The 1,153,433-nt window shown below is 35.7% G+C and overlaps 9 protein-coding genes, 1 long non-coding RNA gene and 2 other non-coding genes across 28 annotated transcripts; 6 read left to right on the forward strand and 6 right to left on the reverse strand.

Moving 5' to 3' along the window:
• Positions 1-493: 493 nt before the first annotated feature.
• On the forward strand, positions 494-131,409 carry LOC137253243 (putative uncharacterized protein DDB_G0286901). Of its 5 annotated transcripts, none has more exons than XM_067789814.1 (4): positions 494-516; positions 109,269-110,052; positions 123,906-124,061; positions 129,278-131,409. In XM_067789814.1, the coding sequence occupies exons 2-4, from the start codon at positions 109,473-109,475 to the stop codon at positions 129,778-129,780; spliced, it is 1,239 nt and encodes a 412-aa protein (XP_067645915.1). In that variant the 5' UTR covers positions 494-516; positions 109,269-109,472; the 3' UTR covers positions 129,781-131,409. The 5 variants fall into 5 exon arrangements, with proteins under 5 accessions (XP_067645915.1, XP_067645916.1, XP_067645913.1 ...); XM_067789815.1 differs by lacking the exon at positions 494-516 and adding an exon at positions 12,655-12,874; XM_067789812.1 differs by lacking the exon at positions 494-516 and adding an exon at positions 48,164-48,186.
• A 7,190-nt stretch (positions 131,410-138,599) lies between these two features.
• Positions 138,600-138,718, forward strand: LOC137234079 (U5 spliceosomal RNA). The gene has a single exon (XR_010947682.1). It is a non-coding gene; the product is annotated as a U5 spliceosomal RNA (small nuclear RNA).
• A 29-nt stretch (positions 138,719-138,747) lies between these two features.
• On the reverse strand, positions 138,748-146,857 carry Tdh (L-threonine dehydrogenase). Its single transcript, XM_067792290.1, has 6 exons — positions 146,487-146,857; positions 142,362-142,611; positions 141,314-141,440; positions 140,987-141,134; positions 139,748-139,853; positions 138,748-139,660 (listed from the first exon to the last, which is right to left on the reverse strand). Exons 1-6 carry the CDS (start codon positions 146,632-146,634, stop codon positions 139,336-139,338), a joined length of 1,104 nt encoding a protein of 367 aa, XP_067648391.1. The 5' UTR covers positions 146,635-146,857; the 3' UTR covers positions 138,748-139,335.
• Positions 146,858-170,519: 23,662 nt separating this feature from the next.
• atk (artichoke) lies at positions 170,520-176,020 on the forward strand. Its single transcript, XM_067787333.1, has 4 exons — positions 170,520-170,770; positions 170,844-173,343; positions 173,425-173,548; positions 173,755-176,020. The coding sequence occupies exons 1-4, from the start codon at positions 170,520-170,522 to the stop codon at positions 175,926-175,928; spliced, it is 5,049 nt and encodes a 1,682-aa protein (XP_067643434.1). The 3' UTR covers positions 175,929-176,020.
• Positions 176,021-182,584: 6,564 nt separating this feature from the next.
• LOC137233939 (uncharacterized) lies at positions 182,585-186,300 on the reverse strand. The gene is made up of 2 exons (XR_010947615.1): positions 186,062-186,300; positions 182,585-183,077 (listed from the first exon to the last, which is right to left on the reverse strand). It is a non-coding gene; the product is annotated as an uncharacterized lncRNA (long non-coding RNA).
• On the reverse strand, positions 183,368-183,454 carry LOC137234103 (small nucleolar RNA Me18S-Um1356). The gene has a single exon (XR_010947694.1). It is a non-coding gene; the product is annotated as a small nucleolar RNA Me18S-Um1356 (small nucleolar RNA).
• Positions 186,301-194,797: 8,497 nt separating the features above from the next.
• LOC137253343 (uncharacterized) lies at positions 194,798-201,631 on the forward strand. 2 transcript variants are annotated; one of them, XM_067790093.1, is made up of 8 exons: positions 194,798-194,901; positions 194,960-195,505; positions 197,404-197,507; positions 197,577-197,648; positions 199,011-199,647; positions 199,706-200,333; positions 200,514-200,718; positions 201,014-201,631. In XM_067790093.1, exons 2-8 carry the CDS (start codon positions 195,415-195,417, stop codon positions 201,362-201,364), a joined length of 2,088 nt encoding a protein of 695 aa, XP_067646194.1. In that variant the 5' UTR covers positions 194,798-194,901; positions 194,960-195,414; the 3' UTR covers positions 201,365-201,631. The 2 variants fall into 2 exon arrangements, with proteins under 2 accessions (XP_067646194.1, XP_067646193.1); XM_067790092.1 differs by lacking the exons at positions 194,798-194,901; positions 194,960-195,505 and adding an exon at positions 195,549-195,682.
• Positions 201,440-253,007, reverse strand: LOC137253342 (uncharacterized). Of its 4 annotated transcripts, XM_067790089.1 has the most exons (13): positions 252,063-253,007; positions 225,050-225,187; positions 218,265-224,980; positions 217,867-218,201; positions 217,720-217,795; positions 215,990-216,455; positions 208,265-208,325; positions 207,484-207,707; positions 206,881-207,422; positions 205,436-205,592; positions 205,174-205,377; positions 204,772-205,118; positions 201,440-203,078 (listed from the first exon to the last, which is right to left on the reverse strand). In XM_067790089.1, the coding sequence occupies exons 1-13, from the start codon at positions 252,727-252,729 to the stop codon at positions 202,899-202,901; spliced, it is 10,113 nt and encodes a 3,370-aa protein (XP_067646190.1). In that variant the 5' UTR covers positions 252,730-253,007; the 3' UTR covers positions 201,440-202,898. The 4 variants fall into 4 exon arrangements, with proteins under 4 accessions (XP_067646190.1, XP_067646192.1, XP_067646189.1 ...); XM_067790091.1 differs by lacking the exon at positions 225,050-225,187; XM_067790088.1 differs by having other exon boundaries at positions 218,265-225,187.
• Positions 253,008-254,258: 1,251 nt separating this feature from the next.
• Sf3a2 (splicing factor 3a subunit 2) lies at positions 254,259-255,397 on the forward strand. The gene is made up of 2 exons (XM_067757312.1): positions 254,259-254,488; positions 254,556-255,397. The coding sequence occupies exons 1-2, from the start codon at positions 254,389-254,391 to the stop codon at positions 255,257-255,259; spliced, it is 804 nt and encodes a 267-aa protein (XP_067613413.1). The 5' UTR covers positions 254,259-254,388; the 3' UTR covers positions 255,260-255,397.
• An 8,435-nt stretch (positions 255,398-263,832) lies between these two features.
• Sap130 (Sin3A-associated protein 130) lies at positions 263,833-284,761 on the forward strand. Its single transcript, XM_067791296.1, has 10 exons — positions 263,833-264,054; positions 264,189-264,418; positions 273,581-274,549; positions 274,845-275,528; positions 279,346-281,216; positions 281,600-281,796; positions 281,958-282,378; positions 282,455-282,625; positions 282,692-282,796; positions 283,865-284,761. Exons 2-10 carry the CDS (start codon positions 264,235-264,237, stop codon positions 284,012-284,014), a joined length of 4,752 nt encoding a protein of 1,583 aa, XP_067647397.1. The 5' UTR covers positions 263,833-264,054; positions 264,189-264,234; the 3' UTR covers positions 284,015-284,761.
• Positions 284,762-289,168: 4,407 nt separating this feature from the next.
• Ten-m (teneurin transmembrane protein Ten-m) lies at positions 289,169-961,116 on the reverse strand. Of its 9 annotated transcripts, none has more exons than XM_067757094.1 (12): positions 960,639-961,116; positions 955,432-956,423; positions 488,538-488,723; positions 314,793-315,068; positions 314,281-314,673; positions 307,246-311,301; positions 304,606-304,889; positions 303,812-304,223; positions 303,151-303,696; positions 302,883-303,090; positions 301,930-301,956; positions 289,169-300,196 (listed from the first exon to the last, which is right to left on the reverse strand). In XM_067757094.1, the coding sequence occupies exons 2-12, from the start codon at positions 955,787-955,789 to the stop codon at positions 294,589-294,591; spliced, it is 12,354 nt and encodes a 4,117-aa protein (XP_067613195.1). In that variant the 5' UTR covers positions 955,790-956,423; positions 960,639-961,116; the 3' UTR covers positions 289,169-294,588. The 9 variants fall into 9 exon arrangements, with proteins under 9 accessions (XP_067613195.1, XP_067613194.1, XP_067613189.1 ...); XM_067757093.1 differs by having other exon boundaries at positions 960,438-961,116; XM_067757088.1 differs by having other exon boundaries at positions 960,247-961,116.
• Positions 506,809-508,194, reverse strand: LOC137252677 (uncharacterized). Its single transcript, XM_067788724.1, has one exon. It carries the CDS (start codon positions 508,132-508,134, stop codon positions 506,809-506,811), a length of 1,326 nt encoding a protein of 441 aa, XP_067644825.1. The 5' UTR covers positions 508,135-508,194.
• Positions 961,117-1,153,433: the final 192,317 nt, after the last annotated feature.

Genomic DNA, 1,153,433 nt, shown 5'->3' on the forward strand with positions numbered 1-1,153,433 from the left:
CCCGTAGCTGTATCCCTTCCTCGTCGCGCTTCCGCCCTCAAATAGGAAGAAAGACATTTGTGCCGCAATTGGTATTCGTGTATGGTCGAGGATAGTGGGTAATTCTATACGACAGCATGACACGCTTTATACACGTCCAAAATACGCGTTTTGTATCCAAGATCGCGAATCCGAAAACGGAGGTCAACAATTTTAGGTATGTCAAGAGATATTTGCAAAAGAAATTGAAAATTTGCATGTGGTTGTTTTAATTTTGATGATTTTGTTTAAAACACGTTTTCTCGATATTTTTGTACACGTCTTAACATTTTCATGCTTTCGTATATAAATACCGGATACTGAAAAATGGCAATTCAGTTGATCGAACAAATCCTGTCAATGTGTGTTAAAAGTCGCGAGCCGTCTCGCCATATTGAGATTCGGTCTATGTTGCAGCAAAACATTCGGTAATTAATGCAAAAACCAAGGTGTTCGACACAATACTAGACAAGACACTACACCTACAATGAGTCGGCAGTTAAGTACCCATTTCTTTGAAATTTCCATAACGCGTCTAAAACAATTACCAATTCATGTAGGTCACGGTAAAAGACATTATTTATGCACGGTTTAACAGTGAAATGTCTAAATCTTTCACCGTGAAAGGTTTTGTTTTTATTTTATGTTTATTGTTCACATTTACTACGCGTTAAATATTTAGTTTTGTTTTAGTACCATTGCGTAGTTAAACTAAGAACGGAGTTGTATAGTGATCTCATTTGACTACCTGCTACTGCTCATAGATGGGCAGTATAAAACTTTGAGAAAGATTTATTTTTTAAACAGCAAAACAAGTTGTGATACTCAACATTTTTTTTTCAGAAATCTTAAAAAATTCCCATACCCAACCAGCGTTTTTTGAAAATTGTGATTATAAATATTCAAATATCATACCCGCAGATGATTAAAATCTGTGAAATTAAAACGTATATTGTATTCGAAAATTAATGTATCGTCAGGAGAAAAGTGTACCCTAAATGTGATTATTCATGAACAATCATCCGGTATACAAATACGACTACAACATCCAACATCAGCCATGACAGTCAACATTTTAAAATATGATACGATTGAAAGCACTTGAAGAAGATCAAGTAAAAATAACAATTTTATCACGTTTCATATCACACTTTCATTATTTTTTTTATGTTTTTGATGATCGTATTTAATGGGGATCTTGAAACCGTGTCTAGGTATGTCAAGAGAAATTCACTTACCAACTTTCGTAGGGTCCAACCATTATGTATTTTATGAGAAGCCGAATGTGGAGAAAAGGTTGGGGCATATTATTCGGTTACGAGAAGTATTTAAGTTATTTATTGCCTTAAACAATATATTTTGTATAAATAAAAAAAAATTATATATTTTTTCTTAACTTCATGTCTGGAAAAATATGTGTATATGACAAAATTAAAATTTTCAATGAAAAGTAAAATTTTAACATGTATAAAATTTATAATGCAGTCAATAAGGATAGTCAGAAAGGATCAAAAAATTATTAAAAATGTGATTGAAACTTCATTCAGTTTTTGATCATCGAATGTAAACAAATTTGATTATTCTCTTTGTTGATTTTTGTGAAATATTAAAAGTTAATCATCAAACGTCTTCAAAAATGATTCCAAAAAGGGGAATGAAAATTTCTTTCAGTTTTTTATTATATTCATATTTCATTATTTCTTTTGTTCAGTTGTGTGGTAACTCATTATTTATTCAAAAAGAGTAATTAAACTGTATTGATATGTAGCAAAATTCAAAATTTGAGCACTTAAATATTGTGTGTGTAGTTGTATATACACCTAATAATATGCAAAATAATATAATATGTTTTCTTTACTTACAAAAAATTTATTTTTAATTTTCATAAAATTAAAAGAAGAGATTTCATAAATTAAGCAACAGAAAGAAACGGTGCAGCAAAAAAAAGCCAAATATTACCAAAAATATTGACTAAAACTCTTTGCGCCAAAAATTTGTTTTAAAATTTTAAAAAATTTCCGAATTACAAGTAATAATTATTTATTTATTTATTTTTTTTTTTTTCAAATTTAATGAGCTTTACACCGCTTATAGAGAAGTGAGATAGAAATTTAGGAAAAATCAAACAGATTAGAATATTGTTAAACAAGATCAGAAAAACCTGTAAAATTTTGAAATTTAAAATGTTTAAAAAACACTGACAAAAAATTAACCCCAAAAAATTCAAAATTCCGATGAATTTTTTTAAAAACACGCACGAAAAAATCCATACAAGAATTTGAGCGCAAACCACCTTCTGAAGTACACATCTCAAGAACTATGTCAAAACCGATTATTTCTCTATTTTATATTGAAATCTGAAAAAAAAATAAACACAATGAAACGGAGAAACGAATTTAAAAAATAATAGTTCGAGCCTCAATTAGGTAGGTACCGTATGGACATCATATTAGTTTGAAATCATTTAACTTACGAACTTCATGCATCACGCACATAGAAAACTATTTTCACTTAGCAACACGAAATAAAACATTGTTCTTTCAAAAATTCATCCTTTTTGGGTTGCTTTGGAATGCAAAATATTAACGATACCTAACTTCACGGGTAAACAACAAATTTTCTAAGCGCTTTGGAAGCATATCAGTTACCTGTGTTTATGAATTTTAGGTATGTACCATTACTATTTATGTACATTGTATATATTGCGTTGTTGAAAAAAATTTTAGTCCTGTCTCCAGCCAAACATTTATAATAAGCATTTACTACCATTTTTAGTCCGCAATGTGTTTGGGATTAGTTACTGGCTATAAACCGTTTCATCCTTTCCTTTAGTTATTAGTCTAATCATCAAAAATTCTACCTTTCCAAATCTCAAATTTAATATATGCAGTTAGAGAGGGATTTAGACGCAGGATAAGCTTAAGGAAGGTAGCACATGAAAATCTGCTTACTGTAAAAATACCTTGAATTGGATTAGTTTAATTGAAAATAGCTTATATTATTCCCCGTGTTAAAGGATACAACTATTTGTCGCATTTGCTTAGACTTTAAGAAAAAATTTGTAGTGTTTAAAAATTTCGGGTGGTTAAGGCATGTGCAAGGCGTTTGACAAAACTACACCGTAAATTTTCTTCAAAATTTGTCATCCAAAGAACCACTACTTTTAAGAACTTTTGTCCTGAATACTCCAATGGTCAACGCGAGTTATGTACAATGAATAAATAAATATGACAATGTTAATATGTTAATAACATGACTTATATATGTACAATGTTCAATGTATGTTAACAGAGATATCAATGAAAGCGAGGTATGTTAATAGCATAATCTTGACATGTTATTGTTTCGTTCCCATAATTTCACTGTTATGTTAATACGTTTCTTTATATGAGCCGCTTATTTTGAAAGTGGCATAAGTCATTTCATGTCGTTTAGGTTCAGTGATAATTTGTTTGTATCTCTCCCCGCCTCCAGTTTGTTAGAGTCCAATATCCAAAAGATGCAATTCTTATTATTATTTTATAATTGTAGAACCATCTATATATGCATTCGTTCAAAAATAACAATGCGTTTAAGACCACGAGTTGGAAATGACTTATGCCACTTTCAAAATAAACGGCTCATATGTTATGAATGAATGAAAGTTGGGGAGAACGTAAAACAACAATGTAATGAATTTTTGTATATTGGTGAATTTTGGTAAATCAGTTTTAATAACAACAAATTATGATGCTTGTTAACTGTATAATCATACGATGTACATTTTTGTAGGTAATAAACAATTTACTTTAATATAATAAATTAGTTTTGAAGCTGATCTCTTGGAATAAAGACTTGTTTAAAATCTCGCAGTTTTTATTATTTAATTGGCGCAGTCGTCGTGTTTTAAACAAAGCGTTGCTAACAAAGGCATTAAAAATATACAAATATTTTAGTGCTGCAGATACAACGTAAAACGTTTAAGAAAAGAACCTATCATTATTAAAAACAAAATCATCAACATTTAAATTCTTCTGAAAATTGAGTGAAACTTCACTAGTTATTATTTATAAAAAAACAAAAAAAAACTTTAAAAATGAAAAACGAAGCCGGTAACTCTAGCTCGGCTATCGAACAATGCCTAGTCGTTTTGACACGACTTTTAAGCCAAACGAATGACCTAAATACAACAAGCTTGAGAAGAAAAATAGAAAGAGACGTTAAATATTTGCAGCCGTTCACTGGCGACCCAAAATATTGCCATCTTTTATTAATGGGGTGGACAGGATTCTTCTGGACTATGCTTCGGAACAAGAATTAGCATAAAAAATCATATTCGACCTTAAGATTCAAGGATCCGCAAAAAATTACATTCAAATAACCCACCACCAATTGGAAACTATGCAAAGAAAAATTAAAAGAACACTTCAAATCTACAAAAGACCAAATTAAGATCACGGACGAAATTTCATCACTTCGAGTGAGTAGCGTTGGAGATTTATGTGTTAAAGTTAAGTATATTATTGATGATATAAGAGGATATTGTACTTTAAGTGAAAAAGGTTTAGTTATGAGGGAAATATTTCCTGGAATGCTGATCCAAAGAATAAAACAATTAGTCACTGGTACTTTAACATATGCCATAAGAAATATTTTTTCCCTAAATGAGGCGGAAAAAGTGATAAACGATTTTATAGGTATGGATGATAATAATTTAAATATTATCTTTTAATTAAAAATAACAACAAAAATACCAATAATTTTTCTTACAATAACTCAAATAATGGTAGAAGATTCAATCAATTTCAAGGTAAATTTCACCAACAAATTCAGCAAAAGTTTTCAGATAGTCAATATCCGTTTAATAATGCAAATTCAAATCGGCTTAACTCAAGCAAATTTAGAAATCAAAATTTCACTTATGACGGTAATTTAAGTAATCAAAGGTCAGCTGTTGACCAAAGAAATGATTTTGGTTATAATCAGAACAATGGCCGTTTTCCAAACCAGATGAATAACCAATGGCGAAATGCGGGTAGTATAATAGGCAACATAATAATAACCAAAATACAAATAGAACAGAGCAAACAAGAAATTCAAATATACCAATGGATGTTGACACAATGAGTCAAACTGTAGATGAAAGAGCGAATGATGCCGAGGACATTTTTTTTTAAATTAGTCTGGGATTTAACAAAAATTTATATTGAATTAACATTGTTTAATAAAAAATTTATTGCTTTAGTTGACACTGGATCAATTTTAAGTATTTTAAGGAAATGCAGTTTTGAAAAATTTAACTTACCCACATTATCAAAAGAAAACACAACTTTAAGAACAATAAATGGAATGGTCAGTAAGCCAAATACAATGGTAATTACACGAAGTCCTGCGGAGTTTAATGCCCCACAAAGTAGTAGAATGAAATGGGTAATGTTGGATTTTGAAAAACCATTTGATATGATTTTGGGCATGGATTGGATTAGCAAAAATGTTCAAACATTTGATATTTCAAATTTACAATTGAAATTGAGCAATGACTTAATCCTTCCATTTGTTACAAAAACTTTGATAGAGCAGGTAGATATCTTGGAGGTCAATGACAAGGAAAATAAACAATTAGGCCATTTGAATAGTCAAGAAAGAGCTATCATAAACAAACTTTTGAAAAAATTTGAGAAGTTAATCTATAAAGAAGGTGATATTTTAACAGACACTGATTCTGTTGTACATGAAATAAAAACAGTAACTAACCAGCAAATTAATTCTAGAATATATAGATTGCCACCAAAATATGAAGAAGAGGTTAGAAAACAAATATTTGAAATGGAAAAACAAGGAATAATAAGGCAAAGTAAAAGCAAATACAGTTCGCCAATTATTGTAGTACCTAAAGACAAGGATAATTCAGGGATACAAAAGTACAGGATAGTTGTAGATTATAGAAGGCTTAACCAACTTACCGTCGATGATAAATATCCTTTGCCAAATATCGAAGGCATTTTAGAAAAATTGGGTTAAGCTCAATATTTTAGCACCTTAGATTTGGCAAAGGGCTATCAGCAAATACTGATGGCTGAAAATGACATCGAAAAAACAGCTTTCGTTACACTTGCAGGGTTATATGAATATGCTCGGATGCCTTTTGGGCTTAAGAATGCACCTGCAACCTTTCAAAGGTTGATAAATTAAATTCTTAGAGAGTATATCAATAAAATCTGTGTAGTTTATCTAGACCATATTCTTATTTTTTCAACTTCTTTGGAGGAACATGCTAATAGCTTAGAGAAAATTTTTTCCAAACTTCAAGAGCACAATTTAAAAATACAGCCGGACAAATGTTGTTTCATGCAAAAAGAGACTCCGTTCCTTGGTCATATTTTAACAGCTGAAGGCATTAAACCAAACCCTTTTAAAATTGACGTAATTAGAAAAGTAGATATTCCAAAAACAGAAAAACAGCTAAAAGGATTTCTCGTTATTACTGGTTATTACCGAAAGTTTATAAAAAACTATTCAAAGATTGCTTGCCCTGTGATAAAGTATCTTAAAAAGAATTGCAATATAAATATTCATGACCCAGAATACATAAGTAGCTTTGAAAATTTGAAAGCTTTAATTTCTTCCCACCCTATTTTAAAATATCCGAAATATGACAAAGAATTCACAATAACAACAGATGCTAGTGATTATGCAATAGGTGCTGTATTGTCACAACAAGGACATCCTGTTTGCTACATATCAAGAACTCTAAACAATCACGAGCAAAATTATAGCACAACAGATAAAGAATTTCTATCAATTATTTATGCCGTGACTTATTTAAGACCTTATATTTATGGAAAAAAATTCAAAATTGTAACAGATCATTGTCCCATTAAATACTTAAATACCAAATATAAAGGAAAATAATGTTCACCGCGCCATCAAAGATGTTTGCTGAAATTACAAGAGTTTAAATATGAAATAGACTAATGGCAGGGAAAATAAAGTGGCAGACTTTTTAAGTCGTTTGGAAAATTCCCCTAAAATTAATGAGGAAAATGATAATGAGTCTAATTTTGAAATATCAGACACTATACACTCGGCGGAAGAGGAGATATTAGATCACATTGACATAAAGGAAGAAATAGTAAACAAATACAAAATCCAAATTATATCAACTTTTAGTCCGGTAAATGAAATTAAAAATATTCATAATAGAAAAATAATTAAAATAAATCCATTAGACGAAGAAAACAAAATAAAAAACATTTTAGCAAATAATGTAAAGCGGGGTCGAATAGGGATATTTTCTGAAGTATTAAATTCCAATTATAATAAAATACAACTAATAATAATATCAATGTTTTCTCACGATAACAAAATAAGTTTGTAAAATGTACAAAAAGGGCAATAGAAATTGAAAAAGAAGAAGATCTTCATAAACAAATATCATTGTATCATAACAATGAATCTATGCATAGTGGTATAAATGAAACATATAATAATTTAAAAGACAAAATTTTCTTCCCAAAATTTAAAGAACAAATTCAACTTATAATAGGCAATTGTCAAAAATGCCAGGAAATTAAATACAGTAGAAAACCAATTAAACCAATTTTTCGTTTTACAGAAACCCCTACCGAAAAAAATCAAATTCTTCATATTGATATATTCCATTTTAAAAGATTATCCTTTCTCAATTTCATTGATAAATTAACTAAATTTGCTACAGCTTATGACATAATAGATCGAAATTGGAGATCAAAAAAGAAAATTATAATTGAACAATTTGCTAAATTTGGGAAACCAACGAAATTGGTAATGGATAATGAATTAAGAGCTGAGCAGTTAATCGAATACTTTAATAAAGAAAACATAGAAGTGCATTTGACTACTCCGAATAGTCATAACGGAAACGCAGATATCGAGAGACTCCACTCGACCCTGTTGGAAAAACTAACAGGTATCGACGATCCGGAACTCCGACTGAAATGAGGATTCAACTGGCGATAGGTAACTATAATGATCGTCATCACTCTACAATTAAAGCTTCACCCAGATTTGCACTTTTTAATATTGATCCAAAACTTTTGTATAACAATATAAATGAAGTAAAACTACGAACTATTGAGAAAAGAAATAAATGTAGAGAAAATTATAAAGAAAGAAGAGACTTAGGCGCAATAAAAAACTATAAGCGGGTACGACATAAAGATGAGCCTTGCTATAGAATTACCCCATTGGACATTGTTCATTTATCAAATATAAAACGACCTTTGAAATCATCACATAGGTATAATTTTAGAAAAATATCTAATAATAATTGCAAAGCCGATGATGGCAATTTAAGCGTAATAGCATTAGCAGGCGATTTTAACACTCATTAAAAACTTTCATATATAAACCATTTTCAGAAAAATATAAGAATAGCTACAAATATAACAGTAAGAACATATGTTAATTTTAGTTGTAAAAACTATGCTTAAGCATACAAAAAAAATATATATATGTATATAAGAAATTAAAGAAACCTACAGAATTCCTATATGTTAATATGTCTATATAACAAGCAATCTGTAAAACGTTAAATATGAAAATATGAAAAAAAAACAACTACCAATAAGTAGAATCCATGAGAATTCTTAAAGCAGCGCGAGGAGAGTTATGTACAATGAATAAATAAATATGACAATGTTAATATGTTAATAACATGACTTATATATGTACAATGTTCAATGTATGTTAACAGAGATATCAATGAAAACGAGGTATGTTAATAACATAATCTTGACATGTTATTGTTTCGTTCCCATAATTTCACTGTTATGTTAATACGTTTCTTTATATATTAATGAATGAATGAAAGTTAGGGAGAACGTAAAACAACAATGTAATGAATTTTTGGTTTGCTGGGTAGAGCTTTTATGGTCGTTTTAATAAGTGTACTTTGTTGTTTTTGTATTCTTTGACGCGTTTCGACGCTTACTGCGTCATCATCAGAAAGCTGTTTTTATTTGAAAATATATCAAATATATAAACATTAACTACTTTATCCAACAATAAACATGAAATTTTTATCTTGACAATTGTTACTTACATTGATTGTTTAACTAATTGTAATATCACAGTTTAAAAACACACATACATATTTACATATTATCAAGTAGCACTGATTAGCGCTTGTTTCTTTGCTCTTTGTACAGCTGCGGTATAGATGTTGCTTATATTGTTAGCGTCCTCTTTGAAATTCATAACCTGGTGTATTTTTTGTTGTATTCTTAAGCTCTCCAAAGTTAGACGTGTTTTTTCTCTTTTTTTTATGTCTAATATTTGTGCATGGTCAAAATCCGCTGTATGGTTACTCTTTGTAAGGTGCTGTGCGAGAGCCGTTGTCATCTTCTTATTTTTCGCATCTGTTCTGTGTTCATTTAGCCGTATACCCAGTTGTCGTTTTGTTGTGCCTATATAGTATTGATCACATTTTTCACCCACTTTGCCATTACATTTTATTTGATATATTACATTGTTCTGTTGCTCTTTTTCCACCGGATCCTTTGTTTTTGTAAAAATATTTCTTAGAGTGAAGTTTGGCTTGTGTGCATAGTTCACATTTTTAATTTGCATTATTTTATGCAGATTTTGGTTGTCCGTTAAACCCGGGATAAATGTTACTCCGATGTATTTTTGGTGAATTTCATCGGATTTTTGTGTTTCCTTTTTATCTTCGCGAATTTTATTTGTTACATTTTCTATTAATTTGTCAATAAGCTTGTGTGGATAGCTGTTGTTGTAGAAAATTTTTTTAATATTGATTTTCTAATTAGGTTCTTCGCTGTGTTTAACTTTTGTTTCCACGGATGGTTCGAATGGTAATTAATTATTCTCCCCGATGCAATGGTTTTCGTGTACCATTTCGTTGTACATTTTCTATTTTTATGGATTACTTTTAGGTCTAGGAAGGCTATTTCATTTTCTTGTCTATTTCCATTGTGAATTTTATTTTAGTATGCTGTACGTTCAATATTTTCAAGATGTCTTCCGCGTCCTTTTTCTTTATAATTGCGAATATATCATCTACATACTTTTATATGTATCTGATATATATGTCATTGGTTTTAAGTTCAGCTATGCTGTCGTCAAGTATTTTGTCAAGAACTATGTCAGCTATGGTTGGCGATAGGGGATTGCCCATGGGCATGCCTTATATTTGCTGATAAAAATTCGAGTTGTACATAAAATAATTATTTTCTCTTAGACAAAACTCGAGTATAGTCTGGAAACGTTTCTTTGAAATTTTTGTGTGTTTTTCCAACTCTGGCCACTTTTTCATTATTGTTTGTATTGCTAAATGTATTGGGATGTACGTAAATAATGAAACTACATCAAAAGATATTAGAATTTCGTCATCTTCTATATGGATATTTTTGAGAATTTCAGTTTCCCTTTTTGCTGAAGTGTAAAAACTATGGAATTACACCACCACATCTACGCGGCAAAACAAAGGCAACACTACATTGTTTCAAGCTTGACACTACACGTCGCCAATTTGATAAAATAGAGGAATGTTTTCTACAAAAAATTTTAAAATTGGAAATAAAAGAAACAAATGTAACCATAAAAATAATAGAAAAAGTTTTGAAACGCATCAAAGACACACTAATAGCGGTACTCGGAGAAGAAGATTACAGTAATATCGTAGAGACGCGAGATCAATTTATAAAACACATCGGCACTGACATGGAAAAACTCATCAAAAAAAGCTTCAAAGGCAAATATTTAGCAACATTTAAAAGTTTGTGATCCGATTCAATGAAGACTGGTTCATTAATACTACGAAAATCGAAATACCGCAAGAATATCGTTGGATACTATCGCTAGGCTACAAATTCTCACTACCGGTTTCAAACAAAAATGTCTCACCATTGCAAGTTATCGCGGAACTGGAACAAGGAGTACAAAAAATCGAAGATGACAGAACTAAGGACAGTGTAAGAAGCCACATCGCAATGAAGATAAATAATTACCAGAGTAGGCGCAACAATAACGCAAAAGATAAACTTTTGCTAAAAACTTTTGAGAACACAAAAGAGTTCATATCTAAATACAAAGATGAGATAGTTTTAACTCAGGCTGACAAAGGAAACAAGACAGTTTTGATGTACAAAAATATTTATGAGGAAAAAATGAAAAAATTGTTAGATGACCGTAATGTATACAAAAAGATACAGAAAGATCCCACACAACAGCTTATGAGAAAGAACAACCTAATTATAAATGAAATGTTTAAGCAAAACGAAATCGAGCTAAAACAGAAATTTCAATTATCTAGTGTTGCAGCCATCGCTCCTAGAATATACGGTCTTCCAAAAATACATAAGAAAAACATGCCCTTAAGGCCAATTGTATCGTCGATAAAAGTACCATGCTATAACTTATCTAAGCATATTGGAGTTGTACTGAAGAATATAATATCTGAAGAATATAATATAAAGAATTCATTTCAATTAAAAGAAAATCTCAAAAATATCCATATAGAAGATGACGAAATTCTAATATTTTTTGATGTAGCTTCATTATTTACGAACATCCCAATACATTTACCAATACAAACAATAATGAAAAAGTGGCCAGAGTTGGAAAAACACACAAAAATTTCAAAGAAACGTTTCCAGACTATACTCGAGTTTTTTCTAAGAGAAAATAATTATTTTATGTACAACTCGAATTTTTATCAGCAAATATACGGCATGCCCATGGGCAATCCCCTATCGCCAACCATAGCTGACATAGTTCTTGACAAAATACTTGACGACAGCATAGCTGAACTTAAAACCAATGACATATATATCAGATACATAAAAAAGTATGTAGATGATATATTCGCAATTATAAAGAAAAAGGACACGGAAGACATCTTGAAAATATTGAACGCACAGCATACTAAAATAAAATTCACAATGGAAATAGAACAAGAAAATGAAATAGCCTTCCTAGACCTAAAAGTAATCCATAAAAATAGAAAATGTACAACGAAATGGTACACGAAAACCATTGCATCGGGGAGAATAATTAATTACCATTTGAACCATCCGTGGAAACAAAAGTTAAACACAGCGAAGAACCTAATTAGAAAATCAATATTACTCACTGACCACGATTTTATGCCAGAAAACAAACAAAAGATTAAAAAAATGTTGTACAACAACAGCTATCCACACAAGCTTATTGACAAATTAATAGAAAATGTAACAAATAAAATTCGCGAAGATAAAAAGGAAACACAAAAATCCGATGAAATTCACCAAAAATACATCGGAGTAACATTTATCCCGGGTTTAACGGACAACCAAAATCTGCATAAAATAATGCAAATTAAAAATGTGAACTATGCACACAAGCCAAACTTCACTCTAAGAAATATTTTTACAAAAACAAAGGATCCGGTGGAAAAAGAGCAACAGAACAATGTAGTATATCAAATAAAATGTAATGGCAAAGTGGGTGAAAAATGTGATCAATACTATATAGGCACAATAAAACGACAACTGGGTATACGGCTAAATGAACACAGAACAGATGCGAAAAATAAGAAGATGACAACGGCTCTCGCACAGCACCTTACAAAGAGTAACCATACAGTGGATTTTGACCATGCACAAATATTAGACATAGAAAAAAGAGAAAAAACACGTCTAACTTTGGAGAGCTTAAGAATACAACAAAAAATACACCAGGTTATGAATTTCAAAGAGGACGCTAACAATATAAGCAACATCTATACCGCAGTTGTACAAAGAGCAAAGAAACAAGCGCAAATCAGTGCTACTTGATAATATGTAAATATGTATGTGTGTTTTTAAACTGTGATATTACAATTAGTTAAACAATCAATGTAAGTAACAATTGTCAAGATAAAATTTTCATGTTTATTGTTGGATAAAGTAGTTAATGTTTACATATTTGATATATTTTCAAATAAAAACAGCTTTCTGATGATGACGCAGTAAGCGTCGAAACGCGTCAAAGAATACAAAAACAACAAAGTACACTTATTAAAACGACCACAAAAGCTCTACCCAGCAAACCATATAGTTTCAAATTGGTCTAAATAAAAATAGTAAAAGTAATGAATTTTTGTATATTGGAGAATTGTGGTAAATCAGTTTTAATAACAACAAATTAGTACGTAAGTGAATATATTAGAGTAAGCAGATGGCAATGGAACTAAGCAGTTAAATGGTGTGATGCTTGTTAACTGTATAATCATACGATGTACATTTTTGTAGGTAACAAACAATTTACTTTAATATAATAAATTAGTTTTGAAGCTGATCTCATGGAATAAAGACTTGTTTAAAATCTCGCAGTTAACCCTTTTATTGATTTAATTCGCGTGTGTTCATATCAAAGCCTATGTATCCTCACCCTATATCAAAATGCGTGAAAAAGTGCAGTGGCAGAAATTACAAATTTTTTCGAATACTTTTGTCACGCTGTGAACATTGCCTTGCGGTGACGTCAAAAGTGTCAGGAAGACTATATTTGCTGTAAATTTTAAGAGGAACCCTGGAATCTTTTCTTTCCAGCCATGATCTGCACACATGGCTACAGACGTAAAGAGTTTGATATATATCTATTTTATTAATCCAACGGATATGTACTATTAACAACAGGTGCTGCCGCGAACTTTATGGCCTATCCGAGAAGTCCTTCGACACACACGAAGGAAATTAAAAGTTTTACTCAGATATAGTGCAGGGAATAAAAATCCATGTACATTTTCTATATTATGTCCTGCGAATTGATCAAAATGCTCTGGCCACGTGGACGTTCATATCGACCTCCATCTGAAGAGTGGCTTGGTTTCCTGGGGGTCCCAACCACGTATTGTAAGCGTAATGTTTTTTTGATAAAACTTATTAAAAACTTACATTGTGTTTACTTTGCATGCTGGGATATTTATAGAAAGGAAGTTTTTTTCTCACTCAACCCATTTAACCTTGAGTAAATGTTTGGTTAGGAGTGCCCAATTAAAATTTCAATACCCTTAATGATGAAAAATATAAAATATTTATACAGCTTTTTAACATGACATTTCTATAGACATTTCTTTATACTCAGTTGAGCAGAGCTCACAGGGTATATTAAGTTTGATTGGATAACGGTTGGTTGTACATATATAAAGGAATCGAGATAGATATAGACTTCCATATATCAAAATAATCAGGATCGAAAAAAAATTTGATTAAGCCATGTCCGTCCGTCCGTCCGTCCGCCCGTTAACACAATAACTTGAGTAAATTTTGAGGTATCTTGATGAAATTTGGTACGTAGGTTCCTGAGCACTCATCTCAGATCGCTATTTAAAATGAACGATATCGGACTATAACCACGCCCACTTTTTCGATATCGAAAATTTCGAAAAACCGAAAAAGTGCGATAATTCATTACAAAAGACAGATAAAGCGACGAAACTTGGTAGATGAGTTGAATTTATGACGCAAAATAGAAAATTAGTAAAATTTTGGACAATGGGCGTGGCACCGCCCACTTTTAAAAGAAGGTAATTTAAAAATTTTGCAAGCTGTAATTTGACAGTCGTTGAAGATATCATGATGAAATTTGGCAGGAACGTTACTCTTATTATTATATGTACGCTTAATAAAAATTAGCAAAATCGGAGAAGGACCACGCCCACTTTTAAAAAAAATTTTTTTAAAAGTAAAATTTTAACAAAAAATTTTATATCTTTACAGTATATAAGTAAATTATGTCAACATTCAACTCCAGTAATGATATGGTGCAACAAAATACAAAAATAAAAGAAAATTTAAAAATGGGCGTGGGGCTCCGCCCTTTTTCATTTAATTTGTCTAGGATACTTTTAACGCCATAAGTCGAACAAAAATTAACCAATCCTTTTGAAATTTGGTAGGGGCAAAGATTTTATGGCATTAACTGTTTTCTGTGAAAATGGACGAAATCGGTTGATGTCACGCCCAGTTTTTATACACAGTCGTCCGTCTGTCCTTCCGCATGGCCGTTAACACGATAACTTGAGCAAAAATCGATATATCTTTACTAAACTCAGTTCACGTACTTATCTGAACTCACTTTATCTTGGTTTGAAAAATGAACGAAATCCGACTATGACCACGCCCACTTTTTCGATATCGAAAATTACGAAAAATGAAAAAAATGCCATAATTCTATACCAAATACGAAAAAAGGGATGAAATATGGTAAGGTAATTGGATTGTTTTATTGACGCGAAATATAACTTTAGAAAAAACTTTATAAAATGGTTGTAACACCTACCATATTAAGTAGAAGAAAATGAAAAAGTTCTGCAGGGCGAAATAAAAAACCCTTAAAATCTTGGCAGGTATTACATATATAAATAAATTAACGGTATCCAACAGATGATGTTCTGGGTCACCCTGGTCCACATTTTGGCCGATATCTGGAAAACGCCTTCACATATACAACTACCACCACTCCCTTTTAAAACTCTCATTAATATCTTTAATTTGATACCCATATCGTACAAACTCATTCTAGAGTCACCCCTGGTCCACCTTTATGGCGATATTTCGAAAAGGCGAACACCTATAGAACGAAGGCCCACTCCCTTTTAAAAATATTCATTAACACCTTTCATTTGATACCCATATCGTACAAACAAAGTCTAGAGTCACCCCTGGTCCAGAAAGGCCTACTCCCTCTTAAAATACTCATTAACTCCTTTCGTTTGATACCCATATTGCACAAACGAATTCTAGAGTCACCCCTGGCCCACCTTTATGGCGATATCTCGAAACGGCGTCCACCTATGGAACTAAGGATTACTCCCTTTTAAAATACTCATTAACACCTTTCATTTGATACCCATATCGTACAAACGCATTCTAGAGTCACACCTGGTCCATCTTTATGGCGATATCTCGAAAAGGCGTCCACCTATAGAACTAAGGCCCACTCCCTCTTAAAATACTCATTAACTCCTTTCTTTTGATACCCATATTGCACAAACGAATTCTAGAGTCACCCCTGGTCCACCTTTATGGCGATATCTCGAAAAGGGGTCCACCTATAGAACTAAGCCCCACGCCCATTTAAAATAATCATTGACACCTTTCATTTGATACCCATATCATACAAACAAATTCTAAAGTCACCCCTGGTCCACCTTTATGGCGATGTCTCGAAAAGGCGAACACCTATAAAACGAAGGCCCACTCCCTTTTAAAAATACTCATTAACACCTTTCATTTGATACCCATATCGTACAAACAAAGTCTAGAGTCGCCCCTGGTCCACCTTTATGGCGATATCTCGAAAAGGGGTCCACCTATAGAACTAAGCCCACGCCCTTTTAAAATAATCATTGACACCTTTCATTTGATACCCATATCATACAAACAAATTCTAAAGTCACCCCTAGTCCACCTTTATGGCGATATCTCGAAAAGGCGAACACCTATAAAACGAAGGCCTACTCCCTTTTAAAAATACTCATAAACACCTTTCAGTTGATACCCATATCGTACAAACAAAGTCTAGAGTCACCCCTGGTCCACCTTTATTGCGATACCTCGAAAATGCGTCCACCTATAGAACTAAGGCCCACTCCCTCTTAAAATACTCATTAACTCCTTTCGTTTGATACCCATATTGCACAAAAGAATTCTAGAGTCACCCCTGGTCCACCTTTTTGGCGATATCTCGAAACGGCGTCCACCTATGGAACTAAGGATTACTCCCTTTTAAAATGCTCATTAACACCTTTCATTTGATACCCATATCGTACAAACGCATTCTACAGTCAACCCTGATCCACCTTTATGGCTATATCCCTAAATGGCGTCCACCTATAGAACTATGGCCCACTCCCTCATAAAATACTCTTTAGTGCCTTTCGTTTGATACACATGTCATACAAACACGTTCCAGGGTTTCCCCCGGTTCATTTTCCTACATGGTTATTTTCCCTTATGTTGTCACCATAGCTCTCAACTGAGTATGTAATGTTCGGTTACACCCGAACTTAACCTTCCTTACTTGTTTTATATTAGCTTTTTATCTTTATGAAAAAACAAAGCGTGTACTTAATTAGTTCCAACTGTTTCCAAACTGATAATATGTTCTCTCGTATACGGTCATATGACCAGAGTTCAGAGCAATGCAATAAATTTTGAGTAACAACGCTGCTCGAACTTAAACGGGATGACATAAACAAGATTTTGTTCAAAGTGTTAATAAGGCCTTAATTTGTAATAGATTTAAGCATTTTTTTATTATCGTAAAATTAATGTATTTTAGATGGTGTATATTGGAACGATTTTCCGTCATCACTTGTCAAATTTGGTTTTGAGACAAACCGGTTTCGGCGTTGTGCCATCATCAGTGTCGATTTTCGTTCTGGTCTGTTGTTGTCATTTGTCCTGTATTTATAGTTCGTAGGTATATGAACAGGTATTGTCAAATTGATGCTTGTGTATATTTAGTTATGTGTATGTGCTATGTGTTCGTTCAGAACCGAGGGTGGTTTACTAATCGATTTGTGTGGCTGAATGGGGTAGGTATTAATGGAATGTTTCGACCGCATTAAGACAGAGGTCGATCAGGAACTACAACAAAAATACAGCAGGCATGCTTAACGAACGAAACGATATCATTTCGTTACGATAATCAACGTTAATAAACGAAACGAAGTCATTTCGTTTCGTTTATTAACGTTAAGAACGACAAATTAACGTTAATTTGACGATCTTAACGTTAATAAACGAAACGAAGTGACTTCGCTTCGTTTATTAGCGTTGATTATCGTAACGAAATGATATCGTTTCGTTCGTTAAGCATGCCTGAAATACAGGTCGCTGAACCGAAAATTGGACAAGCTGGCAGGACGACGAGAGGGTAACCAAAACCAAAACACTCACCAATTTCATGACAAGTTCGTTAACCTCACAACAGTGGCCATTACCAAGGAAGAGGCACAACTTCTCGAAAAGGGCCTGAAGCACAATATCATGGACCAGAATACAGTAAGAAAAACGGAGCAAGCGATTGTAGATGCGGAGATCGCAATATCATTGATACCCCAGGAAGAAGAGGAGCACGCAAGACACATGTGCAGGGAAATCATAAAAAAGGAGGTGAAAGCACAGGAAGGACTAAAACCGAATACAGAGGAGAAAACAATAAAGAATCTACGGCATAAACTAAGGAAAAACAATATTGTCACAACGAAAGCGGACAAAGGAAACACCACTGTGCTAATCGAAAAAGAGCAATATATATCCAAAACCAAGGATCTCATAGAGGAAATGAAATGTCGTAGAATGAGAGAGGATCCCACAGATGAATACCAAAAACAAATCAAAGTTGCTATAAAAATTGCAGTAGTAGATTCTAATATGGCACATAGATTGGTCCAAATGAACCCTTCGGCTCCTCCACTGGTTGCGCTACCAAAAATCCACAAGCCGGACACGCCAATGAGGCCCATCATTAATTTTAAATCGGCACCATGTTACAAACTGTCCAAATATTTAAAAACGATATTGATAGATACTCTGGAGCTAAGGAACAAATATGCAATAGCTAACACAACAGAACTAATAGAGAGACTCGAGACCGTAGAGCTAACAAGAAACAGCAAATTGGTATCTTTTGACATAAAAGATGTATACCCATCTACACCACTATCGGAGACTTTGGACATAGTTAGCTCAACAATAGTTCATAACACAAAAAACAAAGTGAAAAGTATGCAAATCACAAATACGCTAAGAACCACTTTACGTCAAAACTATTTTAAATTCAACAATAAAATATATAGACAAACAAACGGTCTTGGAATGGGAAGCCCCACATCAGCAATTCTTATGGAAGTGTTCATGCAAAATCTGGAAGAAAAGTACATACAGGAGCTGAAGTCCAAATTAGGCGTGTCATTTTATGCTAGATACGTGGATGACATAATATGCGTTTTAACTACTAATAACGAAGAGCTCGTACTGGAGTACCTCAACAAACAGCACGGCAATATAAAATTTACAATGGAAACTGAAAAAGACGGAGGAATCAACTATCTAGACCTCACGATAAATATTGATAAAGAAGCCAAAAGATTTAACTATGACATATATAGAAAGTCAACGGCCACCGACACAATAATACACAATACCTCAAATCACCCTCAACATCATAAAAATGCAGCATTAAGGCACTTGGTACATAGACTTGAAAGAACACCTCTTACACAAGAGGCATATAAGAGAGAACTTGAGGTCATATATAATATCGCTGCAAACAACGGATATAAAAAAGCACTAGCAGATAAGCTCATAAGGACAAATGGAGAACCAAAAAGAAATAATGAAAAGGAAAATAATAGCTGGACGACTATGACATATACTGGAAAAGCAACATATAAATTGGCAAACTTCTTTAAAAAATACAACATTAACACAGCATTCAAAACATCAAACAATCTAGGGCGAAAACTAAGAACTAACATTAACTCAGAGGATCCGTTTAGCAGCCACGGCGTATACAAGCTTACCTGCGGATGCCAGTATAGTTACATAGGACAAACAGGACGGCAAATAAGAACGAGGTTCAGAGAATATATTAGAGATTACAACCAAAAAATACGGAATCCAAACATTATACCCGGGAATGTTCCCCAGCAAACATCAATAAAACAGTCAGGGTTCTTCACATACAAGAAAAGGGCCGACGTCTCAACGTACTCGAAAATATGGAAATCTACAAACAGAAAACATTCGACGGTAGAATAATAAACGAACAGATAAACACAATTTCTGACACAATATTCGAGCCTTTAAAACTTGTTTACAGGAAACAACTTAATCACACAGGTACAACAGACAAACACACAACAACAAATAAACACAAAACAATTAACACACCAAAACAAAAAACCGACAAAGAAGGTCAAACGACTAAAACCACAGATTTCTACCTACCCCATTCAGCCACACAAATCGATTAGTAAACCACCCTCGGTTCTGAACGAACACACAGCACATACACATAACTAAATATACACAAGCATCAATTTGACAATACCTGCTCATATACCTACGAACTATAAATACAGGACAAATGACACCAACAGATCAGAACGAAAATCGACACTGATGATGGCACAACGCCGAAACCGGTTTGTCTCAAAACCAAATTTGACAAGGGATGACGGAAAATCGTTCCAATATACATCATTTATCCACCTTGTCGGAAAATCAACCAAACAAGATTTTAGATGGCTTCTATAGGAATGTTGAAAATGAGTTACATCGCTTCAAATAGAAACACCTCGTTACTCTAGACATTTTGATGTTTTTACAAGAGAATGTGGGGTTCCACGTTTTTTAAGCGTAATGTTTTTTTGAGAAAAATTATTAAAAACTTACATTGTGTTTACTTTGCGTGCTGGGATATTTATAGAAAGGAAGTTTTTTTTCTCACTATACCCATTTAACCTTGAGTAAATGTTTGGTTAGGAGTGCCCAATTAAAATTTCAATACCCTTAATGATGAAAAATATAAAATATTTATACAGCTTTTTAACATGACATTTCTATAGAAATTTCTTTTTATATTAGCTTCATATCTTTATGAAAAAACAAAGCGTGTACTTAATTAGTTCCAACTATTTCCAAACTGATAATATGTTTTCTCGTATACGGCCATATGACCAGAGTTCGGAGCAGTGCAATAAATTTTGAGTAACAACGCTGCTCGAACTTAAACGGGATGACATAATCAAGATTTTCTTCAAAGTGTTAATAAGGCCTTAATTTGTAATAGATTTAAGCATCTTTTTTATATTCGTAAAATTAATGTATTTTAGATGGCTTCCATAAGAATTTTGAAAATGAGTTACATCGCTTCAAATAAAAACACCTCGTTACTGTAGACTTTTTGATGTTTTTACGAGAGAATGTGGGGTTCCAACCACGTATTTTAAGCGTAATGTTTTCTTGAGAAAACTTATTAAAAACTTGCATTGCGTTTACCTTGCTTGCTGGGATATTTATAGAATGGTAGTTTTTTTTCTCACTCAACCCATTTAACCTTGAGTAAATTTTTGGTTAGAAGTGCCCAATTAAAATTTCAATACCCTTAATGATGAAAAATATAAAATATTTAACAGCTTTTTAACATGACATTTCTATAGAAATTTCTTTTATATTAGCTCTATATCTTTATGAAAAAACAAAGCGTGTACTTAATTAGTTCCAACTGTTTCCAAACTGATAATATGTTCTCTCGTATGCGGCCATATGACCAGAGTTCAGAGCAGTGCAATAAATTTTGAGTAACAGCGCTGCTCGAAATTAAACGGGATGACATAATCAAGATTTTGTTCAAAGTGTTAATAAGCCCTTAATGTGTAATAGATTTAAGCAACTTTTTTATATTCGTAAAATTAATGTATTTTAGATGGCTTCTATAGGAATTTTGAAAATGAGTTACATCGCTTCAAATAAAAACACCTCATTACTGTAGACTTTTTGATGTTTTTGCAAGAGAATGTGGGGTCCCAACCACGTATTGTTTGCGTAATGTTTTTTGAAAAAACTTATTAAAAACTTACATTGCGTTTACTTTGCTTGCTGGGATATTTATAGAAAGGTAGTTTTTTTTCTCACTCAACCCATTTAACCTTGAGTAAATTTTTGGTTAGAAGTGCCCAATTAAAATTTCAATACCCTTAATAATGAAAAATATAAAATATTTAACAGCTTTTTAAAATGACATTTCTATAGAAATTTCTTTTATATTAGCTTTATATCTTTATGAAAAAAACAAAGCGTGTACTTAATTAGTTTCAACTGTTTCCAAACTGATAATATGTTCTCTCGTATACGGCCATATGACCAGAGTTCAGAGCAGTGCAATAAATTTTGAGTAACAACGCTGCTCGAAATTAAACGGGATGACATAATCAAGATTTTGTTCAAAGTGTTAATAAGCCCTTAATGTGTAATAGATTTAAGCATCTTTTTATACTCAGTTGAGCAGAGCTCACAGAGTATATTAAGTTTGATTGGATAACGGTTGGTTGCACATATATAAATGAATCGAGATAGATATAGACTTCCATATATCAAAATAATCAGGATCGAAAAAAAATTTGATTGAGCCATGTCCGTCCGTCCTTTAACACGATAACTTGAATAAATTTTAAGGTATCTTGATGAAATTTGGTATGTAGGTTCCTGAGCACTCATCTCAGATCGCTATTTAAAATGAACGATATCGGACTATAACCACGCCCACTTTTTCGATATCGAAAATTTCGAAAAACCGAAAAAGTGCGATAATTCATTACCAAAGACAGATAAAGCGCCGAAACTTGGTAGATGAGTTGAACTTATGACGCAGAATAGAAAATTAGTAAAATTTTGGACAAACGGTGTAGCACCGCCCACTTTTAAAAGAAGGTAATTTAAAAGTTTTGCAAGCTGTAATTTGGCAGTCGTTAAAGATATCATGATGAAATTTGGCAGGAACGTTACTCCTATTACTATATATATGGTTGATAAAAATTAGCAAAATCGGAGAAGGACCACGCTCACTTTAAAAAAAAAATTTTTTTTAAATAAAATTTTAACAAAAAATTTAATATCTTTACAATATATAAGTAAATTATGTCAACATTCAACTCCAGTAATTATATGGTGCAACAAAATACAAAAATAAAAGAAAATTTCAAAATGGGCGTGGGTCCGCCCTTTTTCCTTTAATTTGTCTAGGATACTTTTAACGCCATAAGTCGAACAAAAATTAACCAATCCTTTTGAAATTTGGTAGGGATATAGATTTTATGGCGTTAACTGTTTTCTATGAAAATGGGCGAAACCGGTTGATGCCACGCCCAGTTTTTATACACAGTCGTCCGTCTGTCCTTCCGCATGGCCGTTAACACGATAACTAGAGCAAATATCAACATATCTTTACTGAACTTAGTTCACGTACTTATCTGAACGCACTTTATCTTGGTATAAAAAATGAACGAAATCCGACTATGACCACGCCCACTTTTTCGATATCGAAAATTACGAAAAATGAAAAAAATTCCATAATTCTATACCAAATACGAAAAAAGGGATAAAACATGGTAATTGGATTGGTTTATTGAAGCGAAATATAACTTTAGAAAAAACTTTGTAAAATGGTTGTGACACCTACCATATTAAGTAGAAGAAAATGAAAAAGTTCTGCAGGGCCAAATAAAAAACCCTTGATATCTTGGCAGGTATTACATATATAAATAAATTAGCGGTATCCAACAGATGATGTTCTGGGTCACCCTGGTCCACATTTTTGTCGATATCTGGAAAACGCCTTCACATATACAACTACCACCACTCCCCTTTAAAACTCTCATTAATACCTTTAATTTGATACCCATATCGTACAAACACATTCTAGAGTCACCCCTGGTCCACCTTTATGGCGATATTTCGAAACGGCGTCCACCTATAGAACTAAGGCCCACTCCCTTTTAAAATACTCATTAACACCATTCGTTTTATGCCCATATTGTACAAACAAATTCTAGGGTCACCCCTGGTCCACCTTTGTGGCGATATCTCGAAACGGCGTCCACCTATGGAACTAAGGATTACTCCCTTTTAAAATACTCATTAACACCTTTCTTTTGATACTCATATCGCACAAACGCATTCTAGAGTCAACCCTGATCCACCTTTATGGCTATATCCCTAAATGGCGTCCACCTATAGAACTATGGCCCATTCCGTCATAAAATACTCTTTACTGCCTTTCATTTGATACACATATCATACAAACACATTCCAGGGTTTCCCTCGGTTCATTTTCCTACATGGTTATTTTCCCTTATGTTGTCACCATAGCTCTCAACTGAGTATGTAATATTCGGTTACACCAGAACTTAACCTTCCTTACTTGTTTATATTCGTAAAATTAGTGTATTTTAGATGGCTTCTATAGGAATTTTGAAAATGAGTTACATCGCTTCAAATAAAAACACCTCGTTACTGTAGACTTTTTGATGTTTTTACGAGAGAATGTGGGGTTCCAACCACGTATTTCAAGCGTAACGTTTTTTTGAGAAAACTTATTAAAAACTTACATTGTGTTTACTTTGCTTGCCGGGATATTTATAGAAAGGAAGTTTTTTTCTCACTCAACCCATTTAACCTTGAGTAAATGTTCGGTTAGGAGTGTCCAATTAAAATTTCAATACCCTTAATGATGAAAAATATAAAATATTTATACAGTTTTTTAATATGATATTTCTATAGAAATTTCTTTTTATATTAGCTTTATATCTTTAAGATTTCAATACCCTTAATGATGAAAAATATAAAATATGTATACAGGTTTTTAATATGACATTTCCATAGAAATTTCTTTTTCCATTAGCTTTATATCTTTATGAAAAGAACAAAGCGTGTACTTAATTAGTTTCAACTGTTTCCAAACTGATAATATGTTCTCTCGTATAAGAACATATGACCACGGTTCGGAGCAGTGCAATAAATTTTGAGTAACAACTAGTGTTGGGAACTATCGAATGAAAACTATCGAGTTATTCGATAGTTCACTAATTCTCATTCATTCGATAGTCATTTGAAATTAGTTCATTACTATTTTTTCGAATTACTAGTTTTAGGCATGAATGATTCGTTCACTACTATTTTTTCGAGTTACTAGTTTTATGTATGAATGATTCGTTCATTACTATTTTATCGAACTACTAGTTTTTGGTATGAATGTTTCGCTCATTACTATTTCTTCGAATGGTTCGTTCTATTTAAACTTTTGCTGTGCATATACCAGTGTTAAAAAGATATTAAAATAAATTTAACATACGTCAACCTAATCGACAAACGTTTTAAGCGTGGTAATTATTAAATATTTTTAACTGAGGAAGTAATTTTAACGATTTAATTTGTGCAGATATTTCTAATGCGGCCTGGATTGAAGAGATCTTCCGTTTGCGAGTTTTTTACCAAAAATGGCACTGAAGTTAAATGCCATATATGCAAAAAAATTTTTAAATTTTCTGGCAACACATCAAATTTAAATGACCATCTACGCCGTAAGCATCCGTCTTCCTCAGAACATAGGAATCTAACTTCAGGAGAAATTGCGCCAGTAATTTCAGAAGAGGAACGTAGTTCCACTTCTCTTTCGTCAACTACTGCAGGGGGTGCAGCGCGCAGTTCTTTAACAGTACCTACCGAAGACATTTCCAATAGTGGATGTTTGAGAAGGACTGTTCAAACAAAATTATTTGTTACCAGCACACGTTCTGAGCTCTCAGAGCAAAAAAAAATAATATTGATGAACCCCTTTTAAAGATGATTACAAAAGACTTGCAGTGCTTTCCATCGTTGACAATGTAGGATTTGTAGAATATACAAAAAAGCTTCAGCCATTATATTCCTTGCCAAACAGAAAAGTTTTATCAAATACAATGCTACCTTTAAATACAATTAAGTAAGAAAGGAACTGCATGACTTGCTCAACATTGTAACACATATTTTAGTTACAACTGATATGTGGACTTCTGATAGTCAAAAATCTTTTTTGTCAGTTACTAGTCATTTCGTTCGGGATAACAAAATGATTTCTGCAGTTTTATCAACAAAGGAAATCTTAGGAAATCATACCTCCCAAAATATAGCTACAGAATTGAAGTTAATATTTGATGAGTGGTCCGTTTTTGACAAAATAATTACTGTAGTAAGTGATAACGGGGCTAATATTAAAAAGGCTATATTTGAAATGTTACAGAAGCACCACCACCCATGTGTAGCGCACACATTAAATTTATGTGTAATTGATGCCATCAAAGCTGTTCCACAAGTTACTGTGCTCATAACCAAGTGTCGTGCCATAGTCACTTACTTTAACCATAGTTCTCAAGCGACGGAAAAATTAAAAAATATGCAAAAGCAAATGGGCGTTACTGAACTGAGGTAAAAACAAGATGTCCCTACCCGGTGGAATTCCACCCTTATAATGATGGAGCGCATATGCTTGGTAAAAGAACCACTCTCTGCCATAATAACTTCTTTACCAAATGCTCCTGATTTCCTCAGTTCATCAGAATGGGAAACATTGTTGGACTACACTAATCTTTTCAAGCCCGTAGAGGCCATGACAACCGAATTGTCAGGAGAAAATTATCCCACGATGTCACTAAGAGTGCCCCTAATCAGAGGTCTTCAATACGCAGTACGAAATCGCAAAATGAAAACTGTAGAGGGAGAAAGTTTGAAGAGCAGATTGTTAGAGATAGTTTGGAGACGATTAGGGCAGTTGGAGTCTGACAAAATGTGCGCCAAATCAACATTCCTAGATCCTAGGTTTAAAAAAATTGCGTTCGGTAATAAAATTAATGCAAATAATGCAACAAAATGGCTAGTGGAAGAAGTAACTTCCCTAGTACGGCAACAAAACACAAGTGTGAAGCAAAAACAACTTCTCAAAACGCGCCCAATGTCAATGCAAATATTCAGTTGGAGCAATATCTAAGGCAAAATTTTGTTGATCGCTCAAATAATCCCCTAGACTATTGGAATCGTAGCCAGTCAACATTTCCGGAACTATATATGCTTTCGAAAAAATATTTACATATGTATACCCGCAACATCGGTTCAGTCAGAACGAGTTTTCTCGAAAGCAGGGCAAATTAACGACAGGAGAAACCGACTTAAAGGAGATAAACTAGATATGATAATATTTTTGAACAGCAATTTAAACATTGAAGGTATTTTTCATGTCAACTCGATGTACATACTTGTATTATTACTTTACAATCAATTTTTTTAGGGGTTTAATAACACAATCAGTTGCCATCTCTGCGGCGAAAATTTAATATAGACCCTCATGCACTATCCGATTTTGGCTAGAACAACTATAGCGACTTTTAGTATTTAAGTGCTTGAAATATTTGTTTTATGTTTCTTTTATAAATGAAATTTAATGTGCAATTTTTATATTAATTAAACGTGACCTGAATTTTGAAAAAAAAAAAAAACAGTAGCTTATGTATAAGTTAAGGCAATCAATAATGCCTCTGAAACAGATTTGAATAATACAGATAAAAATCTATTTTAAGTAACCTTATTTCCTGTTGTTGTTGTTGTAGAGGCATAAAATCTCCCCACAGGTTTGGGGGAGACCAAAAAACTCAGTGGGTTGCGAACCAAGGTCATTTGCATATCATTCATGCGCTTTGCATAACATGTAACAAAGGCATTTAAATTGAATATTTTCATTATTTACTTGAAGCAAAATTTACACCATTTTAATCTTATTTAACGTTTTTGTTACGTTCCAATGTAGCGTGATCCAGATACGGATAGAAATTTAACATACAAATGCAGCAACAAATTGATCCATATGGCATATGGTTCTCTAGCCGTATCTGGATCACGTTTCATTGGAACACGACGTTCTTGTCTTATATAGGTTTGTTCTTTAGCTACCCCGAGGGGTAACTAAAACAATCCAGAAATTGTTCTTTTGACTTCTGGCAAGCTAAAGAACAAATCAAATGAATGAATGAATGAATGAAAAAATTCGTTCGATAGTTAAAATTATTCAGTAACTAACTATCGATAGTTGAATTCATTCGATAGTTCCCAACACTAGTAACAACACTGCTCGAACTTAAGCGGAATGACATAATCAAGATTTTGTTCAAAGTATTAATAAGCCATTAATGTGTAATAGATTTAAGCAACTTTTATATATTCGTAAAATTAATGTATTTTAGATGGCTTCTATAGGAATTTTGAAAATGAGATACATCGCTTCAAATAAAAACACCTCATTACTCTAGACTTTTTGATGTTTTTGCAAGAGAATGTGGGGTCCCAACCACGTATTGTCAGCGTAATGTTTTTTGAAAAAACTTTTTAAAACTTACATTGCGTTTACTTTGCTTGCTGGGATATTTATAGAAAGGTAGTTTTTTTCTCACTCAACCCATTTAATCTTGAGTAAATTTTTTGTTAGAAGTGCCTAATTAAAATTTCAATGCCCTTAATGATGAAAAATATAAAATATTTATACAGCTTTTTAATATGACATTTCTATAGAAATTTCTTTTTATATTAGCTTTATATCTTTATGAAAAGAACAAAGCGTGTACTTAATTAGTTTCAACTGTTTCCAAACTGATAATATGTTCTCTCGTATATGACCATATGACCACGGTTCGGAGCAGTGCAATAAATTTTGAGTAACAACACTGCTCGAACTTAAGCGGGATGACATAATCAAGATTTTGTTCAAAGTATTAATAAGCCATTAATGTGTAATAGGTTTAAGCATCTTTTTTATATTCGTAAAATTAATGTATTTTAGATGGCTTCTATAGGAATTTTGAAAATGTGTTACATCGCTTCAAATAAAAACATCTCGTTACTTTAGACTTTTTAATGTTTTTACAAGAGATTGTGGGGTCCCAACCACGTATTGTAAACGTAATGTTTTTTGAGAAAATTCATTAAAAACTTACACTACGTTTACTTTGCTTGTTGGGATATTTATAGAAAGGTAGTTTTTTCTCACTCAACCCATTTAACCTTGAGTAAATTTTTGGTTAGAAGTGCCTAATTAAAATTTCAATGCCCTTAATGATGAAAGATATAAAATATTTATACAGCTTTTTAATATGACATTTCTATAGAAATTTCTTTTTATATTAGCTTTATATCTTTATGAAAAGAACAAAGCTTGTACTTAATTAGTTTCAACTGTTTCCAAACTGATAATATGTTCTCTCGTATAAGACCATATGACCACGGTTCGGAGCAGTGCAATAAATTTTGAGTAACAACAATGCTCGAACTTAAACGGGATGACATAATCAAGATTTTGTTCAAAGTGTTAATAAGGCCTTAATTTGTAATTGATTTAAGCATCTTTTTATATTCGTAAAATTAATGTATTTTAGATGGCTTCTATAGGAATTTTGAAAATGAGTTACATCGCTTCAAATAAAAACACCTCGTTACTGTAGCCTTTTTGATGTTTTTGCAAGAGAATGTGGGGTTCCAACCACGTATTGTAAACGTAATATTTTTATGAGAAAACTTATTAAAAACTTACATTGCGTTTACTTTGCTTGCTGGGATATTTATAGAAAGGTAGTTTTTTTTTCTCACTCAACCCATTTAACCTTGATTAAGTTTTTGGTTAGAAGTGCCCAATTAAAATTTCCATGCCCTTAATGATGAAAAATATAAAATATTTATACAGCTTTTTAATATGACATTTCTATAGAAATTTCTTTTTCGCCCCTCGGGTGTATTTCTGTCATGAAAAGCTCTCAGCGAAAACTCATCTGCCTTGCAGACGCCGTGCGGAATCGGCATAAAACATGTGGGTACCGTCCGGCCAATTTGTAGGGAAAATCAAGAGGAGCAAGACGTAAATTGGAAGAGGAGCTCGGCCTTAGATCACTTCGGAGGTTATCGCGCCTTACATTTCTTTTTATACTCAGTTGAGCAGATCTCACAGAGTATATTAACTTTGATTGGATAACGGTTGGTTGTACAGGTATAAAGGAATCGAGATAGATATAGACTTCCATATATCAAAATCAACAGTATCGAAAAAAAATTATATTGAGCCATGTCCGTCCGCCGTCCGTCCGTCCGTCTGTCCGTTAACACGATAACTTGAGTAAATTTTGAGGTATCTTGATGAAATTTGGTATGTTGGTTCCTGGGCACTCATCTCAGATCGCTATTTAAAATGAACGATATCGGACTATAACCACGCCCACTTTTTCGATATCGAAAATTTCGAAAAACCGAAAAAGTGATAATTCATTACCAAAGACAGATAAAGCGAAGAAACTTGGTAGATGAGTTGAACTTATGACGCAGAATATAAAATTAGTAAAATTTTGGACAATGGGCGTGGCACCGCCCACTTTTAAAAGAAGATAATTTAGCAGTTTTGCAAGTTGTAATTTGGCAGTCGTTGAAGATATCATGATGAAATTTGGCAGGAACGTTACTCTTATTACTGTATTGTAACGAAGCTTTTTCTGCTGGGGTATACTCGCCGTGTCCAAGGTTCGTTTACAATGAATTTGTATTTCGGGGCGCCTTGCAAATCGTTTCCATATAAATTCACTTTATTGGTAAATTCCCTAAACTATAATATAAAATGTATAAAATGTGTATCTATAATTCATTTAATTTCATTGCTTGCTTTATAATTCGTGATGGGCTAGCGGTCCCTCGTGTCCCGTTAGGAACGTTCTGTTAGGGCGCCGTACTGGTCGCCGTCTAGGTATGTGTGAATGTGTCTCGGTGACGCCTTGCGCCGGCGTGTTCCTATTATGGTTAGTGGCAGTGCTAAGCCTGCTGCGGCCAGCGTCGTATGCCTGCGTATCTCAGCTGCGGCCAACGTCGTATGTACGCGTAGTTCTGCTGCTGCCAACGTCGTGCGTATTCGTGGTTCTGCCAGCGTCGTATTTATGCGTGACTCTGCTGTGGCCAACGTCGTATACTTGCGTAGCTCTGCTGCGGCCAACGTCGTATGTAAGCGTGACTCTGCTGCGGCCAACGCCGTGTGTGTGCGTAACTCTGCTGGCGTCGTGTGTATGCGTGACTCTGCCGCCGAGGCTTATGGCGATGGCGCGCGGGCTCGTGACGTTGTGGGCCTTCGCTTAGCGGGGAACGAGCGTAGTTTGAGGCGTTGTAGAGCGGTCAAAACCTGCTTACCCACAATCCTCAACCCACGGCTCTCTCCTATGACGGGAACTGTCCTGCGATGGTCAAAACCGATACGCCTTTCAGATGCCCTTCAATTGCTGCTCAGGTGACAGTCGCAACTTTGCGCCCCGTTAGGTGAGATCCGTTAGCCTCGGTACAGTCACGTTGTTGCGTTTCACCTCGACTCACTCCTACTGCGGCTGCCGACGTACTTCTGCCGCGGATGACCTTGGCTGAGCGCGGGATCACGATGCTGTGGAGGACGTTTGCTTACGAGGGAGCAAGCGTGATCTAAAGCGTTGTAGAGCGGTCAAAACCTGCTTACCCACAATCTTCAGTCCACGACTTTCTCCTATGAAACGCACTGGCTTGCAATGGTCAAAACCGATATGCCTTCCAGAGCGCTCCAATAGTAGCTCCGGTCGCGACCACAACCGCGTGCTAACTGCTTGCTGTCTTCTCGTGTTGCCCTTTTTATAGCCGATGCTCTTGATGTTGCTAGCATAGTTGGTTGCGTTGCCATGGTTACGGTGTTGCTGTGGCGTGTTGCGGCAACTTGTTGCGCTAGTGATGTTTCTGACACTTGTTTGTGTCCCGTGTTGTGTTGGCAATGTTGCTAATCGTGTTTTTATGATGTTTCAGAGACTTGTTTGTGCCTGGTGTTGTCTGTAGTACTGCTCCTGTGTTATGGGGTGGTGGTTTTGTGTGGGCCAAATTAATGGATTATATTTGGTCCTCACAGTATGTCTGCCTAATAAAAATTAGCAAAATCGAAGAACGAACACGCCCACTTTTTAAAAAAAATTTTTTTTTAAATCAAATTTTAAAAGAAAAATTAATATCTGTATAGTATATAAGTAAATTATGTCAACATTCAACTCCAGTAATGATATGGTACAACAAAATACAAAAATAAAAGAAAACTTCAAAATGGGCGTGGCTCCGCCCTTTTCAATTTAATTTGTCTAGGATACTTTTAATGCCATAAGTCGAACAAAAATTTACCAATCCTTGTGAAATTTGGTGGAGGCTTAGAATCTAGGACGATAACTGTTTTCTGTGGAAAAGGGCGAAATCGGTTGAAGTCGCGCCCAGTTTTTATACACAGTCGACAGTCTGTCCTTCCGCTCTGCCGTTAACACGATAACTTGAGCAAAAATCGATATATCTTTACTAAACTCAGTTCACGTACTTATCTGAACTCACTTTGTATTGGTGTAAAAAATGGCCGAAATCCGACTATGACCACGTTCACTTTTTGGATATCGAAAATTACGAAAAATGAAAAAAATGCCATAATTATATGCCAAATACGAAAAAAGGGATGAAACATGGTAATTGTATTGGTCTACTGACGCAAAATATAACTTTAGAAAAAAACTTGATAAAATGGGTGTGACACCTACCATATTAAGTAGAAGAAAATGAAAAAGTTTTGCAGGGCGAAATCAAAAGCCCTTGGAATCTTGAAAGAAATACTGTTCGTGGTATTACATATATAAATAAATTAGCGGTACCCGACAGATGATGTTCTGGATCACCCTGGTCCACATTTTGGTCGATATCTCGAAAACGCATTCACATATACAACTAAGGGCGACTACCTTTTAAAACCCTCATTAATACCTTAAATTTGATACCCATATCGTACAAACACATTCTAGAGGCACCCCTGGTCCACCTTTATGGCGATATCTCGAAAAGGCGTCCACCTATAGAACTAAGGCCCACGCCCTTTTAAAATACTCATTAACACCTTTCATTTGATACTCATATCGTACAAACAAATTCTAGAGTCACCCCTGGTCCACCTTTATGGCGATATCTCGAAAAGGCGTCCACCTATAGAACTAAGGCCCACGCCCTTTTAAAATACTCATTAACACCTTTCATTTGATACCCATATCGTACAAACAAATTCTAGAGTCACCCCTGGTCCACCTTTATGGCGATATCTCGAAAAGGCGTCCACCTATAGAACTAAGGCCCACGACCTTTTAAAATACTCATTAACACCTTTCATTTGATACCCATATCCTACAAACAAATTCTAGAGTCAGGCCTGGTCCACCTTTTTGGCGATATCCCTAAATGGCGTCCATCTATAGAACTATGGCCCACTTCCTCTTAAAATACTCTTTAATACCTTCCATTTTATACACATGTCATACAAACACATTCCAGGGTTACCCTAGGTTCTTTTTACAACATGGTGATTTTCCCTTACTTTGTCTCCACAGCTCTCAACTGAGTATGTAATGTTCGGTTACACCCGAACTTAGCCTTCCTTACTTGTTTATTCTAATTTTTGGTTAGAAGTGCCTAATTAAAATTTCAATGCCCTTAATGATGAAAAATACAAAATATTTATACACCTTTTTAAAATGACATTTCTATAGCAATTTCTTTTTATATTAGCTTTATATTTTTATACTCAGTTGAGCAGAGCTCACAGAGTATATTAAGTTTGATTGGATAACGGTTGGTTGTACATATATAAAGGAATCGAGATAGATATAGACTTCCATATATCAAAAAAATCAGGATCGAAAAAAAATTTGATTGAGCCATGTCCGTCCGTCCGTCCGTCCGTTAACACGATAACTTGAGTAAATTTTGAGGTATCTTGATGAAATTTGGTATGTAGGTTCCTGAGCACTCATCTCAGATCGCTATTTAAAATGAACGATATCGGACTATAACCACGCCCACTTTTTCGATATCGAAAATTTCGAAAAACCGAAAAAATGCGATAATTCATTGCCAAAGGCGGTTAAAGCGATGAAACTTGGTAGATGGGTTGACGTTATGACGCAGAATAGAAAACTAGTAAGATTTTGGACAATGGGCGTGGCACCGCCCACTTTTACAAGAAGGTAATTTAAAAGTTTTGCAAGCTGTAATTTGGCAGTCGTTGAAGATATCATGATGAAATTTGGCAGGAACGTTACTACTATTACTATATATGTGCTAAATAAAAATTAGCAAAATTGGATGAAGAACACGCCACTTTTTAAAAAAAAAATTTTTTTAATTCAAATTTTAACAAAAAAGTTAATATCTTTACTGTATATAAGTAAATTAAGTCAAAATTCAACTCCAGTAATGATATGATGCAACAAAATCCAAAAATAAAAGAACATTTCAAAATGGGCGTGGCTCCGCCCATTTTCATTTAGTTTGTCTAGAATACTTTTAACGCCATAAGTCGAACAAAAATTTACCAATCCTTCTCAAATTTGGTAGGAGCATAGATTCTGTGACGGTAACTGTCCTCTGTGAAAATGGGCGAAATCGGTGGAAGCCACGCCCAGTTTTTATACACAGTCCACCGTCTGTCCTTCCGCTCGGCCGTTAACACAATAACTTGAGCAAAAACCGATATATCTTTACTAAACTTAGCCCACGTACTTATCTGAACTCACTTTATCTAGGTATAAAAAATGGTCGAAATCCGACCATAACCACGCCCACTTTTTCGATGTCGAAAATTACGAAAAATGAAAAAAATGCCATAATTCTATACCAACTACGAAAAAAGGGATGAAACATGGTAACTGGATTAGTTTATTGACGCAAAATATAACTTTTGAAAAAACTTTGTAAAATGGGTGTGACACCTACCATATTAATTAGAAGAAAATGAAAGTTCTACAAGGCGAAATCAACAGCCCTTGGAATCTTGGCAGGAATACTGTTAGTGGTATTGCATATATAAATAAATTAGCAGTACCCGACAGATGATTTTCTGGATCACCTGGTCCACATTTTGGTCGATATCGCGAGAACGCCTTCACATATACATCTAAGGGCCACTCGCTTTTAAAACCCTCATTAATACTTTTAATTTGATATCCATATCATACAAACACATTCTAGAATCACCCTGGCCCACCCTAATGGCGATATCTCGAAAAGGCGTCCACCTATAGACCTAATGCCCACTCCCTTTTAATATGCTCAGTAACACCTTTCGTTTGATACCCATATCGTACAAACATTCTAGAGTCACCCCTGGCCCACCCTAATGGCGATATCTCGAAAAGGCGACCACCTATATACCTAATGTCCACTCCCTCTTAAAATGCTCAGTAACACCTTTCGTTTGATACCCATATCGTACAAACATTCTAGAGTCACCCCTGGCCCACCCTAATGGCGATATCTCGAAAAGGCGTCCACCTATAGACCTAATGCCCACTCCCTCTTAAAATCTTTAGTAACACCTTTCGTTTGATACCCATATCGTACAAACATTCTAGAGTCATTCCTGGCCCACCCTAATGGCGATATCTCGAAAAGGCGTCCACATATAGACCTAATGCCCACTCCCTCTTAAAATGCTCAGTAACACGTTTCGTTTGATACCCATATCGTACAAACATTCTAGAGTCACCCTTGGTCCACCTTTATGGCGATATCTCGAAAAGGCGTCCACCTATAGAGCTAATGCCCACTCCCTCTTAAAATGCTCAGTAACACCTTTCGTTTGATACCCATATCGTACAAACATTCTAGAGTCACCCCTGGCCCACCCTAATGGCGATATCTCGAAAAGGCGTCCACCTATAGACCTAATGCCCACTCCCTCTTAATATGCTCAGTAACACCTTTCGTTTGATACCCATATCGTACAAACATTCTAGAGTCACCCCTGGCCCACCCTAATGGCGATATCTCGAAAAGGCGACCACCTATATACCTAATGTCCACTCCCTCTTAAAATGCTCAGTAACACCTTTCGTTTGATACCCATATCGTACAAACATTCTAGAGTCACCCCTGGCCCACCCTAATGGCGATATCTCGAAAAGGCGTCCACCTATAGACCTAATGCCCACTCCCTCTTAAAATTCTCAGTAACACCTTTCGTTTGATACCCATATCGTACAAACATTCTGGAGTCACCCCTGGCCCACCCTAATGGCGATATCTCGAAAAGGCGTCCACCTATAGACCTAATGCCCACTCCCTCTTAAAATGCTCAGTAACACCTTTCGTTTGATATCCATATCGTACAAACATTCTAGAGTCACCCTTGGTCCACCTTTATGGCGATATCTCGAAAAGGCGTCCACCTATAGAACTAAGGATTACTCCCTTTTAAAATACTCATTACCACCTTTCATTTGATACCCATATCGTACAAAAACATTCTAGAGTCACCCCTGGCCCACCCTAATGGCGATATCTCGAAAAGGCGTCCACCTATAGACCTAATGCCCACTCCCTCTTAAAATGCTCAGTAACACCTTTCGTTTGATACCCATATCTTACAAACATTCTAGAGTCACCCCTGGCCCACCCTAATGGCGGTATCTCGAAAAGGCGTCCTCCTATAGACATAATGCCCACTCCCTCTTAAAATAATCAGTAACACCTTTCGTTTGATACCCATATCGTACAAACCCATTCTAGAGTCACCCCTGGCCCACCCTAATGACGATACCTCGAAAAGGCGTCCACCTATAGACCTCATGCCCACTTCCTCTTAAAATGCTCAGTAGCACCTTTCCTTTGATACCCATATCGTACAAACATTCTAGAGTCACCCTTGGTCCACCTTTATGGCGATATCTCGAAAAGGCGTCCACCTATAGAACTAAGGATTACTCCCTTTTAAAATACTCATTACCATCTTTCATTTGATACCCATATCATACAAACACATTCTAGAGTCACCCCTGGCCCACCCTAATGGCGACATTTCGAAAAGGCGTGCACCTATAGACCTAATGCCCACTCCCTCTTAAAATGCTCAGTAACACCTTTCATTTGATTCCCATATCGTACAACTAGAGACACCCCTGGTCCACCTTTATGGCGATATCTCGAAACGGCGTCCACCTATGGAACTAAGGATCACTGCTTTTCAAAATACTCATTAACAGCTTTCATTTGATACCCATATCGTACAAACATATTCTAGAGTCACCCCTGGTCCACCTTTATGGCGATTTCTCGAAAAGGCGTTCACCTATAGAACTAAAGCCCATTCCCTTTTAAAATACTCATTATCACCTTTCATTTGATACCCATATCGTACAAACACATTCTAGAGTCAGCCCTGGTCCACCTTTATGGCGATATCCCTAAATGGCGTCCATCCATAGAACTATGGCCTACTCTCTCTTAAAATACTCTTTAATACCTTCCATTTGATACACATGTCATACAACCACATTCCAGGGTTACCCCAGGTTCATTTTCCTACATGGTGATTTTCCTTATTTTGTCTCCATAGCTCTCAACTGAGTATGTAATGTTCGGTTACACCCGAACTTAGCCTTCCTTACTTGTTATTTTTTATTTTATTTTATTTTATTTTATTTTATTTTTATTTTTACTTAGATTTAAGTCGACGCAGACACAATGCGGTCGACTACTAAAAATAATATCATTCAATAACAAAATATTTGTAAATTTAAATGCTAACATTAGGATTAAATACATAAGAACTTTAAAAATTAAATTCAACTCTAAACAAAAAGAGGAGTCTACCTCACCGATGATGAGCTTGTGCAGAAACGTTACCCCAAATAATATTTTTCGGTTTTCCAAAGTTGGCAAGCAGCCTATTTTTGTATGGTGGTAGATGAAGGTTAGGATCCCAGTTAAGGCCACGGAGTGCGAAAATTTAAAAGTTGTTTCTGAACCGACTCAATTCGATGTATATAATTTTGGTATCGCGGGCACCAGACACACGAGTAGTACTCAAGTATTGGCCATACTAAAGATGTGAAAAGGAGCTTAGTGAGATACGGGTCATCAAACTTTTTGGCCCAACGTTTCACAAATCCAAATACCCCTGTTGCTTTGTTCACAATTGATGAAATATGCATATTGAAACACAGTTTCGGATCAAAGAGAACTCCCAAATCACTTACAACAGATATACGTATAAGATGCCAAAATTGGCTTCACACGATGAGATGTCATCAGCTTGCATTTAGAACAGTTTAAATATAGTAAATTCGCTGTACACTAGCATTGAAAAGAGTCCAAGTCGGCCTGTAAGAGATGGAAAGAGGATATCTCAGAGGGCAGGTATGCATAGCAAAGTTTAAATTCATCCGCATACATAAAAGTACGGGAATGTAAGATAATTTTTGATAAATCATTTATGAACAGGGTAAAAAGTAATGGACCATGACTACCTTGAGGAAACCCAGACGTTACGTTAAGCTTCTTTGAAAGACAATTTTTAAACAAAACTTGCTGAGTCCTGTTGGCGAGACAACTTTCAAGCCAGAGAATTAAATGCTTCGGAAACCCAAGAAAATCAAGTTTAAAAATTAGAAGTTCATGATTGGCAGAGTCAAAGGCTTTACTGAAGTCGGTGTAAATCACATCAATTTGCCTTTTGTTTAAAAATCCGTCCATTACTAAAGAGGTAAACTCTTGCAAGTTGGTAGTGGCTGATCTTCGAGGTACAAAAACATGCTGGCTAGACGATAGAAAAGAGCTACACATGGGCTGAAATTGACGAGTAATAATTCGTTCGAATATTTTAGGGATAGCTGAGAGCTTCGTTATGCCCCTATAGTTCTCAATATTAGATCTACTTTGCAATGACTCCTTCCAAATTAATGGCAAAGATTCCATGGATAGCGTAAATAATTTAGTAATCTGCTCTGATAGATTCACGGCACAGTAGTTAAGCACACAGCCAAGAACACCATCAAGCCCCACAGAAAAAACTGGTTTCAAATCCAAAAGAGTTTGAAGAACAGTATTGTTATCAATGACAGGATTTAGTATGCAATTAAAACTTTCTAATTTATACGGATTTTGACCAGTTTAAGATGATTTAGATGAATACGTCGATTTAAAGTAATCTGCAAATAAATTCGCGATATCATAATCGGAATTAGCATTTTTACAACCAAAAGTGAGGGCAGCAGAAAATCCAGAAACTTTTCTATTAGAGTTAACAAAACTACAAAATTTTTTCGGATTACTAAAAAACTGAAGTTTACAACTGGTTAAATAATTTTTGTAGCAAATTTGATTAAGACAGTGAAAGTTGGAGCGAGCAACTAGATACTTTGAAAGGTCAGCTGGTATTCCTGATCTCTTAAAACGTTTATAAAGCCTAGATTTGATGTTATTAAATCTCACAAGTTGTTTACGAGAACCAAGGTGGCCTGTTTGGCCCTACACAAACGCATCTGAGGGGAACACAGCTTTCGGAGAAGCAATTAAGAGTAACGTAAAATAGGGAAATTGCTGATTCTAGGTCATAACACGCATACAAGTCTGACCAATCATGGTTAGCAATCAATTCATTTAGTTTAAAGAAGTTGGTTGCTGCCCTAAATAATTTAGATACATCAGACACAGTAGGAGGTAGAACAATATCAAGAGCAATTTCAATCGTAGGGTGTGGGGGATCTTCAGAAAGAGATAATGGAGAAACACGATTAAGATTGATACCCACAGAGTCATCAACAAATACCAAATCAAGGCATTTTATTCTTACAATTTAACCCATCGTTGATCTGTACTGGAGATGTATCCAATAGAGAGTTGAAAAATTCATGTTGAATGTTTGGGGTAAAAAGTTTGAGCCACTTATGTTTATCCAGTTCACCGAGGGCAAATTAAAATCACCAAGAACTACTATACTATCTTTATCTCGTAACTGAGAGTAAACATTACGAATAGCTAAGTTATGGTAAGAGTAAATAAGCAAATCCGAACGAGGCGGTATATAAATGAAAAATATTAAACATTTTTTCTATTTAAATATTATTTATTCAACAATGAATTCACAGACTGAAAATTGAAAAAAAAACTGAAAACTGAAACTCAAAATATCTTTTTATACATTTTTCTATTACAATTTTTCAACAAATGCTATCTTTGGTTATTCCAAAAATTATTTAAGTATTTTGTTAGAATATCTTACAAAGCATTTATTTAAAATAATTAATTTATATTTATTAAAGTAAACGTTGCTTTACTTCTCCCCCTTCATAAAGTCGATACGACCTCGCTTCGATAAATACTCAAATAATTTTTAAAATTAAACACTAAACATGCGTATAATCAATATTGCGTATGTAATTCATTTATAAATTTTCATATTTCAAGTAAAATACTATTTTAACGAATTTACTGCAAATCCTCTTATTTGCAACCTTCTACTAAGTTCGAATTACTAAACTGTTGAATAAATAACTCCAATATTATTTAATAATGCAAAATGGCCTTTATTCACGTACATTTCAAAATAACACTTCTATTGCTCGATAGATAGCGTGCTTAATCGAGACTGACTCTCGCGCCTCTACTGTTGGTGCTTCTATACTCTGTGATTTCCTCGTTGCATCTTCTAGGCACTTCCAAAATTTACTTAGTTACTGCCATATAATTATAACTAGAGATGCACGCGTATAGCTTCTCATATGCGCGTGTATTTGTGAGCGACACTTCCACAATTACAATTTCATACTTTTGGGAGCATCTAAGATAAGATATCTGTATGTGTTCGTGCATCTCTTCTTCGCTGCGTGTACGTACATATGTGTAGACATAATGATGGATTCGTTTATGTAGATACATAATGATTGATTTATTGATGTGCATACAAGTCACTCTTAGCATCGGCTTAGAGATGACAGTACCCCTTAGTGTTGCTAATATTCCTAACACTGCCCTCCACCTAAGTCTGATCGTCCCGATCAAACAAATCTCTCGATCTAACCGCTGCTAGCCGCTCCAAATGAACCACCCTTCTATTTCGTGGTTTCCTAATTATTTGTATGCTGTAGATTACATCACTGATCCTCTTCAAAACTCTGCACGGGCCCTCCCAACTGCACCGATATTTGGATGGAACACCTTTCCTGCAGTGAGGGTTGTATAGCAGTACCAAATCTCCCTCCCGGAAACCTTCCGAATTATTTTCCTTGTCGTACCTGTGTTTCATCTTACTACTCATTGTCCTGGATCATTCCCTCGCATTCTGTTGTTTGGCCAATGAACTACGTCGTAGAGCTTGCGCTTGACGGATTGGCTTCGCATAATCAGTATCGTTCCCACGTTTCACAACAGTAGTGCGCCCGGCTTGAAACTACCCTCGCATTCTTTCTGGGAAATTCGTTCCTTCGTTTTTGTGCGTCCATTAAGGTTTGTCAATGCCAGTGTTTCTTTCGCAGGTACTTTGGATTTCGCTTTATTTGCCCCATTCGCTCAATCAACCTTTACCTTTGACTTTCGTGGTCTTTGTCGAGTCTTCTCCAACAGTACCCGATTACTGCTGAACCATTTCTCCAAACTAAAGTTAAGTGGCATATCCTGGTTCTTATAGCGCATAATCTTTCTCCGCATATCGATCCTGATGTCATGGTCAACTAAGAAGTCCACTCCCAATATGACTTCATTAAAAATCTCCGCCACAATGAATTTATGTAGAACCATGACCTTTCCAATTAATACCTCACATACCACTTCTCCTTGGACTTAGTTATACTCGCCAGTGACCGTACGTAACCTTGCTCCAGTTAACGGGTTTACTCTGCTGTTGACCAAGTCAGATCGAATCAAGGAATGAGATGCGCCCGTATCTACAGTCAGTACACGTTCTTTGCCATCCACATTCCCTCTGACGGTAAGACTGCTCGATTTTCTACCAATTTGCGACACAGATATCACACGACATTCAATAGCTGGATCTAGCTCTCGATCTCTACACCTTGCTCGCTCTTGTACATCCCCTCCAGCTTTGTTATTAAGACCACTCATGCTGTTGCAACCACTAGGATCAAGATGGCAATGACGTGCAATGTGACCGGGCTTCCCGCATTTGATAACTCTCTCACTCCGCTTTTACCATCCCTTCAGCGCCTCCAGTATTGCCTCTACCCACTCTGGCCTTTCTACTCCCACACGGCGTGCTTTGAAAACTGGCTTACACAGAAGCGACGCTCTTTCCTGAATCAGAGCTTGTGAAACCGTTTCTGCGAATGTTGGCTTTGTTTCGACGATCCGTATGCCATTTATAAAGCTCTGAATCTTTTCCCTTTCAGTGTATTCCACAGGTGCGTCCGCGTTTGCAAGATGAGCCAATATTTCAATGTCTGAAGCAAACTAATGCAAAGTCTCGTTAGATTTTTGGTAGCGGTTTTGCAATTCTATTCGGTAGATTTGTTTCCTGTGTTCGCTTCCGTAACGTCGTTCTATAGCAGCCATCAATGCGTCATAACTGTTCCGTTCGTACTCTGGAATAGTCTGTAAGATTTCGCAGCTGGTCCTTTCAATGCTACGAACAGTGCAGCGACTTTATCTTCAGCATTCCAGTTGTTCACTGTTGCGGTCTTCTCAAATTGCTTAAAGGCCTGGAATGGAACAGAACCGTCAAAAGATGGAGTTTTTACCTTCGGATTGCTTGCTGAAACAGCTGGGTTATTAAGTTGCAACTCCTGTATACGACCTCTCAAAGCATCCACCTCGGCCTCGATTTTTTCCACAAACTGCGTTATTTTCTCGTCCATACGCGCTTCAAGTTTTGATGATATATGGGCCTCTTGCGCTTCGAGTTGTACTTTTATGCGTGTCTCTTGTTCTTTCAGTTGTGCTTCCATCTTTGATGTAATCTGTGTCGACATTTCTGAAATACGCGTTTCTTGTGCTTCAATCTTCGATGTTATACGTGTCTCCTGCGATTCTAGTTGAGATGCCATATTGTTTTATATTCTTCCAGTTGAGTTTCCATCTTGGATGTTATACGTGTCTCCTGTGATTCCATATATGTCTTCGGTTCTGCCAGTTGTGATGCAATATCTGTCTTTTGCGATTCCAGTTGGGATGACACTCTTGATGTTTGAGCAGATATTGCAGCCAAAATCGTGTTCAAGTCTGTGCTCGTAACTGTCTGCGATGATTCGTTTTTCTCTTCAATTTTTGTTGTTGTCTCGTCGACATCAAGATGAAAGACGTACTCTTCCACGTTAATTCCTTCTGCTTCCATTGCCTCTCGTAGTCGTGCCTGAAGTTCGAGTTTAATGCCGCTTGTATTCAATCCACGGCTCTCCAACTCCTTCTTCAGTTGCTGGATCTTCAATTCACTGAACTTTGCCATGTCCAAGTTGTATTCAAAATCTTCGGAATTTATTGAAAAATTCCTCTTCTGACACCAATTGTAACGAATTTACTGCAAAGCCTCTTATTTGAAACCTTCTGCTAAGTTCGAATCACTAAACTGTTGAATAAATAACTCCAATATTTAAAAATGCAAAATGGCCGTTATTCACGTACTTTTCAAAATAACACTTCTATTGGTTGACAGATAGCGTGTTTAATCGAAACTGACTCTAGCGCCTCGACTGTTGGTGCTTTTATACTCTGTGATTTCCTCGTTGCATCTTCTAGGCGCTTCCAAAATTTACTTAGTTACTGCCATATAATTATAACTACAGATGCACGTGTATAGCTTCTCATATGCGCGTGTATTTGTGAGCGACACTTCCACAATTACAATTTCATACTTTTGGGAGCATCTAAGACAAGATATCTGTATGTGTTCGTGCATCTCTTCTTCGCTGCGTGTACGTACATATGTGTAGACATAATGATTGATTCGTTTATGTAGATAAATAATGATTGATTTATGGATGTGCATACAAGTCACTCTTAGCATCGGCTTAGAGATGACAGTACCCCTTAGTGTTGCTAATATTCCTAACACTGCCCTCCACCTAAGTCTGATCGTCCCGATCAAACAAATCTCTCGATCTAACCGCTGCTAGCCGCTCCAAATGAACCACCCTTCTATTTCGTGGTTTCCTAATTATTTGTATGCTATAGATTACATCACTGATCCTCTTCAAAACTCTGTACGGGCCTTCCCAACTGCACCGATATTTGGATGGAACACCTTTCCGGCAGTGAGGGTTGTATAGCAGTACCAAATCTCCCTCCCGGAAACCTTCCGAATTATTTTCCTTGTCATACCTGTGTTTCATCTTACTACTCATTGTCCTGGATCATTCCCTCGCACTCTGTTGTTTGGCCAATGAACTACGTCGTAGAGCTTGCGCTTGACGGATTGGCTTCGCATAATCAGTATCGTTCCCACGTTTCACAACAGTAGTGCGCCCGGCTTGAAACTACCCTCGCATTCTTTCTGGGAAATTCGTTCCTTCGTTTTTGTGCGTCCATTAAGGTTTGTCAAAGCCAGTGTTTCTCTCGCAGGTACTTTTGATTTCGCTTTATTTGCCCCATTCGATCCATCAACCTTTAACTTTGACTTTCGTGGTCTTTGTCGAGTCTTCTCCAACAGTACCCGATTACTGCTGAACCATTCCTCCAAACTAAAGTTAAGTGGTATATCCTGGTTCTTATAGCGCATAATCTTTCTCCGCATATCGATCCTGATGTCATGGTCAACTAAGAAGTCCACTCCCAATATGACTTCATTAAAAATCTCCGCCACAATGATTTTATGTAGAACCATGACCTTTCCAATTAATACCTCACATACCACTTCTCCTTGGACTTAGTTATACTCGCCAGTGACCGTACGCAACCGTGCTCCAGTTAACGGGTTTACTCTGCTGTTGACCAAGTCAGATCGAATCAAGGAATGAGATGCGCCCGTATCTACAGTCAGTACACGTTCTTTGCCATCTACATTCCCTCTGACGGTAAGACTGCTCGATTTTCTACCAATTTGCGACACAGATATCACACGACATTCAATAGCTGGATCTAGCTCTCGATCTCTACACCTTGCTCGCTCTTGTACATCCCCTCCAGCTTTGTTATTAAGACCACTCATGCTGTTGCAACCACTAGGATCAAGATGGCAATGACGTGCAATGTGACAGGGCTTCCCGCATTTGATAACTCCCTCACTCCGCTTTTACCATCCTTTAAGCGTCTCCAGTATTGCGTCTACCCACTCTGGCCTTTCTACTCCCACACGGCGTGCTTTGAAAACTGGCTTACACAGAAGCGACGCTCTTTCCTGAATCAGAGCTTGTGAAACCGTTTCTGCGAATGTTGGCTTTGTTTCGGCGATCCCTATGCCATTTATAAAGCTCTGAATCTTTTCCCTTTCAGTGTATTCCACAGGTGCGTCAGCGTTTGCAAGATGAGCCAATCTTTCAATGTCTGAAGCAAACTCCTGCAAAGTCTCGTTAGATTTTTGGTAGCGGTTTTGCAATTCTATTTGGTAGATTTGTTTCCTGTGTTCGCTTCCGTAACGTCGTTCTACAGCAGCCATCAATGCGTCATAACCGTTCCGTTCGTACTCTGGAATAGTCTGTAATATTTCGCAGCTGGTCCTTTCAATGCTACGAACAGTGCAGCGACTTTATCTTCAGCATTCCAGTTGTTCACTGTTGCGGTCTTCTCAAATTGCTTAAAGGCCTGGAAAGGAACAGAACCGTCAAAAGATGGAGTTTTTACCTACGGATTGCTTGCTGAATTAGCTGGGTGATTAAGTTGCAACTCCTGTATACGACCTCTCAAAGCATCCACCTCGGCCTCGATTTTTTCCACAAACTGCGTTATTTTCTCGTCCATACGCTCTTCAAGTTTTGATGATATATGGGCCTCTTGCGCTTCGAGTTGTACTTTTATGCGTGTCTCTTGTTCTTTCAGTTGTGCTTCCATCTTTGATGTAATCTGTGTCGACCTTTCTGAAATACGCGTTTCTTGTGCTTCAATCTTCGATGTTATGTGTGTCTCCTGCGATTCTAGTTGAGATGCCATATTGTTTTATATTCTTCCAGTTGAGTTTCCATCTTGGATGTTATACGTGTCTCCTGTGATTCCATATATGTCTTCGGTTCTGCCAGTTGTGATGCAATATCTGTCTTTTGCGATTCCAGTTGGGATGACACTCTTGATGTTTGAGCAGATATTGCAGCCAAAATCGTGTTCAAGTCTGTGCTCATAACTGTCTGCGATGCTTCGTTTTTCTCTTCAATTTTTGTTGTTGTCTCGTCGACATCAAGATGAAAGACGTACTCTTCCACGTTAATTCCTTCTGCTTCCATTGCCTCTCGTAGTCGTGCCTGAAGTTCGAGTTTAATGCCGCTTGTATTCAATCCACGGCTCTCCAACTCCTTCTTCAGTTGCTGGATCTTCAATTCACTGAACTTTGCCATGTCCAAGTTGTATTCAAAATCTTCGGAATTTATTCAAAAATTCCTCTTCTGACACCAATTGTAACGAATTTACTGCAAAGCCTCTTATTTGAAACCTTCTGCTAAGTTCGAATCACTAAACTGTTGAATAAATAACTCCAATATTTAATAATGCAAAATGGCCGTTATTCACGTACTTTTCAAAATAACACTTCTATTGGTTGACAGATAGCGTGTTTAATCGAAACTGACTCTCGCGCCTCTACTGTTGGTGCTTTTATACTCTGTGATTTCCTCATTGCATCTTCTAGGCGCTTCCAGAATTGACTTAGTTACTGTCATATAATTATAACTACAGATGCACGTGTATAGCTTCTCATATGCACGTGTATTTGTGAGCGACACTTCCCCAATTACAATTGAATACTTTTGGGAGCATCTCAGATAAGATATCTGCATGTGTTCGTGCATCTCTTCTCCGCTGCGTGTACGAACATATGTGTAGACATAATGATTGATTCGTTTATGTAGATACATAATTGACTTATCTCGTTTGGTTGATTTTCCGACAGGGTGGATAAATGATGTATATTGGAACGATTTTCCGTCATCCCTTGTCAAATTTGGTTTTGAGACAAACCGGTTTCGGCGTTGTGCCATCATCAGTGTCGATTTTCGTTCTGATCTGTTGTTGTCATTTGTCCTGTATTTATAGTTCGTAGGTATATGAGCAGGTATTGTCAAATTGATGCTTGTGTATATTTAGTTATGTGTATGTGCTGTGTGTTCGTTCAGAACCGAGGGTGGTTTACTAATCGATTTGTGTGGCTGACTGGGGTAGGTAGAAATCTGTGATTTTAGTCGTTTGACCTTCTTTTTCGGTTTTTTGTTTTGGTGTGTTAATTGTTTTGTGTTTATTTGTTGTTGTGCGTTTGTCTGTTGTACCTGTGTGATTAAGTTGTTTCCTGTAAACAATTTTTAAAGGCTCGAATATTGTGTCAGAAATGGTGTTTATCTGTTCGTTTATTATTCTACCGTCAAATGTTTTCTGTTTGTAGATTTCCATGTTTTCGAGTACGTTGAGACGTCGGCCGGTTTGTCTCGCCGAAACCGGTTTGTCTCAAAACCAAATTTGACAAGGGATGACGGAAAATCGTTCCAATATACATCATAGATACATAATGATTGATTCATGGATGTGCATACAAGTCACTCTTAGCATCGGCTTAGAGATGACAGTAGCCCTTAGTGTTGCTAATATTCGTATATCTATCAACGAATATTATCTTTATGAATTTTTTTTCCATTAATTAAAACTATTGTTCCTAGATCTTTTTGTACAACATTTTGTTCATATACCTTATTCAATTTATTACCGAAACGTTTATTTCTACGTACAAAAACCACTTCTCCTTCTTTAAAACTACTTCTGATTTTGCTTGACATTTTTGAAGCAATACCCTGTGCTGAACTTAGTAAAGATTTTATAGAACTTAAAAACTCTTTTGAAAATGAATTAATTACATCAATAGGTTTCAATTGTATTACAGAATGAATTGTGTTATTATAATGGTATGTTGCTAAAAGAACTAAATCAGTTATATCAGTAATATTTTTTCTATTTTTAAACACCTAGCTATTTCGATTATTTTAGAATATAGCCGTTGTATTTGTCCATTACTCTTAATATGAAGAGGTGGTATGAAAAATTTATCTATATCAAAGTGATTTTTCAACATGTTACTTATTGTATTTGATTGAAACGACTTTTCATTATCAGAAACAATAAGTTTAGTTTTCTTAAAATGATTTAATAATACAAATAATGCAGGTTTTATTTCTATTATCGATCTAGATGAGATAGGTACTACTTGAACGAATTTCGGAAATTTATCAATACAATTTAAATAATGTTGTTTATCAATTGAAAATATATCAATGTGTAAAATTTCTCCAGAATATTCGGGAATTGGAGTTTTTCCTTTTTCAGGTTTTGCAGGATGCCTATTATATTTATTTTCTAAACATATTCGACAATTTTTTGTTATTGTTTTAAGTGTGTTTTTTATATCCGGGAAGTAATATTCTTCTATCAACTGCTTATAATTTTCCTGTAAAGGATGATATGCCCTATTATGTTCTATCGTTGCAGTTTCTATTTGATCAGCTTTATTTGTTAAATCTATTACTAATTTCTCAGAACGAATAAATTTTGTGCCTGGAAATTTCGATAAAAGAATTGCCTGAATCAACAAACTCCATTAACAACATCTGTATTAACACAATGCCGAAGTGCTTGCAGGAGATATTCAGCTGTTTTGAAATTAATGGTATGTCTTGTAAAATTTTTGAAAATAGTTTTCGAAGATTAGCTGTTATGATTAGAGGTGAAAAGAATAAGTTGATTTTTAAATTGATTAATTGAATTTTTTATTGATTTTATATCTGAATAGGAAATTTCACTATGAACTGTTTGATTACTTATAGAATTTTCAAAACTATGAATATACTGTCGAGAAAGAGCATCAGCAACCTTATTTTCTCCACCAGGTTTATAAAAGACTTTGGGAGCATACGAATTTATAAAAGCCATCCATCTTTTAATGTTTGAATTCGGATTTTTGTCAGAAATTGCAAATGTAAGTGGTTGATGGTCAGTATAAATATGAATATCTTTTATAAAGTACAAATAATGGCGCAGCTTTCGAATTACCCAAAAAATTGCAGGCAGCTCACGTTCATTTGTGGTTAATTTTCTTCAGCTCTTGAGAGAGTTCTAGATATCATTGTAATAGGTCTACCATTTTGGGATAATACGGCTCCTAAGGCAACTGAAGAAGCATCTGTTGTAATTTCAAATGGCTTTGAATAATCGGGATGCTGGAGTAGTACATTTTCAGAAGTCAAAATTGATTTTAATTTTTCAAAAGATTTTCTTGCTTCATCATCCAAAGATATTTTCACATATTTAGATTGTTTTATATGACCATTGTCACCTCTCAAATATTTAGTTAGGGGTTTAGATATATGAGCATAATCTTTTATGAATCGTCGATAATAACCCGAAAGATCTAAAAATTACCGTAAAGATCTAAGTGACTTAGGTTCTTTATAATTCACAATCGCATCACTTTTATCAATACATCTACGTATGCCTTTTCCTGAAATAGTAAATCCTAAAAACTCTACCTCAGACTTAAAGAATTTTGATTTTTCAAGCGATACATGCATGCCTGCCTTTTCTATTTTTTTTAGAATAAAATCAACATGCGAGCGTTCATCATATGAAAATATGATAATATCATAATAGACATTACAGATTTTACCAATGCTGCCACGTAAAATATGATCAATGGCTCTCTGAAATATGCTTTGAGCATTTTTTAGTCCGAAAGGCAATCGACAAAATTCATATTTGCCATTGTTAATACTGAATGCAGTTTTATGTCTGTCTTTTTCCGCAAGAGAAATTTGATGGAACCCAGATTTGAGATCCAAAGTAGTGAACAAGTTTGACTGTCCTAAATTTGCTAAAATTACAGAAATATCTGGAATAGAATACCTATCTGAAGTAATATGTTCATTGATCTTTCGAAAATCAATTTCCATTCTTAATTTTTCATTGCCTTTATCGTCTAATCCTTTTTTAGTAATCACATGTACCGGTGAGTTATACGCAGAATATGATTTTCGAATTATACCATCAATAATCAGAGATTCTATTTCCCCATTTATGAGCCTTGCTGCAGATATGGGATAAGGATAGCTTCTAGAAAAAATTAGCTTATCAATGGTTGTATCTATTGTAGCCTCAACAATAGTATTGTAACGAATTTGCTTGCAAATCCTCTTATTTGCAATCCTCTGCTAAGTTCGAATCACTAAACTGTTGAATAAATAACTCCAATTTGTAATAATGCAAAATGGCCTTTATTAAAGTACTTCACAATAACAAACTGTGCAACGAATAGCTTGCTTAATAACCACACTGATTGATAGCTCAATGAAACTCTACTATTCAAAATAACACTGCTATTGCTCGCTAGATATCGTCTTAATCAAACTGCTTGACAACTCAAATCAAACTGAATTACTTCTTACTCGCCTGCCCCGCTTTTATAGTTTACGGTGCATACTTCTAGGCTCTTCGATTTCCAGAACGTACTAGTTAATTTCGGCTACAAAATCGCCAGCCACAACTACGTGCACAAATTATTGCTCTCTCTTGTGACAACTCAGATAAGATATATGGATGTGTTTGTGCATTGCCGCTCCCCTGCTCGTATACGTACATATGTGTAGACGCAATTATTTATTCGTTTATTTAGATACATAATGATTGAATTATTGATGTGAATGTTTGTAGTTTGCAGTCTCTCGCGCATATATAGGCGTATATGTAAATGCATCTGTGTGTGACATCTTTCGGCTGCCTTATATATGTGTATACATGATTTGATTATTGACGTAAATTCTGCTTATCGTGGCCTTAGCATCGCCTTAGTGATGGTATAACTTAGCGATGCTAATTTCCGTGACACTGCTCTCCACCTATGTCTGATCGTCCCGGTCAGACAAATCTCTCGATCTAAACGCTGCTAATCTCTCCAAATGAACCACTTTCATTTTGGTTCGTGGTTTGGTAGTGGTTTGTATGCGGTACACTACATCGTTGATCCGTTTTACAACTTTGTATGGGCCTTCCCAGTTACACTGCAATTTCGGGGACAAACCTTTTTTTCGTTGTGGGTTGTATAGCAGCACCAAATCTCCTTCCTGAAACCCTTCCGAATTAATTGCTTTATCATACCTCGCTTTCATCTTGTCACTCATAATCTTTGCTCGTTGCCTTACCAGATCGTGTATCTCTCTCAGCTCTTCTTCCAAGACACCAGTGGATTTCTTGACATTCCTCTCCGCATCGGCATCTATCCCATACTTCAAATCAGCTGGCAGTCGAAGGTCATTGCCAAAAATTACCTTTGCGGGAGTTTGGCCCGTTGTGTCATGTACTGCCGATCGGTAGGCCATCAAGAATAATGATATGTGTGTATCCCAGTCCTTATGGTACTTGTCTACTACTTTCCTTAAATGCTCCTCCAATGTTCTATTGAAGCGTTCCACCATACCATCGGACTGAGGATGCAATGCAGTTGTCCGTGTTTTTCGAATGCCCAACTTCTTGCACATTTCTTGGAACACAGCTGATTCAAAATTCCTGCCTTGGTCAGAATGTAACTCCATTGGTACACCATACCTTGCAACCCATTCGTTTTTAACCACTTCTGCTACTGTTTCTGCTTCTTGGTTTGGGATTGGGTATACCTCTGGCCATTTACTGAAATAATCCATAACCACCAGTACGTATTTGTTTCCGCGGTTGCTAGTAGGAAATGGACCTGCGACATCCATGGCGATCCTTTCAAATGGTGCACCTGAAATATACTGCTTCATCTGGCCATGACTTCGGGTTTTGGGCCCTTTCGCTCTGTTGCATACCTCGCAGTTGGCAATCCACTCGGTGACCGACTGACGGCAACCAACCCAATAGAATCTCTGCTTAATTTTTTCGAGTGTCTTCGTGATTCCAAGATGACCTCCACTTGGACCATTGTGCACCTCGCTGAGCACGTCAGGAATCCTCTTCCTGGGAACAACTATCAGTTTCTTCTTGCATTGACCATCCTCACTCTCCCATACTCGATGCAAGCAACCGGATATCAATTCTAAACTATTCCATTGTGCCCAATATGACTTCGCAATGGGACTCTCTGCTGACATCTCCTCTCTGTTTGGTCTTCCGTTTCTTTCGAGCCCTTGCATAACATGTGACAGATCTGTATCTTCTAGCTGACACTTTCTTAGTTGTTCCTTGTCCCATTCATCCGTACACGTTATATTCATTAGCCGGACATCTATAATGTCTTCTTTAGCCTCGGCCTTTGAGCAGTGCTTGCATTCCAGACTAAATGGTCTTCGTGACATTGCATCAGCATTGCCATGGGTACTACCTTTTCGATGCTCAATGGAAAAGTCATAGCTTTGTAGTCGCTCGATCCACCGTGCCAATTGTCCTTCCGGATTACGGAACTGCAGAAGCCATTTCAACGCTGCGTGATCTGTCCTGGCACGGAATCGCTGGCCGTAGAGGTATTTGTGAAAATGTTTAATGCACTCTACCAATGCCAACAGCTCTCTCCGTGTAACGCAATAGTTCCTCTCTGGTTTTCCAATTGAGAGACTGTAATATGCAACTACCTTCTCTTGTCCATCGACCAGTTGTGATAAAACGCCTCCTATAGCATATCCGCTCGCATCTGTATTTAGAATAAACGTTGCTCCTGGAATCGGGTATGCCAACATTGGGGCAGTGCACAACCGCTCTTTCAATGTTTGGAAAGCTACTTCTTGGTCCTTCCATTCAAAAGCTTTATTTTTCCTTGTTAGCTCGTGGAGACTATGGGCTGCGCTGGCAAAATTTGGTACAAATCGGCGGTAATATGTGCACAACCCAAGGAAACTTCTCAATTCATGCAGATTCTGTGGTCTTGGCCAATCCTTTACTGCTTCTATCTTTTCATTCGCTGTACAGACACCTTCTGTCGTTACCTTGTGGCCCAAATAATTTACTTCCTTTTTAAACAGCGTACACTTTTTGGGACTTAACTTCAGACCAGCGCCAGCTATTCTCTGGAAAACTTCCTCCAAGTTTTTAAGATGTTCATCAAAACTCTTGCCCAATACGATGATGTCGTCCAGGTACACTAAGCATGTTTTCCAATGCAGTCCTTTCAGTACCTGGTCCATGAGTCTCTCAAAAGTAGCTGGTGCATTACAAAGCCCAAAAGGCATCACTGTAAATTGCCAAAGACCATCACCGACACTGTAGGCTGTTTTCTCTTTATCTTCCTCCTTCACCTCAACTTGCCAGTAGCCGCTTTTCAAGTCCAGTGTGGAAAACCATTTCGTACCAGATAGCGAGTCCAGAGTGTCGTCAATTCTTGGTAACGGGTAGCTATCCTTTTTCGTAACGTCATTCAACTTTCGGTAGTCCACGCAAAACCTCATTTTTCCATCCTTCTTCTTTACAAGTACTACCGGTGAGCTCCATGGACTAGCTGATGGTTCGATGACGCCGCTGTCACTCATTTCTTGTATGATTTGACTCACAACTTCCCGCTTCGCCAGTGGAACACTACGTGGAGCTTGACGGATCGGCCTCGCATCTCCAGTGTCAATTTGATATTTCACAACATTGGTGCGGCCTGGTTTGGAACCATCCTGGTCAAATAGGTTCGCGTATTTTATGAGCAGTTGTTTTGCCTTACTCTGATAGGCTTCGTCTAGCCCATGCGTCCATGCCGTGATATCATTTGAAAGATCAGTATTACTAGATGAAACGTATTCCTGGAGCTGTTCACAGTTAATAACTACTTCGGCCTCTTGGCATCTTCCCAAAACAGCTCTTTTGGTCAAATTGAATGGTGACTTGAACTCATTGAGTACTCATACCGGAATACGTCCATCTTGTTTTGTCATAGCCAGGGTTTTTCCTACAAGTATGTTCAGTGCTGATTTATTTGCTGCTTCGACAACCCACAATTTGTTTGTCCCACAATCTCCATCTACCTTTGCCCAGATGACTGCTTCTGATTTTGGTGGTATTTGCTGACTCTCTTCCACCAGCACTCGTTTACTGCTGTAGCCTCTCTCGTAGCCGAAATTAAGTGGCACATCCATGTTCTTATATCGCATCGTCTTGCTTTGCATATCGATCTTGATGCCTTGGTTGATTAAGAAGTCTACTCCAATTATGATTTCATCAACAATACCTGCCACTATAAAATTGTGAAGTACCGTGACGTTCCCAATTGCTACTTCACATTCTACTTCTCCAATTACCTGGGTGTCCTCTCCCGTGGCTGTACGTAATTTTGCTCCAAGCAATGGTCTTATCTTCTTGTTGACTAAATCTGATCGAATGATGGAATGGGATGCACCCGTATCTACAGTCAGTAAACGTTCCTTTCCATCCACATGTCCTCCGACAGTAAGATTGCTTGACCTTCTTCCAATTTGCGAGATAGAGATTATGGGGCATTCAATTGAGGGAGCCAGCTGTCGCCCCTTGCGGCTGACTCGCTTTAGTTTAACGATTGAGTGGATTTGGAGATTTGCTCGTCTCCTTCAGCTCTGCGTTTACGGCCACCCACATTGTTGGAACTATTGGAATTGCTACTGCAATGACGTGCAATGTGACCTGGGTTACCACACTTGAAACATTTCATAACTCCGGCATTTTTCTGTTGTGATCCCTTCAGAGCTTCCAAAATTGTATCCACCCACTCCGGCCTTTCTACTTCCACACGATGAGCTTTGTATGCTGGTTTACTCAATAATGACGCTGTTTCCTGAGTCAATGCATGGGATACCGTTTCAGAAAATGTTTGCTTTGGGTTCGCGTATGTGGCTCGCTTCGTTTCGACGTCCCGTATGCCATTTATAAAGCTCTGAATCTTCACTCTTTCCGTGTATTCCACGGGTGCATCCGCATTTGCAAGATGAGCCAATCTTTCAATGTCCGAAGCAAACTCCTGCAAAGTCTCGTTAGCTTTTTGGTAGCGGTTTTGCAATTCTATTTGAAATATCTGTTTCCTGTGTTCGCTTCCGTATCGCCGTTCTACAGCAGCCATCAATGCGTCATAACTGTTCCGTTCGTACTCTGGAATAGTCTGTAAGATTTCCGCGGCAGGCCCTTTCAGTGCCACGAACAGAGCTGCAACTTTATCTTCAGCATTCCATTGGTTCACTGCTGCGGTCTTCTCAAACTGTAGCTTAAAGACCTGAAAAGGAACAGAACCGTCAAAGGATGGTGTCTTTACCTTTGGATTGCTAGTTGAAACTGCTGGGCGATTTAGTTACAACTGCTCGATACGTCCTCTCAAAGCATCCACCTCGGCCCCGATTTTTTCTTCAAACTGTAAAATTTTTGTATCTTGCGCCTCCAACTTCGAGGAAATACGTCCTTCTTGCTCTTCCAGTTGAGCAGAGATCTGCGATGATATCTGTGCTGAAATTTGAGCCGACATTTCGGATATCCGTGCCTCTTGTGCTTCCATCTTCGATGTAATCTGTGTCGACATTTCTGACATACGCGTTTCTTGTGCTTCAATCTTCGATGTTATTCGTGTCTCTTGGGATTCCATCTGTGATGACATATAAGTTTTCTGTTCTTCTAGTTGAGATGACATATACGTTTTCTGTTCTTCTAGTTGTGATGACATGTTGGTGGATATTTGTGATGACATTTCTGTTATACGTGCCTCTTGCGCTTCCATCTTGGATGTTACTGTCGATGTTTGAGCAGTTATTGCAGTCAATATCATGTTCAAGTCTGTGCTGGTAATTGTCTGCGATGTTTCGTTTTTCTCTTCAATTTTTGTTGTTGTCTCGTCCCCATCAGGATAAAAGACATACTCGTCCACATCAATTCCTTCTGCTTCCATTGCCTCTCGTAGCCGTGCCTGAAGTTCAAGTTTAACGCCGCTTGTATTCAATCCACGGCTCTCCAACTCCTTCTTTAGTTGCTGGATCTTCAATTCACTGAACTTTGCCATGTCCTTGTTTTCCTCTGGAATTTATTCAACAATTCCTTTTCTGACACCAATTGTAACGAATTTGCTTGCAAATCCTCTTATTTGCAATCCTCTGCTAAGTTCGAATCACTAAACTGTTGAATAAATAACTCCAATTTGTAATAATGCAAAATGGCCTTTATTAAAGTACTTCACAATAACAAACTGTGCAACGAATAGCTTGCTTAATAACCACACTGATTGATAGCTCAATGAAACTCTACTATTCAAAATAACACTGCTATTGCTCGCTAGATATCGTCTTAATCAAACTGCTTGACAACTCAAATCAAACTGAATTACTTCTTACTCGCCTGCCCCGCTTTTATAGTTTACGCTGCATACTTCTAGGCTCTTCGATTTCCAGAACGTACTAGTTAATTTCGGCTACAAAATCGCCAGCCACAACTAGGTGCACAAATTATTGCTCTCACTTGTGACAACTCAGATAAGATATATGGATGTGTTTCTGCATTGCCGCTCCCCTGCTCGTATACGTACATATGTGTAGACGCAATTATTTATTCGTTTATGTAGATACATAATGATTGAATTATTGATGTGAATGTTTGTAGTTTACAGTCTCTCGCGCATATATAGGCGTATATGTAAATGCATCTGTGTGTGACATCTTTCGGCTGCCTTATATATGTGTATACATGATTTGATTATTGACGTAAATTCTGCTTATCGTGGCCTTAGCATCGCCTTAGTGATGGTATAACTTAGCGATGCTAATTTCCGTGACAGTATTATAAAGTAAGGCTCTATTAGGTTGAGCAAATACATCAAAATTTTGTTGAATTAATTCACTAATTTTGATAGACAACATTCAAAATTACTAATTTTCTCCTTTGCTGACTTGTGATAGAGAAACTCTTCCTTGATATTTATTTGAGCTTCAATTTCACTCAAAAAATCATAGCCAATAATTGCATCAAAGCTATTAAGCTTTGATAAAATATAAAATGTTGTAATCTTTCCTAATAAATTAATCCTACATTTTTCTGAAATATTATTTAATCCATTTATAGATTTTATTTTGAAAGGTGAATCAACTTTTCTTATGTCTTTTAAAAAGTCAAATGGTTTTATATAATTTTTTGATATTCCGGTATCAATAAGAGTTTTTATAACTTGTCCATTCGGAAGTGTTCTATTAATGAATGGCAAGTTCACTTTTATCCTAAAAGATTAACCTCTTCAAAAGATTCATCTTAATAATTTTTAGGCTCTTTTTCTGAATAATATGAACTATTTTCTATGGCATTAACCCTTTGAATTTTGTGAAAATGAGATTGAGTAGAACTATTGACATCTTGTGCTCTTTTTGGATTATTATACCCAGCTGAGCAGAGCTCACAGAGTATATTAACTTTGTTCGCATAACGGTAATCCGTAACGACATAAACTAATCGAGATAGATATAAACTTCTATATATCAAAATGATCTGGGTGAAAAAAGAAATTCATTTAGCCATGTCCGTCCGTCTGTCGGTCCGTCTGCAAACACGATAACTTGAGTAAATTTTGAGGTATCTTGATGAAATTTGGTATGCAGGTTAATGGGCGCTCGCTTTTTAAAATGAACTAAATCGGACTACAACCACGCCCACTTTTTCGATATCGAAAATTTCGAAAACAGAAAAAGTGCGATAATTCATTACCAAAGAAGGATAAAGTGATGAAACTTGGAAGGTGTGTTGACCTTGTGACGCAAAATAGAAAATTAGAAAAATTTTGGACAATATGCGTGCCATCGCCCACTTTTAAAAGAAGGTAATTTAAAAGTTTTGCAAGCTGTAATTTGGCAGTCGTTGAAGATATCGTGATGAAATTTGGTAGGCACGTTACTCCTATTACTATATGTGTGCTAAATAAAAATTAGCGAAATCGGATGACGAACACGCCCACTTTTAAAAAAATTGTTTTTAAGTCAAATTTTAACAAAAAATTTAATATCTTTACAGTATAAAAGTAAATTATGTCAACATTCAACTCCAGTAATGATATAGTGCAACAAAATACAAAGATAATAGAAAATTTCAAAATGAGCGTAACTCCGCCCTTTTTCATTTAATTCGTCTAGAATACTTTTAATGCCATAAGTCGAACCAAAATTTACCAATCCTTGTGAAATTTGGTAGGGACATAGATTTTATGACGGTAGCTGTTTTCTGTGAAAATGGGCGAAATCGGTTGAAGCCACGCCCAGTTTTTATACACAGTCGACCGTATGTCCTTCCGCTCGACCGTTAACACGATAACTTGCGCAAAAAACGATATATCTTAACTAAACTTAGTTTACGTACTTATCTGAAGTCACTTTATCTTGGTATAGAATATGGCCGAAATCCAACTTTGACACGCCCACTTTTCCGATATCGAAAATTACGAAAAATGAAAAAAATGCCATAGTTCTGTACCAAATATGAAAAAAGAGATGAAACATGGTAATTGGATTGGTTTTTTGACGCAAAATATAACTTTAGAAAAAACTTTGTAAAATGGGTGTGACACCTACCATATTAAGTAGAAGAAAATGAAAAAGTTCTGCAGAGCGAAATCAAAAGCCCTTGGAATCTTGGCAGGAATACTGTTCGTGGTATGAGATATATAAATAAATTAGCGGTACCCGACAGAAGATGTTCTGGGTCACCCTGGTCCACATTTGGTCGATATCTTACATATACAACTAAGGGCTACTCCCTTTTAAACCCTCATTAGTACTTTTAATTTGATACCCATATCGTACAAACATATTCTAGAGTCACCCCTGGTCCACCCTTATTGCGATATCTCGAAAAGGTGTCCACCTATAGAACTAAGGCCCACTACGTTTTAAATAAGCATTAACACCTTTCATTTGATACACATGTCATACAAACACATTCCAGCGTTACCCTAGATTCATTTTGATAAATGGTGATTTTCCCTTATTTTGTCTCCAAAGCTCTCAGCTGAGTATGTACTATTTGGTTACACCCGAACTTAGCCTTCCTTACTTGTTTTTAATTGAGCTTGTAACAGCATATGTATTTGCAAAGTCATACCTTTGCCTGTTATGTTGCAATTCTTGAGCTGTAGCAAGTGCTGTGGGTAAATCAGTTGGATTTACAGAAAACAATGTGTCACAAAGTGGACGCTTTAAACCCGATACAAAAGTTCTAAGAGCACTTTCTCTAGCTCTTTGATTAAAAGCATTTGTTAAAGTTTCATTACCGCTATATGTCATAATATTTTTATTTATATTAACGTTAATTGTTTATCAACGGCGTCATAATACTGAGTAATGGCTTGATTCCCTTGTCTCAGTGTATTTAATTAATTTTCTAAAATATGTAATGGTCTTTTGTCAGCATAAAGCTGATCTAATCTCAATATTATTGCCTTGAAATTAAGTGGAGTACTAAAACAACTCAAATTTTCATTTGCAAAAGCCGTTATTTTATTGCGAACCTTCATTATAATAATTAATTGCAAACTTTGCCGCTTCCCTCCATGAAGGGTAATCAACAATACTTCCCTTAAATTCAGGCAATGATTTAACTAGACTTAAATAACTATGAGTATTCTTAACTCCTGGAACTATAGATACTGGAGAATGTATTTCCACTCTCGAGGGACTTATCCTTTGAAAAGCTAAGGACAATTCATTTATCTGATTTTCTAATTCAACTTTAGCTGTTTCTACTGCAGCTTCTACTAAGTTCAGAACAGCACCACGGTCAAACATGTTTGAATAAGAAAAGCAAAAAAAAAATCGAATATGTTATTATAGAATTCTTAAATTAAACTAGATGATATTAAATGAATTTAAATTATAGCAAATAAAATTCTAATAAATTAAATTACATTTCATTAAATACTTAACAATTTGACATCTATGAAGGTTTAGTGGTTGGAAATTGATTGTTGTTATTTTCTTTAAATCTCTTCTTAATTTGCTGAAGTTGATTGATGGTTTAATATTTCCCAATGAATACTGTTGTTTGTTGATATATATGCTTATTGCAATCTTATTGCTTTCTCCAAATTTATCTGTTACTTTATGACAGTTTTACCGAAAATTATGTATTAACAAAATTGTCTTGCTACATACAAAATATCTTGACCAGAATAAATATAATTTTAATTTTTTAGAATAGTTCTTCAATATAAAAAAAAAACAAAATCAAGTTCGTTTCTTGAGTCTAAATTATTTACTCACAATTTTTTACAACTTTTTATTATGTTCAATTTTTCTCACAGTTTTCTTTGATTGTCATTTATTTGTTCACAAAACACTTTTTATTTACCTTGAAACTGCTTCCACAGAATTTTATGACACTGAGTCTTGTTATTTATTTATCCAGAAAATTCTTTTTATTTGTTTTCACTTGAATGAGCTTAGCACAACATGTATATATGTATGTATGTATTTTTTTTTTTATTTCATTCACTTAATTGCTATTTCTTATACAATTGTTCTTAAACAAACTTCTAAATTTTAGTCTTTAATCCATTATAAAGGTTTTTTATTTTCGTTAGTAAGTTTTAAATTATAATCCTTTTCGGATATATATTCACTTTTTCAAGATTTATTTCCAAAATTTATCCTTTCCTCAGAATTTTTAATTTTTAAATTTTTTATATATTATCTTTTTATAAGGATTAGTCCACTTATCACTATTAATATACGGTATCCTATTATAAGGATATTTTTGAGCAAATGTATCCTGTAATAAGGATATTATTTTTTTGTTGTTGGGCGCCAATGAAAAACATTAAAATTTTTCTATTTAAATACTATTTATTTAACAATGAATTCACAGATTGAAAATTGAAAAAAAAATCTGAAAACTGAAACTCAAAATATCTTTTTATACATTTTTCTATTACAATTTTTCAAAAAATGCTATCTTTGGTTATTCCAAAAATTATTTAAGTACTTTTTTAGAATATATTACAAAGTATTTATTTAAAATTATTAATTACTATTTATTAAACTAAACATTGCTTAACTTATATGAAACTCCAAATGAAGAAACTATAACTATTTAATTAGAGTTTCACTGCTAAAAATTCTATTTCAGATGAGTTGTCTGGCGTCAACAACTCCGGTGAAAAGCGTGAGCCCACAGCAATGAGGACACCTCCACCTCTAGACGTACGATTACGCCGATGAACCACATAATTGTTTGAGAAAAGCTCAGAATTTAAGTTATCAGGTTTTAACTATGTTTCAGAAAAGGCTACAACTTGCGCTGAGAAAGCAAAACTATTAAGAAAAACCGCGTTAAATTTATATCGTAAACCACGAACGTTTTGGAAGTGGATATTTAGAAAAACTGAGTCAAAGTCAATTATGGTGCTAACCCTGCGGTATCGGTCAGCCCATTTTTGGGCTTTGTGCTGCTGTGGGCATATAAGTGATCTTTTTTTGTACAATTGAACCACAGAGTGTTCCGACCAAAAAGATAAATCAAGTACTTTGTCAAAATGCAGGTGAGGTACTGTTATTTTAAAAGAAGAAAACTCCCTTTCATATTTAAAGTTAAATTTAAAAATGTCAACGTTAACACTACTAATTATATTAAGTTTAGAATAAATATAATTTCGAAAATCATTACCAGTCAACGAAGCATGCAGTCGTGATACAAATATGGCCCTACGAGGGGGCACGGCAGTCACTTCCCTAGGATGAAAAGAACAAAGCGGGTATTTAATTAGTTTAACCGTTTCCAAACTGATAAGATGTTCTCCGGGATGACATAATCAAGATTTTTTTCAAAGTGTTAATAAGACCATAATTTGTAATAGATTTAAGTATCTTTCTTATATTCGTAAAATTAATGTGTTTTAGATGGCTTCTATAGGAATTTTGAAAATGAGTTACGCCGCTTCAAATAAAAACACCTTGTTACTGTAGACTTTTTGATGTTTTTACAAGAGAATGTGGGGTCCCAATCACGTATAGTAAGCGTAATGATTTTTTGAGAAAACTTATTAAAAACTTATATTGCGTTTACTTTGCTTGCTGGGATATTTATAGAAAGGAAGTTTTTTTTTCTCACTCAACCCATTTAACCTTGAGTAAATTTTTGGTTAGAAGTGCCTAATTAAAATTTCAATGCCCTTAATGATGAAAAATATAAAATATTTATACAGCTTTTTAACATGACATTTCTATAGAAATTTCTTTTTATATTAGCTTTATATATTTATGAAAAGAACAAAGCGTGTTCTTAATGAGTTTCAACTGTTTTCAAACTGTCAATATGTTCTCTCGTATACGGCCATATGACCACGGTTCGGAGCAGTGCAATAAATTTTGGGTAACAACACTTCTCGATCTAAGCGGGATGACATAATCAAGATTTTGTTCAAAGTGTTAATAAGGCCTTAATATGTAATAGATTTAAGCATCTTTTTTATATTCTTAAAATTAATGTACTTTATATGGCTTCTACAGGAATTTTGAAAATGGGTTACATCGCTTCAAATGAAAACACCTCGTTACTTTAGAGTTTTTGATGTTTTTGCAAGAGAATGCGGGGTCCCAACCACGTATTGTAAACGTAATGTTTTTTTAGAAAATTCATTAAAAACTTACATTACGTTTGCTTTGCTTGCTGGGATATTTATAGAAAGGTAGTTTTTTTTTCTCACTCAACCCATATAACCTAGAGTAAATTTTTGGTTAGAAGTGCCTAATTAAAATTTCAATGCCCTTAACGACGAAAAATATAAAATATTTATACAGCTTTTTAAAATGACATTTCTATAGAAATTTCTTTTTATATTATCTTTATATCTTTATGAAAAGAACAAAGCGTGTACTTAATTAGTTTCAACTGTTTCCAAACTGATAATATGTTCTCTCGTATGCGGCCATATAACCAGGGTTCGGAGCAGTGCAATAAATTTTGAGTAACAACACTTCTCGATCTAAGCGGGATGACATAATCAAGATTTTGTTCAAAGTGTTAATAAGACCTTAATTTGTAATAGATTAATTTATTTATTTATAAGTATTGTTTCAAATTATTTAGCATATTTTTATTTAGATTTACTTTAATGCATTCTTCTTGTTTATTTATTTTGGTTTTGCATTCCCCACATCTAAAATGTTCATTGTTGCACGCGGCAACAACAATAAAGCTAATTGCGCCAAATTGTTGTTGACATGTTGTTGGGTGCGGAAATTCGGTGTAAACAAAGGCGACACGCTACAAAGTCGTAAATTTTAGTAGGCATACGAAACGGGCCTACAAGAGGAGAGAAATGCTTAATTTTCTTTTAGTGCAAATTACCTACGTCATTCGTTTGCATCCGGCACTCTTTGGCACGTCTAGGAAGCTCGATCAGTTCCTCTAGCCACTTTGCTACTTTCTAGCCGGTGTTCCCCATTGTAATTTCTTTTGGCATGTTTTTTTTTCAACTATTCTTATTTTTCTTAAGTGAATGTGGAAATTTCGCAATGTGGATTTGTAATTGAACTTAAAATTGCACCATCACTCTGTGGTATTTAGAACAGGTGGGGTATAAATTAAAATATGATACATTCTTTTTAAATACAAAGGTTAATTGCATTGAATTGAAAAACAATGGGGGGGTCGCGGTTTGAGATTAAAAATGTCAATGTTAACACTATTAGTTATATTAAGTTTAGAATAAATATAATTTCGAACATCATTACCAGTCAACGAAGCATGCAGTCATGATACAAATATGGCCCTACGAGGGGGCATGGCAGTCACTTCCCTAGGATGAAAAGAACAAAACGTGTACTTAATTAGTTTAACCGTTTCCAAACTGATAAGATGTTCTCCGGGATGACATAATCAAGATTTTTTTCAAAGAGTTAATTAGACCATAATTTGTAATAGATTTAAACATCTTTCTTATATTCGTAAAATTAATGTATTTTAGATGGCTTCTATAGGAATTTTGAAAATGAGTTACGCCGCTTCAAATAAAAACACCTTGTTACTGTAGACTTTTTGATGTTTTTACAAGAGAATGTGGGGTCCCAATCACGTATTTTAAGCGTAATGATTTTTTGAGAAAACTTATTAAAAACTTATATTGCGTTTACTTTGCTTGCTGGGATATTTATAGAAAGGAAGTTTTTTTTCTCACTCAACCCATTTAACCTTGAGTAAATTTTTGGTTGGAAGTGCCTAATTAAAATTTCAATGCCCTTAATGATGAAAAATATAAAATATTTATAAAGCTTTTTAACATGATATTTCTATCGAAATTTCTTTTTATATTAGCTTTATATCTTTATGAAAAGAACAAAGCGTGTACTTAATTAGTTTCAACTGTTTCCAAACTGATATGTTCTCTCGTATATAACCATATGACCACGGTTCGGAGCAGTGCAATAAATTTTGAGTAACAACACTGCTCGAACTTAAGCGGGATAACATAATCAAGATTTTGTTCAAAGTGTTAATAACACGTTAATTTGTAATAGATTAATTTATTTATTTATAAGCATTATTTCAAATTGTTTAGCATATTTTTATTTAGATTTACTTTAATGCATTCTTCTTATTTATTTATTTTGGTTTTGCATTCCTAACATCTAAAATGTTCATTGTTGCACACGGCAACAACAAGAAAGCTAATTGCGCCAAATTGTTGTTGACATGTTGTTGGGTGCGGAAATTCGGTGTAAACAAAGGCGACACGCTACAAAGTCGTAAATTTTAGTAGGCATACAAAACGGGCCTACGAGAGGAGAGAAATGCTTAATTTTTTTAGTGCAAATTACCTACGTCACTCATTTGCATCCGGCACTCTTTGGCACGTCTAGGAAGCTCGATCAGTTCCTCTAGCCACTTTGCTACTTTCTAGCCGGTGTTCCCCATTGTAATTTCTTTTGGCATGTTTTTTTTCAACTATTCTTATTTTTCTTAAGTGAATGTGGAAATTTCGCAATGTGGATTTGTAATTGAACTTAAAATTGCACCATCACTCTGTGGTATTTAGAACAGGTGGGGTATAAATTAAAATATGATACATTCTTTTTAAATGCAAAGGTTAATTGCATTGAATTGAAAAACAATGGGGGGTCGCGGGTTGGGATTAAAAATGTCAATGTTAACACTATTAGTTATATTAAGTTTAGAATAAATATAATTTCGAACATCATTACCAGTCAACGAAGCATGCAGTCATGATACAAATATGGCCCTACGAGGGGGCATGGCAGTCACTTCCCTAGGATGAAAAGAACAAAACGTGTACTTAATTAGTTTAACCGTTTCCAAACTGATAAGATGTTCTCCGGGATGACATAATCAAGATTTTTTTCAAAGAGTTAATTAGACCATAATTTGTAATAGATTTAAGCATCTTTCTTATATTCGTAAAATTAATGTATTTTAGATGGCTTCTATAGGAATTTTGAAAATGAGTTACGCCACTTCAAATAAAAACACCTTGTTACTGTAGACTTTTTGATGTTTTTACAAGAGAATGTGGGGTCCCAATCACGTATAGTAAGCGTAATGATTTTTTGAGAAAACTTATTAAAAACTTATATTGCGTTTACTTTGCTTGCTGGGATATTTATAGAAAGGAAGTTTTTTTTTTTCACTCAACCCATTTAACCTTGAGTAATTTTTTGGTTAGAAGTGCCTAATTAAAATTTCAATGCCCTTAATGATGAAAAATATAAAATATTTATACAGCTTTTTAACATGACATTTCTATAGAAATTTCTTTTTATATTAGCTTTATATATTTATGAAAAGAACAAAGCGTGTTCTTAATGAGTTACAACTGTTTTCAAACTGTCAATATGTTCTCTCGTATACGGCCATATGACCACGGTTCGGAGCAGTGCAATAAATTTTGGGTAACAACACTTCTCGATCTAAGCGGGATGACATAATCAAGATTTTGTTCAAAGTGTTAATAAGGCCTTAATATGTAATAGATTTAAGCATCTTTTTTATATTCTTAAAATTAATGTACTTTATATGGCTTCTACAGGAATTTTGAAAATGGGTTACATCGCTTCAAATGAAAACACCTCGTTACTTTAGAGTTTTTGATGTTTTTGCAAGAGAATGCGGGGTCCCAACCACGTATTGTAAACGTAATGTTTTTTTAGAAAATTCATTAAAAACTTACATTACGTTTGCTTTGCTTGCTGGGATATTTATAGAAAGGTAGTTTTTTTTTCTCACTCAACCCATATAACCTAGAGTAAATTTTTGGTTAGAAGTGCCTAATTAAAATTTCAATGCCCTTAACGACGAAAAATATAAAATATTTATACAGCTTTTTAAAATGACATTTCTATAGAAATTTCTTTTTATATTATCTTTATATCTTTATGAAAAGAACAAAGCGTGTACTTAATTAGTTTCAACTGTTTCCAAACTGATAATATGTTCTCTCGTATGCGGCCATATAACCAGGGTTCGGAGCAGTGCAATAAATTTTGAGTAACAACACTTCTCGATCTAAGCGGGATGACATAATCAAGATTTTGTTCAAAGTGTTAATAAGACCTTAATTTGTAATAGATTAATTTATTTATTTATAAGTATTGTTTCAAATTATTTAGCATATTTTTATTTAGATTTACTTTAATGCATTCTTCTTGTTTATTTATTTTGGTTTTGCATTCCCCACATCTAAAATGTTCATTGTTGCACGCGGCAACAACAATAAAGCTAATTGCGCCAAATTGTTGTTGACATGTTGTTGGGTGCGGAAATTCGGTGTAAACAAAGGCGACACGCTACAAAGTCGTAAATTTTAGTAGGCATACGAAACGGGCCTACAAGAGGAGAGAAATGCTTAATTTTCTTTTAGTGCAAATTACCTACGTCATTCGTTTGCATCCGGCACTCTTTGGCACGTCTAGGAAGCTCGATCAGTTCCTCTAGCCACTTTGCTACTTTCTAGCCGGTGTTCCCCATTGTAATTTCTTTTGGCATGTTTTTTTTTCAACTATTCTTATTTTTCTTAAGTGAATGTGGAAATTTCGCAATGTGGATTTGTAATTGAACTTAAAATTGCACCATCACTCTGTGGTATTTAGAACAGGTGGGGTATAAATTAAAATATGATACATTCTTTTTAAATACAAAGGTTAATTGCATTGAATTGAAAAACAATGGGGGGGTCGCGGTTTGAGATTAAAAATGTCAATGTTAACACTATTAGTTATATTAAGTTTAGAATAAATATAATTTCGAACATCATTACCAGTCAACGAAGCATGCAGTCATGATACAAATATGGCCCTACGAGGGGGCATGGCAGTCACTTCCCTAGGATGAAAAGAACAAAACGTGTACTTAATTAGTTTAACCGTTTCCAAACTGATAAGATGTTCTCCGGGATGACATAATCAAGATTTTTTTCAAAGAGTTAATTAGACCATAATTTGTAATAGATTTAAACATCTTTCTTATATTCGTAAAATTAATGTATTTTAGATGGCTTCTATAGGAATTTTGAAAATGAGTTACGCCGCTTCAAATAAAAACACCTTGTTACTGTAGACTTTTTGATGTTTTTACAAGAGAATGTGGGGTCCCAATCACGTATTTTAAGCGTAATGATTTTTTGAGAAAACTTATTAAAAACTTATATTGCGTTTACTTTGCTTGCTGGGATATTTATAGAAAGGAAGTTTTTTTTCTCACTCAACCCATTTAACCTTGAGTAAATTTTTGGTTGGAAGTGCCTAATTAAAATTTCAATGCCCTTAATGATGAAAAATATAAAATATTTATAAAGCTTTTTAACATGATATTTCTATCGAAATTTCTTTTTATATTAGCTTTATATCTTTATGAAAAGAACAAAGCGTGTACTTAATTAGTTTCAACTGTTTCCAAACTGATATGTTCTCTCGTATATAACCATATGACCACGGTTCGGAGCAGTGCAATAAATTTTGAGTAACAACACTGCTCGAACTTAAGCGGGATAACATAATCAAGATTTTGTTCAAAGTGTTAATAACACGTTAATTTGTAATAGATTAATTTATTTATTTATAAGCATTATTTCAAATTGTTTAGCATATTTTTATTTAGATTTACTTTAATGCATTCTTCTTATTTATTTATTTTGGTTTTGCATTCCTAACATCTAAAATGTTCATTGTTGCACACGGCAACAACAAGAAAGCTAATTGCGCCAAATTGTTGTTGACATGTTGTTGGGTGCGGAAATTCGGTGTAAACAAAGGCGACACGCTACAAAGTCGTAAATTTTAGTAGGCATACAAAACGGGCCTACGAGAGGAGAGAAATGCTTAATTTTTTTAGTGCAAATTACCTACGTCACTCATTTGCATCCGGCACTCTTTGGCACGTCTAGGAAGCTCGATCAGTTCCTCTAGCCACTTTGCTACTTTCTAGCCGGTGTTCCCCATTGTAATTTCTTTTGGCATGTTTTTTTTCAACTATTCTTATTTTTCTTAAGTGAATGTGGAAATTTCGCAATGTGGATTTGTAATTGAACTTAAAATTGCACCATCACTCTGTGGTATTTAGAACAGGTGGGGTATAAATTAAAATATGATACATTCTTTTTAAATGCAAAGGTTAATTGCATTGAATTGAAAAACAATGGGGGGTCGCGGGTTGGGATTAAAAATGTCAATGTTAACACTATTAGTTATATTAAGTTTAGAATAAATATAATTTCGAACATCATTACCAGTCAACGAAGCATGCAGTCATGATACAAATATGGCCCTACGAGGGGGCATGGCAGTCACTTCCCTAGGATGAAAAGAACAAAACGTGTACTTAATTAGTTTAACCGTTTCCAAACTGATAAGATGTTCTCCGGGATGACATAATCAAGATTTTTTTCAAAGAGTTAATTAGACCATAATTTGTAATAGATTTAAGCATCTTTCTTATATTCGTAAAATTAATGTATTTTAGATGGCTTCTATAGGAATTTTGAAAATGAGTTACGCCACTTCAAATAAAAACACCTTGTTACTGTAGACTTTTTGATGTTTTTACAAGAGAATGTGGGGTCCCAATCACGTATAGTAAGCGTAATGATTTTTTGAGAAAACTTATTAAAAACTTATATTGCGTTTACTTTGCTTGCTGGGATATTTATAGAAAGGAAGTTTTTTTTTCTCACTCAACCCATTTAACCTTGAGTAATTTTTTGGTTAGAAGTGCCTAATTAAAATTTCAATGCCCTTAATGATGAAAAATATAAAATATTTATACAGCTTTTTAACATGACATTTCTATAGAAATTTCTTTTTATATTAGCTTTATATATTTATGAAAAGAACAAAGCGTGTTCTTAATGAGTTTCAACTGTTTTCAAACTGTCAATATGTTCTCTCGTATACGGCCATATGACCACGGTTCGGAGCAGTGCAATAAATTTTGGGTAACAACACTTCTCGATCTAAGCGGGATGACATAATCAAGATTTTGTTCAAAGTGTTAATAAGGCCTTAATATGTAATAGATTTAAGCATCTTTTTTATATTCTTAAAATTAATGTACTTTATATGGCTTCTACAGGAATTTTGAAAATGGGTTACATCGCTTCAAATGAAAACACCTCGTTACTTTAGAGTTTTTGATGTTTTTGCAAGAGAATGCGGGGTCCCAACCACGTATTGTAAACGTAATGTTTTTTTAGAAAATTCATTAAAAACTTACATTACGTTTGCTTTGCTTGCTGGGATATTTATAGAAAGGTAGTTTTTTTTTCTCACTCAACCCATATAACCTAGAGTAAATTTTTGGTTAGAAGTGCCTAATTAAAATTTCAATGCCCTTAACGACGAAAAATATAAAATATTTATACAGCTTTTTAAAATGACATTTCTATAGAAATTTCTTTTTATATTATCTTTATATCTTTATGAAAAGAACAAAGCGTGTACTTAATTAGTTTCAACTGTTTCCAAACTGATAATATGTTCTCTCGTATGCGGCCATATAACCAGGGTTCGGAGCAGTGCAATAAATTTTGAGTAACAACACTTCTCGATCTAAGCGGGATGACATAATCAAGATTTTGTTCAAAGTGTTAATAAGACCTTAATTTGTAATAGATTAATTTATTTATTTATAAGTATTGTTTCAAATTATTTAGCATATTTTTATTTAGATTTACTTTAATACATTCTTCTTGTTTATTTATTTTGGTTTTGCATTCCCCACATCTAAAATGTTCATTGTTGCACGCGGCAACAACAATAAAGCTAATTGCGCCAAATTGTTGTTGACATGTTGTTGGGTGCGGAAATTCGGTGTAAACAAAGGCGACACGCTACAAAGTCGTAAATTTTAGTAGGCATACGAAACGGGCCTACAAGAGGAGAGAAATGCTTAATTTTCTTTTAGTGCAAATTACCTACGTCATTCGTTTGCATCCGGCACTCTTTGGCACGTCTAGGAAGCTCGATCAGTTCCTCTAGCCACTTTGCTACTTTCTAGCCGGTGTTCCCCATTGTAATTTCTTTTGGCATGTTTTTTTTCAACTATTCTTATTTTTCTTAAGTGAATGTGGAAATTTCGCAATGTGGATTTGTAATTGAACTTAAAATTGCACCATCACTCTGTGGTATTTAGAACAGGTGGGGTATAAATTAAAATATGATACATTCTTTTTAAATGCAAAGGTTAATTGCATTGAATTGAAAAACAATGGGGGGGTCGCGGTTTGAGATTAAAAATGTCAATGTTAACACTATTAGTTATATTAAGTTTAGAATAAATATAATTTCGAACATCATTACCAGTCAACGAAGCATGCAGTCATGATACAAATATGGCCCTACGAGGGGGCATGGCAGTCACTTCCCTAGGATGAAAAGAACAAAACGTGTACTTAATTAGTTTAACCGTTTCCAAACTGATAAGATGTTCTCCGGGATGACATAATCAAGATTTTTTTCAAAGAGTTAATTAGACCATAATTTGTAATAGATTTAAACATCTTTCTTATATTCGTAAAATTAATGTATTTTAGATGGCTTCTATAGGAATTTTGAAAATGAGTTACGCCGCTTCAAATAAAAACACCTTGTTACTGTAGACTTTTTGATGTTTTTACAAGAGAATGTGGGGTCCCAATCACGTATTTTAAGCGTAATGATTTTTTGAGAAAACTTATTAAAAACTTATATTGCGTTTACTTTGCTTGCTGGGATATTTATAGAAAGGAAGTTTTTTTTCTCACTCAACCCATTTAACCTTGAGTAAATTTTTGGTTGGAAGTGCCTAATTAAAATTTCAATGCCCTTAATGATGAAAAATATAAAATATTTATAAAGCTTTTTAACATGATATTTCTATCGAAATTTCTTTTTATATTAGCTTTATATCTTTATGAAAAGAACAAAGCGTGTACTTAATTAGTTTCAACTGTTTCCAAACTGATATGTTCTCTCGTATATAACCATATGACCACGGTTCGGAGCAGTGCAATAAATTTTGAGTAACAACACTGCTCGAACTTAAGCGGGATAACATAATCAAGATTTTGTTCAAAGTGTTAATAACACGTTAATTTGTAATAGATTAATTTATTTATTTATAAGCATTATTTCAAATTGTTTAGCATATTTTTATTTAGATTTACTTTAATGCATTCTTCTTATTTATTTATTTTGGTTTTGCATTCCTAACATCTAAAATGTTCATTGTTGCACACGGCAACAACAAGAAAGCTAATTGCGCCAAATTGTTGTTGACATGTTGTTGGGTGCGGAAATTCGGTGTAAACAAAGGCGACACGCTACAAAGTCGTAAATTTTAGTAGGCATACAAAACGGGCCTACGAGAGGAGAGAAATGCTTAATTTTTTAGTGCAAATTACCTACGTCACTCATTTGCATCCGGCACTCTTTGGCACGTCTAGGAAGCTCGATCAGTTCCTCTAGCCACTTTGCTACTTTCTAGCCGGTGTTCCCCATTGTAATTTCTTTTGGCATGTTTTTTTTCAACTATTCTTATTTTTCTTAAGTGAATGTGGAAATTTCGCAATGTGGATTTGTAATTGAACTTAAAATTGCACCATCACTCTGTGGTATTTAGAACAGGTGGGGTATAAATTAAAATATGATACATTCTTTTTAAATGCAAAGGTTAATTGCATTGAATTGAAAAACAATGGGGGGTCGCGGGTTGGGATTAAAAATGTCAATGTTAACACTATTAGTTATATTAAGTTTAGAATAAATATAATTTCGAACATCATTACCAGTCAACGAAGCATGCAGTCATGATACAAATATGGCCCTACGAGGGGGCATGGCAGTCACTTCCCTAGGATGAAAAGAACAAAACGTGTACTTAATTAGTTTAACCGTTTCCAAACTGAAAAGATGTTCTCCGGGATGACATAATCAAGATTTTTTTCAAAGAGTTAATTAGACCATAATTTGTAATAGATTTAAGCATCTTTCTTATATTCGTAAAATTAATGTATTTTAGATGGCTTCTATAGGAATTTTGAAAATGAGTTACGCCACTTCAAATAAAAACACCTTGTTACTGTAGACTTTTTGATGTTTTTACAAGAGAATGTGGGGTCCCAATCACGTATTTTAAGCGTAATGATTTTTTGAGAAAACTTATTAAAAACTTATATTGCGTTTACTTTGCTTGCTGGGATATTTATAGAAAGGAAGTTTTTTTTCTCACTCAACCCATTTAACCTTGAGTAAATTTTTGGTTGGAAGTGCCTAATTAAAATTTCAATGCCCTTAATGATGAAAAATATAAAATATTTATAAAGCTTTTTAACATGATATTTCTATCGAAATTTCTTTTTATATTAGCTTTATATCTTTATGAAAAGAACAAAGCGTGTACTTAATTAGTTTCAACTGTTTCCAAACTGATATGTTCTCTCGTATATGACCATATGACCACGGTTCGGAGCAGTGCAATAAATTTTGAGTAACAACACTGCTCGAACTTAAGCGGGATAACATAATCAAGATTTTGTTCAAAGTGTTAATAACACGTTAATTTGTAATAGATTAATTTATTTATTTATAAGCATTATTTCAAATTGTTTAGCATATTTTTATTTAGATTTACTTTAATGCATTCTTCTTATTTATTTATTTTGGTTTTGCATTCCTAACATCTAAATTGTTCATTGTTGCACACGGCAACAACAAGAAAGCTAATTGCGCCAAATTGTTGTTGACATGTTGTTGGGTGCGGAAATTCGGTGTAAACAAAGGCGACACGCTACAAAGTCGTAAATTTTAGTAGGCATACAAAACGGGCCTACGAGAGGAGAGAAATGCTTAATTTTTTTAGTGCAAATTACCAACGTCACTCATTTGCATCCGGCACTCTTTGGCACGTCTAGGAAGCTCGATCAGTTCCTCTAGCCACTTTGCCACTTTCTAGTCGGTGTTCCCCATTGTAATTCCTTTTGGCATGTTTTTTTTCAACTATTCTTATTTTTCTTAAGTGAATGTGGAAATTTTGCAATGTGGATTTGTAATTGAACTTAAAATTGCACCATCACTCTGTGGTATTTAGAACAGGTGGGGTATAAATTAAAATATGATACGTTCTTTTTAAATGCAAATGTTAATTGCATTGAATTGAAAAACAATGGGGGGTCGCGGGTTGGGATGGGGTGTGAAAAATTCTATTTAATCCAGATTCTTGTCTACAACTACAAGATCATTAAAAACATGCACTTATTACCCGAAGATACATACGATCACATAATTGCATTGTATTGTATTGCATTTATTTCAATATATATCAGTACAATTGGCGGCCACCGTGGTGTGATGGTAGCGTGCTCCGCCTCCTGTCACACCGTATGCCCTGGGTTCAACTCCTGGACAAAGCAACATCAAAATTGTAGAAATAAGGTTTTTCAATTAGAAGAAAATTTTTCTAAGCGGGGTCGCCCCTCGGCAGTGACTGGAAAGCGCTCCGAGTGTATTTCTGCCATGAAAAGCTCTCAGTGAAAACTCATCTGCCTTGCAGATGCCGTTCGGGGTCGGCATAAAACATGTAGGTCCCGTCCGACCAATTTGTAGGGAAAATCAAGAGGAGCACGACGCAAATTGGAAAAGAAGCTCGGCCTTAGATCTCTTCGGAGGTTATCGCGCCTTACATTTATTTATTTTTTATCAGTACAATAAGATTCTTAAATTTTTTGTTGCACAACAGCATTCATAAACAAATTCACATAAAAATAAAGCTTGCGATTTATAAAAATTAAAAAGTAAGAGTTCGAGTTAAAATAATGAATAGAAACAAGTGAGGGTTTGAACAAAAAGAGATAGCTGGCCATTCTTCTATGTTCCTGGAGTAATACTACTGAAATGTGCATAAAGCGTTTGTTTAAAGTTGCTTTTGTTTAACTTACGGAATGGAGTTCCAAAGACGAATAGTGTTGACGAAAAAAAGTCTTGCTGATGTTACCGAGTTAAATTGTGGTACAATTGTGGTACAATTAAGTCACTTAGACGAGCTAGTAAAAACTAATTATTTATTTAAAGATTGAAAATATTGTAATTAACGTATTAATAAAATATGTTCCCAGTTTTTGTTCCTAAGATACGTCATTTCCGCATGTTTGGATTCATTTGATTTAGACCAGCAGTTAACGCTTTAATTTATTGCTAAGGCTAGAGTATTCAGAAAAGGCGCTCCCAGGAAGCTCTGTCTTGCGCCACTTATCGGCGAAAACTTTCAGATGAGGTGATCCACCGTTTCCTCCTGTTCATCCTCTCTACAACTAATGCACTAACAACGCTAAGGCGCTCAAAACCTTTCCGCATGCCTACCAATATATAAGGAAGTTAGTACTTTTACAAGTTTGGAAGTTGTATCTCTACTAAGGGTGTCAACGTTGCGGGATCTTTTAAGATCCTATTCATGGCACATTTGCTTAGATGTCTGAAAACCCGGTGTTAGTAGCCATCTTTCGTCGGCAGTAGACACGTACTGTAAGTGTGCCCTTTTAGTATTAGCGGCAAGGGGCATACCTAAGAGCTTTTTTTATCAGAAAGTATCTACCTGTTTATACCCTGCTTAGCGAGTTCATTTGCAATGCAGTTCCCCTCGATGTCCCTGTGCCACGGGAACAAGGTAAGGTGTACGCGGTTTTTCTGGCTCATCTCTTGAAATGATTGGCGATAGTTTAGTGTTAGTTCAAAACTAAATTAGTGAGAGCCTAGGGATTTGAATGCAGCCTGGCTGTCGCTAAAGATAAAGATCTCGTTGCCGGTATTGTGTGTTCCTATCCTAACCCTAGCTTCTATGATGGCTGATACTTCTGCCTGGAAGGTAGTATTGTGATCGGGTACTCTGAAAGAGAGTTGGAGGTGTTGATTCCTTGCATTGGCTCCTTTTTCAACCCTACCGTTTAGGTTAAAACCATAGGCAAGCCACTTATCAAATTTTTTCAAATCATTACTACTTGGAATATTTAGCATAAAGTTGCTTTCCCAAACGAATATGGTGACACAGCGATCTGTATTTATTTAGTATGCTATAGTGTATTCTGGTTTAATTGTTCCAATTGAACAAATCTCTTAATCGCAAGGCTGACATTGCCGCTGCTCGATACCAAGATAGATCCAATGGTACGTTGTTGTTGTTGTATTTACGATAAAGGCACTCTCCGAAGTTTCTGGGGAATGTATTCTATATTGATGGTTCTTTTCCGAATAGAGATCCGGTATGTTCCGGTTTCCGGTAACAAAGCACCATCAAGGTGCCGCCCGACCAACTCGGGAACGATTAACATGACCACATTAAACTATGGCATATCACCCCACCCCCTAGTTCCTTAAGGAACTTGGGGTCGCCAGAGCCTCACCAGCTAGATATGTGTATGATACATTCATATTTGTAACAGGAATCACCTCGCGTAGGTGAGGTTGACAATTGGGTGGCGGAAGCTCTGCAGCTAGAAAGCTTTATATTGCACTTATCAATCCCTTGAATATCATCTGAAGAGCTTCGCTAGGCGTTGTTTTTCGAGTTCCACTTATGATGATTCTTCAGTATTTTTATTATATCCCGAGATCTTCTGGAAACAAAATATGTCAGCTTTTCAAGGCCAGGTACTTAGCAAACACTGGATCTCAATGTCGTTTTCGAAAAATTACACTGATGATGCGGCAAGTCCGAAACCGGTTTTTCTCCAAACCAAATTTGACAAGGAATGGCGGAAAATCGTTGTAATATACATCAAGTAATTATAGTGCATTTGATTTTATAAAATATACACAATTTTAATCGACATTCAAAATAGTTTAGGGGTTTGACTTACAAGAAAGATCTTTAAGTTCCAATCTTAGTTCGTTCGGCTACCTTTCATTGTACCAGAAAGTAAAATTAGCGCAACACAAAGTAATGAAACTCCATATGAAACCCGCCTGATTTGATTTTAAAATCATAATGCAACTCTAACTACCAGAGCTTTGTAGCAGGTACTGAGAGACAAAAATTCTTAGACGACATTAAAGAACTATGTTCGCTAGTTTGGCTGAATTTGATGCTTTCGCACCGAACTTCCTTTCGCTAGAATGACTGCTAGGTAAGGCTTTAGCCCATGATGTGTTTTGTCCTGATAGTCGGCTAACTTCATTTTTAGAGGATTTAAATGGAATTAAGAAGACAAGGATTAGTGCAATTAACGAAGTGTGAAAAAATGGTTGTATACTAGAAAAATGTGGGTGCGATTTGGAAGCTTAAACGTTGGTGAAGAAAAGCCATGCTATAAAATAAAAAAATAAATGTAAGGCGCGATAACCTCCGAAGAGATCTAAAGCCGAGCTTCTCTTCCAATTTGCGTCGTGCTCTTCTTGATTTTCTCTACAAATTGGCCAGACGGGGCCTACAGGTTTTATGCCGACTCCGAGCGGTATCTGCAAGCAGATGAGTTTTCACTGACAGCTTTTCATGACAGAAATACGCTCGGAGCACTTGCCAAACACTGCCGTGGGGCGACCCCGCTTAGAAAAATTTTCTTCTAATTGAAAAACCTTATTTCTAAAATTTTGATGTTGCTTTGCCCGGGGTGTGAACCCATGGCGTACGGTGTGGTAGGCGGAGAACGCTACCATCACACCACGGTGGTCGTACTAGTGCTATAAATTAATTGTAGTCCTTGAAATTGTACCTACTTAATGCTGCAGCGTGGAAATTTTGTAGAAATTTTTGCCGACACAAATTTGTAATTTAAAATAAAGAACCAATTTTGAAATAAAAGGAAGTTTGTGCGGACATATTTAACGTTCTTATATAATTTAATTGGCGTTAACGCCCGCAAATCAATTAAACTCAACTTCAGACAATTTTAATCCTGTCGGCCGCGGTGTTGATGCACGTGACTTAAATTGCTTACGTTCGATATTTTTCTTCAGCAAAACAGCTGAGAAGTAATTTTTGTAAACCGGAAAATACGATTTAAGTGGAGAGGTGCGAAAGGAAAAGTAGGAAAAAGTAATACAAGCCAAGCTCCTTGGTAAAAAAAAGATATATGCAAAATCTCATGGTTGTCGCTGTGTTGTGGCAAGTTTGTTGTATTTGGTTTTTGGCGTCATTTGTGTGCAACTGTACCCGCAAATATACTGTTTAAATCCTGTCTGGGTGCATATATGCCATTCACAGCAGCGTCCTATGGCAGGTGGATATTCTGGGGCGCCAGCGTGACGGTCTTACAAAAAGATAGTATATTTGGTTCAAGTAACTTCCCAGCCAGCATTTTTTTTAATTTTTGATCAAAAAATATTCAAATATCATACCCTCAGATGATTAAAAACGTTCAAATTAAAAAGTATTTTCTATTCGTAAATTAATGTATCGTCGGGAGAAAAATGTACCATAAATATGATTATTCTTGAATAATCATTTTCGATTCATGTTTCGAAACGCTTTTTGTTCATATTTGATGTCATTGTAAAATTGAACTTTAATTGTTTTAGAGTAATAGTACCTGGGCGACCGAGCGTTGCTCGGCAATCTTCGAATATGCCGCATAACTTACTTTGTTCTACATGTCATCATTAATCAAACTCTACTTTTTTTATATGCACATATATTACTATATATTTTTACTTACCAATATTTGATTTCCTTAAAAATAGATTTCAAAAACATATCAAACACTAACCGCAAAATGAACTGGAATGAAAAATTTGAAATGGGTAATTCCAGCCTATAGTATAAGGGATTATTATGGCAATTAGTGAAATCGATAACTAAGTTATTTAGGTCGAGTATCTTCATGCGCCGAATTATTAATTTCAAAAATTTTTTAGTTATACACTATAAATGTCTCACAATTTTATTACATTCCAAAACCTTGTAAATTTAACGAATGACAACTATCAGTTTTGACAACTATCAGTTAGTTTAATTAAATGTCAGCTTACTTCCCTAAGCGCCATCTGTTGGTAAATAGTTAAATGGTTAGATGTCGTTTTCAAGTTGAACATACATATGCCTCTAGTGTTCAACGGTAGAAAATTACCTTGGTGAGATATCTTTGTGCTATGATGAGAAATCTTTCTAATATTAAACGGTGAGAAATTGCAATTATTCATTTCATATTTGCCAAAAATATGCATTTAAATATATTTTGCTAGAATTTGCCACGGTGCCTTGATATTGCATTTCAATTTTATTAGCGTGTATGAAATTTAGAAAATTAAGTCCAATCATGTGTAAGAGTTTTTAACGAAGATTGTTAGCTTTAATGTTCTCCTTTAAAGCTTTAATAGAATATGAGTAAGTAGAGTACTATTTCGTCTAACTACCCCAACCCTAAATGGTAACCCTACTCAAAAATGTCCCTATTGTAATGCGGAGTGAAATACCTTTCGTTTGATACCCATATCGGCATTTCTAATGTAATTTTTTTTTTTAATTTCGAATAGCTGCCAACCCTAAATGGCAACCCCACTCAAAAATGTCCCTATTGTAATGCGGAGTGAAATACCTTTCGTTTGATACCCATATCCGCATATCTCGTGCAATTTTTTTTTAATTTCCAGTAGGTGGCAACCCTAAATGGCAACCCCACTCAAAAATGTCCCTATTGTAATACGGAGTGAAATACCTCATGCAATTTTTTTTTTAATTTCGAATAGGTGGCAACCCTAAATTGCAACCCTACTCAAAAATGTCCCTATTGTAATACGGAGTGAAATGCCTTTCGTTTGATACCCATATCGGCATTTCTAATGCAATTTTTTTTTTAATTTCGAATAGGTGCCAACCCTAAATGGCAACCCCACTCAAAAATGCCCCTATTGTAATGCGGAGTGAAATACCTTTCGTTTGATACCCATATCGGCATATCTCATGCAATTTTTTTTTTATTTCGAATAGGTGGGAACCTTGTGAAACATTCTGAGTGGCAACACCTAGGTAGAAAGTCTTAGAAGGTGATACATTATCTCTGTGCGAAATTTCATTTAAATCGGTTGAGCTGTTCCCCAGTTCGTTCGGCTATACAAACAAACAATAATTGCTCGTTTAAAGTTATATAAGATTTGACTGCTTTTACAGTCATTTTCTGATCATATTCGTGAACATATTTCAATCGTTTTGGTTGAGATTTTTTAATCATTTTTGAATACGATTATCATGATTTATTCTTCATATCTCATACAAAATAAGATGCTACATGATAATCGTATTTCATCATGAGAAGAAAGCATGCATGCAAAGATAGTCGGAAAAGATTCAGAATGCTGATTGAAAAATGATTATTAATTTTTGATCACCTAAAGTAAACACATTTGATTCGGATATGATTCCAAAATGTGATTGAAAAGCAATATTCAGTTTTTGATCATCAAAAGTATTCATATGTGATTATTTCTTTTGTTCAATAATCTGATAACTCATTATTTAGTCAGAAAGAATAATAAAATTATACTTATACTAGCAGACCCGGCAGACGTTGTTCTGCCCTAAATTTGGCCTATCTGCATACATTTTAATAAACTTTTTCCGTCTAACTCTGCCCTACCCCTCTACACTTTTCCTTTATCTTTTTATTCACTCCTCCCTCCGTCTTTTTCGCTTCATCTCCATCTTCATCTCATTCTATCTCTTTCTCAGTCTCCTTCTCTATTTGTTCTTCTCTCAAGTTTTTCTCCTTCTTCTGCATCTCTTATTGCCAGTCCCAGAGGGTGGTATGTATTTTGTTCCAGTCCCATTCCGAGTCTCAGTCCCAGTCCCACTCCGAGTCTCAGTCTCAGTCCCAGTCCTAGTCCTAATCCCAGTCCCAATCCGTCTCTGGTATACTTCCCGGAAAAAAGCATCGTAAATACTAATATAGGCAAATTTATATACGAAATTGCAGGCAAATCGAATAGGACGTATGTAAATAGGAATATGGGTATTATTAATTCTTGTCTTTATTTCGGCTTCGCATGCATATTTATCAGTTTTGCCAGGTTGATGCGACTAAATCGAATATCACAATGAACTTTAGAGCTCTCGGCAACAGCTTTCATTTGATATCCATAATATACACACATTTTAGGGGTATCCAGGTCCATGTTTTGGCCTATATCTCGAGACCGTAGTCACCCAAAACTTAAAACTTACTCTGTATTAAAGCACACATCAACAGCTTCAATTTGATACCCATAATGTAAAAACACATTCTACGTGTATCCGGGTCCACGTTTTGAGCTATATCTCGAGACCTTAGCTTCCCAGTTGTATGAGAATTATCCTGTACTATAGCACTCATCAACAGCTTTCATTTGATATCCATATTGTATAAACACATTCTAGGGGTACCCGGGTCCACGTTTTGGGCTATATCTCGAGACTCTAGCCTCCCAGTTGTATGAAAATTATCCTGTACTATAGCACTCATCAACAGCTTTCATTTGATATTCATATTGTGCAAACACATTCTAGGGGTACCCGGGTCCACGTTTTGATCTCAAGACCCTAGACGCGTAGCGGAAAAAAGGTAGACGTTGGCCGATTCTCAGACCTACCTAATATGCTCACAAAATTTCATGATAATCGGTTCAGCCGTTTCGGAGGAGTTCAGCCTCTAAAACCGTGACAGAAGAATTTTATATATTAGATGTAGACTTTCTGAATGGTGAGTACGTAAATACTTTTAGTTTTTTTTTTTTATTAGGCACACTGGAACAAGCCGGCATTGTTTACACATTTTGCAAATCATTTCTCTTGAGTAGAATGTCATAATTTTAAGAAAATGTCACATGCAATTGAGATACGTCTAAATCTTGTTAAGGGGTTTGCAAAAGTTATAAATAGAAATTTTATAGAGAAATTGGCCACCAACAGAGACAGCACAGTTAAATAAATTTATTAAATTTTTTTTTGTAAAAAACCCGACCACCCTGATTGCGAGAACCACAATAGCTGGACCATTTTTTTAACGATAACAGAAACAAAAACAAATAATTATGTTAACAACATACGTAATACATCGTAAATTTTCCAACCGTTTCGCAAATAAAATATGGTTAAAAAAGTATGTAAGATTTCCTCCACAACAGTGAACCAAAACTATAATATAGCATTTTTAGGTCATATAAAACTTTTCAAGTCAAACGAACCTTTTTTCAAATGAAATAAAACTTTTTTCAAATCAAATGAAACTTTTTACAAATCAAATGAAATTTTGTTCATTTAAACCTTGTTTTATACTTAAGAACGATTGTGCTATAAAAATTGTACTATGGTAGCTTCATATATCGATTGCTGAGTGAAATATCGTCCTCTCTCTGCAGCAGATTCCGAAATAGTCTAGGTATCTCAGGAAACTTTTGAAAACCAGCCCATTTCTGATTTTGTTTGAAGAACACCTTTACCCATTTATTCAAAAATTCCAAAATCCGGTGCCATGGTGCACAGGTCGATCAAGCGGGAAAAGCGTGGGTTCAAGCGCGGGGCTCTAAAGTGTCGAAGAGTGTGTGTGGGTCTTACAACCTTAGACTAACAATGTTGCTTCTATCATTAAAAAGAGAGGACTGTATACTCATGACGGGTATTCTGACTGGACACTGCCTTCTGGCGTCACATGCCTTTTAATTAGGCTGGGTCAGTGATAGCAGATGTAGGAAGTGCGGGTTGGAGGAGGAAACAATCAAGCACTTTTTGTGCTTGCCAGGTTAAGACCCCAGCTATTAGGAGTGATACAGCTGTCATATATAGAAGCAGCAAGTGGCTTAAGTACTAGAAAGCTTCTAGTATTTACGCACTCATTCAGTCTATCTGAGGTGCTCATGAACCGGCCAGTTCAACCTAATCTAACCCACCGCCGTGGCAAAGAACGTTACCCAGAAACGGAAAATTTTTACCCATACATGCAAAACTTTCTTTTCGGCTTTCCCGTATTTTTCATCTATACGTTCATACAATCATACACTCATACATTTACACGGCCACCGCTCCGACAAACCAACAGCTACACAGATACATTTGGTTCGTGCCTTTACCGCAATGTTGCTAATACACTAAGTGATGCACAAGTGATTTTTTACTTCCGCTGCAACATTGTGTTCAGTGCCAACATTGCGGCTAAGGCACAACACACATAGGCACAGAGACAGCAGAGACAGGCTGTCGTTACACCCTTGAATCTGAGTCAAAGTCCTAGAAAGTAAAAATTTTTTTTATTTTCAGTAACTGAAATTTCTTTATTCCATGTACTGATTCTATAACGTGAACCTCTGGAATACATTATTTTCTATTTACATGTTCATTTAATGCTTTTAATTTGAACATGTCCCACGAGTGACACTTATATTTTGAAGTTTAGCAAAGAATCTTATTAGAAAAATGAATAGCTTTTACGAAATTCGGTTTCTCAAATGTTCGTTTATCTAAAGGTATTTAAATAAAACAAGCTACTTTCATATATTCGCAGAGATTTTCTAATATATAACTTCATTAATGGATTGCATATATCTTTTGTCCCACCCGTGACAGCTATAAAACTTATTATAATTTGCATATATACAAAGATATTGTGACTTTTTTGCATAACAGACTCAGCGTCCGAATATTAAAAGTGGAGATAAAAAAGGTCCGCCACAACAGCGCACCTTGCTGTGGTAAGGCTGCCATTACTTCCCGTGAAGGCTCCGTTCAAATACAGCCGAAAATACCGCCTGCCTTCAAATCATCCAGTAGGCACGGTCCGCATGACACCCTGGATTAGGAGATTGACGGTTCTTGGCCACCAACATCCCACCGGGCGCTATGGAGTTCGGCTAAGCCCTCACACCATCGGTATAGGTGCCTGATATAGTGAGGGAGTGAAGTTTCGTTAAGAGTAGCAAATTTATTCATTGTAACCAAGAAATTCACTACCGATATCCTTTTCTGAAACTTGTATGGATTCTGCGAATTATATCAGGATCCCTATCTGGTCTACATTGAATCTAAAAGCATTATTTCAAACATCTTTTCAAACGATTTATTGAGTTTTGGTGAACTGCTAGGCTAGTAGGCTCAGCTATGTATTTCAACCAAAAACAAATTGCTTAGCTACGGTATGGTTATCACTAAGGCGTTTTTCTATGGCATCAATAACAGAATACATTGATTTCCAGTAGGTTGATTGCATCAGCTGTTTTAGACGGACTTTGCCAGGGCCATACAGTACTTATTCCGCAATTTTCTTTTTATCTCATGTTCTATTCGTTAAAAAGGAAACCTTAAAGCTAAGAATAAAGTTTGATCTCACAACCTAAGGCATTTCCATATCTCATTGGATACAATAAAAAATATTTTTTTTAAATCGCAATTATAAACATTTATTTAAAGATAACACAAAAAAGAAGTATGACCATTTCTACTGATGATTGGAATATCACCATATCTCAGCTGCTGTTTCGAAAAAGCTCTATTTTAGAATAATTTCTATATGCTTTGACGTGAGCTGCAAAGTGTATGAAAAAAGTTCTGAAATGCGGCGTTCAGACGAGTTAGGGTGATTTTCCACTCAGTAGTCGATTTATACCAACACCCTGCAATTAACGCTCTCGAAGCGCTCCATTAACAAAGTTTAGAACGTCAATTTGAGATACATCTGTAAAAACACTCGGGAAATGTGAGGTCCCACAACGATGATGATATGATGCCACAGCGCAAAGTTTTCCATCTACAACTGCCGGTGTCCCAACATCTTCATTGCAAATATCAGCTTTATCATGACCAGCGCAAATCGCTTCTGGTGTTAGAGTCATTTTATGTCTCATATAATGCTGCTCACACTCATCACGTTGAAATGAAGTCAGGAGAGCAGATTTGAGTATTTTCGAAGTCCTCCCCTTTTTTGCAGTTGTCCAACCCCATCCACTAACTCGTATTTCTGTGCGCGTGTACAATGAGCAACTGCAAAATCTTATTATTTGTTCCACTTTAAACAATCCACACACTTTCAGCACAGCAATATTCATAAATTTTGTATAGGGATTAAACAAGGAATGACGAATTACACTCTCCACATCGTAAACATGTCCTTCATTTATATGATTTAAATTCGTTACACCTGCTACAACAGTCAACAAGTCCTCCTCTAACACACAACTTGCAGCTGTAAGTACATTTTGCGTCGTGACTATTGAACCAACGCAACGATTTTTGTTGTTATAAAATATTGCTACTAAATAAGGACTTCTCTCTATGTCCCATTTCTTGCCACCTACTACGCGATATTCCGAATTAGTATGAGTCAAAATGTAGCCAAATATAACAAACAAGAGCGCTAAACAATTGCGTGGATTCATTTTTTTAGTTTAAGACTACTTCCACAGATTTTTAAGTATAGAGTACACCGAGATCGAGTTTGTGGACGCTATTTATACATAATTGGGTCAGGTGACTGAAAAACAAGCAGAAACGTTTCCTTCTAAATTCCAGGAATGTGAACAATAAAAACACTTCTTTCTACATTTGAATTAAAGCTTTTTATAGAATAGAAAATTTTTATACCCAGCTGTACTTGCACACAGGGTATTATAACTTTGATTGGATAGCGGTTGGTTGTACAGGTATAAAGGAATCGAGATAGATATAGATATATCCAAATCATCAGTATCGAAAAAAAATTTGATTGAGCAATGTCCGTCCGTCCGTCTGTCCGATCGTCCGTCTGTACGTTAACATGATAACTTGAATAAATATTGAGATATCTTCACCAAATTTGGTACACGAGCTTATCTGGACCCAGAATAGATTGGTACTGAAAATGCGCGAAATAAGATGATAACCACACCCACTTTTTATATATATAACATTTTGGAAAACAAAAAATAGTACACCTAGAATGTTGAAATTAAACGTGTGGACTAATATTGAGGCTCTTGATAAACATTTTTTTTAAATGGGCGTGGCACCGCCCACTTGTGATAAAATCAATTTTACAAATATTATTAATCATAAATCAAAAATCGTTAGACCTATCGTAACAAAATTCGGCAGAGAGGTTGCCTTTACTATAAGGAATTCTTTGATGAAAAATTAACGAAATCGGTTAAGGACCACGCCCACTTTTATATAAAAGATTTTTAAAAGGGTCGTGGGAGGAATAAAATAAGCTAAGTCTTTGCAATGGTATTTCATTTCCCAAGTGGACTCATAACAATAAATAGGAATAACTTCAAGTTTTAAAAAATGGGCGTGCCACCGCCCCATTTTATGACTAAGCAATTTTCTATGTTTCTGGAGCCATAACTGGAAGAAAAATTAGTTCGGAATAGAACCATATGTATATTTATTATTGCGCAGCCTTGTAACACTATTAAGCACGCAAAACAAGCAACAACAGCATTTTAAGTGTACAGCTGGGTATGTAATGTTCGGTTTCACCCGAACTTAGACTTCCTTACTTGTTATTTTTTTCACTCAACCCATTTAACCTTGAGCAAATCCTAATTAAAATGTCAATGCCTTTAATGATGAAAAATACAAAATATTTATACAGCTTTTTAAAATGACATTTCTATAGAAATTTCTTATTATAGTAGCTTTATGTTTTTATGAAAAAAAAAACAAAGGATACACTTAAGTAGTTTCAACTGTATACTGTCTCTCTTATACGGCCACATAACCAGAGTTCGGAGCAATGCAATAAATTTTGAGTAACAACACAGCGCGATGACATAATCAAGATCTTGTTCAAAGCGTCAATGAGATCTTTCTTATGTTCGACAAATTAATGTGTTTAAGACGGCTTCTATAGGAATTTTGAAAATGAGTGACAGCAAGTATATACCGATTCTGATATATTTCGTATGCGGCGAAGTAAGATTCTTAGCGCAGGACCTATAAAATTCCCGCTCTAGTTACGTTTTTCTTGCATTATATCAACGTACAAGAATCCTGGTATCAAGGACCGTCAGTTGTCAAGACAGTTTATCCCATTTCACTTCCAACTGTAGAGCAAGCCAGCAGCTGGCAACACATCGTCTAAGATTCGTCAAAAGAAATAGCAACACTATTGCTCTTAATGCCTTCAACATTAATATAACGCATGGACTTAATCCAAAAGTCCTTGGAGTAAGGGAACGGTCCTCGTTCCACTTGACCTGTCGAAAATTCGACGTGACTATGCATCTTCAAGGCCTCAATACTTAAAAATGTTCAGCGAAGTATAGATAAGTCGTCGTTTTAAATAAAGAATAATTATGCAAGGCTTGCCGAGGTCATTTCCCAGCAGAAATAGTCACCTTAATCTTCCACGCCAATAACTGCGCGATGGGCACTGAAAATTCCTTGTGCATAGTTCCGGCACTATATGAACTACATATATTTATTTCAAATTCGTTTAATAAACTGAACACTTTCCGCTGGTTCCATTCCGAGTGTTTTCTGAGCCTACCGTTAGATAACATGCTGATAGTTGAATGTTGAATGATGTGCCCGCTGAGAAGAATTTAAAACTGCTGCAAAAATATTAAACACCGCTAACTTGTGGTAAACTCCTTATATTTCAAAGTCGAAGTCTGAACAAAAAGGGTAATGGTAAATATGTTCTTACATCTTTCTTAGAGAGTAAAATTCAACAAACGATGTAACCCTTCAGTGATTTGTACTGCCGATGAGGAAGTAGCAGGACGATATGATAAGTAATGTTTAACTGGCGGTGGATAAGATAGAGAAGGATATACGTGCCGTCTCTTTCTCACGAATCACAACAGATTCCTCTTTCGACGATTGCTAGCGATGAGAGCTTCAAGTCAATGTATCAGGTACGAAATTGCCCGCAGCTATTTCCTTCCTCGTCGCGCTTCCGCCCCCAAATAGGAAGAAAATAAATTTGTTTCCGCAATTGGTATTCGTGTATGGTCGAGAAAAGTGGGTAATTAGAAATTAACGGAGGTCAACTTTAAGTCTGTCAAGATATATTTGCAAAAGAAATTGAAAATTTTCATGTGATTGTTGTAATTTTGATGATTTTGTTTACCAACAAAAAAATTGTGAACATACGTGTTTTGCGCGTATAAAGGTTTGGTCTCCAAACCGGTGTTGGACCCACCCATGGTAATTTTCAATAAGCGCGGCCGAAGGTCGCCAATGCAGAAAGGTGTTCTGCGCAAAAATACTATAGATCCCACCCCCAGTTTCGGAGCACTCCGGGATCATTTTTCGAGTTTTCATTAATAAAAATTGTCTTCTCAATATTTCTGGGCATCTTTTAACAGTGTCATGCTTTCGTATAGAATTCCCGGATACTGAAAAATGATAGAACAAATCCTGTCTATGAGTGTTAAAGGTCGCGAGCGGTCTCGTCATATTGTGCTTTAGTCTTCGTTGTAGCGAAACTTTCGGTAATTAATGCAAAAACCAAGGTGTTCGACACAACACTAGACAAGACACTACTCCTACAATGAGTCGGCAGTTAAGTACCCATTTCTTTGAAATTTCCACAACGCGTTTAAAACAATTACCAATTCGCGTAGGTCACGGTAAAGGACACTATTTATGCACGGTTTAACAGTGAAATGTCTAAATGTTTCACCGTGAAAGGTTTTGTTTTTATTTTATGTTTATGTTCACATTTACTACGCTGTCCGCGTTAAATATTTAGTTTTGTTTTAGTACCATTGCGTAGTTAAACTAAGAACGGAGTTGTATAGTGATCTCATTTGACTACCTGCTACTGCTCATAGATGGGCAGTATAAAACTTTGAGAAAGATTTATTTTTTAAACAGCAAAACAAACAAACAAAAATTCCATACCCAGCCAGCATTTTTAGAAAATTTTGATTAAAATATATTCAAATATCATACCCTCAGATGATTAAAATAGTTAAATTTAAAATCAGGTACATATATTCTATTCGAAAATTAATGTATCGTCGGGAGAAAAGTGTACCCTAAATATGATTATTCTTGAATAACTATTAATGATTCATATTTCGAAACGATTTTTATTCATATTTTATATCATTGAAAAATTGCACTTAAATTGTTATATTTTATTGTTTTTCACAGTACATTTCTGATCATATTCGTGAACATTTTTCAATCGTTTTGGTTCAGATTTTTGAACCATTTTTGAATACAATTATCATGATCTTATTTCATCAGGGAAAAAAATCATGCGGAAGTCAGCTATTTAAACGCAGGTAATTCGCAATAAAACTTGACCGATATACAATTACGACTACAACATCCAACATCAGCCATGACAGTCAACATTTTAAAATATGATACGATTGAAAGCACTTGAAGAAGATCAAGTAAAAATAACAATTTGATCACGGGATCACGTGTTTTCGATGATCGTATTTAATGGGGATGTTGAAGCCGTGTCTAGGCATGTCAAAATAAATTCACTTACCAACTTTCGTAGGGTCCAACCATTATGTATTTTATGAGAAGCCGAATGTGGAGAAATGGTTGGGGACATATGTATTATTCGGTTACGAGAAGCATTTAAGTTATTTATTGTCTTAAAGAATATCTTTTGTATAAATAAAAAAAAATTACATATGTACATATATATTTTTTCTGAACTTCATGATTGGAAAAATATGTGTATATGAAAAAATTTAAAATTTCAATAAAAAGTAAAATTTTAACAGGTAATAAATTTATTATTCAGTCAATAAAGATAGTCAGAAAAGCTCAAAAAGCTGAATCAAAAATGATTAAAAATATGATTGAGAAACTATATTCAGTTTTTAGTCATCAAAGGTAAACAAATTTGATTATTCCATTTGTACATTTTTTTTGAAATATTAAAATTTAATCATCAAACGTTTTCAAAAATGATTCGAAAAAGGAGAATGAAAATTTTTTTCAGTTTTTGACATATATGTAATACTCCTTTATTGCTACAAAAAGCTAGGTACATTCCCAAACATCAGAGTGCCGATATATTGCTGTTTAAACGTTTTTGTCACACTTATGCTGCTACAATCACAAAAATTTTATAGGCTGTCTTGTTTTGATCTCGAATTCAAAACACATTACGAGCGAGCATTCACTATTAGCAATATAGGGGTATTACATATAAGGTTTTTGATCATATTCATATTTGATTATTTCTTTTGTTCAGTTGAATGGTAACTCATTTTTTATTCAAAAAGAGTAATTAATTGTATTGATATGTAGGAAAATTCAAAATTTAAGCACTTAAATGTTGTGTGGGTACATACAACTACACGTAATAATATGCAAAATAATATATATATATTTTTTTTTTTACTTTCAAAAAATTTATTTTTAATTTTCATAAAATTAAAAGAAGAGACTTTAAAAATAAAGCAACAGAAAGAAACGGTGCAGCAAAAAAAAATTGCCAAATACATATTACCAAAAATATCGAATAAAACTTTGCGCTCAAAATTTGTTTAAAATAAAAAAAATTGGAATTGCAAATAATAATTTTTTTTTTTTTTTTTGAGATTTAATGAGCTTTACACCGCGTATACGGAAGTAGAAGTCAGTGAGATAGAAATTTACGAAAAATTAAATAGCTTAGAATATTGTTAAATAAGATCAGAAAAACCTATAAAAATTTTGAAATTGAAAATGCTTAGAAAACACTGAAAAAAGTGATACATATGTTAACTGAAAAAAAAGCCCAAAAATTTCAAAATTCCCATGATTTTTTTAATCACATACGAAAAAATCCATACAAGAATTTGAGCGCAAACCACCTTCTGAAGTACACATCTCGGGAACTATGTCAAACCCGATTATTTCTCCATTTTATATTGAAATCTGATGGAAAATTGTAAATAAACACTGAAAGATAGGACAATGAAACAGAGAAAAAAATTTAAAATATAATAGTTCTAGCTTCAATAAGTTAGGTACCGTATGGACATCATATTAGTTGGAAATCATTTAACTTACGAAACTCATACATCACGCCCATAGAAAACTATTTTCACTTAGCAACACGAAATAAAAACATTGTTCTTTCAAAAATTCATCCTTTTTGGGTTGGAATGTAACGATACTTAACTTCGCTAGTAAACAACAAATTTTCTAGCTGCTTTGGAAGCATATCAGTTACCTGTGTTTATGAATTGTAGGTATGTACCATTTTTATTTATGTATATTGTATACATTGCGCTGTTGAAAAAAATTGTGTGTCCAGCCAAACATTTATACTAAGCATTTACTGCTATTTTTAGTCCGCAATGTGTTTGGGATTAGTTACGGGCTATAAACCGTTTCATCCTTTCCTCTAGTTCTTAGTCGAATCGTTCAAAAATTCTACCTTTCCAAATCTCAAACTTAATATATGCAGTTAAAGAGAAACTCAAACGCAGGATAAGCTTAAGGAAGGTAGCACATGAAAATCCGCTTACTGTAAAAATATCTTGAGTTGGATTAGTTTAATTCAAAATAGCTTATATTATTCCTCGTGTTAAAGGATACAACTATTTGTCGCACTTTCTTAGACTTTAAGAAAAAATGTGCAAAGCGTTTGACAAAACTACACTGTAAATTTTCTTCAAAATTTGTCATCCAAAGATCCACTACTTCTAAGAACTTTTGTCCTGAATACTCCAATGATCAACGCGTGTGGCCATATCAAAGCCTATGTATCCTCACCCAATATCAAAATGCGTGAAAAAGTGCAGTGGCAGGAATTATAACTTTTTTCGAATACTTTTTTCACGCTGTGAACATTGATAAAAGTGTTAGGAAGAATATATTTGCTGCCAATTTTAAGAGGAACCCTGGAATCTAATCTTTCCAGCCATGATCTGGACACATTACTACAGACGCAAAGAGTTTTATATATATCTATTTTATAAATCCAACGGATATTTTCTATTAACAACAGGTGCTGCCGCGGACTTTATGGCCCATCCGAGAAGTCCTTCGACACAAACGAAGGAAATTAAAAGCTTCAATCCGATATAGAGCAGGAAATCAAAATCCATGTACATTTTCTATATCATATCATGCGAATTGATCAAAATGCTCTGGCCACGTAGGCGTTCATATCGGTCTTCCAAATGGAGTCAGTTATCGCTACAAAATTTATAGAGCGCCGTGGACTGCCTGATCGGTCTGGGCAAGAAGGTTAATCGTTCCCGAAATGGTGGGGCTAGGATTTTAATGGTGCTTGTTACCGGGACGTAATGGACCTATATCCGACAAAGGACCATCAACATCGACCTAACATCGTTAATACAGCAACAACAAAAATACAACATCAAACACATTTTTTTTTATGAATATTTTAAGCGGAAAGTACCCTTATTGCTTTATATGTATGTATGAAAACATTTATTTGAAGCAATTTTTAATTCTATAATTTATTTAATAATTTGGGAAAAAAAAATTTTTTTTTTTTTTGAAAAAAAGAAATCTCTTAAAAACTACTCACCCTAATATAGGGAAACTATGGTGACAGCATATTTTTGAGGTGGGCCCTGAATTTACATTTTATTCAAGGTCATTGAAGAATCAAGTATGACCTTGACCGTATCCTAAATTTTATAATGGGGCTGACAATTTTTACTGAACTTAATTTACTAAGAAGCTTAAATTCCGGTTCAGCCTAACAACCAAATACGATTTTTCTTGAGAAAAATTTGACAAACTACTTATTTGTTAACGATCTGAAAATTGTAGTTAAAAATTTTGAGAATTCCGCCACTTAAATAGACTCTAGGAATAATAAAACTCATTACCCAGGCAGCATTTTTTGAAAATTTTGATAAAAAAATATTCAAATATCATACCCCAAGATGATTAAAAACGTTCAAATTTAAAAGCATTTTCTGTTCGAAAATTAACGTATCGTCGGGAGAAAAATGTACCATAAATGTGATTATTCTTGAATAATCATTTATGATTCATATTTCGAAACACTTTTTATTCATCTTTTTATCATACTTGATATTACTGCAAGATTGTACTTTACTTCTTTTGGAATAACATTTGATTACTTTTCACAGTCATTTTTTGATCACATTTAAGAACAAATTTCAATCATATTATATGATAGTTTGGAATCATTTGTGAATAAGATTGTGATTCATTTTTCCATCATATTTAATACATAACTAAATACTATATAAAGATCATATTTCATCAGGGGGTGAAAGCATCTGGAAGCTCGGAAGTAAGCTTTTTGAACCGCAGGTAGTAATTAACTTGACCGTTGTACACACACACGACTACAACATCCAACATCATCTTAGATCATGGTAACGACGTCGCTTTAAAAATCACGATTTTACTATGTCTCACATCATTCTTTAAATATAGCTTGATGTTTTTGACAATCATAGCTCATGGAGGATGTTGAAGCCGGGTCCAGGCGTGTCGATCAAGCTTAACTTACCAGCGGTTAAACAGCTTACAACTTCCGTACATCGGTTGCATCCAGTATGTCTTTTCTGGGAAGCCGCATCTAGAGAAATGCTAGAAGACATCTTAGGTTAGCAGCAGCACTTATATTACTTTTAGTCTTGAATATGTGTTGTATATTTGTAATTTTTTTGGATTTTATGATTGAAAAATTGTGAGCTAATGAAGAAAAATCAAATTTTCAATGAGAAGTATAGTTTTAACAAGTAAAAAATTCATCATTTATTCAAGAAAGGTAGTCTGCAAATATTAAGAAAATTGATTGAAAAATGATTTTAAATTTTTGATCACCGAAGTTAAAGAAATTAAATTCAAAAATGATTCCAAATTGTGATTGAAAAATTGTTCTCAGTTATTGATCATCAAAAGCAAACAAGTTTTATTATTCTCTATGTTCGTTTTTATAAAATCTTAAAATTTATTCATCAAAGTTATTCGAAAATTATTTCAAAAAGTGATCGAAAAATGATTTTCAGTTTTTGATCATTAAAAGTAATCTTATTTTATTATTTAGTTTGTTCAACTGTATGAAAACTCAGTATTTATTCGCAAGGAGTAGTCAAATTGTATTGATATGAAGGAAAGTTCAAACATTTTTCATCTAAATGCTGTGTGGGTAAAAACTCGATACCGCTTTATTTGTATTAAATAATATCAAATATGTATATTTCTATGCTTCTTTGTGAAAGTTTGTATAGTGAAACTTAAATTTGTTGCAAGAAAATTTTCTCACACAAATTTTATACAAAAAAGGAAATTTCCCCTTTTACTACTTGCATCACCCCCACTGTGTTTTATTTCATTTATTGTAATTAATTTTCCGTTTAAATTTCGCACTAACGACATTTTTTTCCAAAGCGGAAGGATATCCCGCATTTTCCTAGAGCGGAAGGATATCCCGCGTTGCGCTTCCTTTTGAAACAAAAAAAGGACGTTCTTGCAGTTCGTTGATAATGCAACATAGTTTGAATACTTTTAAATAATATCTGCAAGACTTGTTCTTTCCTTTGTATCTGCCAGACATTTTTGATAAAATCAGTCTATTTACAATGTTGCCTAATTCTAATTGTCGTGTGTGTCACATTGTTTCGTCATTTTTGTTGTAATGCGATTTACTTGGGGCACATGCATTCAGGGCCGCATTAACAAGTAGGCAGAATAGGCAGTTGCCTGGGGCCCACGAAAAATTTAAAAGACTTCTAAAATTCTCTTACAAACATAAAATTCTAGAGAGTGAAAGAAAAATATAATCAGAACTGAAAATACTTTTTACTCAAATACGACGACCGACGAACTAGCCAGTGTTCCTAAAAAGGACATTTCCGACTCATTTGACAAATTATGTTAGCGTGCAATGAAGTGTATCGAAGTGAAAGGAGAGTATATTGAATAATAAAAAAGAATTATCTCAAAATGTACACTGTTTCTTTTTATTTTGAAAAATTTCGTTTATTTTTGGAACAGGTGTAGAAGACTTAAACTCTATTTGGACTGCTATGCGTTCAGTGAGTAACTCTTTGCAAAGTGAAAAAGCAGATTTGCACGGCTCCTTAGAAGAGAGTTTAGTTTCATTCCGTGGAAAGTTCAATGATTTCGAGGAAAAAACAAAACAATTATTATCTGGTGTAGGTTTTACAGAAATCGTAAAACGTACGCGTCGTAGAAAAAAACAACCTAATGACGGAAATGCTCCAGAAGTAGAATTTTCGTCTCGCGATGAGGTTAGGTTTCCTCGAAATCATCGACAATCTTCAGAGTGAAAGTATATGGAAGTTTCAGAGAGATTTGCATTTCTCATCAACTTTTCTCCAAGTAATAGAGACCTCCACGAAGCTGTAAATAACTTAGTTGTTTTTTATTGTAGGGACTTGGAAGAATTTTTCATTGAAATGAAACAATTCCAAAGTCAAGTGAACTCCAGATACACTGATGCACAAAAAACTCATAATCATTTGCATAAGATTCTAATGGAAGATCAATTAGCCGATGTATTTCCTAATACAGAAATAGCTCTGCGGATTTTTTTAACATTAATGATCACCTTTTCGCAATTAAAAAGAACCAAAACTGCTCAAAAGAGCTACAACGCGACAAGAGCGACTGGAGATGTTAGGTATACTTTGCATTGAGTCAGATTTATTGAACAAAATCGATATTGATCATATAATTGATGAATTTGCCGAAAACAAATGTAGAAAACGACATGTTTAAAATGTAGATAGTAATTTTATTGATATTATTACATAGTGACAATGAAATTTTTATGAAAGATATAAGTTTGAATTTTTTAATCGAAAAAAGAAGGGAATGGACGTGAAAAAGGGCCCCCAAATTGATGGCTGCCTAGGGCCCCGTTGAAGGTTAATCCGGCCCTGTATGCATTAACCTTCTGTTTCTTTTGTTCATTTTTTTTTTTTTCAAACATTAAACGATTATAATATGCGTATTGATAGAGGCTAATTGACACTAAAAGATAAAACAAATCCTATATTCATGCTGCTTGTTGCAGTTTTGTTTGTTGTTGTTGCGGTGTTGTCCTTCCTTTGCCATTCATTAAAAAATCGAACCGGGTACGTTTTGTCTCTTATACAAACAACAGGTTCTTATGCAATGTTGTTGTTGTTTGTTGTTACATTTGTCGTTATCTACAATTAATTTTTAATATTAAAGTAATTTTAGCCAGTAAGGTAATTCGCGTAAATGTATGCAATGTATATTTTTTTATTGAATTATATGAATCAACTCCACTCAATTTAGGGATCTCAGCCGTTTCTTTCACCTTCTGCAGAAAAATATATTGAAAAATGTATGCTTATCTTAGAATAGGCAAAGAAGCCGTTCTGAACTAGACGACGGAGCCTCCACAGCACAGCCTTTAATACCAACTTTCCAACGAAAAGAGCGCATTACTTCGAAGAGAATGCTTTATTGTCAACTTGCCCTAAAATGAACACCCCTCGCATTTGAGGTGAAATCACAGCCCTCGCGAATCTCCCACTAGTGGCTGATACCAAGGACAGGAGTTGGGACCTGCATACAAGTATCTATGGCACAGTATATACAGATTACAACTGGTCGAGTAATATACCACTAATGGATTGGACAGCCATGGTATTTTAGTCGCCTTTTACGACTGGTACACCTACCGTGGGCATAGTCTAAACCTCTCACCCGCAGTGGGAAGTGATAGCATATGTTGGACGTACGTGTTAGAGGAGAAAAGGTAGTGCTGTTTTTGTTGTTGTTGTAGCGATAAGGCCACTCCCCGAAGGCCTTGGGGAGTGTTATCGATGTTGATGGTCCTTTGCCGGATGCAAACCCGGTACGTTCCGGTAACAATCACCTACTACTACTAGCCCGGCCATCTCGGGAACGATTTGGTATGACCACATGAAACATTCTAGGCCATTCCGCCCTCCCACCTCCTACATCCATCAGCAATGCTGGGTCGCCAGATCCTAGGCTGTTAAAAGAACAGGATACGCCACGGATAGGTGAAGTCGACAATTGGGTTGGCGAAGCTATATATCGCGCTGGCGACCCCTTGAGAGGGTTGCGCTACACAACCCCTTTAATAAATTTGGTATTTTAGTCGCCTCTTACGACAGGCATATTCGGGGCGGGTATACTCTAAGCCACCTAACCCGCTGGGGTGAAGAGGTTGTGCTCGTGCCCTGTGCTACCCAAGCTAAAACTCCAGCTGCACAGGTCCAGGTATCTAGAAACATCAAGTCGCATAGATACTACATGGAAAGCTTCTAGTATTTTCCAAGGGGACAGTTTTATTTTTTATTTATGCCCCTATTACCGTTTACAACTTAACTCTGGTTGGGTTGAAATTTCGCAATTTGGTATTACAGATTACAACTCAACCTGTCAAAAAAAATGTCGGTTGAGTTGTCTAGTCTAACAACTTTTTATGGCATTACCGTTTACAACCTTGTGTTGGTGTAGTTGTCAAAGACGTCAAAATCTTACAACTGATTACTAGCAGTTGTCTCATACAATTTTGGTTGTTTTGAAAAAATGCAACGTTTTAGAAGACGGTTCACCACCTAATTTTTAACAAACATTTTCAAAGTTGGTATCAAAAGACGCGTTTCGACCTCCGATTTAAGAATCCGAAAACAAAAATTAAAAATTTAATTTTGGTCATATCATTTCGGTTCAAATTTCATATGGTTGTATTTTGCCAGATTTTTTGTACACACTAATGCAGAAAGGCGTTGGACCCACCCAGGGTTATTTTTTCAAATCGCGGCCAAATGCCGCCAACACAAAAATATCTTCTGTGCAAAAAAACTGTGGATCTGGCCTCATATTTCGGACCCTCACGTGCCATTTTGTGGGTTTTTGTAAATATTTTGCGACAGAAATAAAATTTTTAATTTCCGCTTTTGAATTCTAAAAACGGAGATCGAAACGCATCTTTTGATACCATCTTTGATAAGAGTTAGATGGTGCACGGGCTCATAAAACGTTACAAAAAAAAATTTTAAGCCGGTAGTTAAACCTTTTTTAATCATACAATAATCAACAATTTTGTGCACATTTATAGAAAAAAAACCTTTAAGCGAAGAATAACATTGAATAACTTTTTGACTTTATGGAGCGACATTCCGAAGTTCTACGAAGCTGGCCGCAGTTCGGATGCAGCCAAAATAGGTGAAATTATGCGAACGTGAGTCCCATTGATACTAATCACTACTCCTGGGCATCCTGTTTTAGAGTAAAATACAATTTTTGCTGCTTGGGTTTTAATCCACTTCGCACAAATATGCTCCTCAATAATATTTTAAACCAGTCCAACACCAAAATCATTTCCACAGCATTTTTGATAGCTGCCATCAGCAAGGAATCTGAGTATGGCGCATAATTTTAAAATAGGGGTACAGCCTTCCCTCGAAAGCGTTTGCAGAAATGGTCAATAATTTTGTTTAGTAATGAGCAATATGCTTCATTTCGAATCTGCAAAATAACTTCATTTGAAGCTCACTTGTCGCTTAAACATTTTCTTAGTTGGTGCTAGGTAGCTACAAGGGATTGGAATGATCACGCGAATGTTTTTTTACGTATTCGCGACATGTTAATCAACAACATTTCCGCCATTATAAAATAGATTTCATATCATATAATATCGTGTAATAACAAAATCACTTTTGCAAATAGAGTTGGGTCGTTTCGTTCTGAACTTGTTCAATTGACCGGGTCTCTCAACTGAACAAGTGAACTAGATCTTCGATTTCGGTTCTATTTGTTCTTTTAGTTCATTTGATCTTTTGTTCATTTGTTCTTTTAGTTCGTTTTATCTAATACGAATGTCGATGATGCCACTTACACTAGAGATATGTGTGGTCATCTTTGTGTGTGGCACTGCTACAACAATATATGTATGGACTATTTATGAAAAACATCTTTTGTAGGAAACTAATTATATTTATTAAACTTGAAAAGTTCATATTTACAATTTGTGTCTGTACTCTTTCAATTTCCTGGATCTTCCGAAATTTGTAACTTTTTTTGAAGTTAGTTATACATATATATATTGTAACGAATGTTAGCAGCACTGAGCGATGCTATCGTCTCTAAGCCGATGCTAAGCAGTGACGTGAATGCACATCAATAATTCATTCATTATGTATCTACATAAACGAAACAATAACTGCGTCTACATATATGTACCATGTACGTATACGAGCAGCGGAGAGTCAATGCACAAACACATGTATATATCTGAGATACTCCTATAAGTATGCAATGAGAAAAACTTTAAAATTGTGCAATTGTAGTTACAGCTGAGAAGTTTGAGAGCTGCTGGACTAGTAGATTCTGGAAGCGCCTAGAAGATGCGAAGGTTGAAATCAAAGAGTATAAAAGCCGACAATTGTAGAGGCGCTGGAATTCAGTTTGATTTGAGATTCGATTAAGACGATATCTAGCGAGCAATAGCAGTATTATTTTGAAAGTCAGTTTCACTTAAGCTATCAGCTTGGTTATTAAGCCAGCTAATTGCAAAATATAAGTGTTATTGTGAAGTACTTTAATAAAGGCCATTTTTCCATTATTCAATATTGGAGTTATTTATTCAACAGTTTAGTGATACGAACTTAGCTAAAAGGCAAATAAGAGAATTTGCAAGCAAATTCGTTACAATTGGTGTCAGAAGAGGAATTGTTGAATAAATCCCAGAGGACAACAAGGACATGGCAAAGTTCAGTGAATTGAAGATCCAGCAACTAAAGAAGGAGTTGGAGAGCCATGGATTGAATACAAGCGGCGTTAAACTTGAACTTCAGGCACGGCTACGAGAGGCAATGGAAGCAGAAGCAATTGATGTGGAAGAGTATGACTTTCATCTTGATGGCGAGGAAATAACAAAAATGGAAGAAACACCGCAGACAATGGCGAACACAGACCTGAACATGATATTGGCTGCAATATCGGCACAAATGTCCGAAATGTCATCACAAATATCTACTAACATGTCATCACAATTGGAATCGCAGGACACACGCATTACATCGAAGATTGAAGCACTAGAAACGCGTATGTCAGAAATGTCGACACAGATTACATCCAATATGGCATCCCAACTGGAATCGCAGGAGACACGCATAACATCCAAGATGGAAGAACAAGAGGAGCGCTTATCATTGCAGGTGGCACAAATGTCTTCACAGTTAGAAGCACAGGAAGCAAGGGTAACATCAAAGCTGGAAGCGCAGGATGCAAAAATCGCTCAATTTCAGGCAGAAGTAGATGATTTGAAGGGTTGTATGGAGTAGTTACAATTAAATCGTCCAGCTGTTTCAGCGAGTAATCCAAAGGTAAAAACACCATCCTTTGACGGGTCTGTTCCTTTCCAGGTCTTTAAGCCACAGTTTGAGAAGACCGCAACAGTGAACTACTGGAATGCTGAAGATAAAGTTGCTGCACTCTTCGTAGCATTGAAAGGACCAGCTGCCGAAATCTTACAGACTATTCCAGAGTACGAACGGAACAGCTATGAAGCACTGATGGCCGCTGTTGAGAGACTCATGGACCAGGTGCTGAAAGGAATACATTGGAAAACATGCTTGGTGTACCTGGACGACATCATCGCATTGGGCAAGAATTTTGGTAAACATCTTAAGAACTTGGAGGAAGTTTTCCAGAGAATAGCTGGCGCTGGTCTGAAGTTAAGCCCCAAAAAGTGTACGCTGTTTAAAAAGGAAGTAAATTATTTGAGCCACAAGGTAACGACAGAAGGTGTCTGTACAGCGAATGAAAAGATAGAGGCAGTAAAGGATTGGCCAAGACCACAGAATCTGCATGAATTGAGAAGTTTCCTTGGGCTGTGCACATATTACCGCCGATTTGTACCAAATTTTGCCAGCGTAGCCCATAGTCTCCACGAGCTAACAAGAAAAAATAAAGCTTTTGAATGGAAGAAGGAGCAAGAAGTAGCTTTCCAAACATTAAAAGAGCGGTTGTGCACTGCCCCAATGTTGGGATACCCGATTCCAGGAGCAACGTTTATTCTAGATACAGATGCGAGCGGATATGCTATAGGAGGCGTTTTATCACAATTGGTCGATGGACAAGAGAAGGTAGTTGCATATTACAGCCATTCAATTGGAAAACCAGAGAGGAACTATTGCGTTACACGGAGAGAGCTGTTGGCATTGGTAGAGTGCATTAAACATTTTCACAAATACCTCTACGGCCAGCGATTCCGTGTCAGGACAGATCACGCAGCGTTGAAATGGCTTCTGCAGTTCCGTAATCCAGAAGGACAATTGGCACGGTGGATCGAGCGACTACAAAGCTATGACTTTTCCATTGAGCATCGAAAAGGTAGTACCCATGGAAATGCTGATGCAATGTCACGAAGACCATGTAGTCTGGAATGCAAGCACTGCTCAAAGGCCGAGGCTAAAGAAGACATTATAGATTTCCGGCTAATGACTATAACGTGTACGGATGAATGGGACATGGAACAACTAAGAAAGTGTCAGCTAGAATATACAGATCTGTCACATGTTATGCAAGGGCTCGAACGAAACGAAAGACCAAGCAGAGAGGAGATGTCAGCAGAGAGTCCCATTGCGAAGTCATATTGGGCACAGTGGAACAGTTTAGAATTGATATCCGGTTGCTTGCATCGAGTATGGGAGAGTGAGGATGGTCAATGCAAGAAGAAACTGATAGTTGTTCCCAGGAAGAGGATTCCTGACGTGCTCAGCGAGCTGCACAATGGTCCAAGTGGAGGTCATCTTGGAATCACGAAGACACTCGAGAAAATTAAGCAGAGATTCTATTGGGTTGGTTGCCGTCAGTCGGTCACCGAGTGGATTTCCAAGTGCGAGGTATGCAACAGAGCGAAAGGGCCCAAAACCCGAAGTCATGGCCAGATGAAGCAGTATATTTCAGGTGCACCATTTGAAAGGATCGCCATGGATGTCGCAGGTCCATTTCGTACTAGCAACCGCAGAAACAAATACGTACTGGTGGTTATGGATTATTTCAGGAAATGGCCAGATGTATACCCAATCCCAAATCAAGAAGCAGAAACAGTAGCAGAAGTGGTTAAGAACGAATTGGTTGCAAGGTATGGTGTACCAATGGAGTTACATTCTGACCAAGGCAGGAATTTCGAATCAGCTGTGTTCCAGGAAATGTGTAAATCATTGGGCATTCGAAAAACACGAACAACTGCATTGCATCCTCAATCCGATGGTATGGGAGAACGGTTCAATAGAACATTGGAGGAGCACTTAAGGAAAGTAGTAGACAAATACCATAAAGAGTGTGATACCCGCATACCATTATTCTTGATGGCTTACCGATCAGCAGTGCATGAGACAACGGGCCAAACCCCTTCAAAAGTAATTTTTGGCAATGACCTTAGACTGCCAGCTGATTTGAAGTTTGGGATAGATGCCAATGCGGAGAGAAATGGCAAGAAATCCACTAGTGATTTGGAAGTAGAGCTAAGAGAAATACATGATCTGACAAGGCAACGAACAAAGATTATGAGTGACAAGATGAAAGCCAGATACGATAAAGCAATTAATTCAGAAGGTTTTCAGGAAGGAGATTTGGTGCTGTTATACAACCCACAACGTAAAAAAGGTTTGTCCCCGAAATTGCAGTGTAATTGGGAAGGCCCATACAAAGTTGTAAAACGGATCAACGATGTAGTGTACCGCATACAAGCCATCCGTAAACCACGAACCAAAATGAAAGTGGTCCATTTGGAAAGGCTAGCAGCGTTTAGATCGAGAGATTTGTCTGATCGGGACGATCAGACTTAGGTGGAGGGCAGTGTTACGAATGTTAGCAGCACTGAGCGATGCTATCGTCTCTAAGCCGATGCTAAGCAGTGACGTGAATGCACATCAATAATTCAATTATTATGTATCTACATAAACGAAACAATAACTGCGTCTACATATTTGTACCACGTACGTATACGAGCAGCGAAGAGTCAATGCACAAACACATGTATATATCTGAGATACTACTATAAGTATGCAATGAGAAAAACTATAAAATTGTGTAATTGTAGTTACAGCTGAGAAGTTTGAGAGCTGCTGGACTAGTAGATTCTGGAAGCGCCTAGAAGATGCGAAGGTTGAAATCAAAGAGCATAAAAGGCGACAATTGTAGAGGCGCTGGAATTCAGTTAGATTTGAGTTTCGATTAAGACGATATCTAGCGAGCAATAGCAGTATTATTTTGAAAGTCAGTTTCACTTAAGCTATCAGTTTGGTTATTAAGCCAGCTAATTGCAAAATATAAGTGTTATTGTGAAGTACTTTAATAAAGGCCATTTTTCCATTATTCAATATTGGAGTTATTTATTCAACAGTCTAGTGATACGAACTTAGCAAAAAGGCAAATAAGAGAATTTGCAAGCAAATTTGTTACAATATTAACTTATTTATTCATAACACATTTAAATATACCTACACAAAGCATTGCTGCATACACACCCCCACCTATACTAGTTGCCTTTTTCGCTGGTGCGAGAAGCAGTGAACAAATTTGCTTGAAAAAAAAAAGAACAGATGAACAAAAAGAATAACTGGTTCGTTCATCAGAAAAAGAACGAAAGATTCGAATCTCTGAAATGAACGAAAAAGCGCAACTCTATTTTCAAATGCTTAAATTTTCGCCACAAATTGATCAGCTGTTTATTTAGCTGTCAAATCATCACTTTCTTAGGTTGGCAGCAACAATTCAACTTCAACTGAAATAAGTTGTAATTCGTAATACCAAACAGGAGTTGAGTTGTCTGAAAGTTGAGTTGTTTTAATTACAACCAACTAAGTTGAGTTGTATACCGTAATAGGGGCATTAAACAATGATTAGGTGTTCAGTGGAGGGAGGAAAAGTAAACTTAGCTGCCTAAATGTATGCAATCGTTTTCATCTACACCTAAAAACCATTCATTGATTTTAATTCGGTACGTCTTGCGATTCACCATTCACCATTCACATGCAATGCTTTTTACCAGAAGGTGGCGCGACTGCTTCCTTTCCGTTTCCTGTAACTAACATTCCATTCTTCCGGTAAATGAGTGTAGTAAAGAGACTGAAGTTCAAATAATAATACAATTTGTGCTATTAAAATAAATGTAAAACATAGCACGCCGATTTCAAATGAGAAGTAAGGAGAATTTAAAATGTATTCACTTTTCGTTGTTTATGATTTTGATTTATATATTTATATATAATTAATTTCCTTAATGCAACCCTGTGTTAGCCACCCTCTTTGTGTTGACAATTCGCCACCAACTGGAGCCGAATCAATTCAGTCAAATTTCAAAAGTCGTCGCGAGTGGTTGGTTTTCTCAGCAGTAAACTTGTTTTGAAATACCTGGTGTTTAGAAATAAGAAAGAAAACGTTGAAAAGGTAAGCGAAACGTGTGTGAAAAAACCGTGGAGGGGAGTCTTCCGCGTCTATAAGCGCATGCATTTGCCGGCCGCCTCACGTAACCGTTTTTTTTTTTTGTGTACGACTTCTCGTTTGTTTTGTGCGTTTGTGAATATGGTTGTGTATGAATGTATGTGCATGTGTTCTGTGTACTAAGCATACGATTGCATAAAGGAGACGGCAAAAAGTAAATAAATGTTGGTTATCTTTTGTTCCCGTTCCAACTGGTATTGAGCGTTGTCGGGTTTGTCTTATTGATTTTATTAATTTTTAACGACTGCCGCCAACTTATGAAACCATTTAATAATATAATTTAAGAAAGTTTCTGCCAGTGCTGGACTGGCTGGACGTATAGACAATCCAGTTGAGTGTATCTATGGATGTGTAAGTAGGTACCCTTCTCATTGATTGTGGAAGGAGCGAGGGTTGAAAATAAAGGCGGTTAAGTATGGAACAGTGATGCCAGAGGTAGGGAAAACTAAAATAATTAACGGATTGGGGGTTTAAAACGACATCCTTTCGATTTGTTTGATATATCATAAAGCCTTCCGCGATTTACAACCAGATTGACTGAATTTCTGTATGTGTGCGTGTCGGGTATTTGACGTTTGCCCCGCGACTATCAAAAAAAGCCATCAATCAACATTTGCATCATAGATTAGATTGATACGAATCTTTTGTTTACGCTCTCTTATTTTCGCTCTCACGAGGGATTTATCTTCTAGTTGATGCTGGCAACAATCACAGATAAATCCCTCGCGCCAGCTGAAGCGGGTGCCAGAACAAAAAATGTGCCAGCCAAAACGAAAAACGTGCCAAAAATTTTGGTAAACTTTAGTTTGACCTACAACTGTAGAATAGCGTTCAAAAATTATGGGAAAAAGGATAAAAATACTTGTTTTAATGTAAATATTATTATTTCGAAGGCGGAGGGTAAATATTATTTCCCGATCAAAAGTTATCGCTAAAACAGGTTTTGTAAATATGAAGTCCCGATACAACCAGTCCATTTTGATCACAGAACCTGGAAAGTCAGACATGTAGGATAGGTCCTACCATTGAGTGATGTTAACTATTATATCATAGGTCGGATTTACTGAAATTTCAAAAGAATATATGGTTTTCACTGTGAGTTAAATGCGCTACAATATTTGACTAATTACTTTAATCAAAATGTAAATTTTACTTAGATTTGTTTATATTTGACTCCAACAAGTAGTATTATTGTAAAATGAGTTTAAAGAAATGAATATTTTACGACTATCATTTTTTTAAATGATTGAAACTATAATCGCCAAAATGTATGTCAAAAATCCCCATATTCAGATATATTAATTTTTGTTTGGAGTGGCATCACTGACAAATGTTATAAAAAATGTGCATTTTGACAGCGCTCTCTCGAAACAAAGAGTTGCAAATCCATTCATCTATGATTTGCATTGAGAAACCGTAGCGTTCGGACTAGTGATGGACGATATGGCGATTTTGAGCTATCAGTGAAAATAGATATGGCTATTTTTGAATATCGGCTATTTTTTATAGCTATAGCGATCGTTTTATTTCAACAAGCGATTCCATACAGAAGAGCGATTTTGAGCTATCAGTGAATATAGGTATGGCTATTTTTTAACGCTATGGTTATTTTTTACAGCTATGGCGATCGCTTTAATTTATCTTTAGTAAGCGAATCTGCAATTATTTGTATACTTGTATATAAAAAATGAATGTTTAAGGCATTTTACCAGAGTAGATTGAATGTTATACATTAATTTATACTAAATTAAATTTTATTAGAATATATGAACCAAAATTGGAATAAAAAGAAAAAAGTATGTACCTTTAATTGTAAACTAATGTAATGTGAAATTCTAATTTTCTGAGATGTTATGATATATATTATTAACTGGCTGACGACAATATGTTCAGACTCGTATTACACTCAATGAGATGAAACTAGCTGAAATAAATGTATATGCATCTTTGTTTTATAAATTTTGTTAATTGAAAATGCTTTGATTTTTAAATGTAAGATGAATCAACCCGAAATAAATCTGTATATGTAACACCATAAAAACATGATTTATTTACTATATTATACTACACCGATGTATTCAGAAATACTCCGTATGAATTTATTCTGAAAGTTGTATTTGGCTGCATAAATTTGTACAGTAAAGTGAATCAATTTTTAATTTACCCAAACCACGTGGCTGCTTTTCTAGCCCACTTCACAATGTCGTCGTTCTAGTTGTTGCAAAAGTTTGCTTTGTTCCGTTCGCTGTTTCGGAAAGTAAAGCACACAGATGAGCAATGATGAACGATATCTCACTATCGATGATTGCATCGCTGCTATTAGTATTAGAATTTCATGCTGAAGGAAAATCGCCAATCGCTATTGGCGATATTCTGCCAGAGGTGATTGTCATTCAAAAGAATCGAATGAAGGAAAATAGCCAATCACTGATATATTTGGATTGCAATAGCTATAGCTATTAGCGATTTGTCAATAGCGGCGATGCAATCACCAATAGCGAAATATCGAGCCATCACTAGTTCGGACGTGAATATGTCTTCATCGGATGATGACTCTTTTTTACTTGCAACTACAGCAGTTTTATTAAATAATAAAAAAATTAATAAAAATTTTATTAAATAATAATAAAGGCTTTACATTCCATAAAGCTGCTAAACATTGATAATTTTCAATAAATTGTAATATGAATTGCTGTTCTTCCGCGCACTTGTTCATTTTGAATGTCGACACAAACTAAATACAACACTGCGTTTTGTCAATCACACCCCGCGACTATCAAATAAGCTAGCGTCAAATGAAAAAATCAAAAATTTTTAGATTTTCATCAACGTGTAGCCGACAACAAATACTTGTGTCACGAAGCCACCCGACTGCACTAACACACACAAAATTCAGTCAATCTGGTTGTAAATCGCGGAAGGCTTTCAAATGTATGCTCCATTTTAGGTCTCGAAATATACGTTTCACCGCCGACCAGTGAGTTGAATTTTAGTTCGCGTTGAATCGCCTCACGTCGTTGACTGCAAAGGCGATATCGGGGCGAGTGCCTTATGCTAAATATAGCAAACAACCCATAGCTTCTTGTACGGGATGCGATTAAGATCTTTGAGTGAGTCTGTGTTGGATCCAAGATTTTTAGATAGCTTAGCATTCGGATCGCTTGGCGTAGATATTGGCTTATAGTTATCCATATGAAAACGCTCGAGTATTTCATTGATATAATTCGACTGATCTAATTCTATAAAATCTTTTGTTTGATTTATTCGAATACCTAAACAATGCGTAGCTGATCCCATGTCTTTCATCTTAAAACATGTACTAAGTGCTGATTTCAAATTGACTAGCACCGTCGGATCACTCCAAAATAATATATCGTCCACATATATTGCTAACATGAGATTTAGCTCTGTATTAAAAAATACACATGGGTCAAGTTTCGACTGAATCAATCCGAACGACTTTAAAGCTGTAATTAGATTATGGTTCCACTGCCTACCAGCCTGTTTCAAACCATACATGGCTCTATTCGACTTGCCCACTTTACTAGAACCATCACTAAAACCTTCTGGTTGCTGGATATATATTTCTTCTTCTAAATCTCCTTGAAGAATTGCGGATACATCGTCCATTTGATCGATTTTCATTCCTCTTTTTGCAGCTAACGCAATTACAAAACGAATTGTCGTGTAACGAACGACGGGGGAAAATGTTTCTTGGTAATCTATCTTTCGCAACAAATCGAGCTTTGTAACGCAATATATCTCCGTTGTCATCGCGCTTAGTTTGGAATACCCATTTGCCTTTTATGGCTTTTAGACTTTAGGTAGCTCAGTTAAAGTCCACGTATTGTTCATTGGTTAGTTTCATTATCTATACCGACTTCTGATAAACTGCTTACTGTATTATCAATTGGATGCGTGTCAACAAAAGTTTCTAATGTGTCATCCCTCCCTGAGACAGAACAACCTTTCGCATCAAAGACATCAAAAGGCAGATATTGAACACAAGGTGGTCTTAAAAACCAAATAGATAACGTTTTCGAGCAGTGTGAGTCAAAGTTCAGATTTGCATAGGTTACTCAATCGTTTTACAAGACGGTCAACCACCTAATTTGTATCAATAGCTGTGTTTTTTCTCATCTATATACGTTTACGCTTAAACTTTATATGGACTGCTAAGCGACAAACTTTAAATACACATCTGAAATTGCTACGTATAAAATTAGTACTACTAAATTTCAATACGCATTATACTCAAATGTAACTGAAATATGTGTCTATGTTTCACCCTCTGCACTAATTTTAAGCTGGAGACATTGGTGCTTTATCGGTAACCGTATCGGTTACCTTATAACAGCTGATTCGACCAATCTTATGAGAATCAATGCAATCGATTATTGGTGCCGCTAATAGGGCCCATACATTACACCAGCTTGCATGCACAATCATGTGATTGCACAATCATGAATGAAGCATATACGATGCCATCTTGATTGTACAATTATCATTTGTTTAGAGGCATTCAGCGTGTTAAGTTGTGGATTTTGGTTAATAGATATGGATGACGATGTTATTTGTGCAGCAATTATTATTGCTATTGTCTTTAAAAAAATAAATAAATCAATAAAAATAATTTAAAAAAATAAAATGGTATAAATCTAAAAATTCACTCCAAAACTGTTTTTCTTTTTCCATGTTTATTATGCGTTGTTGATGTTCTCTCAAAATATTTAAGTCGACTGTGCTAATCTCAACACCCACGACGCCATTCTGAGTGCACAATCATAAAAATATCAAACCCGTTTTGATTTAGCACAATCGTCTGGCACAATCACACCACTGGCCCACACACGGTCAATTAGCTGGCGCAATCACATGATTGTGCATGCAAGCTGGTGTAATGTATGGGCCCTATAAGGTCGTAGCCGTATCGTAGCCAACCAATTGGGTTTTGGTTTACCGTCGTAACGATAAACAGCTGATTACGTTAGGGATACGGATACAGCGATACGACATACGGCACCAATGACTCCAGCTTTATGTATTCTATGCGCGTCCACTATTTATCACAACTAATTTAGCTATATGTTATACACAGAAATATAACAGAGGGTTGTGTCTCCTCTTTTCGGTACACCCTGTTGCTGTAGCTAGATGTTAAACCACAGTCGCTAGATGGGTCTCTTAAGCGCAAACGAAACGTATACGCGTGTAAAAAAAAGACGGCTAATAATTATCAAAGTTGGTATCAAAATACGCGTTTGGGTAGACTATACATTATACATAAAACACCACCCGCCCACAGGAGGCTTATAGTTTGATCACAGTTTAATATTAAAGTTACCAAAAAAGGGAAGAAAACGCAGTGAATTGAGCAAAAGTGGTGCTACCAGACTTCAAAATATGTATAAATAAAAACCGACTCGATCTATTTTAATTGCGCCTTTTTTTATTCCAGATTTTCTATTTTTTTTCTTTTTGTGAAATAAACGTAATTTATTTAAAAAACGCGATTTTTAATTACAAATTTTCTATTTTTTATGAAACAAACTTAATTTTGGGCAAAATTTTATGTTTTTTTGCTGATTAATTTCTGAATATTGACTTTTAAATAGTGGTTTCTGAATTTTGGCTTTCTGAAAAAAGGTGCTGATTAATGTTTTCTGAAAAAATGTGTTTCGGAATTTTTGTTTTCTGAATTTATGGGGGAACCATCAGAACGGGACATTAAAAAATTATCTGGCATCACTGTCGTCAGCACCTTCTGCGTTGAAGCTCACAGCAGCGCTGACATTAATTAATTACAAAATTAACCAAAAAGTAACAACGACATAACTGTACATATATCTACAAACGTGCAAAGAGTGAGCAAAAAACAAGAACGAAAGTAAACGACCAAAAATAAATGAGTTGGTTGTTGTTTATTGCATACGTATTTTGTGCTATGTATATTTACTTTGCTGCAATTAATTGTTAATATGATTGCATTTAAATTTCTTTTTTCTATAGAATAATTTAGCGTCCTCAAATCGTGCCGTTACTGTACATACACACACACCAAAACACTGCACCGGTACAGTGCTACATTGTGTACAAAGTAAATCAAGCGGATTTGAAGGGAAACGAATATCTTTAACAAATTTTTGGAAATTTTCCATCAATTTCGCTGCGCCTTTGTTCGCTCTACTTAAAAATTTTGCGGGAAAATCGAAAATGGTGCTAACGAACTTTGAATGGTGGGCACATGGTGGCGCTGCTGCTGACCCTAATGGATTGCCGGTCAATTCACAAAATGTCGATATGTTCAATCCGGGAATGGTACAACAGAGATTGAATACAGCAACGGGTCCAACGAGCGTATCGCATATTTCCTCAAATGGTTATTATGGATTTTCCTATGTGAATGCTGCCCATGAGCCAGCAAATAATAACGATGATCAAAATATAATAAATCTAAATAATAATAATAACAACATTAGTAATAATAATAACAATACATTTGTGCCAAATGGAAATGATGTCAATGGCATGGACGTAGGCGTCGCAGTTGATGGAGCTGCTGCGGCATTATTCAGTAGCGACGTGAATACTACAAAACGCTGTAAGAAACGCTATTTTGTTAGCGATGATGATTATGCCAAATGTGAGTTACTAAATGGATGTGATAGTGGTGGTGGTGGTGGTGTTGCCGGTATGGGTACGGACGACGTCGCAGTAGCCGGTATTGACATGTGCGCAGCTGCTAAACGCTGCCGCTTCGACGATGATTATTCTGCCGCACAGTTTTGTAATGGTATGTCATTTCATTCACGAAAATTATATATATATATACATATATACATATTTAGAATTTGTATAGCGTGCTTTGCACACAGAATATACTAACTTTGATTGGATAACGGTTGGTTGTACAGGTATAAAAGAATCGAGATAGATATATACTTCCATATAACAAAATCATCAGTATCGAAAAAAAATTTGATTGAGCCATGTCCGTCCGTCCGTCGGTCTGTCCTTTAACTCTTTCAGCGAAAAACACAAAAAACCTGATTATTTAGTATATAATACACCTAGAATGCTAAAATTTGACATGGGGACTGAATAAAATCAATTTTACAAATATTAATCATAAATCCTTAAATCTACCGTTACAAAATTCGGCAGAGAGGTTGTCTTTACTATAAGGAATGCTTTGAAGAAAAATTAACGAAATCGGTTAAGGACCACGGCCACTTTTATATAAAAGATTTTTAAAAGGGTCGTAGACGAATAAAATAAGCTATATCTTTGCAAAAAACAGCTTTATAATAATGGTATTTCATTTCCCAAGTGGATTTATAACAATAAATAGGAAAACTTAAAATTTAAAATAATGGGCGTGGCACCGCCCCTTTTATGACTAAGAAATTTTCTATGTGTACACTTTTATATAAAACATTTTTAAAAGCGTCGTAGACGAAAATAATAAGCTATATCTTACCGAAAAAGGGCTTTGTATTAATAGAATTTAACTTTCTAAATTGAATTATAACATTAAGTTGGAAACCACTGAAATTTGAAAAAATGGGTGTGGCACCGCCTTAGAACCCAACCTGCCGAACTTAGAACCTTTACTTGGTTTATTTTAAAAGTAAAATTTCTTGTGTAATAGTTATTGATTACTTTATTCATGAGTCATTAGTAACTTCTATACGCAGTTGAATTAAACCCTGACTGGGCTATTTACTGCTACCCTACCTGTTGCTGTTGTTGTAGCAGTGCTTCGTAGGCTACTATACAATCCAGCAGTTGATAACAGCACAAATCACGGATTCACTGAGTGATATTGTCGCAGCTAATTGTTCTGATGTAATAAAAGCTGTGAATTAATTGGATATTACGATTATGAGTATACTTAAACCCAAGTACGGATAGAAATCAAGTTGCTCCTCAAAAAACGCGCGATATACCAGCTCTATCGAATGATATTTTGGCTGTCAAAATTTTGAAAACCAGTTGGAGCTAAAATTATCCAATTCATATTTAGGGTCATAAGAAAAATTTTTACATGTGACGAGAATATTCCAAATCGCTCGTATAGCCCCACTAAGAGCTATTTTACGCATTCAACCATTCACAAAAAGTATGTTCTTCAAGATTTCTTAAACCAAAGAAATTCTGTTCAACAGCTGGGTATATGATGTTCAGTCTCACCTTAACCTAGAGTCCTTTACTACTTTCTTATCACTTAAGGTATTTTATATCATACTAGCTATACCCGGCGTACGTTGTAACGCCCGAGATCGAATGAATGTTACGTTATTTTTTCTGTTTTGTTTGTTGATAATTTAGTTTATTGTTCTGTAAATTGAATTGAATTTTATACGCATATTTGGTGTAATTTTCGTGTAAAACATGTAATGCATGTGGATACACAATATTTTTGGTTTTTCCGTTCGGTGCAAAGAAACAAATTTTTTGGCGTTCCAACTCTAGAGCAAGCAACATATAGCTGGCCATGAGAAAAGCACGGACTCTCTAAATTTAATTCTGCAACAGTAAGCGATTGTCCTTTTGCTTCGTTGATTGTAATTGTAAGCGCTTAAAAATGAATGGCAAATCTGTAGGAATAATTACGGATCCCATTATGAGCACATCTTCACCTTTGCTTTTTCCGCTGATGATTGTGGCTTCTATTACATTCGGCATTTATTTCTTGACGCAAAGTCTGGATCCATTGCACAATTTTGGTGGGTCTAAATTCCGAAGAAGCATGATTGGTGAACCAATTTTCAAAGTTAATATATGCGCAGGCATTCCAAGTGGTTCTAAAGAGTTTAGAAATTCAAGTGGATAATTCACAATTTGATCTTCATCTGTAACTGTGTCGATCGATTTATATTTCGTCACTTCACCAGGAATTTGGTTTTGAATGCGATCATTGATTTTGTTTACATGATCATTTTTGGGAGCTAAGATTGCTCGTTCGCATAGCCAAAAAAAAAAAATTAATTTAAAATTCTTAATCGTGAAATATGAAAAACCCTCGTCTTGATCGTAGGAACCTATACCCAAAATTTGGTGATGATTAAAGTGTGGGAAATACGTTTCCATAGGGACACACACACAGAAATTGATTTTTATAGAAGATGTAGATAGACTGAAGCTATACAAATTTTTTTAACGGCGGCATATTACTGAACGTCCAAAAGGAATAACAGCCAAACTCAACAATGCAGTCAAACTTTAGGTGTTAAAATAATCTAAGTACGGCAGCCATAATTCTGAAAAATCCCATTAGTAGGGAAGGTGCCACGCCCTTTTTCCCCAATTCCACATTTTACTGGAGGTATTAGGACTTAACGTCATATAGCTCCTTACCAATTTACATTATCCTAACATTACTATATCCAGAGATATGCAGTATAATATATTCCATTTGTATGGGAGGTGCCACGCCCTCTTTTTCCCAATTCCACATTTTCTTGGTGGTGTTAGGGATTGACCTCATATAACTCCTTACTGAATTTCAATGTTCTGGTATGTATACCCTCATAGTTATGTAGTACCAAAGATTCCATATGTATGGGAGGTGCCACGCCTCTTTTATATATCGAAATTATTTTCAGCCTAAAACCTTCGTGTTGATTGAGGGAACCTATAGCCAAAATTGGTGATGATTGAAGTGTGGGAAATACGTTTCCATAGGTAACACACAGCCACACATAATTTGATTTTTATATAGATTTTGTGCACTGTTTGTACATAAGTTGGTGTGTTGTATTTTGTCTATTGGACTGCCGGCGTGTGTTTACATTACATGTCCATGTGTGTATGCATGTTAATATAGTCCAGCGCGGGGTTTTGGGAGCGTGTTGTCGTAGGGGACAGTTTGTTTATTTTGGTAATCAATCTTGAGGTCAAGAATAATGTGTATACAACATACATACATATGAACACAAGATGATGAGTGTGTAGTGACTTATGTCCGTATGCATTTTCATTCCCACGTTTATTGGATCATTCAGTGCTTAACTTAATTTTTGTGCTTTCACTTGTCCATTAACAATTAACCCTTGAATAAATAACATACACAGTTTGAACAGGGGCAACGGAAAGTCGTTCCAATAGCCATCAACCAACTTGTCGAAAATCAACAAAACAAAATAAATCTTGTTTTTATTCGTAAAACTAAGAAAATAATCACAAAAAAACATACATTAACCTTTGCTTAGCCAAAAAAATTATTCATGGAAAATTACCAACACTACGTATGCACTTATGTATGTAGATATATAGTGTGTACGTGAGCATAAATTTAAATCTTACTCAATTTTGTAGGTGTTAGTTACAACACATAAAAATACATGCACATTTATGTATGTACATTAGGGTGGTCCCTTCACCACAAGAAATACGCTAGTTAAAATCAATTAATCGGCTTTTTTGGACTGGAATTAATAAACATCCGGTAAAGCTGATCGTATTATGGTTAATTGAACAGAAAACAAAATTTATTTGTAGAAGAGAAACTTTTAGTCTCAAGTTAATAATATTCTGTAAATATGACAGATTCTCAATCAACAAGATTTTTCTGTAAAAATAACTCATTTCATTGATCATTTTAATATTATGCTAGTGGATTAGCTAATTTCTCACGCTCACGGTGTCACAGAAATATCTGTCATATCAATAGCCTTGTGATCTGGATACAGTCAATTCAGAATCCACAATTTGTGCCAAATTGACAAAAAATTCGTCTGAATTGACCCCTCCGTCATTCAGTTGATTTTACTGCTATTTGTATATAAATTAAACAAACAAATTTTTCTGGTCTTATCTCCTCAAACGGTGTCCAGCAGACATTTGATTTGTAAGGTAGACGATCAGAAAAGCATTCGCGAAACTGTTGAATATTATAGCACTCTCGATAAAAGGGGGACTTTGTTCCGATATTGAGGAAGAGATTAGAATTCTAATCGAATTCGAAAGTCGAGTTTTAATTGATATCTAATGTGAATTTCAAACTGATGCGTAATTAAATTAAACTAAATTTTTTTAAATCATTTCAATTTTAATTTTTTATTTCAAATAATTTTAATGGATTATACGCTTATACACTTAATATAAATATAAATCAAAGGCTTCTTATAATAATTCAAACCAAATTTTCGCTGTCATTCCTTCAGTATTTAGATTTGAGGCATGGATGAGGACACGTTTTTATCATAATGCCAGTCAAATAGCACACTTTCCCTATTTAACTTTTTTTTTGATCACTTTCACTTGCTTATTTTAATTATCACGTCGATAACTGTGACCTTGTTTTCGATTGGGGACGCATTGCAATCACAAGATTTCTCTAACGTTAGAAACTGTGTTTTCTGGGTAAAAGAAAGGTCAAAAATAGCACTGGTAAATTTTGGGTCGCATTGGAACATGTTAAAGCGTTTCGTACAGGGGCCGAAGTTCAGAATACTCGATGAAGATTTAGTATATTGGAATCTTAAAGTAGGTAAAGAGCTTCATTTTGTCAAAAGTACTGTCTCGATATTGCTTTTTGATGGCTACTGACAACTTTTTGTATTTCATCCGTGCATCGTAACTGCTATAACTTTTATTACAATAATCGCTTTTAAAATTTATTTTTCACTCAAAAAACAACAGTTACCTTTCGAGTTTTGTGCGCGCTCGAAAAATTACGATTTTTTTTCGTTTTTCTTTTATTTCGCTGAAAAATATCAATTATTTTAGAGATTTTTATTTGGCTCAGAAAAAAGCCATTTTTAGATATTTTTCTTTTTTCTCAAATAATAAAAAATATTTATAATACTAAAATATCTTTGATTTATGTCTGGTTTTTCAGTGCGAGTTCAAACTTTAGTCAAAGTTCACTAAGATTTAACCTTGCCGCTTTGTTCGATAACAAAAAATTTTGCTGTCATCTCAGCTTAAGCGGCCGAAGTGGCGGGGTTAAACTCTAGTCAACTTTAACTAGAGTTTAAACTCGCACTGAAAACACCAGCCTTAGAGATAATTTCCTTTTTGACTGTATTTCCTCATTACTATGCATTCTGGAAGAATTAAAAATTTTCGAACCACAAGTTCCGAAATTTCATAGTTTTGATTTAAAAAATCTACACAGCCTAATGTGAATACTACGTTATGTTACGCCAGCGTTTATGTAACAACGCTGAAAAATAAACCCGAAAAAGGTTTCGAAATTTTATGCATTTTCACGCCACGCTACAATTCATTGATTAGGAAAAAGCACACCCAGCAAACCATAAACTATCACTGTATAAATGTTAATCTATCCATCTAAATGGAGGAACTAATTTCCGTCATTCTTTGCTGATTTGGAAACAAAACTATTTTTGTGTTGTGTCATCTTGCGTCTGATTCTTTCGTTTTGATCGTGTTTTTTCGGCACATTTTAGGTAATTGAGAAATTAAAGTGGGTTAACTAGAAATTTTCAATTTAATTTCACCTTGGAAATGTAATTCTGCCATTTCTTACGTTTTGTTGTTAAAAATAGTTTTAATTAGAAATGCAATGAGCTTACCAAATTTTATGAGTTGATGACACATATATATTAAACGGCAAAATCAGCTTATTAAATGGGGGGTGATGTAACATTTCAAGGTCTTTCAAATATTTGCAATTCATTTAGAATTGATGCAAATGTAAAATATTATAATAAATATAAACAATTTTGTTTGGTTATTTTTGCTGACCAGTTTGGCAGTAGGTATGACTATTTACCAGTGAAAATACATACATATTGCATCAAATATCAAATACAATTGCAAATTAAGAATTCCACAAGAGAAGCAAAACAAGTTTTCATAGTCTTAATTTCTGTGCTTGGAGTCCATTGCGGGTGCGAATTCAAACGTTAAAGTTCAGCTCAGCTTCCCACTTTGCTCGCGAACGTAACATTTTATGGCTCACCTAAGTTCAAGGCCCGGTTTTTCAGTGCGAGTTTAAACTCCAGTTAATGCTGACTAGAGTTTAACCCTACCACTTCGGGCGTTTAAGCCGATAAGTCACATACGAATGAGGCGCATGTTAAAACTTTCAAATGACTCAGAGGCCAGTGTAACTGTAGAATTAATTTAGATAAAGCGAAAGTACTAATGTTTAATTGTTGCGTTCACGATAAGTTACTGATCAGTGACTGGACCTTGTATACCTACCAGTGAGCTGCAATTATTCATCTTTAAGGTTATTAGTGGGCTAATCAAAAAATGAGTATTAGTGCGTATGCAACAAAGAACATCAAGCACTTATATCCACTAACATACATTTACATAGTCATGCTTCGTAAAATGAATAACCGCTCATAAGCCACGAAGCAGTTCAGTACTCAATTGTCTTATTGAGTAAGAAAGTCAATTATACGAAAATACTAATTGGAATAAGTAAGACTAACAGTGCAATAAAATGAATAAAGTCATATCAGTCTTCTGACGCTAGCATCACAACGATGTACACGAAACTAAACTGAATACAGCGCCAAAGTGAAACCGATGATAAACGAAGTATACAGTGTATTACACCCGAAATCAACGTGCTACTGAGTTAAAGCGACTATGACATCAGTTTATACTCAACAATGTCATATATGTATGAGACATATGTGTTATACTATGTTCAAACAGAAAAATAAATTGAGGAAATTTCGATTTGAATTGAGTGCTGTTCATACAACTCGATTTAGCTTGCACAATAGTAATTTGATAGCTGGTTGGCTCATCGCTACAGCAAGAACATACCTTTGTTCAGACTGTCAAAATGAACACGCACATTATTAGGCGAATGAAATGGAATGAAAACATAAAACTTTGAAATTTTTGTGTGTTGTAAGAAAATATGTTCAATGTTTTGGTTTCATTTTGATTTTGCCATCTTCTTTTGACAATCCCTACTCCAGTGAATTGAAAGACATAAAATCAGCTGATGAGATGAGCCAACCATATAGTTCAGCCATGCGTAACTGACGTTTAAGTATACTCAATAAAAACACTTTACAATGTTGCATTTGCAGTTTGAAACAATTTATTACGCAATTTTTTTTTAAATTGGCAATTTATTATTACAATTTATTATATGACAAATTGCGTAATAAATTGCCCAAATAGTATAAATTGCCAATTTGGTGTGTGTTTGAACCTAGTATTACGCGGCACTCGTATGTATTTTCTATTTTATGTGCTAATCACTCATAGTATTTGTCTGTACTTGACTAAGTACACATTTAGACACAATTTTTTGGCTCATTACTAAGTGCACTAATTTTATTAATACTCAAAGCAGATCTCTGATACCTACCTACTTTTGTGTATGTACATATATTTCTGCTTTGGTGCCTCCCCTCTTAAATAGTTTGGTTAAAATTAATTTTGTATTTTTTTTTTTTTCTTATTTTTTCGCTTATCGGTAGAGCTAGCGTTCATCGAGAGTACTTCGTTGACATTATAAAAGCAAAGGGAGGCACGACATTAAAAATGATAAGATAATTTACTGTTTTCCTACAATGTTCAAATTAACAGTACCTATTTTTTTTTCACTTAGTCAGCTTATGAGCTGTGTTATCAATTTATAATTTTTTTTTGAAAAGTCAATAGGGATTGGAATTCATACACATAAAAAAATGTAAGGCGCGATAACCTCCGAAGAGATTTTAGGCCGAGCTTCTTTCATATATATGTATATGTTTGTTTAATTAAACAAATTTATTCAGAAAAAAAATAAGAAAAAGCATCACCATTAGCCTTAATTATATACATATTTGAATATTTGCTTATCTGATACTGTTTTCACACAGAAACTTAATGATCTCATTTCACCTTCTAATGAAATCGTAAATTTTTTGCTTTCACACAGAAGTAACTGCTCGATTAGTATGAAGGATGAGACATACAATCATGGCGGAACGATACAAGGTGGGAGCATGGTGACATACATACAAACAAAAAAAATTCCATGTACTTGCAAATTCGATGGACAAATGTCAAAATCGTACTGCGCCGGTAGTTGATGTATCAAATCAAATAAAAAAGGTTATAATCAGCTGTTCGATGCGGCCACCTTGTATCGTTCCGCCATGCAGACAATGACATTTGCTTTGAAAACTAAGAAGCGGAAACGGAAGTGGAACGCTGCCAACAGAGTTGCATTGTGCTTTTGACTTCATTAGGCATTCGATTAGCTACTAATGAAATAATAATAGATTCGAATTTTGTAGGGAAGATTGAGCTCAATAAGCGTCTTAATGTAGAAAACTGCCTTTATTATTCAATAAGCCGTCTGTGTGAAAACAGTATGATGCTTTATCAAAAACGACGTAGATACAATTTGGGAGCTCTATTATATACTTATATCTGTGGCTTCCCGATATAACCGCAGAAGTTACTTTTTTCTAAATTGAGTCAGTGCGCAATTCGATACCTGTAAATGTTAACCTTTCCATTAAACATCAATTCACACTGTAATATCAAACACCCAACTCATAATGTCGCAATTTCTCAACAAAACAACTGCATTTTTCTCGGCATAACCGAAAACTCAACGTTTTCCCGGTATAACATTTTTTTTAATACTTCCACTTTTACAACAATGATATTAAAGAAGTTCAGAATAACCGCTCATAAGCCACGAAGCAGTTCAGTACTCAATTGTCTTATTGAGTAAGAAAGTCAATTATACGAAAACACTAATTGGAATAAGTAAGACTAACAGTGCAATAAAATGAATAAAGTCATATCAGTCTTCTGACGCTAGCATCACAACGATGTACACGAAACTAAACTGAATACAGCGCCAAAGTGAAACCGATGATAAACGAAGTATACAGTGTATTACACCCGAAATCAACGTGCTACTGAGTTAAAGCGACTATGACATCAGTTTATACTCAACAATGTCATATATGTATGAGACATATGTGTTATACTATGTTCAAACAGAAAAATAAATTGAGGAAATTTCGATTTGAATTGGGTGCTGTTCATACAACTCGATTTAGCTTGCAGAATAGTAATTTGATAGCTGGTTGGCTCATCGCTACAGCAAGAACATACCTTTGTTCAGACTTTCAAAATGAACACGCACATTATTAGGCGGATGAAATGGAATGAAAACATAAAACTTTGAAATTTTTGTGTTTTGTAAGAAAATATGTTCAATGTTTTGGTTTCATTTTGATTTTGCCATCTTCTTTTGACAATCCCTACTCCAGTGAATTGAAAGACATAAAATCAGCTGATGAGATGAGCCAACCATATAGTTCAGCCATGCGTAACTGACGTTTAAGTATACTCAAAAAACACACTTTACAATGTTGCATTTGCAGTTTGAAACAATTTATTACGCAATTTTTTTTTAAATTGGCAATTTATTATTACAATTTATTATATGACAAAATGCGTAATAAATTGCCCAAATAGTATAAATTGCCAATTTGGTGTGTGTTTGAACCTAGTATTACGCGGCACTCGTATGTATTTTCTATTTTATGTGCTAATCACTCATAGTATTTGTCTGTACTTGACTAAGTACACATTTAGACACAATATTTTGGCTCATTACTAAGTGCACTAATTTTATTAGTACTCAAAGCAGATCTCTGATACCTACCTACTTTTGTGTATGTACATATATTTCTGCTTTGGTGCCTCCCCTCTTAAATAGTTTGGTTAAAATTAATTTTGTATTTTTTTTTTCTTATTTTTTCGATTATCGGTAGAGCTAGCGTTCATCGAGAGTACTTCGTTGACATTATGAAAGCAAAGGGAGGCACGACATTAAAAATGATAAGATAATTTACTGTTTTCCTACAATGTTCAAATTAACAGTACCTATTTTTTTTTTTCACTTAGTCAGCTTATGAGCTGTGTTATCAATTTATAAATTTTTTTAGAAAAGTCAATCAATAGGGATTGGAATTCATATACATAAAAAAATGTAAGGCGCGATAACCTCCGAAGAGATTTTAGGCCGAGCTTCTTTCATATATATGTATATGTTTGTTTAATTAAACAAATTTATTCAGAAAAAAAATAAGAAAAAGCATCACCATTAGCCTTAATTATATACATATTTGAATATTTGCTTATCTGATACTGTTTTCACACAGAAACTTAATGATCTCATTTCACCTGATAATGAAATCGTAAATTTTTTGCTTTCACACAGAAGTAACTGCTCGATTAGTATGAAGGATGAGATAGACAATCATGGCGGATCGATACAAGGTGGGAGCATGGTGAGATACCTACAAACAAAAAAAATTCCATGTACTTGCAAATTCGATGGACAAATGTCAAAATCGTACTGCGCCGGTAGTTGATGTATCAAATCAAATAAAAAAGGTTATAATCAGCTGTTCGATGCGGCCACCTTGTATCGTTCCGCCATGCAGACAATGACATTTGCTTTGAAAACTAAGAAGCGGAAACGGAAGCGGAACGCTGCCAACAGAGTTGCATTGTGCTTTTGTCTTCATTAGGTATTCGATTAGCTACTAATGAAATAATAATAGATTCGAATTTTGTAGGGAAGATTGAGCTCAATAAGCGTCTTAATGTAGAAAACTGCCTTTATTATTCAATAAGCCGTCTGTGTGAAAACAGTATGATGCTTTATCAAAAACGACGTAGATACAATTTGGGAGCTCTATTATATACTTATATCTGTGGCTTCCCGATATAACCGCAGAAGTTACTTTTTTCTAAATTGAGTCAGTGCGCAATTCGATACCTGTAAATGTTAACCTTTCCATTAAACATCAATTCACACTGTAATATCAAACACCCAACTCATAATGTCGCAATTTCTCAACAAAACAACTGCATTTTTCTCGGCATAACCGAAAACTCAACGTTTTCCCGGTATAACATTTTTTTTTAATACTTCCACTTTTACAACAATGATATTAAAGAAGTTCAGAGTTGTGTGCATTTGTATAGGAAACGTATCCCATAGCAAAAAAAAGCTACGGATGGTGAGCAACTTTTAATTTTGAAATTTTTTCACATTTAGTTTTGTATTGGCAGATACAAATCTGATTTTCAATGTTGAAAAAATAAACTATGGACTTTGATGTTTCGTATTTGCAATGGCGAAGGAAATGCATAGGCGTGTGTTTTGTTAGTGTATTGTAAAAAATATACTACAAAAGTTTGCACTGCAGTGATGCTAGACCGTTTGCAAAAGCTTCGCCTGCTGCAGAAACTGCAGAAACAGAAAAGCTATAATTTGCACTGGGAACCCCTTGAATCATTTAGGTAGATATTTAAAATATCTGTCGAATCGGTCCAATGGTTCAAATAGCTTTTGGTCATTCGAAAACTCTCAAATAATGAGAATTTTTTTTACAAAAACTAACATATCGGTATATTTTTTTTACCTTGTTTATAAAACAAACACCAATCTTATATTAAAACATTTTTTTTTTTGTTAATTTGTTTAAAGCAAAACACGCGCTTATATCGCACTTCGTGCTTTGCATCAAAGTCACAATTTCATAATTAGAACTTTCGATTTATGATACCCACTTTACTTTGCACCCTAAGCGCCGCTCCCACAAACAGATTGTCACAATGCAATTGAAGAATTGATAGCGTGCAGCTAAGTCAATATTTTATCTCGCAATATGACATTGAATTTGTTTTTAGTTTTTGCATATTTGTAAAAAAACAAAATATTACTACATTTTCTATTTACATACATACGTCCATATATATACACATATGCACATAATAGTTGCCTACCTCAATTGGTCAGTCATTAATTAAGCATTTACCGTACATTTATAATGCGACCAGTATTTATGAGTACAAAAGCACTATTTGTAAACGTTGCACTATGGGCCACGTGACTTGGTTTGCGGAGAAAAAAGTTAAAATACGGAAATCAATAAAACGAAATATGTATTTGATATAGAATAGCAGCAAAAGTTATAAACACATTATTACTTTATTTTCTTTTATTTCAGTCCCTTAGTTTTAGAAAAAAACTTCAATGAATACTTTAACTCTAGTTTTTTTATAGCTTTCGGAATTTGTTTAATTATGCAATTGGCCCTTTCAGCGAATACAAATGTTGAGTGATATATTTCTGAATGCACCGTTGAGTATTTTTGACCCACTCAACGGTTTGAGTTTGAAGTCAAATTACTGAGCATAAGTTTTCCATAAAAGTTTTCCTTAAATTTTAAGGACTATTATTTGCCTCAGCTTGACGTTCAAAAGTCCTATTATGGAAATATTATTTGATCGACTTATCCTTGAAAAGCAATTCTCAGTAAATATTGGAAATCGTTGATATTGCAGCCGAGATCAATGTCGATTCGGGCAAAAGAGCTGTTCAACATGCAAATAAAGTCAATACATACAAAGCGCTTAGCATTAGACGATAACGTAGATATACATAGGTGGGTGGTAAAAAAAAAAAAAAAAAACTGTAAGGCGCGATAACCTCCGAAAATATTTTAGGCCGAGCTACTCTTCAAATTGCGTTGTGCTCCTTTTTTTAATTTTTCCTCCAAATTGGCGGGGACCTATTTGTTTTGTGCCGACTCCGAATGGCATCTGCAAGGCAGAGGAGTTTTCATTAAGAGCTTTTCATGGCAGAAATACACTCGGTGTGCTTGCCAAACACTGTCGAGGGGCGACGGAGTTTAGAAAAAGTGTCTTATTGAAAAAACTTGTTTCTAAAATTTTTTATGTTGCTTTGCCCAGGATCTTCGGTGTGGTAGGTGGCGCACGCTACCATCACAGAACGGCGGCGGTGGTTTAAACATCAATTTTATTGCCAAGTTGCATCCAAGTTTCCTCTTTATTGTCACGACAGATACATACGAGTATACGCAAAACTAGTAACATCAAGCACGTACAATTTATTGGTTAAGCTCTATCAACTTTTGTCTACGATTGCAGATTTTGTCCCATCGTTCACTGCGTTGCGTTGACGTCAGCCGTTGTTGTTTACGGAGCCGTTAACACGAATAAAAAAACTTGTACTTCTATAAAAAAAGCAGTCAAATATTTTTATTTCAGTCGGTTTTTTTTTATATTTTATTTTGCATTTATTTATATACATTTGGGTCATGCAGCTCTTCTCGCTGATGCCGTCACATCAGTTGACGTGAGCAGAGCATCGCAAGGGCATTGTGCAAACTGAGTAAAAGAAAAATTGGTTTGTAGAATAATGCTCGTTTTTTTATTGTAATGTATTAGGGTGTTTTGACTTATTTGTTGATGTTTTACAGATTTGATGGATAACGCGATATTAAAAAACTCCTGTAAAAAAAATCTGTTGTACAAACATTAAGATTTAATCAATTTGTGTTTTTCGAACATTTTGTAAAAAGTACAAAAATGTATTTTTTAAGTTAAAAAATATTAATTATACTCTTTATGCCGACAGGCTGTATGGAGGTTCCATGAGTAAGTGAACCTTGGTGCGGAGATAATTTTTCTTATAAAACTGGAGCAAATAAGATATCAAGATTAAAATTTCATAAATATTCGGTTCTCATCACAATTTCGTTTAAAATTTGTGTGTTTAATTGCAATCAAACCCCACCAAAACTAAAAACCTGTTGTTCCACCCTAATATATAACAATAGTTATCTAAAATAAGTTCGTTTTAATTTGCAGATTTCTTTTCCCTACCCTCTACACAAATTGGCACTCAAGCTTGTCTTATGGATACAGAGGATACAATGCTGCAGCAACAACAACAACACCAACAACAGGTAGATACCAATATGGGCGCCGCAAATATCAACAATCAAACAACAACAACTAATACAAGTAATTTACACTTTTTTACAACACAATTGCAGGCTGAGCAACAACTGCAACAACACGTAATGAATGCACAAAATTATCAACAACAAAATGAAATACAAACACCTTCAACTGTTGTTTATCAGCAACAACATAATTATCAAGGTCATTTGCATCGCTCCAATCGGGATGTTAGTCGTTGCTTACTGTCGCATATGATTTAAATATAAATTTAAACAAAAACTATGATTAGCACAATTTATACCCAAGAGAAATTCGAGTTATCAAACAAAGTTTTAAGCAAATGTTAAAAAAAAACAGCCAAGCGCAGAATTTGAATGTATGTGCATATACAAATAGTATAAGGTTACTAAGTATTTAAAATATAAGAATTTTTTTTACTTAAAAAAATGTTGACAGTTACGAAGTATTAATTTCGAAATATTTTTATTTTTGTTGTAACAAAAACCATATAAAAAGCAATTAAAGCAACTCTGAGTACCTTTGCCTTTAGCATGAATATTAAACAAATTTTATTATTTAAATTTTTTTATTTAACTTATATTATTTAAAGAATTAGTAATGACCAAACCACCTCAGATACAATACATAGATGCAATACCTGGACTCATGCATATGTTTTTGATTTATTTGCAATATTTATGTTTTAGTACATGCCGCTGTACATATTTTATATGTAAACTGGTAAATGTAATGTACTTAACGTAATTAAAATTAAATGGTCTTTGTAATTGAAGCGTAAAGCTTACAGAGCAAGACTAAGAAGCTTTTTTGAGCAAACGTAGAGTCTTATGTATTTATTCATTTGTAAAACATTTGTATGTTAGAGTGGTTAAATTTGTATGTAGCAATTCGATATTTTCGTATCAATACGGATTCTGCACAAAATGCTAAGAACTAAAGTATACTTATGTATAGCTCTAAATCCAAGCTTACTTGATACCCTCTTGTAGAACAACAAGTATAACAAAAAAAGGTTGGTAATATTCTGTTTATCCTTTCCTTTAAGAGTTTTACAATGAGAAATCAAAAACTCCAATGCGTTTTAAGTAAAATTATTATTTAACGCTTTATATTTCCAATTACCGTTATTCAAGCAAAAAAAAAATTGTTGCCCATATGAGAGGAAAAAAAAATCTGAAACTCTTTAATGTGCATTAGACTGGGTCGAAAAAAAAGTTGCTAATGCCCACCCCTAAATTTAAGGATTATGTTGAGAGGGTTTCGGAATTTTTTTTTTTTTTTGATCCTTCGAAATACAGCCGAAAAGGTTTTTTCGTTGTAAATTGGTACTTTCATTTGGTAAGAAAAAAAAAAAAAGGGGGGGGGGGTGCAACTTTGTTAGCTGACCTAATCATGTGAAAACGACTTCGTAGCTTAAAAGGACATTAAACGGAAATGTGAAAATTCTCAAGGTTAAAATAATTACATATCAATTTTAAAAATCGGACGTCAAATAACCAAGTTACAACTTAAAACCCTTTTCGGCTGTATTTCGAAGGATCAAAAAAAATTATAAAAAAAAATTTTCCGAAACCCTCTCAACATAATCCTTAAATTTAGGGGCGGACATTAGCAATTTTTTTTTGTATGGGAACCAACCCAGTCTAATGTGCATACATTTTTATGCATATAAAAATGTACATATTCATAGCTTGACGGTAATATTGTCACAACTTTATATACTATCTGCATGCAGCTGTTGCACTGCTAATTGGATTTCCTTGTGTCAATACGTTATATGTATATGGGTATTAGGGCGAGCCAAAAATAATTGGTTTTTCTAAATAAAATTTTTTATAATATAACAATGCCGATACATTTACGCGACTGTTTTGGGTTCATATATGTACGGCCAATGAAACAGAAATATACTTTGAAATAGCGAAAATAAAGGAAGTGTCTGAGAAGCGCGAACTTTTCAAAACTAAGTTCAAATAGCTTGAACCCCTCGTATTTTTACATGGAGAGAGCGTAGCGGAGTAATCCTTTCTAAGGCAAAATGTCGTGCTATGAAAATACGTTTGTATGTAGTACTTTACATATTTTTGAAACCTTTTTCGGGAGTTATACCGAAAGAAATGAAAGTAAAATCAACAAATCAGAATTGTTGTTCTTGAATTAAGAGACGTTCAGTAAAATTTATCGCATTATGGTTAATTCAACCGCGCTTTTTATCACGAAAACAATTTTGTTTAGTCATTTCAACAGAAGAAAAACTGTTTGTCTCAAAGTCACAATATTCTGTAAAAATGATAGATTCTCAATCTCACACAGAAGAGAAACTTACGTTCGCTACTTTGTTCTTGTGACTATCTTGCCAGAGAAATCTTTGTCATATCATCAGTTACTGTTATTGTAAAGTTGACGGAAAAATCTTATTTTGACAGTAGATGGCGTGTCACGCCATTCTGGGTTGATTGAAAGCCTGGAATAAGCAACATCAAAATCTTTAGAAAAAAATTTTTTTGAATTAGAAAAAAATCCTCAGCAGATCGCCCCCGCAAATATTGGTATATATTTTTTAGGCTTACATTGGATGAACTAATTTTTTGTTGATTTGAATCAACAATATATTTTGGTTGATTTTACCCATAAGGAACATACACATACGTTAGAGAAAACTTGTGTTCTTTTTACTAAAGAGGTCGCATTTTTAATTCATCATGTTTAGGAGTGTTTAAATTCCAAGAACATACAACGAAATAATTGTATAGTCCCATAGCTAAGCTTTGGATTCAGGGTAATATAGGAATAAAAAGTTATTGCTTTCAACATTAAGAAATGTGAATCAATGTAAACAAATGAAATTAACAAAAATATTATAAAAAATACAAATAACTATTGTATTATATATTATATTGTATCATGTATTATACAATGAACCTACTTACGTTCGCATTACTATATGAAAATAATGAGCAATATTTTTATTTAATTAAATTAAACTTAAACTACCGAAACTTAGCCAAATGAAAATTATATATGGAAATGTAGTAATTGAATATTAAAATAAAAGAAATTACAAATAAAGCATTTCAATGAAACCAATTAAGTTGCCAATGCATAATTATAAAGTTTTTATTAACGCATTTATTTTCAGAAGTTTATTATAATTTATATTTTTTTCCTGAAATTTGTCAAGAATAGGTGATTTCGATTTCGAATTTGCTTGCGACTACAAATGACTAACATAACGATTGTGGTGCGTTTTGCATTGAAATGGGCGCAATGCGCTTAGAAATCGCTGGTGATTATTCCAAAGTATAGCTCATAGCCTGCGTCAATTCGATGTACACGTATGAAGGAGAGTGACAGTTAAACTCGCTATATACCCAGGGTAATTGGGAATGGATATATCATTTCTTTGAATCAACTTTCAGTACAGCTTACTTGTTTCGTTTTTTATTAAAATATTGTTATCAGTTGATTTTGTTATAGCATCACTCTTATATGATATGGTTTTTTTTTTTTTTTTTTGTGAATCAGCTTGCTTTATATCGCTCTATCTTGCATATTCTACGAAGCACTGAAGTTCACCGTCAAACTCACTGGACCTTATCGGTGCCATCCATCCATCATTCGTTAATTTGGTGGTGGATATAATAATTCGATCAGCATAACGAAAGTTCAAAAGTACAATATGTATATTAAAAGTGCTGACATGAGGAAAATAATATTAGTTTGGAAATCCCACTGCGTAGGCAATTGAAAAGTAAAGTGCTCTCTCGTCAAACCCATATCATGCTCTATATGTCTTTCATCTGCAATATGGTTAAAATTGTGTACGTTCGCGAAATAAGATAGAATGACCTTGGAGTATTTGAGCGAAAAACTCTTTTTAAAAAAACTACCGTAACGCCAGGGGCTTAGATACAAAAATGCCAATCATGAGCTGATATAAAGACAGTACAGCTGATTGAAGCACAACAACTTGATGAGGTAGCACGTGTTATAAGTAAATAAAAAGCTCTTCTTCCAATGTATTTCTATCTACAACCGGATATGCTCAGGGGTGGCTTTCCATAATTCGATAGTCGACGCTCGTTAGCTCGATACTTTAATTCGATAGCGAACGCTCGACGACACAGTTTTGGTTTACGTATTTCAATTTGAGTACATTTTTCTCGTGTATCAAAAAGTGTTTCGAAAGTATATTGGAATCATCAAACTAATTTCAATAGGAAAAAGCGTTTGTTTGCTGACTCTTTAGCTTAAAATTATTCCTCAAATAATCGCAAAAGCATTAAAAACTCTAGCATACGAACAGATTGTATGGAACGTTCGATACGACGCGACAAGATTTTGTGTTACGGAACGCATAAACGATCATTTGATACTCGTTTTTGTTCGATATCGAATTACGGAGAGCCACCCCAGAACTTCACTAAGGTGAAAAATACAGGGGTGGCTTTCCGTAATTCGATAGTCGACACTCGTTGATTCGATACTTCAAGTCGATATCGAACGCTCGATGATGCCATTTTAGTTCCCGTATTTTGGTATGACCTCTTTCGTTTGCAGATTTTAAAGGGTGTTTAGAAAGTTTTTGGAGCTACCAAAATATTTTCATTTATAAATACCGTTTGTTTTTTAATATCTAAAGAAAAAACCATTCCCTAAATAATCACCAAAGCATAAAATTATACCTTTCAAAAAGGCAATTCGACAGCTAATTCGGTATCGAACAGTTTGTATTGAACATTCGATACGACGCGTCGACAATTTGTGTTAAGGAAAGCGAAAACGATTATCTTATACTCGTTCTTGATCGATATCGAATTACGGAAAGCCACCCCAGGTGGAGAAGAAAGAATTGGTTTACTTCTGATAATGAAACTCGCGTAGGCGGTTAAGCGCCAATTAAAGATGATATAAAATGCATGCTCGGTTTTGCACAATTTATCTCTTCCTTAAAGTCAAAACCGGTCACAATCATTAGGTTAAGCTTGTATATCTCTTTATTTCTAGAGTGCCATTCAAAATAGTTCTTCGAAAATTCGACTTTTAATCATATTCTTATCCACGAATTGGCATAATTTGTTACCGTTGTTGTTTTGTTGGCTCGCTGTGCATTTAAAAAAAAAAAAAACATTCACATATATTTAACAGCTTTAAACTAAGCATTAAAACACATCCGATTTATTGTCATTTTAAACTTAAATTGCAAACGCAATTCGCCTTCATTACGATTTATTATATTTCTACTTTTCTTACAGCAAAGATGTGTGGTGAACAAACCCTAGAAAACGAGGCCAAACACATAGGCAGCATTTTAAACGCATATGAAAACAATAACAAAAACAACGACAATACCGTTAATAATCATAACAACAAAAAAGTTTATAACAATCAAGTTTCTAAGTATACAACAATCAACACAACAAAATGTACACTAATAAGTTGTGGGAGTACTCAGAACGAGAGAATCCACATAACAGACAGTGACAATGGATTTGGGAGAAGTAAACAGGTCGGAAGGCTGGTTGATAGCAATCTCAATGAAAATACATATCATTTGAATCAAACCCAGTTATACCCTGCATTCGTTTTAAATAATCAAGAAACTTCGCGTAATCATGCAGCTCCACTCACTCGCACTGAAGATGGCAATGAAGAGATCGCGGGCGTAGCAACATTGTATGCCAAAACACATGGCGGCTCGTTCTATCAATTCATAGCATCCTATACTGGTAATCAACAATACATTGAGGATATATGAATGAGATATCGAGTAGCAGAAATCTTGTTTTGTGCAGCGCGAGTTGGCAAGAAATCAATATATGTACATATGAATTTACTAGTTTGTAAAAATGATTTCTACAGTACACAAATTGCTTTAAAACTAATAGTTATTAAGTATAAAACACTGTGCAGCACTAGACTGGGTATTGGACCCAACCACTTTTTTGTAGAGATTGTTCCATAAGCACAAAAGCAATTTTCCTCTTTTTTAAATTAAGCTTTCAAAGCATAGGGATTGACTCTCGAAGTTCGGCATTGGATTCATCCTGTTAGGTATATTTTTTTTAGATTTTTTTGTGTATGATAAGTAAAAAAAAATGTTGGCATAGTCTACCTGCTCTTGCTTGAAATATATATCTTTTTTTCTCAAAACCTCGAATATGACAATATTAAAAATACATTGCATATTTCAAGGGGACATATTTACATTTTCATTCTTTCTGGTCTTTCATGTTCTTTATTCAAAGACTTTATCTAACATCAAATGATTTAAAATGTTCTTTTCGACAACACGAAATTCATAGCAGAAATACTTATCTGCGAATGATTTCACCTAACACAGCCGTCATTTAAGTACATTCTTTTATTTTCTATGAATTCCGTTACAACACTATATACAAACAATCTCAAAAACATTTTCGAAAAAATTCGAAACTTCGAGAAGATTTTATTTAAAGTGAAATACATTTTTTTGATTATACAATTTTGTAGTCCAATAAATTTTAGTCTAACACATTCGTATTGATTTTTTAAAAGTTTTTTCTGTATGGGGTTTCAGAACTTCATTGAAGTTTTTTTTAACTATTGAAAATAGAAAAAAGAAGAATTTAATTTACGAAATTTAAAGAAGTTGAATGTATGTGTTGTTCCTTCTAAGTTGTGTCATTTCACCGACAGATCCTGATTTTGTTGCACATTTACACTGTGTTAAAGCCGGTCCCAGAAAATGTTTCTTATATTTTCTTTGAATGACTACAAGCTTTAAAAAATATAACTATAATCTCGTTACTAATAAGAATGCCTCATCGAAATGTTGACAAATCAATAATGATCATCGCAATCAATAAAAACTTATAATAGATGAAGCACAATACCGACGAACTTTGCCCAGCAGAGCTTGTGGACTATCACCTTTATTGTGTTTCACATAAAAGTTTGATTTTAAAATCTGAAATTATTGAATAAGATTTAATTTTTAGAGATACGTAAATATCGCACACCTAGATCAAAAGAGAGGTAACTCAAAAATCTGAAATCTTTAAGTTATGAGAATCACCGGGCTTCCCAATTCAATACATACCGAACTATATACTCAATTTGATACTACCTCCACTAAGCAGCTAGGGAAAGGCTTTGTAAAAAATTAAAACTGCTTTGGCGCATATGGGAAGGCTGTCAGTTTTTCACTTTTTCTTAGCATTGCGATTTTTTTAGTTGATCGCTGTTTTGTTTTAGGTGTGTGATCAATGAAAATACAAAATGTAGAACATTCTAACAAAAAATGAATTGAAACATTTTATTTTTAGATATTAATAAAAATATTGAAACATGTGTAATTGAAAAAATTAAATTGAGGAAATATAAATGAAATGTTCCTAACAGTAAATTTGATCCATTGTTATTAAAAGAGTGTTTGAAGACCGATACCTGCGGCTTCAACTTTAACAACATACATATATAGTTAGAACTTAAAAATTTTAATGAAAGCTATTATAAATAATACTTCGACGAGAAGCAGTGGCGTATCCAGGGGGGATTGGGGGGGCAGATCCCTCCTTCGTCTCTCAACTTCTTATTTTACTTCGTAATTTATATTAAAATTACCAATTTTCCTTCTGATTTAGCAAAAAAATACAAGAGAAAATCAAAATCTCTATACAAGTACATACGTGGGGAGGTAATATTAATGTTCAATTTTGTCATGGAGTATACAGTAGTCATGAAATTCCATATCGTGGGTCCCGAAGACTATTTCAGTTCGTTGTTTGCGTCGAAGACTAGCTCAGTTCGCTTATTTGCGTCGAAGACTATCTCAGTTCGTTTTGATTTATGAAAAACTGACACCTTTCGCTTGTTTGCTAATTTTGTATTTTTTTGTTTAATTTTACTTATTTTTGTATTATTTTACTTTATTTTTTGTCTAGTTTATCTTATTTTATTTATTTTTAATTATAAAATTTATAAAAAAAAAACCTAAGTAATTAACACAAAAATAAATAAAATAAAATAATACAAAAATAAGTAAAATTAAACTAAATAATACAAAATTAGCAAACAAGCAAAAGGTGTTAGTTTTTAAAAACAAAACGAACTGAGATAGTCTTCGACGCAATTTGAACTGAGATAATCTTCCCTGGAAGCAACGGTATAATTACTTCAACAATTTTAAAATATTTAAATCAAAAGTGCACATGATTTTAGCAAAAACAGATTATTGTATGTAAATACTGGTAATGAATTAAGATACGTGATTTTTGATACATAGCGATACCTCACTTTTCAAAAGTTACCAAGTACATCTAAAAAAAAATAAAAATGTAAGGCGCGATAAACTCCGAAGAGATCTAAGGCCGAGCTTTTCTTCCAATTTGCGTCGTGCTCCTCTTGATTTTCCCTACAAATGGGCCGGACAGGACCTACATGTTTTATGCCGACTCCAAACGGCATCTGCAACGCAGATGAGTTTTCACTGAGTGCTTTTCATGGCAGAAATACACCCGGAGCGCTTGCCAAACACTGCCGAGGGGCGACCCCGCTTAGAAAAATTTTCTTGTAATTGAAAAACCTTATTTCTAAAATGTTGATGTTGCTTTGCCCGGGGTGTGAACCCAGGGCATACGGTGTGGTAGGCGGAGCACGCTACCATCACACCACGGTGGCCGCCAAGTACGTCTGGTATCCTGATATTTTGAAATACAACCCTGTAGCTGCTGTCAAATCTTGAAAAATTCAAATGTGATGTTTTCAGTTATTGCATGTTAATAGAGCTGCTCATTAAAATAAGCAAAACGTGTGAAAGTGAGAAAAATAATTAAAAAGGGATATTAGAAAGTTTTTTAATCGGGGCAAAAGCCCATCTGAAAGTGAACCTGATCCAAAAAAGAGTGTGAAGACTTAAACTGAAAATAGGTCGCAGCATTGCAGTGAAGCAGAGAGCACAGATGCCAATTGTGAACGTTGTGAACCCTCAACAAGCAGGCAAGCAACTAAAAATGATGTCAGTGAGTTTGCTGTTGAACATTGTTATCTGTCGACTATGGAAAAATTGGAAGTATTGGACAATTTATGGACTCCCGATCATCGAACAGTGTTCCCAATTTTGGAAAAGCATGCCCAACGTGGCTTAAAGTTTCAGTTCAACTGGTTAAATCAATATCGTTGGCTGGCTTACTCAGGAGTGGAAAAAGGTGTTTTCTGCAAAATATGTGTGGCTTTTGCAAAGTCTGATGGTAGCCACGGCAGTAAGTACGGACAGTTTGTTGTATCAAAATTTGATAATTGGAAAAAAGCCCAGGAGCTAAGTGGAGTTAATATACTAAACGTAAAATACTAAATGTCAGGTGACATTAGGCGTTTAAAGAGCATGAAAAAATACCACCAAAATGCAATAATCGATGCAAATTTATTCAGAGTCAAATCCTTCCAATTCTATTATGAACAAAATCGAATTGTCTAGAAAACAACAAATAATGGAAAATCGGCTCAGGATAATACCCATGATAGAGGCCATAATTTGCTTAGGGCGGGCAGAAGTGCCTTTAAGAGGTCATCGTGACAGTGGCGACATAAATGTAACATCCGCGACCGAGAACAAAGGTGACTTTGGAGTTGTAATAAGCTTGCTAAATCATAAATTTATTATTTCCATAATTTAATAAAGGGAACTTTAAAATGATGTTGGCTTACAGAGCCTTAGGAGATGAAGCGCTTCGAAAAGTTTTAGATAATCCAATAGGAAATGTTAAATATACATCTAGTAATATACAAAACGAAATAATTAAACACTTTTGCACGTTTCTGAAGAAGCCCTTAAAAAAAATGGCGAAAAATAAATTTTTTCACCAAAACACTCCTCAAAACCCGAAAAATATTTTCTTTTTCAAAAAACTGTTATCGCCAATGTTTTTAGCGGAGAATTTTGAGTCGGACAGGGTATACATGAAAATTTTAAAATCAAATGAAAATTGTTTAAGTAGGTCATGAAAAAAACCTTAAAAATAAAAAAAAAAGTCAAAAAACTCAAATTTTGCAGGCTCGAAAATTATTTTTTTGGGTATGCTTAGTGGAACTTTTGTTTCCTGAGCCCAAAACCTATCGAAAAATCGATGGCGCGATATAGGTTAATAAATCGACCCAGCTTAGTGCACATAAAAGCATACCTACTCCCACAAGCGGTTAGATGTTAGAAATTCGCATTCACTTATTGCGCTCCAACGCTACAAGCTTCATTTTTTTCTGAATCTAATTTTTTTGATAGTCGTAGTAATACAATTTTAAAATTTAAGGTTTCGATCTGTGTCCGATATGTTGATGAAGATGATGATGGAGAAATCAGATTAAGAGAAGATTTCTTGCGTTTTGTTGAAGCAAAATCCCTCCGTGGAAAGGATTTAGCAATGCTCATTCTAAACACCCTTAAAGAATGCAATATTGATTGACAATATCTTATATGGCGCAAAGAATATGTCAGGTCAATTCAGCGGTGATCAAAAATTTGTTCAGGAGTGTCCTTTTGCTTGTTATGTGCATTGCTCAGCACATGTGCTTAATTTAGCAATATCAAAAGCCAGCGTAATACCACCAATAAGACATACTTTAGGCATCGTGGAAAAGTTGTACGCATTTTTTAATACGCCAAAGAGAAATTCATCTATTTTAAATTGCATAGAAGGCGCAGATATAGCACCAAGCGTCAAAAGCCTTAAGCGATTAAGCGTTACTAGATGGACTTCAAAATATAAGGCTGTAGCTGACTTAATTTCATTATTTCCATTTGTACATGCGGCATTGTCTGACATAAGTGAATGGGACGATGCATCCTCAACTGACGCAATAATATACCAACGATGTATGGACTTCGAACTATTCATATAATAGGGGAAATGTTCTCCTACATTCAGCCTTTATGTAATAAACTTCAACAAATAAACATAGATTTGGCATGTGTTGTAGATTTGGCAGATGCCTTAGTGGCAGAGCTACAACGTATTCGCTCCGACGAGTATCACTTTAAAAACTTGTTAATAAATTGTGAAAAGTGTGCAAATGACATTGGAATAGAAATCAAAAAGAAACGATTAAAATCTAACGAAGTTCCGCAAGATCTAGCTATAATCAGCTCAAGGTATCGGTCTTTTACCCATTTATTGACCATATAATAATGGAAATTGATACTTGATTCAATGAACATAAAACAATCTTCAAGGGATTTGCTTCAATTTTTTCGGCTAACCGTACTGATGTTAATGACGCGAACTTATTGAAACTAGGTCAGTTCTATGAGCCGTATATTGAAAGTAAAAATATTGTAGCAGAAACCAAAATATGGAGGGCGTTTTTAAAGCGACAAAATCTTTCACCGCAAACTGCGCTGGACGCACTTCAAAGCTGTGACAAAACGTCATTTAATAACTTGTTTCAATTGCTTAAAATTTTTGCAACACCCACCGTTTCCACTTCCACATCAGAGCGTACATTTTCAACCCTTAAAAAAGATTAAAGACTTATCTTCGCAATTCTACTGGACAGGTATTTGAAATATCACTACATTGCTTTATATAGATAAATATTTTAGCTTTTTTCATTTCCATGTAAGGAGCGGCTGAATGGTTTGACAATGTTGGCGATTCATCGCGATATACCAATAACACCGCAAGAAATTATTGAGAGATTTAGTGTTAAGAAGCGAAGACTAAATTTCGTTTTATAACAAACATAATTATAGTTTTAAATAAAGCTTTTCAATTTAATTGAAATAAATGAATAATAACGCAATTTAATTGAAATAATGCAAGTATTTCCCTTGAAGTAAACGATTTTGCATAGGTATATGCATGTATATATATGTATATGAAGGTAAGTATTGCTTATTTATAAATAAATACGCACAGATGGTAAATCTAGTTACAGTCTGTCTTAATTTTTATTTAACTTAAAATAAATTAATGCTCATCACCCCCTTTGCAAAATCCTGGATACGCCACTGACGAGAAGTGAGATGTTTTTTAGCATTTGCAACGCTCCGAGAGAAAAGACCACTAACTCAAAAAATTTCAACTTTATTTTAATAATAAAATGAATGAAAATTTGTCACAAATGAAAGTTCGTTCTAGAAATTAGTAAAAACCGGAGATCGATAAAGTATTTTGAGTTATGAGCAGTCAAAGTCGACAGTAATTGTGCCGCATACGGTCGATCATGCGAAATCTTACCTACACTACCAAATATACTTGCTCGCCATGTAGAATCAACAGCATTCGAGTTAGGGGCCTTTTCTCGCAGAGCGTCACATATGCCGTGCTTATCTGTCATACCAGTTATCACCCTACAAAAAATTTGGTCACAAAACCTAATCACGCCCATGCAAATGTGACTATGAATATAACCTATGACCGTAAAATGACTAGTCAAATGACGTGGAATGACGAGAGAGGTTTTGCAGGGCAGTCTAACGTTTCATTCGAAGCATTATATTTCGGTGTTAAGTGTCGTATATATTGAACGAATCTCGTAATGCGATATCACATTGTTAAAATATTTCTATTTGACAACAGCAGATGGCGCTATGCAACTTCCGTTTGAGTGTACGTACTAGCTTCCTCTTTGTATTTCATATATTCAGCTGCTTGATGCTTGATATAACTTGCTGTTGTTTTGCGCAAGCTTATGTGGCGCCAATAAAAAAATATCAACATTCATATAAAGAATTGAGGCAAACCATTGGTTGCAAGTAATATCAGATGTTTAACCTTCCAATAACATACTCAAAAGAGGTTCTTAAATTGCTTTCTACCTCTGCCAGACTTTGGAAAACAGGTTCCAACTCTAGGTGGGCTACTGTCGACCGATTTGACATTGCACCTCATGTATGACTGGTCACTGAGAGCGTCAGCATTGTTAATCCTGCGAATGCTGAAATGGTTATTTTCTCCAGGCGTTGCAAAACACTATATTTCAAAGCGCCGCTCTTAAATGAGGTGAGGCTTTTGCCGAAGTAAACTAAACATGTCTACAACTTCTCTCAGCGCGTTTGAAACAGATGTGTGTAAAATGTTGGGTCTAAGACCCACCTTATTCTACGACACCGAAAGAAACAGCACAGTCTGTAGGAGGCCAAGAGAAAAGTACTTTACTCAACACACTCGAAGGCATTGAAAGTTATGCTCATCTCGAGAGATCTGTCTCAAAAACTCCAGGGAAGTCGTAGTAGAGTTGGTTAAATGCAGTTCTGCCCTACATCACAAAAAAAATTGGTTCGCATCGACACATCGTCGGTTCCAACAAAAACTATCACTTTAAAGTCACATGAAAAACTATGCTATCAACATTGACTTATATTGGGAAGTACTTCAAAAGCTCACACTGACGGTGGCTGACTGGTCAACCGAACATATTCCGTGGACAGTTTAGAAGAGTTTTCGAGTATGGAGCTTTGATAAGACTTCTAGTCTTTAAATACAGACATACTGGTAGCCACTTATTCATCTTCTCTCACCCGAAAACTCTCACAAAAAGCACCATGCGCACTGAATGACTTGTACGAAAATTAATTCTGTAGACTCCGAAGATGCAAATATTAGAAACAACCCTAGTACACGTAAGTATGTATTTATGTTTGACCATGGCCATGGCGGAACTATACAAGGTGGCTGCATGGTGACAGCTGATTTGTACTTTTTTAATATGATTTTATACATCAACTTTCGGCGTAGTACGGTTTTCACATTAGTCCATCGAATTTACAAAAACAAAGCACATGGAAGTTTTATTTATGTTTGTAGGTATGCCACATTGGTTCCGAAATGCACATGCCTTAATATTAGCAACCCTGCTTGCTGCTCTTGATCTGAAATAAGTTGTGATTCACAAACGGTTTACGAATACTTTCACACTTAAAGCTGAAGTCATTGGTGCCGCTTGTCGTATCGCTGTAGTCGTATCTCTAAAGCTGGAGTCATTGGTGCCGTATGTCGTATCGCTGTATCCGTATCCCTAACGAAATCAGCTGTTTATCGTTACGACGGTAAACCAAAACCCAATTGGTTGGCTACGATACTATTACGACTTTAGCGGCACCAATAATCGATTGCATTGATTCTCATAAGGTTGGTCGAATCAGCTGTTAAAAGGTTACCGATACGGTTACCGATAAAGCACCAATGTCTCCAGCTTAACGTAATCAGCTGTTTATCGTTATGACGGTAAATCAAAAACCAATTGGTTGGCTACGATACGGTTACGACCTTAAGCTGCAGACATTGGTGATTTATCGGTAACCGTATCGGTAACCTTATAACAGCTGATTCGACCAACCTTACGAGAAGCAATGCAATCGATTATTGGTGCCGCTAAGGTCGTAACCGTATCATAGCCAACCAATTGGTTTTTGGTTTACCGTCGTAACGATAAACAGCTGATTACGTTAGGGATACGACAAACGGCACCAATAATTGATTGCATGGATTCCCATAAGGTTTGTCGAATCAGCTGTTATAAGGTTACCGATACGGTTACCGATACGGTTACCGATAAAGCACCAATGTCTGCAGCTTAAGGTGACTTGCTCTGCTGACACGATCACTCTAGCTTCTCTTCAGTTGTCGAATAAATCTTTCGCCTTTTACTAAAGATTTCCGTGGAGAGGAGCACTGTAATGAGTCTACATCAATTTTTGAAAGGTGCGCTACCATGTGGAAGTGAGCCAATTAGTAACACATTTAAGAAATTTTTTAAGCTGATTCGCCTGTTAACAAGTAAAGTTATACGGTTTATTATACAAACATATATGTGACCTGGAATCATGAAACGACCCTATTGTGCGAAAATACCGTTCTTCTCTTTTTAAGTGATTCTTATAGGAAATTTAACGCTCTTTCCAGTGGAACAAATCGCAGTTTTCTATCTTTCTTAGTTTTTTCACAAATCGCATTTAAATCCAAATCGGACCACAAATACAATTTTTTTTGAAATATTTCGATCCGTGCGCCAACTATCGGATTTTTTTCTTATTATTGCATTATTATCGGGTTCTGAACTATATTTTAAGTTTCAAGCTTGTAGCTTATCGGGAATTCGTTCGCAACGGCCAGCCGCTGAGTCAAGCTAAACAAAAACTTTAAACGCGGTTTCCTCGAAAACTTGTTTTCGCACAATAGGGTCGATTCATGATTCCAGCTCACATATAATACTTATTTACCTACATTTTAATTTATAAAAATTGCAGAATGTAAAATTTTTTAAAAGTATAAATTCATCATTTCAAGGAAAATTAAAAAAAAAAAACAATTGTTGCAAAAAAAAAATTCAGAAATTGTTATGTCCCCGAAGCGCGTGCTGCTGCTGCATTTTCCACATTAATATAGTTCTCCTGTACATCTTTCACCATAAATTCCACCAAATTATCTAAATCATATTTGTGTTGCCAACCCCAATCACGACGTGCCTCAGAATCGTCAAAGATTTGTGGCCAAGAATCGGCGATCGCTTGCCGCCCATCCGGTTTGTAGGTGACATGCAAATTTGGAACATAACGACTTAATTTACCCACCAACTCCTCGGGTGTGAAGGACATGGCAGTGACGTTATAAACGCGACGTTTCAAACGTTCCGATGGCGTGCGCATAAATTCGAGTAAGGCGCTATAATTTATAAATTAAATAATTTTTATTAACAACACATTTATAATATTTGTTTGTTTGTATGTTGTTTGTTGTATGTTTATTTACCGTAAACAATCTTCTATGTACATCATGGGAAGTCGTGTATTTGGCTGTAAATAGCAGGTGTACTTGCCGCTACGTAAAGCTTCATGGAAAATTGCTACCGCGTAGTCTTAAAGAAAGAAAGACAGTAATTAATTATTACTGTTAGATTTGTTTTTAAATAAAAGAAAATAAAATAAATTGAAATCAAAGTAAGTGATTAAATTAAAAATATGTAAAAAGTTTAAAAAAAAAATAGATCAAATAAAAAAGAGCGAAATAAAAAAAATAAAAATTATACGAAAAGAAGTGTAATGAAACAAAATTAAAAAAAAAAAAAACAAAAAAATTCAATTAAACAATAAATAATATATAAACAAAATAAAGTTAATTAAGTTAGTATATGTAAATTAAATAAAAATGGAAAGTGAATTTTATAACGAAAAAAATTTTTATTTGTTTGATATTGCATTTTTTTTTTTATATTAGTTCATTTTATTTTACTTTGCTTCGTTTTATTTAAATTGATTTCCTCTTGGTTTTTTTTTCAATTTTTTCATATTTTATTCCATAATTCATTTTAAGTTTGCGCGAGAGCTTGAAAATGGGATAAAACTGATATTAGCCAATAAAGCAAATACAACACAATAGCCCAATGTTTTGGCGATTGTGATATCAGCAGTTTGACCGCGGTTCGATCCCCGGTGAAACCTGTTGAAATAAATAAAAACATTACGGAATTGTCTGACGATGATGACGCGGCGGTTTTCGAAATGGTACCATGTACCAATGCAATATGCCAGTAAATGTTTCCTTCTTTTCAGTTGAATAACAATTATTATTTACCGGTGTTAAGTTCATTAATACTTAAAAAATCTTAAGTAAAATTTAACACGCCATTAAACATACAAACATATAATTTTAAGTTTTATGATTAATTTTTTTTCCAAAAGATTATGAGCTAAATATTTATACAAACTTTTAATTTCTAAAAAGGAAAGATTAGGCAATAAAGTCAGCGGGCGTTATTTCACTGCAGCACAAACAACATGTTATATAATTCCTTAAATTTTGCATGCAATCAAGTATTCATCGAATAGAATCATTTCTGATAATATTAAGTGCGAGTAGTTTATGACTCTGTTATTAGTATGTAGTTTGAAAGGTATTAGCTCTCATACTGTAAAATAATAATAACCGCCTTTTACTCAAAAAAAAAAACAAAAACAGCGTCTGCATAACTTTTTTTCCTTTTGCACTCACCAGTTGTACCACCACCCGGTGGATCGCTTGAGATCACACCAGGAAAGCGCAGACATCTAAAGTCCAAACCGAATTTGTGGAAATAATACTCGCCCATAAGCTCAGCATGTACCTTGGATACGCCATAAATAGTGCGGGGACGTTGAATCTGCAAAACAACGGAAAAATGAAGTTAAACAAGAAACGGAAATTGAATAGAAAGCAAACATATTTAAAAGGCCATTAAGATTTAACACACTAGTTATATAAATTAATTAGACTTAAGAAAATAATAATTATACATAAAGAGCTACCTAAATACGTATGTAGGTAGGTGTGTGTACTTACTGTCACATTTGGTGTAGGATTGCGTGGACTATCTGGGCCGAAGGCGCCAATTGTGCTCGGAACGAAAATTCGTAAATTATACTGTTTGGCAAGTTCGATGACATTATGTACGCCTTCGACGTTGACGCTGAAAAATGTGTTGGTAAAAAAATAAATTGTATTTGTAAATACAAACATAAGTTGCTACATATATACACCAGCGAGTAAAAAAATAGCAGCACCTATTATCTGCAAGTTTTATCAATTATTTTCTTTTTCAATTTATTTTTGTCAATTATAAAATTAATTATATGGTCAAAACTATGTAAATCAATTTTGAAAACTATTTCGAAACAATTTTAATGTCGACAGTTTTTAAAAATCTAAATAAATATATAAAATAAATGCAAGGCGCGATAACCTCCGAATATAATTCAGGCTTGCATCGTGCTTTTAGTTTTTCCTACAAACTAGCGGGATGGAACAGATGTGTTTTCACTGAGAAACTTTTCATGCCAAATCACTGCGGAGGAGTTCTACAGCTTAGAAACACTTTTTTCTAAAAAAAAATTATTTAAATTAACTTAGTTAGAAATTGGCTAAATTTGTTTACAGATCGGCTATCCAACCGGGCTTCTGATAAAACGGCAACACTCTGGTCATTTTTGGGAATATAGCAAATAAACCTTTTACAGAAATGTATTTACATACGCATGTATGGGTGTATGCATTTGTAAATAAATTAAATTGCCAATAACACGCGATCTCTTGTACACTTATTTGATAATAATTTTGCGTGACTTAGTGAAAGTCTTCCTAAATTTTGATAAAAGCAACTTGCGCAAGAATTATGCTTAATTTTATTTCGATATTTTTTATTAGTTTATTTAATTTCATATTATTTTTTATTTTTTTGTTTTATTTTATTTTATTCTACATTATTTTATTTTACTTTAGTTCACTTTATTTTACATTATGTGATTTTATTTTAGTTTATTTAATTTAGTTTATTTTTTAATGTTATTTTATTTTATTCTGTTATATTCCTGTTTTTATTTTTCACACTTACCGCACTGCTAATGGCACATTTTGTTCACCGATCGCACTCAGCAAAGCCGAGAAGTGTATTAACCAGTCAATGCGATGATCGACTACAATTTTCTGTAATCCTTTGAAATCTAGAATATCAGCAAATATATAAGGACCACTTTGTGCCACATCTTGACTGGGTTTTACAATATCAGAGAGCAGCACACTATCATCACCGTACTGTGAACGTAAGACTTTAGCGCATTCGATGCCGAGTTGGCCAAGACCACCTGCAGATGAAAAATGTAAAAGTAAACTAAGGTTATTTATAGAAGTTTTAGTAAACCCGTTAAAATTCGTTTCTAAAAAATCGATGTCAATGTTGGAAATCCCTATATGCGTGTTGGTTCGAAAACGCTCAAATTTTGTTTATAAACGCCAATTCAGGACCCTTTATTTCACTTCAAAATATATTGAGTTAATGTTGAAATGTTGTTCTAGGAAAGTGCTTTTCAAAAATTATTAGGCAGTGTACTCTTTAACTAATTTTGATAGAACATTTTCGAATTGAGACAAGTTTCTCTTTCATTTAGCCGTTGACTGTAAAAGTCTAGATCAGCGGTCGACTGCTAATACGCGTTCAAAAATAACGGGAGAGGTGTCAAAAGACGCGCATTGACCTCGACAACAATAATCTGAAGTTAAATATGAAAAATTGTATCTCTGTCTGGAGATATTTGCAGTTGAAATTGGAAATTTTCACGTGGTTGTTGTAATGTTGTTGCGCACTGAAAAAAATTGTGTATGCAAAGGGATTTTGAACGGATTTAAAATTGATCCCACCCCATTGGTGAACCGCCCAGGGTACTTTTTTACCTATGTAAGAAGGTGTTCTGATCAAAAATACTACGGATCCCACCCCCGCTTTTGGAGAGACTAGGGGTCATTTTGTAGCTTTTCGCTATCTTCCGCCTTCGGACTATATATACTGATGTCAATACGCGTTCTTTGACACCACTCACGACATTTTTGGACGCGTATTAGCAGCCGACCCCTGTTCTAGAATTTTACCCCGTTGACTTATACACTTACATAGGACAGCTAACGAGCTTAACAACCTCTTTCTGTTTGGCGAACTATACGCTTAACGAAAGATACATGCGTTGGTGATATCGTCTGCTCATGCTTCTCTTAAGCTTACGTTTTTGTTTATCGTATAGCTTTCAGTTATTCGTCAACTAGACGGATGAAATGTCAAGTTTGTTTTCTTCCTTTGTTTCAGATACTTTGTTTTGGCTTTCACAGCAGCTATTTACAGAGGATGCCGAAATAACGTAAGAGTCGGCTGTCTTCGTTTTGGACTCGTTATGGTCACAGGTAATGAGGCTGTTAGTGAGTGATGCTAAGTGAATTTTAACAGATAATTGTTAAGTTTATTCTCAATAATAGTTATTAAGTTTATTCTCTAAGATCCCCCACGTTAGATACCATCGGCCAAACTGACCCTCGTAAGAAATATGTTTACTATATGTTGGAACTACTGATGGTTAGTCGTCTGAACCTATCAGATGCAGAATGAGCTTGGAAATTTTTTTTATCGGACAGAGCTTGCCAGTAGGTTTAGATAGATATCTTGTCGAGTTTGACAAAGATTTGTGTTTACGCACCAGCGATGAGGTTGCCGTTTTAAAGGTTTTAATCCACCAGTAAACTGACTGATCTCGACATTGTAGTCTTTCATTGGCATTCACGTGTATTGAGATATAGCACAAAATCGAGTGCGATCCGAATCCAAATTGACGATCTTGCGCAACTTCCGTTCATCTTGACGGTAGATCTGGTATATCTTCTAAGTAGAGCACTAGTGTCGGAGCGATAACGACTAGCCCAAAATGTAACCTGGCGAAATATTTATAGCCTGACACTCTAAGATCTTTTACCTACGTCCGTTGACGGGATCAAATAGCCACTACAACCGGTTCTATGTTTCGGAATAACTCGGTGTATATTTTCAACCAAGAGCTGTTATTTCTAATTACTCACGTTTATTTCACTCGGGGTCTCGCTAAAAAATTGAAATACTCGGCCATAAGAAGAATATTCGGCCATAATCAACAATCAGGCTTGTTGTTAATTATATAACAGATATAGCAGTTGTTGTTCACATTTGTTGTAAAGAAAATATTCAACTGTTATTTTTTATTGTTTCATAGAACAATTAAAAAATCAATTATATTAATTTCAATTGTAAATAGTTTAATTGCAAATAATTAGATTTCAAAGTTTATAAAACCATAGATCGTAAAAGTATCAAAAATTTGTTATAAAAACGCTTTTAAATAATTCTTTTTTTGAGTTTTTAATTCCACTCCAAAAATAACATTAATTTTTGGTGCATATGAAAATTAAAGCAAATCCTGAAATATAACTGTTATTTTCAAAACGAAATTAAAATTCGAAAAATAACTATTAATTTCGTTTCCTCCTTAAAGATCGTTTGGAAATCATTTTGTGATATTTTCGGTACAGTTTTCGAAGTTTCTTGGGTATTATCTCGATATAGTTTTTGGATACAAATGGGGGCAACTCCGGAACCATTTCTGGATAGTTTTCGATATCATTTCGGAATTATTTCGGGTTCACTTGGATTATTTTCTGGATAATTTCGGGACCATCCGCCGCTAGTTTACGAATAGTTTTCGTGATTGATATCCCCCGGTCCTGTCGAGAATGCATTTTTGGAATCATTCCTAATTTTTTATACTCAGCGTGCATACATGAATTTTACAAATATTATTAATCATAAATCAAAAACCGTTAAACCTATCGTAACAAGATTCGGCAGAGAGGTTGCCTTTACTATAAGGAATTCTTTGAAGAAAAATGAACGAAATCGGTTAAGGACCACGCCCACTTTTATATACACAATTTTTAAAAGGGTCGTGGACGAATAAAATAAGCTATATCTTTGCAAAAAAGAACTTTATATGAATGGTATTTCATTTCCCAAGTGGATTTATAACAGTAAATAGGAAAAGCTTTAAATTTGAAAAATGGGCGTGGCACCGCCCCTTGTATGACTAAGCAATTTTCTATGTTTTGGGAGCCATAACTCGAAGAAAAATAAACGGATAGTAATAAAATTGGGTATACAGATTTTTCCCATAGCAGGAAATATTTCTAGAAAAAATGGACGAGATCAGTTAAAGATCACGCCCACTTGTATATAAAAGATTTTTAAAAGTGTGAAAACAATAAGCCTTACCTTAGCGAGAAAATGCTTTGTATCAATAGAATTTTACTTTCTAAATTGAATTATAACATTAATTTGGAAAACACTAAAATTTTTGAAAATGGACGTGGCACCGCCCCTTTTATGACTAAGAAATTTTCTATGTTTCGGGAGCCATAACTCGATTTCATTAACATAAATAAATAAAAAAAAAAAAAATTTAAGGCGCGATAACCTCCGAAGAGATCTAAGGCCGAGCTTCTCTTCCAATTTGCGTCGTGCTCCTCTTGATTTTTCCCTACAAATTGGCCGGACGGGACCTACATGTTTTATGCCGACTCCGAACGGCATCTGCAAGGCAGATGAGTTTTCACTGAGAGCTTTTCATGGCAGAAATACAATCGGAGCGCTTGCCAGACACTGCCGAGGGGCGACCCCGCTTAGAAAAATTTTCTTCTAATTGAAAAATCTTATTTCTAAAATTTTGATGTTGCTTTGCCCGGGAGTTGAACCCAGGGCATACGGTGTGATAGGCGGAGCACGCTACCATCACACCATAACATTTCGCTCTGAAATTGTGTACACATATTTTCCTTATAGTAAAAATGGACGGGATCGGTTAAAGCCCACGGCAACTTAGATATTAAACAAGTTTAAAAGGTCGTAGACTAGAATAATAAGATATATCTTAGCAAAAAATAGTTTTGAATCAATGATATTTCACTTATCAAGTTTTATTGTAAGAGGAAATGGAGAGACACTTTTTTTAAACGGCCGGTGCCACGTGTTATGTAGAAAAGTAATTTATATGAATTGAAATGTGCAATTGAAGCTCACGCTGAGTACATAATGTTCAGTTACACCCGAACTTAGACACCTTTACTTGTTTTTTTTTTTTAATATCATAACATGCCATCTGCCATGCCTACCTACCTGTAATTAAAACCTTCGGTGGTCGACTCTTATCGCCGCTATTATGTTGACAGCGTTTAATCAATGCTTGACATCTAATTGGTGTCAAACACCCTGTATTGCAGACAACTTTAGTTTGCGCCAAAGTTGTAATGCACTTTCTTAACATTTTCTTTAGTACGAAAATATTCGCAAACACAATTAACTTAAAAGTTATATAAAACACTTAATTCTTACAATAGCTTGAATTAAATTCACTCTAAATAGTTTAAGCTTATTATTTAAAAAAAATTTCACTTGCTAAATATATTTATTTAAATTTTCCAATACATTTTATTTTGCTCTTATTTCTCGACTTTCTCAGACCAATACAGCGCGATGTCCTCTTAACAACTGACATATATTCATGAATCCACACACCAATTGACCATTGCCTTGTGGTTATGGATGTGCTTAGAAAATTTTCAATTAGAACAAGTAAGGAAGGCTAAGTTCGGGTGTAACCGAACATTACATACTCAGCTGAGAGCTTTGGAGACAAAATAAAGGAAAAGTAAGAAAATGTAGGAAAATGAACCTAGGGTAGCCCTGGAATGTGTTTCTTTGAAATGGGTATCAAATGGAAGGTATTAGAGAGTATTTTAAAAGGGAGTGTGCCATAGTTCTATAGGTGGACGCCATTTCGGGATATCGCCATTAAGGTGGACCAGGGGTGACTCTAGAATGTGTTTGTACGATATGGGTATCAAATGAAAGGTGGTAATGAGTATTTTAAAAGGGAGTGATCCTTAGTTCTATAGGTGGACGCTTTTTCGAGATATCGACAAAAATGTGGACCAGGGTGACCCAGAACATCATCTGTTGGGTACCGCTAATTTATTTATATATGTAATACCACGAACAGTATTCCCGCCATGATTCCAAGGGCTTTTGATTTCCCACTGCAGAATTTTTTCATTTTCTTCTACTTAATATGGTAGGTGTCACACCCATTTTACAAAGTTTTTTCTAAAGTTATGTACATTTTGCATCAAAAAACTAATCCAGCCATCATTTTTCATCCCTTTTTTCGTATTCGGTATAGAATTATGGAATTTGTTTCATTTTTCGAAATTTTCGATATCGAAAAAGTGGGCGTGGTGATAGTGCCATTTCGTTCATTCTAAATAGAGATCTGAGATGAGTGTCCAGGAACCTACATACCAAATTTCATTAAGATACCTCAAAATTTACTCAAGTTATCGTGTTCACGGACAGACAGACGGACGGACGGACATGGCTAAATGAATTTCTTTTTTCGCCCAGATCATTTTGAGATATAGAAGTATATATCTATCTCGATTAGTTTATGCCGTTCGGGGTACCGTTATGCGAACAAAGTTAATATACTCTGTGAGCTCTGCTCAGCTGAGTATAAAAATCATAAATAAATAAATAAATTCTGCGTTTTGTCACTGCCTTTGCATAAACCTTTATGCACTTGAATGTGTACATATATTTAAATTAAAAAGGAAGATCTTTGCATAAATAGCAAGTTGTGTAGATGCAACAATCGTTATTACGTATATAGATCTCTGCCCAAAATTTACTATACAAAACTGTATTTACAGTGGCGGCTAAATAATTATGAGTACGGCAATAGGTTAGGTTGAGCAGGCGTACATGTTAACTCCCACAAATCCACTCTCTAGCATTTATGACCACAATAATTTCTTCAGTTTTCCACAGAAGATTAACATATGGCCACCTATCGAGTTATCCACTTCGCTTACATCTATTTTGAAGCCTTTTCTGGCCATCTCCTCAGCGATATTCATACCTAACAGGCCTCTCTTGAGATTTCCATTTTATCACTTTTGGTTACAATGCAAGTAGAGATTGGTATTCGGGTTTCTCTAATTATAGTATCCTGTGTCAGTTTGGCCGCTCTTTACTCTCCTTGGAAAACGCTCAACGGCTCAGTAAGGTTACCTAACTTGATGATACTTAAAATATAGCCGCAGTTCGCTTTTCTATTGTCTATTGTAACTACCAGTGGCACTATGAAGTTCTTTGCGGGTTTTACATTCAAATCGGTATATCTAAGTATCTACTCACTATTCGTCGTGTCCGCTGATCCACTTATTCCTACGAACATTTAAAAATTAGCTCTTGAGGGTATCCTACTTCTCAATTAGGAAGTGGCGATTATCAGCAGCAGGGTCAGCAGTCATTATTTGGTTGTATGTAATTTCTTCTCGAAATGGAGAACAAGTTTTATCCACAGTATATGTGGTTTGAACCAAATAAGTCTTTAGACTAACATTCAACGATCTTATCACAATTCATCAGGCAATAAGAAATTAAAACAAACACTTCAGTTAAACACTCACATAAATATTAAGAAACAAAACTACTTTATAAATTAATTTAAGATTTTTTCTGAGTGTCAAATATGTAGTACAGTCCTGCTTCAAACTATATATTTGTCATCAAAATCCCGCTGAAAATCTAACACACTGCTCATATTTTGTTGGAGCAGTGGCAATTTTTCTACAATCTTATATGCTCGCGCTGGTTGGAGTGGTAAGCGAGCTTGACGGACGCGGTAAGACGCTGGCTGATGAGCTGCTTGTTGCAATGTCGCTGTCTTTTACCAAATGTGCTAATGATCGCAATCCACTGAAACCTCAAGTCCGGATGCCTCTTCAATTAATTCTCCAGTGGCACTTATGTATAGTTCATTGTAGGGCCCTCCCCCAGTTTACATTTCGACAAGTTGTTGTCTGAAAGCATTTTCTTTGCCTGGTATCTTGATCCGCGAAAGCCTCTTTATATATACCTACTTCCATATCTTGGCGTTTTAAATTGGTGTCTCGCTTTGAAAGATCCTCCGATTATCTTTTGTACGTCGATCTGACAATACTTTGTGCGGAATTTGAAAATAAATTTTTTGCAAAGTTCTGGTGTTTTCACCATGAAGTGTGCCATAATGTTCTTTTGGTTGGGATTCAGTTTGTTAAAAATTTGTTCTAATATAATAATAATCTAATATCGAATCACCATTCACAAAGCACGTTCACCATAGCCCTCATGGTAGCCAAGGGGGAAATTCGAAATTTTTACGCCAACAAATCTCAGCAAAAGTGGAAGAGCACTCCAGGCTGTGCAATTTAAAGAGCTATCTGGCCAGACAACATTGAAAGGAGGACAAGGAATCTACTGGGTAGATCTAGGACCGACATCCATAAACTTATAGCGGTCTGCATTGGTCATTGGGCAAAATGGATATTTTGCACAATGACCACTGTAGAAGCTGTAAAGACGTAACTGCAAGAGAGACTGGGAGAGAAGAGAGAGGGAGCTAAAACACGTTTAAGAAGGTAATTTTTGGAAAATCTGGGAATATTATCGCAAATATGGGTTCCAAATATACTTTGTTTTATAAACACCTCGGGTTGGCTTTTTTCTCCTAGAAAGTTTTATGTGTAAAATATAGTTTTCTAGAAAACCAAGAAATAGATATAATTATTTGGTTTTCAAGAAAAAACACATATATTTGCAAATCATCTAAAAGCTACTGGCTTATCTAACTGTCATCGTACACAAGTATATCCAATTTTTGTTCAGTATGAGATCCAATAAAAAATATTCGTACATTCGTAAATTCAATTCAAAGCTTTAAAACATTTTTATGAAAGGCTGGGGGATCGTCAGCCTACAATTTAAATTTATTGAATTAATTGTGAAATTTAGAGGACATTGACGTTTATTGACATAAGCAGTATATCTTCACAATGATCATCAGAACAAACGTTTGACGTAGTTGCTTCAAGTCACAGGTTCGAAAAACACTGAGGGCACATTAGTGGATCTGACATTCTTCGGAGAAAGCATTTATATGTATATGTATATATCTATGTATGCTCATAACTGTACCTACACTCAAAAAAAAATACTTATCTAAAATGAGAAAAAATATTCTCCAAACAAGCTTTACTTAAATTGAGGAAAATTTCAAGGTAGCTTGAGTAGGAATTTATTATCCAAATTTATATATATTTCTTCTGTACGTGTGTTTGTGACCACCTCATAAACGTACTGATTTTGATGAAATTTTGTGTGTGTGTTCAAGGGAATTTGGGGATGCTTAAGACTCACAATTTGGTCCGGGAAGTAGACCAGGGACCGACCGGAAATTCGGTACAAGGGCGCCTTTTTTGGCCAAGATAGTATTTTCGAAACTTTTCCGCGAAGTGGACCAGGGGTAGATCTCTTCTAAAAAATATAATTTTTGGTGCGATTTGCATGAAATTTGTGACGGGACGACCTTATTATATGAGAACCTTTTCTTTTCGGGAAGTGGACCAGGGGTCCACCTGTTCGAAAACATCTTATTTATGGTGCGATTTCTTTAAATTGATTATTTAGGCAGTTATATCTTATATATTTTTAAAATAATATAAAATCTGTTGTTAACTTTATAACTCAAGATGGAATGAAACCAGGGGCGGAAACTGTTATTCCTTTTATAATATAATTCCTTGCAAAACTATTAATTTTGGACTTTTAATATATTTGTATCAAGATAAAAATTATTTTCGGATTTTTTTACCTGAGTTCGGTAGAACTAGTTAAACTCGGACTTTTAAAAATAAAAGTCCAGAAATTAAAGTTAAATCCGGATTGTTTAATTCGGATCAGCCGTTTCTTTGTTATCAAGTCGAACTTTTATTTTGATCTTAAAAAATAAAAGTCCGGATTTAACTTTTATTTCCGGACTTTTGGTTTTAAAAGCCCGAGTTTAACTAGTTCTATCGGACTCAAAAAATAAAAATACAGATTTTACTTTCATATGTGGGCTTTTATGGAAAAAGTTCGAAAAATAAAAAAGGATGCATTATTCGACATGATATTGCTATAGGGATACCTGGGAACTAAAACATTTTCATCTAGAAAAATTTTCTACCAGGACTTTTTCGACTCCGAAAAAAAAAATATTATTAGTTTCCGTCCCTGGATGAAACAATTCTAAAAATTATAGCTGTGTTGGTTTCGTATAGTTCCGTAGGCTCCTTTTGAGAGAGAGAGGGTATTAGACTCCACATACATCCTAGCATTTTTTTACATGCATAAAGGCATTCTTCACGCTTTGCTCCACGTTGAGTTTCCACGACAACTTACTGTCTAGAATGATTTCTAGATAATTGGAACAAGGTTTCTCCTGCAGGTTCACACCTTCTAGATTAGGCCCAGACCATTTCGGGACCTCATACCTCCTGGTAAACAAGGCCATATTCATCTTTAGTGATAAGATATTTTCATTACAGAAAAAAACTTTGTTTCCTTTTAGCCCACCCTAACCTACCTATACATATTGTTTTAGTAAATATCAACTGTAATGTTTCATTATTAGCATTACTTTGTATATGTACATACCCCCGTGCGAGGTTCGTCCATGACACATATCTGCATATACATACATACATACATATATTTGGTATCCCAATTACCGTGCAGCTCCCGTTCTAATGTTGCGATCAGCATTTCCCGGTTTTTATTTTATTGGTTTTATTTTTAATTCCTTTGGCAACTAAACCAACTACATACATATGTACATATATGTGAGTGTGATTACGTATACGTGTTAATTTCCAGGCGAATGAAAGTGAAACTGTTTTTGAGTTAGTATTCCAATTACCAGTCACTAAATTATTTGGCTGTAAATACACTCACAATATTTTTGTATATACATCCATATGTAGGTATACTTTGTTATGTACATTGTTGGTAGTTGGTACGAACTGGAAGTTTTAACTTTTATTTTCTTTTGAAAATGTTAAATTTTCATGGATGAGAGCACAGTTACTACCATTCAAAGTCGTACGCATTAAAATATTTGACTCGCATGAAGGTACTAAATACTTGCACCTTGGAGCCAAAAACGTATTAATTAATACGTGAGGTAATGGATAATACCAAAATATTATGTACAACCTTGTTGTTGCTTGTAGGGAATTATGAATATTAATTAAATTAAGGTATTTTGCTTAGCTCCGTATAAGGATCATAATCCGAATAATGATCACTCAAATTGCAATTCCAGCCCTCAGACTATCTTTTACTAGGATTGATATCACCACATTGTAGTATCATGATGGCAGATGGGTAAGTACTTAGAAGCGATATCTTCTATAGGGTTTTCAATTCGATAACTCGCTTCTACTTCAAGTATAAATGGTTACAATTCAATAGGAAAGTGTGCCAACGGGCTTCAATGTTGGAAAACATGTGTATTGCTGCTCAGCAAACCAAACTCGAACCACCCATAACCTAGACACGACCAAGTGCCGAGCATTCATAAACCCTATTAGACAAAGCCCCAACAAGAATCCAAACCAAACCTGAACAATATTTTTAAAAACTGCTTTCACCTATTTAACACATACATACATACCTAGTTCTATTATAGAAAATTAGTTTCAACCGTGTCTTGTATTATGGTATTCCGATTTGTCCTTGTATTCATAATGTATATTATTAGGTTTTATCGGGTTTCCTGAAAGTTTTCGGCACGGTGTTTTGTCGTGTTTATAAAAGCCGAAAGTATGAAGCTGTAGGATTGGGATAGTTAGGTGAGAGGAAGTGAAGAAAGAAATGGAATATGTAGAAGGAAAAAAAGGGGGGAAAACGAAGTACAGACAAAAGAAGAGAAAAAGGAAAATTAATAGGAAAATGACCCTTGAAGATGTTATTTGTGGCATTTCGGTGATCAAGTCGTCATTGAAATGGATGTAGATGGGTTCTGTTCTTTTTTGTATAAAAATATTGCAGCAGTTGCGTATCCAATCTTATTAATTTTTAATAAATCTCTCAGCAATGCAGACTTCATAAACGCTGGGAAAATAAAGTCTTTTACCCCGATATTCAAGAGTGGTAATAAAAGCAATATTGCTAACTACCGTCCTATTTCTAAACTTTCCACTGTCTCGAAATTGTTTGAAATTGTAGTTAAGGGTAAAATATTCTTCGCAGTAGAGACCTTGATTTCACCTATTCAGCATGGTTTCATGCCTGGCAGATCAACTGTAACTAATCTAGCAGTATTTTGTGAATTCTGTATTTCTTCATTTAATAGGAGCGCACAAGTTGGTACTATCTATACCGATTTTATTATAAGCTTTTATTTATTTTCACTTGGCTGTTGTCTGTAATCAAATCTTGCAAGTTGAATTTGATACACTTCCCGGTGTCCGATTGAGCTGAAATTTTGCACACATGTATAATTCCGATGACAATGCAATATTACTTTGCGAGAATTCGACAAATTAATCGATAACAGAGTTATCGGTAAAGATTTGTATTCACAATGGAATAAAAGCCTAAGTCCTCAAGAACGCAGGTAACTTCGCTTTGTTTGTGTATGCAACAAACGTATAAGTTAGGCTGTTATCGATAAATGTTGCATAATTTTTGTTGCATACTTTTCTGCGCACTTGATTTTGTTTTACAGATTTTTGGCCATGGAACAGAGCAGAGATCTGCTAAACTGAACGCGACATAGGCAAAGTCACAATAAAATATGATTTTAACTTAGTTAACACTAGAATAGAAGAACTTGACTGTTCAAAGCATTGTGAATGAAACTAAGTGTGATATCTTATGTGTCAACTGCCTGACAGGATGTTCAATATGGCTACTTTTTAGCGTTTTGACAGGGTGTTCAATATGGCGGCTCATATCTTCAGCGGGTGATAGAAGGGATACAAAACGACAGCGATAGTTAATTACAAATCAGGTGTTCCAATTACTTTGGAATTTTGATGTCTGTGCAGAAGATATCACACTTAGTTTCATTCACAATGGTTCAAAGTTGTCTTCGAAGAAACTTTGTAATGTTGATGCATTAAAAGAAATGGGTAGGATGAGAAACGTTACAAATAACTAAGTAAAGGTTACGTAACTAATTTAAACAATATTTTACTCTACTAAAATTAAAAAAAAATCATATTTAAATTAAATTTAAGAAAAATCCTTTTCTAAGAACAAGCTTCTATTACTTGTTAATAAAACGAACTAAAAAGTAAAAAATTAAATTAAAGAAAAAAAAACTTAAAAATAAGCTCTTATTATTGGTTAATAAAATTAACTAAAAAGTAAAAAATAAATTGACTGTAAACAAATATAACACTTTATAAGTTCATTGTAACCTTTAGCGATAATTAGGCTTCTTCGTCTGCGACAAAAAAATTCCATATTGTACATAATTATATATTTTTAACATTAAAACTTTACACCTAAATTATTTAATCTTACAGTTTATATCACAGTCCTAATTGTTCTAATGAAAGCGTGTTACATTGTGATAGCAAGAAAAGGAGGTCCTTAATGTTCTTAATTATACAATCAAAATTTACACCAGAACCCCAAGGGAGTGTACTGGGACCCTTATTATTTGTTATCTTTATTAATGACATACGTCATTGTTTCAGTTATGCTGAATTCTTATTGTATGCTGATGACTTGAAGATTTTTGCATCAATCACGACTCAATCTGAGTCCACTGTGCTCCAAGCTGATTTTGATAACGTAATGGACTGGTGTAGACAGAATCGCCTGCTTTTAAATATAAGTAAATGTTTTAGTATTACCTTTGCTAAAACTTGAAATGTTCTTCCTGTTTCTTATCATATTGGGGACTCCACGCTGACGGTTGTTGATGAAATACCAAATCTTGATGTAGTATTTGATGCGATGTTTCTATTTCACAGTCAGATTAATTATGTCATTGCGAAGTCTTATTCCACACTCGCGTTCATTCGCCCTTTCAGTATGGATTTTAGTGATCCTTATACTTTAAAACTTTTTTTTACAACCCTAGTGCGGTCTAAACTAGAATATGCTGTTTTCATTTTGAAGCCGTACCATGCCTGCCATAGAGACCGACTTGAGCGTATTCAAAAAATATTTTTTGCGATTTGACCTCCGGTCTTTGCGTTTTCACTATCCTGTTCCCAACATACAGTTCTAGGTGTCTTTTAATTAACCTGAAATCTTTAGTGAGTAGAATATCAATGCTATCATTGACATTTTTATATTATATTATCAATGGGACGGTTGACTCGCCATATCTTTTAGAACGTATACGGTTCAATGTGCCATCGTGAACCCTTCGATGTCACGATTTTTTCTGGTTAGATAGATTTAGAACGACTTATGCTTCTAATTCTCCAACTGCTAGGGCAATGAGGGAGTTTAATTTACTGTATTCTATAGATATTGATTTTTCATTAAATAAATTTAGGTTTAAAATGCTATTGAATGAAATAATTTGAATATTTAATATTTATTAGTTAAGATACATTTGTAAATAGTCTGTAAGGAGGTTCTGATTGTCCTATACTATAATATGAATAAATAAATAAAAGGATGGGGTATAACCCGTTCCACTTTTCCTGTCTACTTTCCTCTCCTTCCTTCCCTTCCTCTTCTTTTTTACTAGTATTCTTCCTTTTCCCCTACTTCTTTCTCTCCCTCTCGTCTCCCTAATCCCACTTCTATTCCTTTATTTATGCGATATCTATAGTCAGTTTTAGATAGCCGCTCCGAAATTTTGTATAGATAGTTCTTGGCAACAACTACTTTTTCAAAATCTATATATAATTGTACCTACAGATCACATGAACCTATAGTGAAAAGTTCATCAACATCGGTTGATCGGCTGCCCATAATGAACAGTAGTTAAATCTTTTCGGAGCACATGACTTCCCCTGTGGGATATCCAAGCTCAGCTGATTCTTCATCATCAAAGGTCTCAAGGATATACTTTTGACACTGGAAATCATCTAAAATGCACTCACTCTTATAAACACCCCTAAACTTAAAAAAGAGGGAACTTCCTTCGGCAGTGGTTGGTGCCATGAAAAGCTTCTCGGCAACAAGTCATCTTCCCCAACAAATTCTTTGTTTTATTATATTCTGCTCTAATTTTCTTTACTGCAATAAGTTCGTATCTGCTTTGAGATGGGGAGGGATGATGAAGATTTTTGGAATGTGATTCTTGTTCATCGTAGTCTGACTTGTTTTTGTTGTTGAAGCGATAAAGACACTCCCCGAAGGTTTTGGGGGTGGTATCGATGTTGATGGTCCTTTTCCGGATGGAGATCCGGTACGTTCCGGTAACAAAACACCATTATCGAACAAGGCCGACCATCTCGGGAACGATTTACCCGCTTGGGTACGAGTGTCACTAGTTGGATTTGAGTGATGTATTTAAAACCACAAAGCTAAAAGACCTGTTCTGGAAAATACGTAGCACAGTATGTGTATACCATTCTTCAAAGTCAAAGAGAACAAGTAAAACTAAGCGCAGTCCTCTCCTTTGAAATAACTTTCATTTTCTGTGTATCATTTCCATCACCAAGCTTAGCAAATAAAATAAATACACATACTTAGGTACATTGTCTGCATTTAGTGAATAAACATGTGCGTGCGCGTGTGCGTGCATGATAGCTTAACTAAAGAGGTAAATTATTTAAAGATTCACCTTCCTCATACAACATAAAGTTAAACTTACCTTAATGCAGTCTAATATGTAGTTTAATGGCAAATCATAAAATTTTGTTGTGTAAAATGCAGACTTTAGGTCGTCACACTTGAAGGCGTGTGTGCATACGGCCCACATGGAGGGCACAATCAGCCCATACGCGCATGCGTACCTACACACTGATCTAACACAACATTGGAAGCACGAGACAAGTCGATTTTTTTTTCTTTTTGTATTTTAGCTTATTTTTAAAGTTGTTTAGATTTATGTTAATTTTTGAAAATTGCTGCAATTTTGGAAATACGCGAGGTTGTAGCGCCAAGACCACAATAGCCATTATTTACCATTTCTTAATAATTCCACTCTTTCCGAAACTCAAACATGCTAAAACTTTTTGAGTGTTAGCCACTGAAGTGTGTCCATAATGCGCATACAAACACTTAACAAGCGTCTACGAAGATGAACGACTCATTTGTGATTTACTTAGTTTATTTACGGATTTCGTAAAGGCGGGAAGCTAAAAAATACAACAAAAAACTTTAAACACCGCTTAACTACTCTACACTCGCAAATGTTTGTAACAAAAATAAAACTCAAACAAATTCTTGCAATAATGGAAAGCAACGTTGGGCTGCTCTGCAAAAAAAAAAAAATTGGGGAAAACGGCTGCAGAAGCTACCAACACTCATTTTCTTGGGCAATAACTGCGAAGAATTTGAAATCCGTGGAACAGTTGTAGCGCGTACCTCAAACGTTACGGTTTGGAATTTTTCGGAATTGAATTTCCTTAAGAGTAAATTTAAAAAAATATAATCTGCAATATCGCTTACACTGCCGTTTAAAAAGGATATTTAAAGTGTACAAAAAGAATTTGTTGTAAAAAATATTTTCTATACTGAATTTAAATATTAAAAAAAAAAAACCCAAATAAAATTACAAACAAATACGTTTTGTATTGAAAGTAAAAAACAAATGAGTGGGCTGTAAAATTTATGCAATCATATTAACTTATACATATGTACATACATACATACTTAAGTGCTTATGGATTTCTGTTTGTGTTAATTTGTTTTTGCTTTCGCCGTTTTAGCCCAATTATTTGCAAATTGTGAGTTTACTAGAGAATAAATATTTATGCCACACAAAAAAATCTTTGTTAGTAAGATCCGCATAATTCATAAAAGTGTGTCAAAATATATTTAAAATTGGTTTACAGATTTAAATTTACTAATAAAAAATATTAATAATAAAAATATTAAATAAAATAATAAAAGATAATCAATAAAGCAATGCTGGTGTTTAAAATTATTTAGTATAATATTTCCGTGAAAGAACAAATATAACAAAAAATTTTAAACTTGTTTCTTCGAATTTCGAAATTTACAAGAAAGCAAAATTTTTTGGATCTTTAGAAGACTGCTTGTTTCTCAGTAAAAAAGTAAGTTTAAGAAGCTGAGTGCATATCGACTTTTGAGTGGGGAATCAGCTCATCTCGTTAACGTCATATCTCAGTAAAAGTTTCGAAAACTTTCGAAATAAATCAGAATTTGTTTGAAGAATGCCACATTTCAACATACATTCCATACGTTTTCAGTCGAAAAAGAGAAGGTATGAAAAAAGCTCCGGAATGGGACGTTTTGCAAATAACAGTCGAAATAGGGTGATTTTAAACTGAGATAACCATATAAAGTAAATCATTGTTAGCCCGTAACACACACGTTTAGACAAACGTTGTTTATTCGAAGTGTTGTTTATATCGATGTTTCACATTTAAAAAAATTTTACTCTGACCGCTCGTCATTTCGCGCATCCTCTTCTTCTGCCTCTCCATCCCGCTGTTCTTCTCCTCTTTTCTACTTTCTCTCTATGCCCCTTCCTCTTTTCCTCCTTCTCGACTGCCTATTCCATTTCCTCTTCCTCTACATCTTCTCCGTGGCGTAGACAGGGGGGGGGGGGGGTCGATCCTCCTAATCCTCCCCCTCCCCCCCCCCCCCTGTGAAATTGAAAATATAATTTTTGAACATTTTACTTACACATATTCATGTATGCATTCATTTCTCGAAATGCCATTAATCTTCTTGCAGTATTAAATCATTTATATCACTCTAAAATTAGAAAGAAAAAATCTTTTCATGATAGTTATGAATTTGTGTCACAATGCCACCCGACTACACTAATACACACAAAGTTCAGCCAACCTCGTTGCGCGTCTTCGAATCGCATTCATGAACGAAGGAAAAGAGTATGGCTGAAGTTTAAAATATTGTAGTTTTCCATAGGAAAACATAAACTGTGACTACTATAATCAGCTGACTCGGTCGACTATGTAAAAAATTTCTCGCTTCAAGCCCCGTCCATAAACGGGTTTTCATATAGATGCTTTTTACACAATCTTATGCATTATGAGTAGATTGTACGTATTTTTATGGAGAACGGTAAATTGAGCGACATTGTCGCCATCTGACATGAAAAAGTAACCAACCTGCAACTTTTGTTGCAAGCAAAGCATAAGAAGAAGTAGTAAGCCACTAGAATGGTAGTTAGAGTTTGCGTTACCATGCACAAATTGAATTTCAATAGGGAAACAGTAGAAGATGTTAAATTCAAATTTGCAGCACCGTAATGTATCCCTATTTTTTGTCAGTTTTTATACAATATAGTAAGTGATTCTCAGGATTATAAAAAGAACCAATAAAAATAACTTGAAAGTAAAAAAAAATTGTCAAATTAAATTCCCCCATCACAAAAAGCTATCTATGCAACTGCATCTTCTTCAACCTCTTCTCGTTCTCTGTCAGTGCTACTCTTTCGTATGTAAGTACATGGAATATATATAAAAAATATGAGAAACTGGCAAAAATAGTTACGGGACCTTATCGAGTTTATCTTTTTCCAACTACCGGGCGGGATTCATAAAAGAGCTAGCCTGAATAAGGGACTATGCCTGTTCGCATTATCAAAACTACATGACCAAATTTGAACCAGCTACGAAAATTTCGTAAAGATAAAATGAGGACTTTGAGAGCCTCAAAAGGACAAACATAACTTTAAAGAACGTTCTAAAGGAGGCACTATGAGATTATTTCTTCCGTTCATTGGGAATTGTCTCTTTATAAAAGAAGTCAATACTAATACCTTCTAGGTCGACGCTGGCTCACCCCTTTGCATAACAACACCTTCCTTCATTCAATTTCCTCGGATGCACGCCGTTAGACCAATGAGATGGGCGTTTAATCTGCAACCGAATTTTTATCGCGATTACTGATATCCTGTAAAGAGCGTCTTAGACTCAGTCCTTTGTAAAAGAGAGCTATGCTTGAGTCCGCCACGTAAAATTCCCTTTCTTTGGAAAGCCTCGGAGAACTCACCCATTTAGGACGATGATTGAAGAGCATATACCAGAAATATAAAACCTATTATAACGGACGATGCCGCTGCTATGGATGACATAAGGTAATAAAGCAATGTGGCACTGCACCATCTACTGTAGTTGGGTGTTCAATTTTTGGTGGAAAATGGGCTATGCCGGCGAAAGCTTCGTTGACTCTTGTGATCTCTATCCCCGAAATGATATCAAAACCCTCTTAAGCTACTTCAGCGCAAGGTTGGGCCGAAAAGAAATATTTGGTCATGCGGTCGGAAAATTTAGCCTCCAATAAGAAACATCGCCCATAAAGGAGGAGCGTGCCTTCAAATATGGTAATATGTTGATTGAAAACAAATCAACCAAGCTATATACAGGGCTGTCTTCAAATCAAATAACGTACGACAAAATTTATCACGTGTTCCAGACAGCACTTCACACAGATCAACGCTGCTTTCAGGGACAGAGGATGGAAAGATGCCTAGTAGGGAGAAATAAACGAGCTTGAGATGCCGACTGAAAAAAATAAGTTTACAGAAAACCTTACCAAAAAATCCAGCGAACGATATTCAGTTTCAAGACCGTGGCGAACGCCTGTACTGATATTTTTGTAGACCTGGTAGCCAACGTATAGAGCGTACTTATGTTATGGAGAAAATAGTTCTTGTCTTTGCTAAATACCGAGAAGAAGGTGAACCTGAAATAACAACGAAAGTAAAATACGTTCCACTACCTGACTTATACAAAATTTGAATATATCACGGCCCATAAACATTAAAGGGTAGGGAAAATCAAATTAGCCGCTAATCTCTATAAGGCCCTGGTATGTTTACTATAGATCAGATAGCCAAATTCGGCAGGAGGATTTAACGCTTCTATTTAAACTCAGATTTCCAAAACGAAAATGAGTTGGCTGTAGCCTTCTTCGCCAGAATTAAACTTCGATGCATTGATTATACGGATAAAGCTCTGAAAGGATATTCAAGTTCTTATCGACCCATCAGCGTGCAAGTTCTTTAAGTGAATTCATGCTACAGATTATTAGAGTAGTAAAGATTAGATTATTAGAGTAGTAAAGATTTCCTTTCGAATGAGAAATTTGTTTCCTTTGATCGGATAGACTGACCGAGCGGGTCGGTAATTGATCTCAGAGATGAGAAGTGAGAGCCCACTGGGGAATTCAAACGATGGCTGTTGCGTGAACAGCTTTTTGGTGTGATCTCTCTATGGGCTTACATACCTTTTTACAAGTGTATGTCTGTGGTACATATGTGTGTATGTATATATCCCATTTATTCTTCAAAAAGGTTTACTTAAATATTATTTTTATTAAAATCACTTAATGACCTCGTTGCTGATTACAACAGCACTTTCTATAAAATTTGTCGGATTTGTGTGCTCATATTAGCTATATTGCATATAATGCATACATATACCTACCTATACATACTTAAAAATCTGATGAATATTGGACAGGTGTGTTCAAAATATTCATATACCCATATAGGAACAAAATATGCGATCAGTTCGCGTCTAACATTTTATAAAGCTTTGCAGATACTTATGTACACACATCTGTACATACCTTGATGTAAACAAATATGGAGGAAGCTTAACTGATTGTGAAAGAGTTGGAAAATAATAATAAAAAATCCAGCAAGGAAAAACAAAACAATTATTAACGCAACAGCAACAGCAAAACGCCAACAAGCAACACGGTGCGCCTGCGCAATAATCAGAAAAAAGAATCAAAACAGAAGTATGTAGCTATAAGCTAGCGTAAACTTAAAAAAGCAAAGGAAAAACAACGTGCAGTCGCGCATCGAAATTGTTAACTGTTTTAGTTTTCCAAGATTTTGTAATAATTTTTTGAACGTTTCCATTTAAACACTTGCGCCCCTACCCACCTAACTGTGAGGTTTGTTGCGTTTTCAGCGTCTTTTGTGGGTGTAATATGTACTTAGCAGCCAAAGTACCGCCAATAACAGACAAACACTTGATTTGGTGGCGGTGAGCTTAGAGGTGTGATTCACATGCAAGAGGAAAAACGGCTATGTACATGGAAACATAAATTCATGCTCATGTGCGGACATATATATATCCACATACTTATGCACTACAGCTATTACATTTAACGAACCTTGAAATTATTGTCGTCATAATCGCATAATTTCATTTGGCTCAAAGTTTCTCCACTAATTTAAAGGGTTCTTTTATAGGTATACAAGAAAAATGCGCGAAACACATATTGTAGGTACCCGGGGCCAATTCTGTCTAGAAGTTATTTCATCGCAGAAATTCTTCCATTACGTCTGTCCCTCTCTCCATCTCACTTGCCTTCTTCCTTTGCATCTCACCCTGACGCTACCACATCCACGCTCATTCACATTCGCAGCCTGAGTCTTGTTTTGACCATTTCCACTCCCCCACATACATTGCTATACAAATATCATTAATTTCAGCCAAATGGATTCGAATTTATGCCAAAATGAAATTTATATTTCCTGGGACTTGGAACGGACCACTTTTACAAAATCTCATACATGTACACAAAGAGACGTTGCTTGAAATCCTCCGACCACTGATGAGCCATGCGTTCTCAGTATGACCGCGGCATTAAAAAACACTAATTTGAAAAAGTTGGTGCTCAGAGCTGATACGAGAATATGTCTTCACGACGCCTGAACATGTCCTACACACTAGAGCACTAGACTGGGCAGAAAAAACAAAAAATGTTTGTAAAAGTCCGCCTCAATTTTTTTTTATACTCAGTTGAGCAGAGCTCACAGAGTATATTAACTTTGATTGGATAACGGTTGGTTGTACAGGTATAAAGAAATCGAGATGGATATAGACTTCCATATATCAAAATCATCAGTATCGAAAAAAAATTCGATTGAGCCATGTCCGTCCGTCTGCCCGTTAACACGATAACTTGAGTAAATTTTGAGGTATCTTGATGAAATTTGGTATGTAGGTTCCTGGGCACTCATCTCAGATCGCCATTTAAAAGGAACGATATCGGACAATAACCACGCCCACTTTTTCGATATCGAAAATTTCGAAAAATCGAAAAAATGCGATAATTCATTACCAAATACGGATTAAGCGATGAAACTTGGTAGGTGAGTTGAACTTATGACGCAGAATAGAAAATTAGTAAAATTTTGGACAATGGGCGTGGCACCGCCCACTTTTAAAAGAAGGTAATTTAGAATTTTTGCAAGCTGTAATTTGGCAGTCGTTGAAGATATCATGATGAAATTTGGCAGGAACGTTACTCTTATTACTATATGTCTGCTTAATAAAAATTAGCAAAATCGGAGAACGACCACGCCCACTTTTTAAAAAAAATTTTGTTTAATTCAAATTTTAAAAGAAAAGTAAATATCTTTACAGTATATAAGTAAATTATGTCAACATTCAACTCCAGTAATGATATGTTGCAACAAAATACAAAAATAAAAGAAAATTTCAAAATGGGCGTGTTTTCTGTGAAAAAGGGCGAAATTGGTTGAAGCCACGCCCAGTTTTTATACACAGTCGACCGTCTGTCCTTCCGCTCGGCCGTTAACACGATAACTTGAGCAAAAATCGATATATCTTTACTAAACTCAGTTCACGTACTTATCCGAACTCACTTTGTATTGGTGTAAAAAATGGCCGAAATCCGACAATGACCACGCCCACTTTTTTGATATCGAAAATTACGAAAAATGAAAAAAATGCCATAATTATATACCAAATACGAAAAAAGGGATGAAACATGGTAATTGTATTGGTCTATTGACGCAAAATATAACTTTAGAAAAAAACTTGGTAAAATGGGTGTGACCACTACCATATTAAGTAGAAGAAAATGAAAAAGTTTTGCAGGGCGAAATCAAAAGCCCTTGGAATCTTGGAAGGAATACTGTTCGTGGTATTACATATATAAATAAATTAGCGGTACCCGACAGATGATGTTCTGGATCACCCTGGTCCACATTTTGGTCGATATCTCGAAAACGCCTTCACATATACAACTAAGGGCCACTCCCTTTTAAAACCCTCATTAATACCTTTAATTTGATACCCATATCGTACAAACACATTCTAGAGTCACCCCTGGTCCACGTTTATAGCGATATCTCGAAAAGGCGTCCACCTATAGAACTAAGGCCCACTCCCTTTTAAAATACTCATTAACACCTTTCATTTGATACCCATAGAGTACAAACAAATTCTAGAGTCACCCCTGGTCCACCTTTATGGCGATATCTCGAAAAGGCGTCCACATATAGAACTAAGGCCCACGCCCTCTTAAAATACTCATTAACACCTTTCATTTGATACTATATAGTACAAACAAATTCTAGAGTCACCCCTGGTCCATCTTTATGGCGATATCTCGAAAAGGCGTCCATCTATAGAACTTAGGCCCACGCCCTTTTAAAATACTCATTAATACCTTTCATTTGATACCCATATCGTACAAAATAAATTCTAGAGTCACCCCTGGTCCACCTTTATGGCGATATCTCGAAAAGGCGTCCGTCCACCTATAGAACTTAGGCCCACTCCCTTTTAAAATTATCATTAACACATTTCATTTGATACCCATATCGTACAAACAAATTCTAGAGTCAGGCCTGGTCCACCTTTATGGCGATATCCCTAAATGGCGTCCATCTATAGAACTATGGCCCACTTCCTCTTAAAATACTCTTTAATACCTTCCATTTGATACACATGTCATACAAACACATTCCAGGGTTACCCTAGGTTCTTTTTACAACATGGTGATTTCCCTTACTTTGTCTCCACAGGTCTCAACTGAGTATGTAATGTTCGGTTACACCCGAACTTAGCCTTCCTTACTTGTTTTTTTTTTTTTTTTTTTGATTTGAATACAGGCGAACTTTTTCTTTGTTCTAATAAGTTATTTTATATAAGATGTTTAAATTTGATATGTCATAATTTTTGTCTTGAAGGTATCTATAATACCTTCTAATGTCCTTTTGAGCTGTAAAGTTGTTTTCAGATAGTTTTTTCTGCTATGCCAGTTGTGGTCCCTTAAAGTAGGACTTTCTTTTCACCGAACTATGAAAAAAAGAGCCCGTGAAAATTACTGCAGACCGCTAAAGGACACTAAGAGGAACTATAGACATTCTTTAGGGAAAAATAATTACACAACAATTTTAAAACTGGGATGTCAAATAACCAAGTTACAACAAACAAAATTTTTCGGCTGAATTTGCAAGGATAAAATAATTTTTTTTTTTATTTTCCGGAATCCTCTCAAAATAAGCTTCAAATTTATTGGCGGACTTTTGCAATTTTTGTATTTCATATGGGGACCAACCCAGTCGTTAGAGCACTTTTGGGTTGCTTGATCTCAAGTCCTCTTTGATTACCGAATTAAAAATATTGTACAAATATTGACCAATGTTCCACCGGTCCAATTGTAGTTACATACATGTTTGAAACGCATAAAAACTTCATTCTACTTCGACATTGCGCTTTATAGATGCACAGAAGGAATGTCAACGTTTCCTCAACCCCTAGAAGTGTACAGCTACTACATGAGATACTGTATTACAAAGACACCCGCTCCCTAATAATGTCTGTAAATAAGCTCCCCATTATTCCAATCCTTCCTTATAGTTTGTATCGTAGATGGTCATATTACATACTTAGTCCGTTTAATGGGTACGCCTTTTCTCTACTTTCTAAACCTAGTACACCCTGAAATGAAGGTCGTTGGCACTAGTGCTAAATATTTTATCCGGTGGTAAATCAGTAACCCATCAAGCGCATCCAGCAAAAGTTGGTACATTAAAAAGTACTGATGGAACCGTCTTTTCGTTTGCCTTGCGAAACAAACTCTTCCTTGGCATAGGAGAGGCTTTAGTACAACAACAGCTCAGCTATGAATCCAACGTTGCATATGTACCCGGTAGATATTATTCGGAGGGCGATCGCTGTCCAGGCAGTTAATAGGCTTCGAAACGCGGGATAAAGAGAAATAGACAATGTGCACTCCAGCATTCTAAAATATGTTCGTCTACATTCCTAGCAAGGTGGATGCCAATATGGACTATAGAGAGCCACTAACATTTTGGGTTAACAACATCTTACGTTAGATGTCGGGTTTTGTTGGTGCCGCGCAGTGGAACTTGTAGGGTTTATCAAGATCCATATCTCAATGGTGATTGCTGTGTTGATAATCCACTGCCCGATGGGAATACTTTTAGTTGCATGAACGATGGCGAAATGGAAGCATCTAGTCACTTCAAGCTTAACAGAACAGGTTTTGCAGGGTCAAGGGAAAATTCGAGAGCCGATGTTTGCCGTACCCGGATGCATATCGTTGCTATGCAGTAATTCACTTAATGATTAGAAAGCAGTATCGTCGTTAGCTTTCTTGGCATCACAACGGTCCAAGTGGGAGCAACGGCCATTCAACCTAATCTAACTTCTAAATGGTCTGCGACAGATCTTTTGCAAAAAACTCGGTGCCGCTTCGAAATCTAACACCTTATTCCTAAAAACATCTGTTTTTTTCAAACTTGCCGTCTTTATTGTTGTCAATGGTATGAGTGGTTCAAGTAAACACAGTTTTTGGTACGGCTGCGCTTTTGGAATGTGCCAGGAAATCCATAGCGAAACGTTTCATATTTTTGCAGTCATACCACAACAATTGCAATCATGAATACATCGACTCCCTCCCCCCTATATCCGACCCACCAATATTTATATACATATGTACAAACATATAAGTATATGTGCATATCTACATAAGTTTGTAACTTTTGCAAGATCTGGAGCACATTTCCCGATTTTATTAGTTTTCTGTCATTACTTTTTTTGTCAACATATCTGTGAGTTTGTCTCTACCGTTTTATTTTGGCTTTCTTCATTTTATAAAGCAACAAATTATGCCAATTAATTCGGTTTTAATTATGATCTTAACATTAAGGCGGTTCAAAATTTTGTACATTTGATATTCGCAACGTTGCTATAGCAAATATATATAAACTTTGATCATGAACAACATTTTTATACCCAGCGTGCTTTGCACACAGAGTATACTAACTTTGATTGGATAACGGTTGGTTGTACATGTATAAAGGAATCGAGATAGATATAGACTTCCATATATCAAAATCATCAGTATCGAAAAAAAATTTGATTGTGCCATGTCCGTCCGTATGTCCGTTAACACGATAACTTGAGTAAATATTGAGATATCTTCACCAAATTTGGTACACGAGCTTATGGACCCAGAATAGATTGGTATTGAAAATTAGCGAAATCGGATGATAACCACGCCCACTTTTTATATATATAACATTTTGGAAAACACAAAAATGAATATTGAATATTGAAATTTGACGTGTGGACTGATATTGACTCTAGATAAAAATTTGAAAAAAAAAATTTTAAATGGGCGTGGCACCGCCCACTTGTGATAAAATCAATTTTACAAATATTATTAATCATAAATCAAAAATCGTTAACCATATCGTAACAAAATTCGGCAGAGAGGCTGCCTTTACTATAAGAAATGCTTTGAAGAAAAATTAATGAAATCGGTTAAGGACCACGCCCACTTTTATATAAAAGATTTTTAAAAGGGTCGTGGACGAATAAAATCAGCTATATCTTGGCAAAAAAAGAGCTTTATGTGAATGGTATTTCATTTCCCAAGTGGATTTATAACAATAAATAGGAAAAACTTCAAATTTAAAAAAAATTGGCGTGGCACCGCCCCTTTTATGACTAAGCAATTTTCTATGTTTCGGGAGCCATAACTCGAAGAAAAATTAACGGATCGTAATAAAATTGGGTACACAAATTTTCCCTATAGCATAAATATTTATAGGAAAAATGGACGAAATCGGTTAAAGACCACGCCCACTTTTATATAAAAGATTTTTAAAAGAGTCGTAGACTAGAATAATAAGCTATAACTTAGCAAAAAATGATATTTCACTTGTTATGTAGAAAAGTAATTTATCTGAATTGAAGTGTACAATTGAAGCTCACGCTGAGTATATAATGTTCGGTTACACCCGAACTTAGACACCTTTACTTGTTTATTTTGAATCTTTCCTTTTCACCTTAGGGGCGTTCTAATTGTTTTGCAAACGGTGCACGTATTTCAGTCAAGGCAAAGATTACACGAATTGTAAAGCCTCAATAGCAAATGTTATGCTCAAATCGTTGTATATTTTCGTGCAACGAAATGTAGGAAATGAAAATTCAACCCTGCTTCAAAGGTAATCTCTAAATCCTCTCATTTCCTTTACAAAGAAATTTAGCAATTGTTTTTCGCGATTCTTTGTGGTATTTTGTTATTTTATATGCAAATACCGCGACGCTGCACCTTGCAAGACGCCCCCAACATGTGGTCCCCAGAGCTTTGCCTGCGAAAGAAACAGAATTTTACACGGTTAGGTGGACACTTGGGTCGGAGAAGCTATAAATTGCGCTGGTAACCCCTTAAAAGGTTGCACTACACAACCTCTTGAATTATTTAGGTATTTCAGCTCCTCTTACGACAGGCATATCAGGCGCCTAACCTAAAAAGGTCTAACCTTCCTAGCCCGATGCGGGGAAAATCTACCTCCTGCAACCTTCCTATTAAACTATCCATGAATATGTTAATGGCACCCTCAACAGTATGTATAGTCCTAAGTGAACATGTTGCTAGACATGCAATAACCAGCGAGGGTAATATATAAATGATGTGGCCACTTTCTCCAACTATCCAAATGCCAGTTTCCCATTCGCAAAACTGCTCACTACTCCTTGGTACTCAGATGCAGACAAGAGTGTCGCAAATGCCATGCTCAGAGCTCCAGAGATTTCAAAACAGACTTTAAAGCGGCTCTTCCTAAATTCGGACCCACAACTCAACATAGTCTTTCTTTAATTTGTTTGCCGGGGATCGTTACACACTCGAAGGTCGATGGGCTTTAAATTCTGCTGGAGTGGATTAACTATAAAGTCTTATGGAGCGTACAGGAGTTTCTGGTAATCGCACAATCAAATTCAATTTGACGTCATTCTAAAGAAGACCAAAATGTTGTCTAATTAACTGAGGTACTTACGCAGGAAGAGTATTGGGGAACAATTACTCATGTCGTTTCTACTGTGCGCTTTTTTAACACCCCGGGTTAAGCCAAATGAATCGGAACCCTTTTTTTCGTGGTTTTCTTACAACTAAAGGATGTTATATCTTTGAAGTTTATCAGAAATTTTAACTCAATTGTATGGATCAGGTAGAAAGGAATGACCTAGCAAAACAAATTGTATATGTTCATAGGCATCAGGAATCCAAAAAACGAATAATACATGTCCCTATCCATTTTAGCTTAAAAGTACGACCTTTTGTTATGTGCCATAAACTGAAGAAGGCTCTACAATATCGTATCCACTTAACCGTTACCCAGCTTCAAAAAGAGCAGGCAGAGTCCTGGCTCACGTGCTCATAGATTGCATGTGCATTACATTTGAAGTTTTGGATTCGACAGTACTCAATGACTTCATGGCTATAAACGTAGTATCGATGGTTGCGTAGTTTATTTCAATTTGGTGTGTAAAGCGCCAAGCACATATTTTCTTATTTTCTACAGAATAGATCTCTGAGTACACTGGTCAACATAAAAGGTTCTACGCTCTTTTTTAATTTTTCCTACAAATTGGCGGGACGGGACCAACTTGTTTTATGCCGACTCCGAACAGCATCTGCGAGGCAGATGAGTTTTCACTCAGAGCTTTTCATGGCAGAAATACACTCGGAGTGTTTGCCAAACATTGCCGAGGGGCGACCCCGCTCAGAAAAATTTTCTTCTAATTGAAAAACCTTATTTCTAAAATTTTGATGTTGCTTTACCCGGGGTGTGAACCCAGGACATTCGGTGTGGTAGGCGAAGCACGCTACCATCACACCACGGTGGCCGCCGGTGGAGTTTTTATTATAGTAGTTATTTTTGGATTCCATCAACTTGTAATGTTTTTCTCTGTGGGGGCTATCTCTAGTTTTTTAATTAATTTTGATTACGTCGGCATATTTTTTAAATGTTATTCTTTACTTATTATACCCACATTGAAGATATGATATAATACTGATATCCTTTTTCCATCCACAGCATGTGACTGCTTGATCTTTTAACCCATGAAGCGCCGGCGCAGCATCAAAATTCCCTGGGCCGTTAGTATTCCGTCATATACCCAAAATGTCCATAACAAATACAAACATCCGAGACTCTGCTCAACTCTAGTCTTCGTAATGCGCTACACACTACTGCTGTGGCTAATCATAGCCACGATGATATTACGGGAAGGTGTACAAGCGGAGGGATGTCCACCATCAGAGGCCATACTGCCATGTCGTTGTTCGCTGCGTGGCAAAGAAATACAAATATGGTAAGAAACAATAATCCTCTCTCGTAGCTGCTTTGATCCTTGCTCGAATTTTATTGTCTTTTTCTTCTACCAGGTGTTCGCACAGTAATTTGCCACAAATAATGGACAGCATTAAAGCGCTTGAGCGCAACATCAAAGGACCAATCGACGAGCTGGTGCTGGAGAATAACCAATTACCAGCTTTACCTGGTCGCTTCTTTGGCACTTTGCAGATTGTTCGTCTCATGTTGCGCTACAATAGCATCGAACGAGTCTCTAATGGCTGGCTGAATGAGTTGGAGAATCGTTTAGTTGAAGTTTATATAGTGGAGCCGCAATTGCGCAGCATACCAGTGGAGAGTTTGAATGGCATGATCAACATGATCGCGATCACTATACAATCCGATGAGTTGAAACATCTACCAGACTTCTCAGGCCTACTAAGTCTTACATATTTGAGTGTGCAAAGCAAATCTCTAACTGAGCTACAACCACATTGGTTCCGTCATTTGCCTAAATTACAAAATGTCCATATTAATGGTGGTCCGAACTTGATACGTCTGGAGTCGGACACTTTTGATGGCCTCATATCATTGAAGAATATCGATCTTAGTCGTAATGCGATCAATTGGATACATTTACGCGCGCTAATGCGTTTACCGAATTTGGTAAATCTTAAGATGTCGTACAATGATATTAGCGATGTTGGTATGGTGGGCAGGATTGTTAAAGATTTGGAAAATCTCAAAAAACTACGTTTGGATCATAACATCATAAATATTGTGGAAGATGGCTCCTTTGTTGATCTACCGCACTTATCGGAGCTACATCTGAATGATAATCGCATTACCGAACTGCAATATGGCGCATTCCTGCGCACACCAATGTTAAGGACCCTCTACCTGCATAACAATCATATACGACGGATACATCCCGAATCATTTATGCAGGCCTCGGGTAGCGGCATCGAGATAGTTTACGCTTACAACAACGAAATCGAGCAAATAGGTGAGCTACGGTCTTTACTTGACGCTTTACCGGCTTTGAAGTTTCTCGATATGAGTAATAATTACTTGACGCATGTGCCCTTCGGCGCATTACGCGGTCACGGTACGCTCGAGCAGCTGCATTTAAATAATAATTTACTGCGCTCGATAGAACGCGATGCCCTAATGGCGATGCCTGCATTGCGTGAGCTACGAATGCGCAACAATAGTTTAACGCACGAATTGCCTATGCCATTCTGGAATCTACCCGGTCTTAAAGGTTTGGATTTGGCGCTTAACAACTTCCGCATGGTTGACTCATATTTGTTGGCTGGATTGCCTTTTTTGCGTCGCCTCGATCTGAGTGAGAATGGCTTGATGAAATTGGATCCGACTGCCTTTATACACAATCCCATGTTGGAGACTTTAAATATTTCCTACAATGAATTGGCCACAATACATTCAGCGACTTTACGTAATATGAATCGTCTTTTCGAGGTTGATGCGAGCTATAATCTACTCACTGATATCATACCCGGTCTGCCAAAAATTGTCGAACGTATATCGATGCGCGGTAACGCTATTTCCACGCTGCCTTTTTCCTTCGGAAAATCATTAAATCTTCCCAATTTGCGCATGCTCGATCTGAGCGCCAATCATTTGGAACAGCTGCCCAAGTATGGCTTTCAAGGTGTACCGCAACTACGCGTACTGAGTTTGGCTAATAATAGATTGCGCTCGTTGGACGACACCGCGTTCATCGGCGCAACGCGCCTTGAGCTTTTGCATCTGCAGGATAATGGTTTGACGCACATTGACGAACGCGCCTTCTTACCACTTGCCGATCTACGTAACCTCAATTTGCAGGGAAATAAACTGAACGCTATTACGGACAATCTGTTTTCGAATAATTCACGTTTGGAGCAATTAGATCTATCACGAAATCTCATACGCACCATAGCGCCAGCCGCATTCGAATCTCAACGTTCCTTAGAGTATCTAGATTTGTCAAGTAATGCCTTGTCCGACATCTCGGTGAGTCTCTCGAATTTAGCGAACTTACATGAGATCGATTTGAGTTACAATAAGATTACACACGTACATGCAGACGTTGTGTCCTCGTGGCGCAATGTGGTTGAAATACGTTTAGCCAATAATCTTATAGTCGAGCTGAAACATGGCACCTTCCGCAACTTACCGAAGTTGCAGTATCTGGACTTATCCAGCAATGAGATCAGTGCGGTTGAACCTGGAGCACTTAAGCACCTGCCGGAGCTGCAGGAATTTGTTTTGGCAGACAATAAACTGGTGGAGTTGAAAGACCATGTTTTCGAAGATCTACCAAACCTACTCGCTTCGCACTTTCAATACAACACATTGCGGTATTTATCACCAGACAGCTTCTTCAACTCACCCTCCATGGTGTTCTTAAATTTATCGAATAATAATTTTCATAATATGGAAAATATAGGCCTACGCGCAATGCGGAACTTAGAAGTTTTAGATTTGTCGACGAACGATGTCCGCATGGTGAATACAATGCCTTTAAGGTCCTTGAACTGGTTGGTAGAGCTAAAAATGGATAATAATCGAATATGTAAAATTCAGGTGAGTATCGTGGGGAATAAGTAGGCATTAGCCCTCCTCTCAATGGGCAGAATGTATCTAATTTTTTTTTTTCTACTTAAGGGCGGTCCTTTTGAAACAATGCCACGTCTACGTGTGCTCTCCATGCGTAACAATCACCTACGTACAATCCGGGAAGCAACATTCCGAAATTTACGTGGCAACATAGCTATTCTTGATGTGGATGGTAAGATCGAATTGTGAGGTATAACGAAGAGATATTCCGCGATCCCTTTTAAGCTTTACTTTGAGGACAATTCGGTTCGATTTGTGATTGTCTTCATACCAAAATAAAGAAGAGATCACGGAAAATCATTCGCAATCGAAATCAAACATCCTACTTCTGCCCTTCGATATACCCAAAAATTACATTTAAATTTCTTTAATCCCCAGGCAACCCTATCAACTGCTCTTGCGAAATGCAATGGCTTTCCGTATGGCTACAGGAAACCAATTATCCCTACCCCGGACCAAAATGTCAAGATGGACGACTACTGCGCGCCTCACGCATCGACAGAAGTCTCTGCGCCAACTTTGATGATACCAACCAACGCACGGGAATTTCTACGGGTGGAGCTAACTTCAATAACGACAACGCCAACCATTTACCGCTATTAAATGATCATGGAGACATCTTCCAACGAGAGCTGCGAGAGGAGTTCAGTGATGAGTGTGTTGAGGTTTATGACACACCAACTGGCGAACGACCACTGGCCGGTGAAAGCGAATACTTTTACGATCAATATGTCGACTACACACCCTCCAATGAGACGAGCGCGTATGTAAGCACAGATGCGCCGAATACAGCGCACGCGAGCACTGCAAGTAATTCAATACTAAACGCACCACATAAAACACCGCTAAGCTCAGACGTTGATTTGAATAAGACGATATTGAATACGAACTACTTCAAACGGCCGCCACCACCAACGCAATCCAGTTCGCCATTCACAATCTTTGGTTACCCACTGCCATCGTTGAACTTGAGCCGCTTTTTCGGCATTGGACAGCGCGCACGCAAAGATCGTGGCGAAAATACAAACACCACTAAACAAACCACTGAAAGTGGACTTGATGCAATGCCGGCCACGCACCGCATGCATACACCGCACGGAAAGGTGCGCATGTATCAACCGAATAGCGCAGAGTTCGAAAAATATCTGAGTCAATCTGATTCGCAGTATCATGATGCTTCGGCGCGTAGCCGTAAAACAACCACAGTGGCAGCAAGTGTCGACTCGAGCTCCGATGAGACAATGAATAGTGAAACGCCGAGTAGCGTTTTCAAAACAGCGTTTCGCGAGCCGACAAGCGTAGAGCGCGGTGGATTTCGTCCTATAGTGCCGGAGCATGTGGGAGGTTTCATACCAATGCCTGATCCCTCAAAACGGCGTGGTGTTGTGGAACCCATACCAACTCCCACGAAGTATATCACGCAACAAGCGGAACGTAATTATATACCGCTAGTAGCCGTTCATGCTGACAGTAACCCCAAACAACTAACGCAACAATCAAATTTAGGCGATTCGCCAATCGAAGCGCCCACAACAGCAGAGCCAGAGAGCGAGGAGTTTGAAACACAGACTTATTATGTAACTGAAAATCCTGCAGAATTTACGATAACCCCGAGCCCTCTGACGCCACCATATGAAACAACAACACCAACAAACGCTAAAGTTAGTATAAGAACGTCGAGCCCAAATAGCATTCATACTTCACCACAAGCTGCGGCAACATTAGCAACTGCGCCAACGAATGCTTTGTCTACCACAACTACAACAACATCGGCGCCGACAACAACGCGCACAAAATCTGCTTCTCAAGCGCCGGCATTTAGTATGCGCGATAGCGATGAGTTTGATAGCGCCGGTTTCTATGATGATTTGGAAGCGCAATCCGTCGGTATGCTTAAGCCGCCTCCGCTCATACAAACTACCACAGCAGAGACCATTTTACTTATACCACCACCAGAGGAGCATGTCGAACAAATCAAGCGTCAATCTTGGTTAACAAAAGCACCAACCACAACGGAAGTGTCAACGGCAATCGATCACATCGAAAATAGCGCTGAGCATCCAACTACACCCGTAACATCTGCAAATGGCCCACAAAGGCAACCGCGGCCTTCAGGTGGGCGTTCTATTATAACAAAAGTTTACACACCACAAATTCAAAATCAATATTTACCCACAGCGGAGGAATATCATCGCACAACGCCACATAATGACCGCGCTTTTGTGGGTTCAGACGGTGCAGCAGATCAATTGGCACTACAGCACCAACAACAGTTTGAATATAATGCACTTGATGCAGCGGACGCCGAATCAGTAGATACAGCAGCGTCTGAATATCAACAAGCGGAACGCGTGGATCGTAAGGATGGCATGGATTGGTATTATGAGAGTTTTAAGAAACCACGTCTTGTAGCGCCGGCAGGCAGTAGTTTGCGTAGTGAGACGCATTTTATGGGGCATGTTGGAAGCGATGGTATGAAAGTGAGACGTGTGGTATGTGTGGAACTTATGTTCGCTTTGCTGCTGCTTTTTGGCGTACAGATATTGTATTGAAATGTTCTTCTGTTGTTGTGTTCCGTTCTTTTTTTTTACTATTCCTAAAAAAATAATCACGATCTCCCTTCTAAGTTTTACTCTGTACTTGGTTTTTCTACCTCCCCGCCGATTCCAATGAAAGAAGTCTTCGAAAGCTTTTTCACCAATCGCTGACGTTCTTGAATCGAAACCATACCAGGAGGGGACCCTTATTACAGCGAAACTAAAGATTTACTTATCAGAGTTATACCCCGCTCGGCTACAAGAACTCATCTAATACGCACAAAAGAGAATATTTCGAAATAGCTTTGTAAAATTATAGTTTTGAACATTCTTTGGAGAGAACGTTTTCGAAATGGCCTTTCAAAAAGTGTTTAGCTAAGTTTGTTTGGAGGCCAGAGATTTTCCGAAATTTCCTTGAAAACCATGTTCAGACTCCAAATCCAATGTTGAATGAAATGAAAATTATAAATTGGAAATTACATTTAACAAAAGAGAAATTTGTTCGGAGAAAGAAATTTTTCACAAATATATAACAAAACTGGTTTGAGAGTCAAGGTGGTTCACTGATGGCGGTGGGTTTACTGACAAATGCTTTTGAAACAAGTTTCTGTTTGGGATATACATGCATGCGCTGAAATTCACTTTTGAGTGAAATTGAGTATTGAGAATGCATAATTCGAGATCGAGATGCAAAAAAATTTTATTTAAAAGTTGTTTGTAACTAAAAATTTTGAAATTTCTTTGCTAGGAAAACTTTTAAACTTTCGTGCACACACATCGATAGTTGTTCAGGACGAAAACAAACTACGAAATCCGCTTTCATAAAGTGTTAGCATACAATTTCGAAACTCCCCAAAAAAAAAATATCACAAAACTTCTAAAAAACTTTTTGAATGTAGCGAAAACTATCTTCGGAATTGTGCTGCAAAAAATATTTATGATCAACGGTTATTCGAAACAAACGCAAACTTAGAAACTCGCTTGCAAAAGGTGTTAACATACCATAACTTTATACAAATTCATACATTTTCATTGATGTATGACTCAAAATGTGGTAACTATGGAAACATATTGAAGTTTACTTATTCACACATATTCAGATTCTCCAGTAAGTAAAACGTGAATATATCTTTATTAAGAATTTGAGGACATACAGCGTACACTTTTTTTGTCGGCAGGCTGATACAGTCTAATGCACATAGGCATGCTCACTTACGTACTTACCTGCATACATATGTACTAGGGCTGGGACTATCCGCATATTCGAATATCGGGATATCCGTATGGATAAAATCCGGACGGCATGGATATCCGGTTAAAATTCGTTTGAGAAACTATTCGGATATCCGGATTTATGCAGATCCGGTTAATAACCGTATTTTTGTATATCCAGTGAAAGCAACAAACTGATGTACATATGTTTATTTAACGTTAATAACAACAAAAAACAAAAAAATGTTTTGATGTTTGTAAACATGATTCAATCACAAGAGATTTGCTCGACAGACACATTTTTTGACAATTGTGGCCATTTTGCTCCCAAATCGAATTGACACCGTTAACTGCGTTGTTTCTTTGCGAATTTTCGAAATGAACATAGGTAATTTTATGAAAAGAGAGGACACCAAGAAATCGTGCACTTACGTAAAGCGCCAAATACACGACACAAACATTTCCGCGAACATTCCCGTTATGCCATGTTTCTGCGACCTTTTCTGTCGTGTATGGTGGTGTTTGCCAGTTCGCGCAAATGTTCGCCAATAATCAAAATATTTTAATTTTTGGCGAAAATTTGCGCGAACTGTTCGTGCGTGTATGGCGAAATAGCTCATAATCATAGTAATTTCTGACCGGAACAGACATACGCGGAAAAGTAAAATGGACAATAAAAAATTTCTGAGTGAATTTATTGAAATGTATAAATCTTTGCCATCATTGTGGCAAGTAAAAAGCAAAGATTATTGTAATAGAATTAAAAAGAATAATGATTATGCGACTTTAATCGCAGCACAATTGTTGTCCGTATTCATCGCTGTCTGAAAGAGAACTAATGTTCGGCCAAAAGTTCGTATGGTGTATGGCCAAAGCTGCAAGATTGCGGAATGTTCGCGGAAATGTTCGTGTCGTGTATTTGGCGCTTAAACCTATGAATATACGAAACCTAAACCAATTTGATTCACGTAAAAATGTCATTAGTAAATAATGGAGATGTCATAACGAAATGTACTCATTGTGCATGTTAACTTATTCAGGTAAAAGTCTAGAACAGGAGTCTACTGCTAATACGCGTCCAAAGATGTCAAGAAAGGTGACCTCGACAACAATAATCCGAATGCGGAAAAGAAAATTTGTATCTCTGTCCGGAGATATTTGCAGTTGAAGTTGGCAATTTTCATGCAATTTTTGTATTGTTTTTGTGCACTGAAAAAGATATTGTGTACAAAGGGATTTTGCATGCATTTAATTTTGATCCCACCTCATTGGTGGACCGCCCAGGGTTATTTTTTATAAGCTCGGCTGAAGGCCGCCAACGCAACCCAGGGCCTTTTGTCGGTTTTTCGTCAATATCTTATCAGCGAGCTAAAATTTTTATTTCCGCCTTCGAATTATTGTTATCGAGGTCAATACGCGTCTTTTGACACTTCTCTCGATATTTTTGGGTGCGTATTAAAAGTCGACCACCGTGGTGTGATGGTAGCGTGCTCCGCCTATCACACCGTATGCCCTGGGTTCAACTCCCGGGCAAAGCAACATCAAAATTTTAGAAATAAGATTTTTCAATTAGAAGAAAATTTTTCTAAGCGGGGTCGCCCCTCGGCAGTGTCTGGCAAGCGCTCCGATTGTATTTCTGCCATGAAAAGCTCTCAGTGAAAACTCATCTGCTTTGCAGATGCCGTTCGGAGTCGGCATAAAACATGTAGGTCCCGTCCGGCCAATTTGTAGGGAAAAATCAAGAGGAGCACGACGCAAATTGGAAGAGAAGCTCGGCCTTAGATCTCTTCGGAGGTTATCGCGCCTTACATTTATTTTTTATTTATTAAAAGTCGACCTTCTGTTCTATTAATTCCGTATGTTCGGAACATTCGTCTCCATTTAAGAATTTGGGGAATCGGTTTATATTTGGAATATTTTGTATATACTTATTTGATATATTCGGATCTCGTGAGGTAGTATCAAATGAACGTATTCCGAATATTCTAAATTAACGGTTTATCCGGAACGCTTCCATGAATACTTAACGGAAAAGAGCTGTCCGAAATTTCAAAATAAAAAGGTGAATACTCCCTGTGTAGCAGGACCGCACAAAAGCTTAACTCTTCTGTCAAAGTGAAGGTAGGAATATAAAGTTCTAAGACAATAAGCCATTTTCTTTTATTTTTGTTTTTGTCAGTTCATTGCGGCTGCTGTGTAGCGTAACACCCCATCGGCTGCCTGTTCAAAATCGTGCTTTCTCAAAATATTTTTCAAAAATTTCCCAATTCAGGATTTGCACAAAACCGCCCTATATTAGAGTTAGATTGAAGAACGCTTAATCTCAGAATGCTTTTCATTAACTCCCTCTTATGACAAAATGCATTGAACTTATGCTCATGTAAGGAGTTTTTGAAACAAATTTTGAGAATAACCTGAAAGAATGACCAAACCAACATAACTATATCAATTCACGAAATATTTGGTAGAAAATTAATCATTTCCTTAAAAACTAATATACTACCAAAGATACTTTTCTACTACAATTTTCACTGAAGGGGATTGAATTATTCCCCGTTTTCCTTACTTCTTAAAAACAACCCGTCCAGATTTTTCAATTTGGGAGTGTCAAAGATCTGTCATCATTGGAGAACAAACCTCTAGTAATTGAATCATGTATCTGCATATGAATTGAACGAAGTAAACATGGAAAAATTATTCACAAAATATGTTTGTAGATTATTAAATGAACGTCAAAAATAATAAAAGGATGATAAAAAATTTTAAGGATTACCTTTATATAAATGAACAAAAAATAGAAGGCAATTTTTCCTTTAATAGACATAGTCTTGTTGAATTTTGACTAATTTAACAATAGCTCTTGTAAAAGAACTTTGGGACTTAAAACTATAAAGTGAAGCGCAATCTTTAAATTTAAGGCAAACCATGTACTTGGGATTACCTAATTGATTATTTAAAATTTAAACACGCGCTCTACCTTTATAATTTTAAATCCCAAAATGTTTTTACAAGAGCTATTGTTAAAGTTTTTTAGTCAAAATTCAACAAGACTATATCTGTATTAAAGGAAAAATTGCCTTCTTTTTTTTTTTGTCCATTTATATAAAGGTAATCCTTAAAAATTTTTTATCATCTTTTTATTTTCATTTTTTTAGTACTGGCTACAAAAAGGCAATTACAACTTTAATTAGTAATTTAAGTAATTCCTAAGTGAAAATTCTTATCTTTATTTATTTGTTCAAAATAGCAAAATTTAAGAGAATTGGAATTTTCGCTGACAACACTGACGAAAACAACAGAATTCCACCTCGCATCATAACTAGAGAATTGCACCTCGCCTGTCAGCTACTTAATTTGCACAGCTGAAAATTGTGGAGAAATTCGCATACGCCTGAAATTCCAAAAGACTCGTGATGAAAGACGCGTACGCCTAAAGGTATGCAAGGACGGGCATTGAGTTGGGCCTTCAACGGGGTGGAATTCTACAACGCCTGCAACACTCAAGAGGCTAGCCATGAAGGTATGGCCTAATCTTCTAAATAGTTCGACTTGTGCGTTACGTAGCTCACATTTTTTGATCAAACACTGCACTGTCACCGAGTTTTAAACTACATTTCAGATTTCAAGTCTCTCGATATCCAGGAAGTTATGTAGTTAAAAATCGATTGCAAGATTCCCAATTTAAAACTAGTTTTCTCAATATATCGATCCATGCGCCACCTAGCGGAATTTTTTTGATAAAATATTGCATTGTCACCGGGTTCTGACTTACGGCCCAAGCTTTATGTCTCTAGCTCATCGGGAAGTTACTCGAAAATCGATCGCAAGATTCCCCCCGTTTTTAAAGGAATTGCATTTAGCTTGACTAGCGCGCCACCTAGCGGAACTTTGTTTTCTATAAGTTGTATTGTCACAGGCCTCTAACCAAGTGCCAAGTTTCAAGTCTCTAGGTAACCTGGATTGAAAGATTCCCAAATTAAAACTTTTTCTTACTGTCTCCATCCGCGTTCCATCTAGCGAATTTTTCTTTGATCAAATGTTGCATTGTGACCGGGTTCTAACCCACGGCCCAAGTTGGAAGTCTCTAGCTAACCGGCAAGTTGCTCAAAAATCGATCGCAAGATTCCCTGCGTTTTTTCAGGGATTTTCAGAGACTTTCGTTTATCTCGTTCGTCTGCCGCGGCATTTTGTTTTCCACGAATTGTAGTGCCATCGACTCGCAAACTATGTGCTAAGTTTCAAGTCTCTGGATCACCGAGAAGTTAGTTAAAAGTCGATCGCAAAATTTCCATTTTAAAATAAATTTTCTGTATTTCAAGATCCGTGCGCCACATAGCGGATTTTTTTTCACTTGCATTGTAATGCCCCCAGATCTGAACTATGTTCTGAGTATCAAGTGTCTAGCTCAACGGGAAGTTACCGAAAAAGACTTCCCTGGGTCAAAAATTCGTATGAAAATGAGCGGTGTTGTCACTTTATGCAAACGTGTTTTTTGGAAAGAGAATTTAATAATTAATTAAATACAGTCGGAAAAATAAACACAAATACCCCATGAAAATGTGTAGAAGACATTTATAAACATCTCGCCCAAAAAAAAAGTAGCGACTAACCAGTTTACATCGAGTAAATGCCTTTAAAATAACGAGTCAACTTTTTCCAATTTAATTTTTGATATTGTAAAAGGCCGGAATACATATTAAATAAGTATAAATAGATTAAATATTTATAATCAGCACTTTTACATAATTATTTCGAATTATTTCCACAATTTTTCAAACTTTAATTAGGCGTTTTTGCATAAAATTAGAAACGGTCAAAAATTAGCGCACAAAAGTTTACTAGGTAACTATGTCTAGTGAGAGAGCGATCAGCTGACACGTTCTTACGGAAAAAATCAAAATTGTTTTGATTTCTACGTTCCGGGCTACGTACGTACGGGCGTTGCACGTCGGTGAGTTTTCGTTTACATTGCACACTCATAAGATAGGTCGTGTCAGCTGACACGTTTTTTCTACGTACGTTCGTGGGTAACTGCCGCATAATAAAAAAGCTACAATGTTACAAACCGTGATTGAATCATGATGCAGATACTCAACTTTTATATTCCAGTATCCGGACATGCGGATATCCGGATTTTCCGTTTATCAATCCGGATATCCGTATAGCCGGATCTTTTGCTTAGCTATCCGGTTTTTCGAATTTGCGGTTTATCCGGATAGTTGCAAAATCTGAATACAGTTCACAGCCCTAATATGTACTCATGTATGCAATTTACAGAGTTGTTGCTTTATATTGAAATGTATACCTTGTTCGATTATGTTATGATTAAGTACGTATAAACAGTTTATAGAAATTTTAATTATAGATCAAATTTAATGTAGGCAAATAAATAATAAATCAATAAAATAAATTAACAAAATACTTACGCATTTCTCTTTTAAATTAAGAAATCGAATAAATTTTTAAAATTAAATTCATCTTTTTTATTTAATTCATTTAAAATTTCATTTTCTTAAACATATCATAATAGCTTCATTTCATTTCGCTGTTCTATATAAACTAAACTTCCCTTTTATTCAATTTGAAATTCATTTTGAAATCTTGACTATCATTGCATCCTTACTTCAGTCCAATCATATACATACATGCACATAAGTATTCACATACCTACATAAATGTGTACATACATCTGTACGCTCAACTTTTTAGTATACCTAAAATTTAAACATTTAACATTTATGAACAATACTTTTTTTTCTTAATTAACAACAAAAATACAAAGAATAAACTAAAAGCTTAGATTTAAGATTTAGTAGTAGCATTTTGACTGTTTGTCGATTTTGGGTCTTCACTCCATGAATGATTTACAACTGGCCTTCCATTGATTGTTGCGGCATTTGCTCAGCGTTCTTCGCTTGTAAGCTAAATGTTGGCTATTCGTTCAAGTTGTGACTGCAAATGAAAGAATACGAAAAATATTGTTATAATCAGTAAGCCCTTTTTATAATTTTATTGCGTCAAATTTAGTTACTTAAAATATTTATTAACTTTCTAAAGCACAACTTATATCGTTTTCCCAGCGCGATTTTTGAACAAATTTTCTAAAGATTATTTTATAATTTAAGTTTTTTTTTGCAGATTTTTCAAATGTTACTTAGATTTGCTAAAATTCGAAAAAGAATTGAAAAGTACTAAAACCGAAACAAGTTGTTTTTATGGAAAGTTAAACAAATCTGTTGAGTAAATGTTAATCAGATGGTAGTGCATGTTATGAAAATTTCAGCATTTTCGCTCAGTTTTGGGTATGAAATTGTCATCACAACATAATTGAATCAGCTTCTTAATTTGCATAGCGATACTTGAATGTAAATTTTAATAGTTTTTCTGATTTTCATACACATACATACATTTGCGATCAAAAAAATAGCAGTATTCTTATTTTTGTTTTTTTTAACTTCTGTAAGTAAAATAAAACTGCAGCTAATAATTAACTTTACATTTTTTGGCATACGTCTAGAAATTCTAAAAGTGCACAAATCAGATTCGTTGCATATTTCAAGTGGCATATTTTCTCGAAAGCAGCAAAAACAAAAATTGATTATTTCCAAAGTAGGTACCTACCCCTACTACATATGTACCTACATGGACTATTTTCCATAAAAAAAATTCTTTAATTATTCAAATATGTCGATTTAACTAACTTGAAATTTTTTCTTTAAAGCTGATACATTTTATACAGAAATAAAATCAAGTATAAATTAAAGTAAAAAATATACCCGATGTTATTTAAGAAAGGTTCCTTACTTTTGAACCATGACTGTTTTATAGTTCTCAAAAGACAGTCTGCGTAAAGTGATGAAAAAAATTGCCTATGTGACCTGGTCTATGAAAAGGTGGCTTATGACTAAAAAAAACAGCTGTTTCTCGCAATTTCTTTTTTGAGTCATAAACCACCTTTTCATAGACCGGGTCACATATAAATAATGAACTGTACGCTGTAGAGGGGCGAAACTTGCGTATTGTACCTAATAAATGCAAAAATGAAGGCTTGCTGCTGACTTTTTTTGTGCCTTAAACGAAACGGTAAATATTTGGCGCTATATTTTGTTAGATTTTTAACATCTCTATGAAATCGTTGGCCCTACAAACTTTAAGAAAAATAATTTTTAGTTCCTCATACAGTTTCTGTTCCTGCAAACTAAGACCCTCTACCGCCCATATGCGCTTTGAAATTTACAAAAAAAAAAAAAATATATATATATCAAAATTCAACTGTACTTTGTAGATGCTTCAAAATTGCCTTTTGTTATACATACACAAATCATGTTTTATTTAGGCTATTAGCATGCGGTTTTGCACCGCAATGCACCCAAAACGAAACGGTAAATATTTTGGGGTAAAATGTATCGTATATTTTATGCCAGATGTCTAGCAATACCTCGCTAAAACCTGTACTCGACTTCAATCTGTAGCTTTTTTGTAATGCGCCTACGAAACTATGGACAAAAATGCCAAAAATCGTTGAAACATCTTCTGCTCAAAAGAAAACGTCCTCATATACACTTTTTTCTAACATCTAACGTATGTATGTAAATATCAACTCGTTACGATTTTGTTGCATGAATAAAACCGATATTAAGCCTATTTTCATTGCCACAACTATAAACATACAAACATCTTTCTGCTTAAAAAGGATCCTAAAATTTAAGTAAGATACGTACATATGTATCTATCAATTCTCTGCAATCAATTCTTCAAGGTTCGATTCAATCAGTTCAATTCTGTTACAATAGTTTTGAGTGTAAAGCGCACAAGCATAATTTCTCTTGATTTAATAAAAGCATACATATGTGACCCGGCCTATGAAAATGTGGCTTATAACTCAAAAAAGAAATTGCGAGAAACACTTGTTAAAGATAAAAACTATCGAAACCAGAAAAAAAAGTGGAAAAATTTGTTTCGAGTCATAAGCCACCTTTTCATAGGCCGGGTCACATATATGCAAATATCTACCTGCAAAGTAAAGGTAGCCTTAAACAGTTAAGCTATCTTTGTGTCGCAGACTGTACCAGGTACAGTGTACCTATAATTTTAAAAAGTAATACTAGACGAGCAAAATTGTGTTGGAAATGTTACTGTTGACTTCTAATACATCAATTTTGAACTTGAATAAATTTCATAGCATTTAATTGTATACAAAAGTGTAATATGTACATAGTATTTGTGTAGAGAATTGTGATGGAAACGAACGATGAAAAAATGCAAGAAGAATTTTTCTCTTAATTTCGACGCTTTATTAGTCTCTTTGAAGGAAAAAAAAATTGTGAAACGCCCTAATGTACATAGATCGTTACTATAGCAAGCAAATATACCGATTTTAATTAAAGTGAGATGCGACCCTCTTTATACTGACCCAACGAAATTTTTGTGTGTATGTATACCTAGTCTGCTTACATAAAATTGGTATGTACCTATCAGGATAGCAGGGTTGAATAACTTTCATTATGCGTATACAGCCATCTTTAAATTACATATGTACATATATATATATGTATACATAAAATCGAAATTAATTGAAAGATACAGCAATTTAAATACATATAGACCTACATATGTACACATATGTATATATGCCTTTATCAATTTCTTTGTTATGTATCCACAAACGAGCATCGGCTAGCAGCTGTACCAAGCAAGGCCCGGCAGAAAAACGGGGTTAGAATAAAAAAAAAAAAAAAACGCTAGTGTTATGCTAATGATGCGCTGTGACGCCCTTTTGTTCTTCATATAGTTTTCAATATTCCCGTTAAACTTTCCTGCTTTTTTGTCTTACAACATATCATAGGTATTCTACTAAACTTAAATTACAAACACCTATAGAGCCTTTAAAATTAAGTTATTAATTAATCATTATTATTAAACTATTTTGTACTCACCTTATAACCAAGTAATTACTTAAAGCTGCCACGCTGCAGCAACTCATTTGCAATTTATTTCAGTAATAATAAAACTGAAAAATATATGACTTAATTATTTACTTTTCCATTTATTGCTAACCGAAAGTTGCACGTCTGCACTGTGCTATGGCTGACTAATGAAAGAATTTGTCTACCGAAAATAAATGCACAGGAAGACATGACTCAAAAATTCACCATGCTTTTTTACTGTGGTAAACTTTTTTTGTATAATGCAACCCTGCAATTTGAATGCTGTAATCATAGCGGAATGATACAAGGTGGCAGCATGGTGACATACCTACAAACATAAATAAAAATTCCATGTACTTTGTTTTTGTAAATTCGATGGACAAATGTCAAAGTCGTACGACACCGTAAGTTGATGTATCAAGCAGGCATGCTTAACCAACGAAACGATATCATTTCGTTACGATAATCAACGTTAATAAACGAAACGAACTCATTTCGTTTCGTTTATTAACGTTAAGATCGTCAAATTAACGAAATGATTTCGTTTCGTTTTCTGCCATATCAAAACGAAATCAAATCGTTTATGTTGATTATTAATTTCAAACTATGCTGGCAAAGCTGATTGATGGCGGAGTCATTAAAGGTGAAAGCATTAGCCAAGCTGATTGCAACTTTTCTCTTGAATTTTGACAGTACGAACATTTCTCAGAGTATTTTTGACATTACCACCAACGAATTACACAAACAAATTACATAGAGTTTGTGTGTGTATGTGCGCTCGTTGTTGCCACCTTACGGCTTCACCATGGCTGTAGTATTGCCAGCACAATTCAAACATAAAGTATCACGTTTTTGTTAACGTTTTTAACGTTAACGAAAGCTTTTCGTTTCGGTTAAAAACGAGATACAATTTATTTTGATAATTTCTTTATCGATAATATTTCGAAGTGTTTCAACGGAAACGGTGGAAATTTTTTGATAAACGATTAGCTTAACGTTAAGGTGCATCCCTGGTATCAAGTCAAATAAAAAAAGGGTATAATCAGCTGTTCCATGCTGCCACCTTGTATCGTTGCGCCATGGCTGTAATGGAGCTCTGAAAATGTTAAGGCACTGCTAGCAAGCACTTTGAACTGCAAAAGGCCAATTAATGGTGACTTACAACCATAAAACCATAACCAGATAAAACAGCTGATGGAACCTACCTTATGGAAATCAATGTAATCGATTATTGGTGCAATAACATAACGCTAACGCCATAACCATACCATAGCCAACCAATTGATTTTTTGTTTCTTGCCATATCCATAACCTAAAAATATTTGAGTTCGTGAATTTATTAACCTTTAGTAGATTTTATTCATTGTTTTGGATACGTTATGACTAAGAGACTAATTTTTTGTGGAATATGTTTGTAATTTTTTGCGTTTTCATCATTTTTATGAAAATGTCAGCTGTTTAAGGTTATGGCACTATTAATCGATACAATGGAGATCGTTATGGATACGGTTACGACTATGGCGTTAGGGTTAAGGAAGTTTAATTAGGCCTTAAGCTGTGTTTTTTTTACATCTATAGTCGTTTACGCTTAAACTTTATATGGACTGCTGAGCGTCAAACTATAAATGCACTTCTGAAATTGCTGCGCATAAAATTAGTACTAATAAATTTCAATACGCATTCTACTCAGATGTAACTGAAATATGTGTCCATGTTTCACCTCAACATTCTATGTATCACCTCTAAATATGACGTGTATCCACTAAATATGACGTGTATCCACACGCTTCCCAAGGCAGTCGGTTCTATGTACCGGAGCGACTCGGGATTTTTCCCGACCAAGGACTGTCATTTCGGTGTGACCCCGTCTAATTTGTTTCGTCCCTCCCACAAATTGTCATCCTCCGAGCAGCTCCTTGCAGCAGGACTGCTCCATATTTTCTTACTCCGGGAAGGCATCGAATCCAATCCGGGTCCGTCTCCTGACCCCGGTCCTGAGAAATGGTTTTGCTGCATCTGCCGGAAAAGAATCTTTTTAGGACGGTCATACTCTGTTCAGTGTGTCTCGTGCAAGGGACGGTTGCATCGGACAGGTTGTTCTGGGCTTGATCCCAAAACCCGACGTCCACGTAACTTTTATAAATCTTTTGTTGCTCCTTGCTGTTCACGCCCAAGGGCGTCCCGTGGTCTACGTCTAAGCGCCCCCCCCCCCCCTTACCTTCCAGCAGCCCCGCTGCTCAGCAAGCCACAACAAGTACCCGCTGCTGCTCGCGCCCCACGGCGCCAACAACTCAAACAGCTGCTACCACTCATAACTACAATCTTCGTTGTAGAGTCGGAAGCAATGCTGAGCATCAGCCCCTGCCCCCGTCTTCTCCCCCCTCTTTTCCGGCAGCAATCGTGTAGGTCAGGGAAAGAGACTCTTAGTCCCTACCTCCGTTTGCACCGTTTGCCAGCACATAATATATATGTTTGCGACATCCGCCCAATGCATCTCCTGCCTTGGGTGGTGCCACTTCCCTAGATGTTCTGGTCTCCGCGACGGCAACCCCCCGACGGGTTTCATCGCGCCATGTTGCCAGGCCGCAAACCCAAATCATCCGGGTACCCCAATGCTTGCCCAAGGACGCCCAGTCCTAGGGCCACAACAGCAATTGCGTCCTGGCCTTCCCCAACCCAGGCGTAGTCACCCGTCACTTACCCCAAGAGTGGCGACGTCTCCCCTTATGCACTTCAGAATTCTGCAGTTAAACTGTAATGGACTAACTGGGAAGATTACGGAGATAGTCGATTTCATGAAGCGGTACAACATCCGCATTGCTGCGATTCAAGAGACTAAACTCACAGCAAGATCTGCATTGCAGACCTGCTCTGGGTATAACGTCCACAGGAAAGACCGCGAAAGCGGAAATGGAGGCGGTCTCGCGTTTATCATACACCACTCTGTGCAATATTATATATTTGATCCTGGCATCGACCGCAGGGACAATACCTTAGAACGTCAAGGCCTATCTGTCCGGTCAGGTGATGGAAACCTAGAAATCATCAACATCTACATCCCTCCTGCCACCTGTTGCCCCAGTGGATACCGCCCTAATATCAGGGCCTTACTCACTGGCAACAATCGCATTATCTTAGGCGATTTCAATGCCCATCATGATCTATGGCATTCAAACTTGCGGGCGGAGAGTAGGGGTGAGATGTTGGCGGATCAAATAGAAGAAACGACGTTCTGCACAATAAACGGAGACGCCCCCACACGTATGGTAGGAAGCTGTCACAGCTCGTCAGATATCTCAATCGTGAGCGCAGAACTCGTAAACTGCGTCAACTGGCAGCCGATGGTAACATTGGCATCCGACCACTTGCCCATACTTATTTCGCTTGAGGGTAACGCCGACTTCATCGTCACTGAAAAACGCACTTTCATAAACTTCAAAAAAGGAAAGTGGGAAAAATATAAATCCTTTACAGACAGCCGCCTAGCTGCCTTCCCTATCCCGACTGATGCCCGCCAAGGGGAGCGTGCCTTCCGTAAGGTCATTAAATCCGCCTGGGCACATTTCATTCACGCTGGGAGAATTCCCGAAATCCGGCCCCACTTCCCGGCGGAGGCCGCAAACTTAGCGAGAGAACGTGACCTTATAAGACAGCTTGACCCAGGCGACCCCCAAAAAAGGGATATAAACCAACGCATCAGATTGCTTGTAGATGAACACAAGCGGGCGAAATGGGAGGAGCACCTAAGAGGTTGTAACCTCTCTACCGGTGTGGGTAAACTTTGGTCCACCGTAAAGTCCCTATCGAATCCGACTAAGCACAAAGACAAAGTTTCCATCGCCTTTGGCGACAAAGTGCTGTCGGACGCGAAAAAATGCGCGAGCGCTTTCTGCCGACAATATATAATGCATCCTACGGTCGACAAAGATAGACGGAGAGCCAATAGACGCGCACATAAACACAAATACAGCGCGTTACCAATCACCATCACCGCTAAAGAGGTTGAGGACGCCATTGGTCGCGCTAAACCATCCAAAGCAGTGGGCCCAGACGGCACAGCCATGCCGATGCTTAAAAACCTAGGGAAAGAGGGATTCAAATATTTAGCACATGTCTTCAATCTGTCTCTTTCCACCTTTGTCATACCTGAGAAATGGAAAATGGCCAAGGTGGTCCCGCTACTAAAGCCTGGGAAACCAACTAACATAGGTGAGTCGTATCGTCCGATATCTCTCCTATCGCCAGTAGCAAAGACGCTTGAAGCCATTCTGCTCCCTTATTTCCAAGCAAATTTGCAGCTAGCCCCTCATCAGCATGGCTTCAGAAAACTCCATAGCACTACCACCGCGCTGAATGCCATTAGCACCCAGATAAATTGAGGTTTAAATCAATACCCCCACCATAGAACAGTACTCGTAGCGCTAGACCTATCAAAGGCTTTTGATACGGTCAACCATGGCTCGTTACTGCAAGACCTGGAAGGGTGTACCCTTCCCCCATGTCTTAAAAGGTGGACCGCAAATTATCTGGGTGGTCGGCAGGCATCGATGCAATTTAGAAACGAAACATCAAAACCAAGGAGAATTAAACAGGGGGTGCCGCAGAGTGGTGTCCTATCCCCACTTTTGTTTAATTTCTACATATCTAAGCTACCTTCACCTTCAGTCACAATCGTTTCCTACGCCGATGACTGCACAATAATGGCCACAGGCCCAGGCCCAAAGATCGATGCGCTATGCAATAAAATAAACGGCTACCTCTCTGATCTCTCCAGTTTTTTCGCCTCGCGAAAGCTGGCATTATCACCGACTAAATCTTCCGCGACCTTATTTACAACATGGACGCCCCAAATGTCGACCATTTTGAACATCCACGTCGATGGCACTACGCTACCGACTGTCCGACACCCCAAAATCTTGGGTGTGACGTTTGATCAGGATCTACATTTTGGTGAGCACGCAGCCGCAATTGTTCCGAGAATTCAGAGCCGTAACAAAATCATCAAATCCCTCGCTGGCAGTACTTGGGGAAAAGATAAAGATTGTTTCGTCCCTCCCACAAATTGTCATCCTCCCAGCAGCTCCTTGCAGCAGGACTGCTACATATTCTCTTACTCCGGGAAGGTATCGAACCCAATCCGGGTCCGCCTCCTGACCCCGGTCCTGAGAAATGGTTTTGCTGCATTTGCCAGAAAAGAATCTTTTTAGGACGGTCATACTCTGTTCAGTGTGTCTCGTGCAAGGGATGGTTGCATCGGACAGGTTGTTCTGGGCTTGATCCCAAAACCCGACGTCCACGTAACTTTTATAAATCTTTTGTGGCTCCTTGCTGCTCACGCCCAAGGGCGTCCCGTAGTCTACGCCTTAGCGTATCCCCACTACCTTCCAGCAGCTTCGCTGCTCAGCAAGCCACAACAAGTACCCGCTGCTGCTCGCGCCCCACGGCGCCAACAACTCAAACAGCTGATACCACTCATAACTACTACCTTCGGAGTAGAGCTGGTAACAATGCTGAGCATCAGCCCCTGCCCCCGTCTTCTTCTCCCCCCCTCTTTTCTGGCAGCAATCGTGCAGGTCAGGGAAACAGACTCTTAGTCCCTGCCTCCGTTTGCACCGTCTGCCAGCACAGAATATATAGGTTTGCGACATCCGCTCAATGCAGCTCCTGCCTTGGGTGGTGCCACTTTCCTAGATGTTCTGGTCTTCGCGACGGCAACCCCTCGACGGGTTTCATCGCGCCATGTTGCCAGATCGCAAACCCAAATCATCCGGGTACCCCAATGCTTGCCCAAGGGCGCCCAGTCCCAAGGCCACAACAGCAATTGCGTCCTGGCCTTCCACAACCTAGGCGTAGTCACCCCTCACTTACCCCTAGAGTGGCGGCGTCACCCCTCATGCACCTCAGAATTCTGCAGTTCAACTGTAATGGACTAACTGGGAAGATTACGGAGATAGTCGATTTCATGAAGCGGCACAACATCCGCATTGCTGCGATTCAAGAGACTAAACTCACAGCAAGATCTGCATTGCAGACCTGCTCTGGTTATAATGTCCACAGGAAAGACCGCGAGAGCGGAAATGGAGGCGGCCTCGCGTTTATTATACACCACTCTGTGCAATATCATATATTTGATCCTGGCATCGACCGCAGTGACAATGTCTTAGAACGTCAAGGCCTATCTGTCCGGTCAGGCGATGCAAATCTAGAAATCATCAACATCTACATCCCTCCTGCCACCTGTTGCCCCAGTGGATACCGCCCTAATATCGAGGCCTTACTCACTGGCAACAATCGCATTATCTTAGGCGATTTCAATGCCCATCACGACCTATGGCATTCAGACTTGCGGGCGGACAGTAGGGGTGAGATGTTGGCGGATCAAATAGACGAAACGACGTTCTGCACAATAAACGGGGACGCCCCCACACGTATGGTAGGAAGTTGTCATAGCTCGCCAGATATCTCAATCGTGAGCGCAGAACTCGTAAACTACGTCAACTGGCAGCCGATGGTAACATTGGCATCCGACCACCTGCCCATACTTATTTCGTTCGAGCGTACCGCCGACTTCATTGTCACCGAAAAACGCACTTTCATAAACTTCAAAAAAGGAAAGTGGGAAGAATATAAATCTGCAACAGACAGCAGCTTTGCTGCCCTCCCTATCCCGACTGATGCCCGCCAAGGGGAGCGTGCCTTCCGTAAGGTCATTGAATCCGCCTCGGCACATTTCATTCCCGCCGGGAGAATTCCCGAAATCCGGCCCCACTTCCCGGCGGAGGCCGCGAGCTTAGCGAGGGAACGCGACCTTATAAGACAGCTTGATCCAGGCGACCCCCAAATAAGGGATATAAACCAACGCATCAGATTGCTTGTGGACGAACACAAGCGGGCGAAATGGGAAGAGCACCTAAGAGGTTGTAACCTCTCTACCGGTGTAGGTAAACTTTGGTCCACCGTAAAGTCCCTATCGAATCCGACTAAGCACAAAGACAAAGTTTCCATCGCCTTTGGCGATAAGGTGCTGTCGGATTCGAAAAAATGCGCGAGCGCTTTCTGCCGACAATATATAATGCATCCTACGGTCGACAAAAATAGACGGAGAGCCAATAGACACGCACATAAACACAAACTCAGTGCGTCACCAATTACCATCACCGCTAGAGAGGTTGAGGACGCCATTGGTCGCGCTAAACCATCCAAAGCAGTGGGCCCAGACGGCATAGCCATGCCGATGCTTAAAAACCTAGGGAAAGAGGGTTTCAAATATTTAGCGCATGTCTTCAACCTGTCTCTTTCCACCTTTGTCATACCCGAGAAATGGAAAATGGCCAAGGTGGTCCCGCTACTAAAGCCTGGGAAACCAGCTAACGTAGGTGAGTCATATCGTCCGATATCTCTCCTATCGCCAGTGGCAAAGACGCTTGAAGCCATTTTGCTCCCTTATTTCCAAGCACATTTGCAGCTAGCCCCTCATCAGCATGGCTTCAGAAAACTCCATAGCACTACCTCCGCGCTAAATGTCATTAGCACCCAGATAAATTGCGGTTTGAATCAATATCCCCACCATAGAACAGTACTCGTAGCGTTAGACCTATCAAAAGCTTTTGATACGGTCAACCATGGCTCGTTACTGCAAGACCTGGAAGGGTCTACCCTTCCCCCATGTCTTAAAATGTGGATCGCAAATTAACTGGGTGGTCGGCAGGCATCGGTGCAATTCAGAAACGAAACATCAAAACAAAGGAGAATTAAACAAGGGGTGCCACAGGGTGATGTCCTATCCCCGCTTTTGTTTAATTTCTACATATCTAAGCTACCTTCACCACCGGAAGGAGTCACAATCGTTTCCTACGCCGATGACTGCACAATAATGGCCACAGGCCCAGGCCCAAAGATCGATGAGCTATGCAATAAAATAAACGGCTATCTCCCTGATCTTTCCAGTTTTTTCGCCTCGCGAAACCTGGCATTGTCACCGACTAAATCTTCCGCGACCTTATTTACAACATGGACGCCCCAAATGTCGACCATATTGAACATCCACGTCGATGGCACTACGCTACCGACTGTCCTACACCCCAAAATCTTGGGTGTGACGTTTGATCAGGATCTACATTTTGGTGCGCACGCAACCGCAATTGTTCCAAGAATTCAGAGCCGTAATAAAATCCTCAAATCCCTTGCTGGCAGTACCTCCCCTTTTAAGACTAAGCAATTTTCTGTGTTTCGGGAGCCATAACTTGAAGAAAAATTAACGGATCGTAATAAAATTGGGTACACAAATTTTCCCTATAGCAGGAAATATTTCTAGAAAAAATGGACGAGATCGGTTAAAGGCCACGGCAACTTTCATAGATATAAAACAAGTTTAAACGGGTCGCAGGCTAGAATAATAAGATATAACTTAGCAAAAAATAGTTTTGAATCAATATTTCACTTATCAAGTTTTATTGTAAGAGGAAATGGGGAGACATTTTTTTTAAACGAGTGGTGCCACGTGTTATGTAGAAAAGTAATTTATCTGAACTGAAATGTACAATTAAAGTTCACGCTGAGTATATAATGTTCGGTTACACCCTAACTTAGACACCTTTACTTGTTTCTTTTATGCTTAGTTTTTGCCAACTACATAAATAGAAAAGAGCCAAACTCATATTCCATCAACACACAAACGATACCGAAATAACCACTACTCTTGCTCTACTTTAGCAGCGTGACGTCAAAACGCCAATTTAACTGAGATGGTAGGTGAGCGAGGAAATAGAAACAAGTTTATTGTTGATGAGTAATCTCATGATTCATGGGTTCGAATCGCGGTTTAGTGGGGCCCAAGGATTTAACGAACTGTAAATATTTTTTTATTAAAATTTATGTTATTTTATTTAAGCATTCCAATTTTTACAGCGAAACAGTAAGCCTTTAAACCAAAAATGGGGGAGGGACCTCATTTTATCCTTCCTCTCTTTCTAGCCATAGTACACGAACTAGCTTCGTATCAAGAAAAAGTTTGTTTAGCAACCGAATATATTTAATCGATAACAAAAAGCGAAATCGCAATATAAATTCAATTAAATATTTTTGTTTATTATTAAAAAGGAGGCAACCCAAATACACAAAAAAATAAAACCATGATGGAATAAAACCAAAAGGAAGTAAAAACTCAAAAATTACGTTAAAATTTAAATAAAAAATTCAGAAAAATTTGTTTACTTTCATTCGGCCTTTTACATGTAAATTTTTTCGCTTGCAAAAAAAAATAAAATAAAATAAAATTAGACGCAAAAATTCATTATAAATTTACACAAAAAATACATATTTAAAATATTACCAAATTTTAACTCAATGTTTTAAAGAAAGTAATGGCTAAGAAGGGAGGAGTGCAACAGCTACAGGCCGACATACAAACCGATGAAGATTTTGAAAAATTTCTCGAGCGTCCCGGTTTGCTAGGTATGGCCAAATGATAAATCTTTAAGACGATGCCAGAGAAGATCGCAGGTGTAATTTCACAGATGATTGCGGGTTTACGGGGAGGCGGTAGCACCTTATTTCGAAGCCAAGTTTGCCGGAAGGCCTTAACAACTGGAGGTCTACAAAATGCGAAACTTAAAGGAAGATACCTAAAAAGTAGTTGTGAAAATAATACCTTTTCTATAACAATATTCGTCACATAAAAGTTGACAAATGAATTAAGGGATTATCGATGTATATATGTCGTTTATAGTCTAACGATACAGGGCCGAAAATCGTGCTATGCATAGATGGGTCTTTAGCTGCATGTTTCCTGTGGTAGTCCTGTTTCAAGCGTGGGTCTGTTTAGAGATAGAAGGGTAGTGCGATTCGAAAAATGTCATTAAAGATGAAAACCAGACTTCAGAAAACACTAACTTTCGTGGTGACCCTATATTTGATGCCTGCAAAACCTTTGTCTTTGGACCAAGTGCCGCCTCCAAGCTTTAGTGCTTAAGAGAAAGATAAAAAATAAAAAAATGTAAGGCGCGATAACCTCCGAAGAGATCTAAGGCCGAGCTTCTCGTCCAATTTGCGTCGTGCTCCTCTTGATTTTCCCTACATATTGGCCGGACGGGCCTACATGTTTTATGCCGACTCCGAACGGCATCTGCAAGGCAGATGAGTTTTCACTGAGAGCTTTTCATTGGCAGAAATACACTCGGAGCGCTTGCCAAACACTGCGGAGGGGCGACCCCGCTTAGAAAAATGTTCTCCCAATTAAAAACCCTTATTTCTAAAATTTTGATGTTGCTTTGCCCGGGGTGTGAACCCAGGGCATACGGTGTGGTAGGCGGAGCACGCTACCATCACACCACGGTGGCCGCCTAAGAGAAAGATAGGCTGTCGAAAAAATTATTCCTGCGCTCTATTAGGAAACTAGTCTTTAAACTGATTTCGGAGTTGATAAGAAAAGTTCTAACTCGACAAAGATTGGGTTCTTTAAGTAATAGAAACCGCTATCAAAAGATAATAAGAGTGTTATCCAAAAAATATATGGTCCTTTTCGCTTTAAAAAGCTTGATCATGTTTGTGAGAGCGGAAAGACTGTGGCCCAAAATGTAGTTCTGCCGACAGCCGGAGAATCAATAGAGGGGATGAACTGAACTCTATCCGGCGGGCGGAAGTGAGGACGTAACTTTTCAAGTAAGTAAGCAAGTTCGTAAACCGTCACTTAAGACTAGAACGGCTCCTCATGGAACTTGGAGGTGGGGAGGGAGGGATGGCCTGAAGGTTTAATGTGGCCATATAAATCGTTCTCGAGATGGTCGGGCTAGCACCTTAATTGTGCTGTGTTACCGGAGGCTACCGGATCTGTATCCGGCAAAGGACCATCACATCGATAACACTCCCCAAAGCCTTCGGGGACCAACCTTATCGCTACAACAACAACAACAACTAGAACGGGAATGCGACTGATCGAGGTCATAGAAAGGTTTGGCATCGTAGGGAGTATCTAATGCTTTTAAAAAGTTGAAAATAGCGCGATATCTACGTCCTCACTGCTGGAGGGAAGGATGTCGACATTTATCACTTTCTTTTGAATATTTCGCTGACATCAGTAGCGGAAATGCTGTTGGCGTTAAGCATCAGCCTGCTGATAGCACCCGTGCAGTGAATACCTTATTGCTGGTTATCTGATTTTATGCCGCAGTTAAGTCAAGGGTCTGCCATATGAAATTGTGGATTTTGTAGCTAAAAGTTGATTACCGGTCGAGCGAGTTTAGTGCTGCAAAGCCGTATGTCGTAGGGCGATCTTGTGATACAACTTTTCTACCGCATCCATCTCTGAATGATACGAAAAATTAACTACACTATTTTCCCATGCACTTCCTAAGTATTGGATATTTACTCGGAATGGTGTGGTCCTTGCCTCGGTATGGTTGGCAGTTTACGTAAAATTAAATTAGAAATAGGCGGCGATAATTTACAGTTAGCAATTGTAAGTGCATACAATACACGATTTGCATAATTTTTACAAAACTTTTAATATATATAAATTTTTTTTCAGTGCAAATCGGATACAATTTCTTATCTTAAGCGTTTCTGCAAGAAGAGTGAGCCCACGTGGATGTTTGTTACGGTAAGTTTATTTAATTAGGATCCCTGCAGACAAAAAGGGAACAGTTGTTGTTGCTGTAGCAGTGCTTCTACAAGTAGGTGGCGCCCGCCGTGGTGTGATGGTAGCGTGCGCCGCCTACCACACCGAAGATCCTGGGTTCACGCCCGGGCAAAGCAACATCAAAATTTTAGAAAAAGGTTTTTCAATTAGAAGAAATTTGTTCTAAGCGGGGTCGCCACTCGGCAGTTTTTGGCAAGCACTCCGAGTGTATTTCTGCTATGAAAAGCTCTCAGTGAAAAATCATCTGCCTTGCAGATGGCGTTCGGAATCACCATAAAACAAGTAGGTCCCGTCCGGCCAATTTGTAGGGAAAAATCAAGATGAGAACGACGCAAATTGGAAGAGGAGCTCGGCCCTAGATCTCTTCGGAGGTTATCGCGCCTTACATTTATGTTTTTTTAAGCTTAGCAATTAGATCAATCTAACTCTCATTATCAAGAAAAAAGATGCATCGTGGACAACACACGGGCCGCCGCTAAGACCTTAGAATGCTGAAGTTGTGCCCAGCATCGTAGGTTTAAACCACTGCATTGACTGTTGAGTGCATCTTCGTCACCACAGCAGCTTTTCCAGATGCTCTTAGAGCTCTCTACTGTTCTTTTTACTTTAACATACATTCTAAGTATAGAATGAAAGTTGGAATAAATAGGTCATCCATTCTCCAAAAGTTCGGTGTTATTAAAGTGTAACACCAATCCAGAAGAACCGAAGCCTAGCTCCCCAAGATCAGTTTGCAAGGTAGTTTCCCTTTTTGAGCCAAAGAATCCACGACTCATCTAACTCAAGAGATATTATTCGTTAGTAAATTTTAGGTTAGTAAACGCAACTTTGGCGGCCATCGTGGTGTGATGGTATCGTGCTCCGCCTACCACACCGAATGCCCTGGGTTCACACCCCGGGCAGAGCAACATCAAAATTTTAGAAATATGGTTTTTCAATTAGAAGAAAATTTTTCTAAGCGGGGTCGCCCCTCGGCAGTGCTTGGCAAGCACTCCGGGTATATTTCTGCCATGAAAAGCTCTCTGTGAAAACTCATCTGCCTTGCAGATGCCGTTCGGAGTCGGCATAAAATAAGTAGGTCCCGTCCCGCCAACTTGTAGGAAAAATTAAAAAGGAGCACGACGCAAATTGGAAGAGAAGCTCGGCTTAAAAACTTTTCCGAGCTTATGGCGCCTCACATGTATTTATTTTTTTTAAACGCAACTTTTATCAGTTTTCTGAAAGTGTTCCTTAGATCCCTTATACACACCACAGAATATTTTAGACACAGCCATTTAATATTCCCTCAAGCCCTTTTATTGTATATCATTATTTTACCCATAGCAAGGCAAGTCCACAAATCTATTATTTGGCTCTAATACGCCAAAACTTATGAAATTAATCGCTCATGAGCTCGAAATGCTCGGCAAACCAAATCGTACCTTTTACGAAATTACCGAACTTCAACCGGAAGAAGAGAGGCGTCGCAAAATCAAACTGGACGCAGAAATGGCAGCAGTGAACAAAGAACAGGCAGCAAAGAAAAAGAAACGCAGCGACTATTTAAATTCCATGACAGACACGATAATCGAAAACATACCCGATATGGGTGTAACAATTTTTGGTCCACAAGTCAATCGAGATATGTACAAGAAAATTCTCGAACCGGCAGATAATATGAAGTTACAATGTAAAGATCGACGCGTTATAAATGTTAGTCGTGCTGATTTTGATACAGTGAACTATGCATGCCCGAATCCGCTACCCGATGATGTGCTCGAACAATTGGATCAAAAAGAATTGATGATGTGTTTCTGGAAAATGCCTGAAGATGATCGTCGCCCCGTACCAGAGGTGCTAAATCATTATGCGCACGAACTAACTAAAGAACGTCATGAAATCGATGATCTTACCGAAGAAGAGATTATACATCCACCAATTATAATGCCAATGGATTTAACAATCGAAATAGAATTACAGGGTAAAAATTTGTAAAGTTTGATTTTCTAAGCTAAATGAGCCATTTCTTATGTTTTTAGAGGGTGAAGAATTAGAAGAGGAGCCTGAACCCGAGCCAGAGCCAGAGCCACAAAAAAAAGTACATTTGAAAAAAGAAGGATCAGCATCGGCAGCTGCCCAACCATCTGCTGCTGAAGCAGCCGAAGGTGAAGAGGATGATGGCGAAGAGGATAGTGAAGGCGAAGAAGGTGGCGAAGGTGCAGCAGATGCAGTTGGTGAAGGTCCGGAAATGCCACCAGTACAAATAGAACCCTTCGAACTCGATTTGGATTTGGATGCCGGTGACGAAGAGGATGGTGACGCAGCAGAAGTAGAGCAACAACAAGCGATTGTCGTACAGAAGCGGTATCGCAAAAAAGTTATACGCATACCACCAATTTGGGTAGCGGGCAATGCACGCACACATGCCGCCCTAATTTATGTCTTCTTCCGCCAACAAACTACCGGTTTCTTGCCACCTGATCCACCACCGGAGCCGCCACATATCATAATGGCATTCGATGCATATAAAAAACGTGACCTATTAAGCGTTGCGGAACGTCTCAAGGATGATGTACCACGTTTTGGTTTCTTCACCAGCGACGATGCTGACGAAGCGAAATTTATTGCAAACTCAGCCGCGAAATATGCAACAATGCCACAAAATCCGTAAGTATTTAATAAACCGGATATACGGGAGTAGAGGAATCCAAAACTTGCGAAAAATTCGCCATTTTCGGACGCGCTGTATCGTGATAAAATATTTAATTTCACACCCACCTCTCGATGCGTAATAGAATTTATACTAAAGTTGTTTTTTATTATATTTTTTACTTCCCCTTACCAAAGCATGGACAAAATTGTATTCAAAGTTAACAAACAAACCTCACATACAATGCTCACCTTAGCCACCTATGGTCCAAGCTATGTAAGTCCGGATGCGGTAATTGGCCATGAAGAAGCTTTGAAATTCTTCCCAGAATCGTATAAGACCCAAGAACAAGAAGCAATGGAACAGGTGGCAAGGGAATCTCAGAAACCGAAAAAGAAGAAGGTAGGCTAGCTGATGTGTTTGACGTATGAAGCAGCAGTACAATTTTTTCTAAGACTGCAGCTTGATTTGCCATACCAGTAAAGTCTTGCCTTCACTGGAGTTTACGCCCAGAGCGTGCGTTGGATGTAAGTATTTTTTGAGACCAAAGGAGCTTTTATTAAGGCTGCTGCAAGGCAAGTGCTCTCAAATTCTATAAACAGCAGAGCTGTACTGGTAATGCAATTCAAGTTTAAGAACTAGACAAATTATATTTTACTTCCTTGGGTATTACCACAATATTTCTCATATCTTATAGAACCGTCATTCTGATAAAACAGAATCAATCTTGGAACCTGTCCCCACAATTACGAGTGGTGAAGATAGTGGCGAAAGCAGACCTGCCACCGCCCCAGATGATATGGACAAAACGAGTGAGCTACCAACAGAATCAGGAGGCGTTGAAGGAGGAGACGTACCAACTGAAGGCGGTGGTGATGCTGTACGAGAACCGGATGAAGTTATTGTAGCGCTTGATGAGGAAGCAGCACATGCGCCAGTTGATCAGGGTGATTCAGCGACAGCCGTAGAAACTGCACAGCGGCCAACACAAGGAGAGACTGTTGTTCCAGCAGAATCGGCTGCAGCAGAAGCAACAATAAGTGAATGAGTTGAAAAACCAAGGCATAGCAAAATGTGCCCGCTCACGAGGATTAAATGTATGAAAACACTTTTGCGTGGATATTTCGATTCGACAATGTTTTTTTATTGTTTTACTAATTTATATTTTATTTTGGAAAATTTTCATGTGTTAAATATTTATTCTTCATATTTAATTTTTTATGATTATACTTCTAATAATTCAAGCAAACGCATACCATAAAACACATACATATTTGTATAAATTAAGCTAAATAATACCTATATACTAACTACGTTATAAATAAATTAATAAATTAATGTATACCAAATGTGATCGCCATTCTTCAATTTCAATATTCTATATTCTAAATAACTTTTTATATAAACTGTGTCCAAGAAAAAAACTAAAATTGTTCTGGTTACCCCAGTAGTAAGTGTTTTTCTTCAACAGCTTAGCTAAGCTTTTGCAGGCATGCACGCAGACTATACCGACTTTCTTCTAATTCTTTAAAACGGATTATGGATAGCTTCATAAGCTGTCATCTCTGACGAAAATTATGAGGAGATAACCCCCTATCTCACTAATAGAATATAAACTTTTAAGGAATAGATACGGGAAGCCACTCTCACAATTGAATCGTTTATTATTAAAAGGGCACGTGTCCGCATTTTCAAATTGTTCAGCGGACACAAAAAACGGACATGATATGAACCACTTTCAAATAAAAAGCAAAATGTCATCGCCTATAAAATAATATAGGGTTAACGGGCATATGTGTTGTTCCAAGAATAAATAGGTTTTGATAAAAACTATACATTATAACCAAAATGTCACTTTTGTCCAAAGGTGGACATGTGTCCTTTTAATAATAAACGATGTAGTGACTAACACGGTATGACTGTAATACATCTAAGTATAAATTAGAACTAATAAGAACTTAAATTGAAGTTTGTATTTACACCTACTTTTGTACAGAAATGGGTTAGATAAAATCCAAACGATATCGGTGCCAGAATATGTTGTTCAGGTTTTCTAAAATATTTGATAATACATCGACGGCTGAGTGGAATATCACCATATCTCAGCTGCCAGGTCGAAAATGCCCTGTCTGAGAATATTTTTCAAAAACACCCTATTTCAGAATTTGTTTCAAAAGCGCCCTACCTCAAAACCAGCTCAGCTCAGCTGGGCGGTTTTAAAACAAATTGTGAGATATAGCGTTCTTTAGCCGAATTTATAGTGTTTTTGAAACAAATTTTGAATTTATGCTTTATTCAAAAGTTTTCTGAGAAAGAGCGTTTGCGGAACGCGACAGTCGAGATAATGTGATATTCCACTCAGCAGTTTACATTCAATTTTGAATCATTATTTTTGATCCTTACCATTCCGATTTCGATACTACTTGGATTCCATAACAATCTTAATAAGCTACATATTACATATATTTACGTATTAAACTTATTTAGAGTATTAGCTATAAATCAGTGTACTTTTAACTACAGAAATATATGTAACTATCTCTTATAGTCTACTCCATTATTACTTGTCGTCTTATAAAATTTTAGTTAAAGTATAAATTTCGGTCAATAGTAATAACACGTAGGAATCCATTTTCATAGCCAAGTGCCAATAGTTTTCTACCAGCAAAGTTTTTGTTAAATTTCAAACTGTTAATACGTGTGCACGGAATTAAATGTAGAGGTGGTCGCCGTTCTGCGCTGATACACTGTTTAAAATTTACCTGTATGTAATGGAGAATTAGAAAAAGTTACAGATTTAAATAATTTTTCACGAAAATCTTTCCTAATGAAAATAGAATTTGAAAAGTTCAAGTGACGAGGATACACTATTCTTAAAGTTCTTATCTGTTATGTTAGGCTAATTATTGAGCACTTTGTTATTTTAGTACAAGTTAAAGTTCACTATTACGGCTCGAAATTTCAGTTCTTCAATATCGTTGTGAACGGCAAGCATGTTATCTTGTCTTTATAGTATACCAAAGTTAATTTCTGAACGCTTTTGACGGTTTTTTTTTTTTATTACTTTGCTACAACTCATAAATTGAATAACCAAGTAGATCCTTACGTCATGTTGATATTTTTGATTTTAAATGTTGTAAAATTTATTACCCCCTAAATAAACCTATTACTCAAGGTTCGATTCGAACTCAAGGTCAGAAAAATATTTTTATTTCTTTTTTTAATGATAATTATTGTTATTTTTAAATTTTTCTAAATTGAAAAATTGTAATAGTAAGTACACATTTTTTTTTAAGCTGGTAAAAAGGAATAGAAGTAGCGCAGCGTGCCTAAAGCGTATTGATGATGAAGGCTTAGCACCCTTCGAAATGGATCTATCTGGCAGGTTGTCTGAAAAAATTTAAAAAGTTTCTACTTACTATTCCAAAAAGAAAAATCAATTTTTCTATTTAGAAAAACTAAAAAATAATAGGGCGACTCATGAAAGCATATAAACTTATAAGGTGTAAAATTATATCCATTTACACACGCTGTTATATGAACGCACCTAGTAATGTTCTTGATAGACTTAATTGTGTATCAACTGTATTATTGGGAAAAAAATTTTTTTGATTGTTATACAAATTAAAAAATGCCAAGATTAAGTGAAATATCAAAACTAAAACGTCTTTACTAAGATATACTTGTAAATGACTTGCTGATGTTGGAGATTTCTGATGAAAATGCCTGCTGTAATGTCTGCAAGGTTGCATTCCTTTGAGTTTACCGCGTTTACACAATGAAATGCGCGCGTAAATTTATACAAATTGTGTAAATGATGTTTCATACAAAATTTCACAGCTCGTTTACGCACTAGATAAATTTATGCGTTTACACACTTTATAAGGTTACATGAGTCCCCCCATAATAATTATCATTAGAAAAAAAAATTTTGTTCTGGCCTTGAGCTCGAATCGAACCTTGAATCATTTATCAATAGGCCGATAAAAACAAAAACAATTGTTAAACCTATTACTATAACCTTAATTGAACTTAACTCCTGATATTATAAAGGTTTTGATGTTTATATATTCCCAAGCACTTCTTATTTTAAAAGGCCTTTACTTATGTATACTTTATTTTTAGTTGAAATTTTTAATGTCTTGCTTAATCGTTAAAATATTCTCACCTAGTCTATAAGGTTTGCAACTATGAACTGCATTGGATAAATAAATCACCTGCACTCAAATTTAGATGATGAAAGAACAGCAAAATTATAAGAGGTTTGCTAGCTGCTAAGCGAGATAAAAAAAAAAAGAATTACATCGCAGACAAAAGACTACGACAGTCGAGAGAGGGTGATATTCTACTCAGCAGTCGAAATACTACTTTTAGTCACATATGAATTCACTTCTTCTGAAAGTAAACTCCTAAACCTAAACCGCTTAAAATGTATAATTTTGTTGTTCAACGAACCTTTTCTATTGGTCCAAAAACTATACCATATTTCTCACTGCAATTTTTCTCATAGTAACTCCAGTCGGCAGGTGCGGACTTCGCATCGAATTGCGGTATATCTGTACCATCTAAACTTTTCATATCCATAATGGCAGCTGCACGATGTCCTTTTAACTCTGACATAATATCTTTTAAATGCATTTCACGTATATCCAATAGCACCAAGTCTCCAGTATCTGTTGCATTGGCCAAAATATGCTGTACTGGATTGTATTGAGTTTGAGTGACAGCGCCATTTAATCTTTCAATTGTTTCATTTTTGAAAGAGATATTGGTTGGACTCACAGCATATATAGCTCGTCCGTCTAGAGCAACATAAATTAGTTAGTTGTATACATATATTTTCTTTTCTTAGCTTACTGTTTGGATAAGAATCTGTAGCTGCTAAGACTACATTTTGCCAAATCGGTGACCATTCCATATCTAATACTTCATTTCTTGCTACTTCATTCTTGAGTAAAATTGGAGTATCCAAAAATTGTAGGTCATAGATAAGTAATAAACGCCTTGCAAGGGTAACGGCAAGCAAACGAACGCCAGAACTATCATAGTGTATGGCCATCGCTGTACGTAGCAGAAAAATTTTAGATTTTATTTTAAAATTATATAACAAATTGTTTACCATTTATGTTTCTTTCGCGCGCATAAAAGAAATTAATTGGCACATAATTTGGTACACCATTTACCATCAAACGATTCAGATTCATTTCGTATGTAACATCCCAATAACTAATACAACCATTTGAATAGCCCGCAAATATTTGTGTATGACCAGAAAACTAATTTAATAAAAACATTTGTAAATAAATACCAAATAAGAAAGTATGTACTCGGTTTATACCGAACATAATGCAAACAGCCAGTGGTGAGTTTTAATAACATTAAAGAAAACCCCACCCCACCTTTTGAGGAGTATTATCGATCTTGATAGCCATTTGTTTGATATCGATCTGATACGCTTCAAAACGCGCACATTCAAGTACTAGTCCGACTATCTTATTCTTAACCAAATAGGAACCGAAGCAAACAGCAAACATGGAAATATTGTTTAATCATATACATACATCCCTATCTTCAATGCCTAACCTCAGTTAGAGTGACCCATAATGCAATACTAAAGGCGATGTCAACAACAAAACCTCACTTTTTCGGCAGCTTTATTTGCCAGTGTATTTCAAAAGTAATAAATTTTGATTGCTTAATTTTTCGTACAAAATCCTTTAAAGAAATTAATTTTATGCTTGTTGTTTTAATGGTGTGTTCAATTTACACTTATTATTAAGAATTCACGAGCTTAACACCGGCTTATAATAATTGAATATTCAATTATTATGTTTTTCTAAGAGAAACTGAAAAGAAAGAAAGAAACATTTACTGGCATATTGCGATGGTGCCATTTCGAAAACCGCCACGAATTCATCATCGGGCAATTTTGTAATGTTATCAAAGGTTTCACCGAGATTCGAACCGAGAATCGCACGATGAAACTGCAGTTGCCTTAACTACTAGGCTATCCTGCTTGTATTTGTTTCCTTGCTTAATTCAGTTTATCTCATTTCTGCATAATTTGTCTATATTCTGTTAGGGAATACAAAGATTCGTTAATATTTTTATCTAAAAAATTCTGGTAGCGGCTTATATAGTTACTATATCTCTAAACGTATAGTAAAATCTACTCCGATCGTAGAAGAATTCAATAGCAGTTATGTATGTTAGACAACCCTCTAAAATATGCATGCCGAACTTGTCAGAATAAGGGAAAACGTCAGCGGGATGAGAACACCTGAATATTCATTTCATCCTGATAGTGATCCACCGTTTCGAAAGTTTTTAAACATCGAAAGCAGAAGATATAAACTTAGCTACTGAATTATGTTTTGAAACCTTTCAAGATCAAAACAAAACCGCTACTGTACAAAATGGATTGTAGAAACACGGACATTTCAAGATGAAACACTAAGCGGCCAAAGTATATTACACTGGACGCGCTAGCACCACTGGCTTTAAAAAAAAAAGTTTTCTTATAAATTGTAATGGTTGTTGTTATTGCTCTACAAACAAATTTACCTCTGACCAACACAGCGTTTTACATTGCGTATCTACCAACGGATGTGAGCTCAAATCCGGATTGAATGGATCCAATGTCAAGAGCCAAACTGGTTCCAAATTTACTGTAATCAACCCGCGTAGCATATCGTGAGCACTTTTATCTGCTGAGGGAGTCTCTTCAGGCGCACCTTCCCTTTCCTCCTCTACTTTAACAGTCAATGGTAAAGCGTACACCTTTATTGTACTCGTTACACTACCCATAGCCACCAGACACAAACGGTTTGCATTGACATCATAACCACCACTAGGTAAAAACGCTAAACAATGTATAGGTCCATCTGGTATATTTATAGCATAGTGAAGATGCATTCTTAAGGGTTTTGATCCATGGGCGGGTATAGCCTTGTACAACCAAAGCAACTTACTATAGGTTTTTGGATTCTTTCTACGTGTATATTCGCGACGTGTGATTACAAGTAAGTACTGCTCTTTAATATTCGAAGGTAATGGCACCCATTGGGCAATTTTTATCGCTTCGCCAAGAAAAATTAGTTGTTCTTCTGAAAAATTAAGATGTATGAGTTATGGTCAGAAAAAAAAAACCAACCATTGCTTATTTACGTTTCTGTGAAAATATTTCAAAACGTTGTATTTGTGACCATTCGATATCTGATTGGGCTTTACCAAAACTTGTCTTTTGATTTACTTTTAGTTTCGGATCATAATGAAACTTCATAGAAAGTTCACATTGCGGCAGATATTGTTCGAAATCAGTGTTTGGGCAAATTTTGAAATTAACTCGGACATCAGTGAAAAGCGGTTGTGTGCTATAATGTTCCGACTTGCTGCATTCAAAGAAATGGTAAAATATAATATTTGACCACCAAAATCGCTCCTTTACTTCAATAGTGTCATAACTCATAAAAAAATGGATTTTTGAGTTAATAACATATAAACGTACTCAACATCATCATACATGTTATATAAAAAAATTGAGCACGTGCTATACAAATTAAAATCTCCCTTTTTATGCGAATGATATGTGAGTTGAAATATTTGAATGGCTCTCCTGAAAAATTTTGTTTTTTTTGAGTTATGACACTGTCGAAGTAAATGAACGATATGTCGCACGTTTTATTGTAAACAGATGTAAATCAAAATTTTCATATTTTGAGATTTTACGATACCCCAAAATAGTCGGCTAGTAAGATTATGATCACATATATAGAATGCTTAAAGTGACAGAAATGATCGCCACAGACATCTTTGAATCTAGTTTTTGTAATGAAACTGTATGAAAAAATAAAACTATGTTTGCGTTTTCCCATAAAAATAAAATTTTGGATTACTTCTGTTTACAATAAAACGTGCGATATACATAAATCAAAATTTGTATACTCACAACTTCGCCCACAAGCGCATTGCGGTATGACTGTAATCAGAATCACGTGGCGGGTATAATACTTTAAATAAAAAAATATGTATAGTTATATGAATCATAAAATGTATTAACAAACAATTTTTTTTAAATTTTTTTAAATTTAATTTATTTGTTTATCAGTCCACAAATTAAACAATCATACAGACCAAATATAGAGACACTTAATTTAAAGATATAATGTACGATATAAATAGCACATGCAATATTTTAAAATAATATATAAACAGTATTTAATTAAACGCTTGACAATTTCAAAATAAAAATTTGAAAGTAAGCAGAAGTTAAAACGTAGTATATGAATTCTTGTAAGTATCTCAAAAAGACCTCACGCAGAGTACTCATGATGAAGCTGTTTCCCGGAAGGGGCACACGAGAATTTATGAAATTGACAACAATAGAGCAAATTAATAGTAGACAAAATTTTAGCAGAATAAATTTGAGTACATACATATAAAAATAATGATCAAGTTTCAATAACTGGTATTTTATATTTGAAATAGAGGGTTGAACAGTATTTTCGCGGTTTAGCGTTCTTTGCTTCATTTCAAGTTACAAATTTAATGTGGTTAAAAGTATTTTTTTAATACTAAAAAACGAGTCACAGGCGTCAAGATTTTTACAGTGTTTATTAAAATACTGGCATAAACAGCGAAGTGGTTCGTGCATTTCATAATTCGATCTGCATGTAGCTACAAAAATTGAAATAAAATGTCTAGATGGCCTAATTGGAACATTAAACTTCATTTCACCAAGCAAAAATGGACTTTTTATTGACCCTGTCATTAGTTTTACAATAAATAAGACGCCAAGCATCTCCCTGCGGCTCTGTAACGTGGGTAACTGTAATAGTTTTAACCGGTTACAGTAGGGGGGAAGATTTTTTGAGGGTCCCATGGTAAGTGTTTTAAAGCAAAAAGCAAAACATGTTTCTGGACGGATTCCAGCTTGTCAGAATGAACCTGATAACGCGGATTTCAAATTATTGAAGGGTATTCCAAAATAGGCCTGACCAACGATATAAAGAGAGTTTTTGTAACGTATGGGTTGTTGTTGTTGTTGTAGCAGTGCTTCTCCCCATCCAATAGGTGCGGCCGATCACAAATTGTCATCAATATCCTCTAACGGGAGTCCAAGGAAACTTGCTGTTTCAACAGGGGTGGACCATAATGAGAGGGGTGTTAGAGGCGTTGGTTCCACATTACAATTAAAGAGATGGTTGGTGTCATGTGGGGACACATTGCAAGCGGGGCATACATTTTGTATGTCGGGGTTGATTCTGGATAGGTAAGAGTTTAACCTGTTACAGTATCCAGAACGAAGTTGAGCAAGAGTGACACGCGTTTCCCTGGGGAGTATGCGTTCCTCTTCCAAAAGTTTTGGGTACTGTTCTTTGAGTACTGGATTCACCGGGCAACTCCCAGGTTTCTGGGTATTCAGCAGGAAGTGTTTTGTTAGCATCTCATTTCTCTCCCTGATGGGGAGTATTCGTGCCTCATTATGTAGATGGTGCTCTGGTGACATAAAAAGACAGCCCGATTCTGAGAGCAGTATTTTGGCAGGCCTGTAGCTTCTTCCAGCGAGTAGTTTTAAGGCCTGGCGACCATATAGGGGACGCGTAGGATGCAATCGGCTGGCCAATTGCTTTGTAAGTAGTAATGAGCGTTTCTTTATCTTTTCCCCAAGTACTACCAGCAAGAGATTTGAGGATTTTATTACGGCTCTGGATTTTCGGTACAATTGCGGCTGCATGCTCACCAAAATGTAGATCCTGATCAAACGTCACACCCAAGATTTTGGGGTGTAGGACAGTCGGCAGCGTAGTGTCATCGACGTGGATGTTCAAAATGGTCGATATTTGGGACGTCCAAGTTGTAAATAAGGTCGCGGATGATTTAGTCGGTGATAATGCCAGGTTTCGCGTGGCGAAAAAACTGGAGAGATCAGGGAGGTAGCCGTTTATTCTGTTGCATAGCTCATCGATCTGTAGGCCCGGGCCTGTGGCCATTATTGTGCAGTCATCAGCGTAAGAAACGATAGTAACTCCGTCCGGTGGCGAAGGTAGTTTTGATATGTAGAAATTAAACAAAAGTGAGGATAGGACACCACCCTGTGGCACCCCTTGTTTAATTCTTCTTGGCTTTGATGTTTCGTTTCTGAATTGCACTGATGCCTGCCGACCACCCAGATAATTTTCGGTCCACCTTTTAAGACATGGGGAAGGGTAGACCCCTGTCTTGCAGTAACGTGACATGGTTGACCGTATCAAAAGCTTTTGATAGGTCTAGCGCAACGAGTACTGTTCTATGGTGGGGTTTCTGATTTAAACCACAATTTACCTGGGTGCCAATGGCATTTAGCGCGAGGGTGGTGCAATGGAGTTTTCTAAAGCCATGCTGATGACAGGCTATCTGCAAATTTGCTTTGAAGTAGGGGAGCAAAATGGCTTCAATCGTCTTGGCTACTGGCGATAGGAGAGATATCGGGCGATATGACTCTCCCATGTTAGCTGGTTTCCTAGGCTTTAGTAGCGGGACCACCTTGGCCATTTTCCATTTTTCGGGAATGACAAAGGTGGAAAGAGACAGGTTGAAGACATGCGCTCAATATTTGAAACCCTCTTTCCCTAGGCTTTTAAGCATCGGCATGGCTATGCCGTCTGGACCAACTGCTTTGGATGGTTTAGCATGACCGATGGCATCCTGGTATGGGTCATTGACTTCTTTAGACCAACGTTTAACGAAACCCAAAGTACCTTTAGCCCTATTCATACAAGATTCAATATGAAATTTAAAATCCAGTTTTGGGTTCATTGTAACGGCAAAATCAATAAAGTTAGTGACTTGCTTGATTAAATAATCGCCAATAGCACAATCATGGGATTGGAAGTAGAAATATACGTCGCCGATAAACGCCGCCGCCGCCGATTTTGGTCGTTTTTCGCACGCCGCCGCCGAATGTCAAAAATATCGGCGCGGCGGCGCGGCGTCCGGCGCGTTACTATATTTTCTACTCGTTTAAGACTGTTTAGGACATTTATTGTTTATGTCGAAAATTGGTCGGATATGGTCGAAAGTGGTATCAACGGATGCGCATCACTGCCAGTTATAAGAAACTAATTGCGAAATTTAACTCTATAACTATTCCAAAGTTATTTAAAATAACAGGCGCTTTCGATGTCAGCTTAACACGGACTTTGCATCACCCAATTCAACAAGTTATTAAAACAAAACACTTAAAGAAATGTTATATAATAAATGTATATGCTCACTTTGCATTTTTGAAAAAATTAATAATGAACAATTAATTCAAATAAAATGACCCAAGGCGAACATGTTTTTAAATTGTCCTCAAGAATAAGCGAAATCAGTGATGCATAATCCTTTAGTAGGTTCTAGGGGCATAAACACTCCTTTGAAATTATTCTTACCTCATACTTAAGTTAAGGATATATATACTTATGAGAACGGTTTGAAAAATCACTAAGTCTTGCATTCAAACATCTGTTGTTTATTTGCGAAACTATACAATAGCGTCTGAAATGTTAATTTTGATTTTCACATTTCATCCTTCAACACCCAAGCCTCCCGGTTTCATATTTCCTAAAGTTGGCGGCCCTATCCAAAACTAGTCCCTTGGAGTGAATCACATTGATTATAGCCTATCAACCAAGTTTAAATATCACCTACACGTTACGGCTCCTTTTACAAATGTGAATACGTAGGCACATATATCTACCAGGTGAGGCTTTGCCCTTCGCAAGAACACTCAAAGTGGTGAAGCAAAAGCTTTCCCAAGACAGTGGAACTAATGACCGTGTGTGATACTACCCTAACGTAGTGGACAGTCGAATTTGTCTGAAAACTGAAGCTACGCGGTCATCCATAATGAGCTCCTATATCGTAAGGCCGGAAAACAGTAGTTAACAACTTTCAACTTAAAATCCGTCGACTTTCATTCTAAATTTGATTTAACGAAGACTATTGAAATCAATGTTGTGAACACAAACGTCTGCAATCTTTGGTCTACATTTTAAAAATTTTATCCAGGGTCCTTGTAAAATTTTAATCATGTAGATGCACCGAGGATTATACGATTTTCACCCATGACGCAATGACATCCACTTAGACTGCTTATGATTTTGAGGACGGCATCCTTGGACGAATAGTCACTCCCTAATGTTTCAAGGTGTTTCTCTTGTGTAGCTCGGCAGCATAGCGCGACAAAAGCATCCGTTAGAAAGTCTTCGGAGCTACACCTAGAGCTTCTAGGAAAGTGACGTCGACGAAGGTATGAGTTCGAAGTCGCAGTCCTATAGCTTCTGTACTGGGATATGGTGTGAGGCTCAGGAGGTGTGGTAGCGACTGGTGGTAGGGATTCCTACTGTTCGCACATCGGGAATTGTAGCTCTTAAAAACAGCCAAAAAAAACTGGAGGCGCCCTGTGCCACGAGAGTCATGAGTATTAATAGACCATTAATAGCAACCCTAAGTCGCCTTTATGCGTGATCGCCAAGGAGCGATAAATGATTTAAAGAAAGTGTGTTCGCGACGATTATTAGGAGTTAACCCTAGGTGAAACTACGCTTTGCACGAGATATACAAGCAAAAGTGTGACTATTTTATGTATCTCTATTTCTTTTCAGCAGACGTAGCAGTACCAATTCGAAAGACCGGGGTTAGGTTCGACGCCTCTCTGGGGCAAGCGAACGAGGGACAATCCCTTCGCAAGGAGCTACTCCTGAAAATTTTTGAACGGTCTGCGAGATTTTGATGCAAAAACCCCGAATCTTTCCGAAATGTCCAACACGTTGATTTCCTTAAATACATATAAACAAAACCTTTCCTAAATATTATTTTTTTAAATAGAAAAATCAAGCTTTTAAAATAAGAACACCGGCGCCGCCGCCGGTATATAATAGAGCCTACGCCGCCGCCGCCGATCAAGTGATCGGCGTAAACCTCTAATTGGAAGGACTTCCTTGTAAAATACATGAACTTACACTTCGGCAGGTTTAGTGACGAGGCGTTGTTTACATTACACCAATCAACTAGATAATTCAGATCAGCCTGAAGAAATGCCCCCTATCCACGGGTAAGCGGATAGGCATTATAAGTTTGACATCATCAGCGTACATCAACGGCTTGCAGTGCTTCAAAACACTTGGAAGGCCGTTAATGAACAGCACTGGGCCAAGGTGCCTTGTGAAACCCCAGAAGATACGTTTATCAACCGAGACCAGCAATTATTGAATATAACTGTTTGTTTTCTGTCCTTTAAATAAGAAGAAACCCCAGAGAGGAACAATGGAGGAAATCCTAACCGATCAAGTTTGAATAAAAGAATGGAATGAGAAATTTTGTCGAAGGCCTTACTAAAATTAGTACATCAACATCACAATTAGTCTTAAAACTGTTGGATACAAAGGGTGTAAACTCAAGCAAGTTGGACACCGTAGACTTAGCCTTGCAAAAGCCATGTTGTGAAAAGTCAACTAATGAAGATACTCTAAAAGCAAGTTGTTTTGTGATAAGCGATTCAAGTAGCTTAGGAATAGTGTTAGCTTAGCTATTCCTCTATAATTTATAACACAAGTTCTACTTCCATTTGTATGCAGTGGTATTATGAATGATTCTTTCCACTTCTTGGGAAATATCCCTTGCTTCAGGGAGGCATTGAACAAACAGGCTAGATCCGATATAAGTATCGAGCAAAAGATTTCAGCACAACTGACGGAATTTGATCCGGACCACCAGAGTAAGAAATTTTTAGCCTTTCCAGGTGCGTTAAAACATCATCAGTACGTATAAATGGGACTACCTTGGAGTTCAGGGGAGACAATTTGAAAGGATAATTCAATGGCGGGTAATCAGAGGAATTCGAATAATTAGATTCGAAGAAATCCGCAACATATTTGCAATTTCGAAGCTATCGTTGGAAATGAGATCATTCAGCTTCATTGTAGAAGGAAACCCTTTTATCTTCTTTTTCGAATTAACGAAGCTGAATAACGACTTGGGATTGTCAAAAATTTGGCTCTTAATCCTACTGATATAGTTCTTGTAACAACTTCTATTTAACGTGTTATACTTGTAACGTACAATTGAGTAGGCGGCATATTTTTTAGATATTAAAATCAGGGTTGCAAGCCGCCTCGAAAATCGAAGCGGTTCAGTTCAGTGGTTCGAATCACTCAGCAAAATTTGAACCGGTTCGCGGCTACCTCTGAACCGCCGAACCGTTATTGAGATCAAATCCATGTATGTATTTATTTATAAAACTTATCAAAACGGTTTGTTGATTTTTATAAAATGTGAGGAACGAAAATGGTAGAATGCATGACTATACCTATAGGGAGTATTTACAACGCATATATTCTGCACATAAGAAAGTAGTCGTATTTTTAAGAGAAGAAAAACTATTCAATTGGCTGCTTTCAATATACATATAAAACATACCTACTAAATTTCAGATGCGAGATTACTACACAAACTAAAAGATATTCATGAAAATATAAATGTCTTCTTTGCTTTTCTTAGGCATTAGGCTTATATGTGTTGATATAAGGTTATGTGAAAAATAATATGGTCTCCCTTTAAAACGGTACTGTTCCCAAATTATGTTCATTTATTAGTTTTTAATAATTCCAATTTGAAATATCGTTCGAACTATAACACAAACTATATATATACATTTCAAAGCTTACACAAAGCTTCCAACAATTAGTCAAATTTTCATCAGTTTTCCAGACTTATTAAAAACTTTTAAACAATTTCTGAGTGTGCAGTTTTGTAGCTTATCTAACTGCTGTAGTGTAATAATGTGCAAGTTTCAAGAGGGTGTTCGCATTTTTTCGATACACCGCATGAACAAAATTTGTTTTTATATGGAAGATATCGGCAACACCCTCGGGGAAATTTTTTTTAAAAATTAACAGTAATTCTCATCTACTTGAAACTTGCACACTATTACACTACAATTGAATGAGCTTCAAGACTGCACATTCAGAAATTTTCTAAAAACTGTTAATAAAAAGTTTCGAAAATTGATAAAAATTTTATTAATTTAACTTTAAAATTTTTATAATTATACATACATATGTATGTGGTTTTTGTTATAGTTCGACCTATGTTATAAATGAAAAAATGTTATAAATGAAAAAGCTCTTTCATATACAATGTTGTTATGCATTTTGTAAATTTGTTTATTTTTTCACAAACAGTAGAGCTATTACTTTCAAAAGTGACAACTCACGGCGTTGCCATCGGAAAAAAATGTATGCAATTTTATCTTTGAGTTGTATTTTCAAGCTAAGTGGTGAATTAAAATGTTAAGTGATTTTTGTTGAAAATTTATTTTGAACTGAACCGAACCGAACCAATTTTTTGGGGTGGTTTTCGGTTCGGTTTTTGGAGTTAAAAAAAAAAAACGGTTCGGTTCAAAGCCCCTAAATAGCGAGTGGTTCGGTTCATGAACCGGTTGGGTCGATCCGGTTTGCAGCTCTGATTAAAATAGATATATGAAAAGTAAGTTCTTAATATTAAAATTTAAATAGCCCACATCTCCATACCGACGTTCCCATGGAAGACTTAATAACTCCAAATTGACACTACTTTAACCGTTAACTTGAATCGTGTTTACAAAGTAAAAAGGTTTTTTTAATGCATACTTATTTTCATTGGTGCTTACCTTTATCAAAGGCACTCAGCGGTTGCAAAGTTTTCTTCTTCTTCCTACTTCCTTCTGCAACATCACTAATTTCGGAAAGTTGAGAAGATTCTACATCCGAATCTATACCTGACGAGCCAATGTCATCGTCATCACTCGCTTCGTCATCAGTTTTAATATCGCAATCCGAAGCGTCTGCTTCAAAATCTGGTGTACCTTCTACGTTTTTATGCTCTTTTAAAATATGGAATCTGGTATGTCTTTCGTCTGGATACACCTTTGTTGAATCCACACAAATCTTGCACAAGTAAACGCCTTTTGGAATGGTTTCCTTAAATTCACAATTTCCTAAATGTGTTTGCATAGTTTGTAGATCCTGTGCAGTAAAATTACAATTCGATGAAGGGCAGTCGATTTTACCCAAAGATTCTAGATCGTTGGTCCATTTCTTTTTAATATGTTCAAAGCCGGGTACAAATTTAACGTACTGTAAATAGGATAATAATTATGTGAAAGACTACACTCCAAATACAAGATCGTTCTCAATTGCAAATGAATATGATACATATGTATGTATATGAAGTGATTACTGGAGTAGGCTAAGAATATAGAATATGAGCATTTTCAGATACATCGGTACCCAAAATATTTTGCATCTTCACTTTCTTAGTGATACAAATTCGTCCAGTGAGTTTGGGCTTATAATACCGACAACGACTTTTGGATCTAACCGGCAAGGAACTGAGTGGATATTAACTATAAACTTTGTTTCAAATCACACCAACCAGCCTAATATCGATTTAAAGGCATGGATGCCTCCTTTTCTTATTTGAGTTATATAATACTTTTATTTCCCATTCAAGCTTATATAACGGGTATGATGTTGCAGATCTTCTAAAGAATTAAAAGTGATATATTTTACAGCTATGCGATAAAGTTAGCGGATGTGAAATAGGCAATACCATGCATTTCGGTGCGTTGGGTCCGAATCCGCTATCAGAATTGACCTAGCGGATGACAGCTCGACCCCAATCTCAATCACTAAAGATTATATTCCTTTATTTTTTTTGAGATTAGTACCGAAACACGAGCCGTTAAAAAATTCGGATAGCGCGCTCGGATTTGTCAGATAAAAACATGGTAATACATGAGAAAAATTATATTTTTTTGTAACTATGATATATGTGACCTGGAATCATGAAACGACCCTATTGTGCGAAAACAAGTTTTCGAGAAAAACGGCTTTAAAGTTTTTGTTTAGCTTGATTCTGTGTAGCGGCTGGCCGTTGTGAACGAATTTTGTAATTAAAATTTAATTAACTTCCCGATAAGCTACAAGCTTGAAACTTGGAATATAGTTCAGAACCCGATGACAATGCATTAATAAAAAAAAAAAACTCCGATAGGTTGCGCATGGATCGAAATATTTCAAAAAAATCGCATTTGTGGTCCGATTTGCCTTTTGGCACCTTTAATATTATATATAACATAAACAGTATGCTTGAAAAGAAAAAAGTTTTACAAGCAAAATGTAAAAAGAACGGAGTCCACGCGTACATTTTAGCTCTTTTAATTTATTTAGAATACAATATATATTATGAAGGGTCCTGATTTGTATTTAGAAAGGCAATATCTATGTTTTGGAAACCAACTTCGAAAAACGGCGAAATTTATTTTTCGCTTACGGCTAGAACTCAACAAAAAGTTAATATCCAAAAATGATTTTATCGTATAGTGCTTGGGATACTTACATGCTTGGCATCCTTGTACGATGATATGGAGAAATTATCCATATGACTACCAATAGCTCTTATAATTTTTTCGGCTCTGAAATAAGGTATACAATTTATTTGAGTTATGAAATACCAATCTAATTAAAAATAAAATAGCTTCCTCACTTTTGCACAGATACTCGTTTCCTTCTACCAACATTATTGAATATTGGTTCCTTTATTGTTTCCGCGTCAGCTTCAACTTTCTCACTTCTCTCAATCGTCATCCGTTGACTACAAAGTCGCATATGAATTGCAATACCTGATTTGGCATAAACCATGTTGCAATAGTCGCATTTCTGACGGTTGTCCGTGGCACCACACAATTCGATGTGTAGTAATGCACCTAAACCCGACTTGTAGGTACGCCGGCACATTCGACAAGTCAATGGATATTTCCCCGCATGTGTTTTTAAGAAAGCCATCATGGCTTTAAGCACTTCATTTCGAGTTTGTACATTCTGAGAAAAATAACAAAGAATAGTTTTAAATAAATTAATTTAACGCCTTTTGTTTGAACTTACTATTGGTGTCATTTCGCCAACAATCCATCCAACGCCATAATGGGTTGCCAAATGCTCTAACCAAAGAGGACGCGTCATTTCTTTTAAGCAAAGACCACATTGTATTAAATTCTTTTTCGAGGTGGAAGCCATCGGTTCTGCAGTGAGTACTTCATCCGTTTCGAGTTGCGCGCGATTAGTTATCAACAATAAGCGTTCATTAAAGTCTTGTTCGGTAAGGCATTTACGTCCACGCTTTTTCCGTACTGCAGTAGATTCTTCATTCGTAGAATTAGTTTCCATCTGATTTGAATCGCCACTTATCTCAGGATCTTTAATTTTTGGTTTACGTCCACGTTTTTTTGGAATTTTTAAAGGCGTTCCCTCTACAGTTTGTGTTGAGTTAAGAGATAAATCTGTAACTTCTGAAAGGTCCACACTCGCGTTTGTTCTGATATCGGCACCATCATTTATGCTAACAACCGTTGTATTCCTCTCTGACATGCCATTACAAACCACGAGAGCGTTTTTATTTGGTAACGGCGTATTCGTAGATTTTGGTTTGCGTCCGCGCTTCTTAGGCACAGCCAGTGGCGGGGTTTGTTCAGTATCGTTGAAAGTTTCATTCTGCGTTTTTGTTCTTTTGGCTAAGGTCACGGCAATATCTCCTAAAGCCTTACGTTTTCTTCCTAACCTTTTAGTACTGCTCTCACTGCTTTGCTCGGTTGTTGCGGTTGATGTTTCAATCTCTTTTAAAAATTCCATACCGGCTGTTTCGCATTCACTTATTAGGGTATCACCATCTAGGGCGGTTGAAAAAGTGGCGAATCTTGCGTTTCTTTCTAGACTTATTTCCATTTCTTGTAGAGATGGCACGACAAGTTCACTTGAATTTTCAACGAATTCCTCCTTAATAACCACTTCCGGTATGGCTTCAATTAACTCAACCTCTTTTGATTTTCGTCTGGGAGTTCTTTTCTCTTCTAGTGATAACGCTGATATATTCTCCTGCATATTCGAAGAACCTGTGTTCTCGTCAATGGCTATTCTCGATTGCCTTCTTCTGAGCCCAATCCTGCTTGGTGATCTAACTTGCTCGATATCTGAAGATGCATTCACCTGCAAATTAGCAGAACCTGTGTTATCGTCTATAGTTATTCTCGATTGCCTTCTTCTGAGCCCAATCCTGCTGGGTGATCTAACTTGCTCGATATCTGATGATACATTCACCTGCAAATTAGCAGAACCTGTGTTTTCGTCAATGGTTATTCTCGATTGCCTTCTTCTGAGCCCAATCCTGCTTGGTGATCTAACTTGCTCGATATCTGAAGATGCATTCACCTGCAAATTAGCAGAACCTGTGTTATCGTCAATGGTTATTCTCGATTGCCTTCTTCTGAGCCCAATCCTGCTTGGTGATCTAACTTGCTCGATATCTGAAGATGCATTCACCTGCAAATTAGCAGAACCTGTGTTATCGTCAATGGTTATTCTCGATTGCCTTCTTCTAAGCCCAACTCTGTTTGGTGTTCTAACTTGCTCGATATGTGGTGACGTATTTTCCTGCAAGATAGCAGAGTCTGCATTTTCGTCAATGGTTATTCTCGATTGCCTTCTTCTGAGCCCTGATCTAGGTTGTTCGATATCTAAGGATGTATTGACCTGCAAATTAGAAGAACCTTTGTTCTCGTCAATGGTTATTCTCGATTGCCTTCTTCTTAGGCCAATCCTGTTTGGTGTTTGAGCTTGCTCGCCATCTGGTGATTTATTCTCCTGCAAGTTAAAAGAACCTATGTTATCGTTCATGGTTAGTCTCGACTGCCTTCTTTTAAGACCAATCCTGTTTGGTGTTCCAACTTCCTCGATATGTGGTGATTTATTCTGCTGCCAATTAGCTGAATCTGTGCTATCGTCAATGGTTATTCTCGATTGCCTTCTTCTGAGCCCAATCCTGTTTGGTGCTATAACTTGCTCGGTGTCTGGCTGATTTCGGTTCACCTTGTGCTCCCGAGTTTCATTACCTTTCTCTTCTTTGTGTTTGTCGAATTCATTTGTCAATTCCTCAGTAATGGCTATATCGGTGCTATTGTTTGTAAGGTCAACTACGAGCATCGGATAAGAACTATCATTTTGAACTACCTTCATAAGTTTATCTGTTTCATTTTTATCAAAGTTTTCTGTAGTTTTTAACCTTAGTTGTGAGCTACTATAATTAGTGTCATAGTTATCGTCATCGTCACCTTCTGGGGATATATCATCGCTTATTTCTATATCATCTTCTGATTTGGGTAAAACTTCCCATCGTTTTTTCAATGGCACACTTCGTCGACTAATTGATGTTCTTCTCGCCTGCGCAAGATTTAATTTTTTAGATGTCACTTGGTCAGAAGTTAGCCAACTTTTTGTGGGGCGGCGCTTGGCCTTTGTATCGTGTGGGCTTTCACGTTCTGCAGTGCTAAAATTTTCTTCGCACGTCTTCGTTTTTTCAGCGCCATTTGTTATTTTGATAAGATGTTGTAGGTTGCTATCAATATTTTGCGTACTTGGAGAGCTATGGTCGAAACCAAGAAAATCTTGTTGCAGATTGTCATCACTTTCATTACTATTTTGAACAGTTTGGTCATTCGTTTTCGAAGTGTTGCCTTCATTACGTTTTTCATTCATCCCTTCATAAGCTATCACATTTCCAATATCACAGTATTTCGCAACTTCGCTAACCTTCGCCCTATTATCTATCTCTGTAGAAACGTTTACAATATTTGCTTTGATGCGTGGCTTACTTTCTATACTTTCAGTATTTGTTATACCCTCTGTGACTAAAATTTGCACACTGTCGCTCGACGATTCATCAACATCTATTATTTTGGTTAGTGTGTCACCCTTTTCGGCTTCCCCAACTGACAGTTCTTGAACCTCTGCTTTATTTTCGATTGGTTGCTTGTACTTAATAACTTTTGTCACTAGATTCTGTATTCCTTTTACGGGTTTTTCGTCAGGAGTAGCCGTGATTTTTGGTATCTTAAAAGGAAGTTTCGCTGGACTTGGCACAGTTTCTTGACTCACTGTCGTTATTGCTTCTACTAAAATATTATTTGTATGTGCTTCCTGTGAATCATAAAACGCTATATCACGTTTCATATCTTCTACAAGCGATTTTCGCTGAGGCTTTTTAGGTGAATGCAAAAGCTCAGATATCTTTGCGGGTTTCTGTTTTGATTCATCGGATTCCAATGAGGGGTCTGTACAAGCAGTAGTTGAGAGTCTGTCTTCTATAGGAAAATCGCAGAGTAATTCTTTGGCGGCAGTAGCAGTTTTCTTATTTTCTACAACTTTATCTCGTTCCATGAACATTGCAGAATTATCTTGTTGTTGTACTTCCTCCACAAAGTTGGGGCTTTCTTTGGTGTTTTCTCTTACAATGTCCTTTTTTTCAACTATTTCATTTCTAGTATTGTGAGCGTCTTCATTTTCCATTTCCAATGCAATCGCTTTCGGAATACCTTTTTGCTCTGTGGCTGCCGTGGCAACTTCTTCACAAACCACTGTATCCTGCACTTTTGCAGGTGTTTTTCTGCGTTTTATTAAATTTATTTTTCCTTTCAAGAGACGCGGTAAGCGTTTTGGTACAGTGTTTCTTATTTCTTCAGTCACAAGCTTTTTTACTTTTTCGTCAGTATTGTTCATTTCTTTAAAATTTACTTGCTTGCTAGATGCTGCGTGTTCAATTAATCTCATCTCACATACGCCTCTGGTTTCAATATCCGCCTCTGTCAAATCATTTTCAGATTCACCCTTATTAACACTAGTTGGTGAAATACATGGTTGTTCAGTTTTGGTATCAATAAAATTGGTACTTTCTTCACATGATGACCGCATAATAATGCTACTGCTGATCTCCGACGGTGAAAACATTTCAACATTGACTATCGATTTCGGTTCTTGAACAACCATCAACGCATTAGTGGCTATGTTTACATTACACTCATCGCGTTGCTCAGACTTATTTACAATCTTTGTTTGGAAACGGTCTGTATTTAATACTTTGTTACTATTACTTTCTGTTTTTATTGGTAATATATTGACATTTTGTTGCGTAGCATCCGCTAGTACACTTGATTCGACTTTGTTTAAATTTTCGAAACTGCCTGTTAAGCTATTTTTCAAATCATTAAAAACCACAGGATCGGATCGGGTTTTCTGAATGTCACTGATGTTAGCTATTTCAATATTCTTGACAATTATGGGACCCACTTTCATTTCAGCTAAGCCGTCAGTTTTTAAAATATCCAGGTTGTTTACATTTTCCATATTATCGAGTTGGGCTTGATGTTGCATCCTGTCTGAGTATTGAATATTCCTGGTAGGCTTGGAAATTTCTTCTGCTTCTTTGGCAACATGTTCGTTGTCGATTTCCAATTTTGGACCTTGTTTTGTAGCATTTACAGCTTTTATAATATTTTCTTCGCTAATCGTTATGATCTTGCCAATCTGTACATCAATAGGAGCCGGCTCAGGTTCAAATATTTCAGTCGATAGTGTTTTAGATGCTACACGTGCACTGTATTTCTCATAAGCTGCTTGCTCATTAATTTCACTCTTTATACAATCTGTACGATCTCTGTTTGGAATACGCAAAGGTGAAAAATTGTTTGAAAATGAAGCATTTAAATTTAGCTCTTCTGGAGAGAGTTCTAATTTTGTTTCTTCCGTAATGGGATGTTTAGCTGTTAGGGAAGCGATGAAATCAACGGCAGAAATGGATGCATCTGACTCGTCACCGCTATCAATTACCGAAACTCCAGATTTACTTTGTCCATAATAATCTGAAGTGTATGAACTTTGTGGATTACGCGGTAAAGGATTTTTAAATTGCACTTCCGTGTCAGACTGTGATCCTGCGTCTGATATTACCTCTAGTTTGGGAAAATTTTGACTTGATACTTTTGACAATGTTAGTTTTATGTCTTTAATATCATCTAGGGGATATTGCATTTCCAGTTTGGTTCGCGGTGGGTTTGTTGCAACTTTTGGCGATGTTGTGAAAGTGTTCTGTACTTGAATTGAAGAACTTGCTTGCGGAATATCATATATTGGTGCTCTAGTGCTCTGAGGCAACGTTTTTATTGAAGCATTTGTATTCTGAGGCAAATTTGTAGAAGTTATGCTCTCACTGAAGGGACTTTGGTGCGAAAGGTAAAATTTTGGTACAGTTGTGTTCTGAGTCAAAAGACTTGGTTGTGAAACCTGATTTATTGGAGCGCCCTCTTTTGGAGTTGAACGATTTTTTTGTGGACTAAAGCTTAATGTAGCAAAACTGTTTATTTTCGGTGGGGGAATTTCTGGAATGTTTTCAGTTTGATCAGTTTTATTGCACGTCAAGCTTTTAGGGACACAGCCGAAGGTAGTTTTGGCATAAAGTGTGCTTAAATTTAGATTTGTCGCCGGACGTACTATCATACTATTCGCAGTCGTACTATTTATAGTCGTTTTAACCAACTCTGCAGATCCATCATTTGGCTTTTGCAAAGTTTTGATATTACGTATCATAACAAATTGTTTAGGTGCATTTGTTTTATTCGCATTTATTGCTTTAACAAGCGCAGCAAGTTGCTGTGTTGACAGTTTCACTTTATTCATTGATAGCACAGTGCGATTATTAATCTTAGTTCCATCTGTTGGAGTAGGGCTCAAATTTAATTTCGAGGTAGATGCAACTGGCGTTTGAGATATTGCATTGCCATCTGTTGGTTTATTGAGTGGTTGCTGTACTTGTGAGGCACTTGATGAAAGTACATTTGTGTTATTGATAGATGTTGTTAAGTCGTCGTTGGGCGTTGCAAGCGAGAGACCTGTGAGATCGATTTTTTCATCTTGTGTCAACACTTTGTTTTCCAATACTATGAGACTTGTTGGATTTTTAGTATTTGAGGGCTGGGATTGTATTGTATCTTTCTGTGACTCTGCCATTTCGCCAATTCTGATCAATGATGTTGGAAAAGGTGTTCTACTAAATGTTGCGATTGTTGGCAAAGGTAAATCTTGTGAATGTGTAACAACGGGGAATGGTTTCTTAAGCGGAGAATATAATGGGAAATCTTTAAATTGTGAGTGTTCAAGTGATTGCTTGGTATTGGTTTCCACCATGGCTGTTTTGCACTCTCCTTTATCGTTTTGCTGTGTTAGGTTGATCATTTGATTCGACTTTGTCACATTTGTTTTTTTGTTACGTTCCTTTCGTACTGATGATTTTTTATTTGCACTTTCCATTGGCAATTTCTCACATTTGATTGTAGCTTTTGGAATTGTTGCCAACGGTAATGGATCTATGTCCCTTAGTTTCTCGAATTTTACCGTAGGGTTTGGTGTTGTGGTAGAAGCTTTTGGCGTTTTGTTTGGCAGTTGAATTGAAGTACCGATGCGTGCAATTAAACGTGCGACCTCGGGGCTGCGTTTACATAGATTTTCCAAAGATCCTTGGTGCTCATAGATTGTTGCCTTTTTCATGTCCGTAGCATTATCCGATTTAACTACGGTAGCTGATCCAGTTGTTGTCGGTGCAGTTGCCTTTGTATCAAAGTCAAGTATGCGTGAAATATCTTGTGGAGTTTTAGCGGGTGATGGCGGCTGCGATTTCTTTCCTTTAGAATTAATTGATATGCCTTCCTCTTCTTCGATTTTATGCTCCAGCAAAGGCATATCTAGACAATTTGATGCAGTTGATTTCGATGTTGCTGCACCTGAGAATTGAAAATTGTGTGTAGCTTCTTGAGCTTGTGCTTCCAGTTGCTGTTTTTTCAAAATCTTACATTGTAACATATATTTAACATTTTCGAAATAATTATTTGGACTTGTATTAAGACACGACGAGGACGCTTCGGCAGGGCTTGTTGTAGTTATTTTTGGTGTAACATATGCTTTCCTAACAGATTTAGTTGTATTGGACTCTGTAAACGGATTGAGAATCATTGATATAGAATAAACCGATAACAAAAATATGTAGAGCTGAGTTTACATATGGGGTATTCCATCCCATTTCGACCAATTTTGAACCCGACCCCTTTAGAATTGGCTGAAAGTTTTTCTTCTTTTTCTAGCTTACGAAAGACGTTTTTCAGAAGTTTTTCAAATTTTTTCATCCAACTCAAAAAAAGTTATGAATTTAAAAAAAAAAAACCGTTTTTGTTTTCAAAATGCTATAACTTTTTCAAAAATTTACCGTTTGGGATCTTTTTTTTTTAAATTTGTTTTTAAATGTACTTTTCGGAAAAAATTCAAAAAAATTGTTAAAGTTTTTTTTGTAATTTTTCAGTTTTTCGAGATTTTTCGAATTTCGCCCTTTTTTTCTCATAAAAAACTTCAATCAATTCTGCAATCATCCCCACTAATCCCGGAGTGGGCCGAGAATTTTTTTTTTGTATTTTTTCCGAAAAGTACATTTAAAAACATATTTAAAAAAAATGATCCCAAACGGTCAATTTTTGAAAAAGTTATAGCATTTTGAAAAAACACCGTTTTTTGAGTTGGAAAACGGTGTTTTTTTTCAAAATGCTATAACTTTTTCAAAAATTGACCGTTTGGGATCATTTTTTTTTAAATGTGTTTTTAAATGTACTTTTCGGAAAAAATACAAAAAAAAATTTAAAGTTTTTTTTTTCAATTGAATAAAAAAAAAAAAATTATCGGCCCACTCCGGGATTAGCGGGGATAATTGCAGAATTGATTGAAGTTTTTTATGAGAAAAAAAAGGCCGAAATTCGAAAAATCTCGAAAAACTGAAAAATTACAAAAAAAAAATGTAAAAATTTTTTTGAATTTTTTCCGAAAAGTACATTTAAAAACAAATTTTTAAAAACAAAAAAGATCCCAAACGGTCAATTTTTGAAAAAGTTATAGCATTTTGAACACAAAAACGGTGTTTTTTTTAAATTCATAACTTTTTTTTTAGTTGGATGAAATAATTTGAAAAACTTCTGAAAAACGTCTTTCGTAAGCTAGAAAAAGAAGAAAAACTTTCAGCCAATTCTAAAGGGGTCGGGTTCAAAATTGGTCGAAATGGGATGGAATACCCCATATACATCCGGACTATTATGCTTCATATGCATTTTCCCATTAACTTCTTGAAAAATTGTAATAGTAGCAACTAGGAATGAAGTATCGAGTAGATACGAGCCGTGATCGAGTCAAACCGATTCTGCTCTATGGGGCGCTGGTCTAGTGGAATGCACTGGACACGGCGAGTACCACCAAAATGTTAGTGTGAGTGAGGAAATTGTGAAAAGCTTTAGCCACAAGATTGGTGGCAAAAAACTGAGGGAGTTATTAAAAACACTATGCCTTACTTAGGTTATTTCTACTCACAAGTCGTCAACGAGAGTTTAAAAATAGGAGAAGTACCGGAAGAATGGAAAATAGCAAAAGTAGTATATTGAAAGAAACAATATTTTTATTAAAGAGCAATCAGGTTTTCGTGACAAACACTCTTGTGAAACAGCTCTTACATGGGTTATTTCTCAGTGGAAAGAAGATATGCGAAGAAAAAAGATTATATTAGTGGTATTCATTGACTTTAAAAGAGCGTTTGAAACTATTGATCGGAACCTGATGGTAAAGAAATTGAAACGAATCGGAATTGAAGGTATTGAGTTGAAGTGGTTCGAAAGCTTCCTAACTAATAGAAAGCAATATACAGTGATTGATGAAGCAATTTCAGATAGCGTGCAGATTAACATAGGACTTCCACAGGGCTCAGTCTTAGCGCCAATTCTGTTCAACGTATACATAAATGATATTGCCTTGTCAATAAAGAACTCCAAAATAAAAATGTTTGCAGATGATGCTCTGTTGACAATAAGTGAAGAAAATATAGGCGTGGCCTTTGAAAAAATGCAGGACTTGAATTCTCTCTACATTTGGTTGTGTAAAAACAAGTTAATGGTAAATGTGGAAAAAACAAATTACATGGTTATATCCACATCAAATAAACTAAATTTAGAACCACATACTTTAAATATAAAAAGCGAAACCATTAGGGAGGTAAAGAAAAGCAAATATCTCGGCGTCATAATTGACAATAAATTAAAATTCTGTGATAATGTTGACTACGTAGTGAGTAAAATCTCAAAGAAAATTGGATTTATGAAAAGAACATGCAAATATTTAAAAAGGAAATATAAAATATTAGTATATAAATCCATCGGCTGTCGGCTACCGTGGTGTGATGGTAGCGTGCTCCGCCTACCACACCGCATGCCCTGAGTTCACACCCCGGGCAAAGTAACATCAAAATTTTAGAAATAAGATTCTTCAATTAGAAGAAAATTTTCCTAAGCGGGGTCGCCCCTCGGCACTGTTCGGCAAGCACTCCGAGTGTATTTCTGCTATGAAAAGTTCTCAGTGAAAACTCATCTGCCTTGCAAATGCCGTAACATAGGTACTTTCGTACAAAGCTGTCGCAACAACTTTTTATATTTTTATATTTGACGCTTGCCTCGCGACTATCAAATAAAAAGCCATCAATCAACATTTGCATTGAGAAACCGTAGCGTTCGGACGTGAATATGTCGTCATCGGATGATGACTTTTTTTTACTTGCAACTACAGCAGTTTTATTAAATAATAAAAAAATTTATAAACATTTTATTAAATAATAATAAAAGCTTTACATTCCATAAAGCTGGTAAACATTGATAAATTTTAATATGAATTGCAGTTCTTCCGCGCACTTGTTCATTTTGAATGTCGACACAAATTAAATACAACACTGCGTTTTGTCAGTCACACCCCGCGACTATCAAATAAGCTAGCGTCAAATGAAAAAATCAAAAATTTTTGATTTTCATCAACGTGTAGCCGACAACAAATACGTGTGTCACGAAGCCACCCGACTGCACTAACACACACAAAATTCAGTCAATCTGGTTGTAAATCGCGGAAGGCTTTTACCACGTTGCCACACAGAAAATGCAAAGCTAGATCTGTACTATAAAGGCTTGAAAATGTTTAATGAGTTACCTGTAGATATTAAAACGTGCAATAATTTGAAGAAATTTAAAAACCTATTATATAATTATTGTAAAACATATATTTAATACGAATTATATAAAATCAAAAGGATTATAGGCCATATGGCTGTCAATAAATAAATAAATAAATAAAAAACGGACGGCGCTGGTCGGTATCAACGGCGCTCTTACAACAAAAACTACATTGGCATTGAATGTCATGCTGAACATCCATCCAGTAGATATCGCGGGAAGGCGGCCGCGGCCCAGTCGTTGGCCAGAGTTCGTGATATGGGCTTTCTGACTTCGGACACTCTAAACTTTTTACCAGGTTTAACTTTATCTATGACAGGACGGACTATTGTATACCGATACCCCAGTCATTTCCCCCAGCGGGTTAGGGGGTCAGTAGGTATGCCTGTCGTAAGAGGCGACTAAAATGCCAGATTCAAGGGGCAGTGTAGTACAACCCTTCAGGTTGCCAGCGCAATATATAGCTTCTCCAAACTCAATTGTCAACCTCACCTGTCCGCGGCGAATCCTGTTTCACTAACATACGAGGCTCTGGCGTACCCAAGCTCCTCATGGAACTTGGGGGTGGGGAGCGAGGGATGGCCTGAAGGTTTAATGAATAAATAAATCGTTCCCGAGATGGTCGGTGCTGTGTTACCGGTGCGTACCGGATCTGTATCCGGCAAAGGACCATCATATCGATAACACTCCCCAAAGCCTTCGGGGAGCAACCTTATCGCTACAACAACAACAACCCCAGTCATTCCCCCGAGAGAGGAATGGGGAAGAGGACTCATCTGGGATCGGTTAACTTGTTCACAGATGGGTCGCAGTTGGACGAAAAGGTTGGGGCGGGATGCAAGCCGCAAGTTTTAGTTGGCTGATCACTGCAGCGTCTTCCAGGCGAAAGTTGCTGCGATTGAGGATGCGGTGAATGAAATGCTATCCAGAATTTAACAAATTTGCATTGGCAACTCTGTGCGTGGCAAGACCATCAATACATATCGTCTGCATAAAATAATTAAATTACTGTGTTTAAAAAACACTATATATTAATAAAACACGAGACAGGCAAGTAGCATTAAATTTTTAGTGCTGTGAATTGTGATATACACTTGAAGCGTCATTTGGCAGTGTATCGCGCTTCCCAAGGTAGTCGGTTCTATGTACCGGAGCGACTCGGGATTTTTCCCGACCAAGGACTGTCATTTCAGTGTGACCCCATTTAATTTGTTTCGTCCCTCCCACAAATTGTCATCCTCCCAGCAGCTCCTTGCAGCAGGACTGCTCCATATTCTCTTACTCCGGGAAGGCATCGAATCCAATCCGGGTCCGTCTCCTGACCCCGGTCCTGAGAAATGGTTTTGCTGCATCTGCCGGAAAAGAATCTTTTTAGGACGGTCATACTCTGTTCAGTGTGTCTCGTGCAAGGGATGGTTGCATCGGACAGGTTGTTCTGGGCTTGATCCCAAAACCCGACGTCCACGTAACTTTTATAAATCTTTTGTGGCTCCTTGCTCGCGCCCCACGGCGCCAACAACTCAAGCAGCTGATACCACTCATAACTACTACCTTCGTAGTAGAGTTGGTAGCAATGCTGAGCATCAGCCCCTGCCCCCGTCTTCTCCCCCCCCCCCCCCCTTTTCCGGCAGCAATCGTGCAGGTCAGGGTATAATGTCCACAGGAAAGACCGCGAGAGCGGAAATGGAGGCGGTCTCGCGTTTATCATACACCACTCTGTGCAATATTATATATTTGATCCTGGCATCGACCGCAGGGACAATGTCTTAGAACGTCAAGGCTTATCTGTCCGGTCAGGCGATGCAAACCTAGAAATCATCAACATCTACATCCCTCCTGCCACCTGTTGCCCCAGTGGATACCACCCTAATATCAGGGCCTTACTCACTGGCAACAATCGCATTATCTTAGGCGATTTCAATGCCCATCATGATCTATGGCATTCCAACTTGCGGGCGGAAAGTAGGGGTGAGATGTTGGCGGATCAAATAGAAGGAACGACGTTCTGCACAATAAACGGAGACACCCCCACACGTATGGTAGGAAGCTGTCACAGCTCGCCAGATATCTCAATCGTGAGCGCAGAACTCGTAAACTGCGTCAACTGGCAGCCGATGGTAACATTGGCATCCGACCACCTGCCCATACTTATTTCGCTTGAGCGTACCGCCGACTTCATCGTCACTGAAAAACGCACTTTCATAAACTTCAAAAAAGGAAACTGGGAAGAATATAAATCCTTTACAGACAACCGCTTTGCTGCCCTCCCTATCCCGACTGATGCCCGCCAAGGGGAGCGTGCCTTCCGTAAGGTCATTAAATCCGCCTCGGCACATTTCATTCCCGCCGGGAGAATTCCCGAAATCCGGCCCACTTCCCGGCGGAGGCCGCAAACTTAGCGAGAGAACGTGACCTTATAAGACAGATTGATCCAGGCGACCCCCAAATAAGGGATATAAACCAACGCATCAGATTGCTTGTGGATGAACACAAGCGGGCGAAATGGGAGGAGCACCTAAGAGGTTGTAACCTCTCTACCGGTGTGGGTAAACTTTGGTCCACCGTAAAGTCCCTATCGAATCCGACGAAGCACAAAGACAAAGTTTCCATCGCCTTTGGCGACAAAGTGCTGTCGGACGCGAAAAAATGCGCGAGCGCTTTCTGCCGACAATATATAATGCATCCTACGGTCGACAAATATAGACGGAGAGCCAATAGACACGCACATAAACACAAATTCAGCGCGTCACCAATCACCATCACCGCTAAAGAGGTTGAGGACGCCATTGGTCGTGCTAAACCATCCAAAGCAGTGGGCCCAGACGGCATAGCCATGCCGATGCTTAAAAGCCTAGGGAAAGAGGGTTTCAAATATTTAGCGCATGTCTTCAACCTGTCTCTTTTCACCTTTGTCATACCTGAGAAATGGAAAATGGTCAAGGTGGTCCCGCTACTAAAGCCTGGGAAACCAGCTAACATAGGTGAGTCATATCGTCCGATATCTCTCCTATCGCCAGTGGCAAAGACGCTTGAAGCCATTTTGCTCCCTTATTTCCAAGCAAATTTGCAGCTAGCCCCTCATCAGCATGGCTTCAGAAAACTCCATAGTACTACCACCGCGCTAAATGCCATTGGCACCCAGATGAATTGCGGTTTAAATCAATACCCCCACCATAGAACAGTACTCGTAGCGCTAGACCTATCAAAAGCTTTTGATACGGTCAACCATGGCTCGTTACTGCAAGACCTGGAAGGGTCTACCCTTCCCCCATGTCTTAAAAGGTGGACCGCAAATTATCTGGGTGGTCGGCAGGCATCGGTGCAATTTAGAAACGAAACATCCAAACCAAGGAGAATTAAACAAGGGGTGCCACAGGGTGGTGTCCCATCCCCACTTTTGTTTAATTTCTACATATCTAAGCTACCTTCACCACCGGAAGGAGTCACAATCGTTTCCTACGCCGATGACTGCACAATAATGGCCACAGGCCCAGGCCCAAAGATCGATGCGCTATGCAATAAAATAAACGGCTACCTCCCTGATCTCTCCAGTTTTTTCGCCTCGCGAAACCTGGCATTATCACCGACTAAATCTTCCGCGACCTTATTTACAACATGGACGTCCCAAATGTCGACCATTTTGAACATCCACGTCGATGGCACTACGCTACCGACTGTCCTACACCCCAAAATCTTGGGTGTGACGTTTGATCAGGATCTACATTTTGGTGAGCACGCAGCCGCAATTGTTCCGAGAATTCAGAGCCGTAACAAAATCCTCAAATCCCTCGCTGGCAGTACTTGGGGAAAAGATAAAGAAACGCTCATGACTACATACAAAGCAATTAGCCAGCCGATTACGTGCTACGCGTCACCCATATGGTCGCCAAGCCTAAAAATCACCCACTGGAATAAACTACAGGCCTGCCAAAATACTGCTCTCAGAATCGCCACGGGCTGTCTTCTTATGTCCCTAGAACACCATCTGCATAATGAGGCGAGAATACTTCCCATCATGGAGAGAAATGAGATGCTGACCAAACAGTTCCTGTTGAATACCCAGAAACCTGGGCATCCCAACAGACATCTGATTGATGAACCAGCACCGCCTAGGGGCTTAAGGAGTCATCTCCGTAAGCATTTTGAGGAAATACGGCACCTGAGAACCCAGCCGTATGAAGTGAAAAAACACAAGCAGGTCCTTGGTGAACTCCATAAACAGGCGTCGGACCTTTATGCCGGGAATTGCCTGGTGAATCCAGTACTTAACGAAAATTATCGCGGAAGAGGAACGCATACTCCCCAGGGAAACGCGTGTCACTCTTGCTCAACTTCGTTCTGGATACTGTAACAGGTTAAACTCTTACCTATCCAGAATCAACCCCGACATACAAAATGTATGCCCCGCTTGCAATGTATCCCCACATGACACCAACCATCTCTTCAATTGTAATGTGGAACCAACGCCTCTAACACCCCTTTCCTTATGGTCCACCCCTGTTGAAACGGCAAGTTTCCTTGGACTCCCGTTAGAGGATATTGATGACAATTCGTGATCGGTCGCGGCTATTAGGTAGGGCGAGCATTGCTACAACAACAACAACAACAACCAGGTGTATCGAGAAATCCAAATTTTCTTTCAATTTGCATTCGCCACGTCCAATTGTTGTTATGCCTTACACTGCTCTTCCTGCTGCCCCGAAACGTCGCTTGAGCAAAGGTTCTCCCACACCGAAGATTCCGAAAATTGATGAGGGTACAGTTGTCACCCTAACAGCTGTATATAATACACTGAAGGAAGTACAGTCGAAGGTACACCAACAGACTGATCAGTTACGAGTATTAATCGAGAGTGTCTCTCAGAGAATTTAAAACATCTTCGTGTACATGTAAGTGACAGTTCTGATTGTTCGCTCTGCCCCGACCTCCTAAATAATGCATTTGTTTGTCGCGTCTCCCAGTCTTGTGTTAGTACTAGTACCCCCGCCTATACTTCCTCTGTCGTGACCGTGTGTCGAATCTTTGAGTTTAAAACTGTGTCGGAATATGATGTGGCTAGATGCATTTACAATATAAAATCGAATGCAATTGGTGAGGACAACATACCAATTAAGTTCGTGAAATTGATTGCACCTTACATTTTGCCAACCCTCACCCATATCCTGAATCACAGTATCACAACTTCATGCTTCCCTGATGGGTGGAAAGTGGCCACTGTTCGATCCATCGCCAAAACTAAGTCTGCATGTTGCCTGCTCTCTCAAAGGTCTTCGAGATATTGCTGTTCGAACAAATACTTGACCATATTAAAAAGTTTGCCCTCTTGTCCCCATATCCGTCAGGCTTCAGAGCTAGGCACAGTTGTTCCACGGCTATACTAAAAATGTTAGATGACATTAGGGGATCCTTCGACAAAAATCAACTGACTTTACTATGCTTACTTGACTTTTCAAAAGCGTTTGACTCGGTGAATTATGACTTGCTTTGTATGAAGCTAAACAACTACTTTGGTTTTAAGGATTCCGCAACGCGTCTCATGCGGAGCTATCTGACGGGTAGATCCCAGCGTGTCAAAATGGGCTCCGAAGCGTCTAGTCTAAAACCGTTACTCACTGGGGTACCGCAAGGATCTATTTTGGGGCCGCTACTATTCAGTATTTTTATTAACGATATTTTCTTTGTATGCCAGCATGTACACATGCATGCTTATGCTGACGATATACAGCTATATCTATCCGGGAAGCATGAGGACATAGGGGATATATGCTCGAGGTTGAATAGGGACCTAACATCCATTTCTGACTGGGCGACGAAAAATGAGCTATGCCTAAATAGTGATAAATCGTATGTGCTGCCCATAGCTAAAAAGCGAATAGATTTTCAAAATATACCACCTGTGTACATTGCCGACAAAAGCCTAAAACTAGTACCCAAAGTAACCATTCTTGGTTTCATTATCAATACTACTTTGACTTGCAACGACCATGTGAACTCTGTTGTTAGTAAGGTGTATTATGTTCTGAGGAACCTGAGAATGTCTGCAACCTTTACCCCCGCTAACATTAGAAGAAAGCTTGCCATATAATTAATTATGCCGATAATTTGCTACTCTGAGCTAGTGTACAGCAAGTTAAGTTCCCAGTCTGCACACAAAATTGATGTAGCATTCAACCATCTCACCCGTTATGTGTTCGGATTAAGTAAGTTTGACCACATATCTGGTTGGAGATCGCGTTTGTTGGGCTGTGAAATTTCTAATTACCTGAAAGCCAGAAACTGTATTTTTCTCTATCGACTTATTAGTTATAAAGAGCCAAGCTACTTATATGATAAGTTAGTTTTCCCCAGATCTGCCCGAATCAACGATTTAATAGTGCCAACTTATAACTATTTAACTTCGGCGCTGCTATTCTTTGTCAATGCTATTCGTACATGGAACTCTATTCCAGCACCTATTCGAAGTAGTCTTAATAAAAGTAACTTTATAAATATTATTTATATTTTTTTCAGTTAACGTAAATATGTATATCTGAGTTTTCGCTATCTACAATTACTAGTCAATGTGAATGAGCTTTGCCACTATGTTATTCTCAAAGTGTAATAATTTATTTATTTATTTATTTATATATTAACTATAGATGCTAGTTTTAAATACAATTTTCCTATTAAATTTTTTATTTATAAATTTGAGTTTGTTATTAAGTTTGACATAGTTCGACTTATTTTATTATTTTTATTATTATAAGAGTTATTCATCTTGGTTGTACTATAAAAGATCCTAGATCTTATTGTACTAATATCTTGTCAATAAATACATACATACATACATACATACTACTCTGACGGACAAGCGGCTATCAAGGCGATGAGTTCAGCTACAGTGCGATCGGGGGTGGTCTGGGAGTGCCTGACCTGTTGTTGTTGTTGTTATAGAAATGCTCGCCCCACCTAATAGCCGCGACCGATCACATATTGTCATCAATAGCCGTGTTTTTTAACACGCGTATATCCGTTTACGCTTAAACTTTATATTGACTGCTAGTCGACAAACTATAAATACACCTCTGAAATTGCTGCGCATAAATTTTGTCCTACTAAATTTAAATACGCATTATACTCAGATGTAACTGAAATATGTGTCTTTGTTTCACCCTCTACACTAATTCTATGTATTCTATGTGTGTCCACAATTCATCGCAACTGATTCAGCTATATGTTATACCCTATGGCCATCAGAGCGTTGCGTCTCCGCTTTTCGGTACACCCTGTTGCTGTAGCTAGTTGTTTAACCACAGCCGCTAGATGGGTCTCCTAAGCATTATCTAAGCGAAGATAGACGTTTTTTAACACGCGCAAACGAAACGTATACGCGCGTGTTAAAAAACACGGCTAATATCCTCTAACGGGAGTCCAAGGAAACTTGCCGTTTCAACAGGGGTGGACCATAAGGAAAGGGGTGTTAGAGGCGTTGGTTCCACATTACAATTGAAGAGATGGTTGGTGTCATGTGGGGACACATTGCAAGCGGGGCATACATTTTGTATGTCGGGGTTGATTCTGGATAGGTAAGAGTTTAACCTGTTACAGTATCCAGAACGAAGTTGAGCAAGAGTGACACGCGTTTCTCTGGGGAGTATGCGTTCCTCTTCCGCAAGTTTTGGATAATTTTCGTTAAGTACTGGATTCACCGGGCAATTCCCGGCATAAAGGTCCGACGCCTGTTTATGGAGTTCACCAAGGACCTGCTTGTGTTTTTTTACTTCATACTGCTGGGTTCTCAGGTGCCGTATTTCCTCAAAATGCTTACGGAGATGACTCCTTAAGCCCCTAGGCGGTGCTGGTTCATCAATCAGATGTCTGTTGGGATGCCCAGGTTTCTGGGTATTCAACAGGAACTGTTTGGTCAGCATCTCATTTCTCTCTCTGATGGGGAGTATTCTCGCCTCATTATGCAGATGGTGTTCTAGGGACATAAGAAGACAGCCCGTGGCGATTCTGAGAGCAGTATTTTGGCAGGCCTGTAGTTTCTTCCAGTGGGTGATTTTTAGGCTTGGCGACCATATGGGGGAGCAACCTTATCGCTACAACAACAACAACAAGATGGCTGTAGGGATTTCGGGATTCCACTAACCACCTGTGGTTTGCTCCTGCGTAGATGTCCCTAGATTCAGCTCAGCAAATGTTGGGCGGACACCACCTCTCGCACGGTAGCAAGATCTTTTTGTCCAGACGCGGATGGCAGGTCTGCCGACAGAATTGGGTTTATTAAGGCTCACCTATCAATGGTCATTGGGGTTTTGACGTGGCACTGCCCCATGGGTATCCATACGGTACGTCTCAATATACTGGAAACCCCATCCTGCTGTTGCTGTATTTAGGATGATGAGGTGGAATCATCGAATCACTTTATGCTTGATTGCCCAGCTTTTTCCAGAGCTAGGCGAAAGCTTCGGTCGCGACTCACTGGAATCTCCGGAGGATTTATCCAAGATTATCATTCGGAACTTTATCGTTGCTACGCAAATATTCTCTAAGTAACTATAGCTATGTCACCGTTATTTTATTGTATGTGGCATCACAAAGGACATTCAGTACCTAAATGAAATATTAATCGATAAATTTGAAAGAAGTAAATGTAATATACTAATCGGGGATTTTAATATAAACATGAACTACATATCAACATATAGTACAAAATTAAATGAGATATTTTCTGTGATGGGTATGACCCAAAAAGTAGAATTTAATACTCGAATTACAGATGCAAGTGCATCTAAAATTGATTTATTATATCCAAATGCAGATGAAATTCAGTGCAATAATTTGCCTGCATACAAAATTTCAGATCATGAAACAATAATGTTTAATATTAAAACGTCTAAATCATACCAGATGAGAATGACCAAGAAAATCACAGCTTGGGATAAATATAATAGTTAGTTAGTTAGTTATTTTATTTATTACAGTCTTTAGACTTAGATTAAATCTATGAGATCACATTTATACATTGTACAGTCTTTGGATTTTGCATAATTAATTTTGAGTTATAAAATGTATTTCTTTTTTACCTAATAGGTACTCCTTTACAATATTCGTACCTCTTGAACACTTTCATATTTTTACAATCTTTTAAGTCCCTAGGAAGTTCATTGTATTCTCTTAATCCCTCAAAATATATACTCTTTTTATCAAATTCGGATTTTACAATTGGCAAGTGGAAATTATTTTTGTTTCTTGTGTTATAGTTATGGACATCGTTGTTGTATTTTACACGATCATTTAGATAATTTGGTAGGTTTCCTAATTTCATGTTGTGTATGAATTTCAAAGTATAATATAACACAAGCTGTTTTGCACTAAGCCAGTTCAAGCTGTTTAGTAGCTCTTGTATGGGAGTATCAAAACGCTTCTTTAAAATAAATCGCATCACCGTATTTTGTTTTCTCTGCAACGTATTTATCCTTGAATCAGCTATTGTAAATAGAATCGTTGGGCAACATATAAAATGAGGTTCAACGATAGACTTATAAACCATTGTTTTATAGTATCGGCTTATGTGCTTGCACGTCCGTATCATAAAACCTATCTTCTTTGAAACTTTCCCCTCTACATATTTAGGATGCTCATCAAACTTTAATCTTTAATCTATTATAACTCCTAAGTATTTTATTTGGTTTATTCTTTCTAATGGGATATTTGCTATTTTTAGGGTTACATTGTCAACTCCCGAGTGTATTTTACTCATAACCATCCATTTTGTTTTCTCAATATTATTTTTGAGCTTGTTTCGACATAGCCATTTGTATACAGAGTCTATATCCGCTTGTATTTTTGATATGGCCTCAGTTACGGATGGACAGCTTATCGTCAACAGTGCATCATCTGCGAATAGTCTTATTTTACAGTGACCCAAACAAGTTTTAATATCATTTATGTATATTATTGTCACGGATATTAGCATCACTAAATTATCCCATCACTAAGGTGATGCGAAGGCCATGCCAAGCAGTATTTACGTTAATAATTAAATCAAGTATACACATATATAAGGCAGCCCAGAGAGATGTCACACACAGATGCATTTACTTATATGCCTATGTGCGCAAACTACAAACATTCACATCAATAATTCAATCTTTATGTATCTACATAAACGAATAAATAATTGCGTCTACACAGATGTACGTATACGAGCAGCGGAGCGGCAATGCACAAACACGTGCATATATCTTATCTGAGTTGTCACAAGAGAGAGCAATAATTTGTGCACGTAGTTGTGGCTGGCGATTTTGTAGCCGAAACAACTAGTAAGTTCTGGAAATCGAAGAGCCTAGAAGTATGCAGCGTAAACTATAAAAGCGGGGCAAGCGAGTAAGAAGTATTCAGTTTTGATTTGAGTTGTCAAGCAGTTTGATTAAGACGATATCTAGCGAGCAATAGCAGTGTTATTTTGAATAGTAGAGTTTCATTGAGCTATCAATCAGTGTGGTTATTAAGCAAGCTATTCGTTGCACAGTTTGTTATTGTGAAGTACTTTAATAAAGGCCATTTTGCATTATTACAAATTGGAGTTATTTATTCAACAGTTTAGTGATTCGAACTTAGCAGAGGATTGCAAATAAGAGGATTTACAAGCAAATTCGTTACAATTGGTGTCAGAAGAGGAATTGTTGAATAAATTCCAAAGGACAACAAGGACATGGCAAAGTTCGGTGAATTGAAGATCCAGCAACTAAAGAAGGAGTTGGACTTCAGGCACGGCTACGAGAGGCAATGGAAGCAGAAGGAATTGATGTGGAAGAGCATGTCTTTCATCTTGATAGCGAGGAGACAACAAAAATTGAAGAGAAAAACGAAACATCGCAGACGGTTACCAGTACAGACTTGAACATGATTTTAGCTGCAATATCTGCTCAAACATCGACAGTGTCATCTCAACTGGCAGAACAGCAAACATATATGGAATCGCAGGAGAACCGAATAACATCGAAGATTGAAGCACAGGAAACAAAAATTTCTTCACAACTTGAAGAACAGAAGACGTATATGGTATCCCAACTGGAGTCGCAGGAAACCCGTATAACATCCAAGATGGAAACGCTGGAAGAACAGAAGACATATATGGCATCCCAACTGGAATCGCAGGAGACACGCATAACATCAAAGATGGAAGAACAAGAAGAGCGCTTATCATTACAGGTGGCACAAATGTCTTCACAGTTAGAAGCACAGGAAGCAAGGGTAACATCAAAGCTGGAAGCGCAGGATGCAAAAATCGCTCAATTTCAGGCAGAAGTCGATGATTTAAAGGGTCGTATGGAGCAGTTACAATTAAACCGTCCAGCAGTTTCAGCGAGTAATCCAAAGGTAAAAACACCATCCTTTGACGGTTCTGTTCCTTTCCAGGTCTTTAAGCTACAGTTTGAGAAGACCGCAGCAGTGAACAACTGGAATGTGGAAGATAAAGTTACCGCGCTCTTCGTAGCATTGAAAGGACCAGCTGCCGAAATCTTACAGACTATTCCAGAGTACGAACGGAACAGTTATGACGCATTGATGGCTGCTGTAGAACGACGTTATGGAAGCGAGCATAGAAAACAGATATTCCAAATTGAGTTGCAAAACCGCTACCAAAAAGCAAATGAGACATTGCAGGAGTTGGCTTCAGATGTTGAAAGGTTGGCTCATCTCGCAAATGCGGACGCACCCGTGGAATACACCGAGAGGGTAAAAATCCAGAGTTTTATAAATGGCATACGAGACGTGGAAACGAAGCGAGCTACATACGCGAACCCAAAACTGACATTTGCTGAAACGGTATCACATGCATTGACTCAGGAAACTGCCTCCCTATTAAGTAAACCAGCATATAAGGCTCATCGTGTAGAAATAGAAAGGCCAGAACGGGTAGACACAATTTTGGAAGCACTGAAGGGATCACAACAGAAAAATGCCGGAGTTATTAAATGTTTCAAGTGCGGCAACCCAGGTCATATTGCACGACATTGCAGCACCGGTCCCAATAGCTCCAACAATGTGGGTGGCCGTAAACGCAGAGCTGAAGGAGATGAGCAAATCTCCAAGTCCACTCAATCGTTAAACTAAAGCGAGTCAGCCGCAAGGGGCGACAGCTGGCTCCCTCAATTGAATGCCCCATAATCTCTATCTCACAAATTGGAAGAAGGTCAAACAATCTTACTGTCGGAGGACATGTGGATGGAAAGGAACGTTTACTGACTGTAGATACGGGTGCATCTCATTCCATCATTCGAGCGGATTTAGTCAACAAGAAGATAACACCATTGCATGGAGCAAGATTGCGTACAGCCACTGGAGAAGACAGCACGGTTCTAGGAGAAGTATCATGTGAAGTCGCAATTGGGAACGTCACGGTAGTACACAATTTTATAGTGGCAGAGATTGTTGATGAAATCATAATTGGAGTGGACTTCTTAATCGACCAGGGCATCAAGATCGACATGCAAAGCAAGACGATGCGATATAAGAACATGGATGTACCACTTAATTTCGGCTACGAGAGAGGCTACAGCAGTAAACGAGTGCTGGTGGAAGAGAGTCAGCGAGTACCACCAAAATCCGAAGCAGTCATCTGGGCAAAGGTTGATGGAGATTGTGGGACAAACAAATTGTGGGTTGTCGAAGCAGCAAACAAATCAGCACTGAACATACTTGTAGGAAAAACCCTGGCTATGACAAAACAAGATAGACGTGTTCCAGTAAGAGTACTCAATGAGTTCAATTCACCACTCAAACTGACTAAAGGAGCTATTTTGGGAAGATGCCAAGAGGCTGAAGTAGTTATTAACTGTGAACAGCTCCAGGAACACGTTTCAGGTAGTAATACTAATCTTTCAAATGACATCACGGCATGGACGCAGGGGCTAAAGGAAGCATATCAGAGTAAGGCAAAACAACTGCTCCTAAAGTACGCGAACATATTTGACCAGGATGTTTCTAAACCAGGCCGCACCAACGTTGTGAAACATCAATTGACACTGGAGATGCGAGGCCGATTCGTCAAGCTCCACGTAGTGTTCCACTGGCGAAGCGGCAAGTTGTGAGTCAAATTATACAAGAAATGAGCGACAGCGGCGTCATCGAACCATCACCTAGTCCCTGGAGCTCACCGGTAGTACTTGTAAAGAAGAAGGATGGAAAAATGAGGTTTTGCGTGGACTACCGGAAGTTGAATGACGTTACGAAAAAGGATAGCTACCCATTGCCAAGAATTGACGACACTCTGGACTCGCTCTCTGGTACGAAATGGTTTTCCACACTGGACTTGAAAAGCGTCTACTGGCAGGTAAAGGAGGAAGACAAAGAGAAAACAGCCTTCAGCGTCGGAGATGGTCTTTGGCAATTTACAGTAATGCCCTTTGGACTATGTAATGCACCAGCTACTTTCGAGAGACTCATGGATCAGGTATTGAAAGGACTACATTGGAAAATATGCTTGGTGTACCTGGACGACATCATCGTATTGGGCAAGAATTTCGATGAACATCTTAAGAACTTGGAGGAAGTTTTCCAAAGAATAGCTGGCGCTGGTCTGAAGTTAAGTCCCAAAAAGTGTGCGCTGTTTAAAAAGGAAGTAAATTATTTGGGTCACAAGGTAACGACAGAGGGCATCTGCACTGCGAACGAAAAGATAGAGGCTGTAAAGGATTGGCCAAGACCACAGAACCTACATGAATTAAGAAGTTTCCTTGGGCTGTGCACATATTACCGCCGATTTGTACAAAATTTTTCCAGCGTAGCCCATAGCCTCCATGAGCTTACAAGAAAAAATAAAGCTTTTGAATGGAAGAAGGAGCAAGAAGTGGCTTTCCAAACATTGAAGGAGCGTTTGTGCACTGCCCCAATGTTAGCATATCCGATTCCAGGAGCAACATTTATTCTAGATACAGATGCGAGTGGATATGCTATAGGAGGCGTTTTATCATAACTGGTCGATGGACAGGAGAAGGTAGTTGCATATTACAGCCGTTCGATTGGAAACCCAGAGAGGAACTACTGCGTTACGCGGAGAGAGCTGTTGGCATTGGTAGAGTGCGTTAAACTTTTTCACAAATACCTCTACGGCCAGCGATTCCGTGTCAGGACAGATCACGCAGCTTTAAAATGGCTACTGCAGTTCCGTAATCCGGAAGGACAATTGGCACGGTGGATCGAGCGACTACAAATCTATGACTTTTCCATTGAGCATCGAAAAGGTAGTACCCATGGAAATGCCGATGCAATGTCACGAAGACCATGTAGTTTGGAATGCAAGCACTGTTCAAAAGCCGAGGCTAAAGAAGGCATTATAGATGTCCGGCTAATGACTATTACATGTACAGATGAATGGGACAAGGAACAGCTAAGAAAGTGCCAGCTAGAAGATGCAGATCTGTCACGTGTTATGCAAGGGCTCGAACGAAATGAAAGACCAAACAGAGAAGAGATGTCAGCAGAGAGTCCCATTGCGAAGTCATATTGGGCACAGTGGAACAGTTTGGAATTGATATCCGGTTGCCTTCATCGAGTATGGGAGAGTGAGGATGGTAAATACAAGAATAAACTGATAGTTGTTCCCAGAAAAAGGATTCCTGATGTGCTCAGCGAGCTGCATAATGGTCCAAGCGGAGGTCATCTTGGAATCACGAAGACGCTCGAGAAGATTAAACAGAGATTCTATTGGGTTGGTTGCCGTCAGTCGGTTACTGAGTGGATTGCGAACTGCGAGGTTTGCAGCAGAGCGAAAGGGCCCAGAACACGAAGTCATGGCCAGATGAAGCAATATAACTCAGGTGCGCCATTTGAAAGGATCGCTATGGATGTCGCCGGTCCATTTCCTACTAGCAACGTCGGAAACAAATATGTACTGGTAGTTATGGATTATTTCAGCAAATGGCCAGAGGTATACCCAATCCCAAATCAAGAAGCGGAAACGGTAGCAGAAGTTTTTATAAACAATTGGGTTGCAAGGTATGGTGTACCAATGGAGTTACATTCTGACCAAGGCAGGAATTTCGAATCAGCTGTGTTCCAGGAAATGTGTAAGTCATTGGGCATTCGAAAAACACGGACAACTGCATTGCATCCTCAATCCGATGGTATGGTAGAACGATTCAATAGAACATTGGAGGAGCACTTAAGGAAAGTAGTGGACAAGTACCATAAAGAATGGGATACCCGCATACCATTATTCTTGATGGCTTACCGATCAGCAGTGCATGAGACAACGGGCCAAACCCCTGCAAAAGTAATTTTTGGCAATGACCTTAGACTGCCAGCTGATTTGAAGTTTGGGATAGATGCCAATGCGGAGAGAAATGTCAGGAAATACACTAGTGATTTGGAAGAAGAGCTAAGAGAAATACATGATCTGATAAGGCAACGAACAAAGATTATGAGTGACAAGATGAAAGCCAGATATGATAAAGCAATTAATTCAGAAGGTTTTCAGGAAGGAGATATGGTGCTGTTATACAACCCACAACGTAAAAAAGGTTTGTCCCCGAAATTGCAGTGTAATTGGGAAGGCCCATACAAAGTTGTAAAACGGATCAACGATGTAGTGTACCGCATACAAACCATCGGTAAACCACGAACCAAAATGAAGGTGGTCCATTTGGAAAGGCTAGCAACGTTTAGATCGAGAGATTTGTCTGATCGGGACGATCACACTTAGGTGGAGGGCAGTGTCACGGATATTAGCATCACTAAATTATCCCATCACTAAGGCGATGCTAAGGCCATGCCAAGCAGTATTTACGTTAATAATTAAATCAAGTATACACATATATAAGGCAGCCCAGAGAGATGTCACACACAGATGCATTTACTTATATGCCTATGTGCGCAAACTACAAACATTCACATCAATAATTCAATCTTTATGTATCTACATAAACGAATAAATAATTGCGTCTACACAGATGTACGTATACGAGCAGCGGAGCGGCAATGCACAAACACGTGCATATATCTTATCTGAGTTGTCACAAGAGAGAGCAATAATTTGTGCACGTAGTTGTGGCTGGCGATTTTGTAGCCGAAACAACTAGTAAGTTCTGGAAATCGAAGAGCCTAGAAGTATGCAGCGTAAACTATAAAAGCGGGGCAAGCGAGTAAGAAGTATTCAGTTTTGACTTGAGTTGTCAAGCAGTTTGATTAAGACGATATCTAGCGAGCAATAGCAGTTTTATTTTGAATAGTAGAGTTTCATTGAGCTATCAATCAGTGTGGTTATTAAGCAAGCTATTCGTTGCACAGTTTGTTATTGTGAAGTACTTTAATAAAGGCCATTTTGCATTATTACAAATTGGAGTTATTTATTCAACAGTTTAGTGATTCGAACTTAGCAGAGGATTGCAAATAAGAGGATTTACAAGCAAATTCGTTACATTATGAACAGAATCGCGGCTAGTACTGATCCCTGTGGTAAACCTATTTCAACTTCTATTTCAGGAGATGTCACGTTCCTAATTAAAGTTCTCTGTTTTCTTCCTGTAAGGTAGCTTCTGAACCACTTTAAAGCTGTATTTCGGGCGCCGATGTTATATAATTTCCTGAACATCATATCTCTATCAATAGTTTCAAAAGCTCTTTTAAGGTCAAGAAAAACTGTGACTGTTACTAGTTTGCAAGACATTCCTTCTTTCCACTCTGCTAACGCCATGTTCAGTGCAGTTTCACAGGAGTGTTTCGATCTAAACCCTGATTGCTCGCTAATAATAATTTCATATTTATTTATTATTTTTATTTATTTTTTTTTTTTTTTATTTACATATTCTAGCAGCTGTTCTTTCAAATTTTCTCTATTATTTTTTCATCGCTAGGTAACGTATTTATTGGCCGTATTTCTTCTGGTTTTACTGTTCCTTTAACTTTTTCAACTGGTATAATTGTCGACGTTTTCCAGCATGCTGGAAAAACACCACTATTAAAGCTTTCATTAACTATGCTAGTATAATAGTATCCTAAGTATACCATACTATCTTTAATGGCACCTTCTGTTAATAGTTTTCTTCCACCATATTTTTTTGTAATGTCGCCGCTGTACGCAAGAACTGATCAACACTTACATTTTTAAGTTCAAATAAATTTCTATTTATGTCTGCCTCAGCTTCAACTGGCATAATGGTTTCAATACTACTACGTATTATTCTTATACTTTCAATAAAAAACTTATTTAATTGTCTTGCAATTTCATAATCTTCCTCAAAATAAGTGTTGTTTATAAAAACTTGTTTTATTTGAGAATTCTCGTTGTTCATATTTACAGCATCCTTTAGACATTTATTTCCACATCAGCCTTTGATTGTTACTGTTGATTGTGATTTTATTCTCCATGTATTTCTTCTTTTTAAACTTGATTACTCTTTTGTAGCGTCGTTTTATATAATTGTAATTCTCCCATGAGTTTGATATCTTTGCCAACTTGTAAAGTTCAAATTTTTGCTTGTTCAGTTCTGTAAGTTCACGATCGTACCACTTATTCATTATTTTGATTTGAACTTGCTTTTCAAATATTATCGTATCCATTACGTCTTCCAAAATGTTATTTATGACTATAACTTTTTCATCGACGTCACAGTTTGTAAGTTCGGCCAGATTATAATTCCTAAGATGATTTAATAAATTTTCCCCCGTATAGTTGTCCCAGCATAAGCGGTTATCATACACTCTCATTTTGTAGTTTTTTTGTACAGGCAGTTTGATACAAATTGTTTCATGATCTGATATTCTCTGATTCTCTAAGTTTTGTATTTCGATAACCGCTATTGCTATAGAGAAGGTCTATTTTGGTTTGTGATGATTCGGTTATTCTTGTATTAAAATTGATTAACTGTCTCATTGACATTGATGTGAATGTTTGGCTTAGCTAGTTTGAGTAAGTTGACCTTACATTCATGTTTATATTGAAATCACCAATAATGACATTGTTTCCATTTTCATTAAAATATTCGTCCAGCATTTCACCCATGTATCTAATGTACTCAGCATCGCTTGTATTCGGTGAATGGTATACTACACCAATTTGCCACTTAATTGTGCTTCTCGTTGTTTTCAGCACAACACACCACATATTATTGTTTATATTACTGTTGTATATTACTTTGAAGGTAATCAATTTATGAATATATATCAATACACCACCTGTGTGTCGGCTGTGTGAATCACACCTTGCATGGTTATAACCAACAATATTAAGCTCTGAATCACTGATATTCTCTGTGGTATGAGTCTCTGTACAAAAAACTAAATTTGGAGCTTCTTCTTCTATCATTCTTTCAACTTCTTCCTTATTGGCTGTGATACTGTTTATATTAAGGTATATGCACTTTATTTTATTTTTCAACTTTCGCTGCCTAATGTTATCTTTTAGATTGATGGCCTCATAATTTTTTAATTGCTAATACCCGAGCTTACTTTTTCTTTTTTGCAATTTGTTCACATAGCAAGGACATTCGTTCTGCAGCAAGTATCTTTGAAAAGTCCTCTTTATCAGCTTGTATTATAACGTCAAAAACTATTGTATTGCCTCGTTTTCTTTCTATTTTCTTCACAACTTTTAATGCACTTTCGCTTATGTGAGCGTTTTATTTTTTTATTCTCTCAATCAACTCAGCATTATCAACTTGAATATTTACACCTTTCAAGATTAAGCTTGGGCGAATCATGTTTGGCACCTTAATTTCGTAATCTTTTCCAATATTATTTTCAATCGCTGTTTTTATTCTTTCACGTTCAACATTATTTTCACTGTGAATTACCATTACACCGTTGCTTTTTGATGCGATATTCGAGATTTTTAAATTTTTAGGATCTACTTTGCTGTTTAAATCTTGTTTAGTTTTTTCCACTGATAATAGTGAAACCTTAATAAGCATCCTGAGATCATGTAACTTCAACATAAATGAAAACCTACTAATTGATGAGAAAGTCGAATTAGTTAACAACATAATAATGCAAGCTATGGAGAGTTTAACGTATGAAAAAGAAGTTAATATCAAGCTAATGAATAAATGGTACGACAGAGAATTGGCGTAAATGAATAAATGCAAATATAATAATTATAAGCTTGCGATACAAACAGGTGATTGGAACGAATATAAAAATATAAATCGTATCTACAAAAAGCTAGTTAAAATAAAGAAAGTTAAATATATGGAAAATAAAGTCGAAATGAATGAAAATAACGCCAAAGAAATGTGGAAACATCTCAAGCAAGCGGTTTGCTTAACGAGAGATAACGAAGGGATTAAAAAGGCGATAATAGATGGTATTATGGTAGAAAATGAGTTGGAAAATGGTCTAAATAGGTTCTTTATAAATAGCGTAATAGAACTTAATAGCATCATAGAACCTTGCCATGTAGCACTAAGTGATGTACAAGTCAATTCTAGATTAAAGTTTGCCAAAATAACAACAGATGAAGTTATTAATATTCTGAAAGAGTTCAAATATAAAATAGGCGGCAGAAAACTTGTATCTGATGGAGTACTTAAAGACTGTATATCGTATACAGGATATTTCTACGCACAAATAATCAATAACAGCCTAGAAGAGGGTGTTGTACCAGAAAAGTGGAAAACGTCAACGGTGATACCAGTGGAAAAAGTTAAAAAGACAGTAAAACCTGAAGAACTTAGACCCATAAACACCCTGCCTAGTGATTGTAAAATACTTGAAGCTTATGTTAAGAACCAGTTAATGAAATACCTTGAAGATAATAATATACTAGCCTACCAACAGTCAGGCTTTAGAAAGAAACATTCATGTGAGACAGCTCTTAATTTGGTGATACATGACTGGAAAGAAGAGTTAAATAATAAAAAAAGTGGTTGTTTCAGTCTTCCTTGACCTCAAACGAGCATTTGAAACAGTGGATTGGGAGATCTTAGTTAAAAAAATCCGACGTATAGGTATAACTGGTATAGAACTTGACTGGTTTCGCAGCTATTTGAAGCAGAGGAGACAGAAAACGGTTATAAATACCGTGATGTCTGATGAATTGGAAGTACCCATAGGGTTACCACAAGGCTCAGTTTTGGCACCGATAATGGCTTAAACAATATTATGTTTGAAAATTCTGTTATAGAATATGTTGACACGGCAAGAAATCTTGGCATAGTTTTTAACAAAACATTGTCCTGGAGAGACCATATCTTTAGAACCGTAGTAAAAGTGTACGGTATGCTCCGTACACTGTGGTTGACACAGTATTTCACTCCGCTACATATTCGACTACTTTTATCCAAAGCGTACTTAATACCTACGCTCCTCTACGGCTGTGAGATTTTTTCTAACTGTGACGCTGTGAGTAAAAAGAAGCTTAATGTTGCCTACAATAACATTGCTAGATACGTTTACGGGCTGAATAGACTTGATCACGTTTCCTGTTATTCTGCAAAGTTGCTAGACATTTCTTTTGACAATCTTTTAAAGTTTAGAACACTTATTACCTTGCATAAGATAATCTACACGAAGGAGCCTTATTACCTATAGTGAAGGCTTCAATTTCTTCATTCTACGAGGACAATGGTTCTTGCACATGTTAAGCACCGTATGCTAATTTCTGAACGCCAATTCTTCGTTACTTCGATCCGTCTTTGGAACTCCCTTCCAGCCAGAATAAGACAAATAAGTAATGCACTGCATTTCAAAAAAGAATTAATCTTGTTCTTTAATTGACTCACCTCTCCTTCTTCAACTGACTCTCTTTACTGATGTTCTATCCGTTTTTCTTGCCACCTCCTATTTCCTCAAAGGATAGAACCTAATATTATTACTGTACTACCTACCCTTGCAATGTCCCCTCTATTATTATTTCTGTTCTGTGTCCCTAGGCTAAGCTCTTTAAAATTTATTGTAACCATTAAGTCTTATTTTACAAATTATCTATTGTTTATCTAAGTTATTGAACCATTTTTTTGAATTTTCGCCATTGTTCTGACTAGCACTATAAAATAATTTTGTCAAATTGTTGTGTTAGGAAAAATTTAATAAAATACAAATACAAATACTGTTCTTAATTTATATTAATGATATAGTTAACGCTATTGAAGGTTGTGAAATTAAACTCTTCGCTGATGATGCATTAATAATGATTAGTGAGAATAATATTAATTCAGCACTTTCTAAAATACAACATGAACTGAATAACCTGTATAAATGGTTGTGCGGAAATAGACTGAAACTTAATATAAATAAAACGAAATTTATGATAATAACAAGGAGGAACGTTAATGAGGATATAATTGGTTTAAAAATAAATGACGAAAGCATACAAAAAGTTGACAGTATAAAATATTTGGGAATTATAATTGATAACAAACTCAAGTTTGAAGAACATATAAACTACACAGTCCAGAAAGTTGCAAAAAAAAATTCGGGTTATGCAGAGAACATCCAAATATATTCAAAAAAAAGTACAAAATAATTATATATAAATCCATTATAGAACCGCACTTTGTATACTGCCCATCTATTCTATTCATTGTGTCAGACAAAGAAGTAGATAAACTTCAAAAGATGCAAAACAGATGTATGAGATTTATTCTTAAAAATCCTAGAGATACTCGTACGGCTGATATGCTGAGAAGTTTGAACTGGTTAAGTGTAAAGCAAAAGATTTTTTTTCACGCTATGAAGTTTATATTTAATATTAAAAGTGAAAATGTACCTGAATATCTAAGTAAAAACGTAGTATTAGTTAAGCAAACACATAACATTAATACAAGGAATAAACATAATTTCAAACTGCCTTTATTCAGAACTGAAATAGATCAGCAAAATATTTTTTATCCTTTATAAAAAGTTTCAATGAACTGCCTATAGATATAAAAAGTTGTAATGAAATCGTAGCTTTTAAAGCAAAACTTTACGAATATTGTAAAACCTTAGCAATAAGACAGTAAATTGTAATCTAATTTAATTTATGAATTAGGCTTTTTTGCCGTAATAAATAAATGAAATGAAATGAAAATGTTGTCCAAGTGATCTTTCCCTATCAGGGCAGCTACCACCTAACCTAACCCACAAATTGTCTTGCTCCCAGCAGATCCTTGCTCCGGGAAGGTATCGAACCCAACCCGGGGCCAGTACCTGATCCCGGTTTAGACAAATGGTTTTCCTGTGTGTGCCGGAAAAGAACCTTTTTAGGACGGTCCCACTCTTGTCAGTGTGTCACGTGGAATGGTTACATCACACGGAGTGTTCTGGTCTGGATCTCAAAACCGTCTTCCCCGGAACTTTTACAATAAGTGATTGATAGAGCATGATATTCGTTTGCCATGCGAGGACTTGACTGTTGTTGTTGTGGCGATAAGGTTGCTCCCCGAAGGCTTTGGGGAGTGTTATCGATGTGATGGTCCTTTGCCGGATACAGATCCGGTACGCTCCGGTAACACAGCATCATTAAGGTGCTAGCCCGACCATCTCGGGAACGATTTATGTGGCCACATTAAACCTTCACGCCATCCCATCGCTCCCCAACCCCAAGTTCCATGAGGAGCTTAGGGTCGCCAGAGCCTCGTCTGTTAGTAAAACAGGAGTCGCCGAGGATAGGTGAGGTTGACAATTGGGTTTGAAGAAGCTATATATTGGCCTGGCAACCTGAAGGGTTGCGCTACACAGCCCCTTGCATCTGGTATTTTATTCGCCTCTTACGACAGGCATACCTACCGAGGGTATATTCTGACCCCCTAACCCGCTGGGGTCGAGGACTTTACTCTTCAAGGCCGATTCGCTGCTCGATTTTAAAGCTGGTGTTGTTGTTTGTGTTATTGCTGGTTGCCGAATAAACGAAATATTTTACTATTTCGAAATTATGGCTGCCAACAGTGGCGTGGTTGGCATGGCGCAAGTGCACTGACTCTTAGCTTGATGACAGCAGGTGATTCATTTTGTCCTCATTCTGTTCTAGACTTCCTAATGTTTGTATTTGATAAACATTTTTCTTGTTTTTAAATAACAAGAGTACATACATAATACATACATATGTACATAAATATGAAATAAACACAACGGTGGCTTTATATACAAGGTGATGCAGAATTAATCACAGCACCACTCCAGACATCGTTCTTTGGAGTTAGTTAAAGTTACTGCTTCATGTTAATCAGTCTCACACAGTCCATATTCTTAAGGAGAAATGTAGCAGGAAGCACCTTAACGAATCATCATAGATTCCCATTATTCCTTTAAGCCAAAGAAAATTAAGAAAACACGGAGTCAGCATAGTACGCTAACATGCTATTTACTCCTTGAAACAATAACCGACATTGACATTTAATTTTGATTCCCAAACAGGTGCTGGACATACCCATAGTACTTTTTCTAAGCGCGACCGAACGCAGCCAATGCAGAAAACGATTTTGTAAGACAGTTCGATTTGGGTTTCGGAGGGTTGGATATTTGTCCACAAATTTCATATAACTAATTTTTATTATTGTATACAATGAAAATTGCCGGAAGAATAGCGTCGACAAAAGGAAATTGAAAGCAAATTCAACTGCAAATAAGATTTATTTAAAAAAAAAAATGCATTTTATTAAAAAGGGTTGATGCTCGTTACGAACCCACGAATAAGCGAATAACATTCGTTAACGCTATCACCTCAGCCATGTAAGCTTGGAGTGCTGTGCAATAAAAAGTACAATATATCACACATTTGATACATAACCTTAAAAACAAAATACTAAGTCGAATGATGAAGGTTCCTACATGCATATTTATTTATATATATTTGGATTTTTTTAATACTTTTATTTACCTGTATTATTTGATTTTGTTTGTGTAACAATTTCTGTCATAGTTGGTGTGTATTCGAAATCAAGCGGTTTTAGACTTATATTTTTCACAGATTCCGTTCTATTTTCTAAGGAATCAGTTTCCACAGCACTGTAGCTATTAATGGTTTTTGTTGTTCCTATGTGAGCTGCAACGGATTGCACCTTGGGTGATGCCGTTGATAGTAGTGGTGTCGTGGTTTTTGTTTCTTTTGTATTTGATTCCAATTTAGGTTTGATAATTCCATCACCTTTTGTATATGGCCTATTTGCAGATAAATTTTTAGAATGATTGGATTGCTTCTTTTTCCTTTTATCTTCGGCCAATGTTTTTAACTTTTGCCTTCCAATTGCTTCAGCTAATTTACGATCCAGACCAGCCTGTTGTAATTTCTTCGGATCAATTACCATAAATTTACGTATAAGGCGTTTAGGATTGTTGGCATTATGAATATGATCCGCAATATTATTAAGCTTAGGATCAGTAGGTAGGGTGGGTAAGTTGGTATGAGTGGAACTATCACTTTCATTGGAAATGGTAGAAGCAGCTCCTGTCTCGCCAATTATCTTCGGAAATTGTGTTGCATTTTCCATGATGTACTCTTCTCTAAACGGTTTGGCTTTAGGCTCAATGGATTCATTACCACTCATTTTTGTTTCTAGAATCTTTCACACTACTTTTTCACAAAATATTAACATTGCATCAGCATGATACAAATAAATACCATCAAATTTTTTTTTCACTTCTGGAAACTAAAAATTCCACACTATATAGGCGCAGCTAAATGTGTATATAATCAGATGCCTTTCCTTTACGAAAAACTTTAACATGCACAACTAATAGAATATTTGTAAAACTCTTTATCGTAAAGTTTTTAAGATAATTAATACAACTTTTGCGAATTACACGATTAAACTATTAATTGCGAACCTCGTTGCGTATTTTTTGTGAATAATTACAGACGTGTAACTGAAAAGAAACACATGAAACACAGCACAGGGCGGTGAACAGAAGTGTAGACGATGGCTTCTCAGCACAAGTCACCTACGTTCAGATGCGTTTCTAAGCAGAGATATAAAGGTTTAGAGCACAAACAACAACGGAGAGAAATGTAGGGCCATCAACTTCCAAGTGTCAATATATGCAGACAGCTGCTGGGTGCAGCTCTGTCTTATATGCAAATACAGAGTCATCTTCGTCAAAACGAAGAATATATCATACAAATCAGCCGTTCGATAGATAATTTATTGAGGATTGCACTGCGACCATTGATCTATTGTGCCCTCACCTCCTTCACAGCACCTCATCCAAGCCGATTTCCTAAATGAACCCGAGTAGTTCTCTCGGCTTAAGAGGTTTAATGTGGGCATGCTCTGGCCATGGTGAGCCCATAAACTTAGCCCTTCGTCTTGAGATTGCGTCACATTCCAGGAGGATATAGTCCGCCGTCTCCTGATCCATCACAAAATCGGCATGTGTTATTCGATAGTATGTCCAGTTTCTGCATGTGAAATTCCAAATGTCCGATATGCCCGAACCGATGCCTTGTTAATTTTTTTACGGCAAAATTTATGGTGACTTATTACCATAAAACCATAATCAGATAAAACAGCTGATCGAACCTACCTTATGGAAATCAATGTAATCGATTAATGATGCCTTACCATAACCCTAACACCATAACTATATCACCATGGGGGCCAATTCACGTTCTGTGAAGTGATAAAATGAAAACGAATTTTCATACATTTGAAACAACTTTTGTATGAGTTTTTTTCATTTTATCACTTCACCGAACGTGAATTGCGCCCCATACCATAGCCAACCAATTGGTTTTTGGTTTCTCGCCATATCTATAACCTAAAAATATTTGAGTTGGTGAGTTTAATAACTTTTTGTAGATTTTATTCATAGTTTTGGATACGTTATGACTAAGAGACTTATTTTTTGTGGAATCTGTTTGTAATTTTTTACGTTTTCTTCATTTTTATGAAATTTTCACGATTTTTACGTTAAGGCACAATTAATCGATGACATTGGAGATGGTTATGGATATGGGTATGGTTGCGACTATAGCGTTAGGGTTAAGAAAGTTTAATTAGCCCTTTACTGTTTCGATTTTAGACTTCACCACCCTGTGTGTGTTGCAATTTTTATTCACTCTGACAAGTCATTATTTTGTAATACAAGACAAGAATGGTTCAACATTTTGCTCGTGCTTTCTACGAAATTTCGTTTTCGTAAATAAAGTTTAAGGAATTTAAAACAAATTATAATAGCTTTGAACTTCACTTACATATATAAATAAAATGGATTTCCAAAATAGGGCCGGCGGTAAGACCGGCACTGGCGGTGTCGCCTCTTGGTCGGAAACCAACCGCGATCGCAAGGAGCGGCTTCGCCTCTTAGGTATGTTTGTTTCCCTTCTATCGCAGGATTTCATTGTAAATCAAATATCACTTATTATTTTGCATAGCTCTTGAGACAATCGATTTAAATAAGGATCCATATTTTATGAAAAATCACTTGGGATCTTATGAGTGTAAACTTTGTCTAACCCTACATAACAATGAAGGCAGCTATTTGGCTCATACACAAGGTAAGAAGCATCAAGAGAACTTGGCAAGGCGTGCGGCCAAGGAAGCTAAAGAGGCACCATCAATGCTTGCTCCAGAGAAACCTCGAGTTGAACCAAAAAAATTTGTGAAAATAGGTCGGCCTGGCTATCGAGTGACCAAACAACGTGATCCTAGTAATGGACAACAGTCGCTACTTTTTCAAATTGATTATCCAGAAATTAGTGAGGGCATTATAACACGACATCGTTTCATGTCTGCTTATGAACAAAAAATAGAACCACCTGATCGTAAATGGCAATATTTACTCTTTGCTGCCGAACCTTATGAAACGATTGCATTTAAGGTGCCATCGCGTGAAGTAGAAAAGACAGAAGGAAAGTTTTGGACACATTGGAATCGTGATACAAAACAATTTTTCTTACAATTTGCATTTAAATTCGAGCCCAAAATTATACCACCACCTCCACCACAATTACATCGCGCACTTGGTCCACCCGGTGGTTTCCCTATGCCTGGGCCACCACGACCACATCACATGTTTAGCGGTGTACCACCACCACCACCTATGGGTGTGTTGCCTGTTCCACCGCCACCTATGTGAGAAGAGGATGTAACTGCCGTTGGCAGTAGGGATAGGTATCTGAGTTCTGCAAAAGTTATAGTAAACAAAACTTGTTTATAACGAATTATGCAATCCTTTATTTTCAAATAAAAAATAGTATGTACTTTAAAGACGTAATTCACTGAACCATTTGAAGGAAGCGGCTATTCGTTCGGAAATTACGGACGAATAATTTTTTTTAATTCCTACAAAAATATTTGTTGTTGAAAATTCCAAAGTTGTAAAAAAGTTGATCATCAATGCATAAAAAAACTATAAAATACATTGTAAAAATTCGTGGCCGGCAGGACGCCGTTGAACCCGCTATGTCTGGATGATAGGCAAAGGTTTCAGCACCGGACTAGTAGTATATTATAATGTTCGGTAATAGTCTAGTTGAGGGGTCGACTGCTAATACGCTACCAAAAATATCGAGAGAGATGTCAAACGACGCGTCTTGTCATCAGTATTAATAATCCGAAGGCGGAAAATAAAAATATTAACTCATTCAAAAGATATTAACGAAAAACCGAAACAGACCCGCTGGTACCTCCGAAACCGGGGGGGTTCCATAGTAATTTTGCGCAGAACACCTTTCTGAGTTGGCGGCCTTCGGCCGCGCTTATAAAAAATAACCCTGGGCTACGCCATGCCAAGTCCGGGTGTGTGGTATAACCGTGCCTACCGCCACGGTGATGCACAATTTTTTGTTGGGTACAAACACAACAGCAACCACATGAAAATCGCCAACGTCAACTGCAAATATCTCCGGTAATAGTCTAGTTGAGGGGTCGACTACTAATACGCTACCAAAGTGAGAGACGTGTCAAAAGACGCGTATTAATCCCGAGAACAATAATCCGAAGGCGGAAAAGAAAAATGTTATCTCTGTCCGGAGATATTTGCAGTTGAAATTGGTGATTTTCATGTGGTTGTTGTTGTGTTTGTACCCACCAAAAAAATTGTGCATACCGTGGCGGTAGCCGTTTGACACCTCTCTCGATATTTTTGGTAGCGTATTAGCAGTCGACCCCTCAACTAGACTATTACCGTCGAGCCCCCAACTAGACTAATACCTAATGTTCTAACGTGTTCATATGTAAACGTTCCCGAGATGATGAGATTGAATAGTACTAGTCACCGGCATAGTTAGCAAAATCTTGATCATTGTAAACTTTACCAAGTAGCATTGTGAATGATGATAAAGTGTGATCTCTTCTGCATAAACGTCAAAATTCCAAAGTGATTGGATCACCTGTTTCGTATTTGACTATCGCTGTCTCATTCTGTATCTCTTTCTATCACCCGCTGAAGATAGGCGCCGCCATATTGAACAGGCTGTCAAAACGCTGAAAAGTAGCCATATTGAACAGCCTGTCTGGGATTCAAGGGGTTGTGTAGCGCAATATATAGCTTCTCCAACCCAATTGTCAACCTCACCTTCGAGCGGCGAATCCCGATTCACTAACAGACGACCCCAAGCTCCTCATGGAACTTGGTGGTGGGGAGGGAGGGATGGCCTGAAGGTTCAATGTGGCCATATAAATCGTTCCCGAGATGGTCGGGCCAGCACCTTAATGGTGCTGTGTTACCGGAGCGTATCGGATCTGTATCCGACAAAGGACCATCACATCGATAACACTCCCCAAAGCATTGTAAATTTTACCAAGTAGCGCAGCTAACAGCTCATCGGTGAAAATTCGCACATTCACACGCACAGTTCTCGAATCAGTTTCAAAAAAAAAATTTAGATTATTTAATTAAAATTTTAAAGTGAGATAATCCTTATAAATTTATGTATACAGAATATATATGTCGTTTTTGTTGTTATTAAAACAATAGTTTTATTTATATTAAAGCTTTTATCATTTTTTTTTTTTAACTTTGAAAAAACTCCGAACACCATTCCTTCATTATATGACATTCGACTGCCTAGTCCACTGCCTTCCACTCTATTCGCAACATAACCTCTACTTAAGCTGCCAAACTATATAGTAAACAATGCCCCAAAGCCTTCGGGGAGTAACCTAATCGCTACCATAGTGTACAAGTACAAGTGTGTTGACTTATCTGTCAAGCATTCTGACAGGCACTCGCTGGATTCGGAATGACAGCGAATTCAAAATGGATACCATTACCGAGTGCGCCGAATGATTGAAAAATTGAAAAAGTCGATACGATTGGTAGTCAAAAATGTTGTCGTTGAGACCAAAAATGCGACTCTAGACCTGAGATTTCCATCAGGTGAGCGAGGCTGTTTGTATTTTTGACGTTTATCGCTTAGTGAACACACTTGGTATAGGTACACTATGATCGCTACAACAACAACAACAGGCTGTCAGGCAGTTGACAGATAAGATATCATCATTCACAATGCCAAGTAGCGCAACTAACAGCTGATCGCTCAAAATTAGCACACATACACAAACATCACTAATGGCCATATTACGGACATCTTAGGGAAATTTAAGTTAAATTTTTAAACAGACATAAAATGTTATAACTGAGGAATATATAGCAGGGATGCACCTTAACGTTAAGCTAATCGTTTATCAAAAAATTTCCACCGTTTCCGTTGAAACACTTCGAAATACTATCGATAAAGAAATTATCAAGATAAATTGTATCTCGTTTTTAACCGAAACGAAAAGCTTTCGTTAACGTTAAAAACTTTAACAAAAACGTGATACTTTATGTTTGAATTGTGCTGGCAATGCTATAGCCATGGTGAAGCCGTAAGGTGGTAACAACGAGCGCACATACACACACAAACTCCATATAATTTGTTTGTGTAATTCGTTGGTGGTAATGTCAAAAACACTCTGAGAAATGTTCGTACTGTCAAAATTCATGAGAAAAGTTGCAATCAGCTTGGCTATTGCTTTCACCTTTAATGACTCCGCCATCAATCAGCTTTGCCAGCATAGTTTGAAATTAATAATGAACATAAACGATTTGATTCCGTTTTGATATGGCAGAAAACGAAACGAAATCATTTCGTTAATTTGACGTTTTTAACGTTAATAAACGAAACGAAATGACTTTGTTTCGTTTATTAACGTTAATTATCGTAACGAAATGATATCGGTTCGTTGGTTAAGCATGCCTGATATATAGCATCTAGGACAACTTAATTGCAGTAATTGAAAGAAAAGGTTTGCTTGTACTCAAGTATTTAATTATTTTTTCTAAATTTATTTGTAATATTGATACAATGATTGAATGTATATTGATCCAATGCAACTCTGCTCTTCCTACTGTTCTTCATTCCACTCCATTCGAGTGCCTTTTTTCGCCGAATTTGAGTGCCTTCCACTCTATTCTCAACATAACCTCTACTTAAGCTGCCAAACTATATAGTAAACAATGATCTTGGTCATTGTAAACTTTACCAAGTAGCATTGTGAATGATGACAAAGTGTGATCTCTTCTGCATAAACGTCAAAATTCCAAAGTGATTGGATAACCTGTTTCGTATTTGACTATCGCTGTCTCATTCTGTATCTCTTTCTATCACCCGCTGAAGATAGGCGCCGCCATATTGAACAGGCTGTCAAAACGCTGAAAAGTAGCCATATTGAACAGCCTGTCAGGCAGTTGACATAAGATAAAACTTTGTCATCATTCACAATGCCAAGTAGCGCAACTAACAGCTGATCGTTCAAAATTAGCACACACACACAAACATCACTAATGGCCATATTACGGACATCTTAGGGAAATTTAAGTTAAATTTTTAAACAGACATAAAATGTTATAACTGAGGAATATATAGCATCTAGGACAATTTAATTGCAGTAATTGAAAGAAAAGGTTTGCTTGTACTCAAGTATTTAATTATTTTTTCTAAATTTATTTGTAATATTGATACAATGATTGAATGTATATTGATCCAATGCAACTCTGCTCTTCCTACTGTTCTTCATTCCACTCCATTCGAGTGCCTTTTTTCACCGAATTTGAGTGCCTTCCACTCTATTCGCAACATAACCTCAAATTAAGCTGCCAAACTATATAGTAAACAATGATCTTGGTCGTGAAAAACCTCTAGTCGCTCTGGTGCATAAAAGCAGCTGACGTGGGAAGCGTTAAATGAGCTTAACTGATGTCCCAAAAAGCGGAATAAACGCTTCGGCCACTTCAAAATGAAGAAAGCGTCAAAGCGAAGCAAGCCGACCAAAGCGTTGTGTAAATCTGTCTTAAGCTGGAGCAGCGGTGGGCACCACTATATTGACAGTTACCAAATTAAGAATGTGTTAGTAAACACGAACGCGTAGCGAGCACGAAAGCAAAATCAATTATTTGTTTAGTTTGATTTCAATGCTTCAACGGTAAGCATGTGTCACACGCATTATTTGGTACTCTGTTTTAAGCGCGCGTGCCACACTTCCTTACTGTTGGACCATCGAAATCAAACTATAAGAGCTGTCGTTGATTTTGACGAAGTGGCCGTTGTGCTCTCGCTTATCGTATACATATATGGTCGTTTAGCAGGTGCTAAGCTCACGCCCACCCCGGAGCTGGAGTCATTGGTGCCGTATGTCGAATAGCTGTATCCGTATCCCTAACGTAATCAGCTGTTTATCGTTACGACGGTAAACCAAAACCCAATTGGTTGGCTACGATACGGTTACGACTTTAGCGGCACCAATAATCGATTGCATTGATTCTCATAAGGTTGGTCGAATCAGCTGTTAAAAAGTTACCGATACGGTTACCGATAAAGCACCAATGTCTCCAGCTTTATGCCAGATTTACATAAAAAGCTTTGTTGCATTGCTATTGACTCTGCTCGCGTTCCAATGAAGCGTTATCCAGATACGGATAGCGAACAATGTGCTCCACAAATGTTGTTGTTGTTGTTGTTGTTGTTGTAGCGATTAGGTTACTCCCCGAAGGCTTTGGATAGTGTTATCGATGTGATGGTCCTTTGTCGGATACAGATCCGATACGCTCCGGTAACACAGCACCATTAAGGTGCTGGCCCGACCATCTCGGGAACGATTTATATGGCCACATTGAACCTTCAGGCCACCCCTCCCTCCCCACCCCCAAGTTCCATGAGGAGCTTGGGGTCGCCAGAGCCTCGTCTGTTAGTGAAACGGGATTCGCCGCTCGAAGGTGAGGTTGACAATTGGGTTGGAGAAGCTATATATTGCGCTACACAACCCCTTGAATCCCGTGCTCCACAAATCACAGAAGATTGCGCATTTAAACAAAAGATCAGCTGTTTTTTATGTGCAATTCATACGTCATTTTCCTTTAGCTCTTGTTTTTTTTCTCTTTCATTTGCTCAAGCAGCCAACTGTGACGTAGCTGCGCAGAACGAAGCAATTTTGAACTGAATGCGCAATCTTAAGAGGGTGATTTGTGAATGTGATCCATATGGATCGATTTGTTGCATTTGCATATAAAACCTCTGGATCACGCTTCATTGGAACGCAACATATGTAAATCCGGATTTTCGTACCATTGTGAATGATGACAAAGTGTGATCTCTTATCTGTCAACTGCCTGACAGGCTGTTCAATATGGCTACTTTTAAGCGTTTTGACAGGCTGTTCAATATGGCGGCGCCTATCTTCAGCGGGTGATAGAAAGAGATACAGAATGAGACAGCGATAGTCAAATACGAATCAGGTGATCCAATCACTTTGGAATTTTGACGTTTATGCAGAAGAGATCACACTTTGTCATCATTCTCAATGTTTTGCACATCTGGCATTAAAGAAGATTTTCACAAAAAGAGTATTAGTACAATAACATCTAAGATCTTTCATAGTACAACAAATAAAAGCAATGATAAATAGTAATGATAAAAAACAAAACTAATAACAGAAGGTTAAATTATCATATTAAATATACATGCTGCAGTTTTCTGTCAAATTACATACAATTTATATGGGAGTAACCATGGTTCAATTATACAGGTTGATTTTATTTATGTCATTGCATGGTTCTTGTTGTTGTTGTTGTAGCGATAAGGTTGCTCCCCGAAGGCTTGGGGAGTGTTATCGATATGATGGTCCTTTGCCGGATACAGATCCGGTACCACAGCACCATTAAGGTGCTGGCCCGACCATCTCGGGAACGATTTATGTGGCCACCTTAAACCTTCAGGCCATCTCCTCCCTCCCCAACCCCAAGTTCCATAAGGAGCTTAGGGTCGCCAGAGCCTCGTCTGTTAGTGAAACAGGATTCGCCGCGGATAGGTGAGGTTGACAATTGGGTTTGGAGAAACTATATATTGCGCTGGCAACCTGCAGGGTTGCCCTACACAGCCCCTTGAATCTGGTATTTTAGTCGCCTCTTACGACACGCATACCTACCGCGGGTATATCTGACCCCCTAACCCGCTGGGGTCGAAGTAATTGCAGGGTCGAAGGGATTGTCAAAAGGAGATGGCAAACTCAAAATGAACCAACACGTTGGCAACATTTTACTTACACATACAAAAACTGCTAAGTTTTATGTTTCCATTCCATACCATTCGCATCAACACCAATACACAGATTTTGACAATTTGAACAGACATATTTTGTTGCTTTACAGATGAGCCAACCATGTATAGTTGAGCCATGGGAGTAACCTAAATTTACCGGAAAAAAACGTAATGGTTTAAACCGATGCCATACTTGATTGAAGATTGTCGTGCACAAGGGTACGGAAACGGCGCCAATATGAAAGGAGCTTACAACGGAGCACCACGTCACATTCTCGACAAAAACTCGAATGCTGATTACTCGCCTTGTGCAACCCACAGCCTCAATTTATGTGGTGTTGATGCTGCAGAATGTTGTACGGCTGCAATTACTTTCTTGGGAGCTGTACAAAAATGTTTTACTATTTTCAGCAGCACCCCACAACAATGGGACATCCTCAAAAAAAATGTACCGAGCTCTCTTTCAGCTCTCTCGATATTTTTTGACGCGTATTATCAGTACCATGCTGTCGTATAGAACATAGCGGAACGATACAAGGTGGCAGCATGGTAACATACCTACAAACATAAATACAAATTTCATGTACTTTGTTTTTGTAAATTCGATGGACAAATGTCAAAATCGTACTGCGCCGTAATTTGATGTATCAAATCAAATAAAAAAGCTTAAAATCAGCTGTCCCATGCTGCCACCTTGTATCGTTGCGCCATGGTATAGAATTACCGAAGCGATTTGTTCCTGTGATCATAGCTTTATTTTAGTTTGATCATCGAGTAATTTGCTTTGGCAACAACAAAAGTATCGAGTGACGCCTCTTGACAAATATATACTCTTTGGTTTGATTTGAGTTTGTTGTTTTATTTGAGTTTATGGCTTAAGTGCAGAATACATACATTTGTCAAATTAAAAAAATGTATATGAATATCGGTAGTGGTGTTTATGGTGAGTTCAGCCGTATAATTTTTTTCGGAGCAAATAATACCTATAGGGGTAATTCCACGGAAATTTTAAATTTTTTTAAAGCAAAATATCTTTGAAACTATCGAGTCAACCTTGAAAATTGTGATGCCCTTAGATAGGTAATAAAACAAGGTTTTGTTTAATATATAAAACATCTGTATTTAGAAGAAATTGTTATAATAAAATTATGTGTTTATGGGAAAATGATTCCTAACTTATCATAAATCGAATAATAAGTCGAAAAAATGTGTTATTGACAAAATACTTTAATACTATCGTGTTGAATATAATTTCATTACCTTTAATTAGGTATATATATCTTTATATTAGAAGTTATAACTTGATTATTCAGGGGCGAAAAACAAAGAAGGTGTCATATGAGTTCAATTATTTTAATCGGTGTAGGTATATATATAATGTTATTTATGTATGTATAGGTTCATGCATTGTATTAATTAATTGCAAAAATACATAGTGTATAACATTGCTAATTTTGTATTGCTAAAATATACGTCAAAGGTAAACTATTTAAAATTTTGCATTCGTGAACGAGCTGATATTACCTTATAGCTCTTATGTTTATTGTTATTTTAGCCACACACCCGGACTTGGCATGGCGTAGCCCAGGGTTATTTTTTATAAGCGCCGCCGAAGGCCGCCTATGCAGAAAGGTGTTCTACGCAGAATTACTTTGCATGGCGCAGCCGGTGTTGGATCGGCTAACATAACAATAAACATAAGAGTTATAAGGTAATATCAGCTCGTTCACGAATGCAAAAAAGAGCCTTTTCAAATGTTTGGTAAATAAAAACTAGGAAAGTTAAAGATATATATATATATATATCAGACGAAAGGTATTTTTATAAGTTATTTTTCGATTTCTTAATTTTTGAAATCCATCTGCTAGTTTCGGAGATATTTTGATTTGAAAAATTCATAATTTCGCCTTTAGACATGGAATTACCCCCAAACCTTTCATTTGCACCAAAAAAGAAATATACCGTTGGAATCAGCATAAAAATCTCTATACAGACCGATTTTTTATTTTATTTTTTGACAAATGTATGTATTCTGCACTTGTTCTGAGTTTATTAGTGACGGGAAATAAATGCTGCCATAAGCAATCTGCCGCGGTTATTCCTTCTAAGCTGTCGCTGAAATGTACTGTGATATTTCAGTAGCTGTGACAAAATCACAGGTACACGGATATTTACCAACTCTAGTCCACGGCAGACATTTTTTCAAAGTACACACACAGAAAAGTGAGCTAATGCAGACGAGGGAAAAACTAAAAATTTTCCAATTAAAAGTTTAATAATCAGCGAATGTTTATTGACTTATGCAAATACAGTGTGAATTTAATATATTCTGCCACGTTTAAATAAAAGCAAGGTTAGTAGAATACCTACAGAATTGCCCAAAATGTCTAATTTTATGGGTCTAAGAAAATGGTTTTTTATCAACTAATTTGAGAGTGTTGTATGTTGGTGCGTGCAAATAATATATTTTAAATAAATTAATTTCAGAATTTTTATCAATAAGTATACTGCGTTTCTGAATAAAATTAATTCGATGGATGCGAGTGGTGGAACTGGTGGTGGGGGAGCGCCTGGGCCTGGCGGTAATATTGTTGGCGGGGGTGGTGGAGTAGGAAGCGGTGGTGTACCGGGTGCTACTGGCAGCAGTGGTAGCACCAATGTTGGAGCTCTGAACCCCACTATATCGGGGATAGGATCAACACAAACACTAACAGGAGGTGAGTCAGTGCATAGTTGGGAGGTTTTTGGGCAACCAAGAGGCTTACTTATTATACGAATTTGTATTGTAGATATTTTTGGTTATAAATTCGCGTCTCCGTAAAAAGCTCATTTTTGATTTTTTCATATTGCAACAGATATGTATCTAAATTTTTATATTTACATATTTGGTGCGTTTCCTATTTTCTTGTTTGCTTTGTGCTCATTTTCTTTACCAACATTTATATTCCATTCGTTTCTCTCCAACTCCTATTCGTACCCAGCGTTTCAGTGTTGTGTTTGTTGTAATTAAGTTAGAAATGTATTCATAAGCATAACCACACTTCATTGGCAGCTATATCCCATATGAGCTTATAAAGGTAGTATAGGCATATTTTTCGGCCCGATGTTAATCAGGCCTATTCTAAATATTCGCGCGGAATTTTGTTCTCGCGGATTTTTTTATTCCAGCGGAAAAATTCTTCCAATTCTTTTCTCCTAGGGAGAAGAATAATTGGGGAATAGGAATTTCGGTTTGGTAATTGTGCAGTTTAGGGGCCCCACCCTAAAATTGTGCCTTTTTTGTTGAGTGAGGTATCAAAAGACGCGTATTCACGTCTAGATCAAGAATCCGAAGGCGGAAGTTAACTTTTTTTACCCGTTCAAAAGATATTAACGAAAAACCGAAAAAAGACCCGGGGGTACTTCCGAAACCGGGGGTGGGATCCATAGTAATTTTGCGCAGAACACATTTCTGCGTTGGCGGTCTTCGGCCGCACTTATAAAAAATAACCCTGGGCTACGCCTTGTCAAGTCCGGGTGTGTGGTATAACCGTGGCTACCGCCACGGTGATAAGCTGTTTTTTCGGTAATAGTCTAGTTGAGGGGTCGACTGCTAATAGGCTACCAAATGGCGGAAAAGAAATATTTTATCTCTGTCCAGAGATATTTGCAGTTGAAGTTGGCGATTTACATGTGGTTGTTGTTGTGTTTGTACCCACAAAAAAAATTGTGCATCACCGTGGCGGTAGCCACGGTTATACCACACACCCGGACTGGCATGGCGTAGGGTTATTTTTTATAAGCGCGGCCGAAGGCCGCCAACACAGAAAGGTGTTCGGCGCAAAAATAATATGGATCCCACCCCCGGTTTCGGAGGTACCCGCGGGTCTTTTTTCGGTTTTTCGTTAATATCTTTTGAACGAGTTAAAATTTTTATTCTCCGCCTACGGATTATTAATACTGATGTCAAGACGCGTCGTTTGACACCTCTCCATATTTGTGGTAGCGTATTAGCAAGCGACCCCCCAACTAGACCATTACCGTTTTTTCAATTGAAATTTCGTTGCGCATTTCTTATTTTGTTTCAAAAATTGTAAAGTTTAATTATTGTTGCCAATTTGTTTGAAATTAGGAAATAAGGTATAAACAATGCACATTATTGCATTTCATATGGAATTCATTGAAATGAGTAATGAATTGGTGCCACAGCAACATCAACAGAGGAGCATAAGAAGACCGGCGGTATAACACAAATCCGCCGGAGTTGCCTGCATTCATTCTGCAAAGCAATTTTCTGGCGGCCAAGTCGAGTTGAGTTCGCCTTTCGTCATATGCCAAAATCTATTTAAGCCTTCTGTGGATATATGAAAATATGTTGTTTAGACTTTCCGTGTAACCACTAGGCGTATACGCAACTTTCTCGTACTGAATGTACAGATCCAATTGTTTAGACTTCCCGTGTAACCACTAGGCGTATACGCGACTTTCTCGTACTGAATATACAGATCTGACTAAATTAATAAATTTCTATTTATATATATTATTTTATAAAATGTAATTTTTGTTTTGATAGATATTTATCTTTTATTAAGTTTATATTCAACACAATTTCTTTTTGTAATGAAAATTTTTGATAATCACAAAATCAATATTGAATATTAAAAATTGGTAAAACATTTCAAAATTACAAAATTCAAAGTAACTTAAACCCAAAGTTAAATGAAAATAATAATAATCCTATATTACTCCCCCTTCCAGAGAATTAACATTAAATAAATTAAATGTGACTTTCTTTTATGTTCTAATGTTATTGTGATGAGTGTTAGGGTTGTTAGACAACGTTTCAATAATCGCTGGTTTTAACCTGTCAATCGGGATAGTTTTGATTTCATTATCAATTTCTATTTTAAAATACTTCTTGTTTTTTTCAAGTACCTTGTATGGACCTTCATACGGTTGTTGTAAAGAACGCTTATTAATTAAACGAACAAAAACAAATTTACATGTTTGTAAATCTTTCGGAACATAAAAACCAACATTAGAGTTATGATGATTTAAACTCGAATGAACATTTCTAAATTTTTCACGTAATTTACCCAAAATTTCATTTGACGATGGATTTTCAGATGTTGGAACAATAAGTTCACCGGGTAATCGTAAATTTTGTCCAAGAACCATTTCAGCCGGTGTAGTCGAAATATCTTCTTTAAATGTTGATCGCAAGCCCAACAGTATTAGAGGTAGCTCTCCATACCAATCTCTGGTTCCATTTGTAGCCATTAAAGAAGATTTCAATTGCCTATGAAATGGCTCTACCATGCCATTCGCTTGAGGATGATAAGCTGACGTTGTAATTTGATGACTGCCTAATAACTTTGTTAATTCTGTAAACAATTTTGAAGTAAATTGAGCACCCTGATCAGTAGTTATTTCTAGAGGTACACCAAACCGAGATATATATTCACGTAAAAATTTATTTGCAATTGTTTCTGCAGAAATTTCTCTTAGTCCGTATGCTTCTGGCCAACGTGTGAACCTATCGATAATAGTCAAAATATAGCGATGTCCCTTTGAAATAGGTAAAGGTCCTACAATATCTAAATGAATATGTTCGAATCTTTTGTTCGGTATTGAAATTTTACTAACTGGTGATTACATTCTTTGGACCATCTATTACTTTCTTTATTCATGTTTGGCCAAAAATATTTTTTTATAATTAGACGTCGAGTCGCTTTAGTACCTGGATGTACTATTCCATGTAACTTATCAAATACTTTTTTTCGTAAATTATTTGGAACAAACGGTCTAGGATAATCTCCAGATGATTCGCACCATATATTGATATTTAAAACAGGAATTTTAACTAATTTTAAATTTTGAAATGATTGTTGAGATACAAGGTTGTTTAGTTCATCATCTTGTTGTTCCTTTTCTAAAATTTTAAAATTAAGTTCTGAATTTTGAATTGTTTCTATTTCAAATGCCCTAGATAAAGTATCGGCTACCACATTTGCTTGTCCAGTAATATGCTGGATATCACTTGTAAATTGTGCAATAAATTCAAGATGTCTGGTTTGTCGTGGACTACGTTCAGTTTTTGAATTTAGAGCGAAAATTAAAGGCTTGTGGTCAGTAAACACAGTGAATTCTCTTCCTTCTAATAGGTATCGAAAATGTTTAATATTAAGATAAATTGCTAATAGCTCTCTATCAAAAGCACTATATTTCATTTCAGCTGGAGAAAGTTTTTTCGAATAGAATGCGAGAGGCTCAGATTTATTGTTAAAATTTTGTTGTAGAACACCACCGACAGCCGTATTGGATGCATCTACAGTTAAAGTCAATTTTGCATCTTTGCTAAAATGATTTAACAAGATCTTAGATGCAAATTTATCTTTAATGCATTCAAACGCTTTAATAGATTTATCATCCCAAACTAGAATTTTGTCTCTTTTTTTACTTGATTTGTTAATTAAATCATATATAACTCCAGTAAATTCTGCTAATTGTGAAATATATCTATGGTAATAATTAACCATACCAATAAACTTTTGTGTTTGTTTAATGGATTTTGGTAGTTCAAAATCTCGAATAGCTTTTATCCTATCTTCAGATGGACGTATTCCTAGCTCAGAAATACTATGTCCTAGAAAATCAATTCTAGTAACACCAAAAATACATTTATTTGGTTTAACATTCAAACCATATTCAGACAAACGTTCAAAAAGTATACGTAGATCTTTAAAATGTTGCTCTTCACTCTCACTTGCAACTAAAAGATCATCAATGTACGTGAAAACAAAATCTAATTCACCTACAACTTCATTGATGAATCTTTGAAAAGTTTGTGCTGAGTTCCTCAAGCCGAAAGGCATTCGAATGAACTCGAACATACCAAAAGGAGTAGTAATCGCTGTTTTGTAAATATCTTCTTCTGCCATTGGTATTTGGTGATACGCTCTAACAAGATCCAACTTTGAAAATATCTTTTTATTTCTTAGATTCATATTAAAATCTTGAATATGTGGTAAAGGATAGCGATCAGGAACAGTAACAGTATTAAGTCTTCTAAAATCACCACAGGGACGCCAATCATTACTCTCTTTTTTTGGTACTAAATGAAGTGGTGATGCTACAGAGGAATTTGATGGTCTACAAATTCCAGTTTTTACAAGAACATCAAATTCAGTTTTAGCTACCTTAAATTTGATTGGGTCTAAACGTCTGGGTTTTGAGAAAGGAAGATTACCTCCTGTAACTAATCTATGAACTGTGGTATGTTTAACTGGTTTTGAATAATTTGGCTCTTCTATAAGAGAAGGAAATTCTTTCAACAATTTTGTGTATTGATTTTCTACTGAAAACAATTTTGGAAGAGAGATGTTACAATAGTACGAAATTGTGTTAACTGATAAATTTGTTAATGGATCTATTAAACATTTGTTTTTAATATCAATAAGAAGTCCATATTTGCATAAAAAATCTGCACGTATAATTGGTTTTGCTATATAAGCGATAAAAACACAAAAGGAAATTCTCTCCTTAAACCTAAATTAACATTTATAAGTTTTTTTTCCATATGTAAAAATCGTTGAACCATTAGCTGCTGTTAAGATAATATCAGAAGATTTTTTTGTACACGAGAATTTTGAAACTGGAAGCACTGAAATTTCTGCTCCACTATCAATCAAAAAATTTAATTTATTTTCTTTGTCAAATATAAATAAACGACGAGTTGATACTTCTGAAATTCCATTATTCGTCGCTGCAACAACGGAACATTTTAGTTTTTTGGAGTACTATTTTTCACAAACGCACACGGTTCTTCACATCTCCTAGCTTTATTTCCGAATTTGTAGTGATATCTACATAACCAGTTGGGATTATCACGAGATTTTGAACGATATCTAACAGGACTTCTATAACTATTTCTACTTGTTGAACGTGATCTTGAATAATTCTGATTAATTTCTTTCCTAATTTCACTTAATTCCAAAGATAATTTTTAAAATTTTCACAAATTAAAGATGTTGTCTTAACCAAATTAGTAATATAGCATTTTCTCCTTTAGAATTTTGAGAATTGTTTATCAAAGCAACTTCATGTTTACTGATAACTTCCCAAACGTTATCAGCTAATTTGGTTAGATCATTTATGTCATTGGAATTTGAACTTGTTAAAATTACATTCAAGTTTTTGGGTAATTTTCGCATCCAAAGTTTCTTTAAAACTTCTTGGCTAAAATTAGAACCAGAAAGTAGAACTAAAGATCGGTAAAATTCCGAAGGTTTGCTATCACCCATTTCAGAATTGGACAACACTTTATCTAATTTCGCATTCTCACTTATGGAATGCCTTTCAATCAAAATTTGTTTTAATGCAGAATATTTATTTGTTTCTGGTGGATTTTGAATAAAATCTAAAATGGTCATTATGACTTCCTGAGGTAATGCAGTAATAATATACTCATATTTAGTTGTTTCTTGAGTAATTTTTTTGGTATTAAACTGCATTTCAGCATGTATTAACCATGATTCAGGACAATTTGTCCAAAATTGAGGAAGTTTTACTGAAGTAGAAAAAATTTCATTATTGTTTTGATTCGCATACGGATTTATTAGATCATTTTGTGAAGAACCATCTTCTAAATTGATAAGCGAATCGTTAATTTGATGTGTTGATGTAGATGAGTGTCTGTGGTGTGTTGGTGTATGATACATAATAAATTATATTAATTGAAATAAATTCTCAGAAATAGATGTTATTGGTGATAATTAAAAATAATATTTAAGATCTCTGGAAAAGAGCGTTTACAATTTAAAAATTTTTACCAGATAAAAATAAATAAATCTTTATTATTGACCAAAAGAAAAATTAATAGTATGTAAATTTATATGTTTCACTACCACCAATCTTTTACGCAAACCACGTTCATTGTTTGTGTTTCTTTTTCTGTGTTATATGTATTTGCGTTATTTTGATTTAACGCTTGTCAACTACATACAATCCAAGATTCGATAATGACGTTGCAATTGTGTAAAGAGCATTATTGGTAATGTTCTGATGTTTTTATTGCTTTTTTTTACACTTAAATGGCACACAAAAACGGCAAAGTAGTTCCAAAGGAAGTTCACTGCGTTAGGCTAACGTTTCCGTTTTTGTTATACAAGAACTATTTGTATTTCAACTTGTTAGAATTTTATCAGTTATGGTGTCACCATCTTCTCAGCTCTGGTGTGGCAAAATGTGCTCTAGATTTTAATTGAATTGAATGTCCGTTTGTAATATTAGTACTTCTATGTTATCTTTTCAGCTCTGGTGTGGCAAATCGAATTGAACATCCGTCTGTAATATTAGTACTTCTATGTATCTGCAACTGAACTCGACAAAAGGCGGGATCGCCAATTGTGGTTATATGAAAATATGTTGTTTAGGGTTTCCGTGTAACCACTAGGCGTATACGCAACTTTCTCGTACTGAATGTACATATCCAATTGTTTAGACTTCCCGTGTAACCACTAGGCGTATACGCGACTTTCTCGTACTGAATATACAGATCTGACTAAATTAATAAATTTCTATTTATATATATTATTTTATAAAATGTAATTTTTATTTTGATAGATATTTATCTTTTATTAAGTTTATATTCAACACAATTTCTTTTTGTAATGAAAAATTTTGATAATGACAAAATCAATATTGAATATTAAAAATTGGTAAAACATTTCAAAATTACAAAATTCAAAGTAACTTAAACCCAAAGTTAAATGAAAATAATAAGAATCCTACACCTTCTTAAAAAATCCTTGCGCAATTTCTGGATGGCTGCATCAAATATGCGAAGAGCTCTTCCGTTGCTTATGATATATTTTTCGACTTAAAATAAAATTTAAATTTAAATATTTTAGCACAAATTTGTACAAATAAGTGTTCTTTCTTAAAATAACAAATTTCCCTTAACTATTTTGATGCATTCCCTTTAATTTAACTAGTGAAAAAACTCCTATGAAATGGCAGATAAATCTCCCTCTCCATCACATTCATAATGCCTACTTTTCACCCATACCCGGTTTCCGCTTTTTCGAACATTGTTCAGAATAGGAGGAAAGGGAGAAGTGAAAAAACTCACAAGGAATTTTTATTTAAAATACGAGGAATGGGAGAAGGGAAAAAACTCGCAAGGAATTTTCGTTTAGAATTGGGCTGAATATAAAAATACAATTACATGCTAAACACACATACACATACATATGTGCGTATGTATACTAAGCAGTGTTTATAGACAATGAAAGTCGTTTAACTTAATTCCATGCTGATTGCTGAAAGGCAATTTTCTTTTAACAACAGCTTAGAAATTCAAAATGCATGAACAGAATTTGATAAAAATAAATACAGACAGCATTCTGTTTGTGTGTATACGTTTGCAGCTGACAATCGTCGCTCTGCCCACACAAGCAAATGCGCTTCTTAGTTAATTTTCTATGTTGAATAGTGTACATTAGGGCGGGTCAAATTGTATGGAGAAAAATGGGGGGAAAAACTGTATGTGCCTTTTCAACAATAAATTTGACCCACCCTAATATGTATGTATAATCTTCGTTTACACCCAAGCTTGGCTTCTTACTTGTTTAGCTGCAGCTTTGGAAAGATTTCGGTAACACTGCGTACTGTAATATTTTAAGATTTTCTTGGACTACTCTGGAATTATTTCCGCACTGTTTTGAGGACCTTATCACCATTATTATAGAATTTACCATCTGCATTAAATGGTGTTTAACCGTCTAGGCATTGTCGTAACAAAGTACGTCAGTCATTGCTTAGCCATGACTGGCACCAAGTGGAAGCTCCATATGACTTTGTAACGTACAAGGGTGGGACCCTCTCATTTATCTGCTACTGCAGTCAGTCATCCTCCTAATATAAACTGACTTTCAAAATCGTTGCTGCGCTGTTCATATCGGTAATAAATCTTTACTTTAAAGAGGTTGCATCAAAATACTTCAGTCTAATAGTACAATGTAAAAAAAAAAAATGGGAATGCTCCTGGGGTGACAAGCAATGAAAAAGTTTTCGGGAAATAATAGTTTTTGCGCAGGTACCATTTCCGATTTATATTCACAATTTGTCAAAATTTTAAACACCACTTGAGGGACTATTTCGTAATTTCAAACACTATTTTCGAACATTGTTTGAGGTCATATCATATGATGATTTCTATGTAACTTGGCAATGTTCACAAATTTAATCCCGGAAAATATCTCGTATGAAGAATCAAATGACGTGTTTTGTAGTTGTGTAGTATTTGCCTGTCTTGTTTAAAATTCTTTTTAATAAGTTGTGTGGTAATTAACATATTAATAGAATATTTGTTCGTGTTATGTGCTGGTCGATCTACTATCCTCAAACTGTAGATATGCACTTCACAATATGTATGTCTAAATGTATATCCCCATAACCTAAAAATTATCGTGGTGAGAAATATCTATGATTATGTTATCATTGTTGTTTTAGTTCATTTAATTCATTCGCAGAAGCTCATAGCACAGTTAGAACCAATATAGAAAGACCCTATCTCTATCAATAACAACAACAAGCACCGTTACATGCGACCATATCATCATCATTATCAACAACAAACACCGAAACAGCAACAATAGCAACACACAACAAAAACGAAAATTCCAATTCATCCAATAATCCCTATACAAGAAACCATTCATATTCTCATCATTTACAAAATCAACCCATACATTCACCCGTAAATACTACTCTTTTACCCATGAACAATTTGAATGCAAATAATTGTACATATAATCCGGTTCAATATTACAATCAAAGTCAAAATCCTTTACCTATAATTAAAACCGCACATATTCAACCATATTCTTTTAATCCAGTTGCAGCAAAAATTTCACATGTAAAAACAACAATGGATGGAAATTTAGTGAATACAAGTTCTGGTTCTGGTGTCAGCAGTTTACAAATCGGTGGTGGTGGTAGCCTCGGAGGCATCGTTAGTGGTGTTAGCACTATAATGACAAGTAGCATATCAACATCAGGTGCTATTAAAATGACAACAGCTGGTGGTGCTGTGGCCACTTCTATTGGTGGTGCCGGTGGGGGTGGGGCACCCATTGCACTTAATGTGGCACAATCATCAACAGCTATACGTACGATTGGTGCCGGTGGTCAATCGACACAAGTACGTGTTGTTATGCCAACAAATATTATACCGATTAAACAATTCGAAAGTGCAACAGGTGGTGTTGGACGTACACAAATTACTGCTATACCAGCTGGTGTAGCTGGCGCCACATCTCGTACCATATCAAACACATCTATAACCGTCACAAGACCAGCTACACAAAACACATATTTTCCACGTGCTGGTGTAACAGCTACACAAATGACTGCAGTAGGAGGCGGCAGCGTGGGTGTGGGGCAGCGTCTAGTAACACCAATACGTACTGGACCAAATGTTGGTGGTACAATGAGCGCTGGTGCTACTGTTACAGGTCTAGCAACAGCTGGTGGCTTTGTACGTGGTACTTCAGCTACAGTTAGTCGTAATTCCTCGTCACCAGCAACCAGTGTCATCTCACCAGCAACAAGTACTACTTGGATGCAAACAAATACGGGTGGTCAAGTGCAACTTATAAGGGCTATACCACAACAAACACAAAAACGTATAATTTCAGCGCAAGGTATGACTTCAACTACGGGTTCCTATAGTGGTGTAAGCAGTAGCAGCGGCAGTGGCCTAAATTCAGTTAGTGGTACAGTTGTAGCTTCTACTCCACCTACTATTCTACAAACAAGTGGAGGCGTCCAGACACACAATCTACAAACTGTACATGGTGGACCATGTAAGTACAAAACTGGTTTTACTTAAGATATATAGTGGTAATAATGGTGTAGTTGTCGAGTTTCTTATTCAAGTTAAACAAAGATAAAACTAAGCCGAGTTGCAGACTTCAGGGTGTCAGCTCTACGCCATCAGTGTTGGGGGCAAAAATAATACCTTTCAACTTTTTGACTTGTACTAGTATAGTCAGAAGCATACAAGCACAGAAATACAGATATATTTCAAATGCAGAGACATAGTGATTGATATATGTAAAGTGCTTTCCAAATTTCAATTCATTTCTCTTTCTCTTTCAGCTACCATACAAACCGTACCATCGTCTGGCGTGTCTCAACATTCACAATCCCATCAGCAACAAACTTACGTTGCTACATTGGCCACTGTTTTACCACCGCGTCAGCATCAAGCCACCTTAGTGTATTCCTCAAATGTTGCTCCAGCTACTTCACAACCACTTACACAACAACAGCAACAACAACAATATAATCAGACAATTACAACCGGTCAACGCCTTGCCGTTGCTACACAATTATCTGCTGCAGCCGCATCAGCTACTGGCTCAACATCACGACAAATACGTCCAATACCATTACCGAAGTCATTTCCTACTGCTAAGCTAAATACGACCAGTATAAGCATACGTGCACCAAATATAGCATCCACACTACAATCAGTTAGTGCTGCTAGTGGTGGCGGAATTGGTGGTCCAGGCGGTGGACAACTTGGTAGTGGTTCTTTAGTGGCATCAAGCAATTCCACAGCAACAAATTCACCACGTGGCGCTACAATGACAAGTGTAACATCAGGTGCCATTGGTGGCAATATTATACCAACCGCTAATTTGTCTGCCACACGTATAATACAATTGCAACAACAACCAGGTAGCGCTGCACAACCAATTATTGGGCCAACTGGGCGCATATCGGGTAATGTTATGTTCCAACCAATTATTGTGAATACATCGGCTGCTGGTAAGATTGGTAAGTGCGTTTCGTTGATTTTTTTGTAAGTGAAATTAAAGAGGTTTGTACTTATGTAAATACAAGTGTGACTTAGATTACATTTGATAAGTCTTAGCATATACATACATCTGTGAACACCAAAATAGGCGTATCAAAAATTATTAACAAATTTGATTTTGTTTTGTAGTAAATGTATTGTACATATCGTGTTATACGATCCGTGATAGAATTAAATTTTTATAATCGCAATAGCACTGAAACGGTGATTAAAAAAAAAAATATGCGTGATAGCCTCCGAAGAGATCTAAGGCCGAGCTTCTCTTCCAATTTGCGTCGTGCTCCTCTTGATTTTCCCTACAAATTGGCCGGACGTTTTATACCGACTCCGAATGGCATCTGCAAGATGAGTTTTCACTGAAATTGTATTCTAATTGAAAAACCTTATTTCTAAAATTTTGATGTTGCTTTGCCCGGCGTGCGAACCCAGGGCATACGGTGTGGCAGGCGGAGCACGCTACCATCACACCACGGTGGCCGCCAAAATGGTGATTAGGATTGAGGTAACACTTGAAATTTAGGCTGCAAGCACTTATTAGATTCATAATGTATTATCATTTTTATGAATAGCTTGATAGATACATACATACACGATCAATTATCGAAAAAAAAATGACTCAAACGATAAATATGTAACTGTCAAAATATTTGTATATATGAGAATCAGTTATAGATTTAATGAGTACTGGTAGCCACCATTTCACATATTTCCCTAATCCGATAATCCGATAATCAGAGCTATTGCGACTTGAAAAATTGATTTCGATCACGGATCGTATTACAACGATACGATACCCAATTCAAGTTTTTTCTTTCATCAACGGCTGCTAATTTCGTGTTCGCAGCTGTATTTGACTACTTATGCCACAACAACAGACCTTTTGCATTACAGATATTTTAATAAATGACACCTAAAAATTTGTTGTTGTCACAGTTGCTCACAATGCACGTAAAATAGGTCTATGGAGCCGAATCTTGGTGCTTATTAAATAAGTTACCAACAAAAAGGAATAAGTAAATCGATGCAAAAAATCGAAAATTTAAGCTTTGGTGACTGGAAAGCATGTGTTTCCAATCCTGCCCTACTCAAAGACTCACTAAATAAATTAAAAAATTAAATTTGATTGAGTCATGTACGTCCGTCCGTCTGTCCGTTAACACTAAAACTTGAGTAAATATTGAGATATCTTCACCAAATTTGGTACACGAGCTTATCTGGACCCAGAATAGATTGGTATTGAAAATGAGCGAAATCGGATGATAACCACGCCCACTTTATATATGTATAACATTTTGGAAAACACAAACACCTGATTATTTAGTAAATAATACACCTAGAATGTTGTAATTTGACGTGTGGACTGATATTGAGACTCTTGATAAAAATTTGAAAACATTTTTTAAAATGGGCTTATACCCACTTGTGATAAAATCAATTTTACAAATATTATTAATCATAAATCGTACTTAATACCTACGCTCCTCTACGGCTGTGAGATTTTTTCTGTGACACTGTGTGTAAAAAGAAGCTTAATGTTGCCTACAATAACATTGCTAGATACGTTTACGGAATAGACTTGATCACGTTTCCTGTTATTCTGAAAATTTGCTAGACATTTCTTTTGACAACCTTTTAAAGGTTAGAACACTTATTACCTTACATAAGATAATCTACACGAAGGAGCCTTACTACCTATATCGAAGGCTTCAATTTCTTCATTCTACGAGGACAATGGTTCTTGTACATGTTAAACACCGTATGCTAATTTCTGAATGACAATTCTTCGTTACTTCGACCCGTCTTTGGAACACCCTTCCAGCTAGAATAAGACAAATAAGTAATGCAATGCCTTTCAAAAAAGAATTAATCTTGTTTTATAACTGACTCACCTCTCATTCTTCTCTGACTCTCTTTACTGATCTTCTATCCGTCTTTCTTGCCACCTCCTATTTTCGCTAAGGACAGAACCTAATAACTATTACTGGACTACCATTGCAAAGTCTCCTTTATTCTTATTTCTGTTCTGCGTCCCTAGGCTAAGCTCTATAAAATTTATTGTAACCATTATGTCTTTGTTTACAAATTATCTATTGTTCATCTAAGTTTTAGAAATATTTTTGAATTTTCGCTTTTGTTCTCTGTTACTGTTCTGATTAGCACTATAAAATAATTTTGCCAAATTGTTGTTAGGAAAAATTTAATAAAATACAAATACAAAAAAATCAAAAATCGTTAAACCTATCGTAACAAAATTCGGCAGAGAGGTTGCCTTTACTATAAGGAATGCTTTGAAGAAGAACTAACGAAATCGGTTAAGGACCACGCCCACTTTTATATAAACAATTTTTAAAAGGGTTGTGGACGAATAAAATAAGCTATTTCTTTGCAAAAACAGCTTTATATCAATGGTATTTCATTTCCCAAGTGGATTTATAACAATAAATAGATTCCTTCAAATTAAAAAAAAGGGCGTGGCATCGCCCCTTTTATGACTAAGCAATTTTCTATGTTTCGGGAGCCGTAACTCGAAGAAAAATTAACGGATCGTAATAAAATTGGGTAAACAAATTTTCCCTATAGCAGGAAATATTTTTAGAAAAATGGACGAGATCGGTTAAAGACCTCGCCCACTTTTATATAAGGGATTTTTAAAAGGGTCGTAGACTAGAATAATAAGCTATAACTTCGCAAAAAATAGTTTTGAATCAATGATACATCACTTATCAAGTTTTACTGTAAGAGGAAATGGGGAAACATTTCGTTTTTAACGGGCGGTGCCACGTGTTATTTAGAAAAGTAATTTATCTGAAATGAACTGTGCAATTGAAGCTCACGCTGAGTATATAATGTTCGGCTACACCCGAACTTAGACACCTTTACTTGTTAATATTGAAAGCTCTGGAACTGCATCGGATTCTGATCAGCTTTGTAACAGCAGCTCAGCGAAATATGCTGCTAATATTTGGAGGTTGGAAATGACGCGTTTCAAATTCTCTACTCCAACTCTCATACTGACAGAGTATCTCATAGTATCTCATGGTATTATTAAAGCATTAAAGTGATAAAGTGATTCCGATCAATATGCAACTAACGGTCTGAGTCCAGTGCTAATGTATGGAGGGTTGGTTGAAAATCACCCATTTCCAATCCTTCAGTTTTAAATATTGTATATGTGTTTGTTCCCAGGGGAGCCATATTCGGTACGTCTGGAAGCTTTCACAGCTCCGTATCGATATGCAATATGTTGTTCGATCTTGAAAAAAAGGAATGAGAAGAAAAACAAATTTTATCTCTATGGCTCAATAATAAAAAAATAAATGTTTGTTTCAAGACGCAGAAAAAAGTGTAGTACCGTATAGTGTACTGGTTCCAATCTAAACCGAAAAATTTATGAAACATAAAAGAAACATCAGCCAGTTTAAGCGATAAGCGCATGCATTTTTTACTTAGACCGCAATCCAGCTGTTGTCATACGACCTACTACGCTCTGTACTAGCCGTAACGAAATATACACAGATGTATATATGTATTTATTTTACTCAGATAGAGTAGCTGATTCAGCGATAATTGTGATATTTTTTGTTGTTGAAAGCAAATTAGAGTACACAGACTGTCATTGTTTGCACTTTCAATACTTAAACTTTGATTTGTTTTTATTACTGTGACAGCAACAAATGTTAAAGATACAACGCATTTAGAAGTTGTATTGTAAAATAAGTAAATACCAAACAACTACAATTTCGGCAGCACTAAAATATGTATATTTTTGTTTGATAGTGTCTGGCCTACGACAACCGGTTACAATGACCACGAAACCATCTCTGACTATTACGCCATTCGGCTTAGGTAAACTACCAGTTGGCGCTGGTGCTAATGCCACACAAATAGGTGTCAGCTTAGCACAGCAGCAGAGCCTGAATGCCAGCATGCAATCATCGATGGGCGGCAGTAGCAGTTTAAGTGTCGCTACAGGTGGCGCTGGTGGTGGTAGTGGTGGCAATAATTCACCAGCCTTATCTGCATCCACTCCCCCTTCAAGTGTTGCTGTCACAAATTTCTCCACCGCACAACTTGTCAATGTTTCACAAGCAACAGCTGGTCAAATGTTAGCAACACAAAACATCGTATCATCAGCGGCTGGCGGTAGTGGCACCACAGTCCTACCATTAGCAATAACTACACGTGGGGGCGCGGGTGGCAATATACTCACTGGCACTATAACACCATTGAAAAATGCGAATGCTATCACAGTAGGTAAGATGATGGCTGCTGCCAGTGCAGGCAATTTAGAAAGCAACAGCAGTGGTGGAAGTGGCATAAGCAATATTATAACCAGCAATGCCAGTACCGCTACAAACGTTTATATTCATCAAACAGCTACAACGCAACGCATCCATGGCGGTCAAAGCGTAAGCGTGAGTGGGAGTAGTGTACATGTAGCTGCAGCACCGACACCGACAAGCGGCGGTAATTCAACAGTACTAACAACAACGGGTAATGCAGGAAGCGGTATATCAGCTGCAACAAGCGCTTTCTTACCAACAGGTGGTACTATTTATTACGAATCTGTACCCGCCAGTTCAGTGCAAGTTTCTACTGGTGTCCTCTCACTCACCACCACCTCGGTTACCAGCAGCACTTTGCCATCAACACAAAATCAATTGGCCAACACACTTCCTACATCGAACATAGCCATGTCATCGTTACCGTTTGCTGCATCAGCCTCTTCACATGCTGGAAATTCAACAGCCACCTTCACGGTGGTGCCGACGTCAGGTGGCCGTTCAATAGGTCAGCTACAGATACCAGTTTCTAGTACAGCGGGCACACAAATTCAAGCTGTGCCCTTACGTTTTAGTGCGCAGCTGACATCTAGCGCACAGCATGGAGGAAGTGGTGCTGGTTGCATGACCAGCACCTCCAATACACAAATAACAGCTGATACAATTTCGGTATCGCAAACAACACAACAATTACTACAACAAAGTGGCGTAACAAGTGCTACGCAACAATTACTTATACCAGCTTCAGTGGCAGCACATCAAGTAACTAATGTGGCAACTACAACGACACTTACGGGTACTGCACACGCTGGTCAACACGTGGTTATACCATTACAAACTTCAATAAAAGTAGCTGGTGGTAATGCAGGATCATCAGTTTCAAATTTCCTACGCAAACGAGATGCAGATGGTTCACCAATACGTGCAGCAAAAAATCTTGGCCCCACATTACTTTCTATGGCTGGTAGTAGTGTTTGTGGTGGTGCAACAATTATGACAAATACAGCAGGTTCAACAGTGGCCTCTTCTGTTGGCAGCGCATTTAGCATCACTTCTGTTGCTACGTCTTCTTCTTCAGCAGCACTTTCCATGGGCTTAACTCAAACTTCATCATCGTCCAACACACTCACAACAGACGCTTTGGCTAAGAAGGATCGCGCACAAGCAGTAACAAGTGGTAGTGTAGTTATTGGTACTCAACATATGACACGCGGCGACTCGCCAGTCTCATCAGATGGCTCAACAACGGTGTCAGCCAATTCATCACCTGGCGTTGAACAGCAAATACAAGATGGTAATATTATGTTGGTGAACCATATGCCACACGGTACGAATGACGCAACACACTTTAACCCCATCAATGAGGTAAGTAAGCAGTATTGGGTGTAGATCTTGGTCCCAAACGAAGTTAAACTTCAGCGAAATAAATTCAGACGAATTTTGTAATGTAACAATTTACACTCCGTATTATCAAATCAACTACTGAGTAGACTATCTCAAAAGCTTAAAAAATGCTCAATTTTAAATTTTGAAAGAAATTTCTTTCAGATTTGAAAAAGATGTACGTAATGTAACACTGAACGTGGTCTTAGTTTACTTACTTACTTTAGTAGTAAAAAGGGATTTGTGCTATTTTTTGGCTAGTTGTGAAATCCCTATAGGAAGTCGCTTAGGAAGTTTCACTTAAAACAACAAAACGGCAAATGTTTGAATTATTTCTATTATATTATTGTTTATTTATTTTGAAGATGTATGCGCACCACCATGGCAACGTTAATATACACCACAATATGATTATAAGTGGTGGAGGTGGCACTCCAATTAGCTCGCGAAACTCATCGCTGGATCATCATCAGCAATTGCATGCGCCTGTTGTTACAAATGCCGCGCGACTAAATGGCGGTCAACTTGAATGTACGACGCGCAAAAAGTCTAGGCGATCAACGTAAGCATCTTGAAAGTTTAGGGTATTCATGGAATTGCCTGAAAACTGAGGCTCTAACGAGTTGACGTGAATTGTCCTAGAATTTAAACTTTTGTACTCACACAAGAAAAGCTTACTCATAAGCTTTTTTCTCTCTTTTCTATCCGTTTTCTTCTTTATAGCAATGATAGTCAACTTTCGAGTCATAGCCAAGGTTCACTCTCTCTCCCACCTCCGTCAGCTACTGGGATCACGAACGCAACTGCCGTCACTAGCCCTGCTGTTGGCAGCCAATTGAACAATGCTGGCAGCAACAATTGTTATGAATTGACTTCCGCCGCAACTGGCAATAGTAGTGGCATGTTGTTAGCCCCTGTACATGGTTCAATGGCGGCGCCTGGCTCAACTGACAGCAGCTCATTAGCACATCCATATGATGGCAGCAATACAAATGCAGCAAATACTTTAATTATTAATGTCGGTCATAATAACAACAACAACAATCACAAAAATAACAATTTACAAGCACCAGCAGGCAATAAAGAAAATGCTAAACCGGCAGAATTTACGCTGCGACGACCACGAAATTTTTCGCTTCTAAATGTAAGCTGACGACATTATGGTTTATTTATGAATCGCTTTTTAAGATAAATATTTATTTGTCTACAACTTTTCACAGACTTACAAACAAAACTGGAAGACGGCGAATAATCATTTTCTACGCTATTCAGATGTAAAGCCACGCGAGGAGCGCCGACCAACAGTTATTGATTTGGCAAATCAACCAAATGTACTATGTAAAATTAATGGCTGGAAAATTCATCATCTACGTTCTCAAATGGAAGATTTGGTAAGTGTTAACTTGTTTAACATATATATGTGTGTCGGATTAACCATGAATATTTAATCATTTCAGTGTGAGAATGAATCGAATGGCTTTGATCAGTTGAGTAATATGTTAAAACAGATGGAAACGCATGAAAAGAATCCAGAAATTGAGCGTATAAACGAGTTGCTGAAGGTAAAAAGCACACATTTTTTGTTGGCTTATATTTTGTACCGTCGCAGGTGAAGAACCGTTATGATCACATCATTTTAAACGTGTTAGCAAAATTAGAGAAGTTAGCTTGACACTCTTTTGAAATCTGCTTATGTTAAAACACGAAAATAGCGAATTAACAATTGTTGTTGTTGTAGCAGTGCTTCGCCCCACCCAACAAGTGCGACCGATCACAAATTGTCATCATATCCTCTAACGGGAGTCCAAAGAAACTTGCATTTTCAACAGGGGTGGACCATAATGAGAGGGGTGTTGGAGACGTTTGTTCCACATTACAATTAAAGAGATGGTTGGTGTCATGTGAGGACACATTGCAAGCGGGGCATACATTTTGTATGTCAGGGTTGATTCTGGATAGCTATGAGTTTAACCTGTTACAGTATCTAGATCGAAGTTGAGCAGAGTGACTCGTGTTTGAGTACTGGATTCCCGGGCAATTCCTGGCATAAAGGTCCGACGCCTGTTTGTGGAGTTCGCTGAGGACCTGCCATTAGGTGTAAGTGGGAGCAGCCGTATGAGTTGATGGCGCCGTGGGGCGCGAGCAGCAGCGGGTACTTGTGGCATGCTGAGCAGCGGGGCTGCTGGAAGGTAGTGTGGGGGCACTAAGGCGTAGACTACGGGACGCCCTAGGGCGTGAACAGCAAGGAGCCACAAACGATTTATAGAAGTTACGTGGACGTCTGGTGTTGGGATCTAGCCCAGAACAACCTGTCCGATGCAACCATCCCTTACACGAGACACACTGACAAGAGTATGACCGTCCTAAAAAGATTCTTTTCCGGCAGACGCAGCAATACCATTTCTCAGGACCGGGGTCAGGAGACGGCCCCGGATTGGGATCCTGACCATCCCGGAGCAAAAGAATATGGAGCAGTCCCGCTGCAAGGAACTTGGGAGGATGACAATTTTTGGGAGGGACGCAACAAATTAAATTCAAACCCTTAGATACGAAGTTCTTGCATGTAGAAAGGGATTTCATTGGTTAATATTAATTTCCTTTACATTTTGCTTTTCCTTTCGCTTTTGCAGGGTAATATTCAGCGCAGTAAAATTATTGTCGATGGCATTAATGAAGCACAAAATCAAATGATGAAAATTTTTGAGCATAAATCTCATATTGCAGATATAATAAGTCGTTGTGCATCGAAACGCAACTTCAAAAAACGTGAAAAATTTTAAATTTATAACAATTCATTAGCATTTGTAAAAATAATTTTAATATTAATACTTGAATGTATAGATTTAAATGCAATATATTATTTATTAGGTTATATACTATATGCGTAACTGTACATACATACATAAATACAAAAAAAAAAATTGTTTAGCATTTTAAAAAAAAATCTGTGAACAAACATTTTAAATATACTTTTAAGAAAGCTCAATTTCTATTATATACCCCTTAATGATAAAAAACAAAAGAGGTTTATAATTAAAAATTTGTATGGAAATGTCATTTAAAAACGCTTTATAAACGCTTTCTGTTTATATTATTAAGTTTATTAACTTCTACTGCAAATAAGTAGTATTTTCGTAGAAAGGCTGTAATACCATTTTTCGAAGATGCATTAAAAAATGAATGAAAAAATATTTACTCTGTATAAATACCAAAACGTTGTGTAGTCAATTTTACCATTTTCTACAATATTTTTAGAATTGAATTGAGACTAGCTATGCTTTAAATAAAAAAATATTATAAATTTTTTTTAAAAAGAAAACTGAAAAAAAAAAATTTTACTAATTAAGCTGATCACGTCTCATTTATTATGCTGCACACTTTAAAAAATAATTCGCCCACAAAAACCGAGTTATGTATGTCAAAAAAAAATAAAAAAAAATAAAAAAGGCCGCACATATTTGTAAGTTGAAAAGTTTGTAGACTTAAATAAAGGATAACATCTTAATTTAACATTTTCGATCTTTAATGCAACTTCTGGGGTTTAGTATAAAGCACTGATCAATCTAGTGAAATCAGAATGAAGTGGCCGTACTTCCTGTTGGAGAAGGTAATTTATCGTAATGCAGTACATATATACTAAGCCTTACTTTTTCGATGAATCTTAACAGCGTTCATGCCCTATTTATTGATGTATTACATCGCCTGTTTCTAAGTAATGTTGGATGGCAATATGTGAAGCAAATGCAAATAGACCTTACCCTTACCAATCCAAAAACGCAACAGCAAGGCTCGAATGAGATTGCTTTTTTCTGGTAACAATGGAAATCGCTCAACGGACCGATTCAAATTACGATCGAAGAGCATGCCCGGTAGAAGGTAACATGTCCGACTGTTTCGGGTGGTTGCTGCTCCTTGTGAAGGCAAGGCCAACATCATTGCTATTGAGGAGCACGGTGGATGTGGCAAGCCAGAAACGTCATCGCGAAAATGCGACTGAAAAAGATTTTGGATCAATCTATAAGTATATAGCTATATGAATGCGAAACAAGGACTAAACATCTTGCTTGGTTTAAGTGATATAGGGCAATTTAGGCGCTGGGTCATTTGTGTACCAATAAATTGCAATTTTTCTTGAATGATAGAACTGTATGTCAAATTGTGGATGAATCAAGAAGTACCAACTATTTAATGTTAGAAAAAAGTTAAGAACATCCTGCATGATTCAACAGATATGGCATAAGGCGCTGGTTCATTTGTGTACCCATAAATTCCAGATATCTGTCGTAACACTTGAACCACAAATGATGGAACCTTGAACCAAATTGTATCTTAATCTACAAATACGTAGCTATGTAAGGCAACAAAAAAGGTAAGTAAGTCTTGCTTGGTTCAAAATATAATGGGCAATGTAGGTGTTGAGTCGTTTGTGCACAAATAAGCTCCATTTTGGCCTTGAAGGGTGGAAGTTGGAACTTTATATCAAATTGTGAACTAATCTAGAGGTAGGTAGCTATATATTGCAAAAACAAAAACTTTGTCATTTGGCTTGGTTGAACAGTTATACACAAATTTACAGTAGTCATCTGAGTCATTTGCACTTCGAACATCGGCCTAAAAGTATACAATGGTCGTTTTGCAACAAAATTTTACCCACACACCCACATGTATTAGTGAAAATTGTCTGCTTCTGTAGTTCTGCGAACCTGGTAATTCTTCAATGTGATCAACGTAGATCCGAAAAACGCGAATGGAAAAAATAAAGGGGAGAGTAATTTTGGAATTTTGATGGCACTTCTCTTGCTCGGGATCAGGGGATAAAACCGGCTTAAGATCGAAAGTCGTCATATACATAAGTATGTGGATCGAGCCCCTAACGTCACCTACAGTATGTAAGGCAAAGGATGATGGTATAACAAGAGTGACTGGATGCATATTGCTTGGGGCTGCGGATATGCACTCACGTGTGGGCCCAAATGCCATAAGATTCCAATAAACAATTGCATCTACTGAGGAGTTTTTTACGGCTTTGGAACATTTGTTGTAGACAATGGAGATGAGCTTGGAAAACAGTTGAACGAGTTCCTCTCGTAGTGTATGCAACGGTCCACCAATCTCTGGTAGGTTAAGCCCAAGTACTACTTTTGTGGTACTTAACGCTTTGGTTGCGTTGCTAAGCCCTTCTTTATAGCGTCATAATATAAAAATGAAACGCTTGCCTGTTTCTTCGCATTGAAGTGCCTAAAGCGTTTATGTTAAATAGTGGCTACCAAACTCAGCAGAACAAATAGGTTTCGGGATCGGTAAATACGATTTCCAAAATTACCAAACGAGCTACTGACCTCAAAATTGACCACAGCTTGTAGTTGTACCGGTGTGTAGAAGCTGCAAACATTACTGAGAATTTAAAGCGGGCACTCTGAAATACGCATACATAATGCGGCTCCGTCTCCTTACGACTTGGCACACTGCCAGGAAGGTCGGAAGAGTAAAGTTTACTTGCGGTTACACAACACGCCAGATTGCGCTCCTTACCCTCAGACCGCCCAAACTAAAGTCCATTATGGGAAGATTCAGGACTCGGAGGAGATTTAGACCGATCCACACCTGTAAATTTCTCGCTTGAGTTTTTATGCCGACGCCGAACGGCATATTTCGAAACCGAAATGTACTCAAAGTGCTTGCAGAATGAAATTTTCGGACTGGTTACACGCCTGTACAATGATCTTCAAGGGATCAGGAACCCGATGCTCGATCCACGACTTCTACTTACCCGACTTTTGTAGGCAACAAGACTTATAGGGTTCCACGTCGTCAAAGCAGATCTTTTGATCGATGGTCAGGCTTAGCCCACCGCTGGTGATACCATAATTTTAATTGATAGATCCGGTATATGGCGGAAAGCAGGCAGCAGAATTATTTGGAAGGGTATTGTGGAATGATAAAGCGCGTTTGCATCTTCTGCACGCACTCCTTTTAACAAGGAATGTCATAACCAGCCTTGACCGTCTGCTATTTTCAAATCGTTTATTGTGCAAGACCCATCTAAAAATTGAACCTAGAATCTCCACTAAGCAACTTTACGAACTATATATAATAATAATACCACAGATCAAATATATGCCGGCAACGCCGCGGACATTTTTTTCCATTCGCGTTTTTCGCATCTTGATGAATTACCAGGCTCGCAGAACTATTAAGGCAGACAATTTTCACTAATACGTGTGGGTGTGTGTGTCAATTTTGTTGCTTCCTCTAACTCAAAACGAACGTTGCATACTTTTAGGCAGATGTTATATGTTCCAAATGTCCCACATAACTACTTTACATTTAATAAACTCCTATCTATATAGAAACCGATTAATGCACCTAGCGCCTTAACCGTTGATGGTAGAACCTTGAATCAAGTTGTGAATTAATCTACAAGTCGGTGGCTATACAATGCAAGACAAGAGTTCAGAAAATCTTGCTTGGTTAAGGAAATATATTCCCATTTTTGCCTTGAAGGGTTAATGATGGAACAAGAACTTTTTGAGATATACACAAATTGACAGTAGTTATCGATAAACCGATTAACAAACGTAGCGAACAGTTTGAAAGCCGATGAAAATTTATACTGGTGGCTACAAAAAAGTTGCGAGTGTACCTATGTTGGGGCCAAATCGTAAAATCCGTGATCGTATAATTCGACACGTAAAAACATGATTTTCGGATTATGACATACGTGAACATACTACTTCGATCGTAATTTTGAATCGCAACATACGTGACGAGTGATTGAACGTACACGTTACGTTCCACTTTCATTCCAACACAAACTAGCGATCGTATACACACAAATTTCATTGAAAATGTAGATAAGAAAATTCTCAAAATATTTGAATAAAAACAAAATATAATACATTTCAAACTCGTATTACATATTAACAAAGGTCGGATTCAAACAAGCTTAATGGGATTCAAGGGGTTGTGTAGCGCAATATATAGCTTATCCAACCCAATTGTCAACCTCACCTTCGAGCGGCGAATCCCGTTTCACTAACAGACGAGGCTCTGGCGACCCCAAGCTCCTCATGGAACTTGAGGGTGGGGAGGGAGGGATGGCCTGAAGGTTTAATGTGGCCATATAAATCATTCCCGAGATGGTCGGGCCAGCACCTTAATGGTGCTGTGTTACCGGAGCGTATCGGATCTGTGTCCGACAACGGACCATCACATCGATAACACTCCCCGGGGCCTTCGGGGAGTAACCTAATCGCTACAACAACAACAACAACAACAACAACAACAACAACAACAACAACAACAACAACAACAACAACAACAAGCTTAATCCAAGCCAAAAGGAAATATTGGCGGAATTCATGGCGAGACACCCGCTTTGGTATCGGCTTGCTTAAAATTTAACTTCTCCAGAAAGTAACTAAAAGCTTCGTAAGTTAAGTGAAATCTCTTCAAGAAACTGCAAGAATTTTCTGTTACAAAGGAATAATACATAAATGATATGCTTACGCTTTGTTCGATAAGTCCAAAGAGTTATTGCACTCTCTTAACTGCCTTCGGACGATCTTTTCATCGCCTTCGCTATTATTGGAGCTCAAACAAAACAACAAAACTGGATCCGCCGCAGTTATTTACTTTTTTTTATATTTTTGGCAACCAATTTGACAGTTCAAAATCTATTGTGAGCTGAAAATACAATCCAAACTAATGTGGATCGTAAAATTTATTTTGAATTGAAAAGAAATTACGTTCCGTTTGCTATCGTATGTTATAATCCCATTTTGTTTATACGTTTGACGTATCACGTAATTTTCTTTCGTATGGTTGCCGATCCGTGATCGTATGTTACGATTCGAGCCCTGATTTTTCTTTAGTAGTGAAGCTTCATATATTATTTTTACTTACTTCTATTATCAACAAGCATTAAAATAACATTATATTTTTTTGTATCTTTATTTTAATAATATTTTTTTATTTCATATTTAATACAGTTACAAGTACACATTTATTTCGGTCTAACTTTGTTACGTCATTTTGCATTAACTCATGCGTTTTCATTTGAGTTTTACATTTTATATATGTATTTACTTAAAAAAAATATATATATAATAATAATATGTGTGAAAAAGAAAAAAAAGCTAAAACAATGTATGCATTTTTATTTATTGGGGGTTTCTTGAGTTAAAGTTAATTACTTTATTTTTGTTTTAATTTATTTCTTGAAATTTTCCTTGTATCAGTCATAATTTTGGTATGTTTTTTTTGTTTTGCATGGTTTTTGCCTTTTATACTTACCTTAAATATTTTTTGCTTATTTTTTTATTTATTTTTCATTTTGAAATTATTGCAGTTTTTACAGTTTACTTATGTATAATTCTAGTTGTTAATTTTAAATATAACTATACTACATACAAGTTGTTTTGTTTGTTTATTATTTTACATTATACAACACTTTTCAAATATTGGGACTAAACTGTAGCTATTAACTCAATTGCGTGCAGAGGGGTATCGTATACCCAACTCACACTGCGTTGCCAGATTGCGTGGAAAATATATTGCTCAAACTAACACACACAAATGTGTACAATTTAATGTGTCTTTTCTTAAAAAATATATCTTAAGCTTTTCAATGCATCCTTTATTTAGTATATTAAAATTACTAACACAATCTCCAATTACTATGTATGTATTATATATGTATATAGCAGATTTACATATAATTATTTTTTTTACAAAAATCTGCAATATTATGCTGTTTTATTTTTTGTATTAAATAAGTTTGTATTTATGTTTTTACTTATACATACTGTCAACCTGTCGTCCTATTCAAATTTTTTAGTTAGCCTAATCACTTAGCACCTACCAAAGGTTAAGGATATTGAGGTGTATGTCTATTTTACACGGTGTTCTTACAAATTTTATATTTATTTATATGCATTTATTCTAATTTCTTTTTTAATCTAGTATTCCTAATAATTCCTTAATTAGATAACACTAGAGAATGCCATTAATCAATAGTCAATAATAATAATAATTTTTAATTCATACGATTAATGAGAGCTTTAATGTAAATTTACAAATTGTTAATAATTTTATACGCATAATGAAAAAGCTAATGAAGAATAGTTAATTATAATCATAAATCGTTGAGAGTATAATTCTTAGTAGTTGTAATATTGTATAGTTGTAGCTCAAAATGAGTAGAATGACAGAAAAACAAGTGAACGAACATACTTATGTGGAAGGTTAAAGCGAGCTTTTGTGCTTTTCAGTGGATTATGATGATGAATGAGACTTGTTGGTCAAGTAAAACTGCATCAAAAAGCTTCTAGGATATATCCGAAAAGACTATACATGGGAATACATGAGCAAGATCCCATTAAAGCTTCATGCGTTCTAATAAATCATAAAAAATTATTTTAAATCACACACGGGAGAGAAACCTTGCGTATTAATTACTTATTTTGTGCGAAATTGTAAAAAGTAAAAAGTGAAGCTTTCGCAAGCTGCTAGGCTTACAAAGACTTCATTTTATTATTTGGTTTAAGCTCTTTGAAAATACGGTAGAAATCTTTTCATGCACAAATAAGTTAAGACTGATAATCGCAAAAGTTTTGAAAACCAGTGTTCACCATTTTCAAATGTGCTTTTAGTTTTTATGTCAAAGAGCTTTTATGAAAGCTTTTAAAGCAATCAAGACACTCGTAGCTCTGATTTTCAATCCCACTCAACTATATGGCATAGAGTTAGCACGTTAATTTGAAATATTTGAAGTCTCTTGTATACAAATGTTTCACCAAAATAACGCGATTAAAAAGCTTTATACACTACAAAGAAGCTTTAATATAAAATATAAAAAAAATATTGATAGAGAGTAAAATCATGTTCATAGTAAAAAATATATATAATATAATTTTAGAAACATTTATTAATACTAATTTTAAAGTAAAAGTATATCCATTATTTCAAAACAATTTTTTAAGTGTATTAAAAATATAAATGGCATTTCTAATAGTAATATAACTTTTGTTGATTTTTATTTTGTTGTTGGGCCAATATTTTAAATTTATGTGTTGATATTTATTGAGCTTTACGGCCGATTTCAAATTATAAGGCAAAACACTAAGTTTTCATTTTTCCCCTATGCATTTCGGTGCTATTTTCCACCTTCTAAAGCGGCTATAAACAAACTATTCGACCAGAACCTTCGAATTCAGCTTTCAGATGCTTCTTTCGTTCAACTTCAAGTAAAATTTAATGTTGGTGCCTTTAGACATGGCCAAATCTCACCTTATGCTAAACACGTGTATGGAACGTGATAATGGCATCAGTGGCATATTAAACATGGCTCGATTTAATTACCAACCCGAATTTTTCGATTTGATAGTAAATCTTGGTAATCGTGCTGTGTTTGAAGGAGTGTGTAAGCTAATTTATCGCAATGATGAAAAATTTCGCTCTGTCAATGGTCTCATTCTAAGCGATAATAACATTACGACGGTAGCACCACTGACAGTGTTCTCCGGCGTTGATTTTAGTATTTTGGACTTACGAAATAATAAGGCTCCCTGAAGAAGGTGCAAAATAGCATCGAAATGCATAGGAGAAAAAGGAAAACTTAGCGTTTTGGGTTATAATTTGAAATCGGCCGTAAAGCTCAATAAATATCAACACGTAATATAACTTTTTTATAGCAATTTTAAAATTACTCCTATATATATGTACTCGTATATGTAATATAAGTATAAAATTATTAAAAAATTTAAAGCAAAATTAAAGTTTTTTAAAAGTTGACATGCAAATTATTTATTTGTTTTTATTTCTACTGAAAACAGTTAATAACAAATAATGTACGAGTTGAGTGGATTCGGATTCGAGAATAGTTCGTATATCACAAATTTTTTAAAATGCATTTAGTTTTTATGTTAAGTGTAAACGAGATATTTGTGAGTATGCATTGGTTAACTACAAAGATGATTCTGGCATTGCTTACCTCCGAAATTGGATTGCAAATGAATCAATTATATTAGAACCTTGTTGTGGTATAAAATATTCGATATGAGCGAAGGCTTTTAACGAACAAAAAGGTGTGATGATTGTTGTAGGCGCAGCAGAATTTTATAATATTTTTTGAGTTCAATAATTTGAAAAGCAAATTCAAAGATTTGGCCAATATTTTAGTTGATGCAACTGCAATGTAAAACTTTTGTAACTTACGATTTTGCACAGTGTATGAGTAGGAGGTTAAAACAAAATCCATACAAATAAGATCGCGCGAAAAGCGGACACAAGCTTTTACGATTTGTGCAAATGCGCACAATATCGAATTCACATGGGTATTATAACTGAGTGTCACGGTTTGAGTGCCACTGTGCCACTGTAAGTAATAAGTATCTATTACACGGTTTTGACTTCTTCCTTCTTCGTAATAAATCACATACAAAATTCTGTTAAAAAAACGTTTCCTTCATTGCGGCTGAAAAAGTTTTAAATATGCAATTTTCTCTATACAACTTTTAGCTCTGATAATGTGAAAACATAACTAAAAGCAAGCAAAGAAACTATTTAAACCTATAAAAACTTTTTTAGAAAAAACAAACGCTGAGTATTTGAAAAAAAAAAAAAAAAAATATAAACAATGAATAAATCCAGTAATCAAATAAAACAAACAAAGCTTAAGCATATGATTAAAAAATATTATTGATTAAAATTGCCACAAAAAAAAAAAAAAAAAACTTAAGAGCTAAGACAGAAACAAAAATTTAAAAAAATTTTAGAACCAAAAATAAAAAAGGGGAAGTAGAAATATAACATAAAATTTACCAAGATTTAATTAAATTTTAGAAATTGAAAAATTGCATTTAGAAAAAATTTGTGTAACAAATAGGAAAACAGATAAAACTAAAAAGATAAAAAATACGTAAAAATGGAATGGTATAGAAAAAATATTAAATGTGCTCAAAAAATTCTTACATAAGCAATTTAAAAATCCTGATATCAAAAACTTAAAAAGCTTCAATACTAAAAATTTATAAAAAAACACAAAAGATGTAATACGCGAATAAATTATAAAATTTTGCTACTCTATGCCTGCTTTTTTAACATTTTTTTTTAAACTACGTTTCTATTTTTTGCATCAAAAACTATTTTTCTTCCTAATTTTTTCTTAACCCTGCAATTATACAAAAACATCCAGTTACACTAACTTTTTTATGAAATTTTTTTTATGTTCCACCCTCTTTATTCTCTTGTATATTCAATTCTTAATTTGCTATTTCTTTTATAATTTTTTCTTCAACTAATAGCTAAGCGCTTGGATATATGGTTTATATATTTTTTACTTTTTACAAAATTAAGACTTTTCGCCCAATGGCCTTACATAACCTCAAAATAAATGCTTAAAAATGTTCGCTGTTAGATCTTTTACTGTCAATATAAATTTTTTTTAATCTTTCGATTTGCTTTTCATTGCTCTTTCATAACATTTTGCGCTGTTCTTCAAAAAAATAATCCCTTTTAACTGCTTTTGTAATTACTGTTACTTTGCATTAGCTCTTTACGAGCTACATCCGCCTTGAATGCTATTATTGTTTAATGCCTAATAATTTTGTTTTCAAATTTTTACTTCTGCATTTTAAGTTTTTTTTAATTTTTTTCAATTTCGTTGAAAAATATTATATTTATTATTATTTCTCTTCATTTCTAGATTTTTAGCATACTGGCTTTTTCACACAGACATGTTGATATTTTTTGTTTTTTAATTAAACGTACTCGCACACAATTTCAACTTATATCCATTACAAATTTTTCCCTTTTCATAATTAAATTTTCTCTTAGTTATTCATTTTAAATTATTTTAACATCTAATATTATTTGGTTGCTATCGCTAATAATATAAGTCGTTTTCTGCATTTATTTTTATATTTTTGCTGCGATAGTAGTGCTGTTCGTAGTTTTTGTTATTGTAGTAGTATTCATCTTGGTTGTTGTAGTCTTCTTCGTCACTATCTTCCGTTACTTCATTGAGTTCTTGCTCAGCAGTGTACTGCTCTTGCTCGCCATCACTACTATTGTCGATGCTGCTATTGTTGTTGTTGACATTTAGTGCACTTTCAGCTTTTCGTTGGAATTCGTTTTGGGTAGTGGTGGCGATTTTACGTACATTCCGATTCCCAAATATAATATAATCATCAACGATTTTCCCTTCATACTCGTGCACACCATTTCTCAACTGAACACCCTCATTTTTTGCAGCAACAGCAACATCATTAGCATTATTCACTATCGTTACAGTTATCCCTTGTTCACTACTCTCTCTATTCTCATACTCTTGACTGCCGCTCTCGTCGCCTACTCACGCACTCAAATCCATTACTCTCAATTGTTGTCTACGAGCTTTCGCCGCCCGATGCCCATTACCGATCTTTCTTCGCTTGCGCTTCGCATCACGCTGAAACGCTACATTACCGGGATCATCAGCAAGCTGTGGATATTTATGTATACTATGTATATCGATACCGATCCAGCCATCTACATCACCATGTGACACTAACTCCTCTTTTTCCTCTTCAGTCCAATCACCGCGTCCTTGGAAGCCTGCAGCTACGAGCTGCTTCTCCAGTTCCCACGCACGTTCGACGGCGCGCTTATGCGCATGTTTGAGTATGCGGTGTCTTTCTTGTTCAGGATCGACACCATACTTGATGATCACCACAGCATCAGGACCATGTAAACGCAACTCTTTAGCCGCAGTGCCACCATGATCGGTAACTTCGTGTGTTGATATATTGAACATACCACCGAGTCGTCGCAATTCTTCGTTGTCATCGCGCAGTTTGAGTACATTGTCTTTGACAAAGTAGAATACATCTTGGTCATGTATGCTGAAGTGTAAATCGAGGAAGTAGGAATTATTAAAGACGGATGAGACTACATCTTGCACTACGCTATTCGAACCGTCAACTACGCTAACAAGCGCGCGTCCGCCAATGCGTGAGATTAGCACTCCCTCGCCAAACACGCCACGTCGATAGCTGATGCGGGGTAGTAGATTCCGCATCTTTGGCTCCATTTTTAGAAGTGGTTTTGGTACGAAATCGAAATCGCTGAACTTTTCGTTTGTCTTTTCCACGATGCATTCCAGCCCAGAAATAACGCCGAATTCAGGTGCAAGCGTGTTTGATTTGATTGATACTTGTGGTACATATTGCGCTGCTTTAGTATACTTGGAGCTCTGCATATCGCGCAAATCATAGCCGAAGAGTTGTAGCCATGATTCCAAATCGATCATGTAGTTTTGCGGTTTGCTAGGATTAACAGGATCATTATTGTGATAGCGGTAGATGAAGACATCAGTTGGATTTGACATTTCTGTAGCAAGCGTTTCCCATTTTGGTGTCATCCACTGACCAACTGTAGGATCATAATGACGTCCTTCAGTGTAAACTAATCGTGAGTTGGGATCCAGTAGTCCTCCATGAAAATCGATGGGTATAAAGAAATCTGGATTGGTATCTTTGATAATACGTCCAAATGGTGTACGTCTTACGTCCTTAATTATTGTACCATTGAGATCGAAGAACGCAAGCGGTGAGCCATTTTGATCAGTGGCCACGTAATAACGCTGATCGCCATTCTCCACCGCAATTAACATATCACGATCGTCGTAGAAGAAACGCAATGTCTTGCCCAACTTAGGGAAGTGCACGTGTGTGAGAAGCTTCGGCGTCTTCGGGTTAGCGTAGTAGTATTGGGTGACATTGCCCTTACTGTCATGCCAAGCAATCAAACGACTTCGGTCATCATAATAGTACCACGCTTGGAAGCGATCCCTTTCAAAGGCGTGAATGAGTTGGCCGCGATTATTGTAGCGGTACTTTTGCTCGCCATGACGCACCACAAAGCCGCGAGCATCATAATTGTTGAATTCTATTTCACCCACGTGTATGACACGATCGCCTATGTCGTAGCCAAAATTTATTTTCTCGCCTTGATCCACAATACCGACGGTGTTGCCATTCTCATCATATAAATATTTCCAACTATTGGTGCCGGCTACTTCAATTACGTGTCCATCAGCATTGTAATTTATCTTATCGAATGAGGTTGAGCGTCCTAAAGTGGTCTTTAGTGACTTGATACGATTGCGTAGATCGTAATCCAACTCAAGACGGAAAACATCAAAGCTCTTAATATTCATAAGAACGCTCTTCACACGCCCATGTTGATCGTAATCGATTATGGTAAAGAATTGCTTAGCGGAGTCTTGTATGACTGTGCGGTTGAAGGCATTGCGCGTTATCTTCAAATCTTGTACCACTTCCAACTGACCCAAATTCTGACTGTACTTGTAACGCGCAGTAGGTACGTCCTTATCATCGATTGATATTTCAATACCACTCAAACGCGCATTGCCATCGTACGAGTATTTGTAGTGTGCAGAAGCTAGCGAGTTCTTCGAACCGAAGCGCACTTTTTCGTCTTTAAGTATACCCGCGTGATATTTGTATTCACGACGCAGCTCAAAACCAGGTTCTTGTACTTCGACAGATTTGATGAGACTCGTCGTATCTTGGTATGTGTAATGAGTACTAGAGAGACCAGCCAAAATTGTCTCCAAACGTCCTGCGAAATCATGCACAAACGCCACTTTGCCTGATTGATGTGGATGAATCTTGGCCAGTATTTGACCTTCATCGTTGTAGAGAATTTCAAATGGATGACGATTAACAGGCGAGAAGTACTGATATTTGAAAAAGCCAAGAGATGTTTGCAGCGAAAATGAGTGTATGTGACCGCGTGGCGTTGTTAAGCTCTGCAGCGCGCCCGCATCATCGTATTGCAGCAGATAGTCAGAGCGGCGTGGTGTAGTTACTTTCAGAGGTAGCGAGCCGAAGATATCTTTGAAGGCATAAACCATGGATGAGCCATCACCGTACTTAATTTCATTCAATCTTCCATTGCGATCAAAAGTGTACGCCTCCTGCAGCACACCCCATTTCCAGCTAACCAAACGTCCAAAGCGATCGTACTCCAAGTCAACATCCGCATAGTCGCCTGACTGCGGGCGGAAGCTTACAGGCCGTGCAGTACGATCATAAGTCACATTCAACAGCTCCTGTTTGTCATCAACGAGTACAACAACTGATTGTGTATCACGATCATATTCTAGTGTAAGCACATTATCACCATTCACACGTAATTTGCGTCCGACTTGTGACACAGGACGTGGTCCTTTGCCTTGCTTGCCTTGTTGCAGGCGACGTACAAAGTAACGCCACTCGAAACGATTAGCCAAATCACCAGCAATTTCGGTACGCTGCTTAGCTGGTACTGGATAGCTTTCGCCAATGACAGGATTGATTTCAGCCAAGATAGCATAAGGCACCACTTCCATTTGCACGGTGTGGCCCCATGGCGTTAGACTAGTCATTGAACCATCCATTTCAACAGATGTTCTTGACTCGGCGGCGCCATTACGTACCATCACGGTTGAACCCTGTATAAGCATCGATTGCTCCTTTTGCGCATTCTCGGAAATCTTTACTTGTGCACCCTTAACGCTAAGATCGAACACCAAGTCGATGACACGTCCAGTAGGTGTAACAGCTGAGGTGAGACGGCCAAATTCATCATAATTGTAAACATAAGACCGTCCAGTGGAATCAAGTTTGGTCTTTAGCAGTCCAGTGGGTCCGTGATACTCGAAGGTTACATTGTAGTTATCTGGGGTACTCAGTTCGTGCAACATCTTCATGCGTGTCATACGTAAACGACATTTCTGACCTTTAGTATTCTCGATGGAGTTGACCTGTGAAGTGTAGTCACGCAGAAGGAATACTTTATTACCCGCTGCATCGGTGACGGTGCTCAGTTTACCGTTAGATGTGTTGACATTGTAGGTAAACACATAGGTGGTCTCACCAGTTAAAATATTCTTTGTGGAAACGTGTTGACCAAATCGATTGAAAATATAAATTTCTTGCATATCTGGCGCATAGATTTCGTATTCACGCGAAGTGCTCGCTTCAGGTATGCTCGACATAACAGAGCGTATACGATAGTTTGCCTGATCAGCGATATGCACATGGCCATCAGGTGTAACTGATAGTGCAGCGATAGTGTTGAATTTAGCGCTCGTGGCAAGGAAGTGTTCCGCCTCAAAGCAATCACAACCACGTTCCAAACAATTGCATTTCGACTCTGCGCCTGCGAATGGTGCAATACGTCCATCGGTGCCAATAACGCGCACGCGGTTGATACGCTGTGAGTCACTCTCTGCCACATACAGCTCACCCATAGGGCCAAAGGATATCGACTGTGGCATAACAAGTGTTGCATGCGTAGCCAAATCCGAATCATAAACAGTTGAAGTGGTGGCACAATGCAGCGGACGTCCGGATATAACACGCACACGTCCATCAGGTGTCATGCGTAAAATCATGTGATCGTCAATTATGTGAAGCGTGTTATCCAAAGGACTAACTGCCAACTCAGTGGGCCAACGTAAATGCATTTCCTCCAATTTCAATGTGCCTTCACATGGAATGGGTTTCCAGTGTGACTTGTGCATGTGATTACCAATTAGCGTGGTCACAATACCATCGCGATCTACCATACGTATGTTTGTGCCATCGGCAAAGTAGAGTATATTATCGCTAGAGATGGCGATGCCTTTGGGGTAAGCTAATTTTGCATCTTTCGCCAATGCGCCATCACCGCAATGCGCTTCATCGCCTGGAAGACAACGTTCACCCGATCCGACAATGGGTTCCCAGTTTTTATCGGGTTGCGAATAATCATTAGTATCACGTACACGTATAATCTGATGTGATTCTGGATCGGAAATGTACAGCGTGCCATCTAGCGGACTAAGCGCCATGTGATAACGATATGAAACGCGTGTGGCATTCAACTTTACTACAGTGCGTATACTACCGTCAGTCATGATGCGACGTATATAATTGAAGTCGCCTACATATAAACTGCCATCGGGTGAGGAAGCCAAAGCAACTGGCGCTAGTAGACGTTGCTTGTACGCCAAACCTTCACAATCATTGCACTCGAGTGGACGTTGATGACCATCACCCATTGTGGTTAGTATGACGCGTGGTTTGTTCTTCAAGTAAATATTAGAACCATCACCTTTTTGTAGTATACCCTCGTGGAAATTGTAGCGATGATGTATGTCAAGATTCCAACCGCCTACCTCCGAAATGGACATATCGTGGCCAGACAATTTGGTGGTTTGTATATCCCAAATAATATCCTTGCAATCGCTGTATTGATAGCCAACTTTAACAACGGCTGTGGTAACACCATAAACGCGCTGACGATAAATATTCAAGCGATTCCAGGCGTAGGTGAATTTTATACCCGGATCAGCTTCGAAAACGCGCTCAAAGAGTATACCTTCAATAGTTATGCGCAGATGTATGAGATGCAGTGATTCGGGTATGCTTTCGGGTGTCAGCTGTAGTTTTATTGTTGACAAGTAACCGGCAGCGCGCGAAGAATGATATACCAAGTTCAAGCCTGTACCAGGTATCTGCAGTGACTCTTGTATTACTTGCGACTCAGCCAGTATGGCCGAGCGATCAGGACAAGCGCCTTGGAAGCCGTGCTTCCACGAGGCCAACACTACCGGTTTCATAAGATCGTAGTCATGTGAAAAGCAAGTATGCGGTACTGGTACTGGGCTTTTTTCCTCTGACATTGACATAACAACCACTTCAATTATGATCACCTCATTCCAAGGTACTTGTACGATACGTGACTGTGGTCGGAAAGGTGAACGTCCAAATTGGAGTGTTACTGCGCCACCGCCATTGACCATCAAATCGAACCAACCATCATCACGTGTGAGCGTAAAGCCTTCGAGAAGCGTTGTGGTAGAAACGCGTACACCCACCAAACCCATGCCAAGTGAGGTGGCGACGCGACCGCGTATAACGGCCGAACGGCTGAGGGGAAAAAAGAGAGTGAGAAAAATTAGGCTTGAGCGCTAAGTATTGTGAAATATTATACTAGTTTATCAAATACTATTTAAAGAGCGTAAAATTGTTATGTATTAATGTTGACGAAAAATTTAACAAAATTATACTAACAAGCATTGAAAAAATTAAAAAAAAGGTATGAAACAATTGGCGCTAAGGAACGGATATACATTTATATAAATGAACTACTTAAATAAATAATATTAAACTTCGAAATAAACAAAATTAAAAATACACTTAAAAAAATTATAAGAAAAAGTAGACACGCACATAGAAACATAAAAAGACGTAAGGTACACAAATTGAACGAAGTTTGAACGAGCGAAACAGCGAACGAACGATACTTTACAAGGTGTAAATGTTTGAATATTGACGCTTTTGATAACGGTACTTTTAAAATCTATTTTAATATTATTTTTTAACTAAATACCATTTTTTATTAGTAGCAGGGTTGCTATTAACAATTTTTTTTTATTTTTATTGTAAAGGCGCGTAAAATTTTGACTGAAAGCTATGAAGGAAATATTTCAACTCAAAATTAACTAAAGTTGTTGAGCAACGCACAACATAACCTAAAAAATCCTAAAAATATTTACAGTTTAAAATGTTCGGTTAAATTAATGGTTGTTTTGAATTTTATTAGTAGAAATAATTGGAAGCTTAAAAAAATGAGAATACGATTTAGGAAGCAAAACCAAAATGAACTTAAAAAAAATAAACTTTTTAAAGGATAACAACATAAGCTAGACATAAAAGTACTTTTCGAAAAAATGTAATGAAATAGACAACGTAACAGCATAAAACGTAAGACAATATAAAGTAAAATAAAATATTATTAATCAACAAAACAAAATATAGCATTACATAATTGAAAAATAACTAAAGAATACAAAAACCAAGTAATCAAACAAAAATCAACAAAGAAAACGCTACATAGCATACAAAATAACGTAACATAACATAGCGTTACAATAATAAATGCAGATTAAAAAGAAGAAATAAAAGCAATAAAAGACCTAACAAATTCAACCGATGAATTTTTTAATCTTAATACAATTTTTAAAGCTCTTTATCAAAATCTAAAGAAAATGCTCATCTTATTTTTTATGTAAATAAGTATAGACAAGAAAAGTAGTAAATGTACTTATTCCAACTGTATCGCCTTTTTTTCAAGGCGCTTACTCTTTAGTTCGTTTCGATAGTGAATTTGTTCGAATTTGAATTCGAACTAGTGCTCCAAAGAAAGTATTAGCTTTTCGAGTAGAATCAACATATTTTCGAATCGAACTACGGAGTAATGGCCTATGAGCTTTTCCCATAGTTGCATAGAAGAAAACAGTACAATAAGTACGAAATTGCTGGGTAGGAAAATTGAACTTTTTTTAAACTATTTACATGAGTTTGTATTTTTTTTTAGAGCAGGATACTAAGCTAAGGTAATCGGAGAAAAAAAAAAACTTTAATTTTGAATTGGATACATTTTATTTTATTTTAGGAGTATCAAATAAAAGAGATAAAAATTCGAATGAGCGATGAATGGACGTTTCTTTTTAAATAAGTAAACTTTAACAAACACTTGAAAAAATTATAAGAGAAAATCTAAACTAAAGAAATGAGTAAACTTAAAAAGTATTTTAATAAACAATCAACGACTTTCTTTGAAAGTAGTTAGTTATTTTAGTTTGAGCGCTTTTGCTTACCTTGCATTGAAATAATTCCAAAAAATGCTGTTAGTGTTAAATGAATTTCGATATGATTTTTTTTATTACAATTAGTTTGTTTTGATAAATTTGTTTTTTTTTTGTTTTTTGTTTGTTTTTGGAGCAAAGTGAAAGAGCCGAAAGTTATGCATAATTTCAAAACAAATTCATTTTCGAATCGAACAAATCGAGTTTTATATTAGTAAATTTGTTATGTGTACGCATTGGTAATGATGGTAATAAAAGTAGTAGCAGTGATGTTGGTAGTAGTAGTTAGTAGTATTTTTGGTAGTAGTTTTAGGGCGCGCGTGTAAGAGAGAAGAAAAGAGTAGAGAAAATTAGTTGCATTAGCGTTGAATTATTGATTGTATGCTTTGCAAATACATTTCATTTTTTTATGTTTCAAAAGCAAGTCAAAACTAGTCAAGTAGTACTTTTAAAACTAACACTGCGCGCTTGGCGCTACCTTTGCGCGCGTAATCCGCCCTTTAATTTTGGTTGTTTTTTCCTATATTTATATTTAGTTTCCTACTTTCATGACGGCATGTTACTGGTGCAATACAAAGGACATTTAGTGGGATTTATTTACAGTTAAGTGATTTTTGGTGCTCAATTTTTTTCGTTTTGTTTGGGATAATTTTTTTTTGAGGATGGGCATACTAGGACAAGGGCACGTAAACAAAAAATATATATCAAAACGTAAAAACTTAAAAAAGGCAAACTAGTTTTCATTAGGCATTACTGTTTTTTGACTTTTCCTGCAGTAAGATATTCATACATCCACTATACATATAAACACTAAAAACCAATATTTCTGCAAAACAACAATTTTGTTTCTGGTTTTTTAAACAAAAATTCTTGACCGATTGCATATTATTTGAATTTTTTAAATACCATATCCTCTTTTATAAACCTAATTTCCAAACTCAATTGGCAAGCACATTGGAACCAACCTTTCATTGAAAGTTTCCAGTTTCGCATAATTCTGCAAACTACTTTCATCTATTAGGAACTTCATGCGCTCAAAGAACGAGGCTGTGATGGCTGGCGGTTGTTTGCGTAGCAATACGTCGATTGGCTTGGGCGCCGACACGCATAGCTGTGATGTCTTGCAAACATGGCTGGCGCAGCACTCGGGATCCTCACAATCGACGAGACCGTCTGTGCAAATTAAACAAAATTTTAAGATCGAACTAAAAAAAATTGTTTGAGCGCACTTACCTTTGTCATTGTCCTTGCTATCGCCACAGTTCAGTTCGAGCGCTATGCCACAATCCAGTCCATCCCAGCCCTCATAACAACGACACTCCCATTGTCCTTCGCCACTCACACGACACTGTCCATGCGCCGAACAGCCATTTGGACAACCCTCAATCGTGCAATGTTTACCATTCCAACCGGTCACACATAAGCATGTGCCATTCTTACACTGACCATGTTCATTACAACGCGTATCACATAGCTTCGTATTGCAATATTCACCACCCCAATCAAGATCGCAAGCGCAGGCATCACCGACGCAGCGCCCATGTTGACCGCAATCCAAATCACATAATTCCTTCGAACAATCATCACCGCTCCATTTGGGCTCGCAAGTGCATGTTTGTGTATCCAAATCAAATGTACCATGACCAGAACAGTCTGGTAGACATTGCAGAGCATCTTGATCCATTGTAGCGCAATCGGGTCCTTTCCAACCTTTCTTGCAAATGCATGTGCCATCAGCGCAAAAGCCATGTCCTGAGCAACTCGGATGTGGGCAATCAACTGGAAATAGAGAAAACATCAAATATTAATGCGTATTAGATTAAGCTTGTAATTTAAGTTCCGTCGCATGTAGCTTATCTCACACATTTAAAGGGCTTTAATTTTCTTTTATTACCTTCTTCGCAGAATTTCCCCTTATAACCGCGCATGCATTGACACTTGCCACTCACGCAGTGACCGTGTCCATTACAGTCGGCAATCTCGCACTCATCGTGACGCAACGAACATTCTTTACCCTTCCAACCCGGATTACATATACATTCGCCATTAATATATTCACCATGTTGTGAGCACAAAACTGGACATACGCTCTCGCTGCAATCGTCACCACCGAAGCCGGGATTACATTGACAATGCCCCAAGAGACATTGCCCATTACCAGAGCAGCCATTCGGGCAGTTTTGTGTCATATCCTCCGCTATAGCGGCATAGAAGGAAACCTCTTGTGCGTCACCATCATCGTTGTACAGTGAAACAAACCAATGACCCGGTTCCATGTAGCGCGTAACTTCGCGTGTTATCGATAACTGTACATGTGGATGAGCGAGCGCATAAGAGAAAGGGCGAAGGAGCAAGCGAGATCACGCGCAAGATTGATCACGTTACGTATGAAGCAGTAGCGATGAAAAGCCAAATGAATATGTATTGATGTATGTGTTTGGTTTGTGGAACATTTAACGGTATGTGGACAACATTTGTATGTATGAGTTGGTGTATTTAGGATGAGAAACAAGAAAAACACAGAGAGAAACAGATTGGTTAATTTTAAGCATTAGTTGGGTAAGTTAATAACTATGAAGCAATACAATATAAAAATAACCAATACTTATAAGTTCATATACCATAACTTATCACATACCATCTTGAAATACCTATTCATATATTTATAGCACACAAAATAGTACTTACATGTGCTGCACGTGTGGTCCTTGTGCCCGCGGTAAATCCGCTCAACACTTCCTTAAAATGATATTGCGTATGCGTTGGCAAAGCGTTACGTCGCCCATAAACGCCTATCGAAGCACCACGCGGTATGGTATAATCGAATTTTACATAAGCCGGCTCTGATTGATAAAATTGCACATTCCAATAACTATAAGGTTGTATTTCCTTAGTCAACTTTTGACCCAGTGTAATCTGTCCGAAAGTGGTGCCATCTGGTGGGAAACTGCGTGCTGGGAAAGTTCTCGCGCCTATTCCATATTTTTTATTTTTTTTACGTGGTACGCGAGTATGTATGCGAGCGTGATCGAATACGATCGCGTGTGCATCGGATTTAGTGGGAGAGCGAATATATTTGAGCGAAATGTGGTGAACATAAAACGCAATGAGTGATGATATATAACGGCAAATGTGGAGGCGCGATGAATGTTCGAAAATGCATACAGAAAAAACGTGTGCAATACGAAAAAAGAGAAAAAGGAAAAAGCGTTTTTTTGTTTTAGATTTAGATATTTAATATATTGGTACATTTTCTTATAAGAGAATTTTTGATCGAGAATTTACAAGGAAATTTACAAAGATCGAGGATTTTTTGTACCCTGGGCAAGGATTCTGTAAGTGTGAGTTTTGAAATGTAATTTTTTTTTCATACAAAGTATGTATATGAAAGAAAAGTACATATTTCAAAACTCATCTTAAGAGAATCTAGGGCCTGGAATAATTTTTTTTTCAGAATGAGCATGTTTTATATTTAACAATGGAAAGGTGAAATTTTAAATTTTTTTAGTATCATAATATATATCACAATTTTATGAAGAGGTGTGGTTAGTTTTCAAATGTGGATTGAAATTTTTTTGGTAATAACCTGCAGCTTTTACAAAATCATATTATTCAAAAGGCTCCGTTTGGAAAGACATTATGTCCTTTACTCTCATCTTCCCAATTCTTCAAATATTGCTGGCTCTCAACAGCCAGTGCTCAAGAGGACGATTCATTTAAAGTTGAAAGCGAACAGCTACGCTCTAGATCGTGGAAAGATGTTTTGCTGATTTTCGTTGATAGCTAATCCTTTTCATATTTACATTTTTTATTAACACAAATTTTCGTTAATACTCTTACAGATTAAATGGTAATGCATTTTTTAATGGGGTGCTAAAATTTTGTGTCACTTTGCCAATTTCTGAACTTAAGGTGATGAGCATGGTGTTAGTAAATGTATGTACATATGAACATGCTATTAGTTTAATCCTTAACCAACAAAATTTAAATTTAATAGTGGATTAACTCTGTTTTTGGCTCTAATACTTTCGAATTTTGACTTAATTTTTTAATATATCATATCAACAAAACCTGCGAAAAACTCAGTTTCGAAAATACTATTGTCAAGGTCCTTTGCTAATTAAGGTAACGATGTATTTTTATTTTGAATTCTAGAATGATACATTTAAATATACTTAAACTCCAGTTAAAGTTGACTAGAACCCTGCCACTTTGGCCGCTTTAGCTGAGTGGAGCAGCAAAATTTTATGTTATCGAACAAAGTGGCGAGGTTAAAAACTCTAGTCTACTTTAACTGGAGTTTGAACTCGCATTGAAAAACCGGGCATTCGCATTTTAGTAGTATACTCTTGGGCGCCATTTTTAATGAAATCACTTTTTAAAATAAACGACATGGAAAATTGGGAACTTCCGTGATCAAGAAGCCAAATTTTTCCAAACCCCATACAATTTAAAAAAAATTTAAATGCGGGTGTTATTTTTAAACTACGTTCAGTACACTAGAAGATTTGGAACGAGTTTAAACCGTTGAGCGGACTTATCACTTCACCTCCTGCGGTATTGAAGTATTTGTTTCCGTTTGCGTCTTCTCATCATCTGTGGAGTATAGTAAGGGAATATATTGGCAATAATTTGCCTTCATGGATAGACTATATTTTGTTCTTCAGGAAACTGAAATGCTAAATATTTATGCCTTAAATTTGAAGATTGATGCGTTACTTGTCCTGGCGTTGAAGAACTGTTTTTTTGTAATTTTTGTTGCAATTGGGACACTCTTAAGTTGAGAATTAGACCTAAATAGTTATTTGGCTACGTTTTGTTTTATATTAAAAAAAAGATGGGGTATTCACGTTAGCTCGTTATCAGCTACAAAAATATTTTATGTAGAGTATTTTGTTTTTAGAAACTATGTAAAAATATTAAAATATAAGCAGATAACCTTGAGTATCCAAATGTATATACAACAATAAACATATATGCATTGTGTTTAGTAAAGGTTAAAATTGTTGAATGTTATGTGTACTTCACATCACCATTACCTACATACATTATTAGTTTCGGTTCTATGATAGATTTTCATTTACCTACACACTTATATCTAGATAATTATATACATTTGTTTATATAAGCTAAGTAGCGCAATGAAGGGTTAAATCTCTTAAATATATAGTAAATGAACTTTTATGCAGAGTTAGAGAGCGCATAAATTAATAAGGCGGCGATTTTCATTCATTAATTTCTACTCTGTTAGTCTACAACGATGTCAATGATTTAATTAAAAAGTATTAGTAAGTTATTTAAACGACATTAACCATAACAAACAATCACCTTCAAGTATCAGAATAGGCATAACATCTGGACATGCAATTTTGTTGCCATCACCCAAATTAATTTCATTTTCGGCATCAATATTATTATTAGTGACATCAACACCGAGCAAATTAGTAAATGAAGTAGCGGTTGGAGTATCAGATGAAGAATTAGAAACTTCAGCAATGCCACTAACAGTAGCAATATTAGTTGAAATAGTTGTGACGGTTGCAGGTGCAGAAGTGATTGGTAAGAGTGGTGTAGGGATAGAATTCATGATTATGCTGGGCGTACTGGTCGTGGTAGCAGTGGGGTTAAGATAAACGTTATTAAGTGACTCAGGTTCTGTTGGAATTGCTTCAGTAAATTTTAAGAAATCGCCACATTTGCAAGGGCACTCTGGTATGGGTGGTGGTGGTTCTGCTATACAATATGGACTCAATGTAGAGCGCGGTGGCAAGTCTTCTGCACGTGTTGGTTGCTTAATTAGCTGTATATTTGCTGTTTGGTCTTCGGCGCTCTGTACACGTTCGTGTGTTAGCACTTCCTGTAGATCATGAGATTGGCCACCGAGTGGCACGGCAACATGTAGCGTATAAACAGAGTTTTTATCACCTTCGGTCGCTATCGTTACATTAACGAGTATATGTTTGTTTGGTACATCATATCTTTCACTAACAATAGGCGCTTTTAACTGGAAGGGCGGCGCTTTATCAGCGTACCTAGTAGGTGCGTCGTTATATTCGCCATTTTTGAGTATTTCATTTTCAACATTGGTAGGCGCATACTTAGTGGATATGGGAGGTCGGCTTGTGATGTGCGTTTTTTGCTTGCTATATGCCGATTTTGCATTTTCATGAATACCCCCAACGGTCTTGTAAATTTCATCTTCATTGGAGTGTGTATCTTCTAATTTTACAATATCAATGTTGTCCGCATTTAGCTCGCCAGCATTGAGTTGATGATAGTCATTAGTTGCGATATTGAAATTTGTTTTGGTATTTATCTTGTTGTTGGTGGGATGTGCTACAGTGTGGATGTGGCGTTTTGTTGTATTTGGTTTGTATGCTGTATTGCTGTGTAGTGGTATTAAATCGTCATTAAGCATCAGCTCATCTGCAACTCGACTCTCATCAACAGCTGTTGACGCTGTTTTTGTTTGGATTAAAGGGTTTAGTATTTTTATTGTTGTATTTATTTCTTGTACATCGTCAGTTTGCTCATCTATTTCGTCACTGCCATCAACTTTTTTTGAATTTCTTGCTTGAAACTCATTCTCCAGCTTGCTGCTAGTCATTTGTGTCTGGTCTGTTACTGAAGCTGTCACTAGCATTTCAGAATTTGCTAGATCTATGAATATTTGGTCATTTTTAAACAATTTTGTTTCGGTTTTTTCCTCTAGTTCTTCTGCAGCTCCTTCGTATGTTGCTACATTACTTTTTTGCTGTTTGCTTGCTGCGCCTCTCGTCAGCTGCGTGTCACTATCGCCTATAGCTTTTACTGTAACTGACGTATACTCATTTATCTCCATCGTTTGTCGCTCATCAACTGTTGTTGTGGTGCTTGTCTCAACATCATCAACATCAACGCCAGAAACTGGTCCACTAAAACTATTTTGTTGTATTTGACTTCCTTTTAGCTTAATTTGTAGTTCCTTTTCGGTTGTCTGATTTTCATTTGCAGTCATTTCTAGCTCATTTCCCTTCATATTTTGCAGTTCTCTGAACTCAGTGCTTGCTTTTGCTTCAGCATCGTACGTTGCGCGCTGATCTTTCCGCTCATTCATTTCGTATTTATCAATTTTTATAGCACTTGATATACTTGCGGCAGCTAGTGAGGGCGCTTGCGTTACCATAGCCACATACCCGCCGACAACATCATCATAGCTGTCAACTAAATCACGCTCATTATTGTTATCATCGGTTGCAGTTTCGGCGCTATCGTTTTCACTATCATTTAATGCTTCATTTGATATGTCATAATGACGATTTATTTGAAAATCGTTTTCAACATCTACCAAATCAGTTACGGAATAGCGAAGCGTTGTGTCCGTAACATGGTGCGCCTTGTTTTCTGTAATTTTGTGCTTCTTATACTCTATTTTATTGTCATAATTTGTGGTAGCGCTTTTGTCAATTTGTAAGGCGCCTACAATTTCTTGCTTTTCTTCTAGCACTTTTTCAACGTTTTTTTTACCCACTTCATGTTTGCGCTCCAGCAAAGCTGTGGGCTGCTCAATTTTATTACGTTCATCAATAATCATGTCAAGTAACTGTGGCGCCACCGCTGCATCTTCCACCACTTCCGCCGCTAAAACATGCTCAGGTGCGTGTAGTGGGCGCCCCAAATGTTTTCTTAGTTTCTTACCTTGTTTTGTATCGATTTTTAATGATTTGTAGACTTTCATTTTTGTCTCTTTAGCTTGCGTCACCTTTTCACCTGGCAAGGCAGCAGGACTCACTTTAACAACAGTGTCGTTATGCGGCGCGGCTGTGGTCATCGATATCCCATTAATTTTAGATGCCATTTTAAATAGAATTTTCTTATTACTTTCGATAACTTTGTTAACAAGCTCTTCAGCCGAGCTACTAACTTGCCGTAGCGTGTCGTTCTCAACATAATCAGTCATATTATCATAAATGTCAGCCGCATCAACAGTAAGCACTGGGCGCGCCTCCGTTAATGGCATTACAGTTGCTAGGTGTGCTATACGCGCTTTAACTTTTTTTGATGGCGCAGTCTTAGCAGTCTCCATCACACCTGATGTCTTAAAGACTTTCGCTTGCCTAGCGTTTATACTTTCTCTACCATTATTTGTAACATTTGTTACTTCATTGTATTGATCCACAAAATCGTTTGATAAAACTTTCGCAATGGTCGTCAATGACTTATCGCCTACTTTTTTTTGCTGCTGCTGTCCAGACGACTCATTGAACACATCATCATAATCGTACGCCACGTCAGCGTCAGCATATATATCGCGTGTAGACGTGTGCGTTATATCGCCCTCATTAACTACTTTGACGACGACGCTAGCAATTTCTTTGTCATTACTGGAGCTATGATTGCGATTTAATACACCGCTGTCTTTCAAAGTTTCTACAGTGCTACTATAGCTACCTGTTAGCGGCATGTTATTGACATTGTGCTCAAAATTAGAGCTCATGTGGTTATTGCCAAATTTTATGTGCGCTTCGTCCTCGCCGTCGTTTAAATCTATGCTAGGCGCATAAGGTAGCATTGTACTACCACCCTCTGCCGCCGCATAATTGCTTTCAGTTTTGGTATTTGGTATTGACGCGTCAGCTACCTCGCTTGATGAGCGCTGCGTCACATTCACACTTTCCGTACGCGCTGCCATATTTGTTGCCAACACCTCTTTTGGCTCTACTCTAAGAAAACCCTCTACATTGGAACCGCCCAATTTTTCACTTGCTTTGCGTTTTGCTTGAGTTATTAACTCAAAATCGTTCAGCTTTTCCTCTACGCTTTTATTAATTCCCAACTTCGACTTCGCCGCTGACTTTGGTATTATTTTTTCAGCAATTTCAAGGTTTTGCTCAGCGTAATCACTTTTGCCAGCAATTTTACTGTGTTTGTCATCCCAGCCGCCACTATTACTATCCTTTGTATTTCCAATTTCAATGGCTTGCGCTTTCATTTCATCATCATATTGCTCTTGCGTTTTCGTAATTAAGTCGATGCTTTCGAAACTTTCTGGATATGTCATTAAACTTCGCCGATAACGTTTTTTGCGCGTACCATGTTGTTGTCGATAGTGTAATATTTTTTGTAACTTCGATTGTTGTTGTGGGCGGTGATTTAAAACTCGCCACTTACCACTTTTATTCGTCTCCTCTTCCGCCATCTGCATACCAATACCGCTCCACATTTGTTGCTGTACTGTGGTTTTCGTTTGTGCTGCGTCAGTTGCCAGGTGTGTCGCTGCCGTTGCTACTGCGTTTTCCTTTTTTGGTTGCTGCCATTTGTTTGCCTTATGCATGTTCCCCCACCGTTTCCAGTACGGCAATGTGGCGCGTGCATTTGGCATAGGTAGCACTTTATTCCTGATGTCTAAAGATAACGCGATCCGCTTTTACATTTTCAATTATCAAGACACAAATTTATTTGAATTTTCCTAGAGCTTAACAGTTTCTAAATATTTCAGGAATTTCATTCCTTAGGGGAGTTTTAAATTTCTTTTTTGATCATCTAAAATTGTTTTTCTTAACAATTATTGCGTTTTTGTTGTTGTTTTTCTACGTCTGATTGCCGCTTGACACTAATGAATATTTCAATTGCGGTTGCGTCGCTCTTGCCGCATCGAATTACGCAAATTATGTAAATGCTTTTAAGATTCTCTCCTTACATATTTGGCGCTCAATTTAAGTGTAAAATGTGTGTTTTGATGTGATTTTACCAATGCGTGGATGTCGCAGCACTTATGCACAATAAGGCGCGTCACAGAGGGTAAGAAAGTTGTTAAAATCAAGCGCGTCAAGGGAATTACGCCAATAAGTGTATTGGAGAAATCACATTACTAAATATTGATATTTGTTTATTCTGGAGGTACTTGGCACGCCTTCGGGACTAAGCCTAAGCGCAGACTAAGTTAGGATTTTCAAATATCTCTAAATTAAAGAACCCATATCTTAATTGTGGCTGTTTGCTTTTTCATAGAACTTTTTGTTGTTGATGTATTTATTCTTCTTTTAATATAATTAAACTTGGTAAGCTTCATGCAATATATTTTTATTTAATATCAATTTTGGCATTCATTTCAATAATCTTAAGCGCAATTTTATTGCATACTAATAGCTGTGATATAACTGCGGATGTAGGTGCGAAAATTCTAAAGGAAAATCCATATAGAGAATCCATTTTTTTAGGCGACAGCAGAGTGCTCGCTGTAAGATATGGTATCATATATTTTACCAGCGTGAACAATTTCTATAAGTAATCCTAGCTTTCTATCTTTATATTATAGCAACTCTTCTCACTTCCACTCTGTCGTCGGCCTTAGTATCGCAACTCTGGCTGCGAGAAATTAATGGTGCTCTTAGCCATGCGGTTCTCTTCGCTTCGTATCGCAGCTTCAATATGAACGCGCTCTAAAGCACAAATTAGCTAAGTTGCGCTATCAAGCTCCCCTTACCAATAATTAGGTAAAAATTGCAATATATTGTTTGCTACAGCCTATGAAGATGTCACAAGATATTATGCTTATAAGAAACTGCTTGATCACTAAACATCAAAACTTCTTCGTAAGATGTTGAGAATAAGATCAAACTATCGAAAAATAGCAAGAAATCAACGTGAAAGGCGCATGAGCTTCTATGTAGTCCTTAAATATTTCTATGTAGACGATCTCTTTGTTTAATGGTTACATCTTTCGAATTACTATTTTAAATCTGCTAATATATAAAAGTACCATGGTATGTGCTTAGCTACAAAAAGAAAGGTATCAGGATCATATCCTCGTTTAAGTAACAGAAAACATTAAAATGCTTCAGAAAATGTTACTCAAAAGGGTTCACCCACGTCAGTAGGCAATTTTTCGTAATATCTAGTGTATATAGGTGCGTTCGAGGGCTTAGGAAAAAAGCACGCCACTATCTGTCGCTTGACAAAAATAGAATGACACGACAGCGTCATTCGTGTCTCATAAGAACGTGTAAAAAAGATTGGACAAATATCGCCTTGTGGCCACTGTCGTAAATGTAATCAGACATCAATCATTCCCCTACACATTCAAACTCTTTGGAGCTCTGCTCGGGTTGTGCACCTTTGATATAGGCATACTTTTTGGATAGAGTGTGCAAGAATCCCCTAAAAGACAGCCTGATATTCAAAGAGAACTATCTTAAGTCTTGGTGGTAGAACGTGATTACTAAGAGAGCTCATTGCAGCCCTTTCCCAAAACTCCTTAACCCACCTTGAGCCAATTTCAAAAAATGTGCTTATGAAAATAGCGCAGTGAATAGCAGCTTCACTGGCTAGGTCAAGCTCGGAATAGACGATGATTCGTGGCAGGGAAGTAAATAGTTCTCAGGGATAGATCTTATTAACACTTACGTGCCAAATGTGGGTATCCTTTTTTAATCTCCTTTTCATTCTTTATTTATCTTTATTCTTTGTGAACAAAACTTTTACATTTATCTCTAATCCATTAATTCTACGACGACTTATGTAATTACTTTTTAACTTGAGCTCACTAGCCCAATTCAACCAGATACAGTCAATATAAAGCCATTAGAAAATCTCAAAATTTTCAATTAGCATAAAACAATGAATGATCGATTATTTGAAAACTACTAATTTAATTTTCCTTCAGCACTCAATTCGCTAAGCTACGAATAATAGAAGCTATGTAAATAAAATCTTAGCTCAATTTGCCTTCAAAGTTCCATAGTCAGTTTCCGGTCTAGTTAGAAGGTTGAGCTGTAATTGCCGGAGTATACGCATTTCACCAGCTTCTAAACGCGCTTTTTTGGAAACATTTTCAATAATTTATCTTACTTTTGTAGCCTTTGTCGTCGTGGTCTATTTATGGTTAAACAACTTTGTCGAAACTGTCAACAACAGACGACGTTTAAATAAATAAAAAAAAAAGCGAAAAAGAAAAAAAAAACATGAAACGAAGTGCCAAAAAATACCGAAAGTGTGTAAATATTTCTGTTCTTATGGTTTAACAGCGCGTTATCCTTGTACCAGCAAGAATAACGTCGAGACGTCAAACAGCCACACCTAATCAGGTCTGTCGAGCGCTTGTCCGCAATACGCCTTGCCTTAAGGCTAGGCGCCAGACATGTGCGCTCATTACAAGTGACAATCTTATTTATTTGATTTCATGTAAACTTTTGCCTATCCATGGCGCGTACCCGCACCCACGCGTGCAGCGCTTCACTTCCCTACACTTCATTTATTTCATATCACTAATTTTCAGTTTTCAATTCTAAATATCACTAACGTTCGTTAGCAGTGGCGAGACTAAAAAACACGCGCTTCGTAGCAAAACTCATTTAAAAATAATTAAAACTTGAAAATAATTACCTCCATTATTGGCATTTGTCAGTGAAGAGGATAACGATGACGAGGGTGAAGATGCAACAGCGCCTGTCGTACCCATAGCAGCTACAGCTGATGACGCGGATGCCGGCGATTGGTAGGCGGTTGATGATGGTAAAGCGCCACTTACACCAATGCCGCCTCCACCTCCACCAATAATGCCACCATTACCCAGTGCCGAAGCCGAGGCTGCCGCTGCTGCTTGTGCTGCCGATATCGAGGAAAGCGATGAGCTTGCCGTAGAAGCAGTGACCGTGGTGGGTTGTCCGAATTTCGTTAGATCCGTATTAGTACTTTTGGCCGCCGTCACCTCAGATGCCTCGTTGTCGACTAGAATTGTGCGTGGTTCATCCATGGACAAGTGTAATACACCGGATACTGTGTGTGTGAGCGAGACGAAAAAAAAAATTGAGAAATTTTGATTGAAATTATTTTAGTTATTAGCAGTAAGAAACTTAAATAAAAACGCTTCAGATCAAACTTTTTCTTGTACTTACCATATAAAACAATTGAAATCAAGCCAAGTAATGCAAATACCGCTAAACAAATATTGAGCGCACATCGCCAGCGATGCCAGCGCGCCGCTAATCCTTTGCGAAAGTTCATCGGTGTTGAGTAGTGGTGCGCGGGTAGGCCGCTCATAACGCTACGCGGTGGAAGCACGGGTCCCATGCAATTATTCGTGCTGCGCTCGTAACCTTTCAGTGTGTCTTTTGTGGGTGTTGAGCAGGCTGAGCCGCTTTTATAATCGATGGGTGAACCTTTGTTGATATCTGTAAATGAAAAAAGCGAACATATTGTTTAAAAAATGTTTAATGCATATTTTAGAAAATGAGGCCGGCAAAATTCAAGTAAACCCTTTTCTGTACCAAGTAAATTTGGCATTATGCGCCTAAGAGTATGCACACATTTAGTGTTCCGGGGTTAAATTGATATATCCTCCTGCTAATAATATAAGCAGAGAGATACAAGATGACTAAATTACAATAAAATGGTTTATATTTTCACGATTGTCGAGATTTAGTGCATAACGATCTCGTGTTAGTATTCGTCGAAGAACAATTACTACGATAAATTAGAGGTTTTCCCTCTGAAGTTTCATCATTAAATAGTTGGCGCTAAACTGCCTAAGCGATTTTTGCCGTTACGTAAGAAGCATCAAGGGTGGTCAAGCGTCTGGTCGAAGGGTGGCTGGAGGATATTTATTTAATATTACGTGGCTCCATTGGATTGCGAAAATAAGGTATCTGGTCGATATTTGAGTCAAAGTGGATATAAGTTATAGGCTAATAACTAAATTATGTTTTCTGACTACGGAATTCTTTGAAATGCTTTCAGGAAAAAATACTGAAAAATCGACTTAAGCTTCTTTTTAGTTTCCGTTGCCAAATGTGTTTTAATTCTTCACGTAGCTAAATTGTTAGTCAAATGAAACAAAAAACACTTGAATCTCTTATCAAATGTACATTACATTTTGGTATTCATTTTTGAAAAGGATAACAAGTTTTTTAACCCTTACGCTATAACTTTACTTTACGCGATTAATCCAGAATAATTCCAAAACAAAAGAAAACAAAATCAATTTATTCACTTGACCATGAAACACAACATAAAACGCACTGATGGTTGTCTACAAACGAAACTATAAAAAGTTTTAAATAAAAAAAAACTGAATGTAATCAGAAACTCAGCTTTGCAGTGCAAAGCAAAAGGATTGTCAACGCAAAACGAAACTAAACGACAAATGCGGCGGGCAGCCATTAAAATCACACCTAATTTTCCGTTATCGTTTTACACAAACAGCGAGTTACAACCGAAACCAAATAGCCAAATAAGCAAATAAAATGAAAACAAAAAAATATTTAAATATATTCGAATGAATAAAGAACTAAAAGGGATTATAGGCGAGGGCCAAAATAAGAGAAGCAGCAACACTGGCCAACAGTAAAAACCTCGCTGTGCGTGTTAATGTCACAGACAGCAGAAGAAGAAGACGCGGCATTGACATCGGTGAGGTATGTAGCTCCTCATTTGCCTGCGTTGATTGAAGCGCTGGGTGTGAAAAATACAGGACGTGAAAAATACAGGGTGTGAGATAACTGCATGTAAATGTGCTATGTTTGAGACTAGATGACACCGACACTGCGTCATAGAGCGTTCGTCCATTGACGTTCGTTAGCTTTTGCGATTTTCGGTGTGGCATTGCGTCCCTGCTGCTTATCGCTTTTTTGGCTCAAATTTCATTTGTATAAAAGGATTTGTGCCAAAGGATAAACGAACTGACAACGAACATAACCTCACCACAAAAAAGAAAAAAAAAAAACAACACAAAAAGGGCGCATAGAGTTGGACAGACGGCAAAAAAGAAATCAAGTAAGATCTATGTGTGTATGTGTATGCAAAAGAACAAAATTGTATGCAAAAATTTCCCAAATGGAGTTCTCAATGTATATGATTTAACAGACACACAGACATGCATATACGCTACAGAACAAATCAAATGGATTTGCAATCAAATAAAAATCTTCGTGTGGTGATGGCTTAAGTCCAGTGGTGTGATATTGGACAAAAGAAAGCAGCGGCAAAGAAAAAAGTAAAAAAATACAAAGCACAACTGGTAAAACAAACCCTTATTGCGGATAATGTTGAGTAGTAGAAACAATTCATTTGTTAACGCCATGATGATAATTCGATTATGTGACGTGCTGGGTCGTAACACAAAAATATAAAAAAAGTTTATGAAAAAATCACTTCAGGGCAAATGATGAAAAGGACGAATGCACGAGATGGCAAATCAAGCTGGTTTTATACAATGCCATGGATATAACTTGTAAGTGCAAGTGTGGAATGGTGTGGCATGAGCTGTCAACTTTACGAGTATCTACATATATATATATGTAGATGTATCTACATCGTATATAAGCTTACTATTTAAGTGACGTGATATTCTCTTGCTGGTGTGATGATGATTTGACGGCGAGCGCGCGGCGCGTGATGTCTGCTGCTTGAAAGACATAAACAAAAGGCACGCAACGGAAATATGTCTGCGCATCAGACTACTAGGCGTATGAGCGACCAAAGTGAAAATGTAATATCAATAACATTTCAAGTAACTCACACACACACACATATATATATAACTACTAAGTAACATAAAGATATATATATATAGTAATGTAATAGTTTTAATATCACAAATGTCATTGTTGAGGAAATGTAAAGGGGAGCGCTGTGTGAGCAATGCTAACTAAATGCCGCTGTTGTTGTAGTAGTTTGTGTATGTGTAAGAACAATGGAAAAACGCTTGACGTGTGCAAATGCCCTACATAAAATCGTGCGATTAATGCCTAAAGAGATTGGTCTCCGATTGATCTCGTTTGTCTATATTTGGGCATAATTGACTAATTGATCCCCTTTAGTCCCTTTCGTGTACAGTTGGAATTAGTCAGTTTGAAATCTATGTAACCCATTTTAAGAAATATTAAGAAACAGGCAGTAAAATAAAAAAGGTTACAGGTGATTGAATCGAATTATTTAAGAAAAATGCGAAGCCCTATACCGAACCTAAATTACTAGGACTTAACGACTACGCCGGAGTTAGGGTTAAATTTTCGGTGAACATTTTTTGTTCCTTTTTGAAAAGCATGCGAACAACTTACATGAAATATATTTGGTGGCTTGGAAAATCCTTCGATTGTGTTTCTGTCACGAAAAACGCGACTGGACCCTATATGAGTCCTTATTGAACGGAAAAGGGACTAGTCTTCATATGTTCCCGTATGGGTACAAAGGGGATTGATTGATGCTGTCGATCCCTTTCGGGTACAAATGGGTACAATTAGTCTCTTCATAGTACATGCTAAAACAAAAGGGAACAGTTCAGTTCATACAAAGATACAAAGATATCAAAACTGGCATTGGTCGCATACTCCTTTGCGATTAATCCCGAATTCATCCTAGACTAATCGCATTTTTTACAGGGTGGGTAGAGATAGCAGAAGTTGTTGTAAAATAAAAGCATGAACTTAATTAAATGTGGTAAATGAAATGATAATGTGAAAAGAAAATGAGAATGTTTAAAAAAAAAATGTTTAAATTTGTGGTAATTTGTCTGGAACATGTCGAAGGAAAGGATGTGGAATGAATATTGGTAATTTAAAATTAATGCTGAAGCGAAGCATACGGTGAAGAATATGAGAAAAGGGAGTTACAATTTTAGATAGAAAGTAAATTTAAATGAACTATTATAAATCGTATACCATAAATGACCTAAGAACAAACAACACATTAAAAATACAACAAAAAATATATGTACAACTTAAAACAACCTGACAAAAAAATATTAAACCAGATAACAGAACGCCAACTATTTATTCATAACAGAACATAAATTAAGAACATATCATTCTATAAATTAACATAATATTACTTAGCATGGCACAGCACAACTAAACATAGCATAATAGCCACTTGTCGCGTTATCCTTCCAAATTTGTTGGTATTCTACTTTTAAAATGTTTCTCTCCCGTTTTTTCGAAAATACTGTTTTGAGATCCAGCAAAATCGAAAAAACATTTTTCATAAAAGAATTTTACGAATTTGCATGAAACATTGTCCATAAGCACTGATAAGGCCATATAAGATGTCCCGCTTAGTTATCATAGTTACCAACCACGGTTTTCACACAATTTTATGGGTCACTGCAAGATTTAGAAATGTCAAAGTTTGACATTTGCTTTACGTTGAAAATTCGGGTTGTTTAATGAAAAAAATATATATTTGTATATATAAAAGTTGACTATTATAATTCATTTTAGCCTAAAATAATAATCTTTTGTCATATGAGTTTTCTACAAATATCGATAAACTGAAGTAAGGCTTATGATAAAAAAGGGGAAAAACCAAAAAGTGATGACAGGTGTTCACTTTTCTAAAGAAGGAGTGTCTATGTTTTACTCCTCCCACCAACAAACTACGAATAACTCAAAAATCAAGTATTTTTACATGTAAAATCACTTATGCGCATAAAATATAGCATAACTAAATTTATAAATATATGTGCATAAGTATATGTATGTATGTATGCATGTAGGTAAAATGCACTATCACCGCAATAACATGATTTTACATTATATTTTTTTGTAAAGATTTTTACTGTCTGCTGCAGGTTTTTGGCGATTTTACTGCCAATGTCATCGTCTGCGGTTTTACAGAGGACACAAGGCATTATACATACATATATACAAATTTATATATCAATGTATTTGTGTGTATGCGAGATATAAGTATATGCATGTACTAGGGTGAAACAAAATGTATTTTCTTCTTAGATCAGAAGTGAGCTTCTGGATTGATAAAAACGAACTAAATTTTATAATTTATTTAATAATTTGGGAAAAATTTAAACAACGTGACATCAGGACGGACAATTTTGCAGATTAAAATATGCAAAAAGAAGGCAATTGGGAAAGACTTCACAACAGGCATGACGTAGCTGAATGCGTTTACAACCATTTCAACTATCGTAGGGGTGCGAGTTCGACTCCCACTCCCGGGAGAAAAGGCTTTGAAGAGATTTAGAAGGTATAATCGAAACAGCTGTCGCCTTGTCCGTCCTGATGTCACGTTGTTTAAATTTTTCCCAAATTATTAAATAAATTATATAATATAATATAATCTAAGATTAAAATATGCAAAAAGAAGGCAATTGGGAAAGACTTCACAACAGGCATGACGTAGCTGAATGCGTTTACAACCATTTCAACTATCGTAGGGGTGCGAGTTCGACTCCCACTCCCGGGAGAAAAGGCTTTGAAGAGATTTAGAAGGTATAATCGAAACAGCTGTCGCCTTGTCCGTCCTGATGTCACGTTGTTTAAATTTTTTCCAAATTATTAAATAAATTATATAATATAATATAATCTAAGATTAAAATATGCAAAAAGAAGGCAATTGGGAAAGACTTCACAACAGGCATGACGTAGCTGAATGCGTTTACAACCATTTCAACTATCGTAGGGGTGCGAGTTCGACTCCCACTCCCGGGAGAAAAGGCTTTGAAGAGATTTAGAAGGTATAATCGAAACAGCTGTCGCCTTGTCCGTCCTGATGTCACGTTGTTTAAATTTTTCCCAAATTATTAAATAAATTATATAATATAATATAATCTAAGATTAAAATATGCAAAAAGAAGGCAATTGGGAAAGACTTCACAACAGGCATGACGTAGCTGAATGCGTTTACAACCATTTCAACTATCGTAGGGGTGCGAGTTCGACTCCCACTCCCGGGAGAAAAGGCTTTGAAGAGATTTACAAGGTATAATCGAAACAGCTGTCGCCTTGTCCGTCCTGATGTCACGTTGTTTAAATTTTTCCCAAATTATTAAATAAATTATATAATATAATATAATCTAAGATTAAAATATGCAAAAAGAAGGCAATTGGGAAAGACTTCACAACAGGCATGACGTAGCTGAATGCGTTTACAACCATTTCAACTATCGTAGGGGTGCGAGTTCGACTCCCACTCCCGGGAGAAAAGGCTTTGAAGAGATTTACAAGGTATAATCGAAACAGCTGTCGCCTTGTCCGTCCTGATGTCACGTTGTTTAAATTTTTCCCAAATTATTAAATAAATTATAAAATTAAAAAAAATTGCTTCAAATAAATGTTTTCATATATTTAAAAAAAGCAATATGGGCAATCCCCGATTATTAAAAATCATACGAACTAAATTTTATTTTCTACCACCTTATCTCGATTTTTAAAACGTCTTAACAATCTACGCTCAAGACAGGGTGGCGCCAAGAAACGTAATTTGTAATACGGAACGTGAAGGGCTCAGTGAGTGTACATAAACCAAAACAAATTACAGAAATTGAGTTCTATGAAGAAACAACAATGGAAAGAAAAGACAGGGAGAGAAATAAAAATAAAATGGAAGAGAAAAAGGGGATAAGAAGAAGAAAAAGGATCTTCTCCTGGAAAAAGGACTCAAAATAATAGAACTAATGAGGAGAAAAAGAAGTAGAAAAAGAGAAAGAAGAAGAAGAGGAAGAATACGCTGAATATCGGCTATGGGAACGGTCTTCCCTTACAATGAATGTAGTGTTGATATTGCCGACAATGGTTACGCCGGCTTTGCGTAGCAGCCACTCACATTAATATCACTAGCTTTTCATGTTCTTACATTTTTGTTCTTGAAAAACGAACGACCTGTTCTCAAAACAACAACTTTGTTCTTGAACTGACAACCATTTTCTTGAAAAGAGAACGGCTGGTCTTAAAATATGAATAAATGTTCTATTAATGAGCACAATGTTCCTAAATTAAGTACAAGAAAAAAGAAACGGTATAATTTGTGTGTACTACAATGGTAAATACAACATTCTATCAAGCAGTTGTAGTGGCCCAGCTGCTATGATGTTGCGGTTGCGATCGTGGGGCGCAAGTTCGATCACCGTCAAACTCTGAAGTTTTTTAAAACAATTTTTTTATTTTCTATTTTTTAGCTCTTATTTTTCTTTGAGTTCCATTCATATATGCACAGGTAATTCTCAATCTTGTTATGCAATGTTTTAAATATATACTCGTATTCAGATTGCATCATCCAATAAGAATTTCTCAATAAGAGAAATATACGACAAAATGCATATATGCATTTTTTTCTAACCTTTTGGAATTTTAATAATACTTTTTTTTGTTATTAATATTTTTTATTAATGACAAAAAAATTATTTATTAATAAAAAAATTAATAAATGGTACCTTCCCACTCTCACCAATGATCAAGCACGAACCGTTCTTGAATTGAGACCGAAAAATGTTAAATCGACTACAAATCGTTCTGGAAGCGTGAGAACGAAAAATCTTAAAGCTGGAGTCATTGGTGCCGTTTGTCGTATCGCTGTAGTCGTATCCCTAACGTATTCAGCTGTTTATCGTTACAACGGTAAACCAAAACCCAATTGGTTGGCTACGATACGGTTACGACCTTAGCGGCACCAATAATCGATTGCATTGATTCTCATAAGGTTGGTCGAATCAGCTGTTAAAAGGTTACCGATACGGTTACCGATAAAGCACCAATGTCTCCAGCTTAAATCAAACCCAAGTAGTGCTTGAAATGAGCACAGAAGGTTCACACATCAATACCAAAGTGGTCATAAAATACGAACGGTGTGCTTGGAAACACTGTTCTTAAAACAAGCCCATCGGTGACGAGTTAAGAAAACACGTACTTTTGTCAACGAACGTTCTTAATTTTGAGCTTGTTTCGTTCGTTTCAGAACGATTTTTTCTCTGAGTGTATAATATAAAAAATTGCATAAAGGCATTCAGGATTCCTGTCACTCACTGAAGTGGGTGAATGCTCTTATATCACAGCAATTTTGGTTCACACGAGAAAAAAATGACTCGTTGCGTTATACTAATTTACCCCAAATTTTGCTTAACCTTCACCCTAATGCATCCCTTTGCCTACTAATTTTATTCTCTATTGAATGAATGACATATCTTTTTAGTTTTTTACTTTACAAATCAGCAGCCTAGACAAAGTTTTATTGTATTTTCAGCAACTATTCAGACTATTTGCGCAAATACTTTAAGTTGAATACTCCAAAGTAAAAGCAAATGTCCAAAGCGGTTGAATGCGGTACAAGAAAAAGTCATAAACTCAACCTTACATATATGCATCCAATCTGCAAGTGTGAGTGTGACAGCACTTGATAGTTGCAATATTTGTTTGTGTAGCTTATTTGCGCCAAAGGTTTGAAAAAAAAATCATTTTACTTCAAATTTTCAACTCTTAGAAGCAGCCAGACATAAAATTCCAGTTAAGTTTTCATTTAAGTGCACTCACATTTGATTATTTGCGCTTATTGCGTATAGAGTAAATTTGTTTTATTTTACTTGCTAGTAATTTAAAAGAAATCCCTTTATTCTTTCTACAACTCAGTGTTTTCTTTCCATATCTTTTCGCACAATACGAATAGTTTTAGATTTTTTCGCTTTTTCTCCATTTTTGGGACTTTTCAACTGTTTGAAATTTTATTGCCAAAACGTGTTCAAGTTACTTATGCATGCGTGAATAATTAAAATCCTATGGCTTTGGCGCAATGCCACTGCAGTGCTTTAGAGAAAAGCACAATTTATACTATATGCACTAGGCCGGGTCGATTTGTGGGGAGGCAAAAAAATCGCCCATTGCTCTGTGAAAATCATATTCTAGGGATCAAAGTAAGAAACTTTGCCGAAGGAACCATACCTCTAAAACGAATTCTCATGTCCCCCCCTTTGAGTCGTAGGGGCAAATTTTGAAAAATCCCACTTTGAAATGCCTATGTTTTTTCTTTTTGGAGTTTATTTTTCTCTTTAGAAATTTATTTAGTCAGAACATGTAAATGAAAAAAATGAATTTAACTTAGTAATAGAAAAGAAATTAAAAAAAATTATTAGAAATTAGCGTTTTTACAACCCTTTTAAAACCAAGGCATCACTGTGATGCATTTGCATGTCGTAAACATAGTTGTGTGGGTTTTTTATTCAACCGTTTTAAAAAATGAAGGTATCACTGTGACACAATTGCAAATCGTAAAATTCCTTGTGTTGTTTTTTTTAAGCCACCACAAGACACAGCAGGTAGAATTGAAATTGTCCCTACCCAAAAGTTCGACCCAAAGGGGGGGACATCAGAGTTCATTTTAGAGGTATAGTTCCTTCGGCATAGTTTCTTACTTTGATCCCTAGAATACGATTTTCACAAAGCAATGAGCAATTTTTAAATCGACCCGCCCTAATATGCACATTTAAACACTTTTTTCTATTTGCATGTATGTGTATGTGTGTGCTTATGTTTGCTTGTAGTAAAATATATTACCATTTCAGGCTACGCAAGTAAACTGTAAATTTGTAAATTGTTGCATACTTTTTGGAAGCTTTTTAAAGTTCTTACGCTTACTTATGCACTATTTGTGTTTGAATGTAATTTCTGTAAGTATACATGAGTTCATACTTTGCTGCTGAAGGGCACATTTTCACACTTAACAATTTGCACACTGAAAAGGATTTAGGGATTCTACATAGATGACATTTGCTGAAGGCTGGCGCATATACTAAATGAGCGAGAGAAACGAGTGATACATTTTTTCTATTAAGAAAAAATTTATCATAACAATAATAATGATAAAAAATTATTGTTAGGCCTTGAGCTCGATTCGAACCCGCGATCATTTTTTCGATAGTTCGAAGTTATTTTAAGTTTTAATTTTTTCTCAAAATCCAAACATTTTTCTTAAAATTGCTGTAGCGCTTAGCTATGACTATAGTTTTCTTTGGAAATATAAGAAGGCACAGACCTCTGCTGAGTTGTGTGAGTTAGGTGGAGGAATACTTGGTGCTCACAATCAGTATTAGTTAATTTCTAAGAAACTACGTTGTTGATTTGCGATCTATGTATAATATAGCTTAAAAACTCTTCGAAACATTTGTATCTACCAAAAAAATCTCATGGTAAGTCTAGAAGCACGAAAAGAAATTTGCTGCATGGTACTCGTATTAGGCGCGGATTAATTAATAATGAAGTTTAGATTCGAGGAAAGCATGGGAGATGCTTTCAAACTAAAATTAAGTAAAACGCTGAGGTTTGGTGCAGAAAAGCTGGAACCGATAGTTTGATCACAAGTTTTGTTAACCTGGTATCCTTTTCTGATCTGGTAGAGATGGGGACAATAGGCGTACAATATCGAAAAAAGGATTCCTAGAGCCAGCCAGCCCATCAGAAGTTGTCAGCATCAATTATGATGCGCCATATGCAGATGAGATTTCACTGAGAGCTTTTCATGGCAGAAATACACTCGGAGTACTTGCCAAACATTTCCGATGGGTGACCCCCCTTAGAACAATGTTCTTCTAATTGAAAAAGCTTGTTTCTAAAATTTTGATGCTGCTTTGGTTGGGGCTTGAACGCAGGATCTACGATGTGGTAGGCGGAGCAAGCACATGATCACATCACGGCAGCTGCAATAATAACAGGATTGTTGAGCATGATTTTCTTCTAAGAAGAAGAGAGGACTTTACTTTTTAGAACTGCCACGGGATATCTCCTTATGAACATCATCTACATTGTGACGCAACATAAAATGAAATGCTGAACAGAAAGCTTTCGCTGAATTGTCACAAATCCGGGCATCCCAGCAAACGCCTGCTTGATCTAGCATCGTCTCCAAGAGGCACTATGATGAGATCCGGCACCTACCAATTAGAGGATTTTGCAGGGGCTGAAACTGTTATTCCTTTTATAATATAATTCCTTGCAAAACTATTAATTTTCGACTTTAAATATATTTGGATCAAGATAAAAATTATTTTCGGACTTTTATTTTTTGAGTCCGATATAACTAGTTAAACTCGGACTTTTTTATTTTTTTTTATTTCGGATAAGGCGTTTCTTAATTATCAAGCGGGACTTTTATTTTGGTTTTAAAAAATTAAAGTGCGGATTTAACTTTTATTTCCGGACTTTTATTTTTAAAAGCCCGATTTTAACTAGTTCTATCGGGCTCAAAAAATAAAAATACAAATTTTACTTTTATGGAAAAAGTTCAAAAAATAAAAAAAAAGCATGATTCGACATGATATTGCTATTAGGGTACCTGGGAACTCAAACATTTTCACCTAGGACAATTTTTTGACCAGGACTTTTTGACTCCGAAAAAGAAAATAATAATTATTTTCCGTCCCTGCGATTTTGGCGTTGGCTTATTTCCACTTTTATAGCACTTTTTTTTGTGATAAAGTCCCATCACTTTTTTGCATCGACAATGAGCCTGGATAATTCATGTACAGCTGTTGTAAGTGATGTGCGTTTGTATGTGATGTTGTAGTGATGTGCGAGAGTTGAAATTATACACCACAATTCTCGTGTTCCAATGACACATGAACCAGATACGGATAGAGATTTAACATGCAAATGCAACAACAATGTGAACCATATGGATCCAATGACACATTTTTCATGTGTCATTGGAACACGAGGTATATGTGTAATCTCAGTTATATTCATTCAATATACATACATACTTATAGTGGAATGTTACTGTGTATACAATACTCATTGCACTTTACGGACGTATTTAGTTCATGTGTGGATCTTTATGAGTTTTATTTTAGGCAGACACAAACCTTGTTAGTAAAGTCGATTAATAATCATTGAAAATAGTCGATTACAAAATTATCTGGAAATTTGTAATTCTTCCTTGATTTGGTAAACCTCATCTTCCAAGCTAGGTTTTTTGTATAACCAGTGCCGACTAATTCATAATTATCAATAAATATCGGAATTTGTGTGCAAGTTTCGATTGTTTGCGATAGCAAAAATTGATAAAAAAATACTGCTAAAATTGTTTACTTAAGTTTCAACACAAATAATCACAATGTGTCACTGAATAATTTTCTTTAACAGAAAAATGTCCCATAAGTCATTTTGTAATTGCTTTCCTCTTTTGAAATCCTCATTAAGAAACTTCTCACAACGTTCTACACACCAGCTGTAGGCCACAGCTATAAAGCTGAATTGGAAAACACAAAGTATTGACAATAATAAGTAATCAAACTTTCACCACGCACTTTGCCATCACTTTCCACAAATGAGGTCAATAATTTCGTTATTGCTGTTGTCAATTAAAAAAATTTGAAATCGACTGACAGTACCTGACTACGAAAAGCCAATCTTTTTTTTCAACTGTTTCAACAACTTTTATCTTATCCTTATTACAACAAGAGTGTGAAAGTAGCAAAAAGACAAGCAAAAAGTGTATATTATTGCGTTTGCGTGTTTGTGTGTGCGTGAGTAGAGCGAAATTGACAGCTGTCAGAATTTATACAATTAACTGTGGCAATAAGCGAAAAAGAAATTAAAAATTTTAAAAGGAAGAAACAAAATGCTATAACTAGCATATACAGTTACAAATGTTGGAAGGTAATTAAAAACTTCGAACAACGAATAGAAAAGTGAACTGAAAATACAAAACTTTTCAAACTGCAGTTAAGACAAAAACTGGCAAATAATTTTCACGTACTACATTATAAATACTTTCACACATACATACACCACTGGTTGGTACCCGGTACAAATTCGTGTACAATGCCATGTTAGTTGAATTACGCGTTTAGTGTTCAGAAGGGTGGGAGGGGAAGCGCATGCGCAAACTGCTTAGTAGCAGTTAACTTTTTCGACTTAACTTTTATGAAGCACAGCTAACTTCAATTACCCATAAGCGGTGGGCCGAGCAACGAAATGCGAAAGGAAACCAAAATTTGATTTACTACTATATTCACTCAGCAGTATTTGAAGAATTTGAGGCAGAGGCGATTTTCTTCTAGTGAATGAGCATTTTAGTGATACCAAAAAAAAACTTTTCACTTTTCATTTGTGTGCTAAAGTGCGGATAAGGGGTGTATGCATGTGGGCGTAACTTAACAGTTAAATGTTCAATTAGTTCGATAACGAAAAAATTTTAGTTTTTTATTTCTTGTAGGGTTTTGTGCCGAGCAGCCGCCATCATTAATGTTGAAAAGTTTGAACGAAATTTTTGATAGAGCGAAATAGTTAGTTGAGCTTAGTTTGTTAGAACGATTAGGGTCTTTTTGAATGTAACGAGTGGTGTGAGGGGAAGGTTGGGGAAAAGAATTAAAAAAAATTCTAGTTTCAGAAAAGGGTTTCCCTTCTTGAACTTTAAAAATTTGTTCCATTAGAAAACTTGTGTGAAGTAATATCCCAGCGCGAATAGCCGAAATAAAAAGCAGTTCTTCACGAATCAGAGAATTTTAGAGTTAACGACCTGCATGAATTTTAAAATTAATGCTCTCATTGAATTTGACTGCAGCCAAGGGAGTTCTTATATTACAGAAATTGATGCTGTATCTAATCTATCTGAGAGCTCCGTAGAGAGATGGAAAACCAATCGGTATACATCTACATATGTACATGTCATGCGAGCACAGCGACTGAGATTCAACCAAGCAAGCAGTGAATGAGTTTTCGCTTAACTTTTATTATTATTATGGAAAAGCTATCTATCAAAAAGTTAACGATTTCTTATCGAAATGTTATCGAGATATTTCGAAAAGTTGCCGATTTGTTATAAAAAACTTTTCGATTTACTTTGGATAAGAGTTACCAATTTGTTACCAAAAAGTAATTCAAATGCTACCAAAAAATTACATCTACTTTCGAAAAGTTAACGAATAGATACCGGTCAACCTTCTATATAAAATTGATGACACATCTGTAACCAGTCGATAAGAAATCAGTAAGAAGCTGATGACTTATCGATTTGTTATCGGCGTGTTATTGATTTGTTAGCGATGACTAATCGCCTTGTACTCATAAAACTTCAATATAAAATCGATAACACATCTGTTATCTATTGTTTAACAAGCCGATAATCAATAAGAAGCTGATGACTCGGCGATAATAATTCCCTATCGATAATAATAATATTGAAGCTGAACTGTCAAACAAAGTTACACTGCACCATTCTTCACTACTTTAGAATACCTGTGAATGAGGCGGTTGATCAAAAAAAAAAAAATAAAAAATAAGTCGGCAGATCTTGTGCCAGAAAACAGTTCTGGCTTTACCATTATAACCCATCGGAGCCATAACTAAATAGAAACTTTGTGAGTCAGATGGCTTGCAACCAAATTTTGGTATGGCTGGTATTAGCTTACTTAGTTTATAAACACATGTGACGGAATTTGTGTGTATCTTACCCGCCTTCGTTATTATCAGGTAAAACTTGGTTGGTAAAGAAATGTTAGATATAACCATCCGAGTTCTTTGAAACTTAGAATATGGAAATTGGCACTGAAGATGGCACAATGCTGAAAATGGTTAGCCTCTTAAACAAATTCGACAAGGGATAACGGAAAATCGTTCCAATTAACATTCCAAGTGGTACTTACAAATTAAGAAGAGAACGCCTAAGTTGTGAGCTGTTGAACAATCTCTGCATATACATACATACGTTATTGACCCGATTTCAAGTCCCACAAAGATAACAGGCACTTGCTGATGAAGCCACATTCATATGCATACACGTTAGACTGGGTCGATTTGTATGTACGAAAGTTAACCGATATCGCGATAGGATTTGGGCTCAGGAAAAAAAAGTTCCACTACGCATACCCAAAAAATTATTTAAAAAATAATTTTCGAGCCTGCGAAATTTCATTTTATTGACTTTTTTTCGACTTTGATTTTTAAGGTTTTATTCATGACCTGCTAAAAAAATTTTCATATGTGTACCCTGTCCGAACCAAAAATGTCCACTAAAAACGTTGTCGATAACAGTTTAAAACAAAAAAAAAAAATAAGTTATACATGAAAATTTTACAATCAAATGAAAATGTTTTTAGTAGGTCAGGAAAAAAATATTAAAAATCAAAGTCGAAAAAAGTAAAAAAAAATGAAATTTGCAGGCTCGAAAATTATTTTTATGGGTATACGTAGTGGAACTTTTTTTCCTGAGCCCAAATCCTATCGAAAAGTCGATGGCGCGATATCGGTTAATAAATCGACCCAGTCTAATACCGTACATACACAAAAAGTGTGCTTAATTATTACAAGCGAGCAAAGTTAAGGCAAACCAAATTATGATTAAACGCCAATGAGCTGAAGCAGACTCGGAATACATTACATTTAAAAAAAACACACACACACACGCACACAAACAGCGCTCATTATTTGTGAAGAGCGTGCCAATTCGAGCATATATTTGCTCGGTAAAAGTTTCCGCTCACTGTTATTTAATTGCAATTAAGTACATTTAACAAACTCAATCGAACAGCAAAAAACAACAACAACGACATGTATTAAGCTTTGAGTTAAAGATGTTTACCATGTGTTACATCGGGCACTTTGCACACACAGCTGACACTCAGCTAAAGAGAGTAGCGCTAACACTTTTCTTACTTTTCTTACTTTCCTAACGAAATTCTATTAACGCTGCCAACCGAAACGTTATTACTTCTCAACCGGCGCTAATTGATGTGATTTGTGGTTAATTTCAAAGCGATATCTACGATTCGAATTGAATTTGTGTCTGGGCTTGTTTGTGGTGTTTGTGTTTGTGCTTGCACTGGTGCACAGCAAAAGAGAATCGCTGAGTGTTGATGCGCCAAGTGAATCTGTTTTGCAATAACAGCAACAAAAGCAATGTTTATTGAAAACTGCTACTCCTACAATTTAGCACTAATAAATTGTTTAATTGAGCGTTTCGTACAAAATTTTATACGGTGTTTAGACGATTGTGTTGAGAGTGGGGAATTCGATGGTTGGTAGCATATTAATTGAAGGCTGTGTGCCAAGACTTGTAACATTTGATTATCTTTAATTGAGCCTCAGCTACCAAAGGTTAAGTAAAATTAGGTTGATGTGTATTTTGTCGACCGCTTCCGCAACGATTTTTTGACACCCTGAACCTTCAAGTCTGTGAATCGTAATTGCTTCTTATGACAAACATGCCTAAGCCCTTTAACCCGCCGAGAGCAGCCAATTGCTTGAAATGAAGGAACTATAAACTTCTTATGATTGACTAGCATATATGCTGTACACCACGACACTCTAGGTGCTGAAGCGAAACGTAGCAAGAGCATTGCAGTATCCTTCATAAGTTTCTAAACAGATTTTATACCCGCAGACAGTTTTAACACTATCCTTTAAAGTAGGATCGCAATTACCAAGAGAGTACAAATCTGCACGAATGGCTCACAGACGGGCTCCAGCGTGGGGCTTGGAATTCTAATGGCTTTATTTGGCGTTTAATCGTTTAACGGTTACGGCCATCCAACAAGGCACGCCTATTGCTTCTTCATTGGTATAAGTAGCGCTAATTAGTAACACGAAGGGAATCTAAATAGTTTTCCATCTGCTCCTACTAGCAGAGTAGGTGCCGCCCTCTTCCTTTGCTTCCATAGGTGGATTTCATTTTTTATCCGCATAACATGATCTAATCAGCGTGGTAGCTGTATTTTAATTCGCTGGACTATGTTGGTGTCTACTTAAGCTCGTACAACTCATCATTAAATTTTCTTCGATACTCGTCATCGCAAACGCGTGGAGTCCTATACATCTTTCGATGGACTTTTCTCTTGAACACTCACGGAGCCGCCTTATCTTCTGCACCATAAAGCAGGACGGGTAAGATGAGTGACTTGAAGAGCATAATCTTCGTTTGCCGGGAGAGTACTTTCCCTTTTATTTCCCTACTTAGTTTAAAAAACCATTTGTTGGCAAGGGTGATTCTTCGTTGGATTTCTAGATTGAATTTGTTGTTTGCATTAATGCTGTTTCTTAAATAAACAAAACCCTTTAGTATTTCGAAATTATGGCTGCCAGCAGTGGCGTGGTTGCCAAGGCGCAAATGCGTTCACTCTCTGACTCATGAATGCAGGTACTTCGTGATTCAGGATCTGGAGTCTACTGGAACTTTATAGAGATTTATACGTCTTTTAACCTTCAGCATGAATTCTTGGAATGATATGACTGCTGATCCTACAGAGGCTTTGAATATTGATCACTGAGAGCTCGATTTCTTGTTCTACGTTTTAGTATATTTTTACATATTCCGAAATAAACTTTTTATAACATTTGAATATTTTTCCTCAGCACATCAAATAAAATTTCATAAAAACTAGTCTTAGTTTTGTTTTCTCAACTGCTCTTTATCTTTTTAAAATTTTCTTATGCATTTGTTCTTTCTTTTTCAATTTCAAAGAAATTTTAAAATCAAAATAATTACGCTCATTTACTTTCAATAATAAAAGCATTTTAATAATCGCCTAAAAAGACGCATTCATATGGAAAACACTTGAAAACGATTACACTGTGCTTATACGCGACTCCAAAGCGCTTTATAGAAGCACTCATACACACATAATAAACTTGCTGCTTTACAACGCCTGAAGGCGAGCGCGTTGTATCAACGCCTAAAACTATGCAATTGGTATGTGTATAACAGATATGTTCACACTCTAGCAACAACAACAGCGCCTAACAACTTTCATTTAATACATATAAATATCATAAGTCCCGACTAAAGTGTTTTTCATATCCAGTCTTCTGCATCCTCCCGCGCTCCCTTTCAAAACCAGCTAGAGGTTTACGTCGATCACTTTATCGGCGGCGGCGGCGTGGTCGGCGCGCCGGCGTACGCCGGTGTTCTCACTTTAAAAAGCTTAATTTTTCTATTTAAAAAAATTATATTTAGGAAAGGTTTTGTTTGTATGTATTTAACCAAATCAAAGTGTTGGCCATTTCGGTAAGATCCGGGGTAGATCTCGCAGACCGTTCAAACATTTTCAGGAGTAGCTCCTTGCGGAGGGATTGTCCCTCATTCACTTAATCCAGAGAGGCTTCGAACCTAACCCCGGTCTTTGAAATTGGTACTGCTTGTCTGCTGAAAGAAATAGAGATACATAAAATAGTCACACTTTTGTCTGTATATCTCGTGCAAAGCGTAGTTTCACCTAGGGTTAACTCCTAATAATCGTCGCGAACACAATTTCTTTAAATCAGTTGTGGCTCCTTGGCGGTCACGCACAAAGGCGACTTACGGTTGCTATTAATTGTCTATTAATACTCATGACTCTCGCGGCACAGCGGCCTCCCGTTTTTTCAGCTGTAAGAGCTACAATTCCCGATGTGCGAACAGTAGCAATCCCGACCACCAGTCGCTACCACGCCTCCTGACCCTCACACCATATGCCAGCATAGAAGCTATAGGACTGCGACCTCAAACTCATACCTTCGTCGATGTCACTTTCCTAGAAGCTCTAGGCGTAGCTCCGAAGACTTTCCAACGGATGCTTTTGTCGAGCTACGCTTCCGAGCTATACCACAGAAGTACCTTGAAACGTTAGAGAGTGACTATTCGGCCAAGGATGCCCCCTCGAAATCATAAGCAGTCTAAGTGGATATCATTGCGGAATGGGTGAAAATCGTATAATCCTCGGCGCATCTATATAATTCCAGTTTTACAAGGACCCTGGATAAAATTTTTAAAATGCAGACCAAAGTTTTCAGACGTATGTGTTCACAACATTGATTTCAATAGTCTTCGTTAAATCAAAACGATATTTTAGAATGAAAGTCGACCGATTTTAAGTTGAAAGATGTTAACTGTTGTTTTCCGGCCTTATGATATAAGAGATCATTATGGATGACTGCGTAGCTTCAGTTTTCAGACTAGTTGGCTGCCCACTACGTTAGGGTAGTAGCACACATGGTTATTAGTTCGACTGTCATGGGAAAGCTTTTGCTTCAGCACTTTGAGTGTTCTTGCGAAGGACAAAGCGTCACCTGGTAAATATATGTGTCTTCGTATTCACATTTGTAAAAGGAGCCGTAACGTGTAAGTGATATTTAAACTTGGTTGATCAATGTGATTCACTCCAAGGGACTAGTTTTGGCTAGGGCCGCCAACTTTAGGAAATGCCAAACCGTGAGTCTTGGGTGTTGAAGGATGAAGTGTGAAAATCAAAATTAACATTTCAGACTCTAGTATAGTTTCGCAAATAAACAACAGATTTTTGAATGTAAGCCCAAATGATTTTTCAAAACCTTTTCATACGTACTATATCCTCAACTTAAGTATGAGGTAAGAATCATTTCAAAGGTGTGTTTATGCTCCCAGAACCTAACAAAGGATTTTGCATCAGTGATTTCGCTTATCCTCTCAGCCATTCACAATATAAAATTCTTTAAAAAATCGGCACCCTTTTTGGGTAATTTGCTTTTTTTTTTACTAACTTGAGGACAATTTGAAAACATGTTCGCCTTGGGTCATTTTAATTGAATTCATTGTTCATTATTAATTTTTTGAAAAACAAAAATATGCAAAGTGAGCATATAAATTTATTATATAACTTTTCTTTTAGTGTTTTGTTTTAATAACTTGGTGAATTGGGTGATGCAAAGTCCGTGTTAAACTGACATCGAAAACGCCTGTTTTTTTAAATAACTTTTGAACAGTTAGAAAGAGTTAAATTAGTTTCTTATAACTGGCAGTGTTGCGCATCCGATGATACCACTTTAGACCATATCCGACAAATTTTCGACATGAACAATAAATGGCCTAAACAGTCTTAAACGAGAAAATATAGTAACGCGCCGGACGCCGCCGCCGATATTTTAGACATTCGGCGGCGGCGTGCGAAAAACGACCAAAAACGGCGGCGGCGTGCAAAAAACGACCAAAATCGGCGGCGGCGGCGGCGTTTATCGGCGGCGTATATCCCTAATGCCAGCTCAAATTACTTCTTATTCACTCTGTCAGGATTTGATCTTTTGAGTGCGTTTTTATTGTCGATATGTACGCCTCATCTTCCACTTACACTTAACGAAATACTTAAACTGCTGCACAAAAAGAAATTGTTTACACTATACTACAGACATTATGCTGAATGTCTGTTTGAAGCTCGTTGTATATATATATGAATGTGTGCGCATGAGTCTCGCGTACGTTGTTGTTGAATTTAATTGCGATTCGTTGTTCTACGCAAAGCGAGGCTTGTTAAATTCTACTTTTAGTATTTTTTTTTTACAAACCCCGCTGCTTTACTGCGCTCTTCGCCTTGACAAGTACCTAACCAAGGATGCATACTTAAGCAGAAAGTTTTCGAGTTGGTTGGTTGTTTCAAAGCGTAGTAGTTGAAACATTTGGAATTTCACTGCCGATTTTCGCGCTTGATTTTGTGCAGCAAATGCGCGTAAGGATTCTTAATTAAATTAGTATTTTGTTTGTGGAATATCCGAATATAAGCTACTTCTCAGCTACACCTTGTTGCTTACTTACAGCTTAACTGCTTGAAGCTAAATTTCATTTCTCATCGTTTTGTGCGCAATTATTACTACTTTGCGTTTTATATTTTCTGGTTAGATTTTTTTCTTTATAAAGATTTTGCATCATCTTTGGTGTGCTTGAAAATAGTTGGCAATGTATTGAAGTTTACTTAAACAAAAAATTTGATGAAGTTTGCAGCGCACAATGAAAAAGCAATGAAAAAAATTTGTTATTCGCTCTTGTTATGCTCTCAACTTGTGGTATTTAAAGAAAGTTTGTTATGTGGGAAAATTTGCTTTAACACCGCATATGGTTCAGCTGTTTCGAAAATGCAAGGTTGTGGTATGGCGCGGTATATGAAGACTAAGCTTATTTATTAAATTTGGTTATTTTGTTCAGGATGTGTTAAATTTCTTTTGAACTTTATTTCATTAAGCGACTGTTTAATAAGATATAGTTTAGAAGAAAAGCCCCTACTACAACTCAAATCAAATTCGACAGTTTGGTAAGTTTTAGAGCTTTCTAAATTTTTTATTTTAAAGCTATATGAAAATAATGTATTTGAGTAAACAGCTGGAGAGGCGTCTACAGTTTGATAAGTTTCATAGCCTGCTACTATTTTTTTTTAAACTAAATGAACTTAGTTCATTTGAAATTTATCGCATTCAAAGACAGCGCACAGTAACTTAACATACCTTTAGGCTTGAAGCTTTCAAAATTAAGATAACATTAACATCTGAAATACAATTTTTTTTTCGGAAATCGTCATGCTTAAAATTATTGTAAATTATTATAACATACTAGTAGACTTTGAAAGCAAAAACAAAGGTCAGTTTGAAAGGCAGTCGTTAGTTAAGTATATTTCAGAGCAGGACTTCCTGATTTTATTGATTATGATGATAATGAATTTAGCTTGTTTAATATTGCATTCCATGGCGAATAGTCAATAGTTGCCAAGTAAAGCGTAGAGATTTGCATCGGTATTTATTAAAGTTGAATGAGTTAAATTTTTTCGTAAACTGCTACGATCTACCTTTAGGTTCAGTGAATTCAAAATTCAAGTCAGTTTGAGAGGCAGTCGAAAGTTTGAAAAAAACATAAAATTTTGCGCAAAATTTTATGTTTTTTGCTGTCTGATTACTTTCTGAATTTTGACTTCTGAAATTTTACTTCTGAAATTTTACTTCTGAATTTTGAATTCTGAAATTGGACTTCCGAACTTCAAATTCTGAATTTTTTTTTCTGAGTTTTGACTTCTGAATTTTAGCTTTCTGAAAAAAGGGTTCTGACCAATGTTTTCTGAAAAAATGTGTTTCTGAATTTTTGTTTTCTAAATTTATGGGGGGAACCATTCTGGGTCCAGGTAAGCTCGTGTACCAAATTTGGTGAAGATATCTCAATATTTACTCAAGTTATCGTGTTAACGGACAGAAGGACGGACGGACGGATGGACGGACGGGCATCGCTCATTCAAATTTTGTTCGATACTGATGATTTTGATATATGGAAGTCTATATCTATCTTGATTCCTTTATACCTGTACAACCAACCGTTACCCAATCAAAGTGTGCAAAGCACTCTGAGTATAAAAAATTGGTGATTGATTATTTCAAGAGCGCATAGCATAAATGACAGCAGTTTATCCGGCAATAGTGACCTAATATGATGTGACAGCAAATCAACTTACATTTTATGCACCCGCGGCTCACATTTTTATACAAAGTAAACACATTTTGCTAAATAATCTAAAGAGGATCACAGATTTTTAAAATTTATTTCGGTAAAGTAATGAATCTATAAGCAAAATAATATTTCCCCCAAAACTTATCACACAAATACATACACCTCCTAAATAATTGCTGTTGCAAAATTAGCATGAAAAAGTCCACTTAATACTATTTAAGAGTGTTAAACAGTAAATAGCTTGGAGCGTTTGGGGGAAAAACAAGAATTAAATGAAAACGCAATCAAGAGGATAGAGGATTACATAAACAAAACGGCGGCACTCATACAAATACACGTACACACATATGCACACATATAATGTGTAGCTTTTACCCAGTGAGGATTTTTAAGTAAATATGACTCGACGGCGTTCATATAAGGTTGAATAATTCCACTTATGCGTCCTACGTCGCGGCAGAAACTTTTCTACGTCACCTTCATCGACTAAATGTGGTCAGAACCCAATCGACGTAGACAGCTTTTTACTTTCTCTTTTACCATTAGATAAGTGCAAGGAACATTCGTTGTCAATTCGTTTACTGAGTTGTAGCTGTATTTGGGCAAAATTTTTGTTATGAATGTAGACATGTGAGTAATTATAAAGCCCTGTTGGTAACACAGAAGCGCTACTAAAGTGGTCATTGTGCGCATTTGCAAAGTACCCAATTTATTTGTGTTTTGTAAACAATACCTTTAGGAATTTAGGCATGTTGTTAGCTTTGTTGGGGATTGCGAAGCTCAAATGTATAAAATCAAAGATGATATCAAAATTAGCTCTTGAAGTTTTTTGGAATACATACTAAAAACTCTTAAAGTGTTATCCAGCGATGCTGGTAACCTTCCCTTAGAAACAGCGGAAATCGCTCTTGCCAACAAGTGATACTTTGAATTGAAAAGTAAAGACATCTCTCAATGAACAAAAATCACGCCCTGTAAGCCCTTTTATCATAGCTGCCTTGATACTTGGACCGTTCTGGGGGAAAATGGGATGGTCTTTGGAGTGTTCATGGAAAATGTTATCTACAAGATTTATCATCCCGTCCAAGATGACGATGGCGTACATAGCATCATAAGATTGAATGAAACAGCATAAAAGTTTCGCTGGCAAGGTCAAGTTATGCGAATGGATGACGACGCTTCGGCCTTCTAAGTGTTTATTTTGACACCTTAAACAAGGAAAGCCACGTTAGGCTTTTTACGCAACGGTGTATGATGTTTTAAAATATGAGGCAGGAAGGGAGAGAGTGCGTGTGAAAGGTACTGTGAGTGTGACTGAGAGTACGAGTCGGAGTTGTAGTGGGAATAAATGTGGGAGTGACAGTGGTAGTGGTATTGGTATCGCTAATGTTGTTGTTGTTGTTGTAGCGGTAAGGCTGCTCCCCGAAGGCTTTGGGGAGTGTTATCGATGTGATGGTCCTTTGCCGGATACAGATCCGGTACGCACCGGTACAACAGCACCATTAAGGTGCTAACACGACTATCTCGGGAACGGTTTATGTGGCCACATTAAACCTTCAGGCCATTCCCTCCCTCCCCACCCCCAAGTTCCATGAGGAGCTCTTAGTGAAAAATAATCTGCCTTGCAGATGCCGTTCGGAGTCGGCATAAAACATGTAGGTTACATCCGGCCAATTTGTAGGGAAAATCAAGAGGAGCACCACGCAAATTGGAGGAGAGCCTCGGCCTTAGATCTCTTCGCAAGTTATCGCGCCTTACATTTATTTTTTTCGGTGTATTATTTACTACATAATCAGGTTTTTTGTGTTTTCCAAAATGTTATATATATAAAAAGTGGGCGTGGTTAATATCCGATTTCGCTCATTTTCAATACCAATATATTCTGGGTCCAGATAACCTCGTGTACCAAATTTGGTGAAGATATCTTAATATTTATTCAAATTATTGTGTTAACGGATAGACGAATTTTTTTTCGATACTAATGATTTTGATATATGGAAGTCTATATCTATCTCGATTCCTTTATACCTGTACAACCAACCGTTATCCAATCAAAGTTAATATACTTTGTATGCAAAGCACGCTGAGTATAAAAATGGAAAGGGGAAAGAGAATGATATGCAAGGGATGTAGAAACATATTTCAAGTTAGGCAAATCACGTTAGCCTGTAGGCTAGTATTTAAAATAATGTCTTTTTATTGTTCAAGTTACTACTATTTTTATGCTTAAAAATAAGTACTTTCTGCAAAAACAAATGTGTTCTCATCTCTCCTTCTTTTAACGAACCTCATTTAAAAGCGACATAATCAAAGTTTCAAAACTTTATTGAAGACCAAAAAATTTCAAAGCTTTTGTCATTTAAAAAAAAGCCCATAAAGTTTAACAACTCGTCCTTTCACGTAAACGTAAATAATTTAACCCGTATTTAGTGCTTTATACTACATTTTATGTGGTGATTTTTTTCAAAGCAAGTAAGTGGGCGCATAAAAAAAAGCTAAAAATAATAAATGAAAGTTTGTATTACGGCTGTAGGTGCATATGTACTAACAAGCTCCATTTGAACTGAAAAACATGTGCATGTACATGGGCCTTTAACCTTATTACCGTTAAGCTGAAAAATAGTAGGAAATTCAGCAAAGTGCGTAAAGGGGTAGTAGTAAATATATAACTATAATTTCATTGTTGCTGTTTGTTTATAAGTTTGTGCTCTTAAGGCATAAAATTGCTGTGACTAAATTTTCCTTTTGCTTTACTTAGCTTTCATTTGGTAATAAATTTAATTGGTTTAAAGTGTTATGCGCATAATAATTTTACACCCTTAAGGCGTTGCGTTCTTGTGACGTGTGTGTGTGTATGTGTTTGTGCATCCTTGTATTTAACAAAGTGATTATAGTCATTTTATGAGGCTATAAAATTCATATGTGCTCTGCTACATTTTTCAATTAAGCGTTTTTCTTTCTATGCTGGTGTGTCTTTTTGTGTATATATTTTAAAATAGCGCGAATTCTTACTCAACGCTTACAACAGCGAAACAATTTATTGCAGAATAGTTATGCATACTAACTGCTTATCTAGGTTAATAAATTGTTGTTATTGGCACAGAAAGGACCTTAAGATTGTTATAAAGTAATATGCATGCGCACTTATTTATTATCTTTTTAAGCATTTTCGTAAACTGAAAAAAAAAAATGAAATTTCATTGCTTCAAGAAAGTAAAATTGCAGTCTAAATCCATTCGCACTTTGTTGAGGAGGAATCATCAGGAACCCCTATGACATACCAGAAATATCAGTCCTAGGCTGTTAGATTTGAAATCAACGCCATACAAATGGTACGCGTTCACCGAAATTGTGAACCAAAGTTTAATTTTTCAGCAGTTCGTATGGGATTTTAATGCATTTGTCCAGTAGCTTTGAAGTAATTGTGTAAGACTGTTAGGGACGCAATGCTACCTGACTGTTTGACAAAATGTAGAAACGCCTGTAGATTTAACCTCATCGCAAATATGCTCTACTGCAAATTCACGGTTTTTGTCTTAATATATTAGATACCCGCTCCTGTTTCCAATCTATACGTGAGCTCTGTCTATTGGTTAGTATGTGGCTAACCTGTTTTCCAGAGTAATTCGCTAACAATGAGCACTTCGAAGGAGCGCAGGATCCACTGCATTACGTAGTTGAAATATAGGCTTATTTATAAGCTCAGAAATTGTTTAACATATTACCATTACGGTACGACTGGAGAGGGCAGTTAACTATAATAGCAGAGCAGTTCACAATGCGTTGGATTCAGCAATGGTTGAAAGAAAGATTCCTCGGGAGTAGGACCACTACGAAATGAGAATGGTACATCGATTGATTGGGAGCAAGTAGTCCTGCATATTTAGACACTCATAAAAAATGTACTTGCTATGTGACGCCCTGAATGCAAATGTACCTGTGGGCCATTGGTTTATATGAATCCGACTATTAAACTGACCATACAAAAGAGTACAACTGATATAAAGGACTTAAGATAGATTCCTTGGTTTATCCCTCCGAAACTTAAAACAAGATGAAAGCTCCGCTGTCTGACAAAAGCTTGCTTTGATAACAGATGAATCATAACCGTGATAACGGAATATTTAAAAGGACCAAAGATCGATGAAATAAAATATCTTTCGAGTATATAAAAGAAGTTCTTGGAAACCTTGTTACTCATCTGAAAGTTTTTGCTAATATTTTGAGCTGATTCAAAGGGTTCTTAAACGCGATAAAAAGCTTTTTGCATCACAGCTTCCGCAACCGAATTTTCAAGGAGAGTCTTTTACAAATACTTAGCAGCCTTAATAGTGCTTCTTACCGAAACGTACCGGATTTATATCCGGCGTAGGATCATCAAGGGCGGTAGCACTCCGCAAAACCTAAGGGTAATGTCCTTAACGCTACAACAACAACAGCATCCTGTTCATCCTAATACACATTTTCAAGTATTAAAATTTCCACGCCACTACTGTTTGCATGTACATATTCGTCAAGAAAGGGTTTTTTATTCTTTAAGTACTTAAACAGTAAGAACTAAAACCTTTTAAAATACTCAACCCAAATTAAGCTTTTCCTTAATCTAAGGTATTGCTTTTTATTCCAACAACCAAACTTGCTTTAACTTTTTCCACGCTCTCTTAAGTCATTTCCGTCCCTGTTCAAAATTGACATCCGCCCACGCTAATTTGCATTACAACACTTAGAATCCACAACTTAAATACCTACCAACCATTTCATTTTTAAATCAATTGTATGGCAACTCCGTTGTTGCTATAGCAACCACAACAATATTAACCTAACCCTAATAATGCACGCGGCATCAAACTGACAGCCCCACGCTACAACAATTCACGCGCATTACAAAGAAGTTCGATTAAAAGAAGAAGAAGAAGAAAAAAATTAAAAAAGAAATTTGCACGCAAGTCTCAAGATTGATGAAAAGTCATTAAAAAGCACATAAATCAAGTAATTTCGGTAAGGCAACCAAAAAGTTAAATTGGCAAAAGAAATAAAATACAATAAAAAGAAAGAAAAAAAAAACGATTCCACAAGACAAGGGAACGATATAAGATACGCAAACTAAAATATAACTGACTATCTAAATTACTAACTGAAAAAAAATTTGATAGAGGTGCGATGTTGCATAGAAACTTTGTTGTGCTACCTTGCTCTCCTTTTGAATTGCAAAGAAACTTGGGAAATGATTTGCATGCAAATTAATTGCCTGCTGTCTTAGCACTTCTTCCGGTCTTAACAAGAAGAAGTAAGCGACATACAACTACCGTTAGCGCTGGAAGCAAGTGTAAAATAGAATATATATACATCTGTGCGTTACACACAGCTGTTTATCATGTGTGCGAGACAGAGAAAGAGCGCATGAGCAGGCGTTGCTGTTGTGGCAGGGTGTTAAGCCCAATTGTGCAAGCACTTCTTGCTTGGTTTTCGGAGTACGGGGCGTATGGGTATGTAGATATGTGTATAAATAAAGACTGTGGTGAAAAAATTAAGTACGAGAGATAAGTCGTATAAATTATAGCAATTTAATAAGTTCTAAATACATACATCCGCATCCGTACGCCCTAATAAAACAAGCTGGCGTATTTTGTAAAACTTACACAGCCAGCAACTCTACCCCTAAAGGGAATCCAACTAACCTTATAACCTCCAAAAGTACCAACGTAAGATTGCGTACAAAGCTAGAAATAAATGCTGAACTTAGGAAGTTTAATGTTAAGTTTTATTTTTATTTTGGTGCATACCCAAAAACTTTGTGTACATTTCGAAAAGATTTTGTAGCAGCAGTGTCAATGTTTTCTTTTTTGTGAATTTTTTTGAAGTGAAAACGTTTAGACTTTCTTTTGTATGTGCTTATTTACGAATCAATAAATGCTCCCAAAGTAAGCTGCTAAGATTGCCCTTTTAGGTTTCTTTTTCATCTGTGAGGAAAAGAATGCCGCCACTTAAGCATTTTTGAAATAAGGGTTGCCACCATTTTCGAAATGAATTAATTGAACGCATTTCATTCTGGCATGCAAATGCGACCCACTCATTGGATTCTTACACATTTTTTACATTTCCTTACAAAAAGAAAGATCATAATGATTAAATGACGTATCATAATCTTAGCTGTTTTCACAAGTCTTTTATGCCTGGTTTTTCAGTGCAAGTTTAAACTCTAGTTAAAGCTGACGAGAGTTTAACCTTGCCACTTTGTTCAATAACATACAATTTTGCTGCTCATCTCACCTTAAGCGGCCGAAGTGGCATGGTTAAACTCTAGTCAATTATAACTGTAGTTTAAACTCGCACTGAAAACCCCGACCTTAAAGCCAAGTAGACATTTCTACTGAAAACTGGTTTGTATTTTTTCTACACTCAGTTACGTCAGTGCATTATCTTGCGGGGTAGATTAAGCGAAATGCGAATGACGGCCAATACAAATGCTCTCACATGAATCATTAGGAAATACGCGTTTAAGGCCATTGTATATGTAACTAGTAAAAAAATCCTTATACATATTTTTAAGTTAAACAGCAAAGGAATATTTCTGTAAATAAATACATTTTGAAACTCTGTTGGTTAGGATTGCCTATTCATATTTTTAGACGGTGTGGCCACATACTCTTTGCTAACAATGCTCACCAATGTGAAAAGAAGTTACACTTCTATGTCAAGCAGAGTGCACACACACAATCTTCTCTTCATGTGCTAACGACAGTGGCTGAAACGACCGAGAGGGGCTTGGTTACGAAAGAAAAGCAAGCGAATTGGCAATTCCAAAGTGTAAATGAAGAAACAAACCAAATAAGAAAAGTAGAGACGTTGGGGAAGGATGCTTAAAATACCAAGTAAAAGTAAGTACTTAGAGTAGGAAGGAAAGCAAATGAGATTTGTACGAAAAGCATTAAAGCAAGCAAAAAGTATTTAGTTGACCATTCACCCTTAGCAAAAGCTTTGGTAACTATACGTAGTTGCGTACCCAAGCAGTACAGAGAAGAGTAATAGGATGAGGGGTGCACGCATTGGAAAACCCGTAAGATACGCGTGGGCAAAAATTGTTGCCGATTAAAATTGTCGGTCGGACATTAATTTTATGTCGTTGTTGGCTTTAGTATCAAAAAAACAACAATTAACAAACTAAACAACAAACGGGGGAAAAATAAGGACAAAGCAACAACAAGATCAGCCATTTACTTAAGAAAGTTCAATACGAGAAGCAAAGTTTTTGTGTTGCTATGCGACAATTTTCACTTTAACCCCACAGGAGCTAAAAAAAAGTGTGAAAATAGAAGGAGCTTTAAAGTTAAGCACAATTTGAATGTCGAAGAATGAGGGAAGGGAAGCGCGCTGCAGTAGCTATGTCCCTTATATAACAACATAATGAACGAAATCGGATAGCAAACAAAAGTGCTTCATATTCATAATAATGTTAAAGGTGAGTCAAGTAAGAAAAAGTAAGCGCCCTTTGAGCTAAGTTTTTTAGAAAAGATTTTCTCAAGCAGCAATAAACTAAAAGAGTATCTTTTATTATAATTTTATATTGTTGTTTTAATTTTGGCTGCTGTTTATATACGTAAACACTTTTGTGTTTATAGCTTAAGCGTACTCTTGCTTGTATTTGAGTTGATTTGCGTGCCACTTTGGGGTTATTCGGTTCATTAAGACGTAAGCAAAGAAATGTCTCAAGCTTTATTGAAAGCAGTTAATGAGTCGAAATAAAGTGTTGTTAAGATTTACAATAATTCCAGTCGGCTTAATGAAGAAATGTATTATTGAAAGGTAAAATGAATTGATAATGTTGAAAGGGAAGGGGTAGAGCGCAAGTTCGTATTAATGGAGTCATATAAGCTAAGAGGTTGTTCTGCTGTATTTAGGTCTAAAATATATACAAACAGTTATTTAATAGATTTTCTTATGAATATTGGGATCTCATCATTCATACTCTCGCTAATCCTAACAAAGTTTCCATTTTAATGACTCCACAATGCCGTGACCACATAAATGTCCACCAATCGCATTAATTAAATATTCCGTTAATAAATCTTTTTCACTTGACATGAACCATTGTAGAGTTATCTAATATTTCCTTATATCAATATGAGAATCACTAGCTTTAACTTTTATTTTGCTATTGAGCCAGTTTTCGTGCGCTGCCATAGCCGTTGTATATAAAAGGAGAAGTCGCTATTCATTCGCAAATTCTTTTTTTTTTTTTACTGACCAGAAACAAGGAAAAAGAAGAAAGGAAGCAACATTTTTTTATAAAAAATCAAAACAATTATGAAGCTTTTGTACTGAATTTTCCAGACGAATAGGGACCGCCAAAAAAAAAATGCATTAACACATATCGGCAAGCTCTCCCTCTGCCATATGATAGCTGCGCAATTGTTGGGAACCCTGCGCAAGTTGCCATAAAATAGTCGCATGTAGGATCTTAAGAAACGTTTGTAGGATAGGTTAGGTTGAACTGGGCGGTCCATGAGGACCTCACATAGACTGAATGAGTCCATAGTGTTACCAGAAGTTCGTTTTTAATGACCAAACTGAAAAAACCCTATCAAAAACCAAGACATATGTTATAAAATAACTCCGTCCTCTTGGCAAATACTAGAAACTTCCTAGGACTAAAGCAACTTGTTGCTTCTAGATCTTACAGATGTATCACTCCTAAAAGCTGGAGTCTTAGCCTGGGAAGCGCATGGAACGAGCACGAAACGTGCTCGATCCTTTCTTCCTCCAACCCGCACTTCCTACATCTGATATCACTGACCAAACCTAATTTAAAGACATGTGACGCCAGAAGGCAGTGTCCAGTCCTTTCTTGAGTCTACAGTGCTCTCTTTTTAATGGTAGAAGCAACTGTGTTAGTCTAAGATTGTAACGTTTGTAGGGATATGAATAGTCCGTAGTCGAAATCTGATGTTTATTTAACTTTTAGAAACATGATGTATATTGGAACCATTTTCTGTCATCACTTCTTAAATTTTGTTTGGAGACAAACCGGTTTTTTGCGTTGCGCCATCTCAGCTTCATTTTTCGAAAAGAGAATGAAAAAATGAAGAAGATGATGACGCAACGTCATTGGTACGCATATTTTCAGGTAGTACGCATATGTCTGCTTTTAATTGGTTGTTTTTAATAAAATAAATTGAGCTTATTTTAACATTATTTTACAATTACTTATTCTTAATTTTCCAATACGGCACCTTAAAATTTAACTAAGAAAACTGCTTTTAAAGTTATGATTTAAGAATTGATTACCTGAATTTTGCCAACATATTTACAAGAAAGTTTTTTAATTATTAAATAAGGCATCTTACCTAAAACGAGAAGAAAAAAATTGAAATGGTTAGAAAACTTGAATATTTTAAAATTTTATTTTAAGCATGTGGGTGTGAAAGCTGGCATATACATGCGTACACAAATTTTATACCAAAAAATAGTAAAATATAACAGAGAAATTACATGTTTACGTTAAACATGTCTACACATATGCCCAAAGGTGATTTTCACACTTGATTGTCAGTTGCAAAAGTTGTAGCAAATTTAAATTCCAAAAACCACACAACTATCCCTACATGGAGATGTAAATGCATAGACAGGCGGTAACTCTTAATGAATGAAGTAACTGAAAGTTTGATTGTCTTGTATATGGAAGGCATCAATATAATTATCAATATAAGTTTGACTCAAACTTAACGAGCACAAATGCACAAAGACTGTTACAGTGCGAGAAATTGTTTCGTTTTGGGTTTGAAATTTTTTTTAAGCAGAAAATATTTGTTTATAAACAAACACACATAAATAACTAAATGAGAAAAAGTTCTTGGGAAACACAATTTTCGGTTTCCGTAAAAAATAAACGGATACATAAAACCGCACTAATGCGCAAAAAAGTCCGATTTTGGATATTGGGTGAGAGTTTTACGGGCTGTAAATGACAAGGTAAAATTTAAATTTTTTCTTCACACTTCTATCGAAGCTTCCTCGTCTTCGTAAGGGTGTCTAGTATACTCTACTTAATTTCGAATAGCATAGTTAATCCGCATTAAAGTATCATCTGCACAGGCTGTAGGGTACAGACTAAGTTTATGCGTTGTCATGAAAGTGGTAGAATCTGAAGGTACATGTAATGCATGAGCATATTACCCAATGAACAATTGAAATGATATTCTCAAAGGTTTGAAATATGAAAGTTAAATTTATTTTGTAGCATTCTTAATGGATCAGAAAAGAATAATTAGAACAATTTATTTGAGGGTACTACGATACCTCTCTGTTATGGGCATGTTTGAGGTGGAGTCGACAATATATTGTAGTTACTGAATATTTAAACTCGAGATTTCAGAATATTTAGTTGGTATAGATATAGCGAACTTGTAGCAAAGTTTTTTAATTACAACAGTAGAATAGTATATACATACGTCATATTTCCATCTTCAGTGAACGTATGTAGTTATAATGTCCTATATGTATGTATATATAAAAACATATAAACATATGTATATGTGCAAATTTAATTGATAACAAGTAAGGAAGGCTAAGTTCGGGTGTAACCGAACATTACATACTCAGTTGAGAGTTATGGAGACAAAATAAGGGAAAATCACCATGTAGGAAAATGAACCTCGGGTAACCCTGGAATGTGTTTGTATGACATGCGTATCAAATGAAAGGTATTAAAGAGTATTTTAAGAGGGAGTGGGCCATAGTTTTATAGGTGGACACCTTTTCGAGATATCGCCATAAAGGTGGACCAGGGCTGATTCTAGAATTTGTTTGTACGATATGGGTATCAAATGAAAGGTGTTAATGAGTATTTTAAAAGGGCGTGGCCCTTAGTTCTATAGGTGGACGCCTTTTCAAGATATCGCCATAAAGGTGGACCAGGGGTGACTCTGGAATTTGTTTGTACGATATGGGTATCAAATGAAAGGTGTTAATGAGTATTTTAAAAGGGAGTGGGTCTTAGTTCTATAGGTGGACGCCTTTTCGAAATATCGCCATAAGGTGGACCAGGGGTGACTCTGGAATTTATTTGTACGATATGGGTATCAAATGAAAGGTGCTAATAAGTATTTTAAAAGGGAGTGGGCCTTAGTTCTATAGGTGGACGCATTTTCGGGATATCGTTTTAAAGGTGGACCATGCGTTTGTACAATAAGGGTATCAAACGAAAGGTGTTAATGAGTGTTTTAAAAGGGAGTGGGCCTTAGTTCTATGGGTTGACGCCTTTTCGAGATATTGCCATAAAGGTGGACCAGGGGTGACTCTAGAATTTGTTTGTACGATATGGGTATCAAATGAAAGGTGTTAATGAGTATTTTAAAAGGGAGTGGGCCTTAGTTCTATAGGTGAACGCCTTTTCGGGATATCGTTATAAAGGTGGACCAGGGGTGACTCTAGAATTAGTTTGTACGATATGGGTATCAAATGAAAGGTGTTAATGAGTATTTTAAAAGGGAGTGGGCCTTAGTTCTATAGGTGGACGCCTTTTCGAGATATCGCCATAAAGGTGGACCAGGGGTGAATCTAGAATTAATTTGTACGACATGGGTATCAAATCAAAGGTGTTAATGAGTATTTTAAAAGTGGATGGGCCTTAGTTCTATGGGTGGAGGCCTTTTCGAGATATCGCCATAAAGGTGGACCAGGGATGACTCTAGAATTTGTTTGTACGATATGGGTATCAAATGAAAAGTGTTAATGAGTATTTTAAAAGGGAGTGGGCCTTAGTTCTATAGGTGAACGCCTTTTCGAGATATCGCCATAAAGGTGGACCAGGGGTGAATCTAGGATTAATTTGTACGACATGGGTATCAAATCAAAGGTGTTAATGAGTATTTTAAAAGTGGATGGGCCTTAGTTCTATGGGTGGAGGCCTTTTCGAGATATCGACATAAAGGTGGACCAGGGGTGACTCTAGAATTTGTTTATACGATATGGGTATCAAATGAAAAGTGTTAATGAGTATTTTAAAAGTGGATGGGCCTTAGTTCTATGTGTGGAGGCCTTTTCGAGATATCGCCATAAAGGTGGACCAGGGGTGAATCTAGAATTAATTTGTACGACATGGGTATCAAATCAAAGGTGTTAATGAGTATTTTAAAAGTGGATGGGCCTTAGTTCTATGGGTGGAGGCCTTTTCGAGATATCGACATAAAGGTGGACCAGGGGTGACTCTAGAATTTGTTTATACGATATGGGTATCAAATGAAAGGTGTTAATGAGTATTTTAAAAGGGAGTGGGCCTTAGTTCTATAGGTGGACGCCTTTTTGAGATATCGCCATAAAGGTGGACCAGGGGTGACTCTAGAATTTGTTTGTAAGATATGGGTATCAAATGAAAGGTGTTAATGAGTATTTTAAGAGAGCGTGGGCTTTACTTCTATATGTGGACGCCTTTTCCAGATATCGCCATAAAGGAGGACCAGGGGTGACTCTAGAATTTGTTTGTATGATATGAGTATCAAATGAAAGGTGTTAATGAGTATTTTAAGAGGGCATGGGCCTTAGTTCTATATGTGGACGCCTTTTCGAGATATCGCCATAAAGATGGATCAGGGGTGACTCTAGAATTTGTTTGTACGATATGAGTATCAAATGAAAGGTGTTAATGATTATTTTAAAAGGGAGTGGGCCTTAGTTCTATAGGTGGACGCCTTTTCGAGATATCGCCACAAGGGTGGACCAGGGGTGACTCTAGAATTTGTTTGTACGATATGGGTATCAAATGAAAGGTGTTAATGAGTATTTTAAAAGGGCGTGGCCCTTAGTTCTATAGGTGGACGCCATTTCAAGATATCGCCATAAAGGTGGACCAGGGGTGACTCTGGAATTTGTTTGTACGATATGGGTATCAAATGAAAGGTGTTAATGAGTGTTTTAAAAGGGAGTGGGCCTTAGTTCTATGGGTTGACGCCTTTTCGAGATATTGCCATAAAGGTGGACCAGGGGTGACTCTAGAATTTGTTTGTACGATATGGGTATCAAATGAAAGGTGTTAATGAGTATTTTAAAAGGGAGTGGGCCTTAGTTCTATTGGTGAACGCCTTTTCGGGATATCGTTATAAAGGTGGACCAGGGGTGACTCTAGAATTAGTTTGTACGATATGGGTATCAAATGAAAGGTGTTAATGAGTATTTTAAAAGGGAGTGGGCCTTAGTTCTATCGGTGGACAACTTTTCGAGATATCGCCATAAAGGTGGACCAGGGGTGACTTTAGAATTTTTTTACGATATGGGTATCAACTGAAAGGTGTTAACGAGTATTTTAAAAGGGAGTGGGCCTTAATTTTATAGGTGGACGCCTTTTCGGGATATCGTTATAAAGGTGGACCAGGGTTGACTCTAGAATGCGTTTGTACATTATGGGTATCAAACGAAAGGTGATAATGAGTATTTTAAAAGGGAGTGGGCCTTAGTTCTATAGGTGGACGACTTTTCGATATATCGCCATAAAGGTGGACCAGGGGTGGCTCTATAATGTGTTTGTACAATATGGGTGTCAAATTAAAGGTATTAATAAGAATTCTAAAAGGGAGTGGTGGTAGTTGTATAGGTGAAGGCGTTTTCGAGATATCGACCAAAATGTGGACCAGGGTGACCCAGAACATCATCTGTCGGGTACCGCTAATTTATTTATATATGTAATACCACGAACAGTATTCCTGCCATGATTCCAAGGGCTTTTGATTTCGCCCTGCAGAACTTTTTCATTTTCTTTTACTTAATATGGTAGGTGTCACACCTATTTTACAAAGTTTTTTTCTAAAGTTATATTTTGCGTCAATAAGCTAATCCAATTACCATGTTTCAACCCTTTTTTCGTATTTGGTATAGAATTATGGCACTTTTTCCATTTTTCGTAATTTTCGATATCGAAAAAGTGGGCGTGGTCATAGTCAGATTTCGGCCATTTTTTATGCCAATAGAAAGTGAGTTCAGATAATTATGTGAATTGAATTTAGTAAAGATATATCGATTTTTGCTCAAGTTATCGTGTTAATGGCCGAGCGGAAGGACAGACGGTCGACTTTGTATAAAAACTGGGCGTGGCTTCAATCGATTTCGCCCTTATTCACAGAAAACAGTTATCGTCCTAGAATCTAAGCCGCTACCAAATTTCACAAGGATTGGTAAATTTTTGTTCGACATATGGCATTAAATGTATCCTAGACAAATCAAATGAAAAAGGGCGGAGCCACGCCCATTTTGAAATTTTCTTTTATTTTTGTATTTTGTTGCACCATATCATTACTGGAGTTGAATGTTGACATAATTTACTTATATACTGTAAAGATATTAAATTTTTTGTAAAAATTTCACTTTAAAAAAATTTTTTTTTTAAAAGTGGGCGTGGTCGTTCTCCGATTTTGCTAATTTTTGTTAAGCATACATGTAGTAATAGGAGTAACGTTCCTGCCAAATTTCATCATGATATCTTCAACGACTGCCAAATTACAGCTTGCAAAACTTCTAAATTACCTTCTTTTAAAAGTGGGCGGTGCCACGCCCATTGTCCAAAATTTTACTTATTTTCTATTCTGCGTCATAAGTTCAACGCACCTACCAAGTTTCATCGCTTTATCCCTCTTTGGTAATGACATATCGCAATTTTTCGATTTTTCTAAATTTTCGATATCGAAAAAGTGGGCGTGGTTATAGTCCGATATCGTTCATTTTAAATAGCGATCTGAGATGAGCGCCCAGGAATATACATACCAAATTTCGTCAAGATATCTCAAAATTTACTCAAGTTATCGTGTTAACGGACAGACGGACGGACGGACATGGCTTAATCAAATTTTTTTTCGATACTGATGATTTTGATATATGGAAGTCTATATCTATCTCGATTCCTTTATACCTGTACAACCAACCGTTATCCAATCAAAGTTAATATACTCTGTGAGCTCTGCTCAACTGAGTATAAAAATTGCACATATCAAACTAAATGACTTGGCAGCATGTCCCCCAGCATATATTACCAGTAATTTACCAACCTACATCCGTACGCAACGCTATTTACATAGAAAAGCTCATACACTCATACACTCACAAATGTTTTACACTCACATCTATTGTTCATTTTAAATGACGCTTAGGATGGGAGTAAATTTTTATTTAAAAAGTTTGTTCAACATTTTGGTCACATTTACAGTTTTGTTATTTCCGGACGGATAATTCCCGCTTGTCGCACACATACAAATGGGGGGTTTTTTACACAAGCATAGGTTTGTATGTACATTCACATGTGGTACTGAAAAAAGTTCTTTGAATCTCTGTATAAATGCATGTGCGTGTGTATAGCAATGTTTGAAATGTGTGTTTGCACCAGGCATGCTTAACGAACGAAACGATATCATTTCGTTACGATAATCAACGTTAATAAACGAAACGAAGTCATTTCGTTTCGTTTATTAACGTTAAGAACGTCAAATTAACGTTAATTTGACGATCTTAACGTTAATAAACGAAACGAAGTGACTTCGTTTCGTTTATTAGCGTTGATTATCGTAACGAAATGATATCGTTTCGTTCGTTAAGCATGCCTGGTTTGCACTGATTGCATTTCTTTTGTGCCTGAACATTTAAAGTTGATCTTGAAGCGATAACATAAGGGTCACCTTATACATACATATATATGTATCTGTATTTGCTTATTTTTTGTCCTTTCATTGTTGCTGTTTTTATTGAAAAACTTTTGCAGATTCTTTTTTCACGTCATTTTCATTTAATTTAATTTTTATGATTTTTTTCATTACGGTTGTGCGTACGCTAGACAGGATCGACCCCCGTACGAAATAAAAAACGTAGCAAAAGGCCTGCTTTTTTTTAACTTAGTTGTTTGAGATCCTATTTATAAAAGGGTTATACAATAACTTTTGGCATGAGAAGCTCTACATTTCCTTATGTCCTTTTGAGCTTCACAGACGAATTCACGTAGTCTCCCTTTCATAGTTTAATGGAAACTGAAACATACTTTCAGGAGCTTTAACTCGGTTTTGTGTTGCACTTCTTTGAAGACGACTTTAGAGCTGCTAAGGGCATTAAAAGGATTACAAAGGTTCAGGAGATCAAAACCATGGGATGTAGACCTTAAAAATAGAGTTTTTATTACCTATCATTCGGTGGCAAAATCCTGAGCCAGATAAATAATTTTTGCAGCACTAAAAAAAACTTGTTTTCCGAGATCCACCACGAATTATTAAAGATATTTATTTATTTCTCTCTCCTAGTATTTGGGGAGAGAAACAATAAATCTCATAAATAAATCTCACTGTTGAGTAACTTGTTATTTGGGCCATTTCATTTTTTCTGCCTGTCCATAGTCGTCTAGAAATTTCGACCTAAATTTTGGAATTCACAAATATTTTTTTTCTTCTTGTTATCCCTAAGTATAAAAATTTACAGATCATTTGTTTGCTTTTTCGTCGTTTTTTTGATACTGTTCTTCCTAATCGAAAAAAGGTGTTCCAAACAAATAGTCAAATCCTTAAGTTAAAAAAAAATAAATGTAAGGCGCGATAACCTCCGAAGAGATCTAAGGCCGAGCTTCTCTTCCAATTTGCGTCGTGCTCCTCTTGATTTTCCCTACAAATTGGCGGTGTTTTTTGCCGACTCCGAACGGCGTCTGCAAGGCAGATGAGTTTTCACTGAGAGATTTTTCATTGCAGAAATACACCCGGAGCGTTTGCCAAACACTGCCGAGGGGCGACCCCGCTTAGAAAAATTTTCTTCTAATTGAAAAACCTTATTTCTAAAATTTTGATATTGGTTTGCCCGGGGTGCGAACAGGGCATACGGTGTGGTAGGCGGAGCACGCTACCATCACACTACGGTGGCCGCCAGTTATGCACTATTTATAAACACAATAGGTAAATTAAAATTTCTTTATTTTAGTTAAAAAATTAATAATTTTTCCAAAGATGCACATAGGAAAATGAAAGTCTGACAATGCTGACTATGTGATTTCAGGAAAGCGCTTGATTTTTTCTATAGCTTAGATCCTTAAAGTATGCAATTTTTGACAATAAAGCTCTTAAACATACAAAGTAAGACGGAGACCCTGGCAGTATGGTTGCCATATTGCCATTTGCACGCAAACGTTGTAAAGCGACTGTTATTGGATTAAGTATTTAAAGGACTTCGAACAACAGTTTTCATTAAAAAACTCGTCTAACATGAAGCTCAACATAGTAAGTTTTATATCAGATTTTAAATTCACACTTTTAAGTCATCTAAAAACTAAGTACTTCCGTGATTAAATTTCCGCTTTGGACCAAATTCAATTTTAAATACAACACATTCAAAGCAACAACCAAAAATAATAAATATTGCAACCGCCACATTCCTTGCAAATTTGGTTTACGAAACGCATACAAGTTTCTAAAAATTGAAGCGCATTTTTAGGGTTACCATGCATACGAAATTACGCTACGCGTTATGGTTACAATCTTTAAGCTTCAATAACTTTTGAAATGCTCTGCTAGTGTAATACATACTTCTCATTATACATGCATATACTCTAATGTATGATTTCCATCAAAAAATATGTAAATTGAAAATTTTAAATAAATTGTGGCATGTAATACATACAAGTGCATATAAATATGTACCCTTGTATTGCATACTTAAATAAAATCGTCAAATAAGAAAAAAAAAACAACTTTTTAATATTTCTCATTACAGTTGAGTGGCTACTATAGAATGCATTATGCAATTTTAGGGTTATGAAATTGCGAATTTTCACCACAAAAATTTTATAATTGCAACGTTGCCATAATTATCGAATGCATACATACATATATATTTTGTTGTTATTTCAGTAATCATTATGATATATTAAACAATAGTACTTAAATATGCTGCAAATATATATTTGCTATTTAGTACAGATGATGAAAATTTCGTTATCGGGATGCTGTAATGATTTCGAGATCAAAGGTATGCTATATTTGGAAAATTCTATCAAGCTGGCAAATCCAATTTGTTTCTTAAGTGGAGGCACGTTCATCCAAACAGATGATGATTTCTACTAAGTTTATTAGAGACTTGCTTTTACACAGGAACTTAAGTAGAATCGAAAGATACAGTTTTACTACCAGCATCGACCTTGAAACCTCACAAATATCCGGATTATGCCTCAGCAAGTTCATTGCACAACTTGTATATTGCTCGGAAGTCGGAAGACAGATTCAACTTGATAAGATTTACTTGAAAATGCTCCAAGTAAAGCCCAGCTCCATGCTAAAACCTTGAGTAAGTTTGATGCATACTTTTGCACAAGTAGTCAAATTATGGATGTCGGAACCTTCCAGGAATAAACTTTAACACAACTTCACGTAAAATTTTCCAACCCCAGCAAGGTGATAATGTGTCCACTTACATTATCGATTGGGACCAAGGTGAGCGAGCCTTGGTCGCCGGACATATTTGCTTGAATGCACGAGGTTGGGCCAAAAAAGGCAGTTATGTTAGTATAATTTGGCCCATCTATAGTTATTGTAGTTTTTCCAAATGCACTTATATCCTGAAAAATTCAGGATCTTTATCGATTTAACTTTCCTTTCTAGCATCATGTCTGAATTCAAAATACCATCCCTAATAAACATAACCATTGTTGAGCATAAACAGCTCTTTAGCCGCAAAACCGTTTGCTATGTGAAAAATGCGCTTTTAACTGCTACGCCTAAAAGCAGGCACATTATATTCAAATGAAAAGCTTAAATGTCAATTAAGTTGATTGGTTGAAAAATCACGCATAAATAAATATGAGAATTTGAGTTAATTATAGCTTGTTCATATAAAAATTGGACATCTAATTATATGCAAATAAAATGAACTAGTTTGGTCATGAAATGCGCCAAATGAATTTTAAATCGAAAAGCGAAGAGGCTTAAATTTTTTCAAACAATCATTTTCAAAAGACAATCTATAAGCTAATCTTTCAAACATTAAAAGGCATAAGAGTTCAGTTGCATTTGTTTATATATATATATATAAATAAATAAATAAATAAATAAATAAACAGCTTAACAACTAGTTCTATTGTGTAAGTTTCAAGGTAATTATACTCTTTTGTAAACATTTATATAAAAATGTCATTATTTGTTAATTAATGAAATAATAAGTTTATATAATTTTAATTTGTACTAATTTTATATTTTTATAGTAATTTTTTTAATCTGTATATTATATAATTTAAATTGTTATTATCATTTTTATGGTATTGATGTTGAGATTATGAAACAACTTTTTGTATGTATGTCTACAAAGGCTATGAAATTGGGTCAGCAAATATAATTGCAAAATTAGGTAAAATCATATCGACGAAACAAAAAACCATCAACCAAGGTAAATATATTAGTTAGATAAACATAGTAGTTACAGCCCACTGTAGCACTTACCAAAATACGCCATAAATTATACTATCCTAAAGCCTGGTATACACGCCACTCAGAAGTTTGACTACTTCAAGCATTGTAATTCTCAACCGCTTCATAACATTCAGCACTGAAACGTACCAACTTGCTGATTTCCACTTTAACATTCACAGTTTTATTGCAGCTAACAAACCACCACGAGGAAGAGTATCCATCTTCCTTAAACCCCCCAACGTTAGTGCAATCATAAATAGAGCCCCACCATTAGGGAAGATCGCATTCAACACGGCGTCTACAGACCACTACCACAATAAAACAAAGCTTGACGACAACCGTAGCCGACCATTGCCTACTTGATTATTTTGAACGCGGCTGCCGCAACAAAAAATGTAGCAAACAATAGCGAAACGTTTTGAAAAAAATATTAATTGTGTTTAAAAATTGTCCAAAAGAATGATTTTAGCTTTTAAGTACTATCTGTTATTTACTTATATTTTAGTTTCTAATGATAAAGAAGGACGCCACTCACTGCTCCTACCCAAAAATAGAATAATGGCAATCGTGATTGATTGTCGCGCTGCTCTGTTGCGCCGAACATAAAGACCATCATAAGAGCATGTGTAAAAATAATTTGACAGATGTCACTTTGTAGCCGCCGCACATTGGAACGAAATTGAAAATTTGGGACTTAGGACTTTAAATGTACATTTTCGTATTCTGTGATCTTTTTCCATAATTTATTGTTATATAACATTTTTTCGTAAAACCTAATTTAAAAAAGTTATGACACTTTTAGTAACCGGGTTTCATATCGACATACCCTAAAGAGCATATAAGAACACCTAGGTATTTTTTCCAATTTCCAGCAATTTTGGCTTCACTAAAATAATTTTTACTATTCAGACTGGTTAATTGGTAGACGTAGTAAAGCAAGGGTACGGTACACGAATGATGGAAATACCGCTGGACGATTTTTCGTTGACATTAAAACTACCGCCTCTATAACTGGTGTTAGTGAAAATCTCATTCAAAGATTCTCTATAATATATATAAAACACGAAAGTCATGTGGGTGTCCAATAAATGTACAAAAGTTCAACATGTACGCCAGAGAAACCATTCGAGTTTACGTCGAACTATATGAATGGTATTACATGCCTTCAAGTGTAAATACAATTTTAGTACACGGAGCTTCAATAATAGAGCATTTTGGTTCCTTCCTATCGGAAAGTTGTCCGAAGAAGCCGCTGAATCTAGAAATAAAGATTTTAGAGCATATCGTCGAGACCATGCAAGAAAAATTAGCCGCAAAGCCACAAATGAGGACATTTTAAATAATTTGTTAGTTACTTCTGACCCATTCATTTCATCGAGGAGATCGAAATTAACTAGTAAGCATGAGGGAATATCCGAAGAAGTGAAATCTCTACTACTCCTACCGCAAAACCTCGACTATGATACAGAAAACTAAATATTTTAGTTTCTCAATTTTAATTGGGTACGAATATACATACTACATATGAAACGCAACATTTACTTAAAATAATACAATTTTTTTCGTTTTTAGTTTTTTTTTGGTCATATACCTATATGTACATATATTTACATAATTTTTGCTTTTAATTACTCTTTTGGTACTAACGAACAAGCTGGAATAGTAAGCATCATAAAAAAAAAAAAAAAATTAACGAACAAGCTGGAATAGCTAAATTTTTGATTTGAACCTTTTTTGGATTGTTAAATGCAAATTCAATATAAAAAAATTAATATGAATTATCAAATATTTTTGTTTTTAAACCTAACCCAGAATTAAAAAGTGATTCGCAATACTAACATTAAAAAAAAAAAAAAAAACAAAAAAAAAAAACAAAACAAAAAAAAAAAAACAAAACACGCGAACCTTTGCGAACCATGAAACCGAGTACATTGCATAGTATATAACCCTAACTATATAAATAAACTAATGAAGTTTTGAGGAAATCTGAGGAAAATGAGTTAGCGGTAAAAATTTTAATTTAAATTTTTTTATTTGCTATAACTTTTTTGTTTAAGACTTTATGAAAAAACACTCAGATATAAAAACGTCATGTAATGAGACTTAAAATGGATCCCCATCAAAGTTTTTGTGTTATTAACTAATATTTTTTTCATTTCCCTAAGTCCACTGAAAGACAAATCCAGCCCACTGTGCGCTGTCGTGGATGTAATCAGGCCTATTTATGATCTGCTAGTGGTACGCATGCTATTTCTGGACTGCTGTTATCGATTGCCTTACTATTCAACTGCTGTGGCTTGTTAGCTGCATCTTATCCTCTATTCCTTATATCAAATATACAGTACTATTTCTTAGCTGTTGGGAGATATTGCTAGTCTACTATGCGCTACCTCCTATGATCCTTGGTCGTTCTTAGTTACTTAGCTGTTCACGTTATAGTTTCCTCATGCTGAACTGTAGCCAACTGCCTACCATCAAACCCTTAAGTTATTAGCGGATACCGTAAGATTTCGACTACTTATTCCATCCCATAACCCTTGGTACGGAAAATTGTGGGTGTTTGGTCTTAGCACATATGTAAATGTTGTGCTTTTGGTGTAGACGCCGGATCACGGTGTGGAGTCAGATACAAGCTTTTCGCAAATAGACATCAAATATCAACTGCTTTTGACATTTTATTTGAGTAAAAACTTTGTGCATTGCTTAAAGTAGCAAAGCTTTAAGCCTGAAATCTGCGTTACTGCACCGCCTCCAACACTACTAAATATTTGTTATACATAATTATAAGCCCATCAACGTTCGCAATAACTGCAAATTTGCGTAAGTAAATTGAAAATATGCTGAGCAACCAGACAATTGATGAGCTTGATTTAAATGCATCATTTGCATTGTTTTGTGTGGTTACAACAAAGCGAAAAACTGCCAATTACGCCAATAACTGATAGAAACAAAAAGAAAATAAATAAGATACACATACATGCGAACACACATATACAAGGAGGAGGAGCATTTCTGCGATTGACAGTACAAAATGTAATTGCAAATGTAAAATGCATAAACACTTAAGTAACTACATTGTAAATGTAAAACGTGCAACAGCAGCAGAGATTTTTGCATGCAACACAACAATGATGAGCAATATGAGCAACAATAAAAAAGGCAATAAGTGCGTGTTGTATGATAGTCAATTGCATTCATTTGGAGAGGGCAGAAGGCAGCCTGTAAAAATCGGATACTAACGTGTAAGTATACGCATATAAGTGTAAGTGGGTAAGTATTATGTGCGTGGGGTCAGCTGTCACGCGCCTTACTTGCAGCACGCTGGTGGGGAAGTGCAAAGCGTTTGAGTAGCTCCTAAATGTAGTGCAAATTTTCACACGTCGTATGAGATTGTAATTTTTACACACCTCAGCAGAAGCACACACACGTACAACTGCAAAAAACGCTAATAGCAAAAGTGCTGAACTCGGCAGCTACTTTCGACACACACTTGTGACAGTTGAATGGTCACTTTTTTCTTTTGCTGAACTCACGCAAATTTGTAGTACATACTGCGTAAACGCCAAAATGTATGTTAAGCTTTTGATTGTGTTTGCACATGGGTATGGGTGTGTGCGTACGTGCGTGCAACTGTCAGTGTCATTTGCATTGTTAAATTACGTTGCGCTTTTGATGCAATTCAAATGAACAAAAAAATGAGAAATAACAAAAAAATTGCATAAGAGTTACATGAGGCGTGCGCCCGCTTAAGTGACAGTTGTCAGTTATGTCAAAAAATATGCTGCGCGCTTTAATGAAATGAAAATTTTGCGTGACTAATTTGTGTTACAAAAGTTTTACGCGTGTGTGGGATAGTAATTATAGCAACATAAAAAGTAATTTATATTTAAATCAAACAAGTTATAATTGCATTAAATTAATAAGCATTTTATCTGCTTACTTAATCCGTGCAGTTATTATTGTTGCGGCAAGCTGCGTAACTCACTTTTTATATAAGTAACTCGCATTTATCGATTTAATAATGGGGCGGACTTTTTTGCTACGCGCAATAAGAATGGAAACCCTTGTTTTTTATTCTTTTTAATTTATTACAATAACTTTCTAGCAGAATTTGTTATAACAAAAAGAATCGCATGAAATTAATTTTATAAAAATCTTGAAACTATTTTCTCAAAATTATTATTTTTTTTTTTTAATTTTAAAATGTTTGACAAATTTTATAAAATTTTTCAAATAATCAAAATATATTAAATGTTAAAAAATGAATGTTAATAAAGTTCTATACATTTTCATATGTCTTACTCAAAAGATTTAAAAACATAGTCAGATTAGACTAAAACTTCAAAAGTGACATCAGAACTATATGAAAATGCTATATTTCCAAATTTAGAAATTCAAAAATTTTCTGTAAAAATTTTGAAGTTTCAAACATTGCCCAAAATAAATTAATAAAAATAATTTATCAAAACTCAAATTTTCAAACATAAGTTATTTCAACTTCAAAAGATATCTTAATGTTAGTAGATTTTGTTAAAATTTTTTCTACAACCTATATAAACTAACTTAAAACCTTTTAGGAATAAGTAATAGCATAAAAATTGTTTCAAAATCCTAAATAGTTATAAACAAATTTTGAAAATAAAATTTTGAAATTGAAATTATTTATTTATTTTGAAACCGGAATAAACTTCAAATATTAAAAAGGAAAAAGAAAATGAGAAGGAAATGTTTTGTGGTTTGAAAGAAGTTCTTTTAAGCAATTCAAATGTAATTAAAATTTCAAAATGATCAACAAATTTTCAATATACTTAAAAGAAAATTCATAATATTAATTTTATAATAAAAGTTTTTTTCAGTTAAGGAAACTCTTTATCAAAATGTTTAAGGTGTGAAAAATTAAAAAAAAAATTAATATTTTTATTTTTTACGGGTTGTGAATTTTTAAATACCCTTAAAATTAAACAAAAAAAAATCTGATTAAAAGACTCTTGGCGGAACGATACAAGGTGGCAGCATGGTGACATACCTACAACATAAATAAAAAAATCCATGTACTTTGTTTTTGTAAATTCGATGGACAAATGTCAAAATCGTACTGCGCCGGAAGTTGATGTATCAAATCAAATAAAAAAGGTTTATAATCACCTGGCCCATGCTGCCACCTTTTATCGTTTCGCCATGAAAATACTTCAAAAGATTTCCCAAAATTTCAAAATACCACTTTTACAAGTTTCAAGGTTTCGTGTTTGTTTGCATAATTGTTTACCAAATCTTCGAAATTTGTTCGAAAGTTATATATTTTACAATCTTTTAAAAGAATTTAGAAAAGTTTGCTTTAAAATATTATATAATTTGTAAGCACACATGCTTCCTGATTCGTAAATAATCTCTTACTGAACTTTTTCAAAGAAATTTAGGATGCTTTCAACAATTTCTTTATAAAAATGTGTTTTAAATTTAAATATATTAGGGTTTTTAAAAAATGTTTAAAATGCTATTATATTTTTCATGAAAGTTTCAAAATACAATTGTTTTAAACCTCGAAGCGTTATTTAAAAAAATTGTGTTGTTCAAATTTAAAAATTTACAAAAGCGGAAATATTTTTTGTAAAAACTTCAAAATTTCGAAAAAAGCAGTTTGTATTGAAATTTTTTAAAATTAATAATGAGGTTATGAAAATTTTTTCAGTAAAACATATTTTTTTTTTAATCAATATTTTCTTAAAAATAAAAAAAATTTGTTTTCACTGAATAGCTTTTCCCTTTAAAGTTGTTAGCGTAGATTTTAAATATTGTTGAAAATAAATGAAGGTCTTTTTCTTTTCTATATTAAAAAAAAATAAAATAAAGTGAAATAATAAATACATATGTATGTTTAGAAAAAGTTACAAGCGTTATAAAATAACATCAAAATTTATTGTATACGAATTTTAAAATGTTTAAATTAAAATTTTAATAAAATCTCACTTTATCGAATTTTATAAAAAAATTAAAATTTTTTTTTATTAAGATTCAAAATTTTTTATTTTATCAAATTTCGAAATATCGTTAGCTTAATGTGAAAATGTGCTAAGTCACTTTTTTTGAAAAATTTTATTTTAATGCAGTTTTAAAACTGAATTCAAAATACATCGATCACAAGAAAAAAATATTTTAATTTTTAATTTTTACATGCTGTTTGCAATGATGTGTAAATGTGCTAAGACGTCAACTGTTCAAAAAAAAAATTGCTAAGTCAACTAGTCAATAATATCAATCTGAATTACTAGTCATTTCTTTGTGCGCGAATTTTACTTACTTATTTAACCGAAGGCTTGTGTTGGAGAAGCTATATATTGCGCTGGGAACCCCTTGAGAGGGTTGCCTACACAACCCCTTGAAATTGGATTTACCCAATTGAGACATACCTTTGGTGTTTGATAAAATTAAGAACACTACTGATTCGATTTGCTAGATGTATAGTCCTAGTTATAGGTTCATTCATAGCATAATTCGTTTTATTAGTTATTTAGATAAATAATCTATAATGCCGAAGATCACCCAATGGAATATATGGAATGAACAAATTAGATAAATCAGAGCAATTCGTGCTAACGTTTATTACATTATAGGCAAGCATGAGTGAGATTCCAATTGTTCTGTCATGCAAAGCCTGAAGACCAAGCTTTTTGCACCTGCTCGTATATGATGGGGGGCCGTCTGGTCAGTGAAGCATACGTAAAGCAATTTTTGTAAAAAATTTGTGAACTCTCTCAATTTTATAGGAGTTATATTCATAGAAAGGATCCCATATTATTGAGCAATATTCAAGACGACTTCTGATCAAGGATCAACAAATTTTGAAACAGCGAAGTCAATGGTACTAGCAAAAGAGAGTTTGGAGTTAAAAATTACATCAAGTCTTTACTCTCTTGACAACGATTAAGAGATTTAGTATTTAGTTTGTAGATAAAGTATGTGGCAGTTGTCTTTTTGGAATAAGACACAACACAGCATTTGTTTCAATTTAAATATAAATTATTGTCTGCGCACCGCACCATCCGGCAAAAGAGTTCAGATCAGAACCGTTAGAAATAGTTTGACAAATAAATAGTATTTTTGTGAAATATATAGGTTTAGTGTTTTATTTCAATCATTAAAGGTGAGGAGTGATGGGAAAACATATTGAGTAAAAAGTGCTAAGTCAGGAGAAAAAATTTGTTATGAGTGCGGAAATTGTGCTAAGTCATAACATAGCTGCTGGGTTGGCATACATGATTTTTATTTATCTTTTTCAAAGCTTCTACACTCAAAAGAATTGCCATTAAGTTATCGTCATTCACAGTTTTGAAAAAAAAATGGTTATTTCAAAAATTATTCATTTTTTTTCGTCTCCTGTAAAATTCGTAAAAAGTGACTTAGCACATTCACATTAAGCTAACGATATAATTTTTTTTCTAGGTCATGCAAAGAATTTTACAAATATACACGTTGAAGGGTTCTCTGAGATTTAAAACTCAATTTCATTTCGTGCTACGATTTCTAAGTTTGATACGCTTGCTGCCGACACTATAAAATCATAGTAATTTATTATTTACATTTTTTTAAATTTCGCCATTTATTACAAAATACTACGTTATTATATTAAAAGTTCACAAATTATTGTCTTATCGGTGCTGCTGCTGTCATTTTCATTACATTTATTTAAACGTGAATTATCGGTGAGTAAGCACTTTTCGCTATATAATTAACTTATCGTGGCACATCAGAAATTAGCCAGAAAAAAGTGTTAAAAAAAAGTAAATAAATAACAATAATAACACGGAAGGATAATCACGCATACAACCAAATAGCAAAATATGTTGCATCAGTTTCTTCAATGTACATATGTACATAAAATGCACATATTTATTTTTTCCATTTTTTATATACCAGTCGATTTTCAATATTGTGAATATGTCGCGTGTGTTGCATGCCAAATCAGGCATGCATTAAATTCAATTAAATTAACACAGCAAATTTTATTTTATCATTTTTAATTAATTTTTATGACACAAAACAGGGAGTGAAGATGAAACAAAAATTTGTGGTGTTTATTGTTTGATTTTTTTATATTTTTTGTAATGCAGGTCTAGATAGACTACATTGCATAAGTACAAAAAAACGAGTTTATAGCGCAGTGTCGATAAAATTTTAAAAAGCAAGTAAGGAAGGCTAAGTTCGGGTATAACCGAACATTACATACTCAGCTGAGAGCTTTGGAGACAAAATAAGGGAAAATCACCATGTAGGAAAATGAACCTAGGGTAACCCTGGAATGTGTTTGTATGACATTGGTATCAAATGGCCATAAATGTGGACCAGGGGTGACTCTAGAATGTGTTTGTACGATATAGGTATCAAATTAAAGGTATTAATGAGGGTTTAAAAGGGAGTGACCCTTAGTTGTACATGTGAAGGCGTTTTCGAGATATCGACCAAAATGTGGACTAGGGTAACTCAGAACATCATCTGTCGGGTACCGCTAATTTATTTATATATGTAATACCACGAACAGTATTCCTGCCAAGATTCCAAGGGCTTTAGATTGCGCCCTGCAGAGCTTTTTCATTTTTTTCTACTTAATATGGTAGGTGTCACACCCATTTTACAAAGTTTTTTCTAAAGTTATTTTTTGCGTCAATAAACCGATCGAATTACAATGTTTCATCCCCTTTTTCATATTTGGTATAGAATTATGGAATTTTTTTCATTTTTCGTAATTTTCGATATCGAAAAAGTGCGCGTGGTCATAGTCGGATTTCGGCCGTTTTTTATGCCAAGATAAAGTGAGTTCAGATAAGTACGTGAACTAAGTTTAGTAAGGATATATCGATTTTTGCTCAAGTTATCGTGTTAAGGGCCGAGAGGAAGGACAGACGGTCGACTGTGTATAAAAACTGGGCGTGGCTTCAACCGATTTTGCCCATTTTCACAGAAAGCAGTTACCGTCATAGAGTCTATGCCTCTACCAAATTTCAGAAGGATTGGTAAATTTTTGTTCGATCTATGGCATTAAAAGTATTCTAGACAAACTAAATGAAAAAGGGCGGAACCACGCCCATTTTGATATTTTATTTTATTTTTGTATTTTGTTGCACCATATCATTACTGGAGTTGAATGTTGACATAATTTACTTATATACAGTAAAGATATTCAATATTTTGCTAAAATTTGACTTTAAAAAAATTTTTTTTTTGAAAAGTGGGCGTGTTCTTCATTCGATTTTTCTAATTTTTATTTAGCGCATATAAAGTAATAGTAGTAACGTTCCTGCCAAATTTCATCATGTTATCTACAACGACTGCCAAATTACGGCTTGCAAAACTTTCAAATTACCTTCTTTCAAAAGTGGGCGGTGCCACGCCCATTGTCCAAAACTTTACTAGTTTTCTATTCTACGTCATAAGGTCAACCAAGTTTCATCGCCCTATCCGTCTTTGGTAATGAATTATCGCACTTTTTGGATTTTTCGCAATTTTCGATATCGAAAAAGTGGGCGTGGTTTTAGTCCGATTTCGTTCATTTTCAACAGCGATCTGAGATGAGTGCCCAGGAACCTACATACCAAATTTCATCAAGATACCTCAAAATTTACTTAAGTTATCGTGTTTACGGACGGACGGACATGGCTAAATAATTTTTTTTTTTCGCCCAGATCATTTTGATATATAGAAGTCTATATCTATCTCTATTAATTTATGCCATTACGGATTGCCGTTATGCGAACAAAGTTAATATACTCTGTGAACTCTGCTGCTCAGCTGAGTATAAAAAAAGAAATTGTTAAAAAATGCTGGCAGACAATATTTTATGGACAATGATTATAATTGAAATGCTGTTATTTTTGCTTAAGCAGCAAAACTATTGAAAAGATAGGCAGCTGTAGTTATTATTAATATATTTTAATTATTTAATTATTTTTCTAATTAGGATTGGCTTGTCATTATCAACACATGAGGGTAAACGATTAAATATTTTAATTTTTATACTTTTTTCTAGGCTTGTTTTCAATATGATGAACTTTATTACATGGTTTATTTGCTTAAATTAGCTTCACTTGTGTATTTGTATTATTATTACTATTATTAGGCTTCGATGCCTTAGGACCTTAATTTACAGATAATGTGGACTAGGGTTTCATCCTCGAGCTGACAAAAGTTGCAGATTGGTTCGGATTAGACTGGGTCGATTTATTAACCGATATCGCGCCATCGATGTTTCGATAGGATTTGTGCTCAGGAAAAAAAGTTCCCCTTATACAAATATTTTTTGGGTTTTGGGGAGTGTTTTGGTCGAAAAATTGACCCTTTCGCCATTTTTTTTTCGCAGGCTCGAAAATAATTTTTCTTTGGTTATGAGTAATGGAAGTTTTTTTCCTGAGCCCAAATTCTATCGAAAAATCGATGGCGCGATATCGGTTAACTTTCGTCCATACAAATCGACCCAGGTTAGTATCGGATGCATTTAACTAACTTAGGTGTCATCGTAGACTACACTGTCTCGTGCGTTTGGCTGATACTCTCGTTGCTGGAGGTATATAAAATTGTTGGAATGCCTTTGCCCTGGGCATTCAAACCAGCGTTGTCTGAACTGTTACGGTGCCCCTATTGTGTGCTTTTGTGATTCCACAGATGAGCTCTGGGCCATATAATGCTGCTAAAGCACCCTGCCTGGCTACGTAGTCTTCGTGTTTATTACCTTCATGTCCTTGTTGCTCGGGAACCCATTTTAACAAAACATTGTTTTAAGCTCTCAGATAATTTAGAACTCCAGTGGATTCAGCCACTAGAAGTAATTGTGTAGGACTGCAAGGTATGTATACGGTACGGCTGCCAGACATAATGAGGATACTCCTTGAGGATAAGCCTCTTCGTAGACAATCTCTCCCGCAGACTTCTTTTGCATGATTTATGGTTAAAAATTATATGCTAATCTTAATTGTATCGATTTCTTGAATTTCGGCACATAGATGCTAGCACCCGTTTTCCATCATCAAATTTTGATCCATCTGTGAAACAGAACCAGACTCAGATCAGTATATGAATTTCCTGTTTTCCAAAGAGTTCTGTTCACAATGGTCGTATGGACGCAACTATTTTAAAATATACCAATGCTGTAGCGCAACATGCCAAAAATTTAACTTTCCTTAAATTTGAAAAAGAGCAAAAATCACACCGGAAGTAACACGTTGCATTACTACATCATTACAAACTTCAATTACCGCCACCGATACCGTTAAAAGTATGCATCCTTTCGCTATAAAAAACCGCTATTAGCAATTTGATAACATTTTTTATAACATCACAGCTCATTATCTGTAAATTATATATATATAAAATATATACAAAAACCGACAGCAATTTTCGATAATGGGCAAATTTATGGGAGTATAATAAATATTGGCGAGTCGAGAAACAATAAACGACATTACAATGTGGCCAAAAAATAAAATAAAACAACAGCAATAATAGCGCCACCTAAAAAACACATTGAAATTCCAACAACAGCAAACGCTACTTTATACAATATTATGCTTGTCGTCATTTTAACAATTTTACTGGCATGGAAATCGCCTAACGAGAGACCATATCAAACGGCAGCACCAAAAATGTTTTGCGGAAGAAAATGGAAATGTTAGCAAAGCAAGCAGTGTGGAGCGACCGCCGTCGTGTAGTGGTAGCTTGCTCCGCTTACCACACCGAAGGTTCTGGGTTCAAGTCGTGGGCAAAACAAAATTGAAAATTTAGAATAACGTTTTTTCAATTAGAAAAAAGGTTTTTATAAGTAGGGTCGCAGTGCTTTGGCATTTGTGTTATGAAACGTTTCTAAGTGAAAGCTCATGTGCCCTGTATACGACATTCGGAGTCGGAATAAAATGTAGGTCTCGTCCTACAAATTTTTACGAAAAATTTAAAGGAGTAGGACGCAAATGGTTAAGATAAGCTCGGCCTTGATCTCTTCGGAGGTAAATTGCGCTAAGTATTTCATTTTATTTAAGCAGTATAGGAATAGACTTTGTTATGAGCGCAAAATAGACGAACTAACACAAAGATGACGAAAAGGAAGTCTCGTGTAAGGTAAGCGTTGCAGAGACCCCTTTCGGAAGCTGTAAGCGAAAGATGGAAAGCTAAGTTTGTTACATTGATTGGACAGGATTAATGATAACACTTATAGCATTTAAAAAGTGCAAAAGAAAAGAAAAAAAGTAGTGTGCCAAATAATTTTCAGCACGATGGTGACTTCAGTGTTTTTCACTACTCTTCATGAAATTTTGTTAGATTTTTGGTAAAGTTTTTCGGACATTAATTTCTGTACATTTTTATATATCATTTCATATTTATTACTGATACATATCTAACGCTGTCAATATAAAGCTGTAGAGAATTATGCCGAGACAGAAAACAAAAGAAACTCATATTGGACTTCTTAAGTATACCAACAAAGTGCCTAACTGTAAACATTAGTAGCAATAGCACAATACGTACGATTGAACTTGTGAAACAAAGTTCTGCGACAAAATGCACACACACACAAACGTACAACTGAACGATTGGAACAAGCAGGTAGCTGAAATAAACTGAGTCTCTTGCAAGTGAAATTGTGTGTTTTTATTTTTTTTGTTGTCAACAGCTAGGAGCGTTTTGTTCAACAAAACTTTTATAAAGATTCGATACATTCACTCATACGCAGAAACATATCCATACATATTCGAACACTCCTTTATTGGTTCTTTGGCTTGGCTTTTCTAAGTTTATTACTCAATTACAAAACCATCAAAATCTCAAAGATAAATGAAACTGATAAGCGCACAATTTATGTTTGGATTTCGTTTTATTTTGTCATTAGTAACAAAAGTAGGGAAAAGAAGAAAAGAAAAAAAGGAAGGAATTGGTTGAATGAACGCAATAAAAGTGCAAAAGCATAGAAGGTGGTCAGAGTGAGGAAAGAAATCATTCAATAACACATGCCAAAAATAGAAAGCAGTGGCAGAATGCTGGTTTTGTTTAGAGCAAAATTTAATTGTGAATACAAAGAAATATATTTTGTTAAAGTTCTAGAGAATTGCCATTTTGTTCTCTTTGTCCTTTTTGTTGTACAGAAAATTACTTTTGTTACTAAATTTTTTAATTTTACAAATGGCAAGTTAAACGGACCTCAAAGGCCAAATCGCACGGGAAAACAATAATAAAATAAGGTGCTTTGATTAAAAATTAACTTAAGGTTTGCGATGAAAAAGCTTCGTTCCTGTATAACCAGTAGTTTTGCCGCGAAGGATACAATCATTTTAAATACACAGTCTTGAAATTTCACATTCTTACTAAATTTGACAAGAGTATTTTTGTTTAAGCTATCAGAATACTGCAATTTTCTTTCACACATCTCTTTCACACATCTCTTTGTGCTGGTTGGTCATTAAAATGACACCAGGAGTACTAAATAAAATCAGGCCTCTTCATATAGTGAGCTGATTTTTCTGAATTAAAGAGGAGAGACAAAAAGGTCTGTAAACAAAAGACGATATGTATCAACAGTCATTAATCAAAGGAACACAGCAAACAAATTTCAGCTTGAAATTAAAATGGACAAACTTTTTCGCCAAGATGTACTTCTTGGGACTGATAAGTGTTTTTGATGAGTTTTCAGTCACAACGATTTGTATCTGTGACTCTGACTGAATAGTTATATAAAAGCAATATGATCTAAATCACGTTTACCAATAGTTGCCTGCATATACCCAAAAAGAGCTCTCGTAATAACTGAACAATAAGTAGCGACAAAATGAGGCGATGTATTGGTGATTTGTGCCACTATCTATTGCTAACCTATATACTGCTACTTATTTGCAGCCCAAACCACGGATTAATTCGCTTACATAATCAAAGTTCAGTGCTTTTGTAACTCGAGTGTCACGGTCACGGTCGGTTAGTCACTGCAAGTTTTCAACGTTTCCACTGCTGTAATCCTTCAATCGTTTGGATATACACGTGACAGCTTAGTGTGACAAATGCCGTCACAGTGAGTGCCTCAGGATAATTTTTTTACAAGCTGTAGCTATGATTTACTGTAATTTTAAGTCGCTGAAAACCATAGGTGAATCGTGCAGATACCATCACAGCCAGTTAATATCAATTCTCCGAAGCTGTCGCTACGAGTAACTGTTATTTTCCCGCCGTTGGGACACTAACAGAGGTAAGTGATTTTAGGTGAGCTTCCTGCACCTGTGCCTAAGACGGCGTAATGGCTTGACCTACGTATAAGTACAGATCAGGTAGATATGTATTTGTCTTTTATTCTGAGTCGCCAGTGTGGAAGTCTGCTTAAAATACCATGCACTTCAAACTCATCACTGGGTATATAATATTTCGCTTCACCTGAAGCCATTATTTTTACATATTTAATTTTTTGGTTTTTATGATGGCAAAATCCGCTCTGCGTGAAATAATTTTCCATTTACTAAATTAGTTTTAATGCTGCGCGTTTTTTTTGTTTGATGATTGCATCAATATTTTTAATTAAATTTTAGCTAAATGAAAAGCTTTAGATGTGTGTTATTATGATTGAATAGAAACAGAATTTTGCTATAATCACAGTACATTAATATTTCTAAAGCGCAAGCGAAGCACTATAAAGTTGCGCTGTGCATGAAATCGTATAAGTAACGGATATATGAAAAGCTTTTCGCTGTTTTGCTCATTTCCGACAGTTTGAAAAGTGCTTTTGTATTGAATGTGAAAAAAAAAAAATAAATTGTAATCTATCATTTGTGTATTTGATTTGAAAGAGATCTTAATAGCATTTGACACTCCCACTTTATACATACACAGTTAGCTGATAACAGCAATTATATATGTGTTCGTATGAAACACATACATGTATACATATATAGAGACATGAATGAGTCAAGTTGTTTTCTTTACGCTTTAAACGCCTAAAAGCATGCTACACTTATACAAAACTAGGATTTATGCTTTTTTGATTAGTTAGTTGACCAACAGCGGAAATGAAATAAATATTTATACGCATATGTGCTTATGTGTGTGTTTATATGTAGAGCGCGCGAGCCAGCAAAGTAGCTGGTACTGCTACGCAGTTAGAAAAAAAAATGTTGAGCTTATGCTGCATGCGGAAACGGATATTACATTATGTGGTTGCGACATGAAATTGACATTTTACATTTTTGCTATGCCATGCAGTAAAATTATCATAATTTTTTTCTTCGCTAAAGTAATATATTATTTTATGTATCTACCCTTCTTTTTTGTGCCCTCTTTGCTTATTACTATGCTTGTCTAATTAACGACAGCTTTATTTCTATGACTTGTATTTGCTTTTTTTGTTCCCATAAATATTTTTTCTCCATTTGCTGTCATTTATCATTTTCGCTGTCATTATTATCGGAAATTTTACTAACGAATTTATGAAAACACTGTTAAAACAAAAATGAAAAAAAAACCTATTAAAACATGTTAGTGACATACATAAATTTTGCGATCAATCGCATTTGATAAGCTCACAATAAAAATTTTAGTATAGCTGAGAATTTAAATTCAATTTTAACTTTCATATAGTCTGTTGGTTAAATATGACATATTTTCGAATAAACACGATGTATCACTTTAAACGAACGTAAAATGGTTTAAAAATTTTCACAATTTGGAAGTTCGAACGGCATGAGCGAGTACTCTTCAGATCGAGTACGGTAAAGAAGTTAGTCCTCTACACAAGACTGAGAAAGATCGCATATTTCGGCGAAGATAGTGGTATATGCTTGGCTTGGATGCTTAAAATGAAACATGATAGTCTTCTGCGGCAATCTACGATCCAATCCAACCTTCTTCGGGTTCAGTCTTTTAAGCGATAAAAACTATTCAACACTATCCCAAATTCTTGTGGGAGCTTGGTGAATTTATATTTGTCACACCGGACACAATTAATATACACACATATTTTTATAGCCTCGCTCAGCGATCCAACAAGACAACAAGAGTATTTTTGTTTAAACTATCAGAATCCTGCAAAAAATTATGGGCCTACGATCTCGTGTCTATTTTAAGTATAAGCAGAGCTGTTTGAGTGAAATTTTCTTTATATATCGCTGGGCGCTGGTTGGTCATTAAAATGACACCAGGAGTACTAAATAAAATCAGACCTCTTCATATAGTGAGCTGCTTTTTCTGATCTCAGCGATCCAATAACTATTTGTGGGTTTCGATATGCCATGGTTTGGACTGACTATGTGATCTGTAGAGAAGCAAGCTGGATCTTCTATACACTGCCTCGATAGCAAACTTGAGCTAGCCATTGAACGTGGCTTGTTTGGATATATCTGTATGTTGCCTGAGTATAGCAACCGACTGTTACGCGGATGGTGCCGGTTTGAAATCAGCCTGCGTAGAATTTTTTTTTCAATTGGGCATGCATAGGCAAGTCTAGCTAGGCCACGTTGTAGAAAACTTAAATAAACTGAATGTAGATGCTTAGAGTTTCCCTGGAAGTTCCATGACTTCTGATGGAAGAATGAAGCCAGGACCATTCTCAAGCCAGATTCGATTTGCTGGCCAAATTCTTATGATGCCTATTGAAAGAGATGGGGCTTTACTTAATTCTCACGAACTCATGTTACATCTGTCACAATTGAATTTTCACTTGAGCTACAACAGTTACAAAGAAAACACGGAGAAGTTATGTACATTGTACAGAATCTGAGATAGGGGTGATAAAAAAAAAATTATGTTTAAATCTCAATAACCTATCTGTCTAGGACTGCATGCTTAAGAATTATACTTAAAAATCTAAGTTTTATTTTATATCCGTCACCATGATACAAGCCAAAGGTTAAAGAAGTATACATTGGTGTGTGCTTAAATTTCTATGTTTATAATTTAGTACACAATTTCACAAAATATGTAGGCAGTTTGGCGGAAATGCAAAATTGAAAATGTCAGCAAATAATAGACAGGAAATTTAATTGGTTTTGGTAACATGTTGCTAAAAATAGGAAAACCAGCTTCCACATGTAATTAAAATAAACCTAAATAGAGTGGAAGGTACTTAATTTTTACACTCTAAATAATTCTGAATATTTAAGTGGAAACAAGTATTTGGTCCAGCATTGCTGTAAATTCTTTATTAAATACCATCTAAATATAATTCAAAGTAAATATGCTATATTTCCTACATATATACATATGAATGCTCTTCCTTACACTAATAAACCACATAGTATGGGAATTTTTCATGTGAATTATAAATTATTTTTATTCCGTGGAATTCAATTAAGTAAATACCCAGCAGTGGTACGCGTACACAGAAGCTTTTGTATGCGCAAAATTTAATCAAAGAGAGTGAGAATTTCTCAGAATACAACTTTTTTTTAATTTATAGCTAACTTAGTTGAGGTAAATATAGTTTCCTGCAAAGCTTGGATTAATTACATTTTGTTTTCTATGAAGCGCACACCAGATTGAATTCTACTTTTTTTATGTAATGCTATTTTATGCGCATCAAATGACTCAGAGAATCCAAAAGGGGGAGGAAGGAAATGTTACGCGTGTCTTATTTGAATTTGCTTTTAATGTATACGAACCAGACTCGTGCGCATCTTGCGCAACCAATATAAAAGTCTCTTATCAAATATCAACAGAAATCAGCTGTTCTGTCAATCAATTAAAACTTACAGCTTGCGCTGCCATCTGGCGTATGGTAGCATCTGCCGGTAATGTAGAGCAAATATTCTCAATAGTACAAATAGATTTCTTTGTGTGCTCACAATCGTTTATTTTTAACAAATTATTTTAATAAAATATAGCTACACAAAAGCACTACGATCAAAATTGCCCAAAGCTCGCTAATAGCCCGAATTTCCATCGTTACAACCAAAACTTTATTTATAGATTTGGACGGAGAGCGAAAAAGGGACCCGTACATAAAAACAGCAATTAGAAATAATATATATGATTTTTTGGTTCATATATTTGTATGTGTGTAAATTGCGTATATAAAATGAAGATATTTACTTTTGAGAATAGACGTTTCTTAGAAAAACGGAAAATAGTCGAAAAGTTATTCATCTTTTAAGAGAGGAATGAAAAACTAAAAAAATAACTGTTATTTGTCGATAAAGATCAAACATCAAAAACACAGCTGTTATTTTCTAAGTGGAATAAAAACTCAAAAAATAACTGTTTTACGAAGGAAATAAAAGACTCAAATATAACTGTTTTTCCGAACGAAATTAAAAACTATAAAAGTAACTGTAATTTTCCGAGCGAAATGAAAATATCAAAGAAAAGCTGCTATTTTTCGAGAGAAAAAAAAAGTTCTAAAAATTTTTTAATAATATTATCATTTGCTGAGTGAAGCAAAATATTAAAGAATAAGCCATTATCTAACGAAATGAGAAACTCACAAAAACTGTTATTTGCTGAAACAAATGGACATGGTGCCACAATAGCCGTCGGCAGCGTGTCCATGTACTGCCCTGCATATACAGCCGAAGCAACTGCACTGCTAGAGGCGCTACTAAATGTTTCTCAAAATTCGAATATAATATCAAATATATGTCATATTCTATTTCGCCATCAAGACACCATAAAAATAGTGTGGACACCTGGATACGTCGGAATAGCTGGCAACGAACATGCTGATGCAAGAGCTAAAAAAGCCCGGAGAAAACCATTGCACACCTCCACTTATGTCTCCAAAAGCAATCTCAAAGTAGTAGCAAAAAACAGATGGAATCCCATACCTAAATCTCTTGGAACATGTATTAGCATCGCTATAAAAACTTCAACCGTAACAGAATTAAACCTCCATATCCGTCAAACATATCATACCACAAGGTAACAGTTTTAATTCGCCTAAGGATAGGCTACACAGCAACAGCCCATTAAATAAAAAATAATTAAATGTAAGGCGCGATAACCTCCGAAGAGATCTAAGGCCGAGCTTCTCTTCCAATTTGCGTCGTGCTCCTCTTGATTTTCCCTACAAATTGGCCGGACGTTTGGCAAGCGCTCTGAATGTATTTCTGCCATGAAAAGCTCTCAGTAAAAACTCATCTGCAACAACCCATTAACACCTGCTTAATGGCACAATCATGCCTCCATGCATATACTGTAACATTAATGAACTCACAGCAATACATCTACTGGACGAATTTGTGGAACTCAATAAACAAGAGAATCTATTTTTAACACAAATACACCATCGGATCTCCTTAAATCGGCTCGACAGGTGAAAACAACATAAATATCTTATTTGATTTATGTTCATTTTGTAATTTGAGTGTTTAAATCAAGTAACGAGTACTTAGATATTTTCTCACAGCCCATTTTTACTTTAGGTTCAGTTAAATGTAAGTAAAGCCGAATGCCTTGTTTGCCAGTGCCACATTGAACCTTCAGGCCATTCCCTCCCTCCCCACCCCCATGTTCCATGAGGAGCTTGGGGTCGCAGAACCTCGTCTGTTAGTGAAACGGGATTCGCTGCGGATAGGTGAGGTTGACAATTGGGTTTGGAGAAGCTATATATTGCGCTGGCAACCAGAATCTCCTTGAATCTGGTATTTTAGCCGCCTCTTACGACAGGCATACCTACCGCGGGTATATGCTGATCTCCTGACCCACTGGGGGTTATATCATAAATGATTATTCCACTTATAAAATAAAAAGCACTGGCAATCTGTCGCAAGAGGGGACTAAAATACCAAATAGATACAAGGGGTTGTGTAGCGCAACCATTTCAGGTTGCCAGCGCAATATATATGTAACTTCTCCAAAGCTAATTGTCAACCTCACCTATCTGTGGCGAATCCTGTTCCATTAACAGCCAAGGCTCTGGTGACCCCGTACTCCTTATGGATATAGGGGGTGGGAGGGCGTTATGGCGTACAAGGTCGCATGTGGTCAGAGCAAATCGTTCCCGAGATAGTCGGGCTTAGTACCGAAGCGTAAAGGATCTGTATCAGGCTAAGGACCATCAACATCGATAACAATCCCAAGGCCTTCGGGGAGTGTCCTTATCGTTACAACAACAAGAACAACGTTGTTTTTCTTCCATATAAAAAAAATTGTATTTAAAAAACTCAAAAACAAATTATGAATAAGCAGTCCACCTTCAGTACGATCTATTACGTTTAAATTTCGGTCAAGAAAGCTATTTTGCAATGCCTGATATTTTTCTATGCAACAGCTTAATGAACATTAAAGCCTAAATTTAAAAAATTTACCGAAGCTACATTATCTTATCAATCTAAAATGAAAACTTGCACACTCAAAAAGTTTTTTACAACCGAAAACTTTAACAAGTGGAATGCTGAAAAATCTATGAAGCATAACAAAAAAGAGCAAACAAAATATTATAAATAAAAATAAATGTAAGGCGCGATAACCTCCGAAGAGATCTAAGGCCGAGCTTCTCTTCCAATTTGCGTCGTGCTCCTCTTGATTTTTCCCTACAAATTGGCCGACGGGACCTACATGTTTTATGCCGACTCCGAACGGCATCTGCAAGGCAGATGAGTTTTCACTGAGAGCTTTTCATGGCAGAAATACAATCGGAGCGCTTGCCAGACACTGCCGAGGGGCGACCCCGCTTAGAAAAATTTTCTTCTAATTGAAAAATCTTATTTCTAAAATTTTGATGTTGCTTTTCCCGGGAGTTGAACCCAGGGCATACGGTGTGATAGGCGGAGCCCGCTACCATCACACCACGGTGGCCGCCACCACAAAATATTGCCGCCAGCAAATTGAACTGAAGCCAACGTGTAGTATGCAAAAACACAAATGAATATCATTAACAGGCTCGAACCTTTGATACTAATGCTATTTTTTTGTATAGACGAATAAGTGACTATGTGCATGTGAGTGTGTCTCTACTAAAACATACACAGTAGCAACAGAAGCAATAGCAAGCATCAGGCAGACATCATTAACAACTTCCGCATTTGCATTGAATGTAGTAGAGTAGACTCAATCACTGACTGTCTGACCACCTTGTATGTGCTATGGGTAGAAGAGAGGCAACCCCATGAACGTATCAACAAAGCATACAACGCGGCAAATAGTGCTGCTTTTAGCGAGTCTGCTTTAAAGTGCAATAAAAACGAAATATGTGAAATATGTACTTGAGTGTTTTTTGCTGCTTTTCATTTTTCATTGCAGCTGTTGTTGTTTTTATAGTCTACTGTAAATGAGCAAACATTTTCAATATAGCAACTATTGAAGGCCAATAGCACGTGTGGTGGTAGGAGGTATGCATCAAAGGATATATATATATATATTTGTATGTAGTGGGATTGAAACGATAAAAGAGTGTTGCTACAATTTATTACATTACAAATTAATGTTGTCTGTAAGCGATAAATGTACAAGCATAAATACTTGATGGTGTATAATACCGCTATACATTTTATTTCATACTTGCAGCGAATGTGTAGCCATCAGTGTATGTGTGAAGGACTCTGTACAAAAGTTTGTGTGTGCGAATACCATTGCGTGTGTGCGGTATGCTGGTAGAGCGCCCTTAATCCGAAAGCCAAAAGTAATTACATTAAGTAATTGATGAATGCTCAATATGTATGCAAAAATAAAAGCAAATACATATGCAGATACACTATGAGTCAAAAGAAAATATTCAGTTTTTATTATTTCTTTTTTATACTGAGCAAAGTTCTTTTAGAGCTTATTGGAAATCACGGAAAGAGAGCTTCGATGGCAGGTTAGTTCGAATAGGTCTGTCAATAAAGGCCTCAGATAGATTGAATGTGTACATAATGTTACTAGAATTTGTTCGACGACAAAAAGAGAAAAGCTCAAAAAAAGGGTAACAAACTCGGAAAATCCAAGCGAAAAAAATACTTAAATCACTGCTGTTTTTCGATTGAGAAACAAAGTTCAAAAATAACTGTCAATTTTCGAACGAAAAACATAACTCCCCAATTAGCTATTATTTATCGAGCGAAGAAAAACACTAATAAAAACTGTTACTTTGCAAACGAAATATGAAACTGGAAAAAAAGATTAATTTGCGATCATTGTGATAAAATTCCTAAATGAACCGATTCGTAGGCAGAAATAAACGTCATGCCACACAGATTGTTTCCAAGTTCGAAGTGGCGATTGAAGTTTAATGCATGCCAAAAAAGGCTTCTCGCACTAAGTGTAGTTCTGGATTGAGTTCCATATTTTTCAGTACTTGGACTCAAAGATTCTATGTGCTGCACTTTAGGGTTTGAATGGATTGCCAGCGGCTCCATCTTGAAGTAAAAAACACAAGACTCAAATTTCAAACTTTATCAGCAAAAAAAAAAAAACCGGCAACAAGACTAAGTAGGTAGTTTGGTCATATAATACCTTCATAAGCATAACAAATTTCCTTGAAGTTTTCCTGAAATTTTAATAAACTCAAGAATATCGCTCCACAAAATAGTTTCGAAATGCACTGTTGCGTAGGGGCTTTGGTTTCTATGGACAACTATAATTTTTGCAATAGATAGCGGGCTATCGTTAAGAAGAAGTTTGGGACATAAGCGAGAAGCTGTGAGGGAACTGAATTGCCAAATCAAGACGCCTTAAAGACTTTTATTGCAAGAAATGAGCCACTGTCTAAGTAGACTATAGCAGTATATGAGGAATTTGTTTACTTTGCTCTTCCTTATATAGTTTATTTTGCAAAAAAAAAAAAAAAATTTATGAAAAAAATCTCGGATGGTCTATTATTCTAGCCACTAGTGTGTTGTTGATTACACTCACTGAAAATATTCAATTTGAAAAAAAAAAAATTATTTCGAGTATTACGTCTGCGTAGCTGAGTTGAAATGATAAATTTTTTTCCGTGATATTACGACCATTGCGCTGTTTATGGCTTTTCCTCGTTTAGTTTGTTGTTGTTGTCTTGCATAGCGTACCCCCATCATTTTATAACAAATTTTTGCGTAATTCTCAATGTTGGCCACAAAAAAGCGGGCGGCTGAAGTATACTTTACAATGTCTACTTAGCAGCCGCAATATGAAATAAATGTTACGTATACGCCCCGGTATAAAGGCAACGAAGCACACACAGACACGGCTATCGAATTTGGTTAACGCATTTTATGCAAGTGTACGTGTTTGTGCACAATACAATTTCAAGTTTAAAGGCGTTTACTGTGCATGCCGCAGCATATAAATTCATGACATGCGGGTTAGACAAGAAAACAACAACAAAAAAATAATTTAAATACAGCAGCCATATTAGGTAATGTGATGAAAGCGTATATGCCTATAATTGTTGTTGTTATACTTGTCATATTTAGCAGACTAAAATAGCGATTTGTAGACTGAAATGAGCGAGTGTAATAGTTACTACAGATGGCCTTTTGCCTACTGTAATGAATAGCGTAAAGTTTATTGAAAAAGCAGGCAAAGCACCAACAGACAGCCGGTCGTCGACACTATAAATTCCGCTGCTTGCACCCACACACACACAAAAGTATTTGTAGTCATTTATGCATATATACATACAGATTATATATGGCCTATATGCATATAAATATGTAATTTTTGGTATACGTTCATTTTGGTTGCAATTCGTGCACACATACTCTCAAATGTAAAGCAAAATTGTATTCATTCGTGTGCAAATTTAAAAAAGATCATTTCTCCAGTCAAATGCATAGCATAAAGACTAAAAAAGTTAGTTTGTTTTATAGCAATGAATGCGTTTTAGTGGTGTCCATTGCTAATGTGCATTGCGTGTTTTCCTGTATCGTTGCACTCAATTCCTGCTGCAGCTGCTGTGCTGTAACGGTGCTCAAATATATGGTCGTTTACCTTACTAAATTTTCAATTTAAAAAAAAATATCGTTTACTCTACCTTAAAAATATTTGTGGTTTTTAGAAAAATTCTTCGTTAATTAAAAAAAATATTTAAAAAAAATCTCTAAATAAAAAAATATTTTTAGCTTGATAGAAAATTTTAAATGCTTGCTTCTACTTAGCTACTACAGCCAGAAAACAAAACACAGTAAGAATTTTAGTAAAACTTGAAGAAAGTAAATATAAGTACATAAATAAAAGATGAATAAGATATGAAGCAATTATACTATTCCCAATATTTCTTACCGATTTACACAATTTTCTTATATATCAGCATATATTAAAGCATTTTATGAATTCTGAAGCTTCTGGCTCTTGAAATTAGGCAGAAATTGAGAAAATCTGAGCAAAATAATGGTGAAATTTAAAGCTTTTGTCTAAAAAATTTTGGAGGATATGCTAAAAAACCTCTGAAAAATCTGTTGTCTGAGGGACATATGCCATAGTGGTTTGATCGGTTCGGACTAATGTTGAATCAAACACCAAATTAAAGGCGCTCGCCTTATTTCGTCAAGAAGTCTGCAAAATTGAGGGACAAGCTTTCGCTCATACAGATAGACGGACATGACTAATTAACTCAGATCGTCATCCTAATACCTTCGAAATACTAAACATTTATACTTAACAAATAAAGGACATTTATAAAACAATTTATCATGGGGGCATTTGAAGATCTATTCAAATATCATAAACTCAAAATGTAATAAATAAATTTTCTTTCAAGAAAGCTCCACAATATTTTATTTACTATGAAAAGAGTCAAAATAGCTTCTGCTCTAAACAAATTCAATATTGCAACGAATTTACTGCAAATCGTCTTATTTGCAACCTTCTACTACGTTCGTATCGCTAAATTGTTGCTTAAATGAAACTGATTTTCAAAATAATACTGCTATTTCTCGCTAGATAGCGTCTTAAGTCCAACTGATTGTCGCGCCGCTTCTGTTGCTGCCTTTTATAGTGTTTGGTTTCCTCGTTGACATTTCTAGGCGGTTCTGTTCTAGAATCTACTATTTGGTTATCTGCTATAAGTTTCTCAGCTATAACTACAGATGCACAATTTTTTAGCTTCTCTCACATGCGTGTATTTGTGAGCGACACTAACTCAATTATAATTGCATATCTCAGATAATATATCTGCATGTGTTTGTGCGTTGCTTCTCCGGTGCGTGTACGTACATATGTTTAGACATAATGATTGAATTATTCATGTGTATACAGTCACTACTTAGCATCGGCTTAGAGATGACAGTACCCCTTAGTGTTGCTAATATTCGTAACAATATGTTTCATTTATTGCTCTTTAGTCTAAAAAAAAAAGTTTTAAAACATATTTTAATATAAATCTTTGATTCGCATTTTTAATTTAACTCACAAGTCATCAAACAATTATTATTATTTTTTTTTTCAAAATTCAAAATTTATTTTTCTAGTTTTACAAGAATAATAGATGAATCGTATATCAAAACGCATAAGTGTACATACACATTTTTTTGGATTCTAATATAATCATATTCTTCTCTAAAATATCTTCAAGGGAGCAAGTAAAAAAAATATTTGTCAAAGTGTCTTAGCTACTGTTTTGAAAAGTTAAGCCAAGATAAAAAAAATATTTAATTATGCTTAGTAAATTTTTCAATTGTGATAATATTTTTTCAATATTTCTTTCTTAGTTTAAAAAACCAAAAATGTCATTTGTACATATTTTTTGTTAGCCTTATAAACCTCACATTTTAAGTCAAATTGAGCCACTGTATATGAATTCCTGTGTATAGTCGAACTCTCTTTTCAATCTAATTCGCAAAGAATTACGAGGATCATATACAATTTTTTTATAACTTTTCTTTTCTGCCACCTGAAAAATGCACAACATTGATCGCACACTCACAGCGCATATGGTCTATATATGCAATAAGACAGCTTCACAAAGCACTTACTTAATAAAGATATGACCAAGAGAAGCCAACGAACCTTTTAAGAAAGCACTAACCATCAGTAGTGTGAGCTAGATGTTTTTGTACATCAAAGAAGTACGCTTTACTAGGGGTTTTATATCGTCTTTTTCCTTACTAGTATCAGCAAAATTTCCTTTGCATTGCTGCACTGTTTGAAAGAAATTGAGCTTTAAATTCTAGTAAGCGCTCTTTTACAACTCGTTTACAAAAGAGTGCCGCTTGAATGTATGAGCGCTTTTGAATGCATTGCATCTACCATTTACACCGGCAAACATTTTTACGCTCATTTATCATGTCGCCCAGTCTCTTCGTGGTCATTAAACTTTACAGTCTTTTAACTAAAGTACAAACATATTTTTATAAATAGTTATGTGCTTTTTTTGTAAGAGCGTAGGCGTTACTTCAAAAAAGGCCAACAAACTTTTCGCACAAAATGTTGTTGGCTTCAAAAAAAAAAAAAAAAAAAAATACACTGAAAGAAATGGTGCTTGTAAAAACAGCAATCGATTCTGTTGTTCTTGATAACATAGATTCGGTGAAATTGATGGAATTATGGTTAATTCGACCGAGTTCTTCGTCAAGCGAACAAATTAGTTTAGCCATTTCAACAGAAGAGAAATTGTCGCTCTTATGTTAACAAAATTCTGTAAAATTGACAGAGTTCTAATCAATCTAACTGATTTTTTTGTTAACACAACTGATTTCACTGGTCATTTCAACAGCGGTCAACAGTCAATTCATGAGCAAATTTCAAAGAAAATTTTACGCTCACTGCGCTCTCTACTTTGTACATATTGTCACGAAATTACTGCAATCCCCCTTATTTGCAATCTTCTGCTAACGTTCGTATCGCTAAACTATTGAATAAATAATTCCAATATTGAATAATGGAAAAATTGCCTTTATTAAAGTACTTCCCAATAACGCTTATACTTTGCAACTAGCTTGCTTAATAACCTAACTGACTGAAACTGATATATTGCACGACAGATAGCGTGCTTAACTGAAACTGCTTCTAGCGCCTCTACCGCTGGTGCTTTTATACTCTGTGCTTTCCTCGTGGCATCTTCTAGGCGATTCCAGAATTTACTTAGTTACCGCCATATAATTATAACTACAGATGCACGTATATAGCTTCTCATATGCGTGTATTTGAGAGCGACACTTCCCCAATTACAATTGCGTACTTTTGGGAGCATCTCAGATAAGATATCTGCATGTGTTTGTGCATCTCTTCTCTGTTGCGTGTATGTAAATATGTGTAGACATAATGATTTATTCGTTTACGTGCATACAAGTGTAGCAGCTTGCTTCATTGTTGTTGTGGCTTTATTTATTTAGTATCAGATTAGTGATGGGAGTATGACTTAGTGTCACTAATATTCGTCACGATATGTTTGCTTTGTACTATATGTATGCAAATATTTACGTATATATATGGCGGCCGCCGTGGTGTGATGGTAGCGTGCTCCGCCTACCACACCGAAGACCCTGGGTTCACACCCCGGGCAAAGCAACATAAAAATTTTAGAAATAAGGTTTTTCAATTAGAATAATCTTTTCCTAAGCGGGGTCGCCCCTCGGCACTGTTCGGCAAGCACTCCGAGTGTATTTCTGCCATGAAAAGGTCTCAGTGAAAACTCATCTGCCTTGCAAATTCCGTAACATAGGTACTTTCGTACAAAGCTGTCGCAACAACTTTTTATCCCTTTCATGAACATAAAATGGTATATTAACTTTGGGCCGATGTTTGTAACGTAGAGATATATAGAAGACAGACTCACCATTAAGTATACCGAATTGATCAGGGCGACGAACTAAGTTGATATAGCCATGTCCGTCTGTCCGTCCGTCCATCCGTCTATCTGTTTGAACGCAAATTAGTCCCTCAAATTTTAAGATATCTCAATGAAATTTGGCACAAGGATGTATTTTTGTATTATATTAGACATTTGTCGGATCCGGTAGGAGCGGACCACTATAACATATATCTCCCATACAACCGATCGGCCAGATAAGACGGTTTAGGTCATTCCTGCCGCAATCTAGAAAGTATAAACGTGAAACTCGGTGATATATATTCTAATATATCATGGAAGATATCCTGAAAAAATCGCTTTGATCGGAGCTATATATAGTATATATCCCATACAACCGATCGTTCAGATAGAAAGATTTTTGGCCATTTCTCCCTTAATTCAGAAAGTATAAACGTGAAACTCGGTGATATATATTCTAATATATCATGGAAGATATCCTGAAAAAATCACTTTGATCGGAGCTATATATAGTATATATCCCATACAACCGATCGTTCAGATAGAAAGATTTTTGGCAATTTCTCCCTTAATTTCCAATATAAAAACGTTAAACCTGGTGATATTTATTCTAATATATCTTGGAAGATTTCCTGAAAAATCGCTTTGATCGGAGCTATATGTATATAGTATATACCTATCCCATACAACCGATCGTTCAGATAGAAAGATTTTTGGCCATTTCTCCCTTAATTTCCAACATAAAAACGTGAAACTTGGTGATATATATTCTAATATATCATAGAAGATTTTCTGTAAAAATCATTTCGATCGAAGCTATATATAATATATATCCCATACAACCGATCGTTCAGATAAGGGGGTTTTTTGCCATTTTTATACTCAGCTGAGCAGAGCTCACAGAGTATATTAACTTTGATTGGATAACGGTTGGTTGTACAGGTATAAAGGAATCGAGATAGATATAGACTTCCATATATCAAAACCATCAGTATCCAAAAAAAATTCGATTGAGCCATATCCGTCCGTCCGTCCGTCTGTCCGTTAACACGATAACTTGAGTAAATTTTGAGATATCTTGATGAAATTTGGTATGTAGGTTCCTGGGCACTCATCTCAGATCGCTATTTAAAATGAACGATAACAGACAATAACCACGCCCACTTTTTCGATATCGAAAATTTCGAAAAATCGAAAAAGTGCGATAATTCATTACCAAATACGGATTAAGCGATGCAACTTGGTAGGTGAGTTGAACTTATGACGCAGAATAGAAAACTAGTAAAATTTTGGACAATGGGCGTGGCACCGCCCACTTTTAAAAGAAGGTAATTTAGAAGTTTTGCAAGCTGTAATTTGGCAGTCGTTGAAGATATCATGATGAAATTTGGCAGGAACGTTACTCTTATTACTATATGTCTGCATAATAAAATTAGCAAAATCGGAGAACGACCACGCCCACATTAAAAAAAATTTTTTTTAAATTCAAATTTTAAAAGAAAAGTTAATATCTTTACAGTATATAAGTAAATTATGTCAACATTCAACTCCAGTAATGATATGGTGCAACAAAATACAAAAATAAAAGAGAATTTCAAAATGGGCTGGCTCCGCCCTTTTTCATTTAATTTGTTTAGGATACTTTTAATGCCATAAGTCGAACAAAAATCTACCAATCCTTGTGAAAATTGGTAGAGGCTTAGATTCTAGGACGATAAATGTTTTCTATGAAAAAGGGCGAAATCGGTTGAAGCGACGCCCAGTTTTTATACACAGTCGACCGTCTGTCCTTCCGCTCGGCCGTTAACACGATAACTTGAGCAAAAATCGATATATCTTTACTAAACTCAGTTCATGTACTTACCTGAACTCACTTTGTATTGGTGTAAAAAATGGCCGAAATCCGACTATCACCACGCCCACTTTTTCGATATCGAAAATTACGAAAAATGAAAAAAATGCCATAATTATATACCAAATACGAAAAAAGGGATGAAGCATGGTAATTGTATTGGTCTATTGACGCAAAATATAACTTTAGAAAAAAACTTGGTAAAATGGGTGTGACACCTACCATATTAAGTAGAAGAAAATGAAAAAGTTTAGCAGGGCGAAATCAAAAGCCCTTGGAATCTTGGAAGGAATACTGTTCGTGGTATTACATATATAAATAAATTAATTTAAAACCCTCATTAATACCTTTAATTTGATACCCATATCGTACAAACACATTCTAGAGTCACCCCTGGTCCACGTTTATGGCGATATCCCGAAAAGGCGTCCACCCATAGATCTAAGGCCCACTCCCTTTTAAAACACTTATCAACACCTTTCGTTTGATACCCATATTGTACAAACGCATTCTAGAGTCAACCCTGGCCCACTTTTATAACGATATTCCGAAAAGGCGTCCACCTATAGAACTAACACGCACTCCCTTTTAAAATACTCATTAACACTTTTCATTTGATACTCATATCATACAAACAAATTCTAGAGTCACCCCTGGTGCACCTTTATGGCGATATCTCGAAAAGGCGTCCATCTATAGAACTTAGGCCCATGCCCTTTTAAAATACTCATTAATACCTTTCATTTGATGCACATGTCATACAAACACATTTCAGGGTTACCCCAGGTGCATTTTACAACATGGTGATTTTCCCTTACTTTGTCTCCACAGCTCTCAACTGAGTATGTAATGTTCGGTTACACCTGAACTTAGTCTTCCTTACTTGTTTATTTTATATTTATGTTAAAAATCGTTTAGGTGTGTACATCTGTTCACTATATATTTCTTATTTTATACATCCGATTATTTGGAGATTACGAACGGGATAAGATCATTGTTCAGCCCCATTCATGAAAGGTATGAAGTATTCGGCACAGCCGAAGACAGTCCCGTCCTTACTCGTTTGTTAATTTGACTACTAGAATGGTAAATTACGAATCAACGATTTGTGCGCAGTTGATTCAACATCTTTTTGCGATGGATAAAAATTGACAGAAATTTCTGTTGAATTGACCCGTATTTCGGTTGATTTTAACAGTCTTTTTTCTTTCAGTGTATATATATGTACATATACATAAAATATAAATAAAAGCTTTCTACCTACTCCTTTATAATTTGAAGTTACATACATACAGGCATTTTACATGCTTTTAGCAGCGCTTTTTTCCAAACAAATTCCACTCTTTTTCATTTATTAAGCAAAATAAATTACTTATATAATGGAAATTTGTGAATGAGCATCGCGTCGCATTTGCGTGAGTGCGTAAATTTAAACAAGCCCACAACTGCGCTCTGCATAATTATCGAAATACGTACACACATACCGGCACATACGCCAAAGTTGCAAACCATTTCAACAAACTAAAAAAAATTTAAAAAATCAGCGTACCATAAAAAATGTTCACTTTAATCCCTTGAGCTGCAATTTTCATTCACATGCGGCGAGTTGTAAGTTTATTAAGTGTTCTGGTCGTTTGACTTATAAGAGTTGAGTGGCATGTTGACCGCGCCCTTCACTTTTCCGTTTTTTTGCATCCTTTATGTGCTTAATAGTAGTTATAAGCACATGTGTGGCAATAAAAGTTTAGAGTGTTAAAAATAGATGTGTCTTTTAAGCAAAAATCATATTATTTTAAATTTGATTTTCTTCGTAAATTATGCAGTACGATTGCCATTTAGGTAGAATTTCTGTTTATTTAGTAAAAAAAAAACAAATTCAGCTTATTAAACCTGCACAAGTTGTCGCATTCTCGGGCAAAATATGCTGAGTTTATTTAATTTTTAATCACGAAATGGGTTCTATTAGGACCAGATGTAAATAATAATGCATACGTCTGGGTGATGTATATATTTTTTTTGAGTGAATTTTCACATCACTGTAGTTTGAGGCAAACAATGGCAGTCATCTAAACTTTCAAGGCAGTTTTTTTCATTCCTACAATGTATATCATAGGATAAGTTCTCACGACAGTTGAAACTAATACTATGTACAAACACACAACAAATTGGCAATTTATACCATTTGGGCAAATCAATTACGCAATTTATCATATAATAAATTGAAATAATAAACTTCCAATTTAAACAAAATTGCGTAATAAATTGTTTCAAACTGCAAATGCAACCTTGTAAAGTGTGTTTATTGAGTAGATTTAAACGTCAGTTACGCATGGTTCAACCATATGGTTGGCTCATCTCATCAGCTGATTTTATTTTTTTCATTTCACTGGAGTGGAGATTGTCAAAAGAAGAGGGCAAACTCGAAATGAAACCAAAACATTGAACACATTTTCTTAACACATAAAAATTTCAAAATTTTAACACGCACATTTTGACAGTCTGAACAAAGGTAGAGTTGTTGCTGTAGAGACGAGCCAACCAGCTAGCAATTAACTATTGTGTAAGCTAAATTGAGTTGCATTTACCAGCACTCAATTTAAATCGAAATTGCCTCAACTTATTCTGCTGTTTGAAGTATAAGCTATTTGAAGTAGAGGTATAGTATAAGCCCTTAACGACCCGGTTCAGTTTTCAGCCAATACTTATCATCCTCAAAGAACTCAACGATTTGCATGATTTCTCGTATTCTCTAGTCAAAGGTAGCAAAGGTAGTTTCCTATTCAAACTCAAAGTTAAATCCAACAAGAGCGCATCTGTAAATAACGTTGCGTATTTACAAGCAACGAGTTCAAAGAAGTCATATGAAAACAATATATGCATGGCTTTATGCAAAATGTCTGATTTTGACTTTCCCTGAGTTTTACACTTTCGGCTTACATTTTTTGTCAAAAAGATAAGTTTGATCAAGTTTATATTATTCATACCCACATGAGACTAGATTGAGGGGTACATGTTCACCGACATTGGGGTCTGAAGCTTGGCACGAGCCGCTTAATAGACCGCGAATACCTGTCATCTCGGAATTATTATGACTGTTCATACATACATACAACAAAATATGTTTATCATTACACGTCCAACGTTCGCGGGATCTCAGCACCGAAATGAGCGGGATTCATATGTGGCCGATGACAATAATTACGAAATTATAAGAAAAGATTCTCAAGATATCGGAAAATATTCCTAAGAAAAAGATTCTTAAGACGCCTTCAAAGCTGAGCTGTCAAGTAGATCGAACAGAGTAAACAGTTAATTTATTGTAGAAATTTCATTTTTGGTTTGGTGCATTTCATTACACACGAAATTCTTCTACAAGGAATGTGTGTATCGTGTCCGTCGGATTGTAAGCGCATCGCTTTCCTCCGAACTATTCTCTTCCTACTAAAGTAGAACTTGGTCTTTAATCAGTTTAATTGGCTACGAGAGGCATAAATAACTTGCATTGCAGCGAGATTAAGCTCCAACAGATTGATGTTGAATAAAAAATCCCCAGCATGATATCTACGTGAGTTCTACGTAGAAAGCTAATGCGGGAGCTTCTGAGACGAGAAAGATCTAAAGTAATTCCCCCTTTTGACTCATAGACTGTGCTCAATGGTTTTGTTTCCTTAACTGTCACATCAGCGATCTCGGGCTTGCAGATGTGTTGAATTGGTTATTAATCCGAATAATACTTTTTCTGAAATACAGCAAAGGCTTATCGTCTTATGTGTTATTGAGGGATCACATTATTTATCGTATTCAAAATAGCTGCAAATTTTGTAAATTCAAGTGATAACTGTCAAAATTTTGCAGTGAAGCAAATCTGCGAAACTCAGCACAATTTTTATTGGCAAAATGAATGTTAAAAACACGTATTTCGTTTAGTAGTTGATTGAAAAATGGTTGAAGTGGTTGCTGATTACAAACAGCCCTAGGCTAGAGTTAAACAGCTAAGGAACATAATTAAAAACGTAACTGATTACGAAAAATTGTTGGCTGCTGTCTGACGCTGAAGCCTGCTGAGGAGGGCTCATTGAGCCACCCATTTAATTAGCGTTCACTTACTTCGGCATAAGCCACTAATCCGCTTTAGCGTATTTTTCTAGGATTCCCACTTAGCTCACCTGTCGTGATTTTATTTTTCTTGTACATTTTAATTTCCTTTCTTTATGTGATTTTTTTTTTGCTTCCTGAGCGCAAATTCGCTGGCGTTCTATGCGTAAATAAGCATGTCGGAGGTAAATAAAAAAAAAAACAAAGGGGATGCAAGGAAAAAATGCGTGGGGTACTAAATGTAAATTTAATTGAGAAAAGGTAAAGAGGAGGGGGTGGGGGCAAAGCTTAAGTAAAAGGAAAAAAGTTACATAAAATGTAATTGCCAATGTCTAGGTTTTGGATGTGTTAGAGGTAAGTAACTTTTGGCAGGCTGTAAAAGATATTGAGGGCTCAGTTTGTGCTTATGTATATGGGGTATTCCATCCCATTTCGACCAATTTTGAACCCGACCCCTTTAGAATTGGCTGAAAGTTTTTCTTCTTTTTCTAGCTTACGAAAGACGTTTTTCAGAATTTTTTCAAATTTTTTCATCCAACTCAAAAAAAGTTATGTATTTAAAAAAAACACCGTTTTTGTTTTCAAAATGCTATAACTTTTTCAAAAATTTACCGTTTTTTTTTTTAATTGTTTTTAAATGTACTTTTCGGAAAAAATATAAAAAAATTTTTAAAGGTTTTTTTTTCTTAAATTTTTCAGTTTTTCGAGATTTTTCGAATTTTGCCATTTTTTTTTTCTCATAAAAAACTTCAATCAATTCTGCAATCATCCCCACTAATCCCGGAGTGGGCCGATTTTTATATATATATTTTTTTTTATTTAATTGAAAAAAAAGTTGTAAAACATAAATTTTTTTTTATCAATTTTATTTATATAACAAAACAATGTAAGATAATGATATTTAAGTATTCTTTTCTTTATATATGTTACATTATTTTTAGAAAACTTACATGTTTACTGTGTCAGTCATTAATCCTGCTTATTTTAATCGTAGATTACCATAATATATAAAGAAAAGAATACTTAAAAATCATTTTCTTACATTTTTTTTTTGTTATATAAATAAAATTGATAAAAAAAATTTTTTTTTTGAAATTTTTTTTTTCAATTAAAAAAAAAAAAAATATAAAAAAAAAATCGGCCCATTCCGGGATTAGTGGGGAAGATTGCAGTTGATTGAAGTTTTTTATGAGAAAAAAAAAAAAAAAAATGGCGAAATTCGAAAAATCTCGAAAAACTGAAAAATTACAAAAAAAAAACTTTAAAAATTTTTTTTGTATTTTTTCCGAAAAGTACATTTAAAAACAAATTAAAAAAAAAAATAAGCCAAACGGTCAATTTTTGAAAAAGTTATAGCATTTTGAAAACAAAAACGGTGTTTTTTTTTTAATTCATAACTTTTTTTGAGTTGGATGAAAAAATTCTGAAAAACGTCTTTCGTAAGATAGAAAAAGAAGAAAAACTTTCAGCCAATTCTAAAGGGTTCGGGTTCAAAATTGGTCGAAATGGGATGGAATACCCCATATAAATATATACATAAGGACACACTTATAAATACACATACATATTTTTTATGATTTCAGTATAAAGAGCATTGATGAAAACTGAAGCAGACAGAGTAAAAGCTGCGCTGCCACTGACTATCAAACCTAATTGGGTAAGACACAATCCAAGTGTAATACGTTCAGACATATGTATGGGTTTAGAAATCTTCTACAGGAGTGATAAATAGCTTTCAAATAAGTCATTAGGTGCATAAGAAAACATGTGTAGTGGCTGAGAAATGGCAGTTGGTTTGGAAATTTTATAATTAATTTCAAATCAATTTTTTTTACATTTATTCTACGTAGGTAACAAATTGGCGGCCGCCGTGGTGTGGTGGTAGAGTGCCAATGATCCAAGGTTCGTTCCTCGTGCAAAGCAACATAAAAAATTTAGAAACAAGTTTTTTGAATTAGAAACTAGTTTCCATAAGTAGGGTCTCCCCTCATCAGTGATTTGGCAAACACTCCGAGGTTATTTCTGCCATGAAAGGCTTCTCATTGAAAACTCATCTGCCTTGCAGATGCCGTTCGCAGTCGGCGTAAAAAATGTATGTAGGTCGCGTCTCGCCAATTTGTAGAAACATTTAAAAGCAGCATGACGCAAATTCGAAGAGAAGCTCGGCCTAAAGTCTCTTCGAAAGTTAACGCGCTTTGCATTTATTTTAATTTTAATAAATTAAATTTGCATTATGTTGTTGTAGTTATGCATACTCTTTGCGCCTTGCTGATAGTTATACTCAGCGTGCTTTGCACACGGAGTATATTAACTTTTATTGGATAATGGTTGGTTGTATAGGTATAAAGGAATCGAGATAGATATAGACTTCCATATATCAAAACCATCAGTATCGAAAAAAAATTTGATCGAGCTCTGTCCGCCCGTCCGTCCGTTAATACGATAACTTGAGTAAATATTGAGATATCTTCACCAAATTTGGTACACGAGCTTATCTGGACCCAGAATAGATTGGTATTGAAAATCAGCGGAATCGGATGATAACCACGCCCACTTTTTATATATACAACATTTTGTAAAACACAAAAAACCTGATGATTTAGTAAATAATACATCTAGAATGTTGAAATGTGAAAATTTTAAATCGGCATGGCACCGCCCACTTGTGATAACATCAATTTTACAATATTATTAATCATAAATCAAAAACCGTTAAACCCACCATAACAAAATTTGGCAGAAATGTTGCCTTTACTGTAAGGAATGCTTTGAAGAAAAATTAACGAAATCGGTTAAGGACCACGCCCACTTTTATATAAAAGATTTTTAAAAGGGTCGTGGACGAATAAAATAAGCTATATCTTTTCAAAAAAGTGCTTTATGTCAATGGTATTTCATTTCCCAAGTGGATTTATAACAAGAAATAGGAAAAACTTCAAATTTTAAAAATGGACGTGACACCGCCCCTTTCAGACTAAGCAATTTTCTATGTTTCGGGAGCCATAGCTCGAATAAAAATTAACGGATCGTAATGAAATTGTGGACACGTATTTTCCTTATAGCAGATAATATTTCTAGTAAAAATGGACGGGATCGGTTTAAGAGCACGGCAACTTAGATATAAAACAATTTTAAAAGGGTCGTATACTAGAATAATAAGCTATAACACAGCAAAAAATAGCTTTGAATCAATGATATTTCACTTATCAAGTTTTCTTGTAAGAGGAAAGAGGGAGATATTTTTTTTAAAGGGCGGTGCTACGTGTTATGTAGAAAAGTAATTTATCTAAAAATAAATGAACAATTGAAGCTCACGCTGAGTATATAATGTTCGGTTACACCAGAACTTAGACACCTTTACTTCTTTTTAAATTAAAATTAAAAAGTAAGTAAGTGTAAAAGATGCAAATTCGCGAGTATTAAGAGGTTAGCAGCAGTTGTCTGAGATTGTGAATTAGGTTTATATAATATAAAAATAATTTTTTAGTTAAACATTTTTAACTTCTAACATATTAAAGAAAACTTAAAATTACCTTTTTATTGACATATATTATGCATGTAATGCTTTCTGCTAGCTTCGAATCACGTAAGCGTGAACGCACTCACCTCTTACTATTCCCATTCCCATCTTCTCCTATTTTCTGGTTGCTACATTTCTTTCCCACAACCGCATGTTATTTTTCTCTTTTTTTCTATTTCGCTCATTTTTTTCTATTCTTTCCCTCTGTTTTTACCCATAATATCTTTCTTCCTCTATATCCACATCTTTCTCACATCTCAATATGCGGCTAAATGTTCCACTATTTATACTCATCGCTTCGCTTTTCTATCTAAATCGCTCCCCGTCTCTTTTATTTTACTTCTCCGTTTTTTACTCTCGTTTCCTCTCTTACCTTCGTCGTATTTTTTTATTTCTATTTTTCTTTATCTCTTCCTTCTCTCTCTCCACCCCTATTCTTGTCTTGTTCTTCAACGAAGACACATAAATTAGCCTGTGAAAGCTTTTGGGTATGAAAGATGATAGACTAAAGTATCTTTAGCCTTTTAAGTGCAAATTACTGATAATGGGAAGGGGAAGCGAGCCGTGTTCCAAGACTGTGACGAATTGTTTTGTCTAATGCACCCACTAAAGATTATCTCGAGTCATTCTAATGATCGTCATATCTGACATTTGTGGGATGGCAACGAATATTCAATCTGAATCCGTTGGCAACAAGTTGCGACCACACCCTAGTTTTTGGTATTATTCACTCACCACGGTACTACTAGCTCCACGAGGACAATGATGGCAATATCTATTGGCTTCTCCATTTTATTTAATTCCTTCAAGGACTTTTGACTACCACGGTTCCATTCTCCTTCCAAGTGAGGTATTCACGAATCGGTCAGTTCAACCTTACTTAACTTACATAGATATGTATACAGTACAATTCAAAACGCATAATGAAATTGTCTGAATTTAAATTGAAATATCTGATTTTAATTTAAAATATTCTGAACTTGAATGCATCTTCTGTATTTTAAATGAGAGTTAGTAATTTAATTGAAATTTTCTGAATACGATTGTAACTTGAATTGCTATATTCTGAATTTCAATTGGAATATCCGAACATAAGTGGCAAATTTATAAATTTGAAACAATTTTCGAATATGAATTGTAACCTTCTTAATTTGAATTGATTTTGAGTTCTACCCTATTCGAAATTCTTATCTTTGATATTTTTAAGACATCCATCAATATGCGTGATTGCCTCATGCTAATGATAGCCCTGAAGTCTATTTTTCGATGGTATGTGACTTTTAAATAAAAAGATTTGACGTTACAAATATTTCAAAACAAGGAATATTTTACATATATCTTGCAATATACCTTTAGTGACATTTTTGAAAAATTTTCTCCAAATAAACATAAATGTTAATTTCCTTTTACTCAAACCAAAGAAATAGATTGAATCAACAAAATTAATACAGGAAATGAAAAATGATCAAAGCCAATAAAAGTAAACAGTGGAAAGTAGAAATTAATTTTATATCGATTCCTGTTTACTATTACGAAATTTGATATTTTTGGGTGGGTCGTTTTTTCTTAAATTACTTCTTCTTTAAAGATTTCTTATTTCACAACAACCTGCAAACAATAAGTTTTTCCTTTTTTTGTATGAAAAAGTTCGAACCTGCCCTTTCTTCCACCTCTTCAAAACAGAGCTTGCTTCAGTGTATAGTTGCAAATACGATAATTGCAGCATCAATTTTAATCAATTTCATACAATTAAATTTTTATTTTTTTATTTTCATAAAAAACACAAACAAACTTAGTAACTGAAACTACGCAAAACAATAACAAAAATGTTTTTAAAAAAATTCGAAAATTCGCGAAAATTTTACGAAAATGTCAAAATTTGTATTTAGTGTTTTCAGAATTTTTTGAGTATGCAGTTTTGTAGACCAAACAAAGTTCAAGTTATAGGTCTATCCAAATTTTTTTTCTGAAGCTTGCTTCAGATTGTCTTCCATACAAATAATACCAATATAGCTTAAAAAACTAAAAAACACGCGTTTAACCGTACCACCTATGTTCGTGTCACCGCTATTCAGCACAACTCGTTTTGTAGCGAGTTATTTAACCACTACCGCTAATTGCCGCTAGATGGGTCTAACTGTCCTTTGCGCGCCTAGCCTAGAGAGTTACAAACAAGCATACATACAAGTGAAGCTAATATAAGCGTGTTAAAAATATAAGCCCTTGTTATGGAAAATTGTCAAAAATCAATAGGAATTTTGAGAGACATATAACTTATATTTTGCTAGACTAAAATTTATTGGGCTACAAAACTATATACTCGAATTTTTTTTTTTTTGTTAATGAGAGTTTTAAAAGGGAGTGGTGTGAAGGCGTTTTCCAGATATCGACCAAAATGTGGACCAGGGTGACCCAGAACATCATCTGTTGGATACCGCTAATTTATTTATATATGTAATACCTGTCAAGATTTTAAGGGTTTTTTATTTCGCCCTGCAGAACTTTTTCATTTTCTTCTACTTAATATGGTAGGTGTCACAACCATTTTATAAAGTTTTTTCTAAAGTTATAGTTATATTTCGCGTCAATAAAACAATCCAATTACCTTACCATGTTTCATCCCTTTTTTCGTATTTGGTATAGAATTATGGCATTTTTTTAATTTTTCGTAATTTTCGATATCGAAAAAGTGGGCGTGGTCATAGTCGGATTTCGTTCATTTTTCATACCAAGATAAAGTGAGTTCGAGTAAGCACGTGAACTAAGTTCATTAAAGATATGTCGATTTTTGCTCAAGTTATCGTGTTAACGGCCATGCGGAAGGACAGACGGACGACTGTGTATAAAAACTGGGCGTGGCATCAACCGATTTCGCCCATTTTCACAGAGAATAGCTAACGTCATAAAATCTATGCCCCTTCAAAAGGATTGGTTAATTTTTGTTCGACTTATGGCGTTAAAAGTATCCTAGACAAATTAAATGAAAAAGGGCGGAGCCACGCCCATTTTGAAATTTTCTTTTATTTTTGTATTTTGTTGCACCATATCATTATTGGAGTTGAATGTTGACATAATTTACTTATATACTGTAAAGATATTAAATTTTTTGTTAAAATTTTACTTTAAAAAAAATTTTACTTTAAAAAAATTTTTTTTTTAAAAGTGGGCGTGGTCCTTCTCCGATTTTGCTAATTTTTATTAAGCGTACATATAGTAATAGGAGTAACGTTCCTGCCAAATTTCATCATGATATCTTCAACTACTGCCAAATTACAGCTTGCAAAAGTTTAAAATTACCTTCTTTTAAAAGTGGGCGGGGCCACGCCCATTGTCCAAAATTTTACTAATTTTCTATTCTGCGTCATAAGTTCAACTCATCTACCAAGTTTCGTCGCTTTAGCTGTCTTCTGTAATGAATTATCGCACTTTTTCGGTTTTTCGAAATTTTCGATATCGAAAAAGTGGGCGTGGTTATAGTCCGATATCGTTCATTTTAAATAGCGATCTGAGATGAGTGCTCAGGAACCTACATACCAAATTTCATCAAGATAGCTCAAAATTTACTCAAGTTATCGTGTTAACGGACGGACGGACGGACGGACGGACGGACATGGCTCAATCAAACTTTTTTTCGATCCTGATTATTTTGATATATGGAAGTCTATATCTATCTCGATTCCTTTATATATGTACAACCAACCGTTATCCAATCAAACTTAATATACTCTGTGAGCTCTGCTCAACTGAGTATAAAAATTGTAAGCACTTCCTTTATATAAATGGAAAAAAATCAGCGAAAACTGTTTCCTTATATAAATACATATTCTTGCTAAACTTTGATTTTTAAATTTGGACATAGAAATTGTAATACTATTTATGAGAAGTAAAAATACAAAGGTGGAGCGCAACTGATTGACTAATAATATCTCCTTTCCTCCCAACTTTCCAATCCAATTAATGTGCGTTCCACTTTCATATTTTTACTTCTCAGAAATATATTTGCCATTTCTATGTCAAAATTTAAAAATCAAACCATCTCTGAGTTAAAAATCAAAGTTTAGCAAGAATATGTATTTATATAAGCAGACATTTTTCGCTGATTATTGTCCATTTATATAAAGGAAGTGCTTAAAATATTTTTATTTTATTTTTATTTTTTAATAGAAAAATATTTTTCTTTGCTTTCTTGATTTTACACCTTTCAGTTGATCTTTGTCCTCTTATTGAACTATATTCCCGTGAAAGTCAAAGCTTTGAATGGCTTGGTTAACGTGCAATTATTTGAGTTCGTAAGATTTTGATTATAATTGCCCTCGGTGAAGAAGTTTTTTATATTTAAAATTTTTTGAACTTGTTTATTTACCAAGCTACAAGGGTACAAATTTGGTAAATAAGCAAAGAAATTATTTGTCTGAGACATTAAACAGTTAAAGGCGCTGCGTACCTCAAAGTTTATTTCAAAATAGAGCCATGACACGAAACGTGTTAATAGAAGATTAAATGATCCTGTTAAATAATTGTGAAATGAGGGCGATGAAGATACTATTTCATTATTTTTTCTCATAAAGCTATAATATGATCTTCTCTAAGCACTGCAGCAAGTTATATGCTTGATTTTTTCCCGATGGGTAATGCTTTATAATACTTAGACCGCTCGATACAAATAATTTGTTGCTTTTCTGCACCTTTGAAAATAAGCTGAGCTTGCGTGGGCGCTAAAGGGTTAAGCATATGTTTGGTGATAAAAAAGTTTCCTATCAGGTAACTAAAATTAAATACTTACTAACAAAACTTATTTTTTTCTTATTTAAAGGTCATGCGATAACATTCTGAATTATTTTTATTACTTTAGCAATTGCAATAAATTTGCCTATGCGGTTCTAAGCGCTAACACGCAAAGCTTATAAAAATAGAAAAAACACAAAGCTACATGTAGGTATATTACTTGCATCGTAATAAAGATATAAGAAAGCAACTACATACATCCATTAAACATTTTTGTTTATTTTTGGACAGCGTTTTTAAGTAAAAGAAAATGGAAGACTGGGTTTGCGGGCACAGCGAAATGTTGAAGAATGAATATGCTCGGAAGTCACTTAAAGCCTTCCGCGATTTACAACCAGATTGACTGAATTTTGTGTGTGTTAGTGCAGTCGGGTGGCTTCGTGACACACGTATTTGTTGTCGGCTACACGTTGATGAAAATCAAAAATTTTTGATTTTTTCATTTGACGCTAGCTTATTTGATAGTCGCGGGGTGTGATTGACAAAACGCAGTGTTGTATTTAGTTTGTGTCGACATTCAAAATGAACAAGTGCGCGGAAGAACAGCAATTCATATTAAAATTTATTGAAAATTATCAATGTTTAGCAGCTTTATGGAATGTAAAGCTTTTATTATTATTTCATAAAATTTTTATTAATTTTTTTATTGTTTAATAAAACTGCTGTAGTTGCAAGTAAAAAAAGTCATCATCCGATGACGGCATATTCACGTCCGAACGCTACGGTTTCTCAATGCAAGTGTTGATTGATGACCTTTTATTTGATAGTCGCGGGGCAAGCGTCAAATACCCGACACGCACACATACAAAAATTCAGTCAATCTGGTTGCAAATCGCAGAAGGCTTTTAGATGAATGCAAAGAATGGCTCAGTGTTGAATGGCGTTTAATTTGAGCGTACTGGGGAGAGTTGTGGCATGAGAAAATGAGAGTAATATGACATGAGCGTGAAAGCAAAAAACTTATTTAAAACAAGTATATGTTTACGTATTTCGAAAAAGAAAATAATTTTGCATATTTCTTTACCCTCTCCTTGAAACCTTTTTATTGCCATTTGAACTCATATTTGTCACTCAGTCAATGCTGAAACCTGATGACAGCTAAATTTAGAGCACTGTAAAAATTGTTATGGAGTCAGCACCAGATCTAGCGATAGCTACCCAATGCTGAGTGAAAACGGAAACTTGTTATGAAGTCACTTTTGCGTACCGAATACATTTTTTTATTTACCTACCTCAATATAAACCACGCAAGCTGGCGTAAAAGCGTTGCCGGCACGCACGTAAAAGCAAAGCGTAAAAATAGCGCTAATTGTGAAATTATAATAAAATTAAAATACATTAAAATTAACGAGCTGTTTTTTTTAAGAAGAATTAGTTTGGCGAGCAGTTAATATAAAGGAATAAGTTTAGAATAACTAAATGTGGGTATTAATACGTGCAGGTAGCGTGAGAAACCTCAATGAGTGGTTTTGTGTACATGAAAAAGTACTCAGTTTGTGCGTAGGAAGATTCAGCTTGAGATTTTTTAGGCAGCAATGTGTGATATGATTGTGTGTATCGAATGCCTTAGACATTTTTGTTAATCTAACACACACTCGCATGCCTTATGAATACCCTGTACGAAATGCAATAGTCTATTGCTAGGGAAAACATCTTTTTTATGAAGAGATTCGTTTGATATTTGGTATGAGACAGATTTTGGATCGAAACAGAAACAATGGAAAAACAGGAACAACGGCGTGACAAGAGGGACAGGGACGATGGAAAAATATCGACAGCGAGAAGCAGTGTTTGAAGGAGTAAGAGAGCGACCGCGAGAGGGAGAGGCCACTTCGAAAACCAATAGACCTAAAAAAAATATTAAAAAAATTTCTAACAGACGATTTTTTCCCAATCAAGTCGAATGATTTTCATTGAACCCAATAAGTGTCTACTGAGGTCGTGAAAATATGTTTTATATGTGATTTTCAGTACAAAAAGCTTAGCCTTAAAACAATTTCGGGTTGGTAAATTAATATATTGAAATTCGAATAGAGAAAATGGTCTGTTCCGGAGATTTCTGATATCAACACGTCGCCAAATAAAACTGTGGTAGATTTTTAAATAGGAGCTATATGAGGTATAAAAGGAAACTTGCTATAAATCAAGTAGCTCTAACCCAATTATGGTAAAATGGGTACACTGGAGGGGAAATGAAGAGCGATTGGAAGGAAGCGAGTGAGATGAAGATGTGAAAGCAGGAGATGAAGAGATGGGATACCGAACTAGAAATATTGTTGTCATAGTCACAACAATCTCAAGAGGATACTACAGCCTTCAGGTGCGAATGTTCCAGGGGTAAATGTCGTTACTGAAGCTGCTGTATCCTTAACTCTCTCGAATGCTATGGTTAAAACAAGAACAACAAGTTAATTAAGGTTATGCATGCAGATCAGAGTCAGATCAGAGCAAGCGTTCTTACTCTTATTATAATCGCTGTTGATAACCAAGTGCTGTTACACTCGTAAATCTTTCCTCCAAATGATAACAGAATGCAAATATTTATCTAGCTATTGAGAAATTCATAGAGTTAAAGTTGATATCCAAAACCTTTGTTGAATAACCATCCAACTTTGAAAAATTGTATACCTGTAGATTTTAGTTGCAAGATCATTTTCTAGCTACCCTTCAACAGACATGTTTAGTTATCAAAACTTATGTCCAGCGTATACATATGTAGATATGTACATAACGCCAGTTGATAAGAAATCAACAAATAAATAACACGAGTGTTCAGTTTCCAACAGGGTATATATGCACTTCTTACGACTTTATTACGAGGAACTCCAAACCCGACTGGTTCCCGTTATTCAGTTTTCTAATAACCCTTAAACTTACTTTTAATATAACATCTTGAGTTCCTTTGAGATCCATGATTTTGGTCTGGCACACAGCTTCTTCTAGAATCGTAGATTTGTTGAGCCTCAAAATTGTGATAAAATGCAGAATTTCTCGGAGATTCATAAATTGGTTGAATTTCACAGCTGTGACGAGAATTGCGATTGCTATGCAATTCATGGATACGCCGAGTTTCATAGTTGCGTTGTGGTTCACAATTGTGATGCGGTTCGTAACCATGACGAGGTTCATAATTTGAACGCATTTTTAGTGTTAAGATTTTCCACAGAAAGGCACTGGGTACTTTCAAAAACTGCTTGATAGCTAGTTTTCACAAACACATGTTATTATACGTATTAAACTGGAACTAGCTCATAGGGTATACACCAATTTAAGAAAATTAATTGTAAACATAATCTTTGGATTTTTATATATATTTTTAAAACATTTTATATACTTTTTAAATTTTTTTGGAAAGTTTTTTCTTAATTCAATACTTATTCAAACATTCTCTTTCGATTCGTTTCATTTATTACTTTTGTGTTTTTGTATATTTATATTAACAAAATTCTTTTTGCTTCCTTGACGAAATTTTATTTATGTATATATTTTAGAAATCACACTTGCTTTACTCATTTCACATATGTATGCTTCTTTCCGTACTTTCAACGCTCCACTTATTTCCATTCGTAAACTTTTATTTGTGTTTTCCATATTTCTTCGTAGCATTTCTTACTTCTTTTTCAATTCACTTTCAAGATAATGCACTTCTACAAACATTTGCCTACTAAATCACTTCTGATGACACACGCACATACATAGTACACAAACAGAAGCAAACATTCACATACACACACCATAACAAATGTTCAGGAATGTATCTATGAAGTGCTTATCAAACTCAACATATCGCCTACACCATCACCGACCGTCAACTGCACGTGAGTCAACATACAAACGACTGCTTGGCCGTACAAAGCAATACTAACATAGCCAATCTAAAAAAAAGGTCGAACAAGGATATCAACGCGATCAGCTACATAAATACTCGTATGTTCTTGTAAAGGTATGCTGCAGGGTTGGGCGTACTCTGAAGAAAATATTTGAGGGACGAAAAAAAACCATTTTGAACGCTTAAAAAATTATGAGTTATTATGCCTAAATATTTCCCAAATAGTCTCATAATGGGGTCGAACCAATACCGGAATAGTCTTGAAATGATTCCTCAATAAAACCAAACGGATCCTATTATAAATAATTGTGTCGATAAAGTCACGAAACAAGATTAAAAGAATTAGGAAATGATCCCTAATAAACGCTCGAAGTGAATCCGAAATACTCTAAGTAGTTTAGAACCATTGTGTACGAATGGTCAAGAAACAAGGCCAAAGGAGCTTCGTGATGGACTTGAATTGATTCAAAAAAAAAAAAAAAAAAAAAAAAAAAATGAGGGCGATGTGGGCATCGTGTTGATTCCGTTAATTTATAAATAATCCAAATTGGTCCCAAAAAATAGTCTAGAAGTGTTCTGATATATTATAGCTGCAAATACTTTCGAAACAGTTCCGAGACCATAGTTCCTTAACATCATTGAAATTATTCCGAGCTAAGCCCAACTAGTCCCAAAATGAAAAATAACCTCACAGTCCCAAAAATTGTTTTAAACAGACTCCAAAGTAAGTTCTGGTCTAGAAAAAAATTCCTTATATTGTCTCTGAACAATCCCAAACCGGGAGCGAAATCATCTCATAAATTGTCCCGAAGTAATTCTGAAATAAGCCCGATTTAGTTTCGGCATTCATACCGAAATATCCCAAGACACCCCTAGCTTGCTCTGAAAAAGTCCCATTTCAAATATTCCTACTTTCCATAAGGAATTAAAATAACAAAAGTTACTCTTGACTCGAACTTCTTAAACAAAAATTCATAATTTACTTCTTCTAAAAACTACTGCAAAATTTATTAATCACTTAAAATCTGTAAAGTGACGTTAATTTACATGTCTTCATTTCAGCAACATTTGCTGTAAAATTGCCCAACTCTGATCTATGTATAGCAATAGAATAAAAATGAGCGCCGGTATGAGCTGAGCAGATTTAAACGGTTTGTTGTGTTTCGTTGATGGCACACATGCACACGCACACACAAATCACTCAATTGTTTGAAGTGATAGGGAGAAAACAAGTATGGCAATTCCACCTAACAACAACTTTTTCTTAGATTTTATTTTTGAAAGAAATTTTCTTTTCTAAGCCAACATATGTCTACCTGCTTCTCACACTCTACACAGCACAGTGGTTTTTGTATAACTTGTTCAGTGTTGCAAGGGAGAAATATTTTTCCTTTTTTATTTTAATGCCTACTCCATTTACTACTTTTTTGTTCCACTCACTTTATGTTTTGTTACTTTCTTGCTTTGTTTTTCCTTGCACCACTTTGCAACTCATCAACTTCACATTTTGTATTCCATCTAGGAAATGTCGCATTTTCATTACGGAAAAGTGTTAAACCGTGTTGGTATTAATTTGTCGAATTCAATCTTTTGTGCATTGACTACTTTTTTATCCCCCTTTTTTATGCAATGAAGCGGTGATGCTATCAAATGTTATTTTATCTGTTTATTTTTTAGTAATTTTGCATTCGCTTAGTGCGTTTTTTGTATCTTTTGATTTTTGTTTATATCCTTTTGTAACTGTTTTAATTCAACTCTGTTGCCCTAAATCGCACTCAGAACTTGGAACCATGATTAAAATGCAATCTTTTGTTTATTAGAGTTCAGTGAGGTTGAATGATTGGCACGGAAAAAGCGATTTAAATGAAGTATTAATTTCGAGAAGGTGTTGTGGGAAAACTATACTCCTATCAAAAGAAACTTTTCATTCCAACGAACTTTAGGTCCAGACGAGGTAGTTTAAACCTGCGCTCGAAATATTCGTGACCTGCTGCAGAGTGTTTAAATTATACAATGCTCATACATACCCTTGAAATCCTCAAAATGACGGAGCACTTGTAGAAGGATCTTGCGGCTTCCATGGCATCAATGAAAACCTTTTCCTGGAATATATGTGGACAGTTGAAAAAACGGTGGATTGAAAGTCTATTATACTTGCCTTCGTGCCTGGCCACTCAGCAATGGAGAGTAACCAATCGTGTTGAAATCATTCCCTCTAATAGATTCACATACTTTCAGCGATAAATTCAAGGACTGTCTAAAGCAACACACTGGCGCTGGATCACATCTCATTGAGAGGAGAGAAGAGATCATCGAATACTAGAGTTTAAAAACCTGATATATATTTGGCTTTGTCATAGCGACTACAATATTTATTTATTTATTTATTTAGTTAGTCTATGAACAAAAGATTAACAATTAACAATGAAAAATAAAAACTAAAACTAAAAGCCTAGAATATAGTATTTAGAATCTTAGAAAAAACACTTTATGAAAATGAAAAATCAAATTGGATAGAACTCGAGATTAAATTAAATTCAATCAGGGCTCGCACAAGAGGAGCATTACGCGAATAATCAGTTCTACAATTAACGCCATAAAAAGGAAGAAAGCTACGAAGATTACGCTGAGGTATGTTAAAATTAATTTCTTCCAAAAGAAAAGAGCAGTCAATCGCAGCGACGTTATTGGCTTACTGTGTTAGCATCTGTGTTTCACTTGGGATAACGCTTACCAATAACTACAATCTCGAATTCAATCAGAGGTCTTGTCACATCAGATAAATTAACTGCGATACTTTGATTAAATGAATCTGTGATTTGTGCTCCGATCCACAGCTAGATGGAGCGAATTCGCGATTGCCGCTAGATGCCGCTATAATTGAGGGAAGGTGATTTTGCTTAGCCGACTATGTATCCGTAAATAGCGCAGGCCCATCTACCAGCAGATCCCAGTTTTGCTGCAAAAATCGAGGTTTCATATCGCGGCAGCTAAATGTTTTGCTATGACGAGAGCTATGATCGGGTTCAAAACTTACACCACTTACAGTCACCAATCACGCTTTTCTTAAGAAAAAGCTGAAACTGCCAAAACTACTCAAGAAACACGTACACTGACTAAGTATGCAGTTTCTAGACTGCGGGTCGTATTTTTTAATGCTCCAGTGGCTACAAAAGATGTCTATATATTCCAGACACTACTAAGCGAGCTCGCAATGTAATACTTCTCTTTTCTCATAGCCTCTCAATCTGATAGAATGTGATAGTACACTGCCGTAACCAACACGCAACCCTAACGCAATTTTCCGTCCTTAGGCAATTTTCTGCCAATATTGTTTCAGAGTAATCGTTGTACAGAGTTATATGAAAGAGTTTCAAATACTCAATCTAATGAAAGGGAAAATGAGGGTCATATTTAAATGTTTTTTTTTGTTTTTTGTTTTTTGAGGTAAAAATGCAGAACTATGGATATTGAACATTTTCCTTTTTATTCTTCGAAGTCTTTGGAGTTTTATTTTTGGGAACAAAAATTACATGCGTCTTAAGAAAGGCATGTTTTGAAGAAAATTCATGTTGAAAACTTGACTCTAAACCAAAAGCTCTTAGTCGATCTGTCCTCAAATAAAATGGTTTGTCATTTTTAAATGTCTTTTAAGGGTTGAAAAGACCCTCAGTTTTATGTGCTACCAAATGTCATTAAAATGTCACCACAAATTTATTTTAACTCGACAACCGCATTTATCCTCTCAAATTAATTTTATTTAGTAAAAATTTAGAAAATACTCTTTACAATCAACCCCTTAATATTCTCAACAAAATCTAAAAAAAAAAGAGACATCACTCATGCCTCAGGGTTAAGACACCCTTTGATCTATGCAACTAATAGCACGTCAATGTAGCTTAAGAGACAAATTTGCCACAATACCCCAAAATACGGTTATAAATAAAGCCTAATACCACGTATCATACTTTAAGGCGTATACTGCTTAGAAAAAAAGCAAATAAGTCTCCTGCCTAAGTGTACATTTTTCTTGATTTGCATCAACATCATGCAATTTTAAAATGGTTTTTCAAGATTTTTGTTTTCAAACTCATTCAAGTTTCTTTTCACATTTGATAAATCACTTTTTCTTCTGTTTCACATCTACAAAACCCATAAAATTTTTTGTTCTTTGTTTGTTTACTCAACAAGAAAGTAACAATAGCTGAAACGCTGTTTGCTATTTATGTTTCGCCTATATTTATATGAATGTATATATGTATGTAAGTTAACTCGTTTGCTTAAAGACAACCCTCAAATCACTTAATCTCTCAATCCTTTTCAGTGTCATTTTTGCAAGCAATTTAACTCGCACTCTCATTGCTTAGTCAAGTGCTACTTTTTCATTTTATTTCTTTCTTCTTTTGTTTGAGTCTATGCATTTTTTATTTATTTACATTGACGTTTTTGTTAAAAGTATCCGCTTTTCCTTGCCTGTCTTTTATTCGTACTCATTAAACATTTGACCAGCAATGTCATTTGACCGCAAGTTCAAGGCGTGTTCGTTCAAATGTAAAATTAAGAGAGCAAAGAGGTTTTGAATAAAAAATGGAATTTTTTGTAGAAAATGGTTTCTTTTGGCGGTGGATGAGTGGGCGCGGAGAAGCTAGTGGGGACGGTAGGTTGATTGAGGTGTGATAATCAACGTGGATTATTAGGTTGTTTTTCGAGGTGGAAGAATCAGGCATTTTTTAAAGCAGAAATTCACGCAGGAGGCGCCGGGAGCTACTTGGTATACACTGAAAATCGCATGCTCCACTCTCTTCGCGAAAAGTTTGTTCTGCGAATGCAATATATTTAATTAAAAATATTGCACTTTTGGCTTAAAAGCTTTTTGTGATAAAACTGAAGAGGATAATATCACATCTTATATAATTTGATCAGATCAGAGATAATCAAATTAAATGCACTAGATCAGTGGCATACTTAAGCACATACTTTGTATAAAATATAGTCAGATCGGGTCAAAAACTTCTAGCTTAAATGACATCATATCAAATCACATCATATGAAATAATGTACATAAGAGCAGCGAAAGTCATATCACCTTATATAAGTAGATAATGTGTTAATATGAAGTCGTGAATGATCACATGATATCAAGTAATATAACTCGCATGATTTTGAGTTATGCATTCCAGCTGCACACAAAGGTTTGGACAGAAATAAATCAAGAATTGTTGTTTGGTCAAATCACTGCTTCAATTGATAAAGTGTTAACATATCACAACTATGTAGTTCATGTCCTATAACATCATATTATTCTAAATTAGAAAATATCACACTATATAAAGTCAAATAATTTCAGCGATCACGATATTCATATCATATTAGCTTATTTTAGGTTAAAATACATATGATACACATGATTTTACAGAAAATTTGCTAGATTTTAATCAAACCACCTATGTCATAACATCACCCTGATTCATGCTAATGGCAACGCTAAATAATTTTGGAGCTGTTAGTTAGTGAGTAGTTTTTATAAAAAAAATAAAGAATATTATTTAGAAAAAACTGATTGATGACAAACGCAGGTGTGGAATTCTTCTTCTGTGAATTGGTGAAATAAAAAAAAAAAAAGAAAAAATATATTCAAATTTATGATGGTTTTTTTTCAACCCACAGTTTCATAGAAAAGATTCCCCCAGATCAGAGGAGAATATTTTGTACTCCTTGGTACACTCCATTAGCGGTAGGTCGCTTCACCGTCACAAATATACGCGGGTGAAATTCTGGGATATAGCAAACGCTTTAGATAATGTGGTTATGCAAGCAATTACATTGCCCTTAACGAGCCTAGGTTAAAGTAGTCACAACATCACATTCTGTGGTGAATATCAACCAACTGGTACGTCTCATGGAGGTGGAGAGCCATAAGGCTATTACTTATGTGAAAGATATTTGTGTGACTATTGTGTCATCATTATCATTTACCTTGATGGCAACGAAGCTAGCTGTAAATGTGCTCGAATAAGAGAACTCGCTGCTTGGGCAGATGGAACCTATAAGTAGACAACAATAGTTTGTTTGCTTTTGTTGGAATAGTTCTTTAATTCTCAAACTGATTATGAAATTCTGAAATAATTATGCGCACCAGACCATTTGCCCCTTTTCTGTTCGATTTTTTTTTTTATCAATAGACGCATTGATACAATTTGTTTTGTTGGCACTTTTCCCCTAAAAATATTTAAACACAAATTTCTATTTCAAAAAATATTTAAAAAAAAAATTTAATTTTTTTACAAAAAGTTTAATGAATTTAATAAATATTAATTATCGAAAATTGCTTGTGAATGAATTGCTTACATAAAATATTAAACAAAATATAAAAAAAAAAAACTAAACGTCAAATAAATGCTCGCTCTAATATGCAAATTTTGTACCAATACTGCTGCACATATTCATGTCTATGTATGTATGTAAATAGTGTGATTAAACTAACGTACATAAATCACAAATTTAAGTTTATAAAAAAAAATACACACAAAAGTTTACGTATGTGGAGTGTTAAGCCAAAAAGGAAGAGAAAAAACAAAAACAAAACAAAAAAACCTTAAAAATATTTATAAAGCTGAACAGACAATAAATTGACGCAAATTTATGCAGTGAGCCAAACATGAAATGCAAAAACCAAAATATATAAATATGCATATATACATACGTACACAATATTTTATTTAGTGAACAGAAGCACATTTATATAAGTAACAAAATATGTGCTTATATGCATATATTAGTATACACTTACATATATCAAGTTGGACATAGGATGTGAAAACTAATGCAAAATAAAACAAGTAAGGAAGGCTAAGTTCGGGTGTAACCGAACATTGAATACTCAGCTGAGAGCTTTGGAGACAAAATAAGGGAACATCACCATGTTGTAAAATGAACCTAGGGTAACCCTGGAATGTGTTTGTATGACATGGGCATCAAATCGAAGGTATTAAAGATTATTTTAAAAGGGAGTGGGCCATAGTTCTGTAGGTGGACGCCTTTTCGAAATGTCGCCATAAAGGTGGACCAGTGGTGACTCTAGAATGTGTTTGTATTATATGGGTATAAAATTAAAGGTATTAATGCGGGTTTTAAAAGGAAGTGCGCTTAGTTGTATATGTGAAGGCGTTTTCGAGATATCGACCAAAATGTGGACCAGGGTGACCCAGAACATCACCTGTCGGGTACCGCTAATTTATTTATATATGTAATACCACGAAAAGTATTCCTGCTATGATTCCAAGGGCTTTTGATTTCTCCCTGCGGAACTTTTTCCTTTTCTTCTACTTAATATGGTAGGTGTCACTCCCATTTTACAAAGTTTTCCCAAAGTTATATTTTGCGTCATAAAACCAATCCAATCGCCATGTTTCATCCCTTTTTTCGTATTTGGTATAGAAGTATGTCATTTTTTTTTATTTTTCGAAATTTTCGATATCGAAAAAGTGGGCGTGGTCATAATCGGATTTCACCCATTTTTAATACCAAGATAAGGTGAGTTGAGATAGGTACGTGAACTGAGTTTAGTAAAGATATATCGATTTTTGCTCAAGTTATCTTGTTAACGGCCAAGAGGAAGGACAGGCAGTCGACTGTGTATAAAAACTGGACGAAAACAGCTACCAGCGTAGAGGCTGTGCCCTTACCAAATTTCACAAGGATTGGTAAATATTTGTTCGACTTATGGAATTAAAAGTATTCTAGACAAATTAAATGAAAAAGGGCGGATCCACGCCCATTTTTAAATTTTCTTCAATTTTTGTATTTTGTTGCACCATATCATTACTGGAGTTGAATGTTGGCATAATTTACTTATATACTGTAAAGATATTAAATTTTTTTGTTAAAATTTCAGTTTAAAAATTTTTTATTAAAAAGTGGGCGTGTTCGACGTCCGATTTTGCAAATTATTATTTAACACACATATAGTAATAGGAGTAAAGTACCTGCCAAATTTCATCATGATGTCTTCAACGACTGCCATATTACAGCTTGCAAAACTTTTAAATTACCTTCTTTTAAATGTGGGCGGCGCCACGCCCACTGTCAAAAATTTTACTAATTTTCTATTCTGCGTCATAAGGTGAAACCATCTACCTAGTTTCATCGCTTTATCCGTCTTTGGTAATGAATTATCGCACTTTTTCGGTTTTTCGAAATTTTCGATATCGAAAAAGTGGGCGTGGTTTTAGTCCGATTTCGTTCATTTTAAATAGCGATCTGAGATGAGCGCCCAGAAACTTACATACCAAATTTCATTAAGATACTTCAAAATTTACTCAAATTATCGTGTTTACGGACGGACGGACGGACATGGCTAAATGAATTTCTTTTTTCGCCCAGATCATTTTGATATATAAAAGTCTATATCTATCTCGATTAGTTTATGCCGTTACGGATTACCGTTATGCAAACAAAATTAATATACTCTGGGAGATCTGCTCAGCTGAGTATAATTAATGTATTGTTTGCATGCATATGTGCTTATTTGCAAGCAATCGACAATCAACGTGCAATGTGATTCATAAACTTTGCACAGCTTCTAGTCACAAATCCCTTACACCCTGTATTATAAAGCTGGTATACATCTAGAACAATTTGCCCTTTATACGTATGTATGTATGCCTCTTTTTAAGTTATTTGCGAATTTTGCCCATTTTTGGTCCTTTTATTGGAGATTTGCAGGATATGCACAATTTTGCATAAATTTGAGCAATTCGATATAAAATTTGTTCGAAACGTGATCGAGAGCTAAGTGCTGTGACATGGTGATGAGCTGACACAGACAGAAGCACATGTATATACATTCATATTTGGTATAATACAAAAGTGTTGTAAAATAAATGAAACAATAAAGGCAAATATCCTGTATTGGGAATACACACGAACACATGTGTATATTTTTGGGTTACAAAAACATTGGACAACTTGAAACAAAAGAGTCAAAAAGCAAACAATTGCAATCACAACAGCGATAAGCTTTTTCAACTATAAATATATGAGCACCCATGTGTACGTGTGTGTGTGAAGTATGCAAATTTATTGCAAATTGGTGATATGAGATTTATAGAAACTACATTCATTTGCATGTGTATTTTTAAGCCTTTAGCAATAATTGGGCAACACTCACTGCTTGGCAACACCTAATACATTTTTATACTTTATTGAACATAATTTCTCATTAGAGTTTAAATTTTATGAAAACTTGTTAAATAAAGGCAAAATAGCAAAAGGCATTAAGGCGCATTTGGAAAGGAAACGCAGTATAAGAGGGCAAAGATGAAAAGTATAGCTTGGATTAAACATTGTGTTACATTTTTAAAGAAGTGCTGAGAATTACTTAACAGAAGTACGAATATGAAAAATATTTAAAGAATGAGAAACAATTTTCATACTCTAACTAGGTCTGGCCATAGACTTAAACCAAGTATGTATGTGTATTTAAAGCAGGGCGCTTACATCACATATCGCAAAATTCAAAAGGTGAGAAGTTATACTTTAAACCCATAGCGCTTCCATGATTGGCTTAAAACCAAGACGTATTCTATAATCCAGCTAAAACGCATACCTATCACAACTTTTCCTATTCCAGCTACAGCATGTCTTAATGAAGGTGAATATTATATATCATATACAAAAATTACATATCAAATATCATATCATGTGATAACCCACTAAGGATTACATCTGATCAAATCAACCCATTTTATATCAGTTAAAACTAAGAGAGATCTCATCTATATCGTATCTGAATATATAATTCATATTTAAAAAAATAAATGATACTAAAAGCATAGCTCATCATTTAAATTCGTTATTGGGTCAAATGAATCATAGTATATCTCATAATTTTAAATCAGATGATCTTAGTAATTTTATTATTCTTTTGCCGCCATACATCAAGTGACCTCATATCATCAAAACTCGTTTGCATCATCTCAGCTCGTATCCAGTAACTTTATGTCAGACTAATAAAGATCACAACATAGTCAGATCAATCAGGATAACTTAGTGATATATAAGTTTAGGCCAAAATACCTTTTATAGACATTATGTTGCAGAAAATTTTCCAGATCATATCAAATCATCATACATTATATCAGATACAAATTTTTATGATATTAAATTATCTTGAGTCATGATAGTGTCACAATGGAATGCGATCAGGAGAGTTATTTGAGAAATAATATTTGAATGAGAAATTGCATCGCTTTTAAAATTTTTCACCTAAAATCATTCATTTGGGCAGCGTAAAGTTATAATACGATAACTTAATCTATTAAAGACAATTATAACATCGACTTTTTTTATTACATGGTTAAGTTAAAAACTTCAGGAAAGAGCCAGTCTCTCAACTTTAACACCTCAGTTAATTGTTCCCTAATCCAAAAAAGGTCTTTAGAAATAATTAAATTTGGCAGTATCTTCGAGCATATAGAGTTCCTAAATTAAGATATGTTATGCTAGGATTTACCTTGGCAAGGTCAGAGCTAGAAAAGAAAGTCGAATTCTAGACATCTATAGTTATCGCGCTATAGAACGCCAAACTAGAATTTTTAAGACTGACCCGCACACGAATTCAAACACTACCAAATAAAAGTAAACAGGAAGAAAATTCAGAAAAAGTGGAAAGAAATTTTCAGTAAATATTCTGTTTTATGAAGGCCACAGATAGAAGCAATCTTGAACTAAAATTTAAAATTTGCGCTAACGCTTTAAAACTAGGAGTCGTTTACTTAGTTTCTATAGATTTGTAGCACATTTTTGGAAATAGAGATCTGTTTTGTGGTAATTTAGTCTGCAGGCTGTTTATCCTCATCTATAGACTGAATCAGAAGTTATACTATACAGCGCGCATAAAACTTGAGCAGCATTTTAAGAACAACAAAGTTCCAAATGTAGTCGCTAAATATTCTACTGACATTGCTCTCTTATGCATAGTTAACGCCTAAATGTATGCTATTTATTCACGTGTTTTTTTGCATATGCAAATTTTTGCATAATAGTTAAATTTGTAAAAGTTGTTCACTTAAACAATTTGAAGAGTACATGATTTTCGAGGTAAAATGTAAATACATTTATATTTGTATAAAGTCACACACATATAAAATTATTCAAATTTTAGTAGAAATTCACTTATGCACAAGCAAATACATAAACAAAATCAAAAATGCTTTAATACAAATTGAAGATAGTAAGCGTATATTCAACGGGAAGTATTTGCATGTACAAATATTATTTTGATTGTATTTGAGGCATTTTCCAGTTGACGTCAACGTTAATATACACATCCATATAAATATGCTACTGCTGTTGTTGCTACATGGCAACCTGCTGTTGTAGCTGTCGAACTATTGCACTTTTGGACTGTCAAGTTTTTGGACTGTCGAACTATGTACATAAATGATTGCCACTTCGCTTAACTGACGTTGCATTTACTCGTTAACGTATACTATGTAGCAAATTTCCTGATATGTGTGCCTGTCTGTGCTGTTGATCTGTCTGTCTTAGCGTTTAACTCAACCATATGATTGCACTGCCTCTATTACTTTACGGTCTCTTCATGTAATTTTATATGTTTTGCTAACTGCTACGACGTTTGAATACTAGCCTCGCCCAAACATCGTTATCAATTTTGATACATAAATATCTGTATGTATTTACATACACTGGTGTCTATGTACATTTAGTACATGAATATTGCATATGAAATGAAATGCAAATTGCATTAAGTGCTTTCAAATTTTGCTTTAAATACATGTTGCATATTGCAAATGTTGTATTTGCTTTAGCATATATTTAGGAGCTACTAATATTACCTTTATGATGTGATGGCACTGAAGAATAAGGTGCTACTGACTTGACTGTTGTTTTGGAAAAATAAGCATTTAAGCTATTTAAATTGCTCAACTATGATGAAGTTATAGAGTCGGTTATTTGGAAAAAAGGTGTCCAGTAGCCAAATTTTCTGAAAGAGATAACCATCGGCGGTGGGCTGACAAGGCACATCAGGGTAGAGTATTGAAGTACAGTAAAGCAATTAGTTTTCAGCAGCGAAGAATCAATCTTGCCAATAAATGCTACTTTGGACTAGGTAGGAAATTGAAAAGTAAAGTCCTCTCTCGGCGAACGAAAATCATACTCTACAAGTCACTTATCGTTACCGTCCTGCTATATGGGGCAGAAGCATGGACCATGACAACAGCAGATGAAGCGGCTTTGGGAGTGTTCGAGAGAAAAGTTCTTCGAAAGATTTATGGACCTCTACGCGTTGGCGATGGCGAGTACCGAAGAAGAGTTAATGATGAGCTGTGCGAGCTATACGCAGAAATCAACATAGTCCAGCGAATTAAAACGCAGCGGCTGCGCTGGCTAGGCCATGTTATGCGAATTAAAGATTATGCTCCGGCCAAGAAAGTGTTTCTATCGGAACCCGCCTATGGAAGCAGAGGTAGAGGGCGGCCCCCACCCCGTTGGAAGGACCAGGTGGAAAACGATTTAAACTCCCTTGGTGTGACCAATTGACGCCGGTTGGCGGAGCGAAGGAGCGACTGGCGCGTTTTGTTGAACGGCCATAACCGTTTAGACGGTTAAGCGCCTATCAAGTAAGTAAGTAAGTAAAGCAATGAGTGCTGTCAATGATGCCCAAGTCTCGAGTTAAAAACTCAAATACAAAAACAAACTCAAGCGCCTAAAAGTAGACATCACATCAGTATTCTTTACCTTTTTGTAGCACTAAAGGGAGTGTTATTGACCACCATTAAGGTACTAGCTCGACCATCTCGGGCTATTTGTAACAGGATTCGGCTCGGGTAAGTAAGGTTGACAATTGTGTTGGGCAAGCTGTGAAGCTATAACGCTTTGTATTTGGCTTAATAACCCTTTGAATTTATGATCATCGACCGAACAGAAATAGGTACCTAACTAAATAATACTAGATCATAACTTTCTTACACCACACCTGGATAAAATACTCATTTCTTTTTTTTTTATAGATTGAAAACTTTGCCCCTTGATATTGTTACGAATTTCTTGCGAATCCTCTTATTTGCCCTTTTGCTAAGTTCGAATCACTAAACTGTTGAAAAATAACTCCAATATTGAAGAATGGAAAAAATGGCCTTTATTAAAGTAATTCACAATTACACGTATACTTTGCTACTCGCTGGCTTAATAACCAAACTGATTGATAACTCAAATGAAACTCTACTACTACTACTGATTGATATCTCAACTCAAACTGAATTACTTCTTACTCGCCTGCACCGCTTTTATAGTTTACGCTGCATACTTCTAGGCTCTTCGATTTCCAGAAGTTACTAGTTGTTTCGGCTACAAAATCGCCAGCCACAACTACGTGCACAAATTATTGCTCTCTCTTGTGACAACTCAGATAAGATATATGCATGTGTTTGTAGTTTACAGTCTCCCGCACACACATAAGCGTATAAGTAAATTCTCGCTGCCTTGTATGTAAATGTTGCTCGTCGGAATGTGTACATATGTGTAGACGCAATTATTGATTCGTTTATGTAGATACATAATGATTGAATTATTGATGTGAATTCGCTTAGCATCGCCTTAGTGATGGTATAGCTTAGGGATGCTAATATCCGTGACAATATCTTATGCTGGAATCAGACATGAGAATTTTCTAAAATTGCTGGGTGTAGCATAATTTTATTTTTTAAATTTTATTTACTGATCGTTGTGTCACAAAATAGCAGCAGAGTAATCTACCTCTTCTGTCTTTAGCGATCCAAATAAGTTTCTAGAACACAAATAATCTCAAAAGTATGCAATATGTTGTCTATATTCGCCAGAAAAGTGAAAAGAAATTACGTGTGAAAGACATGAATTAGTGTTGCATAATTTTGAGTGTAACTTATATTATTTGAGAGCGTTTTGGCAATGAAGATGCAGCGGAAGCAAAAATTGGTATCTGGTCACAGCATATCTATAAATCTAACACATTTTCAACTTAATTGTGCTAAAGATTGTTTTCAAATCATTTACTGAAAGGGTACATTTCCACTGAAACGGCGATATATAACTAGCGAACTGTGTTATTTAACATTTTATTATAAGAAATTGTTTGTTATACGAAAATTGTATGTGATTGTATGTGACAATCTCCCATACCAAATGATAATAATTATGCGTTAATGCGCAAACGTCTAATTTCCTGCATTACAAAAGACAGCATGGGCAGATGTGTTGCGAATGCAAACTTTGACAGTTAAACAATTGAAATGGTTGGTATGCGTACAACATATCACAAATTTACACATATACTCACGCATTTAATACGCACGTTAATTATAATGATATAAACGCTGGCGCCTGTCATTCAGAAAGCTGCAGCAGCAAAGACAACAGCAAGTGCATGATAAGCAAAAAAAGGTTGCACATCGACAGTGCAAGAGCATTGCTTAGAATGCACATTGACATTTGTTTTGTGGTGCGTACGTGCAACATCAGAAACTTGACAGCAACAACCAACCATAATGGTAATAATTGTTAATGTGTGCGTTGCGATTATTTTAATTCAAATGTAAATGCGTAAACTTGTTGCACACGTACACACAGTTAGTATTTATATGCATTATATATGTAAAAAGGGATGTTAAGGCGTACGTGTTTCAGAATATGCTATGTAGGTATGTAAATACGCATGTGCGAATTCATTATGCAAACTGCGTATATTGTTGCATTTTATAGTTGGTGAGGTTGTTCTTGAATATGCGAGACGTTTGCCATTTCAGTTTAAAAATTTTTTTTTAAAAAGTGGGCGTGTTCGACGTCCGATTTTGCAAATTATTATTTAACACACATATAGTAATAGGAGTAAAGTACCTGCCAAATTTCATCATGATGTCTTCAACGACTGCCATATTACAGCTTGCAAAACTTTTAAATTACCTTCTTTTAAATGTGGGCGGCGCCACGCCCACTGTCAAAAATTTTACTAATTTTCTATTCTGCGTCATAAGGTGAAACCATCTACCTAGTTTCATCGCTTTATCCGTCTTTGGTAATGAATTATCGCACTTTTTCGGTTTTTCGAAATTTTCGATATCGAAAAAGTGGGCGTGGTTTTAGTCCGATTTCGTTCATTTTAAATAGCGATCTGAGATGAGCGCCCAGAAACTTACATACCAAATTTCATTAAGATACTTCAAAATTTACTCAAATTATCGTGTTTACGGACGGACGGACGGACATGGCTAAATGAATTTCTTTTTTCGCCCAGATCATTTTGATATATAAAAGTCTATATCTATCTCGATTAGTTTATGCCGTTACGGATTACCGTTATGCAAACAAAATTAATATACTCTGGGAGATCTGCTCAGCTGAGTATAATTAATGTATTGTTTGCATGCATATGTGCTTATTTGCAAGCAATCGACAATCAACGTGCAATGTGATTCATAAACTTTGCACAGCTTCTAGTCACAAATCCCTTACACCCTGTATTATAAAGCTGGTATACATCTAGAACAATTTGCCCTTTATACGTATGTATGTATGCCTCTTTTTAAGTTATTTGCGAATTTTGCCCATTTTTGGTCCTTTTATTGGAGATTTGCAGGATATGCACAATTTTGCATAAATTTGAGCAATTCGATATAAAATTTGTTCGAAACGTGATCGAGAGCTAAGTGCTGTGACATGGTGATGAGCTGACACAGACAGAAGCACATGTATATACATTCATATTTGGTATAATACAAAAGTGTTGTAAAATAAATGAAACAATAAAGGCAAATATCCTGTATTGGGAATACACACGAACACATGTGTATATTTTTGGGTTACAAAAACATTGGACAACTTGAAACAAAAGAGTCAAAAAGCAAACAATTGCAATCACAACAGCGATAAGCTTTTTCAACTATAAATATATGAGCACCCATGTGTACGTGTGTGTGTGAAGTATGCAAATTTATTGCAAATTGGTGATATGAGATTTATAGAAACTACATTCATTTGCATGTGTATTTTTAAGCCTTTAGCAATAATTGGGCAACACTCACTGCTTGGCAACACCTAATACATTTTTATACTTTATTGAACATAATTTCTCATTAGAGTTTAAATTTTATGAAAACTTGTTAAATAAAGGCAAAATAGCAAAAGGCATTAAGGCGCATTTGGAAAGGAAACGCAGTATAAGAGGGCAAAGATGAAAAGTATAGCTTGGATTAAACATTGTGTTACATTTTTAAAGAAGTGCTGAGAATTACTTAACAGAAGTACGAATATGAAAAATATTTAAAGAATGAGAAACAATTTTCATACTCTAACTAGGTCTGGCCATAGACTTAAACCAAGTATGTATGTGTATTTAAAGCAGGGCGCTTACATCACATATCGCAAAATTCAAAAGGTGAGAAGTTATACTTTAAACCCATAGCGCTTCCATGATTGGCTTAAAACCAAGACGTATTCTATAATCCAGCTAAAACGCATACCTATCACAACTTTTCCTATTCCAGCTACAGCATGTCTTAATGAAGGTGAATATTATATATCATATACAAAAATTACATATCAAATATCATATCATGTGATAACCCACTAAGGATTACATCTGATCAAATCAACCCATTTTATATCAGTTAAAACTAAGAGAGATCTCATCTATATCGTATCTGAATATATAATTCATATTTAAAAAAATAAATGATACTAAAAGCATAGCTCATCATTTAAATTCGTTATTGGGTCAAATGAATCATAGTATATCTCATAATTTTAAATCAGATGATCTTAGTAATTTTATTATTCTTTTGCCGCCATACATCAAGTGACCTCATATCATCAAAACTCGTTTGCATCATCTCAGCTCGTATCCAGTAACTTTATGTCAGACTAATAAAGATCACAACATAGTCAGATCAATCAGGATAACTTAGTGATATATAAGTTTAGGCCAAAATACCTTTTATAGACATTATGTTGCAGAAAATTTTCCAGATCATATCAAATCATCATACATTATATCAGATACAAATTTTTATGATATTAAATTATCTTGAGTCATGATAGTGTCACAATGGAATGCGATCAGGAGAGTTATTTGAGAAATAATATTTGAATGAGAAATTGCATCGCTTTTAAAATTTTTCACCTAAAATCATTCATTTGGGCAGCGTAAAGTTATAATACGATAACTTAATCTATTAAAGACAATTATAACATCGACTTTTTTTATTACATGGTTAAGTTAAAAACTTCAGGAAAGAGCCAGTCTCTCAACTTTAACACCTCAGTTAATTGTTCCCTAATCCAAAAAAGGTCTTTAGAAATAATTAAATTTGGCAGTATCTTCGAGCATATAGAGTTCCTAAATTAAGATATGTTATGCTAGGATTTACCTTGGCAAGGTCAGAGCTAAAAACTAGCCAAACTAGAATTTTTAAGACTGACCCGCACACGAATTCAAACACTACCAAATAAAAGTAAACAGGAAGAAAATTCAGAAAAAGTGGAAAGAAATTTTCAGTAAATATTCTGTTTTATGAAGGCCACAGATAGAAGCAATCTTGAACTAAAATTTAAAATTTGCGCTAACGCTTTAAAACTAGGAGTCGTTTACTTAGTTTCTATAGATTTGTAGCACATTTTTGGAAATAGAGATCTGTTTTGTGGTAATTTAGTCTGCAGGCTGTTTATCCTCATCTATAGACTGAATCAGAAGTTATACTATACAGCGCGCATAAAACTTGAGCAGCATTTTAAGAACAACAAAGTTCCAAATGTAGTCGCTAAATATTCTACTGACATTGCTCTCTTATGCATAGTTAACGCCTAAATGTATGCTATTTATTCACGTGTTTTTTTGCATATGCAAATTTTTGCATAATAGTTAAATTTGTAAAAGTTGTTCACTTAAACAATTTGAAGAGTACATGATTTTCGAGGTAAAATGTAAATACATTTATATTTGTATAAAGTCACACACATATAAAATTATTCAAATTTTAGTAGAAATTCACTTATGCACAAGCAAATACATAAACAAAATCAAAAATGCTTTAATACAAATTGAAGATAGTAAGCGTATATTCAACGGGAAGTATTTGCATGTACAAATATTATTTTGATTGTATTTGAGGCATTTTCCAGTTGACGTCAACGTTAATATACACATCCATATAAATATGCTACTGCTGTTGTTGCTACATGGCAACCTGCTGTTGTAGCTGTCGAACTATTGCACTGATATGTGTGCCTGTCTGTGCTGTTGATCTGTCTGTCTTAGCGTTTAACTCAACCATATGATTGCACTGCCTCTATTACTTTACGGTCTCTTCATGTAATTTTATATGTTTTGCTAACTGCTACGACGTTTGAATACTAGCCTCGCCCAAACATCGTTATCAATTTTGATACATAAATATCTGTATGTATTTACATACACTGGTGTCTATGTACATTTAGTACATGAATATTGCATATGAAATGAAATGCAAATTGCATTAAGTGCTTTCAAATTTTGCTTTAAATACATGTTGCATATTGCAAATGTTGTATTTGCTTTAGCATATATTTAGGAGCTACTAATATTACCTTTATGATGTGATGGCACTGAAGAATAAGGTGCTACTGACTTGACTGTTGTTTTGGAAAAATAAGCATTTAAAGCTATTTAAATTGCTCAACTATGATGAAGTTATAGAGTCGGTTATTTGGAAAAAAGGTGTCCAGTAGCCAAATTTTCTGAAAGAGATAACCATCGGCGGTGGGCTGACAAGGCACATCAGGGTAGAGTATTGAAGTACAGTAAAGCAATTAGTTTTCAGCAGCGAAGAATCAATCTTGCCAATAAATGCTACTTTGGACTAGGTAGGAAATTGAAAAGTAAAGTCCTCTCTCGGCGAACGAAAATCATACTCTACAAGTCACTTATCGTTACCGTCCTGCTATATGGGGCAGAAGCATGGACCATGACAACAGCAGATGAAGCGGCTTTGGGAGTGTTCGAGAGAAAAGTTCTTCGAAAGATTTATGGACCTCTACGCGTTGGCGATGGCGAGTACCGAAGAAGAGTTAATGATGAGCTGTGCGAGCTATACGCAGAAATCAACATAGTCCAGCGAATTAAAACGCAGCGGCTGCGCTGGCTAGGCCATGTTATGCGAATTAAAGATTATGCTCCGGCCAAGAAAGTGTTTCTATCGGAACCCGCCTATGGAAGCAGAGGTAGAGGGCGGCCCCCACCCCGTTGGAAGGACCAGGTGGAAAACGATTTAAACTCCCTTGGTGTGACCAATTGACGCCGGTTGGCGGAGCGAAGGAGCGACTGGCGCGTTTTGTTGAACGGCCATAACCGTTTAGACGGTTAAGCGCCTATCAAGTAAGTAAGTAAGTAAAGCAATGAGTGCTGTCAATGATGCCCAAGTCTCGAGTTAAAAACTCAAATACAAAAACAAACTCAAGCGCCTAAAAGTAGACATCACATCAGTATTCTTTACCTTTTTGTAGCACTAAAGGGAGTGTTATTGACCACCATTAAGGTACTAGCTCGACCATCTCGGGCTATTTGTAACAGGATTCGGCTCGGGTAAGTAAGGTTGACAATTGTGTTGGGCAAGCTGTGAAGCTATAACGCTTTGTATTTGGCTTAATAACCCTTTGAATTTATGATCATCGACCGAACAGAAATAGGTACCTAACTAAATAATACTAGATCATAACTTTCTTACACCACACCTGGATAAAATACTCATTTCTTTTTTTTTTATAGATTGAAAACTTTGCCCCTTGATATTGTTACGAATTTCTTGCGAATCCTCTTATTTGCCCTTTTGCTAAGTTCGAATCACTAAACTGTTGAAAAATAACTCCAATATTGAAGAATGGAAAAAATGGCCTTTATTAAAGTAATTCACAATTACACGTATACTTTGCTACTCGCTGGCTTAATAACCAAACTGATTGATAACTCAAATGAAACTCTACTACTACTACTGATTGATATCTCAACTCAAACTGAATTACTTCTTACTCGCCTGCACCGCTTTTATAGTTTACGCTGCATACTTCTAGGCTCTTCGATTTCCAGAAGTTACTAGTTGTTTCGGCTACAAAATCGCCAGCCACAACTACGTGCACAAATTATTGCTCTCTCTTGTGACAACTCAGATAAGATATATGCATGTGTTTGTAGTTTACAGTCTCCCGCACACACATAAGCGTATAAGTAAATTCTCGCTGCCTTGTATGTAAATGTTGCTCGTCGGAATGTGTACATATGTGTAGACGCAATTATTGATTCGTTTATGTAGATACATAATGATTGAATTATTGATGTGAATTCGCTTAGCATCGCCTTAGTGATGGTATAGCTTAGGGATGCTAATATCCGTGACAATATCTTATGCTGGAATCAGACATGAGAATTTTCTAAAATTGCTGGGTGTAGCATAATTTTATTTTTTAAATTTTATTTACTGATCGTTGTGTCACAAAATAGCAGCAGAGTAATCTACCTCTTCTGTCTTTAGCGATCCAAATAAGTTTCTAGAACACAAATAATCTCAAAAGTATGCAATATGTTGTCTATATTCGCCAGAAAAGTGAAAAGAAATTACGTGTGAAAGACATGAATTAGTGTTGCATAATTTTGAGTGTATTATTTGAGAGCGTTTTGGCAATGAAGATGCAGCGGAAGCAAAAATTGGTATCTGGTCACAGCATATCTATAAATCTAACACATTTTCAACTTAATTGTGCTAAAGATTGTTTTCAAATCATTTACTGAAAGGGTACATTTCCACTGAAACGGCGATATATAACTAGCGAACTGTGTTATTTAACATTTTATTATAAGAAATTGTTTGTTATACGAAAATTGTATGTGATTGTATGTGACAATCTCCCATACCAAATGATAATAATTATGCGTTAATGCGCAAACGTCTAATTTCCTGCATTACAAAAGACAGCATGGGCAGATGTGTTGCGAATGCAAACTTTGACAGTTAAACAATTGAAATGGTTGGTATGCGTACAACATATCACAAATTTACACATATACTCACGCATTTAATACGCACGTTAATTATAATGATATAAACGCTGGCGCCTGTCATTCAGAAAGCTGCAGCAGCAAAGACAACAGCAAGTGCATGATAAGCAAAAAAAGGTTGCACATCGACAGTGCAAGAGCATTGCTTAGAATGCACATTGACATTTGTTTTGTGGTGCGTACGTGCAACATCAGAAACTTGACAGCAACAACCAACCATAATGGTAATAATTGTTAATGTGTGCGTTGCGATTATTTTAATTCAAATGTAAATGCGTAAACTTGTTGCACACGTACACACAGTTAGTATTTATATGCATTATATATGTAAAAAGGGATGTTAAGGCGTACGTGTTTCAGAATATGCTATGTAGGTATGTAAATACGCATGTGCGAATTCATTATGCAAACTGCGTATATTGTTGCATTTTATAGTTGGTGAGGTTGTTCTTGAATATGCGAGACGTTTGCCATTTCATTGCACTAATTTACATAATTTTTTTCTTATTTTGTTACTTGCCACAAACAAAATGGCATGTGCAGACGTGCAAGTTGATTGCGAAATGAGTGTCCAAAGATAAGTTCAATCAAAAAAACGGAATGGGTGGGTGAAGAAAGTGGAAAGAAAAGAGATTCACTTAAGGAGTGCTTGTTCTCAGTAGGAACTTCAAAGCCAACTCAAGTATATCACAATTGAAGCCAGAAATTTTTTATATCAAACTCTATGAATCGAACTTTAGAAACAGTCAATAGTACTGCCAAAATTTTTGTAACGAATAAACCCTCTATTGAAAATTTCGATAATAATGCATTTTATTTGCAACATGTTTAAATTTAGAAATATTGTAGAGTATTCCAAGAGCTAATACAGCGGCCTCCTTTTGGTGATTGCGTGCTCGCCTACCACAACGAAGGTCCTAGCTTTAAGTGTCGAGAAATGCAACTTCAAATAATTTAGAAAACGTTTTTTCTAAGCTTTGTCTCGCCCTATGTTATCACAAAGTTTTCAGAAAAGTGTCGATATGTTATCGAAGGGTTATCGAAAGTATATTGCTTTTCGATAAATAGTCGAAAACATTTCGATAATAAGCAGATAACTTTAAGATAATATATCGACGCCTTTATGATAATAAACCGATAATGTTTTGGTAACAAATCGATCACTTGTAACCCTATGTTTGCAGGTTTGTAAAATTAGTTGACAGGACAAAAACTTTCTAATATGGTAGACCCACAGAGTTGTTTAAAAAATACAGTAAATTTGAATTTCATTCTTTATGCGATTTTTATCTTTTTAAATCTATTCAATGCAGAATTTTTTTTTAAAAAAAAACTTAAATAATGTTGATTTTTGTAGAATTTTTTATGCTCTAGGTTACTTTTAGATACGTTTTTGTGACAAAGAATTTGTTGAAACTTTGAATCCTCTGCCTTTCAAGTTAAATCTTCGTTCAGTTTTGTAGTTAATAGACTTTTGGGCTTATAATTTTTACGAGACAGTTTTTCAGAAAAAAAAAAAACAAACGGTGTTGTTAACTCTCTACCTGCCTACATAAGTATTTAAGTAAACTTTTCGATCAATTTCGTATTTATATGCATTTCTTCCTTTTGAATCATTGAAAGTTATATTAATACAAGTTTTTCAGAAACCAATTTATTTGCTTTTTAACCCTTTCGCGATGATTAACTAGTTAAAACTTTTAACAATTTTGCATCGTGTTTTGCTTTTTACATTAATCCAGATATATGTACTGTTACTTGAGTTTCTGGAAAAATTAATTACTGTATATTTTTAACCCTCCAGCGCCCTGCAAAATAATTTAGGATAAACCTCATGCTCTTGTCATTTAAAATGTATACGCTCTTCGGTTTGTTTGGCCAAATTTTTTTCGACGCGATTTCTAAGTAAAAATTTATAAAAAAATTTCGTGAACTGTATTCGGCCTTAAGCCTCTTTGCAATTATTTATAAGACCATTCAAGCCCTTCACTGGTCAGTGAAATAGTTTAGTATAAGTTTCTAATAATTAAGTGTGATTTGTTGTTAGTTATAAGAAGTTCTAATAATTGTTGCTTGTAGGCTTTTCACAACATCCAACGCTGCTCTCAGGAAAGTTATTTCGAACTATTGTTGGAACTATTTAACCCTATAACAATATATAAAGAACTGTATTAAACGAACTCGGTACGTTTTATTCAATAAGATCATTCTCACGCGGCGCTAATAAATTATAATGCCTAATAAAAAAATTATATGTGACAAAAAAAAAAAAACAATATTAAAATGCTTAGAGAATAATTTCATTTTTATTATATTATAAAACATAGTCAAATAATCTGCAGCAAAAAAACAAAAAAAAAAAAAAAACAAAAACAACCAAACTTCGTTCATCATTTCTATAAAGTTTCTCTATTTATTTGCTTTAGCTGCTAAACGTCAATTTGTTGTATATGTGATAGAAATTTATTTACCTACATATACAAACATACTTGTCAATAAATTACGCAACAAATTGACAAATGTTTTGTACAAGTCAGTACTTTATTGTTGTTGCCTTCCTGGCATGCGTAAATTTGGCATAATTGCACATCTATTAACATAAATTAACAAAAATGTTTGTATGCGTTTAATCAACATTGACGATTCGCATTTGCCTGCTTCAGGTTAAAGAGCGGCAGACAGTCAAATGGTCAGCAAAACGGTAGCTTCTAATATAACAAAAACAAAGACAATATTTGTGCTAGTTGGCATAGCCATATATTTGTGTGTGCGTATGTGTTTGTAGAAATTGGCACATTTATCAATCTATTTAGTGTTCATATTTGCATTTCCAATTGTTTATCGGCGTATTTGCATTGCGAAAGTTTTTTTGTTTGCGTTTGCAATTGTATATAATACATATACACATATATTCTCACATATCTACGTATATACTTCATATTGGTTTGATATTTGGTGTTTATTTTTATAAAAGCCATTGATCATAGGGCATCGCAGCATTTGAGCTTCTCGCTGATTTAGATTATTTTTAACTATAAGGATATAAAATGTTTAGATGCAAATTAAATATTCGCGTATTTATACTGTTATGAATGTATGCGCTTGTGGAAATTAGCTATTTGATTGACATCCGAAAATTATCAGCGCATTTTGGTAATTAGACAGGCAGCACCAAATTAGTTTGAAAAGTTTTTGTTTATTATAAAATTGGGCAAGAGAACTGTTTTTTCTTATTTGTGACTATGCACAAAAACTTTGATAAATAACTGGCTCCTAGTTTTTTGTTATATGTAGCTTTTTAATGGATGTTATTGGTTTGCTCATTTTAATGTATTTATTTTTTGTCGTAATTGTTTTAATTTTAATTAAGTGCTTAAACTATTTTTAAATACTTCATTACTCGGATGCTTACTCGGACTATTTTTTATTTGAATAGATCTTAATTGTTTAGTTTATTTAATAGTTTTGAGATTTTATATTACTTTTATTATTTTAATGTTTGTTACAATCTGGAACTTTTATTTATAATCTGAAATTTTTTAGTTTACTGATGATTTATAACTCTCTAATAGTTTCTAATTATCTAATCATTAATTTCAATTCGTTTTTATTCTTACACTATTTGATCTAATTACTTTGTTATATTAATTCAAAATATTTCATTACTTATTATAAATTGATTAGTTTAAACAAATTAATCGTTTTATTATAACTTGATTAATTTAAACAAATTAATCGTTTTTATTTTACATTGTTTGTAATTAAGTGATTATTTTTAACTATTCAATTGGGTTCAGCAATTGATTCATTTTAAAATTTTAATCATTGATAATTATCTGATTACTGTTTTGATATTTGTTAAAATAATAACATAATGATAATTTTAAAGTTTTTGATGATTTGTAGTTATTTAAATGTTTATATTCCTTAAATTGTTTTAAATTATTTTATTATTACTTTCAGTTCGCCAAAATTTTTTTATTGCTTGATCTAATTGATTTTTTTTATTATACCAAATATCTGATAATTACAGCTTGAATAATTTAAACAATTTGGACGTTTTTAAACGGTTTTATTTAGCTTGACTCTGTGTAGCGGCCGGCCAGCAGGCCAGCCATGAACTAAATAAAATGGCAAATAATATGCAATTAAATAAAATAATTAAAAAAATTTTAGCAATTGTTTTTGTTTTTATCGGTCTATTGATAAATGATTAAAGGTTCGATTCGAGCTCAATGGTTAGCGCAGCATGCCTAAGCGTACAGATGATGAAGGCTTAGCACCCTTCGAAATGGATCTATCTGCGCAGCTATGGCAGGTTGTCTGAAAAATTTTCTACTTACTATTCCAAAAACAAAATACAATTTTTCAAATTTAGAAAATGTAAAAAATAACAATAATTATCATTAGAAAAAAAATTATTGTTCTGGCCTTGAGCTCGAATCGAACTTTGAATCAAACAAATTTTAAGTTAAACGGTTTTATTGAAAACAAATGTGATTCTGATTAAGGTTCAGTTGATCTTACTGCTGATTATCAGTAGAAATTTGACGCGTCCAACGCTTTTATTTAATTGTCTGATCAACGCCCTAGATTGATGAGGAGTGTGATGACTAGTACCTAGGACCAACCTAATTATTTTCTAGCTTTTAGTATTATTATTACTTCATGTAAGTATTGTTTTCAATAAAACCGTTTTACTTAAAAATTGTTTCTAATTATTTTATTAAATCTTTTTACTTATTATTTTATTGCTTCTTATTATTTAAGTCGTTTTGAATATTTGTAATTCTCTGATTATTTTTTTAGTTTCTAATTCATTTTTTAACTTTAATCATTGACAATTATCTGATAGTTTCTGACTACATAAAAAATCATAAAATCACTTATTTTTACTAATGGGTAATTATTGCAGCAAAAAATTGTTATGTTTGAATTAGGTGATCCACAAAATGAGTATAATTTTTAAAACTTATTACCTGTTTCATGTGCATATATAATTATCTTGTTGGATATGAATAACTTACCTAGAATGAGAAGAAAAAATATTTCATTAGACCTGGAAATGTTTTAAATACTTTTGTTGTACAAAATCATATAAATTTAGATGAACTGATGAATGATGTATGCATACGTAAAACTTATACCATTTTGAAGTTTATATAGGCTTTAAGATTTTATTATTTTCGCCAAACCATACCATACTGAATGAAGATTGCGATGCACTTAAATTGATATTTATTGAAATTTGTAATAAATAAATATTTGCTATGAATTTAAAATTAAGAGGTGACATGCTTAAAATTAAACTATTGACTTTAATCAAATATTATCAGCTTGAGATGTCATTAATTTGCTTAGTAAAAGGAACTAGTTTGTAACAGAAAATTTAAGCTTAAATTCTTGCAACGTAAGTAAACAACTGTAAAATTAATTTTCATATTTCTTTGAATCTAAAACATATATATCCACATAGGTATTTATAGGTATTATAACGCATATGCTATTTGATTTGTAGTCACCGAATTGCACTTAATTAAAGCCAACTGGTAAGTGTGCAGATTTTGTTGCATACTTTAAGGCAAAACTTATGAATAATTGCACATACATGTAAATATATTTGAATATTAATAAATGTTTAAGTATAATAATGACATATTTTGTCATTTAAGCTTTATGCACAGAAAATGCAAATTTCTCAAAACAGTATACATGCGTTGGTAAATACTGTATAATTTTAGGCGTATACGCAATTACAAGTTGACTTTAAGATGCCTGAGCCATGCTCAAATGTAAACATCTTCAGGTTTAAGCTAATGTACATTTTGTTATATCTTAACTTCACTTGCGAATGAGCAATTATCAATTTTTGTTAAGTGGGCATTTATGGCTTCATTACATGTCAACTGATTGTGAATGAATGCTTAAATCCTAAAAATTTCAATATATAAAGCTCTTAAATGGAGTACGGTGCGCCTAAAAATATGAAATGTACTAGCGGGGTAGCAATTGTTTGACTACCCAGCTTCAGAATACTGGGAAGCCTGAAATAGTGGTTTTTATATAGCGTTATGACGAAAGTATTAAAAAACTATGCATCTGTATTAGGGCTGACGACTGTTGACAGTTGTTTAGTTTAAACGTAGCTTTAAATTACAGTATTAAAAATTACAATATTAAAATAGCTTTTAATCTGGGAAAACAAAGCTTTCATAAACAATACTATCTGAAAGTATGCTAGTTCAAATAAAAATAATTACTATTCAATAACAAGTGAAGTACTTTAGCTTCAATGTGAGCATGTTTCGCTTTTAATCTCTGTCAAGCCTAGTTTTTTTGCAGACTTTTAGGCGCAAAGTTCAAGCAAGCCAAGCACTGCTCTTGTTTAGTTAGTGAGCAGCCAAAGGAAATACAAATTCCAATCACACTTATAGCAAGTCCAGATCTTAAGCGGGGGTATATACTTAAATACATGAATTTCAGTTTGGCTTACAGCAAAGAAGTTCAAAGCCAATACAAACAATGAAAACTTATTGTAAGCGTAGTCGATGCGGAGATTGTGCAATATATCGGAACATTTTCCAAGCATAGAATTGCAATAAATGCAACAATTAGCAAATAAACAGCATGTATAGCAATAGCAACAACAAACAGCAAATAAACACGTTGCAATATAAGCAGCAGCAATAAACCAGAAATAACTATGATTTTATTACGGCACTCAAGTCCAGGTGACTTGTATATCTGAATACAATAATAAAGGCAAGAAGAGTAAAGAAATTGTCTAGAGAAATTTTTGCATTTATTGTAATAAAGAAATGATCATAAAAGAGTCATTGTAAAGTATATAAGTATGTAAGCATCTTGGTATGCGTGTGACTGAAAAAAGTAATAGGAATTGAAAATACTCACTAAAGATGTAATTAGACCTTTGAGTGCAAAGGAAGCGAGAAGCACTGCAAAGTATACAATGGGACTTTGAAGGGCGTTTTCTTGGATAATCGACATTAGGTGGCAGAAGCTTGCTGTAAAATCAGAGGCGAAAAGCAATTTGCACTTATATTTATGATAGATAATTTTCATAATGCATGCAACACATAAATGCAAATTTGTGATAAACATTGTATAAAATGCTTCCCAGCAAGCACTTCGAGTCATAAATGAGTTGAAAAACAAAGTTTAAGTGAAGCACTTATGCGCAATGCCAGCTGTTCGATAATACGGTACGATGAAGGAGTGTAATTTTATCATTGAAATGATCGCATATTTCTACCCATATTTAATTACTAAATGGATCTCTAATCAAAATAAAGTAACCCCAACCCCACTCTTAGTTTTATCATATAATGTTATCATGAAATTTTGTTTGGTTTCAAGATTACGCCAAAATAATTGGTATCCCTTTTTAAAATGTTTTAGGCCAGCTTGGATGCAACCAAAACATAAGACATATATTACGCATATTTTATTTTTATTTTATATAGCCAAGTGAACATTTCTATTACCTAATAAGCAGTCATGTCGAACATATACACTTACAATATGTACCACCACTGACTCTTAAACGATACCTGAGTAAATATTATAAGAATTTTAACGAATCCATAATAATATATTTTGTGTTCGCTATATAATAATATAATAATATAAGCTCATTATGGGATCTCTTCTGTCGTGCATACGTATACAAAGCTCATGGGTCACAAATGACTCATAAAGGGCATTTTTTCCTTCATATTTTGAGGCTAATTTTTTAAAAAATATTTTGCAAGTATCTGCGCCTATTCAAATCAAAGCGCTCGACAAAAATGTTTGCTGGGTTACTCGATGCTTATGTGCATGTACGAGTTTAACGCCATTTATTAGTGTTAATGTTCAAAGGATTTTGCCCGTTCCACACTAAATATTGGTCATAAAGGTATATTGTTGCATAAGGCAAGTGTGGTTGGTCGAAGTATTTGTGAAGGCTTTCAATGCAAGAAAACAAAAACACACACGCATACAAACTCACACACACATAAACCATTTTAAATAAATGCATATACGCATAATGGTAATATATGTACAGTTGTACGTGTGTTCGCATACAAATTGGCATTTGGCACAATAAGCGATAATAACATTTACAAAATGTGATATGGAATTTGTAGATTTTAGAATTTCAATGCCTCCAAACCAAACAAAAATTTATGTTAGAGAAGAAGTTTGCTTTTATGGCTACCGAGATGCATTGAATTTAGTTTATATTGTAATAATATTTCTTGTTGTTATTGCTTTTTGTGTGCAATTTCTTACACCACCTGACTTCCCATCGGCAAATTTTCAGCAAAATTGCATTTACAACATCTTTCAAGGCGTAAAAGGTTGCATATTCACATGCGCGGTTTCAGGGGGGGGGGAAACTTTTTTTGTATTGACTGTAATGAAGTATATAATACTAATCTACATAGTAATTTCTTATCACAAAACGGATTTTGACTAATTTTTAATTTTTCTTGCTTTTTTACGTTCTAGGGGGGGGGGGGGGGGAGGGGGATTTTTTTTTTAAATATATGTAATAATAACGTAAAAAAGCAAGAAAAATTTAAAATTAGTAAAAATCCGTTGTGTGATAAGAAATTACTATGTAAATTAGTATTATATGTAGATTAGTATTATATACATCACCCCCAGCTCCCAGTGAAAACTCATCTGCCTCGCAGATGCCGTTCGGAGTCGGCATAAAACAAGTATGTCCCGTCCCGCTAATTTATAGGAAACATTTAAAAGGAGCACGACGCAAATTTGAAGAAAAGCTCAGCCTAAAATCTCTTCGGAGGTTATCGCGCCTTGCATTTATTTTTTTATATAATTTCGGTGGAAGTCCACAATGTATTAAGAAATTTCGAGAAGGGAGAGATTGGGGATCCCTGTGAAAATGGCGAACATTGCATGCGATTTTAAAGTAACTTCCCGGAAAACTAGCGGCTCTAACGATATTTCAGAATCATATGTTAATGCACATATAAGAGTTTCGCTAGGTGTCGCGAGGATGTCGATATTTGCAAAAATTGGCTATATTCCTGTATGAGATTTGAAATGGTTTTAGACGTTACGAGGAAAGCATAAGTTAAGTGACGCACAAGTCCAGATGTGCGGAAAATTTGTAATAATTGTTTGACTGGACTTTACTTGAAACACTCGTAAGCCAATATTTCTCCCTAAAAGTGTGCAACATTATTATTAGACTAAGCATGAAGAAGTTTTTGTTCCAAAATGCAATATTAATTTGATTTGATACTTATCTAAACCAACATAACAATTCTGTGCCTGAAAGTATATTTGCATACACAACTTTTCTAGCCTTTTAGTCGAAATATTTATTGAATTGTAATTTCAAACTTTTTTTTTAAGTGGAAATGGTGTAAAAATGACTCACATGATACGGCTTACTTAGTTCTATTCACTCTATTCACAAATGGAATTTAATTTACGAATAAAAGCATTAACAGCATCACAGCCTAAAACTATGCCTAACTCAAAGCAAACATCATACGCATAACATAAAAGTTTTAATTAAATTGTTCAATCAAAATATTTAATGATGACCAATCAACAAAACAAACAAAAACCACACAATAGTTGCGAAACTAAAGTGAGAGCAAATTAGAGAAAATGTTAAAGACTGATACTTAAACACATGCCCACACATATGCACCTACTTTCAAAGTGCATCCTAATTAAAAGTCCAAATTGTGACACACATAACGAGCTAGAAAATATTGCAGCCGCTAAATTGCTCTAAGATCGTAGGTACCTTGCGAAATGCATGTCATCGATTTGGGCATGTATGTGTGTTTGCGCCACACCTTTTGTCCTTCATCGTCAATATATTCATTTGAGTAAAGGGCTTTCTAAAAACTTTGAGTCTACGGATTCACAAACTTGGCCCAGTGATTAAACAAAAATTTAAAGCATACACTGAGGCGAAATAGAATAAGTTTAACTTGGTATATTCATATAAAACGTATGGTGCTAAAAGGTAAGTTTGTGAAAAGCCACGACAAAATGGAATGCAAAGAAATAAGGTTTCACACAAAAAGCTATTTCTAAACTCTAAAATCGTACTCGAAGGGGCTGTAAAAATAAATAAGAGGAAATATGGACTAATCTAATTTCATGAAGGACAGTGTAAATGTGTAAGTAAAGGGCTGAGTGCATGACTGTATGTAAGTGTATATATGTATATGTACGGTTGAAGTTAAAACAACTGTAGCGCTTTTGCTTTATCAGCGGGTAAATAATCTCGAAATACTTGGCCTCAATTTAATGGCCTCGCTGCATTGCTTTACCCACGTCAGCGATGAAGAGAAAGACAGCGACCACAACAGAAAAGCTAGCTTTAATCGCATCAAGGAAAGCAGCAAACAACAACGTAAGCAATAGTGGCCTTCACTTAACTCAGCTACAACTACACATTTTTGCTAGTCAGCTCATGGAAAACTAAGTACATTGAATAAAAAATATGATGTAGTGTTCATGGAAATATAGGAAAGAATATCCATGTGCTTATGGATTGGTACAGGGGATTATAGCAATTCAGCTTGTTTTAAAGTCTCGATTCCATTAAGGTCTGTTTATGGTTATGTTTAAGTTTAAATTTTAGCTTAAGTTGAAGCTAAAGTAAAGTTAATGTTTATTCGTATGTTTAATAATATGTTTAAGTTTAATTTTAAGTTTATTCTAATCTTTATGTTTATGTTTATGTTCATGTTCATGTTCATGTTTATATTTATGTTTATGTTTATGGTTATGTTTATGTTTATGTTTATGTTTATGGTTATGTTTATTTTTATGTTTATGTTTATGTTTACGTTTACGTTTATGTTTATGTTTATGTTTATATTTATGTTTATATTTATATTTATATTTATGTTGATGTTTATATTTATGTTTATGTTTATGTTTATGTTTATGTTTATGCTTATGCTTATATTTAGGTTTATGTTTCTGTTTATGTTTGTGGTCATGTTCATGTTTATGTTTATGTTTACGTTTATGTTTATGTTTATGTTTATGTTTATGTTTATGGTTATGTTTATTTTTAGGTTTAGGTTTATGTTTATGTTTATATTTATGTTTATGTTTATAATAACCCAAATTTTCATCATGAAATTTCGGGACTCAAGATGACCTCTCATACACCACATTCTTTGCATGTGTAGCAAAAAATGAAAGCAGTTAAAAGAGTATCACAAAACTTAATAGGCTTTTGTTCTAGAGAAAATTAAATTTCTGAGCATCGAAATTAATTGCGAGACGATGATAACTACGAGCTACGCAAACACAGACAAGTATAATCCTGAGCTTTAAGGACATTTGCGTTGGGCTGAAGATGAAATCTATTTAACTTCATTTCTGGTTTTGCTTGTTTGGATTTTTATGTCCACATGTAGCAAGAAAGTTATGTCAATATTTTGATTGACAAACATTTCAAAACGGAAACAATGTGAATTACGAGCTCATAAGGGTAAAGACTTTGAAAGCACATGCTGAAGAGTTTTAGTGAAGATATAATAGGCAACTGAAATTTTTGGTTATATTTAAGTAAAGGGTAGCTAAAGGTGCATGTAGCTTTTTCTATATAAGCGCAGAGCTTTAATACTGAGTAAACTTTTCTATTTATATATGAGTGAATAAATGGTTATGCTCGAGAAAATATTCCTACATACTTTAAGGCCCAACAGCGTGAAAGGCAAGGAAGTTAATGCCATTCGAGGCTCTTATGACTTTGAGCTTTTAAACTTGCATAACTAAGGATAAAATGCGCATATGTAGACACGAATATGCAAAGTAAAAGCATGTTACGCTTCATACGCAAAGCTAAATGCTAAATTTAAGCATACTTTTGTGTGTGTGAAAGCCTATATGAACCCTGACTGATGCTTATCACAAATGTGGCTTTTATGCTAAAATTGAGCTGGTGAAAGTCGACAAAGCGGGAGTATAATAAAGGAAGCTTGAAGTGAAGAAAACTGAAACGACTTTTCGGATACACGTAGATAAGTTTTGGGTTGTGGGTCAATTCCTTGAGCAGTACTAAAGATGGCCCCTAAAAGTGTGTTACACGCAGGAGCTACAAATTCTAGTTTCATTCATATTTTACGAATATATTTTTTTAAATGAAATTACTTAGTCCATAGTTAATTTGGATTTTACTTTAGACTAAATTTCAATTCAAAATATATTATTGTATTGAAATTCTTGATAAAATTGGTGAGCATGTTGCCTTTCTTACGTATTTTTTAATTTCATTGCAATAGATAAACTTAACGTGGCTTCCATCTAAGAAAAAGTAATTATAAGTAAGCAAATCCTTTGACTTCACTATTAGTACTTCCGTTTAATCTATGTAATATTTGTATGCAGTTTCAAAACAAAACAAAAAGAAAATCCATATGCACATGAATAAATATATTGAACCTTTTGTGTTTCAGAAATTAATTGGAATAAACACAAACAAGGCATAAAAGCACAGGTGGAGTAATGAATGAGTAATTGCGAAAATATATTCAAGATAACGGCATATTTCCCGTGCTACTGGCATCTACTCTATTATAAATTTTTATTTTAAAATATTTTTTCATTAAAAATATTATTTTTGTTTTGCTCTCAATTATTTATTTAAATGTTGGAGAAATATTAATTTTATATGGAGAGTTTTTTCCATTTACTCTTTATTGAATTTCCTTTTTGATAAAGTTTGTTTTGGAAAAATTTCAGTAAACAAAAATTTGATTTAAATTCATGAGAATAACCAACAAAGCGTAGTATTTTGCCTGTAAAGAGCAGTAGACGAAAACAGCAATAAATAAAATTTTTTTAACAAATGGCAACCCTTTTTTTATAAAATCAAAACTTTGCAGTTCATCTTCAGAGCAATATATTTGGTGTGGTATCACTAAATATTGAACTATAAAAAGAGAAGCGCATTTGATTCAATTCGCAGCCTTTTTTGTAAAAACAATTCTTATGTTCTTAATTTTTGGAAATCGTTCTCACTTGAATAAGTTTGAAAATAAAGGAAACAACAAATTTCTATAAATTCTTTGAAATGGTGGCAGCCCTTTTTCAAAGCAAAAAGGCAATTTATTTAGTACGACAGTAAAAATTCAAAATATATTTTTGAACAGGCTGCAACCTTTTTTATAAAAAAACTCCTAGCCTAGTCTTTTAGCCAATCTCTCCCACTTTATGCGTTACTAGTAACAGGGCTTCTATATAAAACTTTCTAACAAATTTCAAACTTTTTTATTAAATTAGGACTTTGCTACCCATATTCAGGTCAAGTCGTAGATGTTTCATATTCCTCTCATATGATAAATAAATCAAAAAAGATAAAAAGAAAAAAAAACTTAATTAAAATTAAAAAGGTCACTTTTAACACATCAAACTTTGTGCGCTTATTACAAACCCACTTCAAGCTGACTGTCAAATTGAGGTTATGCACACAAACCACCTGTAAAGAATGCAAACATACATATTTACACACATACATACATAGATAATATCGTAAAATAAATAAAGCACTCCGCACACATATAGCCCTTTGAGGTTGCATATTTGGTCAATAAGAATGCTGCCTGTGTGTGTGTGTGTGCTTTAATGCTACTGCTACTGCTGCACACTTTACAGCCTCATCTCTTACCAAACACTTTTCATTCATTTTCATTCAAAAGCGACTACAGATTTTTATATTAAATGCAATTGCGAGTTGTGAGGATTTAATGATATCTTTGGCACTTCTGTAGAGCTCATACACACGTTTGTATAAATATTTGTATAAATGTATGTACATGTGCACGCATATGCACAATAAAACGTAATCAAATAAAAAGGTAAATAAAAATCAATAGTAAGGCAGAGAGAGCAGACCACTGTAAAGCCATTTGGCCGAAACGCAAATACGCATAAAAAAAAGGCGGTGCGAATATATGGAAGTGTGGCTGGCTTGGATGAAAGGCGTGAAGCTGTTGGCAGAGAAAAAATTAAAAACGCATGATGAAATCTTTAAAAGGAAAAAAGTACCTCTGATTTTGTATATTTGTGCATGTAAAAATTTAAGTTGTAGTAGAGCTTAAATTAAATTTAAAAAAAAGTAATTCCTTTTCTCCTCTACTGAGTAAATATGTATATTTGCTCTTTGTGTTTCAACTACATACTTTTCTCTTTCCGTATATAATAAAATATTCAGTTCTAGCGTATTTCGCTTAAATCATACCCAAGCCTACAGGTCCGCCTCCTACGGCAATACAACAATTTCAACATTTGGCAATCAACGCTTCATCCAAAAAGTTCGTTTGTATTATTAAAGTACAACTCTCATACAAAACGCAAGCTTTAGCTGTACAAAATTTTGCAAAAGCACACCTTGTATGAGCTAACTGCTACTCCACACACTGCATACCAACAACTTAAAACACTCCACCACAGTGTGATTTTTTCTTTCATAACAAATTTTTCAGTGCTTAAATCGATAAAAACGATTTATCAAGAATTCGCTCGAAATTCCAGTCATATTTAAGTTATTTTTTTCTGACCAAAGTTCTCCAATGCTTTAAGCTGTCATTTGTCTAAATTGTGTGCTTTTTTGACAAATAAATAATTTTTTCAGAAACTGGGGTTTTGGGCTTTATTTTTTGCAGTTTCCAGTACATTTGTTTAATTCTGCTACCAGCGCTGCAGAAGGAAGATCGGAGCAAAAATTTAAGGCATATTTCTAGGAGTTGGTTCTCCGTAGTGGAATTTCTTGTTGTATGGTAATGGAAAAACACTTTTCCTAAATGTAGAAGAACCCTGCCCATTTGAAAAGATACTTATTTGGGATATGTTACCGTGGATACAGTACTACACGACATTGCAATTAACGCGGCGCCTAAAATCATGCTCAAATTAGCTAACAAGCGACACTGCTAAAATTTTAGAGAAAACAGTATCACCATATTATTTCGTTCGCGATACGTTTGCGTGAACTAATACAGCTGTCTATAATTAACAGACACTTCATACCCTGAAAGGTGGGTAAGGCTGCAGGGCTTGGTCCAGTTGCGAGCTACAGCGTGTATCAAAGAGGATGCCTTGGGAGCCCATGCTAAATATCTGGCGCCTGCACATAGTCGCCAGAACGCAGCGATGCAACGTATGGACTCTGTTAAAGCCTGGAATTTTGACGAATTTGATCCAGAGAGCCAAGTGGAAAGAGACACAGCGAAGTAGTCTTGTTTTTCGTTTTGAGCTATCGAAAATCATTCAGATGCCAGTCAGTTGCAAAATAACAATACGTCTTTTGAATACTTGCCTGCAAAACACTTTGAGTTTCTCCCAATGATTTGTAGCAATTGACAGGATGTCACTGAAAGCTCAAATTTACTCCAGTATTTATGGCAATGCCCATCCTATAATGCAATAAACCTTAAAAAAGCAATTACGTGTTGTGACTACAATCCGACTGAGAAAAATACACAAAATTTATGATTGATATAGAGTTTTAAGAAGACAATTTATATTTTAAATTTCCTTTTATCTTTCATCAATCACATTCCCATAGAGGCGTGCTACATAAAGAAATTCATGTGAAAATAAACTTTAATATGATCCGCATATTTTTAAAGCGAAGCACTCACTATGCCTGATTTGCTTTCACTTCTTTATCGTATCAGCGCTGCTTAATTCATCATTAACCTTTGGTGGTTTTAGCTACCTTTGACTTAACCACAATATGAGCTCGACATAAAAGCACACAACCTTCACGAAGTCAGCGCCTAAAAATCGCCTAGCATCATTTGATTTGGGTATTTCTCAGCTTCAGTTTAATCGCACACGTGCACAGAAATCTCTATTCTATAGCACACATACACACAAAAACTGTATAGAATATCTCTGGGGGACTCAGCATACATTTAACTGATTACATGATTGTATGAGTATTTGTAGATTTGTATGCGTTGCATAGCATTGCAGAGCTGATTTGTATTACGCCTAAAAGTATGTATGTGTGTTGTGTGGTTGATTTTTTGATTTGCAATACACCTGGGATTATCTTCTGCGGCAAACAGCATATCAAATCAGGCAGACTTGGGAAAGCAAAGCTACTTGGCTGCCAAGGAAATAAATTGTTTGTGCGTGCAGTAATTGTAAATTACTTTTACGAGTGTGCGTGTGCTTGTAAACGAATGTGAAGTTAACAAGCGAGTGGGCGCCTGTTAATATACATACATATATACATATATACACACAATTGAAAACGTTGAGTTAAGTAAAGGGTGCCCCGGCAACAAAGTATGTAATGGATATTCGCATGTCAAAGTTAATTGGTTGCATTGGGAAAAGTTGGATTTAACGTTTAAACTAAAGAATTTAAAGCTATAAAATAGAAAATTGTATTGACACTTAAAAGTATGCTAAATCATATAGAATGTGTGGCGTGTGTTACCAATTGGCATTGGGTTGCGGTAACGAATTTTAAATCATGTCTGATGATTGCGGTATTGAAACAAATGTAAAGCAAAGAAAACTCGCTTTTTACAAGATAGAATATAGTAAGTTAGCAAATGGCTTTTGGGACAACATAGCAATAGAGATTTTAGCCTTTTTGCTTGGTCGCATTTTTACTCCCTTTTACCTGTCCCTCTTCAGCTCTCTGCTTCAAGTGTTTGTGCCTTCGTTAATTCAAATAAATTTGAACGTGCTATTTGATGCGCTCATGATTTACGACACACAATTTGTGTATAATTGATGTCTGTGCGCATTATGTGTTTTATGGTTTTGAAGCCTAAAAGTATGCACAAGTTTAAATTTACATAAATCCACCAAAGAGGCATTAGATTTCTTAACAGCGCACTACATACGTATTTGTTGTGCGTGTGCTAAGTTAGGAAATGCTCTTGCTGCTGTTGCTGGCAGGATGCTAGTTTACTGGCCTTGGGAAGTTTCTTTAGAAGTAGGCTTTTTGGCGCTTATTACAAGCCATTAAAATATTTTATTTCATTTGTTGAAATTTAGTGCTGGTTTTATTTTTGTGGTAAGTGTTAGCCCACGATTTATGGCACATAATTTTCATACACAAATTGAAGGTTTTTAAGTGTGGTTTATTGCCTGCAGGCGCCAGGTTGGTATGTAGGTTATATAGATTATGAGCGTGTTTTTAATAGTAAGCCTAGGCTTGTGATACATACCAACGAGATAAGAGGTTGGTAAATGCCTTCAATGCTTATAATAACCGAATATTTTATAACAAAAAAAAAAAAAAAAAAAAAAAAAAAAATGATGGCAGAAATGATTGCACCTAAAGTTGTGCTTTTTATATCGAATAGCTAAATGTATGCAGTGATTATTTGATTGATTTTTGTAATGATTGGCAGTTGTAATGTTTTGAATAGCGTAATTCAGGCAATAAAAAACCTTGTGTGCCTAAAAGTATACAGCGTATTTAAAATATAATTTTCTTGATATACATTTGTTGGAAGGATTATCCAACATCTCTTTGTGAAATGGTGGTTGAAGACAAATTGGTTTCGTTGTTGGGTCATCTTCCGCGTCAAATTTCATTCTGGTCCTTCCAACCGCTGCTATACATCTAAAACGATGTTTGCAGCCGACATTCATTTAAAATGGTCTCATATAGATCTTTAAATTAATGATAAGCAAGGATGTGATACAATTTATGAGTAGCTAAATAGCGATTGGAAGCAAGAATCCCGATTTATATAAGAATTGTTTCAATAAGGGACGATTCGATAAAAATTCTACTTCCTATTAAGTAAATCTATATAAATGTTTGAAAATGTTTTGGGTATCATATAAACAGAAGGAGTTAGTGGAGCGCACTTCAAATCGAAAGAATATTAAGTAAATCGGGAGCTGTTGGTATTCAAATAATACAGACAGCAGCCTAAAGAAAAGAACAGGTTTGATATAAAAAAAAAAAATGGTTTTTAAGTAGTTCTTATTGAAGAGCAAAAATGGTATACCATATTAATAAGAGAAACGAGTGCCAGATTTGGACAGGAATTGGTTTACAGAAACAAGCCAGCATCGAGAAATTGAAAGTGAGAGCCTTTTATTAAATGAAATACCAAGTTGAATATTTTTAATGGATTGGACTACCTTTCATGAAGTTCATAAAGTCGCAGCAATGCTCATATAAGATAGCTTTACAAAAAAAGTGCTTTTTTGTTATGAGCATTACAGTAAAGTCATCAAAAATTTCGAATAACCTTCAATAGTCTCAAAGAAAATTAGTTAATAAACTTTTTAGGTTTATTACTCTCACGAGTTTAAATTTCCAACAGTCGTGATGGCGCATATTTTTAAGTTTGAAGCTTCGGCCAGCACTTCCAAATTCTTAACGCACAAAAGTATGCAACTATTATTTTACACCGAAACTCAGAAATTCAAAATTCGTATGCTTGCTTTGCGCACATCAGGGAATATCGTATCTATGTCGAACCATCGAGTTTAGGAATAGCAACTACCTATCGATACAAAACAATATTCATGAGCAAATTCAAAAATACGCATGTACATATTTTTGGCACATAAATCAAATTTATACATATGCGGAAGCATACTTTCAGGCGCATATATGTGCTTTCTGTTTTTAAAAGTCTAATAGCTATTTGAACCATATTTTATTTATGCTGCTTGCACAGGTATACATGTATTCATATATCATGGATAAAACGTCTAAACACAAACTTTGCTTTTGCCAAAAAACATTACAAATGAAGTGAGAGAAAAAAAAAGAAAACTAGCTTTTAGTGGATAGAGTCTTTCAAATCGAATGGAGTGTGTTAGAATTTTGTATGTGTAAGTGTTGGTAGCGAAGGAAATGGCAAGATAAATTGTATACAAGCTTCATAAGTGCAAACATATATATGTATGTCTCTAAGCACACATACATGTATATATTGCAAACATTGTTATAACTTCAGTTTACCTACCGACCAAACGATTTGACAGCCAGCCACTCACTTATGCCATCATTCACTCTTTTAGTCAAGCAGTCATGCAGTCATTCATTCATTTGTTCACATTCCTTGGCTGGTTCATATTGATTGTGGGCACATTAGATTTGCTGTCTTAATGCTATGTGTATGTGTGTGTGTTTTCGCAAGTGTGTGTATAAATAGAAGGAAATATATGCTTGATGGCAACACTTCAAACCCGTTTCTAGCCATTTTACTTTGGTATGATTTCTGGTACGTGACGGTGCCATCAATGTTACCAACATATTGAAAAGGGTGTCTAAGTACGCGTGTAACCGAACATTATATACCCAGCGTGAGCTTCAATTGTACATTTCATTTCAGATAAATTACTTTTCTACATAACACGTGGCACCGCCCGTTTAAAAGAATTTCTCCCCATTTCCTCTTACAATAAAACTTGATTAGTGAAATATCATTGATTTAAAACTATGTTTTGCTAAGTTACAGTTTATTATTCTAGTCTACGACCTTTTTAAACTTGTTTTATATCTAAGTTGCCGTTGTCTTTAACCGATTTCGTTCATTTTCCTTAGAACTATTTCCTGCCATAGGGAAAATTCGTGTACCCAATTTTATTACGATCCGTTAATTTTTCTTCGAGTTATGGCTCCCGAAACATAGAAAATTGCTTAGTCATAAAGGGGCGGTGCCACGCCCATTTTTTAAATTTGAAGTTTTTCCTCTTTTTTTGTTATAAATCGACTTGGGAAATGAAACACCATTGATATAGCGCCCTTTTTTTGCAGAGATATAGCTTATTTTATTCGTCCACGACCCTTTTTAAAATCTTTTATATAAAAGTGGGCGTGGTCCTTAACCGATTTCGTAAATTTTTCCTCAAATCTTTCCTTATAGTAAAGGCAACCTCTCTGCCGAATTTTGTTACGATAGGTTTACCGATTTTGATGATAGGTTTAACGATGAATGATTAATAATATTTGTAAAATTTATTTTATCATAAGTGGGCGGTGCCACGCCCATTTTGAAAAACTTTTACAAATTTTTATCATAAGTTTCAATATCAGTCCACATGTCAAATTTCACCATTCTAGGTGTATTATTTACTAAATTATCAGGTTTTTGTATTTTCCAAAATTTTATATATATAAAAAGTGGGCGTGGTTATCATCCGATTTCACTCATTTTCAATACCAATCTATTCTGGGTCCAGATAAGCTAGTACACCAAATTTGGTGAAGATATCTCAATATTTATTGAAGTTATCGTGATAACGGACGGACGGACGGACGTACGGATGGACGGACGGGCATCGCTCATTCAAATTTTGTTCGATACTGATGATTTTGATATATGGAAGTCTATATCTATCTCGATTCCTTTATACCTGTACAACCAACCGTTATCCAATCAAAATTAATATACTCTGTGTGCAAAGCACGCTGAGTATAAAAAGCACAACAACAAAGTACAAGCGGTACATGCCACGATTTCGAGATATCAATGCGATGCTACACATTGCCTGATTTAAGTCGGTGGTGTGCAAATGCATAAATACGCGCCCAATTGGCATATATAGACTTTTAGATAAATATTAATGTGTGTGTGTAAGTATGAGAGTGTTTGTGTAATTTTTTGCTGTCTTGCCATTTCCTTCCTTCCTGGTCGCATTTTCTACCTTTCGTGCTACTTTTAGGATTTTTATTTCATTGCTGTTTGGCGTATGTGCCGTTATTCGCATTTATTTACGAGTATGTCAATACATACATACACTCAGACACATGGAGTTACATATGGAAACACCGTTTTTGAAGTGAAGTTTTTGTGTCTTCGTGTATGTTTGTATGTATGGCTGTGGTTGCTATAGAAATGGGCACAAAAAGCGCTGCTTGTTAATTTTTTTCTATGGCAGTTTCTAACTTCGTTTTTGTTGTCTACATACATATATATTTGTGCGTATTCATAATAAATCAACCCCGATTTACTGTTTCTAAAATGTTACCTGCTTTGGTATTTATGGCTTTTCTTCTGTCGCCACCATTTATAATGCGAAATTATTTGCCTTTGATTTTGATGCTGCTTTCGTGCCGATATTTTTATAGCTTTGAGGGATCCAAAAGCTTTTTATTTAAAAAAATTTAAATTGTGCTTGATTCAATAAATTTTAAATATGTATAGCATGAATGCAAATTTCAGTTCAAACTCATCCCATATAGCCTCTTAAGCAGATATCCTCTAAAGCTTTCATGATACTTCTAATCAAATAACCACAATGTTGGGTACAAGAAAAGAAAAGAAGGGTACTCAACAGCGAAAAAACGTACGTAAAAAAGTGTGCTTGTGATTTTGATGAAACGAAGTCTTACGGTAATTTTTTTCTGCAACTGCAGGCTGAAATTTGCAGAAGCATCGGCATATGGCGACCACCGTGGTGTGATGGTAGCGTGCTCCGCCTATCACACCGTATGCCCTGGGTTCAACTCCCGGGCAAAGCAACATCAAAATGTTAGAAATAAGATTTTTCAATTAGAAGAAATTTTTCTAAGCGGGGTCGCCCCTCGGCAGTGTCTGGCAAGCGCTCCGATTGTATTTCTGCCATGAAAAGCTCTCAGTGAAAACTCATCTGCCTTGCAGATGCCGTTCGGAGTCGGCATAAAACATGTAGGTCCCGTCCGGCCAATTTGTAGGGAAAAATCAAGAGGAGCACGACGCAAATTGGAAGAGAAGCTCGGCCTTAGATCTCTTCGGAGGTTATCGCGCCTTACATTTATTTTTTTTTTTTTATTTTTTTATCGGCATATGGTTTGAGTTCTTAATACGTATTACTAATTTACCTAGCAACTTCAAGAACTTAACTACTTATTATACAAAAGGTCCAGAAGAGTTCGGAGCTCTGCATTGGGGGTGCTCTTGCCTCCACTTCTACGGAGGCAATAAAATTTATCCTGCGCCTGCCGCCACTGGACTTAGTAGCGAAAGGAAAATACTTTATCAGGAAAAGACTAATTAGAGAAAACGGCACTTGTAATTATATAGAAAGTGGTCATACTATAATACTGGGAATTGCTCAGAGTGCACTCTCAAACAACTAGAATGGGAAAAAGGTAACGCATATCGTTTGAAATGTGCGATAGATGAGAATAGAGTAATTTTTCGGACAGCCAGGCCGCCCTAATGTGTCGACAGCACAAAGTCGATTACTGAATGCTGCGGATCTCTCAATGAGATAGCCAAGCGCGACCACAGTATCAGCAACTGCTTAGCTCACCTGGGTTGGAAGAGAAACGAATACCCACATCCTTCCCAAAAATGATTCGGTAGGTACATCTAGGAGCTCTGCTACGAGTACGATCGCCCACATCCTGGGCATATTTCAAACTCCCTGCAGCACGAACCCTATAAGCACGGAAAATATCCTGTGGTCAACGTATACTACATGAGAGTCAAGCTAATTTGGCCTTTTTGTGATAATGGAGGCTTTTCTACCCTGAATAGGTCAATCTTATTATCCCTGGATGGAACGCTAGGATGGACACCGAATCTTCTTGCGATTACTGCCACAGCTGCAGAAGTATTGAATAAGAGGAGAGCGTGCAACGTCTTCTGTGACACAGTCCGGCATTAAGTGGGAGGAAGCTCTAAAAAAGAGGGTTGGTTGAATTTATTGACTCCAAGAAGTTGTTCGATTTTAGTCCATTACAATGGGCCCATTGGTAGGCTTAGTATCAGTCTGGGATGCAACTTCTCTGCTCAGTTTAATGAAGAAGCTTTCGTGAATTGCCTAGCATCTTTTTTGCTTGTTATGAAGAAATTATTTGTGTGTGCTTAAGATCTTATTTAAACCAAAATTAAAATTTGTCATATGAGGATAGAAAGTAACGAAAGGTAGACAGAGGCATTGGCAAGAAAAGATAGAAGTTAGTTATTAAGAACTTTGTTTTTTTTTTTTGTGTTTTCTTGGGCTCGACCTTTGGTGTTTTAGTATTTTCTAAAAAATTGTCTTGAATAAAAACTTGGTCAGTTACTTAGATTAGTATTTTACTTCAGCTAAAACTGTTTTTTTTATTATTCTAAAAAAATTTAACAAAGCAAAACACCAAATTTTATTTGATAAAATTAACAGTGCCCCTGAAAAAGACGTGAAAACGTCAAAACACTTAGGAGGAAAAATATTATTCAATTTTAGATGAAATTAGTTTTAAAAGTGTAAGGATAATCAAATGAGTTTTCGTTCGCTGATCAAAAAGCTCTTACCAACAGTGCTGCCAGGTGATGCAAAAAAAAGAAGCTAGATTGGCAAAAAAAAAGGTTAGAAAAGGCTAAATTTAGTAAAAAAAAAGAAGATAAAAAATGGCCAGAAATTTTTTGGTTAATTCATTAAATTTTTTATATTTTAGTTTACACATTTGTAAATAAAAACTTATAAACATAACTTAAGCATAACTTCCTGTTTCAAAACATATCAGGCACATTTTCCTTGACTAGCACATGTAATTACTTTAAATGATTACATATGTGTATATACATAAAAAAATATTACAAACTAATTATTTATATAAAATATTCCTCGTCTGAAGAATCAGAAGAGCTTAAGTCTGGGTATAAAATTTGGCTATTTACCATAGATATGAGATCATCGGTAATTTCAAAGTCATTACAACATTTAGATAAGCGTTTTAACGAGCATCTAATATTAAGCAGCGCATTAAGCATTTTAATTTTTAGTTTGTTCCTTAATTTAGTTTTCAGAATTTTCATGCCACCAAAAATTCTTTCAACTTCCGCGTTACTGAGTGGTAATACTAAAAAACTAAATATTAATTCGACAAGTTCTAAAAAAGGAGGTTCGTTTAATGCATTTTTATGTTCTCGGACTTCCGACCAAAATTCCATGGTGGAGTGTACATTTTTCCATTGTATAGTTATAAGTTTTCGCCACTGCAGCTCTATTAATGCCATTTGACTTGACGAATAACTGTACTTCTCTTTTTCAAAGTAAGAAAATACATATGGCTTTGAAATGTTCAACGAATTTTCAGCAGAAAAAGAGTTAGTCTTTTGTAGAGAACTCATATTATTAGGTATTAGGTGTTCACAGGAACTATTGATTTTATTTTATTTTAGAAATTTTTAAAAATAATTTCGGAGTAAAAAAGGCTAGAAAAAAGTCACGAAGCTAAGCCCAAAATTTCGAGGCTAAAGGCAAAAAAAAAAAGGCTAAATCTAGCCTCGAAAAGGCTAACCTGGCAACACTGCTTACCAACCAAATACAACAAGACAAACGCTCCAATAAAAATTGTTGTCATGGCCTGCTTGTTTTTTTTTTGAGCACGAGTGGTGTTAGAAAAAGTGAAATTTTTGGCACCCCTGGCATCTAACGTAAATTTTGAAAAAACGTGAATAAGAAGAAAAGGAACATGAAAATATACCTCATTGATTGCTTACGCGAATGTATGTTTATATGCCTGTGCTCCATTCTAGAGGCTCTGTTTAGCCTGGGGTAGCCTACTCACGGAAAGTAGATGGGTTGATTAGACTACTAGTTTGCTAGTGAGCAAGACAAGGTTAATATTTGCATGTGTAAAATGAGTTCATTGAGTATGTATGTAACTAATATTATTAGCATCGGCATTCAATAGAAGGTATGGTTAAAACATGAAATAAAAAAGCAGCTCGTAGTAGTGTAGCAAGTCTGTACCTGTAGTTATATCAACACAAAAGTGAAATCCATAAATTTATGTACACATGTGTGCATATCCCTAGCACCAAAAATTGACATTTTTTCAAAGAGAGCTTCTTTGTTTCAGACGCACACACATATACCAACACACCTTAATTCACTTTCCTTACGTTTGTAATTTTAACTTTTTCCTCAGCTACCACATAAAAATGTAGGTACCTACATTGTGGTGTTTTGAATTGCGGTTGGCAATTTTGGCGCAAAACGTAGCGATTTTGTGATTTTCTGATTTGTACAAGTTTGCACATTCGCATAAGCAAAACAAACGTACGCACACATTAGAGAATATGCAACGTGCTGAACAATTTTTTTTTTGGTAGTTGAAGTGACTGTTGCTTTACATGGCGCCATGTCTCCTAATGCGACTTTTGTGTTTGTGTATGTTAGTGTATACAGAGCTAGTAGCTACTGAAAAATGGCGCAGTATGCAAAAAAAAAAAACAAAAAACAACGTAGATTTGCTAGCTGCATAAAGTTCGACATGGTTTGAGTTATATTTTCTTTATTTTGCGCTGTTTTAGCTGCACCACTTTATTTTACCGTTGTCAAATTTTTCTTGCTGTGACATTGTTGCCACATCATGGTCTTAGTTCTGCATCTGCTATTGTGTTGTACTTTAGCTGGTGCTTGTATGTTTATGCAAGCAGTAGTCGCTGAATTTGCTCCCAGCACATTTGTTGTGCTATGGCATGCAGTCAGGTAGAGTTAGTTTGGCATAAAAGCACCTAAAGCGTACACGGCAGAAAAGCACACGTAAGTGTGTGTGCGCGTATATGAACGTACCCAAGTGCTCTATTATTTCTTTATTTTATTCATTCTTTTTTCAATGCCCGCGGTTTTTGTGTAGGTGTTTTTGCATGTGTGACATAAGCCGCGACAATTTAGTCAAATCTTTTGAGGTTTTAGCTGTTGTAGTTAGCGGCATTTTAGGCGCATACACCCATATATATGCATGCAAACGGCCACAGCGACTCATGAGCTTTTCATTAACTTTCAATCGTTAGCAGTTTATTTTCATTTCCACGGAACACCATTTATTTTATGTGTTATTTTTTTCGTAAGTGGTGGTTATGCTGATATGAGCAATAGAAGCTGATGGGCCCATATGTGTTTATGTCAAAAAGTTTTTCTAAAGTTTGTTAAAGACTTTTAGGCGCTTAAGACTTCAGTATTTATAGTTAGCGAAATTAATGGTAATTTATATACAAATACGAATGATGACAGCAACAGTATAGAAATGTAAAGATATAGCCGAGTTTATATATTGGAAAGACTGGGATTTTATCTGACTAGGGAATGTTATATCAATATCAATATCAATATCCGACGAGAAGCAGGGCGAAAACTGTTAACAAAACCAACATCAAAAGGGAAACCAGTCCGTGAACTCCAATACGTATTAGAGTAGGAAGATAAAAACTTGTTGCATATGTCCAGACGCTTATTTATTTATTGCTAGTTTACAGTTTTTTTTATAGAATGAAGAATTTTTGCTACTGATAACTTCTCAGATTTTATTAATCCTCTGACGAAATACATTTTACTAGACTTTCGAAAGCAGAAATTAAATATTTATCCAACATTTTTTTTGTGAAACCATAATAAGAAATTGTATGGCATTTTTTGTCTTATACTGTTTTCACACAGACGGCTTATTGAATAATAAAGGCAGTTTTCTACATTAAGACGCTTATTGAGCTCAATCTTCCCTACAAAATTCGAATCTATAATTATTTCATTAGTAGCTAATCGAATGCCTAATGAAGTCAAAAGCACAATGCAACTCTATTGACAGCCTTCCGCTTCTTAGTTTTTGGTGTGTTCAGGGCTTAAAAATGTCATTTGTCAAAGTAAATGTCATTGTCTGCATGGCGGAACGATACAAGGTGGCCGCATCGAACAGCTGATTATAACCTTTTTTATTTGATTTGATACATCAACTACCGGCGCAGTACGATTTTGACATTTGTCCATCGAATTTACAAGAACAGGGAATTTTTTTTGTTTGTAGGTATGTCACTATGCTGCCACATTGTATAGTTCCGCCATGATTGTCTGTCATATAGCATTGTCATTTTATTCGCTTGACATTTCATCCTTCATACTAATCGAGCAGTTACTTCTGTGTGAAAGCAAAATATTTACGATTTCAGTAGAAGGTGAAATGAGATCATTAAGTTTGTGTGTGAAAACAGTATTAAACAATTTGAAACTAAAGCTCTTTAGTAAAGAGGAAGTTCTAAAGCCAGCAACAACAAAAGTGAAACCAGTCTTTGAAACACATATGAATTCAAACAGGAATATGAAAATATATTGCCTGGTTTTAGGCGCGTACAAACTTTAAGCTAATTATTGTATGCAATATGATTTTTCTGTGAAATCCCGAAATGAAGTTGTATGGACCTCTTAATTATAAGCATTTCAACCCTTAAGTTACTTAACAATGAGAAAGTTCTAACGTCAGGTCCATCGAAATATTTCTTTTCAATTTCCAAAAATATTTCAACTATCTTTCCATATAAAAATTGTGTTTCAATAAAACTAGGTGCATATTGTGTTTTAAAGATTTTCAACGAACATTTTAACCCTTTGTCTATATGAAAAAAGTTTTTAAATCTTTTATGCAACTGAAAACTCGGAAATATTTTGCTACAAATATAATATATATATATATAACTTTTGTCAATAGATTTTATTTCTCTATTCATGCGCTATTCAAGTGCTCTGCATTTTATTTGCTTCAATACCAATTCTCTCACCCCATCACAGTAAGTAGCTTACTACATACCAACAACAACTGCATTGACACTTCATAAATAATCAGAGATGTTATAATTTAGTGCACAGTATGGCAAAAATTACCCGCCAAACAACTTTGCCAAGCAAAATCTATAACGAAAGTTGCTTACCACGCCGCCCGCATTCCTTACCAAATTCAACCAAAATACCAAAGCACAATAAAGCAAATGTAATTTTCACTATTTGTGTGTGACATCTTTTTAAAAGCTTTTCCCTCCTACACTTCCGTCTGGTATTAACACCGCACGGAGTTGCCTACTTTTGGGCGCAATAATACCCTTTTGCGTCAGCGCATTAAATCAGCTACTGGTTTCTACACTACGACCCCAGCTTGATCACTGAGTACTCATGTCGAAGGGCGGGCGCCTGATATACGCCTATTTTTCGGGAAAGCCATTAGAGAATATAGCGTGTATTGTGTGGTTGCAGCAATAACAACAAAATTCAGTAATAATCATAGCAAAATAGAGAGAACAAAAATGCGCAAAATAAGTTGAAAATATCTCAATATTTTATGATTTTTGGTATTATGCTGTGCACTGGAATTGAGGTCAAAAGTTTATTGTCTGGCATTAATGCGCAAAATAATAATGTTGAATTATGTGCGATACGATAGTTAGAGTCTGGCTAAGAAGCTATCTAAGTAAAAGTAGTAGTAGTAAAAGAAAAAAGAAAAAATTCAAGTGACAATAAGAGAAGAGTTCCTTTGTTTGTAGTGCTATATTTAGATGCTTTGATTTTAGTTTTTGTTTGTAAAATAAAGTTCCAGACGTCTAAAGTGCTTTTTGCTTTGCTTGCAACTTGCTATACAACTTCAGGTTTTGTTGTCTACTTTTAGGTGCATATGACATTTACAGTTTGTGGCTTTTTTGGAAACTTTAAGCTCTGACGCAACGATGTAGGATAAAAATATCGTATTTACTTCCTTAATGATGCAAAAGATATATCTAATGTATAACGTATTTAGATGCTGAAATTGAGGTATTTGTGCTTAAGGCAGTTTAAGAAGTCTAATTTGTAATACCTTTAAATTTTTTTTATTTAAGTACATACATAAGTAGATTTATTTAAAATAGCTTTAATATGTAGAGTTTATACTAAAATATATCAAGTCAACTTAGTTATAAAAACAAATCAAAGAAAATTGTATCAGATATCGGCTGTAGTTGTCAGTTTATTAAGCTTTCATAAGCTGTGCCTAAAAATTTAATTAAATTCTCTTAACCGCAAATCAAATAAGCTAAACAAATTTCTGTCCCATGTAGTTATTGATTGTTATAGCAACATCAAAAGCCAGCAGCAAACATCTTCCCTTTACTCTGCAGGTATTAACTGGAATTAAATCATGAAAGTTCATTATTTGCTCTATCCCACTTACAAATACATATAAACACCCATAAGTAGAAGAAAGTCATAAGGTCATTGCTACCTTAACCAGCTAACACATTTCTAAATTTAGGTGCCTGCTTTGAAATTACACTCTTCCCACTTCTCCGCAAACAAATTACTTTGGTTGTCGGACTGTCTCATTTATTTCTTATTATTTTAACACATCATTTCAGTATCACCTAATTTCAAAAACTGTTCTACACTTGACATTCGACTATTTTAGTAATTGTTGCCACAATGGTAGTTGCCATTTTCAATTATAAGGCACTTATATATGTGTATGTGTATAAAATGTACGGCGTCTGTGTAACTACATGAACTCTATTTAATGAAAATTTGCTACGTGTGTTGTCTCAAAATTTATATCTCTGCACAAAATATGCACTCTTTGTGTATGCATGAACAGCTGTATGTAGCGTGTAGGAAATGTATAGTGAATTGCTAAGCATCTTTCGATGTACTGAAGGAGTAGAATGGATACTGTTGGAATTAACCTATAAACTATGAAAGGGCGCTGTAGCAAAATGTGGGAACAATTGACTTAGCAGAGCTTACACAAGTGAAACCAGAAAGGAACTCTCGGCAAAATAAGGCAAAGAAAGGTAAAGAAAAAAAAAAGGTAAAGATTACAAGTCAGAAGCGAAAGCCAAAACCGTAGCCGAAAGCGGGCATTGTCTTACCAATTTACTGTGCAAGTGTTTGCGGATTGTAGTTCTTGATGTATCGGTTTGTTATCGACGGGTTATGAACATATTATCAAATTCTTACTGACGAGTTATCGGTTTATCATAAGTGTGTTATTGAAGAGGTATAGATGAGTTAAAAATTTGTCATATTGCTATTTATAACAAAGGATATGAAAGAGCTACCAATTTTCAATCGAAGAGTTATCGATTTGTTATCGATTAATACTTGAAAATTTTCGATTATTTATAGACGACTTATTGATTTGTATAAAACAAATATTGATAAAAATTCAATAAAAAATCGATGACACATATATAATCTGTCGATAACAAGCGGAAAAGTAACCAATAAAAAGCGGATGAAGCGGCGAAAGCAAGCCAGTAAAAAACTGATAGCTCGAGGATAGTAGTTCGATAATAAGCAGATACTAAAACAATAACTTGTCGGTATCGGATGTTGCCGACACGGAGCCGAGGAAGCTCTTTTCAAAAAGCACGAAAGCATTTGTTTCTGGTAATGTTATCGTGAAGTTTACACGTACTTGGTACTCAAACATTTCTGGGTTATCTTGAAACAAGAGAAAAATATAGCGTTTTCCAAAATTATAACTCACTGTAAATTAGCTTAAAAATATTAGTTTGTAGCTTCTTGACAAATTTTGAATTTTTCAATATCTTGAATAAAAATAAAACCACCAAGAAATGTACATAGTTAATTAACTTGGTCGATTTGAAGTTTATTATGCTAACTAAATTATAATTGGTTAGCTTGAACATAGACTGAATGAGCCCGTAGTGTTACCAGAAGTTTGTTTTAACGACCGAACTGAAAAACCCTATCAAAATCCAGGACCTATGTTATAAAATAACTCCGTCCTTTTGGCAAATACTAGAAGATTCCTAGGACTTAAGCCACTTGCTGCTTCTAGATCTTCTAGATCACTCCTAATAGCTGGAGTCGAGTCGAGTGAAAGTATTTACTCCTTACGGGGCATTTTTATTCACTTACATACACGTATGTGCGCACATAAATAATCTAAAACCATATTTGTTGTTTATTTATCCTTAACAATGTTGATTTATTTCCCCAACTTTTGTGCCTCTGACATCTTTGAACTAATTAAATTTCCAAGAAAATTTTTGGAAAATACAACTCATTTTGTTATAATTAAAATTGTGCTTGTAGAGCTTTTTGAATGTTCATTAAAGCCATGTATTTATGTATCAGTTTTGAGCAGAAAATTTCAAAATTGCGGGTAGATATGCGTATTGCGAAATCATGAGCGCTCTACTCTTCAAGGTTGAAAAGACTTAAGGCTAGAGAAAAAGGACTGCAAAAATTTGTTTTACATTGAAAATCGTGGAAAACTGGCTAAAGTGAAATTTTGAGAAACGTTTTTATTTTTAATGCTTTTCATCAGATGTTAATGCTGAATATTTAAGTGATATTTTTGGCAGTTAAATTTGTTAAAGTTGTTGCTTTTCAAGTTGAAATAAAATTTTAAAACTTGTTTTTGCAAGAGAGTAAAATAACAACAACTGTAAATGCAGTTAGCTTATACCAATTACAAGAAAAATTTCGCAATAGTTAATTAATAAAAATGTGCTACAAAGCTTAAAAGGAATATGAGTGCGTTTCGTTTGCGTCGCCACAAGACTACCATGACGTATGAGTAACATTTTCTGAGGAATGCTTAGTATGCGGAGCAATTCGCATGAATGCAGAAAATAATTTGGTAACATGCTATGCTACCTAACATCAGCTAAATCTAATGCGGGTTAATTTGTAACACACACTTGCTGCTACTTTTAGTATAACTACAACAAAAAATCATTTTACCAAAGCACATAACATACTAACATAACAAATAAAACTCAATTCCAGTAAAGAATAAACGAAAAAATTGCAGCTGTAGACAACAAAGTGTGAATAGACAGGATGTAGATAAGCAACAGAGTTCAAAAGTTAAAGAAAAACAGAAACAAGTAAGTAAATAGATGGCGGCAGGTAACAGCAAACACGCAATGCCAGTCAGCCAATATCATATTCACAATTGTGCGAAGATTTTTAGACCATGATAAGCTTACGTATTTGCGTGGTTAAATAAGATAGGGAGGGCAGAATTTAGTGACAGGTACATGTTATAGCGCTTATCGAATTAGTAGTTTTGATGCCCAGAAGATAAAACTCTGCACACGTATGAAAACAAAAAACAGTAAAGGGGTAACCAAACAGAAGCCATAGTAGATTTCTAGATTCCAGAAGTAGTGAGTTTCCAGGGAAGAAGTGACTTTTGCATGTGGAATTACAGTATAACTGGTACATGCTACTGAATATTGACTCGCTTTTCAATCTCTACGCCGTAGGCGTGAAGGAATATATAAGAGAAAACCAATTAGCGTAAATCCCATTGCTTTGATACTGTTTTTGAAATAAAATAATAAAAAAAAAATGTTTAAGTTAAAAGGTTTTATTGAAAACAATATTTACATTAAGTAATAATAATACTAAAAGCTAGAAAATAATTAGGTAGGTCCTAGGTACTAGTCATTACATTCCTCATCAATCTACGGCATTTATCAGACAATTAAATAGAAGCATTGGGCGCGTGAAATGTCTCAAAATGTGAGGCGTAGCATAACCTTATTAAGATTCAGTTGGTCTTATATAAGACTATCAATAGAAATTTTACCCGTACAAGGCTTTTATTTAATTGTCTGATCAACGCCCTAGAATGATGAGGAGTGCGATGACTAGTACCTAGGACCGTTTAACTTAAACATTTTTTTTTATTATTTTTTTTTCAAGGTTTTAGTCTTTATTTAATTGCTTATTCTCATTCTATTTAGTTAATTTAGTGGCTCATTATTACAAGGACTCTTTCCTAACAATATGCTACAATCTAAGTCCTCAGTACATAATCCTTCCAAAGACTTTACTCGAACTCCAAAATATTTTGATGTCACTTCTACCGGACTGTGTGTAATATTTGTTCTAAATATGAGCCAAATCGGACATCATAGGTCGCGTTCTATTCACGTATGTATTATGTGTTCCAAATGTGGACCAAATTGGACCACAAATATGGGGAAAGGTCAAAATTCTGAAGTCAAAATTCGGGAATCAAAATTCTGGGTCGACAAAATTCTGGAAGTCAAAATTCCGGAATCATGGCATAGCGTAGCCGGTGTTGGATCGGCTAAGGGTTATTTTTTTAAATTGCGGCCGAAGGCGGCCTACGTAGAAGGGTGTACTACGCAGAAGGAGTAGCCACGGTTATACCACACACCCGGACTTGGCATGGCGTAGCCCAGGGTTATTTTTTATAAGCGCAGCCGAAGGCCGCCTATGCAGAAAAGTGTTCTACGCAGAATTACTGTGCATTGCGCAGCCGGTATTGGATCGGCTTTTTCCAAAATATTGACTTCCGTAATATTGATTTCCGTTGTTTCGACTTCCGGAATTATGAATGTAGAATTTCCAAAAAAGCAGAATTTTGACTTCCGGAATTATGAATGCAGAATTTCCAAAAAAGCAGAATTTTGATCCCAACCCGATTTTTTTGAATACCTCGATCCTTGCGCCACCTGGCGGTGATTTTCATATGTCGCTTTCTATTCATGTACGTAATATGTGTTTTAAATATTAGCTTAATCGGACCACAAATATTATTTTTTTGAATATCTCGATTATGATTTTTTTTAAATATTTCGATCCATGCTCCACTTATCGCAGTTTTGTTTCATTTTATTGCATTGTCATCTGGTTCTGAACTATATTCAAAGTTTCAAGCTTGTAGCTTATCGGGAAGTTACTTAAATTTTAATTACAAAATTCGTTCACAACGGCCGTGCGCCCGGCCTGTCAAGTCAAGCTAAATAAAACCGGCTAAAAAAATCGGCACTTGTTCGGAACTGGTTTGATTCCCCCGAAAAGCCTTGTACACTTCAGGACTACGTTCAAAATTATTTAGGAAGCGCTTAGCAGTTAAAACAAGAATTAAGGCAGCATTACTGAAGCATACTCAACTCCAGCTTTTCCAGATTGGATGCTGACATCTATCTCATCTCTCTAAAACTGTACATGCATATTCTTCCTGCTTGATAATTAAACCCCTCAAGCACTACCCAAAACCTATTTTCCATCTAGATCCTGTTCATATTGCGTGCTTCCTTGGTAAACGTTACATGACCATTTTGATGATTTATAAATTTTAAATTTGCTTTAAGCAGAACAGCACTATTGTATTTTCGGCAATGGAATAATCCCTAAATAAAGACCCATCTTCCACGACAAAACAAATTAAAAATAATAATGAAATTAAATCAAAAATCCATATTCCATTTTCATTTAATTCTACCTAAGCTCTACAACAACTGAGCGTGCCAATGCACCGGGATAACATAAATCGCATTAATGACTCATGTTTTAGTGTCAAATAAACGATAAACAAAACACATGAAATGAAGCTAAATACAAGTATTTACATGAAAAAATGTTCATTTACATAAATAGCCGTCAGCATGAAATTTGAATGCTAATTTTGGCATTTGGCAATTTGGTTGTTATTTATTCTCTTTATTTTTTGTGATATTAAGTTTTAAATAAATTGAAATTGTGTACGCTGCGAGTTAAGATTCATTAATACAATAACTGCATTTAGCTGCTGAGCTACATAAATTGCTCATAATAGAGAGAAAAATGTACAAAAGTTAATCATGGAAAAAGTCACTGTTGGCTAAAAATGTTTGTAATAAATACCAGCAAATACATAAATAAATTTATAAAATATTATAATGCGACTAACATTCTAAAAAGGTAGACAAATAAATTGCCAAATGGATTATAAATATATGTAAATATATGTATGATTATGTGCGCTTCTATGTGTCTGCCTGAATGTTTGTTGGTTTATCGTCATATGGATTTAGAAATTTAATTTTAGAATTTAACATGAGCCACCATTTCAGTAGATTGTTTAAATAAAGTGTCTGCCCTTTCTTTGTTTAATATGAAGGGACGCCAGTGCATTTGAAATTTATATATAGAGTAATTCACTTGGGTGTAATAAAATAATGCTCATATTTACCTAACTATAATATTTAATTTTTATAGTTAAATTTAGAATTTGAAATGTGCAATAAATGTTGATTTGAATGATTGTTTTTGCAGTGTGAGGAGGAGGGTGCAAACTGTTTAGCCACATGGTAGTAGAGAGAAAGTGGTTGTTGTTTTGCATTTTTTAGATTTTGTAAAGTTTAGTAATAAAAATAGCAACATCGTTAGAGAGCCATGAAATTTTCGTATTAAATTATACTGTATGAAAAACAAAATATTGAGAGAAACATTACAAGTTGTAGGTCTAGTTGCATATACAATAAATGTATATTCAGGATTTCGGAGACACCCTCAATTTAGGGGCCAAAACCCCTTTTTGATAGATACAAGTACATATTTGTGTATATTGGGCAATAAATTCATTAAAGAAAAACATTTTGTTATCATTAAAAAGAGGACGTTTGTTGGCTTTAAATCAGTCATATGGAGGAGAAATGCTGCGGTCATATTGCTGAATTATAATTTTATGCAATATACATCAGGAACACTTTAAAAAAGATCAATAAAAAAATTTTTGAAAATAAAATAAAATATAAGGCAACATAAAATAATGATAATAAAATACAAAAAAATTTTTAAAATTAAGTAAAATAAAGTAAAAGAAAATGAAATAAAATGAAATAATAAAAAATTAAATAAAGTGAAATAAAAATAAATAAAATTAAATTAAATCAAATCAAGTTAAATAATTTAAAATAAAGTAATTTAAAAATAAATGAAATAAAATATCGGTAAATATACTTAAACAAAATAAAAATTAAATAAAATAGTAAAAAAATAAAATAGTACAAAATAAAATATGAAATTTAGTAATATGAAACAAAATGAAGTGAAATGAGAAAAAAAAACAAAATAAATAAAATAAAATAAAATAAAATAAAATAAGGTATAATAAAAAACAAAAAATAACAAAAAAAAAAAAATAAAAAATTTGTACAATTAAATAAAACAAGACGAAAAAATAAAATGAAATATAAAGTTATAAAATAAAAATATAAATATAATTACTTACTTTAAAATTGTGTTTTCCTAGAAAGCTTCTAGCATTTGCCAAGAAGACGCAGCTATTTTATAACAAACATAGGGCTGGTTTCAGATAGGGTTCAGTCTATGTGAGGTTCTCACGGAGCAGCCACCGCAACCTAATCCAACATTGTGTTTTATTTTACTATTCAGCTGAAAACTTAAAGAAAGATTATCGTTGCCCCTTGGAGACTCCGAGTGATTACTGACCTCAAAACTGACGGTTAGCTCCTATATGAGTAAATAGCTACTTCCTTTCAGAAAAATTCAAAGCTTATATTTTGAGAGTGCTTGATTTACAAACATTAGTAAACCTTAAATGTGTTTGGATACAAGTAGGATTGTCTTTTGCCATACTAACTACTTTAAAAAGCGTGTGCCGCTATGCAGCTGTTGCTCTTTACTATTGGCGGCATTTTGTTTACATACACAGCTTTAACTTGACTCGCTGGCAGCCATGAGTGCGCGTCAAGCTGTAGCGGAATTTGTGGCGCGAAAAAAAAATGATAAAAACAATAACAACAAAAGCCAAAAAAAAAGAAAAGACACGGAAATTACCTAAGGAGTTGATATAAAAGCGGATTTCAGCCACTTTTCACTTGAAAAATAACAATGAAACTCTTTTAGCATAACGCCTATCAGTCGCCATTTTTTTAATTTTATTTTACTGAGAAAGTTTTGTTGTTGCTCCAGATTTTCGCTAACAATAAACGCATGGCAGTGGCGCGCGCATTACACACCTCGAGGAATTTAAAAACTTTTTCGACAGAAACATTTATATTAGAGAAGCAAAAAGTATAACAAACGATTTTGTTGCGTCAGCTGCCTTTTTCTTCTGCTAACGCTTTGGCATACATCTGTGCTCCCTTTTTTTAAACAAATTTTTACCTTAAATCATTTGGCACCATTGCCTTAGCAATGCTATGTACGAGCGCGCCAACCTTACCTCTTTACATATATTATTTTGCAAATGCAAAAGTTTGTTTTGTTTTAGCCATAATTTTGTTTGGTTGCTAAATTTGTCCCCAACTGATAACAAATTTCGTTTGTTGCATAAACAACGTATAGCATGTGGCATGTGGCATATGACGCTGTGCTTGTAAGATAAATAAGTTTTGTGTGGCATGATTGTGATGACGTCGGCAGTGGCGACAGCTCTAATATGTCTGGCATGTGCTTGTGTGTGTGTGTTTTTGCGCGTGTATTTACAAAGGATTTTCCACGCGTTTGAAATGCCGCGCAGGGAGTTGAATGAATTTAATTTTTAATTTGTAGAAATAAAAGTTTTGTGCCTTTTTTTGAGTTAAAAGTTTTATCTTTAGGTTTGGTTTTTTGTAAATGTTGGTGTTGCGATTTTTTGGGCCGGAAGAAGTTCTTGTACTTATACAATCTTGTTACTTATTAACGTGCACAGATATGCTTTGATTTCTAAGAAATCAAAAACTTTAAAGTAATAAAACTTTAATTAAAGCTCTTATCTCAGTTTGTTGCAAAACTTTATTTATATAAGTTCAATTCAAGAAAACCCCAGTTTTAAGGTGTATTAAAAGCAAAATTTTTTCTCAGAAGTAATTTCACTTAGTGTCTCACTGCTTTGGTATTTAACAGGCATGCTTAACGAACGAAACGATATCATTTCGTTACGATAATCAACGTTAATAAACGAAACGAAGTCATTTCGTTTCGTTTATTAACGTTAGAACGCCAAATTAACGGCGAAGTCACTTCGTTTCGTTTATTAACGTTAAGAACGTCAAATTAACGTTAATTTGACGATCTTAACGTTAATAAGTGACTTCGTTTCGTTTATTAGCGTTGATTATCGTAACGAAATGATATCGTTTCGTTCGTTAAGCATGCCTGAGGTTTTCGATGCGCTGGATTCAAATCTGGATGCGGAATTGCTCTATCACGTCAGGATTTTGAGATATCTTAACCTAAATGTGCAAAAAACACCCTTTTTGCCTATTTTTGAGGTTATATATAAACGACAGAGTTTTTTTTCTCTTACGAATGGCGTTGAGTTTGCTCAAATATCTTTTTTTTCGCTAAGATAGAGCAATTTTAAATTTATAAATTTGCTAATTTTCCTATAGCTGAAAAACCGCTGAATTAACGTAGGTGTGATGCAGTAGAACACATACCTCTTACAATAAGTCTTGCGATAATTGCTCTATCTTAGTGAAAAAAAAAAGATATTTGAGCAAACTCAACGCCATTCGTAAGAGAAAGACTTCTTCTTTAAGATGCTATGTGTGCTTTAAAAAAAAAAAAAATCTGTCGTTTATATATAACCTCAAAAATAGGCAAAAACGGTGTTTTTTGCACATTTAGGTTAGGATATCTCAAAATCCTGACGTGATAGAGCATTTCTGCGTCCAGATTTGAATCCAGCGCCTCGAAACCCTTTAGGAAAGTATGGCCTGGTTTATGGTCAAAAAAATCGGTCTCATATTGTCGGCCTGTGTTATTTGTTGCCGATCAGTTTAATTCATATAATTTTTTATTCATAAGAAGCTAGTCTGATCTAATTTACGTGGGGTGCAAATAAAACATAGTTTTTTCCACCTTGCAGCCCAACGTTTCGCTAAGATTTTCTTAGCATCATCTGGGGCGAGACTGTGAATTTTATTTGAGGAAAAGAATAACAAAAACAACATTAGTTATCAATCACCACAATAGGAAAATATTTACATGCACTTTCACTGAAGATGGCGGATAATTACATTAATAAATAAAAACAATTTTAAGAAAAAAATACTTAAAAGAAAACACTGTCGATAACATCATTAGTGGTACACTTGTCATAATCAACTAAAACTATAAACATAAAAGGTATGTGGCGGCTATTTCGTTTGTGGTTTCTTTTTTGTTGATTGTTTTATCCCTTTTTTGCGTAATCCGTAGGTTCTCTAACGTGTATCTGGTTTTTTCCTTTCTCTCTATATCTATTATTTTCGCATTTTTAAAGTCAGCTACATGATTATTTGTTATTGTATGCTGTGGTAATGCTGTACCTTGTCTTTGTTTCCTTATATCAGCTTCGTGTTCTGCTAGTCGAGTGCATCGTTTGGTAGTTCCGATATATATTTTGTTGCATTCTTCTTTGTTATTACCCTTGAATGCTATTTCATATACGACATTACTTTGTTGTTGTTGGTCAATCGCACTTTTTGTTTTAGTAAAGCACGTTGCTAGCGTGCAATTAGATTTGTATGCCAGGCTTATATTAGGATTTTTGATAATGTCATGTGCGAAATTTTCTGAGAGCCTGGGAATGTGTGTGACACTAAAATATTTCTTGGCTTCATTGGATCTATCTTTGGGTTGAGATTGGTTCAGGATACAATTTATTTCTGTTATTTTTTGTTTTAATATATTGTTAGTTAAGTGATCATGGTAATTATTTTTCTTTAGAGTTCTTTTAATTATTTCAATATTTGTGTCATGAAATTTTGGATGACTTAAAGTTAATAGTTTGTGTATAAAATTCTTAGCCGTATTTACTTTATATTTAAATAGCTGTGAGGAAAGATAATTGATTAAGCGCCAAGAAGATGTTGGTTTTGAGTGCCAGTTAAGTAATAATTTGTTGCTGCTTCTATATATTCTGACGTCTAAAAATGGTATATTTCCATATCTTCTAATTCTATGGTAAATTTCAGCCTGTCATGGTGTTTATTGAGTGTGTCTAATATTAGTTTTGCGTCCTTACTTTTAATAATTGCGAATATATCATCCACGTATTTTACTAAAAATTTTATGTGTACATTGTGTAGTTGTTGTAGCTCTAAAAGAGTATTGTTAATAATTTCATCCATCACTATGTCTGTAATAGTTGGGGAGAGGGGATTTCCAATGGGCATACCAAACGTTTGGGTAAAAATTTTGTTATTGCAAACAAAATAGTTATTGTCTTTTAAACAAAACTCTAACATTCTCTGAAATTTTCTTTGGATATATTATTCATATGTTGGATTTTCACCACATCAAACGACACCAACACATCTTCGTCACATATATTTGTGTCAGTCTTTGAAATTTAACTAAATTTGTTTCTGTTTCGGTTTAGATTTCGATTCTGGGTTCGACTCCATTTTTCTAGCTTCAGTTTTTTCTTCAGGAAACATTTTTTTTAGGATATGGAGTTCGGTGGTAAAAACTTGAATTTGTTGACTGTCATATAAAAAGCAAGTAATTAAAATATGATGCCAAATAATGAAAAAATAAATAGATAAATTGTTATGTGCTCATTATTTTTGGCCTTTTTTCTAAACGAAATCTGAGCTCCCTATACACGTTTGCGTATTAAATCAGAAGAATTTTTTGCTTCCTTCACATATCTTTTAAATTTTCATAAATATAATGAACCGCAAACATATCTACCCTTATACGAAATCAAAATTTTAAAGTTAACAAAAAGGCGTACGCGCATAAAGATTTCAAGCATTGCTCTTTGAACATTTCATACAAAGACACTTGAGACAGCTACTACATACCATCATTGGCTTTTGTGAAATGCTTACATGCCATACATTGCATACTTTTAGGTGCTTATTTTGTGTGTATGCGGGTATTTTTTTTCAAAAGCGCAGAACAGCTAAGAAAAAATTACATACGTATTACAGATTTAAAGCTTAACAAATGTTAATCTACAAAGCAAAAGCATGAATGAAAGAGAAGGTGAATGCACGATATGCAAGTGTTTGTATATTTATACTCAGTTGAGCAGAGCTCACAGAGTATATTAAGTTTGATTGGATAACGGTTGGTTGTACATATATAAAGGAATCGAGATAGATATAGACTTCCATATATCAAAATAATCAGGATCGAAAAAAAATTTGATTGAGCCATGTTCGTCCGTCCGTCCGTCCGTTAACACGATAACTTGAGTAAATTTTGAGGTATCTTGATGAAATTTGGTATGTAGATTCCTGAGCACTCATCTCAGATCGCTATTTAAAATGAACGATATCGGACTATAACCACGCCCACTTTTTCGATATCGAAAATTTCGAAAAACCGAAAAAGTGCGATAATTCATTACAAAAGACCGATAAAGCGACGAAACTTGGTAGATGAGTTGAACTTATGACGCAAAATAGAAAATTAGTAAAATTTTGGACAACGGGCGTGGCACCGCCCACTTTTAAAAGAAGGTAATTTAAAGCTGTAATTTGGCAGTCGTTGAAGATATCATGATGAAATTTGGCAGGAACATTACTCTTATTACTATATGTACGCTTAATAAAAATTAGCAAAATCGGAGAAGGACCACGCCCACTTTTAAAAAAAAATTTTTTTTAAAGTAAAATTTTAACAAAAAATTTAATATCTTTACAGTATATAAGTAAATTATGTCAAGATTCAACTCCAGTAATGATATGGTGCAACAAAATACAAAAATAAAAGAAAATTTAAAAATGGGCGTGGCTCCGCCCTTTTTCATTTAATTTGTCTAGGATACTTTTAACGCCATATGTCGAACAAAAATTAACCAATCCTTTTGAAATTTGGTAGGGGCATAGATTTTATGGCGTTAACTGTTTTCTGTGAAAATGGGCGAAATCGGTTGATGTCACGCCCAGTTTTTATACACAGTCGTCCGTCTGTCCTTCCGCATGGCCGTTAACACGATAACTTGAGCAAAAATCGATATATCTTTACTAAACTCAGTTCACGTACTTATCTGAACTCACTTTATCTTAAAATGATTTTTCTCCAATTTCCTTTATTGACTACAAAATAAGTTTGTCAAATAAAAAACACACTGATACACTAACAACATATATTTTTTATTTGGCACAACAAATGCATTTCGGACAGACCTGCTGTCCATCATCAGCGACGCGCTACTAAAACAAAGGAGTCAAGAATATAAACAAAATAGAAAATATTAGCAATATTATATCAATTACAAAACAACGCACATATGTATGTATTAAACTAAAGAAAAAAGAGGGGAATTTATGTTCCCGTTGTCAGCATTCACGAAAAATGACGATAGCTCAACAAAGCACAGCATCGGCACTGCAGAAGAGAGTCTTCATTTAATAAAAGCGGTGCACAACAACAGAAAGTTAGACGCTTACGAATCTCTCTACATCACAAAAACCAAGATTGCCATGAATGCTGACAACGGGAACATAAATTCCCCTCTTTTTTCTTTAGTTTAATACATACATATGTGCGTTGTTTTGTAATTGATATAATATTGCTAATATTTTCTATTTTGTTTATATTCTTGACTCCTTTGTTTTAGTAGCGCGTCGCTGATGATGGACAGCAGGTCTGTCCGAAATGCATTTGTTGTGCCAAATAAAAAATATATGTTGTTAGTGTATCAGTGTGTTTTTTATTTGACAAACTTATTTTGTAGTCAATAAAGGAAATTGGAGAAAAATCATTTTACGTGTTGTCAGACTACAAACCTTAGGTTCGGCTATTTTAATAAATAAATAGTTCTCACACAGTTTATGTAATTATGCAGTCCAAGCAAAAATTGAACCGTTACACTCGCTTGTTAAACAAGAGGGAAAGAATAAAAACTGACATTTTCTTTTTAAAACAATGCAAGTCACTAAAAGTAATACCCAAATTCGCACATATAAAGTGTAGTGTTTCAAATTCCCGTACGAATCGAGTCTTGGCCCAAGCTAAACAAAACTGGATCACGTATGAAATCGAATACCAATATAACCGTCTCGACTCAACGCAGCTTGAATTATACAGTTTACATTTGGAGTTAACAAATTCAATGGACAATATCTCGTTTGCAATTTTCATGGAAAACCAACAAAAATTCTTCGAACAATGCCATAACAGCTTCAAGAAAAAGCGCAATATACAGAATGGCAAATTAAAAAGACTCATCGAGGAACAACTTAGTCAACACCCAAAAGCCCGCCCCGAAATTCGCCCAGTAAAAAACTTCGTAATGAACCTATCTACCGCCATGTTCAACGATGAAGAACTAGATCTATTAAATAGAGGTCTAAATTTTACTCCCCACACAATGTCCGGGAATGTAGAAGATGCCATCGTAGATATTGAATCCGCCATTCAGTTCAAACCGTTAAGTACACAAAAGACAATTCGTGAAACAGCAATGAAAGCAATAACAAATGCTAAACTCAAACATAAAAAACGTCAGAAACCAGAAGTAATCAAGACGATTAAACACTTAAAAGAGAAGGACGTCTACTATATGAAGTCCGATAAAGGTAATAAAGTCGTTATTATGGACAAAAAAGACTACGACCGCCGAATGCATCTCTCTATCGAAGAAGATGGTTTCCACCTTTTAAAACGATCCCCGCTTAATCGTATGGTTAATGACGCCAAATTAATCATCAAAAAAATTTGCGAAGTTTTTAAGACCAATAAATACGCCTTTTTGGTACCAAATCCTAGTGTACCCAAAATGTACGGTTTGCCAAAGGTCCACAAGGAAGGAGAAAAGATGCGGAAAATCGTCTCCAATACATCATCACCGTTGGTTCGCGTCGCAAAATGGTTGGTAAATAAGTTGAGCAAATATGGAAATTTTGAGGGTGCCAGCATAAAAAACACCTTCGAATTTGTTAACAGGACCAAAGATATAGAAATCCATAAAGCGAAATTTTTACATCCTTCGATGTAACAGCATTGTTTCCGAGCATCCCAGTTGATATTGCTATAGACTCTCTTCGAAAACACCTGGAAAACAAACAGGCCAACCCGGATGAAATAAAAGTTTTAATTGAAGCATCCCAGATTTGTATGTCCCACAATTGTTTTGCCTTTAGAGATAAGTTTTATTCTAATGACTTCGGTACCAGCATGGGAAACCCACTGTCACCACTAATTGCAGAAGCATTCATGACCAAATTCGAAAACGATTTGAAAGCAGAAGGTGTCTTACCTCGAATTTGGATCAGATACGTCGACGGTGTGTTTTGCATAATTAAAAAACAAGAACTTCAACACACATTGGACACAATAAACAACAAATACGACAGCATAAAATTCACAGTTGAAGTGGAAGATGAACAAAACTCCATAAATTTCTTAGACTTGAAATGCACAAGAGTGAACAATAAAATTGACTATGCGGTTTATCGAAAACCCACCTCAACTAACCGTTTAATCACAAGTGATTCTTTCTGCCCCTATCAAACCAAAATAGCTGCATTTCATTCATTGGTTTATCGCCTTGTGAATTTACCACTCTCCGTAATCAATTATAAAAACGAGTATACAAAAATTATTGATCTCGCAACTACCAATGGCTTTGACAAGAAACTCATCGATAAACTAATAAAAAAACATTCCAACTTACACTACAAAAACAATTTAACTACTCTCTTCGCTCAAAATAAAGAAATTAAAACAAACAAATTAGCACGCAAGTTACATACGAATATTCACCACCCACTTAAACCATTTCTCTTTAAAATACTCTCTTTTATATACTCTCTTAATCATAGCTTTAATGTTAGTAAGTAAGGCTTTATATATGTATATAAACATTACTTTCAATAAAAAACCTTCTTCTTGGATGAAACCTCAAACGAGTAAGTTCAAATCGGAGTTTTATTAAAAGTTCCAAGTGGATTCAAATCAACCAAATGAAAGTGGCGCAGTCGAAGTGAACCGAAAAGAAATTAAATTTCAAAGGCTTCTTTTTATAAAATAAAGTTACACCTAATTTTAGTTTTTCTTCTAAAAAATATTTCATTAAATAATTAAATTATTAGTGACAACCTATAAAAAAATGAATAAACTGTGTTAAGTGCGGTTATATTCTGTTTATCAGGAAACCTTTAACGAATACAGTTATTTTAACTGTTGTGATGTATTTTTCTTGGACCTAAAAATAAATTCGGACTAAATCAAATAAAAACCTATGCATATCTTCAAATAATTGCATTGGCATTTGTGAATACTTAAGTTAACAAATTTAAAAAATAAAAAACCGAAAAAGTGATATATATACATTATAAGCATACGTAAAAAAAAAAAAAACAAATAAATGTGAGAGACATAAAAACGACAGCAAAATTAATTAGCCGTACATTAAGAAAACAACAAAAAAATTTATAAATATCGTATGATGTGTATAGACATATTTATTTATATATATAAATACGTTTGTACGTTAATAAACAAACGAACAAGCAACAATAAAAAAGCGGTAATGCAAAAATTATGAGAGAAACAGTGATCGTGTGTGTTGCTTTTACATAAAACTTTACCCTGAGGAAATGAGAGCCACAGCATAGTTAAATAGTGCAAGTAAAGAGAAACATAGCTGCATAAATTGCTGTGTAAAAACCAAAATAAAAAAAAACAGAACCAAAAAAAAAAAAAACAAAAAGGACAGCAACAAATAAACGATTAAATGAAAAGTATTCAAATTGCATTCGATAAAAACAGACAATTAGTGGAAATGGAACAACTTCAGTTAAAAATTTCTCAGTTGGAAGCGGTGCTACAACAACAATCTTTAGCCCTCCAACAAGCCGAAGCAGTGCAGCAACAACAACAACAAACTATAGAAATGCAGCAACAACAGAAACAAGCTTATGAAGCACAGCAGGCTCAACAAGCTGTAACAACGCCACAACAACAAACTACAATGCAACAACAACTCCAAGCAAACCAATACCTGGTATTAAGCCCAAAAGATATTCTACAACAATTCCGATATATACGTCCCTTGGATGAGAGTCAGTATGTTGGTTCATTTATTAGGTCAGTAGAAAAAACGTTTGAGTTATGTCAAGGTAATGGCCAGCTGAAAGAGTTTGGACTCCAAATAATTAAAAATGAAAAAATTTTGGGTGATTCTGGCAGAAGTGTACGGGAACTTGGCGAAGATGCTGATTGGGAGCAAGTAAAATTAAATTTAAGGCAATATTTTAGGCCTCGTCATACTTATGGCGAAATATTTAATTATTGCAGAATGGTTAAAGTAGCTTCTCTGAGAGAATTATTTAATATATTTGAAAAGGCAAAATTTGATTTAAATGAGCTGTACGAATTTGATGGCAGGCAATCATCATTATATTCATCAGTGAATATTAATAGGGATTTAGTAGATATATTATTAGAAAAAATCGATGGTCCAGTTAGGGCACACATAACAGCAGATAGCACATTAAGTGAAGTTATTTTAAGATATTCAAATTTAAAACTTTTAGATGATTTTAGATGTATTGACTTTAAACACAGAAAAGAGCCAAACAGATTTAAAATTAACAATAGTAATTACAAAATTAATGCACAAAATGTTAATAATAATAGTAGTCCATCAAATTTTCCAAGAAATAATAATAAAAAAGAAACGCCAAATAATCATGTAGATAATAAAATATCCTCTTATACACCCCAAAGTGGACATTTTAAAAATTATCATCCAAATAATAGCGTTACTCAGTCAAACATAAGGCGTAATACTTCTGCGCAATCGCGGAAAACTTATACCAACAATAGTGAAGTTTTTCCTGATAATATGGTGGAGCCTATGGATATTAGTAATATTGAACAGTCAGTAAATTTTCTCGAGGACTCGGTATCCAACGATTACCGGTAATAACTATTACTATACAAAATGAGCGAATTAATTGCTTAATTGATACCGGTTCCACAACTAGTTTAATAGGACCAAATACATTAAATAATTTTTCAATTGAAAAACTTGAAGAAACCTTATATTTTAGGACTCTAAATGGAATTAATCAAGTAACCGGGAAAATAATTACTCCATTTCCAAAAGAATTTAAATCTTATGGAACAATTTCTTGGAAGGTTGTTGATTTGAAAAATCAAAATTATAATGCTATTATAGGGCAAAATATCTTAATACCTTTTAAAGCAAAGATAGATTTTGAAAACGATTGCATCGAAATTAATAAAAACAAAATATTTTTTCACAAATATCCATTTGATATTGACCATATTTCTACTTTAAATCCAGTTCCTAGCAACGTCATTGGAAAGTTAAACCTGGAACACCTTAGTATGGAAGAACGTAAAAAAATTGAAAAATTATTGTTTGTTTATGAGGATTTATTTTACAAAGAGGGCGAAAGCCTTACAGCTACTCATAACATCCAACATGAAATTATAACTAAAACTAATAACCCTATTTACTCAAAAATTTATCGATATCCTAAAGCCCACGAGCAGGAAATCAATCGACAAATAGACGAAATGCTTCAGCAAAAAATAATAACTCCATCTTTTTCGCCATACAACAGTCCTTTATGGATTGTTCCCAAAAAACCAGATAAAATGGGATCAAAACAATGGCGAGTAGTAATCGACTATAGGAAGTTAAATGAAAATACCATTTCAGATAAATTCCCAATTCCTAATATCGACGGGATATTAGACAAATTGGGTAGGGCTATGTATTTTACCACACTGGACCTTGCCAAAGGTTTCCATCAGATCGTGGTGAAACCAGAAGATCGAAAGAAAACTGCATTTTCAACTCCACATGGGCACTTTGAATTTGTGAGGATGCCGTTTGGCCTCAAGAATGCCCCATCCACCTTTCAGAGGCTTATGAATTCTGTTCTTCAAAAATATATCAACAAAATATGTGTCGTTTATTTAGATGACATCTTGGTTTTCAGTACCTCGTTAGAAGAACACCTAACAAATTTAAAACTAATATTTGAAGCTTTGCGAAAAGCTGGGCTAAAAATACAAATTAATAAATGCCACTTTTTGTCCAAAGAAACGGAATACCTAGGCCATATCCTAACTCCTAAAGGAGTTAAACCAAATTTGAATAAAGTGGATGTGATCCAAAAGTTGAAGTTGCCAACAACTGATAAACAAATAAGATCTTTTCTAGGGATGACGGGATACTACCGTAAATTTATAAAGGATTACGCTAAAGTCGCTTATCCTATGATATATTATTTAAAAAAGGATAGAAAAGTTAATGCCAATGACCCGAATTTTATAACGGCATTTGAAAAACTCAAATCTTTAATAACTGACCATCCTATTTTGCGATACCCGAATTTTAATAAGAGATTTAAACTTACGACAGACGCAAGCAACTTTGCATTAGGGGCTGTATTGTCTCAAGATGGTCACCCTATATGTTTCGCATCCCGAACATTGAACGATCACGAGAAAAATTATGCTACTGTCGAAAAAGAGCTTTTGGCCATTGTTTGGGCCGTTAATTACTTTAGGCCATACTTATACGGCACCGAATTTGATTTACATACTGACCACCAACCACTTAAGTGGTTACAAGCTAAATACAATGGTAAGAACATCAATCCTCGTTTGCAACGGTGGCTCGTACAGCTGGGTGAATACGAAGCCAAGATAGATTATATCCAGGGAAAAGATAATACAATTGCTGATTTTCTTAGTAGAATCAATTCTTTTACAAACGAAATAAATGTCATGGAAAATCAAGATTGTAATATTTCTACTATGGCAACAATACACTCTCAACAAGAGGACTTAAACGACCATTTTCCTATTTTGGACACAGTCGTTAATCGTTTCAAGTCCCAAATCCTTATTGTAGAGCGAAAACTTGTAGAGAAGGTGTCCTTATTAGGTAATCAGAGAGTATATATCGAAAAGAACGATATTCCTGATAGCATATCTGATATTGTTAGAAGACACATTAAGCCTGGTAAGACTGCAATCTATTCAGAAATAGACGAATCACTTTATAATGTAGTGCAAAATATTTTAATAGAACTGTTCCAAAACAGTAATAACATTAAATTTGTAAAATGTTCCTATTTTGCCAAAGATATGAAAAGCGAAGAAGAAACAATAAAACAAGTTTCACTATTTCATACCAAAGAATCTGGACATTCAGGCATAATACCAAACTACCAAGATCTCAAAAGAAAAATTTATTACCCTAACCTTAAATATGTAATTAATAAAGTAGTCAATAATTGTGATATTTGTACTGCAGCAAAGTACGATAGAAATCCCATCAAAAAGAAATTTGCACTCACAGAAACAACATCAGATATTAAAGAAATTGTTCATATAGATACTTATATAAATTCAAAGCATTCATTTCTAATTTTCGTTGACAAATTTTCTAAACATGCTGCAGCATTCTTCTTAGAAGATCGAAATAACCAAACATTAATTGAAAAAATTAGGTTGTATATTTCACTATTCGGCAAAATGCAAAAGATTGTTTGCGACAATGAATTCAATTCTGTAAATGTGAAACAATTTTGTAGGGAAGAAGATATAGACATCCATTTTACAAAACCAAATAGCCATACCGGTAATTCTGATGTAGAGAGATTTAATAGTACATTGACAGAGAGAATAAGAGCTCTAAACGTAGAAAATAAGCTTCCAATTAAAGATCAGGTTAGCAAAGCAATAGAAATATATAACAAAACATACCATTCAACTATAGGAACTAGTCCAAATAATGCCCACAACAATAAAGCAGATAAGGCAATAATAAAGAATAGAGCTCAAACAAAAAAGTATAATAAAATTTCAAGAGCTAATGCAAACAGAGAGGAATATACAGAAACTAGATCTGAAGGGTTTATCAAAAACTATCTTAATGTTAGGCACAAAGAAAAGCCAAAGTTCAGAAAAGCGAAATTGCAAAATGTTCATGAATGCAATATTAAACGTCCTTTAAAATTTACAGATACTAAATAATCGTATAAAATTACTTTAAATCAGCTTTAAAGAAAACTGGATAAATATATTTTGATTTTTATGATGTGCATATTTTGTAGTTATTAAAAATATATATGCATATATATTTTATGTATAATAATATTTATGTAATTAAAAAAAATAATAAATAAATATATTAAATTAAAATTACAGATAATGAACTGTATATATATACAAATATTTTGCAATCATTAGTTTAACTTACACATTAAATTGGTTAATTTTGTTATAAGCTTTAATTAAAGCTAAAATATAAAAACATATATTTTGACACATTTTTACTAAGATTTAAAATCCAAGAGTATTTTAAAAACAAGGAGTGGAGGAGTTACATACGAATATTCACCACCCACTTAAACCATTTCTCTTTAAAATACTCTCTTTTACATACTCTCTTAATCATAGCTTTAATGTTAGTAAGTAAGGCTTTATATATGTATATAAACATTACTTTCAATAAAAAACCTTCTTCTTGGATGAAACCTCAAACGAGTAAGTTCAAATCGGAGTTTTATTAAAAGTTCCAAGTGGATTCAAATCAACCAAATGAAAGTCGCATACCATTTAGTTATTTTCCTGCTATCACCAATAATTTAACGAACATATTTGAAAAGAATGAAATGAAAATCGTATATACAAACAACAACAAATTGAAAAACATTTTGGGCTCCACAAAAGATACTGTCCCAATGCTTGAGCGTAGCGGCATTTACCAAATTAGCTGCCTGGGTTGCGATGCAAAATATGTTGGACAAACTAGAAGGCAAATCTCTGTTCGTTTCAAAGAACACGAAAAGCACGCCAACAATAAACAAATTCATCGGTCTGCAGTAGCAGCGCATATTCACACGACAAATGACGATAGCTCAACAAAGCACAGCATCGGCACTGCAGAAGAGAGTCTTCATTTAATAAAAGCGGTGCACAACAACAGAAAGTTAGACGCTTACGAATTTCTCTACATCACAAAAACCAAGATTGCCATGAATGCTGACAACGGGAACATAAATTCCCCTCTTTTTTCTTTAGTTTAATACATACATATGTGCGTTGTTTTGTAATTGACATAATATTGCTAATATTTTCTATTTTGTTTATATTCTTGACTCCTTTGTTTTAGTAGCGCGTCGCTGATGATGGACAGCAGGTCTGTCCGAAATGCATTTGTTGTGCCAAATAAAAAATATATGTTGTTAGTGTATCAGTGTGTTTTTTATTTGACAAACTTATTTTGTAGTCAATAAAGGAAATTGGAGAAAAATCATTTTACGTGTTGTCAGACTACAAACCTTAGGTTCGGCTATTTTAATAAATAAATAGTTCTCACACAGTTTGTGTCACTTTATCTTGGTATGAAAAATGAACGCAATCCGACTATGACCACGCCCACTTTTTCGATATCGAAAATTACGAAAAATGAAAAAAATGCCATAATTCTATACCAAATACGAAAAAAGGGATGAAATATGGTAAGGTAATTGGATTGTTTTATTGACGCGAAATATAACTTTAGAAAAAACTTTATAAAATGGTTGTGACACCTACCATATTAAGTAGAAGCAAATGAAAAAGTTCTGCAGGGCGAAATAAAAAACCCTTAAAATCTTGGCAGGTATTACATATATAAATAAATTAGCGGTATCCAACAGATGATGTTCTGGGTCACCCTGGTCCACATTTTGGTCGATATCTGGAAAACGCCTCCACATATACAACTACCACCACTCCCTATTAAAATTCTCATTAATACCTTTAATTTGATACCCATATCGTACAAACTCATTCTAGAGTCACCCCTGGTCCAGAAAGGCCCACTCCCTCTTAAAATACTCATTAACTCCTTTCGTTTGATACCCATATTGCACAAACGAGTTCTAGAGTCACCCCTGGCCCACCTTTATGGCGATATCTCGAAGTGGCGTCCACCTATGGAACTAAGGATTACTCCCTTTTAAAATACTCATTAACACCTTTCATTTGATACCCATATCGTACAAACGCATTCTAGAGTCAGACCCGGTCCATCTTTATGGCGATATCTCGAAAAGGCGTCCACCTACAGAACTAAGCCCCACGGTCTTTTAAAATAATCATTAACACCTTTCATTTGATACCCATATCATACAAACAAATTCTAAAGTGACCCCTGGTCCACCTTTATGGCGATATCTCGAAAAGGCGAACACCTATAAAACGAAGGCCCACTCCCTTTTAAAAATATTCATTAACACCTTTCATTTGATACCCATATCGTACAAACGCATTCTAGAGTCAGACCCGGTCCATCTTTATGGCGATATCTCGAAAAGGCGTCCACCTACAGAACTAAGCCCCACGGCCTTTTAAAATAATCATTAACACCTTTCATTTGATACCCATATCATACAAACAAATTCTAAAGTGACCCCTGGTCCACCTTTATGGCGATATCTCGAAACGGCGTCCACCTATAGAACTAAGACCCACTCCCTTTTAAAATACTCATTAACACCTTTCGTTTGATGCCCATATTGTGCAAACAAATTCTAGGGTCACCCCTGGTCCACCTTTATGGCGATATCTCGAAACGGCGTCCACCTATGGAACTAAGGATTACTCCCTTTTAAAATGCTCATTAACACCTTTCATTTGATACCCATATCGTACAAACGCATTCTAGAGTCACCCCTGGTCCATCTTTACGGCGATATCTCGAAAAGGTGTCCATCTATAGAACTTAGGTCCACGCCCTTTTAAAATACTCATTAATACCTTTCATTTGATACCCATATCGTACAAACGCATTCTAGAGTCAACCCTGATCCACCTTTATGGCTATATCCCTAAATGGCGTCCACCTATAGAACTATGGCCCACTCCCTCATAAAATACTCTTTAATGCCTTTCATTTGATACACATGTCATACAAACACATTCCAGGGTTTCCCTCGGTTCATTTTCCTACATGGTTATTTTCCCTTATGTTGTCACCATAGCTCTCAACTGAGTATGTAATGTTCGGTTACACCCGAACTTAACCTTCCTTACTTGTTTTATACTCAGTTGAGCAGAGCTCACAGAGTATATTAAGTTTGATTGCATAACGGTTGGTTGTACAGGTATAAATGAATCGAGATAGATATAGAGTTCCATATATCAAAATCATCAGGATCGAAAAAAAATTTGATTTAGCCATGTTCGTCCGTCCGTCCGTCCGTTAACACGATAACTTGAGTAAATTTAGAGGTATCTTGATGAAATTTGGTATGTATGTTCCAGAGCACTCATCTCAGATCGCTATTTAAAATGAACGATATCGGACTATAACCACGCCCACTTTTTCGATATCGAAAATTTCGAAAAACCGAAAAAGTGCAATAATTCATTACCAAAGATAGATAAAGCGATAAAATTTGGTAGGTGAGTTGAACTTATGACGCAGAATTGAAAATTAGTAAAATTTTGGACAATAGGCGTGGCACCGCCCACTTTTAAAAGAAGGTAATTTAAAATTTTGCAAGCTGTAATTTGGCAGTCGTTGAAGATATCATGATGAAATTTGGCAGAACGTTACTCCTATTACTATATGTACGCTTAATAAAAATTAGCAAAATCGGAGAAGGACCACGTCCACTTTAAAAAAAAAATTTTTTTTAAGTAAAATTTTAACAAAAAATTTAATATCCTTACAGTATATAAGTAAATTATGTCAACATTCAACTCCAGCAATGATATGATGCAACAAAATACAAAAATAAAAGAAAATTTCAAAATGGGCGTGGCTCCGCCCTTTTTCATTTAATTTGTCTAGGATACTTTTAACGCCATAAGTCGAACAAAAATTAACCAATCCTTTTGAAATTTGGTAGGGGCATAGATTTTATGACGTTAACTGTTTTCTGTGAAAATGGGCGGAATCGGTTGATGCCACGCCCAGTTTTTATACACAGTCGTCCGTCTGTCCTTCCGCATGGCCGTTAACACGATAACTTGAGCAAAAATCGACATATCTTTAATGAACGTAGTTCACGTGCTTACTTGAACTCACTTTATCTTGGTATAAAAAATGAACGAAATCCGACTATGACCACGCCCACTTTTTCGATATCGAAAATTACGAAAAATGAAAAAAATGCCATAATTCTATACCAAATACGAAAAAAGGGATGAAACATGGTAATTGGATTGGTTTATTGACGCGAAATATAACTTTGGAAAAAACTTTGTAAAATGGTTGTGACACCTACCATATTAAGTAGAAGAAAATGAAAATGTTCTGCAGGGCGAAATAAAAAACCCTTGAAATCTTTGTAGGTATTACATATATAAATAAATTAGCGGTATCCAACAGATGATGTTCTGGGTCACCCTGGTCCACATTTTGGTCGATATATGGCAAACGCCTTCACATATACAACTACCACCACTCCCTTTTAAAACTCTCATTAATACCTTTAATTTGATACCCATATCGTACAAACACATCCTAGAGTCACCCCTGGTCCACCTTTATGGCGATATTTCGAAACGACGTCCACCTATAGAACTAAGCCCCACGCCCTTTTAAAATACTCATTAACACCTTTCATTTAATACCCATATCGTACAAGCAAAGTCTAGAGTCACCCCTGGTCCACCTTTGTTGCGATACCTCGAAAAGGCGTCCACCTATAAAACTAAGGCACACTCCCTTTTAAAATACTCATTAACACCTTTCGTTTGATACCCATATTGTACAAACGTATGCTAGAGTTACCCCTGGTCCACCTTTATGGCGATATCTCGAAAAGGCGACCACATATACAACTACCACCACTCCCTTTTAAAACCCTCATTAATACCTTTAATTTGATGCCCATATCGTACAAATACATCCTAGAGTCACCCCTGGTCCACATTTATGGCGATATTTCGAAACGGCGTCCACCTATAGACCTAAGGCCCACTGCCTTTTAAAATACTCATTAACATCTTTCGTTTGATACCCATATTGTACAAACGCATTCTAGAGTCACCCCTGGTCCACCTTTATGGCGATATCTCGAAAAAGCGACCACCTATACAACTACCACCACTCCCTTTTAAAACCCTCATTAATACCTTTAATTTGATACCCATATCGTACAAACAAATTCTAGGGTCACCTGGTCCACATTTATGGCGATATCTCGAAACGGCGTCCACCTATGGAATTAAGGATCACTCCCTTTTAAAATACTCATTAGCACCTTTTTTTTTGATACCCATATTGTACAAACAAATTCTAGGGTCATCCCTGGTCCATCTTTATGGCGATATCTCGAAACGGCGTCCACCTATGGAACTAAGGATCACTCCCTTTTAAAACCCTCATTAATACCTTTAATTTGATACCCATATCGTACAAACAAATTCTAGGGTCACCTGGTCCACCTTTATGGCGATATCTCGAAACGGCGTCCACCTATGGAACTAAGGATCACTCCCTTTTAAAATACTCATTAGCACCTTTTTTTTGATACCCATATTGTACAAACATATTCTAGATTCAACCCTGATCCACCTTTATGGCGATATCATTAAATGGCGACCACCTATAGAACTATGGCCTACTCTCTCTTAAAATACTTTTTAATACCTTCCATTTGATACACATGTCATACAAACACATTCCACGGTTTCCCTCGGTTCATTTTCCTACATGGTGATTTTCCCTTATGTTGTCACCATAGCTCTCAACTGAGTATGTAATGTTCGGTTACACCCGAACTTAACCTTCCTTACTTGTTATATTTTGTTTTAAATAGCAGCGCAAAAAATTCAAAGCAATGGAATTATTTTTATATAACTCATCATATTGGATTTCTTTGATGCATAGATACAGTGTGTGTTGAGACTTTGTGGTAGCGTTGCATTGCTATGGTGTTGATGCATGATAAGCTTGGATGTAAGCTTGGAAGTATGCAACATTTGTAAGTTTGTATGTATTTATGTGCGTCAAACCTTAAATTTTCAAAATTAAAGTTTTAAGTTAGAGCTCAAGAAAAATGCTTTATAGCAATATTTATTTATTGAGAAAAATATATTGGTAGAGGTTTCGGTAGAGTAAAACCTCTTCTAAGAAAATCAATTATTTACGCCTAAAAGCATGCAACATTAACGTAGAGTACTTTTAGGAAAGTTACATTTTATGTTAGACCATGTAGTTATCAAACAAATTTTGAATGAAAATTTGGTCTTTAGTAAGGAGAATTGCCAAGCTTGGTAAGGATGACTTCTGTTTTTCCCATTTTAATCATCGCAACCACTTTTTCGTATTTAGATACAAATGTTAGTCCTTCAGACTATTTAGCTTCGCTCGGCTTTTAGTACACTCAAAAAAATTGCTTAGCATCATAATAAAAATTGCAATGCAGCAACATGCATAATATGCATTGCATATAGCATAAATGCAAGCTAAAAAATTCTACTTTGTATTAAAGTTACAAGTAATTTAACCCCATCCCAACCGAATCTTCGTGCCATAATCTTTTTTGTACTATTTGCGTTTTATGCTTTTGTGCTTTTCGCGCCGTTGTTGTAATATGTTAATTAAAAAAATGTCTTTACTGTTAGCAGTCAGCTTTGTTGCTATGTCATTTTTAACGACGACACAAACTTACATACTTACATCATATTGTCGGTTTTTTTCACATAAGCGTAAGCTAAAATGACAGCAGCAGTGCATGCAGAAGCGAACGAAGTCACTCATTGAAAAAGCGCAGCTTAATACTATAGCGTGTTGTTGCTTTTTTGTTTTTTTTTTTTATGTTTGTATATAAAAAATAACATTAAAATTTACACAACCACTGTACTTGCATACATCTGCATGTGGCAAGTACTTGCCGGTAGATTGACTTCCGTCAGGGGAAATGACTACCTGCCATGCATGAATTTCTTATACTTTCACCAACACACAAATGGCACGCAAACTAAAGGATTTCATTACCCAGAATGTGCATGTGTGTGCGTGTATAGGTATGCCAGTAATATATACCTACTTATATTGAGCATTTTGAAGGCTGTCTGCACTGATCCAACTCAAAGCTTGTCTTTCGCTCCTTATGCACTTAGCTTGTTATTGTTACTTTCATTAAATTCTCACTCACTTGTTCTGCTCCTTCATCTCCTTCTACCTATATGTTTTACTCTTTTGCTTATTTCTCAAACCAACTGTCCATATATAAAGCAAATTAAAGATAATGAAAATGCATTCTCCGTCACAAAAGCGCCAAGGTATATATTTTTTTAATACAAATATTTGTATGAATACACACATTCGTGTGTGTACGTGTTTGGGTGTATAAGCATTTACGCATATGTGTAAGTAAATTTAAGCATGCCTAGGTATTTGTTGTATTTGCTTGTTTGCATAATTATGAACTTGAAAAACTGCCATTTACATTCATTCACTACACATGTCATCAGTAACTACACACATGCATACAAACATGCACACCAATTACAAAGTCAGCCACCGCAACGTATGAAGAACATTGAAATTTAGTAATTCTGCATGATCCGCGCCCTTAACGCCGCATACATACAAAAGTTTAAAGGCGTGCATAGCACAAAGCGCAAATGCTTTCACATTTGCTTTGAATAGAGCTGTTTATGCAATGAAGCAGGAAGAAACAATTGAAGGAAGTAGAATAAAGGAAACAGGATAAGAGAAAATGTTGATGAAAAAGTGCGGAAGAGGATAAGCATATATGTATGTATGCATGTATTCAAGTATGTTGTTAATGCAAGGTAAGTTTGCAAATTAAAAAAAAAAAAAAGAATTTTTATGTACGTGTACATGCAGTAATCATAATGCAAGTAATAATAAGTAGTAGATTGCATAATTATTTTAATGAGTTCATACATACGTACACATATACCTACACAGAAATATAGCACATTGCCTAAATATAAATCGCTTAGAATTGTTTTGCAGTTTATGTGATTTCTTTTATTTTGCATACTTTTATCATAGAATTTTAAGGCATATTTTTGAAAAATAATTCCTGAAATTTTTAAAAAAATATTTGACATCTTAAAAAAAAAAAACAAAATCGTTGAAACATAAAAATAAAATCTAAAATTAGTAAAATTATTTTTTTGAATATTTTTAAGCTTTTTTTTTTAAATAACAATAACTTTTTGTGATTTAACATTAGTTTGTTTTCGAAAAGTGTTTTGGATTTTCGTCTATATGAAGGCTGAAAAGTTTTTATCTTTTTTCTCTTAAAATATATAAAAAAAATATCCACTGCCATTTTTTTGCGCTACTGCTACTGCTATTTGGATTTGCCAAGAGGACAGACTTATTTTATAGTATAGGTCTTGGTTTTTGATAGAATTTTTCATTTTGGTCGTTAAGCAAATTTCTGGCACCACTACAACCTCATTCGGACGGGCCAATTTAATCTAACTAAGATGCCATGGTGGCCACCGTGCTCCGCCTACCACACCGAATGCTCTGGGTTCACACCCCGGGCCAAGAAACATCAACATTTTTGAAATAAGATTTTTCAATTAGAAGAACATTTTTCTAAGCGAGGTCGCCCCTCGGCAGTGTTTGGCAAGCACTCCGAGTGCATTTCTGCCATGAAAAGCTCTCAGTGAAAACTCATCTGCCTGCAGATGCCGTTCGGAGTCGGCATAAAATAAGTAGGTCCCGTCCGGCAAATTTGTGGGAAAAATTATAAAGGAGCACGACGCAAATTTGAAGAGAAGCGCGGAGGTTATCGCGCCTTACATTTATTTTTTTATTTTTTAAGATGCCATTACCTCTTCAGAATGTTTTTGGGGTTTAAATATTGACATATAACTCTTATTTGCAGATAGGATTTTAAATCCCGTGCTACCTACAGTGCTCTTTTTAATATCGCATCCTCAAGCACCGTACTTCAGAGGGCCTGAAATTATGAAAGCCACATGTGAATCAGTACGAGGATCTTTTAACGGTCCTGATCCGTTAAATGTCTGAAAATTTGAATCTATAAATGCTCCATATCAAAATATAGGAGCAGAACCTACGATGTTCAATCAGGCCACGGTACTCATAAAGCAATGCCTAATCTCGTTTAGACTATAGCCGGTAGCAGTAAAATATGCTCCTTACAAAAAAGCGCATAACATTAGAGTTTCTTTCTTTAAGCGATGTGCAGGGCTCAGTGTAACTCCGCTTAATGCGCAAGCTATGTTTGTGATCAACAGAGGAATTCATATCATCTTATTCTACTAATTATAAATATTAAGGCATAGATCACTAGAAGGTTTGGATGAAATGCTTTGTAAGTAATGTTCTCTCAAAATAAATCTATCTAAAGAAAGAAAGGCAGGAAACCCGAAGTGCGGGTACGGCGATGAAAACGCGGATGACGCTGAACACATTTTCTTCAATTCTCGCAAAAATGTTCGAGGCTGGTAAATTGAAAAATTTAATTGCTCGATATACCTTGAAAAAATATCTAAATTTATTGCCTTATAAATATGAAAGGGACTGTATACATGTATATTGTCTCACCTTCAGTATGATTATTTTATCTTATTATATTTTTTCCTCGCTCTTATTTATTAAAATTTTTTCATTGAGACAACGAAATGGCTGCTCTTAGTGCAGGAAGTTGGCGCAGTACTTGTGTAGGAATGGCATACAGGATCTAGTCCATGTGTGCTTGTTAAAATATAAATAGCAAAATATTAAAATTGCTCATTGCAAGGCGCATGTTTTCGAGTGCTCTTTTGTTGTTGCATACTCCTTTTTACATCATAACGGTATGTTAAGCACCATTAGCGTAAAGTAAATGATTTGAGATTTTGATGAAAAAAATTTGTATAAATGTCGCCTATCGAAAGGGCGAGCAGAAAGCCAGCGGTGACGATCTCTTGAAGGCGTAGCAAGTTTTTTAAACGCAAACAAATTATCGATGAAATTGTGCTTATTCTTGAAATTGTTCCTATAAAATTGCATTTCTAAGAATACCAAAAATACAGCTGTGCGTAGAAATCCTTCATATGTCAAAAATATTTCTTCACACTCTTTTTGCACACTTTTAGGATTAGAAAATGTATTCACACCTAAAAGTCTACTACATATACAAACAGAAACAATTACAAATGCCCCGAACTTCAGCTTTGTCTGCCTTTAGCCAACAATTTATGTTTGAAACATTTTTTTGCCATTTTATTTCGTTTGCCAAATTTTATTGCACTTGAGCCTTATATTATGCTACACACTCACTGCTGCATGTTATAAAGGTTATACACAAATACATATATAAATGCTTCTATGAATGGAAGCACTGAGACTATCGCGCCGCCAATGTACGTTTGCTTGGTTATTGACCCCAGCGTGTGTGTTGCTTGAGAGCGAAAAAGTCAAGCCTTTTGCAAACAAATTCACATGGCTGAGCGCTGAAATGCAACAAATATTGGCAGCATAAAATAAAATTTCTTGCGAATAATTCTGCTTCGCAGAAAAAATAAATAAATCGCGCATTTTAAAGCTTTGCAAGCAAAAAAAAAAAAAAAAAACAAAAAATGCAACCAAAATCTGCAGCTGCCAAAATTTTGCGTTGCATCAAAAAAAGTATTGCATACTTTATGGCGCGTCCTCTATGCGCAGCGTAAAGCACTTACAAGCATTTGGCATATGTGCTGTTTGCTTATTTATATACATTCATACAAAAGTTCAGCGCTCAAGTTTTCATCAGCCATATCTGCAAGTTTGATTGTACGACGCTTGGCATTTGTAATGCACAATACATCCAATGCAAATAAATATGATTATAACTATACACAAATACATTGGTATGTTCATGCACGTATGCAAAGATATTAACTTACATTTGTAGTTATGTATATATTTATATATATTCATATTTATAACTAGCTACTGCAACAGCTGTGCTTGAGTATTTGCCGATATTGACTTTCAGAAATACAACCCAAATGCCATGGGAAAAGACAAGCTCAAACGCAGGCTGGCCTGTCAGCAGACATGTGGGTAACAATAAGTCGAGACTGCTGCACACAAGGACATATGCACTTCACACATTCATACAAACACGTAAATACTATTCAAATGTAGACGCGCAACGATGCGGGCAACTCAGCCAATTGAAGTTTGTTGAAGCGCATACTGGCATCAATATAGCCAATTTATTACAAATATACAAAAAAAAAAAAACCATAGCTTGACTTAAACTATGTAAATAAATAGGTATTCGCGTATATGTATACACAGGTATATAAATATTTATATGTCTGTATTTGCATGCAGCTTTTCCAGTATTTGCTTTTGCATATTTTTTGCATTGCATATGAAAATATTTGTTTCAGCTCAAGCTTTGTGTGTGCTGAGGCTTACTTGTGAGACTTAAGTGATGTACGCCCTTAAATATGCAATCCATAAAAAGTAGGAACGTTAAAAAAATGTGAGTTTAAATTTAATTGAAAATGCTGTTTGTATTTTTGTTTAAATTGCTGTTTGATTTGGTATGCAATTATATTGCCTATGAAATAATAAAGCTTATTTATATGTAAAGAGCTTTTGAGTAACAAATAAATTGATTAGCTTTACTAAAGTCAACAATATTTGTCAACAATGTTGAGAGAGATCTTTTACAGTAAAAACAATGGAATAGGAGAGCTTTTGAGAGATTTTTGGCAAAGTTATATGCCGTAAGAATGATACAACTATATTCCTTGTCAAATTAAATCATCAGCTGGAAAAGGGCGATCTTTTTATTGAAAAGCTCAATCGTATATTTTATTCAAAGCATAGACCAACATAAGCCAAAACGGGAATTTCGCGTTTCAGAGCTTTTAAAATCAATTTTTTTTTCTTATGAGTTTTTTATTTATTAAGACTACATATCATAGTCTAAGATGACTCAAGACGCGTTTTTACCAGCTTTCGAGCTTTTATAATTAACTAGCTGAACACACGTATTGATATAAAGTCGGCTCAGCGTTTATTTGTAAGACGCTTAATATGGAGATTTTTGTTGTATACGAGCTTTTACACTGATTTTTATAATTTTGGATACTCATGTTTCAAAAGACCCTACTTCAACTAATTTATGTAAATAAAATTGTTTTTCATGCTTTGGAGCTTTCAAAATAAAACTTTTGTCAAAGCAAACAGATTTGTCTACTAAAAAAATAATTGAAATAAAACACTTAATGAGACTTTTCAGACTTCTTATGTGGTGTAAAATAAGCCTTTAAAGGCTTTCAAGATTTTTTACTAGGGTTGTTAATTGCAGCCAACATTAACAAGGAAAAAGCAAACGAATTTCAACGACAAGTATTTTTATTTTTTAACAACTGATAAATGAAAGAATTGAGCTTAAAGAAAGTTTTGTAAAATCCCTTTCAATACCATCAGAAGCTTATTTGAGAATGTATTCTTAAAGCTGTACATTTTTCAATGCTATGTTTTTTTTAAGCTTCGGCGGATTTAAGCTTCTTATAAGCTTTACATCAGAAAAGCAAATAAATTTTGTTTTTTGATACATTTTGTTGTTTCAAGCAACTTATTACTTAAAGTTGAGCTTTTACCAAGCTGCCTCTTCTTTGATTAATTTTACTATTCGAATAACTGGGAAATCTCTGCATAAATCTTATTGAAGTTTTTTCTCTAAGCACAAGAATTTTAGTATTCCTCAACAAGTTCATTAAATCCCTTAAAGCTTGATTTTGATTTGCAACTTGTGTATGAAACTTATATAAGAATTTTTTGGTTTCTTTATTCTTGGGAAAGAAGAACTTACACGCTTAGATTTATTAGCTTCAAATACTATCAAAATTTCGTCAAAAGCTCGCCGTGAAGCTTTCTTCACTCGACTTAGACAATTTAGATGCGTACATTTTTTTTGAGTATCCTCCAAGTGCTACCTTAATTGTGCTTTGAGAAAATTTGAGGAGATTTTAAGCTCGGCCACTTTTTCCCTTTTAGTTTAAGCATACTATATTTATGGAAACTATTTTTTTAATGGCCTTCAGATATATTATTTTTAACAGCTTTCATAAATTTGCATTTTAGCATATCTATCATGTAGAATAAAAACCAAAAATAACAGGCCATATATAGCCTCTGGTCGACCAAAGCTTTTAAGACTTCTATTCTTCAGGGATTGAAAATAAATTTATAATTGCTAATGGAGGCGTGTAAATTTAATTAACAGCTCCAATTTACAACTGATAAATATCTAAAATTCAATATGCCCCTTGAAACCTTCATACTCTTTCATTTAAACTTTTACACAGGATTATTTTCATTAAAGCAGGGAGGCATACTAAAGGGTATTTATAATTGATGGAAGTTTTCCAATCTAAAATGCAATTACAAATAACAGAAAAGTCGAAAAGTATGCAAGCATTAGTATATATGTATTTGTTGTGTGTGTGTGTGGGTGTTAGTGAATGTATTTGCAACAGCAAATGCAAGTTAATTTAATCAATACTAATGATAGCGTAAACATTGCCTTATTCTACAAACCAAAACTACCGTTACTGTAGAAGTTTTAATATGTAGAACGCCTTTAAATATGCTATCTATAATATATGCACACATACATATGCGTTTCTAAGCCTATACATACTTTAGCTTGTGCATATTTGCATACATTTACCTAATTACCATCGAACATATCTAAGCTAATTAATTTACAACGAGGCAAAATGCAAAATTCTCTACATACTTTGCAATGCTTTAGAAAATCACATATTGATACCAATGCATGTATGTATGTATGCGTGTACATTGTAAACATACAGCATTTGTCTATGTATCTGGCGAATCTGTTAAATGGAGATTCAGCAAAATTGAAATGTATAGATAATATATGTAGCTCACAGGCGTGCTAATTTGTATGAGAGTAAGATATAAAAAAAATTTGTTAAAAGTATTCTATCGAAAATGCCAACATGCAAAAAAAAAGGCAGTGTTGCCTAAAACTATGCAGTAGTGATACATTCATAGCTGCATTTGCACATTACCAATGCATGGACATACGTACTGCAAGTGCCGATGAATACATAGATCAATACCAGCTTAAATTGCATGGTTTTGTTTACGGATTGTGTGTGTGTTCGTTGAGTCAATATGCCTACATTTGTATGTATAGATGAGCGCCTAAATGTATGCTTTAACTAGTTTACATTATGTATGTGCGTTACTTTGTGAGAGAAAATCAATATCATCGTCTGATTTGCATGATTAGTTAGGTTCTCTGATTGTTTTCGAGTGAACATTTTTTTTTTTTTGAGCAGGTTTTACTTTATTTTCCTTAAAAGAGTAAATGCTGAATGTGCGCAAAATAAACAACTTGCAGTCGAACTCAAAGGAAAATAAAAAAAATGTTTTGATAATTGCTTAGCTTGAATTTCCATTATGCAGCTAGGAGATAAAGCTAGATTTTTTGCTTATGTAACTGCTGTGAATGCAGCTGAATTTAGTTTTTTTTTGCAGCGTGATTTCATTATGATAAGCACTTTTTGATGTTAAAAAATGTGCGCTCAATTCATCTGAGATGTGCTGAATAGTGCTATATTTTATCATTTGCCAAATTTGTACTTAAAACAATTGAAAAGAGTTTCAAGTAGCTAGCTTTATTGACTTAAATCAACTTAGGACAGCTAAAAGCTAAAATTTAATTACCTAAAGCTGTAAAATGCTCGCTGAATGCAAGTAGCCATTGAAAAATTGTGCTAAATACCCTTATTTTAAACGGATTTAATTTAAAAGCAATCCTTTCTATGGAAAAATGAAAGCAATTTGACGCCCTACCCAAAAAAATTGCACGTAGATCAAATTTAAAGATTTCAACTGAGTTTAGTAAGCTATGTTGAATGGAAACATTTGACAGAAAATGGTACTGAAAACATTTAAACATTATTCAAGCAGTTATACTTGACGTCGATCTATTACATTTAAAGAAAGCGGTTTAAGGAAATACTTTGACTTTTGGGTTAAAAATTGCGCTGAATCGAAAGTTTGTTTAAGCTTTACTAAGTAGAGTGAAATTTGCTTTGAAGCATTCTATACATTTAAAGTGTGCTGAATTACGCTGAGAAGAAATATAGCATATATATATGCCTAGAGGTAACCTTTTTGGTTGACTAAAGTGCCTCTATTTGTATAAAAACCATTTCACTGAAGTTAGAATTTAATTAGAGACGGGATGGCTAATCCAAATCGAGCTGAATTGCGCTGAATAGAAAGTTCTGAACCTTTAGCAGACCAACTTTTTTATAACCAAAGTTCATATTGCGATCTTTTGAGTCATATTCAGCTTGGCTGAGTTGCGCTGAATAGTTTTTAATGGAAGTTACACTCGCAAGAGAGGCAACTTAAAGGAAATGTAAGAATAATTGATTATCTTATCATAAATTTAATCCTTTTTGATGCGTGATCGTTAACCGCTATTGACTTTTTCCGAAATAAAAATTGCTTGAAGTAATTATTATCTATTTTTAAACTTTTTTGAGTTGAGCTTTTTTAGTTCTGTGTTTTATATAAGATCGTCCATCAGTATTTTTTATATTTTGTAGAATATATAACAGCCTTGAGAGCTTTTGAATTTTTTCATTTCATAACTTCGAATTGGTTTTTATAATTTTCGCTTTTACCTTGGTTTCTATCTTTTTACTTTTCCCTACACACATTTTCAACTTTTTCTACAACACTTTTTAATTTGTACAACTTTGATACAAACTATCAAATTGCAATTCCCTGTGGCTATGACCTAATCTTATCTTCTCTTTCTCTTTATCACAATTTTGCTGCTGTGCTGAGCTAGCCTTTTCAGCGCTTTCAACTGCATGTTCGTGCCAAGCTTTTTTGCATTCAATACCTTAAGTTTCACATTCAATTAAATATTTAATTAACACTTTTAATTAAGCACTAGTTTCATCAACTTCGTTGCTACAGACACACACAAGCACTTAAATAGTTCAAGCAATGAACATTGCTGAATAAAAACTATATACATATATAGGAGAGTAATCGAATATGTGCGACGTCAACAATTGTTGCATACTTTCGGGCGCATACGTCGCCTTTTTTTGTCTAACGTATTCTACTTGTAGGTGTGTTGGTACTTACTTAAATTTCCACTTGGAATGTAGACGTTGCCCGATGGGGTGCGCACCAAACACGATGGCTCAAAATCAACGCCCAAATCATTTGGGTTACCAGAGACTAAACGGCCATTATTCATGCGACTCATTGTTGGATTTCTTGGTGGAACATCCGGTGGTGCTGATGGCGTAACTCCTTCAAGGAGATAGCCTGTAAGTATGCAATGAAAAAGAAAAAAGAAGATAAAAGTAAGAAAATTGAAATTAAATGAAAATGAAGTTGGATATACTAAAGCAAAGATGGTGGTGGCTTAATAAGTTTGTGAATTGTAAGAACAGAAATAAAATAATTTGAGGCAAAAAAATGAAAAAAATAACAAATAAAAAATGCAACGCAATTCAGATGCGACTACCAACACAGCTTAAAGGAAGCTCAGTGCTGGAGAGTGCGAGGAACATCAGTAGACAGAACAAGAAAATTGTGGTTGTTAATTTAAAAGTAAAAGCAAACTAAAATTGCACAAGCGAGCGTCAACAATAAAGGAATGACGTAAAGTAAGTACGTCTGGACGTAACGAAGAATTGTAGTAAGTATAAAACGAATAAATTAAAAAAGTTAACATGCTAGTGAGGCGGTAAAGTTTAGTTAAAAATTCAAAATAGTTTTGCAAGATGGCGCCAAGGCGAACAAAAGACTATGGCTTTTATGTAAGTAAGCAGTAGCGCTAGTTAAATACTCAAAAGGCTAACTTTAGCTTATGCATGAATACAGTGTTTATATGTATGTGCTATTGGCTAAATATTGTATGCATGTGTGAGTTAGTGCAATTGTGTTCACATCAATAGTATGTAAACGGCATCTTAATTGCTTAATAATTATGCCGTTGCGCGCTTTTAATGGACACGATAACACATTGGCATGGCTAAGAGTAAAGAAAAGAAAAACTCGCTTTATATTTACACTTATATACATTTATGTGTGTATTTATATACAGGGGCAGCATTTTAAAGTTTGCCGCCTTTGGAAACTCTGCCTATGAGATGGTCTTTTCCATGCTAAACATGAATCGTTTATATTCTTTAAACTTTTTCAAAAAACATTATTTTAAATTAATTTTTTTAACCCAAAAAACAAAAAAAAAAACAAAAAAAAAAAAAAAACAGTTATATTTACAGTTTTAGTTTTTTGCCCAAAAAATAAAGTTAAATTTTATTATTTGCTTTTTATATCCTTTAGTAACAGTTAAATTCGAACATGCCTACTTCAGATCAGAAAGTATCTAATCAAGGATACACGATTGGCAAATCCGACTTTAGAATAATATCTAACAATCTCCTTTAGACATCTAGGAAAAACTTTCCAAAACAAATTGTTTGAGTAGAATTTTCAAAAAAAAAAAAAAAAAAAAACAATTTTGGTAAATTTGGCTTTCGAACTTACTTACCGAATTCCTAAAATTTCTATAAAATCCTGAAGTGATTGCGAAGTTCTTTCGAAATTCGGTAGCCGCGACGAATCATTCAGAGTAATACTAATATCATATATTTCATATTATCTAGCCAAGGAATTTTTTTCTGATTTTGGGAGTTATTGAAACACGAAATTTAAAAAAAAATTTGGTTTTCCATTATATTCGATTTGGAGAAACTTTCTCCTTTAGATTCTTCTAAACATTGTAATAGGTGCTTTAATTATTATCTGGTGAAGACACTTACTTTAGTCGGAAAATATTTTTTTAAAAATCGTTTAATTCTAGACTCGAAAAATGAATTAATTGTGCTAGCGATGTACGATCATGCTGCCACACAGGGCAATTAGGTTTGGATACGATCACAAAAATATAGAAATAATATTCGGTCAGCCTTAAAGTATGCAAGGCTTTTTAACTGTTTAAACCGAAGCTTAAGATCCACAAGCAACACAAACAGATCAACTTAACCAAAGCAATTAATAAATAATAACAATTCTAGTAAACATTATAGGCTGTTCAACTCAGTTTTGCGCTTAAACGCCTTAAAGTAGGCAATGCCACTAAATAGGAAATGCATGCACCAGTACAAGTATTACGCATTTTCACCCCAACGTAAGGTAATGTTTTTCTCTACTTGATTGCAGCTATTTTACCGTAATGTTAGTAATTATAAATAAATTTCCGCATAATATAAGAGAGTAAAGGAGAAAGAAAAAGATAGAGCGATAACTTTGTATGAACATTTATAAAAGTCAACTACAATAAGGCGAGACATGCAGTAAGGCAATTTACATAAAAATACACTCACATCTAGAAAATGGGTGTCGGAGTGTTATTGAGCTCAAGGAAGGTTGACGGGGAAAAAGCACTATAACACACAAGCAGGTATATGCCAGTATTGCACGAAAGTGTTCACTGACCTCAATTTAAAAATTTTTGATTGGCTGCGCTATAAAAGCTTGTTGATTTCATGTTTTTCTAAGTAATGCTTGTTTGTTTCAACATTTCACACTTCAGCTTGAATGAGGTGTTATGCAAAATATTAAAGGAATAGTTGGACGAAGTTAGTAAAAGAATATTGAGGTACTTAAATATGTATGTCAAACACGTAGCTGCACGTGAAATATGACTCACGGGAAATAGGAAATGTGCTTTCCTATCATATCGTAGGTCTTGGGTTCATATCCTGGGACAAGATATATTAAATGTCCCTTCGCACTGGCTAGGTAAGCCCTTCAAGCATAGTTATGCTAAGGTAAACTTCATCCATACTGATAAATCTAATCGAGTCGATATTTTAATAGAATCTATAAAAAAACGATTAATATTGAAGGACATTATAAGATCAGAGAAAATAAAACAATTTAATAAAAATATTGAGATGAAAATCAAAAACAACGAAAAAAACATATTCGAACTTGTGGAGTCTTACAAACTTCGATAATTTTTCGATAATTAATCGATAATTTTTCTATAACCTTTTGACAACAAGATGATAACCTTTCGATATATTTGTATTGACATTTTTTCGTTAAATAATTCACAAGTTTTCGACATTAGATCGACTATTTTTCAATAAAAAATCGTCAACTCATTTGTAATCTTTGTTATCGACAGCAAATAGCCATTATCTCGTCGCATAGATCCTGAGCCAGATAAATAATTTTGCATATAAATGCAGCAACCACGATTTGGGTCATATAAATCCAGATAAAAGTCTGGTTGAATTAGTGAGCAAGGTAATTTGTTAATTTCTTGTCTTTAGTTTGGCAACACTGTTTTTAATAAACCAACTTTTTCAAAAATAGATGTTGCAGCTTGGCCTTTGGCCGCAAATGTTAAATTAATCACAAAAGCGACAACTGCCTATTACAGCTCATGTGCACACAAATATCACGACCTCTCAAGCCACCCAATGATCCAGAGCATTTTCATCAGAATTGATACGGGGTGTGATACTGGATGACGCCTAATTTAAACACTTGATAACAGATCGATAACTCGTCTCTATCTCTTCGATAACGCCCCACCTATAGCACAAATCAGCAATTGATAAAATATTAATGTAAAAACCTGAAATTGATTGCTTCATTTAAAGAAAATAAAAAAACTAATCGTTTTATATTGAAATTCTCGAGAAATCATGTTATATGTTTTTATAACAGACAATATATGTAGCTACTCCTTCAATTTGAATTAAGGAAAAAATTAGTCAAACCACTAATCCTGCTCTCAATTTTATTTAAAACACATATTACAATAATAGCAACTCAAAGCACTTCACCACCGTTTTAATACAACAGCCTACCCAATTGCCCACAATGCTAGGCTGCACTAACCTCCACTCCGTTGCTGTCCCTCCCTTTGAATTGTTTTCATCCGTTTTATCTCCCTTCCTATTATTATTTTATTGCTATTTTTACATTGCCTTACTCTTATTATTATCAGCTGTTTACTCACATTTGCGTCACAATATCTATGCCACATAGCTTCCTAATCCTTCCTTGTCCTTTTCTGCGCTCTGCTAATGATGTCAGTAGGGTTTGGATTACAGACGCGCTGACTAAAAATGTCATTCCGTTTACGCGCAACTGTAATAAAATGCGGTCATAGCTATGCTTATTATTAGGTACTACCGCGTTGCCACAGTAGCTGATTGGTAGTGGTGCATTTGTTGCTGTTTTGGGCATAGTAAAGATTACGCTTTTGTTATTGCTCTATGGCAGAGTAATGCGCAATGTCCTGCGGCTTTGCCTTCCAAAATGAAGATAAGCAGCTTATCGCACCACTATTTGCCTGCAATGCGCACGAACCAGAGTAGAACCGGTGTGCAGTAAAATTGTGCTAAAACTAAAGGGACATGTTGCATGTATAGGTATTTGTTTGTATCAATGTTGGGTTGGTTTACTGCAAGCTTAGTCTATAGGGGAAAACTTGTGCGCTCAAAATTATTTGTCAATTTGACTTTTATATGGAAGTTTAAAGCTTTATATGCATTTTAGTTGGGGCTTAAGTTTTATTTGCTTTGTATAAATAGCTTATTTGAGTATATGTTAGTATTTATTTCATGGTAATTAGATGTTGAAATTTTTTTTATTTTTTTTATTTTTTTTTTTACATGACTGCGAGGAAGAATCATTTGTGGAATATCAGGCCTGTTCTGAATTCCGACTCGGAATGAAAAGCAAAACGACATTGATTTCGACTCGGTTTCTATTTGGTGTTCTCAATTCCGATTGTAAAAAATCGATTCGAAGTCGATTTCGAATCGTTTTCATTCCGAATCGGTAACCAGTTTAATCAGCTGTTTTTGTTTATGGGTTTTGTTTTAAGTATCATAAAATTTTATTTTAATTAAAAAATGCCTGCAGATATGGTTTTTGGATGCGCAGACGCAAGAAGACGTGCTACTGTGCGTGCGAATCGTAAAAATGCGCTGGATCGGAATTCAGAACAGGTCGACTTCATTTCGATCAGCATCGATTTGTTTGCCTATAGATTTCTTGATAGAAGTTTTTAAAGAAAGATTTATTATGCCAATTTAACTCAAATTTAAACAAAAAAATACATACAACTCTTCCAAATAAAATGAAGAATTAAAAAAAAATTATTTGAAAGCAAATATCGCAACATTTGTGTATAATCTGCCAATTAATTTTCATACTGACTGCTCAGAGGCAATACTTTTCAAACCGATAATTTTTGGTCGGAATCGAAATTGAAAACACCAATCCATTTCGATCCCGAAAAAATTGATCGGAAGCGGAATTCAGAACAGGCCTGATTGTTTCTAATTTTTCCTAAAATATTTCTATGGCAACCCTGTCAACAACTTAATTAGAAGGGATCTATATAAAAGGTAGAGTATGTTCTTTAATAATGCCATACTTGTAGTACTCACTCCAAAAATTACTACTCAAAGAACAGAATTTGAGTAACTTTTGTGGACCCGATGATGATACAGCGGTTTCGGCGGTTAGGAAAGCGAATGGATCAATCAGCCAGAGACCTTTACTGATGATGAAGCAAAGGGCTTATCATCGAAATGAGTCTACTTATAACTGAGCCATAACTCGTCTCTGAAGCAATGGTAGGCTAGGTTAGGTTAGGTTGAACTGGGTGGTCAGCAAAGACCCCACATAGACTGAATGTGTCAATAGTATTGCCACAATTTGTTTGACGACCAAACATAAGACGTACCTTATTATTATTATAACTATTTCGTAACCTTTTTTCCCTTTATGACCAGGAACCCAGTATCGATGTATGATCCGGCTTTAGCGAAGTTTTTCCAATGCTTCTATGCATTCCAGGACACTTCTTGACAAAGAATTGTATGAGATTGTTGACTTAATCGTAGCCTGACTTTCAAGATATATATTGACGCGACTACAACTTAAGCACGTGTGACTAACAGGCTCACAAGGTTTCAAGTTGGTCAGAATAAATACTTTTACAGTTGTATGGTATACGGTACCGTCAACGTTATGTTAATCTATTAAATATTACCATTTTCGAATTGACTCTGGAAGTAAATGGCGATGCTCAATAGCGCAGTAGATAATCTGCATAAAAAACCTTGGGCAGCAATGAAAATTTCAGGTATAATAAATAGTAACTTTTAAAAATACTATGTTGTCCTAGTATTTTCCAGAGGGAACAGAGTACTATCCAAGGGAACGAGAATATCTTTTAATATGGGTCCCCGTTCTTGATATTTGTCCGTTATTGATGAGCTAATTTAAACATATCACCACGAGAGAAGAGTCACGTGACTTTATCAACTACGATGGGACTTAAAGAAACCGTCTTCAGATTTTTCACCGATTTTCGGCACCTAAAATCTTGTGGCGGACTAATTGTGGCTATGTTAAGGTGGTGTGGGAACCGCCCAAGAGAGTCTGGTTTAAATCCGTGAGGAAATTGGGGTCTTCAGATCCTTGGCTGCTAAATAAACAGAATTCACTAAGGGAAGATGAGGTTGACAATTGGATTGATTAAGCTGTAAATTACGTGGACAAAAGCTCTCAAAGGTTGCGCCACACAACCTCTGTTGTTGTTGTTGTTGTAGCGATAAGGTTGCTCCCCGAAGGCTTTGGGGAGTGTTATCGATGTGATGGTCCTTTGTCGGATTCAGATCCGGCACGCTCTGGTACCACAGCACCATTAAGATGCTGGCCCGACCATCTCGGGAGCGATTTATGTGGCCACATTAAACCTTCAGGCCATTCCCTCCCTCTCCACCTCCAAGTTCCATGAGGAGCTTGGGGTCGTCAGAGCCTCGTCTGTTAGTGAAACAGGATTCGCCGCGGATAGGTGAGGTTGACAATTGGGTTTGGAGAAGCTATATATTGCGCTGGCAACCTGAAGGGTTGCGCTACACAGCCCTTTGAATCTGGTATTTTAGTCGCCTCGTACGACAGGCATACCTACTGCGGGTATATTCTGATCCCCTAACCCGTTGGGGGACCACACAACCTCTCGTATTGGTTATTAAATAAAATTTAATTATTCTAATTAAGCAGTTTCGTTGTAATATTTTGCAGTACCCCTTAAAGTATGCATCACATCGGCAAAAATAGCGCCTCATGATATATTTTTTACTAAATTTTTTCAAAAAAGCGTTTTTAATTTCTTCATTCCCTTTACATTTCCCGTGAACTAGAAATTATTCAAAAAAGAAATCCCTAAATGATTTAATTACTCTGCAAATTAATTTCGTTGTCAGATTTTGCAATTCAATTATTTTTTTCTTTTTTATTTGACCTATTTTTAGGCGCTTTGTTAAAAAAAGAAGTTACACACCTTTGTTTCTACGCTGCACTCATTTATTATTCCCAAGCAATTTGTTACCACTGACCTTACTTTCACTAATTTGCGCTTATGGCGTTTATAATTTTAGGAGCAGCAAATGACAAGCAATTGTGCGCCTAAAAATCTTCAATGTTTTTAATGAATCAATTAAATTTCTATGTACTTACATACTCCTGGGAAAAATTACGGCAAGCTAGGCAAAATACAATACAAAATTTCCATGAACTAATTGAGCATGTGAAGTGAAAAGTTAGGCTGAAGAATTAAATGAACCAGTGCCACAAATTATGTGACGAAATTTTATTTTAATTTTGTTTGTATGATTAAGAAAAAAACTGCAGGTAAGCAAATTAGGAATTTCGTATTTGTATGTTGAGGATGGAAAATTTAATTTAGTGAGTAATTTTAAATAAAAAAAAGCAGTTTGGCTCATAAAATAAAATTTCATGAGCCCCACTGGTGCACAAATTTAAATTGTTCAAAGAAGGCGCAATGAAAAAGGCAAATAAAAATGTAATAATTTCGAGGAAAATTGAGGGCAAAGCATTTTCAGTTAACAACTGAAGATAGTTCCGTAAATCCGTAGACGCGTCATTTAACGTAATATGCGAGCTATGCAAGAGGAAACGTAGCATATTTTTAGTTGTTGGGCTCACATAACATGGAATTTGTCGTGTGAAGCAAGAGAGAAAAATTTAATTTGTTCATGAATTTTAAAAAACTCCATTAGAAATGGAGATGATGCAGAAGCTGAAATTCAACGAGAAGAGACGTTGAATTTAGAAACCGAAAGTATGTTATGCAAGCAAAAAAAATTGGAAACAGTAATAACAAGTAAGGAAGGCTAAGTTCGGTTGTAACCGAACATTACATACTCAGTTGAGAGCTATGGAGACAAAATAAGGAAAATCACCATGTAGAAAATGAACATAGGGTAACCCTGGAATGTGGTTGTATGACATGTGTATCAAATGGAAGGTATTAAAGAGTTTTTAAGAGAGAGTAGGCCATAGTTCTATGGATGGACGCCATTTAGGGATATCGTCATAAAGGTGGACCAGGGCTGACTCTAGAATTTGTTTGTACGATATGGGTATCAAATGAAAGCTGTTAATGAGTATTTTGAGAAGGAGTAATCCTTAGTTCCATAGGTGGACGCCGTTTCGAGATATCGCCATAAAGGTGGACCAGGGGTGTCCCTAGAATGTGTTTGTACGATATGGGAATCAAATGAAAGGTGTTACTGAGCATTTTAAGAGGGAGTGGGCATTAGGTCTATCGGTGGACGCCTTTTCGAGATATCGCCATTAAGGTGGACCAGGGGTGACTCTAGAATGTGTTTGTACGATATGGGTATCAAATGAAAGGTGGTAATGAGTATTTTAAAAGGGAATGGGCTTTAGTTCTATAGGTGAACGTCTTTTCGAGAAATCGCCATAAAGGTGGACCAGGGGTGACTCTAGAATATGTTTGTACGATATGGGTATCAAATGAAAGCTGTTAATGAGTATTTTGAGAAGGAGTAATCCTTAGTTCCATAGGTGGACGCCGTTTCGAGATATCGCCATAAAGGTGGCCAGGGGTATCCCTAGAATGTGTTTGTACGATATGGGAATCAAATGAAAGGTGTTACTGAGCATTTTAAGAGGGAGTGGGCATTAGGTCTATAGGTGGACGCCTTTTCGAGATATCGCCATTAGGGTGGGCCAGGGGTGACTCTAGAATGTGTTTGTATGATATGGGTATCAAATGAAAGATGGTAATGAGTATTTTAAAAGGGAGTAATCCTTAGTTCTATAGGTGGACGACTTTTCGAGATATCGCCATAAAGGTGGACCAAGGGTGACTCTAGAATGTTTGTACGATATGGGTATCAAACGAAAGGTGTTACTGAGCATTTTAAGAGGGAGTGGGCATTAGGTCTATAGGTGGACGCCTTTTCGATATATCGCCATTAGGGTGGGCCAGGGGTGACTCTAGAATGTTTGTACGATATGGGTATCAAACGAAAAGTGTTACTGAGCATTTTAAGAGGGAGTGGGCATTACGTCTATAGGTGGATGCCTTTTCGAAATGTCGCCATTAGGGTGGGCCAGGGGTGACTCTAGAATGTGTTTGTATGATATGGGTATCAAATGAAAGATGGTAATGAGTATTTTAAAAGGGAGTAATCCTTAGTTCTATAGGTGGACGCCTTTTCGAGATATTGCCATAAAGCTGGACCAAGGGAGACTCTAGAATGTTTGTACGATATGGGTATCAAACGAAAGGTGTTACTGAGCATTTTAAGAGGGAGTGGGCATTAGGTCTATAGGTGGACGCCTTTTCAAGATATCGTCATTAGGGTGGGCCAGGGGTGACTCTAGAATGTGTTTGTACGATATGGGTATCAAACGAAAGGTGTTACTGAGCATTTTAAGAGGGAGTGGGCATTAGGTCTATAGGTAGACGCCTCTCCGAGATATCGCCATTAGGGTGGGCCAGGGGTGATACTAGAATGTGTTTGTACGATATGGGTATCAAACGAAAGGTGTTACTGAGCATTTTAAGAGGGAGTGGGCATTAGGTCTATAGGTGGACGCCTTTTCGAGATATCGCCATTAGGGTGGGCCAGGGGTGACTCTAGAATGTGTTTGTACGATATGGGTATCAAATGAAAGGTGGTAATGAGTATTTTAAAAGGGAGTAATCGTTAGTTCTATAGGTGGACGCCTTTTCGAGATATCGCCATAAAGGTGGACCAAGGGTGACTCTAGAATGTTTGTACGATATGGGTATCAAACGAAAGGTGTTACTGAACGTTTTAAGAGGGAGTGGGCATTAGGTCTATAGGTGGACGCCTTTTCGAGATATCGCCATTAGGGTGGGCCAGGGTGACTCTAGAATGTGTTTGTACGATATGGGTATCAAATGAAGGGTGGAAATGAGCATTTTAAGAGGGAGTGGGCATTAGGTCTATAGGTGGACGCCTTTTCGAGATATCGCCATTAGGGTGGGCCAGGGGTGACTCTAGAATGTTTGTACGATATGGTTATCAAACGAAAGGTGTTACTGAGCATTTTAAGAGGGAGTGGGCATTAGGTGTATAGGTGGACGCCTTTTCGAGATATCGCCATTAGGGTGGGCCAGGGGTGACTCTAGAATGTGTGTACGGTATGGGTATCAAACGAAATGTGTTACTGAGCATTTTAAGAGGGAGTGGTCACTAGGTCTATAGGTGGACGCCTTTTCGAGATATCGCCATTAGGGTGGGCCAGGGGTGACTCTAGAATGTTTGTACGATATGGGTATCAAACGAAAGGTGTTACTGAGCATTTTAAGAGGGAGTGGGAATAAGGTCTATAGGTAGACGCCTTTTCGAGATATCGCCATTAGGGTGGGCCAGGGTGACTCTAGAATGTGTTTGTACGATATGGATATCAAATTAAAGGTATTAATGAGGGTTTTAAAAGCGAGTGGCCCTTAGATGTATATGTGAAGGCGTTCTCGCGATATCGACCAAAATGTGGACAAGGTGATCCAGAAAATCATCTGTCGGTTACTGCTAATTTATTTATATATGCAATACCACTAACAGTATTCCTGCCAAGATTCCAAGGGCTGTTGATTTCGCCTGTCACACCCATTTTACAAAGTTTTTTCAAAAGTTATATTTTGCGTCAATAAACCAATCCAGTTACAATGTTTCATCCCTTTTTTCGTATTTGGTATAGAACTATGGCATTTTTTTCATTTTTCGTAATTTTCGATATCGATAAAGTGGGCGTGGTTATGGTCGGATTTCGGCCATTTTTTATACCAACATAAAGTGAGTTCAGACAAATACGTGGGCTAAGTTTAGTAAAGATATATCGGTTTTTGCTCAAGCTATTGTGTTAACGGCCGAGCGGAAGGACAGACGGGGGACGGTGTATAAAAACTGGGCGTGGCTTCCACAGATTTCGCCCATTTTCACAGAGAACAGTTGCCGTCATAGAATCTATGCCCCTACCAAATTTGAGAAGGATTGGTAAATTTTTGTTCGACTTATGGCATTAAAAGTATTCTAGACAAACTAAATGAAAATGGGCGGATCCATGCCCATTTTGAAATTTTCTTTTATTTTTGTATTTTTTTGCATCATATCATTACTGGAGTTGAATTTTGACTTAATTTACTTAAATACAGTAAAGATATTAAATTTTTTGTTAAAATTTGAATTTAAAAAAATTTTTTTTAAAAAGTGGGCGTGTTCTTCATCCAATTTTGCTAATTTTATTTAGCACATATATAGTAATAGTAGTAACGTTCCTGCCAAATTTCATCATGATATCTTCAACGACTGCCTAATTACAGCTTGCAAAGGTTTTAAATTACCTTCTTGTAAAAGTGGGCGGTGCCACGCCCATTGTCCAAAATCTGACTAATTTTCTTTTCTGCGTCATAACGTCAACCCATCTACCAAGTTTCATCGCTTTAACCGCCTTTGGCAATGAATTATCGCATTTTTTCGGTTTTTCGAAATTTTCGATATCGAAAAAGTGGGCGGTTATATTCCGATATCGTTCATTTTAAATAGCGATCTGAGATGAGTGCCCAGGAATCTACATACCAAATTTCATCAAGATACCTCAAAATTTACTTAAGTCATCGTGTTAACGGACAGACGGACGGACAGACATGGCTCAATCAATTTTTTTTCGATACTAATGATTTTGATATATGGAAGTCTATATCTATCTCGATTCCTTTATACCTGTACAACCAACCGTTATCCAATCAAAGTTAATATACTCTGTGAGCTCTGCTCAACTGAGTATAAAAATAGAAAAACTGTGCGGGAGGAAAGAAACGAAACACAATAAAAGAAAAGAAAAGCCGAAAAAATGATGAGCAAACAAATTTTGTTGCGTCAAATTAGAATCAGCAACAAATAATTTCACAGTTGGTCATAAAGTGATAGCAGACAGTAAACAGCAATAAAAGAAATTCCAGAAGAAAAAAAGCTTATAATACACTTTCAGGCCAACAAATGACGTATCCTGCAGCAAGATAATAAATTTCCAAAAGCATTCACATAGAAAATTCTAAGCTCATTTATGAGCTTAAAAATTTCCTGCCTTGCTGTTGGCAAAATTAAGATTTCATCAAATAAAAAATAAAAGAAGAATAAGAGCATATATATAAATATATATATAAATATATATATATATATACATATATGAATGTAAGTAAATTTGAATGTCAAAAGCAGATGCAAACGTTAGATGAGATCCAGTAAGCAGAAAATCAAGTGAGCTTGGTGGTTGAAGCGGAAGCATAATGAAAGATAAGATTTTACTTTGTTGAGCGAACACTGTGGGGGTATGGTAGGGCTGGCGCAGTAACGCCGAATGCTGTGATAATGAATAGAAAAATGATTATGTGCAAGGCGATAATGAAGTTCTATGTAACGCAATGTGTTAATTCTTGCAAGCTTTTAAGCACTCAAATCTATATATAGCATTATCTGTGTCTGTATGTGTTCGTAGGCTTAGCTGTTCAACTTTCTCTTTGTTCTTCTTAGTGCTTTTCATGCAACCGCATATATACTCGCCAATCAGCTGCTTAATCGCATTTACTGTTACACTTAAGCCGTCGCCGACATTGCACTGCTTGTGGTTGATTACAAAGTACTGTTTGTGCTTTTGGTCAGGCGCAGCGCCTAAAAGATGGTTATTTAAAGTATCCGTTGCTGAAATGTAAGTACTGCAAATGTGTTGGATTGTGGTTGGCTTAGAAAAAATAGTAAAATTAAATTGAAAGTATGAGTTGTAGAAATAAGAGTAAATAATGACGTCGAAGCGTTGAGAGAGGTACTTGTCCCAGTTTCTTTACTGCAGAAGAAGGAAAACAAAAAGCATAAGCTAACGTTTTAACGAAAGTTTAACTTTTGAAACTGGCGAAGTGGAGCAGAGTGAAGGCAGTTGTTAAAAATTATGTATACGTACACATCCATATTTTTATACTCAGTTGAGCAGAGCTCACAGAGTATATTAAGTTTGATTGGATAACGGTTGGTTGTACATATATAAAGGAATCGAGATAGATATAGAGTTCCATATATCAAAATAATCAGGATCGAAAAAAAATTTGATTGAGCCATGTCCGTCCGTTCGTCCGTCCGTTAACACGATAACTTCAATAAATTTTGAGGTATCTTGATGAAATTTCGTATGTAGGTTCCTGAGCACTCATCTCAGATCGCTATTTAAAATGAACGATATCGGACTATAACCACGCCCACTTTTTCGATATCGAAAATTTCGAAAAACCGAAAAAGTGCGATAATTCATTACCAAATACAGATAAAGCGACGAAACTTGGTAAATGAGTTGAATTTATGACGCAGAATAGAAAATTAGTAAAATTTTGGACAATGGGCTTGGCACCGCCCACTTTTAAAAGAAGGTAATTTACAACTTTTGCAAGCTGTAATTTGTCAGTCGTTGAAGATATCATGATGAAATTTGGCAGAGACGTTACTCCTATTACTATATGTACGCTTAATAAAAATTAGCAAAATCGGAGAAGGACCACGCCCACTTTTAAAAAAAAATTTTTTTAAAGTAAAATTTTAACAAAAAATTTAATATCTTTACAGTATATAAGTAAATTATGTCAACGTTCAACTCCAGTAATGATATGGTGCAACAAAATACAAAAATAAAAGAAAATTTAAAAATGGGCGTGGCTCCGCCCTTTTTCATTTAATTTGTCTAGGATACTTTTAACGCCATAAGTCGAGCAAAAATTAACCAATCCTTTTCAAATTTGGTAGGGGCATAGATTTTATGATATTGACTGTTTTCTGTGAAAACGGGCGAAATCGGTTGATGCCACGCCCAGTTTTTATACACAGTCGTTCGTCTGTCCTTCCGCATGGCCGCTAACACGATAACTTGAGCAAAAATCGACATATCTTTAATGAACTTATTTCACGTACTTACTTGAACTCACTTTATCTTGGTATGAAAAATGAACGAAATCCGACAATGACCACGCCCACTTTTTCGATATCGAAAATTACGAAAAATGAAAAAAATGCCATAATTCTATACCAAATAGGAAAAAAGGGATGAAACATGGTAATTGGATTGGTTTATTGACGCGAAATATAACTTTAGAAAAAACTTTATAAAATGGTTGTGACACCTACCATATTAAGTAGAAGAAAATGAAAAAGTTCTGCAGGGCGAAATAAAAAACCCTTAAAATCCGTGGTGTGATGGTAGCGTGCTCCGCCTATCACACCGTATGCCCTGGGTTCAACTCCCGGGCAAACCAACATCAAAATTTTAGAAATAAGATTTTTCAATTAGAAGAAAATTTTTCTAAGCGGGGTCGCCCCTCGGCAGTGTCTGGCAAGCGCTCCGATTGTATTTCTGCCATGAAAAGCTCTCAGTGAAAACTCATCTGCCTTGCAGATGCCGTTCGGAGTCGGCATAAAACATGTAGGTCCCGTCCGGCCAATTTGTAGGGAAAAATCAAGAGGAGCACGACGCAAATTGGAAGAGAAGCTCGGCCTTAGATCTCTTCGGAAGTTATCGCGCCTTACATTTATTTTTTTTTTTTTTTTATCCAACAGATGATGTTCGGGGTCACCCTGGTCCAAATTTTGGTCGATATCTGGAAAACGCCTTCACATATACAACTACCACCACTCCCTTTTAAAACTCTCATTAATGCCTTTCATTTGATACCCATATCGTACAAACATATTCTAAAGTCACCCCTGGTCCACCTTTTTGGCGATATCTCGAAAAGGCAAACACCTATAGAACGAAGGTCCACTCCCTTTTAAAAATACTCATTAACACCTTTCATTTGATACCCATATCGTACAAAGTCTATAGTCACCCCTGGTCCACCTTTATTGCGATACCTCGAAAAGGCGTCCACCTATAGAACTAAGGCCCCCGCCCGGATGGTATCTCCACAAGGTTTGTCAAAAGATACAAAAATCATCTAGCTATGCCGATCTGCAATTTTATTAATGATTGTTTTAGATCAGGTCAGTATAGTGATGAGTTTATTTATTTATTTATTTAAGCCAATTAAAAAAGAATCTTATAGGCTAATTATAAAAGTGTAAAGTAGTTAATAATGTATAATAATATAAATTACCTTACTTATAAAAAGTATTTAAAATACTCAGAAAGCCTTCTTTCGAACAAGAAAAATCTATCTCACAAAATTTAGAAATTCTATTGAACTCAATTAAGGCTCTAGTAATTGGAGCATTCCGCGCATAAAGAGCCCTGAGAACACCAATATGAAAAAACTCAGAAGCACGAAGAGCTCTAGCCGGTATATTAATGAAAATCCTCTCCAAGAGCACAGGGCAATCAACAACCCCACGTAACAAATCGAAAACGAACGACAACGATAAAATTGTCCTCCTGTCCTGCAATGATTTTAAGTTGATCAATAAGCAACGAGCTTTATAAGTCGGGACAGGATCCGAGAAGCGCAGACTGCGTAAGGCAAAGCGTACGAATACTTTTTGGATTCGTTCAATTCCTGCAACATGGCAGGAATAATACGGAGACCAGATGAAACAAGCGTATTCAAGTTTGGATCGCACAAACGCAGAATATAAAAGCTTTAGCGTATACGGGTCACTGAAATCCAAGCTATGACGCCTAACAAAAGCTAGCATGGCATACGACTTAGCAATGCACACATTAATATGACTTGAAAACGAAAACTTCGTGTCAAATATTACACCCAAGTCCTTAATTTCACTAACCCGCAACAGGGGCGAGTTTGATATTTGATACACGGTATCAATCAAGTTGACACGCTTCGAAAAAGTTATTTGAAAGCACTTTTTTAGGTTAAGTGATAACCGATTATTATTACACCAGTTACTAAGTTTATCCAAAGCTTCTTGCAACAATACCGCATCATGAAGGCTATGAATAGGCAAGTATATCTTCAGGTCACCTGCATACAGCAAGAATCTTACTTTAGAGAAGCAAGAGCGAATATCATTAATAAACATGACAAAAAACAGTGGACCCAGGATACTACCTTGTGGAACACCGGAGGAAGCAACGAATGGACGAGACCTAACACCATCAACTACAACCATGCAGCGACGCTTAAATACGTAGGATTCAATCCAACTCAAAAATACTGAGTGAAAGCCCAAACAGGCTCACTTTTTTATCAAAATAACATGGGAAACCCGATCGAATGCCTTGGAAAAGTCAGTATACACAGCGTCGACCTGATATCCTGCCTGAAAAGCTGCATGGCAGTCATCCGAGAAAATAGTCAGATTAGACACAGTTGAACGTCCTGGAAAAAATCCATGCTGCTCAGGACACACAAAATTCTTTACACAGAAACGTAATTTATCTTGGATGATACATTCAAAGAGCTTCGCAATGGTGGACAGTTTTGAAATAGGCCTATAATTAGTAATATCATTTTTATTGCCGCTCTTGAAAATAGGTGTAATGAATGCTACTTTCCACGCATCAATAAAAGTACCTGTAGATAACGAATTATTAAAAATTAACAACAGTGGATAGACTAGGGAATCACATTGTTTAAACAGAATTGCAGAGAACCCATCGATATCGGTAATAGTCGACGTCTTAAGCCGAATAAGCCCATTAAGAACATCTTCCTTAGACAATACTACATTACCGAAGTCAATCGAAGCCTGAATATTAAAAGTAATGTTATCATGATTGACAGAGTCAGAAGTGAAATTGTTCATAAAGTATTCAGCAAAAAGATTTGCAGCATCCTCCGGAGTATCGACAGCTTCTTCAGCAAGAAAAAGAGAGGACGGAATATTCGAAACTGATTTCTTCGAGTTGACAAAGTTCCAAAATGATTTTGGGTTAGATTTAAGATTTTCCTCAAAATTTAAAATATAATTTCTGTGTAAGAATTTATCCAGACACGCGAATTTCTTATCATACTCTTTATACAAGTTGAAAAACGTTGGATTTTGAGTTCTTTTAAATTTACGGAAAAATTTATTTTTCAAATTCCGGAGTTTCATCAAGGCTCTATTATGCCAGGGCACCTTGTACTTCTTTTTGGAAGCCAAGGGAATGACATTTCTACAAATTTGCAGAACAGTAGACTTAAATATCTCAAACCTTTTAGTGGTATCAAGACTGCAAAACAAATTATCCCAATTTATTTCCAGCAAAAGATTGTTCAAGTTCGAAAAATCACATCTCTTAAAATTAAAAGAAAAATTAGAGCTGGTAGTACTCGCTTCGGCAAATTTATAAAACTCAAGATCAAGAACTAATGGAACATGATGCAAATCGGATTTTTTAATAGGAGAAGTACATTCAAAAAGAGAAAAATTTAGATTATTAGATAAAAATATCAAACCCAAAGTACGACCTAGTCTGTTTGAAAAACGATTAATTTGTTTAATATCAATACTTAAAAAACTATCTATTAAATATATTTCACTGGAGCCAATGACCTCACATGCTATTAAAGCCGAGTTTGATAGAGTCTGTGACCATTTAACATTACCCAGATTAAAATCACCCAGCACGCAGAGATGATCACCACCAACTTTGTTCAATGCCAGTGACGTAATATTATCGACATGTGCAGTGTATAAGTCGTAGCTACTATTGGGCGGTATATACGAAGTACAAACAAAAACAGTGTCTGATGAGCCTCGAATGCATACACATAGCTGGTCAAGTAGCGCACTATTATTTTCCAGTATGATTTCAGAAGCATGATGTTTGGAATGTACCGCAATGAGAACTCCACCACCTCGTGCACAACCAGTAAAGTTTGAATTTCTGTCTTTGCGAAAAACATTGTATAACATAGGATCAAAATATTCCTCGCTGAAAAAGTTTTCATTTAGCCACGTCTCAATGAAGACAAAAACATCATATTCTTCATGGCAGCTAAATAGCCGCACCAACTGGGATTTTGTTCTAACACCAGCCATATTCTGCATATATAATCTTAGGTGATTATTTCTTCCATCTAACCCAACCGATTGCCGTCGGACATCGGTTGGTTTTCGTCGTTTTTTGGCTTGAATTTAAATGAGCGCACAACAATATTTGCAGGCCATAGTTCAGACCGCAACAGCATCGCATATGAGTTGGCATTAACGCCTAACTTGAAATTAAGGTGTCTCAAAGAGCTCGGATCCACACCTTTCTTGCTAAGACTACTGCAAATAATGGAGTTTTCTTCCATACCAGTATGTCTAGCAATATATTTTTTTACCTGGTCAGCTGTTGCTGAAGTAGAAAAGGGAGATATATGGAGCCATTTCCTTCTGACAACAGCTCGTAACTCATTACTGGAGCTCGACCCAATAAATAAGGGTTTAATTAATTTCCGAGCGTTTGCATTTTTTGGGTGGCTAGCGTTGATATTTGCCCTGGAATCAGCATTGTTACCAGAACCTTGCAACTGATTTGAATTTAAATCGCTTTGGGAAGAATTCGCTGTACTAGAACCAGAGGACTTATTTTTGCTTTTATTAGACCTCTTTTTTTTACGCACAGTGTTCCAATCACTTTGGTTATCAGCACCTGCAGATGGTTCATCTAAATTAGTTGCACTCATATTGGCTGGAAACACTGGCGCCGCAGTCGGAGTACCAGTAGCGGGAGTAGCAACATGAGGGGACGGCAGCATTTTCTCTTGGCCAGTAGAAGCAGAAGAAGAGGTATAAGAAGAGGAAGTATTAGTAACTACACTAGTTGACAAAGCAGCAACGAAGGCGTATGGCATATTTGTTGTTGGAACAGAAGTATTGACTGCACTGAGTACACCATTACCATCAGACACAATTATTTCCTTTCCACTAACCTTCTCTTTGGCCAAAGGGCCACTAACAATACCACGCACTTCACTGAATTCAGATAGCAAGTGCGACACAATCGATTTATTTTCAGCAAGCATAGAGCGCAATTCAATGATTTCAGTTTGAAGAGTCTCAACTTTATTGCGAAGGCATTCATTATCTTCTCTCACAGCATTAACCACACACAGAATATTAGAATTAAGAGCTTTAACTTCAGCGAGCTCATCGATCAACAACGCAAGAGATTGATTGTCAATGTTTTGGTTGCATTGGCGCTCATTACTTGCTGTATTATTTTTAAGCGGAGACCGAAGAGAACAACGGCGCACAGCTTTACACTCATCGCACAGAAATTGGGTATTTGAACTCAAAAGGTACTCTAAGTCAGTCTGTTGCATACCAACGCAATGTAGGTGGAAAAGCTTATTACAATTAGAGCACTGCACTTTGGCCTGAGCACGTTCCACTTTCGTCCCACAACGGCAAGTCATATTTAATTAAATAAATAGACAAATCCATGCACAACTGAATAGATATAATTACAAAATTGTTTGTTTTTAAAGTTAAAGGTAGGTTCCGTAGTACCTGTACATAAAGCCGGAAGTAAAGAGTTATGTTCAAACTACCGGCCAATAACGAAACTCAACACCATTGATAAAATATTTGAAAGCATACTTCTTGATCGACTTACAACATTTCTAGCACAAAACAATATATATGACAAAAACCAGTTTGGCTTTGTAGAATGCTCCAACGCCATGGCAGCGTGCACAGAGTATATCTACGAAAATATTGATAAAAAGAATTATGTGGCTCTCTTGGCAATTGATTTACCAAAAGCTTTTGACTCAGTAAATATAAAGATAATGGTTCAGAAGTTAGCTGAACTAGGCTTGGAAGGCAAGGAACTGAAGATATTTGAAACCTTTTTAACCAACAGAAAACAGTTGGTACAAATAAATAATACAACGAGTTCCACCTTGGAAATTAAAACAGGCGTACCGCAGGGATCAAAAATAGCGGCAACTCTGTTTATATATATATTAATAATGTACTAAAACTAAATCTAAAGGGTGTTCCCCAGTTTTATGCTGATGATGGAACCTTCATGTACTCTGCAAGTACGTTAGAAGAATTAATCACCAACATTAGGACAGATTTGGATGAGATAAAAAAATGGTTTGACTGTAATTTATTAAAAATTAATTTAGAAAAAACATATTTCATTATTTTTAACAACTTCAAACCCATACCGAGCATTACAGACTTTCCTGGTTTCGCATTTGATAACAAAATTATCACGAGGGTAGACAAGTTGAAATACCTGGGAATATGGTTCGACACGAATTTAAATTGGCACGAGCATATAACTAGATTGAAGCTTAAGTTAATACCGCTAAATTTCGCAATATATAGAAGTAGAAATAATATACCCAGAAAACAATTGTGGCTATTATACGATGCGTACTTTATGTCACGTTTAACGTATTTAATCCCAATCTGTAGCAGATGTGCAGAAAATAAAATAAATGAGTTACAAATACTTCAAAACAAAATAATAAAAAATATCCTGTTACTACCTAGAATAACTCCCACTATCAGGCTTTATGAAAATAGGTTAGACGTTAGAAAATACAGTATTCTACAGACACTGCTCATTGTTTTCAAAATCAAAAACAATTTGATTAAACATAGTCTTGACTTAAATTTCGCAGGAAATCTAAGCTATAACTTTAGAAATACTCTATATATAAAAACTTGTTTTTTCCGTACTCAAAGAAGCACAAATTCAATTCGTAGCTATGGTGCTAGAATGTTTAATAAATTGCCCGACAATGTTAAAACATGTTCCAATTATTTGCATTTCAAGAGGCAAGTTAAAAGCCTCTTGTTACTAGATTATAACTTTAGCCTGTAAAATACAAATATATGTAATTTTTTCTTATATGTTTTTTATAAAAAAAAAAAAAAAACACAGTAAATAAGTATGTTAAAATAATTCGTCGCAGTATATTTAAGTTGGCACAACACACTTGTTAGTAAGTACTAAAATAATTTAAATGTAAACTAGTGTACTTAACGCAGTTGACAGCGTAGGAAGCAAATATGCATACATGTTAAGCTATCTTCTCATACAAAATGTATTTTTTTCGAGAAAACATTGTATTATTTTTAAAATACGCCATCAATAAAGAAAAAAAAAAAAAAAATACTCATTAACACCTTTCGTTTGATACCCATATTGCACAAACGAATTCCAGAGTCACCCCTGGTCCACCTTTATGGCGATATCTCGAAACGGCGTCCACCTATGGAACTAAGGATTACTCCCTTTTAAAATACTCATTAACACCTTTCTTTTGATACCCATATTGTACAAACACATTCTAGAGTCAACCCTGATCCACCTTTATGGCTATATCCCTAAATGGCGTCCACCTATAGAACTATGGCCCACTCCCTCATAAAAAACTCATTAACACCTTTCATTTGATACACATATCGTACAAACAACACATTCCAAGGTTATCCTAGGTTCATTTTCCTACATGGTTATTTTCCCTTATGTTGTCACCATAGCTCTCAACTGAGTATGTAATGTTCGGTTACACCCGAACTTAACCTTCCTTACTTGTTTTTTATAAAATACTTTTATTAAAATATTGCATACTTTTAGACGCATATGATACTCTCACGGCAGCAAATTATAATATCCTTCATATACCATATGCACCAGCCGAAGTACTGTCGGAAAGTTGGGGTTAGGTTTCTCAATGACTTATATACTAAAGCGATAGAAACTCTGCCGAGGTCCGTATGACCACTGAATATCACTGGACTAAAGAGATTGCTATAAATGAATTTTAACAAGAGCATCTCGAATCCGATTATCTTTTTTATCTATTTTAATTTTTCTTCTTCTTTTATTCTAGTCTTCTTTTTTCATTATGCGATTATGACATTTCGTATTCCCCTTTTATCATACCTTTTCCACTTCACTCCCTTACTCAGCATACTTTTGTGGTTGTTTATATTTCTTGTAATTATGAAATTTAATTCATATTTGTGGTACGATGGAATGGCATTTTACATTTCAAATTTTACACTACACGAAATTCGGAATATTTTGGAATTCGCTTTAAGGAATGTTTATTGCATAATTTTAGGGGTTGAAAGTTTGTCATTTGGCCACAAGCATTTATATGGTGAAAGAGGCTGCGAGAAAGAAATTTTTGAGAATTACTATATACAAATAATGTGGTTTTACAAAGTTTTTTACAAGAAAAAGGCTAGGACGGATAGTGGTTTGATAATTTATGTAGGGTTTGCAGCAAGAAGGTTTTGCAGAAGTGCGAGCTGGAAAATATGTTGCATTGTGAATTTGACCTAGCGTTGATATTTGGTGCATACTTTTAGGCTGTCTAATTTTTTTTTCATATATGGCTAATTTCACCCTCTAATTTTGCTGGTCCCAACTCAATTTTCTTTCTAAACTTAAAACCGTTCACATGATTAACTCAACTTTGGCGGCTGTCAGCTGAAGTTCTATGTCAATATTTGATATGCGATACATCAGTGGCAGCAATTGCAAACACAACAACATCATTCATACAGCTAAATGTAGTTGTTGTGGTAGTGCTAACATTTGCGATTTCATTTGCAGTAATGAAAAGCTAATACGCAACACAACATCAAACAATTGTAAATACCAACACAAATACATACGTACATGTACATACATAAACTCATATAAGAATGCATAAATACGCATACATGCGCATGAAAAAATAATAATATTAACATTGAAGTGTGACAACAATAATAATAATAATAATAATTGCGTATGAGCAACAACAATTCTAAATAGTAAATAAACAAATAAATATCTTTGTAGGAAATGAAAAAACGAAGTACAAGTGTAAGTGGAAAGTATACGAAATATAAGAAATCCAAAAACAAAAAATCCATGAAGCACAACGAATTGCAATTTATTGCGCCTGAAAGTCTTTACTCGTTTGTACTCAAGCGTGTGTTTGATATGTCAAAAATGTTTACAGAACCTTTTGACAAAAGCAATCAATGAACGAGGGAGTAAATATTAATTTATATGTAAGTAAGGCAGTATTTCCAACTTGGTAAGAAAATTTTAAAACAGCGGGTGTTTAGGCGGAAACTTCTGTATGGCATAATTTTAGGGGGATTTTTTTATGTGGAGTGACAGCGGGCATGTGAGCTCGCTGTCAAATATTGCCAGCCTTCCAAAGGAGATTTTCTAAATCAACTAAATATTAATGGCGTATTTTAAGGGCGTATTAAAGGTAAATTTTTTGATGAATGAAAACTCACTGTCAACTGTTCTCTCGCAAGAATAAGTGAAATTTGAAAAAAAAAAAAAACAAAAAATCATGATTCGCCGTCTAACTTCAGCGCAATTGTTTGGCTAATGCGAGTTAGGTGGCGGGTTCGAGGGTTGTGTCAGCTTTTTGGCAGTTACTGCTTTATTTTAGGTGATTTTGACACTGAATTTAGGAAAATTAATAACAAAGTTTGGCAATACTGCTGTATAGATATATTTGAGTAGCTAAGCAAAGTGTGCTTAAAAGTAAGCGAATGAGTCACTCAATCAAGCCAGTGAGTTGCAATCATTTTAGCGTACAAGTATTTTAAACAATGTCTATATGTGTGCCTTTGAATGTGCATGTATGTGTGTTGTTGTGCCAATGTTTTGATTGCTGCCTCTATTTGACCATTATTGAGCTACGTTCTCGCTTAGTTGTCCGTTATAGAAATGCATTTAAACTTTACTGGACTAGGTCATATTCATATGTATGCATATATGTATGTTTATATTTGTGTGATCAATAAAGTAGATTGCAAAACTGTTTATTGCTGCTCTTCGTTCAGCATACAAAGTTTAAATAGGACTTTCTGTGTACTTTCTGTCATATGCTTGACGTATGTATTTAGCTACAAGTTGAGTGATTGCACACACTCTAATACTTAGTATGTGGGTGTTGTGAATGTGCATGTAAGCGTTAAGCAGCACTTTAATTGTAAATATTCTATCAAAATTGACAGCGCAAAGTGGTTGGTTGTATGTATGATGCCTGCAAGGCAATATGTGTAATAAGTTAAGCTAACACTTAGTTACTTAGATGTTCTATGTATTCATAATTATATATAAAATATTGAATTCAAAAGCATTTGCGAGTTATATAAAATGGCTTAGCTACTATGCATTTATGGAAAATGAAAATCTTTTCAATTAAAACAGTGAAGACCTTACAAAGAATACGAGTTCGAAGTTATGGGATACTCATTTAATTAACTTCTTTAGAAGAAACTATGCTCGAAATTAGATAAATGTGATCAGAAATTTCGACCAGACCACTGTACGTATGTATATGCACATAAAATATATTATATTATTTTGAGCATTTTTTGAGCTTTATAAAACATTAGCTTGTTTAGACTTCCCGCGTAAGCGTATTTTATATACCAGAGTAACTCGCTAGTTTTTGACTGACAAAGGGCTATTATTAAGATGTAAGTCCGTTTGGCCTGTCAAAAATAGCCATTCTAGTAGCAGCTTCTTTCTTCTGGACTTTTTTGACTCCCTTCTTACGGGTAGCTGACGAACCTTACTTGGAGCCGAGAGACAATTACTGCTACATATAGTTGGGAAATATATATTTTAAACCGTCAAACTCTGGGATATTTTGAGTAAACCCTCAATATATAAACTTCGTCCTTCAATTACGTTTTTAAAACATTTTCAGCTTCTTGCTATTTATTTTCCAAGGGTGTCCTGAGGCCAACTCCAAAGCGCACATCCTGTCCATCAACTTATATTAATGGAAATAATTCTCGTAGCATATTATGAACTATTAGTAACACTGCTGCTAGCAACCCGCACCTAGTTCCTCCTGCCATTCGGTACTTCAAGCCAACAAGGCTGCTTTCTTCAGTGGTGGAGCATCAATTCTTGCTCTCGTACCGCCTTCTTTTATGGCATAAACATTCGTCGTAGTTAAGATTCCAAGTTTCTGGTCGCTCACAACAAGCACGATACCAAAGTTTTGGTCGTTAACACTTCAATAGATATTCACTGCCAAACTATGAAAACTCAGTCACGGACGTTTTGTCGCGCCGTGCTACCGAGCTAACCTAGACCAAGCCACATATCCCCAAGGCACACTCATCCGTTCCGGACCTTCAGACTTACAGCCTCTGAACCGTCGCTTTTAAAAATCCTGCTATAAAATGATAGAGGTAACAAGATGAGAGATATAACTGATTTTATGAAATGAGCAAGGATTTCGCGAGCAGTAAAAGGAACGGTATGAAATTCATTACCTTTTCCATCGTATAGTTAATCACTTGCGACCCTATATCGACGCTGCCACAATATCTAAAACCTCAAGGTATAACTGTCTCGTCAGACTATGCGACGCCAAAATTAAAAATGTCCGCACACCACCTGCAACTGTTGTCCAAGTAGATATCGGCCGAAATAAGTGCATTACTCAGGATTGAAAATTTTATTACCTTTGATGAATTTAACGCTAAATTTGATCTCTAGAACTCCTTTTAACAGTCTAGGGCAGCTTAGAATACCTTACAGAGCAAATGAACATCAACAATTTAGCAATTTATCTTCAAAATTATTCCTCAACTTTTAGTTGAATAACTATTTCTTATTTCCAATAAATCCTCACAGGACCAGTTTTGGTCCAACCTTTCACTGAAATAGCCGAGAATATAGCAAAATATTGAGAAAGAAGCACTGCAAGCTTGAGTTAGAAACAAAAATACGTACATATTTTTTAATTTCCTGAAGTCAATAGTTGAAAAAGTCCTTCTTACTCTTAACCAATTCTCATCAGACCAGTTTTATAAAGCCATTTGTTTATGCGTGTGTTAACATTCATGCATTCATCAATATCCGTGACATTGTAACCAATTGAAATTTGACGTTTTGACCATTTCGAATATTCATATTTTCAATTAATGTTGCGACCATTTGAAGAAGTCATAAGGTTAATTGACATTATGGCCGTTGATCTTATGTCACCCGTCTTTATAATTCCTCATTTGAAGCAAACTCTCAAATTCATATGGTGAATAACAAAAAACTACGCCCACTAGGTATACGCCTAAAATTATGCATGCATTTAATAACAAAATTTTCTGTTCATACATAAACTTAAGCTGCCTTTATTTATCACATGTAAGCTGCTCTTAAGGCTCCATTACTGATACCTAGCATAGACTTGACTTGACTTGCGAACTGTCACTTACAGTTCTGTTAAATGAACAGTGCATGTTACTGATTACTCAAAACTTGCCAACACTTAACTTGACTTAGAAGTCTGTTGAATTTTGATTTTCTATGTAAGTTCTAAGTGACGTTTACATTTTGAGATGCCATTTGTTTGTTTCCAGGTCATTTTGACATTTTGTCATACAAATTGACATTTATTTAAAAGAAAATTTCAAACCTGATTATGATGCCAGATTGTATGCGCTAAGTGAAGTATAATCGTGGCTAAGTTGCCAAGTTTACACCAAGTCAAGTCAAGTCTATGCTAAGTATCAGTAATGGAGCCTTTACACTGACTAAGCTTAAATAAAGTAAGTATGTGATACTTAAAATATTTTCAAATATTACACATTTTACGCTTATGCCATTAACATACACAGCTAAGCTTCTTGCTTGAAAACAAACTGTTGGCGAATAGCAAAAACAAAAACAACAATAATTCTATTAAAAACTGAATTTCATACCACAATAGCCAAAACATTGAAATACCGCAACTAATGCAGTCAACACCACATTAATTCTTGTTTAGCTAACACAAGCTGGGTGAGCTGACTGAGTGGCTGTTTAACTGACCATTGCTGAATTGGAACGAATTGAAATGCCTACTTGTAGGCGTGTACTTAATACAATATGAGTAGTGTTCATACGTATGTGTGTATAACACATATTTATAGTATTATCGATATAAGTACATTCCTATATTTGTGTGTATAAATTCAGTATTAGTTGACATAAGTGTTTATTGTATGCTTGGTTGGTTAGCGCTCATTCGCTATGGGCTGTTGGCTTTGTAGCAAACACTCAGGCGGTCAGGCTGTCTGAGCATACCTTGTGTGGTAATGGCTTAAAAGCTTTATCGCTAAAGAGCGCTGTTTAGAGCTCAATGGATGTGTTGAGTGCGTATATGTATATAACAACGTTTATATACTATATTGTGTAGTTTATTAAATTTTGCGAGTTACACACATAGTACAACAACAATACGCGTAATTGTCCATGAATTTGTGTGCTTGCGCTTTGTTGTTAGCATGTTCTTTGTTTAGTGTAGTTGTTTTTGCTGTTACTGACAATATTTGATTGTACATTTTATGACAGTCAATAGCAGACGCTCAGCTCATACTCATATGCACATGGTACAATGCATTACAGCAACAATAACAAAAGCAATAGGCATACAAGCCGTATTATTTATTACGTGTCGAATGCCAGGCTAAATGTCATTGGTTATTAGCCGCAAAAGTTAAAGCCACAATGCTAGTAATAATTTTGTGCGACTAGTAGGGAGGGGTGTGCTTGTATGTGTGTACACGCTCACACGGGTAAATAAAATAAATGCTTAGTATTAAATATGTAGGCATTTCTGTCAGAATTTGCGCTTTAATGAAGGAAACATCATGAGCACATATGCTTAAGCTCTATTGTACGTACACAGATGTGAAAAATAATAGCACCACTATATAATTTCAAATTTGTGTTTATATTTTACATTTATTGTGGTTATGTCAGCTCTTCCAATAGACAGACACTCACGAGTATGGCAACGAATCCGGTGTCCGCTTCAACTCCGTGGACTTTTTCATCTCCTCTCACTAAGCTCGTAAAAGTTATCCAATATTTAAACCCTTTTTATTTTACCTGCACCCCCTCATGCTGTTAAATATCTGTGAAGCACGCCTGAGACTTTGCTATATTCTACAAACATTAACCGAGGCAATGATAGTCGTCACACCCAAGGCCAAATAACTTCACGGCTCATAGACTAAAGTGCTGGGATTGTCTTGCCTTCCTAGTGGACATATCCCAAGAGGTAGAGAGAATCTTAAAACAAAATATATATGAAAGATGTAAACGAGTCCTTATTATATATATAGCTGGATTGATAATTTTTGAAGTGCATTAAACAACTTCTTAGGGCTACAGGGGCTAAGGCTGTTCGTATATACTTCGGGTGGACCATGGATGTCGTAAGAGGCTACTAAAATATGAATTGTTCTCCCTGCAACTGAACTAGTGCCAGAAGAAACGTAATCGTGTACTCCAAAACTTTCGCAGAGCATTTTGTCACAATAGTGACAACAATAGCCGCAAAAAAAAAACAACAAAAAAACATGCCTTGTTAATTTTTCTTCGAACACTCGGTGAGCTAGTACAAACTGCATGCAACATTGGGGGGGACTGGACGGAGTGTATCATGCCAATAATGAACTAGTTTTACTTTTCAGGCGCTGAAAGAAACAGCATTAAAGTTAACGCTCTTAACGCGAGCCTTCTTATGTCACCGGGGATTAAATTCCTTGAAATTATTTAAGACACTAACTGCAACACAGAGGGCTTTCCGATTGATGCAATCTAATAACCACAATAGTGTTAACCTACTTTCGCGGTGCGTCATACTCACACAGAAAACCATTGAAACGATTGTAGTTCCTAATGCATCTTTTTAAGACCATTAACATGGGTATAAACGAGTAACACTCTAATGTAATTACATTTCTAACGCATGAAATTACCAAAAAGCTGCTTCAGAGGCACATATAAGCCAGTATCTGTGCGTCCGTTGTGATACCACAAAGAGAAGCCATATCTCCTCCTTCTAGGAATATTTTGAGCACCTGATAAAGGTCGTAGAAAGGGAGTTTCCGGAAAGTGTTGTCTGGCGCCTCTTAACGCTGATAACGGCGGCCACTTGCAGATGAGATGAACTACCGTTTCCTCCTTTTCGTCCTTTTTACAACATCTACATCATCGACAATAGGGCGCTTCTAGTCTTTCCCCTGCAAGGTCCTATTTTGGCTAGGTTTGCTTGGAAGTCTAATACCCTGGGGTTACTGGCGATCTATCGTTTGTTTGAAAGTAGATTTATAAAGCCAATAAACTAGATGGACAAACTGGAACAAATTCTTACTTATCTAGCTTTACACTTATTTTGTACTAACACAAAAAGCCACTACATCTAAGTTTGCCCTTTTGATTTGCTGTTCGGTAAACACTAATCTAAAATAAATACTTGCTTTCACTCAGTTAAGCTGCACAACATTTGTAATTTGTAGATACTTCTGTCTAGTCCAGATTTTTGTGCGCCTAAAGTCTGCAATAATAATTTTTACGATGTAATTGGGTTGAAGAAATGCACGTAAATCCAAAAAAATTTCAAAAATGTGTATTCTCATGTGTAGAATTATAGTAAAACTTCTTAGAAGAGCCTTGTAAATGCACTATTTCTCTCGCCAGTGTAAGTTTGTAGATATGCAAGAAACGTCACCGCACCCAAACACGCTAGCATCGACTTCAACAAAATCACACGATGACGCCTTCACAACTATTTAAGCATAACGCTAATGCTTTTGGCGTTTATGCTGCATTAGCATCAAATTTCGAATGTTTCGAATGTCGAATACATGCTGTTGTTATCACCACCAACGCCTTAACCAAAACTTAACTTTTCCATTGCATATTTTGTGGCGTTAGAGGTATTTGGTTGCTTTGTTATTGTTTGTACGTGTAAAACATTGTTTATGGACATTTGCTCGATGTTAAGCTTGCGGCATTGTGATACACGTGTATATAGTATTGTAATATTCATTAGAATTTATTAACAGTAGCAAAACAACAACCGCAGTAACAGTACAATTATACATACACGCATCTAAAACGTGTACATTTTTGTATTTTGGCGATATTGCCAGCCAGCAAAGTAAGCCACAAACATAATAAAGCAGCGAGCAGTGTCAAACTATGCAGTGCGAGAGAACAAAAGGTGAATTAATGAAAACAACAAAAACAGACGCAAATACCAAAAATAAAGCAGCATATAAATAAAAAATATGCAACGATAAAATTATAACAACAAAGCTGCAGGTTAAAAGTGACATACATTTTTAACTACGTTTTCGACTTGTTCTATGATACTATTTATTGTTGTTCATTTAACAAGTTTTTTTTTTCTATTATGCGTTGTGCTTGTTAAATTTTGCTGCACTGCTTGTTAAGCAATGTGAAATGTGTGTGATTTCTTATGTTATTGTTTTTGTTTTACTGTAGCGCAAACATTATTTGACATGCCACACGCGCGCAATAAAGTTTGTTTCACACAACTGCTGGTCAGGTGAGATTTAAGCGCAAAAAAAAACAAATTTAAAATAAACAACAAAAATTGTAACAACAACACTTGTATCGAAAATAAAATAAAAACTGACCAAATAAGTTTAACATTTGCAAGCTGAAAATGTGTGGCTTTTTATAGAGACGTGTATTGAAATAATGACAAACTGCCGCAAAACAACAAACATTTGTGCAAAATTTGTAGTACGTGAGGCTGATGTGTTTATTGTTTTTATACTCAGCTGAGCAGAGCTCACAGAGTATATTAACTTTGTTCGCATAACGGTAAACCGTAACGGCATAAACTAATTGAGATAGATATAGACATCTATATATCAAAATGATCTGGGCGAAAAAAGAAATTCATTTAGCCATGTCCGTCCGTCCGTCCGTCTGTCCGTCCGTCTGTAAACACGATAACTTGCGTAAATTTTGAGGTATATTGATGAAATTTTGGTATGTAGGTTTCTGGGCACTCATCTCATATCGCTATTTAAAATGAAATAAACCGAACTACAACCACGCCCACATTTTCGATATCGAAAATTTCGAAAGACCGAAAAAGGCGATAATTCATAACCAAAGATGGATAAAGCGACGAAGCTTGGCAGGTGCGTTGACCTTATGACGCAAAAGCGAAAACTAGTAACATTTTGGACAATGGGCGTGGCACCGCCCACTTTTAAAAGAAGGTAATTTAAAAGTTTTGCAAGCTGTAATTTGGCGTTGAAGATATCATGATGAAATTTGGCAGGCGCGTTACTACTATTGCTATATGCGTGCTAAATAAAAATCAGCAAAATCGGATGACGAACACGCCCACTATTAAAAAAAAATTTTTTTGTTAACTCAAGTTCTAACAATAGTTTAGTATCTTTACAGTATATAAGTAAATTATGTCAGCATTCAACTCCAGTAATGATATGGTACAAAAAAATACAAAAATAAGAAAAATTTCAAAATGGGCGTGGTTCCGCCCTTTTTCATTTAATTCGTCGAAAATAATTTTAAGGCCACAAGTCGAACAAAAATTTACCAATCCTTGTGAAATTTGGTAGGTGCATAGATTCTATGACGATAACTGTTTTCTGTGATCGTCGGTCATTCCGCTCGGCCGTTAACACGATAACTTGAACAAAAATCGATATATCTTTACTAAACTTAGTTCACGTACTTATCTGAACTCACTTTATCTCGGTATAAAAAATAGCCGAAATCCGACTGTGACCACGCCCACTTTTTCGATATCGAAAATTACGAAAAATGAAAAAAAATCCCATAATTCTATACCAAATATGAAATAAGAGATGAAACATGGTAACTGGATTGGTTTAATGACGCAAAAGATAACTTTAGAAAAAACTTTGTAAAATGGTTGTGACACCTACCATATTAAGTAGAAGAAAATGAAAAAGTTCTGCAGAACGAAATCAAAAACCCTCGGAATCTTGGCAGGAATACTGTTCGTGGTATTACATATGTAAATAAATGAGCGGTACCCGACAGATGATGTTCTGGGTTACCCTGATCCACATTTTTGTCGATATCTCGAAAACGCCATCACATATACAACTAAGGGCCACTCCCTTTTAAGACCCTCATTAATACCTTTAATTTGATACCCATATCGTACAACACACATTATAGAATCACCCCTGGTCCACCTTTATGGCGATATCCCGAAATGGCGTCCATCTGTAGAACTATGGCGCACTAAAATACTCTTTAATACCTTCCATTTGAAACATAAGTCATACAAACACATTCCAGGGTTACCCTAGGTTCATTTTGCTAAATGGTGATTTGCCATTATTTTGTCTCCACAGCTCTCAGCTGAGTATGTAATGTTCGGTTAAACCCGAACTTAGCCTTCCTTACTTGTTGTTGTTAATGTTATTGATGTTGTAGGTTATACCACAACAAATGCTGTGCGGAATCTCAAACAGTTAATAAATAAGAGAAAATAACTAAAGTTAAATAAAGGCAACGGAAATAATAGCAGCTTGTTGAGAATATTAAGTGTAGTTTAAGGCGCAAGCGACAAACGTATTTTTTGATATATGTATTTTAATATAAAATTATGTACACACACATACACACCATACATACATCTTAAACATTCTCTTATATGATTGATATATAGAAAGTTTCACCAAACTTTAGTATTCTCCTTGTCACCACTTTAGTGCGGCCCGCTTTTAGGCGCTAATCAAATTGGATGTAACCGCAATCCGACAATAAACATGCGCATATTCGTGCACCATGCACACACACACACACTTACAAGTTCTTAGCTCACCTCACCTCACCGCATACCAAATCACATTAATGCCACATGCCAGTAAAAGAAATAAGTTTTTTGTTAAAGATGGCATTAAACATACATGCAAACAATGTAAGCTGAGTGTCAAATCGTTGGCGCCTAAAAATAGAAGAGTAAATAAATCAAAGCCATCAACTTTACTAATTCTACTTATGTGTCGTACTTGCTGTAGTCGTAAAATGTTTTTTGTGCTGCTTGAGTTTAGTGGCTTTGTGTGCGAGATTGTTTGCTAAAAAGCTTAATTGAGTTTTGTGGTGTGGTTACTTTTAAAACGCCTAGAAATATGCTATAAAACAACTGTGATTGCATGCTTAAGGAAATTGAGTGTAAGCTGAGATTTAAAAGGCTTTTTGGATTAAAAGTAATTAAATTTTTTTAACTAAAATCTAACAAATGAAACCTCCTTGCAGGAAAGGGAATCTTTTGAAGGTATTTAAATTTTCACACCAAAAGGGGTTTGGACAAAATTTTCTTGGACAAAAACTCCGAATAAATTTGCTTCTAAAAGTTAGTTAAAGGGTTGAAAAGCTCTAGAAATTAATTGGTAGATAATTTTACTGGAGGTACCCTCAGAAAAACCTGTTTACAAAAAAAAAAGCGATTGCAGAGTATAGAAAAGAAAATTTGCCGCCTTGAAGTATGCAATAGCTTTGTATGCTTCCCTTAATTAACATTTTTCCTTAAACGAACATTGGCATGTTTGGTATGTTAGTTAAGAGGATATCTACGGGTGAGTAGTGTATCACCCTATCCCGATTGTAGTCTCAAAAATGAGGTATATCAGCGAACTTTGGAAAAAACTCTATTTTAAAATTTGTTTCAAAAATGCATATCTAATTCGGTGGTTTATTTAAAACACGTGGTTTATTTAAAACACGTGGTTTATGTAAAACACGTTTTGACGATGGATAGGGCTTTTATGAAAACATTTCTTTGGTAGGGCGTTCTTCAAGGGAGTTCTGAGATAGGGAGGATATTATGCGGCGGGGCCTTTTCGAACTTGTAGCCGAAATAGGATGGTTTTACATTCAGCTTATTTATTTAAAACTATGCCATTCAATGTACAAAGTGGCGCAGCAAGGTTAATTAAAAATGTGTTGCATATTTCAAGGGGGAAAATAAAGATTGAACCCTTGGTCTACCTTCGAAATATTATATTATTCATTATTAAACTGCGTGATAGATGGCGCGATAACAAATTAAAGTTAACTCAAAATAATTAATTAAGTTTCTCTAACAATACTCGCGGGCCATGATGCCGACAAAACGATAACAAATATTTAAAATCCAATAATTTCCAGCCAATTTTCGCCTCAAAGTTTTCTTAACTTTGTACGACAATTTATGATACAATCACTAAAAATGAAAGTTTGGATTTGCTAAAACTTTAGCTGTGATTTGCTCATTTCTATATACTGCAAAAAGAAAATAATACGAAAAATATTAAAACAAAATACTTTGCCAATTTATATCTTTACCATAAACTTTTGCTTCAATGACCCAGTTTTCCAGTTATTCCAAATCTCTTATTTATGCCAACTTTCCTTCCATGTCATTTGCGGCGCACATTTGCCATCATAACGAAATATCTTGCAAACTACGCTAACAAGCTGAGTTTTGAAAATTATTCGCCCTGTAAATTTCTTAAAATATAGCAGCAGTTCCACATAAAATAATATGCAATAACAACAAAACACCAGTCAGCTTATGCGTTTTTGTTTTATTTTTTGTCAGGCAACACAAATGTTTTTGAGCATAGAAATAGTTTAGCAAATTATTTTGAAGTTTCATTGAAATGCACATTTGTTTTTGCTTTTTTGTTTTTATAACGGCTGTTGAAAAATAAATGAATTTAGTTTGCATAAAGTTTTCGCTGTGACACAAATGGTGCACAAAACGCAAATTAGTGCGAAAGGAGGAAAAGACAATGACTGATAATTGAAATAAATTCAAAGAAGCAAGTGAAAGTAGAAAATTGGAGTGAGCCTTAAAGTATGCAAAGACGAGCAGTGTTACTTATATATTCCAGTGAAGCTGCTCATTTTAAGGATAATATGCAAGATAAGTCTTTGCTGTTATGTTATTGATACAATAGTTCCCCCTTCTTATTGTATAACACCGAAACTACTTCCCTGGGTCGGCTCATTCCGTTACGCAGCACTGCATGACGTCGGATGCATATTCGAAACGGCCTACCTCAACAAATATTATTATTATTGTTTATTAGGAAAAATATAAAAATATCTAACCTAATTACGTATAGGAGCACAAAGAATGGTGGCCATCGGCTCCGAATTTAAATACTTAAAGACGAAAAACTATATTTTATTCTGCAAATTACATTCTACAAGAAAATTATATATCCTTAAAATATTATCATATGATGGTGTACTTAATAATTTTAGATACTGGTCAGTGATGAAGTGTTTGTTTCTAATACTCTCTAAAGCCAAACAACTGTTGATATTGTGATCGATGGACAAGCTGTTGCCGCAGAAAGGACACCTAGGTGGTGCCATTCCGGTGAGAATGTATTTATGTGTTATTTGGGTATGTCCGATTCTTAGGCGTGTGAAGATGGTTGATTGCAGGCCAGTGATGTTGCTAGGGTAGATAACTTTATTGCGATCCGGGTTGAGGTTGGCATATCTGTGCTCAAAATTTTTCCTTTCTGTAAGACTTTTTTCGTGAGTATGTTGCCGTAACATTTTCTTCAGATCGTTTTTGTCATGAGGTTCGTGTTGAAAGGTTAGCGCTGATTCGAAATATTTCGCTGCGTTATTTGCGTGCTCATTGCCAGGAACCCAGATCAAAGCAACTTTTTGCTTATATTTAATACAAAAGTCCCGGATTCTTGGAATGATAGCTGTACTGTTTCGTATGTTTTTAACTGCGTTCGAGCAAGAAAGGCTGTCAGAGCAAATAACGAATTTTCCTTTTTGATTGATGGCGTGCTCCAAAGCTTTGCAGATTGCAAGAGCTTCAGCAGTAAATTCGGGCGAGTGGGGTGAGAGAACACCTCCTGTTATAATTTCCAAGAGGTAGCTGCGAAGGCAGTGCTTGTTGCTTTGGAACCGTCTGTATAAATAGGTGTAAAATTCCTTTGTTTGTAATTATTGACTAGTTCCAAAAAAAGTTTTCGAAATTCTGTGTTACTAGTGTTGGATTTCTTCAAAGTATGGAGAGTTGTATCTATAGAGGACTCAGTTATCCTCCACTCTGGTTGCGTATTGATTTGATTGCAATTCGATGGTATGATGATATTTTTAAGCTGACAGTGCCTGACGCAGCGTCGAAGCCTGGACTTGAGCCGCAAATTTCTTTTGTGTTTAGAGGCGGTAATCAAGGTCTTGTAAAGCCCAAAGTTAGGAGAATATATAAGTTTTAGGATGAGTTGAATCGTTGTTTCATATATACCTCAACAAATAAATAAAGGTTGGCCTATATATTGGGTTTTAGGAAAATTTCCATTGAAGAACACTCATGTCATATGGAATGCCCACATGCGGATGTTGCATCCCGAGCAGTTCAACACCTACAATCCAAGTGGGAAGGTGAATAACTAAATGCGCTTCAAAGAGATTATAATGTAAGGATTTTACGATATTTAAACCAAATTTATTAATAAGTTAACAATAACACCGCAAGTATTGTTGCATATTCTTAGGCGTTAAAATGTTTTTTTGGTTTTCCGGTTGCTCGAAGATCATTCACCCTTTTCAATAAAAAAGCAACTAAAGGTATGAAAAACATTTTATACATACATATTTTCTTATACCTTTTACTCACAACAATTCTTATTTAAGCATATCTCAAGCGGAAATGCGATAAGATGCACAGACAAAAAATAAGAAAGATTACTTAATGAAAACTATCGTCAAAGGAAAAACAGTCAACAAATTTAAAGGTAGGACATATAAAAAAAAGAGGTAAGTTAAGAAAATGGGATAATATAAGCGGGAATAGCCATTTGCGTTGGTAGCCGCTTTACGGTATTGCTGATTACTTACTGTTATCCCAGCTATGCAAATAAGCACCAAACGCAATACCGTTTAACAACAGTGTTTGCACAGCTTGAGTTTGTATAAGCTATAGTCACGAAGATTTAATCACTACTGATGAATAACAACAAGCAGACACACTCACATATACCAATATGCACGTGCACAATATTTATGAACTTCAAAGAAAATAACAGGTATTTATAAACACAAGAAATTGGTTGCCATATAAATAGATATTTTAATGAAGTTCGGGTGCGTGTAGGTGTATGTGCATTAGGGAGTCGGTCGTTGAACGTAAGGCTTTAAGAAACATGTTTGACGCTTCCGTGTTTCATACAACTCATTTATACGTTAAATAGCTTTTGGAAATGTATGCAGTTGCACAGATTTCTATATATATGCATACTCTAAGAAAAAACATATGTTGATATAAACACTTGTATAAATATATACTATGTACTCTTCATAACTGATAGCTTATGAGCTAACAAACTCTTGCTTTAAGTAACTTTCTGGCAAAGCATTCATCTGTAGCATTATCACCTTAAAGTGCTTTAAATATTTACATACACACATATAAGTATATGCACGAAAAGTTCTTAAAACACGCATCGATTTAAACTTAGCTAAGGGCAAAGAAGTGGAAACATAGAAGGAGATAGCAGTAAGTGTGTAAAATGTGTTGGTGTGAGATATTAAGCAAACATTATAAGCATAAGCTTCTCACTATGGATGTTAACCAGTAGCTGTATTGGTGGTTCAAGTAATATCCCGCTGATAAATATTATATTTTGGTCTCAAAACTGCTCTTATATGCATGTGCGCTGAAGTAACTAACAACGTGGGTTTGTGTGGGTTAAGGTGTTATGGGGATTAAATATTATTAAACTTAAGATTTAAGATGAAATCAAGTTGATGATACTTATTTTGTAATTATTACGCCAACATGAGTATTTGGTTTAATACTTTGTATAAACTTTAGATGAAAATATATGAAATTTCAAGTGATGACAATGTTCAACATTTTCGGTGTAATTTTCGTCGTTGACACTAATCCAACTTAGATAATTTTTGTGATTATTTGCGTGTATGTTCAGAAACAAATTTTTGTTGTTTCTATAGTGTCAAATTTTAATTATTTCAGCACGGAATTTAAAAGTTTATGGAAAACAAAAATAAGGGTACTCCTATAAATATGCAACAGTTTTTTGAATACTTTTCAAATTAAACAATTGTTGTGCTGAAAGTTCTTTTCCACCGCGTTAATTCAAAATTTTGATGTCTTTCAAAAGTCAAAAAAATTTTAACATTGTGTCTTTCTCAGATATCAAAACACACATCCGGATTTTGAAGGCTATGAGACCGAATTTATGCATCTAGGAGCTTTCCAAAACGATTTGAGTGAGTACTAAATGAATGCCTCTGTTTTGTGTTCATTAAGTAATATAACTGAAATTCTCACCAACGTTATAAGTCGAGGACCCGTTCGAATCATACGACCTCTGATCGAAGCCAATTTTTCAATTGACAAAAGCACGTAATTAGCGAATCGGATTAATGGCATAAGTGAACTAATGACCACGTGTACTCGTTAGATCCAAAATGTGTTATCACTTTCATAAAAATCTTGACAGATTCATATTTATCCTTTGAGTGAAACTGGTTTTCGAGCCATTATCGTATAACACGATAGGGGCCAAAGTGAGCGACCGACAAAACTACTTGTTGACAAGTGGCGAAAGCCATCGCTGGCGATTGATTGCAAAAGTAGTGTATACTGAACACTGATGGCTGATCAACAGTTACCTGCTTCTGTACTACCACTCCCAAACCACTTGTTTCAGCCGGACACAGATAGCATATGTTTAGCAGCACCGGCTACTGGCTGCTGCCAACATTTTTATTTTGAGGACTTTTCGCCCCATCGATGTAACACAAGAGTTATTATACTACTTCACACATCGATAAACCACAGCCTCTCCAGCTCTAATTCGCCATCTCTGCTTTTATGCATTTATCCATTAGGAACAAAATTTTCACAATTTTTCTACCGTTGGTTGAAGCTTCTTGCTGTACTCTTGAATTCGAAGCACTTGCTAAGTTTCCCTGCCTGAAAAGTATTTGTATACTTAAGGCTCAGTTCCAGGCGGCAGTTTGAACTGCCCGGTCTGAAAGCGGGTCCAAGCAGAGCTGGAAACTTTTTATTCTTCATTGATTACGACAATTCTTAAATTAATTACAGCAATAATTTTGAAAGACGCCGAACCTTAAAATAAGTTTTATCACAAATATTATTCAATGGCATAACTAAGAATTGCACTGGGTTTGATCGGCAATGTTGAAAAACGTGCAAGGCTTTTTATTCCACTAATATTTCTAGCTTTTTTTCTAGGTATTTCTACCACAAATAAGCATTACTAGGTAAAGAGGATTTAGAAACTTGTTGCCTGCTACTTATCATAACCCTAACATTCTCCTAAGCCTTCAGTTTGTTTATATGTAGCAACAACTATAATATAATATTGCGTTTTGCGTTTATCGATGCTTTACTCATTTCAAAGTGTATGCCGTATGAAGCAACAGGCGTCGGACCTCTATGCCAGAAATTGCCCGGCGAATACAGTATTTAAAGAAAAACTAACAGAGGAGCAACGCACTCTCTCTAGGGAAACGTGCGTCACTCTAGCTCAACTTCGATCTGGGTACTGTAATAGGTTGAACTCTTACCTATCCAAAATCAACCCCGACATACAAAATGTGTGTCCTGCCAGCAATGTGTCTCCACATGACACCAACCATCTCTTCAATTGTAATTAGAGGACATTGATGACTATTTGTGATTGGTCGCACCTATTGGATGCGGCGAAGCACTGCTACAACAACAACAATAACAAACACAACATAATAAAGTATAAAAGTACATAATATTTTGTTTACAATACGAAGTCTATCCTGCAAAAATTGTTGGATTACGTGTTCCATTTTCTTCATGTTGTACTCTAACAATACTCCTTTGCAATGCGTTTGCGGACCACCATCAGCCGATCATTGCTCGTTTTTTAACGACCGTGATCACGACACGATGACGATCGAACAGAGTTGCCAAAAGTAAAAATTGCTTACAAATAACTGACAATAACATTTTACTATGGCAACTCTGATAAAATACAACCGCGCACTGGCTTTATGTATACATACTATAGTATAAGAGAAATATTAGTTTCTTTATTCACGCAAATGCTAAATAACATAAGAATATTCGTAGAATAAAATATAAAAATTGTATTGCCCCTCTTCATTTACTTTCATTTTAAACTAAATTCACTCCGATAATCCTTTCTGACACAATTCCTCTTTAGTACTTTGGCATATGATCCTCTGTGGGTGCTCCATGGAGTACTACAGTGAAAGTAATTTGGAAAGTACTCTCACGTATGTACTCTATGGTAATACTCACAAACAAAGCGAGAGTGGGATCACCTACTCCTCTCCTAGGACATCGCAATGTTAATTGGAGCATATTTTTTGAATGAATACAGATTAGTTTTGAAACACTCCTATACTCCTAAAGGAGTATTCCTTACACTATTTATGGAGTACTTGTGTTTTTTTAAGGGTATTTATATCCAAAATTTAGTAAACGATAACCTCCAGAACACGCCTAAAAGCATGCCATATTTCAATATATTCAAATTGCAAAAGTTCAGTTTTGTTCTAAAACTTTGCGAAGTTTTAATTTAATAGGGCTCCACTACAAATTGTCAGCTTGCAAAAAAATAATTATTTTTCTCCACATATTTTCTAAAAATAATTTTTAATTTTCTAAATTTCGTGCCTAATTTACTGCCAGATTCAACAACTTTTACTCATTCAACTTAGTTGAAATTTTCAGCTCAACTAAAAGTTTTACGCGTCTGTTTTCACTTAAATTAGGTTAATTTATTTTTAGAGCATTATTGTTGTTAGTGTTAGTTGTTATCCTTGCTATACAAATATACATACAAACACTCGACAAATATACAACCACAAGTGTTTACTTGCGAGCACTACTACAAGTGCATTTTCAAATGCATGTATCTGCTGCTCCTCGCATTCCACCTGTCAGACGCTCTTATTTGCCACTTAGGCGTTGCAACTTTACAAGTTTGTATATGCGCGTGATTATGCAACGTTGTTGCAATTATAATGAGCGCACCTAAATGTAGGCAACATAAGTTTGCAATTCGTGTGATTTTTGAAAAGTATGCTTTTATGTGCTTTTTCATTTTTGTGAATTATTCTCGTGATTTCATTTTCGGTATTTTCGCATTCATGAGCATTCACTATTTTTAGATCTCATTACTTCACGAGCATACAAATATTATATTGTGAATTTGTTTTTAACGTTACAATTTTTGTTTTCTTTACATTAATTCAACAATATACATAGGTTTATAATTGTTGTGTTACTTTTTCTCACTTTTCTTGATTATCTTTTGCTCTGTTTCTTTATCTTTTATGTAAATTGAGGTTATGCGCTTGTCTCCATGAGATCGCCTTAAGCGCATTCGCGCCCAAAAGTATATGTTGAAATTCACACGCTTGTGCTTGCCACGCCCACACTCCTAGCTTTTCACCTTTGTATCATGACTGAAATTACTATATATATATGTGCATATAGAAATGTTAATGAGACGGATTTTGCGCTGCTTGAGGGCCAAAATAGAAACAAAAAAATTGTTCTATGCCATAATTGTTTGTGCTCATAAGGTGCATGCGAACTAAAAATTTTCAGGCGCAGATAGAGATAACAGCAATTTGTACGTTAAGTTGTTGGTGCTGTGTAAGTATGGGTTAAACAGCTAGGATCAGCAGAGGTTGAGGTTGTAGCATACACAGTCACAGCTGTTACATGAGCAGTCTCTGAAAAATTCAAGCGATCACACAAACTTCAATCGACTGTCACCAGCCTCCGGTTTACGCCTAGCAAAGTGTCAATTATACTTAACCATCTTTACCGATAAAGAGGGTAAAGTGTACTCATATGTATTTATGTACGTTGTGTGTATGTATGTTAGTTTGTGTCTTAAAGCAGCTTGACATTTTTTTGCTACAAAAAGATACAACAAAGTCCAAAGTAGTAGCTAAACGCAAACCGAAGTAAATGTAAGCATTCCAATACTCAAAGGCACAATGATCATAGCCGTTGTCATGACGGTCATTTTTTCTTTGAGTTTTTTTTTTGTTGTGTTAGCTGTTGTAATACTCACTAAGCTTTTGTGGTTACTTCTAGAGGATAATGGCGCAAGTACAGAAACTATATAAAAGAGAAAATGTGTAAAAAATGATTTGTGCGCATTAGATGTAATGTTCATTATAACTGGTTTGACCGTTGAGTAAAAGTGTGTTTTTTTCCTCCACTGGTTTTTTATTATAACGACCTTTATGCTTGGTTGTACCTAGCCGAGACCTCAATTATGCTTTTCAATTGACTGCGAAGTGAGGTAGAGAATACTTAAAGTGAGGTAAAAAATGCTTAGAATAATGTTTTGAGCTCAGTGAGATTGCAATGAGCAAATTTGAGAATGTTTTTATCCATTTTTGTGTAATTTTCCGCTGAGCTAGAGGTATGAAACCTCCGAAGAAAATTAAATACAAAATCCGATTAAAATGCGTTATAGAGGAATGAAAATCCAACCTTTTTTAACTGAGGGTTAACTGCTCACAATACCACGCAAAAGGCGTAAATAATAATCACTAATGCATGCTTTTGGTCGTACATTCTTCTATCCTTGTGGAGATATACTACATTTCCTAAATTAATCAGTAAAAATGGGTAATTGTCAAATTATAGCTTCGGGTATATCTAAATGACAAATTTTATGAATATATAGAGTTATATAAAAAACAAGTAAGGAAGGCTAAGTTCGGGTGTAACCGGACATTACATACTCAATTGAGAGCTATGGAGACAAAATAAGGAAAATCACCATGTAGGAAAATGAACCTAGGGTAAATCTGGAATGTGGTTGTATGACATGTGTATCAAATGGAAGGTATTAAAAAGTATTTTAAGAGGAAGTGGGCCATAGTTCTATAGATGGACGCCATTTAGGGATATCGCCAAAAAGGTGGACCAGGCCTGACTCTAGAATTTGTTTGTAGGATATGGGTATCAAATGAAAGGTGTTACTGAGCATTTTAAGAGGCAGTGGGCCTTAGGTCTATCGGTGGACGCCTTTTCGAGATATCGCCATTAGGGTGGGCCAGGGGTGACTCTAGAATGTTTGTACGATATGGGTATCAAACGAAAGGTGTTACTGAGTATTTTAAGAGGGAGTGGGCATTAGGTCTGTAGGTGAACGCCTTTTCGAGATATCGCCATTAGGGTGGGCCAGGGGTGACTCTAGAATGTTTGTACGATATGGGTATCAAATGAAAGGTGGTAATGAGTTAAAAGGGAGTAATCCTTAGTTCTATAGGTGGACGCCTTTTCTAGATATCGCCATAAAGGTGGAACAAGGGTGACTCTAGAATGTTTGTATGATATGGGTATCAAACGAAAGGTGTTACTGAGCATTTTAAGAGGGAGTGGGCATTAGGTCTATAGGTGGACGCCTTTTCGATATATCGCCATAAATGTGGACAAGGACAGTAATAAAAATTTTAAAAGGAAGTGGTGGTAGTTGCATATGTGAAGGCGTTTTCGAGATATCGACCAAAATGTGGACCAGGTTGATCCAGAAAATCATCTGTCGTGTACTGCTAATTTATTTATATATGCAATACCGCGAACAGTATTCCTGCCAAGATTTCAAGGGCTGTTGATTTCGCCTTGTATAATTTTTCATTTTGTTCTACTTAATATGGTAGGTGTCACACCCATTTTACAAAGTTTTTTCTAAAGTTATATTTTGCGTCAATAAACCAATCCAATTACCATGTTTCATCCCTTTTTTCGTATTTGGTATAGAATTATGGATTTTTTTTTTTCATTTTTCGTAATTTTCGATATCGATAAAGTGGGCGTGGTTATAGTCAGATTACGGCCATTTTTTATACAAAGATAAGGTGAGTTCAGATAAGTACGTGGACTAAATTTAGTTAAGATATATCGGTATTTGGCCAAGTTATCGTGTTAACGGCCCAGCGGCAGGACAGACTGTGGACTGTGTATAAAAACTGGGCGTGGCTTCCACCGATTTCGCCCGTTTTCACAGAAAACAGTTAGCGTCATAGAGTCTATGCCCCTACCAAATTTAAGAAGGATTGGTAAATTTTTGTTCGACTTATGGCATTAAAAGTATTCTAGACAAACTAAATGAAAATGGGCGGAGCCACGCCCATTTTGAAATTTACTTTTACTTTTGTATTTTGTTTCATCATATAATTACTGGAGTTGAATTTTGACTTAATTTACTTATATACAGTAAAGATATTAAATTTTTTGTTAAAATTTGACTTAAAAATTTTTTTTTTTTAAAAAGTGGGCGTGTTCTTCATTCGATTTCGCTACTTTTTATTTAGCACATATATAGTAACAGTAGTAACGTTCCTGCCAAATTTCATCACGATATCTTCAACGACTGCCAAATTACAGCTTGCAAAACTTTTAAATTACCTTCTTGTAAAAGTGGGCGGTGCCACGCCCATTGTCCAAAATCTTACTAATTTTCTATTCTGCGTCATAACATCAACCCATCTACCAAGTTTCATCGCTTTATCCGCCTTTGGCAATGAATTATCGCATTTTCTCGGTTTTTCGAAATTTTCGATATCGAAAAAGTGGGCGCGGTTATAGTCCGATATCGTTCATTTTAAATAGCGATCTGAGATGAGTGCCCCGGAATCTACATACCAAATTTCATCAAGATACCTCAAAATTTACTCAAGTTATCGTGTTAACGGACAGACGGACGGACGGACGGACGGACGGACGGACGGGCGAACGGACGGACATGGGTCAATCAAATTTTTTTTCGATACTGATGATTTTGATATATGGAAGTCTATATCTATCTCGATTCCTTTATACCTGTACAACCAACCGTTATCCAATCAAAGTTAATATACTCTGTGAGCTCTGCTCAACTGAGTATAATAAGTGAATTAAGGATGAATCTTGCTAAAGGCTGAGAACCTTGAATATATTATCGAAGTAGGTGTCATTGCAATAAGAAAGTGCAAACACTTCCGGCGTTATAGGATTAATCGTGTACGAAGATCACAGTTCAGTTATGAAAGGAAAAGGCGCTGTTCAAAAAAAAAAAAAAAAAATTGTTAATTAACAATCCGACGGAAATGACAGATGAACCAGCGCCGGAATAGGCGGAATCGTAGTAGTAGTGTTGGGGCAACAGCTTTTTAATTGAGGAGGGAAATTTCGAGTCAAACCAGAAGGAAAAGAGAACATGCAGATTTCTTATGGAATCTGTGAATCTATATTCAATTAAATTGAGCTAAGGGTTATAAGCATGCATGGGGAAAGGATGAATATACCACATTATGGCCTCTCAATTTCTAAAACTAAGTTGCACAAGAGCACCAGTAGATTGGAAACTCATGTTGAATGGGTTTTGGGGAAATAAATCATTTTGGTCCATGAAAATATAGTAAAAATCTTTATTTTATGGTCACTTCGTCATTTGACATTTAATTTTTGGTATGGTCTTGAGAAGCTCTTTAAATCATACTAATGACTTTTTGAGCTCTAAAGTCGTTTGAATATAGTTCTCTTTGCTAAACCAATGTTTATAATAATGTTTACAACCATTTCGCTTACTATTACTGCCCTTAAGCCATTTGCCATTCATTGCCGCTAAAAATATAATTAATACTAACCGATGTGATGGAAGTGTTGAATTCCATAGCATACTTCTAGGCGTGAAGTGTGTTTGAGCAAGCGCTTTTTTTGGTCTACATCAGCACTCGTACACAAAGTTGATTGTCTGCCATAGTTATGAGCATAATGCCAAGTGCAAGTATATTGAAGTAGAGGCAACTAAACACATACGCTCACACATACTTAGGAGCTAGTAAACATAAACTTATTGCAAGCATTGTTTGCTCATTGCTTATTAATGATTCATAGGCCAAGTGCAAGCACACTATCACTTAGCCCCTAATTCTAAGCGCGCTTTGTTCATAATATTATATATATATATACTTATATATATATTTCGCTTTGTATTCTAGTGTATGTAGAATGCATGTGTGTGTGTTATGCTGGAGGACTGCAATTGACATAGAAAAAAATTATAAAATCTCTCAGCTTTATGTATTGTTCAGTTGTCGACAGCGCTCATTGAGTGTATTGCTAGTTCTTCTCCTATACCACATGTCGCCCTAACGCCTTTATTTGCGTCTCTACTCTAATTCAAGCTTTTATTGTCTTCCTCTTACCCTGCTTCCTTTGCAAACAATGCTTTCACTGCACCGCAGTTTTCTCAAGCTCTCTTTTTTCGCTAAGTTGCTTTACTCGCACTTTTCTGCTTTATGCCTCATACAAATGCTCACAAGTTGTTTGGTTGCACTTGAAAGTGTTCGATGGCCGTAAATATTTGCTGCTTTTATCCTTTTGTAAGTCTTCTTGACGGCATTTTTTTTCACAACTAAATAGTTAAACTATATAATATATTTTTTTATACTCAGTTGAGCAGAGCTCACAGAGTATATTAAGTTTGATTGGATAACGGTTGGTTGTACAGGTATAAAGGAATCGAGATAGATATAGACTTCCAAATATCAAAATGATCAGGATCGAAAAAAAATTTGATTGAGCCATGTCCGTCCGTCCGTCTGTCCCTTAACACGATAACTTGAGTAAATTTTGAGGTATATTAATGAAATTTAGTATGTAGGTTCCTGAGCACTCATCTCAGATCGCTATTTAAAATGAACGATATCGGACAATAACCACGCCCACTTTTTCGATATCGAAAATTTCGAAAAACCGAAAAAGTGCAATAATTCATTACCAAAGACAGATAAAGCGATGAAACTTTGTAGGTGACTTGAACTTATGACGCAGAATAGAAAATTAGTAAAATTTTCGACAATGGGCGTGGCACCGCCCACTTTTAAAAGAAGGTAATTTAAAACTTTTACAAGCTGTAATTTGGCAGTCGTTGAAGATATCATGATGAAATTCGGCAGTAACGTTACTCCTGTTACTATATGTACGCTTAATAAAAATTAGCAAAATCGGAGAAGGACCACGCCCACTTAAAAAAAAAAATTTTTTTAAAGTAAAATTTTAACAAAAAATTTTATATCTTTACAGTATATAAGTAAATTATGTCAAAATTCAACTCCAGTAATGATATGGTGCAACAAAATACAAAAATAAAAGAAAATTTCAAAATGGGCGTGGCTCCGCCCTTTTCCATTTAATTTGTCTAGGATACTTTTAATGCCATAAGTCGAACAAAAATTTACCAATCCTTTTGAAATTTGGTAGGGGCATAGATTTTATGACGCTAACTGTTTTCTGTGAAAATGGGCGAAATCGGTTGAAGCCACGCCCAGTTTTTATACACAGTCGTCCGTCTGCCCTTCCGCATGGCCGTTAACACGATAACTTGAGCAAAAATCGACATATCTTTACTGCACTTAGTTCACGTACTTATCTGAACTCACTTTATCTTGGTATAAAAAATGAACGAAATCCGACTATGACCACGCCCACTTTTTCGATATCGAAAATTACGAAAAATGAAAAAAATGCGATAATTCTATACCAAATACGAAAAAAGGGATGAAACATGGTAATTGGATAGGTTTATTGACGCGAAATATAACTTTAGAAAAAACCCTGTAAAATGGTTGTGACACCTACCATACCATATTAAGTAGAAGAAAATGAAAAAGTTCTGCAGGGCGAAATAAAAAACCCTTGAAATCTTGGCAGGTATTACATATATAAATAAATCAGCGGTATCCAAAGATGATGTTCTGGGTCACCCTGGTCCACATTTTGGTCGATATCTGGAAAACGCCTTCACATATACAACTACCACCACTCCCTTTTAAAACTCTCATTAATACCTTTAATTTGAAACTAATATCATACAAACAGGCTCTAGAGTCTCCCCTGGTCCACCTTTGTGGCGATATATCGAAAAGGCGTCCACCTATAGAACTAAACCCCACGCCCTTTTAAAATACTCATTAACACCTTTCATTTGATACCCATATCGTACAAACAAAGTCTAGAGTTACCCCTGGTCCACCTTTATTGCGATACCTTGAAAAGGCGTCCACCTATAGGACTAAGGCCCACTCCCTTTTAAAATACTCATTAACACCTTTCGTTTGATACCCATATTGTACAAACTTATTCTAGAGTCACCCCTGGTCCACCTTTATGGCGATATCTCGAAAAGGCGACCACCTATACAACTACCACCACTCCCTTTTAAAACCCTCATTAATACCTTTAATTTGATACCCATATCGTACAAACAAAGTCTAGAGTCACCCCTGGTCCACCTTTATTGCGATACCTCGAAAAGGCGTCCACCTATAGAACTAAGGCCCACTCCCTTTAATAATACTCATTAACGCCTTTCGTTTGATACCCATATCGTACAAACACATTCTAGAGTCACCCTTGGTCCACTTTTATGGCGATATTTCGAAACGGCGTCCACCTATAGAACTAAGGCCCACTCCCTTTTAAAATACTCATTAACACCTTTCGTTTGATACCCATATTGTACAAATAAATTCTAGAGTCACCCGTGGTCCACCTTTATGGCGATGTCTCTAAAAGGCGAACACCTATACAACTACCACCACTCTCTTTTAAAACCCTCATTAATACCTTTAATTTGATACTCATATCGTACAAACAAATTCTAGAGTCAACCCTGATCTACCTTTATGGCGATATCCCTAAATGGCGTCCACCTATAGAACTATGGCCCACTCCCTCATAAAATACTCTTTAATGCCTTTCATTTGATACACATGTCATACAAACACTTCCCAGGGTTTCCCTCGGTTCATTTTCCTACATGGTTATTTTCCTTTATGTTGTCACCATAGCTCTCAACTGAGAATGTAATGTTCGGTTACAACCGAACTTAACTTTCCTTATTTGTTTTATTTTAAATTTATTTTTTCTTTAGTTGTTTGTTATTTACTCACACTTCATCACCCTTTGACTGCATTTTATTGCTTCGAATCTTGAGTCGTTTGCAATGGCAAATCGATGATTTTTAAACGCGTCTCATGTGTATGTGTGTAGCACACATACTTGTATGGATATGCGTTGGAATTTGCTACTCAGTGCGCTTTATTTGAGGTCAAGTGCACTAGTATATGTCTGAGAAATTTTTAAGAGACTACAGGAAGGAAATGTCGAAGCTGGAGGAACTTGAAAAAATCGCATTATTTGTTAATTGCTTGTAAGCATACAGATAATTTTCAAAAGCTTGAAAGATTTAAGGTTAACAAACGACTTGTCAGATAGCTTAAAATTTTTTTGTTTTGAATAGTCATTGGTTTTGAAATTTTCGTTTGTTTCCTTCATAGAATTTGCATGCGGCTTTTGAAATTTGTGAATATATAGCTTTAGCACATTCGCCAAATGGGGATTTGTCACTTCGAAATTGAGTGGCTAATCCCGTAGTCTATACCTCAGAGCAATAAGTGCTTCCGATTTCTCTCTCTGCTCTTTGACCAAATACCCAAAGTAATAAAAATTTTCTTGTAAAAACCTAGTCACCCACCAATTTCTCCAATATATGCATAACGCAGTGTCTTATCAAATTGTTTTATAACGCATTCAATTTAATATAATTTTCCATACGTTTTTACACATTTTATAATTTTTTCTAAAATTTTTCTTCCATTACACTAAGGAGGTTCGTAAAAAATATACCCTTCAAAAAACGCGAGTACTCTATAAATAATGTCAGGAATACTCCTTTGGGAGTATAGGTGTATTCCAAAACTAATCTGTATTCATATAAAAAATGTGCTCCAATTAACATTCCGATGTCCTAGGAGAGGAGTAGGTGATCCGAGTCTCGCTTTGTTTGCGAGTATTCTATAGAGTACATACGTGAGAGTACTTTCCAAAGTACTTTCACTGTAGTACTCCATGGAGCACCCACAGAGGATCATATGCCAACGTACTAAAGAGGAATTGTGTCGGAAAGAATTATCGGAGTGAATTTAATTTAAAATGTTTTATATTTTTTACTACGAATATTCTTATGTTATTAAGCATTTGCGTGAATAAACTAATATTTCTCTATACTATAGTATGTATACATAAAACCAGTGCGCGGTTGCATTTTATCAGAGTTGCCATAGTAAAATTTTATTATCAGTTATTTGTATGCAATATTTTACTTTTGGCAACTCTGTTTGATCGTCATCGTGTAGTGATCACGGTCGTTAAAAAACGAGCAATGATCTGCTGATGGTGGTCCAAAAACGCATTGCAAAGGAGTATTGTTAGAGTACTCCAACACGAAGAAAATGGAACACGTAATCCAACAATTTTTGCAGGGTAGGCATACTCAAGAAGTTTTTCAAGTGCCCGACTTCACGTGCAACTACCGCTTTGTTTGGCACCGAACAAACAAAAAAGCGCACAAAACTTCAAATAAGGGAAAAATCAACTTTTGTATTTACAACTTAATTTTCGTGGCAATAGCGATGTAACAAGGGGGCTAGTTAAGCAGTTATTTCCCTAGCAGTAAAATATGCGGCTGCTGCTACCATGTGAACATCATACAAGTATGGCTTCACAACGTTTTCATTTCTTTCGTTTTTATCACCACAGCATCACTCAGATGCCTTGTTTGCGTATATTTTAACAACACCACCAACGCTTTGGTGCCGGTTTGCTTCTTCGTAAGCGTCATTATTTTTGCTTAGAAGAATACATTTGTTTGTTTGTTTGTTGGCGCTCACTGGCGCAGCTCTTCAACACAACATTTTCGAGAGTAAAAGTTATTTGCATAAGTGCAACCTCAATTGTGCTACATAAACTTATTCTTATGCGTATGCGCATACTCCCATATACAAATACACATACACGTACTCATTGCTTTGCGCCTGCATTTATAATTTGGTTGTTGTCTTCAAGTAGTTTGGTACTTTTTTATATTTCTGCTGAGTTGAGGCGCAATTCTTTATATTTTCTTGGGCAAATAACAACACTTGAGTGGAAAAGAAATGTAGTAATGTTATGTATTGTATGTACTTGCTTGTTACAACTCCCTAGAGAAAAAAGTTTCTTGGTAACATTTACACACAGAGTGGTATATGAAATAATTTAACTTTTTAAGGCAAAGTTTTCTTTTTAAATCTTTTTTTGTAACATTTTTTGCTGGTAAGGTAAGTTTCACTGTTTTTCACTTTTTGCTCCCCAAACGCTGTAAGCTATTGAATATGTGTAAGTTTACAGCGAAGGTGAATGTGTGTATATTTGACTGCTAATTATATGTCCAAATTAGAGAAGTTTTCTTGAAAGTAGTAAATTTTTCGAAACGCATACAAAGTAAGAAAAGTGAAGGAAACTGATATAAAAAGAGATATGAGATAAAAAAAACTTTGAAAGAAATGCAGGGAGTGCGATATTAAAATTTCAAATTATTGAAGTGAACATAAATATTTTCAGATATATGGCAAGGATAGCAAAGTTTAAACTTGGTGTACAGATAAAAGATATGTCAAAAGAAAATATTTTTTACAAATTTAAGACTGAAAAGAAATGAATTATTAACTTCATGTTTTAAATAGCGTAAAATATGGCATGAGTTTGCGAAAAATTCATCCAGTGCTCGGAATTTCGAAAAAATAAAAAATAATTTAATAATACCCTGGAGCAAAATACTCCTAATTTCGACTCCGCAAAGCAGATGAAATTTTTCCAACAAATATTTTGTGGCTGAACTCGCATGAAAATTATTTGACATCGTATTTCAAACATTATATTTTCAAGTAAGGTTGTCATCTAGACCCCCGAACTAGTTTTATTATACATTCTCTTTATATATCCGCTGCTAACTCAATAGTAGCTTGTTCCTCTTCGAAGAAACTTTCACTTGCTTAGGTATTGATACTTAGAATAGTTTTACAAGCACGCCTCTTGTTTATATTTTTTTCAAAATGTAGGGGCAATTTATGTATAATGCAACGACTTATTTTTTCTCTTGCTAAATCAAATTTCTATCACATAAGAGCATTCGTTTACTTCAGTGAGTAGCAGTAAACTTGTATACCTTTATGAAATTTTGAATCATACATAATCTGGCCCTTAATTCAAATGAAAGGCGTTTTGTGTCGAATTTCTTGTAAGGCTGCCACCTAGGGTTGCCGCCAAACCTTATGGTTTTTATTTTTGTATATATCCACTGCGATCTTGAAATTGGGTTGACCCATTTGGATGAAACTTTTTACGTTCTTTCGTTTGTATATTGGAAAAAGATTCCAATATTTCTTGCGAGCTCGGTTTAGAGATAAATCCGTTTCGTTTTTTCGTCATTTTGTCAATACTGTCATTTCATTCTCGTAAAAATACACTGAAGATGGCAACACGTCGGTTTATCTTCAGACCAAATTTGATGATGAATGACTGAAAATCGTTCCAATACACCATTTCATTCTGTCGGAGAGTCAGCAATACAAAATGTATTCACACTTCTCTTATTAAGGATCTCTTACTGAGGATATTTAACAAGGTTGCCACCTATTTCAAACTAAAAAAACTTAAGAGAGGCATGTCAAAATGGGTATCAAACGGAAGGTACTTTATGTGGTATTTCTGTAGACTTTATTTTTAGTAGGTTGGCACATAGTTTCCAAGCAATTCTGTTGTACTTATTCCTTCGGACATTTTGTATTTACTATTTCTGAAATGGCTTGACCTAAGTAGAGAAATTTTTGTTTATAAACAACATACTAAATTCTAAGCGCTCTTATTAGAATGTTGGCAGTTGGTATAACGATATTGCCACCTATTTGAAAGAAGAAATGAAAGGAAATATATCGATAAGGGTATCAAATCTTTTATTGTGTCGGCGGCTATAGTCCACACCAAATATAAATAAAACAATTTGGCATGATTTCGCTTTCCTATACAACTTTCACTCAGCAAAATAAACTTGAACGCGTTCCTCCCACTCTATGCGACATTTTTCAATTTAAACTTAGCAAGGTTGCATTTGCATATGAACACATATGTACAATCACGCAAAAAGTAATCACGTACGAAAAAAAATATATTCAAGGATAAGCCCAAACATAGATTTAACAAGCCTTCATAAACTATTCGTTAAAAAAAAATTTAGTATACATGTGAATTTTTATGGCATCATTAAGTTGTTGTTATTGTTGTTGTTAGGCAAATATTACAGGGTTACATGTATTTTGTATTGTTTTTGTTTTGCATTGTGTTTTTGCATAGAAAATACTTTATGAATTTTAAGCTAACTTGCGGATTTAAAGCTGTGTATAGTAGAAAGGTAATATGTAGGTTGGAAAAGAAATATTTCAGAAAATGTTAATAGAAATCAGCGTCTTAATTAAAACGTTGTTGTTGTCGTTGTAGGCTCGAATGTTTTGGGGAGTGTAGTCGATGTTGATGGTTCTTTTCTGGATATATATCCGGTACATGTCGGTTATAAGCACCATTAAGGTACAAGCCCCACCATTTCGGGGATGATTCAATATAGCCCCATTGAACCTTCTATGTTATGCCGCCTCACACCTTCTAAGTCCATGGCAAACTGGCCATAGGCTGGTCTGCTAAAAAAACAAGATTCGCCACGAGTAGTTGAGGTTGACAATTGGGTTGAACAAGTTATAATGCGCCGGAAACCCTATTGAAAGAGTTGCGCTACACAACCCCTTAAATAATTTGGCTATTTTAGTAGCCTTCAAGCCACAAACTCGCTGGGGTCTTAATTAAAATCATTTTTACCTTTGTCGTCATTATCATAATAACTAACATCGTAATCATTTCAATTTTTGTCATTAATCTCATTGTAAAGTCTCATTTTGTAAGCTGACATATAGTTGCGCACACGAAATAAAAACTTTTATCACATTTCGTCAATTCAATTCTTCTAACAGAGACTATTCAAATCAACCTTAAACGCGAATTCATAGAAAAACCAAAATTTGAGAAAATTGCATAAAAGTTTCGAACTTTTTATATAGATTTTAATGAAATTTTTGGTAATTTTTATAGCCTTATGCGTTTACGTTATGTTAATAATAATGAGCTTAAAAGCAACCGAACATATGATCAGTCGATAAAGAATAACCCCAAGTGTAAGTTGTGTCTCGTTTATATGTATACCTAGTTGCATAACGTAAATTTTAATGACCATGTATCTGAAATGAATGCCCCCTTTTTATACATTTGTGTTTACTTACAGTCCTGAAGATGGCTTCAGACTGAAGCCGAAATATTGACAAATTAAAAAAAACCAATGAAATTTTAAACATTGTGTTTTATTTAACCACGGCCTTTAAGCTCATGATTTTAATGAAATTTTTTGAGTATGCAGTTTTGTAGCTCAATCAATTTTAGTCTCAGAAAGTACAAGCTAAAGGTCTCTCGAAATTTGTGTTGATTTTTAACAATATTTTTTCAGATTCTCTTCCATATGAAAAATAAAGCTATGCGCTCCTCGCATGAAGGAAAATACAAAACACCGCTCGGAAAATAAATTATTAAAAATCAATGTCAATTCATAGAGACTTATTACTTGTACTTTGTGACGCTAAAATTGATAAGCCTACACAGCTGCATATTAAAAAAATATGTTTGAAAACTCTTGATAAAAAGCTCGAAGTTTTCATAACACTTACTCCAATTTTCAAACATTTTCGAAAATGTTTTTAAAATTAGTTTGCATAGCTTCAGTTACAAAATGTATGCAAGTTTTTTCTTCTTATTGAAAGATAAAGTAAGAGTTTAGTGGACGAAATTTGATAACACATTTCTACTGCTATTTTCGTGTTCGCCGATGTAAGCTTTTCTATAAGCTCTTTTCTTTTCTCTCTATATTTTATTCTAGATCCCCTCTATTAACTTGTTTTGAAAACTCAAGCTTCTTATTGCTTTCAATTTAAAAAATCGAAATAGCTTGCCAAAGTTTGTAGTTGTTGTAACTACAATTGATGACTTTTGCTTTCATTTTCACAAAAAGTTCTGCATCCTATTATACTTTTGCGCACTTTTACAGTCATCTCATTCAATTTGGCTTTGGAAAATGTTCGAAAAACTTGTAAGTCAATTTAGTTTGATGGCAGTTATTATAAAGTAACATTCTCGCAATACAGTGACCTTCCCTTAGTTACAAAAATTTTCTAACTAAAAAAAACAAACACAAATACTGCAGGTATTCAAACTTGCGACCTTGCAACGCTAAATGACTTTTTATGCGCCACCCACGTTTGTCAGTATAATCGTACTGTTATTTTCTAAATATTTTGCTTTACTCTGCGTTCATTTACAATATTGCTACATCATTTTATTAAAAGTTAACGCCAAGCATTTTTTTTGCGCAGATTTTCTTACACTCCACAACTCTTGCAACTACATTTTTAATCTTAAGCTTGCCGCTTGCCAACTTATTTTGCTAGACTTAATATTTAGCTCTGCTGACTCTGAGGTTATATCCTTTAGTTACATAAGTAAGTCCCTAGCCAACACTATTCCAAAACCTTACAACTTTTTTGCCTCATCTGACCGCTGTGTGTTGAGCAAATTTTTCATTGTAAAATTATTTGATTTATTTTTTTTCTTTCTATTGCATAGCATAACAGAACACACGCACAATGTTGCTACAAAATATAAACTAAATTTCTTTAGAGAAAAATATACCAAAAATAAATAAAATAAAATGAAAAATATATTTTGCAGGAAATTGAATTCCTTTCTATGCCAAGTCCCAAAAGGGATTTTGCGCTGCCATCATTTACCCAAAAGCATATACCGGAAAAATCATTGAACGCGCACAGCCAGCTGATGCCGAAGTACCTACACTCAGTGAGCTTTTTTGCTACATAGATGTGTCTGCGTGTGTGTGTGTGTGTGTAGGGAAGTGTGGCAGTGTGTAGCACATGTAATAGCCAAAATGTAGTGGCAAGTTATTTTTTGAGGTTTCTGGGTTACTTCAATTAATTTTATTTCAATTTTTTTTTGAGGCATATATTGATTTGCTGTAAGTTTTTGCTTTGGCAAGCAAATACCCAAGATACTTGCTACACAGCAGCTGCTATGGCCAAAAGCACAAATACAATAGTTTAATTTTGTTTTTTGTTAGCTGGTGAAGCGAAAAAATGGCAAACGTCAGCCATAACTAAAAGTTCAAAATTAGAATAGATGTTAAGGGACTACAAATACACACACACGTCAATATATGGAGCAAAAAAATAGCTAGAAGGAAATTACTTCGAAAAATGTTATGTACTTATATATATATATATATATTTCACATAGCAATTTTCAAAACTAATATTGATACAATTTAAACTATTTGATAAATGGTCAAACATTTAAGCAAAGCGCCTAAAATTTGGGTATTTTAAAAATTAATGTGTGTTTGTTCTACGTGGGCGTGCAAACTTCTTAACCGATATTAATGCAAATTTTATGGTGAGCATTGGATAATTTCAATACTGTAATCGGAAACATTCCATCATCAATTTTATATACGGTATACTTTGGTATACTTTTCATATTGTTTCGAAATTTTAATGGTATATTGGCCTTGATTTGATAACACTTCCTGTAACATTTTGGGAAGAGTTTCAGCAAAGTTCCAGGACTATTATTCATTCAGTCATTCATTATTTAATTTATTATTCAAAGACTTAGAGGTTGACAAGTATCATTTGCCGATCATTGCACGCTTTTCATGATTATTTTCGAACTGTCTTTTTAAACATTTGAAATTGTAGATCATTTCGTTATTTTATTGGGATCATTTGGGTTCAGTTATATTTGGGTTAGGTTATGATGAGCAGTAGCCACACCGGCAGGCGAAGCTCACTTGAACAGCATAAAGGTTCGTTGTGATACCACAAAAGATAGTGGCGATAAGCCGCAATCTTTGGCAACCAAACTGTACAAATTGGTTAAAACTTTCAAAAACTAAATCACACTAAAATCAGTGCCCAACTGTCTTTAGTTTTAACTAATTTCGGAAACCTCGATAAGGCTACCTATTACTGATCGTCAACTGATAGATTAATTTTAGTAAGTGCATTATTTTGAGGAGACCACCTGCTATCTACTTCTGGCCAGATGGATTTAGCAGCACTGCAAAGGAAAGCGTCGGGCCAGCGTTTCCTAAGCTGAATAAAGGCCCATCTATAATTGCAACGTGTAACCAACGCATCTAACACCCCTCTCACTTTGGTCCACCCACTGCTATAACAACGGTCGGCCAGGAGAACTCCGTATTCTCTACTTACATCTACATTCGGTTCACTTGTACCCGCTAAGAGGTCTGCATTACAACCGACAGGGATGCTGCTTTAGCTATCTGAGTATATTTTGAGTTCCCTAGCCGTAGTAAAGCTGGACAGCTCTTTATTTGAGGAAATTTCCGCTTGGAAGACGTTGTCGTGTTTGGGCAACTTAAACTTGCGGCTCGTATCGAGCTCCTGACGGAAAATCACTCCCCAACCTTCCATCAACTATCAAATAAAAGTCCCTTTCCCCACTGTTTTGATGCCTGCGTAGCAGGCAGTCTTTTGCACACAATATGCTGTTGTTTTGGATAGAGTCAGAATTGGTAAAAATGGTGTTACGCCCGATGTAAGAAAGCCTGATCAGCAACCGGACCGCATACGGCTTACAAGCAACGTCCGCGGGATGTATGACATTCAATACTAGGGTAGATGTTTTCTTAAGAGCACCGGTGATACGAAACAGCACAATTGATCTGGTGAATACATTCCGACGACGACCCCAGCAAGCTTAGGGGTTAAGAATGTTGCTGAGTTAGGCATGCTTGTCGTAAAGAGACGACTAAAGTCCACAGACCTAGAAGGTTCGACATGATCATATCAAATCTTTCTGAGATGGTCGACCCAGTACCTTAATGCTGTTAATTTCCGGAACTTATCGGATCAGTTTCCTTCAGAGGACTTTCATTGATAACACTCCCCAAATTCTTTTTTATCGCTTCAAAAAGGAAAAGATCACGGTTTTAACTGACACACAGAGCGGTAATTTACATATCCGGCATCACAAGAAGGCGTTCTAATAATTCGTCTGTTTTCAGCACCTCAAATTTGCTTTTGGCGCAACCATTTGCCTTAAGGGATTATTTTACAAGTTTGAAACTTTGTTGGCACTCTGACAACTTTTATTATTTTCTTTAAGAAGTAATGCTTACATCTTTTTGTTTTTACATTACAGCAACGCTTCACGCTTCCACAATTTCTTAAGCCTTAGAATAATGTAATATATTCTACACTGTTATTGGGTTTGACTCTTTACGTAACTCATTTAATTATGCAAGAAAATCGCTAATAATTAAATGCTCCTAACAGACTCTACCAAAATACATGCGATTAGTGGAAAAATATATTCCCAACAGCTGGGTTATATCAAAAAAAACCACCCACCCACCAACTTTTCTCCTTTCATCTAGTCCTTCTTCTTTGCAATAAACTTTTCCATTTCAACTCAACTTGTGTTAATTAAGTTTTATATGGTCGAATTCTCTACTTTTGAATTAACTTTATGTATGTGTATGTCTTTCATAAATATTCATATACATAAATATGTATTTATAGTTGCTTACTTGTGCTGTTTATACACAATTAATATTCGCTCGTACAATTAAATATTCGTTATTGGTGTAAATAAATTTGTTTTGTCACAATTCGCTGTCACTGTCGATGTCGGTCTTTCATTTTGCATTTACCAAATATGTGTTATGCCGCATATACATATATCACAACTACATTTATTACATACTTCACTTAATATTACAAAATAATTTATATAATCAGCAACCCACACAGCATTTAGATGATACATTTTTGAACTTTCCTTCATATCAATACAATTTGATTTCTCCTTGCGAATAAATACTGAGTTTTCATACAGTTGAACAAAATAAATAATAAAATAAGATAACTTTTAATGAGCAAAAACTGAAAATCATTTTTCGATCACTTTTTGAAATCATTTTCGAATAACTTTGATGAATAAATTTTAAGATTTTATAAAAATGAACATAGAGAATAATAAAACTTGTTTGCTTTTGATGATCAATAACTGAGAACAATTTGGAATCATGTTTGAATTTACTTTTTTTACCTTCGGTGATCAAAAATTTAAAATCATTTTTCAATCATCTTTCTTAATCTTTGCAGACTACCTTTCTTGAATAAATGATGAATTTTTTACATGTTAAAACTATACTTCTTATTGAAAATCTGATGTTTCGTCATTAGCTCACATTTTTTCAATCATAAAATCCAAAAAAATTACAAATATACAAAACATATTCAAGACTAAAAGTAATATAATTGCTGCTCCTTATCTAAGATGTCTTCTAGCATTTTTCTAGATGCGGCTTTCCAGAAAAGACATACTGGATGGAACCGATGTACGGAAGTTGTAAGCTGTTTGAACCGCTGGTAAGTTAAGCTTGATTGACACGCCTGGGCCAGGCTTCAACATCCTCCATGAGCTATGATTGTCAAAAACATCAAGTTATATTTAAAGAATGATGTGAGACATAGTAAAATCGTGATTTTTAAAGTGACGTCGTTACCATGATCTAAGATGATGTTGGATGTTGTAGTCGTGTGTGTGTACAACGGTCAAGTTAATTACTACCTGCGGTTCAAAAAGCTTACTTCCGAGCTTCCGGATGCTTTCACCCCCTGATGAAATATGATTTTTAATAGTCTTTAGTTATGTATTAAATATGATGGAAAAAATGAATCACAATCGTATTCACAAATGATTCCAAACCATCATTTAATATGATTGAAAAATGTTCTTAAATGTGATCAAAAAATGACTGTGAAAAGTAATCAAATGTTATTCCAAAAGAAGTAAAGTACAATCTTCCACTAATATCAAGTGTGATAAAAAGATGAATAAAAAGTGTTTAGAAATATGAATCATAAATCATTATTCAAGAATAATCACATTTAAGGTACACTTTTCTCCCGACGAAACATTGATTTTCGAATAAAAAATACTTTTAAATTTGAACGTTTTCAATCATCTGGGGTATGATATTTGAATAATTTTTGATAAAAATTTTCAAAAAATGCTGGCTGGGAAGCGCATATTAATTAATGTAGTTGTGTATGTGAGACTGTTTATGGAAATCCAATTATGTTGGCTTATAACACATTTAATATGTTAACTTTGTTATTGTAAGTATTATCAATAGTTGTGTGTGTGTGTGTGCATGTGATGTTTGTATGAATAAATATTAATTGGAAAACTCAATAAGCGTTTACTTAAATATAGATGTTCAAATTTTGATAGCAAAAGCAGCATTAAATTTTTTTTTGTAATAAGTTGTCAATTTTATAATAATATTTTGTATATGATGAGCAAACGTTTTATGCGTAAATGAGCATGTGTGGCTTATGAGTGTTTATGTATATCTGAGATGTCCCATGTTAACGAGTTGTAGTGCGGCATGGAGTCGCGTTTAGGTGTACTTTATTTTCAAGAATTATGAGCAAGAACTTATTCCGACATTTGTTTTTGTTTTCTATGCCGCAAATTTTGTGTTTTATGTTGGAATCGTATTTGCGTCAAACATATAAATGTCTCATGAAAGTACTGCGACAAAACTTCAAACTGCGGTATATACCAGACTTTCTCAGAGATCGTCATTCTTACGAAGATGCGGATTCCCACTATCAGGAAATGACAATTGATGGTAAGCAAATAGAAACATCGAAATATCCAGGGGTGAGGCTGGACGGTAAGTTGACCTTATCACAGCATGTTCTAGAGTCCTTCGAAAGGGTTACGCGCTCAATACTGAATCCGAGCAGAATAATGACAAGCACAGGAGTTCCAAAGCCACGGCCAAGGAAACCGCTTGCATCAGCCTCGGATTCTATACCCTTACCGATATATCCTCTCGCTGAGGAGAGAAGCGTGTAGATATGCTGTTGTAATGCAGGCGCGAAAAACTGGTAACAACAGTAGAGCAGCAGTAATGCCGGAAATTCGACCAAAGAACTAATTTTCGAACTGAACCCATGGTTGAAGCGACCACACGGAGATATCGACTTCTACCTGTCCCCGTTTTAAGACGAAAGCGGTTTTGAACATTTACAGAATGGAGAAGGTGGTAAACAGGACTGCTGTACTGTGGAAATATATACGACATACGCCACACATACTCCGAATACCAACCCTTCAGCAAGCAGCGAATGGTGTTAGAAGAGACACTTGTCGACCTGAGAAGAGTTGTCAATAAGATGATCTGCCGAAGCGACAAATGGGATACGGTCAGCAGATATGTGAGGCATATATTTCTCTCTAAGCTAGGACATGGTTACATGGCAAATTGGCATGAGAATCGCCTTGGTGTTCACGAAGCGGGCAATTGTACCTTAAGTAATGCTAAATGCAGTGCGAGGGACTTCAAAAGAGTAAAGAATTTCTACACTCTGTGCTGCACAGAGAAGATGTCTGCAAGTCATTTTCTTATTTAATAAGTATAATAATGTCGGATTGATGCAGTTCTGAGCAACTAGGATGTAAGTTCATTGGGAGGTTGAAAAGGCCGCATCTCCAACTAACCCGCACTTATCGCTTTCTTTTTTTGAGATAGTCTGATGCGGCTGTAACTTCAAACTGATCTACAAAACGTGACACATTTTATAGCTGTGAAATGAATGATGTCGTCGAAATGGATGCCGTTATGAGCAGTACGGCGCATCTGTTGTATGAACATTTGCGTTTCGTACAAGCAGCCATGGGTCGATGGTTGGAAAAGACGCGTTGATACATATAATATCGCTGATATGCGTCGAAATGAAAGAGATTCTGCTTTCAAAAGTGTAAGTTCATTAAGAAGTTGGAAAGGATGCGAAGTAAATACGTTAAGATTCATAAAGATAATTCATAGCTCCTGTAAAGATAAATGATGACCTGAAACAAGGAAAGGGCTCCTGGTTTAGTATTAGCTCTTTTGAGTTACTAATAATCATTTCGTAATAGGATGGATTTTACGACCACGGTACGAAGCTAACATTGTCTCCTTTTATTTAGCTTCATTATTTTATATAAAATATGTAATTAAGTTATAATACGCACACATTCGACAGATTCTATTATGCAAGTAGTCGCCTTAAAACTCACTTATTTCCAAACATTTTTCTCGCTGGAATGACCTTTCTCAGAGGGTATGAAACAAAGTGGATAAAGCGCGTAATAATTAAAACAAAAAGTTGGTAGTATTAAGCAAACTCGGCCACAGTATGCGGCCACAACTACTTTTAGAGCGCTTAAAAGCACAGCACAGCTGCTGGGAAATCGCGCGCATACAAACAATCCATCCATAGCTTATCCAGTTTGCAAATCAGAAAATGGAATTCATTTGCATTTTTAAGTGGCCTGCTAAAGTGAAGTGGCAGCAAATGAAACGAGATCGGCTACTTAACCGCTAATCGCATACAAACTTAAGCAATTAATTAAGGACTATTAAAGGAAATCACATTTGTAAAATATAAACGAAAAATAAAAACAAAACGAAAATAGCAAACACAACAATATAAACGAGCGGAAGGACGAAAACAAAAAAACAAGTAAGGAAGGCTAAGTTCAGGTATAACCGAACAATACATACTCAGCTGCCAAATTACAGCTTGCAAAAATTTTAAATTACCTTCTTTTAAAAGTGGGCGGTGCCACGCCCATTGTCCAAAATTTTAATAATTTTCTATTCTGCGTCATAAGGTCAAGCCACCTACCAAGTTGCATAGCTTTATCCGTCTTTGGTAATGAATTATCGCACATTTTCGGTTCTCGAAATTTTTGATATCGAAAAAGTGGGAGTGGATATAGTCCGATTTCGTTCATTTAAAATGAGATGAGTGCCCAGGAACTTACATACCAAATTCCATTAGATACCTCAAAATTTACTCTAGTTATCGTGTTTACGGACAGACGGACGGACATGACTAAATTTATTTCTTTTTTCGCCCGATCATTTTGACATATATAAGTCTATATCTATCTCGAGTGGTTTATGCCGTTACGGGGTACCGTTATGCAAGCAAAATTAATATACTCTGTAGCTCTGCTCAGCCGAGTATAAAAATGCGAAACAAAAAATAGTTGAATAAGTCAACAAGGGGAAAGAAATCAGCCGATAAAGGTAAGTAAGCACATAAAAAAAGGGCAGTTAACAAAAGAGGCGCATATACCAAGCGCAAACATACACACACAAATGAGGGCAAAGGAGTGATCGCGCGTAGCAGAGTAAATGCCAGAACACGCTCACGTATATCTTAAGTCCAAGTAAAGGAAGTGCATAGTGAAGGCAAGACAAATTAAAAATTTTACCTTAATAAAGTGCCACTAGAATAACGTAAGTGGGTAAGTAAAGATTACAAGTACTAAGTGAGTGAGTGAATGAATGGCGGATGGATGGATGAATTGCTGAGTTGAACGGATTGCATTAAAGTGTAGGTCGAAACCAAAAATTGCTTGGTATGAAGTAGTTGGGAAAGCTGCAACTTTGATGGACAAAATGAAATGCTTGGCGATAAGTTGAAAGTAAGCAATATAGAGGGAAGCAAAATCAAATAAACGATAGCCATTTTCATATGCCAAGCATGCATGTGAAAGTACTTAAAGAGTATGAAGTAGTGCCGATAAGTAAGTAGAGCACACAAACCAAAAAGTAGTCGGCGTTTGCAAGATTTACTAGCGTTGGCTTGCAATAAAAAATAGTGCATTTAGCGAAAAAGTGCAGAATAACTACAAATGCATGAGAAACAAGTAAGGAAGTCTAAGTTAGGGTGAAACCGAACATCACATACCCAGCTGTACACTTTAAATGCTATTATTGTTTGTTTTGTGTGCTTAACAGTGTTACAAGGCTGCGCAATAATACATATACATACATATGGTTCTATTCTGAACTAATTTACGTTTAAAAGAAGGCAAAAGGATACGGAGGCTAACACCAATGACCTTGAGCGGGTAATAATGCAGTTTTCCTTCAGATATAGGGATTTCTCTACTGTTTCTTTTAAAACAAAGATATAGCAGAACAATAAAAATACGATTGGTACAAAACTATTTTTCGCCAAGATTTAACTTATTATTTGTGCCTACGACCCTTTTTAAAGTCATTTATATAAAAGTGAGCGTGGTCCTTACCCAATCTTATCCATTTTTACTAGAAATATTTCCTGCTATAAGGAAAATATCTGTACCCAATTTTGTTACGATATGTAAATTTTTCTTCGAGTTATGGCTCCCGAAACATTGAAAATAGCTTAGACGAAAAGGGGCGGTGCCACACCCATTTTCAAAAATTTTAGTGTTTTCCACTTTAATGTTATAATTCAATTTAGAAAGTAAAATTCTATTGATACAAAGTCTTTTTCGTTAAGATATAGCTTATTATTTTCGTTTACGACCCTTTTAAAAATCTTTTATATAAAAGTGGGCGTAGTCCTTAACCGATCTCGTCCACTTTTTCTAGAAATATTTCCTGCTAAAGGGAAAATTTATGACCCAATTTTATTACGATCCGTTAATATTTCTTCGAGTTATGGCTCCCGAAACATAGAAAATTGCTTAGTCACAAAAGGGGCGGTGCCATGCCCATTTTTTAAAATTTGAAATTTTTCCTATTTATTGTTATAACTCCACTTGGGAAATGAGATACCATTGATATAAAGCGCTTTTTTGCAAAAATATAGCTTATTTTATTCGTCCACGACCCTTTTATATAAAAGTGGGCCTGGTCCTTAACCGTTCGTTTTGTTAATTTTTCTTCAAAGCATTCCCTATAGTAAGGGCAACCTCTCTGCCGAATTTTGATACTATAGGTTTAATGATTTTTGAATTATGATTAATAATATTTGTAAATTTGGTTTTGTCACAAGTGGGCGGTGCCACGCCCATTTAAATTTTTTTTTTTCAAATTTTTATCAAGAGTCTCAATATCAGTCCACACGTCAAATGTCAACATTCTAGGTGTATTATTTACTAAAAAATGGGGTTTTTTGTGTTTTCCAAAATGTTATATTTATAAAAAGTAGGCGTGGTTATCATCCCACTTCGCTCATTTTCAATACCGATCTATTCTGGGTGCAGATGAGCTCGTGTACCAAATTTGGTGAAGATATCTCAATATATACTCAAGTTATCGTGTTAACGGATAGACGGACACACGGACGGACGGACACGGCTCAACGAATTTTTTTTCGATACTGGTGATTTTGATATGTGGAAGTCTATATCTATCTCGATTCCTTCATACCTGTACAACCAACCGTTATCCAATCAAAGTTATAATACTCTGTGTACAAATACAGCGGGTATAAAAACAGAAGCGCTACGTATTTTAGACCATAAGTAAGTATATATATATATATATATATATATAAGTATATATGTGAGCGCTGGTCAGCACTTTGCCACAATAAATGTTAAATTGTAAGCACGTCTAGAGCGCGGATTCCGCAAAGTGGTTGCACATGCGAGTGATTTGTAGGAGTCAAGTACCCATAAATTGCAAACTAATTCATAGCGAAAACAACTTTTTTTTGTAGAAATATTCCCTTTCCCGTTATAGGCACAATGGATTAGTTGCCAGCGGTTTGTTGTACTTAAAGATAAAGCATGATTCATGCTATGAAATGAAGTGGCAGTGGTGGGAGTACTTACTACGTACGCATTGAGCGGATATGTAGGAAGTAAGTTATGTATGCAGTGGAGTTCATTAGTGAACTCGTGGGTGTGCGGTAAGTGTAGCATCTAATAGTCCATGTTTAGCTTTTGGAACGGTGGCATGAGGTCAGCGGCCATAACGTCAATTGCGCCTATTTTTATTTAACCATCAATATAGCGATCTAGACAAGAAGCATTCCATCTTGTTCGACCTTATTTTGATGAAAATTCGATTTTGGAATCAAAGCCAGTCTTTGGCGGCTTCCCGAAGGTTTTGAGAAGTACTTCGTTTCAACAAGCAAACTAAATAAAATAACTGTAAGTGTTACCCTGGCATAGCAGAAGATAGTTACTTTCTACTCCTTAGTTAACATTTCGAAGCACTTTCGCCTACTTTTACGAACACAATAAAATTTTCTAGTACACCTTAGCATTTTGAGATAGTGAATGTAATAAAAAGCTTATTATCAAATTTAATACCATTTAGAAGCACTTGAACTTCATTTACACACACAAACGTACGTTCATACTTAGCATGCCTATTAGGGCGGGTCGATTTCAAAATCGCTCATTGCTCTGTGAAAATCGTATTCTAGGGATCAAAATAAGAAAATTTGCCGAACGGACCATACCTCTAAAACGAATTCTGATGTCCCCTCCTTTGGGTCGAACTTTTGGGTAGGGGCAATTTCAATTCTACCTGCTGTGTCTTGTGGTGGCTTAAAAAAACAACACAAGCAATTTGCGATCTGCAATTGTGTCACAGTGATACCTTCATTTTTTAAAACGGTTCAATAAAAAACCCACACAACTATGTTTACGACATGCAAATGCATCACAGTGATGCCTTGGTTTTAAAAGGGGGTTGTAAATACGCTAATTTCTAATAATTTTTTTTAATTTCTTTTCTATTACTAAATTAAATTAATTTTTTCATTTACATATGTTCTGACTAAATAAATTTCTAAAGAGAAAAATAAACTCCAAAAAGAAAAAACATAGGCATTTCAAAGAGGAATTTTTCAAAATTTGCCCCTGCGACCCAAAGGGGGGACATCAGAATTCGTTTTAGAGGTATGGTCCCTTCGGCAAATTTTCTTATTTTGATCCCTAGAATATGATTTTCATAGAGCAATGGGCGATTTTTTTGCCTGCCCACAAATCGATCCGGCCTAATGCCTATATATGTATGTAGTTGATTTAACTTAGCTATTTCACTTGAGTTATATGCCTTGATTGGCAATAAACATAAATCATGTCAAAAGCGTGCTACTTCCTATAAAAAACTACTCTTTATACATCTATGTATTGGCACACCAGTCGCTACATACAAGAGCATGAGCTCTAATCAGATGAGCATAAGTGCGTTCACATGCGTTGTTTGTTATGCCTGTGCCATATGAATATTTTCAAGTGTGTATGTGTATGTCTATAGTATATTGTTGCATTAAGTGCAGAAATAAATTTCATGCTCGTACTATTAAGCATAGTAACATGAAGATACTTATCGCTATGAAAGCGATTATTTTATTAGTTCGTTTAACGTGCAATTCAAAAAAGCGGATCACAGATAGCACGCAAATAGCTGGTTAAATGTTTGACTGGCTAGAGTATAAGAATAATAAAAAGGAGTTTAGTTGGCATATGTGCTAGCGCTGGAACGTCGTTATCGCTACTCCACCATCTAAGTTAAGTGTACGCATACTTGCATATCTTTTTCATCTTCTTCGTAGCTGGCACTTATCGCCACAATGCTTAGCGGCAGAGTATAAAGATGAATAAAGTTGAAATTTTCTTTAACTTCATTTAATCCATTGGAATGCGACAGGAAAATAGCTCGTAAACAAGACGTAGGTAGAAGAATGTATGAGCATGAGAGTGTAGGAGTAGTTATGGAAGACGTACATATTCAGGAATACATTCTCCACTTCTTATGGATCGTAGCTTTATTGGCATAAATAAAATATCTAATTTGGCCTGCTTACAGCCTTAGAATATGTGGATGTTTTCAGGAGAGATTTGCAGATAATTGTGGCAATTGGAGGCATTACTGAGCCCACAAAATAAGCTTTCGCTAAAGAGAAAGTCCGTTCCGGTTCCACATTCGAAGTAAAAATAGGGACACTTATGAGCTTTCATATGCAAATAGAAGCCAGGAGTAGCGATAGATCATCCAAGATGAAATTGCATTTCACACAGATGGGTGAAATAGGCTATTTACGAGACCTGCTCAGAATTCGGGAATATAAGATCTGGAGAGCCTTTCCCAGTACTTATACTCAGCAAAATGAGAATTCTAAGAGGATAGATTTTCTGGGTATACAGATCTTTGCTAGGAGGCAACTTATAACAGTTATGAAAGAAGAGAGATTGTTACGGCTAAAGAAAGATAGCGTTGAGGGAGTCTTAGCTTTGGAGTTATATTGAAACTGGAGTAGTTACAGAGTTTTGATTCCAATACTTATATGTCGGAACTTTTGATGGATGCAGATTTTCAATTCGGATTTCAGTACCGAAGTTTTGTTTACGGTTGTATAATAACTAGAACGCAGGTAGGTTAACGGTCTATGAACATTCTAGAGTTAGGTATGCCGGCCGTAAGTGGCGAATAAAATTTGAAGCCCTGAATTTTCGAGGGGTGAAAAATTGTTTCCTAGACAGATGGACTACGACCGGGTGGTAATAGTACTCTATCGTACCGTATTCATACCTCGGAAGGGACTGCCCATACTAGCAAAACTTCTGCTCTTGTTGTTGTAGCAGTGCTTCGTCGTATCCAATTGGCGCGACCACTCATAAATTATGATGAATATCCTCAAAACGGGAGTCCGATGAAACTAAAAGGAAATCAGAACATGAAAAAATATGGGTCAATAACCAATACGAGTATAGGAACCGAGTGCTTAAAAGTATTACCCCAAGTCGACTATTTTTATAACCAAAACAAATGCTTTGCCTAAACTTACCCTTGAAGGAAAGTTTTTAAAGCAAAGCTCTTCGTGCACTTTTTCGGGTGTAAATTATTTAACCAGGAGCTATGGAATTTGTGCAGATATCATAAGCCGTACCAGCTTTACGGCCTGGAGTTCAATACCAAGTATATGTTGCATGCAACAGTCGATAGCTAAAGAAGATCTAGAGGAGCATTCAATTTGCAGTTGGCTTTGCTTATCATAAATGGCACATGTGTATCTGTCACTGTTGCTTTATTGCATGTTAAATTAGCATGAATGCATGAGACACAAACACACATACAGACGTACAATAAGAGATAATAACTATATCCATGTTGAGTGCAAGTTTAAGCAACAACAAAGGTTGTGCACCAACAACAGTCACACTGAAAATGACAACAATAATAATACATACTACAAACAGACAGCCAAAGCAGAAGCATGATGAAGCAACAACATTATGCGCTGATGCAACAATTGGTAACGAGTGTAAGTGCATTCATTAAAATGCAAAAAACACAGAAATTATACGAAATTCGAAAATTTGCATGTTAAAGAAGAGAGCGCGAGACGGACGTGCAATTGGAATGATAGTTTGCGTTGTAGTATGTAGGTGGTTGCTTAAATGAACGAAAGAAGAATACCAAGCAATCAGGATACGACGTCAGACATGGAGTCACAAGCAGTGGGCGCGCATGTGCAGCACTCTGCAATCAGGCGGCATACAAAAATACTAAATTCAAATAAAGCAAGCGGCAGTAGTACATTATTGTAGATAAGCAACTGCGCGTTGCACACACGCTTGCCACATGCACAATAGTAAAGAAGTTTAGCAGTAAGTAGGGAGCGATTGTGGCATAACCCGAATGCGCAAATGAAGCAACCTCGAAAGCTCATTGCAATTGTAGCAACTGGTTGAAGGTGAACGTGAGGCCAAGTGGTAGGTAATTGCGCTCGTCGTTGCATAGCCCCCACGCAAGATGCAATGTAGTTGCATACACACACACGTACGCGAGTTTCATGCACTTATGTGGCTGCCGTTTTTTTTAGTATTTCTGTGTTTTGTATAAAGTATTGCCAAGCGCACACTTGTGGCATTTGCATGGCAACATAATGCGACTGATTGCAAGTGTATCAGCAAACTATGTACAAAAACAACAATTATCTGCTTAAAGAAAGTTTTTGCGGTCGAAATGTGTGCAATGAATTTTCTTATACTTTTGCTGTATTTAGAAATTGTATACCCTGTAGTGCAGATAAAGCATACCGCTGGAAGCATTCCTCGTGACACCTGCCGACTGGCTATAAAAAATGGCATAATAATTTAGTGGAAACATAAAATGCAATGGGATGGCCGACTCCAAAGAGTAAATCATTAGGGGACAAGGTTGCGGGTTTCTTAAACGAACGCTATCAGAAATTACACGAAATACAATGACCACAACAGTTCCAATTAAAATATGACATCAAGAGAATTGCCAATTGAAAGCTTATGCAATACCACCTCCCCTTTTTGATCCAACGTTTTCCTAATGGGCCATAAACAATATTACCAAGGAGTCAACCAGAGCCGAATCCCCATTGTAAAAACGAAGTGTGACTTACCTCTGGAAAACGGCATCAAGCTGGCATGACTACAAACTAGAAACGGTTTAGCTCTTACTTATATAAATCAAAACGTGCGTACTTTATGTATGCCCTGCATAAATTTTGGCCTAGTAGGCGCTGCAGTTATCTACAGCCTTAACTTGTTTGTCCATGACTCGAAAGTTTCTATCACTAACATTTGCTCTTAAAGGGCATAGGAGGGGTGGAAGTGGGTGTGGGATTGGAGAAGAAGTGGGTGGGGTGGGAGCGAGAGTAGGAGTGGAAATGGAATTATGATTGGGAGTGTACGTAGAAATAGGTGTTGGAGTGGGAGTGGAGGCGAGAGTGGGAGTGGGAGTGGAAGAGTAAGATGGAGAGAAATAAGAACAAAATAAAGAAATAGATAGAGGGAGTGACAGCCTGCCAGGAATTGGAAGGAAAAATATAAAAGGATGGGAAAGGTTGTGATAAGATAAGCACGGAGGACCACATCCTAAATGCGGAAATACATCTTTCTTCCCCCTTATGCCGAGCATAACACACTTTAGCGGGTTACGACAAATTTTCCTGCTCCGTCCGTTTTAAAAGATTTTTGTAATAATACCTTTCAGGTATTTGCATGCTATTCGAACGCACCACTGGTTATATACTGTCCAGGGTCTACATTGACTGCGACTGTCTTATTTATTTTATTTTAATTCGCTTTTTAAAGTGTTTTTGTTGTATGGCTGAAGATACGTACCACCGCCGACGCTGCCGCACATTGACAACCGCCAACACACGTGCTTGCCTTTTGTTGCGGTTTCACTTTGACACGAAGCGGCTGACTGCTTGAATATCGAGTTGCTGAGCTGCGGTATGGCTTGGCTTGCTGTCATTTTGGTGGCATTTGAAGTGGGTGCAATTTATTCGAAGCAGTTCACCTTCAGCTTGCGGCGACAGAAATTGCAATTATAATTTTTTTACAATTAAAGAGGCATATACTATTTGTACATTTATGGACAAGAAATAAACTTACTCATACGCACGCACATAAAAAATAATAAACAATCAACGAAAAATATAAAATAATTTAAAATATTATGCGATCTGTGCAGCGCGTCAGCAAAAAATAAAAATAAAGAAGGGCGAACGTGCAGCACTGCATTGTTGTTGTATGTAGCAGTGGGGGTATTAAAATTAAACAAAGGATATGCGTAAAAATAGGTAAACACTCAAAATAGTAAATATTAAAGAACGATTATGATTGAACATTAGACTTATTAAAAAAAAATTATATTGAGAAAAAACAAGTAAAAGTGTCTAAGTTCGGCGGTAACCGAATATTATATACTCAGCGTGAACTTTAGTTGTACATTTCATTTCAGATAAATTACTTTTCTATATAACACGTGGCACCGCCCGTTTAAAGGAAAAATGTCTCCCCACTTACTCTTACAGTAAAACTTGATAAGTGAAATATCATTGATTCAAAACTATTTTTTGCTAAGTTATAGCTTATTATTCTAGTCTACGACCCTTTTAAACTTGTTATATATCTAAGCTGCTGTGGTCTTTAAAAGATCCCGTCCATTTTTACTAGAAATATTTTCTGCTATAAGGAAAATATGTGTACACAATTTCATTACGTTATGTCGATTTTTCTTCGAGTAATGGCTCGCGAAACATAGAAAATTCCTCAGTCATAAAAGGGGCGGTGCCACACCCATTTTAAAAAATTTTAGTGTTTTCCAATTTAATGTTATAATTCAATTTAGAAAGTAAAATTCTATTACTAATTCTATTACCTGAGCAATATCAAAATCCATTTGGCCAAACTATGATGGAAGGAGGACGAGAAGTCTTCTGAACAAGTCCAAACTGGTAGCAGTCTGCACCGGTCATTGGGCAGTAGGTACGCATGCGGAAAAGATGGGCATTCCGTATAAAAACTACTGCAGAAGCTGCAAAGATCCAGTTGCCAGGGAGGCAGTGTGTAAATGTCCGGCTCTAGCTAGAGCCCGACTAAGGTTCCTTGGAACCCATAGTTCCTATCAGACCTCAGAGGTCTATTTGTGATATCAATCCTGAATATTCTTAATTTTATCTCAACAACTCTGGCTGGTTGTAATACTTTGATCGTAACATTCCGTAGGTTTTAGACGAGTTACATGGAATCAAAACGACTTTAAATAGCTAATTGGGCGACCAGGGTAGCAGCCATTTCACCTATCTACCTACCTACCTACCTACCTTTTAAAAATCTTTTATATAAAAGTGGGCGTGGTCTTTAATCGATCTCGTCAGTTTTTTCTAGAAATATTTCCTGCTATAAGGAATATATGTATGTGTACCCAATTTTGTTATGTTATGTAAATTTTTCTACGAGTTATAGCTCTCGAAACATAGAAAATTGCTTAGTCATAAAAGGGGCGGTGCCACGCCCATTTTTTTTAAATTTGTAGTTTTTCCTATTTATTGTTATAAATCCACTTGGGAAATGAAACACCATTGATATAAAACTTTTTTTCCAAAGATATAGCTTATTTTATTCGTCCACGACCCTTCTTTTATATAAAAATGGGCGTGGTCCTTAACCAATTTCTTTAATTTGCTCCAAAGCATTCCTTATAGTAAAGGCAACCTCTCTGCCGAATTTTGTTGAGATAGGTTTAGCAATTTTTGATTTATGATAATTAATATTTGTAAAATTGTATCACAAGTGAGCGGCAACACGCCCATTTAAAAAAATTTCTCTTAATTTTTATCAAGAGTCAATATAAGTCTACACGTCAAATTTTAACATTCAACGTATATTCTTTACTAAGTTATCAGGTATTTTGTGTTTTCTAAAATGTTATATATATAAAAAGTGGGCGTGGTTATCATCCGATTTCGCTCATTTTTAATACCAATCTATTCTAGGGCCAGATAAGCTCGTGTACCAAACTTGGTGAAGATATCTCAATATCTACTCAAGTTATCGTGTTAACGGACAGACGGACAGACGTACGGACATAGCCTAATCAATTTTTTTCCGATACTGATGATTTTGATATATGGAAGTCTATATCTATCTCGATTCCTTTATACATGTACAACCAACCGTTATCCAATCAAAGACAATATACTCTGTGTGCAAAACACGCTGAGTATAAAAAATCGTTGAGAAGAAAAAAAATTGTGCTCACCCTAGGGCTTAAGCAATATAAATTTGAAATATGAGAAAAAAGTTTTGATTTTCTCTTCTGATTGAAATAAATAGAGCAGAAAAAGTGGGATTATTCTACATAATTTTAAGTACACTAAAATTTTGGAACTGTACGGTAAACTTTCTATTTTTGGGATACGGTCTAATGTAGGTGCCTACAACTTACATCCATTGCTTGCTGTTGGCATTTTACGTGCTTCATTTCGTCATTTCTCTTGTTTATTGTTATTACTGAATTAAGTTGCATATAAAGCCAGCCTACAAACATCACGCATGTTGCATGCAACAATTTTTCATTGATGTTGTTTATTGTTGCACATTTTGTCTTTTGTTTTGTTTTTTTTTTGCCATTTTTACTTTACTACATGTCGTTATAGTTCTCTACTTTACCTTTAAAAGCTCGCCGCAACTCATTATAAATATTCTTTATCTGCTTGCAGACATTCCAAGCGAAAATAAACAAGCAGCTCTACGCGAGTAAATGAAGTTGCATGCTACTAACATTCTACATGGTTGTTGTTATTTTTATTGTTATTTACATGACTGATGTCGTCGCTTATTTACTTTACATATAATAGCTACCGGCAAGACGAGGCGCTTAATTTGGTCACTCTGCGTTGGCGGACGCGCAAATTGGTTTGCATGGCTTGGCTTGGTTTGGCCGTACTATACTCTGTCTCAGGACCTTTTATTAAACAAATAGCAATATTTTTTCTGAAGCTGAAAATTGCTTGCGAAAGTTTTTGTGATCGTTAAGAAGATTCCTATATATTTTGCAATTACCTGACAAATGGAATGGAGTTTCTGTCAAATGCAATGCATTACTCACCTGGAAATAAAGACAGAAGAAAAAGTTTGTTGTAGCTTATTTTGGTTATAACTTTTTTAAAAGTAACACCATATTAAGTAAGATAATACGAATTTCGAAAAAATTTTGAGAAAACTTTACGAATATTTCGAAATTTTGAACAAGGTGGCTGATTGGGCCATATGGCTCTTACTGCATTTGCATGCATGGTTCACCATGTGTGTTGTGCACTTGTAGTTTATAAATAAATTTAAAGCAATAAACATTTACAGGTCATATTTGTAGTCTTTCTTCGAAACCAGCTTCGAACTCCGGGGATATATTCTAAATTTCGTTAATTCAACAATTTTCCACCACCAATAAATTAATACAAGGCCCTCTGCTTTTAAATCACAGTGACTTTTTAGCACATGAAAGCTTTAAAAAATGTTTAAAATGCAAAAAAAAAAAAAAAAATTATAATACTAAAACTTTTTTATATTTTTAATTAATTTTAATTTTATTTTGAGAAAAAATTTTTCGCATGAAAATGTACGACCTTTTTCTTTGAAAATCTTCTTTAATCAATTTTGTTTATGGTATATCTCCAAATTTATTGTTAATTAGCTACTAGAAATTTTAAAACCTTCAATTTCACGCCGACTGAGCAGATCATATAAGGAGATGTGGTTATTGCATGCACTTTTGTGAGTGTGGGAAATTTTCATTTTTATGATGATTACTTAGGATTTTCTTATTAATTTCATTTTATTGTTAAGTTTTTACAATTTTTGTTTACATTAATTTAGCGCTTTGCATTAGTTTGAGAAATAATGCTTTTTATATAATTGAATTACTACTAGTAAATAAGCCTTTGAATCAAACGCACATATATTTGTATACACAGCAGCGACCAGAAAAATAGTATTGGCAATTTTTATCAAATTTCCTCAATTAACATTTTTTTTATCCTCGTTAATTTAAGAAAAAACTCGCATTAATTTTGTAACTGGAACTATGTATACATACCTCAAAAACGTTTCGAACAAATTCAAAAAAATTTGACGAAAATTCTGAGAAACTTTCCATCCTTTTATGTAGTTTTCCGAAATTTCTTTGAGTATGCACTTTTAAAACCCGATCAGTTTAAGTATGTCTCCAAAGTGTTTCAAACTTTCTTCAATATAAACAAGTAAGGAAGTCTAAGTTCGGGTGAAACCGAACATTACATACCCAGCTGTACACTGGAAATGCTGTTGTTGTTTGTTTTGTGTGCTTAATAGTGTTACAAGGCTGCACAATAATACATATACATATGGCTCTATTCTGAACACATTTTTCTTCGAGTTATGGCTCCCGAAACATAGAAAATTGCTTAGTCATAAAACGGGCGGTACCACGCCCATTTTTTAAAATTTGAAGTTTTTCTTATTTATTGTTATAAATCCACTTGGGAAATGAAATACCATTGATATAAAGCTCTTGTTTGCAAAGATATAGCTTATTTTATTCGACCACGTCCCTTTAAAAAATCTTTTATATAAAAGTGGGTGTGATCCTTAACCGATTTCGTAAATTTTTCTTCAGAGTATTCATTATAGTAAAGGCAACCTCTCTGCCAAATTTTTTTTACAATAGGTTTAACGATTTTTGATGTATGATTAATAACATTTGTAAAATTGATTTTATCGCAAGTGGGCGGCGCCACGCCCATTTAAATTTTTTTTTTTTAATTTCTATCAAGATTCGCAATACCAATCCACACGTCTAATATCAACATTCTAGGTGTATTATTTACTAAATAATCAGGTTTTATGTGTTTTCCAAAATGTTATATACATACAAAGTGGGCGTGGTTATCATCCGATTTCGCTCATTTTCAATACCATTATTTTTTCGGTCCAGATATCTCAATATTTACTCAAGTTATCATGTTAACGGACAGACGGACGGACAGACATGGCTTGGGTGCTTTATAAATTGTACATGAATAAAATTTATTGGGCCGAAATACTGTGTACTCAAAAAAATTCAGGGAACTCCAAATAAAAAGTTTGAAATGTTCGTAAAAGATTCACGAATTTTGAATTTTTTTTAAAAACTTTTTTGAGACTGGTGTTTATAAAAAAATAAGTTCTTGGGGCGCTTTATATCCGAGAAGATTAAGGCTGAACTTCTCTTCCAATTTACGTGGTGCTCTTTTTACTTTTCCCTACTAATTTAACTGAGAAGGTTTCCATGGCATAAATACAATCGTAGTGTTTATCAAATCAGTTCTGAGAGGTGACCCCGATTAGAAATTCTTTTTCTAATTGAAAAAATTTTTGGAGTTATACTTCTTTAGGCGCGTTATGAAAAAATTATGTGATTCAAATTTTAAGATACAATATAAAACAAGTAAGGAAGGCTAAGTTCGGGTGCAACCGAACATTACATACTCAGTTGAGAGATATGGAGACAAAATAAGGGAAATCACCATGTAGGAAAATGGACCTAGGGTAACCCTGGAATGTGGTTGTATGACATGTGTATCAAATGGAAGGTATTAAAGAGTATTTTAAGAGAGAGTAGGCCATAGTTCTATTGATGGACGCCATTTAGGGATATCGCCATAAAGGTGGACCAGGGCTGACTCTAGAATTTGTTTGTACGATATGGGTATCAAACGAAAGGTGTTACTGAGCATTTTAAGAGGGAGTGGGCCTTAGGTCTATCGGTGGACGCCTTTTCGAGATATCGCCATTAAGGTGGACTAGGGGTGACTCTAGAATGTGTTTGTACGATATGGGTATCAAATGAAAGGTGGTAATGAGTATTTTAAAAGGGAATGGGCTTTAGTTCTATAGGTGAACGCCTTTTCGAGAAATCGCCATAAAGGTGGACCAGGGGTGACTCTAGAATATGTTTGTACGATATGGGTATCGAATGAAAGCTGTTAATGAGTATTTTGAAAAGGAGTGATCCTTAGTTCCATAGGTCGACGCCGTTTCGAGATATCGCCATATCAAACTAAAGGTGTTACTGAGCATTTTAAGAGGGAGTGGGCATGAGGTCTATAGGTGGACGCCTTTTCGAGATATCGTCACTAGGGTGGGCAGGGGTGACTCTAGAATGTGTTTGTACGATATGGGTATCAAACGAAAGGTGTTACTGAGCATTTTAAGAGGGAGTGGGCATTAGGTCTATAGGTGGACGCCTTTTCGAGAAATCGCCATTAGGGTGGGCCAGGGGTGACTCTAGAATGTTTGTACGATATGGGTATCAAACGAAAGGTGTTACTGAGCATTTTAAGAGGGAGTGGGCATTAGGTCTATAGGTGGACGCCTTTTCGAGATACCGCCATTAGGGTGGGGCAGGGGTGACTCTAGAATGTTTGTACGATATGGGTATCAAACGAAAGGTGTTACTGAGCATTTTAATAGGGAGTGGGCATTAGGTCTATAGGTGGACGCCTTTTCGAGATATCGCTATTAGGGTGGGCCAGGGGTGACTCTAGAATGTTTGAACGATATGGGTATCAAACGAAAGGTGTTACTGAGCATTTTAATAGGGGGTGGGCATTAGGTCTATAGGTGGACGCCTTTTCGAGATATCGCCATTAGGGTGGGCCAGGGGTGACTCTAGAATGTGTTTGTACGATATGGATATCAAATTAAAGGTATTAATGAGGGTTTTAAAAGCGAGTGGCCCTTAGATGTATATGTGAAGGCGTTCTCGGGATATCGACCAAAATGTGGACCAGGTGATCCAGAAAATCATCTGTCGGGTACTGCTAATTTATTTATATATGGAATACCACTAACAGTATTCCTGCCAAGATTCCAAGGGCTGTTGATTTCGCCTTGTAGAACTTTTTCATTTTCTTCTACTTAATATGGTAGGTGTCACACCCATTTTACAAAGTTTTTTCCAAAGTTATATTTTGTGTCAATAAACCAATCCAGTTACAATGTTTCATCCCTTTTTTCGTATTTGGTATAGAATTATGGCATTTTTTTATTTTTCGTAATTTTCGATATCGATAAAGTGGGCGTGGTTATGGTCGGATTTCGGCCATTTTTTATATCGAGATAAAGTAAGTTCAGATAAGTACGTGTGCTAAGTTTAGTAAAGATATATCGATTTTTGCTCAAGTTATTGTGTTAACGGCCGAGCGGAAGGACAGACGGTGGACTGTGTATAAAAACTGGGCGTGGCTTCAACCGATTTCGCCCTTTTTCACGGAAAACAGTTACCGTCCTAGGAGCCAAGCCTCTACCAAATTTCACAAGGATTGGTTAATTTTTGTTCGACTTATGGCATTAAAAGCATCCTAGACAAATTAAATGAAAAAGGGCGGAGCCACGCCCATTTTGAAATTTTCTTTTATTTTTGTGATTTGTTGCACCACATCATTACTGGAGTTGAATGTTGGCATAATTTACTTATATGCTGTAAAGATATTAACTCTTCTTTTAAAATTTGAATTTAAAAAATTTTTTTTTTTAAAAGTGGGCGTAGTCGGTCTCCGATTTTGCTAATTTTTATTAAGCAGACATAAAGTAATAAGGGTAATGTTCCTGCCAAATTTCATCATGATATCTTTAACGACTGCCAAATTACAGCTTGCAAAACTTCTAAATTACCTTCATTTAAAAGTGGGCGGTGCCACGCCCAATGGCCAAAATTTTACTAGTTTTCTATTCTGTGTCATAAGCTCAACTCATCTACCAAGTTTCATCGCTTAATGCGTATTTGGTAATGAATTATCGCACTTTTTTGATTTTTCGAAATTTTCGATATCGAAAAATTGGGCGTGGTTATTGTCCGATATCGTTCATTTTAAATAGCGATCTGAGATGAGTGCTCAGGAACATATATACCAAATTTCATGAAGATACCTCAAAATTTACTCAAGTTATCGTGTTAACGGACAGACGGACGGACGGACGGACGACTGTGTATAAAAACTGGGCGTGGCATCAACCGATTTCGCCCATTTTAACAGAAAGCAGTTAACGTCGTAAAATCTACTCCCCTACCAAATTTCAAGAGGATTGGTTAATTTTTGTTCGACTTATGGCGTTAAAAGTATCCTAGACAAATTAAATGAAAATGGGCGGAGCCACGCCCATTTTGAAATTTTCTTTTATTTTTGTATTTTGTTGCACCATATCATTACTGGAGTTGAATGTTGACAGAATTTACTTATATACTGTAAAGATATTAAATTTTTTGTAAAAATTTTACTTTAAAAAAAAAATTTTTTTAAAAGTGGGCGTGGTCCTTCCCCGATTTTGCTAATTTTTATTAAGCGTACATATAGTAATAGTAGTAACGTTCCTGACAAATTTCATCATGATATCTTCAACGACTGCCAAATTACACCTTGCAAAAGTTTTAAATTACCTTCTTTTAAAAGTGGGCGGTGCCACGCCCATTGTCCAAAATTTTACTAATTTTCTATTCTGCGTCATAAGTTCAACTCATCTACCAAGTTTCGTCGCTTTATCGGTCTTTTGTAATGAATTATCGCACTTTTTCGGTTTTTCGAAATTTTCGATATCGAAAAAGTGGGCGTGGTTATAGTCCGATATCGTTCATTTTAAATAGCGATCTGAGATGAGTGCTCAGGAACCAACATACCAAATTTCATCAAGATACCTCAAAATTTACTCAAGTTATCGTGTTAACGGACGGACGGACGGACGGACGGACATGGCTCAATCAAATTTTTTTTCGATCCTGATTATTTTGATATATGGAAGTCTATATCTATCTCGATTCCTTTATATATGTACAACCAACCGTTATCCAATCAAACTTAATATACTCTGTGAGCTCTGCTCAACTGAGTATAAAAAGGGGCAGTGCCACGTCCATTTTTCAAGATTTAAATTTTGTCTCATTTCTTGTTATATTGACTATTTTTCGCTAAGATTAAACTTATTATTTTTGCCTACGACCCTTTTTAAAGTAATTTATATAAAAGTGGGCGTGGTCTTTAACCAATCTTATCCATTTTTACTAGAAATATTTCCTGCTATTAGGAAAATATGTGTACCCAATTTTGTTAGGATATGTTTATTTTTCTTCGAGATATGGCTCCCGAAAAATTGAAAAGTGCTTAGACCAAAAAGGAGCGATGTCATATCCATTTTCTAAAATTTTAGTGTTTTCCAATTTAATGTAATAATTCAATTTAGAAAGTCAAATGTTATTGATATAAAGCTCTTTTTCGCTAAGATATAGCTTATTATTTTCGTCTACAACCATTTTAAAAATCTTTTATATAAAAGTGGGCGTGGTCCTTAACCGATTTTGTTAATTTTTTTTCAAAGCATTCCTTATAGTAAACGATTTCAGATTTATGATTAATAACCAACCGTTATCCACTCAAAGTTATAATACCCTGTGTACAAGTACAGCTGGGTATAAAAAGTATTTTTAAATTGAGTTCGCCTTAGTTCTCTAGGTGGACGCCTTTTCGAGATATCGCCATAAATGTGGACCAGGGGTGACTCTAAAATGTGTTTGTACGATATGGGTATCAAATTAAAGGAATAAAGGTTTTTAAAAGGGAATGGCCCTTAGTTGTATATGTGAAGGCGTTTTCGAGATATTGACCAAAATGTGGACCAGGGTGACCCAGAACATCATCTGTCGGGTACCGCTAATTTATTTATATATGCAATACCACGAATAGTATTCCTGCCAAGATTCCAAGGGCTTTTGATTTCGCCCTGCAGAAATTTTTCATTTTCTTCTACTTAATATGGTAGGTGTCACACCCATTTTAAAAAGGTTTTTTTCTAAAGTTATATTTTACGTCAATAAACCAATACAATTACCATGTTTCATTCCTTTTTTCGTATTTGGTATATAATTATGGCACTTTTTTCATTTTTCGTAATTTTCGATATCGAAAAAGTGGGCGAGGTCATAGTCGGATTTCGGCCCTTTTTTACAACAATACAAAGTGAGTTCAGATAAGTACGTGAACTGAGTTTAGTAAAGATATATCGATTTTTGCTCAAGTTATCGTGTTAACGGCCGAGCGGAAGGATAGACGGTCGACTGTGTATAAAAACTGGGCGTAGCTTCAACCGATTTCGCCCTTTTTCACAGAAAACAGTTATCGTCCTAGGAGCTAAGCCTCTACCAAATTTCACAAGGATTGGTTAATTTTTGTTCAACTTATGGCATTAAAAGCATCCTATACAAATTAAATGAAAAAGGGCGGAGCCACGCCCATTTTGAAATTTTCTTTTATTTTTGTATTTTGTTGCACCATATCATTACTGGAGTTGAAAGTTGGCGTAATTTACTTATATGCTGTAAAGATATTAACTTTTCTTTTAAAATTTGAATTTAAAAAAAAGTTTTTTTAAAAAGTGAGCGTGGTCGTTCTCCGATTTTGCTAATTTTTATTAAACAGAGATAAAGAAATAAGAGTAATGTGCCTGCCAAATTTCATTATGATATCTTTAACGACTGCCAAATTACAGCTTGCAAAACTTCTAAATTACCTTCATTTAAAAGTGGGCGGTGCCACGCCCAATGTCCAAAATTTTACTAGTTTTCTATTCTGCGTCATAAGCTCAACTCACCCACCAAGTTTCATCGCTTAATGCGTATTTGGTAATGAATTATCGCACTTTTTTGATTTTTCGAAATTTTCGATATCGAAAAATTGGGCGTGGTTATTGTCCGATATCGTTCATTTTAAATAGCGATCTGTGATGAGTATCCAGGAACATACATACCAAATTTCATGAAGATACCTCAAAATTTACTCAAGTTATCGTGTTAACGGACAGACGGACGGACGGACGGACGACTGTGTATAAAAACTGGGCGTGGCATCAACCGATTTCGCCCATTTTCACAGAAAACAGTTATCGTCGTAAAATCTATGCCCCTACCAAAAGGATTGGTTAATTTTTGTTCGACTTATGGCGTTAAAAGTATCCTAGACAAATTAAATGAAAAAGGGCGGAGCCACGCCCATTTTTAAATTTTCTTTTATTTTTGTATTTTGTTGCATCATATCATTACTGGAGTTGAATGTTGACATAATTTACTTATATACTGTAAAGATATTAAATTTTTTGTAAAAATTTTACTTTAAAAAAATTTTTTTTTTAAAAGTGGGCGTGGTCCTTCCCCGATTTTGCTAATTTTTATTAAGCGTACATATAGTAATAGGAGTAACGTTCCTGACAAATTTCATCATGATATCTTCAACGACTGCCAAATTACATCTTGCAAAACTTTTAAATTACCTTCTTTTAAAAGTGGGCGGTGCCACGCCCATTGTCCAAAATTTTACTAATTTTCTATTCTGCGTCATAAGTTCAACTCATCTACCAAGCTTCGTCGCTTTATCGGTTTTTTGTAATGAATTATCGCAATTTTTCGGTTTTTCGAAATTTTCGATATCGAAAAAGTGGGCGTGGTTATAGTCCGATATCGTTCATTTTAAATAGCGATCTGAGATGAGTGCTCAGGAACCTACATACCAAGTTTCATCAAGATACCTCAAAATTTACTCAAGTTATCGTGTTAACGGACGGACGGACGGACGGACGGACGGACGGACATGGCTCAATCAAATTTTTTTTCGATCCTGATTATTTTGATATATGGAAGTCTATATCTATCTCGATTCCTTTATATATGTACAAACAACCGTTATCCAATCAAACTTAATATACTCTGTGAGCTCTGCTCAACTGAGTATAATTAATAGATTGTAACACAAAATTAACAGGTTGAAAATGCAGTTCGTGTGGTTGGTTGTTCGCTGTGAACTGTACGAGTATAATTGCTTTGAGTACGACTTTCACCACATCGCATTATGCGTCACATCTATACGTGTTGAATTTGATCGAATGATGAAAAAGGCAGCATTCACCAGCGTTATTTAACTTCGGAAGTGTATTTATAGGTGTGGATGTATGTATATTCATTTCATATTAGCGTGACTTACATACATACGTGTTGATATTGTAAGTGGTTAAAAATGCATATGTACATCTCTTAAAAAATATTCTTTCGCTGCAAATTTTAAATGTTTCGTTACAATTCTTGAACAAATCCCCCCCCTTAATGTATGTTTTTTTCCTTACCAAACGAAAGTACTTGAAAATTCAAGAAAATGTTGATTTGAAACCATATTACTAACATAATAAACAAAGAAGTTATAGCTCTTTCAATATTTATTGCAACTGTTATTTTACCTGATTCTTATTATACTTAGACCTGAAACTCATGATATTTTTGGAGGAAAAATTGCAGGGGTTGCATTGAAAAGTTAATAAAGATATGCCAAATATCATGAATAGGGAAGTCAAAGTAAATAAGTGAGTCAAACCTGTTGTTTCGTATTTATAATAATAACACTATGCGATAAAACAAACTTTTTTTCTGGGTATTGGACAAACCCACTTTTTCGTAGAGATTGAGGCTTAAGTAAGCAAAGTACTATCTCCGTTTTTCAAACTTAGCCTCCAAACAATAGATATCGGCTGACGAAGTTGAAGTTCGAAATTCTACATTTCGAAATTTTATTTTATTTTTTTGCTAACGCGTTCAGCAAATTAAACAAGTAAAAATGTGGGCGTGGTCCGCTCTTTTCCCTTATTAGAAGGGATGGATTCTTTTTTGAGAAATTTAGTATAACAGCTGTTATACGAGGTGAAAAGTCAGAGTCTGACTGTACTGTACTGACATTAAGCCTCAATCTCTACGAAAAAGTGGGTTTGTTCAATACCCAGAAAAAAAGTTGGTTTTGTCGCATAGTGTTATTATTATAAATACGAAACAACAGGTTTGACTCACTTATTTACTTTGACTTCCCCTATTCATGATATTTGGCATATCTTTATTAACTTTTCAATGCAACCCCTGCAATTTTTCCTCCAAAAATATCATGAGTTTCAGGTCTAAGTATAATAAGAATAAGGTAAAATAACAGTTGCAATAAATATTGAAAGAGCTGTAACTTCTTTGTTTATTAGTTTAGTAATATGGTTTCAAAGCAACATTTTCTTGAATTTTCAAGTACTTTCATTTGGTAAGGAAAAAAACATACATAAGGAGAGGGGGGGGGGGGGGGTAAAATTTTGTTAGCTGACCTAATCAAGTGAAAACGACTTCATAGCTTAAAAGGACATTAAACGGAAATGTGAAGCTTCTCAAGGCCAAAATAATGACATACCAATTTTAAAAATCGGACGTCAAATAACCAAGTTACAACGAAAAAACCTTTTTGGCTGTTTTTCGAAGGATCAAAAAAAATTTAAAACAATTTTTCCGAAACCCTCTCAACATAATCTTCAAATTTAAGGGCGGACATTAATAACTTTTTTCTTCTACCCAGTCTATTGTACACTAAGGAGGTTTTATCTATCTATATACATATGTATATAAAGAAGGGTGCCCATATGTTTGTGTGCAGCTTGTGAACTCCGAAAACAATTTGCCGATTTTTATTGAAATTTGCAGGATAGTTTCACAGCAACCCGGAAAGTGTTACTGTTAAATGGACCAGGGACCACTCTATTCGAACTAATTCTATACACGGTTCAATTTGCCTGAAATTTGCTACGTAAGGTAGAGTGGGTCGATTTGTTTGGACGAAAGTTAACCGATATCGCACCATCGATTTTTCGTTAGGATTTGGGCTCAGGAAAAAAAGTTCCACTACGCATACCCAAAAAAAATAATTTTTGAGCCTGCGAAATTTCATTTTTTACTTTTTTTCGACTTTGATTTTTAAAGTTTTTTTCATGACCAACTAAAAATATTTTTTTTTTTTCAAAAAACTGTTATCGCCAACGTTTTTAGCGGACATTTTTAGTAGGTCATGAAAAAAACTTTAAAAATCAAAGTCGGAAAAAGTCAAAAAAATGAAATTTCGCAGGCTCAAAAATTATTTTTTTGGGTATGCGTTGTGGAACTTTTTTTTTCTGAGCCCAAATCCTATCGAAAAATCGATGGCGCAATATCGTTTAATAAATCGACCCACCCTATTGTAGGTAGCCTTTTGCCTAGATTAGTATTTACGATACTCTTTAATGATGCCAAAAAAGTATAAATTTTCACGACCGTTCATAAGTACACGCACTAATTTTGTTCTTAATTTTTGATGTTACTTTGCCAGGGGTTGAGCCCAGGACCTCCCGTATAGTAGGCGGAGCATTCTACCACCACAACACGCCAGTCGGCGCTTATAAAATGCATTAAAATTATTTCTTAATTATCTAAAATAAGAAAATTAAGAGTTTAATTGACGAAATTTGATAAAAATTGCCAGTGCTGTCTTCGTGTTCGCTGCTTAATATTTGTAAGTAATGTACATTTTCTCTTTAATACATCTTTGATGTAGACTTATTGACAAAAAACAACAAAAAATGTATACGACGATGTAATGATATGTTTTATACTCTTTTCTATCATAGGAAAGTTTGCCTTCCAAAACTCGGTTATCAAACCACCAGTCTTGCCATTCGCAATTAATAATCTTACTAACAAAAAATACTGGATTTAAACGCAACTAGAGAAGCTGTGTACGAAATCGAGTGCTTGATAATTATTATATTACTGTAGACAGGCTATTAAGTTATCAACAAGAGATAGATGACATATTTCGAAAGAAATATCAAATATATTTTCACATAAAGCATCAAACAGCAACAAAAAAATTTAAAATCGTATAAATTATATATTTTATTGGGAAAGATTTGTTAAGTGAAATTAATAGTTTTCTTTATGCGTTTCATATGTTGATAACATTAATAAATTCTTTGTTATGCTAAAATTTAAAGCCGAAAAAAAAATCAAGTTTTCATGCGATTTAGTTGAAAAATTGATATTCAAGAAATGTATAAGCTTCATATTTCATATTTATTCCGTGAAACGTATGCATTTAATGCTGATGTAATACATACACGCACCCAAATACATACATACTAATTTCAATGCATCACACCGTCGCACAGTGGTCTGGATTTGGCTTTCAGTGGACAAAGGGAAATGAAAAAATATTAGTTAATAACACAAAAACTTTGATGAGGATCGATTTTAAGTCTCATTACATGACGTTTTTATATATGAGTATATTTTTATAAAGTCTTAAACAAAAAAGTTATAGGAAATAAAAAAATTTTATGTATGGGAAAAATCACATTTTTACCGTTAACTCATTTTTCTCACATTTCATCAAAACTTGATTAATTTATTTATATAGTTAGGGTTATATAATATGCAATGTACTTGGTTTCGTTGTTCGAAAAGGTTCCCGTTTTTTATTTTTTATTTTTTTTATTATTTTTTTTATTTTAGTATTACGACTCACTTTTTAATTTTGGGTAGAATTTAAAAGCAAAAAAAAAAAATTTTTATTTTGTTTTTTTTTTTGTTGTTTTCTGTTTTTTTTGTTTAATGTTAGTATTGTGAATCAATTTTTGAATTCTGGGTTATATTTAAAAACAAAAATATTTGATAACTCATATTATACATTTAATTTTTTTATATTGAATTTACATTTAACAATCCAAAAAAGGTTCAAATCAAAAATTTAGTTATTCCAGCTTTTTCGTTATTTTTTTTTTTGTTTATATTATGCTTATTATTCCAGCTTGTTCGTTAGTACGAAAAGAGTAATTAAAAGCAAAAATTATTCGATCGGTCAATAGTCTATGAAATCTCCAAATAATCATATAGGTATATGACCAAAAAAAAACTAAAAAAAAAAAAAAACAGTTTTTACTATTTGAAGTAAATGTTGCGTTTCATATGTGGTATGTATATTCGTACCCAATTAAAATTGAGAAACTAAAATATCTAGTTTTCTCTATCATAGTCGAGGTTTTGCGGTAGGGATAGTAGATATTTCACTTCTTCGAATATTTCCTAATGCTTACTAAGTAATTTCGATCTCCTCGATGAAATAAATGGGTCAGAAGTACCTAAAAAATTATTTAAAATATCCTTATTTGTGGCTTTGCGGCTAATTTTTCTTGCATGGTCTCGACGATATGCACTAAAATCCTTATTTTTGGATTCAGCGGCTTCATCGGACAACTTTCCGATAGGAAAGGCATGTAATACCATTCATATGGTTCTACGTAAACTCGAATGGTTTCTCTGATGTACACGTTGAACTTTTGTACATCTATTGGACACCCACATGAAAGTGACCCTAATATTGTAGAGTATCTTTGAATGAGATTTTCACTAGCACCAGTCATATAGGCGGTAGTTTTAATGTCAGCGAAAAATCGTATAGCGGAATTTCCATTATTCGTTGTACCATGCCCTTGCTTTACCATGTCTACCAATAAACCAGTCTGAATAGTAAAAATTATTTTAGTGAGGCCAAAATTGCTGGAAATTGGAAAAAATACCTAGATGTACACCTATGCTCGTTAGGGTATGTCGATATGAAACCCGGTTACTAAAAGTGTCATAACTTTTTTAAATTAGGTTTTACGAAAAAATGTTATATAACAATAAATTATGGAAAAAGATCACACATTACGAAAATGTACATTTAAATCCCTAAGTCCCAAATTTTCAATTTCGTTCCACTGTGCGCCGCATTATACAAATCTTAATTAGACTGCTACAAATGCAACCGCAGCAACTGTCAGCTGTCATGTTTACTGACAACACTTGCGGCGATGAAGTTGCAGCACGCTGTAATGGATTATAGGCATAGGCATATGGTAAGCGCAACACACACATTTGCATTTGAATATTTGGTCAAATCACTTTTAAATGAGGTGATAAAATAGTAATTTTGTTGCTGCAGCACAAAAGTGTTGCCACACACACACATGAAAATAAGTTCAAATATATATACGAATATCTATTACTAATTTGCATTTGTATTTTTTTATATAATTTATTCGCTTGTTTTCTCTCTATTGTCATGCATTATTACACGATTTATTTCATGCTTTTTTGAGTTGTAACTTGTTAGTCTGTTACTAATCAGCTATGCATATAAAATAGTTAATTAATAAAAATTGTTATTTGATATGGCATTTTAGTGAATAGCGGAAAACAAGCAGGCGTTAAAACCTACATTTTTAATTTTTTATATTTTTATTTTATGTGAAATTTCCTTGTAGATATTAACTAAGCTGTAGACAAACAATAGCAAGCTTATTAGCCATACCTCAAAAAGCCCTTAGCTCTGCTTGCATAAGATCTTTACTCGAACTTTCACTGCTTTGACTATGCCTTGTGCCCTATGATTTATTTAGCAGGTGTCCTACATGGGGTACTCATTAAACTGGGTAAATGGTATGATTGGCAAGATAAAGTATAAATTGAAATATTGAGGGATTTAGATACCTGAATTTTATTCGCTTTGTCAGAGAACGGATCAGCTAATGTCTACTAAATTTGTATGCACCAATTTTGTTGCATCAAAAGTGCTACTTTACCAAATAACCTCCTCTTTTAGTCAACTTAGCTAATACCTTTATTTAGTCAATTCAACGGGCGTGAAAATATGTGTCGCGTTTCATCTTTTCAATCACACAAATTGCATTTGCATTTAATATCATCAAATAACTATGCATAAATAAGTTTATTATGCATAATTTAAACATTTGATTTGATAAATAATTATGATTAAATAAATATTGATATTTATGCGGTATTATTTCTAATTGACAATGTATTATAATGATATGCGCCTATATTTTATACTATGCAACGTAAACAAGTTGAAAATGATGCTAATGAATTATTATGTGGGCATTAGGGCGGGTCGATTTAAAAATCACTCATTGCTCTATGAAAGTCGTATTCTAGGGATCAAAATAAGAAACTTTGCCGCAGGAACCATACCTCTAACGAATTCTGATGTCCCCCCCTTTGGGTCGAACTTTTGGGTAGGGGCAATTTCAATTTTACCTGCTGTGTCTTATGGTGGCTTAAAAAAAACAACACAAGAAATTTTACGACATGCAAATGCATCACAGTGATACCTTCATTTTTTAAAACGGTTGAATAAAAAACTCACACAACTATGTTTACGACATGCAAATGCATCACAGTGATGCCTTGGTTTTAAAAGGGGGTTGTAAAAACGCTAATTTCTAATAATTTTTTTTAATTTCTTTTCTATTACTAAATTAAATTCATTTTTTCATTTACATATGTTCTGACTAAATAAATTTCTAAAGAGAAAAATAAACTCCAAAAAGAAAAAAACATAGGCATTTCAAAGTGGGATTTTTCAAAATTTGCCCCTACGACCCAAAGGGGGGACATCAGAATTCCTTTTAGAGGTATGGTTCCTTCGGCAAAGTTTCTTATTTTGATCCCTAGAATATGATTTTCACAGAGCCATGGGCGACTTTTTTGCCTCCCCATAAATCCACAGGGCCTAGTGGGCATGTTATTATTTTTCTATTTAGGTAAAAAAAATCGATTATTTTAAAATATTAGCAGTTAAAATAGTGAAATTTGTGTTATGATATGAGCCTAAGAATATGTGGTGGAGGCTTACTTGGGGCAATATTTTGTCTAAAGTTTTAACATATTTTGCTGGTAGAAGTAGAGGTATGGAAAGAGGCGGAGATGGAGGTAGAGATGAAGACAAGAATATAGATAGATAAAGAAATAAAGTTCAACGTAGAAAAAATTATGAGATATATGTATAGGATTGAAATATTATTAGAAGTGTAAGCATGGTGGAATCATGGCAACAGGGCGACATACATACATTCAAACATAATTAAAAATTCCATGTACTTTGCTTTTTTATTGGATGTACTAATGTAAAACTCGTACTGCAACGAAAGTACAAGTGTCAAATCATATTAAGGAAGTTTCAATCAGCGGATTTCCGGCCTTCCCTTCATTGTTCCGCCATGAAGGGAAAGCATGTTTATAAATAGAGACAGAAATAGAGCTAGATAGTAAGTGAGACGGAGAGAGATATACATACATAGAAACAAATACAGAGCTGAATATGAAAAACGGGTTGGTGTCAAATCATATTAAGAAAGTACCAGTCAGCTGATTTTCGGCCATCACCTGCGTTGTTCCGCCATGGAGGGAAAGTATGTTTACAAATAGAGACAGAAATAGAGGTAGATATTAAGTGAGACGGAGAGAGATATACATACATAGAAACAAATACAGAGCTGGATATGAAAAACGGGTTAGTTATAAAAAATAGTGAAAGAGATATAAATTCTATGCAATATGAAGATGGAGATAGTGAGATAGACATAGGACTAAGTTTAAGTTAGAAGTAGACATAGTTATAATAGAGTTCGAGAGAGAAATAACATAAGAGGGGGAGTATGTTTATAGAAAGACATAAAAATCAAAATAAAGATAAGGGTGTGATAGAGAGATTTAATAATAGAGACAGAAACAAAGATAGAGTGAGAGGTAGAGATGGGGTTAGTTACAATAATGGTGAAGGAGATAGAGACATCGATTAAATGCTAAGATGAACAAAGAAGGCATATAGATAGTGGTAAAGAATAATAAATAAAAATAAAATTTAATTTAGGACTAAATTAATAGATAGATTAGAGGTCGAGATAGAAATATAGGTAGAAGTGGAAGCATGTTAAGGGGCAGAGACAGGAATAGATAAAGAGATTGGGATTAATATAGACATGAATAGGTAAAGAGGAAGAGACAAAGGGAGTGGCTGATGGGGATAGATTTATAAACAGCAACAGAGATAAGGATATAGATTTTATGCAAGATTAGTTAGAACATTATCTAGAAAAATGGAAAGTAGAAAGCACTTTAAATGGTATTGACTCTGTCGGTCTGCTTGTGTAATATTCTTGATGTTAAACTCTGATTAGTCAATTCCTATTAGTTTCTTCTGCTTATATGCAATTCGGTACGGGAAGAATAATTGACAAGTATTACTTTATACATTCGAGTTAAAAAAACAGGAATTGTTCACTTCATGCCGATTTTGAAATGACGTGCAAAATGTCCTTTGTATTGATTTTAAAACTCATTGAAACGGAAGCCAATCCTTATAGGCGTCGAATTAAAGCACAGCGGCTTCAGTGACATGTTTTCTAAAAAGAGTTAGTCATAGCGTGCTTTGTGGCCAGATGGCAAAAATCCTTCCAAAGATTAAGTGAACATTATTGATAATGCTCAGCAAAACAATATCGTGTTTATATCTAGAAAATAATTTTTAAAAAATATGTTTGATTGCCACAAGCATGTATGTATACGTACATACGTCCATTCGCTTCTTTAGATACTTCCACTTTCGCTGGCTCTCACATATATGCTGAAGGCTTAGTCTATTCGATACAAAAGTAGTCTCTCAATATGCTTCGTTACATAAGTAGCAAAGGATACAAATGACAAGCGCATGTAATTGATAAGAAACTTGTGTTTTCGGGGCTTTCCTTAAAGGTCTTAGCAGCAAACGAAAAGATAAAAGCAAAGCAAGCTGTATTATAATGAATGCGAATAAATTGAAGTTGATTTGTTCAAGTTAAATTTTATTTTGGTTAATAATTTATGAATTTGAGTTTTTCGTGCTATTACACTGTTATGCTATTTTAATAAGTTGAGCCTAAACACCACAATTTCGTTTTTTTTCACATTCCCTCTTATAATGACGCCTGTCTGTTCTATTGTCAGTTAGTTATAGCATTTTGACTGCTATTCAAGTATTGGCAATAACTTTTAGGAACAACTTTTGCCTTCGCTTTTATTTGTGCTTAATATTTTTGTAATTTATTTTGTTTATTTTCTTATCACTAAAGATAAATGAGTTCAATGGCAAGCGGTAAAAACGATTGATGAGATTTTGAATGACTTTGGGAAAACGTTAGACAAAACGAGAGAGAGATAGAGAAAGAGATGTAGTAGAAGAGAAAATGACAAGGCTAAAGAAAAACGTTTAAGGTTTATTTTTAGTCAACATTTTCCTGGAACAATAATGGTTGAATGAAAATCAGTTTTAAAGGTTTTTTTGGTCGAAAATTTACTGGAAAATACATAAAGTAGAGAAAAATGTATGTTGCGTTAAACAAATATTTACTTTAATGCTTTTATTTGATTGATGAAATGATAAATGGGCTTTCGAGTTTTTATACTATGACGCTTGTTTGCTCAAGGCAATGGCCAAACTGACGTCACTAGGTTTACAGTACCCCGAAATGGCGCAATTTCTTTGTAAAAAAAAAATAAAAAAATAAAAGCAAAGTTTCGAGTAAATTTAAATATGAAAAGTTAAAGCACTCTCTTGCGATGCCGCTAGCGAATTCGTACAACAGCTTTTCAGCAAAAGTTGGTAGAGAAAGGGTAAGCATACAACGAGCTAAAGGAGAAAATCTTCCTACAAATCCTTCGAAAAGTAATGATGATTAATTATCCGCCCAGCTCCTAAATAATCTATGCTGATGCTCCACAAGCCGCAGCAGTCATTTCAAGAAATAGAAACATCAGTAAACGTTAGTAAAGTTTATCTATTTGCCTAACCAACTTGGTAAGCGCTGCGTTCGTCATACCCCCTTCCAATATACAACCCCAAGACTTTTGTTAATGCTAAGCTTCAATTCAGCTATCACTAAGATTATGCTTATCTTTTTTGGCATTAATTGTGCGCTCCTACTTTTGTTAAATGTGAGTGCGCATGTATGTGTCAGACTTTTTTCCTTTTGTGAGTAAGCTGCCATTGACACAGCATGTAATGTTGAATAGCTTTAGCAGACAAGCTAAACTCATTAATATTATTTTTGTTTATTTTCGATATGGATTTTATTCTGCTAAAAAGGCTGCTGTTGTAGTTTGCCGGAGTAGTAAACCATTTTGAAGTAATGCTTTCGCAGTAACCCTTCACAGTTTGGCGGTTTTTTAAACGGTTTTATTTAGGTTGACTTGACAGGCTGCACGGCTGCAAGGCCGTTGTGAACGAATTTTGTAATTAAAATTTAAGTAACTTCCCGATAAGCTACAAGCTTGGAACTTGGAATAGAGTTCAGAACCCGATGACAATGCAATAATAAGAATGGTCGCTAGGTGGCGCAAGGATCGAGATATTCACAAAAATCGTATTTGTAGTCCGATTTGGCTCATATTTGGAACTCATAATACATACAAGAATAGAAAGCGACCTATGAAAAAAATCACCGCTAGGTGGCGCAAGGATCGAGATATTCACAAAAATCTTATTTGTGATCCGATTTGGCTCATATTTGGAACACATAATACATACAAGAATAGAAGGCCACCTACGAAAAAAATTGCCGCTAGGTGTCGCAAGAATGGAGATATTCACAAAATTCGTATTTGTGGTCCGATTTGGCTCATATTTCGAACACATTATACATACAAGAATAGAAAGCGCCCTATGGAAAAAATCGCAGCTAGGTGGCGCAAGGATCGAGATATTCAAAAAAATCGCAGTTGTGGTCCGATTTGGCTCATATTTGGAACACATAATACATACAAGAATAGAAAGCGACCAATGAAAAAACGCCGCTAGGTGGCGCAAGGATCGATATATTCACAAAAATCGTAGTTGTGATCCGATTTGGCTCATATTTTTAACACATAATACATACAGGAATAGAAAGCGACCTATGGAAAAATCGCCGCTAGGTAGCGCAAGGATCGAGATATTCACAAAAATCGTATTTGTGGTCCGATTTGGCTCATATTTGGAAAACATAATACATACATGAATAGAAATCGACCTATGATGTCCAATTTGGCTCATATTTGGAACAAATATTACATACAGTAGTGTATACGGTAGAAGTGACATCAAAATATTTTGGAGTTGGAGGAGGGACAAGCATACGTGGCGCAGAGTCGAGTAAAGTCTTTGGAAGGATTATGTATTGAGGACTTAGATTGTAACAAATTGTCAGGAAAGAGTCCTTATAATAATGAGTCACTAAATGAACTAAATAAAATGAAATAGGCAATTAAATAAAGACTAAAAACTTGAAAATAAAATAATTAAAAAAAAAAAATGTTTAAGCTAAACGGTTTTATTGAAAAAAATACTTACATGAAATAATAATAATACTAAAAGCTAGAAAATAATTAGGTAGGTCCTAGGTACTAGTCATCACACTCCTCATCAATCTAGGGCGTTGATCAGACAATTAAATAAAATCGTTGGGCGCGTGAAATTTCTAGAAATGTGAGGCGTAGTATAACCTGATTAAGATTCAGTTGGTCTTATATATGACTATCAATAGAAATTTGACGCGACCAACCCTTTTATTTAATTGTCTGATCAATGCGCTAGATTTGTGAGGAGTATGATGACTAGTACCTAGGACCGACCTAATTATTTTCTAGCTTTTAGTATTATTATTATTTCATGTAAGTATTCTTTTCAATAAAACCGTTTAACTTAAACATTTTTTTAAAATTATTTTATTGTATGTCTAAGTGAATTGTTGGTGTATTGCCGTTATTCACATCCTTCGTTAGTATTTATTTAAATTTAATTACTATTTTGCAGTTAGTCAATTAATTTGGTAATTTGTCATTTAATTTCGTTGTCTGTCAGTGTTTTTTTGCTGCAGACGCTGTAGACGGTGTTAATGATGCACTAGAAGTTACATACTTAATAGTGAGCAATAATTAAAGGCAAATGTGTCTGTTATAATTTATTTTGAGCAGCGTAATTATAAGTTTGATGACGAGCTTGAATAATTTTCATGCGGCGATAGACGCTGACATCAGGTTGTTTTAATAAAAAGTTGTATATGATACACAAGATAGTACACGTTTCAACGCTTTTGTCACCTTCATCAGGGCTTCTTTTATATACAAAAAAAAAGTATAACAATTTGCTATAACAAATATACTGAGCGTTGGACTTGTTTTGGTAACAATTTTAGCATTCCTTCTTTAATCCGGTAGGCTTCCTGAGGAAGCTGCATAATAGAAACAAACACAGAGTATTCCCCTTGCGAGGTATAACATCGGGGAAGTCTAAACGAAGGTAGCTTCGTTGTTTCCCACATTCAGTTGCATTTCAATGCTCCAAGAAGGTATGAACAAAATGTTAAATGAGGATAAAAGTGACGTAAAGCTTAAGAGAGTCCCTTTGAATATAAATAAAATCAGTTAGAAAAATCAAAGGAGGCAGTTACCCTTAGTTATACAGATATAATTTTAAATGCTTTGGAGTCTGTGCACTCAGATGTGTCATAATGTGTTTGTGATAATGATATTGATAGTAAAAGAAGCCACACCTGCGGAATAAATACTTTAAGATATCTCTGACCAAAGCCGGCATTTTCGCGCTTTCAAACGATTCATTTCGTGATTGAGTTTGGAACCCCTAAATAACTTAATCACCAATAAATCTAAGATGTGGGCAAGACTGCCTTTCGCTTGTGCGCATTAAATTATAACGATGTGAGTATCTTCATACATGTGCGCAAAGACGAACGGCGGTTATGATCTCTTTGTAGTTTTTTGAAACTTATCTTATTTTTACATTTTTTATCATTGTTTTGGCATGAAGGTGTGCAAAAATAATTTTCTTCCAGCCAACTCGACGAGTCATGTCACGCCGTACATCTGAAAAGTTGCAAATAAAATGAAGTCTGTCTGTCACGACATGTATGAATATCCAGCATACGGCGATGAGGGTTTTGACTATAAAAATAAATCGTCAATTTTTTTAACGTATGAATTAAAGTTGGAAATCCCCGTTCTCCTGTTAATTGCATACATTTTTCGGGTTTGTACCCCCTAAACACTTTTAACCCAAAACAAAGGTAGCAAAAAACTGGTGAAAGTACTGGAAAATACTTCAATCGCCAATATATTAAGAGCACGCCCACTTCATTAAAGTGTCTATAATTATACTCAGTTGAGCAGAGCTCACAGAGTATATTAACTTTGATTGAATAACGGTTGGTTGTACAGGTATAAAGGAATCGAGATAGATATAGACTTCCATATATCAAAATCATCAGTATCGAAAAAAAATTCGATTTAGCCATGTCCGTCCGTCCGCCCGTCTGTCCGTTAACACGATAACTTGAGTAAATTTTGAGGTATCTTGATGAAATTTGGTACGTAGGTTCCTGGGCACTCATCTCAGATCGCTATTTAAAATGAACGATATCGGACAATAACCACGCCCACTTTTTCGATATCGAAAATTTCGAAAAATCGAAAAAGTGCGATAATTCATTACCAAATACGCATTAAGCGATAAAACTTGGTGGGTGAGTTGAGCTTATGACGCAGAATATAAAACTAGTAAAATTTTGGACAATAGGCGTGGCACCGCCCACTTTTAAATGAAGGTAATTTAGAAGTTTTGCAAGCTGTAATTTGGCAGTCGTTGAAGATATCATGATGAAATTTGGCAGGAATGTTACTCTTATTACTTTATGTCTGCTCAATAAAAATTAACAAAATCGGAGAACGACCACGCCCACTTTTTAAAAAAAAATTTTTTTAAATTCAAATTTTAAAAGAAAAGTTAATATCTTTACAGCATATAAGTAAATTATGCCAACATTCAACTCCAGTAATGATATGGTGCAACAAAATACAAAAATAAAAGAAAATTTCAAAATGGTGTGGCTCCGCCCTTTTTCATTTAATTTGTCTAGGATGCTTGTAATGCCATAAGTCGAACAAAAATTCACCAATCCATGTGAAATTTGGTAGAGGCTTAGCCTCTAGGACGGTAACTGTTTTCTGTGAAAAAGGGCGAAATCGGTTGAAGCCACGCCCAGTTTTTATACACAGTCGACCGTCTGTCCTTCCGCTCGGCCGTTAACACGATAGCTTGAGCAAAAATCGATATATCTTTACTAAACTCAGTTCACGTACTTATCTGAACTCACTTTGTATTGTTGTAAAAAAGGGCCGAAATCCGACTATGACCAGGTCCACTTTTTCGATATCGAAAATTACGAAAAATGAAAAAAATGCCATAATTATATACCAAATACGAAAAAATGGATGAAACATGGTAATTGTATTGTTCTATTGACGCAAAATATAACTTTAGAAAAAAAACTTGGAAAAATGGGTGTGATACCTACCATATTAAGTAGAAGAAAATGAAAAAGTTTTGCAGGGCGAAATCAAAAGCCCTTGGAATCTTGGAAGGAATACTGTACGTGGTATTACATATGTAAATAAACTAGCGGTACCCGACAGATGATGTTCTGGATCACACTGGTCCACATTTTGGTAGATATCTCGAAAACGCCTTCACATATACAACTAAGGGCCACTCCCTTTTAAAACCCTCATCAATACCTTTAATTTGATACCCATATCGTACAAACACATTCTAGAGTCACCCCTGGTCCACGTTTATGGCGATATCTCCAAAAGGCGTTCACACATAGAACTAAGGCCCACTCCTTTTTAAAACACTCATTAACACCTTTCATTTGATACCCATATCGTACAAAAAAATTCTAGAGTCACCCCTGGTCCATCTTTATGTCGATATCTCGAAAAGGCGTCCACCTATAGAACTAAGGCCCACGCCTTTTTAAAATACTCATTCACACCTTTCATTTGATACCCATATCGTACAAAAAAATTCTAGAGTCACCCCTGGCCCACCTTTATGGCGATATCTCGAAAAGGCATCCACCTATAGAACTAAGGCCCACACCCTTTTAAAATACTAATTAGCACCTTTCAATTGATACCCATATTGCACAAACGCATTTTAGAGTCACCCCTGGTCCACGTTTATGGCGATATCCCGAAAAGGCGTCCACCCATAGAACTAAGGCCCACTCCCTTTTAAAATACTCATTAACACCTTTCATTTGATATCCATATAGTACAAACAAATTCTAGAGTCACCCCTGGTCCACGTTTATGGCGATATCTCGAAAAGGCGTCCACATATAGAACTAAGGCCCACGCCCTCTTAAAATACTCATTAACACCTTTCATTTGATACTCATATCGTACAAACAAATTCTAGAGTCACTCCTGGTCCATCTTTATGGCGATATCTCGAAAAGGCGTCCACATATAGAACTAAGGCCCACGCCCTCTTAAAATACTCATTAACACCTTTCATTTGATACCCATATCGTACAAAATAAATTCTAGAGTCACCCCTGGTCCACCTTTATGGCGATATCTCGAAAAGACGTCCACCTATAGAACTTAGGCCCACTCCCTTTTAAAATTATCATTGACACATTTCATTTGATACCCATATCGTACAAACAAATTCTCGAGTCAGGCCTGGTCCACCTTTATGGCGATATCCCTAAATGGCGTCCATCTATAGGTCTATGGCCAACTTCCTCTTAAAATACTCTTTAATACCTTCCATTTGATACACATGTCATACAAACAAATTCCAGGGTTACCCTAGGTTCCTTTTACAACATGGTGATTTCCCTTAATTTGTCTCCACAGCTCTCAACTGAGTATATAATGTTCGGTTACACCCGAGCTTAGCCTTCCTTACTTGTTTTGTAGAACATTTTGTTTTCATTACATATTTTAGAGTATACTTTCTGTTTATTATAAATTGCAATTTTATGTTTTTTATTTCTCTCTTAAAATGCTGCATCTAATACATTCGAATATCCCCATTCCACTGATTAATTTATTATTTACCATAATTTTTTATTATCTCACTTTAGTATCACTAATACGATTTCTGATGCTAATTCTACATATTTAAAAGCTGTTGAAACTCGCTTGTGTACGCCGAACAAATTGCGCGTGCGTGCCTTACATACACATATACTCACAAGTCTGAACATGTGTGGGTAGTAGTTTATTGCTAATTTATTATTAATGAGCCAAATAGAAGGGAACGATAACGCCATGTGTAAACTTTGTTCACTCGAGCCAATACACACATTATAACACTAATCATTGTAGTAACCAATTTTCGTAAAAAAAAAATCGAAAGCAGCTACTCAGCTTCATTTCAGCAGAGCAACTACTCACATTTTTGGTTTCTTTTGAAGCATACGAATACGGCTTCAGTTTCACGAACTTCTTTCTACTTGAGTTTATCTTCGCATTCATGCCCTTTTTCACCTTCGACCTTCTTTCAATTTATATTGGTTTTCATTGCATTGCACAGTGGTCGATTTGTATACATTAACAGAAAAAAATTTTGACAGAAAAAAATTTCCTTTCCTCTAACGAAAAGTATTGTCATATCTATATATGATTTGCCGGCAATAATTAATGGATTTACCCTTAGAATGAATAAAGGAAAAACTTATAAACATATCCGTATAAACCAAGTAAAAAAAGGTTCAGTAAAAGTGGGATAGGATAACTCATTGAAATCTTATATGAGAGTTATATGGGAAGATCAGTTTTTACTGAACTTTTCTTTGTGTGCTTCTTTTTCAAGAATATGACTGTAAATTTTTAATTTTTTCACTCTTAAAATAAATACGTTTTTCATTGCCGGTCTTTTATAGCTATATCATAGAGAAAAATATGAGCGAAAAAGATAGATAAAAAAAGGTTTACTAAAGAACTTTACAAATAATTTATTGTTTTCTAATTAACTTAAAAATAATTAAGCCTTTGAGTTAAGTGTTCATTTCGAAATAGTTTTGATTCTAAAAACGTTTCAAAATAATCTAAATATTTCACACCAAATTTCAATTTTGAAAACTATAGTATCTCACAAAAAGCTTCAAATGAAAAAATTATAATTTTTTTTAAATTAATAAAAAAAATTATTAAATCTTCATAAAAAAGCTAAAGTGAAAAACTTAAACTATTTCCTTGGTGTTCACCAACAACTGAAATACTTAAAAATGTATACAAAAAATATGTTTTTAAACTTAAAAAAAAACTTAAAATTTCAAAAGATTATTTTTATTAATAAGCAAAAACAAACAAATTGTTGCAAATGCAAATGAAATGCTCGAAAAAAATTTACAAATTAAAAAATATTTCGCAATTATTAATTTAAAAAAATAAGATATTTCATAATGTTCTTGAAATAAGTAAATAATTTGCATTTTAAAATTTCAAAAGTACTTTAAAAAAATTTGTTTAAAAAGTTTAAAATTTTTAAAATTTATTTTATGATAGTAAAACAAAAAAATCTCTCTGATAATCATTCTACATATAGTTCACCCTTAAAGGACATAAATCTAAAAGACGAGATTAACAATTTCAATTTAACATTCTTCGACAGAATACAATGCAATGGCCAACCGAAATTTCCAAGAAGAATTTGTTTATGAAAAAAAAATTTGTTTTTGGTTTATTTAGTTTTTAAAATTATCGGAATTTCGCAAAAATCGATTGAAGACCTATAAGTTATGAAAAGGGAAAGTGTATGAAGAAGAAAGATATGATTTTGTTTAAAACTTGAAAATAACATTTTTTTCACTGAGCAAATTTTTATTTCCTCTCTCAACAACATTTTAACAGTTTGGGGATATCTAATTTAGTTGGGGAGATAAACACTTCTAGAAAATCTTAAAAAATAATTTTTGAATTTAATTAACTAATAAAAATTAATAAAAATATTTTTTTATTTTTTCCGATTTTTGAAAAGAAAAAGAACGAATGAAAGACTGATTGGTTATGAATATGAAGAAGAAAGATGACAAATAATTGTTTTTATTGGGTTCGTATAAATTTTTGCATAAATTTAAAAAAATACAAATTTATCCATTGTCCCAAAAAAGCTTTTTTTACTTACAAAATATTTTAACGGTTTCTAGATTAGTTCGGATAAAAAGAAACGATTAAATATATAAAATCTAGATAGAAGACAGTCACCTTGTAGCAGTGCAGGGGCTTATGCCGATCGCATTCGATACTAATTGGTTAGATGGGAGCGGCGCAACCGCGCTCACCTGACAGATGTGGTCGAATGCTATCGGTAACCAGGAACTGTCACCTCCTAATCTAGGGTGTCATGCGTCACCGTGCCCATTCGACTGGTTTGCAGCCAGGAGGTCCACAACACCGGCTGTATTATAACGGCGCCTCCCCAACACCGGGCCACCTTGGGGAGTAATCATGGCCTTACCGCGCCAAGGGGCTCTGCCGCGGTGGACCAACCCAGTTCCCCAAATAAATAATTTGACAACTACGCATGCCACGTCAAGCATGTTGTCGTACGACAAAAAATGAAGAAAAACAAAAACCAAAACCAAAACAACAACAAAAAACCAAACAACAGCAGCAACGAAACAAAGAAAACGGGCTCCAAGAAGAGCAGCGGGCAAAGCAGTAGCAGGCCACGCAAGTACTCCAGGCAATTCCTGGAGAGCCTCTCGAGAGAGGAGGCAATGCTCTTCTTAGAACATATGAGGGATGACGAATCTCCCTCCACCAGCGCTGGAGTGCGCAGAGAACCGGCTCTTAAACCCGCGAACCCAAAGGGCAACACAGATACCCAAGGAAAGCAACGCGGGCCAGAAGAGCATAATAAGCAAAAGGCGACAAAACCCGCGATCTCCAGAGGCATCTCGGCCACTGGTGAGCAGCGCGGGCAAATCAAGGAAGGGGAGCAGGAGGGACAGGCGTCGAGCAATAAACCCGCGAACCATGGAGGGCCCAGTACCACCACAGAGCATCGCGGGCCTCCCGAGGAAAGAGGTACAGCAACCAAACGTAGCTCCGACGGTACCTCTACACATACGAGAGAAGGTGGCAACAACCATCCTAGCAGGCCCTCTAGAGAGCCGATTAAGCATGGGCGATCACCGTCGAAGCATGATTCTGGAAGCAGCTCACAAGGCAGCTGCGATATGACCCAGAAAGGGAACGACACCAGGCGAAACCGGGAAGAGTGGAGGCCCAACAGAAGGCATAACAGAGGCAGGCAACCTGCACTACCACCACCGGGCAAACCAGGATCGCTTACGGACAAATGGCGCCTGGGACTAAGTGGGTCAGGTATAAAATGGTATCGCCGATACCTTGAGGAGGGCCTGTCGCACAGGGAGGCAAGAGCCAGGGCAGACGAGCACAGGCATAAACCAGCCAACGAGCAGAGATCAGCGACCGCCGAACGGAGTAATAGAGGCGAAAGTAGAGCATAGCCAGCGGCAGCTGGCCAGCATACACCCGGTCCCGCCGAAAAGCGTAGGATCGGGCAGATCACACCGGATGAAACTCCCAGCTCAAAAAGACAACGGGCCCATGCTCCGCAGAATACAGCAACCATGCGCCGGGAGAATTTGGCCAGGGCGACCGGGTTACCCGCTGAGACAGCACCAAGGCAGCAGAGCTACTCGGACGCCCTCAGGGGTATCCGAGTGGCTGTGCTGCCCAGGAACTACCCAGTGGATGCCCTCAGCCAAGAGGACCTGACGATTCTCCAGGAACAGATAATGGAGGGAGTGTTCAGGGGGTGTGGGCATGCCCTAATATTTTGCGGGGTGTATTTGAGAGCAGGGCTCCTCCTCGTAGACTGCGAGGACGAGAGAACAGCGAAGTGGCTCGAAGAGGTAGTACCAACACTCGAGGGGTGGACAGGGCCACCATTATGTACGAGGCGCGGGGATGATATACCGCCCACACATAATGTGACAATGTTCCTCCCCAGGAGTGCGGAACGCCCAAAAGAATTTGTGATCCGGCTCCTCGCGAACAAAAACGAGGGCCTCAAAATGCAAAGGTGGCGCATCATAAACTGCAGCGCGGAAGAAACGGGCCTACGTCTCGACGTGGGCATTGACGAGGAATCTTACTAGCTCACTCGTAGGAATGGTTTCAAGCTGCATTACAGATACGGCTTGATCCAAGTGAGACCTTGGAGGCAACCAGGCAACAGTGAGCGGCCGGAAGAAAGGGCGGAGGCAGAGGGCGTCGACAAACACGAGACGTCGGACGAGGACATGTCGGACGCAAGCACCGACACCATCCGAGCGTGTGAGTCCACAAATCCTCCCACCGCAGCAAGGGGAAGCGATGCAATCGCACAGCCAAGGGATGATGAAATCCCTACCACACAGGAGCTCATCGAGGGCTTGAACCTCCAGGAGCTGGCACTAAACAAGCAGGACGACGGCGAGATCGGGTTGTCGGATTACGACGATCCGATGAGGCCGGCCGGGCCAAAATGACCGGCATAAGTATCCAGGTAGCCCAGATCAATCTCCATCACGCTATTGCAGCCTCGGCTGTACTGGCGAGGAAGTTTGCCTCGGATGATCTGGGCATTGCCCTCATACAGGAACTTTGGGTATACAAGGGACAGGTGAGGTGCCTTAATGTGAGTAATAGTAAAGTAATTTGGGATCTCTCCCAGGAGAGACCTAGAGCATGTGTAATGCTTAAAACAGATATTAACTATTTTTGCATTACAGAGTTTTTAAGTCGAGATTTGGTGGCGGTGCCAATCGATGCAAAGATCAATGGGGACGACTCCAGCATTGTGCTATCCGCAGCCTATTTCCCGGGGGACGACAACATGGTCCCCCAGATAACGTACAGAAGCTGGTAGCTCACTGCAGAAGAGCGAAACTTCCTCTAATCATAGGAAGCGATGCTAACTCCCACAATACGGAATGGGGCAGCAGTGATACCAACCAAAGGGGTGAGTGTTTGCTAGAATATATAGCCAGCAATGATTTAAGTATATACAACGTCGGGAGTAAACCGACGTTTGTTACGAGAGCTAAGGCAGAAGTCCTTGATATAACACTCGGCAACAACCTAACTGAGAATATGATCGCGAAATGGAGGGTCTCAGAAGAACCCTCCCTTTCGGACCACAGAATCATAAGGTTTGAGCTGGGCGCTGTATCGGGGCAAACCAACCCTAGAAGAAATCCCAGGAAAACAGACTGGGACAGCTACAAAAGTATTATAGAAGCTAACATAGATAGCCTTAAGAGTAAAGGCAGAAGTACCAATTGTACCTTGTTAGAGAGCAGGGCGGAAAGGGCAAATCAAATAATGAGAGATGCCTATAACTCCGGTTGCCGTGTCTCCTTGATTAAAGGTAAGAAGGCAACCCCCTGGTGGTCTTATGACCTGACGTTGCTAAGGAGGAAAGTCAGGAAACTCTTTAACGAGGCAAGGAGAACCGGAAACTGGGAGGAATACACCTAAAATCTAACTAAGTACAATAAGGAGATAAGAAAAGCAAAAAGGGAAAGTTTTAGGAATGTCTGTGAGGGAATTTCCAGCACGCATGCAGCGGCAAGGCTACACAAGGCTCTAGCCAAAGAGCAGAGACAGACAAACCTAGCAATTAGGCTCCCAGACGGTACCTATACCGAAACGGTGGAAGAGCGAGCAAAGGCCTTGCTACAAGCGCATTTTCCTGAGGCCTCCCCGCAAGTACCGGAACCTGTATTCCCCAGAGTTAGACCAACCCCATCGGACTGGCAACTAGCCAACTCCCTCTTTTGTGAGGCCAGAGTCAGATGGGCAGTGGAATATTTTGAGAAATACAAATCTCTGGGGGTGGATGGCATCTACCCGGCGCTAACGCAGCAAGGGACACAGATCATCCCACATCTCGCCAGGATCATGACAGATAGCCTGACACTGGGATATATACCCACGATGTGGAGAAGAGCAAGAGTAGTATTCATACCAAAAGTAGGTAAAAAGGACTATTCACAAGCAAAGTCCTTCAGACCAATAAGTCTAACCTCCTTTGTCTTGAAGGCAATGGAAAAGATAATAGACCAAGAAATCAGGTCGAACGCCCTCAAGAGCTGGTCACTACATTATAGCCAGCATGCCTACAGAGGGGTAGGTCCACGGTCACAGCTCTGTACCAGTTAACATCTGAAATACAGAGGGTGTTCGAAACAGGGGAAACAGTGCTTTGCGCTTTCTTGATATTGAGGGTGCCTTTGACGACACATCTCACGAAAGCGTAAACATAGCACTGCAGAGAAGCGGAGTTCAGGTGCCAATCCAGAAATGGATTGACAATCTACTCCGCACAAGAATCGCTGAAGCTCAAGTAGGCAGCAGCGCATTCAAGGTTATTACAACGAGAGGGTGCCCCCAGGGAGGTGTCCTGTCACCCCTTTTGTGGAACCTAGTAGTGGATGAACTCCTGCAAAAGCTATCAGACAGTGGCATAAGATGCCAAGGATATGCTGACGACATCGTCATAATTGCAAGGGGTAAATTCGAGAGTACGCTCTGTGACATAATACAAAGAGCATTAAACATTACAAGGGATTGGTGCGCCAATGTGGGTCTTAACATCAACCCATTTAAGACAACCATCATCCCCTTCACCAGAAAAAGGGTCCTACCAGCCCTGAGAGCAATAACAATAGATGGCGTGGAACTAGAATATGGAACCACAGTGAAGTACTTGGGGATCACTTTTGACACCAAGCTCTTATGGAAACAACACTTCGACTCCATGAAGACTAGCGCCACGAGGTCCATCATGGTATGCAAACGTCTAGCAGGCAAACCATGGGGCTGTAGCCCACACGTGCTAAGATGGATGTATACCATGATAGTAAAACCTATGATAACATATGGCTCAATAGCCTGGGCATCGAGAACAACTCGGGCGACGACGAGGCAAGCACTGTCAAAACTTCAGCGGCTGGCATGTGTGTGCATCACGGGAGCCATGCGCACATGCCCCACAACAGCGCTGGAAGCTATCCTCGATCTAACCCCGCTGCATATATTGATAGAGCAGTCAGCCAATCGAGCCCTCCTTAATATCGTCAAGGAGGGCTCGGGCAAAGGTAAAGTCATATCGTCCCGGAACATGGAGGAATTGAGAGAGAAGATCCCAATCTCTCAACTCCCGAGGGATATGAGAAAAGATATAAAGTAGAACTGGGAGACAGGGGTACGTGGGAGGAAAACAGAATTGAGAGCATTCAGCAGCTAAACAGTATAATATGGTATATCGATGGCTCGAAGACCCCAGAGGGGATTGGATCTGGAGTCGTTTGACCCAGAGCCAAGATATCTATACCCCTGGGAGCATACCCGAGCATTTTTCAAGCGGAGGTATTCGCCATAAGTCAGTGCGCGGACCTGAACCTTCAGCGGAAATACTCCAATGAGAAAATTGCCATACTCAGTGACAGCCAGGCCGCCCTCAAGGCCATCTCGACATTTGAAATAAAATCAGCACTAGTCCTTGAGTGCGTGGAAAAGCTGAATCAACTAGTAGCACACAATGAACTACTGTTGGCCTGGGTTCCTGGCCACAGGGGAGTCGAGGGAAACGAGCAGGCGGACAGCCTGGCCAGAGAAGCAGCAACGATACGACCTATTGGTCCTGAGCCATTCCTGCCAGTAGGCCCACAGGAAATTAGGGGGCATCTATTAGCAGAAGAAAAGGAAAAGAGGGAAGAACACTGGCGTAATATGCCAGGCCTGAGACAATCTAAGCTACTGTTAGGGGGTTACTGCACAACTCAATACAGGGCATTTATAGGCCTCTCGAAAAATAACCTAAGAATTCTAACAGCTATTCTTACAGGACACTGTAGACTGAACAGCCACATGCAAAAGCTGGGTATAATATCGAACAACACATGCCGATTTTGTGATCGATCAGCGGAGACAGCGGACGATATCCTCCTGAGTGTGATGCAATCTCAAGACGTAGAGCTAAGTTTATGGGCTCACCATGGCCAGATCATTCTCACATCAAATCCCTCAAGCCAGGTGAACTGCTAGAGTTCATCAGAGATGTCGGCTTAGATGAGGTGTTGTGAAGCAGATGAGGGCACAATAGACCAATGGTCGCAGTGCGATCCTCAATTAATTATCTATCTATCTATCTAATCTAGTTTGGAAGTTAATAATTTGCCAGCTAGGTCAAATCACTGTTCACTGTGCTGAAGCGTATTTCCCATATCACTTCAACGCTCGTCTTCTTCTTACATTGGCCACCATCTTCTTTTGCCGGCAATTTGAGTCATTAATATTAATTTTAATAACATTTTTCGATTACTGTTATACGATTTGCTATTACTTATCGACTTGTTTGTTTCCTCATTGTATGTACGTATATGTATATTTGAGAGTGAGGTACCTAAGCGCAATATGTTGGTTGATTTGTTGGTTAGTTGGTGTGTACTTCATTCATTCGTAAGTACCATTGAATTGAAATCCTACATACAGATTTGACTTTTTGTGCTCGTTTTTCATTATTACTTATTATTATTGCGCTTTAACAAAATTGTAATTAACGTCTCATTTTGTTGTTATTGTTAGCGCATAAAAATGTGTTAAGCTTCTGATCCATATTAAAAAAGCATTACCAATATGCTCTTCAGCTCGAGTTTTGAGTTTGAGTTTTTTTTTTTTTGATGAACAATTTTTAGTATTTTATGTTGTGTAAAATTGTATAGCATTTATTTGTATTGCTGCTTTTGCTTTTGTTATTGCTAGTGTGGTGATGACTTTTGTTGCTTTAAGCTTTTGCTTGTTGTTGTGCAGCAATTAGCGTGAAATGGTATTTTAATTGACAGATGTGGTCTGCACAAAACTCGCACGTATTGTGGCAGTTGTAGTTGTGTAGTTTAAGAAAATTTGTTTTTCCTCTTTTTTTTCATAATTTCTTTATGAGCAACTAACTACTTCTACCTATACTAGCGCATGCTTACACAAGCACAAAATTGATTTAAATGCTTGCGTGTGTGCTTCATAAATAAAGATTGGCTGATTGAAATTCTGTTAAGTCAATTTGTAATTTACTTTTATATGAAGTACGTTTTTCCTCCAATTTAACATATTTTTATGGTTTTTGTTTTGCACTTAGCAAATTGCTTAGTTTTTTTTCCTCTAATAACAAATTCTATAACAATTAAGGTCATAGCTTCATAAATATAATTACGTTGTTTGTTTTGTTTTTTTTTATTCCTAAAATACTTTTTGGCCTGCAGCTGCAAGCTGTCTTGAGCATTTCATTCATTTGCTGTCATCACTTAAACATGCATACATAGAACTGCGTATGTAGAGCTATTTTCGGATGCATTTTTGATTAAAGTTTATAATTGTTTGTATTTTTGGTTATTTTGCTACTTTCTGCAGACTTGCCTGCAGTTATTGAAATATTGAATCTATTTGTAAATTTTATGTTTGGCTGTTAAATTGCTTTATTTGTAAATCGAATTTTTTGAGTAATGGTTTTTTTTTTTGGTATATTGCACTAAACAAAGTTCAATTTTCTTAAATGCTTGACTGCAATTTGGTTTGATTTTGAACATATCGATGCTTTTGTGTAAAAGTACTTTGGCGAACATTTTTATTTTAAAATTGCATTTCAATTAGTTTCTAGGCGTTTGTATTTGAATGGTTTTACTGTGAGCTTTAGAATGATAAATGATAGATTTTGAAAAAGCAAAGCGCTAAACCCGATTAGTGTTTTAAAAACAAAAAAATATTTCAAGATTGTGAAAGATTTTTCCGAAAATAGTTTCTGTTAAAAAATTTCACAAAAAATGTTTCCAAAGAAATTGGAAAATTTATTTTTTTAATTTTACTTACTCCTAAATAATTTAAATTTCGTAAGAAAACAGAAACATTCTTGAGTAAAATTTCAAAAATAAATATTAAGAAAACATTTTTTTAGTTCGATTTATCTTAAATTCTTATTAATTCCAAGATACGTTTAAAACTTAAACTTCTCTACGAACTTTTTTTGAAAATTTTCATTTCAACTAACCTCTTTTTGGAGACCACTAAAAAAACTGTTCAGTTATTTATGTTCATATGAAATATTTTTAATATTGTCACGGATATTAGCATCACTAAGGCCATGCTAAGCAGTATTTGCATCAATAATCAAATCATGTATGCACATATATAAGGCAGCCGAGGGATGTCACACATAGATGCATTTACTTATACGCCTATGTGTGTGCGAGAGACTGTAAACTACAAACTCACATACTTCTGAGAGACGCTGAAAGTAGAAAATTGTAAACAAGTAGAAACTATATGAGAACTATAAACACTCGAAATAGTTGGTAAGTTCTGGAAATAGAAGAGCCTGGATGTATGCAGCGTAAACTATAAAAGCGGCACAAGCTAGTAAAAAGTAATTCAGTTTGAGTTGAGCAATCAATCAGTTATTGATTAAGCACGCGATCTGGCGGTCAATAGTAGAGTTTAATTTGAGTTATCAATCAGTTTGGTTATTAAGCCAGCGAGTAGCAAAGTATAAGTGTTATTGTGAAGTACTTTAATAAAGGCCATTTTTCCATTATTCAATATTGGAGTTATTTATTCAACAGTTTAGTGATTCGAGCTTAGCAGAGGATTGCAAATAAGAGGATTTGCAGCAAATTCGTTACAATATATTTTAGACTTAATAAAAACTTTGTGAAAAAGACAAAACAATTTCTACTAGTTTTCAATATTTTCCTAATAAGCTAGCAGATTGTTTCCGCTTTTAGAAATTTTTTACGTCGAATGTTTGGGCATGGTTATCGGCGGATATCATTTACTTTTAATGTTAATCTTTTCTGAGTCTCGTGACCCAAATTTGCCTACGGATATTACCTTATTCTCATGGTATTATACTGCAGACGGACTGCCCAACTAAATTTTGTTTGTGTGTGATTGTCTATATCTATATCGTTTTCCATATTGCGCTACAACACTGCGTATAGATACAGCTGGATATAAAACACAAAAAAACCAACAACGAAAAGAAACTACATCCCATTATAAACCAAAGTGTTTTGCTGACAATGAAAGTAGCTTAATTTAATTCCATGCAGATTGCTGAAAGGCAATTTTCTTTTAACAAAAGCTTAGAAAGGCAAAATGCATGAATAGAATTTGATAAAAATAAATACAGACAGCATTCTGTTTATGTGTATATATTTGCAGCTAACAAGCGTCGGTCTGCCCACATAAGCAAATGCGCTACTTGGTTAATTTTCTATATTGAATTGTGTACATACATACAAGACCAAGACACAATGGTACCATATAGCACGCCACAAAAAAATAATTTAAATAAAAAATTAAATATAATCACCAACACGCAACATAAGATTTGCGTGCGTATGATTTACACATAATAAATATAAAATATGTAGCATACATTTAGGCGTACGAGCGCAAGGAAGATACGATGTTAGTAAATATCATGTTCGTCTTTATTTGGCACTAAATTCCAAGTTTTTTTTTCTTCTTTATTGAACTGTAAATTATTAAAGCACAACACAAATTGAAAACGCCAGGTCTCTCATCAATTCGGTGGTTAACAGACGATGTAGGCAATAATATAAGTCAAAATTGTTAGTAAGTATGTATACGTCTGGAAACGAATTGTCGCTGGTGGGCAGGCAATGAAAAAAGAAGATACCGGCTGAATGATATAAAATGATGGCGCTGATTCGCAAAGGAAGTAAAGGAGACAGTTTAAATTGGTGTTTATTAGTTATGTTGGAAAGTGAAATAATCAATGAAGTGGCGTGGAGGAAATGTAATGCCAGTGAAGAATACCGTCCCTAAAAGAATAAGTAATGCTAGTGTATATAGTAAAATGAGGTATAGATCAATGTAGTCATTCGATTCTGTAGAAGCCAAAGCAACTTAAATTTCTTTCGTATCTTTTGACTTTAGTTATAAATTTCCCGAACAATGCATTTAATTAAAAAAAAATGCACATCTGGTAGACATGTTCTTCTAAGCGATCGAGTGAAACTTTTCCCCATATATATAAAACAATTTTATTTTTATGGAAAGGACACCGCACTAGAAATTTTGTACATGATGCTCCACAATCCTTCTTACAAACATACTACATGGGTCAAAGAGCTTCAGTTATTAATCTCTGCTGCTTTATTGTTTCGTCAAGTAATACGTAAATCCTACATACGCATCAGTAATTTCCCTTCTTGCTACAAACATATTTCCTATAGGGAATTTTAGTAAGCTCTGATAAATAAACGCACGCGTGTCTGATTAGCCATCATCTATTGCGTGTTAAAGAAGGAACTCCTTATGTTATAGATTACTACTAAATGTCGTTTAGAGGGCAAATATACACAGCGCGAAGTCAATGTAATAAAATTGAAAGAAACTAGGACAAAAGAATGCGAGATTTGAAATTGGTCCCTAAATTTTCCTACAACCTCGCATTTACTTTTTAACTAACTTTAAGTTTACTAATGCCTGTTCATTCGCTTAAATATATGATAAAATAGTATGTATATTGAAACAGTTTTCCGTCAATCCTTGCCAAATTTGGGTTGGAGACAACCCGGTTTCGGCGTTGCGCCATAATCAGTGTCATTTTAAAAAACTAAGTCATTATCCTCATCATAATCATATTTCTCCTTCTGCTATATAATTTTCCTCTTACATCTCTGTTTACTTCATTTCCTGTTCATCTTTCTTTTCTATTGCAATTTTCATACTCTCTGCTACTTCATATTTTCTTTAATGTACTAAGTCCGCAATTTTATTTTAATGATTTGGTTTATGTTTTATTTTTGCTTATATAATTCATAAGTTACTTGCACGCTGTAATTCCTCTAACGAGGGCAAAGATCCAAAACACCCATTGTACTGGGATTGTGTTATTTAAAAGATATTGTCACGGATATTAGCATCCCTAAGCTATACCATCACTAAGGCGATGCTAAGCGATGTTCACGTCAATAATCAAATCATGTACACACTATATAAGGCAGCCGAGAGATGTCACACACAGATGCATTTACTTATACGCCTATGTGTGTGCGAGAGACTGTAAACTACAAACTCACATACATCTGAGAGACGCTGAAAAGTAGAAAATTGTAAACAAGTAGAAACTATATGAGAACTATAAACACTCGAAATAGTTGGTAAGTTCTGCAAATAGAAGAGCCTAGATGTATGCAGCGTAAACTATAAAAGCGGCACAAGCGAGTAAAATGGAATTCAGTTTGATTTGAATTGTCCAGCAGCTACGAGTAAGACGATATCTAGCGAGCAATAGCACTATTATTTTGAAAGTCAGTTTCCTTTAAGATATCAGTTTGGTTATTAAGCTATTCGTTGCACAGTTTGAGTGTTATTGTGAAGCATTTTAATAAAGGCCATTTTTCCATTATTCAATATTGGAGTTATTTATTCAACAGTTTAGCGATACGAACTTAGCAAAAGGGGCAAATAAGAGGATTTGCAGCAAATTCGTTACAATTGGTGTTAGAAGAGGAATTGTTGAATAAATTCCGGAGGACAACAAGGACATGGCAAAGTTCACTGAATTGAAGATCCAGCAACTAAAGAAGGAGTTGGAGAGCCGTGGATTGAATACAAGCGGCGTTAAACTTGAACTTCAGGCACGGCTACGAGAGGCAATGGAAGCGGAAGGAATTGATGTGGAAGAGTATGACTTTCATCTTGATGGCGAGGAAGTAACAAAAATTGAAGAGAAAAACGAAACATCGCAGACGGTTACCAGCACAGACTTGAACATGATATTGGCTGCAATATCTGCACAAACATCGACTGTAGCATCAATGTCGTCACAAATGTCATCACAACTGGAAGAGCAGAAGACATATATGGCATCACAACTGGAAGAACAAAAAACGTATATGTCATCTCAACTGGAAGAACAGAAAACGTATATGTCATCTCAACTGGAATCGCAGGAGAACCGTATAACATCGAAGATTGAAGCACAAGAGGCACGAATATCCGAAATGTCGGCACAAATATCAGCGCAGATCTCTGCTCAACTGGAAGAGCAAGAAGGACGTATTTCCTCGAAGTTGGAGGCGCAAGATACAAAAATTTTACAGTTTGAAGAAAAAATCGAGGCCGAGGTGGATGCTTTGAGAGGACGTATCGAGCAGTTGCAACTAAATCGCCCAGCAGTTTCAACGAGTAATCCAAAAGTAAAAACACCTTCCTTTGACGGTTCTGTTCCTTTTCAGGTCTTTAAGCTACAGTTTGAGAAGACCGCAGCAGTGAACCAATGGAATGCTGAAGATAAAGTTGCAGCTCTGTTCGTGGCACTGAAAGGGCCTGCCGCGGAAATCTTACAGACTATCCCAGAGTATGAGCGGAACCACTACGAAACATTGATGAGCGCTTTAGAGAGACGTTACGGAAGCGAACATAGGAAACAGATATTCCAAATTGAGTTGCAACACAGCTACCAAAAAGCAAATGAGACATTGCAGGAGTTTGCTTCAGATATTGAAAGATTGGCTCATCTTGCAAATGCGGACGCACCCGTGGAATACACTGAAAGGGTAAAAATCCAGAGCTTCATAAATGGCATACGAGACGTGGAAACGAAGCGAGCTACATACGCGAACCCAAAACTGACATTTGCTGAAACGGTATCGCATGCTCTGATTCAGGAAACAGCGTCGCTTCTGTGTAAGCCAGTTTTCAAAGCACGCCGTGTGGAAGTAGAAAGGCCAGATTGGGTAGACACAATTTTGGAAGCACTGAAGGGATCTCAACAGACGAATGCCGGAGTTATTAAATGTTTCAAGTGCGGCAACCCAGGTCACATTGCACGTCATTGCGATCTTGGTCCTAATAGTTCCAACAATGTGGGTGGCCGTAAACGCAAAGCTGGCGGAAATGAGCAAGAGCGTGTCGTATGTAAAGAACGGAAACTTGCCCCGGCTGTTGGATGTCCTGTGATATCTGTGTCGCAAATTGGAAGGAAATCAAGCAGTCTTACCGTCAGAGGGAATGTGGATGGTAAAGAGCGTGTACTGACTGTAGATACGGGGGCATCTCATTCCTTGATTCGATCTGATTTGGTCTACAGGAGAGTAAAGTCATTACCTGGAGCAAGGTTGCGTACGGTAACAGGCGAATATAATCAAGTCCAAGGCGAAGTGGTATGTGAGGTATTAATTGGAAAAGTCATGGTTCTACACAAATTCGTTGTGGCGGAGATCGTTGATGAAGTCATATTGGGAGTGGACTTCTTGGTTGACCATGACGTCAGGATCGATATGCGGAGAAAAATTATGCGCTATAAGAACCAGGACATACCACTTAACTTTAGTTTGGAAAAAGGGTTCAGCAGTAATCGGGTACTGGTGGAGAAGACTCGACGAAAGCCACGAAATTCAAAGGTAAAGGTTGATGGAACAAATGGGCCAAACAAATCAAAACCGAAGGTACCTGTGAGAGAAACACTGGCATTAAAAAGCCCTAACGGACGTACTGAAACGAAGAAAGAATGCAAGGGTGGTTTCAAGCCAAGGCACACTACTGTTGTGAAGCGTCGGAACGATACTGATTATGCAAAGGAAATCCGTCCAGCGCAAGCTCTGCGAAGTAGTTCTTCATTGGTCAAGCAACAGAGTGCGAGGGAACGATTCAGGATAATGAGTAGTAAGATGAAACACAGGTACGACAAGGAAAATAATTCGAAAGGTTTCTTGGCGGGAGATTTGGTACTGTTATACAACCCTCACCGGCGGAAAGGTGTTCCATCCAAATTTCGGTGCAGTGGGGAAGGCCCGTACAAGGTTGTGAAGAAGATCAGTGATACTATCTACCGCATACAAAGCATTGAGAAACCACGGAGTAGAAGAGTGGTACATTTGGCGATGCTAGCAGCGTTTAGATCGAGAGATTTGTCTGATCGGGACGATCAGACTTAGGTGGAGGGCAGTGTCACGGATATTAGCATCCCTAAGCTATACCATCACTAAGGCGATGTTAAGCGATGTTCACGTCAATAATCAAATCATGTATACACTATATAAGGCAGCCGAGAGATGTCACACACAGATGCATTTACTTATACGCCTATGTGTGTGCGAGAGACTGTAAACTACAAACTCACATACATCTGAGAGACGCTGAAAAGTAGAAAATTGTAAACAAGTAGAAACTATGTGAGAACTATAAACACTCGAAATAGTTGGTAAGTTCTGGAAATAGAAGAGCCTAGATGTATGCAGCGTAAACTATAAAAGCGGCACAAGCGAGTAAAATGGAATTCAGTTTGATTTGAATTGTCCAGCAGCTACGAGTAAGACGATATCTAGCGAGCAATAGCACTATTATTTTGAAAGTCAGTTTCCTTTAAGATATCAGTTTGGTTATTAAGCTATTCGTTGCACAGTTTGAGTGTTATTGTGAAGCATTTTAATAAAGGCCATTTTTCCATTATTCAATATTGGAGTTATTTATTCAACAGTTTAGCGATACGAACCTAGCAAAAGGGGCAAATAAGAGGATTTGCAGCAAATTCGTTACAATATGTCGAGACCTTAATCCATAAAATGTGGCGAATTGATCTTAAACGGAATGAAAGAAGGACCTGAAGATTCAAACAAATATAGTTATCTACTTTGGTAGTTAGAGCACGGAAGAGGGAGCAGTAGTTAATGTCAGCTAGGAAGTTTTTGGACTACTCTATATAGTTTTCTGGTCTAGTTTACCTTTTAATGATAGACGTTAACTGAAGCCGGCAGTGCTCAGTTTATCATCACTGTAGCTGGTAGCGATTTCAGTAGTTCAAACTTGCTTCCCACTTCGTTTGTAAGTGCTAAAATATGCACACATCTTCAACGCTTTCGCCATTTTACTGGAAAAAAGTAAAGGCTAGCTTCCGTAACTTTCGAGGTTTTATGAGGTATGAAGAAAAAAATTGCATTAATCATTTAACAGATCGCTACTAGGAGAACTTACAGGAGTCATAGCTGAGCTTTGTGCGTAGATGTGCCAAGATGTTAAATAGAAAAGCTAATTTACTAATTGATTTGCTTAAACCTGGAGTAACTTTATTTTTGTAATGCAGGTTTTCGGTATTAAGTTTAGGTAGGTATTGAATTGGAGAAATTGCTGGTATGAAAACTTCAAAATTTTTAATTTTTCACTACCATAGCTCCACTAAGGAAAACTTCTTTAAGCGAGTGTTATTGAAAAAAAACTTGAAATGTGCTGCTTTAAATAATCTTATGAGATATGGTAGCCGAGATTAGCTCGTATTCCACTAAGCAGTCAATATGTTCAACTGAATATTTTACAGTGTACACTTGTTTATTGTATCCGATCTAAACGTTCATTTATATTTATAAGGTAACATATAGATATGCACATATTTCGATATGATAACATATGAGCACTTTTAACATACTCACTTAGCATAAGGTAATCAAATCGATGGCAATACGTACATATGTGTAGTATATGCGAGAAAGAAAAGATGAAAAACAAAAACAGCAGAAAAACCTAATACCAAAAGGAAAACTACAAAAGTTTCAATAAATACATACATAGACAAAAAACTATACATAAATATTTATAAGAGCGCTTTGCCGTACGAGCACAATCGATTGCACAGCATTGGCTGTGAGTACGTAAGCGAAAAGGAAATGCAGCAGCATAAGGCAACAGGAATTATAGTCATGATTAGATTGGCGGTGTAGGAAACGAAATGAATTAATGTGTCAATGTGTGCGTGCGCTTGCTTCAAATAGAACATTTTTCTGCAAATATATAGTACATAAGTATAAATTCCAGCTAAATAACTGCTATTCATTGATAGCAATAATTTTTTGTTGCACACACATCCAGCTATTTATGTACATACAGCATACGAAAGCACATATATATATATCACTATAAACGGATGTACTGCAAGACGTATATGTGTTAGATATTTAATTTGTGTCGTTGTTATAGCAAGGTATTTCACTTTTGTAAAGAGAAAAAGACACAGCCACAAGTAAACGTCTTCGCTTCATTTTTACAGCAAATTGGGTGAGCTTTTTTTGCTGATAATTCCGTTCTGATTATTTTTCATTTAATTTTTGTTGTTGTAGTAGCATAATTCCCCACTCTTCTTCTTCTATTCACTCTAAATTACGTTACTGTGCTTACAACCAACACTTCGTTGGTCTAAATATTAAAGCATACTTGTATGTGTATGTGCGTACTTTAGTGAATTACTGCTACGCTTTTCGTGCGTTACGTATACGCCATGTATGACCAACAGTGCAACGTGAAGGTTAAAAATCGATTTTTATGATTGTATTTCAATTTGTACGCCATAGTCGAGTGAGGGTGAATGAAACATCTTGGCGCATAACTGAAATTTTCGTCATCTTTGTGAAGATTGCTTAGATATATATGAGTTTGTGTATGTATGTGTATTTATATTGGTGCTTGAAAAGCAGGTGAGCTGTAGGACAATAAATGAGCGCTCTAGTAGCTGGAGACAGGAAGTTGCAAAAACCCATTTTAAAAATAAATTGAAAAATTTTGAAGTTAACTAAGTTGCTGATAAACATATTTGAGCATATTAAGTTATTTTAATACGATTTGTGTTCACAAAATTGATTGGTATGTTTAAGAGCTTATGCCTTAAATTGAGTAAGTGTACAATTTATTTGAACATGAGCATATTTTATATTAAATTTGTTTGAGTAGTAAATTCGTGTTTTATGCTGTATTTATTTAAATTAAAAAGACAAAACTGTTAAAACACTGAAAGCTTTATAAACGGCCTCGTAAACTCAAATCTGCGCGTTAAACATAGCAAATTAAAAAAAAAATTTATTTAAAAAAAATATATACCATTTTTTGGTAAATACTAAATCGGTATTTTTCAAGCCACATAAAATTTTGCTTCAATAAATTTTATTTTAGGTTTTTCTTTAAAAGGGATTTTAAACTTAATAAAATCTTAGTACCCACAAAGAAAACAGTTTATTGACTTTAAGATGTTTTGGATGAAGAAGAAAGAATTCATCGACTTAACATAGATATCGATTAACATTTTTCTATAAACAATTTAATCGATTGTTTTCGGCATCATTTTTATTAAATTTATTTTAAACTAATATTTATATCTTTGTTATTGATTAAAGAAACATATACACATGTATTGAATTTGAAAATCGATATACCTATAATGTATACGGGTTTTCTAACGGGTAAAAAAATTAAATTTTTTCAATAACTTAACCGATATTTTCGATAACATTTAAAAAAATTCAATAATGTATTATTAATTTTTTTGTTAATGGTGGCAAAAAGTATATCTATGATTTTAAATAAAATAATAGCAATGATGCAGAAAAAAATTTATGGAATTCAATAAATTATCGAATTAAAAAATATTGAATATATTTTTCCAATAAATTGTTTATCATATAAACATTTAAAAAAATATCGACTAATTTTTATTTTTTAATTAAAATGAAACCAAAAGAATGTCAAAAAAAAAATTTATATAGTGATAAAAAAAAAAAAAAATACCGATCCTCAGAATATTTTAGATAACATATTTTAATAAAATTTTATCTTTTTTAACTTATATCTAATATTCTGTGATGGTAGGAGAAAATTTATATTTTATAATTTTTAAGAAAAAAAAAAACAAAATCAAATCATTTATTTTTTCGTACTCCCCAAACATTGGCTCAGAGGTCAAAAGAAAATGGATTTGAAGGAGTCAAGCAAGCCACAAACACTGTTCTTATGACATTTTTTATACTCAGTGTGATTTGCATGCAGAGCATATTAACATTCGTAACATAACGGTTGGTTGTATAAGTATAAGGGAATCGAGATAGATATAGACTTTCATATATCAAAATCATCAGTACCGAAAAAAATTTGATTAAGCCCTGTCCGTCCATCTGTTAACACGATAACTTGAAAAAATATTGAGACATGTTCACCAAATTCGACATACGGACTTATCTGGACATGAAATGAGATAGTTCAAAAACGAATGCCTAATGAAATTTGGTAGGTGGATTCGTTTTATATTACAAAACATAAATTCCAAAGTGTTTTGGAATATGGGAGGCACGGTTATCTTGTGATAAAATTAACTTTATAAATATTATCAATCATAAATCAAAAACCGTTAAACCTGTGAGAATTTAATTCGGCAGAGAGCTTGCCTTTAGCATAAGGAATGCTTTGAAAAAAAAAAAAAAAATTAAAGAAATCGGTTAAGGACCATGTCCACTTTTATACTTAAGATTTCTAAGGGGGTCGCGGAGGAATAAAATAAGCTTTATCTTTGCAAAAAAGAGCTTTATATTAATGATATTTCTTTTCCCAAGTGAAATTATAACAGGAACTAGGAAAAAATTCAAATTTTTTAAAATGGGCGTGGCACTGCCTCTTTTATGACCAAGCGAAAAATAGTTTTGTATCAATGATACTTCACTTACTAGGTTTTATTGTAAGAGGAAATTGGGAGATTTTTTTTAATGGGCGGTGCCACGCGTTATGTAGAAAAGTAATTTATCTGAAATGAACTGTACAATTGAAGATAACGATGAGTATATAACGTTCGGTTACACCCGAACTTAGACACCCTTACTTGTTGAAAATAATTTCATTTAAATTTTGAATAAAATAAATCTTATTGAATTCATAAAATATGGATAATCTATGAAATTTATCTGCTATGAGTCGTGCTCAACTATCTCACATTAGTCAAATAAAATATAAAAAATGTTCTTAAGATATTTTTATCACCATTACAAACACACATTTGAAAAATATGTATTTCACATTTGGTCCTCATAGTTACAATCAGCAAGAAATTGCCTGAAATCATATTCTATCAAAAGCAGTGTTGCTGTGGAAATATAGTTAACAAAAAATATTTGATTTACTTTTCTTTATTTGATTTCATTATCGACATGTTTGTGTATAAATAGGAAGACATGGTCACTCATTGATTTCACTCAAGTATATCAACTTCCTTGTATGCGCGCATGTATTTTATCTCACACAAGTTATATTTACAAACTATTTCTTTTTTTATCCGATTTCGTGAAACCCACACACAACTACATTGAAAGTTCTATATGTTTTCTGTTAAACTTTTTATTACATTTATATTAATTATTATCTTTATATTAAGTCCCTTTCATGTTTGTCCCCTCATTTCCATACGAATTTTTGACCCACGGAAAAGTCTTTTTCGGTAACTTCCCGTTGAGCTAGACGCTTGATACTTAGAACACGGATCGATATATACAGAAAATTAATTTTAAAATGGAAATTTTTCGATCGACTTTTAACTAACTTCTCAGTGATCCATAGACTTGAAACTTAGCACATAGTTTGCGAATCGATGGCACTACAATTCGTGGAAAACGAAATGCCGCCAGGTGGTAGACGAATCGAGATAAACGAAAATCCCTGAAAAAACGCAGGGAATTTTGCGAACGATTTTTATGTAACTTCCCGGTGAGCTAGAGACTTGAAACTTGGGCCGTGAGTCAGAAACCGGTGACAATCCAATATTTGAAACTTGGGAGTTCGAGACCCGGTGACAATACAATTTACAGAAAACAAAATTCCGCTAGATGGCGTGCTAAGTGAGATAACTGCAAATCCTTGAAAAACGAGGGGAATTTTGCAATCGATTTTTGAGTAACTTTCCGGTGAGCTGGAGACATGAAACTTGAGCCGTAAGTCAGAACCCGGCTACAATGCAATATTTTATCAAAAAAATTCTGCTAGATGGCGCATGGATCGAGATACAAGGAAAATTAATTGTAAAAAGGAGGGGAATTTTGCGATCGATTTTTGAGTAACTTGCAGATGAGCTAGAGACTTGAAACCTGGGCCGTAGGTCAGAACCCGGTAACAATGCAACATTTGATCCAAAAAAAAAAAAAATCGGTAGGTGGCACGCGGATTGAGATAGTAAGAAAACAAATTTTAATTTGGGAATCTTTCAATCCATTTTTAACGAACTTCACGGTTACCTAGAGACTTGAAACTTGGCACTTAGTTAAAGGCCTGGTGACAATACAACTTGTAGAAAACAAAGTTCCGCTAGGTGGAGCGCTAGTCAAGCTAACCGCAAATCCTTTAAAAACGGGGGAATCTTGCGATCGATTTTCGAGTTACTTCCCGATGAGCTAGAGAGATGAGGCTTGGGCCGTAAGTCAGAACCCGTTGACAATGCAATATTTTATCAAAAAAATTTCGCTAGGTTGCGCATGGATCGAGATATTGAGAAAACTAGTTTTAAATTGACAATCTTGCAATCGATTTTTAACTACATAACTTCCTGGATATCTAGAGATTAGAAACCTGAAATATAGTTTAAACTCGGTGACAGTGCAATGTTTGATCAAAAAATTTGAGCTACGTAACGCCCAAGTCGAACTATTTAGAAGATTAGGCCATACCTTCATGGCTAGCCGCCTGAGTGCTGCAGGCGCTGTCGAATTCCACCTCGTTGAAGACCCAACTCAATGCACGTACTTGCATACTTTTAGACGTACGCGACTTTAAATTTTAAATAATCAATTAGTTAATCCCAAGTACATGGTTTGCCTTAAATTGAAAGATTTTGCTCCACCTTTATAGTTTAAAATCCCAAAATTTTTTACAAGAGCTATTGTGAAAGTCTTTTAGTCAAACTTAAACAAGACTATGTCTGTATTAAAAGAAAAATTGCCTTCTATTTTTTGGTCCATTTATATAAAGGCAGTCATTCAAATTTGTTTATCATCTTTTTATTTATGTTTTACTTTACGCTAGTATCCCGCTTTTGTATAGAAAAATTAAAAAAAAAAAAAAACAGCTCATTTTTATCAAAAGCAGGATTTCTTTTTTAGTTTAAACATCGATATATCTGACTGAATCAGTCAACCCTCTCATATGTTCTTGTATATAACATTTATCTGTGAATGGATTTTCATTCATTTCTTGCACCATGGCTTTGTGCTGAACATACATATGCACCCACACATTCATATATTCAAATGTCTATCTATTATATTGCTTATTTGCAAGTATTTTTATAATTTTTATGTAATCCATATATATGTATTAAAAAAATACTCATGTCATATGCAAAAACAGCTCACATAACAACCCTGTAGAAGAAGGCACTGTGTTGCCCAAAACATACAAGTGCACATTTGCTTTACAAAAATAAAAAAAAATAAAAAGTAAAAAATATTTGTCCATTTTATTGAAAATCAACTTGTCAATCGTCTAGGGTTTGTATGTAAATAAGTATGTACGTCAATACTATAAGTGCGCAGTTGGTCAGTTTGAATCAAACCGTAAGCAAGTTGATGCAAGGGAGTTGCTAAAGGAACACAGGGCTACATTTCCAACCAGCCTACATAAGCCATATGTATTCTATCTGTAGTACTTTATGTAGGAATGTATTTTATTATAAGATGGCATATATGTGTATGTCAGATATGCATATGTTTGTATACATGTATAAATCGCTGCTGCTTTCTTGTCATTGTCAACTCCTTCAAAATACCCAATTTCTTTCACACATACACACATGCACATATCTATGAATATACGCATAATCAGGTTTAATATTGAAAAGAATATCTCAAAAGCCGTCCTTCATTTATGTTTGTGCACCCACCCAGTCTATTATCAGCTGCTTTCAATGGCTACATGGCTCACTAGTTATAAGATGGCTTCGTATGTTGAATTAAGTTGCTCTTAATGCTGCGATTTGTTTAAGCATGTGGGTGTGCGGATGTCCCTTTGTTCACAAATGAAATGTGTGTGTGTGGTGCGCATTGCTGGTCCTTTTTGACGGGATTTTGATGGGTCAGCTGCATGAGCTGGACAAATAGTTGAAAGATTACATACATCAAGGTAAGAGTGACGAATAAAGGGATGATATTGTTGGTGCATACTTAGAAAGGCAGACGCCGTTGTCCTGAATTCAAGTGCCGGGGAAAACAGCTTAAAAATCTTTAGAAAAAAGTTCTTTTTTAAAAAGCAAGCAGTTGCTCGGCAGTGGTTTGGCAGACACTCCGAGTGTATTTCTTTAAGAAAAAGGCAGAATTTTGATGCTTTGATTTCGTCGGAGGTATATCGTGCCCTATATTTAATGTGTCGCCCCTTTCAAACATTACATAATTTGAACAAAATGAAAAAAAAATTTTGTAAAATAACTGTTATTTTTTTACTGAAATTAAAAATCAAAAAATAATGATAATATGATAAAAAATAACTGTTGTTTTCTGAAAGATATTAAAACTCGGAAAATAACTTTTATTTTTCGATCAAAATTAAATGCTAAATAAATAATTTTTATTTTTTTGATCAAACAGAAAATGAGAAATTAATTGTTATTTTTCCACCAAAATGAAAAACTCAAAAATAACAGGTAAAAAATAGCTGTTATTTTTCGAACAAAGTAAAATCTAAAAAAAAAAATACTTTCCCAAAAACAGTATATGGAAATAGATGGGAATGAAAAAGCGGATGAGCTGGCTAACCCGGGCCCATTGCTTGAAGCTTATACCGTAGGCGTACCAAACATATTGGACGAGATTAAAAGGCGAGAGCTGCACATGATCGACCAAACAAGAAAGGCTTGTGACATGACGTGTGCAGGTTTTACAATCTTAGACTAAAAATTGTACTATTACCATTGTAAACTCATGATGCGTGTTCTGACTGGACCTTGCCTTCCGACGCCACATGCTTTTAGATAAGGCCTAGTAAGTCAATGCAAATGTAGTAAGTGCGAGTTGAAGGATGAAACTATCGAGCAGATTTTGTGCTAGTGCCCTGCGTTCGCCAGGCTAAGACACCAGCTATTAGGAGCAGCACAGCTATCGGATCCAGAAGCAGCAAGTAGCATAGGTTCCAGAAAGCTTTCATTATTCGCCAAGAGGCTGGAGTTATTTCATAATAAAGTTAACCTTACCTAACCTCGGGCAGCTGTGGAATTTTCTTGGAAGTGCTGAAAATTTTATGAAAATACAAATTTGAATATCTTTTTGATGGATTTTAAGGAGCTTATAGTAATTTCTGCGCTCTTCAAAAAACATTAAGTGTGCAGATGAGGATTTCCGATCGCCTCCTGTTTCAGAATTGATAGCAATTTTCCTCCAAATTCTCCTTATTTTCTCTTATTAAACCTAGCATAAAAGAAAACATGTCTGCTTCATGTCCTACTTAGCTCATTTCCATTGCTTTTGTCTATTTCACCTCATGGCAATGTCACGTTTAGTCAACTGCCCCATCATTTCACACCCGTTTGTTTATATGTGGAAATTATTTCATGTAATCATCTGACTATGACTCCTACGTGTGTGTTGTTGGCATTTCTTTAAACGTAAGAGCACACACACACATACACAAATCTACACATCTCAGCTGCTATAGTGATCGTGCACTACGAGATGAACTCTTTTGTTTATGTACGTGTCAAATTGTTATTCATTCTTTAACACATTAGCCGTGTTTTATAACACGCGTATATCCGTTTACGCTTAAACTTTATATTGACTGCTAAGAGACAAACTATAAATACACCTCTGAAATTGCTGCGCATAAATTTTGTCCTACTAAATTTCAATACGCATTATACTCAGATGTAACTGAAATATGTGTCTTTGTTTCACCCTGTACACTAATTCTATGTATTATATGTGTGTCCACAATTCATCGCAACTGATTCAGCTATATGTTATACCCTATGGCCATCAGAGCGTTGCGTCTCCGCTTTTCGGTACACCCTGTTGCTGTAGCTAGTTGTTTTACCACAGCCGCTAGATGGGTCTCCTAAGCATTATCTAAGCGAAGATAGGCGTTTTTTAACACGCGCAAACGAAACGTATACGCGCGTGTTAAAAAACACGGCTATTGTAATATATATTCTTCATAACCTACACTCGTTACTTATTCCTATTTGTATTAAGTAATCGCCCTTATTCTTACTCTCACATTTTATACTTTCACTCTCATCTCCTACCGTCGCATACTCAGTTAGTTATTTATTTGTCACAAAATGTTAATACAATACAACGCCTGTCTAATTCACTTTTCTTCATTGCCTGCCCCCACGCAGCTTTTCTTCATTCACATGCTTTTTATATTATATGCTTTATTTATCTCAGTAATGTCGTACGTGTCTTTTTTAACGCCCTCAGGGGTATTGTTGGCTAAGTAACATTTAATAATAAAAGACCATTGTAATGGCTATTATCTATAGTCCATGTTGTAATTTACAACGCATTCTTTATACGTGTACATACACATTTATATCTTCAGTTTGTTGTTGCTCCTGTTGTGCTAGCCATTAGTGTTTATGCTTTCGTTTGGCTAGCTATAATGTATGATTATTTTTTTCTTTTCATTTATTTATGTTTCATGTTGTTGCTGAATTTAAAAAAGTTCATCTGTTGCCCTTAGTTTTGTCATAAATATTTTTTATCATTAGCTCATTTTACAATTCCACTTTATCTTGCTTGACCCACAGACTAAACATCTTATTTTTGTTTTATATAAGTTGCTATACAATTTATTTTAAATTAAAATTCTTACCCACATGCTTCATTAAGTTTTTTTAATTGTAGAAAAAATAATTCAGCTTACCTGCAAAAGAAGAGAAATTTGTGAATTACTAGAATTGCATTACTTGAAAGATTAAATTAATATACCCAATACTTTAGAAATACATTTTCATAATGCACAGATAAAATTTTCAGAAAACATATGCGAAATTTTATTTGAGTTGAAATTCAAATATTTTAATATATAAATCAACAAAAATAAATCCTTAAATCTTTTACGCCAGGCAAATATGAGAAGCTTAAAATTAAAATGTTTTTTTTTTTTTTAAGTAAACTGAATCATTTAAGAAGTTGGCAGTTTTTGTCTTCGTATTCGAGAATAAGTCATATGAGTCATGTGCAAATGAAATAAATAGAAGACACGGCACAAGATCACAGTGAGACATACATTTTTTGATTTAGTACGATCAAGATTTTGTTTTCTTAATATTTTTCAACGTCTTTTGTTTTTAAATATGTACTTTGAAAAGATATACAATTTTTTTTAACCTAGCAGTATTATTTGTCTTATTTTCTAGCTTTTATACTTTGTTTTTAAAAATTCTTTCAGAAATATTTGTTCCACATTATAAAATATATAAGGAATCCTTAAAATGTTTGTACTAAATAATAAATATTGTTTTTATGAAATTTATGAAATTATGATGAAATTTTTATTATGGAAATTTTTTAGTTATTTTGATTCTTTTTTTAGCAAATTTGCATTTTTTATCTGTTCACTTTTCATCATAATTTTTTTTTTTCATTTTTTAAATAACTTCTTATAGTACTTGAAAATAGAGCTTACAATTTCTCGAACATGCTCGAGAAGAGATTTCTCACGAATCTCGCCTTCTTGCGAGATTCCCGAATCTCGAATTACTTGTAAGGCTCGCGAGATTCTCGAATCTCGAATTACTCGTAAGGCTCACAAACTTCTCGACATTCAACTTAATCGATTCATTGGCTGTTTTATATACAGCTTACGATTTCTTTTGGAGCACAAGCCAAAATATCCGTAAAACAACAAGGAAAAAACTACGAAATTTATGGAATATTGCCAATGCAGCGACTGAATTGAAGGTCGAGAAGATCGCGAGTATTACGAGTAATTCGAGATTCGAGAATTTCGCGAGCCTTACGAGTAATGCGAGATTCGAGAATCTCGCGAGCCTTACGAGTAATTTGAAATTCGAGATTCTCGCGAGCCTTACGAGTAATTTGAGATTCCAGATTCTCACGAGAAGCCGTGTTCTTGATGAATCGTTGAAAAATAAAATATTGCGAACAAAATTATATGTATAATAAATATGTTTTGAGTCGAATGTCATTGAATCAATATAATCAACAAAAAAGTCACAAGTAAAAAAACAAAGTGTATGAATATTGTCCCTACAGCGATTAAATAAGAATGTCGAGAAGCTCGCGAGATTTACTAGTACTTCGAGATACGAGAATCTCGCGAGAATTTGAGTTCTCGATTTCTCGGGTCTCGAAAATCTTGCTTGTGTTCGAGAAGAAATCGTAAGCTCTACTTGAAAATTTGCATTTGTGAATTTAAAAAATGAATTTTAGAAGTTTTGTTTACTTTTTGAAACTTTATTTCTGGAAATTAAGTGCACTGTTTATTAGTTTTTAAAAACTTGCTTGAAAGTCTTAAACATTTTTAAATCATCCATTTTCCAAAACGTTTTTCTCCCATATTTTTCAAAATTTTTTTTCATGCTTTATTGCTTGGATTTTTCGCAGTATTTGTGATATTGAGATAGTTTAGTAACTGGGTGTTTCAACATTTTTAAATAAATTTTTTTATTCAAATATGCTGCTATGATTGTTGTTGTAGAATACATTTTAAAAATATTTCTATGTTCCTCCTTAAAAATGTATAGACTTTATTTAATTAAAATAAATATTTTTTCTACAGATTATGAAAAGGGTATACAAAAAATTTAAAAAATATTTAGAAATAAATTTTGTGAAATTTTTTTGCTTTAGGAACTTTTTCAGCTTGCTTCTGGAATTATTATGCAGTTTTCATATAAAAATAATACATTTTCATTTAAGCAAAACTTTTTTCTTCTCAAATTGCAAGCATTTTTCTAAATTATGTAGAAAATGTTTGGAAAATTTTTTTATGTGCACATCAAGAATATTTTCTAAAACTTTTGTTGCTTAGGTTTAATAAGAATTTTGTATACAGTTTTCATATTTTTAAGAAAATTGTCACTTAAATTTTTACATCTGAATAACATTTTTCTGTATTTCTTTTCAAGCTTTTTCTATTTGGAATTTATTTGTATGAGCTGATGCTAAGTTGGCTCCAAGAATTTTTCATTTTCATTTTAATTTTGCTCTTCAAATTTTGAATATTAAAATAATTATTTTGTACAGATTTCTTTTATGGTTTTATTTTTTTGGTTTTTTTATTTTTACTTCATTACCTTTCTCCATTTTTGCACCATTTTATTTAAGAATTTTTGTTTTATATACATTAAAATTTGTCTTCCGATATTTTGTTATTTTTAAGTTTTGCCTCAAAAATATTCTCCGTAGTTTAGACTCGCGATTAGAAAATTTTTGATGATACTTTGCCCCGGAGTTGAACACAGGACACTAGGTGTGGAAGGCGGAGCAGGCTGCACCCTGGTATACGTAGTATACATATCGTATATATCCTCTACTTAAAAGGTATTAAAATTTTAAATGTTAAATATTCTAAAATAGCTCAATCTGTCTCACACTGCATTCCATCAGCTGTACTATCAACACGACGCACAGTGTTTCGTGTAGAACAAGCTAGCTGGACAAAATTATTTTATGACATTTTCCGACTCATATGCAGTCATTTATTATAACTACGTCATTTTTTTTCAGCCATATGTTCTTTTTTTTATTTTTTTCCAAATTTTACTTCATATGCATACATTTGCTTATTTCATATACAGTAACTCATGTGAATAAGGGACATATATCCAAAAAAATTTATTTTATTGCACTTAAATTGAATGGACTACAAATCTCAATACTCTAAAAAATTCTAAAAATTCGGGAAAAAAATTAAAATTTTTTATGAAAATTCTTAGAATTTTTCAAACATTTTTTAAATATAATTTAGTTTTTGTTATAGATCGTGACAAATTTTCTTATGGGAAATTAGTTAAAATAAATTTGCGAAAGCGAAAATTGTAAGAATTGTCCAAAAAGGTGTGTCTACTTATTTATGTGTCTACTTTATATGAGTGACTGTACATATGTACATACCTGTTTTGCATTTATTTGAGTATTTATCCTAGCACTACAATTTTTACAAAATTATTTTACAGTACCAATCAGGAATGTAAAAGTGAAATACCATTATATTAATAACAATGTAAATAATTAAATTATGTGAAAATTACTTATTACAAAAACTTAAAAGTAAAGTATCATACAAAGTAGAAAAGACAATAGATTTAAATTAAATAAAACCTGATCCAAAAAAAAGTTATAGGGTAGGTTATCTTTTATAATTATGTTATTATTTGCTATCATCACTTTCATTCGATGAGTCACTTGTGGAATAGTCATGAGCATCAGCAACACTACTGTGAAAGCTTGAAACAACTGGGGTATTTACTGACTCCTCAAGATTATCGGGGGACAGTAAATTTAAGACTTCTGAAGTCAGACATTTAAATTTTTTCTTAGGTATCTCCCTAAAACTGTTAACTAAAGGATCCTATGTTATAAGCAATATATTCATAAGATCACTATTCGTGGCTTCACGCGACTGCTTTTGTGTGTTATCATCCCTGAATGGTCTCAAATCTTTGTTACGGGCTTCCTGTACTTCCTCAGAAAGTTGACCAATAGGTAAAATTGCTGATTTTATAATATCAGTACTATGCACTAAGATTTTATGAACTGTAACAGGCATATTAAACCATGGATAGAGATCTATGTATAGTTTTTTAGTCTCGACCGCAAATTTTTCAAATCTTTGGATATTTATATTGTACCCAGATGCTAATGCGCGAAGGAGAGTGTCGAATCTTTTGATGAGCGTTACATCCAATCCCGTAATCTCAGCACTAGCCTCAGAATTTTCGAAAAATCTACGAGCAGTGTTGCCGTCATTGGTATTGCCGAAACTTGGTTTTGGTTTATCTACTATCAATCCAAGTACACTTTTAAATTTATTCTGAATTTCGTTGGAACGTAGCTTTACCCTCTCTTTATCTGCATCATTCCTAAGCTGCCATTTTTTACTTCGAGGCGATAACTTATGTGAAGCAAGCATTCGAAACATCTTATCCATGCATGGAGAGTAGACAAACCAAAACCAAGATTATCTCGGTTAGGCGTAAAATCCCGTAACTCATTATTCATATCTTTTGGAGTGGCACCACAAATATAATACTTTTGTGCGGAAGAAGTTTCAGTCAAAGCATTGCAAACTTTTCCGTCAACCATTGTTAGAAGCATATTGTGATTTACGGAAACTTCGTATTCTTCGAGCATGTATTTTGTTGGCAACAACGCATTTATCTCCTCTAAAACTTTGTTTGTTTCAAAAACAATAAAATCTTTTGTTTCTTTAGAAAAAATAAATTTAATTGGACGACAATACATGGTAGAAGAAGGCCGAGGATTCTGCCAAACAATGTTACCTTTTTCATCCTGTAATTGAAGAGGAACGAAAGAAAATATAAACAAAAACTCATCAGTGTCAGAACTGCATGTAAACTTTTGCTTATATGTGCTATGGCCAGAGCTTCCATCGCAACCCCACTTGCTGATTAAAGTATACGTCAAGTTTGTAGATAATAAACTAACAAAAACTTCTTGATTTGCTAAAACTAAACGCTCAACAGTTTTATTTAATACGGACTGGACTTTAATTTACGCACGTGCCTCACCCACATCAATTTCATTTGGATAGCATTCTTCCTTAGCTTTTTTTAGACTATAAAATGATGGATAAACCTTATGGCCTGCATTGGTGCTCCACTGCCGAGTCATTTTGTACCCATGAGTCGCCGAATTGCTATCTACGTAGTATGCTAAAGCTTCTACATTGCTCAAGCATCTTGCATCTGGCTCACATGTCATCTTTTTGCCGGATACTTGGGTGGTTTCCTGTGAATTTTTTATAATGTTAGCAACATTTTTGTTGCCGGACATACGCGTTGATACTTCTGCCGTTCTAATGTAACTCACCAGGACTTCTAGATTGCAAGAGGTCATCCACTCGACGCCGTTTGGTTTTTTTCACTGCAGCTAACAAGTCCTTCTTTCGTCTTCCGGGGTCGGGGTTGCCTGAAGAAGTGGTTGGTTGGTCTGATGGCAACTTTGAATCCACCGTTATTGTAAATGTGAAGTCTGGACCCGAAAGCCACTCCGAGTTTTTATTCAATGATTGCTCCTTATGTCTTCCAGAAGTGTTCCACTTTTGATCCAGCTTCGACGAATATGCCGATATTTGTAAGCATAAACTTTTTATCAAATACTCGGCAAAACTCAATAATTCTTTATATCTGCTTTCCTTCGAATGTTGAACCCAAATGTCAAAAAACTCCGTTCTTGGCACGGTTATAACTAAACTGCTTTGTGTTGTTGATTTTCTGACAGGGTGAATAGTTGATGATTGTTGTGCTGCCATCTTAAGTGTCGTTGATCGTTCTGATTTGTTATCAGTTGTGCAGTATTTATATTACATTAAGGTATTGGCGTAGATGCTAGCAAATGGGGTTGTTTTGTGTAGCGTTCCTGTGTGATTATACCTGCATTAGGATTGCTTTGTATGTATCTGTTTTTATGCCTTGGTGACTGGTGCGGTAGGTTGTGGCAGGTTGAAGTCAGTGATCTTCGCCCTTTTTGCCTTTGGTGTGCTCTTGTTGACCTTGCGCGTTTATTTTTGTTTGTTTTATGGCTACGTGTTTGTTCCCTGTACCTGGGAATTGGTTTTGCCGTTTGTAGATCAGCTTTAATGGTTAAAATATCTCGTCGGAGCTGGTACGTACATACATCCTAGTTTATATGTAGAGATAACTAAATCTACAAAAAAAAAAATTAAAAATAGATGTGCAAAGAATTCGCAATGGTTTTTTCTTTCTACTATTAGAGAAGACTTACGACTATAACATATGTAAAATTTAGCCCGGATGTCAGCGGATGTATGCAACTTTTTTGTCCCTAAAGTTAAAAATATAGAGAAAAAATACTTTTTCTTCTTAATAACGGAATGTTAAATATATTGAAAATACTCTAATTGCGAAAAAATTACTATTAAAAAATTTTACTTACCTTCGAGCTTAGAATCCATCAAAAAAATTATATAAAACTGTTCACTTAAAAGAAATATCAAGCTTAATATTCAACAAGAATTTTGCAAATTAATCAATGCATTTTACGGCCACTCCTGCCTTCTTACTTCAATTACTCAATATATATGAGAAAAAATATCAAAAAAAAGCAAAAATCCCGTTATTTTGTTTGTTTTCTTTCATTTCTCATTACACTTTTCTTGGTATAAGAACTTTGTTTTTGTCCAGCTAGCTTGGTCTACAGTGTAGACTCTACACGAAACACTGTGCGACGCCATACAAATCGGCGCCACCACTGCGTATGAGCAACAAAATGCATACAATTTTATTCCGCACTCTATGTATCATTGCTGAATCAATTTTATCAAATGCATTTCGGATCATAGTTTAACAGTTAAGTGATGCATTTAAGAGTAAAATCACAATTTCAAATTTTATTGTTATGGCTTAAAACATAAAAATAAACAAATATAATAAATAAATGTGGTTAACACAGTCACACGCGCTTATACGAGGAGGCGACTGCTGGCGTGTGACTTTTAAAGAAATCGCAAATAGGGGAACATTGAGAAAATATGTGAAAACTTTTGGCTAGTGACAGCGAAGGAAAACGAATAACTTTAAGTGTAGGAAGTGCAATCATGGCGCTGCATATTAAGCGAAGTGCTATAAAATAGTGTGGCGACGGCAATAAGAAATGCATTCAAGCGCTGCTAAAGCAAACATATAAAAAGAAAATGATTTCAATTTTAATGCTATAATAAATAATAAAAAAATCGATTAAAGAACGGAAAGGGGGAGATTTGTTTTAAAAAGTGCCGCTGAGTGAAATTTGGAAGTTTGGTGTGCGATGTTATAAATACTGATTTTGAAAGAGCAAGTGACTCCCGTAAGGAAAATTCGTTAAAATTATGATGATTGCTGAAAAACACAATTTGGTAGTAAAAAGAATAATTTATATAACGACCTTTTAAACTTATACTATGCAAATTTTTATAAAATTTATTCTAATAATTATTATTTGGGATGAGTGTCCCCAAATTTGCGCAAATATGCAAATATGCCAGAACTTACGCTTATAGTTATGCGCACCAATGTGTTTGCTTTCATTGCAAATACTCGATTTATGTCACTTGGCAATCAATTGCTTGACGCATCATTACTTGCAACCAGTAAGTACTTGGCAGCTCCTGTTTTTTTGGCAATTTTTTCTTCATTGTTATTTGCGAGAAAAGTTATGCCAAGTATAGTGTTTGCAAACTATTTTTGATGTCAAAACTTTAAGGATGAGGCGTAGCTCCATTATAAGCTTGGTTTTACTGTGCATGTATTAGTGTAAATAAATGCCGTTCAACATCATTTGCCTAACAGCTCTATTGTCTTATTTTCGGTAAAATTTTCCTTATTATTCTTGGCATGCTGCCGCAATCACTTGAAATATTTGGCGCAGTGACAATTGCATAAGCATCAATGTGAAGTGTTCAAATTGTCATGCAGAAAGTGAAGAACTATCGAAAACAATAGATTTTAAGTTGTAAAAATAAGCACAAAAAGTTTATAAAGAATGTCTCACAATTTTGCTTTTTTCTAAATATATCCTAGTTTGTAGTGTTGAGGAAATAGAAAAAATATTGGGTAACGATTACGACTGACTGCAATGCGGTATTAGAAAAGTACTTTAAAGAGATTTGCGTGCATGGCAAAGTAAATAGTCATAAAATAAATTGTGAGTTTGATGAATTGATAGTCTATGTTATTTGCATTTTTATGCATTTGACCTCATTTATAAGATAACCCAAAAGACTCTCCTTTTCCAGCTTTGAATGAATCGTAGGTGCATCCATGGGTGCTAAACTCAACTTTAAATCACATAATAAAATTTGTGTTGTGCTGAAGGGGCCTTAGCACTTAGGAAGTGCGGGCTAAAGAACTCGATGACACCTAAATATGTTATCCGAGCCTTTTTCACCTCGTTAGTATGACCTACTTTGGAATATGCTTCAATCTTATCAGGAACCCCGGTATCAGGTTCAATGTAATGAATTGAGTTTTGCTCAAATTAAGTACCTATTTATTGCATTGAGGGACTTGTCTTGCAATTCATTACAGATTCTTGCTCCCTATTCTAGCCGTCTGAAACCTATACAAGTACATACTTTAAACAATCGCAGGTTAATGCTTAGTGTTTCATGCATTGCTTAATAAACCAGAGGCATTGTGAGAATTTTTAACTATGAGAATGAATGTTATATTAAAACCGAATCTGTCAACAAACTTTAACTATGGTGCTCAGAGTCGCGTACATCTCGACATTATCAAAACTACAATTCTGTGTTTGCCAATGAAAGGGATCATAGATTGTAAATTTATCATTTCTAACTTGTCAGCACACTTCTACTACGTCGCTCGGAGCTCCGTCCATCCCAATGTCGTTAAAAATATTACTCGGAAACTATGTTAAAAACGTAGTGTCTGAAAGCTTAAACCACTAATTATTTAGACTTTTTTTGTATTTTCAATAACCACCCCTACTACTGAAGCTTATCTTACCATATATATAATTATAGAGTTAAGCCTGTTACCATAAATCAATTCTACCTAATTTTACTAACTCTTCTTCCCACCAGGCTTTTGATTTTTCTGATAACACCACTAGGGATTTAGATGAAATTAGCACTCCACACGCCTGAGTGTGATAAAAAGAGATTTAATAGCATAACTAATAACGCTTTCATAAGCGACAATAAGGGAAACATATCAGAAAATGATTTTATTCGTCTTCTCTGTGAAGAGATATCAAGCCTCTTTTCTTTGGTCTTTTTACATAAAGGAAACTGAATTTTTCGAAGCATGCACCTCCAGCTTTTTTAAATGGTGCGCTTGAGTAGTTTCCAAATTTCAAACATCGACTTCTGTGACTCTTTGTTCTAGTCGTGAACAGAAAAACGTCTGCCCTAACTCTGGTATTATCATGCATGAAGTTGCTTCTTGAAACACGGTGTAGACACTTTTGGTCGAGAGGCAAGGCTACACAACAGACTTTCCGCTTTAATTTCGACCGCCAATACCATGTGTTGGGTAGAGCTGGGTGGATCACTTTCCGGTTCCGAAGGTAACAAATGTTGGCCTTTTGCACATGTTTCTTTTGCTATATGCAGTATAGTTTAAGCGCATTTCATTCCTAATTTCGAAAATTTCAAGTTTAAGCTTCACTAGATTTGAAAACTAAATCTACTCTGTATTTTTAGCTTTTAACTACAGATCAAGATGCGCTTTATGCAAGTTTTTGCTAAAACAAAGCAACAATAGCTTACATATTATTTACTTTGCAACGCCGAAATGTATGTTACAACAGATTTAATCATTTCCTATCGAATTGCACGCAAATCCCTGGAATACTACGCTTACTATGTGAGTGTATGCGCATTGAAAATTCACCAATAATTGCACAAAAAATACAAAAAATTCTACAGTCGAATGGCTTTGCATAAATATTTTAGCGCACATGCATACAAACATAAATACATACAAATGTGTATATGTGTATGTGCTAGTATTATTGTAACCCATTTTGCTGCATTTAATCTGTATTCGATATTTTGCTCACTGTTTGTGCGCGCTCAAAGTCCCTTAGTTATTTCAAAAGTTGTTGTATTGTTTTTGTCTTTTTTCATGAGTACTTATGCACTTGTGATGCTTTCGCATTTGTAGTGCATATTTTTACGCTCATCAAAACTGTTTGAAAATTTATAAAATTTTTTTACAAAATTCATACAACAATTTTTCACTGCATTGCGCGAGTGCACTCAACTTTTTGTAGCATCATCTGCCTTGTGTGTATGTATTGTTTCTATGCTTGTATATGTGTGTGTGAACTTTCGCTGGCACTTTTTTTACTTCCCTGCAAAAAATGCGATTACTCTAGGATGAATCCGGGATTAGTCGCAAAGGAGTATGCGACCAATGCCAATTTTGATCTCTTTGTATGAGTTGAACTGTTCCATATTGTTTGAGCCTATCCTATGAAGAGATTAATTGTATCCAATTATACCCAAAAGGGATCGATAGGACCAAACCTCTTTGTGCCTATATGGGAACACATGAAGTCTAGTCCCTTTTCGGTTCAATAAGGACTCAAATAGGAAACGACCGCTTCTCTCATGGCAGTAAGGGTTTGCCAAGCCACCAAATCTAGTTGATGTAAGTTGTTTGCCCGCTTTTCAAAAAGGAATAAAAAGTATTCTCCAAAATCTTAACCCTAACTCCGGCGTAGTCGTTAAGGCTTAGTAATTTAGGTTCGGTATAGGGCTCCACATTTTTCTCAAGTAATTCGTTTCAATCAATCACCTGTTATCCGTTTTATTTAACCTATTCCATTGCCGTTTTTTTAAATATTTTCAAAAATGGGCTACATAGATTTCAAACTGACTAATTCCAACTGTACCCAAAAGGGACTAATTATGCCCAAATGTAGACAAACGAGATCAATCTGAGACCAATCTCTTTAGGGATAAATCGCACGACTAGTTGCAGGGTTGTTTCTGGGCATTTTAGTACAACAATGCATTTCCGTTGTAAACGTCACCCCACGCCCTTTTTCAATTCCCACAGCAATGCATGCGCATATATTGAAACATTGCATTTGTGAAAGTGCGGTAAGTTTGCATACACTTACAGACATGCGTGTGCTTTTGTGGGTGCTTGTATGATGTGCATCTGTCTATGTAAGTGTGCTCTTCACAACATTTCGTTCTATATTTGCTACATCATCTATCAATTTTTATTATACTCAAGAGGGTATCAATATCGGTGAAGAATTTAGAGTAAATTTTTGTATATGAAAAACAAAAAAATAAAATGACTTAAAATAAACAAAATACAAAATACAAAGCAATAACAATAAAAGAGTGTACAATAATAATGAAGGAGTGTATTGTATCTATATTATATGTGTTGAACTGGAAAATGGAAGGAAGAATGGTTGGTTGGTTTAATGGTAGTTGAATGCTTTGTGGGTTAGTTTCATCGTTGTTAGCTTGTATGGATGGCCAACTAAGAATATGCAAAAAAGTTATAAAAAATGAGAAAAAATATATTTATAATTATTTTAAAATACACACATGTGTTTAATCCATAACTTTAGTACTCTCTAAATTTTTAGCGCATTTTTTGTCAACCACTTTGCGTATTATCTCTCACATATGTAAAGTCTTTTTGCACTATTTATTATTTGTATATTTACGGCTTACATATTTGTGCATAGTTTTCGAATACATTGCGAATTGGAAATAAGTATTGAGCAGCTGCTAGCATTGGCAAAGATTTGCACATATGTATATAGGTATCAAGATCTTTCTGGCCGAAAGTGGATGGCAGGAGATCTGCTGAAATCATTTGGTTCACTAAGGCTCACCTATCAATGGTCATTGGGGTTTTGACAGGGCACTGTCCCATGGGTATCCATGCGGTACGTCTCAATATATTGGAAACTCCATCCTGCTGCAGCTGTATGGAGGATGATGAGGTGGAATCACCAAGTCACTTTATGCTTGACTGCCCAGCTTTTGCCAGAACTAGGCGAAAGTATTTCGGTCGTGACTCACTTTGATCTCCCGAGGAGCTATCCAGGGTTGAGATCGGGATCATTCGGAACTTTATCGTTGCTACCCAACGATTCTCTAACTAGTTATATCTACGTCACCGTTAGTTTAGTTTATTATATGTGGTATCACAACGGACCGTCATGTTGTCCAAGTGAGCTCCCCCTATCAGGGAAGCTACCACCCAACCTAACCTATTGTTTGTGTATTTACAGCTTATACATTTGTACATAGTTTTAGAATACATTGCGAATTGGAAAATAAGTATTGAGCAGCTGCTAGTATGTGCAAAGATTTGCACATACATATGTATATAGGAGCAAAAAATATTGCCTATGGAATACATTCGTATGCAAAATATACGATCTGCTACGCTAGTCTGCTCCCCATATTTTCCATAAATTTATACATTTCCTTCCGGCTCCTAGCTTATTTTCATTGCTCAGCCGGTAAAACACAAATTGTTCATTGTTATTTTAACGCTTTACTAGTAAAAAGTTATTGAGAGTGTACCACAAAAAAACTTGTTTCCGAGAAAAAAATTTACAAAAAAAATTTACTAACTGCTTTAAAACCATTAAATTTTCCAATAAAAAATAAATTTATTGCTAGCACAGAAATGTTCTATTATTTGTTTACATAGACACTCTGCACTCTACAAAAAATTATATTCGCTCCATTCACATGTGAAAAAGTTTGTTTAATACCAACCCAAAAATACTTTGATTTATTGAATGTAGAAAAAACTTGTATGTTTTTCATAAGAACGACTGCATTTATTCGGCTATTTATGCTTTAGGGAAATACTTTATTCTCAATTTACAATTGGATAAGCTATAAATTGCGTTGGCAGCCACTTGAATCCCAAAACAGCTTGCCTAGTGATGATATAAAATGCTCAACAGACTGGCTTAGAAGGCAATCCCGTCTGCCTTTCAAATCATTGTAAATTTCTGAAAAACTAAATTAGATAAGTTCCTTGTGCGATATGTTTTTTGAGTTGACGAAACCTAAATCTGCTACTCCTATTTAGGAAGCGCCTGTCTTGTTAAACTGAAGACTGAGAATTATGTATCATTGCGGAATTATCATTAGCTGCCGTGCATTTTTGAGCTGCACTAGATAGAAAAACCGGAACCATACTTTTACCTTAAGTCGTAATCCTGTCAAAACACTGTGTAACGTAGCAAATGCTACGCCACAATATCTATTTTCTATTTAGCGCCCACCCCTAACATCATATTTTCCATTTACTGCCCACCCCTAGTAGTGTATGTACCGACATACATATATACATACATACCGGCCCAGCAACCATCGCGCAAGCACAAAGCAAGCCAGCGATGGTGAACGCACAATGCTTGGGAATTTTCATTCGTGGCGAGCTGTGCGCGACAATGAGAGCATAATTCCCAACGTGTTCATAGTTACCTATGAATAAAATGATTGGCCGGAATACACCAGGCACACTTCGCCGTAGGTAAGTGAAGTGCGTGTCGGCCGCCACTGGCGGTCGACAAGGGGTGCCCTTTGGGTTAGGAGGGTGCGTTACAAGGTCGGTTCCACCGATGGTACGCCCCCCCCCCCTGCTTATCGGACACCCCGCAGGTTTACCCACATTTCCGGTGAGTAAGGCGGGATTGACACCCCTTATTACTCATCGGAAAGGTAATGCACGAGCAGCCTTCTCGGGTAGGAAGGACACCCGTCCCAACGCCAGTGGCGGGGCGGATTTCCCAACTACCCTGGCAGACTGCTCGAGCCAATATAAATACATTGTAGGGGCTCCCTTTGGGTCGACGGGGGGTAAAGTTACAAGGTTGGCTCTGCCGATGGTACTTCCCCCCAGGCCTATTGGGCAGCCTTACCCACATTCCAGGGACTCCCTTTGGGTCGAGGGGGGGGGGGTAAAGTTACAAGTTCGGTTCTGCCGATAGTATTCCCCCCCCCCGGCCTATTGGGGAACCCTAATATTTTGTTATCATCTCCTCTGAGTAAGACGGGACTCACCCCCCCTATTACTCAGAGGAAGGGTAATGCACGGATAAACGGCTCAGGTAAGAGGGGAACACTTCCCAACGCCTGCGGTGGGACAAACTCCCCTACTACCCTGGCCGAATACCCGAGCCAATATATTGTAGTTAGTTAGCCTCATACTAATAGACACTTCGCCGTAAGTACAACATCATCGCCATCCCGATCCTTGGACATCCCATCCCGAAGTCTAGCCACCACCGTCGTCATAGCTATTTGGTGAGAGCCACCGTTACTCAGTACTCTTTCTTCGGGCGTGATCCTAACTACCGCCGTCATTACTACCGCCGTTAGCACCCCTTAGCGAGAGCCACCGTCGTCTTCACCATCTCAACCACCGCTAAGCTAGCACTCTATCTCCCTCTCTCTGTGGAGAGCCGTCGTCCTTGGATTACACTATATTGTCAGCGACACTACTTAGTGAAAATCTCTCTCTCTCTCTCCTGGATTCAAGGTTGTGGATATTTTAGCCCGTGAGCCGCGTGTGTGTGTGTGTTCGAAATCAAAACACTAATTCACTGTGTATTTATTTAGGTGGGGGAAGTGGGACCTCCATCCGACTCTGGATTGACTTGAGCATACCTCAGCCTTTGACCAAACCCACCTCATAAATGGCGCCCGAGCAGGGACCCGTCTCCTCAGGCGACTGTGCCAAAACCAACGAGAGCACCCACACTGCAGGAGCGGGTTCATCGAACACACAACCAACAATCAATACCAAGATAAGCGAAACCACCACCACCACGCTGAACGTCGACTCTCTAGGGTGGATTTACCTACTGAAGAAGGAGAGGCTAATCGAGGAATGCAAACGCTACCGAATCTACACCGAAGGACATACCGTCGCCGAATTGCGCAACACACTCAGCGCATACGTCAGAGACCAACGCAAGCGTAAGTCGACGGAAAATCTTTTGAGAGAGGTAGAGATGGAGATCGCCGCCGAAGAGGCCAGGCCAGTCACATCTAGCCAAAACACCACGCCGGCCCTCACAACCAAAGCAATATCCCCCCAGCGCGAGCAGAGCGGCATAAGTAATACGGAGGTCATGAATACGGTCTGCCGCTGGGATGTACATTACGCCGGAGGCGACGCATTATACGACTTCTTGGAAAGGATTGAGGAACTGGCAGAATGCTATCTGATTCAGCCAGATCGACTCCTCCCATCTCTTCCAGAGATCCTGCGTGGCAAAGCCCTTCAATGGTTCCGCGTGCGAAAACAACAACTACGAACATGGGCTGACTTCCGCTTTGAAGCCGGAAAATTCTTTTTGCCAAAGCGACACATTAGCCAGCTAGAAGACGCTATCCGCCAGCGAAAACAGACGAGCAGAGAGAAGGCCAAAGACTATATCCTCGCCCTCCAGACGATGATTCGCCAACATCCGACCTTGTGCAAGGAAGATCACCTGGAACGCATCTACGACGGCCTACGGGTGGAATATCGACTTTTTGTGAAGCGGGGCGAATTCCAAACGGTAGAGCAGCTCATGGAGCTCACCGACGAGTACGAACTGCTGCGAAGCGAAGAAGCCAAGCAGAGCCGACTGGTAGCGCATAGCTTAAGCACAGTAGTAATCGAGGAGCTGGAGGAGCGGGATGATCAGCTAACGCACTCACTGTCCACCCTCACTAACCGGTACGACGCAAGGAACACCCGCTGCCGATGCAAGAAACGCGGCCGCCGCCGCTTCCAGTGCACCAACAAGAGACGACTTTTCTGCTCCAGGTGCGGCCGAGACGGAACGCTCTCCAGGGATTGTGCTTGCCACGGAAGGAGATGAACCGATAACACCAACACCACCACCGCCCGTGACGAGAAGAAAGCAAGACGACGGACGTTTCTACGCCCAAGTGTCCATCGAAGGATTAGCATGCCGCGCCCTGATTGACACTGGGGCCACCCTGACGTATATCGATGAGGAGGTCAGGAGTCATTTGGAACGACGAAAGATTCCACCGCTACCCAACCGTCGCAACGTGCAACTCGCCGATCAATCGTGCATCTCGAGCACGCACTCCTACCCAGTCAAGATCAAGTACAATGGCCAAACCACCAGTACACTAGTATCCGTTATTCCTTACTTGGCCGAGAGCGTCATCCTGGGTATGGATTTTATGGCAAAACGGAACGTTACCTTCTCACTGGATGGAAAGCCCCTTTCCCCAGCCGGTCCAACAAAAGGAGACACATACGCCACCCTACATTGCATTAGGGAAATCGAACATCTCAGCAAAGAACAAAAAAGGGAACTCCTCGAGCTCATAGAGACACAGCAAGAGGCATCCGCACACCTGAAAGGGCCGAGTACCGCCGCAGAACACGTCATCACTCTTAGACACAACAAACCGCTAAAACAACGTTACTGCCCGCGCAACCCGGCCATGCAGCAAGTGATTGATGCCGAGGTCGACGAACTACTCGCAAACGGAAGAATAGAACCGTCGAAGAGCGCATACAGCTCGCCCATCGTGTTGGTCAGGAAGAAATAAGGACCCTGGAGGATGTGAATTGACTATCGTCAGCTTAACGCCACCAGCGAGCCTGACGCCTACCCCCTACCTCAGATTGGAGCAACGCTAGACCAACTTCGCGAAGCACAATACATCTCGATCATCGACTTAAAAAATGGTTATTGGCAGATCCCACTAGCCAAGAAATCACGCCCATTCACCGCTTTTACCGTTCCAGGCAGGGGACTCTACCAATGGAAAGTGATGCCGTTCGGCCTCCACTCCGCCCCCGCTACATTCCAACGAGCTTTAGATGCCATCCTAGGCCCCGAGCTACAACCAAAAGTATTCGCCTACCTAGATGACATCATCGTACTCGGCAACACCTTCTCCGAACATATGGCCTACCTACGTGAGGTTTTCAGAAGCACCGAATGCTGATCAACTTCGACAAATGCAGCTTTGCGCAACGAGAGCTAAACTACTTAGGCCACATCGTCAGCCGCGAAGGTATCCACACCGACCCAAAGAAAGTAGCCGCTGTGAAAGAAATGCCGCCACCACAAACCATACGAGAACTACGCCGCTTCCTTGGACTTGCATCATGGTACCGTCGCTTCGTGGAAAACTTTTCAACACTTGCCGCGCCGCTTAATCGCCTCCTCAAAAAGGGCCAGAAATGGGAATGGGGGCAACCACAACAAGATGCATTTGAAACCCTCAAAACTAGACTCACCAGCGCGCCAATTCTTTGCTGCCCTGACTTCGCTAGGCCGTTTGTGCTACAGACCGACGCAAGTGGCGAAGGGCTAGGCATTGTGCTTTTCCAACGCCATACTGACCAGGAAAGGGTAGTAGCGTATGCCAGCCGAAGTCTCACGGAATTAGAAAAACGATATTCCGCTACCGAACAAGAATGCTTGGCTGTACTATGGGGAATACGTAAAATGAGGCCATATTTAGAAGGATACCAATTTACCGTAATCACCGATCACCATTCGCTAAAATGGCTCCACAAGTTGCAGAACCCATCAGGACGACTGGCCAGGTGGGCCCTGGAGCTGCAACAATTTAACTTCACCATAGAATATCGGAAGGGCACCCTCAACGTGGTAGCCGACGCTCTTTCCAGATGCCCGTTATCAGACACAGACACAGGGGTAAGCACACTATTCACCGTCAATACGAACAACAACGACTGGTACAACAAGAGAATGCTGCAGGTACGCAAAAACCCGAAGCAGAACCCTGAATTCCAAGTGATTAACGACCGGCTGTTCCGACACGTAGCACCGAAAAATCCCCTCAGCCGAGCGCCATAGTGGAAGCTTTGCATTCCGACCAACCAGAAGACCGGTATCCTGCAAGAAGTCCACGACGCAGCCACCGCAGGACACCTGGGTATTAAAAAAACCTTGAAACGGGCACAACAAAACTACTACTGGCCAGGCATGTACCGGGACGTAGCCAACTATGTGCGCAGGTGTCTCTCCTGCGCAGCGTATAAGGTAGAACAAAAACGCCCCGCCGGCCTGATGGCCACAATGCAATGCTCACGACCATGGGAGATTGTCACGGCTGACTTTGTGGGGCCACTTCCGCGATCACGACAGGGAAACACATGCTTACTAGTCCTGGTCGACAAATTTTCTAAGTGGGTCGAACTGGTCCCTGTACGCAGCGCCACCACCGCTACCGTCATTAAGGCACTCAGAGAAAGGATAATCTACCACTTCGGATGCCCAGCCATCTTCCTCAGCGATAACGGTAAGCAGTTCGTCGCAAACACCTTGACGACGTTCCTGAAGGACCATAACATCAATCATCGATTTACCGCAGCATACGCCCCGCACGAAAACCCCACCGAACGCGTTAATCGTGTGGTCAAAACAATGATAGCACAGCGTACAAAGCAAGACCATCGGAACTGGGATCAGCAACTACCAGAAATCGCCTTCGCCCTAAATACTGCGCAACACGATCAACGCACACATCCGCCACCGAAATAAACTTTAACCGCAACGTCGTTGGACCAAGAGAAGCGCGATCAAAAGATACGGTACCCGAAGAACCGCCCACGGCACAACCACTCGTTACCGAATTATGGAAGGAAATATCGAAACACCTAGCCACAGCGTCGAAACAACAAAAGAAATACTATGATCTTCGCAGACGACCGTGGAAGCCACAAGTAGGGGACCGGGTGATGAAAAGAGACCACCCCCTCTCATCAGCCGTCGATCACTTTGCACAAAAACTGGCGCCCAAATTCTCGGGCCCGTACACTGTTGCCGGGTTCGTTTCAACGAATACGGTCAAGCTTATGCGAACAGAACAAGGCAATGAACGACAAACTCACGCCCACCTACAAGACTTAAAACCATTCCCCAGTAGTCACTAACCAACATGTAGTCCAGCAATAGCAAAAGTTAACACTCGAAAAATTTATTATAATTTTATCTCTCTCTTCAGTTTCTCCAACCGCAGGGACCATGGCACACGCATCACGGAACACGAAACAAAACACTAATTTGCTGTGTATTTATTTAGGTGGGGAAGTGGGACCTCCATCCGACTCTGGATTGACTTGAGCATACCTCAGCCTTTGACCAAACCCACCCCACACTTCGCCGTAGGTACCATCATCATCGCGATCCCGATCCACGGACATCCCATCCCGAAGCCTAGCCACCCGTTGTCATAGCTATTTGGTGAGAGCCACCGTCATCCAGTACTCTCTCCCTGGGCGTGATCCTAACTACCGCCGTCACTACTACCGCCGTTAGCACCCCTTAGCGAGAGCCACCGTCGTCTCCACCATCTCGGCTACCGCTAGCTAGCACTCTATCTCTCTCTCTGCGGAGAGCCGTCGTCCTTGAATTATAATATAAGCGATACTACTTAGTGAACATCTCTCTCTCTCTCTCTCTCTCTTCTGGATTCAAGGTTGTGGATATTTTAGCCCGAAAGCCGCGTGTGTGTGTGTGTTCGAAATCAAAACACTAATTTACTGTGTATTTATTTAGGTGGGGGAAGTGGGACCTCCATCCGACTCTGGATTGACTTGAGCATACCTCAGCCTTTGACCAAACCCCCACAACCCACCGGACGAGCCAGTGCCCGTAGCGCCATGGAAACCTCCATTCGAGGCAGTACCGTGGCCGCCAAACAAGCCACGCATACTGGACGTAAAGATCTTTTGGGGCCCACCATTGGTAGTCGGCCATCTAAATGCCATAGCGTGCAACGAAACACGCAATCACGAGACAGTACAAGACGAACCAATTCGAGATCCACCCGATAGCACGACGTTAGAACCCAATCAAGACACGTTCGCCGGGCTAATATTACAACGACCAAAAGGCAACCCGCAGAGATGGAGGTTTAAATGGAAGCGAAACCGTTGGGTCACAGCACAAAGAATAGACGAAAACCACGCCACCGTGAAGACGCATGGACAATCCAAGGTGGTACGGTTCGCCAACGTTGAGGAGAAACAGGAGACACCCTAGTTAAATATTTTGCTGTATATAAAATGTTAATGAAATTTTGGAAATGTATATACTTTAAAAGAAAATGAAATGTACATATTATTAAGAAATTATTTTTTTTTCCATCCGACTCTGGATTGACTTGAGCATACCTCAGCCTTTGACCAAACCCACCTCATAACTGCACAGATAATTGTCACGGAATATCCTCTTAAATCGCCATTCAGATACCACATGCAAGAACTTTCATTAAAAAAAAAGCTCGATGCTGTTATCAGAACTTCACTATACATTTAATATATAATAACTCATTAGAGCTAAAGTTCAAATGAAGAACTCAAAAAATGATCATGAAGAAACTGTTAGCGATACATAAATTGAACCTGCACACGCGTTATTAAAAATTATGAAAACTAAACCTAACGAAGCCATAGTGAAAACCAAAAATAAATCTAAATAATATAAGAACAATGAATAGCGATGCAAATGTCTCTCTCAATATGACTAAAGCGCCTCGAGGTTGAGGTATGTACTAGGAACAAAAATGAAGGTAAAAATACTTGCATTATTAAACTATGTATAAAAACAAATGGAGATTTATGTGAAAATACTATTTTTATCTCTTAAGTTTTATCTTTAGTATCTGGGTTTATCATCTGCATACATAAATGCGGTCTAACAAAACAAACTTAAGCTTGGTAAATTACTTTTATGTATGTTCATTTTATCCACCGTTCAATTCCTCCACTCCGTATGCATATTCGATTTTTTTAAGTAAATCTTATTTAAGGGCTATATTTATTTCGCTATTTTTCACTATCGTGTTCTTGGCACTTTTTTGACCTGCCCACTTCATTCTATTTGTATTAGTATGTACATATATAGTTATGTATCTAAGTGTATACAAACATTTTGAAGGCATGGTATATAACCATGTTTACTTCTGCAAAATATTTCTTAGATCCATCAAAATTTTGTAACCATAAATCTGTGAAATAATATCTATAAAAGCAGCAATGTCACAAACTTGCGATATCATCGATCAAATGCCAAAGTGACAATTGCTTGGAAACATCAAATCTGCAAAAAGTTAACAAAAAAAAAAAAAACCGAAAGTAGCAGTGAAGTTTATAAAGTTTGTAGTTTTCACATATTCTAGTCACCATTGAGATCGAAGACTAACCAAAGCAGAATACGTAAAAAACATACCAAATATGTACATAAACCAAAGAGCCAATAGCCACTACTGCAGAGCAACTGAACTCAAACGAAGAAGCTGTGCTATTTGAAGTTTGGAAATTTGAAGTTGCTACGGCAGCAAAAATCTTACTTCCTCTATGACCAAACTACCATACTATAACAATAAATGCTGTAAAATTTTGTAAATGACAATTAATTGCTGGCCATTATTATGATGGACGGTCTAACAATGCGAGAGCATCAAAGTGAGTATGTAGGTTGGAGAAAAGAGCAGTAGAAAGAAAACAAAGGAGTTCAAAGAAAAATGCAGTACAAAAGAATTCTGCTGGGTAGCAGCTGAGCTTCTCATTTTCTACTTCTTCTTTCTCAATGTTGACTATTATTAATTTGTTGTTTGGTAGGTAAATGCTTTGTTATGAGCTTTTTAAACATTTGTAAAAATTATGTACCACAAACAATAACATATGATGCTTTATAATGCTTAGATCTGTGATGAAGTATTTGAGTATGAGAATTAGAGTGCTGGTTCAATGGTCGTTTTGTATAAATGATTTACTTGCCTTATTAGATGTACCTGCTGACATTATAAAGCAGCTGTGAAGAGGTACGCAAATTTAATAACTTAAAAAGTTATGACGCATACAAATCGATGCAATAAGTTTTAAACGAGATAAACCTGTTTAAAAATGTTACTAGGGCAAGACAAAAGTATTAATGGTTATGAGTGAAAAATGTTAGCACAACATTTTGATGCGTTCGTAAAAATATGTTGTAATTTAGAGTGGATGCGTTTGCATAGCTTTATCGGTTTTTAGGTCACCACTACCGTTACTGTAGGAAATTGTCGCAGTATTGAAACTGCTGGCACTTAAGAATTTCCCTCTTAGGATTTAGATGTCATTCATATCATTGCTCACGCTAAGCTGTAATCAACAATGTAAGCGTAGTCACTACACTAGATTGTAGAAACAATGTATGTGGTAGAACTAATATGCAAGCCAAGGAAAGGAAGGAAATTAAAGGAAAAGAAATCAAAGCAAAGCAAAGACAAAAAGTTTATTATACTGTGTTTTAAACACGGTATAGAGGAGTTATTGTTTTTTTTATCGATGTGTTACAAAATTGCTAACGATAATAAAGGCTGTCAATAAGTTACCGATTTATCGGCTTGTTTTTTAAAAAAAATATCGTTTTGTTATCGGAGTATTACCAATTTGCTATCAGCGTGTTATGAATTAGTTATCGATTCCTTATTGAAAAATCAACGATTTATTATCAAAAAGTTATCGATTGGATATCGAAAAGTAATCGATGTGTTATCGAGAAGTTATCGATTTGTTAACAAAGTGTTAACAATTTGTTAATCAAAGTTATCGATGTGTTAACGAAAAGCTATGGATTTGGTTTAAAATATTTTTTGATTTGTTTATCGTTTTGTTTTCGATGTGTTACAAAATTTATAACGATAATAAAGGATGTCGATAAGTTACCGATTTATTGGATTGTTTTTTTTTAATATAGTTTTGTTATCGGAGTATTACCAATTGACGATCAGCGTGTTATAAATTGGTTGATCGAAAAGTAATCGATGAGTTATCGATTTCTTATCGATTTGTTAACAGCGACTCATCAGTTTATTATGAAACAGATCCCGATATAACTGCAATAAAAAATCGATAATAAATCTCTAACCCGTTATAAAAACCTGACAAAAAAAACCACAACTTATCAGTTTCGGTGGTTACCGATAAGAAGCCGACAAAGATCTTTTCAAAAAGCCCAAAATTTTTTGTTTCGCATAAAGTTTATTTAAAAACATTAGCTTGTTAGGCATATAGTACGTTTACACACTGAATTTCATGAACTTGTTTATTATAGAATGCGCAGGCTGCACTTTATCGCAAATATCCTGCATAGAAACATTTGGAAAAGGAATGTGGCAAGTGAGCTCATTTCATTTTCAGTTTCGAGCATGTGCCAAATAAGTAAAGTCGCTTTTACGCTCCACTCAAAAAACAGAATGTTCACACAAACAACCGGTGGAAAATATAGACAGCAAACAGGTATTGGGGATCAACATCCATACAAACATCTATAGGTATGTGCCGATATAGTGCAGTCAGTAAGCTGCACCAGTAAGCTCACCACCAACACTGCCACAGCTATCGAATGGCCCATCAACAAGCCGACAACAATGGCATTTAAAGTCACGCTTAAATATGTAGCAGCTCTATATATACTGTCTCAGTCATTTTACTGACTTTAAGCATGTTATATGTTGGATAGTAAGTGTGAAACTGCTACTTAAAAAACAAAAACAAAACACTTTATTTTTAGCAACTTTGCGCGCTCATATTATTTTCGCGTGCTCGTTTTAAACGAGCGATATAGCAAAAAAAAAACAATAAATAAAACAAGTAAGGAAGGCTAAGTTCAGGTGTAACCGAATATTACATACTCAGCCGAGAGCTTTGCAGACAAAATAAGGGAAAATCACCATTAAGCAAAATTAACCTAGGGTAACCCTGGAATGTGTTTGTATGACATGGGTTTCAAATGAAAGGTATTAAAGAGTATTTTAAAAGGGAGTGGGCCATAGTTCTATAGGTGGACGCTATTTGAGGATATCGCCATAAAGGTGGACCAGGGGTGACTCTAGAATATGTGTTGTACGATATGGGTATCAAATGAAAGATGTTAATGAGTATTTTTAAAAGGGAGTGGGCCTTAGTTCTATAGGTGGACACCTTTTCGAGATATCGCCATAAAGGTGGACCAGAGGTGACACTAGAATGTGTTTGTACGATTCTCTTTTTTCATATTAGTTATAGAATTATGGCATTTTTTCATTTTTCGTAATTTTCGATATAGAAAAAGTGGGCGTGGTCACAGTTGGATTTCGGCACTTTTTTATACCAAAATAAAGTGAGTTCAGATAAATATGTGAACTAAGTTTAGTACAGATAAATCGATTTTTGCTCAAGTTTTCGTGTTAACGGCCGAGCGGAAGGACAGACAGACGACTGTGTATAAAAACTGAGCGTGGCTTCAAGCGATTTCGCCAATTTTCACAGAAAACAGTTATCGTCATAGAATCTATATCCCTACCAAATTTCACAAGGATTGCTAAATTTTTGTTCGACTTATGGCATTAAAAGTAGCCACGCCCATTTTGAAATTTTATTTTATTTTTGTATTCTGTTGCACCATATCATTACTGAAGTTGAATGTTGACATAATTTACTTATATACTGTAAAGAAATTAAATGTTTTGTTAAAATTTGACTTAAAAAAAAAATTTTTTTTAGTGGGCGTGTACGTAATCCGATTTTGCTAATTTTTACTTAGCACACATATAGTAATAGGGGTAACGTTCCTGCCAAATTTCATCATGATATCTGCAACGACTGCCAAATTACAGCTTGCTTTGAAATTACCTTCTTTTAAAGTGGGCAGTGCCAAGCCCATTGTCCACAATTTTACTAATTTTCTATTCTGCGTCATGAGTTCAACCCACCTACCAAGTTTCGTCGCTTTAGCTGTCTTTTGTAATGAATTATCGCACTTTTTCGGGTTTTCGAAATTTTCGATATCGAAAAAGTAGGCGTGGTTATGGTCCGATTTCGTTCAGTTTAAATAGCGATCTGAGATGAGTGCCCAGGAACCTACATACCAAATTTTATCAAGATACCTCAAAATTTACTCCAGACGGCGGACGGACGGACATGGCTAAATGAATTTCTTTTTTCGCCCAGATCATTTTGATATATAGAAGTCTATATCTATCTCGATTAGTTTATGCATTACGGATTACCGTTATGCGAACAAAGTTAATATACTCCGTGAGCTCTGCTCAGCTGAGTATAAAAAGTAGGCAAGCGTTATTTTAAAGTGTTTTTAATGCCTTTTAATGAGCATTAAGAAAATTATACTTATTTTATGTTGACATTTGTGGCGATGCGCGAGTTTATGTTCAAGCGTTAACTTGACACACTAATAAGTAGTAATTAGGTATGTTAAGCGAAATTGCTATGAAGGAGTTAAACCTTTTTTCATCTTTATTGTTTGCAGCTCAACTTCGCGCCTTTGTTTCTGCTTTTTTGCTAAATAACGCTTTAGCGCGTAGTGAAATCGTATTTATTAGTAATATATTACATTGTAGCAAATCGTGTGCTCACATTTATAAAGCGTCTGAATGAATATATTTAAATATAAGCTATTTGTAGGCTTTTAATAGGCTACAAATTTCGGTTTAAGTTGGTTGCTTTGCTCTGGCGTGCAGTCAAATTCTGTGTGGGCAGTAGAAGAAGCTTGGTTAGCATGCTTGGCTGGGCTTAACTTAGCTCTTTACTCATAAATCTTGATCAAGTTGACATTAAAGTTTTTAACTGAATTTAATTATACGAAGAGATAGGTACTCTACATTTCTCCAAGTACGCATATACAATTTACACTTTTTTTAATCTGTTTAAAAACATTTGAAGCACAAGCGCTCTTCAGACTCGTAAAAGAGATTTAACGTTCTTAATTTACGGCAGGGATTTAAAGTCGTCGACTTGAAATTAATTTAGTTGAGCAGTTGCTTAGCAGAAAATTTATTACCGCGATTCTAAGCAAAAAACTCAATACTGATTTACATTTTTTATCAAACCTCTATTCTTACAGTTTGCTATTACTCGAAGGTCGCATAATGCGGCTGAAGTCTGGTAATAAGGGTGGGTATTCGGAAGAATTATATTCTTGGTGTAACGAACTACATCATCCTATTATAATGCTGCAATTTACTTTTGTTTTATAATATTTCAGTTTTTTTATCATCTGATTAAAAATTGGCTAATTACTACGAGTGAGTGAGGCACGGTGATCGTCAAAAAGAGTCTACGAATGCCTCAGCTATTGCTTGTTTGCTAAATTTTCGTCGCCATTCGTTATGTCTACTTTTTATTTTATGAGTTTGAAAGACTTATGAGGAGTGTTGTAATTAATTTCTAGAAAAAACCGCTGCTCCAACCGCCACAGTTTATTTTCGGCGGGTGGGTCTGTGTTGAGTGGGATTGCTCCCTAAGTGCATTCTGCGTTTTTTTATGAAATTCCTTGTTCATGAAACTTTTTTCTTAAAATACGTAATTTGTAACTGGGTTACCCTACCTGCCAAGTAGTTTTTATTAATCACACTTTCTAATACAGACAATAAGCTAAACACCATAAAAAGAATCTAACTGACTAGAAGTTGGTTTCCAGTAAAGAACCGTGTAATGTTATTTATTTGTTTTCTCTGAAAAGGGTAACTGATTTGTATGGGAAGGTCCGAAGAATAGTCGGAGGTGTTTTTTTTTTTTTGAATTGCCTGTCAATTAACTTTTAGTCAACTTATTTCAGTCTCAAAATAAGTTAGCCAATTGTTAATCATCATGGCTATATATGTACGTAACACCTAAAAACAACACCGCTCTCTAACAATATTGTTCTCTAAGCAAAAAAGTGATTTCCATCATTACTTATAGGCAAAGTTAATACCTCAATTAAGAATTAATTATTAAAACTTGAAAAAAAGTCGCTTTAAACCCCGTTTCTAAAGGTGGGTTCGAACCACAGTTACAGTTTGGATAAAGCAAGCCGTGATATTTTTGATGCCGGGTGCCGACAAATAGGGCTGATAAAAGCTGTTGTTAACCTCAATTAAACCTTGACACTATAGCTGTTTATAAAAAATGTACTGCCCATCAAAGTTAAAGAGCCTACCTCGTTGGTGGGTACTTAAACTCGCTCTGAAAAACTGGGCATAAAATGATGGCAGTATAATGGCTGTTCGTAGAAAGAGCTGTGCTAAATTTCTTTATATAGAAGCCATCCTAATTATTACAGAAAATTATTACTTTTGGATACATTTCGTTACCGTAATTTCGACCAAGTAAAATAAATATCTATCTTCAGTTTAAGCCTTTATTTTAAAAGCTATTTAATAATGGGCAGCAGCAAGTACCTCCAAATTTAAGTAGCTTTGCCTACTGTCATCAAAACCAACAACATCATTATTAATATTCCTATCCTCTACGAAATCTGAATTACTAAAAAAGGGTCTTCTGATATCGATCTAACAGCAAATGGCATCTTTATTGTGCACCGCTAATAATAAGAGAAAACTCTGTGCTGGCTAGTAAAATTTAACTATGCTGTGCACTCCAAAGCTTTACCAAGAACGTCGCATAGTTACTACACTAACAATTATTTTTCAATACTGTCTTACAATATAACTAAAAAGCGCGCAAACAACTCGCTTTAACTTATCAGCACTACGCCGATCTAATAAATGCTCCACCCATATAAATTCCCAAATGGAGGAAGAAATCAGCTGAACAATTGTAACGTAGTAAGTCAAAAGAAACAAGTAAAGGTGTCTAAGTTCGGACGTAACCGAACAATATATACTCAGCGTGAGCTTCAATTGCACATTTCATTTCAGATAAATTACTTTTCTACATAACACGTAGCACCCCCAGTTTAAAAAAAATGTCTGCCCACTTCCTCTTACAATAAAACTTGATAAGTGAAATATCATGATTCAAAACTATTTTTGCTGTGTTATAGCTTATTATTCTAGTCTACGACCCTTTTAAACTTGTTTTATATCTATGTTGCTGTGGTCTTTAACCGATCCCGTCTATTTTTACTAGAAATATTTTCTGCTGTATGTGTACACGATTTCATTGCGATATATTAATTTTTCTTCGAGTTATGGCTCCCGAAACATAGAAAATTGCTTAGTCATAAAAAGGGCTGTGCCACGCCCATTTTTTATAATTTAAAGTTTTTCTATATATTGTTATAAATGCACTTGAGAAATGAAATATCATTGATATAAAGCTCTCTTTTGCAAAAATATAGCTTATTTTATTCGTCCACGACCCTTTTAAAAATCTTTAATATAAAAGTGTGCGCTTTCCTTAACCGATTTCGTTAATTTGTCTTTAAAGCATTCCCTCTGCCGAATTTTGTTACGATAGGTTTAACAATTTTTGATTTATGATTAATAATATTTGTAAAATTGATTTTATCACAAGTGGGCGGTGCCACGCCCATTTAAAATTTTTTTTTTAATTTTTATCAAGAGTCTCAATGTCAGTTCACACGTCACATTTCAATATTCTAGGTGCATTATTTACTAAGTTATTAGGTTTTTTGTGTTTTCCAAAATGTTATATATTTAAAAAGTGGGCGTGGTTATCATCCGATTTCGCTCATTTTCAATACCAATCTATTCTGGGTCCGGATAAGCTCATTTACCAAATTTGGTAAAGATATCTCAATATTTACTCAAGTTATCGTGTTAACAGACAGACGGACGGACGGACGGACATGGCTCAATCAAATTTTTTTTTCGATACTGATGATTTTGATATATGGAAGTCTATATCTATTTCGATTCCTTTATACCTGTACAACCAACCGTTAGCCAATCAAAGTTAATATACTCTGTGTGCAAAGCACTCTGAGTATAAAAACTTCAAAACCATTCTGGTCTTTCGCTATTTTGTGCTGCGCATGCGCGCGCGTCTTAATTTCAGCAAAAAACATAAAAGCACAAAGACTGCAATGGCATATCAAATTTAATGAACAATGACATAGAAAATACGTAAGAAAATAATAGATATCAATACTGGCTAGCACTTTTTTACAACTTTTTTTTTTTTAAGTTTCCTAAAAGCGTTCTTAAGTGTTTGCTTTTTTTATTTTCTAACTCAATTTTGTTTTGTGGTCAGCGTTGTTATAGCGCACTCTTGTGTAGTGATATACAATATCGAGCCGTCATGTTTTTTTTGTGAATCCGAGTGGGCAGCTTGCTGCTTTTTATGTCGTGCGTTGGTTGGCTAGCCACTATTCTATAAGATTGTGTGTAAAGTTGTGATATAACTTTTAGAGTTATTATTACTGCTACATATTTACATTATGTTGTGGTTTACACTTCGTGTAAATTGCATTTGGCAGTGCGTTTAAGAAGCGTGAGATTGTAATTTAGAAATCTTAATGTTGGTAAATGCTAGATAGATAGAGAATGTCAAAAGGTTAAGGTGATATAAGTCAGCAGCGATTGCTAAGACATTGCACGGGAATAGTCGTAGGTGTATGAAGTGAACAGACAATTCAGTTCTATCAAAGCAAGTTTTGTTTTATGAATTTAGTCAGAAATGCACCCAGATTTCAGGAAAAAATTGCAGTTTTTCACAGTACAAAAACATGCTTACAAAATTTATTTTGCTTTAATCATAAAAATTTTGTAATCATCTCTTTTGATCCACGGCAGGCTCTTTGCGCTAATACCGCATTCTTAAGTTGTACAGTGTCGTGTTTTAAATATTTCTGTGCCCTGTAATGAAACAAAGAGAGACATTGAGTTGCCCTATGGATGCCAGTGCTCGAGTATCCGATTTGTTTGAGTTATATTTGAATGACAGATTATAGATTCTTCGAAAATAGCCCAACAGCAGTCTCGCCTTACATTTTTGAGCCATCAGTATATATGTTTGTTCCCCTATCACGGTCGAAGCCCTTTTCTATTCCTTGCGCGAGGTGTACTCTACATACAGAGCTCGGATTGGAGGGTGGTAAGATTGCCTGACCTAAGTAAAGCCCAGCAATACTTCCATTTTCCTTTCTAAAGACATCCGTGTAGGTGGAAATTTTCCTATTCCATTGTCTTCTTCCCATAGAGGCTTTTTGCTGCTAAACCATGCGCGAATACAGAGACCACAGGCTAACAATAGCATTCGAGCTCTTTCTTAACTACGCTGGTTACAGCAGATAAAATTTCTAACCACATTAGTTTTTGAATCTTTCCACAAAGTGTCAGAACATACTGTCGGTCTGATGACTATGATGCATACACCATGAAGAATGTACGCCGGCAGTCCTCAGTTTTTTCCGAAGACCCTTTTGCGAGTGTAATACGCCCTCAAAGCTATTTCTTATATCCCAAAAACATTCCCTTTCGAATTATTCGAATTATTTCGAGAATTATTTCAAGGCTTCGAATTAGACGTACGAGCATATCGCACAGTGTCTAAAACATAAGTTTTTGTTTGAAAATAAATAATATATAAAATATTAAAAACTGTGTTTTGTGTTTATGATATTTGACGAGGTCGTATACATTTTACAAATTTGGAAGATGACAAACGTTTGAAGCTATCTAGTTTACTTCGGGAATTACTAATTTTCCGTTGCTAGTGAGGACACACAGACCGCTGTGCGACGTTCAGTCTCGGCACGTTGATGAAGGGCATATTGCTTCCTGGATGTCAGGAAAAGTGGTTTTTACCACCAAACTTGCATTCACTTACACATGTTCTAGTTTATTAAAATTATGAATTTCTTATTAAATTTCAGCTTTAGCATTCAGTTTTTTCTGCTCAACCCCCAACGGCGCTCATTTCAAAGTCTTCTTTTTACCGATAAAATTTACTCAAGCATTTAATTAAATTAAAATCTTTTGCTTCATTTCACTTTTCAAAAGCCAATTAAATTTCGCTTTCAACTATAAATTAAATTTGCAAATTTTTTGCCCCACCATAATAACCAACACATCAATATCAAACTTTGCCCTGCAAGACACTTTTTCAATTAACAGCAAAACAAAAATTTTAACGAACTATTAATATGCAGTAAAAAATAAATAAAACAAAATGAAAATAAAATTAAAGCTAAAAAGTTAAAAAATAAAATAAAATAATTATAACGCTGCATACATTTTTGGCGCAATAACGTCATCAAAACTTTGTTTTCACTATCAGCAAATCCACACAAATGCACATACACACATATGCGCACAAAATTTATGGACATTTTGCACTGTTAGCCCAGCAGCTAGACCACAAATTATTAATTAAAATGCTGCATAATTTTTGTTCAATAACAACTGTAGCCAGTCTGCAAATAATATAAAACCAAAAACTAAAAGGCAAGCAAAATTAAAATTTTTACGCCACATGAATATCGAACTAATAAAAAAAATTGAAAATCAAAAAATTCAGTTAAAAACTAAAACTAAAATAGCTTATACGTCGGCCAGCACTGCTAGCTGGTAACATTAAAAATTTTCAACAGCTGGCAACTCATATAACGGCACACTATCTACCCACCACTTGTTTTAATACTTTTGACCCCACTTAAAGCAACTTAAGTCAGAAATAATTTTGCGGTTTAAAAAAGTTTGTCCAGCACAATCGTTCTTCTTCATTTTCTGCTTCTTTTCATTTTGTATCATAATTTGCATTTTATGCTGCTATCAACTTTAAAATATTTTTGCAGTCAACGTAATCCTGCATTTGCAAACCCAAACAGCAACAGCTGTAGATGAATATGAAAATGTCACTGTACGTGGTTGAGTGTTCGTGCGCATATATATGTATGTGTGTGTGGGTGTGTTAAATAATACAGAAATGAAGTTTTCGCATGGGATTAGTATGTATACGTAAACAGCTTGGGTCTGGCGACAGCGACAGTGACAGCGTTTGCGACAAGCGGAACCGGATGTTTGTATGTGAAAACTGTGACGAAACTCGTACACATATTGTTGAATTTTTTCTGTTCATTTCGTTAGCTACAATATTCTGTGTTTGTATCTGTGTATGTGACTTGCATACAAATTATAATAGCTTTGCTTTCATTCGGTTCAAGTACCGAACAAACACACACATATACAGATATGATATGCTAAGTAAAGGTAGAGAGAGGAGGACGCAAGCTTTTCGTAGACAAGTCTACCACACAGCTGGTGTGACAATACGAAAGATAGATAAGAAGTTTGAAATAAACAAAAATTAAAATTTTTAAAATGGTAATTTAAAAGCATAAAGTTTGAAAATTTTTGAGAGAAAATGATTCACTAAATTTAAAAAAATATTCATTTAAAGGCAGTATCTTTTTTTCACTTATAAGCCATTCAAGTGTAAAAAAGGCCACGCTTTAGCTCCACTGGTGCTTAAAACTGTCATTAACTGGTAATGGTTTGGCGCTAGATACAATATTTTGCATGTAAATGCTACAAAAACCTTTTGAATCTGAAGAACTTGGCTAAATTTTTGAGTCTGATATTTTCATTTGTTTCAAATTATATATAATACAATCTAAGTATTTGTTGTTTTTATTGTAGCGATAAAGCAACTCCCCGAAGGTTTTAGGTAGTATTGTCGCTGTTACCGGATATAGATCTGGTAAGTCGTGGTAACAAGCACCATTAAGGTACTAGGACTACCATCTCGGAAACGATATGACCACATTGAACCTACTAAGCTATAATAAACGAACCGGAAAAAAAATATAAGCTCATTTGCCCATCCGCTTTGTCTAACGAAGCGCAGAATTTCTTTTATATTTGCGGATTCCAGCTCCCAATCAGTCCTATGGCTCATGCTGAAATGAATTTTGACAATAACTTTAATAATAACGCCAACTAAATTTTCCACCAAAAATGGGCGAAATCGGTATTAACCACTCCTTTTTTCTAAACAACGTATATTTCTTCTCAATATAATTTTCTATATTTTCATTATCTTCAAATTTGGCACATTGAATGTCTGTGTAAAGGTTACTCGAACTGCGTGAAAAAAAACGTGAAAAATGGTTGTAGTAGTACCCACATTCAACTGGGAAGTAACCGCAATGGAAATTTTTCGTGTCGTTTCGGGATTATCTCCGGAACATTTAGGAACTGGTTTTATATAATTTGAGTACAATATCAGCAAAATTCAGAAGTATTTACGTATTGTTTTCGGAATGATTTCGAGACCGCTGTTTTTGGAAAAGTCATTTAGAGATTTTTTCAGAATGATTTTCGGGATTATCGGGACTTTATTAGAAATAATCTCTGGGCCACTTAATACGGAACTAATTTGCGACGATTTGCGGTACCGTTTATGGATACTCTAAGTTATCACTTCTGGTGTATATTTTAAACATTTCGTTGGCTTCTCATCGGTAACAACCGATGTTAATCTTTTATTGTCGGGTTATTATCGAGACAGAGTCATTGTCGTTGAGTTATCAGTAATAATTGTTATAGTCATGTTATCCACTGGTTACAGATGTGTCATCGATTCTATATTGGAGTTTTACCGCTATATGTTTTGTAACTAGCCGATGAGTCGTCGTTAACTAATCGATAACAAACTGGTAACGATCTGATAAGAATATCATTACATTTCGATAACTTTTTGATTACAAATTGGTAATATGTACATGGATAAGAAATCGAAAACTTTTTAATAACATATCAAAAACCTTTATATATAACTGATAACTTTTCGATAGTATATCAGTAACTTCTCGATAATTACCCGATACTTTTTTGATGCAAATATCATAACAAAATTCATAACTTTTCGTTGATATTAACTTTTCGATAAAAAATCGATAAGTTTTTGCTCACAACTCGAAAACTTTTTGAGCTTCAATCTACAATATACAATTTCAAGGCTCCTCGTAAATCCTTTATGCTTAAAGTTACCGATTTTTTACTTTACTAAAACGTGAAGCTTGACAAAGGAATTTTCAGTATTTACTTAAAGAAACACTTTATGGACAAAATATTCGCTCTGTTTTGAATTTTCTTGTTTGCAGAGCTGTTTTAATATTATTAAGTTCACTTGCTTACATATTTGTATCCACTTTTCATATGTACATATGTGTAACACACTCGGGCACGTGCAAACATATTACATCTTATGGCACTCCGCATTTTTTGTTGCTCACTCATTTCTCCCATTGTAGCTGCCACATTTTGTGGAAAATTAATTGTGGTTTTTATTGTGTGACATATTGAAATGTGTTTATGCAGCAAATAAGCTTTGTTTGCTTTTCGTTTTTTTTAGTTTGACAGACATTTTAAGTAATTGTCTGAGGAAAAGAGGATTATATCTATATACGTCTGTAGATACGTAAACGCATAGTGAAATTAAAAGTTTTATTTAAACAAATGTGCATCCATAAATATTTACACATATGTATGTAATCAATTGCTTTGCCGGTCTAGTATATTGGGCGTCTTAGAGGAAGCTTTTAGATATTACATACTCACGATGTAAATACAGCCGCGGGAATGAAAGGAGATTCAATGGAAAAGAGGCATATTGTTCATGCTCATCATGCTCATCAATAACACTGAGGGCACATTTGAGTCCTATTCGCGTGTGTGAGTCCTCACAGATCAGACAAAACAACCATACTCATCATGCACTTTGCTTGGGCCCATAAACAAAATACTCAACAAAATGTCTCTTTTAATTTCTCAGGGAGAGAGTATTGCTGGCTTTTTGTGTTACAGAAAGACCGGAGGATGAGAAATAACTGATTACTGAACGATTCTAAAAGGGCCCTGCAATGAAAGTATATACTTTGTGGGCATCTTTTACTAACCAATCAACTTCTGGTACAGAAATGCTGGCAAAAATGTACTCATTGTGTGATTCATTTCGAGAAGCTATATATGTACACGTCTGCCTAAAAACGAAAGAATCTCTTTTGATGAAAAAGCTAGAAATAAGAGGAAACAAACTCATATAATACTCGAATCTAAAGCGTGTCTAATATTTTTCCTACAACTGTATTATATAAAGCATGGGCCACATCATATGCATATTACTCACTTTTATGCTTATTCGTTTTCCAAAACTCAAAGATGCAATATCCAACTATAAAAACAACCAAACAACAAAAACAAAGTAAACACATACAAAGTCAAAAAGTCATTTTAAAAAAATGTGAATATACCAATAGTTATGGAAATAAAATAACACTTCCTTAATTTTAAAATGGAAATTTTTTTATAAATAGAATTTATTTGAAGTATTGAAATCTTGTCATTTCAAAGCTGCTGCCAAAAAAAAGCTAATAAACAGCAATCGTGTGAGGTGATTTTCATTTTTAGCTTGCATCTTCTCCCATGCGCCCTCACCAATAATACCTTACAACTCAATGTGTTTTATCTATTCCCTTCCTGATCGTTGTTTTCTCTAATTTGAGTATATTCTGTTTTTGTTTTTACAGTTGTCAATACAAACGGGAATAAACAGCCTGAAATGAGAAAGTCATCGAAATGTCACCGAAAATTTCTTTATTGACTTAAGGCTGGCTCCCCTCTGTTCTATGCTTAAGTAAAAAAATGTATAATGTCTTTGAATGAAGCACTGCAGCGTTGCTGGGAGAGCCACATTTGCTATGACGCTAAATGCTATTTGACAATTAAAAAGAATTTGTTAATTAGCTGTTTAAGTCAATTATTTGGCGTTTGGTGGCGTTTATGGGGCGACATAAAATATTTTTTTTTTGGCCAAAGATATATTTTTTGTTAATATTTGACAAATAACAAATTTATTTATGTATGGCAATTAGAAAGCGTTAAGTGCTTTAAAAAGTCAAAAAGCATGATATCAAAATTATATTATAAACCAATTTCAATGTTTCCGTTATAAATAGTTTGTCCTAGATAAAAAAAAAATAGTTTTTTGCGCAAATTTTCTTAGTTATTTCTGGAGTTCTTACAATTACTACTTCTTACTTTAAAAAAATTCTTTAAAAATTTTAGCCCAAAAGTTTTTTTTGTGGTACTCTTTTACAAATACATATGAAGCTAAAAGAAAATAAAATTTTGCAATTTTGCAATTTTATTTTTTTCATTTTAATTCTTAAATAATTGATTCCTAAAAAACTCCGTGATATTTTTCAATGTTTTCACATTTTTGTGTGGTCAACAGTTTTTTAAAATGCCCTAACGAATATCTTTTAAAAATATTTTTGTCAATTTTCATATAACATTTTTTCATACTTTTGCAAAAAAGTTTTTCACATTTTTACTTTTTTTAATTGGAAATTTTTTTAACAAAAGTCGTCATAAGATTTTTAAAGACAAACTATTTTGTAAAATTTGTTTACAAATTTTTTTCATATATTTTTAAAAAATATTTTTTTAAAACTTCTATGAAAAACTCTTACCTCTTTTCATCTTTGAAAAAAAAATGCATAAGTTTTTCTAAGCTTATTTCAAAAAAATATATGTATATAAAATTTGTGGAATAAAAAAACCAAGCTTTTTTATTTCTCTTCTTTTTTTCTAAAATTATTTTCAAAATTTTGTTCAAAACTGAAATATATCTCTTATATAAATTGATTAAACAGCTTTTTATTTTACTAACTTTAAAACAATCCTAGAATTTTTTAAGTGCAGTTTTTTCAAAAACATTTCGGAATCATTTCGCTAAATGTTTCAGAAAAATTTATTATTCAAAAATAGCAAATTTAGATTTTTCCAAGCCCTTTTGTGCTTTTAAGCTTGTTTTCAATGTATTTTGACTACTCTTTTCCCGAACTATAATTAAAAAATGTTGTTTAATAATTTTTCTTTCGGTGATTTTTAGATTTTATTTTGCAACTTTTTCGAATAACTTTTGAAAGTTTTTTTTCCATTTATTTTGTCTTGTGTTTTTTTATTTTAGGTCTTTTGGAGTAGTTTTGGAATTTTGTTCGATATTTAAATTCGAAATATGTATACTTTTTAAATTAGTTTTATAGTTTTTCACCTCAAAAACTTATTTTTTCTATTTAAATTTTTAAACCTCGTGTTTGATACTTCCAAAATATTTTTTTTTTTAATTTTAAAGCTCTTATTAATATTACATATATGGGGAACAAAATCTGTCAAAGTATTTTGATTTTGTTTTCGAAAGTTTTTTTCTCTTTCTAAGGTTTTTATAAAGTTTAAATTAAGTTTTTAAAAAATAATTTTTTGTTTCAAATATGTTTTAAGTTTTTTTAGATACAAAGTTCTGGGTATTGCTCTTTTACCTATTTTTTAATAAACTTTTTCTTGCAACTTTATTTGTTTTGAATCTCAAAATCTTTTTGCAGTTTTAGCAAAACTTATTTTTTAATTATTAAAAAATTTTCTTTTTCAAATTTCATTCGTACTGTCCAATTGATGGCACATAATAATGTTTTTCATTTCACAAAATTTTGTCGATTTTATGCAAACTAGCGTGCATAGCATTTTGCACTTATTCGCACTTATTAGCATATTCAACGCATATCACACAAAGTGTCAAAGTGCTTCGGCTGTCAAGCTACTGTAAACTTTAGCAGTGTCAATTTTTTTTGTTAACTCCACCACTTCAGCTCGCCACACTCAAAATCCCTCCCTACACAATAGAAAACAAAAAAAGTTTTGTTTGCATACTTTTAAGCGCTTCAATGACAAAATTCATTCGAATTACTGAGACCATTTAATTTTTCATTTTTAACTTTTTGTTTTTCCAACTCTTTTCACATTTTCCAACTCTTTTCACATTTTGTTTTTGGTTTGGCATTTTTGCAAATGTCAAAGTGACAGCAATACTTTAATCTACTACAAATTAACGGTATTAAAAAGTTTGCACTTTTGTCAACTGCGCACACACAAATTCCAGTGAGTATGGGTGCATGTTTGGGTATGATAAAAATGATTGAATATTTTTCATTCTGACTTTTGAATTTTAACTCTTTGTAGAGTGTTGGAACTTATCCCTGTGGCATTCTTCAAAATTTTCATTACCTGTAACACTGCGTGGCGTAATTCCCAGCAAAGTACTTTTTTCATGCACTGCTCAGCTTAAATTTTCGCTTTCTTACAAGTTTTAATTTGTTATCTTTAGCTTTTGCCTCAAGCTCTTAATTTGCATATTTTTAACTTGTTTTTCTAATCTCTCCATCATCGCTGCGTTCTTTCATTAGTTTTCTTTTACTCTCACCCTGCAATACTTTCTACTTACCAATTGAACGAATTTAGGTGCGCTCTAAGCTATGTGCATAATCCTCTTCACTGTTTTTTGTTTTTACACTTCCACAACTGACTTTTTTGGATTGAAAAACTGAGTTTTACTACGAAAATACTTTCCCGTTAATACTCACTTGTAAGGACTTGTCAAGCCAAAGCGGTTTGCTTGGCTATGATTATGGCATACATTTTTTTATTCATTGCAGTTCTCTGATTTTGTAGTTTTTTCCATTGCACTCTGCACGCCTTATATTTTAATGAGCTTTAACAGTTTTCGTTCAATTTTGTTGTATGCAAAGTTCAGTTCGAACCAAAGCATTAATCACTACCATTCGTGCTTCATGATACCGTTTCACTATTTTTTTCCCTTTCTCAGCTTAAGTGCTTTGCTAAAGTTCGAGTTCAATATTTTGACTACTTTAACTGAACTTTTTTGATTGTTAGTGGAAGCATGTGTTTGTGTTTTTGCATATTTTTTTCAATGTCATTGCGCTTTGCGTCGGATTTTGAAGACCTGCTAAATGTGTTTTGAACTTTGTCGAATTTAGTGTTCATTCTGATTTGCATAAGTCGACTGAATTTTCAGGTTCCTAGAGAGCTTGTGTTTGTATTGAAACTTTTAATTTTTTGTGGGGCCATTAAGTTCCGAGCACGGTTATAAATCTTTTCTAATTTTTGGCGGCCACCGTGGTGTGATGGTAGCGTGCTCCGCCTGCCACACCGTATGCCCTGGGTTCACACCCCGGGCAAAGCAACATCAAAATTTTAGAAATAAGGTTTTTCAATTAAAAGAAAATTTGTCTAAGCGGGGTCGCCCCTCGGCAGTGTTTGGCAAGCGCTCCGGGTGTATTTCTGACATGAAAAGCTCTCAGTGAAAACTCATCTGCCTTGCAGATGCCGTTCGGAGTCGGCATAAAACATGTAGATCTCTTCGGAGATTATTGCGCCTTATATTTATTTTTATTTTTTAATTTTTTAATATATTTGAACGGTTTATGAGAATACAGCTAAGAAAACATAACTTGCATCGAAAGAACTTTAGTCTTAAACAAACTTTTGATTGCGGTGCTCGATAAGCTTAGCATAAGTTGGAGGTAAAGTTTTCTTCTGCAGTCTTCCATTTTAACTTTTTCGCAATTAGATTGTTTTATTAGGCTATGTTATGTTGTGTTATATTATGAGAAGTGTTATGCAATGTTATTGTTATGTTATATTATGTTATGTTACGTTATCTTGTATAACGATTTCTTACGTAATGCTGTCTATATTACAGATTGAAGCAGCTTCTCGTAATCGCACTCTTCTTGCGAAAGACCGCAGTTGAAAACGCAAATATGCAAATTAACAAAACACCCCGTAGGAAAGTTAAAGCATAACTATAAGCGGTATATATAAAACATAAAACAATGTACATATATACCCCTAACAATACAAAAGACTTTTCGCAAAATGTTTTCGTCATTTTCCTCCATTAGCAGCCAAAAATGTTAGCTTTAGGTTATGTAATTTGTTAAACAACGTTTTTATTTTGCACGCTTTTTTTCACACCTTTTGAAACATATCGGAATGAAGGCAGTGTATTTTTTAGCGTTAAATTTATTAACTTCCTGACCCAACTTTTTTGTGTGGGCATCGCATGGCGGAACGATACAAGGTGGCAGCATGGCGACATACCTACAAACATAAATAAAAATTTCATGTACTTTGTTTTTGTAAATTCGATGGACAAATGTCAAAATCGTACTGCGCCGGAAGTTGATGTATCAAATCAAATAAAAAAAGTTTATAATCAGCTGTCCCATGCTGCCACCTTGTATCGTTCCGCCATGGGGCATCGAAGGTATTAATGCAATTCGGATACATACGTTTACACAAAAAAAATTAAAACAGATGATAAAGTTCAGAGTTGAAATGTGTGGCCTTCTTTTATGACTTTGTTAAATTTGGCAAGTAATCCAAAAATATCTATATTTGTACAAATATCAGGTCAACAAACAACCCTGTTAATGATAGCTAATAAACACACCTGGCAATGCCAATTTAGCATTCAAAGCCAATTTAGCATCGAAACAACTGGTGTCATATGTAGACAAAGGAAAATATTTTGCTTCAAAAGTACATATGTATGTATGTACACTCAGAGAAAAAATCGTTCTAAAATGAACGAAACAAGCTCAAAATTAAGAACATTCGTCGACAGAAGTCTGTTAAGTACGATGGGCTTGTTTTAAGAACAATTTTTCCAAGCACACCGTTCGTATTTTATGACCAGTTTGGTATTGATGAGTGAAACTTCTTCTCATTTCAAGCACTGCTTGGGCTTGATTTAAAATTTTTCGTTCTCACGCTTCGAGAACGATTTAACATTTTTTGGTCTCAACTCAAAAACGGTTTGTGCTTGATCATTGGTGGGAGGAAGGTAATTTTTTAATTATTACCCACTTATTTATTTATTTTTTATTAATAAATAATTTTTTTGTTATTAATAAGAAATTATAGCAAAAAAAAAACATTATACTTTTATTAAACGCCAAAAGGTTTGAAAAAAAAACGCATAATATGCATATTTTCATATATTTCTCTTATCGTGAAATTTTTCTTATTTCATGATGAAATCTGAATATATATTTAAAACATTTCATAACAAGTTTGAGAATTACCTTAATGGAACTGAACGAAAAATTAGAGCTAAAAAATAGAATATAAAAAAATTGTTTTAAAAAACTCCAGAATTTGACGGTGATCGAACTCGCGCCACACGATCGCAACCGCAACATCAAAGCCGCTGGGCCACTACAACTGCTTGATAGCTTGTGCCAAATGTTGTATTTAACACTGTAGTGCATACGAATAGTACCGTTTCTTTTTTCTTGAACTTAATTTAAGAACATTGTGCTTAATTTATGAGCATCATTCTCATTAATAGAGCATTTGTCCATATTTTAAGACCAACTGTTCTCTTTTCAAGAACATGGTTGTCAGTTCAAGAACAAGGTTATTGTTTTGAAAACAGGTCGTTCGATTTTCAAGAACAAAAGAGTAAGAACATGAAAAGCTTGAATTGAGTCTGGTGGTGCTGGATTTTAGAACGGCGTTTTTCTATGAGTGTATATACAAAAGAATACATGACCGACAAACTTTGCAACGATGTACATATGTATAAAATATTAATGAAAGAAATAGCTTTATATTGTGGAGGTCGTACAATTTTCGTTTTTCTTATGTTCAGTTATTTTATGTTACGTTAAGTTATGTTATCTGTGATAAGCTATGTTTTGTTATGTCAAGCTATGCTATGTTATGCTTTTTTTATTTGGTATTTGGTTGTGATATGGTTGCGATATTCGTTTTTCTTATGTGCAGTTATGTTATGTTAAGTTATGCTATGTTGCGCTAAGTAACATTTTGTTATGTTATGCTTTCTTGATATGGTATTTGATTGTGATATGTAAGCTAACTTAATAATACTTTTTTTGCTTATTCAATTAATTTACATATATTCTTTCAGTTGCTTTCTATTTCATTCCACATTAATTGGCAATCCCTGCAGATATTTGCGTTCACTTTAGCCGCATGCCACTAAAACGCTTAAAATGCATGACATTGCAACAAATTGTGCTAGTTTTGTGTGCGGTAGCAATAAACATAGTGTTAAAACCAAAGCATAAAAATCAGTTAAGCAAACAAGTAAATAGGAGTAGCCAACATTTGTGGTACTACTAAAAGCAATAAAAGCCCCACGTAAAAACAAGCTTCACCCTCCCTTAGACATTTTTGCAACATCACGTTTGCTATGACGTAAGTTTTAATATTTGATCTGATGAAATTAGTGTTTAAAAAAAGTGTGCATACAAAGCAAATATAAACACCTTTTTGGCTTTCTTCAACACGTCGGTCATTCCATTCATTTTGCTTAAAAAACATTACTATTGCTTTTAACACAGTGAGGTCAACAATGATTTGTTCGAAAAATATTCATAACAATTTATTGTATTTAATTGGAAGCGGTTGCATTTGCAGTGGTACAAACGGGAGAGCGTGTTGCTTTTAGGCAGTTGGAGATATAGTTTCGGTATTGTGCTGAGTTGTTTTATTTTAAAGATCCTAAAAGTTTAAAGGCATGAATCCTTTCAAATGTGCAAATTTTATATGCCCCCTAAAAATATATAAATGTAAGGCGCGATAACCTCCGAAGAGATTTTAGGCTGGGCTTCTCTTCCAATTTGCGTCGTGCTCCTTTCCTACAAATTGGCAGGACGCGGCATACTTGTTTAATGGCGAGTACGAAAGGCATCTGCAAGGCAGATAAGTTTTCACTGAAAAGCTTTTTGTGGCAGAAATACGCTCGGAGTGCTTTCTAAACACTTCCGACGGGCGACCCCGCTTAGAAAAATTTTCTTAAAATTGAAAAAAAATTGTTTCTAAAATTTTGACGTTATTTTGCCCGAAGCCATGATCTTCGGTGTGGTGGGCGGAGCACGCTACCATCACACCAAGGCGGCCGCAAATGTCCCATAGCGCTTAATAAATTTTTTACATGACTCCGAAACTTGTTTGCTTTCAAAACCAAAACCAACTTTTAATTTGTCAGGAACTTTAGCTTGAAAAAAGGTATAAAATAGCCTTGTATTAACATGAGCCCGAGAGTACAAAAATTTATTTATGAAATATTTTCATTATCTTCCTAACACTATGAATATTATTCCGCTTTAACGTACTTTAAGACAATTTGTTAAAAAATATAGCCCATAATCAAGGAAAACGTTTCTTAATTGGTATTTTCTTGTTGTTATATGTAATTTACTGTACATTTTAAAGCACATTCCATGTGAAACAAAAGCTGTTGCTTGCTAAAGTAGGTCATTAAAATTTTGTTATGTAATTAAATTTAATTTCTACAAACACATCTAATTTCTAGTTGTATGAAATTTTAAAAGGAAAATAAAAGGATTTGATGGAAAGAGCCCCGTGCTAACTACATGCCAACAAACTAGCTTCAAATTAAGACAAAACATAATTGACCCTAAACATAAACAAAAATTTATCTAATTCCGTTTCAATTTAATTATGTTTAATTCTATTTTACCTAAATTTAATTTCATTAAATTTTGTATAATAGAATCAAAAGACAGCTTACTAAAATTAAAGCGAAAAATATTTTTCTCGTTTTTTCATATGACTCATTAATCGGAGCTGAAACACTGAGAGGACTTTTGCTACTGCGTAGCAACTCACACTAGCCATTCATTCCTAGCATTAAGAAGCATCAATTGAAAATATCAAATAAAGCCAATTTAACCCTTATCTGCTGTTGTATTTGGATATTTGTAGGAACTTTATTTTTAAATTTCCCTTCTAGTCCAAAGTAATGCTTGTTGGAAACAGGGATTCTCCGTTTTATTTCTAGGCAGCGTTTATTTTAGTAATTCGCAGGGATTCAAAAATAGACGGATGTCATGACAGTTTCGAAATTATATTTAGCATCAATAAAGCTGCTTCCAAGGTACGAATATCCGAAGAGCCTTGGACTTCTTGTCCTTATTCACCTTAACATTCATCTGCATCAGTTAAATCTGATTAAAGAAATAACACGATAGCGAGCTCGATTGTCTGATTCCTTGTTTAAATTCGAATGATTCGTAGAGGTCCTTCTCAACGTTTACAAAAGTGAATGTGGGGATCAACGTCCTTTGGTAAATCCAAACAATCCTTGCAATCCTTGATAAACACTACTTTAAATTTAGATGGTAGTGTCAGTTAGCCTTTTATCCGTATTTAGCTAGGCCAATTTAGCGGTAATCTGCTAAATTTGCGTGATCACATTTCTAATGGATTGAGAAGACTTTACTTCATTTTGGAGGTATGCACTCGTCTACTTGTTCTTATTGTAGCGATAAGGAGACTGGCCAAAGGTGTTTGGGAGTTGTATCAATGTTGGTGGTCCTCTGTCTCCATGCTCCAGAAAATATCACTGTTAAGATACTAGCCTGGCCATTGCGGAAACGATTTGATAAGGGAGATTGACAATTAGGTGGGAGAAGCAATAAATTACGATGGCAAATCCTTTGAAAGGGCTGCGCTACACAACCCCACTTCATACACTCTCGCCATTCAGGCCTCTCGTTTCATTATTTTCGTTTCACATAGGCAGGTTCTTGATGACAGTTTTCTTGAGCCACAGCGTGAACTTTTTCCACTACACAGGAGTGTACTCAGATCTTGGCTGACACAAGGTATAGACCGAATCGATATCTGGATCATATTAAGTGCGCAGATCTAAGGTCGTGTTGCGCTGCCGGTTATCGCTCACGACGTGTCCAACTGTTTCTTATAGCAAGAAGCAGGCAACTTGCTTGAAGTCGAAAAACCGCAATAAATCAAGCGATATTACAACGCGGCAGCAACATGTTTCCACTATAAGACCGAAGGACCGCCAAACCTTCAAAGAATGCTATGTGAGCTGTGATAGATATCGGAAGGCTGGATTTTTCTCCTTGCCTTGTCCCGATCATTGCATTCCTGGTGGTGATAACAATCTCCAATCAGTCAGATTGAACAAAATATTGAAAACAGTATAGCTCTATAAGGCGAAAATGAAAAGTGTGTTAAATCAACCATTAACCCAGTTACCCCCGTATACCGAAAAAAGATAACAGAAAATACGCATCTTTAAAAAAACAAAAACAAAAAATTTAACAATAAAAATAACGCGTAAACATAAAATAATGCTAATGGTTTTTTTCTGTTGCGAGTAAAAACGTGTAATAATATAAGATACGACGGATGAATATAAGACAGGAAACCAAACATCATAAAAGCGAAACCAAAAGTAAAAAAAGTCAGCAAAATAAAAATAGAAAATATGTAAGTGGCTATTATGTGAAGGGTACTCGGAAAACAAATAAAAAGTAAATTAAATAAAAACGAAGAATAGGAAAAAATATTTGATGAGAGAATGACACGGTTGACATGAAACTTACACACACTATGTATGTTATTTACTTACCTGTCACACTGACTGAATGACCGACTGAGTGACCATTATTCAATTACACGCACAAACATTTGTACAAGAGAAGTGATAAGATCGCAGCTGTGAAAGGCTAATCGTAAATGTATTCTTATGTTTGAGCGCGTTAATGTGACAGGGTGTGTGTTTGGCAATCGACTGACATTACACAGAATAACTGTCAATATGACAGGCAAGTCAAATGGTTAAGCGTGGAATGGTGGTGTTGTAGTGCATCGTGGTTGAAGTCTTACGAGTAACTTAGAACCAAATGTTCAAAGTGCGTGAAAATGGGACATTTTAACGGTATTTGTAGGGTGAATATAAACGGCAACACAATGGTCAATTTCGGTTAATATCAACGAAAAGTGCAGTAAATTCTAATATCAAAAAAGCAAACAAAAGTGCTTGGGAAACTTGAAAAGCACCCGCTTTGGTAGTAGCATGTGAGTACTTTCTCCGTCACTCCCGCATATGTTTGCATTGACGGCATGCTTATCTATTTCATGAAGTGTTACCTGGTGAACAAATTAATGATTTTATAGTTGCACCAATGGTCATTTATAATTCCTCCAACTACTTGCTGAACTGCATAATTGTAGGTTTGCGTAAGCGGCATTTTAACAAACAAAAAAAGCTAAAATAAATTTTTTGTAGGCATAAAAGTTAGTAAGAGGGTTGCATTTTATACACGGTTCTATACACTTTACTAAATATATAACACAGTTTAATTTTATTCATAGCATTTTATTGTTACTAGTTTTTTTTTTGGACGATGTAGTAAATTTGACGAAGCGAAAATAAGCACGTTCTTAGTGTGCGTGTAATCATATATAATCACTCATACCTACTTGTGAGTGCTTATAAAAAGAACCCCCTAGGGAAGAAAACAACGTGAAGATTAGACCCTCACAGTCAACTTAATAATAACGTATTGCGTTTGCGTTACGCACGAATATAAACGACTTTTTTTGCACTAACCGAAATAAGTATGGAAACGTCAAACCGAAATGTCACGCAGAACAAAAATTGGAAATCGAGTTAGCCTTGTACGCTTCTAGTATTTGCCAAGAGGCGGAGTTATTTTAGAACATAGATCTGGTTTTCGATAGGGTTTTTCTATTTGGTGGTTAAAACAAACTTCTGGTAACACTACGGACTCATTCAGTCTATGTGAGGTCCTCATGGACAGGCCAGTTCAACCTAACCTAACCTAGCTTTTTACGCAGTAAAGTCAATTTCTGTTGCTCTCATAAAATATGTGTGTGCATGAGACATGTACACGCAATACGTTTTTACTAGGTTTGCCTCTCAAAGAGCTTCATAGAGCGTCGGAAATTTATTCGACACTCAGCTACATATCATGTCAGACAGCGGTTAAGATTCAACAGAACAAGCAGGGAATCAGTTTTCGCTTGTACTTGAAGCCATAAACATATGATGCGTAAATTTTTTTCACAATTGCTCTTGTACACCCAAAGTATACAGTTTAAGCAAATCGTATAGAAAGATCTTCTAGCTCTGGTTACTTTTGTTTTTAAGGGAAAAGGTTGCGTTAGTTGTAAATCTAAGAATATTAACCTCCATGAATGATATTATTATATGGGCTGGCTTTAAAAATATTGAAATGGTGGGCAGTGCCGCGACCTCGTCACCAGCAAGACCTCTAATAAAATAATATTTGGTACCTAAATCATATAGGTCAATGTCTTAGAAATTTTGAAAAATTTAGCAGTATATCTTCTATTCTTGGTATCTTTTCGATGCTATTGAATGAATGCTATGAATCATTTCGCGATTACTTTTGGATTATTCCGGGATTGTTTGCTAATTATATTGTGAGTTTTTCTTAATCGTTTCGACATTGTTTTCTGAACTATTTTTTATACAGGCAAAAAAGCTGGAATAATGTATAAATGCGGTGAAGCAGAACATAGCTGCGCTAAATTTTTAAATATACAAAATTTTGAAAACAGCTAAAGTAAGGGCTATTCGGTCAGTAATACTGCTTTGATACTTTTTTTAGACAAAAAACGTCGCCTTTAGGGTTAAGGGTGCTGCTACCGTCAGCTCTAGCATATGCTTTTCCTACAGGGTTCAATCGTAAATATCGTACCGCAATTGCGCTATTGTTACGAGAAATAGAATAGCGAATTAATTGAAAGTTTGTGGATTAAATTCAATGCATGTAAAATTGTGACTGAAAAAGAGCACCAACATTTAAAAAAAACTTTATTTTCAGCATTAATTATTTGAATTTGAAAATTTTGTTTTCAAAAATTATACAACGATCGTCACGACAGAAATCAAGCGACAAATCCATACAAGTTTTTGATACTTAAAAATTTTCATAAAATTTTTTCATTTTCTTCTTTTAGCTGCATAAAACAAGCGCAAACAAGTAAGGAAGGCTAAGTTCGGGTGTAACCGAACATTACATACTCAGCTGCCAAATTACAGCCTGCAAAACTTTTAAATTATCTTCTTTTAAAAGTGGGTAGTGCTACGTCCATTATCCAAAATTTTACTAATTTTCTATTCTGCGTCATAAGGTCAATCCACCTACCAAGTATCATCGCTTTATCTATCTTTGGTAATGAATTATCGCACTTATCGGTTTTTCGAAATTTTCGATATCGAAAAAGTGGTCGTGGTTATAGTCCGATTTCGTTCATTTTAAATAGCAATCTGAGATGAGTGCCCAGGAACTTACATACCAAATTTAATTATGGTACCTCAAAATTTACTCAAGTTATCGTCTTTACGGACAGACGGACGGACGGACGGACGGACGGACGGGCATGGCTAAATGAATTTCTTTTTTCGCCCAGATCATTTTGATATATACAAATCTATGTCTATCTCGAATAGTTTATGCCGCGTCGGGGTACCGTTATGCGAACAAAATTAATATATTCTGTGAGCTCTGCTCAGCTGAGTATAAAAATTTTAATAAATTATTGCTAAACGTAGTAAAACATTTTTATTCAATATTTCTCACTGATACCGCATATCCTAAATCACACATACATAAATATTGAAGAACATGGAATGGTCAATTTCTATACAATTTTTTTTTTTTTTTGTATTCAAGTTAAGGTACACATTCATAAATAGCGTGTGATTTTGATTTGATTCACCTTTGCCTGGTTTGCTTGTGCATAGTTTGTAGTTAATAAAGGTGACAATACTCCATAACACGCTAAGCAAACACACGCTAAGCAAACACACGCTATGTACATACACGCATACACACATACACACTCTCTCAACTTCCTATAGCCGTGAGGTCAAGTGATGACATACAACCTAATTCCTGTTGCAATACAACCACTATAAATGCTATATAATTGTTTTCTTCTTTTTTTTCTCTCATTTGCTTTGCTTTTCTAAGTAATTACTTGGCTTGTCCAATGTAGTCGTATAAATAAAAGATAAATATAACCTTAATTTAGTTAGGCAATGCAATTAGGTTTTGTACAAATTAAATATGAATAAAATAGTGAAAGTGTACGTATATGCAATTAACTATATATGTGTATGTGTGTGAAATGAGCATATTTGGGATTATTGTTTTCGTTATAAACTTCAAAACAGTGAAGTGGCTAAGGTGGACTATTTTTTATTGTTTTAGGTATACAAATTTTCGAGTGTTGTGGAAACAAACAAAGCTATACTTAATATTAGAAAATACATTTGCAGTTGTTGACATTTTTTTTCATAAAATGTGTAGAGATTTGGGGAATTTATTTGACCCATATTAAAAAGTGTTTCCTGGTGCGCTTCAGAAAGGCTTTTAAGCTGTACAAATTCTTTCCATTACATTATACATTTATAACTGCTTGGCTTTGTGGGGACTTTTATACTGGCTCTAACAGTCAGGTAAAAATGCATGCTTATGAGGAAAGTAATTTGATAAAAGGTGATTTGGTAACGTTAAGATTACACAAATCGATCTCACCAAGCAACAATTGTAGTCAGCTTTTGCAGGTGTATGATATACATACATACTTTTTATGATAACATAAAGACTGAGTAATACTAAATTTAAGGCGCGCTATTTTTTCCAAGTATTGGGTTCAAATATTCACAGCAGCTGAAAATGGAATAGGCTACTCATGCTTAGCCGGAATTTAGTATTTGGCACACATTTTCGCGTATTTCCCAAAACGCGGCATTTATTTTCATATTTTCCAAACAAATTTTGATAGCGAAATGCGACTTAATGCGTCTGTATTATGAACTACATACAGTGCTGGCCATCTTTGTACAATCAGTCGTGTTTAAGAGGGTTATTGCTGTGTATATTTAGTTTGTTTGATGTTTTCTTCAATATATGAATTTACTGTGGTTTTTTTTAATAAAATAAATCAAATTGGTCAAAAATAACAACGTAAGCAAATTTGTTATAAAAACAAAACCACGCAGTTCGAAAGTTGGTAAGCAAAAACAGATAATTCAAACTTTAAAAAATGCGGCCAACATGAAGACTTTTTGAATCCAATGCTCCAAAATGCTAATTCCCAAATACTAAAATGATCATGATCACTATAAAAGAGCATCTACTACATCTAACTGTTGATAAAAGCAAACCAAATTTTTATAACCTTTTCCCGCCATAACAAATGTAAAGGATACGAAGTTTCACATCAAACTATCCATTGATGGTCATTTTCATTCAAAATTAAGACGGAAGATATCCATAGCACCAGAAATATATTCAATAAATACTTGAAAGAGATATTGATTACAAAATTTCAGACAAGTTCTAAATCTCTTTTTTTAACGCTCATTAAAAAGTTTTGCTCGAATAGCTGAATTGCTGGTGGTCATTTGATGCGAATGGTTTGCAAGGCTCACATTTCAGCACATTATGCGAACCGCAAAGCAATCGAGTGTGCAACCGCCGCTAGGGACACTGAGCGCATATCAAATTACAGCCGGCAGCAGCGTCAGTTAACGAGAAGGAGAAAATTAAGAAATAAAAATAAATTATACGAGTAAGCTTGAGTAATCTAATTGCATGAAAGTATTTTCATTGACCAAGCGAATAAGGTAATGCTACCAAATGGCTTTATGGAATTTTTTCATATATATGTACAAATTTCTCACAACCATAACAACAACTAATTTGTGGTAACCCTTGTGTCAAGTTTCATACGAAAGCATAGTAGGCCTAGGAAAGAAAAATAAAAACCAAAAACGCTGCGGGTAGTCGCGCTAACCACGTGTGGTACGCACGCAAAAAACAAACTTTTTATAAAGCAACATATTTGTAATACTAGCACCATAAAGGGGTGCGAGGCTAGAAAAGTGCTTTATCATATCAATTTCACTTGCAACCAACAAATTTCTTGTAATTTTTCTTTTTGTTCGAATTTTTTCTGTGTGCATTCTAACATACAAACATAAATATTTTCTATAGCAACAATATGATTATATCATATTACTACTTTATTAATACACCAGGGACAGGATTTTTGAGAAGAAAAAAATGTAGAAAAAAAGCATAAAAAGCGTTAACTAAAACACATGAAAATGTGTGTTAAGGAACACAACACCAGCAACCAAGTACTAAATGCGAGACTTAAATGCGAAGGGGATGGCTAAGTGACAGATATGAAAACACATGTGAAAGTGCTAAAAAAAGAAATCATAAGCAATCCTGTGTGACGCTAAACAGTTGGCGCATATCCTTTATAAAGACGCATACACTCACATACCTGAAATGTATTGTTAAAGTATTGTGTTGCAGCATATCTTAATCATTGTTGTTGTTGCTTTCATGCATTATAAGCTATTGTCGTCTGTTTTAGTCTGTCACGCTGTCAGTATCATTTTTCCAACAGCTTTAAGTGTAAGTAATTGTGTCAGTTGGATAACAATAAACACCAGTAGCAGGGGTAGCAACACCAAAACAAAAACACGAAGAAAAAAATATACAAAACACAAAACTTATTAAAACAACAATGAAAGCTAAAATTATGTGTTATGCAAAAAATAAACACTCTTTTCTGCCCTGCAAAAACAATAGCATATCAGCTATAAAACATGCAGCAATAACAATGGCAGCCAATAACAAAAACCTTCATTGGCTGTGTCTAAGCCTGTGGGGTAATGTCTGAAATTGTGTACAGAGCGATGTGATATCAACGCTGCCACTTCATAAACATATCGCTCAAATATCATGATAATCTACCATAATTGTTAACATATTTGCTTGTTATAGTTGATGTTGTTGTTTTCTTTGCTAATATTTTACAAAAATAAATAATGAACACTGCTACAGGAACAAAAAATTTCTGCATTTCTTGTCACAGCTTATTATGATATGATTTGATGTTGATATGACATGTCATACAACTGAATGGTTGGTTAGTTCATGGCGCTGTTGACAATAGCGTAAACAGAAAAAAGTTTTATGTTACATATACAGGCAAAGAAGGCTAAACACTGCCATAACATACCAACAGAACATATTAAAGTGAAATTTGTATTCTGCTAATTTTGGCTTCATAGAAAGCAAAGTGATGGTGACATTTAACATTAAAATGGTCAACGAAGTTTTATAGAATTTTGACCCTCCTCTCCATATATTTAAGTGATATGAAACAAAGAGAAATTGAGTAAGGTTGATGAATGTAGTAGGATTGTTATATAAAATTATAGCTAATATGGGAGATATAATAAGTTCTAAACTATAACTCCTCATTATCATTTCGAGGATCGTTGGCTAGAAATGGTGTTAAGGATTTTCTGAACTTCTAAAGAGCATTTCCGAAGAATGTGAATACCATGTTCTTTTGTTTTCGGCTTATTATATAGCAATTTATTACCGTCAAGTTATTGGTTTTTTGTCAACGGGTTACAAATGTATCATTGATTATAGATTGAAGTTTTATAGGTATATATTTCATAATAAACCGATGAGTCATTTATAACAAATCGATAACATGCGGAATAGAAAACGATATCTTTTCGATATCAAATCGTGATTGCAAACTTTTCGAGAACAAACCGATGAGTTTATGATAACATGGCTATAAGTCTTTTATTAAGTCGATAACGTTTTGGTCGTGAACTTTTTGAAAACTAATCGATAACTTGTCGATCAATATTCGATAAGAGTCCGATTACTCATCGGTGCCTCATTGATAACCTTTATTACCTATAGAAAATGTATTATGCTTCGATAACAAATGGTCTTGTCCTCATCGATATCACACCTCGGAACAACAAACCGATAGCTCGGTAAGAAACGTAAATCAGGCCCATAACCCGCCGATAACAAACTGATGACTCATCGATAAAAAGTCAATAGCACTTCGAAAACAAATTAATAACATGCCGTTCTATATTCCCCGATACAGCATACCACTTCCAAAGGCCACGCTTACGCTTACACTTGCTTTATGCCTACATTCTAGAGTGGTTTTTTAACCCTTTAGCGGCCCTTGGTACTTCTTCAATGCGGATCGAGACAACACTTTCGTCGGGGAGCTTAAAACTGAAATGTTTTTAAGATAGAATTCCCTATGAAATTTAGTGACTGGTCAGATTGAAATTTTGGTGCTCGGTATAAATTTAACCCTTTATGGAACATATTCAAAATATTAATTACCAAATGCAAATATAATCGAAAAACTTATATACATATAACGTGATTATCATCATTTTTGTTTCGGTAATTAAATAATTAGATACCATATATACATTTTTGCCTTCGATGATCGATAATTATGAACAAACTTTATAGATGGGGTATTTTTTCTTAGACCTAGAACCATCCCTACGGTGTCATCTCTAAATGGAATCACGAAATAAAAGAGAAACATGAAAATTGGATAGCTAATCATCCAGCTCCTCGTGATGGAATGTATGCCAAAGCCTAGAATCAAAGGAAAAACTTTACTAAAGTTTGAGTATAAGGACCAATATTGTTTCTTTCTGACCTTTAATGGCATAATCTGGCAGTAATAGCCATCCAACTTTTATATAAATTTCTTGCTTGTATTAAGATAAAATATTCTACTTTGTTGACACATTTAATGGAATGCGATTAGTATTTCCGCTAGATTATAAATGAGCACTTGTCACAATAAGAATAAAAACCAATACTAAATAAAATAGTAAGAATTTAATTATGTAATCCCCTTGAGATTTCGTATGCTTTAGTAAACTGCAATATTTATACAAAATTTATTTAGATATCAACAAATTTGAAAAATTTCAACATTTAACGGATGTAAAAGCCTGAGTTTGCGCCTCAGGGTGACTTGCTTTGATTGCTCATATTCATACATACTTAAGTATATAAAAATTGATATTTATTTTGTATATAAATATTTATGCACAATCTACATCCTGTTTACATGTATACGTGCTGATAATATAGTACCGCCGATAACATAAAAAAAATGTGAATTATCACACACGAAATAACAAAGTAAATATTTTTAATTTCATACGAATTTTCTTCATAACCTATACCTACAAATAAAACTCAACCTCTTCCTGTTTTTTCTTTTGTTGTTGTTGTGCAACCGCAACTTTGTTACAAACGAGCATTTTCAAATAAATTTTTAAAATCACAGAAATAAAAAACATATGCTTATATGTATCTTTAAATATTTATGTACGTTAATGTATCCTAAAATAACAAAAGCGCCTGCTAACATTTGTGATATGTTTAAATATTGATTTTGGTTTGCCCAAAAATATTTTTCTATTCCAAAAATCATTTCATTTCTTTACTCTTATGACATTCAAATTCTATCTTCAAAACTATTTTCATAACAATGCGCTCGTTTACACTGACCTATTAACCTTCAGCCCATTTTTGGTATTTATTTAGTTGCATGCAAACAATTTGGTAATGAAAATTTTATAAACTCACATATACAAATGCATAAAAGTTATATGCCATGTATACCGGCAAATAAATAAATATTTAATACTTGCGTAAAATGTAATAAAAATGCTTTTCAACAATTTTTTTTCTGCTTTTGGTGCGGTTAGTTTTTGATGTCCTCTTTGAATGTTATTGGGGCGTTCTAGCATAAAATGACCAAATGAACTAATATCGTTGAGTGTCAAGAAACAGATATGCAACTTTTTATAAGTTTTTAAAGTAAATTTTTTATGAAACTATAAGGCCACAAAAATACATAAATAATATGTTTAAAAGGAAATGAATTTATAATACTAAAAAAAAAAAAAAAAAAATACAAGCACAATTTGGTTTGAAAAAAAAAAAATAATAATAATAATAATGATTGGTTATTGTCGCCTTATTTTTTATAGAAATATGTTTTCGTTTTTTGTAAAACTCACATTTTTACATTAATATTTCAGACCACATTGTTTTAAAATAGCAAAAAATCCATTTGAAAAAAAAAACTTATTAAATATATGTTATTATATTAGAGAGATATTTTTAGATTTAAAAATATAAAGCTTTTAATCAAAAAAAGTGAACTTTTATTTATACACATGTATGAATTAGTAATAAGTAAATAAAATAAATCATAAAATATTCAAATAAAAAAAAATATATATGTATGTATTAATACTAATAATTTAATTTTTTATGTTAGGGAGATATTTTTTATTTTAAAAATATAAATCTTTAAATAAAAATAAAAAAGAAAGATGAGCTTCTATTTATAAATATTTTTGGATTTAAAAACAAAAGAAAAAAAATAAAATAAATAATAAAATATTCAAATTGTTATCAGCTTTCAATGTAAACTTTTTATAAAATTCAGAAAATACAAAAGCTACAACAAAAACAAAATAATAAGTTATTATGATTAAGAATTTAAAAAAATGTTGAATGTAAAAAAATTTGTTCAATCTTATTCTTATTTAGATTAATATTTCTTGTTTCTAAAATATAAATTCTTTAATCGAAACAAACATTTGTATTTTCATTAAATACTAATTTCATGATTTTCTTAGTCATAAAGTAATATGTGTTTTTTTTTTTTTAATAAAAATAAACGGTTTTGAACAAAAACAATTATTTTGCAAACTTTTTTTAATACTCAGGCAGATATCCCCTTTAAATAATGAAAAAATGTTTGGAAAAAATCTGTTTGAACTCAACATAATTTACTTTGATCTCCAAAACGAACGAAAACTATTTTATTCCTAAGAACATGACGAAATTTATATTCAATGACTTTTCTGTTTCGAAAATGAAATGTTTTAGATCCGAAAATAAATAAGAAGCTTTTTGTGTTTTAAGAGATTATGAATTTCGGATTTGAGAACAAACAAATATTAAATACTAGATATGAAAGTGAAACTATTTAATATTTATTTGTCCTAAAATCTGAAATTCATAATCTCTTGAAACACAAAAAGCTTCTTGTTTGTTTTCGCATCTAAACCGTTTCAGAAAAAAACTATTTTTTTTCTGAATTTGTAATCAAACGTAATATTTTTCAATATACCTAAAGTCAAAATATTTAATTTTTTTGTTTTTCAGTGTTAAAAACAAACTTTCGTTTTGATGAAAATTATTTTTTTTTATGTAAAAAACATTAAACAAAACACAAAAAAAAAAAAAAAACACAACGAAATCGCAAAAAATAATTCTTTTATAACAAAAAAAAAATACATTTTTGGGAAAAATACTTTTAGTTTCAAAAATATTTAATATTCTAAAATCTATTAAATGGGATTTTTCAAAGCTGATGTTACCGAAAAAAAACATCCGTCTTGCAAAATACGCTTTAGATTTACTTAAACCATAATTAATTATAATTATATTAATTATTATTAATTATAATACCGTTAATCTGCTTTGGACTCAATTTCCAAAATAGAAAGTTATGCTTTTTTTAAAATCGACCAAGCGGGAAAGGCGTGGGTTCAAGCGCGGGGCCGTAAAGTGTCATAGATTATGTGTAGGTCTTACAACCTTAGACTAACACAGTTGCTCCTATCATTAAAAAGAGAGGACTGTAGACTCATGACGGGTGTTCTGACTGGATACTGCCTGCTGGCGTCACATGCCTTTAAACTAGGCTTGGTCAGTGATAGCAGATGTAGGAAGTGCGGGTTGGAGGAGGAAACGATCGAGCACGTTCTGTGCTCGTGCCCTGCACTTGCCAGGCTAAGACTCCAGCTATTAGGAGTTATACAGCTGTCAGATCTAGAAGCAGCAAGTGGCTTAAGTCCTAGGAAGCTTCTAGTATTTGCCAAGAGGACGGAGTTATTTTATAACTTATGTCCTGGTTTTTGATAGGGTTTTTCAGTCTGGTCGTTAAAACAAACTTCTGGTAACACTACGGACTCAATCAGTCTATGTGAGGTCCTCATGGACCGGCCAGTTCAACCTACCTACCTATAAAATTTAACAAAGTTTGGCTCAGTTTGTCTCGGTCAAAAAAGTGATCGCTTTTAAAGAAGATTTTCTATAGAATGACCCAATTACTATAAGCACCGCCAATGTTAAGAAGTGAAGCTGAACTAAAAGGCGAGTGGGGATAAATGGATAGCACAGCACAGCAAGTAAAGCAAGATGCAGGGGGATATGATTGTATATAAAAAGTATATGGCTGAAACTAGTGAGACTAAGATTTATTGAGGTTAGTCGACACAAAAACAAACATGCATATCTATACTTAAACAAAATGCACTTTCATAAATGTACGTCTGTATAAATACATTTTTCATGTAAACAAATTTATCTCCATTTTCTGTTTATTAATAGTTTCCTATACAAATAAAAATTCATACCAAATATTTACATTCTTTTTCAATGTTGCAGCCCGCAACGTTCAACAAATTGTTTACATTTGTGCAACAGCTAAAAAATAAAAATCAAATACTATTTCCCACTGACATACAATATTTTGCATTGCATGCCACATGCAGAGCATTTAATATCTATTTATATAGGTTGAATACAATTTAGTAAGTACTTTGATTTGACTGCATGACTAGCTGCTGCTACCTTGACTATTTCATAGCGCCTAAATGTCGAACCGCCCGCCTATTTTGCCTGCCATCAACTACCTGTTTTTCAATTAATTTTAATGCCTATTTATGTTTGGATATACAACTGTGACTTTGTGTGTGTGAGTTTATGTCAAGTTTATATTGTCTATATATTTTGCATGCTAATACTTGCTTTTACTGCGATTTACTAGTTCGTTTTGTTTGTACGCTTACAGTCAAATATTTTTGTTGCAATTGAAAAACGTCAAGTGGCTTTTTAGGCGCACGACATTGTACGTGTGGCTGGCGGTTATTTGATGAGTTGATGTTGCACCGATCGTGTTGCTGATAGCTGAATATAAAATGTTTATATATCTATATGATTTCAAATGACATGCTATTGATAGAATGACTTACATAAGCTCTGTGGTGGTTAGAAGTGGAAAGTTAGGTTACAGTTTGAGTTTTAACGCTCAGATCTAGTTAAAAATGAAAATTAAAGATTTTGAACTTTTCATGGCCATAATTTTTAACGAGTTTTTTTTGCCGCTTCGACCTGTGACATGCGGTCATCTGATTAGATCTAGGCTTTGCACTGTAAAGTTCCAGTATTAAACATTAAGCTTTTGGTAAGACGAACGACACTAACGGACTCAGCGCTAGTCCCTTATATGGAGTCTTAAAGTGCAAAGGATAAATCCAGAACTGGATCCTTTATCTAAGAGGACCTATCAAGGTGCAAACATTTTCGGATCTTTTATAATTATTGATGACGTAGGAGGGGAAACAAGTGGGAGTAACTCATCAGATTTCAATTTTCAACGTGGTCTATATGGACACATTTCAATACTTGCGCTACTCTCAGCTTTAGCGGTAACAAAGATCCGACGTCATTGAAGACCACTTTCAAACGGAAAGCCCTTTAAGATATTGAAGGAGATACGAACCTGCCAAATTCATGACCTTTAATAAGATGATCTCTTCTTAAAAGAACAAACGGTCAGTGGCGTAGTAAATGAATTATTCGGAGGAGGGGGGGGTTACAAAATTTAAAATTAAAATTTTGTTAAGTGATGATAAGTTCTTATTGTATGATGTTATTGGGAGGAAATAGTATTATATTTATTCAGTGATCCATTAATTGAAAATGTTGTTGTAGTAATTAGTAGTAAAAAGCAAAATTAGAAATTGATTTTCCTCTGTTTTTGAGCGAATCGGTCATTGACTTCTTCCACTGTGATATCAATATTTCTATTGATACTTAATAGAGCAAGCCCATTCAGCCTATCTTCTCCTGTTGAATTGCTTATCCAATTTTTCAAAGGCTCAAAGTTGAAAAACTTCGTTCACTGCTGGCAATGGTTACAGCTAACGTGGCTGCAGTCTTCAAAACCTTGAAATCGTGTGGAAAAAGTTCTTCATTACAAAGATTCAATGCGTCGATGAATATCTTGGGGCGATCTTCTGCTCCAACCCAACGTTGTCTCCATAGTAGGACTTCATTTTTCATCATCGATACCGCTGTTCCAGTAAGTACTGACCACTGATCAATTATTATTTCGACAGTTTCAGAATCGCTTTCACCTACTTTTCTGACCAATTTATGGGGAATTACATTTTCAATAATGGACAACGTGTTTGTATGCTTGATGAATCTATTAGACACTGAAGATATGAAGTGATCGATGAAAGGGATGAATATTGATTTGCGAAAATATTTTTCTGCTGAGCTGTTTTCGTACTTTTCTCGGTTTTTTGACGACTCACAATCCTAGGAACTTCAGTCTTCCCTCTGATAGATTCAGCTATTTCTTTTTTAGCTACTGCTACAGCTTTACCTTTTACAACTAGGCTAAAAAAAAAACTTCACCACCACATAGAAATGATAATGATTTGTCAATATAGAAAAAATTTTATATCAGCCATACTTCCCTATTTTAAGCATATATTTTAGTTTTTTTAGTTCAACATTTTGAAACTTGAAAAATCATTTAAATTTTCCCATAAAATAATTTCATAATTTAGGAGTATTTTTTTCACGAAAATGGCAAGGTAACTGGCTTAATTAAAGAAAATAAATTTTTTAAGTCTAGCACGAGGTCCAAAAAATTTGAACGTAGGGCCTTCATTTTTTAACTTCATAAAGTCAATAAAAAACTCCAGGAAGAAACCAAAATAATAACCAGAATTTAAAATAAGAACAGAAATGTTGTTTGCGATACACACATAAATTATTATTATCAGCTAAATTTTTTCCGCTTTACAATGTTCACCACTTTGCGCTGACCTCAAGCCTAAAAACCTATACAACTTAATTATATGTATGTGCGATCATCAAAGTAGCATATGCTTGAAGCATAGCCTCATCCACCGATGATCTAATTTTTCGCGCTGAAACAGTTTGTGCTATTGTTGTTGTGTAAACTTTTTGTAAGCAACAATTTACAATTGCTTTAAATTTATGAGTTTTTGTTGCGCATTTTTTTTCGTACGCACAATACTTTTTGAAAGCTTAATTTCAAAGTATCATCTCGTGCCCTACTAAATGCGCTTAACAGCTAATTTATGTGTTTGAAATGTCAAAAGCGTGAATTGTCATACATGTCAAGCTAGGCAAGAAATCAATGATTTATGAGTTCTTTTGTTGTTATACATACTATATACATATATTGAAAAAAAAAAACAAATTTAAAATAATCAAGGCTTTTTTTGGGGCTCAACTGCCGATTAAGCTTTTTTAGGCGCAGCATTGTGCGGATAACTTTACATATGTGCTCGTGTATTTATGTATAATATATTTATGTATAATATATTTATATAAACATACGTTATATAATCAACATATCGCACACTAACTACAAAAGAGTCATAACTTTAAATTTTTCAAAATCGGTGTTTTTCCATAAACCAATTCACAGTACACATCTCTAACTGCCCCTTAAATTTCGTTGTCATTATTTTCTTCTTTAATTGGAAAATTACCGTTATGCTAGTTCTGGTGTTGATTACATCGTTTGCGCTGTATCAACTAAAGGTGCATGCACGAACGTGACACGTAGCGACACGTTCGACAAAATATTCTTTGCATGTATTCTTATGGAACCATGCACACCTAGCGACAGTCGTACAAAACGACACGGCCAAGTTGACCAACTAGGCAAAAATGCCGCGTCATGTCGTGTCGTTCCACTGTCGCTAGGTGTGCATTACCTCGCGGCACTTCTACGACATGTCAAACCATTTTCAAATATTTATTTACAAGCATGTCGCTGATGCCCAAAATGGCCTGGACCTATTGAAATGGTGTATAATGCCTTATTATTTAATTAAAATGTTATTCTACAAATTTATTGAAATACGTGTTTACACAAAGAAAAAATTATTTTTGTCGGAACATGTCGCGTCACTGTCGCTTAGTGTGCATTGACAAATTTTGTCGGAACGTATCGTGCCGGTATCGGTACATGTCGCGTTATAATGTGCATGAACCTTAATTAGTAATATTTTTAGTTGTGTCAATGTGCTTAAGAACAAGCGAGCACTTTTTTTATGCATAAAGCGTATTATTTTAAATTCTGACTATCTTGTTGCAAAAAAGTTTTAACTATGTTGTGTATTAATTAAAATTGTGTCATTCTATACGTAAAGAGTAGGTAAATTTGCTTGTATTATTGTAAAATGTGCCATTTTTGATGAAATAATTGTCATATATAATTGTCATAAATAGTCATAATTCAAAATTGCTATATATTTTGTCCGTGAACAAATAATTACAACAAAATTCCGTCATTTCATTTTATAATGAAGGTCTCCTTCTTTGTAAAACTGGATTTCAGTATAACATTACAGACGTTTTCACATAAACCGTTTTTCTTCTCTCCTGAACATTTACATTTTTGAAGTTGTGACTCTTTTGTAGTTCGTGTGCGATATATGTACTTATTTGTAGGAAGTTCTATATACTATTTTTTTCATTCTTTCTTGAATAAAAAAAAACTTGCGCATTAATGTTCATCAAATTAAGCTCATAGGCATGTTGATCAAAGCATAACAGCTTTAGATTTGAATTTTTTTGTAGCGAACTTTTTTTTTTTTTTTGAATTTTTATTCACAGCATTCATAGCGTGATGATATACAACAATTGTGTCATTTTATTAGACAACGTTTTTACGTCATTAGCGTGTTTGTTCTTAATTAATGAGTAAAATCTAAGTGTTTTCGCATCATTTGAAAATCAATTGCTGTTTTGCCACCAAGTATTTTGTAAAGAAACAATTGTGCAATTGTTTTAATCTACAATATAAATTCAAGTGCTAATTTTTTTTTTTCAATTTATTTGAGACTAAAGAAAATATTTGTATTGATTATGCCTAATCTTAACTGAATTGTATTTGAAGGGCAGTTTCATTGCTGCATACGAAATTAGGTCATCATCTTTAAATATTTTTTTTAAACATTGATAATGCTGATTTGATTAATTTTTTTACTATTGATACAGCCGATAAGCGAATACTTTTATTCTATACTAAACAATAAACTAAAAAACAAAAAAACTAGAGTTTATGATTTCTCGAACTTGGTCGAGAAGAAATTTCCCGCGAGTCTCGGCTTTTCGCGAATTTTCGAATATCGAAATATTCATAATGCTTGTGAGATACTCGACATTCAATTTAAGCGATACATTATCTTTTCAACATAGAGCTCACGATTTCCTCTGAAGCTCAAGCAAAACTTTCCAAAATATCACAAGTAAATCACACCAAATACAAACAGCCCGATTCTAAACAAAAATTCCGTGCGAGTTTTTTCCCTTCTCCCATTCCTCGTATTCTAAATAAAAATTCCTTGTGAGTTTTTTCACTTCTCCCTTTCCTCCTATTCTGAACAATGTTCGAAAAAGAGGAAACCGGTTATGGGAGAAAAGTAGGTATTATGAATGTGAGGGAGAGGGAGATTTCTTTGCCATTTCATAAGAGTTTTTTCACTAGTTAAATTAAAGGGAATGCATCAAAATAGTTAAAGGAAATTGGTTCTTTTAAGAAAGAACAATTATTTGTACAAATTTGTGCTAAAATATGAATGTACATTCTACCACAATATTCTCACTGTTAATAGAACAACAACAACCACAATAGTCTTTATTTTAAGTAGAAAAGTATATCATAAGCAACAGAAGAGCTTTTGGTATATTTGATGCAGCCATCCAGAAATTGCGCAAGGATTTTTAAGAAGGCTCAAATATATTTTGGCATATGGCGAAAGGCGAACTCAACTCGACTTGGCCGCCAGAAAATTGCTTTGCTGAATGAAAGCAGGCAACTCCAGCGGATTTGTGTTATCCCGTCGTCTTCTTCTTCTTATGCTCCTCTGTTGATGTTACTGTGGCACAAATTCATTACTCTTTTCAGTGAATAACACAAGAAATGCAAGACTGTGCATTGTTTATGTTTTATTTCTTAACTTCAAACAAATTTGCAACAATAGTTAAACTTTTCAATTTTTTAAACGAAATAAGAAATGCGCAACGAAATTTCAATTCACAAAACAGCTGAGTTCGAAAATTCGAAATTCATATTCCCCAATTATTCTTCTCCCTAGGACGAAAGAATTGGAGGAATTTTTCCGCGGGAGGAAAAAAATCCGCGAGAACAAAATTCCGCGAGAATATTTAGAATTGGTCTGATAGAATACAGCCAGTGCAGCGACTAAATGACTATCGATAAGCTCGCAAGCATTACGAGTATTTCGAGTTTCGCAAATCTTGCGATAAGCCGAGTTCCCATTTTCTGGTGGATTGCTTTAAAATATTTTAAGATTTTAAAATAATTTTCTGTCAAATATTGGTGTCCAACTCAATTGGAGGTAACAGCTGTTTTCGGAGCATGAAATATTCAGTTGAAATAAACGTTTTTCAGTTTAAGCTTACCCTGCCAGCTCGTAGTTTTTAAAAAGTAAAGATCATAAACATACCTGAAACGAGAAAAAAATAAGTAAAAATTAGTCTCAGGAAATAAAATTTATATTTATTCTCTATTGTGGCTTATATAAGTATTTTGCTCAATACCATTTGATATTGGCATATTTTCATAGCTTAAGTATGATAGATTTTAATCCTGGCAATCTGTATATATGCCAAGGACATCTATGCAATGTATCTAATAGCTTTTTATGACCGAAAACAACATAACTTTGTCTCCGTACGGCGTAGAACAGCAGTCGAATCGAGTTTGATATAATAACACAGAAAACAAACAGAGCATGCTTTGACTTGCTTTAGCTGCGCCAAGACACGCACTCAAAGCAAACGGTACAACAATTGAAATACATTATTTCACGATTCCCATGCCCCTTCTTACTTCTGTAAGTATTCCCCTTCTCTTACTTTTTCTGCCTTTACTCCTAATCTTATTACAGAGTCAAAGAAGCAATTCTTTCCTTAAAGAACTATACCGATTTTGTTTACTTTTTAATTGCATTTAAATTAGGTCATACTTTTTAATAGCACTGAAAATATTTATAATTCTAGTGTTGATATTTTAATAAAAATATTTTTTAAAAAAATTAAAATTTTCCAAAACACAATTTGGTCGAAGTGACAATTCTATTTCAGCAATTAAAAACATTTTCCAATAAAATCTAACACAGTTAATGTCATCAAAGTGAGATTACCTTATTTTATTATATCATGTTCCGGAGCTTTTCGCTCAGATGGCAATTTAAAGAAATTTTCGACCGACTGCACCAAATAAATATTAATTGAGGCTGTTTCCAAAGCATATTTTCGATATTTTTGGTTATTTATCTTTTTTAATATTTGGAAACTTCTTCTAAATAAAACACTTTCACACAAGATTTCTGATTTTAGCACTATCACTTATTATTTTTCATGCATGCAAAACTATCACTAATTACAAACTGCTTGCATAAATGATTTTTTACCGACCACCGGTTCAGGTTTATTTAACGCACGATTTAGCTTCGGTTATCACGAACCGTCGGCATGTAAACAAATATTTAAGCAAAGGGTTTGTTTATCACAGCAGCATTGTATGATGATCGACTTGTGCGTCCATTCACTCGACCACCTGTGCGTATGTATGTATGTACATACATATGTGTGTCAGTGCAATGAGTGCTGTAAAAATGTTTATGTATGTAGGTATGTTTGCTTGTTATTTGAATGCAATGCAGGTATACATACTGCTGTGTGAATGTATTTATTTATTATTTAATTGGCGCTTAACCGTCTAAACGGTTATGGCCGTCCAACAAGGCGCGCCAGTCGCTCCTTCGCTCCGCCAACCGGCGCCAATTGGTCACACCAAGGGAGTTTAAATCATTTTCCACCTGGTCCTTCCAACAGAGTGGGGGCCGCCCTCTACCTCTGCTTCCATAGGCGGGTTCCGATAGAAACACTTTCTTGGCCGGAGCCATCATCTTTCATTCGCATAACATGGCCTAGCCAGCGCAGCCGCTGCGTTTTAATTCGCTGGACTATGTTGATGTCTGCGTATAGCTCGTACAGCTCATCATTAAATCTTCTTCGGTACTCGCCATCGCCAACGCGTAGAGGTCCATAAATCTTTCGAAGAACTTTTCTCTCGAACACTCCCAAAGCCGCTTCATCTGCTGTTGTCATGGTCCATGCTTCTGCCCCATATAGCAGGACGGGTACGATAAGTGACTTGTAGAGTATGATTTTCGTTCACCGAGAGAGGACTTTACTTTTCAATTGCCTACCTAGTCCAAAGTAGCATTTATTGGCAAGATTGATTCTTCGCTGGATTTCAGTGCTGATGTTGTTGCTAGTGTTGATGCTGGTTCCCAAATAAACGAAGTCTTTTACTATTTCGAAATTATGGCTGCCAACAGTAGCGTGGTTGCCAAGGCGCATATGCGCTGACTCTTTGCTCGATGACAGCAGGTACTTCGTTTTGTCCTCATTCACCATCAAACCCATCTTTACCGCTTCTTTTTCCAGCTTGGAGTAAGCAGAACTAACAGCGCGGGTGTTTAGGCCGATGATATCATCTATCTATCCTAAAGACAATTTTTTGTATTACACAGCTTTGAAAAGTAAGTATGTGTGGCTGTGCTTTGGGGGAGATCTTAGAAGATGAGTGGATGTTAGGGCGCAGAAATGTCGAAATTCGGAGTACACGTCGATGGAAAGGGTAGGGCCTGGTTTTAAAAAGCAGATCATGGAAGCTGGCAAATCATTAAAGTGTCTTTCAGGCGGAAGTCGTAGCCGTTACCAAAACAGTCGAAACACTGGAAGAAAACTACAGGCGCATTAACTTTTAGGTAGACAACCAACCGGTTATCAAGGCGATAATATATCATAGCAAAGCATTGAGAAGTGTATATGAGTGCAAACACGCACAATGAAGAATTGGAGAAGGGAGAAGCATACAACTATTAAAGGGTTACGGCAAATGAACTAAGAAAGAAGACAATAGCTGCACATGATCAAGCAAGCAGAAGCAATCTTAGGTTTGCGAAGTGTCAAAAATCAAATCAATTTTACTTTTAAGGTCCAGAAGCAGCTAGTGGGCTGGGTGCTAGACAACATCTAGTATTTGGAAAGTGACGTAGTTATAATGTTATATGACCACTGGTTCAAAAGATGGGTTTTCAGGTTGGACGTGAAATAAACTTTAACACTACGAACACATTAATGAGGTTCTTACGGACCGACCAGTTCAGCCTAATACTGTTTTCACACAGAAACTTAATGATCTCATTTCACCTTCTAATGAAATCGTAAATTTTTTGCTTTCACACAGAAGTAACCGCTCGGTTAGTATGAAGGATGAAATGTCAAGCGGATTAAATGACAATGCTATATGACAGACAATCATGGCGGAACGATACAGGTGGCAGCATGGTGACATACCTACAAACATAAAAAAATTCCATGTACTTGTAAATTCGATGGACAAATGTTAAAATCGTACTGCGCCGGTAGTTGATGTATCAAATCAAATAAAAAAGGTTATAATCAGCTGTTCGAAGCGGCCACCTTGTATCGTTCCGCCATTTAGACAATGACATTTACTTTGACAAATGACATTTTTAAGCACTGAACACACCAAAAGCTAAGAAGCGGAAGGCTGCCAACAGAGTTGCATTGTGCTTTTGACTTCATTAGGCATTCGATTAGCTACTAATGAAATAATTATAGATTCGAATTTTGTAGGGAAGATTGAGCTCAATAAGCGTCTTAATGTAGAAAATTGCCTTTATTATTCAATAAGCCGTCTGTGTGAAAATAGTATAACACAACTTTAGTGCAGTTCAATTTTATTCACATAAAATCGAAAGTAAGAAGTGCTTTTGAGACAGTCCGTTATTAATTCAATAAGAGAATATACCACAGTGACCTCACAATGAATTACATCCGAAAATTTCTCACAAATATAGTAATGGTTTATCTGACTTGAACTATGCACATTTTTTCTTCATTGCTTTTATTACCCTAGCGAAGAGATTCCATGCAGGATTCAGCATCTCATGTTCAACATAGTTTCTGTTAAATCCTCTGTTGTTCTTTAAAAAGGCCACGCACTAAACCTAAGACGAAGTGTTCGAGCAAAAAAGTAGTCATGAGAACAATACTATGAAACATATGAGTCATCCAGATTTCGAAAAATTATATCTGGATCCATATGGACCACCTCCAGCCAGCAAATTTAGAGGTCTTGATGGATACACATTTTTCGGGATGTACGAACACGGCAAGCGTCAATAAGGAGAACTAATGCTCTAAAAACTGACGCCACGAACAGGATAAAATACTACGGGCTGTTAAATCATCCGAACTTTTCAAATCTGCGGGATCATATTGCAAGCCGTGGACGACAAATTAATATACCCATCTGAGTGGTATTTTTTCACGAAGCCTACAAGATAGTTAAATTCTCAAAGTCTGAACAAGTGTAGGTATGGTACTCATTCCTAAAGAGTGAAAAAATAAACCACTCGGAAGTCAAAGATTTAAGGCCAATAGGAGGCTTAATTTAAATAATAATAATAAAACACAATTAAAAAACATAAAATCCTGCATGAATAGGTTTTGTGCTCAGTAACAGGGCTGTCAACACAACTTTGCGAGCCTGATCAGTATGTAAAATGACCATCAAAGTATATCCGCAGGGCCAGGTGCCGCCTTCTCTTTGGGCATTGGCAGTTAATGAAATTCTAGACATCGCCAGGGCAGGAGGAATTAGGCTAGTAATAGCAGATTACGAAGAGGGAAAACACTTCTAGTATTTTTTTAATTTATGCTATTTTTCACGCTCACAACCAATAAAAAATATCACCCATTAACCTCAATTTCATAAATTTGTGGTGACATGATCCCTCTACTTAGGATTAATTGTTTCTAAGGCGCTTAATTTATTTAAGATTGGTGATACACAAAACTCACTTCAAAATTTAAATATTTAGCTTAAGTCAAGTGTTAATAAAATTTTTATTAACATATCTTAAAGTAAAACATTTATTTCTTCACGCAAATGAAACAACAGCAGAAAACCAAGGAGCAGCAATAAAATTACAAATTAGAAAAATCAAAGTTTTTATGGAAAACGTGTGTGGGATGTACAACAAGAAATGTCGTTCAAAAAAAAAAAACCAAGGCTATAAAATTTAAATCAATATAAACATTTTCGCTTATAAAAATTTAAAGCACCTATTTGTATGTACATATTAAAAACTTGAATTTTATTACCTTTCAGTACCGTGGTGTGATTGGTAGCGTGCTCCGCCTATCACACCGTATGCCCTGGGTTCAACTCCCGGGCAAAGCAACATCAAAAAATTTTAGAAATAAGATTTTTCAATTAGAAGAAAATTTTTCTAAGCGGGGTCGCCCCTCGGCAGTTTTGGCAAGCACTCCGGGTGTATTTCTGCAATGAAAAGCTCTCAGTGAAAACTCATCTGCTTTGCAGATGCCGTTCGGAGTCGGCATAAAACATGTAGGTCCCGTCCGGCCAATTTGTAGGGAAAATCAAGAGGAGCACGACGCAAATTGGAAGAGAAGCTCGGCCTTAGATCTCTTCGGAGGTTATCGCGCCTTACATTTATTTTTTTATTTTTTAAGATAAATTTTATGTTGGAGTGGCCCACAGTTGCATTTGATTACTTTTCGACGCAACAATAACACTGTTTTCACACAACATTAACGATGGTGCGTGTTTCAAACCAAAATTTACTTTTATGTAAATATTCTAATTTACTTCTTAATTTTGAATTTCTATGTGACAGACAACACATTTTATTTAATGCTAATGCGTCAATATATATTGTATATTTATATCGTAAGGCGACCAGTCTGCGCATTTTAATTTTTTGTTTTGTGTAAATCGATATCGTTTGAGACAAATGTGCGTCTGCAAAGCATCAAGTTCGAACGAATTCAATGAAATTGAGATATTTGAAGATCTGTATGTGAAAAAAAAATGAAGCTATGCTGCTGTGATGATAAATAAATGCGTTTGTAAATGTTGTGTTGGTGTAGCATAATTTTTGTAAATGTTCTTTAATTATATTCAATTACATTAGGGTTTGAACAACCTTGGACGCAGAGCAGGTTAATGCCTTACGACGAGATGCATACCCGTAAAGCAGGTTTTTACATCATATATCTTGCCAACTGCGTATGGAAGTCCTGCGAATTAAGCATTGTAACTATGGGTAGATTTAAGACGCAACTAGAAATTGAGATAAACACTTATCGAGTGGACATAAACCAAATAAGTAAAACAAAATTGGAGAATCAAGAAAAGGACCCTCCGAGACCTTAAGAGAAAGACTGATTGCGTGGACATTAAGTAAATCAGTAACACAAAGTTGGAGGATAAAGAAAACAGCCCTCCCGGACACTAAGAGAATAGCTCAATAAGTGTACATAAACCAAATCAGTACAACAAAATTGCAGAATCAAGAAAAGGGCGCCCCCATATGCTTAGCGAAAGATTCATTGAGTAGAAATAAATCAAATCAGTATAAAAAATTGAAAAACTAAAAAAAAGAGCCATCCCAGACACTAAGAGAAAGTCTAATTCAGTGAACATAAACTAATGCTTATCTTGTTTTGTTGATTTTCCAACAGGGTGGATAAACGATGTGTATTGGAACGATTTTCCGCCATCCCGTTTCGAGAACGAAAATCGACACTGATGATGGCACAACGCTGAAACCGGTTTGTCTCAAAACCAAATTTGACAAGGGATGACGGGAAACCGTTCCAATATACATCATAAACTAATCCCATCCCGGAAATTAAAGCAGAAACTTATTGAGTGGACATAAATCAAATCGGTATCAAACTCAAAGGTGCGCGGAGCAAAAAATCATTTCAGAGGGAGTCAATATAGTAGCAGAAGGTGCTAGTTACGAAACTTACTGGAAAGGAGTGTCCCACATCAAGAACCATCCCTTCAAACTTCAGAAAGTGTCTGAGCGGTTATGACAACAATACCAATTAGGTAAAGAGAAAGGACGAATTGAAGCTTTGATCTTTGTAGTAGTAGCAGTTGGTCGATAAGTTGAATTTTAATATTACAGCAAATTTGCTGCCCGTGCCTCACTACTATGCTTTCAGATTTATTCGCTGAATTCAGTTTCATTTAAATTTAAATTTTATTGAAACCATTTATGTCTTCTTGATTCATTTATTACTTGGAATACAAATTTAAAAAAGTCTTAGTCTAAACATAGACAAAAACCGATATGAGAGCAAGCATACATTTACCTTTGTCATAAAACTTAAAATTAGAACGGAAAACAGTTAACTGCCTCTATAGTGCATTCCTCATTTTTAAAATTTCTTCTTTGCCTTAGATTCCTCAAAAAGAAATTTTAGTATTTTTTTATAGTTTCAGTTGTCGGCAACAAAGTGTAATCGATATTTTTCAGTGATTTCTGACAAGGCAAATAAAAAAATTTACAAAAAAAAAAAAAAAAAATACAGAAAAAGAAGCAAGCTGCACTGACTGTAGCTGTCATAAACTGATTGTCTTTAACTTGCTGCTGAAGTTTTTATTTTATTTTTCTCATTTCTTATTTATTTTTTCTTCATCATTTTCATTGCAGCCATGCCAACCTATCAAGCTCGTCACTTGGGCTCCCAGGAACGATATTAAGCGTTCACTTTGTGTAAAGTAAGTTTGTTAGTTATATTTTTACAGCTGTTTTGGTTATCGCATGTTATACAATACATACATTTGAGAATAAAAAAAAAAAAACCAAAAAAAAAAATTATAGCAACTGCATACTTACACAGCACAATATAGACATCACTGCTACAATTTTTTTATCTGTTTCTTGCTCAGTCACCAAGCAACCGAGCGCAACAAACATATGTGGCATGTTATCGACGATTTTTTTTATACTATAAAAAAAAGTTAAAATAAAAATATTTACAAAAGCTAACTTTAAGAAGCAGTTGTAAGTCTTTAACGTTGAAAAACAAATATTTTGTAGTGAGTAAAATGAAAAAAATAAAAAATGGAAGCATGTTACTTCCGCTGGCGTCTGATAAAACGTGTGTAGAAATTTGCTGCAATTTCTCAAACTACACCCCCACACACATGCACCAAGGTTTTTTTATACACATGTTCATATAAGGTTATAAGCAGGATTGCAGGCAAGATGTTGTATATCGGCATATGGAATCATGAAAAATATTCCACTTCACAAAAAATTGTAGTCAAAAGTTCAACACTTTTGCACTTTAAAAGAAACGGATGTTTATAGAGCTTGTGCAGGTGAAAAAGGGGTTAAAATTAAAAAAAGGCAAGGTTTGGAAACTTGTTAAGATCAAATTGTAGAGTAAAAGATCAAACCTGTAGAACAACAGATTATATAACAAGTATGATAATAAATTTGGTTCAATAAGTTAGATCGTTGCATGTCCTAGATAAGGGTTTTGTTCCCTGCATTGAACACAAAAGTAAGAAATTGGCACGATACACCGCCAAGAAGATTTAGATCAAACCAGAAGCAACCCTTTTTTGCGATGTGTGATAGCGACGTGCAAGTCGATAGCTGATCCACGAACTTACGTCGCTCACTCCTCACTATCAAACGCGTGTTTTCTTTACTGTTGGGTGGAACTGTAAGCCTAAAATATCTCTTGGAGAACAAAAAAGTAAGATAGCCGTACTGGAAAGATCGAGGATCAAACAAATTGCTCATGCAGTATTTGTGCTAGTCTCAGTAGTTGTGCTAGTATCAGAAGGTGCGTGTACATGTGTTTCAGATTAATATCCAGCAAAGGACTCATCGGCAGCAGTCTACTTAACTTTCGGCTAGTGTTTTAGTTAACATATCCAACAACAAAAAACCAGTCACAAAACATTCCTTCCCGTCACAAAACACTCCTTTTCTTGTTTGAAGTTACAAACCCCAGAATGTGAGCTTTTTTTTGAACCATATTGGGCGGCAATTGTTTTCATTAATATTTTTAAACAGCATTTTTTATTTTAGCCTATCGAACAGGTACGAAGCGTTAACTACAGTTTAAATAGTTATTTATTTGCTTATTGCATTATACTGTTATAAACGCTGATACAACCGAGCAACTATCTTTTTAAGGTTCTGTCGAAATAAGGGGTCCTTCGTCGATTTGCATCAAGTACTTATAATACTCTTCTAGGGCACTTTGCGCCAAATATTTCTTCTGCATTAATATGTCCTTAACCGATGCTATTATACCCAATAATTCAAACTTTGAATTATCTGTATGCGGGGATCTTTAAATTTTCAATCTTTATAGAGCCCACCTAAGAATATATAACCGTGTATGCTTTCTTCTCATTTTATATCATTGGCATTTATGGTTGTCTAGATATGAATGAATTATGATGAACGTGTCTGCAGGGCAAAGAGGAGGGTCTGACTGTTTTGTTAAAAATTGGAGGGAGGTGTGAGGGGGGTTAGTCATGAAACATCGTCCACGCGGTTCAGAGCCAACTATTGAAATGAATGTAGTTCATCAGCAAGATATATTTTGAGTGAAGGTTGAGCGTAAAGATAATTCTCTTGGACTCCAAGTATTCTTTTGCCATCTCCACTCAGTTTCTGTAGATTTATTATGTAATTAAAGAATAACTGTAATATGAAATTATTCAACTAAGGTTAAGTGTGGTAATATCATTGTTTGATGTCCAGTTTTTGAAGAATTATCTTCATTAAAATCCTTATCTGGAAGACAGAATGGCACAAAATTGACATCAATAACACTTCTTATCGCGTTCGTCCCAGCTTTTGAAGTGTGTACTATTTCGCCTAAAATAATTAGCTTATTAAGGGGCACTAAAGCAATGTGCCTTTATGGAACACTTAAGTTTGGATTAGGAAGACATAGCAGTACAAAAATTCTAGGTTAAGATTAAGTTAGTGTATTCCAAAATTCTAAAAGTACGTCATAGTTTTTTAAGAAGATTTTGTAGTTTCTTTAGTTTTATTTTGTAAGACTTATAAATATTAATAAGTCCACGAGAATAATTTTCCTTATATTGAAATGAGATGTGGTAAGGTTATTCACAGAGTCGGTAAAGTTGTATTCCAAGGTTGCAGATTCAGCGTAAACGTTATACATTTAAACAGGCGTAATCGTGAGAGCTTCTGCCCTTCGCCGAATATTTGAATTTAGCAATTCCACTGCTTCCCTTTTCATATTAGATTAAGCTCTTTTTGGCATTTAGCTTCAAATACATCCTTTTTTTGTGTGTTTTTGAAGTATTCAGCCTTTTTTTGCGAGTTCATTTATGCAAATATTTGATAAAGATAATTTAATAAAAAATAAATTTTTATCTTTAGTCCATTATGTCTGGCTGTTTTTGAAGGCATTGAGGGATTTGATTTTGGAGAATTTGAATGCACGTGCTGCTAGAATCTGTAGCTCCGTCCATTATGAGAAGTGTGGAACTTAAGATATCAACATCAAAATAGCTGTGTCTTAGTCATCTCCTCTCACCATGCGCCTTTATATACCACTCGTTCCAGATAGCCGTTGATAAAAAAATGTGGACCCCTTCATCTCCTTTGTTGTTTTTAGCTACGTTATAAACTTTTTTGTTTGGCAACACTACACTATTACACACATACTTATTTTTTGAATACCGTAAAAACAATTTCCCTTTCTTTAAAAATCATATTTTATACTCAGCTGAGCAGAACTCAAAATGATCTGGGAGAAAACAGAAATTCATTTAGCTATGTCCGTCCGTCCCTCCGTCCGTCTGTCCGTAAACACGATAACTTGAGTAAGTTTTGAGGTATATTAATGAAATTTGGTATGTAAGTTCCTGGGTACTAATCTCAGATCGCTATTTAAAATGAACGAAATCGGATTATATCCACGCCCACTTTTTCGATATCGAAAATTACGAAAAACCGAAGAAGTGTGATTATTCATTACCAAAGACGTATAATGTGATGAAAATTGGTAGGTGGCTTGACCTAATGACTCAGAATAGAAAATTAGTAAAATTTTGGACAAAGAGCGTGGCACCGCCTACTTTTAAAAGAAGGTAATTTAAAAGTTTTGCAAGCTGTAAATTGGCAGCTGAGTATGTAATGTGCGGTTACACCCGAACTTAGCCTTCCTTACTTGTTTCTGAAGTTATTTTTCACTTTTAAAACATTTTACATAACAATTCCATATAATTCCTTGTTGCCTTAACATATTTCTTCAATAACACATTATTATTTGTATATGATTTCAGACCAGAGTTTTTCTTGAAAAACAATTTTTTTTTTTTTTCCTTTCATCTTACAGATGCTGCTAATGACTTAATTGTACAAGAAATAATAGGCAAATTACTAAGGCAGCATAATTGCCATATGTAGCAATCATTGATTGTCTTTCTTTTGAATTTCTTAGAATGAAAATAATTTGGTTGTTACTTATTTGAATAAATATTTGGGGATATAGAAAATTTTATTTAATTAAGCCTAATTTATATCAAAAGTTGGTGCTCATGAACATTCAACAAATTCTGACGAAAAATTACTTTCATTCTTAATATTAGCTTGAGTAATGTACGAATTTGCTAAACTCATGTAGGAAAATATACCAATTATAAATTCACCTATTAGTATTTTCCAACGAAGAACAACTACTAATTTTGTAGTATAAAGTAATCATGAGTTTCAATATATTTTCTATTCTCTTTTAACTTTTAACAAAGCAATTTACCACTTGAAATTAAATTCTGCAGGTGCATATTAAACTAGTTACAAATACTTGCAACATTCACAAAACCGAATACCAAATCCAAGCCAATTTACTACAATAATTCACCTTTTGTTGCTATAGTCAACAGCTGGTTGAGTAACATCACTCAAAGCAACGACCCCTACAACAATCTAGGAACATACCCAATAACATAAAACTATGCAGTTAAAAAGTAAAATCAACAATAGGACATATGCATAGATGTGCAATATAGATTTATAACACACAAACATTCTAAACAAAAGCAAAGTCAAGAGCCATCATATCCCTCTCTCGAGAATGAGCACAGATAAATATTGTAGTATATTACATTTAAAAAGAACACTGGAGCAATAAACAGTAAGTAACCAACAAACTGGGTAACCAGCCAATTTACTACTTCAAACCATACAATATTAAATATGAATGAATGCACTATATGGAGGGTAGCGTAGTAGAGTAAAAATACCGTTACATACGAGTGCATAATGAATGGACCGAGGCAAGAAATGCCAAAAACAGCGTAGAACAATTGAAGGAGACACAGTTAAAAAAAAAAAACAACAAACGAAAAATGAATGATATGCAAAACAATAAAAAGTATAAAGGAAAAAGAATGCACTTACTGGCCTAGTCTCGCATGCATGAAAGAGCCGTAAGAGCTATGAACTTTATGTTATTGTTTTAGTTTTTTTGTTGTGCATAGTATAAGAATGCATTGTTTTGTAGCAATTTAGAAAGAAATATTTGTATGATGAAAGGAAGTACATACAAGTGAATTAAGGATGATAAAAGCAAGTGCAAAGAAAATAAGATATAAAGCATAAGAATTTGAAGGGGGAAAGGTTTAGTGAATTTGATGGATGCAAATAAAGAAAAAAAATAGATGGTTGGTTGAAGAGAAAACGAAAGCAAAATAAAAGAAGTAAAAATATTCTTAAAAAATATAGTAAATGTAGGGTAATAATAATACCCATGCAAGCCTGAATACAATTGGCTTATTGACATTTCACTTACAAACAACGAAGTTGGTGTTTTTATATTTAAGTATCTCAGCAGCCAGGAAACTCAAAAAAGTGCTAAAATTTACTAACAAGCATTGCTTCAACTTTACTGTAGACTGTATATTGGATAATTAACAAGTAAGGAAGGTTAAGTTCGGGTGTAACCGAACATTACATACTCAGTTGAGAGCTATGGTGACAACATAAGGGAAAATAACCATGTAGGAAAATGACCCGCGGGAAACCGTGGAATGTGTTTGTATGACATGTGTACCAAATGAAAGGTATTAAAGAGTATTTTATGAAGGAACCACACGGCATTTAGATGATTAAATTTTGAATTTCCCTACATATAAATACAATTTGATTCTTCTTTCTGAGTAAATAATGAGTTATCATACAATTGAACAAAAGAAATAATCAAATATGAATACCTTTGATGATCAAAAACTGAAAATCATTTTTCGATCACGTTTTGGAATCATTTTTGAAGTCCTTTGATGATTAAATTTTAATATTTCATAAAAGTCAACAAAAAGAATAATGAAATATGCTCACCTTTCGATGAACAAAAACTGAATATAGTTTTTCAATCACATTTTGGAATCATATTTGAATCAAATGTGTTTACTTTAAGTGATCAAACATTTATAATCATTTTTAATTCAGCTTTCTGAATCTTTTCTGACTATATTTGTTAACTGAATAATGAGTTTTATACTTGTTAAAATTTTACTTTTCATTGAAAAACTTATTTTTTTCACATACACACATTTTTTCAATCATGAAGTTCAGAAAAAATATGTATGTATATAAAATTTTTATTATTAAGACATTCTTCAAGACAATTTAATGCAAATGCTGCTCATGCCCAAAGATTTCCCCAACCATTTCTCCACCTTCCCAGATAATACATAATAGTTGGACAATACAAAAGTTGTGAGCTATTTGACCAGGTAAGTGAAACTCTCTTGACATATGTACCTGGATATGTCTTCAACATCCCGTACCGTATCGTAATTTAAGATATTGACGATCTTAGCTGATGTTGGATGTTGTAGTCGCAGGTGAATATCGGTCAAGTTTGTTTGCGAGTGACCTGTGGTTCAAATAGCTCACTTCCGCATGTTTTCTTCCCCTGATGAAATAAGATTATTATGTAGTATCTTATTTTGAATGAGATATGAAGAATAAATGCATCATAATCGCATTCAAAAAGGAGTCAAAAATCGAAACCAAAACGATTGAAATATATTCACGAATATGATCAGAAAATGACTGTGAAAAGCAGTCAAATATTACTCTAAAACAATTAAAGCTCAATTTTACAATGATATCAAATATGAATAAAAAGCGTTTCGAAATATGAATCATAAATGATTATTCAAGAATAATCACATTTATGGTACATTTTTCTCCCGACGATACGCTAATATTCGAACAGAAAATGCTTTTAAATTTGAACGTTTTTAATCATCTTAGGGTATGATATTTGAATATTTTTTGATCAAAATTTTCAAAAAATGCTGGCTGGGGAGTGGGCCATAGTTCTATAGGTGGACGCCATTTAGGGATATAGCCATAAAGGTGGATCAGGGTTGACTCTAGAATGCGTTTTACGATATGGGCATCAAATGAAAGGTGTTAATGAGTATTTTAAAAGGGAGTAATCCTTAGTTCCATAGGTGGACGCCGTTTCGAGATATCGCCATAAAGGTGGACCAGAGGTGACCCTAGAATTTGTTTGTACAATATGGGTATCAAAAGAAAGGTGTTAAAGAGTATTTTAAAAGGGAGTAATCTTTAGTTCCATAGGTGGACGCCGTTTCGAGATATCGCCATAAAGGTGGACCAGGGGTGACCTAGAATTTGTTTGTACAATATGGGCATCAAACGAAAGGTGTTAATGAGTATTTTAAAAGGGAGTGGGCCTTAGTTCCATAGGTGGACGCCGTTTCGAAATATCGCCACAAAGGTGGACCAGGAGTGACTCTAGAATGTGTTTGTACGATATGGGTATCAAATTAAAGGTATTAATGAGGGTTTTAAAAGGGAGTGGTGGTTGTTGTATAGGTGGTCGCATTTTCGAGATATCGCCATAAAGGTGGACCAGGGGTGACTCTAGAATGCGTTTGTACGATACGGGTATCAAATGAAAGGTGTTAATGAGTATTTTAAAAGGGAGTAATCCTTAGTTCCATAGGTGGACGCCGTTTCGAGATATCGCCATAAAGGTGGACCAGGGGTGACCCTAGAATTTGTTTGTACAATATGGGCATCAAACGAATGGTGTTAATGAGTATTTTAAATGGGAGTGGGCCTTAGTTCTATAGGTGGATGCCGTTTCGAAATATCGCCATAAAAGTGGACCAGGGGTGACTCTAGAATGTGTTTGTACGATATGGGTATCAAATTAAAGGTATTAATGAGGGTTTTAAAAGGGAGTGGTGGTTGTTGTATAGGTGGTCGCCTTTTCGAGATATCGCCATAAAGGTGGACCAGGGGTGACTCTAGAATGCGTTTGTACGATATGGGTATCAAATGAAAGGTGTTAATGAGTATTTTAAAAGGGAGTAATCCTTAGTTCCATAGGGGACGCCGTTTCGAGATATCGCCATAAAGGTGGACCAGGGGTGACCCTAGAATTTGTTTGTACAATATGGGTATCAAAAGAAAGGTGTTAATGAGTATTTTAAAAGGGAGTAATCCTTAGTTCCATAGGTGGACGCCGTTTCGAGATATCGCCATAAAGGTGGACCAGGGGTGACCCTAGAATTTGTTTGTACAATATGGGCATCAAACAAAAGGTGTTAATGAGTATTTTAAAAGGGAGTGGGCCTTAGTTCTATAGGTGGACGCCGTTTCGAAATATCGCCACAAAGGTGGACCAGGGGTGACTCTAGAATGTGTTTGTACGATATGGGTATAAAATTAAAGGTATTAATGAGGGTTTTAAAAGGGAGTGGTGGTTGTTGTATAGGTGGTCGCATTTTCGAGATATCGCCATAAAGGTGGAGCAGGGTGACCCTAGAATTTGTTTGTACAATATGGGTTTCAAAAGAAAGGTGTTAATGAGTATTTTAAAAGGGCGGTGGGCTTAATTCTATAGGTGAACGCCTTTTCGAGATATCGCCATAAAGGTGGACCAGGGGTGACTCTAGAATGAGTTTGTACGATATGGGTATCAAATTAAAGGTATTAATGAGAGTTTTGAAAGGGAGTGGTGGTAGTTGTATATGTGAAGGCGTTTTCCAGATATCGACCAAAATGTGGACCAGGGTGACCCAGAACATTATCTGTTGGATACCGCTAATTTATTTATATATGTAATACCTGCCAAGATTTTATGGGTTTTTTATTTCGCCCTGCAGAACTTTTCATTTTCTTCTACTTAATATGGTAGATGTCACAACCATTTTATAAAGTTTTTTCTAAAGTTATATTTCGCGTCAATAAAACAATCCAATTACCTTACCATGTTTCATCCCTTTTTTCGTATTGGTATAGAATTATGGTATATTTTTAATTTTTCGTAATTTTCGATATCGAAAAAGTGGGCGTGGTCATAGTCGAATTTCGTTCATTTTTTATACCAAGATAAAGTGAGTTCAAGTAAGCACGTGAACTAAGTTTATTAAAGATATTTCGATTTTTGCTCAAGTTATCGTGTTAACGGCCATGACTGTGTATAAAAACTGGGCGTGGCATCAACCGATTCCGCCAATTTTCACAGAAAACAGTTAGCGTCATAAAATCTATGCCCCTACAAAATTTCAAAAGGATTGGTTAATTTTTGTTCGACTTATGGCCTTAAAAGTATCCTAGACAAATTAAATGAAAAAGGGCGGAGCCACGCCCATTTTGAAATTTTCTTTTATTTTTGTATTTTGTTGCACCACATCATTACTGGAGTTGAATATTGACATAATTTACTTATATATTGTAAAGATATTAAATTTTTTGTTAAAATTTTACTTTAAAAATTTTTTTTTTAAAAGTGGGCATGATCCTTCTCCGATTTTGCCAATTTTTATTAAGCGTACATATAGTAATAGGAGTAATGTTCCTGCCAAATTTCATCATGATATCTTCAACGACTGCCAAATTACAACTTGCAAAAGTTTTAAATTTCCTTCTTTTAAAAGTGGGCGGGGGCATGCCTATTGCCCAAAATTTTACTAATTTTCTATTCTGCGTCATAAGTTCAACTCATCTACCAAGTTTTGTCGCTTTATCTGTCTCTTGTAATGAATTATCGCACTTTTTCGGTTTCTCGAAATTTTCGATATCGAAAAAGTGGGCGTGGTTATAGTCCGATATCGTTCATTTTAAATAGCGGTCTGAGATGAGTGCTCAGGAACCTACATGTCAAATTTCATCAAGATACCTCAAAATTTACTCAAGTTATCGTGTTAACGGACGGACGGACGGACGGACGGACATGGCTCAATCAAATTTTTTTTCGATCCTGATTATTTTGATATATGGAATTCTATATCTATCTCGATATTTATATATTTACAACCAACCGTTATCCAATCAAACTTGATATACTCTGTGAGCTCTGCTCAACTGAGTATAAAAATATTTACAAATCAATAAAAGTTTTAATTACTTATTAATTTAATATAGAAAATATATATTGTCTCCCATTGGTCGTATTTGTCTTGGTTTAATAAAAATTTGTACATAAAAACAACCAAGAACTCAAGACGGCCGGTTGAAAAAAATAATTCATGAAGTGATTCCGATATGATCCTTAAAGCAGTTCCAAACTCGTCTTGAAAATAGTACGGATAATGCAAAAGATCGCGAAATAAATGTGAGATAGTGATAGACGTTTCAAAATATGCTGAAATTATCAAATAAATAATCCCGAAACGATCAACAAACAAAACAACAACAAAAAAATCGTAAAACTACCCGATGAAATGCCCATCAAATTTTTGTATTTACTTCAAAAACAATCCTGAATTAAAATTGTTTAATAATTTATTTAATAATTTGGGAAAAATTTAAACAACGTGACATCAGGACGGACAAGGCGACAGCTGTTTCGATTATACCTTGTAAATCTCTTCAAAGCCTTTTCTCCCGGGAGTGGGAGTCGAACTCGCACCCCTACGATAGTTGAAATGGTTGTAAACGCATTCAGCTACGTCATGCCTGTTGTGAAGTCTTTCCCAATTGCCTTCTTTTTGCATATTTTAATCTTTTACACATTGCATACTTCGTATGCAATTATGTGTTAAAGCTATGCTTGGTACGGCGGTTTTCACAGAAACTTTGGTTTTGTTGCTGCTTTCGTTCTATTTATAGAACTACAACGAATTAACCAATTTTGTCTGTTTGTATGATTTTTAATAATCGGGGATTGCCCATATTGCTTTTTTTTTTTTTTTTAAATGTATGAAAACATTTATTTGAAGCAATTTTTTAATTTTATAATTTATTTAATAATTTGGGAAAAATTTAAACAACGTGACATTAGGACGGACAAGGCGACAGCTGTAAAAAAAAAAAAAAAAAGCAATATGGGCAATCCCCGATTATTAAAAATCATACAAACAGACAAAATTGGTTAATTCGTTGTAGTTCTATAAATAGAACGAAAGCAGCAACAAAACCAAAGTTTCTTTGAAAACCGCCGTACCAAGCATAGCTTTAACACATAATTGCATACGAAGTATGCAATGTGTAAAAGATTAAAATATGCAAAAAGAAGGCAATTGGGAAAGACTTCACAACAGGCATGACGTAGCTGAATGCGTTTACAACCATTTCAACTATCGTAGGGGTGCGAGTTCGACTCCCACTCCCGGGAGAAAAGGCTTTGAAGAGATTTACAAGGTATAATCGAAACAGCTGTCGCCTTGTCCGTCCTGATGTCACGTTGTTTAAATTTTTCCCAAATTATTAAATAAATTATAAAATTAAAAAATTGCTTCAAATAAATGTTTTCATACATTTAAAAAAAAAAAAAAAAAAAAAAAAAAAAGCTATATGGGCAATCCCCGATTATTAAAAATCGTAAAATTGTTTAATCCTGAACGTGTTCCGAAATATTTTCGATATTTTCCTTAAACAGCTTTGAAGTTACTTCGGAAATAATACACATATAATCCCGAAATGTTCAAATAATGTCCAAATAATTTCTGAAAAAATCTCAGAATTATCCAAAGATTGGCCGGAAATTGTTCCAGTAAGTTCTTGAACACAATCTATAAACTATACGGAAATAGTCATCAAGTTACTAGAAATAGCCTAGAAAATATTTCTTAAACACATCCGAAATGGTGAAAAAATGTTGAAATATCCAAAAGAAGACCCTGAAAACAATTCCAAGCCATTTCCAAAATAGCTCTGAAATAAACTTCAACTATGCTGAAAAGAGCCGTACAAAACTTCCATACGGCGCCAAATAGTCCTGAAATAATCTCGAATTATTCCGAAAAAAAGTCCCAAAAACTATTTCGCAATGGTGAGATAATCTTAAAATATCCAAGAAAGGATGCTAAACGCAATCCTGAAACGTCTTCAAAACAGCTTTAAAATAATGTTTATGCATGCAAGAAAAATGCCGGAAAAGGTTCTCTAACGGCCCTGAATAGTTCTGCAATAATCTAGAAATTTCTCCAGAGAGATCCCTAAAACAATTCCGAAATGGTGAAATAATCTTGAAATATCCAAAAAAAGATTTCGAAACTTTCCCAAAATAGTCCTGCAAGAATCTTTAAATACGCAGAAGAGACTCCGAAATAATTTTGAAATAGTCTAGATTTAGTACCGAAATGATCTCTAAAACAAACTTCGAAAATATTCTTATATATTGAAGAAAAGAAGCCCGAATAAAGTCCTTAAATGGCCCCGAAACAGTCCTGAAGTCATTTAAAACAGATCGCTCAAACATTTCCGAAAATCTTGAAATATCCTAGAAAAGATTCGAAGACAATCCCAAAACGGTTCCACAATAAAAAAACGCTTGGATCAAAAAATGTATTATCTTTTAGCTTTTAAAGCTTGTCTCAATTCCTGGTTTAATAGACTTACATTTTTAAGACTTTGCCAATTTGATAACTAATAACAAAAAGCAAGCAAAATAATCCTTATAACAAAATTTCCATTTAAAGTTTCTCACATCGCGTTTCTACGATATAGTGAGGAACCCCATTTAAAGTTTCATTCCTGAAGGCATTTTGTGACGCCTTTTTTTTATTTTTTATTTACTTACAGTCTAACAATTTGTATTTCAAGTTTCAGCCACTTAGAGTTGTTATATGTGTGAGAGTATGTGTGCGCCTTGTTGCACTATAGACACGCTAAGTTTGCCACAGGCTCTGTAGCAGAAATCACAGCAAAACACATTTCACACGCACTTTACAAAAAATAATGTTTATTTATTTATTAAGCATTCAACTTGACAACGCTAGTGTGGAGTATTTATATAAAGTTTGCTTCCACTGCAGTGTTGTGTGTTGGTAGGAGATACTTATTTGCATTTTGTGTGATGGAATAATAATATTTGTGCAAATTTCTAATGGCGAAACTTTGATTTTCTATGCACGATTCAAACTTTAAAACTAAATTTTAAACCATCAAATTTAAAGTGAAAGGTTTAAGAAATTTTTGAAACTTGTTTCTACTTAATAGGAAGTTTCCAAATTTAGTAATGTTTTTGAAATTTACAAAGTTTGAATTTTGAGCTTAACTCATTATACTAAGTCCAAAACCAAGAAGAAGTGTGTAAACTTCAGAAAGAGGAACTTAAACACACTTTTGGTTTTAAAGCAAAACTCAAACGTATAAAAAGTCTTAAATGGAAACTTTTTGACAATTCTGGCTTTAAAACAAAACTTGGAAGTTGGAAAACTTTAAAAAGAAAAGCATGCAGACAGTTCTGGCTTTAACACAAAACTTAAAAGTTTAACCCTAGCTCGGCCGACGATTTTTACAACTCGTTTTGACCGACGCAGTCAACCCCAGCGGGTTAGGGGGTCAGAATATTCCCGCGGCAGGTATGCCTGTCGTAAGAGGCGACTAAAATACCAGATTCAAGGGGCTGTGTAGCGCAACCCTTCAGGTTGCCAGCGCAATATATAGCTTCTCCAAACCCAACTATCAACCTCACCTATCCGCGGCGAATCCTGTTTCACTAACAGACGAGGCTCTGGCGACCCCAAGCTCCTCATGAAACTTGGGGGTGGGGAGGGAGGGGATGGCCTGAAGGTTTAATGTGGCCACATAAATCGTTCCCGAGATGGTCGGGCTAGCACCTTAATGGCGCTGTGGTACCGGAGCGTACCGGATCTGCATCCGGCATAGGACCATTACATCGATAACATTCCCCAAAACCTTCGGGAAGCAACCTTATCGCTACAACAACAACAACAACAACACCGAAGCAGTCATCCCGTTGCAGTTGTCTATGACTAAAATTATAAAATTGTATCTTGTATTTTTGCTACTTAAAATTTATTAAATTAGGATGTTACGGAAAATGAGTTAACAAAATTTATTAAAAATATTTTTTTTTGAGCGGAGAATATTAAATAGTCACCCCGGTGACGTGTCGGCCAAATTAGGGTTAAAAAATCTAAAAACGGAAACTTATAGACACTCCTGGCCTTAAAACTAAACTATTGATAGCCATTCTGAGAGGGTTTCGCGATATTTTCGGGATGACTTCAGAATCACTTTAACGTTATTTTAAGGATAATTTCGATACTATTTCGGTGCAACTTCGAGGCAATTTCTGGACACTACATTATTTTTGGAATCATTTCGAGACTATTTCAGGACAAATATGGGATTATTTTAGGTATGACTTTGGGACAAATTTAGGATCATTTCGAGACTATTTTGAATTAATTTCGGGAGGGCTGCAGGATCATTCAGGATCACAACGGCATTATTTCGAAACGATTTTATGACCAATTTCGAACCGTTTCAGAATCACTTAGGCATCATTTCTAATTTCAAACCTAGCTCTGTCGTAACTAAAATCGTGTTTTCGAATACTCAGAATCACTTTCAGTTTCATCAACACTAATTCTGTTTATTTTTTGACAGTTGTAGAACAGAAATTTTGACTTATGACTTTTATTAGCAACTAACACGAAATTCAAATTAGGCATTAATATCCAATAATGAGCACTTCACATATGATAGAGTATAGTGTGTGTGCTGTACAATGTTAGCATGACAGTTGTAATGAATGTCAACGACAGTCTGAGACAGTCAGACAGATGACAACAATTTGATGTAACTAAAATGTCATTCATCATTTTTATTTTTGGTTTTTCATTTTGTTTTATTGTGAGTGATCGGCGTCAAGAAGAGGGTGCATTTTGTGCACTCGATTTTGCTGATATGCCACACAGCTGTATATACACACTCGTACATATTAACTTACTAGATATGCTATATAAAAACATATATTCCTATGCCATATGTTTGAGCAAATAAACTCTTTTCGTTTATTCTCATATTCAACAACACGCTGTAGTTTGGCTTGCTTACCCCATATGGAGTGTAAATTTAAGGCAACACTGTTGTGTTAAAAAAAAATTGAACCAGATTATTGCTTTTCTCTAAATAGTCTCTAGCGATTTGTTGCCGGAAATGTCACGAGAAAAATGATGAACTACTTTTGGTGTGATGTATGCGGTTTTTTTCTTCTAGCTGGGCACATTTCTGCGCCGCCCCGTGCCATTGCTAAACTTTTTGTTTAAGCATGCAGACACTGGCAGCGCTTCTGAGCAGCTGTTGTGCAGACATAAAAGGAAAAAAAAAATTTAAATAATCGTAGTGCCCCTGCTAGTCTTTTTCTAATATACTGCTCATCATTAATATTACTTTGGTGTTAATTTTTTTTTTCTATTCACCGTTTCATATTTTTCATCGAATTCGTCATGACAGCATTGATTAATTGATTGATGTGTCTTCGTGCTGTCATTGTGTATTCTTAACCCTTAACACTGATTACTCTAACATTTTTTTTGTCGCTTTTATTTTGCACTTGCACCCTCGCTTTCCCTTCACTGTTTATGTCTATTCGATTCAGTTTTGTTCCATCCCAAATCACTATTATCGCTTACTATTATTTTCATGCGCGATTTCAATTTGATTAACACAAATAATCAGTATATTTGAGCAGTGAAATATTCATAAGGGTAGCTCTAGCTAACAAGCTTATTTTGTCTCGCTTGGGGCATCAATGTACTCGTAATGTCTCACTTTGCAATAACAATCCAATAATATGTACATATTCAAGAGATGAGTCGACAGTTGCAAACGGGGCAAGAGTACTTAAGCATGTTATGTCTAGCGGCTACTCATTTATTACCACATTGTACTCTACTTTACTCTTCCATTTCTGTAAATGAATATGTGCAATAGTCGTCATATATGGGCATAATGCAGAATAAGGTTGGCGTGATTTCAGTTGGAAGACGATATGCCGTTAAAGCTAAAGAAATATCGAGAAACTGCTCAAAACTTAAATAAGTATTTTCAGTTCGAAACTGCTGACTTTATTTTAAGGACGCACTTCAAACTCGAAATAATAGAAGATCTCTGGAGTCCCAAAATTTGTGAAATGACCCCAAACTGTAAGAGCTTATGGACTAAATGAAAAAAAACTGCAGCGGATATATTGATAGAACGGGACTTTATGGGCATAAGTTAAGCAGCTTAATTTGAAAATCTGATCCGATCACTGGATACCAAAAAATAAACTGAAATAAATTTTCTCGGCATAAGCAACAAAAACTTGAGTAACTGAATCGACTCGAGCTCGTATGCCTTATATTCTTCCAGTAAGTGTCTTGTATGAATCAAGCATATAAAACTTTTGCTCATAGCGCAAAGTGCCCATCTATGACACTGGTAACATATTTATTAGTGCGACTTTGTTTGATTAACATTTGTACTATTTATAGTTGAAGGGCACACTTTGCCTGCCATGCTTTGTTGTATTGTTGTATATAATTAAAAGTAACATTGTGTGTGGAGCTCTGTTCGAATACTCCAAAAACCGCAAGCAACCACCAGCAAAGTTGTAGTCAATCACTTATAGTCCATCATTCATTTATTTCGTCATACAGACAGTTGGTTAACTAATATGATATAATATACAATATATTTGTACTAAGCATTTCGTTAGTTTTATAGTTGTATGTGTGTATGTATAAACGCTAATGCAAACTTCACATACATCTTTTGTTCGCTGTAATAAAAATAACCGTATGGCTACTATTTGTGTGATATTAATCGTTGCTGACATTTGTGTGAAACTCTGTTGACAGTTACTTTTTTTAAATGATGTATTAGTTTAGATAAATGTGTATAAATAAGTAAGTTCGTAAGTAGCATATAGGATAATCACATATGATTACTCGTCATTCTAATAATTGAAAGTATTGTTTTATTGAGTTAATTATCTAAAAGGGGTTTGAGGGTAACTGATGGGCTAAGGAGAATACAACAAAAGAGAATATATTTAGCCAAAGGTATTACCTACATATATAACTACATGATAAGTTGACTTTTGTTAAATTTTCTCTCTCTGCGGACGCCATGGTGTGGCAGTAGCTTGATCCGCCTACCACACTGAAGGTCATGGGCTCAAGTCCCGTGCAAAGCAAAATCAAATTTAGAAAGAAGCTTTTTTAATTAGAAGAGATAATTTCTTTACAATGTAGGAGTTTTAGGGAAAAATTAAGAAGTATCACAACTTAAATTGGAAGCAAAACTTTGGCTAAATCATCATCATCATTAATTGGCGTTTAACCACCTAAGCGATTTTGGACGTTTCGTAACATCACATACCAACCATCCCTGTTTCGCTATAGCTCAGGTCAATTTGAAGCACAAAGGGAGGTCAAGTCTTCCTCAAGCTTCCGCTCCCAACACAGTGGAGGTCTCCTCCTTCCTCTGCTGCCAAACTGCGGTGTTGACTGAAATACTTTCTTGGTCGGAGCGTCTTCATCCATTTGCATAAAATGAATGAGCCAGCATAGCCTTTGGGTTTATATTCGCTGCAATTACGTCATATCTGCGTAAAGCTCATACAGCTCATCATTATACCTCATTCGATAATCGCCGTCGGCATTATAGACAGCATCATATATCTTCCGGAGAACATTTCTCTCGAACACTCCTAGAGCCATCTCATCTTCTCTTAACACTGTCCATGAATGCGAGCCATACATGAGGAAAGGTATGACGAGCGACTTGTAGAGCGTGTTTCTTGTTCGTCGACAGAGAGCTTTACTTCTCAATTGCCTACTCAGTCCAAAGTAGCATTTGTTCGCACAAGTTATTCTCTGTTTGATTTCTAAGCGTACATTGTAAGGTTACCTGAATCTATCGAAAATCAAAATTCAAAATTTGTTGTATAATAGCTTAGTAGAAGTCATTATTATCCAAACGGGAAAACTTGTCTAAACTAGAGAAATATAATTAACGACAAACTTTTCCTATAGACACCCTCCCACGACGAAACCTAACCGCAAACATAAATATTAAATTACAAGCAAATGAAAATTTAAGTAAAAATTACAAGTTCAACAAAAAATCAACAAACGGCAAAAGAAAATTTAAAGAAACCAAAAATTTTAGACAAACAAGCGTGTCCAAAAAATATCTTAACGCTAATGTGTACGTGTGTACTATGAAAGGCGGAACCAAACATAAATTATAAAATTAATCATGCACGTCAGCAATAATGTATGTATGTATCACTATTGACACATACACACATGAGTGAAGCCTATAAAAATATTCATTCACTTGGCATTTCTCACTCTTATACTTTTAAAAAAATATTTCACGCACGTCTTATGTTGGCTGCTCATTTTCCATGCTTTCTACTTTGTAACAAATTCATTTGAGTCACTCGCTTTTCTTTAACAAATATTTTATGTTGCCTAACTTTAGCGTTACATATGTATTTTGCTGTTTTCTTTTGAGCTTGATTTAATTTTTCTTTAGGGCGTGTCAAGCAATTTGATATATCAATTATTTCTTTCTTTTATGCTTTTCTGAAATTCTATAGCGTTTATTTAGAGCCTTCATTAATATTAGCAGCTTAGAGAAATTAAATATTTTTAAAAGTAATTTGTGTATAATTATCAAAACTTTCATCTACATTAATTGTGTGCTAAGTTGATTATTACTTTTCATTATTTTATAGTCGGCTTAAAGTTAATAGTTTTATGAGATTTTTATTGAAAAGTTTTGAGTAGAAGTTTCTTCACAATTATTTGTATAACTTTATGTGTATATTGAGTGAGGTGTAAATTTAATTTCTTATTATGTTATTGAAATTTAATATCTGTGAGTTTTTTGTTGTTGTTAAGTTAGCTGTGATGATGGTGTGTGATCTGCTTAGTAGTTTTCTTAAATGTTATTATTTATTGATAACATCTTTGTCAAAGTTTTAACATCATTGAAAATTTAAGCATTTTAATGAATGACAAACGAATTCCAAGAACTATAAAATATTAATTTATTTACCTAATAACACTAGACGTTACAACTAGTTCACACGTATGTGCTCACACGTACGTGATTTCATCCAAGTTGACTTTTGAAATCATACAAATGAAACAAATAAGGTTTTAGTAACAAATGAACTATGCCAGAGGTACACAACGCCAGCAGATCTTCGAGTACAATCGCAACATTTCTTGTAGTGGTGTGTGTGTACAAGTATACTGATGAAGAAAAATTTCGGCACAGAATTTGCGCTTGAAATTTTAACTGCTTGAAGCACAAGTGAAAACGTATGCAATGCTTGTTCTGTTGAATCTGAGATATAGACCGAATGAATTTCCGACGCTCTGCAAAGCTGTACTGAGCTCCCAACCGGGCATGCCATCGAATCGAGAACAAATTACCGCGAAATATTGTCCATTTACCCATTTGTGCCCTTATTAGAGTGAGAAAATCCCTCAATTATTCCACACTAAAAAAAATGTTCCTTAAGTATCAAAATTTTCTTAAGGTACTAGCTTGACCACATGAAACCTTCTAGGCCTAGGGATCGCCAAAGCCTCGGCTGCTAAAGCAACAAGATTCGCCACGGATACGTGAGGTTGACAATTGAGTTGGAAAAGCTTTATATTATCCTGCTAACCATGTGAAAGGCTTGCGCTACACAGCCTCTAGAATCAATTTGTTATTTCAGACGCCTCCTATGACAACTATACCTGCCGTGGGTATATTCTAAGCCCCATAACCCGCTGCTGGTCAAGGAATATTTAGAAACAGTAAAGTAATTTCTCTAACTAATTTGTGCTAACTAAGCAACTGAAGAGATGGGTCTTCTCGATGATGTATGATAGATAATAGTGGTCGGTGTGGGGAGAGTATGAGATCGCCTTTAGAGTATATAACGCAAACGTTCTTCGAAGATTTGTTGTCCTGTCCGTGATGGCGGCAGCGAGTTTCGACGGTGCTACATGAGCTCTACAGAGGAATGAGCAAGGAGGAATGGATAAAAGCCCAAGAGCTTCGCTGGCTTGGTCATATTATGCAAATAACAGAAGACGCCTCAATTTAAAAAGTATTCCTTTCGCGTAGCTTTGAAAGCAGGGATCTGGGGAGTCTGCACTGTGTACAGGAGAAAGACGGTGGGGACCTTGAATACACTTGGTACTCCAACTAGGAAACAGTTATTGCCATACAAAGTAAGTTGGCCTGGTAAACGTTAATTAAGGTATTCGTTGAACTTCCATAAAATGGAGCTCTCTCTATAATAAAAGAGTATATAAACATTGATCTGATGCTTGGAGGAAAATAAAAAGTAAGTAAAACGATGTTGATGAGGATAAAGAATTGCGAGTGTAGTTTCATAAGCCATTAATTTTTGTCGGAAAAGATGCCCGAGCCACCCTTAAATCTCCCTTTCTCTTCAATTGATTTTCTACATAAACATCTAAAAGATCCAACTCGTCAGATTACGATACTCTCAATCAGATATTATGAAAGAAAATTTTGACAAAAATCCGCTCAAGGCAGAATTAAGAATGATTCTCTTTGAAGTAGTCAATTCTTCAGCCAAATATAGGTTTATGAGCAATTCATACGTGAAAGTAGCTGAGTCCCCAATACCATTCAAACTGTCACTAAAAGTTATTATTACATACAACTTTATTAGAGCTTACGATTTTTCAAATTGATTTTTCAATGCAGTAGATTTAGGAACACTTCAATACACAACTTTATTATTTTAGCTATCTGTCAATCATCAAAAAATGTTTCTGTAAAAGCTTGCAGCACTTGTACATAACAAAGTATGCATTAAATTGCCGCATACGCATGCGCACAAATTTGGCCTTTCGAAACACTTAAAATATTTTGTACAAATAACCGTAATTATGATTACCAAATTGCACATAGAATAGTTTATACATATAAGCGTGTATTATGTATGTATTGTAACGACACCCTTAGAGCAACTCACCACATCAACCATACATCAGCTGATGTATTTACTAGTTGACCGAACACGCTCGCACGGGCGAATGCAACCCGGCGTGTGAGTGGCTCGGCCATTATAATTTGGCAGATGAGAAAGTAAGTAGAACTTACAAAAAACTATATTTGTGAAACGTTGTAAATCAAAAATATTGGAAACCAAATAAAACCTAATATTAAATTGTGAAACACGAAAGTTTTATTTATACGGATATTAATTGTGCGCATAATTGAGCGCATCCACGCTTTTATAATCCATCCAAAGTTCACTCTACGAAATCGTAAGTAGAGTTCACAGTATGTCGTAATTGTTGATGTCAATAAGCCAATATCTCATAAATGTTTTTATACTCAGTTGAGCAGAGCTCACAGAGTATATTAAGTTTGATTGGATAACGGTTGGTTGTACATATATAAAGGAATCGCGATAGATATAGACTTCCATATATCAAAATAATCAGGATCGAAAAAAAATTTGATTGAGCCATGTCCGTCCGTCCGTCCGTCCGTCCGTTAACACGATAACTTGAGTAAATTTTGAGGTATCTTGATGAAATTTGGTATGTAGGTTCCTGAGCACTCATCTCAGATCGCTATTTAAAATGAACGATATCGGACTATAACCACGCCCACTTTTTCGATATCGAAAATTTCGAAAAACCGAAAAAGTGCGATAATTCATTACAAAAGACAGATAAAGCGGCGAAACTTGGTAGATGAGTTTAAATTATGACGCAGAATAGAAAATTAGTAAAATTTTGGACAATGGGCGTGGCACCGCCCACTTTTAAAAGAAGGTAATTTAAAAGTTTTGCAAGCTGTAATTTCGCAGTCGTTGAAGATATCATGATGAAATTTGGCAGGAACGTTACTCCTATTACTATATGTACGCTTAATAAAAATTAGCAAAATCGGAGGAGGACCACGCCCACTTTTAAAAAAAATTTTTTTAAAGTAAAATTTTAACAAAAAATTTAATATCTTTACTGTATATAAGTAAATTATGTCAACATTCAACTCCAGTAATGATGTGGTGCAACAAAATACAAAAATAAAAGAAAATTTCAAAATGGGCGTGCCTCCGCCCTTTTTCATTTAATTTGTCTAGGATAATTTTAACGCCATAAGTCGAACAAAAATTAACCAATCCTTTTGAAATTTGTTAGGGGCATAGATTTTATGACGATAACTGTTTTCTGTGAAAATGGGCGGAATCGGTTGATGCCACGCCCAGTTTTTATACGCAGTCTTCCGTCTGTCCTTCCGCATGGCCGTTAACATGATAACTTGAGCAAAAATCGACATATCTTTAATGAACTTAGTTCACGTGCTTACTTGAACTCACTTTATCTTGGTATGAAAAATGAACGAAATCCGACTATGACCACGCCCACTTTTTCGATATCGAAAATTACGAAAAATGAAAAAATGCCATAATTCTATACCACATACGCAAAAAGGTATGAAACATGGTAAGGTAATTGGATTGTTTTATTGACGCGAAATACAACTTTAGAAAAAACTTTATAAAATGGTTGTGACACCTACCATATTAAGTAGAAGAAAATGAAAAAGTTCTGCAGGGCGAAATAAAAAACCGTTAAAATCTTGGCAGGTATTACATATATAAATAAATTAGCGGTATCCAGCAGATAATGTTCTCGGTCACCCTGGTCCACATTTTGGTCGATATCTGGAAAACGCCTTCACATATACAACTACCACCACTCCCTTTTAAAACTCTCATTAATACCTTTAATTTGATACCCATATCGCACAAACACATTCTAGAGTCACCCCTGGTCCATCCACGCTTATGGCGATATCTCGAAAAGGCATCCACCTATAGAACTAAGCCCCACGCCCTTTTAAAATACTCATTAACACCTTTCATTTGATACCCATATCGTACAAACATATTATAAAGTCACCCCTGGTCCACCTTTATGGCGATATCTCGAAAAGGCGAACACCTATAGAACGAAGGCCCACTCCCTTTTAAAAATACTCATTAACACCTTTCATTTGATACCCATATCGCACAAACAAAGTCTAGAGTCACCCCTGGTCCACCTTTATTGCGATGCCTCGAAAAGGCGTCCACCTATAGAACTAAGGCCCACTCCCTTTTAAAATACTCATTAACGCCTTTCTTTTGATACCCATATTGTACAAACAAATTCTAGGGTCACCCCTGGTCCACCTTTATGGCGATATCTCGAAAATGCGACCACCTATACAACAACCACCACTCCCTTTTAAAACCCTCATTAATACCTTTAATTTGATACCCATGTCGTACAAACACATTCTAGAGTCGCCCCTGGTCCACCTTTGTGGCGTTATTTCGAAACGGCGTCCACCTATTGAACTAAGGCTCACTCCCTTTTAAAATAATCATTAACACCTTTCGTTTGATGCCCATATTGTACAAACAAATTCTAGGGTCACCTCTGATCCACCTTTATAGCGATAGCTCGAAACGGCGTCCACCTATGAAACTAAGGATTACTTCCTTTTAAAATACTCATTAGCACCTTTCTTTTGATACCCATATTGTACAAACAAATTATAGGGTAACCCCTGGCCCACCTTTATGGCGATATCTCGAAAATGCGACCACCTATACAACAACCACCACTCCCTTTTAAAACCCTCATTAATACCTTTAATTTGATACCCATATCGTACAAACACATTCTAGAGTCACCCCTGGCCCACCTTTATGGCGATATCTCGAAAAGGCGTCCACCTATAGAACTAAGGCCCACTCCCTTTTAAAATACTCATTAACACCTTTAATTTGATACCCATATCGTACAAACGCATTCTAAAGTCACCCCTGGTCCACCTTTATGGCGATATCTCGAAAAGGCGACCACCTATACAACAACCACCACTCCCTTTTAAAACCCTCGTTAATACCTTTAATTTGATACCCATATCGTACAAACACATTCTAGAGTCACCTCTGGCCCACCTTTATGGCGATATCTCGAAAAGGCGTCCACCTATAGAACTAAGGCCCACTCCCTTTTAAAATACTAATTAACTCCTTTCGTTTGATACCCATATTGCACAAACGAATTCTAGAGTCACCCCTGGCCCACCTTTATGGCGATATCTCGAAACGGCGTCCACATATGGAACTAAGGATTACTTCCTTTTAAAATACTCATTAACACCTTTCTTTTGATACCCATATTGTACAAACAAATTATGGGGTCACCCCTGGTCCACCTTTATGGCGATATCTCGAAAATGCGACCACCTATACAACCCATATTGCACAAACGAATTCTAGAGTCACCCCTGGCCCACCTTTATGGCGATATCTCGAAACGGCGTCCACATATGGAACTAAGGATTACTTCCTTTTAAAATACTCATTAACACCTTTCTTTTGATACCCATATTGTACAAACAAATTATGGGGTCACCCCTGGTCCACCTTTATGGCGATATCTCGAAACGGCGTCCACATATGGAACTAAGGATTACTTCCTTTTAAAATACTCATTAACACCTTTAATTTGATACCCATATCGTACAAACGCATTCTAGAGTCAACCCTGATCCACCTTTATGGCTATATCCCTAAATGGCGTCCACCTATAGAACTATGGCCCACTCCCTCATAAAATAATCTTTAATGCCTTTCATTTTATACACATGTCATACAAACACTTTCCAGGGTTACCCTCGGTTCATTTTCCTACATGGTTATTTTCCCTTATGTTGTCACCATAGCTCTCAACTGAGTATGTAATGTTCGGTTACACCCGAACTTAACCTTCCTTACTTGTTTACATATAAAATTAATTTAAATAATGGTGTTTCGAAACCCGCGAGCTGTCTGTGCCTACACATTAACATCACATAAAAGCCAATAAAAAAATTAAATAACGAAAATATAAAAAAAAATCTTAGTATAATATTAAACACATTTAGCGCAGTAATTATTCGTATTAACATACACACATACGTTTATATGTGTGCGGCATTATTAAAAATTAAAAAAAAAAAAAAACTTAAACACATTAGAAGGGCGTAATGTCTTAAATATACCTCATCAGTGTCAATTTAAATTGGCATTAAGCGCGCATATTAGCAAATATTATTATTTGGGGCGTGATATGAACAATCAATAAACTAAAAAATGTTAATTTACATATTTCAACAATCCCACGCAAAAAAATTTCAACAAACCGAAAAACCAACAACATAAATGTTTAAAAGTGCTGCAAAAGAAATATTAGATAATGATGGCTGGCTTTGTGAAAATTTTGCTAAATAATGACAGTTAATGGAGATTTATGAGCATGTGAAACTAATAAAAATTATAATGACAAAATTGTTGATTGGTTAAAGCAAAAAAACTGTGATATTAAATAAGCTATTAAATAATTAATTTACTACAAATGTGTCATATCTTGCGCCTTTGTGAAAATTATTCAATCATTTGAGTGCACAGTAATTAAATTTAAATAAATGTAGGTGTATATCATGAATTGAATTTAAATATTTGTTATTTCAACAATTTTATTATTTTGTTAAATGATAAAGAATTAACTTTTCGTTTCAAATGACCTTATTGATCAAAGGCATGAATTTGTGATTTTAGAATTTAAATTAGAAAGAAAAATCATACCATTTAATATTGTGTGAAAGGAATTGTTGATTTCATAGATGGAGAAACCAATTGGTTTTACTTTACGCAACTTCAAACACTAGTTAATATTTGCAATTCAAAGGAATTTGGAAAAAAAAAAAAATTAAAATTTTCGGAATTTTTTCAGTGTCTAAAAACTTTGAAAAAATTTAGAATTTCTGGTCTAAACATTCAGTTTCAAGTATTAATAAAACTTTAAATGCTGAAGAAACATTTACGCGGTAATTGCCAGCGTTCGAGTTCGAATTGTAAAGCTTGACTGATTTTGGGGGAAAAAACAAAATAATGAAAAAAGGTTTTTCAAGTGTGCAGGATTTTTCCATAATCTAAATTTAAAAAAAATATTTACTAATTTTTTTCAAAAACTTAAAGTGTAAGTTTTGAAAAGTATAAGTATAAGTTTTGAAAAAAAATTCGAAAATCTCACAAAGACCAATTTAAATCCTTTTTTAAATATTTTCACATAAAAAGTTTCTGGTACTTGAAAATGAATGCCTGCTTTATTGATTCCAAAGTCCTCAACCGATATATTTGAAAATTCCGTAAAGCCCCTGAAGTAAACTATGGGTGGTAACGTACCTCAACCAGAAAATTTTAAATTTTATTTATCTACAAAGTAATGTACATATATAAGCCATAAAATATTTGATTAAGATTTGCGAAAAACGAAGGAATAGGAGTGAGTAAGAGTGGTACCAAAATAAAGGAAGGTGTAGGGTCTCCGGTATACTGCACTTATCTGGAAAAAACAGATCCTACAAGCTGCCAGATCCAGATCATTGCAGGAAAATAGCTTAAGCTACAGCAGCCACGTAAATTGTTACAGTAACAGCCAATCAAAGTAACAAATTCCCATAGCCACAGCATCTAAAAGTGTAAGCAATCTCTGAAAAAATCGGAGGGAAAATAGGGAGAAACATACATCTTTATTGGGCACGCCAAGCAGGTGTGGAACCAAGCGCCTGGCTGCAAGGTGTCGAAGATCATGTCAAAGTTACCCTTTTCATTGAGAAGAGGGGACTGTAGGCTCATGATGGGTATTTCGATTGTACACTACTTTCTAGCATCACATTATTTTTAATTAGGCTTTGTCAATGATAAATAAATAAAAAAATGTAAGGCGCGATAACCTCCGAAGAGATCTAAGGCCGAGCTTCTCTTCCAATTTGCGTCGTGCTCCTCTTGATTTTCCCTACAAATTGGCCGGACGGGACCTACATGTTTTATGCCGACTCCGAACGGCATCTGCAAGGCAGATGAGTTTTCACTGAGAGCTTTTCATGGCAGAAATACACCCGAAGCGTTTGTCAAACACTGCCGAGGGGCGACCCCGCTTAGAAAAATTTTCTTCTAATTGAAAAACCTTATTTCTAAAATTTTGATGTTGCTTTGCCCGGGAGTTGAACCCAGGGCATACGGTGTGATAGGCGGAGCACGCTACCATCACACCACGGTGGCCATGATAGCAGAAGTAAAAATTGTAGCTTGGGGGTGAAAAAGGTCGAGTACGTTTTGTGCTCATGCCCTGCGATTGGCAGCCTTAGTATCCAGCTATTAGGAGTGGCACAGCTATAAGATCTAGAAGCAGTAAGTAGCACAGCTCCTACAAAGCTTCTGCTATTTACCAAGGAGACAGAGTTATTTTTTAACATTGGTCCTGGCTTTTGATGGAGTTTTCAGTTGTTCAGTAGTTGAGCAAACTTCTGGTAACATTATGTACTCATTGACACCAACCATCTTTTCAAGTGAAATGTTGAAGCTTTGTCTCTAGCACTAACTTCCCTATTATCCACCTCTGCTGAAACTGGTAGTTTCTTTGGCTTCCCGTTAGAGGACTTTGATGACAATTTGTGAGTGGTCGCCTCCCTTGAATGTGGAGAAGCGCTGTTAACACGACAGAAATTCGTTGAGTCTATTTGAGGTACTCACGAACTGACCAGTTCAACCTAACCTAAAACTCTATATTGAAATAGTCTTAAGTTCCAAATGCTTTTTAGTATTTTTTGTGCCTACTTTATTGGGCTGCCTCTTTCAACTTTAGCTATATGCTTACAGTATGTGTCTACTTTACCTATATTATCCTCAAACCACATTGTAAACGCCCAGGTTGACTAGCAAACTACAAGCAATACACTCCAGGCAAAAGAACTATTAGCAGCACATATTGAACAACAAAAACAACAAAAACTACAAAAAAACTTAAAAAAAAAAAAACAAAAAATATTTTGAAGGCAGTCAAAATCTTCACTCGAAATAGTGGTGTGGTATTTCTCCATACGACAGTGCACTGGAAGTGGTACTAATAAAGGGCGTTAATCAACTGTCAAATTTCCAACGTTTAATACAAAATTTATGAGCTATGCAAAAGAGGCAAGAACAAAACAAAACACGCAAATGAGTTTTGAACTATATAAGTTGTTATGAATGTAAGTATGTATGTACGTGCATAAATAAATACAAAAATAAGTAAGGTAGGCTAAGTTCGGGTGTAACCGAACATTAGATACTCAGCTGAGAGCTTTGGAGACAAAATAAGGAAAATAACCATTTAGAAAAATGAACCTAGGGTAACCCTGGAATGTGTTTGTATGACATTGGTTTCAAATGGAAGGTATTAAAGAGTATTTAAAGAGGGAGTGGGCCATAGTTCTATAGGTGGACGCAGTTTCAGGATATCGCCATAAAGGTGGACCAGGGGTGACTTTATAATGTGTTTGTACGATATGGGTACCAAATTAAAGGTATTAATGAGGGTTTTAAAAGGGAGTGGTCCTTAGTTGTATATGTGAAGGCCTTTTCCGAGATATCGACCGAAATGTGGATCAGGGTGACCCCGAACATCATCTGTCGGGTATTGCTAATTTATTTATATATGTAATACCACGAACAGTATTCCTGCCAAGATTCCAAGGGCTTTTGATTTCGCCCTGCAGAACTTTTTCATTTTCTTCTACTTGATATGGTAGGTGTCACACCCATTTTACAAAGTTTTTTCTAAAGTTACATTTTGCGTCAATAAACCAATCCAATTACCATGTTTCATCTCTTTATTCATATTTGGTACAGAATTAGCGCATTTTTTTTTAAATTTCGTTATTTTCGATACCGCAAAAGTGGGCGTGGTCATAGTCGGATTTCGGCCATGCTTTATACCAAGATAAAGTGAGTTCAGATAAGTACGTGAACTAAGTTTAGTAAAGATATATCGATTTTTGTTCAAGTTATCGTGTTAACGGCCGAGCGGAATGACCGACGGTCGACTGTGTATAAAAACTGGGCGTGGCTTCAACTGATTTCGCCCATTTTCACAGAAACCAGTTATCTTCATAGAGTATATGCACACACCAAATTTCACAAGGATTGGTAAATTTTTGTTCGACTTATGGCCTTAAAAGTATTCTAGACGAATTAAATGAAAAGGGGCAGAGCCACGCCCATTTTAAAATTTTGTTTTATTTTTATATTTGGTTGCACCATATCATTACTGGAGTTGAATGTGTGCATAATTTACTTATATACTGTAAAGATTTTAAATTTTTTGTTAAAATTTGACGTAAAAATTTTTTTTTTTAAAGTGGGCGTGTTCGTGATCCGATTTTGCTAATTTTTATTTAGCGCACATACAATAATAGGAGCAACGTGCCTGCCAAATTTCATCATGATATCTTCAACGACTGCGAAATTACAGCTTGCAAAACTTTTAAAGTACCTTCTTTTAAAAGTGGGCGGTGCCAGCCCCATTGTCCAAAAATTTACTAATTTTGTGTTTTGCCTCATAAGGTCAACGCACCTACCAAGTTTCATCGCTTTACCCGTCTTTGGTAATGAATTATCGCACTTTTTCTGTTTTTCGAAATTTTCGATATCGAAAAAGTTGGCGTGGTTGTAGTCCAATTTCGTTCATTTTAAATAGCGATCTAAGATGAGCGCCCAGGAACCTACATACCAAATTTCATCAAGATACCTCAAAATTTACTCAAGTTATCGTGTTTATAGACGGTCGGACAGACGGACGGACATGGCTAAATGAATTTCTTTTTTCACCCAGATCATTTTGATATATAGAAGTCTATATCTATCTCGATTAGTTTATGCCGTTACGGATTACCGTTATGCGAACAAAGTTAATATACTCTGTGAGCTCTGCTCAGCTGAGTATAAAAAAAACTATATTATGAAATTGTAGAACATTAGCACCAAGTGCGCTACACTCAATGGCTGAGTGTTGTATATGCAAGATTTTTTTGATGTACAGATTGGTTAGTTTGTAAGCAAGTTAACATCCGCGTTTAGTAGGTGAGAAAAAGTAGGGCCTAAAACTGCCATGCAGCAGTTTTTATGTGCTACTGAACAAAAAAAGTTCAGGCAGAGACTTTAAGTCAAGCTGAGGAAAACAATTTTAAGTTTACTGAAATTTTTTTGGTGCGCTTAATTACCTGAAAGCTTTTAACACAAAAAAAGTTTAGCCAAATTGAGAGATATATTGTGGGTATATAATGTTTACAAATCTACCAAAATTTTCAGCTGCTTTGCAATTGAGCTGCGGTTTTAAAAGTTGACTTAATTGTTGAAGAAATTCTATATACAGATTATAATTATTTAAATTGTTTTTCGATGTTAAATAAGTAGAGCTTGCTAAGCCATTGCAGCTGTATGCACACTAACCGAAAACTAATTTGGAGGTGAAGGTTGGAAATTCGTGTGCGGTATGTATGGGAAGAAATAGTAACAACATTTGGTATAAGAAACAAAGGCAAAGCTAAAAAAATTTAAATTGGTGCAAAAAACAAAGGCGTTAACGCAGCGGGAAATTAATGAGAGTACAAATGTGCCGCAATAGCTTCACACACACATATGTACATGACTTAGTAGCCCGCAGTGATTTGTATAAAAATTTCTAACAACACTTGTATACATAATTTGAAACAGGTACTAAATATTGGATGTTATAAACTAAATAGTAAATTTTCTGCATAAACAAAAGCGTGCAATTTCGAAAGCTTTGTAGGTCAATGCCATCTGATGTTGCTTTAAAAAAGAGCTGCTACCTTAAGATACATCTATGGTTTTAAAAATGTTTGAAATGCGGCATTCACTCACTTAGCTGAGGTTCAGTAAGTTCAACTCAATTTCGCACGGTGCGTTTTTTTTTTTCAAATTTAAATGAAGCAATCCTTTGTAAAAAAATTGGAAAGTAGTGCATGCTATTTAGAACCACGCCAATTAATTATACTAATTATGCTAGCAAAAATGTGAAGGGCAAGCAATTAAATCAAATTTGAAATATAGCGAAAGGCCTCTAATTATGACCAGAATATTTGTAAAAAAAAATTTTGCCAAATGAAAGTTCTAAAAAACACGTCAAAGACAAGAACCGCATAACCTTTCTAATTTTTATTTGGTAGCTGGGGGTTTTCTTTCTGGATAATTTGATTTAAAACATTTGTTCTGGAGCGCAAACAGGCATAAGAGAGAATTTGCTCAAGTTGGAGTGTACATCTACACTGGATTTCCTGCTATGAGGGAACAGAAGATTGCTGTATATTGAATCGATTTTACGTACCCGAATCAAAAATGATACTTAAGATGGCGAAACTGGTTTATCTCCACGCCAAATTTGACAAGGGATAGGGGAACATCGTTTCAGTGTACTTCAAATATCCACTTTGTTGGAAAGTCATAAAAACAAAGTGGGTAGAAGGTAACGAAAACGCCGATGAGTTGGCGAACTTGCATATGATCAATCAAGAAGGATAGACATTGGTTGAAGTGGGTGCTGCAATATTGCTACCATCATGTCTTAAGTTCAAACATGCAAAGTGGCTCATATCTCAAAAGGAGCGAAGGACTAAGGCAAACACTGGGTTATAGTCGTCTAGCGTCACATGCTAATAAATTAGGCTTCGTCCGGTATAGCAGACATAGAAAGAGAGGCCTGCAATAAATAACGGTTGAGAGCTTTCTGAGTTTGGTTTCCCTCGTTCGTGCGATGAAATTTAGTCTATGTGAGTTCTTTCTTCATTGACGGCCCAGTTGAACCTAACCTATGAATTTGTCCGGTCTATAAGAAATCACGCCAGCTTATCCCATGCCAATTTCAAGAGCCAAAGAGAATCCCTCGGTGTTGGTCATCCTTTTTATATGCTTTCAAATATGAGTGCCGATAGCAATATTTTTTCAGCTGGCGACACTTTTGGCTTTTAGTTGGTACACTATGATCATAACTAAGCCTCATACAGCTCATCACTAATTCTCTTTCGATACATACAGTTGTCACCAACGAACAGGACCAAAAATCTTCCTTAGAACGTTTATCTCGAAGACTGTAAGAGCTAAGCCATATTCTTTCGACACAGTTTATAACTCTGAACCATACAGCAGGACTGGTATGATAAGAGACTTACAGTGCATAATTTTTGTATCGCCGCGAGAGGACGTCACTTTTCAATTGCACAATCAACCCAAAAAAGCACTTGTTAGAAATAGTGATTCTCCTTCACCCTTTTTCTTTTCCTTTTACTTTCACTTTCCTTCCCCATCTTTTCCCTTTTCCCTTTATTTTCTTCTCTTTTTCCCTTAGCACTCACTCTCATTCTCCCAATTGTTCACCTTTCCTCTCCCTTTCTATTTATTCTTACTTCCACCTCTCTCTCTCTCTTTCTTCTAACTTCTACCTCTCCTATCTCTCTCCTTTGCCTCAGTATCCATCTTCCACTATCTCCATCACCCTCTATATCTCCTTCCCTATCTCTCTCCCCCTCTTACTCTCCTGTACCTTTCTTCTCCTTTTTTCCATTTCTCTTTCTCTCTCCGTTCTGTTCTCCCACTCTTCCCTCTCAGTACTTAAAACTACATTTGCTTTGGACATCATATCATATACCTAGATATAAACAGCAATTAGCCAGTTTTGGAGCTCTAACAGACTTGACATAATCATTGTTCAAACCGGTTAGACTATATATATCGAACTCAAACTTCTCAATACTTGATCCAGAAATTTTGGCCACAACGAGATTCATCATGTTCCATAAACTTATAAAAAAGGATTTTTTATTTAAGTGCATCTAACAGGCCTCTCTGAAAAATGACCATACATTTCAGTTGTAAGAAAGAGTGTGAATTCAAGACATTTTGCCTCAAGACGACACAACTTTAACCCAAATGTTCTTATATCAATAAATCCTATAGCAATTTCAGAAACTCTTGCACACCTTCAGTGCATATTAGTAAATATTTTTCATCTGCTTTCTTTTAGCTTTGTTTTGTTATTCCTTATATTTATCTGGTTGTTGCCCCCAATGAATTAACCCACAAAGTGCCAGTGCTATTGTGACTACAAAACTGCCAACAGCGATAGCAGCGCCACCAACACAAAAGTGCCTGACCTAACAATAATAAAACTTTCAACAACAACTCATAGCGCCCGCAAATGGCCAATTCTTTCTGCCAAACCTAAAAGAAAGCGGAAATAAGAATGTAAGTGGCGCAGGCGCCTTTTTCTGAACACTACAACAGCGCCGAGCATAAATATTTCAATGTACGCCATCAGCGGCACTAAGTTGTTGCCAACAGCAGCCGGCAGCAGTCAAAACAACAATAGAAGAAATACAGGACAAAAGTTATGCAAGCAACAACAACAAAGGTCGAATGCATTGTGTTGTGTTGGTTGTTGTTGTTGTGCTCGTTGCACATTGGCTATAAACAAAACTGTTACAGAAGAAAGCAATGAGGTGACCAGAATAAGTGAAAAAGCAGCTGCGAAGAAAATAAAAATTAAAAATAAAATAAATAATGGCGCAATAAGAAAAATGCTAAATATGAATGAGTGCATTGAGAAGCGAATGGTAAAATATTGTGGAGCGTTGGTTGAATGAGGTGATGGAGAGTGGTGGCCGCTTGCATTATTTGCTTTTAACTACATTTCATTTTAAGCGCAATTTTTTCGCAAATTTTTTTTTTTCCGCTTTCTTTCTTTCTAACCTAACGGTTTCAAACTTTTTATGTCTAAGAATGTAAATTTTAAAATTTATTAAAAAAGTTTATTAAAAAACTACCACCCAATTTGAAAAGTTTTTCTAAACTTTTTGGAATACATCTTTGAAATGGGTTGTGTCCAAGACTGAGTTGACATTCAGTCAAGCCAGTATCAAGAGGAGAAGGTCCCACAAAGCCCCACTGAATAATAACACAGTAGGGAAAAACTAAGCTCGAACGCAAACAAACATACACTCGGCTTGAGGTATTGTGGATCAGCAGCATTCTGTACCAGAAGTTGTATTGTATTGGAAAGTGTGGGACTTGACTTGACTTAGCGGGATATAGTATTGGACGTAGTATTGGAGAGCGGACGGTATCGTAGATTATTTTGGTGTGGCGAATACACTAAAAATGTGCAAGTAACAAAAAAAAAAAAAAAAAAAAAACCAAAAAACGATTTTTTCATGCTTTAGGATTTTGGACTACAAAACGTACTTTTTAAATTCACCAATTTAACTTGTTTAGCTTGGTTTATTCCAAATTAGTACTAAATGAAAATTTCAATATTTTACTGAAATGCCAAAGTATTTAACGTTTTCACTTAGGGCCAGATTATGTATGCAGCCGCAACATTTGCGTCGCAGACACTCACATTCACAGTCCCCACTGTACAATCCCACAATATTTTATAATATTCAGGTTTACTGTCACTCGCTGAAGTGCATGAATTTTGGTTCACACGAAAAAAATGACTCGATGCGTTGTACATGATTCTCCTCTTAATGTCGAAATAATGGATTGGAAAACATTTTCTCCGAAATGCGACACTGTGCTAATAGAATCGTTTTTCTTTTCTAATAATAATTATACCTTTCATGAACATGAAATGGTATATTAACTTCGGTCCGATGTTTGTAACGTTGAGAAATATAGAAGATAGACTCACCATTAAGTATACCGAATTGATCAGGGCGACGAACTGAGTTGATATAGCCATGTCCGTCTGTCCGTCTGTCTGTCTGTTTCCCTCGTTTTGAGATATCTCAATGAAATTTGGCACAAGGATGTATTTTTGTATTGTATTAGACATTTGTCGGATCCGGTAGGATTGGACCACTATAACATATATCTCCCATACAACAGATCGTTCAGATAAGACGGTTTTGGTCATTCCTGTCGCAATTTAGAAAGTATAAACGTGAAACTCGGTGATGTATATTCTAATATATCATAGAAGATATCCTGAAAAAATCACTTTGATCGGAGCTATATATAGTATATATCCCATATAAACGATCGTTCAGATAGAAATAATTTTGTCAATTTCTCCCTTAATTTCCAATATAAAAACGTTAAACTTGATGATATTTATTCTAATATATCATAGAAGATATCCTGAAAAAATCATTTCGATCGGAGCTATATATAATATATATCCCATACAACCGATCGTTCTGATAAGGGGTTTTTTGCTATTTTGTATTTTATATTTATCTTAAAAATCGTTTAGGTATGTACATCTGTTCACTATATATTTCTTATCTTATACATCCGATTATTTGGAGATTACGAACGGGATAAGATTATTGTTCAGCCCCATTCATGAAAGGTATGAAGTCCCGTCCTTACTTGCTTTTACTTTGTATTTATTGCAGCCTTTTGACGTGTACTCTGGTGCTATCATGACCATTGCCCGGATGTTTGTATTGTTATTGGGAATTACTTCAACACATTGCAACACGCTATATAACCATTCTGTCGGTGAGTATGTCACTCAGCTGATGCGTGCGGCGTTTCAAAATTTTATACCTATTTTAAAAGTTGCAGGAATTTCTTTGTTTGGCTTTGAAGGTGTTTGACCCGTCGGTGATGACGTTTTTATATGCGCATGCAAATGATATTTGTGTGGCAGGTAGTTAGGTTGGGTTGAACTGGCCGGTCAATAAAGACCTCATATAGATTGTGGCAGGCAGTAGTAGGTATGCCTTGCCCCATGTTACACCACTCAAAATCCTATTGAATAATTCTACACAATCTTGCACTATTGTTTTTTGCTACTATTTTTAATTCCTGTAATTTTTTCTCTATCCCAGCTTTATATTAACATAATCCATATACATATTTATTCTTTCTCCTCCCGAAAATTCACGCGTTCTCACTGCTTTCTTTTTTTAGCTACCATGACCGCCGCTTCACTACTTATTTCCGCCTTCACAGCATGCATCTGCACATTGTCGTTTAGTAGGTCCACATATTTTGCATTTTAAACACTTTCTTTCTATTCCTGCTTCACATACTCCTCACTCTCCCCCTTTATTCATGCAGGTCAAGCAACTGTTGATAACATTCTCGCAAAAGACAGCAAAGACATGAAGAAGAATAGAAAACAGCTGAGAATTTATCTTCACTTGCATAAATAGCTCTGTTGATATCTAGATTATTGAAAATTATTCAAGTACTCGGCTAAGAGTTTTGCTTGTGGCAAATGGCTAAAGGCGGAAATGAAAGTTGCATAAGTGTAAATATATATATGTATGTATGTATGCACTGTGGTGAAGATATGAAATTGTGAATGATAGCAGCATAAAAAAAATTGTGCAATTGAAAGTGACTGCCGGCGCATGATTGGCAAGAGCAAGTACAAGGGATAAAGGAAGCATTCTCTAATCTAAAAAGTTGTGATATCGAATTCATAGTGGGTCATTAATTAAAGTGGACTATGACAAAGGGTTTGTGTGCTGAAGTGTAGAAAAGTTAGAAAGGGGAATACTGTTTTTGAAACATCAAATATATACGTATGCAGATTAAATGCTGTTTTTTATTGGTGGCGTAGTAACTTTTTTAATTAATATATATATATATTTAAATTAAAGAAAATAGTGCCTTTTTTTGCAAAACTTTCTCGAAAAAAACTAAAGAAACTCCTCACGCTGTCTTGTTTCCTAAATCATTATAAAATAAGCACATTGTTCTACTCAAAATCAATTACACGCTCGAGACCCGCAACGTCCATCAGCAAGATCTACTGTTGAAACACAGGGCTATTGTAGTCGATAGTATACCAATGATAGCACAACATATTATCGTATGTAGAAACTGATTTTTGGACTCAATCTGACTAGCAGCTGTACATGCACAAATACTTTTTCAACTCTTACCTGAAGCATTTTTAATGGTCTTGATATACATTTTGGCGGTAAGCTTGCTTTCAAAAGATGGGCATCGCTTGAGGATGTTTACTTCAATTCCAACGTCCATATCTGCCACTTATTTTTGGGCTTTTACCACATATGTTATATTAAAATCTGGGTATATTTTCTCAACTCAAGTCTTAAAATTACTTATAATGTCTGCCCAGACTTACATAGGGGTATTTATGAATAGTAATTTTAATAAAAACATGTTTAATTAAATTGTTTAACTTTGCAACAAGAATTCTCGATTTTTAGCTGTCTTAAACTCAAATCTTCAGTGTAAAAAAATTTTCTTGATAGTAAAACTGCACAATTGAAACTTAAATCAAACCAATTGACCACTTCCCAGACTGCGCTAATCAGTTGCCACGTCCGCCTATATCTTACAGGGTCTAGATTTTTCGCGAAAAGCTTTATCGATTAGTTGCTTACTTACTTCTCTCATATTTGTGCATATTATATTTACTCTTGTCTTCTATGTATATGTGTGCTTATGTGTGTGTTATTTCGTCTGCGTTCTGTGTTGCTTGTAACATGTGTGTGTAAAGTCGTCAACGATCTTGGCTGCTGTGTACTATATGTATCGAAATTGCTAATGTTCGCCGCATTGTTCCTATTCCTATTCCTATTGCTTTTCCAATTCCGATTTCTATTCCAATTCCTATTCATATTATTATTTTTATTTCTAACCCAATTCCTATTCCTACTCCTATTTCATTTCTATTCCCATTCCAATTTCTATTACTATTACCATTCCCTTTTCTTTTACTAACACTAACATTATATTTTTCCCTATTCCTCTTCTTATTTCCATCAGATTTATATATAGGACAACTGGGTCTAATATATAAATATGAGCCAAATTGATTTGCACTTATAAGCTTATGAGCTTCATGCATAAAAATCGAGAAATTACTCGAAAATAATGAAGTCAAGGAATCAAGTTTAGGCAAATGCTCACTTTTTATGCATGAGACCTTTTGTTACTTCGGGGTGTCTCACCGCCGAAGTTTTCAAAACTATTAATTTGATCTTTTAATCACAGCGATTTTTCAAAGCATAAAACATCAGGTTCCTTTCTTCTTCCAATTTCCTTTGCTTCTTGCTACAACATAATTATTGTTCCTACAAACAATCAGTTCCTTTATGTTTCGCGTATAACACGACAGGTGTTAAGTAGGCTGCGGCACCGTTGCATTGTCGCACTCTAAAAATTTATATGCCATGTGACACAAATTCAAATGAGAAGCACATCACACAAACCACACATCCTCCATGCTGAAATGCAGTTTTTGTTCTATATTTTCAAAAGTCAGCAAACATTAAAAGCTGACATAAATAGGGGTTGTTGCTATGTATAGTTGTTAAAATGGCAAAGGTAAAGAAAAGCCGAGGATAAGGGAAGGATATGCAAATACGCAAAAAAATTAAAAATGTTTACGCTAAAATTACGAGCATATTTTTCGGGCTTACAAAGAGCGTAGTTTACAGGAAACAGCAGGCGCATATTAAAGTTATCCCATTAAATTTTTTTAAACTTCCAAATGAATTGATGTAAGCAATTTTGGATTCATTTGCTCCACTTTTAAAAGTAAAGTTAAATCGAAAATTTTGTTTAATTAAAATTAGCAAGGAAAACTGTAGATTAAAATAACTAGGGTGCTTTGGAATTTTTACTGTTATTATTTTTTTTTTGCATAAAACAGTTGTTTCATAGGGAAGAAAGTTAACCACAACCTTTAAAAAAATATAAAAAATGTGTTTCGCCACTTAAGTGACCTGGAAAATAACGAATAGTTTGGCAGTTTTTCACGAAAAAGCGTAATTTAACTCTTTAATCGCAGTTAAGTGCAAAAGAGGAACAAACGCAAAAGGCTTAAGCACAATGTAAAAACTAAAAAAGTGGTAAAGCTAAAAATTAAAAAAAAAATCACAAAAATGGAAGTAGCAATTAATGCGAGTGAGCGCATGCAAAATACTCCAACGGTAACAAAAAAGAAATTTGTAGGAGCACTATGTGCCAAAAAATGTTTCTGAGTTGTTGTTTTATAAACCTTTTTTTACGTGCTGTAGCGGCCAATCGAATAGTTACTAATGACAGGGCAAGATAAATTTAAAAAGTTTGATTACTAAAAACTTTGAAAGTAAATCCCAAAAAGTGTTGCTCATACGCACCAGTGGTACAACATACAATTAACACTTTAGTGCATATTGTATCATTATTGATACACGCGAAAGATCTTAAAAAGAAACAAAATTTCTTTCTGATTCTTTTTTTTAGCTAAATGACATTTCTAATACAAAATAGACTAGCGTAATTTATAATTTTGACGACAGTTGTTTTATGTTTTGAAATTTAAATCTTTTTTATATACTTATATGGATTAATTTTTATACTCAGTTGAGCAGAGATCAACGGTTGGTTGTACAGGTATAAAGGAATAACGGTTGGTTGTACAGGTATAAAGGAATCGAGATAGATATAGACTTCCATATATCAAAATCATCAGTAACGAAAACAAATTTGATTGAGCCATGTCCGTCCGTCCGCCCGTCCTTTAACACGATAACTTGAGTAAATTTTGAGGTATCATTATGAAACTTGGTATGTAGGTTCAAGGGCACTCATCTCAGATCGCTATTTAAAATGGACAATATCGGACTATAAGCACGCCCACTTTTTCGATATCGAAAATTTCGAAAAACCGAAAAAGTGCGATAATTCATTACCAAAGACGGATAAAGCGATGAAACTTGGTAGGTGAGTTGAACTTATGACGCAGAATACAAAATTAGTAAAATTTTGGACAATGGACGTGGCACCGTCCACTTTTAAAAGAAGGTAATTTAAAAGTTTTGCAAGCTGTAATTTGGCAGTTGTTGAAGATATCATAATGAAATTTGGCAGAACGTTACTACTATTACTATATGTATGCTTAATAAAAATTAGCAAAATCGGAGAACAACCATGCCCACTTTAATAAGTAAATTATCTCAACATTCAACTCCAGTAATGATATGGTGCAACAAAATACAAAAATAAAAGAAAATTTCAAAATGGGCGTGGCTCCGCCCTTTTTCATTTCCTTTGTCTAGGATACTTTTAATGCCATAAGTCGAACAAAAATTTACCAATCCTTGTGAAATTTGGCAGGGCCTTAGAATCTTGGACGATAACTGTTTTCTGTGAAAAAGGGCGAAATCGGTTGAAGCAACGCCCAGTTTTTATACACAGTCGACCGTCTGTCTTTGCGCTCGGCCGTTAACACGATAACTTGAGCAAAAATCGATATATCTTTACTAAACTCAGTTCACCTACTTATCTGAACTCACTTTGTATTGGTATAAAAAATGGCGGAAATCCGACTATGACCACGCCCACTTTTTCGATATCGAAAATTACGAAAAATTAAAAAAATGCCATAATTCTATACCAAATACGAAAAAAGGGATGAAACATGGTAATTGGATTGGTTTATTGAGGCAAAATATAACATAAAAAACTTTGTACAATGGGTGTGACACCTACCATATTAAGTAGAAGAAAATGAAAACTTTCTGCAGGGCGAAATCAAAAGCCCTGGAATCCTGACAGGAATACTATTCGTGGTATTACATATATAAATAAATTAGCGGTACCCGACAGATGATGTTCTGGGTCACCCTGGTCCACATTTTGGTCGATATCTGGAAAACGACTTCACACATACAACTACCACCACTCCCATTTAAAACCCTTTATCCTTTAATTTGATACCCATATCGTACACATTCTAGAGTCACCCCTAGTCCACCTATAGAACTAAGGCCCGTTTCCCTTTAAAATAATCATTAACATCTTTCATTTGATACCCATATCGTACAAACAAATTCTAGAATCACCCCTGGTCCACCTTTATGGCGATATCTTGAAAAGGCGTCCACCTATAGAACTATGGCCCACTCCCTCTTTAAATACTCTTTAATACCTGCCATTTGATACACATGTCATACAAACACATTCCAGGGTTACCCTAGGTTCATTTTCCTACATGGTGATTTTCCCTTATTTTGTCTCCATAGCTGTCAACTGAGTACGTAATGTTCAGTTACACCCGAGCTTAGCCTTCCTTACTTGTTAATATTAGGCACAATAGGTAGCTCCAATTTGATCCCGCTGTCAAACTAACTAAAATAAACTTAGTCAAAAAAACTTTGGATGTTTTATCTAAAACTCAAAGGGATAACTATATCAAACTAACAAAAGTGCAGCACTAGTCATCAAAGTGCTAAATGTTAGTGGCATTAAGTGAATTCGCATCCATCCAGAAATGGCAGAAACATCAATGCACGAGTGCTTCTATTCAAACTCAAAAATCTGTAAGTAAGCTGACGTCTCTTTATTTAACTATTTTTCTACCTTCTATAGAATATTTTTTTGTTTTTTTCTAACCTTTTTTTACAACTTTGCAGTATTTACGTTAAATGAATGAGTTTTTATTCTGCTTACATTTTTTGCATATGTATTTATATATGTCCTTATGTATGTTTACTGTCTTTGTTTTTGTTTCTTGAAACGCTTCCGATGGCAGCAAACTATCAGCAAAACTGAAAAGCTTTTCAAATGTATGCCACACATTTTCCATACAAAGGAGCGCATTAACAAAATTGATGGTGTGTAGGTAAGCAACAGCAAGTATCCCTGGTGGAAACTGTTGCATGAAATAATGTGCCAAAGAATATAAGTCATTGTTAAAAACAAAATTTGTTAAAAAATTAAGAATAGATATAGAAACTTGGTTACGAAATTTTCTCTGTGGTGAATGGTAAGCAGCCTCATGTAGAAAATTAATTGAGAAACCGGTGCATTATGTTATTTTATAAGAATTCGTTAGTCCTTAAGGCTGTATAGTCAACCATATTCAAAAAAGTTCAAAATGTTCAAAGCTTGTGACTATAAACTTAAACAAGCAGACAAAGAGTCTGATAGTGAGAGAAAATCATAAAATATCTAATTCAAATTCAAAACACAAACAAACAAAAAAAACGTATTAAAAAAATTACCACAGAAAAATTTCTATAATTTCCAAGATGTTGAAAAAAAAAACAATAAAAAATTAATATTGCATTAAATCTAAAAAAAAAAAAAAACTGTTCCAAAAGGGGGCTTAAACTCAAAAAAAAAAATAAAAATATGTATATATATATAAATGTAAACAAGTTTCTAAACAAAATCAATCTCACAAGATCTCCCAAAAAACATTTATTCAGTGAAGCAAAGGTTCAACGAACTGTCAAAAACATTAACAATTTTTTATGTTTCTGAAAATAAAGCAAAAATATTCAAGGTTCGAATCGAGCTCAAGGCCAGAACAATAATTTTTTTTCTAATGATAATTATTGTTATTTTTTAATTTTTCTAAATTTGAAAAATTGTATTTTGTTTTTGGAATAGTAAGTAGAAAATTTCTCAGACAACCTGCCATAGCTGCGTAGATAGATCCATTTCGAAGGGTGCTAAGCCTTCATCATCAGTACGCTTTAGGCATGCTGCGCTAACCATTTAGCTATACAGCGGTGGTTTGTTTTGACTGGCAAATTTGCTACTTCTATTCCTTTTTACCAACTATATTTATTCAGTGTTGCGCCATCTGGTGCAAATCACTGATAATGCTGGATTCTTGTTTATTGTCAATTACTTTGTTTGACATTCCCAAGTGCTCATGGTTTATTAACAATTGTTTTTGTTTTTATCGGCCTATTGATATATCATTCAATGTTCGAAACGAGCTCAAGGCCAGAACAATAATTTTTTTTTAATGATAATTATTGTTATTTTTTAATTTTTCTAAATTTGAAAAATTGTATTTTGTTTTTGGAATAGTAAGTAGAAAATTTTTCAGACAACCTGCCAAGCTGCGCAGATAGATCCATTTCGAAGGGTGCTAAGCCTTCATCATCAGTACGCTTTAGGCATGCTGCGCTAACCATTTAGCTATACAGCGGTGGTTTGTTTTGACTGGCAAATTTGCTACTTCTATTCCTTTTTACCAACTATATTTATTCAGTGTTCCGCCATCTGGTGCAAATCACTGATAATGCTGGATTTTTGTTTATTGTCAATTACTTTGTTTAACATTCCCAAGTGCTCATGGTTTATTAACAATTGTTTTTGATTCGAACCTTGAATGATTTATCAATAGGCCGATAAAAATAAAAACAAAGCAAAAATATTTCAAGTAAAAAAAAAACATTCAGCAATTAAAAAAAAATTATTTTTGAAGGTATTAGATAAAATGTTCCAAAAATAAAAAGTATAATAAAATAAATAAAAAAAAATTTAATGAAAATATATTCGTCTCTAATTTAGTTTAAATCTTTTGCATTCTTAAACTAAATAACAAAGTAATTTCTTAAAAAAATAAAAAAAGCCTTTCCAATACCCAAAACAGCTTTTAAACTTAAAAAAAAAACTTTCATAAACTAAAAAATTACAAAACTTGAAATAAGCTATTCCTGTTGAGGGATTCAGATTTTATGAAGCATTTAGAATAAGAAAGAAAAAGCTACAAAAAAAGCAGAGTTTCCTAAAAATTAACCAAAATTATTTTTAAACAGTTTGGAAAGCTATTTATAAAAAAAAAATTTACAATTGAAAAGATTTTGATATTTTAAAAATTGTTTTTAGAATTGCAAAAATGCAGTTAAGCAAAATAATTTATAATAATGTACATATTCAAAAAAAAAAAAAAAGTTAATTAAAATTACCAAGAAAAACACAAACAAAAAGGCAAACTAGTAGCAGTATTGCATATTTTCCAAATTATGAATTTCCAAAACAAAAAACAAAAAAAAAAAAAAATAAGAAAATTAACAAAAAACCTAAATTTAAAACAAATTTTCGCTTGTATTAAATTTTTGCTTTTTTGGAATGAAAAATATGAGGAAACCTTGACGAAAGCTTTGAAAATTTTCAAATATTCTTTTTAGTGACAACCTTAAATAGGTGTCCGCTTATTTTCATGTCAACTTCAGCTTCCCCATGGCATAAATAGTTTGCGCAAGTGGCGCTATTTCCGTATACTTTGACTGTAACACATCATTTAACTACATATTTATATGTATATGTAGAGATGTATACTTACGTATGAATATTTACTTGTATATATCCACGTTATATTAACTATGCGTTTATTTTTATGAGTACTAGGGTGGCGCGAAAATAAAACGATATTTTAAAATAATACGATTTCAAAAAATATAGAAATATTTGAGGTAGCACTTTGATTGCAGAAATGGCAATGAAAACTACCCATCTATACTTTTTTTTGGTAATAACTAAGAATAAGCAAAAAATTAAAATTGTTTAAAAATATGCACAAACGAGCTCAATTAACTGGGTTGTCAACATAGGTTGAACAAAGGAGAAGACGAAAATCTCAGAAAAAAATTGTATGCAAGAAAAACACTATTCAAGCTCCACCCTAAAGCTAATTTTGCTTTATCCGCAAAAAAAGTACTTTTCATTTTACTGCTGTCATATTGTAATTGTATTTACAAGAAATTGCAGCAAACAGTTGAGTGCAAGTAACCCTAATGGTAAAGTTAGAGAGACAAACTTCAAAAAAGGAGGAAATAACAAAATGCTCGTTACACGTTCAAATGTTGATCCTCTTTCATAGCACTTGCACAAACTAAATAGTATGGTGTACGAGTTTGCGCACTTGTGTTTGATAATTGTGCGCCTCATCGTCATCATCAGGGCAAATGTGCATATATGTATGTGCTACTACTTGTCTCGCCCATAATTCGATTGAAATGCTGTCAGGCGCGATACACTACACCACTGCACTTCAAACTAACTATGCAAAAGTGTCCTGCTTAACATATCCTGCTGCTCTTCCTCCCTCCAATGCAAGCCCAACTATTGCCTGTCTGACTGTCGTACTTCCTTCCTTCATATTTTCTACAAATTCACATTTCAGTATTTTTCTTTATTTTCTCTCACCTCATTCTCGTTACAAATTTTGTATTTTACCACACAACCATTTATTCTGCAGCGTGCAACAATCTTCACCTCAAACTCGAACTAATTTTTCCTCCGTTTGCGGGGTTTTTGCATATATGTAACTAGTACTATATGCATGAAGAGAAATACTTACATGCTCATATAGAAAATCTTTGTGTGGATTTATAGAGTTAGTTACAGTGGTGTTTACATACCTGAAAATGGAAGAAAGAAATGATAATTTTAATAAAGGAATGCAAGTAGTGAAAATTGTGCATTTGTGGGAACCAAATTATATGTTACTATTTACTTGAGTATTTATGTACATAACTATCTATCTAACTATATGTAAAAAGTATTGCACCAATCATATCCTTGCGAAAATTCCTCACCATTTATTTTCGGTATTTTAAGAAAACACTTCCATCAATTTTGTAACTGAAACGATGCGAACCAATCTCAAAAACGTTTTCGAAAGTTCAAGAATTTTTTTTTTTTTTGGAGTTCTCTAAATTCACGCTGATTTTTGAAAAATTTTATTCCGAAGGAAAACACATTTCTTTTGTATGAAAGAAAATCTGAAACAACTTACGAAATAAAACATTTTAAAAAACCAATGTGAATTTCAAGAAGCTTTTATCTCATACATTTGTAGACTAAGATTGATTTTACTGCAAAACTACATACCCAAAAATGAGAGCTGAGAACTCCGAATAAATAATTCGAAACTTTGGAGAATGTTTTTGAAAACATTTTTGAGATTGGACTGCATAGTCTCAGTTACCAGCTTTATAGAATTTTTTTCTTTTACAATATGGAAAATAACAAAGAAAGAACTAAATTGATAAATTTTTGATACAAATTTCCACTGCTATTTTTTTGTACGCTGTTGCATGTATGTATATTTTAAATATTTTTCCCACTTTTTTCCACACAACTCAATTCTTCCCATTTGATTTTTTTATTATATTTGTGCTTAACAAGAACTGGCTACACATAGCACAATACATATATAAACAAAAACTTTAAAATTTTTACCTTAAATAAAGCACACATGCGCAAAAGCTTAAGCACACATGACGAAGCATTAAATTTGTTTGCTTTTGGAGAATGTTTTTTATATTTTTAAATATGTAAATATTTTTTATAATATTTAATTAAAAGAGAGCGCTGTATATGAAATAAAGACACAAAAAGAAAAAAAAATGAGAAGTGCGCTGCAAAAACTTAATGCATTTGTAAATACATATTATTTACCTAAAGCAAAAGCTCTTAAAGTAGTTACCAACACTTATGTAAATGCGTTTAAATAGGTTTTCGATAAAAAAAAGCTTTCTATATATATTTAGGGCTCCATATAAGAGCGCATCTGTATGGTCTGAGGTTCTAAGCATAAAATGATTATTTAAAAAAGCTTTATGGAAAGCTTTTATGTAGATTTCATTTACATGATAGTGCACTGAAGGATGAATAGCAATATGTTGCTTGATGAAACTTTAATTTTTAGCAGAACTTTCATGAAACTAACTATAAAAACTTTTAATAACTAAGCTTTCAATAAACTCCTCGTAACTGTAATAACTTTTTAAGAAAATTTCATAGATCATAAGTTAATTTTATGTACGCCGATCACACTTTCATACTATTGTGAAAGCTTTCAACTTTCATTAAGCTTCTACAATGAACACAAAAACAAACAAAAATGTATAAAATGATAGCGTTAAAAAAATAAATAACCTTTTAAAGGGCTATAAGCACATATTTTAAAACAGAGATAAAACTCAAATAAAAAGGCATCTAAAAATAAAATAAATAAAAAAAATAAATATGAAAAAAGAAAAAAAACTTAAAGTTCAACAAAAGTGATAAAAAGCATAAAAATGCTTACTAAAAAATATAGAATAATGAATATTACAAACTTTGAAGTTCGTAAAAGGATCAAACTCCGCTTTATAAGCCATTACCTTTACTACCCAAAAACTCTGTCAATCTACACACATATATACATATGTTTCCATAACCTATACATGCATATATTGCGAAACCACTCACGCCAAAATTTAATTAAATTTATTTGGTTTTTGCTTTTATACTGTTGTCCCTTTCATCATATATGTATGTATATGTACGTCTGTAAGCTTTATTCTCTCTTAACTTTTTCACTCTTTATGCTTGTGCTTTTTTTCAACATAAGATTTAGTAATTATTCCTACAGTGCTTATTTGTTGTTGTTATTTCTGCTACGTCCGAATTTTCCCATTTAGCTATTTAATTCAATTCAACTACAAATAACGCACAAGTACACCCTCAGACGCCTGCCCGTTCTCGAACATTGTAATGTACATATATACATACATTCAAGCATTTGTAATATCCGCTTCCCATACATTTACCCAATTTTTTGCTTGCTTTATTAAAGTTTTATGTTAATTGTTTTTGTTTTTAAACAATTTTCGTGCGCAACAGCCAACCCCAACGTCCACCTGCTTTGGTTTCTTCACTATTCTCAGTTGTTCACTTAATTAGATTTGACCTTCGTTTGTGTTCTTGCAGCGCATTGCCCAGTGATTGTGGGTGTCTGTGGTTAGTGCTGTTGTTGTTGATGTTGTGTAATTTTACTAGCAACTATTTATTTAAATTTTACTTTAATTTTTACTCTCTTGTTTAACTTTTATTGGTTAAACTTTTGTTATTAGGAGTGGCAAGCTTTTGTGTTGTGGGCGTTTTTTTGCCAATTTTTCAAGTGCAAATGAAAAAACCAAAGTTAAAAGATACTTTCAAGAGCTTACAATTTTTAAACCTAAAGCTCCAAAATTTTAGCCAGAAATTTAAGTTAATTCAATTTTAATTTTCCCTATGAAGCTTCTGTGTGTGTTCCTGAATGTTTTTGTTTCCAATATTGCTAATATTTTATAATCTTTGAGCCTTTCCTCAGCAAATTTTTAGTTTTTTCAAATTTCTTTATAACCTTTAGATTTACATAACCTACAAGATTAGGTTAAAGAAGCTTTTGCTTACAAAAACCTAGTTTTCATTGTTTCTAAAACATTTGTTTTTAATCTTACATCTTGGCGTTCGAGGTTATACAAAAATACAGTTGAAAATCATAGAGCTTGAAAGCTCTGTGCAAGCCTTTTCATTGAAAAAGCTTAAATTCTGAGTCAACTGCAGGGTCTACATCAAATGAAATTTAATTAAAATTACAAGAACCTCAACTGGGGCGTAGATCTTGAAACAGAGTTTACTTTGTGCTATAAAATAAAGCTTTGTAGAAACAAACCTGAGTTTCGAAAACAAGACGAAAGCTTTGTAAGAAGAGCTTTCATTATATCATATTCGTCGAATACTTTACAGAAACCGATTTCGCTGATTCTAAAACGAATAGTATTGATACTTTTATTAGTATAATACTAAATAGAGACTGTGAAAGGCCCAAAAAATAGCCCTTAAAGTGAGAAAAGCGCAAAAAGCTCAAAAAGCTCACACCAAATTGTTTTTACATACGAAAATGTTACTTAAACAAAACACTGAGCAGTTTCCCATTGTAAGCTAATCGAAACAATAGAAACTAAAGCGTGTTCCAAGAAATGCCATCACATAAAAATGCTGTTAAATCAATGAACTTTGCTAAGCACTTGACGTCTAACAACTACCGACTATGCATAGGACGGCAGTTATTGGCATGCGAAAAAAGCCAAAAACCATAAAAAACAAACCGACTTGCTAATTGCAATAAACCAAGCAACTCAAAATACACCAAGGACCAAAGGGTTACTATGCTTGCAACAAAAAAAAATCATGCAACAAAATAACAAATGGGAAAATGAAAGAGAGGGAAAGAAGTAAATTAAATGCTTTTCAATTATTTTACAATTCTATTACACAAAAGAATTACAGCAGGGAAAAAAGGGAAACACTACAAAAAAATTCGAAATAGATGCACGTGCAACACAGAGCACATGTTGCAACACACAGACTGCAGGATAATACTAAGAGCTTTAAGGCAAATACTAGACAAAAAAATTGCTTGGCTTACTCAAAAAAAGTGCATTAAATAAAACAGAAAAACGACAGCAATAAACGATACAACAAATTGCTCACAAGAATTTACCGAATACACAATAGTGCAGTGGAGTGCAGTGCAGCAATCGATTGCTGCTGGAAATCAAACGCGGAGCAATGAACCAACCAAAGATTCAAACAACATTAATGCGCATCGGGGCATTTGAGAATTGAACGTTTTGTCGCCGCTACGCGACATTTATACACAAGAGAATTTATGTTTGCAGCAAATGTACGATTGTACGAGAACATGTGTCAATGCCGCGCAGCGTATGAGAATGCGGGGGCGCGCGCACAAACGTGCGGACGACATAAGTAATGTGGACGTGATGTTGACAAGACCTCAAATCGCGAGCGATCCAAAACCGCATCATGAATCGAATGCTGCGCGCTGCGATGTGCACGCTTTGAGATTTAAGCCACAAAATAATAGTGGACATCAATGGACGGATGGACAGACGAATAGACAATAATGCTGGAATCACAATCAACAAATAAATGGTTGTGTTGCTGCTGTTGCTGTTATTGTTGAATGTTGTTGCTATTGAATGTTGATGCCTTTGTGAACATGAACAATAATCACTCACGGCAACGAGCTAAAGCATCAGGCGCATTGTTTGGTAGTGATGTGCGATTCAAAGTGCTTGATGGTATTTGTGTTGGACCCGGTGTTAAATGGAGTCAGTCGTATCTCTGAATCGTGTACGGTTCTAAAAGATTTGATATGTATAATCTATGTGACGACAGACCTATTTTTTTTTAATTCTCTGCGGAACATTTTTCTGGGAGAAGTCTTTGTTCAATGGTTATATCTTGTGGATATTCGGATACCATTTACCTGTTAATTCACACAATTTTGCAAACCAGTTGGTTGCGTTCTTTGTTTCTTCAAGCACCCTTGTTGAAGTACTAAGCCAAGCTCTCTTTAGAGCCCTTTTATCGGATTTTGTAAAATATTGAATCCAATTGTATTTCAAGCACCCGGTTCCTTTGCTTTATTCAACACGAACTTCATGCACAACAGTGGGTACATCAAGAACAATCGTGCGTGATATGCACGCTATAGGAAATAAATAAATTATTGACATAAATGTCGGGTAACGCGCGAATACCTAAAGAGTAGCTGAAGAGTACAATCCTGCAGCAACAGCTGAGAACCAAAAAACAACGTTGAAATGCCATAAAAATCAAAATGTCAAAGCTAATATTTGATTTCTGTAGCATATAAATTGATCACAGTTAAAGGAGGAGATACTAAACATAGGGTACAGCACCGACAATCAAAAAGCGGCATTTAAGGCATGACAATAAATGTGCATGGGGGCAGGGGCGTGGCCTGTAGTGATAAGTAGGATATTTCTCGTAAATTTTCAAATTTTCAGCATGACTGTTGTCTGCAAGAATTCTCTCCCGCTTTTGGATAGGGCCCTCCTAAAACCCCGATCCTAGCAGATAAATGCGATTTCGAAAAACAGACTTAAAATCGACTTAGGTAACAATCAGAGTCTATGGTGCTTACAATAGGGCGTATTAGATAACGCAGATAATGTTGAGCTGGACAGAGGGAAGTACTTGTTGAAGGCTTTTCAGTGATCTAGAATATAGAAAACTTTTATATTAGAGCTGTTCTCGATTGTAATCTTGTTAGGGAATCCAGCAATTCACAGCTAGCCTGGATCATTGGCTATTGGACGAAATTCTCACTCAAATATCTCTTCTTAACTTCCAAATCTAATAATATTATGGCCATTGGATTTTCTTCGAAAAAGACCTTCTACTTGGTATACTTAACAGTCAAACTTGTTTATATATCTAAGATCTGCGCATACAAGCAATCCCGATTGAAAGGAAGTCAACTGGTTTTAGGCTTCTATAGTGCATAATATCAAAAAGAAAGTAAAAAAATCGTCCCCTGTAAAAGGGAAACTTTAAGCTTCCACTTGGCGAGCCCATCTCTGAGTATGTTCAAACATTTGTTTGGTGCAGACTAAGGTAATAACCCCCACCCTGCCGAAAGACGCCTTTGAAGGAAACGCATACATCAAACAACAACAAAACCACAGCATATTAAAGAGTTCGCATAAAAACGACGACAAAAGTTAAAGGCATAAACAGATCATATGTGAAACAGCTGGAGTTGGCGAAAAAACAGTGCGAACAAAGGAAACAATTCTTTAAAGGTATAGCTAGCAGAGCTAGTGAAGTTGAAGAAGAGCTATGTGAACAGTAACAGGACAGATACTTATGTCATATCACTTGTGAACATGAAAGTAAACAAAAAACTATTGTAATTGCAAACGAGCTAAGCGCGGTAATGGAAATAAAAAACAACAAACGAGAAAAATAGGTAAAAAAGAAAAAGTTCTTGGATAGAAAAGATTGAAAGTGTAACATAGATCTGGAAAAGAGATCTATGCGTAAAGTAGCATTTGAAGTGGACAAGATGTAGGAACAATGACAGAACAAAGAACGGCAAGAAAACGGCGAAGAAATGATATACATAGAAAATTGAAAAATAGAAGAGATGAAAAAACTTTTACAATATGGAAACAAAACTGTAGTTAATTTCTGTCACAAAGGCCTTAAAAAATTAAAGCAATGCGCTTAGAATATTGACACAACTAAAGAGTTGGGCGGAGGTAAAGCATACTCAAACGTAAAAGAATCACAATACACAATGCTGAAAAAGAAAATAAGAAAACGTAAGAGCAGCAGGGATAAAAAAAAATGCCCAAGGAAAGAAGTAATAAAGTAACAACGAAAGTAACAAAAAAATCCACAAATAAGCATTGCAACAAAAAAAGACATACAAGCGGCTCAAATTCCCATGTTCAATGTCAATTTTCTATCACACGCCAACGTTGATGACAGCTTTGGCAGTAGCAAAGTTAAAGAAAAAGGCTGAAAAAAACCAGAATCAGTTATAACAGTTGTACATACGCGTTGATTGTCGTTTCAAACAACCATTTGAACAATCACTTGCCAAAACGGATGTGATTATGACTGTCGATAATGACGTTTTGAAAATCGATGATCATAAATTGAGTGAAGGACTGACAGATAGGCTCGTTAAAGATGTAGTTATGTGCGAATATGTATGGTGGGCAGACAGATGTATATATAAGGATATCTGGGAATTACAGGAGGAATAGTGAAGCGACTGTGCTTAAATTGTGGAATGGAAGAAATATAGTAAAAAAGTTAGAAAAAAAAAAAAAAACAACAAAGGATATAAAGGAATACAGAGCAGATTTAAGAATTCGTATAGTAAAACGCAAAGACTAAGATGTAGATAGAAAGAAAATGATACTTCATAAGTGATTCGAGGGGTATTGGTAAAACAAGAAAGTCAGTTGAGTCGAGACTTTAGAGAAAACTCAAATCAGGGCTATTACTTTTCGAAATCATTTATGTCTTATTCTCATAAAATTTGTATTTTGAATGCTAACTGTGCCTTTACCTTTTACCGCTATTAGAACGAGTAAGTTTTTAAGGCAGTGGAAACAATAAAAATGGCATGTGCGAAAAATGCTTTACGAACCATTCTACTTACTATGGGACTATAATCGATGTCGGCATCGCTATTTTAAGTATGAAGTTAATTCTTGCCTCGTTGATCGTTAATAAACGCCCACGGCTACGAGTATAGCACTCTTACCAACGCATTCACAGTTTCGCTTTTATTGAACACTGCTTTAAAGATGTGGGCAATTACGTCGCATTATCAAACTTGCCCTTCAGATACTGGCCAATCACAAAAATGTAAGGCGCGATAACCTCCGAAGAGATCTAAGGCCGAGCTTCTCTTCCAATTTGCGTTGTGCTCCTCTTGATTTTTCCCTACAAATTGGCCGGACGGGACCTACATGATTTATGCCGACTCCGAACGGCATCTGCAAGGCAGATGAGTTTTCACTGAGAGCTTTTCATGGCAGAAATACAACCGGAGCGCTTGCCAGACACTGCCGAGGGGCGACCCCGCTAGAAAAATTTTCTTCTAATTGAAAAATCTTATTTCTAAAATTTTCATGTTGCTTTGCCCGGGAGTTGAACCCAGGGCATACGGCGTGATAGGCGGAGCACGCTACCATAACACCACGGTGGTCGCCAATCACAAAAGCGAGAGAGAAAACCGAGAATTGCAACAAAGCAAGAGACTTAAACGCACTCAAACTATAGCCTTATCACCATAGGGAGAACATAACAATGAATTTTTAGAGGGCATCAACTACACTAATTTAACTTAAGCTGTGAACATTTTGCTTTTCGTTAGATTTATTAGTCATTGAGTGCCCTACTAATTCGCAATTGGTTGGTGAAATATTCCAAGGACCTTGTAGTTTAAGATTATTATTTTGAATCAGGATTTTGCGCAGCAAAATGTAGAAAGTTTTCCCTCATAGCCGCAAGCGCTCACCCCAAAATTAAATGTATGTCTAGGTTTAAGGTGGCTGGCGGCCACCGTGGTGTGATGGTAACGTGCTCCGCCTACAACACCGAATGCCCTGGGTTCACACCCCTGGCAAAGCAACATCAAAATTTTAGAAATAAGGTTTTTCAATTAGAAGAACATTTTTCTAAGCGGGGTCGCCCCTCGGCAGTGTTTGGCAAGCACTCCGAGTGTATTTCTGCCATGAAAAGCTCTCAATGAAAACTTATCTGATGCCGTTCGGAGTCAGTATAAAACAAGTAGTTCCCGTCCAGCTAATTTGTAGGAAAAATTAAAAAAAAGGAGCACGACGCAAATTGGAAGAGAAGCTTGGCCTAAAAGCTCTTCGGTTTAAAAATTGCGTAGCACCCACTTTTCTTCTAAAATAATAAAATAAATATTCTAAAAAAAAACATAAACAAAAAAATTACTTCTCGTCCTTGGAACTATCAAAAGATTAGATAGCAACTTTTGCCTTTGAATCTACGCAAATTTCCTGGTTTTCAGTGTTCTATTTACTTTGATTATTATTTTTTATTTTTTTTTATTTACTTTGACGTTAATTTACTACACCAAAGTGTAGTTCAAAAAAGTCACTTCTTATGAGACAAATGCTTAGTAAGCAATTGGTGATTGTTCGATTTTGAGCACCATACTTTTAGTTCTTCTTGTTCTAGAATTAGAATGTAGTGTAACAAGATTTTTGGATTATAATGCCTAAATCTCCAACTAGTTTGCAAGATTTATTGCTACTGTTCTTGCTGAGTGATCTGAAGGAACAGCTTGTAGAAGTTCGTCACAGGCACTTTACAAATGCCGTATTATTGGCCACTGCTTTTTCGTTTCCTATAGAATAGCTTATGCGTCTTATATCTTGTAGGAAAGGGAGAAGGGAAGAACTCGTAATGGAGCGCTGCATCGAAATGCAATTCACTTGCTTTGAAACTGCTCTGTGATGCCTTGAAACAGGACGCATTTGACAACTTTTCTTCTGGGTTGAGTAGGCCGCACAAAGCTACTGCCTATCTGTTTATGAACTCACTGCTGAAAGGCATCATTTATGTAAGAGAAGCTGTCAAAGGAATTGAAATACAAACGAGCCAAAAGCAAGGGAGTAAAAATAAAATTAATCGATGAAATTAAAAGAAAAAATAGCATCCTTAAAAATTTCTAAAGGCACAGACAAGGCAATGTGTATGCATTGCCACATAGAAGTGACCGTGTGTGAGTGGGATGTGTGGCTGTAAGGCTGTGTGTCTGTTAACAAAGTTCAAACAATAAACTACAAACGGATCAACGAGCAATCACTTAAGAAAATCATCTGATAAATATCTTTTGCTGAAAAGGAAGAAATTTTCTTTTTTATTATTTTATTATTACAGCAACAAAAATAAATGCATGTTATTAACAAACAATATAGCATAAAGTTGGATGCAATTGTAGAACGTTGTAGGAAAAGAGAAGAAGTGCCTGACAAGATCCAGCTATTGAATTGAGCCAAGCAGAGAAAGCAAATGCTTATAAGATATGCATTTTTTATTTAAGGCTTTTACTGGATTTTTCGCTATAAGAACAGCGTACATACTCGCAACCTTAGAGAGACAGACAGTTTTTTGTTAGCAATTGAAGCATTGACGTCGATTGAAGCATGCCAAGTACTGGACACAGAAGACATCAGCAGCAGCTGGCACATACACATATAAACACAAACAATTTCTACAACAACATACAATATTTTTGTGGCATATATGACAACAACTTTTTGGCGCATAGCTATGGGATGCATTCATGCAATGCGCCTCAATAAATGTACTCATTCCTCATGGCCATTATCAGTTGGACATTTATGGATGTACTGCAATAGAATCGAGTATGGTATATGGACACAATGAGTTAATGTATGAATGCAGTTAGATGATGATGCAGTACGGTTATGTGGATTGAAGTGTAGAGATAGACAAGCTAGCAGGCAAGTTGGTAAGCAGCATAAAGGCAGTGCCGTGTAGACTCTGCTAAGAAGACTGAAAAGTGATTTGGCGGCGGCAGCAATAAGGAAGCTTAGATAGCCGAGGCGAGGTTATGGCAAGTTGAAACAGCAAGAGGTGCAGCTTTATAGAGGCATGTAAGAACTTATAAAAGTACAGAAAAGGCCAAGATAAACTAGCAACATAAAAGAAAATAATAATAATAATAATGTGTATATGCCACAAGCCGCATATATGACTGTTTATGCCACAGGCCAAATGGTAGTTATATATGAATGCAGCATTAGTTGCGAGAATGGTTTGCGTGTTCAGTACAAAACGTGCATACATACAAACATAAACGTTATGGACATTGATCGCACAGTTTTTAAGTTATTTTGAAAGTTTTGTAAAGAAGTACAATGTTGTGGCTTGAGAAAGTAGCGCGCTGTACTCAAAAGTTCAATTTCAATTAGAATGACTGGTCGCTAAAGGGTTAAAAAGATTTATAACGGCTTACTGGTAGATTCCACTAGGCACTAATCAGACGAAATATTTATGCAAATGTGTTGAAGTTCATATGCAATATAAAATATTCAAAATTTTAAACTCTAACCTCACTACGAATTCATTTAATTTAAATAAAAAAAAAATGCTGGTAAAAGGATTTTTAAATAAACATTTTTAAATTTAAACCAAATTAGTCTTAATTAAGAGTCCATTGATGTTTAGATACGAGATTGTATTGAAAGACCACTTTCATGTTGCTACTTAATTACACAATACTGTACAAACTAAGAATATGCACCCACTAGACATCAACCGCTGCAAACTTGCAAGCAGTATGCAGCAAATTATGTTTTTAGCTCTCGCTGATGGTTTGGCGAATATCTTCAGTACAGTTTTTCTTTTCTAAATTTTCGTTTAATTTTTTCGTCTTTTGTTTGCTGCCTCTGTGTGATGGCTTCAAATTCTTCAAAGCATCGACAACTCAAATACTGTCCATACTTAGCGCTTGCACAGGCAGCGAATGCACACTGGCATACAAAAGGTTATCAACAGATATTGATTATGCTGAGTTGTGCTAAAAACTGCTGACAACAGAGTTAGAATAAATGTAATGAAAATTACAATAACAGCAACAACAACAACAAATGATCAGATATAATAGGAAAAGAATTGTAGAAAATTGATTGACCATGGAAGCGTTTAATGGCGCAAGAAAAATGACTATAGATAGGCGAACAGCTGTAAGAGCGGTAGTAAATGGGCAGCACTCATAGCTATACAGGGGGTAGAGTAATATCTTGGCATTTAGTAAATGCGCTTGTTGCGGAAGCGTTGATAACTGTTTGGCATTTAGTGAATTTCAGCAATTGAGTGATTGAAATTTGATTATTTTTTTGAATTTTAATTGGTATATGCTCTCTTCGTTTACCGTCATTGGTGGGTGATGCCAGAAATTGTTTGTAATCTTTCGATATCTACATAAATCTCGTGTAGTTCGATTATTATGGAATCTATTTCGAAATGAGTCAATAGTTTCACCCTCCTGCAATGGTGGGACCCTTTACGCCCAATGCCGCAACTCGCTGCAACTAAGCTTCTGCTTCAAACAGATAACTGACAATAGGCCAGTAGGTATTCGTGGTACATGAGTGAATAAATTACGCTTCTGAATGTCAAATAAAGCCAGCCGCTGCTTTATGCTTTACCAACCATCAACAGTTGCTGCCCTTAATCGATACTTGCAATTTCTTGCTTTTACGACACGAAATTGGAATAAGACTGAAGTCTTATCCTGCTAATGACTATAAGTCTGGCAACACTCATCAACCAGATTTCACAAAATCTATTGTAGAGTAAATGGTAAAAACGTTCCTTGTGTTTCAAGCAAATCGTGTTTTCAAAGCGTTCCTTAATATTTCTTTCTTCTCTACTTCGGCGAAAATATGGAACTATACGCCGAGGGGAAAAATCATTTTGGTTTTAACCATCACGAAGTTGTAGTGACCTCACATACCTAATGGGCCCAACACCACCGGTGTTGTAGGCAGAGCACGCACCACTAAATCAGGGCGACCGACCCACCCAACCATGTACAACTAAATTGGCATGTGTATAGTGACCGATCATGCATATTACATGTAATATGGGTACTGTGACCCAAACAGAAAATTGCTGACCAAGCAAACCTTGTGATGCAGCCGCTTGTCTGACTTGGATACTATTTTTATTTTATTTTGGAGTCATAGAAACTACTTTCGTGATAAATTTTGTGTTAATCTTATATAAATTCTTAAAACCTATAGGCAATCTAAAAGCTGCCTATGGACATTTCGGCAACTATACTGCTGCGCATCGATCGTAATTTTCTGTCGTATAAAAAGATAATTCATTTCAAGCCCTTGCTTCACCAAAAGAGACTGGCAGCTTGGTGCATGTCCAAGGCATCGCACAACGAATTGATCAAACATACCGGTTGAAAGCTGAGATTGAAAGCTGTCACATAAAGTTCTCTACCTTTGAAATATGCGCCAAAGCCTTGGATAACAACATTCGCTTCTGCTTGAATAATATACCATTTCATCTGAGGTTACCTTGAGAAAAAAAAACCTTAAACAAATTCCAATTAACTCAGCAAAACAGAAAGTAACAAAAGAATCTCAAAAGTTGCCAAAAATGAGTAACTGTTTGAATGTAGTTTGGTTGTCAAGACATAGCGCAAGCAAATGCAAAAGCGAATAAAAAAATGATTCACGTAAAAAATGCTACTCAATGCCACTGAGCAATAGAGAAACGCAAAAGCATGAAAAAAAAAAACAAATTTACATAAAGCAAAATAGCGAAAAAATAGGATTTGTAGTGAAAGTGGCATAACGGTGAAACAGGGCATGACATGCTGCTTGAATCTACAACTATTACGTGCGTGTGAGTGGTGTGTGTGTGTGTTTGTATTTGTATGATTGCTTATGTCACGGATAACAAATGAAAGTAGGTGCACTTGCTGCTTGCAACAACAAAAACAGCTAACGCTTACAAGTGCAACAGCAGTAAACTAAACAAACTGTTGTTAGAACTAAAAAAGAAAACAATAACAACAACAAAAGTGAGGCAAAGAACTTCACAAACCAATATAACAACAAACAAACACCGCAAATTTAAAGCTAACAAACGTAAATTATAATAAGCAAAATGCGCACGCGCACCCTTGCACCAGCAGCCATTGCAGCGGTAGCAGTTGGGGGCACTCAACTCAACTCAAATGTAAAACTCACTCTGACTGACAACACAAACAAAATAAAAAACAGAAATCAAGGGGGAAAATGCTAACAAACAAAAACAATTTGTTGCAGCATTCTAATACAATTTTGTTCAACTGTACCAATGGGTAACTTACGTTTGCAAAACGTCAACATTTTGAAAAGTGGAGCAAAGCGTTAAAGTAGCATATGAAAGCTTCGTGCACTTTGCATGAACAACAAGTAAGGAAGGTTAAGTTCGGGTGTAACCGAACATTACATACTCAGTTGAGAGCTATGGTGGCAACATAAGGGAAAATAACCATGTAGGAAAATGAACCGAGGGAAACCCTGGAATGTGTTTGTATGACATGTGTATCAAATGAAAAGCATTAAAGAGTATTTTATGAGGGAGTGGGCCATAGTTCTATAGGTGGACGCCATTTAGGGATATAGCCATAAAGGTGGATCAGGGTTGACTCTAGAATGCGTTTGTACGATATGGGTATCAAATGAAAGGTATTAATGAGTATTTTAAAAGGGCGTGGACCTAAGTTCTATAGATGGACGCCTTTTCGAGATATCGCCGTAAAGATGGACCAGGGGGGACTCTAGAATACGTTTGTACAATATTGGTATCAAAAGAAAGGTGTTAATGAGTATTTTAAAAGGGAGTGATGCTTAGTTCCACAGGTGGACGCCGTTTCGAGATATCGCCATAAAGGTGGACCAGGTGTGACCCTAGAATGCGTTTGCACAATATGGGTATCAAACGAAAGATGTTAATGAGTATTTTTAAAGGGAGTAATCCTTAGTTCCATAGGTGGACGCCGTTTCGAGATATCGCCATAAAGGTGGACCAGGGGTGACCCTAGAATTTGTTTGCACAATATGGGCATCAAACGAAAGGTGTTAATGAGTATTTTAAAAGGGAGTGGGCCTTAGTTCTATAGGTGGACGCCGTTTCGAGATATCGCCATAAAGGTGGGCCAGGGGTGACTCTAGAATTCGTTTGTGCAATATGGGTATCAAACGAAAGGAGTTAATGAGTATTTTAAGAGGGATTGGGGCTTAGTTCTATAGGTGGACGCATTTTCGAGGTATCGCAATAAAGGTGGACCAGGGGTGACTCTAGACTTTGTTTGTACGATATGGGTATCAAATGAAAGGTGTTAATGAGTATTTTTAAAAGGGAGTGGGCCTTCGTTTTATAGGTGTTCGCCTTTTCGAGATATCGCCATAAAGGTGGACCAGGGGTGACTTTAGAATTTGTTTGTATGATATGGGTATCAAATGAAAGGTGTTAATGATTATTTTAAAAGGGCGTGGGGCTTAGTTCTATAGGTGGACCCCTTTTCGAGATATCGCCATAAAGGTGGACCAGGGGTGCCTCTAGAATTCGTTTGTACGATATGGGTATCAAATGAAAGGTGTTAATGAGTATTTTAAAAGGGATTAATCCTTAGTTCCATAGGTGGACGCCGTTTCGAGATATCGCCATAAAGGTGGACCAGGGGTGACCCTAGAATTCTTTTGTGCAATATGGGTATCAAACGAAAGTAATTAATGAGTATTTTAAGAGGGAGTGGGCCTTAGTTCTATAGGTGGACGCCTCTTCGAGATATCGCCATAAAGGTGGACCAGGTGTGACTCCAGAATGCGTTTGTACGATATGGGTATCAAATGAAAGGTGTTAATGAGTATTTTAAAAGGGATTAATCCTTAGTTCCATAGGTGGATGCCGTTTCGAGATATCGCCATAAAGGTGGACCAGGGGTGACCCTAGAATTCTTTTGTGCAATATGGGTATCAAACGAAAGGAATTAATGAGTATTTTAAGAGGGAGTGGGCCTTTCTGGACCAGGGGTGATTCTAGACTTTGTTTGTACGATATGGGTATCAAATGAAAGGTGTTAATGAGTATTTTTAAAAGGGAGTGGGCCTTCGTTCTATAGGTGTTCGCCTTTTCGAAACATCGCCATAAAGGTGGACCAGGGGTGACTCTAGAATGAGTTTGTACGATATGGGTATCAAATTAAAGGTATTAATGAGAGTTTTAAAAGGGAGTGGTGGTAGTTGTATATGTGAAGGCGTTTTCCAGATATCGACCAAAATGTGGACCAGGGTGACCCAGAACATCATCTGTTGGATACCGCTAATTTATTTATATATGTAATACCTGCCAAGATTTTAAGGGTTTTTTATTTCGCCCTGCAGAACTTTTTCATTTTCTTCTACTTAATATGGTAGGTGTCACAACCATTTTATAAAGTTTTTTCTAAAGTTATATTTCGCGTCAATAAAACAATCCAATTACCTTACCATATTTCATCCCTTTTTTCGTATTTGGTATAGAATTATGGCATTTTTTTCATTTTTCGTAATTTTCGATATGGAAAAAGTGGGCGTGGTCATAGTCGGATTTCGTTCATTTTTCATACCAAGATAAAGTGAGTTCAGATAAGTACGTGAACTGAGTTTAGTAAAGATATATCGATTTTTGCTCAAGTTATCGTGTTAACGGCCATGCGGAAGGACAGACGGACGACTGTGTATAAAAACTGGGCGTGGCATCAACCGATTTCGCCCATTTTCACAGAAAACAGTTAACGCCATAAAGTCTATGCCCCTACCAAATTTCAAAAGGATTGGGTTATTTTTGTTCGACTTATGGCGTTAAAAGTATCCTAGACAAATTAAATGAAAAAGGGCGGAGCCACGCCCATTTTTAAATTTTCTTTTATTTTTGTATTTTGTTGCACCATATCATTACTGGAGTTGAATCTTGACATAATGTACTTATATACTGTAAAGATATTAAATTTTTTGTTAAAATTTTACTTTTCAAAAATTTTTTTTTTAAAAGTGGGCGTGGTCCTTCTCCGATTTTGCTAATTTTTATTAAGCGTACATATAGTAATAAGAATAACGTCCCTGCCAAATTTCATCATGATATCTTCAACGACTGCCAAATTACAGCTTGCAAAAGTTTTAAATTACCTTCTTTTAAAAGTGGGCGGTGCCACGCCCGTTGTCCAAAATTTTACTAATTTTCTATTTTGCGTCATAAGTTCAACTCATCTGCCAAGTTTCGTCGCTTTATCGGTCTTTTGTAATGAATTATCGCACTTTTTCGGTTTTTCGAAATTTTCGATATTGAAAAAGTGGGCGTGGTTATAGTCCGATATCGTTCATTTTAAATAGCGATCTGAGATGAGTGCTCAGGAACCTACATACCAAATTTCATCAAGATACCTCAAAATTTACTCAAGTTATCGTGTCAACGGACGGACGGACGGACGGACGGACGGACATGGCTCAATCAAATTTTTTTTCGATCCTGATCTATATATATCTCGATTCCTTTATATATGTACAACCAACCGTTATCCAATCAAACTTAATATACTCTGTGAGCTCTGCTCAACTGAGTATAAAAATGATGGTTTGCATTGGTATATAAGTGCGTATGTAGGTGACGCTGTTGGGTTTTCTATTTGTGTGTGCTGCGCTGTATGACTTGGCATTACTTTGTTTGATGCTTAGAGGAGATGTAGTTATATGCAAAAAGTTAATCCGAAAAGTGGCGTACGAGAGAGCTCGATGAGATTTTGGAAATAATTTTAACTACTACTTGCATACAAGGGCAGTATGCTTTGTGAAAGCGCAAGTTTTGCGCTATTCATTGAAGTCAAAAAATTATTTAAAATAACTACTGAAGAGAGGTGGTTTACAAAACAAAAGAATGCTGAAATGCATGTAATTCTTCGTTTTCGCTTTGACAACAGAAACGGCCATAGCATGTAAACGGCTTGTCATACCACGTCAGATGAGTTTGCAACTAGTGGGAATTAGGTTGAACTAGCTGGTCAATAAAGAGCTCATACAGTGGGAGTAGAGAGCAGAAAAAGCTCCGGATGTGCTGTGATTGAGTAATACAATGTTTTGAAACATCAACGCCAAAGAGTAAGGATGATGGAAAGCCCAAATAGCCATTTAAATCAACCTCAGTACTCGTAATAGGCAATATCGGTTTAAATAATTTTGTAACATACCGTGGGATTTACGTAAATAGAATGCAGATTTTTGAGAATGATGTGATGCTTCTATCACGAAAATTAAGACCGAAACACACTTTAATAGAAGCCGATTTATCTAGAAATTCTTGAGTGGACTACTTAAATTTTTTAATAATAGCGCCAAAAAGTACGCAATAGCAGATTGAAAAATATTCTTCAATTCTTCTTTTTTATTTACATCATTTTTTTAATTCTAGTGTTTTGTTTAACAAATTGTGAAATGTGAGGTGCATTTAGATGATAAAGCTTTTCTGAAGACCAAGTGAACAAATTTATTGCATGAAAGTATGCACTAAAGGTAAGTCTTGTATATAAACAATTTGGTCGAATTGTGCGCTGTTACAATTTTTCACATACAATTTTTTTTTATAATTTTAGCCGCACGAGATTTTCACGTTGAACTATAACTGAAGAGCCTCTTGACCTAATAATAGCACAAGCCTACAAATTTTAGACAAAGAAGTGAGCCAATACTTTTCTAAAGCCTTTCGGTCCACTGAATCTGACTCCGGCAGCAGAACTTTTAAGCTGGTACTACGTTTCGAGATATTTATAACTGAAAGCGATAAAAACACGTTATCTGCTATATTCTCTGCGCTTTTTTGGCACGACATTTTTTCCGCACTTTTATGTAAGAATAACTCAGATTTAGCGAACAAAATACCTTTACAAAGGTATTACAACTTTTCTGAGTCTAACCTTTTTTTTAAATTTTCCTATTTCGTTTTTTGCAAAATGATTCTTTATTTACAAAATTTTGGAGACGTTTAACTTTTTTGTTTAATTCATTTTAAAAGCAAAAATAAACAAAAAATAAATATAAGGCGCTATAACCTCCGAAGAGATCTAAGGCCGAGCTTCTCTTCCAATTTGCGTCGTGCTCCTCTTGATTTTCCCTACAAATTGGCCGGACGGGACCTACATGTTTTATGCCGACACCGAACGGCATCTGCAAGGCAGATGAGTTTTCAATGAGAGCTTTTCATGGAAGAAATACACCCGGAGCGCTTGCCAAACACTGCCGAGGGGCGATCCCGCTTAGAAAAATTTTCTTCTAATTGAAAAACCTTATTTCTAAAATTTTGATGTTGCTTTGCCCGGGGTGTGAACCCAGGGCATACGGCGTGGTAGGCGGAGCACGCTACCATCACACCACGGTGGCCGCCAAAATTTTAAAAGTAAGACTAATTTTTTTTAAAATTGGGCTAAAAGCATTAAAAATCTTAAAAAAAAAAAAAAAAAACTAAACAAGAACACATGTTCATTGTTACTATGACTCCCTTTTCCACATTTGTTCTCATCAATTTAAATATTTTTTACTTTTTATAAAATCCTTTATGCCATAAGTGGATGCTCACGAGCTTTTGTTGCTTTAAAAAAAATGCGTACAAGTGCAGCACTTTTCTTCCAATAAACTCGCATACTGCTGTCCACTAACATAATTCTCAACAACATGCACACACACACAGACCATGTAAGCATTATAATGTTTATATGCGTCTGTTTATGTGCGGACTTTTGCTGGCACTCAGCCGTTTACATACGACTTTGTATTTATTTTCTTTTTATATTTTCCGCATTTTCCACTCAAACTCGCCCACTTGTAAAATATTTGTATATATGTATGTAAGTAGTGCACATTTGCTTAAAGCTGAATCCACGATTTTAATGCGTGAGAGTAAATGCATATAGGACCATACAAATATACATATATTTGCTTGCTTGTATGTGTGTACGTTTTATTTGTCTGTATTTTCACATGAACAATTGCGTGCTTTATCGTCTTTGACTGGTTAGTTGCGACAATGGAAATGTAAAAAATATGGCTTTTATTTGTATAAATGCTCATATAGAGAAATTTCTATCTGTGTAGTGGGTGTTGCAAAATGTTTGGTAGTAGCTTTAGTATTTTAGTGGTTCAGTAATCAAAAGGGGCTCAGTTAACGTATTTTAAAGCTTTATACATAAATATTTCATTTAATGTTGCAAAAAACTAAGGCAGCTGGAGACACCCTTTATTTTACCTCATATGTATATTTATATGAATATTTCACTAGTGCGGCTTTTCAATTTCTACATAAAAAAGCAATGTTAAAACTGCATAAAATAAACATCTTTGCCATGCATATCCAAATGCATACACAACACACACACATTCAGATGCAATATTGGGTTATTTTGTATCCAACAAATGCAGTAAATTTTATTACCAACCTACGCAGCCACACAAATATAAAAACACACTTGCTCACTTACAAAAATAGTGAAGATAAATTGTTTGCTCTGTGCCACAAACAAATCAGTGTGACTAAGATAGAAAATTGCAAAAAAAATCGAGATAAACATAAAAATACAAATAAATATATAAAGAAACAACTGTAAAAGTTGTGCGATTTCATCTTAACGGCATTACTATGCTCTGCCCCCTCTCCCCCCTACTTGTAATGCATTTGCTAAAATTATTGCATCTGAAAATGTGGCTGCACTCAGCGTTTGCATTATTCACCTGAGTTAAAATATATTCATATAAAATACATACGAACATATAGAGGGCACGCGATATTTCTGTTTCTTATAAAATCAAATTTAAATTTAAATTTTTTAAATGTAAGACTAGGGATACACAAATTAAAAACAAAAGTATTTTTTTAGTTAAAATGTTATTACGTAAAGTGTAAGTAAAAAGTTCTAAAAAGATCTTACTCAACGAAGAGTTTTATGAAAGCCATAAATAGGAAATTCACAGAAAATTGTAATTGATTTTCCAAAGAAATCTGACAACATTTTTCCGTAGAAATCTAATATCGCAATCTTTTAGGATCGCATTTTTTTGTATGCAAAACAAGGCCTATTGATGGTTATTAAAAACATATAAAAACATCGCCAGGCCATTTAAATGTAGTATGGGGTTTATGGATAGCTACAGCAGTGAAACTTCAAAAGTGCGATAGAGAAAAAATTAGTGCAAAAGTAGTTTACACTTGAAAAACTGCGAGAATTCGTGAAAAAAGACACTAAAGTTTTTGGATGCCACTTCTAGACATATAATTTTGTTTCACGTATCAAGTTCCAAAAGTATTCATACATAAATATTGAAATAAAATTTTTAAACGAAAAAGGCATTGGCGAATTTTTTATTATGTGTGTGTAAGGGTGTATGCAAAATCCTTAATATTAATTTTTGCTTCGGCAGCACCGCAAAAACTACTTGTATAGTTAAAACGAGGTATCAAAGATTCATAGGAAAATGGGAGTTTTTTAAATACATTTAATTTTTTAAACTTACCACTATCCCAGAAAAGCATGGACCTAAAAGCATGTTTTTAACAACCAAGGCAAAGGGGTAAGTGGGGATTTAAAAAAAAAAAACAAAAACAATTGATTATTCTTTAATCATAAATTTTTGGGTACCCTTCCAGCTTACTTGAGTTGAAAACAACAAATAGCGCCTAAAAGCGCACTGCAGTTAATTTTTTATCGGCGGGTTTTGTCTAGTTTTTGTGAAATTGTGTAATAAGTAAAACTCAACTGAATGTTGACAGAGACTCCACACCGATTGACAGTTTCGAAGCAAAAAGCTCCAAAAGAGCACAAAAAAATAGTCACAACTCTGTTATTACGCGTGCTTATAATAGCTTTTTACGTGAGCGACTAAAAGTATGCAAGCTAAGGGGGTGAGCGAAAATTTTTAAAAGATTGGATATTTTAATTGTTTCCTGTATTGATCGAAATAAGGAACTGAAAATAAGAGATAAAATAAATTATAAACGTTATGCATTATGGAGAAAAGAAAGGGAGAGGTAAGGATATGAGGCGGTGATAGAGAAATGCGGTTGAAGTAAAATTTTGTTTGCAAAAGGAATGGCGTTAAGCTACATATAAGCAACGTTAAGCATTGTTTTTCAGAGGGTGAAATTAGATTTTCTCCTCAAACCACCACTTAAATAGGCTTAGTTCACTAAACAAACTAGTAATGCAAAAAACTGCAAGCTAAGAAATCAGCTTTTCCTGAACCTGCTTACTATATTTCGGTAAGAGAAACCTCTTCGCCAAAGTCCCTAGGAAAAATTCTTTATGTTAAGATGTTCTACAGTTTTAGTTGACAATTAATTTGTACTTTTTGTTGCAGAAACTTTTGGCTCTCGATTATCTCAAAAAAAAGAAAAAACATTGCCTACCTTAAGGCGCTTTCACCTATTTTTGTCTTTCTTTTATGAGTCAAATTCAATCAAATGCCGCTAGTGAAGCCAAGCTCAAGTTAATAAATATGTATTATTATGTTAGTTGTTCAATTTTCCAATTGCTATTCATTTAAGCTTTAAATTAAAATTTGTTTTTGTGTTGTTCCCTAGTTTACACACAGACAAATATTTCGCCATTATTTGTTTTTTTTTTTGGTGCTCGTGCGCGTGAACGAAGCCATAAAAAATAATAAGTAAAATGCTATTTATTTCCTATCGTTTATTTATGGCTTTGTGTGCAGCAATTGTTTGTTGCCAATTTTAGTTATATGTTTTCTACAACAATTCTGCTAGTTTACAGCTTCTTCTTCCACAACATATTACAACTTCGCAAATACATAGGCAGCACTTTTTATACCTTTCATGAACATGAAATGGTATATTAACTTTGGTCCGATGTTTGTAGCGTTGAGAAATATAGAAGATAGACTCACCATTAAGTATACCGAATTGATCAGGGTGACGAATTGAGTTGATATAGCCATGTCCGTCTGTCCGTCCGTCTGTCTGTTTGAACGCAAACTAGTCCCTCAAATTTTGAGATATCTCTATGAAATTTGGCACAAGGATGTACTTTTATATCATATTAGACATTTGTCGGATCCGGTAGGATCGGACCACTATAACATATATCTCCCATGCAACCGATCGTTCAGATAAGACGATTTTGGTCATTCCTGCCGCAATTTAGAAAGTATAAACGTGAAACTCGGTGATATATATTTTAATATATCACAGAAGATTTTCTGAAAAATCACTTTGATCGGACCAATATATAGTATATATCCCATACAACCAATCGTTCAGATAGAAAGATTTTTGGCCATTTCTCCCTTAATTTAGAAAATATAAACGTGAAACTCGGTGATATATATTTTAATATATCATAGAAGATTTTCTGAAAAAATCACTTTGATCGGACCTATATATAGTATATATCCCATACAACCGATCGTTCAGATAGAAAGATTTTTGGCAATTTCTCTCTTAATTTCCAATATAAAAACGTTAAACTTGGATATATTCATTATAATATATCATAGAAGATTTCATGAAAAAATCATTTCGGTCGGAGCTATATATTGTTATATCCCATACAACCGATCGTTCAGATAGAAAGATTTTTGGCCATTTCTCCCTTAGTTTCCAATATAAAAATATATCATAGAAGATTTCCTGTAAAAATCATTTCGATCGCTGTTATATATAATATTTATCCCATACAACCGATCGTTCAGATAAGGGGGTTTTTTGCCATTTTTTTATATTTATCTTAAAATCGTTTAGGTATGTACATTTGTTCACTATATATTGCTTATCTTATACAGCGCATTATTTGGAGATTACGAATGGGATAAGATCATTGTTCAGCCCCATTCATGAAGGGTATGAAGTCTTCGGCCACACCGTCTTGTTTAGCCCTTTACGGCGCCTTGTTGCATTTCTGCAACATACCATTTAAATCCAAATCAAAATATATGACACGACGGTAGAGCACATTTGCTCTATGTTGTAGTTTAGCAACAAAGCATTCTAACAGTAAAATGACAGAATGGTTGACCACATGGAATTCTTTTAATTTTTTTTTGCATTTAAGTAACGCGCGTGTACAAATCAGTTTCGAGCTCCTATAATACATTTACGATAAGTGATTTATTTGTGAAAAAAATAATAATATTTTGCAGTTTGCACAGCCGAAGACAATCCCGTCCTTACTTGTCGGTTTATTTGATTTTTGCTCTGCGCGTCTTAGCCTGTCTATTTTATGTTATTTATGCGCATAGAGCCAATCCACCAATCGATACAAGCAACAACAAATTGGAAAATTCTCGACAACTTTATATAAATATGCGTGAGCTTTTTTGTCTACATATGTGCATATGTTTGTATTCACCTACATTTAACGCTGGCAGCTTGCAGTAATAGATTTCCCCGTGAAAAATATTTTATTTTTTTGCAAGTAGCGCTTTCTTCCGCTTTAGCAATTTTTACCAATTTTTTTAATATACATTTTCTTTAACAATTTTTTGTTTTTGATTGTATACAAGAGCGCTTTGGCGTTCCACCTCTTTGATATCTTTTTCACTCACACATAAATTTATTTCATTTAACAGTTTTCTATAGCTATATAAAGAAGGAAACGCAGTTAGGATTGAAGTGATGTAGCTACCACGCGGAGGCGACTTCCAGGTGAGCTTTGGATGCGCGCAAACAAATAAAAATAAATTGAACGAGCATCAAATTTCACAACAAATTCCTTTTGCTGAATTTTTATTGCTATTTTAAATTTATAACCGAAATATTTGTTTGTATAAAGGTGGAAAGTAATAAATGTTGTTGTTTTTCTTTTTGTCGCTTGTGTTGTTATTTGGTGCTCTTTGATTTTTGCTGTTATTGACCTGGCTTTCAGCGACGGCAAAGAAGAAGAACCGACAACAGCAACGATAGAGGGTAAATAGCAAATTGTTTAAGTTTTATGGGAATCTGCATTTTATCTTTATTCTAAGCAATAATGGAGGGATCTTGAGCTTTATAAACATGCACATATGTATTCACACCAATGCACAGTGGCCAATTTGGCTTCGCTAGCGGCATTTTATTCATGGCTTCCAAAGTAAAGAAGTTATCTTCAAAAATTTTTTTTTTCAATTCAGAAAAAAGCAAACAATTTTTGGAGAAAAAATTAAATTTTTTTTTTTTTAATTTTTAATTTTTTTTTTAATTTTTAATTTTTTATAAATTTTTTAATTTGTTTTTAATTCAATAAACATTTTCCACCATATATTCATATATAAAATAAGAAAAGAATTGTCAACTCAAAGAGAAACCATATTATAAAAGAAATATTAATCAGATTCTTCAGTATCAGATTCAGAGAAATCATCTTCAAAATGATGAATTATAAGCAAGCTTTTAACTTCCTTATCGAAACTAATATTTCTGGAATAGGAAATTGATGAGCCGTTGGACAATGAAGATATTAACGGATCGGAAGAAACAAAAAGAGCGTTAATTATATCTTCCATTGTATTTTTTCTGCAATTTTTTCTGGTATTATTTTCACGGATGTTCCGATAATCTTTATTTCTGGCTTCAAGCGCTTCCTCGGACATCATACCAATTGGAAGCGAAAATGATTGATTATGTCTGCTCCATGAATTAAAATTCTGTGAACAGACGAGAGCATGTAAAACCAAGGGTATAAAGTAAAAAAATTTCGGCAGTTTCCATTGCGTAAAGTCTGAATTCCTCCGTGTTTATATCGTATCCACATGCAAGTGCTCGTAAGACGACGCTGAATCGATATATTAAATTTTCGTTCACCCCAGTTATACGAGCGGCTAAATCTGGTTGTTGAAAGAACCTTCTTGCCGTATTTCCGTTGTTGGTATTTCCAATAACAGCCATTGGTATGTCGACCAACAAATGCATTTCTTCTCGTAGCTTCTGCTGTATATTTGTTTTATTTTGTCCAACAATATCCTTGTCAGCACCACGAGTTTGCCACCTTTTTATTGGTATTCTATAGGATATGTGCAAAATACATTCAAAAAACCTTATCCAGGTGTGGAGACTGGATAGCCCATATTGAAAGAGGTTCACTTTAATTGGAAAGCTCTTCACCAAATTTAAGTCATTCATATTTTTCGGTGTTGCCTTGCAGATTCCGCATATTTGCGAAGAAGATTCTGAAATGACGCTGAAAGTTTTACCATCAAGCATGGTCATGTGAAATTGGTGATCAATAATCAATGAGTTTACATATTGTAACGAATTTGCTTGTAAATCCTCTTATTTGTAATCCTCTGCTAAGTTCGAATCACTAAACTGTTGAATAAATAACTCCAATTTGTAATAATGCAAAATGGCCTTTATTAAAGTACTTCACAATAACAAACTGTGCAACGAATAGCTTGCTTAATAACCACACTGATTGATAGCTCAATGAAACTCTACTATTCAAAATAGCACTGCTATTGCTCGCTAGATATCGTCTTAATCAAACTGCTTGACAACTCAAATCAAACTGAATTATTTCTTACTCGCCTGCACCGCTTTTACAGTTTACGCTGCATACTTCTAGGCTCTTCGATTTCCAGAAGTTACTAGTTGTTTCGGCTACAAAATCGCCAGCCACAACTACGTGCACAAATTATTGCCCTCTCTTGTGACCACTGAGATAAGATATATGCATGTGTTTGTGCATTGCCGCTCCGATGTTCGTATACGTACATATGTGTAGACGCAATTATTTATTCGTTTATGTAGATACATAATGATTGAATTATTGATGTGCATTCACGTCGCTGGTTAGCATCGGCTTAGAGACGATAGCATTGCTCAGTGCTACTAACATTCGTTACACTGCCCTCCACCTAAGTCTGATCGTCCCGATCAGACAAATCTCTCAATCTAAACGCTGCTAGCATCGCCAAATGTACCACTCTTCTATTTCGTGATTTCCCAATTGCTTGTATGCGGTAGATGATATCACTTATCTTCTTCACAACCTTGTACGGGCCTTCCCAACTGCACCGTAATTTGGCTGGAACACCTTTCCGCCGGTGAGGGTTGTTTAACAGTACCAAATCTCCCGCCAAGAAACCTTCCGAATTAAAGTTCGTGTCATGCCAGTGTTTCATCTTACTGCTCGTTACCCTGGGCCGTTCCTTCACACTCTGTTGTTTGGTCAATGAACCACTTCGTAGAGCTTGCGCTGGACGGATTGGCTTTGCATAATCGGTATCGTTCCCACATTTCACAAGAGTAGTGCGCTCCGGCTTGAAACTACCCTCGCATTCCTTCTCGGAAATTCGTTGCTTTGTTTTCCTGCGTCTTTTAGATTTTGTCAATGCCAGTGTTTCTCTCGCAGGTACTTTTGATTTTGATTTATTTGGCCCATTCGATCTATCAACCTTTGCCTTTGACTTTCGTGGTCTTTGTCGAGTCTTTTCCACCAGTACCCGATTACTGCTTAACCCTTTTTCCAAACTAAAGTTAAGTGGTATGTCCTGGTTCTTATAGCGCATAATTTTTCTCCGCATATCGATCCTGACGTCATGGTCAACCAAGAAGTCCACTCCCAATATGACTTCATCAACGATCTCCGCCACAACGAATTTGTGTAGAACCATGACTTTTCCAATTAATACCTCACATACCACTTCGCCTTGAACTTGGTTATACTCGCCAGTGACCGTACGCAACTTTGCTCCAGGTAACGGTTTTACTCTCCTGTTGACCAAGTCAAATCGGATCAAGGAATGAGATGCGCCCGTATCTACAGTCAGTACTCGTTCTTTGCCATCCACATTCCCTCTGACGGTAATACTGCTCGATTTTCTACCAATTTGCGACACAGATATCACAGGGCATTCAATAGCTGGATCTAGCCCTCTACCTCTTACTCGCTCTTTCTCATCTCCTCCAGTTTTGCGTTTACGGCCACCCACATTGTTGGAACTATTAAGACCAAGATCGCAATGACATGCTATGTGACCGGACTTCCCGCATTTGAAGCATTTGATAACTTTTTCACTTCGCTTTTGCGATCCTTTCAGTGCCTCCAATATTGCGTCTACCCACTCTGGCCTGTCTACTTCCACACGGCGTGCTTTGAAAACTGGCTTACACAGAAGCGACGCTGTTTCCTGAATCAGAGCATGTGATACCGTTTCTGCGAATGTTGGCTTTGGGTTTGCGTATGTAGCTCGCTTTGTTTCGAAATCCCGTATGCCATTTATAAAGCTTTGAATCTTTACCCTTTCAGTGTATTGCACGGGTGCGTCCGCATTCGCTAAATGTGCTAGCCTTTCAATATCCGACGCAAACTCTTGCAATGTTTCCCCAGGCCTCTGGAAGCGGTTCAGCAACTCCATTTGGTATATCTGTCTCCTATGCTCAATTCCGTATCGTCGTTCTACAGCAGCCATCAATGCGTCATAACTGTTCCGTTCGTACTCTGGAATAGTCTGTAAGATTTCGGCAGCTGGTCCTTTCAATGCTACGAAGAGCGCGGCAACTTTATCTTCCACATTCCAGTTGTTCACTGCTGCGGTCTTCTCAAACTGTAGCTTAAAGACCTGGAAAGGAACAGAACCGTCAAAGGATGGTGTTTTTACCTTTGGATTACTCGCTGAAACTGCTGGACGATTTAATTGTAACTGCTCCATACGACCCTTCAAATCATCGACTTCTGCCTGAAATTGAGCGATTTTTGCATCCTGCGCTTCCAGCTTTGATGTTACCCTTGCTTCCTGTGCTTCTAACTGTGAAGACATTTGTGCCACCTGTAATGATAAGCGCTCTTCTTGTTCTTCCATCTTTGATGTTATGCGTGTCTCCTGCGATTCCAGTTGGGATGCCATATATGTCTTCTGTTCGTCCAATTGCGTTTCCATCTTGAATGTTATACGGGTTTCCTGCGACTCCAGTTGGGATACCATATACGTCTTCTGTTCTTCAAGTTGTGCTTCAATCTTCGATGTTAGTCGGTTCTCCTGCGATTCCATATATGTTTGCTGTTCTGCCAGTTGAGATGACACTGTCGATGTTTGAGCAGATATTGCAGCTAAAATCATGTTCAAGTCTGTACTGGTAACCGTCTGCGATGTTTCGTTTTTCTCTTCAATTTTTGTTGTCTCCTCGCTATCAAGATGAAAGACATGCTCTTCCACATCAATTCCTTCTGCTTCCATTGCCTCTCGTAGCCGGGCCTGAAGTTCAAGTTTAACGCCGCTTGTATTCAATCCACGGGTCTCCAACTCCTTCTTTAGTTGCTGGATCTTCAATTCACCGAACTTTGCCATGTCCTTGTTGTCCTTTGGAATTTATTCAACAATTCCTCTTCTGACACCAATTGTAACGAATTTGCTTGTAAATCCTCTTATTTGTAATCCTCTGCTAAGTTCGAATCACTAAACTGTTGAATAAATAACTCCAATTTGTAATAATGCAAAATGGCCTTTATTAAAGTACTTCACAATAACAAACTGTGCAACGAATAGCTTGCTTAATAACCACACTGATTGATAGCTCAATGAAACTCTACTATTCAAAATAGCACTGCTATTGCTCGCTAGATATCGTCTTAATCAAACTGCTTGACAACTCAAATCAAACTGAATTATTTCTTACTCGCCTGCACCGCTTTTATAGTTTACGCTGCATACTTCTAGGCTCTTCGATTTCCAGAAGTTACTAGTTGTTTCGGCTACAAAATCGCCAGCCACAACTACGTGCACAAATTATTGCCCTCTCTTGTGACCACTGAGATAAGATATATGCATGTGTTTGTGCATTGCCGCTCCGATGTTCGTATACGTACATATGTGTAGACGCAATTATTTATTCGTTTATGTAGATACATAATGATTGAATTATTGATGTGCATTCACGTCGCTGGTTAGCATCGGCTTAGAGACGATAGCATTGCTCAGTGCTACTAACATTCGTTACAATATGTTGGTACAATATTTAATATTTGGCTCTTAATATTTTCAATTTCCCTGCGACTCAGGTCCGCCGTTTCCTTTTCGCAAAGTATTTGATTGGTCGACAGTATCGTGTAGAAGAAGGTCGATTGTTTTTCCATAAAACTGTCGGTCCGTTCTGCACTTGCAGTGGTACAATACAAATTGAAAATAAATATTGGTCTCTCATGTTTCCTTCGCAGTCGTTAAATTTTTGCCTATATGTGGAATGGCCGCTGCTGCCATCACAACCCCATTTGTAGACAGCAGTTAAATGGGTGTTATATTACTTCTAGATGGGATTTCAAAACTTTCAGAGTGTGCTTCCATGATCCTGTTTATTGTATGGTCGACAAGACTTTGTAGTGGCACTTCAACATAATAATCAGTGACTGTAATGTCACTAGGATAGCACTTTTTTTGGCGAAGCGTAATTTTTCGTAGCATGGATATGTATCGGCGTTTTGGTTTTTTGCTGCTTTCTTATTCAAGTTCCAAGTGTATCTGGTATGTCCAAGATCTACAAATAGCGCAAGCGCTTTATCGTCCGAAAATTTGGATGGAAGGGGCTTTGGTTTGTTTATATTTTGTATTACGTTTCCGCTAAACTCCTCATCGCCATTTACCATTTCTACAACTTTGCAAGCACTGCGCTCTCCAGCTTTATATAAACTGCAGCTTGCAGCTACCAACAATCCTTCACATGACACTTCCTCTGTAAGCCTTGACATCTTATTGACTTACGTTTTTCTGCAGCACTTGGAAAACTCTTTTTCCGGCCGTCCAATATTTTCATTTGCTTTTTTTCCCAACAATACCAATGGTGTATCTAGCCATTCTTGGTTAATTTTTTCGAAAAACACCTTACTTCTGCCACAGGCCTTCCACTTTTGGATAAGCCTACTAACAAAATTGCGCAGTTTCTTTCCATTTTTGCACTGCTCCTTCTGAGTATAGGTAATTTTACTCAAAACGGTACCAAAAACATAATTGTCTACGGCGAGAAACTTCTTGGTGGGGATCGCTTCTTCATGCCATATTAATAAAAGGGTGCGTTTTGACACAGACATTTTGCCTAAAAAGTACAATAAATTGACGGCTCGCAGGTACTCGCAGTTCATTTTGGACATTTTGGACACACAATGGTTTACACATATAGGAAAATTTAAAATTACACTAAATCTAGGTGAATTTTGAAAGTTCTACTCCACGAAAAACAGGTGTACGTTACAATGGGCGAGTTGCTAATACACTTAAACACGACTTTATAAATAACATAAGTATACACAGATCACAACCACAGTTTTTTTTATATAATAAATACCTTGGCGTTAGTATATAACAAAACTTTTAATGAAAATAATAAAATTTGCAAGTTTAAAACGAATACGAAAACGATGATCAAAAAGGCGGAAATATTTTGCACAACACTTGCAGAAACATGTGTTGACTTTGACAGCTCACAGCTGTTCATCAGCTGTAAGCTGAGCATTTAAAAATCGATACAAATCTAGTGAATGTATTTGTTATCGATTGTTAAAAAAAAATTAACGGTTTTTCAAATTTGAAAATTTTAATTAAATGCCGCTAGCGAAGCCAAATTGGCCACTGTTCAATGCACCGATTTAGAGATAATATAAGCTACAAAGTATCTAAGAAGCAGTTTGACTTGTAATTGTATTCCAAAAATAAAAGGTGTTTGTGGTGGCTCGGAAAAGAGAGAAGAAAGAAGGAAATAAAAAAAATTTGGAAATGGAAAGCAGTTTGAAAAATGATCATTTCAGCTTCGATTACTGGAGATAATCTGTATCAATACCTACGAATCGAAGGTTGGTGGTTTTGTGTTCGTTAACTCGAGAAACAACAAGTAGGTAGTGATGAGCTGTCGGGTTTTGGTATTGCATAGTTTGGCAATCAGCGTTCGGTATTCAATGGTATGTCAATCGAAATTCGGTATTTCATGGAACAAACTCTTAAAAAATGTTCGAAACGAAGGAAAAATACTCGATACTCAAAATATGGATATAAACTCCATAAAGAATGTGTTGTCGAATGTTATAGAGTATCCCTCATCACTTCAGCGACTTCGTAAGCTAAACAGGTATGGGGAGTTATAAATAAGTGTACAAGTACATATAAATCTGAGTTGAAGATGAAATGGCGATACATCAGACGAGCCTTTTCGAATGCGGTAGGCGAATACCATACATAAAGCCATGGTTGATCTTCCCAGTGTCAAAACTCTCTCTCTCTGTCAGACTATAAAAAGCGGCACGCAAATAAGACGTGGCGATCAGTTTTATTTAGATTAGTAGCGGATCAAAAATTGTAGTACTTTGGCTTGTGGTAAAATTATAAACCATTTAAGAACAAATTTGGTTTGCATGTTCAGTGAAGAGTCACCAAACTCATGCTAATTGGAATATGAGGTAGAGTGGCTAGCTGAATCCGTGGATTATACGGATAACAAGGACCTGGAAATATAAAATGTATTGAAGATTCTATAACTCAGTTATCTGAAAGATCATTCGGATCAGGAAATATGTCTCATCGAAATGGCTAAGTAGGTCAAAACTACAGACAGATCTTCAAGCAAAGCTTAAATAGTCTGACTAATAAGGAGATCTCTAATTTGAACTCATTAACTAAGGTTTTTGAGAATGCGTGTTTCTCATTAATATTTAGTTCAGTTGTTGGTTTTTAGACATAACAAATCAAATTTACCCATCATTTATTTCGTAATTTTTTCCCAAATACTGAAACTGACTTTACTTTTTAAAAAAATTAAAAAAATAAATTTGATTCCTTAAATTTTTGTACCTTTCACCTCAATCTCTGATTAACCCGCTTTATCATCTCAACTGCAACTTTACCTACATTTAAACAGCATTCTCTTGCACCCCCACAATCAAACATATCTACAAATGTTTATATGCATTTATTTATATACATTCACCTACTTTTATACAAAGGGTAAAATATTGAAATTATGGTTGCTCTGCGCGTGGGGTGAGCCAATAACCGTCATATATAAATAACAACAACAAAGTGCGTATGCCATACAATGCTGTATCTATTGCGCTATATATTTTTCATAGCAATTTGTAGTGGGCTTTATTTGTAATAGTTTTTATACTCAGTTGAGCAGAGCTCACATAGTATATTAACTTTGATTGGATAACGGTTGGTTGTACAGGTATAAAGGAATCGAGATAGATATAGACTTCCATATATCAAAATCATCAGTATCGAAAAAAAATTTGATTGAGCCATGTCCGTCCGTCCGTCCGTCCGTCTGTCCGTTAACACGATAACTTGAGTAAATCGATCGCTATTTAAAATTAACGATATCGGACTATAACCACGCCCACTTTTTCGATATCGAAAATTTCGAAAAACCGAAAAAATGCGATAATTCATTGCCAAAGACGGATAAAGCGGTGAAACTTGGTTGGTGGGTTGACCTTATAACGCAGAATAGAAAATTAGTAAGATTTTGGACAATGGGCGTGGCACCGCCCACTTTTAAAAGAAGGTAATTTAAAAGTTTTGCAAGCTGTAATTTGGCAGTCGTTGAAGATATCATGATGAAATTTGGCAGGAACGTTACTACTATTACTATATATGTGTTAAATGAAAATTGGCAAACTCGGATGAAGAACACACCCACTTTATAAAAAAATTTTTTTTAAAAGTCAAATTTTAACAAAAAATTTAATATCTTTACTGTATATAGTAAATTAAGTCAACATTCAACTCCAGTAATGATATGATGCAACAAAATACAAAAATAAAAGAAACTTTCAAAATGGGCGTGACTCCGCCCATTTTCATTTAGTGTGTCTAGAATACTTTTAATGCCATAAGTCGAACAAAAATTTACCAATCCTTCTTAAATTTGGTAGGGGCATAGATTCTGGGACGGTAACTGTTTTCTGTGAAAAAGGGCGAAATCGGTTGAAGCCACGCCCAGTTTTTATACACAGTCGACCGTCTGTCCTTCCGCTCGGCCGTTAACACGATAACTTGAGCAAAAATCGATATATCTTTACTAAACTCAGTTCACGTACTTATCTGAACTCACTTTATCTTGGTATAAAAAATGGCCGAAATCCGACTATAACCACGCCCACTTTTTCGATATCGAAAATTACGACAAATGAAAAAAATGCCATAATTCTATACCAAATAAGAAAAAGGGGATGAAACATGGTAATTTGATTGGTTTATTGACGCAAAATATAACTTCAGAAAAAACTTTGTAAAATGGGTGTGACACCTACCATATTAAGTATAAGAAAATGAAAAAGTTCTACAGGGGGAAATCAACAGCCCTTGGAATCTTGGCAGGAATACTGTTCGTGGTATTGCATATATAAATAAATTAGCAGTACACGACAAATGATTTTCTGGATCACCCTGGTCCACATTTTGGTCGATATTGCGAAAACGCCTTCACATATACATCTAAGGGCCACTCGCTTTTAAAACCCTCATTAATACCTTTAATTTGATACCCACCTTAATGGCGATATCTCGAAAAGGCGTCCACCTATAGACCTAAGGCCCACTCCCTCTTAAAATGCTCAGTAACACCTTTCACCGATATCGTACAAGCACATTCTAGAGTCACCCCTGGCCCACCTTTATGGCGATATCTCGAAAAGGCATCCACCTATAGAACTAAGGATCACTCCATTTTAAAATACTCATTACCATCTTTCATTTGATATCCATATCGTACAAACACATTCTAGAGTCACCCCTGGTCCACCTTTATTATGACGATATCTCGAAAACGTCTTCACATATACAACAAAGGCACACTACCCTTTTAAAATACTCATTAGCACCTTTCATTTGATACCTATATAGTGCAAACCAATTCTAGAGTCAGCCCTGGTCCACCTTTTTGGCGATATCCCTAAATGGCGTCCATCCATAGAACTATGGCCTACTCTCTCTTAAAATACTCTTTAATACCTTCCATTTGATACACATTTCATACAACCACATTCCATTACCCTATGTTCATTTTCCTACATGGTGATTTTCCCTTATTTTGTCTCCATAGCTCTCAACTGAGTATGTAATGTTCGGTTACACCCGAACTTAGCCTTCCTTACTTGTTGTTATTGCATTTTATTTTATTTGTTGGACACTATATTTATTGTTTGTCAATGTTCTTTTAACTGAATGCGTTTGCTTTTGGTCAAATTGGAAAAAAATTGGGTTCGTGTAAGCGAAAGAAAAATTTGTCTGACCTCTGAGGTGATTAAGGTTCATTTAAATTATTAGCTGCTCCGCTGTGTCACTGTTTCACTTTTCTAGTAAAAGCTTAATCTATATTCTATAAGTTATGAATATCTCTAATTTCCCGTAAAGTTACTGCAAAATGTCATTAAATTAACTGAGCAAAAACTTAGCTCTGATCTTGAAGCTCTTTGCAGTTAAAGTGTATTTTTCGAAAGCTTTTTGTTATTTTTCTACGCAGCCGTTTTTTGCTTTCGCCTACAGTAAAAACCTCTATAATTTTAACAAAATTTTTTAAAAGCTTCTATAAAACCCAGCATTCGATAAATCGTGAGAGATGTTACTTATACATTTGTTAAAATTTTAAGTTTCATTGATGCTTTGTGAAGAAATTGGATTATCACGTAGATCGTGCCCGTATTGATCTGATAATATGTACTCTGTGAAGCAAAAAGTCTATGTTTTAAAAGCTTTCAGGGAATGATTTAAGCTTTTTATAAAAACTTTTTACTGAAAGTTTTACTATAAAATGCGAATATAATGATTCTTAGTTAAGCTGAACAGAACTCAAATGTTAAGATTAAAAAGTTGTAATCTTTTTAAAAAAAGCTATCCTAAGCTTCGAAAATTGAATACAGCTGAAGGAAGTTAGCTATGTGAATATACATACTTTTGTATTTTTTGCTCGTTTTTTCGTATACAGGAGTTTTCCTCTTTTTGGTTTGGGAGGAGCATAATTTTTCAAATTTTGTGAGCTTTAAGCTTTGAAATTGCGTAAAATCTCTTTCATAATCACTTTACTCATGTTATCTGATGAATAAAGTTGATCACATACGTTCTCTTTTAATTTCACTTAGCACTCAAATTCACAGTGTAAAAAATATTCAAAGCTTTTAATACTTGTTTTTGTTTTTATCGAACAATAATTTTTATGATAATTATTTTTTTTCTGTATTTGAAAAGTTAGTATTTAATTTCAATTCAATTCAAATTCAGTTATCATAAACAATTTTGTTATAGGCCTTGAGCTCGAATTCGTTAATACAACAACAGCTCGAATTCGAAACAGGAAAGCTTTTAAGAGTAAATATTAGTTTCCATAATTTGCCGTATTTTGTGAGTCTGAGGTATTTTAAACATATTTTTTTCGTCATTTTCTTATTTATTTTGAAAATTTTCATAATTTTGCAAAAGACAAAGCTTCAAGCTCGAAAACTGCCAAAAGCTTTACATTCATTGCTATGTAATTAAATTTTCTAAATTTTTTCGAAATAAAATACCTTCAAATAGATATTACTTTTAATGCAATTAAGTGTTAAAACTCGCGGTTGAAAGAAGTTTAAGCTTTAAGCCCGATTGGCATATATTGCCCACCATTAAGTCAATTTAGGTTTGTTGCAGTCAAAGCACTCACTCAGAACTGTCCATAATTAACTTTACCTCATCCCACGAGTAGCACCTCCTCTGACGTCTTTTTCTGCCGCCTTACCGCCTCCTTTTTTGCTATTCTTCTTTACAAACTAAAAATATAATGGCAACTCACATTAGTCATAGATAAATTTGAGACTCTTTAAGGTGATTTTTATCAGTTAACGGTTGCGCTCATACCAAATATGTGTGCACTATGCTTTGCGTGGAATGTACAAGTATGTGAAATAGGAGACGCAGTCCTTGTGCGCAACGAATTTACCAAAACGTAAAATTACTACAAAGAACAAGTAAGGAAGGTTAAGTTCGGGTGTAACCGAAAATTACATACTCAGTTGAGAGCTATGGTGGCAACATATGGGAAAATAACCATGTACGAAAATGAACCGAGGGTAACCCTGGAATGTGTTTGTATGACATATGTATCAAATGAAAGGTATTAAAGAGTATTTTAAGAGGGAGTGGGCCATAGTTCTATACGTGGACGCCATTTAGGGATATCGCCATAAAGGTGGATCAGGGTTGACTCTAGAATTTGTTTGTACGATATGGGTATCAAATGAAAGGGGTTAATGAACATTTTAAAAGGGAGTGGGCCTTAGTTCTATAGGTGGACGCCTTTTCGAGATATCGCCATAAAGGTGGACCAGGGGTGACTCTAGAATGCGTTTGTACAATATGGGTATCAAACGAAAGGTGTTAATGAGTATTTCAAAAGGGCGTGGGGTTTAGTTCTACAGGTGGACGCCTTTTCGAGATAGCGCCATAAAGGTGGACCAGGGGTGACTCTAGAATGCGTTTGTACAATATGGGTATCAAACGAAAGGTGTTAATGAGTATTTTAAAAGGGCGTGGGGCTTAGTTACATAGGAGGACGCCTTTTCGAGATATCGCCATAAAGGTGGACCAGGGGTGACTCTAGAATGTGTTTGTACGATATGGGTATCAAATTAAAGGTATTAGTGAGGGTTTTAAAAGGGAGTGGTGGTAGTTGTACAGGTGGTCACCTTTTCGAGATATCGGCATAAAGGTGGACCAGGGGTGACTCTAGAATATGTTTGTACGATATGGGTATCAAATGAAAGGTGTTAATGAGTATTTTGAATGGGCGTGGGGCTTAGTTCTATAGGTGGACGCCTTTTCGAGATATCGCCATAAAGGTGGACCAGGGGTGACTCTAGAATGTGTTTGTACGATATGGGTATCAAATTAAAGGTATTAATGAGGCTTTTAAAAGGGAGTGAAGGCGTTTTCCAGATATCGACCAAAATGTGGAAGAGGGTGACCCAGAACATCATCTGTTGGATACCGCTAATTTATTTATATATATAATTCCACGAACAGTATTCCTGCCAAGATTTCAAGGGTTTTTTATTTCGCCTTGCAGAACTTTTTCATTTCATTCTACTTATACGTAGGTTTCACACCCATTTTTCAAAGTTTTTTTCTAAAGTTATATTTTGCGTCAATAAACCAATCCAAATACCATTTTCCATCCCTTTTTTCGTATTTGGTATATAATTATGGCATTTTTTTCATTTTTCGTAATTTTCGGTATCGAAAAAGTGGGCGTGGTCATAGTCGGATTTCGGCCATTTTTTACACCAATACAAACTGAGTTCAGATAAGTACGTGAACTGAGTTTAGTAAAGATATATCGATTTTTGCTTAAGTTATCGTGTTAACGGCCGAGCGGAAGGACAGACGGTCGACTGTGTATAAAAACTGGGCGTGGCTTTAACCGATTTCGCCCTTTTTCACAGAAAACAGTTAACGCCATAAAATCTATGCCCCTACCAAATTTCAAAAGGATTGGTTAATTTTTGTTCGACTTATGGCGTTAAAAGTATCCTAGACAAATTAAATGAAAAAGGGCGGAGCCACGCCCATTTTGAAATTTTCTTTTATTTTTGCATTTTGTTTCACCATATCATTACTGGAGTTGAATGTTGACATAATTTACTTATATACTGTAAAGATATTACATTTTTTGTTAAAATTTGACTTAAAAAAAATTTTTTTTTTTAAAGTGGGCGTGGTCGTTCAATGATTTTACTAATTTTTATTAAGCATACATATAGTAATAGGAGTAACGTTCCTGCCAGATCTCATCATGATATCTTCAACGACTGCCAAATTACAGCTTGTAAAACTTTTAAATTACCTTATTTTAAAAGTGGGCGGTGCCACTCCCATTGTCCAAAATTTTACTAGTTTTCTATTCTGCGTCATAATTTCAACTCACCTACCAAGTTTCATCGCTTAATCCGTATTTGGTAATGAATTATCGCACTTTTTCGATTTTTCGAAATTTTCGATATCGAAAAAGTGGGCGTGGTTATAGTCCGATATTGTTCATTTTAAATAGCGATCTGAGATGAGCGCTCAGGAACCTACGTACCAAATTTCATCGAGATACCTCAAAATTTACTCAAGTTATCGTGTTAACGTACAGACGGACGGACGGACGGACGGACGGACATGGCTCAATCAAATTTTTTTTTTGATTCTGATGATTTTGATATATGGAAGTCTATATCTATATCGATTCAATTATACCTGTACAACCAACCGTTATCCAATCAAAGTTAATATACTCTGTGAGCTCGCCTCAACTGAGTATAAAAATAGAAGAAAGATGATGGCAATCTTGTTTGCTGCAGACGTCGTTCTACCAGTACATGTGGTGTGTATGATGTTGCAACTATAAACTAAATTGGTATGGCAACGTTTATATAAGTACTTGCATATGCGGGATGTTAACTGAAAACTGTTATCTGAGCTTGTATTTGCTTGTTTGGTTTGCCACAAATGCCCCAAGTTGGTGCCGTACAGTTCTCTAACACATATAGTTGTTAAAAACGCGCTTGCGCATATGCATCAAACAGCCAACTGATGGAGTTAGCTACATTTAGCATTACATAGTTCTGGCAATAGAGCAGAGCCGTAAACGGGATTGAGCCGCTACGTTGCCCTCTTGGTTTAGCCGACTATGCACGGGCAGGCAATCGCGCTTATTCCATGCCACCATATCTTTGTTTTGTTGCGCATCAATTTGGCTTTGTTATTTGCTGCAATTCTTTCCTGCTGTCAATCGCCTATGGCAACACGTAAATATATGATATTGTACACATATGCGTGCATGAGTGTTTTCGGCGTTCACACATATATACATATGGTTCGAATCGGCTCTAAGTGGGTGTATTAGTTTGTTGTTTACCTGTATGAAGCTGAATTTTTTTTTTAATTTTTTGTCTTAAGCCTTCACACATTACCTAAACTCAGCTTAGTTAGGCTTCCTTGGCTATTTCTTATTAATTTATCTACCCTTTTTAGATCTTTAGTTTTATTTTCTGTTCATTTTACTTGTTGTATGTGAAACATTTTGCCACATCTTACACAATTATGCCTTCGGGTCAAATAAGCCACAATTGCCATTATAAAAATGTTGCAACATGTATCTTGAATGTGGCATGCTGCAGTGTACCGACCCGTATGGTCTGCAGAAGCGCGATCCATAATAAGAGATAAGTAACTGCTTTAAATATAAAAGTTTTTAGTTTTGCATTATTCGGGTATTCGGGTATATACAACTTCTAATTCGGTTATTAACTATTTTGAGTGAATTGTAGAATCAAACAACCAAATTTACTGCCGCTCCCTCAATATCGACGCGAAAACGACACAATAAAGGGAACTAAGATAATCGTAATATAATCGTTCGTACGCGGGCGAGTAAATTGTTGTTCTTTTTATAGCGATAAAGACACTCTCCTGAAAGTTTTGGGATGTGTTATCGATGTCGATAGTCATTTGCCGGATATAGATCCGCTACGTTCCAGTAACACGCACCTTTAAGGCACAAGCCCGACCATTTTGGGAACGATCTAGTATGACCACATTGAAACTTCTAGGCCCTCCCGCCCTCTACATCAAGCTCCAGGAGGAACTTGAGGTCGCCGCAGTCTCGCCTGCTAAAGAACCGAGATTTGCTACGGGTGTATGAGGTTGAAAATTGAGTTGGAAAAGTTTTGAACAGCGCTGGTAACCCCTTGGACGGCTTCGCTACACAACCCCTTGAACCACCGGGGAGGTTGGTGCTCGAGCATATCTAACCCATATGCGGCAACGTACTTTAACGTCCACAAGTGCCTTGTGAAAAATGCTCTCGCTGTTAAAACAACAATAATAGGTATGTTTTAATCAATAGAAACAAATTGGGTGCAAAACTCTTGCAAACACATAACTGATTAACAATCCCTGTAGACAATTGCGAGAATGAAGGGGGACCCAGTTTTTGTCCTCATGTCTCCCTGTAATCAGTTAAGGGCTCTGATTTTCTCATCTGTCAATTGTGCGAGTTATCGATTTTTTACTGAAGTGTTATGCATTTTTATCGATAACTAAATAAATAAATAACAAACGTAAAAGACTAGTTATCGGGTTTGTATAGGAAAGTAATCGATTCGGTATTGAAACGTTATCGATTCGTAATCGGAAAGTTATCGATTTGTTATCCACGTATATTAACCCGGGTCAATTTGAATGGGCGAAAGTTATCGATTTGTTATCCATGTATATTAACCCGGGTCGATTTGAATGGGTGAAAATTAACTGATATCGCGCCATCGATTTTTCGATAGGATTTGGGCTCAGGAGAAAAAGTTCCACTACGCATACCCAATCAAATAATTTTCGAGCCTGCGAAATTTCATATTTTTGACTTTAATTTTTAAGGTTTTTTTCATGATCCACTAAAAAATTTAAATATGTGTATTCTGTCCGACCCAAAAATGTCCGCTAAAAAGGTTGGCGATAACAGTTTTTCTCCTGAGCCCAAATCGACCCAGTCCAATGTATATCCCATTCCTTTTCCACGAGTTTTCAGTTTGTTAAACATGTGTTATCGGCATTTTATGGACGGGGCATATACGATTTATCGATTGTTATCAAAGTTTTATAAATTTGCTATCGATAATAAACGTTTTCGGTTAACTATCGATTTTTTATCAACCTGTTATGGATTTTTTTAGCGATGGGTTACTGATTTGTTAAAAAAATTGCTTGTTATCGAAAAGAGATTTATTTTCCAAAAATATCGATTTTCCATCGAAAAAATATCGTTTTTATTGAAAAGATATTGATTTTTTATCGACATTTTAACAGTTTGTTATCTATTTGTTTTCGGTATGTTATCAGCGTTTTATCGACAAGGCATGGACGAGTGCGAATTTTTACAAATTTGCTATCGATAAATACTCAGTCCTATCAATAGGTATTCAGTCTTAGGTACGTGTAACTCATGCCTTTTTTATTTTGCCCTAAACTCTTCTAAGACAAGAATTAGGTTCTTGATAAAAGTTGATTGAGTTAGTACCATTAGGAAAAATTCTACGACACAAAGCTTCAATTAAGTAATTACAGTAAATATGAAAAGTTTACAAACTAATTAAACATGTAAATAAAAACTCTAGAATGTAGTGCGATTTTTAATGAAATTTAGAACTTTTCTTCCTTCTTCACTCGCGCACTTCAAAACTTATTACACGCTTGCTTAAGGGGCTTTCATTATTTACAAATGCGCATTAATTTTGCATTTACTTTAGTGCTTTAATGCCATAAATAGAATTTAGAAAAGTACTCGTGCAAGTATTTACCTATCGCTCAACGTCAGCAAAGTAATTTCCACGAATTTCAATTGTTGCTGCATAAGTGCTTCTACATACATACAAACATACAAATTTACATAGCTTAACATGAGCGGGCAACGCTGGACGTTGCTGCTATAAAATACATTTGCGAACAAGTACATTTAGCAAATAACATTTCTAATTTTAACGGCATAAGCATACACATACACATACCTGCTCATATTTACATTTATGTGTCGAGTGTACAAATTAAATGTTAAATTTAGAATTAATTTATGCAGTCGCACATGACGCACTTCCATATTCCACATTTCATTTTGGTTGCAAGTGTTTACATATATACACACATACCCACACACATGCACACATTTTATTACCTGCTTGCGACATATTACATATCGAAACATACATATTTACATTGCTTATTGATGAACGTTATTTGCATTTGGGTCGGTTTGCAAGTTTCTGTAAACTCCACCTACAACAACTAAAGCAAAACTAACCAACCAGCCACCCCGATTACCGAACTAACTACCCAACAGGAACAAGCAAAACAAGAATCAACAATTCGCGTTAATTCCTTTTTCGCTTGAAATATTGCTGCAGCAAGCTTTTAGGCCAAGCTTTGTAGTGTGGCTTTAATTTATGTGACATTCACATGCATGCAGAGTTTATTTTATTTTATGTTTACATATTCGCTTATGAATGTATGTATGTGCGTATATTTCTGTTGGTATTAGTGTGTGCAACAAATTGACGTGCATGGAGGCGTTAGCGTCATCATCATCATCGCCATCATCAGTGTTGTTGTAAATGTAGTAACAAATGTAAAACGCCATCACTTCGCAACTTGTCAGAGCATAAGGAATGACTGTTAAATATGCAAACAAATAGGCAAACGGGAAAACTAACGATGTGGCGAATGTGTGAAATAGGTGTAATGGTTTGTTGAATAGCAGGAGTTGCCACCTACGTAGCCAGGCGAAGTTTTTGTTAGAATGTTTTGAGTGTTTTAGTTATAGATGTATCTGCTGCACTTTTGACCAACCAGGGTTGCCACTGTGGGCTAAACTGAACCTTCTTGCTCCATAAACCTTAAACAATTTCTATTTCCTCTCTTCAGGATCGTGGTCGTGAACGAACTATTCCAAGACCTCAAGTGTAGAAAAAGCCTAGCGGCGGTCTTGCTGACAGCCTGGTCGATGGGAAATTCAAGTGGATCAGAGAAAGGTTAAAAGTGTACGCTGAAAGGAGGTGAACTATACCTTCTTCTCTGGTCTGGTAAACGTAGCAACCCATGACTTCGAATGGCAATGCGGTGTGCCAAGTTGTGGATATGCGGAAGATCTGGCCATCCTCGTCAGGGATCTCGCGACACATTTTAAAGAAAAATCATGCACTGTGAATAGCTAGTCTGAATCTTGCATAGCAGCGGGAAACCATAATAAAAATAAGCGTGTTTTATGCCCTAGGAAAATTTTGAACGTATTCCGTCTATGTAAGGTTTTTACCTACGGTTTAGCTCAACTTAATTGCTAGGAGGAAGAATATTAGTGTGTGCAGTGCAACGGAAAGTTGCTTTGTAAGCTGATGTAGCGAACAGAGCAAAGAAAGCCTCGGTAGTCTTGATTGAGGTGCAATGTAAATTATATACCTTTTGGGGGTGGTACCATCTGGGGTTGTAATTGTCGAAGCACCTCTTTTATAATTACAAAAGAATGTGGTGAGAACTGATATGTAGCAAAGTCTGGGGAAACTATTTATGAAGGGATGTTAGGTAGATTGGAAGGTTTGAGGAAGCAAATTTTATCAGGACCATTGGTTCAACCAGAGGTTAAGTCCTTCAAGTGGAAGTCGACGCTTGGATAGATGAGTCATGTATAAGAGTGTTGGACTTACTATTCAGACCGTCAAATGGCTATCAAAGCTATGCGAGCTACTGCAGTCGACAAGTGCCTGAACACGCTCCTGGAGGTGCTTGTTGGTACTTTGGAACACCGCTTGCCACTTGCAGTGGAGAGGTGGGTTTCGAGCAAATGATGGGCTGCCAAGTCTCAAGCTTCTTCTTCTTAAAACTCATTAGAAGGATTGGCAAAGGCCCTTCTCTCAATAGTGACTGGAGCATTACCGGAGCACTTGCCGTTGGTAATCGGTTAGTTAACGTAGAGCAGCTGCACATCTAATCAAAAAAATCTCACTTTCGGGCCACGATATGTCAACTTTTATAGAGCCAGCTAGAAAGCTGAGTAAATAGCAGAAGATCCTTCACATCAAGCCCGTAAAGTTAACTCAAACTATCTCTAAATGGTTAATTAAAGCAAATATATATCACTCATTGTTGTCAATCTAGAGTATGATCGAGAATTGAGGATGACTCTCGTATCTTTCTGCTCTTCTGACTTTAGGTGGAACGTCAAAAGGGTGCCTGATAATCGAAAAGAATGCGCACTGGAACTACTTGTCGCCTTTAAAGCTCTTACAGCATCTTCTAAAACGAACTTCCAGCCTCGATTTCTAAGGGTTGAAGCATTTTACAATAGAGAGCTACTAATGCTGAGAGATTTTAAAATTTTACGCCAATAGACAGCACAGAAGCGGTATGGAAAATACCCAAATATGTATTTATAATTTAACGGCTTCATTTAGCATTTGTTAAAAAAAAATATAGTTAAGAAATCCTCAAAAGTAAAAGTCCAATATAGTTTGATAAAGAAATAAAGTAATTGAAATTAGAGAGAAATTTGAGAAACCCTTGTGGGATTAGCTTCATATTTGTACACTTACATTTCCATATGTTTCCACTTAACTTTATTCAATTCCCAATCCAATAAGTAGGTAGCAGAAATTTTTCCCAGATATATTCGTTCCACTGGCAACTCGGTCTAAAACGTACTCACATGCTCCACCATCCACCCCCTTTCCTTACGTTCGCTGTCTTACTTAAGGTGCATTGGCTTATTACCTTTTTTGTTACGTTTTCTACTTCATACATTTTACCCACGTCAATGTGCATAATTTGCTTCTTTATTTTGATTTTTGCGCTACACGCAAATCAATTCTTGATTTTTATGCGAATTTAAGTTGCTGATTTTTATAGCTGCAATGTAGATGGGGACGTCAAAGCCAATGTTTGCATATTTATTTGCATGATTTTTTATGAGAAATTTATTTTTAGAGTTTTTATGGCATGAGATTTGACGCACAAGAAATTGTTGAAGTGGAAATTTTATGAACAGGAAAATGCAATAATTTTGAAACAACTTAAGTACTTAATACTTTTTATTAACATGAGCTTTATTATTGATGTTTTTAAGGCATTTGACGATAAAAAATAAAATTAATGTCGATTGATGTTATTGAATGTGTCAAGAAAATTCAAAAAAATATGTGAAAATTTACCGTGTACTTCTACCAAATTCAATTCTTTTGTTGTTGGGAGCCAGTCAGAGCCACATTTGTGATGTTGTGAGCTATGGAGAGTCAGGAGAGCCATTGCGTGAGCATTCTTGTTCTAAAATAGGGATGTGTGTTCCATGGCAGAATTGAACTCTCATTGCGTGTGCAAAGTGACAATCGCTATAAATTTTTCGAGACCCATACCTAAAACAATACTCTACTCTACTGACCTTAGAGCCTTATCGGTTATTTGAAAAACACATACAGCGTGATAAAAAATAGCATTTAAATATCGGTAAAACCATATACTTCTGGAACCAGAACAAATTAAAAATACTATTAAGAATTTTTTCAGTTTTACACAACTTTTTCGAGAAACCGGTTCTGAAAATTCTCATGTCAACCCTTTGTCATACATAACATCCTCGCAACATCTTGAAATTTTTATATGCTATCTTCTGTTGTTATGAATTAAAGAGGAAAGTTCGGAGAAGTTTACCAGGGAACATCAATTTGGGAAATAGTAGCCTGAGGATTTGATATCGAATAAGGAACGCTTTCATGTTATTAGTGGTACTGTACTCAGTAAGTAAGATTTCCTGGGAAGATCTTGACTCAGCGGCCACAGTATATTTCAAATAAACCGCTTACGGCAACTGCTTTAATCATCCCTTTTTGGAAGAACGTCGGGTTTTTGTTTTAAATCAGCCTACTGCAAAATTTTCTTGAATAACGACTCAGAGTGTCAGAAGAAGAACACTGGGTCTTATGCATAAAAATCGAGCATTTTCACTGACTCTAGTTTCTGGGCCCAGACTCCAATTTCTGAGCAAAAGGTGATTTGTTTGTTTGTCGAGAACCAAAAGCACCACTTTTTATCTTTTTTACATACGCTCTAATCTGAGCAATTTCTCAATTTGTTTACATCAAGCACACAATCTGCGTTTAGGAAAGAAAAATTTATATACTTTTTCCTCAGTGCGACATTGCATTGTTGTTGAAAGTGTTTGTGTGAATACTGTATCAGATCCCTATCCAACCCTTTCCACTATATATAACCGCTGGACGATAAAATATCAGACTCCCTGAGGAAGAATTGAAAATGTCGAAACGCGTAGGAGGGAAAAAGAAAATTAAACGTTGCCTTTTAAATTCTCGGCCGTAAAAGTTCATCAACCGGGAACCAGCATCAACACTAGCAACAACATCAGCACTGAAATCCAACGAAGAATCAATCTTGCCAATAAATGCTACTTTGGACTAGGTAGGCACTTGAAAAGTAAAGTCCTCTCTCGGCGAACGAAAATCATACTCTACAAGTCACTTATCGTAACCGTCCTGCTATATGGGGCAGAAGCATGGATCATGACAATAGCAGATGAAGCGGCTTTGGGAGTGTTCGAGAGAAAAGTTCTTCGAAAGATTTATGGACCTCTACGCATTGGCGATGGCGAGTACCGAAGAAGATTTAATAATGAGCTTTACGAGCTATACGCAGGCATCAACATAGTCCAGCGAATTAAAACACAGCGGCTGCGCTGGCTAGGCCATGTTATGCGAATGAATGATGATGCTCCGGCCAAGAAAGTGTTTCTATCGGAACCCGCCTATGGAAGCAGAGGTAGAGGGCGGCCCCCACTCCGTTGGAAGGACCAGGTGGAAAACGATTTAAACTCCCTTGGTGTGACCAATTGGCGCCGGTTGGCGGAGCGAAGGAGCGACTGGCGCGCCTTGTTGGACGGCCATAACCGTTTAGACGGTTAAGCGCCAATTAAGTAAGTAAAAGTTCATCAAAGTAAGAAGTAAGTTAAGATATTTGGCCTAAAAATAATACAAACGAAACATTATATAGATGTGCATAAATCGTCATATTTGTAAAAAGTTCGCGTTCCAAAGATTTTCGAACGAATTTTGTATTATGCGAGTGATTTTATAATTATTGGGTTGGTTGCGGAAATATTATTAGGGAAAGTTAAATTTTTCTTCACTTGAGAGATATGATTCCTTACCCCCTGACCACAAGTAATCGTGACATTAAAATAAAGCATATGGGTCGATGAAAAGATTGTCGGTAAGACAGTTTTAAAATGCCTTTTCGAACTTATCAAGAGAGGTCACATCTTGCACAACGAAAGCGCACACATCCAATTCGCGTTTAGATTATGCCGCATCTGAAGAAGATGCATAATGCTAATATAAAGGAAATCAAGACGATTGGCCTTTTACACTTAATTCAAAAAATCCGGTCTAGCCAAATGCTCAATTTGTATGCAAGGGGCCAATTAAGTTATAGATGGTATGAATGATATAGTTTCAGGAAGTTATTAAACATAAATCAAAATAGTGTGGGCTGGTCTAGAAATAATGGATAAAGTACAAAAATGTTTCGGTTGAGAAATAAAAAGAAACTTGTCCTATTATTTGATACGTACACTGCCCTAAAGTTCTTCAACCTACCGTTGCGCAATAGGCATAAAACAATCGGATTAAAAATGGTGTATTTTGCTTGTGGAAATCGATCTCAATTTTGTGTATGTGAAGTAAGCAGAAAACAATCCTAAAGACACAATTCAACTTCGTAATAACAAAATTTGCCTCAAGCAAAGCATCAAAGTGCAAACGCAAGAGAAAACACTACGCAACAATTTGACAAAAGCAAAAATTAAACAGTAATATATGAAACAGTAAAAAGGAAAGAGTTGCTGGGCGTAGAAGAAAGTCTACCAAAAGTAAGCAAAATAAAATATGTAGTAAGCACTGGCAGTGAACATAAAAACTTGCAGCACGATGTCGAATCTGGCATATAAGATGATAGTAGATACTTCGAGTCCTTACATTTCATTGGATTGCTCCCAATGATCGCTGACATTGCTCCCATGCCCACACGCACTCAGCACAGACACACAGATTGATGCTGCCCTTGCGGTTAATTGAAGGAAATTAATTATTTATTTAAATTACGTAGCGCAACAACGCAATTTTACCAAACTTGTGTTCGAGTATTAATGAAGGCAGTACAGCATATAACCATATAAGCCTGAAGACAAGGTCTGATGTAACAAAGTAAGCTAAAGCACGAAAGGCAATACAAATGTCGCAGAAATATGAAAACAAACACAAGTGAGTAGTGCAAAAGGCTGTGTTGCTGCTAAGGGCAGCAGTTGAAGTGAAGTGCTCCAAGTGTTGTGAAAGGTGACGACACACACAGAAACACAATAAAACTACAAAGCAAGACACTTCCTTGTGACCTTCTTTCAAGGCTTACTAATAATAATAACTTATGCCTGTTGTTGTATATATGCCAAAACCACACCAAATGCCATGAGTGCGCACAATGCGTGCGAATTTTATGATGTGGAACAGTGCAAGTAGTGGTAGCAGCAAGTTCCCATAGGAGAACTAACAAAACAAAGAGATTGTGCTATCGAGTAAAAGAAAATGTATGCTCGGTTATGTTTATGGTGCACAACTAAAGTGCGTTGGAACATTCGCCACAATGCATGCATAATCTTTTGTATGGGTCACAGTGGCGGCCTGAGATTCATTGGAAGTGGTGCTCAGCGCGTAGATAATTTTGCTACCATTCCATGCTTGACTGGTATATACAATTTAATTTCCTTGTTTTACTTTTGATTTGTGGCTGAGATTCCAGTAGAGTTCTTTGGCATTGCGTGTTGTTGCCGCTCGGTAGAAAACGAAAAATAAAATATAACAAGATTTGCATGTCAAGCCAAATTTTGCAAAATTGTGGTACATAACACATACGAACGCATATAAATGGTATAAAAAAGAGATCCACTAAGCTTCTTAAAAGCATTCGTTTAATGTTAAGTAGTTAGAAGTAGGTTCTGGTTTGCACAGTGTGTTAAAGTGATGTTATTTGACTCAAACTATTGAAGTGATTCTTCTAACATATTTCTAATATGGATGAGATGGGGAGTGAATTACCAGCAACACATATTTCGAACGATGAGTGACTGCCAGTTCGAAAACACGGTCCTGGCACTCAAATTCAAACAAAAAGGTCAAAATCACAAACTCATTATGAAATTCAGTTTAAGTTTCCCACCGTTCGCTTTTTCTTTATCATTCTGTTTTTTAGCTTGTACCTACCACAATAAGTGTAAGGCGCTCAATGCGTGGTGAAATAACCAACTCGTTAGCCGCAAAATGAAGGGCAGTTGATTTACGACTCACACAATAACACTTATTGTCGCTACAACACTGAATTTGAGTTCGTTCATAGCAAGGTTGTACATAGTGTAAAAATTTCAAATATTTCAGAAACGGATGGTCTGAATTTTATTTTAAGTAGCTAACTTTCTCAGAAATGTTTAAAGAATGATGCCGCCCATTATGTTTAAAAATTTTTGAGATTACCTATTTCCCAAAATCAATATTTTAATTTATAATCTATATAGAAATGTATTATAGATGTGTCACGATCAAAGCAAGAACCGGCAAGTTTTTTCAGTTCGAGGTCGCCCCAGAAGTGGCTTGGCAAACGCTCCCAGTTTAAATCGGCCATTAAACGACTCTCAGTGAAAACACATTTGCTTTGCAGCTGCCGCTAGGAGTCGCCATAAAACGTGTCTGGTCCCAACAATTTGCAGCAAAAATTGAAAAGGGGCATGACGCAAATTGGATGGGAAGCTCGGCCTAAATTTCCTCGGAGATAAATTGCGCCAAGTACATACTTTTATTTTGCATAGATATGTATCCTATAAATTAAGTTTAGATAAACGAAAGCAGCGCAAAATATTGTGCTATATACCATATAGAGTGAACCTTACCCAGAAATACAGCGCCATCTAGCGTAAAGCTCACTTATAAGCATAAAGCTAAGTTGAAAACTAATTTTCGAAAGTTGAAAATAAGATAGAAGTTTTATAGTGGTTCTTTTATCGAGCATCGAGAAAAAGTATCTTAATCAAAATTTGTTTCCCTGCATTATCTTAACCACTTTGGAGTACATACTTTTCGTGATATTCGATGTGTAGACACACAGGTGTACGTCTAGAAAACTAATGTTTCTGGCTTAAATAGAGTTCAACCAGGGTGTTAAGTTAACCCACAACAGAGGTAACTTTATCAGAAACAAATAATTCCCGGCTTTTTGAGAATATTTTCATTGGCTTCTTCTACCGACGCTTTTTACACCCCTTTCTCTCTGGCCCACCTCTGTTGAGGATATTGATGACAATTTGTGAGTGGTCCAACCTTTTTAATAGGGCGAAGCACTGCTACTACAACAACAAAAATTCATTGTTTTGTTATCAGTAGCGAATAATAATCGTCGAGTTATCGGCTTGTTGTCACCGAGTTATCAGTTTCATATTGTTTTCTTACGAGTTCCAGATGCGTCAACTATTTTATGTTGAAGTTTAATCGATCACTTCTCATATCGATGCAATTTTTGCAACAGAACGATAACTTTTCAATAACAAATTGATAACTTTTCGATAAAAATCGATAACTTGTTGATAACGAAGCGATACTTTTCGTTAACAAATCAACTTAATTTAATAGAATTTTTTTAATACCTTTAATGGAATCTATAACAAAAACTACTTTGATTCATCCTCTTTAACTGTTAACCACTGTGTTTAATGAAACTATAGGGCACACTTGTAGTATCTGGCATGTGGGCGCAACAAGACTCTACCCTGAAAGGGTTTCCCATCTCGTGTTGTTCATATAGCGCATATTTTTTGCTACTTCTCGTTTACCGCATTTTAAAGTGCGGTTTTAGCCAGTTTACTCACGTCGCTCGCCATAAGCGTCTCTTCCAACATTGATCAGCACGCACGCAATGTTGTCGTTTATCTTGACCATTCTGTTTTGCAACGTACGGCAATTCTTTCATTGCAAAGGCTTAAAAGTGTACAGTTTGGCTTGTTTATGTTTTTGTTATTTTCTTTTAATTGTTCTGGTTTCATTGCTTAACATCACTTTTATTATTTTTTGCTTCAATAAAGTTACTGTGATTCTTTTCTTCTTTTATTGTGATTGCCATTGTTTTTGCTTGTTATCTGCGTTATTTTCAGGCAGTTAGTTTATTCTGCGCTCATAGTTTTTTATCGTCAACTCTTCTTGTGCTGCGCTGGAACTGTCTGACTTGTGCCAAGCATCCTTTACATTTACTTTTTTCAGTTTTTTTTATGCTCCATTCTTATTTATTTGACTTGTTTGTCTCGTGTTTACCTCCCACAGTAACATGCTATAGTCAATTGCAGTTGCAATGAAGTTGGCAACGCTATATCATTGCCGTCTCCCAAGTTCATTGTAGTAGATTGTGCAGTTGCAGCGTTGTGGTCGCGCATGCGTGGGTGTACATGTTGTGTTTGGTTTTGTTTTTGTCATTGCATGTACAAATGTCGTATGTTGCAATTTAACATGACATGTAGTCGAAAGAGAGAAAAAGGAAGCCGAAAAAAAGTTTAAATGGGGAAACAAATCTTTCAAAAGCTCGCTGAGTGAAAAGTAGAAAAAGTTCTCAAGAAATGTGTGATGTTTTGTATACAATCTTATATAGGATTAAAATCAATGACAACTTTGAAAAATGGAACGAAACAATGGAAGCTTTTAGGTTGAAGCTTTTGAGGAGTGTTATCGATCTTGAGGGTCCCTTGACAGATCTAGATCCAGTACGTTCCGGTAACAAGCACCATAATCGTACAAGCCCAACCATATCGGGAACGATTTAATATGACCACACTAAACCTTCTAGGTCATCCCGCCTCCACGCCTGGGATAGGTTGTGCTATAAATTGCGCTGGCAACCCATTGGAAGGGTTGCGGTACATAACCCCTTGTTACCCATAGACAACTATCTTATATAGAGCATACATGCAACACACATTTACCTACGCCCTTAAGTCAATCTTTTAAGCCATGCGTAGGTGTTACTTGTATGTTCAAGCTACATGCAACATACTGTTTTTACTTGTTTCCTAAAATCAAATGGGCGAAAAACAAAACATGTTTACAAAATACAAGGCAAATTAACTGAACAGCATGGCAGACACATACATTTTAACGTATGTAGATAAAGGTACGCGGAAACTTCACACAACTTAAAAAAAATAAAACGCACACTGATCTTGCGTGTAGATCGTCTGTGGCATACATATGTTGCATGTAGCAAAACTTCAGCTCAACAAAGCCTATAAATTCGTGAGGTGTGGTCAATGCAACAAGAGTCATTAAGCGTTGTTTAAAAGTTGGTTGTTGAAGGCGTTGTTTAATTAGATTTTGGGTTGAAACAGTATTATAGCGATTGAATGTTATTTATGAGAAAAAAAGGGCAACACATTGCTGTCTGAACTTTATGAAAGTGAATTTAATTGAGCGAGAGAAATTGTTTACTGAAATGTACGTGGAGGCGTTGTTGTTATTAGTGTAAGATTTTTTGCAGGTTAGGTGAAGCGCGCCTTTTAAGCAGAGAGGCCGTTGTCGGTGTCATCACAAATGCACGAGGTCAATTGTAAAAGCAAACCACCCTTTGACCACTTCAAATAGTCAGTTGGCCTTATGACCAATGCAAATGCCCACAAGGTCAATATATTTTACGACGTTCTTAAATTTGACTTTATGGCTACTTGCGAATAACTCCTTTTTAACTTATTACCATTTTTACTGTATCGAGACCAGCACAAAAACAAACTCGAAGCTATTTTTTGATTTTTGGATTATGGATCAGACGTTTTGTGCAATATATTCTTATTTCAGAGAAAACCTTATCGGACTAGTTTTTGATCAGAATTATCACTGAGATCTCCCCTCTGGTCATTTCAATTGGTCATTTGGTACGGTACCTACGGATTAAAGCTTCCTCTTAATTACATTTCTCTTTGAAATTAGGTTGGGTTAGGTTGAAGTAAATTCCGGGGAAACACACATACCACAAAACGATACTACTAACTCTCCTCTTCAAACCATTTCGAGGATATGATAATGGCTTCGAAGTCCTTGCTGTCGTACTGCACGACCTGACGTAGGTAATCCATAGACGATTGGGAGGCCCCCAAGCAGCACTGTATGGTACCACTTAATTCCAGGCAGTTTCAGGAAGAATTTAAACTTTACGGAGGAAGCTGCAGTGCTCAAAACCTGAGTAAAACACAGAGACAATTTTCCGAATTCTGATAGTGTCTCGAGCTACTGTTGTTTTGCCTCGAATGTCTAAACAATGAAGCGCGACTGAAGCTTATATTTTAGGCTCTTTTGTTTTTTGTTCAGGATGGGCTTAAAACAGTTTACTATATTTAAAGACACAACGAAACTGTCTATCAGAAAAGAATTTTTAAGGTATATCTAATTTATGAACGAAAAATGGTTCTTAAGATGTCACAACGCGGATGTCGGTCTATGTCCAAATCAAAAATGAAAATCGTGAATGGAAAATTGGTACAATATTCATTCGATTTCGCCTTATTGGCGCCAATTTTCTTTACTTCTGGTAATTGAACCAATGAGCACCTGTCATATAATGAACCGGCGTGTCTTTGCTGTTACGATCAATATGAAATAGATGTAACGGACATAATTTGGAATGTTTTCAAGTTTAAAAAAAAAAAAAATGTAAGGCGCGATAACCTCCGAAGAGATCTAAGGCCGAGCTTCTCTTCCAATTTGCGTCGTGCTCCTCTTGATTTTTCCCTACAAATTGGCCGGACGGGACCTACATGTTTTATGCCGACTCCGAACGGCATCTGCAAGGCAGATGAGTTTTCACTGAGCGCTTTTCATGGCAGAAATACAATCGGAGCGCTTGCCAGACACTGCCGAGGGGCGACCCCGCTTAAAAAATTTTCTTCTAATTGAAAAATCTTATTTCTAAAATTTTGATGTTGCTTTGCCCGGGAGTTGAACCCAGGGCATACGGTGTGATAGGCGGAGCACGCTACCATCACACCACGGTGGCCGTTTAGGTTCAATAAATATATATCTTTGATTACGAAAAAATCGGATTTAGTTTAAAAGCTAATTATCTGATTTATGGAGTCTATTTATAACTGATAAGATTTAATAAAAAGATCGATTTTTGATACCGGAACTATCGAGTCTAAATTAAATAAAACTCAATCTTTAATTGAATTCAGTAAAAATATCGATATCTGTTATAGTATATATCAATGACAGTCGATCTCGGATTTGATTCAATAAAAAATATAAAGTTTGATATAGAAAATATCGAGTCTCGATTCAGTGAAAATCGATCGTTGATTTGATTCAGTAAACATTATCAATCTATGATGTAGAAGTTTTCGAGTTTCGATTCAATAAAAGCCTATCTACGATTTATTTACTAAAAACTATCAATATTTGATATAGAAATTATAGAGACTCGATTTAATAAAATGATATCTTAATACCGAAGATATCGGATCTCTTAGCGTAAAGAAACCGAACATTTAAACTTAAGATATCGGGTAACGATTAAGTGAAGCACATTTTGAATACTCCCATTACATAAAAGGCACTGGAAATTTTAATGCAAAAAGCTTTGCACCAACAGCTCCCGGTCCAATGATGGCGCAGTAAAGGTGTGCGGTATCTTTTACCTCTGCTTGTAATAAAATTATTCAATTATGCACATGACCACAAACGTTCAAAGAACTTACACGTCGCCGTAAATCTCCACTCAAAACAGCATTCGCAACGGCGGTGTTGACATCATAAGCAACAGTGGAGCACCATAATCATTTGTGCTTAAAAAAGAATTGTGGCATATAAAATGCATTAACATTTATACATTACCAGCACCAATTTCTCAGCATAGCAGTAACAAATGTCGACAATTTGTTTGAGCCAGCCCAAGCACGAAAAGTCAAAGGAGGAGCAACAGGCCATACGCTAACTCGTACGATCGTTGGTAGGCGACGCACCCACCCGCAGCAATGCCAACAATGCGCATACATACCTGAATGCTTTTTAATCTCTCTTTTTTATTGTTGCTTTGGTATGCATACATTGGTGCTGTAGCTTCATATCTACTTGGCCCCAAAGCCACTGCAGTGCTACAAAAGGGCACAACGCAAATAGGGGCGCTGGTTCACCTATGCATTTGACAAAAAAAAAAAAAGAAATGTGCATTCACACAAACTCAAAGCAAGCCGTTCGACAAGAGGCGAAAGAGTCAACGCAATCGTAGTCGCCACTGTCAATGCGTGAGATGCATTTAAAATTAGCTGCTCGTCGAGCAGAATTGGCAACGCGCGACGACAGCACGAATAAGCACTCGCACACACACCACACAAACAGTGCAGCCAAATAGGCAATAAAACAGTCGCGCAGTTCACAAGGCGTCAACCAAACAAAAAGTCAAAGCGTGCAAGTACTAACGCTCGATATGGCGGGGAATGTGGTGCAATGTACGCTTTGGCAACCAACGTACGTACCTACTACAGACATTTGGCGCGTACGCTGCATGTTAATGACAACTATAATGATGATGAGTAGTGCCATGGCAAAGTTGCAACAAATCATTACGCTCACAAGCAGAGTGGAGAAGTCAAGTCAAATATGCATAAGTGGTTATAAAAATGTGTGCAGTGCAAAGATACGAGTGCGAAAACTAGAAAAAAGAGCAACAAAAAGTAAAAATTAAATGGAAAGAAATAAAAACGCAAAGTTTGAGAGATAAAATGAACTCAGGAAAAAAACAAGATTTGGAAAACGCACATTTTAGCTAAACTAGACGCCGCACCAGTAAATGCGCAGTGATTCTTTTGCCACGAACGACATGTTTTGCATTCATAAATAAGCTTAAGCAATTTGTTGTACGATTTGTGTTTTGTAGTCGTTTTTTTTTCTAAATTAAACACTGTCCCGTAAGTGCTTGGGTGTTAGTGGCGGCAGCAATTAATGTGCATGTCAATTGGTTAACTGACAGTTATTGACAATTTGTAGCCGCCACAATAAACTTTGGCGGGCAGTTAAGCTGTTGTGGATTAGCAATTAAAATAATGCGCGCGAAACAAGGAGAATGTGATTGGATTAGATGGTGAGCGTGTTCCAGCGGGTTGGATGATTAACATAAGAGCGAGTGGTCTAACAAAGGTGAGCGTTAAGTGCTTTTAATGTGGCAGTAGATTGGAGTTTGACATGTGAAATTAATTTTTGAAAAGTGCTTAGAAAAATGTGTTTAAATTATTTTTAAGTTTAGATTTTTTACACTTTACATTACAGAAAATTTAAAACGGCATTGTTGAAGTAGTAATTTTTTAAATTTGTGGTAAGAATATGTAACGTGCTGAGATAAACTTTTAAATAAAATAGTCTTTCTAAGCCTTTTTAGATCTTTATATTTCAGCAGTGGAATAATAATCTTAAGAATTTTAGAATTCAATTTAGGTTTCTCGAACAAAAAGACATATCGAAACTGAAATCAGAATTTACGAAAAAATTAGTGCAAATAATATAAATAATTTTTAACAATTTCAAACAATTTGAATGGCCTAAATACCCAATAGAAAAGACACATTATAGCTGAAAAGCAGCCGATCTCAGCATCCTAAAGGCGGTGGGTTTTCTTAATCTCAGAGTGAAGACAAATCCGAAAATGCATAAAATGTTACCAAATTTATTTTTTATGGGTTCTTAAAAAAATTAAATGGTTCTAAATATCTCAAGTCATAGGATTTTGGTCTCGTATCCAACATATAATTATAGACACGTTCTTAAATCTTGAATCAAGTCGATAATGACGCGACCGTTATGTAAATGAAGGAGAAGGCAGTCATGCAGCAGTTAGAACACCTAATCCACAAGAAGGCAATTTACGGTGAAACTCGAATGTAGTATTACAAAAAGACAAAATCTTTATCCTATTCTTAATAACTTTATCAATGTCCCATATTATTATCCTCAGTCCATTTACTCTACACACACAAGCAAACTGCCGGCTTAGTTTGTCGCATTGAAAAGTAACCGAAGCAAGTTAGCCTACGTCTTAAGCCAACATTGTGTCTACGAACTATAATCCAGTTGAGTTATTAATCATCATTTAAAATTCACAGCTTAATTTTGTACATTTTTAATCTATTCAACAAAAAATTTACCCAGACTGCAGTTTTCTTTTGCTGCGTATTGGTGTACTTTCCTAAAGCCTTTTAGCACAAAGCGAATAAATTTGGAAAATAAGAAACGGTGGCTGTGAAGTATACAGGTTGTACCCACAAAACTAGGATATATTCTTCCAACAAAAAGCAAATGAAATAATAAAGCTCTGAATAAATATATCGCTCCCGAGTTGAATCCATGAATGAATTAAACCACAAAAAATGAGAAATGAAATCAAAGAAACGCAGAATGTGTAAAAACGAGATATGAAAGTATAAAAAATATTAAAATTAAGAGAAACGATTATATATACATACACATGTATGTATGTATATGAGTAGAGGTCGCAAGTTGACACTGAACCGTACCAAGTTAAGGAGAGCTTCACATTGACTTCGCCAAAGGCGCGAAGGGAAAATGAACTTTAAAAAACGTAGAATAGATGGAAATGGTAACAAGACGAAATGTGAAATAAATATTTGGGCTTTGTATACCCAGCGGATGTTTTAGAGGAAGTTATCTTCAGTTATTCCTTTACAATGAGATTTACATTCTAAAACTTTGAACTTGAACGGGTTCGAGGTAGAAAAAATGTGTAAAGGTTTAGCGCATATAAAAATTACATAGGATAAGTACAGGAAGTCTCATCTTGCTCCTTCTTAGAATTCACATTATTCTATTTGAAACTTCGAAAGCTACATGGCAACTTATTTCAAAAAACATCGCGTCAGAAGAGACTAGGTGATAGATAACACGAGCCATTTTCCATCATGCCTGTACCTTAAAAATACTTTTCTAAAAGTTTAGGGAGTTTTCGTAAGAACGACAACTACACATCACTTGAATGACGGGCCAATATCCATTTTCTCCTATAATCTCTTCAATTTCAGCAGAACGTTTCGTTTGTCCGCCTTATGCGGCAGTTACTCACGAACGTACGTTCCAAAAAAATGTCAGCTGACACGACCTATCTTATGAGTGTGCAATGTAAACGAAAACTCACCGACGTGCAACGCCCCTACGTACGTAGCCCGGAACATAGAAATCAAAACAATTTTGATTTTTTCCGCAAGAACGTGTCAGCTGATGGCCCTTTCACTAGACAGAGTTGCCTAGTAAACTTTTGTGCGCTAATTTTTGACAGTTTGCAGTTTTATGCAAAAATACCTAATTAAAGTTTGAAAAATTGTGAAAATAATTCGAAATAATTATGTAAATGTGCAGATTATAAATATGTAATCTATTTGTATTTATTTAATATTAATTCCAGCTTTTTACAACATCAAAAATTAAATTGGAGAAAGTTGACGTTTCCATAAGCATGCATGCAAAATGGGCAATGGCAACAGTGCTTATCTGTAAACAAACCCACACAAATATGTTATGTACATGTATACAAACGCACACATTAATTCGTACGGGCTTGAGGGTTCGGTCAAACGTGCTTCGTACGACAAACGTCCGTACGTACGGCACACGTCGGTGGGTAATTGCCGCTTTAGTTTCGCCTTTTGCGGTCGTTTATTTTTAGTTTAACTGAGTAAGTAATACAAATATATTTTTACGTGGCTCACAATTGCGCTCAGTTATTCGCATGGGCTCTCAGTGGTTCCTGAAGGCTCAAAATTTATTCATAATTTGTTTACAGTTCTGAGAGGTTTTGTTGACTAAGGAAAACTTTTTCTATTACGCGATATCCATATTAGAAAAAGAACCACCTGTGTACTCATGGTCTCTGACGGGAGATACAGCAGCGAACTCGTAGGGGTTTAGTGCATAAACCAATTGGATTGAAAAAGTATAGGATTTTTCCCCTTATGACATTTGAAACTAAACGAAAGCTAAGAAGCCCTTTGTTTCAAAAGGCATGGCATAGGATGTAGCAGTTCCTAAAAATGTTAGAAATTTTCGAAACAACAACAACTATCCTCCACTAGAACAACATGCTGGCAGCTGTCCGGCCTATTCCACTGTATATTTTCACCGCATAAACTCTTAAATTCCAGCAGAAAGCTTCGTTTCTCCCCTATCGCCGTAGCTCCATATCCAAATCCATATTTTTTTGTTTTTCGGCCATTGCATTAACCAGCCCCTACAAGCACAGCTGTTTATTTTTAGTGTAACTGAGTACTGAAAATATTGCAAAATTTTTTCACCTGGCTCGCAGTAGCTCTCAATGGCTCATGGTGGCTTACAGTGGCTCTTGGTGACTCAAAATTAATTTTTATTAGCCAAACTTCTTCTCTACGTGAGACTCATATCAGAAGCAGAACTATCTTTACACTGATGTGTGGTATTTGCAACTGTGGACTCGAATAACAAAAAACAAAAAATGTTCAACAGTTTTCGGAAAGCAAGAAAGCAGTGGAGATTAGTGAATCTTCAACATACAGTGCACAGTTAACTTCCTTAGACAAACTCTTTACAGTGAGTAGGGTATAATAGAATGAAAAAAGGATATACATTTCCTACTCAATATGAATTGCAATATATCATCCTAAAGAGGGGAGCATAGAAGCAGTTGCCAAACTTTTACAGGCATCAAGAAAGCGATGCATAAAGCAGCTGGCGCTGACGTAATGTTCAACACACATACATACAATTTTTAGTGCAACTTTTTTTCTTTTCAAACTGCATACAGTATTTTAAATACAATCATAAGTTTTTACTGAGCAGTAAATTCTTACTTTGCATTTTTTGCCAATTTTACTATTTTGCATTTTTTAATTTCACCGTCGAGCGAATGTCTGCAATGTCGCGCGGCGAGCTACTGCCCACAGAAATTTCCACAGCCGTTTAAGTAGCAAAACGATTTTTCTTCTACACTCTTCTTCTATTTATGTACTTACTATTATAAATTTGCAAATATAAATTTTCTCATCAACATATCCTTTTTTTGTGTAGGGAATTGCGGCGCGCCAGACAACTTAAAAAGTAAAGGTTGTGGAGCCAAAAAAACAGAATATGGCAAGGAGTGTAGAGCGTAAAAGTTGCAATATGAACTGTTGTGAACTTAGTTTGTGCTCGTGCTGAGCTCTTTAGTGCAACTAACTTTATTGGAATTTTTATGCGAGCCAGATTTTTTGCTTTCATTTAACTTTTATGTTTGTTGGTGCATATGTAAATATATATATACTTTTTTATTTGAATTTTTTATTTCCATACACGCACAAAAATTGTTGCTTAGTCCAGCGCGCTTTCTACCCCCACCAGTGCTGTGCTTGGCAGAAATTTATTTTTAGTAATTTTTCGCAATGACGTCGCCAGCGTCTTAGCTGTCACTGAGGAGGAGTGTACCGCATTTCTTCGAAGCACTTGAGTAATGGAAAATACTAATGAGCTGTTCTTGCACGTAGCGCCAAGTGGCATTACAACGCCCCTAAAAAAATGTGGCAACCAACAACAGGAAAGTGAGCGCTTACTTAAGCGTTTGCTTTTCCATTCAACGGTGTTGGTGCTGGTGCACAATGTAAATAAAGTCTCCTTATATTTGCGCGCTTCCCTACTATGTTAGTAAGTAAATATGTATAAAAGTATATATAGAGTAAGTATACATCTAAGTATTTAGGTAAGCAAGCAAGCGATTTGGTGAGTGCGCTCATAAAAGGGATTTACGATGTGGTGTGTGTGTTTTATGTTTGCGTGGAACATAACGCACAATATTGCACGATTTGGCTGAGCGAAGAAGTCCGACAGCGAGTGTAAGTGCATAAAATAATTTTTAAAGTGTTTAAGTGCGTGCCATAAAAGTGTACCAAATAAAATCAGAAGTGCTTAAGTGAGTATGGTGTAGGTGTTTAGGTGATGATCAAGTGAGCGCGGTAGAAGGCGAATGCTTAGGTGGACTGTAGAGTGGATATGAAGTGCACGTTGCTTACCCACTTGGGTCGTGTGACTCGCTCTTGTTTTACTATCAGCAGTGGAATATGCGTTTTCTTACAACAATCAAAGTAACGGAGGAAACCGCCTTATGCATAGGGTTTCTACTGGCGAACGGAAATGTTTGCAATGAAATCCAAGCTTATCAATATCGAGTGACATATACAAAGGGTCTGAAGCTGCTTTTTAATTCTATTCATCACCATTCGTCATTAATTGGCGCTTAGCCGCCTAATGGGAAGGCAAGTCTTCCTTCCCCTGCCTCTCCCATTCGCCGTCGACGTCACGGAAAGGAGCATAAATCCTCCCTTTCTCTCGAACACTCCATGGACCATCTCATCTTCTCTCGACACCGTCCATGACTCCGAGCCATGCATCAGGAGAGGTAAGATGAGCAACTTATAGGGCGCGATTTTTTCTCGTCAGAAGCGGACTGCAGTTTTCAATAGTTTACTTAGTGCAAAAAAGCATTTGTTGGCAAAAATTATTCTCAGTTTGATTTCTTAGCCGGCATTATATTCCATGTTAATTCTGGTCTCCAGAGAGACGACGTCCTTCACATTCTCGAGTTTATAACATTGACGTGGCTGCGAATAGGTGAATGCGCCGGACCTTTTTTGCAGACAGCAAGTACTTCGCCTTGTCCTTATTTAACACAAGTCTGAATTGTTTGGCTCTTTATGCAATTCAGAGAAGACAGAACTTTTGCTGATAGAATTACTTTTTTCCAGCATTAGGTTAAATAAATCACATGAAAGGAGGCGCCTTGTCTGCTGCGTCGCTTGATTTCGAATGGCTCGGATAGGTCCCTTTCAACTTTTTTATTCGCAGAAGGTCGAGTGAACTGTGGATTTACTAACTATTAAGTTCAGTTTAAGCAGGATTTCTCAACTCTTCGCTCACGGTAGGAGTTCGGTCTGTTTTGGCAAGCCATTTTTTTACGTAAATTACAATGAATAAGCATTGTTCGAGGCCAAGTTCTTTTTCACCTTATCACCAGTATCTGTGATATTTTAAAGCCATATCACATACATCCATCCACATTTGAGAAACTTTTTTCTAATGAGGTAGACTTGGCACTCCTCAAGATTTAAACTTAATAAAATTTTTAGCAGTTGTCCATGAACCTTCACACGTATGCAGCTGCAAACTGTAGTTGCCACTAATAGAGCGGTTTGTGTCGTAGTACGAACACACTGGTACTCTCAGCAGTAAGAATTGAAGCATAGAGAAATTGTATAAGGAATACACTGTTTTAGCCACTTAAAATGGTTCTTAGATAAATAGTGACATTATAGCAGGGTTTTCTAGATATTCTAGTATCTTCCAAGCGGAATTACTATACACAGAGATGCGTACTGCACAACTCTTAGTAAACAGCTTTATCTAGATATTCAGCGTTTCAACATACCTGTCGGCCACGACTTCTGACAGATATGGCACGACTGGCATTATCCTTCTGGCCTGTAGCAACAAGTCAACAAAGACTTGACTGAGAACATTCACTCGACAGCCGGATTGATGTGTCGGACTGCTTCGGAGCTGTTAAATCAGTATAACGCTATTTAAACCATTGCATTCCATTTCCATTGTATGAATCGACTACGTAAGGCAAAGCACTATTGCAACAACAATTTGACTGTAAACTTCACACCACACCATGCTCCACTCTACAGACAGCCTTAGGTAGCTAAAATTATACAAATTTTTACGATGCTCACGCAGTTTATTATTATTTATTTTGTTGTAGCATCACTCATTTGCAAATTACCTTAACATCAAGTACTTTTACTGTCAGACTATAATTTCTGACTGCCTTAACGGCTGAATGGAGCTTTAATACGCTAAGAATATGCTTACAAATGCGCAGCGATTTAGAAAACCAAGAAAAATATTTATTAAATTTTCCACTGAATTGACTTGCACTCATTTTTTTATATCTACAGAGAATTGAGTATATAGAATTTTTAAATATATTTTCAAATCCCCTAGGCTTTTGTGTGAAAGCAAAAAGCACACATACAGCGCGTGAGAAGGTATTAGCCTGCTTCATTTCATTCCAAAATTGCGGTCCACGCCTGCTGACATTAAAACCGCACAGTTGTTCATAATCGTTTTTTGCTGTCACATTTTACAATAATAAATATAAATGTGTGTGTGCCTGTGTGATGCTTAATATCGAAATTTTCAATTTGTCAACGCTTAATCTGTCTTCCAATTTGTATTAACCCTGCCCATCCTTATTTACTTACTTACATATATATAGGGATATAATTAAGTTTTTTTTTTGTATTTTTCTATTTATGGCTTTAAGCCGCTGATATTGTCATAATAATAACAAGTAAGGACGGGACTGTCTTCGGCTGTGCCGAACACTTCATACCTTTCATGAATGGGGCTGTACAATAATCTTATCCCGTTCGTAATCTCCAAATAATCGAATGTATAAGATAAGAAAAATATAGTGAACAGATGTACATACCTAAACGATTTTTAAGATAAATGTAAAATAAACAAGTAAGGAAGGCTAAGTTCGGGTATAACCGAACATTACTCAGCTGAGAGCTTTGGAGACAAAATAAGGGAAAATCACCATTTAGCAAAATGAACCTAGGGTAATCCTGGAATGTGTTTGTATGACATGTATGTAGGATAATAATTAAGGCGGCGACTGTAGTTGATAGGACAACGACATCTGTTTGTCAACCTCAGATAACAATAACTGGCAAGGCCTACATGCGTCCCATTAATTACAACACTGATTAGTCACTTGCGCAACCCTTTCGCGTCACTGCGAAGGTAACCGAAATATTCAAACGTTTTCAGTTGCAATTAGATCCGCGTCACGATAAGTAAAACGCCTCCAATACCGCGCCGGTAGTTCGAAAAGTGAACTTAATTACTTAAATTAAAACTTATTTCTAATCAACTTAACTTTATCTTAATTCTAACTTAATCTAAATATAATATAATAAACTGTTTGTGTTTAAATATTAATTCTCAAGCATTACTGGGAATAAAAGGGGGTGTAAAAAGGTAAGAATCCCCACAGTGGTGTCAGAAGTGAAAGAAAATTTGTGAAAAGTGCCAGAAATATCAAATAAAAGTTTTGTTAAACTAAAACGTGAAGATAAAGATTCGCAAAAGCTATTAGAATATAGAAGAAAGCCTTTTAAAAAAGGTAAAAAGTAATTTTATAAAAAATCAAAGATTCTAAGAAGCATTACAGTACTGTGCACAAAAATAGATACACAAATTTTTCAAGTAAATGGGGCAGAAACTACTAAAAGTAAAGACTAAGAAATTTTTAAAAGGCGTCGGTAAGTGGAGGTGCGGAAATGTATGAAAAAATGTGTCATTGTTAAAAATAAAAGCGGCCAAATTACAGCTTTCAAAACTTTTAAATTACCTACCATTGTCCAACATTTTTCAAATTTTCTATTTTGCGTCATAAGGTCAACGCACCTACCAAGTTTCATCGCTTTATCCGTATTTGGAATTGAATTATCGCACTTTTTCGGTTTTTCGAAATTTTTGATATCGAAAAAGTGGGCGTGGTTGTAGTCCGATTTTGTTCATTTTGAACAGAGATCTGAGATGAGCGGCCAGAAACCCACATGCCAAATTTGATCAAGATACCTCAAAATTTACTCAAGTTATCGTGTTTACAGACGGCGGACAGACGGACGGACATGGCTAAATGAATTTCTTTTTTCACCCAGATCATTTTGATATATAGAAGTCTATATCTATCTCGATTAGTTTATGCTGTTACGGATTTCCGTTATGCGAACAAAGTTAATATACTCTGTGAGCTCTGCTCAGCTGAGTATAAAAATGGCAAAAAACCCCCTTATCTAAACGATCGGTTGTATGCACATATATACATATTATATATAGCTCCGATCGAAATGGTTTATATGGGAAATCTTCTATGATATATTAGAATATATATCACCGAGTTTCACGTTTATACTTTCTAAATTAAGAGAGAAATGGCCAAAAATCTTTCTATCTGAACGATCGGTTGTATGGGATATAACAATATATAGTTCCGATCAAAGTGATTTTTTTCAGGATATCTTCTATGATATATTAGAATATATATCACCGAGTTTCACGTTTATACTTTCTAAATTGCGGCAGGAATGACCAAAATCGTCTTATCTGAACGATCGGTTGTATGGGAGATATATGTTAGAGTGGTCCGATCCTACCGGATCCGACAGATGTCTAATATAATACAAAGATACATCCTTGTGCCAAATTTCATTGAGATATCTCAAAATTTGAGGGACTAGTTTGCGTTCAAACAGACAGACGGACGGACGGACAGACGGACATGGCTATATCAACTCAGTTCGTCGCCCTGATCAATTCGGTATACTTAATGGTGAGTCTATCTTCTATATTTGTCAACGTTACAAACATCGGACCAAAGTTAATATACCATTTCATGTTCATGAAAGGTATAAATAATACTATAATATCAATAATGATTATAATAATGCCCAGTGCATAAACGAGAGCAACAGCCGCCAGTGGCTTACAAGTCATTCGAACGCCCTTTTCCTGCAAGTGCTACTGCTACTTTATTTATTCATTTGCTGCTGCTGCAGCAGCCTCTTGTCAACTGTCAACTGTCATTATTTTATTTTTCTGACCACATGTCTTTATAATTAGTGCCCAAATGTAATTCAATAAAAATTTAACAAATTCACTTATTATTACACCCTCTGTTGCATTACTTTTGCAAACACACAACACACACAATGACATTTCGCACCACACTTCTTTTTGGTGTACGCAGTATCCTCTCCACACTAGCTGTCATTTGGTATTATACGAATATGCCTTTTGTGTCACTAGTGTCACCCCTTAGGTGGGTGGGTTGCACACCGTAAGCATTAACAATATATGATAGTTATCCCTCGTTGTACGCAACGTTATACATTTACGAATAGATATCCCTCGATATTTATTTATTTTGCAGCGTTGCATTTTTCGTAACGTCACCCCTGTGCTTGTCATTTTAAATTTTCCTCATGCACCCAGCAACGAATATTAATTGTTTTGCGACATTTTTACAACACACTCATACATATATTGTTGTTATGTGATTTCTGTATATTATGAGGTCAGAGATCATCTGCGTCATCACACATATGTTGCAATCTGTGCTTTGGGTAAACGCAAACGCTTGGTGTCCCATTGCACTACAAAATGTGTCAAATGCAATTGTCACTCGAATCTTTATTATTATTTTTTTTTTGCCAACTACTTACTATTGTTGTTACTGTAATTGCTATCACCCTAACGTAACATTTTATCACATTTTTACACATTTCCTTGTTTTTGCACATTGAACATTTTTGTTGCACTTTCGCTTTTCTTTAACTCACCACTCGATTTTACAGTGTTTCATTTTCGTTTGCATTTTTTTAGATTTTCAGAATTTGTGCGCACGTAGTATATTTGTGATTGTTGCCCCTCTGCACGCTTTTGGCAATTCGATACGTAAATTAACCCGAAACATAATTTTTCTTTTTGACACTTGGCGCATTTTTTGACATAATTTCGCAATCGAGGCTGCCGACATTACAAACTGACAGCTGACAGTTGGCAAATGTTCGGCAATGTGGCTAAAGGAAGAAAGCAACGAAAATTTATCCGTTTTTTGTTGCATGTGTGACAAAAAATAGTGCAAAGTTATGCGCGCGAGTATTTGGAAGGCCACGCGCTGCTTAAGTGCTGTTGACTTTTTTGTACATTCTCATATTTCTTTTTTTATCATTTCTCTCTTTTGCTTCAATATACTTAGCAATCTGTGCGAATGTCGTTGACAAATCATGCCATTTTTATGATTGCACGGGCACGGAGAGTGTGAGTTTTTTTTTGTTGATGCGCGTCCAATTACTGTGACAGCGCCCAATGGACTAAAGTTGGGGTTTGTGAATGGTCGCGTTTTAAGTGATGCTGATCACTGTAGTACATTATCAATCAATCAATGTTGTTATTCTATAATTCACTAGCAATTTACTTTATACGGCTAATAAATTGCATAAGCGCATAGTTTTGTTATTGGATTATCTAAATTTTTCATTCGAGACGTGCGTCTAATTTATGCGAAGCGCGACGGTTTGAAATAGGTGATGTCGTTAGCTTTATTGCTGATTTGACCGAATTTTTCATACACATATTCGGCTCCCAAGGCCGCTGTAAGGCATTGGGTGTTGAATATAGTTGCTCAGTACAGAAAATCATCAACGTAGTTGAACAGTACAGTATATCATTAGAATAAAAGGGTCTCTATGCTCCTTAGGATTCGTGCTAACTGTGAATTAAAAGCACTAAGTTACACACAAAGTACCCCCATTTGGGTCTTAAATGGAATTATAGATTCGGGGCGAGGGACTAAAATATATAGGGATTACAAGGCAACAGAGTCCACAATGAAGGTTTTGACATGGAGATACATGTTTACGAAGAAGACAGCAATTGACTGTGATTGATTTTCGTTGTAATATCACAGAACATCTTTACTTCTGGTTCTTAATAGCAGTAAAATATTTGGATATAATTGGGGAGAGTTTAAAAACTTTAGACACTAAACTAGGACAATCCCCAGAAAGACAACATATATGAGCTTAATGCAAAAAGGTTAGGCTAGATTAGGCTGAGTGGTAGGCAGCCCGGCAGGAAAAGCCCACTTGTAAAAAAAGAGGATCTGTTGTACCACATAAGTTAAAATTAAAGTAAAGTATCTATTGATAAAACCGATGCGTGGCAAAAAGGATGTTTTAAGTAAGATCGATCTTGACTCGGTTTAAATCTTTCGCAAATCCTTGTAAGCCGAAACCGAAATACTTTCCCCTAGTTCTAGCAAAAGCTGGACAGTGTAACATAAAGTGTGTCGATTTTTTCAACTCGTCATCTTTTATGCAGCTGCAGGAGGGGCTTGCCAATATGTTGAGACTTACCGCATGGATTAACATTAGGCAATGACTCGTCAAAATCCCAATCAGCATTCATAGATGGCATTGGTGAACCCAATAACTTCCACAGACCGCTTTCTATCCACTTCCGCCTAAAGGGATATCGCTACCCAGCAAGGGGTAGTATCCACCCAGCGTTTGTTAAATTGACAATTGAGGCCCAGAGTGAACAGACCACAGGAGGGCAGAAGTACTCCGTATTCCGTAAATGCCCTCTTATTCGGTTTAGTTGTGCTCATGCTCGCTAGAAGATTCTTGTGACAGTTGCCAGATTAAATGCTATGTCACAGAAAACCCCTCCTGCAAACTTTGCGTCCAACTTTGATCCATCCACGAATCAGTTAACCAGTCCACTGCCCCCAACTTAATTCTTCTCCCTACGTCTTCCATTGAGGGCTGACCATTATGCAGTGATCGTGCCGCAGCTGCTTGTACTTTATACTGAAACTAATATTTTGTTAATACTCGCCGTGTTTAGGTCGCCCACTATTCCATAGAGCATGATCGGCGTGATTGCCATATCATAAGGCCAGTATAATAATCTTGGCAAGAGCCCCCCAGCAGTACAAGGCAACCGTGTGGTCCTGGATCTATCTTTCACATTTGCTCTCAAATGTTCAACATAATCCTCAGATACTTAACCCTATTAGCAAGTATCAAATGTATTGCCCCAATCAATGAGAATATATGTGCCAAAAGCAAGTACTTTGTGCTCTAGGTACTATCCCCCCGCCCCTCCTCACCTGTCTTAACAAAAGGCATATTGCGATGCCGATAGTAAATCTAGAGGAATCCTGTTCCTAAAGTACATATAAATTATCCGCTCCGTTTTTAGAAGAAACGACGATAGCCTGATTGGTTTGAAATCCTTAGCAAGAATATCACCAACAGGGAGAAAAGTGCATGTAGTTACGGTAAGGCGTCTTGGACTGGTTCTATAAATATGATGTAGGATTTTCAGTCTAAGAAACTATCTTAAGCTCAATTTTTAACGTTGTTATAGCTGAATACAAACTATTTGCAAATATAATACAACTTGCAAAATTAGAGGTGAGGAAAGCATAGAAATTCAGATTTACTGTCCTTCACTGAAGTGAACGAATGCTCTTATATGATAGGAATTTTGATTCGTACAAGAAAAAACGAACATAATTTGCTCCTTAGTAAGGAAATTTTATATTATAGTATAAGCAATATCTTACCAGGGCCTTCTCAATAACCTGATACAAACTGTCACAAAAATACATCACGTGTGGCTTACCTGCAAGGTAAAAAAAGAAAGACAAAAGTTAATTAGAAATGTTCCAATTTTATAGGTAGGAGAACAACATTAAATTTAAAACATATCAAAAGGTAAATAAAATTGGCTTTTACTTTGCTAACCAAAATTCCTTTGGCAACAGCACTGCCAACAGATACCGTCGCATCTATCAGTCTACCCGCATACAAACTAGGAAGTCATCTCTAATTAAAAATAATACGCTTTGATTATGTAGCACAAAAAAGGGGGAAAGATGTAGCAAATTGGCCTGTTAAAAAACACGGATTTTGTTGATACTTTTTTGCGCGTGCCATTTTCGCAGGTAAGAAATGAACGCAGAAAAAATCGACTTTGCCTTGATGAAAACACGCTTGTCTGCGCATCAAAAAGCAGTTTTACTTTTATCTTCACTCACTGGCAAATGAATATTTCAATACTTAAAAGGCAGATGGATAAAAAAGAGGCCAATGATATTAGAAAAAGAAAATGTGTACAAAAGCGAAGGGGGATGAGGAGGGGGAATGTAGGAATATGTTGAATGCTGATCAAAGAAGTATAAACAAATTGAACGAAATATCTGCAACTCATGAAGTTCAGTGAAAGACGAAGCTTAGCAAAATAAAAGTAGGAGGAGAAAGTTTAGCAATAGGCACAAAATAAAAAACAAAACTAAAAGCCAACAATTTGCTTAAATTATGAGGAGATATTTGAAGAACTAAGAAGCACTAAAGCTGAAAATCAATGAAATGTTGTGTAATGCTTGATCGGAATAGGGGCGTGGCACCGCCCATTAAAAAATGTCTCCCACATAAAACTCTCTTACAGTAAAGCGTGGTAAGTGAAATATCATTGATACAAAACATTTTTTTGCTAAGATATGCTTTATAATTCTAGTCTGCGACACTTTAAAATATCCTTCATACATAAAAGTGGACGTGGTCTTTAACCCGTCCATTTTTATTAGAAATATTTCCTGCTATAAGGAAAATATGGCGGCCACCGTGGTGTGATGGTAGCGTGCTCCGCCTGCCACACCGTATGCCCTGGGTTCGCACCCCGAGCAAAGCAACATCAAAATTTTAGAAATAAGGTTTTTCAATTAAAAGAAAATTTTTCTAAGCGGTGGCGCCCAACGGCAGTGTTTGGCGAGCGCTCCGCGTTTATTTCTGCCATGAAAAGCTATCAGTGAAAACTCATCTGTCTTGCAGATGCCGTTCGGAGTCGGCATAAAACATGTAGGTCCCGTCCAATCAATTTGTAGGGAAAATCAAGAGGAGCACGACGCAAATTGGAAGAATAGCTCGGCCTTAGATCTCTTCGGAGGTTATCGCGCCTTACGTTTATTTTTTTTTAAAGGAAAATATGTGCACCCAATTGTGTTACGATCCGTTTATTTTTCTTCGAGTTACGAAACTTAGACAAAAATTTAAATTTTTCTTTTTCTTATTATAATTCTACTTGGGAAATGAAACACCATTTATATACATAAAACTGTCTTTTGCAAAGATATACATTATTTTATTCATCCACGACATTTTTAAAAATCTTTTATATAAAAGTCGGCGTGTTCCTTAATCGATTTCGTTAATTTTTCTTCTCAGCATTGTTTATAGTAAAAGCAGCCTCTCTGTCGAATTTTATTATGAGAGGTTTAACGGTTTTTGGTTTATGACTAATAATATTTGTAAATCTGATTTTATCACAAGTGGGCGATGCCACGCCCATTTAAATTTTTTTATCAGAGTCTCAATATTAGTCAACATATCAAATTTCAACATTCTAGGTGTACTATTTTCTAAGTAATCATATTTTTTCTGTTTCCAAAATGTTGTATATGTAAAAATTTGGAGTGGTTATCATCCGATTTCGTTCATTTTAAATAGCGATGGGATATGAGCGCCAAGGAACCCATATACCAAATTTCAATGAGATATCAATATTTACTCAAGTTATCGTGTGCATAGACAGACGGACGGAAGGACGGACATGGCTAAATCAATTCCTTTTTTCATCATAAGCGTTTTGTAGTATGGGAGTATATATTTATCTCGATTCGTTTATGTCGTTACGATCAACCGTTATGTTACCAAAGCTAACATAATCTGTCTGCAAAGTACGCTGAGTATAAAAATTATAAAAAATAACAGTAAAATAGCAGCGAATTCCTTCACACTAGACTTGTAATTGAAAGTGGGAGAACTTAAGCCTAACTTTAATCAATCAAGGAGATGCTGTCCACTCACAAAAAAAAAAAAAAAAAAAAAAAAATTGAATTGCCTGAATTCCAAACGCTGTCACAAACAGTTTTCCAGCTAACTTGCATTAAATTATTACCTCCCATTGTGACTCGCTTTTTACGCATCACGGTAAGCAACCTTGAGTGAGCTCGCATCAGCATAATCGATAACATGCAGTGTTCAAACTCTATGTGCCGGTGGTCAACTAACCTCAATCTGATTGGGCTTTCATGTATTTATTAAATTCGGACATAAAATGTTCATACCAGCGTGTGTTGAAATTTAGAATAGCATTTGCATTTAAGTTATTTCTATTTTTTCTTCAACTTAGCATGATGCCCTTTTCGAGTATTTATTGTTAATGACAATGCACATAAATCATTTTGCGTTTATCATATTTGACAGCTCATATACATATACTCCCAAAAAATCCTTGTTGTGTACAACACATTGTTCAAAAGTACATAATACATAGATGCGTTGGCAAAATACTATGCTCAACGCATTTTCGGTTGAAAATTCATTTGCTCTGCATAATCATTCATTATCCGTGTGGCAGACAGGCAGCAAAGCAGGCATCCAGGCAGGAGTAATGCGTTTATTGCTTCCATGCTGGTGTCCAGGGTCATGTAACAAAGTTTTGGGAAAATGGTTTTTGTTATTGAGCTTCATTAAATTAAAAGAAAAAGTAGTGGTCATGTAGGGGTGGTGTTCTCAGTAAGAAAACGCATTTTTTACTAGTAGGTATGGTTTGGTAAAAATTTGTGGAACACAACTGTACTTGTAACAGCTGTCATTGCCATTCACTTGCAAGATTCATTAATATTAATAATAAAAAAAAGTTGAAATTTCTGGTATGAAATGTTTGTGACAGCGAAAAAGGCTGGGATAAAAAATTGTTCGGAACAATACTTTTTGTTGCGTGAAGAAAGGCGAATTCAACACTAAAGCTGGAATATTTAAGTTCACTTAAAAAATGCTGCAGAAACAAAATGTGTAAAAAATTTAATATACAGCAAGTCGAAATACATGTCCTCTTAAAAAACTTAGCTTTAGACCACCCTGCGTAATAATGGTTAGAAGTGACATTGACGGAGAAAAGTAATTCTCTTTATAGAATGCTAAACTCTTTATTTAATTAAATATTTTTTTTCATATTTCCAAGTGTTATAAAGTTCATTTTGATGTAATTATTTATATTTATAGCGCCTTTTTGAATTTCTTTCTAAATATATTTTGTCCAATTTTTTTCCATTTTATTAAGTTTTTTATTTTCTTTTTTTTTTATATAGAATGTTATTTAATTAAATATTTTTACATTATTTTATTTAAGTGTTATAAAGTTCATTTTAATGTAATTATTTATATTTATAGCGCCTTTTTCAATTCCTTTTTAAATATATTTTGTCCAATTTTTTCATTTTATTAAGTTTTTTATTTTCTTTTTTCTCTATATTTTAAATTTTCTTTAATTTTATTAAATTTATTTAATTTAATTTAATTTAATTTTATTTTATTTTATTAAATTTATTTCATTTTATTTTATTTTACTTTATTTTATTTTATTTTATTTTAATTTATTTTATTTTGTTTTATTTTATTTTATTTTATTTATTTGATTTTACTTTATTTTAAATTAGTTTATTATACTTTGCTTTATTTTTCTTAATATTTTAGTTTATTTTATTTAAGTTTTCATTTCTTTTAATTTTATTTTATTTTACTTTTTATGTATTTTATTCATTTTTATTTAATTACTTAAATTAATTTGTTCTTAAATTTTTTGCGTTTTGTATTACTTGTTATTTTATAATATTTTATTTTGCTAAAACTTTCTCAAACGTACGCAATCGATTAGGTTATGTCCGGCTGAACTGTGAGGACCACACATAGAATAAGTGTAGCTGAAGTTTGTACAACTACCACACCGAAATCCCCTCTCAAAAACCAAGATCTATTTTATAAATAACTCCGTCCTATAGGCAAATACTAGAAGTTTTCTAGGACAATTGCCAATTGCTGTTTCTACATCGGATAGCTGTATCCCTCCTAACAGAGTGGTAGGCACAGGGCACGAGCACAACAAATGGTAGATAATTTTCCCCTCCAACCCCCACTTTCTACATCTATATACTGTATACATTTCCCTATCCCGATTCTATCCAGGGGCAATCGCTTGGCGCAAAAAAAAAACAGCCCGTTTATGAACTGAAAAAATATCTAAACTTTATTGTTGGTCTTTGGCTCACTTTACGCCGAAAAATATATAAAGTCGGCAATCCTTAAATTTGCTACCATAAAAAATCTTTTCGCCTTCACTTAATTTTTGATTTAGTCTTAACTTGCCCAAATGACCTAAATAGTTTAGTATCCTTGACATGATTTATACCAATTTGTACACTTCCTTTTTTCATTCTGAATAGAATACAAATATGTCTACATACATATGTACTTAGATGCTAGTATGTGGTTTGTATTCTAATATTTGCCGCCTTAATTAGGTCATGACCTGGTCAAATGTTGCCATTCTTTATAACGTCAAACCACACAAAAGACCATAAAGCAAACTAAAAACTATTAACAAACTTTTAGATAATACATCCACGCTCGCATACAAGCATTCAATGAAATATTTTGTTTACTTTAGCAAAAATCCCTGTGGTCGATGGCTATGTATAAAATAGTTTTGTCGCTACCATTTTTCTATATATTTTCAGTTAGTTGTTGAAGGACGATGCGTTTATCAATTTATAACCAGTGACCGAGAAGAGAAAAAGCCAACGAACTTGTGAAACATAAAAATGCAGGCAAATTTATTAAATAAAAGCGGACCACTTGCAGAGAAAGTCAATCTACAGTTATTAAGCTTTAGATCGTGTGAGTGGGTGCAAGTTTGAAGGGAGTGAGGGTGGAAGTTTGTCGGTGTTATTTTTTATGTAGCAGTTGCAATTCGATTGTTTGAACAAGCTTTTCTTATTGCTCCCACATTTAATTGGCAGAGCAAATAAGGTTAGCCCACTTCCATATTATTGCATTTCTATCGCTTTGCTCACATTTTCCGAGATTCAATTGCAACTCATGTTTTCATGTTTTTCATTTTTAGTCTTTTGTCGTCTTTTAGAAATTTTATTAGCTCCACATGCAGAGGTGCAGTGAGCAAGTCAGCAGCGCTAGAGGCGAAAACAAGCACCTCAAAGGCATGAGGTGTTCACCCATTGCAACTGGTAATGTGCTTTAAACCTGGGTATTGAAATATTACGAAATTAGTGCACTTCATTAGTAGGTAGTAGAAATGGAGACAGAGAAATAGGACGCCTGTTGACATTGAAAAAAAATATTGGTAGTATGAAAATGTGGTCAAAATTTGTTTGAACCTTTATGGTGTTTTTTTGAATAACTTGTTCAATATTTGTTCTTTTTTCTTTCAGCTTTGCCTTTTTAATTTGGCCTACCACAAACAAACTGTGCCAATCCACAATGGTTCAGTTGCAGTGAAGGGCAGTGTGAAAATTTGTGACAAAATTTGGAGCAATAATACAGCAACAATACTACAAAAGCATTGAAAATAAAAGGAAATAAAAAGAAAAAAAAAAACAAGAAAACTTTGCTGTGGAAATTAGAGGATGTGTATTGTAAAAACGGAAAATTTATGCGTAGTAAAAGAATTTTTTAATTAAAAATATTTCTGCGTTACAAAGTGGAAAAAGCAACAACAGCACAATGAATGTAAAAGTGCTGTTATTGTCAAACACGTACATACATTTATACATACGTACATATTTATATATATATCTCATAAAATAATTTTATTTATTGTATGTTTATTTTTTCTTTGTAATGCGCCCGACTTACAAACTTATTGAGGAAAATTAAAAAAAAAAATAAATTAAAGCAAGTCATATTTTTCTCATAGCCGCAGAAAAAAGCAACAATGAGGTTATGTATCGCTTTTGGTGTCAGATTCGAGCTTGAGATGTAACAAGGCTGTGGTAACAAGTGAGTGTCGGATTATGACTTTGACAGTCGCCCAAACGAAAATGTAGTAATCTCAATTTATTAAATGAAATTCTCGATAAAGTTCTTAAATTTTGGAGCTGCATACAGTTACTAGCAGGGAGAAAGGAACAAACCATTTTTATATCTTTGATGGAAATGAAGTAGTATTTTAAGTTGCCTCCAAAGCGCGAAAATTGCAAGTCCTAAAGGGAGAAGAAAAAGACCCACTTATAAACATACCAAAATAATGAGGATGAAAAGCTGAGTCGATTTAGCCATGTGCGTCTGTCTCTTCGTCTGTTTGAATGCAAACTAGTGCTTCGTATTTGAGCTATCTTGATGAAATTCGGTGAGCTGTGAGCTCCCAGTTGGTTAGGGGGATTAGTATATGGCCACCGCAGGTATGCCTGTCGTAAGAGATGAATAAAATACCCAAATTATTCAAGAGGTTATTTCTCTAACCAATTGTTAACCACACCTATCGGTGGTGAATCCTGCTTATTTAGCAGCCGAGACTTTAGCGACCCCAAGCTCCGCATGGAAACATGGTGGGAGCGGAATGGCGTAGAGGGCTCTATGTAGACATATTTAATTGTTTGCGAGATGGTCGGGCTTGTTACGGAAACTTACTGGACCTATATCCGGCAAAGGACCTCGATAAAACTACCAAACAAATTTGTGGAGTATACTTATCGCTACAACAACAAAAACCGGTAGGTATATTTGGATGTTCGATGAATCATTTGTCGAAAACGACTGGATCCGACCGCTAAGGCACATATCTCCCATAATTCCGATTTTTCGGATCAGAACGTTTTTCCATCGTCATTTTATTAACTAAAAGCTTGAAGTTTCACAGGATCCTTAAATATGAGGCATATATATATTTTTTTTATTTCCAAGATCGGTCAAATATTTAAGATATGTATGTATATTCCCTATAACTGATTCTTTAGATTTCATGCGGCTGCATCCGTGTGGCTCCTGGGAAATCCAAACACTTTTCGATGCAAAAACTGAGAAACAAGCCCCATATAAAAATACTTTTTACTCGTAACGACGAGGGCATTTACCAAGAACGTGCTGACCTTTTCAAAGGAAGGTATCGATGACCGGTTGGCTGGATTTTTTGTGAAAACAAGGCTTGACATTATCGCCATACAGGATCGGTGATGAAAGCGACTAGGCTGGAAGAAAACGGGGAATATACGTCTTAATTCTCACTCACGTAAAATTTAATTCAAATCAGGAGCACCATTGCTATATTTTAGGTGGTTAAGCGATAATTAATGATGATGATGGTCTTTCGAAAATGTTTCTACTTCGCCAACCCTGTTCCTCTATATCTTTCCGGCTTATCTTGCTTGATATTCTCATCGCTTATCCCTATCCTCATCATATCCGTCTTCTCTCTCTCATACGTAAGTTTTAAATAAAATAAGGAGCACTCTTGCTATATTACAGGCATTTTACACTCCAAAAAAATTTTGTGTACCTTTTTTTCTCTGAGTTAGTGTAAGAAAAACAGAGAAAAAAAAATCTTTAAAGAACTGTTACTCAAATACAACAAAAATATCTATAAATAATAATTCACAGCTCATCATTTGTTTGCTTGCAACAGCTTTAAAGAGGGTGTGCTTACATCGAACAATTGCCTCAATAGCTATCTGTCATTTTTGACACTTCTTACGCGCATGTAACCATATATAGAAGGTGTATGTGTGTGGTAAGCTGAATGTAGAATGCAGACTTGCCTTTTAAGTCACTGTGTTGCCGCTACCACACAGCAATACATCCGATGCTTAATTAACCAACATTCTACCCACCAACGGGCCAAATGCGCTGAGCTGCATACATATTTTCGAAATTTTATATTTGGTTATTCACGCGCTTTCGAAATCTCAGTATTGTGCAACATCAGTTGGACGCTTGCTATATTCTGCATTTGATTAAGCTAATGAGTATCAGGCATGCAAAAATGCATAAATCAAAAGCGGCTTCTTCCCTTTTAATGTATGACATATCATTTATGTATGCATAAATGTGTTTTTAAATGAGTAATATACTTGCTATATATGACATGCAACAAAATGTTGCCGCTTTCGCAACAAGCAATGTGGCTGTCAGTTTGGTTTAAATGTTTTTGATTATGTTGGGACCTCTTTTTTTTCTTCTTTGTTTACATTATGTTTTAACTGCACTTCATCATCTACATTACGCCTTAACCAAAAAATATGTCATTGCAACATTTGAGGGTGCAGCAGCAGCAAAAGTTCATGTCAAACCCATAAGCTTGGCGCCTTTTTTCAAGGCTAAGTCAAACGTTGAGGGTAGACGCGACTAAGCTCATTATGCAGACTTTGGTATTTGCTATGCGCTATGCGTTTTGAAAAAAAAAAAGTGTGGAATTTTGAGTGACAGTTGATTTGTTGATATATTTGCATATGTTGCAAGTTACCCCAAACGCTCCAGAGACAAATGTTCTTTAGTGCATGCATTGTATCTTCTTTTTTTGGTGTGTGTCAAAGTGCACGTGTTTCGTCAAACATACGCATGTACATGCTTATTTTCTTCACTACACTTTCCTTGATGCCACCAAATCGTTTGTCATTTTCGCTTCGGTTTATTAAACCTTTTTATCTGTTAAGTATTTTTTTATATTTTTAAAGATCATCGAGGTGCTACTGCACTTGAATAAATACCCTTTTACATATATTGCATTGTCATTCTTTAAGCTAAGAATTCTATTGTTCGAGTTGCAGTTTGAGTGAACAGTGCCACTTTTGGAATCAATTGGCTGATTCATCTTCAATCAACTGAATTCCATTAATTCTTTTCACTGTTTATCTGCATGATCCATGCAATATCTGAAATTATAATTTATTACTAATCTTATTGCATATTTGTATTTTCACACTTTACAGTAACTTGGCAGTGCAGTCGAGTTTTTAAGAAACTACATATATCGACACTGTTTCCAAGACTATTTGTGTTAAAGTCGAAACTTTTGCAGAACCATACTGAGATCACTTAAACACTATTTCGGGCTTGCTTTGGTATTATTTCATTGCATTTTTGTAATTGCTTTGTGACAATTTGGCAACTTTCCGATGCAATCCGAAAAAAATATTACATAATTGATTTTCAATATAAAAAGTTTTATCGCGGGTTTTGAAAGGAAAACTTTAAACTTTTGTTTGCAGCGTTGCAACCTTTCCATTCATTATGGGATAGAAAGGAATACAAAGTTTGAATCAGCTTTTCTCTACAACGCGTTTTAGTGACTTTAGCTGATTATTCAGGGGTCGTAGCAGATGCGCATTGTTGCTGTAAGAAATTTTGTTATAATTTTTGTTCAACCGAGCAAACATTTTTTACTAATAAATATATGTGAAAACTATCTGGGTTTTTCAGTATAAATTGATACCTCCTAAATTCTCAATACTGAGTCACGGTTTTTCAAAGGAAAGCTAAGTTATATATTTTTGTTTGCAGCGCTGAAGCTTTTCCGGCCATTATTGAACAGATTTCCTTACGATTTGAAGCAGCTTTTTTTACTGCGCGTTTCAGTGCCTTCTTCAGGGGTCGAACAAGATGTGCGAAAACGCTTTACAAAACTTAGTTATAATTGTTCAACTCAGTAAACAGTTTATATTAATAAATTAACGCAATAAGCCAAGGAAGGAAATATGTTTTTAATTTGAGGAAGTCCCTCTTACAGATAGGAAAATTCACCTTTTGTGTCAAAAATGTATGACTTTGAGCCCCATGATAAGCTAAATCTGAGTTCAATATATAACTTGTCGTTCCGCAAGTGGCCTGAAAAGTAATCGCTTTGTTCGAAACTTTAGTTTGAGGTTCAGTGATGGGCTTAACCTTCTTTCCATTGATTGATATAATCGCTTTGACGTCATGATGATGCCACCGTAATTTGAAAAACCAATCATAAACTACAAATTACTCGATTTGTCGTCACTGTAACTGGAAAACTCTGTAGATTTTTACTATACAGAAACGATTGACTGATGTAGGCTCATGTTTCAGGGTCTAACACAAATACAGTTCTCCTTGATATGGATTATGTTCTTCGCATAATAATGGAGGCGAGTACGCCGGTTCATACACATCCAAGATTATTAAAACAATAGCTCATATGCCCTCTTTAAATCTCTTCTATGCTTATCCGCCTTACCTTCCCATTTACGTTACGGTTTTTAGTTATTGCAGTAAAAAAATTCTCAACCCAAAACCAGTTAGCTTCTTTGACCTCTCATAGTTGAAACGTTGCTTACAATTCACAGGCAATCATCCATCCTTTTAATGTTCCTTTAACACTAAAAACATTGCCGGCTCATTTAACACCGTTTAATTATCATTATGTATTACCAACGGTTATCTAATTCGTCATTCAAGTCAAGTCATCAACATGAGCGGTGACGCCGCTTCACAGTTTTACAGCAGCTTGTAACATTATAATTTTTTTTTTTTTTTCATTTTAACTGTGTTTTAAAATTCACAACGTCACGGTCATCGATCATTTTGTAATTTCTTGTGCGCGCTTTTAACAAACGAATTTGTTAACCCTTTATTTTTTTAGTACAATAAAGCAACACTAAGCGCATGCTTTTAAAAAAATATGTATTTCTTCTCAAATGCACTTAAAATTAATTTTTGCCGCTGCATATGTGAATATTCTGTTTTTCTTTCTTCTTCAAACTCTTTAATTTTTTTCATTTATTATTCAAAGCGTAAATGATGCATTTCCAAAGTGGCTTGAAGAAAAAGTCGAAGTAGCACAAAATTAAAAAATATTTTTCCTAATGTTTCAGAGATGTGAGGTCACTCTGTACACTCAGAGAAAAACGCAGTTCTATAATCCAGCACCACCGAACTCAATTCAAGCTTTTCATGTTCCTACTATTTTGTTCTTGAAAAACGAACGACCTGTTCTCAAAACAACAACCTTGTTCTTAAACTGACAACCATGTTCTCGGAAAGAGAACGGTTGGTCTTAAAATATGAACAAATGTGCTATTAATGAGAACGATGTTCTTAAATTAAGCACAATGTTCTTAAATTAAGTTCAAGAAAAAAGAAACGGTACAATTCGTGTGCACTACAATGTTAAATACAACATTTGGCACAAGCTACCAAGCAGTTGTAGTGGCCCATCGGCTATGATGTTGCGATTGCGATCGTATGGCGCGAGTTCGATCACCGTCAAACTCTAAAGTTTTTTAAGACAATTTTTTTATATTCTATTTTTTTAACTATTATTTTTCGTTCAGTTCTATTCAGGTAATTCTCAAACTTGTTACGAAAAGTTTTAAATATATATTCAGATTGCATCATCAAATAAGAAAAAATTCTCGATAAGAGAAATATATGAAACAAGTAAGGAAGGCTAAGTTCGGGTGTAACCGAACATTATATACTCAATTGAGAGCTGTGGAGACAAAATAAGGGAAAATCACCATGTAGTAAAAAGAACCTAGGGTAACCCTGGTATGTGTTTGTATGACATGTGTATCAAATGGAAGGTATTAAAGAGTATTTTAAGAGGGAGTGGCCCATAGTTCTATAGATGGACGCCATTTAGGGATATCGCTATAAAAGTGGACCAGGCCTGACTCTGGAATTTGTTTGTACGATATGGGTAACAAATGAAATGTGTTAATGATAATTTTAAAAGGGAGTGGGCCTAAGTTCTATAGATCGACGCCTTTTCGAGATATCGATATAAAAGTGGACCAGGGGTGATTCTAGAATGTGTTTGTACGATATGGGTATTAAATTAAAGGTATTAATGAAGGTTTTAAAAGGGAGTGGTGGTAGTTGTATATGTGAAGGCGTTTTCCAGATATCGACCAAAATGTGGACCAGGGTGACCCACAACATCATCTGTCGGGTACCGCTAATTTATTTATATATGTAATACCACGAACAGTATTCCTTCCAAGATTCCAATGGCTTTTGATTTCGCCCTGCAAAACTTTTTCATTTTATTCTACTTAATATGGTAGGTGTCACACCCATTTTACCAAGTTTTTTTCTAAAGTTATATTTTGCGTCAATAGACCAATACAGCTACCATGTTTCATCCAATTTTTCGTATTTGGTATATAATTATGGCATTTTTTTCATTTTTCGTAATTTTCTATATCGAAGAAGTGGACGTGGTCATAGTCGGATTTCGGCCATTTTTTACACCAATACAAACTGAGTTCAGATAAGTACGTGAACTGAGTTTAGTAAAGATATATCGATTTTTGCTCAAGTTGTCGTGTTAATGGCCGAGCGGAAGGACAGACGGTCGACTGTGTATAAAAACTAGGCATGGCTTCAACCGATTTCGCCCTTTTTCACAGAAAACAGTTATCGTCCTAGGGTCTAAGCCTCTACCAAATTTCACAAGGATTGGTAAATTTTTGTTCGACATATGGCATTAAAAGTATCCTAAACAAATTAAATGAAAAAGGGCGGAGCCACGCCCATTTTGAAATTTTCTTTAATTTTTGTATTTTCTTGCACCATATCATTACTGGAGTTGAATGTTGACATAATTTACATATATACTGTAAAGATATTAACTTTTCTTTTAAAATTTGACTTAAAAAATTTTTTTTTTTAAAAAGGAGGCGTGGTCGTTCTCCGATTTTGCTAATTTTTATTAAGCATACATATAGTAATAAGAGTAACGTTCCTGCCAAATTTAATCATGAAGATGACTGCCAAATTACAGGTTGCAAAACTTCTAAATTACCTTCTTTTAAAAGTGGGCGGTGCCACACCCGTTGTCCAAAATTTTACTAGTTTTCTATTCTGCGTCATAAGTTCAACTCACCTACCAAGTTTCATTGCTTAATCCGTATTTGGTAATGAATTATCGCACTTTTTCGATTTTTCGAAATTTTCGATATCGAAAAAGTGGGCGTGGTTATAGTCCGCTATCGTTCATTATAAATAGCGATCTGAGATGAGTGCCCAGGAACCTACATACCAAATTTCATCAATATACCTCAAAATTTACTCAATTTATCGTGTTAACGGGCAGACGGACGGACGGACGGACGGAAATGGCTCAATCGAATTTTTTTTCGATACTGATGATTTTGATATATGGAAGTCTATATCTATCTCGATGCCTTTATACCTGTACAACCAACCGTTATCCAATCAAAGTTATTATACTCTGTGAGCTCTGCTCAACTGAGTATAAAAATGCATATTATGCGTTTTTTCAAACATTTTGGCATTTAATAATAGTTTTTTTGTTATTAATATTTTTATTAATACAAAATAAATAAATGGGTAATAATTAAAAGATTACCTTCCTCCCACCAATGATCACGTCAAACCGTTCTTGAATTGAGACCGAAAACTGTTAAATCGACCACAAATCGTTCTCGAAGCGTGAGAATGAAAAATCTTAAATCAAGCCCAAGTAGTGCTTGAAATGAGCACAGGAGGTTCACAAATCAATACCAAAGTGGTCATAAAATATGAACGGTTTGCTTGAAAAAACTGTTCTTAAAACAAGCCCATCGGTCACGAGTTAAGAAAAAACGTACTTAACAGACTTTTGTCAAAGAATGTTTCGTTCGTTTTAGAACAATTTTTTCTCTGAGTGTAATCGTTTGCTCGCGCAGAGTTGCATTTGTTCACCGTAAGCATGGTTATTGTTCTGGCTTTGTTTTTCTTTCTATATCTTCTAAGTTGGCTTGTTTCATATTAAATATTTTACAAACCAGGAGCTCTATAATTTCAAAACTTATGTAGTTTTATATAAGGGAGGTCCTTGGCCGTTCAACCTCTAACATAAATCCAGGGACGAGAAAGGCGTAAATATCAATATGGTTGATAGCGGGTGAAATTTGAAATATTGACAACATTTTTAAGTTTCCAAATATTTGCCGCCCAAAGAATATTATAATAATTTCGAACAATTTGTAAGAGCATGAAAAGTTTTCTACCAGATAGAAGAAGCTATAGAGCTCCAGCGCAATTCATGAACTACAAAAACCTTATCAGGAGCTGGTAGAAATGACGATAGACTATTTGAAAGTATCGATAGGTTAAAATTTTAAGTAAAATTTATTGTTTAATTTAAAAAATATGGACCCTATATAAGGCCTTGAAGATATGTGAGCCTTACAAAAAATATATTGCATTTTTGATTCACAGTGTAATCTTGATTTTTCGAGCACTAAGGAATAATGCCAAAAAGTAAACCAAGTAGTTATAAAAATTAGATAATTCAAAAAGTCGATGGTATCGATAGTTATTTTCTAAGATATCAAACGATATCGATATCCGGATTAAAAATAAAAATAAATGTAGGGCGCCATAACCTCCGAAGAGATTTTAGGCCGAGCTTCTCTTCCAATTTGCGACGCGCTCCTTTTTAATTTTTCCTACAAATTGGCGGGGCGGGACCTACTTGTTTTAGGCCGACTCCGAACGGCATCTACGAGGCAGATGAGTTTTCACTGAGAGCTTTTCATGGCAGAAATACACTCGGAATGCTTGTCAAGCACTGCCGATGGGCGACGCTTAGAAAAATTGTCTTATTTCTAAAATGTTGATGTTGCTTTGCCCGGGGTGTGAACCCAGGGCATTCGGTGTAGTAGGCGGAGCATGCTACCAACACACCACGGTGGCCACCACCGAAATTTCGAAAAATACCGACAGTGTGATATTCGACAGTCTTCCAGCTCGCTCCTATCACTTAGAACAACTGAAGTAAAATAGGATATGAGGTGAAGAGGAATACGTGACTAATAGACAATACAAAAATATTCCAGAGTTTCAAGAGAGAAATCTCTCGATCAGCCAAACAATTAAAGGCCACGAAGAAGGAATAACAAGCAGCCAGATGAAATTAAAGTGTTGCACAGTGTACTGAAGGAGAAGTGATACTAATATCGTTTTCGATTGCGATATATGGGAACTTCCGATTGACTCAGATCTTTGGTTTCAGTTTATTGGAATTGGAGTTATGAGGTGAATATGAATGTATCTATGCATATGAATAGCTTTGATTATTAGACGTCGGCAATTGCTATTGCAATCGTATAATAAAGAGAACCGTACCCGATGTTTGGCTCCAAACAAAGATCAAAAATTATCTGTATCGAAACATCTGAAGTCGTATTACTAAAGTTACTACAGTTAAGATTTAGCTTTATTTGTTTTTTGTATTATGTTCTCAATATCACACTACTTTTCGTCGCCATTCGTTGCTTCTTAGCAACGTGCGCTTCCATCTGCCCATTGCTATAGTGACGTTGAGCGGCGATCAATCACAGCATTTCTGTCAATTCTGACACTTTTAACAGAACATATTTTTTGACGTATAACGAATATTTCGAGCTGAAAACGGATTTACTGCCTTTCAATGGCTTTACATTGTTTTTGTTTCATTGGAATTTTGTTTGAGCCTTTTCCTTGATTTTCCCCTTACTCTCTCCCTCTCCATCCGAAATGGTATACATTTTGCGAAATTCCAATAATAATTTTCAATAAGCATGGCTTGTGAAATTGCAATTTTTCGCACTGAGGCGTATAATTAAAATTGCGGTTACCATAACCTCACTTACAAGCGCTCAAGTGATTAAAACGAAAATATTTCGTTAAAACATACTTCGGGAACGAGAAACTATTGCTAAAATTTGCCAAGCAAATTGTGGGCGCAAACTGTTAACCGAGCATTTGAAAGAAATCTGAATTATGCTCGCGGTTAAATGTCAACTGTCAAAAATGACATATAACAGCTGTTAACCTCAGGAGCACATTTATATATTTGTGAATATATAAATGCTTACTTAAATGCTGCATTTTTGTGAGGGCGTATATGTAGTATGCACATAATTTGGACACACCTTTTAAAGAGCAAAAAAACAAAGCATGAAGAAGAGTTATTAAAAGGATGAAGCGACACGAAACAACAAACATGTCCAAAACACGGAAGGGTAGTATGTAGTTGTCAAATAATGGCATATCTATTGATGGGAGAGCATGTAGTAAATAACGGTAGCTAACCCTTCGCTGACTGGGATCTGGCAAGCAAGATAAGAGCTAAATGGTAAAAACGGTGAATTAAAAGCAACAATGATTGCTAAGCAAATGTACACCTTTCAGGCGCACAAAATATTATACAAATAAATAAGTATAGAAATAACAAAAAAAAAAAAAAAAAATATACATAAAACTTAGCCTGTCAATTTAATTTTACCCAATTGTGCACCTAATTGGTAGTGTCACCTGTACAAATGCCACATAACAACTATTCAACTGTTGCGCATAATTTTACATAAATAATTTAAGTTGCCTTATTTGTGCAATCTTTTTTGGCAACTTTCCTCTGGTGTTGTATTTTGTTACTACTCATGTTCAATTTCTTTTTGCAATACTCGCTTACTTTTATATGATGTTGGTGCAAGTTACTTTTTGGCGTTGACATATGCAACTGTCATGTTTGATGTTGACAGCTGTCAGCTGGTTTTCTTTTTCTGAATATTCCTACTTTTTTAGTGAAAAAATAGGTTGTGTGCTTATAAACGTAACATATGTATGTATGTTTACGTTCTTTACACTACTTTCATTTTTCATTTGACTATTTATGGTTATGGCGGCCACCGTGGTGTGATGGTAGCGTGCTCCGCCTATCACACCGTATGCCCTGGGTTCAACTCACGGGCAAAGCAACATCAAAATTTTAGAAATAAGGTTTTTCAATTAGAAGAAAATTTTTCTAAGCGGGGTCGCCCCTCGGCAGTGTTTGGCAAGCGCTCCGGGTGTATTTCTGCCATGAAAAGCTCTCAGTGAAAACTCATCTGCCTTGCAGATGCCGTTCGGAGTCGGCATAAAACATGTAGGTCCCCTCCGGCCAATTTGTAGGGAAAATCAAGAGGAGCACGACGCAAATTGGAAGAGAAGCTCGGCCTTAGATCTCTTCGGAGGTTATCGCTCCTTACATTTATTTATTTATTTATTTATGGTTTTGCGGAAAAATTCAGACAAAATTTGTTAAATGAAAATATGAAATTTTTGCATAACTTTAAGCGGCATTTGCGCATTAATTTGTTGTTAGTAGCAAAAAAAAATGAAATGGATAGGGAGAGTTGTAAGCGTTTGTTGTATGTGAAATTTAAGTATAAGGATTGCTTTACTGAAAGTTATGTAAATAGATACATTTTGTAAATCCGGAAACTAATTCAAAGTAAAGTTGATACTTAATTAGTAGGATTAAGATACATGTCGTAATTTTTTGTTTGAATAAAAATGAGCCTTTGAAGTATATGTACAGAAACCTCTCCTATAGGGACCACAACGGTTTAGGCTTTTTTAAAAGTTCCAAAAACGTTACTTATACTTTTCCAAAAAAAAATTGCGACTTTTAAAACAAGACTTATTTTTGAGGAAAAATTCAAATTTTTTAAGCTATATTATATTTTTTCCTATAAAATTTCAAGGCCAGATTTTAATAGTGAAATTAAACACCAACAACACCATAAGTGCTGTGGAGGAAGACTTGAACTCCCTTGTTGCTCCCAATTCCCGTTAGTTAATGTGAAACAGAGATAGCTGGCGTGACTTGTTACGGAACGGCAATAGTCGCTGAGCCGGCAAATAATAAAAATGTAGCCATATTACTACCACTATACCACTATAATTTCATATATTGGTTAAACTTTTTGAGGATAATCTCATTTAGTATAAAAAAAAATTTGCGTTATCTGCATTGAAGGTAAAACATGGTGTCATACATACGCAATCTTAACCGCAGCAAAAGGCCATCGATGGTTCGCAAAATTTTCCATTTCTAACATTGATATTATCTAACAAGCTATGTAGTATTACGATCTACTATAATATCAAAGTTACCACAACTGTTCTTCCAGGATGGCCATTGAATGCAGACTAACGTCTAATGGCACGAAGTCTCAATACACACCCTCCCAACATGAGAACGCCATGAGGATATCAGATATTGGTCAGCTAATACAAAGTTTCTACTTTTGAGAGCTACTAGCTTCACTGCTCAGAAAAATGCCACCAGCGACAGCAGAGGTGGCTATATCAGTCCCTCCCTTCCGAGCTCCCATTGATTGTTTGAGTAATAAAAAAAAAACTCCAACGTTTTCAGAATTTCGCCAGTTTAAAACTTCATTTTTGATAAAAAAAAAAACAGCGTCCCCGGTTACTGGCCTGTTGCCCTATAAAGTTTGTTGAAATATACGGTTTAATCAAAACAGCTAAAATTTTGTTTCAAACATATTCAATAAATGAAACGGAGTTTCCCGCAAATTACTTTGTGTCTGGAACCTATTGAATGATATCGAGCCCAGTATTCATAGTGGTACTAAATACGAAGAAATTTTCTCTCTAATTTTGATTAAAAAAGAACATAAATATGGTTTAAAACAACTAAGTAAGGCTAAGTTCGGGTGTAACCGAATATTATATACTCAGCTGAGAGCTTTGGAGACAAAATAAGGGAAAATCACCATTTAGCAAAATGAACATGCGGTAACCCTGGAATGTGTTTCTATGACATGTGTATCAAATGAAAGGTGTTAATGATTATTTAAAACGTAGTGGGCCTTAGTTCTATAGGTGGACTCCTTTTCGAGATATCGCAATAACGGTGAACCAGGGGTGACTCTAGAATGTGTTTGTACGATATGGGTATCAAATTAAAGGTATTAATGAGGGATTTAAAAGAGAGTGGCCCTTAGTTGTATATGTGAAGGCGTTTTCGAGATATCGGCCAAAATGTGGACCAGAGTGACCCAGAACATCTTCTGTCGGATACCGCTAATTTATTTGTATATGTAATACCACGAACAGTATTCCTGCTAAGATTCCAAGGGCATTTGATTTCGCCCTGCAGAACTTTTTCATTTTCTTCTACTTAATACCCACCCATTTAACAAAGTCTTTTCTAAGGTTATATTTTGCGTCAATAAATCAATCCAATTACAATGTTTCATCTCTTTTTTCATATTTGGTATAGAATTATGAAATTTTTTTCATTTTTCGTAATTTTCGATATCGAAAAAGTGGGCGTGGTCACAGTCGGATTTCGGCCATTTTTTATACCAAAATAAAGAGAGTTCAGATAAATATGTGAACTAAGTTTAGTACAGATATATCGATTTTTGCTCAAGTTATCGTGTTAACGGCCGAGCGGAAAGACAGACGGACGACTGTGTATAAAAACTGGGCGTGGCTTCAAGCGATTGCGCCCATTTTCACAGAGAAAAGTTATCGTCATAGAATCTATGACCCTAGCAAATTTCACAAGGATTGGTAAATCTTTGTTCGACTTATGGCATTAAAAGTATTCTAGACGAATTAAATGAAAAAGGGCGTAGCCACGCCCATTTTGAAATTTTCTTTTATTTTTGTATTCTGTTGTACCATATCATTACTGAAGTTGAATGTTGACATAATTTACTTATATACTGTAAAAATATTAAATTTTTTGTTAAAATTTGAAAAAAAAAATTTTAAAGTGGGCGTGTTCGTAATCCGATTTTGCTAATTTTTACTTAGCACACATATAGTGATAGGGCTAACGTTCCTGCCAAATTTCATCATGATATCTTCAACGACTGCCAAATTACAGCTTGCAAAACTTTGAAATTACCTTCTTTTAAAAGCGGGCGGTGCCAAGCCCATTGTCCAAAATTTTACTAATTTTCTATTCTGCGTCATGAGTTCAACCCACCTACCAATTTTCATCGCTTTAGGCGTCTTTGGTAATGAATTATCGCACTTTTTCGGTTTTTCGAAATTTTCGATATCAAAAAAGTGGGCGTGGTTATGGTCCGATTTCGTTCATTTTAAATGGCGATCTGAGATGAGTGCCCAGGAACCTACATACAAAATTTTATCAAGATACCTCAAAATTTACTGAAGTTATCGTGTTTACGGACGGACGGACGGACGGACATGGCTAAATGAATTTCTTTTTTCGCCCAGATCATTTTGATATATAGAAGTCTATATCTATCTTGATTAGTTTATGTGTTACGGATTACCGTTATGCGAACAAAGTTAATATACTCTGTGACCTCTGGTCAGCTGAGTATAAAAACCAAACAACACGCCGTAGCACAGAGGTTCGTGTCTCCGCTATTAAGCACAACTCGTTTTGTAGCGATTTATTTAACCACTGCCTTCTTCAATCATCGCCGCTAGAAGGGTATGTTTGCGCGCCTAGCCTAGAGAGTTACAAACATACCATTAAAACTTTCTCGAAAAGTAGGTAAATTTCTCTTCTAATCTTGCTTCGCTTTACGCACTACCAATAATTTGGAGTGTTGCTAAACCATTTGTTTTCGCACTTTTAATATTGGAAAAAAAAGAAACAAATTTCCACGTATTTATTCTACATATCACTGGATAGCGACGGCATCATAGCAACAACATTGACCGATAAACAACGTTGCAACATCTAAGCGTGACATACCCATGTGTGCATTATTTTCCCACATTGGTTTAGTCTGTTGGTGACTGGCGCATCGCTGAATATAGCGCCCGCAAGCGATTTGTTCGTAGCGTTTTCATTAAAAACGAAAAATGCGTTTTGAAGCAGCAACGCAGCGCGCAAAGTGTTGTTTAATTTATTATTTTACTACAAGCAATAATACTAAACACAAAAGCAACTACACGTGAATGCTAGCTTGTGTGTAGCGAGTCTACCAACAAAATTGGACGCTACCTGGACGCTGGTGCAAGAGAACTCCACTGCTAATGAAGATGCGGCAAACGCAAAATGCAATTACTTACTATGGGTAAATATTATATGTGAACGAATGGATATGTCTATGCAGTGGAGCACCGCACACATATATCACACCGCTACAAGCATTAGCAATGCAAACATGCGCTTGTAAAATTCTCGTCATGTACTATAAGCTGACCATAAAATTTGGTTGAGAGATTGGGAAAAATGAAAATAGTATGAAATATGTAACGATAATGCTGCTGCAATGCCACATAACAAAAGCATGTATGTATAATATACATTGTATATGTATACACATTTGTTAGTATGTATGTTTATGTGTCATAAACTATATGGATATTGCTGACCGTAAGCTGTTGCAACGCCTCTTCGCTTTAATCATATGTTTTGATGTTTTAAGCTTCTAAAATATCAAGTACGTATGTTAACAACAAACAATATGGAGGGCGGTAAAGGTACAAGGTGCTAGATAAATAACATTTTCGTTTACTGTTAGTTAGGCTGTAATAAAATCGTAAAAATAACAACAAATAAGAAAAGTTCGAATGTTTTCTTGTTATACCCAGTGAATGTTTTCTATACTGCTAATCAAAAATTGTTGAAGCAAACGGCAAATGGAAAGTTTCAATAACGGCAAACTGGGCTAACCAAAAATAGAAGTAATCAATTAAGAATGCTGAGAAGAGAATTTTGCTATATCACACAAACAGTTGTCCCTGCATCGCCCTGTGTGTGCACCTCTTGAATTTTTCTGAAACTGAGATTCAATAATCACTTACGCTCAAACTCCATCGCCAAAAATATCTAAAACAGTAACAAGTGCGCAGAAAATTATGCAACATTTAGTAGCATATGATTATATAGAATTATAGCCTAGCTCTAATACTCTTACATGGACTTAGGCGGTTATTCTTTATGAAAATATGGTACTAAATGTTGCATACTTTTCTGCGCTTTTGATTATTTTGTCTAGCGATGGAGTTTTATAGTGTTTCCTTTTCTGAAATATGTTGTTGCCTAAGTAAATGGTAAAGCCTTAATAGAGTTACTCCTACCCCAGAAAAAGTTCAACATTTATAGTGCAAGCAAAGAACATAAATGGCTACCCCGTGTATTAGCTGATAATATAATAAAAATGCATTAGCACTTATTTCCTTCATTTCAATTTTCTTCGCTAAAAATTTGTGAAGTTACGAAAATAAATTGTCACGATCAGCTGGTGTAGCAGAGTTGCACTGCCACACCGCCATTTTACGCAGGGTAAAACTGTAAAGCTTTTGCGTTGCGAGCAGGCAACAATTGTCACAAAAGAACGAAATACCTCGTAAAGGCATTACCTGCTTTTTAGAATAGAACAAAATATATTTACATCCCTTGCGCGGCGGCATACAAAAAGCGTAACACGTTTGCCAGAAAAGAAATCACTATTAGTGTTAGCGTATTCGGGGACAGTTCTCAAATAACGTGCGCCTAAAAGCATGCAGCATGGAACAATTTATGTTAAATATCACTTAAAAGCAGTTTCGATAAGCATAAGATGGTAATTTGAAAGTAATTAAAGATTATTTGTTTCGCATTATTTTGAACGTACCTAATAAGCCGGCCCAGGAAGAACGATTTCCATATATTAGAAATAACGTCGCAAATAATTAGTCGCACATGGTATTATTCGAACTCAGCCACTTACATATTGTTACGAATATTAGCAACACTAAGGGGTACTGCCATCTCTAAGCCGATGCTAAGCAGCGCCTTGTATGCACATCCATAAATCAATCATTATGTATCTACATAAACGAATCAATAATTATGTCTACACATATGTAAGTACAAGCAGGGAGAAGCAACGCACAAACACATGCATTTATTTTATCTGAAGTGCTCACAAGAGAGGGCAATAATTTGTGCAAGTATTACTCATGCGCATATGAGAAGCAATAAACATAGTTGTGGCTGGTGATTTTGTAGCTGATAACTAACTAGTAAGTTCTGGAATGGAAAAGCCTAGAAGTATGCAACGAGGAAATCAGACAGTATAAAAAGGCGACAGTAGAGGCGCGAGAGTTTAGTTTCATTGAAGCTATCAATCAGTTTTGATTAAGCACGCAATCTGTCGGGCAATTTTTGTAAAGTACTTTAATAAAGTTCATTTTGCATTACTGAATAGTGGTGTTATTTATTCAACAATTTAGTGATTCGAACCTTAGTAGAAGATTTGAAATAAGCGGAATTGCAGTAAATTCGTTACAATATATTAACAGCTGTACTTAGCTGTGTGACCACTCTTATCACAGTGCTTCTCAGATAAAGAATGAAATTTGAGTATATCTTTAATTTGTGGAATATAATTGAAGAAAAGCAAACAAAGCGCGAGAGTCAAGGTAAGCTTTAAAATTGTAAAGCCACAGAAAACCTGTATGCGCCCAACATGCGGGCCCTGTTTTTTCGTGTATCGAAAAATATGAATGCAATACGACTAATCTCTATTCTCCACGAATGAAATAAAAGAAGGAAATAAGCACGTTCTTAAAAAAAATTAATGGTTATGAATGGCGACACTCACAAATATCATGAAGAGAAAGGTACCGGAGCGTATAGGTAACACTTTTTTTTATTATTTGGTATAAAAGAGCTACATATGTACATACAAGCATACAAGTTATGCTAATATATATAAGCATGTTAGCTTGTCCTCTGCTAGAAAAAGACTAATGCTTACCACTCATGACCTCTTTGGAAGGCTCTTACCATACAAAGACTTCTTAGTGATTACCTTTTAATAAGCTACAACTCCTGCGAAATTTTTTGCTGGAAATATACGATTTTTTGCCATAAACTACTACAGGTTCTCAAGTTGACAGATATGAATGCCGAAACTTTATCTGTAGTGCAGGTAACACTTCCTCAGCTTATAGAGCGTACGAACTGGCTATATTCTACTTTCTATCAGAGTTAGTGGAAGAGGTACCAGCGGACCTAGCAGAATAAATCATACAAGTATCATCCCTATTGGCGATATCTAGAACTTTAAAAGTAATAACTAAACTCACCTATTCCTAAATAGAATACCGAACTCTAGCTATACTTTCTGAAGCTCTCAAGGTGAAGAGTGGACAATGTGGAAGATTTTTTCAATATCAGAAACTGTGGACAAATAAGCTAAAATTTTAAAGTTTTTATTCAAGAATAATATTTTAACTTCTCCAGCAGTTAGTTCTCACCTTTTGTCGTAAGTGACACTCTATCATTCCTTTCCAGAAATATTGGAGTTAGACCTATCTAAAGAGCTAGTGTTTAAATAAGTTGTAGTAAAACTTAGAAAAATATTTTGAGCTGAGTATAAAAAAGAAATTTTAAAGTGAAAAAACTAATTCAACAGCCAGTCATTGTTAGAATAGAAATGAAAAAAGAAAACTAACATACTAAGTCTACTTTTCCACTCTGTACTACGAAGCAACCATTGCTTGTGTCTGTATGTATGCAGATGCATATTTATATGTCAGTGTTCATTTACGCTTTAAAACTCTTTTGGCGCTGTTTTCAGAATGTTTTGTTTCGCTGCCATGGGGGTCAAAGCTAGAGGTCAAACATCATCATCATCAACAACAGCTAAAGTATTTACAACAGCAAACAACCCAACACCAGAAATAACAATAACTAACATGCATCATGTTTTGTTTTGTGGTTGTTATCTTTTTTCTTTGTTGCACAGCACCAACATGTGCAGGATCACCGGTCAACAGCAGTTTGCTGCCAGTCGCTACTCATTGCTGCACTTGCCATTAGCTCGAAATGCTGCAAAAATTTACTACATGAAATATTTCTTTTTTGTTTAACTGTTATATGCAATTTTTTATTATTTTTCTATTTATGTATGTATAATGGTGTGTATTTCTAGTTCTATGTTTAAATAGTCAAGTAGAATTTAGCATATGTTTGCGAATTTCTCTAGCAACTGTATTTATTACGAGCATTTGTTAACATACATATTTTGCTACAAGAGGATTTTTTTCGTTTAAAACACAAATTTCTTAGAAATATGGCAAAAGCTTGTGGAAATTTTATTGAGATCTTTAAAAATTTAAAATGCGTCAAATTCTGTTAACGGTTAACACTGCTTGTAAAAATCGAATATAAAATAATTAAAATGAAATATTTTTTTAAAGCAGATTTTGAATGTTTGCAAAGTAGGCTGCTTTTCAAGGTTACTATGAGAAAAATGAAGAATTTAGTTAAAAAAAAATGTATACTAAATTTACGATGCAAATACTTGAAATGCACAAAGGTTTGTGATCAAATTAAAAAATTTAAACAAAAGTAATAATAAAAACTAAAAAATAAAACTTCACTTTAAAAATTTAAATACATCTTAATTTGAAATATAAAGATGAAAAGTAAAATATTACTTATAGCACCGAAAAAAAAATTACGCCAAAAAATGTACAAAAATTACGATAAAATATAAAATTTCACTTAAATATTTCTTAGTTGGAAAAAACATAATAAAACGCAAAACAATATTAAAATCAAGAAAAATTCACGATACAAATTGTATAATAAAACATATAAAAAAATTACGATAAAAAATAAGAGTTCACTTTAGAAACTTAAATATTGCTTAGTTTTGAAGTTTTATTTAATAGATGCGAAATATTACTAAAATACCGAAAATCAGAAAATAATAATCAGAAATAATAAACAAACGGCACAAATTTTAATATTGCTGAGTTGCGAAACTAATGATAAAATCCAAAATATTATTAAAACAGCATGAAAAAGGGAAACATTTACTATACCACTGTACGGTAAAACATCTAAAAAATCTACGATAAAAGATAAAATTTCATTTTAAAAATTCAAATATTGCTTAATTAGGAAATGTATGATAAATGTAGAAAACTATTTTACACCGAAAAACAAGAAAAATGTTGCGATACAAATTGTATGTTAAATCATGTTAAAAAATTACGATAAAAGATAAGGTTCATATAGATTTATCATTCTCTGTAATTTAACTCAATGGCTTGCGCCTTTGAAAGAGCCAAGGAAAATTGGCGAAAGGTGGAATAAATGACATTTATTTGCACTATAACCGATTAAAACGAAAATGCTGAAAAACTTATAGTTAAATATAAAAAAGTTTAGAAAAAATGTTTTTTCGATAACTTAAATCAAACGTTAAGTCCAAAATTAGTTTTTCTATCAACGGATCGCCAGTAAAACACTACAATAAAAGCTTACACGAATTTTTTATTAATTTCAAAAGTCCAAACTAAGATAAAAGGATGACCATATCTATTAAAAGTTTAAAAGCGGCCTTAAACAATAAAAGCTTAGTAAAGCTATCACCACTTTCGGAACAGTGCAGACTTCTACACATAAAGCCACTGCTTTACTTTCATTAGGCCTGAGCTTTACCCCCCTTTGACAACGAAAATAATCTTCTATTAAATTTGGCGTCTGCAGCTACTAAGAAGCTACCTGCACTTGTAGTTTATTTTGAATAATACGATTGTGTTTTTTAAAGCAAAATTTGTATTAAGAGCTTGAAGCTGATGCCAGCTGAACTCAATAAACGCTTAACTAATGCGTATGGATTGATATAGAATACTTTGAAATGATCTTAAAAGCTACGTTGGAAAATATCATAACAAAATCTTCTTATAACTTTTTTTAAATAAGTTTTTTTTATACAAATAATGTCGTCGAGAGCTTACAAATTGTAAAAGCTCTAGCTTGAAACAATTTTGTTCGAAATGAAAGAGGCATTTGATCAAAATGCAGCAATATAGAGCAAACGTGTTTGCCAAAATAGTAAAAGTTCCAAATACTTAGATCAAAAGCAGTTTTGATAAAAGTATTAAATAAATAAAAAATAAAAAATTGGATTGCAATATAATGATTTAAGATTTGGGAGCTTTTTATATTGACCTATCGTTACTTCGATACTTTGAGCTTAAAGCTTACATAACCAATTCATCGATAGAGCCTGAAGTTGGTAGCAATGCTTAAGCGCCAAATACACGACACGAACATTTCCGCGAACATTCCGCAATCTTGTTCGCAGCTTTGGCCATACACCATACGAACTTTTGGCCGAACATTAGTTCTCTTTCTGACAGCGATGAATACGGACAACAATTGTGCTGCAGCAATATTGCTCGCTGTGGCAATTAAGCGTAAAAAAAAAAGAGTATGTACATAAAAGAAAGAGTAGGAACATATTCATCCTCAGCACCAGCACCAGACTTCAAACTATCTCTCTTTTTTTTTTTGATTCACGTCGGTATTGCGCCCGCAAACTACTTCTTTTTTTATAACTGTATCCTTTGTGGCATAAGGATCTACTTCTTTTAATTTTTCGATTAAAGTCGCATAATCATTATTCTTTTTAATTCTATTACAATAATCTTTGCTTTTTACTTGCCACAATGATGGCAAAGATTTATACATTTCAATAAATTCACTAAGAAATTTTTTATTGTCCATTTCACTTTTCCGCACACGTCTGATCCGTTCAGAAATTACTACGGTTATGAGCTATTTCGCTATACACGCACGAACAGTTCGCGCAAATGTTCGCCAAAAATTAAAATATTTTGATTTTTGGCGAACATTTGGGCGAACTGGCAAACACTACCATACACGACAGAAAAGGTCGCAGAAACATGACATAACGGGAATGTTCGCGGAAATGTTCGTGTCGTGTATTTGGCGCTTTAACCAAATGAAAATAAGCTCAGAATAAAAATTCACACGTACTTTCATGGGAGCTCTTCATTTTGGTACGATAAAATATTTTATTTTCCACCACTTTCGTCAACAAAAAAGGTATGATGATTCTTGCCTTCTTCTTATTGCAATTATACGCTTTCTCTGCGTAGCTGAATAGCATTTTATCAAGTTTTCAAAGCACTTTAGGCTATTTCCTTCTTCTTTTACCTCAACACTTAACTTGATACGTCTCTAAGCGGCGCACACTTAAGTTTTGTATAGAACTAATGAGTAAAGTGAACGATACTGCCGGCTAAGAAATAAGTGTGTCTTCCCAACTTCTAGCATCGCTGGTCAAAAGAGTTGCTGCAACTTTTGTCCAACGAAAACATAAATCATTTTATGCCACACTGCTGACGGTTCTAGCTAACGCTGACTAGAAAAGTGCACATCTTCCGAGTATTTAAATACAACATGTTTGTGGCATGACTTTAGCCTACTATTAGCCTGCCATGGCAGCAGTCGAAAGAGTAGATTTGTGCAAGTTTCACTATTTAAATTTACCTTAACCGCGCGCAGGCGCATATCGCTGACATCGTTTTTAACTCATCTGCCAGCCGGCGGTTGATGGCTGATGGCTCTTTTGCTTAGTTGCTCATTTTTCTTTTCAAAATATTTTGCTATGCGCCTCCTTATAAAATTTATTGTAGGCAACAAATTGATTTGAGAGGAGGCAGCGTAAAAAATGCACACAAGCCGCCTTAAAAATTGTATTTTTCCCTAAAATGCATTTGCTAACGCGAGCTTAACTTGAACCTGGGCTTTATGAAGCATTAAAAACTCTTAGTGTTGCTGTTATTGTTTCTGCTACTACTATGGAGAGTTGCTAGCCGCTTTTGCTTCGCAATTTGGGACTAATGATGTTGCTCGTAATGTCCATCATTCATTTTCATGTTTAGATATTGACCGACAATGGACACACGTCGAAATGTACATACAAACACACCTAACAACACATATGTATCATATATTAAATGGCTGCATGCAGCTGCTTATCTTCTTCATTATTGTTGTTGCTCTTCGATTCTTCATTGCCTACTATTTTGCTTACCCAAACTGTACGGCGCTTTGGAACTCTCTGTCACTTGCCATTTCTCTGTGTGGGTTCATGTGCCAATATGTTGATATTGTTGTTTTTTGCTCGTTTATTTAGTCAAAACATTGACAGACGTTTATTTGCTGCATCCATTATTCCGGCTAGATGTCACAGAACCAGGTTTACTCAAAGCGAACAGCAATTCGGAAGGATAGAGTGAGAGCTTGGTGGCGCTCATCTCTGCCGTGTTGTATTCGCTTAAGTGCACTTACCATTTTACTAAATGGCATTAGCTGGTTGATTAGCTGTCAGTTGATTTTGCATTTGGCAGTTTGAGCAATTGTCAGCGTAGCGGCTTCTTCACATGACTTAGCTCTCATATCAGGGCACAAGATTTTGTTTGCATATTTGTTGCTTTATTGACAGCAAATGTTGGCATTGCTTTACTTAATGAGACACAAAACAGTTGAGATGCGCCACAAAGTTAGCAGATAATTGGAAATGTGGTAGGGGGTTGGTTGAATTGTTGTATGTTGGGTTGGTTGCGGGATAGAACTCGATGAGGAAGAAAACTTTTATGATGGAAGCTTTTTAAGCGATCATGACGGTGCAATCAAATAATTGAAGACTTTCCATTCAAAGGAACTCATGTTGCTTCAGTTATTTCGGTTGACAGGAAAACAACAAAGGCAAAACAATTTACCCAAAATTTTGGAGGAACGAAGCACGTTGCCAGATAGTACTAATTAAATACACTAAATAAGCATGTGGTCTATGAAAGTTGAACATTTCCCCAAAAAAGATTTTTGGGGTTTCTGTAATTAAAGAAGGGGAAATGCTTTCACTTCTATTCAAAGGCCGTCCGATCGCTGCATTTTTTTGCCGAATGACCCATAAATTTTAGACTAAGAGTTAGAAATTTAAGTAATTCAAATTTTAGATTTCGCTTGAAAATTTTAGAATTCCATCTCAAAATAATATAAACCTTAGCGTCTTTTGCCAGCATTTTGTTCTCAGGTATACCGTGGTCTGATGTTCGCGTGCTCCGCCTACCACACCGTATGCCCTGGGTTCACACCCTGGGCAAAGCAACATAAAAATTTAGAAATAAGGTTTTTCAATTAGAAGAAAATTTTTCTAAGCGGGGTCGCCCCTAGGCAGTGTTTGGCAAGCGCTCCGGGAGTTTTTCTGCCATGAAAAGCTCTGAATGAAAACTCATCTGCCTTGCATATGCCGTTCGGAGTCGGCATAAAACATGTAGGTCCCGTCCGGCCAATTTGTAGGGAAAACCAAGAGGAGCACGTCGAAAATTGGAAGAGAAGCTCGGCCTTAGATCTCTTCGGAGGTTATCGCGCTTTACATTTATTTATTTATTTTTTTTTTTTTTTTTTGTTCCCAGGAACTCTGCATTATTTAGCGACTACTGAGTGGTTTCTTAGATTATTTCGGTTGCCGTTTTCAAAACGCCCTGTCTCAGAAAACTTTTGAAAAACTTTATATTTCAAATTTCTTCGCCCTGTTGCAGAATTCGTTCGAATTGTTTTTCAAGTTTGCAAATTTTTTTGATTTCTTTGAAAATATAAAAATTTGAGCGCTATAACTATCGAAAACCTATTTCTGTTAAAATTTTTTGAATATTTGAAATTAAAAGAAATTGTTTAAATAAAAAATTGTGTTTACATTTTAGAATTATGATCGTTTTTGGGAAGTCTATACTTTAAAAAAGTATCTCAGAAGCAGAGCAACTTTTTTAAATTTTTGAACTGAAAATTGCGCTTGTTTTTTTTTTTTTTACTATATAGTGAAATAAAAATGAAGATAAATAAAAAAATTTAATCAAGAGATTTAATAGAAAAAAAACTCTCCAGAACAACCATTTTTTCATATTTGGACTTTTCGGGAAAGTATGGAAATTTTACGTAAATTTGCAGAACAACAATTTTTTAACTTTTTGTCAAATTTTTTAGTCCTCCAAAAGATCTTTCTTTGTTCTTTCCGGTTTGCGAGATTCTTTATGACATCTTCACAGGGTTGATATATAAGGTCTATAAAATATGACTAGTTGCTTTCATATAAAAATTGTTCAATAAGGGTTTTCACTTATCTTTCATACGATTTTCTAAAAAAAAAAGCTAATGTGAAAACAACGTGTCCGCAAGAAGTTAAATGTGGGATCTAATATGGAAACACCTTTATCGCATTTCATAAAATTTGGTCCGAGATATTGCTTCTTATGTTCACATATGTATTTCCAAGTTAGATTCTGCTCTGTACTTTCCTAATACTGAAACGAAGACCATGTTTCCACAAGTTCTGAAATAGTGGCGTTTTAAATAGAAGATTCTTTGTCAGTATTCATTTAGCAGTCAAAACTTTTTATTTTAACAAATTTACGAGTGCAGTGTTTTTACAAGGAATTCAGGTGGACATTTTTTCACAAAAAGCAAAATTGAAAAGAGGAAATAAACAGATGCCGTTGTGTTCCTTTTATTATACAACGAATTATCTATATGACTTTTCTAATCGACAATGCAGTCAATTAAGTTTAACAGCAAATTTTTAAATATTTAACTAAGAATGTAAACTTTCATTCATCACGCCAAACGACCCATTTAAAAACGATTGTTATTGTATTCAAGTTACAACAGTGTAATAAAATAATTTTTATTAGAGTTATTCTTTTCAATTAATAGATAATGCTGAATGAAATGATTATAGAACGCCGAAATGCAATAAAAACTGAAAAAAAATACAAATTTTTTCGATTATAATGCTGTGCAGTGGAAATTCAAATAATAGCATTTACAAATGCAAATGCAAATTTTCTTAAGGCAAAATACACATTATAAAGACGACGAGTTGCATAAATAAATATAAATATGTAAATACGTATGTGTACCTAATAGTGATTTTATTTAATTTTTCAAAATTTAAGCGCAACCTCAATTATTAAATTATACACATACAACATTCATGCTTAGGTATATCTATGTGAACTTTTAAGTATGAGTAATTGTGCGCAATAAAATACTCAGCTGGTTGTAATAAAAATATATTAAATAGAAAAAGAACTAAAAAAAATTAACATTCGTTTCATTGCATGTTTAAATATTTAAACAGTTTTTATAGAAAATATTTTTTTTCTAGATGCATTTAATATTTTACCAGAGTTTTGCTTAGTAAATTTTTACTCATGCCATCAAAGAGCAAGCAAAACCTTTTTATGCAGATAATCTAACAAAATACCCTCGTATATAATATAAAAAAATCGAATATAGTTAGTCAAATTTTTAGTCAGCGGAACGTAACGGCATTTTGGACGTTTCAGTGATTTAATCTTAAAAATAAATTAAGGATCTATGGAAAAACAACAAGAACTAAAAACTTTTTAATGCCCAAATATGCGCTTTACTAAAAAAAAAAAAAAAAAATGGTGTAAAGTGGGAAATCCTTCGTTAAAAGAGTTTTATTTGCGGTTTGACTTATTACTAAATATTTTGGATAGTCACATCGTTTATTACCCAATTCATGGAATGATTATAATTTTTTAATCAAAGCTAATCTTTTAAGATAACTAACGATGAAACTAAAACCGAAATCAATTAGCAGCTTTTATGAATAGTCACTTTTTGAATAATACTTAATTATTCAATAATCAATTTTTTAATTCAGTCATTAAATACACTTTCTGCGCCTGTTCTACTTCGCAACCATGTTTCGCATTTATTTTAGTTTCTTATATTTTGAAATTTTTCCAGAAATATTCGGTTCGGAGTAATCAATTGATTAAAAAGTCAATCGATTAATTGATCGAATGATAATATTATATATAATTAATACAACGATTAATCGAATTAATCTTCACAAAAGTATGGATTCCATTTGATCTATTCGAGAGCCTTGCGCCTGTTAATGTAATTACGAAACCGGTCTTAATGCAGCACTAATAAAATAATCCAGATATTAAGACGTTACCTCTAAAATTAGGAAATCTTCCTTGCCTGTCAAATACGCTCCCAGTGAGCTGGAATCATGAAATTCCAAACATGAATCTCTAAGGCTCATTTTAAGCACATGCGAGGTGATCACAGTCAAAAGATGTGCTGATAGATGTGTTGTGAGGTTAAGCACTGCGACCTATTGACCTATTGTGCTCAACGTACGTTACTTTGTTCCTGGTAGCACACGCACACACACACCCCGGCGAAAAGGAGTAGTTAGTTGTGATAATGTGGAGAAAATTATAAGCAAATAAAGAAGGCCAAGGTGCAAGGCGAGACGAGCATGAAATAGAGGAATAGTGTCAGAGGTGCCGGTAGACCATATAACAGGTGGCGAATGCCAGACATTTGTTAGCACAGGTGAATATGAATATGTCGACGGATACCAATGAATTAGCTGTGGAAACGGTGATTCAAAAAGCTGATGGCTGGTATTCAACCCATCGGTGGAATTTGTGACAGTAAAATAAGAGGCTGATAGATGGTTACAGGTGCCGAATAGGCGGGAGGATTGGTGCGCGATTGATCGGTAGGCGAGTAGTGTCATCTGAAAGGGGCAGTAAATCGAAGAAGATTAGACGATGTTAGATAACCGGGGGTAGATCAAACCAGTGCGTCGAAGTCAAAAAGAAAAAACAAAGGTATGATTGATACATCGATGCAAAATAACCAGGGATAGGTGATACCAGTGCGTTGAAGTAAAAAAGACAAATCGTGGATTGACGCAGCGATGCCAAATAACCGGTGAATTTGTAAACAGCCCAAAATAACTGCTATGTGGCTGTCACAGAACCAATGGATAGTTTACTGATGAAACTATTAATCTGAATTCATACGGTGGCCTTTAGCATAAGTAAGGTGGAAGCGGAACGTAACAGTGTCTAGGTGGTGTCATTCAATTCCAGTTCTCTGAGATAGTTGATAAAAGAAATATCCAACCGGAGCAGACATCGATTGTTTGTATGGTCAGGATAAGAGAGAAAAATACAGTACAGACAAAAAACGTTCTTTCGATCATACATAAGTACATGTAAGTCTGTTTATTGTAAGCTTAAAGTAAAATAAAGATAAAAATAATTGAAATTTAGCGACATACGAAAAATCAAAGTTGCCCCGAACGCTTCCAATTATGCAGTTATTGTTTTTGTAGGAAAGATGGTGTAACAGTTTTGGAGGGTTTAGTGAAAGCTTGGCACAATAATGAAAGTTTTCGCCTGTGATAAAAGCGGCAAGAATTACAAAAGCTCTTTCTTAAATTAAATTGATATAATAAAGGCTTTTAACATTAAATTATTCTTGGTTTTTTTATACCTTTAACCTCAAAGTAGCCGCCAGAAATTACCAAATATATGCAATTACATATGGCACCCTATTGCGGCTATTCCACTGTTCTTATGTTGGTCTTTTCCTTATCCATATGCGGTCAATCTAATGTCAGAAACGGCCATTTGCGCACACAAGCACTCTATTACCTATTTCCTGTTTCCATTAAATAAGAATATAAGAATATTGCGCAAAGCAACAACAATTTGCAAAACTCTCAAACCCATCTCTGATGCATCTTTTGCTGCTCCTTTCCCACCATGCGCCACTCTCATCGTCGTTACTGCATCTATAACCAAATGTGATCGAGAATGCAGCTGCATATTGCGTGCCGCATGCATTGCAGCAAACATAAAAGGCTATTGGAACGATCGCGTTGCATAAATGGATAAGTAGACTCATTACAACAACACAGGCAACAACAAATATGTAAGTAATGTAACAATATTGCCTTCTTTGTTTATGCGCGACTACGAGGACGATGACAACGATCTGTTGTAATTGTTTTGTGGCATTCACAGCAATTGTTGATTTTTTCGCATAATGTTTTAGTGCCATTGTTGTTGTTTGTTTTGTTGTTTTGCCGCATTTAGCAACAACAATTACCTTCTTGAGCTAACAAATACATATATTTTCTCGTATATTTATGTCGTTGCTATTTGTCCATATAAGGCGTTTGTGCGCCGGATACGCATTTGTGCATTTGATTAGCCTTTGACCAAAAACAACAGCAAACGATGTCGTTACATGCCCAACTGCAGCGATATTAAATTAAATTAAAAAAATTCATTTCAACACAAACAAATGCAATACAACAATAACAATGTAAATTGTTTAATCCAATCCAATCCATTCGCAAAACAAATTCAAAGCTTATTTATACCAATTCGTAGAGCGAAGCTATATTGCTGCTGCACCTATCTGTTTACAGGGTGTTCATAATAAAAATTATTTTTAATTCACCGTTTTTACAAAATAGTTATAGTTCAAAATTTAAACCCAAAAAATCAATTTGCAATTCTCCTTATTACACAGACTATGGATTAATGGATTGATCTTTTTTTTAGTTGTATCCATATATGTAATACTCCTAAATTGCTAATAGAAAATGCTCGCAATGTGTTTTGAATTCGAAATCAAAACAAGACAGCCTATAAAATTTTTGTGATTGTAGCAGCATAAGTGTGACTAGAAAAAATTTAAATTTAGGTACATTCGAGTATTGAATACAAAAACAAAAACGTTTAAAAAGCAATATATCGGTACTCTGATGTTTGGGACTGTACCTAGCCTTTTGTATCAATATAGGAGTATTACATATATGGTTTTATCATAGAAATCAAATATAATAATTAATTTTGCATAATAACAGATTTTTTGATTTTTTTAATTCGGTAGAGAAATTATAATCGTTATAAAAGAAAATCGAAGAATAATAACTTTTTTCCGAGCGCAAAAAAAATACCTGGAAAATAACTTTATTTTCAAGCGAAATAAAAAAACTCAATAAATAACTGTTATTTTAGAATCACAGGTGGAACTCCAGAAATAAAGATTAAAAATAGTTATTTAATGAGGAACTCATGACTCTTATTTTCGCTTCAACTAAATGAAATCAAAGTCCAGCAAGAGCGGCCTCTTGCTAAAACCAAAGAGCGTCTATGCTCACCGTTTCAACAAAGCGTAAACTTTTGTGTACCAATAATAAACCACTATATGTATCACCCTTTACATAACTATTTCTAGCTACAGCCGCGTTCGTCTCATTTGTTACAATTCGCGAATTGAACCATTTGTTTGTTAAGCAAATATATTTCGCTTTGTATTACTTTTATTGTGACGGTATTGTTTTTTTATTTTTTCTTAACTTTTTTCTTTTTGTTTCCTTTTATCTCAGGTAAGTCGTTTTTCGTGCGTGGTCATTCCTTTGTCAATCTACATTTGGTGAAATTCTGCAAATGCTTTTTTTGAGACAAAAATGTGTTTTTTCTTTGCTATCGGTGCCAGACCGCCGTATAACGCCATAAATGCATTCACTTTGAATTTGTTGAATTTATTTATAGACTTTTTGCATTGTTTGTTTGCCGCTCCCACCAGCGTGGTAACTTATTCTACCAATTTCGTATTAGAAAACGCATACGAAAATTCGAATGTTCAGTTTTGCTTAATTAGGTCTACCAGCTAAAAAATAGTGGGCAAATTAAAATATTTAAGAAAGCCTAGATTATAAAGAGATGTAAGGAATGTGTAGGCTTATACACCTTACATGGAGTTGAAGCAAATACTATTTAGGGAATGTGTATCAGAATTTTTAAAACATGAAGAGAAATTCGTAATATGGCAGAGGTGACCGTATTGACAGCGTTAAAGTATTCCGGCAATAGGCATGTCTGGCGTAAGAGGTGACAAAAATCTACAAAAAATTTTTCTCGATGCAGTGGGGAAAGCACCAGAAGTTCTGGCACCGGATTTACATCCGACGAAGGACTGTCCACATCCTCAACACCAACCAAAACCATAAAAATCTCATTCGACTTGTACTCTACACGATGGCTTCAGGCATCCGGCAGAGTGCATAGTTAATTTTTTTTTATTTACTTACTTGACTTGACTTGACTTTGACTCAACTTTCTTTGACTTGGCATTAACTTGACGTTGACTTGATTTTGAGCATGACTTTGACTTTGACTCTGACTTGGCTCCAACTTGACTTTGACTTGATTTTGTTTTGGCTTTGATTTAACTTTTACTTGACTCGACTTTGACTTGACTTAAACTTGATTTTGGCTTGATTTTGACTTAATTTTGACTTGGCTTTGGCTTGAATGTGGGTTGATTTTGATTTGACTTTGACTCCAATTGGACTTGACTTTGACTTAACTTAGAATTGATGGCGAAATTTACCTGGCTGGCCTTGCCTCGTAATACAATATCACACACTATACCACACAATAACTTTACATTTTATATTCCCCATATAGAGTACTACTTGCAAAGGCAACGCTTACTCTTAAATTCTGGATTACCCGATATTGTGAGCAAAATATTTACACATCAAGAAGAAAGTTTATCAAAACATGTACGACAGCAGACCCGTCGAGAAACCTGAGATAAATGTTGACACATAATTCAATATGTATATCCCTCACCTTTTCCACCAAATAACTAAGCTTTTTAACTGTGAAAAATTTCGACTGATATTTAAAAAAAAATAACCTAAAAATCAATCAAAGCTAGATTCCTGATTCTTCGGACAAGTTTGCAACACAATCATAAAATCGTTAGAGAAAAAAGCTTGTATTGCTTGTAAATAAATGATTTGTATGGTGGAAACAGAGATTGGATAAAAAATTAAAAAATTGATTAGCCGCAACCGCAAAGGTTGTGGCCCGCTATACCTAAGCGGTTACACAATACCACCAACAACCAGTTACCTTGCAAGTAGCAGTCATATGCAACGAAATTGACTCCATCAGAGATCAGCAACTCATGGCAGCGCGCAGAAAAGAGCATGGAATAATATGAAAAAAAAAACAAGACATGAACACGCACAAAAACCAAAACCAGCAACAAGTGCAAATTGAAGAGTAAATGAACGATAAAAACAAAAACAACAATCAATAAGGCAACCATAATAATCGAAGAACGCTGATCAAAGCGGTCAAACGAGCAATGACTTCAATAGCGATTGTAGCGAGGCCAATACAAAAGGAGATGAAAAACATTAAAGAAATGTGAAGTAACAAAAAAGGGCAAGGTGAAAACAAAACACGCATAAGCAAGGCATAAGTAAAAAGTAACAAAAAAGTCCGCATAAAGCAACAACGCGCCCAACAGGCAAAATGCAATGAAATGTATTTTTTTAACCAATCATTGGTATTATTATTGTTTTCTGTTTTTTTGTTTTTATTGATGTAGAATGTGCCTCCCAAAGCATTGCTTGCAAAATTACTACACAATCGATATGTGCGATTGGCGAACGACGCAGCAGATACAACTAAAAACAAGTAAGGTCGGGACTGTCTTCGTTCGTAATCTCCAAATAATCGGATGTATAAGATAAGAAATATATAGTGAACAGATGTACATACCTAAACGATTTTTAAGATAAATATAAAATAAAAAATGGCAAAAAACCCCCTTATCTGAACGATCGGTTGTATGGGATATATATTATATATAGCTCCGATCGAAATGATTTTTACAGGAAATCTTCCATGATATATTAGAATAAATATAACTAAGTTTAACGTTTTTTTATTGGAAATAAAGGGAGATATTGCCAAAAATCTTTCTATCTGAAAGATCGGTTGTATGGGATATATACTATATATAACTCCGATCAAAGTGATTTTTTCAGAAAATCTTCTATGAAATATTAGAGTATATATCACCGAGTTTCACTTTCTAAATTGTTGCAGGAATGACCAAAATCGTCTTATCTGAACGATCGGTTGTATGGGAGATATTTTTTATAGTGGTCCGATCCTACCGGATCCGACAAATGTCTAATATAATAGAAAAATACATCCTTGTGCTAAATTTCATTGAGATATCTCAAAATTTGAGGGACTAGTTTGCGTTCAAACAGACAGACGCACGGACAGACAGACATGGCTATATCATCTCAGTTCGTCGCCCTGATCAATTCGATATACTTAATGGTGCGTCTATCGTCTATATTTCTCAACGTTGCAAACATCGGACCAAAGCTAATATACCATTTCATGTTTATGAAAGGTATAAAAAGTATTGTTTGAATAGAATACAACTAGTGATGCAGTCAAATGATATGCAGAGCAAGTCTTATATAATTTGTTCATTTCAACTTCTTTATACTCAAGTAGTGCATGAGTTTGGTCGATTCTTTTTACTCACGCGTCAACGTTGTGCCTCACTGCCTTACTTAATGATAGTTAAACAGCGCTGTAGGCTGATGAGGTTGCTGATTTGAGTTCGGTTCAGGTCGGTCCACCAGCGGCTAGCATTATACAATTTGAAGGCAACAGCCAGTGAAATAATAACAATAATAAGTGTGGACAATGCAACTCAGCCCAGTTCAATTCTGCGTAGTCAATAGAGCAAAGGGAAACAAATTGATTCTGCAATAAATAACACTATGTAACACAGTTTTTAGGCGCGAAATGGTTCTAGCTTTAAACTTGGTTCCAACTTAAATTGTAGTACCAAACTAGTTTACTGTGTGAAAATCCTTTTTTGAAACTTGAGTCATTTCAGTATTACTCACTCATCATGTTTCCGGGGTTCGACGATTCATTTGTCTTTTATATAAAGTTTTTTCTTTTCTAAAACAAGGCTAGCTTTAATGAAACATGTTTAAAAGGCCGCTGGAGTTTATAATATTCGAGAGAATCATTCACCGGATAAATTCAGTAAAACTTTTATAAGAGCAACAAAGTTTATGCAAGGATATTTATTTACATGAAAACCCGAGATATTGCTATTTATATAGTTAATTACATTTTTAAAGAAAGAGTAAGAAATTGATTCTTATTTTGAGGCGCATATTTTTCACGGCGGTCGCCGTGTTGTGGTGTACGAATGAGGCATTTCATCCCTTTAGCTATTACAATTTCTAAACAAAGGACCTTTTGGAAATTTCAAGGAAAATTCTTTTTCTTGTATAATAGTTTTTTCTCTTGTAGTTATTAGCGGTCTTAATGTTGTTGCTTATTAAAAACTTTTATTCGAGTTCTAGGCCTTAAAAATGCATATAAAAAATACAAATACATTTTTTCGAAAAGTATAAAAAGGCATTAAAGTATGCAATAACTTACCAAAGCTCTTTTATAGTGATATTTTGCACTGCAAAAATCCATATTACAGGATAGGTACATGTACACAAATATACGTGATGTTGCAATTAGTAAAGAGAGAGCAAAACGTGTAGCATACTTTGGGGCGCATATTGTAGTTTTGTTGTGAATGAGGCGTTCTGTTCTTTTTATAGCTATTTCTTCGGAGAGTACCCCTTTGGAAATTTCGGGGAAAAATCGAAAACTATATAAACGCTATAAAGTATGCAACACATTTTTAAACCTACATTATAATGATATTTTAGCGCAAGGATAATAGAAATATATACAAAAGGATTATGGGGAAGACAATAAAAAAATTACATTTGAAGAGTGTGAAAATTTTTTTTGCATATTTAAGGGCGCATTTTCCTTTTTTATTGTATTTAAGATGTTATGTGCTCTTCATACAAATTATAGAATTTTTTTTTGGAAAGGACTATTTTTGAAAACCCCAAAATACTATTTTCTATAACATTTTGACATAGTCGCGGCTACACTCAGAAAAAAATTTCCCCCGATTGAAGAAAAATGGGAATGAAATGGCACTTAAGAAATTTTTTCCTCATTCGCATGGCCAAATTTCTTCAAAATGACAAAAAATTCTTCAAATTGAGGATTTTTTCCTCATTTTGATGAAATTTTGGCCATGAGAAGAGGAAACAATTTCTTAAGTGCCATTTCATTCCAGTTTTTGCTGAGTGTAGGTAAAAAAAATTTTATTATATTTTATTTTTTAAAAGTTGAACTATAATGCTTCTTTGTGTCATGAAAAAAAGAGATAAAGTATTCCACGAAATTTTTTATCTAAAAGCTATATTGTATGTTCCTTAAATTCGCAACAAAATTTTATCAGAAATCATAAAACTGCTCCATTTTTCTCGATTGGCATAATTCCCTTCTCAGCAAGTAACGCCGATGATGTTGCATAGTGTAACAGAAACAGCTATGCAGTTACCACGGTAATGCTACACCAACAACAAACATAAAAGCTGCGTCAATCGTCCATCGATCGATCAACCAACCCATCGATCCTATGCCGGCCAAAGACACCGATCGCGCTTCGATTGTGAGACTTGATTGTTTGTGGCGTTGCTGCTGCGATAGCTGCAAGGTTTTTCTTACTTCTTTTTTCGTTTGATTGCAGCAAAATTCTCCGCGATCATTATTTTTACTTTTTATATACGTTGCTATTTTGCCTTGCATCGTTGCACAATTATTGTGTGTAGCTTCTATATAGCAAGTTATCAACATGTCAGAGATTCTTTTGTTATTTTCTTTTAATTTGTTTTTTATGCCATTATTATTTTTATTATTTTTAGTTTTATTTTATTTATGTTGTTTTTATATACAATTTTCTGTGGTTATTGTTGCTCTTATTCATTTTATTTTACTTTGCGGTTTATTAACAGCTTGCTTTATCACATTTGGCGCTTCATTGCTTTCATTGCAGTTTTTACTCTACTTTATTGCAACTCTGGCTCAGCTATCAGTTTGAGTTACAGTGATTGTAGCCAAGCTAAACCATTGATTTAATGAACTTTTGTTCTTCATTTTCATTTTGATGCTAACAAAATGCAATATTTTCGCATTAACCACAAGTTTTTGTCGCGTTTCGTATTCCTTGCACCATTTTTAATTTAATTTTAACTTTCAATTTTATTTTTCTTTGCCGCTTTTTTTCGTACGGTAAATTCGTAGTTTTCGCTCTCATTTGATCTTACATTTGCGTTAAAAGAATTTTTCATTTATTTTCTGCTCATCAGTTTTTCTACATCTGACCTCGGTCATGAACATAACATTACCTTTTTAGGTTGCATTTAAAATAGCTTCAAAGCGTTCGATGTTTTATTGCTTCTAAATGCTTGACTTCTGCTGCAGTAGCAGAAAAAATGCGACATCACATTGTTACGAGCCTTAAATCTTCTCGCTACATTACATCGAACCTCGACATTGATACGCCTCATTTGATGATGATTGACGTTTGATTGGAGTGCTAATTGACGTTTGTTTAATGCAACGAAAAATAATTTTACCATGATTTAAGGAAAAAAATATTGATAAAACCATCGATGATACTTATTAGACTGTACTTCGTTGCATTGAATATTCTTTTATCGACGTTTGAGACCAATACTCGGAACATTATACAATAATGCAAGATGTCATGTTTCTAAGGTTGCTTTTTTCAGGGATATGCCAGGTCCCTGTCGAAGAGACCATGTGGTGCGTGCGCCAACCCGCTTTAAACCAAAGCCATTCAAAGTAGCTTGAAACAGATAAGGCAGTGAATAAGGCGCTCTAAAAGACCAACAAACAGAGCAAACTTCATTTGGTGGAAAGACCTTGGTGACGAAATGACTCGGGGACCCTGGGACAAAAATACAAATAGTTATAAGGAAACTCCATCCAACATATTAAGCGTTGAATGCTGAAAAGAAGTGAAACGATATGCATACAAGCAGAGCCTTTTATCAGATCGCTCACGTAAACGACGACGTGGAACTTAGCGGTTTAAGTGCCTTAGAATATTTTTTGGCATGCCGACATACGATGAATCCAAGCGAAATTGACAGTAATGAAGCAGCAACAATATACAGCGCAACTTCTTCGAATTCGATCTTTCAGAGCCATTCATAAGATGTGCTGCGTTAGTGGCGGATATAATATGTTGATACGTGAGACGAATGTTATTAGCGAACTGGGAAGGTGCTTGTCTAACTCATTCAAGTAACAGTTGTGCGTTTCCGTAACATGGGATATAAGAATTTAATGAATATCCCTTAAAAAGAATTTAGTGCCACACTCAGTCTCTCCTCAAACTTTTTCCTCCGTCACCTGAGGTAAGATATTTCGTCTGAGTAGCTTCTCGTAAATATATTTCCACTAGAAGCTGAATTGCTGAAGAGAGAGGAGCAATTTCTCGTGGCCCAATTATGTTTAAAAACGTAGAATATAAATAGGTGGTGTAACCCCACACGTGCAAGTCCTTCACCTATATACAAAGCAAATTCTACGCCCTTGAAATATTACACCTAAAGGGTAATGGCGAGGATGTTCTACCACACACTGCAGATTTTAGGGTACACTTTTCCTCAACATACCTAAAATTGTAAACTAAAGGCGTTGAAAACTAGCCAGGGAGGTTTCGTAATGGACATGGCAGCCACTGTTTAACTACAGAAGACAAGCATATGTACCAAGAGAAATATATAAACGTTTTTAATTCTTCAAAATCAAGAAAACTGTAAAAAGTGAATTAGGATTTGAAATCAATTGATTAGATGCCTATTTTAATTGCCAATTAATCATTTCACTATTTTTTAATCCATAGCAAGTACTCATTGATTACCATTACAGAAAAAAATAATGGTTTTTTACGATCATTAGATAAAATTAAAATTTGAAATAATAAAAAACAAATTGAAATAAAAAAATAAATACAAAATTAAAAACAATATTTTATATAAAAAAAAAAAACAAAAATATCAAGCAAATAAAAATAAAAATAAAAAAATCGAAAGTAATTAAAAAAGGCGTCTATGTTTATTTTTGTTTGTTTTTAAATTTTGTCAATAATTGTTAACAATTATGAATTTTTTAATTTATGTTTTTTTTCTTTTCAATTAGTTGGAAAATAATCATAGCAAAAGTAAATTTGAACAAGGCTGAGTAATCAATTGTTAAAATGCTTATTTTAATTGCCAGTCATTATTTCAATTGTTTTAAAATCAAAAGCAATTAACATATGATTTCCATTACATAAAAATCAACATTTTTTACGATTATTCAAAATAATAATAAATAAGCAAAAAAAAAAAATATTATAAAATAAACAAAAAAATTAGTTGGAAAATTTGAATTGGGATTAATAATCAACTGATTGTATGCTTATTTTAGTTGCCAATGACAACTTCAATTGTTTTGTGAAAAAAGCTATTAATAATTGATTACCATTATAAAGGAAAAAACCAAACACGCTTTTTAACGACTTCTAAAAAAAATAAAATTAAATGAAAATAAAAATAAAAGTCAAATCAAACAAAAACTATCAAAAGGTTAATAATCAAAAAAAAAAATAAATAAAATTATCAAAAACCATTTTTTAAATGAAAATTTGTTTAAAAAATTCAAAAACAATCAAAAATAAACAAAAAAGAATTTTTAAATATTTTTGTATTTTTTTTCAGTAAAAAATCATATTTTTCTTTAATAAATTGGACCAGAATCATTAAAAATGGTAAGTAATAAATTTTTTTTAATAATTAAAATTTTTTTTATTAAAAAAAATCAATTAAATCTGTAATCGTTACGATTAGTAATCATTATTTAAAAATTTTTTTGTATATCATATGTAAAAAGTATTAAAAGTAACCAAAAATGCCCTTCATTCATTTAAAATTGATTCGGTGCAGAAAAGTGTTGAGCAATTCTGTACAGAAAAAATTATTTAGCATTCAAAATTGATAAATGTGCGAAAATCTTTTTCTTGCTTATGTAGAATTTTGAAAGACACAATAATAATGTCCTAAGATCTTAAAAATGACAAAATTATGAGCGGCATACATCAAAAAACTACGCATAAAACAAAAAAGTGCTATCTCAGAAATTGTATACAAAATCATGAGTCGTTGTGATGTGGGTGACAAAAATGTTTAACAGATTTTTTAAAGATTTTTTATTATTTTATATTTTTGCTTTTGCTTTGTGTGTGCCGCTTTCATAATTTCATAAAGCAGCAGCATGCAAAACCACATTAAATCACAGCTGGTTAAATGGTGGGCAAGAAACAAGAAAAAACATATTTAAAAAAAATATTAAAAAAAAAAAAAAAATGGAAATAATAAACAAACAACTTAAGAGCTGCGTGGCGGACGCTGTTTATTACGCGCGGGCGTCATATAAATAAATTGAAGAATGCGCTTAAAAATAAGAAAAGTACAATGAACGAGTGAAGCCACATGAAATGCGGAGGCGTGTGAAACAGCAAATTGGATGCTAGAATAACCGAGTTGGATTGTTGTTTGTTTTATTTTTATTTTTTGTTGTAGAAGTAGAATTGATTTACAAAGATATAGAAGTAGAAAAAAAGGCAACAAAATACAAAAAACACTTGCGTAGAAGTGCATGTTGGGTTACTCGTTAGAAGCTGTGCGTCCTTCATCGTATAGTAAACAATCGATGTTGCAATAAAAATCCATTTGAAATACAATAAGTTGTTGGTTATACGCTGCTTAAGCTACTGAAGCTCTTGACAAATACACAGCTTGATAATATTATTGTAAGCACTGAAGAGGTTGTGAGCTTTTACGACTCCATGGTAGCTGTTAGCCAGTGGTTGTAGTCGGTATAATCACTATGGAATAAAACGGTTATGGAATATTGAAAACCGGTTGAACACATTTCACAGAACGGAATTTTTATGCTAGAGAAGAGATTCAAGAGAAGTGTTCCCAGCCCCAGTCCTGTTTCTACAACAGTTCCTGTTATTCTCTCTCGCATCAGCCATTCAATCATGTCACAAAAATCATATCCCTATGAAATGTTTCTGCAAAAACTTTGTGTAAAGCCTATAGTGGAAACAAATTCTATATAGGAGCTAAATATTCTACATTTCGTAGGGTGACACTTAAATGGTGCCTGGATAAAAAGAATCAGCACAGCTAGATAGTTTCGTGATATTACTTAAAAGTTTTAAGAGTAAAAGAACATATTCGTGGTTTTTCCGTTTCTAGGCGGCAGAAAGTCTCTTATTGATTTCTACGTCCAAGAGGTTTCGTAAACATATTGCAAGTCAAATCATACTTAACATAACAATCATGGAAAATGAGATTAGTAGTAAACAAATCTCGAAGCGTGCATGGCCGCGATAACGAGAACGGCAGCTTACTACATCTGCAAAAGGGCTTTCGGGAGGAATTGGTGACTGTCACCGTATATCATTCAAAGCATGTACAACACAGTTATTCGGCCAACACAAACGTACTCTTGTCTGATGGAAGGTGCTAGACAGAAAGAGCAATCAACATAGGGTTGGGAAGATACAAAAGCTAGCATGACTGGGCAGCGCACCTAAAGAAAGATTTAAAGTAATTTTTCACTTGATGCCCTATCCTTCAGAGATACGACGTATGAATTTGAATATGAAAATCAACCAAATACGGGGACGCGACGAACAAAATGACATGACAAGGGGACGACTAAACGGAATCATAGCTGACATAACGTCCTTCAAGGAAGACATGGGAAGAAGGCCTAGGAGAAAATGGAAAAGGGATTGATGCTAGAATTGTACTCGAAGTGTCTGAAAGTAACTCAAAACTTCCTGACTCATGCAGCAGCTTCCAGGTGGATATTTTTGGTATAAAAAGGGCAACCAGACTTTTCCAGGATAGTATGATCCAGACACCAATATAAAGATCTTTTTCGACAGCCAGGTTACCTTCAAAGCATAAATATAGAACGTCCTAAAGTCAGATATGGTGCGGAGGTGTTAAGCATCGCTAGTGTTCATAGCGCATCTCAATGTTTCCATTTATTGTATTCCTAGGCGCAACGCTATTAAAGGGATTGAATTCTTAGATGAGATGGCCAAGAAAGATGTCGAAAATAATATAAGCGATGCCAATATCTCCGTATGACCGCCGCTCAGTTATATCCTCAGGAAAATCGATATGAGATTAGGGCAACCGAATTGCTGTGCAACAACCGGGTTGATTGCGAGGTCTCAATGTCCTTATGGCTATGTTTGGATAGGAAAGGATGTAGCTTCCTTTTTGAGCTAAACAAATCTACTGTCAGGACTTACGGATGTCATCACAAGTCATTGAGTTTTGCACCAATGTTGCGACAGTATCGCGTACAAGCTCTCTGCGGAAGCTGTCATGATGAGGAAGAAGCGAAGTTGACTCATCACTTTCTCGGCCGATTTCCAGTACTTCAAACAATACTCAGGCGCATCGTGTTTCGACAGGTAGGCAGAGTTTTGAACGATGGAGCTTTCACTTCTACTTAAGTTCATCAGAGAAAGTAAATGTTTCGTTGATGACCGAAGTGAAACAGTGCCGCATTGAGACACAATGAACCAACATATCTCCGAGTGAATGTGGAAATTCCCAAGCACACCCGCCTAATCTAACCTAACCTTTGGCGAGATATCAACATATTTCTAATAAGAAAACATAATTTTTTCGTTAATTCTAGTGACATATTTTTGTGCCAACATTTTTCTTATTTCGGTAAAACCTAAATAATATTTTTAAAATTTTATTTTGCTAAATTCTAACTATTTTTTTTTTTTTTATTAACCCCTATTTCCTGTTGTATCGCTACGAGCACTGATATTTTGAAACATACTCTCCACATATATATACGTACGCATGTATATTAAGCTGTCCGTTTTTATACTTAGCTGAGCAGAGCTCACATAACGGTAATCCGTAACGGCATAAACTAATTGAGATGGATATAGACTTCTATATATTAAAATGATCTGGGCGAAAGATCGCTATTTAAAACGAACGAAATCCGATTATAACCACGCCCACTTTTTCGATATCGAAAATTTTGAAAAACGGAAAAAGTGCAATAATTCAATACCAAAGCCGGCTAAAGCGATGAAACTTGGTAGCTGGGTTGACCTTATGACGCAGAATAGAAAATGAGTAAAATATTTGGACAATGGGCGTGGCACCGCCCACTTTTGAAAGAAGGTAATTTGAAAGAATTGCTAGCCGTAATTTGGCAGTCGTTAAAGATAGCATGGTGAAATTTGGCACGAGCGTTACTCCTATTCCTATATGTGTGTTAAATAAAAATTAGCAAAATTGGATGACGATCACTTAAAAAAAAAAAATATTTTTGAGTCAAATTATAACAAAAAATTGAATATCTTTAGAGTATATAAGTAAATTATGTCAACATTCAACTCCAGTAATGATATGGTGCAACAAAATACAAAAATAAAAGAAAATTTCAAAATGGGCGTGGCTCCGCCCTTTTTCATTTAATTTGTCTAGGATACTGTTAATGCCATAAGACGAACCAAAATTAACCAATCCTTGTGAAATTTGGTAGGGGAATAGATTCTATGACGATAACTGTTTTCTGTGAAAATGGGCGAAATCGGTTGAAGCCACGCCCAGTTGTTATACACAGTCGACCATCTGTCTTTCCGCTAAGCGCTTAACACGATCACTTGAGAAAAAATCGATATATCTTTACTAAACTTAGTTCACGTACTTATCTGAACTCACTTTATCTTGGTATAAAAAATTGCCGAAATCCGACTATGACCACGCCCACTTTCTATTGACACAAAATATAACTTTAGAAAAAACTTTGTAGAATGGGTGTGACACCTTCCATATTAAGTAGAATAAAATGAAAAAGTTCTGCAGGGCGAAATCAAAAGCCCTTGGAATCTTGGCAGGAATACTGCTCGTGGTATTACATATGATGAGATGTTCTGGGTCGCCCTGGTCCACATTTTGGTCGATATCTCGAAAAAGCCTTCACATATACAACTAAGGGCCACTCCGTTTTAAAACCCTCATTAATACCTTTAGTTTGATACCCATATCGTACAAACACATTCTAGAGTCACCCCTGGTCCACCTTTATGGCGATATCTCGAAAAGGCGCCCACCTATAGAACTATGGCCCACTCCCTTTTAAAATACTCTTTTATACCTTCCATTTGACACACATGTCAACAAACACATTCCAGGTTTACCCTAGGTTCATTTTCCTACATGCTGATTTTCCATTATTTTGTCTCCAAAGCTCTCAGCTGAGTATGTAATCTTACACCCGAACTTAGTTGCCTCCTTATTTGTTTTGTATAATATTTTTACCCGATATTGGAGGATTCCCCAGTTCCATGTAATTCTTAAGTTTTATCTTTCGCCCGGAAAAGAAATTTTTTTTTTCGAGTTTTTTATTTCGCTCTTAAAATAATTGTTATTATTTCGAGTTATTTTTTGATTTTTTTCGCCCTGAAAATAAAGTTGTTTTTCAAGACTTTTATCTCACTCGGAAAACAAACTTACTTTTCGGAAAAAAAATTTTTTTTTGATATTTCATTTCGCTGAGTCTTCTATATTTTCTGTTTGGAATTTTTGTTTTTCGCTTCAAAAAAAAAAAATTTTATTTTATATTTTGAGTTAATTACGCATAGAAAGAAAATATATTTTGAGTTAACTTCGTATATAAAGAAATTATATTTTTATTATTTTTTTATTTCGCTTGAGTGTTCTAAATAAATTTTTCATTTTTTGCTTCGCCGGAAAAAAATTATTATTTTTCTAAATTTTTATTTCGCTCGGAAAAAAATTATTTTCATTTTTTTCTTTTTGCTCAACGCATGCGTCTATACTGCCACCACAATATGCACAGATTTGTTTATTTATACAAAGCTTTATTTGCTTTAATTGTTTCAGCACAAAATGTTTAAAAATTTTGTTTACTTTGTGGTTAAGCAATGTCGTTTTTTCCAAAATTGTATGGCCTAGGGCACTTCAGCAGGCGTTTTCACACTTTAAATGAAATGATGTGAACAAAAGCACACTTGTGTATGTGTATGTATGTACAGTTTTTTGTAGTATTTAAAAATTGTATAATTTTTCTACACATAAGTACATACTAAATATGATTGCGTGTAATGACGAATGGCAGCCAGCTAACAGCTTGCGAAATGCGTGATGCCAAATGATTAATTATTGCGAGTGTTTATATGTAAACATACAAATACACGTATATGCACTGAGAACAATACAGTTATACATACGCCTAGTCATTCTTAAGCGCGGATAAACATCTTATTTGACTAAACAAAACGCTGAGTATATTTGAAGGCAAATCTGGCATACGCCTACGCACATCTTAGCAAAATATGTGGAATACAAACATGCATACATACACTTAGATTCTGTAAGCTGCTTCGTCTAATTCTTAGCATATCCATACATATGCATTTCAATTCAATCCATCTCATATTTATTCTCGCACAATGAATGCTCCCTTGCTGATCGCTATGATTTTGCTTGATATGCTTTTTGCCGCTGCTCATCTTCACATTATGGTTTCCATCATCCTATCTAATCATCATAATCATCAGTGACAGCAGCAACCACAACAACAATCGTATCAGTCAGTCAGCCAGTCAGTCATTCAGTCGATCCAAATATGTTCTAATATGTGGCGTGGAATGACTTAATGGAAGTAGCGTCGAGCATCTTCACTTGTGGCATCTTACTCATGCACAATAACAACAAATACTTGATATGGGGCAGCTTTTGATTGCTTTAATGTTGGATTTTCTAACTAAATCTAGCATTGCAAAGAAAGTATTAAAGGCTGCTATAAAGAGATCTCTATTGTAAATGGGGGAACTTGTGGGTATTTGTATGTGTTCCGTTTAATTATTAGGCTGTTTCTAATTTTAAAATTATAGCGTTTTCTTTTCTGGCAAAAGTGTCACGCGTTTTGTACGCGGCGCAAGGATTGTAAATATAATTTGTTCTATTCTAAAGAACAGGCAATGCCTTTACGGGATATTTCGTGCTTTTGTGAAAATTGTTGCCTGCTCGCAACGCCGCAAAAGTGTTACACTTTTACCCTGCATAAAATGGCGGTGTGGCAGTGCAACTCTGCTAAACTAGCTGATCGTGACGATTTATTTTCGTAACTTCACAAATTTTTAGCGAAGAAAATTGTAATGAAAGAAATAATTGCTAATGAATTTTTATTATCATTGAGAGCGCATTTGTGAAAATCAGCTAATACACGGGGTAGCCATTTATGTTCTTTGCATGCACTATAAATGTTGAAAATTTTCTGGGGTAGGAGGCTTCACCATTTACTTAGGCAACAATTTATTTCAGAAAAGAAAACGCTATTAGTCTCCGCTGTTGCTCTTCCAAATTTTCCGTGCAAATATAGTTGGGAAGCACGACTAGGATAGTGTGAATAAGATATGAAAGTGACCAATGTCCCACCCTGTGTCGATGTGATCCGTTGTTACAAATACGCTTATGCATGGCGGAACGATACAAGGTGACAGCATGGGACAGCTGATTATAAACTTTTTTCATTTCATTTGATACATCAACTTCCGGCGCAGTACGATTTTGACATTTGTCCATCGATTTTACAAAAACAAACTACATGGAATTTTTATTTATGTTTGTAGGTATGTCACCATGCTGCCACCTTGTATCGTTCCGCCATGCGCTTATGTTAGTTTCGATTTTATGTTTGTGTGTATGTCACTCTACTTTACTCCAAATAATAATGGAAAAATGTTACGTATAGACAGCAGTTCAGGACGTACGGATATGTCTATGTGTAATTTGTTTTTTATATATAAATACATACTCAGTCGTATATCTTTCTCTAACCACAGAATATTTTTCCTAGATTTAAACTCTTTTAAGCTTTCAAAATTGTGCAACATTTATATATTTAAGTAAATTAGTATTACTTTCATTTTGTTCGAAAAATAACCGTTATTTTTAGATTTTTTCTTTTATCTTAAAGAGTAACTGTTGTTTTTTAATTGGCTCAAAAAACAACTAGTTTTTTTATTTTGCTCAAAAAAAAAAACAAATGTTATTTTTGGACTTATTTATTTGGTTCAAAAAATAACAGTTATATTTATATTTTTTTATTTCGCTCAAATTTTAGCAGTTGCTGTTGAGTTTCGAGCGAGACAAAAAAGTCGCCAATAACACTTATTTCTTTACTTCTTTATTTAATTAAAAAAAAAATTGTTTATAGATTTTTTTATTTTTCTAAACAAGTAACTGCATTTCTCGAGTTTTTTATTCCAATCAAAAAACAATTATTTTTGTATTTTTTTATTTCGTTAAAAAAAATGATGGTTATTTTTTGCCTTTTTTATTTCGCTCAAAATATAACATTTATTTTAGATTTTTTTTACTTCTCTCAATATAAATCAGTTGTTGTCCACTTTGTTATTTCGCTCAAAATACAGCAGTTATATTTATATTTGTATTTGTTTCGTTCGAAAAGTAATTGTTATATTTCGATATTTTTATTTCGACCAGAAGATTTTATTTCCATTTTAGATACGCGAATAGGTATGTACATTGGTACATATATTTATACGAATGTAAATGTAAAGTCTCCAAAGAGACACTTTTTAAAACCTAACCCCTAAACTAAGGACCAACATAAAAAAAAAATTTATTATAAAAATTATGAACAGTCTAATGTTCAAATGATATTTGTCTAATTTTGGCTGAATATTTGTACAAAAATGTGGGTGTGGAGCACGCAGTTGGATAGCAGATATAATGAAAGACTAATGATTTCAAAATAAAAGCATCTCAAAAGAAAAAAATTAATAATTGAGAAAAGTTTAAAACAACTTTTTGGCAGCATTCAACTTTATTACCAAGAACTCTTTCATAAAAATGTGTGACCCTAATTGAATCACACCTCTATCCGAAAAAAAATAAATTTATAATTTTTTTGTTCTTATGAAAACATGAATGATTTATTATGCTCTGAAGCTGCTAAATTTTAATTAAGCAACAAATTGAAAAAAAAAAACTGAGCAAATATGTTTACCAGACAGCAAAGAGATGACCAAATTGGTGTCGTATTCACAGTTGATGCTCGCTCGCGGCGCTTAGAAGCTCAACCAATCAATTAAACGCTCATTTCAAATATAAAAATTTATTGTTAATCATTGTTGAAAGTTTTATTTTTCTTTTGGCAATAACCATTTAAAAAATTAATTTAATTAAACCTACCAGTAATGAAGCAAATTCAGATAAATTTCTTTTGTTATGTACCAAATTTTTTGTATATGAGTCATCGTACCTGTAAAGAGAAAAATTAAAAAAAAGTATGAGTTAGAAAGTCTTTCTAAATATTTATTTAATTCAGATATAAAGAATCTCATAATAATGAATCAATAAAAAAAAAATAAGAATAAAGTACAAATGCAGTATTCCTTAAGCTATATATGCCACATAATACATTGTGTTTTTTCATTCCACTTGTCCTACTGCTTACTCGCAGTTCTCAATATATTCATAAAACAGATATTATTATACAGAGCAACTTGTTTGATTGGCGTAAAGGTTAGACTAATAGTCCTTATAGAACCCATTAAGAAAATTTTTGCGTGAACTGCTCGTAATAAAGTCAGCTCACGTGGATACCATAAGGACAAAATGAATAAAACTTATTTTTTGTTTTTAAAATATCGACCAAATAAATTATAAATGAATATAAACAAAAAATAAGTTTTATTCATATGTGAAGCCTTTTAGCTCAACAAATCTAACAATTTACAATATTCAAGGCTATTAACTTGTATTAAAAAAAAACAAAAATTGTATATTGAGAAGTGACCTTAATTACCATTTGGCTAGACGCTACAACAGATATATATGGTGACATAATAAATGGCCCTATGGAGATTGTAAGACGTAAAATTAAAGTTCTTGCCAACTGGATTATTTGACCTTTGATATCTTCTATGCAATTTACACAAAAGGAACTATTCAGAATTTCGTGTCACATTGAACTAGTTTACATAAAACAATAGTCTGCCTGCACTTTAAATATAAGGTATTGAGTAACTGCATATGATCCTAGCACTTTCTTTCAACACCTGTTCCGTAATATATCAATACAATAAGTAATGCTAGCCTAGCTCTTGGCAAGATCTAATGATGCCCAAAAAGAACTTTTTGTGTAATATAATTTCGTAAGATAGCAAATTTTGACTTCTTTTCGGATAAGAGGCAAGTTCGAACGCACAGATATCCTGATATACACGCAGGGCCTCAAGGCATTTCCCTATGTTTAAAGTTGTGGGATTTAAGTAGAATATCTCCTGAAATCCGCTAAAGTAAGTTGTACCCTCACAAGAGAAAATGCCTCTGCTATACCACCAAAAATTAACATATAGCTCATCTAACCTAAGCCTTAGTTAAAAACCGCATCAAAAGAAATAGGTGTCTTGAAAGCGATGTTAATCGCATAGAAATTTCTCACGTCATTCAGACCCCTTTTAAGGAGAAATGCAAGGCCATCCACTATGTTGCAACTAGTTTAATTTCAATTGACACATTTTCTATACCTTTCTTACACCACTTGGCACGATAGTACTACACTTGCTACCTGTGCTGCTAAAAGACTTCTAATTCAAATATGTCACCAAAACCTTGAGTCAAATTGGTCAACATAGTAAAAGTACTCATTAACTGACACACTTCTATTGCATCAACTACATACCTACTTATTAGTAACAGTAAAATGGCACAAGTACACATTTATAAGAGTATAAGTAGTACAAGAAAGTAGTTGCACGTTCTACTAATGATATGCTCCTCAAATAGGCAATTTTCTTTGCAATGCTCTCGCATTTGCCATTGAGCGCAAATAGGACTTTAAATGCAACTTCATTGCTCAATATTATGCCATTTTTCTCGTATTGCTTAAATTACTTTTTCTGCATGTTACTACTACTGCTACTGCTATTACTTTTTGCTACTTTTTGCTTTATTATTATTGCTTGTTATTAGTCAAAACATACTGTCATTGCGATAATTTGCAACTTGTGGCATTAAAGAAGAAAATTTCACTTTGTCACGAAACACAATAAAAGGGACTACAAGCGACTTGAAAACACGCAGAGGTAACACAAACAACGGTATTATTATTACTTTTGCTAAGAAAGTACTTTGCAAGAAAATGGTTATAGGCTTAAGCTTTGTATGCACCTCTTAAGGACAGAAAAGAGAAATAAAAACAAAAAATGCTCTGAAAAATAAAAATCTGTTTAGTTTAATTGGCTAGTACGTTTAAAAAAGTGCATTCAAAAACCTTTTGATGTATAATAGATAACTTTTTCATAGCAAATCTATAACTTTTCGATGAAAATCCGATAATTTTTTATGAAATAATCGACAACTTTCTGATATTACATATTAAATATTATATGTTCTGATATTAAATCGATAACTTTACGATAACAAATCAATAAGTTGTTGATAACAAACGATAGCTTTTCGATGTCAAGCCGATTAATGGGGCATAGAAAATCGACAACTCATCGATAACTTTTGTTTCTGATAGCAAACTCATAATGCTTCGATAACAACTGCCGGTTTCTTACATGTATATATATCTACACTTGCGACTAAGAAAAACGCTCATCGACAATTGCGCCTAGCCCAATAATAAAATTTGGCAGCACTGCCACGCAAATGTCAAAGCAATAGCACTACATTATTACATTTCCACAGTTGCCATTTCATTTTTTGATTAGGTGAAACAATCAAATTCGATAAAAACTACATAATGAAACTTTGGAAGTACTAATTTTATATAAGCCTACTCCATAAGCGTGAATATAGTTGTGCACTTAGCAGTCCGTACAAAGTTTAAGTGCAGATGTATATGCACGTAATTAAAAACACAGCTAACATAACACTATGACCATACTTACATTCGATATTCCCCCATATAGAATACCAATTCCAAAGACAACGCTTATGTTTACATTTAGATTCTGGACTCTCTCATACTGTCAGCGAAGACGTTTACACATCAAAAAGGATTACCAAGATTGTTTTTCACGTTTTCTTTATATCTGCATACTGAGCTTTAACAAGCAAGTAATTACAAAGCAACATTCCATGATCGTGTAGTGGCGCTTTAAATGACTGCCGCCCATTTCGGCAGCAGCAGGCTGATGCCATTTTTTTAAATGCCATATTTTTTGTGGAGCACGGAATATATTTTTTTTCTTTTAGCTAACTGCCTGTATGACTACTACTTTCAAGGTACATAAGTCAAGTGTTGCATGTTGCAACAGCAAAAAGAGTCAATCAGTCAGCTAAGCAAAAAAAAAAAAGGAAGAAGAAGAAGGAGATACTATGAACGGCTTTATAAAGTGCGCCTATGAAAGTGAGCTAGCAAATACATAAGAGCTGCTGAGTTATATCAATAGCACTAGGAACATTTTACAACTTCTTTCTCCGAAAAAAATATTTTACACGATCCACACTGCAGCCGACCACCCACATACACACATAGTCATAATTGTACAAGCTCAGTCATACTCATCTACTCACACATTCTAGTTTACAAGGTTTAGCCAACTTCTAGGCTTTAATACTAATCATTGCTACACCGTCTGTCTATGTATGCATGTATTCAACAAGCATGCCAAAAAACCAGTAGCAAGGTATCTCATGACTTCAAATATGTATACTTTCTACAAGTAGCTCCTCCTCATTATAGGCATGCAAGCTTGCAATTCAATGCAGTGAGACTATCCCAGTTTCATGCTATATAGATATGTATGTATATACATGTTATGTTTACTGCAGTAAAATGTCATTGTCAGTCGACTTCTTTTATTTCACTTCCATGTTGTCTAGGTGAGGGAAATTTAAACTTTTTTGTGGAATTTAACTTTGCAGTGCTAATGCCTCTTTACAAAAGTAGATTTTCTTGTCGATGTCTTGCTTTAAAACTTTGATTGGAACTGGAAAAAAGCAAAGCTTTAACCAAAATTAGTTTTCTAAGTTCTATTTCTAGGTAATTTTAATATCCTTCCAGTGATGTTTCGAATCTTTCATATCTTGTTCGCTATCTGGCGTACCTACGAGAAGTTTTAAAATTCAGATTCTCTTCCATATTGATGTGTTGTACTTTAGAAGATGAAACCTTTGTTGTGGTGGGCCTGTACACTAACGCAATATCTCGTAATCCAACATGGCGCCCGAGTAGGCACGAGAATCAGTGTACAATACTTTGTTTCCAGATATAAACGCCACACGTAATTCAACACTACGACCGACATTGCGCCGAGCAGGGACTATTGCCTGTCTAATTCTTTGTTTCCGGAAATAAGTACACGCCATGCATTCCAATGGTACTTTATATCACTCTACTAATACAACACTGCAGCCGACATGGCGCCCGAGCAGTTGTGTGTACCATTCTATTACACTTTGGTTTCTAGGAATAAGTACAACATGTATAAGTAATTTTATTATTCACTGTGTAAGGTCAACCTTGATAAAAAATTATTTACTCTACTAATTGAACACAACTCCGGATATGGCGCCCGAACAGGTGCATGTAGCAGTTGTTAACTTTAGCTTTTTGTGTTAATTTTTTAGTGTCTTTCGGCCAATTTTGATTACAAATATCGACTTGTGACACGTAGCTTCTGAAATATTTCTGGTTTGTTTTTTTGTGTCTTGACATACCGCTTCCGAATCAATAAATAAATATATAACTCAAATTCTAGCTCTCATTCCGGTATTGTCTTTTCGCGTGAGCGGACGTGCGGTGTCATCCTCGGCTCAACGTCAATTTTCGAGCTTTTTGCGTTGAGTGGAAAATTAAAATAGGCCTCAAGGTTGGCCTCGGTGCTTCCCTCGGGCGTTTTGGCGGAGTTAGGAGATGCGATACCTCCCTGACCGGAGTATTCTTGCATTCCTAACAGGAATAAAAAATTCGCTGAAAAAACACGGCGTCTAGCCCCATATGGAAAACAATATACATTTATACAAAGAAAATTCTCGAAATTAAACGTAACGGGATAGTCAAAAAACATGGCGTCTAGCCACATATGGAGAACAGTACACATCTATATAGAAGTGAAAAAACATGGCGTCATAAGGAGAACAATACAAATTTATATAGCAGGAAATTCTCGAATTTTCCTTAAACAAAGAAAATTGACACTACAATTATAAAAGTATATTAACAGCTTTTAAGCGTCATTGGACAAATCCTTATTTATTTTTATTTCCTTTGTTTTCATTTTACGTCTTAATATTTATCTATGTATTCTTTGTTCTTCTATTATTAGCCTGCATGTAATAGCAAGTATTGTTTGTTTATTACTTTGCAAGTCAAAGACACAATTGCTTCTCCTTGCACTGACATTGAAAACGAAATTTAATTGACGTGACAGAGCGATGACAGTTCTTTTTCACCTTGTACCGTTTGCACACTCACCATGATTTGTTTATGCTTTTCACCTAGTATTTCATAAAAACTTGATTTGTTTGAGTTGACTTTGAGGCCATTGACAGTAGTTTTGTACACTTTTATTGTACTACATAAATTTGTATGACAAACTTGTTAGTCAGTTGAGTAATGCCAAAAATGTTTTCAAATTATTTCTCAACTTACTACACTTCCGATATTGACTTTACGAGCTGTTCGAAACGACTTGTAATAAATCGATGATTATATAAAATGTATGCTATTTATAAATAAAATATTTTATATGAATATGTATCCACTATAGACATACACGTTTGATCGACTATGTTTTCGTGCAAAATATGCGCCAATTTCCTTTTATTTATGTCAATTGGGCGTCCTAATTTACAACTGTCAAGTCGTCGTTGACATGCATGTTAACATACAAAATATCGTTTTGTGCCAATTTATTTTCAATATGAGTGCAATAAATAATAATATGGAATCTAAGGAAACATTTGTAACACGCTTATATGTATGTATGTTTGTTTGTTAATTTATTGAATTCTGAGAAATGCACTTAATGTGATTAGATAATTTTCCAGTTTTGCAAATTCAAGAGGTCAGTGAAAAGGACAAGTTTAGCGAGACACGTATTAACTCCTGAATATCCTTTTTGAAGTTGAAGTGTTACTTTGGTGCATGCTTGACGCCCCAAGGCCCTAGCAGAATGACTTGGCGTCATTTTGGCGATAGCGTCACTTTGAAATGACGCACCGTGAGAATTTAGTTGCCTTAATAAATACAAAAGAACACCTCAAATTTTGATTTTGGGTCACTAAAAAGTTAATATAAAAAATTGTTCATTGTAAAGAGAAACATATTTAGAATATTTTTCTTCGGCCTATTGATAAAGGATTCCAGGTTCGATTCGATCGCAAGGCTAACCATGTGCCTTGTCGTTAATTTCTTCTCTGCTCTATTCGCTAACGCATTCACGCGCTCTTGATCCAACTGCCCTCTTGATGCACACACCCTTTTTCTTTGTAGCACTTATAGGTCGATGAGGATTGTTCCGGTAATCACTTGGGATAACCTCTTCAGTATGTATCTCATATTGGCTTTGCTTCTCTCGAAAATGTACACCTCCAATCATAGAAACACTATTATTCCCAACTTGACGTGGATTATCATACCACAATTGCTCTCAGAAATTTCGTTTAACGCTTTTGAGCCCCAAGTTGAGAGTAAAATCTTTTTAAATGAAGGCTAGATTCGACACATTTCAGAGTAGTCGTGCTGACTCAAAGCCTTCTTCTTCTACTTGTGTAAGTAGAACGAAGGATTGAAGCTTTGGGAAATAGTATGCTAACTATTCAAATAAGCCTCAAGTGGAAATAATAACTAGGTTTCATGATATGCGGTTTTTTGTTAGATTCTTTCCACTTTCAAACAAATGTTATTCGAAATCAACTATGATGCCAACTTAATCGAAATTTTCCCCTTTCTCATCGGCTAATTTCTCTGTAGTTCCACAATCCTCTATCTTCGCATTTATTATTTTTAATTTTGTTGACGCTTCATACAAAACAAACATCTCAAACAAAGAAGTAATATTAGAAGAAAAAAATTATAAATCAATAACAAATTACGCAACTAATTATGTCCGCTTAAGTGCTAAGCTTATGTATGTAAACATGAATTTTTGATTGCCTCCAAGCGCGGCCATTACAACACACAACTTGAGAACAATGTGGGGCTGCTAACCAAAAATAAAAAATAAATAAAACAAAAACAAACACAGCAGGTGAAAAGTCAAGCATGTAAAACATTTGTGCTCAAGTAAAAAATTAATCATTAAACTGTCAAAATATTGACATAAAAAAATTGACAGCAGACGGGAAAAGCTCGGACAAATTCATTAAAACAAACCTTCAAGTGACTTATGCTTTTATAAGACGTTAAATACACATAACAACAGTAGCAGTACAGCACTCCTACCCTTATGATTTTCGCTTAAGCAAACTCAAATATTTAAGATTACAGCGTTATACCAGCTTTTGGCTGCTTACTTAGCATTCGTTAGAAAACGATTTAAGAATTCACAACAACCAAGCTACAAGCGCTCCAATTCAATTGGGAGGAGACGACATACCTGGCGGGCAGTTTGAAATTATACTTGTACATATTTCCAATTTGCCAAAAAGATATATTTGCATTAGATGAAAGCAACAAAGTAGCCACGTGAAGACAGTTTTGACATTCAGACGAATAGCGGGCAGGCAAATAAAGTACCGATGAGTGAGAAAGAGATGGAGATAGAATGATAGATAGAGCAAGATTTGCCAAGCGCAGGAGAAACAAAACAGCAAAGCTTGATAATGTAAATTTAGCCCAAAGCAAATTTTCAAATATTAATGGCGCATTTACGTAAGAAGAGCGGAGTGTGGCAGGCAGCACGTGATAGACGTCAGTAGAAAACAAGTAAGGAAAGCTAAGTTCGGGTGTAACCGAACATTACATACTCAGCTGATAGCTTTGGAGACAAAATAAGGGAAAATCACCATTTAGCAAAATGAACCTAGGGTAGCCCTGGAATGTGTTTGTATGACATGTGTATCAAATCAAAGGCGTTAATGATTATTTAAAACGTAGTGGGCCTTAGTTCTATAGGTGGACGCCTTTTCAAGATATCGCAATAAGGGTGGACCAGGGGCGACTCTAGAATGTGTTTGTACGATATGGGTACCGAATTAAAAGTATTAATGAGGGTTTTAAAAGGGAGTAGCCCTTAGTTGTATGTGTGAAGGCGTTTTCGAGATACCGACCAAAATGTGGACCAGGGTGACCCAGAACATCTTCTGTCGGGTACCGCTAATTTATTTATACATATATGTCATACCACGAACAGTATTCCTGCCAAGATTCCAAGAGCTTTTGATTTCGCCCTGCAGAACTTTTTCATTTTCTTCTACTTAATATGGTAGGTGTCACACCCATTTTGTAAAGTTTTTTCTAAAGTTATATTTTGCGTCAATAAACCAATCCAATTACCATGTTTCATCTCTTTTTTCATATTTGGTACAGAATTATGGCATTTTTTTCATTTTTCGTAATTTTCGATATCGGAAAAGTGGGCGTGGTCATAGTAGGATTTCGGCCATATTTTATAGCAAGATAAAGTGACTTCAAATAAGAGCGTGAACTAATTTTAGTTAAGATATATCGTTTTTTGCGTAAGTTATCGTGTTAAAGGCCGAGCGGAAGGACAGACGGTCGACTGTGTATAAAAACTGGGCGTGGTTTCAACCGATTTCGCCCATTTTCACAGAAATCAGTTATCGTCATAGAATCTATGTCCCTACCAAATTTAACAAGGATTGGCAAATTTTTGTTCGAGTTATGGCATTAAAAGTATTCTAGACGAATTAAATGAAAAAGGGCAGAGTTACGCCCATTTTGAAATTTTCTTTTATCTTTGTATTTTGTTGCACCATATCATTACTGGAGTCGAATGTTGACATAATTTACTTTTATACTGTAAAGATATTAAATTTTTTGTTAAAATTTGACTTAAAGAAAATTTTTTTTTAAGTGGGCGTGGTCCTTCTCCGATTTTGCTAATTTTTATTAGCACACATATAGTAATAAGAGTAACGTGCCTACCAAATTTCATCGTGATATCTTCAACGACTGCCAAATTGCAGCTTGCAAAACTTTTAAATTACCTTCTTTTAAAAGTGGGCGGTGCCACCCCATTGTCCAAACTTTTTCTAATTTTCTATTTTGCGTCATAAGGTCAACGCACCTACCAAGTTTCATCGCTTTATCCGTCTTTGGTAATGAATTATCGCACTTTTTTGGTTTTTTGAAATTTTCGATATCGAAAAAGTGGGCGTGGTTGTAGTCCGATTTCGTTTATTTTAAATAGCGATCTGAGATGAGCGCCCGGGAACCTACATACCAAATTTCATCAAGATACCTCAAAATTTACTCAAGTTATCGTGTTTATAGACGGACGGACAGACGGACGGGCGGACGGACGGACGGACATGGCTAAACGAATTTCTTTTTTCACCCAGATCATTTTGATATATCTATATCTATCTCGATTAGTTTATGCAGTTACGGATTACCGTTATGCGAACAAAGTTAATAACTCTGTGAGCCCTGCTCAGCTGAGTATAAAAAACTGAAGCGTCATACAAGCGCTGAGAAGTACAGCGAAAAAAGGTAAACAATAGCAGTAGCGCTATGCAATAAAAACAATCGCAACAAATAACTTTGAAGTGATATGAGTGGCCTATTTGTTGTTGACTGGCAACATTGCCATATTAAGAAAATCTCTTCAAAACGCGGTAAGTTTCAAGAAGGTGCGTATGGCATTCATCTTAGCTATATAAGGCGGCATGGATTATCCAAAATGGGAGGTATTTCCACACGCTAAACTTAGGGAGAAAAGGATAAAGCAAAGGAAACAATAAAATAAAGCAAGATGGTATCTAGAATTGAAATCTTAAAGGAAGATGGGTGACTCATATTGAAGAAAACGATGATGAAAATTATGTTGGAAAAAAAAACAAAAAAAGCTAATATGGCGGCATCCGTTCTATTTTTGCAGATTTTGTTTTATCCACAATTGACACAATCATTTGCAGAGGGAATCTGAGAGGAAGAAGGCAGCAAGTTAGAAGGGACGTTAAGCAGAAAGTATAAGGAGATTAATGAAGAGTGGAAACTAAAGAGGAGGATAGAGGGATGCTACATAAAAATAAAAAGAAATAGGCGTATATGTAAATACTGAAATTAGGATTTGAAGAAGCACAGTCAGCATGCAGCGTCTCTGTTGTGGGCGACGGGTGATCAATATGCGCTTGTGTAAACATTTTTAAGCCTCATCTGAACCGTAAGCAAATATCTTAAATTATGTTGACGCGTTAAAAGCAATAACAAACAAAAGTGAGTAAAAATTTTCGAGGTGAGATATTCTATTTTCGATTTTTGTCATTTGGTGCTTGACTGCACTGTGCATAAGCGTCAGCACTAACGCTTTTGGCAAAGTAATTTTACTACACCGCAGACAATTTTGCTTTCTGCCGCGCACACATCTTAAAACCACCTTTGGGAGTGCAAACTGCAGCTATCGTAGCTACTAGCAAACTACAACAACGACGTTGTCTGCGCTTTGATTTTTTTCTTGCGCTCTTCTGTTTTTACTTTGTAAATATTCTTATTATTATTGCTGTCACCTCTTTTCCCTGCTGAGCAATTTATATTTTGACTGCAATTTATTTTCAGAATAAAATTTGTATATAAAATAAATAAATATGTAGTGTGTAACAACAGCATAATTTAAGGCGCGCACGCATATGACGCAACGTTGCCAGTCGTTAACAATTCGTGCACGTACATAAAAATTTAGATAAAGTGCTCCAGTGGGGCCAAGTAAGGCTAGACAAAAGGATAAGCGGTTGTTGGATTTTGTGTTGGCGCAAATTGATGAAGCCAATCAACAGAGAGAAAGAAATTACAATTTGTTAAAGCTTTGATTATGTTGTTTCTCAACTTATTATTTGCGGCGATAAAAATCGTTTGTAAAACTTGAGAAAATGTATGAGTTTAATTTAAATTTGTACATTTTTTTGTGGCCTTAAAAGTTTCATAAAAGTTGATATTGTGCACGTGACCATACTTTATAGTTTTTTCAATATCAAAAACTAAAGCGTCAAATAAAACGACAGTGAACACAGTGCAGGTAGAAATATGAGACTTAATAAATCTTAAGAGTTAAAGCTCTAGGTGGAGATATGCTATAAGCCACAACTTTTTTTAAGAAAAGAATATGGTAGCTTTTTTGAAACCTGTAATTCCCAGTTAGTTTATATAATAACAGAAAAATATTTGTAATCATCATGCCACGCCCCAATTTCTGAGTCCGCGTTTCGGTTAAGCTTGCCAAATCTATTGCCGTTCTTGGATAGTATTAGGACTGGTTATAATAAAGTTAACTCTGACTCTGCCTTCTTCTAAAATCAAGAGCTTCCACAACACTCTCGGCAAACAGTTTGCTTTAAGGTTTTACGATTTAGAATGGCCACCCCCATATGTGCTTCATGCAAAGTCTTCTTAATACGGAAAATCAGGAGAGTGTTTTGTTGTTAACGCAGTTACAATGCATTTATATCTCGCTATCATCAACTTTGCCTTTGTCCTCATCATTATTTCTATCGTTATCGGGTTCTCTATCCCCTCTAGAAACTTCTATGACCACTTATGTATCTTTGTCTCGATCTCTATGGTTATCGCTATCTCCTACGGTTATCTATATCAATGTCTGCCAACATATATAGCTCTATCTCTACCTCCATCTTTAGCTACATATGTATATCTTAACTCGTATCGGTAACTCTATCTTTATCTTTTTCCTTTTTTTATCTCCATCTCTGACCTTATCTCTATTTCTATCTCTCTCTGTGCTATCGCTACCTATAATGCTATCTCTATCGCTACATTTACATATATCTATCTCTATCATTTTCACCTTTTAAAACATATCCTTTCTCACTCCTTTCGTGAATTATTTTTTTTTTCTTTCCAACATTAAAATATAAAACAAATTTCTTCATACAATTTATTTGTATTTTCCCTTGAATTTACATTTATTTAGGCTGCATGGAAATGCCGACTTCACCTGCGTATTTTAGCTTTACTACCTTAAGCAGCAAATCGAAGAAACAAATCAGTCTAAATCCCTCACAATGAGTTTGTCATGGTATTAGCGTGTCTTTGCGTAGAATACCGTTATGCAATCAATTGAAGAAGGCTTGGGCGCTGAAACAGGTAGCGGAAACAACCCTATTGATGCTGCTTAATGCCACTAAGCCTCAAACTCATATCCTGTCGTTTTATTTACGTGTACATACATACATACATACAAATTTACATATGTATGTATGCAGGAAATCATCGGCTGAGTGTTAATGCTTCACTGTCTCATACTTTCTTCACTTTTGATGAGAGGGTTATTTCGACGTTTGTCGAACACGTTCAATAATTTTTGTTTCTTCTGTAATATACATAAATTGCTTTGCATCCAAACGTTTTAAAGCCGCTACTATAAGGAAAACAACAACAGTTGTTTAAGCGTTTTTTCTTCCTCGCCGCCCTGCAGCAGCACACAAAACAATCTCGTTCTGCCGACAAGTTTGTAAATTTCAGCCGTTACACTTTAACTTTGCGTGGGGAACGCTTAGCTGATGTGGCAATCAAGCATTTACTTGGCATGCTGGGGTTAAAGTGCTGCACTGTGGTTCATTTTTGGTTAAACAACACAAACAAAAAAATTGGAATTTAACTGAAGAATTATCTATATATTTATCCATCTTTTTCTTCATGTAGATCTGTATCTTAATTTCCACATCTGATTATATCGATATTTCTATACTTATCTCCCTCTCAATATGTTGATTTATCTCCGAATTTATCTCTAGTTTTCCCTTTATGTTTATCTCTATCACTTCCTTTACTTCAATCTGTCCTGCTTCTTTTTTATACATCTCTACTTTTAGCTCTTTCTCTGTTTCAATAGCTGGTTTTCCTTTTTCTCTCCCTTTCCCTTCTCGTGTTTTTCCTCATTCCATTTATCTTATTTTTTTACTTTTTCTTTCGCTTTATCTTTCCTTCTCATTCTACCTTTCGTTCTCCTTCCTTTCTCTATGCCTATCTCTATCTCAATCTCTACCTTAATGTTTATTCTTATCTTAATATTTATCTTTATATTTATCCATATCTATATCTTTATCTCTATATTTATCTTTATCTCAAAATGTATCTCTATCTTCATTTTTATACTCAGCTGAGCAGAGCTCACAGAGTAAAATTTTGAACAATGGGCGTAGCACCGCCCACTTTTAAAAGAATGCAATTTAAAAGTTTTGCAAGCTGTAATTTAGTAGCTGAGTATGTAATCCTCCATTACATCCGAACTTAGCCTTCCTTACTTGTTATCTTTATCTTTGTCATTATATTTTCTATATATTTATCTTTAATTTTATCTTTATCTTTCTCTTTCTTTACCTCGGTCTTGATGTCCATCTACATAAGCCTCTATCTCTATCTCTGTCACTATCACTATCATTGCTTCTACCGCTTTCCCACCAATAATTTTTTCAAAAAGTTATACACATTGCCCACTGTGCGCTACTTGAGTAACTGACTTCGTTTGATTCCCTTGATGCTAACGACAAATAAGTTGTTACCGCTGATGAAGCGAGACGTTGAGGAAGACAAAAAACCAACAAACGGAAAGTCGCTTTAAAATATATTCAACAAAAATCGTTTTCGGGGGTTGATGTACATATATAACTATGTGGATAATGGCAATACCACAGAAATCTGCTGATTTAACTCACACCCGCACTATAGTACTCAAAATTGTTGTTGCAGCTTGCTCCAGGAGTTTCGTTGCCCCGGCACGTTGCTTATATTTGCTCAGCTACGTTAATGTGTTTGTTGTGTATATACTCATCAAGCAAGTGCTAAACTGCTGTTTTGTTGTTTGTGTGCCGATGTGTGTGTATAAGTGTGTATTGGTTAGTATGCATATCCTGTTTGCTTGCCACAACAGACAACCGACCTCCTCAATATGCTGGGAAAATGTTAATTTTCGGCTCTACTTAGCCGATGTTGTTTATTTTGCTTTTAATTCTTTTTTGTATTGCTTCATATATATTTTTTTGTTCCTTGCAGTTTTAAGTTGTGAGAATTGTTATTAGTCTTACTCTTCAAGTATTGGCGTTTTTATGAGCTTTCTGCGTTGCCTGCCTTTCTACGTTATTCATTTGACTTTTTAAGTGTTTTCACTTTCCCTTCATGGTGTTGTTGTTTATCTTTATTGCTAAGCTAAGCTAACAATTTTTCTGTTAATGTTCTTTTTGTTGTTGCGCATTGCTTTATATTGAAATCTTCAAAAATCTGTGTAAAGCAATTTTTATGCGCACTTCAACTCACAGCCGCCCGCCGCCCACGCCCACTTCCCACTTTGCACTCATTCTTTCCATTTCCGTGTTTTTTTTTTTTTTTGTTTCGTTCAACTTCAATTTGAGTATATTTTAATTTAGCAGTAAAAGTTTAGCATGGCTAAAATAAATTCGCGCCTTTGTAATTTTGCATGCGTCGGCGTTGAGAGCAATGCAAAGGATTAGATTGGCGGAGAACTTTGTCTGGAGTTAAGTGAAGCATTAAAAACGCTCTAAATTGTTGTTACGCGCTTCAGTGAAATTTTTTGATTAATGACTAAAAATTTGACTATTTAATATGCAAAATTGTATTTTCTAGCGCGTGTAGGGTTGTGTTTATATAAGAGGGCGTTCTATATGTCAAGGGGTTGTAGTGAAGTTAATTTATTCCTCCTTTGAAGTTATTTACTCTTATTCCGAATTCGGCACAGATTATGAGCATAAATATTGAATTGCGTGATTTGATTTCCTTAAGGGAATATTAATTGAAATTGAATTTTAAAATAAAATGAAGTGATAAGCTTGAGATACACAGAAATTGATTAAATAATAAAAAGATGTGATTTCGTTAATAAATTAGCATTTTTTAGGGCTGTCCCAATTCATCCGGAATTTTTTGTTGCTTTTTGGCGCATTTAACTTCATTCAGGAGAGTAACTCACGAGAATACAAATCATTTGAATGAACTTGAGAGCTTTGACAAAACATATCCATACAAAGCGCCAAAAGGTATTCCGCACACTCTCAGTGTTTAGAAAAATAACGTTACTTATGTAACATACCATAACATAACAAGACATAACATTGCATAACATCACATAATAATACCATAACATAACCGCAAAAAAATCACAACAGTTTTAAGAAATTACTGGATGTGGGCAGTCCATTGTCAGAAAAGAGTCCGGCACTATCAACTTCTGCTACCAGTTCGACTGCCTCAGTAACGATTTTTTATCCTACCAAACCTCGTGCCTGTGGAGTTTTGTCACTTTTTACGACAGGTTTCCCTACCGTGGTAGAATTCTGAGCTTTACAACTTGCTGGGTCACCCACAATAGTTACATACTGTGACGAATATCAGTGACACTAAGTGATACTCACATCACTAGTCTGATGCTAAGTAAATGAAGCCACAACAACAATAAAGCAGGCAGTCACTTGTATCTACATAAACGAATCAATCATTATGTCTACACATATGTACGTACACGCAGCGGAGAGAGACGCACAAACAAATGCATATATTTTATCTGAGATGCTCCCAAAATTAGGCAATTATTTGTGTAAGTATCACTCACATATACACGCGCATATGAGAAGCTATACACGCGCATCTGTAGTTATAATTTATAGCTAGTAACTAAGTAAAGTCTAGAGGCATGGAACGAGGAAATCGAAGAGTATAAAAGAGCGCAATCTGAGCAATCAGGGAATGCGTTTGATTTAAGCACGCTATCTGTCGAGAAGTAGTAGTATTGTGAAGTACTTGAATAAAGGCCATTTTGCATTATTGAATAGTGGAGTTATTTATTCAACAGTTTAGTGACTCGAACGTTAGTAGAAGGTTGCATATAAGAGAAATTTCAGTAAATTCGTTACAATATATATGTACATATATGGCTAGCTAAAAAAAAAAACAGTTAATTCAAAAACATGTTCTAGCAACCATCGACGTGTGAAATTTTGTACTTTTTCTTAAATATAAGCAACAGTAAACTTACATAAACAATAAGCTTTGGTATAAGTTGAATTAAAGGCTTCTATTGCAATTTATGGGAAGTCATATAAAATGTTGCCTACTTATAGGCGCTTAAACACGTTTACACGTCCTGGACTGTTCACGGAATAAAATACGGACCTATAAATCATCAATTAGCTTAAGTGAGGTTAACATTCTTAGCAGATAAAAATGCTAACATCTCACTACAACTATAGCAACTTTTTTTGGTATAAATACGTAAAATAATACACATACATATAAATATCTATATAATTTTAGTCAACGAAAGTATGTATATAAAAACTATTTTATGTCCACAACTTTATAACCGGTATAGACGAGGAGTAATGTATTTGAACTTGAGCAATTAAATCAACAGAAAGAGTCAATGTTTAATTAGGAGTAATATGTTGTATGATTAAGAGGAAATTGACCTGCAGTCCCACCGGAACGGAACTAATCAACAAATTGCTAAAAAAAATTATAAACATAAATAGAAAATGATCAATTGATTTTTTGATTTCTTTATTATCGTAAGTTAATATAACTTTTTCTTTATTTATTTAATCACCATAAATGCATGTATGGCATACACTCAGAAAAAACACTTACGTAAAATGAGGAAAAACATTTCTTAAATAAATTTTCTTTAAATTGAGGAAAATTTCAATACAATGATTAAGAATTTCTTATTTTTGCATAAAACTTTTTATCAGCTTGAAAAAATTTTTCTTTGAGATTTTTTAATCAATCTTTCCTGACTGAATATTTCTCATAAGATTTACGTGTACGAGTTAGGTCAGTGAATAAGAGTACTCAACTTGTGGAGTACGACTAGAAATCCACGGCCGTGACAGTTACACAATTACATTTTAAAGTGTTTTTGTATAAAGTTTTCTCCAAAATAAGGAAATAGTTGCAATAACCAAGGACAAAAACATGTTAGTTTTTGAGAAAATGATTTGTCTTGATTAAGGGAGACGTTTCGGAGGCACAAAATCAATCGCATTTTTTTTTCGGTTACAGGAATTTTTGGGGTTTTTTTTTTAGTGTATAAATGCTTTCTTAAATATCCTGGAACAATGCTAATGACACATTTACCCATATAAGCGCTCGTTTGATATGCCCTGATAGCTTACACATTTTTATACAGCAGTGAACAACAAAATGGCAATGGAAATTTTTTTTCAATTTCGCCAGCTTAATTCTTCTTTTTTTTATTTTCAAAAAAAAAAAAAGAAAACAATTTGTTGAAATTTGCAACTGAAGCTTTGCAAACCAATCTCCAAAATGTGTTTGATAAAAATAAAAAAGCAAAAAATTTGGAAAATCTCGAACATTTTGTTTAGATTTTTTAGAATTTTTTGGATTATGCACAATCAATTTTAATTTCACGGAATACCACCTTTAAGTGTGTTAGAAATCGCTTTAATTTTGTGCAATTTTTTTTCCGAAGGGCCTTTCTTTCGTGCATACGAAGGGCGCAAAGCCTTATTTTTATATGAAAAAAAAAAAACTTTAAAACACACTTCCAAAAAAAATTTTCAAAACTCAATGCGAATTTTGAGAGTCCTAAAGCTTGTATCTACTTTGTTCGAAAAAATGAAGCAAATTTTTTGACACACATAATTTGAGTTAGACATTGCATAGAAGTTTTTTGTTAAATAAATAAAAATAAAAAAGTATAACTAATGATATTTAATAAAAATACCCACTTCAATTTTTTTTTCGAAAACATATTTAAGATTGAGTTACATAGATTTGGTCACAAAATGTATAGGAGTTTTTTCATAAGCTAACGATAGTAAAAAAAAAAACAAAATTTTATGAAAATTGCCACTGCTATTTTCGTTTTCGCTGCTATATATTTATCCACATACTATTTGTATATGTATGTGTGTGTATTATGTACATTTATTTTTGGAATAATTTTATATTTTGTCAAATATATTTGCTATCGCTTTTTTTGTACATTTCTTTGTTGTTTGTACATAATTGTCAATAATATTAATGAATTTTACGTCAGCTGTCAATTAGCTTAACAATGTATACACACATACATATATGTAAATACCTACATGCATGCATGCACAGAATAAATATTTACACTTATGCATTTACGCACATACTCTTGCATGTATGTAAGTTACAGGTGATATGTTTCAATTAAATTTGTTGTTATAATTAACGTTTGCTTGTGCTGGGAAATTACTCGCTTAAATGACGAATTATCACGACGTTTTCTTTGGACTTGTTTATTTATTCTAGTACTCGTTTTTACTTATATGTTTTGCTGTATGCATTTGTTGTGCTTTATGTATTTTTAATGAATTTTTCAATTTGCTTGGTTGAGGCAGGTTCAGTTAGCTGTGCTATTAGGTATATGGGTTGGATGGGACTCAAACCTCAACGTTGCAATTGTTAATAAGAAGAGAGCGAATATTTGGGATATATTCCTTTCATATAGATATCATATAATCACTCGTAGGTTGTTAAGAGATGAGCGGTGCATTTTCGTCCGATAGTTACTAAAAATCTTTAGCCTACGGGATTTCTGCTCAGAGCATTATCGTCCATTTCGAGCATAGCGCCTAAACAAGAGTTCCTAAAGTATGGATACTTTTATTATACAAGCCTTAGTTTACTGGAGTCTCACACCGCTGTGCTGAGTTTCGATGACTCCTTCTCGTGAGTCGATATGTCGATGAGTCGATAAGTTACTTACTACTGCATTCAACAAGCGACAACCCAGTCTAAATATATACTAGTATGGAACAAATTATTTATTAGAATAGAAATTGCTCATATACATCCTCAAATCCCATGTATGTAAAGAAAAATGGAACAAAAACACATAAAGCACAAATTAATTTCCAAATATAGGCGTTTACCCAAGTATTTTTCAAATAGCCTTTTCTTTTTGGAAAATTAATGATATACACACGCCCAAATGCTGTTGGTAGAGATTCCCAAGCTATGTAAGTATAGTGCTTGTTGTGGGAGAAGAGACCGTGTTTTGATTTTCTCATAACATTATCAGACAACAGAAATAATAACAATAACAGAAACAATAGTAACTTGCTACCCAGCAAACATTTAGCTTACTTATAGATTAGGCAATGGCTTGACAATCCTATATATAAATAGACAAGATGAAAAAATGTGGAACCGTTTTCTGCTAAACTATAATACAAATTATATATGTTTTGATAGGAAATTTTGAGCTGCACTGTTATCCATAAATAAAAAAAATTTTAAAAATCATTTTAATATAAAAAATGTAACATAAAAGTCACAACACTACACATGCACTTATTCATACTATAGATACACTGTGTGTGCGTACTTGCTTTTTGTGTACTATGCTGAATCGTGAGCATGGCCGAGGAGTTGCTTTGTACACAATAAAAATTAAACAAAAATACATAGCTGATCATGCATCAAGTCTATTTCTTTTCTTTCCTTTGCTTTCCTTTCTTTCCAATTCTATTCTTTTATTTTCCTTTCCTTTGTTTTCTTTTCTTTGCTTTCGTTTCTTTCCTTTCGTTTTCTTTCCTTTCCTTTCCTTTCCTTTCCTTTCCTTTCCTTTCTTTCCTTACCTTTTCTTTATTTTCCTTTCCTTTCCTTTCTTTTAATTTTCTTTTTATTTCCTTTCTTTTACTTTCATTTCTCTTCCTTTCCTTTCCTTCCTTTCCCTTCCTTCCTTTCTTTTCTTTTCCTTTCCTTTCCATTCCTTTCCTTTCCATTCCTATACTTTTATTTTCTTTCATTTCTTTTATTTTCATTTCCCTTCCATTGATTTTCCTTCCTTTCCTTTTCTTTCTTTTTCTTTCCTTACCATTCCTGTTCCTACCTTTTGTTTACGAGAAGCAGATTGATTAAATCATACCCTTCCTGCCAGAGCAATATAAAATTTCCCTATTTTGAGCTTACTTATTCATTATATTACCCATCGAATGTTCCTATTATTATATTAAAATGACAAATTTTATTTCTTTTATTTTAATTTCCCTTCCATTGATTTTCCTTTCTTTCCTTTCCTTTCCTTTCCTTTCCTGTCCTTTCCTTTCCTGTGGTTGAATTTCAACCACTGGGCGAACTATAGTTTTTTTTGTTTTTCAATCTCCGCTGTTGATATGAAAAGTTATTGCGAAGAAAACTATTCACAGCAAAAATATAGTATTGCTTTCTCTTAGATAAATAATATAAATGTAAACCTTGGTAAGATTGAACGCGCCGGTCCGTGAAGACCAATTATAAACTAATTGAGCTCATAGTGGTACCAGAAGTTTATTAAACGACGAAATAGAAAATTCTTATCGAAACCACGACTTAGTTTCTAAAATAACTCTGATCTCTTGTCAAATACTAAAAGCTTTCTGGAACCTATGCCACTTGCTGCTTCTGATAGTTGGGTCACTTCTAACAGCTGCAGTTACCTAGTCAAAGTTCAATGAAATTGACTAAATGATCTAAACTGATGATTATCGGCAGGAGAATAATATTTAGCTAGTCAATTACGTTTGAACGTGCTCCTATTGTGTTTGTTGGTTAGGCATTCAAACTCAGGCAGACAGCGCGGCAATGACTTTTTCAAGGCAATGTTATAATTTTTTCAACGTAAACTGTTTCAGTTGTTGCTAACAACATCACTGTGGGCTCATTTAAATTTTATTTATGTGACTAAAAGTTCAAGTAATTCACAATGTATAAATATATATATATATGTAAATGTACATTAGCAAACAGAAAATAAGCAGTGAAATTTTTTTAATAAAATTTGGTCAGTTAAATTTTCTTTTTTTGAATATTCTAGGAAAAATGTTCACAAAGCGGCATCAGGATGGAAAACGCGACAGCTGTTTCGATTATACCTTGTAAATCTCTTCAAAAGCCTTTTCCCCAGCGAGTGAGATTTAAACGCGCACTCCTGCGATGATCGATTTGTTAACAAACACTCTCGACCAAATGCACGTCTTTTTATTTTCTTTATTTTACGAAGGAACTTCAATGAATATTTTAGCTGAAACTATTCCAACCAATTTTAAACTCGTTTTCGAAAAATTTCGTAAAAATTTTATGAAAATTTACAACTTTTTATTTGAAGCTTTTTATTTTATTTTTGAGTTCGCAGTTTTGTAGCACAATTAATTTTAGTCCAATAAAGCACAGGGTATGTGTCTCCCAAAATTCGCATTAATTTTTGACAAATGTTTTCCGAAGGGTGTATCAGATTTTCTTGCAAAAAAAAGTTTCACACTTTGGAAAAAAAAATTTTCAAAAATCAATGCGAATTCTGCGAGACTTATAACTTGCACTTTGTGTAACTAAAATTTAATGGGCTACAAAAATGAAAACTCAGGGAACTTCAAATAAAAACTAGGCATTTTCGAAAAAAATTTCATGAATTTTTTTCAAAAAAGTTTTTGAGATTGGTTTGCAAAGTTTCCATTAAAAACTCATAGGAATAATTTCTTAAAATATGGAAAAAAATATATATACATTGATAAAATTTGTTAATAATTGCCACTGCTATTTTTCTGTTCGTTGTTGTAAGTATGCATATATGCTTATAAATAGCTATAACGTAAGTCTGCTTGAATTTGTTATGGCTAACACCCGGAGAGGTCTTAAATGATATGTATTGAGAAACGTATTTTGTTGCTTTGTTGTAGAAATGCAGTCAATTAGGCTGGATCGTTAACTATATGAAAAAAAAAACCAGTTGCAAGATATCACCGCTAAGTTTGAATATAATCTCTGAACTGAGACTTTTTTATCATTTTTATTACTTTTAATACCGCCAATTTTCTTTATTGTAACTTGGTTACTTTAGTTTACCATGCAATTATTTTGGCCTTGAGGCACTCTATAAGCCTCTAATGCACTATTTGTGATAATAGGAACATACATTAAGGGACTCGTTTAGTAGTAAAACGAGAAGCCTACTTTATGGAGCTACAACTTTTTTAGTAGACAAAAGGCAAATCAAACTTTAAGGAGCTGCATTTCTGTTGGTAGATGTAAAACCGACATTCGATGGAAATATAGAGCTCTAAAAGAAAACAGTGATTGCGTATCCATTATAAAAATCGGACTTAAAGCAAAGAAGATATAATTACAAAATCTCGGCTTTTTTCGGCTATTTACAACGATGAAAATAAATCTAAAATTCGCTTCCAGTTTGGGGACGATTTTCGGAAATTTTTTTACGACTCAGTCTTATGTATATTTATTACTAATAAAACTTTTCGTTGCTTTACTGTTGCCTATGTCATGCTTTTTGTTGAATGTTATTGTTTTTGCCTATAAATTCTTATATACTTCTCTCTGTTATAATTTGTTCACATTTGTTTTCCCCACCGTATTTGAAAACATACATACATCTTTCAATGTCTGATTTTGATTTTTTTGTTTCACAAACCTACTTGCGGCTGCATACTCCCAAAAAACGATATCAGTGGTGCACAACGTTGTTATTTCGAATAAGTGATATTTTTAGTCGCGTATTGAAACAATATTTGGGATTGAAATTTGCACGTGAGTTGAACATATGATGCAACAAGGGCAAAGTGGTGCACTGTCTGTGTGCCAAAAGTTAAATGGGCTCTCGCCGTTCCTAGGTGCACCGCTGGCTTATACGTATGTAATCCGTACTCATATATATATGTATACTAAGACTACACATGAGAAGAAATGAAATTTCTCTCCTTCGGTGGTCTCTTACCAGACTACATACCAATATTTGCCGTTTGACAATGAAAATATTTGTTTACTTCTTTTTTGTCGCTAAAACTGAAATGATTCTGTTTGAGGAAGCAATTTCTCCCAGCTGCCTTTTATAACAAGACTTTTGTAAAGAAATATTTGTTTTGCAAGCGTAGGCGCCCCATATGATAAGCGAATTTAGTATAATATATTTTAGATAAGAGCAGCATATTCAAAATAACATTCACACAAACATGAGTATCCTTTTCCTTACATACATACGTACACATTTGCAGTTTTTCAAGCTATAGGCGCCTACTTGCCTCATTGCCTTTACCACCTATACATACTTCAATTCGCCTGTTTTTCCGATTTTCTTTGCTTTCTTTGCCATGAACATTTGCTGACTTGACTTGCTGTGATTCATTTTGTTTAACATGTCAAAATCATAATATTTTCATAAAGTACCATTTATTATTTTGTTAAGCAGTATGACAGTTTATTTGTCATTGAAATTGGATTACTTTCTATGGCTATGTGCTCTCTTTTGCTTGCATAGAAGACATTTTTATTTATTTTTCATGTAATCACAAACGCAAATAGAAAAGCCATCCAATACATTTGTAAAAAAATTAATTGCAGTTCATTGTAATTTCCATTATAATTGAGATTGGATTGGTATTAATGCCATTTTTAGCGTAGGCGCTTGTATATTTGGTCAAGAGAGAAGAAGAAATAAAAGGTAGCGAAAAGTAGTCTACTCCTTTGTTAGTCAAAAACTATGCTACTCCCTATTGAAAAGCATTTAACTATTAAATTTGCTTATGAAACTAGCAGTTTTGAAATAACTTGTTTTCCGCTTGAAGTTTAATTACTGTATTATGAGAACGATTATATCAAAGAGATTGCTTATCTGGGCGTATATGGGATCAGCTGGCTGCGAAAGCAAAACCAGATTAGATCAGTGGTACACCCGAGAGCTTCGGAAGACTAGTCTGCGTTCATCTACATGTCAAACAGTTTTAGCTTGTACTTCAGGCAGTATGAAAGCAATGTTAATCCTGTCGCTCAAATAGCTTTTAAAGTTAATTTTCACTATAAAAAACTCGCCAATAGCTTCAAAACATTATTGGATATACACAAAAACTGGAGGTTTATGAAAAAAATTAAGATAACTTGGAATAGCTTTTCCGTGAGTGCTTAAGCTCAGTCGAGTCAATATACATACATATTGTTACGAATATTAGCAAAGCTAAGGAGTGCTGCCATCTCTAAGCCGATGCTAAGCAGTGACGTGAATTCACATCCATAGATCAATCATTATGTATCTACATAAACGAAACAATAATTGCGTCCACACATATGTACCATGTACGTATACGAGCAGCGGAGAGTCAATGCACAAACACATGCATATATCTGAGATACTCCTTTAAGTATGCAATGAGAAAAACTATAAAATTGTGCAATTGTAGTTACAGCTGAGAAGTTTGAGAGCTGCTGGACTAGTAGATTCTGGAAGCGCCTAGAAGATGCGAAGGTTGAAATCAAAGAGTATAAAAGGCGGCAATTGTAGAGGCACTGGAATTCAGTTTGATTTGAGCTGTCAAGCAGTTTCGAATAAGACGCTATCTAGCGAGCAAGACCAGTATTATTTTGAATAGTAGAGTTTCATTTGAGCTATCAATCAGTTTGGTTATTAAGCAAGCTATTCGTTGCACAGTTTGAGTGTTATTGTGAAGTACTTTAATAAAGGCCATTTTGCATTATTACAAATTGGAGTTATTTATTCAACAGTTTAGTGATTCGAACTTAGCAGAGGATTGAAAATAAGAGGATTTGCAAGTAAATTCGTTACAATATATATCAATTAGTCAGGCGGCCATTAAAGCAAAAATCTCACACAGTATTTCATCAAGAAGTGTTCTGGAATGCAAACAAGCATTGGAAAAACTTCGCTTAGGCCGGATCACATATCTATACTGGATTTCCGTTAATAAGGGAATATGCAGCAACGAAAAGGTCGATGAGTTGAAAAAGAAGTGGGTAGCACTTAAATATGCCAGGGTAGAAGTCCCAATACGGGTGGAAGACTCAAAGGAGACAGGAGTTTCATACGATCAGTCGAGCGGGAAAGGCGTTGATTAAAATGCCGCAATATTTATGTATGTTAAAATTGTATGCAAATCTTATGATACAAGTAGCTTTTATCTCTATGGAGCGAAAAATTAAGGCATAATAAGGGGGGGGGGGGGGGGGGGGGGGGGGGGTTTCAGCCTTCTGGCGTCATATGCTTATTAATTAGGCCTCGCAAAAGCAGTAGATGTAAGAAGTGTGCGCCGCAGGAAAAAAATGATCGATCCCTGTGCTGATTTCGTGAGATCAAGGCTCCAGCTAACACAATGGATATATTCGGTCTATATGAGATAGTTGTTGACCGGCCAGTTCAATCTAATGCTCCAGCTACTAGGGACGGCAGAATTGCCAGATTCCAGGCAACAATTAAGCTAGGCCTTAGAAAATTTCTAGTATTTACAAAGAGGTCCTAGTTATCATATAACATAAGTCCTGGTACCTAATTCGGATGGTCGTCCAACAAATTCTGGTAACACTATGGACACATTCAGTCTAGTGGGCTCTTTAGTGACCGGCCAGTTCAGCCTTATCTAATCATTATTTGTGACTACCTACCCAGATTTTTTAAAAGTAGGCTTTTGAATAATGTTGTGCGTGTTTTAGCTGGGGAGGAGACATTAATATCAAACATTTCTTAGCCGTCTCTTTGGTAGATACGTGTTAACAGTTTGTGTTAAAGCTATTGTTCGGAATTTAAGCATGCATTTCTGAAGCCTTGTTGAAACAAATTTACTTATTCTCTTCGTATGCCGAAAATAAGGAAATTCTAGAAATAGATCCACCTTGGAATAGATTGGTTAAAGTTCTGGTAACTTCTGAATCCAATTATTGTTATTTTACTATATATTTTATTTATAGCTGAATGTGTTCTTTTGCCCAACGCTAAGTGCCAAAAAACTTATCTAAGTACTTGCCCATAGAGCCAGGACGTTGACTTCCGCCAACTTACTCGCTAAAAATATAAATGTCATTTGTTAAGGCATGATTAACATTCCATTAGGTGAGGTCATTGTACGTAATAACAACTTCCATAAATTCAATTTAATATTTATTAGATTTTTTGCAGCTGTCATAATAACAGTTCATTGAAGTGGACTTGCGTTAAAGAAACCTTGAGCACAAACTGGCTCTTTAGAAACCGTAAAGAAGCTACTGGCTCGCTTCTAATTTTGCTTCCATGATTGTTATGAAAATGGTGAAAACGTAACATAACAGCTAGTAGTTAAATGAATAACAGGATTAATTAATGCAGCATTATGAAATAATAATCAATAGTTTTCAAACTTATGCAAGTATGACGAAGAAGCTTAAAAAGGAAAGGGAAGTAAATATTTATGAAAACACATTATGCATATTTTTGCCAACCGCGGTTTTCTTGTTTTGTAAGCATAATCAATGTGCTGGGAATCTTTTTGCAAAGATATATGTAGCTAATTTTATTCGTCGACGACCCTTTTAAAAATTTTTTATATTAAAGTGGGCGTGGTCCTTAACCGATTTCGTTAATTTTTCTTCAAAGCATTTCTTATAGTAAAGGCAACCTCTCTGCCGAATTTTTTTACGATAGGTTTAACCATTTTTGATTTATGATTAATAATATTTGTAAAATTGATTTTATCACAAGTGGGCGGTGCCACGCCCATTTTCTCAAATTTTTATCAAGAGTCCCAATATCAGTCCACACGCCAAACTTCAAAATTCTAGGTGTAAGTATTATTTACTAAATAATCAGGTTTTTGTGTTTTGCTAATGTTATATATATAAAAAGTGGGCGTGGTTATCATCCGATTTCCCTCATTTTCAATACCAATCCAGATAAGCTCGTGCACCAAATTTGGTGAAGATATATCAATATGTTATGAGGTGGGTTTTGTCTAAGGCTGGGGTAACACTCAGTCAATCCAGAGTCGAGTAAAGGTCCCACAAACCCCTACTGAATAAATACACGATATTTATGTGTTACGAACACACGCACACACGGCTGGGGATATTAGGCGGACAGCAGCTTTCCGTACAAAGATGGAGGCGGTGGCTAATAGGCGTAGTAGTAGCGGAGAGGTCGGTACGGTTGTTTAGCGGCGGTGCAGTAGCGGGCGGGATGGCACGGTTGTCCGGGAGCAGCGGCGGGATCAGCGCGGCGGCCGGACGGCGGACAGTATTAGCGGACGGATTGGTACAGTAGTATGAGCGCAGTGGCTGGACGGCGGACAGTATTAGCGGACGGATGGGTGTAGCGGTATAGACGAAGTGACGGCACCAGCGAACTGGATGGACGGTGATGCAGCGGCTTAACGGCGGTAGGATGGCGAGCGGCCAACGGTCGTTGTAGCAGCGGCGGGACGGATACAGCGGCTCAACGGCGGTAGGATGGCGAACGGCCAACGGTCGTCGTAGCAGCGGCGTGACGGATGCAGCGGCTTAACGGCGGTAGGATGGCGAACGGCCAACGGTCGTCGTAGCAGCGGCGGGACGGATACAGCGGCTCAACGGCGGTAGGATGGCGAACGGCCAACGGTCGTCGTAGCAGCGGCGGCACCAGAGGGGCGACGGCAGCGGCGGTGGGCTACGGAGCGCGTACCAGGGCAGAGAGAGAGAGAGAGAAAATAGGCCGGCGACGGGGTTTACCTGGACAGCGGCTGCGTGTTCCGGGCGGGGTCGGATAGGCGTACCAACGGGCTGGTATTGGTCGGTCGGCTGCAACGGGATCTCTAGTCGCTCTTCTTCGGCAGCTGTGGTAGTCGCAGGGTCAGTCACCTGTGTAAGAGACTGCGAGGACTCGTTAGTGCTGGTTTCACCGCTGGACACCCCCGCCTCCCTACTTGCACACTAGTAGAAGGTGCGTAAGGGGGGCGGGGTTGTACCAGCCGATACACCGTGGGTCGACCCGTGGGCGGAGGGGATGTGCACCTTAACGGCACAGCGGTAGCCCCTGTGCGCACGCATCGGCTCACGGCCGAAACCAGAGCTGAGGGGAAGGGGTGAAATGTCATGAAGGCATCGGGCCGCTCAACACCTAAGAGGGCGCGGGGGGCAAAGTAGCACAAGGCATCCTCCCCGTCGTCCTTACCTAAGTGAAGGGTGACCCGCGCCATGACGGCGCCCCTACCACTCAGCCAGCCAAAGCTAGGACTGAGGGGGAGAGGTTGTATGGTCATTAAGGCATCGGGCCACACAATACCCAGGAGGGCGCGGGGGGCAAAGTAGCACAAGGCATCCTCCCCGTCGTCCTTACCTAAGTGAAGGGTGACCCGCGCCATGACAGCGCCCCTTCCACTCAGCCAGCCTAAGCTAGAACTGAGGGGGAGGGGTTAAATGGCCATGAGGGCGTCGGGCCACTCAACACCTAGGAGGGCGCGGGGGGCAAAGTAGCACAAGGCATCCTCCCCGTCGTCCTTACCTAAGTGAAGGGTGACTCGCGCCATGACGGCGCCCCTTCCACTCAGTCAGCTAGCAGGAGGGAAAAATATGTCTTTAAAAAGACATCCACTCCCGCTGGCTCACCTGCGAGGACTGAATTGCGAAAATGCAAATTCAGTGTTTATATGGGTGGTGACGCAAACTGGTTGAGAATTCAACGCACCATTATTGTGATTTTCATTGGTTCGCAATTTAGTTGGTTGTTGAATATGCTATAAAAGAAGTGGTTGTTGGCTATGCTATAGCAAAATAAGTACAGGGAGGTTCAGGTTTAGGTGAATAAGGAAATACAGGGGGAGTTACGTTATTGTAACGTTACGTTACAGTCCCCCTCCCACTTCGGTTGACGGAAAGCTGCGGTGGGGGAAAGGTGGAACTCCAGGCATGGCCTAGGTATTATGCCGGTGTGCGTGTGGGCGAAGCACTTTATTTAAAAAAAAAATATTTTTTCCAAAAATATACAGAGTCATTCTACTTAAGTCTAACAGAGTTAATGTTACTATTTCAGGTTCAATTGCAAAAAACATCATTCTAATTAATTAATTAATTTTTTTTTTTTGTCGGGGGTGGAGTTGTACTGAACTGTATCCGTTGTCATACTTCTCTCGTTCCCTTTTGATGTTATGTAGATGTATATATGAAAATTAATTTTTTTTTTTTTGTAATTTGAAAAATAATTCACATTTCATTTTCTCTTAAAATTAACAGAGGGTGCATATATATATAAAAATAGAAAATTTTGATTGGTCTCGTCTTCCTTCTTCAGTGCCTTATTCGATTGGTACGATTCGTTTCGTTCCCATGAGTGACACCTTTGCGTGTTTGTCATTTATCACTTCTACCCTCACCCGCTGTGCTTTCCACTGGAATGTCCAGGTTTTCTTGGATTGGTTGGCCGGGCGTTTTAGCCTTAGTTCTCTAAAAAATTCCTCGGGATCCGGTAATTTTTTTTGCGCTGTTTTTGTTGTTTCGTTGGTTTCGGGGGCGCGCCGTTCTTGCGGCTCTGTCGCCGACTCCTTCTCCCGGATGGCCATTAGGTGGTTTATTGGCGGCCCATGAAAAATTTGTATGCGTTGTATCCTTGGTTTGTTTGCCGGCCATAATGTTGCCTCAAACGGTGGGTGCCACGGCCGTATTGGTTTTGGTGAGTCCGGTGGTATGGGTTGCCGGTGTTTTTGACTCATGTTGGATGGTCTGGTTCCTGGAATGGAGAGATAAACGGGTTGCTTATGATTCGTACGGCTTTAAGTCTTGCAAGTGTGCGTGTGCGTGTTGCCGCTTTGGTTGCTCCGGGTGGCCTAATTTTACCGTGTTCGTCGAAACGTATTCCATCACCAAGTACGGGCCGGAAAATTTTGGTGCTAACTTCTGGGCGAATTTGTCTGCCGCGGATGAGAGTGGGTGGTCCCTTTTCATCACCTGCTCACCTATACGTGGCTTCCATTGCCGTCTGCGTAAGTCGTAGTGTTTTTTCTGTTGCTTTGAAGCTTTGGCTAGATGCCCTTTTATCTCGTCCCACAACTTGGTGATGGACGGTGGTACGGTTGGTGGCTCTGCTGGTACTGCTCCCTCCGTGCGCACTTGCTGTGGTGCTGTAAGGTCTCTACCGAAGTTGATTTCTGCTGCTGATGCTGTTGTAGATTCGTGGCTGGCCGTGTTTATCGCGAATGCTATTTGCGGTATCTCCTGGTCCCAGGTGCGGTGGTCGTCCTTGCATCGCTGAGCCATCATGGTTTTCACGACTCGGTTGGTTCGCTCGGTGGGGTTTTCGTGCGGGGCGTAGGCTGCCGTAAACTTGTGATCGATGCGGTGGTCGTTCAAAAACGTTGCTAATGCCTTCCCGACGAATTGTTTGCCATTGTCTGTGAGGAGGGTTTTCGGGCAGCCAAATCGGTATATGACTCTTTCTTGGAGTGCTTTGATTACGCTTGCCGTTGTCGCTTGGCGCACTGGGATCAACTCCACCCACTTGGAGAATTTGTCCACCATTACGAGGAGGCAAGTATTTCCTTGCTTGGAACGGGGTAGTGGCCCTACGAAGTCAGCGGTTACTATTTCCCACGGTCGTGATGATTGCATGGTTGCCATAAATCCTGCTGGGCGTCTTTGCTCGACTTTGTATTCTGCGCATCTGATACACTTCCGTACGTGTTTGAGGACATCGCGGAACATCCCGGGCCAGTAATAGTTCTGTTGTGCTCTCTTAAGCGTCTTCTTCACCCCGAGATGTCCGGCGGCGGCGGCGTCGTGGACTTCCTGTAGTACGTCCTTTCGTCGGTCGGCTGGGATGCACAGCTTCCATTGCGGTGACCGCGAAAGTTGATTTCTCGGGGAAATGTGGCGGAAGAGTCGGTTATCGACGATCTGGTAATCTGGATGTGCTTGGGGTTTTTCCCGCACCTGTCTTGCTTTCCTCTCGTGCCAGTCGTTTGTTCCGTTGGTTATGGTGTACAAAATGTCGTCATCGGCGTGTCGTAGCGGGCAGCGGGAGAGTGCGTCGGCTACCACGTTCTGTGCTCCTTTTCGGTATTCTATCTCGAAATTATATTGTTGCAATTCCAGTGCCCATCTTGCCAGACGTCCAGAGGGGTTTTGGAGTGAGTGCAGCCATTTTAGTGAGTGGTGGTCGGTGATGACGGTGAAGTGATACCCCTCCAGGTACGGTCTCATCTTACGGGTACCCCATAGCACGGCGAGGCATTCTTGTTCGGTGGCCGAGTATCGCTTTTCCAGCTGGGTTAGGCTTCGGCTGGCGTAGGCTACTACATTCTCGTGGTCGGAATGGCGTTGATAGAGCACGACGCCCAGGCCCTCTCCGCTCGCGTCGGTCTGGAGAAAAAACGGTCGAGAGAAGTCCGGACAACAAAGTATTGGCGCGCTGGAGAGCTTATCCTTGAGAGCTTTGAAAGCGTGATTTTGTTGCGCCTCCCATTTCCAGACTTGTCCCTTTTTCAGCAGTTGGTTAAGCGGCGCGGCGAGCGTAGAGAAGTCTGCCACGAAGCGGCGGTACCATGACGCGAGTCCAAGAAAACGGCGGAGCTCTTTGAGCGTTTTCGGTGCGGGCATCTCCTGTACAGCGGATACTTTTGCTGGATCGGTGTGAATTCCTTTCGAACTGATGATATGTTCTAGGTAATGGAGTTGTTGCTGGACGAAGCTGCATTTTTCGAAGTTTACTTGCATCCTGTGTCTTTGTAGGCGCTCGAACACTTCCCTCAAGATCGCCAAGTGTTCTGCGAAGGTATCTCCCAATACGATGATATCGTCCAGGTAGGCGAAAACTTTTGGTTGGAGTTCGGGTTCAAGTATCGAATCCAGAGCGCGTTGAAAGGTAGCCGGAGCAGAGTGTAGGCCAAATGGCATGACTTTCCACTGGAACAACCCTCTGCCAGGAACTGTAAATGCGGTGTATGGTCGGGATGCTCTGGCGAGCGGGATTTGCCAGTAGCCGTTCTTCAAGTCAATGGTCGAGATGAATTTCGCCTCTTTCAGCTGGTCGAGAATGGCTCCAATTTGCGGCAACGGGTAAGCGTCTGGTTCGCTGGCGGCGTTGAGTTGACGGTAATCGATGCACATCCTCCACGTGCCCTGTTTTTTGCGGACTAGCACGATTGGCGAGCTGTACGCGCTTCGCGATGGTTCTATCCTTCCTCCTGCTAATAGCTCGTCTACCTCTTCGTTGATGACTTGTTGCATGGCCGGGTTGCGGGGGTAGTATCGTTGCTTCAGCGGTCGGTTGTGTTTGAGACGAATCGTATGCTCGGCTGCAGTGCTTGGTCCGATGATTTCTTCAAACCGCTTTTGGTGATGCGCCAGGAAGTTTCCCAGTTCCGTGTTTTGTTCGTCGCTCAGGTGTTCTCGGCTCGTCAATGCATATAGCGTATCCAGTTCGGGTGCTCTCTTGGTCACGGTGGCCTCTAGCGGCTGACCATCCAGCGTGAGGATGATTCCCCTCTGTCTTAGGAAGTCCATTCCGAGGATTACCTGTTCGGCCAAGTTTGGGATAACGGATAGCATCGCGTCTGTGGTTCGTCCTTGATACACAATCCTTGCCGGGTAGGAGTTCGAGGTAAAGACACACGTTTGGTCTGCCAGCTGGATGCTTCGCTTGTTGGGGCGCGCCTTGATGTTGTTCTTTTCTAGGTGTTTCCGTACGGTGTCATCTACATAGGATAGGGTGGCGCCGGTGTCCACTAGTGCGCGCACGCTCATGTCCTCGATGAGCACTGGTATATAGAATCGGTCATCTACTTGTGTTTTTGCGGTCGATTTGCTGGCGGGTGGTTCCTTCGGCTTCTCTGGTCGGACGTACGGTGCTTGGCGGCTTCCCTTAATAGCGTTGGACGGCGTTCGGGGTGCGTTCTCGGTAGTTGGGCTAGTCGGAAGGCATGGGCAGTCCCTGGAGAGGATGTTGTCTTGGCCACACCGGGAGCAGAACTTCCTCCAGGGGCCCTTACATTGGAAGCGGTGGTGTCCGCGTTCCTTGCAGCGCCAACAGCACTCTTTGCTGTCGTATTCCATGGGTAGGTGGTATAGGCTGTGGGCCACCATTTTTCCCTGTTTCGCTTCCTCGCCTCTTAACAGCTCATACTCTTCCGTTAGCTCCAGGAGCTCCTCGATCGTCCTAAACTCGCTGCGTTTGACAAAAAGGCGGTATTCCATGCGTAGACCATCATAGATCCGTTCGAGGTGATTCTCTTCGCACATCGTCGGGTGTTGGCGGATCAGCGTTTCCAGTGCGAGGATGTAGTCCTTGGCCTTCTCTCGGCCTTGCTGTTTGCGTTGTCGGATGGCCTCTTCCAAATGTCGTATGTGTCGCTTAGGTAGAAAAAAATTTTGCACCTCCCTCCGCAGATCGCTCCAGCGGTGTATGTGTTGCTTACGGACGCGGTACCATTGCAGTGCTTTCCCACGTAGAAGCTCCGGCAGTGTTGGGAGGAGTCGGTCGACGGGGATGCGGTAGCATTCGGCAAGCTCCTCTATCCTCTCAAGAAATTCGTGCAGTGACTCCTCCCCCGAAAAGTGCAAGTCCCAGCGGCGAACGGTATTCATAAGTTCACCGTCGCTCATTTCGTCTCGTTTTGGTAATGCGTTCTCTCCCTTTCCTCCGTGCGGCTGTGGGCTGTGGATCTGGATTGAAGGGATCGGCTTTGTTGTTGGCTGGGGTAGCGTAGCGAACTTCCCCTCTTCCTCGTTCACTTCTCGTTCCAGCTCTTTCAACAGGTCTTCACTGGATTTCCTGGCGCGTTTCGCTCGCACGTAAGTACTCAGTGCGCGGCGCAGCTCGGCTACGGTTTGGCCTTCCACGTCGATTCGGTGTTCCTTGCACTCCTCGATCAGCTTCTCCTTCCTAAGTAGGTAGATCCAATTGAGCGAGTCGGTGTTCAGCAGCGTGCCTTCCGGAGCCTGTGTGTGTGTTGTTTCTAGCGGTGCGTTCGTCGAACCCGCCCCGGCAGTGTTGGTGGTGGTTGTAGTTGTTTTTCCACGGTCATCTGCGGAGGAGGGTCCCTGCTCGGGCGCCATTTATGAGGTGGGTTTTGTCTAAGGCTGGGGTAACACTCAGTCAATCCAGAGTCGCGTAAAGGTCCCACAAACCCCTACTGAATAAATACACGATATTTATGTGTTACGAACACACGCACACACGGCTGGGGATATTAGGCGGACAGCAGCTTTCCGTACAAAGATGGAGGCGGTGGCTAATAGGCGTAGTAGTAGCGGAGAGGTCGGTACGGTTGTTTAGCGGCGGTGCAGTAGCGGGCGGGATGGCACGGTTGTCCGGGAGCAGCGGCGGGATCAGCGCGGCGGCCGGACGGCGGACAGTATTAGCGGACGGATTGGTACAGTAGTATGAGCGCAGTGGCTGGACGGCGGACAGTATTAGCGGACGGATGGGTGTAGCGGTATAGACGAAGTGACGGCACCAGCGAACTGGATGGACGGTGATGCAGCGGCTTAACGGCGGTAGGATGGCGAGCGGCCAACGGTCGTTGTAGCAGCGGCGGGACGGATACAGCGGCTCAACGGCGGTAGGATGGCGAACGGCCAACGGTCGTCGTAGCAGCGGCGTGACGGATGCAGCGGCTTAACGGCGGTAGGATGGCGAACGGCCAACGGTCGTCGTAGCAGCGGCGGCACCAGAGGGGCGACGGCAGCGGCGGTGGGCTACGGAGCGCGTACCAGGGCAGAGAGAGAGAGAGAAAATAGGCCGGCGACGGGGTTTACCTGGACAGCGGCTGCGTGTTCCGGGCGGGGTCGGATAGGCGTACCAACGGGCTGGTATTGGTCGGTCGGCTGCAACGGGATCTCTAGTCGCTCTTCTTCGGCAGCTGTGGTAGTCGCGGGGTCAGTCACCTGCGGAAGAGACTGCGAGGACTCGTTAGTGCTGGTTTCACCGCTGGACACCCCCGCCTCCCTACTTGCACACTAGTAGAAGGTGCGTAAGTGGGGCGGGGTTGTACCAGCCGATACACCGTGGGTCGACCCGTGGGCGGAGGGGAAGTGCACCTTAACGGCACAGCGGTAGCCCCTGTGCGCACGCATCGGCTCACGGCCGAAACCAGAGCTGAGGGGAAGGGGTGAAATGTCATGAAGGCATCGGGCCGCTCAACACCTAGGAGGGCGCGGGGGGCAAAGTAGCACAAGGCATCCTCCTCGTCGTCCTTACCTAAGTGAAGGGTGACCCGCGCCATGACGGCGCCCCTACCACTCAGCCAGCCAAAGCTAGGACTGAGGGGGAGGGGTTGTATGGTCATTAAGGCATCGGGCCACACAATACCCAGGAGGGCGCGGGGGGCAAAGTAGCACAAGGCATCCTCCCCGTCGTCCTTACCTAAGTGAAGGGTGACCCGCGCCATGACAGCGCCCCTTCCACTCAGCCAGCCTAAGCTAGAACTGAGGGGGAGGGGTTAAATGGCCATGAGGGCGTCGGGCCACTCAACACCTAGGAGGGCGCGGGGGCAAAGTAGCACAAGGCATCCTCCCCGTCGTCCTTACCTAAGTGAAGGGTGACTCGCGCCATGACGGCGCCCCTTCCACTCAGCCAGCTAGCAGGAGGGAAAAATATGTCTTTAAAAAGACATCCACTCCCGCTGGCTCACCTGCGAGGACTGAATTGCGAAAATGCAAATTCAGTGTTTATATGGGTGGTGACGCAAACTGGTTGAGAATTCAACGCACCATTATTGTGATTTTCATTGGTTCGCAATTTAGTTGGTTGTTGAATATGCTATAAAAGAAGTGGTTGTTGGCTATGCTATAGCAAAATAAGTACAGGGAGGTTCAGGTTTAGGTGAATAAGGAAATACAGGGGGAGTTACGTTATTGTAACGTTACGTTACAATGTACTCATGTTATCGTGTTAACGGGCAGACGGACGGACGGACACAGCTCAATCAGAATTTTTTTCGATACTGATGATTTTGATATATGGAAGTCGTATATCTATCTTGATTCCTTTATAACTGTACAACCAACCGTTACCCAATCAAAGTTATAACACCTTGTGTATAAGTACAACTGGGTATAATAAGACGAATGAAATTCACTAATTCGCGAGCATAAAGCACAAAGTTTACTTAATATTTATGCTAATGGCACGCTATGTGGCTGAAAAATCGATATCAAACTTCTTACTGTTCTCAAGCGGTCACTTGTGCTTGGTGCTAAAGATATACAAAAAAATAGTTTCGCGCAAAAACTATTCACTCCAACATGTTTCACATTAAATTGCAGGTCAATAAAAGAGGACAACGTAAAACTAGAACCAGTAGCTCTAAGTATTTGCGCCTTATGGACGCTACGAAGAAGTTTTTACCATAAAAATTAACTGTTAAGGGAAAATAGTAGTAGAATGAGAGACCAAAAGAAAGCTCGGCACTATTAGAGAACATAAAAGCATATAGCGTGTATGTGAGAATATGCTACAGTGAAACATAAAACTACCGAAAAAGAATACTTAAATTATATACCAAATAAAGTAGACGGCAGCTGTTAGAGTAGTAAGTGTACATAAAAGTAGTGCAGCAAATACTTACGCAAGTATGTACTTAAACTAACAACTGCAAATAATTGGTAACTATACGTGATTTGAGTAAGAAAATCTACAAACAAATAATTTTGGTTGCAACCGAAAACAAAAGTATTATATTGCACTTGAGAAAGCAAACAGTTAAACTAGAAAATTAGCTGCAAGCGGTGGCATAACTGCTCATTAGAAAATTATTGTAGTGCAAGTTCTGTCGAAAGTTTATTGACAACAAGAAATGTGCAGCAAAGCAGTGAAGCCAGATTGTAGGAAATTACTACTTTTGAGGTATATTTCAATATAAAACTTATAAAAAGGGAAAAAAGGACATTTTTTTGTCTTTAATAAAATAAAAAGAGATTTTTTTTAGAAAAACAACTGATGTATGAAAATCTAATCATAACCCAACAAAAAAACAACCAGCACTCTTAACAATATTGTAAAATTATACGATATTTTTTATTCGTACTGTACCTTGGCGCAATTTCACTAGATTTAATATTTACATTTCTGGCAACTCAAGAACAGTTGTCATTATACGTTTTGCTTAGCCTTTCATTCATCTTTTGCACAATTCATAACAGCGTACATTTATTTAGTACCCTTCAAATTTTGCAACTTCCTTCAGAGGACATAACTTGGAATATCGTATATCCGTTGCAAAGGAAAGGCGTTTCTCAATAAGTTAGCAGGAGGAGCAAGAGTACAGTAGCTGGTTGGAATCTATGTCCGACAATCCGTTCAAAGCATTTTGTAAGGCATGCAATGCGTCGTTTCATATTCCGTTTTTTGTATAAAAGCGACTGTTCTCGCCACTTTTAATAATTAATCTAGTATATGTATGTATCTAAGCTATTAATTTAAGTATTACACCAAGCTGTTGATATCGCTACTGTAGCTGAGAAGCTGCAGATCTCGACGCTTAACAAACGGCTGCCTATCAACAACTGGAACAAAAAAAAAAATACAGGATTAACCTGGTTTCATTGGGCCACTTTATGGCAGTGCGCTGCCTCAACGTTCAAGAAAAGAAATAAACACTTTAAACCATTTTGGAATTTCACGGAATTTTTTGTTTAAGATGGGGCAAATTAAATAATTTTTTTTTAATTTTGTGGGTAATTTCACAGAGTTTATCTGGCATCACTGTAGCAAAGTTGACAATGCTTAAGAGAATTGAAATGCTATTTATGATATAAATTATAAAGTTTTTTTGCCTCTTATTTTTTTTACAAAAGAATTAAAGCAGTGTTCTTAATAATGCGAAATTGCGTGAACAAGTAATGAGGATTTTGTGTTTGCTACTTCTCTAATAGGCACGACACATAAGATTTTTGATGCAGCATCGTGCGCTGAAAGATAAGTAGATTGCATGCATTTGCACGGAGAGCTACAAATAACGCATCACCAGCGCCATCTGACATGCAAAATTAGCCAACTTCTATTGCATGCAAAGCAAAAGAAGAATTTGACATTTGTTTTGGTTATGAGTGCTTTCAGACTTTGCAGGTGAAATTTTTTATGTGAATGGGCAAGCCGTAATAATTTCAACGACTAAGTCTTATAATTCATTTCATTATGGATAAGACAATAGTGATAACTTCTGCATAAAAGTTAAAATTACCAATGGAACCAATCACCTGATTTTTAATTGATTACCGTGGTCTCATTCTGTATATCTTTCTATCACCCGCTGAAGATAGCCGGTCCTATACGCCGCCATACTGAACATCGTATCAAAACGCTGCCAAAGCGCAAAGAAGTAGACATCTTGAACATCCTGTCCGGCAGGCGATGGATAAGATATCACACTTGTTTTATCACACAATGATTCAGTTTATATCTACCAACGCAACATCTTTTGAGATGGTGACGATCTTTGTTTCTGCATCAAAACTCATGAACATGCGAAAATTCATTGTAACGCGGCTATAAGGAATCAATATTATTGTAAGTTTGTATTGTTTTAAAATCTTCGAAGTATGAACGATAAACCATTTGACACTTTATTACTGTTCAGTAAAGAAAACTCAAATTATTTACCCAACTATTTTGAGCCAGCACGAAACAGGAGGAAGAAAAATTATAAGAAAAACAAACAAAATGCACTTACAAAGGAGAAGGAAATTAAAAAAGAAATCCAAAAGTTTATAGGTTTAACAACATATGTGTATTTCTATGTTGAATTGTTTTCATTTCATTTGTCAGCTATAAGTGAAAAAAGTAATGAGAATTTTCAGCGCATTTTTTGTTTTGCCCCCAACTACGAAGATGCACAAAATTTTCATTTACTCTATTATTCTTCTCTCTTCAGAATTGAGACAAGTGTATAAAAACTTTATTTATATTTGCTTGCCCACTTGCTGTTGCCAGAAAAAAAGAAATTTTTCAATTTTTATTTGATTTGCACAATGTGCACTGTATGCTGCAAAGTGTTTGCTTAGACAAGAAGGAAATATGTATGTATGCGCATCAAATCAAAAGTGGAATAAGAGCCAAAATATAAAAAAAAGTGCAGTTAACAATGTGACAACTGCGAATAAGTATTGAATGTCAACCGATGAGCGAATTGCCAACTAGCCAAGTGAAATGGTATATATGCCAGCAAATTTGTTTTTATCTATATATGAAAAGCTAACAAATAATATGAAAAAGAAAATATTTGATTGTACAACAGTTGCAAGTAAGTATTTTATTTGAAAGCTCAGACGTTCCTTAAGTTATTCTATCACCAAGTGCGCGCATGTATTACGTACAATTTTTTGGTGCTTCTCTGAAACGTACGACAAATGTAAGCAAAAATTGTTATTCTAAAATTCGATTTTGTGTTTATTTTACTATTTCAAGTTATTTTGTTTCAACGCAAAGAAATTGTTAATTCAAAACACATTGTCAACTCTTGCGCCATATAGGGTGAGAGTGCAAAAAAAAAAGAGTCAAAAAATCCTAGATAGACTGCGCAAAAAATGCAAGATTGTGCATAGTGTTATTGTGAAAGTATGTCGTAAGCACGTTCGTAAGATTTTGGCACACGTAGTACTACGTAGGGGTTGTGATATTTGCCAATTTTACGAATTTGGCAAGCAAATAAATGCAAGAGTTTCTCAGTTTTTGGCGGAGAACTTTGGGAAGGTGCCAGTCCCGGAGCGTACCGGGCCATATCCGTTAAAAGACTATACATATTACTCCTCCGAACTTTTGGTAAGTGTTTTTGTGGCTACAGCAAGCACAAAGTACACGCAACAATTGCAGAAGGACTAAAGGAGTTCGAATCTGGGCATAACAGTCACTCTGGTCTTCACTCCGATAAAAGTGCAAAACACTATACTGCAATTTTCAAAATTTCTAGAGGCTGGTGGACATGGAGCGACAATTGGAAGGCAGCATCTTTTCACCGAATGTGAGGCATGTAGCGTATATATAATACAATCCACGATGCTACTTTCCTAAAGATAGGAAATGGGTTTATATATATTATCAGGCAGTCAAACCTTACTAAAGCCCATGGTTTAAAGGATTGGCTATGTAAAACGTACTGAATAGAGTGAAAGTGTTAAGCACATGCTATGTAAATGTCTATAGATGTCGCTTTCTCTCCACGGTCTTCAATATAATCATCATAGATGGGAGCATTTAATAGTAGCTCCTAGAGGTGAGAATACTTGTGATTATATTGAAAGCAGCATACAAGTTTTTGTCCTCACCAGCAGCCTGTAATGCTGCTAAAATTTCTATAATAATGAAGAAGGATCTTCAGCGATTACTGGGCACTCAACACCTCATAAATTATGACAAATTTTAGTCAAAAATTAAATCCGATCTTATAAGTGAGGTAATATTTAACAAGTAAGGAAGGCTAAGTTCGGGTGTAACCGAACATTACATACTCAGCTGAGAGCTTTGGAGACAAAACAAGGGAAAATCACCATTTAGCAAAATGAACCTAGGGTAATCCTGGAATGTGTTTGTATGACATGTGTATCAAATGAAAGGTGTTACTGGTTATTTAAAATGTAGTGAGCCTTAGTTCTATAGGTGGACGACTTTTCGAGATATCGCAATAAGGGTGGACCAGGGGTGACTCTAGAATGTGTTTGTACGATATGGGTGTCAAATTAAAAGTATTAGTGAGGGTTTTAAAAGGGAGTAGCCCTTAGTTGTATATGTGAAGGCGTTTTCGAGATATCGACCAAAATGTGTACCAGGGTGACCCAGAACATCTTCTGTCAGGTACCGCTAATTTATTTATATATGTCATACCACGAGCAGTATTCCTGCCAAGATTCCAAGGGCTTTTGATTTCGCCCTGAAGAACTTTTTCATTTTCTTCTACTTAATATGGTAGGTGTCACACCCATTTTACAAAGTTTTTTCTAAAGTTATATTTTGCGTCAATAAACCAATCCAATTACCATGTTTCATCTCTTTTTTCATATTTGGTACAGAATTATGGCATTTTTTTCATTTTTCGTAATTTTCGATATCGCAAAAGTGGTCGTGGTCATATTCGGATTTCGGCCATATTTTATACCAAGATAAAATGACTTCAGATAAGTACGTCAACTAAGTTTAGTTAAGATATATCGTTTTTTGCGCAAGTTATCGTGTTAACGGCCGAGCTGAAGGAGAGACGGTCGACTGTGTATAAAAACTGGGCGTGGCTTCAACCGATTTCGCCCATTTTCACAGTTATCGTCATAGAATCTATGTCCCTACCAAATTTCACAAGGATTGGTAAATTTTTGTTCGACTTATGGCATTAAAAGTATTTTAGATGAATTAAATGAAAAAGGGCGGAGTTACGTCCATTTTGAATTTTTTTTTTATCTTTGTATTTTGTTGCGCCATATCATTACTGGAGTCGAATGTTGACATAATTTACTTTTTACTGTAAAGATATTAAATTTTTGTTAAAATTTGACTTAAAAAATTTTTTTTTAAAGTGGGCGTGTTCGTCATGCTATTTCGCCAATTTTTATTTAGCACACATATAGTAATAGGAGTAACGTGCCTACCAAATTTCATCATGATATCATCAACGACTGCCAAATTACAGCTTGCAAAACTTTTAAATTACCTTCTTTTAAAAGTGGGCGGTACCACGTCCATTGTCCAAAATTTTTCTAATTTTCTACTTTGCGTCATAAGGTCAACGCACCTACTAAGTTTCATCGCTTTATCCGTCTTTGGTAATGAATTATCGCACTTTTTCGGTTTTTCGAAATTTTCGATATCGAAAAAGTAGGCGTGGTTGTAGTCCGATTTCATTCATTTTAAATAGCGATCTGAGATGAGCGCCCAGGAACCTACATACCAAAATGCATTAAGATACCTCAAAATTTACTCAAGTTATCGTGTTTACAGACGGACGGACAGACGGGCGGACGGACGGACGGACATGGCTAAATGAAAATCTTTTTTCACCCAGATCATTTTGATATGTAGAAGCCTATATCTATATCGATTAGTTTATGCCGTTACGGATTACCGTTACGCGAACAAAGTTAATATACTTTGTGAGCTCTGCTCAGCTGAGTATAAATATATTGTACAATAAAGCACTTCCTAGTGCAACGCTAACTAAACTGTCAGCAGCCAGTATTGCAAAAATTTGCATAAAAATTTAAGACAACACTTTCAATTTCAATTCATTTTACCACCGTAAATGTAATAAAAAAAATCTATCGCACAGCTGAGCTTTAAAGAGCGAAAATTCAAATGAAAAGCGAAAAGCTGCTAAAACTACATTACTGTAAATTTGCACACTCATTTTATATGTATGTAGCGTTGATGCAGCTAGGATTTCATAAATACACATTAAATTAAATGTGGCTGTCAAATAACCAGCTAGGCAGCAGTTGAAGAAAGTTGGCGTTGCAACCCGAGCCCGTTTTAGGTGCAAAGCTGTTATATTCTAGCAGTTCGTAGCATATGTATGTTGAGCACCGTTAGAAGAGTAAGGTAATCAGAATGACAAAACTGCAATAACTACTATTAAAGGCAGTTTCGAGTGCAATGAAGCAAGAAAGTGCAAAAAGAAAACAAAAAAAATCAAATGAAAGTGTGGCCTACCGTAGCAGTTGGTTATTGAGTTGCCGTCAAAGCAAAGTGGCAAGGCTGTCTGCCATATAATGAGTGCAAAGTTAACGGTGCGAAATATGTAGGTGCAACAAGAGTATAACAAGTTTGATAGAAGACAGAATTGTAGTAGTAGAAAAAAATGAAATAAAAGGTAATAAAATGAAAAAAAAGCAATGAAATATAGTAAAGAAATTATTACTTCAATGCGCTACGTCAGTCAAGCTGTCTGGAAGTTTCCACATAAACAAACTGACTTTACTGCGACAACAGCATACTGAGTGAGTCATACTTAACACAGCAACGAGAGTTTATTCAACATAACCTCAAAGTACACACTCAAAATGACTCGAAAAGCTCTGGCTAAGTGTAAGTAAGTCTGCTAAAGGCTGTGAATTATGCGAAAAGTTGTATGATGGAGACTTGCGGCTTTACAAGGTAAAGTAAAATAAATAGAAACAAATAAAAAAACCAAATTTTAGCAAGAATGACAGCGAAAATAAGAGAAAAGAAATTGTGAGTATATTTATTGCACAATGAAGTAGAAAAAGTTGAAAAGCAATGACAAGTTTTTTCGAAAATCCCACCTAGTAGCGGAACGATGTTGGCATATCATGTGACGCGCGACATGGCACAATGAAACGCAGAGCAAAACAGAAAAACAATATAAGTCAAGGAGTAAATGTAGTGCGCTTCAAGGTGGTAGATGGAAAAGGTTGTGCATAAAGCTTTAAAGCTATAAATAAGCGCGAGTCTTATAGGCGCCTGTAGCAATAAATAGATGGTAAAAGGATGATTGGGTGAAAAATGTGTGCGCTTTCCCTACATTGTTATAAAGTAAAACGCTGATGAAGTAACAGTCACAAAATTTTGAATTCCATAAATGTCTACCCCCTGCCCAAAATAACGCAAAATTAGAAGGTGTTTTAGCAGAGCAAGAGGCATGTGAGGCGAGTATGAAGACTTGCTTGCGAAATTAGGAAAAGTATGCAGACAGCAAGCAATCAGCTAAAGGCGGCACGGTGCACCTATAGATTACAAACTGTGACAAAGAATGTGCACATAAATATGAAAAAACGAAGGGTGAGACAAAACTTCGTGTAATAGAGCCGCAAGATGTTATTGTGAGGATGTTATGCTGGAAAGGGTAAAAAGAGTGCTAGTACACTGGTGCTGTCAAGAAAGCATTTAAGAAAGAAATCCTTGTGAGAAATTCCACTAAAGCGCCTGCTTGACTGCTGGAACAGCACTTGCTTGCTGTGACTGTGAGTGCAAGTGAACAATTGTGTCTGCAGCAAAAGCAAAACAGTTCAGCATGCGGTGCGTTAGGTGTGTGCGTAGCATGCAGCGCACGTTGATATTGCAAAATTCAGTGAGCAAGCGAATGAAGGTGTTAAACAATGAAAACGATTTCACTCACCTACAAATAAACTGACAATCAGAATAGCGAATAGCTTGAACGCTGCAGCAAGTGGTCTCAGTGCAGGCAAATGATTGAGTTGAATTAAAGCCTTCAACATTATAACACCGTATAATGGAATGGCAGTAAGAATGTATAAATAAATTTGTGTAGAAACGTAAAGATGTTGATGGAAAACGAAAAAAATAAGTGAGTTTGAGTTAAGAATGCAAACATCATTTGTATTTTCATACCTTGCAAGAAAAGGTGTTGCAGGAATTTCATTAAAATTTCACAACTTTCAGGTATTTTGGGTCGCTTGTAAATAATAAATACCATAAAAGGAGAAAATATGAGCGTTGTATGTAAATACTACAATAAAATGCTGCAAGGTAAGAACCGTAATAGATTCTACGGAATGACGAAGGATCGTACAAGCAACCCTTACAAAAAAACAAAAAGAAAGCAGTCAAGTGCCGTATCAAAGCTAGTTTATAAGTTTTATCATATTTTTTTATAACTTAATGCTGTTTGAAGTATTCTTTTAAATTATGCATAACGCTGTCGAGTTTATTGTATAAAAAAGGTCGATTGCAATGGGCATAAATGGGTTAACAATAAAGGTAATGTAGGTGACGTAAATATGCAATTAATGTTATAAGTTTATTTTGTTTTAGGAAAAGGTTGATCAAACTGTCAAATATTGAGCGAGCAGAGCGAATCTTTATAAAATGAAGAAGAAAATTTGATAATATTAACTTAATCATGAGTGGAATTTTTGATGACGTGGAATGTTTGTGTGTATTTTGAGGTAGAAAGGTAATATATATATTAGATCAGAATGCCAGTTATTGAGGGAATGAGCTGAACAGTGCTATTGATACAAATAAAATAGTATATACACGAATTTAATCGGAAGTGGAATATTTGCTGATCCTCTAACTATGATCTAGGGACAACCAAACTACGCACACACCTCTTTGTAGTGAGGGAATCACACTCCGTAAAGTAGCTGCTCATAAAAATCAATCAAAACAAAATTGAGTTTTCGTTTTGGACCTGCTTTATAGGAGAAATCTTGGAGGTATCGCAACAGTGGAGTCATATTTTGCACACACTACATACCGTTGTTGAAGACATTATGAAGAAAATCGAAGCGTATTTCGGGGATCTTAAGATATTGGCCGATAAAATGATTATACACTAAAAGTCTATTTGGAAGTATGGCAGATGATAGAAGTTTTTTCTAAGGATAAAAATGGCGATGCTAGACTCAATATATATAAACTGATACCTCAATCAATCACAGCGGCGCATATGTTTCATCCCCCGACTATAACGATGTTGCGTTAGAGGTTACTGTATGGTCATTGTAAAGCATGCCTGCGTCAAAGACAACTAAAACGCCGGTCACGCAGTGCGATATCATACTAAACAGGCAGTAAGGTTTATATCTATCTGACTTCATTATGAGTCGGCAGAGCAGTACGTCTTTTGGGTCAGATGTGTAAGATATTGCTGTTTGTGGCTTGATTAATATGCTATGCCCAAATTTTTCCTGTGTATGTGCTTTAAAAAATTGGAATTGTGTGCTCTACGAATTTATTAGGAAAGGAATCAGTCCAGTTTATTTCGCAGAAGAGGTCAGATCAAGCCTTTTGTGCCAAGAGACTGAAGACTACTCTTCGACCATCATAATAGGCATTATAAATATCGCTTCAAATCTGGACTCACGAAAAGATAAGCTGCAAGCACTATGTCTTTCTCAATTTCAAAGCAGCTTTCATGAGTGTGGCAAGCAATTAACTGTATTCAGGTGTAATGAATGAACATGCTTCGGGTAGAAGATCTATTTCTTAAAAGTATTATAAATGAAAGGAGCGTGCTTTAAACTCGTCTTGAGAAATAGGTAAAAAATGAAACTTTCACGATAGCAAGAACATGAAGTCTCTGCTGTCATCAAGAAAACAAAAATTGCGTGCTAGCGCTCTGATGGCCACAACACGCCATAGTAGAGATACCTAGCAGCAGAGATACAAATTCGAAACTATGATGGACTTGGCATATTTTGGGCAGTCCTTACAATGAAAACAGAGTCAGCTTAAATCGAACAAAGGAAGTTTAATGATTTTCGACAACACTTTATTGCCAAATAAAAGGAAACAGACTGAGGAAAATAAGATTGAAATCGCATAATAACTGAAAATGGCTATCGCTGGAGAGAGATAGCTCGTGTCTTTTTCGATCTGATGGTCACACTTGCCCGGACTATAGATCGGAAAAATATGTAACTTTTAAGCGAAGTAGTGATCTGCTGTTTTCTTATATAATAATTCTTATTTCAACTTAATATTTTCAGGCACTTTTAATAAACCAGCAAAATTCAGTTCAAAGTGACTAATTTAAAAACACAAGCACGACTACGGGTAGCAGCATACGATTTACGGTTGGACTACAAGCAAATGGGAAAACATTGTAAGTGTTGCAAGTTGGCACACTTTTAAGCAATTTGTCAAAATGTGCAATCCAAGTTCGCTTGCCAAATGTGAGTCACGTCGCATAGAGCGCAGAAAGGTATTAGAAAAATGTAAGAAATGAGACGAGTTGCTTAAGAAGTGCAAAAGGACACATACAGATAAACTGAATAAAATAAGCGAAAAATGCAATAAAAAAAGAAGTCTTAAAATAACAAATATGAAAGAAAATGAACAGAAATAAAAAATAAAGTGAAGTGAGAAAGTAAAAAAATAAAAAGAACAAATTGAAGTGAAAAATTAAAAGAAACGAAACGGAAAATATAGACGGAAATAAAAATAAAAAATTGCAAATGGCAACAAAAATTAAAATTTTTAGAAAATATAGAAAAATTGCATACGTTTTCGGCAAACGCACACCAAATGCACAAAACTAACAGTAAGTGAATTGTGCCAAGAAAAAATGAGTAGCCATAAAAACTTCTAGGACACGCGCGACGCGATTGCAGTGCATGCCAAAATTTATTACAACAAACACAACGCATAGCATTGTGAAAACGTGCCATGACAAAACTGAGCAATTTTCACGCGCAATTTTTGCACGGTAGTGTGACATAAATGGCAAGCGACACATTTGCTGCGTGCGCCAAAGACGATACAGAGTTGCCATCTACAGTTTATGCCTTTCGTACGCGTTTTTGTCATGCTTTCTTTTTATTTTTATAATTTTTTTTTGAACAAGGCATAGCTGCCAGAGATTACAATGACAAAACATAAAATTGGCAAGTGCATGCATTGCAATAAAACTGCTTTAGCACATTTGGTGCAGTGGGCAACTGAAACAGAAAAAAATGCACAAATCTATGAAATTTTTTTTTGGCACTGACGGCAAAAATAGCACTAATAACAACTTGCCACATTTATTGCCAGTACAACTGTTGCCTTGCTATTGTTAGTGTAATATACATATACCATTTTGGTGACAATGGCCAGTACTAAGTTTAGCACGTGCTTTTGCCACCCAGGTCGTTTGAGACTTGGAAGGCACGTCCTAATGAAAGTATGACCATTTTTAAGTTAATATTGTGTGACCAACGTTTTACTGCAGTTCACTTGATTTTTATGGAAAGCAAGAAATAGAGCGCATGGCAGTAAGAGCAAACTTTTTAGTTTCGCTTTGCTTGAACCTAAACCAATTGGGAGCATGGTGTGCATAAAGCATATAAAATACTCGCGTAGACCAAAGTTTCTTCATCGCCTACAGCATAAATAACAATTCTTATAAAAAATTTATAGAGAACGTATTGATTTTACCGAAAAACTTTCTGGCACTACGAGCACGCAGACATAGTACCAACGCGTTGTAGGCAAGCATTGAACAATCAGTAATATACTTTGCCATCGGCGTGCTGGAGGTGCGTGGCAAAACTTTTGGACTTACAAATTTTCACACTTTATTAAAGAATGTGCAAAGTTTTGTTCACTTTTTCTCTACTTTTTTCTGTGCTACCTTATTATATACGATTACTAAACTTTTTGTTTTATTGTGGTAATATCTTATAAACCATGGTCAGTAATATCGCATTGCCTTTGCCATGGTTGCTTTGCTTTGTCATGCAACTGTGGTACGATTACTTTTAGTAAATCGTGCGAAGTACTTTACTTTTATACTACTTTTGCAATAAGTATGGTAGTATGGTGGGCGTATTATTTAAAGTGTGAAACACGTACACACATTTTTCTACTGTATTACTTTTGTGCAATTTTTTGGCAAATAAATTCTTGTTACTAAGTTTCTGCAATGCCATTTTTATTATGGATGCTTGGTCTCGTACTATTTTTCTTACAAAAAAGAGTTGGCTATAAATTGCTACAGTTTTGAAATGTTAATTTAGGTTACAAAGTTTGCTTTGAGGAAATGGTTGTATGAAGTGACTGCGTTGATGGCCAATTTGATCTAACTAAAAATTATTGAAAAATTTTAGTGAACTTAAAGAAATGGTGAGCGTAAGAATAAATGTAAGAACCTTGAGAAAAGAAAATACTCCAAACTGTAAAATTTGAATAACACGTCAATGTAACAACCATCACTTCATGCTATGTGTCAGTTATCTGGCAGGCAAAACCTTTTACATTTTCTAATACTATTTTTTCTAATTGCAGATTATAACTGGGCGATTGTAATACAGAGCTGAAATGTAAATACAGAAAGAAAGGCCGCAAATCATGGCTCAACTATATGGTTGGCTCATCTCATTATTTTTTTTATTTCACTGAGGTAATGATTGTCAAAAGGGGTTGATAAACTCAAAATGAAGCCAACACATTGACAACATTTTCTTACGCAGAATTTGATAATCTGAACAAAGGTATATTGTTGGTGTAGAGATGAGCCAATCATATAGTTGAGCCGTGGCGCAAATGCTATATTCTTTTCTTAGGTTAGGTTAGGTTAAACTGGCCGGTCCATGAGGACCTCACATAGACTTAATGAGCCCGTAGTGTTACCAGAAATTTGTTTTAACCATCAAACTGGAAAACCCTATCAAAAACCAGGACCTATGTTATAAAATACCTCCGTCCTCTTAGCAAATACTAGAAGCTTTCTATGACTTAAGCCACTTGGTGCTTCTAGATCTGACAGCTGTACCACTCCTAATAGCTGGAGTCTTAGCCTGGCAAGCGCAGGTCGCGAGCAATCGTTGCAATATACATAATTTATCCACTCGGTCGGAAAATCAACAAAACAAAACAAGTCATACTACAGAACCATACGGTGTGTGCCACAGTGCGGTTTTCTATCGCCACTTTCGTTGAATTTCTATACATCGAGACTTCCTTGTCCACCAGAACGAGACATCAAAGTTTCCTACGTAGACGACTCCAAATAAACGACTATATTCCTAACCACCAAGTGATTTGCTACTGTCACTGATGAAGCACACTGCCATATAATTGGCAGATGAGACAGCGACTGGACCAGAGAACGTATAACTATAGAGAACCGCCAATACAACGAATGGTGGAAAAAAGTAAACCATCAAATCGCGGGTAGGTAATTCACCATTGGGGAAATGTGGCATGAAAATCTTGAATTCCAACGCTAGACAAATTTTTATTTTGATATAATAACCACAATTTAACTATTTTTTAACATTTTCAATAATTTTTTTGTGAAATTTTAACGAAAACACTGCGTTTTTGGCTAATCTTCAAGTAGGTAATGTGGTGCATTACCTACCGTCAATTTGCACAATTTCTATTGCTGTCCGTCGTTGGCGGTTCTCTATAGCTTACGTCTCTAGATTGTATATACAACCACAGAAAGGCCGTTTTCGCTCTCTTACGTTTGTCCCTTATCTATAAGTTTTAGAAAGTTTGGTTTTTTCCATGCTAACTGAAGCTTCAGCTCTCAGTTACGTTCAAGGAAAAAGTGTAAAGAAAGGTCACCTGTTCTCTGGGGTTTTGTGTATTTGCAATAGATTTTAGCCATTTGTTCTATATTACATTCACAATTATAAATTTAACTGGGGATTACCCACCCAGTGTCGGTGAAATAGAGATGGCGAGCACGCCCTTAAAACGTGGGGTGCTACGTTTGAAAACAATCTTGGCCGGCTAACCATGCTATACTAATCACGCACAATCGATATCCTTGCGTATGCTACTGAGTGCTACTTTTGACGCTTGATCACTATTTGTGTACTGAGACAAAAGACAGAAACTATTTAATATTGCAAACCGCACTAAAATACTCTGCGGAAGAGTTTTGAAACACCTGGCCATTCCAAGAGAAAACTGTTTGCTGAGACAGCGTCTCGCAGGCAAATAAGAAGGCAGCTCCGAAAGCACTATACCTAGATCCGGCAACCTACAACTCAGCAGTGAGGGACATGAGCGGAAAACCACATACCGGGTCAGTAGAATCATTTGCCTATTCTTTTCCTTCGAACTGCATTATCTAAAACAATTTTCCAATAACTGCAAAAGCAAAACAACAGACTAAGCAAGCAGAGGTGAACTACTCTAATCCAACTTCGGTAAGCACACTCCATCACGTTAAACTCTTTTTTTGTCCAGACGTAACTCTGGCTTCCACTAAGAGATTTCTCATTAGAATTTGATTCCGATAGAAACAACTGAGAGACTGGTACAGCGTGATCTTCATTCGCCGATATTACTTTTAAATTGCCTACTTATTAAAACGATTAGAAACATCCCTAAAACAAAGGCGTTTTGGCAACAGTTTTCTATGGTCCGCAGAAATACAACCTTGGCTCTTTTTGGCTCACAACAACAAACTAATCGATTTTGGTAGCCCAAAATGAAAAATTATAGCTGCTTGCTTTAACTTCGCCATGCGCACACTCAAAGTAAACGTTACAAAAATGGATCGATATTTGATATGGTATTTGTAATAAGAACCTAATCAGATGTTTTACTAGTTTTTTAGATAAAATTTAATCCGTTAAAAAATTAAGACACTTTTTTAAAGAGTTTCAAAATTGTGGTACGTTCACTCAACTATGCCGTTTTGCTCTAAATTTTCTTGTTATAAAAATCTACTTTGTATATAAATGTATATATTTATTTAAACTTACCAACGAATAAGAGATATTCATTGATTAAATTTCACATACCTGCAAATAAAAGAAAAAATAAGTCAAATTAGCACTTGGAGTTTAATATAAGTTTTAAATTCAAATTCTTCAATTTAAGTATATTTATATACCTATGCAATCAATAATTATAGATCAATTATAAGCAATGCTATTTTATATACATATTTAACATCGAACGTTATTCAATCCATTATGTATTTAATTTCCATGTAAGCTTCAATTAAGCGAAATAAATTGAATAAACCCGACTATGATGGCGTCGATGACCAGCGCTTATACAGAATAATTGAATGACCTCATTCGCAATAGTAAAAAGAAAGGAAACGAAAGAATGCTGCAATAGAACGACGACGACGACTTATATCGCAATTGGAGATTGAGAGGCAAGCTACATAAAGAATTTTAGATATGCACAGATGCTATGAAGCAGCAAACTCAGCTGAACCATATCACTCATTCTAACGCCCTCCTCCACCAACTTCTTTCATGGCACTTATCGTGCAACAAATCCAATTCAATGCAATTCTGTAGTAATGTTCCTACACGTTCGTTTGCGAGATCTCATAAATGCATACGTAACAAACGAGATTTATTTTCAACTATAACAACAACTAACGCAATCGACATCAATTTCAATTCACATAATCAGCTGGTGAAATTAATTTTGTTTTCATCCCAGAGGAAAAGTTCAGTCCGTACAGAAAATGTTCGAGAAGTTTTCTCTTGCATTACACAACGCTCAATAAGTTTTATACAATTTTTACTAAAAAAAAATTCTGCTCACAGATATCTTGACACATACATAGCTATTGAGCTTTAAAAGTTTTTGCAGTATTACTCAAGTATGTACTCAATCTAAGCTGTTGTGTAACAATGCACTGCACTGTGCGCTGCTCCCTTTATCATATCCCATTCAATGCAGTACTGCATTTTGAAAATGTCACATTAAAATTTTATCAGTAACGGAAATGCTGCAAACGAGTATAATTTACAGCTATGAATGGTTGGCGTTGTCGCTATATAGTGCCGCTAGCGAACTAAACCTACTAAGCATAATTTTGTGTGGCATTAAAAATTAACCGCATTGTAGGTCATATTTCATTGGCAAATGCTATGATTTTTTTTTTTTTTTTTTGTTGCGTTCATTTTTTCTTGGCTCTGCAGCAATTGGACGTACTAAATCTATTGCTATTTAGTGGAACGTGCCATAAAGTTCACAAAATGAAATTTGCCAAAAATCACATTTATCTACATTAACATATATGTGAAACAATTTATGTATGTATGTTACATGCAAAATGTCGCGCTAAGGCAGCAATGAAAGGGGACTGCAATTAAGTGTGAGTGATAACTTGTTGGCAAGAAAAATTGCTTGGCAAGTTAGTAATTCAACGAACCCATTAGTCAGTTAATGAAGCAGAGGGGTATTTGGAAGGGCGTATACACTACAATCTTAAAAAAATGCAAAGGGGTTTATTTTCTTTCGTACCTATTCTCAGCTTACCAAATTTTATAAAATTTACCAGCGGGTATATTCTAAGACCTCTAACCCGCTGGGGGAGGAACTTACATCTCTTAACCGAATCTGACAAGAGATGACATGAACATATTTTATATAGACATACAGATATTGCAGGTATTTATTGAGCGAAACAAACCTGCCCCAATTAATCACCCTTGCAAACTGCTGGTCAGAACTGCGGGAGCAATTGGATACAATTAATTGCAAGATCAAATTAAGCAAGACAGTACTATCAGCCGGCCAATGCTGGTTTCAGCGTTGCCAACCCAATTGATGGTAATTGAGGGGGATTTGCGAGGAATTTTTTCTACAGAAAGTGAACCAACGAAAAGTCCTCTTAGTTACAAGAAACACCCCGTATCCAAGCGCTTCCTCCGAACAGGTAAATTCCATTTTTGCGATTGCCACCTTGTACACTGTGTACGCCTTAACGTCCTGGCCCTGAATGCCACAAATATATGACAGACGATGATAAGCGCTGTTGCAAATGTGGGAGAGGCCTGGGAACGCTGCACTATGTACTCTCCACTCCTCTACTCAACGGCGACAACACAACAACATCCAAGATAGACTGATCCGAGCTCCGAGAGGTCCCGTTCTGTTAATTAAATACTGCGGATATCATTTGAAACAAACCAAAGAAAGTCAAAAAGTTTTCCCGTATCTATGGAGTGGGAGTGCGGAATGATCTAGGAGGTTTAATGTGGTCATACTAAATCGTTCCCGAGATGGTCTGCATCCGGCAAAGGACCAACAACATCGATAACACTCCCAAAAATATTCGGGAAATGTCCTTATCGCTACAATGTTGTTGTAGGTCTATTAAAAAACTATCAACGAAAGTCATATTTTCTTGAGAAAAACATAGATTTTACTCCCATTGACATTAAGAGACTCAGGGCCCGACTCACATTTCAATATTCGAAAAGGGAGTCCTGAACTTTACAAATCCAATTTCGGCGCCAAAAAGCATTGTGCCTTGCAATCCAATCTTCTGACTACCATTCTCTTGCTTTGCTTTGCGCCACGAGACTGTACACTTCAAACTTGTTTTTACGAATAGATAGAGAAAGTGAGCCAGTTCTCGCAGTCGCAGGAAAAAGGCCTGGTTAGTATCAGACGCTTTTAATACCAGAACATACTAGATTTATATCCAGCAAGATATTAGCTATATCCCTTACACAACACCTAACTTTCGGAAAGTGTTTTCTTGATTAAAACAACAACAGCCAAGTTTTAGCGTATGATACTTTGCCCCTATAGAGCAGTCCGCTGTAATTTGAAACCTCTCATGTTTCCTGGGGTGTTTTGTAATCAAAATAAGTAAAGGTGTCTAAGTTCGGGTGTAACCGAACATTATATACTCAGCGTGAACTCGAATTGTACATTTCATTTCAGACAAATTAATATGTTTTATCAATATTTATTTTTTTATACTCAGCGTGCTTTGCACACAGAGTATATTAACTTTGATTGGATAACGGTTGGTTGTACAGGTATAAAGCAGGCGTGCTTAACCAACGAACCGATATAATTTCGTTACGATAATTAACGTTTACGAAAATGACTTTGTTTCGTTTATTAACGTTAAGAACGTCAAATTAACGAAATGATTTAGTTTCGTTTTCTGCCATATCAAAACGAAATCAAATCGTTTATGTTGATTATTAATTTCAAACTATGCTGGCAAAGCTGATTGATGGCGGAGTCAATAAAGGTGAAAGCATTAGCCAAGCTGATTGCAACTTTTCTCATGAATTTTGACAATACGAGCGTTTCTCAGAGTATTTTTGACATTACCACCAACGAATTACCCAAACAAATTATATGGAGTTTGTGTGTATGTCCGCTCGCTGTTAACACCTTACGGCTTCGCCATGGCTATAGCGATGCCAGCACAATTTAAACGTAAAGTGTCACGTTTTTGTTAACGTTTTTAACGTTAACGAAAGCTTTTCGTTTCGGTTAAAAACGAGATAAAATTTATCTTGATAATTTCTTTATCGATAATATTTCGTAATGTTTCAATGGAAACGGTGGAAATTTTTTGATAAACGATTAGCTTAACGTTAAGGTGCATCCCTGGTATAAAGAAATCGAGATAGATATAGACTTCCATATATCAAAATTATCAGTATCGAAAAAAAATTTGATTGAGCCATGTCCGTCCGCCCGTTAGCACGATAACTTGAGTAAATAATGAGATATCTTCACCAAATTTGGTACGCTAGTTTACCTGGAACTAGAATAGATTAGTGTTGAAAATGAGCGAAATCGGGTGATAACCACGCCCACTTTTTATATATATAACATTTTGCAAAACACAAAAACCTGATAATTTAGCAAATTATACACCTAGAATGTTGAAATTTGACACGTGGACTGATATTGAGACTCTTGATAAAAATTTGGAAACATTTTTTAAAATGGGCGTGGCCCCGCCCACTTCTGATAAAATTAATTTTACAAATATTATTAATCATAAATCAAAAATTGTTAAACCTCTCGTAACAAAATTCGGCAGAGGTTGCCTTTACTATAAGGAATGCTTTAAAGAAAAATTTGCGAAATCGGTTAAGGGCCACGCCCACTTTTACATAAAAGATTTTTAAAAGGATCGTGGACAAATAAAATAAGCTATTACTTTGCAAAAAAGAGCTTTATATCAATAATATTTTATTTCCCAATTGGATTTATAACAATACATAGGAAAAACTTCAAATTAAAAAAAAAATGGGCGTGGTACCGCCCCTTTTATGACTAAGCAATTTTCTATATTTCGGGAGCCATAACTCGAAGAAAAATTAACGGATCGTAATAAAATTGGGTACACAAATTTTTCCTATAGCAGGAAATGTTTCTAGAAAAAATGGGCGAGATCGGTTAAAGACCACGCCCACTTTTATGTAAAAGATTTTTAAAAGGGTCGTAGACGAAAATAGTAAGCTATATCTTAGCGAAAAAGAGATTTGTGTCAATAGAATTTTACTTTCTAAATTGAGCAATAACTCTAAAATGGAAAACACTACAATTTGTGAAAATGGGTGTTGCACCGCCCCTTTTATGACAAAGCAATTTTCTATGGTTCGGGAGCCATAACTTGAAGAAAAATTAACATATCGTAATGAAATTGTATACATATATTTTCCTTATAGCAGAAAATATTTCTAGTAAAAATGGAAGGGATCAGTCAAAGACCACGGCAACTTAGATATAAAACAAATTTAAAAGGGTCATAGACTAGAATAATAAGCTATAGCTTAGCAAAAAATAGTTTTGAATCAATAATATTTCACTTATCAAGTTTTATTGTAAGAAGAAATGGGGAGACATTTTTTTAAAAGGGCGGTGATTTTATACCTGTACAACCAACCGTTATCCAATCAATGTTAATATACTCTGTATGCAAAGCACGCTGTGTCATATACTCCTTTCACATAAAACTAAACTAGTCTCGTTCTCGGAACACTGATGTCGGTTCACTGTACAAATAGCAATCAACTTAAGTCTTCATAAAATGACATACGCTGTAGCATAGCGGTATTTTATATAACAGTAAATATAAAATAAATCATCACGAATTGTAATGTAATTTTGACTAAAAAAATAAATAGATAATAGCATAGTATTTGTAAAATAACATAACGCAACAAATATAATATAATAATAAAATAGTAATAAACTTATAACGACATAAAAATAACATGACCTATGAAAAGTGAACTTAACATAACAAAAAAATTTTAACATAAAATAAAGTAATAAAAAATTTGATATAGCACGGTATAACAAAACATAACAGACAACATTCCCAAAAGTTGCAAATTAAATTAATTATGTAACGCAACTTAGAATAGAATGGCTTAATATTCGATGAAACACATAAGTTAGGAACCATAAAAATATCGCCCATAAGGTAACCTTACAAAAGAATATGTAACATTAAAAAACATAATTATATAATAAACTATAAAACATCATTACAATAAATCATATAACATAACATTACATAACCCAATAAAAGCTCGAATCACATAATATAACAATACAAAGACTCAAATCTCACAAAAAAATGAAACTTAGTAAAACATAGCACAACATAGCATTAACTTAAAAAAAAATACTGTTTATAATACATATTCTCATAAGATCCGCTTTATCATTCAACCAGCTGAGTAATATGTATATTACGAAAATGGAGGATGTTGCAAGATAAAACAGCAGTTTAGAAGGCATATATATGTACGTTTGCAACATATTACCCTAGACATTCTTTTGTTTAAATTTTTTGTATTTTTTTAGTTTCCTTTTTTATGAACATTTTCTGGCCAGCACTTTGCTATCATTTACTTTTACTTACATAGCACTTCCCAAGATGGGGCTTTATGGGCCATTATTAGCTTACATACACTATATATATGCCAGTATGTATATTATGTAATTGTTTACCGCCAAGCACCATAAGTACAACAAATTTTGCCATTTTCACAATTCACTATTTACATATATATTTTCCATATACTACAAACTTGTTTGCGTGTGTGCATTGTTTTTATCACACATACATACATACATATGTGAATATATATCTATACATATTTATGAGGTTAACGAGGGTTGCCTACTTTACCACCCACTTTGACAACCGTTATTGCATATTGGTCTATGGATTTTTGCTCACTTCCGTTTTTTGCACAAGAATGTAGGTCAGCAGTTCAATAATTTTGCTGTTCGATGTTTTGTGTTCCGCTCTGTGGTTGGTCGTGTTATTTATTTGTGTATGTATTTATGTATATTGATAACTAAGCAAGCTTATTTTGTGGTATGAAAAGGCTTACTTATTTTATTTACATGTAAATATATAAATTTTTGTTTGTATCATTTCGAATTGGTCAGTTGTTGGGCTTGCATGTTGCACTAACAAATGATTAATGGTCTGCAGTGTCAAAGTTCAGTTAAAATTAGTCAGCAATCTAACGAAAAAGAGTTTGTTAACTTACTTGAAATATTGCAAGCACGTTTCTGTTTTACTTAGTTTTGCTAGTGACATATGTCAGCATATGTAAAGGAACAAGTCATGCTGCATATGTGTCAGTGTCATTTTAGCTAAAATCAATGCAATAAAGATTTGCTACACAAAAAGCGTTTTAAAACAGCTAAGTAAGATACAAGTTGAGAAGAAAGCGGTAAATCATTTGTGCGGTATTAATTTTTAATGCATTGATTGTGATTGAGTTCACTTTCAGATATTTATTATGGCTTACACAGCGGAACGTGGGATGAATTGTATATTTACATATGCAGTACAACTCAAGCATATTTTTGAAATTTTTACTAAAGCAATTTTTTATTTGCACTCAGTGACTACGGGTTAGAATAACGATCATAAAAAAATAGCTAACTATATCGCAGAAAAAGTTCCCTTTCAAAGTATTTTGTTTCCAGTTCTTTGTAGCAAGATCAGACCTGAAGTATTTCTGGAGAAATTTTTTGGCAAATATTTTCCTAGATTATTTTCATTTTAGTGCTGCGTTTAATACCACCCTATCTCGGCTACCGTTTCGAAAACGCCTCGTTTAAGTAAGCTCTCAAGAGCATATCTGTTTTATCTTAATTTCATTCAACAATGCTTTCGTCTTGAGCTTTAATTCAAGCTGTAGTTTTTGAACACAACCACAGTATTCCAGATAGAATTATAGATAAACTGTTTTATTATTACCAATACCAAGATTATTATCATTAATTGACATTTAAGCGCCTTGGCGTGCTTAGACGTTATGCTTCAGATCCTTCAAGTGCGGTCTCCCACGTCTCTGCTACGAAATACGGATGTGCGTAGGAATACTTTCTGCGTCGGGATGTTTTAGAATCATCCGCACTTTTCTCTTGGGTACCTCGTTACTCCGAGGCACATATCAGGAGGAACGATTTATAGATCGTAGGTTTTGATCCTCAAGATGAACTTTACTTTTCAGTTACCTACTGAATTTTAAGAAGCTCTTTTTGTCAAAACAGGCATATGTTGAATTTACAGGCTGATAGTTTTTTCGCTATTAATGCTAGTTCCCAAATATGTACTTACTTACATACTTAACTGCCACTTAACCGTTTAAACGGTTAAGGCCGTCCAACTTAGCACGCCAGTCTCTTCTTCGCTGTTATAACTTGCGACAATTGATAACACCAAGAGAATTCAAGTCATATTCCTCCTGGTCCCTCCAGCGAAGTGGGGCCGCTGTCTATAGGCAGGTTCTAATAAAAATACTATCTAAGTCGCAGCATCATCCTTCATTCGCATTACCAACGAAGTCGCTGTGTCTTAAATCGCTGGACTATGTTAAGATCTCATCATTAAATCTCATCACTAAATCTCATCATTGCTTTGTCCAAAGAAGCATTTATTGGCAAGAGTGATTCTTCGCTGAATTTCAAAGCTAATGCTGTTGTTGGTGTTAATGCTGGTTCCCAAATAAACGAAGTCTTTTACTATTTCGAAGTTATGGCTGCCAACAGTGGTGTCGTTGCCAAGGCGAAAATGCGCAGACTCTTTCCTTGAAGACATCAGGTATCTCGTTCACCATCAAACCCATATTTTCCGCTTCTTATTTCAGTTTGGAGTAAGCAGAACTTTCGGCGCGAGTTTTTAGATCGATTATATTAATGTTTCTCGAATGGTATACCCGTTAACAATGCAGTTTTTCTACTTATATGGCCACCGACCACTTTTGGAAAAGATATTAAGTGGGTTAACTATATACATATATTAAAAATCAAAATTCTCATTCACACATTCGCTGTCGTTAATGCGCCCATTTTAAGGAAACTTACGGCAATACTTTCTTGCGTTTACTTTAACTCATTTCGGCTCATATCATTTTACCACACTTAGTGCTGTTTTCTTGAGCTTTTGCCGTATCTATTTACCACTTAGTGCATTTTTTCCTTTTCTTTTTTACTTATTGTTGCCATCAAACTGGAATGGAATTTATGCGTATTGTCTATCATAAAAACTTCCATTAACGCATTTTGCCACATTTGCACTCACAATTTTAATGCACACCAAACAAAGAAAAAAAAGCATATTATACTGAAAAGAAAAGTGCCATTTGTGTTTTACTTTTTATTATGCTTTGATTTTTTTGATTTTTTTCGATTTTTCGGGTCCCTCAACCAGCACTCCTGTCTTTTCCTTATACATACAAACATATGTGGGTGAATGGAAGGATGAATAAAAAAACTAAATATTTTTGTTTGGTTGCCTTGACACCCCACACAGAGCAAGGCGCTCTAAGCTTTGTACATATATTCTTCACAGCTGTTGGAATACATATTTTTCGCTTTGTTATTTGGTGATAGCTTTACTGGTACCTTCGTTTGTCGTTTTAGTTTTTGGATCCTTTGTTTTGCCAATTTCATGTGCCCTATTTTATTTTCACAAGCACAGCAGTTATTACTTGTATGTAGGAACACCAAATGTTTCCTTTCAATATATTCAGTGTTCCATATGTCCTTTAACAGCTGGCAAGTCAGCATGAATATATGAATGTACCTTTTTAGTATGCACCCCTCTTTTGACCACCCAACCACCCAAACAAAAAATTAAGCTTTTTTATCTTTCTAACTATTGTCCACACAGCCACTACTGAAATGCTCTTTACAATGTGGGCTATTGCAAGTTGTAATCTCGTAATTTTTATACTCAGTTGAGCAGAGCTCACAGAGTATGTTAACTTTGATTGGATAACGGTTGGTTGTACTTCCATATATCAAAATCATCAGTATCGAAAAAAAATTTGATTGAGCCATGTCCGTCCGTCCGTCCGTCCGTCTGTCCGTTAACACGATAACTTGAGTAAATTTTGAGATATCTTGATGAAATCTGGTATGTAGATTCCTGGGCACTCATCTCAGATCGCTATTTAAAATGAACGATATCGGACTATAACCACGCCCACTTTTTCGGTATCGAAAATTTCGAAAAACCGAAAAAATGCGATAATTCATTGCCAAAGGCGGATAAAGCGATGAAACTTGGTAGATGGGTTGACGTTATGGCGCAGAATAGAAAATTAGTAAGATTTTGGACAATGGGCGTGGCACCGCCCACTTTTACAAGAAGGTAATTTAAAAGTTTTGCAAGCTGTAATTTGGCAGTCATTGAAGATATCATAATGAAATTTGGCAGGAACGTTACTACTATTACTATATATGTGCTAAATAAAAATTAGCAAAATTGGACGAAGAACACGCCCACTTTTTAAAAAAAATTTTTTTTAAATTCAAATTTTAACAAAAAATTTAATATCTTTACTGTATATAAGTAAATTAAGTCAAAATTCAACTCCAGTAATGATATGATGCAACAAAATAGAAAAATAAAAGAAAATTTCAAAATGGGCGTGGCTCCGCCCATTTTCATTTAGTTTGTCTAGAATACTTTTAACGCCATAAGTCGAACAAAAATTTACCAATCCTTCTTAAATTTGGTAGAGGCATAGATTCTATGACGGTAACTATTTTCTGTGAAAATGGGCGAAATCGGTTAAAGCCACGCCCAGTTTTTATACACAGTCAACCGTCTGTCCTTCCGCTCGGCCGTTAACACAATAACTTGAGCAAAAACCGATATATCTTTACTAAACTTAGTCCACGTACTTATCTGAACTCACTTTATCTTGGTATAAAAAATGGCCGAAATCCGACCTTAACCACGCCCACTTTACCGATATCGAAAATTACGAAAAATGAAAAAAATGTCATAATTCTATACCAAATACGAAAAAGGGATGAAACATGGTAATTGGATTGGTTTGTTGACGCAAAATATAACTTTGGAAAAAACTTTGTAAAATGGGTGTGACACCTACCATATTAAGTAGAAGAAAATGAAAAAGTTCTACAAGGCGAAATCAACAGCCCTTGGAATCTTGGCAGGAATACTGTTAGTGGTATTGCATATATAAATAAATTAGCAGTACCCGACAGATGATTTTCTGGATCACCTGGTCCACATTTTGGTCGATATCGCGAAAACGCCTTCACATATACATCTAAGGGCCACTCGCTTTTAAAACCCTCATTAGTACCTTTAATTTGATATCCATATCGTACAAACACATTCTAGAGTCACCCCTGGCCCACCCCAATGGCGATATCTCGAAAAGGCGTCCACCTATAGACCTAATGTCCACTCCCTCTTAAAATGCTCAATAACACCTTCCGTTTGATACCCATATCGTACAAACATTCTAGAGTCATCCCTGGCCCACCCTAATGGCGATATCTCGAAAAGGCGTCCACCTATAGTCCTAATGCCCACCCCCTCTTAAAATGCTCAGTAACACCTTTCGTTTGATACCCATATCGTACAAACATTCTAGAGTCACCCCTGGCCCACCCTAATGGCGATATCTCGAAAAGGCGTCCACCTATAGACCTAATGCCCACTCACTCTTAAAATGCTCAGTAACACCTTTCGTTTGATACCCATGTCGTACAAACATTCTAGAGTCACCCTTGGTCCACCTTATGGCGATATCTCGAAAAGGCGTCCACCTATAGAACTAAAGATTACTCCCTTTTAAAATACTCATCAATACCTTTCATTTGATACCCATATCGTACAAACACATTCTAGAGTCTCCCCTGGCCCACCCTAGTGACGATATCTCGAAAAGGCGTCCACATATAGGCCTAATGCCCACTCCCTCTTAAAATGCTCAGTAACGCCTGTCGTTTGATACCCATATCGTACAAACATTCTAGAGTCACCCGTGACCCACCCTAATGGCGATATCTCTAAAAGGCGCCCACCTATAGACCTAATGTCCACTCCCTCTTAAAATGCTCAGTAACACCTTTCGTTTGATACCCATATCGTACAAACATTCTAGAGTCACCCCTGGCCCACCCTAATGGCGATATCTCGCAAAGGCGTCCACCTATAGACCTAATGCTCACTCCCTCTTAAAATGCTCAGTAACACCTTTCGTTTGATACCCATATCGTACAAACATTCTAGAGTCACCCCTGGCCCACCCTAATGGCGATATCTCGAAAAGGCGTCCACCTATAGACCTAATGCCAACTCCCTCTTAAAATGCTCAGTAACACCTTTCGTTTGATACCCATATCGTACAAACACATTCTAGAGTCACCCCTGGTCCACCTTTATGGCGATATCTTGAAAAGGCGTCCACCTATAGATCTAATGCCCACTCCCTCTTAAAATGCTCAGTAACACCTTTCGTTTGATACCCATATCGTACAAACACATTCTAGAGTCACCCCTGGTCCACCTTTATGGCGATATGTTGAAAAAGCTTCCACCTATAGACCTAATGCCCACTCCTTAAAATGCTTAGTAACACCTTTCGTTTGATACCCATATCGTACAAACATTCTAGAGTCACCCTTGGTCCACCTTTATGGCGATATCTCGAAAAGGCGTCCACCTATATAACTAAGGATTACTCCCTTTTAAAATACTCATTACCACCTTTCATTTGATACCCATATCGTACAAACACATTCTATAGTCACCCCTGGTCCACCCTAATGGCGATATCTCGAAAAGGCGTCCAACTATAGACCTAATTCCCACTCCCTCTTAAAATGCTCAGTAACACCTTTCGTTTGATACCCATATCGTACAAACATTCTAGAGTCACCCCTGGCCCACCCTAATGGCGATATCTCGAAAAGGCGCCCACCTATAGACCTAATGCCCACTCCCTCTTAAAATGCTCAGTAACACCTTTCGTTTGATACCCATATCGTACAAACACATTCTAGAGTCACCCCTGGCCCACCCTAATGGCGATATCTCAAAAAGGCGTCCACCTATGGACCTAATGCCCACTCCCTCTTAAAATGCTCAGTAACACCTTTAATTTGATACCCATATCGTACAAACAAATTTTAGAGTCAGCCCTGGTCCACCTTTATGGCGATATCCCTAAAAGGCGTCCATCCATAGAACTATGGCTCACTCCCTCATAAAATACTCTTTAATACCTTCCATTTGATACACATGTCATACAACCACATTCCAGGGTTACCCTAGGTTCATTTTCCTACATGGATATTTTTCTTATTTCGTCTCTATAGCTCTCAACTGAGTATGTAATGTTCGGTTACACCCGAACTTAGCCTTCCTTACTTGTTTATATTAACTTTGTTCGTATAACGGTAATCCGTAACGGCATAAACTAATCGAGATAGATATAGACACATATATATCAAAATGATCTGGTTGAAAAAAGAAATTCATTTAGCCATGTCCGTTCGTCCGTCTGTCCGTCTGTAAACACGATAACTTGAATAAATTTTGAGGTATCTTGATGAAATTTGGTATGTAGGTTCCTGGGCGCTCATCTCAGATCGCTATTTAAAATGAACGAAAGCGGACTACAACCACGCCCACTTTTTCGATATCGAAAATTTCGAAAAACCGAAAAAGTGCGATAATTCATTACCAAAGACAGATAAAGCAATGAAACTTGGTAGGTGCGTTGACCTTATGACGCAAAATAGAAAGTTAGAAAAATTTTGGACAATGAGCGTGGCACCGCCCACTTTTAAAAGAAAGTAATTTAAAAGTTTTGCAAGCTGTAATTTGGCAGTCATTGAAGATATCATGATGAAATTTGGTAGGCGCCTTACTCCTATTACTATATGTGTGCTAAATAAAAATTAGCGAAATCGGGTGACGAACACGCTCCCTTTTTAAAAAAAAATTTTTTTTAAGTCAAATTTTAACAAAAAATTGTATATCTTTACAGTATATAAGTAAATTATGTCAAAATTCAATTCCAGTAATGATATGGTGCAAAAAAATACAAAAATAAAAGAAAATTTCAAAATGGGCGTGGCACCGCCCTTTTTCATTTAATTCGTCTAGAATACTTTTAATGCCATAAGTTGAACAAAAATTTACCAATCATTGTGAAATTTGGTAGGAACATAGATTTTATGACGATAACTGTTTTCTGTGAAAATGGGCGAAATCGGTTGAAGCCGCGCCCAGTTTTTATACACAGTCGACCGTCTGTCCTTCCGCTCGGACGTTAACACGATAACTTGCGCAAAAAACGATATATCGTAACTAAAATTAGTTCACGTACTTATCTGAAGTCACTTTATCTTGGTATAAAATATGGCCGAAATCCGACTATGACCACGCCCACTCTTCCGATATCGAAAATTACGAAAAATGAAAAAAATGCCATAATTCTGTACCAAATATGAAAAAAGAGATATAGAGAAATATGGTAATTGGATTGGTTTATTGTCGCAAAATATAACTTTAGAAAAAACTTTGTAAAATGGGTGTGACACCTACCATATTAAGTAGAAGAAAATGAAAAAGTTCTGCAGGGCGAAATCAAAAGCCCCCGGAATCTTGGCAGGAATACTGTTCATGGTATGACATATATAAATAAAATAGCGGTACCCAACAGAAGATGTTCTGGGTCACCCTGGTCCACATTTTGGTCGATATCTCGAAAACGCCTTCACACATACAACTAAGGGCTACTTCCTTTTAAAACCCTCATTAATACTTTTAATTTGATATGCATATCATACAAACACATTCTAGAGTCACCCCTGGTCCACCCTTATTGCGATATCTCGAAAAGGCGTCCACCTATAGAACTAAGGCCCACTTCGTTTGATACAGATGTCATACAAACACATTCCAGGGTTACCAAAAGTTCATTTTGCTAAATGGTGATTTGCCCATATTTTGTCTCCAAAGCTCTCAACTGAATATGTAATGTTCGGTTACACCCGAACTTAGCCTTCCTTACTCGTTTTCTTTTCTTTTTATATACTTTTATTTCAGTTCGCTCCAAATTGCTTCCAAATCACAGTCACATTAGTATACTTTAACATTTCTTTTACTACAAAACAGCTCTCTAATCTTATCCAACAGTAATTTTTTTGGTTTTGCTTAATTTTCTCTTTTTTTTTCTTGTTCACATACTCACAGCGCTTATCTTTAACCAAAACAAAATAGCATCACCTCTGCCGGTCTCATACGCTCGCCTTTTGTTATCTGTCATTTGCTCGTTTTGGTTGGTGTTGCCAACTAGGCGACTAAAAATTGTGTTGCCATTAGCTTTTGTTATTGTCTCAGCGAAATGATGTTCATGAGCGCATAATGAGTATTTGCTGCATAAACACTGTTTATATACTTTCTTGTTTGTTGTTTGTTTAAGAACGGTGCGCAGATTACAAGAAAGTAAAAATTCCACATAAAAAACGCTCAAGAAATGCTCAAGAAAATTCCTTGTGTTAAATTTTCTTGAGGTAGTACGCAGTTTACAAGAAATTTAGCACGATACTTTACTACTATTTTTCCATCAAATTTGCATACGGCAACACCGGTTTCCGCAAGAAATATGTCAATTGCCATATATTTCTTGAAGAAAAAAGGTAAACAAACTGGAAAAATTAGGTAAGTGCATGGTTTTTTAATTTTTCTGCAATAAATAATTATTATTTTATTTCAGAAATGGAAATAACAATAGCTGCAGCACGAAAACGCAAAAAGCTCAAAGTGAATTTCGCGGCGGTGGAGAAACGGGCACTTATAAGGGAAGTCACGTGCTCATCTTCTTGCTTGATTCACTATTCACCATGGATTTTTAAACGTCAAAATTACTTCCATACTACTATTTTTCACGCAAGAAAAAGGCTAAATTTTTCTTGAGCAATTACTTGTGATCTGCGTACCGCTCTTTAAACGAGAACTTGAGCTAATACGCTTTAACCGGTAAAGTAGCAGACATTTGCGGATCGAAGTTTGGTGCTGATGTGCTCATTTAGGACTAGAAATTTACTAAATGCATTATGAAAATTCTAGACTGTTTTTGAAGAAGGAATATATACATACAGCAGCGATTCTGTTCGCTTTAGCTGTGGCAATTTATATCAAATTTCGTCGATCAAATTTCTCTTTTTTTATTTTGAATATCTTGGGAAAAAACTTAGGTCTAGGTCTTGCAACTTAAACTATGCAAAGCAATCTGTTGTTGTTGTATTAACAACAAAGACATTTCTCGAAGGTTTTGGGGAGTGTCATCGAAGTATGTTGGCCCTTTGCCTTATAGATCCGGTACGTTCAGGTAAAAATGCAAATTAAACCTTCTAGGACATCCCGACCCACCTCCTACTTTCATGAGGAACTTGGGGTCGCCAGAGCCTCGCCTGCTAAATATGTGTATGAGACATATGAGGTTGACAATTTGGTTGCAGAAGTGCTCTCAGAATATTTGAAGTATGCAGCATTGTAGCCCAATCAATTTTCGTCTGGCAAAGGTACTTCAAAATTCGCACTGGTTTTTGGCAACTATTTTCCCCGCAGGATATTTTAGATTTTCCTCCATACAAAGTGTGTGTGTGTTTTTTTTTTTTAATATGGAAGAAAACCTAAACACTCATTGAAAAACATATTATCAAAAAACAATGCGAATTTTGAGCGACCTATAAGTTGCACTTTGTTGGACTAAATTTGATTGTGCTACAAAACTGCGTACTCCAAAAAGTTCGGCGCAGACTGAATAAAAAGTTCGAAATTTATGTAAACAAGTTCGATTTTCACATTTCGTAAACGTTTTTTAGATAAGTTAGCATAGCTTAATTTGAAAACTTCAAAGAAGGTTTTTCTTAGAATATCTTAGATGAAAAAATGAACTGTTTTTAAATTAACTGTGGAAGGCGTGCGCATCGAAATGCGTAGGAGGGAAAAAGGAAAATTTAACTTCGCCTTAGCACTTCATGGCCATAAAGCTCCATCAAAGCAAGGAGTAAGCCATAAACTTGGTCCAAAAAGAAAAACAAAAGAATGAAATTGACGAAATTTCATAAACATTTTCACTAATATTTTTCTATTCTGCTGCTGTAGATAGGCAACGTAAGGTTTTCTGAAGAAATCCTGCAGTAATAGAATTTGCTGATTTTAAGAGCACTTTATAACCCGTTTTTGCATGAGTTGGAGAATATTTTTCCTTTGTGGCTTATGCGTTGAAATTTCCTTTATCTTTCTGTTCTTTATGAAGCGACGTCAAGACACCATAGTCAGATTCAGCAATTCATTACAATAAAATTTGTTTAAATCAATATATTGAAAATGCCCTTAATTTAAAAAAAGACACATGAGAGGTGGATAGTATTTGAGAAAAAAATTTTCCTTGAGCGTTTTTGTGTATCGAATTTTTCATTGCTAGCAATGTCCATATCACGTTTTAAGAAAATATTGAGTCTTTTCAAATAACGTGCAGCCTAATGTACATAGTATGTGCGATGGGACATTTTTTTACCTCTTTTGTTTTTTTGTTATATATCGCAACCTTTTTTTTGTTAACATATTTTTTGGCGTATTAAATTACCGAAGCTATCAATTTTTTGGTTTCTATATAAAACATAAAAAACTTAAAAAATTTTCTCACATATCAGGTGTCACTTTTTAGTTGAAAACCCGAACTTGCGCACATGCATACACATGCTTAATGTGTACGATGTTAAACCTAAAGCCCACCCACAACGGGTACTAATGAAAGGACAAAACTCTAGAGCAGAGTAGTCTTTTTGTGTGCAGCAAGAGAAACATTAGCTGAGCTGCATTTAACGAGTACCTCTGTATGAATATAACTATTCTCATATACTTTTATAGCTGCTGGCGATTTTCATCACCTTTTGCATGTTTTTGTATACATGCATGTATGGGTCTATGTCCTGCGAATAGGCTGCGGTTTGCTTTGTACTACCAAGCTTCCGCCTTTTTTGTGCTGCCACTTCAAATCGCTGTAGGAAGTGTTTGTGTTGTTGTTATTTTGTGTTGATGCACAGTAACGATAAGTTGTTTTTTTTTTTTTTTGTATTTAGTCAGTGCCACAGGTGTTTGTGGTAGCAGATGAAAGAGGAGAGAAAAATTAAAGGACGTTGAGAACAGACGAATTGTTTAATGAAAAGGTAGCTGTGATGAATATCTGTTTGTCCTGCCATAGTGTTTTTGTGAGTAAACATAATATACTTCTAAATATTAAAAACCATATTCAGGATATCTTTAATTAGCTTCTCTTATATGGGAACGCTATTTCAAAACTCTTACAGTAATTGTTGTGCGGGTTTGCCCACCACTGGCTGTAATAGAATTCATTACGTAACATAGCTCGAGCGAATTATGAAACAAAGATTTCAACCACCTAAGCTTCATTTCCCAAAATATATCTATATACACAGCTAGAGCTAGAGTCTTATATCTAGTGCGATCGTTAGCAGCTCCCAAAAATTAACGAGCTCTCCTCATTGATTAGTGAAGTGCATATTAAATTTGTCATTTTTCATTGAAAATTAATTAACGTTTTCCTCCATAAAACAATTTTTTTCTGCATTTTCTAAATTTTTTTCCTACCAAAATTTAATGATACTTGATACTCGTTTTGTAAATCAACTTTTTGGAGCAATTTTCAACGATGTCTGCTCAATTTTGATTAATTAATGAGCATTTAGTGCATTGAACTTTTTGTTAAGGCATACCAGATTTGGTGAAGTGCAAGAGAATCACAAAATACAAATATATATATAATACGAACCCACACAAGAAATAATATAGAGTAGTTAATAACAGGCAACAAATTGAGGAAAAAGGAGAGAACGAAAGATACTTTACATTTTAGCCACAAAAATAAAAAGTTACAGAAGAAGCAAATGAAGAGAGTATGTATACCTCCACATCTCTTTGCCAAATTTTATTGATTTTTTGAGTGTTGTTCTAATATAATTTTGTATAAATTTAACTAAAATCTGAAATATATGTTTAGGGTTCGCCTAGTGTTTGAAATTCTCTGCTTTCTCTTCCTTTTCTGTCCTTTTGCCTTCTGTCCTTTTCCAGAGAAAATTATGCTTTTGCTCATATTTGTTGACTCTCGCGCTATCTTTCCAAAAAATCCATTATGTACACACTCTTCGTTCATTTGCTCGCGATACCATATGTGAGTTCGTTTGCATGAGGACTGCTGGTTTACTCAACACAACAACATCAGAAACATGTTGCGCTCGTAGTGTGGATGAGAAATTCTCATAGATTAATTCAGTGGTCACCAAAACTGAAACTGTGGCAGTGATAGTAAGCGTAAAATAATTATGCTGGTAGTGGTTTAGTAGTTGATAAAAAAGCAATGAGGTGGGACGTACGCACGCGTGTTTGCTAACACGTATTTTATTGCTTGGGTCTAACAAAAAATGTTAACAAAATATATTGCTCATATTTAATTTTTAAAACATTATGCGCTTGTTTGCAAAATATATGTTTAGAAAAAAGCAAATAAACAATAAGCTCCTCTGATGTTGCTACTCTGTTTTTTCAGCTAAACGAAAGAGAAAAATAATGTGTGTGAAGTGAGCGCGTATAATTATTTCACTAGCGGACGACCACTGGTTTAATGCATTGTTGGAAGTGCCATTTTTAAATGAATATTGCATTGATACGTTTAACGTTATTGAAATTTTTGTAATGGCATACACTTCTCCCTGAGAACACCTATCGATACTCTGTAACGGTTAATAACTTAAAATCATAGTTTGGTTTTAAAAGGAGAACAAAATTTTCAACTTGGTTATGCGTTAGTCTCGCTTAATTTCAAGCCCTGAAAAAAAATATTTTTAACGAGGTGAAAAAAATGCGTTGTTCCAGCACTGGCAGGATTCCCAGTTAAACAAACACTTCCTCATGGCTCTATAACTATGCCTATACTCAAGCCTATTCGGTGCATATTTCCGAAGTCTGAAGTTTATGGCATCTTGAAAAAAAGTGGACTTTTAATTTTGCAGTGTAGGGCACGACGCTCTTCCTGTAAGGGCAAGGTTGTAATATTTATCAAGGCCTTTAGTTTGCTAAAAGGCATAAAATGCGCATAGGCAGATATTGCACCTATTACAATGGATATATGTAATAGATTTCATGCCTAGGGGCAGACATGCTGAACTATAGGCGGACGAAAAAGTAGAATTGGAGTGGGAGTAGAATTTGAAGAGCATCCCAGCAATTCTTTGAAGCATCTATCCAATATTTGGTATAGAAATTCCCTGTATGTATTAATATATGAGGGAATTAAGGTGGCAGAGGGAAAGGGAGTCGGAGTGGGGGATGGGTTGGGAGTGGCAGGGAGATATATGGAACCACGGTTTCCACTTTGGGTCCATTTGGACCAAAAATGGTCCCTTCCAACCCCATTTGGTCCGCTGGTCCCGTTTTTAAATTCTGGTCCTTTTTAGGCAGTATCCACGATTTTTATTGCTTTTCTTTCTGTTTCACTGAGGTTAAAATTCCCAACTATGCCCACAACATTTGGCACACTTTCTTTACACATACAATTTTCAATTTACTTACATATGTATATGGAAATCTTACCACAAAAATTGCTCAGTCAATAAAATGTAACAGACCAATGACATTTCATAGGAGATATTTTAGGCGAGGCATCAATAAGAAAAGTGATGGATCTAAGGGCAAACACATTACACGGACTTATCAGAAAAAATCTTGTTTTAGTATCCAGATAATTCGATCGGTTATGAAACACTTTTCGTGACAGATTTTTTTCATTAGTTGTGCTAAGAAAATTTTTCTCAAATGCACGTGGGCCTCTAAGAAATTTGGCAGGGCTTTCCACTGATGGAGCCATTACGATGGCGTCGAGTTAAGATTTGAATTGAAAACTAAGTAAAATAGTGAAACTAGTTGGTTTTCAAAATTTTTTACAAAGAAATCCTATGTAAAAGTTGTAGGAGTATTGTGGTGTTCCAGGAGTATTGTGGTGTTAAGGCACTCCGAATACTTGAAAACTAAGTAGCTTGGCATAAGAAATATTTTAGCTGTAAATAAGGCAGGAATACTTCTTGAAATGGGTAACTTTATAAATTAATAACGAATCGCGATTGAACAAATTTACTTTTATGTTCAGATTTTGAAGCAAATGTAAAAAATATTTAATTTCGAAAGAAGTGTTTTGTGTTTTATTCTCGTAGGTACAGAACTCCATAAACTTCAATAACAACGCTGTTAACTAATTTCTAGTACCTACTTAAATGTAATCAGGTTCCGTTATTGCACAGTTGAAACTTTCAAGACGTTTGATTTTAATCTGAAGCCTGGGGCTAGATTCAGTAAATGTGAGTTTTTCAAAAGTCACACTTACTAAATCTAGGTTTTGGTATGAAATTTCAACGTTCAGGGGAAAAAGTAAGCATCATTTATGATTTACTGAGTTTGCTCATAGTTCGGCTACACAAAAACGCAAATTTTTGCCCCTTTTCTTACTAAAACCTAACTGCGCTATAAATTTTATTTCTTTCCAATTAACAACATAATGCTGGAACTAAGACCTTTGTCAGCAAAACTACATTCAAAACGTATAGTTAGTGAAGGCATAGACTAAACATAGAAATTTGAAAATATGATACCTAAAAGTAGTGTTTTTGTTTGTGCAGTTTGAATTAAGTCTCCTATTCGCTAAGTTTATTAAAATTTTGTATAGGAAACCATGGAAACATCCTGAAATTTTATATTTAACAACGACTATGACATTTTTGTGAATTTTGGTCCCAAATGAAAACATGGTGTGGCAACCGTGTATGGAACAAGCACTGAAAGGATAAATGGAGGATAAAGTAGACACTAATGGGATAGAGAGTGAACATGGGAAGCGAGGCTTACTTTTTAAATGTATTTTAACCAATTTTCAGGAACTACAAAGTTTGCCGGGTATAGAAGTAAGCCAATAAAAGTAGCAACGATTTAACAAAAACAAATCGGTAGAATAGCGCTTTGCAAATGGGCATAGAAAAATGTTAAATTGAAAGTTATTACCAGTAACGATAATATACCGAAGACCAAAATTAAATCAAATATATTAAAATGTTCTATTAAAACCAAAGATTGAAATTGGCTAGTCAAAGAAATGAGCAAAATAAAGCCATGCTCTCGAAAAGAGATCACTTCAAATCACTGTAATTACGTACAACGTTAAAATCCAAGTCATCTCAGCAAGACAGGTTCCATTAATAACCAACAAAATTAGAAGCAAGTAGACAAGCGCACTTGCTCCAAAACAAAAAGGTGTATAAAAATAATAACAAACTAAATGACACCATTAACATCTAAATGGGCATATAACGCCTTTATTAAAAATTTGACATATGTGCGCAAATACAAATTTTAAAAGGCTGCGACTAATCTCTACAAGATAAATATAACCCAGCTAACGACCCTTAAGTTTTGTATATACACACATACATGCTTTATTACATAATACCCAAAAATATATAACAATAATAATAAAGAAATTACCATTTAATATAAAAACTAAAAACCATAACAACCTACGGTCATAAATCATGCAAGCAAACACCAAGTACACATAAAAGAATAAAAGAAGAATGCGGGTTCAAATGCCTTTTTCCTTTGTAATTGGTTTCAACCGATTCAGGCACGGTATGAGGAGCAACAGAGGCAATGAGGCGCAACACACAAAGCGTAATATTACTTAATGGATAATTTCGAATATACAAAATACTCAAAACAAAAATGAAGTAAGAGAAAAAAGAACAGAAATAAGCTATGACGGCGGCTATTCCTTGTTTTTTGATTTTTATTTTGTAAAGGAAATTATCTTGTGTATGCGTATGAAATGGGCATAAATGAGGAACAGAACGTGTATAACCTCAATAAATGCACACAAATGACATCAAATGACAGCATCAGCTGCTCTGACGCATATTTAATGTTACAACATAAATGCCAATAACGTTGTATGTGAGAGGTGTGTGTGCTAGTGAAGGAGAGTGTGAGAAAAAAAGTAAAGAAATAACGTTCTGAATGCATTTAAGAGGTTGCGTTAATCTTGAAACATCAAATAAGAAGTAATTTGGGCATTCTTGGAAATTTCAGATACCTTATTTGTTTTCATGCGTAAATAAATTTCAAAGTGGTACTTATTCAACTTCATTCCAAAAACAATACAACACTGTATAGATCACGAATTAGAGCAGGTCAGGTTAATACACTGCATTTTATGGGCTAACAAACATTCGTAAAATTTATTGTTACTAGCTTTACTTTGTACGGAAATACAGAGGTACTGAGAAGAAAAGCGTTCCATACCCAACATAAAACTGCGCTACTTTTAAGAATTTTTTTATACTCAGCTGAGCAGAGCTCACAGAGTATATTAAGTTTGTTCGCATAACGGTAATCCGTAAAGGCATAAACTAATCGAGATAGATATAGACTTCTATATATAAAAATGATCTCGGCTAAAAAAGAAATTTATTTAGCCATGTCTGTCGGTCCGTCCGTAAACACGATAACATGGGTCAATTTTGAGGTATCTTGATGAAATTTGGTGTGTAGGTTCCTGGGCACTCATCTCAGATCGCTATTTAAAATGAAGCGGAATCGGACTATAACCACGCCCACTTTTTCGATATCAAAAATTTCGAAAACCCGAAAAAGTACGATAATCCATTACCAAAGGATAAAGCGATTAAACTTGGTAGGTGGGTTAACCTTATGACGTAGAATAGAAAATTAGTAAAATTTTGGACGATGGGCGTGGCACCGCCCACTTTTGAAAGAAGGAAATTTAAAAGTTTTGCAAGCTGTTATTTGGCTGTTGTTGAAGTTATCATGATGAAATTTGGCAGGAGCGTTACTCCTATTCCTATATGTGTGCTAAATAAAAATTAGTAAAATCGGATGACGAATACGTCCACTGTTAAAAAAAAACGTTTTTTAAGTATAATTTCAACAAAAAATTGAATATCTTTACAGTATATAAGTAAATTATGTCAACATTCAACTCCAGTTATGATATGGTGCAACAAAATACAAAAATAAAAGAAAATTTCAAAATGAGCGTGGCTCCGCCCTTATTCATTTAATTTGTCTAGAATACTTTTAATGCCAAAAGTCGAAGAAAAATTTATCAATCCTTGTGAAATTTGGTAGGAGCATAGATTCTATGACGGTAACTGTTTTCTGTGAAAATGGGCGAAATCGGTTGAAGCCACGCCCAGTTTTTACACACAGTCGATCGTCTGTCCTTCCGCTCGGCCGTTAACACGATAACTTGGGCAATATATCTTTACTTAACTCAGTTCACTTACTTATCTGAACTCACTTTGTATTGGTATAAAAATTGGCCGAAATCCGATATCGAAAATTACGAAAAATGAAAAAAATGCCATAATTCTATACCAAATATGAAAAAAGGGATGAAACATGGTAATTGGATTGGTTTATTGACGCAAAATATAACTTTAGAAAAAACATTTTGTAAAATGGGTGTGACATCTTCCATATTAAGTAGAATAAAATGAAAATGTTCTGCAGGGTGAAATCAAAAGCCCTTGGAATCTTGGCAGTAATACTTTCCGTGGTATTATATATATATATATATAATGAAATGAAAATAAAACAAAGGGCCACTCCCTTTTAAAACTTTCATTAGCACCTTTCATTTCATATCCATATCGTACAAACACATTTTAGAGTCATCGCTGATCCATCTTTATGGCGATATCTCGAAAAGGTGTCCACCTATAGAAATAAGGCCCACGCCCTTTTAAAATATTCATTACCACCTTTCATTTGATACCCATATCGTACAAACAAATTCTAGAGTCATCCCTGGTCCACCTTTATGGCGATATCTCGAAAATGCCTCCACCTCTACAACTAAGGATCACTCCCTTTTAAAATACTCTTTACCACGTTTCATTTGATACCAATACCGTACAAACACATTCTGAAGTCGCCCCTGCTCCAACTTTGTGGCGTCCACCTATAGAACTAGCACTCCCTTCTAAAATACTCTTTAATACCTTCCATTTGATACCCATGTCATACAAACACATTCCAGCGTTACCCTAGGTTCATTTTGCTAAATGGAGATTTTCCCTTATTTTGTCTCCAAAGCTCTTAGCCTTCCTTACTTGTTTGATTTTATAAGTATCATTAAATTTCGGACATTTTTATGACTGACTCAAAAACTAAGGGCAACAAAACAAAACAACAGCAACAAAAAATTATTTAAAAAAAATCAAATAAAAGTATTCATAATAAATAACAGCAAAATAAAATCAGCAACTACAATAATCTTAGCAATAAACCCGTTATCAGAAAAACGAAAAATTAAAAACACAAAAATTATGTAAAATTTTTTTCTGAATAAAAAAAAATTGTCTACATATTTAAATTTTTTTTTTTAATTTAGAAGAAATATGAACTGAATGATTTTTTTTTTTATAATTTAGTAGTTTTTTATAATATTCAAAACTCTAAATTATAAAAAATAAGTATTTAACCCAAATTTTAAAATTCCTCTTGTAACACTTCCTGCTCAAAAATTTGACTCAAACCGAGAATTTAATATTAATTTGTTTTTTTTTTAATTTCCATACCAAAAAATTTTACGAGTTCAAAATCAAACAAAAATCACGAAAATTCGAACTTGCATAAAACTTTTTAATTAAAAAAAACTTCTTTTTATAATATTTAATTCTTCATACTGTAGGTCAGTTACATACAATCATAAGTTTTCTTTTTTCAAATTTATCTTTTTTAAGATAATAATACTAAAACAATATGCACTCCTAATTTTTTTTTATTGTTTTCGATTTAACTGTTATTTTCAATAAATTTCTAAAACCAAGAATGAGAAAAAAATTTTAAGCCACCCAAAATTTTAGAGTTTCACCACTAAAAAAAATAAAAATTATTAAATAAGTTATTATTTTTCAAACCAATTTGTGGCAAACTTTTTTTTTTTTAATTTTTTCTAATTGATCATATATCGAGAATCGAGTTATGGCACTCTAAAATCTAGGAAATCTTGGAAAGTTTTAAATTTTTATTCACTCTGAATTTTCATTTTTAGTGTTGTTTTTTTTTTTAACTAATACTTATAATAGTTTTTTGATAAAAATATAATGTTTATGAATTCCCAAAAATTTTCACTTTAAGTTTTAAAAATTTTTTCAAGTTCAAACATCGATATCTGAAAGTTAAGGTTTTTCAGATTTCTCGATATATTCTAAACCAACCAAATTTAAAACATGGGAAAAAAAAATTTAAATTTAACTTTTGAATTAGCATGGTTAGCCAACTTGTATCTATTGTTCGAAGTTTCAAAAACAATCAAAGTACTGTTATATATGGCAACGTTCCATATTTACTTAGACCAACTGTATTCCTGTGAGTAGTACGTTGCTCATAAAGGCGCATATTTTATAGGCTTTAAAGATTGTTTTCATGTTTTCTTAGAGACACAAACATAAAAATCTTTTGCTTCATAAACTCACATAGCTTAAGTGGGTGTTGTCATTAAGTAAGTATTGAGGTTATGTAATGGACATGCTAGTGACATTTGCCGCTTGAGTAGTTGGCAATGCCAACAAAATTTATATTTATAACAAGCTTGCCGCTCGTTTGATAATATGTGCAGATTTGAAGTTCACGGGAGTTCCATTTTTAGATTGTCAAGTGTTTTTGACAACTCGCACATAATGTGACATGCAACATGCCGCACTTCCGTATTATTCAATGCATTCATTCAAGAAAGACACAGTGCAAACAAACGCCCTTCTTCTCGAAATACGCACAGCTCCCACAATTTATTATGCTCATATGTACTTGTTGTATCTACCCTAGAGTGTAGAAAACTGTCAATTTTTGTTTGGTGTAACGCATGCGACCTTTTCATTTACGACAATTTTATAACAGTAAAATGTGACAAAAAAAATTGTATAAATGGCAAGCATAGCTTTGATTTGCGTAAACTTTTACTACGCCACTACCGCATTTATGGATTTAGCTAGATTTTGCTATATTTGGTTTGATGTGCGTTGTGTGGCGTTTGTCAGTGTACGCAGCTGTCAAAATGTAATAAGTGGGAATTTCGTATTCATACATTTCGTAAGTTGATGCCTGTGATTTTGCGTTTGTGTTGTGCACAATTTCATGCAATACTTTTGTGATAGCTATTACAAAAGAAACTTTTAGTTGCAACGTTGCCAAATTTCATATGAGATGTTTTCAATTTTGTGGCGAATCATGTGAGGGATGGAAACTACATTTCAGTGGTATGGAGGGTGTGTGCCAGTAGGAGTTGATAGAGAAGTTTACAATGTTTTGTCCCAAAAAGCTCAAGGTTAGTATTCGAGCTATTCAGGTAGATCTTTCGAAGAGTCCTCGTTCATTAGTAGTCAATGGAGAGCATAAAGTTTAAGGGAATTAAGGGGAATTTCTACGATAACAATGGAGTATAATTTTTTGCTCTATGTCTAGTGAAGAAATATTTTTATTTTTATCTTGGAAAAGGAGCAGGTGTTCACAAGCTTTAGATCTTTGAAAAATCGTTCAATGTCATACCAATAATTCTCTCCAGCAGTGCGATCATTGATCTCATTTCAACCGATATAAATTACATGAGCGCTATTGGTTTTGCTGTTGTTGTTATAGGTTAAAAAGAAAATTTTACACCAACAACTTCCCAAAGGGGCTGCTGAAGTAATTTTATGTCATACGTGCTGTTGGAGCTAAAATTAGCGATTTTGTCGAATGGTAATTGCCGAAGCAATGCTTGGTAAGTTTCGTCGAGTGCTCTTGGACAACCATTCATGTTTTTTTATCCGTCCTTCATGCTACATCCTGTTTTAAACGGTCCCACAGTTTGGATCATGGCAGATGTATACTTTTCCCCCAAAAACACAGTTAAAGTGCTTTCAGGTCTTCCAATTACCGCAGTTGCTGAATGATCAAACTTATTGCAGACTTGATGGCCAGACATTAAATCAGTTCTTTAGTCCTCTCTCATCGGAATCTAAGTTATTTCTACTCAAGAAAAATAATGGCTGGTCTCCTACTGCAGATGCAGATCACTGGATGGAGGTTTTAGAAGGTATTTCGCTAGATATATGTACGCCATGATAAATTAAACTGAAACAAAAGCAAAAAATTATCACCTATACCATATCCCACATAAGAACCCCTACCATTTTTTGATAGAATTTGGAAAAATGGATGCAATCAAAGAACTTAAGCAACGATTATTCTTAAAAATTCAGTAACCAATTGGGAATTGCCAGCTTTTCATATGTAAACAAGTAAACTTAGATATTTATCTAGTACTCTTTCATCATTATACTCAGTTTTGTCTTATTGAGTGCGTGTGAGTGAGAAACTCTCTCTGATCAGCATACAGTTTTTTTGTTATGTTGAGTAAGTGACTGAGAAGCCGTATGCCTCGAACGCTATAAATCTTCTTCTGTTCATCACATCAAACTCTTAAGAAAATTATTTTCAGTTTTATATCCTAATTATTTGCTTTTAGGCACTGCGGGAAACATTTTTCTTTTGAAGTTTGTTGCATATCTACTTAAAATAATACAACAATAAAACCGACAAAGCACACGCAAATTTGTCATCATCAACTTACGATGTATGTATGTAAGTACTTGTGTATAAATATAAAAGTATGTACATAGATTTATATGTAAGCCGAGTTGATCTTTCGAAGCCACCATTTTTATTATGCACTCAGAAGTAGATACATACACTTTGGCGGCAATCTTTAGTTATCGATTCGCAAAATAATATGTGCTAGGCAACAGCAGCAAGTCGTTTAAAAAGCCAAGTCGAACTCGGCCTGTGATTGAAAAAGAGAGATTTAGAAAGCAAAGGTAGGATAATGACTTTTAAATTGAAGAAAACGAATGAATACATGACGGAGGGAATAAGCGTGCGCCCTCTATTGGCTAATATATAAGGTGATGTACAAAGAAGACTTACTTGTTGCTTTTTACAACTTGATTCCAAAAGATTGCGTCTCTACTTATGTTGATGATATGTCGTGCAGAGATTTTTTACGAGCTTGCCCCAACTTAAATAGAAATTCTAATACACGGCCAGACAAGTGTATGGATTTCAACTGTGTATTAAAAGTATTTGCTCAAAGCAAAGCTAGGATTATTCCACTTCCGTCATTCTACACTGAGCATTTTAATATTTTGATAAGGAATTTTTTTATTTTTTATGTAAGCAGCAAGTATATAAAGCGCGTTTATAAAGTAGACGATAACATAAAACTTTGGAACACAACTTTGTGATAAACCTTGCCAGAGTTATGTAGAGCGCTATAAAAGAGAAAAAAATCATGCGACTAACGGTCACAAAATGCGGCGTTATCTTGTTGCCACCCAACGCAACTGCGACCTCTTGTGATACGCGCTTAGTAGGATACACTCTCCACTTAGTCGCTCTTGCCATTTCGCGCATGCTGCAGCAGTAGCACAATGCCTTTTTTTGCTTTTATAAAGCAATTAAAACGGTAAAATAACACATTTTTGATGCACGAACCATGATGCTTTTAGCTCAGTGTTCAGTCCGCAAGAAAAGTAAGTTGTCCATATGAAATATTAACCCCGCAAGTCCTTTGCCAAGTTTTCGACGTCGTACATATTTCTCAAGAAATTTCGCACATTTTCGACAGTTAAAAAATCACCAAAGCAACTCTGAATCTCATAAGATCATGAATCATTATTATGAATTATAAAAATATTTTACAACAAAAACATAAAGTTGCAAAATGTGTTCAATAAATATTAGAAGTAAAGACACAAATATCATAAAATTGGTTTGAAATTTAAAGTTGGATTGCTTCTTACATTTTAATTTGATTTTTCTTACGAGTTTCGCAAACAACCCACGTTGTTGTTGTTGTTGTAGCGATAAGGTTGCTCCCAGAAGGCTTTGGGGAGTGTTATCGATGTGATGGTCCTTTGCCAGATACAGATCTGGTACGCTCCGGTAACACAGCACCATTAAACTGCTAGCCCGACCCTCTCGGCAACGATTTATATGGCCACATTAAACCTTCAGGCCATCCCTCCCTCCCCACCCCCAAGTTCCATGAGGAGCTTGCGGTCGCCAGAGCTTCGTTTTTTAGTGAAACAGGATTCGCCGCGTATAGGTGAGGTTGACAATTGGATTTGGAGAAGCTGTATATTGCGCTGGCAATCTGAAGGGTTGCGCTACACAGCCCCTTGAACCTGGTATTTTAGTCGCCTCTTACGACAGGCATACCTACCGTGGGTATATTCCGACCCCCTAATCCGCTGGTCATATTTACCTCTATTCATACTTAATTTCAAGTTAAAGCCTTGAAGAGTTTGAAGTTAAGCGAAAAAAGCTTATGACTGCTCTTATATCAATTATAATATAATCTAGAATAAAATAAATAAATGAATGTGACATAAAAGGCAGACAAAGTTTTAAAGTATCAGCTGTGGTAGGAATATCAATATGTCAACATATATTTGTTTTATTGTAATTGATATGGGTCGACATACAAAACCTGTGTGTCTTATAAGCTTCGAAAGTTAAGTGACTAATTATTAAGCGCACTGTCATACTTAACTAAAATTTACTGTCACTTTCTAAAGTGAGTGAATGCTTTTATATATTATACGAATTATTCACAGTTTACATCAAAAAAGTTAGTTATTCCGTGCCGCTGCGTTTTACAAAATCGGCTCATTAGGTTTAGGGTTGTTTCTATTTGCGACAGCTTCACCAACTACTTTCTTTGGAACCGTAAATAGTACGCGATAAACTTATTACATCGTTTCTATATATAAAATTTAAAGCCCTATCTTTTTTGGAGCAAAACATTCGATCTACTAGAACAATTTTGGTAAGTCAAGTCTTAAAATGACACATGCCTTCCTCAAATTTACAAAAGGGATTTTTTAATAGAAACTTTAGGGCTACCACATGAGCTAGCCTTCAATAAAATGTCATCGTTACTATATTTAAAATTAAAAGTCCTATTTTCCTAAGAAGAAAACAGCCGATATACTGGACCAATTTCCCTAATTGAAGTCCTAAACTGACAAATGCCTGCCAAGGCAAATTTAACCGTTGTCAAATTTTTTCCACCGAATTTCAGGACTTTCGCCTTTATGAGTGTTAGAAAATACATTACAACGAAAATAAGACTCAGTTCATTTTAACATACCGATGGATCGGCCCAAATTTATGTGCATATTTCTGCAAGCCTGGCCAAAATGGTATCCTAAAAGATCACGTCACGTTTACACCCTAAGAAGGGATAACATTTCCGCACTTGTAGGGGCATAAATTGGGCACTGCCTTATAGGTAGGCATGCAGGAAGGTTAATAGCCCCATCTCGTCCTTACTGCAGCTATTGTAAGGAGTATCTCAATGTAATATGTTTTTATAATTCGATTGACAAATATCAAAATCATACTGCGCCGTAAGTTGAAGTGTCAAATCATGTTAAATAAGTGTACTAGTCGGCTGATTTTTGGCCATCAGCTGTATATGTGCATAACGCAAGAAGAAATTCGAATGCAAACGCAACTATTTTGTAGTAGTATGAGTGTGTACATATGTATGTACAGAGCACGTTTGAGCATAAAATTCGGACATGAGATGCTTAATAGTCCTAGATCTTTTAATACCAAAAAGTGAACCCGACTGCTACAAGTGGATTTCACCCACAGCTTTAACCATAGAGAGCTTACCCCATTACTCAATCAAGAGCACTTTTATTATGACCATAAAAATACAATTGCATTGAATGATTTCATACAATTTAAATACGAATTTCATGGCATTATTTGCGTTTTAATTTAAATACTTAGAGATTGACACATAAAAGCTAACGAATCGACCGCAATAATAATAATTTTATTTTTACATTTTAATTCCGAACTAATCAACACAAGTGCAAAATAAACAAAAGATCAAAAAATATAAACAAAAGTTCGCTAAAAATAAACGCTTGAATTATGAAACAATTTTCGATTAAAGTTTTCAAATTTGTATATAACAATTACACAACACAGCACCCCCAACGCACCCAGCGCGTCATGCGCAAACTTCCGCGCGCTCGCCCGCTGGCCCACTAGAAATAAGTGAAGGCATTTGGAATGTCAGGCAATAGATTTTGCTAAAGAAATGAAAAGCGAATACGAGAAATTTTCGTAAGATTTTTGCGCATTTTAATTGTGTGGTATTACAGCAGCAGACCGCAGCAATTGAGGAGCGCAACAATGAGCTCCAACCATGGGTGAGTGGGTGTGGAGGAGTGATAGTAAAATGAATTCAAGCGCAACCACAGGAATAATAAAACAAATGCTTTAAGCGTTGTAAACTAATCAGACGCGGTAAATATGAAAATTACAAAAAAGAAAAACAAATGTCAGAATCAGAAGCAAAAAAACGAGGAGAAAAGAGAGGAGTGGGAAGAAAGCTGATATGAGAAGCGCCTAAGCGCCAACGAAGCATAGCTGATTTTATGCAAAATTCAGGGGTGTGCCGAGGGTGACCTTGGCTGCGTGAGAAGTGCGAATGTGTAGATGAATAAAGGGAGAAAGTAGAGTAGAGAAAAACAACAAAAATGTTAATTTATTTGCCAATGAATTATGGGCGCCCTAGAATTAATTTTACAGAAATCGAAGGCATGAAAATTCTCGCGCTAAGTAAGAATTAAGAAGCATCAAGAATAAGCAAATAAAATCAAAATAAAAAAAAAAAAAACAAATAAATGAAAACGGAAGCAATAAATGAAAAACGCAAACTAAACACAGTACAACGCTACAACTGCTGCTGACGCAAATTGGTCTTACACAGGAAGTTAATAGATATGAAGAGATGGGTGGGTGGTCTCGTGCACAGATGGCGCTGTATGCGCATTCATATTGTAGAGCAAGCAATTGAAATAACGGTAGCGTGGGCGCAGGCAATTGCCACTCGGTTGATTTTTATGAGGTGTGAAGTGGTGAAAGGTATCAAAAATCGCATTACACATCGACAAGCAGACGTTCTGTGGTACGAGTAGAAGTGCGCTCAAGGGCAGATGGTTGATGTGGGTGGTGTGCCTGTAGCGGAGCTTGAAGTAATTTTATTTAACTTTGTTTTTGTTAGCAATTTTCTGATGGTATTGTGTGTTTTTCTTTGTTTGCAATTTGTGGTGCTGCGTATATTCCGAAATCGAATGGGCCATTCACGTCAGCAACATTTGGCATATTTGGTAAAAGATGTTGCAACAGCAAGGTGCCGCAGCTGCTATATAATTGTTTTTTTATTTAGTATCTTTAAATTATGAATGTTTTCCTTTTTGCTGGCAAATACTTAACAATTCTTTATGTAAGTATGATTTTTATTGTTATTGCATTATTTTTGTGGAATTTTCCTAGAGTAAAGATGTGTCAAAATTACCGAATTTTGTCGATTTTGGAAACTCGTGATTCAATCATGTTGGAAATTATAATAATATTTTTTTCATTAAGGAAGTGGCAATTAGTCCGGACTTTTAATTTTCAAGAATAAAGTATAATACAGAAAAACCAAAAAAAAAAAATACTAAAAAAACACCAAACTTTAACAAAATTCTGAACTGTACTTTCCGGACGACTGGGGACAGCCACGAATAAAAACTTCAGAAATTAAAATTTTTTTCAATTTTTTTTAGATATTGAGAATATTAGAAAAAGTTGGATACTAGCTTCCATGGGTTTGTCCTTGCCTGCGCGTCGCAGCTTTAGATAACAACAAATTCGCAACAAATGGCGCTGTAAGCACATTTTCAGCAGAGGCAGATCTGCAGTATTTTCATACGACATGCACATTTAGCGATACATATTGTGGATTGCTTTGTGGTGCACAATTCTGGCAGAGCTTCGAATACAAACGCAACTGCTTTTGTAGTAGTATGTGTTTATACGGAGAATATTCGAGCATATAATTCACACATGAGATGTTTACTGCTTGAAGTGCAAGCTAAAAATGATTGACTGCTTGCTTTACTGAATCTCTGTCGCTACGCTCAAAAAACATGAAGGTGAACGCCGAATAGTTTTCCGAAGCTTTGGTAAACTTTCGAGTGCACCACTGCATAGTACAGGCATGGCGGAACGATACAAGGTGGCAGCATGGTGCAGCTGATTATAAACTTTTTTTATTTGATTTGATACATCAACTTCCGGTGCAGTACGATTTTGACATTTGTCCATCGAATTTACAAAAACAAAGTACATTGAATTTATATTTATGTTTGTAGGTATGTAACCATGCTGCCACCTTGTATCGTTCCGCCATGAGTACAGCTTTACAAGTATGATATGTATGAGAAGGAAATAATTCCTTTCTCTTTCTAACACACTGCGGTTTGACACTTCGGTCAGTGTCAAACTATTGTGGAACCTGCGTGGAACATTCGTTTGACACTGAACGAAGTGTCAAAATTACCGGTGTTGCTGTCGTGGAAAGCGACGCAGGGAAACAAAAAAAAGGAGCAGAAATCAAATATGGGCTGCTGTGATGGTAAATTATTTTGAACGAATTTAGTATGAAAATGTAAAGTGCACCTATTCCTACAGAAAATTATACAAAAGTCTTCAATTGGGGTATTTGAGTACGCGAAGTTATTCCAGCATTAAGAATACATACACGGGTACTAATTTTTTCTACCCGTTCAAAAGTTTTCCGCGAAAAACAGTTCGAAACCGAGGTCGACTGCAGTAACCCATCCAAAAATGTGGAAAGAGAAATGAAAAGACGCGTTTTGTCCTGTCATCAATAGTCCAAAGGCGAAAAAGTATTCGAATTATTGGAAGCGAGGCAAAAGCGCGTCTATTAATACTTCCCCCAACGGTTTTGGTCATGTTTTAGCGCTCGTCGTTTGAAAGTAAATAAGGATTTTTCTTTATAATTTTAAAATAAAAATTTTCCGCAGTTTTCGTTAGCGCTACTACACTTTTTTGGAGCTAAGATGTACAACAGTGCCAGATAGCATCCAAACAAAAAAAAAAAAAAACGAAAAATAACAAGCATTTTGTCAGGGGAGCGTGCTGCTACATATCCTACTTGTAGACCTGTACTATGCACCACTGTTTTAAAACTGGTTGGCTCATGTCGATTCTTTAAAAATTTAACGCGAGAAAATTTGTTAAAATCACAAGTGCTGAAATATAACTGGCCTTCAATGAATTACAGCAACTGTATCTTATTACGCAAATACGTCGTTAGAATTACAAAGAAGTTTTATCATCTATATAAAATACTTTATAATCTACTCGGGTGCGCAAAGTGATTTGGTATTTAATGAATTTTTGTATGACCATATATCGCTTTATTTCTTGATTTTTTTCGCATTGTTACGATACCAAAAATCGCATGTTGATGCCCAATTTAGATGTACGTCAAAGTGCCAAACAAATGTAGCCTCGTTAGTGAGCCGCACAGTGGGGTGCTCCAGAAAGAACATGCGACAGCAAATAAATCAAATACCTTTCAAGCATGTTAAGCATTTAGAAAAAACATTTTAATACCAAAAATCATCATATTCTTAAAAATTTTTAGCTTAAGTAAATAAGAACACAAATATCCCCACAATCTATGTATTTCTATATACATACATATATTATAAATCAAAATCTTAAACTGTGGAGAAAATTAATCTCGGACACTACTTAATGGATTGGGATCCAAATTTCTTTTATAGAGTTCTTAAATTTAGATCTAAAAGTAAAGCCACTGAAAATAAAAATTTGTCCAACGACTTGACGCACAACATTGCTGCGAACGATGGTGTGAGTAATAAATCAACTGCCTTTCATTTGTTCGGCTGGCGAATTCGTTTGCGTGTGCTCCGTTTACGTTCAAAATTACTAAACCATACATTGAGCGCATTTGATCTCTTCAACGCTTAAGCAATACAACAATAATAAGACGCAGACCTAATTTAGGTGTCAGCACATGTCACGCTACAATGCTGCGGGTTATACACACGAACGTGCATCGTCAGCGATGACTAAATATAATAACAAAGCTTTTTGTTAATTTTAATTCTCAACACCAGAAATACAAAGATTTCTTTTGAGTCCCTTTGGTAAAGGCCGCAATAGCTAAAAATTCAAGAAGTATGTCCCTTATGTTTTTCAGTTTTTCTAACAAAGATAACAGTTGTATAGCAATTATTACAAATCTTCTAGAAACTCATGAAATTTTCTAATATAGAAAAAATGAACAGGCGATGTAGATCCAAAAAAATTGTTTTCTTGATACATATCTAATATGATTATAAACTTGCTTATTTTGTTAAAACTTTCGTTAAAATATCCTACTGTGCGCCTTTTGTGGTAACCAAAGGTAGGTGGAGGGTGTTGTTTTAATGCTGTAAATTTACATTTGCTGAATTTTGCATAACTTTTTCTTTAGTTTACAGCTTTTCAGAGTAGGCATGTACATACATATGTAACTACTTATTGCATGATTTAAAAAAGCTTTTCATACTTTTTATCGAAAAATTTACGAGCGTAACGTTATTTTTATTTACCAAATTTTTATTTGTTATTTTCTCACAACATATTTTCATAGCTGTGCTTTACAAAGTAGCTGTTTTATGACCACTGCTGTTATTAAAATTTTTGTTTTGTAGCTACATATGTTTTGCATTTATTTTGACTTTTCCTTTACGCTTGAGCGATAGTTATTGAAGAAGTTTTTGCTTTGTTTTTTCTCTCTCTAATTTAACTTTTTTATTGCAATTTTTTTTGTTTTTTTGCTGCTTGCTGTTTGACATATTGCGTCCATGATGGCCTTCATTGTATCGCTACCAAAAAGTTTGATTGTTATTTGGACTTGTGCTTTTCCTGCTTTTTGTTTTAATGTACTTCGATTTCGTTTAACTTTTAAGTCGCGTGTTAACGCTGTCTATTTATTGATTTTTTTTTTTTTATTTCTTTTTTTTTTTTTGCAAATTAGCCAAATTTATAGCATTGAGTTGCTAAATTTATTGCTTTTTTGTTTATTCGTTCAATGGTCGTTTGGTATGCCTACTTTTTGTTGGCGAGTTTCAAGTTCAGCTGCTTAATGTTGTCTGATGTTTCTGGATTTGTATTAACTTTTGTTTCTTTGTTAGATGTCTGTTTTGTGTAAAATACTTTTGTATAATCTTTTGTTTTTTGCCTTGTTTTTATTCAAGTTAACGCTTGAATAATTTTTTCTTACTTATTTTACCGTGAATTTGAATATTGGCAAAGTGGTACGCATATTTCTTAAATTTCTTAAGATTAAGTGGAGTGATTTCATTTAAGTTTTGTTGTGTTAACTGGCTGTCAAGTTGAATGTTACTTTATTTATGAACAGTAACCTAGCTATTTTAAATTACATGAACCAAGGCCAGCTGATAAATAAATAACATCAAATCACATGCTAATGATGCAAATTTTCTGTTGGGACATCAGTTCTCGTAGATAAGCCGCCGGGAGTGGATGCCTATGGATTTCATCACAACTGTACTCGTTAAAAAATTTAACCATATACAATTACTGATTTTAGTATCGTCTGATATACCACTCTAACTAAGCTACTCTTACACACTCCGCCACTCTACCGCTGCTGCTGATACTATATCTGTACAACTATTGTGCCTACTTCGTCTATCGTACACCAGATTGATTGCGTATTCCTCAGTTGTTTCCACCTCATAAATGGCGCCCGAGCAAGGCCTTAAGTCTAGAATATACTCAAATGAGAGCAACGTTTAATACCGACTCACTCAACTAAATTTATCTACCAAGGAAGAAAAAGCCAAGAGAGGACTACAAGCAGCACCAGTCATTGAACCACAGCGGGTTAGGGGGCTTAGAATATACCCGCGGTAGGTATACCTGTCGTAAGAGGCAACTAAAATACCAAATTGATTCAAGGGGTTGCCAGCGCAATATATAGCTTCTCCAACCCAATTGTCAACCTCACCTACACGTGGCGAATCCTGTTTCAATAAAAGCTGAGGCTCTGGCGACCCTGAACTCCTGATGGATCTAGGGAGTAGGTAGGCAAGATGGCCTAGAAGGTTTCATGTGGTCATACCAAATCGCTCCCGAGATGGTCGGACTAGTACTTTTATGGGGACGGACTAGTACTTTTATGGATCTGCATCCGGCAAAGGACCATGAACATCGATAACACTCCACAAGGCCTTCGGGGAGTGTCCTTATCGCTTCAAAAACAACAACAACAACACCAACCAATACAAACAGCGAAGACACTCCCACTTTACAAATTGTGGTGGCCAGATAAAAGAACATGATGATTGCTGCAACATAGGAAAAAAATGTCAGCTTTAAAAATATGGAAGCTTCGAGAATGTAAATAGCTTGCAACTGAATTTTAGTTCATACATTTTGCCATGAATTAAAGTTTAACTGGCAAAAAGTTATGACTTGAATAAATTAATAACAGTCATAGTTACAAAGCTAAAGCTTAATTGCCTATCTTCAAACTGGTGCTAATCGGACGCATAACGTGACAGTTGATAACCACACTTGTACCAATAGCGCTTAAGTCTGATATATATGTATTTAATTAATAAATCAAAGAACAGGTTCTGCAAAGGGAGTCACCTATCATTGCGTGGGACCATCATAATGTTAAAAGAGTCAATTGAAAACACTGCGATTTGCCAGAGTTAGAACTAAGTATTACCATCTTTTAATATTATTTGAGTTCTGCGCTGGTTCAGAACTAGTGTGTTTAGTTGAAGGTTGACTTTAAAAGCTATTGAAATTTGGCGCCGCGATACCAATTTGCCTTAGGTCTATACTATTTTTAAATTTAACATTTATAATCTATCAGTCGCCTAAAGCAAAGCTAGTAAACCAGTTCTATGTTCGAAATCTTACCTTTCTTCAAAATTTAGACGTTGGAGCTGTCAAACTGATAACATTAATTTGTCGTCTACACAAATTCTTTTACTAAATTCAGCTTTTTTCACTGTAATCCTTATGCTATGACCTTTAAATTTTACGCAAGGACGTGCAAGATTTCCAAGGCGCTCGTAAAAGCCAATTTATCCCATATCTTTATAGAAAAAAAACACAAAAAGGTAGCAACCATGCAAACACAAGCATAAAGGTAAAGGATGTCAAAGGTATGTTACATGAAAAGGCCACACTTCAACTAATCAGTTTAACTGCAATAAGAGGAGATTTAAGAACTTGTAGTCGGATTGACGTTAAGAGTGTTAAAGGTTTTACTGTTGGCTCTTGTCATAAAAATGGCTTGTCAAATTTGGCTGTCAAATAAAGCTGATCATTTTCTCGTACTTATGGATATTCCACGAAAATCACAAAAATACAAAAGAAAAATGATAAAAGGTCAATACTAAAGAAGGAAATAAGAAATGAATGTATAAAAATACGTGGAAATGAGTTCTTGATTGGCAAGTAAAAGCCTTCAATTATTCATACTCTCGTCGATATGTCTATGGCGTTGGCAAATCAAGTTCGTTAAGTAGCACAGCAGGTTGAATTAAATTGTATGAGATGGCAACTGTATAAGAAAATACAAAAGAACTGAAATGCATGCATTTGGAAAAAACGATGTACTCTTTAATTGTAAGCTTTTATACCAAGATAATAATAATATATTTTTTTCTTTTTGTCAGTGAATTTTTGCACGAAAAGGTAAATGAATGGGCGGCGCGTGCATCAATTTGACGCTTGAAATTCGTTTTGATTCTTTCCACAAATGCGAAAAATTTATCCGCAAGGCTTAAGTCAATGAACTCAAAATAAGAAACCTATCAGCAGCTACAGCACCATGTAAGAACAGAAATTGAATGCGTCTAAATAACAAGAGAAGTTCGTTTATTGTGCAAAATGATATAAGGTAGGAGGATATAATTTACTTCGCAGACGTTTCGCAAATTTGTCAATAATCTGATGAAAAGGAAAAAAGCCGCCTTTGGCGATTTCAGTTCTCTTGCAGGATTTGCGTGTTACAATGTGTATTGCGACTGCTGAAGCTCAAGTAAGCAATGATAGAGTAGAAAAGGTAGAATGACAGTTAAAGGGTAGTGAGTGAAAAGTTTTTTTGAAAATGCGTGGAATGCGTGAGTGGGAAATACATTGAAATGAAAAGTTTACGCAAAGAAAGAGAGTCGTGATTATTTTAAGTTGTTAAAATGTCGAACCTTCTTCCTGAAAAATAGAGAGGGGGGTGGTTGGGTATTAGAATTATGGGCCGTTCCGATGCTCGAACCCAGTAACATTGTGAAAATTGTACCCTATGCAACTAATTAGCGCAACGGCGAAAAGCGAAGATGTGTATGTAACGAGAAGATACCAACCGAAGATACGCTATGCGTGCAAACTCAGAAAAAGAACTGTACTTGCCTTGTCCAATAAAAAGAGCGTAGCTTCAAGGCTCTGACAATGCACCTACGGAAGTAATGCTAAAAGGGCTAGTGTGGATTTTATAACATTTTCCTCATTAACAATTTCATTCTAAAATTTTGTTCTCCATAAACTCCCCTCATAATTATACACAGCCCATTTATGTAGGAATATTAAATTTCATTTTTCCCACCAACAAACAATAAATGCATTTTATTGCTTGCCACAAACATCTGTGCGTGCAGCATGTGGGTGATATGATATGTGCAGCGTTGCATTACCGAAGTGCGTACATACAATTGTTTGATATGTGGGGTAAAGAGGCAGCTGATACAATATTTGCTAGGTATGACAATCAGCGTCGCTGGCGTTTAAAGGCAATTAAAGCATATGAAATATAAGAAAAAATTAAGTGAAATGTAAAACAAAGAGAAAATTGAATGAATTAAGCTAGCAAAAATATAAAAAGAAAAATGTTGATAAACAAAAATATGTGCCATCACTTTGTTGAAAGAAGATTTAGTCTTCCAAGTTACAACAAAAAATTAATTAATTTTAATACACAAAATAATTTATGCATTAATAATTTATGAATTACAAATTTTTAATTAGTCTCAAAGGCAAGCCGTACTTCTCCACAATCAAGTCGTCGAATTTATACCAAATTTAAGCTACACAAACAAAATTACGCCGAACAATGTAAAGCCCAGTCTTTCACACCATTGCGCCACAGCCAATACCAACAATACCAGCTTGCTGCTTAATTAAAAAGTTATCAGACAACTTTGGCTCCTTCCACAAAATGCAAAAAAGTGTAGAAAATCAAAACAATGCAGCTAAAGCGAAAATAGCCACATTGTAAATTAACCGAAAATCCGAAAATGTATGCTTATCTCACTTTTACAAAAATTTTGCATAAATTAAAATACTATTGAAATTTCAATACATACATACATACATACAATTGGTATAACAGCGCACTCTGCTAGAAGAAACAACCCCAAAATTTATTTCATAAACAATTTACGCAAGCTTAAACCGCGTGCCACAAAATTACCCTCGAAAGCTAATCGTTTCAAAAAAGTAAAAACGCTAATGAGTCTATTACGAAAAGGATAATGATGAAAATATAGAAAAAATATGCCTCCGATTCAGTTAGTTTGCTGTGTTGTAAAAATTTCGCGCTAAGGTTTAGCATTCAGTTCTTCAGAATATAAAAAACTTATTTGAGACAAGGCATGAATAAAGATTTTTTTGTGTGGCCTAGTGCTCGAATAAAAGTTTTTAATTCCGGAGATATGTTAAAATAAAATAATCCATTTGCTTTCCCTACAATTCTTTATTATACAGAAGAATAGTATTAGACTCCCTGAAGAAGGTGCACAGAGCACCGAAACGTGTAAGATAAAAGAAAAATCATGCTTTTGCCATTACAAAAACAACATATAAAGAAAAAAAATAAATACATCTCTTCTAATTCACGTAATGCTCGTTTTAGTTTTCTCTACAAACTGACGGGATGGGACTTACATATTTTATGCCGCCCCCGAACGGATCGAGAAGCTTTTCATAGCAGAAATACACTCGAAGTGTTTCCCAAATAGCTTCCATGTGGCGACTCCGATTATAAAAGCTAAGTGAAACAATTTTTTTCTAAACTTTTTATGTTACTTTGGCCGGAAGTTGAACCCAGAACCCTCGGTATAGTAGGTGAAGCAAGCTACTGTGGTAGTAGCAAAAAATCTTTAGTTGAAATCAAGCACCTTCTGAGAATTAAGTCTAGTTTTAACATTACATTTGGTAAAAGTTTATGTCTTACAGAGAGCTTGAAAATGAAGATTTTCAAAAACAAAAACTGCTTATTAAGCTTTAAACAGCAGTAAAAAGGTAAAGAAAGTTATTTTACTCAGTAAATAAATCGCAGAAACATTATTAATTAAGCCGCTCCAGAGCAGCCCACGCGCTCCTTCCTCATTTTACTACCATTTTTATAGCTGGACGGCTCCAAGCTTGATATTTTTTATAGACTTAAAATAAAAAACATTTATACGTGTGAGTAAGGGTTAACAGAAAATTTTTTGCTCAATTAAAAATAAAATTAGCCAGCTGACATGGGCTGCTACACGCCACAACACCAAGCTTGCCGCATATGCAGGCGCACACAACCCATTTCGTCTATACCGCGCGCCGCTATTGTTTTCGCTTTTTAACTGTGATTTTTCCAGTTGGCTGGACACTTTACCGAAAACGCAATAGTCAAAAGGATCAAAAAATTTTATATTTGAAAAAAAAGTAACAACAAACAATAGGTAATGTTAGATGCAACGCATCACATCAGAGGCTCATTATGTGGCGACAATGTACATAATCCAAACACGCACACACACATATATGTACAAATAAATATTCAGCCGCGGTGTTGATGAACGCCCTAAGCGCATTGCAATAAGGACGACAATTTCTGTGTGTATCAAACATCAGCACCACAGAGGGATAAAGGAAAGAAAAGTCAAACATTTCATTATTTGCTTTATTAATCACAAAGCACAATAGATTTGCAGCTGCGGCATTTACAGGCGCGCAACGTGTAATTTGAGTGTTGGGTGCTGTGTGCGCGCGCTGTAGAAGGGATGAGTAGTTCGCTGCATTGTCTGATAAATGTTGAAAAGATAAACATTTTGAGACTTGGTATAGTCAATAATTTGGTGGCTGGTACAATGTAGCTTTGAGGTTTGAGTTCATACCATACTCCATCTTGTGCTAGAACTTAAGTTGAGGATGGCTCTGGTTAAAGTAGCCATACGTCTAAGAACTATACGCGTCCTGTCTCCAAGTGCACTACTGCCTACCATCGTAGACGCATCTTTCTGACTGAAATCATTAATCCATTCAAGAAGCCCAGTTATACTCGCTATATGGGTAAGTTTCTTGAAGATAGCAAGATCAAGCATTTGCTCAGACACAAGTTTTTAGGTAAACGGCGTTTTTATCTTCCATTTCCATCCAGATTTTACTCCGACTCGAGTTTTTTTTTAAATAAACTGCGGTTTCTTTGCTGTTGCTACGGAAAAAAGCCCAGATTTTACTCAGCTGCACGAGCTTTATGGAAATGACTTTGGTTTGGGATGTTGCAAAGTGGCTCATACTTTGGTGGCGAAGCGGGTGCTGAGTAAATTTTATTATTTTCACTCTCATAACAGGATATAAGTGAAATTTTTGGTAAAATGGAGAATATTTTTTAGATAAGATAAGAGAGATAGACACATATTAAAGTCAGTTTAACAAGAGTCGATTCCCTGACCGATTTCTTTACGTTGAACCATCAGTTGCTTTATAGTTTTGGTTGTACGTCAAAAAATCGAACAGAAAATCGACTCTTGTAAAAAATAGTAATGGTGTATCATGGAACGATTTCCCGTCATTACTTGTCAAAATTGGCTCAGAGAAAAAAATTTTTCAGATGTTTTGCCATATGGTGTGCAATTTTTCACTTAAAATCAACAAAATTTAAGGCATCATTGGTTGATAACTTGTTTCAATCATATTACACTGTAGAAGTGAAACTTCTTACACATTGCATATTGAGTGGCATAGAAGCTAAGAGATAAGTTGAGAGTTGAGGTTGCCTCATAATCAAAAAAACTTCATATTTCAAACTCACAATTAAAAGTTAAATAAGCTTAAAGTTGATAGAATGTTTTCTCGCTAGATTGCGCTACGTTGAAACATCCCTCAAATGAGTGCTTATTTTAAGATCTGGGCCCGTATCGTATACGATCACGGTTGAAAAACTAATTCGACTTAAATGATAAATTTGAATGTGTCAAACTAATACATTATAAATCTAGTAAGTACGTGGAGCCTATATTTCACGTATTACCTCAATCTTACTCACTATTTCAGTGCTATTGCGATTTAAAAAAAATTCCATCACGGATCGTAAAGAGAAGATATTTTCAAAAAAAAAAAAACAAAAAAAAAAACACTTTATGGAAAACGGTCGTTGTAGTTCGTTCATCAAATTAGAAATTCTATTGAAGCAGCAAATAAAATAATTTTTTTCTTAAATAATCTAAAAACGATTACATTTATTAAAAAATGTCTATTTATATTATAAACATGAAACAAATATTCTGAAAAAGAAAAATGTATTTATTCAAAGTCAATTTTAAATTAAGTTAACGCATTTCAAATTAAGTTTTGCTTGTATAAAATTTTAAATTGATTCGTAAGCAATTTAACAGCTTAGATAGGCACATATTCATTAGAAGGTAGATACAACGCAATTTTAACTATTTAATCAAACACTTAAATTACCAAAAATGTCTGATAATTTAATTTTGCAAAATTTCCATAAAATCGGGCAAATAAATATTGCATGCCAATAAATATTTTATTCATGTTTAGCAAAAGAGGAAATTATGCATGAGCTGCTGACATAAATAGAATAAATTTGCAAAATACTTCCATTTTGATCAAAAGTTTCATACAAATTTCAAATAAGTATTTTTTTTAGACAGAAAAACAATTTTTAGAGAGAATTACCTTAGGCAATGATTGAAAACAAGAGTAATAATTTAAATAGAATTAATGTTAAATGTTGAATGAACAGAGGATGTGTGTGGACGTGTGACGTTAATTAATAATTTAAGGGTATGTATGCACAGACAAAAATTTAGTGCTGTGTTAACACTTTTCGGATTAATGTCAAAACAAGTTTTAGTGTACTTTCAAATTTTGCACCAATATTTGCAAAGTATTACACTTTTCGGAGCGATAACAATACTAATTTTGGAGCCAACACGGTTACTCTTTGGATTCCGTATTGGCAGTTGGGAATAGCAAACCGCTATGGTGTGGTGGTAGCTTGATAGCCATTCATACCGAACGTCCTGGGTTCAAGTTCCGGCCAACATCCAATATATATTTTTTATTCTTATTCAAATTCTTTTTTAAAATAATTTTTCAACACCTTACACTTCTTGGGGATGAAATTCACACTTTTTTGGTTTTTAAGTACAACTACACCACAAAATGCAGTCCCTACAATGAAATTTTTTGGGTCTGCTGATTTAAATTTTTTTTAATTGATCATTGGTTCGAATCTAGCGCGAGGCGAGGTCAGTACTAAAAAAAAAATAAATGTAAGGCGCGATAACCTCCGAAGAGATCTAAGGCCGAGCTTCTCTTCCAATTTGCGTCGTGCTCCTCTTGATTTTCCCTACAAATTGGCCGGACGGGACCTACATGTTTTATGCCGACTCCGAACGGCATCTGCAAGGCAGATGAGTTTTCACTGAGAGCTTTTCATGGCAGAAATACAATCGGAGCGCTTGCCAGACACTGCCGAGGGGCGACCCCGCTTAGAAAAATTTTCTTCTAATTGAAAAATCTTATTTCTAAAATTTTGATGTTGATTTGCCCGGGAGTTGAACCCAGGGCATACGGTGTGATAGACGGAGCACGCTACCATCACACCACGGTGGCCGCGAGGTCAGTACTGTTGTTATGAAATATGTGTTTCTTATTTAAAAAAAAAAAGGTAATTAGAATAGGAGAAAAAAATTTAAAACGATGCTTCAAGACCGGGTCGGATTCCTATAGAAAATAAAATGGATACCGTTTGCTCGACATAAAGAACGCTCCTAAGCCATGAAGACAACATTTACAGTAGTCACTAGATAGCCAAAAAGGTAACGAACCCGACACAACAATCCCTTATAACGAAAATATACGCTCTGCCTCTAAACTGTGAGGAAGTTAGAACGGCATGACTCCGGTTGGAAAGACGATAAACGATAGGCTACCGAGCTCTTTTAACCAGGGATTGTACATAAATTCTATGGGTAAGAATTTGAACCAAGAAATATTTAATTTTCCGGGTTCTATAAAGTTGTTTACCTCGCTCAGAAATAAAAAGAAGTTTTTGAGATTTTTTATTTCGCTTAGAAAAAAGTTTTTATTTTTTGAGAATTTTTATTTCGCTCAGAAAATAATAGTAATTTTTTAGTGTTTTTATTTCCTGTAGAAAATCAACAAATATTTTTTTTTTATTTTGCGAAGAAATCTATACCCGCTAATTTTTTTGATTTTTTCATTTCGCTTCGAAAATACAGTTATTTTTTGAGTTTAATATATCGATCTGGAAATTTTATTAATTTTTTGATTTTTTTTTCGCTTCGAAAATAAGTTATTTTTTGAGTTTAATATATCGATCTGGAAATTTTATAAATTTTTTGATTTTTTTTTTGTCTCGAGATATAATAAAAATTAAAAAAAAAATGTTTAGCTCGAGAAATAATAGTAATTTTTTGAGTATTTTATATCGCTCTGAAAATAACATTTTAATAAACTTTGTTTGACTCGAGAAATAACAGTTATTCTATGAGTTTTTTATTTCGCGCGGAATATAATAGTTATTTTATGAGTTTTTCTATTTCGTTTGGAAAATATTGGTTATTTTTGACTTGTTTTGTTTTGTTGATGATGATGATGATGGGATGACGGAAAATCGTTCGGATATACAGTTATTTTTAAGTTTTTTATGTCGTGCTCAAAATCAGGCTTAGCACAGGTGTTTTAGGGCGAATTTAAGCTAAAGTTAACGTTGACTAGAATTTTACCCTGCAATTTGGATACTTAGGCCAAATTTCTCAGTACGGGTAAACGTAAAGTTCATTTTAACCTCGCCACCAAGGCCGTTTACATAAAATATCCCAGTTGAAAGGTCTAAAGTGGTAGGGTTAAACTCTAGTTAACTTAAACTTCTACTCAGAAACTGGGAGTAAATCACAAATTTTCAACTCCCGCCATTTGCCAATTAATGCTGAAAGAGCACACATAATTTATATTGCTAACGTTTTTCTAAATATTCCAAGTGCACTCATAATAACCCCGTAATATTTGACACATTCACAATGTCATTCTAAATCATAATATGTCATATAATTGTCTGTTAGTTTAATTAATTATGATTTGTGATTATAAAGCAAAATACTATAAAAAACAAACACAACAAACATACAAAGGAGCACCTGAGCTAAGTACTAAAACAAAAGCGTCAAAAAGAGTCATTTATGAGCTGCAAACTGCACAAAAAAGGACAACACAAAAGAGAGGGTCAAATGTTGGCTTATGATCATAAGCAGACAGTTTGGCATGTGAACACGTCCAACAAGCGAAACTAAATAATATTTTCAGTGACATTCACTATCATACATTTGTTTATGTGTTTATATGCGCATTCGGGTATTAGCCCACAACAGACCAATTAACTGAAGAGGTCAACATTTGTGGCAAACAATAGGAATATAATTTTATTTTTGTGTTGTTGTTTTTATAGTTGACATCAACATCAACAGTAATTAAAGTCATGGTTTAGGATACTGCGGCATATAACTTAGACTTATATACAAATATATTCCCTATACTCTTTGTCCCTTACATATACAGGTCCATAACCTGATCAAATATGTAATTGTATTGTTAGATTTCAGAAAATCCATACACATGCAAATATATGTATATACGTGTAGTTTATAAATGGCTGAGAGTAAATTTGCTGTTCGTCTGCTCTTTGACTTGTCTACCTGATTTTGTGTGTCGGGACGTTTTTTCATTATTAGACAAGATTTCAATACGTGCTCCTGTTAGCACGAGACCATGAAATCAGCTACAATGGATAGTAAAAGTAAATCAGCAAACAAAAAGAGAAGAGCAAACAAAAAAGCAAGTAATGGAATGGGTGGAGGAGTAAATATAAATTTAACTGGAAACTGACGAAACGTAGAAATGAAAAATAACAAGTAAGGAAGGCTAAGTTCGGGTGTAACCGAACATAACATACTCAGTTGAGAGCTATGGAGACAAAATAAGGAAAATCAATCTGGGGTAACCCTGGAATGTGGTTGTATAACATGTGTATCAAATGAAAGGTATTAAAGAGTATTTTAAGAGAGAGTAGGCCATAGTTCTATGGATGAACGCCATTTAGGGATATCGCCATAAAGGTAGACCAGGGCTGACTCTAGAATTTGTTTGTACGATATGGGTATCAAATGAAAGGTGTTACTGAGCATTTTAAGAGGGAGTGGGCCTTAGGTCTATCGGTGGACGCCTTTCGAGATGTCCCCATTAAGGTGGACCAGGGGTGATTCTATAATGTGTTTGTACGATATGGGTATCAAATGAAAGCTGTTAATGAGTATTTTGAAAAGGAGTGATCCTTAGTTCCATATGTGGACGCCGTTTCGAGATATCGCCATAAAGGTGGACCAGGGGTGTCTCTAGAATGTGTTTGTACGATATGGGAATCAAATGAAAGGTGTTACTGAGCATTTTAAGAGGGAGTGGGCATTAGGTCTATAGGTGGACGCCTTTTCGAGATATCGCCATTAGGGTGGGCCAGGGGTGACTCTAGAATGCTTGTACGGTATGGGTATCAAACGAAAGGTGTTACTGAGCATTTTAAGAGGGAGTGGGCATGAGGTCTATAGGTGGACGCCTTTTCGAGATATCGTCATTAGGGTGGGCCAGGGGTGACTCTAGAATGTGTTTGTACGATATGTGCATCAAACGAAAGGTGTTACTGAGCATTTTAAGAGGGAGTGGGCATTAGGTCTATAGGTGGACGCCCTTTCGAGATATCGCCATTAGGGTGGCCAGGGGTGACTCTAGAATGTTTGTACGATATGGGTATCAAACGAAAGGTGTTACTGAGCATTTTAAGAGGGAGTGGGCATTAGGTCTATAGGTGGACGCCTTTTCGAGATATCGCCATTAGGGTGGGCCAGGGGTGACTCTAGAATGTGTTTGTACGATATGGGTATCAAATGAAAGGTGGTAAGGAGTATTTTAAAAGGGAGTAATCCTTAGTTCTATAGGTGGACGCCTTTTCGAGATATCGCCATAAAGGTGGACCAAGGGTGACTCTAGAATGTTTGTACGATATGGGTATCAAACGAAAGGTGTTACTGAGCATTTTAAGAGGGAGTGGGCATTAGGTCTATAGGTGGACGCCTTTTCGAGATATCGCCATTAGGGTGGGCCAGGGTGACTCTAGAATGTGTTTGTACGATATGGGTATCAAATGAAAGGTGGTAAAGAGTATTTTAAAAGGGAGTAATCCTTAGTTCTATAGGTGGACGCCTTTTCGAGATATCGCCATAAAGCTGGACCAAGGGTAACTCTAGAATGTTTGTACGGTATGGGTATCAAACGAAAGGTTTTACTGAGCATTTTAAGAGGGAGTGGGCATTAGGTCTATAGGTGGACGCCTTTTCGAGATATCGCCATTAGGGTGGGCCAGGGTGACTCTAGAATGTGTTTGTACGATATGGGTATCAAATGAAAGGTGGTAATGAGTATTTTAAAAGGGAGTAATCCTTAGTTCTATAGGTGGACGCCTTTTCGAGATATCGCCATTAGGGTGGGCCAGGTGTGACTCTAGAATGTTTGTACGATATGGGTATCAAACGAAAGGTGTTACTGAGCATTTTAAGAGGGAGTGGGCATTAGGTCTATAGGTGGACGCCTTTTCGAGATATCGCCATTAGGGTGGGACAGGGGTGACTCTAGAATGTTTGTACGATATGGGTATCAAACGAAAGGTGATACTGAGCATTTTAAGAGGGAGTGGACATTAGGTCTATAGGTGGACGCCTTTTCGAGATATCGCCATTAGGGTGGGCCAGGGGTGACTCTAGAATGTTTGTACGATATGGGTATCAAACGAAAGTTGTTACTGAGCATTTTAAGAGGGAGTGGACATTAGGTCTATAGGTGGACGCCTTTTCGAGATATCGCCATTAGGGTGGGCCAGGGTGACTCTAGAATGTGTTTGTACGATATGGGTATCAAATGAAAGGTGGTAATGAGTATTTTAAAAGGGAGTAATCCTTAGTTCTATAGGTGGACGCCTTTTCCAAATATCGCCATTAGGGTGGGCCAGGCGCGACTCTAGAATGTTTGTACGATATGGGTATCAAACGAAAGCTGTTACTGAGCATTTTAAGAGGGAGTGGGCATTAGGTCTATAGGTGGACGCCTTTTCGAGATATCGCCATTAGGGTGGGCCAGGGGTGACTCTAGAATGTTTGTACGATATGGGTATCAAACGAAAGGTGTTACTGAGCATTTTAAGAGGGAGTGGACACTAGGTCTATAGGTGGACGCCTTTTCGAGATATCGCCATTAGGGTGGGCCAGGGGTGACTCTAGAATGTTTGTACGATATGGGTATCAAACGAAAGGTGTTACTGAGCATTTTAAGAGGGAGGGGGCATTAGGTCTATAGGTGGACGCCTTTTCGAGATATCGCCATTAGGGTGGGACAGGGGTGACTCTGGTATGTTTTTGTACGATATGGATATCAAATTAAAGGTATTAATGAGGGTTTTAAAAGCGAGTGGCCCTTAGATGTATATGTGAAGGCGTTCTCGCGATATCGACCAAAATGTGGACCAGGTGATCCAGAAAATCATCTGTCGGGTACTGCTAATTTATTTATATATGCAATACCACTAACAGTATTCCTGCCAAGATTCCAAGGGCTGTTGATTTCGCCTTGTAGAACTTTTTCATTTTCTTCTACTTAATATGGTAGGTGTCACACCCATTTTACAAAGTTTTTTCCAAAGTTATATTTTGCGTCAATAAACCAATCCAGTTACCATGTTTCATCACTTTTTTCGTATTTGGTATAGAATTATGGCATTTTTTTCATTTTTCGTAATTTTCGATATCGATAAAGTGGGCGTGGTTATGGTCAGATTTCGCCCATTTTTTATACCAAGAAAAAGTGAGCTCAGGTAAGTACGTGGGCTAAGTTTAGTAAAGATATATCGGATTTTGCTCAAGTTATTGTGTTAATGGCCGAGCGGAAGGACAGACGGTGGACTGTGTATAAAAACTGGGCGTGGCTTCCACCGATTTCGCCCATTTTCACAGAGAACAGTTACCGTCATAGAATTTATGCTCCTACCAAATTTGAGAAGGATTGGTAAATTTTTGTTCGACTTATGGCAATAAAAGTATTCTAGACAAACTAAATGAAAATGGGCGGAGCCACGCCCATTTTGAAATTTTCTTTTATTTTTGTATTTTATTGCATCATATCATTACTGGAGTTGAATTTTGACTTAATTTACTTATATACAGTAAAGATATTAAATTTTTTGTTAAAATTTGGATTTAAAAAATTTTTTTTTAAAAAGTGGGCGTTTTCTTCATCCAATTTTGCTAATTTTTATTTAGCACATATAGAGTAATAGTAGTAACGTTCCTGCCAAATTTCATCATGATATCTTCAACGACTGCCAAATTACAGCTTGCAAAACTTTTAAATTACCTTCTTGTAAAAGTGGGCGGTTCCACGCCCATTGTCCAAAATCTTACTAATTTTCTATTCTGCGTTATAACGTCAACCCATCTACCAAGTTTCGTCGCTTTATCTGTCTTTTGTAATGAGTTATCGCACTTTTTCGGTTTTTCGAAATTTTCGATATCGAAAAAGTGGGCGTGGTTACAGTCCGATATCGTTCATTTTAAATAGCGATCTGAGATGAGTGCTCAGGAACCTACATACCAAATTTCATCAAGATACCTCAAAATTTACTCAAGTTATCGTGTTAACGGACGGACGGACGGACGGACGGACGGACGGACGGACGGACATGGCTCAATCAAATTTTTTTTCGATCCTGATTATTTTGATACATGGAAGTCTATATCTATCTCGATTCCTTTATATATGTACAACCAACCGTTATCCAATCAAACTTAATATACTCTGTGAGCTCTGCTCAACTGAGTATAAAAAACCAAGCATAAAATTTAATGCAAAGTGGGTTAAACAAAATATGAGAATAAAGTGGATAAAATATAAAACGTAATAGGAGATATGTTGCTGTCGGAAAGTATTTCTCGTAACAAAAACGTTTTGATATAAATTTAAACTAGCCGATAAGGCTATTTAAAATTTTGTCAAATATTTTAGTCTAGATTTATTTATAATTAAAGATGAGCAGAATACAGATATTCATGTGGATTTGTATAATCAATGAATTTACGAGATTAACAGATTGAGTTTCAAGAATATTACTCAATTCATAAAAAATTATAATCAAAATGTTTGATAATGTCGCGGTGGACCGAACTCTGAGCAGCCAAATGATGTTTGTTGAGAGGTTATAAATGTTTACTTTCAAATTATGCTAACCTTAATTGAATTTTAAGTTTTTGACTTGTCGACTAAAGCAAACATAATTATAAATGTAAATATTGTTGAGTAAATTGTCGGACTGGACGAGACTCCGAGTGCCAAAGTGAAGTTTGTTGGGATGTTGGAAACTATTTCCTTAAAATTTGTTTTATCCTTATTTTAATTTTAAACATTTAATAATGTCAGCTATAGCAAATATAATTATATATATAAATGATTGCACAATAGGTTATCGGAATGGGAGGGATTGCGAGCAACACAAGATCATAATCGATTTATAAAGAGACAGCTGAACTTTTATTAGGGTTTGGAAAGCACATTTTTATTTCATTTTAATGTTAGTATTCACATAATTCTTATTTGCTGATGTGCAGTTATTAGTGATGCTGTCGGAATGGACGTGATTTGGGGTAGCGGAGTACAATTTATCAAACAGCAATTATGCAATGAGATTGAATTAAATTTTGATGCCTACTTAAAAAATGCCCTTTATAATCAAACTTCTGAAAGCGTCCCAGTTTCAAAAAAAGTTTTTAATGATACTATATATGGGAAATAATTTAAAAAAGGCTATATCTAGAGAAAAATTTAAATTTTTAAGCCGTGCCAAACTTTGCAAAAAATTCAAAGAAATGCTATACTCAATTAAGTTTTGAGAGAGATCAAAAATTCTAAATCATCCACGCAGTTGGTCTGGACGGGATTTGTCATGCCAAAGCTAAAAAAATTGGTCATGGCTGCTGTTTTCAAGTTGTTTAGTTTAGCTTTATTATCACTGAAAAATGAAAAATTTCAATTGTGGTATTGCTACTAGAAATTAGGGAACCAGCAAACCAAGGATACTCTTAACATCTGATATCTCTCCGATCGCACCTAGCTTAGATATTTGAAGCCATCTTCACCTTAGAATGTACTCATTTTGAACCTACCACTATTAGCTCTGAGGTAAGTTTGTTATAAAAAAACGGGAAGAGGTGGGATTGGGATTGGGAATAGATGGGAACTAAAAAGCGGATGAGCTAACTGTACAGGACGAAGTGCTGCAGAAGACTGAAGAGTCAAATTCGAGGCTTCGAAGTGTCAAATATTATAGGCAGGTCTTACAACCTTCGATTAACAAGGCTATTCTTATCATTGAAAAGAGGGGACTGTAGGCTCGTGATGGATATTCTGACTAGACCCTGCATTCTGGTGTCACATGCTTTTAAATTAGGCCTTGTCAGTGATAGCAGATGTAGGAAGTGCGGCTTGGAGGAGGAAACTATAAATTACGGTTTGTGCTCACGCCCTGCGCTCGCAAGGCTACCACACAAGCAATTAGGATTAAGACAATAGGTCGGAGTTATTTTATACCATATGTACTGGTTTCCTGATATGGTTTTTCAGATTGATCGTTGAACAAATTCTGCTGATACATGGACTTATTCAGTCTATAAGCGGTACTTACAGACAAGCCACTTTATTCTTATCTAACCATTGCAGCAAAATCAATTGGTTTCAAAAGCTTAAGGTGGATGGTGAAATCAGAGCGAAGTATTAAAACGGATGCCCATATTAAAATAAGCGAATTAAAAAATCACAAAAGCTGTATTTTTCGATACAAATTTTTAATTTAAATAAAATATAACTCAAAATAGTTTGATAACTTCCACCAAATTTGTGCACATACATGACTTTTGGTGCATTGAAGCTTAGTTGATACATTTGCCTTATAACAAATTTCCAAAATCAAGAAATGTCAGAAGCACTGCATGGACTTGCAACATGCGCACAATTTTAATTAAAATTTTGCTAGCCATCAAATAAAAAGTATAAACATACCTACATATATACATACGTATATATATACATATGCAGCTGACCAGGACTACACAAAATACGAAAATATTAAATGAGAACAATAGAGACGACCTGCAGCGAACTCAATGACAGGTTGCCCACAACATCCAATAGAAATATAAAATTTTTAAAACAAAAAAAGAAATGTATAAAATTGAAGAGGCGTGAATTGTAACATTTTGCAGCAGCAATAAGCCGTTTTGCAACTTTTCACACCAAAAAAAAAAAAAAAAAACAAACAAAAAATGCATATTCAGCTGTTACTTGCCTGGCCTGCCATGTGCATTACGCTGTGCGGTTGATATTGCAACACCGCCACTGCTATTCGCTGCTGCTGCTGCCAATTCACCGGCGCGATGTGGTAAATGTTGATATTCATAATCATATGGTGATTGTTGTTGCATGTGCTGTTGTTGCTGTTGTTGCAATTGTAAATTTTGTTGATTTTGATGTTGCAACGTATTTTGATGTGAATGTGTCGCTGATGGATTGTGACGCAAACTCATCATGCCGGCAACAATGCCACCACTACTACCACCACCACCTGGTGTGCCACCACCACCACCAGCGCCGCGTGCATCCACATCCCGACAGTCCAGTGTCGTTTCATATTCATAAGGATTCATCGTGGTGGACTCCAGCGGGCATTCGTCGTCGTCAGTATCGGTGCCACCGTCGTAGATGTTCTCGGTGTGACGGTATGCGTGATGATTTTGCTTTGAGAACTTAATTTTGATGGCTTTTTATGCAAACAATGTATGAATAAGAAGAGGAAGCTGTGTAAGTAGTGTATAGTGAAAATATTTGCAAGTATTTTTAAGTTGCTAAGGTGCTACTGTGGGTGGTTTGTAGGCGCGTATTTTTTTTATTATTTGCTTAGAAATTTTTTTCTTATAAAAGTGAATAGGGTTTAAATTTTTGCAACTTTTATTCTAACTTTAATTGTTAGACATTTTCTTTTTTATTTTAATTATTTTCAGCTATGTTGATTTGCTTTGTTTTTTCGTTTTATCAAATTTTTTATTAAATTAGTTTTTTTTTTATTAATTAATTTATTTTTTTACATATTTATTTGCTCGAAAAGATATTTCAAACTTTGGAACACTCTTTCGTTGCATTTGTTGCTGTGCCTGAAATCACGTTACACTCGAAACGCTTTAAGTATAATAATGCAAGTTTTGCTGTTTATTGCAATTGTATTTGTTTTTATTTTGCAGCATTATGTAATGAAAGCACTTTTTATTTTAGACACAACTTTTTCTGAAATTATGTTGCACAATAATTATTTTAAATAAAACATCTTACGCTAAAATATGCAAGTTTTCAGTATTTTAAAACATTTAAAAATCAATTAAGCAAAAAAATTTTAAAACTCAAAACGTCTCAAAAATATTGAAAGTGCAAACGCAAAAAAAATTGCCGATTAGCCAAATGTTATCAAGTGTTAAAATATTTAAAAAAATTTATACGAAAAGTTCTAATAATATTTTAAAATTTTTATTTTACATTCAAAATTTTTATTATATTGAATTCCGGCTAAAGTCATTCGAATTAAATTTTTTTTTCAAATGTCCGCATAAAGTTTGAAATTCCAAAATTTTAATTTTGTTTCTTTTAAATAAAAAGTTCTGAAAAAGTTTGCAAAAAAATTGTTTAAGGTTTTGTATTAAGAATGCTTGGAAAAAGTTTTTTGAATACAAATTCCGGTGCACATATATGTATTTTTTAGTTTTGGTTTTTTTTTTCAAAATTTCTTAATAAAAGTTTCTTTTAAAAAATTTTTTATTTTTTTAGATTTTCATTGAAAGCCGTTTTTCTAACACTTACTTTTAACAAAGGTATTCAAAATAGGTAAACAATATTTTATTTCTCTTTAGTACATTTTTTTTTTCGAATTTCCAAAAAAATTTTAATTTAATTGAAATGTCTGTTTCCCCAATTTTTTTCAAATCAATTAGAAATATTTCAATTAAATTTTTTTTAAGATGTCTAATTCAAAAACTTTATTTCTATTCATCTTTGAAAATAAAAAGTTCTGTAGAAATTTTAAAATAATTTTTTAATAAAATTGTTTAAAATCAAACTCTAATTACCAAGAAAAGTTTGTTTAAAAATTAAATTAATTCAAAATAGTTAAGAAAAACTTCCAAAGTATTTAAACGTTTCTATTAATTTTTTTAGAGTTGTAAAATTTTCTAAAACAAAACTTAATCTCTTGATTGAAGGCTGTTTATTTAAACACTTATTTTTAAATTAAAAATAAATAGGTACTCAAAAAGAACTCTTAAATTTTGTATTTAGCTCCGATAGTATTTTATTAAATTTCTAAAATATAAAAAAAATTAAGGTTTTCATTTCTTAACTCTCTTATTTAAAATTTGTTTCTGCCATAACAAGAACTTAATATTCTGATTGAAAGCTGTTTATTCTAATACTTTTTTATTAAATACAAATATAAAGGTTTTCAGAAAGATTGCTCTAGTTTTGAATTTCAATTTGATATCATTTTTAAAAATTTACAATATCAAAAAAAAAAATGTACTTTTAAATTTTTTAATAATTTATTTAAAATATGTCACTGCAAAAATTTTCTTTTAAATGTTTTTAGGACTTCATAGTATGTGCGAAGTTTTTTTATTTCAATTATGTAGCTTATTTTATAGAAATATAAAAATTTAACAAAGCTTTGTAATCAGGAAAGCTGAAGGCTTTCTTTACAACGTTTTTTAATAACAGATCTTCGAATACTTTCAGATTATAAACTTTTTTGGAAATTGCCAGTTTCTTTCAAGTCGCTTCTTCACACTTTTCTGTGAAAACTACAAAATTTTATAAAATCGAAGCCGGGAAATTTCGTCAATCATTTTTCTTGATTTTTTAAGGGAAACTCAAAATCAATAACGGTTGTCCTGAAATAGTACCAAAAACTACAATGTTTTTTTTTTACTATAATGTTTTATTTTCTATTAATAAAGTTTTAAAATTTTTCAAAATTTTATTTAAAGACTATATCATTTTTCAGATTTTTATTTTAAATTTATAAAAGTTATTTTTTGAAAATTTTCGATTTTGCTCATTTTGATTTTCCAAAAATTTTTTTTACTTAGATATCAGTACATACAAACAGAAGGAAATATGAAATATACATACATTTTTTTTTAATAGTGCAAAAGTCTACAAATGCTCGTAAACGGCTTTTTTGTTTCAATCACTTTACATTATTTAATTTTGTTTTTTTTTTTCAGAAAAGCTAGAGCTTTTCAAGGTTTGGATTTTGAAATTATGAAAATTTATACAGCTTAAAATTTTAAGTATTTTTTTATAAAATAAAAAAATTCCAAAGTTTACTTTTTAAGGTTTTTTATACATTTTTGTTGTTATTGAAAAAGAAAGTTTTTCCAAATTTGTCAGCTGTTCTTTTTAATTTTTTTGAATAACTTAGCGAAAGCTTCAATTTTTTTTTTAAGTTTGGCTTTTCAAAGTAAAAACTTCAAAATTAAAGGAATTTTTTCAATCTAAAATTATTATTATTTTTATTTGATTTAGTGAACATGTAAAGATAAAATTTGTCATCCTATTATTTGCAAAAGTTTTCAAAGTTTAGAAAATTTTAGGTCATCAATTTTAAGATAAATGATTGATTTTTTTGTTTTTGAAACATTTGAAACGAAGATTTATTTCCCTGGAGTCTGTTTTTACATTCTTAATGTTTCATCTTTCTGTTCGTTATTAAATATGTTTTTAAAAATTTGTTAATTGGCAACAAATTTATTTGATGAATTTTTATTTTATATATTTTTTTTTGATTTTGAATTTTCAAAAGTTTTTGCTTAGTTGAATTCTTAGTAATGATTTTACTGCAAAGCTTTTCGGGACTGGTATGCGCACGAATATTTCATAAATTTAAAAAATGTGTTTCATGTTTCGATTTTCTCGATTTGTTTATTATTTTGTTTGCATATCAAATTTTCAAATATTAAGTTTTTGCGGCTTCCTCTAAGCACTTTCTAACAGTTGTTTTAGGCAGAGCTTGAAGCCCGCAAAAAAACTAATAAAATTTTTGAAATTTCTTTTCTTTGAAATTTTTTTTGCTAGAAGCATTGTGCTAGTAAACAATGTCTAGTAAACTTTCATATTTGCGGCCTTTACTTATCTCTGCGCAGTTTTTCAGACAGTGACCCTCGCAAGCATGCCCTGAGACTGATAATAACATTTTTTCAAATCGCCTTCATCCCAGTTGTGTCAGTAAATATATTATTATTTAATTTTTTCATGCCTTTTTTATTGCTTATTTATTTTTTATTGATATATCTTCTTGCATTTTCAAGCGAAAATTTTTTTATAAGCGCTTTGCGTCATGGGTGGCTTTACTACTTTTGGCGTTGAATCCGCTTTTTGCTGTGAACTGTATAGGGTCATTAAAGTATCCTCCAATTAGAAAAAGGCATTTTTGAGTGTAAGTACTTTTCTGCTTGATATTCGCTTTTTTTCTGACAGCCAAAATACTTTTCATTTGTGCCTCAAGGCTTTGACTTTTTCTTTCATACTTTTACTTTGCTCTTTTTTTGACTCCTCTGCGTCTTTTGCCTTTCGGTTGGCGCAAAAATATTCGTCTTGCCTCACATTTTATTGCTTTTTTTGGCTATTGATTTCACTTATATGTGATTTCTCGCCTTCGAAATGCGTTTACTATGACTTATTTTTTCTCGACTTGTCATGTCCTTCTACTTATTCCATATCTTTTTGCACAACAAATCCTTCGTCTTCAAATTGGCTTTGCATTTTATGCTCACTTTGACTAAAAACTTTATGGCTTAAGCGTAAATTCGTTTAAATTCGTGCACTGCACCCAACATAAATCGATTCAGCACTATTCGCTGGGTTGTTATTGTAGCTCTGAATTTAGTTAACTTTAAGCAATGCCAAAAATGCTGAACCCGTTTCAACTTCCTATCTCAATTTCCTTTGCAAAATTTTCTCTTTCTTACACATTTCAATTTATGTAGTATAATTTTGGGCGTTTAAACCTACTTATTTCATGCACACCCTGAAATATATACATACATACATACAGCATACACACCTATTTAAGGTTATTGCACTTTATTCAAGTAGCTTGTAAAACTGAGCATTTATTTGCTTTCGACGCCTATCCTCTGGCATTTACACACTTCCATTAAGACGCTTTGATAAACAAATAAACAAATCTGCATAAATCCAACGCGCTTTAGTAGGATAAATCACAAAAAGTTTCGCGTTTGTTTGCATACATACACAAATACACACGCATATGTGTTTACATGGGCGCACTTGTGTGTGTGCGTGTGAATTTTCGTTATTTTTTAGGCGACTATTTCCTGCTACCGGCAGTAAACGCTGATTAGACTGCTGCGCGCTGCCTGTCGCTTGTCACAGCTTGCTGAAATTTCTATAATTTTTTTTTAAACAATTTTTTTTGCTATTTAAAACACTCACAAATGTAAACATTTTCAAATTTCTCACTGGTATGTACTATGCGTATTAGTTTTCGCATACTCATTTTTCACTTTCTGTGCTTACGCATTGATTTTCTTCGCAATTTCTTTTAACAAAACGCAAACGTAACCAAACAAATTCTTTTATTGATTTTGATGAATGAAAAACTTAACAAATTTGCAATTTTCACTTGAACACAAATTTTCGCGTTTTCCTGCCGATTATATTTCGTTGCTTGATTTTATTATATATATTTTTCCTCAAAATACAGCCCGCGCGCCTATGCTGCAGCAAGCTAGAACAATTTTCTTTAATTTTTTACTTCGTCGTGTGCAGCACACACGAACGTACGCTACGCGCCGCGTTTATGTATGTTGCACGGCAGCGTATATATAAAACTAGCGTTAAAAATCCGTCCGGTATCCGCACATGAATTTCCCAACGATTTTGTTAGAGCGAGCGACGTTATGAGACTGAAATTTTGTGTGTATTGTTGGCAACAAAACAGCCAGCAGGCAAGACAAGTAAGCAACCAACAGCGACGACGGCAGCAGCAAGCTGATTATGAACAACAAAGAGAGCGCGCGCACTCACGGCTGACTCTCCACAGTTCATAAAAATGTATAAAAGGCCACACTCACGCCGTTAAGCGGAATTCCAATTGGAGGCGTATCTAGGTGTATACGCGAATATGCAGATTTAACGAATGGCTGTAAATGTAGTTAGTTAAGCGGAAGTAGAAACCAGTATGCTGGCTGCAAAGGCGAGAAGGATGTTTGTAAATGTATGTATTTGCAGCGCGCATTAAGTGCCAAAATCTAGCTAGAACGCGCTGCAATTCAGTAAATACGTGGACTTAAGTGAGCTGCTCTGCTGTAACGTATAGCGCACACAATTTTTAGCAGTTATGCTGCAAGAAAATTTACTCTACTTAACGAAAACAGATGCTCAATGTTACTGGCGCCTCAATTAAACTTGTTTATAGCTCATTTAATCGAAGCGGCACTAAGATGCTCACATTAAATGGCAACGCGTTCTCAGTGAAAGACAGCGCGCTCCCACCAAAATGAAAAGCGCTCACAATAAAACAGAGCGCACATTACACGCTTCAGCTCACCATCAAAGTATATATGCAATAAGCGCTGCGCTATCATATATTTGACCCCAGGGCAAACCAGCGCTCATGATATTTAAAAACATACTAGCAATATAAAACCCGTTCGTGCTGTAGCCAATGAGTATGCGCGTACTCTCGTGTTCTGCAAACAAAATTTGCATAGCATACACAAGCAGCGCGCTGCAGCACCAATTTGTTTGCCTGCATGGCAGCGCCTGGTTTGCATTGCAGCGCGTAGTGCGTGCAGCGGTCAATGTTGCTGCTGTACAAAATATTTTGTTTGTTGACTCAATAACAGGTTTTGTGCGGGTGCCAAGGTAGCGCGCATGTGCCGGTAAAGTAAGCGCTCTGCTGTATCGGCGCTCTTTTGGCCAGAGCGCTTATTTCTACTCAAGTAATGTATTATTGGCGCTCAACTTTTTATTTGTGTGCTATGGATTTGTGTAGTTGGGTAGTAAGCGCTCACAGGTAGTGAGCTCTGCCTCACTCTCTGCTGCCATCATACGTTTCGTTAAGTTTATCTATGCTCACTTTTATGAGTTTTTGTATGCATAAGCATTTATCTGATTACGTTATAAGGGTGTGCGTGTCTCACATCCTGTGGTGCATCCTATAGCAGCCATGTATTTGATAAGCGCTATAGGGCTTAGCTTTAGCTAAACTTAACGAAATTGATTTTAGCATTTTCTGCAAACTGTTTGAAGACTAATTTTCTGTTAAAATTTTACGCTAATCCCTCTGTAAATATTTTACATAATTATTAATGTTAATGCACTGTAAATATTACATGGCTTAGTTCGGTTTATCTAGAGAAAGGATTGAGAGTGAGCCTTTACAGAATGGGGAATTTTTTTTTACATGAAAAGTAAATGTTAGCCTTCATTGCTGTTAAAAAGTTTGTTCTTAATTTTTTAACTGGAAAAGTTGTATGATTTCGATCAAAAATATTTTACTATAAAAACTCAATAAAACAAAAAAGGGGTTTGGTATGAGCGCATTTAGTGGCCAAAATAAAGTCTCGGGGAATAGCAAAATGAAAATGGGGAAACGGGAAAAAGGGCCGAAAAGGGGGGCAAAGGGAGTGATTCAAGGGGTTTCTAAACGCAATACAAAGCTTTATAGCTTTACAGCTTGCACAGTCCAATTCTCATCCCCACCAACCCGAAGGGAATCTTTTAACAGGTATTAATGTGTCATATACATAGTTGATTTTCCGACGATCACAAGCTAGTCATGGTCCTAAATGGTTGCCAAGGCGGCGTGCATCGTTCCCTAGACGGTCGGGCTAGTCCCTTAATGGTCCTCATTACCGGAACATACATCTTCTACATCCGGCAAAGGACTATCAACATCGATTGCCTTCCACAAATCTTTCGGGGAGTGTCTTGATCACTACTGCAACAACAACAGGGGCAAAGGCAAAACTAAAGGAACAGTCGAAGCAAATTGAGGAGAAAGGGCGTAAGATAAAGATCAAGAATACGGATAAAAACACGAGGACGAAGAGAAGAAAATTAATAGTGTTCATGATGAAAAAAAGGACGATTACAACGATGACGACGGTGATACTTAGGTCCCGGCGACGTACGGGAGGAGCGTCGACTATTTTCTGCTTTAAGTCGCGGTTAAGAACGACCTGATTTAGTACCTAGAGGCTACAAAATGCCGTAAGGTTATTGACTTCAAAACCCTAAACACGCAGGCTGGTCATTTGGTGTCGAATGCGTTTTCACTTGTCATTTAACTTACTCGAAGTCGTTAAAGCAGTGTGACTGTAGGTGGCCGAAATACGGAGAGCTGAATTCTAGTTCGAAAATAGTATTTACAGTTTAACTTAATTTTATGAAAAAAACTCGAAACTCAAGAACATCTTCAGACCATGTAAAAACTTGTTTTAATAAAGACAATAAAATTAAAAGCAATTTGACAATGTAAACGTCACATAAAAATGTTTGATATGAAATACGAGTTCAAAGGCTATGTAAAAAGAAAACATGAGCGAAGGCACAGTTAAAGTCGTACAAAATGACAGCGCTGACAGCAATCGCGAAGACGTAAATTGCATTACTCACTCACTCTGAGCACAGCAACTCACTCACATTTACAAATTTACATATACACATACAACAATGACAGCAACTCACTCGCCCACCCACTCATTCAGGCAATCCTTCACTTAAGAGTGGACGTTGGAGTTAATGGGTTAACTTTTGGAAATTTAGCAAGTTGTAAAGAGAAAGGAAGTGAGGCAAAATAAATTACATACCTACAAAAAAGTTTTATGCAAAATTTGCAATCAACCTTGTTAGGCAGTGGATGGATAATATATCCAGAGGAGATGTAAACCTACCTTAAACATAACATAATAACGCAAAAGTTCATGTGGCAAATTAAAAAGGAGCAAATAATAAAAAAGAATAAATAAAACGCAGGATAGATAAAAAATTAATGCAACGGCAACACCGTAATCAACAAAAAAGGCGTGAGTAGCAAATACTCGTAAAGTTCGATGTTTAAACACACAGTTTGACGTCTAGAAACTTATGTTTTTAAATTTTTTTAACTGTAAAAGCTTTTTTCAAAATTTTTTATGTTGCTTCGCGCGGAACTTGAACCCAGGAACTTGGGTGTGGTAGGAGCAGCACGCTATCAACACCCTACAGCGAGCGGCAACATTACAGATCGTCGATTTTTTATTGAAATATTACGATACCTGATTCATTACCACCGCCGATTCGTCCATAACAAATCTATAACACATACACAAAAAATTTGTAACATACAAAAATTGATAACTTCGTTAACAAATCGATAATTTTTCGATAACCGACAATTTTTCGATATAGTAAAATCCATCAAAAAGTCAACATCATAGCAGATCGATAAATACTTGATAACCGTTCCATAACTTTTTTTTAACATATCGATAACTTTTTTATAAACTACTTTCGACTATGAATCGATTAATTTTCGTAACTTTTTCATAACATATCGTCAACTTTTAGATAAATAATTGATAAGTCTTCAATTACTTTTCGATAAATCACCCGTAGCTCATCGCTTATATATTTACATATAACAAACCGATAAATCCTGGACAAGAAAAGGATAACGCCCGTAACCATTCGATAACGAACCTGTAACTCATCGATAACTAACCGTTAACACTTTGATAACATTGATAACACGCCGCCGGGCTTCGATTTCTTCAAATTTCTTTGGCTTTCCTGCCACACGGGTCTGGAATTCTGTTCGAGTATAGCACATTTAAGGAGGTCTATGTCTCATCTGTGCTTATCTTGCAAACGAGCGCCGTTGTATCCCTACGCCGTAGCAAAATTTGCCTACTTTTAAGTATCTCATACAACATTCAGCTTCCCTATAATATTTGCCAAATTTAGCAAACCTCCTGTAATTGAATTCTCATGAAACTTTTATGGTAAAAATTTAAATATTCCTTTAAGGCGAAGTACCACAAAATGTTAACCTTCCTTTAAATTCTCACACGCAAATAAGTCTAGTTGTGTATTCTAATTTTAATGCACACTCAACACAGACACGCGCACACACTTACATCTTACTAGATACCCAAATGTCTGCATTTCTTGCCTTTTGTAAAATTTTCCTACTTTAATTTGTAGTTGTTGCACTGTCGGTTGCGGTTTGCAATGCCCTTTACTCTGCATTTACCGCTTGCTTTATCATATACTCACAGATGTATATGTATGTTTGTATGTGAGTGTGTATGTACTTGTGGAGAATGTGAAAATTTGTGTTCGTGTCCGAATAATTACGAAATTAAAGTCAGTTGTTGCATGTATGTATGTGTGTGCGTTTTCCTGATTGTGAGGAAGTGAGAGTGAGCGTATGAATGTTTGTGCAAAACAGGACAAAGGATGTTACAAAAGGCAAACAAACACCAGTAAAAAACAAACAAAAACAATTCAGAATACGGCGAAGTCAAAAAAAAAAAATAGATTTTTGAATGCAATAAGCTAAAGGCAGTACAAGCAACAACAACTTCTTCGTTATATAAGTAAGAATGTTGCCGTTGTTGTTGCTGCCGTGAGGAACGGTCCCGGCTTTTAGTATGTGTGTTTGTAAGTTTTTATAGTCCGTTGAGCTCTGACTAGCAATGTTATTGTTCTAATAGTTTATTGTTGCTGTTGTCGTCAATTTATTATTGCATGTCAGCAATGTATGCAAAAACAAAAGCAACAACGCGCAACATGTTGCATTGCTTAAGTTAAATGTTGAATGTTGGCAGTAGTTATTGCTCGAATAACTGTATGTCTTGGACTTAAGTGCACGCATACATACACATTTAGTTACATACGATGACACATTTTAATCCAGTAAATTTTTAGGGGCTACATTAAACAAAAATTGGTGTTTAAGTAGATTTTACTAAAAAAAGAAAAAAAAATTCAAAGTTGAATTAAATTTAAGAAACTTGAAAAATGTTGGCTCAAAATATTTTTTGGTTTTGTTTTTAGATTGAAAATTTTTTAAACTTAAAAAACTTGTTAACAAAAAAAATTTGTTTAATTTGAAATAAAAAAAAATGTAACAAATAAAAGAATAAAAAATCAATTGCTAATTATTTTCAAACTATTAAAAAATAAATATTTTTATCTCCTCAGTTTTTGGTTTCTTGTTTTTAGAATTTTAATTTGCACTTGTTGTTTTTTTTTTTGTTGTAACGTATTTGGTTCTTTATAATCAACCTAATCTGTTGCATATGTCGGAATCATAAAAATTATTTTACTTCGAAATTTTCTTAAATAAAAAAAATGAATGGAATAAGAAAAAACACAGTTAAAAAAGTTATACCTAAAATTTAACTAATTAATTACTTTTAAACAAGTAAATAATATTATTTTATTCTATATTTGTAAATTATAATTTATTATAAAAAATTTTTGCTGTTTTTGTTCAAATTGATTTAAAAAATTGTTTTTTTTTTATTTTTTGTTCAAATTGGTGAATAGCTCAAAAGTATATTTTTTGGTTGTTGATCTTTTAAAAAAAATAAATATTAAATTTAGCCTCAGATAGATTTGACGAAAAATAAATTATAAAATAATAAATACATCAAAATAAATGATTTTAAGAATGTGTTATACTAAGACTTTTATTAAATATAGGTCAAATACCTAGAAATTACCATGCAAGCTTTTGCAAATTTTGAATAGTTTATTTGAATTTTTTTAAGTAATGAAAGTCTCTTAAAATTAGAAAGTTATTGTTAATATTTTATTTTCAAAATTATTGTCAATTTTTATTTTCAAAAGTACAGTGAATGTCTTTGCATGTAGATTGAAATTTAATTGATGCATCTAGACAAGGAATGCAAATATATTTTTTTGCTTAATAGACTTATATACAAACACCTTTAGTATAAAGGGCTTTGTTGAAGAAAAAAATTTTAAATTATTGGAAATGTATAAGGACCAATTTATTCGAAAATATTATTGGAAAAACATGAAACGCAATAGCTTATTCGGTTAGCTGTCCCATTTTGATGTTTACCTACTGTTTGTTTGCACACATATTCAAATTTGCATGCATATCCTTGCGCCCTCAAGGTAGCGATATGAAATTTAATTTTTCCTTAGTTGCATTCATTCTTACAACAACAAAAATGCCTGAACTTAAATCACTTACTATACGTATAACAAAGCTACACACACAAATGCACATGCATATATGTTCATAAGTATTTATGTGTCCCTTGTGGCATGCCACTTCATATAGTCAAAACAAAACCAACAATATATGCAGCTACTATTATAGTGGCGCTGCGCTTCCGTTCTATTTGTCGAATTTATCTGTAGACTCACACACACGACTCACTGAAGAGTACACGCACATAGCTACTTGCATAGCATTTTCTCCACGTGCACTTGCATTTTATTTTACGTTTTTTCTTTCTCTGTCAGCTCTCGTCCTGTTTGTCACTTAAATCGAAGTTAATTTGCTGGGCAGGCTCTGTGCCTTGGTAATTTTACCTACGCTTCTCACTTCGCCTGACATTTGCTTTACGTTTATTTCCTTCATTGAGAAGCACACAATTTCAGCTGTTGATTTACATATACACACATACAAATCTATATAAGAATGCTTTCATTGTGTGCGCGTATGAATTTTGTTGACAATTTGTAATTAATTTTTTCGTACAACCTACTGCAACTTTTGTTGTCCTTACTGCTTTCTCCCTGTTTTCGTGTGTGTGATTTTATATTACGCTATGCTTTGTTGTTGTTAGTGGCATTTTTGTATTTTACCTGTCCCATATTTTGTATTACTGAGAGTACTTGGCTTTGGATATATTGATATATTTGAATGACAAAGAAATCGTTCATCTTGCAGCAGTTCCTTACTAAAGCTGTACGGTTTTTACATAGCGATATGTGTAAAAGTAAAATTGAAAGAAAAAGATAAAGTAAAAGTATAAGTAAAAGTAAAATTAAAGAAAAAGTAAAAGTAAAAACAAGAGATAAAGTAAAAGTAAAAGTAAACATAAAAGTAAAAATTAAAAATAAAGTAAAAGTAAAAGTAAGAATAAAAGAAAAAGTTAGATAGAAGTAAATGTAAAAAAAATGTAAAAATTAAAGATAAAGTAAAAGTTGTCAGTTCTAAAACGCCCTATTCTATTTATATAAAAATGATTTGCTATGCGTTAGTTTCGCTAAAATTTTAAAACGGGTTGATCGATTACGATAATTATTCCTTTCATGAACATGAAATGGTATATTAACTTTGGTCCGATGTTTGTAACGTTGAGAAATATAGAAGATATACTCACCATTAAGTATACCGAATCGATCAGGGCGACGAACTGAGTTGATATAGCCATGTCCGTCTGTCCGTCCGTCCGTCTGTCTGTTTGAAGGCAAACTAGTCCCTCAAATTTTGAGATATCTCAATGAAATTTGGCACAAGGATGCATTTTTGTATTATATTAGACATTTGTCGGATCCGGTAGGATCAGACCACTATAACATATATCTCCCATACAACCGATCGTTCAGATAAGACGATTTTGGTCATTCCTGCAGCAATTTAGAAAATATAAATGTGAAACTCGGTGATATATATTTTAATATATCACAGAAGATATCTTGAAAAATCACTTTGATCGGAGCTATATATAGTATATATCCCATACAACCGATCTTTCAGATAGAAAGATTTTTGGCAATATCTCCCTTTATTTCCAATATAAAAACGTTAAATTTGGTTATATTTATTCTAATATATCATAGAAGATTTCCTATAAAAATCATTTCGATCGGAGCTATATATAATATATATCCCATACAACCGATCGTTCAGATTTTTTTTGCCATTTTTATTTTATATTTATCTTAAAAATCGTTTAGGTATGTACATCTGTTCACTATATATTTCTTATCTTATACATCCGATTATTTTGAAATTACGAACGGGATACGATTATTGTTCAGCCGCAATGATGAAAGTTATGAAGTCTTCGGCACAGCCAGGGACAGTCCCGTCCTTACTTGTTTTGACTTGGTCTCGTTCTTTTTGATTCAAGGATGGTTCGGGAAAGAAAATTCGAAAAAAAGTAATAATAAAAAGTTTTAATAAAAGAATAACTAATTAAGAGTGTAAGTGACCGCTGAAGTGGGAACGCGGGTGAGAGTAGAAGTGGCGGGGTGGCAGTGGGAGTAGAAATGAGGGTGGAATGAAAAGCGAAAAATTAGAAGAATAAAAAGTAGCAGGAAGATGTTCAGATGGTAGTGCAGAAAATTCTGAAGATCATAAAGGCCAAAGTTCGCATAGAAAAAAGTCTGCAGATTGGAGGGGGAAACGATCAAGCACGTGTTGTGCGCGTCCCCTTCGCACGCAAGGCTAAGACTCCAGCTATTAGGAGTGGCAAAGCTATCATATTCAGAAGCTGCAAGCAGCATAGGACTTGGAAAGTTTCTAATATTTGCCAAGGGTACGGAGTTTATTTATAAGATAAGTGCTGCTTTATGGTAGGGGTTGTCTGTTTTGTCGTTAAGTATTGGTAACTTTATGGACTCATTCGGTCTATCTGAGATCCTCACGGACCAGCCAGCAACCTAACCTAATCTCACAATATTCGTGGAAGTTACTGTTACTTCCAGCTCATTTTAATTTAGCTGATTATTTCGAATTAACAAGAAAGTCATTGGACACCAAAGTATTAACTAATACCTTTTGTTTGTACAGTTTTACAAGTGCATATAAACACATCAAACTATGTAAATTACAATTATGTGAAAAGGTAAATATTTTCCAAAGAAACATGTTTATTTAAATCACATTATAGCGTTCAAAGTAAAAGTAAAATCATTATTCTACGAAAAACGACACGAGATTATAAACCATTGAAGTAATCAATAAGCTTGTGCGCTAAGGAAGCTGACAAAAACTTGAAAATTTTGTTTCTATCGAAAATTGTATGCAAATAAAAGAATATCCACGCATTGCTTATACTTTCACTTACACGGTGTGTCACCCGCAACCGCTCAAGGTACCCCTGAAACCTTGGTGTTGGCACAATAAACTATATGCAATGCATACTATGTGAGCTTGGAAACATATTTGCTTGACTTTATCAATGAGTTATATCTACTGCCGAACAATACGACAAAAAAATTTTGGAGCAGAAAAGTTGCGGCAATAACAAGAACAACAAATGACAAAAAAAAAATTGTTTGAAAGCGTCAGTAGGATAAATGCTATACAGCACAAAACAGCTGTGGTAGCGACAGCGACAATAATTTTGTGCGCCAAGCAATACTAAAATGCAGGCAACATTTGACTTCAAGTAAAATAGGCAATAGCACAATGGTAAACAATAAAAGCAACAAAAGCCAGTAGCCAGCAGCTAGTGACAGCGCACTGTGGGGTAGCCTGAAAATTTTGCACTAAATCAAATGTTTAGAGACTCGACAAAGATAAACCGGAAAATCGAAAGACTTTTCCCACTTTAAACTCTGCGAAGAGCTGCTGTTCAAAAAAACTTCAAATATATAAGCTTACACTACACTAAGCATAGTGCAGACCTTAAAAGGACTCTCGGAAACTAAAGCTCATTGCGTTGTGTATGTCTTGGTATAGTGTTTCCTAAATATAACAATATTGATTAAAAATGTATAATTTTTTAAAATATAAATAATTGTGTAGAATTTTAAATTAAAATAAGATTTTCATTTGAAAATGTTTTGATTTTTTGAATCTTCTTTTAAAAAGGAAGAGATTTTGTTTTGAAGAATTTTGTTTTGACTCAAAGTCTTTTACATTTTATTTTTCGAAAACTGAATAAATATTTTTTTTCTTCAAATTTTATTTTTATTATGTATATATTTTAATTTTGTATTTTTTCCGAAAAACTTTCGCCTTTGAAATAAAATCAAATTAAATCAAATTTTATTTTTATTATTTATATATTTTAATTTTGTATTTTTTCACAAATAACTTTCGTCTTTGATATAAAATCAATTTAAATCAAAAAAAGTTTTACACATTTTTTTTTCTTTTCTCAGAAGATTGATTTGACAATTTTTATGATTTCTTGAATCTTTTAAGTTTTTTTTCCAAAACTGAATACATTTTTTTTAATTGATTGTTTTTTTTTTTTATTCACCATTTAACTATTTTTAGTATTGTATATTTTTCCAAAGCAATTTTAGTCATAAAACAAATAGTGTTCTTTTGTACTAACAAAAAATTTATATAAAACAAGTTTTTTTTATTTTTGTAAATAGACTTCGATTTGAAAGATTTTAAGATATTTAAAATTAAAAAAAAATATATATTTTTTTTTTTGAAAATTGAATACATATTGTTTTATTTATGTTTTAAAATTTATTTAATATTTTATTTAATATTCTGTTTTATTATTTATCATTTATTTATTTTAAATTAAGTTTTTTCCCGAAATGCTAGCTGATGAAGAAGTGAAATTCAGAAACATGTCCTATTAACCATCGCCATTTGTAAACTTTGTAACTTTTCTCTAATATCAATACAATAACTTTAGTCATAGTCAAAATTGTCATCACAACACGCGGTAAACAACAAACACACAGTAGATTTCAGAGCAACAAAAATAATAGACAAAGAGTCGAGAGAAAGGACACTCGAAAGCCTAAGAACAATGCAAAACAGAGAAAAGGCAATGAACAAGAAAGAAGACACACAATACATAGCCGCGAATTACTCATTATGACTATGAAACAGATAATTAGTTTTTAGTTTGACAAGTTTACCATACAGTGATGGTAGCATTATAATGTAAATTAGTAAAGTGATAATAAAATCGGTTTTAAATACCAATGTGAGTGAATATAAATAATTGTTTGTGGAGTAATATTTCGTGTAAAATTTAATTTATAATTGTGCAATATTTTGTTTGTAACTACGTATTTTAAATCGTGTAATTTTATTTTTAATGTTGTTTTTTTTTTCTGTTATAAAGAAATATAGACCGCCCCTGAAGAAGATAAGGATAATTATCGAAACGTTGTGATAAATGGTGGAATAAATCGTATTTTATTTGCACTTGACCCTAACAGAACAGCAAAGCTGAAAAACTACATATAATTAATCAAACTGATCGAAAATTAACATCAAGTAGGTTTTTTATTATTTATACTTTATTTGTTTTTAATTTTGAAGTGTTTCTCATAAAAGGCTTGTTTAAAAATAAATGAAAATAAAATCCAAATATTTTAATAAACAAAATTTGGAATTTTTTTTTTAAATTTAACGAAACAAAATTTCTCAATACACTTTTTGGTTTTTTTCATTTTCTCAGAATTTAAAAAAAATGTATTAGGAAAAATTTGTACTATTTTATGAGTGCAAACAACTTGTTTTCAAAATTAATAAAAGACGAGCCGGACCCGTGCGCATCTTGCGTAACCAATATATAAGACTATTATCAAATATCAACAGAAATCAGCTGTTCTACCAATCAATTAAAACTTACAGCTTGTATGGTAGCAACTGCCGGTAATGCAGTGCAAATATTCACAATAGTGCCATAGTACAAATAGATTTCTTTGTGTGCACACAATAGTTTATTTTTAACAAATTATTTTAATAAAATATGGCTAAACAAAAGCACTACGGCCAAAATTGCCCAAAGCTCGCTAATAGCCCGAATCTCAATCTTTACAACCAAAACTTTATTTATAGATTTGGATTCCAACTAAGAGCGAAAAAGGAACCCGTACATAAAAACAGAAATTAGAAATAATATATATGCTGATACTCAAAAAAAAAAAAAAAAAAATCAATGGCTTTTTCATTTTTCTTAATTTGAAAACCGCCCCACTGTGCTGCAGTTAGCATCAAATATGTTTATTCAAGAAATTTATGCTTGCTAACATATGAAAATTTTAATAGACGCAGAAATAAAAAGAAAAGAGAAATAGCCGGAAATATGTATAACGTTAAAATCAACTCCCACAAAAACAACAAATTCCAGGCGATTGCATTTTTGGTTGCACTGAAATCAATTGAAGCTATAAAAGCAGTGAAATAAAAATATAAATTCAATAAGAAAACAAACAACTAAGTAAGACTGCTTGCCAAACAATAACGTAAACAATAATAGTAGCAACAGCAGTCCAAGTCCACACAAACTATGAAAAACATATAAATTTAAAATCATTTGTCATTTCATGTCCACTATTCGCAAGCGTTTTCTCCTAACCCACTTGGTTGGCCTGCAAATCAATTGTTTGCCAGCCGCGATTGAAGCTGTGCTGCTCATTTGCTTGTTTGTACCAGCGCGACATAAAATTTGTTTCGGTTCACAGCGGTCAGCGTTACAATTTTGTTGATTTTTCTTTTGTGCTGCATATTTTTAAAGCTGTTTTTTTTTATTTTTAGCTTTTAAAACAATAGCGCGTTGTTGGATATATTGACAAAATCCGTAGAGATAAGCATTGTTTTGGTTTAGTGCAGATAGAAAAAAAAAAACAAAATGAACAAAATAAATAACTGTGACAGGCAAATGCTGCACGATAAAAATGTCATAGCATAGTATTAGTAGACATTTAAAATGACAACTGAATTGCATTAGCATCGTTTTTTAAAGAGTATGTTATAAGACAAAAATTATGTAACACTTGGAGGTTTTTAGTTGAGTGGTGTGAAGTTCGATCACTTAAGGAATGTCTATCAATGCGTTTTGCATGTCGCGGGGGGTCTTATGGTTTCATTATAAAGAGTGGAGAGGGAGTTGTTCGCAAAACCAGAAAACTCTGGCGTTTTTTCGGATGTAGTTCTAGTCTTTAGCTTCATTGTTCAGATACTCTAGGTTATTAAGACGAGAAAACCCTAACATTTTTACCAAAGGCTTTGCAGTGTTCGGTAAATTTTTTAATTTAAAGCACAGCAAATATTTAATCATTTTTTTAATTGAGTCACTAGATACGATTTCTATAAGAGTCCCTTAAAAAGTAGAATATTCTTCCTGGAAATATATACATCATTAAGAGACATAATTAGCGTTATGAAGCCGCTGTTGTAGTCGAGCTGATTTTCTAGTCATATAGGGGATACAGGGAGAGTTATAATACATCATAATGTGGAATGCATGTATAATGTTCATGTATACTACAAAAATACACTTCAATAAATAAGTTTCAAAATGGCAACGATGCCATAGGTTAGGTTGAACCGGCCGGCCAATAAAAGCCGCACATAGAGTTAATGTGTCCGTAGTGTTACAGAATTTGTTTGACTACCAAACTGAAAACTCCCAATTAGATACCAAGACTTGTGTTAGATGATAACTCCGTCCTCTTGGCAAATACAAGAAGTTTTCTATGATCTAGCTTAATTAGTGGTTCCAGATCTGACAACACAGATGTCTGCAGAGCGGCGCACGCAGGGACGCGAGCTATATAGTAGCTTTATCGTGAGTACGGTGTGAGTGTGAGGAACTTCAGATGCTAGCTGATGGTTAAGAACTCTAAAAGTCTACCAATATTGCCGCAGATAAGGGAAGGAATGTAAATCGAGTTTCAGAGTGTGATGTGTTTTGAAGAGAGCACCTATCCAAACTGCTATGCAGCTGGGGAGATTACAGAACCTATACCGCAATCCTTGATAAATTGGACTTTATGAGTGCGGCTTCGGACCAGATAAATCTACTTTCGACCAGATTTTTTTGGTTTTGGTATACGGGTACTTGGGAAATAAATACCCGCCGTCGACGCAAAGCTTTTTAAAATGTTTGAGCTGCATAAGGAGGCATGGGCCCATTTCCTAATTTTTTAAGTACGTGTTTTAAGTCACCCTAACGAAATTTTTTTTCTGAAATTTTAGCATTGTAGCTCTATAATTTGCGGAGACGACCTGTTAGGTGTGTCTTAAGGGCGTGCTTTGGTATTTGTATATAGAAAGTTTCCAGAGTAGATCATCTTTAAGTAAGAGGCCAATTACCAAATTTCATCAATGTATCTTTAACTGCTTCAAGATATCGCTACTGTAAGCCGATCAAACCCTCTTCTAATAAGTGGGCGTTGCCACTTTTATTTGTTATTGTAATATGAAAGAAATGTATTAGTAGAAAATCTTTTATACAACACAAAGGGGCGTGGTTATATTCCGAGGGCGTACCCTTTTATGTGGAAATACTTACTGTGGAAAGAAAAATTTACATAGTTCTAATTCAAAGTATTCGATTACCCGAAAATCCCGGTTAACCGAATGGTCGAATACTTTCGACTATACGAATACTGCTTACCAAATAACAGTAATCAACTCTTGTCATATTAAACATAAAAACTTCGATTTCAATAACATTTATTTGGAGCCCCTCACATAGCCTTCGCACTTTAAGCCCTTTGAGTTTAACAATGAAGGCGAAATCATACTAGTAAAGATAAATGATTGCAAATATGGCACACATATGACACTCTTACATATTTACAAATTTTACATAGAAACGTTTTTGCTAATATCTTTTCAATTAGTGCTAGAGCTTGAAAAATGTCACCAGGAACAATAAATGAATGCTTTGTATGAAAAATTGGCAATTGAAAAGCTAAAAAATGGTATCGCTATGAGTAGATCGTGAGCATAGGGCTAACATGAGGTGCATATATGACTGGTTATGACACGTTCATGTGCCAAGCTGAAAATTACTACTTTATGAGTCACACAATAGGGCATGAATAGAAACAAAATGTTTGTTGAACCCTGAATTGCTGATAAAAGGTTTCATTTACTTAAAAATTGGAAAGAGTGATATTTAATTGGTCAAATTTGGCTATAACAGTTTATTTGTTTTAGTTGTTGTTTTTTTAAACGTGGATTCACACATATGTAAGTGTTTGTTTAAAATTTTGATTGGAACTTATTTAGTTTAATTGACCTTTTAAAGAATTCCAGTAGTAAAGCGAAACTTTAAATATTTTTAATGTACAGAAGAGAGCACGAAAATAGCAGTGGCCATTTTGATAAGATTTCAACATATATCGAAAATTTGGAAAAATGTTACGAAAAATTAAAATTTTTGTGTAGGGTTTTCTTAATTTTTTGAATACAAATCAGTTTTAGTAGTTCACAGTAAAAGTTAAAGTCTCACAAAATTCCGGACTAATTTTTGAAATTTTTTTTAATTATTGGTATGCCGTTTGGACACTTAAAATAATTCAGAAATCTCTAAAAAAAAAGTTCGAAAAATTTTCTCGATTTTTCGAATTATTTTCCAAAACCTTTTGAAGATTGATTTGCATAGTTGCAGTTACAAAATTCATTGAATTGTTATCTTAAAGTACCAAAACAATGAACAATGTAGCTGGCGAAATTTGATAAAAATTGCCACTGCTATTTTGGTGCTCGCTACTGTAGGTATAAAAGTTTTTTAAAAAATATGTGTGTATGTAGGCATGTCATTTTGTGAGGACAGTGAATGACTCTCATGCTTTTCATCTACTCTATCTATGCAGGACATTTATTAAATCATAAATCACACAAAACCTTGCGGAAGTATATATATATTTTTTCATTGATTAAACAATTTGCATTCTGTGATATATATTAAACCAATCAAGAGCGAATGTATTGGCTATCTAATCAAAGCATTAAATACGATAAAAAAGCATCATTGATGCTGCGAATAGCGTCAATAAAAAATTTTAAAATTTCAATCTGTCGAAAATTACCGATAAAAATCACAAAGTACCTAAAACAATGCGATAATAATAAAAACAATAATAGCACACACATGCAAATACTAAAGAAAAACATTTAATAAGAATAAAAAAATTAAATAAAAGAACTAAAAAAAAATACACTGACATAAACTGCATTTAAATATATTCAGTAAATATCTATTGGTTTTAGTTTTACCCCATTGTTTCATTTTAAATTTTTTGTTGTCTTTTTTTGTGAGGTGCATAATAAGTAAGCAACATCGAATGACCGACCACTGAATCACATCAACCGCAAGCGTACTTGATTCTATGAATTGGGGGCCAATTTTTTTTTTTTTATCAATTTGGTATGTAGTAAAATTGAGCGTGTGTCATTACTACTAAAGCAATACTTTGTCACGTCATTTTAAATAAAATTTATTGCCGGCTTAATATAACGGTGTATTCAATATTCAATCGCTGTACTCATACATTGTTTTTTTAAATAGGGGTTTCCCAAAACCTTTTGTAGTAGTGTAATAAAAGCACACAATAAAAAAATGCAAAGCTTTATGCGCGGTCATACATTTCACTTATCTGCCGAAGCATATCACTAGGAATAACTTTTTATGTAAATCCGGCCTAAGACCCTAGGCCTTGACGTTGGAACATGAGCTCGTTTAGTTATAGGGAACCTTATATAATATAACTTAACTTCTGCTACCTTATTAAGTTCTACAGTCTCGCTCTGCTAGTGACCAGAACTGGTATCCAGAATAAAAGAATATACGGCACGATCACAAATAAAAACTACTTTCGGACTATTTTTAAGAAAAGTCTTTGACTCGTTCGGCATGATTCCCGGATTTTTTTCCGGGAACATTTCGATATTATTTTCGGTATAATTCTAGGACTATTTCCAGATTATTTTTGGGCTATGGGATCTTTCGGCACAATTTCGAAATCTGTTCTGGATTATTCTATAATCATTTTGTAATTGTTTTCAGGATAATTATGTCGTTATTTTCAGATTGTTTCATTAATCTTTTCAGCATCATTTTTCGAGACTGTTTCGGAATTGTTATATAGACAATTTGAACACTATTTTGAGGTCACTTCGGCTAGTAGTAACTTACTGTTCTGCATTTTAGCAGATCGCTTTACCAGTTCAACTTTCCTGTAGGGAAAATTGTCACCGTTTCTCCGAAGAATGTTTATTGATGAGAGAAACAGAACACAAGAGTATGGTAAAAAGTTAAAGTGGGGATTAGGAAAGGCAAGTTTCGTAAAAGAAAGAATGTTCAATATAATAAAGGTACGTAAAATCCACAAGGCATGTATGTCTAAAGTTCTTGATATACCCGCAATCGAAAGTGGCACACCAAGGTATATTGATGCAACACTATAATTCAATAGCTTTACGGCAGTTGTCTTATGTTTCATAAAATTCAAAAGACTCACTGTAGAGCGTGAAAAAAGCACCGAAACGTGTAGTAGGAAAAAGAAGGATTGTTTTTGCCTTTTACTTGAGAGAACAAATTACTAGGCTAATAAAGACAGCATTATCAAATTGGCTAGATTTTGGACCACAACAAAAAGCAAACTGATTTTGCTAGATATTAAGCAAAATTATAACATCATCCGTTGAATTGTTTTCGCATGGTGGACCCAGCAATCGATCGATATAAATCTTATTTTCTTTAGTCACAAAGCACTTCGGGCATAAAAAAGTATTTTTGGATTTTCGAGAAGACTGCCTTCTATTTATTGACGTTCCTGTAAAATTTTTATAGCACTATTGGAGAGGAAACTCGTTTAAAGGTCTGAGCCCCTACAATAGTCGGTTGCAGCTGAAAAACCTCCACTCTTGAGGGTGGTGTGTTAGTGATGGTGAAAATATTGTAAGGTATGATGAACCATCCATCATTCGCTCTTCTTTGAAATATTATGGTCGAATTTTTAAATACACGAAATAATTGTGTCTCGATTCCAGCAAGCAGTACCTACAAAAATTTTGACACCTCGGACTCGGAGTTCTTAATAAAGATGTGTATGCTCTTTTACTGAGCTAACTGGGTAACGCCGACGGAACTTAATTGTTTTCAACTCGTCCTTCCATAAGCAGGTTTCGACAAGAGTATCTTATAGGAGATCATCTTTTTCGAAACGTATACCATTATTTGGCCAACATAGCCAACGGAAAATACTATTCAATCTGGTCCTTTAAGATCCACGCACGCATTGCTGAAGACTTCGAGTCAGACTCCTTCCTATTGGACATACATATATATATGTAATCATATACCAACGCCGATATCTGTAGGGCTTTCTTCACACTTTGCAAACAAATATCGAATTTTTAGTAACACACTAGAGTCTATTGGAAAAAGTCGGTGTAAATTTGTATTTGAAGCTCATTATGACTTAGAGCTGTCCTATGAAGGCAAAACTCGAATAAAGTTTTATATTGACGAAATTTGATTTCAACCTAAATGTGTCTTTAGTCAGACGAAGGCGTGTTTATTAAATAACAGAATAATAGAATTTCCTTAACTTGCTATGTAAATAGTTCATGTTAGTTTGAATATAAAAACTTATTTCATTATCTTATTATCTAAAAGTACTTTATATTTCACATTTATCTCTTCAAAAGCTTAATTTAGTCAACTATCGACGTCAATTAGTTCTGCCACTTGCACAGTGATGAGTATAAAAGTCAATTAGTAGACAGCTTTAATGCACAACATTTTATTAAATGAATTACCAGGATAAGTTTAATAATGTCCTTTCCACGCCTTGATGGCGGACGTCAAGGTCTGTACTTGACCAACGGTAGCCATATCATTACATGCTGCCACACTTACAAATTTATTTACATTCATTCTTAGTTGTAGGGCTTACTTTGTTAGAAGAACAAAAACAAACGAACGAAAGAAAGACAAAGCACAGCACAGAAAATTTGAATTAATGTTTAAGATAAAATAGTTGTTGTTGTGAGAAAAAAATTAAAATATACAGCAGACAAGTGAAATGAAGAGCGCAGAGACGCGTCGAGTCGAGTCGTTTGAAAAATGCAAATTTTAATTCGATTTCATTGCCACTGCTTTTAAAGTTACCAAGTAGAAGTAGCGTAAGCCGAAGAGAGTGGCAGGATGAAGCGAGTTCGGCTTGATAAATTGCGCGCTCAAGTATTAGCATTACATTTGCTAGCCTAGCGCAAAAATACAAACAAAAAAATGTCCGATGTTGCATGCAACAAGCAACGTAGCTTATGGGACTAAGCAAAAAGTGGTGGCGGATGAGGGTGAATTTTGTATGAATCCAGCGATGGGGGTGACACTGAAAATGCTTTGCTGCTAATGAAGCGGTGACTGGCATGGCAAATAAATCGAATTGCTGAGATTTTGTTTCAGCCTTAACAGCGAAAAATAGAGAAAGCAAAAAATTAAGATAACATGAAATAAAAAAAATATATTTTGCAGTGATGCACGGTGATGGGACAGCGTGCAATACAAGCGCAATAATTTTCCTAGAAAACATATATGTGCTTATAGTTAAAAAAACTCGAAGCTACTTAGTTGCGCACTAGCTCTATACCAGATCTCTTTAAAACTTAAACTGTGACTGTGTTAGTAAGAGTATTATGATAGTAGTAGTAGTGCTTAAGTCGTTGATTAACGAGCAATTAATCAAGACGTGCGCACACATTGTTTGCTAACATTCAAAATGTATGCGGCGGAATCAGTGGGAAAAAATAAAAAATTAGTTTCAACTGTCGTAGGTATTTATTCGACTTCAGTCACAGTCACAGTCAACATTAGTTCAGCAATGACTAACACATTCAATAAACATAAAAGCGAAGCAGTCCATGTGAGCCGAATCTGAACAATTGTGCTGCGAAATGGCGGACCCTGTTCTACACATATGACTTCGTACCGAAAGCCGTGTAGCGCTCTTAAGCCCTCGTGTGCACCACTGCCTTATAAGCAGCACTTTAGCTTAGCTTGCTAGTAAAAATTCAGTTTAAAGTAGAAGTGGAAGTGGTAAAATTGAAGATAATAAATATTCAATTATATTTTGATCTTATATTTTTTGTGCTAAATAAGTACAGACTCTTCTCTTTCAGCTTCCAGTCGTCGGCTTTCGCATGCCAACTGCATTATCAAAGCTCATTTTCATTGCTAGCTACTACGATTTTGTAGTTATTTGTGCCAAAAACAAAGTTTCTCCCTACCAGCGACGCAAACGCTTTATAACACACACGCCCCCGCATTTGCAAGTTTTTTGTATTACATACACATATTTTGTATATCCATTTGAGCCGGAAATCACAGTGGCGCCAGTGACAAGTGACAGTAAATCTCGTTTACGCGCTTCAAATGTAATGAAGCGTGTTGTTGATGCCACTTTTGTCAAGAAGAACGAATAAAGGCGAGCAGACGTTGTTACAGTGACTATTGGAAGAGAAGGAAGAAAAGCAGAAAGAAATGCGGGAGAAGAATCGCGCCACTTGTAGGTGAAAGACGTGCAGGACATCACTTTGTAGGCATACATAAATATTTTATTTACTATGCCTTTTCTGAGTTACTCTAAGCTGAAAAGTTTGAGTGGAAAAAGAAAATAACAAGTCGTTGCTTTTACTTTCTATACACTTTATTATAAATAGATTGGAGATTTCTCATGTTATAAACACTTTTACATTAACACTTATTAAGTGACCTTAATTAATTTGTCTGCGCGCTTTTAATTAGCTTGAGAAAGTTCCAATACGAAAATGTATTAAGTAAGCTTAGTGAAATTAATTGGAAACATAGTTTAAAGTTTCGGTCGTTGGTGCCTCACCAAGTTCGCCCTCGACATATGAAGAGAAACACATATATATCGAGCATCAAGGACGCAATGAGCAAAAAAATTTCTGTCGAATTGGAGACCGAGTTTTGGCATTACTAGCATACAAGATTATGGATTTAAAGTTAAATTTTAGACTGAGTGTTTGTTCTACAATATCACTGTTTAGAATAGAGATGCACAACGTCAGCAGAGCAAGATTTTTTTGTAGTAATATGTGTGTACATGAAGGGTGGCAAAAAAATTTCGGCATAGAATTCACGCATGAGACGGTTACTGCTTGAAGTGCAAGCAACAACTGATTCACTGCTTGCGGTGCTGAATCTCAATTTCTACGCTCATCATATGTTGGTGAATATCGATTTAGAATGCTTTACGAAGCTCCCTGCATCAGAAACATTAGGTCACGAAGAAGATTTTTAAATGAATTAAGCTATGAAGATTTTTATTTTATTTTTTTTTTTCATAGGCCTGATAGCGCTTGTAGTTCTCAGCTTGCTTCTGAAACATTCTAAAAAAGTAGCTTAAGCTTTTTACACCAAATAGGATATTTCATAGCAAAATGAGATGGCTGAACCTTTTAGAGCGCAAGTGCTCATGAACATTGAATACGTCCTTTCGCGGAAGAGTTTGCGGTCGCCAGAGCCTCGCCTGTTACACAAAACGGATTCGACATTGGTAGGCGAGGTTGCTATTGGGTTGAAGAAGCTATAAATTGCGATGGCAACTTCTTGAATTCTGCGGCCACCGTGGTGTTATGGTAGCGTGCTCCGCCTACCACACCGCATGCCCTGGGTTCGCACCCCGGGCAAAGCAACATCAAAATTTTAGAAATAAGGTTTTTAAATTAAAAGAAGATTTTTCTAAGCGGGGTCGCCCCTCGGCAGTGTTTGGCAAGCGCTCCGGGTGTATTTCTGCCTTGAAAAAAGCTCTCAGTGAAAACTCATCTGCCTTGCAGATGCCGTTCGGAGTCGGCATAAAGCATGTAGTTCCCGTCCGGCCAATTTGTAGGGAAAATCAAGAGGAGTACGACGCAAATTGGAAGAGAAGCTCGGCCTTAGATCTCTTCGGAGGTTATCGCGCCTTACATTTATTTTTTTTTAACTTCTTGAATTCATTATATAATTTTTTCTCGCTATAGGTGGCAAAACAAAAAAAAAAAAAAAAAACGTTTTCCTAATGAAAACAGTTTTGAAAGTTTTACTTTATATAGCCGAGTGGCACGCATACGCCGACGGATAGATATCTCAACGGCGGCTTTTTATAGAAAGAAACTCGCTTGTCTTCGGTGGTGTACCTGGCGGAACCATACAGGCGACGGAAGGAAAAAAGCTGATTGGAAAATTTGAACTTTGTTGTATCGGATTGGAAATTTCAACATCTGACGGAGTACGATTTTGACCTAAAACCATTGAACTACAAAATCAAAGCTGCCACTTTGCATGGTTTTTCTTATTTACGGACAAGGTGGTGAAATCAGTGTAATGGGTATAAATTCGCCAAAGGCTGAGTCATACGCTTATATGAAACTTCATAAAAACAGGATTTTTCTGTTCTTAATTTTATTACCCGCCAAACTACTGAAGCCAGTTTTTATTGCCGGGTCTTACTGCAAGCGCACCTACAACTATTATATTGTCATATGTATGTATGTATAGATGTTGTGCACCAATATTTTGTTTTTATAATATTATCGACTATACGTTTACATTTATGGCTTGCATATTTGTATTGAATTTTAAATGACACGACAAACAAAAAAATGTGGCATGCCACGGAATTGATGACAACAATAAAGGCAATAAAAAGCAGTGAGCGTGGAATAGAATGCAAATGTAATATGTGTATGAGTGTGGCTTAATCAAAAACAATGCTGAAAAGCCAATGCGTGTGAGTGTGAGCGTATGCGCTTTTGAATAAAATGTTTTATCTTTTAGACGCCTGCGCGCCATTTATGTGACTTGAAATTACGCTTAGTCATATACGAAACTGGTTTTTGTTGACAACACACGTACATATGTAGTTAAACATATATACAGCTTTTATAGTTATTGTCTGCTCATATTGATTTTTGTTTAATTACTAAATTTTCTTTTTTTTTTGTTTTACAAAAAGTTTTATTACTTTTTTGGTTTCCGTTGCATGTGGCATAATATAATTTTGCTGTTCAAGCAAACGCATCACAAACGCATCGCAATCGCACAACGCATTGACCCTCAAAGCTATTAAACTGATAACCTTCACTTTAATAGTCAGCTTTTAGACTAAGACCAAGCTCGCACAAGAAGCTAGCCGATCAATGAGCATTTATGCTAGAGATAACAGCAACTATATTAAAAGGAAAAGAAGTAATAAAATTTTGTGGAAATAAAAATGTCACGCAAACCACAAAAACAAAGAGATGAACAAAATGACAACAACACAACAAATCAATGAACGATTATTCAGAAATGGAGAGCTTATATATTTCATTCATTGTACACAGAAAGAGAAAAACAAGACCTAGAATAGTATAACATCAGATACTCAGCCAAACGAAAATTCCTGCTCTGACGACACTCACAGAAAACTTTCTACTAAGGCACTTAAGTGTCCATAGACAGTTATGCTGTCTATCGCCTTCAAAGCATCAAGTGAGCTTGATAACGTAGGTCATAAAAATGAATTTAATTCTTGTCCCACACAAAAGCATTAGCACCGCCAAACAGCGGAAAATGGCGTCATTTCAATTTCAATAGCAATTTTCCTGAAAGCTGCATATGGCTTTGAAATTGGGTGCACCTAAATTGAACGTTTTGATTAGGCTGAATGGAGCCATGTATATATTTACCGTGGTTAATTGATATGACTCCCAATTCGCGTCATCCGATCGGAGAATCCAAAATGATGTTTGGTTGGTTGACATAAGCGATAAATGAAGGCGCATGATGAGCCACTGGGATTAGTGGGTGGTTTACAACACAAAATAGGTCAAAGGACTAGAGTTGCTGTTTTCCGCCTAACTCAACTAAACACACAAACTACTGATCGGTAAAAACCACAAAATGTACATTAGACACATTTTCGACTATACCATGCAATGTGCCTACAAACTATAAATGCAAATGGCCCAACACTTGAAACGGTTAGCTTCCAAACCATATTTCACTAGAGATTATGGAAAATTATTGAAATATAGATATGCTGAAGACAACTCTTCAGCCCTATTTTACGTTACTCTGGAAGGCGACATCTTAGAGTTGGAAATGCGGTTTAGTTAGCAAAAATTCGAGAAGCTTAAACATTTTTCACTCCTATTTTTCGATTTCTGAGGTAATTTTAGCTGTCCCAAAAGTCTCTGTGGACAAAACTATAAAATTGTAAAATTTCAAAAATCGGCATAAGTCCTAGCGAAACTCTGCTAATCTTTTAACTTATTACTCTTCACACCCTTACTTAATGAAGCGGTATTTATCATACAGAGCTCTATATGACGGGCCTGCAGACGTTGTTCTGTCCTAACATTGGTCTATTGTATGACTTTTAATGCGTTTTTATCTCTTATTTCTCCACCCTCTCTCCTCTCTCCCATGTCTCCTTTCCTCTCCTTTTTGTGCGCTCCTCCCATACTCTTTGTCTTTCCATGCGTCTCTTTCTCCCTCTCCATCATTTTGTTTCCCTTCCTCTCAATCTTTGTCTTCATCTATCTCTCTCTAATCCCTTCACCGCTCCTTCTATCACTATAACTCAATTTTCATCATTTAACGTTAACACTAACGCACTTTTTTACTTTTCTTGCTTCCTCTCTGTAAATTTTAATAATTGCGAATTACAAAAAGTCGCATCATGAAATGGATGCTTTCGCAAAGATCGGTCCCTAGTCTACGACACAGAAAAATAGTGTCCTAAGTACTTTTCTTTGCGAAATAAATACCTTAAATCGACATTTAACGACTATCTTATAAATATGTATAGATACTCGCAGAATCGGAGTCTCTAGTTTGCTATTAAGCCGTTAAGCATCACCCATCCGATTACAGAGCAGCTGGAACTTCATAAGATACGATTAAACAAGATTTTTCTTATACAATAAGATATTTCCTTTCTTTCCCCGAAGTGGCTTCGCAAGTAGTACTTGTTAATTGTTCGATAAGTCGCCATGTTCACTCTTACAGAATTGCTATCAAAAAACGTGCAAAATGCATAGCATACATTATATAATTTAAGGCGCATTTGATGCTAACGTCTTCGCGATCAAATTTAAACTATAGCGATTCCCAAACTTACACCTGCCGGTGTAGCGAGGGATAAAGAATCATTCCAATTTTTGATGCATGAAGTCGTTAAATTATTTTTATCAATAAAGTTCGAGTTGCAAGATTTCATGTGAATGAGGGCTACAGGGCGTGTGATAATACTCAAAAGGGCAAGTTGGAGACTTGAACGAGTTATAGTAAAACATATCGGGAGAGATATTCTAAGTGATTCGGAAATACAGTTAGATTTGATTTTCGGAGGTAAAGCATTCGCCACTTTCGTCATCATTATTAATTTGTTAAAGTATTTTTGGTAAATGTTTTAACGTCTTAACCCCCAAACCTAGCGCCGCATTTTCGACAGGCATACCTACCACGCGTATTTTTTAAAACCCCATAACCCACAGACCGTCACCAGTTTGGGACCGTTTATATAGGATCTTGCCTATATAAGTTGTATGTGATATGAATTGGGCGTAGAGAGAGACAAGCCCAGCTTTGGAGGAGTGCTGAGCAACAGACGAAAATTAAGGTAGAAAAATTGCTTAAAGATTAGAAGCGCATTTTGAACAATAAAGAATTAGAAGATGTGGCTTGCGTTTATGCAAGAAAAGATCATATTTGTTGTTGAGGGTGCAACAATTCGACAGCCAAGCTCGAGCATTTTTTACTACGACAAGCTGAACAATTATTACTTTTCTTAAAAGTTATGGCCGGGCTCAAGCATTAACGAACAACAACTAAGGTAAATGTCTTCCGAAATAGATATATGTTTATACCGAGATTTTCATAACCCTGTTGACAATTTTATAACACTGGCTTTCTCTCAAAGACTAAGCGAATTTAATTGAAGTAGAGAGCTTCATATTTGAGCAAAGTCTTTCAACAGCGCAATTAAGTGACAATTTTCAATAGTAAACACACAAACACATTAACACGAAAGTTGATGACCGTAAAGCGCCAAATACACGACACGAACATTTCCGCGAACATTCCGCAATCTTGTTCGCAGCTTTGGCCATACACCATACGAACTTTTGGCCGAACATTAGTTCTCTTTCAGACAGCGATGAATACGGACAACAATTGTGCTACAGCAATATTGCTCGCTGTGGCAATTAAGCGTAAAAAAAAGAGAGAACATCGCAAAAAAAAGAAACAATAAAATTGTTTTTTTCTTACCTCAAATGTGTTTGTATTTTCATCCTGCATTGTGGTAACGCCTGCCAAAGGTTCTTCTTGATCTTTCAAAAAGCATAGCAAATCATAGCACCAAAGAGTAGGAACATACTCATCCTCAGCACCAGCACCAGACTTCAAACTCTCTCTCTTTTTTTTTTTTTATTCACGCCGGTATTGCGCCCGCAAACTACTTATTTTTTTTATAACCGTATCCTTTGTGGCATCAGGATCTACTTCTTTTAATTTTTCGATTAAAGTCGCATAATCATTATTCTTTTTAATTCTATTACAATAATCTTTGCTTTTTACTTGCCACAATGATGGCAAAGATTTATACATTTCAATAAATTCACTCAGAAATATTTTATTGTCCATTTTACTTTTCCGCGCACGTCTGTTCCGTTCAGAAATTACTACGATTATGAGCTATTTCGCCATACAAGCACGAACAGTTCGCGCAAATGTTCGTCAAAAATTAAAATATTTTGATTTTTGGCGAACATTTGCGCGAACTGGCAAACACCACCATACACGACAGAAAAGGTCGCAGAAACATGGCATAACGGGAATGTTCGCGGAAATGTTCGTGTCGTGTATTTGGCGCTTTAGTCAACTCGGCAGGCATGACAATGATTCTGGCGCATCCCACATACATTCACACATTAGTACATACGTGGAATAGGTATGAAAATGTGCGCATAATTTTGTCGATTTGAGCATACGCTATACGCAGACTCGTATTTTAGAATATGTACACACACATGTACAATCAAATACAATTTTTCCATATATAGAATGTGTACTCTTCTGCAAAGAACACCCACCAGGTTGCCAACATTACATTCTTCACACTTTAGGTTATGTTGCTGAAGAAGAAAGCGCCAAAAACATATTTTTGAGACTCGTGCGGTAAGATGGTAAAATGCAGATGTGGCATGCAACAACACAAGTGACAAGTAAACAGCGAAGATGAAAAAAGTAACATTAAAGTGAGCGACGTGTTTGTTGTTGTATTCATTGTTGCACTTCACTTTTGCTGCTGATATGTAGACTGCTTGCTATCCTTCTCGTTGTTGTTGTTGTTGTTGTCACCATTGTCACTCGCCGTCTATTTTACCACCCAAATAGGAATAAAATTATGCAGATGCAATGACAGTGATGCACGAATAACGCAACACCTACACTCATACAAACAGTTGTACAAAGCAAGCGGTGGCCTTTAGCGCCTTTTAAATGTGTACATACATATGTATATGTGCGCTTGCTTGCTTGTAGGTATGTGTGTCAGTGCGTTGTAGCACATATTGAAAGTTTGTCTGGTTTGCCACATTTGGTTGCCATTTTCAACACCTTCAACAAATGCTTACGCTTCATTTGCATGTCAACGCATTCAACCATCATCAATTGCTGCATACAGCATCACGAAGTTGACAGCATAGCTCATACATATTTACTAGGCAACTGAGTGGAAAGGTGATGCAAGCGCTTATGCTAGACTCTCCTGACAATGCGCACTCATGGCAACGCAACACAACATAAGCGAAATGTGGCAATGTGACAATCGACCGATCGACCGCACAACGCGACCACCATGGACATCTTGGTACATACATACAATCAGACATATTTGACATATGAAAGAACACTAAGTTATAATAAGGAATCATGTACTACATTTATGTGTACTTATATAAAAGTATATATGCCAAGTAACAAAATTGCCGCCCCATAGCAATAATAAATAAATATGGTGCTGCAAAGAGCAGTTAAAGATTTTCTCAGAATGCTTAATTGGTTCATGCAAAAATCGGCAGGCGCTAAGTTAGCGCCATCAAACACAGATAGTGTGGGTTATAGAGACTCGAAATTTCGTTACAATCAAATGGGTATCAGGCATTGTCGATTTACCTCATGAAAAGTACCTGTACTTCATAAATTTCGTCGGAGAATTATTACCGAAAATGAGCGTTATATTTGAACATATAGATATGACTAGAGCTGTAACCACTTTTAAGTTCACGGACGAATAGGTGGAGCTTTTAACCTAAGGCCACATCGAAAGGCACGGCGCGATGCGACAATATATTCTTTGAATATGTCCTTATGGAAAAATGCACATACGCGACGATCTTGATGAATTAGGCCAGTGCTTTACTCAAGAGCTCCGTAGAGTTTCGGAAACCTATTCGGCGTTCACATGCATGTCGTGTGAGCGCAGTCACAGAGATTCCGTAGTCAACCAGTTTCAAGCAGTAATATCTTATGTATAATACTATGCTAAAAAATTCTCCGCGTAAACATATACTACTGCAGAAGTTGCGTTTGTATTAGAAGCTCTGCCGGGGTTGTGCACCACTGCATTAGACAAAAAAATTGTCGGGTCGATTAATGTGCATGCACCTTTGCAATCAAAGTCGCTGCTATGACCCATCACTGGACTAGATTCAAGTCATCGGACCATTGAAAAGGAACTTGTATCTCGCTTAGAGCACTATAACTCAGCAGTCTTCAGTATTCTGTTGGCTATTCGTGAATCGGAAATGAGTGGTTTGCTTGCAACGTTTCTTAATCAGCTGAGTCTTATACTGGCGTAACTTATTTGGAGTCCCCTTTTATTGCGCTGGCTATTTAAGCACACTTTCTTCTAAGGTTGCTAGCCTAGACAGGCAAATAAGGTCAGAAAAAGTACAGAGTTAGGGAAGCGGTATTTCAATTATAAGTTTAAACTTTAGAGTGATAAAAGAAGTGTGTATGAACCAAAACATAGCATAAATAAGATTTGTTGAAACTGCGCTGCAGTCAGAAGTGCACATTTAGGACGAAAACCCTTTGATATACCGTTGAATGAGCTAAAACCCTTCATCTTTTAAAAATACAGGAAACCGAACCAATTTATCGGTCTCAGGTTGAGCATTTTATCTCCGCCGAGCTCCGCTCTACACTCAATGTAATCCTCTTTCGGAAAATACATGCCATTCAGTTGGTTTTATTCGGTCATATGTTCAGTTACGCACAGGTACGCCACTGTATCCTGAGACCCATATCATCGCTGGAATGTACCGAGAGGCCAGTTCTCTTAGTAATCGTCTGTAGTCTATTGCTACCTTTTAGGAAGTGTTTCTTTCTTGGGAGCCTTAAGCCGCCATAAATTTCCACGCAAGTGTGATTCTAAGATAGCAGCTAAAGAGCAGGAAAGTTTATGATATAAACCCTTTAATGGGCCGCTGCAGTCAGAGATATTTAACGTCGGTGAAAGTTGCGTCTTACTCTAATTAACAGTGGTCCTTGAGATAATATTTTGTACTAAAAAATTTGTAGCGCGTGGCGAGGAGACCGATTTAGGTTTTCGCAGTATTGCCTTTGACGCCACTTTCACGCGGTCAGTTCTATGCTAGGCTTGACAACCAGTACTTTATAGTTTCATTAGTAAAAATACTGACCAATGGGTTTACCCGGAGACGGGCTAATGGCTTGCGGATAGAAGTAGGTAAACGCCCTTTCTATTTCCAGGAAGACGCCCAGAATTAAGTTCTTGAAGGCAATCTTCCTATATTTATTTGCAGTGATAGCATGAAGTGTTGTGTACACATATTTCCTATAAGAGCTTGCGGGCGAAGAGCAGAAAGGTTGTGAATGTTCAGTTTATTTATTAAAGAAAAGGCGTTTGGATGATAGGCCTAACGTCATTTGAATTTTTAACCGTAGCCCAACCTTCCAACATCAAAATCTACAACAACAACAACAATAAATGCACACACAATAATAAACATGAATTCATGCGAATTTTCAATCAGTCAGTGGTAACACCTTGATGAGCTGCATAGTAGATGGTGATAATGTGGTTGCTGTAGTTGTTGGTATTTTGATACATCATTTTGCCATGTACATACGTTGATTGCTGCTGGCATAACTTTGACCATTTTGTTGCTAATGAAATGTTGACAATTTTTCTATCTACCACTGATGATAATGAAGATCAAGCTATACAACGTGACAAGCATCGGCATGGATGTAAATATGTTTTTGGGTACGAAGAACAGTCGACTTAAAAGTTTATAGGGCAGTTCTGTTTGGAAGAAGCAAATACTCAAAGTATGTATGTACTGTATGAGAGTATAAACATATGCGCAAAAGGCAATTGGGGAAAAAGTTGTACAACAACAAGGCGTGGCTTTAGTTGTTGTCGTTGTTACTGTTGTAGCGTTAAGGACACTCCCGAAGGCTTTGGGAAGTGTTATCGACACTGATGGTCCTTCTCAGAATGTAGATCCGGCAACAAGCACCATTAACGCACCAGTCCGACCATCTCGGGAACATTTTAGTATGACCACATGGAACTTTCAATGCCATACCGTCCTCCCACCCCTTAGATCCAAGAGGAACTTGGGATCGCCAGAGCCTCGGCTGTTAAAGCAACAGGATTCGCCACGGCTAGGTGAGGTTGACAATTGGGTTAGATGAGCTATATTTTGCGCTAGCAACATCTTGAAAGGGTTGCTCTACACAACCCCTTGAATCAATTTGGTATTTTAGTCGCCTCTCATGACAGGCATACCTGCCGTGGGTATATTCTAAGCCCCCTACCTAACTGGGGCAACGTGGCTTTATTCGAAACCTTTTGTCAAGAAATCGATCATCGCAGGAGTGCTGGTTCGAGTTCCACTCTCCACGGACATAAGACTTTGGAGAGATTTATAAGCTATAGTTGAAAGAGCTGTCACATTCTCCGTTCTGATGCCGCATTTTTTTTTTGGCTTCGTTATATCGGCTGTACACTTACTGGCTAAAAGTGATCCAGCATTTGTGATAAGATTGAACTTCAGACCAATTATATGGCGGAAGTTGATACTTTGCTAGCTTCAATACTGTGCAAACTCGAGAGAGGAGTAAGGTAGTGCAGACATCGATCGAATCGAAGTGCTGTTTGTTATCGTTAAGTCATCGGTTTGTAATAGGTGCGTTATCGACAAGGTACAGACAAGCTATCGGTTTTTTTTAATCGAAGTGATATGAATTGGCTATCGATCACGAAGTTTATAAATGTGTTAGTGATGATTTGTTGTCGATTTATAATCTCAAAATTACCGATTTTTTATCGAAAATTTATCGATTATCTATCAAAGAGGTTTTTTCGTAACATAAAGTTATCGATATTTTATGGAAAAATTATCGATTTGTTACCAAAAAATTATGAATATGTTATAAAAAAGTGGTCGATTTTTAACCCAAAAAATATAGTGTTACCAATTTATTATCGTGAAATCGATTTGTTAACTAAAAAATATGGAACTTCACAAGTATTTGGTACTAACGCTTTTTTCTAATTTCCTTTGAATTATTTCTTAATGGTAGATCTGGTAGCGGTTGACCAACCCGAACTTTGGTTTATTCACACAAGTTGAGTAGAGTTTCAAGATCTTTAAATCTCATACGCTTTCTTTTATGTTTTTGCTCCCCCTGGTGTCTCTTTTTCTCTCATTTCACATACAGCACCACTTTTTATTCTACTTCCATTCTTTGTGTCGTTTCCTCACATTTTTTTACCTCTCTCGTTTCAATTCCCTTTCCAACAATTCTAATTTTTGCTTTCTTTCTCTCTCTATATCTCACTCTCACTCACTCAAGCAATATGCTGGCAAAGTTTTTTGCAGTACAAAGTAAAGTTTGGGAGCTTTTAAAATGTGTATAAAAACACTGATTTTTATATACAATGGACATACCTTGCATATCACTACATTCTTCTTCACGTTCTCATTAATTCCGTTCCCTCGAGCGTATTGTTACGCAATACTTCTACCAACATACATATATACGCACTCATCGACTATCAGTACAAACTATAAAATCATTAACGCTTGACGCAACCGGACTAAATATCAGGAGGATATCCTCTTTAACTTACCTACTATTTTAACTATGAATGCTCCAATTGTTGAGTGACAGTTAGTTGTTAGTTGGCAACTGACATCGTGGCTTGTGGCGATTTATTAGCAATTCCGGTGCAACCAACAAATCACAGCTACAATCAACTAACAAACAAAATTCGATTTCAAAAAGTACTAAAGGGGGTGGTGTATAAAATGGTGATGGGCTCGTACGTATACATTTACATATATACATACATAGATAGCTAAGCTTCCCTGCTAGTGGGCGTGGTGCAATCGAAGTAGTTACATTTGCCGAAGTCAGTTTTGCGACAAAGTTACTGAAGCATGCAACATTCAAGGACTTTATTGTGACACATTTTACTACTAGAATAGAGAGTACTTAGTAGTTTTTGGTTTGGCCTAATTAGCTAATGTAATTTATTGCGAAAAAGTTTTACTGACTCGATATGTTGATAAGTAAATTTAAGACAGAATGGAAGGCGATAGAGCAAAAGTAAGTATCTGCTATCATAAACAAAGTTGAAGGTAATTTATTACAAACATAATTGCACAATTGCCAAAGATTAAGTGCATTGAGGGCGCTTATCTTGGTAATAAAAGAAAAATGTAAAGTTTGAGTTTAAAATGCCAACAATAAGTAAAATTTTGTTAGGACAGCAACTATTTATGATTTAAAGCTTGTCTTAAAAGTGGTAAAGGTTTAAATAGTAAATTGTGCAGGTTGTAAGATGAAAGTGTTGCACGACAAGGATGAAAGGGGTAAAATGCTTTAACATTAGTCTTAAAGTTTCTAGGGCCTGTAAATCTATGATGTGGCTCTTTTTGGTTTATATGTCACGGAGAAGCTATTCGAAGGTGCTCTCAAAGCAACTATAGAAGTGAACGGTTGACCCAACTGTGCTCAAATGAGACGAGGCTACACACGAGTACACCGATGGTTCCAAAGTAATGTAAGGAGTAGACCCTGCAATATACTGTGCTAATCCGGAAATAAACAGATTTTATAAGCTGCTAGATCAATGTGGGTTTTTTTTCAGGCCCGAGTAGTAGCCATAACCAAAGCAGCAAAAACACTGGAAAAATATAGCTTAAACTGCAGCAGCGTCAATTTTTTACGTTGACAGCCAAGCAGCAATTAAGGCAGTAATCTGGCGTAGAACAACATTTAAAAATGTTTTGGAGTGTAAGCAGTTCCTGGAATAAATCGGGGCTGTAAATGTTGAAGATCAGTTGCACTTACTTTTATCATTGAAAGGAGAGGACTACAGGCTCATGACGTGTGCTCTGACTGGACACTTCCTTCTGGAGTCACATTATTTCAAATTAGGCCTAGTAAGTGATGGCAGATGTAAGAAGTGCAGGTTGGAGGAGGAAAAAATCGTACATGTGCATGAAAATGCAGTACGATTTGGTTAAAGAACTAGATAAATTTTTTTCTTTTTATATTAGGGGCCCTTCAAAGAAAGAAAGATAGCATAGCAAGACCATTGCCGATTTTGTTAAAGCCTTTTTATTGAAAGCTAGTTCTTCTTGGGTTGACACTGACCAAAAAAGTCTATGTGGTCGCTTAAAAATTTGTTACTGCTTTTTATGGATGTCCCCAGCCCGCTTTATATGTATAAACTCTTTTTAGTTTTTTCTGCGCTGGCCTCGGTCAAAAAAGTCCATGTGTGCCGTTGGTATTTTACTATTGATCTGTTGTTACAGCGTAATATTAGCGATCCTTTGTCTTAATACTCCCGCACTCCCATGCACTCTACAACTGCCACCTCTCAATCTTCTCCCCTTCCACTTCTCTTCTTCTTTCTTTAACCGCATCATACTTATAATTATTTTCAGAAAAGGTCAGCTATGTCCACCGAAAAGTATCTCAAATATTAACCTATTCGAAAGGCAAGATGCGATTTTTTAGAAAATTTCACCCCTAGTCCACACCCTGATACTAAAAATGCATCAAAAATTAACTTTTATCGAAGAGGTAGCCCTGTACCAAATTTTTAGTGAATCGCTAGGTCGGTCCCTGGTTGTATCCTAAGCGATCAACTACAAGTATTAGAACTGTGGTGGACTTTGAGGCAAATTTGCTTCACTAACCCATGAGATGAGTTTAAACTTGGAAAAACCAGTTTTTAAAACCTTAAAGTTTTAAATTTTTTCCACTACTTCAGCAGACAGTATACATCAAATATTCGCATCTTCGAAAAGTAATATGACCCACCCATCCTTTAGGTGCCATATTTTGCTTGTAGCATTCGCACATACACACACTCTCATACAACACTTCCGTGCATATAAAATGCGCCATTTTACAAAACTCTCTCAGATTTGCGTATTCGCCTATTCGCTTCGTAATTCCCGTGCACAACCGCAACGCCCACAAAATTGGCAAAATGCTGACACTAACGAGTTTCAATTTACGCCTCATCACATGCGTCGCATTTGACGATGTTTGTTGGTTGCATATTGTTTTTGTTATTGTGGTGATTGTAAGCATTGAGAGTGCTGTTGAACGGCATTATCATGTCGCTGAAATGTGCATAGAAATTTATATGGACGTGTATAGGGAGGGGTATGCAAGTGGGGTCATTGCTACCATATCTGAAGCTAATCTCATATAGAGCGCCGCTTAAAATTAGTTGTCGTAGGTGAACTCTGCTAACCGGGCAACTGATATCAGGCAATTCCCCCCAAGCCTAATTCATATCCAGAAAATTCATCTCCATAAAGTTCATACTAGGATAAGTTAAGAATTCTTGGAGGTTAATTGTTCGTGGCATGAATTGTACGGGATTATCAATTGACCGGTATGAATTTTCTGGGTATGAAACGTCCGAAATGAGTTATGCATGGGATGAATTGCTGGATATGAATTGTTTGATATAAATTACTCATGGAATGAATTTTTCGAGACGAATTGTGTGTGAGATAAATTGTCCGGGACGAGCTGCCCATGGATTTATATGCATGGGTATGGACTGTCTGGGTATGAACTTCCCTTGGACGCATTCTCTGAATATAAATTGTTCGTGATATGAATCGCACGGGATTATATATTTTACTAACTGGGTATAAATTGTTCGGAATTAATATTCTGTTGAATTAGTGGTTCCGAGATGAATTTTCTTTGGAAATGTCTTGGTATGATTGTCCGGGTAGAATTGTCCGTGGGAAAAGTGTCGATAGTATGAACTGTCTCAGAATTGTTTCAGACTCCAAAAAGGGCTTCTAATCTCGCATACGATTTGAAAATATTTTAATAAAGAGCTGTATGGCGTTTTGAAGAAAATCAAAAACCTTATATAAAAGGCACGCACTACTACTTTTAGATTACGAATCAGCCATCTTGCAACTCAGATGTTGTTCTATAATGAATCTGTTTTGACTTCAACGAAAAAACAAGTAAGAACGGGACAGCCTTCGAATACTATATATACCACCATATATATACTATATATACCACGGATCTTTATGATTTTTTCAGACAACAATATATGCTATATACGTAAGCATTCGTTGAAATTTGAAACCTCTAGCTCTTAAAATAGGGCAGTAATTATGAAAAGTTTCTTATCTGAACAATCGGTTGTGGGGATATATACTATATATACGACCGATCTCATCAATTTTTTCAGGCAACAATATGTGCAATATACGAAATTTTATGGTAAAGTTTGAAGCTTCAATCTGTTAAAATGAGTAAGATATGACAAAAATCCTCTTTTTCTGAAAAATCGGTTGTATGGAGGATATATGCTATAGTGGTCCGCTCCGGCCAGTTCCGACAAATGTCTAATCGGACACCCAAATACACCCGCTTACCAAATTTTATCAAGATATCTCAAAAATTGAGGGACTAGTTTGCATACAAACAGACAGACGGACAGACGGACATGGCTAAATCAACTCAGCTCTTCATCCTGATTATTTCGGTATACTTAATGGTGGGTTTATCTATTTTCCTTTAAGGGCTTACAATTTTGGGTTTCGTGACGAAATTAATATACCATTTCATTTTCATGAAATGTATAAAAAAAAAAATGCATTCAAAATTTTTTCTGCGACAATTACTTCTGCACCTCTTCAATTGGAATCTAGACTACGACCATGATTATGATTACTCATATATTTGTATATGTGTTTGTATGCTTGAAGATATAAACGTCTAGAAGAAATCTGAGATTGCCACTTTACTCCATTGTGGCCAAATTTGGTACTTTTGGTCTACTTGTCCATTTTTTATGAAATTGGGTTTGAAATTGTTCACGAGATTGTCGGGCTAATGATACTATTTTCCGGGAGGTAACGGATCAATATCAGACAAAAGACCATAGCATCGATAAAACTCACCAAAACCTTCGGGGAGTATCCTTATCTTTCCAAGAAGACTAGATAAATGATTACAAAAGCAATTAAGATGTGAGTAAAATTCATAACTAAAAGACACCACACATCCGGACACATCCAAAACGGTAAAGAGAGGAAATCTCTTGCCTTTCCGAACTATAGAAGCTATGCGTAAGTGAATTAGAGCTACACCAAGTGAATTTAAGATGGAAGTGAAGCGAGCAGAAATGCTAAGATAACGTTATACCAAATTTATGTGTATGTTTTTTGTAGCAGGGTAATCATGACATTTGTGTAGAATGAGGGCCTTATACAAATCATTCTTGGTAAGCTGTTTTGAAAAGTATGAAACATATTGCTTCAACATGTTGCGACTCTATAATGCCTTTAACACAAATAAAATATATTTAACAAGTAAGGAAGGTTAAGTTCGGGTGTAACCGAACATTACATACTCAGTTGAGAGCTATGGTGACAACATAAGGGAAAATAACCATGTAGGAAAATGAACCGAGGGAAACCGTGGAATGTGTTTGTGTGACATATGTATCAAATGAAAGACATTAAAGAGTATTTTATGAGGGAGTGGGCCATAGTTCTATAGGTGGACGCCATTTAGGGATATCGCCATAAAGGTGGATCAGGGTTGACTGTAGAATTTGTTTGTACAATATGGGTATCAAACGAATGGTGTTAATTTAAAAGGGAGTGTGCCTTAGTTCTACAGGTGGACGCCGTTCCGAAATATCGCCATAAAGGTGGACCAGGGGTGACTCTAGAATGTGTTTGTACGATATGGGTATCAAATTAAAGGTATTAATGAGGGTTTTAAAAGGGAGTGGTGGTTGTTGTGTAGGTGGTCGCCTTTTCGAGATATCGCCATAAAGGTGGACCAGGGGTGACCCTAGAATTTGTTTGTACAATATGGGTATCAAAAGAAAGGTGTTAATGAGTATTTTAAAAGGGAGTAATCCTTAGTTCCATAGGTGGATGCCGTTTCGAGATATCGCCATAAAGGTGGACCAGGGGTGACCCTAGAATTTGTTTGTACAATATGGGTATCAAAAGAAAGGTGTTAATGATTATTTTAAAAGGGAGTAATCCTTAGTTCCATAGGTGGACGCCGTTTCGAGATATCGCCATAAAGGTGGACCAGGGGTGACCCTAGAATTTGTTTGTACAATATGGGTATTAAAAGAAAGGTGTTAATGAGTATTTTAAAAGGGAGTAATCCGTAGTTCCATAGGTGGACGCCGTTTCGAGATATCGCCATAAAGGTGGACCAGGTGTGACCCTAGAATTTGTTTGTACAATATGGGCATCAAACGAAAGGTGTTAATGAGTATTTTAAAAGGGAGTGGACCTTAGTTCTATAGGTGGACGCCGTTTCGAAATATCGCCATAAAGGTGGATCAGGGGTGACTGTAGAATGTGTTTGTATGATATGGGTATCAAATTAAAGGTATTAATTAGGGTTTTAAAAGGGAGTGGTGGTTGTTGTATAGGTGGTCGCATTTTCGAGATATCGCCATAAAGGTGGACCAGGGGTGACCCTAGAATTTGTTTGTACAATATGGGTACCAAAAGAAAGGTGTTAATGAGTATTTTAAAAGGGAGTAATCCTTAGTCCCATAGGTGGACGCCGTTTCGAGATATCGCCATAAAGGTGGAGCAGGGGTGACCCTAGAATTTGTTTGTACAATATGGGTATCAAAAGAAAGGTGTTAATGAGTGTTTTAAAAGGGAGTAATCCTTAGTTCCATAGGTGGACGCCGTTTCGAGATACCGCCATAAAGGTGGACCAGGGGTGACTCTACAATTCGTTTGTGCAATATGGGTATCAAACGAAAGGTGTTAATGAGTATTTTAAAAGGGAGGGGGCGTTAGTTCTATAGGTGTTCGCTTTTCGAGATATCGCCATAAAGGTGGACCAGGGGTGACTCTAGACTTTGTTTGTACGATATGGGTATCAAATGAAAGTTGTTAATGAGTATTTTTAAAAGGGAGTGGCCTTCGTTCTATAGGTGTTCGCCTTTTCGAGATATCGCCATAAAGGTGGACCAGGGGTGACTCTAGACTTTGTTTGTACGATATGGGTATCAAATTAAAGGTATTAATGAGAGTTTTAAAAGGGAGTGGTGGTAGTTGTATATGTGAAGGCGTTTTCCAGATATAGACAAAAATGTGGACCAGGGTGACCTAGAATATCATCTGTTGGATACCGCTAATTTATTTATATATATAATACCTGCCACGATTTTATGGGTTTTTTATTTCGCCCTGCAGAACTTTTTCATTTTCTTCTACTTAATTTAGTAGGTGTCACAACCATTTTATAAAGTTTTTTCTAAAGTTATATTTCGCGTCAATAAACCAATCCAATTACCTCACTATGTTTCATCCCTTTTTTCGTATTTGGTAAAGAATTATGGAATTTTTTTAATTTTTCGTAATTTTCGATATCGAAAAAGTGGGCGTGGTCATTGTCGGATTTCGTTCATTTTTCATACCAAGATAAAGTGAGTTCAAGTAAGTACGTGAACTAAGTTCATTAAAGATATGTCGATTTTTGCTCAAATTATCGTGTTAACGGCCATGCGGAAGGACAGACGAACGACTGTGTATAAAAACTGGGCGTGGCATCAACCGATTTCGCCCGTTTTCACAGAAAACAGTTAACATCATACAAGCTATGCACCCACCAAATTTCAAATGGATTGGTTAATTTTTGTTCGATTTATGGCGTTAAAAGTATCCTAGACAAATTAAATGAAAAAGGGCGGAGCCACGCCCATTTTGAAATTTTCTTTTATTTTTATATTTTGTTGCACTATATCATTACTGGAGTTGAATGTTGACATAATTTACTTATATACTGTGAAGATACTAAATTTTTTGTTAAAATTTTACTTTAAAAATTTTTTTTTTTTTAAAAGTGGGCGTGGTCCTTCTCCGATTTTGCTATTTTTTATTAGGCGTACATATAGTAATAGGAGTAACGTCCCTGCCAAATTTCATCATGATATCTTCAACGAATGACAAATTACAGTTTGCAAAACTTCTAAATTACCTTCTTTTAAAAGTGGGCGGTGCCATGCCCATTGTCCAAAATTTTACTAGTTTTCTATTCTGCGTCATAAATTCAACTCATCTGCCAAGTTTCGTCGCTTTATCTGTCTTTGGTAATGAATTATCGCACTTTTTCGGTTTTTCGAAATTTTCGATATCGAAAAAGTGGGCGTGGTTATAGTCCGATATCGTTCATTTTAAATAGCGATCTGAGATGAGTGCTCAGGAACCTACATACCAAATTTCATCAAGATACCTCAAAATTTACTCAAGTTATCGTGTTAACGGACGGACGGATGGACATGGCTCAATCAAATTTTTTTTCGATCCTGATTATTTTGATATATGGAAGTCTATATCTATCTCGATTCCTTTATATATGTACAACCAACCGTTATCCAATCAAACTTAATATACTCTGTGAGCTCTGCTCAACTGAGTATAAAAACAATGGCAATCACAATAAAAGAAAGAAAAAATCACAATTTTGGTTCATGTTGGTTCTTTTGTTAAAATTGATAGTCCATAATATTTTTTTGGTGCGGCAACCAAGAAAAAAGCATATGCCACTGCAGTTAGTTAGCTACGCAACATTTCGATGCAAACTTTGTAAGTGGAGTGCGAAGTAAGGATATGCATAAATGATGGTCTATAAGCAAAATATGCATATGAATGTACGATTTTATTTTTGTCTATATAAGCATACGTATGTATATGTATATGAGCGAAAGGGTATAAAAACCCCTGTTTAAAGCCCCTAAGGTTGTCTATTTTCCTTTTTTTTTATTTTCGCAACGGAGGTTTCTTTTTTTTTTTTTGCATTTTCAAATTATCATACTGGTGTGTGTGCGTTTTGTGCGCAGAAAATGTTGAAATTTTCTTCGTATACGAAAATTTTATTAAACCTTTGGAAAGTTGTACGTTGCGCCTTCAGCTCAACACCTACACTACTACTCAAACTCATACCCTCGCTTCATCATTGCAGGCACTGTTAGCGCTTTAGATGCTTCACTTTTCAGCTAGATTACTTAATTTTTTTGGTTGTTTTTCACGTGTGCCACTTACTTGCTTCTAGCAATGCGCGCTACTGCCACTTAAACGTTCTCCTCTTATTGCAACGTGTGAATTTTGTCCATGTATTCACATATGTATGCATGCAGTTGTGCATGTGGTATGTTGCTTTCACGTCGTGTCGTAATTCGATTAACACGTTGACGGGTCGCCCCAAAATGCTGCTGCTACTTCAATACCATTTAATTGGTTATCGTTGTGGCAAGAATGCTACGATCTACTGACAGTCTAACTGACAGTTATTCATTTAGGGCAAGCGTTATAAGAAGTGTTGGTTGTGTGATATTGGAATATGCAAATTGCAGCAAAAGTGAAATAGAACGAGATTTCGATTGTACTAAGAGCAACGCTGATGCATGCAGCTAGAGAAATATGCACTTACATGAATTTGTGTATGGCTTTGTAAACGAACTTCTTCTTTGTATTTGTCTGTAAATGTAACCAAATAATCTATTCAAATAAAAAAAAATTAAGTTACAAGTCTTTCACGCATCACTATATATGAAAAAACACCTACACCATGGCACCTATAAAATACTTGATTGTGTAGGAACACCATCAATAATTGAAAGGAGTTGTGCTCGGATGTATTAGCTCTCTTCCACCCCAGCAATCTTTTATATGCATAAACCACCGTCGAGGCCTTCTCCACTCTCTGCTCTACATTGAGCTGCCCCGGCAACTTGCTGTCTACAATGATTTCTAGATATTTTGCACAAGCTTTCTCCTGGGGGGTCACCCCTCCTAGCTTAGATACAGTCCAATTCGGGACTTTGTACCTAGTAAATAAATCCAGGTGCGTCTTACACGGATATTTGATTAGCCAAGCCGAAGTCAGATGCACATGATCATCAAAAAGAGCTCAATCCACCAGAGAGCTAGTTGATAACTATAACTTCATTCGCGAGCGCTGTTACTTTGAGGGGCTTCTCGTCGAACCGCCGGAGTAGTTATTTGATAACCAGTATCCACAGCAGAGAGGAAATAATGCCGCTGAGGGCCTCGTCGCTCTTCAACGATTTCGGGAATCACATACATCATCATCTCAACGCTGGATGTACTTCAATGAAACTAAGACCATACCGGATAGCTCGTGATGAATGGTCTGGCGATGTTACCCTCTCAAAGTGTTTAGCGGAAACTATGTTAGGCCTATGGGGCTAAAGTCTTTGAGGCTGGTTTAAAACGACGCAAGAAGTTTTTATATTCACCCGTAAAAGTTTATATCGAGCCATACCGAAACTATTCTCACCGGCACATGCTACATAATATGGAATGCATCATATGGGCCTTTCGATTTAGACTCATAGAAAATATTCGCCACACATTCGATCCTGGCGTCAGTCATTAAGCTAGACACTATCCTCTTCATGATGGTAGTGTAGGTACTGTTTGCCGGCTCTAACGCCGAGAAACTCTTCATTACAACGTGCTTTCAACGTGGTCATATCAAATCGTTCCCGAAATTATCAAGCTAGTAACTTAATGTTTTATTTTTTTGTTACTCAATGTTATGCGACCACAGTGGTGTGATGGAAGCGTGTTCCGCCTACCACACCGAAGATCCTGAGTTCACGCACGGGGTAAAGCGCCATCAAAATTTTAGAAAACAAGTTTTTTCAATTAGAAGAAAATTTTTCTAATCGGGGTCGCCCCTCGGCAGTGTTTGGCAAGCACTCCGAGTGTATTTCTGTTATGAAAAGCTCTCAGTGAAAACTCATCTTGCAGATGCCGTTCGGAATCGCCATAAAATAAGTAGGTCCCGTCCCGCCAATTTGTTCAATTGACGCAAATTGGAACAGAAGCTCGGCCTTAAGTCTCTTCAGAGGCTATGGCGCCTTACATTTATTTATATTTTTTTACTTAATGCTCTTAGTGCTGAAGAAAATAAGAAAATTTCACTTGCAGTGATAACCAGTAAAATCATTGGGACCTCTTAGCAAATTGCTGAGAAGGCTACAAAGCCTTGGCTAGTTCGACCAAATCTATGAAGAAGTTTTGTAGCCACATAAATTTTAAGGCCCCTCGCTTGAATGCTTTCCATCTACCTCAATTGCTAAATCAATTCAATTTCACTTGGCCGCTTTCCCACATATCCTTACCCCACATTTGTTTCACATCACCAATCAACAATTCTCATATATCTTTCAATTAGTCACTAAGAACAGTTACAGCACCATCAGCAGCTGCATTTTGCCACAATCAAAAACACCTTTCAACAACAAACGCATTTTGAAATCAAATACTGTCATTGATTGTTTATGTTTTGTTATTGTTGCACACATTAGTCGATATGCCACATGCCACAAATATGTTAGGTACCTACATAATTTTTATTGCGCCATTTTAATGGTGTTCAACATCATTAACATTGTTGGGACACCTAAAAATCAACCATTTTTGTTGTTGTATTGTTGATTCGATATATATTACCTTTGGGGAATTCTAATCGTTTCCATTATTGTCAGCTATGTTTTGTTTGAAGGGCTTTTTAATTGCGTGGTGACGACGCATTTACAGCGGAGTTGAGTGGATAATCGAAGGTGCGTAAAATTTTATAGGCAAAGTATGACACGTGTATGAAAGTTAGTAAAGAGCAGGCGCTAAATTCACAGAAAATTCTGAAAGTGCGACAGACTTATCTTATAATGACTAAGAGATCTATTTCCAAGCCAGGCAAAGTTAGGTTAGGTTGAACTTGCCGATACGTGAGGAGCTCATATAGGCTGAATGAGCGCATAGTGTAACCAGAAGTTCGTTCAACGACCTAACTGAAAAGCCCCATCAAAAACCAGAACCTATGTTATAAAATAGCTCTGTCTTCTTGGCAAATACTGAAAGCTTTCTAGGGCCTATGATACTTGTTGTTTCAAGATCTGATAACTGTGCCTCGCAAAGTGGAATCATAGCCTGGCGAGCGCAGGGCACGAGCACATAACGTGTTCGGTAGTTTCCTCCTCCACCCGCACTTCCTTCATCTGCTATTATTGGCAAAGCCCAATTCAAAAAGGTTGTGATACCAGAAAGCAGTGTCCAGTCAGAATATCCATCATGAATCTACACTACATTTGTTAGTCTAAGGTTCTAAGAACTGCACATGATCTTTAATAATTTTGCAGCCTCGCGCTTGGCCAACACCTTACCTTGCTTCTGACAAAACTCTAGATATCTTTTCTGGGTGTCGCCAAACAATATAGTCAACGCGTACTAAATGCTCGATTACTCACCACTAAGTTCCTGCAACAAGTCGCCCAGTCGGATTTTACTTTGAAGGCAGGCTCGGTTACATATGTATGTGTTGATGCGTTGAAAAGAGAGAGAGAAAAATACTTCTATCGAACGCCACACCTAAAACATGTTTAGGAGACTGATAGAGTTAGGTAGAGTTTTACTATCTTCTTGGTCCACGTCGTGAATGTGTTGGCTGAATGATGACAGCAGAGCGGATATCTAGCTACATTAGTACAGAAACACCAGTGAAACTCTCTTTGTCCCACTGCAAGAAGCTGCTCCGAAGCTGCAAATTGTTGAATATCATATGTAGGGATATGTCGGAGGGAGATTGGATGAGATAGAAGTATATGAGGGTTCTCATAAAGGTTATACCCAAGAAAGATTGACCTGAAACTCGAAACGTAAACAAATTGTTTTCTATTTAAGGGAGTGACGAAGGCATATCTATCGGAATCATATAAAGGTATGCTTTTCTGCTAGCGCATATTTAGTCTTAAAGCTGTTGTCAAAATCATCATTGGGGTTACCCGTTCAATGTAGGATGAAATGAATATCTGCTGTTTCAGTACTTTGGGTTTATCACTGATGGATTTGTCATGAGTTTTGAGAAACTATTTTCCTGTTTCGTTGTTCATTCTGTTCCTATGCTATACCTTTTGAAGGAAGCTTCGACTTGTGTGCACTGTGGCTGCTTCAGCAGCATGACCCATAGTCCTGCGCTTCCTCAGTCTAGATAATAAGCAATAGATTTTTGTATGAAAGTATTTCTAAAACATACCGATTTTAGGGTTATTTTGGTTGATCTAAATGATCCCATATTACAAGTAAAACTTGCGTAGTTTTAATGAGCTTTTAGAACTTGAAAGGAGAAACAAAAACAAGTTTTCCTCTTCATTCTACGCGCTTCGCTACTGTAGATATCATCTTCAGGGCTTATACTATATTCCTTATACTATGTACTCTCAAATAGAACTCCGAAAGGAAGAAAAGGAATCTTCGGGGAATGTTTTGGTATGACCATAATGAACCTTCTAGCTCAACCCACTCCTATCTCATAGCGCCATGAGATCTTGGGGACACCAAAGCTTCGCCTGCTAAATATGTATGTGTTTAGTATATTCATACTTATTAGAGAATTCCGCTCGGATAGATGATGTTGAAAATTGAGTGATATGTGTGTACAAAAGCTTCAATAAATTTTCTGCAGTCTGCTTAAAGTCAACAAAACAACTCAATTTTATTCCGAGTTCAATATCCTGTTCAAATGCACAACTACAACGCATATGCAAATGTATGCTGTCACGTGTGAATTGCAAGAATAACATCTTGTTGAAGAAAAACGGTCAGTCTTAAGATGTCATTATACTGACAGGCATCTTCTACCAACACAATCACATTTATATGATACATGCATTCGTAAAAGCTGTTAAAGAAATATAAATTTGCCTTGCCATTCATTCCAATTTTATCTTGATATGCTCATATGCATCTTAAAAGTATGTTCGGAGAAAATGCAATTTGTGTGTTATGAATCCTTGACTACTCGCATGAGATCATTTTAATAAACCAACTTACCTATATTACTTATATTGGATGAATAATTTTTAAATTTGCTTCTAGAATGAAATAACGTGACGCCTTCTCATGTAAGAACGCAAAAACTGAGGCCGATTTCGGTTTGTGCATTGCCAATGCCTCGGGGGATGAGGAAGCACTCGCTCACAGTCCTCCCAATCCCCTTTTGTAACTTGCGTATTATTATTGATGCTGTCGGAATGGAAGCGATAACGAGCAGCAGTGTACATATTTCCAACATAAATTAGACCAAGTGGGTTGGAAAAATTGCGTTCAGACTTATACATACATAAAGCGCGATATATTTTGTCGAAAGTTTAGTAGTGATACTACGTTGGAAGTACTTGGTGCAACAAAAGTTCGTCAAAAAAGTATTGTGTAGTATAAAATGTCGGTATGGAATGTCAACGGTTTCGATATGTAAAAGTGTCGTAACAAAATTCGTATTGCTAATTGAAAATGGTTTTCGAACCCTGTTGGGATAAGACGATTCCACCCCTTATAAGGTAGATTTCATTAGAACAGTTTAGATTACCACAATTAAGGGATGCGGCCAACCTTTTCAACTGGGAGGTGACAGACCACCTTATAAGGTAGGATACGTAAATTTGATTGGGATGTGCTTTCGGAGTATAACGACTCTGCCGTAAAAATGGGAGAAAGTCGCGCAAATAGAGAGTTTCGCACTACGGTTTAGCAACTAAGTCTATATTAATGCTAATCGGATGGACTGTGGAACAGTTGGTAGCAATATTTGTACCAACATCGATGAAGCTTGAGCTGATTGTAGTTATATTAATTAAGCAAAGGCTGCAACTATTTCAGCCACCTGCGACCAAACCAGTTAAAAAAACGTTCAAAAGGTCTACTAAGCGCAGTTTCAGTTGAAAGCACTGAGTGTACTGCTCTAGTTCTGAAATAGTGCGATTCGATCCAGAGGAAGCATAGATCCATTACATCTCTTTAGGACTGGGTCTCTGCATGCATGAATAACGGTTTTTTGCAGCAAGTTATTTGTTTCTACCTAAACTGGCATCATTCATTCAAATCCATTTAATCAACACGCGAGCAAAGAAATGAAAAACAGACAGACAAACTTCCTTAAAATGCATTTTGTTGGCTTCATTATCATTTGCAAGCACAGACGATACGACGGTACCGTACCTACAGACGAACATATTTTGTTGAGCAGAGCAATGATCTAAGTTGTAATGTTGCAAGCAACCATATAAATACAAAATCTTTTTCATCATCTTCTACGTTTGAATATGTCTTATAGCCTTTCTTATCGCATTCTAAATATACTTTCATTCCACACGCTTTCAACATCATGTTTGTTATTGCCTCGTTGTTGCTGTGATTTTATCCTTTACCCACTCATCGTTGTGTGTTTCCGTTTGCTCGTTATCTTTTTACTCCTTTTTTCTGCTTATGACTGTCATCGTCATTACCATTTGGTTGTGCTCGGTGTAAGTTGATTTCCTTTTCCTTTGCACCTTCCACTACTTATTGCATATTTTTCTGCGTTGCCGCGTTTCCGTTGCACAGCTGGAACATTTTCCATTCTGTTCTCCATTTTTTCTTTGTTTTACATTTTTTTCTCATTTCTGTTTTGCATTTTAATTTTTTACTTTTTAACTTCGTCCCTCTACAAAATTGCTGCATTGACTTCTATATTTCATTGCTGCCGCCTGTTTGATTCGTACAGCTGAAGAGTATCGTACTCAACTCATTTACATCGAATTGCTTCTGTCGCATTTGCTTTTTTATTTTCGTTGCTGTTTGTCTTGGTCACACAAAAATCTAATTTTTACACCTGGCATCATCATCATCATCACCATCATCACTGGCGACAGCAACAACTCAGCAATGCTAAACTGCTTGGTAGCAACTGACCACAGATGGGCAATTTCCGCTACCTGTAGTTATATAACATTTTCAGGTCAAACGAAACTTTTTTAAAGTCAAACGAAACTGTTTTCAAATAAAATAAAACTTTTTTCAAGCCAAACGAAACATTTTAAAATTGAATAAAACTTTTTTTAAAGAAAATGAAACTGGTAATATATTATATGCTTAACGTGAGTACCTGCCATCGTATGACTCAACCTAATGGTGTCAAACACACTACGGGTCTAATTGCGTGCCCAACGAAGGCTCCACGTTCCTTGCCAAACACTACAGTGCACGAGCGTTTGTACCGAATTACCTTTGAAATCGGGTATACAATAGCAAGGTCTTACCTTGGTAAGATACAAGGTTTACTTTATTGTCCACTTGGAGAACTGAAGATACAGCATTACTCCAAAGCCGAGAACATACTGCATAGCTTCATTGAGTATGCTTTATTGTCAACTTCCCCAAAAGTAAAGTCCTTCAATTCGGTCAATAGGGGCCAGGAGATGAGACCAGTATACAAGTATCTTTGATACAGTATATTCAGATCCAATTTGCTCTTTCTACTCTTCGCGCGTACAGTTTTTAATAACGACCCTGATAGGGTCGCGCAGGTTATACGCCGCGTCCACACTGCTTTCTTTGGAGTAATACGCCACTTATGGATTAGATCATAACCATATTGCGAGCATATTGTAACACCTTACCTGCAGGAGGAATGTTACTGGTTTTGAAAAATAAATGATATTGTGGCGAATATTAGCATCACTATGCTATTAGTAAATAATCACAACAACAAATACAGTAAGCAGCCAAACTTATGTACATGCACACACATAAACAGCAGCTCGAAGTGAAGAGATGTCTCATACACACATGGAGTCATCAGGCCAAGTTGCTACTCACAGATACATACACATATAGCTCAATTACTAAGCAGGAGATACAACAGTTCTAGAAGATGAAACGTCTAGACCTTAGGAGAAATAAAAGCAACGCAAGCTGAGGAATGACTAATCAGTTTGATTTAAACACGCTATTAGTTGTGAAGTACTCCCAAAGTAATCCAAATAAAGAGCAGTTTGCAATACTGAATATTGGAGTTATTTATTCGACAATTCAGAGATGCGAACCTTAGCAGAAGGTGTATAATTATCAAGAAATCCTCAGAATTCGTTACAATCCTAACAGCAGAATTACTACCATTCATTTTATATTTATCTCAGCATGCCCATCTCTGCACATACATATTTGACTCACCAATGTTGATTTTTCTGTTTGACACTCTGAGATTGTCATGAGCGATTTCTTGAATGTAATCCTTTTAAATTCGTGCTCTGCTTTTGAATATACTCACCCCTGTTAAACTCAGCTCAAGCACGTACAAATTCCGTTTTCGTATTGTATCGAAATGTAAAATATATAAATTGTACAGGACATACGATGCTTTGAAAAACGAGCAATAAAGCAAGGAAAAACATGAGGAGGAAAATCAAAGCTCGAACTGTTGATATGCTCAACGAAATGGACATTATTGGGTCAGCGAGATTAGAGACTTGAGATAGCAGGTGTATTAAGGAGATGATAAGTTAATAAAATGAAATGAATTGATGACACAGAAGAGCAGTAGACTTGTATAGGACAGTTTATAAATTTTGAAAGCTCTGATTATTTAAGAGATTAACTAATTTTCCAAGAAAGAAATTTATGAGATCTATCACTATAAAAACCGTTCCAACGGTTCTACATGTTTTTCTTGCACCAAAAGTGATCTTTCTTTGGAAAAGTGGAAGTTGGCGCAGAGAAAATACAATAATGTCGAATTTATTCGTGTGTGATGCACTATATCAACTTACTTGGTGGATACTGATCCCCCTCTCGCTCTCTTCCTCATGCGGCACCATCTTGCCATCATTGATCAGAAATGTTCTCTTAGTTCTTATAAAAGGGTCATTAACCGCGTTGTTATGCTGCTCCACAAATTCGACAACCGACGCCGGGGGGCGATGCGATTGGTTTCGGCATACCGCACGATCTCGGCCGAAACTATACTAGTCGTTGCAGGAATCACATCGATGCATGTTTTCGCTGAGGAAAGAAAAGCATTATACTACAGCGCATGGAAGCGAGTAGAGCTGCTGCTGCCATACAGGTGCGAAAAGAAACGACCCGACGCTGACGGAAACAACGGCACCGTAGCAAAGTGGACCAGAGAACTAATTCCTGAATTCAACGCACTGTTAAAGCTACAACGCGGACAGGTTCACTTTACCATTACTGAGCTTTTAACCGGACACGGTTACTTCTGCAAATATCTACCAAACAGCGAAGGGGAGTAAGAGACATACTTGGCAACCTATCCCAGGGCAGTGTCATCAATAATATGACCTGCCGAAGTGACAAATTGGACACGGTCAGCACATATATGAGGCATATACTTCTCAGCAAACGAAAATATGGATGCCTAGCCCATTAGCGGACAGTAGCCATAGATCTCATGTAGCACGTAGCCGTACCTGAAGTAATGCTCTTTCACTATTTTCTAAAAAAATTGGTCCCACATGAGGTTATATTGACTTTTGCTTCTAAATAATAAATTTCTTAAGAACGAAAAAATAGTCTTCCCACGCATTTTACAGAAATCCACTGGGTACCAGCACAACGCGTGTTTTATGGTTATACAACCTGCTGTGCTAATATGGCTTAAACGGCCTGAAATTGCCAATAACAACAACATTCAACCATTCAAGAGGAGCACAAGATAATTGGAACTTAAATTGTTCATTATGAGCCGCAACTATCGGCTTAATAAAATCTTAAATAAAATAGCTGATGGTTGTTGTTGGTCTTGATGAAGAAGAAGAAGCTTATAGAGAGATGCAATGAAGAATGTGCAAGCAGCAAATTGAGAACTTGATGGTATAAAACTGCAAAAGGCATAGCTAGAGTTGGATATTTGTTATTGTTATTGCCATGCTGTTTAACCATAGCTAGAGAGGTGAGTGATAAATTTGTATGAACAAAATATTAAGGAAGTTCCTGTAAAATTCCATTAAGTAAAATATTTTGTAGATAACAAAAAACCTGCGTAAGTTCAGTCCTACTGATGTAGGACTTCTAGCTTTCCTGCCAGGTTCTGAATGAATCAATCATTCATAGGCAAATCAAGCTCGAGATGGTACCTATCGAGTTATTATTAACAAATCATCAATGAAATCATATTTTGCAGCTTTTATAAGATCTCTAAGCTCGCACAGTAAACCTTAGTTCTAATTACCAACTGTAGTACTTAATTGATATATATACCTCCATTACTCATGGGTTCCAAATCATGTCCAATGTTATGGAAAGCATTTGCGCTTGATAAGTGTGGCTTCTCACTCTTTAAAACTTCCTTTTTGCGCTGTTTGGTGCCTTTTTTATTGCTTCATCTGGTTTTGTAAATTGAAACCGAGCAGTCCGACACATTTAATGATCCAATGCGTGATCAAACGATCTTCAATAACTCGCTTTGGTGTTTTTGGAATGTTGGTATTCTATATCGTAGCTATTTGGCTTAACCCTTGTTGCACATACTGGCATGGATGATAAGGAGAATGTCGCTGTGATTTATTTTCACTTTTCAGGTTTTGTTATGAAATCCCTGTTGCATGAATATATGCGAGCTATAGAGTCATAATTATGTTAAGATTTTCATAGAATTTGTCGAATTCTGTCGATGATAATTTTCAAAGTCGAAGTTTCGGGTTAACAGCACTTAACAATTACATGGTAGCGAAGATACCAGTATTTCATATTTTTGATAAAACAGAAAGTACGTTTTCTTATACTCATTCACCGATAACCCCGCCAGAGAAGGCAGAACTTGTGCCGCATTTGTTAAGCACTTTTTTGTAACTCAGGTCACTGTACCTTCCTGCAAGTTTGTCCTTATAGGCTCGGATAATCCGCTTTATTAAGAATCACCTCACCAAAGTCTAGCGTAGTAACTACCCGTATGCGCTTAAGATCAACCAGGTGATCATTGGGACGCCCATACGCCTTCATAAACTTGCGTGTAGCGAATATGCGCACAAAAGTAACGACAACAGACCAAAGCAAAGGAATACAGGCTACACTACATAGCTGCACTTGGGTGCTCTAGACGCGGCGCAAAATGCCGACAAATATGGTCAATAGACTAGACAAAGAGATAAGCCATCGACGCTCGTTTAATCGCGGACTTTAAGCAGCTCGCTTTGCAGTGCATTCTTTGGCATTTATAATATTATTTTTTCTGGTTGCATGTTTTAGAGATATACGACGCCGATAAACGCCGCCGCCGCCGCCGATTTTGGTCGTTTTTCGCACGCCGCCGCCGAATGTCAAAAATATCGGCGTGGCGGCGCGGCGTCGTGCGCGTTACTATATTTTCTACTCGTTTAAGACTGTTTAGGCCATTTATTGTTCATGTCGAAAATTGGTCGGATATGGTCGAAAGTGGTATCAACGGATGCGCATCACTGAAACTAATTGCGAAATTTAACTCTTTATAACTATTCAAAAGTTATTTAAAATAACAGGCGCTTTCGATGTCAGCTTAACACGGACTTTGCGTCACCCAATTCACCAAGTTATTAAAACAAAACACTAAAAGAAAAGTTATATAATAAATTTATATGCTCACTTTGCATATTTTTTTCAAAATATTTATAATAATCAATGAATTCAAATAAAATGACCTAAGGCGAACATGTTTTTAAATTGTCCTCAAGCTGGTAAAAAAAGCAAATTACCCAAAAAAGGTGCCGATTAAAAAAAAATTTATTTGCGATTGGCTGAAAGAATAAGCAAAATCAGTGATGGAAGATTATTATTACGTTCCAGTAGTTTAAACACTCCTTTCAAATGATTCTCACCTCATAGTTGAAGATATACAGACATATGTACGTATGAGAAGGGTTTGATCACTTCGGCTTACATTCAAACATCTGTTGTTTATTTGCAAAACTATAAAATAGCGTCTGAAATGTTAATTTTGATTTTCACACTTCATCCTTCAACACCCAAGTCTCGCGGTTTGACATTTCCTAAAGTTGGCGGCCATATCCAACACTAGTCCCTTGCAGTGAATCACATTAATTATAGCCTATCAACCAAGTTCAAATATCACCCACACGTAGGCACATATATTTACCAGGTGAGGCTTTGTCCTTCGCAAGAACACTCAAAGTGGTGAAGCAAAAGCTTTCCCAAGACAGTCGAACTAATGACCGTGTGTGCTACTACCCTAACGTAGTGGACAGTCGAACTTGTCTGAAAACTGAAGCTACGCGATCATACATAATGAGCTCCTATATCGTAAGGCCGAAAAACAGTAGTTAACAACTTTCAACTTAAAATCCGTCGACTTTCATTCTAAATTTGATTTAACGAAGACTATTGAAATCAATGTTGTGAACACAAACGTCTGCAATCTTTGGCCTACATTTTAAAAATTTTATCCAGGGTCCTTGTAAAATTTTAATTATGTAGATGCGCCGAGGATTATACGGATTTTCACCCATGAGGCAATGACATCCACTTAGACTGCTTATGATTTCGAGGGCGGCATCTTTGGCCGAATAGTCACTCCCTAGCGTTTCAAGGTGTAGCTCGGCAGCATAGCGCAACAAAAGCATCCGTTGGAAAGTCTTCGGAGCTACACCTAGAGCTTCTAGGAAAGTGACGTCAATGAAGGTATGAGTTCGAAGTCGCAGTCCTATAGCTTCTGTACTGGCATATGGTGAGAGGCTCAGGAGGCGTGGTAGCGACTGGTGGTAGTGATTCCTACTGTTCGCACATCGGAAATTGTAGCTCTTAAAAACAGCCGAAAAAACTGGAGGCGCCCTGTGCCACGATAGTCATGAGTATTAATAGACCATTCATAGCAACCCTAAGTCGCCTTTATGCGTGACCGCCAGGGAGCGACAAATGATTTAAAGAAATTGTGTTCGCGACGATTATTAGGAGTTAACCCTAGGTGAAACTACGCTTTGCACGAGATATACAGACAAAAGTGTGACTATTTTATGTATCTCTATTTCTTTTCAGTAAACGCAGCAGTACCAATTCCAAAGACCGGGGTTAGGTTCGAAGCCTCTCTGGAGCATGCGAACGAGGGACAATCCCTTCGCAAGGAGCTACTCCTGAAAATTTTTGAACGGTCTGCGAGATTTTGATGCAAAAACCCCGGATCTTTCCGAAATGGCCAACAAGTTGATTTCCTTAAATACATATAAACAAACCCTTTCCTAAATGTTATTTTTTTAGATAGAAAAATCAAGCTTTTAAAGTAAGAACACCGGCGTACCCCGCGCGCCGCCTACGCCGCCGCCGCCGATATATAATAGAGCCTACGCCGCCGCCGCCGATAAAGTGATCGGCGTAAACCTCTAGCATGTTTTTTGTTGCCTTTCTTTGTTATTGACTTCAAGCGTCATTTAGCCGTTCATTCAAGTGGGTTGGCGCATTATTCTATCAAATTTGAGCTGCACACCATTCTTTGTGTGTGTATGCGCCGAAATGGCCATTGTGTTTGTAAGTTGAGCAGTTGGTAAAGCCCAACCGCAGCCCGTTTGGTAATTGGTTTATCGCAGTTGTTATGGGACTTTTTTTCCAACGAATATATTTTTTGCATATAAGCGCATACTAACAAAAGTGCATATAAGTATGTGTAGGTATGTATTTGCCTTAATTGCGCAAGCGTATTTCCGAATTATGTATATATGTATGTGTTTCTATGCAATGAAGGCTTTATTGTCATTCGAGCACAGCTTTGGCTCGAACTGGGTTTTGGTGTACAATTTTTGTTTCATTTGCGCCTCGATTCTGAGCGTTACCGGTAAAATAGTTCCCAGAACATTATGTAACCGAATATCGTTACCAGTTCTTTTATTCGCGATTCTGGCCCAAGTGGTAACGCTGTCATCACCACGAAACTCACCAGTGTCTGTGAAGAAATTTGAATGGTAGTTTTCTTCGCTTTCACGGTTGCCACTTTGGTCCATTTGGACCAAAAATGGTCCCTTCCAACCCCATTTGGTCCGCTGGTCCCTTTTCATCAATTTTGGTCCTTTTTAGGCAGTAGCCACGATTGGTACTTTTATTTCTTTTTCACTCAAGTAAAAATTTACAATATTGCTCAAAAATTCGCCACACTTTCGTTAGCCCACATATAATTTTGAATTTACTTCAATGGAACTCTCACCATAAAAAATTGCTCAGTCAGTAAAATGTACCAGAACAATAACATTTCACCTAGGATATAATTAAGCCAGGCATTAAAAAGAAAAGTGTTGGCAAACACATTGTCGTTAATTGTTGATGAAATAACCGACTAATCAAAAAAAGCTCTTGTTTTATAATAATATTAATAACGGCTAGTTATTTCGATCGGTTATACAACACTATGTAAAATATATGAAAATAAAAATTTCTTTTCGCCTAGCATTGCTTATAGCGAGCAGTCTGTCGTGAGCCTAACACTTTCAAAACTTATACAAAGAAATTCGATGCATTACTTTTCGTTTGGAACTTTGATATTTAAATCTTTCTCACACAGCTCAATGAGTTCAAGGAATTCCAGGACTATTGTGGTGTTAAGCCACGCAAGGTAATTGAAAACTAAGTATCTTCGCACAAGAAATATTTTAACTCGAAGACAGAAGGAAGCAAATGCAAAAGAGATTTGGTTTCGGAAGCAATGTTTTGTATAAAATTATTACCGTATGTGTTAGCAGAACTCCTGAAGCCTGAGATCAAAACTCACACTTACTGAATCTAGGCTCTGATATAAAGTTTAAATGTTAAGGGAAAAAGTAAGCATCTATAAAAATAGCACTAACAAAATTGCCTAGTTTCATTTACGATATACTGAGTTTTCGACATACATAGTTCGGCAACACCAGAACGCAAATTTTGAAACGTTTCTTACTAAAACCTAACTGCACTATACAATTTATTTTATTGCAATCAACAACATAATTCTAGAACCAAGAGCTTTGAGACAAAAACTAGGTTCACAACGTTTGGTTGGTGGAAGACATAGACTTATCCTATGTCAAAATATAGTATCATTTTTGGTTGCATGCCCATATATTTATTTGTTCAGCTTGAATTAAAAGAAAGTCTTCACTGCGTTTAGTCAAATTTTATATAGAAACATCCTAAAATTTTGTATTTTATACTAATAAAATAAAACAATAATTTGGTTCCTTTTTTTTCGATAAATTTTGGTCCCAAATGAAAACATGGTGTGGCAACCGTGTTCGCTTTACCGAAAATGTCTCACTTGTAGATACGAGGTCAACGAATAAATGGGACGATTTGTATCTGCATATCATGCATGTTAGGTTTCTACATATGTATATTGTTATTTATTCTGTGAAAGTACATAATGTAAACAAATATGTATAGCAAGAGGCAACACTTTTTTACTATTATATTTACTTATTTGCGCTTACAATTATTTATTTTTCAGTTTTCCCCGTTTCTGAACAACAGCTGTTGTGTGGTTATTTCGATGTAACCACCTACTTTTTTGGGTAAAAAATTATCCGGCTACTTTCGCAGGTAGAATACCAAAAGTGTGTAAAAGTTGCCACATGATTTCGTTACCGTGCTGAAGAATGTTGTTACCACACTAGAATGGGGCGTTAGAAGCAGCTGCGCGACACAAGCGAATAAAAACGTATATTTTACTTAAATATTAGAGCGTTTGGTTTTTTATTATTTGCATTGCAAATTGTCGTTTATGGCCAACAGTTTTATTAAGTAAGGCAGTTCGGTATTTATTATGTTTTCTACGGCAATGATTTTAACGAATTTCGCGGTGCAATGACTAAGGCGATTGAGATGCCCATAAAGCCCAATAAGTGAGCTTCATAGCTCAGCTGTTGTCTACTTACAAAGCAATGCGTAGAATAATGTTTGTGTACTACTCCTGCTGCGTTATGAATTGAATGCCACTTTGCATTTGTTTTTGGATATCTCAATTTTAAAATGGAATTGATTCCAATTTGATTTCTTTTTAGGCCGCAAACATTTTCGTACTGAATTGCCAATTTGGTTGTAAAGTTTTGGGTGGAATAATAAATTGTTATTGTTTCAAAGTGAACAATGATGAAAGGGCGAGCCTGTGACTTTCGAAAAAGTTCACTGAGGATGGCTGCGCAGCATTGTGTAGTCTTAAATGGAATTTAAAAATTTGATTTGCAGTGGTATTCTCCCTTTCAAAGTTTTTTTTTAATATGACCATAGCTCGAAATATGAATTGTTCAATTTTAAGATGTTGTTGTAACTACCTAAATACCCTTCCAATGGGTAGAAAATAGAAGAGCATTCAGATGACACAAGATTAATGCCTATATCCTTTCCTCTTTCTCTCTCAACTCTTACTCCGTTACACTATGGATTTCTTATACTCACTCTCTCTCTTTTTTTTATTTTTTTACTCTCTCTCTCTCTCTCACTATCGCTATAACGCTAACCCTTACTCTCACTCTGACTGTTCCCCTCTATATTCTTCTTCCTATCTTTTTTTTTCTCCATCCTGCATCCATCCATCCCCATCTCCCTCTTTGTCTCCCTCTCTCTGTCCTTCCACCTTTTCCTATTCTTCCGCCAATACCTCTCTCCTCCCTCTCCCTTTCCATCAGCTTAACACTCTACATTTCCCGCTCTCTCACTTCCTCTCGTTCCCTATTTTTCTCCACACCAGCTTCAAGCAGCTGCAATATTATAGCAAGCTTAATAAAGATTTTGCGAACCCTCGTAGAATTCAACGCTCCCGTTATTCAATGAAATGCGACAAGGCGGAAACGCTGGAACTAATTCCGGACCAAGGAACGCCTGCTCAAATCCAATTAAGAGTTGGTCAGCTCTTATATTCTTAAATACTTTTTTGCTGTCAGGAAAAACAGCAGGGAAATGGTGGTTTGTATTGGAAAATAGTTAGGCCGCAGGGAGCATTGCTGCGCAGGTTTGCTTAATACGTGGACTTACCGTGCGAAGCTCCTGGAGTTAAACCTACTCTCACCGCTTTTAGACTTATTGATTTCAGACAGAGAAATGCCTACTAAAACCTCACATCGAATAAGAAACTTAGGAATTGAGACGAAACTCGCTAAGCATTTTTGAATTGAAAATAGCTATAAGTAGGAGTCATAGAGTACCGCATTCAACAAATGAGAATTACAAAAGGCAAAAAGAGGATACATACAAAGAAATTCTTATGAACATATGGAGAGCAAATAAAAAGGCGTTGAAGCGTTTGCTCCGGGCGTGAATTTATGAGCTTATGTGTAGGTGTATTGTGTTTGCACATGAAATGCTCACAAAGGAATGGCACACATACATAAATGAAAAAACAAATTAAAACAAACAAAAAAAGCTTATAAACAGAACTCAAGGCAGCAAAAACAGTAAGTAGTAGCACCAACAGTAAGTAGAGCGAATGAAAAAGTTGAGGAGAGAGTTAACAGGTGTACGAGTAGTAGGAGTACGACTGGGCTAAAGAAACACCGCATGAGCTGCAGAGCTGGCGCTTCAAGGACAACATATTACAATGCTAAGTGAGAACAGCAAAGAAAAATACAACAAAAAAGAAAAAAAGTATTAGTAAATATTCAGTCACAGTGCGCTTAACAAAAGGTGCACTCGGATTAACAGTAAAAACATTGACAGCAAAAAACAGCAAAACAACAATTAAAATCAGGACTACTGTACCGTGTACGAAGAGGAGCTCTGTTAAAAAGCATTGTGCGGTGAGCACGCGCAATACCGGATGTTAAGGTGGCAACGGAAGTCAGTCAGTGGCGCATCCAAACAAACAGCAGGCGCATTCGAAGTGATTGTGGTGCTGTGTGCACTGTGGGCAAAATTTGATGGAAAATAGCAAAGTAGATACTTTTTTGTGTAAAAAATCTTACTAAGTATGTACCAGAGCTAACAAACGCTGCAATGTCATACACTAAAGAATAACTTAAATTTATAAGATTGAACTCACTATCTCATAAATTTAAGTTATTCTGACATTGAAGCGTTTGTTAGCTCTCGTAGTGATAACGAGCTTAAAAGCAGAAGCACTTCCTAACGTATTAAGGCAAAACCAAACTTTGAAAAAATTACAATATTCCTTCTGTCCTTAACTACTTTGAAGTAATCCGACTCTTAAGAAGTCAGTCGTATTAAGAAAAGAATCATGAATAGGCGCTCAGAGACATCCGCAAAAGGTTTCTGGATTACAATGACAACAATTGCCTGGTGAATCCCGTTCTCAAAGACAAAACCCTGAACCAAGTTGAGGAAAGCGAGACGCGCATCACTGTAGCTCAACTTCGATCAGGATACTGTAATAGGTTAAACTCCTATTTATCCAGAAATAAACCCGATATAAGCAATGTATGTCCTGCTTGTAACGTGTCTCCACATGGCATCAACTATATTTTCAATTGCAATGTGGAATCAATGTCTCCAACACCCTTATTTCTTTGGTCCAACCCTGTTGAAACAGAGAGTTTCCTCGAACACCCATAACGAGTTATTGGTAACAATTTGTACTACATATTGCGTTGCGCAAAGCACTGCTACAACAGAAACAACGGCTTTGAAGAGTTGAGACGCTTTCTACAGCGAAAATACATTGGCAGGGTTTAACAAACACTTCCCTCTAGTAACACTGTTTTGAATATTTTTTTTTAACAATTTCGTGTTTGGTGGTCACTCATCAAATCGATCCATGATGTATCTGCTGTCACTCCCTCAAATCACTTCCCGATCCCACCACAGAGACAGTCGCTTCCTTTTATTTGTGCTATGGTTTCTTGCAGATCAACATTATATAGAAGTTCCAAAAGAACTTTAACGGGAGCTCGGGACTATGTTTTGGTCAAATAGATTATTTTGTGCTGAAATTATTTTGGGATAAGTATTTAATGATACTCGTATGCATACAGACAAAAGCTGCTGGCAATCAGGTTTTGATGTCCTGTTACTTTAGTTCTAGTATTTGATTACTCGGTTTTAGCTATTAAACATAAGAATGAAAGGCATTTTTACGGCGCTCTCCAATGCTCCCCTGGGTCCCACCATTGCTGATTATACTTACAAACTGTAAATATAACTGTTTATCAGAAGAAGATAAGAAACTAAACAGTTAAGAACAACTAGTTTACTCGACAGACTTTGTCTTGCCCGAAAATTGGTTAACCTACATTCATTTCTCTCTCAATACCATTTTCCTTCTCCGTTTTTCTTTTTGTTCTTTTCCATCCCTATTTGCCTACCTCCCATTCCTACTACCACTCCCCCTCTGACACCCACCTCAAATCGCACTATCACCTCAACTCTCACTCCCATTTCCACTCCAACTCCTAGTGCTACCTGGTTGAACTTGCTAGCTGTCCTTTTTTACACGTTGCAATAATTCAAAATCTGATGTGGTGGAAGTCTCACACTGAACCCAGTTTTGAACAGATGGTTGACAGCGAACACACACGCAAACTGCTTTTTTCATGCATTTTTTGCTTAAGCATCTTTGGTTATATTAGAAAGGCATTAACTATTTTTTAAAAACATAGAGAAGTTCAATTGCAAGAAAGAAATATTTAAATCCAGTTACTCCTTGTTGATTTATGCCACGCCCCTATTTTAGAATTCTCTACATTATATCAAATGAACCATCTCCCATACCCAAGCTTCAAAATGCAAAAAACTTCTTTTCAAATCGTAGTATTTTTTTGCGGACTTATTAGATTAAACCGACATTTTACTTCACAAAATATCTTAATATATAAAAAACACGTGTCACACAATTGAGGCCAATGGACTCCTAAACTACTGAACCGATTTTGAATTTGTTTTGCACCCCGTGTGTAGTTTGATCTAACTAGAAATATAGGATAGGTGACTGGGTGAATAGGGTCTCGAGATATAGGCCAAAACGTCGACCCGGGTACCCCTAGAATGTGTGTATAGAAAATGGAAATCAAATGAAAGCTATTGATGAGTGCTTTAGTAGAGGGTAATTTTCATACCCCTGGGTGACTAGGGTCTCGAGCTATAGGCCAAAAAGTGGACACGGGTACCCCTAGAATGTGTTTATAGAATATTGATGTCAAATGAAAGTTGTTAATGAGTGCTTTAGTAGAGGGTAATTTTCATACCCCTGGGTGACTAGGGTCTCGGGATATAGGCCAAAACGTGGACCCGGGTACCCCTAGGATATGTTTATAGAATACGGATATCAAATGAAAGCTGTGGATGAGTGCTTTAGCAGAGGGTAATTTTCATACCCCTAGGTGACTAGGGTCTCGAGATATAGGCCAAAACGTGGGCCAGTGAATGCCTAGACAGTGTTTATACAATACGAATATCAAATGAAACCTGTTGATGAGTGCTTTAGTACAGAGTAATATATTATCCAGAGACGGACTGGGACTGGGATTAGGACTAGGACTAGGACTGGGACTGAGACTCGCGAGTGCGACTGGGACTGGGACTGGAATAAAATACATACCACCTTCTGGGACAGGCAATAAGGGATGCAGAAGAATGAGAAGAAATTGAGAGAAGAGAAAAGAGAAAAGAGAGAAGGAGATTGAGAAAGAGATAGAATGAGACGAAGATGGAGATAGATAAATCGAAAAAGACTGAGGGAGGAGTGAATAAAAGGATTAGGAAAAAGTGATGAGGGGGGAGGGCAGAGTCAGACGGAAAAATCTTATTAAAGTGTATGCAGATTGGCCAAATTTAGGGCAGGACAACGTCTGCCGGGTCTTCTAGTATATATATAGATAATGGTACAAAAATAATGACTGGCCGTCCCATGGTACTTACTTTGAGCTGCAACTAACGAAAGAGATTAAAAAGCAAAACAAAACAAAAAATAAATAAATAAATGAATGTAGCAGCAAAGATGACCTGAAAAGGGCGCTGGGAATACACGAGAATGACAATGAAATGTCAGTAAAGCACAGGGAAAGTGTGGTCGTTGAGGTAACAATAAGTGCCCTTACATGAAAACATATAAAATACAAATGCATATATGCACTTGTGCATGTGCTTATAGTAAAGTTAAGTTAAAGAAGAAAAATTTGTACTTTGAATTCATTCATTGTAGCCACTTGCAGTTTCTTAACCAACTGATGCGTAAATGTCCTCTGAGAATATATTAAGATGATTACTACTTTTGCCGTTATTGCTGTATTAGTACATATGTACGTAGTGACTTCATATTGGTTTTAAAGTCATATAATATTTGTAACTTGTCTCATGTTTTGGTAATTTTTTGGCACGAGTTTGGGAATATTAATCGCACTGTCATTACCGGGTGGGTGCTGCAGGGTAGAGGATCAGGGGCGAAACGTCTAATACTCTGCAACTCTGTATTATAACATATTAAGCTCTCACTTAAGCTAACACTGAGTTTGAATTTTTAACACAATAATTTTTAGTGGTTTGTCGTGCTAAGTTGAAGTCGCCAAATCGCCGTCTCTTAGATACAGCAACTGAAATATTGCAGTGAATCACAGCGACACCTTCAATTGTCGACCTTAAAGACTTGCTGTGACAGCATCTCATTCGCAGTCACTCTTGCTACCGCTACCAACAAGAACCACTTTTATTACCATTGTAATAATAAAACCATTTTAGAGCGGTCTGCTGCGCCTAGCCTAAGTCGTCAATATGATGCGGGAAAGAGGCCAAATGTTCCAATAAAAGCGGACGTCCATCTCTCTCTTATAGTCTGAAAAAAAATCGTGTGCCTGTTTTCTTGTCACAGTGACTGAAATGTCATATTGAACCATTGGTAGCATGAGCATCGCCCTCTCAGCCACTCTCCAATCAAACTCATAAAGGCATGACGTGGCTGAATGCGCTTGTAACAATTCAAACATCGTAGAAGTGTGGGTTCAAATCCCACTCCAGGGAGGAAAGGATTTGAAGAGATTTACAAGGTATAATCGAAACAGTTGTCGCATTGTCCGTCCTGATGTCACGTTGTTTAAATTTTTCTCAAATTTTAAATAAAAGAAGATCCCAGTTATTGTTACTGTAACAATTAGCTCCACTGAACCTGTGCCTCCTAGTCGGCAATGCAAAAGCCCTTTCTATTCGGTTTAATAACATTCGCGTATGAAAATCGCTGCTATTGAAAAGTCACCGTCACGAATCACGCTATCCATCAAAAATCATGCAATCTTCCAGCTTTATTCTATTTACTGAAATTCTGAAGTGTTGAACGATCTTATTTGAAGATTCTATTAGAATATGTTTGACCTAAGATTAAGGCTCCATCTAGAATATAAAACTGTATTTTCCTGAGGGTGGACGTTCTATTCAAATATATTTAAGGCCGACGTTTATCGATTTAGATATAAGCAAAAAATATCTAAGGAGTACTAAAATTGTGTCATATCTCACTTTAGATCAGGGGATTGAAAAAAGGGATCCAACATCTTTGGGAAGAATTACTAATTTTATCCTCTCGTCTTGAATGAATGTAGAATTTGGCATTGTTATCTTGTTTGGTGTGAGAAAAGGCATCAACACAAGGGCTATGTTTTTTACTTCCAAGAATGTTAATCTCACGACAAGCCCTTGTCTTGGCACTCATTTTCAACAACCAGCACTGAGAACTGCATAATACTTAGTACATATACATATATCTACATTCATCGCTCCTCTTTATCATTCTTTGCTACTTTTCTTATAACTCTTTAGAATCTTGCTTTCCTTCTGTCGCCTTAGTTCACGTTTTTTATCTCTTATACACGCAAGCCGATTGTTGGCCTTCAACCTGCCTTGCGCCACCTTTTACCACCTTGGGTTGCACTTTTATACTTTAAACTTTATATAGCCTTTCCTTTGTGAAGGCACATTAGTGAGTGCATATGTATGTGTGTTTTCAGGCTATATATCCTGCGTATGAGTATAAATAAAAAAATATCGAACGAAGAAAAAATGAGTTTTGTGGCTTTTCGTAATTTTTTCATTGTAGTACGCGTAATTGAAATTTTCAAATTCCTTTTGTGATGAATGCAATGTACATATTTCAGTAAGACAGCAAACAGAAAAGAAACGGCAAATGCGGTTAGAGTGTAAAATGAGAAAAAAAGTCATAACTCACCACAGTTAAAAAAAGCTGCACAACGAGATCGTAAGGAAGCGCGTTGCCCATTTGAGTCTCTGAATTTTAACAATTCCATATGCCTTGGGATGCAACAAAAATGAAACGATTGTTATGAAGTTAGTGCAGGTTAAGGGTATTCACTTATGCATTCGTACATAAATATGTATGTATATTAATGTATCCTTAAGCCTTGTAATATATACGATGTGGTTCCTTGTAAGCATTCACCTGCATGCAGCTACAATTCAGCCTTCGACTTAACCTCAAAGTATATTGATGATCTTTAAAATGCAATTTCGTTCATTATTCAAAGTAATGCCTGTCCATTATTATATGTTCACTTTTCTTTAGATAGTTTCTTTTATATTTTCAGAAGGGCTAAGAAAATGGCATGTTAAGTAAATTTTAAAGTTTATTGGCATATTACTTATGTATATTTTCTTCGATAATTTTTTATTTAAAAAAGGATAGCGTTCATCCTGATAGCTTGTGATGTAAATGCCTTTGGTTTCTCTTAAATAATAATTTGCCATCGTGACTTCAAGCTCACTATACTATTCATTCACTCAAGCCCACTGCTCGAGATAAAAGAAATAAAATCTAACTAATTTAATTCCACTTATCAACCCCATTAGGGCCCCTAATATTTTGTTGACAGAAATTGAATTAAGCGTTGCTGGCTTTAAGATACCACATTAGCTTAACATTCCCTCAGGCATACTTTTTGCTTGAACTGGTAAAACTGGAGTGGGAGTAGAAGTGGTAGTAGGGCTGGGAGTGGTTGTGTTAGTGGTATTGATAATGATAGTGTTAGTGGTAGTGGTAGTGATAGTGCTAGTGATAGTAGTAGAGGAAGTAGTATTGGTATTGGTAGTGGAAGTGGTAGTAGTAATAATATTGTTAGCTCTACGGCAAAACATGGGGGATTTGTCCAAAAATGGTAAATTGTACATTTAATACTGTCGTAAGGCCAATAGTCACCTATGCTTCTCTAGTTTGGTGGCAGAAGGCCACGCAAAGAAAGGCAACGGCTAAACTAAGCAAACTGCATCGATAAGTTTGCGTTTGCATAACGGGTGCGATGAGAACCGCCCCTGCTGATGCACTTGGTGCTTTAGTGGGAATACCTCCCTTTCCTATTCTGATAGAGAAAGAGGCAACACTAGGTGCACTAAGACTTCCAAATATTTCTGAGTTGAAGGAAGGAAATATGATAGGGCATATGAAAGTAATAAGAAAATTCATAGGAAATCCCTCATTACAACTGCGTGACGTAATGCCCCCTAACCTCAGAATCTCACGGAACTTTGAAGTGTCCATTGTGGACAGGATTCACTGGGAAATAGGGAATCCTTATAACGACCCTGACTCAGAGGTCTGGTACACGGATGGATCGAAATTCGATGACGGAAGAACAGGAGCTGGCATCTGTGGGCCAAACTTCAAAAAATCGATACCAATGGGATGTTACCCCACCATATTTCAGGCAGAAATTCATGCAAAATTGGTCTGTGGTAGAGAATGTCTGCGGAGAGGCTCAACATCGAAGAGCATCTACATTATGTCGGACAGCCAGGCGGCCACTGCGTGCCTTGTAATCCTATACAGTTACATCTAAGCTAGTAGATGAATGCACTGAAATCCTTAATGCCCTGGGAGCCAAAAACAAGGTTTTGTTGGGATGTGTTCCCGGACATCAGGGACAAGAAGGTAATAAACATGCAAACTACCTAGCAAAGCAGGGTGCTACATCAGCATTCTATGGTCCAGAGCCCTTTTGTAGACTCACAAAAGCACACGCCAGGGAAACTAAAAGTAACTGGGAAACTAAACAATTCATACGTCACTGGATTGATTGCTCAGGGCAAAGGCAGGCCAAACTGTTTATACTTCCGGCAACGAAAGTATCAGCCAAACTCATTAACCTAAGCAGGGAGGACCTAAGAACTCTTACTGGGTACTACACGGGACACTGCGTTCTACGATATCACCTAAGTAAATTAAATCTATCTGATACCCAAATTTGTCGTTTCTGTGAGCTGCATGATGAAACGCCGGTTCACGTTCCCTGCGAATGCGTCGCTCTAGCTAGGCAGAGACTATCCCATCTAGGTGGTGGGACTCTTGATCCCTATGTGATATGGACTAAAAAGCCTGAAGAGGTACTTAGATACATCAAGAGCCTCCAGATACAAAATTAGGCTGAAAGGTCTTGCACAACAGATCTGCACAAAGGTCGCAGTGCTTCCAGACCTATTAATAATAATAATAATTGTTAGCAATTTAGAATACGGTGGAAAAGGATGAAAAACAGAGTTTCATGACGGGAAGGGGGCCTAACTTTTCAAATGTAGGTAAGCCGATTTTCGTAAAGGACGGGTAGGGTTGTTCATTGTAAAACAATAGGGAGACAATGTGTGACTCTATTCTTTAGATACTCGGCCATCTCCTCGACTGTTAACAAATATACCGAAGTAGACCTGAGTAGTTACATCTGACCCAAAAATGTATTATTAAATCTGTGATTCGCCACAGATTTACTAAATAGAGCATATATTAGTTTTCTTTTTCTCTTTACAAAAAAAAAATTTTTTTCTATTACTATTTGAACCAGTTAAATGCTGCCTATTTGGTGATCCAAAATCCCCACTTTTTCAGATTACCTTTTTAAAAAAATATAAACGTTATTTCACTCAGGATCACGCAAAGGGCAGGCAAAATATTTTAGCATATTTTAGAACAATAAGGAATAAGAAGATAATGCAAAAAGGGGAGGGGGGCAGCTTAGTGGAGTACCAGCGTGTATGCAGATCGGTGATTAATGACAGGATTTTTGTTGAGGTGAACTGAAAACCAAAACTATGCCAGTTATGGTTGATAATTTTGCCTTGGGTGTACCAAATCAGCGGTAACTTTGGCAGAAGCAAACAAATTTCGATAACTGTTTTAGTATCGGCTTACCGATAGCGAATTAACATTGTAGAGTTATTGGTTTGCTGTCGACTTGCTCTAACCGAGACATCTGCTTATTATCGAATGGTTACAGATGTGTCATTAATTTTTATTGAAGTCTTATCGGTACTGTTTCACAACCAACCCATGACACATTAATAGCACGCCGATAGCAAATCGATTAGAAATTGATAATTTTTCTATATAAAAACTATAGTTTTTTGATAATAAATCTGTAATTGTGCGGTGACAAATCTTTAAATTTGCGCAAAAGAACTGATAACTTTACGATATCAAATAGATAGCAAATCGACAACACGCTCAAGAAAAGTTGGTGACACTTCGATAACAATTACCCATCAAAAAAAAGATCCCGATAACTTTTTGGTATCAGTACCTACTCTTATATTTTTGTATTCCCCCATATAGCATACCACTTCCGAGGACTACGCTTAAGGGCCCATTACAGATACTTAGCATAGACTTGACTTGACTTGGCGTAAACTTGGCAACTTAGCCACGATTATACTCCACTTAGCGCACACAATCCATAACCAGCTGTGTTCTAGCTGTCATTTTGTTGTGAAATTAATTTATGAGTGTAAAAATTGTTTAAAACAATCGGTCAATTTGTATGACAAAATGTCAAAATGAAATAGAAACAAACAAATGGCATCCCAAAATGTAAACGTCTTCTAGAACTTACATAGAAAATAAAAATTTAACATATTTCTAAGTCAATTTAAGTGTTGCTAAGTTTTGAGTAATCAGTAACATTCAGTGTTCATTTAACAGAACTGTAAGTGACAGTTCTCAAGTCAAGTCAAGTTTATGCTAAGTATGAGTAATGAACCCTTTACACTTAACTTCACCTTTCGCTTACATTCTGGATTCTCCCACATTGAGGGCACAGAATTCATATACTTAAAAATGAATCATGATAACTAGTTTGAGAAGTTTGCGTAAGCAATTGCATACTGAACGAAATGCATGCAATCGTTCACTTTGAGTATTGTGCTATGCGGGTTTAGTGGCGTAGAGATTGACTACATATGTATATGTATGTCCATATCTAGCTATGCTATTTACTCTTCCAGTCTATAATATTTATATTGGCATGCACAATCCGAAGTGCATTTAAGCTTGAATTCAAAATAAATATATTTACAAATACGGTTGATTGATGTTGCAATATTGCAGTAGACAGGCTATGGAAATAGAAATTGATTTTAGTATATGCATATGTATGTGTGTGTGTGCGTTTGTGTTTATGATAAAACGGAGAGCGTGCTTAAGTGCGTGAGTTATTTGTTGCATGCAACGGACGATGCTGGGCTGATAGCTGGGAATTTACGTAAATTAAAAGCAAATGCAATTAATTCCAAGTAAACAATTTGCTTAAATTAATTAATTGCATTTGCTAGCTAAAGTCAAAATCGAAGTGGAAAATCAAGTGAGAGTAGGATAAATGAGGGAGATGTATTTTAGGTAGTAAATATGTATGTACATAAGTATGAGGGAGGTAAGTGTAGAAGTGTGGTCACACAAATCATTATAAACGACAAAGTAAGAGCCATGATTGTGATGCACACACAAATTGAGAAATATATTTCATAGCAAAATGTGTTGGCACAAATGAGTGGACACTTTGAAGTGGTGCTATTGCCACTGCTGCTGCTGCTGTTATAAATTTGCCGCATAGAGATGAGCGCCACATTGCCACACATCACTTGAATACTAACATAAGCAGTGGTTGCAACAAGATGGCGAGTGCCAGTGTGTGTGTGCGTGAGTATTTGAACTGCATTCAAGTAGGCAGTTGTTGTGGCAGGGCCTGAGATAGTTGGTCACTCAAAGTGGTTACAATTAAATTTAGGCGCAAATGACAGCATGCGAGAGAGGAAATTGGAAATTCTAAATAATATCCATGTGTGTGTGTATATAATAAAGATTACTTGATAAATTTATTTTAACTTGTTGTATTAAATTACAATGTATTTGTTGTTAAATGTGCGTGTGTACTGGTGAGTGCTTAGTTTATGTTTGCTGGTAATGCGAATCAATGCCAAAATAGCTAAAGTAAAGTCATTTTATATCCTCAATAATATTGGACTGCCAGTGCGTATGAGTGATTTGCATTATGCAGATTTGTGTATTTTACTTAAGTAAATCTAAAAGGACTTCTAAAATATATACAAACACAACTAGCAAATCAAGTTGAAAATAAACAAGTTACATACTGATTGTGTTTTAGTTGACGCTAAAATACATATATACATACAGCAGCAAACAAAAAAATAGCAGTGGGCATTTTTTCAAATTTTGTTTGTTAAATTCGTTTTTTTTATTTGCAATATTTTAAGAAAAAAACCCTCTACGCATTTTTTAACATAAACTATGCAAACCAATCCCAAAAATGTTTTCGAATACACTCGAAAATTTTAGAAATTTTTGCGTCAGCTTCGCACTTTTTGTTTTTCAGCTTTTTGTTTTTAAAGTATATAATCTTGGAGTCCAATTAATTTGTGTCTCGCAAAATTTGCATTGATTTTGAAAGTTTGTTTTCTGAAAAGTGCTTTAATTTTTTTTTATATGGTAGAAAATCTGAAACAGCCTTTGAACTGGACCCCTATAACACGGATCACGGATGATAATTCAATTTACTCAAATGATATATATGTATCTGTCAAGCTTTTCAATAAAATAACAGTATTTTATGAATCTTGTTAGTACTTGTAAGCAATACTCCACGTATTACCTTAATCCCAATCACCATTCCAGTGTGATTGGCATTTAAGAAATTGAATTCGATTACGGGTCGTATAAAACGATTGAGCCTAGCATACGCAACAAAATTCAGAGTATTATAAATACAAATTTGGAAATTTTCGTAAATTTGAAAAAAAAATTTATACTACCGTTTTTATATTTGCTGCTGTATCTACATACTTGAAGCATATTAATATAAACATAAACAAGAGATTGAGTTTAAAAAGGGTATACACAATGGCACTTGATTTATAACCTTGAGTGGACGGTTACTTCATTATTAAATGTTATATTGGTGAATTGAAGCACCGAAAGGTCCCATTTGACTAAAATCTTGTTTGAGCTCGATCTATTCAAAACAGATTTTTTTACATCTTGATTTAATTGCTTAACTGTTTTTATTGTTTTCACCCTCTTCTTATAGTTAGGAACGCATAACTCCATAGTCGATTTTTCTGGTCTCGTATAAAAGCACTGCAATCAATCTTCATGGCCCTAACTTACGTCAGTTGGAAACTTTTGAGAAGACAAATACTTCTTTCCCCTGCTCTTCATAGCTCTCTCTAACATGTGTCCAACAGCGGGTGCCTCTATGAATATCTTCTATACAAACAGCATTCACCGTGCAATTCGGGATGATAATTGAGTTTAGGTAGCTATAAATTGCCCTAGCAACCTTCTGGCAGGGTTGCGCTACACAATCCTCTGAAACCATCCGCTTCGTCATTTTGCATTCGGTATTTAGCCAAAATACCGAAATTATAATTAGGAATTCTTCTTCTTCTGAGACAACTTGGGTATTATTTCACATCAAGAATTTGTTTACGTCTTGGAGACAACATACTTGGTTGGATATTGTTGCGAGTCCCATTTGATTCCAAAAAAACTTCGAATGTGATAACACAGGTAATGACCTAGACCACAAAAAATATTATCAAACTTGCTGATTATTCAAAATGCCTCGATGAAGAACCCGTCTTACTACAGCCACGAGTTTATAGGGCTCACATACTTGTCTTCATTGTGTTTTCCAAGAAACTTCATTCATTAAAACCCTATTCAAGTCAAGCCAGCTAATCGGCCAATTTAATGACATGGACTTTGTTGACTCCGATGCATGGTTTACATCGAACACTGCTGTGATTGAAGCACTCTTGCTGATTCCGGAAGACCAATAGGTATGGACGTGATGGCAAGTATTTCAAATTCTCCCGCTCCCACTCCAAGAGCCATATTATATCCGCCAGTGAAAATGGCTCTGATTTAAGTCCCCATACTTCCGATCTCTTCTTGTATGTAAAAGGATGCACCATCTTGTACTTTGCAATGTCATAGCATATACTTAGTTCTTTTTTGTTGTGATATAGGAACCTTTTCCATATGTTCGCTCCACACACAACTCTAGAAGCTTAAGCGCACCATTTTCATAACTTTCTACTTAAATATTTGCAATTACCATCCAATCCAGCAGACTGAGCTCTAAGCACTTAGTCCCTTTAAACCATGATTTTTTTCCGAAATTACACCTTTTTCCTTCATGCCACATTCTAACGTCCTATTATTACTCTTTGAGGCCTCATTTCAATCTCTATAAGCTCCTATTAAACTTTTCATTGGAAATTTTGTTCGTGATTCAGGACTTAAAGCCAGCGCAATACCGAGCTTCAAAAATACTGCCAAGGTGAATAATTATTTAAAACGCAGTTGCTTGAGTGGCCTCACTGAAATTGTTTTTACCTGTGCCGTGGCTTGGTTTTACCACTTTACTGTTAAGTTGTTTGCATATATTGCCACTTCACTATCCTGGAGAGAGAAAACCAGAACAAAGATGAGTACCAGATTGCCCACACTACACCGCGATTGCACGCATTTCTCTTAGATCCCAAAATACAAAAATTTCTTTGTTACACTAACTTTATGCCCGTCATAAATGTCCCCTTGTGTTATTACAATATCGTCCCACTGCCTAAACAGAGCTAATAAATTGTAAGAAGTTACATTGCCGCGCCGACAACTATTTCTAGATAGTTTAACCATATCTCAGTGGAGCACAGATGACGCAGTTACCTTGAGAAAGAAACCTTTTTTGCTTTGTTTTATCTTATTATTATGCCCTACACTAAACCGTTCAAGTTTTCTAACAACATGCTCTGCCACCTACTCAACCAACACTGACTTGACTGAATGTGCTAACACATAGAATGTAATAATTTAACAAAAGTGGTGCTTGCCTGAGATTTAGCATTTGAACGCTCAACGCTAAACCAATGCAGTAAAACTTATAGCTTATGAGTAGTCAAGTCATGGCTGCTGGCGAGCTTATCATTTAGGATTTAATTTTACTTTGTCGTTGTGGGCTTTCCATTATGGCCACCTTGAGCTCAACAGCTCAGCTGGCAGGCCAACAAGGTCTTAGAATGCCTTGCTAGAAAGCAAATACAGATGAGAAGAAGCACGAATATACTAATGCAGATATTTCTATAAAGTACAATGCAATCACGTTTAGTTCTGTTCTTGTAATACTTGCTGATTTTTTTTTTTTTTTTTTTTTTTTTTTTGTTGTAATAGAAAGCAACTGCAACAGCTGTAACGCCGGAATTATCCTTGTGCTAAGCGTCGTTTGTTCCCTGCAAGTAGAACATTGCTGGTGTAGTGCTGTTTTAATGTATCTATCCAATCGGTTTTATGAAATGCAGTTCCTCTTGGAGTCGAGAATTTTAGCTGGTTTATGTTATTGTGGGCCACGCCCAGTTTTGATATCTAAGCATCCTTTTTTACGATGCAAATTTTATTTATTTTAATAAGCAGATGAGTTTTCACTAAAAGCGTTTCATAGCAGAAATACACTCGGAATGCTTGCCAAACACTGCAGAGGGGCGACCCGCCTAGAAAAATTTTCTTCTAAATGAAAAAACTTGTTTCTAAAATTTTGATGTTGCTTTGTCCGGGGCGTGAACCCGGGATCTTTGGCGGCCTCCCGACAATGACCAAGGTAAAGGTTTTTGCCGATGTTGATCGCCTTTTCTCGGATATTGATCTGGTACACTCCGGAGGTAAGGTACGCAGCCAAGCATTTCGAAAACAGTTTGATGGTACAACGTTGAGCCTTCAAGGTTATCCAATATCCCCCATCTGTATGTAACATTAGCTCACAAGAACTTAGTCTGCAAGATGCCAAGGTTTCACGATAGGTAAGTAAGTTTGACAAAGTGGTTTCAGAAGCTATAAATTACGCTGGCAGCTCCTTGAATCCATATCCGGAAAAATATCATTAACATCTATAAAACTTCCCGAAACCTTCTGTAAATATCCCAATCGCTACAAGAAGAAGAAAAAAAGCATGGCAAAGTAAGTTTTTAGGTTGCACTACTCAACATCATTCATGCTCCGACTGCTCTGCTTTGGATAGTCGATAAAACTGTAGGTTAAGAAAAAATCCTGCCAAGGGCCAGTAGTAGAAGAGTGATGGAGGACTTTAAAGGCATTGATCATATTAACATTACCTTACATACCAGCGGCTCCCGATGAAGCATCATATGAGTTACACGAGAAACTGCCAAAAAACGAATATATTTGCTCTTAAGTTTCTTGCGACGGAGCTGGCATATACCCTGCAGAAAGATGGCAGTACCTAAATGATAAAGAAGTCTATTGACTGTATTATGTACTTTTTTGTTATGTTCGCATAAAAAATCCTTTTGTCGAGCTAATTAATGAACTTTGGTCCTATGAACTATTAATGAAGAAATGCCGTTAGCCGATTCAGGCGATGAAATGTCGCATATGAGAACATAATCACGCTCTATTTCTTGCGCTTCCAATCAGAACAGAATTATTTGGTTATCGCTTTCGCATATTTCTAGTGGAACTCCGGACATGACCAACTTCAATCCAGTGCATAGGGCTTTCGACGTGCCTTAGCCTTAAATCACTGTTTCCATAGAATTTTTTGTTATTGTAGCGATAAAGACATTCCCTGAAGGTTTTTGGGAGTGTTGTCGATGTTCATGTTTGCCTTATATAGATCCGCTAGGTTACGATAACAAGGAAAATTAACGTATAATGCCGACCATTTCGAAAACAATTTAATATGACCACAGAGGAGCAGCTTGGGGTCGCCAAAGTCTCGCCTGCTAAATTTGTGTGTGATACATTCATACATGTAACAAGATTCCCCCCTTGTGTTAACAATGGATTAAACTACTGTAGACTTACGTTGAGTGTATTCGCGCTTGAAGTAGTGCCAAAATTAGCCCCAGTCTTGCAGAATCTATATTTTGCTTCTTAATGTGCGCTATCTCCCTTTCTTAAGATCTCGCTTTGAATCCCTTTGTACAGACTTACGGCTTACTTTAAGTCAGTTCCCATAACTTTCGATTATTCACAGAACTCGGTTCTCTGAATCCGATTGCGAACCCTAATTATTTTGTATCACTTGTAGTGACATTCATGAGAAAACTAAAATAGGAGTAGATATATTTGTGTGTGTATGGGTTCAGCTTCTTGATGAGAAAATGCGAGGCTCGTGTGACATTTTCATTATCGTCGGTTATATGCCACAGATAAGGTTACAAAATTATTAGTGGGATTTTTCTTGGGCGGCTTAGTCGCTAGTGATATATCAAAGCTTTACAACTCACTGGTGCTTTGTATGTAGTAGGAATGTATGCGTACATGTACCTATGAGTAGTTAACTTTGCAAAGGCCATGCAGCAGAGACAACAAACTCTATTTACAGAGGTAGTGTTAAGCCACTTTGTATGTGCGGTGTGACACACGTTGGAGCTGTGAGTTGTCTGCTGCTTAGAGTATTGGCTGCTGCAAAATTACGCCTTTACATATCTAACTATGTATAGTTACTTAAGGATTTAAGCTCAGTGGAAAGTTAAGTGTCTGTGTGTCGTTTACACGAAATAATGAAAATTATTCGAGACACTTCTCTTGGTGAAATTAAAAGCTAGGAATTATAGCTTGTTATAAACTTGAGTGTATGATTTATTGAAAAAGCTTTTTTTTTTTAATCTTTTTTTTACTAAGGTTATTAAACGTGTTTTAATACTGAGCTTGCAGAAAGTAAATTAAAGTTATGCGTTCAGTATGTTAATATTGGTAACAGAAGCGGCACATATTTTCTTTAAGCGAGCGATGCTTGGCGGCTGCTAGTTTTTGCTGGGTTGGCATTAGTTCAAAAAATGCTAAGCAAAGCAAGCACGTTGTTTTATTAAAAACTTGACAATTACCCGCAACGAAGAATATTTTACACCCATAACCAGTAAATTAAAGCAAATAGATTATCTCACATACACATATGTAGTCATCAGCAAAGATCAGAAGTTATTACTCACACACACGCATATAGCTACATAACCAAGTAGAAGATAAAACTGTTCGAGAAGGCATGCTCATGAAAAGTCTAGACCGTAGGATAAATAGTTGAACGAGTCTAACTGAGAGTATAAAAGCAGCGCAGTGCAATCGATAATCAATCAGTTTGATCTAAGCTCGCTATTAGTGAAGCATTATTTTAGTTGTGCAGTACTAATTCCAAAGTAGTCTAAATAAAGATCATTTTGCAATGAATATTGGAGTTACTTATTCGACAATTAAGCCATTCGAACGACAGTAATCAGAATTCCCAAAATTCGTTACAATATAAACAATAGAACCTAACATAAACGTGTTACAAGTTTCAAGTATAATTACGTATTGCAATTTTAAGTAAATCAATAAAATTTTCGTTGCAACACAAAGGAGAGTAAGCGAAAAAATATTTCGTTATAATATTTGGATAAGATAGGCCAGTTTTGTAAATTTTAAACCTTGTACTCACTTATTATTCTTCCCACGAAATATTTCGCTGCGATTATTAATTTCATGGAACACTTACCTAGAAAGAAGAGAAACAAAATGTTGAAATTTTCTGCATTCAAAAATTAAGTTTTTTCTGTAAAACAACAAAGCTTTCAATATATCGGTAAGCAAAAATTTAGATTTGTAAAAAAAAAGGTTTTGCTAAAAAGTATCTAAATTTTCTAAATCAGACACGTTCAAGTAGAGCACATACACATTCAGCGATTTTTATAAAACAATAAAAAAAAGAAGAAGAAACGGGCAGCGTAATGAAAGAATGCGCTATAAAATTTTTCTCAGCAATCGCACACTTGTAGTTGATTCTCTTATAAGGCATAAACTTTCAAGTGAATGAAATCAAGAAATGCGCCTTTTTGTTTCTTTTCCCTTGAAGAATGTTCAAAAATGCTTTGAGTAAAGTGGAGTGTGCTGTTTGTAGACAAAAAAAAAAAGAAAACAAGTAAGGGTGTCTAAGTTTGTGTGTAACCGAACATTATATACTCAGCGTGAGCTTGAATTGTACATTTTATTTCAGATAAATTACTTTTCTACATAACACGTGGCACCGCCCGTTTAAAAAAAATGTCTCCATATGTCCTCTAACAACAAAATTTGATAAGTGAAATATCTTTGACTCAAAACTATCTTTTGCTAAGTTATAGCTTATTATTCTTGCCTACGACTCTTTTAAATAAAAATTAATAAATGTAAGGCGCGATAACCTCCGAAGAGATCTAAAGCCGAGCTTTTCTTCCAATTTGCGTCGTGCTCCTCTTGGTTTTCCCTACAAATTAGCCGGTCCCATGTTTTATGCCGACTCCGAACCGCATCTGCAAGGCAGATGAGTTTTCACTGAGAGGTATTCATGGCAGAAATACACCCGGGACGCTTGCCAAACACTACCCAGGGGCGACCCCGCTTAGAAAAATTTTCTTCTAATTGAAAAACCTTATTTCTAAAATGTTGATGGTGCTCTGCCCGGGGTTCACCAAGGCATACGGTGTGGTAGGCGGAGCACGCTACCACCACACCACGGTGGCCGCCTTTTAAATTTGTTTTATATCTAAGTTGCCGTGGTCTTTAACTGATCCCGTCCATTTTTACTAGAAATATTTTCTGCTATAAGGAAAATATGTGCGCCCAATTTTGTTACGATATGTAAATTTTTCTTCAAGTTATGGCTCCCGAAACATAGAAAATTGCTTAGTCGTAAAAGGGGCGGTTCCACACCCATTTTCAAAAATTTTAGTGTTTTCCAATTTAATGTTATAATTCAATTTAGAAAGTAAAATTCTATTGATACAAAGCTCTTTTTCGCTAAGATATAGCTTATTATTTTCGTCTACTACCCTTTTAAAAATCTTTTATATAAAAGTGGGCGATCTCGTCCATTTTTTCTAGAAATATTTCCTGATATAGGGAAAATTTGTGTACCCAATTTTATCACGAACCGTTAATTTTTCTTCGAGTTATGGCTTCCGAAACATAGAAAATTGCTTAGTCATAAAAGGTCGGCGCCACGCCCATTTTTTTAAATTTGAAGTTTTTCCTATTTATTGTTATAAATCCACTTGGGAAATGAAATACCATTCATTTAAAGCTCTATTTTGTAAAGATATACTTCGTTTTATTCGCCCACGACCCTTTTAAAGTTCTTTTATTTAAAAGTGGGCGTGGTCCTTAACCGATTTCGTACATTTTTCTTCAAAGCATTCCTTATAGTAAAGGCAACCTCTCTGCAGAATTTTGTTATGATAGGTCTAACGATTTTTGATTTATGATTAATAATATTTGTAAAATTGATTTTATCACAATTGGGCGGTGCAACGCCCATTTTAAAAAATGTTTCAAGATTTTTATCAAGAGTCTCAATAGTAATGCACATGTCAAATTTCAATATTCCAAGTGTATTATTTACTAAATTATCAGGTTTTTGTGTTTTCCAAAATTTTATATATTTAAAAAGTGGGTGTCGTTATCATCCGATTTCGCTCCCTTTCAACACCAATCTATTTTGGGTCCAGATAAGCTAGTGTACCAAATTTGGTGAAGATATCTCAATATTTACTCAAGTTATCGCGTTAACGGGCGGACGGACATGGCTTAATCAAATTTTTTTTCGATACTGATATATGGAAGTCTATATCTATCTCGATTCCTTTATACCTGTACAACTAACCGTTATCCAATCAATGTTAATATACTCTGTGTACAAAGCACGCTGAGTATAAAAACGAAGGGTACTAAAAAATACCAAAAAAAAAAAAAACGCTGCAGAAGCGAGAATTTGAGCAAAGCTTTAGACACGTGTGCTTTCGATAACTTCTTGCAGCTAACGCCTTCTTCCTCTGCTCGTGTGCTTCTTTTGGTTACATTTCGTTTTCAAATATACGATTTAATACAATTCATTTCATACTAAAGTGATATGTTGCCATATACACTTTCCGATTGATTTAACTTGTTCAGATTGCAGATAAACTTCATTAAGTGACGGGTCGATGGACGGATTGTATGGTTAAATGGTGTTTTGATCTGACAGATGGCTACAAAGTAGAGTGTATGTGTGTGTGTTTGTGCATATGTGCGTATTTGCGAGATTTTATTTTCTTGCTGAAGTGTAAAAGAGATTAGAAACAATTTCGTTGAAATGTGAAAAATCTAATGAAAATCTTGTATTGATGAAATATAAGAAAATTGACAAAGTTAAAAATAGCAAAAGAAAAAATTTTAAATCGATTGCAATTTTTACAAGTTTTGTAGGAGTTCGTGTCAAGGCTTTAAGATTGAAGAATTTTAAAAAGCCTATTCAGCGTAAAACTTTTCAGGAAGCTTTTGCAATTATAATAGATTGTTTTTTGTCATGTACAGCGGACTTTCAGCCAGCGGTGTGGCGTTGAGATTGGTAGAGCAGTTTTGAAAAAGCTGTCTTCTAAAATAAGCGAAAAGCAACAAGACGTATGCAAAAATACTAGAAAATAACGTGAAAATGCTGACAAGACAGCCGAACCTAAAACGGGTTTCAAGAATATCAATTGTGTTGCTCAAAGGGATAAGGACGTGACCCCTAATAGGACACGAGAAATAAGAGGTTCCCCTCTATCACAAATGAATCACGACGGTTGTCAAATTCGCCCTCCAATTTATATAAGAAATGGGAGAAAGTGGCTGTGAACTCAGTCAGCGAAAACCTGGTGGCCAAAAAAAAAACTTGGTACCGAAGGATATCGCGAACATGCTTCCTGTAGATATTGTGAGGAAGCTACAGCAGTCCGTCCATTGATCAGGCTTCGTGAAATGGCCACGAGCTTTCGAAAGAGAACTATTACAAACTTTACTTTTATTGTAGGACGTACAGATTGTTGTATGCTGGCAGCTGGTGCCAGCTTAAACACTTTTGATTCTTTCGAAGGAGGAATAGGGAATCAGTCAACTGGGGCTTTTGAATGCTTTACTTGTGGAAGTAGAATTTTGTTGTAGCTGCAATTAGATGTTGCCATTTCTTTGTAGTGCGTGCCAAGCGGAAAATGCGACGGCTAAGGATGTTGTTCAGTTATGAGCTCAACAATGCAAAGGATTTGTTAAGATATGAGCTCAGCTGTAGTGTGTTCGAATGTGCTATAGTAGTGCCTCGCTTGCGATAGAGTCCCACAATTTTTCATTGTTAAAATCGCCATCGAGAATAGAAATATATATTAAGTAATTCTCACTCAAATTCCTAGAGCTGGAAGGATACAACTGACCCGAAAGTGGTGAGCTATATGGAACTCGTAGTTTTGTTGGCTATATTTATTCTGCTCTGCAGCATATATTATGCATTTCTTGTCATAAGGCCCACTCATCCTTGGTGAATAGGTTTACAAGCGGTCACTGTCCAGAAAGATCCATGCGCAGCATCTCAATAGGCTGAAAACCCTTTCTAACTGTATCTGCATTGTCAACATCTCTCGGGGTGGACTCGTCGAATGACCTTTGCTTGAGTCTTCAGACTCCAGAATTGGGCGAACAAGTTTTTAGCCTTATCGGAACTTTAGAGGAGCGAGTCAAGGTGGAAATTAATCTTATTAAAAAATTCTTCGTCGGTATGAGGTAAGTTATAAGATACTTATGTTATTATCATCAGGGACCTAGTAGTATGCAGTCCAAGTGAGCTTCTCCTACTTACCTAGCCTTACCAACGCAGAGAGTTTGCTGATCACTTCAATAAATCAATATCTATTTCTAAAAATGCTCTTCCTGTATAGGGACTCAACGTGGCAATTTTTTCATGACATGAGCTTACATATAAGCTGCGTGTTACATTTCTCTACTTCTCTTCCTTTTTGTAATAATGACCTGAGCTAAAATTGTAACTAAGTTTTCACTCAAATCAAAACCTAATCAAAACTTTCCATTAACTAATGAAGTTGATAAATTTTATGATTTTATCTGATTTATTAAAAATTAATTAATTAGCACAAAAAAAATTAACTTAAAAGTTGGATATCTATTGTTTCGGTAGCTGCTTTAAAAAAAATAGCATTTTCTATTATGCAAGCTTTCAACCAACAATTTTGGCCTTTTCAATTTCATTTGCAATCAAATTCAATTGAATTCATTTCAAATTTATTGTCTATGTCTATAATCCTTCCAATACATATTTATACACATTTATGTATACAACTAAATTAAATGCAGGAACATCCAAGCAAACATGCAAACAAACATACATACATACATATTAGACTGGATCGATTTATTAAACGATATCGCGCTATCGATTTTTCGATAGGGTTTTGGCTCAGGAAAAAAAGTTCCTCTACGCATACCCAAAAAAATAATTTTGGTGCCTGCGAAATTTTATGTTTTTTTCATGACCCACTAAAAAAATTTTCATTTGATTATAAAATTTTCAAAAAACTGTTATCGACAACGTTTTTAGCGGACATTTTTGGGTCGGACAGGGTATACATATGCAAATTTTTTAGTAGGTCATGAAAAACCCTTAAAAATCAAAGTCGAAAAATAGGAATTTCGCCCGCTCGAAACTTATTTTTTTGGGTATACGTAGTGGCACTTTTTTGACTGAGCCCAAATCATATCGAAAAATCGATTGCGCGATATCGGTTAACTTTCGTCCATAAAAATCGACCCACCCTAATACATATAAACAATTGCTCGAAACAAATTGAATTAAGTTAAATGCCATTAGTGAATATTTTTCAATCACAAAATTTGAATATTTTTATGAAAAATCAGTACATTAAGTGCATAAAAAATTTTTGAAAAAAAGTCTGATTATCAGTGTAAAAAAAAATATATGAACAAAAATTGTTAAAATAAGATATCGAAACAGTTTTTTTTTTGGGCTGAAATGTTTATAATTTGGTGGGGTGGAGTTTTATTCTATTTCATGCTATTAGGATATTCGGCGAAGATGGACGACAGGCTTAATGGATAAACTCCTCATCAGCGGATGAATGAAATAGGAAATTAAACAGAAACTAAAAGAGGAAATTAAACACAAGATGAAAAAGGAAATGAAACAGAAAATGCAATCAAGCAGAAAAAGCAACAGAAAATGAGACAGAGGCTGAAACAGGAACAGAGACTGACACGGAAACAAGAGGTGAAATAGAAAACTTTACACAAACTGGAACGGACATTTAAAAAATTTAAATATGTATTGAAAACGAAAAAGGATCAAAACCTAAAACAGAAAATTGAAAACAGAAAATTAAACTGAAAAAGAAAATGAAACTGAGACAGAAATAGAAACCCAAAATAAAACTCAGAAAGTGCAACAAGTTAAACTGATACAGAAACTATAACTGAAACATAAACGGAAACAGAACTGAAGCAGGAACTGAGCTGGAACAATAAACTGAAATAGCTAACGTAAAATGTAAACAAAAATAAAAACTGTAAGTAAAGCACAAATTTAAAGAGAAATTGAAACGGAAAATGTATCGGAAGCTAAAACTGGAACAGAAACTGAAACAGAAAATGAAACAAAATTTGAAGCTGAAACATATCGTCAAACAGAAACTGAGACTCACAATGAAACGGAAGCTAAAACAAAAACCAAAAGCAAAATAGAAACAGAAATGCAACAAAAAATCAAAATGATACAGAAAGTATGGTTGATATTTACATAAAATAAAATAGAAACTGAAAAAAAAAACCGATTCAAATAACAGAAAAAGAAAATCAAACAAAAACTGAAAAAGTAAAGGCAAAACTAAACCAAAAAGTAAAACAGTGACTGAAACAAGAAAAGGATCAAACTGAAATAGAAATTCTAATTTAAACAGAAACTGAAATCGAAAATGCATACAAAAATTAAAAGAGGGAATTAAAAAATTAACTGAAACAGAAATTGAAATAGGACTTAAAAGAGAAATTTATTTGGAAATAGAAACCGAAAACCTAAACAGAAACTGAAACAGAAAAAAAAGATGAAATTGAAACAGGAAACGAAGATTTTATTGCAGATTCAAAGCATCATTCAGCTGCAGTAGTGTGCCCACCACTGTTCTAATCCTATTTGGCTGCCTACTCATGTTCGTTAGCTAAACTTTGCCAATTGCAAGCCAAAACTTTACTTAATCTTTTTATAACACTTTAGACTTTTAATCGGCCTAGCCCTTTTTCGAATTGAATCATTGAAGAAATCTTTTTGCATTCGGTCGTGTTTGCTGTAAGTGGATTTGGAGAAAGACCTAAAAACAAACCAAAAAACAAGGCAAAATCAAATTTTGAAAAAAGATAAGTAAAAACCAAATAAAGAAATAATGAATCAATTGATGTGAGTGAAAGTGTCTTGAAAACTAATCTAAAGGGTGCGAAGTTAGGTATGCACGCTTGTAGAAACAAAAGCGGAAGGGATGCTGTTTATCCTGCATAATGAAGAAGTTTCTCTATAAATACAAAATTTGTTCAATTTCATTGGACTTAATTTTATTTACTTTCCAACAAACAAATGAACAATACCTAAGCAGCAAAAATGAAAACAAAGCAAATCAATGAAAAAACAAAAAGGGCGCAAACTAATCGAATATGAAACCCTTCACTTAAGTCGGTCTCCTTCATACCGAAAAGAAAAGCTAATGCGTGCTTCAAAGTGAAGGAAGTTAATTTAACGTTGATAAGCATCTTAAATATTCAAAAGCTTCTTGATATTGGATTGGATGCTGCTGAAAAGGTCTGCTCGCAAAGAAAAAGCTGGTGAATTTTAGGCTGATACAGCGCACAAGCATAATAGTTTAAGGATATGCGAAAGAGCAGAGGAAAAGGTTTGCATTTCAAAGCAACAAAAAAAAAAAACTCAACAATTTAGTTGAATGGCTGCTTATACGATTGACGCTTGTTGAGTTAATCGAATATCCTTGTAACTTAAGTAAAAGTGGGCATGTATTCAAATGTACGTATGTATGAAGATATAATTGTGGTTTGGAATCTCAAGAATGTCAATATGAAATGAATAAATGATTTTGTATTTGTTTTTGGAACCTGGAAACGGAGATTTTAAAGTATTAGGTTAGGTTGAACTGGCGGGTCCATGAGTACCTCACCTATGGTACAAAATAACTCCGTCCTCTTGGCAAATACTAGAACCTTTTTAGAAGTTATGCCACTTTCTGTTTCTAGATCTTACAGCTATATTACTCTTAATAGCAGGAGTCTTAGTCTGGCAAGCACAGGGCATGAGCACAAAACGTGTCCGATCATTTGCTCCTACAACCCGCACTTCCTACATCTGCTATCACTGATCAAGCCTAATTTAAAGGCAGGTGACGCTAGAAGACAGTGTCTAGTCAGAATACCCGTCATGAGTCTACAGTGCTCTTTTTAATAATAGTAAGGTTGTAACACCTACACATAATGTTAGACACTTTACAGCTCCGCGCTTGGACCCACGCCTTTCCCGCTTATAAATTAAAGTATTTAAACTAGTTTAAAATATCATAATGTAATATATACATAAGTACATCAGTGAACAGAAAAATAGCAGTGGCAATCTTTTTTTTAAGTTTCGTAAACTAAACTCTTTTTGTTTTAATTTATTTTAAGAAAAATATTCTATAAATTTCTTAACTGAAATTATTCAAACTTATCTAAAATCGTTTTCAAAAAATTTCGAAAACTCGAAGAAATTTTTATTTGATTTATTTTATGCTCTGAATTTTTCTCGAGTATGAAATCTTGTAGCGCAATAAACTGTAGTCTGACATATTACAAGATTTACGTATCTTAAAATTCACATTGATTTTTAAAACTTTGTTTCCGAAATGTTTCTCAGACTCTCTTTCATATAAAAAAAAATATTTTACACGGATAATTTAGGAAAATCTAATCTGATCTTCTTTGAAAAACTACATATCCAAAATATTCACAGAACTCCAAATAATATGTTTCAAATTTTCGTAATATTTTCGTAATATTAAACAGATTCTAATTTTTTCGAAAACGTTTTTGAGATTGCTTTGCATAGTTTTAGTTAAAAAATTGAATTATTTTCTTAATATATGTAAATTTTCCAAAAAATGTTACTGCTATTTTTCTAAACGCTTCTGTAACTTTTTAATTTTAGCTTAGTGTGGACAATATTTTTAAAGTTTTTCAGAATTTTACATTTGGAATTGGTTGGTACATTTTTACAATTATTTCCGGGCAATTTCTGGAAACGACGTACTTATTATCGAAAGCAACCATCATCTCCTTGTTATCCACGAGTTATCAGTTTGGTCTCAGTTTGTTAATGGTTTGTAATCGATGAGTTATCGGTTTGTTTTCTATAACACCCATTTTCTGAGCTGCTTGTTATTGGCTTCTGAATCGATTGCTATCGACAACAGCCGATATCTGCTTATTACAGGTTATCGATAACAAAACAGTCAATCGAAGAGCGATATGACGTCGAAAAAAAATCCAATAGCAAAGTATTATTATCTATGAAGAATCGATAAGACGTCGATAATAAGCCGATAACCCGTCAGTACCGGTTAGTATCGATAAAAAAACAGATAAACTTAATTTTTTTCTACAGTTCAGATACTATATCGAAAAGGTTCTAATACATAACTGAAAAAGAACAGCAATTGCGTACAAAAAAAAAATTACACATTCTGATCTTGTCAAGTTGCAGAGAAAATATTTTTATTTTGCTGTCTTCCTGTTACTCTTTCTTCTCCCCTCCAAGCGGTTCTGCCCCTGCCTTTTCCTGTCCCATCTCTTTGCTTTCGCTACTTCGTCAATCTCCTTTTTCTACACCTTTTTTCTACATCCCGCTCAATTTACGAATTCCTCTACCCCTATATCTTACTAACCATTGAAGCAATTTTTTTCAAATAGGTCGATCACTGAGTATTAATGCCAGTATTAATTTAGGCAAAATTCCAACCGCATCTCAAAGAATATTTTAGTAGGTCTTTCCCTAGCATCAGAAATAATAACCAAGGTAAAAGGTTACCTAAGGACCGAATATCAAGCGAATCGCATCATAAGTAATATTGTTATAGTTTGGTATTTGACCCACTTGTCGGCAAAAAGATTTCATTATAAAAATGAAAAAGGTACCTAAGTGCAAATTTTCATGCAAATCGGATATAAAGTTTCGGAGGTGTTAGATGTGCCACCCATTAGAGAGCCCCGAAGTCCATAAACAAAAAATCTCCAGGTTGATAAAAACCGATAAATCCATGCCCATTACATTTAATAGCAACTACTGAATCGATATAATGTACCAAAGATCCCAACGCAAACCAAGAAGATTTCGCCCCAACTAACAAGTGTTCCTGGTATTATTCCCTACATGCAAGCAACTCTTTGTTTTTCTTTCTCTGTGTTTTTTCTTTTGCTTTGTATTTAATTTAACAGATTAGCTTTGACATTTTGTATAGTTTTCTCTAGAGTGCTTTTTCAATGGGCTTTTTCATGTGGGAGTTTCATATACTGATTTACTTAACTCTGAAATTTCTTTTTTGTTACAAAATTTTCTTGTGCATTGTATTTTTATGGCTTTATTTCTCTCAACTAGTGTCAAGTTTTTGGTTTTTTTTTTGCTACTTTGTAGTCGCAAGTTTTCCCTTTCTACGTTTTGAGTTGGAGGAAATAGTGGACAGCACGCTTGTTGAAAGAAAAATTACTCAGCACTCGAGACAAGTCTGGATATTTAGCAGACCAAGTGTATGTCTACTAAAACTTGTTGTAAAAACTTTATGGGCGCAATAGCAGCGCTCTTATTCTTGTTCTATTCAGCTTATCTCTTCGAAATAATTTTTATGTATTTTAAGTATTTAGTGCAGGCAGCACCAGTCCCAATTTATAAACAGGGGTATAGGCATGAGAGTAGTGCTGGAGCAAGTTAGTTGGATTGTTGGTTCCTGCCAGTAAGTTACCAGTTCTTCTGTCTTTGCCAAAAGTTGCTGGATCGAACATTGCCTATTTGAGAAAATTAAGATAAAATTCTGGCTTTTTAGTCATCACTGGTGTCATTTTATCTATGAAAACTTAAATTCATCCCGATTGTATGGACCATCACAGTTAATGGGTATTGGTGGCAAAAGGTACACACTTCATTTGTAGTGGGGAAAGAGAAACTGAGTTAGTGCACCTGTGAGCTGGAACGGTTTCACAAGACTAGTAAAAATGAAGATCCCTGCAAAAATTGTTGGATTACGTGTTCCGTTTTCTTCATGTTGGAGTACTCTAACAATACTCCTTTGCAATGCGTTTGCGGACCACCATCAGCCGATCATTGCTCGTTTTTTAACGACCGTGATCATGACACGATGACGATCGAACAGAGTTGCCAAAAGTAAAATATTGCATACAAATAACTGATAATAAAATTTTACTATGGCAACTCAGATAAAATGCAACCGCGCACTGCTTTTATGTATACATAATAGCCGTGTTTTTTAACACGCGCGTATACGTTTCGTTTGCGCGTGTTAAAAAACGCCTATCTTCGCTTAGATAATGATTAGGAGACCCATCTAGCGGCTGTGGTTAAACAACTAGCTACAGCAACAGGGTGTGCCGAAAAGCGGTGACGCAACGCTCTGATGGCCATAGGGTATAACATATAGCTGAATCAGTTGCGATGAATTGTGGACACACATAGAATACATAGAATTAGTGTAGAGGGTGAAACAAAGACACATATTTCAGTTACATCTGAGTATAATGCGTATTGAAATTTAGTAGGACAAAATTTATGCGCAGCAATTTCAGAGGTGTATTTATAGTTTGTCGACTAGCAGTCAATATAAAGTTTAAGCGTAAACGGATATACGCGTGTTAAAAAACACGGCTAATATAGTAGAGAGAAATATTAGTTTCTTTATTCACGAAAATGCTAAATAACATAAGAATATTTGTAGTATAAAATATAAAAGTTGTATTGCCCCTCTTCATTTACTTTCATTTTAAATTAAATTCACTCCGATAATTCTTTCCGACACAATTGCTCTTTAGTACTTTGGCATATGATCCTCTGTGGGTGCTCCATGGAGTACTACAATGAAAGTAATTTGGAAAGTACTCTCACGTATGTACTCTATGGAATACTCACAAATAAAGCGAGAGTGGGATCACCTACTCCTCTCCTAGGACATCGTAATGTTAATTGGAGCACATTTTTTGTATGAATAGAGATTAGTTTTGGTACACTCCTATATTCCTAAAGGAGTATTCCTTACACTATTTATGGAGTACTCGCGTTTTTTGAAGGGATAAAATTCGGTTATTTCAACCCTCTGTAGACCCTGTCATTTTCTGCCGATTTCCAAAATTGCAAATGTGGATATTTCGCTACTACATATACATATAAGTCGTTATCGGAAAGCCTGTTGTTTAATGAAGACTAATTAAAAAGTAATTGGCTGAGGAATGTGTACAGATCCGGAATTCAGCATCAAACAAGCTCCTTGTATATAATCCTGTACCAGTTATGACTTATCGTTATCAATACAGGTTTAGTCATAAGACTAAGGAAGTCCGGGCGCCATACGAAAAGTTAAATGATGTCAGTTATGTTCCGTACGATGTGCCCTTAAGATTAGAATACCTTTAGCTTTCACTGAACTTTGAAAAATAATTTTTAAGTAAATTTTCAATCGAGGAGGGACTGGCAAGGCGATTGAGTTGGTGTGGCGTAAAAATAAGCTTTGTTGTCCGAAAAGTGGCCTTTTCTATATGTCGTCCAAACCCAGCTATTCTTGTTCGTCAGTAGCTGCACGTGTATGCTACATACATTGAAATCTGACAGCACAGATTTTTAAAGAACACCATGATTTGTGAATGTGCCTTTCAAGTCGGATAAAGTTTTTTCCGTGACTGTGACTGAACGCTTAATAAACCTGCAAACTCAGGCCCAATCACAGTTCTGGTCACAATAGATATGAATCAGTTGCAGTTCACGGTTGTTGCTGTGACTAAGCTGCAGTACGAATCACAGCTTAGTTGGTTAATATTTTTTCAACTAGTTATTAATTTGCAGGTGTCATGAGAGATATGTAGTTGGGATTATTGGCAATAGAATTTAAGTGACGGCGACTCTTTGAAAGTTGTCACTGTGAAATTTTGTGTTGTTGAATCACTGTGACATATGTATGGATATGGCAAATAATTGCCACAGCTACCCAATATCGGAAAAAATCAGAGTGACAGCTTCAAGGAGTCGCATTCGCAATGATAAACGCAATCACAGCTCTTACCACACTTTAAGAAGCGTCCGCGGAGGGGGACCAGTCGCAGTTCATTGTAGCAGCTTTCAATGAAAAAGAACTAACTCTGGCAATATCAGGTACTAGAACTGGGATTTATTCTGCGACTAAATCCAATTATGTATGCTGTGGACAAGTTACAGTACAAATCACAGTTTCAGGTATGCATATTTTGCTCGCTAAATATTGCTTTGAAGTTGGAGCGAGAGCTGCGATTGAGTTTACAACTGCAATTATTGGTAACAGTAACGACTTCTTTGAAACTATCGCTTAGTGGCAAAGAGAGAACTGAGAGCCAGCTAGGCAGTTTCACCTCACTTCAAACAAAGAAATCTCAAGAACCTAAGCCACAATAGCGAAGAACTTGCCATGGGAGCAATGAACCTACTTCAGATCATCGTTAATTTCTCGTATGTGAAGGGAGCAAGGGTTCCTTAAATTTTGACTGGCTGTCTCTTGAGTCCAGAAACCATAAAAGATTGCCATTTTTGGAACTAAGTCGCTTTTGTACAATACTAAGTCTCAAAACTGCTTTTAGAAATGTTTTTAAATTACAACTACAAATATTTCACGAGTGCAGCTAGGAAAGTATGTTTTCATTTTGGGCTCAAGACTCCTCTTGATGTTGCCTATGACTAATTTACCCACCTTTTTGGCAGTCTCTCAAGTGAAGATTTCTTCTCATCTACGTTACACAATTCGTTGCAAATGAGTCACTGGCTGCATTAACAATCGCAGCCTTCATACCTTTTCCAATTCCATATGCTTTTAGATACTCCATTTTATTGCCATTTCCCAGTACTTAAAACTCAATTGACCAGCCAATGAAAAATGCTATTTAATTTTTGAGATTGCATACATTTTGGCACTTTATTGTTTTTCTGAAATTTCAACAGCCTTTACACCGCTGCACTACGTATCTATTTTTCCTTTAGATCCTTGAGTTGGACGTTCATAGCGAATCAGCCAACCAGTTAGTCATTCAGCCTTTCTCTGCCATTGCACTTAACTTTTGTCTGCCGTTTGTCAGTTTTTAAGAAAATAAAATCGCATAGTGAATGAAATGAAAGCGAAATGGAAATTTGGTAAAGTAACGAAAAGATAGCTGTAAAAAAGGAAAAATAGTTCTATAAAAGTAAAAAATTAAAGTGCAAAATAAAGTTAAAAAATAATAATGGAGACCGTGGGTGGGAAGTTTGAAATACGCCCAAAGAAGAGGTAAGCATGAGTCTGCATAGTAAAAATGACAGAAATTGAAAGAAGAAGAAACAAAAGCAACGAAGTGTAAACCATTTGCCTTGCATGTGCGTGAAATTGAATAACAAACAAAGGAAACGAAATGAAAGAACGGCACTCACTGTAGGCGCTCGAAAAGCAAACAAATAATGGCAGAGCAAAAAAGAAGCGGAGTAGTTAGAGGCTGCCTGCTGCTTGACTGAAGAACTGCCTGACAGGCAGATGCCCAGAGGCGCACAGCCACAAAACTTCTACCGACGAGACTGTAGGGATGACGGTGTTAGCGTGCACAGCACAGAGTTGCCGAAAGTAGTAACAAGACTGAGAAAAGAAGAAACAAAAAAATGAAAGCGTAAAAGTTGAGTGAAGAAGGTATGCGTATACCCAATTGGCCATTTCAAAACGAAGGTAATATAAGGCACGGACTTGGAATGGGTGAATTCCGTAGTCGTAGTACTACCTGCTGTACCCTCCGGTATATCTTCGAAAGAGAAATGATAGGAGAAAAAATACGCTGATAGAAGATTACACTCTACACAAAGGGATAACAAATGGAAGAGAAAATTGTAGCTGAGTTGTGCGAAATGCATCAGCGGTTCAGTAAGCCTTACCGACTTTGCAACTATTGCAATGGTTTCTAGGCGTAGTTCTATGAGACAGAGAGCGCAGCTAGGATGGTTTGAGACACTGCGATACCAGTAATCAATATAATGACTTTTGTGGATAATCAGACCGCGCTAAAGGCATTAGAATCAAACTATCCAAAAGGCATCTGCTAGGTCAGAGAGCTGTTTAAGGGTATCAATTTACTTATGGCATGGCCATGGATAGTTCCTCAATGCTTACAAATGGGGCGGACACCTCCGTGCGACTACCAATGGGATTTCTATTGTTATACAAGTTAGCACCACCCAACAATAATCATGCAAACAGCAACAATAACAAAAGCGTATCATAAGAACAGCACAAAGTAAGCCAGACGCTGAATCAGCAAGTGAACACCAAGCTGCAATCATTCTAACGACAATGCGAGACTCGACTCTAATAATGAAAGCCGAGCATACCATCAAACGGCAAATGCCCAGTCAACATTATCGCGGGCAGTAGCGTTGCGGTTAGGGAAGTAGCGATAGGCATTCAGGTGCAGTCATCAAAATGTTGTAATTTAGTCATAGTTGCTCATCTAAGCGGTTCTGACTTGTGGCAGGGAAATAAAGATTGAAATAAAAAATAAACGTATTTCAATAATTTACACTACGAAAGAAAGGAAACCGCTGTGAATGAACTTGGACCATTATGATGTCGCAAGATCCCTATGACTATGTGTGAATATGAGAAGAATATGCTTTCTCCTCAAGCTGAAAAAGCTGCAGTGAGAACACGCTTCTTTTGAAGAAGCAGTTAGAATGAGAGGGAGCTCCAAGCGGGCTAAGGGACATTGAATATTCTTACGACAGCAAAGCCTGTAGTAAGATGCGACTAAAAGCCTCAAACCTAAAACATTCGAGATGGTCATACACAATCATTGCTAAGGCTAGTCCTCTAATGGTACTCATTTCCGAGACGTTTCTGTACAATATCCGGCAAAAGACCACGATCATCAAATAGTGCTCCCAAAATACCATCGAAGATTGTCTTTACAGCTAATATTAGAAGAAGAAGGAGGCTCTCTCTGATGTCTAGGCCTGTAAACAAAATTACTCAGATTTGTTGCTCCTAACTAGGTTCATAAGAAAAACAAAGTGGTTTAAAGAAGACTAGTTACGAAGGGTGTGGTTAATCATACGAAGCTCCACCTGGCACTCACTTACAGTGGACAAAATGTCTCCAAGTGGTAGTGTGGAATATATCCATGCACGCCCTTCCAACCTTACCTTACCTACTTGTACACTGACACGATCGTCAGGAGTATGCAAACATCTTAATGTGGACGTCTCATTGAAAATCCTTCCGCGTCTTTAGATAAGATTAGAAAGGCCTCTGGAGTAGGCAAGGTACGGTAAAAGTTACAAAGTTTTATGCAAAGCTCACGAAAAAGCTCGGGCATGAAACAGCAACTAATGGCTAAATTGAGTGCCGAGAAAGCGAACGATTCAAAATGTTGGAGAACCTGAATAGTTTTCCGTATAAATTGAAGAGGTCGAAAGAAATATCTGGCTATATACGCTGGGTGGACATAATAGGGAAGTATTTTTTCCAAACATTCAATGATTATGATCTAGACTAAATGGAGCCAACGCCATTCCTGGATGAACCAAACAACATCTGGGTATATAAAAATGCGCTTCGTACCTACAAAAGAACCCAATGGCTAGAAAAACTGCAGAGATTTGTGCAGCTACATACTTGGTGTCTGTGAAGATGCGATGCCACTAAACACACACATACATGTTTACATCGTAATAGTTTGGTAGTGGTAGTAGTAGCGTCATATTACTAACGTCGTTGCCGCTTGCAGCACCTACAGCTTCCGACAGCCCACAGTAAATACCAAACAAACGGAAGGAGAAGAAACTTGAAAAGAACATATAAACACACATTGCAGCTACAACAAAGCATAGAGATGCCATTGCTATTAAAAGACACTTTGGCAGACAGCTGGCAAAGTTTCGTGGACGCCAGTACTACATGTCGTATGATGACTTTATTGCAACGCTGAGCCGTTCTCACACACACATGCATATGTTGTCGCAGTTCGTATATGTATGTATGTGCATGTTTTTGTGTTTGTCCACGAATTGCTTGATAAATAGTGCGACGGCAAAATGTCGCATGGACACATATAAAATGTAAATTGCGCAAAAATTAAGAAAACAACGCTAGCAACAACAACACCAACAACGGAAACATAAAAGAAATGAAGCATAACTACAGGCGCATAAAAGGCATACACACTGCTATTGTGCATATTTGTGTGTATGGATGTGTGTTTGTTGATGGGTTATATATGGAGTGGGCGCTGTAATATTACTGCTGTTACGTACGACTGAATTTTGGCAGTAAATTTAAATGTTATTGTAATTTGTTGTTGTGCAAGCATATACTCAAACATACTACAGCAACACTTTTATTGCATATATGTATGAGTATTATTGTGAGGTCATTTAACTTGATTTAAAGTATGTGGACTGCGGAAAAGGAATAAAAAAGGATAACTTTCTGCCATTTGATTAAGTTTGGAATCCGTTTGAGCTTTCCTCAAAAAATTGGAAAATAATTGAAGAATTACAGGTTCATATAAAGTACAGACTTTGAAATAGGGAGTATCCTTGATAGGACTTGCATCCATTTCAGTAATAACTATATCGATTTGTGAACGCATTCCGGACCCCTGTAGAAGATATATGACCATTTATCAATCCGGTGATTTTATGAACCAGATTTCCTGTGAAGTATTTGCATTTTTTTTTAAGTCTGTGAACTGTGTATCAGATCATACACAAAGTACGTCCCGCGAAAGTAGAACATTCTTCTGATTGCAGTAAATATCGGGTTTAAGCAGATCTTTGCCTTGATTTAAATAAAAAAATTTCAAACGCCGCGACTTTGTGGAAGTAAAGTGCTCATCTACCATAAAGTCCAGGGCTTATAAACAATAAATATTGGGCGTGATATACCTCTAAGAAGGTTTTAAACCGAGTGTTTCTTCTAATTTGTCCTAAAAGTTGGTGGGACGGAGCGCAATTGTTGACTGCGAACGGAAGCTGCAAGGCAGATCTATTTTCATTGAGGAGCCTTTTCATAGAAAGGGGTGTTTGCTAAATCACTACCTAGTGGAGGCAACTTCAAACTGTTTTAGAAAACAAGTTTTTGGCACACGTTCCAAGCCATGGAAAGCTTCTCAGAATACCCGTTGGTCATTTCCTGCCATTTGTAGGAGAAAAAAAAGTTGCAGGATGAAAACTGGAAGAGATGTTCAACTAAATCGCACCTTAATTTTCGTATTATCTCAAAGGCTGGAAAAGCATCAAGATTTAAAAAACTTTACAGCTACTTGGAATGGAGGGCGCCTGTTTTTTCTTGATTAAGAATCCTGTAAGTGGTTGTGGCGTGTACATATACCCACACAGCCAAGCAGCAGTCATGGCGTTAGATTTACCATTTATTTCCTCTAAGAACATCGGTAACAGTATGAAGCAGTAAGCCCAGCGAGCATCACACTCGTTTGGCCACCTGATCGAAGGAGTATTGGTGGCAATAAAAAGTGGATAAGCTGGCAAGGGCCTAGAATCTCAATCATAATTACAGGTCACTGGCGCTTAAGCCTACACGTGAAAAAATAGGTACTCTTAATGGCAGATGTGAGCCTGGCGGCCAAGTTCGTTGTAAGGAAACGGTCACGCCCTTCCTTTTCGAGTCTCCAGACTTCTCGCGAACCCAACTCTAGCTACGCTGCAACCGAACTATAAGTAGCTATATGCCATTGGAATAGGTTCATCTTACGCATTAGAGATTTATAAGCAGTCGTATGAAAGGTATGACCACATGCTATTCTTTCGCTCGCAACGAAAAGACGCAATATTCGATTGAAGAATAGCATGCTTCACTCATGCAAAGCTTCATCTCGAATAGCGATTTGTCGTTTCCTCGATTTCTTGTAACCGGTTCGTTACCCACAATGAAGCATTTTGTTCAGTTTAAGTTCTCTCTTTTTGAGAAGCACTATTTTAAAGGTCTTGCCCGCACTCGGACTTTTGTTGTATAGCAGAGCGAAACTTTAAACACATCGATATTTCTATACGTTTCTCAGTTACCGACGTATGACATACTAGAAGGCCCTTTCAATGATTCTGAGTTTTCTCTTTTCCCCACTTTTTATTGACACTATCTTTGCATATTTCCTCCTGCATGCATGCGTAGCTGTCGTTATCTCTCTTATCGTTGTTGTTCTAGCAACAGTTGTCTGTTGACAGAAGTTGCGAGATTGGAAACTGCAAAGTGATTTGCGATACTCGAGATCATACGTCACACAGCTATAGAATTGGGGTTTTGTTTGATCTAATTATACACATCATTTCAACACCTAATTTCGTTGAAAGCTCTTTACTGAAGTTTAGTTTACAGCAAGTGCGCTTTATGCAAAGAACTATCAAACATTGCACCTCTGGGCATTAATCAATTAACAGAATTGACCAACAGTTTACGGTCATAATGATCGAATGAATTGCATTAATTAACTAAGTTGCTTTAAACTTAAAAATCACACCCACTTCACTATAGTACGTTAATAATAATGCAGCTAGAGATAATGGTTTTCGCTACACGGTTTTAATATTTGTATCTATTCTCTGTAGTTATAAAATAATTTATACAACACTACATAAATAAACAAAGCACTCGGCTCGTCGGTAGTTTGGGACACCATCAACTGACAATGACAACAAAATAATAATCGAAATAATCAAAAGTGCCACAAATTAATGCTAAATAATTATTTGACAACCACGCAAGAGAGTACAAAAAACCAAATAGCAAACCAAAGAATTGGTCAAACAAATAATATTGAAATAATAAAATTAAAACAAAAAAAAAAAAAAAAAAACCAAACTTTTTCTGCCTTTTTGCTAGAACATACAAAAGCGCAAATTTTAGTTCAAAAGCAAAAATTTATTTTGGTATTTCGACCATTAAAAAGTGGTAAAAAGTTGCGTCATACAATAAATTATGACATAAGTAAATACATGTGTACAAACATATGCAGCAGCATAGCTGCATACATACAAACATACACATATACAGAAATGTATGTAAACAAATACAATTGTAGTTATGCATTAACTTGTGAATACTTACAAAAAAACAGCCAATAAACTGTGGAGGGGCTTAGTAAAAGGTTGAAGGGCTCTCAAAAGGCAACAAAAAGTTTGGCAGCATTCCCGCTCAAATACAAGCAATTATGTATGAAGCATGAATAGCAGTGAGAAGAAAAATAGCATGAACATTTTTAGCAAAATTCAACAATTATATATAGACTTCTATAGATCAAAATGATCTGGGCGAAAAAAGAAATTCATTTAGACATGTCCGTCCGTCCGTCCGTCCGTAAACACGATAACTTGAGTAAATTTTGAAGTATCTCAATGAAATTGGGGATGTAAGTTTCTGGGCACTCATCTCAGATCGCTATTTAAAACGAACGAAATCGGAGTATAACCACGCCCACTTTTTCGATGTCGAAAATTTAGAAAAAACAGAAAAAGTGCGATAATACATTACCAAAGAAGGATAAAGCGATGAAACTTGGAAGGTGGGTTGTACTTATGACGCAGAATAGAAAATTAGTAAAATTTTGGACAATGGGCGTGGCACCGCCCACTTTTAAAAGAAGGTAAAGTTTTGCAAGCTGTAATTTGCCAGTCGTTGAAGATATCATGCTGAAATTTGGCAGGAACCTTTACTCTAATTACTGTATGTGTGCTAAATAAAAATTAGCAAAACCGAATAACTTAACAAAAAAAATTTTTTTAAGTAAAATTTTAACAAAAAATTTAATATCTTTACAGAATATAAGTAAATTATGCCAACATATAAGTAAATTATGTCAAAATGGGCGTGGCTCCGCCCTTTTTCATTTAATTTGTCTAAAATACTTTTAATGCCATTAGTCGAACAATAATTTACCAATTCTTGTGAAATTTTGAAAATTTCGAAAAATGAAAAAAAAAAAATGTAATAATTATGTACCAAAATAGGAAAAAAGGGATGAATAATGGTGATTGGATTTGTTTTTTGACGCAAAATATAACTTTCGAAAAAACTTTGTAAAATGGGTGTGACACCTACCATATTAAGTAGAGGAAAATGAAAAAGTTCTACAGGGCGGAATAAAAAGCACTTGGAATCATGGCAGGAATACTATTCGTGGTAATACATACTATATAAATAAATTAGCGGTACTCGAAAGATGAAGTTCTGGGTCACCTGTTCCACATTTTGGTCGATATTTCGAAAACGCCTTCACATATACAACTAAGGGCCACTCCCTTATAAAATACTCATTACCACCTTTCATTTGATACCCATATCGTACAAACACATTCTAGAGTCACCCCTGGTCCACCTTTATGGCGATATCTCGAAAAGGCGTCCACCTATAGAACTAAGGCCCACTACGTTTTAAATAACCATCAACACTTTCCATTTGATACCATGTCATACAAACACATTCCAGGGTTACCCTAAGTTCATTTTCCTACATGGTGATTTTCCTTTATTTTGTATCCAAAGCTCTCAGCTGTGTATGTAATGTTCGGTTACACCCGAACTTAGCCTTCCTTACTTGTTTTCGATATTTTAAGAAAAACTATGCAAACAAACCTTTAAGACGTTTCCAAAGAAGTTGGAAAATTTTTGTTTTTACGACAACTTCGAACAATTCGTTCGAAGTCATCTGACTTTTTTCTAATTTAGTCTAACTCAGTACAAGTTATACGCATTCCAAAATGTGCATTGGTTTTGGACAATTTTTCTGCCTAAGGGCTTTTAAGATTTTCTCCCATACAGAGCGTGAGCATTTTTTTTTTTTTTTTGATAAGAGAAAATCTGAAACACTTTTTGGGAAAAAATTGTCAAATATCAATACTTACACTAAAATTGATTCTGCTACGCAACTGCAGGCTCTAAAATATTCAGCGAACTCCAATTAAAAAATTCGGTGTGGATAGTTTTAGTTATAAAACTCAAAGAAGTATTTTCATAAAATAAGTATTAAACAGACGAAAAAAAAAAAAAACTGTAACTACAATTTTTCTATTCGCGGCTGTATATATACATGCCCAGCAAGCATCTAAAAATTATTTCTCAAACCTTTAAGAAATTCATAATTTTCAAATTGATATCCAATCTATTTCTCCAACTCTTTGCCAAACTAAAAAAAAAAAAATAATAAAATAAATAAATTGGAAATAAAAACTCCATTTTTATATAAAACGCTTTGAACCTCAAGTTGAGCCGCTGTTGAGAAACAACCCTGCAGAGAAAATAGGAGACAGTCATGCAAAGCATCAATAGCGCACTACCTTCGAACTAATGCTAATCCGATGTAGAGCGGAACAATATCTACTCGCACAGAAAGTCTGAGTTATGCGAATTTAAATTAATTAATCAAAGGCAGCGACGATGTCAGCACAACTTAACACTGAACCAACTAAAAACGCATTGAAAAAGTCTGCAAAGGGGGAAAATGGCATGTCGTGGGACATAGGACAACACTGAAGGTGTCAGTTGAAAGCACTGCGAGGAAACGGAATAGATAAGATAGCTCTGCACTAGTTCGGAACTAGTGCGATTCACTATTATGACTCAAACCTAAATGTGTATTGGGTATTTAAAAGCCTTTCTATGCGCACATGTTATATGGAGGGATCACGGAAAACATTTATGAGTCACACAATACAACGTAAATGACTCAACAATTGTTGCAAAAATGTCAACTTGAAAAACAGACAAAAGCAATAACTTCTAAAAACAACAAAAATGGAATCAAATTTAAATAACACTAAAAATTAGTGTTGCCATATAAAAGCACTACACAAAAAAAGGTGTACTTAAGTCAGTCGGCATTAAAAGTATGCGAAAATTGTACAGCACTACAGTTGGGATTTTTAGGGAAAAGGAGCAAAAAATTAGGACGAAAACAAACAAATCTGTTAGCATTAGAAATGACAGATGAGAGCAAGCGACTGTGACTTTCAGAATTTTTGTAAATATAGGAAAGCCAATTTGCACCAAATTTGCAAAATGTTGCCTTTTAGGCCGAAAAAAAATGTCTCAAGGAAAATTGAGGAATTTGTTTAGAAAACGCATCAGTAGCGCCACCTGTTCAATTTAAGCAATGCTGGATGATCCTACAAAAAAAAAAAAGCATTAGTAAGGGTGCGCCTAATGTGAAAAGAGTTATAACAAAAACAATTTTACTTATAATTCGATTTGATATTAGCTACGATTATCTCCCCCTCTGCATATGTTTCGCGTACGGCCCAAATCGAAAGAAAAGTAAGGTTTTAAGTAATAGCGGGTATGTAACAATGGATGTATCGAAATATTTGAGAATAAATTTAACCGATTTCCAGAAGCTGTATATATTTGAAACTTTGCCTTTGTATCAATGAACGATGACAATGCTATAATTTGATCGTGAGGTGACATAAGATCACCGCACAAACTTATGCCAACTTCAAATGGCCATAAGGTTAATAAAATTTTGTACACGTATCAGGGAACGATGACAATACAATATGGTAAAGTGACATAAGGTCAACAGACATACGATAACTTGAACTTATGGCCACTTGAGACGGCCGCGAGTTTAATTGAAACTTTGCTCACGGACCGATTATAATGCAAATGTTTGATGGTGATTAATAACTCATCTACACATTTTGTTTCATGGTAGATTATTAAGTCATCCGCGTATAGAAGAAAATTGCATTAATAAAAGTGCGAGTATATATTATTAATGCACAAAATAATAAGCGGGCCCATGAGGGTACCCTGGGGAACGCCCGAGGAAGCTATGAAAAATAAGATGACGCACTATCACGACGAATGACGCAACATCTAACGTCTAGGACAGATATTAATTTTAAGAGACTTGAATGAAAGCACAAGCTTCCAAGCTTAGCTAAGAGTATACGACGGGATACCATGTCAAAAGCCTTAGAAAAATCAGTATAGACAGCATCAACTAAGAACCCTTTTTGAAAGGTTTCCAAGCAGCTCAAAAGCACATTTATCCTCTATAAAATAACCAAATGATCATTTGATTTGCTTGACGCACATAGCGTGGTGGCACCAATATAATAGTGCGGTGTCGTGCAGCAGATAGCAACTTACGATGAATTCTACTAGTGGATAGTTCACTTCTCAAACTCGTCGATGGATATGGCCTAATCGTTCTACTTCAACGACTCATTTTAAAGTCAGGATTCAGTGTGAGAGGTGAGCTTCAGGAGAAAGATACCTATCAATCAAATCAAATTTCTTTTTATTAATTTTATTCTACCAGTTGCGAGAAAAATCCCTTCAAATTAAGTTAGAGTAAGCAGATTGGTTTAGGCGACTGGGGCACCACAACATATGAAACTCTCACACCTACCTACCAGTGTGTCTCCACCTTATATCACAACGGTGGTTATACACTCCTCTCATTTTTACACACACACATACGTATTTAAACATGCTTAATTATTGTATTATTTGGTACAATAATTTTTCGTTGTTGACAATCATCAACAACAAGGACAAAGTTTATGGCTGCTGCCACAGTCAACAATCAAAAAAGCGTAAAACCCATTTAAATCACAAAGCTTTACATTCATTAATTCCTTCATTCGTTGGTTGTCAAATGAAAGTAAGTAGCGACGTATAAAAAACAACAACAAAACATCGCAATTAACGCGCAAAGTTAGTCGAATAAAATTACATATGTTTTACATAAAAAAATAAGCATGCATACATATGCAAAAAGTTTTAGAAGTTTCTACATCAAATTTTGTTTACAAATTTTTGAACACATACGTTAATTTTAAAGGAAAACGCCAAATAAATGCGGTACTCTTGATATTTGGAAGCGGTGCAGTTTAATTCGATTGCTTTGCTGTTTAGGAAAATTTGTTTGAAAAAAAAGGTCCTGCAAATAACGCTTTCTACTTCATCCATGTTCAGTGCACGCCGAATTTTCTTGAACCTCCTTCTCTACGCTTTCCAACGTACTCTGCCGTGCTCTTTCGCCCTTCGATTTTCCTCTCCCATTCACCATTTTCATGTCATTCTTTATTATGTTTTTTCATCTTTCTCTATTTTTTACTTCCTGCTCATCCTTTTCAGCATCTCTTCTGCCCCTCACAATTTTCTCAGTTACTCGTTTCTCGGCTATCTGTTTTCATTCTCCTTTTTCAATATCTTTTTACATCCTCAGATAATTTTAAAATTTTTCCTGCCTTTCGGTTTTTTTCATAATTTCTCTTGTTGTTGTTGTAGCAATAAAGACATTCCCCAAAGGTTTTGGGGAGTGCCTCGACTGCTAAAGAAACTGGATTTACTACGGGTAAATGAGGCTGACAATTAGTCGCCTCTTTCGACTGTTATACCTGCGCTGATATATTCTAAGCCCACTAAACCGCTGGGGCCATTATTTATCTTTATTTCTCTTCTTTTCGGCTTTCTTCCCACTTGTCGTGAAACGTGAATTATCGTTTTCCGGTTTCCCGCCACATATTCTCCTCTTCTCTCCACACCCTTCCTTTTCCTTCTAGAGCACTTCCTTCTTAGGTGCATCCTCTTCGTCTCCTTCGTATTAGTTCTTTAATATATCTTTGTTTTGTTATGGCTCTCCGCCTTCCTCAAACGTATATTCTCTTTTTTCGCTCCACTTACTTTCTCTTTTTGTTCTTTTAATATGATATGAAGGCTCTCCGAAGGTTTTAGGGAGTGTTTGTTGAGTATTGCTCCTGTAAGTTGCGAAAAATAATACCAACAAGCTACGAGCACGACCACCTCGGAAACTATTTAATAAGCCAACGTTTAACTTCAACGTTTTACCAAAGTTTCACCTGCTTAAAAGATAAGATTTGCGACGGAAAGGCGAGGTTGACAACTGTATTGCAGAAGATATGAATTGCACTGGCACTTATTTTCCCTCTTCCCAAGCCTTTCCTTTTTTTCTCTTAGTCTTCCACTTTCTTCTTCCCTTATGCTCCCCATTCCTGCTCCACTTTAATCCTATATCTTTTTCTTGTCATTCGTGTTTTTCTTTTCTTCCCCCTACTAAATTTGCTGTTCGTTCTTCTCGCCATTCAAGTTCTCTCAAATTGTTTCGACTTTGCTATTTTCTCCCCTTTTTCACATTCAATTTTAATTTCTTGCCTTTTTCTACCCCAATTCCTCCTCCTTTTACTATCTCCTCATATTTTTTTCAACTAGTTATCTTCCTCCTTTTTTTCCCTTCTCTATCTCATTCCTCCCCAATTTCGCATCTCCTTATAATTCGGTACAAACATTGGTCTATTTGTCATCTCAGCACTCATATTTCTATTTCCTTCACCCTCTCGTCCTTTCTTTTATACAAGTCATATCTCCATAAAAAATTTGTAGAGATACAGCGAAATAGACAGAAAGGGGAGTGTAGCCACCAGTTTTTTTACCACTGCAAGTTACTTATGTAGCTTCAACCGTTTTAAAAACGTCCAACTTCAAATTTCAGCATTAGTGTAAACTACGCGGTAACTGTAAATTCGTTTCAAAAACACCCTATCTAAGCATGAATTCAATATAGCTTGACATGAGATAGGGCCGTTCTACAACCCTATATAAGTTAGGGCATTTATGGAACATATCCTGATTCGGTATGCTTTTGAAATATCCTGTAATAGCTTGATGTTTCACTCAATAACTGATTCATATACGTTTGTGACTAAAAATCGTTCATCTCAATCGAAAACGAACTGAAGTCATTTCTGACCTGAGGGCAACGCCCACATCGGTTAATAATTAATACAAACAGTGTCCTATGTATTATTTAAGTTGAACCGAACTACAGACAATTCCCGCATTGATAATTTTGCCAAAATTTCAGCTCAAGATGCGCGTTGCCAACAACAACAGCTTTTGTAAATCTTTTGTTATTCACATAAATATATAAGGACAATACAAGTATTTTAACGCCACCACAAACGTTGCGATATTTGGTGTAAAATTACAAGTGCAGCAAAATGCGGGCGCACTAACAAAAAGTACACAACACACAAAAACAATGCAGTACTATCAATTTTCTACTCTTAACTGTCGGCTGTCGTCTTTTGGGGTTTCGTTATGCGCATCATCACATACTTTTTTCTTGCAAGATTTTATCCTTATTGTTTTCGCACTCAAAAACAGAGGCGCACTATCGGCGCCTTGGCCTTGGTTGGCTGACATTTACACATGAACGTACATACATAAATCTTTCAAGTGGAGTGCGAGGTACTCAATACAGCATCAGCTCAAGTTCAAGTGGTTCGTTTTATGTGTTGTTATTTATTATTTATTATTACTTTTTTTTCATAGTTCTAAGGATTTTCGACTATGTACACTACTTTCCTTTATTAAGGTCCTTAAGTACATCATCCGAACATACATATGTACATATACATAAGTAGATATATATACATTAGAGCGGGTCAAATGTATTGTCGAAAAGGCACATCCAGTTTCTGCATCTATTGGTCATACTGAGTAATATTGCCCATGGGACGATAGGACTGAAATGAATTTCGACCTCCCTAATTTTGTTAGAAATTTATTTCAGACCTATGGTCCCATGGACAATATTACTCAGTATGACCCATAGATTCAGAAACTGGATGTGCACGTGAAGTTTTTTTCCCCATACAATTTGACCCGCCCTAATATACGTATATGTATGTATGTGTGGTTTGCATATTTGCCTACGTAAATGTGCTTTTGTTTTAATATTTGGCAAACTACTTGAAATTGTTGTAGTAGTTGTGGTGGAATTATTTTAATTTATAGCATTTGACAAATGTGTTTACGAGACATTGAAGTACAGCTATTCATCATTTGCTAAAAGGGTGTTAAAATATGGCGTCTCATTGTTTTCCACAGCAGGATATTTATAAAATATATGACCAACATTTGAAAATCTTTACCAATTTATATAAATTATAGTTTTATTTTACTACAACAGCTTAGGATAAACTGGATGGTCCGTGAGGACCTCACTTAGACTGAATGAGTCCATATTATTGCCTGAAGTTTGATTAGAGACTAAACTGACAACCTATCAGAAACCAGGACCTACATGTGTTATAAAAAACATCCGTCCCATAGCAAATACTAGAAACATCCTTGGATTTACGCTACCTGCTGCTTTTAGATCTGGCGCATCCAGCACTGTTAATAGCTAGAATCTTAGCATTGTGGGCGCAGGGTACGAGTACAAAACGTTTTCTCTCTCTTTTCCGCTTCCTATATCTGGTATCACTAACAAGGCCTAATTTAAAAGCATGCTACGTCAGCAGCCAGTTTCGAGTCAGAATACCTTTCATAAGCCTACAGTTCCGTCTTTTCAATGATAAGTGTACATTTGTTAGTCTAAAGTTGAATTACCTACACATGATCTTCGAAACATTACAGCCCCGCGCTTGCGTTCACACCTTTTCCGCTTGTTAGATCATGTGCAACTCTTGTCTTCTCTAAATATAGTCTAATCTGTCTGGGCCATCTAAGGAGCAACTTTGAGGGATGCACCCTTCTTAGCTAGTCCATCTATTTTTTCATCGTATATTCCCTTATGTCTTGGGAGCCAATAGAGATGTATGCTTCTCTTTATTTTGACCATTTCCAGGGATTACTTACATTATAACACACCTTTCGATGTTGTTCAATAAGAGATTAGTACCTTAATTGCTGGTTGGCTGTCAATATTAAAGTTGACGTGGCTGAAGTTTAAGTTTTTTTCTTCCAGTATTGCTACTCCTTTGGTTACGGCTACTACTTTGGCTTGAAAAACAGTACAGTCATCTGTAAGATCTGTTTACTTTCGAATCAGCATAATAGCCGCAGTCCGTACTTCTTCCACTACTTTGGTACCATCGGTGTGCACGCAAAATGCCTCGTCTGACATTTGAGCGCCGTTGTGCAAAGCTTCCACCTCTATTGTGGCCCTAAGAGACCCACCGAAGCGCAGTTAGGGAACTACTTAGTCTGTCTATCCAATACAAATCTGCCCCGATGCATTGAGTATCGTCGCAGTTATAAACGCGATGTTCTTCGCCACCAGGTCTACAGGTTGAATGTGCAGAATGGCATACAGTGTAGCCGACGGGATTATTTTCAGGGCTAAGAATTAATCCAAATAGAGACTCGCTTATGGAATTGGTATCTTTCCCTCCTTCACGCATTGTGGTGCGCATTTGCATTCGCGCCTTACATCAATCGCCCATTGCACTCTTCTTCTTGCGCTAGCCTCTTAAGGTAGCCAGAATGTATCTGAAAGTTTTTTTCTGACACAGTCAAGTCCTCTAGATATAACAAATTTAATGCCTTAGTATTTAAAATTTAAGTAATACAAACTGTACTTACGAATAAAAACCAATCCCAGTTTTTTAATATTAAAATTTAATTATTTCTTATAAAAACTGTATTCTAGAATTTGAATTTTTATCATTTCAATTTATTGCAATCAGATATCAAGCCGCTAACATTATATATGATTACAGTTTAAAAAAATCAGTTATTCAATTTACCGCTCAATAAAAACCATATATATTTGCAATAAACAATAAAGACACACAGAATTGAAAAATACATACCAAATAGCTCTAAAACGAAAACTGTAAAATATTGCGCACTGAATAGTCGAATAGCAGATAATCCCAACATTACAATGCCACTGCAGTCAAATCAGAAATACCAAAAAGGAAGCGAATCAAGTTTACTATTCAACTTTAGTTTTGTGGATTTTGCAGTCATAAATCACTTTCGCTAAAACTTTTCAGTGCATAAATTTCTCTACGCTTGCACTATCAAACGTTGTCGATGAGGAGCGTGATGTTTGTTGAATGAATGATTGAATGTTTTGAGCGTATGAGTAGTTATGCCTTACCACACTAACAATCATATGAAATATTATGAGCAGCGCATTGTTGTACTTCTGTTATTCGATTGCTCCAACGAAATGCATTTGGTGCGCACTAATACGCATGCAATATTGAGGATGTCTTATGCTGCTAGTACAAAGTGCGGAAAACTTCTTAAGATTTGTACATGGCAGCGATGCGCTGTGTTTCGAGTGGAGCACTCATGAATAGACCACCCACATTGCAACGGAACAGAAGGATATATCTATACTAGTATGTATCTATAAAGTATGTACGCATATCCTTAAGTATAGTACAGCTGTATCTAGCTATGTGTATTTGTAACGAAATGATTTTAGCTGTTGTCTGTAACGTTTGACAATGACTCTCTTGTCGCATCTTTATTACCGATTCGGGAGATATCTTTGCTAATACATTTGAATAACGATTGTTGGCATAGAAACTGATGATTGTGCTCAAGCCAATGATGAGCATCGTATGTATATGTAAATTGCGTATGTAGCAATAGTTGTGGTAGGAAAAATTTAAGTTAAAGAAATACACTTGCAACAGTTTTTCTTACGTAATCGCAGGACAAATGACTGATTTGTAAATTTTATTGAAATTGAAACAGATAAAGTGAACAAATTTTTTTTAACATATTATAAGTATATTCAAGTATTGAACTAAGAAGAAAAGTGTGCAGCATTTACTTCAAAATACCTCCTCTCCAAAGTACCGTTATGAGGGCTTTTCTAAACAAAATACAAGGTAAGTACCAAGCTTAAATGTTTGGACAATTTGCAAGAGTCTCGCAGTATTTATTGGCAAGATTGATTCTTCGCTGGATTTGAAAGTTGATGCTGTTGTTTGTTTGTAATGCTGGTACCAGGGGCGGAAACTATTATTCCTTATATAATATAATTCCCTGCAAAACTATTAATTTTGAACTTTTAATATATTTGGATCAAGATAAAAATTATTTTCGGATTTTTATTACCTGAGTCCGATAGAACTAGATAAACTCGGACTTTTAAAAGTAAAAGTCCGGATTTAACTTTTATTTCTGGACTTTTATTTTTAAAAGTCCGAGTTAACTAGACTTTTTTGGAAAAAGTTCGAAAAATAAAAAGGATGCATGATTCGACATGATATTGTTGTAGGGATACCTGAGAACTCCAACATTTTCACCTAGGACAATTTTTTGACCCGAGCTTTTAGACTCCGAAAAAAAAATTATTTTCCGTCCCTGGCTGGTACCCGAATAAACTAAGTTGTTGTTGTTGTCGTTGTAGCGGCAAGGATCGATGTTGATGGTCCTTCGCCGGATAGAGATCCGGTACGTTCCGTTACCAATCCCGAACATCACGGGAACGATTTGTTATGACCAAATCCGATTTTCTAGGCCATACCGCCCTCCCACCCCCTAGATCCATTAGGGCTTTGGGGTCGCCAGAGCCTCGGTTGTTTATGGAATAGGATTCACCACGGATGGGTGAGGTTGACAATTGGGTTACAAAAGCTATATTGCGCTCTGGCAACCCGTTGAGAGGGTTGCGCTACACAACGCCTTGAACCGATTTGGTATTTTAGTTGCCTCTTACAACAGGCATACCTACAGCGGCAATATTCTAACCCCCTAACCCGCTGGGGGTAAATAATAAACGAAGTCGTTTACCATGACGAAATTATGGCTTCCAACAGTGACGCGATTGCCAAGGCGCAAATGCACTGACTCTTTGCTTGATGACAGCAGATAACTCGTTTTGTACTCATTCGCTATCAATCCCATTTTCAGTTTCTTTTTTCAGTTTGAAGTAAGCAGAAACTACCATGCGGGTATTCAGGCCAAACATATCAATGTCATCAGCATACGCCTGTAATTGCATGCTTTTATAGGATGTTGTTCCAGTGCGGTTCAGTTCTGCAGCTAGTATAATTTTCTCCAGCATCTAATCCAAGAAATAGATAGGTCACCCTATCTGAAGCTGGGTTTAGTTTCGAACGACCTAAAGAGTTCCTTTTCAATTCTGACTGAGCTGATGGTGTTGCTCAACGTCACTTTGCAGATCCGTATTAGCTTTCAGACATAGCGGCATATAGGCAGTTTTTTTCCTGCTGTCGAAGGCGGGTTTAAAATCGACGAAAAGGGGGATGTGTGTTAATTATTTTTACGCGGATTTTTCCAAAGATTTTGCGCATACCAGTTCTAAAGACGCACTGATAAGGTGTAAGCCGCCGATCCACGGTGGGCTTCAATCTTTCGCACAATATGCTTTACCGGAATTTATATGCGATATAAAGAGGCCAAATCCGCGATAGTTGGATTCCAATCGTCGAGCATGGAGGGACAATAATTCCGCCACTATCTATTACAGGCTCGGGCACATCCTCACCGAGCGGCGAATTGCTTACATTGGTTTCAAGTTAGCCGTTTCATTTCTACAGGAGTTTGCCCCTAGTTTAAAACCTTCCGTCTGTCACCGAATTTTTTGGTAAATCTTACGGGTGTTACTCCTGGTGGCTATCAGCTCAAGCTCCTCGCACTCACACCTTTCTGCCTCGGTTTTTTCTTCCTGTAGAAGCGTCTCGCTTATCTTTTCAACTCGCTGTACGATATATTGACAGAATTCAAAACTAGTAAAAGTGCTATATATTTAAATCAAATTAATAGACCAATTAAATCAAATAAATTAAGCATTACATTTTTCTGCCACACAAACACATTCCAATTGACTCGCCTGTTGAAAATGCGTAATTGATAATACAAAATGAAATATGAGCGATCTGAATGCAATGCCATACATCTTTTATATGTAACCCCTTATCATCCATTATTGTTCAATTGGAGAGATTAACCACGAAACTAAATAAATAAAATTTATTTATATGAAAGCATCTGTAATCGTGCTAAATAGAAAGTACTTATCAATAAAAGTTTTCTGTCGTATTCGATAGTAAACTAACGAAAATCGTAAACTCAATTCTATTGAACTTTGATGAAGATAAAATTAATTTACAAAGAAATTGCTCAAAGAAAACATACAATAAAACAAAGAAATACGAACGTGAATAACAACATAGAGATAATCTATGTGGTTAATTAGTGAATGGAAGAAGACGCCCTCAAAAATTGGTTTCAAATTGCATATTTTGGTAGAGACGTTAGTCCCGAAAAAGAAAAAGCTACCTACGTATTTTTGGTAGTTATTTCGTTTAAATATTAAGACAGAAAATTTTCCGATTCGAGTCATAATTGACGCACTAAGATATGACGAAGTTCACCGGTTTTAGAAACATGAATATAATATAATAATTCCTTTGTGCTATCATGTAGTAAAATAATATTTTTTAGGCATATTTAAGATTTTTTTTTAAATATTTTGTAAACAATGCGTGCATGAGTTCTGCTACTTTCCCGTTAATCAACGGTTAAACCACTAGCACAATGATCATAGTAGTCTTACCAACACACGCATAGTTTCAATTATGAGAGCGCTGATCCACGCAAATAACATTGTTGTATTCTCTCACGCTCTCTAACTCTCTATTTAGCTAGGTTTAGTTTCTTTCCTTTTCTCTATGATGAGTAGTTAAAAATGTTCAGAATACATTCATAGCATTCTTTGGTTCTCCATCTCTTCCCCTTCCCCTACTCTAAAAACAAATGTATTCTTTTACTCAATATGTAATTGTAAACTTGCTGGCGATGTTAAAAATTTGTAAAAACCCCAGAATAACGGGCCCTAGATACAAAAAAAAAAAAAATTTATATAAATAAAAAATATGTGAAAACCCTGAATTTTTTTCAAAAATAACCCAAAATTTCGGGATAAACCGAAATATTGATTGCCACAGTCACAATTAACCGATACATTGAACAACAAAGAAAAAGCGAGAAGATAATTAATGTGAAAAAAAAAAACGAAAAGAGCAGCGAATTGACCAGAGATTGACGTACGCCCAAGCTCGTGATTGATATGTAAATAACGGTACTCGATTAGGGTCATCAAGCTAAATTTATATAGCTGGCGACAGTAAATCTAAATAAAGTTGACAACATACTGACATTTGGGAATAAAGGAGGAGTGTTTGCAATAAGACGATAACAGTAAAATGTATTCAAATGTAATAGAAGAATCACACTTGTGGTATAAATGGAAGAGCATATAGGGTGGCGCTGCTAAAACACATTACAAAGTAAACAACAAGAAAAAACTAAAATAAAACACAGACAAAAAGCTCAATAACGAAGTATTTTGTATAACGGCATTAATACTAGTCAGTTACGCCCTATTTGAGCGCTAGATTATGCCTGTCTTCTACTCAAATGACATTATCATTACCATATTGCTTTCAGCTAATGAAGCACAAAGTTCACAACTTTTCTTGCTGTCACTCGTTTTAACGCTATAAATAATTTTTTCTCTTTCAAATCGCTGATAAAATTGCATTGTGCGATATGAAAATTTACTGTTTGAGCACAGTAAAAATCTGGGAAATTTCAAATTTGTGTAGTGAAATTCTTGTTTTATTCTTGTTGCGCTGACAGCTAATCTTACAGACAGTAAAATGTTCTAAATGTCAGTGAGTGTGGCAATCGAAGGCATGCGATAAGCCAATCATAGGGCATATGCCGCAAGAGTACTCACACTCAAATGCTACCCTAAAAGCTACGAGATGTTATATGGCGGGAAAGAAATACATAATAATAAAATTTTACAAAAAATTTTTTCTAAAGTGCATTTTTCATTTAATGTTTATGTACGCTCGCTTGAAATGACACTAACGCCAATGTTAGCTTAAATTACGCGTTTATAATTGAAGCGCATTGTTTCATTTATGCTTTTGCTATTAGCTTTTGTTGTCAAAGTTGGTATGCGTCATGTCGCCTGTCAAACGCTTGTCATTGCACGCATGTTTGTAGAATTTTTATGATTTTGTAATACAAATGTTTGTATTTTCTATAATTCACGCTTATGCTTTTTCGAATTCATTATTTCGTTATGTAAATGATATTGCCTTTTTATACCTTTCATGAACATGAAATGGTATATTTACTTTGGTCCGATGTTTGTAACATTGAGAAATATAGAAGATAGACTCACCATTAAGTATACCGAATTGATCAGGGCGACGAACTGAGTTGATATAGCCATGTCCGTCTGTCCGTCTGTCTGTCTGTTTGAACGCAACCAGTCCCTCAAATTTTGAGATATCTCAATGAAATTTGGCACAAGAATGTATTTTTGTATTATTTTAGACAATTGTTGGATCCGGTAGGATCGGACCACTATAACATATATCTCCCATACAACCGATCGTTCAGATAACACGATTTTGGTCATTCCTGCTGCAATTTAGAGAGCATAAACGTGAAACTCGGTGATATATATATTTTAATTTATCATAGAAGATATCTTGAAAAAAGCGCTTTGATCGGAGCTATATATAGTATATATCCCTTACAACCAATCGTTCAGATAGAAAATTTTTTGGCAATTTCTCCCTTAATTTCCAATATAAAAACGTTAAACTTGGTGATATATATTCTAATATATCATAGAAGGTTTCCTGTAAAAATCATTTCGATCGGAGCTATATATAATATATATCCCATACAACCGATCGTTCAGATAAGGGGGTTTTTTGCCATTTTTATACCTTTCGTGAAGATGAAATGGTATATTAACTTTGGCCCGATGTTTGTAACGTTGAGAAATATAGAAGATAGACTCACCATTAAGTATACCGAATTGATCAGGGCGACGAACTGAGTTGATCTGTCCGTCTGTCGGTACGTCTGTCTGTTTGAACGCAACCTAGTCCCTCAAATTTTGAGATATCTCAATGAAATTTGGCACAAGGTTGTATTTTTGTATTATATTAGACATTTGTCGGATCCAGTAGGATCCGACCACTATAACATATATCTCCCATACAACCGATCTTTCAGATAACACGATTTTGGTCATTCATGCTGCAATTTAGAGAGTATAAATGTGAAACTCGGTGATATATATTCTAATATATTATGGAAGATATCCTGAAAAAATCAATTTGATCGGAGCTATATATAGTTATATCCCATACAACCGATCGGTCAGATAGAAAGATTTTTGGCCATTTCTCCCTTAATTTAGAAATTATAAACGCGAAACTCGGTGATATATATTTTAGTATATCGTAGAAGATTTTCTGAAAAAATCACTTTGATCGGAGCTATATATAGTATATATCCCATGCAACCGATCGTTCAGATAGAAAGATTTAGGGCAATTTCTCCCTTAATTTCCAATATAAAAACGTTAAACTTGGTGATATTTATTCTAATATATCATAGAAGATTTCATGAAAAAATCATTTCGATTGGAGCTATATATAATATATATCCCATACAACCGATCGTCCAGATAGAAAGATTTTTGGCCATTTCTCCCTCAGTTTCCAATATAAAAACGTGAAACTTGGTGATATATATTCTAATATATCATGAAAGATATCCCGAAAAAATCACTTTGATCGGAGCTATATATAGTATATATCCCTTACAACCGATCGTTCAGATAGAAAGATTTAGGGCAATTTCTCCCTTAATTTCCAATATAAAAACGTTAAACTTGGTGATATTTATTCTAATATATCATAGAAGATTTCATGAAAAAATCATTTCGATTGGAGCTATATATAATATATATCCCATACATCCGATCGTTCAGATAAGGGGGTTTGTTGCCATTTTTTATTTTATATTTATCTTAAAAATCGTTTAGGTATGTACATCTGTTCACTATATATTTCTTATCTTATACATCCGATTATTTGGAGATTACGAACGGGATAAGATTATTGTTCACTCCGATTCATGAAAGGTATGAAGTCTTCGGCACAGCCGAAGACAGTCCCGTACTTACTTGTTTCACTTCGTTTATAAGAAATCAAAAGTGCGCAACCACGAAATCGTGTATGCTTAAAAAAAAATTTAGCTGTAAATGTCAGTAGATAATGCCTACGTTTAGGCACGTTGTTCGTGTTGACAATTTTGATTTTTTGAATGTTTTATTATTTCATTTTCTACGTACTACTTACGTGCAAATTTTATTGTTTTTTGTGACCTCATTAACGTTCAATGGTGCGTTGAGCTCATCAGGCATTTCATAGATTTTCTGCACTTCCACTAAACCTATGGAAATGCAACTAGATTTGTTGAATCATGTATGCTATCCCGCATTATTTACTGCTAAAGCGTGTCACAAGAAATCCCTCAACATAATATCAGGCGCACCTAAAAGCTTGCAAATTATAATAAGTGGCAGAGTATTGGAGACTCGCTATTAAACATTGCATAATTTTAGCTGCCTTTACATTTTTAAAAAACAATTCTGTGGTCAGTTAAGACTTTGATTTATTTTGCATGAAAAAATTGGATTACTGGCCAGCCAGGGTAAGTTCTGGTCTTTTTCGTTTGAATGACCGGGGTATCATAAACTGGCTCAAATAGCTAGTGGCTAGATTTAGAACTAACTCGAAGATTTATAATTGATATGCAACAATTTTCAATAAATATTTTGGGACAATACAAGATTTAGGATCATTTTATTTGGTTGATTTTCCGTAAGCGTTCTGTATTCTGCCAACCTCAACCTACTTATCTTCTATCAGTGGTGGTTGGAAATATAGTGTACCTAAAGCAGTGCACGGTTGTGCCCACTTCATTTCACTATCCAGACCCATGCTCTGATATGGAAGCTGATCAAGTATTGTTCGGTTTAAATTATATTCAAAGTAAGGCATTCCTGTCATAACATGATACTAAAACCATGAGTGCGCATTCCGGAACACGGTCGCTTCATTCAAAAGTTAAGATAAATCAACTTGCGAGATCGACTATGACAAAAATTGGTAACATGGCAAACAAACACGGGCTTCAGCCTGCAATACACCGAATCCAGACCACTGAAATGATCAGGACTTTCAAAGGCAGGAAACTTCAAATACATATCTTTTGGTCTATAAACTTGTTTTTCAGCTGCTCTCAAAGGAAAACTGGTTCTTTGTAAGGAAAGCAGTACAGTATCTTAACTGTGACACATGGTGCAGATAAGGAGGACGAATTGATAATGTTACGAGAGGGTCAAAAATCATATTGTTTCTTTAGATGTGCAGACTTTCTAAAAGAAACCTTCTTGCAGCTGTGGATGTGTAGTTATTTGTCGAAAAGGTTGGGTAATTGGGGACCCTGTAGTTTGTTTAACTTCAAAGTTTAAAATTTTTTACCTAGTTCCCTATTGATGCAGGTGTGCGATATGATGTGTTGTGCTCTGTTTTTTTTTTAACTTTTGTGATTGCTCAGTGGATAGTCTAATCCCTGATCAAGCCACTGCTTGGCCGGTTTTTTCTTCTTTTTTAATTGCTCAGGCTTCTCTAACATTAATTCGTGTCCCAGGTTTACGCAATTCTTCTTGAAAACAAATTTGTTAAATCCTAAAACCAAAGATCAATTATCTAGTTTAAACAAATTTTATACTTTTCAAAGTAAACGTCGATGAATCTGGTATTCGTAACAAATTTAAGATTGGTAGCCAGAGAATTTCTTATTGGAAGTGGCTCAAGTGAGATAACTGTGCTGGGTAGCAATGATCTATACTTTGTTAGAGCCGCAAAGCTTCAGCGAATTCTTTATTTACCTACTTTATTCAGTTGCGCCAAAAACAATTTTGCAATAAATAATGTTGTCCGCTCGTTAAGTCATCTAGCAACTCACATGATTTATAGCAAACTTAAGAAAATATTAATTACTAAATTTTAATGGCAAATTTCATTTTAACTTTTCAGCATATTCACACGTGCATACATAGACCCATACATACACACATGCTGCAGTACGTATGAAACTGTTCTTTGCCTCTTACGCATGTTTTACGAGTTGTGGCTTCAGATGAAAACACATAAATCCATTTAAGTCAAAAATGATATTTATGTACGGCTCCTAATATGTATGTATGTACGCATTACATACATATTCAGCTTTAATATATGAGAGCACTATATGTGCATATTAGAGATATACGCCGCCGCCGCCGCTGATTTTGGTCGTTTTTCGCACGCCGCCACTGAATGTCAAAAACATTGGCGCGGCGACGGCGTCCGGCGCGTTACTATATTTTCTACTCGTTTAAGACTGCTTAGGGCATTCATTGTTAATGTCGCAAGTTAGTCGGATATGGTCGATATGGAGTTATAAGAAACCAAATGCGAAATTTTACTCTTTCTAACTGTTCAAAAGTTATTTAAAACAAGTAAGGAAGGTTAAGTTCGGGTGTAACCGAACATTACATACTCAGTTGAGAGCTATGGTGACAACATAAGGGAAAATAACCATGTAGGAAAATGAACCTAGGGAAACCCTGGAATGTGTTTGTATGACATGTGTATCAAATCAAAGGCATTAAAGAGTATTTTATGAGGGAGTGGGCCATAGTTTTATAGGTGGACGCCATTTAGGGATATAGCCATAAAGGTGGATCAGGGTTGACTCTAGAATGCGTTTGTACGATATCGGTATCAAATGAAAGGTGTTAATGAGTATTTTAAAAGGGAGTAATCCTTAGTTCCATAAGTGGACGCCGTTTCGAGATATCGCCACAAAGGTGGACTAGGGGTGACCCTAGAATTTGTTTGTACAATATGGGCATCAAATGAATGGTGTTAATGAGTATTTTAAAAGGGAGTGGGCCTTAGTTCTATATGTGGATGCCGTTTCGAAATATCGCCATAAAGGTGGACCAGGGGTGACTCTAGAATGAGTTTGTACGATATGGGTATCAAATTAAAGGTATTAATGAGAGTTTTAAAAGGGAGTGGTGGTAGTTGTATATGTGAAGGAGTTTTCCAGATATCGACCAAAATGTGGACCAGGGTGACCCAGAACATCATCTGTTGGAAATTTATTTATATATGTAGTACCTGCCAAGATTTTAAGGGTTTTTAATTTCGCCCTGCAGAACTTTTTCATTTTCTTCTACTTAATATGGTAGGTGTCACAACCATTTTATAAAGTTTTTTCTAAAGTTATATTTCGCGTCAATAAAACAATCCAATTACCTTACCATGTTTCATCCCTTTTTCGTATTTGGTATAGAATTAAGGCATTTTTTTAATTTTTTAATTTTCGATATCGAAAAAGTGGGCGTGGTCATAGTCGGATTTCGTTCATTTTTCATACCGAGATAAGGTGAGTTCAAGTAAGCACGTGAACTAAGTTCATTAAAGATATGTCGATTTTTGCTCAAGTTATCGTGTTAACGGCCATGCGGAAGGACAGACGGACGACTGTGTATAAAAACTGGGCGTGGCATCAACCGATTTCGCCCATTTTCACAGAAAACAGTTAACGTCATAAAATCTATGCCCCTACCAAATTTCAAAAGGATTGGTTAATTTTTGTTCGACTTATGGCGTTAAAAGTATCCTAGAGAAATTAAATGAAAAAGGGCGGAGCTACGCCCATTTTGAAAATTTCTTTTATTTTTGTATTTTGTTGCACCATATCATTACTCGCGTTGAATGTTGACATAATTTACTTATATACTGTAAAGATATTAAATTTTTTGTTAAAATTTTACTTAAAAAAAAAAATTTTTTAAAAGTGGGCGTGGTCCTTCTCCGATTTTGCTAATTTTTATTAAGCGTACATACAGTAATAGCAGTAACATTCCTGCCAAATTTCATCATGATATCTTCAACGACTGCCAAATTACAGCTTGCAAAAGTTTTAAAATACCGTGGTTATAGTCCGATATCGTTCATATTAAATAGCGATCTGAGATGAGCGCTCAGGAACCTACATACCAAATTTCATCAAGATACCTCAAAATTTAGTCAAGTTATCGTGTTAACGGGCGGACGGACGGACGGACGGACGGACATGGCTCAATCAAATTTTTTTTCGATCCTGATTATTTTGATATATGGAAGTCTATATCTATCTCGATTCCGTTGTATATGTACAACCAACCGTTATCCAATCAAACTTAATATACTCTGTGAGCTCTGCTCAACTGAGTATAAAAACAGGCGATTTCGATGTCAGCTCACCACTGGCTTTGCAGCACCCAATTCACCAAGTTATTAAAACAAAACACTAAAAGAAAAGCTATATAATAAACGCATATGCTCATTTTGCATATTTTTCAAAAAAATTAATAATAAACAATGAATACAAATAAAATGACCCAAGGCGAACATGTTTTTAAATTGTCCTCAAGTTGGTAAAAAAAGCAAATTACACAAAAAAGGTGCCGATTTAAAAAAAAAATTTATATCGCGATTGGCTGAAAGAATAAGCGAAATCAGTGATGCAAAATTCTTATTAGGTTCCAATAGTTTAAACACTCCTTTCAAATGATTCTCACCTCATAGTTGAAGATATACATACATATGTACGTATGAGAAGTGTTTGAAAAATCACTTCGGCTTATATTCAAACATCTGTTGTTTATTTGCGAAACTATAAAATAGCGTCCGAAATGTTAATTTTAATTTTCACACTTCATCCTTCAACACCCAAGTCTCGCGGTTTGACATTTCCTAAAGTTGGCGGTCCTATCCAAAACTAGTGCCTTGGAGTGAATCACATTAATTATAGCCTATCAACAAAGTTTAAATATCACCTACACGTAGGCACATATATTTACCAGGTGTGCTTTGTCCTTCGCACACTCAAAGTGGTGAAGCAAAAGCTTTCCCAAGAATGACCGTCTGTGCTACTACCCTAACGTAGTGGACAGTCGAACTAGTATGAAAACTGAAGCTACGCGGTTATGCATAATAAGCTCTTATATCATAAGGCCGGAAAACAGCAGTTAACATCTTTCAACTTGAAATCGTCCGACTTTCATTCTAAAATATCGCTTTAATTTAAAGAAGACTATTGAAATCAGTGTTGTGAACACAAACGTCTGCAAACTTTGGTCTACATTTTAAAAATTTTATCCAGGGTTCTTGTAAAATTTTAATTATATAGATGCGCCGAGTATTATACGCTTTTCACTTATGAGATACGCAATGACATCAACTTAGACTGCTTATGATTTTTCGAGGCAGCATGTAGTTCCATTATGTTTTATGGTGTGCAAGTCTCGGGTGTTGATAAGTTGAATGCGTAGAGAAATTTCTTCGCTTCTTTATAAAAAAGAAAATTACCAGCTAATACACCAAGCTATATGTTACACCTTGAATCAGGTTTATCGTCGCTATTCAGTCACACCTTACGCATTCACATGCTTTATATTGCGCGCTGTTTAAGTTTGGCAGCAAATAGACTGCCCCGAGTTGTAGCAGAGGGGACAGTGAGACAGGGGTCATACTGGGTCAAAAAGTGGAGAAACGTTTATGAAAGTGTCGACATGGTGCCTCTGTCTGACTTTTCTTCCGCATCGCTTAATATGAGCATACCAATTTTACTAGAGAAATTGATTCAAAAGGAGTTTGCAGACTATGCTGATAGTTCTTTTCAGTCGTCATATGGTTTTTACTCCGACTTGCTCCCTATGTACTCTAACTATTTTAACGATGAGTATTCTGCGTACGCCATTAGTCTGAATTTCCGAGCAAGGGACGGCTTGCTAAATCTTAATGCACGATGTTTTAAAAATGTTTTTTCCAAAAACTGTTTTATGTGCAATTTATGTGTAGCTGAATACACCCATCACTTAATTGGTATTTGGGCTATATATAAAGACATACAGTTTAATTGTTTTGGTGAGAAAGTTTTAGATCTGCAGAAGGTGATACATACCCTTAAGGGTTATAACTGTAATTCACTCTTTGTTTATATAAGAAATTGCCTTAAGTATAGAGAACTTATTGTCAACGAATTTTCCTAAATGAGATGTTTAATTATAAGTGATATTAAGAAAAACAACATTTATTGTTATTGTTTGGAATTTTTATTTATTTTTATATATTTATAGTTTTAATTTATTTTGCTTTACTTTTGTAATTACTAGTTGAAAGAAAATAAATAAATCACTACTACTACTTCTTATGATTTCGAGGGCGGCATCATTGGCCGAATAGTCACTTTCTAACGTTTCAATGTATTTCTATGGTGTAGCTCGGCAGCATAGCGCGACAAAAACATCTGTTAGAAAGTCTTCGGAGCTACACCTGCAGTTTATAGGAGAGTGGCGTCGACGAAGGTATATATAAGTTCTCGAAGTCGCAGTCCTATAGTTTCTGTGCTGGCATATGGTGTGAGGGTCAGGAGGCGTGAATTTCGGATCTTTCCGAAATGGCCAAAACGTTGATTTCCTTAAATACATAAAAACAAAACCTTTCATAAATATTATTGTTTTAAATACAAAAACAAGCTTTTTAAAATAAGAATATCGGCGTACGCCGGTGCGCCGCCCACCCCGCCGCCGCCCACCCCGCCGCCGCCGATAAAGTGATCGGCGTAAACCTCTAGTGCATATGTATGTTTATAGATTTCTATGGCAGCTTTGTTTTTATTTTCTTAAAGCAACGCTTGTCACATTAAAGCCCTTATAAGGCCAACACAAACGCTTCAAGTAAATCCAAGTTGGCATTTATGCGCATAAAACATACAGACGCACATGCATGCGCAAATAAGCTTAAGCGATATACGATGGAAGGCTTGACGCAAACGTTAGCATCACACCATGACATTAAACGACTCTCGGCGTCTTTAATAGTTGCAGAAATACAAAAACAAAAATTATAAAATCTAAGAAGCAAGTCCTGCGGACGTGGCTATGTGGACGCTAAGTCATACATATGTGGCGCATGCGTGAATATTTATGCGAAAAAGCTACATATAAAGAAAAATTACGCAGAGCGCTATCAGCTCATAAGTAAAAAGAAGAAATAAATTAGAAATGTTCGCTTGACCTTTTTGATGGCTTTTATTTTTAATGACTTTGTAGATTGTGATCCACGTTGTAGTTAGATGAACTATTAGTGAGTATATTCATTAGTATTTTTGACACGGGTCCAACTTGCAAATGTGAATCCTTTCAACTTTTGTCGGCAGATGCAAATTTACACTGCTTTGTAATAACGTGAAGTGTCACATATGATACCATTATGTCTTATCTTACTCCTCTCTACTATGAACTCAAATATGATACCACAATGAAGTAACATTCTATCAAGATCTGTATAAGACATGCTTAAATGTAGATATTTCAACATATAAATATGTAGTATGCGTTACGGATAACTACAACAGCGATCAGAAAAATAGCAAGAGTAAATTTTTTTCTTTTTTTCAAATTGTACTTTATAAGCCAGTAAATCGGAAATCAATTAAAATTTTCTTTTGACATTCTTCTGCGCGGCGAATTGGTTGAATTCGCTTTGCCAACACCTGGTATGGATTCGCCTTGATTTACACCCATATTCTGGCGTTCGGTGACCGACAATTGTTATTGTTTGGTTTTCATTAAAATGCTGAACAAAGAGTTTCTGCTGAATATCCTGAAGCCAGGCGATTCCAACACACCCGTAAGCACTATGAAGAAATTCAAAACTCCTGAAGTCAGCCGTACGAATAAAAGAAGCACATAAAGGCCATCAGAGACATCCACAAGAAGTCGTCGGACTACTATTCCAGCCATTGTACGGTGAACATAGTTTTCAAAGACAAATACCCTGAACACGAAGTTGAGGAAAGCAACTCCCCAGGAAGACGCGCGTCTCTCCAGCTCAACTTCGATCTGGATATTGCAATAGGTTAAACCAGGCATGCTTAACGAACGAAACGATATCATTTCGTTACGATAATCAACGCTAATAAACGAAACGAAGTCACTTCGTTTCGTTTATTAACGTTAAGAACGTCAAATTAACGTTAATTTTTATTAACACCAATAAAAACAAAGAAACAGTTGGCAATTTTTTATAAGAATTCTAAGTCACTCAGAGCTGGCATATAGGCATTAGGTTGAATTGAAAGACTGTTCCGTGAGGACCTCACATAGACTGAATGAGTCCATAGTGTTATTAGAAGTTTTATCAAAGATCAAACTGAAAACCCTATCAGAAACCAAGACCAATATTATAAAATAACTTTGTTTTCTTGGTTGTTGATGTTGATTATAGCTCAAGTTGCAGGTTGGCTGTCAATGTAAAACTTTACTCAGCTGCAGCTTAAGCAATTGGCTGCTGCTTCCGCCTGAAAAACAATGCAGTGATATGGCAGCTTTAAGGATTTCTGTCACTTCAGCGCCTTTGAGCGAACGTTCCTCCTATATAGTCGTTCTAAGAGACCCAACAAGGCGCAGCTAGGCTCTCTGTCCAGTATTTGATGATGTTATACTCCTATGACCGTATGGTCTGCACTCAAGCTGCCCCTATGCATTGAGTCTCTTTGCAGTTGTTAACGCTTAACTATTCGTCACCAGCTGCATAGGTGCATAAAGTGCCGTCGAAGCCCTCTTCACTCCCTCCTCCAAGTTGAGCTTCCACGAGAATTTACTGTTTCGAACGATTCGTGGATTTTTGGTTCACGGTTTCTCCTGCAGGGTCTTACCCCCTAGTCTAGGCCTAGACCGATTCGGGACCTCTTACCATCTAGTAACCGTGGAAGATTAGATTATCTTGAATTAATACGTCTGTATCTTGTTATTATCTTTGTTTTTCAAATTCCTCTTGGCCTCCATTTTTAGAAATTTTAATCAGTTCTCTGTTGTTTTCTTTGTTTCTATCTTTATACTCAGTTGAGCAGAGCTCACAGAGTATATTAAGTTTGATTGGATAACGGTTGGTTGTACATATATAAAGGAATCGAGATAGATATAGACTTCCATAAATCAAAATAATCAGGATCGAAAAAAAATTTGATTGAGCCATGTCCGTCCGTCCGTCCGTCCGTCCGTTAACACGATAACTTGAGTAAATTTTGAGGTATCTTGATGAAATTTGGCATGTATGTTCCTGAGCACTCATCTCAGATCGCTATTTAAAATGAACGATATCGGACTATAACCACGCCCACTTTTTCGATATCGAAAATTTCGAAAAACCGAAAAAGTGCGATAATTCATTACAAAAGACAGCTAAAGCGACGAAACTTGGTAGATAAGTTGAACTTATGACGCAGAAAAGAAAATTAGTAAAATTTTGGACAATGGGCGTGGCACCGCCCACTTTTAAAAGAAGGTAATTTAGAAGTTCTGCAAGCTGTAATTTGGCAGTCGTTGAAGATATCATGATGAAATTTGGCAGGAACGTTAAACCTATTACAATATGTACGCTTAATAAAAATTAGCAAAATCGGAGAAGGACCACGCCCACTTTAAAAAAAAAATTTTTTTTAAAGTCAAATTTTAACAAAAAATTTTATATCTTTACAGTATATAAGTAAATTATGTCAACATTCAACTCCAGTAATGATATGGTGCAACAAAATACAAAAATAAAAGAAATTTTCAAAATGGGCGTGGCTCCGCCCTTTTTCATTTAATTTGTCTAGAATACTTTTAACGCCATAAGTCGAACAAAAATTAACCAATCCTTTTGAAATTTGGTAGGGGCATAGATTTTATGACGTTAACTGTTTGCTGTGAAAATGGGCGAAATCGGTTGATGCCACGCCCAGTTTTTATACACAGTCGTCCGTCTGTCCTTCCGCATGGCCGTTAACACGATAACTTGAGCAAAAATCGACATATCTTTACTAAACTCAGTTCACGTACTTATCTGAACCCACTTTACCTTGGTATGAAAAATGAACGAAATCCGACTACGACCACGCCCACTTTTTCGATATCGAAAATTACGAAAAATGAAAAAAATGCCATAATTCTATACCAAATACGAAAAAAGGGATGAAACATGGTAAGGTAATTGGATTGTTTTATTGAAGCGAAATATAGCTTTAGAAAAAACTTTATAAAATGGTTGTAACACCTATCATATTAGGTAGAAGAAAATGAAAAAGTTCTGCAGGGCGAAATAAAAAACCCTTAAAATCTTGGCAGGTATTACATATATAAATAAATTAGCGGTATCCAACAGATGATGTTCTGGGTCACCCTGGTCCACATTTTGGTCGATTTCTGGAAAACGCCTTCACACCACTCCCTTTTAAAACTTGCATTAATACCTTTAATTTGATACCCATATCGTACAAACTCATTCTAGAGTCACCCCTGGTCCACCTTTATGGCGATATCTCGAAAAGGCGGCCATCTATAGAACTAAGCCCCACGCCCTTTTAAAATACTCATTAACACCTTTCATTTGATACCCATATCGTACAAACATATTCTAAAGTCAGCCCTGGTCCACCCTAATGGCGATATCTCGAAAAGGCGAACACCTATAGAACGAAGGCCCACTCCCTTTTAAAAATACTCATTAGCACCTTTCATTTGATACCCATATCGTACAAACAAAGTCTAGGGTCACCCCTGGTCCACCTTTATTGCGATACCTCGAAAAGGCGTCCACCTATAGAACTAAGGCCCACTCCCTTTTAAACTACTCATTAACTCCTTTCGTTTGATACCCATATTGCACAAACGAATTCTAGAGTCACCCCTGGCCCACCTTTATGGCGATATCTCGAAACGGCGTCCACCTATGGAACTATGGATTACTCCCTTTTAAAATACTCATTAACACCTTTATTTTGATACTCATATTGTACAAACAAATTCTAGGGCCACCCCTGCTCCACCTTTATGGCGATATCTCGAAACGGCGTCCACCTATGGAACTAAGGATTACTCCCTTTTAAAACACTCATTAACACCTTTCTTTTGATACCCATATTATACAAACAAATTCTAGGGTCACCCCTGGTCCACCTTTATGGCGATATCTCGAAAATGCGACCACCTATACAACAACCACCACTCCCTTTTAAAACAATCATTAATATCTTTAATTTGATACCCATATCGTACAAACACATTCTAGAGTCACCCCTGGTCCACCTTTATGGCGATATTTCGAAACGGCGTCCACCTATAGAACTAAGGCCCACTCCCTTTTAAAATACTCATTAACACCTTTCGTTTGATGCCCATATCGTACAAACGCATTCTAGAATCACCCCTGGCCCACCTTTATGGCGATATCTCGAAAAGGCGACCACCTATACAACAACCACCACTCCCTTTTAAAACCCTCATTAATACCTTTAATTTGATACCCATATCGTACAAACACATTCTAGAGTCACCACTGGTCCACCTTTATGGCGATATTTCGAAACGGCATCGACCTATAGAACTAAGGCCCACTCCCTTTTAAAATACTCATTAACACCATTCGTTTGATGCCCATATTGTACAGACAAATTCTAGGGTCACCCCTGGTCCACCTTTGTGGCGGTATCTCGAAACGGCGTCCACCTATAGAACTATGGCCCACTCCCTCATAAAATACTCTTTAATGCCTTTCATTTGATAGACATGTCATACAAACACATTCCAGGGTTTCCCTTGGTTCATTTTCCTACATGGTTATTTTCCCTTATGTTGTCACCATAGCTCTCAACTGAGTATGTAATGTTCGGTTACACCCGAACTTAACCTTCCTTACTTGTTATATCTACAATTCATTTTGAATTCGTTACTTCTAATACTATGTTCAAAAAGAAAAATAAATTGAGGAAATTTCGATTTGAATTGAGTGATGTTCATACAACTCGATTTAGCTTACACAATAGTAATTTGATAGCTGGTTGGCTCATCTCTACAGCAAGAACATACCTTTGTTCAGACTGTCAAAATGTGCGTGTTGGTATTAGGCGAATGAAATGGAATGAAAACATAAAACTTTGAAATTTTTGTGTGTTGTAAGAAAATGTGTTCAATGTTTTGGTTTCATTTTGAGTTTGCCATCTTCTTTTGACAATCCCTACTCCAGTGAAATGAAAGACATAAAATCAGCTGAGGAGATGAGCCAACCATATAGTTCAGCCATGCGCAACTGACGTTAAAACTACTCAATAAACACACTATACAAGGTGGCATTTGCAGTTTGAAACAATTTATTACGCAATTTTTTTTAAATTGGCAATTTGTTATTACAATTTATTATATGATAAATTGCGTAATAAATTGCCCAAATAGTATAAATTGCCAATTTGGTGTGTGTTTGAACCTAGTATAACTAAATGCACAGTTTTCATGGCAATTAAGAATCATCAGAGCGATTTTCTTGAATACATGTGCCTTAAATTTCTTCTATAAATCATTTATGTATGTATGTATTACCCAACTGTGAGCCCTTATTTGCTTCGTGTATGCATATGCGCTTGTCATATTGGGTTTATCGTGCCAACAAGGAAAAAGCTTAACGAGAATAAACCACAAATTTCATAGCCATAACAAAAACTTAATTTTTTTGTACAAGTATACTCAAGTGAGAAACACGCTCGCCTACACATACGTGCAGACTGCTTTCATACTACGCCTGACCAAGTGACACTGCCTAGAAAATGTTTAGCTCCACAGCCGGTATTTTCCTGGGATTTTTTTTTTTGTTTTTTATATTTTCCAACCCTTTTTTAGTTGTCGTCATTGGCTTTGACTTTGACATTCATTGAAGGTACTTACTTTGCTTAGAATCAATACTTAGTATATATGTACATATCTCATGCATCCGACCATTACATGACATTGCTGTCATCTACTTTTTATGCTTTGCTTATAGGCCGGTCATCAATGGAGAAAAATTTTAACTTAGAGCTCCATAACAACAAAAACCTTGCTTACGCAGGCGCTTCGATGCTGCTGCTTCAAACAAAAACGTAAATCAAGAAAAAGTTCCAGGTTCTACACATAAACCGCATTGTTTAAATATGCCTCGAACAAGCGCACATGCGTAGTTACATGCAACATATAGAACTTGGCAACTTAACAAATGTTGTTGTTCTTTTTTTCTCTTTTGTTACGCATTGTCATGACAGAGAGGGGTACTGTTGTTGTTGTTTGTATTGTTTTAGGAGTAATCAACATCAGATTTTATGCCATGCAGTATTTGTTGTCTTTTGATCTCTTGTTGTAGTTTTATTTTGTTATTGCTAGTTGATGTTGTTCTCATTCTCTGTTATGTGAACCCACATAAACTTCAAATGCAACTCTCAAACTTGTACGATATGATGACCTCTTTGTCTTGTCTAAAATTGTTCTTTTATTCATTGGATGACATGCAACATGGCTTTTTACATTTTCCATCAATTGGCATTTTTAAGTGAAATTTAAAAAAAAAAAAATCTTTTAACGAAAGATGTGAGGGAGGTAGGCAGTTTTTAAGAAATGGGTTTTCATGAAAAAAAAAAAAAAATTGTTAGACCATCAGAAAATACTGAATATTTTTGGGTTTCAGAAAAAATTTGTCTTGCTAGAGATAGTTATTCTGGTTCCACAGATAATTTTTTTCGGGAACGTTAATGACTAGCTCCTGCGATCACCACTGAACTGATCTCCAAAAAACGTTATTAATATCTTTTAAAATTATGAATCGACTAATTGGGGTATGACAAAGCTACCACTTCACACACCTCTGCTGATAACAAAGTAAAGATTTTGTTTAAATAGGTACCTTGAGCTTCTGTAGTCATCTAGTCAATGTTACAATTTAGCGAAATAAATGTCGCTAGCAAAATCAACAAAAGTGTTTTGTTGTTCTCGATTGCACAGACATTCGGCAAAATTGTGGTTGATTTAACCGAGTTTTTTGTCAAGAGACAAAATCTGTTTAGTTATTTCAACAGAAGAGAACCTGTTAGTTTTAAGCATAACATATACTCTAAAAATTCTCATTTGTTCTAACTGATTTTTCTGTTAAAAGAACTAATTTCACTGGTGATTCAATACAGAACATCTACAAATATTATGCAAATTCATCCGCGAATTTTAAAGAGAATTTTACGCTCATGTTTTCTTAAGAAAATGGTGTCACGAAAATCTCCGTCATAACAGCAGCCTTTACAGTTATTTTAATTTATTATTATTTCTGGATGGTCGTAGGGTATGAAGTCTAAATGCTAACTAAGACCGTTACTTTGTGGCTGTCAAGTTAAGCATAACGACGCCAATTCTGCCTTATTCCAGTTTCGATAACAATATCTTCGAGGTGGAAGTGTGTTAATCCACACTCAGTAAAGCCTTTTGTAGTTCTATATCCGCACCGGGCAAGATAGAGTCTTTGGCGCGTATGCTGAGGCCTAGGAAATAAATTACATAATAATTTAATGATAAAAACCTGCAGCGATAAACGGCAGGAACAGAAAAATAGCAGTATCATTTTTTTCAAATTTAGGCAATGAGTTTTTTTTTTTTTTTTGTTTATTTTCGATATTTTAAGAAACAACTTCTATAATTTTTTAACTGAAACTTTGCGAACCGATATCAAAAACTTTTTCGAAAAAATTCGGAAATTGGATAAAAGTTTTACAAAAGTTTCGAACTTTTTATAAGAGTTTTCAGAGTTTTTCGGATTCTGCAATTTTGTAGCCCAATCAGTTTTAATCTAACAAAGTAAAAGCTATAGGTCTCTCAAACTTCGCATTTATTTTTAACAATTTTTTTTCCGAAGAGTGTTTTATATTTTCTTCCAAACGACATACATTTATTTTTTGAATAGAAGAAAATCTGAAAACCCCTTTGTCAAAAACTATTACGAATTTTGGGAGACCTCTAACTTGTACTTTGGGACTACAAGGGCTGCATACTCAAAGAAATACAGAGAACTCTAAATATTAAGTTCAAAATTTTCATAAAATTTGTGTCGAATTAACGAATTTATTTGAAAACGTTCTTAAGGGTGGTTTGCACAGTTTACACAGTACTTCTACGGACTCATTAAGTCTGAGTGAGGTCCTCATGGACCGGCCAGCGTAACCTAACTTACCCTGGCACAGTTTCAGCTACAAAATCCCTACCACTTTTTGTTTCTTTTAAATTATCGAAAATAAAAGAACAAACATTTAGTTGAAAAAATTGCCATTCTTTCGTTCGATGCTGTACCTCCCATACAAGCGAATGCTCAGATGAGGTGTTCGTCCTATCTTTTCCATTTCAAAATTTACAAGCTTGAAATTCTTTTGAATTTTCTTCTCTAACATTTGGCTTACTCCTTAGTTCAAGCGGGGTTTAATTAGAGACCGAATGCGAAATATTTCACAAGTATAAATTGAAGCAGACAAAATTAAATGAAACGAGAGGAGAAAGGAAACCCGATAAGACACTACCACGAATGTTTAGAATTAAAAAATTTGTTTTGAATTTTCCTTTTCTTGTTATTAAATTTGTTTCCGATTTCAATAACTTATCTGGAAAATTTTTTAAAATTTTTAATTGCATCCACTTCAAAAGTGATTAATGACGATTTTCCTATGGCAAACAAATGTGGCTTTGAGTCAACAAAAAAAATCTAGCACACATTTTATAAACGTAAAATTTACTTGGAGAATCAATTAAAAAAGGGTGAGTTTAGTCAATTGGAAAATTCTTTTTTAAAATTTTTCTCTAAGTGCTATTTGAAATGAGCGCAAGAAATGTATTTAGAAAAATTTTCCATTTGCATTTCAAAAGTATCTATTTTAGTGCCAGAATTCGTTATTTGCTCTTATTTGTTTATTATGAAAATATGTTAAATGGTATTTCACTTTACCAGAAAAAAAAACCAAGAGATATGTTCGAGCGCATTATTTTTATGTTTTATGGTTTTGCTCATTAAATGTTTGCTTTTAAAATAAATACATTAACGATTTTTGTTGACTGATTGTCAGATTGCCAGAAAAATATTGCTGCATCGTACAGAGGAATTACGTTCAGACTGCAAGTAATGAATTTGTTTCAATTGCCCTGCGACCGACCCGCATTGCATTTTTGATGGTGGCGTTGATTGATTCACTTTGGTGACACTGTATTATTAGCCACTTGCATTGTTTTTGTTGTTACATTTTAACCTCCTTGGTTTTTGTTTCATTTGGTCTATCGAATTCATATGGCTTTTGGTTTTGCAATTCTTGTGTAGTTCAAAATTGAGTCTAAGGTTGTAAGACCTGCACACAATCTTCGACACTTTACAGACCCGCGCTTGAACCCACGCCTTTCCTGTTTGGTTGATCATGTGCACCTCTCGTCTTTGCTCAATTTCCGCCTTCCCAGTCTAATTGGGACGTCTACGGAGCAAGCTTCAAGGGATGCGCCCTTTTTAGCTAATTCATCCGCTTTTTCATTCCCATCTATTCCCATATGCCCTGGGACCCAATATAGATGTATACTTCTCCCTGTCCCGTTTCTCTACAGGGACTGCTTACATTCTAACACGCATTTAGATGCTGTGGTATGCGAGATTATTGCCTTAATTTCTGCTTGACTGTCAATATAAAAGTTAACACGATTGCAGCTTGGGCTATATTTTCCAGGGTTTCTACTGCTTTGGTTACGGCTAATATTTCCGCCTGGAAAACGCTATAGTAATCCGGCAGCCTGTAGGATCTGTTTATGTCCGGATCAGCACAGTATACCACATACTCTACTCCTTCCACTACTTTGGAACGATCTGTGTACACATGTATCGCCTCGTCCGCCATTTGAGCACCCTTGCGCCAACCGTCCACCTCTATTGTGGCCTTAAGATCGCCTTCGAAGCGCAGATAGGGAATCAGGTAACGTACTAACTTCGAAAAATTTGTTTATTAGGTCGTACTACAGTGTAGGATTTATCGAGGTTGCCACCTATTTTATATTTAAAATAAATAAATTAATAAATAAATATTTCATTGTAACTACTTTCTCCACTCTCTCGAAAACGGCTCGACAGATTTGGATGAGATTTTTATACAGCTAAAAAACGGTACATTAGAAACCTCTATAGTTAGGCGTTGTTACTAAGGGAAATAACGTAAAAAATGATATATGTCTGTGGATAGGTATGTAACTTATGGATTGTAAACTAGTAAGCCGATTTTGAAAAAAATTGCAGGATATCTCGTAGCAATTTGAAGAGTTTTAAGAAGTTTTTTTATCAGGAAGGGGGTCACGAGCAAACCTATTGCAATTAATTTTATTTATAGTGCGATTTGCTTGAATTTTGGGTAAATATTGGCCAAGTCAATAATTGAGAAACTTTTATTTCCGGGAAGTGGGCCATGGGCCGACCTTTTCAGAACAATTTCAGCTTGGTGTGATTTGCTTGGTGTTACCTCTTTGACTCGATTCAAATTTAAGAAGCTTTTCTATTCGGAAAGCTGACAGGGGATGACCTTTTTTAAAAATACCCGCTTTTAATGCGATTTACTTGAAATTAAGTATGGGGAATGCGGCCTCTGACTAGTTTAATATTGTAGAAACTTTTATTACCCGGTTAAAAGGTAACCGAGCCGACCTTTTCTTAAAAATTAAATCTTTTATTGCAATTTGTTTTAAATTAAGTACGGGGGTATCTCTCTGACATGGTTAATATTGGAGTAACTTTTCTTTCCTGAAAGTGGACAAGGTCCGAGTTTTCCAAAAAAATCTGATAGCTAGTGAAATTTGCTTTAACCTTCCTATAATCGCGCCAATTATTGTAACATCTATACTCGTGTACGGTCTCACAGACCGATAGTTAATATACCCCCTACAATATATTTTTTTACATATTTTAATTTTTTTTTTTTTAAATAATATAATTATTCTAAAATTTAGGGCTTAATGAAACAAAATAATGTGCATAGTACTTCTTTTATTAATTATTTTACAGGCTTTCAGTCTATCACAAATCAGTCTTCAAATTTGAGATATTTTTCTTAAGTAATAGGAAAACAAAAATAAAATCTGAACTTCTTCTTAAAAACAAAATAAACTTTTTAATAATAATAAAATATATATCAAGGTATATATTTATCTATGTTTGGTTTAGTTTAGAGCCTCACCAGAACAATCAGGGCATACTCGCGTCGGTCTCACGGAACGATTGGCGCCAAATGCTACAACACGTACGTTTCGCACGAACGCACAGCGTGCACTAAAACGAAGTAAGCCACAAATCCCACAGCTAGCATAGAGGTCGGCTTCTCCAGATTTTAGTGCATAAAAATAATTACGAAAATGTGTTTCGTCGGTCTCAGACACCAATGCCCGAATATAGGAAGGTTAAAATTGGTTCAAAGCAGACTCTTTGATTAGGTTAATATCCTGGTCTTTCTCGAACAGGAGCCGAACGTTTCTAAAGAGTTCTCTGTAACTTTTCGAATTGGTTCAAATTTGGGTTACTTTTTCTTCGGGAATTTGACAAGGGCCAACCTATTCAAAAAAATGATATGTGTTATGTAGGGTGGAGGATGGATGTAAAGGAAAGTGAATTTAAGTGAAAGAAGACGAGTAGAGGAAGATGTGTAGGATGGAGCGTTGCAGAGGCAGAAGTAGAGGTAAAAGGAATGTGAGTGAGAGAGCATTTATCGTGAGTCATCACTCACTAAAATGGACTTTTCATTAAGACTGATTTATGAAATTAGTTTATTTGTGGTAGCAAAACGCCGGATAATAGCTAGTATTTCAGTAAAATATTTCAAAGCACATATTTGAAGAAAATTTGTAATACGCAACAGCGTTCTAATTGTTACCAAGCAATTTTAAATAAATAATACAACTTTTGAGTAGGGTTGCCACCTAACCCTCAGTATGTTATTGTTTGCTCGTTGATTTGCGCTGAGAGAGCTCACTCATTTTCTAATTTAACTCAAGAAATATCATATTCGGCAAGTCTTTTCAAAGAATTCCTAATGCAATAAAATGTGTATAGAGCAGGCCCATATTTTGCAAATGGAGGCGCTTGAGGTTAATCATATGAATTCATTCGGTTCATGTGTTTAGCTTTAAAATTTAATTTTCGCTATTTTACCATATCATTTAGTGCGCTTGTTATCATTGATCTATTATTCTATTTGACAACCAGGATATAAATTGTCTACATTACACACAAAAAGTCAACCAAAAGCCAGATACACACACACATACCCAAATGCGTATACGCATTCAACTCTTGACAGGAGCGTTGATGGCTCCGTAATATCTTTGTGCGCTATTCTCAGCAACTGTCAATTGTCACATCAAATGTCAGTGGCAGCCCATAACTTGTTGCAATTGTTGATGTTGTTGTTTTAGTGGTTGGGTGCATTGCATATCACGAAAAATGGCAAAAAAAAGTATGTATAGCAAAAAATTTGCATGCAGCGCGGCGATCAACAGGAATGAATGCCCAAAACAAACAGCAAAAAATACACAAATACAAGTAAGAAAAAATTTAACAAAGCGAAAGCAAAGCTATATTCCGCTTTCTAAATAAGGTACACATCAGCTAAATGCTCCACAAAAGCAATGCAACGTATAACAATAACTATTGCAAAAGGAAATTGACTGCGTTGCACAGTGAGCCATTTCAAATAATGCGAAATTTATTTTAAAAATTATTTCATGCTAGAATTTTGATTTCGAAAAATTACCTTATAAGTGACATTTTTGTCTGACTTCAATTGTTCTCAAATGCTACATATCTATTTTTATTCCAGCTCTTAAATATTTAGGCATATTCTTTCAATGCACTAAGTTCTTAACATATTTCTTCAAAACATCTCCCTGTGCGCCGCCGCAGCTATGCAAATGGATTACCGTGGCCGAAAGCTCTGTGCGTTAGTGAACGACCGAAATGCCAAAGCCGTTTTGGTGACACAAGCATTGCAAGCAGTCATGCTGCGTAGGCGAAATTGAGAAAACAATTGAAGTCCAAATTGAAGAGTAACGAAAATCGTAGAAAACACGAACAAATGCAAAAAAGCTGCAACACAAAAAAAAAAGCATGCTAAACGCTTATGCAACGAAAACAAAATTATGCATGATTTCAAGTTGCAAATGTTGTTTGAAGCGCATATGCCACGCCTCCCACAATGCTACCACCTCACCCCACACACACAAACATCTTCGAAGCGTTATAACGTTTGTGGGCGTTTAGGCTTTGGCGTCACATTGGCGCGTCCATTTTTGCATGCATGATTTAAAATGAGTAAACTCGCTGGGCCGCGTACTTACTAACTGGCTAGCGCGCTGACTCGTTGTTTAGGGCTTGCTTTTTGGCAGACGTACGAGTACTTTGTCTGACTGACGCACGTCGTGCCGTATCGATAAATCAGTCAAAACTGTCAAAATGTAAATTATATAGTCCAGTGACGATGGCTGCAATGACGGCTGCGGCGGCGGCTTGTAACCGCTGAGGCGGATATGTTAGCTTTTGTGCGTAGGCAAAACTAGGCGGCTAAGTACATAAATAAATAAATATCTGCGTAGAGTGAACTGTATTTGTGACAATGGCAATGATTTAACATCATAGCGTTGTAAAATAATAATATTCTTACGTGCTTGGCCTGTAAAGCCACATATCTAAGATCTAGGGTGAGCTGACACTTACTGTTGTGCGAGTTGGTTAGGCGACCGGGAAAAGCAAAAAAATCTACACTTCTTTTCAGAATGCCAGCGTTGCTAAAACGAGTGTTCACTTCCAAAAAGTTTTCACAGAAGCCGTCCACTCAGTATGAGATTTCAAGATTTGTTAAGATCCGATTTTTCAGTGCAAGTTTAAGTTAACTGGAGTTAAAATCTGCCACATTGGCCCACTTATCTGTAATGAGCTGTTAAATTTTATTTTAATTCCCGTAAAGGTTGGTCTAGATTGAGTTTAGCTTCAATTGTAGTTTAAACGGAAAAACTGTTTTTAAGTGACTGGCTTCTTCTTCTGTAGATATAAAGACGGGAAGTATTATAGATGTTGATATTGACTCGCCTTCAATATTTGATATGAGCACGTCATGCCTTTCAAAAGTATTGTTCAAATTTCAACATTTACAAATTTTCGAATAAACGTAGCCAAAAAACAACATATCCATTAATAAAACAACTCAACCAGGCAAACATATCTATATCGCAACAGCTACGCAATGACAACAACTGGTCGGCCAGCGACGAATGACCGAAGATCGAAAGTTGTGTGCACAGTGGCGAACCTAACTCAGTTCAAAAAATGTTGTGCTAGTTTTACTTTTTTTATTACACACATTTATTGAACGTCCGAAGCCGAAAGTGATGTTGAAAAAGGTATTGCGTAAGCATTGGCGTAGCTACCTTGGTTGACACCCGGTGAAAATTCTCTCTTAAGCTAAGGACACGCAAACCGTAATGAACAATATCAGTGCAATCATAAGATTGGGAAGAGATTCTGCAAAATCCCATTCTTATTCTTGATAGAACATTAATTAATTCATTCTGTATATCTGGTGACAAATATGATACTTTTGAAGTTTTATCTTCCTCCAATTCCATCTGTGTTCTTTCAGCACTATATCATACTTTGACAATAGTTCTACTAATTCCATAAAATTGACTTTATTTTTAGAGTCTTGTCCTTCATCATGTCCCCGAAACGCCAAGTTTTGTTTAGCCAGAAATAAAGTTATATCCAATAATCTAGTCAAAAGATGCTTCCATTTCTGTTTTTCTATATCTAAATTGCAAAGCTGCATCATTTATTGTTTTATTCAATTTTTAGTCTCATTTCTAAAGTTTTCCATTTCTCAAGATTTTCTAGATTTTCATTTGAGCATTCGTGGTCAGCTTCTTTCGGATTTAATTTCCACCACTTTTGAAATCCAGTCGTAAATGTTGCCGCATTGGTATTATTGGCACAGCAAATAAACGACAGCAGAAACAGTACATGTTAATAGAGCTGATGGAATAAACCATACATGACCCTAGGATTTTTTCACCATTAAGCATAATTTTATAAAATCAATCATTTGAGAGATGACGATCGTCATCTTTTATTTTGGTTCCGTGTCTAGAAACAGTAGCAAATCGTCCTTCTTTGTTTTGGATATATTCACTTGCTTTTTTTATTATTTCAATGCGAACATTATAAGGAACAGGAATACTCCATTCCGTCACATCATTTAATTGAGGAAATGGTTCATTGGTAGCAACAACAGTACTGCTACTATTATTTTCAGCATCTTCTTCGTTTGTGTTAATTAATTCTATACTGTCAATGTTGCTTCCTGAAGATCAGCTGATAGTATCCAAATCATCTCTTGCATTTGTATCACGGTGAAAATCAATTTCTTTTGATGAACTTGAGCTGCCATCAGTTTTTGTAACATACTTAAAAATCGATCCAGACATACTCTGAGCTACATCCAATCTAGCCCGTTTGGCTTTCCTTTGCTGAAATCCACTTTTTCTTTCGGATGTATGCACTCCCCGGGGCATTTTTCACTTGATATTTGTTTCTTACACTAAAACAAAAAGCCAGTTGTTATGGTCTATATTGTGAGAGTATTTTCTCATAAACTTGTTAAGCAATATGAAATTCAATTATAAAATTATCTTACCTGTAAAATATTCGATATGAATAAATCAATCTTTTTAATCTTCACAAAACAGCATTTAGGTTTCTAAAATATATTTTTTTCTTTTTATTATTTATCACTACAGAATAATACACGTTTAACAATTTACGCCAACGAAGCACAACACACTTCACGAAACAAATGAGAAATGTTGCAACTGAGACGTCAAAGATCGCGAGTATGGGACGAGGAATCCCCCACGACAGCGTCAGACTCTTTTGCGGGAATCCCCGAATTATACATAGAGCTGAGCTAGTGTTAGTGGGGTAACCCTAAAAAAGAAATCTATGTGCTAGCTTTTTTTTTGTTTGTTTGTACATTGTTCTTAAAGTTGAGAGACCGGGTGGGTGTCACCCCAAAAAAGGTGACAGGCGGTGCGGACCGCTCCCGCCGCCCCACCTTTCTACGCCACTGTGCGTAAGTATCCTTGCTTTATACGATTGAAATCAAAACCCGCATGACGATTTTTTTTTACTAGGACGTTGAAAGACATGTTTAGATGACGTTTAACAGCCGAGATCTAAAAATGCTCAGCTACAAAGACACACTCATTAAATAAAACACTTATAAAATTGTTTAATTTTGAGTTTGCGCCAAAGCGAAAAAGAAGCACAATTCAAATTTTAAATTAAATTTTAAAGAGTGCTGTAATCATCACATAAAAGATTTGACTCTTGTTGCGAGCTAAACGGAGCCAATGTGAAATTATTGTGAGCCATTTGGGAGACATTCGAGTCAACGCATGGTTATACATGCTCTAGCGTAATTCAAAAGATCTTGTATAGCAACGGGCAAGAAAAAAGCAGCTGCAATTTTTATCAAATTACGGCAATTAAAATTTATTTTATTTTCTATTTTCGACAATTAAAAAAGCTCTTCACGATTTTTCTAACTTCCCGCTTAGAAACAACAACTAAAGCATTGAATGGTTAATTATTTGTGCTTATATAAATAGCACAAAAGAAAACCTTTTTATAAAATCAACCCTTTAACAACAAGTGTAACTTGGTACAAGCAAGCATATAAAGTATGCACTGTCCAAAGGATGAATCGAATCCGAAGAAGGCATTTGACAGAAGTTGTACAACAACAGCAAGGTTTTAGCTGAATGTGTTAGTCAACAGTTTAATCATCGCAGGATTTATACGATATAACCGAAACATGTATCGCTTTGACTGCCCTAAAGTCGCATTATTTCAATATTTTCCAAATTATTTGATACATTTTATTTTTCGAAAAAATAAAAAACTTTTATGAAAAATACGAACCTTTTATTTGCAGTTTTCGAAATTTTTCGGAGTATGCAGTTTTGTAGCTCAATAAATTCTAGTCCCACAAAGTACAAACATAGGTCTCTTAAAATTCGCATTTATTTTTGGAAATTTTTTTATCCGCAGGGTGTTTTAGATTTTCTTTAATATTAGGAACGAAGATGTGCCCTTCGTATGTTTAACCCTTCGGAAAAAAAATTTCAAAAATTAACACGAATTAAGAGGACCTTTAACTAGCTCCTTGTTTTACTAATATTGATTGAGCAATAAAACTACAAACTCAGAAAATCTCTAACAGCTTCCAATAAAAAGTTAAATTTTTGTATAATATTCTCGAATTTTTTCGAAAAAGTTTGCGCGATAACTTTGCATCGTTTTAGTTCATAATTCATGAAAGCATTTTTTCTAAATTATTAGACAATACAAAAAAAAAAAGAATTAATTTAACGAAATTTTTTAACAATTGTCACTGCTATTTTCATATACGCTGCTGTATGTACTTGTCTTCGTATATACTCAAGTTCTTCTTCTTACATATTTCTAAATAAGTTCACAAATGCCCATATTTTACTCGGTACGCCTTTCTATTACTTTGTTTACCATAACAAGCCTCACATTTCACATTCATCATTTCGAACAATCAAAATAAATCTAAATATTCTAATTGAAATTCGGCAGTAAGAACCAAACCATTTTTCTCTTACAATCGTTGAATGCCACACACCAAGAAATATTTTGTTTGAAGCAAAATATGAAATGCGTTCATGCTCAAAAAACACATACAATATATTTTTTAAAGAAAAAAGTTATGCGTTTTGTTGTTAGTGTGCTCTAGGTATGTAAACGTTATTGTTGTTCTTAATGCACTATTCTATTCTATTTTCATTTGCTACCTTTTCTATCCTGGCTGCATATATCACATTCAGTCACGATTTTAGCTCATAAGGCACTACTGCGCATGCGCAACTGCAGCTAAAATGCATTACACTTATTGGTGTTTGTATGCATATTTCTACCACATATTTCATGCATACTTTCATACATAGGTATGAATGTAAATTAGTTTTTTCATGCACACACATAACCCCAATGAAGCGATCACCGCTACTTATGATTTTTCATGCTTCATTGTTGTTCCTGCTTGCATTATTGTTTGCTTTCGTATTCCTTTTTTTTTTGGCTTGTAAAGAATTCCCTAGAGCGTTTTCGTCAATTGGTTTATGCCCTCGAATTCTTTGGAATTCATAACAGAGTCAATGCAAATATCAACTGCTTGCCAATGAATCGAACAACGGTAGCGTTGAAGATTGATATCTTGAAGTGCAGTTAGCTTATGTAAAAACGCAACAACAAAATGAAGATTGTAGATATGGAAAAATTGTTATTTTTGTCATAGATAAATAATTGTTATAATAATATGCCATACATCAAGCATACGTAATTGGTTGCAGTAGAAATGTTTTTGTACAGAGTTGGGCACTTTTTTCTTTTTCTAAATTTAATGGCAAACTCATCAGCTGAGGCAGCCTCCTCTAAAGCATTCAATTAAGTTCAGGTCAGTTCATTTAAATACGCAGCTGTCCTGCATAAACAATTTCTATGCGCATATTTATTGATGCTTCAGTTCAATATTTTCACAATCATCTTATTTTCCTTCTGGGAACAGCTTCTAATTCGATCTCATTTTGATATGCGTCAGCTCCAACTGAACAAACTATCCGCCCTCAACACATTTTTTGTTTGCTTATCGACATTTTCTTATATGTTCAATTGTTACTTCTTCCAGTTGTGCCAGTTATCACATCTTTGACATCTCGAGTGTTAACTAATTTGCATTTTTGTGCTTTGTTTGCTTGGCTGTTTGCTTAGGTTTCTTCGCCTTATTTTATCAGGTAGTCACATCATTGCCAGCTTAGGATCGTTCGAACTAACTATGTTCGTAATTTTTTTTGTTGGTTTCTTTTTTAAAATAGGCTGTTAAATAATGTGTGATTGACTCGAAATTATGTATCGTAAATGTGAGAGCTTAATGCTTTAAAAAAGGTTTGATTTAGAAATTATTTGCATAATTTATGTCTGATCGCTATTTATAAAAATTTATCAACAAATTCCCAAATTTTAAAAAGTGTAAAAAAATGTTAAATGAGCTAGGTTTGGTTAAGTTGAACTGGCCAGTCCATGAGGATCTCACATAGACTGAATGAGTTCATAGTGTTAATGACCAAACTATTTATAATCTATTGTGGCGAATGCTGACATCACTAGGCAACCCTGTTCGTGTGTTAGTAAATAATCACGCAACAACAAAAAAATGAAGCAGCCATTTTTATATATACGTGTCCACGTTAAAGCTAACAACACTTATGTAGAAGGCGACGAAGAGATATCTCACACACACACACATGTAGTCATCAGCCGAAGTAATTACTCACACATGCACACGTATATGGCTATAAACTACAAATATACACGTATATAGCTGGTAACCACGCAGAAAATTATAGAAGGTGCAACGTCTAGAACTTTGGAGATATATGCGGACGAAGCAAAAGAGATTGTAAAAACGGCGCAAGCTGACTAATAATTAACCAGTTTAATTTAAACACGCTGTTATGAAGTGCGTGATATTGAAGTATAAAGTTAAATACAGACCATATTTCAGTACTGAATATTGGAGTGATTTATTCTTTATTCAACAGTTTAGCGATTCGAACGTTAGCAGCAGGTTTATAATAAGCGGAATTTTCCAAAATACGTTAAACTATGTTATAAAATAACTCCGTCCTCTTGTCAAATCCTAGAAGCTTTCCACAATCTATGCCAGTTGCTGCTTCTAAATCTGACAGCTGTGTCACCCATAGTAGCAGGAGTATAAGGCTGACAAGCGCAGGACACGAGCACAAAACATGCGCCCAGTGGGTTAGGGGCTTAGAATATACCCTGCCTAAATGACGCAGAGGGTTTTGCAGCGCAACCTTCAAGGGGTTGCCAGCGCAATTTAAAGTTTCTCCAGACCAATTGTCAACCTCACCTAATGTTGTCGAATCATGTTTCTTTGTCATCCGAGGGTCTGTGGCCGCAAATTCCTTATGGAACTATGTGATAGGAGGCGCATTGGCCTAGAAGGTTCAATGTGGTCATATCAAATCGTTTCCAAGATGGTGGAACTTATATCTTAATGGTGCTTGTTACCGGAACGTACTGTAATTATATCCGTCAAAGGACCATCAACATCGATAACACTCCCCTAGTTTTTCGGGGAGTGTCTTTGTCGCTAAAACAAAAAAAAAAAACAACACCAAACAGCATGCTCAATCGTTTCCTCCTTCAACATGCACTTCCTACATCTGCAATCCTTCACAAGGCTTAATTTAAAATCATGTGACGCAGGAAGGCGGTGTCCAGACCCTATACCCATCAAGAGCCTACAGCTCCCTCTTTTTCAATTGTAAGAGTAACTTTGTTAGTCTAGGGTTATAAGACCTGCACATGACTTTCGACACTTTGTAAGCCGTGCTTCGTTTGCAGCCTTTCCTGCTTCGTCGATCATGTGCAGCTCGCGCCTTCTTTCAACCTCACCCAATCGGAGGGAACGCCTACGGTGCAAGCTTCGATCAATCCGCTCTTTTTAGCTAGCCCATTCGCTTTTTCTGTCCCATCTATTCCAATATGCGCTGGAGTGCAATATAGATGTATGATTCTCCCAGTCCGGACTCTTTTCAGGAATTGCTTACACTCTAACACACTTTAAGATGCTGTGCTATGCGAGATTATTTCCTTAATTGATGCTTGGCTGTCAATATAAAAGTTAACTCGGCTGCAGTTTAAGCTATGTTCTCCTAGTGCTTCTACTACTTTGGTTACGTAATCTACTACGGTCTGGAAAATACCGCAGTGATCTGGCAGCTTGTAGAATCTGTTTATATATGGATCAGCCCGGCATACCGCAGACTCTGCTCTTTCAATTACCTCTGAAACATATGTATAAATATGTATGGCCTCATCTGTGATAAGAGTACACATGCGTCAAACTTCCACATCTAGTGTGGCTGAAAGAGCCTCTTAGAAGCGCAGTTACGTGATTAGGTAGTGTGTTTGTCCAGTAATCGATGATGCTATACTACACATCAAAAGATGGGAATTGGAATTAAACATAAAAATTTATGAAAGTACCTACCAATATATGTAATAAAATTAAGTAATGGAAATTTTCTCACGCATTCTTTTGTCGTAAATTCTACATGGAATGCGACAATTTGGCAAAAAAAAAAACATTCATACATACATATGTATTTTTAGTTACTGTATAATTCCATTCGGGCTTGCCAAAAAAGCGTACCTGTTGTGTGACGCAAATGTGACTGTAACACCCCATTAAATGCCCGTAATCACGATAATTGCAGAAAATTTGTGCGACGACGTTGAAGAAAACAACGACACGAGCAACAAAATTGCTGTTAAGGTCTTACACACACACACACACACGCACCGTTGACAAATCTTTTAGTGTGTTTGCCCGTACGAGGCGCTTCATTTGCTCATTTGCTCATTTCGAACGTCGTATTCGTACGTTTGCTTGCCTGAATGCTTTTCCTAGTTATTGCGCCTTAATTTATGTGTCTTTTCGCTTTCATTGGGTCCTTTTTTAATACCCAAGTAAATTTCTTTAGTTGTAACAGGCAATGGCGTGCATGCAAGAGCGTCAAGTTTTTCATTATTTTTTACGTTTTTCAGGTGTATGCATGTGTGATGGTGTATGTATGTGTAAATTACACATACTTGCTGCAATAAAATTAAGCACACAACAACAATAAAAGCAAGCAAAATAAATTTGTGATAAACGCTCGTACGTGCCACAACAGGTGTAGATGGAGTAAATAAATTGGTAGAATTGGTGAAATGAAAAAGAAGTTCGCTCTGTTCCTATCCATTTGTATGTTTGTTTATTGTGTAAAGGATCCTGCAAAATTGCAAATAATTATTTTTTTAAGTGTGCACGTAGAATGAACATAAAAAGCCAAAAAAAAATGGGCATCTTATTTTTGTTTTTTTTAGCTTCAACTTAATTAATGTTGCGGAAAAGGATTTTTACTTTGATATTGGAATTGGCTGTTAATGGGTTAAATGCAAACAACGCATATAAGGCTATTAAAATAAAATTTGCTTTATTTAGCTTTAATTATTTTATATTTAGTTTAAATAAAATTTGAAAGGATTGAGTTGCTACTACTCCTAAAACTATGCTTGAATTTTAAAAGCAAGAATTTGCCATTTAATATATGTATATTCCCAAAATATTTGAAGAATTTTGAATAATAAACAGTTGAAGAGTGCTAACTTCAATTTGGTGTTCCAGCAAACAGAGATCGGCGTTAGCAAGTTTTTTAAAAGAATGTTTGCTGCGCCTAAAAGCAAGCAATATTAAGTAATATCATTTTCATAATTATTGAACGTATCAGACAATTCCGGTAAGATGACAACAATTCCTAAAAGAAAAGAATCGCTGCTTTTCTAGCTCTGCCTGATATTAAATTGAAGACGTTTGGTGCTGGTTTTCAGTGAAAAATGTAATGGGTGCCCAATAAATTTCTGTTATAAATCAAAGTAACGAGTATTTGCTTTTAGAAGCATTATTATACTCAGCTGAGCAGGGCTCACAGAGTATATTAACTTTGTTCGCATAACGGTAATCCGTAACGCCATAAACTAATCGAGATAGATATAGACTTCTATATATCAAAATGATCTGGGTGAAAAAAGAAATTAATTTAGCCATGTCCGTCTGTCCGTCCGTCCGTCTGTCCGTCCGCTGTAAACACGATAACTTGAGTAAGTTTTGAGGTATTTTGATGAAATTTGGTATGTAGGTTCCTGGGTGCTCATCTCAGATCGCTATTTAAAATGAACGAAATCGGACTACAACCACGCCCACTTTTTCGATATCGAAAATTTCGAAAAACCGCAAAAATGCAATAATTCATTACCAAAAACGGATAAAGCGATGAAACTTGGTAGGTGCGTTTAACTTATGATGCAAAATAGAAAATCAGAAAAATTTTGGACAACGGGCGTGGCACAGCCCACTTTTAAAAGAAGGTAATTTAAAAGTTTTGCAAGCTGTAATTTGGCAGTCGTTGAAGATATCATTATGAAATTTGGTAGGCGCGTTAATCCTATTACTATATGTGTGCTGAATAAAAATTTGCGAAATCGGATGACGAACACGCCCACTTTAAAAAAAAAAATTTTTTAAGTCAAATTTTAACAAAAAATGTAATATCTTTACAGTATAAAAGTAAATTATGTCAACATTCGACTCCAGTAATGATATGGTGCAACAAAATACAAAGATAAAAGAAAATTTCAAAATGGGCGTAACTCCACCCTTTTTCATTTATTTCGTCTAGAATACTTTTAATGCCATAAGTCGAACAAAAATTTACCAATCCTTGTGAAATTTGGTAGGGACATAGACCCTATGACGATAACTGTTGTCTGTGAAAATGGGCGAAATCGGATAAAGCCACGCCCAGTTTTTATACACAGTCCACCGTCTGTCTTTCCGCTCGGCCGCTAACACGATAACTTGCGCAAAAAACGATATATCTTAACTAAACATAGTTAAAGTACTTATCTGAAGCCACTTTATCTTGGTATAAAATATGGCCGAAATCCGAATATGAACACGACCACTTTTCCGATATCGAAAATTACGAAAAATGAAAAAAATGCCATAATTCTGTACCAAATATGGAAAAAGAGATGAGACATGGTAATTGGATTGGTTTTTTGACGCAAAATATAACTTTAGAAAAAAAATTGGTAAAATGGGTGTGACACCTACCATATTAAGTACAAGAAAATGAAAAAGTTCTGCAGGGCGAAATCAAAAGCCCTTGGAATCTTAGCAGGAATACTGTTCGTGGTATGATATACATAAATAAATTAGCGGTACCCGACAGAAGATGTTATGGGTCACCCTGGTCCACATTTTGGTCGATATCTTGAAAACGCCTTCACATATACAACTGAGGGCTACTCCCTTTTAAAATCCTCATTAACACCTTTCATTTGATACCCATATCGTACAAACACATTCTAGAGTAACCCCTGGTCCACCCTTATTGCGATATCTCGAAAAGGCGTCCACCTATAGAACTAAGGCCCAATACGTTTTAAATAATCATTAACACCTTTCAGTTGATACACATGTTATATAAACACATTCCAAGTTTACCCTAAGTTCATTTTGCTAAATGGTGATTTTCATTTATTTGGTCTCCAAAGCTCTCAGCTGAGTATGTAATGTTCGGTTACACCCGAACTTAACTTTCCTTACTTGTTTTTATTTTTGAGCTGCAACTCCTACATCATTTTTGGGTGACTGCAAAATCTGACGCTGGACATTTGCTCTAAGAAAGCCTTTTTGGTTGAGCCACCAGCACAGTATATGAAGGATTCTCTACCAAAGCGTAGGGCCACTAATGAATTGGTCTGCTAGGCATGTTTTAGAGTTTCAACAAGTAGAATGAGGTAAACAGTGAGGCAGACAACTATGAACATATCGAATGCTGATAGGAAAACCACTATATATATTTTGGTTGACGTTTCAAAAATGATTGATATCAAATCTTTTTTTTTTAAAAACATCCTATTTCAGAAATTGTTTGAAGAATGGCTTAATTCAGAATATTATTCAAACACGCCCAACTTGTTACAAAAACGTCTTATCTGAGCATAATTTTAATATATTTTTGTGAGAAATAGGATGCTTATGAAGAAAATTCTAATAAAGGCTTTTCATCAACCAAATTCTGAAATGTGGCGTTTTTGAAAAATGATTCAAGATAGGGCATTTTTGACTTCGCCGGCGGGGAAGAGTGTTATTATTTTCACCAGTCAATATATTTTTTAACAAAAATGACTTCAAATCAGAAAAAAAAAATACCTAAACCGTTTTAAAAAGAATTTTTTAGCTTTTGCAGCACATATGTATGTATGTTTTCGAAAGCCAACTGAACAGGGCAGAATTAATATCATATTGTAGTTAATGAAATTTATTGAATGAAAAAATATGAGATACATTTAGACAAGTAATTCAATACGTATATAATATAAACATTTGTATGCTAGATAAAGTACTTCAAGTCTCCAGTACATCATCCCCACTAGAATTGAAGTTCTTCACGCCTAGCTTGTTTCTGCAGAAGTTAAATTGTGTAATTGTCACTGCTTTTGTAAGAATATCTGCAGCCATGTCTTGAGTGCTTATAAATTTAATGCTCACAACTTCTTCTTGAACAAGGTCTCTCAAAAAATGATGTCGAATATCAATATGTTTGGACCTAGCGTGATACATGTTGTTATGCGCTAAGTCAATACAGCTCTTATTGTCGGAATATAGTGTCCACAATTTCTTTTGGTTTTGTTCCAGCTCATTCAATAGTGCTTTTAGCCATATTATTTCTTGGCATGCTGCTGATAATGACATATATTCAGCTTCGGTTGTTGATAATGCCACAGTTGTTTGCCGCTTTGAACTCCAAGATATACAACCACCCTGATACATAAACGCGTAACCAGTAGTTGATCGACGACTATCAATGTCACCAGCCCAATCAGCATCAGTAAAGCCAATTACCTCTCCATTGATATCTTGGGAAAATTCTAATTTATAATGAAGTGTGCCTTTAATATATCTAAATAATCGCTTAACAGCTTTCCAGTGCACAGTTCCGGGATTTTTGTTGAACTTGGATAAGGTCCCCACTGCAAATGCAATGTCTGGTCTGCTAATCTGCGCAGCATACAATAAACTTCCAATCGCTTCTTGATAAGGCACGTCTTGCATCAACTTTCTCTCTTCATCTGTCGTAGGAGAAAATTCATCTGACAATTTTTGATTTACATCAACAGGAGTGCTTACGCTTTTGCAATCTTCCATGTTAAACCGATTAAGGATATCCGTCAAATATCGCTGCTGATCTAACCATAGTTTTCCTCTCATCCGGTCTCTTGTAATTTTCATACCTAGTATATAATTAGCCTGTCCCATATCTTTTATTTTGAAATTCGTTTTTAAAAATGCCTTTAGTTTCTCTTTATACAAAGTATTATTTGAAAAAACTAGGATATCATCCACATATATTGCTATGTATGCTCTTATTTCCCCTTCTATATAGTAATATAAACAATGATCCCGTTTCGACTGACACAATCCAAATTTTTTTAAAGTCTCACAAAGCTTTTTGTTCCAACAACGACTTGCTTGTTTCAGCCCATATAGTGACTTCTTTAGCCTACATATTTTCCCTTGTGTAATATCAAAACCCTTTGGCTGTTGCATATATATTTCCTCCTGTAAATCGCTTTGAAGAAATGCTGTTATAACATCCATCTGATCAATGTCCAGATTATATTTCACCGCTAAAGCCAAAAGCAAACGCACTGAAGAATATCTAACTACCGGTGCAAACGTTTCTTCGTAATCAATACCTTTTCTTTTGGAGTATCCTTTTACAACTAGGCGTGCCTTATACCGCTCAATGTTCCCCATAGAGTTCCTCTTTAATTTGAAGCACCATAGTTACTGTATGATGACAATCATAGTTAATAAGAAACATATTTTGATTAGATTTCAAACAACTATCTGAAACGAATTGGTCTTCCAGAAAAACAGCATTTCTACTAATGGTTATTTTACCAGTATTTGGTTTCATAAATCGATATGCCTTGGATTCTGTACAATAGCCAACAAATAAAAGTTCTTCGCCTTTAGAATCGAGCTTCTTTCTTTTCTCTTTTGGGATATGTACTACAGATTTACAACCAAACACTCTCAAATGTTTCAAGTTTATTTTTCTACCAAGCCATACTTCTTCTGGAATATTACCATTTAGTCCTCTACAAGGCGACCTATTCACTAGATACACGGCTGTATTTACCGCCTCCGCCCAGTACCTTTTGCCAAGCTTTGATTGTATGAGCATACAACGTGCCTTCTCGATCAGCGTCCTGTTCATACGTTCTGCCATTCCATTCTGCTGGGGCGTATACGGGGCTGTTCTTTGGTGAACAATTCCAGCAGACCTCATTATACTTTCCATCTTTTTGTTAGAGAACTCTGTACCATTATCCGTCCTTAAAGTTTTAATTTTCCTACCAGTCTGATTCTCAACCAACTGTTTAAACTGACAAAATATTTCTGCAACTTGACACTTCGACTTCAAAAAATACCCAAAAACTTTTCTTGAGAAGTCATCAATGAATGTCAGAAGATAGATAGACCCTCCATACGAAGCTACTTCCATTGGACCACACAAGTCAGAATGTACGACTTCAAGCATATCCTTAGCTCTATTTCCAAGGTCTTTAAATGGCAGTTGTGACATTTTTCCCTTCGCACAAACTGTACATTGATTGTTTTCTAAAAAGTCCGCTTTAGTTCCACCAACGCGATCTACCAACTTCATTAAGTTATCATGACATGGATGACCCAAGCGTTTATGCCAAATTCCGGCGTCGTTATTTGATTTCGCTATATAAACTGACTTCTGTGCCCTATTTAAGCGAAACATACCATCTACCATACTACCTGTTGCAATTGTATTTTTATTACAATCAATTACCTTGCATCCCGTAGAATTAAAAACGACTTCATGACCATATTTCACAATTTTCGATATGGACAACAAATTTGTATGTGCGCCCGGTAAATATAAAAATCTCGCAAACAGATTTCTTCGGTTTTATTATCATCAATTACCTTCACATCAATGTTTCCAAAATGATCCCCGTCCATTGAAGAGTTGTTAGCCGTAACAATGCTAAACTTCGAACATGGTGTAATTGTACTGAACGCAGATGAATCATTGCACATATGCGCTGTAGCCCCTGAATCAAAAAACCACTCACCATCTATGCATTCTCTAGCTGACATTGCCGCAAACATTGACTTTTTCTTCGGCTTTACAATATTTTTCTTCGGACAGTTTGCTTTAATATGCCCAAATTCTTAACATCCGTAGCATTTCGGTCCCTTTCTATAATTTTTATTATTAGACTTACTTGGCTTTCCTAACAATGCAATGTCCTGGTTAAAGGTGACTGACATATCCTGCAACAATTTTGTCTTCACGTAATCTCCGCTTATATCAACTCCAGAATTTTCGATAGCCATGATCATTGGTAGATAGATGTCCGGCAATCCCGCTAACATCAACGCTCCAATCCATTCGCTGCTCACTGTTAAACCTACATTGCTTAGTTTATTCGCTGTACACATTATGGTATTCACATAATCTTCCATATTCTGGCAATCTTCCATACGAGTCGTGATCAGCTTTTTCAAAAGGTTTACTCTCCGTGTTAGTCCTGAATCCTGAAACGCCCGCTCAAGACTAGCCCACATGTCTTTTGCAGTTGCATCGTTCTGTATCATAACATACAGCATCGGATCCACCAGCAGCACCAGCTTCGATTTCGCCACGACGTTCTTCCTTACATCTGTTTCAGTGCCAATAATGCATTTCCACAAGTCTTCCATCTGGAAATACGATTCTACTGCAAAACGCCATTGGTCCCAATTTTCTCGCCCTTTAAGTCGTTCAATTTGAGGAATATTCGTAACCGACATTTCAATGAAAAAATTTTTAAATTAATTTTTTAATTTGACAGTTATCGCCTGGGCCCATAACCTATTGTAGTTAATGAAATTTATTGAATGAAAAAATATGAGATACATTTAGACAAGTAATTCAATACGTATATAATATAAACATTTGTATGCTAGATAAAGTACTTCAAGTCTCCAGTACATCACATCATACAGGAGTGCCTTTGCATTAATCGAAAGCTAAGGCCCTTTGACTCTTGGAGCACGTGATCACTGCTTGTAGGCGACTGGAAAAATATTCTGAATTACTTTTGTGTAGTTTTAAGAGTAGGATGACTGCCACCAAAAGGTTTAACTGAGCTCTGTGGCATTCACACTGAATATATCATAAAATCACTAAGAGCATGGGAGGTGAAGGAGGAGAGATAACAAATTTTCACCCCCTTTTATTATTCTTTGAAAGGCTGTTTAAGCTAAGACAGTCTTAAGAAAGCGCAGGGCAGAAAAGAAGAACAGAGAGGAAAATAGAAAGGAGAGTTAGAACATTGAAAGTGGAAGCGCAAAAGAACAGAAACTGGGAAGGATAAATGAAAAGGAAAATTAAGTGTGTTTCTAATGACAATAAAGGTTCAGATAATGATGAATTCACCACAAACCATGGCGCCATTAAATATGGTTTTTCGAAAAGCGCTTTATCTCAAAACTATTTTTTATAATCTCTTATGCCAGAATTCGGATGAAAAACTCCCAATCACACTATTTAACCTTACGAGTATTTCGAAATTCGAGAATCTCGCGAGAATTGAAAGTCGAGAAGTTTGCGAGTATTATGAGTAATTCGAGATTCACGAATCTCGCGAGAAGGCGTGACTCGCAAGAAATCTCTTCTCGAACAAGTTCGAGAAATCGTAAGCTCTAATAAAAGGTATTGAATTTACACATTTTAAAATAGGAGGCTTTTCAAACAAATTATGGTAATGGGCCGATGTAGGGTGAATCTCGAGAATAGCGGAAATGAGTTTGTTTTATTTATTGCACGAAGGTTTTACTTGAGACACTCCTCTAATCTTGATTATCTTGTTATGAGGTTATATGTTTTAGCAAACAAAATTAGAAATAAAAAAATATTCTATATCTGTTAATATTCATTAAAGTCTAACATTTTTAAAAGCGGTAGTATCGGTCAGTAATGTCTGGAGGAATAGACTACAAATTTCTTTACAAAAATTTTATACTTAGCTCTACAAAAATAGCTAGTTAAAACAAAAAAAAATTTGGCCATTTATTACTGATATATTGAAGAATTAGCGGCAGGACGGTAATTCTGTGAGTCATTAATCGACTGCCCTTCGTTTATTCAGCTAACACAAACCAAGGTGTGTAGTTGATTTTACAAGACATTGAGCGCCTTTCATCTGTTGAAGAAGGTACAAGCTTAATACCAATATCAAACAGAAAGTGCGAATTGGGGAAAACTCATATGTATGGTGAAATTTTTTTAAACGCAAGGACGAGTGGAAGGAAAAATATTATACAGCGTTCCAAACTCTTAATAACGCTTTAAACAAGCTTATCAGTTTTTTCATATGCATTACTTTTCACAATGTAATGATGGGAAAAAGATTGTTCGAGCATTGAAATAGCCTCAAAAACTCCAAGCTCTATTGCATTCTTCTTAATTAGCCATCTCTAGTGGCACATCTTGAATTTTTTTCATTATCGTTTTCAAACCTTCCTGCCACTTGCATTTAAAGCGAACTTATCAACGCTGATTCGTTGCGCTGCTGTAAAATCACGTTAAGCGCATTTTCCATTATGGCAATAATGTTTATGATTTCACTTTATCAGCTCATAATTTCTTCAAGTTTTATCATTTTCATGCATGTGCATTTTCATTTATTTTATATTACTGAAAAATGGTCTACAACGCTACGGATCATTTGCAACCCCAATCATCTGGCAAGCCACTTCAAAATGCATTAACCCTCACTCAAGCCTTTGTGCTCATTTTCATTTCTAATCAGCGAAACGACTGAAATTAAATCCATTTCCAAAAATATGAAATATTCATCACATTGAAGCGTTGTTAAATATAAATAAATGCAGATATTTAATATTCTAGAAAATGTTTATTGCCTTCTGGGGTTAACTCATTTACTTTATTTCGTTGCGCATGATTTCTGTCCCGATGTAGATGTCTTTCGGTATTCAATTACATTACTCGCGCGACATGGGTTCTACAACTACAGACATGGAAATTTAAGCCTTATTGACTAATTGTTTTGGTAATCAAGCATTAAAATTTCTCAACACAAATCATATCTGCAATGCGGAGGTGTGGAATTTATCAGCTGCTAAATTTTTGATTTCACACAAATTTTATTTTCTCTTTTGATTAACTCTGAGAGATATTATTTGAAAATATTCACACGAATATCAGTTCCGCTTTGGGCTCGTACTTGGCTTTAAAATAGGTAATGCAACATATCTCCTGGAGTTCTTCAAAAACTTTCTCACATTTGAAAATTTCAGATGCAAAGATTTCAAATCTCAGCGTATTAAGATGACTCATGTTGCTTTTATTCGACTCTTTGAGTCCTACGCTTGTGAGTGCCGCGTGTGGAATTGGGAATGGCTGATGGGCATGTATCGGTGGTGTTCCCGTTAAACAAATTTTATACGGGAAAGGGATTCTAAATTTGCACAAAATGTTTGTACGGCATTATTTCTACAAAGTGTGTGCAGACGATGTTGCAGATCAGGAGTGCCGAAGGCTGTCGTATTACGAGCCAATACAGAACGGTGCAGGTGAACCATAAGCTTCGGATGAGAATATTACCTGATAAGGACATAGGAAACAAAGGGGTTGTTAAGTGTAAGCGGTTAGCTACATCACAAGCCAAGTAGACTTCATTCCATTGAAAGAATGGGATCATAATAACGTGGGAGTTAAGGAGCAATGCTACATAAATCGACACAGTTGGAGAAAACATTTGGCCAAAGTTATATTTTTAATATTATTCGCTATCCTTAAGCCCTCTGGTATAGTATTTTTACGGTTTTCACAACGAAAACTACCTTAAAATTCCTATTTTAAAGACCAAAGAAAGTTATGCTATGAGGGGGGGATATATTTAGGCCTGTGGCCTAAACAGTTTCCATATTTCCGATTCTCCCTGGTCACGTCGAGGAGAGGGAACAATATGAGACCCTAAAATCAGCTGCTTCTGAAAAATGATACCTTGTTAGATGAGTGCGTAAACATAACTGACGATAAGTTGCTGCACATTTAACCGACCTCCGACAATTGGTTGCTCTGCCTTAAGCATGGCGGGCAGAAAATTGTCTTTGGGCGCTGGCACATCGGTTCATCTCCGGCTTAAAACGCTTCAAAGCCTGGAAAGGCGGTTTAGTGCAAAACGAATGGACCTCAAGACGCGGAACGGAGCAAGGCCTTTCCAAGAGAAGCAAAGACAAAATCAAGAAGTAAATTAATTATAATGAAAGAATTGAAGACGAAGGCAAATCACTTCGATGATATTGAAGGAAAACAAGTAAGGAAGTCTAAGTTCGGCTGTCAAATTACAGCTTGCAAAACTTTTAAAAGTGGGCGATGCCACGCCCATTGTCCAAAATTTGACTAAATTTCTATTCTGCGTCATAGGGTCAACCCAACTACCAAGTTTCATCTCTTCAAAAAAGTGAGCGTGGTTATAGTCCGATTTCCTTCATTTTAAATAGCGATCTGAGATGAGTGCCCTGGAATCTACATACCGAATTTCATTAAGATACCTCAAAATTTACTCATGTTATCATGTTTACGGACAGACGGACCCACGTGGCTAGATAAATTTCTTTTTTCGTCCAGATCATTTTGATATATAGAAGTCTATATCTATCTCAATTAGTTTATGCCGTTACGGGGTACCATAATGCGAACAAAATTAATATACCCTGTGAGCTCTGCTCAGCTGAGTATAAAAATAAAGTTGAGTATTCAGCCAAAAAAGGGAAAAATATATAATTTTTTATTTTTTTCATTATGCGATTGCATGGATTGCGTGAAACCGTTCGTTCGATGGGGCCTACCAGCTTTCATATACATCGTTCAATACACAATAGCTTCTATGAAATCTTTTGTTATTTTTCACCGGTTGACTTACTGGCATAACTGTGAGGATTCTTTGAGACACTTGCAACTGGACTCAAACAGACATAGAGCCTAGTGCTCAACCCACCTCCTGGTATAATACTTGATGGTTGTACCAAGGGGCAAGTTACTTAGATGTTAGATATTCAAGTGGATGTTACATTTTTTGCTTATAGAGGTTGGGTTGAACTGGCTGGTCAATAAAGGCCTCACATAGGCTTAATGTGTGCATAGTGTTACCAGAACATTTTTGACGACCAAACGAAAAATCCCTAACTAGGTACCAAGACTTACGTTATACAATAACTCCGCGATTACTCAAAGGTCCTAGGTCAATAGGTGCGTCGAGATCAATCAATTCTGCCGCCTTTGGTAGCTGGAGCCTTGACCTCGCAAGCGCAGGACACGAACACAGAATGTCCTCAACGGTTTTTTCTGCAACTCGCACTTCCTTCTTCTGCTGTTACTGACGAGGCCTAACTAATACGCCCATCGGGAGCCTTAAGTCTTCTCTCTTTAGAGATATAAAAACTTTGCCAGTCTAACGTCGAATAATTTTCACATGTAAATTTTGATTTCTCCCAAATGGACTGGGACGTCTGCTGTCGATTCATCGAATGCTGCGTCCTCCATTACCAACTCATCAGCGTCTTCGTTACATTCTATCCCTTTATGGCAGGGAACCCAGCATAAATGTATATATCGCTAATCTAGGACGATGGAATTTTTGACCGGCTGCTCACGTTATAACTCAGAAACGGATGAGCCCACGAAAAAAAGCTCATCACGATTTTGTTTCAAGTCAAAACAGTAGTTTCCTTATTTCCATCGCCCTCACTGACTGAATTGCTTACCTCAATCACCACACATAAATGAACCGCAAGGCCAAATGTGAAAATCTAAGTGTGGTGTTGAGGTTTTTCACTTTATAACAGGTTTTTGTCGTTGTTGTTTCATTGGAATTGTTCACAGATTCATGCATCCATTAGCGAATGATTTGTCTTAACACAACCAAGCGAATACAATAAATTAATAATTAAATAATAAATAACGAAATACCAAAACACTGGAGTATAAGGGCATGAAGTGCATTAATGTATGTAGGTATGTTTGTACTCATCGAGATATGATAAACAAGTTTTATGTTGCTAAACAAAAACGTATGTGTAAGTGTAGGCATATGTTGTTAGCTGTACGTGCACACAAATTGTTGGTGCTGGTGCCGGTGCAAGTACAAGTGCAGTGCAACACAAACGAAGGTTGCTGCATTTCTATTACTCTATAGTTCTTTGCTGGTGTGGTTGTAGTTTTTTTGTGGCACGTATGTAGCTTGCAACATATGTAACAACATAACTATTTGCTTAATGACAAATATATGCACTTTGTGCTTGCACATTTAACGTCAAATGTTTATACTCAGTTGAGCAGAGCTCACAGAGTATATTAAGTTTGATTGGATAACGGTTGGTTGTACAGGTATAAAGGAATCGAGATAGATATAGACTTCCATATATCAAAATCATTAGGATCGAAAAAAAATTTGATTGAGCCATGTCCGTCCGTCCGTCCGTTAAAACGATAACTTGAGTAAATTTTGAGGTGTCTTGATGAAATTTGGTATGTAGGTTTCTGAACACTCATCTCATATCGCTGTTTAAAATGAACGATATCTGACTATAACCACGCCCACTTTTTCGATATCGAAAATTTCGAAAAACCGAAAAAGTGCGATAATTCATTACCAAAGACGGACAAAGCGATGAAACTTGGTAGGTGGGTTGAACTTATGACGCAGAATAGAAAATTAGTAAAATTTTGAACAATGGGCGTGGCACCGCCCACTTTTAAAAGAAGGTAATTAAAAATTTTGCAAGCTATAATTTGGTAGTCGTTGAAGATATCATGATGAAATTTGGTAGGAACGTTACACCTATTACTATATGTACGCTTAATAAAAATTAGCAAACTCGGAGAAGGACCACGCCCACTTTAAAAAAAAAATTTTTTTAAAGTAAAATTTTAACAAAAAATTTAATAACTTTACAGTATATAAGTAAATTATGTCAACATTCAACTCCAGTAATGATATGGTACAACAAAATACAAAAATAAAAGAAAATTTCAAAATGGGCGTGGCTCCGCCCTTTTTCATTTAATTTGTCTAGGATACTTTTAATGCCATAAGTCGAACAAAAATTTACCAATCCTTTTGAAATTTGGTAGGGGCATAGATTTTATGACGTTAACTGTTTTCTGTGAAAATGGGCGAAGTCGGTTGAAGCCACGCCCAGTTTTTATACACAGTCGTCCGCCTGTCCTTCCGCATGGCTCTTAACACGATAACTTGAGCAAAAATCGACATATCTTTACTGAACTTAGTTCACGTACTTATCTGAACTCACTTTATCTTGGTATAAAAAATGAACGAAATCCGATTATGACCACGCCCACTTTTTCGTTATCGAAAATTACGAAAATTGAAAAAAAAGTCACAGTTCTATACCAAATACGAAAAGAGGGATGAAACATGGTAATTGGATTGGTTTACTGACGCGAAATATAACTTTAGAAAAAACTTTGTAAAATGGGTGTGACACCTACCATATTAAGTAGAAGAAAATGACAAAAGTTCTGCAGGGCGAAATCAAATGCCCTTGGAATCTTGGCAGGTATTACATATGAAAATAAATTAGCGGTATCCAACGGATGATGTTCTGGGTCACCCTGGTCCACATTTTGGTCGATATCTTGAAAACGCCTTCACATATACAACTACCACCACTCCTTTTTAAAACTCTCATTAATACCTTTAATTTTATACCAATATCGTACAAACACATTCTAGAGTCACTCCTGGTCCGCCTTTATGGCGATATTTCGAAAAGGTGTCCACCTATAGAACTAAGGCCCACTCCCTTTTAAAATACTCATTAGCAGCTTTCTTTTGACACCCATATTGTACAAACGCGTTCTAGAGTCACCCCTGGTCCACCTTTATGGCGATATCTCGAAAAGGCGACCACCTATAGAACTACCACCACTCCCTTTTAAAACCCTCATTAATACCTTTAATTTTATACCCATATCGTACAAACACATTCTAGAGTCACCCCTGGTCCACCTTTATGGCAATATTTCGAAACGGCTTCCACCTATAGAACTAAGGCCCACTCCCTTTTAAAATACTCATTAACACCTTTCGTTTGATACCCATATTGTGCAAACGCATTATAGAGTCACCCCTGGTTCACCTTTATGGCGATATCTCTGAAAAGGCGACCACCTATACTACTACCACCACTCCCTTTTAAAACCCTCATTAATACCTTTAATTTGATACCCATATCGTGCAAACAAATTCTAGAGTCAACCCTGATCCACCTTTATGGCGATATCCCTAAATGGCGTCCACCTATAGAACTATGGCCCACTCCCTCATAAAATACTCTTTAGTGCCTTTCATTTGATAGACATGTCATACAAACACATTCCAGGGTTTCTCTCGGATCATTTTCCTACATGGTTATTTTCCCTTATGTTGTCACCATAGCTCTCAACTGAGTATGTAATGTTCGGTTACACCCGAACTTAACCTTCCTTACTTGTTTATTTTTATGATTGTTTATTCATTTTTTACGATTTAATTTTTTATGATTTAATTGAGCCGAATTTTGGGTGCTTCCCACTTAAATGCTTTCAATATTTTTCCTTCCTTATTTGTTTTGCTTTTTCCTTCTCTCTTAAGAGTGTTTAGTAAGTTTAACGTATAATGGATTTATTGACTTAACATAAACTTTATTGTTGTTAAGTTTTATCTCACACATCCTCATTTTGAGTTATCAACGCGCACATCTTTTCAATTGGCCATTAACTTTAAGCTTTCTTGCTCGCAACTTCAATTGCAGTGAATTTTAAACAATTGTGTATATAAACGTATATATGTTTGTTATTTTTTTTTAATGTGCGGCACTTCAATTGATTAGTATGTTAATTGGTTTTCTATCTATTCAACAATAGTTTTACATTAAGCGTTTAGAAGGCAATCGTACTTGTAGAGATAATAGATGAGTATTAAATGAAAAATTACTTTGGCAGGCTCAACGGTCGATCATATTGGAATATGCCATCGCTGTTTGTCCAACGAGTCTATTATATCGGACCATACGTGGAAAATAAAATTCTCGATTAATGCTTCGAGAAATTACAAATTCTCAATTCTCGGCCTTTTCCATAACACAACTATATTTTTTCGTTAACAAGTCCCTATTTTTTCATTAATAAATCGGTAATGTTTCGATAATAAAGTAATATTTTTTCAATAAAATTCGTTGTTTTTTTCAATAAGTAATTTTTTTTTGATAGCAAATCGATAGCTTTTATATAACAAACCGATAATTATCGAAAACAAATCGATTTTTTCGATAACATATTAGTATGTTTTCGACAAAAAACGATGTTGTTTCGATTACAAGTGAAAAAGTTTTCAACAACAAATCGCAATTTTTTTTATAGCAAGTCGGTAATTTTTCGCAAATAAGTTGACGTTTTTTCGATAGCACATCCGCACAATTTTGATAACAAATCGATACTTTTTCGAAAACAAATCGTTACATTTTCGATATTAAACCGATAACGCGTCTTTGATTCACCGTAATGTAACGAATACTCTTCCAGAACAATTAGATAATAACAAAATCCAGAAAATGTTTCGTACTCATGAATGTATTTTTTTTTTTGAATTCTGCTAAATGATTCTAAAAATACACCAAAATGATCACGAAATAGGCGCTAACGAAATACCAAATTACTTCGAAACATACACGAAATGTTCCCAAAAAATCACTATGCAAATAGTCCATTAATTTATCTCGAAATAATATGAAAGTGATCTCAAAATAGTCCCGGAATCATCCCAACATTGCTATAAGAAAGTCCTGAAATGCTCCCAGCACTATCCCGAACAGTACAGAAAATATTTTAAATTGGTCCTGGAAAAGGTCACCGGCATGACCACAATTATGATATATTTTTATATAGAATGGTTATACATTTTATGTTGAGTATAAATTATTTTATTTCTAACAGAGCAGAAGAGATATTTACTATTCCGGTCGCAAAATAACAGTTCTAAAAGCCCTTTTGACAATAAGTCACACTAAACGATCTCAGTGATAGTGAGAAAACATTTAAAAGAAAAATTAATCACTGTGAAAGATCGTAAAAATTCAAAATTAACATATTTCACTGACAAAGTCCTTTTTTTCTTGGATATCGATTGTTATCCGATTGTTATTCGTGATAAACCGGATTACCCTTTCTAGTTAAACGTTAAATCAAATCTCTGAGTAAACTTAACACAATCCTTATGATTTTGTAGTTCTGAAATTATTGGACGCTTTCCGCCGGAACGTTGCGAGTATTCGGCAATAAATCTAAGCTGAAGCTAAATCTTGTACGTTCGTGATATACTCGGTAGTATATGTTTTATTAAAAGTCTAGTTTTTAACTTACCGCTTATTGAGAACATGTTTGCCTTATGAAGACGTAACTTACCTGCAAAAAAGGATAATTTCTTAGTTTTTATAAGGTATCTGGATAAATTTTGTTCCCTAAAAATAATAATTAATGTTTTATACAGCAGCGAACAAAAAAACACAGCAGTGGCAATTTTTATCAAATTTCGTCAATTAAACACTTTTTTAGTCTTCCATATTTCTAGAAAAACTTCTATGTATATTAAAACTGAAAGGTTTACAAACATGTTCGAAATTTTCATAAAATTTTGTTGACTTTTTTCGAGTTTGATGTGCATCTAAAATATTGAAAAAAAAAAGAAAATAATATAATTGAAGAAAATCGATAAAAAATTTTAATACTCTGTTTCTATTCGCTGTTGTATGTCAATACGATGGAATTCAAAATTATTAAAATTGCTCTGTATATTATGAAAATTATGTTGTTGATGTTGTCGGAATGGACAAGATTCCGACCATCATTACGAAAGTTTGTTGGCAAGTTGAAAAGAATTTGTTTACAACCAATCGTTTTCATTTTTTATAGAAAATTCTAAATTCCCAAAGTGCTGGCTATCGCATAAATTACTTTACTGTATAATCGTTATATATATTTGTGAATATAATGTTGGAATGAGCGCTTCTATGAGGTACGCTGAGTCAGCTTCATATAATCAATAGAGGGTTGGAAAGCACTTGTTTCCAGTTTACATTTTTCCTCGATATTTACTAAATTTATAAATACATTACTGATGTACAAAGGCACTAAATAGTAAGATTTTGGGTTATTTTATTTATGCTGTCGAAATGGACGTGATTGCCAGCAGCAGAGTACCGTCCAACAACAACTAGGGATGTGCTAACTTGGAGGTCGAAAAGGACGATTTTCCAAGCCAACCGCCAGAATTATTATTTAAGATAATAAATGTATACATATGTATCTCTTATTAGGAAAAGCGAAACATATTTTGATTCAAAATGTTCAGCACACATCTGGTATACTAAAAACTACAAAATGGTTGGAGAAATGGGAAAAGGAGTGCGACTGGAAAACTAGTTTAGTATAGCGACCAACAAGTTGAAGACTAATCTATGAATATAATGACTTTTTATGTTTTCCTGCTAGACTTCACGTGATCCTACTAACACTGCAAATATATTTGAAGAACAGGTAGGCAAGATTATTCGAACTTCGAGTAGTCAAACAAATCTTATACTTGGTGTGTTTATCGTACTGCATTCACAAAATAGGGCTCTAAAAATTAAACAGACCAGAACACCAAAGTCAACCTGTCGCCAATCAATAAATATCATTCTGACCTAACAAAACAAGTATGAAGTACAAAAAATAGTGAACAAACGAAAACAACAGTGTCAATTTTTTAAATTAAATTATTATTTTTTAACGTGCGATAATTGTAGCCATGACCTCTGTGAACTTTGTGAACGAAGCTAGGCAAACCAATTCCAAAAATGTTTTAGGTTCCGAAAATTTTCGGAATATTACCGAAAATTTCGAACTTATTATGTAGTGTTCAGAGTAGTGAACACGAAAAATCGCTCGCAATTTCGACATTTAAAAACACGTTTATTTATTTTCGATAATATAAATAAAAATTTTAATAATTTTTTTTTTAGCTGAACTAGCAAACCAATTTTAAAAACATTTGCTGAAATTCAAGAAATTTTTACGACATTTTCGAACCTTCAATTTAGGTTTTTTTTGAATACGCAGTTTTGTGACCCAATCAATTTCAGGCTCTTGCGAAATGCTCGTTTATGCTTTATATATATTTTTTTAATATCTGTTTTCCGTTATTTACTAAACGCCAATATTCGTCGTCAGTCACCACGAACCTGACATTGATGACCTGATTTTTATGTTCAAGCAAAAAAAATATACACATTTACTTGGAAAAGTTGATAAAAAGCAAAAATTAAATAAAATGAAATCTTGTTGTTGGAATTGCTGATGTCGTTATTGTCGTCGATGGGCAATTATCAGTGCTGATCATTATTCAAATTTTCGCAAAAATATTTTCATATTCACGCAGTGAATGTGCCACCAAAACACGACTTGGCAATTTGACCTCCTTTTTTGTCCAGGCTTTGGCATAAAAAGCCTGATTGTGAATGAATGAGGTTGTGATAAAGACCATGAGTGAGGCGAGCAAAATTACAGCAGCAAAGGAGGAGTTTCAACGAGCCATGGTTATGGGCCACCGATATTATGATGCCACCAAGAGTTCAGTTAAGTACATTAGATGCGCGGCAGATGAGCATAACGAAAGCATTATTGGTGAGTGGTAGAATTATGAAAAAGTAAACAGCGTTGATTTCAGCTGTGATACAAAAGAGCAGAAAACCAAGTTAAGCAGCTATCGCGCTGGTGCGCCGACTGATTGCAGCTCAATGTGAATGTCATGACTAGTGAAATCTTTGTTAAGTGTTTGTTTGTATATAAAAATATGTACATACATACATATTTGTAGCGAATATTGTTTTTAGAAACGTGTTGCGAATGGCCATTTGATATGCAGCCATCACTTAAATATTCTCCTCTTTTAATATCATAAGCGATTGCTGCACCCATCGAGGCATATTTAAGTTTATGACGTGTGTTTCTGCAACATGAGGCTTGCAACATGTTTTTTTTTTTTTTATTAAGTAAGCTATATCTGTCGCGCATATATAAATATTAAATGAGTATCTGTATACATCAATTACCTACAAAAATAATAAAGTTTAAATTCAATACTTTAAGGCTTACAAATAAACACTTAAATATGCAGCGTGCAAATGACAGCGTGATGAATGCAGAAATAATGATATGTACAGCGTCAAACACGAAAATAGCGGTGGGCAATTTTATACAACTTTTCGGGTTACACTCTTCTTTTATACTGTTGATAAATTCTATAAATTTTGTATATGAAACTTTGAAAACTAGTCTCAAAAGTGTGTTCGAAAAAATTCGCAGTTTCGAAATATTTTTATTTCGAAAATTTTATTTATATGTTTCTGAGTTTTTTTGAGTACGCAGTTTTTAGCTTAATCAATTTTAGTCTAAAAAAGTACAAATTATTGGACACTCAAAATTCGCTGTGATTTTTGACGTTTTTTTTTTAAAGAGTGTTTCAGCTTTTTTTCCATAGAAAAATAAAGAAAAATCTGACTAAAATTTTTTTCGAATTTTCAAATTTTTTCGAAAATGCTTCTCAGGTCGAAGCTATGCAACTCAATTACAAAACCAGTGGAAGCTTTTTCCTAAATTAACGTATATAAAAAAAGAGAAATTTAATTGACGCAATTTCTCAAAATTGTCAATGCTCAAAAAGTACAATCGAAGTGCTACAAAGAAACTAGATGACAAAGCTGTAAGGGTCACTTCTAAACCCTACTGTAGCTTTCAACACAAATACTTTGGCAAGACTGATAGGAAGTGTAGGCGCATGCGCCGCACGATTGTAGTTACTACCAATTGGAATTTGTGAAAAGGCAAATAAAAACACATAAAAATAATTTTTTTTTTTTTTAAATAAAAGAAACTCATCAAGAGGCAGCTTACCTAAATTTATATACATAAATAAATTTTAAATTTGAATCATCATTTTTTTTAACCACCTTGGAAGTGTCATACACAATTTTATCATATTAATTCATCTGTTTACCAATAGGATTCAAAAATGTCCACAAACCCTGCAGTATGCACTGAGAGAAGGCTCCCTCTTTTACCCTTCGTGGCCGTATCCATAAAATCAAAAAAGTGTTTATCTTATAGTTTAGGAAGTATCGTTCGCCGATTGGAGTCCTGTATGTTCTGGTACTAGGACTTTCTGTTACTAACCCGACTGTAGGCCAATGCCTAGCAGTATGCTCTTTGTCTTACTTTACCTACACTTTAAGCGATCACAATTGATATCGCAAGTAATAATGTATAGTAAACTGATTTTGAGCAGTATCGCATTATATGTTCTTATACGGTACAGAATAACACCCTACAAGTCGCTCGTCATACCTTTCCAGATGTATGGCTTGGAATCATGGACGGTGGCGAGAGAAAATGAAATGGCGCTTGGAGCGTTCGATAGAAACATTTTCCGGAGGATTTATGGCCACGTCCGTGCGTTTTGCCGCATAACAGGCAAGAAAAGGATCGATTTACCGATAAAAACAACAGTAGGAAAGCTAAACAGCAGGAAAGTTGACAAGGTATTTAAGAGAGATCGACTTCTGCCTTGCTTAATTTACATATCTCCAGAGAGTATGGAAATATAGACGATTTACGCCACAACTTCTTTGAAGGCGTAAACTTCGCAGCGAAGGAGCATGGAAGATACACTCAGAGATTTATCCGTGTGAAATTTCATCAATTATATGGCTTGCCGAAGGGGGAGATGGGATACAGATAAGTGAGGCATCTACTTACCACCAAAGGCGTATATGATTCTAGCCTATACGCACGAGATAAGCCATATTGATCACTCGTACCAGAAGTAATGCTGAATGCCATCGTAGGTACAAAGAAGTACGTTAGAGATTAGGTTTTAGTGATTAGCACTTCAAAATACGAAGGGAGTCACGCGTTCGGTGGTTCTCGTGATGAGGCTTAAAAAGTCTAGGTCAGTTCATAAATTATTCTTTCTTTCACGAAATCCCAAAAAAGTTAACTACAGAAGTTTTATTTGGTACCAAGTCTTAGAAAGGAATGGATGGTACGATACCGAGGTGGCTCTTTGTCAGTGGAAAATGGCGGTGTTTCACTTCCCTGATTCGGAGTATTGGCTAAGTTACAAGACGTAGCACAGACCCTCACTTTCCAGAGTACTTATAGACCAGGATTTGTTGTGTTTCGTAAAAAAATTGATGACGATCATTTGATTATGCTATGGTTATAAGCAGGCATACCTGAGCCAGTTCTAGAACTTCCCACCTCGACTCTAGCGGATGGTGGGAAGTTCAGAGTACCAAACTCAGTTTGGAGCTTTCGATATTTCTTCTTTTGGATAAAAGCCTGCGGGGTCTAGCTATACGGTCGTTCAAACGTTTTGTTTTGGTCACATCAAAATTTCTAGGTAATTTCAACCCTTCTTTCCTACGTAGCCTGCACGTATATACGTATTAAGGTACGTGAAGGCAAGCAATGAACATCTTTAAAAATAACACAATGGTGTCAAACGCAAAAACTTCGTTTACTGCTTTCTTGTAATTCTAATTAAAGATTGTTTTTCATATCTTCAAACCTTCCTCATAACTAAAGGAATATCAAAATTGTTTACTAAAGTTGTGAGGCTTGCAACAGGCGTTTGGTAGCTGCCGGGTGCGCATAAATGTTTACCAGTTGACATAATAACCTTTGAACCTAATTCATATGCACCCACACAACAGCTAGAACAGCAAACATATGGCACCAGCTGCACATGTAACCAATATACACACACATACACGCTCACATACGTTAGCATAACGAAAGTTTTTCCACACTCTCATCAGGTGCATGCAACATAAGATAACCAAAAGTGCCATTTACCTACTTACCGCAACCAAGATGCAGGAAAACATGCCAAAATAACAACAACAGCTACATATGCATGAAAATATGAATTCCTTTGCATATAGACATGCAACAGTGAAGGGAAATTGCAACCGAGGGGAAAACGGCAATAGAGGCCGCCAGAAAGCTTGTTGCAAGTAAGCGGTTTACAACATATTGTGCAACTTAAGTCTTGTTTATATTTTGTATATTCTTCGAATGTTGGTGTATGTGTTGCATATATGAATGTGGGAGCACACATTCAAAAATATATTGTTGGCATATATTTGTGCAATGAAGATGTTGCGCATACTTAGGTTTTTTGTGAAAATTTAATTCAATAAAAATTGCTTAAATGCAACTGCCAGTGGATGCTGTTGCTACATGCATACGCCTACATATATACTTAAAGTTAAATCCTCCTATATAAATGCATGCCTCTGTGCACCTTGAACGTGCCACATTTTGTTTTATTGCTTTTAATATTACCAACTTTCTAAAGCATAATTTTAATGAGCCGCTCAGTGCGTGTTGTTGTTATTGTTTCATGACACTAATGAAAGACTAGTACCAGGTGTAATGCATTTGTCACATTTAACACTGAATTTGATACCCAAACGTTGCAACAGTGATAATGGCGAAAAATAGTCACCATTACTATCATCAAAACAAAAATAAAAATAACAACAATTTTGTTAAAGTTTTCCCACCTTCTTAAAATATTCTTACAAAAATATTATACGGGTTCTTGTTAGCGATGGGCATTTCGATATAAAATGCTCAAGACTTTCAGTGTGATTTATGGTAAAGATAGGCGTTATCTTGCTCATGTTTTATACTTTGGTTAAGGAAGGTTAGGCTAGGAAATTAGATAAGTTCTTCATAAATCCTAAAGAGCCGAGGTTGAAATAGTTTCGACCAGTTTTGTTAAAAGCTGGACAGTCTCTCATAAAGTGTCCTGATGTTTACACCTTGTCGATGACATGAACCTGCTGCAAAAAAGGTATTTGGTATGCTGAGACGAACTGCCCCAATCACCATCGATCAGAAAAATCTTTCAGCCAAAAGGATATCATCAACCTGCAAGAGGTGGTGTCTTTCCAGCGTTTGCTTAGTTGACTCGACGCCCATCATAGATGAGTAGACCACAGATTTCCAGCGGTACTCTGCTTTTCCTAAGATAACTAAATTCCGTTCAGTTGCACCCATGTGCGCTAGGAGGTTCACGTGACAATTTCCACGTATACTGCTATATAATAGGATGTTTCTGCTGTGCTGATAATTTCAGACAAAAGTTGCTTAGATTGCCTATAAGTTGGGATGTGTCTCAGCTGGGGATTTATTTATTGTCTGGCTATCGGTAAACATCTTAACAGCAATGATCTTGCCGTCATATGAATTTCGAGAATTCAAAAACCGTTGTATTTCTTCTGGAAACTCTATAGCTTTTTCTAGGCCGACGTTTCGTTCATTATGATAGTTTTTCCTATTTTTTTCAGAAAGCGCCAAAGTCAGTCCGCTACTTTAACCTGCACTAAATCTTATGCGTAGTAGCACTTCCCCTTGGATTATTCAGTTGGGTGGTAAGTTGCATACTAGCCTCTACGTCTGTTAAGCTTACGTTGTAGTACTTTCATAGTCGCACGGCATTTGCTAAATAAGCTGGGGAGGTTTAAGAAACTATGTCTTCATTCCGTGCCTCGCATACTTATGTCCCGATTATGAAGTGGAAGCAGAAACTTCTTGCATGGGCAGGTTTTATTTGGGCAACATGAAATCCGCTACAAAAGCAACAACAATGTAAGTACAAGATAACGAATTCAACTTTTACACATGGCAGAAGAAACGAACTCGGCTGCACTACTGTCTATGAATACAAAATTAAGAGAAAATGACAATAAATCTAAGAAAAAATCGATAAATATGAGACGCGAATAAGTCGGATGCTTGCAGAAGGTAGGTTAAGTAGACTTTATGTCAACAAAGTTACACCACAAGCTTGACTAACAACCAAACTGAAAACCCTATCAAAAACCAGAAACTTTCAAGGACACTTTCTACTTGCTGCTACTAGATCTGATAGCTGTGTCATTTCTTGTAACTGTGGTCTGGGTCTAACGAGCTCCGGACAATAAACGATCTTTTGCTCCTGCTAACCTATAAAATTAGGGTATATACAAGAGATACTGCTGTTGAATGTAGGTATTAAAGTTTGATTTTCTTTTTATTTTTTTTGGTCCTTTTTCATAAAGAGTTTTGGTGCGAAAAGAATTAAGTATGACAACTGTGCTTAAGAAACAACAACGTTGACCAATTGTTTACGTTTTATGGTTTTTTTTTAGATTACAATAATCATGGTCATCATCATCATTACCCCAAAAATCAAAGCGCTTCTGCTCGTATCGGAATTACAAAACCCAGCCATAGTTAACCACAAGTTATACTGCCTATGGAGGTCGCCACGACGGCTTTCTTACTTTGGAAGCAAGTTGTTCGTTTTGTTGCTGCTGCATGAAAAAGTAAAAAAAAAAAACAAAACTATAACAAAAACAAGTAAAGGTGTCTAAGTTCGGGTGTAACCGCACATTATATACTCAGCGTGAGCTTCAATTGTACATTTCATTTCAGATAAATTACTTTTCTACATAACACGTGGCACCGCCGTTTAAAAAAAATATCTCTTCATTTCCTCTTACAATAAAACTTGATAAGTGAAATATTATTGATTCAAACTATGTTTTGCTAAGTTATAGCCTATTATTTTCATCTACGACTCTTTTAAAAATGTTTTATATAAAAGTGGGCGTGGTCTTTAACCGATTTTTATTTTATCTCGATCTCGTTCATTTTTTCGAGAAATATTTTCTACTATAAGGAAAATATGTGTAAACAATTTCATTACGATATGTAAATTTTTCTTCGAATTATGGCTCCCGAAACATAGAAAATTGCTTAGTCATAAAAGGAACGGTGCCACGCCAATTTAAAATTTTCTTTTCAAATTTTTAACAAGAGTCCAATATCAGTCCACACATCAAATTTCAACATTCTAGGTGTATTATTTACTACATAATCAGGTTTTGTGTGTTTTCCAAAATATTATATATATAAAAAGTGGGCGTGGTTATCATCCGATTTCGCTCATTTTCAATGCCAATCTATTCTGGGTCCAGATAAGCTCGTGTACCAAATTTAGTGAAGATATCTCAATACTTACTCAAGTTATCGTGTTAACGGACAGACGGACGGACGGACATTGCTCAATCAAATTTTGTTTCGATACTGATGATTTTGAAGTCTATATCTATCTCGATTCCTTTATACCTGTACAACCAACCGTTATCCAATCAAAGTTAATATACTCTGTGTGCAAAGCACGCTGAGTATAAAAAGAACAACTCAATAAATATTCGATGACTCAAGAGAATGCCGAGTCAAAGGTGTCATGGCGCGTCATTCCAGTGTAGAGGTGAAGCTTTGTTGCAAGTATGACAGAGACAAAGTTAAGACCTGCTTAGCGTGCGCTTAATTTTCGTGAGCAAAACCCCTTCCGTCGTTTACTTTTCGTTTTTGGTATGCTTATTGTGCTTGCAATTGTAGATAATTGTTGTGCTTGAAGAACCTAAAAGCGCAACTGCCTTGCATTTTCACGGCCGCCTTTAACAGCCCAGCTACGCGACTGCGCATATTTAATTGTTGGTTAGCGAAATGTCTTTTTGTGTGTTTGTTGCCGTAGCGTAGGTGGTATGTTTTGTGGGTGCTTTTTTATTGTTTTTGCTGCAGTCTACAATTTTGCTGCTAAAAGTGTGTTGCATCCATTGTCGTATTTTATTATTTGTGCTTATTGATTCTTCTACTTCCCTCCGGATTCGTGGCTTTTGTCGTTGGCTTAGATTACTGCTTTTACATTATTTTTTTTCGGTTTCCGTTTCTCAACTTCTCTCTCTTGTGTGTAGGCATTTTTACAGTTGTTTATCGTTCTCGTTTTAAAATAGTATTTTCTTTGTTCGTTGTTGCACTTGGCCATGAAAATGTTGCAATAAATTGGTAAAAGCAATATTCTTGTAACAAAGCAACAAATTAGAAAGTGTCGAAGAAATATAAATCATTTTTAATGTCAGAAAGGCGCCATGTGGCAAATATTTTGTTGCGGAAACCAGCAATTTGCTGAAATTTTTAATCTTAGTACGCTATTTGTTTTTCATTCTCCGTTAACTGGGAATGGGTCGTTGTAAACTGTTGTAAGAACTGCTCGAATTTGTGGCAAAGAAAAATTGGTATTCCCTTTTCTTGAACCAAAAATGTTCACTCCTAAAGACGAGTTCGGCTTATACAGCTGGAGTAGAAAGCTACAACATATTTAGCTTCTGTTGACTTTGCGTGATAAATTCTTTCGTGTTAATATTGATCAAAATTTTTTGTACCAAATTTCATTAAATCAGGTAACCTTTCTGAAATTTCGATCGGTTACGCAATGACCTGTAGGCCCCGCGAAGTTGCGCTCCGCTAAGCGGCGCCTAAAACCACTCTACAAATGCAAATCATTCAACAGCAAGCCACGATTAGCTCTCTCGTGAAGAGTCTCCAATTGCAGCCGCTAGCAAGCGACCACATTTCATCGAAATTAACGAATTACAAAGCAAACATTTTATTTCGCAACCATTTTATAAGTTTCTGTTTCAAATACGAACCAACATTCTTTGGGATAAGCGGCAGACAATGCCTTTCAGACAACTTCGCTCTAAGAACAGAATCTTAGTCTGTTGACAAGGAAGTATTTGAGGGTAAACAAATGCTATATTTCCCTCAAAATATCTTCAGTATTCATCTGCTATGTTGCTATCTTATCAGACATATTTATCTGTTGCTACTTTATAGTTTTACACTTTTTCACCATGTTACCGCTGCAGTTGGTGTAATTTGCGCGGACATCATCAAGGTGCTTCCAAAAATTTTTGAAGATAAAGATGTTGCATGGGCGAACTTCAGTGGAAAGCAGCGGAGCTTTACAAAATTCTAGTAGGCCACTTCTACTACACCACAAACTTTAACACAAGCTTTAACCTAATTTAAGCTCACAAAATACACTGATTGTAATTTTAGAGTGGAAAAATGTACATTCTGAACACATTAGCTGAATAAAAAGTGTACAAATAATTGTTAAATAATAAATACAGACAGTGGTAGTTTAACAGATTCTGGTGAATGTGACCTACTAGAGTTTTGTGAAGCTTGCTTCACACTATTTTTCGTCCCTGCAACATCTCTATCTTAAAATAGTCTCTGGTGATACCATACTTCCAAATGTTACGACTCTCAGCTATGCATAACCGAAAGAGTCGCTTACAGCTGTTTTCAACAAAACCTGCCTTTAAGTTTTTAAAGTACACTTGATTATTTGGTTGAGAAATGTCCATATTATGAACTGGATGTTGGACATTACAGTGTAGAATTATATTTGTTCTTGATGTTGTAGTGCTAAAGACACTCTTCAAAGGTTTTGGCGGGTGTTACGATGTTGATGGTTCTTTGTCGGATATAAGTGGATTCGTAACGTACCGGTAACAAGCACTATTAAGGTACCCCAGCGGGTTAGGGGATCAGAATATACCCGAGGTAGGTATGCCTGTCGTAAGAGGCGACTAAAATACCAGATTCAAGGGGCTGTGTAGCGCAACCCTTCAGGTTGCCAGCGCAATATATAGCTTCTCCAAACCTCACCTATCCGCGGCGAATCCTGTTTTACTAACAGAAGAGGCTCTGGCGACCCCAAGCTCCTCATGGAATTTGGGGGTGGAGAGGGAGGGAATAGCCTGAAGGTTTAATGTGGCCACATAAATCGTTCCGGAGATGGTCGGGCTAGCACCTTAATGGTGCTGTGGTACCGGAACGTACCAGATCTGTATCCGGCAAAGGGCCATCACATCAATAACACTCCCCAAAGCCTTCGGGGAGCAACCTTATCGCTACAACAACAACAACAACTATTAAGTTAAAAGCCGAACCATTTTGGGAACGATTTAATAAGACCACATTGAACCTTCTAGGCCATTTCGCCTATTGCGATTAAAAACCCTTTATTCACTTTTTCATGTAATTTTGAGACATGTCGGCACTAACTCAATTCAAAACTTTAATTTCAATGCATGCTGTGAATTCTTTCTGCGTTATTCTATCGAAATCGTTTCGGTTGTTGTTGGGATCCAGCCAGAGCCAATGTTATGTTGTTGGGAGCCACAGGTAGCCAAAAGATCCATAGAGTGGCCACCTTTGGCTTGAATCGTTTGCTTTTCTGATATTTATGGCTGCAAAAACTGTTGCTATGGGTAAACGCAATAACAGGCATAGTTGAGTTAGAATAAATTTGAGTTAAGTCAGCGTTGTATTCTCTCTACTTAGGTTTATAAACACATCATGGCTTTCATGCCATCTGGTCTGCAGATTTTATGAGCGAAAGCCCAAACAGCAAATGCTTGATTTCGCAAAAAAGGCTCTCCTAAAAAGTTAAAAAAAAAAAATTATTTTATTTTTTACTGCATGTTTCCACAGATTAGCAAATCGTAAAATTTATTCTGTTGATCGCATTGTAAAGCTCAATTTAATTGAATCTTGAAATTTTTATTTTCATTCGCATAGCTTTTGTTTTACTTTTTTTTCAGTGTTGCCACATTATTCAATTTATTGTTATCATTTTATGTTATTATAGCTGCTGTGTTTATTGCGCTTTACAGCTTTTATTGCTGGTAAGCAGCGTTCCATATCAGATTTGTTGCTATTACTGTATGTCAGCCTTACCACTCTTATCCTTCTTTTAATATATTTTCTTCTTTTATTATTTCTTAATCAGACTTGGCTACTGCTATTACCCGAAAAGTGGCAGCAATAAAAAAGGGGAAAAAAGTGCTGGCTTGTCATTGCTAACATTGAAATTTCAAATTCACAAATTGCTTATGAGTTGGATTTCTTTTTGCAGCAATTTCTTATTGCTCTTCTTGCCTAGGCAGTTGCGGTCAGCAAACTTGGGCAGAGGAAGTCATGCCAGCAAATGCTGAACTTGCAGAGTAAAGAAGGAAGGCATTCGAGTTTTGTTCCATTTTTTGTTGTCCCTACTATTTTAAGTTTAAGCCAGCATTTTTTAAAAAAAATGTGTTTAACAAAATAAATAATGCAAGTAAGTGCAACGTTTTCTTACATGTCAAAACCTTTGGTATGCTGAAATTGTTTCTTACACATTTTCCAACAACTTCCTTTTTATTTTAATAAGCTTTGCAATATAAAAACTTGCTTACTATTTTTTTTGTGTGTGTTGGAAACTCAATTTTAAAGCAAACCCCTTAAAAGGCTATACCAAAAAAAGAATACAAAAAACGAAATAACAGTGAAGAGTGGAAGATAAAGCAAAAGGAGCTTTCAAGTCGAGGATGTGTCTGCTTTTTTCGTAAATTTAAATTTGGCACTGACTCCATTTGAAGTTTCAAATGCAGCATCCTCAGCTGCGCTACCAACATTCACAGCACACTTACGCCGTTCCAATTTGTGTCTGTCGTGCAATTTAAATTTACTATCTTAATCAAAATTTGCTGTCAAACTACTGCAAAATGTTAAAAGGGAAGCGAATAATAAGGGATTGAAATAAAAAGGACATTTCTTCATATCAGGTACACTGAAAGAAAAAGACTGGTAAAATCAACCGAAATACGGGTCAATTGAACCGAAATTTCTGTAAATTTGTATCCATCGCAAGAAGATGTTGAATCAACTGCGCACAAATCGTTGAGTCGTAATTGACCGTTTTAGTAGTCAAATGACTAAAAAAGTTGTTGCGAGAGCTTTGTATGAAAGTACCTATGTTGCCATATAAATATGTAAATAAATGTAAGGCGCGATGACCTCCGAAGAGATTTAGGCCGAGGAGATTTGCGTCGTGCTCCTTTTCAATTTTTCTTACAAATTGGCGGGACGGGACCTACTTGTTTATGCCTACTCCGAACAACATCTGCAAGGCATATGAGTTTTCACTGAGAGCTTTTCATGGCAGAAATACACCCGGAGCGCTTGCCAAACACTGCCGTGGGGCGATTCCGCTTAGAAAAATTTTGTTCTAATTTAAAAACCTTATTTCTAAAATTTTGGTGTTGCTTTGCCCGGGGTGTGAACCCAGGGTCTTCGGTGTGGTAGGCGGAGCACGCTACCATCACACCACGGCGGCCGTCATATAAATACGTAAATATGTGAATACATAAATACGCATGCTTGCTACATATATGTACATACATATGAATATAGAAATGAAAATAGTAGTCACAAAACTGATTCTCAATTCTTTCAGTTGCAGCTCAGCTCATTCTCAATTTCTCCTCTCGCATGTAGTTGCCACACTTAATTGTTTCGAACAAAATTTGTAGTATAAAAGTTTGACATAACATATTAAAAAGAGAATTTGTAAGTTATAGAAAAGTAAAGAATCAAATCGCAGGAAGGTAATTCACCACTTGAGTAATTTTACATGTAATTCGGCAAGTTTAATTTTCGTAATACTTTAAGTTGAAACGATTCCAAAAAACTTAAACTTTTGCTTTGTCGGAAACATCAACATTAAAAAAGGATTTTATTATCTTATTAGATTCGTTCGTGTGAGTGAAAATTCATAAAAATTTGAACAAAATGTTACTAATTTTGGAAAAATCCTGTTCGTCCAAGCAAAACTTTTGCAATAAGAGGGCGCAATTTTGCATTTCGCTTGGACGTGAAGTTACAAAATTGTACCCGTTAGATAGGTGTCTCGGTATCTCATAATTTTTTTTACAGTATATTCAAAAAAGGGTTTTTTCGTTTTGTATTGATAACTGAAAAACTAGTTTTTTGTTGTTTTCTCATTTTGTGTGTTTTTTCGATTTGATGGCTTTCTTACTTTGGTGTTTTTTTTTTTAGCAAGTGGCACCATCGTCATAAGTACAAAGTAGAGAGCGCAGTGAACGTAAAACTCTCTTTGAAATTTGCTCATGTATTGACAGTTGATCGCCGTTGAAATGACCTGTAACATCAGTTGTGTTAACAGAAAAATCAGTTAGATTGATTAGGAATCTGTCAATTTTACAAAATTTTGTTAACGTAAGAGCGACGATTTCTATTCTATTGAAATGACTAAACTAATTTGTTCGCTTGACAAAGAACTCGGTCGAATTAACCATAATTCGATCAATTTCACCGAATCTCCGTTAAGCCAAGAACAACAGAACCGATTTTTTGATTTTACTAGCACCATTTCTTTCAGTGTAGGTTAGGGGGCCCGGAAAGTCCATTAGGACCTCACATAGACTAGTCTCTAGTGTTACTAGAAGTTTGTTTAACGGCCAAACTGAAGAGACCTATCAAACACCAGGACCCATGTATGTTATAAATAATTGGCCGCAAAAATAACTCCGCCCTTTTGGCAAATACTAGAAGCTTTCTAGGATCTATGTTTTATAGCCATGCTCGATCGTTTTCTCCTCCAACCCGCACTTTTTATACCTGCTTAATATCAAGTAAATTTTTAAATTTTCATTGGAGTGGCATAAAGTAAATGTCCATAAGTTTAATTGGCATTATGATAAATTTTTAAAGACGAATTTATGGCCATTTGGATCGAGCCCAGCACATCCTCGGGATAGTATATAAAATTGTCATTGAACTTTTGTCTGCCCAAATTGCTATCTTCCTTCGCATTAACAAAAATAATAAGAGACAATAGAGGCGAAAAAAAAACAAAAAAAAAAAAAAAACAAAACAAGTACGGAAGGCTAAGTTCCGGTGTAACCGAACATTACATACTAAGCGGAGAGCTTTGGAGACAAAATAAGGGAAAATCACCTTGTGGGAAAATGAACCTAGGGTAACCCTGCAATGTGTTTGTATGACATGTGTATCAAATGGAAGGTATTAAAGAGTATTTTAAAAGGGAGTGGACCATAGTTCTATAGGTGGACGCCCTTTCGAGATATCGCCATAAAGGTGGACCAGGGATGACCCTAGAATATGTTTGTAGGATATGGGTATCAAATTAAAGGTATTAAGGGGGGTTTTAAAGGGGAGTGGCCTTTAGTAGTATATGTGAAGGCGCTTTCGAGATATCTACCAAAATGTGGACCAGGGTGACCCTGACCATCATCTGTCTGCTACCGATAATTTATTTATATATGGAATACCACGAACAGTATTCCTGCCGTGATTCCAAGGGCTTTTGATTTCGCCCTGCAGAACTTTTTCATTTTCTTCTACTTAATATGGTAGGTGCCACACCCATATTACAAAGTTTTTTCTAAAGTTATATTTTGCGCCAAAAAACCAATCCAATCACCACGTTTCATCCCTTTTTTCGTATTTGGTATAGAATTATGGAATTTTTTTCATTTTTCGAAATTTTCGATATCGATGTCGGTCATAATCGGATTTCACCTATTTTTAATACCAAGATAAAGTGAGTTTGGAAAAGTACGTGAACTAAGTTTAGTAAAGACATATCGATTTTTGCTCAAGTTATCGTGTTAACAGCCAAGCGGAAGGACAGACGGTCGACTGTGTATAAAAACTGGGCGTGGCTTCAACCGATTTCGCCAATTTTCACAGAAAATAGTTGTTGTCATAGAAGCTATGCCCTTACCAAATTTCACAACGATTGGTAAATTTTTGCTCGACTTATGGCACTAAAATTATTCTAGACAAATTAAATGAAAAAGGGCGGAGCCACGACCATTTTGAAATTTTCTTTAATTTTTGTAGTTTGTTGCCCCATATCATTACTGGAGTTAACGCTGACATAGTTTACTTATATACTGTAAAGATATTAAATTTTTTGTTAAAATTTGACTTTGAATTTTTTTTTTTAAAGAAGGCGTGTTCGTCAACCGATTTTGCTAATTTTTATTCAGCATACATATAGTAATAAGAGTAACGTTCCTGCCAAATTTCATCATGATATCTTCAACGACTGCCAAATTACAGCTTACAAAACTTTTAAATTACCTTCTCAAGTTATCGTGTTTACGGGCAGATGGCCGGACATGGCTAAATGAACTTCTTTTTTCGCCCAGATCATTTTGATATATAGAAGTCTATATCTATCTCGATTAGTTTATGCCGTTACGGGGTACCGTTATGCGAACTGTTCTCGTGTGGCCCAATGAAGCCAGGCTAATCCTGTTCATGTATCCACCCCCCGCGGTACCGCCGTTAGGCATAACCTCACTGGCGGGAAATACGATTTAAGCGCCACTGCTTCGCATTCATATTTCTCTGCGCTCCCTTTAGGCATGCATCATTCACGTCATCAATCCAACAATGTATGTCTCTACGCATTAGGGGAAGTAAATTCCTCATAGAAGGCTCCTCTGCAAAAATCTGTGTACAGAGACTCGTTCGCCGTGAAAATGAGGACAATGAAACATTGTTCCATGTTTTCCAATTCGGTGGGACAGTTAGAACATAGAGGACTCTCCGGAACCAATGGCGGTGTGCTGACAATTCTTCTGCTCCTCAATAGAAAACACTCAGAAATTCTCAATACCGGAAAGAGTTCTGCCCAAAGGTAATTTCAACGACCTCTTTATAAGGAGAGGACGGGATATGGATGAGCGCGGCAGTGGAGGACTCCTTGAACACCCCCATAAATACAAAAATTTTCTTTGCATATTGATATCAGATACGGATGTGTCATCGAGTTTATATTGAAGTTTTATTGGCATCTTTTTGATAGCAAACCGATGAGTCCTCGATAACAAATTGATAAAACTCCGATAACAAATCGATGGCTTTTCTATATCAAATCGTAAACTTTTTGATAACAAACTTGTGACCGTCTGAAACCAAATCTTTAATATAGCAATAACTTTAAGATTAATAATCGAATACAATTTTTGTCATAGAAAGCTCTAACGCTTCGATAACAAATCGATAACAAACCCATAAACCGTCGACAAAAAATTCATAAAACGCCCATATTCCGACGATAACGACCCGATAACGAATCGTTAAGACTTGAATAAAATTTAGAAAATAAAATCCGACTTCAATTCTGGCTTCAATTTTAACTTCTAATCTATACTCGTTTTCGCCACAAATTAGAATAGAAGATGGACCTAAGTCTCCTCGAAGGTATATCGTGTTATTGTTATAAGCTTCGATCTCAAGACACCTTCAATGTAAGTCATGTTAGCTTTGTCGATATTATTGAACAATGTCTGCTCATAAGACTAATCTCTCTTCAAAAAGTTATTGCAGAACTTTGACTGGTTCTATGGGGGTTCATTTGAATAATCAATTCTTAAGCGCTACTATTGGCTAAAGAGCAGCTTCTGTTATGAACGAACACCTAACAATGGCCTCATAAAGGTAAAGCATAGTTTTGTGCTCACGCTTCGTAGTTAGTTTACTGCACATGACTAAAATTCCCGGAAATATAGTTTTGCGTGAGGTCTACGACTTGCCACTAGACAGATCGGACATTCGTCTGTATGCTAACCACATTATCCTTTTCTTGATTTATTTACACATTTTAAATAACGTTAAAGCACCAACAGAGGAAAGTGCAAATCTTCAAAAGTAAAACTTTGCAATTTTCAAACGCTAATAACTTTTCAAATTTATTATACCCGCACAAGTATTACACAATTGTGCAATAAATCATAACCACAAGTAAATGTTATGCTCACGCAACGCGCACAACTTTGTATTACCACACAAAGTAGGCATTTTGTATATTTCTTGCAACTGTATTGTTGCCTCAAAATGCAACAACAGCAACGACTTTTACATGCTTGTTTGCAGCAAAACTTATTATGCTCTCATTTTGCTTCTTGCCGCTGATCCGCGGTGATCTTGGTGATCTAAACGATTTTACTTGGTTGCAAGTTTTGTGTGCGTTCTATGCATCTGCTTTGAACTTCTGACTAAGCCCCCCCCATTTGCTGCTGAAGTTTTTCATGGAATGGTGAAGAACAAAGTAGTTAGAGGTAAAAATTATACGTAACTTGGTATTCCTAACGATGCATTTTCAGCTTAAAATTTTGGTTGCGTGGTTTCAATTATCACACATTTGCGAGGGTCGTGTGTTGTTATTGTTGCTGACTGCTGAAGATAATGCGGAAATACGTATAATCAATGAAAAATTTCAAATAACGACGAAATGGGAAACATACCCTACTTAGCATTAATCTTTTGTAACCAACTTACAAAAAACAGCACAACACCAGCAGGGCGACGATATGCTACGGCTGAATAGCGTAGCGACCTTGAGCTGCAGCGAAGCGACCGAGCGCCTAAAAGAAGCTCAACCGGAGAGATGGCATTATCGCTGGTGAAGGTAGAGCTGCAGAGGTCGGTTTAAGTTAAAAATTTTGCAGCAGTCGCGTCTTCAATGGTATTCATCGTCGGTAGAAAAAGTATTGGTGGAATGGTGATATACGAAGGGAACCGCGAGAATCATAATTTTAAGAAAAAATGTCTCCTTTTATGGTACGGTCATTATGACGCAATAGAGAATCGCTATGTTTATAAGGCACTTCAGTGATTTGCCATTGGCTATCAGATGTCAGCTTAAGCTCACTCAACTGTTTTTCGTTGCCTCTTGCCCAGCCGGTCTATGATTGTAGTTGCGCTGTAGCTTAGCGCGGTTTTAGACGCAGGTGAAATTACAGTGGGGTGCCCGAAAAATTCATCCTGGTGTTGCCAACATCGCCGCTTCAGCACGATGCTGGCGTCCCATCTGATTCACAAATCTACTGAGCATCTATGCTACCGTCGAGACGCCAACCTAATTTTGTAAGTATCCTTACAAAACTCAACATAGCTTGACGATCCGGTTTAATTTTTTGTAAATTTTGAATTTGACTTAAATTTCGATTTAGAATTTAAGCTCAGCGTCGACTACTTTGTGGGTTCCGATCTAGGCTCGGATTTCGTGCCTGACTGGCATATATATATTGCCATTTACTCTTTCCACTATTTTTTGATTTTGGTTTCGCTTGCAGCATAAGTTCGATTACAGTACGCTTCAGGTCAAGGTTTCGATTCCAGCCCAGCTTCCGATGTCGGTATCGGATCAGCTCTCAGTTTCGGTTTCCGTACCGATTTTAGTTCCGGCTTCAAATCCGACATTAATTTCGGTTCCGGTTTCAAGACCGCTTTAGGTTCTAAATTCTGCTTGGATATCAGTTTCAGTTTCGATGTCGATTTTGGTTCCGGTATTGACATCAGTTCGGGTTTCAGGTTCGGTTTATGTTCTAAATTCTGTTTGGATTGCAGTTTCAGTTTCGATATCGATTTTGGTTCCGGTTCCGCTATTGATATCAGTTCCAGTTTCAGGTCCGGTTTATGTTCTAAATTCTGTTTGGATTTCAATTTCAGTTTCGATATCGATTTTGGGTCCAGTAGCGGTTCCGCTACTGATATCAGTTCCAGTTTCAGGTCCGGTTTGGGTTCCAGTTGCGGTTCAGGTTACGATATCGAATTTCTTTTCCGCCTCTGCAAGGCAGATAAGCTTTTCATGACAACTGGTTTTTAATAGAAAAACTTTTTTCTAGAGAACGAAAACGTAGTACCAAAACATTTCGTCTCATATATGTCTGTGACCGAATAGCCATTGGAAAATTTTTAAATTGGCTTTAGTCTTACAGTTGAATTTCTATGCTGTTTTTAAGCTAGTAAGGCTAAGAGGTATAGACTTAATACCCAATAATCTATTGAGCAAAGTCCTTTCATTATAACTGCATCAGTATTTTTTACTTTTACTTTAAGAGTTCTTCATTGACCAGTATTTCTCATACGAGAGCGGCCAATATTCCCCTGGCCGCGTGTCTCAATTTAAATATTGTCTCCGATATAGACCATGAAAGTCGTTCAGGCGTTCGTGTTCAGTAGCAATAGATGTGTTTTGAATTGATTTTACGATTTATTCTCATACACAGGCGAGAATTTCGCGACTCAAGAAATTGGAAAGCTAAAGCTAATTAGCGTCGAACTAAGAGGAAAGCCCCATATTTCCTACAACTCTGGGAGGCGTTTTCATGAAAGCTCACCATACGTTGTTGTGTGAAATATGGTGATCGCGGAATCAACATACCCCTAAGCCAATGTGAAGAGGTACCCGTGCCGATGGTTGGACGTTCAGCGGGTGGTTATTAAAACGTTCCTGTCCTATGATCTGGCAAGGTTGGTTGTATAAGTGCCTTACCCCGGCATGTTGGCTCACCACGATCTGAATATTAAATTTCCTTTTCAATATTCTCTACTTTTATTACGACCTGGGCATATTTAAGTAGTGTCCAATTTTATGGAGACAAACATAAATTTAACCAAATGCTCTCCTAAAACCCCCTTTCAAACAAATCGGCTCAGTCAAATGCTGTTTCATCTTCAAATATTTTCAATGGCTCTTTTTGTTTAACACCTTTTCTTTTATTCGTTCTACACCGTTTAATCTAAATTTCGTCTTCTTTTCGTCTTCGAAAAGCTTAAAAATATACTACTTTTTTTCTTTTTGGCGCACATTAGCTTATTGTTTTGAAACTTAATACTTTGGCACCTAAGAAAGTTACTAAAGCTTCAAAGGCGCTGAAAGCATGTGACCCAAAACAAATAACGAAATCAAAGTGGCAACGAGCTAATAAAAAAAGTATAAAAATAACAACAGCAAAGGAAAAATAGGCATCAAAGTCTTAAATGTCGTCTTCAAATTGTAATAAAAGTTGTATGTAAAGCGCTTAATCGCCACAACCCTCCAGCTCCCCAAGTTCACCTTACTTCATTTGCACACAACTCGTTCATTTGTCGATTCAGATTTTCAATTGCCATCGCACACATATATACACACACACACAAACATACGCACATAGTTTAAGGCAGTCGTCAAAGGCTTATGATGAAGTTTAATGTTCATTTGCTAAGGATTTTCAACACTTTATTTGCTTTTATGTTTGATGCTCGAGCTACTTTTGCTGTATTCGCCATTGTTGTTGTTTTTCCAATACTGTTGGTTTTGTTGCTTATAACCTCATGATTATTTTTATACACCTTTTTTTAATGTAGCTCTTTCAAATTGCATTTAAATCTGAATTTAATCCAAACATAAAGTTTGTCACCTCGGTCATTGGCGCGTTGGTAATTCTCCTTAGTGCGAGCTCCTTTCTTTGTCCGCCAAAGTGCTGTTTCCTTTCCTTTTCCTTTGACTACACGCTTGCTAGTAGTTTTTTGATTGCGCCTGAGTATTTGTTTCTCAAGCGCCTTTACCATAGAGTAAATGCGCATTGTAGAGTTAATAAAATTTTAACCACAATGCACTTTTATGAGTCCCATTTTTGTTGTAGGGCGCTTCATCTGCGCTTTGGTTGGTAGCGTTGCTTGCTTGGACTTCACCTACATCAGCCACATTTAGTGTTTTATTTTGATAAAGAAAGGGACAAAATTCTCTACGGTAATATTTTAAAACTTTGCACAATTTGAATTTGAGCTTAGAATTTTGACGTAAAACTAAGTACGGCTAATATCGGCTAAATCATTGTGGTATGACTTTTTTAGATTGACTCGTTCTTCGTAGCGATTACAGCAGATCCTGGTATGAATATTTAGAGATTGCATATGTGCCTTGGACACAAAATATCATCCTTTAACCAGTGGAGAAAGTCATTCATAAGGATCCCCACTTGTTCAACAGGAATATAGTTACTTCCTTAGAAGAATATACACACAAGAACACCTCCTGCGAAAATCACGATCAATCGCTATTTATTTCTAGTTGATGGGGGAACAGTGAGAAGGTGTCATACTCTTTGAAGAGGTGCGATATCGTTTAACTAAATAGCTTAGCTCAGTCGATCATTGATTTTCCGTGTTAGGTAGTCGTAAACAACCGCACAGGTACCTAGCTCCCACATATTGCTCACCTCCATCCGATTCCTCAAGTGACGGTCTGCATTCGATTGTCATTTTCGGTGCAAGGGCTTCCGAAGTTGATCCATGATTACATCTCAATATCAATATCTTGCTTTCCTCTAGGCTAGGTCGCGCAGTCAACTGCAAAAACCGCCCTAGCAGGTTAGTGGGCTTAAAATAATTTTTGCGTTAGGCATGGAAGTAGGATGTTGCCTACTTTACAGATTTGTTTGGCATCAAGTACCGTGAAAAGCAATATTAGCGTTATTTATAAAATGTTGTTCTAAACGTGGTCTCCTTCGGCAATCGTTTGGCCAAAACACCGAATCTATTTCAACATGAAAAGCTTCACAGCGAATATTCTTGCAGGGTGTCCCTTTAGAGTTGAGTTAGCACGTACAAGTGTCCCACCACTTTTCAGGAAAAATTTGAAATTTGCACAGAGCTGGGCCTAGATATCGTCGGAGGTGCAGCGCGACTAAGTACTATATTATATTAGGCATCCTGTCGTAAGGGGATAAAATCCACTGACCAGTAAGTTCGAGAAATACATTTTTTTTCCCGAGACAACCGGAATATTACCAGAAGGAACTTATACCGTAGCGTACTGTACTTAATCTGACAAACTGCTGTCCATGGTAAGATAGAAGGAGCGTACTGTTTTTAAAATCGCTACTGAACCAATAATTTTTCGGGAGTGTTGTTGTGCTAATAGTGCTTCCCCATTCAATGTGTGCGACCACTCACAAATTTTCATCAAAGTCCAAGAAAACTGGCAGTTTAAGCAGAGGTGGACCATAAGGAGATTGTTGTTCGATGCGTATGCTACACATTACAATTGAAAATATGGTTGGTGTCATGTATATCGGGGACAAGTAAGAGTGCAACCTGTTACAGTATCCAGTACGAAGTTGGGCCCGGGTGACTCGTATCTCCCTGGGTAGTGTGTTTTCTTCTTCTGCAAGAGTAGGATATTGTTACGAATATTAGCAACACTAAGGGGTACTGTCATCTCTAAGCGATGCTAAGCAGTGACTTGTATGCACATCAATAGATCAATCATTATGTCTACACATATGTCAATACGAGCAGCAGAGAAGAGACGCACAAACACATGCATATATCTTATCTGAGGTGCTCACAAGAGAGAGCAATAATTTGTGCAAGTATTACTCACGCAAATATGAGAAGCTATCAACGTAGTTATGGCTGGTGATTTTGTAGCTGATAACTAACTAGTAAGTTCTGGAATAGAAAAGCCTAGAACTATGCAACGAGGAAATCAGACAGTATAAAAGGCGACAACAGTAGAGGCGCTGAAATCAGTTCGAGTTAAGCAAGCTATCAGTAAGCGAAGTATAAGTGTTATTGTGAAGTACTTTAATAAAGGCCATTTTTGCATTATTGAAGATTGGAGGGATTTATTCAACAGTTTAGTGTGTCGAACTTAGCAGAAGGTTGCAAATAAGAGGATTTGCAGTCAATTCGTTACAATTGGTGTCAGAAGAGGAATTGTTGAATAAATTCCAGAGGACAACAAGGACATGGCAAAGTTAAGTGAATTGAAGATCCAGCAACTAAGGAAGGAGTTGGAGAGCCGTGGATTGAATACAACCGGCATTAAACTCGAACTTCAGGTACGTCTACGAGTGGCAATGGAATTAGAGGGAGTTAACGTGGAAGAGTATGTCTTTCCTCTTGATGGCGAGGAGACAACAAAAATTTAAGAGAAAAGCGAAACATCACAGACAGTTACCAGCACAGACTTGAACATGATATTGTCTGCAATATCTGCACAAACATCGACAGTAACATCAATGTCGTTGCAAATACCATCCCAACTGGAAGCACAGGAGGCACGCATTTCAAAAATGTCGTCGCAAATGTCATCCCAACTGGAATCGCAAATGACAGATATAACATCTCAACTGGCATCTCAACTGGAATCCCAGGAGAACCGTATAACATCCAAGATGGAAACTCAACTGGAAGAATATATGGCATCCCAACTGGAATCACAGGAGACACGCATAACATCCAAGATGGAAGAACAAGAGGGGCGCTTATCGTTGCAGGTGCACAAATATCTTCGCAGTTAGAAGCACAGCAATCAAGGGTAACATCAAAACTGGAAGCGCAGGATGCAAAAATTGCTCAATTTTAGGCAGAAGTCGATGATTTAAAAGGTCGAATGGAGCAGTTGCAACTAAATCGGCCAGCAGTTTCAGCGAGTAATCCTAAGGTAAAAACACTATCCCTTGACGCTTCTGCTCCTTTCCAGGTCTTTAAGCTACAGTTTGAGAAGACCGCAGCAATGAACAACTGGAATGCTGTAAATAAATTTGCAGCTCTATTCGTAGCATTGAAGGGGCCAGCGGCCGAAATCCTACAGAGTATTCCCGAAGGAGAGCGGAACAACTATGAAGCATTGATGGCCGCTATAGAGAGACGTTATGGGAGCGAGCATACAAAACAGATATACAAAATTGAGTTGCAAAATCGTTACCAAAAAGCTAATGAGACTTTGCAAGAGTTTGCTTTGGATGTTGAAAGGTTGGCTCAGTTGGCAAATGCGGACGCACCCGTGGAGTACACCGAAAGGGTAAAAATTCAGTGTTTTATAAATGGCATACGGGACGTAGAAACGAAACGAGCTACATATGCGAACCCCAACTGACGCAGGAAACTGCCTCACTTTTGAGTAAGCCAGCGTACAAAGCTCATCGTGTGGAAGTGGAAAGACCAGATTGGGTGGACACAATTTTGGAAGCACTGAAGGGGTCACAACAGAAAAACTCTGGAGTTATGAAATGTTTCAAGTGCGGCAATCCAGGCCACATTGCACGTCATTGCAGCACCGTTCCTAACAGTTCCAGCAATGTGGGTGGCCGTAAATGCAGAGCTGAAGGAAATGAGCAAATCTCCAACTTCACCCAATCGTTGAGCTAAAGCGAGTCAGCCGCAAGGGTAACAGCTGGATCCCGTAATTGAATGCCCCATAATCTCTATCTCATAAATTGGAAGAAGGCACAACAATCTTACTGTCGGAGGACACATGGATGGAAAGGAACGTTTACTGACTGTAGATACGGGTGCATCTCATTCCATCATTCGATTAGATTTAGTCAACAAGAAGATAAGACCATTGCATGGAGCAAGATTGCGTACAGCCGCTGGAGAAGACAGCACGGTTCTAGGAGAAGTAGCATGTGAAGTCGCAATTGGGAACGTCACGGTAGTACACAATTTTATAGTGGCAGAGATTGTTGATGAAATCATAATTGGAGTGGACTTCTTAATCCACCAGGGCATCAAGATCGACATGCAAAGCAAGACGATGCGATATAAGAACGTGGATGTACCACTTAATTTCGGCTACGAGAGAGGCTACATCAGTAAACAAGTGCTGGTGGAAGAGAGTCAGCAAATACCACCAAAATCAGAAGCAGTCATCTGGGCAAAGGTTGATGGAGATTGTGGGACAAACAAAGTGTGGGTTATTGAAGCAGCAAACAAATCAGCACCAAACATACTTGTAGGAAAAACCCTGGCTATGACAAAACAAAATGGACGTATCCCGGTGAGAGTACTCAATGAGTTCAAGTCACCACTCAAACTGACCAGAGGAGCTATTTTTGGAAGATGCCAAGAGGCTGAAGTAATAATCAATTATGAACAGCTCCAGGAAGAGGTTTCAACTAGCAATACTGATCTTTCAAATGACATGGCATGGACGGAGGGACTACAGGAAGACTATCAGAGTAAGGCAAAACAACTGCTCATAAAATACGCAAACATATTCGACCAAGATGGCTCCAAACCAGGGCGCACCACCATTGTGAAACATCAAATTGACACTGGAGATGCGAGGCCGATCCGTCAAGCTCCACGTAGTGTTCCACTGGCGAAGCGGGAAGTTGTGAGTCAAATCATACAAGAAATGAGCGACAGCGGCGTCATCGAACCATCAGCTAGTCCATGGAGCTCACCGGTAGTACTTCTAAGGAAGAAGGATGGAAAAATGAGGTTTTGCGTGGACTGCCGGAAGTTGAATGATGTTACGAAAAATGATAGCTAACCATTGCCAAGAATTGACGACACTCTGGACTCGCTCTCTGGTACGAAATGATTTTCCACTCTGGACTTGAAAAGCGGCTATTGGCAAGTGGAAGTGAATGAGGAAGACAAAGAGAAAACAGCCTTCAGTTTAGGTGATGGTCTTTGGCAATTTACAGTGATGCCTTGTGGACTATGTAATGCACCAGCTACTTTTGAAAGACTCATGGATCAGGTACTGAAAGGACTACATTGGAAAACATGCTTAGTGTACCTAGACGACATCATCGTATTGGGAAAGAACTTCGAATTAACTTCGAAGAACATCTGAAGAACTTGCATGAGGTTTTCCAAAGAATAGCTGGTGCTGGTCTGAAACTTAGTCCCAAAAATTCTTCTCTGTTCAAGAAGCAAGTTAGTTACTTGAGTCATAAAGTAACGACGGAGGGCATCTGCACCGCGAATGAAAAGATAGAAGCAGTGAAGGATTGGCCAAGACCACAGAATCTGCATGAATTGAGAAGTTTCCTTGGGCTGTGCACATATTATCGCCGATTTTTACCAAATTTTGCCAGCGTAGCCCATAGCCTCCACGAGCTAACAAGAAAAAATAAAGCTTTTGAATGGAAGAAGGAGCAAGAAATAGCTTTCCAAACATTGAAAGAACGTTTGTGCACTGCCCAATGTTGGCATATCCGATTCTAGGAGCAACGTTTATTTTAGATACAGATGCGAGCAGATATGCTATAGGAGGCATTTTATCACAACTGGTCGATGGACAGGAGAAGGTAGTTGCATATTACAGCCGTTCGATTGGAAAACCAGAGAGGAACTATTGCGTTACACGGAGAGAGCTGTTGGCGTTGGTAGAGTGCATTAACCATTTTCACAAATACCTCTACGCGTCAGGACAGATCACGCAGCGTTGAAATGGCTTCTGCAGCTCCGTAATCCGGAAGGACAATTGGCACGGTGGATCGAGCGACTACAAAGCTATGACTTTTCCATTGAGCATCGAAAAGGTAGTACCCATGGAAATGCTGATGCAATGTCACGAAGACCATGTAGTTTGGAATGCAAGCACTGTTCAAAGGCCGAGGCTAAAGAAGACATTATAGATGTGCGGCTAATGACTATAACATGTACAGATGAATGGGACAAGGAACAGCTAAGGAAGTATCAGCTAGAAGATACAGATCTGTCACATGTTATGCAAGGGCTCGAACGAAATGAAAGACCAAATAGAGTGGATATGTCAGCAGAGAGTCCCATTGGGAAGTCATATTGGGCACAGTGGAACAGTTTAGAGTTGATATCCGGTGGTTTTCATCAAGTATGGGAGAGTGAGGATGGCTAGTGCTAGAAAAAACTGATACTTGTTCCCAGAAAGAGGATTTCTGACGTGCTCAGCGAGCTGCATAATGGTCCAAGTGGAGGTCATCTTGGAATCATGAAGATGCCCAAGAAAATTAAGCGCATATTCTATTGGGTTGGTTGCCGTCAGTCGGTCACCGAGTGGACTGCCAACTGCGAGGTTTGCAACAGAGCAAAAGGGCCCAAAACACGAAGTCGTGGCCAGATGAAGCAGTATATTTCAGGTGCACTATTTGAAAGGATCGCCATGGATGTCGCAGGTCCATTTCTTACTAGCAACCGCGGAAACAAATACGTACTGGTGGTTATGGATTATTTCAGTAAATGGCCAGAGGTATACCCAATCCCAAACCAAGAAGCGGAAACGGTAGCAGAAGTGGTTACAAACGAATGGGTTGCAAGGTATGGTGTACCAATGGAGTTACATTCTGACCAAGGCAGGAATTTTTAATCAGCTGTATTCCAAGAAATGTGTAAGAAGTTGGGCATTCGAAAAACACGGACAACTGCATGGCATCCTCAGTCCGATGGTATGATGGAACGTTTCAATAGAACATTCGAGGAGCATTTAAGGAAAGGAGTATACAAGTACCATAAGGAGTGGGATACACACATATCATTATTCTTGATGGCTTACCGATCGGCAGTGCATGAGACAACGGGCCAAACTCCCGCAAAAGTAATTTTTGGCAATAACCTTCGACTGCCAGCTGATTTGAAGTATGGAATAGATGCCGATGCGGAGAGAAATATCAAGAAATCCACTGGTCTCTTGGAAGAAAAGCTGAGAGAGATACACGATCTGGTAACGCAACGAGCAAAGATTATGAGTGACAAGATGAAAGCCAGATACGATAAAGTAATTAACTCGGAAGGGTTTCAGAAGGAAGAAGATTTGGTGCTGTTATACAACCTGCAACGAAAAAAGGGTTTGTCCCCGAAATTGCAGTGTAATTGGGAAGGCCCATACAAAGTTGTAAAACGGATCAACGATGTAGTGTACCGCATACAGACCATCGGTAAACCACGAACCAAAATGAAGGTGGTCCATTTGGAAAGGCTAGCAACGTTTAGATCGAGAGATTTGTCTGATCGGGAGGACGAGACTTAGGTGGAGGGCAGTGTTACGAATATTAGCAACACTAAGGGGTACTGTCATCTCTAAGCGATGCTAAGCAGTGACTTGTATGCACATCAGTAGATCAATCATTATGTCTACACATATGTCCATACGAGCAGCAGAGAAGAGACGCACAAACACATGCACATATCTTATCTGAGGTGCTCACAAGAGAGGGCAATAATTTGTGCAAGTATTACTCACGCGCATATGAGAAGCTATAAACGTAGTTGTGGCTGGTGATTTTGTAGCTGATAACTAACTAGTAAGTTCTGGAATGGAAAAGCTCAGAAGTATGCAACGAGGAAATCAGACAGTATAAGCGCGGAAATCAGTTTGAGTTAAGCAAGCTATCTGTAAGCGAAGTATAAATATTATTGTGAAGCACTTTAATAAGGCCATTTTTGCATTATTGAAGATTATAGTTATTTATTCAGCAGTTTAGTGATTCGAACCTAGCAGAAGGTTGCAAATAAGAGGACTTGCAGTAAATTCGTTACAATATTATATATTGATAACAGGGTTAACATGACGCGTCCCGGCAAAGGCGTTTACGGATTATGTGCGGAATTTGCCTAGGTTCTCCTTATGCTTGTCTGGATCAAACGGCTGTGTAGCTGGGGATAAATAAGCATACTGATTTGTACCTAAGCGCAACGCAATTTTGTCATATTAAGTCATTCCGAGATGGCCGGGCTAGTATCTTGTTACCACAACAACAAAAAATACGGGATGGTCGCCCCCCCCCCCTCGGTTACTCTTCTTTTTTAACCTTTAGGGATCCTTAATATCATAACAGCAACAAAAATAAATTGTTAGATATTTCTTGTGAACACCCTTAGACGATTTTCATTTCATTTAAAGCCATATTTGAGTATAGAAAACAACTCTGAGTCCAGCATATCATGAGCTCTCTGAATCTGTCATTGTTTATACTATTTTAACCTCCTAAACATAATGCTGCATTCTCTAAGCTCCGATGATATCCATAAGAAAAAAAAAAGAGATACGGCAGACATTATTTTGTTGCTTTTCTCTGTGATGTAAATTCATCCTCATCTCTCTTAACCGTGTGCTGTTCTTTTATGAGCAGTTGCTATGTGCACTTTCGTTCTACGCTAAAATTAAATTAATTTAAATTTTGCATATTATTCTTAATATTTTTAATCTCAAATCAAATCAAAATAATGCACTGTGCACACAATTCATGGCTTGTGGCTTATTTACGCTTCATTAAGCAGCGTTGTAACTCTTTTATGATATTAAATTATTGTTGTTGCATGCTAATGCCTTTAAATACTTTAGTATTTATAATACGCTGCGTGAATTTTGGATTTATTCAATGTGATAAAAAGTATTTTAAAATTAACTATAAAATTTTAACACCAGCGAGCAATTTGATAAACGCTGCGCTTAACTTCGCAACGCTGCCAACGGAAATGCCGTCAAACCTCACTACCGGTCGAGTCATCACAAGGTATTTCGTGTTATTGTTGTTGCTGTTCCTGTTATCATTACTTTTATTACTACTCCCGCTGGTCTTTCTAAATGTCGCCAACTTAGCTCTTTCAATGCTTTATACTTGTCTTGTGTTTTTTGGAAGCTTCCGCCTGAACGTCCTACTCCTTATAGGTTTGGTTTGCGTTAAGAGAAATGCGTCATTTGTGCTGAGTGTTTAATTTGTTGTTGTTGTCAATAGTTTCATATAAATTATGCACGTTACTCATAAATTTTATTTTATGTGTTGATTTAAGTTTTTTTCTGGCTTCGCTTTTACCCTTATCATCATTAATATGCAAAGCACGCGCTGCTTTTTTGGGGTTAAGCCGTAATCGGTGTTTTCATGCATATAAATAATTTTTATTTTTTTTAATTTTTTTAGGGTTTTAGATTTAGTAAAGTTGTACGATTTAATTTTTGTTATTTTTAGCGTTCTTTACCTTTGTTTGTGTCCTTCAACTTTTCGTATTTTTTTATTGCTCGTCTTTAGCTCATATTTCACTTTTTCCTGATAACCTTAAATCGAGTTATTAATTATTAATTTCAATTTTACATTTTTGTTGTAAAATATCTTCAATTATTTTCATGACTTATTTTTTGAGTAATCATGCGTGTTCGGTCTGCTTAATAAGAAAAGCCATAAATGCTGGTGGTCAATACATAATTTTCAATATGACAAGCTTGCTTAATTGCTTAATTTTCTTAGAAAGTATATTTTTATTTGCTGCTTACATATCTGTAGAGCTTAATGAGCTTAATAATTTACAGAGAAATATATATATTTATGGCTTAATATATTAAGTTTTTATTGCTTTTGAATACCTCACTGCATAAGAAATTTAATCAAATATTTACGGGACTAGTGTTGTGTTTACAATTATCGATTTAATTTTGTATATATACGAGTTACCAAGATTGTTACGAGGGTACTTAGAGCCATAAAGACTTTGACGAATTAGTTTTCCCTTTAAGTGATTGAATTGCTTTCTATCCAAGCAAATCAAAAATCTATTATCAGACCTACAGAACAAACTTTGTTTTTTAATACATACCTATTATATATTTTGTGGCGAGTATTAGCAAATCCGAAACATCACTTTGCCAGTAGTAAACAAATGCTGCAAAACCACAACATTAATGTAAGCAATGTGAGACAACAAATAGCTATGCACACATCCATACAGTAGCTAAGAGCATAGATGGCATTAAACACATGTTCGCAGCATAAAAGAGCGCATACCACTTTAATCACACATATACATACATAGACGACCACTGCAAATATGAGATGCAGGCGTATGAGAGCCGTAAATAAGGAACAAATTGAGAAGGCTGTTCGCGAAAAGTCTAGATCCTATGAGAAATTTACGAACGAATCAAACTGAGAGTATGAAGGCAGCGCAATCCAAGCAATATGGAATCCCTTTGATTTTAACACACTATAAGTGAAGTACGCAAAATTGTGAAGTTCTGTTACTATATTAGTGCTGTAAATAAATAAAATTTTGCACACAGAGCATTTGAGTTTATTTGTATGATAGTTCAGTGATTCGATTGAACGAAAACAGAAGGGAAGATTTAACGAGAATTCTTGAAATTCGCTTTGGTCATATTTCACATTTCCTTTATTTTTTTTAGCGACATAAATTTAGCGAATGCTATCGGAGAGTAATGGCAGATTAGTAATAAAAAAATAATGGCAGATTAGTAGAACATTTTACAGAATACTAAAATCGCAAAACTGTCGTACTAAGCTTTAATTTGATATGAAAATAACTCAAAGTGTAACTTAGAAGTTACTGAATTCCTATATAAGTCTTTACCAGCAGACCTCTATACAAAAGTGGGGCGTAAATTTTCTATTATCTATCTTTGGACCCGCTTTTTTTTGTTTCGTCACTGTGATTTACAAGATACCCTGTTATCAAGAGCTTACGTTTGAAGACTTCGAAAACTTCTGGGCGGTGACGTTGTATCTGAGGTAAGAGACCAAGATGTATAGGCCGCCTTTAAAGAGAGAAATTTTATAAAGAGAAGTGCCTCAAGAATATGACAAAGATCGGAAGAAATTTCAAAGCATTTAAAATTGTCTAAAATGATTGGTTACTTCCAAGCACAGAGTCCGCCAGTTAAATTTTTACGCAGATTCTATCCTTCAAATACGCTTTGACTTAATGCACCAAATTTAGATATATACCATTAAACGTATTGTATCCTCCTTTGAATATATTAAAAATCTGAGCTTATTAGTTTCATGCGACCAACGACATTTGACGTCATTCATCCTGAGCTCTCCATTGCAAACCATGACCTTTAAAACCAATACTCTCCTTTAATCTTCATAATTTGTTTTGAGTTCAATTCACTAAAATCCGCTTTTTCTATCAATATTTTATGTCAATAATATCTCTAGCTATCAATACAGATACTGGCGCTATTATCATCTTGCGTCACCCATGCACCCCTACACCGCCTGGGCAATCGCGCTTGCCAATCAAAAATACTTTCGATCCTTTGTGAACATCTTCATTTAATTATTGCATTTTCCATTGAAATTTCATACAGAATTTTCCATTGAATTTTCATCAGCGCGTATAGTACTAGGAATATGCCACACATACACACATACAAACACCTGCGCTTACCCATACACCGAGATGTGACATCAATTTACAAATGGTGTAGAGGAATATGAAAAGTAAGAAAAAAATGCCGCAAACGTCAAAGCTGCAATGCAAAGCCAATGCACCCGCTACAGATTAAGAGGTGCAAGTGTTGAAGGGTTCATAGCGCTGCATCCCTTTAGTATGGGACAGTTTCACAATCGGTTCATATACGCAGTTATGCTAGCATTCAAAATACTTTGTTCCACAGAACAATGCGAGCTCGCATAAGCACTTGTGGTGACATAGTTGGGTACTACGTGAATGTGGTTGTGTGCTGATTCGCACGGTTGCGGCGCGATTCAATGTCATATAGCTAAAGAAACACATACATTACGCAACTAGATATCGCATATGAGTATATACATATGTATGTGCATACGAGTATATTTCATTTCACCGCTTTTACTATTGAAATCAAGAATTTTTAATATGAATAATTTCAGTACGACAGCGGAATTCACGTAAATCATTCGTAGGGCGCGTCGGCAAATCCCCTTCATTCCCGTGTGGCACCCATACTAACATACATTTATGCATATTCATGCATATATGTAGGCGCACTCATTTGAATTCATATGCATTGGGGGGCGTAGTCATCGGGGAGTGAGTGTCTAAGAGTCATCCCTACGTTGGTAATTCATATTTTTAGCAACAATTCGCACATTTCAATATATATTTTGTGTGTGCAAATGTTCTTACTGGCCTAAGTTACGTGCTACGCTGGGATCAGAGTCAGTGAAGACTTCCTGATGCCACCATACGTGCTCATGTGTTCATATGCAGAGCAGCATTTCATTGACATTATTCATCTTCTCCACGCGCAGTTCTTTCGCAAATTTTTGTTGTTTTTTGTATTGGCATTTGCAGTTCGTAGATTGTGGCCACGTGTGTGAGTTAATATGGGTAATTTCATTTCAAATGTTCCAATGGTTCAGTTGCTCGATTAAGACGAATACTTTTACGACCGTTTCAAAAATTACTTACTGACTCAGAACTGAAAAATTAACTCAGAGTATGACCATACTTCCTTACTGATGAATGATCCCTATTGAAAAGTTAACCTTAGATGCTTCTTTATTTTGCGAAGACCCCTGCCCCTGGTTCAATTGTTCCCATGCATACTTAGAGATTTACGAGGCAGCTCGATGCATTCGCGAAATAGGTCAGGTACACCCACACCACCCCTGGTTGCACCAAAGCTGAACTCAAATTTGAGTAGATGTTTATTACCCTAATTGTAATTGCACTTGCTATCCAATCCATCGCTATCGCAATACTAACCGCTGAGAAGATGCTGCAGTGTTTTGGTAGCTAAAATATAATGCTTGTATCGAGCTCCTGACAGAGAAACCACCACCAACCTTTCCGTGTAGCTTTGACCCATCCTTGAACCAGTGAATCAGTTAACCAAACGAATAAGGAAATGACCGGAGTGAAGCTAGTCTAGCCTGTCTGGAGTCAAGAGAAAATTAGAAAGAATTACGGAATGCTATTACCAACTATTACCAAACTCCGCATGGAACACTTCACGCTACTACCGTGGGATTAGCCCCTAGCTGAGGGCATGGGAAGCGAAATGCGAGCACATCAAAAGATAATGATCTGAGCACAGCTTCATAGATGTTTACGCTGGAGGAGGTATCGATTAATATCCAGGAAATGAGTAGGGAAATCACGGTGAATAAACTTGTAGTAAATACGCTAATCGCCTTGAAGCAGGTCGGTGAAAGTCTTTTAAATAAGGTCGTGGTACCACAAAATCAACCTTCTCGCTAAAATAAATGATCGGTTTGGCTAAGAATGGTCCATATACAATTTTCATAAGGATATACCTAAAATATTGTTTGTCATACCTTTGGCCCTATAAAATATATATGTATGTATGTAGGCGTACATAGTTTCTTCTCCCTGCCTTTGCATGCGTGCAACCAGCGGAATTCATGCGGTGCTTGACTGCTTCTTTTGCCGCCCCCTATGCGTACATATGGCTACATGCGTATATACAGTATGTCGTAGGCACCAGTTAAAATACCTTCTGAGCAAAATTTCGTTCTCAAAATTTCGGAGCCCAATGGTTTTGCCTTTTCTCAAAGGAACGATACACATTCAGTAATCATTTTTTTTATTTTTTTTAATCGCTCAGGAGTTAAAGTTTAACAACAACAGAGGCAACGTTAGCAGAAAAAATTAATTCGGGCTTTTCAAGTTTTATCGATATCTGTTTCATAACAAACTGATAAAAAATCGGTGATTTTTCTATAACAATTCGATATACCTATAATAAATTGGTATCACTCCGATAACAAGTATTAAATTTTGTTAGCTTATCGATAAACTTTCCATGAATAATCGATAATTTTTCGATAATATATAGTCTATAAAAATTCAGAAGCTCGTTGCCAACCTTTTTTGTGAATAGATACTTTATAACACTGCTATAAAAAATCGATAACCCGTCGATAACACAACTTTAAAAAGCAGATAACTCATCGATAAAAAGCCGATAACAATTTGATTAAAAATGTATAACACGGCGTCCGAATTTCGGTTCAGACTTCGGTGTTGCGACTTCTAATATACTCCTTTCATATCCCCTCTGTTTCTCATTCCTTTACTCTCCTCTCCTTGCCTTGCCATGGCCTCGCAAAACTTGATAATAGCGCATAGTAAATTTAGTTCAAAAAAACTAAAAAAATTCCCCTTTATATAATATCGAATTAAAAAGTTAAAATAATTTTCAAACTAAGTTTAAAACAATAATGAACAAAAAATGCTACACCTTTTTCAGCCTAAGTTCAGAAATTTACAA

The sequence above is a fragment of the Eurosta solidaginis genome, chromosome 5 (assembly GCF_040869045.1).
Source record: "Eurosta solidaginis isolate ZX-2024a chromosome 5, ASM4086904v1, whole genome shotgun sequence".
Lineage (NCBI taxonomy): Eukaryota > Metazoa > Arthropoda > Insecta > Diptera > Tephritidae > Eurosta > Eurosta solidaginis.

Coding starts and splice junctions, on each gene's coding strand:
- LOC137253343 (XM_067790092.1), top strand. CDS start 195,568: ATGATTGCGGGTTTACGGGGAGGCGGTAGCACCTTATTTCGAAGCCAA. Junction 200,334..200,513: donor GCAACAATGCCACAAAATCC/GTAAGTATTTAA, acceptor CCCTTACCAAAG/CATGGACAAAATTGTATTCA. Junction 200,719..201,013: donor AGAAACCGAAAAAGAAGAAG/GTAGGCTAGCTG, acceptor CATATCTTATAG/AACCGTCATTCTGATAAAAC.
- LOC137253243 (XM_067789812.1), top strand. Junction 110,053..123,905: donor TGCCGCACAGTTTTGTAATG/GTATGTCATTTC, acceptor TTTAATTTGCAG/ATTTCTTTTCCCTACCCTCT. Junction 124,062..129,277: donor AACAACAACAACTAATACAA/GTAATTTACACT, acceptor CTTTTCTTACAG/CAAAGATGTGTGGTGAACAA.
- LOC137253342 (XM_067790088.1), bottom strand. CDS start 252,729: ATGAGTGGTAATGAATCCATTGAGCCTAAAGCCAAACCGTTTAGAGAA. Junction 217,796..217,866: donor AAACGAGTATCTGTGCAAAA/GTGAGGAAGCTA, acceptor ACCTTATTTCAG/AGCCGAAAAAATTATAAGAG. Junction 207,423..207,483: donor TGAAATATTTTCACAGAAAC/GTAAATAAGCAA, acceptor TTAATTTTTCAG/AAGAACAACTAATTTTTCTT.
- Ten-m (XM_067757094.1), bottom strand. CDS start 955,789: ATGAATCCTTATGAATATGAAACGACACTGGACTGTCGGGATGTGGAT. Junction 314,674..314,792: donor GATTTCAATTGTTTTATATG/GTAAGTACAAGA, acceptor TCACACACACAG/TATCCGGTGTATTACACTTG. Junction 300,197..301,929: donor TGGAATTATTTCAATGCAAG/GTAAGCAAAAGC, acceptor TTTTCCCCTCAG/CCGTTCGGCCGTTATACGCG.
- atk (XM_067787333.1), top strand. CDS start 170,520: ATGAAGCGCCGGCGCAGCATCAAAATTCCCTGGGCCGTTAGTATTCCG. Junction 173,344..173,424: donor ATCGAATATGTAAAATTCAG/GTGAGTATCGTG, acceptor TTTCTACTTAAG/GGCGGTCCTTTTGAAACAAT. Junction 173,549..173,754: donor AGCTATTCTTGATGTGGATG/GTAAGATCGAAT, acceptor TTTAATCCCCAG/GCAACCCTATCAACTGCTCT.
- LOC137252677 (XM_067788724.1), bottom strand. CDS start 508,134: ATGACTTGCCGTTGTGGGACGAAAGTGGAACGTGCTCAGGCCAAAGTG.
- Sf3a2 (XM_067757312.1), top strand. CDS start 254,389: ATGGATTTCCAAAATAGGGCCGGCGGTAAGACCGGCACTGGCGGTGTC. Junction 254,489..254,555: donor GGAGCGGCTTCGCCTCTTAG/GTATGTTTGTTT, acceptor TATTTTGCATAG/CTCTTGAGACAATCGATTTA.
- Tdh (XM_067792290.1), bottom strand. CDS start 146,634: ATGTTAAGAAAGTGCATTACAACTTTGGCGCAAACTAAAGTTGTCTGC. Junction 142,612..146,486: donor ACCGAAGGTTTTAATTACAG/GTAGGTAGGCAT, acceptor TTTCATCTGCAG/GTGGTCTTGGCCAACTCGGC. Junction 139,661..139,747: donor TACATAGAAGATTGTTTACG/GTAAATAAACAT, acceptor TATAAATTATAG/CGCCTTACTCGAATTTATGC.
- Sap130 (XM_067791296.1), top strand. CDS start 264,235: ATGGATGCGAGTGGTGGAACTGGTGGTGGGGGAGCGCCTGGGCCTGGC. Junction 274,550..274,844: donor AACTGTACATGGTGGACCAT/GTAAGTACAAAA, acceptor TTTCTCTTTCAG/CTACCATACAAACCGTACCA. Junction 282,626..282,691: donor GTTCTCAAATGGAAGATTTG/GTAAGTGTTAAC, acceptor TAATCATTTCAG/TGTGAGAATGAATCGAATGG.